Source organism: Triturus cristatus, chromosome 2_1 (assembly GCF_964204655.1).
Source record: "Triturus cristatus chromosome 2_1, aTriCri1.1, whole genome shotgun sequence".
NCBI classification, from domain to species: domain Eukaryota; kingdom Metazoa; phylum Chordata; class Amphibia; order Caudata; family Salamandridae; genus Triturus; species Triturus cristatus.
Window position 1 is genome coordinate 229505309 of NC_140581.1, and position 1077585 is coordinate 230582893.

At 44.8% G+C, this 1077585-nt stretch overlaps 1 protein-coding gene and 1 pseudogene across 4 annotated transcripts; one reads left to right on the forward strand and one right to left on the reverse strand.

Moving 5' to 3' along the window:
* Positions 1 to 242563: 242563 nt before the first annotated feature.
* On the forward strand, positions 242564 to 839715 carry MALT1 (MALT1 paracaspase). Of its 4 annotated transcripts, none has more exons than XM_085630418.1 (17): positions 242564 to 242804; positions 316106 to 316272; positions 390924 to 391045; positions 429727 to 429877; positions 513212 to 513390; positions 572047 to 572143; positions 606458 to 606499; positions 613432 to 613458; positions 620840 to 620863; positions 623005 to 623208; positions 679735 to 679912; positions 684693 to 684767; positions 759122 to 759249; positions 761844 to 761993; positions 789402 to 789559; positions 796827 to 796952; positions 805087 to 805206. In XM_085630418.1, exons 1-17 carry the CDS (start codon positions 242653 to 242655, stop codon positions 805090 to 805092), a joined length of 1986 nt encoding a protein of 661 aa, XP_085486544.1. In that variant the 5' UTR covers positions 242564 to 242652; the 3' UTR covers positions 805093 to 805206. The 4 variants fall into 4 exon arrangements, with proteins under 4 accessions (XP_085486544.1, XP_085486519.1, XP_085486529.1 ...); XM_085630393.1 differs by lacking the exon at positions 805087 to 805206 and adding an exon at positions 839015 to 839715 and having other exon boundaries at positions 242565 to 242804; XM_085630411.1 differs by lacking the exon at positions 805087 to 805206 and adding an exon at positions 839015 to 839715 and having other exon boundaries at positions 242577 to 242694.
* A 41945-nt stretch (positions 839716 to 881660) lies between these two features.
* Positions 881661 to 882527, reverse strand: LOC146864007 (succinate--CoA ligase [GDP-forming] subunit beta, mitochondrial pseudogene; annotated as a pseudogene).
* Between the last annotated feature and the right edge of the window lie 195058 nt (positions 882528 to 1077585).

Sequence of the window (1077585 nt, forward strand, 5' to 3'; positions counted from 1 at the left end):
CTGTCTGCTTGCATCACTGGCGTACTGCGCGAGGGGGTGGCAGTGGCACAAAGAGTAATAAAAAATCAATGTACACTTTTTAAAGTGGTTGAAGTTGTCTTTTTCAGTGAAATAAAATCACTACGCGAAAAGGCAAGGCCTGGATAGTGAACGGCCTATACTTTCTAAGGGGCATATCAGCAACAACCGGCGATAATTATCGCCAAGCGCATTTAGCGCTAGGATAATTATCGCCGGCTAGCGTGGATTTTTATCGCTGAGATAGCGTGCTATTAGCAACGCTTTTCTCAAAAGCGATAAAAATCCTAGCGCTAACTGCCAAACGTGAGATTATCGCTGGAAACCCAGCGATAATCCCACGAAGTTTGGCGATAGCTTGGTGATAGGGCCTCACAAACTTAGCCATAATATCCATCTTACATAGGATATCACGGCTAAATCAGTTTCAAAGCAGGCGTCAGGAAAGTAGCAATAACAGAGGTTATCGCTACTTTTCTTGTCGCTATGCTGCTTTGCGTGAGGCTTGATAATAGGGGAAATGTCGCTTAGCGACATTTCTCCCGTTATCCTGGGGAGGAACGCCCACTTTTCATCTCATTAGAGATGCAAAGATGGGCGTAAGGAATTCAGGCGCTAAGGCAAGGTTTCACGCGATAGCGTGACCTTGCTAATATAGCGATAACATTCTCGCCGCTTTTCGGCCGAAAACGGCCGCAAAAGCGGCGATAATTTTATATTGCCGCCTTGTAGATATGCCCCTTAGACTTTTAAACCCGAAATGTTTCTGTACTGGCGTTCAAGTAGCTGCTACGTGTAGGGTTGGGGGAGGGGGGTCTTCGGCCTTGCACTGCAATCCAATAGCCGTCCTGTAGGTCCAGTGAGAGATGTGGGTTCCAAAGATATTGGTGTGTCTCGTGAGGAGAAGCAAAACCAGAGGGTGTCCTTGGATGACTGTACTCTCAGATAAATTCAATTTGTACTCTCAGATAAATTAAATTATGTCTACAGTGACGAAAGCGTTATGCTTGCTTACGCGAGCAGCAGGGTCACAAATACCATTGCAATTAGCCCTACTTTTCCTTGTCACATATCTTATTGCACGGGGTGAATCATCTCGATAAGAACGTAATCCTTGTGCCCATTTCAAATATTTAACAGTAACCCACCCCCAATTAAATATCTCTATTTTTTTAAATATTCCAAATCAGAGGACATAAAGCAGACTTTCCAAAGGTGAACCCTATATTGACGACCAAGTAATAACAAACATTGACAAATCTAATAGCTCTGCCTATTTTAAGTAAATGTGTTCTTTGTAGTAATGGCTGTGCATTGTGTGAACTGTGTAGATGAACAATCAGACAACATAAAAACTGGCACCCATATACACATTGTTGGAAATGGCAGAGTCTACTGTACCCCAGGGGTGCAAGTCAGAGCGAGATGTGCATGCTTGCGAGGGGAACCAAATGATTTCCATATTTTTGGGGTGATGTGACCATATTTCTTCAGGACCCTGATGAGGGGTTCTGCAGCATGTAGAATGTCCTTAATGGGGGGCAGCTTGAAGTCTGGGAGGCCATGGTACAGGGCATTGCCACCATTCAGGGTCAAGAGAAAGAGGGCGTAAACAGAAGTGCTGAAGTCCCTGCCTGGGAGGAATGGTTTCACTTTATTCACTAATAGAACTGGTCATCTTTTTTACCCTTGTGATATGTTCTTTGAGGTTCAATTTGAAGTTCAAACCCATCCAGGCTCATTTTGTTGAACCAGGTTTAAACTATTTGTTACTTAATATTCTTGGCAAATAATATGAATTCTGTCTTGGTGGGGTTGAGCTTAAGAGAGGTGCTGGACATCCGGATCTGAATAAGATGCAAGCAGTGTTTCAGGCTTTGGAAAGCCGGAGCAGAGGAGACTTTCAAGTAGAGTTGGTTGTCACTGATGACCTTTGATGAAGTTATCGGTGAGTGGAATCCATGGGGGTGTCTTGTAGTGGCTTAAGATGATGGGGAACAAGATGGAACTCAGTGGGATTCCACAGGTGAAGAGTATGTCCAAAGTTCTGGAGGTGCTCATGTGAACAAACTGATGATGGGTGGATAGGTAGGAGGAGAACCATTGAAGAATGTTGCCAGTGAATCTCATTTAAGCCCCTGGGGTGTGGATGAGGGTGGGATAATCAATGGTATCAAAGGCAACTGAGAGGTCCAGCAATATCAGGAGTTGGGGTCACCTTTAACTGTGGACAGGAGGCACAGTCTGTTATTTGTAAAATGTTGCCCTTCTCTTGCAGTGTGATCTGAAGCTTGTTTAGGAATCAGACAGAGGATGGTTGTCATTGATGTGATCACGTACACTACTTTTTCAATGATCTTACTGATGAAGAGTAGGGGCGTGATAGGACGGTACCTGGCGGGGTTATCTGGGTCTTTTGTGGGCTTCCTCAGAAGTGAGATGATGTAGCCTGTATTAAGAGCTTTTTTTAAATTCCTCAGTGACGCCCTACGTGTGACGGCTACGCTCAGACATGTGCCCCATCTCACTGTGCCTCTGGCACTTAGCTGCACCCGACTCAATTGGCACAACTAGGCCAAAACCAGTCTTGGGTTGTGTGCGTTTCAGTTCAGAGAGGACCTGGTGTGGCAGTTCAGGCTGAACTATTTCTGAGAGAAGGACCAAGGCTGATTTACATATGACTGAGTCCAATCTGAGGTGGCATGGTGGGCAAGACAATGATGGTTTGGAATGCTACCCCAAACAATTGCCTATGGTTAGACTATTTACAAACATTCCTCCCATCAACTTTTGTATGCTTGATGCAATGCTCTACGTGGCCAAGGGTATGCCCAGGTGTGGGTCTGGCACTCACAGTGCCACTGGAACCATCTGCACCCGACTGAAGAGGCCAGGTTAGGTTGAAATGGTTGCTTGTGTCCCGGTTCTGAGAGGACCTAGCTTGGCAGGTAGGGCTGGAATGTCCTATTGGAGCAGGACCTAGGCTGACGTGCATATGGCTGGGTCTAATCTGAGGAAGCATGGTGGGAAACAAGATGATGGGTTGGTATGCTACCCGAGCGATTGCTGATGGTTAATCTATTTGAAAGCATTCCTCCCATCACTATAACTGTTGAATTTCAGTGTTTTGTTGGTTTTTTTTTATTATAAAAAGATAGTTTTTACATTGACTATGGCTAAGAGATGTTTGGAAGGTAATTTCTTCATGTACGAAGGAGAGCTGTACCAACAAATGCAAGGAACTGCAATGGGCACCTGTTTCTCCCCCAGTTACGCATGTTTGCATGTGGGCTGGTGGGAGGAACAGGTGCTCCGCAGGGCCCATGAAAAAGCATGGGCAGAACACATCATAATTTGGATCAGATTTATGGATGATCTTTTTGTGGTGTGGAAGGGGTCTGTTGACTCATCGGAGCAATTTTGTAAGAAAGCTGAACATCAATGATCTGAAATTATCTTTTACATACGAGTCAAGTACATCCATGGTAACATTCCTTGACATTGAGGTATATGTGCACGAAGGGAAACTGGAAGCGAGGTTGCATGGGAAAGGCACTGCAGGAAAAAACCCTTCATGCCTCCAGTTTTCATCCTGCTCACCATACGGTGAAATGACACAGGCTAGAAGAAACTGTAGCACTGATCATTACCTGAAAAAATGTCAGAATGAGATTGAGAGTAGGTTTGAGCAAATGGGACACAGTGCCACAGTAGTGAAGGCAGCAGGAATGTTGGCCAATAGAAGGACAAGGGAAACAATCTTGTTTTCCAAATCAAACACATTGAAAACAAAGGGAATGCAGGCATCAATAAGATTCATAACCCCTTTCAATAGCCAAGAAAAAGAACTAAGAGCACTAATGAGAAAAAAACTGGCATGTGGTAAATCAGAACCAGCAATAGGCAAATTGGTGCCAAATCATCCCTTAATCACATACAGGAAGGCTCCATCAATGAAGGATGCAGTTGTGCTAGGCAGTCCAGAGACACAGCATGAGCAAATATGGTTATGACCTCACCAAGATTTTAGGTATGCATGTACAATAAACAATAGTCGGCTAACAATAGAAAGTGACAACGTATATAAAGCAGAGGGGCAGACCACTCAGGCACTTGCCAGTGGATACAAATGTAGAAATAACCAAAATACAATGCCGGATATGATTGTCTATCTCCACAGCAAGAATGAGTTAGCAATCATGAGTGTGTTAAAACTGTAGCTGGAGTACGAACCATGGAATCTCAGTTGCACGCAAAGGGGCGATAATGGAGATTAAAATGAAATCATGTGTATTTAGCAAAAAATGAATTGTTAGAATAAATATTATGAGTAATAACATCCCCGTTGTTTAGATATTCTTAGATCAGATATTGTTGGGGCACTTGTCCATAACGAGCATTATCGGGTTATGTGGAGTAGTGCATATAGACTGCTCACAAATATAGAATCAAAGGGTCATATTCACTGAAATCAAGTGTTATGTATACAGAGAATATCAATTAAGTTTGAATGATTTGTGAAAGAAATTGATAATGGTAATTTTTAGCGCTGTTATAATATAATCAAATGTAAGTCTTGCTTAGGTGTTTATGAAAAGCAAATACTTAAAATGAAGGACAAGACGCATGCATGTCAAGTGACCAAGGCCACTTGTACGGCCGTAACGCGTTATGGCGGAAGGCAAATAAAGCAAAAAATAAGTAACTGCATTGGTGTCTGCTTTGTTTCATTTTAAGAGGATATGAGAGTGATCACAGGATATATACGAAGGCCTGTGGCTGAAATGCGTAGGTCGTTTTTGTCTCTACATTTTGCACTGTTTGCACTTTGCATCAAAAATTGAAAAAATAAAAAGACTTCTGCAACTTGCTACCTGATGCTAGTTTGCTGTTTCGAGTGCTACCTTTCTGTGTTCTTCCATGATTGTGACGTACTGTGAGTGAAGGTAATCACGGATATATATATATATTAGCCTTCTCCCTCTTTTTGTTGAGGCTTAACAGGGAGCATTGAAGCGCTACTCCGCATTTTGGACTGCAGTTACAATGCATGCTGGGAGGCCGAGTCCGTTCAGCATTGGACGACAGCTGCAGGCAATAAAGGCGGGGCCTGGAATACTCCAACCATTTGGAGCACCGTATGACATCTTAAAGAGGGAGCGAACGTAATCCAAGGCAGGAAAGGCTTATGAGGAAGGCACGATTACACACCGAAATGCATTATTCCCAAAATCTGCGATAAATAAATGGTTACCTGGTACCCCTGCTGTGTCCTTTGGTCTTTTCGGCAGGAAGGACTTTATATTTATGTATATATATATATATATATATATATATATTTTTCTACTTGGACGAGATCCGAGAATTCCCAGATAAAAATCCAAAACGCGTAGTTCTGTTTGTGTGGCACAATAAAATTCTTTATTGTGCTGTCCATTGGTGTGCCACTGGATTTTTATCTGGGAATTCTCGGATCTCGTCCAAGTAGAAAAACGTGATTAGCGGAGCTGCGAGAGGAGGTAGAGCGGTGATCTCGCAACGACCTTTTGGAAGATATATATATATATATATATATATATTCACTGAAAAAACCATAGGTTTCACACATGTTATAGTTAGCTGGACATTTCACTCGTAAAAAACCATTGAAATTCCACCGTTATAGTTAGTTAAGCTAACTATAACTCTCGCGCCCGAAATCCACTGCTGATGACGTCACATATTACATCACTTATGACATGGTCAGTGACATCATTCATGACATCACTGATGACATCTCAAATGACATCACTGATGACGGCGTGTGCCGTTCATACCAATGAATAAAGGTTAAGGGTTAAACCTTCTCAGCTGTCCGAGTGCTCCCTAAGTGTGTGGCGAACCCAGGAGCGTGATATATATATATATATATATATATATATATATATATATATATATATATATATATATATTATCTACTGGCGGTCACCAGTAGATAGTTATAGTTACAACCTAGTTTCCATAGGAAATCTCAAAATTCTATTTTGAATAACTTTGGCGCCAGTTGACGGATCCTCGCGAAATTTTAAAACTAATGGGGCGCTCCGCTCAGCTCCTACCCTGAAAGTCTCGGGGTGATTCGTCAAGCGGGGGCTGAGAAAAAAGGGGGGTCCCAAAACGCAATTTTTTTTTAAAAAAAAAACATTTTACGGTGCGCGCACGGTGAAAAACCTGAAAAAAAAAAAAATTATAAATACATTACTTAGCATTTAAAAACCATACAAATTCACTGAAAAAACCATAGGTTTCACACACGTTATAGTTACGAATTAGCATTTAAAAAACCTTGCAAATTCACTTAAAAAACCATAGGTTTCACACATGTTATAGTTAGCTGGACATTTCACTCGTAAAAAACCAATGAAATTCCCCCGTTATAGTTACTGCAGGCAACTATAACTCACGCGATCGCAATCCTCTGCTGATGACGTCAGATATTACATCACTGATGACATATGTGTCTTTATGAAAAATAAATATTTGTAATATATATATAGCTAAAGATTAATGGAAGAAGACATGGGTAAATAAGTGTCTAAATACAGTGATGTAATATCTGACGTCATCAGCAGAGGATTGCGGTCGCGTGAGTCATAGTTGCCTGCAGTAACTATAACGGGGGAATTTCATTGGTTTTTTAGGAGTGAAATGTCCAGCTAACTATAACATGTGTGAAACCTATGGTTTTTTAAGTGATATATATATATATATATATATCTGATAGTACAAAGGACGCAACACTCCAGGGTAGAGTTTTAAGAGATTTAATCACACCTCTCAACCAACGTTTCAGCTTACATCAGCCTTGATCACGTCCTTTGTACAATAATTTGAATTCAGGGCCAGGATCCTGCCCCTACGATTAGCACCCGCTTGATATATATATATATATATATATATCACACTCGTTGCTCCAGAACAGAGGTCCAGTCATCGATAGCGGACCAACCAAGCAAGGTTCAGTCTAAAATCCCCAATACCTTGAACACCAAGGATGACGACACCTTGTTTTGAACAAATAAAGGATTTTATTTTTCGGCTGTTGTTAGATCTGGCATCATTGGCGTGGGTCTCCCTTCCTCTTTTCGTTTCCTATCTTTTATGTTGGCTGGATGTAGATGCTCTGGGCGCTGTGCCACTGCTAATCAGTGCCACAGCGCGAATGCTCCCCGTGTAAAGATGACTGTATGAATTAGGATAACCATAATGCCTAGGTCTGTGTAGCATGCTCTAATAGCGAGTTACCCTCCATTTCACTGTTACTATTGTGAAGTTATCCGTTCTCATAGGCCAAAATGGGCAGGTTGAGGATTACCTTCTATAATCCTATCTGACCCCCAGAATCTGATAGGTACTTCGAGTTTGATATGTTTATGCTCAGGACATTGAGAAACACCTTTTAGTAAGAACCATTTATATATCCCATGTTCGAAAATGCCTCTTCTGGAAACGCGGTATTTTCTTGCCTGAGCTTTCCTGTAGGCTTTGCTAGTATGTGCATTGGCCGTCTGGTTTTGGAGCAGCAGGACAAGCTGGGTCAGACCTGGCTGGAGAGAGAGATCGGTATTCAGGGCATGGGGAGGGGTCACTCTTTGATTTGAGCAAGGCCGTGCCTGGCAAGGTGAATGATGGCTCCACCCCCCCACTGGGTATCTGATAGCAGACCCCCGCACTCTGAAAGGGCAGGATGTCACCTCGTAAACCAAGTGCTTCCCCACCCGACCAAACCGGTTCTGACTGGATTTAGTGATTTGTGGCTTTAGAGAACAAAGACTTTTTAGGAATAAAACGCTGCGCTGGAACCTTGTCCAGGTACGTTCCTTCTGGATGTCAAGACGAAACCCTGTCCGAGTGAACAGAGGAAAGGACTTTTGAAACTTTCACCAAGCTTGCTGAAGAAAGTACCCGAGGGCCTGAATCGAGAGCACCTCCTGCCGAAGTCTCAGGGACATTAGACTTCACCCCGTCAGCCGTCTGAATTCCTGTGTGAGGAATTCTGCTTGCAGGTGAGGCCTCCATCGAGCAATCCGGAGCCTCTAGTTCTACTGTGAGGAACGCAGGCAGGGAACCTTCACCAAATCTGTGTGGGCCACTGCAGCTAAGAGAGAGCTGTCGCCGCTGAGAGCCCGCCTGAATTTGGACCTTTGGAACCATCTCTGAATCTGTGTGGGCCGCTGCAGCTAAGAGAGAGCTGCAGCCGCTGAGTGCCCGCACCTTTGCCAATTTTGCATCATCGTGATTCGTCCTGTGGGCCGCCGCAGCTAAGAGAGGGCTGCTGCCACTGAGTGTCCGCACCTTTGCCAACTTTGTATCATTGTGATTTGTCCTGCGGGCTGCCGCAGCTAAGAGAGAGCTGCTGCCGCTGAGTGCCCGCACCTTCGCCAACTTTACATCATTGTGATCTGTCCTGTGGGTCGCCGCAGCTAAGAGAGAGCTGCTGCCGCTGAGTGCCTGCACCTTTGCCAATTTTGCATCATTGTGATTCGTCCTGTGGGCCGCTGCAGCTACGAGAGAGCTGCTGCCGCTGAGCCTTTGCCAACTTTGCATCATTGTGATCTGTCCTGCGGGCCGCCGCAGCTAAGAGAGAGCTGCTGCCACTGAGCGCCTGCACTGTTGCCAACTTTGCATCATCGTGATTCGTCCTGTGGGCCGCCGCAGCTAAGAGAGAGCTGCTGCCACTGAGTGCCCGCACCTTTGCCAACTTTGTATCCTTGTGATCTGTCCTGTGGGCCGCCGCAGCTAAGAGAGAGCTGCTGCTGCTGAGTGCCCACACCGTTGCCAACTTTGCATCATTGTGATCTGTCCTGTGGGCCGCCGCAGCTAAGAGAGAGCTGCTGCCGCTGAGTGCCCACACCTTTGCCAACTTTGTATCATCGTGATTCGTCCTGTGGGCCGCCGCAGCTAAGAGAGAGCTGCTGCCACTGAGTGCCCGCACCTTTGCCAACTTTGCATCATTGTGATTTGTCCTGTGGGCCGCCGTAGCTAAGAGAGAGCTGCTGCCGCTGAGTGCCACCACTTTTGCCAACTTTGCATCATTGGGATCTGTCCTGTGGGCCGCCGCAGCTAAGAGAGAGCTGGTGCCACTGAGTGCCCACACCTTTGCCAACGTTGACTTATCGTGATTTGTCCTGTGGGCCGTCACAGCTAAGAGAGAGCTGCCGCCGCTGGGTGCCCGCATCTGGTTCACCATTGTCGAAGATTGTCGCTGTCGTCTCGTGGGCTGCCGCAGCTAAGAGAGAGTTACTGCTGCTGTGAGCCCACCACGGAGCTGCAAGACGAGAGTCATCGCCACCACCAGCCCGGGCCGCTGCAGCCGCGTGCTGCTGCCACTGAGAGCCCGCCTGCCCCTGAGTGCCTGAATCATTATGCATGCACGCTGCGTACCCTCTGCAGCCGAGACTTGTGGTCACTGGGAGTCTGCCTGTCACCGTCTCCGCTTCTTCGAGAAGCTGCGTGCTGTGTCCCCTTTCAACGGCAGGTATCTGGTGCGCAATGGGTTGCGTAGGCCCCGGCCTTGAACTCAGTCAGTGTCACATTCTGGTGAATACGTTATTGCCTTTTTGAGTCCCTACTGGTTTACGCGTAGCTTGTTAAAACGCTTTGAGAGTCTTGAGTTAAACCTTAGATAAATATATTATTTTTCTATACCTACTTGAGTTGTGTCCGTTTGTGGTGTCGTTACTGCCTTATTGTGCATGGTCATAAATGCTTCACACACTGCCTCTGAGATAGGCCTAACTGCTCGTGCTATGTTACCACAGGGTTGAGCAGGGGTAGTCGAAGGGGGTAGCCCACTTGCCCTGACTTAGGAAGAAGGGTCCCTATTTGGACATTGGTGCCAGCCATTGCCAACTAGAGACCCCCATTTCTAACAGCTGTCTGACGTGTTTCACCTGCCCAGCAGCTGGCAGGCGAAACACGTCCGACATCTGACAAATAAAATCCTTTATTTGTTCAAAGCAGGGCGTTGTCATCCTTGGTGTTTGAAGTATTGGGAATATATTTATAAATTACCTACTGGTAGTTGCCAGTAGGTAGTCTAGTTAGGATCATGTTCCCATAGGAAGAGCGTTAATAATTCAATAATTATGGTGTATTCTGGGGCACTTTGTTTGTATATTTGGGTGACCACCCCAGGTCACAGATGGCACAACCACGTGAACTCTGTGGGTTCGCTGCTGCTGGAGTTCGAGCGGTGAGGCGAAGTGGGAGATACCTGGCATTGCAATTGCATTTCTCATGTGACATTTTTGTTTCCCCGATTACTGATTGTTTTTTGAAAGCTTGAAATGGTTTGGCGGTACCCCATTACAACTACCAGCCCCAGAACACACCATAATTATTGAATCAAGGAATAATAAAAACTAACGAGGGAAAACGCTGGTTGTTGACCGCCATTCTTTTGCTTCACAGGCTGCCCATGAGGAAGGGCGTAATGCTTGCAACGCGTCGGCAGCAAATTCCAAGGCGCTATGCACATGAGACCTGAGCGACGATCCTGAGTGTGCCTCCACCGCAAGGGAAACTTTGTTTGTATATTTGGGTGACCGCCCCGGGTCACGGATGGCACCTCCATGTGAACTCTGTGGGTTCGCTACCGCTGGAGTTCGAGCGGTGTGGTGAAGCGGGAGATGCCTGGCATTGCAATTGCATTTCTCATGTTACATTTTTGTTTCCCCGATTACTGATTGTTTTTTGAAAGCTTGAAATGGTTTGGCGGTACCCCATTACAACTACCAGCTCCAGAATGCACCATAATTATCAAATCAAGGAATAATAAAAACTAACGAGGGAAAACGCTGGTTGTTGACCGCCATTCTTTTGCTTCACAGGCTGCCCATGAGGAAGGGCGTAATGCTTGAAACGCGTCAGCAACAAATTCTAAGGGGCTATGCACATGAGACCTGAGCGACGATCCTGAGTGTGCCTCCACCGCAAGGGGAACTGTGTTTGTATATTTGGGTGACCGCCCCAGGTCACGGATGGCACCACTACGTGAACTCTCTGGGTTCGCTGCCGCTGCAGTCCGAGCGGCGAGGTGAAGCGGGAGATGCCTGGCATTGCAATTGCATTTCTCATGTGACATTTTTGTTTCCCCGATTACTGATTGTTTTTTGAAAGCTTGAAATGGTTTGGCGGTAACCCATTACAACTACCAGCCCCAGAATGCACCACAATTATGGAATCAAGGAATAATAAAAACTAACGAGGGAAAACACTGGTTGTTGACCGCCATTCTTTTGCTTCACAGGCTGCCCATGAGGAAGGGCGTAATGCTTGAAACGCGTCAGCAGCAAATTCCAAGGGGCTATGCACATGACACCTGAGCGACGATCCTGAGTGTGCCTCCACCGCAAGGGGAATTTTGTTTGTATATATGTGTATATATATATATATATTCACTGAAAAAAACATAGGTTTCAGGCACGTTATAGCTAGGAATTAGCATTTAAAAAACCTTAGAAATTCACTGAAAAAACCATAGGTTTCAGGGGCGATATAGTTAGCTGGACTTTTCACTCGCACAAAACCATAGAAATTCCCCCGTTATAGTTAGTTCAGCTAACTATAACTCGCGCGCCCGCAATGCACTGCTGATGACGTCACATATTACATCACTCATGACATGGTCAGTGACATCACTCATGACATCACTGATGACATCTCAAATGACATCACTGATGACATCATCAAGTGAATGTGTGTTTTTCTGAAAATTATATATGTTTTATATATGTAAATCTCAAGGTCGATGGAAGAATAAATGGGTATATAAATGTCTAAATGGATGGTTTGTTTTTTGAAAAATTGATTGTATTACTGACTGATTAAGTGTATCTTAGTGAGTAATGTTTAAATATGTAAATATCTGTATCAGTCTCTCACTTTGTGTATAAGTGGCTGCATGGGTTGGTGAGTAGCTACATGAGTGTCTATATAGGTTATTAGTTGATTTTTTGAGTATCAGTATGAGTGTCTGATGTCTGTATGGTTCGGTGGGGGGTATTACGTAGTGCATAGGTGCATGAATGAGTGACTCACTGTTTGTATGTGTTGAAGACAGCATGTGTGCAGGACTGTATGGGTGGATGAGTGTGTGCATGGGTGTGTTAGTGAGTGAATGACTGTCTCAATAGTGTCTCTATGAGTAACTACATATGTTTTAAACTAGTATATGTGACTATTGGTGTATATAAGTGAGTATATGTGAGAGTGAGAGATTGAAAGAGTTCCTGTATGAATAAGTATGTGTTTCTATAAGTGATTGTTTAAAAGACTAAGTATGTGTAAGTTTCTGTAGAAGTAAGTGTGGTGGTGTGTGTATAACTGAATATGCAGGTAAACGGATGTTTGATTCTTTATTAGCATGAGTGACTACGTGTGTGAGTAACTTTATGGAATGTGTGTATGAAAGGTTATATTAGGGGGAGAGGAGGTCTGCCACTCTATCACAAGGATGATGTCATCAGTGATGTCATGAGTGATGTCAATGACCATGTCATGAGTGATGTAATATGTGACGTCATCAGCAGTGCATTGCGGGCGCGCGAGTTATAGTTAGCTGAACTAACTATAACGGGGGAATTTCTATGGTTTTGTACGAGTGAAAAGTCCAGCTAACTATATCGCCCCTGAAACCTATGGTTTTTTCAGTGAATTTCTAAGGTTTTTTAAATGCTAATTCCTAGCTATAACGTGCCTGAAACCTATGGTTTTTTCAGTTAATTTGCAAAGGTTTTTTAAATGCTAATTTCTAACTATGCCTACAGAGATAGGACATGTGAAGAAAGAAGGAAAAACGCACAGAAAGAAAAAAAAGAAATGCAGAAAGAAGCAACAGAAGTCCTCAAATACGAAGAAAAGTGCAGGAAGAAATATAACGTGCAGAAAGAACAAACAGAAGAGCAGAAAGAAGCCTTGTTGCAAAATCATCCTGTACCCTCAACTTTTTCAGACGGATACTGGTGGTAACTGAGTCTGCCTAAGCAGTCCTAGAGCCAGTGCTATGTTAAAAGGCACTCAGAATACAGTGAAAACACCTACATACACTAGGGCACACTATGCGTTGGGGTCCCCCTGTGATTAGCATGACCTCCTCTGTAAGCCCACAGTATATAATAGGGCAGGGGATTAAAACTACCTCTTAAAACGCACCACAGGGCGTGTTTGAACACGTCACCTCATGCCCCGTCCCCTCCCTTCCCCACTGTGTAAACACCCCCTGTAGCCATTTTAAGTTGGGAGATTAAGTCCCCTTGAATCCTGAGGGTCCCTAGGGTCCAACTAGACCACTAGGTACCTCCAGTAAGCGCCACAGAGCTGCGTTGCAGAGAGGTGTAAAAAGTGGCACGGCCTGCACCACCTCTCTGCAACGCAGAGCAGTGGTGCTTACTGGAAGCACCTGGTGGGCTAGTTGGACCCCAGGGTCCCTCAGGATTGAAAGGGAATTATTTCCCCAACTTAAAAACGTGCCACAGGGCGTGTTTGCACACGTCACCTCAGGCCCCGTCCCCTCCCTTCACCACTGTGTAAACGCGCCCTGTGGCCGTTCTGAGTTGAGAGATTAAGTCCCCTTGAATCCTAAGGGTCCCTAGGGTCAAACTAGCCCACTAGGTACCTCCAGTAAGCGCCACAGAGCTGCGTTGCATGGAGGTGTAAAAAGTGGCGTGGCCTCAGAACACCTGTCTGCAACGCAGCTCCCTGGCGCATACTGGAGATACCTGTTGGGCTAGTTGGCCCTCAGGGACCCTCAGTATTGAAGGGGAATTAATTCCTCAACTTACAACTGGCCAGGGGGCGCGTTTGCAGAGTGCTGCAAGAAGGGGGCATGGCCTCCGGCACGATGCCGGTCTTTTATTTATTTATTTTTAAGAAGGAGGGCTGTGTGGCCCCCTTTCTTTTTCTAATTTATTAGCCCTGGGGACCCCATCCCCCAGGGCCTGCACCCTAATTTTTTTTGTTGAAAAAAATTAATTTGGCCCTCCCAAGGCCGTAATCGGCTCCGGGGACCCCAACCCCCGGGTCATGGCCTTTTTTTATTTTTTTATTCTTTAGGAGGGGGGCTGTGTTGCTGGACAAACCGTATGTACCTATCACCATGACGATTTGCATGATATTTATTAAAAGGCGACTATGCATACAATGAATCCACGTAGAATGTATTCACACCGCTAGTGAAGCTTTGACATGTCTGACACCCTACCGTGCCTAATCCCGGCGCCCCCGCTGGTGGGTACTCTCCAAGTAGACACCCTTGTCGTTTATTTATACAAACATGGGTAGCTATTGACGGGCACATTTAATACACATGCACACCAAGCCATTCAAAGGGGATTCGACAAAAATTCGACCAAACTATGCAAGAAAACCCCTCACGGTTAATAAAACACACATCCACCGCCGGATGTGTAATACTTTTTATTTTACTCTCTGGAAAGGAGACAAACCTCACTTGAGAGTCACAGCGTGCTCCTGGCTGAGCCCAATGCTGTGTTACACCCACCATTGCCTGCCGAGTGCCACACACCTCTGTGTTGTATTCCACCATCTAGTGCTTATGCTATGACACTCTCTAGCCCATGTGCACTGTAACACCACCCCGTGAATATGTCATGCCACACTTGCCTTCGCACGGGTTATATTGCCCCATCTAACGTGCCTTCCTCGATGCCTATGTTATAAAGCACAGCGCTATGCCATACTTATTACAATCTGGGATCCATATCTTTGTCACAGTGCATATGCAATGTCACACTACCCAGCACATATTTTATATTACAACTTTAGAGACTACTTAGGTTACACAACACTGCCCTGTGCATATTACACTCCAAGGCGCATATCACATAGCAGGCGCTAGTGCCTGTGCTATCTCGCGCTCTCCAATGAATCTGTCATTGCGCACAATGTATTGCATATTATATTTTACGCCCTGGTTCATCTTATATCACACTTTTTGGTGCATAGTTTATACCATATACTATATCTAGTTTTCATTTTCAATCGTGCTCTCAGGACTATGTTCTATATAACACTGCGTCCACCTACCCTTTTCACGGGCATTACAATTTGCGATGGGGGGTGGAAGGTCAGGGGATGTTTCTGCCAAGTGAGCCCGGAGTCACAGTCCCAAACGTCCTCTTCTTCCTGAATAAAAGTGAGATTATGCTGCATACTTGTTCATATTTTAAGTAGTTCGCACAGACACACATTTTAAAAACAATAAAGTTCCTAATACCCACCTTCTATGAACAGTTAGCTTGCTGCCCCATCCACCTCCTCCCTATCCTCTGTTGTCTGAATACATGGACTAGCCTCCTCCCTCCTGCCATGCATGGTCTGATGTACTGCCACTGCCCTCCATTTAGCATGATGTACCAGTCCACTCCTCCTGCCCTCCATTGCCCAATTCTATGGGCAATCATTGACCTCCTGCTTAGCCTCTGTGCTTAGCTTGCTGCCCCTATTCTCCTTCCCCCTGCCCTCCGATGTCTTTGTGCATGCCCCTGCTCCATCCTTTTTGACCACCATGTTCCATGGACCTGCCACTCCTATCTACTCTGAGTGTTCTGTTGAGCTGCCACTCCCCTCCCACCTGCCTAGCATTGTCAGATGACTGTAACCTGTCCCTGCCACGTCCACCCTGCTGTCCACATGCCATGCCCCTATCCCCTTCCTCCTGTCCTTCATGGTCCATTTTACTGCCACACCCTTCTGCCCTCCCTGGTCTGTTGTGCTGCAACTGCTCCTCCTGCCTGCCCCCCGCGCTCTCTGTTGTGAGGCCCCTTCCCCTGAACTCTCTTGTCTGTGGCCAGGTCCTGACCCTCCCTTCTATCCTCCATGGTCCTTTGTGCATGCCCCTGCACCCTCCTTCTTGCCCATCATAGCCATTGTGCTGCCACTAACCCTCCCGCTTGCCATACATGGTTTTCTGTGCTGCCATGGCCCCTCCCACCTTCCCTGTGTGGTCAGCTAGCTGCTCCTGACCCCCTCCCACCTTCCCTCCATGGTCTGTGTGTATGCCATCAGTCTCACTGTTGCTCTCCATGGTGTGTCTTGTTTCTAGTGCCCATCCTGCCTGACCTCCATGGTCATCTTGCTGCTCCTGCCCTGCCCCCTTGCCCCCAGCCCTCTGTTTCCATGTGCAGACCTCTATTCCCTCCTTCCTGGCTTGTCGGTTCCATTGTAATGCCCCTGATCCATCCCTCCTGCCCTTTATGGCCTGTTATGCTCCAGCTTTCTCTCCTGTCTGTCCATTATGGTCAGCTAACTACCATTGCCTCTTTCCCCTCTGTTGTCTGTTGTCCATGTGCATGGTCCTGTCCCCTCCCTATTGCTTTGTATGGATTGTTGTGCTGCACTCCCGTCCCGCATGCCCTGTGTGGTGTATTGTGCTGCTGAAAACCCTGATGCCTGCCCTGTAGGGTCAGTTTGGTGCACCTCTCAATGTCCCTCCTGTCCTCTGTTATCCGAGTCCATGTCCCTACCCCAATTCCTCCTGCCTACCATGATCCAATGTACCATACTTGCGAACATTTTGAACTTGGTAAGAGGGAGATTTTGAAATAAATCTGGGGTATTGATTTTCCCCTTTGAGTTACATTGAAAAAGAGAAGATTGTAGACAGGAACCAGATCAAGTAAAGCCCATTTGAGCTTAAAAACATTGGACGTTTCCTGGCTGAAACGGGTCTGTTGGCATGTATGGTTGTATGACCACTGCCTCTTCCTTCTGCCCACAATGGTCTATTACATCACCACAGCCTCTCTTGCCAGTTCTATATTGTTGGTTTGTAGCCCCTGCCCCCCTTTCCACTGCCCTCCATAGTCTGTTGTGCTGCCACTGCCCTTCCTGCCTGCCTAGTGTGGTCAAATTGTTGCCTCTGCACTCTCCTACCTGCCTTCAATTTTCAGAGTCCGTGCCCCTGGCCTCTGCCTCTCAACAGTATCCCAATGAACAACTAGATTGCTAACATTCTATATTTATTATAAAAGTGTGGAACGCCTGACGTCATCTTGATGTAATCAAAACTGTAATGCCTAGAGCATTTCCTTTAGAAATTACATATATGAGATGGTCTTATTTGCATCAAAATTATTGTTAGTGCTCTAAAAAACTAAAATGAGGACATATTTTCTGAGTTTTCAAATAGCGACAAAGAACTTTTAAATTATTTGTAATCTTAGTTTTTTTATCCAGTTGACCACTTGATTAAATGTTGCATCCAAGGGGAGAGGGTGTGGTGTTACTTCCAGAGCTGCAGACTTTGCAACTGGGGAACCAGGTTGGAGTTTCTGCTTCAGCACAACATTCTGTGATTCTGGTCAAATCACTTAATCTCCCCATGTCTACAACCAAAATGAATTTGATCTTGTGTGATGTAACCAATGCTCATGTAAAGCACTTCAATACCTGACAAGTCTGCACTATATAAAACTGCAACTACACACAAAATAAGTGTTTTGCACACTTCTGTCATTGGGCTACATTTGGGCTACATTTGGGTGATATTTGGGCTACATTTGGGCTCTTTTGTCTCTGGTGGCCATTTTAGGAGATTTATTTGTTATGAAGTTTCCTAATTTCCTCATTTACTGCAGTCTCGTCAGTAGGAAATGCTTTCAGTTTTTTACTTTGATTCCATCAAGAAGGTATTCAGATATGTCACACATTTGCCATAAATTCTGAATGTTAGCACTCTAGTTGCTCATTAGATCACTGTAGTAAAGCTACTGCTCACCACGGAAGTCTGCTGCTAGTATTAGAAGTGCATGTTTCAGTCTGCATATCAGAATTTTTTAATGAAATAGAAGAGGATTTGAGAAGTCACTCAAAATATGCCCTGATTTTTCTTTCTTCAGCACTGATCATAATGTCTATGGCAAAATGAACCCCCTCATTGTGTTCCTTTTTAAATTAAATGTTTTAAGTGTTACCAGTTTATTCCAATCAAGATGGCTTCAGGTATGCCATACTTTTGTCATAAGTAAGACAGTAAGCGCTCTAGTTGATCTTAAGAACACTCTGGGACGTTCTGTCATTGGGCTACATTTGGGCTACATCTGGGTGATATTTGGGCTACATTTGGGCTCTTTTGTCTCTGGTGGCCATCTTGGGAGATTTATTTGTTATGAAGTTTCCTAATTTCCTCATTTACTGCAGTCTCCTCAGTAGGAAATACTTTCAGTTTTTTACTTTGATTCCATCAAGAAGGCATTCAGATGTGTCACACATTTTCCATAAATTCTGAATGTTAGCACTCTAGTTGCTCATTAGATCACTGTAGTAAAGCTACTGCTAACCAGGCAAATCTGCTGCTGGTATTGAAAGTGCATGTTTCAGTCTGCATGTCAGAATTTTTTTATGAAATAAAAGAGGATTTCAGAAGTCAAAATGTGTTTTTCTTTCTGCAGCACTAATCATAATTTATATGGCAAAATGAACCCCCTCATTTTGTTCCTTTGTAAATTAAATGTTTTAAGTAAGTGTTACCACTTTATTCCAATCAAGATGGCTTCAGGTGTGCCATACTTTTGTCATAAGTAAGACTGTTAGCGCTCTAGTTGTTCTTTAGAACACTCTGGGAAGCTGCAGTAGAACACAAAGGAATCAACTGACAGTCTCTGCCCTTGTTGGATGTACATGTTTTACTGAGAATGTCAGACTTTATTCTCACATGACTGAGAAAGATAATGTGAATTTACAGAAAATATGCTCTCAGTTTAGCTTATAGATCACCTTCCAAACCTCTGTGGGAAAAGCATGAGAAAATAGTTTTCTCTAAAACATGGTTCATGATATCACAGCAGAAGGCTTTTTCACATGGTAAAATCACCTTAGAACACACCACAATTCCTTAAATGAGTATGGTACCATCAACAAATGATCTATAATGTAACTAAAGTCTTAAAACCTTCTATTAACTGCAATGCTTTTTAATGAGGTGCTATAAAGTATGTTGATTCCAAGATGGCTGCCAACACTTCTTGGATGAAGTGCTGACAGCCAATCAGATCTCAGGATGAGATGTGTGGTTAGGCTCCGCCCAGATATATATATGATTTTACTTTTGATTTTCTCAGGAACTACTGAACAGATTGACTCCATATATGCAAAAGGCACATCCCTGAGCTGAGGACTACCTCTTTGCCAAATTTCAAGTAATTCTGTTCAGACGTTCGGGCTGTACCTTGGACTAAAGGTCCCTATGGAAAATTGCATGGGGAAAACACGTTTTGGGACCCCCCTTTTTTCTCAGCCCCCGCTTGGCGTATCCCCCCGAGACTTTCAAGGTAGGAGCGGAGCAGAGCGCCCCACCTATTTTGAAAATTTTGCGAGGATTCGTCAACCGGCGCCAAAGTTATTCCAAATAGAATGTTGCGGATTTCCTATGGAAACACGGTCCTAACTATAACTATCCACTGGAGGGCTGTGACAATTTCAAAACAATGTCATGGAACGGCGAAAACTTACTATAAGTAATTAATGTTGCCAAGGAGGAACGTAACCTACTAAAGGAACGGACTTTAACCACAAGTACCAGCATGCCATACAAGCTACCAACACCTGCTGCCTAATGGAGGGCGTTACAAAAGTTCATGCTGAGCAACGCCTCCTTTGACTATTTTGCCCTTCCTTGTTGAAATGCCTGTGACCAAGGAGCCGACATGCTCTGAAACGCGTAAGGCGATGTATAATTATTGAATAAAGGAAGCGCTGGGTGCCGTAATAGTGCCGCTTGTGAGTGCGTCTTCAAAACGGTGGTCCTTTGAAGTTAAAATATTGCATGCGGCAGACCGAGCCGCGAAGACTGCACCGCCCCGTGGAAAATTAAGGGGACCTTGGAGACACAGAATCTGTCAGTCTCCCTTGGCTTGAGCGGCGAAAGGCAAGTACCGTAATGCGGCGCTCTCTTAATTCAAAGCCCACTGGAGGGCTGTGACAATTTCAAAACAATGTCACGGAACGGCGAAAACTTACTATAAGTAATTAATGTTGCCAAGGAGGAACGTAACCTACTAAAGGAACGGACTTTAACCACAAGTACCAGCATGCCATACAAGCTACCAACACCTGCTGCCTAATGGAGGGCGTTACAAAAGTGCATGCTGAGCAACGCCTCCTTTGACTATTTTGCCCTTCCTTGTTGAAATGTCTGTGACCAAGGAGCCGACATGCTCTGAAACGCGTAAGGCGATGTATAATTATTGAATAAAGGAAGCGCTGGGTGCCGTAATAGTGCCGCTTGTGAGTGCGTCTTCAAAACGGTGGTCCTTTGAAGTTAAAATATTGCATGCGGCAGACCGAGCCGCGAAGACTGCACCGCCCCGTGGAAAATTAAGGGGACCTTGGAGACACAGAATCTGTCAGTCTCCCTTGGCTTGAGCGGCGAAAGGCAAGTACCGTAATGCGGCGCTCTCTTAATTCAAAGCCCACTGGAGGGCTGTGACAATTTCAAAACAATGTCATGGAACGGCGAAAACTTACTATAAGTAATTAATGTTGCCAAGGAGGAACGTAACCTACTAAAGGAACGGACTTTAACCACAAGTACCAGCATGCCATACAAGCTACCAACACCTGCTGCCTAATGGAGGGCGTTACAAAAGTGCATGCTGAGCAACGCCTCCTTTGACTATTTTGCCCTTCCTTGTTGAAATGCCTGTGACCAAGGAGCCGACATGCTCTGAAACGCGTAAGGCGATGTATAATTATTGAATAAAGGAAGCGCTGGGTGCCGTAATAGTGCCGCTTGTGAGTGCGTCTTCAAAACGGTGGTCCTTTGAAGTTAAAATATTGCATGCGGCAGACCGAGCCGCGAAGACTGCACCGCCCCGTGGAAAATTAAGGGGACCTTGGAGACACAGAATCTGTCAGTCTCCCTTGGCTTGAGCGGCGAAAGGCAAGTACCGTAATGCGGCGCTCTCTTAATTCAAAGCCCACTGGAGGGCTGTGACAATTTCAAAACAATGTCATGGAACGGCGAAAACTTACTATAAGTAATTAATGTTGCCAAGGAGGAACGTAACCTACTAAAGGAACGGACTTTAACCACAAGTACCAGCATGCCATACAAGCTACCAACACCTGCTGCCTAATGGAGGGCGTTACAAAAGTGCATGCTGAGCAACGCCTCCTTTGACTATTTTGCCCTTCCTTGTTGAAATGCCTGTGACCAAGGAGCCGACATGCTCTGAAACGCGTAAGGCGATGTATAATTATTGAATAAAGGAAGCGCTGGGTGCCGTAATAGTGCCGCTTGTGAGTGCGTCTTCAAAACGGTGGTCCTTTGAAGTTAAAATATTGCATGCGGCAGACCGAGCCGCGAAGACTGCACCGCCCCGTGGAAAATTAAGGGGACCTTGGAGACACAGAATCTGTCAGTCTCCCTTGGCTTGAGCGGCGAAAGGCAAGTACCGTAATGCGGCGCTCTCTTAATTCAAAGCCCACTGGAGGGCTGTGACAATTTCAAAACAATGTCATGGAACGGCGAAAACTTACTATAAGTAATTAATGTTGCCAAGGAGGAACGTAACCTACTAAAGGAACGGACTTTAACCACAAGTACCAGCATGCCATACAAGCTACCAACACCTGCTGCCTAATGGAGGGCGTTACAAAAGTGCATGCTGAGCAACGCCTCCTTTGACTATTTTGCCCTTCCTTGTTGAAATGCCTGTGACCAAGGAGCCGACATGCTCTGAAACGCGTAAGGCGATGTATAATTATTGAATAAAGGAAGCGCTGGGTGCCGTAATAGTGCCGCTTGTGAGTGCGTCTTCAAAACGGTGGTCCTTTGAAGTTAAAATATTGCATGCGGCAGACCGAGCCGCGAAGACTGCACCGCCCCGTGGAAAATTAAGGGGACCTTGGAGACACAGAATCTGTCAGTCTCCCTTGGCTTGAGCGGCGAAAGGCAAGTACCGTAATGCGGCGCTCTCTTAATTCAAAGCCCACTGGAGGGCTGTGACAATTTCAAAAAATGTCACGGAACGGCGAAAACTTACTATAAGTAATTAATGTTGCCAAGGAGGAACGTAACCTACTAAAGGAACGGACTTTAACCACAAGTACCAGCATGCCATACAAGCTACCAACACCTGCTGCCTAATGGAGGGCGTTACAAAAGTGCATGCTGAGCAACGCCTCCTTTGACTATTTTGCCCTTCCTTGTTGAAATGCCTGTGACCAAGGAGCCGACATGCTCTGAAACGCGTAAGGCGATGTATAATTATTGAATAAAGGAAGCGCTGGGTGCCGTAATAGTGCCGCTTGTGAGTGCGTCTTCAAAACGGTGGTCCTTTGAAGTTAAAATATTGCATGCGGCAGACCGAGCCGCGAAGACTGCACCGCCCCGTGGAAAATTAAGGGGACCTTGGAGACACAGAATCTGTCAGTCTCCCTTGGCTTGAGCGGCGAAAGGCAAGTACCGTAATGCGGCGCTCTCTTAATTCAAAGCCCACTGGAGGGCTGTGACAATTTCAAAACAATGTCATGGAACGGCGAAAACTTACTATAAGTAATTAATGTTGCCAAGGAGGAACGTAACCTACTAAAGGAACGGACTTTAACCACAAGTACCAGCATGCCATACAAGCTACCAACACCTGCTGCCTAATGGAGGGCGTTACAAAAGTGCATGCTGAGCAACGCCTCCTTTGACTATTTTGCCCTTCCTTGTTGAAATGCCTGTGACCAAGGAGCCGACATGCTCTGAAACGCGTAAGGCGATGTATAATTATTGAATAAAGGAAGCGCTGGGTGCCGTAATAGTGCCGCTTGTGAGTGCGTCTTCAAAACGGTGGTCCTTTGAAGTTAAAATATATATATATACATATATATATTATCTACTGGCGGTCGCCAGTAGATAGTTATAGTTAGGACCGTGTTTCCATAGGAAATCTCAAAATTCTATTTTGAATAACTTTGGCGCCGGTTGACGAATCCTCGCGAAATTTTCAAAACTAATGGGGCGCTCCGTTCAGCTCCTACCCTGAAAGTCTCGGGGTGATTCGTCAAGCGGGGGCCGAGAAAAAAGGGGGGTCCCAAAACGCGTTTTCCCCATGCATTTTTCCATAGGACCTTTAGTCGCAGCTACAGCCCGAACGGCTGAACAGAATTACTTGAAATTTGGCAGAGAGGTAGCCATAAGGTCAAGGAAGTGCCTTTTGCAGGTCTGGTGTAAATCTGTTCAGTATTTCCGGAGAAAATAGCATTTAAAAGCATATATATATCTATACGCGCGCAGGGAGCGCGCACCGTGCGAGCACCGTGCGAGCACCCTAACGTGCGCGAGCGTAATTCTGATTGGTGGTTACATGTTAGTCAACGTTCGAATCGGTCGAAATCAGGAAGTGTCGGCCGCCATTTTGTTTGTTTTCAGTGCGAGAGTGAAAAAGGAAGGTGGCGAACGTGAAAAGGGGGCAGGGTAGAGAGTTCCTGACCCCCTAGCCTTTGTCAGGGGGTCCCTGAAGGACCCCGAAGGCAAAAAAACATTTTTTTTTTTTTAAATCGCGGGGGTGCGCACACAGTGCGCGCACCCTGAAAACCCCCCCCCAAAATTTTATTTTTATTTTTATTTTTAAAAAATCGCAGGGTGAAAACCAAAAAAAAATAATAATAATTTTTAATACGTACTTTATTGTAAAATAAATATATAAAAAAAATAATAATACATAAATAAATTAGCATTTAAAAAACCGTACAAATTCACTGAAAAAACCATAGGTTTCACACACGTTATAGTTAGGAATTAGCATTTAAAAAACATTGCAAATTCACTTAAAAAACCATAGGTTTCACACATGTTATAGTTAGGTGGATATTTCACTCGTAAAAAACCAATGAAATTCCCCCGTTACAGTTAGTTCAGATAACTATAACTCGTGCGACCGCCACTCTATCACAAGGATGATGTCATCAGTGATGTCATGAGTGATGCCACTGACCATGTCATGAGTGATGTAATATGTGACGTCATGTGCAGTGGATTGCGGGCGCGCGAGTTATAGTTATCTGAACTAACTGTAACGGGGGAATTTCATTGGTTTTTTACGAGTGAAATATCCACCTAACTATAACATGTGTGAAACCTATGGTTTTTTAAGTGAATTTGCAAGGTTTTTTAAATGCTAATTCCTAACTATAACGTGTGTGAAACCTATGGTTTTTTCAGTGAATATATATATATATATATATATATATATATATATATATATATTACCTACTGGCGGTCGCCAGTAGGTAGTTATAGTTAGGACCCTGTTTCCATAGGAAAACCTCAACATTCTATTTGGAATAACTTTGGCGCCGGTCGACGAATCCTCGCGAAATTTTCAAAATAGGTGGGGCGCTACGCTCCGCTCCTACCCTGAAAGTCTCGGGGGGATTCGTCAAGCGGGGGCTGAGATAAAAGGGGGGTCCCAAAACGCGTTTTTCCCATGCATTTTTCCATAGGACCTTTAGACACAGCTACAGCCCGAACGGCTGAACAGAGTTACTTGAAATTTGGCAGAGAGGTAGTCCTCAGGTCAAGGAAGTGCCTTTTGTAGGTCTGGTGTAAATCTGTTCAGTAGTTCCTGAGAAAATAGCATTTAAATCAATATATATATCTGAGCCAGCTTACGGTGCGCTTACGGTAAGCTTACCGTACGCGTACGGTGCCGTGCGCGAGCGCGATTCTGATTGGCTGTTAGATCTTAGTAAATATTCGAATCGTTCGAAACCAGGAAGCGGCGGCCGCCATTTTCTCTCTCGCACTCTGAGGGGGGGCGGAAAAGCAAAGGCGAAAAACATGTAAAGGGACTGTTTAGACAGCTCCTAACCACCTAGCCTTGATGCATGTGTCCCCAAAGAACCCCCAAGGCCAAAAAATCATTTTTATTTTTTACGAAAAATCGCCGATTACGCTTACCGTACCGGTACGGTAAAAAATTTAAAAAAAAAAACAATTATCCACATTCTCCCCACCCCGTGTGCAAATGGTGCCCGCAGTTCACCATTTGTGCATGGCATATCTGCAATATTGGAAACTCAAAAGCTTACCTTTCACAACGACGCGCATAATGTGTCCTCCATAACCTATAACCTGTAATACTCCTGAGGCGGAAGCCGGGAGGTCTGTTTCTACTGTATTTTAAAAGCTTTGTTTTCTGTTGATTTTATACGAGCACTTGCACCCTGAGCACCCACTGACCTGCCAGCTGCTGCGAAGGCGGGAAGCTCAGCTCAGCTGCTCCAAGCATTGCTGCAGGGAGGTAACGCGCTGACGCCTCGCGTGCCCGATACCGCAGATACGCCCACTTTCAAGGCCACGCCTACTTGAGACCACGCCCCCTTTCCCGGCCATATATTCGCGCTGAACGACAAGCGCGCCATAACCTGTAATACTCCTGAGGCGGAAGCCGGGAGGTCTGTTTCTACTGTATTTTAAAAGCTTTGTTTTCTGTTGATTTTATACGAGCACTTGCACCCTGAGCACCCACTGACCTGCCAGCTGCTGCGAAGGCGGGAAGCTCAGCTCAGCTGCTCCAAGCGTTGCTGCAGGGAGGTAACGCGCTGACGCCTCGCGCGCCCGATACCGCAGATACGCCCACTTTCAAGGCCACGCCTACTTGAGACCACGCCCCCTTTCCCGGCCATATATTCGCGCTGAACGACAAGCGCGCCATAACCTGTAATACTCCTGAGGCGGAAGCCGGGAGGTCTGTTTCTACTGTATTTTAAAAGCTTTGTTTTCTGTTGATTTTATACGAGCACTTGCACCCTGAGCACCCACTGACCTGCCAGCTGCTGCGAAGGCGGGAAGCTCAGCTCAGCTGCTCCAAGCGTTGCTGCAGGGAGGTAACGCGCTGACGCCTCGCGCGCCCGATACCGCAGATACGCCCACTTTCAAGGCCACGCCTACTTGAGACCACGCCCCCTTTCCCGGCCATATATTCGCGCTGAACGACAAGCGCGCCATAACCTGTAATACTCCTGAGGCGGAAGCCGGGAGGTCTGTTTCTACTGTATTTTAAAAGCTTTGTTTTCTGTTGATTTTATACGAGCACTTGCACCCTGAGCACCCACTGACCTGCCAGCTGCTGCGAAGGCGGGAAGCTCAGCTCAGCTGCTCCAAGCGTTGCTGCAGGGAGGTAACGCGCTGACGCCTCGCGCACCCGATACCGCAGATACGCCCACTTTCAAGGCCACGCCTACTTGAGACCACGCCCCCTTTCCCGGCCATATATTCGCGCTGAACGACAAGCGCGCCATAACCTGTAATACTCCTGAGGCGGAAGCCGGGAGGTCTGTTTCTACTGTATTTTAAAAGCTTTGTTTTCTGTTGATTTTATACGAGCACTTGCACCCTGAGCACCCACTGACCTGCCAGCTGCTGCGAAGGCGGTAAGCTCAGCTCAGCTGCTCCAAGCGTTGCTGCAGGGAGGTAACGCGCTGACGCCTCGCGCGCCCGATACCGCAGATACGCCCACTTTCAAGGCCACGCCTACTTGAGACCACGCCCCCTTTCCCGGCCATATATTCGCGCTGAACGACAAGCGCGCCATAACCTGTAATACTCCTGAGGCGGAAGCCGGGAGGTCTGTTTCTACTGTATTTTAAAAGCTTTGTTTTCTGTTGATTTTATACGAGCACTTGCACCCTGAGCACCCGCTGACCTGCCAGCTGCTGCGAAGGCGGGAAGCTCAGCTCAGCTGCTCCAAGCGTTGCTGCAGGGAGGTAACGCGCTGACGCCTCGCGCGCCCGATACCGCAGATACGCCCACTTTCAAGGCCACGCCTACTTGAGACCACGCCCCCTTTCCCGGCCATATATTCGCGCTGAACGACAAGCGCGCCATAACCTGTAATACTCCTGAGGCGGAAGCCGGGAGGTCTGTTTCTACTGTATTTTAAAAGCTTTGTTTTCTGTTGATTTTATACGAGCACTTGCACCCTGAGCACCCACTGACCTGCCAGCTGCTGCGAAGGCGGGAAGCTCAGCTCAGCTGCTCCAAGCGTTGCTGCAGGGAGGTAACGCGCTGACGCCTCGCGCGCCCGATACCGCAGATACGCCCACTTTCAAGGCCACGCCTCCCCGCCCTTTATAAATGTGCCCTTTCCGGACGCGCAGCGGGCGAGCGCAGCGGGCGCGCCGGCGTCGCGCCGAAGTCGAGCCTAAGTCAAGCCCGTCTGCGCCCGTCCGAGCCAGGACAGAGCCCAGGGCCATACCCCCTGCCCAAAAGGATAGAGGAATCATTCATAGGAAATACACTGCACAGGAAATCTTGTCGCTAAAATGCGCCGCAACATGCCCACCAATAGATCTGCAGATAGAAGGTAAGCAATGTCCCTGCTGCCCTCTTAAATTCGATTTCACCACAGTAAATAACACAAATAAAATTGCCAAAAATAACAATATAGAGGATACTAAAAAGTGTATTATCAAGGCAGGGCTAATAAACGCCAGATCAATGATAAAACACAACACTCACATCGCCTATTTGATCGAAAACCAAGAAGTCGATGTACTGTTTGTAACGGAAACATGGGCGGATGAAGCATCCGACGCCGACCTCTCATTAGCAATACCCGAGAAATACTCATTTTATAGAGTTGATAGAAAAATGAAACGGGGAGGAGGGTTAGCGATTATAGCTAAAGAAAGCCTCAGGATTAAGAGCTCAGAAAAAGGTAGCCACCCTGACTGCGAAATCATGACATTTCAAATTATGGCTACAAACAAGTATACCTTCAATGGGCTACTAATATATAGACCACCAAATGCCAAAAAACCGCTCATTGAACTATTAAGTCCCTTCCTTGAATCTTGTGTAATGAACCAGGACTATACAATATTGGGAGACTTCAATTTGCATTTGGAGAAAACCACAGACCCCAGAATCAACACCTTTAAACAGGCAATGGCTAACTTTGATCTAGAACAAAAAGTCCATTCAGATACACATATAGCTGGACATACACTTGATGGTATTTTTACATCCTGCCAAAAATTAACAAAGGTTGAAGTCCACCCGATCGCATGGTCAGATCATAAATTAGTATCCTTTCAGCTAGAGACTATAGAGGACTCGGGAAATCCAACTAAAAATCCCAAGAAAGTCACTTATCCTGATTGGTCAAAAATAGACCCGCAAGTAGTAATAGAGGCAATGAACTCCTCATTTCCAATGCTAGAAAGTGACAGCAATATAGCATGCACGCAATTCAATAACTGGCTAAAAACAGCCACCCAGAGTTCCGTACCACAGAAACGAGCGTCTTTCAAAAGGAAGTCACCTTCACAGCCCTGGTATTCGGAAGTTTTAAAAACACAAAAACAGACCTGCAGAAGAGCAGAGAAAAAGTGGAGATCGCAATATGACTCCAAATTAAAGGTAGACTATAAAAATGAACTGGCTACATATAAAAATATGATAATCGCAGAAAAAAGCAAATTCTTTGTACACAAAATAAATGAATCTAAGAATTCGAGCAAAGATTTGTTTGCAGTAGTCAAAAAACTTGCCAAAATCGAAAATAATAATCCAGAAGATATCTCATCCGACTTCTGCAATACTTTAGGCCATTTCTTCGTAAATAAAGTGTCCTCAGTATATGAACTATTTAAAAACAATCAGATAGATCATATAACCCAAAACCCCACAAACAACTCGAAACTAGACTATCAACCCAGTGGCACCCTATCTTTTTACTGGTCCTTACCTACAGTGGAACAAATTATTAAGGAAATAACGACAACTAATTCAGGCAGTCCTTCAGACCCATGTCCACCGAAGATATGGCAAATATTTTCAAAACAAATAGGACCAGTACTTCATAAATTGTTTGAAGTAATTCTGAATACCAGTATATTTCCAAATGACTGGAAAACTATCTCAATCAAGCCATTACTGAAAAAACCTCATCTGGACAGTGAAGTCCACAGCAATTATAGACCCATAGCTAGGATTCCTTTCGCCGCAAAAGTGCTGGAGAAACTGCTGAACAAACAATTCTCAAGGTACTTACTGGACAACGATTGGCTCGACCACTCTCAATTCGGTTTCCGTGAAGGACATGGAACAGAAACAGCTCTCCTCACGGCCACTGAGGAACTTAGAAGTATACTAGACAAGGGGGAAAAGGCCGCCTTGGTGTTATTGGATCTCTCGGCGGCCTTCGACACGGTTAGCCACGAGATACTAATAAAAACGCATTAGAGAAGTCGGAGCTAGCGACCACGCGTGCAGTCTCATCTTATCCTACCTCATGGACAGAAAATTCACAGTTGAATTAGGAGAAGCAAAGTCGGACTCTTTTGAAGTACCATGCGGTGTCCCACAGGGCTCATCATTGAGCCCAACACTTTTTAATTTATATGTGGCCCCCCTTGCTGAAGTAATAAGAGAAAATGGCTTTACACCAATATCCTATGCCGACGATACACAGATTGTCATCTCCATAGGCAAAGACAATAAAGTAACAGCCAAAAAATTCCAATTATGCATGCTAAAAGTCAGTCAATGGATGCAACAAAATTGCCTCAAACTCAACGGAGAAAAGAGTGAGGTATTAATTCTGGGAGGCAATGCTGATATCTGGTCCCCAGAGTGGTGGTCTCCTGAACTGGGAACCAGACCAGAACCCTCAGAGAAAGCCAAAAACTTGGGATTCATGATAGATACCAAATTAACTTATGAAGCCCAAGTAAATAAATTAGCCTCGTCTTTCTGGCTGATATTAAAAATGATAAGAAAAATACTCCCATATCTACCTCAAGACACACGTAGAACGGTAGTGACAGCCCTTGCACTGTCTCGACTGGACTACGGTAACGCATTATATGCGGGAGCCAGAATAAAAATTATAGAAAAAATGCAGAGACTCCAGAATGCAGCGGCACGACTGATACTGGAAATTCCAAAGTTCCAGCCTATTAGCCACAAACTAGGTTCACTACATTGGCTACCTGTGGCCAAAAGAATCAAGTTTAAATCACTGTGCCTAACCTACAAGGCACTGCAGGACAAAGGCCCCCACTTCCTGAAAACACACCTGAAACACTACCAACCTGCAAGGCTTCTTAGATCTAGTCAAAAGAAGCTGATAGCAATACCCAAGTTCATACGATCAAACTGGGGAGGAAGAAGTTTCTTCGTCCACACAGCACGGACATGGAACTTATTACCGTTTGATGTAAAAAACAGCCCAACTCTGGAGATATTTAGAAAGAAAATCAAGACTTGGCTTTTCACCGCATAAAATACACTAATGCCAGACCTGCACCGGAACCGGACAATTCCTAGCGCCAAGACACCCATGGGTATTCGTGCGCTTTATAAATAGACAAATCAAATCAAATCAAATCAAATCCATGTGCGCACGGTGAGATAAGCGCATCGTGCGTACATGGCCCATCCACGGCACTAACTGCGTAAAGTGGGCGCGCGGTGCGCGAAGCGCACCGCGTGCTCACTGTGCGCGCACGGTGCGCGAAGCGCACCGTGCGCGCACAGAACGAACTGCGTTAAGTTGGCGCGCACGCCACGAATGGCGTAAAGTAACTTAGCATTTTAAAAAACGTACAAATTCACTGAAAAAACCATAGGTTTCACACACGTTATAGTTAGGAATTAGCATTTAAAAACCTTGCAAATTCAGTGAAAAAACCATAGGTTTCACACATGTTATAGTTCGCTGGACATTTTACTGATAAAAAACCAATGAAATTCCCCCGTTATAGTTAGTGCAGGCAACTATAACTCACGCGACCGCAATCCTCTGCTGATGACATATGTGTCTTTATGAAAAAAAAATATTTGTAATATATGTATAGCTAAAATTTAATGGAAGAAGACATGGGCAAATAATTGTCTAAATACAGTATTAGCATCAGCAGAGGATTGCGGTCGCGTGAGTTATAGTTGCCTGCACTAACTATAACGGGGGAATTTCATTGGTTTTTTATCAGTAAAATGTCCAGCTAACTATAACATGTGTGAAACCTATGGTTTTTTCACTGAATATATATATAAATATAATTTATTTATTTATTTATGCAAAAAAATGAAGCACAGAACTCTGGTTGTTCCCACGTTTAGGTGGAGAGCAGTGCTTTTTATAGGTAGCACCTTCCAACACCATCAACACTCTGAATCTGCTCACCTAAAGTGTCTGTATTCTAGAAGAGCTTTTAAGCATAGCATTAGCACAGTGCCATCCACACATAGCTAGAATGTGACATAACCTTTTGCCATTTTTACAGTAAAGTTTTTGAGCATTGTATTAGCTTGTACAACCTACGCCAAGTTGAAAAATGACAATAGCCTTTTACCACTCAATGCTCAAAATGACAGCTCTGGATTGGTAAAACACCATCCAAGCTAACCCGGAATGAATAAAAACAACCCCTGACACATGTGTTTCGCTCTAATTAAAGCTCATCAGAGAGGTAGAGCTCTGTCCAGACACAAGGGAGCATCCAGTACAAGTCAAGACAATACACCTTTATGCTCAATAAGCCCGGGCGGAATTATAATGCCGCTCACAGAGTTGCAGGAATTTAGTAACTCTGCATTATGTGTTTAAAGCGGAGTTGCTGCTAAATTGCACTATCCAGTGCATGGCGGAATTATAATCCTGTTGGCATGTGCAAGACAAGCAGCTAAATCAACTTGGAAAAACGTTTTTGAGTGACTATTCTAAACCAACAGATCATTCAGATTGTTTTTTGTGTGAAAATACATTTATATCATGTGAAATTGACAAGAAGGAAGTGCCTCAGATATTCCAACTTCCCCTTCTTGTCCAGCAGGCTCTTCCCAGTGCTTTGTCCATCACCTGGTCACTTTTCATTTGGATTTCAGGGTAAAATGATCACTCTCTTTGTCTGCAATTCCTGCTGCATATATACAATTGACTTTGTTTCTGTGACATTACAAGTTAGTTCAAAATTATGTGTACAAGTGTGTTGTTTGTTTGATATAGTGCATGCACCGGTGTTTACTTGTACTTTTATTTGTTTTTTAAATTTGATTGTGGTTATGGTGGGTGACCTCGAGTTGCAGCAGTGGCCTAGTAATTTTTTTGCATGTAGTTTTTTATCGTTTGTAAGGGAAATAGGTTGCACAGTTCAGTCAATTTTCTCCATTTTTGTTAAATGTGCACTATTCATTAGTTTAACTATGAGGCCTACTCTGCTTACAGGCCATCCAGCCTGTACTAGTTACTGGGTACATGTAACAACTGTTTCTGTGGTTTATGCTGTTTTAAAACATCATTTAGCCATGGGATTTTTTTTTATATTTCCGTTTTTTTTCTCCATGAAGTGTATTTTGGTGGGGTGATAGTTGATGCCTTGAGAGGATGCGTGTTGTTGTAAGATTTTTATAGCTCACTTATTTTTGTTTTGGGTATTGCTAAATTAATAGCAGTGTTTTCTTCATTGTTTACCAGGCCTCTTTTTTCTGAACTGTGTGTGTGTGTTTGTCATAGGCCACCATTTGTCTTTGCTCTCCTTGCCATGTGGCCAGGGGGCCATTTTGTGTAGTCAGTGTCCATAGGCCTGCCTGTGTCCTTTGTTGCCCATTCCTCCTTGCTTGTTGTTTGACTATTTTTGTGCAGCCAGACAGTGTTCTGTTGTCATAGGCCTGCAAGTGTTCTTTTTTGTGTTCACAGGCCTCTGTGCTTGTTGTTGTTTGTATCTCACTAAAAGTGATGAAATGCTACTGTCCTTAAAAAGCAAAATGAGTGTGTGTAAGGAAGGGAGGCAAAAGAAATCTTTTCTTTTAAAGACGAGAACCCTCACTCACCCGAGGGTGACATGCTTCATCATTGGGTCCCCTCTTGCACACTGTAACCGCAAGGTATACAGTGTGGGCTACAACTCTCAAAAAGGGACAAGAGAGGAGCGTGAGGTGTTTTAATGGGGATACCAAAGTTGACAGGGGGAGTAAGGGGCAGAGTGTGAATTTAAACAAAATGTGGGTAAATAAAACTAGCTACAGGGTAACAAAGTTAAATTTAATAATAGTTCCCATCAGCTAGAGTTAAAATGAGGTGATCTAGGATTGACAAAATATCCTAGTTATTGGTGGTCGACATGTTTCTGCCAGATGACTGTTTGTTCGCGGCATTCATCAGGACCTCTCAATATTATCACTCTGCTCGTATAACCAAAATAAATGAATTACAGACCATACTCATTGGTAAGGTGTAAATGACAAGAGGACCAGCTGCAGTCCGGTCCAGTGTCTCTGGAAAAAGATAGTTGATAAATTCAGTATCATTTCTAAAACCTTAAGGTCAACCTCCACACACCAAAATAAACACCACACACGTGATATGTGTTGCACACGTGATTAAAAAGGGGGAAACAAACATCATTCAGGTAAGTCGATGTATTATAGGAACTCACCTAGGGGTAATGTTAATTTACCTCTACCTTGCGAAGAATGATGCTACAGAGCACAGATTACTAGAAAGATAAAAGACCGGTTCAGTATGGTTCTCACATGTTGCACAATTATGGACACATAAACTGATAGATTGGTATTGCTGTCATTAGATGTCATTATGACAAGCACAATCTATAATTTACACAATACACAGTATTCAGGACAATAAATAAAAACTTTATAAATCACATGTCCCAAAAAACGAGTGACTCACAGCAAAATCAATTAAAATCGTCCGTATGCAATATTACACCTGCTAACCCAAGAATCCCAAAGAAGCGAGTGGGTCAATAGCGTTACACGCGAGCATCCAGCCCTTAGAATCATGAGGCATGGGTTCAATAGTAGTGGCTTAGTCAGTAAAAAAACTGCACAAATCGGGTCGAAAAACACTCAGTCTAAACAGCGCACAAGCCATCAACGGCTGCCCACACTCGCTCCCTCCAGTACCTTCCGTTAATCTGTGTCGTCCTATTCAGAGCACCAACCCGCTGGGGAGAAACTGCGCGTCTCACAATGGTTTTAAATCAACCCATGCACCTTCATTAATGCGTCTACCCGGAAGTAGAACAAGTAGCATCCGGGTTACACAGAATCATGGGAAATGTAGTATTATTCGGGGAACTAGAGGGAGATAACGCTAAACATGATCGGAATACATCAATGTACGCCGTTTTTTTTAACTTAAAAATTGCAACAGCCAGTCCAGACACTCTGAAAATACTATGTGTCCACAATGCAGTATCAGGATTGGTTTAATATAAAACGGAACAAGACACCAAAAGCGGGGCCATGCCATGACGAGTTGCAAGGGAACACGGGAAATATAGTTTTAGTCATCTGAGAACCAGTGGAATACATTACAGAAGATCGGGGGACAACAGTCGGGAGACAGCAATACCCGCAGTCTCGATAGCTCAAAAGACATACACACAGATATCCGTTGCACTCAGGATGACTAGTGTGCCCACCGTGTACTAAGAAAGTAAGTCGGTAATTGAGAGCTCTACACCAGAAAGGAGCTGTACCACCACGACATAACACATCCAGATTAGGTGGCTTAATAGATGTAAATACTACATACATATAGTTCCATACGTAGAGCAAGATGCCAAATCAAAATCACACAATATTTGTGATTGGGTACATGATGCACATTAAAGACTGTCTATCCCATAAGAAATCGGACCAGCATGTGTAGATAATGTGGTGGTAGATCAGAATGTATATGATATATCTCAAAGCTAAAGATAAAACTTATATCATAATGCTGGCATTGATTCAATGAGGATCAGTCATAATGTTATCCACCCTCTATGAGTAACATCATTATTCCCATGTTTGTGTGTTGTTTGCCATCTAAAAATGGATTGATGTGCTGCGGGGGACCTGGAAAAGTTAAACAGAGCACCAGGGAATATCTTCATTAAGACCTCTCAGATGGCTTTTAAGACGGAACACCCACCGTTGTTCCCGGCGGAATAGAACATGTTCCAAAGGTCCCATATTGACATCATAATGAGGTTTGTCAATGATGACCTATTGAAGGTCATTTTCCGTGTGACCCTTCTCAAGGTAATGCCTTGTCATACGTGTATTCGATTTTTTGCATCGAATGGTACTGCGATGCTCAGTAATTCTTTGTCGTACTTTGCGACAAGTCATTCCAATATAGATCAGTGAGCAAGGGCACTTGATCATATATATTACCCCACTGGTGTTACAGTTTGTGTGGTTATTCAATTTCCATGGTCTTCCCGGTAGAATATCCAGCTCCGTTATGTGACTTGTAAAGGGACAGCAAGAACAGGATCCGCATGGAAAGTGACCAATCACAGGATTTGTTGTTGTTTGACCATGCGGTCAGCTGCCATTTGATGCAACCAACCAGAGTGTTAAATTCTTTCTTTTCCAGTTTTCAAAGCTATTTTCGAGGGCGATTGATAGAAGAGGGCTATGCCTTTCTGTTTTTGTTCATTTTTTTACTTGTGCTTTTGCCATAGACCTAAATGTGTTCTTTGTTGTCCAGGCCTCCATGTTTGTTGTTGTTGTTTGACCATGTGGCCGGTGGCCATCTGGTGCCGTGCAGCCAGCCACTGTGCTTTTGCCATAGGCCTGCATGTGTTCTTTGTTGTCCCTGCATCCATGCTTGTTGTTGTTTGACCATGTGGCCAGTGGCCATTTTTTGTACCCAGCCATTGTGTTTTTGCCATAAGCCTGCATGTGTCCTTTGTAGCCCATGCCTCCTTGCTTGTTGTTTGACCATATGGCCGGTGGCCATCTGGTGCAGCCAGCCACTGTGGTTTTTTTCATTCTTTTATTTATTTTTAATTAATTAATTAATTATTGTTTTACATTTTCTCTCCACCCCCTGCCTACCATAGGCCTGCATGTGTTGTTTGTTGGTTCCACCATGTCTCCTTGCTTTTTTTTGTATGACCATGTGGCTGGTGGCCATTTTGTGTTGCCAGCCAGTGTGCTTTTGCCATAGGCCTGCATGTGTTTTTTGATGTCCATGCCTCCTTGCTTGTTGCTGTTGATTGACCAAGTGGCCAGCGGTCATTTTGTGCAGCCAGCCAGTGTGCTTTTGCCACAGGCCTGCATGTGTTCTTTGTTGTTTCCACCATGCCTCCATGCTTGTTGATGTTGTTTGACCATGTGGCCAGTGGTCATTTTGTGCTGCCAGCCAGTGTGTTAAATTCTTTTTTACCAGTTATCAAAGCTATTTTCGAGTGAGATTGATAGAAGAGGGCAGTGTATTTTTTTTAACTTTCCCTGATATTAGTTTAATGTGCTTGAGGATCATTGCGTATATTTATATATGAACAGTGTTTAATATTTTAAGCATTTTTTTCAATTTTTCTACTTCACCTCCTTGCCTCCCGATGGGTTTCTCATAGTCCTCTAGTACACCAGCAATTATCTTTTTTCATTTTTTTATTTATTTTTAATTAATTAATTAATTAATTTTTTACATTTTCCCTCCACCCCCTGCCTGCCATAGACACCTGTAGCACAACAGCATTCATTTTTTAAGGATTGTCATTACTCATTTTCTCTTGGACCCCTGCCTGGCAAAGGCGCACGCCAGCATTCATTGTTTTAAGGATTATTCATTTTTTCCCCTGAACTCCCTGTCTGCCTAGGCGCACACCAGGTGTTCTGCGACATCACTGGTACGGTCAAAGCTTACTGGAATCATCTGCATAAATTGGTGTTAAGTACTGGTTGCCATTGAGCAACTTGTTTCCTGATTTTAGAAGACACAACTACAAATTGTAACTGTTGTGTATATTCCTAAGGGTCATTCATCACATGATTCTAACCTCCTGAAGATGGTCTAGCTGATGTTTACACCACATAGACCGAAGCGTCGACAATCACGCCCACTTTCATTCTGAATCATTTGACTTAAGGATATGTTTTCTGTTTAATCAGTCACATTTTCTTGTTATTGTTTGAAAGAGGTGTTCACAATAACAACAATGAGGTGTCGCTAACATCAAAATATTTGGAAATCCCCAGTTGCTTTGAGTTGTTTTATGTAAATCTTTATACTTTTTGTACCCTTTAAAATATCTTTTCAATATAAATTCAGTTTACTGAAATATATACACCTGTGTAAGACTTTTTATATTAGATTTATTCTATTTGAAATAAGTCAATTTGATTTATAATTGATTAAAATGTAAGCTACTAGATAGAGCTTGCCATCATTGTTTGCAGATTGAATACCTATTAGTGCATAATTCAGTGAATCCCTTGTAGGCACATTTACTCTTCAATATTTTGATCACCCAAGCCTCGAAGGGTATATTTGGTTCTCCACTTTTTCTTATATTAATAGGCACACACCAGCATTTATTTTCTAAGGATTATTAATTTTCCCCCAGGATCCCATGCCTGCCATAGGTGCACACTAAGATATATTTTATAAGGCTTACTCCATTTTCCCCAGGAACCCCTGCTGCCATAGGCGCACACCAGCATTCATTTTTTAAGGATTATTCCATTTTCCTCTTGCACTTCCCTGCCTGCCATTGGTGTCTCCCCTTGGATGTACATATAGCAAACAGATACATCTGTATGTTGTTATCCTGATTTAAATCTCATATTATGGTGGTGTGGTTTGATTTTGGAATTGACACACTATTGTTGCTAATTATGCAGGATAACCACACTCAATTATATTGTTTGTACTATGAATAATTCAAACTCCAAAATGCCACATTTCACTAAATGTTTTTCTTGATTGTTTGCCTCTAGGTGCACAAGAAACATCACTCACAATACTGCCAGACAGAAAGGCTGCACAAAGGGACGTGACAACAAACACGTGAGTCCTCCTCTCTTCTGCTTGTGCAGCTAAGTGCCAACTGGTAGAGCTTGAAAATGACTCAAAAGAAAGGTGCTGTCAAGAACGTGGCCAGTGAGAAGAAGAAGAAGCAGATTGCCACAACAGGCTTGCCACCCTCCTCCTTTTTTCTAGACAGTTTTGGTGCCTGCCGTGCCATTCTCTGGGCAGCAAGCTGGGAGCAGCACTCCCACATCAAGGACGGCACCACCCAAATCTAAGCCCAAACTCTTGTCTCTCTGCAATGCAGCCACTGCAATCATGATGATGAGCAGTGAGTCTGAATTGGATTTGTCTCAGCCACAAACTAGTGCCTAATCATTGCAGGAAACTGAGCAAAGTGGACAACAGGAGCCACAGCCAGCAATAGATCTTCCTGAAGTAGGAGCAGAACAGGAGGTTGAGCTTCCTGCTAAGCGAGATATACCTCTTCTTGAACCATTGGCTTCCCGCTCTCCAGCAAGAAAAAGAAAGGGTACTCCATCATCTTCTCCAAACCCCCCGTCTGATGATCTGGACATGAATTGGACCCCGGCTGAGTCTGAGACCCTCAACAAGAAACAAGGGAAAAGGAAAATTCCTGAAAACCTTGGAATTTTGGAAAGGGATGAGGAGGACGAGCCAGCCGTTGTCATGGAAGCTGCCTCAGAGGACACCAACATTACTCCTCCTATTCAACCTGCTCCGAGGAATGTGGCACTGGTTTCACCACCGCCAGCTTCCATATTTGTAAGGCCCCTGCTGAGACCTGCATCCACCCCTACCTCAGTCAAAGTATGCACTGCAGAGAGGCAATCATTAACACACCCACACACCTCCAGTTCTTTGGGCATTGGCCTTTGCACCAGTGGCACACAAAAAAAGTTCTAATGCTCAGTTTTGGACTTTTTTATGATTAGCAAGCAGGAGGATAACATTGCAATATGCTCCATTTGCCAAGCAAGTGTTAGTCGAGGTAAACATGGTTCACACCATGGTAGGGAGGAGCACTTTAAAAGAATTGCTGCAGGTGGTGATGATAGAGGGGAATCAGCTCAGATCACGATGGGAGGTGATGAGGAAGAAGAGGGTGACAACTTTGCACAAAGCAGCCCTGTCCCCAGCAGTGCGCCAGGATCACCCACATCAGCAACCTCGAAAAAACACAAGAGCCAGATGGAGACACCACCGCATACAGTCACTGTCACAAGACGCACATTGAGTCTACCACCTCCCAGTTCTCTCCAGAAGTCACATGAGTCAGTGGCACCACAAAAGAAAAAAATCCAGGCTACTATTACGAGCATGTTTGAGCAGGAGGGGCTCTACAAATAACCACCCAACAGTACTTTTGTACAATAGGAAGCTGGCTAAAATGTTAGTGCTGGAACCCTTCCCTTTTTAGGTCTCGCCTAGCGAACGCAGTGCATGTGCAGCTTCGCCTTGGCGAGACTATTGTGGTCGGTTTGGTGCACGAAAGGGAGACAAAACATGTGCGCGCCCGGACAGCGGATGTGCACGCTCACGGCGTCTGCATCAGCTTGGGCCCAGACGGCACATAGGCACGCACACGGCGTGTCTTTCATCTTGGGCCCGGACAGCACATGAGCACGCCCACAGCGTTTCTTTCAGCTTGCGTCTGGACAGCCAATGTACATGCTCGCACGATCACGGCATCTCTTTCAGCTTGTTTCGGACAGTGTCGCGGCTGAAGTAGAGCTCGGAGCCGTAGACATGGATCTGCTTCCGAGCACAGTAGGCCCCTTGATACCCCTTCCGTCTGCCGAGTGCTGTGCAGAGAGTCTGGGGAGACCAGTATTTCTGTGTGAGGGAGCAGGTAAGATCCCGTGGTATGTTCATTAAAATGTGCACGCATACGGACTGCGACCTCTCCTTGTTCTCTTCTATGTTTTTTTTAATTACTTTAGGGAGCACAGCGCCCGCTAGGGACACCGCGCTCACTTTTTTGCTGGAGTGCGTTTTTGCTGTGTGCTTTTGGTGCTGTGTGCTTTAGGTGGTGTGTGCTTTTGCTGGAGTTCGTTTTTGCTGTGTGCTTTTGGTGGTGTGCACTAGCGCTTTTGGTGGTATGCGTTTTTGCTGTGTGATTTAGGTGGTGTGTGCTAGCGGTTTTGGTGGTTGCTCTTTTGGTGGTATGCGTTTTTGCTGTGTACTTTTCGTTGGTTGCACTTTTAATGGCATGCGTTTTTGCGCAACGCATTTTTGCTGTGTTCTTTTGATGGTGTGCGGTTTTGGTACTCTGTTTGGAACCCGCATTATACTGATGAGAAGATGCACCTGACTTTGTCCATCATTTTGGTCGGGATTATAACCACAGGAGTTTGCACACAAATAAAAACACGAGACTTGAACGCACTGACCTGCCGATTTTTCCCAGCACAAATTTTACTATGTACAACAGAGAGTGATTTGTGGCATGAAAAATATGACAAATATGCAATAGCGGCCCGTTTGGCAGCATTACCACGTTGCCCATATGCGAGCCGTGTTATGGTAAATTAATACCACACGCCAGGACATCTCCCTTGTATCCCCTGCTGCAATACTGCATCACTGTACCAAGCTATACTGCATCAATGCCTCTCCTTAATGGTCTCTACTCTCACCCCCACCTGCCCCCCAGATGGGCGCCCAGTTTAAAAAATATTCATTTCTCTAAGGAAGAAAGATTCAAGCCTGTGCACCTGAACTTAGGCAAGACCACTAGCACGTTTTCAACAGCCCAGCGTGGTTTTCCGGTTACAATATAAATGTTTATTCATATGGAACAATCATTCCAACACAAAGCCTTCTTCGTATCCTCCTTTGGGAGTTCACAGATCTTCACAAATGTTACAACAGCTGTCCGTACAAAGGGATAGAAGGTTCACTCTCCTCTACCACAGCTAATAAAATATACAGCGAAGCTGTTTATTTATAGTTAATGTTTACATTGAACCAACTAGCTTTCTTTTTAGACTAAGAAGCTTTTCCAGCTATCAAATTGTGCCAACCATGTGAAGAGAAACAAGAGAGTGGAAATGAGTTGAGCTGCATAAGGCACACCATTTGGTCTGTGAGGTAGGTCCACATGCCAGGGGGTCTGGCTCTGAGAGCCTCGACCCATTGTAGCAATTGTATTGCAAAACAGATTTCATTGCAGCAGACTTTAAAGCTAGAACGCAAGCTATTGGTATTGTAAATGACTATGTGATTTATTTGTTTCAAAAACAAAAACATAAATAAAAAGCATTGACATTTACAATGCCAGTAGCTCAAACTAGGGTAATGCGAGACCTGTTGCATTGCAAATGCTTGTTTCTTTTGTGGAAGGAGTGGGATTTTTAGAACTTGTGGCGGCAATCTGCCTGAAATAGACGTTTCCCAGCAGGACTTATTTTGCTGTTGCTGTTCCAGCGCTCCTTCACGATGTGCTGCACTTGATTGGACAAGCTTTGAAGCAGAGTGCTGTTCACACTATCCACCTGACAACAGACATGTGGACAAGTTGTCAAGCAACTGATTACATGTCCATCATTGTGAGGGTTAGGCAACAGTTATCTACAGGTCTCAGCACTGAAAAAACCTTTAAGGGCGTTCAGTGGCATACAACAGTGGTGATGTTCACCATGGAGAAATCCAATACAGCTGCAAATATCATGGAAGGAATGGCTGTGACCCAGAGGTCTCAGAATTGGATTTGTTGCCACAAACAATGGCAGTAATGTTGCCCGAATGTGAATTTACCTTGAAAAAAACTAATGACAAGTTGCGTTTGGCAAAACAGGAACAATTGGTTTATTCAAATTCTTTGGCCAGGTAAACAGTTACAGAGTTGGGGTAGGAGGACTTTCTCACAGTATGATTGATCTGAGCGCCATTATATACATTTCTTGGAGTATCATAAAACAATTCAGAGATCCTTATTAGGAAGAGGAATGCAGGCCTAGTAATGGAGTCAAATTACTACCACCTGATAACCAATGCAGGTGGGTATTGACCATGCGTGGATAAAATGAGGGTCAGTGGGTAACTTGTCAAGATGTCCAGCATGGGGCACGCGTGATCACTGCATGTGCTGTGTGTGCCGTGTCCTTGTTGGTTGAGTGTTCCTAACTTCATGTGGCATCTAACTTTATGGAGTTTTGGGAATGTGAGCACTCCTCCAGCCATATGTGCTTTAATGGGGCTAATCTCCCCGGACCATTGTGGTGCCGCTGCCTATCCGTGGTACTTATCTGGGTTTTTCCTGTTCAAACTTTTGTTCTGCGCGTTATGTGCCACCCCACATGCGGTCTGTCAATCAGTTGCCATAGGCCTAGGTCACAAGGCCTGTCTGACTACGTATTACTGACTCAGGGTTGATGGAGAGGTCATATTGGGTGATTTCGACAACAGTGATGTGATCTTGTTTTTATATACATATGTATCGTTTCGTACATTGACATCGACTTTTTCAATATTAACAGTAATATAGCCAAGGTCATGGCAGATGGTGGCTATTTCAGGGTTCTTGTTTGGAACTTTGCATCAACCTGATTGTGCAGAACTTTCTCAAAAAATAAGACATAGTCAGCAACATACCGACCACCTGCAGAAGAACCTGCACTCATTTCAGCCATTCTTTTGAAGCCCGGAGGCAGTTGAGGATCATTCAGCATGCTACTAGAGTACCAGGAAAATCCCTCATACAGGAAGTGCCAACACATCAGAACGCTGCCTATTACATGTTGCAACATATGTTTGAGCAGTACAAACAGATCAATGACTATGGGCCTGATTTAGATCTTGGCGGACTGGTTACTCCATCACAACAGTGACAGATATCCCATCCGCCAAAATTTAAATACCATAGTATATAATGGGATTTATATTTAAGCGGACAGGATATCCGTCACAGTTGTGATGGAGTAACCCGTCCGCCAAGATCTAAATCAGGCCCTACGTCATTCAATGACGAGGGGATGCCACTGAGAAAAGCATGACCATGGGGGTGAACAAATGGGGCCTAGTCCAATGCCTGACACAGATGCTACCTTCTTTTGAGGTTTTCACATGGGAAGTAAGCAAGGAGGACAGTATGATGAGCCAAGCTATTCCATTGTTGCATCTGCCACAAGACCAGTTAAAAAAGGTGTCACAAAGATTAGTCGGTGTGAACAGAGAAGCACATGAGTTGATTGAGAGCTTAATCCCTCACTTGGCTGTTAATCCAAGGTTTCAAAGAGACATCGTGTTGTACAAAGAGTACATCTGCTCCACAATACTTGATCCACAGTACAAAAAAACTACTGTCCACTTTAATTATTTTTTTCAGAAGTGGATGTTTCCCTATATATGTAGTGGATTGTTGAGAAAGCGAGAGACCTGGAAGAAGAATGGCTGGAAGTTGGAGTCCTGGGCAGAAGTTCTGTTGTGCAACCTTTAACCTCCAGAGAGGGCAGTGCTGTTGTTTCACAGCAGCCAACACCAGCAACAAGAACACCGGCAACAACAGCAACAGAAGAATTGGACCAAACCTCTGCACTGGCAGGGCTTAAGTCAAGTGCGAATGCGATGGCAAAAGAGATTGAGAAAGTGTCAGCACCAATGACCATTCAGAGGATGTTCTAAGACTGTCTATTCTAGATGACCCAAAAGAGGTTTATGTGGATCAAAACTCATTGGTCAATTGGTATGGGAAGATGTGCCAATGGCCAGAGCCATTTTTGTATTTCTCTGTTTCACTCCTTGTCATTTGTTTCAATGCATTATTAACTGGGTTTTTTTCAATTTTGTTTAATTGTCATGAATTCGTCGCAAATTTGTTGTGAATTATCACAATACGTATGTTCTGGTTTTTTGGAAAATTCGCGAAGACTGTGTGTTTTTCAAGAGTGTAAAACACATATATAAACATATTTTAAACAATGTTTGACAATAGCTGTTTACTAACATACTGTTTAAACTTCTCTATTTGCAATCATTTTTAATGAAAACACTATTCCAGTTTTCGCGACAACGCCGGTAGTCGCGATGACGTTGGTATTCGCGGAGATCATGTGACTATGTAAGTAAACGATTTGATTGAACAAGACAGTTTTCTTTTACCTCCATAGGAAGTCCCCACCCATTTCTGTGTTCTTGAAACTTCCAATCATTTTTGGGGTATTCTCAAGAGCTGCCCTATGCTTTTCTTATTGCACTGTGTTTGGTGTTTTCCATTGCTATTTTTTCCAACAGCAGCAGGAGGTGGAAAAAGTGAACTATGCTGATGAAGGGCCTGCACCAAAAAACAAAGCATTGCTTGGGATTTTTTCACAGTTCTCTCAGGAGAATCCAAAACAGTTGCCAAATTGGTCAAATGAAGGTTGTGTGAGAACACCCTCACACAAGGTACAAATAAAAAATATTCATGTGGTACAAATTCCATGTTGAACCATTTAAAAACATATCATTCAAACCGTTTAAAGAGGGCAAGGAAGGAAAGAGACGGAGAGGAACTCTCTACATCCTCGGTGGCCACATTTGTCCCAGGAGAGAGAGTTCCCAGTGAAGTAGAGAGGCATCCTCCCCAAATAGCTCCTGAATTGAGGCATGTAGCCACGTATTGCCTGGACTGCAGCACAACACTAACAACTGGAGAGCAGTCCATTGATGCCATTATTGAAGCTGCAAAGCATAGATGGTAATTTTTCTAATTTAATCACATTTTTGCACTATATTTGAGCTGCTTATTCCAATTTTTTCTCCCCCTCTTTGCCATTTTGATTAATTGAATATACCAAGAAAAATGTAAGAAAATCACACAAAAACCACAGTTCTACAAAAAAGAAGAACCGCCTTTTACGGTTAAAAAAAAGATAACATGTGCTGTATGGGTCAGTGAGTGGTTGTGTGACTGGCTTTATAGATGTAGTTAAGTGAGTGGTTGTGTGGGTGAGTGAATGAGTGTATGAGTAGCTGTGTGGGTGTGTGATTGGGTGTGTGAGGAGTTGTATGGGTGAGTGCTAGTGTCAGTGACTGTATGGGTCAGTGAGTGGATGTGTGGGTAGGTGTATGGGTGAGTGAGTGACTGTGTATGATTGGTTATGTGAGTAAGTGAGTGGCTGTATGAGTGAAAAGTACCTGTTATGAGTGAAAAGTACCAGTGTGAGAGGCTGTATGGGTGAGTGAATGGTTGTGTGAGTGGTTGTTTGGGTAAGTTACTGCCGGTGTCAGTGACTGTATAGGTGAGTGAATGGGTGTGTGAGTGGCTGTATGGGTGAGTGAATGGGTGTGTGACTAGCTGTATGGGTGAGTGAGGGCTAGTGTCAGTGGCTGTATGGGTCAGTGAATAGCTGGTTGGGTGAGTGACTGCTACTGTAAGTGACTGTATGGGTGAGCATGTGTAGTGTAAATAGAAATATGGATGAGTGAGCGGCTGTCTGAGTAGCTATGTGAGTGAGTGGGTGAATGGTTGTATGGGTGAGTGATTAGCTGTGTGACTGAGTGTATGGGTGAGTGAGCGATTGTGTGAGGGGCTGTATGGGTACGTGAGAGGGTGTGTGAGTAGCTGTATGGGTGAGTGAGTAGCTGTGTGAGTAGGTGTATGGGTAAATGAGTGACTGTGTGACGGGTTCTGTGAGTAGGTGGCAGAGTGGGTTTGTGAGTTCCTCAATGAGTGTGTGAGCCAGTCTGTGAGTGAGTGCATGAGTGTCTGAGTGGTTTTGTGAAAAGGTGTGTGTCTTTCACCGGGTTTGTGAGTGGGTAAATGAGTGTCTGAATGGATCTGTGAGTGGGTGTGGCAGTGTCTGAGTGGGTCTATGAGTGTGTTAATGAGTTTCCGAGTGGGTCTGTGAGTGGGTGAGTGAGTAGGTCTGTGAATGGGTGCAAGAGTCTCTGACGTTACATGATTGATTTTTGAATTTGGTTTGAAGATGTTTATTCACTTTGATGACCATTTCTTTTAGGAGTTGATTGTCCGACACATCTGTTTCATTCATTTCATTTGCCAATTCATATGCAGTCCTCAAACTTGGAGCTTCAGCAATAGTATACTGGTCCTCTCGCTCAGATCTTATTATGTTTACTCTTTAATTGGCTGTTGTTGATGGTATAACATCAGAAATGTTAGAAACACTGTAAACAGAGTTAGAGAAACTGATATATATTGTAAACTACTAGTCCCACAATACCTCATTGTGGGCAAACGTGGATATCTAGTATAAATAGCAGAAAGTGAAAATGGACTTCATTTACTACCGTGATCAAGAACTTGATGTTCAAAACGCGTAAGAGGAGCAGAGTGATGGTCTAAATAAAGAGTTATATCAGCCAAGAAGAATGCTGCATACTTTTTCAATTTTGTGGAAAATATTTTGCGAGAATTTGTCCCTTTCTCACCACGAGAACCAGCTGAACTGTGCTCCCCGTCAAGGACTGTTTTGTGGATTTATATATATAAAAATTGGCTAACTGTCAGGAAAGGATTCTTCAAATGTAACAGTTGCCGGGCCTGTTGAGGAAATAAAAATTATGAGACCTATGTGTCCCCTTGGGCCCCCCCTCAACGCTCTATGTACACATGCATGTATGCCATGCATTTCCCCTCCATGGCCTGTCTATCATGATGCTTGTGCTATAACGTGGCCTGCCATCATCCAGTCTCCCATGAGAGAAACGACAAAATCTGCACTGAGGCCTACACGTTTTGCATCATGTTTTCCTGCATCCATGTTTGGGCTCAGCCAGAGCTGAAAAGAGGTTTCAGGCCTCAGACGCTCTGAGAGCTGCAGCTGCGTATCCTTGGCCTTGCACACTTGGGCCTCAGCCAAAGGGGTCCTGTCCGAGGTGCCGAGACAGTATTGAGCACGGTTATCTGCTTACTCCTACTGAAACCACATTCCTGCCTGGAGAAGGAGGAATAAACACGACCCGTCTGCAAAGGAGAAAGCCTAGCCTTTCTGTCTCTTTTCATGTGATTACAAAGCTCACGTCAGTGAAAAGCCCATAGCCCCCATGTAAGGCCTACACTGTAAATGAAGAAATAGATGCCACATTGGCTCTTGGTGATGGGCAACCTATGTCACAAATCAGTCCCTGCTCCAGACTTTAGATATCAGATAATACAAGATGTGCTGGTCGTCTTGACACTGAAGGCCTCACTTCCAGACTCCCCGGTTGCACAGCAACCCTTCCACACGTCAGTTACATGTCATGCTCGAGTTGAGCACAAGTAAGGCAAAGTTCCAGTAAAGTTCCAGCTGATCACGCAACCCCCTCCAGGCATCCACCCTCCTATGACACTCACCTATTATCATCAAGTGGACGCCCACCTTCACGCCTACTTACACACCCACATGCTCTTATCTCATTCTCTCTTGCTCCGCCTGAAGCACTCCTGCTTACGTATATTATTAAAATGTATATATACTGTACTCTGTGAATAAAGTTTGAGAATATTCTGAGGAGACCCTTCTTGATCCCTTGTGGTGATGGAACTATTCTCCCTTTAACTCGAGTTATTGGAATAAAGCCCTTTTGAACCTGATACCACAGACTCAGCCTCTTGCTTCATGCATGATCATATTGATATATAGAAATTCTGAGTGCGTAATATTTTATTTACGACATTAATGGCGCCCGAATAGGGACAAATCTCTTTCCCCACACGCCGGAGATGAAGGTCCAGTGTTGCCCCCTTCCACAGCCGTGACGGACTTCAAGTGCGCACGTCGCGGGTTTTTCCCGCCAACTCCCTCAGGCCAACGAAGGAGACGGACTGCGACCAGGCATCCATACGAGGCGGTGAGGATTGCGGATCGTCCCGACCCAGAGCCCACCCTGCGAGAGAGCTGTGTCTGAGGTTTCTAGAGATCCACCAAAGATACGCCATTCCCTGCGCAGCGTCAAGTGTCCGAGGCCTTCAAGTTCAAGTTCAAGTTCTGCTTCCCGGTGAGTTTTTCATGGGGGTTGCAATAAAGACGGGTTCATTTAATGAACACGGTAAAGACGTGTCTCACTTGTGAGACCGGTATGTTCAAGAGCATGCATCAAGAATTAAAGAATTCAAGAATTAAAGTCCAAGTACTCAGGTGCACCGATTTAACTGTATGAATGTTATTGTCTTAGTCAGGTTCAGTTAGGTTTGAATGTGTCAGGTTTTTATGTAAGTTTGTTTCATTGTGGTTTTTGTTTTTTGGGCCATTGTGATTTTTGTTTTCGGTTACATTCCAACATGCCGTTATTTTCGAAACTGCGTGAGATATGTACCAGAAAAGGTGTACTAGAGGAACCAGTTAACATTCCGCCTAGAGACACACCTGGACATTTCATGTACTGTAAGCATGGTTTAGATGCCGTGTTGTTTTTAGAACTATGGGTGGATTACACGAAGGATTTAGAGACGAAGTATAGATGGCCCATCACGGGAACGTGGGATGCGGAAAGCATTATGAAGGTAGAGGAAGAGATATGGAAGAGAAAATCTAGACCTGCTCAGAAGGATGCCATTGAATTATGGCGCAAGGAGTCACATAGAAGAACAGAGAAAGAGTTCCACAAAGCAGAGAGAAGTAGACAGGAATCCGAAAAAGCCAAAGAAAAGAAAGTACAGGAGGAAGGGGAACGGGTAAAAAGAGAACAGACTGAAAGAGAAAGAAATACTGTCGTTGCTGGTATTTATCCGGTCCTTTCAGAGGAACTAGCAAAAGTGGCCCCAGTAGAAAGACCCATTAGAGTGCCACCGCAAGTACCCTGAAAAATAAAACAAACAGCATCCGAAAGGTTTATTAACACCTACCTAGAGGAATCCCCACCAGCATACGTGGACGGATCTTTCCCTGCACCCCCAACGCAAGAACAGCTCCAGGAGCTCGAGGACGGTGGGGAGGGAGGATCCGGGACAACATCAGGAGGGGGGCCGACAGTAAAAGTAGACATCTCCGAATGTATATATGATCCAGATCCAGGAAAGGGCAGAATGCTCGTGTTTTCGTTACGGCTTAGACGAGCAGTTGCAGATTTGGAAAAATTACCAGATATGGATAAACATCTAAAGAAAATGTATACATTCATAAGAACAGGGGAAGGTTCTGAGTGCATAGCAGAAGCTGTACAAAATAGAAAAGTAATTATTAAGAACTATATCCTTCGCTTCCTAATTAACTGTCTGATCAGGGAAAAAGACGAAGGTGACGGGGACGTAGACCGTTGTTATATTGGTTGGAGTGATCGCATAGATGCCGGTCAGCATGATAAATCAGGACAGACAGACAACATGTTGACCAAAATACGAAAGGCAATAATAGCGTCACACGAAGGAGGACCGAACGAAAAGGCTGAGTTATCATCTGATGATGAAGCAGGGGACAAAGACAGAATAAATTATGTGGGCCACGCCCGGCGATTCGAAAGGCCCAAGGGCCTCAATCACCGTAAACAGGGAACGGCTATAAAAGAAAGATATTCCCTTGAAAGCTTGTTCCAAATCACTGAAAAAGCGGTGAATAAATGGTTAGGTAACGAACAGCCCCTCACCCCGACCGAAAATGAACTAGCACGGTCAGCCACCCTGTGGGTATCACAATATGATATATATAATAATGATATCGTAGCACAGACGTTCTTGAGCCTCCCACCAAACGAACAGCGCCTAGCTGGTGTCTACATGGTCCAACATTTGATCACGTTGTATGAGAGTCAATATTCTGGTCCTGGTCTATTGTATAAGTTGCTGGACGACATAATACTAGACAGGTGGATGAACATGGGTACTGTATTGATTAATGTCATCCTGGATCAGCGACACAAATATATAGTATACGTGACTAGGTCCCTGCTCCCCGCTCCACCACAGGTTAAGGGACAGTTATACGACAAGCTGAACCCCCTACGAGAGGTTCATCCTGTAAAGGATGCAAACAATGAGCTGCAACGGGTGTATGTCTACACCCCCTTGTCAAAATTAGAGATATTGGAAATGAAAAAAATGTTGCCCTCCCATGATAAAGACCCGGGGGGTTTTCACCGAGAACTAAAAGACATTCTCCGCTTAGGAGAATACACATATGCTGGCATTCTAAAGTTATTAAAAGTACTATTGCCTGCTGGTATTTAAGAGAAGCTTAAAGGACAGGACTGGGAGGTGGGAGAGAAAAAGATCAGCTGGGGTCTGTTGGAAACAGAGGAAGAAGCAAGAGGCGCGGGGGTTGGTCTGGGTCCCCTAGCTAAAGCCTTACCTGAACTCCTTGTACAAGTTTTGCCCAGATTATTAATTACCAAGAAAGAAGACTGGGATGCTATTTCAGCCTGTAAACAGAAACCAGACGAGGATACTAGCGATTTTTACTCTAGGTTTGAGAAGTGTTTCACTATCAATAGTGGCCTTAAGCCCGGTAGCGATTCATATCCCCATCTTTTCGTGAGCAAACTAGTAGAAAATTCCCTACCAGAGGTGAAGTATAGTGTACTGAAAGTTGAGAGTACTTGGCAAGCAAACAGCCCTTCCCAAATGTTACAGATGTTGCAATATCACCAGAACAGAATTAGAGAAGAACACGACCAGGAAAAGAGACGCATGAAAGACACAAAGATGAAGATGCTGGTGGCCCAATCGACACCGGCAAACACAAACAGGAACAGGAATAGCACGAAACAAACTAATGGGACCTGTAATTATTGCAAAAAGCCAGGCCACTTCGTAAATGAATGTGCAGTCCTGAAACACAATATAGCTATAGGTAAAACAAAGCCACGTCCTTATCCTCCCAAGGAAAATAACACACATCAGACATCAGATACGTTTCCACCGCCGCCACCGCCTGTCCATGCACCTGCACCAGCCCACGCCACAACATAAATGTATGAGCACGCTCAAACTAACAATCCAGAATACCAAGCTTATTCATGAAACAGCCCAGAGAGGGAATTCGACTTGCCCCTTATTCCAGTCCCTGTGGACCAAAAGGGTCCCTATGTACATGCACGTTTACTAGGACAAGAGAAAAGGTTTTTGATTGACACTGGGGCAAGTAGAACTACCATCAGTCATTCCGAGGTTCCAGGGGCACCCCTCTCGGGCTCAAAGAGTATATCCCTGGGCTTTTCAGGAAAGCCTATTATTAATGAGATTTCAGAACCAGTCTCTTTAGGAGTTGGTCCACTAATACATACAACAGACTTACTGCTCACTAAATCATGTCCAGAAAACTTACTTGGTATAAAAACATTAAAGGAACTGGGTGCAATTATTTGTTGCTCGCCAGAAGGAGTGCGACTGTATTTACGTGATTTTAAGGGACATTTTGTAATGAAAGATATTGACATCAGGCTCCAAAATGTACCACAGCACCTATGGGCACAAGGCCCGACTGACGTAGGTTTCATGAACATTACACCACACCAGGTCACCCTCAAGGAAGGAGTAGTGCTGCCACGGATTAGACAATACAAAATCCCACCTGAGGCTGAAGTAGGGTTACTGAAAATAATCGATGAACTGATCGCACAAGGGGTGGTGATAGAGACAGATTCAAACATATGCAATTCACCTGTTCTTCCTATTCTTAAAAGAACTGATCCCAATACATCACCTGTCTATAGATTAGTTGTGGACCTGCGAGAATTAAATAAATGTGTGGTGCCACAGTACCCTGTGGTCCCGGACATTTCTTCATTATTAACTGCCATTGATGCAAAGGCTACGTTCTTCACAGTTATCGATCTGAAGAACGCATTTTTCAGTATCCCAATACATCCAGACAGCCAATATCTTTTCGGTTTCAGTTTAAAAGGCCGCAGCTTCAGATTCACAAGAGCACCACAGGGCTTCACGGAAAGTCCTAGCATCTACAGTCAGGCACTCAAAAGACAACTAGACAGTATTCATATGCCTACCACTACAGCGCTGATACAGTATGTAGATGACATTCTCATTACTGCAAGATCGGAAAGTGACTGTGAAAATGCATCACTCACGGTTTTACACTTCCTGGCTGACAAGGGGCACAAAGTGTCCCCTTCGAAGCTACAATTCTGTGGACAGCAAGTGGCGTACCTTGGGCACTTGCTATCCAAGGAGGGTAGGCGACTGACACCAGAGCGTATTCAATTGATTTCTGGCCTTTCACAGCCCAAGACACAAAAGGAGGTACGTGCATTCATTGACCTCACTTCATATTGCAGGCAGTGGATCCCCCAGTATGCTTACATAGCTAAGCCCCTAATACAGTTGACAACACAGGAGGCAGCTTCTACTAATGTCCTCCCTTGGACACAAGAACACACTGTGGCATTTGAAGAATTAAAAAGAGCTTTCTGTCAAGCACCAGTTTTAGCAATCCCTGATTACAACAAATCTTTTATGCTTTTTGTGACAGAGCGGGATGGAACAGCACTATCTGTCCTAACACAAGATCATGCAGGAAAACACAAGCCCTGTGCTTATTTTTCTAGTACATTGGACCCAGTAACACAGGCTTTGCCTGCGTGCCTAAAATCTGTTGCAGCAACGGCCTTAGCCATAAGACAAAGTGACTCGAAAGTGCTGGGCCACCCCCTGACAGTACAAGTACCGCACGCAGTAGAGGTTCTCTTGAACCGGACACAAACCCAACACCTGACTGTAGCGAGACTGACAGGTTATGAGCTGACGTTATTTCAACCACACATAGAGATCAGACGATGCAATATACTAAATCCTGCAACTCTTTTGCCCTCCAGTACAGAAAGCGTTTCCTCACATGACTGTGTTGAAGTAATACATACCGTGACTAAACCACGACAAGACTTGACAGATGTTGCACTCCCAGACCCTGACCTAACACTCTATGTTGACGGCTCATGCATGAGGACAGGGGCGGGAGAATTAGTGGCAGCGTATGCAGTGACCACTGCTACTGAAATCATAGAGACTAAAAGAATAGACATACTGTCAGCACAAGCAGCAGAGCTCATCGCCCTGACACGAGCGTGCATAAGAGCTAAGCACCTGAGAGTAAACATTTACGCTGACTCACAATACGCATATGGGGTAGTTCATGACTTCGGAGTACTGTGGAGAGAAAGAGGTTTCTTGACCTCTCACGGGGCCAAGATACAGCATGGCCCCCTTATTCAAGCCCTTCTGGAAGCGATACATTTACCAGCAGCCATAGCTATCCTGAAATGCAAAGCACATACTAAAGCCACAGGTACCATTTCTCAAGGCAATGATCTGGCAGACCGTACTGCTAAACAGACAGCTCAGACCCCACTAGACATGACAAACTCACTGGTACCATCAATGACCAAAGCCATGACAGTCAGGGATCCTTCCAAGGATGTACTAGACATACAGACACATGCTACTCTAGACGAATTAAAGAAATGGTCGGAACAAGGAGGGGTACTGACTGATCAGGGTTGGATGACTAAGGGCAAAACAACATGGTTTCTTCCTGATTCGATGGTACAAGTGATCATAAATACCGCACATAGTCCTGCACACTTAGGAGAGAAAGCAATGCTAGACAGCTTACAGAATATATGGTTCAACAAGCACCTGCGTGCAGCAGCGAAACAAAGGGTCAGAACATGTATGATCTGTTGCCAATTCAATCCTGGTAAAGGCATACCGATGGAACAAGGTGGATTCCATCCACCTGACCATCCTTTTGAAGTCCTCCAAATGGATTATATCCAAATGGACAGATGTAGAGGTTACAAATATGTCCTGGTAGTAGTATGTTCACTGTCAAGGTGGACCGAAGCTTACCCAGTCCCTGATTATACTGCTGTAACTACCGCCAGACAATTGGTGCGAGAGTTTTTCCCACGTTATGGATTACCGCGTGTCGTATATTCCGACAACGGTCAGCCTTTCTCCTCTGTACTCATGAAACAGGTGTCCCTTCTGTTAGGGTATACCTGGAAGTTCCATTGTGTACGACATCCTGAGGCAGCAGGCCTTGTAGAAAGACACAATCAGACCCTAAAAATCAAACTAGCAAAGATTTGCGCAGACAAAGGTGTAGATTGGATGGTAGCCCTGCCGGTTGCCCTCTTTTACATGCGAATGGTAGCCCATTCTAGAACAGACTTATCTCCCTATGAAGTGGTCTTTGGTAGACCACCGAATATGTGGGGCACTCCAATGCCTAAAAAGATCACTGATGTTGACAGTAACATGCTGACAGATTACCTGGCTTCCTTGATGTCTGCACTACTCTCTTGTCGTTCGCAGGTTGCTGCCGCCTTCCCTGACAACACCCAGGTCAAAGAACACACGATCGCTCCTGGGGATTATGTACTAATAAGGAACTTTGACAGATCAAGCCCTCTTGAGCCGAGGTGGAAGACGCCAAAGTTGGTGTTACTGACCACAAGGACAGCCGTTAAGGTCGAAGGACGGAAAGGATGGGTTCATCTTCATCATTGTAAACGCTACTTCGGGAAGAACGATTCTTTTAAAAAGGACACAAACTTTTCAGACTTTGAGCCCCCTTTACTAGAGGAGACTCCCCAGCAGGAGTACAAAGCTAAACTTAGATCTAAAAAGTCAGAACCCGTTTGATCAATTAAGTCCACTAGGTGGTGAAGCGGTTGAACATGTATTCTGGCTTGCATAAGATCTTGGACAGTAACATTGAAAAAAAAGAGCAAGATAAAAAGCAAATACTGTAAAATATTACGTGGTAGATGTATAGTGACTTTGATTTTTCTATCTCTTCTGTGCATCACGATAATATGTATCAGCTTAATACTACATGCTATTTTTCCTCCTATTGCCTCACTCTTACACTCCTCCACTAATGATACCATAAGGCACACATTTAGTGATCTGCCATCCCATGAGCTATCATATCGACTTGCCTTACGCAACAATACTTTAATTCAGATGCTGCACCGTTCACATCAGACTAGTAACTCTACAGACTGCTGGGTCTGTGGCCGACTTCCCCCGTAATGGTTCTTGCGGAGCATGGTTTGCCTTAATGACATCCATCAACGGTGATGCCAAAGAATGTCAAGACAAGGAGTGTAGGGGCGACTGGGTATGGGGTAACTTGAATAAAGTCATGAATGAAGCATGTTTTCCAGATGAAGAAGGTCTTCCCCAAAGGAAAGGTACAGATCTAGAAAATGAAGAGTATCTGCAAGGAAATGCGACCCTCGACTTTATAGTGTTAAATGTCAAGCCCATACACAATTTAGGTCCATCCTCAATTACAGTCCTGCCAGTAAAAGGGAACTTGTGTGTCAGAAAAGAAGGCTCAGTACATTTGGGGCACAGCGAGTGTAATACTATAATAGTGTTTAAAGACAAAGGAAAGTCTTATTTCAGAGCATCACGACACACCTACTTTATTTGTGGCCAGACAGCCTATGTGCAACTGCCATTAGACTGGGGTGGGACGTGCTACATATCATTTCTTTTACCACCCGTTTTCTTGGCCCCATCGAACTATCATCAAGATCTCCGACTAGCACTTATCAGACACAGACGAGGGCTCGATGCCTCTGGCATTGACCAGACTGAAACAGCTTGGGAGCAATATTCAGATTTCAACAAAGGATTCTTTTTCTTTATAGGTCCCGTCCAGAATAGTAAACTCATCCGCAGGCTAACAAGGATTCTAGAAACAGTAGCTAATGAGACTGCATCAGCCCTGGGGAACTTGACCCAGGAACAGTCTGCTATGAGAATGGTCGTTCTTCAGAATCGTCTTGTTCTTGACGTCATCCTGGCGGATAGGGGCGGGGCTTGTAGGGTCATCGGTTGTTGCGTTTTCATTCCTAATAACGCACCGTCTGTATACAAAGCAATAACAAGGCTCCACAAGATTGCCCAAAGCATACATCAAGACCCAGGCACGTGGACTTGGTCCAGTTGGCTCTGGGGAATAATATCGGCATGGGGATGGAAAGTGTTGACGGTCTGTGCGTTAATACTACTAATGGTATTCAGTTGTTGTCTATGTCTGCAGTGTGGCCCGGCCGTTTGCGGTCTGTGTGCTACTGCATGTGTTCCACATCCCCATTTACAGAGCATTGAAAATGGAAAAATAATGCTGCAAGAACAGATTGACTGTCTCATGAGAATAGATGTGACATGAAGGGTCCCCTAGGGGACAAGGAGGGAATGAGGAAATAAAAATTATGAGACCTATGTGTCCCCTTGGGCCCCCCCTCAACGCTCTATGTACACATGCATGTATGCCATGCATTTCCCCTCCATGGCCTGTCTATCATGATGCTTGTGCTATAACGTGGCCTGCCATCATCCAGTCTCCCATGAGAGAAACGACAAAATCTGCACTGAGGCCTACACGTTTTGCATCATGTTTTCCTGCATCCATGTTTGTGGCTCAGCCAGAGCCGAAAAGAGGTTTCAGGCCTCAGACGCTCTGAGAGCTGCAGCTGCGTATCCTTGGCCTTGCACACTTGGGCCTCAGCCAAAGGGGCCCTGTCCGAGGTGCCGAGACAGTATTGAGCACGGTTATCTGCTTACTCCTACTGAAACCACATTCCTGCCTGGAGAAGGAGGAATAAACACCACCCGTCTGCAAAGGAGAAAGCCTAGCCTTTCTGTCTCTTTTCATGTGATTACAAAGCTCACGTCAGTGAAAAGCCCATAGCCCCCATGTAAGGCCTACACTGTAAATGAAGAAATAGATGCCACATTGGCTCTTGGTGATGGGCAACCTATGTCACAAATCAGTCCCTGCTCCAGACTTTAGATATCAGATAATACAAGATGTGCTGGTCGTCTTGACACTGAAGGCCTCACTTCCAGACTCCCCGGTTGCACAGCAACCCTTCCCCACGTCAGTTACACGTCATGCTCGAGTTGAGCACAAGTAAGGCAAAGTTCCAGTAAAGTTCCAGCTGATCACGCAACCCCCTCCAGGCATCCACCCACCTATGACACTCACCTATTATCATCAAGTGGACGCCCACCTTCACGCCTACTTACACACCCACATGCTCTTATCTCATTCTCTCTTGCTCCGCCTGAAGCACTCCTGCTTACGTATATTATTAAAATGTATATATACTGTACTCTGTGAATAAAGTTTGAGAATATTCTGAGGAGACCCTTTCTGATCCCTTGTGGTGATGGAAATATTCTCCCTTTAACTCGAGTTATTGGAATAAAGCCCTTTTGAACCTGATACCACAGACTCAGCCTCTTGCTTCATGCATGATCATATTGATATATAGAAATTCTGAGTGCGTAATATTTTATTTACGACACTGTAAACATTGGGTCAACACAACTATATATATTTCCCCATTCACCAAGGATCCTATCAAAATAACTACATTTCTGACATGTAAGACAGAGTACGTGGTCTACGTGTTGACTTGCCCTTGTGGACTGCAGTATGTGGGTAGCACTAAGTTGCAAGCCCACAAATGTATACTGCAGCACATAAGGGCAATAACCAACACTGACCACACATTCCCATTTGCACGGCATTTTCGAGAAATGCATGCAAATAACCTTCAAGATTTTAGATACTTTCTAATTGACTCCATACTACTGTCCAGACAGGGAGGTGATCGGGAGGCTAAACTCGGACGGCTCGAAATTAGATGCGTCATGGCAGCAATGGTGGCTCACTGAAAATAAACACCTGAATTGCACCAAGATTGGGTTCGTCGTCCGTTTTTTCCATCCAAAGGAAAAGTGTAAGCGTAGTGTGGCGATATATATATATATATATCAAATAAACCACGATGTCCCTGCACCGCCTCCACGGCGAATATATATATGTATATATATATATATATTCACTGAAAAAACCATAGGTTTCACACATGTTATAGTTAGCTGGACATTTTACTCATAAAAAAACAATGAAATGCCCCCGTTATCGTTAGTGCAGGCAACTATAACTCACGCGACCGCAATCCTCTGCTGATGCTAATACTGTATTTAGACACTTATTTGCCCATGTCTTCTTCCATTAAATTTTAGCTATACATATATTACAAATATTTTTTTTTTCATAAAGACACATATGTCATCAGCAGAGGATTGCGGTCACGTGAGTTATAGTTGCCTGCACTAACTATAACGGGGGAATTTCATTGGTTTTTTATGAGTAAAATGTCCAGCTAACTATAACATGTGTGAAACCTATGGTTTTTTCAGTGAATTTGCAAGGTTTTTTAAATGCTAATTCCTAACTATAACGTGTGTGAAACCTATGGTTTTTTCAGTGAATTTGTACGGCTTTTTAAATGCTAAGTTACTTTACGCCATTCGTGGCGTGCGCGCCCACTTAACGCAGTTCGTGGCGTGCACGCCCACTTAACGCAGTTCGTTCCGTGCGCGCACAGTGAGCACGCGGTGCGCTTCGCGCACCGCGCGCCCACTTTACGCAGTTAGTGCCGTGCACGCACGGTGGGCACGCGGTGCGCTACGTAGCGCTGGATGGGCCATGTACGCACGATGCGCTTCGCGCACCGTCCGCACACGGAGGACATATTCTGCGCTTCGTTGTGAAAGGTAAACTATTAAATGTTCTATTACCGCCAGTAGGTAATATATATATATATATATATATATATATATATATTCACTGAAAAAACCATAGGTTTCACACATGTTATAGTTAGCGGAAATTTTACTGATAAAAAACCAATGAAATTCCCCCGTTATAGTTAGTGCAGGCAACTATAACTCACGTGACCGCAATCCTCTGCTGATGCTAATACTGTATTTAGACACTTATTTGCCCATGTCTTCTTCCATAAATTTTAGCTATACATATATTGCAAATATTTTTTTTCATAAAGACACATATGTCATCAGCAGAGGATTGCGGTCACGTGAGTTATAGTTGCCTGCACTAACTATAACGGGGGAATTTCATTGGTTTTTTATCAGTAAAATTTCCGCTAACTATAACATGTGTGAAACCTATGGTTTTTTCAGTGAATTTGCAAGGTTTTTTAAATGCTAATTCCTAACTATAACGTGTGTGAAACCTATGGTTTTTTCAGTGAATTTGTACGGTTTTTTAAATGCTAAGTTACTTTACGCCATTCGTGGCGTGCGCGCCCACTTAACGCAGTTCGTTCCATGCGCACACGGTGCGCTTCGCGCACCGTGCGCGCACAGTGAGCACGCAGTGCGCTTCGCGCACCGCGCGCCCACTTTACGCAGTTAGTGCCGTGCACGCAAGGTGGGCACGCGGTGCGCTACGCGCACCGGGTGCCCACGTTACGCTAGATGGGCCATGTACGATTGTACGCACGATGCGCTTCGCGCACCGTGCGCACATGGAGGACATATGATGCGCTTCGTTGTGAAAGGTAATATTTTAATTTTTCAGTTAACTTATAAGCCATGCACAAATGGTGCCATGCGGGCACCATTTGCATTTGGGGTGGGGAGAGTTTGGATATTTTTTTTTTTTTAATAATTTCTACCGCACGCGTACGGTAAGCGTAATCGCCGAAATTATCAAAAAAATGAAAATTCCGTTTTTGGCTTTAGGGGAACTTTGGGGACTCCCTCAACATGGCTAGGTGCTTAGGAGCTGTCTAAACAGCCCCTTTACATGTTTTTGCCCTTTGTTTTTTAACCCCCTCTCAGAGTGCGAGAGAGAAAATGGCAGCCGCCACTTCCTGGTTTAGACCGATTCGAATGTTTACTAAGATCTAACAGCCAATCAGATTCGCGCTCGCGCACGTCACCGTACGCGTACGGTAAGCTTACCGTAAGCGCACCGTAAGCTGGCTCAGATATATATATTGATTTAAAGGCTATTTTCTCAGGAACTACTGAACAGATTTACACCAGACCTACAAAAGGCACTTCCTTGACCTGAGGACTACCTCTCTGCCAAATTTCAAGTAACTCTGTTCAGACGTTCGGGCTGTAGCTGTGTCTAAAGGTCCTATGGAAAAATGCATGGGAAAAACGCGTTTTGGGACCCCCCTTTTATCTCAGCCCCCGCTTGACGAATCCCCCCCGAGACTTTCAGGGTAGGAGCGGAGCGTAGCGCCCCACCTATTTTGAAAATTTCGCGAGGCTTCGTCGACCGGCGCCAAAGTTATTCCAAATAGAATGTTGCGGTTTTCCTATGGAAACAGGGTCCTAACTATAACTACCTACTGGCGACCGCCAGTAGGTAATATATATATATATATATATATATATATATATATATATATATATATATCCACCAAAAAAGAGTTGCCCCATTTGAGAACACGCACAAGGAAAGCAGCAGGACTCCGCTTTATTTTTCATGTTGTCCTTTATTACAGCAATCAGCAGGCAGTGTCTTGTTCCGTATCGAAGCCCTACGCGTTTCAGAACATTCTTGTTCCTTGATCATGGGCATTGCATGTAAACCGGCAAAATGTGATGAAGGTAAGAGTCTTTGTGCTTTTGAGCATCCTCTGGTGGAAAGCCCTCCAGTGGGCGTGTCTAACCGCTTGGTGTTCTGGAACTAGTAGTGCCTTCATCGTTATGATTATAGCCCTCCGGTGGGTTTTTGCCGCATTTACATTAATTGATGCAGATTCCAAGCTCTCCAGTGAGCTGCAAGATACATGTCGCCGATTATGTTTTGCCAAACTGTTCCTTCTGCCTATTGTGCTGTTAGTTCAGGCTGTTAGCACAAGGCAGTCCACATTCCGTTGTTTTTAATGGCGTCGCAGTTCTCCCGACTGGACCGGCCGGTAATTATTCACCAAAAAAGAGTTGCCCCATTTGAGAACGCGCACAAGGAAAGCAGCAGGACTCCGCTTTATTTTTCACGTTGTCCTTTATTACGGCAATCAGCAGGCAGTGTCTTGTTCTGTATCGAAGCCCTACGCGTTTCAGAACATTCTTGTTCCTTGATCACGGGCATTGCATGTAAACCGGCAAAATGTGATGAAGGTAAGAGTCTTTGTGCTTTTGAGCATCCTCTGGTGGAAAGCTCTCCAGTGGGCGTGTCTAACCGCTTGGTGTTCTGGAACTAGTAGTGCCTTCATCGTTATGATTATAGCCCTCCGGTGGGTTTTTGCCGCATTTACATTAATTGATGCAGATTCCAAGCTCTCCAGTGAGCTGCAAGATACATGTCGCCGATTATTTTTTGCCAAACTGTTCCTTCTGCCTATTGTGCTGTTAGTCCAGTCTGTTAGCACAAGGCAGTCCACACTCCGTTGTTTTTAATGGCGTCGCAGTTCTCCTGACCGGACCGGCCGGTAATTATTCACCAAAAAAGAGTTGCCCCATTTGAGAACGCGCACAAGGAAAGCAGCAGGACTCCGCTTTATTTTTCACGTTGTCCTTTATTACGGCAATCAGCAGGCAGTGTCTTGTTCCGTATCGAAGCCCTACGCGTTTCAGAACATTCTTGTTCCTTTATCACGGGCATTGCATGTAAACCGGCAAAATGTGATGAAGGTAAGAGTCTTTGTGCTTTTGAGCATCCTCTGGTGAAAAGCCCTCCAGTGGGCGTGTCTAACCGCTTGGTGTTCTGGAACTAGTAGTGCCTTCATCGTTATGATTATAGCCCTCCGGTGGGTTTTTGCCGCATTTACATTAATTGATGCAGATTCCAAGCTCTCCAGTGAGCTGCAAGATACATGTCGCCGATTATTTTTTGCCAAACTGTTCCTTCTGCCTATTGTGCTGTTAGTCCAGTCTGTCAGCACAAGGCAGTCCACACTCCGTTGTTTTTAATGGTGTCGCAGTTCTCCCGACTGGACCGGCCGGTAATTATTCACCAAAAAAGAGTTGCCCCATTTGAGAACGCGCACAAGGAAAACAGCAGGAGTCCGCTTTATTTTTCACGTTGTCCTTTATTACGGCAATCAGCAGGCAGTGTCTTGTTCCGTATCAAAGCCCTACGCGATTCAGAACATTCTTGTTCCTTGATCACGGGCATTGCATGTAAACCGACAAAATGTGATGAAGGTAAGAGTCTTTGTGCTTTTGAGCATCCTCTGGTGGAAAGCCCTCCAGTGGGCGTGTCTAACCGCTTGGTGTTCTGGAACTAGTAGTGCCTTCATCATTATGATTATAGCCCTCCGGTGGGTTTTTGCCGCATTTACATTAATTGATGCAGATTCCAAGCTCTCCAGTGAGCTGCAAGATACATGTCGCCGATTATTTTTTGCCAAACTGTTCCTTCTGCCTATTGTGCTGTTAGTCCAGTCTGTTAGCACAAGGCAGTCCACACTCCGTTGTTTTTAATGGCGTCGCAGTTCTCCCGACTGGACCGGCCGGTAATTATTCACCAAAAAAGAGTTGCCCCATTTGAGATTCTAGCAGCGCATGAAGAAGGGGATTTGAGCCCTGAAACGCGTAGGAAAATTATGTTAATTCTGGAATGTCAAGGCGAGTTGCATTTTAATGTGTATAGATCTTTTTCAATTCACCAGGAAACTTAAATTAAAAACATGGTTTGAGACCAAGGTCAAAGAAACTGTAAATAATACTGGTGAAGAGACACCGAGTACCATTCAGTTAAAAGACATAGGACTTCTACCCGCCCTCCATGAGCTTGAGGGTGATCCTGATTTGGTTCAGGATCCCTATATCAATCTCATTAACGACAATATTAGATTGGATTCCACAATCCAATGAGGCGATTGACATTTTTGAAAAGGGTGTTATAAAAGAACTCAAAAATATTTCCCAAAGGCGCAGATATAACAATAATAATTGGTTGGTTACACAGCTGGAGGCAGCACAATCTTTAAAAAATGATGCAAGTATTGTGATAAAAAAGTCCGACAAGGGCGGGATTATAGTTGTACTATGTAGAGAGACGTATCTGAATGAAGGTTTCACACATGTTATAGTTAGCTGGACATTTCACTCGTAAAAAACCAATGAAATTCCCCCGTTATAGTTAGTTCAGCTAACTATAACTCGCGCGCCCACAATCCACTGCTGATGACGTCACATATTACATCACTCATGACATGGTCAGTGACATCTCTCATGACATCACTGATGACATCTCAGATGACATCACTGATGACATCACTGATGACGTTATCCATGTGATAAATTACCACATCTTCTCACACCCTAATATAACCTTTGATACACCGAATCAAAATGTAAGAGTTCCATTCTCAAAACCGTACATACTGCAATACCAATAACTACATACCCACTTATTAACTCTTAGGTCTACATACACCTCCACTCATTCACCTGTACAGTCACTCATACTTACAGTCACAACATACAAAACTATCATATGCATTTATACACCTATATAGACACTCACACACTACCAATCATCCATAGAGGTACTCTCACACCTACTCAGTCATGCAAATAATCACACTCCCAGTTACTCACCTATGCGGTTATACACACTCAAGTTCACTTACTCATAAAAATAGTATTACATTCTTACGCTCTTATATAATCATTGATACAAGCACACACTCATCCATACAGTCACTCTCACAATCACACACTCTCACATCTACCCACTTATATACTCTTACACGCATATATACTGCCTTTCACATATGTCGTTAGTCACAAATGTACCACTGAGATATACATTCAATCCCTAACACACCCATACATACACTCACTCAACCATACAGTCCATCACAGATGCACTCTTAAAACCATGCACCCATAGAATCACCCACTCACACATCTATGCATAGAGTCACACACACCCTACCCACACAAACACTCAGGAACCCATACTGATACTGAGACAAGCAATCAATAACTCATATAGACACTCATATAGGTATTCACAAAACCATGCAGCCACTTATACACCAACATACAGAAACATACAGACATTTACACAGTTTAGTCACTACTCTGCAGTAAGATACATTTAATGACTCACTTATAGAGTTAGTTACACACCACAGAAAATCATCAATTTACACACTTGTACACCCACTCATTCTTCAACAGGTCTTTCCCTATATATATTAAAAATATTAAAATTGTTAAGAAACACATACTCAATGGATGATGTCCTCAGTGATGTCATCAGTGATGTCATTTGAGATGGCATCAGTGATGTCATGAGTGATGTCACTGACCATGTCATGAGTGATGTAATATGTGACGTCATCAGCAGTGGATTGCGGGCTCGCGAGTTATAGTTAGCTGAACTAACTATAACGGGGGAATTTCATTCTTTTTTTACGAGTGAAATGTCCAGCTAACTATAACATGTGTGAAACCTATGGTTTTTTCAGTGAATATATATATATATATAAAGATCACTCCTGTAGGGAAGACCAGAGGACACAGCGGGGAGTATCAAGGCGACCTTTATTCACCATTCTGCAGGGCATAATGCATTTCGGCACGTATGCCTTCCTCAGATGCCTGTTGCAGTAGGTTTCACTCAGTCCCTCCTTTAAATATTTTACGGCCCTCTCATTGGCTCAGTTCGTTATTATTCGCAGCTGCAGTCTTCAGGTAAAATAATCCAATTCCCAGCCTGCATCACTCCGGTATTTATATATCCAAACAAGTATCGTTGCATATATATATATATCCAAACAAGCATCATCGCAGCAATGTAACAGACATGACATGCGTGAATTTTTGATCACAAAGACCAAATCACTGCACGCGTTTCGGAGCGTCCTGAGATATATATATATATTTATATATATATATATATATACCACCAAATGCTCCTTAAACAAAGAGACACACCGACTCTGGCTGAAATCTGCATTTCGTTTATTCATGGAAAAGCACGAAGGCAATAGGCATCCTTTTCCCAACGTTTCTGCTTCTGCAAGCCTTGATCACGGGAGGAGTCTCTGACTTTTGAATGACCCACGTGGTTTCTTAAATCACTGCAGGCCGTATTCTTTTGCAGAGCACGCAGGGGGAAATTATTTTCAATTTTAAACGAAGCGCTTTGTTAAGCATGTTCTTCTTTACTTGTCAATCCCCCAGCGCTAAATACAGTCAGCCAAAATGCACAGTTCGTTTTTCAGTTTCCATTGACTAGAAACACAGCATCAGCTCGCAGCCTCAGGCAATTATTCCTTAAGCTCCCAACTCACCACAAGCTGAAAAACATTTCCACGCAGGGCAAGCAGGTCCGGTTCTAACAATAAATGTCCCACAATAGCTTGCCTCGCAAACTGAACTCAGACCTTGAAGGGCGGCCAGTGTAGCTGGTACGAGGCTTCCAGTCATAAATACCACCAAATGCTCCTTAAACAAAGAGACACACCGACTCTGGCTGAAAGCTGCATTTCGTTTATTCATGGAAAAGCACGAAGGCAATAGGCATCCTTTTCCCAACGTTTCTGCTTCTGCAAGCCTTGATCACGGGAGGAGTCTCTGACTTTTGAATGACCCACGTGGTTTCTTAAATTAATTATTGCCTGAGGCTGCGAGCTGATGCTGTGTTTCTAGTCAATGGAAACTGAAAAACGAACTGTGCATTTTGGCTGACTGTATTTAGCGCTCGGGGATTGACAAGTAAAGAAGAACATGCTTAACAAAGCGCTTCGTTTAAAATTGAAAATAATTTCCCCCTGCGTGCTCTGCAAAAGAATACGGCCTGCAGTGATTTAAGAAACCACGTGGGTCATTCAAAAGTCAGAGACTCCTCCCGTGATCAAGGCTTGCAGAAGCAGAAACGTTGGGAAAAGGATGCCTATTGCCTTCGTGCTTTTCCATGAATAAACGAAATGCAGCTTTCAGCCAGAGTCGGTGTGTCTCTTTGTTTAAGGAGCATTTGGTGGTATTTATGACTGGAAGCCTCGTACCAGCTACACTGGCCGCCCTTCAAGGTCTGAGTTCAGTTTGCGAGGCAAGCTATTGTGGGATATATATATATATATATATATATATATATATATATATATATATATATATTCAGTGAAAAAACCATAGGTTTCACACATGTTATAGTTAGCTGGACATTTTACTCGTAAAAAACCAATGAAATTGCCCCGTTATAGTTAGTTCAGCTAACTATAACTCGCGCGCCCGCAATGCACTGCTGATGACGTCACATATTACATCACTCATGACATGGTCAGTGACATCACTCATGACATCACTGATGACATCTCAAATGACATCACTGATGACATCACTGATGACATCATCCAGTGAATGTGGGTTTTTCTGAAAATTAAATATGTTTTATATATGTATATCTCAAGGTCGATGGAAGAATAAATGGGTATATAAGTGTCTAAATGGATGATTTGTTTTTGAAAAATTGATTGTTTAACTGACTGATTAAGTGTATCATAGTGAATACATGTTTTAGTGAGTAATGTTTAAATATGTATATATCTGTATCAGTCTCTCACTTTGTGTATAAGTGGCTGCATGGGTTGGTGAGTAGCTACATGGGTGTCTATATAGGTTATTAGTTGGTTTTTTGAGTATCAGTCTGAGTGTCTGCATGGTTCGGTGGGGGGTATTACGTAGTGCATAGGTGCATGAATGAGTGACTCACTGTTTGTATGTGTTGAACAGACCATGTGTGCAGGACTGCATGGGTGGATGAGTGTGTGTATGGGTGTGTTAGTGAGTGAATGACTGTCTCAATAGTGTCTTTATGAGTAACTACATATGTTTAAAACTAGTATATGTGACTATTGGTGTATATATGTGAGTATATGCAAGGGTGAGAGATTGGAAGAGTTCCTGTATGAATAAGTATGTGTTTCTATAAGTGATTGTTTAAAAGACTAAGTATGTGTAAGTTTCCGTAGAAGTAAGTATGGTGGTGTGTGTATAACTGTATATGCAAGTAAATGTATGTTTGATTCTTTATTAGCACGAGTGACTATGTGTGTGAGTAACTCTATGGATGAGTGGCATTGTGTAACAGGATGTATAGGTGTATGAGTACATATGATGAGTGAGTACATGTATGAGTGACTGTATTGGACTGTTGGTGAATGAGTGGATGTGTATGTGGATCTTAGAATTACTGAAGAGGTTGTTGTAACTGTTATTGGTATGTCCATTGTTTTTGAAAATTTTAGTTTCTATTTTTGAATGTGTGTGTCAAAGGTTATATTAGGGTGAGAGGAGGTCTGCCACTCTATCACAAGGATGATGTCATCAGTGATGTCATCAGTGATGTCATTTGAGATGTCATCAGTGATGTCATGAGTGATGTCACTGACCATGTCATGAGTGATGTAATATGTGACGTCATCAGCAGTGCATTGCGGGCGCGCGAGTTATAGTTAGCTGAACTAACTATAACGGGGCAATTTCATTGGTTTTTTACGAGTAAAATGTCCAGCTAACTATAACATGTGTGAAACCTATGGTTTTTTCACTGAATTTCTAAGGTTTTTTAAATGCTAATTCCTAACTATAACGTGTGTGAAACCTATGGTTTTTTCACTGAATTTCTAAGGTTTTTTAAATGCTAATTCCTAACTATAACGTGTGTGAAACCCATGGTTTTTTCAGTGAATTTGCAAGGTTTTTTAAATGCTAATTTTTTTTTTTTCTTCTATTTTTTCTAACATATTTTTAATTTAATTATCTTACCTTTTATAAAGACTAAGATTAAATTTTTAAAATTCTTTAATATGTTTTTTTAAATATATTTTTTAAAATAAACATGTAAAATTTATTTGCAGTACTTTTTTTAAAAAAAAAATATTTTTTTAGTACGCGTACCGTAAGCTCACGGTAAGCGTACGGTTTACGCAACGTCCGTAATCTATCTACGCTGCTTGCGTATAGTTACGCACTTTGCGTAGCCGTGCGTACTGCGCGTGGGACGCGTGCGCGCTTACGCCACACGCGCACGTTACGCGGAAGTGTCGGGTAGTGACTGTTATGCGCATGCGCGCAAGCGCGTGTCTTTTTTACGCGCATGCGTACTTTTTGCCGTAAGCGTACCGTAAGCGTACCGTAAGCGTACGGTAGGTCATGTGATCATGAAACACAACTTTTGATTGGTTGAAACTACTTTCAGTTCTAGAACTCTCCTACACCACACCCATTCCCCTCATTTCTGCTTGTGATCCCTTGGGAGAAGGAGCTGGTTTGTCTTTGGGATACGATGGCAGAACAGCAGAGCTCTTCTGAGAGTGAGGCTAGCACTAGCAGCACTGTCTTGAGGCAGAGAGCGAGGAAACAAAAGCCCTCTTATGTATGGGATTATTTTACTTTTCCTGAAGGCCAGCAAAAGGTGAATGCACCCTTAGTTACTTGCAGGCTGTGTAAGCGTGTACTTTCTAGAGGTAATCCTGACAGGAAGTATTCCTTTGGGAATCACACCATGAAGAGACACCTCCAGGATGTACACAGAAGGACACATGGTCATCTTTTTGGAGGTAACTCTTCAGAAAGACGAGCCAGTACATCCACAGCAGCTCAGCCTGGACCATCATCTGCAGGGCTGACTCCTTCTTCTGCAGGTCATGTGAGCCCTTCATCTGTGGGGGGAGAATCTCCTTTTGCTGGCCCTCTGGAAATGAACCCTCGATTTCGGAAGGTTGATATTCATTGCACATTTTGTAAAGATCTAATTTGCCATAGGGAGACCAGTGTTTCCCTAGTGAACAACAAAATAGATCAGCACATTTGTCGCTTTGAATAATTTTCCCATGCTTCCTTTCCTCTGTCCCTGCATGAACACAACGGTTCTTTTAAGAGCCAACCTTATCTTTCATCTTTTTTTTACATATGTTTTTAAAAACTTTTTTTTATTTTTTTTTTACCGTACGCGTACGGTGCGCGTACTTTTTTTTTTTTTTTTTAAAAACACTAAAAATCATTTATCACATTACATTGTCCTTGAGAGACTACAATTATTATTATTGACTTACCATACTCACTGAAAAAATATTTATTCATTTGTTTTTTAAAAAAATAGTTTTAAAAATGTTTGTAGTTTTCGAAAATTTTCTATATCTATCTGGAAAAAAAGAAAAAAGTATTAATATTTTTAAAACATTTTATAATACAGTACACATATTTACATTTTTTTCCCAAAAATATTTTTGCCTTATTTTTGCTGTTTTCAGAATATATTGCATTTCACTATAAATTGTGAAAGCAATTGCATTCATCATTTTACAGCGGGCAAAAAAAAATACCAATCACAAAGATTGTATTAAAAATGCCCTGATTCTTTTTTTACTTAAACTTAACATTATAGAAATGCATAATATTGTAAAAAAATATCATCTAATACCAATAGTTATTTCTTTTAAATACCGTCTGATATGTTTGTTTCAGAAGTATAATCACAATATTATATCTCAAATAACTCCAAAATACATCTGATTTCATTTCCTTTAGACCAAATAGTAATTTTAAATTTTTTTGGGGAATAAATTTCCAACGGTAATCCAATAAAATTCTAAAGTTTAATTTGTCCAGATCTCACCGATTCTCTGTAACATTTTGGTTCACGAAAATTTTTTGAATAATTTATTAAGTCCACAATAGAATTGGTTACTTTTCCACATGGCCAAATAGTAATTTTTTAAAACATTTTTGAAAAAATTTCCAATGGCAGTCCAATAGCATTCCAAAATTTAAAATGTGCAGAAGTTACCGATAATCTCTAAATTATTGGTTTTTCAAAGTTTCATTAAAAATTAAAAAAGTCCACATTACAATTGGTTATCTTTCCATTAGGCCAAATGATAATTTAAAAAATCTTTTTTTTACAAAATTGCAATGGTAATCCAGTAAAATGGTAAAATTGTTTTGTCCAGATCTTGCCAAGTCTCTCTAAAATTTAGGTTTCAGGAAGATTAGATAGGAATTTGCTAAATCAAAAGGCAAACGTTGTTTGAAAATCAATTGGGAATCATTACACAGTGTCCAGCCTTTTTCACATTTAAGATAAACTGTGTAATGTCCAGAAGTAACAGTAGGTCCATCATGGAAAATTATTGCAACAGTTACAAAAGTTTTTCCTGAAATTGATAATTGCTGTCCTGTAAACTTCTTTATTAAAGTATCCAATTTTGAACCATCAGCTCTACATCGTTGCATCATTAAAATTACATACTGTCCGTATTCCTTTAAAATTAATGTTGAAAACATGTCAGAATTACACTCACCACATTTCATGCTATGATTAGCATCTTTAACTAATTTTGCAAAAGTGACTGTTTTACTCTCTGGCAATGTCAAATAAATAAACCTTTCATTATCAACAATAGAGCCACATATATTATAACAATTATCACAACTATGTTCCCATTTATAAGAGAGACCAAAAAAAATGTCAATGGGAACTCCTTCTTCTTCCACTACCTGAAGAAAATACATCAAAAATTCATGTGCATCTTGCTGTTCATTTTGAGAAAACTGTGTTCGTCCTGAACATACATCTAAAAGTTTTCTAATGTCAGTAGCACTTTCTATTTGAGTTTTATCTTTACTCAGCTTTTGAAAAAGGAGACTCAGCTCTGAACAGAATCTTTTTCCCTGATTTACTATTATCTGCTCTTGCAAACTTTCCAGATAAAATGCAACATTCAGCACTACATTTGCGTAGCAGTTGACACCAGAGCTATTTTCAAAATGACATCCTACAACCTGTTCTTCATTTTCCTTTTTCTTTTTGCTTGCAATTACATCACTCCTCTTTTTTTTCTTCTTCTCTACATCTTCACTACAGATATTCTCATTTTTTCTTTTACGAGAAACTACACGTTTCTCCAACACAGGATACTGACCTAAATGAGGAGCATAGCTTCTTCTTAATCTATTATACTCCTTTACACAGTTTGTATCAGCACTAACTTTTGACTCATCAAAGTCTATCATGAATAAACCTGATAATGTTTTGACTCGTGACAAAGCAACATATGCCATACCTTCTTTGAACACAGTTGAACCAATGTTCACAAATGCACAATCTACAGTCAATCCTTGAGACTTGTGAATAGTTACAGCATATGCTAGAGAAAACGGAAACTGCTTCCTACGTACATATAAGTCTTTCACAAGTATAAAACGAACTGTACAACGACAAATATCTTTAACTTCATCTATCTGATCAAATTTTATTTTTAAACATTCAACTCCTTCTTTTTTCTGGTAATTAATAAAACCCACAACTCTTCCCATCGCTCCATTAACTAAACCTTTCTCAACATCCAAATTTCTCCTTAAAAACACTCTACAGTTCATGCAAACATATAGATTTTTTTCTAATCCAGCTGTTTTGGAGATGTTCTTCTCTAGTGAGTCCAATTTATTTTTCAGTTTGCCTGTTACTGTGACAGTAATTCTTCCATCCTCAATTTTGTCCACTGCTTCCAATTTCCTGATCTCTTCCTTTTCCAATTTCAAAAGCTCCTCATTGAATATTGAGCATTCACGTAGAGTTGGCATTAAGCAGATGACACTTTTGTTTTCTGCAATGTTCTTGTATATCTTCTCTGCAACTATTTCTTCCTTTGGAAATAAATTATGTAGCAGCCGACTCTGTAATGCTTTTTTGCCAACTTCTGTCAGTAGTCCAATCCTGATATCTTTCAGAATACTTCCATATTCTTCATCGTTTGCTTGCCTCATATTAGTAGTAAGTTCCTTGTACTCAAAGAAGGACCAAACATTTGTATTTCCGATGCTTCCCAATGACTTCTTCGTGTCTTCATGTGTCACAGTATTAAACACTGGTTGTCCTTTAACTGGAGTAAGTTGCAAAAGATCTCCAAAAACTATGACGTGTTTTCCACCAAATAACATGTCATAGTCTGTCTTCAAAATTTGCTGCATTCTTAAATGCACAAAGGCAAGCATTAGGTTTGATACCATGCTCACCTCATCAATAATGAGAACTTGCATCTTCTTCAATACTCTTGAAACTTCCAAGGATGCTTCTCCAGTTAGCTTGTTGAATTGTATTTTGTTCTCATGCTCCACTGGTAACATTAGCAAACGATGTAAGGTGATTCCTTTTATGTTATATGCTGCTAACCCAGTTGGAGCAGTAACCACACAAGACAAAGTAGAATCCGTTTTTTGCTGTAGGTAGCTTCTGATGACTTTTATTAGGAAACTTTTTCCAGTTCCAGCTTGTCCGCTTACATACATCCTGATTGGATGAAATGATGTGCATGAGCACTCTTTTTTTACATGTAGAAATCCGTGATCAATTTTGTTTTTGATCTCTTCATAAATTTGTTGCTGCTCTTGATTCAGTTGTCTTTCCAAATTTTCTAAGTCTATAAATTCTTCTTGAGCTTGATTCATAGCCGTTTCCACTTCATTCATGGCTATTGATGCTTCATTTTCAATGATTGGTTGTCCTAGGGGATCTTGACTGTGTGTTCCTGAACTTTGGCTGTCCTGAGAACTGTCTCTAGCTATTTCTGCTGCAATTGTAGTTTCCTGTTCAATTTCTTCATTTAACATTTGCAGATAAGTTGTGAATGTATTGCATTGTATGCTGTCTTTGCAAGCATTAAATGAATCTTCATAGCTTTGAAATTCTCCCAGTAGTTCATCCTCTGTACGCCATGGTTTAAACAACTGTAAAAGAGCCAAGTAGTAAAATTCTTTCTTGTCAGTAGTGTCGCAACTCAGCTTCCGGTGATTTATCAAACTTCCTTTTGTTTGCTTCACCAAACATCCTTCTTCACCAACGACTTTATATTTTCCATTATTGATGTCTTCTGTGGCTTTCCTTGAATAAATGTAGTTCTGCAGCACTTCATAGAGACACATGTTCTCCAGATGTTGACTTCTCTTGGGATAATATGTGTCCAACATGTTTGTTTTCAATATATCTGTACTTTCTGGGTCATTCTCGACCAAATATTCAATTTCTCCTACAGATTTTAGTACCCGATTTCTCATTGCTGCAAGGCCTAAACTTGCCCAAATTATTCTTCTTGACTTCGAGTAGAGACTTGCAGAAGATAACCTATCTGAACATTCGTAGGATCCAATTTCTCGATGCGATAACATCTTCAAACTGAAACTGTACAGCTTCTTACTGACAGTCTTCTCGTGAGAAATCTCTTCCCACATTTCCTTCAATTCTGTTTTTTCTGATTTCGTAATGTAAGACGTTACATATCGTGCAACAGCAATGGAATTGTCAGCTACATACTGTATATCCATGTTAGCGTTCCACATGGATAAAATGACTGGGTTGTAGTCATTTATATTTTTTGATTCTTCTTTTCTTTTAAGGTTGTAGGTATTCTTAGGTGATTTTCTTGTGATAGTATGTCTCACAGCTGACATAAAACTGTTTACTCTTCCATTTGAAAGAACAGGTCTAGGAAATCCAAATCGACATTTAGTGTAGTATTTTTCTTTGCTCTTGTATTTCCGTCGACAGTATTTTCCACACCGATGACTTTGGAAACGTAAAACTTGCTCCTTTAACTTGTTCTCTTCTGTGCTTTTTGGTATAGCACATGTTGCATATTCTTGAATGTAAGATAACACTGCTTCATCAGCATCTGTTCCAAACTTTGGGGCATCCTTGATCCACAACAGCATATGAATATGAGGAGCACCTCTTGCCTGGTACTCTTTTCTCCAAAAGAAATCCACTACTTCTCCAAGGGGTGGATTTTTTTTATTGCAGATGAAGGACATCATAGCCTCAAATCTATGATTGAAATATCTGCAAACATTAACCGGATCCAATGAGCACAGTTCTCCTGCTGTCTTGTATTCGATGTTTTTAATGTTTGAATTGGCCTCTCGTAGAAAATCCAGTAAATCATCCCAAGCGTACTCGGCACAGCTTAGGGTAAGGAACCATGTTGGTGTTCCTAAATTCCGTAACATGCATTTTAGTTCACCATGGCGTCGGTACCAATATTCATTTGTCCCACACTGACAAGCCATCAGATTGATCAGTTGTGTTTCCAAATGATCATCTCGGTGCTGCACTTTCTCCATAAAATCCTTAGCAGACACATTTTGTAAATGTACTCCACTTTTTAAAATGTGATTTACTGCATAAGACAGTGCAGACAAGTCGCTTTCAAATAAAAGATGGAACAAATAAGGAATACTTTGTCGAAATCTGGGATCTTCAGCATATAGTCTTGTAGTCCGATACTCTGAAGCTGGAATCTGTTCTGGACGTTCATCGTATCGTCCTCCTTTTCCTTTAGGAAACAGCTGAGGAAAACATCGAGCTTCCAAGCTCTCCTCCCATACACTCACAGGAGTTCCTTTTGCTTTCTTCATCTGAAAGAGATCAATATTGTCTCCCATAACTTCTTTCGAATGAAGAGGATGTATGCTAAAATGTTCATAAATTTCTTCTTCCTTTGACTTGTCCACTTTTTCAATTTGTCCAGTTGGTGTTTCTGTGTCTTCTTGAAAATCTTCTTCTTCTTCTTCTTCTTCTATATAAATTGATTCATACCATTTGTTATTTTTTTTCAAATACAAATTTGCTCTTTGTACTTTCCGCACATCTACCAGCTCCTGCCAAATCTTCTTATTCTTTGTAGGTACACCATTAACCAGAATAATTAATGGTTCAGTTTCCAAAGTATCCGCATCAATAGTTTCCATATTTTTTTTCAAATCCAAGGGCAAATACACCACTCTACCTTTTAAACCTCTCAGTAAATCTGAAGGAGGTAATTTACCAGTTTTGGGCTCCATACGTACTATGGTCTGGAACGGATGAACACATTGAATGAGTATAGACTCATATGTATTTAATTCAGAAAGTTCAGCAGGAATAGCATCCAATTCTAAATTATTATGTACAGCTCTGGTCGGCATTCTATTTTCCTCTAACTTGTTGTAACAGTATTTACAAATACGCTGATCTTCACCCAATTCAAAACAATTTTCTAGAAATATATATGTGGCAAAATCCTTCCACTTATAATTATCTTCATTTTCACTCTTTCTGTAGAGATCAACATTCCTAGTTTGTTTTCTATAATGAGTTCTGCGGCAACAAATACAAGTAACATTTGGTCTTTCATTAGAGACTATTGCAAATTTTGTTATGTGATCATTAAATGTCTTACTTACAGAAGGTTCTACATTCTCTTCCACTTCTTCCTCATTTACTGTGTCCTTCTCTGCACTGTTTTGTTCAGGACCAAAGTAACAAAACTGAATTTCATCAACAACCTTCTCTACATCTGATACCGTTCCTCGGAACAGAGCCCTATTCAATTCATTTAACTTTATTGCTGGACTTTTGGCAAAATACAACTGTCTCACAAACTTTCTCATTTCAGTATGATGAACAGCCAGCATCCTAAAATGATGGAAAACACTATTGCACACTTTTCTAGATAGACAAGCCAGAGAATGACCCTGCAAACCAGTATTCTCTCTCACTCTGCATGGATCCAGACTTTGAAGCACCTTAATCTTCTGTTTTACACTTTTTTTACTATATTCTCTAAGAAACTCTCGAAATTTGTCAATAGAATCCTGACGCACAGTGCAAATACTACTACAATTCCAAGTGTACACTGGGGCTTTAGGACGTCTCCCCATTGCCTCATCTGCCATCACTTGTACCTCATCTCTTGGAACCATTATCTCCTTCTCCATTATGCAACCATTTTTCACTTCGTAAGCACGACCTCTGGTGTCAACTGCATGCAGCAAACTATTACTTTGAAAATAGCTTTCTTCATTAAAAAAAGGTTCACTACTTGAACTATGCATCCACTTTCCTAAAAACACTTTACAAAAGTTTGTTCTGTTCACTACTCTTTTGCTTTTGCTTTGTGATTTCAGTACATTAACCATTTTATCTAATGTACGCATCCTATTCAAAATTAATATGAATAGTTTCCTTTTTAATTCTAATGCCTTTGCTGCAATGGCTTCAATTTCTTTTTTTCTCTTGTAATATTTTGCCTTTTGCTTATATTTCTTCACATCCTTTATCAAATTGGACATAACTCTTCTCTGAAACATTTTTCTACGTATCTCTTTAAACGCTGTTTTTCTGTTTATGTAAATCTTTTCAGTTGCAGAAGGTATATTTGCATTAACTAAATTCTCAATTTTTTCCTGTTCTCTTCCTTTTGTAACATTCTTTCCAGTACAGACATTTTGTACATTTTTCTTTGTTTTGAATATATTTTTAAGAAATTGTTTTTTCTGCTTACCAGAAGATTTTTTCTTTTTCCCAACATGAGCATCTTCTACTAACTTTGGTCCTCCAGTTGTCTTCAAATATAGTTTTTTTTTTAGCGTTTTTTGAACTCTGGATTTTGTAGGCATCTTAAATTTTGTTCACTGCTCTTCAGCAATACCTGAAAAAAACTAAAAAAAAAATCCTTTATTGTATTTAAATATATTACTACATTTCTTTTCACAATAGTCACAAAACGAAATTTCTTTGCCAATTTGAATGCACACAAACTGCTCTTTTTTTTGGGCAAGTGAAAATCACTTTTACAAACTGTCACATTATGAAACCACTTTTCAGATTTTTTAAAAAGCCCATGTCCAGAGTGCTACACTCCAGCAAGGGCAACCAGCCTTAGTGATGCTGAATGTATTTGCATTACAGACTGAAACCTGAAAACCCCACTCGCTTGTAAATACTGTGCATGACTATACATGGCAAGCACATGGGTGTGTGCTAAGACTCTGCTTCTTCCCCCAAAAATTCGCTCCCCCTTTCCATCTAATGCAACTGTGAAATCACCAGAGCAAGACGCAATAAATCTCTGCCTATAATTCCTCTCTGCACACAGAGTCATGTTTTCACATTAGTCCCAAAACGAAATTTCTTTGCCAATTTGAAAGCACACTTACTGCTCTTTTTTTTTTCGGGGCAAGTGAAAATCACTTTTTACAAGTGAAAATCACTTTTACAGACTGACACATTATGAAACCACTTTTTTTGATTTATTTAAATGCACATGTCCAAACTGTTTTTTCAGACCACCACCATGTGTATTCTCGGTGACTGCCTACACTCCAGCAAGGGCAACCAGCCTTAGCGATGCTGAATGTATTTGCATTACAGACTGAAACCTGAAAACCCCACTCGCTTGTAAATACTGTGCATGACTATACATGGCAAGCACATGGGTGTGTGCTAAGACTCTGCTTCTTCCCCAAAAAATTCGCTCCCCCTTTCCATCTAATGCAACTGTGAAATCACCAGAGCAATACGCAATAAATCTCTGCCTATAATTCCTCTCTGCACACAGAGTCATGTTTTCACATTAGTCCCAAAACGAAATTTCTTTGCCAATTTGAAAGCACACTTACTGCTCTTTTTTTTTTCGGGGCAAGTGAAAATCACTTTTTACAAGTGAAAATCACTTTTACAGACTGACGCATTATGAAACCACTTTTTTTGATTTATTTAAATGCACATGTCCAAACTGTTTTTTCAGACCACCACCATGTGTATTCTCGGTGACTGCCTACACTCCAGCAAGGGCAACCAGCCTTAGTGATGCTGAATGTATTTGCATTACAGACTGAAACCTGAAAACCCCACTCGCTTGTAAATACTGTGCATGACTATACATGGCAAGCACATGGGTGTGTGCTAAGACTCTGCTTCTTCCCCCAAAAATTCGCTCCCCCTTTCCATCTAATGTAACTGTGAAATCACCAGAGCAATACGCAATAAATCTCTGCCTATAATTCCTCTCTGCACACAGAGTCATGTTTTCACATTAGTCCCAAAACGAAATTTCTTTGCCAATTTGAAAGTACACTTACTGCTCTTTTTTTTTTCGGGGCAAGTGAAAATCACTTTTTACAAGTGAAAATCACTTTTACAGACTGACACATTATGAAACCACTATTTTTGATTTATTTAAATGCACATGTCCAAACTGTTTTTTCAGACCACCACCATGTGTATTCTCGGTGACTGCCTACACTCCAGCAAGGGCAACCAGCCTTAGTGATGCTGAATGTATTTGCATTACAGACTGAAACCTGAAAACCCCACTCGCTTGTAAATACTGTGCATGACTATACATGGCAAGCACATGGGTGTGTGCTAAGACTCTGCTTCTTCCCCCCAAAATTCGCTCCCCCTTTCCATCTAATGCAACTGTGAAATCACCAGAGCAAGACGCAATAAATCTCTGCCTATAATTCCTCTCTGCACACAGAGTCATGTTTTCACATTAGTCCCAAAACGAAATTTCTTTGCCAATTTGAAAGCACACTTACTGCTCTTTTTTTTTTCGGCGCAAGTGAAAATCACTTTTACAGACTGACACATTATGAAACCACTTTTTTTGATTTATTTAAATGCACATGTCCAAACTGTGTTTTCAGACCACCACCATGTGTATTCTCGGTGACTGCCTACACTCCAGCAAGGGCAACCAGCCTTAGTGATGCTGAATGTATTTGCATTACAGACTGAAACCTGAAAACCCCACTCGCTTGTAAATACTGTGCATGACTATACATGGCAAGCACATGGGTGTGTGCTAAGACTCTGCTTCTTCCCCCCAAAATTCGCTCCCCCTTTCCATCTAATGCAACTGTGAAATCACCAGAGCAAGACGCAATAAATCTCTGCCTATAATTCCTCTCTGCACACAGAGTCATGTTTTCACATTAGTCCCAAAACGAAATTTCTTTGCCAATTTGAAAGCACACTTACTGCTCTTTTTTTTTTCGGCGCAAGTGAAAATCACTTTTACAGACTGACACATTATGAAACCACTTTTTTTGATTTATTTAAATGCACATGTCCAAACTGTTTTTTCAGACCACCACCATGTGTATTCTCGGTGACTGCCTACACTCCAGCAAGGGCAACCAGCCTTAGTGATGCTGAATGTATTTGCATTGCAGACTGAAACCTGAAAACCCCACTCGCTGGTAAATACTGTGCATGACTATACATGGCAAGCACATGGGTGTGTGCTAAGACTCTACTTCTTCCCCCAAAAATTCGCTCCCCCTTTCCATCTAATGCAACTGTGAAATCACCAGAGCAATACGCAATAAATCTCTGCCTATAATTCCTCTCTGCACACAGAGTCATGTTTTCACATTAGTCCCAAAACTAAATTTCTTTGCCAATTTGAAAGCACACTTACTGCTCTTTTTTTTTTCGGGGCAAGTGAAAATCACTTTTTACAAGTGAAAATCACTTTTACAGACTGACACATTATGAAACCACTTTTTTTGATTTATTTAAATGCACATGTCCAAACTGTTTTTTCAGACCACCACCATGTGTATTCTCGGTGACTGCCTACACTCCAGCAAGGGCAACCAGCCTTAGTGATGCTGAATGTATTTGCATTACAGACTGAAACCTGAAAACCCCACTCGCTTGTAAATACTGTGCATGACTATACATGGCAAGCACATGGGTGTTTGCTAAGACTCTGCTTCTTCCCCCAAAAATTCGCTCCCCCTTTCCATCTAATGTAACTGTGAAATCACCAGAGCAATACGCAATAAATCTCTGCCTATAATTCCTCTCTGCACACAGAGTCATGATTTCACATTAGTCCCAAAACGAAATTTCTTTGCCAATTTGAAAGTACACTTACTGCTCTTTTTTTTTTCGGGGCAAGTGAAAATCACTTTTTACAAGTGAAAATCACTTTTACAGACTGACACATTATGAAACCACTTTTTTTGATTTATTTAAATGCACATGTCCAAACTGTTTTTTCAGACCACCACCATGTGTATTCTCGGTGACTGCCTACACTCCAGCAAGGGCAACCAGCCTTAGTGATGCTGAATGTATTTGCATTACAGACTGAAACCTGAAAACCCCACTCGCTTGTAAATACTGTGCATGACTATACATGGCAAGCACATGGGTGTGTGCTAAGACTCTGCTTCTTCCCCCAAAAATTCGCTCCCCCTTTCCATCTAATGCAACTGTGAAATCACCAGAGCAATACGCAATAAATCTCTGCCTATAATTCCTCTCTGCACACAGAGTCATGTTTTCACATTAGTCCCAAAACGAAATTTCTTTGCCAATTTGAAAGCACACTTACTGCTCTTTTTTTTTTCGGGGCAAGTGAAAATCACTTTTACAGACTGACACATTATGAAACCACCATGTGTAACTACAACAAAAACAATTTCCATTTCTATTATTCATTTCTTAAGTTACCACATACATCCCCTCTCAAACTGTAAACTCACCTTTAAAATTAGTTAGTTGTGAAAGAAATGTGACACTCAAACAGCAGATTATCAGAGCCAGGATCTCTGTTGTGTTCACCTCTCTCCTCTCAGCAGAACCAGATAATGGCAAACTTTCCCTCTATTTTTCCACACATATACTTGTAAGTTTCAAATCTCAGTGCTTCCCCCTTTTTTTCAAATGTAATCACACATTTCTATTGGTTGAAAACCAACCCTTTTCCAAAAGTACCCTTCCCCCAACTTGACTTCTGCCTAGTACCCTTCCCCCAACTTGACTTCTGCCTGCTACCATAGCAACAGCTCATGGAACACTGCTGTGTTGAGTTAGGTCAGAAGTTCGCCAAACAATGTTTCAATTCCACAGAGCAAGAGTGCTTGACTTTTCAAACCTAACAGCAAATCCATAGTACTGTTCTTTGGTTACACATTTTTTTTTACCAATACAAAACATGCTTCTATTAATTTACACATACAGCCTAGTTTTTATTCTAGAATGGTATGAAACAGCCAATCAGTTCTTTTTGTTTTGAAAAAAATATGTATGCCTCCATTTCCAAACTGTCTTTCTTTTCATATTGCCATTCTACTGAAAGACACCTCCTGAGTGCATCCAGTTCTCCTTTGAAGATGTTCACAGTGTGGATTGTAGGGCACAGCTATGTCTTCTGGAGTGAAAAGTTTGCAGAGAAAACAGGTATGGTGAGAGACCTTGCTTTGCCAAATGTAGACATTAAATGGATTGGTCAGAGAGGGTTAAAGTGGCACCAATTGATGCCATTGGTGAAATCCTTCATTCAAATCCAACACCCTGACCTCATAATAGTGCACTGTGGTGGCAATGACCTAGGCACTTTGACTGGGGTAGGTCTGGAAATGCTTATGAAGGACACCTTTGCACAACTGTTTACACTTTTCCCTAAAACTGCCTTTGTGTTTTCCAACATATGCCAAAGGCAAAAATGGAACTGGTCCAATCATTTCTGTCCACAGATTGACAAAGCAAGAAAGCACGTCAACAAATCTGTTTCTGCTTTCCTCCGTGACTATGGTATGGGTGCCATTTACCACAACAACTTGCGTTATGACATGCAAGACATTTATAGAGGAGATGGTGTGCACTTCAATGATGAAGGGAACAGAGTCTTCCTCTTGAACCTTAGACTCTGCATCGGTACTTACTTGTAGGTACCACTAAAAAAATGACTTCATAAACACAACAGCTCTTTTTAGAGCTCCCTAATTTCTAAACTCTTAAATCTGCTTTTCATTTATTTATTTTTATTTTTTTTACCGTACGCTTACCGTAAGCTTACCGTACGCGTACCCCGTGATTTTTTTTAAAATCAATAAATGTTTTTTTTGTACTTTTCTGTCCTTCTTTGACCCCCTTACAAATGTTAGGGGGTCTGTAACTCTCCTCATTGCCCCCTTTCCTTGTTTTCACTCTTTTTTTTCAGAGTGAAATACACAAAATGGCGGCCGCCGCTTCCTGGTTTCGGCCGATTCGAATGTTTACTAAGATCTAAGAGCCAATCAGAATCGCGCTCGCGCACGCCACCGTACGCTTACCGTAAGCGTACGGTAAGCGTACCGTAAGCGGGCTCAGATATATATATTGATTTAAAGGCTATTTTCTCAGAATCTACTGAACAGATTTACACCAAACCTACAAAAGGCACTTCCTTGACCTAGGGACTACCTCTCTGCCAAATTTTGAGTAATTCTGTTCAGCCGTTCGGGCTGTAGCTCGTTCTAAAGGTCCTATGGAAAAATGCATGGGAAAAACGCGTTTTGGGACCCCCCTTTTATCTCAGCCCCCGCTTGACGGATCCCCCGAGACTTTCAGGGTAGGAGCGGAGCGTAGCGCCCCACCTATTTTGAGAAATTCGCGAGGATTCGTCGACCGGCGCCAAAGTTATTCAAAATAGAATGTTGAGGTTTTCCTATGGAAACGTGGTCCTAACTATAACTACCTACTGGCGACCGCCAGTAGGTAATATATATATATATATATATATATATATATATATATATATATATAATTATTCAAAAACTCTCCAAATGTGCAGTCGCGCACAAAGACAAGAATGGACAACTTGGATTGCCAGTGCTCAAAATTCAAATTTATTCAATCAAGATAAGTGCACAGCTCATGACACGTTTCGGGCCACTCGGCCCTTGCTCACATAAGCGCGTTACGCGCATAATGGTAAATTTAAAGGAAAACACCAACCATCACCTGACTGGAAAGAGACGGCACTACAATAGAAACTGAAGAAATACTCAAATTTTCTGATTCATATAGTTAATACAAACGCCTTTTGAAAACTGCCAAAAACATATATATATCCACCCAGCGTCTTCCTGGAAATGTTTGTGCTGATCTTTCAAGCTTCAAGAAAAAATGGGGTTTCCTATGTTAATTTCCATAGCAAATTCTAGGTAGAAATACATAAAAACATCTCAAATGACATCATTGATAACATCAAAAGTAAAAGCACTGACTGGACATGGATTTATTGAGTGTTATGTACTTTACCTTACTGAGGGAGTCCTGGATTGCTCTGTTGTCGATACACTGAGAGTCAAGTGCTGAAAGGGTGCACTTTATTTCCAGTTTGGTGCGACAATAGCATGGGAACTCCTGGATGCCAGTGGTAAGTGACAGCCTCAAATGGCCATAAGTTACTGGGCCACAAATGATACAGTAGAGTCACAGTAACCTATAGAACACCGTGTCCCCCCAGTCCCTAACCAGTCCTCTCAATGATACATCACAAAATTTAGATCACGATCATTAGTACAAGGTAGAAAATGTTTTTCTAAAGAGAATTATCACCAGTATGTATCTCTGTGAGCATGCAATGGATTATTCAGTGACCTTTCCATCTGTAAGGAAGGAAGGTAGATTCCATAACTTCTCTACAATAATCATATTCATGTAGGAGAGACTTGTGACTGCAAAGCGCATCAAATCCTTTTAAGGTTGCCATCTTGGGGAGATGTCAGTACCCAGAATGTTGTGTAATATCATGTTGTACTCAGCTTAAGCTAAGAAAGCATTTCATATAATGACTGAAATCCATGACTTTGAACATATGAATGCAAGCTAATTTTGGGGTAAGATAGATAGACCAGCCCATCACCTTGAACTATTTAGCTATACCCACCCAGAATGTTTGGACAACTGAAGCACGCAATGTCTTATGAAGAAAACCCCTCTTGGCTAAAGAGCATCTAAGACCAATATGGGAGGAGTCTGTTTTCCTTTGCAAAGCATTATATGGGTGTGATAAAGTATATGAAGGTATTTGCATTAAGTGACTCTAGGAAGAGTAAATCAAAATCTCCTTTATTGACACTGAAACATTTCCTTAGTTTTCATCCATCACTGACCCTACATCTCCTTTAGTAATTTTGCTGGTGGTGGTTCTGAGCCACTGCCAGAAAGACCTAGGTATGGCTCTTGCTATTGATTTCCATCGGAAGAAAAAGAAAGCAATGCTAATGGTTTTGCTCTCATGACCACCAGTTGCGATCTGTCATTACAAAACTGGTGATTCTTGTACTAACATCCAGGCCAACTTTGATCTTCTGACGCCCCGTCAGTGGAGTGGGGCTCCCTCGTACATAAAGTTACCTTCATTCTGTTTCTCCTACCACTTCTTTGCAGTGGACGGCCATAACGTAACATCACTAGCAAATTCTCTGTGTCCACATGAGTGGGTACATAAGCTTGCAAAACCCCATGCATGTCCTCCACATTCAAGTCTTTCTCAAGCAATGTGTCCCACTTCCTCATGTCGAAATAAGAGACGCCTAGTCCACTCAGCAGCGTCAGAAAAAGCTGATCATCACTTATGCACTTACAAGAAGCCTCTGATGCCTACTGACATGTACATGTGATTCCTGCACTAACATGTCACTCTGATGCAACTATTCAATAAATGCTAATGTCTTGTGATGAACAGCTAGTGCCTCATAGGATGGGTCATGCCATGTTGTCCCACTGAGACCATTACCTCTTAAGTGGTGGTCTTTCATTTCAATGCAGCTGTCCCTTTTCCACATGCCAATATATTAATATACACAAATCGAAAGAAATCTGACTAAATGGTATGTCTGAAATTAAGATCTTTACTGAAATGTTGGGGAGTGTGTCATGTTGCTGAATGAGACAATGGTGGGCATAGGAAACGGAAAGCTGTGGCCTCCCCTGTGATGTCAGAGCTGTGTGCAATCAGATTTAGTTGTGTACACTACTGTGATATCATGTGTTGTTTTCACAACAGTTGCCTGTTATGTAAAGATACATTATTTACTTATATGAGCTAACTTATTAACACACCCGGTATGTTGACAAATGTGGAAATATCACTTAACGTCACTTCCAGCCCATACGTGTTTCGGCAAAGGATTACCAACCTTCAACCTGCAGGCTTTCCAGCAGCTGTGGCTCCCTACATTTAGGGTGATTCCACGTGTCATGGATCACCCCAGGGTGCTGCTAAATGGGGTAAATTAACTTCTCCCATAAAGCCACAGGCTCAAGCCTCCAAACCATCCAGTCACAAATGCAGAATCTGGGTATGTATCAGGAGACAGCCTTAAGGCTCCATCCTCATATCGAAACTTGCTCCTCATCTTTGAGATGCCATTGACTGAACGCAGCCTTACATCAACAGCTGATTGACACACTATCCAAGGTGCAGACAGTAATAGTCTGTTCATCTGGTGATGTCATTCATGTGTAAGGCAAAACCACTGCAAAATGAATTATTCATGTTTTTTCACTGCATTAGTAATGGTTGTTCAAGTAAAAGTTTGTGTTCCTCTGTGCAGAAATAGCATGCATAACCAATTTATGCTACAAATATCCATCTTTTCACGACTTGTGGGAGATTTAGCAAGCTAAATTGATGGGGTAGAAAAATTTCTACAATGAGCGGTGTCCCCTAAACCAATATGGAGCACATTGACCATGCTTAAACTAGTTCGAGTAAAACTACGTTATGCACAATACCTCTGTGCAACACATGTTTCTTGCACTGTCAAATAGCAAAATATTTAACCCACTTAAATTTTGATACAATAGAAACTGATCCGCCGTAGACTTGAAAGAAAATGTCAATTTTGCTAATTCACTATCTGTTCAATTAAGAACTTCGTCCAATTCCAAATACTGTCTATGACAAACAATAAGAATCTGGCGACAACGTTGTAACCAATTATGTCATATCCAGCTTGCACAAAGCAGTCCATGTTGCTAATTGGCAGTCATTGAGACACTTGTTAATGCATCTCTCACTTAGCATGGCCTCGGACATTCAGCAGCCTTTTCATGAGTAAGGCAGGAAGGTAGACCAAGGGAGTAGCCAGAAAATTAAAATATCCCCCCACTTTGAACCAAAGCTTTTATGGCACCAAGCAAATGAAGCAAATAATCAAAATCCTCCCCAGACGAGCTCTCTTGTCTCTTCCATCCACGTATCTATCCCTTCATCCTTCCAGCCTCCTGCTGATCTCCACAATTTCACCTTTACATGCTGTCATCCATTCATTCTTTCATTTATCATTCAATCTTTCACTATTTCGTCCTTCTGCCCAGCCATATTCAAACCTATGCAATCATCTCCAAGCCTATCCATTCATCTATCCATCCATCCACTCTTTCACTCATCCATCTCTACATCCACTCTTTCACTAATCCATCCATCCTTTCTGTCGTTCATCCGCCCACGCTTTAACTCCATCCATCCACCCTTTCACTCAGGCATCCAATCTTCCATCTTTTCACTCATCCTTCCACCTAACCACACATCCATCCAGTTACCCTTCCACCCACACATCCACCCACATGCTTTCACTCATCCGTCCAGCCATCCACCCTCCCTTTCACTCATCCATCCATTCTTTCACTCATTAATCCATCTACCTTTTAATTTTTCCACCCTCCCTTTCATTCATCCATACTTTCACTCATCCACCCATCCACCCTTCCATCCATTCACTGATCCACCCTCCTTTTCACTCACCCATCCATTCTTTCTCTCATCCATCCTTTCACTCATCTATGCTTTCACTCATTCATCAGTCCTTTCACTCATCCAGCCATCCTTTTGCTCATCCATCCACCCTTTCACTCCATCCATCCATCTACCCTTTCACTCCATCCATTCATTCTTTCACTCATCCATCCTTTCATACATCAATCCACTCTTTCACTCATCCATCCTTTCACTCACCAATCCATTTACCCTTTCACTCACCAATCCATTTACCCTTTCACTCACATATCCATCCATGTAACCTTTCACTCACTAACTTCCCTTTTTCTGCCCAGTTGCAGACAGAAAAGGCCCATCAAGAAGTCCACCCCGCTATAGCGTCTAAAGTTGAGGGGATCACGGCGTTCCAGCATCCATCTATCCTTTTGGTCATTCATCTATCCACCATTTCATTCCGTCCATCCATCCACCCTTGCACTCCATCCATCCTTCCACCCCATGCATCCAACCTCTCTTTCACTCATTCCTCAATCCCTCCTTTCACTTAGCCATCCAATCATCCACCCTTTCACTCATCCTTTCACCTAACCACTGATCCATCCATTTATCTTTTCACTCACACATCCACCCACTCACTCATACATCCATACTTTCACTTATCCATCCATCCATTCCTCCATCCATCCACCCTCCCTTTCACTCATCCATCCATCTAACCTTTATTACCCTTTACATTTTCCACCCTCCCATTCACTCATCAGTAGCTTTTAAAGTTGGGGGGATCACGGCATTCCAGCATCCATCCATCCATCCATCCATCCATCCATCCATCCATCCATCCATCCATCCATCCATCCATCCATTCATCCATCCATCCATCCATCCATCCATCCATCTATCCTTTTGTTCATCCATCTATTCACCATTTCATTCCATCCATCTATTCACCCTTTCACTTCACTCTTCCATCCACCCTTTCACTAATCCATCCATCCTTTCTAATCATCCATCCTAACTTTTACTCGCCCATGCATTCACCCTTTCATCCATCCACCCTATTTCATGTATCCATCCATTCTTTCACTTATCCATCTATCCATATGTGCATCCATTCATCCACCCTCACTTTCACTTATCCATTAATTCTTTCACTCTTCTGTCATTACATCCAACACTTCACTCATTCATCCACCCATCCACCCACCCTTTCACTCACACATCTCACTCACACCATCAGTCCTTCAACTAACTCAACCAACCAACCACCCTCCTTTCACCTTATTTAAGAGCCTTTGTCTGCCGAGCTGCAAACAGAAGAAGCCCATCGAGTACTCCACCCCCGCTTCAGCTGTGAAACCGGTGGCTTCTGTACAGTAATCACATTCATTTGGGATGGAATCATAAGAGCCAAGCACCTCAAATATTTTCAAATGGATGTAAATACCCTTAGGGTTCATAGGCAGGTCTTTCCAGCACGATGCACTTATCTAACCTAGGGAACAAGCCGTCTGGGGATGACAGTAACCCAACAATGTTGTGCATTATCATGTTGACTGGTACTTAGCCTAAGGTAAGAAGTAATTTCTTGCAACTACAAGAATCTAGGTCTTTGAGGACATGAAAGTGAGTTCGTTTTGGGGTAAACAGATATCCACGCATTATGTTTGGATAACTGCAGAACCCTATGTCTTATGGAGAAAATTCCCCTTGGCTGAAGGGCATCTAAGACCAATTGGGGCTGAGTCTCTCTGCAATAGGCAAAGCATTTTATGGGCGTTGTAATGTCTATGTAGTTGGTTGAATTGGATCATTCTGTAACAAGTGGAAATGTAACCTATTTTGTTGACACTGAAACATTCCTCCACGCCAGACAGACCTTCATTTGTCCATACATTCTTCATGAAGTAGGGCCAAAAGAACCTTTTGTGATCATAGTGTTGGATGTCCAAACACCATTTCACCATGTCAACTGGAGCTCTATGGGGAACTCCCCTGGAAAGGGTGGGCTGATGGGCTCCACGCTTCCATTGATTTTGCAGCCAATGCTTTACTTGAAGGGCAAATGGTGCTTACTCTTTGAACTCATCCCTGGCATGCAGGAGTTTCTTTTGATCTACTCTGGAATACCTAAAAGGCAATAAGAGTTGGATTCTGAGCAGTATTTCTGAACCTCTAAATTGGGACTTCCAGAGAATGCAACATGAACCCTAACAGTGCAAAGAGGGCAATTTATCTGGTGAGCGCACGGTCATCCTGTGGAAAAATGCTTTGTTTGATCACCTTTACAGGAGCACCGCTAGCCCTTATCTAGTTCTGACTAGCCTTCGTCTGCATGGTGTAAGAATAGACTCATGCCACCATCAGTGGCCTGGAATTCAGAGGAAGTGTTCCCAAGAAACACCTGCCAGTCCCTGACTCTCACTTTCTAATCACAGGTCAGCACCTGGCTGACTCGCATGCTGGCCAGATTCAGAAGCTAAAAGTGGCCTGGTCTTGCCCTTTTGAGTGACCAATGCACTTGTATGTATTTTAATCAAAGCGATGCACATAATAAAGTCAAACATAGTTTAGTGCAAGCCAGGCAATGAAAATAAAGCAGCTTACAACCCTTAGAAGTAAGGCTAGTGAGATAACTCAAGATGATGGACTTTCAGCAATGTTTTAGACTTGGGTAGGATTGATGCACTGCAAATGCAGACAGAAAGTTTATTCTACAGTTGATGTGTTAGAAGGATACATGAAAAAAGTGGGATGAGGCACACTGAGCAGTGGGGTTTCATAAAAGAAATACAGACACCGAACGAAGATTTCAAGAAGTATAGAGTCAAACTTAGAAGGTCGAGCCAGTGAGTCCCACGAAAACATGGGACAAAGGAAGTGAAACCTAAATTGAAGAAGCACAAGATACCAGTAAAGTTCAGCATGTTACGAAGCGATGTGAGCATGATGCAGAAGTCAGGATAAACGATGAACAGAGGTGTTATAAAAATGTGGAGAAGAGCAGGGATATATTCAGGAACACACAACACATTAATTAACATTCTGCCCACCAAAGGTTTGAAGAAGAAAGTTCATGAAATTGGATTTTACGAATTTTATAAACAAGAAACTACAGGTTGTGGAGTCCGAGGTAATTTGTGGAAGAATGTTGAGAGAAGAAAGAAACTCAAATCTGAGACTCCAAACTTGTGTTGAACTAGTCAGTTCAGTGAGAAAAACGAGATGGCAGGAGTCTGAGAGATACATGAGGAAGCATGTACAAAATTATTTTTTAAGGTAGTAGTTTTAGAACAATAGGTGGGCATCCATGCTTCAGTAGTTGAGAGAAAGACACTTTGAGCTTGCGTTGAGTACAAAAAGAAACAAAAGAATCCTCTGCATAAATATGTGACTTAAATGAAATGTAGAGGTCCTAGAGCAGGACGATAAGAAAGGAGAGATAAAAGTAGCCTCCCAATCATATCCCGGGATACCTAATGGAGAGAAAAAACTGAGAAGAAGGGGTGGTCTCCCATGTCGAAAAGCTGATGAAAGGTTTCTTAAGATGAGAACACTAGGAAGCTAGTTGTGATGCACATAAAGAAGATTAGAAACATGTAATATGCCAGTTTCAGCAGTAAAATGAAAAAGAAAACTTGAATGAACTGCGGAAAGTGGTCATGAAAGTGAATGAAAAAAGGTGGTTGGCAAAGCTTCACAGATTTTTGATAAATAAAAGAGAAGAAGAATAGAATGGAAATTAGAGAAAATAAGAGAAAATAGAAGGGTCATAATTTTTTTAAGAAGCGGGAGACCAATCGAAGATTTATAAGAATCAGAAAAAAATGCCAGAGGTGGGTAAAGTATTGGATAACTAATCCCTTCACTAGTGACTGAATAGCACGAAAAGACGGAGTAGAAACCGCTAGTCTGTCTTTCAATACAGGAGGGGCCATGGATCCTCCCAACACCCCATCAACCCAAGGCAGGGCCGTACTGGCCGTACTGGGTATCAGACATTTCCCCGGGAGTCTGGACGGGTGGGGACCAGTTTTGCAATGGTGGGGGACAGCTTTGTTTCTGGGGTTTGGTTTTACAGTGGTGCTGCAACATCGGCCCCACAGTAACAAAAACAGCAAGCTAGCATTTCCAGCTCCTGGGGCAAGGCAGTGCTTTCGCATGGGCTGGTCCGAGAAAATTGCCAGGGCTGCTTTAGGTTCTCAGTCCCGCCCTGCCCCAAGGTGTGCCCTAAAATGGTACTCTGATTGTACACCACTTTCAGGAGGGGCCAGGGATCCTCCTCTCATGCCATCACCCTAAGGTGTGCCCTACGGTGGTACACTGAGTACCACTTCCCAATGGGTACACAGCCAGTGTGGCATTCCACAACCTGTTTGTCCTTGCGTCTGCATGTGTAACACACTGGAGTATAATGGAAAAGGCATGGGGGCGTGGCTAAGATGCCAAACAAGATGGCCACATAGCTGCGGAGCTCCTCGCCACCGTTCCCTATGTAGTTTCTCTTTGGGAGAGAATCACCTCTCTTTCAACCAAACGATGCAGGATTACCCTTCAACAACACAGCGGTGAGCATTTGGGTACTTCAGTTGCTGCTTTTCTTAAATTTTCAGCTGTATTGAAGGCGCGACCCGTTTTCATTGTATAACGGCCGCCATTTTGGATTTTCCTCATCACTTTCATCGTTTTTATAAAATCTCCGCAATGCTCAACCCTCTACACATAAGGCACATTTAATGTTGGACTTGCTGTGATGGGGATCTGAATTGCTCCATCTGTTAGAACTATACTGCTCTAACATTTTTAGTCCGACATGTGAAAGTTATAATCAGCCCCTCTGAAGCAGCCGCCATTTTATGCTCTACTCAACTTGCTCTTTGAAGTGAATAACTATTCAAAACCAATGGTCAGCATATCGATGCATTTGTTGGCGTCATATATCCCAGACTTCCTTGAATTACACCGCGCTCCATTTTCACAATGTTTTGGAACTCTTTTGCAGTGTATTGAATTACTTTTTACTTCATTATCTGTAGAGCTTAAGCTCCCTTCTTAATTTTAACATTTCTACTTACTGCATACTTTTGCAAGGATCCTAGAGATTAATGAACCAGTCATTCAGAGTTAAGTTTAATTGTTTACTCACTGAACTCCACCGTCCTTATATGGGGAGATTGAGGAACCTAAAACTCACTACTTCTTCCAAAGTTACTGCGTGCTCAGACTCAGTCTCCAACTTTACTGAAATGGAAGATACTTCTCCTCAGAAACCTGATCATGTGTCAGGCACCATCCCAAAAACACAGCTCTCAAGCAAACTACCTGCGATATCTACCAAACGGCCGAAGAAAGATCCTCCTTCTCCAGTGAATTCTTCCTCAACCTCCATGGATTTAATCCTTGAGGAAATCTGCGCTTTGAAACCCTTCATAGAGGAGACTAACAAAACTCTACAATTTCCGAATGACAAATGGATTCACGAGTGCTCGTTGTGCTCGTTGTGGAACAAAGAACAGAGTCCCTTCAAGTTTCATGCTCTCGTATTTAATCTCTAGAGTCTGAGATATCTGTGCTTAAGAAACAGGCTGAGGAGTTAGAAAATTGCAATCGCAGGAACAATCTCAGAATTTATGGTCTCCGTGAAAATTTTGAGGAATCTAACCCAACTGTCTTTTTTCAGTCGTTTTTGCTTAAGCTCTTGGACTTACCTGCTACTCCTCCTCTCAACATTCAGAGGGCCCACAGGCTTGGTCCTAAAACTTCTATGAAACCACGTGGTGTCATCATACTATTCCTGCAATACACAGATCTTCTACAGGTCCTGTCTGCTGTCAAGTCCAAGAAACACATTTTTTGGGAAGGTCATCATCTATTTTTCTCTCAGGATGTGGCTAAAATTACGGCAGACTGTCGGAAAAAGTTTCTGGATCTACGACCTCAACTACGCTCTATCAATGCCAGATTTTGACTTTTTCACCTTTGCGTATTCAAGGTCACCTATAACGAAAAGACTACAACTTTTGATAATCCAGCGGCGTTACAAGAATTCCTTCGTCACCATGGAGCTGATGTCATGGATATCTCAAAACCTGCTTAATTATTATTTTTACTTCGCCCTGTGTAGATGTTTTCTTGTCTTGGTTATGCATTAAATGTTGTCTTGCTTGTATTTTTGTAATGCTTTAACATTTACTCATTCTATTTATTTTTTTCTCTTATCTCCTTTTCTAGTGTAATTGCTTTTTATATTGTGGTTCTTTCTTCCCTTCATATACAGGTGTTTTGTTTCTACAAATCCGTTACTTCTTTGGTCTCCCATTTATGTTGAAATTTTAACTGTGGTTCCTCTGGAATCCAGTAGAGCTCCGGTGCTGTCGTCGTCATCTTCTGGTGTGGTCACTCTCCAATTCGTCTTGTATCTGCAGGTATGTTCTTCAGTCGTCATTTGTATGACTTGTACTGTCTCTTTGTTCATTATCTTATCCCTTCTCTATTGGTGTTCTCTTGTATGGTTCTTTCTTTACACTTTCTTTCTCTTTTTTATCTTACCCGCTCATCTCTTAAGTCTTCTTTTCTAAAAAAAAAATGGCGTCATGTCTTTTGCTTTTTTTCCTTATTCATTTCTTACTCAAATTCAACTCCAGTTCTTGTAAGCATAATATTTGTTCATACTTTTTTCCTTAAGTCATATTTCAGGTCACTACCTGGAACATTAAGGGATTAAACAACCCTATTATAAGGCAACGGGTGTTATCTCACCCAGCAAAGTTAAAAACTGACATTGCTTTACTCCAAAAATCTCATATTTCTGAAGATGAAGCCTCCAAGTTGAAGAGATGCTGGGTGGGACATGTACTTAACTCTCCAGCTTTGGGTAAGAAAAACTGAGTTTTGATTCTGTGGCATAAAAAATTACTTGTTTCCGTTGTTCAACAGGAAGCTGATACTAAAGGCGCCGTTGGGTTATTGTTAAGCTTCTTATAGATGAGATTCCTTTAGTTATTTTTAATGTATATGGGCCTGCTTCGGTTGATAAGGTTTTTTAGACTAATGCATCTAATAAATGACTTACTTATGATGATGACTACATTATATTTGGTGGTGATTGTAATCAAATTATTGACCCCATTTTAGATAGACATTCCAGAGTTACGTTTGTCCCCTCTAAAATGCATTCACAATTTACCTCCACAGTGCGGCACAAAGTGTTAGTTGATATTTGGCATCTTTGTCACCCTGACCTTAGAGAATATAGTTTTTACTCAGCCTCACATCATCCACAATCCCGTATTGATTACTTTTTCCTAAGTAAGTCCTTGGCCCAACATGCCATTCAAACTGAGATTGGTTTAATCTTAATCTCAGACTACGCTCCTCTACTTGTTGGCATCAATCTTATCACTTTTTCTCCTCATCCAGGAAGATGGCATTTTAACAATTCCCTGCACCTTGACCCTAATTTCTGTCAAAAATTCAATTCCTTTGCCTCTGAGTTTTTCACTATCAACACTACCCTGGAATCTCCCTTTGTTATGGTATGGGATTCCTTTAAAACAGCTGCCAGAGGTTTTAGTATAAATTTTGTATCACAAAAGAAAAAATACTGAGAAGCCCAATCCTCTCAACTACTTAATAAAATTAAACAATTAGAATATACATCTTATCGTTCTAATAATGAGTCCTCTTTGAAAAATCTTATTGACACTAAACTTACTTTTAATAAATTATCTACTGAGGCTGCTTCCAATTACCTTTTGAAAAGTAGCTCTCGTTATCATGGAGGCCAAAACAAGATGGGGAAATTATTAGCTAACTATTTAAAAGTGAGAAAAGAAAGAACGAGAATACAATCTTTGCAGGGTCCTGCCGGTACTCCTGTTTTCAAAGATAAAGATATTTTAAATGAATTTGCTTCATTCTATAAGGATCTATATACTCCTGAATCAATTCAGATCCCTCTGAGCTTATTTCTTATTTTAGTTCCATTCCCTCTCCTTCATCTAACCACATCGATTTTGAGTCTTTGGGAACTGATATTTCTTTAGCAGATATTTCCCATGCTGTCTCGGTGTTACGTTATGGGAAAGCGCCTGTACCAGATGGCTTTACCAATGAACTTTATAATCATTTTGCGATAATCCTTTTGCCTAATCTTTTACTTTTATATCAATCTTTCTCTGATCTGCTTAATCCCCAAGGACGATAAGGATCACTCTCTCTGTAAGAACAATCGGTCTATTTCTTTAGTTAACATAGATTATAAGATCTTTCCAAAGATTCTAGCTCTTTGTATTGATTCTATTCTGCCCGATCTCATTGGCCCTGAACAATCAGGTTTTGTTAAGGGGAGACTTGTATCTGACAATTCTCGAGTCTTCTTTAATATTTTAAGCAAGGCTGCTTCCCTGGATTACCCTATTGCCCCGATTACCTTAGATGCTGAAAAAGCATTTGACAGGCTTGGTTGGAACTTTATGTTTTATGCTTTGAAATTGGTTGGTTTTCCTCCTAAATTGATTGCTTTAATTTCTCTATTATACTCAGGGCCCCAGGCTTCAATATTTGTTAACGGTAAATCTTCTGATTACTTCCCACTACTTAGGGGGGTGCAACAGGGATGCCTTTTATCTCCATTATTATTCGTTGTAGAATTGGAACCTTTTTTAACTAAAATTAGGCAAGATGATCGTATTACAGGATTTCATTTTGGTCCTCATCAGGTTAAAATGCCAGTTTACGCCGATGACATTCTTCTATATTGTTCTAATCCTGAATCCTCTCTTACTCCCTTTCTCCAGCAGGTGAACTCTTTTTCCCAACTCTCAGGCTATGGTCAGCGAATGCGAAATTGTGTCTTTAAACATTCTATGTCAGAAACACCTTTTCGAACATTCTGGGTTCTCTTGGCAACCATTTAAAATCAAATATCTGGGCTTGTGGTTCGCACCTTTATTACCTGACACATTAAAGCTAAACTTTGATTATATTATTAAAAAAATTAAACAACTCTATTAGTCATTGGCATCCTCTTTTTCTTTCGTGGTGGGGTCGTTTAGATTAAATTAAGATGATGCTCTCCCCTCTTATATTAAATATTATTTCCATGATTTCTATTCATATTCCTCAATTTTATTTAAAAAAAATTGATTACACTTTGATAAAATTCTTATGGAATGGTAAACCATCTTGAATAGCGTTGTCCTCTTTAAAGAAAGATAGACCTAATGGAGGTCTTAGGTTCCCCGACTTTAAAACTTACCAGTCCGTTTTTTCATTAAAACAAGCTGCTTCGGGGGGCGTGGCTTGCTGCCAAGCAAGATGGCCGCAGCTTAGTTGGTCTCCGAGGGTGAGATCGACTCCCCTTGCATCCGTCTACCATCCGTGCTGTATTTTAGCCCCAGAGTCCCTGTACGGGTAGCGGAGAAGAAGCGACTCCGCCTGATCCAGTTCCCGAGTCTCTCCGAGACCCAGGACGTGACTAGCGAGGCCCGGAAGATTGCGGCCTATCTCGGCGCCGGAGACCGGGGTCTCGAGTGTCAGGAGTACCCTGGGTGGAGCGCGGCCGGGCCGGGCCGTCTCGGGGGCGTAACAGGAAGGTCGGCGGCTTGTGGCAGACCCGGCTCCCTGGCGGTGGACGGGGGATGAGTCTGGCGACATCACCTGACGGGACCATGAGCGGGAAGGGAGCCAGAGGGAACCCACAAAGCAAGCTGGACAAATTCGCATACACCAAAGATTCCTTCTCATTGCCGGACCGCGGCGGATGCGCCGAGAAGGTGGCGGCAGACAAGGAGACGCCTAAGGTAACGCTGGAGGTCATCATGGCTGCCTTGACGCATGTACAGTCCACTGTGGGGTTGATTTCCTCGGACGTGTCCCTTCTTCGTGCGGACTTTCAGAAAATGTCAGCCAGGGTCGCGGATGTGGAGCAGGTGACAGATACCTTAGCGAAAGATTCGAGCTATCTCCTACAAATGGTGTCACAGTTGGAGACGGAGAATAAACGTATGGCGGCCAGGTTGGACGAACAAGAGGGGCGCTCCCGTCGCAACAATGTGCGCATAACTGGGATTCCCGAAAGTGAGGGGCATCCTGCCATGGACCTGTACGTTGAAGACTTGATAAAGTCCAAGTTGCAGCCCAAGGGTCTATCGGCCGTTTTCTCGGTGGAGCGCGCCCATAGAGTACCCGGTGGCCGGCCGAAGGTGGGTGCGCCTCCGAGGCCTGTCCTGGCCCGCCTGTTCAACTTCTGCGACAGGGACGCCGTTCTTCAGGCGGCGCGGGTGGCGCCGCCCCTCCGTCTCCAAAACTCCACGGTATCCTTCTTCGCAGACTATACGGCAGCAGTGGCGGCGCAGCGAAGGAGCTTCCTGGACGTCAAAAAGAACCTAAGAGCCTGTGAGCTTCCCTATGCTATGCTCTTCCCGGCGCGGCTACGTGTGGTGGCAGACGGAAAGACTATATTCTTTAACACGCCGGAGGAGGCTCATGACTGGCTGGAGGGATGGCGCCAGGTTAAGGGTGCTGGGCGCTCGGACTGAAGGACGAGACACCCTGGGGGCTCGGAAGATCCGGATAGTGGCGGCCGGCGGACGGAGGAGGTTGAGGAGGGGCCTCCCGGATGAAGCCGTGGCGGAAGCTTCCCCCGGCATGGAGATGGATAATGACCTCCGGGACCTACTGATGCTGGAATGGCCTACTTCACGTTGCCTTAGGGCATGAACGATGGGACCTGGGGACAGGGGATGTTCTGGTCTTCATCTAATGCTTTAGTAAGCGCTGTTGTGCCTTTTTAATATGGGGAGGAAAGGGCTTGCTGTCAGCCGAGCGAGTCCCAAAATGAAAGTGTTATTTGCCACATCGAGTCCCCAACGCCTCAGCCACACATCCAGAAACCAAGTAGGGCCGTGACGCGAAGATGCAGTCATCAGGCGTCCCCGTGCAGTCACGGACTGCTAGTAGCAGCGGCCTCTTTCCGGGCTCCCTTCATGAGGCGGGCCTGTGATTCCCAATACCTTGGATGATTTCGCCACACTGCCATTTTATCACAGGCCACTTACGAGACGGGTCCTCTTGCACGCGCTTCTGGCCTGCGCGTGAAAATATGAAGAAAAGATCACTCCTGGAGGGAAGACCAGAGGACACAGCGGGAAGTATCAAGGCGACCTTTATTCACCATTCTGCAGGGCATAATGCATTTCGGCACGTATGCCTTCCTCAGATGCCTGTTGCAGTAGGTTTCACTCAGTCCCTCCTTTAAATATTTTACGGCCCTCCCACTGGTGGGAGTCTAGCTGGCTCAGTTCGTTATTATTCGCAGCTGCAGTCTTCAGGTAAAAGACTCCAATTCCCAGCCTGCATCACTCCGGTAGGTATCGGCAGCGGAGCCATCTCATGCTTTAGTAAGCACTGTTGTGCCTTTTTAATATGGGGAGGAAAGGGCTTGCTGTCAGCTGAGTGAGTCCCAAAATGAAAGTGTTATTTGCCGCCTCGAGTCCCCAACGCCTCAGCCACACATCCAGAAACCAAGTAGGGCCGTGACGCGAAGATGCAGTCATCAGGCATCCCCGTGCAGTCACGGACTGCTAGTAGCAGCGGCCTCTTTCCGGGCTCCCTTCATGAGGCGGGCCTGTGATTCCCAATACCTTGGATGATTTCGCCACACTGCCAGTTTTATCACAGGCCACTTACGAGACGGGTCCTCTTGCACGCGCTTCTGGCCTGCGCGTGAAAATATGAAGAAAAGATCACTCCTGTAGGGAAGACCAGAGGACACAGCGGGGAGTATCAAGGCGACCTCTATTCACCATTCTGCAGGGCATAATGCATTTCGGCACGTATGCCTTCCTCAGATGCCTGTTGCAGTAGGTTTCACTCAGTCCCTCCTTTAAATATTTTACGGCCCTCCCATTGGCTCAGTTCATTATTATTCGCAGCTGCAGTCTTCAGGTAAAAGACTCCAATTCCCAGCCTGCATCACTCCGGTATATGTACATCCAAACAAGTATCGTTGCATATATATATATCCAAACAAGCATCATCGCAGCAATGTAACAGACAATATGCCACGCCCACAGAAATTCTTTCTGCGTGAATTTTTGATCACAAAGACCAAATCACTGTACGCGTTTCAGAGCGTCCTGAGATATATATATATATATATATATATATATATATATATATATATATATATATATATATATATATATATATATATATATATAATTATTCAAAAACTCTCCAAATGTGCAGTTGCGCACAAAGACAGGAATGGACAACTTGGATTGCCAGTGCTCAAAATTCGAATTTATTCACTCAAGATAAGTGCACCGCTCATGACACGTTTCGGGCCACTCGGCCCTTGCTCACATGATCGCGTTACGCGCATAATGGTAAATTTAAAGGAAAACACCAGCCATCACCTGACTGGAAAGAGACGGCACTACAATAGAAGCTGAAGAAATACTCAAATTTTCTGATTCATATAGTTAATACAAACGCCTTTTGAAAACTGCCAAAAACATATATATATCCACCCAGCGTCTTCCTGGAAATGTTTGTGCTGATCTTTCAAGCTTCAAGAAAAAGTGGGGTTTCCTATGTTAATTTCCATAGCAAATTCTAGGTAGAAATATATAAAAACATCTCAAATGACATCATTGATGACATAAAAAGTAAAAGCACTGACTAGACAGGGATTTATTGAGTGTTATGTACTTTACCTTACCGAGGGAGTCCTGGATTGCTCTGTTGTCGATAAACTGAGAGTCAAGTGCTGAAAGGGTGCACTTTATTTCCAGCTTGGTGCGACAATAGCATGGGAACTCCTGGATGCCAGTGGTAAGTGACAGCCTCAAATGGCCATAAGTTACTGGGCCACAAATGATACAGTAGAGTCACAGTAGCCTATAGAACACCTTGTCCCCCCAGTCCCTAACCAGTCCTCTCAATGATACATCACAAAATTTAGATCACGATCATTAGTACAAGGTAGAAAATGTTTTTCTAAAGAGAATTATCACCAGTATGTATCTCTGTGAGCATGCAATGGATTATTCAGTGACCTTTCCATCTGTAAGGAAGGAAGGTAGATTCCATAACTTCTCTACAATAATCATATTCATGTAGGAGAGACTTGTGACTGCAAAGCGCATCAAATCCTTTTAAGGTTGCCATCTTGGGGAGATGTCAGTACCCAGAATGTTGTGTAATATCATGTTGTACTCAGCTTAAGCTAAGAAAGCATTTCATATAATGACTGAAATCCATGACTTTGAACATATGAATGCAAGCTAATTTTGGGGTAAGATAGATAGACCAGCCCATCACCTTGAACTATTTAGCTATACCCACCCAGAATGTTTGGACAACTGAAGCACGCAATGTCTTATGAAGAAAACCCCTCTTGGCTAAAGAGCATCTAAGACCAATATGGGAGGAGTCTGTTTTCCTTTGCAAAGCATTATATGGGTGTGATAAAGTCTATGAAGGTATTTGCATTAAGTGACTCTAGGAAGAGTAAATCAAAATCTCCTTTATTGACACTGAAACATTTCCTTAGTTTTCATCCATCACTGACCCTACATCTCCTTTAGTAATTTTGCTGGTGGTGGTTCTGAGCCACTGCCAGAAAGACCTAGGTATGGCTCTTGCTATTGATTTCCATCTGAAGAAAAAGAAAGCAATGCTAATGGTTTTGCTCTCATGACCACCAGTTGCGATCTGTCATTACAAAACTGGTGATTCTTGTACTAACATCCAGGCCAACTTTGATCTTCTGACGCCCCGTCAGTGGAGTGGGGCTCCCTCGTACATAAAGTTACCTTCATTCTGTTTCTCCTACCACTTCTTTGCAGTGGACGGCCATAACGTAACATCACTAGCAAGTTCTCTGTGTCCACATGAGTGGGTACATAAGCTTGCAAAACCCCGTGCATGTCCTCCACATTCAAGTCTTTCTCAAGCAATGTGTCCCACTTCCTCATGTCGAAATAAGAGACGCCTAGTCCACTCAGCAGCGTCAGAAAAAGCTGATCATCACTTATGCACTTACAAGAAGCCTCTGATGCCTACTGACATGTACATGTGATTCCTGCACAAACATGTCACTCTGATGCAACTATTCAATAAATACTAATGTCTTGTGATGAACAGCTAGTGCCTCATAAGATGGGTCATGCCATGTTGTCCCACTGAGACCATTACCTCTTAAGTGGTGGTCTTTCATTTCAATGCAGCTGTCCCTTTTCCACATGCCAATATATTAATATACACAAATCGAAAGAAATCTGACTAAATGGTATGTCTGAAATTAAGATATTTACTGAAATGTTGGGGAGTGTGTCCTGTTGCTGAATGAGACAATGGTGGGCATGGGAAACGGAAAGCTGTGGCCACCCCTGTGATGTCAGAGCTGTGTGCAATCAGATTTAGTTGTGTACACTACTGTGATATCATGTGTTGTTTTAACAACAGTTGCCTGTTATGTAAAGATACATTATTTACTTATATGAGCTAACTTATTAACACACCCGGTATGTTGACAAATGTGGAAATATCACTTAACGTCACTTCCAGCCCATACGTGTTTCGGCAAAGGATTACCAACCTTCAACCTGCAGGCTTTCCAGCAACTGTGGCTCCCTACATTTAGGGTGATTCCACGTGTTATGGATCACCCCAGGGTGCTGCTAAATTAGGTAAATTAACTTTTCCCATAAAGCCACATGCTCAAGCCTCCAAACCATCCAGTCACAAATGCAGAATCTGGGTATGTATCAGGAGACAGCCTTAAGGCTCCATCCTCATATCGAAACTTGCTCCTCATCTTTGAGATGCCATTGACTGAACGCAGCCTTACATCAACAGCTGATTGACACACTATCCAAGGTGCAGACAGTAATAGTCTGTTCATCTGGTGATGTCATTAATGTGTAAGGCAAAAGGAATTATTCATGTTTTGTCACTGCATTAGTACTGGTTGTTTAATTAAAAGTTTGTGTTCCTCTGTGCAGAAATAGCATGCATAACCAATTTATGCTACAAATATCCATCTTTTCACGACTTGTGGGAGATTTAGCAAGCTAAATTGATGGGGTAGAAAAATTTCTACAATGAGCGGTGTCCCCCTAAACCAATATGGAGCACATTGACCATGCTTAAACTAGTTCGAGTAAAACTACGTTATGCACAATACCTCTGTGCAACACATTTTTCTTGTACTGTCAAATAGCGAACTATTTAACCCACTTAAATTTTGATACAATAGAAACTGATCCGCTGTAGACTTGAAAGAAAATGTCAACTTTGCTAATTCACTATCTGTTCAATTAAGAACTTCGTCCAATTCCAAATACTGTCTATGACAAACAATAAGAATCTGGCGACAAATTTGTAACCAATTGTGTCGTATCCAGCTTGCACAAAGCAGTCCGTGTTGCTAATTGGCAGTCATTGAGACACTAGTTAATGCATCTCTCACTTAGCATGGCATCGGGCATTCAGCAGCCTTTTCATGAGTAAGGCAGGAAGGTAGACCAAGGGAGTAGCCAGAAAATTAAAATACCCCCCCACTTTGAACCAAAGCTTTTATGGCAAGAAGCAAATGAAGCAAATAATCAAAATCCTCCCCAGACGAACTTTCTTGTCACTTCCATCCACGTATCTATCCCTTCATCCTTCCAGCCTCCTGCTGATGTCCACAATTTCACCTTTACATGCTGTCATCCATTCATTTTTTCATTTATCATTCAATCTTTCACTATTTCGTCCTTCTGTCCAGTCATATTCAAACCTATGCATGCATCTCCAAGCCTATCCATCCATCCACTCTTTCACTCATCCATCTTTACATCCACTCTTTCACTAATCCATCCATCCTTTCTGTCGTTCATCCACCCACGCTTTAACTCCATCCATCCACCCTTTCACTCAGACATCCAATCTTCCATCTTTTCACTCATCCTTCCACCTAACCACTCATCCATCCAGTTACCATTGCACCCACACATCCACCCACTCATTCATCCATACATGCTTTCACTCATCCGTCCAGCCATCCACCCTCCCTTTCACTCATCCATCCATTCTTTCACTCATTAATCCATCTACCCTTTAATTTTTCCACCCTCCCTTTCATTCATCCATACTTTCACTCATCCGAATGTCTGACAGAATATCGACGGACAGAAAATCGACCTACAAAAATATCGACACAAAAATATCGATGATAAGAATATCGAGATCCTATCTACAACATGGTAAGTACAAAAATATCGAAAATAAAATATAGAGGTGCCGATCACGATCCGGCAAAAACCGGGTACGAACCGTCGGACGGAGCACAATCTCCGCCCGACGCGTACCCGGTCGTCAATTTTTACAAACAAGGAATTACGATTCGCACGGGTACACCATTACCGTACGAATCGTAAAAAAGCCCGACCGAACAAAAAAACACCTACCAATGCGATCCGGGAAAGCGCCGACCTGACGTCGGGACGCTCGCAGCCAGCCATTCACGACCCAGGAATCACGATTCGCACCGACGTCACCCCGCACGGTGAATATTTTGCGGCAGCCAAAAACTGCCGGGAAATCAGGACGACGCGAGCAAGGACCACCAGTACGCGACGGACAGACGACGACGCGAACAAGGAGGACCAGTACGTGACGGACACACAGGACGACGCCACCAAGGAGGACCCGTACGCGACAGGACGACGCGATCAAGGAGGACCCGTACGCGACAGGACGACGCGATCAAGGAGTACCAGTACGCGATGGACAGACATGGACCCGAACCTACGAGTCATCCCTGCCCTCATAGCAGTACACCTCCTCTACAGGTTACGACGCAGACGCCGCAGAAGGTCAGAATAACTAAGGGAGGGGGGAAAGTGGGGTGGGACCAGGGCAGGCCACAAAACAACCACATAAGTCACACACCACACATGGCCTGGACATACCTGACTCCCATGCCCCGGTCACCACGAGGGGGTGGGGGCGTGTCCTGATAAGTCAGCGACCGCCACAACGGAAGTCCGTCACCACGCGAACCGGCAACACAACCAGACAGGTACGTCCCGTACCCACGCCTCAAGAGCGTGGGTACGAGTCGGACCACGCCCACACACGTCACCCCAACAATGGCGGGACGGATCGCACCCACGTGGCAAAGGCCTGGGTACGGGCCGCACAAACATCACATAGCGTGGGGACGGACATGTACGGACCCTACCCCCACCCCGTATGCAAGGAGCGCACCCCCCACCCCAACAGTGTAAGTACGACCCGTACCCTCACCCGCATATGCAAGGAGCGTACCCCCCAGCCCAACAGTGTAAGTACGACCCGTACCCCCACCCGCATATGCATGGAGCGTACCCCCCAGCCCAACAGTGTAAGTACGACCCGTACCCCCACCCGCGTATGCATGGAGCGTACCCCCCATGCCAACAGTGTAAGTACGACTCGAACCCTCACCCGCGTATGCAAGGAGCGTACCCCCCAGCCCAACAGTGTAAGTACGACCCGTACCCTCACCCGCGTATGCATGGAGCGTACCCCCATGCCAACAGTGTAAGTACGACCCGTACCCCCACCCGCGTATGCAAGGAGCGTACCCCCCAGCCCAACAGTGTAAGTACGACCCGTACCCCCACCCGCGTATGCAAGGAGCGTACCCCCCAGCCCAACAGTGTAAGTACGACCCGTACCCTCACCCGCGTATGCATGGAGCGTACCCCCCATGCCAACAGTGTAAGTATGACTCCTACCCCCACCCGCGGACTCACGGACCGTACCCCCACCCCAACAGTGTAAGTACGACCCGTACCCCCACCCGCGTATGCATGGAGCGTACCCCCCAGCCCAACAGTGTAAGTACGACCCGTACCCCCACCAGCGGACGTACGGAGCGTACCCCCACCCCCACCAGTGTAAGTACGACTCCTACCCCCACCCGCGGACTCACGGACCGTACCCCCACCCCAACAGTGTAAGTACGACCCGTACCCCCACCCGCGTATGCATGGAGCGTACCCCCAACACACCAGTGTAAGTAGACTCGTACCCTCACCTCGAATGCATTGAGCGTACCCCCACCGTGTATGTTCCAAGCGTACATATCCTGAAATCGGAGGTGTGTGTGCAGAGTCCACCCAGCAGTGCCCTGAGACAGGAGGGGTGTGTGCAGAGTCCTCCCAGCAGTGCCCTGAGACAGGAGGGGTGGGTGTGGAGTCCTCCCAGCAGTGCCCTGAGACAGGAGGGGTGGGTGTGGAGTCCTCCCAGCAGTGCCCTGAGACAGGAGGGGTGGGTGTGGAGTCCTCCCAGCAGTGCCCTGAGACAGGAGGGGTGTGTGCAGAGTCCTCCCAGCAGTGCCCTGAGACAGGAGGGGTGGGTGCAGAGTCCTCCCAGCAGTGCCCTGAGACAGGAGGGGTGGGTGTGGAGTCCTCCCAGCAGTGCCCTGAGACAGGAGGGGTGGGTGCAGAGTCCTCCCAGCAGTGCCCTGAGACAGGAGGGGTGGGTGCCTATCACTCCCAGCAGTGCCCTGAGACAGGAGGGGTGTGTGCAGAGTCCTCCCAGCAGTGCCCTGAGACAGGAGGGGTGGGTGTGGAGTCCTCCCAGCAGTGCCCTGAGACAGGAGGGGTGGGTGCCTATCACTCCCAGCAGTGCCCTGAGACAGGAGGGGTGTGTGCAGAGTCCTCCCAGCAGTGCCCTGAGACAGGAGGGGTGGGTGTGGAGTCCTCCCAGCAGTGCCCTGAGACAGGAGGGGTGGGTGCAGAGTCCTCCCAGCAGTGCCCTGAGACAGGAGGGGTGGGTGTGGAGTCCTCCCAGCAGTGCCCTGAGACAGGAGGGGTGGGTGTGGAGTCCTCCCAGCAGTGCCCTGAGACAGGAGGGGTGGGTGCAGAGTCCTCCCAGCAGTGCCCTGAGACAGGAGGGGTGGGTGCCTATCACTCCCAGCAGTGCCCTGAGACAGGAGGGGTGTGTGCAGAGTCCTCCCAGCAGTGCCCTGAGACAGGAGGGGTGGGTGTGGAGTCCTCCCAGCAGTGCCCTGAGACAGAAGGGGTGGGTGCCTATCACTCCCAGCAGTGCCCTGAGACAGGAGGGGTGTGTGCATAGTCCTCCCAGCAGTGCCCTGAGACAGGAGGGGTGGGTGTGGAGTCCTCCCAGCAGTGCCCTGAGACAGGAGGGGTGGGTGCAGAGTCCTCCCAGCAGTGCCCTGAGACAGGAGGGGTGGGTGTGGAGTCCTCCCAGCAGTGCCCTGAGACAGGAGGGGTGGGTGTGGAGTCCTCCCAGCAGTGCCCTGAGACAGGAGGGGTGGGTGCCTATCACTCCCAGCAGTGCCCTGAGACAGGAGGGGTGTGTGCAGAGTCCTCCCAGCAGTGCCCTGAGACAGGAGGGGTGGGTGTGGAGTCCTCCCAGCAGTGCCCTGAGACAGGAGGGGTGTGTGCAGAGTCCTCCCAGCAGTGCCCTGAGACAGGAGGGGTGTGTGCAGAGTCCTCCCAGCAGTGCCCTGAGACAGGAGGGGTGGGTGTGGAGTCCTCCCAGCAGTGCCCTGAGACAGGAGGGGTGGGTGCCTATCACTAACAGCAGTGCCCTGAGACAGGAGGGGTGTAACACATGTGTGTGAGGCCAGAATTATCCACATGCATACTGGCTACAAGGGAACATGTCCCCATGAACTCATGTCAACAGACTCCACACACAAGTACAGTGATCACCAAGGATGCCACGATTGTTGCAGGTGGAGACATGGCCCTGCATGCATGGCCAAAGTAGAAGGGCTCCGTCACACACACAGCTCATGTAGACACAGCTCTGCGCTAAACATTGGGAACACCCTGCAGGGAAGAAAGCTGGGTACACAGAGGAAGGAATACACCCTGGGACAAGTGCACCATGCAGTAACTGCTTACATGAACAAAGAAACTTAGCCAACACCTTGTGATGGCACACAGATCCCAGGGTCCCACCAATGAGCAGTACACTACTACATATCCCACACACCCAAACCCTTACACACCACCCAAAACCATGTAGCAGCCCCACCAACACCAATACCAGCATAGCAGTAGTGTGATAATGAAAACAAAATTAAGCTTTATTCAGCATGAGCACAATGTCCGTGGATCGCAGGCAGTTCAATATTCACAAAGCCCATAGGGCGGTCAATGATTCTCAGCTGGATGGGGGACACAGTGGGATGCGTGTCCCCTACCTTGCCTGCACAGTCAAATGGCATCGTCTTCCACACTGGTGAGGGCATCAGGGGGGGGGAAGCAACAGGCACCGCAGGGACATCAGGGCAAAGGGGCGGCGTTGTGGGTGCAGGGATGGAGGACTCCACCACAGGGGGTGGGTCAGTGCCAAAGGCGGAGGCCAGGATGGCACTACACACCTTTGCAAGGTCCTCCAGGGAGTCCCCTGCACCCGAAGGGACCTCAGGCCCCAAGGAGGGGGGGGGGTCAGAGGGATGGGTCGCAGCGCCACCGGGGGAGGGAGGAGACAGGGGGGGAGACTCAACCACCCTGACCGGGGACCTCCTTGACCGCTTGCGTGGTGGTGTAACTGTGGGGCTCAGGGACAGAGCGGCCATGAAGGAGTCCTTGGGGGAGATGTGGCCAGGAGAGCTGAGGGGAGGGGATTTGGAGGGAGTGGACTGGGTGGAATGCAGACTCCCACTATGGCTGCGTGTCACACGTTTGCCCCCCGACCCAGTGGGTGTGCCTACCTCACCCTGTGTGTGCGTGTCAGGAGGAGTGCGGTGGACCTTCCCTGCTGGTGTGGTGCCCGTGTCCGTTGATGTGGGTGCATGCCGACGTCTGGGTGTACGTGGGACAGGCATGGGAGTGGGAAGTGTGGATGGGGCAGGGGTAGGTGGGGGGAGGTCGCGCTGCAGGAGACCCACTGCTGCAGTCAGTGTGGAGTCTATGGACCTCAGCAAGTTGCGTTGGTCAGCCTGCGATGAATGAATGCCCTCCAAGAAAGCCTCGATGTTGGTGAGGGTTTTGCCGTGGGCATGGAGGACATTAAGGATCGCAGCCTGACCAACCTGCAGTTGCCGCTGGATGTCCACAGACTCTGCATTGGCGGCAGCAGTGGAGACAGGGGCAGGGGGTGCGGTGCCTGGCAGGAAGGAGACATGCTGTGACCGGGCACGCTGGGAAGGGACACGAGCAAGTGGGAGGCGGCTGATGGAAACTGAGGGGGCGGCGCGAGGTGTTGTTCCGCTGTCAGCTGCTGGTGCAGCCTCCGCCTACTCGGAGACATCCTCCTCGGACCTGTCAGCTTCGTAGTCTGATGTGCCAGTCGACAGGTCCTTGGCCACACTCTCCTCCGCCTCTGACCCACTCGATGTGCCAGACCCGATGTCACGGCTGGCACTGGTGCTCGGTCCCTCCGCCTGGTCTGTGTCCATGTCTCCCTCTGTGTCCCCCGACGATGCTGTGGGCAGGGTGGAGAGACAGAAATTAATCAGACACCTGTACACATCTGTCACATGAGTCCAATCTACATAGGTAACATTGCATAGCCTGAAAAGGAAGATCCCTAACATCTACTGAACAAGGTACCGATGTAGGGCATGAAACACACAGTTGGTTGAGCCACCATGCCACTGAAATACCATGGAGAGCATGAGACAATAGCTAAACATAGGAAACGGAGTCTGACATAGCACCCAGGCCCTGGGGACAATCCAGCACTGCCTCTGCACCACACAGCGTTGGCGAAAATACCGATGACCAGGGACCATATCCATGAACTTGAGACACATGCTGCATAGGTAATGCTGAAAACATGCCCAACATGACTCGGTCACTGCACATTGCGTGTGTGTCCAGACACATCACACACTGCCCAGACCCAGCAAGTAGAAATCAGGATTTGACACATAGGCATTGCCCGCCCCAACAAGACCCTACACGAGGCAAATTGTTGAGACACAGGTGGCACCAACATCTCATAGTCTGGGTGATACACACAGGGGCAGGCAAAAAGCAAGATTGGACGCCAAACAGCCAAGGTGCGCCTGTACAAATAATGAGGTACCAGTGCCCATCCTCAGATGAGTATAACAAGACACACAGGCACTGGCAACTGTGAGTATGAAGAAGGACAATCAGGTCAGGCTGCACAGTGGACACCTGTACTAAATAGCACGTCTATATACATGGTGACAGGGGACAATGGCACAGAGCACAACCTACGCTGTAGACACTGAGATTGCCCACGTTTATGATGACACATACACCACTGAGGAAAAGGTGCCCCAGGGGACAGTAGTGGGCACGCAACTACATGCTACTGAATGGTAATGACTGCAACACACGTCACCATCCCTGCACTATGTGTATCGCACACTCATGCACATCATGTCACAGGCCACTACATAGGACATGCGCGCTGTAAGGCATGACACATGAGAGACCAACTGCCATGTCTGGAGTCAGCATCAGTGCCAACTGACATGGAACCCACATGCAGTGAACTTGACAGTGCACAGGCAAGGTCCCACAACCTGTTACACACCACCCCCACACATGATGCTACAGTCATTGTTCTCGTGGACAAAGCGCCAGCCTACATTACCTTGTGAAGGAGTGACTACACACAGACCAGGGAACACATTGCAAGGAGGGGAAGGGTGGCAGGGGCACAGCGCTATACTGGGGCAAACAGGATCTGCACAGCACCTTTAAACCCTGCCAGTGAATTCATGCTACTGTGCCCTTACAAATGCCGGTGACACACAACAAACACACATGTACCTACCCCCTTCCGGCTGCTGCATCGCCTGTAAGCGCCTCTCCAGGTCTGGAAAGACCACCGGCAGCACACGCCTGTGGAGGTGGCTCAGACGGTGGCGGCCGCGGTTCTTGTGGCTCTCAGGTGAGTCCCCCAGCAGGAGCCGTGCAATCCTCCGCGTCCAGCACCGGATATCCTGCCAGCGTTTCCTCACCTGGGGCAGGCTCCGCCTCCGACCATCCACACCCCTCACGGCACTGACGGCGGTCAGCCAGATCTGCTCCTTGGCAGTGGCGCCTACCTGTGAGGAGGAACAAGTGACACCACATCAATACACCAGCCACATGTCACAGAGAGACATATGGGTACAAATTAGCTGGTTACAACAAGGCATGTCATGCAGCCAACGCATTGCACCTTTGTCATAGGGACATCATCCCCTGGTGAGGGAAAAAGCAGTACGTGCCACAGTGGGTACACAGGTGGAATTATGGCAATGTCACAATCAATGATCAAGGCTCACACTGTGCATCACACCCACCCCTCCTGTCTCAGGGCACTGCTGTGAGTGATAGGCCCCCACCCCTCCTGTCTCAGGGCACTGCTGTGAGTGATAGGCCCCCACCCCTCCTGTCTCAGGGCACTGCTGGGAGGACTCTGCACACACCCCTCCTGGCTCAGGGCACTGCTGTGAGTGATAGGCCCCCACCCCTCCTGTCTCAGGGCACTGCTGTGAGTGATAGGCCCCCACCCCTCCTGTCTCAGGGCACTGCTGGGAGGACTCTGCACACACCCCTCCTGGCTCAGGGCACTGCTGTGAGTGATAGGCCCCCACCCCTCCTGTCTCAGGGCACTGCTGTGAGTGATAGGCCCCCACCCCTCCTGTCTCAGGGCACTGCTGTGAGTGATAGGCCCCCACCCCTCCTGTCTCAGGGCACTGCTGGGAGGACTCTGCACACACCCCTCCTGGCTCAGGGCACTGCTGTGAGTGATAGGCCCCCACCCCTCCTGTCTCAGGGCACTGCTGGGAGGACTCTGCACACACCCCTCCTGTCTCAGGGCACTGCTGTGAGTGATAGGCCCCCACCCCTCCTGTCTCAGGGCACTGCTGGGAGACATCAGGCACCCCCCCCTGGGACCCCCCCGACAGTACATGGCATGTGTGTTACACCTGGACACAATGGCAGAAGTCACAGTCACAACATAGGGACAGTCTGTGGCAGTGGCCTATGCACTCACCTGATACCCTGGTCGCCCATACAGCATGGAGTACTGTGGGAGGATCACATCCAGCAGAGCCATGTTCTCCTCCAGGGTGAATGGCTGTGTCCTCTCCACAGCCCTTGACATGGTTCCAGGGAATCAGTAGCAGCAGCTGGGTCGACGAATGCAAAGATGTGCAGGCAAGTGCTCCCTCATGGGACCTGGCTGCCTTATATGTGCCCTTCTGCCCAGTCTCATGCACAGGAGTACAGAGTGATTGGTCACTCACATTTGCATCCTATGTTTCCACCAATCCCTTCAAACCTAGCAGTCTGTGGGTTCTCTATCGGTTTCATTCTCCTGCATGATGTCAGCCCCACAAACACATTGCAACAAAGTAGAAGAATTCCAACTGACTTCTGCTGTGCACCTTCCAGAACAATTTCGAAATTTGAACTTGGTCTCCATGACAACCAGCATGCATGTAGGCCTTAATACTTGTCCCCTATGTAATTTGGAGCATCACACACAGGTACGGTGCGTTTCGGGGCCCTAGGGCACCCCAAATGCATGGCAACGGCCCGTACATGCATGCCTACGTTGACTATCACTATGGGTCTGCACGCGTATGCGTACTCGTAGTGGTACGGGCCGTACACTCGCATGTACGCTCACTATCACTACGAGTACGCATACGCGTGCAGACCCATAGTGATAGTGAGCGTACATGCGTGTTTACGGTCCGTACCACTACGGGTACGCATACGCGTGCAGACCCATAGTGATAGTGAGCGTACATGCGTGTGTACGGTCCGTACCACTACGGGTACGCATACGTGTGCAGACCCATAGTGATAGTGAGCGTAGATGCGTGTGTACGGTCCGTACCACTACGGGTACGCATACGCGTGCAGACCCATAGTGATAGTGAGCGTAGATGTGTGTGTACGGTCCGTACCACTACGGGTACACATACGCGTGCAGACCCATAGTGATAGTGAGCGTAGATGCGTGTGTACGGCCCTATCACTATGGGTACGCATACGCGTGCAGACCCATAGTGATAGTGAGCGTACATGCGTGTGTACGGCCCTATCACTATGGGTCTGCACGCGTATGCGTACTCGTAGTGCTACGGGCCGTACAAATGCCTGTACGCTCGCCATCACGATGGGTACACATACGGCAGCACTCCCACAGTGATTTGGGAACATACACAGGCCCTCTCAGCAGCAGTACGGCGGTTTTTACACATCACTGTGGTGATAGGCGACACACAGTTAGGAATAGGGCGGACATACTTGTCCATGGATGGACATACTTGTCCAGGAATGGACATCAAGGCATCGTCTGTGCATTACTACATGTGTGGGGCACAGGTGTCACAGGCTGTGATGTGGAACATGCCTCCTGAGTGGAGAAGGCACCAGATGTATGATGAGATGTGTACAGGTGTACTGTGTGAGGGTGCAATGTGTGCCAGGCATGCACTTGACTCCTTTGACATGTGTGCATGTGGGACTGCGCACTTGGGGTGAGCGTCACTGGCATGGCACGGACACCAACACACGGAAGTGTCCCATGATGCCCGGTACAGGGGTCATGACACATGACTTGTCACTACCCACAGTGCACAATGTGACTATGTCATATATGTGTCCGGGATTTACATCAGGTTGATGTTGTAGCACCCTCAAAAGCTGCAGCCGTTGCAGCAACCAACATGTGGCTGCGTGTAGATTGTCATTGCACACTGTTCCGCACACCATGCCACATGTGTTATCGGATGTGAGGTGCACATGTATGCATGGGACACGGAGTAGCGTGACAAGGCCATGTCAGCATCCTCACAAGGAATGTGTGGTGAGTCATGACATGTGCACCTTCATGGCAAGGTGTGTGGGCTGGACTAGTGTAATGTCATGTGACCTGTGGCTCCAGTGTTACGCTACCAGTCTCTGCAATCGGCATCCCACTTCTGCTGATGTGTGGGTGTATGTCACTCATGTCTTGCGTCGGGCTGTTCCCTTGCACTGGGACACAGCTATTTCCATGGCGTGGCATGGGGAGGTTCTCAATCACCGTGTGTAGCTGGGTCTTGGAAGGAGTGTCACCTTGCATCCATACGTGTCCTGGGCATGTAGCACATACCTGACTCCCTATGTAGCATGTGTGTATTGCCAGATTTACATGTGCTCATTAGACATGAGTTGTTCTCGTAGTGCACTCACTCTTCCTTGTCACTTCCAAATTACTGCAGAGCGCCGCCTCTTGCCCGAAGAATTCCAGACTTGGCTGCCATGCAGGAGAATGACAGGATCCGGCTCTACCGCTTCACCCAACCGTTGATTCTGGAGCTGACGGCGAGACTGGCACCACACCTGCAACCGCAGCTCAGGTATCCTACGGCACTGACACCCCAGCTGAAGGTAATGGCTGCCCTACATTTTCTTGCCACGGGTACCTTCCAAAATACCATAGCTCATGTTGGTGGCATGTCCCAGAGCATGTTCAGCGGTGTGCTGCATGATTTCTTGGAGGCCATGTTGATTCACCTGGATGACTTCATCAAGTTCCTAACCCCTGAACAGATGACTGAGGTAAAGCGTGGATTCTATGCCCTGGGAGGGATGCCCCATGTCATTGGGTCCATAGATGGGACACATGTAGGTTTGGTACCACCACACGCACGGGAGGTGGCGTACCGCAATCGGAAGCACTACCACTCCATCAATGCCCTTGTGGTGTGTCTGTCCAATATGGTGATTTCACATGTCTGTGCTCGTTTCCCAGGATCAGCACACGATGCCTACATCATGAGGCGTAGCGGGATGCCTGATATGATGATGCAGCTGCGCAACGAACGGGCATGTGTTGTTGGTGGGTACAGTCTGTCTGTCCTGTATTCTGTATAGCCGACCAGCACGACCGCTTCACCAGTTCTAACCATGTCCATGTGCTTCCCATGTAGGGGACGCTGGCTATCCCAACATGCCTTGGCTGCTGACACCTCTCCGCAACCCCATCACGCCGGCCCAGCTCCGCTATAACACCGCCCATGGCCGGACAAGGCGAGTGATAGAGAGGACGTTTGGCATGCTGAAGAGCCGATTCCGGTGCCTCCACAAGACCGGCGGTGCACTCCCTTATGCCCCGGCGAAGGTCTGCAAGATCTTCATGGTCTGCTGCATGCTGCACAACATGGCAGTTGAAAGAGCTGTGCCACTCATCCTGAATCAACATGACGAGGACCATCCACCCGTGGAGGACGAAGGGCTTGGCAATGGGGCTAGTGATGTGGAGGATGTGGAGCCGCAAGAGGACATCCGGACTCGGCTCATACGCGACTTCTTTGCTTAGTGGTGAGTACCAGTGTCTGAGTGTGCACGCATTGGTCCCCGTGTGGCATGCGTTGTGATGTGTGTCTCCACCTGCATGTATGGCACGTGGGTCAGAGGTGTGTGTGGGTGTGTCACTGGAGTGATGGTGGCAGTGATGGTAGTATTTCCCCAGTCATAATTGTGACCTAGCATGTTGTCATCCATACATGTGTCGAGTAAATGCACATGCAAGTGGCTGTGCTTTTTGTGGCTGACTTCTTGTGTGTCTCTCTTCACCAGGTACCTGCGCATGCCGTTTGCTGGTTGCATTGTTGTGGCACTGCTATTCCTCATGGACATGACATCGTGGGCTGACTCAGCGTTACAGGCACGGACACGTTTGGAAGTCTCCATGGGGTAAGGGATGCATCTGGGGTGTATTGGGTGTGGCAGTTGTTCACGATGTGTGCACACTGCCCCGGTCTGGGTTTGGTTCCTCTGCAGACATGTGGCATCCCCATGGGACACGACATGCAGCTGGGTACACCTGAATAGATGGGCTGCCTGGTTGTCAGTCATCAGTGATGGGATAGTGGATTGTGATGATGGCATCAATGTGTGTGACACTGCCCTCGGACACATACGGTTAACTTTGTCTTGACATGGCGTGGGACTTCCACATCAGCGGATCTATGGTGTATGTCAGGCTCTCTGTGTGCAGCTGTGGGTATTTAGCTGTTAGCCGACACTTGTGTGCCAGTTCCATGGCTATCAGGCATTTGTGCTGCAGAAGGGGGGTGCCAGTGTTGGACCCACATGTTACTCCACATGATGTGTTCATGTGTACTTCAAGTTGCCTCTGCAATCCCAAAAACATGACTAATAAAGGTGTCCCTATGCCTCCAAGGTGCCTCTTCTCAGTCAATGCTGGTGTGTTGGCACGGTGCATCCTGCATGTCTGGCATGGTATTCCCTGATTGTGGCTATGTGTCAATGTGTCGAGTGGCAAGATGCAAGCTGTGTGTGTGTGCTGAGACTGTGTATTGGGCATGATGTCCATGACTGTGTGGGTATTGTGACATGTGCCATCCCCATGCATCCAACGTTGTCCATGACCCCATTCTCTGCATCCACCGGACTCAAGCTTGCAGGACATGGTTTTGCCACCTGTCTACACATACCTGGGTGCCCCCCAGGACACTGGCCAGGATCCCTGACCTCTGCGCATGACTGTTGCTGTACTCAATGTGTCTGTCAGCACGGTTGTTCGGCCACCCCCTCAGCTGGTTGTGCCTATCACGGGTGTGTATGGTGCTCCATGTCTGTCTTGCCTAATAAACTGTGACCCATGTGTCCTGTGCCAGACTCAGGCCCCAGGGTGTGGATGGTTGAAGTGAACAGATGACTCAGGCATGTTTAGACTGTACAAGACACATGTTCGGTAATAATGCTACCAGCAGGCATCTACTCTTAATAGTGTGATTTATTATTGGGGGGGGGGGACAAAGTGAGGGGCTTTCCGGGATTAGGGAATCCAAAGTTCAGTAGGGGAGTTGGTGTCCTTGCCATTGGGAATCCTCAGAGTCCATGCCACAGTCTTTGTCAACATTGGTCAGCCAGTGACCAGCAGGGCCATGTGGCAGAGAATGTCTCTTGATGCTGTGATGCTGTTGCTCCAGTGGGCCAAGTGCCAGGCCAGGTGTCCTGGGAGATGGTGATGTAGCAGCCACCCTCACGGTCCTTTCCGTGGACGACCCGGCTTCCTGCGGGGAACCTCAGCAGCAGGCCGTGACGACGTCTGGGATGCTCCGTCGGATGTTTCCTCCTCCTCCTCCTGATCCCTCCCTGTGGGTGGTGATGTTCTCCGCCTTCTGGCACAGGGAGGGTCGGCCATGGTGTCGGCCATCCGACGGAGTGTAGCGTGAATCCCCTGGAACGCCGTCACTTGCTCAGCCTGTCTGTCCTCCATCCTCCGTTGGTGTTCCAGTAGACAGGCATGTTGCTGGGCCTGCTGTGCCTTGATCCCCTCGAGGACGGACACAACCTGGGCCATGCCCGTGGTGTCCTGCCGGTATGAGTCCAGGATGTTACGGACATGGGAAAATACCGGATCCCCAGCCAACTGGTCAGGCTCGCGCCTCCGCCGTCCTCCACTCCCACCACCCCTGCCCACTTGCGCCTGGCCTGCACTTGTGGGCACATCGGGTCTCCGGGACCCCTGAGGGGTGGCATTGGCGTTGTCGCCTGCCTCCTCCTGGGTGCCCGGGACACCGTGTCCCTCCTGGCGAGCCTGGCTGCATTGTGGTGTTGGGGCAGGGATCCTGGGTGTCTCCTGGGATGTGGCAGGAGTGGGGGTGGTGGTTGGCACGGTTGTACCTGACGCAGGTGCTGCAGGTGGTTGGACACCAGAGGGGCCAGGTCGGTCGGGGTCGTCCGCAGAGTGGTGAGAGTGGTCGCTGCCGGTGGGATCGGTCTCCTGCAGATCCGGGTCCTGTGAGTGTTCCCCCCCAGTGTTGGGGGGTGCAGCATGACGTTGACCTGTGTGTGAGAGAGACAATGTTAATTTTGGTCCATGCAACATCCATGTTTCATCCGTTTCAAAGTTGGCACATTTCCTCTTGGAATTAGAATCTGTCTTGCATTCCACTCACAGTGCACTTGTGCATGGGTGTGTCCCTTGGGCACCAATTTGGCCCCTTTAACTATGTGTGGCACAGTCTTACTTGCTGCGTCAAGTGTGACTGCAGTCAGCAGTGGAGTGTGCAGGTGTGGCGAGCCATGCATTTGCGCCTTCCTTGTGGCACTGTACATGTGCACATGGAGTGGATCCACACACTTATATGATGCAGGTAGCTGTCCTTGTGCTCGTGTACAGGTTGTGACATGGCCCTGCGTTTTGCCATGATGAAGAGGGGGGGTTCTGGCACTGGCCACCCTTGTCTACATGCACGCAGTCCACCTGCTGACGAGCAGACATTCCCACACACCAAAGGACTGATTTGCTCTCCCTGTGTCTCCCTCCTTCTCTGTCCCCCTCTCCCTCCCTCTCTGTCCCCCTCTCCCTCCCTCTCTGTCCCCCTCTCCCTCCCTCTCTGTCCCCCTCTCCCTCCCTCTCTGTCCCCCTCTCCCTCCCTCCCTGTCCCCCTCTCCCTCCCTCTCTGTCCCCCTCTCCCTCCCTCTGTGTGTCAGCCTCCTCCCTCTGTCCGTCTTCCTGTGTCTCCCTCCCTCTCTGTCCCCCTCTCCCTCCCTCTCTGTCCCCCTCTCCCTCCCTCTCTGTCCCCCTCTCCCTCCCTCTCTGTCCCCCTCTCCCTCCCTCTGTGTGTCAGCCTCCTCCCTCTGTCCGTCTTCCTGTGTCTCCCTCCCTCTCTGTCCCCCTCTCCCTCCCTCTCTGTCCCCCTCTCCCTCCCTCTGTGTGTCAGCCTCCTCCCTCCCTCTGTGTGTCAGCCTCCTCCCTCTGTCCGTCTCCCTCCCTCTCAGTCCCCCTCTCCCTCCCTCTGTGTCCCCCTCTCCCTCCCTCCGTGTGTCACCCTCTGTCACCTTGGCCCAGCTTCCTGGGCACACACTGTTAGCAGATCTTTGAGTGGCCCTTGGCCTGTTGATGTGAGTTTGTTTCTGATCTCCAGGCACCCATTTTGTCTGCTGTGTGTCTGTGCGCTGCTGCTGTGGTGGTGTGTGCTGCCACTCTTTCACAATGTTGGCTGTTCATTAGCTGCTGTCATGTGCAAAACAGTGCCTTCACCCCCATGTGTTGATACAAGGCGTCCGCCATTTGCTGGCAAGTCATTCCTGTGTTGGGACACACTGTTTGTCTGGCTGTGACCTAGGCCATATGGGCAGAGGGCATTGTTGTCTGCTTTGGAGTCGCACTATGTGATTTTTGGTGCCCAGCCTCCCGCCATCCGGGTTACCGTGTCATGTGTTGTTGTCTTCTGTGGCCTGTGACTTGACATTGTCCAGCTGGGTGCATGGGGCATGGTGGCAGCAGTGGCATGTGCCTGCTCATGGAGTGTGGTTGAGTCATGCGATGGCTTGTGGTGGTTGCGTGCCTGTTAGTAATTTTGGTTGTGGTTGCAGTTCCCCCCATGTGAGGTGCGTTGTTTGTGTACTCACCCGGGTCTCGGAGTCCTTCTACTCCTTCAACTGCCTCCACCGGCAGTATGGCCATCACCCTCTCCTCCCAGGGATGGTACTGTACGGCTCTGCGGGAGGGCCCTCCTCCGGTGGCGTTGGCCTGGTCGTGTTCCTCCTGCCTCTTGGCTCTGACCCTCCTCCGCAGATCGTACCACCTGTTCTGGCAATCCTGCTTGGTCCTCCTGGTGTCCGCAACGGCATTCACAGCATCGACGATGGTCTGCCACATGGCTGTTTTGGCTGCCTGGCTGGTGCTTCTGACCAATGTTCCAAAGATCTGTGGCTCGACTCTGAGGATTTGATCAACAAGGACCTCCAACTCTCGGTGACTGAACTTTGGATTCTTGGTAGTGGGCATGGTGAGGGGTGTGGGTGGGGATGGTGTGGGTGTGGGGGGTGTGTGGATGTTGGGGGGGGTGTGGATGGTTGTGTGTGTGTGTGAATGTGATGAGAGGGTGTTTGTGAGGGTGGTCGTGTGAAGGTGTGCAAGTGTAAGGTGTGGTGTAGCTTGTAGTCTGGTTCTGTGGTGTCTGGCAGCAGTGAGTCTGTTGCAAAGGCTCATGGTTTGTGTGTGTGGGCCCTTTTTATTGGTCCATGGGTGGGTGTGGCAGTGTTTGAAGTTTGGGTGGGTGTGTTATAAGGAGTGGTGGTGTATTGGGCCTCTGTTTGTTTTTGGCAGTTGCAGGTCAGTGATTGTGTTATTTTAGTGGTTGTTGGCCATGTTTAGTGGCTTTGTGCCTTTCGAATGGTGTATTCTTGTGTTGTTTTGTTTTGTCCTGGTTGTGTACGTGCGTTTTGAGCGTGTGTACGGTGTGTACATGGGCCATTTGGTTGTACGATTATGTCCTTGTGTGTGGCTTTGTACGACTCGTACATGCGGTTGTGATGTTGGGGCATGGGGTGCGCTCCGTACTTAGGAGGTTGTGTTGGGGGTGCGGCAGGAACTACTGGGGTGTACATGGACGGTGGTACGACACGTACAGGGGTGGGGGGGTGTACATTGACGGTGGTACGACACGTACAGGGGTGGGGGGTGTACATTGACGGCGGTACGACACGTACTGGGGTGGGGGTAGGACTCGAACGTACTGGGGTGTAGGTTCACGGTGGTATGACACGTCCAGGGGTGGGGGTACGACTGGAACGTACTGGGGTGCACATAGACGGTGGTACGACACGTACAGGGGTGGGGGGGTGTACATTGACGGCGGTACGACACGTACTGGGGTGGGGGTAGGACTCGAACGTACTGGGGTGTAGGTTCACGGTGGTACGACACGTCCAGGGGTGGGGGTACGACTGGAACGTACTGGGGTGTACATAGACGGTGGTACGACACGTACAGGGGTGGGGGGGTGTACATTGACGGTGGTACGACACGTACTGGGGTGGGGGTAGGACTCGAACGTACTGGGGTGTAGGTACACGGGGGGTATGACACGTACTGGGGTGGGGGTGGGGCTCGAACGTACTGGGGTGTACATTGACGGTGGTACGACACATACAGGGGTGGGGGGATGTACATTGACGGTGGTACGACACGTACTGGGGTGGGGGTAGGACTCGAACGTACTGGGGTGTAGGTACACGGGGGGTATGACACGTACTGGGGTGGGGGTGGGGCTCGAACGTACTGGGGTGTACATTGACGGTGGTACGACACGTACAGGGGTGGGGGGGTGTACATTGACGGTGGTACGACACGTACTGGGGTGGGGGTCGGACTCGAACGTACTGGGGTGTAGGTACACGGGGGTATGACACGTACTGGGGTGGGGGTGGGGCTCGAACGTACTGGGGTGTAGGTTCACGGTGGTACGACACGTCCAGGGGTGGGGGTACGACTGGAACATACTGGGGTGTACATAGACGGTGGTACGACACGTACAGGGGTGGGGGGGTGTACATTGACGGTGGTACGACACGTACTGGGGTGGGGGTAGGACTCGAACGTACTGGGGTGTAGGTACACGGGGGGTATGACACGTACTGGGGTGGGGGTGGGGCTCGAACGTACTGGGGTGTACATTGACGGTGGTACGACACGTACAGGGGTGGGGGGGTGTACATTGACGGTGGTACCACACGTACTGGGGTGGGGGTAGGACTCAAACGTACTGGGGTGTAGGTACACGGGGGGTATGACACGTACTGGGGTGGGGGTACGACTGGAACGTACTGGGGTGTAGGTACACGGGGGGTATGACACGTACTGGGGTGGGGGTACGACTGGAACGTACTGGGGTGTAGGTAGACGGGGCTATGACACGTACTGGGGTGGGGGTGTGGCTCGAACGTACTGGGGTGTAGGTACACGGGGGGTACGACACGTACTGGGGTGGGGGTACGACTGGAACGTACTGGGGTGTAGGTACACGGGGGGTATGACACGTACTGGGGTGGGGGTACGACTGGAACGTACTGGGGTGTAGGTAGACGGGGCTATGACACGTACTGGGGTGGGGGTGTGGCTCGAACATACTGGGGTGTAGGTACACGGGGGGTACGACACGTACTGGGGTGGGGGTACGACTGGAACGTACTGGGGTGTACATAGACGGTGGTACGACACGTACAGGGGTGGGGGGTGTACATTGACGGTGGTACGACACGTACTGGGGTGGGGGTACGACTGGAACGTACTGGGGTGTACCTAGAAGGGTGGGGGTATACATATACGGGGGGTACGTGTCGGACGTACGGGGGCTGGGGGGAGTGTTGGGCGCGTATGCGGGCACATGTCGCCATGGTTGCTATAGGTGTTCGGTGCGGACGGTGTTTTTTCCATACGGTTGTACGCTCGGACGCACGGGATGGATCGTGATTCCTCGGTCGGACTTGGATTTTCACGTTTGTGCGGTAAATCGTCCGAGGACGTGTCGGACACATTTTCCGACCCGAGGACGTGTGGGGAATGATTCCCAGTGCGGTTCGTATGGACTTTTTACCATGCGAATCGTGATTGCCAGTTCGTACGGCACTTGTACGATTCGTACGGTAAAAAGACCCGATACGAGTCGCACGGGGGAATTTTTTGCCGGATCGTGATCGGCACCAGAATGTCAAAAATATCGTTATTAAAAATATAAAGTATTTTTTAGTTAAAAAAAAATATGTAAAATAAACCAAATAATACTTATAAATAAAATAAACATAATTAAATATATGTTATAATGTTTAAAATTAATAATTAATATATATAATGTAATAAAACATTAATTAAACATATACATATAATATATAATATGTATACTTACTTAATAATACATTTTAATAATTGTTTTAATAACTTATAACTTGTAATTTATAATAATATTTAACAAATACATCATACACATAAAACAATAACATGAATACAAATTAAATAATTATATATAACACATTTAAAAAATGACATTTAATTTGAATATTGTTAAAATTAATTATATATTACATTAGCTAAAATAATACAAAAAATATTAAATAGCACCGACAATAAAACTACTACTCCAGCTCCAAAAAAAAACAGTAAAGAAAATGTTGGATAGCGTAGAGCTAAAAATTACTATTTCCACTCCAGGGAGTGTAACAATAGGGAAAGTGTTGGATAGTGTAGGGGTAAAAATTACTATTCCCACTCCAGAGAGTGCAACAGTAGTGAAAGTGTTGGATAGCGTAGGGGTACAAATTACTATTCCAACTCCAGAGAGTGCAACAGTAGGGAAAGTGTTGGATAGCGTAAGGGTAAAAATTACTATTCCAACTCCACAGAGTGAAACAGTAGGGAAAGTGTTGGATAGCGTAGGGGTAAAAATTACTATTCCCACTCCAGAGAGTGCAACAGTAGGGAAAGTGTTGGATAGCGTAGGGGTAAAAATTACTATTCCCACTCCAGAGAGTGCAACAGTAGGGAAAGTGTTGGATAGCGTAGGGGTAAAAATTACTATTCCAACTCCACAGAGTGCAACAGTAGGGAAAGTGTTGGATAGCGTAGGGGTAAAAATTACTATTCCCACTCCAGAGAGTGCAACAGTAGGGAAAGTGTTGGATAGTGTAGGGGTAAAAATTACTATTCCAACTCCAGAGAGTGCAACAGTAGGGAAAATGTTGCATAGCGAAGGGGAAAAAATTACTATTCCCACTCCAGAGAGTGCAACAGTAGGGAAAGTGTTGGATAGCGTAGGGGTACAAATTACTATTCCAACTCCAGAGAGTGCAACAGTAGGGAAAGTGTTGGATAGAATAGGGGTACAAATTACTATTCCAACTCCAGAGAGTGCAACAGTAGGGAAAGTGTTGGATAGCGTAAGGGTAAAAATTACTATTCCAACTCCAGAGAGTGCAACAGTAGGGAAAGTGTTGGATAGCGTAGGGGTAAAAATTACTATTCCCACTCCAGAGAGTGCAACAGTAGGGAAAGTGTTGGATAGTGTAGGGGTAAAAATTACTTTTCCAACTCCACAGAGTGCAACAGTAGGGAAAGTGTTGGATATCGAAGGGGTAAATATTACTATTCCAACTCCAAAGAGTGCAACAGAAGGGAAAGTGTTGGATAGCGTAGGGGTAAAAATTACTATTCCCACTCCAGAGAGTGCAACAGTAGGGAAAGTGTTGGATAGCGTAGGGGTAAAAATTACTATTCCAACTCCAGAGAATGCAACAGTACGGAAAGTGTTGGATAGCGTAGGGATACAATTTACTATTCCAACTCCAGAGGGTGCAACAGTAGAGAAAGTGTTGGATAGCGTAGAAGTTAAAAATAACATAGTTATAAATAAAATAATTATTTAAAATAATTAGTGATTTAATTATTAAATAACTCAAAATTATTTACAAATACCAATAACTAATTATTACAAACATAACTACCAAAGAATAATTAATTAACAATACATTAATAATAAATACCAATAAATAATAATTAATAAATATTAATTACCAAATAATAAATATTAAACGATAAAATATTTTTTATAACCAAAAACATATGAATTATTAAAAAGTAAATACCAATTAAAATATATTTAACCATTTAAAAAATATATACCGCAAAATAATAATTATGAAACATTAATTACCAATTAAAAAATATTGAACTATTAAATATTTTTCATACGCCAAAATAATAAATATTACACATTAATTACCAATTAATAATTACTTATTAAAATATTAATTAGAAATATCAATGCATAATATTTAATTATATTTAATTCACAATTAATGATTAATCAACAATTAATTATTTTTCATAACCAAAATATTATAATTTAAAATATTTACCAATTAATAATTATCGTCCAATTAATTAATTATCAATACCCAACAACTAATTTAATAATTACTTAATTAGATTTCAATTACTTCCAACACTATTTCCCTATAAACGCACGACACACTCCACTAATAAAATAATACACTTAACATAATTATCAATTAGTCAACTAATTAAAACTAATTGCCAATTAATAAAAATTAATTACCAATTAATACTTAATTAACAATAATATAATTATCAATACCAATAAATGAAAATAAATTATTAATTAATTACAATTAAATTACTTCCCACCCTATTCCCCTATAAACCCACAACCCGCTACAGAACTTAAACGCAAAAATATATTAAAATCAATTTATAATTCCTAAAAATGTATAATTAATTCCATATAATTAAATTACTTCCCACCCTATTCCCCTATAAACCCACAACCCGCTACAGAACTTAAACGCAAAAATTAATTAAAATTAATTTATAATTCCTAAAAATGTATAATTAATTCCATATAATTAAATTACTTCCCACCCTATTCCCCTATAAACCCACAACCCGCTACGGTACTAAAACACAAAATTGACTTAAAAAACCATTGCTAACATATAAAAATTGTATACATATATGTTAAAACCAGTAGAACACTTAACTAAAAACATATAACACATACATATTAAATACATAATAAAATACATAACAATAATATAAATATCGATATTAGTAACATCAATATTAGTAAAATCGATATATTTGATGTCGATATTACTAACTTCGATCTTACGATCGATATTCTGTCCATAGATATTATTGACATCGATATTCTGTCCTTTCGATATTTAAAACTCGATATTAGTGTAGGTAGATATTTTAGTTTCGATATTTTGGCTGCTCACCCACTCATCCACCCTTCCATCCATTCACCGATCCACCCTCCTCTTCACTCACCCATCCATTCTTTCTCTCATCCATCCTTTCACTCATCTAAGCTTTCACTCATTCATCAGTCCGTTCACTCCTCCAGCCATCCTTTTGCTCATCCATCCACCCTTTCACTCCATCCATCCATCTACCCTTTCACTCCATCCATTCATTCTTTCACTCATCCATCCTTTCATACATCAATCCACTCTTTCACTCATCCATCCTTTCACTCACCAATCCATTTACCCTTTCACTCACCAATCCATTTACCCTTTCACTCACATATCCATCCATGTACCCTTTCACTCACTAACTTTCCTTTTTCTGCCCAGTTGCAGACAGAAAAGGCCCATCAAGAAGTCCACCCCGCTATAGCGTCTAAAGTTGAGGGGATCACGGCGTTCCAGCATCCATCTATCCTTTTGGTCATTCATCTATCCACCATTTCATTCTGTCCATCCATCCACCCTTGCACTCCATCCATCCTTCCACCCCATCCATCCAACCTCTCTTTCACTCATTCATCAATCCCTCCTTTCACTTAGCCATCCAATCATCCACCCTTTCACTCATCCTTCCACCTAACCACTCATCCATCCATTTACCTTTTCACTCACACATCCACCCACTCACTCATACATCCATGCTTTCACTCATCCATCCATCCATCCACCCTCCCTTTCACTCATCCATCCATCTAACCTTTATTACCCTTTAAATTTTCCACCCTCCATTTCACTCATCAGTAGCTTTTAAAGTTGGGGGGATCACGGCATTCCAGCATCCATCCATCCATCCATCCATCCATCCATCCATCCATCCATCCATCCATCCATCCATCCATCCATCCATCCATCCATCTATCCTTTTGTTCATCCATCTATTCACCATTTCATTCCATCCATCTATTCACCCTTTCACTCCATTCTTCCATCCACCCTTTCACTAATCCATCCATCCTTTCTATTCATCCATCTTCCCTTTCACTCACCCATGCATTCACCCTTTCATCCATCCATCCATCCACCCTCTTTCATGCATCCATCCATTCTTTCACTTATCCATCGATCCATACGTGCATCCATTCATCCACCCTCACATTCACTTATCCATTAATTCTTTCACTCTTCTGTCATTACATCCAACACTTCCCTCATTCATCCACCCATCCACCCACCCATTCACTCACACATCTCTCACACCATCAGTCCTTCAACTTACTCAACCAACCAACCACCCTCCTTTCACATTATTTAAGAGCCTTTGTCTCCGGAGCTGCAAACAGAAGAAGCCCATCGAGAACTCCACCCCCGCTTCAGCTGTGAAACCGGTGGCTTCTGTACAGTAATCACATTCATTTGGGATGGAATCATAAGAGCCAAGGACCTCAAATATTTTCAAATGGATGTAAACACCCTTAGGGTTCATAAGCAGGTCTTTCCAGCACGATGCACTTATCTAACCGAGGGAACAAGCCGTCTGGGGATGACAGTAACCCAACAATGTTGTGCATTATCATGTTGACTGGTACTTAGCCTAAGGTAAGAAGTAGATTCTTGCAACTACAGGCATCTAGGTCTTTGAGGACATGAAAGAGAGGTAATTTTGGGGTAAACAGATATCCACGCATTATGTTTGGATAACTGCAGAACCCTAAGTCTTATGGAGAAAATTCCCCTTGGCTGAAGGGCATCTAAGACCAATTGGGGATGAGTCTCTGCAATAGCCAAAGCCTTTTATGGGCATTGTAATGTCTATGTAGTTGGTTGAATTGGATCATTCTGTAACAAGTGGAAATGTAACCTATTTTGTTGACACTGAAACATTCCTCCACGCCAGACAGACCTTCATTTGCCCATACATTCTTCATGAAATAGGGCCAAAAGAACCGTTTGTGATCATAGCGTTGGATGTCCAAACACCATTTCACCATGTCAACTGGAGCTCTACGGGGAACTCCCCTGGAAAGGGTGGGCTGATGGGCTCCACGCTGCCATTGATTTTGCAGCCAATGCTTTACTTGAAGGGCAAATGGTGCTTACTCTTTGAACTCATCCCTGGCATGCAGGAGTTTCTTTTGATCTACTCTGGAATACATAAAAGGCAATAAGAGGTGGATTCTGAGCAGTATTTCTGAACCTCTAAATTGGGACTTCCAGAGAATGCAGCATGAACCCTAGCAGTGCCAAGAGGGCACTCTGTCTGGTGGGCGTACGGTCATCCTGTGGAAAAATGCTTAGTTTGATCACCTTTACAGGAGCACCGCTAGACCTTATCTAGGTCTGACTAGCCTTCATCTGCATGGTGTGAGAGCAGACTCATGCCACCATCAGTGGCCTGGAATTCAGAGGAAGTGTTCCCAAGAAACACCTGCCAGTCCCTGACTCTCACTTTCTAATGAAAGGTCAGCACCTTGCTGACTCGCATGCAGGCCAGATTCAGAAGCTAAAAGTGGCCTGGTCTTGCCCTTTTGAGTGACCGATGCACTTGTATGTATTTTAATCAAAGCGATTCACATAATAAAGTCAAACATAGTTTAGTGCAAGCCAGGCAATGACAATAAAGCAGCTTACAACCCTTAGAAGTAAGGCTAGTGAGATAACTCAAGTTTATGGACTTTCAGCAATGTTTTAGACTTGGGTAGGATTGATGCACTGCAAATGCAGACAGAAAGTTTATTCTACAGTTGATGTGTTAGAAGGATATATGAAAAAAGCGGGATGAGGCACATTGAGCAGTGGGGTTTCATAAAAGAAATACAGACACCGAACGAAGATTTCAAGAAGTATAGAGTCAAACTTAGAAGGTCGAGCCAGTGAGTGCCACGAAAACATGAAACAAAGGAAGTGAAACCTAAATTGAAGAAGCACAAGATGCCAGTAAAGTTCAACATGTTACGAAGCGATGTGAGCATGATGCAGAAGTCAGGATAAACGATGCACAGAGGTGTTATAAAAATGTGGAGAAGAGCAGGGATATGTTCAGGAACACTCAACATATTAATTAACATTCAGCCCACCAAAGGTTTGAAGCAGAAAGTTCATGAAATTGGATTTTACGAATTTTATAAACAAGAAACTACAGGTTGTGGAGTCCGAGGTAATTTGTGGAAGAATGTTGAGAGAAGAAAGAAGCTCAAATCTGAGACTCCAAACTTGTGTTGAAATAGTTCAGAGAGAAAAAAGAGATGGCAGGAGTTTGAGAGATACATGAGGAAGCATGTAAAAAATTATTTTTTAAGGTAGCAGTTTTAGAACAATAGGTGGGCATCCATGCTTCAGTAGTTGAGAGAAAGACACTTTGAGCTTGCGTTGAGTACAAAAAGAGACACAAGAATCCTCTGCATAAATATGTGACTTAAATTAAATGTAGAGGTCTTAGAGCAGGACGATAAGAAAGGAGAGATAAAAGTAACCTCCCAATCATATCCCGGGATACCTAATGGAGAGAAAAAACTGAGAAGAAGGGGTGGTCTCCCATGTCGAAAAGCTGATGAAAGGTTTCTTAAGATGAGAACACTAGGAAGCTAGTTGTGATGCACATAAAGAAGATTAGAAACATGTAATATTTCAGTTTCAGTAGTAAAATGAAAAAGAAAACTTGAATGAACTGCGGAAAGTGGTCATGAAAGTGAATGAAATAATGTGGTTGGCAAAGCTTCACAGATTTTTGATAAATAAAAGAGAAGAGGAAGAGAATGGAAATTAGAGAAAATTAGAGAAAATAGAAGGGTCAATGATTTTTTTAAGAAGCGGGAGACCAATCGAAGATTCATAAGAATCAGAAAAAAATGCCAGATGTGGGTGAAGTTTTGGATAACTTATCCCTTCACTAGTGACTGAATAGCACGAAAAGACAGATTAGAAACCGCTAGTCTGTCTTTCAATACAGGAGGGGCCATGGATCCTCCCATCACCCCATCAACCCAAGGAAGGGCCGTACTGGCCGTACTGGGTATCAGACGTTTCCCAGGGAGTCTGAAAGGGTGGGGCCAGTTTTGCAATGGTGGGGGGCAGCTTTGTTTCTGGGGTTTGGTTTTACAGTGGTGCTGCAACATCGGCCCCACAGTAACAAAAACAGCAAGCTAGCATTTACAGCCTCCTGGGGCAAGGCAGTGCTTTCGCATGGGCTGGTCCGAGAAAATTGCCAGGGCTGCTTTAGGTTCTCAGTCCCGCCCTGCCCCAAGGTGTGCCCTAAAGTGGTACTCTGATTGTACACCACCAGAGTACCAGGGCCAGGGATCCTCCTCTCATGCCATCACCCTAAGGCGTGCCCTACGGTGGTACACTGAGTACCACTTCCCAATGGGTACACAGCCAGTGTGGCATTCCACAACCTGTTTGTCCTTGCGTCTGCCTGTGTAACACACTGGAGTATAATGGAAAAGGCATGGGGGCGTGGCTAAGATGCCAAACAAGATAGCCACATAGCTGCGGAGCTCCGTGCCACCATTCCCTATGTAGTTCCTCTTTGGGAGAGAATCACCTCTCTTTCAACCAAACGATGCAGGATTACCCTTCAACAACACAGCGGTGAGCATTTGGGTACTTCAGTTGCTTCTTTTCTTCAATTTTCAGCTAAATTGAAGGCGCGACCCGTTTTCATTGTATAACGGCCGCCATTTTGGATTTTCCTCATGACTTTCATCGTTTTTATAAAATCTCCGCAATGCTCAACCCACTACACATAAGGCACATTTAATGTTGGACTTGCTGTGATGGGGATGTGAATCGCTCCATCTGTTAGAACTATGCTGCTCTAACATTTTTCCTCCGACATGTGAAAGTTATAATCAGCCCCTCTGAAGCAGCCACCATTTTATGCTCTACTCAACTTGCTCTTTGAAGTGAATAACTATTCAAAACCAATGGTCAGCATATCGATGCATTTGTTGGCGTCATATATCCCAGACTTCCTTGAATTACACCGCGCTCCATTTTCCTAATGTTTTGGAACTCTTTTGCAGTGTATTGAATTACTTTTTACTTCATTATCTGTAGAGCTAAAGCTCCCTTCTTAATTTTAAAATTTCTACTCACTGCATACTTTTACAAGGATCCTAGAGATTAATGAACCAGTCATTCAGAGTTAAGTTTAATTTTTTACTCACTGAACTCCACCGTCCTTATATGGGGAGATTGAGGAACCTAAAACTCACTACTTCTTCCAAAGTTACTGCGTGCTCAGACTCAGTCTCCAACTTTACTGAAATGGAAGACACTTCTCCTCAGAAACCTGATCATGTGTCAGGCACCATCCCAAAAACAAAGCTCTCAAGCAAACTACCTGCGATATCTACCAAACAGCCGAAGAAAGATCCTCCTTCTCCAGTGAATTCTTCCTCAACCTCCATGGATTTAATCCTTGAGGAAATCTGCCCTTTGAAACCCTTCATAGAGGAGACTAACAAAACTCTACAATTTCCGAATGACAAATGGTCTTCATTGGATTCACGAGTGCTCGTTGTGGAACAAAGAACAGAGTCCCTTCAAGTTTCATGCTCTCGTATTTAATTTTGAGGAATCTAATCCAACCATCTTTTTTCAGTCGGTTTTGCTTAAGCTCTTGGACGTACCTGCTACTCCTCCTCTCAACATTCAAAGGGCCCACAGGCTTGGTCCTAAAACTTCTACGAAACCACGTGGTGTCATCATACTATTCCTGCAATACACAGATCTTCTACAGGTCCTGTCTGCTGTCAAGTCCAAGAAACAAATCTTGGGAAGGTCATCATCTATTTTTCTCTCAGGATGTGGCTAAAATTACGGCAGACTGTCGGAAAAAGTTTCTGGACCTACGACCTCAACTACGCTCTATCAATGCCAGATTTTGACTTTTTCACCTTTGCGTATTCAAGGTCACCTATAACGAAAAGACTACAACTTTTGATAATCCAGCGGCGTTACAAGAATTCCTTCATCGCCATGGAGCTGATGTCATGGATATCTCAAAACCTGCTTAATTATTATTTTTACTTCGCCCTGTGTAGACGTTTTCTTGTCTTGGTTATGCATTAAATGTTGTCTTGCTTGTATTTTTGTAATGCTTTAACATTTACTCATTCTATTTATTTTTTCTCTTATCTCTTTTTCTAGTGTAATTGCTTTCTATATTGTGGTTCTTTCTTCCCTTCATATACAGGTGTTTTGTTTCTACAAATCCGTTACTTCTTTGGTCTCCCATTTATGTTGAAATTTTAACTGTGGTTCCTCTGGAATCCAGTGGAGCTCCGGTGCTGCCGTCGTCATCTTCTGGTGTGGTCACTGTTCAATTCGTCTTGTATCTGCAGGTATGTTCTTCAGTCGTCATTTGTATGACTTGTACTGTCTCTTTGTTCATTATCTTATCCCTTCTCTATTGGTGTTCTCTTGTATGGTTCTTTCTTTACACATTCTTTCTCTTTTTTCTCTTTTTTCTCTTACCCTCTCATCTCTTAAGTCTTCTTTTCTAAAAAAAATTGCTTCATGTCTTTTGCTTTTTTTCCTTATTCATTTCTCACTCAAATTCAACTCCAGTTCTTATAAGTATAATATTTGTTCATACTTTTTTCCTTAAGTCATATTTCGGGTCACTACCTGGAACATTAAGGGATTAAACAACCCTATTATAAGGCAACGGGTGTTATCTTTCCTAGCAAAGTTAAAAACTGACATTGCTTTACTCCAAGAATCTCATATTTCTGAAGATGAAGCCTCCAAGTTGAAGAGATGCTAGGTGGGACATGTACTAAACTCTCCAGCGTTGGGTTATTGTTAAGCTTCTTATAGATGAGATTCCTTTAGTTATTTTTAATGTATATGGGCCTGCTTCGGTCTATAAGGTTTTTTGGACTAATGTATCTAATAAATTACTTACTTATAATGATGACTATATTATATTTGGTGGTGATTGTAATCAAATTATTGACCCCATTTTAGATAGACATTCCAGAGTTAAGTTTGTCCCCTCTAAAATGCATTCACAATTTACCTCCACAGTGCGGAACAAAGTGTTAGTTGATATTTGGCATATTTGTCACCCTGACCTTAGAGAATATAGTTTTTACTCAGCCTCACATCATCCACAATCCCGTATTGATCCTAAGTAAGTCCTTGGCCCAACATGCCATTAAAACTGAGATTGGTTTAATCTTAATCTCAGACTACGCTCCTCTACTAGTTGACATCCATCTTATCCCTTTTTCTCCTCATCCAGGAAGATGGCATTTTAACAATTCCCTGCACCTTGACCATAATTTCTGTCAAAAATTCAATTCCTTTGCCTCTGAGTTTTTCACTATCAACACTATCCCGGAAGTTCCCTTTGTTATGGTATGGGATTCCTTTAAAACAGCTGCCAGAGGTTTTATTATAGATTTTGTATCACAAAAGAAAAAATACCGAGAAGCCCAATCCTCTCAACTACTTAATAAAATTAAACAATTAGAATATACATATTATCGTTCTAATAATGAGTCCTCTTTGAAAAATCTTATTGATGCTAAACTTACTTTTAATAAATTATCACTGAGGCTGCTTCCAATTACCTTTTGAAAAGTAGCTCTCGTTATCATGGAGGCCAAAACAAGATGGGGAAATTATTAGCTAACTATTTAAAAGTGAGAAAAGAAAGAACGAGAATACAATCTTTGCAGGGTCCTGCCGGTACTCCTGTTTTCAAAGATAAAGATATTTTAAATGAATTTGTTTCATTCTATAAGGATCTATATACTCCTGAATCAATACCAGATCCCTCTTAGCTTATTTCTTATTTTAGTTCCATTCCCTCTCCTTCATCTAACCACATCGATTTTGAGTCTTTGGGAACTCATATTTCCTTAGCAGATATTTCCGATGCTGTCTCGGTGTTATGTTATGGGAAAGCGCCTGGACCAGATGGCTTTACCAATGAATTTTATCATCATTTTGCGATAATCCTTTTGCCTAATCTTTTACTTTTATTTCAATCTTTCTCTGATAAGGGCTCTTCTTGAGGCACGTTTCAAGAAGCATTGATCTGCTTAATCCCCAAGGACGATAAGGATCACTCTCTCTGTAAGAACAATCGGTCTATTTCTTTAGTTCACATAGATTATAAGATCTTTCCAAAGATTCTAGCTCTTTGTATTGATTCTATTCTGCCCGATCTCATTGGCCCTGAACAATCAGGTTTTGTTAAGGGGAGACTTGCATCTGACAATTCCTGAGTCTTCTTTAATATTTTAAGCAAGGCTGCTTCCCTGGATTACCCTATTGCCCCGATTACCTTAGATGCTGAAAAAGCATTTGACAGGCTTGGTTGGGACTTTATGTTTTATGCTTTGAAATTGGTTGATTTTCCTCCTAAATTGATTGCTTTAATTTCTCTATTATACTCAGGTCCCCAGGCTTCAATATTTGTTAACGGTAAATCTTCTGATTACTTTCCACTACTTAGGGGGGTGCAACAGGGATGCCCTTTATCTCCATTATTATTCGTTATAGAATTGGAACCTTTTTTAACTAAAATTAGGCGAGATGATCGTATTACAGGATTTCATTTTGGTCCTCATCAGGTTAAAATGCCAGTTTACGCCGATGACATTCTTCTATATTGTTCTAATCCTGAATCCTCTCTTACTCCCTTTCTCCAGCAGGTGGACTCTTTTTCCCAACGCTCAGGCTATTGCCTGCGAATGCGAAATTGTGTCTTTAAACATTCTATGTCAGAAACACCTTTTCGAACATTCCAGGTTCTCTTGGCAACCATTTAAAATCAAATATCTGGGCTTGTGGTTTGCACCTTTATTACCTGACACATTAAAGCTAAACTTTGATTATATTATTAAAAAATTAAACAACTCTATTAGTCATTGGCATCCTCTTTTTCTTTTGTGGTGGGGTCGTTTAGATTAAATTAAGATGATGCTCTCCCCTCTTATATTAAATAATATTTCCATGATTTCTATTCATATTCCTCAATTTTATTTTAAAAAAATTGATTACACTTTGATAAAATTCTTATGGAATGGTAAACCATCTCGTATAGCTTTGTCCTCTTTAAAGAAAGATAGACCTAATGGAGGTCTTAGGTTCCCCGACTTTAAAACTTACCAGTCCGCTTTTTCATTAAATGCCCCTTTCAATTTTCAAGAGATTTTAACATTCACTACCAACATTGCTTCCTTGCATAACCCTGTCATTTCTCATTCCCGTAAACTCTTGTTTCCTTTACTATCTTCATCGTTTCCCTCTGCTAGCTCTTTCCATCAACAACCCATTTGGCATACCTAATCATTACGGATTTGCAATTGCTCTATATTCTGGAAAACGTGGCATTCTAGAGGTTTAAGTTGGATATCTCAGCTTATATCTGATAAACAACCCCATACCTTCTCTGACCTTCCATCTAAATTTTCCCTACCATCGTCCTCTAGATCGCAATATAATCTTCTTTATCCTTCTCTCACCCTACCAAATACTACTGACTTTCCTGAAATTTACAAAAACTTATTCTCAATACTGGATGATTCCCCATCAGCATCCAATTTTTACAAAACATTACAATTTCCCCCTGACAGGCACAAATCAAAGATTGAATTGCATTGGAAAAGGATTTATTACAGAAATGGCCAATTACTACTTGGGATAAAATATGGTCTATACTTCATAAAACTACACGGGCTAAAAATACCACACAATCCCTTTTCAGGTCTAGCCTAGCGCATGCGCTGCTCTAGGAGAGGGCCTCTTGGAATCACTCCAGACTGCCAAGAGATTTCTCCGTGTTGGTCGGACTCCTCCCACATATTCCAATGGCCTTTGCGAGTGGCTTTCATTAATGAAAGCACGCAAATGGCCAAAGGCGGGTGCATGTCCCGCCTTTCCTCTAAACTATCACTCCCATGGCCAAGGGGTCTTGGGAGCGAGCAGCGGCCCGCAGTGTGCAAGCTGTATTCCTTAAATTCCTTGCAGCACGCGCACCACTCACTGGCTTGTTTCAAACATGGAACAATCATTTGACACTGCGCTACCAAAGAGGCATTTCCTCTCTCCAACTCTCAAAACAGCCGCCAGGAAATGACCGTCTCGGGCAGACTTTCAGCTCCCATTTCAGGTTCTAACCGGGACCAGCGCAGATTTGCAAATAAAAGAGCATAAAAGTGACCTGATGCCAGTCACTACATGAGGAATTAAGTAAACATAAACTTTCTTCCAAATGGAACTTTCCAGAATGCATTAATAGTGGGTTTTTATAGGACCAGCACTTGACCAGTCTGGGACAGAGGTGTATTCAAATGCATCCTGTCCTCCCGGAAGCGTTTACAAACCGCATGATCTGCTCCCTTTGCTTATGGAAGAATGATGCCCGACCACCTTTGGAACTAGCGCATCTATTTTGCAGTATAAATCATACTATTTCCCTGACAGCGCAAGGCGCCTGTGCGCCTTTGAAGTACATTCTGATGTTCCGACGGGAGGGGCAGGGGTCGCTTGAGCACATACAGTTTAATTAACCAGCAGGACTCGCGTCTCAGACTGCTTGTCTCAGTCTGGCTGTAAATCAGGTCTATGTCTTCGGAAGATGCTCCGTGAATTCCACTGGGCGAGCAGGCAAAGTCTGGAGGGGATTTATGGGAGTGTGGGTTTTGCAACCTTGGCGAGCTTACCATCTGTTTAAGTTTTATTTATGATGGAGAAATGTCAGCGTTTTTACGGGTGATTTCAAGCAAAATAACAGTTTATCATGCGCCTGGCGGTCAGCTGCTAATTGATAACTTGAAGCTGGCTTTTGCTTCTGACAGTGAAGGATGTTTTTATGAGATCGCTTTAAACGTGTTTTGCGATGACGTGCCTTAAGTAGTAATCTGTGCCTGGCCCCTTCGTTGTAGAGCCCAAAATTTTGTTGAGTCTTTTGGGGGTCTGTAGGATATGCATGAATTGTGGTTGACCAGAAAAAGAGGTACCCCCTATTAATGCATCCTCAAATCATCGAGCACAGGTTTCTAAGCATTGCTGATTACTTCAAGAGCTTGAGGATGTCTGATGGTGTGAAAATTACTTCTAAAGTAGTTGGAGGATCATCCAATGACTCTGGGATGACTTCTAAAGTAATCCTGTTTGACCTGGGCGGGGCCCAGACACACAGAGGGCCCACTGAACTGGCCAATAGTAATTACTCCAGTCCAAGCAGGACAAGGTGTGGTGCTGTACAGTGTCCTTGAGGTTCACATGAACTTTTTAAAACATGATTGCTTATAAGGTCTCAAAGGCGAGACCTATTGGCTATGCCAATGCTTGTTTTCATTTATCATCGAGCACTATTTTCCCAAGTGACACTAACATCCTTTTCATCAGAAATACCCTCTACTTGCTGGTCTTGTCCTTGCCCTGCCGCAGATTTAAAACATATGTGTAGGAAGCTGGCTCTGTATACACTATACCAAAGTGAGGTATAAAGTGCACAGAGTCCAGTGGAACCCCAAAGGTAGGCAGAGGTAAAATTAGATAGAACCTTACTCTCTATTTGTGGTAGTGTGGTCGAGCAGTAAAGCAGTATCAGAGGACAGTGTTAAGCATTTGTTGTACACACTCAGTCAGCAAATGAATTCACACACTCAAAGACTGAACTTCAGACCAATTGTTTATGTATAAAAATATTCTTTTAGTTATTTTATTTTCTAAGAACCAAGCAAGCCTGGCAGAGGTAAGCAATAAATACTTTAAAGTAGTAAATGCTGATTGTAATAACGTTCAATTGCAAATGTAAATGTACTATGGTTTGTCTTACAGTATTGTTTCAGAGAAATGCAGTCACTTGTAAATACAGTACATAGACTTGAATGGGATTTTGAGTAAAATAGCAGGTATGTTACTTTTGGATTACTTTTCTTACTCAGTGCTGTATGCCTGGATGCAGCACTGGGACATTTCCTGTAAACCGGTGAGTAAAAACGTTTTTGTTAAATTGCACAATTTTAAAGAATTTCTTTAGGTTTCAAAACTCCACACTTAAAAACTTTTTCAGGAAAAAGTGTCAATGTTATCCCACGGAGGAAAATATGGTTATCAGTTTTCAGGTAAGTAATCAGTCTTTGGAGTTGAGGTTCTGAGGTTAGACTCAGGGGTCCCCCAGGGTCAGTGATGCACTCTTGTTACACCCTCAGCGGTACTAGGGAGGCCGGGTGCAGAGTGTTGAGGCCCAATGTTATCCAATGGGGGATAGTGGGCCTCCGGTTGGTGGCTGCTGGCAAACAGGCCATGGGGTTGTAGGAGTAAAGCTCCCGGACTTTAGCTCAGGACAAATGGGGAAACAAATTAGCACCAAAGGTGCATCCTCAGCGGCGCTAGGGCGGCCGGGTGCAGGGTGCTGTTTCGAGGTCGGATGCCCTGTTGTTTCCAATGGAGAACCTCCGGTTTGCAAAAGCACTGCAGGCAGAGAAACAAAGGACTTCTGGGTGCAACCACCACTTCGAGAGGTAAGTTGAAAGTTAGGGGTTGGTTAGGCACTGTCGGTTTGGGCACACAAGGCCGTGGGGTGTCGGGTGCAGGGGTGCCTTTTGGGGTCGGATCTTCTTACCAGCTCCTGGTCGCGGTTAGGGGGCCTTTTGGATTTCGACAGCAGGCGTCGGCTGGAGGCTTGAGGCTTGAGGCAGGTCACGGGTCGCCGGATTTTGGTTCAGGATCGCTGGGGTGACCTCCTCATGGTGTTTGCCCACTCGAGCTCGGGCCGTGGATGGCGGGTGCAAAGTGAGGCGGATTCATGGTCTCCGGATGCTGCCAGAGGTTTCAGTTGAACAAATCCGGTGTTCATGGGAGAAGCAGTCTTTGGAAGTGAAGGCAGGCAGGTCCTCCGAGGTTTTTGAGGTTGCTGTCTGCAGGACACACCGGGATTTCGCAGGAGCAGATTCGAGGGGGAGACAGGCGGGTAGGGCTTGGGCCAAGTCAGTGGGCATCTTCCTCTTGTTAGCTGCTGCACGGCTGTTAGGTCCTTCTTCTTCTTTTCTTCTTGTTTCTTGTCTGGATCTGAGGAAGCAAGGTTCAGGGGTGCCCCTAAATACTAGTTTTAGGGGCGTTACAGGTAGGTATAAGGCAGGGACCAATGGGTCCCTTCCCTGGGATGGGTGCACCCCCTATTATGCCACCCACCAGTGGGATCGGGCATGTGCCTGTCCCTGGTTGGCTGAGTCCTCCCATCTTCAAGATGGCGTGGACTGAGAGTTATGCTTCACCTTGCCTCCCCCACCTGAGAGGTGGAGTTGGCAGAGGTGGGCACACCTCTCTTTCACACTCGTTTTTCCCGCCGGTTCTCCTGCCCAAAGTGGGGGTCAGAACCAGTGGGGACCAGTTGCTGAAAGCAGCAATTGGCCTGGGAAAGCTCACAAAGGCGGCAAGCCTTTGAAGCTTCCCCTTCGTGAACCCTGCCCATCCTGGGGGAGGAGGCTTGGCACCTCTTCTCAGGATGTGCATTGTTTCAGGCCCCAGAGAGCAGCAGACTCTCGACCCAGGGGTCCAGAAACATGTCTGGCGGTGGTAGCTGAAAGCAGCCACTCAGCCTGGACACTAGTGGTGGGTTAGTTTTCAGGGGGCATCTCTAAGATGCCCTCTGTGTGCACTTTTTATTAAATCCCACACTGGCATCAGTGTGGGTTTAATGTGCTGAGAAGTTTGATACCAAACTTCTCAGTTTTCAGTGTAGCCATTATGGTGCTGTGGAGTTCGTACCATATACTCTTAATAGCAGCACTGGACTTACAATGTCTAAGAATGGACTTAGACACTGTCGGGGTACAGGGCTCATGCACCTGTACCCTCACCACTGGTATAGTACACCCAGCTAGAGGGGTGACTAGAGGGGTGACAGGGCAGTAGGTTGTAGGCAGGGCACACAGAGATGTGTGCCATGTTGACTCTTCACTTTGTTTTGCACCAAAACACGCAGCCTGCAAAGGCAATGTGTGAGTGTAGTGGTACAGGACCTCTAAGGGTGGCACAATAAGTGCTGCAGCCCTTAGAGGCCTTCTCTGGTCACAGTGCCCTGGGTACCTGTGGTACCATTTACCAGGGACTGACCTGTGGCCAGAGATGCCAATTGGATTAGTTTTGGGGAAAGAACACAGGCCCTGGGAACCTGATTGGCAGGGACCCAGGGCACACCAAGTAAAAGTGCATCAGTAGTCTGGCAAAAAGTGGGGGGTTACTGCAACATAAACCCACTTCTCTACAATATGTTGTTTGAATGTCCTTCAATCCACCAATTTTGGCAATTAGTCTGGTCCCAAATTAAGATAATTTTTAAAGTACAGATCCCTTGTTCTATCACAAACATATTCCTACGTACTCTATCCCCCCATTGGCGTCAATCACCACTGAGTTGTAATCTTTTAGATTTATTGTTAGCTGTTGCATTTCATTTAATAACCTCAAACTGGAAACAAGCCGACAAAGTCACCTTCGGATCCTGGTAGAATGCTGTCTGTTTTCATCATCGACTAGATACTAATTACGTCTTTCCCATATCTTTAGCAATCAAAAGGGATCTTCTTTGGCTTCCCCAAACAACTTATTTGTCTCTAACTGCTTCTTCAAATGTTGCTTCTAAAAATGTATCAGATGATGTATGGAAACCTCCATAATTTCTCCCTTTGCCTCTCCATTCTCGGAGGATTACTTGGCTCTTTACTACCAAATGTTTATTACCATATTTTTCACCTCATTTATTGTTATGCTTACAATGTTAAGTAATTTATATAGTATGTCTGTTTCTCTCAACTTTTATATATTAATTATATTTTGTTTTATTTCCCTTGCCCTTCTCCTTATTGTGTTATATAATGTATTTCTCTTTTGTATACAGCTTTATCCTTATATAGTCTTATTTTATTTACTCACATCTATGTTAAATAGGACTTGTTATATTCATTTTATTGCTGTCTCAAACCTAAAAAAAAAATAATAATGGAAAAGGCACTGCTTTATTGGCATGGGGCCAGACCACACAAATAAAGGACTGGCCCCTTTGGAGGTATAGGGATTGCAAGGGCCAAACATGTATACCTTCACGCTACATATTACAGAAAGAGCTGCCCAATTCTGTAATACCAAAGTGCCCCAGAGGCACAAAAAATGGTTAGATAGGAAGAAGGGTGAAGTACTACTGGGGACCAGGACTGCAGAGTTGGTAATACTAAAGAAAGCGAACACGTGATACACAGTGGCACTGTGTGAGAGGCTGGCCTGCTATATGATGGACACCTTGCACCAGTCCAGACCCCTTATGATGATTTAGAAGGTCTTAGACAACCTTAGAAAGCTCTCTAAGTGGTAGCTGTGGAGAGCAACTTTCAGGCTTTGTCCAGAAAGAGTGTAAAGCAGCTTGTTTTACCAGAATGCAATCTTATAGGTAAAGATTAAAGAAAAAGAACCACACAAGGTATTTATAAAAATGTGGATTTATTATATAATACTCTCTAACACATTTAGATGTCTCCTACCCGAGGAATATAGCATGCTACAACGCATGCAAAAACATTGCGTACCGTAATAACACGGTCGTTACAACGACTCCGTTGTTACAACGCAATGCCATTACTACGCAAGTCATTGCATCGACTTGCAGTAGATGGCGCTGTAAAATTAGGAATGAATCATAATAGAATGTATCTATTCCAACTCCAGCCTACACAACAGTAGGGAAGGTGTTGGAATAGTAAATTATACTATTCCTTATGTTAGAGCCCCATCTACTGCAATTCGATGTAATGACTTGCGTAGTAATGGCATTGCGTTGTAACAACGGGGTCGTTGTAACGACCGCGTTGTAAAGGCATCGCGATCTAATGACCGCAATGTAAAGGTTGTTTCCCACCCAGAGATATGCACAATGCACCCAGTACTTTGTATAGAAATCACGTCAATAGCACAGAATCCGCAGTGAACCCCAAGGGTGGACCAAACCATATATTAAGAAAGTGGTATAAGAACCACGACTCACATCAAGACAATGTCTGGAGGACGTAGAAGTGCCGGGCCTCCAAGGAACCACCGAAGGTGAGTGACTAGGAACCCCACGGAGATCATGTGCAGTGTGGGAACACAACCGCGTTCTCCATACAAATCAAGTTGTGGTTGCAATTTTAAAGAAAAAGGACCCTTCCCAGTGGACCCTGAAGAAACCCTGTGGAAAACAGAAGGTTGGAGAGCCACCCCACCCGTGGATACCCTAATACCCACGTTACCTACACCAGGGAAGCCGGGTGGATAGGTGCAAAGTGGTGTCGGAAACCGCTGTTGTTTCCAATGGAGGACTTCAGGAATGTGCCTCTGCTGGAGGAGAAAGTGTCCGGTGGAATACGAAGGTGGATTCTAGGTGAGAGGTACCTGCAAGCAGAGGGGACAGAGTCTATGTCACTCAGGAGTGACCCGGAGACCTGGAAGACGAATGCCCACCAATGTCGGGTGTTGCAGGAGAGTTGACGAGGACCTTGACTCTGCAGCTGTGAGGACCAGGCGATGCTGAGGAAGACCAGGAGCCATATACAAGCTGTCCCATGTTGGATTTTACAATGCTGAGGCATCGGTGTCCGTCGGAAGCACCAACAAGCCTTGGCAAACAACGTGGATGTCAAAGAAGGTGCAATGTCGGGACCAGCAAGGTCCAGGGGACTCACCACAAGCTGCGGTGTCAGGGTAGGCCCCGAGCAATCAGGGGAGCCCAAAGGAAACAAAGGTGACCCTCAACAGGACCCACAGGCCGGTGGAACTGGAGTCGCAAGAGGACCTTGAGCAGCTCGCCAAAAGATGCAGGCCACGATGCAATCGATGTGGTGTGGATGAGGATTCTGGTCACTGGAGATGCTCGAGGTTGGGGCTACTTGGAGCCCGAATATCTTGATGGAAGAAAGCCAACAAGCTTTGACGTGTTGCACAGGGGTTCAGTTCCTGCAGCTCCCACAAGGGATACTGGCCTCAAACTTGGTGAGAGGGCAGGGAAGGCCTCGAGAGATGTGGAGAACCACCACCTGTGTATTCGATCAGCTTGGTTGTGGTGCCTGCAGATGCAGGGAAGTGACTCCTTTACTCCAAGGGAGATTCCTTCAAGTGTCTTGGATGCCAACAGGCCTTGGAAGGTTCCTGTATGGTGCACAGGCATAGACAATGCAGCAAACTGAAAGGGGGATGAAGTTGAGCCCAAACAAAGTCCAGCGAAGTCCAGAGTGCCCAGACGGTCGAAGTTGAAGTGGTGTCCGAATAGAATCGTGTCCCACGATGAATCTAGGGACCCACCCACAGGTAAGCACTTAAGTCTGGACAGTGGGGAGGTTACTCTCATGTCCTTCGGCCAGTTTCACGCCAGAGTGGGCTGGTTTGAACTGGAATATGCATGGGGACACCAAATGTGCTCCTCGTGCAGACTGGTGCTGGCAAGCGCACCCACCCTGACCCAATACACTAAACCCGGTCTGGGAGGTGGTCACACCTCCATGTGACAGGATACCTATTGTTCTGCCTTACAATGCTCGAGCTTGGCTCAGCAGCAGGATGGCAGAATCTTGTCTCTGGTCGGCAGCAACTATTTTGTGCTGTCTGGGTCTAGAACACTGGTCCAGGGAACATGGAGAGCCTGACGGAGGGCTCTTCCAGTGCTTGGAATCATACCTTCCACACCATTTACGGTGTGGGGGTATGATTCCAACAACTTTGATACCAAACATGATAGGATTTGTTGCAACCAGTTTTGAGATGGTCATCACGTAATTACGTAGTGCCCCCCTATATAGTATATGGCTGCTTCACTTACAACCTGGGAGAATGGACTCCGTAGGCTGTAGGGGTGTCCTGCTCATGCAGGGGCACCTTCACACTTAAAACCAAGCACCCAGCCTTCAGGATTGTTAAGGCCTGCTATAGGGGTGACTAATAGGTTTTAATTGCAGTGACCATAGATATAGGAAACCTATATCTTTAGTAAGTGGTGTTAGCACCAGCTTACACAAACTGAAATGGCAGGCCTGTAGTTGCAGTTTGTATGGTCTCCCATGGGTGGCATAATACAGGATTCAGCCCATGGGGGACCTCTGTGGTACCTATGCCCTGGGTACCTTAGTACCATATACTAGGGACTGATAAGGGTACCCCAGTATCCAATTTGGGATGTACCTAACTACTGAACATAACAATTTAAGGGAGAAAGCAGAGAGACTGGGGTCCTGATTAGCAGGTTTCCAGTCAGACTAATCAAAAACAGCTTTGCACCAGGCAAAAAGTGGGGGTAATCATAAAAGCAGATACTACTTTCCTACAGACTGAATGGTCGGTGAGTGCTATCAGCGCAGTGTGTGCTGATCTGAGGGATGATAGTGAGTGGATGGGTTTTGAGTGTGTGGATAGGGTGAGAGTGTGTGGATAGGGTGGGAGTGTGGATAGTGATTGATAGCATGTAGGTAGGGGAGAATGACTATGGACAATAGACGAAAATGTGCGGATAAGGGTAACAGGGTAGATGATTGAGCAAGAAAAAGTGGACGAAGAGGAGAGAGCATTTTTAAGAAAGCAAGAATGTGGGTGAGTAGACATGAAGGGTTGTATAGAGATGGGTGTGAGGTTCAAGGTGATTGATGAACGGAAACTGAACAGAGGAGAAAAAGCAGAATCGGTGAGATGAGGTGCCAAGAGTTGGGGGAATTTCTCGTTGAGTTACAGTCATTAAACCTCAGTTGAGCAGAATGCAATTTCAATTAACAAAAGGGAGTAGAGTTGTTTTCTGTTTCGTGATACATAAAATTTGTTTGATTTTATATGACAGTGTTCTACTCAACTAAATTCAGTATTGCTCAAGCATTTTGATTGGCCTACATAATGTTTAGCTTGGAAGCCCTGTTTATTTGGAAAAAGGTTAGTCAAGAGTCCTAGACAATTACTGGTTGGTAGTTCCGGGTAACTATAATAATAATGGCCAAAATCACAGGGGTGATAATGCCTATCCTATTTGTGGAACCAAATATACAAAGAATATGAGCTAATAGCCAGTGCACTGGTATTATGTGGTAGAGGAAGCTATGTTAGCTAAATTATGTGGCAATAAAAGTCACATTTTGCAGCAGTTATAGGGCACCTCTTGCCATTACAAAACAGCCCTGCAGAACAATATAGTATATTTTGTATATGTCTCACTAAGAAGTTATGTTATGTTATTTGGATCTTGATATAGCACACAACTCATCGCTGTAGGGACATATCGGCACGCGATCGGCAGGTAGATGAAGTAGAAGCAGCATTAGAACAACCAGGTTTTCATTTGTTTTTCAAAGACAGATTGATTTGTGCATGCACGGATGAACTGGGGAGGTTGTTCCAGTGGTACAGGCCAAAGTAAGAAAATGCTTGGCCCCCATGTTTAGCAGTGCAAATACGCCAGGGACATAAAAGAAATTGATTGCTAGATTGCAACTTCCTGTTCGGAGTAAATCTGTTTTGAAGGTATTTTGGGCCAGAGCCTGACAAGGATTTATAAGTCGGGCAGAGCAGTTTAAACAGTGTTCTCCTAGGGATGGGACGTCAATGTAGGGCTCTGACGAAGAGGCTGATGGGGTCCTTGGAGGCTGGTTGTTTACCTTACGGGCAGCGGTGTTTTGGACAACCTGCAATCACGATAGAAGGGATTCATTAGAAGTGAGGATTAGGGCATTGCCATAATCCAGGCGGCTGTTGATTAAAGCTTGGGTGAGTTTCTTCCGGCCGCTCAGTGGAAGCCACCAAAAGATTTTTTTAAGGAGGCGCTGTTGCAAAGTCATCCTGTGCCCTGGGCACCCCCCAACTTTTTGCTGACTGATGCTGGTGGTAACTGACTCTGACTCTGGGCTCTGCCTAACCAGGCCCAGGGCCAGTGCTATGCTGAGAGCAACACTTTAGAATTTAAAACACCTACATACAATAGGGTACACAATGTTATGGTGGGGTACCCCTGTGATTGGCATGACCTACCCTATAAGCCCCTAGTATATAATAGGGCAGGGGATTGAAACTACATAGAAGTCCCCAGTAGCCTGGGGCATGGCAGTTTAGAGGCCAGCAGCCTTTTTCTGCACTTGCATGTGTGCACTGCTAAGGCCTGAGGTCAGTTTAAAATCAGCCCTGGGTGCAAGGACTGCTTTTAAAAAGTAAATTGTGCCCAGACTGCACTTTGGTGGTTGGGGCACTTAAAATGGATACCTTACAATGTTTTGGCATATTAGGGACCCCCTGGGTCTCCCCTAGGTATCCCAGGGGTGGGGGGTCAGGTATTTATAAGGTACGCCCTTATCAATTAGTTTTGATATGCCTGGGTAAAGTGAAATTTCACATTTCACTCCCCACATTGTGGTACAGTGCTACTCAAATTCGCTTTGATGCTAGGAGCACTGTAAAGGGAAAATCTGCAATCTTTCTACAGATTCAGAACCCCTAAAGTCTTCCCTTGTTGCACATGGGGTGGGGTTCCTGTAGAAATAAGGCAAGTACTTATAAAATATGTTTTTGTAAGTCCTGGTGCTGGAAAAATGACCCAAGTCATTTATTCCATTGCAAATCCCTTGTTACATAGGTTAACATGGTAGGACGTTATTGATTAATAACTATTGAAAGGAGTGGACTAGACATGCCATTCAAAGACTTCCCAGAATGGTATTAATAAATCCAACAATATCATATTGTTGAATTTCTCCTAAAGTGTACATGCAAGAAGTTACATGACTTCCTTGTTTGTAAGTCCAAATTCAGCCTTCCAGTGGTCTGCCCTGATTGGTCAGAGTTAAGTGGATTAGCCAGGCTGCCTTGAAGAGGTGATAAAGAGCCCCAGGGGTTAACCAGCTCTGCTGGGAGGGCAGTGTGTTGTTCCATAGGAATGCCAGGCCAGGGGGAGGAGTCGTAAACCATGGGCTTCAAAGCAGAGGGATGTCCACAGTGTCAGTTTCAACATTACACTTTTGACCCCCACCAGACCCAGGATTAGGGAAGGTATGTGCAGATGGTAGGGGGAGAGTCTATGGAAATAAGCCATTCTGGGGGGTGTGTTTAGCCAGCTCTTACCTCCTTGCTGGAAAATCAGCCATTATGGATTTGGAGGATTTGATGCACTCTGGGACAAAATAATGACACACTCTACAGGATGTGGTCATAACTTTTAGGAGTTACCCTGCTCCCATTGGTCAGAAGTGACCTCCTGCATGACCCAGAGAACTTTGAATAAGTATCTGAGAGGGGCAGAGCCCTCCAGATCTGCTGCTTGAAACTTACTGAAGCAAGAAGTGCCCTGCTGAGAAGTTTTGCCGTGCAAAGATTTCTAAGACCTGATCTCTGAAAACTGAACCATCTGAAACTACAGCCCTGTGGATTATTTTGCTGAGAAAAGAACTAAAGAGTGGACTCCCTGAAAGCTACAGGTTAAAAGAGCTCAACTGGAACATCACCAACTAAATCTACACCTTGGAAACCTATCAGTGGATTTGTAAGGGTTTTGTACCAGTGGATTGTGGGAACTGACGTCCTCAACTTTCAAGGACCGTCTTGGAGCTTCCAGACCCTTGGAGTTCGTTTGAGACACTTTGGGACCCCTTTAGGAACTTTAGGAAGAAGTTCAAGAAGTTTGGAGAATTTTGGAGCAACTTTAAAAAAAAGCTCCATAGAGGGACCGACTCAACCTGGCCAGCCAGGCCGCCTGCCTTCAACCGCGAGCTGACCAAGCCATCCAGGTTCGTCCCGCTAAAAGCTCCATCGCATCAACTTCCAGAGATTGACCGGGACTAGAGAAAATCTGAAGCCGGCGAACCCTCACCAGATCCGGCTACATGAGGAGCATCGAGAGACCCCGCGAGAAAAAGCTCCAGAAAAGTTTCTAAGTGCGCTCGTAGAAAAGGTGACCGGGAGCAACCGCGAGAGCCTAGCCATTTGCCTTCCATTGCGTGTCGGCCTGGATTCCTGGGTTGTCCCGCTGAAGCAAACTTGAAATATTTTCAAAGCCCGCTCCAGGGAAGTTGACCGGGACCTCATCACAAGTCAAGCTGGCGAACCCTCACCGGATCCAGACTGGCTGGGAGCTTTGAGGACCCTCGGGAAGAAAAGGTCCAGAAAAGTTTCTAAGTGTGAAAGTAGAAACTGAGACCGGGAGATGTAGCCGCTCAGGGCTCCATCGAGCCCGGCCTGAAACTTTGACTTTGCCCCGGTCTATCGCAAGCAGGTATCACAATATGGTGCTTTAATCTTCTAATTGCTATATTTTATTAAATCTTTGAAAATTCATATCTCTGGTTCTCTACATTGGATTTTTGTCGTTTTGGTGTCATTTTAAAGATAAAAATATTTCCTATTTTTTTAAATTGGGGTTGGATTTTTATTATGTGTTGTGTCTTAATTATTTATTGAAATGGTGTTTTTAAATGCTTTACTTACCTGTCTTTGAAGTTAAGCCTGTCTGCTCGCATCCACGTTACCAAAGGTTCAGCATAGGAATTATTTTCTAAGACCTATGCTGAGTCCTATCATGTGTTAGTGGCCTTATTGCCAGTGGCAGACCTACATTTGCCCCTACCAATAACCCACTTTCCAACAGGCGCATAGTATCAAAACAGGTTCTACAGATGGAGGTAATCTGGTCCCTCACAGATAGTTGGTTGTCTAAAAGTATGGCCAGGTTCGTAGCAGTCCTACTGGGCAATGGGGCGGGACAAGTTCTACCGGCCACCAATCCTCTGTCCAATGGAGCTGACCTTTACCAAACAAAAGCATTGCTGTCTTGCCCCCATTAAGTTTTTTTTTTTACAAACTTTATTGAAGATCTTGACTTCATAACATTGTAGAAATTAGTACGGAAGGTCTTTTTTCCCTTTAAGGCAGCCGTAAAGGATATAATATATGAGTCCATTCTACAGAGGTACGTCTAAGGCATTGAAAGAGTACTGCATTTGCTTTCGAGGAAATGCAACAGTTTCCAGAAACAGAACAGCTTTGGTATAAAAACATCCATATCATAAAGCATAAATTTCCTATTTAACTAAAATAAACAACTATCCCTCCGCCCTAACCCTCCCACCCCAAGCTCCTGGTCTGTTTATGGTATTGCCATAGGTACCTAAAGGGGGGTCTAGCCGGGTGTTTCCTGGGGTCTATGTTTTTCTGAAATGACAGAATGTGGGGGGGACTGGGGAGCAGGAGCCTCCATTCAGGGGACCGTTAAGCGGTATAACCGGCTATGGTGTTGGGGCATCCCGTAGGGGTAGGAGGTCAAGGAGTTCGAAGTCGTGTAACATAGTATCCCAAAAGCTGAAGACAGTTGAGGGTCATACAGATGACAATCTGTCATACAGTCAATACATCGCTGTTTGACATTCTCAGTGTCTTGCCCAAATGAGATGACCAACTGAGTGTCATCTGCGTAAGAAAATGTCTCAAACCCGAAGGACTTAACTAAATGAGCTAAGGGAGCTATGTAGATGTTAAAACATGTAGGGCTCAAGGAGGAGCACTGAGGAGCCCCCTTGTCCAAAGAGGTAGTGTTGGAATGGAAAGCACCTATAGAAACTATTTGGACCCTGTCCTTAAGGAAATCCATCAACCAGTCGAGGGCAGATCCCTGGATACTCATCTAATAGAGAAGCTGCACCAAGACGGAATGCTAGATGGTATTGAACACTGCCTATAGATCATGCAGGGCCAGCATGGCAGGGTATCTGTCATCCAGGGATAGCCTAATAGTGTCTACTACTGCAAGACTTATGATTATTACTCCTCTGAGGCGGAAGCCGGAGGTTTGACAGCCATTAATTTTAACTTTGATGTATTGCTTTTCGCGCATTGCTATTTTATAAAATTGTACCCTGAGCTCCAACAACAAGATTTGCACTTACCCTGTCCCGCCATATCGATTGGCCGCTCCTCGCGCAGACCACTAGCATCTGACGCGTTGGAGGCAGGGCTTGCTGACGCTGGGGGTTGAGTCGCTGACCGCACCTGTGTTGGGATGAGTACCGCCCTCTCCTCTTCCTATGTAATACACACCACTTCCCGACCGCGCAGCGGGCGGGCGCAGCGGGCACGCCGGCAGCGCGCCAAAGGCGAGCCAAAGGCAAGCCCGTCTGCACCCGTCCGCGCCCTGAAGCGCCCAGCTGCCCGCCACTCTGTCCAACCGGAGCAGCCACGCCTCAGTCTGATTACTTACTCCTCTGAGGAGCTTCACTGCCTAAATAACACCCCTTCCCCCTGTATACCTCTTGACTGTTCGCTGAAAACGTCTTCAAAATGCTCACACTGTAACTTTTCCTATTCTGGTCACTCTACTCCTTCCGTGCCTTTAAGCCCTCCTTATCAGTTTTGGAATATTAACTGTCGATCTCTGCCCAAAAATCGAGACCACATTTTTGATTTACTATCTTCAACCAAACCAGACGCCATGTTCCTAGCAGAAACTTGGCTTCACGCTAGCTCTGGCCCTAACGTAGCAAGCGCCTTACCACCGGGATACGTAATAGTCAGGCTAGATAGAAGCACGGGGAAAGGTGGGGGGATTGCAATTATTTTCAAAGATATCCATTCCTGCTCTTTGGATGCTGTTCCTTTTCCGAACTGCGAAGCCGCTCTGTTTAAATTGGCAGTTTCCCCTCGAATGACGCTATCAGGTGTCCTAATCTACCGTCCCCCTGATCAGCCTACACAGTGGCTAACCTCATTCGCTGAGCTTGTGGCCCCCCTTGCTATGAAGGCAGCGAATTTCACCATCTTGGGAGACCTAAATCTTCATCTAGAGGATTCAAAGAACGGCTCTAGCAGAATGTTTCTTTCCGATTGCGAGGCCATCAACCTCATACTACGCAATAGGGGCCCCACCCATCAGGCAGGACACTTACTTGATCCTGTCATTTCTAACATTCTGTTCGACTGTTCCTCTCCTGCTCTTCCCCTAGACTGGTCCGACCATTTTGCTATATATTTCACTTTGCCCGCTGATACTAAAAAGTGCATGTCCCTTCCTGGCTTCAGGAATAACTATAGATCCTGGACTAAGATGAACATTCCGGCTTTTAATGCCTCTCTTATGGATTCCTGCCCCGACATCAATCTTGGGTGCATCTCCCTAGCTCAGGAAGTGTCTGATTGGCTAACTTCTAATATTAATCTCCATCTGCCGTCGCGTCGGAGTCCACCGACCCCACATCTCGCCCCTGCCCCATGGTTCACAGATGATCTGAAGGCATCTAAATCTAAATGTAAACATCTGGAGAGATCCTGGATGAAAACCTATGCTCTGAATGATAAACTGATTTATCGTTCAGCACTTAAGCTATACCATCAAGCCTGCCAAAAGGCTAAAGCCCGGTTCGTCTCTGAGTCCATTGAAAAGGCCATCAATCGCCCAAAAGCCCTCTTTTCTATGGTCAAAAAGTTAGCCGGCTCAAAGACCGTTCCCACTCCACCTGCGTTAGGGGAAGCAGAATGCAACGAAATTGCTGACTTTTTTATATCGAAGGTCGAAAGCATCTACAATGCTCTATCTCGCCCTTCCCCCCCTTCCATACCTCCTTCCGACCTTTCTACTCTGGACTCACCGAGCTTGCAATCTCAGGCATTTCAGATCTCAGAATGGTCCTTGCTAGACTCCAACACGCTGTCTGCCTGCTTAATGAAGGTCAACTCAGGCTCCCCCCTCGACCCGATTCCTATGAACATCCTCCGCCTGCTTTACCCTGATGCTCTACTCATCATTCAAGAGCTCCTGAACTCCTCATTGCGAGAATCTCTAGTCCCGGAGGAATAGAAAAGAGCTCTGGTAGTGCCACTTTTAAAAAAACCTGGTGCAGACCCTAAGACGCTTGCCAACTTTCGACCCATCTCTTTGCTGCCCATGTTTTCAAAAATCCTGGAAAGGCATGTTAACATACATCTTACATCTCACGTGGAGACCATAGGCTTTCTACATCCGTCCCAATCGGGATGCCGCTCTCATTTCTCCACTGAAACCACCCTTCTGGGGGTCACCGAGAATCTACGCTCCCGTCTTGATCATGGCGAGACCACGGCGCTTATTCTTTTAGATTTAAGCACCGCATTCGACACGGTCTCACATCCCATCCTTATGAAAGCCCTGAGATCGGCGGGTGTGTCTGGCTCTGCTCTTGCCTGGCTGGCCTCCTTCTTAAATCATCGCACTTTTCAGGTTGTTTCCTCCGGCTCCTCTTCCTCCGTTCGTTCATCTGCGTACGGCGTTCCGCAGGGGTCCTCACTGAGCCCTATGCTCTTCAATATCTATGTGAGACCCCTAGCTACCATCGTAGAAGACTCTGGTCTCTCCCTCTACTCATACGCCGATGACACTCAGATCCTTTTCTCCCTCTCCTTGGCTGCAGTAAACGCTCCATCTGCTCTCAAATCAGGACTCAGCCGAGTAGCTGAGTGGATGCAGGCGAACCTCATGAAACTGAACGGAGACAAGACGGAGGTGCTCATTCTGGGCAAGCAAAAGCATCTCTGGAGTCCTGCTCATTGGCCATCAGAAATGGGCCCTCCACCCATCCCAGTGACCCAGGTTCGTAATCTTGGTTTTGTCCTGGACGATTCGCTCTCCATGCAATACCAAGTGGTTAAGGTGGCAGCCACTTGCTTCTCTATCCTAGGGTGGCTTCGCAAAATTTTATGGATGCTCCCAACATCGACCAGACGCTCGGTGGTCCAGGCTTTAATTACTTCTCGCCTGGACTACGGCAACGTGCTGTACCTGGGAGCTGCTCTAGAGCTTCAGAGGAAACTTCAGCTCGCACAGAATTCTGCTGCCCGCCTTCTTTGTAAGGTCCCGTGGCGATCTTCCATCTCGCCTTTTCTGAGAGACCTTCACTGGCTTCGTATCGATAGCCGTGTCAAATTTAAGGCCCTCTGCTTTCTGCAGAAAATCAAACAAGGTTCGGCTCCTGGCTATCTGAAGGCCCTTGTTCAACAATACTCTCCTTCTCGTCCCCTCAGATCATCCACTCATGGCAACTTCCGGACTCCGCGTTTTAAACTGGTGAGAATGGGCGGACGCTCCTTCTCTTGCGTCGCCCCCAAGCTATGGAATTCTCTCCCGACCACGCTGAAACACGAACCATCTCTGTTAAAATTTCGCAAAGACCTTAAAACCTGGCTATTCTCTCGCTAACAACAGTATGCGTAATCACTAACTCGACTGGCGCCGGAAGACCCCTTGCGGGTTGCTGTGCGCCTTACAAATTCAATTACAAATACAAATACAAAATACAAGTAGAGAAGTCTCAGTGCTGGGGGAGTGTCAGAAGCCCGAATGAGAGATGTTCAACAAACTATTGCTCACCAGGTAGGAAGAGAGCTGTTTGTAGACATAGGCCACCAAAACCTTACCCAACAGACGGAGGAGAGATATGGGACGGAAATTAGCTGGGTCCTTGCGGTCTGCGTTTGGTTTCTTCAGGATAGGTATAACATGAGCTGCCTTCTATTGCCACGGAAAAATAACTTGGGTAAGGGATTGGTTACATAGTGCTGTTAAAGCAGGAGCGAGAAGAGGGGAAAGAGTTGCAATGTCCTATGGAGGACAAAGATCAGAAGGGGACCCTGATTTTGCTTTAGCTACTAAGTCATGCATCTGAGTTTACGAAATAGGCTCGAACCTTTCTAGTGCCACTAAAGCCGATTTTTGTGGTAGGTCAGTGGTGCTAAGGTCAGTTGATGAATGAACCATGGAATGAAAACGGTTGTAGATGGTATACATTTTAGTTTGAAAATGGATAGCCAAGGTGTCGCTGAGAATCAGAGTCCTATAGCATCTGGGACATTAGACCTAAAAAAGAAGCGTGACATGTTTGTGGGTCTTCTAAAGTCTGACTAACCTTATAATAACACAGATTTGTAATCATAGACACAAATCTCTAGTTTAGGAAGCGCTAAAGAAGTCTAGTTTTCATTGTTTACAAATGGTTAGTATTTGGTTATGTTTGAATTGCATTACTTTTTCTTGTAAAAAGTAAAAACACTGGCTAGACATTGATTTATAGGTCTATTATGAGCCTTGTGAAGTTCTGGAGTTTCTATCTCATATCACCTGCCTGAGTAAGCCTAGGGCTGGGGTTCTCTACCTTGATGCTCTAGTGCTAAAGTGGTGTATTTAATGCTCAGTTTGAGCCCATTAAAAATGTGGCCTCAAAACACCAAAGTAAAAGACTTGTGTCAAATAGAGAGTGGTAACCCATGATTGTCTGAGAACACTCCACACAAGGCTGTATGAACTGCAATGGATGTAAACTGTTATAGACCAGTTCCCCAGAGGAAACCAGCCATCATCCCACACACACTGGCAGCACAACAAGCTCCAAGAGCTGCAGTGACGATCTCTGCAGGAAAAAAACTGAAACATCAGTTCAGGAGGAGACATCCATTTTGAACAAGATGGCGTCTAAACCTAAATTGAGGTCTAGAGAACATAAGTCAGAAAAACACATTGTATACGTCACAGGAATGTCACTTTCACACTCATCCTAAACTTGCAGTTGCACTACGGACAGCACTTCAACACCTTTCAGACAACATCAGTCTCACACCACCAACAGCATTCTCACACCCTCAAGACCAGCAGTCACACATTACCAGAAGCACTGTGACACCACTCATACACTAGCAATAAAGTCAACAGGTCTGGCTGATATCTGCAAGTGCCTCTGCACTGATTGGCGAGTTAGTGTTTTTTGTGTGGTTTTGTGGATGGCTGAACGCAATAATGTTGCAATGGGTGGATGAATAGATGCATGCATGTAAGGATGGGTGACGTAAAAGCATAAGTGATGTATGACTGACTGCTTGGGCGATTGGATGAGTGACTGGATGGATGGAAACATCCAGGCGTGTTCACCTGTAAGTCAGATCTATTGGCTTTGCCTGGTTCCTGGTGCTCATTGCTTCATGCAGCTACCACTTATGACTCCCCATTAGCAGGAACACTTGAAGCATTTAACAAATGACTGCAAATAATCAACAATGAAACAAATGCAGAGATGGTATTATCTTCTTTCTGAAGTGAAAGCAGAAATTGCAAAAGGAATTGAGGATTACAGACGACAATGCCAGCAGTTCGAGTGAGTGAAGCATTTGAGGCGGAGAAAATGGCGCCTGCTGGCTGAGCAGACGCGCGCGTCTGTGTCTCTCTCCCCCTGCCGCATCATGTTCGGGTGAAAACTCACCTGCTCGGTTGTTTTCTCCCCCTCGCCGGGTCTTCTGTTCTCCTTGAAGCCACTTAGGATGTGGGGCTGATTTTTCTGGTTGTGTTTGCGGGGGCTATGGATGGTCTCTTGCCTCAGCGTTCCTCGCTCGCCCTGTCTCCGCGTTGGTGCGCTGCCACCCTGGAATTGAGGCGCGGCCGCAGAGCGGCGGCTCGCGGCCTAATCCGGGTGAATAGCGGCAGCGCCAATATCGGGCGCTTTTTCGGAGTGGTGGGAGAGGAGCCGGGGAAGGCGAGGAGTGCTGTGGACAGTCTGACGATCCCGACCTCCCCCTCGGTCTCCTGTCCAGGTGGGGAGATCGATTCCCACTCTGCTGAGAAGGTCGGTGCTTCGTTGGGAGATATCAGCGCCGAATCGGATAAGAATCACCACTCTCCCCCACGCTGCCAGGACGTTCAAGCCGGTAGGAGAGTTTCAGCTTCAACAGCTAATGGTCTTGAGCACATAAAAGAGAGGCAAGGTAAGAAACCCGGCAAACCTGTGTTTGGAGAAAAGCGACAGCTGAAAGATAAGGTGAAAGTGAGTAGTGACCGACTACTGGGGAAGGGGGCTAAAAATCCTCTGTTTATTTCAAACATATCTAAGCATTCCGCCTTGTCTAGCGATACCACTGCTTTTTTGAGTTGTCAGGTTAAAGGCAGGGGCATAAAAAGGGGAAAGGGTAAGGCTGCGCCTGACATAGTGAAGCTAAGTAAGGTCACCCCCTCCCTGAGGTCCTTCTTCAGGGTACAAGCAGAGATTCTACTCATCACAAACCAGGGGGAGATGCAAGCTATAGGTTTATCAGTGGGGGGCCTCGAATCATCTGGGACAGATATCTTCCCCTCCGCTGACCTAGATAAAACTTTTGAAACTGCTCTCTCCCCCACTATCGTCGGAACTAATGTGGTTAATATCGCTACTGCTTCTGTTATCGCTACTGATGTCAGTGCCGGAGGACAAATCCCAGGCGAAGGGGGATCAGTAACACGATCGGATTTGGAAAACATAGAGTCCGGTCACCTTCCCTCCCCGCTATCAATCACGATGGAAGCTTTATTTGCATCTTTAAAGGAAGACATCAAACAGGGCTTTGCGGTATCAGCGGCCAACCAAGGGGAGATTAGGAGTTCGTGTGAGATGTTGGAAAAGAAGGTGGATCTCCTAAATACCAGAACAGAATTGCTGGAGCACTCTGTTGCCGAATTAAAATCCAGTTTAGGGTCAGCAGAGGTAAAAATCCAAGAGCTCCAAAAAGGAGAGGGTGTCCTGCGCGAAAGAGTGGAAATGTTGGAAAATAATTCCCGTAGAAATAACCTTCGCGTTTTGAATATTCCAGAAGGAAAAGAGAGCGCCGACTTGAGAAATTTTATGGCAAATCTGCTAAAAGAAACCCTGTTACTCGACGAACCAGTAGATTTTTTGTTAAAAGACATACAGAGAATCCATAGGGACCCTTTCCGACTAAATCCAACCAGGACTAAGCCAAGGAAAATTCTTATTAATTTTCTAACTTACGCCGTGAAAGAAAAAATCCTGAATCTGGCTCTAAAAATGAAAACAGGAAGAACTAAGGACTTTTCCTTTGAAGTTCGCTCGGATCTCTCAAGAGAAACACTGGAAAGACAGTGGGAGCTTGGAAGAAGGATGGACAACTTCAAGAAGATCGGCGCCACAGTACAACTTAAGTTTCCTGCATTCCTGAAGGTGATGCATAATAACAAAATGCACAATGTTATGTCTAGACAGGAGGCAGATGAATTATTGGATAGTATCGGTAAAGGGTCCCCTTAACTAAATGTAACAGCTGAGGAGAGGGTTCTTCATTCTCAGCAATCTTTGGTAGCGATATATATAGTATTATGATGTAAAAAAGAAAAAAAAAAAAGAGTGAGGGTAGAAAGGAGGGGAGGAAAAGGAAAAGTAGAGAAAAAGGGAAAAAAAGAGAAAGGGGGAAGACGAAGGTCAAAAAAAAGAAAGAGAATAAAAAAAAAAAGAAATAGAGTTTGCACAATCTATTCAACGGCTACTGTTATTTTTTTTATTTTTTTGGGTTGGGTAACACAATTTTAAATAGGCAGGGGAGTAGGGGGCCACGGATGCCACATCTGGACAAACAACTAGTCCAGGTAAATAGGGGTTGGGTTCTCCAAGGGGGGTTTAGGGAGGAGGGTTGTAGGGTGGGGGAATGGGAGCACATGGGATTACTTAATAATAAAAATACCTCATTCGTCATACTCGTTATATTTGTAATACCTACTATAGGTGTTGTTGACCAGAAAGTTTTAGGAGAGGGCCTAGAGGGAGGAGTACCCCCCTAATGAATTGTTTGCGAATATTATCCTGGAATGTAAATGGCTTGAGGGTGGGATCACGTAGAAGAAGAATTTTGCAATATTTGAGAGATTCCCCCGCTCAAGTCTTGGTTATCCAGGAGACGCATCTTCTTGAGTCAGAGACAAAAGACATACTGAAATCACAGGAGTGGGTGGACTCCTATTTCTGTACAGATCAGACAGCAAATATCAGTGGGGTATGTATTCTTTTTAAAAAATCAGCCAAAGCACAGATTCTGTAACATAAAAGGAACCCAGGAGGGAGATGGATAATATTGAAAGTTACTGTTAGAGAGGTTCTTCTTACATTAGTTGGCTATTATGGCCCGAATCATGATGACCCCTTCAATCTCCAAACCATTTTCTCTCACTTACTGGACTTCCCTGAGCCAGTGGTGTGGGCAGGAGATTTTAATATTGTCTTGGACCCCAAACTGGATAAGACCCCGAATAGTAGAGCAATCTCTTCTATGAGATCAAGGTCATCTCTCCTTATAATAATGTCGCAACTGGGCATCAGAGATATCTGGAGAGAAAGGTCAGGGCAATTGATGGGTGTATCATTTAGGAACCTTAAATACAGCCATAAGTCACGGATCGACTATATACTGACTAGCCATACTCTCAGTGATAAAATAGAGGACATAATGTATTTGCCATCACACTTGTCGGACCACTCCAGTATCTTGTTGACTTTACAGAGCTTAGGCACCCAACAGGTCAGAGCATGGTCTTTTGACCGAACTCTCTTATTGGAAGCAAGTGAGCTGAGTTTCCTTCTTCGGGAGACAGAGTTTTTTTAGAGACCAATCTGGGAACTGCAGACATTACGATAGTTTGGGATACTCTTAAGGCCTTCTGGAGGGGTATAATAACTAATAGGGCAAGCTATAGAAGTAAGAAATACCGAGAGGAGATTGAGGGTTTGGAGGTAGAAATGAGGAAGGTGGAAACAAAATTAAATGCCCAAGAGGGAATTGGACACAAGGAAGATTTAGAAATTAAAAAGAAATTGAAGGAACAAATGGAGTCGGTCCTCCAGAGACGGCTCATGCGCAGGTGGGAAGTGAGTAAGTTGTCCCATTTTGAGTATGGGGAAGTCGCCGGAAAACTATTGGCTTGGAAAACCAAGGCAGACCGGCTCCAGAACCATATCAAAGAGATTTAATTGGGCAAAGAACCCCCTATCTATTCAGACACAGCAATAGGGGATGCCTTCCTGGAGTAGTCCAGGATATATATAAAGAGACCTCCACAGACGATAATTCTAAAGCGAAATCTTGGCTGGAGAATATCACCTTAACACCGATTAGCATCAAACAACAACGGGAAGTGGGGCAACCCTTATACACAGGAGGAAGTAAGGAAAGCATTGGCAAGGGGGAAAAAGGGCAAGGCGGCTGGGCCGGATGGGCTGCCAATAGAACTATACCGCTCAATCGGAGAAAAATTAATATCTGTAATGACTCTCCTATTTAATAAAATCTTTATGGATGGTATTAGCCCACCAGCAACTTGGAATGATGCCACTGTGGTCCTTATCCTGAAACCAGGCAAAAACCCTTCCAGTTGTGGGTCTTATCGGCCCATATCACTCCTAAATGCTGACTATAAAATCTATACAACCATCTTGGCTAATAGATTGGGGGAGGTGGCTAAAGATATCCTTCATCCTGCCCAAAAGGGTTTTGTGATGGGGAGACAGTTGGCAGACCTCACATACGATCTGGTCGGCACAATAGATATTGCCTCTGCATGTTCGCTCCCTCTTGCAGCCCTGACTTTGGACGCCACCAAGGCTTTCGACAGGGTGAACTGGATTTACCTATCGGAAGCCATGGAGAAATTCAACCTGGGCGCAACATTTTGTCGGGCCGTACAATTGATATATAAATCCCCAACTGCCAAGTTACTGGTGAATGGAAGTCTTACAAAATCATTCAGCATAACTAGAGGAACTCGACAGGGTTGCCCTCTCTCCCCCCTGCTGTTCGATATATATATCGAACCATTTGCACAGAAATTAAGGGACAACCCCGATATTGAATCATTCATATATGGGGAATGGGAGAGAAGGGTGGCCCTATATGCGGATGATATTTTGATACTCTCTGCAGATATAAAAAGGACTCTACCGGCAGTAATTAAATCAGCAGAGGACTTTGGCAGGGTTTCCGGCTATGAGATAAATCCCGGTGAGACGGAAATCATGACTTGGAACATCTTGAATCCCGCACCACAGACAAGTAGTAGTATGCGTGATCTTGGTATTACAATCTCTCAAGATATTAATAAACTAGCAAATACCAATCTATTACGAGTGTTTCGGGACTGCTGTAAACAGATGAAGTCATGGGTACACCTCCCCTTATCCATTCTGGGGAGGGTCAACTTGGTCAAAATGTCTATATTGCCTAAGGTTACTTTTCTTTTCAACACAATCCCTCTCCACTTTGATAAAGATATCATAGCAAAATTCCAAGGGGAGATTAATTCCTTTATCTGGGCATACAAATCTACCAGAATTGCTTGGAAGAAATTAAGACGAAGGAGGGAGAAGGGGGGCTGGTTTTACCGGACCTACAATATTACGCCTGGGCATTTCAACTTACTCACTCTCGAATGTTGCTGAAAACACCAAGCGACGAAGGGAGCGGAGAAATGTTTCTTGCCATATAGAAAGGGGCGGGGTTGACACCAGAAGGGTTTATGTTTAAATTTGGCGATCAAAAATTCTTTAAGAAAATTAAATTCAAAATATTGCAGGGGTTTGCCAAGTTGTGGGCAGCATTAAGGAAGGTGACGAGTCTCAGCTATTTCTCCAAATGAGCCCCACTCTGGGACTCTCCAGGCTCCCCGGACTGCCTACGGGATAGATTGGCTACCCCACTTAGAGATGCTGGAATTAAATTTTGGGGAGAGCTAATTAGCAATGAAACATTCATCACATGGGAAGATCTAGTAACGGTAGTTGGTAGTGATCTCTCAAATTTAAATATATCCAGCTATATAGTTGGGCACAATCCCAGCTCAAAAAGGGAAAATCTATAGGCAGTGGAACTAGTTTGGAGCAACAGCTTGTGGATAAGCCAGTAGGTAAAAAAGAAGTCTCTTATTGGTATTTGGCTATAGAACAGGAAGTAGATGGGAAATTTAAGCTGGCTGATGAGCTGTGGAGTGGCTCGCTGCCTAATGACCAGTGTGACCATCTATGGCAGGAATCCTTTAAAATCCTCTTCAACATAGTTAAACCAGCATGGTTGAGGAGAAATCATTTATTTACGGCTCATCGTGCATATTTATCCCCCCTTAGACTATCAAGAATCAGTAAAAATACACAAGTCAGCTGCCAAAAATGTGGTTTTGTTGAGGCTTCAGACCTTCATATGTTTAGAGACTGCCCTCTCATTCAGTCATTTTGGGAAGAAGTGCAAAAAACATTAGAGAGTATCCTGGGGATGGTAATTACAATCGATATCAAATTAATAATCTTCGGTTTACATACCCAGATACTAGGCCCAGCTAAACTTTTTCTCTTCTACTCAATCTCAATCCTTCTGGCAAGAAGACAAATCTGTAAACACTGGGCAGTTTCCGCCCCCCCTTCCAATTCGGATTGGCTGACCTATCTATATGAAACATCTAAAATGGATATGGCCAGAGAATGTACCAGGAAAAAGATCGCATACTGGGACTTCTTGGCACTTTGGAGATGAGGATTTTTTTTTTTCCCTCGTCCTATGATTATGCCAAATGGACATTCTGAGAGTCCATAAGGTCTCCCAAGAACGGAAAGATACCTATTCTTCCCAAAATAACATGTGCTTTTTGGTCTGATTATATATCCCCTCCAAGCTATGGGCTGAAAGTATCAAGAGAACCCGAGGGAGTAGCCCATCTTTCTTTTCTAGAACTAAGACAGTGGTTCTGTTGGGAATAACGTAACCTTAGTTTGAAATGTACTTAGTACATGTATTCAATATTTCAATCGTCGTTCAAATGGAAATACACACACATTTAACAATTTGAAAGATGCAAGAAACGAATTCTTTTTTTCCTGTATATACATCAAACAAATATTTTTAGAAAAAATATTTACAGGACTGACCAACAACAACATAAAACAATTAGTGACTGATCGTGCTTAGTGACGTAACATTTGAACAAAGATTCACATGTATAACATACATCTATTTACAATGACGAACACAGTTTAAACATAATAGTCCAAAATCAAAGGCATAAACCACAACAAAATATATTATTCAATATTCTAATGGTGGATTTGCATGGACAAGTTGAACAGGCAACGTCGACGTTTCGACCCTACGAAGAATTGCAGCTTTAGAAGCATCTAAAACGGGTCTTCATCGGGACAGGGGAGGGATGACAGCCTGTAAGTGCAAAACTTAAATCAGAACTATGTGTGTGTAATATGGTTCAGAATGAACTGAATATTCCAATCAGTGGCAGAATGCTCACCTGGTAACTAGGAAATATACGATTTAGATTCCTAGGGTCACATATAAGCAGATGTCAGCCGACACCTCTCTCAATCGTCTGTTCTGTAACAAATACGGAAGATTAAAATAATACAAAATCTTCCATGCAGATCTACTCAGTGTAATGTAAAGCAAGTGAGACACGTACCTTGAAGGTTATTTACTCCAGTCAAAAAAGTGGTGCCGTCGTAACAATCACCCCAAACTGTAAAGGGAACAACATGATTTAGGGCACTTCGCATAGGCGGAGTATGTTATAAAATTGACTATGAATCCTACATCTGGCAAAGATGACTTGGGAATAGTTAATTATCCAAAGGGGAGGTGTACGCAAGTTGTTGACGCACGGAAAAACATAATAAATAAATTAAATAGTCTAAGGTGAAAATGATTGTTTGTAAGTACATGCTTAAATTATATTTGAATTAAGGCGTTAAAGAAAACAAGTGTATATCCCGAAAAACTCTAACAAGAGCTGAGGTTATTGGGGCAATGCAACATTCCTCACGAAGAAATTTAAAAATACGTGTAATGACAAGGACACATCAGGTCCTAAAACGCCACCGGTCTTTATACACCGAAAGCGGGTCAAACAGTCCACAGGACGAATCTACTAGAACGTTTAGCCGGAAAGTAAACAAATGTATTCGCTACACAAATAATTACCCGTATAATTTGTTGATGCAAAATAAGCGTTCTAGCGGGTGGTTTCATTATCTCATATGGTGATTCCCAAGTGGGAAATATTCGACAAACTTACTTAATGCACTCCAAAGAGACGTCCGAGTTCGTCAATTCCTCAGCAACTAATGACAGCGAGCGGGTTGTGAAGGACGCTATTTAACGTAGTCCTGCGGGGCGTGTACGGGCGTGAAACTGACACGCCTCTAATTAGTGCAAAACATGGTTAGGTTTCTACCGTCAGCCTTGTCCGTAGAAAGTGAAACCTACAACCGCAGTCATTATTCAAAGCCAAGGATGGAGGCTTGGCAAAAGGGGGTTATGTTGAAGGAAAACTTTGAAACCGTATATAACGGGGATGTCTATCGTCGTTAATTGATCATGTACGTAAGAGCCCTTAATAATACAGAGATGGTATACATTTAATATATTACAATTGTATAGCCTAATCCTATGTTATGCGATAACATGCTTAGAGCCCTTGATTTCACAAGAGAGCATATAATGCAGTAGTACGTAAATAACACAGAAAGACCTTTCTTTTTATATACAGAAACGGTTCAACTCTTCATTACCACTAATGTAGTACATTGGAATAGTATAGCTGAGTGTAGAAATATACCGTACCCCACACAAGCATATTTATATCACCTTAGTACCTAGGCAGCCAATCGATAATGCACCCATTCAAAATGCAAAGAATTATACATATTATTTCAAAAAAACATGTGATTGCAGTTTTTTAGATACCACTCCAGCATCTAGTTGGCAGTTTGCATAGAGTACACACAATATTGTATTTTTACAGGTCAAGTATCGAGAGCCCAACACCAAGGTGATCACAATTTGCTCATTTGAATATATGTCTCTTCATGCTCATTGAGGCCATGACTAACAGCCTCAAGGGTATGAATCCAACGGCATTCTTTGTAGTTAAGGGAAGTGGCAATATTCCCTCCCCTTTGGTGCATTACAATTTTTTCCACGACCCACCATTCAAGATGTTCATGGGTGTGTCCAGCCCCTATGTAATATTCTACTAGGGGAGCTCCCTGCGTCTTACATTTAAGTCTGCTCTGATGCTGCAGAATCCTGTTCTTAACTTTCTGGGTCATCTGGCTGACATAGATCAATTGACATGGGCATCTAATTGCGTAAATAACATTCTGGCTATTACAATTAGTAAACTGATTAAGGGCATATGTCTTTCCCTGGTGTATAAACTTAGTTCCAGATATGGTGTATTGGCAAGCCTTACGGTGACTGCATCTATGGTGTCCAGTGATGGGTGGCAAACTGAGATGTGATCTAATATCAGACTTGGAAGAAGGTTCTAAGTACGAGGACACTACAAAGTCTTTGATATTCTTTGCACGTTTGAATGAGAACATAGGTGCCTCAGTCATACAGATTTCAGATCCAACCAAATTCCAATATTTTTTAATAACCTTTTTGATCTCATTGCTTCGGGTATTGAAGGTTGTTACACATATCAGTTTGTTCATCTTTTGGTCTCTCGGTTGTACTTCAAGTAACGTTTCACGTGGTCGATACCAGGCTCTTTTTCTGGCTCTCTTAAGGAGTCCCCTGGGATACCCCCTTTCCTTTAGTTTAGTGATGAGTAAGTCAGTTTCTTTGAAATAATCCCTTCTTCTAGTACAATTGCGACGCAATCGCAAGAATTGCCCATACGGTAAGTTATCCCTAAGATTCCTGGGGTGATGAGAATTATATTGTAACAGGGTGTTCCTGTCTCTTGTGAAATCGAGGGCTCTAAGCATGTTGTGGCATAACAAAGGATTAGGCTATACAATTGTAATATACTAAATGTATACCATCTCTGTATCATTAAGGGCTCTTACGCACATGATCAATTAACGACGATAGACATACCCGTTATATACGGTTTCAAAATTTTCCTTCAACATAACCCCCTTTTGCCAAGCCTCCATCCTTGGCTTTGAATAATGACTGCGGTTGTAGGTTTCCCTTTCTACGGACAAGGCTGACGGTAGAATCCTAACCATGTTTTGCACTAATTAGAGGCGTGTCAGTTTCACGCCCGTACACGCCCCGCAGGATTACATTAAATAGCGTCCTTCACAACCCGCTTGCTGTCATTAGTTGCTGAGGAATTGACGAACTCGGACGTCTCTTTGGAGTGCATTAAGTAAGTTTGTCGAATATTTCCCACTTGGGAATCGCCATATGAGATAATGAAACCACCCGTTAGAACGCTTATTTTACATCAACAAATTATATGGGTAATTATTTGTGTAGCGAATACATTTGTTTACTTTCCGGCTAAACGTTCTAGTAGATTCGTCCTGTGGACTGTTTGGCCCGCTTTCGGTGTATAAAGACCGGTGGCGTTTTAGGACCTGATGTGTCCTTGTCATTACACATATTTTTAAATTTCTTCGTGAGGAATGTTGCATTGCCACAATAACCTCAGCTCTTGTTAGAGTTTTTCGGGATATACACCCGTTTTCTTTAACGCCTTAATTCAAATATAATTTAAGCATGTACATACAAACAATCATTTTCGCCTCAGACTATTTAATTTATTTATTATGTTTTTCCGTGCGTCAACAACTTGCGTACACCTCCCCTTTGGATAATTAACTATTCCCAAGTCATCTTTGCCAGATGTAGGATTCATAGTCAATTTTATAACATACTCCGCCTATGCGAAGTGCCCTAAATCATGTTGTTCCCTTTACAGTTTGGGGTGATCGTTACGATGGCACCACTTTTTTGACTGGAGTAAATAACCTTCAAGGTACGTGTCTCACTTGCTTTACATTACACTGAGTAGATCTGCATGGAAGATTTTGTATTATTTTAATCTTCCGTATTTGTTACAGAACAGACGATTGAGAGAGGTGTCGGCTGACATCTTCTTATATGTGACCCTAGGAATCTAAATCGTATATTTCCTAGTTACCAGGTGAGCATTCTGCCACTGATTGGAATATTCAGTTCATTCTGAACCATATTACACACACATAGTTCTGATTTAAGTTTTGCACTTACAGGCTGCCATCCCTACCGTCCTGATGAAGACCCGTTTCAGATGCTTCTAAAGCTGCAATTCTTCGTAGGGTCGAAACGTCGACGTTGCCTGTTCAACTTGTCCATGCAAATCCACCATTAGAATATTGAATAATATATTTTGTTGTGGTTTATGCCTTTGATTTTGGACTATTATGTTTAAACTGTGTTCGTCATTGTAAATAGATGTATGTTATACATGTGAATCTTTGTTCAAATGTTACGTCACTAAGCACGATCAGTCACTAATTGTTTTATGTTGTTGTTGGTCAGTCCTGTAAATATTTTTTCTAAAAATATTTGTTTGATGTATATACAGTAAAAAAAGAATTTGTTTCTTGCATCTTTCAAATTGTTATATGTGTGTGTATTTCCATTTGAACGACGATTGAAATATTGAATACATGTACTAAGTACATTTCAAACTAAGGTTACGTTATTCCCAACAGAACCACTGTCTTAGTTCTACTTATATACCCAGGTTCTGAGGGTTACTGGGTTACCCCATTATCTTTAATGACCATCTTTCTTTTCTAGCCTATCGATATAGGGGAATGTATTTACGGTCAGCATGTTATGGGGATTGGCGAATGAGGACAAAAAAAAAAAAAAAAAATAAGCAAAAAAAAAAAAAGACAATGTCAGCAGTTCAGAGTAGAGAGTAATTATTTAATAATGGAATATCTCGAGGATTTTATTAAGCTGTCATCCTCGTGGGCATTAGCATAAAATAAAATGAAATGGAAGGGTATGGTGAGGAGTGTGGTGGAGTGCCATCTCTAATAAGTTAATTGTAAGTAAGCGGGAGCGTCACGCAGAGGAAGCAGAGCACAGTAATTCTAGATGCACTTTGTAATATGAAAATGTGGAAGAGCAGGCTGTGAATTGGGAGTTAACACTGAGGGAAACACAGTGATTTGTGGGTAAAAGATTCGAATGGAATACATTTCATGATAACATCTCTTTTTAAATGTTCTTTAATGCCCTTTAATTTATATATTGTGATACTCCACCAATGTTTTGCTACTAATGGGGTACAGACAGATTACTCGATTTGCCCAGAATCACACAGTGTGGTCATAAAGTGAAGCTGGGATTGAAAACGAGGTTTCATTGATTTATTGTTCATTGGTGTTCAACGCTTCCGCCATTCTAGGAAACCATTTGTTCCTATGGTCGTGTTTGGGGTTATTTCAAAGTTTTGAGAGTACCTTGTATAAATATATATTTTATAGACGTTTTAAGTAAGAATCAGGACCACATAAATGGAAACAATGAAAGTGGGTGTTGAATGTCTCCACAGCCCGGGCTCCTGTGCTGTCACTCTTCCTTCCCTGCAATGTGCCCTGATGGAGAGTGCGTTTCTTGCTGGAGTAGAAGGCTTCAGTGAACGGTGTAAGTGGGGCTTGCTATAATTTGCCTTAGTCGAGGACCTCCTCTTCGGTGGTATATATGTGAACCTTCCAATGAGGTACAGCAACATCCAAAAGCTACCAATTGCCTCCTTTGTTGCCTCACACGAGTGATAAGGTCAAGTATGCAGATCTGACCCCCACGTGACCCCTTTCTGTTTGTGTCTATTGTTCCATCTAGCTCTGCGGGTGCAGCAGGGACCAGGCCACACGCACAGAAGAATCTGTGGAGACCATGACTTCAGGGAAGGCATGTTTGCTCGCCTGTGTGTGTGCCCTTAGCACTTGCGACTGGCATCCTGCTCCTTTTGGCATCGTTTTCTCTGAAATCAGGAGTGAAGCAAGCAGTGTTTCCCCATTTCCTGTATTACATCACTACGACTCCCCCAAAGCTCTCGCAACCCCCGTCGGGCCCCACCCTCACCAGGCCAAGACAAGTGCTGACTCATTTCAGCATCCACATGCATAGTCTAGGGTGGTGCCCAGAACACTGGCATCCGAGACCAGGTTTCTCTGGATGGCAAAGTGCCAGGGCCTGTCTTTTAACACCAGCAAGAGGCCCTCTCTTACCCTGCCTGTCATGCTTTCTCACAAGCTCTAGTCTGTAGTTAAATGAGCGACCAATTTCCTTGGCACGCCCGCCTTCCAAGTACGTCTTCAATGCTGGCCTCTGCAGGTAAACATATTAATTAGGGGGGGAGCAGGCAGGCTGGTCTAGCCCTATCAATGCCCCTGCTGACATTGACTCTGTCTCCTGCCCACAGACAGGTTCAAGGGGTCAAGCACTCACTAGTCACAGCGCTATTCCTCGGGTCACTGTTCCATCCCTGGCTCTGTGCAGACAGCAGATATTACCACATTCTGCAGCATCCTTTTGTAGGCACATTTAATGCACATTCACACGCATGCGATTGGAATGCGCGGGCTTTCTTGAAAAAATCTTTTAAACATTTAGCCAATCATATTCAAAAAGTATTTACTAACAGCCAATGATTTTGTGCTGCATGGAGGCCTAGGAATGCCACTGTAAGAGAACTGTCCTTTCAATTTCCGTGGGGCATAGACTGTGCAAAACATAAAATAATGTACATCTATTTGATGCCTCCAGGTGATGTTCTAAAACGTGTCTTCAGATTTGAGTCTGGCTTGTGATCCCATTAGAGGCGCACCTGAAAGAACTCGTTCAACCAAGAAACAGCCCTGCAGACACTACACATGTACGATGTGCCAGTCTCACTGGTTGAGTCTTCCGGAATAAACACAGTGGCCCATGACAAGAGATTTAACATATTTGGAATTCTACTTGAAGGGGGTATCCATGAAGGATATCACAGTACATCTCGAAACAAATCATCATCAGACAGGGGCTCGTTCCACAATACTTATTGTTTCTGATTGTTGGAGCTGCAGGGCTGTGTGGAGAGAACAGCTTCTGTCTCTACACTGGACGGCCCCTTTAAGACTGGCTGTGCTCATCCAACGACTGCTGCGTTTAGAACAGAATATGCCATGCAAACATGTATTTGTGTGAACAGTGAAGCTAAATATTCATAAAAAGGTGGGTTCATGTTTTTGACCGAGTGTTTGAATTACGTTTAAGAATGCCCAGAGGCGCTACATTTACCGAGGCTCCCTCAGTGGAGCGGGGGGTCCTTGCAGCAAAGCTCCTACCTGCTGTCCTGCTGTCCTGGTCACCAGTGAGGGGCCCGTAGCCTTCACTCCTTCGTGGCTGCCTGTCTCCCCCGCCGACTTTGTTACCTGAGGTCGCTGCCGCAGGGAGAAACTACAGGCCCCAGCATCCTCCCTTGCTCCGCCCATTTCCGCCGGAGAGCGCGCCCGGAGGCGCTACATTTACCAAGGCTCCCCCCGCGTCGTGGGACGAGCCCGGGCAGAGGGCGGGCCGTCTAAGGCCGTCCGAGGTCGTACAAGGTCGGGTTGGGCCACCCTCTTCGCATTTAGCTGCGGCCCTGTGGATAAGTACACTATTTTTCCTTCGTCTGTTGGTTATTGTGGGACTGTGTTGTGTGCCTTGGGACTTGATCTGGACAGAGTTTTTTCTTGTTTTACAAATGTCTACTCGCTCCGGGAAAAGTTTGAGGGGGGGAGGGGAGGGCGATGGGGGGAGTATGATTGGCACCATGGATCGTTTTATTACACGTGTGGCCAACGTAATTGACAAGGAAATTGGCATGGCCGAGCGCCGCTTGTCACGAGGGACTCACAGTAGTCGACGCTCATCGCTGGGTTCACTAGCATTGGTGCCTTCACCTGAACGTGGTCAGGAGCCCCCTTCCCTTGTTCCCTTTCCCCTAGACCATCCCCGGGTGGCCGCCTTGAGAGCCAATATAGATGATCTTGAAGTGCTGACAGATGCAGTGCTCCAAGCTGATTCTAACTTGGTCATAAATACAGCTACTAATGAGGCGGACACCTTGTTATTGCCCTTGGCCAGTCCTTCCAACTACGCAAAACCAAATGTTGACCCAGCCTTAGTGGTACAGGCGGAAATTCACCATGCGCCTAATAAAAGGAAAAGGCTGCTCACCCCACAGAAAGGCAATCTGGTTAAAGTCTTCAAGCGGCCCAGGCGGGTTGGTACAAGGGTGGGCGGGGCGAAAGTGGGGCGAGATTCCTGCCCACTGCAGGGAGCTTTAGAGATGGGTACTCCAGGTAGGCCATTGAATACTGGTTGTGGAGTATCGCCCGGAAATTCTTTAACACAATCACCTTCTGATTCCCTACTCGTTAATAATTTAGAGAAAATGATGAAAGCTTTACTTCTCCCAGTGTTGGATAAAATCGAGGGGCTCTCACAGCGGGTGGACAAAATGGAGCAGGTAACCCTGGACAATTTTTTCTCGCTAAAATTATTTATCAAACTCCAGCTGAGAAATAGGGAGGATGGCCAAGGGAGAGGGAATACCAGTAGGGAGTCATCTACAGTGCCTCAAAGCTTAGTCTCTCCAATAGACACCACAGCAGTTGTACTGGAGGCGCCTGTTTGTGTCCCACAGCTTATTCTTACAACTTCAAGCGTGGTAAGGAAGCCTGGTCTGCCGGCAACTGATTTTGCAGACAAAATCAAACCGACTAAAACCACCAATATTGCGTCAGGCCAAAAGAAGACTTGCTCCATAGTCCCTGGTATTGCTCCCAAAGATAATTTCACTATCCCTGTTATTATGCCTGCGGTTTCAAGCCCATCTAAGATCCCAAACCCTGAAGTATCAATTCCTGCAAAAGCTTGTTTACTTTCGTCAGGCGAAGGTTTAAGAGAGGGAAGGGCGACTAATGTCAACCTCCCCCCTGCCTGCCAGCCTTATGTAGTTGTCCTGACCGGGGTGCCAGTGCTTAGCCCGGGCAAGCGGGAGACCTTTGAGGACCTATACAATAAGACTCTTTTTTGGCTCAAAGAAAATAGGCCCTTGCCTAAACCCTTGGGGGGTCGGATTTTACATGTTAGGAGAGTTGGTTGGATTGGTCCCCAACAAAAACCATAAACGGCGACTGCATTATCGTAAATTTCGACGATCCAAGAGTGGCTAGTTATGTTTGTAGTAGGCCTCAGAGGGTGTATAGTTCTCCCGTCTGTGGGGGTCAAATTGATACATACGATCTTAGCCATTTCTATCCTCCAAACTTGTCTGGGAAGACAGCTGGTTTCCATGGGCGGGAGGAGAGAGGCGGCAGACAGTTCTGTGGATCCCTCCTCCACCCTAGCTTCTCTGTCAAGCCTCCTTATCACCCACAAGATTGGCCTCTGCAACATTATTGACTTACCACCAGTTCAACAAGGGAAATATATTCTGAGGTAATAGAGGAGCTACCAAGCACTAGTAATTTGACTGGCGCGGAATTGGTGAGGTCATCTGTTTACACTCTAGCCAATACAAATCCCCCTAGGAAACATTTGCATTCACCTCTGCCTTATTCAAAAACGCTAGTCCCATCCTCCCAAATCAAGGCTGCTCGGAAGGAGGCTATTACAACCATAGCGACCTTGTCGCTGCCGACCATTGAGACAACTCCAACTACTGCTAGTGCCCCCCTTGTTAGTAATATGGAGCTAGGGCGGGAAGAGGGAGGCACTATTCCATTGAAGGTTGTTAGCTGGAATATAGCAGGTCTTGGACGGAATTTGGGTATACCAGATTGGAATGCCTTGATTGAATCGTTTGGGATCTGTCTATTCCAGGAGACTTGGTCGCTGGAACCGCAACACAAGATGGGTTATACCACCTATTCTGTCCCTGCCATACGCCCTATGGGAGGGAAAGGCCGTCCTTCGGGAGGGCTGACAATTTGGGTGAATATTTCCTTGTGTTATTCTATTAAATCCATTACCACCAAGTCTCCTGATCTCCAAAGGCTAATAGTTAGAGGCCCCTGCGGAGGGAAAGTACTTGAAATTTTTAATATCTATATTAGAGGAGTACGGGGGTTTCTTCTACGTTATCCTCTACTGGCATTGACGAGGAACTCAGAAATGTCAAATCTGATGCCCTCGTCTTGCTAGCGGGGGATTTTAACTGTACGTATGAACCCCTTGCCGCAGATGATGTGCTGGGCAATAGAGATGTTGACATTAGGAGAGGCATTCCAATATTGCAACTTCCACCTATTAGGAGATGGAATCAAGGTGCTATTGATCTCAATGCACTTGTATGGAGTATAACCTTAGAGCCACTAATGGCAGATCCAACTCAGATTTAAAGGGGGCCCACACGTTCAACAGAGTTGGTCATTCCTCACGGATTGACTATATTCTGCTGAACTATTGTTTGTGGCCCTATTTGTTGGATATGGTGGTCTTACCGACAGTGACCATAATCCATTGTCACTATCCCTGTGCCCCTTTTGGTTGGGCCACTCCCCTCCTCGAATTCCTCATATGTGGAGAGCTACCCACGAAGTATGCCCCTCAAATTGTGGTAGGCGCCTAAAATGGAGTAATTTTGCTGCTAGGGAGTGTAAGATCCAGGAGGTAAAGTTAATAATGTCCAATATTCCCCAACGTCTAGACTCTCCCCCTGCTAGCGCACAGGAGATTTCATTATTGTTCGACCAAATCACGCATGCACTAGGTGACTTATTCTTAGTCCCCAATGTGGGAAAGAGACGTAATGCAAGAGGCGCCACAAAGGGCAACGTCGGTTGGTTTACTCCTGTTTGCCGAGAGGCCAAAAGGGAACTAATCAAGGCGGTTAAATCTAAGAACAGAGCCTTGATTAGTGCTGCGAGGGGCAACCAAAGGAGAATTATTAAGGAGGCTAAAATAGCATGGGAGGACCAGTTCTGGCACGATTTAAAAGCTGCTAGCACAAGGAAGGACTCCAAGAGCTTCTGGGACTTACTAAGAGCAAGGGACAAGCCTGTGGATTCCTTAATTACATGCAATATAACAGAGGATGCATGGTTTGACCACTTTTCCCTGCTTTACTCTGTGGCCCTGGGTCCAGGGACATGTCAGACAGACTGCTACTCTGTAGAACCCTGTGAACTCACTGAGGAGTATATGTTCACAGTTAAGGAAGTGGTGGGGGCAATTACATGTCTTGTCCCCAATAAAGCGGCAGGCCCGGATGGTTTGCCAGGGGACTTATTACGTATTAACCCAGCAGAGTGGGGGAAACTTATTGCTGCCCTTCTGAATGCTAGTTTCAGTGGGGCTACTCTTCCAGGCTCATGGAAAGGTGCCGAAGTGGTTCCAATTTTTAAAAAAGGGAGTCGGGTCGACCCCGCTAATTATCGCCCCATAAGTCTTTTAGACTCCTCTCAGAAAGTGGCAGGCAAAGTGATCTTGGGTAGGATACTACAATGGATGGAGGAACAAAGCATTCTCTCTGATTTCCAGGCCGGTTTTATATCAGGTATGGGGACGATAGAGCAATCTTTTCGGCTTTTGATGCTCTATTGGAAAGTGGTTGTACTGGGCAAAGGCAGTCTGTATCTCGCTTTTATAGACTTGCGGACTGCCTTTGACCTGGTCCCACGTAACCAACTCTGGGGTGTGCTGAATGATCTGGGCCTCCCCCCGTACCTTCTAAATCTATTGATAAAGTTGCATGCCGACAACTTTGCCCAGATCAGGTGGGGTAATCAGGGTCAAAAAACAAATCGTATACCTGTTAATAGAGAGTACGCCAAGGGTGTGTTTTAGCCCCCACTCTGTTTTCTCTGTATGTAAATGGAGTGGTGGAATTTTTATCGGAAGTCCCATCAGATGCACCATCCCTGGCCGTTAGAAAAATACCCACTCTTCTATTTGCAGATGATACCCTCCTGATATCCAAGACCCCTGTAGGCCTGCAGAGCCTGCTATCTAGGTTCAAATCTTTTTGTGATGCAAGGGGGCTAGTTATCAATACCGGGAAAACTAAGTATTTAGTTCTTAATCCCCCGAAAAAGATAGGCAAACCACCAATTTTAGATGCTGTTCCTTTAGAGAGGGTTACTGAGTTTGACTATCTTGGCATCCGTCTCTGTGCCTCGATGAGTTGGGAATGTCATTTACAAAAGATGTTGTTGACTCATAAAAGGGTCTTGGGTGTCCTTCTCAAGGAACAACGTGCCTCATCCCTAAAACCTATTGCAACAATTCTTGACATCTACAGGGCAAGGGGTGTTAATGCAGTTTTATATGGGGCAGAACTTTGGGGGACACATAAGACGGATCAGCTGACTCGCTCAGAAAATAAGTTTCTGAAAGATTTAATGGGACTTCCTTATAGTACCCCAACCCTCCCACTGCTTTTAGATATGGGGTTAAGATCAATTGGTGATCAGGCTAGACTCCGCCCTCTCCTTCTATGGGCAAGAATCTGGAGAGTCCCAGAGTTGTCTTGCTTTGCGGAAGGCCTGACTGATGTGTTGGAGTCACCGGGATGGTCCAAGATACAATGGTTGAGGGAAGTCAAGCGTCTTCTCTTCAACATGGGCCTCGGTAATGCTTGGGTTAATAGAACTGCCCCCCCTAAACCTGTGCTAAAGGAATTATATTGGAACTGGGTAGCCGATAGTAGATCTGGTAACTCCAATTTGTGCAGGACCTCCCTGGACTTCCTACTAGTAAAAGATATGCCCCTTTGCGAACCCTATTTGGATATCATTATAAAGCGCAGTGATAGAGCATTGTACTTCCAATTCAGGATAGGCCTACTTCCTGTAAGGGAACTTACCTCTAGGTGGAAGGCCTCGGCCCAAACCATCCTTATGTGCCCATTTTGTGAACATAAGATAGAGTCAATCCCACACTTGTTCTTTGAATGCCCGGCCTATGCTCTTCCCCGCAGCAGGTGGTTAAAACCACTATGCAGAGAACTTGGGACAAGGCATTTTATGGAGGCCTTACGTGTTTTAAAAAATGATCCTAGCCCACTTTTTGCCTGTGGTATAGCTAAGTTCCTGGGTTGGGCTTGGCGCATCAGATCATCTAGGCGTTCCTATCTTGTTTAATCTTTTCTTAATTGTTTTTACCTAATTTATTGGGGTCATTGTAATATGAATTGCTTGCTAATGTACTGGCTCCTTTTATGTTTTTATTGTTCTGCACTAAATGTTCTGCTTTTTATGATATTGTCAATATCGAAATAAAGCCTATGATGATGATGATGGTTTAAGAATGCAATGTTTTTATTTCTGTTCCAGGCAAAAGACCAACCCAAATCCATCATTTGGAGATGACGACACAGCCCGAGCAAAACTATCACCTTTCTAAATTTTGAATAAAGTCTTCAAAAGCGGAGATTTGACAAGTTGGCTTTTTCAAACTGTCAAGCATCGCGTTGCTCTCCAGATGCAGTGGCTTCCGAATTGTATTTTTAGGTCGGGCATTCATACTTTAGTATATACTTATATGTGTATGTACTTTGTGGGCTCTGTAGATCAGCCCTAGGACTTGTCTGCTTCCGCTTAGGGACTTTTTTTCAGTTCAACTGCCTCTATTCCAACTGCCTCTATTGATGGAAAACGACCAGTAGAGGTCAGTAAAATACCAGAATTGATTTCTGCTGAGGGTCTTTCTTTTTTAAACTTTTCTGGCAACTGCCTCTATGTAACTTTCCTGATAGAAAACGACCAGCAGAGGTCAGTAATATATCAGAATCACTTTAGCATTCTCTAGATTTTAGTCCATAGAAATTGTCTTCCACAAGCACCCGTAGACAATAATATTTTTTTCAAATCTTGTATTTTCAGTGATATGACCACCGAAGGCCCTGATTTTATATTAAAAACAGAGCTTTGGACTATACCATTTCCCCGCTGAAAGGCAATATTTTTCTCCATGTGTTCCCATACCTGGCGTGTCACACAGTTTGCTGCCTACTTTCCCTCCACGCTAAAGAACAGTAGTTGTTTCAGCACCCAGGGTAATGTCCTGCATAGCTAAATACATATAAGGTACCAAAGGTGAGACCAATTGCATTGAAAATGCTTGTTTTAGTAGCCCTGGCTATAGTGACAGCAGACTTATCCTTCTCTTCGCACAGACAATACTGCTCTGCCTTACCCAGCTGATTTATCTCTGGCTCAATGCATAACTGTCAGTCTGCCTGTCTGTCTGCACCTATCCTCCCGGGGAACCCTGGGACAGAGAGAGACTCTGGCCTTTGTGAACAAAATACCTGGGGCAAAAGAATTGATTACAACTGAAACAAGACTATAAGTGAGCCGGTTTGTAACAACTACAGGGAACAGGTTTAAACAAGAAACCACAGCAACACTGGGCTAACGAGAACATTCATCATGCCCCCAAAAAACAAGAGTCACAAGACTGCACTACGAGGACTCTGACATGCACCCTCTTACATCATTGCTTGCAAAAGATACTGCCATAGCTGGTGCAGGAGGTGGGGTGGATTTCAGCCACACCTGAAAACCCTCTGCCCAGGTCCTTGCAGAAAAATGCATGACATGATTCTCACTCACACACTTTCAGCTGGAAGTCACAAACCCCAGCTCCTTCTCCCTGAACCATCACAGGAGAAAAGGCTCTCAACCTCCAAACCACTTTACCCCGAATTACAAGAGACATCAGAGGATTGAATGCTCTACCCTGTCAGATAAACGCATGATTTCAGATATTTGGCCATTAGAACCTAAAACACCAAAGAGGCAAGGAATCTGTAAACACCGTGTGATGCAAAACTGTAACATCACACAGTGTTCTGTTCATGCACCCCTGTTCATGTATCTTTCACACCAGCCGTCTTTACCCCTAAATTGTCAGGGCTGTCGACACCTTCAGGTGCCCCTTTCCCATAATCACGTGCAGCACAGTCCCAAAGCTTCCTTTATCAGGGAGTGCCACAAACCATGTCCCTGATCAAATCTGACAAAATGTCTTTAGTCTGACATAGGCAGAAAAATATGTCCGGTTTACAAACGCATCTGAGACAATCTTTCTACACACTTTGACAAAGAGCTATCGTAAAAAGCTGTCACTAATACACCTCTAAAAACACAAAGAGGGTGATGCTTTGAATGATCCACTTCAAAGCACTTGAGTTTGGAGTTAAATGAAAATCCTCACATTTCTAGGGAAAACTAAGCACGCAGTAGAATCTACTGGCTGAGTTTTCACCACTTAAGGAAGAGTATGACATTCAGTCGGTGGATTAGAGGTTAATTTGTGCCGGAGGGAATCGGCGGCACCCATTTAGGGGACTGTTTTTTTGCAGTACATTAGTGTTGTGTAAATAATGTGCAGAACTAAACAAAAGTGGACGAACCTGTCAGGCCCAGCTTCGCAGGATCCGGTTGCAGCAGAATAATGGTCCACCTCCAGATATGACCCACACCCAACCACTATAGGGAACTGGGTGTGCGAAAGATCAGGCGGGGGAAAGGAAGGGAAGGGACAGCAGTGGATTAAAAGGATCTGAAACAACAAAACAGACAGGGATAATGTACATACAAATCACTACTCTCAATATAGTCTCACTAGTATACCTGACTTGACCAAAGGTCACAACACCTGTAGCCAGCCGGCTATCAATGCCCTCTGGGGGCCTATTAACCCAAAGAAGAAAAACCGAAAACACGCACTTCCAACAACAGTGCTGACTTAATGCTAGCAAGTTTACTCCTTATCCCCAAATAGTCCCACTCCAAAGTCACGAACAGAAGATCCACTGGAGATGAAGCTCTCCCTCGCTGTAACCCCTATAGTCTTTCCCTATGTTCTTGCGCCCCGGGTCGGTCCTGTCCAGCCAGTACCCGTGTCTCCGCTCCAGGCACACTGTTCCCCGCGAGCTAATGTCTCGTGAATGGCCCACCTGGTTAACTCACCAAGAAACTATCCTCTTGCGGCTCTCGCTCCGGCTTTCCGGAGTAGAAGGCGCCCCGCCGCGGTTTCCTCACCTGTCGGCCGACGCCTCTGCTGAAACGCTCTGTCCTCCTGTAGTGCGTGCCACGCTATGAAACTCCCGTGACCTGTACGGGCACGTCTCAGGGGCTGCTCGCACCAACGGCTTGCTCGTCTTCAAGGGCGGTTCGCGTCCGCCGCTCGCACCCTCTTCTCTCCGTCCTGCTCAGCGCCGTAACTCAAACGGCGATCCGCGTCCTCTCTCCTCCGCTCGCCGCCGAGGAAGAGTGAAGTTCTGTGTCCCAAGAATTACGCGCAGCTTCCTGTGCGCCCGCGCTTCCTTTATCCGGTGAGCTCCCCGAGGCTCATGGGTAATGTAGTTCTTGGGTGGCGCGGCTCGGTCGGATCCTGACAGAACCCACTATGTTGGTATGGTACAATCACTAGTATGGTTAGTACATGGACCCATTAGGTTTGTTTAAAAGACCCCTCAAACACCAATATGTTTAAACATATTTCACGTCACATCACACATTTCACACCACACCAGCTCTGCTGTAATCAGGCGTCGTAGCACAACCGGGGGGCATTCGGCCACCCGGTTGGGACCCCAATGATGAAGCATGACACCAACCAGGATGGTGTATGAGGGGTCTTTTAAACAAACCTAATGGGTTCATGTACTAACCATACTAGTGATTGTACCATACCAACATAGTGGGTTCGTCCACTTTTGTTTAGTTTATCATGATACTGGGCATATAGACGCACCCCGCAACTCCCTTACTCTCCCATTGTCTCTCTATAAATAATGTGCAGCCCTGCTTGCACAACGCTGGGGAAAAAGAGAGAGAATGTGTGCCAGTCTGGGCTTTATATGGGTTGAGTGTTCAACACCTGCAGATTTTAAGTATGTCTGTATATGGTATTTCTAGAGTGCAAACCAGGCCAAAAGGCTGTGCAGTGCTGCATAGGGTCAAAGACAAGTATATACTCAGCTGGTAATAGGAGAGGACGCTGGTTTGTGGACAGTTAAAGCATTGTAATGCAGTGTTCCTTCAAGAAGTGAGTCTTCCGCTATTTCCTGAATTTAAGTAGCATTGGGGGGTCCTGGTGGATATCAGGATATTGTTCCTGATTCTGGCTGCATAGTTGGAAAACAATGGTCCTTGACCAATTAGTTAATACAAGTGAGCCAATTGCTTCACTAAGTCAATTAGGTTTTTTAATCTTGAGCTCGGAACCCAAAACACTTTTTAAAGGGAGAGAACTCACAATACTCAATATACAATTCAATCCAGCAAAGAACAACATCCAACCTTGTTTAGATTATCATTCATATTCGTTTATTATTAAGTAGGGCAATTTAAGGTTGCTCCAAGAGGAACGTGCAACAAAAGAAGGTGATTAAGAGTGAATGGGTGAAGCAAGGAATGGAAACAAAGTAGTAAAAGACATTCATTTGTTTTACAATAGGGATCGGTTGTAATTCACCGTCCAGAAAACCTGGTCACATTTCTCAATCACAGATACATGTTTTCGTATTTCAAAGGACCCAATAATTGGTCTAGCACAAAGGAACAGACCCCAACCTATCTAAGGGATACCATGCAAACGATACAACTGTTGGACGATTACCCGTATGATTCGAATGTCCATCTACTAGTGACGATGGACATAACTGCCCTTTACACTAATATTCCACAACTGGCTGCCCTTCAGTGCATTGAATTGGTGCTTAATGCTAGACCTGCACCACACCAAGTCCCTACAGAATTCATTGTGGACCTACTAAAAATTGCCATGACTCAAAATTACTTTATCTTTTTGGACCAATTCTTTGTGCAAACAAAAGGCGTGGCAATGGGGGCCAGCTTTGCTCCAAATCTGGCGATTATTTACATGAGTGAGTTTGAACATCGGTATGTCCTCAACCAACAAAATCCTTATAGTAATTGCATTGAGCTATGGCGTCGATACATCGATGATGTTGTGTTCGTCTGGCGAGGTGAAGAAGAGAATCTTATAAAATTCCACCAATGGCTAAATACATGTTGCACAGATATCCAATTCACCATGAATTACAGCAGAGAAAGCATTGATTTTCTTGACATCACTATCAAATGTGACCCTGAATCAGGTAAATTATACACCACATTATTCAGGAAAGTTAGTGAAAGAAACACACTATTACGCTACTCAAGCCATCACCCCCGGAACCTTAGGGACAACTTACCCTTTGGACAGTTTCTCCGCATTCGGAGGAACTGTTCAAAAAAGGAAGACTTTTTTGATGAATCGGCAGGTCTATTGTCCAGACTAATAGACCGGGGTTACCCTGTTAGGCTTTTGAAGAAGGCACGCAAACGGGCCTGGCATAACCACAGGGAATTCCTACTAACTCCTAAATCAAAAGAGAAGAGCAATGAGGAAAGGTTGGTGTGCGTGACCACGTTTAACACCAAGAGCAATACCATTAAAAAAGCAATCAACCAGCACTGGCACTTAGTTGCGGAGGAACTAGGCAATATATCCACCCCGTTGCATGCCTTTAGAAAAGGTAAAAACATCAGGGATTACCTGATCAAATCCCTACTACCCACTAATCAATTATCAGGACAGACCACTCTATGGGGTACCCCTATCATGGGACACCACAAATGTGGTTCATGCAAAGCTTGTGCACTGACTAGAACAATCGACCACTTCACACACAACAACCAAACCTACACACTTAAAGAACACAGTAACTGTAACACATCTGGGGTGATTTACGTGATTGCTTGCCCGTGTGAACTTCTGTATGTGGGCCAAACTATTCAAAAAGTGAAGTGCCGGATACTGCAACATTGTAGTCGTATCCGCTGCAATACACCCGGTGCTCCCCTGGTGGAACACTTTGGTAGGTTCGAACACAAAGCTGACAGCCTGCGGTGGTGGGTTTTGGAAAAGGTTAAACCGAACCCTCGTGGGGGCAATTTTTCAGACATATTGAACAAACGTGAGTGCAGATGGATCCATTTCCTAGATACTGTAACTAGCGGGCTTAACGAACTTGAAGAAATCAATAAACAGGTTTCCTTAATGAACTGTTGATCTAGTTAGCCACTCACTTTCGACACCCTGTAAAGATCCTGAATGCCACGGCAGCCTGTGGTTCAATTGGTCCCTGTTACCAAATCTGGCTTCACAATTAGTTTGTAATTGTATGGCACTAATTGTTAATTTTATGCTGTTGATGTATATGTCAATTTAATTTTTGTCTGTCTTCACGCATTATTGCGTTATGTCTTTCTTCCGCTATATGAATTGTTTATATGTACGTGTGGAATTCTTCCAACTAATTATGCAATGATTATTACCAATCCATGGAATCTTTAATCTTTATGTATTTTTTCCATGTTGCTTGAATATTAAAATTCTTTGTACCTATCCAAATAATCATATACCTAGATTCTCGACTTTCCGTCAGTGTTCGGTTAGTCTTTCTACTTTGTCCATCCCCCGGTAACCGTCATTAATACGCTGACGGTTGCCCCGGTAACCGCATGCAGACGCGGACGAAGCTCACACTGAGCGGCAGCTTCGGCGGAGACGGACGTTCCTCAAATAGTCAGCACATACATTGTGCCTCTGGGTAAGAGTAATCTCCATCCCATTCCTGAATCTATCTTAACAACTTCTAGCCACCCCCACCCCCTAATATACACCATCCATTCTGTTTACTTTAGTTACGAGTGAACCTCATACCTCGTTACAACGATCACACAAGTGACTGACCTGAACCAGACAGCAGCGTCTGTTGCGGTAAGATGCCTTCTGTCACTTATGTAATGGATATCGCCAATATTAGTATCGGCTTACCTTGTGCGCATATGTTTAATGCGACTTAATGCTCCTCCTTAACTCCAATGAAACGTTAGTCATATATCATTAGTTTTTGTGTGACTCCACAACGATAGCGCTAATTTCAGTACTGGTGCGAGTGACACCGCCCATTCTTAGATATCCTTCTTTTTAATTCCCCACAGCATGGATTGAGTCCCCACAGTTCGATTACTACCCCTGATACGCAGTCCTCCATCCATTGGACGTCTGATGAGCCCCATTGAATTGGATATCCATAATTAATCAGGTACACGATTTACTATGACGTGTTTCTAGTGGTTGGTTTTAATTAGGACGACATCCTCACTTCCCCGTGTTTTAACATTTTAGGTGGACGATCAAATTCATCACCCAGTCAGGTTGCCCCAACCCCCTCCCTTTGGTCCTGATGAAGATCCGCACGGCCAAGGTCTAAATCTCCTCAAGGCCTTCAAGACGGGTCGAAACGTCGACGCTTACTTTCTATTACCTGGGATACACATATAGTTCCTTTGTGCTAGACCAATTATTGGGTCCTTTGAAATACGAAAACATGTATCTGTGATTGAGAAATGTGACCAGGTTTTCTGGACGGTGAATTACAACCGATCCCTATTGTAAAACAAATGAATGTCTTTTACTACTTTGTTTCCATTCCTTGCTTCACCCATTCACTCTTAATCACCTTCTTTTGTTGCACGTTCCTCTTGGAGCAACCTTAAATTGCCCTACTTAATAATAAACGAATATGTATGATAATCTAAACAAGGTTGGATGTTGTTCTTTGCTGGATTGAATTGTATATTGAGTATTGTGAGTTCTCTCCCTTTAAAAAGTGTTTTGGGTTCCGAGCTCAAGATTAAAAAACCTAATTGACTTAGTGAAGCAATTGGCTCACTTGTATTAACTAATTGGTCAAGGACCATTGTTTTTGGTATCAAGTCTACACCCAGGTCCCCATACCATGGGTTACCCCATTTTTGTAATGGCATAGTTGGAAAAGGCCGAGTTTCTTTTTTTTCTCTTCTTTACACTGCAGTCCGATGGTATCCTGCCAGGTGTGTCGAGGATCACAAAGGATGGTGCAGTGCAGGTGTCTGCAAGATAAATGGGGGTGCTGGCCGTATTACCTTTGTAAATGATGAAGCTGGTTTTGACAATGTTGTGGGATGACAAAGGGAGCCAATGGAGTTCCATCTCTTTAAAAGAAAGACTTTGGAACATTTGTGTACCTCTCTCTTGTGACGTTACAAGAACACAACATATTTATTTTTGACAGTGTGCGTCAGAATCCTTAAATTAATCCAAGTCATTGATGCATTCAATATTATATTTCACACATTTTACTTCATGTTGCATGGTATATATGTCCCTATTTCTAAGAGTGTTATCTTTTCTCAGAGGTGTTTCTACAGTTTGTTTTCCATACAACACAAGTCTTTTACAGCACAGAAAGAGAACTGAATTACCTCTAGGTATCGGGTGAGTTCAGGAAGCGCACAGGTGTACACCATGGCATGACTAAGAGCTCTGGGTGGAGGCTGAAGGCGTTGTGACTTTCTGCCAGTCACTGTGTTATTAAGGTGTTCTTACTAGATGCCCATTCAATCCTTGGCCTGTCTGCAATAGTCACATAAATGTGAATTGTTATTACAGTTTTATGGGAAAGTGTGTGCAGGAACAAAACAGCTTTTGAAACATGGAAAGTACCCAAGGGACTTTTTTTCTATAGGGAAAACCCCTCACTAAATTCTCCTTGTGGGAAGTGGCCTCGCTCACAGTGGTGTAACTTTGGCATTCTCTGTACAGTCAGAGGGCAGCACCTAGGGGGAAGTGGGCAGCAGCCTCTCAAGAAACCTTTTAGGCACCAGCATTTTTTTTTTACAAAGTAAGCACTGTGAACATTTATGCTTTATTGGGCAATCTCCCTTGACCGTTGTAATGTCACTGTGCCTATCCGTGGGACTGATCAAGAGTTTCCTGCTCAAATGTTAGCCTGCCTGCTACACACCCTCCCATCTGTGACCTATCAATCAACAATCCCGGGCCTATGTCTCAGGGTGTAGTGTAGTTCCTATTTCCCTTATAGGCTCTGTGCATTGGAATAATATAGACTATAATTCTGTGCATAGGACTGAGGTCAGTATGCTCCTATGAATTATATTAAACTTAATTACTTGTGTGCCACCTAACTCAGAGGTCACTAGAAACTTATCGAATGAACAAGAAGGGATTCGTTTCTGACGAGCGCATAAACATGACAACTTTGTTTACTTTCAGAATCGTAACGTGTCTCAGAATCGTGGAAACAATATATAACAGTTTCACTCAGTCAATCGTGCATGCTTAGTTTCTTCAGAGTTACACAGAAAATAGGAAGACGGGCGTTTTCAATAAAAGAGGATTTATTGAACAGTCTTAGTTCTCGTGTAAGAGATAGGAGCTGTCACGATCATTAGACAGTAAGCAAGATATAATATGCACAGCGTCAGCAGTAAGAAGAAGTAAAACTGCAACAGCATTGTCTTTTAGCTATGACCTATATCTATATACATACACATAAATACACAGGCTAAAAGTGGATACTCATCTGGTGCTTCTAAACAATTCTACCCCAGTGTACCTAACTTGAATGTAGTGCATGGTAGGAAGTAGGTGCTAATTTAAGCTATAGTTGGTCTGAGCTTAAATTAGTATTTTATATGAGATGCCAAGAATTTCCATAGGTTCTAATCAGCTCCATACCTTAGAATGATAGAGGTGGGAATCTCTTTCCAGATCTCGAATTCTAACACCCCGCAACGGGAGTTAGAACACTGGAAGCCGGAATCTCTGCATGCAGGGAAGACAGCGTCTGTTCAGTGCGTCAGGCGGTACTCAAACTCCTTCAGGACTTGCCGTGGTGAGCCGTATAGCCGAGCTGTGCCGTGAATTGCTAGGGCAAGTGAAGGTATATTTATACCTGGAAGGTGTCTAGGAATGCTGGTATTGACGTAAAGTCGGGCAAAGGAAGACGTCATGAATGAACCCCTAAGGAATAGTAGTTTATGCATAATAGATGAGTTCTTGGAGAAATCAATAATCTCAGCAGGATAAACCCCAACGGCTTAAGGGTCTGGTTTCTAAGAACTCGTTGTGACGTGGGATGTGGTAAATAAATTAATTACCAGGTCTGAATTTCTATAAATTATCAATATAAATGAAATAATGAACTGAGGAGTCCGTGGTGTAAGAGTTAAATGGGCCTTTATTCATTAACTCGAGTTAAGGGAGAACTCCTTCACCTTAGCAGGTTCAGGAGTGGTCTGACACTTTATTCATTGAATACAGTTTTTATACATTTCACATTATACATTTCACAATATATTGCAAGTCATTGGGAAGAGCCCTCCTAGTTCGTAGCAGAAAGATGTTGCAATTTAGCATTGCTCAAGGCACATAAGCAAAACACAGATAGACACGTACTTTTCAAGGAAACAGATTGGGTTTTTGTTTATCAGAGGGTGGGGGAGCTGGTGCGTAGGTTATGAACAGACAACCTTGGAGGGAGCTGAAATATGTGACAATCTGCGGGCCTCAGTGAATGTTAGGCCAGCTGGCTTCGAAGAGATACTAGATAAGCCTTTTTTCTCTGACAAGAGAAGGCTGGTGGGCCCTTTTTCAGAATCGGCTTAACCACAAAAATGTGTGGGTGTAACTGACCAAGAACTTGTGCAACCTGAGGAGATACGTGAACTGGCTGATCCTGGGCAAGCTGAAGTGAATTCTAAAATGGATGCTGTATAGAATTGTTTTGGAGCAGCAGAGAAAGGAAAGTGTGCGAGGGGACAGAACCGGTTAATGTGATCTTTTAATTTTTATTTTCTCATTCCCTCCTTGTCCCCAAGCGCAACTTATTTTATTTCTTTTAGATCACTTCCATGGCCATGAGGCCGTCCACATGGGCTTGCAACATAATTTTCTCATTTTCTTTTGCTCTATTAATTGGCTTTGGGACTAGGCATGTAGCACAGAGACCGCATAAAGCGGGGCCGTACTGGACACAGAGACAGCAGGACAATACCATCATCAACACAAGGCCTAGTCCTGAAAGTACCTTCCAGCCCCATGCTGACAACATACCCCATAACCATCCCATTAGTGTCCAGGAGCCGGGCTCTTGGTGTATGTCTGCAGCTATTTTATGCAATTTGGAAATTGCCGCATAGACTGATGGAGAGTTATCAGGAATATACACACAGCAGCTAGAACCGATCAATGTGCATGCTCCACCCCGGTCAGCCAGTATGACGTCAAGAACAAGACAGTTTTGGAGTGTTACCATCCTTATGGCCGTCTGTTCCTCGGTCAAGTTTCCAAGGGCAGATATGGTCTGATTGATGACGACCTCCAGAGTCCTAGTAAGTGTACTTTACTATTTTGTACCGGGCCTATGAAAAAGAAGAATCCCTTATTAAAATCGGTATATTGTTCCCAAGTAGTTTCAGTCTGGTCAACCCCTAAGGTGTCAATTGCTATTTTCCTTCGCTTGTGCTGATATAGCTGAAGATCCTTATGATAGGAAGCAGGTGCTATAAAAACTGGTGGGAGGAGAAATGCTATGTAGCATGTGCCGCCCCACCCTTGAGGTAATCGAAAATAGGCCGTGGAGCCACATACAAAATAAGTGTGGCGGGAAGCTACGAATAAAGACTTACCCCAATCCACAAAATCTAGTACCGTGGAGCAGTCACTGTGCCCTAATTTCAGGGATCCCTTCTTTCTGATACACAGATGGCCTTTAGTAGGTGTTACCAATATAGAGGGAGGGCCATTATTCCTATTAGACCTGATGTTCAATATTTGGAATGCTACTGTCTCATTGCCTGTCCGATATTCCTCACTCTCTAAAGCAGAGCCCCTAGCTTGGGGGTCTCCGTTGTCATCTGGGTAACAGGCTTTATTCAGGACAGCATTCAAATCTCCCCATGGCCATCCATTTTTTCAAGAATTCTTTTCCTCAGGGCAAATCAAGGAGGCGTTCCTGACCACCATTAGGGCATCCCAAGCTGGGCACGATCCATTGTAAGAGGACAAGGGAGAGAGAGGCATTCCGCCTCTACTCTGGTGCGCCGGAAGGCGACCACAGATCCAACAGTTTGTGGTATTGCTGACCTGAAGTGTATGATGTAACATCTGTATAAAGGTATTATTCTGTAAGGCCAGCCTGTGACTCTGCTCATGGGGGGGGGTAAATTATGGTACGTGTGTTCTTCAGTTGTATTGACATGTCCTTGTTGGTGTGGTGATGGTGTCTCGGAAGGAAAAGCAACATGTAATATCCACCCCACACATGTCAATATAGCACATATCAAAAACAAAATTATCAAAGTCATTATACATCTGCTACGTAACATTTTGCAGTATTTATTTTTCATTATTGCCTTTTTAGTCAGCCCCCAGGCAGTCTGCCGTAACGCATTAGTCATTGTTTGACCGCTTCACCTGTCAGTCTGTACCAACTGTACTTAATTAATCAAACTTGAGCTACTTTGGCAGATCGTAATTTTGAACTGTAAGTTTGTTGGGGGGTCGGATCCAAGAGAGGGGGCAAATAGTTTGTGTTATCTTTCTTTAAAACAATGTTCTCAGGATCCCCAAAGTACTTTTTACAATAGCTGGCATGAAGCCATCCTTTCCTTCCTTCAACCTTTACTGCTGTCCGTGTAGTTAAAAGTACCAACTTTGGCTGCTTCCACCTGGGCTCCAAGGGCGATGTTCTTTCAAAGTTTCGGATGAGAACCCAGTCCCCTGGCCTTATCGCATGTTCTTCGGGACTGGTGTGATCTGGAAAGGCAGCCGCCACCTGTGAACGACAAGAGCGTAGTGCAGACATCATGGCGGCAAGATAATCTGTCAACATATTACTGTCAGTATCCGTGATAGACTTAGGTCTAGGTGTGCCCCACATGTTAGGAGGTCTTCCGTAAACTACCTCATAAGGAGATAGTCCGGTCCTTGAATGTGCTACCATTCTCATGTAAAAGAGGGCTACCGGCATGGCTGTGACCCAATCTACACCCTTTTCTGCGCATATTTTTGCTATTTTTGTCTTCAGTGTCTGGTTGTGTCTTTCGACTAGACCTGCTGCCTGTGGGTGCCTGACACAGTGGAACTTCCAGGTGTACCTTAACAACAATGATACCTGTTCCATTAGTTTAGAGGAAAAAGGTTGACCATTGTCAGAATAGATAACTCGTGGCAGTCCATATCGGGGAAAGAATTCCCTAACCAATTGTCTAGCTGTTGTTTCGGCTGTGTAATCTGGTACTGGATAGGCTTCTGTCCATCTAGTCAATGCACATACAACCACTAGTACGTATTTCTGTCCCCTACATCTATCCATTTGTATGTAATCCATCTGTAGGACCTCAAAAGCATGTTCAGGAGGGTGAAATCCACCTTGTTCTACAGACACCCTTTTCCCCGGGTTGAACTGACAACATATCATACATGTTCTGTTGTCAAGGCGTGAGTTTAATTTGGCCTCATCGCGATCAATGCGTCGCAAAAGGTAATTGAAAGGGGTGTAGCTAGGAAAAGAGCACCCCCTGTAACTTGATGATACCCTTGATGTACAAAAAGTACTAATGAAAAGTAAATATGGACAGATCAAAAGTTCAGTTTAAGAAAAAAAATGTGTGCATTTGGAATTTGCATGTTGTTCCCATCTGGCGTTGTTTTTTTTTTCTTTTTTTTTTTTTCTGGTGACTCAGTGAGCCAACGTGCCTGGTGCAGATGTTTGTGTTTAACATCAAAGTTGTAGGTCCTAATTCTAGCTGGACCCACTGAGACTTTCATCCCTTTGATGTTGATAAAATGAGTACCATTGCATGGGGTAGTAACAAACATCTGTTCTATGCTGGTATGTTATGTTATGTTCTGTGAATTATTCACAGTAAGTTTTTTCATAATTTGAGGATAGAAATAAGTTGAGGCCCCTAAAAGGAGACAGTATATAAAAAATAAAATAAGAAAAAGTGTATTTTTAAATAGTGTTAATTATTGAATGTTAGAAAGAATTATGAAGGCTTTTTGTCTTTGACAGCTTCAGAGTGAGGAGAAGGTGGGGGCTAAAGAGCGCAGAATGTGATGCAGAAATTGAAGGCAGATTTTGACCTTGTAGTCTGTAAGGTGGGGGCTAGAAATAGGAGCGAGTAAACCAGGAGATGAAATCATTGCTTAGAAAGCTTCTCTGACATGGAAATGTGTAATGCTTCCAGCAGGAGAGCCTTGGAAAGAGGTGGGGGCCAGGAGTGCTTGCAGTGGCTGGCTAACAGCCCAGAAAGTTCCGTGCTGAGGTGCTATTTTTAGCTTTTCTGATAAGATAGGACAGCAGAGAATCGAAACTTACGGAGCCCTGTCTGTTCCCATATTGTTCAAGACAAATTAAAAAAAAAAAGGTGCTGAGAAGAAAAAGATACATTCGTATTTCTGCTTTTGAAAAATAATGTCCACGTAGTTGCCTTCATTTAACAAATGTGGCATTATCCTTAGACAAAAAGTAAGATGAAGCTCTTTCTCAGAATTTTGTGGGCTACATGCCTAGGTAAAAACGATCAGCAAAGTAAGTTTCATTTTTCACAGGAGGAATTGTGGCGCAACGGAACACAGAGTGTCTGTGAAAAGGCTTTCCTTTTAGACAGTCAAAATTAAGGTGGCTTAACATGCTTACATCTTTTAGTCATTGCAAAGTTGACAAGATAGTTACAGTTAAGTACCACTAGGTTTGTATTTTCTATTTTGTGTTTTGTTAATGTGTGTTATGTGTGTCTTCTGATTAAAAGTTACAGTTGATATTTTTGGTGTGTTTTTTTGCTTCTGCCCTCAGATCATTCATGGATTGTTCTGGGTTGTTCTAGGGCTGGCAAGACTACAGTTGGACACGTGAGTTGGTTTGACGAAGACGTCATAGTTGTGAAGGGATAATGGTGAAATGAGCGCCCTGAATGGCTATAGGCAGGAAATCAGGGTGAGAGAAGTGTAGAACAGACTGAGAATGTTACAGTAGGTGCAGAGGAGTAGTGAAAAAGCAGGGGTCAACAGCAAACGCAACAGCGATGGTCCATATCATGAGGTGGTGGAACGAGTGTTCCATATGTACCTGTGGGACCTAATCAATGTGCAAATTGCAAAAAGGAAGGTGCTGTCAGCTGTGTGTTGAAACAGATGTTTTTTTTTGCATAACTTCTTTGGAAAGAAATGTTTGTGTTTATTTTTGTGCATTGTTTCTTTCTATGAATTGTTCCTGCTGGTCCTGTGTGTCAGAAGCGACACAGTAAGTTGTGTTGACAGCCGGTCACCACTTTGGTGACCTGCTGTCAAAGAGGGGAGTAAGGAAATGGAATATTGTTTTTGAGCCTGATAAATTAAGCAGACAAGAATATTAGTTGTTGAGTTGCAATTTCATTGTGCATGAAGTGCATGCCATAGTGTTGTGCGTCACCGCTCATTTACATATTATATTGCAATTTGTCTATGCTTTCTGTGCTTGGTATACAGCAAGTATGAGAAAGGGGGTGGGAGCACACTGACTTCACATCACAGCGTCATTACCTCTAGGCATCTTGGTCGATGTAGTTCATTGTTCTTAGCACAGGACAAAGTTCGAAAAATTACTTGGCTCAATTCCATAATTTTCAAAGCGTATCCCTAGACACGTGTTTCTGGATTTCTCCGTCATCAGTAGGGAAAAGAATCGTAGGTTGCTGGACATGCTGCCGCTTAATTTTCTCAGGCACAATTCCACTCAGGGCATGCTGGCGCTCCCAAGCTCGTCAGCTCAGGCGGCTCGAGGGAGCCTTTTAAGTTATGAGAAAGGGGGTGGGAGCACACTGACTTCACATCACAGCGTCATTACCTCTAGGCATCTTGGTCGATGTAGTTCATTGTTCTTAGCACAGGACAAAGTTCGAAAAATTACTTGGCTCAATTCCATAATTGATGTGAAGTCAGTGTGCTCCCACCCCCTTTCTCGTATACAGCAAGTATACCTGATGGCTTAGCATGTGTGCTTTTATTTTATGCACGTTTTTTGTTTTTGCGTTGTTTTTACACTTTTGCTTTTAATACTATTACGAGCTCCCCTGTGTTGTGAGGGGATGGTCATGACGATGCCCATCGCTACGCAACTGTTGGTTGGACTTGTTCTGGTTACTAAATTTCACAGATATGATATTTCATGCTGTGAACATGACAGACAACACTTCACCAGTGCATGTCTATTTGGCCATAATGGTATTGAAAAATAAACAAAAGAGATATACAGAATTAAAGGTGTGTCACCTGCAGTTAGTCATGTTACTGCTCCTTCCTTTAAGAGACGAGCAGCCTGGATTGATGTTCCCTAATTGTATACATGTACCCGCTCAAAAACGCCATCTGCGCCTGCCCTTGGGTGTACTTCTCGCAGGGGATATTGTCCCTTGTCATAAGTGCTTATACCGGACATTTCAGTTTCGAACTGTACATAACGTTGTCTCAGATCCAAAACTTTAGTAATGAATTCTTCATCCCTTGTGGACCAAAAACCGTCTGCACAGTCACGTAATAAGTGATATATTGTCTTAGGTGGGGGACATCTTTTTTTGTAAATAGAGTTGCCAAATGCTGTAACATGAACATACCCACTATTCTTTGATCAGACAGGGAGAGGGAGAGGAAGATCTGTCCTATTACATCAGGGTCATAAAGTTGATGCTGGGCAATCCAATCAGTGGCTGAACGTGCTATTTCTTTTTCATGTGGGGTGAAGGGTGGGTCGTCCTCGAGCCAGCGCTCTCATGACTGGACAGTGCACTGGAACATTTTATTGGAAACGGTATCCGTTCTAGCATTTTTGCATTCAGTTGAGCAGTGAGGGGGAGGGGGAGGGAATCCGGGATGGCGATGGCTACGGGCCAGTCCTACAACAGTAGTTCTCCCTTCCTCTTCTTCCTCACTCGTCTCTTCCGAGACGTTCTCCTGTCCTTCCCTATCTTGATGGATAGTATGGATGCCCGTTATCAATCGTACTACCAATTTATCTAGCTCTTTGTGTTTAGTGAATTTGGACCGTTCAAGTGAGTCACTTAGGTCCAACAAATGGTTAGGCGTCTTGTCATTACTGGAGTCCAATATTCTTAAGAAACAGTTCGCCGCAAATTGTAACACGGTCTGTTTGGTCACTATTGTTCTATATGCTATCATTGTTAACAAGGCCTGTTCATTTTGACCCGTCCGGACTAATTCGGAAACTGCGTCCAATTGGGATTTACTGTTAGGAATTATCTGGAGTGTGTCCAGGGCCTGTCTCAATCTATAAGATATTATGGCCATTCTACCCTCCCCGGGGCATTCATCATAGGGACATTCCAAAAGCATGATATCAATTTTATTCTCTGCCCCGTCTTTAACATCATCTGGGGGAGGAGCGGTGGCCACTTGGCCACCCATCGGTGCTGGTGGTATTCGTTGCAGGGCTTGTTGTTGAATCACATAAGGCGGGGGACTTTCTATTAAGTAAGAGGACACAAAATCCTCTGTTTGAGTTATTTTGACCTTTCCTATCTTTTTCTCCAGATGTGTATCCTCGCTCATTGTTTCAGAAGGTAGAACGGGATAAATCCCTTCAAAAAGTGCATTTTTTTCTCTTTCTTGTTGTTCAGTAATAACTCTCTCGCCTTCCTCCTGTAATTTCTTTTCTTTAGCCTGTTCTGACATTCTCCTACTTTTTTCAGCTTTTGTTTGTTCCTTCTGATACCTCCTATGCGCTTCCTTGCGCCATAATTCAATTGCCTTTTCTTGTGTAGGCCTTACTTTCTTTTTCCACAACTGTTCTTCTACTGCCATAATACACTCCATGTCCCACGTACCTGTATGGGGCCAGCTGAGTCTGAGTTCTAGATCCTTTGTATAATCTGACCACAGTTCCAAAAACATTACCCCTTCTATACCATGTTTAGTATACATGAAATGTCCAGGTGTATCTCTTGGTGGGACCGGAACGGCCTGTTCTAATAGCCTTTTCTTGGTACTTAATCCTCGTAATTTGGAAAATAAAGGCATTTTAAGGTGTTTTAACTAAGCCTTATAAAGGTGAGAATTACGAAAACAATATACTTGATATCTTTATACACTGGGGAGCCAGTGCAACTTTACCGTGTTGTGTCACAGAACCCGTCTTTATGCATTCCCAGTAGTACTCACCGAAAAGCAGAACTTTAAGACCTGGTCATCGGACTGGAGCGCTGCGCAGGGGACTGAGGAACAACGGGACTATGGAAACCTCGGACTCGACAAGTTCACTGGTCGGGCTCTGGGTTGGAACGCTCCGCCAATCTTCCTCACCGCCTCGTGTGGATGTTCGGTCTCAGTCTGTCTCCTCCTCGCCGCGAGGGAGTCAGCAGGAATACCCCCGCTTCTTGTGCACTTGAGAGTCCGTCGGGGGGGTCTGGAAGGGACAAGGACCGGACCTAGATCTCCGGCGCGTGGGGAAGGGGGAGCGTCCCTGTTCGGGCACCATTTAATGTGGTAAATAACTTAATTACCAGGTCTGAATTTCTATAAATTATCAATATAAATGAAATAATGAACTCAGGAGTCCGTGGTGTAAGAGTTAAATGGGCCTTTATTCATTAACTCGAGTTAAGGGATAACTCCTTCACCTTAGCAGGTTCAGGAGTGGTCTGACACTTTATTCACTGAATACAGTTTTTATACATTTCACATTATACATTCCACAATATATTGCAAGTCATTGGGAAGAGCCCTCCTAGTTCGTAGCAGAAAGATGTTGCAATTTAGCATTGCTCAAGGCACATAAGCAAAACACAGATAGACACGTACTTTTCAAGGAAACAGCTTGGGTTTTTGTTTATCAGAGGGTGTGGGAGCTGATGCGTAGGTTATGAACAGACAACCTTGGAGGGAGCTGAAATATGTTACAATCTGCGGGCCTCAGAGAATGTTAGGCCAGCTGGCTTCGAAGAGATACTAGATAAGCCTTTTTTCTCTGACAAGAGAAGGCTGGTGGGCCCTTTTTCAGAATCGGCTTAACCACAAAAATGTGTGGGTGTAACTGACCAAGAACTTGTGCAACCTGAGGAGATACGTGAACTGGCTGATCCTGGGCAATCTGAAGTGAATTCTAAAATGGATGCTGTATGGAATTGTTTTGGAGCAACAGAGAAAGGAAAGTGTGCGAGGGGACAGAACCGGTTAATCTGTGATCTTTTAATTTTTATTTTCTCAGGATGTAGGTGACCATGCCTGTATTTGGATCTGCATGGCCAATGCCTAAATAAGGACTGGAATATTATGCCTAAATAAGGACAAGTCGAATTGTGCCTATATAAGGACATGATTCAATAGACCTATATATGGGTATCTAAAGCGACACACAACAAGGGCATGCTTGACTTCATATTTGCGAGTCGAGGTTAATATGGAGTTCACATCGGGTGATTCTGTTAATGAGGACGAGATTTCATTTTTATCGATTAATGCATCAATTTCCATATTAACAGTCGTATGCAGCCCTTTCTGTAGGGGCAGCCACAGCCCTATTCAGGTGTAATTATCAGCTTCTACCTTCCAATCTACCTCAGGAAGGCCCATCAGTCTAGTGATGGGTGATCAGAATACAAATGCCATACTCCAGCGCCCTTTGTGTGACTGCCCAGAAGGAATGCACAAAGCCCAGCTGTCACCCAACCCAGTCATGTATTCAGAGACAGGCAGAGGCATGGAATGGTTAAAGTAAGACAATGCCAACTTTCTAAAAGTGACATTTTCAGACTTACAATTAAAAATCTGACTTCACTATAAGTTGTGATTTTAAATTGTGAGTCCAGAGACACCAAACTCCAAATCTCTATCTCTTCTAATGGGGAATTACACTTAAAAGAAGTTTTAAGTCAATCCCAATGTTAACCTGTGGGAGAAAAAGGCCTCGTAGTAGTGAAAAATGAATTCATCAGTTTTTCCCTACCAGGACATGTAAAACTCAAAAGTACATGTTCTACCTTTTAAATACTCTGCACCCTGCACTTAGGACTGCCTAGGGCCTACCTCAGGAGTCTCTTATATGTAATAAAAGGGAGGGTTTAGGGCTGGCAAGTAGGGTAACTTGCCAGGGTGAAATAGCAGTTTAAAACTATACACCCAAACTCTGCAATGGCAGGCCTGGGCCATGCTTAAAGGGCTAATGAGTCGGTTGCACATTCAGTGCTGCAGGCCCACTAGTAGACTTTAATTTACAGGCCCTGGGCACATATAGTTCAATTTACTAGGGACTTAAAAGTAAACTAAGTATGCCAATTGTATATAAGCCAATGTTACAATGTATAGAGTACAGAGCATATGCACTTTAGCACTGGTTAGCAGTGATAAAGTGTCCAGAATCCTAAAGCCATCAAAAATGAAGTCAGCAAAACAGTAGGTCAGAAGGCAAAACGTCAGGAGAAACCACACAAAGAATGCTAGGTCTAACATCTCTCTAATCACCTCTTTCCATTAAGGGACACTATAATTGTTCAGGGGGACTTATGCTAACGTGAGCAAGCACCCAGCCACCCCGAGGTTCGCAGCTCCATTACGGTCCCACCGAAATGTGTCATGTTTTGCATCAAACAACTTGTCTCATTAAACCCAGCTTATTCTAAGGTTGGATTTAATGTGACATGCACCCAGTTGGCTACCTTAGAGGTTGCCCACCTGGTTGCCAAAGCCTTTCTTGTGCCCTGGCTGACAGCCTAAAAGCTGCTGCCACCAAGACAGGAATCTAACCCCCTGCCAGGAAGTGGGAACACTCCCAGGAGTCAGAAACAAAGGGCTACATGAGAAGGGGGTGACACCTCCCTCCCTGAAAGGATGACTAGTGAAGTGGCACATCAAGGCAGTGAGTTTCAAAGCTTTCACTGCCTCGGATACAGGCTGCCTTCCAGAGGAGGACACAGGCACCCCCTGTCCCCAAGCACATGTTTTCCCGGGCAGGCAAGAAAATTAGGTAGTCAGGAGGTGTACACCCCCAGAAGACTTAACCACACCCCAAAAGTGGGCTAGATGGTCTGTACAGCCAAAATAGGGTTCTGTCATTTTTATAAGTGATGGAATAGAGGGTTCTTGGTAGAAAAGGTGACACACACCCCAGGATGTGGTCACCTCTGGGATTAGCCACTGGTGCTATGAGCCCATTGGTTACTTGCACCTACGCCCCTAATGCCCCTAAAGCTAGGATTTAAGATGCACCCCTGGAACCAGAACCTCATATCTGATTCGACTTGCAATGAAGGACACAGAAGAGACTGTCTGTGACTTCAGGACCTGCACAAATGAAGGGCACAATACTCTGCACCTGTGGCAACCACCCTGCATAATTGCAAATCGTCCCTGATCAGACACCTATTTCCCCAGCACAAGGAACTTTTCTGTGAACCACAGTCAACTCCAGAACTCCCTTAGACTAGAGGTACTAGTCCCCTGCAGATCACAGGCACCAACCACTCCTGGAACGAAAGATTCACCGGCTATTTGGCCCGCCGAGGAATCGCCCAAAAGTAAATGGTCTAGTGTATTGTGGAAAATGTAGTCCTGCCATCCAGAAAGTTTCAGTTGGCTACCGCTTTTCTACGGACTCCAGGTACTCGAAATATCTTCATGCTGTATTTGCCACTGCCAACGCTTGTTGGTTGCCAGTCCGACTACCACTACCTTTGTTCAAAGCTGCAACTCGAAGGGAATTCCACAGCATCTTCAACTTGCCACCTCGGTGGCCCTGTTGTCAAGTTTTTCATCTGTTTCCTACCAAGCACCGTCTGAGCGGAAAACCAACTCCTCCATGAATCCTGCTTCAGCACCAGATAACACCAGCATCACTCTGCACCTGGGCCCTAGTAGCCAGGTAAAATTTGACTGACTGGCGTGGCCTGGTCCTGGGATCCTCCTCAACTTATCCCTCCAGTGGTGTCCATTAGACTCAACCTGCAAGTGATCAATTGTCACTGGTGCTTTTCTCCACTGACTGCAACGTTAAGGTTTTATAGTTGTGAATTGTACTGATTTATTTTTCCTTCTAAAATCCTTAACTCTGGTTATATGCATCTGATTTTGTTTGTTATGGTGTCTAAATTCATTTAAAAATCTGCTTTATTTTTATAAATTCGTGTTGGATTCCTTTCGAGTCATCTAAATAACTTATCGTTCATGTTTTTCATGTCCCTTAGGCTAGTATTGTCATGTATACACCTATTTCATACATTTGTCCCATCCACACGACAATAGCGATTCTAAACAGGTGATCTTTTACCTAGTAGCTTGCTCCTGTCTATTTGAAACCAGGCTCTTGGTACTCTATCATAATCCCTGTACCTGTTGTACATAAACATGTCCCCAGGCACGGCAGAATTATTCTGTATAAGGGTCACCACTTTTTTTCATCCTTGGCCAACAGCCTGCTGTGCATGATCACATTTGTTTAGAAAAACATTGGTGATTGTTTTCAAAACATTTATGATTGTTTTCAAATCATCCATGATTGTTTTAAAAACATATTGATGCTAGAAAAAGCCGAGACGGGTTCCTGCATGCTGAATCTTCGACACACAGCGGTCTGACATCTCTTGTGGGGTGTCATCCTCCAGACAGAGACGGGGTCCTTCATTCTCAACCATCAGATGAGGGGTTTGGTTCTTCCCTAGAGGTTTCTTGGCTACCGATAAATATACATGCATATACATGCTACACATACAGATCCAGGCTAGGTACATTTAGGCAAGTTACTTAGGGCACGAATTTTAGGAATATGCAAGTGCAATTGTTTTTATCTGAACTGCCTATGTTCATCTTATTAGCACTATGGTAGAAATGTTATCTCTTTTGTATGCTTCTGTCTCCTGATTGTCGCAGCACATATGTTTTACACAAGGCTGTCGCTGGACCAATAACGCCCTAATCGCCATCCTGTGTATTTTCTGAGAGAAAACAAGCATGAGTCTCTGAGCGAAACGTACTATACTGTTTTCCACGATCCCTGAGGAATCAGGGTTGTCATGTTCAGTGGTTGCCAGAAACTACCTACACCACTGTAGAACACAGGGAGGTGGTAGTGGCACTGTAGAGCTAGCTGGTCTAACGGCTGACATATCCTGTGCGGGTGTGCGGAAGCGGTAGGGACACCAAGCCCTCAGTTTAGGTCATCCAAAACGGGCAGGTCCTGGGGGATTCCTAGGAACTACACAACATGTTGGTATACTGAAATGCTTAACACATGTTCCTCTAGTAAACCCTGACTGCTCTGTGCCACTCTACCATTACTCAGATAGGGATTTATTAGTGTGAATCCAATGCCATATTTTGGGGTATTGTGAGGGTATTACATAGTGAAGACGAACCAGCCTCACTGCATAATACTCCACTTTCCTACAATATTTACAAATACTAATACACAGATTCATTACTAAAGGGTAAACATCAAATTCCATGTTATCATAAAAATACAGAGACATTTTCAATTAATATTGTCAACAGTGGGGCATCACAACACACTTGAGGCTTGGTATGCCCTCTTCCAAACACTTTTCATGGTAATAAGATGAAATTTTTCTAGAGTCGTAAAGACTATATTCACACCTCAGAATGCAGAGTGATGTCAGCTGACGAAGCTAGCTGAAGGAGTCATGCATTATGGAGCACTAGGGCATGACTAAAACGTCCAAAATGCACTGTTTTGCAACCAGGTAAATGTAGGAAAAAGGCCCAATTCTTTTGGTCACTCCCATTCATTTTATGCTAGATTTTGTTGCAGGTTTTTTGACCCTGTGCACTGGGACAGTGCTGTCCAGTGCCAGTGCATGTGCTCTAATATGTAATTATTGGCTACATTCCTGATTGGCTTGTTTAACATACCTATAGGTCCCCAAATATGGTAGAAAAATATACGCAGGGCCTGTAAGTTCAATGTCTCAGTGGACTGCAGCACCTATTATGCTATAACTAAAGTGACAATGCAAAGCATGTCTCCATGCCTGCCCCTTCAATTTGAAAAGACAATTTAAAACAGCCATTTTGACCTGGCAAAGTAAACATTTTGCGATACAAAAACTTTTCCTTCTAATACGTATAAGTCACCCTTGAGGTGGGCCCTAAATGGCTTTAGAACAGGGTGCATACTTTTTAAATAGAAGGACATGTATATTTTATGTTTTACATGTACTTGCAGTGAAAAAACCCCAAAGTCGTTTTCACTCTATCAAAGCTGGCTCTCACCACAGGAAGGTACCGGGTTACATTATATAATACCTTAGAATGCCTAACGTCAGTGTGGAAGTAGCTAGAAAAATGATTCAAGGACTAATTTTAATAGTAATTTAAATCCAACTTAATGGCCAAGTAAGATTTTATTATTACTTATTTTCTTATTATTTTGAAATGACACTTTTAGAAAGTTGTTATTTTCCTCCCTGTGCTCAGTGTGCTGTTCTATCAGTGTACATTGTTACCCACAAGCTGAAGGGCTCATTAATTAGTTGTGATGTAGCTCCCAGAACTGAAACAAAAGGAGAGGGTCTTACATTCTCCTTAAAGAATGGCCATCTGGGCTGTGCACAGGAAATTAATTAACTTCAAGAGGTGCCTACCTTGTTACAGGCGGATGTAGCTCACACCTGGGCCCACTCCACCTATTCTTCTGCTAGCAAACCTGGTACAAATACGATTGGAACGCTGTGCCGGTCCCCACAACTGTTTTTGGGTCACCACAAGGGAGGGTTTGCCCATTATCATAGCAACACCTCTGTGTGGGCACAGGGAGCCCTTCACAGGAGAAGAAAGGTACTGCCATCTTGGTTTTAGGTAGAGAGGGCATTGTGGGATAGTTTCAGAACCCGGTTTAAAGGGCCACAGGGCAAGCAGGGGCTACGGGGCCCAACTGTGGGGCTTGAAGCCTTTCACTCCTGAGGTCCTTGGGCGCAACCTACTACGCATCCTGAGCAACTGGGCCAAGTACCCAATCTGCACTTGACTCTCCATAGTAGCACCTGTAGAGCAGTCCAAGGCATTTAAGGAGGGAGGTAATCACAAGGGTGTGTGATCACAGGTTCACAACTCAAAATATGCACAGCAGTATCAATAAAGGACTGTCCAGTCAAATGCTTGCTTTTATGCAAAAAGGAGTATTTATATATGATCACAAAGTAAAATACAACATTCACAAACAATACACATTGGGCCATATGTATTAATAATCCTTTTTGTGATTTCCTAATTGCAAATCCTTTTGATTCGCAATTAGGAAATCGCAAAACGGCATGTATGAAAGTGTTTTGAACACTTTCTGCGAGTTCTAATGGCTCGCAAATGACCTACCTCATGATTATTAATGAGGTAAGTCGCAATTTGCGATTCATTAGAAATTGAGAAAATCAAAGGGATGGTGGTGGCCTGCTGACAACAGCAGATCACCATGTCTGTGATTGTGTTTAAATAAAGCAATCTTTTTTTTTTTTAAAGCAGCCCGGTTTCCTTAAAGGAAAATCAGAAGCTTTTACAAAAAGAAAAAGGAACAGTTTTCGTTTCATTTAATAACAGGGGCAGTGGTCCGTGGGACCACTGCCTGCTCTTAAAAAATGCTTTTACAAACATTCACAAAGGGGAAGGAGTCCCTTATGGGCCCGTTCCCATTTGCAAATGGGTAACCACCTACTTGAAGTAGGTGTTAAAATGTGAATGTTTTGCAACCGCATTCATGGTCACAAAACATTCATACATACCATTAGGAATCGCTATTTGGAAGGGATGCCCTAGGCACGCCCCTTCCACATAGCGAACCCCAAACCCATTTTGAGATTCGGTAACAGGTTACCGAATCACAAAAAAGGGTTTGCTATATCTGAGAAGCATTTTTTTGCGTTTGCAAGTGGGCCGATTCAGCGAATCGACCCGTTTGCGAAGACAAAAAATACTTGATACATCTGGCCCTTAGTCTTCTGAGGTCATTGCTCTAGTGTTTCACAGGCAGGACGGGGGTACCATTCCCCTCAACCTAGCGCTTGTGGTTATTCCCCATTTACTATAGGCAACATTCAGGTTAAGCCCCACTAGTACTCTGACTCTTAATTAAAGTCAAAAGTGTTCTAGTGCTTCACCAGTATCTTGCAGGAGAGTTTCCCTGGGCCAGCTTGCTCAAAACCAATCTTACCTACACCAGCAGATCATAGTGACCGGAGTCTCTGAGCGTGCCCCCTTTAAGTTGTAGGGGCTGTCTCCAGTAAGTCTTTAACATGCAGTCGGTCATCCTCGAGTTCCGCAGACATGGTCCTGCGACAACAGCAGCTGAGGGGTTCTCGATGCAACTCCAATTCTGGGTAAGTACTTCCATTCCTCTAACAGGTAAGGGGGAGTGTGATGATCCTGGTCCTCAGTCATGGATCAGACCCTCTAGGGTCACCATGGCGGCCTCATTCCTACGTCGATGGTCTCGACCACACCACACTTCTTACTTGGTCTCATGGCCCCCCTCTGTTCCTCTTCTCTGCACGTGCTCTGGCTTGAACGGCACAGCAACAGTCTTCATAATAACCCCACCTGGCTGGGTTACTGCCCGACCGGCACAGCAGCAATCTTCAAGGCAGGCACACTGGCATAAAGGGTATCTGACTTGTGACTGCACATGGTATATGGCACAATTGGCAGGGCAGCAATCTTCACAGCGACTCCAACTGTTAAATGGGATCGCCAACTTGTTACCGCACTCAGGCTATGGTTCGATCAGCATGACAGCACTCTTCACATCAGCCCCACTTGGGGTACGGGGTCACCAACGTAACACTGCATACAGGGGTGTTAGACCCGGGATCCCTGGTTGGCTGAGGTAGGTACCTTAGGCCAAATAGGGACCCATGGTTCCACGTCAGGGAAAGGAAGGTCACCTCTTGAGATAGCCCCGCTCATCCCCTTGGTAGCTTGGCACGAGCAGCCAGGCTTATCTTCAAGGCAAATGTGTACAGTATTTGCAACCACGCTCACAGCAACCCAATGATGACACCACAAATAGACTCCACACGAGTTTTATAAAAATGAGTATAAACTTTATATAAAAAGATATACGATAAGATGACACGATATAAATCCAACATATACGTATTTGTAATATTCCTTCTGGCCGGTTGTTAGGCCAGCCAGCACTTGTAAGTTCTGGAGGTATCAATGAGCACTTCTAAATAGTTTACTGTAATCCTAACACCATGTTATGCAGATCGTAATGCTAGAATCGGGCACTTTTGCAATGTAAAAATATTGCAATGCATATGCAACAATCAGGCACTTTGTTATGTAAAAATAATGCAATGCGTAACACAACAATCGGGTACTTTACAATGTAAAAGTAATGCAATGCGTAATACAACCACCAGGTACGTCGTTATGCAGAAATAAGGCAATGCGTAATACACTCATCAGGTAGTTCATTATGCAGGAATAAAGCAATGCGTAATACGCTAATCAGTTAGTTCATTATGCAGAAACAATGCAATGCGTCATACGACAATCAGGTAGTTCGTTATGCAGAAATAATGCCATGCATCATACACTAATCAGGTAGTTCGTTATGCAGGAATAATGCAATGCATAATACTCCAATCAGGTACTTCGTTATGCAGAAAGGATGCAATGTGTACTACGACAATCAGGTACTCTATTCAGCAGAAATAGAGTAATTCGTAATACACTTCGGCACCGATCACGGGGCCTCAGGCGGTCCCTCCGCCACTCGTGCTGACTCGCAGGTAGCCTTTGACAACAGTTGCCCCCCCAAACGGGTATGGTATAACACAAAGAGTGCAGCTCTGCATTCCGGCCCCAGTACTGCCACTCCCTTGGCAATACGGGCCATGATACGAGCCGAAGCAGAGGCTCGTGCTGCTGGAATGAGAAAGAGGCCAAAAGCATCTCCCTTCGAGCCCGTGCCGCATCCCAGGAGTCGACACAAGTTACCTGGGGGGCGCGAACTCACTCGCCTCTCCTCGTCCAGCGACTTGGGCCTCCGATGCAATCTTTGGGACTTGGCAACGGCGGGCTCAGGCCGGCAGCTCAGCTCCTCTGTGGCTGCCGGTCCAGGCCACTACTGCTACGAAGATCTTAGGCTGCCACAGTGCACAGAGTGTCGCTGAGACTTCCTTGAGATTCAGGTGCACGATCACCGGGCACTCCACACTAAGGTCTCAGGCTGGGGGACAAAGCACACAGCAAAGTCCCTTTAGCCTTTCCTTGGTTAAAACAGCAAACTGCAGGCCAGCCCCAGAAGGCACAGCAAGGGTCAGTCCTTTCCTTCAGTCTATTCAGTTGTTTCTTCCTTGGCAAAGGTTCCTCTTGACCACGAAGTAGCTCCAGTCTTGTTCAATCTTGATCAAGCCATTCTCCAAAGTTCAGGGGCTTCAGCTCTCATAGTTATACCCCTCAATGGCTTTGAAGTCTTTGTGTTTCAGGGGGCACTGACCCCTGTTCAATCCAGTTCTGGGTGCCTCCCTGCAAGTGACACCTTTGATTAGTAGGGGTCTGGATTCTCAATCACTCAGCAGGAGATGGGACAATTGTTTTATAGCAGCAACCCAGGCCTCTTCACCTCTAGGGGCTACTCCTCCCCCTACACTCCAGATGCAGGTCAGCCTGTTGCTGTCTCAACTCTTCGCCTGGGTCAAGCCATTCCCCAGATCCTATCGTTTCAAATCCAGACAGTCAATCCACAACTAAGCAGAGACACACAGAAATGTTAGAACACAAAAACCCAACCACTTATAAAAGAGTGGCTTGGAAACACACAATGCAAAAACCATCTTCATAAAAAGATGTGTTATTACATTGTGAGTTCAGGCACACTAAACTTCACCTCTCCATCTTCAGACTGTGGGAAGACAGGCTGGAAAACATAGTACACAGCCTTCCCATTCTATTATATGGGCAAGATGGCCTTTCAACAGTGAAAAACGAAATGGAGATTATTTCACTATCAGGACATGGTACACACCTTAGTACATGTCCTACCTTTCACATGCACTGCACCCTGCCCAGGGGGTACCCTAGACTGATTTTTTTAAAAATATCTTTATTACATTTTTCAATTTTCCTAATACTGCCAAGCTAAACAGTGTTACATTTTCCACTTTTTACCCCTGTGTTTGTCCCCCTCTTTTCTTTATGCTGTAACAGAATCATTTTTGCTATGCCATTATTAATATTGTTCCAAGCATTTGCCGACCATAGGGGTGTCTGATGTGTATAGAAAGAGAAGGGTAAGGTCTGGCAAGTGGGTGCACTTATCAGAACAACATGGCAGTTTACAAAACTGCGCACAGGCACTGCAATCGCAGGCATAAGTTCTCTTTTTAAGGCAACTTGAGTGGGTGGCACAATTAGTGCTGCAGGCCCACTAGTAGCATTTGCATTACCAGCCCTGGCACACATAGTGCACTTTACTAGGGACTTTACTAGTAAGGCAAACATACCAATCATGGACAACCAATTACCATTACACTTTATACAGGGAGCACTTGCACTTTGACACTGTTTAGCAGTCGCAAAGTGTCTAAAGCATCTAAGTTGGCAACACCATATCAGAAAAAGGTCTAGGAGAAAGCAAAATGTTTAGGGAACTTTAGTCAAACAGGGCCAAGTCCTACAAGGCAATAGCTTTTTCCGTGCAGCAACCATCACAGCTCACTTCATGATGGCTCTCTTCTGGTATAAGGGGTCATCAGCTTTTTTCTGCACACAGGTAATGACCCGATCACTGCAGCAGCCGTTTCCTCACACCTCACTTCAGGTATCCACACATCAGGATTCTCCCACTAGACCTCCCTCCCTCCAAGACTCTCCTCTTCCTCATGGGGCACACTGGTCTTGGCAAGCAGGTAGGTGCTAGTGCTCCATGCTTCAGGGCAGGTGGTCTTAGATTACCTGGTTGATGTCCCCTCACCCACCTGGGAGACTAGCCCAATTAGCTTCTTGACAGTTGATAACTTTTGGAGTCTCAAGCTCCCCTTCTTATAGTCCATTACCAGACACCAAATGTGATTTAAAGTCTAAGACATTGAAGTTTATGTTGGAGTCTGCTTCCTTTTGAAGTGCCCCCTCCTCTAGTCTCTCTACCTTCAGAAAACTGTCACAGCAGAAGGAACTCTAAATCTGATAGCCCTACAACACAGGCCACGGAAGTGACTACTGGTTCATTTCTGAATGTCATTCACAGTGATAGGTGTATCAAAAGGTTACCCCAAGGTCTCTGGCCCACTCTTTATAGTTTTCTTATCAGCCCCATCTCTTTCCTGAGATGTGCCCAGGCTCCTTCTCAGGGACATCTCTCTGAATCAAAGAGCACCTTTTTAAGTGTACTGGAGAGCCCGACTCCCCCTTCCTCCAATGTGCCCCACCCAGCTTACAGGAATAAAGCAATACACAAATCTGTCTGGGTAGATACCTCTACCTCCTCTCTCATGTTTCTCCATTAAGCCCTGGGTCTCCCAAAATGGAACCACAAATCTTCCATGTATTGTGCTACTGTGCCCTTCACAGGCACACACCCACCCAGCACATGCATATCTCATACATGCACTGCACAACACTAAATCTTTAATGTATTGTACCATTCACAGGCACACATACACCCAGCACATGCATATACTATACATGCACTGCCTAGTACTGTATTATCCCTGTAATATACCATTCACAGGTACACAGACACCTAGCACATGTATACCACACAGGCACTGTGTAGCACTTCACACAAAATGGTTGTAGGCCTAAGGTGAGTTAAGCCCACAGCAACGGAACTTTAAATGAGTTAGCCTCAAGGCCTCACTCCAGTTACACGTGCAAAGGGCCTTTTCACTCCTACTGATCATTACATGGTGTGCTGCCACCACCATGCTCATGCTGCCTAACTCCTGGCAAAATCAGTATGCAGTTTCACCCACCCACAGTCTGGTACTGGCCATAAATGGGCCAGACTATGGGTGGGGGAACTGCTGAAATCCCACGCTAGGTTTTTTATGATACCCCCGTATGGGACGTGTTAGCACAACCACACAGATGCAGATACACTTGAATTAACCTCCCTTTTGTAGTCCGGTGATGATCTGCATCACTCACTATGTTAACCCCTGAGTGGCACCTCCCAATCCAGTGCCAGTCTTAAGGGTATACTTATCTTACTGTTTTAGGAGGATTGTAAAAAACTCTACCCAGGAGTGTGGGGTCCCTGACCCACTGACCTCCGTGGACCACAAGGCCACGACGCATACCCAGTTCTCAAAGATCACTTTTGATCCAATCTTACATCTTGGAGTAAGTACCATTTTTATAATTTTGGGCTTTACTCTCCGTTTACTGTAATATTAAGCCTAATGTAAGCCTTTGCTCTCATTCTCTCTGACATAGGAGCCTAAGGGCCCACTGCCTTTCACTCATCAGCCTGATTTTTCACGCTGACATTAATCCAGTAAACATTTATTGTTAATACACATCCTTATTTTGAATGACACCCCACATCACCTGACTAATGTGTAGTGTCTGGTTAATCCCTAGGTGCTCCCCTTCACTGTCCTGATGAAGACCCCAGGCTAAGGATTCAGTAACCTTTACAGCACACAGGGGTTGAAACATCGATAGTCTGTCCTTATATTTTTTTGAGCACAGACGAGAGAGATTTGTTATCTGCGTCTATAGAATGCTATGTTTAGTGTGTACTAATTTGCCTGCAATAGGCAGGACAGGTTTCAGCTAAACTTGATGTATATATTGCACATTGCCTTCCCTTTTCCTATAACCCTCATAAGCACACATTCCTCCTAAGCGCTCTGTTCCTCCCCCCTTCGAGCACCGTTTTTACCAAATATATAGACAATTGTGCTGTCTTCTATAATCATGCAATCATTAGAAAATACATTGCATTTATCATTGAGGTGTCATGGTGATGCTTGAATGATTCAATTTTGTATCACACAGAATTTACCTCTACTGTGACCTTTTCACAATGTACTGTAATTTACCCGGATCCAGTAGTATTTCGGGTCATCCCATTGTCATATAACACAGCAAACAACTGGAGCACAAATGGAGAAAGGGCCCGGACAATACAAACAGGTGCATGTTCAGACCTGCACTGAGACGCTACCACAAAATGATCCAGAACATCAACGGTCCAATCTAGCAGACCACATAAATGCCAGCACCAACAAAAAAAAAGACATTTTCATCATCTGGAAACTTTTACCTCACCGGCGGCAGCCTCCAACTCGATCACCCCCTTGCAGGACCTCTACAACAAGCTTTCTCAATTCTTCAGCAACAAAATCACTGCCATTAACAACAACTTCAAATGCAACCCGATCAAACAGACCTCACCAAATGTCTCCCGATCTTATCCAAATAACTATTGCTAACCACATGGCCTTTCATCACCCCCCAGAGGAAGCCTTTGCCACCAGGAAGTCCATTGGCTCAGGGGCCCCTTTGGACCCCTCCCCCACCACGCTGACTCCAGAGTGTCATGTCCTTTAGGATAGCCCTATCATGTACATACCAATTACATACATGTTATTCCATCCACACAACATAACGGTCCTACACAGGTGACCTTTTACCTAGTAGCTTACTTCTGTCTCTCCGACATCAGGCTCTTGGTACCCCATCTTAATCCCAGTACCTGACATACATAAACATGTCCCCAGGCACGGCCGATTTATTCTGTATAAGGGTCACAACTTTTTTCATCCATGGCCAACAGCCAGCTGTGCATGATTGTTTTTGTTTAGAAAAGGATTAGCAAAGGATTAGTGAATGTTTTAAAAACATATTGCTTCTGGAAGAAACCCTGGAGTAACCACTTTAGTACAAAAGACGCTCACTCCCTCTAACAAAACAGAGGAGAATTCCTTCCAGGCTGGACCAAGGCTCTGCAGGCTGATCCTTTGACTGCAACCCATCATCGCCATGCTCACACTAATTCTGAATGCCTCTACCTCTACTGTGACCTTCCTAGATGCTTAGAAACAGGCAGCTGTCCTCCCATTGCTGATGAAACCCTGAACAGACCCTTCAATGCTCACCATCTACAGACCGATCTCCTTACTACCATTCCCACTGTGCCAAGGTCTTAGAGAAAATGATCAACAGATGTCTCACCAAATACCTAAATAGCCACCAGCTCCTTGACACTCAGTCTGGTTTCAGTCCCAACCGCAGCATGGAAACTACCCTCATCGCTGCCAAGGATTACATCTGCATGACTCTGAACAGAGGAGACACGGCGGCCCTCATCTGCTGGACCTCTCTGCAGCATTTGGCATGGTCTCCCACCCTATTCTTATCCAATGCCTAGACAACATCGGACTCCAAGGACACTCACTCACTCGGATAAATCTCCTCCTTCCTGACTGGAAGGACCCAGTCAGTTAGTCTGGCACCGTACACCTCGGACATCCATGACCTCATCTGCAGAGTTTCGTTAGTATCCTCCCTGAGCCCAACCATTTTCAACGCATACATAATCGCTCTAGCCAGCATCATTTACTCTCACAACATCAACGTCTCTCAGTTTGGGACACGTAGCTCATTCTCTCCCTCACAGACAAGACACTCAGTTTCCGGATCAAGAGCAAAGCCTGCATGACTGAAATCGCCCCCTGGATGAATACCAACTGCCTGAAGCTGATCACTGATAAGACAGAAATTGTGATGTTCAGGAAGAGCGCTTCACTGTGGAACTCCACCTGGTGGTCAACAGAGCTAGGACCAACAGCCACCACTCATGCCTAGAACCTCAGGTTTGTCATCGACAGCAAACTCAACATTGCCACCCAACTCAATGCCAACACCAAATGTTATGTTATGTTATGTTATTTTCATTTATACAGCGCACAGCTACTCGGAAGTGTCCCGGCGCTATTGACCACTGGGGAACCCGTCCTGGCTATCCCTGTGAGATGGTCCCTTTCTGGGTATCTCCAAGGTGAAACCAGGCATCCCTGGCGTCTGTGGGGGGCCATTGTAGAGATGAGGCAAGCTTAATGCCCAGAGTTGCCGAGTGTGTTCCTGGTTAGAGTAGGTACCGAGGCGAGAATTATCGAGTCCGTTTTGACCCTGGTCCACGACCCTGCCACTTCGGGAATTGAACCCTGGTCCCTGGCCGATTCTCTGCTTACGGATCTGCCACCTCTAACCAGTGAGCCACACCTCTCCAATCTTGCTTCCAAACATTCAAGCGGAGCAAGATTTCCAATTGGCTCACAATCAGCACCCAGAAAACCATCACACATGCCCTTGTCACAGGTAGGTGTGGGCGGAATTGGCAGAGTCTCATTTCGTTGAATCCCGTGGAATAATATAAAACTGGAATTCGGCGAGGTGGCAAAATCAGTAGGCACTTAAAAGTGGGAGAAGTTGGAGCGCCGCCAACCTGGTATTCTTCATGAGGATAAAGCACGAAGGGAAGCGGGCACTTCGGGTAGCAGCCAGGTTCTGCTGGCATCCAGTTAGCATGTTAGCAGGTTCTGTAGACGAGTGGTAAAGGGAAACCTTCACAACGCTGCTTAGGAATTCCATTCCTACAGTGAGTGCTCATTCATCTGCAGCAGCAGCTTCCTATGGGAGGACAGGGACAAGACTGCGCCCATGCAACTTGGTGGGCCACAGCAGCTTCGACTTCAAAAACCCACCAAAACAGTGGTTCTGCTCCCCACTAAAATAAAACTTAACAGATATCTCAGAGTGACAAAATCTTGAACAAGCACCGGGAGAGTTTGAGACGTAAAAATTTACTTTTTGTGCTGTGTGGAGTATCTTTCACCAGCTTTTGATGGCAAGCATTCCCAAGTGAATGTAGAACTGGCACACTGGTAGCTGTGATTTTTTCAGATCGTGAATCACAAGAAACTACAAAGGGAATAGACATCAGATGGAAGCCCTTTCCTTTATAATTTGCAATATATCCAATGATTCGTTACCGCAATTGCAAGTCAAGACGAATGTTCTGTTGCTGAATTCCAAAAGATTTAGAGTTCCCTTGTGACAGCTTCAGCCCTCTGATGCTGGCTACCACATTTCTTTTTGGTGGGGGCGCATCAATGGACATTAAGAGACAGTGGGCCAGGTGAGGTCTGTATGGAATCGGAGGGGGCACTGAATAAGAACAGAAATGCCTCAAGTTCCCCCACCCATACCCCAACTTGTACACCCTGCCCAGAGTCAACACCATCGATTTGTAACATATAATCCTACATTAAAAAAATATTTACTGCTCAATAAACTTACAGTTACACTGCAAGCACCTTCGGCAGAAAGAGGTTGCACAAGCAGTCAATTTAGCCTCTGCCATACGCCTGGGGACTCCCTGGACTTTGTGCACCCCAGACCTTACTTTTGTATAGTATTTAGAGAGCCAGCACCCTACATTGGTGGATCAGTGGTGGGATGTAAAGTCTTGCGTTTATTGGACTAACTTAGTCAACCTCTGATAACATGACAAGAATCCAAAAATGTACTTTAGTTCAACTCATTTTTTGAAAATACTATTTTTTCCCAAAGTTTTAAAAGTCTTGTTAAGGCCTTGTGTTAAGTAGCTTTTTTAGGAAAAGGAAAAGTCACTGGTGTCAGGGGGGCAGCATCTTAAACTGTTAGTGTAGGTATTCTAAAAACCAACCCCAATTTAGATTTTTAATGAGCATCACAGGGAATATGGCTGAGGAGCTCAATCGCCTTACCCCAACCTACAGGTTAGAGAGTCAAGGCTTCTCTGTAAGGCTAGGCAAATAAAAACTGGGTCCAACCCTACCAGAATACAACTTCAGGAGTTCCTGGCAGGGTATGCAAGGGACCACCCCACAGATGAAGGTGAAGACTTTCAGAAGAATGGGGAAAGTAGTGAGGATACTTAAGTCTTAGACCAACCACCTCAACTACTTAGGGAGGAAGGGAGCTTTGTGTCCTACCCTCCGCACCCAAGAGGTATAGGGTCTGGCTCCTACCGAGGTAGGGCCAACCCCATACCAGACATTGAGGACGATCTCCTTTTAGCAAAGATGACCAAAAGACTAGACCTAGAGACTAGGCTCCTAGCTCAAGAGCAAGAGAGAGCAGAGATGGGCCTAGGACCCGTCAATGGTGGCAGCAATTGAAAACGTCAAGAAAAGGATGGATCCTATAATCCTAAAATCCCCAAAGGGAGTGTCCCTAAATTTGAGGATGGTGATGACATCACTAAGTGGTTCACAGCCTTTGAGAGGGTTTGTGAAGCCAGAAAAGTGAGGAAGTTTCACTGGGGGTACTCCTTTGGAAACTGTCCTCTGGTAAGTCCTGAGACAGACTTCTGACCCTTAGTGGAGCATAATCAGAGTCCTATGAACTCATGAAGGGCACCCTGATTGAAGGAGTTAGACTAACTACTGAGGAGTACAGAATTAAATTCAAGGGGGCTCAGAAATCCCAGAGTCAGTCCTGGGTTGAATCTGTAAACTACTCAGTAAAGACACTAGGTGGCTGGTTAACTGGAAGTAAAGTGCAGAATTATGAAGGACTTTATAACTTGTTTATGAAGGAACATATTAAGATACTGCATCAATGAAACGTTGCATCAGTATCTGGTAGACCTAAGTCCAATTTCTCCCCACGAATTGGGAAAGAAGGCAGACCACTCGCTCAAGACAAGGGTAACAAAGACAACCACTGGGGGTGACCAAAAGAAAGCGGTCACAAATCCTCCCCAGGGGAAAGAGGGTGTGAAACCCAAAGATAAAATACAAGAGTCTTCTAAAGGCCCCCAAAACCCTGGTCAGGGGGGTGGGCCCAAGAACTCTTCCCAGCCCACTAGTGGGTACAAAGGAAAACATTTTGATCCTGCAAAGGCTTGGTGTTTCCACTGTAATAAGAAGGGATACCGAACTGGAGATTCTGCCTGTCTCAACAAACCAGCCCCTAGTCCCCCACCAGATTCTACTGGTATGACAAATCTCCAGATGGGATCAATAGTGTGCCCAGAACAAATCAGGGTTCACACCTAGGCTGATTTAGTCTCTGATGTGGAGGGAGGGTTAGCCACTTTGGCTTTCTAGCCCCCTAATTTAAAGAAATACTTGCAGCACCCCTTAGTGAATGGGACTAAGATAGAAGCCCTAAGGGATACAGATGCCAGTGTCACCATGGTGAGAGATACACTAGTTTCCCAAGAGCCATACGTAACTAGAAAAACCTATCCAGTTACCAATGCTGACAGTGTCACCACTAACTATGCCATGGCTATGGTGATATTAGACTGGGGTTTGCTGGTCTGAAAAAGCTGCCTGTCTGCTTGGAAATGATCTGCAAACCTCCGCATGGGCTGAGGTAGAAAGAAAGACATATGCAGCCATGCTGCAAATCCCTGAGATGGTGTGTGTAAAAACAAGAGCACAATGCCTAGCACAGGGTGAAAAGGAGAGTTGGAGCCTGAAATGATGGCCCAACCTCCCAAGAGAAAAGGTAGGAAGACTGGCGAAACAGCTTCCACACAACAAAAAGATCAGGACCCCTCTTCTCAGGGAGAGGACTTGTCAGCCCCAGTGGTAACTAAGCCCATGGAGCTTGAACCTTATGAGGTAGAGCTCTTTGGATCAAGGGGACCCTCTCGGGAACAGCGTGCCATGGGCAGCAGCTCTGCCCCACCTTTGAAGGCCTCAGGAAGCAAGCTTCTGCACAGGAACAAGGTGATGCCAGAGGCTCCCACAAGGTATATTGGGAGAAAGGACTCCTGTAGCCTGAGGCCACAGAGCCCTCACCTAGTGCCAGTAGGAGAGTGGTAGTGCCTCAGCTATATAGGGAGTTTCTACTCACACTAGCGCATGACATCGCCCTAGCTGGGCATCTGAGCCAGAACAAAACTTCGGAAAGACAGGTCACCCCCTTCTATTGGCCCCAGATGTCCCAAAACGTGGAGTTTGTAAGTTCCTGTGTTACCTGTCAAGCCAGTGGCAAGACAAGAGGACACCCAAAGCCCCCCTTAATCCCACTACCAGTGGTTGGGGCACCCTTTGAGAGGGTAGGAATGGATATAGTGGGTCCACTTGAACCTCTCACAGACTCAGGAAACAAGTTCATACTAGTAGTAGTGGATCATGCTACTAGGTATCTGACTACTACAGCTCCTGTGGTAGCCAAGGCCCTCATTGGTGTCTTCACCAGGGTAGGGTTTCCTAAGGAGGTAGTATCAGACTAGGTACCAACTTCATGTCTGCATTCCTAAAACACATATGGGAGGAGTGTGGAGTGATCTACAACTTCTCGACACCTTACCACCCACAGACCAATGGCCTTGTTCAAAGTTTCAAGAAAACATTGAAAGGCATGATAATGAGACTCCCTAAAAAACCCGAAAGGAGATGGCATGTTCTGCTGCCCTGCCTGCTTTTTGCCTACAGTGAGGTGCCTCAGAGGGAAGTAGGGTTCTCTCCCTTTGAACTTCTGTTTGGCCACCCTGTAAAGGGACCACTCTCACTTGTGAGGGGAGGATGGGAGATGCACCAAAACAAGATGTGGTGGACTATGTACTAGTCCTTCGTTCCAGGATGACAAAGTACATACAGAAAGCATCAAAGAATCTTGAGGTCAGCCAGGAGCTCCAGAAACTATGGTATCCTAGAAAAAAAGAGTGAGGTAACCTACTTGGTAGATCTGGGCACTAGCAGGTCACCCCAAAGGGTGATCCATGTGAACCGCCTCAAGCTTTTCAATGACAGGGCTGATATCACCATGCTGATGGTTACTGATGAGGATCAGGATAAAGAGAGTGAAAATGTATGACAAAGCACTAACTGACTATAAAGCTGCCATTGTGGAGGCACAAAAAGCCTTCTACCAAACAGGGTACTTAGCTCTGGAAACAAATTCAAATATATTTTTAAAATATTCAGAGAACTTTCCAGTCCTGACCGCATTACACTAGCCGTCACCCCCTCCCAAGTCTTGTGTGATAAACTGAATACTTTCTTTATTGATAATATCAAGACCATTCAGAACTCTATCTCCTCTAGCCCTCAGGAATGGAAATCACATAAGCAATATACAAATCCCATAACGATGTCTAGTTTTCAAAACATTACTTCAGATCGGCTTGCTGAACTCAGAAACAAGATACAATCTGGCTCCCCCAACAACCACTGTCCTGTTAGGATACAAAAAGATCTTCTTTCACAATTCCCAGCTACTTTTCTCTCTCTTCTCAATGCCTCCTTAGAGCAAGGGGTGGTCCCACGTGCCTTCAAAGAGGCAGTACTGGTCTCATTGCAAAAGAAAGCTGGAATAGACCCCAGCCTTCTGAGCAATTACAGACCTATATCGCTCCTCCCTTATCTGGCAAAATTGCTGGAGGTACATGTAGCAAAACTTCTTCGTGCATTCATCGAAGAAAATCATTTTCTGGACTCTCATCAGGCACGCTTCAGACCATCACACTCTACTGAATCAGTTATCTTGAGCGTAGTGGATGATCTGAAGGAAGGTGCAGATAGGGGGTGTACACAGGGCTTGGTATTACTAGACCTGTCCGCTTCGTTCGATACCGTGGATCACTCCATATTAGCAGATAGAATGGCAGTAATGGGTCTGAGGGGCACGGCTCTGGTTTGGATGCTCTCATTTTTAGTGGAACGCACCCAGTCTGTTAGGCTGGCACCTTTCAACTCAGCCTGGGTCAATACTACATGTATGTACAAGGATCATCCCTTTGCCCCCATCTGTTCAACATCTATATTTGCCCCTGATCCAAGCTCTTTAAAACCGGGGAGTGAAGGTATACAATTATGCAGACGACATGCAGTTGATTTTCCCATTGATGAGACAGAGGAATCCAAGGATTTCTTCCAACAGACTATGCTTTTCATTAAAGATTGGATGAGTCATAACTATCTCAAATTAAACTGTGATAAAAACAGAGATAGTTATCTCCGACAACAGACTCGATCAGTGGACACCAGCACACTGGCCAGCTGCATTGGGTACTCCACCTATCCCTAAAAACTCAGTCAAAAGTCTGGGGATTAAAATAACTGCTAATCTATCCATGCAGGAACAGATCAACCTGGTTACCTCATCTTGTGTCTACCACCTGAGGACCTTTAGGAAAATCATGAAACTTTTCACTAGGGAGGCAAGCATGGTTGTCATGCTGGCCCTGATTATGTCCAGGCTGAACTATGCCAACGCCATCTATCTAGGGCTCCCTGCCAATCAAACCCATAGGCTGCAGCTGATCCAAAATCAAGCGGCTAGGCTAGTCTTTCAGCAACCGAGACACTGTCACACTGAGCCACTCATGAAGCAGCTACACTGGCTCCCTGTGACCCAGGGGTCCATGTTGCATGGTCTTTAATGCACTTTACGAGACAGGCCCCAAATTTATATCCACAAAGATCTCAAGGTTCTTACCCAAACGGAATCTTAGATCAGCCACTATGAATATGCTGACTATTCCTAGATTTAAGCGTAAGAGAATAGGTGGCTCTCGCTTTTCGGTACTTGGCCCACACTCTGTTTTTTTTTGCCGATAGACATCAGACTAACATCTGAGTACACCAGTTATAGGAAAAAACTGAAAACTTGGCTGTTAACCCTAGCCTACTGCTAGAGATACTTAGGAAGGCTCTCCCACCCCTCACAGCGCCAAGAGACCGTTTGGTAAACGAGCGCTTAATAAATTCCCTAAACATAAACGTAAACCTCTCCCTGATCTCCTCTCTTACAGCCCCCAAGATGGGTCAGTAGATGGATTTGTCTATTCAGACATCCTCTCTGCCCAACAGCGGGCTGATTGCAGACAAGTTCTGCAACAGTATGCCCAGCTCTTTTTCTTAACCCCTGGTCAGACTTCCTGATGTACTGATGATGTGGACACTAGAGACAGCTTGCCTGTCAAAACCAAAATCTATCGCCAGCCTGACCAAGTTAAGGAAAGCATCAAAGCTGAGGTGAGCAAGAGGCTGGAATTTCGGGTCACTGAGCCTTCCAAGAGTCCCTTGGCCAGCCCAGTGGCCCTAGTCCCCAAACCTTATCCACAGGGTGGAAAGAGAGAAATGTGATTGTGTGTGGACTACAGAGGCCTCAATGCTGTCACCAAGACAGATGCACACCCCATCCCCAGAGCTGATGAATTGATAGATAAATTAGGGGGTGCCAAATACCTAAGTAACTTTGACTTAACTGCAGGATACTGACAGATTTGCATGGCCCCTGGAGCAAAATAAAAGACAGCATTCTCCACACCTGATGGACACTTCCAGTTCACTGTGATGCTCTTTGGTCTAAAGAATGCCCCTGCCGCCTTCCAAAGGTTGGTGAATCAAGTCCTCCCTGGGTTGGAAGGGTTTAGTGCAGCTTATCTTGATGATATTGCTGTATTTAGCTCTTCCTGGTCCACCTGGGGAAGGTTTTATAGGCCATGCAAGCTGTAGGCCTAACTATCAAGGCATCCAACTGCCAGATAGGTCAGGGAACTGTTGTGTACGGTAAACAGGCATAATATCGAATTCAAAATATCGACAGGACAGAATATCGAGTTTTTAATATAGAATGGACAGAATATCGAACTGCAAAAATATAGAGGTGAAGAATATCGAAAATCAGGTAAGAAATAAAATATCGATTTAAATAATATAGAAGTAAGTAATATCGACAGTCATAATATAGTTGTTAAAAAATTTTTTTATAGTGTTTTAAGTGTTAGCATATGTGTTAAAAGTATGTATAAATTTTGGAATGTATGTTTGAATATTTTTAAAGTAATGAATTTTATGTTATTTAATTTTTGTGTAATTTAATTCCGTAGCGGGTTGTGGGTTTATAGGGGATTAGGGTGGGAAGTAATTTAATTATAGTACATTAAATAATAATTTTTAGGAATTATTAATTATTTTTAATTTAATTTTGCGTTTTACTTCTGTAGCGGGTTGTGGGTTTATAGGGGAATAGGGTGGGAAGTAATTTAATTGTTATTAGGTAATTATTAATTGGTATTGAAAATTAATTGGTTGTTGATTAATTATTAATTGGTAAATAATTTGTATTAATTGGTAATTAATTAGTATTAATTGTTTAATTGATAATTATGTTAATTGTATTAATTTATTATTTGTAGCCGGTTGTGGGTTTATAGGGGAATATGGTGGGAATTAATTTAATTGTAAATAATTAAATATTGAAATAATTTTTGTATATTGCTAATTAATTTATTCTTAATTAATTATTAATTGGTATTAATTTTATTTATTAATTTTTGGTATTGAAAATTAATTGGTTGTTAATTAAGTATTAATAGGTTATTAATAATAAAAACATTGGTATGTATAATAAAGTAATTATTAAATATTGTTTGATTGGTAATTAATTTTAATATTTTTATTTGGTATTAATAAATTATTTATTTTTAATAAAATATTAAATTATTATTTTCTCTACTATTGCACTCACTGGAGTGGGAATAGTAATTTTTACCCCTACGCTATCCAACGCTTTCCCTACTATTGCACTCACTGGAGTGGGAATAATAATTTTTACCCCTACGGTATCCAACGTTTACCCTAGAGTTGCACTCACTGGAGTGGGAATAGTAGATTTTACCCTCCCGCTATCCAACGCTTTCCCTACTGTTGCACTCTCTGGAGTGGGAATAGTAATTTTTACCCCTATGCTATCCAACGCTTTCCCTACTGTTGCACTCTTTGGAGTGAGAATAGTAATTGTTACCCCTACGCTATCCAAGGCTTTCCCTACTGTTGCACTCTTTGGAGTGGGAATAGTAATTTTTACCCTCCCGCTATCCAACGCTTTCCCTACTGTTGCACTCTCTGGAGTGGGAATAGTAATTTTTACCCCTACGCTATCCAACGCTTACCTACAGTTGCACTCACTGGAGTGGGAATAGTAATTTTTACCCCTACGCTATCCAGCGCTTTCCCTACTGTTGCACTCTTTGGAGTGGGAATAGTAATTTTTACCCCTACGCTATCCAACCCTTTCCCTACTGTTGCACTCTCTGGAGTGGGAATAGTAATGTTTACCCCTACGCTATCCAACGCTTTCCCTACTGTTGCACTCTTTGGAGTGGGAATAGTAATTTTTACCCCTAAGCCATCTGACGTTTTCCCTACTGTTGCACTCACTGGAGTGGGAATAGTAAATTTTGCCCTCCCGCTATCCAACGCTTTCCCTACTGTTGCACTCTCTGAAGTGGGAATAGTAATTTTTACCCCTACGCTATCCAACGCTTTCCCTACTGTTGCACTCTCTGGAGTGGGAATAGTAATTTTTAGCCCTACTCTATCCAACACTTTCCCTACTGTTGCACTCTTTGGAGTGGGAATAGTATTTTTTACCCCTACGCTATCCAATGCTTTCCCTACTGTTGAACTCACTGGAGTGGGAATAGTAAATTTTACCCTCCCGCTATCCAACGCTTTCCCTACTGTTGCACTCTCTGGAGTGTGAATATTAATTTTTACCCCTACGCTATCCAATGCTTTCCCTATTATTGCACTGTCTGGAGTGGGAATACTAATTTTTACCCTCCCGCTATCCAACGCTTTCCCTACTGTTGCACTCTCTGGAGTGGGAATAGTAATTTTTACCCTCCCGCTATCTAACGTTTTCCCTACTATTGCACTTACTGGAGTGGTAATAGTAAATTTTACCCGCCCGCTATCCTACGCAAAAAATATTGCATTTTTTAAATTAATATTACATTAATATATGTATTTTTTTTTTACTTACATTAATCATTTATTAATTTGAAAGTAATTTAAGTATTTTTAAGTATGTTTCAGTTAATTACATGTTTTATTTCATTCATTTTACATTAATTTTAAGACATTTACAATAATTCGATATTGTGACTAACTATATTTTTTACAACGATATTTTGGATTCTATATTTTTGTACTTACCTTCTTTGGAGATAGGGCTTCGATATTTTGGCATTCTATATTTTTCCTTCGATATTTTGGCAATTCGATGTTCTTCTTCTCGATATTTCGTCAGTGATCCGTTGTGTACTTGGGCCACCTTGTAGGTGGGGGCCAAGTCCAACCACTCCAACCCAAAATCCAGACCATTCTGGATTGGGAAGCTCCAGCCACCCAGACCCAAGTCAAGGCATTCCTTGGCTTGACTGGGTACTATAGGATGTTTGTGAGGGGATATGGATCCATTGTGACTCCCCTCACAGACCTTATCTCCATCAAGATGCCCAAGAAAGTGAACTGGACAGTTAGCTGCCAAAAGGCTTTTGACACGCTAAAAGAGGCAATTTATTTATTATTTTATTTATTTATTTTATAGTTTTATAGAGCGTGAACCAGACCCGTGAGTGTATCAGAGCGCTTTACAGGATTAAGGGTGGTATACAAAGCGTTATTTTTCAAGGAAGGGACCAATTTGGTAAAATAGGTGGATATCTTATACAAGAAAAAGGCACGCAGTCTAAGGTCCCGGCTACATATGGAATAAAAATTAAAACAGGTAGATACATTATAAAAGAAGGCACACAGTCTCAACTCTTGGGTGGGATGCCCAGGAGTGCAGGAATAGGTATCATCCGTAGATGCCGTGGATAATGCCTTGGTGGAGGGTGGAACATGTCGCTGAGGTGAATTTAATGTAATCGTTAGGCGAGGTATTTGCCCATTAGGAAGGTTTTGTTCTCCTTTTTAACGTGTGCCAAGGACGGAAGTCTTCTGATGGCGAGTGGAAAAGAGTTCCAAATTCTTGGAGTGGCCCCAGAGAAGGCCCGATTGTAGGTTTTTTCTTCCGGAAGCGTGCTGGTTGAAGCAAAAGGTCTTTGGCAGATCGGGAGTTTCTGGCTCCTCCGGATTTCACAAGTTTTTGGCTGGGAAATGCAGGGGAATTGGAGTAAAAAGCTTTGTGAGTAATGCAGGCCAGTTTAAATTGGATTCTGACCTCTAGGGGAAGCCAGTTCAGAACTATGAGGTGGGGAGAGATGTGGTCAAATTTCTTTGAGACAGTTAGGAGTCTGGCGACGGCGTTGAGGCAGGCTTTCAATGGGGCCAGATAGTTCTTGGGTAGCCATGCGAGAGTAGAGCCTCCATATTCTAGCCTGGAAATGACTAGTGCCTGGATTGCCGTTTTAAGGTCGGAAGCATCGAGGAAGGGTTTTAGGTTTCTTAGGTAACTCAGGTGGAATCTGGCCATTTTGGCCATCGAGTTTATATGGCCACGCATGTTCAGGCTGCCGTCAAGGGTTATTCCAAGGGATTTCGCAGTCAACAATGGTAGGAGGGAGGAGCCTAGCGCGCATCCAAGATGGTCGCGTGAGCACAGGGCTCCCCGGACCCTCGCTGCTCCTCGGAACTTATCCTGACTTTATCCTGACTTGGGTGACGGATTCTGGAAGATGAACGTTGGCTGAACCCTAAACTCTTTTCAGAAACCAAATCGGACCTGGGAGACCTGATCTATGGTGGTTTGAACTTTTGAGGCCCAACGGATGGCTGTGCCCGGTGCGAAGGTGAACTGTGGAGCCGGGGCATAGTTGAACAACAACGGCATCGGGGCTGCGCCAGCGGCCGTCTCATCACTTTCGGTTTCACTTTTGGATCTCTGAGTGGCTGGAGAGTGGAGTTGCCTTGTGCGGCTGGGTTTTCACTCGGCCTTCGCTTCGTGTCTTTGCCTCCGCCTGACACCAGTGTGCCCATTGACTTTGATCCTCTCGCACCGCCACATTGCGGTCCCTGGTAGGGCCCGTGTCGGCTTCGCCTGTGCCACTTTGACGCTTCCTTGGTGGTCCCCTTCGGTGAGCGTGGTTCAACATGGGAGGCAGGGGGGATCCCGAGAGGCGTAAGACCAAGACATCCCTACGTGGGGGACCGGTCCAGACCAACAACATGGACCGCTACACTCATGGTAAAGGGTCCCCTGGGGCGGCCAGTGTTCTCCCGGACGACGCCGGGGGTGTTCCGTCGGCCCCTCCGGATTTGTCACTGCAGGACATCATGGGCGCCATTAATGGCATCAAGGAGACCATCGCTAAGCAGTACGAGGCCTTGGCCCGTAAAATCGACACGGTGGCCATTGATGTTACGCTAATTCGGGCGGATCTCTCTAAGACCAATGAGAGGGTTCAATCGCTGGATTTGCGGACGTCCACCCTTGGTACGGATGTGTCGGACCTGCAGACTGCTTTTGGCGACCTCAAGTCGGCCAACGACCTGATGGCCCGGCGGCTGGAGGACTTCGAGGGACGGGCTCGACGCAATAACATCCGCGTCATAGGTGTTCCAGAGACCTCCGACAATCGCCCGGTGGATCTTGTGGTTGAGGAACTCACCCTCAAACAGCTTGCCCCCGCTGGCCTGAGTAAGTTCTTTGCCGTGGAGCGGGCCCATCGAGTCCCAGGCGGTCGGCCGCGACCGGGAGCTCCCCTGAGGCCTATTGTCGCAAAACTTTTTCACTACAGAGACCGCGATGCGATTCTGCAGGCCTCACGGGTACATGGCCCGGTCCGCTATGAGAACTCATCCGTTAACTTTTTCCCGGACTTCACCCAACTTGTCCAGAAACAGCGGATGGGCTTCCAGGGGGTGAAGCGCCGTCTTCGGGACCTGGGTCTTAAGTACTCGATGCTTTTTCCTGCTAGGCTCCGAGTGGAATACGAAGACCGGACTACCTTTTTTGACTGTCCTGCGACCGTGAGTGACTGGCTGGATTCTCTGCCGGACCGGGGTGACCGGCCTGGGCCTTCTGGTGGTACCGAGAGTGGCGGGCCTCCTTCGGAGTGACTTTTGGTCCTTGACTTTGACATTTTGTTTTGTTCGGCTAGGTTCTACTTCTTTTGTACATTTTGTTTAACTATGATCTGTGTTGGGGGCGGGCAGGGACAGGTCCCTTTCCTCCTCCGGGGTCTTTTCGTAGAATGGGGTTTGTAGGGCGACAGGCACACTGCAAGTTGGGGTGGTTTTCTGGACCGCAGGGGTGCAGGGTGGGGGGAGTTGAATTTGGGGGGGGGGGGTTGGTGGGTGGGTGGGGTTGTTTGGATTTGTGTTTTCTGTTTTCAAGGCGAGGTATGGGCTCTGCTTCAGTTTCTGGTGTCGCGCTATTTGCAGGGGGATCCTTGATCTACTGGAGGGGATGGGGGGGACGGGTTGAGACTGATGTCTTGGAACATCAACGGATTGGGGGATCGTATCAAACGGGGTGTTGTGCTGCAGTATTTGCGTCGTTTGACTCCTGATGTGGTATTCTTACAGGAGACGCATCTGGTTGGTAATGTTTGTCATGCCATGAACAGGGGGGGATACCGACTCGTGGCCCATTCCGGTTTCACCACTGGCTCTAGAGGGTTGGGCATTCTCATACGATCTTCACTTCCGCTAGAGATCACCAGGGTTGTCCTAGACGATAGAGGGCGCTATGTGGCCCTGACTGGGAGGTGGGAGGGACAGTCCCTTTCCTTGGTTTCAGTTTATGTTCCCCCGGGCCTCCAGAACTCCACTTTCTCAGATTTGGGTCGTATGATGCTTGAGCTTCCTGACAGTTTTTTGCTTATGGGTGGGGATTTTAATTCGGTTGTTTCGGGTGATTTGGATCGTCACCCGCCCAGGGCCCTCCCTGCTGCCCAGGCGTGGCTCGGCGGACTCTTGGATACCTTCAGTCTGGTGGATTGTTGGAGGTTAATGCATCCGACACAGTGTCAGTACACATTTCACTCTGGGGCCCACGGGAGTCTCTCCAGATTGGATTATTTTCTTATGCCCGCGGCCCAGACTGCCCGGATTCGAGAGGTAAAGCACTTGGCCCGGGGTATCTCTGATCATTCCCCACTTTGGTTGCTTTTCGACACCGGGATGCGGTCCGCTGGGCGGATCGCCCCTATTAACCCTTGGTACTTGCGAGACCCCAAGATTCGTGATAGCCTTGTTAAGTCGATTGATCAGTATTTTCTCGAGAATGAGGGGTCGGTGGTGTCCTCAGTGTCCCTGTGGGAAGCCTTCAAAGCAGTGCTCCGCGGGCATGCCCTATCCCAGATAGGGGAGGCTAAGAGGGTTAAGAATGAGGCGGTGGTGAAGCTGGAGACTGAAATATCGGGGCTGGAGGCAGCCTTGGAGACGGGTGTGACTCAGGATGGGCTTCATGCCCTCAGCTTGAAGCAGTTTGAATATAAGTCTCTTGTCACTGACGCTGCCAAGATTATGTATAGGGAGCAACAGGGTAGGTTGTATGATGCCGGGGACAAGGCAGGTAAACTGATTGCTTGGTTGGATAAGAAGGCGAGAGTGAATCGTGTGGTCCCGGAGCTTCGGGTTTCGGATGGAGTGTGTGTGACTGACCCTGGTGAGATTGTGGAGTGTTTTGCGGACCACCTCCGGGCGGTGTACTCCCCGGTGTCTGATAGAGATGAGGATGACTCTCGTCTCTTGCTGCGGGATATTGCCTTGCCCGGCCTATCCGTAGAGGACCGTGAGCAGATGGATGCCTCTCTGTCTGTCGACGAGATTGCTGCCGCGATTCGTTCCCTTCGCTCGGGCAAGGCTATGGGCCCCAACGGACTGCCGATTGAACTGTATAAACTACGCCCGGATAAAATCGCGCCCTTCCTCCGTCGTATGTTTCTGGAGTCGCTCGAGCGGGGTTCCCTTCCCGACGACCAGCGTCTGGCTACTATAGTTGTTATTCCCAAGGACGGTAAGCCACGAGACCGCTGTGCCTCATATAGGCCTATTTCCCTACTAAATGCCGAACCGAAAATCCTTGCCAAGGTCCTCGCTAATCGCTTGTTGAGAGTTATATGCGATTTGATACATCCGGATCAATGCGGCTTTATCCCTCATCGTAATACCGCTCTCAACTTGCGGCGTCTACATGGCGTCCTCGCTAGGGCGGAGTACTTCTCTGAACCGGCCATATTGGTTTCCTTAGACGCCACGATGGCCTTTGACACCATCGAGTGGCCATTCCTTTGGGCAGTATTGGCGAAATTTGGCTTCGGGGAGGGATTTATTAGTTGGGTGAAGCTCCTCTATGCTGGTCCAATGGCTCAGGTTGTTGTCAATGGGCGGGTTTCTCGGCCCTTCGCTCTCGGGAGGGGTACTAGGCAGAGGTGCCCGTTGTCCCCTCTGCTCTTTGCTCTCGCCTTGGAACCACTAGCTGCCTGGCTCCGCTGGGAGCCCTCGATCAGAGGGATCCGGTGGGCCCCGGGCTTCGAGGATCGGGTCTCGTTGTACGCGGATGATATTCTTATGTACCTCACCTCGCCGCGGAAGTCGCTCAACGTGCTTTTTGATGTTCTTACTTCCTTCGGGAGAAATTCGGGTTTGATAATTAACTGGTCCAAATCTTGCGTGTATCCTATCTCCGGTGGCCTTCCTCTCCTGCCGCCGCGGCTTCCGCTCCAAACATCTCAATCCGGCTTTAAATACTTGGGGATATACGTTTCGTTGGATCCGGCGGTCCGCTACGAGCAGAATCTCCTGTCTCCCCTCCGGCGTTTGAGGGCGGATACGGCCCGGTGGTGTACGTTGCCCTTGTCTCCGCTTGGTCGCGCAGCACTGTTTAAAATGATGTCCCTTCCCAGATTTCTTTACGCACTCCAGAACTCCTTCGATATCATTCCGGCGGCCTACTTTAGGGAAGTGGAGAGTTTGCAGAGGAGACTGGTTTGGGACGGTCGTGCGCGTATCGCTTTGGCAAAGCTGACTCTTCCCTGGTATGACGGGGGCATCGCGCTCCCTGACATTAAAAGGTACTATTGGGCCTCCCAGCTGTCTGCCATTAACCATGCTACGTACGCTCCTGGCTCGAACCCGGCTTATGAGATGGATAAATTCCTGCTTCCCGGCGGTAACTATAACAGAGCGCTTTACTCTCGATCTGCCGGAAGGACCCTCACGGGCCCTACTAGGATTGCGGTACGTGTGTGGAAGGCGGCGAATGTAGCTGTGGGCTGGAGTGAGCGGTTGACGTGTGCTACTCCTCTGTTCGCCTCAGAGCGCTTGGGAAGCCTCTGGACAACGAAAGGCTTTGAGCACTGGGATACGATCGGCATTAGCAGAGTGGGGGACCTATGGGTTAAAGGCGCGGTTAAATCCTTCGCGGCGCTTCAGAGCGAGTACGAGCTTAGTGAAAGGGAGTTCTTCCGCTATGCCCAGGTTCGGCACGCCCTACTCTCGGTCTTTGGGGAGGGGACCACGGTCCCTGTTTCTTCGCCTCTCGAGGACCGTATACTCGACGGACACGTCCCTGACAGCACTATCTCCCTGATTTATAAAAAACTCATAAATAATCGGGCTGATCTCTTGGTGCGTCTTCGGGAGGTATGGACGGGAGATGGGGTTGAGTTGGACGACGAGGACTGGCAGTCTGCGCTGTCATCCCCTAAGGAGGTTGCCATCCCGGCCCGTCTCCATCTGGTCCAGCTTAAGATTCTCCATCGTGTCTACGTGACGGGTCCCCGTTTGGTCTCGATGGGGTTTTCTGACGACGGGCTCTGTAAGCGTGGCTGCGGTCTCAGTGCCACCTTTCTCCACATCCTCTGGGAGTGCCGCGAGGTGGCGGAATATTGGCGCCAGGTGCATGATGTTATGAAACGAGTCACTGGGGTCGCTCTGCTGCCGGAGGTGCGCCGATGTGTTCTGAACGTGTGGGAGCCCAATGACTATAATGCGGCCCAGGCTCGGTGGGCGGCCCTTGGGAACATGATCGCAAAGAGAGATATTGCGCAGCTTTGGGGTTCCCAACGGCCTCCCACCGTGTCCGTATGGAAGGAGAACATGGACTGGTGCATGTTCAGGGAGAAGACGGTGTATGTGGCCCGTGGTAAACCCGGGGCGTGGGGTAGAATCTGGGGTCAGTGGAATGTGTATCGAGGGACTATCTGTTCTCCCCCCCTGGTGGATACGTCTGATGTTGCCTTGTCCCCCTGATCCTTGACGGTTCCTTGCTTAATTAGTTCATCTGAGTATAGAGTTGGTTTGCCCGTGGCCCCCCCTCCCTCTCAGACCCCCCTTTTTATCGACCACCCTAGGGTGGTCCTGTGTGGAGTTCCTCCGCTGTGGTTAGACGCCCTTTCAATGTTTCTCGCCTTGCTTTTTGTTTTTCTTTACTTTTGTTGATATTTATGTAAAAAGGGTGTATCCTGACTTTCCTTATGTGCAGCCTGATCTCCTGTTATTTAGCGGAGCCCCCGCGGGCCAGTCATTGTTTTTGAACTGCTTGATCATTTCTGCATACTAGCGGCCGGCCCAGGTGGTTGTAGGCCCGTGCTTGTACCCTTTTTTTATCTGCACAATAAAAATATTTAAAAAAAAAAAAAAAAAAAAAAAAAAAAACAATGGTAGGAGGGCAGTTTAGTGCTGTGATGGTCTTGATCCATTCCTGGATGTCTGGATTAGTTTTGGGTGGGGAGATTAGAAGAAATTCAGTTTTATTTGCGTTAAGTTTAAGCTGGTTGGCGGTGAGCCAATGGACTGTCAGCTTCAGGGCCTCATTCATGGAGAAAATGTCCTCAGGGGAAGAGATTTTGATGTAGATCTGTGTATCGTCGGCGTACATAAGGTAGGAGATATTGGCAGCACGTAGCACCTCAGTGAGTGGTTCAAGGTAAAGATTGAAGAGGGTAGGGGAGAGGGTTGATCCCTGGGGGACTCCAACTGTAACCAGAGAGGGAGCGGCTAGATTACCGTTGATGAGGACTATGTTTGAGCGATTTTGGAGGAAGGATCTAAACCATTCAAGGATGGTGCCATCCAAATCCATCCTGAGTTTGAGGTGTTCCAGGAGAATTTCGTGGTTAACCATGTCAAAGGCAGAAGATAGGTATAGGAGGATTAGGAGACAGGTTTTGCCTTGGTCGAGGGCTTGGAGGGCGTCATCCCGGATGTGGAGGAGGGTGGTTTCCGTGCTGTGTCTAGGTCTGAACCCGGATTGAAAGTCATCTAGAAGGTGGAAGTTGGTGATGTGTAGGCTCAGCTGCTGATGCACACATTTTTCCAGAACTTTGGCTAGGAGTGGGATGTTGGATATGGGTCCATAGTTGTCAGTGGAAGCAGGGTCCAGCATGGTTTTTTTTAAGATGGGGATGACTTGGCCAGCCTTAAGAGAATCGGGAATTGAGCCCTGTAAGAGGGAGGAGTTGATTATTGAGGTCCAGGAAGGGATGATAGCCTGAGAGGCGGCAGCTAGGCAGTTAGACGGGAGAGGATCATTGAAGTGATTGTTCGTGTTTAAGGAGGCAAGAATTCTCGAGATAGAGTGTTTGTCATAGATTTTAAAGTTGGACCGGTGCGCTTGGTTTTTGGGTGAGGTTTGGTGAGACAGCGCAGAGAGAAGACGTAGGGCCGATACATTTTTATTTTGATGGGGAGTTGCAGATTTAAGTTAATTTCCTAGGGCAGAGATTTTGTCGCAGAAGGATGACAATTCCTCGCTTGATATTAGGGGTTTAGGTGTTTCTGTGGAGGTTTTTGCTAGTTTGTTGGATTGGTGTTAGACCAAGTCAAACAGCTTGTGAGGTCGATTTTTGGTGTTCTCAAGTTCAGTTCTGAAGAATTCTTTTTTAGAGTTGAGGATTTTCTTATTGTAGGCGTTTCTGGCCTGGCGGAGAAGTTTTAGATGGGCTGCTGATGGGTGTTGTTTCTAGTTTTGTTCAGTCTGTCGAAGGGATCTCCTCTCCTTGTTGAGGGATCCATTGAACCAGGGATCTCCTGTCTTTGATCTGGGTTCTTTTTAATTTTAGTGGAGCCAGGTCATCGAAAATGTCGGATATAGTTGAGGAATAATGATCCGCTAGGTTGTTGACCGAGGTGCACTGCGAGGGGGGGAGGTCGGTCTCACAGCGTGCTGCCAGTTTCCCGTGATCAAGGTTCTTGGTGTCTCTAACCCATCATTTGGGAATCACGGGTTGTGGTGTCCATGTCTTGTGGGTGCTAGGCAGGAGGAAGGTGATGGCGTGGTGGTCCGACCAATCACAAGGGTCAATAGAGATAAGTTTGACCGCGAATTCCTTAGCAATGATCCAGTCTAGGGTGGTGCCTTTCGAATGAGTAGGGAGAGAGCAGGCTTGGGTAAGGGCTATGTGCTTTGGGTAAAGGCAATGTGCTCAGCACCTATTCTTTAGGCTCCAGATAACTCCAAGCAGTTCACTGTGCAGGCTGATGCCTCTGAGTCAGGGATAGGAGTGGTCCTATCACAGACAAATGATGATGGACTAGACCAACCTATTGCTTTCATAAGCAGAAGGCTACGCCCCAGGGAACAGGTTGGAGTGCCATTGAGAGGGAGGCCTTTCCTGTGGTTTGGTCCCTGAAGAAGTTGAGATCATACCTGTTTGGTACTCACTTCCTAGTTCAAACTGACCACAGACCTATCAGATGGCCGATACAGATGAAAGGAGAAAACCCAAACGTTTTGAGGTAGTACATAGCCCTATAGGGAATGGACTTTACAGTGGAACATAGACCTGGGACTGCCCATGCTTATGCAGATGGCCTTTCCAGATTTTTCCACTTAGACAATGAAGACTCTATTGGGAAAGGTTAGTCTCATCCTCTTTCGTTTGGGGGGGTAGTGTAGGAAAGTGCCCCTTTTTGCATGTTTACCCCCACTTTTTACCTAACATCTGATGCAACCTGACTTACTGTGCCCTGGGTCCCTGCCAATCAGACTCCCAGGGCCTGTGTTCTTTCCCAAAACTGCACCTTTGTACCCCCATTTGGCACATTTGACCGCAGGTAGCCCATTTTGTGAAATGTACCATGGGTACCAAGGGCACTGTGACCAGGGAATGCCCCTATGGGCTGCAGCACCTATCGTGTCACACTTAGAGGCCATCTACTTTAACACCCACACACTGCCATTGCAGGCTGCGTATTTTGGCACTGAGAAAAGTTAAGAGTTGACATGGCCCACATCCCTGTGTGCCATGCCTACAACCCACTGCCTGAAACCTAGGTAAGCCATCAATTTCGGAGGGTGCACTAGCATCAGGTTAGGGTACAGTGGCATGAGCCCTGTACCTCTACAGTGTCTAAGTCCATTCTTAGACAGTGTAAGTTTAGTAAAGCAATAAAGAGTATATGGTCGGAGAGTTGGTCATTACGAAAGTCCACAGCTCCATAATATCTTTACTGAAACCTGGGAAGTTTGGTAGACAAACGTCTCAGCACATTAAACCCACACTGAAGCGAGTGTGGGATTTAATGTAAAATGCACTTAAAGGGCATCTTAGAGATGCCCCCTGAAAAACAACCAGCTTTAGTGTGGTTCCTGAATGGCTGCCCACTGTTTGCTACCAACAGACAGGTCTCTGAACCCCTGGGTAGAGGGCCTCCGCTCTCTGGGTCCAGAAACAAAGCCCATCCTGTCATGCCTTCTCCCCAGGATGGGCTGGGTCCACGAAGGAGAAGCTTCAAAGGCCTGATGCCTTTGTGAGCTGTCACTGGCTTTTGCTGCCCCCAACAACTGGCACCTACAGGTTCTGCCCCCCACTTTGGACAGGAGAATCAGCAGGAAAATCAAGCTAGGAGGGGATATGTGTCCATCTTTGCCAACCCCACGCCTCAGGTGGGAAATGTGAGGTGAAGCACACAACTCAGTCCCCTCCATCTTGAAGATGAGGTGACCCAACCAATCATGAAGAGGCTCATGCCCCCTTCCCACTGGAGGGTGGCATAATAGGGGGTGCGCCCACCCCAAGGAAGAGACCCATTGGTCCAGACCTGAACACCCCTTTTAACGCCCCTAAACCTAGAATTTAGGGGCCACCCTGAACCTTACCTCCTCAGATTCAAGGAAGAAAGAAGCACCGAAGAGCCGCACTGACCCAGGAAGAAGAGGACATCTATTGCTTTGGCCCGAGCCCTACCCGCCTGTCCCATCTCCAACCTGCCTACAGTGAAGATTCCGGTGTGTTTAGCTACCAGCAGCCCCCAGAGCTCGGGCCTGCCCTGCACTCACCTTACAGACTCTGTCTCCCGTGAGCACTAGATTTGCTCAACAAAGACTCCAAAACCAGAATCCGGATTCTGGCGACTCCGCGATTCTGCACCACTCTGTACCCGACGCCCATGGTCTGAGTTTGGGTGGTCCAATACCACGAGGAGGTCTCCCTAGCAATCCTGACCTGGGATCTGGTGATCCCCGATCTCCCTCAAGCCTCAAAACGACGCCTGCAGCCTCAACCTGAAGGATCCCCCTGACTGACTGGAGCTGGTAAGAAAACCCAACACCAGAAGACACCCCTGCACCCGACGCCCCACACCCTTGGATGGCCCAACCGACGGTGTCCAGGTATCTCCCAAGAATCCAACTTACCTCTCCAGTCGGTGGTCGCTTTCAGGATGCTTCCCTACCCGAGCCTGCAGCAAATTTACTGAACTGAAGGTCTCCATTGAGCATCACAGGGTCCCTGTCGTCTCCTTGGCACACTTCCCCTGTGCTGCTGGTGGTGTAGCTCCTGTGCTGATTGTTGGCACCTGCAATGCTGACCTTAACCCTACGAGCTTTGCTCCCACACCCGAGTGGCCTGCTCGCAAGCAGCCCCTAACTGAAGGCCCCTTAGCCCCATTGACTAACATGGGACCCCCTGCACTCTGCACCCGGCCGCCCCAGTGCCGCTGCTACTGCAACTTGAATGCCTACCTAGACTTTGGAAAACCTTGGTCCTAACCCCCACAACAATCACTGGTAAGACGTTTTCTTACCTGTGAAACCATTTTTCTCCCATAGCAACCAATGTTATGAGATTTTGGGCCAAAAAATGTTCTAAGTGTTAAACTGTTGTTTTGTATGATGAAAACAGTAACTATAACTCAGGCCAAGAAAAGTCTTACTTACCTTGTATTGTGAGATCCTTCGGTATGGTATCTAGGCATACCACCCCCAGTACTCTATGTAATGTCAATGTCAGATATTCTTGTAGAGTGTGCATCTCACCATAAGATCTAATGGCGTAGCAACAAAAAGACAGTAATAGAGACAGCAACCTGAAAACTAAACGCAAGCTTACTGAGGAAAAAGCCAGGTTTTCAGCTTTCTGTGAAAGCACTTGTGGTCGGCTAGGGACGAGAGATGTGATGGTAATTTATTCCATAGCATGGGGGCAAGGTAAGAAAAAGAACGGCCACCATTACACGAAGTTCGAATGTGAGGTTGAACAAGGTATGATTTATTACCAGACCTTAAAGATCTTCCCGGCATATACCATTGGAGTTTTTTTGCTAGGTAGTAAGGGTCAGTATCATACATTATCTTTTGTGTGAGTCTTAAGATTTTGAAATGGCCTCTTTGTCGCACCGGGAGCCAGTGGAGGGTTTTAAGATTAGGGGCAGAAAGAGATCTAGGGGGAAGATTAAGAATAAGTCTGGCTGCGGTATTTTGAAGAATCTGAAGCTTGGAAAGCAGGTCTTCATTAAGGGACGTAAGGGACGTAAACAGAGCGTTTCCATAATCAAGACGGCTGATAACAAGACCTTGAAGATTTTGCGGAGGTTACGTATAATCCCGTAGCAAACCCCTAAAACCTGATTAACATGGGTTTTCATAGACAGAGAACTGTTGATGGTAATTCCAAGGTTACGTACTGCTGATTTAGGAGAGGGACAGGTACCTAATTCCGATGGCCACCAATCTTGCGCCCTAATCTAAAGTAATCGAAAAAATATTCTACCTGCCCTGCCACAGCCACAGCCAGTTGACCGGACACTCTGCCTGCTGCCATTCCGCCTCACCCCACAGTGGGACCACAGCTCCCAGCAGCACACGCGGCGCACACGCCGCCAACGCGTCTCTCAAGCGCCAGGAGGCGTTTTTAAGGTGAACAGAGTTCCCGTGTCGCGGGACGCGTGCGGGCGAAGCCCGGGCCAAGGGCGGGGCCGTCTTATGCCATCAGAGGCCGAAGGAGGCCGGGCTGGGCCACCGCTCTTGGCTGGTGCATCGAAATATTAGTCCTCAAGTGGTTAAGAGATATGCTACCAGAAACCCCAAGTTACTTTGTTAGAATGTTTTTTTGATTGATTCCCTGTGACCTTGCTGCCCTTTGCCAAAAAAAACTGCCGCGACTTGGACAAGAAAGTCAGAAGCATTGTGGACTCGAGGTTTCAGTAACTCAATTGTACTGAATAGTCCTTGGATGCCCACATTAGGGTGGGAGAATCTAACAGGCGGCTGAAATAGATAGCAGTCTAGTATTATTGGGAAGTTGGAAAAAGATAAACTGGGTTGTGACTGTAATAATACGCTGTTGGCTTGGTCCAGTTTCTTTTTCTTTTTGTCTAACTGTGCCTGATATGATATCGAAGGACAAAGATTAAGTATTTTAGCCACATTGCATTTGGGATTGTAATCGATAAAACCGAACAATACTGTTGTGTGGGGGGGGGGGGGGGTGAGAAGATTCATTTGGTACAACAAAAGGGATTATTTAATCATGAGTAAACGGAAGGGTGCTGCTGGCACACTCGACGACGTTATGCTAAGAGCAGAATCACTCTTAAGTCATGAAATAGAACTTGTAGAAAGAAGGTTGTCACTTGACCCCTTAAAACTTCCAACGTATGGGCAACCTGGTTTACATACTCCATCTAACGTTGCATATCCAAATGTGACCAGCCGTATTGCAACCTCCCCTCTTGTTCAGAACAATCCTGTTTCAGATTTAACATCAAGCGCTGAGGGGAGCTCTAACGTGGATGAATTGGTGACCCACGAAATATCAACAAGACTCCGAGCTGTAAAATCAGTGGGAACAACAAAAGAAAGAGCCAAGAATGTACAGAGGGGAAAAAGAATCTGAGAAAAGAAAGGGAAATGTGGGGGTACAGGGAGAACAAACAAAGAGGATACCAATGAGCCAGAATATGAGGAGATCTTATGCAGGACCATAGGAATACAAACTGATATAGATAATCCCCCCTGTTTAGGTAATGCTAATGAGATAGTTGGGGCAGTAGAGCAAACTGTGGCGGATATTTTCAAAACTGCTTTAGATTCTGTACGGACTGAGATAAACGACTGCATGGACATTAAAATGAGGGCTATGGATTGTAAAGTTGATCAGTTAAATATGATCATAGCTCAATTAGGCACCATGATTGGGGATGGGAATAGAACAACTGAAGAAGGGGCAAAACTTCTAGCTGAATTCAGGACCGTGCAAATTGAAAGTAACAAAGCCGGTAGTGATAAACCAATTCTAAAACAACTGAGAACTGAAGCAGCAAATAGTATTGGGAATGCAGGAAGAACAGCAGAGCCAATAGGGGACATAGAGGCATATAGAAAGACTGACACCCGACCTGATAATAGAATAGACCACTCTGAAAAGGCTAGCTCTAGGGTACGAGTATTCAGCCCAAAGGGGACTGATTTAATCCCAAACCCTGATGTTCTACAGTTACCCCCCGCAGCATGTCCCTACGTCCTGATACTAGCTGGCGTCCCAGCCCTGAGAAGGGAGCAAAATGAAACCTGGCATAATCTTAGAAACAAAGCCATAGATTGGCTTTCCAAATATAAAAAATGTAATCCCTACAAAATTAATGAAATCTTAATGGTACGCAGGGAAGGGTGGGTGGGGGACTCCGCAAAAGACATACAGGGAGATTGCATTGTTATAAACTTCAGGCGTCCTCATATAGTTCGTAACTTGCTGAGAGCATACGAGGAGACACTAACACAGAATACTAGCATCCACGCCCTCCCCTTGGGTTACTTTTATAGACCGGGTAGTACAGAAATAAGTTACAATCACGGTAATACTCTATTCCCAGACACCCTCAATAGCTTGCAAGAGTTATCATCCCTAGAGGCTGTTGATTGACTGCAAGTGCTAAATGGTCCAGCTGAGGAAATACTGGCAATATCTACAGAGAGAGGGCAAGCGGGGAAAATCAAGGCCCCAATTACTATGTCCCTGGTTACAAATGAAGAAGAAAAAGAGCGGGATAGGGGTGGGAATTCACCAATGACCCAATTACCAACAGTGAGTAAGGCAGAGGAGCTCACATTGGTAAAGGTGGCAAAAAACAAGTAACAAGCCGATAGATGAACCCACGATATCCACAAGTGCTGATAATCTTGTGGAACTAAAAATAATCTCATGGAATATAGCGGGTCTCGGAAGGAACGTTAGCGATCCTGAGTGGAATGATTACATTGGAACAAGTGACATTTGTCTCCTGCAGGAGACTTGGGCGATAAAGACCCCACACAGAGTAGGGCATAGAACATTTTGTGTAGACGCAGTCCAATCAGTAAGAGGAAGGCCCTCGGGGGGCCTTGTAATATGGGTGAAAGTAACACTTGATGTTAGAATTACCCAATTATGTACTAGGTCTCTTGACATACTTGGATTAAAAATAATAACGAAGGATAGAAGTGTGCTGCGCCTATATAATATTTACCATAGACCAGGCCCAGTTTCCAAGGAGTCTTTAATAATAGAACAAATGGACTGTATTTTAAACTCACTAGACGCAAGAACAAGTGTAGTAATAGGTGGTGACTTAAACTGCAACTACGAACCTATTACAGGGCTCGGAAATATTTTTGATGACGAAGACAGCGCTAACAACATCCCTACATTGTATAACACTAACCCGGTCCCATGTACTGTGTTAGCGCTCCAGATCATGAGAGTAGTGGTTGGGCACGGTCTGAGAGCATGTAACGGTCGTTTGCCATCAGACACACCAAAGGCCCCTACATTTTGCAGAAGCAATTCCCAGAGCAAAATAGACTACATAATGGTATCTTTTGATATTTGGTCTTATGCAGTAGACTTAGAGATCATGCCTAGAATAGAGAGCGACCACCGTCCGCTCCAGCTGTTACTTCATAATGGACTACTTTCCAGTGCAATTAAGAACAATGAGACAACCCATATAAGCTCTGATGATGTTTTAGTCAGTAACAACCGTCGCTCACTAAAATGGGCATATATGTTGGAGCATGGTGAAGTATTGGCAAGCATTTACAACACATTTGCCAATATTTTCAGTAGACATATGACCACACCGTTGGAGGGAAATACATTTTTAGACTTACACAACGGGTTTTTTAAAGCTCTCGTCCCATTGGTAACCAAAATGCCAAAAAAGACTGGTGGAGATGTAAAGCCTATGCTGGGAGGGAAATCCTGGTATAATATGGATTGCCGCAATGCTAAGGCTGAACTGCTCCAAGCTATAAAAAATAATAATTTGGTTAATGTAAAAGATGCCAGACTTAAATACAGGAAAGTACAAGAGAAGGCAAAAACATCATGGGACGATGAGAATTGGTCAGATTTGCTCATTGCTGCCAAGAATAAAGTCCAAATGACCTTCTGGAGACTAGTGGCTAAAGGAAATAAAAAAGAAAAAGAAACTAAGGATGTTTATCTCGATGAGATTACTTGGACTGAGCACTTTACCAAGCTATACAGCGCACCAGAGAAGGGTAGGGCACTACCAAAAGATGGGTTATTGCAAAGTCCAAGTGAAGCCAATTTAGATTTTGATCTAGAGGAAACAACACTGGCTATTAACCTAGTCAAAAACGGGAAAGCACCAGGACTAGATAAAATCCCGGGAGATTTGTACAAGCACGAAACTAGCGTCTGGGGCCCCTACATCAACAATCTATGTAATGCTGTAGCCGCGGGTGCAGATCTTCCGGAGACATGGAGGGGGGCGGAAATCGTTACAATTTTTAAAAAGGGCAATAGGAGCGATCCTGCAAACTATCGCTCAATTAGTTTAATCGATATCTTACAAAAGATTTATGCAAGACATATTTTAAATTGTATGAACATATGGATTGAGGAAAACACAGTCCTCTCAAAGTTTCAGGCAGGGTTCAGATCAAAAATAAGTACTATAGATCAGGTCTTTAGGTTTTGTTGCCTATGCTGGAAGTATGTAAACATAAGAAAGGGTCTTTATATGTAGCCTTTGTAGACCTTAGGGCTGCGTTTGATCTTATTCCCCGTGATCTGTTGTGGGAGTCACTAAGCAGCCAAGGACTGCCAGCTAATCTTGTACAACAGATTGTGAGACTGCATGTAAACAACTATGCTAAGGTTAGGCGGGACCCGGGGGGCGAATTAACAAGCCCAATCCCCATAAATAGGGGGGTTCGTCAAGGTTGCGTATTGGCACCCACGTTATTTTCACTATTCGTCAACGACATTCCATCCTTTTTAGAGGGCTGTAATAATGATGCACCAAAGTTGAGGGGAGAAAGTATACCAGCCCTCCTTTTCGCTGATGATACCATATTAATATCGCAAACGCCCAAGGGACTACAACGTCTACTAAATTCGTTCCAAACTTACTGTAGCATAAAAGGCCTTGAGATTAATACTATTAAGATAAAATACATGGCCATAAATACTAATGTAGCAAGGTGGTCAAACGCTCATATGGAGAAGAAAGATGATTTACGTACTCTATGCCCAGGCAAAGCCAGAGAAGATGAGTCGCACATCCTGTTTTTTTGTCCTGCTTATGCTGTAGCCAGAAAAAGATTAATCAAACCGCTCTGTCTAAATTTAGGTGTGAGATCACACAAAGAGGTGGAAAGGATCTTAAGAACCGACACTAGCTAGGTTATTAGCTTTGGTATCAGTAAGTTTTTCCTAGCAACATATTTTGTACGAACCAAAGTGGGATTGAAACTTTAAAGAAATCTTGCATTGTGATGTAAATGAATAAAACAGTAGAGCAGCTCCAAATGAAATGATATTGCTAATTGTACTGCTTAAGATTCAAAAGTATATATATTAATTGTCTAAACGTTTTATCTTTTGACTTACTGTGGATTTAATCTCGAATACCATATGTATTTTTATTCATTATGCCTTTTTAATTATTTAAGTTAATGTTTTAAATGTAAGGATTATATACCCCCACCGTGTCTCCTTTTAAAAATTACTTGATTGAACTTCTACTTGGCACTAGTAATAAAATCAGTCTATGTTTTTTTCCATCTGTAAATGTTTTTATGTATCTTTTATGGTTCTAATGTACCGAAATAAAGATTTTGAAATGAAATATTCTAAAATGAAATACTGTGTAACGTAACTTGCTTTTTAAAACCTACCGACCTGTAACAATTGCAAATCCATTCCCAATTGTATGTCTGTGCTATGATTTACAATTGAAAGTACATTTTACCTACTTGTACCAAGTCCTGCTTGGTTCTATAAATAAAATATAAGTATACCTTTTTTATACTTATCCAATTGGTCTGGATTCTGACAGAATACAATAAATGCTTAACACACCCTCTGGATAAGCCTAACTGCTTGCCCATACTACCACAAAGAGAGCTATTAGTACTTACCTAATTTAGTCTCTGCTATACCTCTGGGGATTCCCTGGACTCTTTGCACACCACCCTACTTTGGTATAGTATATACAGAGCCAGCTTCCTACAGGAATGTCGCTGCTATGTCCAGGAATGTGGACAGGAATGAGGGGGATGGTTGTGCTTTCTCCCGGTGAGCGGTACATAGAGGAGTGCGTTTGTACAGCACACACTACAGTCGTGCACCATGTACAAGACCACAAAACACTCCTGGCGCATCAGTGACCAGGCCTCTCTCTGCGCTCATAAAGCATTTAGACAACGGGTGATACCATTCACAATACAGTTTCAGGGGTAAGTTATCGAGCTCTGCGGTAAAGGGCGCACAAGACGGCATTCACACTAGTATTAAACTGTAGAGACCCAGGCCACACAGTTCGGTTTTACTTTTAACCTGCAGGTGGCACAGCAGAATCAGGAGGGCCAATTAGGGCGCAAGCTGGCAGCTTCTTCAGTTGGTGCTTCTTCCATTGCCTCAGAAGATGGGCTTCGTGTGAGCATCCTCTTCAGAGGTAATATAAGGCTATGTTGATGCTAACGGTCATTCCTTTAATAGAGTCAAACCACTAAACACGAGACCACGTTTCCCCTGCCAATCACCTGCTCTACTCCGTAAACTTTTGCAGACACTACCATGGTTCGACCATCAGATTGCTAACGGTGGAGCATAAAGGTCTTACGGGGAACCTTTAATACAGTTTGCCTTCTGTGCTTCCGTTAATTACCACCAGAAGTGACTAGTATGAAATGGCTGCCCCCATGACTGGTCAGCACGCTGTGCATTCTCCAACCATCGATTCGGGATGCAGGACGCATGTACTTTATTCAGTTTTGGTTGGCACAAAACTAGAGGAGGATATGCCATTTCTGGGTAAAAATCGGGCCCTAATTTAATTCTGCCGGAACAACTGCAGAATTATTTAGTAATGCAGAATTGCTCAATTACTCCAGTTCAGCCGGTGGAATTAAGAATTGCGTCCACCCCTAGTCACAAGCAAGTTTGACTATGGGAATACCCTGCCTGGATCAGAATCTGTCACAACCTCCCATGCTGCACTCACATCAAACCACACCTGAAGGAGATCTACTGGCTCCCCATAGACAAACAACCACAATCAAACTCTCCACCTACACTTTCAAAGAACTACATAATACTGGCCCAGCATACCTCAACAATCACATTTGCTTCCACCAACCTTCAAGACACTTTGTTCGTTCAGATTCATACTTGCACACATCCGACCCATACGGAAAGCTAGATGCGGCGGTCGAGCCTACTCCAACATAGCTCCTAAAGCGTAGAACGACCTGCAACTACACATAAAAGCTTTCTCCTCACTTGAATTTCATAAGAAGCTGAAGACCTGCTCTTCGTGGAGCCTCACTAAGCCCTAAGTCTGAACCTGCTCCTACTTGCACCCAGGACTGAGAAATGGACTTCAAGTGTCAGTTGACTGACCTCCTATTAAGCTACTGGGACATAAAAGCTGCTAGAGGGCCACTTTCCTGAAAAGCACACCTGACCAGTTCCAACTGGATCTACCCCGGACCTGCTGGTGGATTCTACTGGAGTGAGTCCTGGCCCCTACGTGGTGTCCCTAAGGTCCTGGGGCCAATAGATAAGTGTCACAGTATACTCCTCATGTCTAACCCTAACATCTGGGACTTAGAAAGTTTTTCAAGGAATTTTTGCCTGAAGAACTGGCAGGAGACTAAGACCGACTTGCCCAGTCAGTCCAACAAAGGTGTGTTGCCACTTGGCCAAAGATTCAGGTGTCGACTGTACTGAGCTTTTCTGCCGTACTAAATCTCTTTCAGTGGAATTTTACGGAGAAGGTCTCCAGGCCTTATGGAGCTCCATTTGGCTACAGCTTGCAGGTTTGCTCCACTGGAGGAATCCCATCTCTACAAGAGTGATTAAGTCCAAAAGTAGAAAGAAGCCTATTTGGCCCTTTAGAACCCTTCTTGTTCACAGCTTGCTGCCTTGCGCAACTGAGGATTTTTGACTTCCATTTCAGATATCGAATTGGAATGTAAAACTTCTGATCAGTGCACCCCTGGTCTTTGTATTTGACCTGCAGTCCATTGCAGTTGGCTTTAAACCTTACCATTGTCCGGGTAAACAGTTGCACACATTTGGAGCTTTGCTCTTTTTGGTGCTATTTTTTTCTAAGAAATCTTTCATTCATATCTCTGGATTTGTTTCATTTTGGTGTCATTTTGTTCATCAAAATATTTCCTGTTTTTATAAATTGGAATGTGTGATTTCTTGTGCTTTGTTTTTGACTTTTTAACTGGTTTGGTACTTCCAAATGCTTCACTCATGTTCTTAATTTAAGGCTGCCTGCTCTGTGCCATACCTACAAGGGGCTGACCTCAGGTTTAATTTACTGAAAGCGTTACTGAATCTAATAAGGGTAGTGCCATTATTACTTGTTTGTTCAGCGGTGGAACCTAGAACTCATGTTTAGCATTACCACTGAGCTATTAAGTTGGAAATTAAAAATTCCTATGTTGAAATGAAAGCAAAAAAAAATTGGGAGTATTAATTGGCATCAGGTCTTTGATTTGGTCATTTTTAATTTTTCCAAATAATTTTCATTCCTCTATTGCACCTTTTAAAATCCAAAGGAACATGAAATTGGATCTTGCTACCTTGACAACTCTCACAGTGGTCAAGATGAGGCCCTTTGCAAGGATAGAAAGTTGAAGGTTGGACAAAATGCCAAGAAGGTGGATTATGAGAGTGCCTCGAGGCCTAGGAAGAAGCCCTTCTAGCACACATACCCTCTAAGGAAGAGGCAACTCCAGAGAATGAAAAATAATGGGACAACAAGGTTTTTCAGGTGCACCATACAGGGATGGAATTGATACCAGGTCTAGAAGCCTCTCTGTAGTGGCCTGCTGCCAGTTAGAGCTTGGTTACAAGCAATCAGAAAGGGTGCTGCAGGCCAAACTGGCAGCCATAGCCCTGGAGGAAAACAATTTGGCACAAGGTAGACAAAGTTGGCCTTGGAGAAAAAGAAGGCCCAGCTGGGTTTAAGGCCCAATGAAGATGATAGTAACAATGGTGAGATGTCTACAGGGGGTCAACACACACTACACTTGCCCTAGGGTATTGTACCTAGCTTTGTAGTGAGGGACAACATCAATAAATGGTTTGCCTCCTATGAAAGGACATTGGGAATACGCAGGGTGGGTCAAAATAACTAAGGAGCCTTACTGTGGAAGTTAGTACCAAAACAAGGGAAGGATACACTCCAAAGTCCTGAGGAGGGGGTAGCTGACTCCTAAACACACATGAAGGATGCACTGGTGCAGAAGTTTGTTCTCACACCTGAGGAAGATGTTATGGGACACACACAAAGACACACAAACATCCTGGGTTGACTTTTTAGATGTCTCACTTAAGGTACTAGGGGGCTGGGTGAAAAGCAATACGGTCACTACTTATAATGGGCTATACAATCTCATCATGAAGGAGCACATCTTGAATAACTGTCATTCGAGATGCACTAGTCATCTAGAAGAATCCAAATTGTCTGACCCTTGTAAGCTTGGAAGGACATCTGATGTATGGGTACGCACTAGGGTGTTCAAAAGATCCCAGGGGTGATCCCAAGGGGGGGCAAGTCCAACCAAGGGGAAGGTGCGGGAAACAAATCTCAAAAAGAATCCTCCTTATGGTCCAAAACTTCTAATAATGGGAAAGAGTCCCAACCCACTCCTGAAAGGCAGGAAAGTGGGAACCCAGGGAGAAACCCTTGAAGAAAGGTTAGTGCTTAGATTTCCAAAAGCCAGGGCACTGAATAAGAGAAGCCTTGTGCCCCAGACCAAAAGTAAATACTGGTGTGCACTCCACTGGAGTGACTAATATAGCTTTAGGGTAGGATTAACCATTGGAAGCCTTAATAGCCTTTAATTGGAACATAGACCCAGAAGGTAAGCTGGGGATCCCTGAAGGGGGCATGAATCACTTCCACAGGATAACAGTGAATGTTGTCCCTCTCACTACTATGAGTGCCAGTCAGACCATGGTGTTGGGAAGACTGCTTTCCCCAGACCAGTATCTGGTAGGAGAGGTTTGCAGGGTAAGGAATGCCCATGGGTTGGAATATGTGTGCCCTGTGGCCTTGGTATCCTTAGAATGGGAGGTAATACTTGCCCAGGGAAGAGTAGTTGTCAGTCCTAACTTATCCTTCAACTGCATCCTTGGCAGCGAGCTCCCACAGGTAGCAAAAGAGCTAGATGTGACCGCTGCACAGGGCGCCCCAAAAACACATATTGCTGAGGGCACTGTCCCTCAAGCTTGGGTACAGAGGCCCTGGAAAAGAGAAAAGGGTAGGAGGAAGCCACCCATAGTAGAAGGACAAGAGCCAGGGGTTATCTGATTTGATAGGCGAGGATCCCAAGAATGGCACTTGTAAGGCCACTGCTGACCTAGAGATGCTTTCTACACTGTCAAAGTGACAGAAGACAGGAAGCCTGGGCCAGACAGACTCCCCCATAACACCACAAGAAGGTGCTACCCTTGAGGAGGAGTGTGTGTCCACCTAGAAATCCTGGATTGGAAGGTGGGTGTCTGCAACCTGGCAACCTGAGGTTTTAGCCTCCCTCACTGAAAAACCTAAGAGGCCAGAGGGATCTCAGGAGCAAGTGGGTGACTCCTTGCCAGCTCTAAGGCTGGAAGTGAGGCCTAATCCAAGCACCAGATTGGAACTTCCACCAATCAGTGGATGGCTAGAGGCCTGGTTCCTGACGATTACAACTGTCAGTGGCCTCTGTCGGTTACTTGTCTTTGAGTCAGCACTGGCCCTCACTTGAGGAAAGAAGCCTGACCTGCGAGGCAAGATGGCCCACATTGTTTGGTTGGGCCTGGGGGTTCTGTTGACCTGCTGGGCTGTTACTGTGGGTAGGCTAGGGTTACCTTTATCGCAGGTAGGGTCCGTAGACAAGAATGGTTCCCCATGGACCAGGGAAGTTGCTAAGGTGGAGCCAGACAGAGTAGCAATACTAACAAAGGCAGAATTTGAGGGAATGCCTAAATATGTTGTGGTCCAACTTTTCACAGATAGTATACTATACAGGATGATGTCAGGGCAGAACTGACCCCACAAAGGCAGAGGCCTTTTTCACATTCTCTGAGCTGAAAATCAAGAAGAACTGCCAAGGGATTGGGTGTTGCTCTGTGCCTTTTTAATTCAGGGGCGTGTATCCAAAATGCCCTTTTTGTGTGGTGACCCCCATTTTTTGCTAGAAATTGTTGCGGTTTCTTTTTACTCTGCACACTGGGACGTTACTATCTAGTGACTATCTAGTGCCCAGGACATCTGCTCTGACCACTAAAACATGTCACAATTAAATCCGCTAATGATTGGCATATTTACCTTACCTATAAATCCCTAGTATATGGTGCAACAGTCTACCTAGGGTCTGTAAGTTAAATGTCACCTATAAATCCTTAATATATGGTGCAGAAGTGTACCTAGGACCTGTAAGTTAACTGTCACTAGTGATCCACAGCACCTAGCTTGCCACCGCTAGAGTGACAAAGCAAAGCATGTCTCTAGGCCTGTCCCTGCAGCCTGGGTAGAGAGTTTTAAACCTGCCAATTGGACCCTGCAAAATAAACCTTTTTACACACAAAAGGTGAAGCAAGGAATGTTTGCAGTAAGTCTAACCACTGGCAATCACTCTGTAGCATTCTAACCCATCTTTCTTTTGCTCACCATGCCACCTCAGTTTGGACTCAGACATATGTTTATGGGCAAATCAGTCTAAACCCTGCTCCAATTGGAACAGTCCAGCCTGAACTGCCAGGCCAGGTCTGCTCTGAACCCAAGCGACCCTAGACTCGTTTTACCCTCATGGGTGGTCTTCAATAGGGTGTAGCTTAGTTACAGTGAAAAAGCGAGTCCGGGATCCATGTCCCATTTTCTTTCATTAATCCTGCCTGCTCTGTGCCATAGATACCATGGACTGAGCTCAGGTTTAATTTACTGAAACCTTTACTGGACCTAACTAGAGAGTAACATTATTACTTGTAGGGGACTACCCTCCACCCCATCCTATGATCCACTTTCTTGCAGTAAAGTTTATCCAGCAGGAACGGAGTGAATGATAACAAAATGCTACCAACAGTCCTCTATGAGCATTACAAACATTATACTGTTAATAATTTTGAGCCTCACCACCACAGCTGTTGATTGTGCCAGGAGCTGACATAGAAAAACAAGCAGTGGTAAATGCATTAGGTTTCACCTATGTGATAAATAATAAGCTGGTTTTTGTTTTAAGTTGAAGCTTGCTGAGTAGTTGTACAATATAAGTTACAAAAAGTCTGTAAAGTGTTATGACTTGTTTATGTACAAAAAGGCAATATATTGTGCTGTTACTAAAGGTTTAGTGCGGCTAAGTAATAGCAAAGTTTTGAAAAATGAAATGAAAGAGGGAAATGATACAATTAATTGATGAGTTCTGACAACTTTTGGCCCCAGTGCCGCACTCCTGCATCATTCAAATCATGGCCCTGTTGCTTATAAGGTAACTGCACTTGGGACAGCCTGTTTAGTAGTAAAATATTGCAATATTTGGTGTTTAGAGGGGTTTCTAGTTTTTTGGGCCCCAGTGTCACTGCACCTGCTGCACCATTGAAATCATGCCCCTAGTGCCTGTAAGGTAACTGCACTTGTGGCTGCCTGTTTAGGAATAAAATATAGCAATATTAGGTGTTTAGTCGGGTGGCTGGAGTTGTTGGTCCTGGTGCCACTGCACCTGCTGCACTAATACAATCATGACACAGACGCTTGCTAGACAACTAGACTTGTGACTGCTTATTTAGTTGTAAAATATAGCAATATTAGGTGTTTAGAGGAGTTCTGACAACTTTTGGCCCAGTGCCACTGCTGCACCATTCAAATCAGGACCCTGTTGTCTGCAAGGTAACTGCACTTGTGGCTGCCTGTTTAGTAGTAAAATACAGCATAGCTCTTGTATATTAACTTTACTTTTAGCATGCAATGTTTATTACATTTAGAATTTGATAATAATGCCCAAATAGATTAAGTTGAAACAAATTAATCTGATAATGCCTGCAGAGTGCAAAGAAAGGTACTGAGGCATGAATAGGAAATGCCAAAAATGTCCTAAGGCTAAAGCATCTGCTTTACACAACTAAGTAATACCAAGCACTTGCAATGCAATCGGTCTCGCCTTTGGGACCTTATATGAATTTAGCTATGCAGCACATTAGCCTGGGTGCTGAAACATCTACTGTTCTTTAACCTGGAGGGATAGTAAGCACCAAACTGCATGACACGCCAAGTATGGAAACACATGGAAAGAAATATTGCCTTTCAGCGGAAAATGGTATTGCCCAAAGCTCTGTTTTTGATATCAAATCAGGGCCTTCAGCGGTCATATCACTGAAAATACAAGATTTGAAAAAAATATTATTGTCTATGGGTACGATTGGAAGACAATTTCTATGGACTCGAATCTAGAGAATGCTAAATCGATTCTGGTATTTTACTGACTACTGCTGGTCGTTTTTTATCAAGAAAGTTAAATAGAGGCAGTTGCGAGAAAAATTAAAAAAAAGAAAGTCTCCCAGCAGAAAACAATTTTGGTATTTTACTGACCTCTGCTGGTCGTTTTCTATCAAGACAGTTAAATAGAGGCAGTTGATTAGAAAAAAAAAGTCCCAAAGTGGAAGCAGACAAGTCCTAGGGCTGATCTCCAGAGCCCACATAGTACATACACATATAAGTATATACTAAGTATATACTAAAGTATATACAAGAGGTCTTGGATGCTCGACCTAAAAAGCAAGCATTCCAGCATACTGTTAGACGCTGTCTGCCTTTTCTGTGGGAAAATATTATCTTGACAGTGAATGGGGTTTAAACAGTCTGAACAGCTTTAGTAAGTAGAAGTATGTAAAAATGGGTGCAGCCAGGGGAAGTTAACAAAATGAAAAGTTCCACCCACAAGTGAATGAACAAGGTCATTTGGCAATAGGAACTAGAAGAGCCCCCTTTTAAGGCATATTAAATACAAGAGATTTCACACCAACAGCGTAAGTGCTGTGCAGGTGTAACCTAAACAGTCACTGCACCTTGTCACACATTATGTCCAGACACTTTTCATTGCAAGGGAGAGTTGTTTGTTCAAAATGTTTACATCTTGCTTTACGTGTGTGTTTATACATAACTAAACATTCATGCATAGATATACATGCACACATACATTCAGTCCGAAATAAATATTTTAAACAAGCCCGTTTGTTTATATACCTTTATTGGTGGCTCCACCAGTTTTATCTCTGGCCCTAAAATTCACTCCTAGTCACGCCACTGCTTCTCACCTCCACAGCTGCATTACCTCACTTACCTAGACCCACCTCCGCACGCGTCCGACGCAGCCCGTCTCCGCCCCCCGTGGGCCTGCCCCGGGAGGCGCCGCCTCTGAAGCAGGAAGCCACTGCCGGCGCTGTACCTGCGCCTCCCGCAGAGATGTCGGACACGCAGCAGCTCCGCTCCCTGAACATTAACCAGGTGAGCGAGCCCCTGCGACGGAAGGTGGCCGAGCTGCTGGACCACAGCAGCGACAGGGGCTGGAGGCAGATGGCAGAGCTGCTGGGGGCCGGAGGACGGGGCAAGCTGAGGTAAAGTCTCCTATCACCCTCTTCTCGCGCGCATAGAGAGTGGCATCCTGCCCTAGGTAGCGCTTCGAACTTCAGACGGAAACCCGCAGACACCGATCACTGCACCCGCCCGTCCCGAGCCTATGGAGGGCTTCCGCTGCAGGGCACTAGTGTGTTGCGGTGTTAAACACACCTAGGTCGCACCCATCAGCTGACCGCACCTGCAGGCTTCCATAAAACCAAAACAACTGACATAACTCGTGAGCCGGACGGTGTCCCCCGGGCGTTAAACCGTTTCGAAATAGTAAAACTACCTCCTGACAAAAAGTTTTTGGGCACGCATCTTTTTTTATGTGGTTGTTCCATCTGGGTTGCAATGCTGTTCGAATAGTTTATTCTTACTGAATGCTTTTAACCCGTCATACCGGCGTTGTTAACATTTGGAAAGATGTCTTATCATGGCAGATTAATCGCACAAAAGTTTAGATGATGTAGTTGAAAACCTGTTTATATTGAACGCTAACTGGTTTGAGTGTCGGGCTTCAGGACAAGTCACAGAAAGCAGATGAGCGCATACTTGCTTTCGGTTTCCGTTGTGTCGTTGCAGGTTGTCCGAGTTGCAGTATTTTAAGTGGCGGTGGACTGGTGCCTGCTTTCAAGTTTGCTGTAACTTTCTTGGATACTGTGAACTTCTTAGGCGGGCTGTAAAAGTGTTCTTGCCCGCCCCTAGAGTAAAATTACATATACTGTGTAATATTGAAAGAAATAGAGCAGATCTTTTAAACCAGAGCAATACTGTCATGCATAATGATGACGTGTTTTCCATACAGCGCTTGCTATAAGTAACAGATGTCATTTTTAGCCTTTTTAATGGTACTCGGGTGACCAAACTGAGAAGGAAGGATGTCTGAATTGGCCCTGCAGGGCTGTGACTTTCAGATCACTGCAGATTCCAGCACAGAGCACTATTTCATAGGGGAATCTTACTAGCAATGTATTTTGCAATTGGGAAAATACATTTCGAGTTTGAAAAATGAAACTGTATCGAAACAAAATAAATTAAACTATATCTGTTTCTTATTGCATAAATCACTGTTCTTCTCCCTTTTTTTTTTTTTTTTTTAAAAAAAAAAGGTTATTGGCGTATGTGCTTGATCCGTTGCTAAGGTTATTACACTAGTAAATAATCTCTTACGTTGTTTTGCTGTGTTTCAAAACGATTTCGGAAATATGAACTTGAACAAAAACACTTGTTACTGCAGATGAAGCACAAAGATATTTTTGCAAAAGAGCAGAATTGTATAGAAAGTGGTCCAGGGTTATTTCCAGTGAGGTAGATCTGTGCTTTCGTTTGCAGTTATTTGATAAATACTGCTTGGTACTTCTCAGCAGCAGTGCAGCAATTACAGTAGGGCAGTTCCGGTACCTCTCAATAAAGATACGATGCTTTTACGTAGTAACGTGCCACTTTTTAGTTGGAGTGCAGTCCCTCTGAAGCTCACTACTTCCACTTCTGAGCAGGAATGCAGTGCCTTTATTTGGACAGCAATGGCATGTCCACCATGCACTGTAGTACTTGGAGACGGTGCTTGCACTTCTTTGCTGAGCATCAGTACTTTAGAAGGCAACTTTACGGGCATACTCCAAGACTGCAGTCACAGTGCAGATGCTGCATATAGGTCAGTGCAATCATCCTTGCAGTGATGGCACATCCTTTGTACTGGCACTTACTTTAATGTACAGTCTGCATTGCAGTAATGGCACTGCTTTTTCTTTATAGCAACCCTTATCTGAATTTAGAGTCAGCCTTGCAGTAGTGGCACTTAATTTACTGTACAGTAATTCTTGCAGTAATGAGCTTTCCTTGTCTTTGTAGTGGCACTTGGTCATTCTTGCAGTAATGGCATCTCTTACTCTTTGTACTGGCAGGAAATTGGTATTACAGGGACAGCTTTAGGATGGTTTAGAGACTTTCTTTCCAACAGGTCTTTCAGAGTCTCCACCCCCCCTTACATCTCGAAGGAGCATAACATCGGACAGGGAGTGCCGCAGGGTTCTTCCCTGAGCCCTACCCTGTTCAATGTCTATGTCCGCCCTCTTGCAGAGGTGGCTAGAAGGAGCGGACTAGCATTGGTATCCTACGCTGACGGTGGTGGCTCTTAATGACAACAGTGGTCTGGAGGCTCAGCGCTTTAAACAGACACTCACTGACATCACCAACTGGATGACGGCAAATTTTCTCCAACTTAACGCGGGGAAAACAGAGATACTGCTCCTGGGGAAAAATACCGCGTCCTGGGGAGATAGCTGGTGGCCTGATGTCTTGGGCCAACCTCCTAAGCCTAAGGAATGCGTTAAAAATCTGGGAGTCTGGGTGGACTCGGCACTGAGGTTCACGCACCATACTAAAAAGGTGGCGGCCACCTGCTTCGGCATTTTACGTAACCTCAGACCTATTTTGAGGTTCTTCGACTGCCGCACCCGCCAGTTAATTGTTCAGGCGACCATCCTTTCAAGACTGGATTATGCCAGTTCTCTTTTATTAGGGGCGAACCTTGCCGAAACCTCCAGACTACAGAGAGTCCAGAATGCGGCTGGAAGGGCGCTGGTAGGTCTCCCTTGCCACTCCTCGGCGACCGGAGCCTTGAAAAAATTACACTGGCTCCCGGTGGGTAAAAGGATCCAGTTTAAGGCACTGTGTCTAGCCTTTAAAATCCTTAAAACCGCCTCTCCCCCAATGTTGCGCCCCCTCTTGTCGGAGTATACTCCTAGGAGGTCGCTTCGCTCAGAGGGACAACATCTCGCGATCATCCCTCGCACCAGACTGGCCAGAGTAGGCGGCCGATCTTTTAGCTTCCTAGCTGCCAACTTATGGAATAGTCTTCCGGAATCTATCCGTGGCATGCAGGACCTTTTGGCCTTCAGAAAGGCTATCAAAACTCACCTTTTTCAATAATTGCTTCCATTTTTTACGCCTCTTTCTCTCTGCATTTGGTCTTTTCGCAGCGCCGGGACGCCCCTTGGCTGGGGCAGCCGTGCGCTATATAAATTACCATAACATTAACATTAACATTAACGTACTTGAATGTACAATCTGCATTACAGTAATGGCACTTTCTTCTCTTTGTAGTGGCACTTACTTTAATGTACAGTCGTTCTTGCGTTAAGGATCCTTTTTTATCTTTGGATCAACACTTGCCTAAATGTACAGCCATTCTTGCAAAAAGGGCACTTCTTGTTCTTTTTACTGGCACTTACTTGAATGCACTGTCTGCATTACAGTAATCACATTTATTTTTCTTGATAGCAAAACTTACCTGAATTTAGAGCCAGCCTTGCAGTACTGGCATTGTGCTGGATGAAAACAGTAATCTTAAAAGAATAGGGTGCAACTCTAACAACACAGAGGAAATAACATCAACAGCTAAAGCCCTCTACAGCCAAGGAAGAGTTTACTTAGCTCAGCCATTGAAAAGTTTGTTACATCTCTAGGAGAAAAATTCTCAAATAGCCAAGACCTGAAACAAAGGAAACTAGTTGCTACTCCAATCAACGCATCAAAGAGCCCTGTCTCAAAAAAATTAAAGCGAACCATAAACCGAATCTTAAAGCAACAACGCAAATCTCCAAATAACCAGAGTCTGCAAGAACTCTCCGCGAACTAAAGACATCGGTAAAGAGGAGGAGATGGGTAAACAAAAGAGCAAAGGAAAGCAAATTATGGGCAAAAATTCTCCATGATGCAAACCAGAAAAACAGCGCCAAATTCTGGCAATCAGTAAACAAACTGCAGCGGCCTAATCATCCTGGCATAGACTCCAACATCACTGAAGCTACCTGGGTTGACTATCTCTTTAAACACTTCAACGATCAGGAACCAGAAACAGTCACTCCCCTGACCTATTTGGGATACGTTTGTATCAACAATTCAATAAGGGCAGGAACAAATCAGCACCTCCCAAGCGATGTTGGTAGTGGACAACTCAAGCCGACGCAGCGGGAGACGTCACTGCCACCAAGCCCACACTGCCTACTAAGTGCAGTAGAAGAGAAAAAAGGAACATTGGCTGAATCAATAAGAAAACAAATAGCCAGAGGTGGACGGGTGGGAGCACCTGGCCCAAACAGCATACCACCAGTGTTGTACAAACAGGACCCTGAATTTTGGTGCAATGCACTAACTCCAGTGATAGGACATGCTCTAAGAACTACAGCATTCCCTGAGTCATGGAGCGGCTCAGTTATTAGCCCTATATATAAGCAAGGAGCGAGGTCTGCTCCAAACAACTACCGCCTGATAACCCTTATAGATACTGAGGCCAAATATTATGCGGGGATTATATTAAATGATCTGGTTAGCTGGTCTTCCACGAACCACATTATACCCATAACTCAAACAGGTTTCCGTCAAGGGCATGGAACTATAACTAATATTATGGCCTTAACTATGCTTATGGACGTAGCGACGCAGGGCAAATACCCCCTATACCTCTGCTTCATAGACTATTTGGCTGCTTTTGATTACGTTGACCGTGCCAGGCTCTGGCAAAAGCTGAACAGATGGGGGATATCATTACCCCTCTTAGATCAACTCATACAACTGCATACTAATACATGGATCAGAATTAAACTAGGCGCAGGGAAGCATCTTTCAAGCAGGATCATCACTACAAAGGGGTTAAAGCAAGGATGCGTCTTAGCCCCTTTGTTATTTAGCCTTTTTCTGGCGGACTTGCCGGCAGAACTGCACAGTTGCGCTTCACACGCCCCGAAGCTAGGTGACATGACATTGACAAACTTGATATATGCTGACGACTTAGTTCTGATCAGTCGAACTCCCATTGGACTTCAGCACCTCCTAGATGCAACTTCCAAATTCTCGCAACGGAATGCTCTTAAAAATAAATTTAAACACCAAAGTTATGGCAGTAAACCATCACAAGAAGGCAAACCCTAGCTGGTATTTGGCTGGTAAACGTCTAGACCAAGTAACAAACTATAAATACCTAGGCGTGCTCTTAGATCAAAATAACTCCTTTAAGCCGCAGTTGGAATCCCTAGGAAGGAAGGGAGCTATGACCTACTTAGCACTAAAACCTTTGAAGAAGTTGCTGCCAGACCTAACACTTGAACTCTTTTTAAAAGTCCTGCGGGTCAAATTGCAGCCAACAATCGCTTATGGGAGCGAATCTCTGACTGGAAGAGACGCAGCAATTCTCGATAGCGTAATAGCAACCTCTTACTGAGCGATTTTTCCCACTTCCCAAATATGTTTCACCGGCCCAAATTAGGCTGGAATTTTGCCTCCAAAACCAGGCGACTGAAAGAAAGGGAACCTTTGTAAAAAGCTGGCATAAAATTAGAGCTGCTGATATAGGGTCCTTGAATAATCAACTCTGGGTTGAGCTGTCCCGCACTGGAAAACTGCCAGCCAACGTGTACCTTCAGGAATCTATTTACACTCTAGGTCTGACAGATGCCTGCAACACCTCAATGGGCCACTCGGTTTTTAAAAAACTAATAACAAAGTTAACAAGACTCATATCAGCCATAGAGGACAAGAAAGCATTATCCAAGCGAGCTCATGGCTGGGTTGGGCTCAACAATTATGATGTCCTCAAACCCCAACCCTATCTCAAGGTTAGAACTAAGATTGCAACTAAGGAAAAACTTTTAAGACTCCGCTTGGGAGTCGGTTCAATCAATCTGTTTTTACCGCCGTGGGAAAGAAGATGGGGAGACCAGTCTTGCCGTCTGTGCGCTTGCTATACGGAGAATCTGATTCACATCATATGTATCTGTAACAAGCTAAAGGACATACGGAAAACTCTGCTAAAACCATTGTTTAACCAGCACGGAGTAAGGTCCTGTAGGCAGGTGGTGATGCTGTGCTATAATCCAACTTTAATACAGCTAAACTGCCGCCTTACAAATGATTTTGACCTAACAGCATTGAGACTGAAAAAACCTATTCTCATCAGTTAAGATCTAGCCCCGTACGATGGTTTTGGGCACTACATGAGCCAGCCCCGTAATGCAACACAATGGCTTACTATCACTGCATCTGATCGTCTCAATCAGGGGTAACAGAGTGCCGTAATTTGTTGCACTGGAACATCTAGTCAGCTTAAACAGATGGCTCTTATCAAACTGACTTTTAACAAACTGAGCAATAACTGTGTCAGTGATGCAAGTACCTCCAAGATCTATTTTAAGATTTTATGCATAAAACAAAGCAATCCATTTTAAACTTTGTAATTCTTGTATTAGTGCAATATTCTTTGATTTTATCGTCCGTGAACTGTATGCAATGGTTTTAATTAATCACGCACAATAACATTTACTTACTTACTTATCTTTGTAGTGGCACTTAGTCATTCCTGCAGTAATGGCACTTCTTACTCTTTGTACTGGCACATACTTGAATGTACAATCTGCATTACAGTAATTGCACTTTCTTCTCTTTGTAGTGGCACTTACTTGAATGTACAGTCGTTCTTGCGCTAAGGATCCTTTTTTATCTTTGGATCAACACTTAACTAAATGTACTGTCATTCTTGCAATAATGGCACTTCTTGTTCTTTGTACTGGCACTTACTTGAATGCACTGTCTGCATTACAGTAATCACATTTATTTTTCTTTATAACAACACTTACCTGAATTTAGAGCCAGCCTTGCCGTAATGGCATTTCTTTCTCTTTCTAGTGGCACTTACCTAAATATACAGTCATTCCTGCTGTAATGGTCTTTCTTTCTCTTTGTAGTGGCACTTACCCAAATGTACAGATACATTCTTGCTGTAATGGTACTTCTTGCTCCTTGTACTGGCACTTACTTGAACGTACAGTCTGCTTTACAGTAATGGTACTTCCTTTTCTTTATTGCAACACTTACCTGGATTTAGAGTCAGCCTTGCAGTAATGGCACTTCTTTCTCTTTGCACTGGCACTTACCTGAATGTGTAATTACTCTTGCACTAATGGCACTTCTTGCTCCTTGTACTGGCACTCACTTGAATGTACAGTCTTCATTACAGTAATGGCCCTTTGTTTTCTTTATGGCAACACTAACCTGGATTTAGAGTCAGCCTTGCAGTAATGGCAATTCTCTCTCTTTGCAGTGGTACTTACCTGAATGTGCAATCACTCTTGCAAGAGTGTCACTTCTCAGCATGGCCGCAGTATTCAATTCGGGCCCTTCGCAGAGCACTTCAGTATTTGTATTAGAGCTGATTCCACATGTCTGTGCATGACTACATGCACACCTCATTGGCTTGTGCTGTGACTCCCCTGCATACACGTGAAGGGACCAATCGGTGACCTAGCAGAATTGTAATACATTAAATGGAACCAAACTTTCTTCTTTACAAGACTGCACTAATTTTAATAGGAAAAACTTTCAATTGTCTGCATGACTTCTATTTCTAAAATGGGACAGTGGCAGTGCTTTTCCAGAAGAGAAGCATAATGGTAACGCATGAGTGCTTGTACTCTCCACAGGTTTGCAGCACTTGTAATAGGATGGCTATGGCACGTTCTTCAAGGATCATTGTAACTCTTACTGACACTTATTTGCAGGTATAGATTCAGTGTGGGGGGGAGGGTGGGTGCTGCCATGCTTGAGCAGACCTGCCATGTTTAAATCTGACTAGTGTGGCACTTAGCCAGGGGATGGCCACACTTCTGTGGGGATGCGGAAAACCATCTCAGTCGGACTCCACGGCCTTTCATCGTCTGGTGCTGATATTACCTGCATTACTGCAGGGTGTTTATGTGGGCTGCGTGCCTTTAGAAGGACAGAGCTAGAAGTTTTGATCAGGACAGCAGTATTTTAATGAGGTGGTACTTTCTCTTCTTGGCGGGATTGTCCTTTCTTTAATAGGACAAAGCAGGCAGTGCTCTATAGGACTTCAGGACATGTGGTGCGGCACTGTCCTACCTCCACAGAACAGCAGTACTTTATAAGAGCGAGTTAATTGAAAAAACAGCCTATGTTCAACTCCAAGATCATATGAACGCTAACCATCTCCTGCACAACTAGTCTGACTTTAGATAACACTGCAGCACGAAGACCGCTACCTTACACATCATACCCAATGCCCTCAACCACATGTCATGATAAATCCTGCCTCCTGATATTGCTAGATCTCTCAGCTGCCTTCAATACAGTCAACCATTCCACCCTCATATGGACCCTTGAATCTAGAATGGGATTTACTGGTAATAGCCTTCACTGGTTCTCTTCCTACCTATCCAATCAGCACTCCCCTTACCGGCCCACACCACCTTTAAAAATCATGTATCATTTACAAACCCATCACAACCTGCAGTCCAGCCTATCTTGCAGGCAAACTCACTATCCACAGCCAGGACACCATCAGACTGCAGATTAGAGTGGTGGAATCCTTAACCACGATCTTACATAACACCCCCACCCATCATCAGGCCTCAAAGGAGAATTGCAACGCACTAGCCACCTATTTTCACAAAAAGGTTATAGACCTATATAGTTCCCTCCACGCGGAACTGAACACCTCTGGAGGCCTTGAAACAGATCAATCGGCGGAGGTAACTCCAGCATTGACCCAGTTTCCCGATCTGGACAAGGAGATGGTACTATCTCTCATGAGGGAAATCCGATCAGGCTCCCCTCTTGATCCAGTCTCCCCACATATTCTTGTAAAGGCTACTGAGGCCCTTCTGCCATCAATTGTTGACATGTTAAACCTCACCCTACAGACAGGGTAGAGTCCCTACTGCATGGAAGCAGGCAATAATAAAGTCTTTGCTAAAAAAAAACAAGCCTAGATGGTGCTCTGCCAGAGAACTTCCGACCAATATCACTTCTCCCATTTAATAGTAACATTTTGGAGAAACCTGTTAACAGAATATTGTCACAATTTCTGGAAGATCACCTTCGGCTACACCCTACACAGATGGGGTTCCGCCCTCAGCAAAGTACGGAATCCGCCTTGTTAGTGGTGTCCGAAGAACTGAAAATGACCCTTGGTCAAGGTGGAGCAGCTTCGATACTACTCCTAGACCTAAGCGCAGTATTTGACACGGTCAACTATGGCTTGCTGGCTAACAGACTCCTGGAAATCGGTATCCAGGGCAAAGCTCTGAATTGGTTGGGTTCCTTCCTGGAGGAGAGGTCCTTCCAGGTTATGGAAGCTAACCTATTCTCTGATATTAAGCGTCTGACTTGCGGTGTGCCCCAGGCCTCATTGCTAAGTCCCACATTGTTTAATATCTACATGCACCCGCTGGTGGCCATAGTTCAAAGATATGGCATCTTAGTGATTTCATACGCTGACGACACCCAGCTGGTGGTGTCACTTGACTCCAGGACCAATGGCAAATCAAGCCAGTTGGTGCTGTGTCTTGTACAGATGGATAAATGGATGACAGGGAGCTGTCTGACATTAAACGGTGACAAAACCGAACTGATGGTCCTCGGTAACGCAGGGTTACCCAGGCCCCTTGCCAGCTGGCCATGCTGCCTAGGGATCGCTCCAGTCCCGAGCATTGCCATTAAAAACCTCGGCTTCTGGGTGGATAAGGAGCTCACCAGCGAGACCCAAGCGAGGAAGGTGGCAGGTACTTGCTTTGGGTTGTTCAGAATGCTCCGCAAAATCCTTGACCTAATCGGTTGTATGACGTTACAAACACATACCTTTACCCCGACTTGCTGTCGGGGGTGCGCTGGAAGTTGGAATAGTATAATTTACTATTCCAACTCCAGTGTGTGCAACAGTAGGGAAGGTGTTGGAGTTAACTCCAACACCTTCTTCCCCCTGCAACAAGCCGTTCACGTTGTAACGACATGCGTTGTAATGGCACGCATTGTAACGCTTCAGTTGTAAGTTGTAAAGTCTGTTTCCCACCTAATCCCTATACAGCTAAGGAAAACAGTCATACATTCCCTGGTTACGTCTTGCCTGGACTATGGTAACTCGCTCCTTTTGGGTGCTCCTAAGTAAGTCATCAAAAAGGTACAGCTAGTCCAGAATGCAGCGGCCAGACTTCTGTGTCAGATCCCAATGAAGGAATCGGTTAAGAAGCATCGTAGACTGCTGCATTGGCCCCCAATTGAGGCCTTAAACAACATAGGGCCCAGTAAGGTCAGAAATCTGGTAGGCCTATATGTCCCCAATAGAAGTCTGAGGCCAGGCACTGAGCGACTGTTAAAAACTACCAGAATAAAAAGGGGTAGATGGGGTGGGAAGAGCCTTTTCCCACCTGGCTCCCAAGCTATGGAACTCACTCCCGCGGTAGATGAGATTTATAGCAGCAGAATCATCCTTCAAAAAAGTAACTGAAAACCTGGTTGTTCAATGAGTGTGAATAACCTTCTCTTCTCTCGCTTCTTTGCATCTCATGCCTAGCGCTGGGAGTCCTACGGGTAGCCATGTGCTCTACAAATCCTAATTATGTAACATAAGGTGTGTAAAAAAGAAAAAGCAAGGCATGGGGCCCTTTCCATCTACGTATGATTTAATAAAGAGTTGCTGATTCACCTCTTTAAAGAACACTATTTCACGGTTCATTAATCTAACACAAACCAGTTGCCTCTTCTATGACTTTTCTTTATGCTGTCTTTGGAATAGGTTAGCACTATTGAAATATCACGTACATGCATAGTCTCTCGCAGGTCCACTTAATACACTATTTGCACTTTCATTTTTGTACTTTATATTTTATGAACAGTGGTGCATGTCTAGGTATTTCACTGAGGAGTTTCTATTTTAAAAGGAGATAGTTAGTTTAGCTTCTCTGAATTCTATCCCTATTTATTTAAGGTTAGCAGTTCAGATTTGGTCAAGGCGACTATAAAAAGAAATCTGTTTTTCGATTAAAATTCTCAAGTGTCTTAGAACAATGTTTAAATGTATGTTGATGGAACAACTGTATGGTCTGCAGTCACTGAGATCTTGTGTTCGGTGCCACCAGATCCTGGACCTAGGTATTTCAGTAATCTTCTTTTTGGTGGCAAATTCTTCATTGGAAAATTCAAAGAATATGGGCGAGAGCAAACAATGCTGTCTGCTGCTCCTTTTGTACTTGTATCATATTGGAAATATAGGCAGTGACCCCAACCCTTGCCATTGGCCTGTTGCAGCTTGTATTGATCATGACTATAAAATGTGGCCCTAGACTGAATTGGTTCAAGATTCTCGACATTACTAACTCATCTCATTGAAAGCCTACTCACCATTCAATAATATAGGGAGTGTTAAATTTTAATCCTATTATTTTTTATTTTATTTTAGAATAAGATGAGGGAGTTACCTGTATTTTATGAAATATTTGACTGCCTATGCAAATCCAGGTTGGTCAATTAGTGCTAGGAACCCCTCCTGACATGTGGGCAAGATTTTTATGTGTATGCTGGCGTCCATTCTAAAGGCTTGCATATGGGTTATACCCAGGATGCTTGTTTCTGGTCCAGGGAGGATCTGGTTTGGTAATTCGGGTTGGACTGTTCCCATGAGGAGCAGGGTCAAGACTGATTTGCATATGGCTGGGTCCTAACCGGGGTGGCGTGGTGTGCAAAAAACGATGGATTAAACCCAGATCTGTAACTGGGGGTGAATGTTTGCATTGTTTAGCATTTTGTCCATCGTCTGTTCTTTATGCAAATGGGCCTCCATGACAAACAGCAGAAAGTCTTTATCTGACATACAGATGGCTTCTCTATTTGCCCCCGGCATAGACTAAGTGGCAAAGCAAACAGTGTAGGTAGACAGTTTAAAACAATATTAAATATTATCTTTTCTATACAAAGTCTTAAACCATTGTCACATTGATGGTGACATTTATTTGGATTATAGGTTAAAGTAGATTGTTGATAATCCTCCATTTAAGGTGAAACAGCCCTTTGTTGATGCACAGTCCTGGGGCTTTCTCGAGGCTGTACATTATAATATATACAATAATCAACAAAAATAACACATACATTCACAGATAAATACATTAATTAGCCAAGGAGAAAAATGAATAATCATAACCCATACTGTGTAAGGTAAAAAAATAATGACCTAAAAGGAAAGTAATAGTAACATCATAGAGAGAACACTAGGATACAAAAAAAAAACGGACAATTACTAACATATACTTCTTATATATAAAATTAAATCACATTAAAAGTCCACCCCGAGTGAACGTGATGTTCAGAATGTTACTGACGCTTGTGATACCAGATATTAAGAAACCAACAAGGAGCTGACAGATAGGAGTAAGTAAAACCGAAAAAGTTGGTATGTGCAGCTTGTGTTAGGAGTTTAGAGTACCAGTGTTCTCTCTTCATGATCTGTACACAAAGGGTATGGAGTTCCTATGGGGAGGGAGCGACCGGGAAAGGAGGGGAGGGAGGACAATCAGAGGGAGAAGGAACACTAGTAAGGAAGAGGAGTGCTCCAATAGGAGCAAGGGCCCTCACACACCCCAAGGGGTGTTATGCTTCATCATAGGGCAGCTCCTCTTCGGGCCAGTGCTGCACGTGAGGGGCTCTTTGCCAGAGATCTTTACTGTTGTAAAACCGTTTAGCCCTATATGGTGAAGCAGTGGGGCAAAAGTGTGGTGAGTAGAGTGGTGTAGTGGTGTGTAGTGTCCAGAATGACCTTTATTCGCTGGACACTACTGCTATGGCTAAAAACAGACTGCAAGAGTCCTGGCTGGCAAGAGAATTAAAACTGCTACAGCTCAAATTGTGAAATGTGAAGAGGTAGTGTTTAATTTAAAAGGTCAACATGTTTCACGCCTAGGTTCTCCTAACGGATGAGTGGCGTTTCATCAGGACTAGGGTGCGGGGGTACCTAATCTACTCTCTAATTCAGGGGGTCAGTCAGGAAGTTCCTAATTGTACTGTCCCTACAATATCGGATTCCAAAGTAATCCGTGTGGGGGGTAGAAATGTCAAGTGGGCTGGGGAACGTCCTTCTCACGGACCTATCGGTTCCAGAGCGGGTGCGTCAGCCTGTGCATCCACACCAACCGCAGCAAAAATGGAAGGTGGTAGCCTCCAGTGCGGAGCTCCTCAGTGTGGGACCTACCCACGTCTGGGCGCCAGGGACACTGGCCAGTGAAATGAAACATCACCTCATTATTTGTTTAGAATTCATGAATATATTCCAAAATAAGATAGACAGATCTAGAAAACATACCAATAGAATTTAAATGTATGGGTCTGGTATTCAAAATAGGTCGATTGAAGCCATTGGAAAGCGTCTGTTGGAAATGAGACAAAGGACAAAGAAGTAGAGAAAAAGTGGAGGGATTAAGGTGAAGTAATCATCATGTGAAAGAAAGGCAGTTTGGTGAATTAGTATCATGCTCTATAAATCCTACCAGGAGGTTTAAGAGGGACTTTCCACCCCTACGCTTGTTGTTGATCTGAGAAAGAAGGAAAGGAAAGACAAATATAGTGTAAGCTTGAGAATGCTCTTATGATTGCCAGAGTATCTGTACTAGTGCTGCAACATACGTAAACGGCATGAATTAGAGTCCGCACGTAGGGCTGCTTAGTATGATCTCGCAAAGGTATAGTCTCATTAATGGTCCATGTGAAACTGCAAGGGTACAAAATGGAACATTAAAAGCGAACTAAGGATCACTTGCTTAGCAGTTACGAACATAGTCTCTATTCAAACGTATACCACCGCTATATAGAAAGGATAAAAGTGAAATATAGAGAAAATTAGGAAGGGAAATAATACAAATTTGTCAAACTGCTATAATTAAGTCATCAATAAATATTTTAAAACGTGCCCACAAGTCAAGATATTGTAACAGAAGTAATAAGTCATATAATCATTGAGAAAATCAGCGGTCAGTTTGAAGCTTTCTAATTCATGAAAAGAAAGTTAACAGGTCATGTGACAGGTTTATACAGGAAGAGTACTAAAGAAGATTGAATTGTTAAAAAAAAAAAGGAGAGGGATGTAGGCTCATCAATCTAGATTGTTTTGTAACCTCTGGTCGGTATTTATATGTAAAACAATGTTAGTCTTAGATTATGCATTTATCAGGAAAATCTAAAAGTCATATCATTGAAAATGTTAAATAGCCATTTAGGAACAATCTTATTTTTGGTAATAGCACTAAATCTTTTAACCCCTTCGGTGCTCATGACGGAATGGTTCCGTCATGACCCACGGTTGAGCTGTGCTCATGACGGAACCATTCCGTCATGACCCCGCCCGCGCAAGATTCCGCCAGCACAGCGGCGGAATCTGCGCAGCATCGAAGGGGTTAAGACATTTGATTGACGGAGTTAGGCTACCTTTTAGGAACAGTCTTATTCTTGACAATAATACTGAATTATCCAGGAAGGCACTTTCGTACCTCTTGTGACATGTTGCATATTTAGTATATAGGAAGTGCTATAATTATTTTTTCATTTTTTAATCTTTCAATGTGTGTAAATATGGGCTACCAATCAATAATGGATAATGAAAAACAGAACCCCTGAGTGGTAAAAAGTTTGTTTTGATCAACTCGAAGTCCAATCCGAATTTTGCTGAGAGTAGTACTTTATCTAATTTATCTGGAGTGCTTTAGCTTGTTTTATATATTCTTCTCAAGTGCTTGTGGGATTACTTTTATCACAGCTGTTGATGTAAATTAGGTGTGTTGTAGCCAGTATTGCATCTCATTATCTTTGTTGAGAACCTTGTTTGTGGGATCAAATTTAAGGATCAATTCACTTTTGAATTCACTATACTTATGCATATATGATAACGTGCAATCTTGAGAAAGCCCCAGGCCTGCGAGCCAATGAGAGGGTGAGACACGTGTTGGCTGGTTCATCTAAAATGGAGGATTATCAACAATCTACTTTAACTTCCATTCCAAATATAATTCATCATCAATGTATCAAAGATTGAATACTTTGTGTAGAAAAAATAACCTTTAATATTGTTTTAAACTAGCTGCCTGCACTGTTCACTTTAGCACTTCTTGTGTGGGATAAAAGGGAGTTGCTCAGTCTTGGGTTTAAGGCAGTCTTTTAAATAGAGCCTTTAAGGGAGATATAGTCCTTGCATGTTACCCCTTTAAGTTATTCACTGATAGACCGATTGGCAGGGGTTGGAGATTAAAAAAAAATTCCACAATAACCTTTCTGCTTTGCTGAATTTGGTAAATTTAAAGTTCATGGGACTTCTTCTTTCGCTCTTCCTATGTATTATCCTATTTTTGCATGATTTGAGGGAGCTCAGCACTCTTCAGATACTCATTCTGGTCCTTATCTGATTCTCCAAATGTTCTGGTACTGCAGATGCTTTATAGTCATCTTTGTTTGAAGGGATAAGTTGCCTGTTGGCCCTCACGTTTACCCACCACACAAATAACCTCTAAAAACCTCATGGTAGTGCCATTGCTGAACACAGTCCCTATTCTTCTCCCATGGTTCTCATCGTCTGGCAAGAACTCTAAATCAAAATGCTTAATGGCTTTATAATTGCCTAGCTTGGGGCCAGATGTACAAAGCCTTTTTGCATTCACAGATGTCCCAATTTGCAAACAAATACCCAATCAGTTTTTGGAGGGGGCATGCTTAGGCAGTCCCTTCCAAATACCACATTGGAATGCTATGTCTTAATGCTTTGCAAGCAAAAATAAAGTTTTAAAGAATTAACATTTTACCACCTCGAACTGGTAAGCCATTCGCAAATGGGATCTGGTCCCCAGGGACCCCTTCCCCTTTGTGAATGTTCAAACAAATATTTTTTAAGAGTAGCCAATGGTCCAATCGACTATTGCCTACTCTTAAGAAATGAAAGGTACTTTTCATTTGTTTTTGTTTAAACGTTTCCTGTTTTTCCTTAATGAAACCTGGTAGCATTTAAAAAAAAAAAATAAAAAAAAAATTTATTTAAAAGTAATCACAGACCTGTTTTTCTGCTGACCTCAGCAGGCCACTATCCCTGTGACGGCTGCAATTCCTAATCAGTCACAATTTGCAATATACCTCATTGAAATTCATGAGGTAGGTCAAATTGCGACCCACTCCAAGACAGTAGTTTACAAATCAGCCTATAAGTACATTGGTTACTTGGCAAATTACCACACTGGTCGCAAAAATACTGCTTGCAAATTGTGACCATTATTTTACAACCAGCTGTACATACATCTGGCCCACAATTCTCAACTCCCATAGAAGTCCTTTCTCCAATGAGAGGATGTGGGCCGTCGGCTGCGCTGCCGCCTCTGGTGCAGGAAACCAGGGTTCGAGCCTCGAGGTCGCGTCCACATCCTGTGTATCTGGGCAAATGACTTAATCTCCCCGTAACCTGAATGTGTAATGTAAATACGGTGCTATGTAAAGCGCTCCAATACCTTCGGGTCGAGTTTGCGCTATATAAATATGCAAAAAAAAAAAAAAATTATGAATAATGGATTTTAACATTCAGGTTAAGTCTCTGGTATCATTCAGTCCTCTTCATTTCCATGCATAAGGCTTTTCCTCCTGTGTTGTTTTTAGGTGCCTGTGAATTGGAGGTCTGTGCTTTTTTCACTGCTGGCTTTGCAGCGGTCCGTATTTAATTTTTCATGGGCAGCATCCTAAGACCTTTCTTTAACATGGAGACATACATATTTCTGCCGCAATTCTGCAACTGCAAGCCACAGGGTAATGTCCATCTTAATCTCATCTTTCTCATCTTTACCTTCCTGCTAATTTGGGGCATCTGTGATTGTCATGGGTTCTTTCCTTTGGAGCAGGACTGATAGTCATGTCGTACAAGAGGATTATTCTACTCTTTTGATTATTTATGTTTCTTTGCGTCTCTGATTATTGCTTTTTTTTCCTGGTGGTAAAATGCCATTCTTCAAAGGGCATCTGTCGACCTCTACGCCTTGCCCTTCCTTTTTGTGCCTGACCCTTCAGTTCTTCCCTCATCTGAACAAACATACACTGCAAGACATCAGAGTCCTCTGCCTCGTCGTTTTAATTACAAACCTAAATCTTCTCTCCCTTGGCCCCGTTCTGTAAGTCTTTACATTTGAACTGTTGGTCGTTTATTTTTGGTTCTGTGGTGGGTAAGTATTTGGCTTCGTTCTGGTCATATTCTTTGTGGTCCTTCAGTGTTCTGCAGTTGGTCAAGGTTGTACGCAAGCCGTAGTAATTCCAGCGACATCCTTACTCATTCCATTTTAAAATTCTTTTTCTGGTACTTAGCTTGCCATGCTCTTTGTGTTTTTCCTTATCATTCTTTACTGTGCAATTGAGTATTTGTATTTTTGCTTGGAATATCTAGTCCTTGTCTTGAAGGCCTTCCTGGTATATGCACTGCTGTAAGCCTACTGCTGTTAAGTTCGAACAAGAACCAGATTCTTTCATTCTCTGGCCAAGTTAACAATTTTTGTAGTGGGTGTCATTAGTAGACCACTATACCTCAACATGGCTCATTGAACACAGATGCCTCTACTTGCTTCTTGCTCTCATGTTGAAGTCCTAGGGGTCTCTTCCTAACTCTCCATTGAGAGTTTACTGCTATTTTGAATCACATTTTGCATTCCTTGCTCCATCATAGCAGCATCAAACCCACTCTTGAGGGTCAAGGTTAAATGTTTCTCTTTGTGTTTTTATTTGGACTTTGCCTTGGAAATTTCTTACCCGGTGGAGCTAGATGTATGTATAGAATCTCTGTGCAGCAGGTACGTTTGATGCTATTTATTAGGAACACAAATAGGATACATTCATATAGGAAAGGGACCATCCAGTAACTGAACGCAAAGTGGAAGACAAACACATAGGGAATTTTGGAGATAGAATGGCTCCACTGGATAGGGCACATGAAGCAACTAACTATATAACACATCACCTCCTGATAAAAAGACTTTAAATTGCAATTGTAAACTTATTAAACCGGTCCAATATGACTTTCCACATAGTATTCTTGAAGCAAGAAAAAACATATATCCAAATTTTATGTTAAAAATATTAATAGTGATTTATAGTGAAAGGGCATGCAGAATGTGAATGTGGAATGCGGGGGTGCGTCGGAGTTCCCTGTGTGAAACTCTGGAGCAGGGTTGGACGGCAGTTTCTGCTGGACGTGGGATTGAGACGGATCCAATAAAGAGGAGCAATTACCTGCACCCAGAGTCTGCTTCTTTTCACTGGCGACGAGCTTGTCCGTCTATTCCTGAGACCCTGTGCTTGCACGCCCGTTTCCTCCGCCAAGCTGTAACCGATGTGCCGTTGTTGATGGCAGTTCCCTCCTGTACGCGGTGAAGCTGTGCCCAAATGGAATGAATTGCTGCATGTACTGAAACTTCTGTCCTAGGAACAACGCCGGGACAGCGCCTTAAGGTGTAGCACGAATTGGGCTGAAGGCCACAACGGTCGAGTGACACGCGCTGTCATTTTTCCTTGTGACGGGGCACGCACGTTCCCACCTGCCCGCCCGATTTCCCTATGAACCCAGCCGCCATTTTGGATTGGGGCCAAATACACCTGATGCCTATCACGCCAACAGTGTTTTATGTGTTCTAATGCACAACTTGGTGTAACTCTGTTGGGGCCGTCACGTCTTCTCATTGGCCGGTGACAGGCACACCATCTTTATCAAGCCTGCACCTTTAGTTCTGTGACAGGCACACCTATACCTGCACCGTGCATGCTTTTGTGAAATTGACATCTGGATCTGCATTGTAATGCATTAATCTATGTCTTATTGAACATTGGCACATCGTTAACACCGGAATTTCACATTAACCAAACATTATTGTGTGGCATCAACTCACCCATGCAAATTTACACAATTAATCGAATGTCTCCCCCTCCACTGATTTTTCAAATAGCAGGCAAGCCTCCATTCATCTGGCAACAGTGGAAAGATACTTTTGAGGCATATTTAGAAGCCATTGATGGTGATACTTTCACTTCTAAGAAAACCAAGAATATTCGGAAGACCCTACCATTAGAGGTTGTTAGCACTCATGTCAGTGGTGGTGACAACGGTGATTCCATGTCTATTGATGGTTATGCATCTATCATCAAAACACTCGACACGAGGTTCAACCCCAAGAAAAATGTTGTACTGGAACGCCACAAATTCTTGCAACAAAACAAAATCCTGGGGAATCAATTGATGATTTTGCCACCTCTCTAAGAACTTTGGCCGCCACTTGTAATCACAGAGAGTTCAAAGATGAGATCATTCGTGATCAATTAATTGAAAGAACCATCAACAAAAAGGTCCAAGAGAAACTACTCTCCATTGAAGATCCTGATCTCGAAACTGCCTTTAGAGTTGCCAGGGGCCTTGAACATTCACAGCTGTGCATGCGAGAAGTGAACAATACAACCAAGTTTGATGAGGTTTTACAATTAAGTGCCAAACGTATTTCCAAACCTGCCAAGGGTGTTAATACTAGCCCAAATCAGTATTCTGAAACGATGTCCGGTAAAGCACGGAATCCCTAGCCACCATCCAATAAGGCAAAAATCAATAAATCAGAGCTTGTATGTTTCAGGTGCGGTAGTAAATTTAATCTGGGAAATGCCAAATTCAGTTTTGCTCTAAATCAGACTTGCTTCAAGTGCGGTAGAAGAGGACACCTTGCACGGATGTACAAAGCAACATCAACCCCAAAACCCTCCATTCTCACTGTCAACACCATTGAGAACGGTTTTGATAGTTCGGATGAGGAGAACAATGTATTACTAATGCTATCCTCTTCGACTGTGCAAACTGATGGGGAAGTAGGAATACCTGCCTTGCTGGGATCACGTAAAAGAAAAGCTACGGTTGTAGTGAACAACAGGAAGATCAACAGGAAGATTCATGGCTGATTCTGGCTCTCCTTTCACGCTCATAAACCAGAAGGATTTTGGAGAGTTGGAGGACTTTCAGCTACAGCAATCCAGTATGAAGATCTTATCCTTTGGGGGCAGCAGGGTAGATGTTTTTGGGAAATTTGAGGGAAGTCTCGAGTTTGACGGGACCTCTACCACTGGATCTGTTTATGTTGTGAAAAAGGGTGCGAATCTGTTGGGATGGCAAGAACAAGTGGAGTAAGAAGTAATCTTGGACCCTAATCACCCTGACATGGTGTCATCTAGTCAGAAAATGAAAGGATCCAGTAATGTGTCCCTGTCAACTTCTTCATCCTGTACTGAGATGGTTGGACATTTGATGGCTGATGAATGAGTCCGTAACTATCCTGAGGTATTTAGTGAATGTTTAGGCAAGCTGAAGGGTTTTCAACACAAAATCATTCTCAAGGAGAGTGCACAAGCGATTTCCCATAGAGTGTGCAAAGGACCACTGAGTCTGCAAAATTAGTTACGGATGGAGTTGAAAAGGTTGTGTGACATGGGCATAATTGAGCCCCTCAAGGGGTCTGAGTGGTTGGCGACCATTGTTTTGGCACGCAAGGTTGACAAGTCCATGAGACTTTGTGTGGGCTTGCGTGATCTTAACTCCAGAATTTGGATTGATCGCCAACCTTTGCCGAACATCAATGAAATGTTGGCAACGTTGGATGGTGCAAAGTTTTTCACTTCCTTAGGCGTCTCTTCAGCATACCATCAGTTTTTGTTGAGCAAGGATTCCAGGCACCTCACGTCTTTTGTCATTCCCGAAGGAGCTTACCGCTACATACGTATGCCTTTTGGTTGAGCGTCGGCATCTGCGGTATTCCAACGACTGATGGGGAATTTATTTGGTAATATCATGGGGGTGGTGTTCTTCCAGGATGACATACTTATTTATGGGAAGACTGAATCTGAACACGATGCAAGTGAAAGAGATTCTGGATATTGTGAAATCGAGTGGATTAACTCTGAGGAGGGACAAGTACAGATTTTTCCAGGAAGGTGTGGACTATTTGGGTCACCACATTTCAGCTAAGGGTGTGAAGCCTAAGATGAAAATCTTGGAAGCTATTTAAAATTCTCCCAGACCTGTTGGTAAGGACCAAATGCGTTCCTTTTTTCGGTTGATAGAGTATTATGCCAAATTTGTAGTAAATTTCTCTGATAAAATTGTGTGCTTGCGCAATTTGTTGAAGAAGAACAGGTTTGTGTGGAACGAGGAGTGTGAAGACAGTTTCGAACGTATCAAAAGAAATTGTGTTGGCCCGACCACTAAGACCATTCAACATCAACGATGTAACTATTGTGTCTGCTGATGCAAGCAATGTGGGTCTTGGTGCCATCCTCATGCAGAAAAGGCATGACTGTTCAGAGGAAACCATTTTGTTTGCATCACAAACATTGCAAGGGGCAGAAGGCACTTATTCCACCATCGAAAGAGAGGCATTGGCGTTGTGGTGGGGTGTGCAACATTTCAGGACTTTCCTTTGGGGAAACGTTTATGTCCTCAGAACAGGTCATAAGCCACTGTTGGATCTTTTCATCACTAAAGGGGCGGCAGAGCTACTCCACACATTGCCAAGTGGCAGTACAGTCTGCAGGAATGTCACTACAAATTTGAGTATGTGGCAAGTGCTAAGAACTTCGTGGCTGATTGTCTATCGAGGTTACCCCAAATAGATGCTACTAAAGGGGAGTTGGAGATTGTGTGTTTGGTACCTTCTGTGAATGATGTGGCTAAGAGTGCTTTGTCTGAACAGGAATGGCTGAGTGCAGTGTCGGAAAATGTGGAGCTTAAGGCAGTGGAAAACGTCGTTTCTGTTGGTTGGCCCAATTGTAAGACACCCACGGAATTAATTCCATACAGGAGAGTTAGTGAAGAATTGTCCATGGTGGGGGAGGGGGGTATCTTGCATAGATGTGGTCAGTTGATGGTCCCTAGCTGCATGCTCAAGAGGATTTTATACCTTGCTCACAAGGGTTATCTGGGCATTTGGGCCATGAAAGGGAGAGTAAGGGAAGGTTTTTGGTGGACAGAGCTATTGAACACTATGTTTGGGATTGCTGCATGTGTGTGCTTAGCGATATGACCCAAGCCACATGCTCTTCTCCTGTGGATCTAGTTGTTGTCAAGAAAACCCCTTGGTGTAAACTTGCTTTCGGCATTTCTGGCCCTTTCGGGGTAACGGGTTGTTCACCCAAGTATGTTTTGGTGTTGGTGGGCTACATGACAAAATGGCCAGAGGTAAAGTTTGTGGACAGCCTGAATGCTGAAGTGGTGATCAAGTTTTTTTAAGGAGGTGTTCCTCAGGGTGGGATTTCCGGAAGAATTGGTGACGGATAATGGGACACATTTGTGTCCAGGGATATGGAAAGTTTTCTAGTGGAGAATGGCATCAGACATGTTCTCATGTCCCTTTACCACCCACGCAGCAATGGTTTAGTGGAGCGCTTGAACCACGTGATTAAGGATCAGCTACAATTAGCTCTGGTGAATGGTTTGCAATGGAGAAAAGCAGTAGAGGACATGTTGTGGACGTTGAGGACTACTGTAGTTTCTCCTTTATGCTTTTGAGAGGTAGAGTTGCTGGATCTAAATTGAACAAGTATTGAAAGTCCAAGAAGTCAGTTGAAAACAGGAAGTTGGAAGGTGTTGTGGACGTGAGAGCTGCTGTGCAGAAAGTGTGGCACCAGAGACGTGTGTGGCAGGGCAACCCCTGTTTGTGTTGGTGACTGGGTGAGAATCAAAAAACCTGGTTTCATTCGTAAGGGATTTTCATGATTTTCTGCACCAGTTCGGGTGAGGGAGGTGAAGGATTGTGTGGTTGTTCTGGAGAATGGTAAGATGTGGAATAAGAGTGCAGTTTCTGTGGTGCCCAAATCCAAGGCTGCATGTGTGAATCATAAATTGGGGGTACAGGTGGATTCCAGTCCAGCGCATTGCACGAGTGTGTCTTCCAAAGATTAAGTGCGCGCACATCCAAGCCCTGTGTGCCAGAGCAGTTTCTTCGATGGTTAAGACTGCCCCTGCCAGGTTCAAGGATTACTGCAGGTTCTAATTTTGTTTGCCCTTTGTTTATTTTGTTTTTCCTTGGTTGTTTTGTATAATGTTCTCTTCTCTTCTCTTGTTTTGTGAAGGAAGAGGGTGTGTTGGGTCGTGCGGAATGTGAGTGTTAAATATGGGGTAGTGTTGGAGTTCCCTGCGTGGAACTCTGAAGCGGTGTTGGACGGCAGTTGCTGCCGGACGTGGGATTGAGACAGATGCAATAAAGAGGAGTACTTACCCGCACCCCGAGTCTTCTTCCTTTTAACGGTGTGTAAGAGTTCTATTCTGCATAATGCTTCCGCAAAGCTAGTCTGTTTCTGGTTCTTTATTTTGTCAGACTACTTTGTCTACGGTCCAGCCTTGCCACCACTTCACAAGTTCCAAACAGTTACACACCCAGGCACAAAAATTACTTTGCTCTTATTTCGTACATTTCCTTCACTGACATCCACAATGATTCTAACTACCCTTATTTCTATCATGCCCTCTGAGACCCTGGACACACCTTTACTTATTAATTTCACTCTCACCGGATTGCCCACTTTGAATTCCTTCTCACTTTTCCTTCTATCACCTCCACCCATTCATCTGATTCTTTCCATAATTTTCTTAATTTGATCGCCAAGCTTTCCTCTGTTATACTTGTTCTCCAACATGCATGCCTTGCCATACCAAAGTGCAAGTCTTTCTCCCTCTCATTTTCTCAAATGGAGATTTATTTTTATCTATGTGGGGCTTCTCCCTATATGACCACAACAATTCATCAATCACCTCCTGTCCATTGCCAATTGAATTCCTTCCATGAGTTCTCTCTTCCACCTTTCAACCTAACCAATACTTTGTGGAAAGTAAACAGACATGCGTATTTGTTTTGCTGCATGTTTCCAGAAAACGCTTCAACTCCTTAGAAACAAGTTGAACTCCATTTTTTGTATCGCATTCCTTGGCTAAAATGTCATTCAACAATTTTATGACTTCCCTCCTAGTTGCATGACTAACAAATTTAACTTTAGGCCATTGTGAGTTGTGATCTAGTAATATTACAGCATATCTTGCTTCTTTTCCCTTTAATTGGAAAGGACCAGAAATATTGTGAGCAATTTTTTTCCCATGCTCTATTAGGCCTCGATATTTCCTCATTGGAATATAAAGTTGTCTTTTGTGACTTATTGCTCCAGGTGCATGTCACACACAAACTTCCCTTTTCTTTTGGATTTTTGTCCACCTCAGGCTGACAAAATCCTGTGCTCCATCTGTGCTTTATTCCACCCATCCACTGTGTCCCTTGTGAGACAGTTGTAATATTTTGTTTTTTAACTGCAGATATCACCAAGAGCTCTCCCTGTACAATAATCCATCATGACATTCAACTCATTCATCTGACCCTGGCATTTTCTGGCAGCTTCATTCAAGCTCTTTTTACTCGGCCACCCTTGCTCAATGTTTGTCATCACTGACATGAGAATTTAATCCCTCTCAAGTGCCCTCAGCTATTTGTCTTTGTAAATACCATTCAATGTTACTTCTGAAATTCAAGCAACCATGTTATTGTCATTGTCTTCTATTTACTTTTCATCACTGGTTACCACGATATGCAATCTGCATTTAAATTGTTACAACTGGGCATGTATTTCAAATCCAAACTATCTTCATGCATTTTAAAGTGCTATTTTGCAATCCTCTGGTTTGTTTTCTTTTAGTTAGAGAATCTACTATGGGCTATGATCAGTGTCACCAGAAAATGGACTACCCCAGGCATATCGGTGACAGTGCTTAGTACCCCAATAACAAACCACTGTCTCCTTTTTTATGGTTGAGCACTTGTGCTGTGCACCCCTTAAAGGTTTTGGGGTATAAGCAACTGTTTCTAGACATCCAGCTTGATCTTCTAACAAAACTGCCACGAAACCTATGTGCTGACATCAGTCATAATTCTATGTCATGACCGAAGGCTTCGAATTATGCTGTACTTTCAGTGCTTTAAGTCAACAGCAGCCATTTTAAAACTTGCACTGAGACCACATTTCCCAAAACACCCTTGGGAAAAGTGGTCAACAAAAAACAAAGAAGGGACAACATATCCCTTAGTCCAAATAGCCAATCACAATCCAGGATCCATAGCCCAGTCCGTCGTCATCCCCTTGCTCATCCTCTTTCTTTGCAGCTTGCAGCCATAAGATGAGTGTCCTTGTTTTTCTCTTCATATAATTGAACTGTTGTTGATTGTACCGACAGCCTCAGAACCGCGCTTCGCGTCCCGCGGCGGCCGTTTCTTATGGATGTTTAGTTTTTTTCATTACTGCCATTTGCATATCTTTCCTGTGGCATAAGTGTTTTATTTGCGGCGCTTGAGCGCTGTTGCGGCCCGCCTCAGTGAGGAGAGTTGACCTCTGAGGGGCCGCATCAGCACGCTACTGTCTGCCCCAGGGCTGGGTGCAACCCAGTTCCAGCGTTTCAGTGCTGTGGTGCAGAAACTCACCGTTAGGTCGCAGCAGCGTGCCCCCGGGCCCGTTATCGGACCTACGCTGGACCGTCTACCTCGTACTGCTGTTGCGCGTCTCAAGCGCGTCTGCTCCTCTCGCTGGCAATGGCACGTGGAATTTGACCTCCGTGTCAGTTTCCTGAATTCCGCCCGCCGTTGCCTGGCTGCCACCCCTGGAGACATACGCCCCCTCAGAGGGTCCGTAGAGATTTTCTCCGGCCACTTTGACGCTCGATTTCAATTGAGTAGGTGTGCGTGTGTAGTGACGCCCGCTGGGTGTATTTGTTTATTGCCATTTGGTTCAGGCTGAATTGGGGCCTGCAGAGACACATTGCCAGGGCTAATTAGAGCGAGTGGAAAATCCGCTTTTCTTGCACGTGGTGCAGGGTGTCCCAGGCTCCTCACGGTGCCTTAAATTTGATTGGGGCTGTACCCTGTTGAATTGGCTGGTCCACAGCAATTGATTAAGCAGCCGGTTGACTGTGGGGTTGCCACTAGGCTTAAGCTTCGGAGCCTGTGGGTGGAGTCTTAGTACTCATCATGTCACAGCATGGAGACATGCACTGGGAGGAGGATCCTCTTGAGCAGCTACCCTGGGGTGACGATTTCTACGACGTGGTGGATGCGTCCATCTTCCGTGCCGTAGAAGAGGTCATGGCTCCCATGGAGGAGCGTTTATGCTAAAGGTTGGAGCAGCTTTGTTCTAAATGGGCCCCACCGGCGGGGACGCAATCGATTTCCATCAGTGACCCTGTGCCAGCTAAGCGTCCTAAGGTGGACGACGTAGACCAAGACGCTTTTGAGCGTTTGAGAGAAGCATTTCTAGCACACAACCTTTAGCAACCCCCACTCTTAGCCCCTCTCCTTCCTCAGCGCCTATTGATCCACCCAGTCCGTCCCAGGGGTTTGAGGATGATGCTCATGGGGACACGGACGAAGAACCAGGTCCCTCTAGGCTTTGGCGCCAGGCCTCATCCCCCGCAGGGTACCAGTGGAGAATCCTATATGCTGGATCCTGAGTTGTTAATTCACCCAAAGTCCTTGGAATGGTCGCCTTCAACCAAGGTGGCTGGTTATGTAGCAGGCAGGATCCGCATGCCGATTGGCAAGGAGGCTCACAGCCGCCGTCGCTCAGAGTACCCTTGCCCCTCTCTGGACGGGAAAGTCGCGCAAACATCGGAGCTAGGATGGCGACCTTTCTCGTGAAATTCATCAAAGATCTTAAAAAAGGGATAGATCGGTCCTGGAGGGCAAGCCAGGATAAGCTCCTGGATGCCCTGGGCCCCATCACCATGATATTGGACATGGTGGAGGATGCTTAGTCTACAGGAGCCGTAATCGCTCCAGACGCTCTCTCCAAGTGGGTGCAAAGGGTAGTAGGGTTTCTGGGGAACTCCAATTGTGCGCTATCAACTGAGCGTCGAGGTCTTTTTTTGATAAAAGTGGATCCCAAACTGGGAGACTTGGCCTACTCTGAGGCCGGGGCGGTTGCCCAGGGAGGTTTGTTTGGAGAGCCATTTATAAAGGAGCTGGGTAAGTTTGTGAACACGTTCACATCTTTGGATAGGGCCCAGTCTTCCATTAAGAACATTTTTCCCTCCCGGGTTTTCCGCGGGGCCGGTCGAGGTGGTGGCTGCTCGACCGGCCAGGCCCCCAATAACAACAGCAACTTCAGGGGGCAAGGCTCCAGGCAGGGGTAACACCAGAACTAGGCACGGTATTCCAACTTTTATCCGTCCTGAGGGCAACGTTCCAGAGGCCGAGGTTTCCGTGGGGGAGACAACACCTCTAACTCCTGTAAGTATTTCCACAACTTCTCTGGTGCGAGTGGGAGGCCGTCTGAATGTGTGGAGGACAGTCACGTCCGATGCTTGGGTTCTGCAGATGGTGCAAGGTTTTCAAATAGAGTTCTGTGGCGATCCCAAGCAAATCTTTCCACCCCACCCTATTCGGTTTTCCCAACACGAGGAGGTACTGATCGACGCGGAGGTCTCTGCGCTATTAGACAAAGGCGCTATTTGTCCCACCGTCTTGCATCCACAGGGATTTCTAAGCAATATGTTCGTGGTGGACAAGATGGATGGGGGGAAGCGACCGGTTCTCAACCTGCACAATTTCAACGAATGGCTGGTGTGCCGCCATTTCCAGATGGAGGGTATTCACCTCCTGCGAGATGTACTCAGGCCGGCAGAGTGGATGGTCCACTCGGATTTAAAAGATGCCTACTTGGTCATCCCTATTTGTTCCCCCCACAGAAAGTTCCTGCAGTTTCTCTGGCGCGGACAAGCGTATCACTTCACGACTCTTCCCTTCGGTCTCTCATCCGCCACGTGGTGCTTCACAAAGGTTCTCAAACTGGTGGTGGAATACCTGAGGGTGAGAGGGACGCTTCTCATTGTGTGCTTAGACTATATGCTGTTACTGGCCCAGGATCCCGGGTGCTTCGCGATCAGTTGCAACTAGCAGTCAGTCTGTTGGAGAGTTTGGGGTTTGTCATGAACTCCAAGAAGTCCCTGTTGGTGCCGGCCCAGCAAGTCGCCTTTTTGGGCTTTGTAATCGACTCTACGAACGCGACCCTCAGTCTCCCAGCACGAAAGTTGGTGAAGATTCGCCTTGAGCTCAGGCGCACCCTGGCCAAAGGTACGGTTCTCCTTCGGCAGATCACCCGCACTGTGGGGTTGCTCGCCGCCTTGATCCAGGCAATTTTCCCGTTACACTATCGTGACTTGCAGCACCTGAAGGCCAAACATCTTCCCAAAGGGCTCCCATACTCCCATCCGTTCACCCTGTCGGACGAGGCGCTAGGACAACTAAGATGGTGGCTCTCTCACATGGAGGCCTGGAACGGGAGAGCAATTTTCGGCTCCGCCCCAGACCTAGTTATAGAGTCAGACGCCAGCAGATCAGGCTGGGGCGCAAGGTGTGGAGAGTTCTCTACAGGCGGTTTATGGTCCCTGCAGGAGCAAGAACTTCACATCAATTGCCTGGAGCTTTTGGTGCGTTACTTCACCATGCGTTGTTGGACCAAAGACAAAGTCTAGTGTTGTGTCCTCCTAAAAATGGACAACGTATCGGCGGTCCGTTACATCAATCACCTTGGGGGCACTCGCTCGAAGGTGCTTTCAGACCTGGCAACAAATCTGTGGCAGTTCTGCCTAGACCATCATATCTCGGTGATGGCGGAATATCTCCTAGGTGGAGAGAATCTGGGTGCAGACTGGCAGTCGTGACACTTCAAAGATTCCAGTCTGTGGAAGTTGCATCAGACGTTTTTTCTCAGGTGCAGGACCTTTGGGGTCCTTTTTCCGTGGATCTTTTTGCTTCCAGGTTGGATCATTAGCTACCTTGCTTTTTCAGCTGGAGGCCGGATCCCCTAGCTCTAACCACGGATGCGTTCCTGCAGGATTGGACGCAGGAATGGCCTTATGCGTTCCCGCCCGTAGCCATGATCAGCAGAGTGTCAGCTCCGATCAGGCGACAACAGGCCAGCATGGTTCTCATTACTCCCATTTGGAGGTCCCAAGTTTGGTTCCCAGTTCTTCTGGAACTTTCTTGGAATTTTCCAATCCCACTCCCCCACTTTCCAGAGCTTCTTCTCAATCCCAACAACCATCCTCATCAGATGGTCCTCGACTGCTATCTTCACCTCTTGGCATGGAAGATTACAGGGTTAGATGGTCGCTCCCAGGCCTTTCGGAGATCGCTGAGAACCTCTTGTCCAAGGCCTGGTCAGACAGTACCGTCAAGCGTTATCGCTTGGCCTGGGGACAATGGTGTCGTTGGTGTGTGCGACTCGGTGGAGATCCCGTGGGGACAGGTTTAGTCCATGTTTTGAATTTCTTGGTGAATCTGGCCCGGCAGGGTTTGGCTTACTGGTCGGTCAACACTTTCCTCTCAGCGATATCAGCAGGGCATGTCCCGCTGGACGGCAAGCCAGTGGGTGAACATCCTTTTGTATGCAGACTCTTGAGGGGCCTCCGCTTGTCACTTCCTCCGGAACCCCGGTACTCAGAGCTGTGGGATGTTAACAGAGGGCTTAATTTGTTTCTTTCTTGGCAACCTGATTAGTTTTTATCCCGTAAAGAGCGATCTGTGAAACTAGCGATGCTTTTTTGTTTGATTTCGTTCCGCAGAGTGTCGGACATACGGGCCTCCGATATCACAGGCATAGTTTTTTCCCCTTCGGGGGACTTGTTTACTATCAGTCACAGGACCAAGAGTCATAAGCGTTTCCAGACTCTCCCAAGCTGTGTGTGGTGCGCTGCTTGAAAGCTTAAGAAGAGATGTCTTCGGAGCTCAAACCTCCTGGGGAGAGACAGCTTTTGATTGCTCTCCAGAAGCCACACAAGACTGTGTCATTGCCCACTATCGCACGGTGGGTTATGCAGGAGGCAGGCATAAGCCTACGTCAATTTGGCGCTCATTCCGTATTAGGCGCGATGGCCTCCAAGGCATTCTCCCTGTTTCCTCTAGGACTGCTCCAAAGAGTCTTACAATCAACTAAATGCTCATACATTCACGCACATTCATTCAAGAAAATCTAGTACATACACACAGAATCCTGCTTTTCCCGAGAACAGCATATGATCTGCTCTACTACAGAATTATAACATACGTTAACCAAGCAGCGCTTACCTCTGCCCAGTCCTTCAGACAAGCTCAGAGAATACCTATTACTTCTCCAGCGGTAAGCTTTAACGGCGAACCTTACGGATCCCTGGGACTTAAGACCAGAGTTTCACAGATAACCTTCGCTATCATACGCACTCCTTTTATACTGAAAATATATCTCTAATAGTAACACACGACGATGTCACTGATTCCGAACCCAGACAATGTGACGCGCAACTTCAATTGTCACACGTTTCTCCTGCATACGTACAGGACCAACAATCCCGTCTTTCCTGAGAGCAGTATATACTTCCCTCTGCCCTACTACGGAACTGCTATCAGCTCCCAAATTCCAGAAGCACTACATATAACTCAACATGACGATTCCAACAAATAGTATTAGTACATATACCAACATCAATCAATAATCAATAAATCAAAAGCCAATGTACAAGCACAAGCAATCTAATCAGATCAAGATAACCATCAAAACCATCAAATTCTGCTACCATGAAATTGGTGCAGATTAGGGCATACAAATTCTCCCTACTTCCACGGATAGAGTAATTTCACAGATACACGCACATACACACATCATATGCTTGGGCCCATTTCACTAACATACGCTCGATTACTCTATCAGCATAGAACCTGTGGAGAGAAAACTCCTAAACACCCTATATCTACACTGAGGTCGATAAGACCAGTTTGATATTATCCTGAGCCATGATCTAAACAACAATAATCAAAATAGAGTACTCAATAAACAACAAGAAATAACCACCAACACTGTATTTAACCAACGGTACTTTTATCTAAAATTAGTTCAAATGAAAATCAATCAAAGCAAATCATTATTCTCATCATTACCTATTCTAGCTAAATGTCATAAATGGGTCAGGACAGGTCTCTCAGTAGAAGTCTCCCGAGTCGCCGTCCTCACAGCATCGATCCTCACCAACGCAGGTTTGGGAAGAAGTGGCCTCAGACCCTCTCTAGGCTAACAATACTTATAGGGAAACTTGCAATATTAAAGAAACATAAAATGTTCTAAACGTCCGCTGAATCGCTGAGCAGAGCGAGCAGGAAAGGATGTAGCATGGCTACATTTGGAAAATCTCCGCTCAGAAAAATCACAAAAATAAAAAGACGGAAGAAGAAAACTCATGTTTTGCAAATGTTTCTTTCACATTCTTATTTCCTCGGAACCAGCGCTGTAATCACAAAGTTCATTGTGGCTCCTTTGTCCTCCAAGGACACTTGGACTCTCGCCCAGAGCTGCTGTCCTCACGGAAAACTTTTAAACCAGGCGAAGACTGTGGTCAGATGACTCTCGACCATGTTCAGCGAGGCCTTCTCATCAAAATTCAGTTACTCAAGTTCAGGCTTTAAACGACAGCCATTTTTTCTCTAGGCCAAAACGTACCATCTTAATTTAAAGAGACAAAAAACAACGTTACCACAGCATAGTGACTAAACAGTGTTAACCCCATTAATACCCTTATGTGTATGTAATTAACTAGCCTTTGCAACACAGAAAAGCATTAGTACACGTTATTTCAAAAGCGTTTTGTGCTTTAAAACAAACAGCACTCAGCAACATTCATTTAGTTAAACCTGCACATTATTATTAAGCAACATAAATGCTCTCCCACGTGTAGTTTTCTCTTGTTAGTACGTGTTGATTAATCAAAACATTCACACAAAACAAATAATTAACATTACAAATTAATATTTTTATTTTCTTGACACATAGACAAACCGGAGCTTAAAAACCCAATAGATTTTCAACAGAAAACTCTGCTCCAGCAGGAGCTCGTCTGGAGGACATTATGACTGCGGCGGATTGGTCCTCAGATTTAACCTTTAAACGGTTCTATTTTAAGCCTATTATCGTATGGCGCATTTGGTGGTAAGTAAGCTTTGAACTAGCATAATCCGAAGCCTCTGGCCCTGACATAGAATGAGAAATTTCCTTGCTAACGTAACGGAAAGTTTCAATTCTATTTAAGGACTCGGAGGCGAGGATTATCCCACCCACAGGTCTATGCTAGATATCCTGTCCGTTGGGAGTAAGTAGTTTTCTTTATGGTTTTAATGTGCATTTTTGCTTGTGCATGCTTTGCTTACATATTCTGGTCATTGCCTGATTTGATGTTTCATTTGCCTTCAGCATGGTTCTGCTCTTTGAGGTTCTATTGTCAATACCCTTGTTTGCAAGTTTTGCTTTCGCCTCGAACAATTCGAGTCCTGATGTTGTTCTTTGGTTTCTAGGAGCAGACACCGGGAAACTGGACAACTAGAGAAGGATTAATGGCGCACTCGCGCTAAGAAAGAGGATGGCGACGGACTGGGCTATGGATCCTGGATTGTGATTGGCTATTTGGACTAAGGGATATGTTGTGCCTTCTTTGTTTTTTGTTGACCACTTTTTCCCGATGGTGATTGGGAAATGTGGTTTCAGTGCAAGTTTTAAAATGGCGCTGTTGGAATAAAGCATTGAAAGTACAGCATAATCCTCGCCTCCGAGTCCTTAATAGAATTGAAACTTTCCGTTACGTTAGCTAGGAAATTTCTCATTATTATTTTGACATTCGTATTAATTGACTTTAAAGCAGGAGCATGTGCTATCTTTTTTTCACTGCGTTCAATTTCCCTCACACAATTCATCCAACACAAACCACAAATTTTTCTTCAGTAACTTCCTCGTGTTCTCTGTTTTTCTGAAAACTTTGGTATAAACCTTGCATAGTATTCTGAAGGCCCCAAGAAGGACTTTAATTGCTTCTTGTTTTTGGTACTTAATGCCTCCACAATTGCTTCAATCAAACTCTCTTTGAGCGCAACTCCATTTTCACTGATATTCTGCCCCAAATACTCCACTTTTTCTACTGCAGCATTACATTCTTACTTCTTGAATTTTCAAACCTCTCTTTTCTAAGATTGGTAGCACTCTCGCCAGTGTTTCATGTTCCTTTATTTTGTTTCCATAAACTAAAATATTTTCTTTGAAATATGCAACATTATTGGCATATTCCCAGCGTGAGCACCAGAACGCAGGCCGTCAACAAACACTTCCAGTAGATATTTTTCTTTTTATCCATGCTGACTGTTCGGGTAATGTTTGAGTGAGAATCTACAAATCTTGCATAATTATGCTTTAATTTGGCATAATTACTCCACAGCAAATTACATGGGTTATAAACGCCACTATTCAGTTGCTCAATTATGGAGAGAGTAGCATTATGTACTTAATGGACTTTGGGAGCAACTCCATCCTTCAATCAGATTTTATGTGACAACCTTCCTAATAGTCCCAACTCTTCTTTGAAGACCCCAACATACCCTTTTCCCAACTGTCCATGCCTTTTGTTTTCTGTGAATGACGTAATGTTACCTTCATACCCCAGTACTTGCTTGGGGTGATTGGGAACAAGACTGATCATACAATCACTTTGTTGAGGCCAACCAAACACACACGATTTGTCCTTAAACGCATAAACTTTAAATTGAACACACTTCTTTTAATCTTCAAAATTTGCATGGAACTATCCTAGAACATCAAAATATTTATTTCCACCCCTCCTCAGCCCTGTATCAGGTGGAATGAATTATTTGTCACTGAACTTTGTTTGATCATTTCTGATAATTATGTACCTCCCACTTGAATCTGCCATGATCTGTATTTCTGCGTCATGTATTTTTATTGTGCCATATGGACCTTTTTTCTACAATTTTCCACTTCCAATACTTCTGGTATGACTTCTGCCTGATTATCATTTTCTCTTACTTCACTTGCACATATGTTGCTGCTAACCCTACTACCTCTCTGCCATTGGACCTTGCAAAAACTCACATAGTGTCCCTTATCTCTCCTGTAAACTTCTCCTATGGCAGCACATAGCTTATCAGTGACTGTGTCTATTCATCCCTGTTTGAAATGAGGTTTTTTGGTTGGCCGAGGTATGCACCTAAGCCTGGCAGAACCCACCACTCTTCGATAGTCAGTACGCTGGGAAAGGTGAATATTTATTGTATAGCCCTTTATGGATCACAGGATGCTATTTTTGTGATAAAGCTATCCTGAGTGGGTGTAGTTGGCACCTCAATCTTATTTTTTAGTCTAAAAGGGTTTCTCAGTGCCACCGGTTTCTTAACACCATTGGTATCTGAAAGGAGTTCGAGGTGTTGGTCACTTGGACTGCTGGGTGTGACATAGATGGTGTGCTTGCCCACTGGGTGTTACAGGGTGTGATTAGGACATTTAGGGAAAAGATTTATCCACTAAAACTACCAGACTATCATGGATTTTATGGCATGGCACAGAGGCTACCATTATGCAAATCTCCTTTATTGACAGCTCACAGCAGCAACAATTGAAGAGATCTAGAACTTCAAGAAAACATTCAAACAGTTTATAAAGTCCCTCCACATGAAGTCTTCTCCCTTCTTTTTTGCTGCTGCTCACAAGATAAGTACAGCTTCTCTTTCTCTGATGCTCTGTATGCCTGTTATTTTCAACAGATTGAGTATTTATGATTAAATGTTAGAGACCTCCCACCCACCTTGACTGTGTATTTCCTACTTCTCGGGCTTTACCTATTACCTTTTGCCTTTTTTCCATAGGCGGGGGAGGGGGGGGAGGGGAGGGTGCTTCCTGCCTCTACTAACACGTTTGTTCCCTGACCCAGGAGCAGAGGCTTCCTCCCTACGTCTTCCAAATTCATACACTAACTGCTTTTAAAACCGGAGCAGAGACTTCCCATCTCAACCGCCGCATCCATTTAAAAAAAAAACACTTATTACTATGTCTGTTGAACCCTCAACGAGCTCTGTGGAGAACAAACTGGAGGGTCTCAGTAACAAGGCCCTAGATAGGGTTATCGGGTCACTAAATGATACTATTAACAGGAAACTAGAGGTTCTATCCAAAAAAGGTTGGCCAGTTCCTGAACACCCGAAAGGGGCAGCGGAAGCGGATAAAACTCAAAGGAAGAGGGTTACAGCAGATAGTCTGCCTAAGGGTGCTAAAAAGGCTAAAACCTCTAACCCACTGGCATCACGCTGTGGCGGTGACAGAGACAGTACGATGGGCACAACAAACAGACAAGATCAATCTCTCTTACTCCTCCCAAGTTTGATTCCAGAGAAGAGGGAGAAATAAGAAATGTGGGTATAACTGACGAGGCATCTATGGCCTCTGGGTCAAAAATGGGGATCGTGGACCCCTTTTGGGGAAATCATGTTCGACCCACTCCTCATCAAACATACTTTGTTCCCCCCCGATCGGGTCCCGTCGTAACATGTGGGCAAATACCTCTCCTTCTGGCTCCGTAAGGAAATTCCTAAAGGCGTGAGATCTCTCCTCAGATCTGAGTGCCATCAACCAACCCTCCCAGATAAAGTGGTCTCAACCCCAGACTCCGATAATAAAGTGGTGGCGTTTCATCACCAAGAGCGCAACAGACCCTAGGAAAGGCCTTGACAAGGGCCTAAAATCTTGCCAGGACCGACTGCTTGATAATACTGGCCCCCTAACAAAGATGTTTGAGATGGCCGATGTGGCCTATCTCAAGGATACCCTCATTGACCCCAAGGAGCTGCGCCAATGGGCGCAGAGAGCCATTTGCTTACTTGGAAACACCAATACAGCACTCTCAAATAAGAGAAGGAAAAGCGTTTTATTAAAAATCGACCACAAGCTAGTGGAACTGGCTAGTCATGAAGGGAGAACAGCTTCCCAAGGCTTTATCTTTGGGGAGGAATTTATTAAAGAAATGGCCAAATACGTGGCAGTATTTAACTCAATTCAAAAATTGCAGAAAGACATAAAAAGAGTGTTCTGCCACAGCAAGGTTTTTGGCAGGGCTGGGAGAACACGGGTCGGTTCCTCGGCCGTGGGCAGAGTTCATCAAGACCATACATGGGACAATGCACCAGGCAAACTCTGCAAGCCACTCATCCTTCTACCCCCAGAAGCAGAGATTTTGTGGCAGGGGCCTCAGAGGCGAGCAGAGACAAAGAGGCTTTTCAGCAGGGAAGACTTATGATAGAACCTTTAGATACTCTTATAAAGGTGGGAGGAAAACTAGCCCAATTCTATGGGAATTGGAATCTAGTGATTCTGGATGCTTGGATCCTGCATACAGTCAAAGGATAAAAGATCGAATTCTCACACACACACACACACCAATACAAAAGAAAATACCTCCGGACATGACCTTCTCGCGAGAAGAATCAATCGTACTGGTAAAGGAGGCAAATGGCTTATACACCAAAGGGGCAAGCCGAGAGGGAACAGAGTAAGGTTTCAGTAGCAATATCTTCCTAATGGGAAAGACAAAGGGATGAGACCTGTTATAAACCTAAAAGAACTGGAAAAAATGGGTGGTTTATCACCTCTTCAAAATGCAAGGAAAGTACTGAGGAAAGGGTACTGGTTAACTTGTCTAGACCTAAAAGACGCATACCTCACTATTCCGATCTGGCCACCACACCAGAAGTTTCTCCAGTTCACGTGGGAGAGCAAACTCTGGCAGTTTTCAACCTCCCCTCCGGTCATTCATCAGCCTCCTTGTGCTTCACCAAGGTCCTACGCCCAGTAGCAGGATGGCTAAGAGCAAGAGGGATAAGACTGATATTGTATTTAGACAACGTACTAATAATGGGCCAATTCAGGGAAGTAGCGTCACAATACACAGACCTCACAATAAAGTTATTAGAACACCTGGGGTTTGTCATGAACATGAAAAATTCATCTATAACTGCAAGCCAGGATACTCAATTCCTGGGCTTCATCATAAATACAGTTCAAGCAGAATTAAAATAACCTGGGGGAAAACTAAGGAAAGTTTGAAAAGAGTTAAGGAAAATACAAAAGAAAGAGGGATTCCCACTGAGAACCCTAGCAAGACTACTAGGCCTCTTATCCTCGACGATCCAAGCTATATACCCGGGCCCTCTGCATTACCTGGCTCTCCAGAGACTCCAGGCCAAAGCATTGAGATCAAATCAATTTTACTCCCAGACAGTATCCATAGATTCAGATTCAAGGAAAGAACTACTCTGGTGGTTGATGAATGCAGAAGCATGGCATGGCAGAGCCATCTTTAGTGAGGAACCAAAGATCGTAATAGAGTCAGATGAGAGCTTGGGGGGGATGGGGTGCGAGATGTGACAACTCCTCGCCAGGTGGGGAGGGGGGGGGGGGGGGGGGGTGGAGTATGAACTGAACAGGAGAAGGAGTTACATATCAACTGGCTGGAACTATTCGCGGGCTCCTTTGCAATTCACAGCTTTACCAGGGACTTATTTAAGTACTCTGTCATGGACAATGTATCTGCAGTCAGATACGTAAACAAAATGAGGGGTCCTCACTCCAATAGGCTATTGGACCTACCGAAGAACTTTTGAGCCTATTGCCTGAACAAAGGCATCTCCGTAATTGCCAAACGTATCCCGGGCCTGAACAATGGGTTTGCAGACTGGTTTTCCAGGAATTTCAAAGACTCCAGCAATTGGAGACTAGACAAAGAAATCTTCTTGACTGTTCAATCCATATGAAGACCATTTGGGGTAGATCTCTTTGCAGACAGACTGAACAGTCAAGTACCAAAAGTTTTCAGCTGGATGCCGGACCCTCAGGCCTTGGGAGTGGATGCCTTCCTTCAGAATTGGCGAGGACTAACACCTTATGCTTTCCCTCCATTTGTCATGCTCCCAAGACTACTATTACAGGTTCGCAGGAACGGGGAAATAACAGTAGTAATAACACCCCTCTGGAGGTCTCAAGCGTGGTTCCCAATCCTAATGGAAATGAGCATAGACCTGCCAATCTTAATACCTACATTCGAAGAAATAATGACAGGTCTCGGGGAGAATCAGACCCTTGTGTACAGCAGAACTTCTGACACTGATGGCCTGGAGGATTTCAGGAGACCGTGGCAGTTGCCAGGACTTTCGGCAGATGCTTTCAGACTCCTATCAGAGTCATGGGCACCTGACACAAGAAATGCATATAGACTGGCTTGGGAGAAATGGGTTCATTGGTGTCTTCGACGGGATTACAATCCGTTTAGACTAATCTAGTACACGTAATTAACTATCTATCTGAAATATTTGCATCAGGACTTTCCTACCGGACAGTTAATGTCTACAGGTCATCCATTGCAGCAGGCCATTGCCTTGTGGACGGAACCTCTGTGGGTCAAAACCTACTAACTAAAAAATTAATGAGAAGTATGTGTGTTTTAAACCCACCTTCTGCAAAATACGCTGCCCTATCGGACGTTAGGGATGTCCTTCATGTGATTTACAAGTTGGGGTGAATACTCTGAGTTTGTAAGATATTTGTTTTAAAGATAGTTCACTGTTTTACTATGCGTAGTACCCTTCAGGTGAACGTCAGACGTGAAAGCATTAGATATCACTATCGGGGCCTACCAACCAGAAGGAGTCTGCTTTCACTTAGAGACGAACTAAGACCATGTCAACTTCGGTTTTCTACCCCTTCTTTACACAGAATGAAAGGCTATGCGTGGTGAAGTGTCTGATGGACTATGAACAAAGGACTGAAAGGTTATGAGGGAATATCGAACAAGTGCTAATATCCCATAGGTCTCCCCATAGAGCAGTCTCTTCACCCACCTTGGCAAGATGGGTAAAAGAAGTTATGAAAGAAGCAGTAGTAAATATATCTATCTATGGCGCACATTCCCTTAGAGGGGCTTCAGCTTCAAAAGTTTTTATTTTGGGTGGGGCTCTACAAGATATCCTTAGAGCTGTGGATTGGTCCAATGAAAGTATTTTCAAAAGCTGTTATTTTAGACCTGTAACAAGTGCAATTGATAATGTGTTGAATATACTTTAAACTTGCATAATGTTAGCCTCCGTATCATGCTATAAAATTTAGATTTTTCACAGCTTGGTGGGTAGAAATTCTGGATTTTATTAAAGACACGGAAACTAAGCTTACCCCTTCACTAAATACCCTCCTTATTGGGTAAAATGACTGAATTGGATTTTTTTGTCTTTCAGAATAAGAATTTCACAGAACTAATAGATTTTTCCAATGAAGTTAGGAAAAAAGAAAGTTAAAGTTATTTTGTTTGCAGCACCAAAGAAGGGAGAAGACTATGTGTGGTGGGACTTTATAAGCTGTTCGAATGTTTTCTTGAAGTTCTAGATCTCTTCAATTGTTGCTGTTGTGAGCTGGCAATGAAAGAGAGTTGCATAATCTTAGCCTCTGTGTCTTTAATAAAATCCATATTTTCTGCTCACCAGGCTGTGAAAATTTGAAATTCTTCATTAAAACATTAGCAAACTAGGTACCCCACGCAGGCCAAAAAACCTAATAGATTTTGTAAAGAATGGCATGCACGCGCAGAGGCACACACGTTTCCCTGCCCAAAGGAGGGAACTTTTGACACTAATGGAATTGAACATATGAGAACACACTTAAAAACTAAATACCCAGGTTAAAAGAAAAACAGAAGAGAGGCGTTATTAGAACTATGGGCCATCTTCCAGGAGGCCCAGATCAATAACCCTACATCACCGATAGCAAGCAAATGGTCAGCAACTCCCTAACCATATGCAGGTATGGAGGTGCTCACGCTAGTTAACCCCACTTTAGGATTTCCAATCCACCAATTATAGGAGCTGGTGGGCCCTCTACCAAATGATGAACGGTTTGGCTGGCCCAAGCATGAGCGACTAACATGGCAACATGCCCAGACAATTTTAGCGCAACCCAAGTCCGATGAAAAGGCCCCCAGAAGCACCCCCTTCCCGGCGTGTCTGACACATCGAATCCCAACAGACTGGAGAACACGCACACCCACTGGTTCAGGCAAACATACACAAGTGACAGGGAGATTTGTGGCTGTCCTAGATAGTGACACAGCAAGTGGGGGTGAGGAAGGGAGCCCCATATCCCCAGAACCGATGAACAGGGTGAGGCTCCAGGATTTGCCCAGGTAGCCGAGGAAACAACATAGAGCAAATTTGAGGGCAAAGCCAGCCTAAAAAAACAGCGCATAGCTCAGACCAAAGGAGGAAAACTAGACGGGATGATGAAGAAAGGTGTGAGCTAAGGAGAGAAAGAGCTAGCACCCAACAAACACCGCGAGAAAACAGAGCTACGCGCCCCCCACATAAGGAAAGCAGTGGTAGGTACAGGGCACGAATCAGAGGTAGGATTAGATGAGAGGCTTCTGGCAGGGATCCAAGCCTCACCAACCCCTTCAACCTAGGAGAGGGGGTGACTGGGAAATAAGAGACCAGAACAGCCTGGTGCTGACTCAACCAAGACACAAAATAAATAGAATGGCACCTTTGCGCATGCATGAGGGGAGCAGTGGTGAGGTCATACGCTGCTCCACCCGATGCACTGGAAGGGTATCTGACCTCAAGGGAGATAGTAACAAAAAAGCAATGCTGCTGGACTGAGTAAAGAGACCAGTATGATAGAACTTGGCCTTATGATAGACCTTGGCTGGAGGAAGGAGCCTTCAAACCAGAGGACATAGCTATAGCAGAAGATTGCATCTAACATGGGGGAGGAGATCCTAAGTGGAACAGCCCCTAAATGCAGGAATGCCTACAATAATGGGAATGCCACGTCCGAGTGAAACCCAAAGAACTACCCGAAGTAAGAATGTAACCATTACTACAGAAGGGCATGTCGGGGATCGTCTGGGGACTGTCTGTGTAGCATGGGCTCAGATGGATAAAGAGGGTTTAAGGACAAAGTTACTGCAATTGCTGGATGGAGCGGGGAAGTGGATCTCATGCTTTGAGAAGAACACAGCAGGAAAAAACCTAGCGATAACAATGTTAAAAGTCCGCTAAGTAGTCTTCTCGCAGAATAAACTGACTCTGTTCAACCAAGCTCGCATCCCAGCAATAACACTGACGGACGCAGAGCATGATTGGGTCTCATCCAATTCATAGAGGCACCGGCTGTGACAACCCTGAGGGATATTTTCCCTGACTGCCCAGATGTAGGAGGGTTAATGGCGGAGACTATGAAGCCAGGGGAGAGTATAACCGATCGATTTTCAGTGTAGATAGAGGGATCGATGGGGACAAGAGACAGGACACCCGTGGATTGATACATGCCCACAAGTTGAATTATCTTAACAATCTACTGAAAAAAGAGCTGCCCACCGAGTTACAAAGCGGACTGAACAGCGTGGTTGGGTTGGGTTGGTTAGACACCAAACCCTGGCGAGAGATACAAGCCCATAAATTATATTACCACAAAAAAAGCAAAGGATAGAGAAAATGAAGAGCAATCCAAAGAGACACTCTAAATTGGTCAAACACAAATTGGAAAAGACCAGACCTTAAGGGGGCCACATTGGCTGTGAGCGTGCAAATGGCACCAGTTTTAAATGAAGATCCACCACAAAACCCCAGAGAGTTTCAACCTAGCTATGGCAGCAGAGACCAAGGAGACTGGCAGCAACCAGACCATGGGGAATGCTAGTATTGCTACAGGATGGGCCAACTGGCAGACAGATGCCGGTTAAAGGCATACCATGAGCAAAGATTGATAAGCCAGGACCAACCACCACAAAACCCTATGAACGTTCATCCACAAAATCAAGCACAGGGAAACCTAAATGCACCTTACATGCAGCCACAGGGAGGTCCATCAGCCTCTGCACCCTCGCAGCAGGGATCAGGTAGTTGGACAAACATGTGGCAGCAGCAACCTCAGACAGGGAACTCAGCCCAACAGGGACAGGGGCCACAACCTCGAGAGGGAGGGGTAACAGTCTGCGGAGGTAATGCCGCCACACAAACACAGAGCCCAAATATGCAGTAGGATAAACCCCCAGAATAATTAGCATCCGTTCACCTCATTCCCCAAATTTGTACCAAGCCAAAAGTAGAACTAATGAGACAATGTTGGGAAACTTTTACTTGCATTTATGCATGCAGGGCTGCTGTATGTGCTCTCTTGACCAGGTATCCTCACTAAGGTTTGCCATCAAGGGCGCCTACGGGAGCCAAAGTCCCACTCTGCTGCTGATCCCCCAGGGCATGGTTGGCTGGCCTCACCTTACGTGGGGGAAGCTCCCAGACAAAGTACTAAAATAACAGGCACCTAAGTCCCTGTGTCAAAGTCAATAGGGATGGGGTTCAATGACTAAGTGGAAAGGTACCCATCCTCTGGCATCAGGCCAGAACTGATGTTTCCTTCATGGTGTGTTGCCCTAATAGCGCCTCCAAAAACCAGAGTTCTCCATCCAATGGAGTCCCCCTATTCAGTTCTAAAAACAAAGCTGTCATCCAGTGATGGGAACCAGGATTCCCATACGACTGGGATAGTGAAGACCCCATAACCTCACACGCATAAGCACTAGAACCCAAAAATCTTCTCGCCCGCAGATATTAACCAAAATCTGCGCTTGGGCTGTATACCCATCTGCACTGTCCTGAGGAAGACCCACCGTGACGCTTATTATATTTTGCGCAGTACACGGGGTTGAAACGTCGACGCACCCTTATATGTCTACACAATGCTTCTGATCACAGATTAATTCACATAGGATCTTGTAGCATATGTGAAAAACCATAAAGACATATCAAGAAATAATGTACCTTTCTATTCTACTTATTCACTTTTACCGCATTTGAAATATATTGTATATACTATTTATCATCACATGTCACTTTATCACCACAAGTCACCAATATTTTGCTCTTTTGAACTTATGTATTATGACAGCCCATAATACTTTATTCCCTTAAATTACCAAATTGCAAACTTCATTGGTGTGTGCCTTTTTTTTTTTTCCCTCAATTATCTGATATCTGTTAGTTGTAATGAATATTTTTTGAACGTTCTAAAAGAAATTAGAAATTCCCGACAGAACCATTGTATTTATATAATATGGATCTGAAAAGGCAGAGAGTTCCATAGCTTGGCTGCTAAACAGCGGAAGGATCGTCCCCCGGCCTGAAGACGCTTCACTCGGGGGACTCTAACCAGGTGCTGTCCCAAGGAGCACAGCTGGCAAGTCGGGACATAGTGAACTAGCAGATTAGCTATAAGGCCGGGAGATGCAAGCTTCAGGATCTTAAAAGACAGAAGTCATAAGTCAATGAATACTTTGCCAACTAGGCAATTGTCAAACATTACAATGAGTGCAATAAGTATAAGGCTTATATGTTGCAAACATCATGAAACCTCATACTGACCATGCCAGGAATAAAACAACATATATTAATAATGCAGCACAAATCTTGTGACAGGTAATGGATAATAACACCTGAATTTCGTTTTAATGAATTGTGTTAGAAATATGTTACTTGAAGGAAAGATCACCTTTATGTTGCTTTTATTGACCTGCGGTGAAGTTTTGATTTGGTCCCTAGGGATAGGCTATGGAGGTTACTGGGAATTACGGGCTACCAGAAGTTCTCCTCTGGATTCTCAGAGTATTTCACACTGATACATATGCAAAAGTGAGGTGGAACAAAGCAGGCGACCTCACAAAAAAGATCCCTATCAGAAGGGGTATCAAACAGGGTTGTGCACTTGCCTCCACTTTATTTAGTGTGTATATTAACGGGCAGTGAATTGGGTCTCTGTAATGATGCACCAAAAATTGCTGCTATCTCAGTCCAGATCCTAATGTTTGCCGACGACAGCTTACTTATGTCAACAACCCTGATGAGCATCCAGAAGGAAATGGATTTGTATGCTGCCTTTTGTCATAACAGAGGTTAAGAAATAAACCCCGATAAGTCCAAATTTATGGGTATTAACCCTCATAGGTCCTTTAGACCTATGAGACCTGTGGTCCCTGATAGAGCAGACCATGTAGACTATCTGGGTATAAGAATGTCAGATTCTCTAAAATGGGGAATGCCAATAGATAAGAGTAATGTTGCATTCAATCAGCATGCACTCTTAATTAGACGGACACACAAGTCCACTGCCGGAAGAGCTGTGTCACCGGCATAAAAATTCTACCAAGCTACTACAGTGTCGGAGGGCAGAGATTTGGGGCTATACTGATGCATCCCTGTGAACAATTGAGGAAAATACATGTATTAGAGGTTTTCTCGATTTGCCGCAAAGAACCCCACTAGTTCCATTGAGATTTGATCTAGGTCTTAACGCCATGCATTTGGCATCTCTCTTAAAGCCATTGCTATATTGGGTGAGGGTATGGTCTACATCGGAATTAACTCCCTATAGAGAGGCACTTGGGGACCGGATTATCTGTGATAACCTAGTCTGTACCCCATGGTTGAATGATGTTAAAAAGCAGTTTGAACTGTTACCAAAGGTGTTAAGCAGTCCTTAAATAAAACCTACTGGGAACGGGCATTGACTAGAGCATGGGCTGAGCACAGGGAGGGGTCTCTAGCAGGGCAACACCTGCTTCACAAAGGCTCACCTAGATTTGAAGTCTATATGGACAAGATTACTATGAGATTGTGTAAAATGGAGTGTGGTTCAGAGAGTTGCCCCTTTTGTCCCTTGATAAAGGAAATCGAGGAGCACTTCTTGTTTTTTGTCCCAGATACCTTATGTCACATAAAAAAGGGATAATTGCATTGTGTAAGTTGGAAGGTGTAAGACACTATTCGGAGGTATTGCGAATATTGAAAAGTGATTAGAAAGAGTCAATAGTCTTTGCGATCTCACGCTTCCTCCAGAGGGCTTAAACAATACGTATCTCTAACAGCTGAAATCTGTAATTGTTACTGTTGTTTTTCACACAAGGGGTATGTTTCCTACAAATCTAGTATTAACAGTATAGATTGAATTTTTTATCTGATCTTATTTCTGTCCATTTTAATATTTATCTTATGTGACTTTTAATTATTTAACAGCAGGTTCTGGGTACTTAATATCTATGGGATATAAGAGAAGGATATTTTGTTTAGATGTGGCTAGGGTACTCAACATGGCGGACCCCTTTTTAGCCTAATTTTAGGTTTTTATGGAGGTTTATTAAATGGCATTTGCTTCTCTATAGGACTCTCCCCAGGCTCAATTGATTGTTTATCAAAATGATTATACATCGTACTTGTCAGTTTTATGTATTATAATGTATTTATTGCATTTGCACGTCTATGGTTATTTGACCAAAATAAAGTACTTTTAAACATATTATTTTTAAAACCTAGGGCTCAGCATTTCTATACTCCTATTACGCTTTATACTGTAATTTAGGCACAGAGTGCAGGGCATAGCAGCATCTGCATGGGTATTAGCCGTAATATGGTAATTACAAATCATGTGGTAATCAGGGGCCTCACCCTGGAAGAAAACACCTAAGTGAACAGATGCCCTTTTGATGCTGCATACTTGGGGGTACATGTTCACTTTGGTGTTTTTATTATGGGCTGAGATGTCTACAAAGGCCCCTGATTACTGCATGATTTAAAATTGCTGTAAGCCAGGACTCTCTTGGTCCAGGGAGCCATAGAGAGGGTTCCTACTCCAGATATAGGATGTGGTTGCTATTTTGGTTACTTTCTGGTCCCAAAAAGGACAAGGGTTTTCATCCCATTTTAGATCTGCAAGCCCTCAACTGCTTCCTCAAAAAGTTCAAAATGCTCACTCTGGCTCAGGTCTTGTCTGACTGGATGGTAGTGTTGGTCTTGCAGAACGCCTATTTTCACATTCTTGCCCTGCCTGCCGATCGATGCCACCTGTGGTTTACGGTAATCCACAAGCCCTTTCAGTTCACAGTACTTCCCTGTGGCCTTACTAGCACCCCTCTGGTGTTCACCAAGGTGATGGCGGTGGTCGCAGGTCATCTGCGCAGATCAGGTGTGCCAGTTTTCCCCTATATCAACGACTGGCTGTTGAAGGTGAGCTCGCCCCAGACTGTCCTCTTCCACCTCCAGACTATGGTGAATCTCCTGCTTTTGTTGGGGTTCACTATCAATGTGCCGAAGTCACACCTAACTCCCTTTCAGACACTCCCATTCATCGGAGCTGTTCTGGACACAGTGCAGTTTCTGGCCTATTCTCCAGAGTGGGGAGTCCAGGATATTTAGGCTATGATACCAATGTTTCAGCCTCTATCCAGGATTTTGGTGAGATTGACTCTGAGGCTGCTTGCCCTCATGGCCTCCTGTATCCTGCTAGTGATACATGCCAGATGGCATATGCAGGCTCTGCAGTGGGACCTGAAGTTATATTTGGCTCAGCATCAGGGGAATCTCTCCAACATGGTCTAGATCTTCGAGGGACTATCACAGGATCTGCAGTGGTGGCTGACCAATCGTGGTTGGATCAGAGACGGACACCTCTTCCTTCCCCAACCAAATTACATGATAGTGGCAGATGCTTCACTCCTGGGATGGGACAGCCATCTGTGAGAGGTGGAGATCAGAGGACTTTGGTCTCCGGCGGATTCCGTACTCCACATTAACTTGCTGGCGTTCCGAGCAATTCACTTCACATTGAAAGCTTTTCTCCCTTCCATCAAGGGAAAGCTGGTTTAGGTGTTCATGGACAACACCACCGCCATGTGGTACTGCAACAAACAAGGCGGGACCCTTTATCAAGAAGCTCTGCTTTTCTGGACAAGGCTGAAACAGCAGGGCATATCCCTGGTGGTTCAACACCTGGCAGGTTCCCTGAATGCCATGGCAGACGAACTCCGATGCCTAGCTGATCCCGAATGGCATCTCCATCGGGAGGTCGAGCCAGGTTGCTCTCAGAAGTGGGGAGAGCCCTGGTTAGATCTGGTCGCCTGGGACGAGAACATGCAATATCAGCAGTTTTGCGCTCTGGATTTTCCAAGGCGGCACTCACTTGGCAACACTTTTCATCTCAAGTGGAGCTCAGGCCTCCTGTATGCCTTTCTGCCAATACGATACCTGTCCAGAGTGCTCAAGAAGAGCAGGAGTGACCGGGCCGGGCATCATTCTTGTGGCTCTGGACTGGGCATGGAGAGTCTGGTATCCCAAGCTTCTCCAACTGAGCATCGATCTCCGATCAGGCTGCCCCTTCAGGAGGATCTTCTGTCGCAGCTGCAGGGGAAGGTCCTTCACCCAAACCTGTCAACTCTACGCCATCTTGCATGGAGATTGAGTGGCGACAGTTGACAGCATTTGACCTTCCTCCCGAAGTCAGTGATGTGATTCTGGCAGAGCCGTCCCTCTACCAAGACAGTATACGCCTGCCGGTGGCAGAAATTTGTCACATATTGCAAGTCCTTCTCTTTATTTTGACCATTGCCCAGCAGGACTCTGCCTTGGGCACTGTTAAGGGGTACCTTTCAACCTTGTCTGTCATCTTGAGGCTGCCAGACCAACCCTCTTTATTAAAATCCCCTATTGTAAACAGATTTCTTAAGGGGCTTGTACATATGTTCCCACCTGCCCCATTCATCATGCCTCAGTGGGACCTTAACGTGGTTCTCTCCTTCCTGATCTGCGCTCCATTCAAACCTCTGCACAACTGCCCCCTCCAGCTGCTTCTCATCACGGGTCATCATCTGCATCAAACTTTATTGTGCTCTGGCCAAAAAACAGCCTTCTGACGGCTTAAGAGATCATTCCACCAACGCTAAGGCTGCGATCACGATGTTGCAATGTGGTGTTCCAATCCTTGACATTTGTCGGCTAGCAACGTGGACATCACTACACATGTTCACTAAGCACTACTGCCTGGACAGTCCAGTCCACAGGGATGTCCTTTTTGCACGCTCTGTCCTTCAGGACTTCCTGGTCTAATCTGGTGAGCAGTCCCTCCTACGGGGATGGTATTGCTTGGGTATTTATTCTAAGGTAAGGAATCTGCGGCTGTATGTCTCTATCAAATGGACAAGTTATCTACTCCTTATTTGGTAGAGACATAATCTAGCCGCAGATTCCTTATCAACCCACCCATCCTTCCTGCGGCCAGGTTTTTAGGGTTTGGGCTGATCCCTTTCAGGGCCCTAGTTAGTCTAAACACACCACTGTCAGTGCACTTCATGGATCCATGCTCCTAGTGTGGAAAGTCGTGAAAAGTAACTGATGCCTTTGCGCCAATGTGGTGCATATAGAATCGACGCGTGCAAAAGAATCAATTGATGGACGGAATGCTGGACAATGCAATCATTCACCCCCAGTCACATGGATCTGGGTTACATCCATCATTCATTTGCTCACCACACCACCCCAGTTTGGACTCAGCCATATGCAAATCAGTCATGACCCTGTTCCTTGTGGGAACAGTCCAGCCCGCACTGCCAAGCCAGGTCCTACCTGGACCAGAAATAAGCATCCTGGAACCAGTTTCAGGGCATCCCCCTTCTTCAGCCTTCAGCATATGGCTGGGTCCAAACTGGAATGGCATGGTGAGCAAAAAAATGATGGATTTAGGCCCAGATCTCTGTACTGGTGTGAATGTATGACATTGTTCTGCATTCTGTCCATCAAGTGTTCTTTTTGCATATAGAGTTGACGTGGACATCGCATCCGGCGTGGTCGATGCTGACAAAATCACAAGGAGCCGACAGATGCCACATACCGGCACACAAGGGTATTGTTCTAGCAAAAGGTGTCTGGATCCAGCCTGATGCCTGGTATATCCTAAGGTGAGGAATCTGCAGCAACATTATGTCTCTACCAGATAAGGCTTTACCGAAGGTAAATAACTTTTCCGTCAATGTCAGTTTTTTAGTCCATAACAATGTCTCTTGTAGCTTTAGATTTAGGTTCTATGAATAGTCTGCTCTCAACATGTCATCCTAAAATGCCCCATAATTGCAACCTGCCGTCAAAGCATGTAAGTCAGAGACATAGTTACACATGGATTCACGTTAATGTCGCTATCGGCCTACACACGTGTCTCGCCACCACCTCATTCACCTTTTTGCTATAATGTTTATCAACTTTCTTTATTGCCACTTCAAACTTATCTAGTTCATTTTCATCTTCTTCTTCTGTTGCTATTGGTACTTAAGGCCCCTTCTGCCTTCTGCCCCCAAGAAGTGTTTGAGAAGGGCCTAGTTTGAGATTGAGTTAAATATCACCTCCTACTGCTTGAACGTCTGACTTAAAGCCCCCCTTCCATTGGTTTTTAGTCCAGTACTGGATCTCCAGAAGATGACAGAAATGCATTTTTAAGTACCTCTACTGCCCGTTATTGGGTTGGTGAAATAATCTGACACAATGTTTTGCTCTATAACTGATGACCATCAAAGTTTTCGTTCCTTAAAACTGTCAACAAATCTTCCCCGGGATGCAAAACATTCTATAATGGGAACAATCGCGTGTATTATTTTATCAGAAACAAAATGCACAAAACTACTGCACGTAGAGAACAGTGATGCAAAGCATCCACCAATGTTTCTTCATTCTAGAGAAGGTAAGCAGTCATTCTGTGGATACTTGCTCTAGAGCATGATGTGGCTGCCTTAATGAAATGTGCACTGAGGAAATGCATCCTCTTGATACTTACTATCCTTAATAGTTCATTTACCGTTTTTATCCCTGGATGCCCTGGAGCCAGTACCCTATAAACAACAGGCAGCAAAATGTAGCGATATGTTGCACAATTGTCACCCGTTAGCTGTAGTTGAGGACTTTGTGTCAGTGTGTGTGACACCTCCCATAATCGGATCAGAGACTGTACAACCACCATGGCGAGTGAGTAATCCACACCTTGGGCACAGGGTTAAAAAATGCATCTGCACCAGCAGTAGCAATTCCACCCGTTCAGTGTGAAGAGCCTCACAAGTCGGAAGCACTGTATAGCCAAAGTTTTCTTCTTAGATTTGTTTCTGATGACCCAGCTGGATCCTTCTGTGTCCACTTGTCACTTGTGTAAAATCTGCACGCAGCAGATAAGTTTGATATTATTTATTAGGAACACAAACAACATACATCCATAAAGGAGAAGGACCATCCAGTACCCTGTGTCAAAGACAAACACACAAGGAATTTTGAAGATAGAAAGATTCCACTGGGAAGGAGGCATGAAGCAACTCACTATATAAGAGTATGCCGACCAAATATCCTGTTCGCTGGAAAAGCCAGAGGTTCAGTTTAGTCATGAGTTGATCTTTTGGGTGACTCAATAGCCTCCGCTGAATCTACTCACTGTCACAGACCTCTCACTGTCTAAGGGAGATGTGGGCCACCAACTCAATCATCCTGTGGGGACACAGACACTCAGATACCCATAGCAACTGACGTCACTCCTATGTCAGCCTCATAAATACCATTGCGGAGGCCTGCAACCATTCTTTACTTCCTGACTGAGTCAGGAGCAGCATTCAGAACTCCAAAGATTAGATGGGCATATTGCTCCGGACTCAAAGATTGGATGGGGAAATTAGAGCCATGTGATCTTTGGGATTCAGTGAACCAGCGTTTAAGGGGTGAGAGGAACAGTCAGTGCCATTTTTTTGATTCTACAAGTACCACTCTTCTTTTCACTGTAAGTGGGTCAGGGCAGACTCTCCTAGATGCACATTCTACCCCACCCAATGACTGGTCGCAAAGACCCTGCTTGTCAACTCTTTCCCATCCAGGTTTGTGTGTGTCTGTGTGTGTCTGTGTCCCATTTAGAAAATATCCATCGTGTTTGCCGTCTTCTACTTCCCAAAGCGGCGTTTTTTATGATCAAGGCCTGCCATCTCCTGTGGATGAATGGGATAGACTGTTAAGTTTGATAGCACCTTTTGCCACAGCCCTAACTCCATGGGATTATTTTTGAATTGTGAGAGGAAACCACTGGATCGCAGTATTTCCCAGGGGAGGTGCCTGGTCAGGTATCGTGCATGATCATGCCTCCGTTGCCTTGGATTTTAAGAAGTTGTTGTCTCAGGTAACTTACTTATTTTAAAATCGAATATATAATTAAGCTCTTTTCCTTCTAAAGATATAATTGTGTTCCCTAATCGCCTTGATCTCTTCATGATCTTTACTGACTGCCAATAGAGCCTGTCACTGTCATTATTTAGTACAGAGAGAGTGTACTTGTTTGGCTGTGTTTTTCTGCTTTCCTGTGATCCCATGGAGGGAGTTGAAAGACTGATCGAATACTATTGTCCATAAGGTGATTGGCCTATCCTGAAATCTCATAGGCTTATATTTCTGTGTATGTCCATGGCGTTAAACTCTTGGGCTATTGTCTCTGGATGTCTTGTCTGTTCTTTGCCCCGGGTAATGTCCATTTGATAAACAGGCTTTTGCCCAAGCTCAGGCCGTAGCTGCAGAATGCTCTGTTTGTCATGGGTGTTCTTGCATGTTAGTTGTAAATTATTCCTTAATTGGGGGAGTGTTATGTAGAGATTCCATTTTAAGTCATTAAAAACCCTTGCTGAATAGGCTAGTGATTAAAGCCAATGTTGGCTAATTATTTTTATAATTTTGTTTGTAATGCACTGAACTGTTTTTCTATTTGAAAACATTGTCAAGCGTTAATATCATGGCTAAAGTAAATTTTCCCCTGTCCGAAATGTGGCTTCTTTGTCATCCCTTATAGTTGTCCCTGTCCTTTCCCTTTGTTTTCATGATTTTGTGCTACTTTGTGTTCTTTCAGTGTTCCAGACTTTACTTAAAAATACTGATGATCTGTCCATGCTCCTGGCTTTACTTGAACTGAGTTATTTTCCCATCTGAACTGTGGTTGCAGCTGGATAAGGTTCTGGTATCTGCTGTGGGTCTTTTACAATCCTCTTTTCCTGGCCAGGTCCCTTTGTATGATCTAGTGTCTTCGGCTGTTGTGGTTCTGGTTAAAATAACCCTGCTTTCTTAAATCTTTTCTTTGCTTCCATTCTGATTTGTGACTGTGTGCTGGTCGGTGGTCCAGCCTTCTCTTGCACGGTGCACCCAAAGTTTAAACAGCCCTTGGGGATGAGACAGTTCTCAATTGTGAGAGACTGTTTAATCCCCACTTTTCATGGATGCTTTGTCCATCACATCCAAAGGTGCATTTATTATGTGAAATGTCTTTTTCAACCAATCCCCATCTTGGGAGTCCTTCCAAGCCATCAAGCTGGCTACTTTCCCACTCTACGCTGATACCCAGTGTCAAGCATTGCTGAAACCTGTATAGCCACGTCTCGGCAGTAAAGCAAAAGTTGTGTATCACAGCCAGCCAGTACTTTCTATTTAAAACCATTGGCACATTTAGGTATTGGATTTTCGCACAATCCATTTTAGACAATGCTTTTATTATTTGAGCCCATATTCAGTCAGCCGTAATCGATGATTTCAAGTTATGAACCCAGGTTCCTAAGTAGCAGAGATTAGGAATCATAGCTAATTGTGTATTGAAATCATATTTCATTGACACGGTGTAGAGCAAAACACACACCCATGCAAAGTACTAACATGCGTGATATTTGGTGTTGTTTGTGTCTAGGTAAATGATGAGCATATTCACTTATTTTTCGCCTCTGCTTAATCAGAATTTAGATTTGCATTTTGTAACTATAACATTGGATGTGAAGTCATGGCAGCACACAACATCAAACACAGCAGAGAGCGACATTCAATACTTTACCACCTTGAATATGGCTAAACATGAAAGCGGAATCCTTGCCGGATCAAACACTGTGGATGCCCCTTGGCAGTCGAAAGTTCGGGGCCCCCTCGCAAATTATCTCTTTTTAATTTTACCAACCAACAATTTTAATAAACCAGTTTTATTGCACAAAACTAAACATTAACAATTATTAATGATATTAAACGTAAATTATTTGGAAACAATTTAAGAAAGATTGTTTGATATTTTCATTCAAGATGAAATCAATATTATTTTGATCTGTTGTCGGGAGGGGGGCCTGCTTTGCCTATTTGATAATAAAGATCTGAGCACAATTTCAATACAGTCATACCAGCCAGCAGTTTAATAGGCTCATGGGTCCTTTGAATTCCAAGTAGTAGTCTGACCCATGACTTTTTTAATATCTCGTTATCTCTACATCCCAAACTTCTGGTGCAAAGCGGGCATCATATTGACTGAGGTGAGACTCCCCTCTCCAACCTCATATGGATATTGTGAGGATACTCTTGTGATCCCACTGTGCCAGCTCACTTTTCTTTGGTCTTCCAAGACCGCAAATCTCCACCCATCCTTGAAGTGATTCTCAATACAGCAGCCAGAATTGTAGCTGGTAAGAAGTCCTTAGACCCCATTGTCTCAGACTCAGTCACTATATTGCCTTTTTTTTCAGTGCTCAAATCACTTCCCAGAGCCTCTCGGTACCGACAAATGCGTGTGCGGGAGGAGATGCTCTTAAAAATCAGCCTTAAACTCCCTCCTTAATGTGCGCATCCAATAAAAACTTGAATCTAAATTCCAATGTGTCTCAAATAAAACTGATCTTTTTAATCACCATAGTATGCTGCAGCTCAAAAGGAGGCGGAACCCTTGAAGACCTTAGACCCCATGTTTGAACTCACTCCCTACAGCCATCTGCACCAAGGGCAACCATCAATCAGTAGAATAAAAATCACAAAATGTTGAAGACTTTTTTTATAAGCACACTTTATTGAGTTTTGGTTGCCAGCGTCGTACACCATGAGTCATGTTATACATATATCGACCAAATATAGTGCTGGCATATATGAGCAAGAAATACAATTCTATTATTTTTAACAATGTAACCAAACTGGAAAGAAAGAAAAGAAAAAGAAAAATGTAATAACAACCAGCTGCGATCAAAGTAAAAAGGAATAGTGTCATTACGAAACAATCCCGTCCCTGGATATTATCTCGGCTATCTATCCTCATCAATATCTCAGTGGCAGAACACATAGGGACACATTTGGGTTTGGGGCAGAACCTCTAAATCTAGCACTGTAGGAGGGGTCAATGCAATTCTTCTGTATTCCGCCCAACACCACCATATGCGTGTGTGTTTCTGGGGGCATCCCCAGGCCCTGAAGATGTGTTCTTCCAACCCCATACAAAAATCTAGGCCCGCTTCCAAACCCCTAACAGTGGTGGAGAGGGTGCTTTCCAAGAGCGGGCAGTATCGCGTTTGGCTATGGTTAATTCTAAGAACAGTTAGTGACGTTTAGTTCTATTACCCCCAATATCTTGTGCAATATGTAGTAAAGCTAATCATGGTGTATACTGTGTATACTCCATACTAGCACCTCAGCCAGTCATCTATGGACGCCCCTCCAGAACCTCTCAAGAGCCGTGCAGGTCCATACTGTATGTATAAAGGTGGCCTCCCCTTCCCCACACCGCACACACATTGGAGATGCAATAAGCCCAGCTCTATAAAGCCGTACTCTGGTATAGTACATTCTATGCAAGTATTCTTTTTTTTTTACTCTCCTGAGTTCATTTCCATACTCCGTATCCCAAAGAAATTCTATCCTTTTCTTTAAAAGTTTCCTCATTTTAAATATATTATTAGCAAAGTCCTTAATGACCCTGCTGAAGTATGCCACAATGTTGAGAAATTATGACCATTCTTCTTTAGTCTTCTGCTCTTCTATGGTTTTGATTTGATTCAATCAGTTCAGTATGTGGTCTTATTCCTGTTTCCGAGATTCTATACCCGAGGTAACTGACCTCACCTGCCCCAAATTTACTGCTGAGATCTGTCCGAAAGGCATTCTTTTAAAACGATACACCCTAAACGGTGTTACAAATGCTGTTAGATCTTTAGAACCCTCTTCCAGTTCAAACTGGTGACATGCAGACACCAAGTAAAGAGTAGTGAATACCTTCGCCCCAGCAAAAGTTGTGACCATTTCCTCAATGTTGGGCAAAAGAAATCTGTCTACCACAACTTCTCTGTTTAGGGCCTGCAAGTCCACTCAAAGATGTATATCCCCAATCCCTTTGCGTGCCACTTCTATAGGGGGCAACCATTTTGTCACCCCCACCGGTTCTATCACCCTACACTAACATATTCTTTTCAATTCATTCTCTACTGCAGATTGTATATTGATTGGAATCCTTCTTACTAAAGCCACTGTCGGGCTTGAATTTATCCTCAATCCGATTCTGTGTTTGTACCCACTCAATCTTCCTGGTCTGTTTTGAAACAAACCTTCAAATTCCTTCACAAACTTGTTCTGATTAAGACTAACTAAATTAACTTAAACTTGAGGTATTCTGTTAGGTTGTGAACTCACCCCCAAATCATTTTGATGAGCCCACCCCAACAAATCGTCTCGTTGGAACAACACATATATATTGCCAGAGGTATGTTTTCCAGTAATTCTAATGTCAGCCAAAAAATATCCCAACATCTCAATTTTTGTCCTTCTAAAACCACCAGGTTTTAAATCCATCACCATTAATTTCCACCCTTCAAAAAACTTTCTCACAAATGTCTGATTGAAAATAATAGTGATGTGAACATAAATCACATCTTGCCACTCTGCACCTGAACAATGCAACAAAAGTGCACGCTTCCTCTCTGCACTAAGGTTTGTGCCACACACCCGTTCATAATTGCTACAGACTTTCTTCCATTTTGCCCATATGAGTAAAGACTCTCCAGGAGATGGTAAGAAAAAGGGAGGAGTCCTTGTAATTAATAGCAATTAAATTCAGGCACTCTTTGTAAAAATAGCACCAATGAAAATCTAAAGGTGTGTATCACTGCTGATAAATGTGTACACACTAATAAAAAAAGGTAAACTGGAGAGGAAATACAAAAAAATGTGTTAATTATCGAGGTCTGCATGTCACCGTTGTTGAAACAAATACAAGCAAAAAACTGGAAGATGTGCATATCATCGTTGTAATCCAGTGACTTGCAGGAGCAAACAGCCCAAGTCAATATGGCCTCCAAGATTACTGCTGAGAAATTCTCCTTATAAGATGTACGCCATACCTATGTAGTTTGAGGAAAGCCAATAATTAGGGACGTTCATCAACCTACTGCAGAGACGTGCCCATTCCAAATTGTCTGCCTTAACTGTGCAGCGCAGGAAGACTGAATGAGCAGGGACGCTCACCTTGCACATGCGTGCACTCTCCTCTGCTATGCAGCTGCGACATCCACGTCAATTCAGCTCCGGTTACAGCTGATGCCTCGAGCACACGTGGAATTTGAAGTAAAGTACTCAGGCTTGAAACCACAATTTGCAGACCAACCTCCTGTGCTCCAAACTCTCTACCTCAGTGTGCGTTGCTGCACCACACCTTAACAGCAACTCCAAAGCGGACCAGGATGGCAAACCGTACCACCCAGCGTCCGTGTTGCCTTGTTGAAGTATCTGGCTGTCTCACGAAATGTATCCCATCCTGGGTTTCCAGAAATGTGATGTTCCTCCAAGGATGACGCAGTCTGAGTTGAAAGTAAGACGAGCTTTATTATATGCACCTCATCCAACCAGGGACATCTTAAGGATTTTGGGGGCCCTGGGCCAAACATATTTTGGGGGCCCCTGTTCAGAACAGCTTTGAATTTATGAACTAATTTGAGCCCCTGTTTCCGCTTCCTCAGCTGTGTTAGCGATCCAGTTTGTATCATAGGCATTAGCCTATATATTTCCGATGCAAACGGACGCATACAGCTGACAGCAGTAGGATTTAGTGTTTCATGCCCTGCTACTAGGTTTTAAATACTTTTAAATTGTATATGTGTGGCTGCATTACTCTGTGCTTTTTAACAATTTCTCCTTCCTATGTGCACTTGCACTTTACATGAATCTGCTTGCCTACACCTCCTTAGCTGCTCCGATTCGCATCTTGTTTTTCCTCCAGTCCTAGTCCACCGCGGCTGATACGCCGATTGTGCGGAAGGGCTGGGGCTACCATCGCGCTCCTCACTTCCGCCCACGCAGTTCCTACTTCCTCAGCTGCGTTAGCGATCCAATTTGCATCATAGGCATTAGCCTATATAGTCCCAATGCAATGGACGGCCATGTTGCCCAGTTTCCCTCCGGTAAGTCTCTTCCACTATATTACAATAGGGAAAAACTGCTTAGCCTTAGGCGGCTACCCTTATGTCAGTGTACAGCGGCTGATACGAGCTTGGAGGTAGACGTTTGATGCAATAAGTGCAACTGTTCTCTCCTCTAGCCCAGGAAACACGCACCCAAGATCATCCCATACAACAGTAAGTGTAAAAACAATAAGAAAACAGAGGACTTATAGGCCACCCTTTTAAATTGTCGCTCTATGCAAATGCAAGAACCACACATTTATTACCTACATTTAGAATAACAGCCTGATCTTTTATTTCTCACTGAGACCTGGCTGTCTGAAGCCTCCAATCCTACTATCACCTCGGGTTATAAAATCCTTAGGAGGGACAGACCGAGTGGGAAGGGGGGCGGTGGCGCCATAATTTACAATCAAAAACTAAACTGCTCTCCCATCCCGATGGAAAACATCGAGGGCGCAGAGTCCACTGTACCTTATCCCCCCATCATAGCATAGCTGGTTTTCTGATTTACAGACCTCCCGGTGCATTTGGAAATGTTATTACCACGTTTAATACAGCCACTACCTCCCTGGCCTTAAAATACAACAACTGCCTTATTCTGGGAGATTTCAATATACAAATGGACAATGGAAAAGACCCTCAAACAATTTCCTTGTTGGAGACGCTGCAGGCCAGCAACATGCTTCCATCTATTTCTTCGGGCACCCATGAGAAGGGCCATACCCTAGACCAAATCTTTCACAACTTTGATATATCAGTAAGCCTACCTCTTCCCATTACCTGGTCTGACCACCTCCTATTAAAATTCGTCATTCCCAACTCGGATTAACTCAGGGGAGAGGGTCCCTAATTACAGGACGTTCCATAAAATATCCATCCCAATGTTAGCAGACGGCCTCGGTCGTTCCTCAACGGAGCTGTCTGGCTGCCCCGACTCGGACGCCCTCAATAGATTCATGGCTCTGAACCAACATTGGTGCAACGGTACCAGTTGTTTCCCGCTTCTCAAAGAGATCGGCCCTACCAGCTCCATGGTTTAACGGTTCCCTCAGATCTAGCAAAAGAAATTGTAAAAAAAATATAAAGGAAATGGCGTAAATCCTATCTACCTGAGGACAGGAAGGTGTATAAAGACACCTTAAAAGCTCATTACATTCTCGTGAAGGCAGCCAAGAAAAACTTCTTTCAAACCAAGATAGAAAATGCTCAAAATAAGAGTAAGGAAATCATTAGCATAGTTAAATCCTTTACCCCCTGAAAGCCGGCACAAAGGAAGGGCCATGATCGCAAGAATGGTCTAAGCAAATAGTTCAATTCTTCCACAAAAAGATCTCCGTGATCCAACAAGCCTTCACTAACATCTCAGAGGAAGAACTGACCTTCTACCTTAGTTCTAATAGCAAATCTCTCCTCTTGGATCCTCCATATTTACTAACTTTCCCTGAGCTTCAGCTTGAAGAGTCACTGACCCTTCTCCAAAGCATTAAGTCTGGCTCTCCTACCGACCCATGTCTAGCGAATATCCTGAACCTATTAGCTCCCACAATAAACCCCACGGTAAACCAGCTCTTTAATGCTTCCCTCTCCTCGGGCAACATGCCGAAATTATGGAAGAATGCTAAGATTCGTCCTCTGATAAAAAAGGCTAACGCCAAACCGACGGACCCTGCCAACTACAGGCCAATCTCCCTTTTTCATGCCCTGTCCAAAGTATTAGGAAGCATGTAAACAAGGCCCTCCAAAAACGCATTGAAGATGGGACGCTCCTTCATGAGTTCCAATCCAGTTTTAGGGTTAACTACAGTACGGAGTCTGCTCTGCTGGAAGTGACTGAATTTCTCAAGGGTAAGCTGGACCAGGGAGGCTAGGCTGTTCTGATACTGCTCGATCTGTCGGCGGCCTTCGATACGGTCCCACATGAGTGGCTTCTGGAGAGACTTGCTAACATCGGCCTGGGGGGGGGGGGGGGCACCTTAACATGGATGTCATCCTTCTTGGCAAATAGATCTCAGGACATCTGGCTCCCCCCTTTCTCATCCCCTGTTCGGGCCATGAATGTAGGTGTCCCTCAGGGCTTCATTCTCAGTCCTACCCTTTTTAATATATATCTGTCCCCCCTTGCATTTCTGGTAGAGGAAGAGGGCGCCAAAATTGGTTCCTATGCTGATGACACTCAGCTGATGTTTACATGTGAAAAAGGAACCAACTTTGACGGGGCAATGATTAGGTCTTGCCCCACAAAGGTTTTTAACTGGCTTAAGACCAATCCGCTGAAGTGCAATCCTGACCAAACTGAAGTTGTTTTCTTTGGTAATCCCGAAACGCCTGACTGGAGCTCTTGGTGGTCAAAAGATCTGCCGCCCCCACCCACGGCAAAGGAGAAAGTCAAAAACTTAGGAATTGTCATTGACAAGACACTCTCCATGCGCTTTCAAATCCAAAATCTAACTGGCGTTTGCTTTGGCATACTCCAGATGTTGAAAGAATTCCTGCCACTGTTACCATTCGAGAGTAGAAAGATCGTGATGCGGGCTCTGGTGACATCAAAGCTTGACTATGTCAACAGCTTGTACCTCGGTTACAACAAAATGGTCGCACACTGCTGACCTACCTGCGTGTTACCCCAAAGAACTGTGGTCCCTGTAGTTAGCGTCGGCGGATACACCTATGCTCGTGTCGTGAGTGCAAGTGTGAATAGCGTTAGCCATCCCTGGACACGTGTTTCGAGGTAGTTGCCTCTCGTCAGCAGGGAGTAGGAAAGAGTGTAGGGTTGCAATGTAAGCTGCTAAAATCAATATCAGGTCTAGTACCTCTCGGAGCAACGCAGGTGCGTAACCTGAGTCCGTCGACTCCCCGGCTCAGAGAGCCGCTAAATAGTTACAACAAAATGGTCGCACACTGCTGACCTACCTGCGTGTTACCCCAAAGAACTGTGGTCCCTGTAGTTAGCGTCGGCGGATACACCTATGCTCGTGTCGTGAGTGCAAGTGTGAATAGCGTTAGCCATCCCTGGACACGTGTTTCGAGGTAGTTGCCTCTCGTCAGCAGGGAGTAGGAAAGAGTGTAGGGTTGCAATGTAAGCTGCTAAAATCATTATCAGGTCTAGTACCTCTCGTAGCAACGCAGGTGCGTAACCTGAGTCCGTCGACTCCCCGGCTCAGAGAGCCACTAAATAGTTACAACAAAATGGTCGCACACTGCTGACCTACCTGCGTGTTACCCCAAAGAACTGTGGTCCCTGTAGTTAGCGTCGGCGGATACACCTATGCTCGTGTCGTGAGTGCAAGTGTGAATAGCTTGTACCTCGGTCTTCCCATATCCCTTATCCAGCGCCTACAAGTGGTACAAAACGCGGCGGCCAGAGCCATCCTGAGACCTAAACCCAGATCTAGTATGACCCATATTCTTAAGTCTCTACATTGGTTCTGCATAAAAGAACAGATCAACTTCAAAGCGATGACCATCTTCTTTAAAGCTTTCCACGGCTTAGGAGCCGGCTACCTAAATAAGTGCGTTAATCGCTACACAACATCTAGACCCCTAAGATCTTCCAATGTCAACCTGGCCATCGTGCCTAAAATATGCTGTGCCCGCACTGGAGGCAGATCCCTCGGCTTTCTAGGTGCAACATTGTGGACTCCCTGAGTCTCTGAAACTAACCATAGACCTATCTCTTTCAGGAAGAACTTAAAAACCTGGCTTTATAATAACTGATGGGTCTTTTACGTACGTTTTCCTCTCGCTGTCATGCGCCGGGACAATCTAGTCTGAATGGCTGCGTGCTTTATTAAATACACTATTTCATTTCATTTCATTAGGTCCCTGGCAGTGCAAAGGAACACTCGTCCAAATTCTAAGGGCCTTATTTATGAGGCCTTGCTTAAATTTTATGCCGCAGGTGCATCACTTTTTTTGACACTCCGGCAGCGTAAAAAATGTGCCATGTTGTGCCCTATTTACAAAGTGATGCATCTAGGCAGATGCGTCACTTTGTAAACCCCTGCACCACATTATACCTATGCCAGGTATAATGTATGCAGGGTGGGTGTTACCCCGCAAAAAGACCCTTTGAAGTGGCGCATTGAAATCCATGAGAAATCAGTGCGCCACTTCTAGGACGCCATTGCGTCAATATCTTACACCTGCCTCACAGCAGGCGTAAGACTGATGCAGGCCCTTTCACATGGGGCTTGCCCCATGTGAAAGGACACATTGCTGGAGTTGCGTCTATTTTCGGACCCCAGCAATGCATCACTTTTGCGCCTACAGATACGTCAGAAATACTGACGTATCTGTAATCTTGCCACATGATGCATCATGCAGTAAATATGACGCATCCATCATGTAGGGCGCACTAAGAAGTGGCGCATCCCTGTTTTCACAAAGCAGTGCATCACGTCTCATAAATAAAGCCCTAAATGTGTTTACATCTACTATTCAGGGATAGTTATGTGTGTTTTCAATATTGTAGCACAGCAGCAGCCCACCAATAGTACTGCAAATAATCTCTGTGACGCTCTCCCATTTCTCATATGTTAGACCTTATTTTGATCTAAAAGAAACTTTTTTATGCATGAAACAAACACAACATTTCTCTGCAAAATGGCTGTACTAGACTCACACATCAGGTACATAAAAAAGAAATTAAAGGAAAACAGTATTTAAAACAATCTGTTTAAGAAATATTCAAGGTCATTGGGGCAAAACTCTGGAGAACAGAGCTGACTTTGTCAGGGGGCCCCCTGAAAGGCTGGGGCCCTGGGCCAGAGCCCACTTTGCCCCTGCATTAAAACGTCTCTGCATCCAACGGCGCACTCTGACCAACTGCCCTTGATCAACGTTTGTCCATTCCAACTCTGACCTCATGACCTCCTATATCTGAATGTTCCATCAGGTACTGTGTGACAGGCAACTCCTCAAGAGCAGAGGAGTGTCCCCCGCCTGCTGCAAGCACAACAGGCACACACAAGTAAATGGCACGTCCGTGCCATTTTCCTTGTAAGCACAGTGTGAGTGCAGGGGGTGAGGCTGAATCCTGCGATTTGCAGGGTTAGAGCTGCCGTTGCAGTGCACATCTTGGGTTGGCCAGTTGGTTTGCTACGGCCAGCCAGACATGCGCAGTACGCACCCATCAATCCCATGGCTGTGAAACAGTTAGGGTATTGCTGGCAGAGGCCCTCAGCCTCAAAATAAGCACTGGGTTAGCCTGCTCCCACCAATCTCATGCTGAGAGCAGCTCCAGGATTGGTTGTTGCCGTTCCACTGAGCAGGAAGGAAGTCCTTCCCTTTCCTGCCCCAGGAAACTGATAGGGAGAGAGAAATGCCGCACCCGGGGGAGTAGTAAATATGGTGAGTTTGTCGCCGTCGCTCCCCCATCATATTTTTATCATTGTAGCCACCACTGTTGTAAGCTGACACTGGAGTTTCTTTTGATACTGCTATTGATACATTAAATCACTGTGTTGACCTGAGGGTGAGAAGACCAGCTTGAACTCTAGGAATACTACAGATACTTTTATTTTATTGTGGTTGGTTGCCGCATCTGGGAAACAGACAAAGAGTCAGTAATCCATCTCTTCTTCACTCATTAACAAAATCTTGATTTAGCACATGTGCTGCTAACCATCCTTAATCCTGTATAGCCCATGATACAGACACAGACTGATATTAGCCTTATCATTGATGTATGTCTGTAGTTCCACGGATACTGACAAACAGCTGGATTTTGGATCAGTATATGGGAGGAGAGTGATTTTGGTGTGTGCTGAATGACACCACATGGATTAGTTACTTCATTGCCACATTCATATTTTTAGGCTGCAATTTAGAGAGAGGATTGGATCTACCCCAGACGTGAACCAGACCACTTGCCCATTATCTCGCATTTTCATGTAGTATTCTGTTTTCCGTATGGTAGTCAGCTGGGTTTGTGGATTATTTAGTCAGTTTTCTTGTCTTCTGATAATGGCTTTGGTGGTTTACAAGTCCACCCATTGCCCTTTGAGTGCCTGAACCCTTACACATGATCATGGATATAATGATTCAGTTCCATATGTCTTTGAAGTTATCTCTTAATCTCTTCTCACATTTTTACTTGTAATGGGTGGGAGGAGTGCAGTAGACTAAAAGGTTGATCGGGTCAGTTCATATGCTTCCAGGTGGTAAGTGATGGTTGTTGGAGCTGGCCCTCTCTACAGGGTTACCCCCAAACATTTTGCCTGTACCCTCCACTTTTTGCTGATTTGTTTTTGCTGGCATAGGACTGACTCTGTGCACTTTCCCTCTGCTAATCAGTGCCTCTCCTTAGAACATAGTAGAATTGGCTTAGACCCAATTGGTATATTTAAATTATTTGTAAGTACTAGTAAAGTGTCACTACATGTGCTCAGGACCAGTAAAGTAAATGCTACTAATGGGCCTGCAGCACTGATTATGCCACCCACTTATGTTGCACTTTTAGCCCTGTCTCAATTCTGCCGTTGCAGCCTGTGTGGCAAGATTTATACTGCCTTTTTGACCTGGCATAGTAAACCTTTTGTGAGGCCCAACCCTTCCATTTCAATACATATAAGCCACCCATAGTTTAGGCCCTGGACAGCCCAGACGGCAGGGTGCAGTGTATTTAAAAAGGTGGACATGTACTTTTAAGTTTTACATGTCCTGGTAGTGCAAAACTCCTAAAGTAGTTTTTCACTACTGCAAGGCCTACCTCTTCCATAGGATATAGGACATTGGGGTGACCTGATACATTTTAGAAGTGTAATTTCAAAATGAGAACAGATAACCAGTTCATGTTTGGGTCTCTGGAATTGGAATTTAAAATCCTAACTTATGGTAAAGTTGAATTTTAAAGTACAGTTTTGAAAATGCCTCTTATAGAAAGTTGGCATTATCTTACCTTGGCCATTTAGTTGCCTGTACCCTCTACCTGGGTCACATGACTAGGTGTAGCTGACAGTTGAGCTTTGTGTATCCCTCCTAGGCAGCAACAAACAATAGTGAGCTTTGGTGTGCCTGAAGGGGCCATCACTGGCAGAATGGGAGGGAGGAGCTAGGCACAACCTCACTTACATTTGAATGGGCTGTGTCCTGCCTCCATAAAAAGTGCTGCCTCATCCCTGTAGTCATCCAGGAGTCAAGTCTGGGAAGGCAGAATGCTTGGGAACATCAAAGGAAACCTCTAGAAGCTTCTCCCACACTTCAAAGGCATAACTGGGGATTAATAATGGACCTCAGACACCAACTCTTCAGTACACTTCTGGACCTGAGAATACACTGCCAGGAAGGAGGACTGCTGTTCTGCTGAAAGGACTGCCACTCTGCAGGACTGCTGCTCTGAAGAAACTGCTGCCCAGCTGTGCTGGCCTGCTGCCCTCTTGCCTGGAGAGGAAGAACCTAATCTTGAATCCAGGGCAACATAGTGAATGCTGGCCTCCTAATCGGAGCCTCAGGGACGTATAAGGCTCCCCAACATCCTGCACCAGCCCCAGGACCCAGCTGCAATGAGTTCCTGACCCCGAAGTGGTGCCCCTCAGACCCTGGGTGTGGTTCAGCGAGCTGAAATCAAGCTCTTTGTGACTGCGAACGGGCCCGTTTGCACCAACACTTCACCACGTGCACTGCATTTTGCACCGCCAGCCCGATTTATTTATTTATTTATTTAAATTTTTTTTGTTTGTTTTTTTTAACTCCAGCATCGACCACTTATGGCGACCACCATGCAAAGCTCCTCCTTGTTTGCGACACCTGGCCTGCTCTTTGTGCTACGCCAACAGCCTCCTGTGATGCTCTCTTTACTAATTGCGGCTATCTCCAATGTGAACTGCACTCTTGGCACTGTCTTGAGAAGGTAAGACTTCAGTAAGACTAATCTGGCGACTGTATTCGACCTCCGCTCCATCGCGGTGGCCCTGAGCTTGTGACATTTGACCCAGTCCAGCAAAACCAGATATCCCGAGTGGGCGCTTTGAGCTTTTTGGCTCTATTTTCACTAATTTGTTTAAAAATGTGTATCTCCAGTTTTACTAGTTGGATTTTTGTTGCTTTGGTCTTGTTTTATTTATAAAATTTTACTCTAGTTTTCTAAACCTGATATGGGATATTTTTGTGTGGTGTTTTTACTGTTTTGCAGTTTGAATTGTTGTACAAATACTTTGCAAATTGCCTCGAAGTTAAACCTGACTGCTCTGTGGCAAGTTACCTGCGAGTTGAGGACAGGTTAAGTTGGGGTTTACTTGTGCCTTACCCTGACAAGGATTGTGGTTGCCGCTTGACCAGGGCTTGCACCCCAGTCAATCAGTAACCACGTTTCTTACAATGGTGGAATGTTTGATCCATTTAGAAGATATACATGTATCATTATTTGTGATGTATACTGTGAGAGAGAAGCATATTTATGTGATGGATGTGATAAGCATGGCTGCACAGGTAAGAGAGGTGCTCTTCTTGAGGCATAGTTTGAATACATTCTTGTTCTCTAAAACTTGGACTGTAATTAAATTTTACCAAGTAGCAAGATTGCATGGTAGTTGGGTTGTACAGGCTTGTTTGAGCTGGAATCCCTGGATTCTTTTGGTTTTCTTTGAAGTGTTGTGATGCAAATGGGTTTTCCCACGGATTATCAGTATCAGTTCTTGGTATATGCTGAAATCTCCCATGTTTGTTTGGGACCTCACAAATGCATTGTTCGACTTTTTGCCTCTCTTGATGTCTTTCACTTGAACCTTGAAGCGAAGTGTAGTATCCTGTGTGCCCTCATTTCCTGTATGAAAAATATATATATATTCATAATCCCAGGTAGAGTGGAGTCCTAACCGGCCCGATCAGGCTGTGGCTTCAAACTGAGAAACAAATATATAGTAATTTATTTTTTCTTAATTGGGGGGGGGGGGAAGAGTGCTATGCATGTGTATGTATGTTTTAAAGTAATATCCCTGGTGTCTTTCTGTGTTGCCCCAGGGTCCCTACTTGTTTTTTCTCTTTAAGATAATGTACGAAAGCATGCATTGTCATTCAGGGAGTGGATAAATCCTCGACTGATCAGGGACTCTTTAGTATATCTATTTTTGTCTTGATGTAGAGGTTGAACAATCTGATATACTTGCTGTACACACACATTGCTAAGACTATTATATTCATGTTCATAGACCCCATCCTTACTGAACTATAAATGGTTTGATAAGAAAGTACTCTAATGAATGGAATTCTGCATTAGGCCTTGAAATACTCGTCTCATGATCTTCCTTCAGTTAGGAACTGAAGAACAGCCTACAAAAAGGTCTTTATCAGTTAAAAGGCTGAAATACCTATAAACACCTGTAGCCGTGAAGGCAAGAACCTTCCTCCAGTTGATTTTAGCTTGCAGCATCAACCCCATGTAATTGAATGGATGTGGGTTATGGGGCATCTGAGGCCCATTCCCAAATGTCGATTGTTACCAGGTTGGGTGTAAAAGGACCTTCTCTGGTTCCTACACCCACAATCAACGCACTGACTATTGAGTTTATCTGGAATAGGATATTTCATCGGACCGTCTGTCTGGTAATGCTCTTCCTTGTGAAACAAAAGGATCACCTAAGGCTATCGAGTCTCCCTCTGCTCCCTTACTCTTGTGTTCCTGAATTGGAACCAAATTCCCTTACTGCTTGTGTCCTCCTGTGTACCCTTGGGGAATTATGCTACACCTTATCCTTCATTTTGGAACCAGTCCATTAAAGGTTCCTCTTTCCCTTTGTCTCCAAACCCTTGGGGGGGGGGGGGGGGGAGAGGGGGTTAACATGTGTAAACATGATACAAACAGTGATGACAGCAAGTTCAATTGCATCACTATGCATATAGCCCGGGTGTCATCCATTGCCTTACAGGGTATAAAAATAGAAACAAGGAATAGGTCAAAGCAGTAATGGGGGTGAGCTTGTATGGGGCCACCAGACAGGGTATTTATAGAGTAACAACATTTTAGGGGAAAAGCTGGGGTAGGAGTGTCTGCGTATTGGACTAGGTGGAAGGGGTAACCGAACTGGGTGAGGTAGGTGGTTGGGGGCAGAGAGGGCTGGGAAATGGCTGGATAAGCAGGGCTAGGGCAGGAGCAGGGGGCTCAGGGGAAGAGGAAGGGTCCCTTAATTCAGAGAGTAGCCCTCTGGGTCAGGAGACGGGCAGTGGCCAGGGCTGCTCACCAGTGGTGAAGACGAGGGGGAGGCCGGTAGGTCAATCAATCTGGATAGGAGCATCTCCAAGACATGGGCAATCATTCGACATCATAGGCCCCTCGCCTCTTCTTAGCGGAGGGCCGCAGTCTCTACCCCCACCTAGCAGCTGAAAGAGGATTCCCAAGCCATGACGGGGGGGTGGGGAGTGGGAAAGTGGAAGCTTCCATTTCATTGTGATGGAGCCCTTGGCTAGTAGAAGGGCCATGTCGAGAAAGCGTGCCGCCACCTTATTAGTGTTAGGGCGAGGGATGATGTCCAGAGCTCAGACCTCCCAGGAATTAATCCCTCCTATGCCGTGACATTTCCCCCCTCCCCTGAGGTAGTGTAAGACTGCATCCAAGAAGGGTGCGGATATGTTTCAGGCTGTCAGCCAGGGCAGAGCATCTAGAGTATCTGTTGAAGGCACCCAGAAAGTTCCTGGAGATGCGCTGAGGGGAGGCCTAAGCCCGACAGAGCACGCAGTAGAATTGGATCAGCCGAAGAAGTGCATTCCTAGAGGCCTTCCTCTGGTGGCCAAAGTTTCGGTCCATTCTTTGTCATTAAGAGGCCTTCTGAATTCCTCTTCTCGTATCTCCTGGAGTGTTTGGAGGGTGCCAGGGAGTGACTCCGTGAAGGGGCCAGCCAGTTGATCACCATGCAAGCGCACCCATAGTGTAAAGCGTATGAAGAAGAGGGTGGGTGGAGGGGGCTCCTCACCTTGAGCCCCGCCAAAGGTTGTGAATAGCACTGACCACCGCACAATAAACTAGGAACTAGACTTCATACAGGCCAAATTGGTCCTTCAGAGGCACAAAGGGCCAAACCTGGCTGTTCTCAAATAAGGCCCGAGTGTTGTCAGGCCGACCCGAGTCCAGGGGCGCAGCTGGCAGTCAGTAATGCAGCTGCTCCGGGTTCAAAGGCCCAGGATTTGTATGACCGGTGTGTACTGGGCAATCAGATGAGTGAGCTACAACGCCCTGCAACAGCATGTAAGGGCCACTTGAAGCAGCTGTGAGGGCTATCTGGGGCGGGGGCTCCGGTTCTTGGGAACCAGGTGCCGAAGCAGGGACGCTATGGACAGCAGAGTATCCGAGGAGCTTGTGTCTTCCAGAAATCTGCCTGCCAGCCAATACGTATGCTGAGCTGCTAGGAAATAATATTCATAGTTGGGGTAAAGAGCACCCTCCGACCTGGGGGTAGTTGGAGATTTGAAAGTGCTATGCGTCAGCATGATTTGTGCTATATAAGATCTCCAGGGGGCTTGCAGTCCCCGAAAGAACGCATGGGGAAGAGTGGTCGGTAAGTTTGCAAAATTGTAAAGTAGACTAGAAAGCCTCACCATCTTTGAGATAACTACTCTGCCCACCCAAGACGAGGAGAGTGATCGTAAAAACACAACCTCGAAATGGAGAGCATCACCGCCACAGTCCGGTTAGCGCCCAGTAGGTCCTCCATGTCATGAAAGACATGAATGCCCAGGTAGCAAAAGGAAGTGGGTTTCCAGCGGATCAAGCCCTCCCCAATGTCTCTCCTGCCCCTTGTTATCCCTGTTACCCAACCCCTTATCAACTAAAACTGCAGGTTTCTCTGGATTCCTTTCTGTCAAGTCAGGTTTTGCGTAAGTGGGTAGAGCACTCTTCCTTGAGTCACTCTGTCACCATCAACTGGTTTATGGCATGAGAAGTCTCAGCCTCCATTCCTTCTTCCCTCTCTCCCTATCCTTCACCATCTAACACACTATGAATCCAGGTTTCAAATGTAATATCATCTGCTCTCTTGCCTTCATTATATCTCTGAAGGCACTGCGCTGGTTTTAGCCCAGGCTGTCTGATTAAAGTGTACTTTATTCACTAATAATTAATTTACTCTGCCATAGGCTTTCCCCTGATGACTGTGGTATGCCTTCTATTAGAAAGCACCTCATTAGAGTGGCTGCCTTAGATAGATGTCTTACAGAGCACAGGCTCTGAATAATCTGACAGCTCACAAACAATTCCAAAATATCTTGACCTTCCACTTACATATGCACAAAATCTTTTGCAACATTGGCAAGTACTCCAGTAAAGTTAGAGGTGGGATGTTTGCAGATGTAGCTAACTTTGCTACAATCCTAAGCTTCTCTGAAATGAAATGAAAATAGGTATTTATAAAGCGCGCAGCTACTCACAAAGAGTGTCCCGGCGCAAAACCACTGAAAACTGTTATAGCTACACCATGCCTGCCAGAGTTATTGCTGAAACAGCCAAGTTTTTAGCTGTCTCCTGAAAAGTAACAGGTCCTGGGCCTGTCAGAGATACAACGGCAGATCATTTCACAGACGTGCCGCAAGGACCTGAAAGGAGCGTCCCCCCGTCTGAGAGCGGGCAAACTTGGGGATGAGCGAAGGATTGCTAAGGCTATCCTCTCTCTTTCTCCTTTTCCTGTCTTTCCCCTTCTCTCTCCTTTTTCTCCGTTTTGCTTTCCTCACGGACACATTCCTCCTCCCTCTCCTGTCCTCCTTTCCTCTTCTTGCTAGCGAACTAGTCTCAACATTTCCATCTCAAATTCCCTTGCTTTCTCCTGTGCCTCAGCTTTCTGGAGTACCAGAGGCAAGTTCTGAGACTTAGCTAGACTTAACCCACCTATGGGAATTACTCCTGAAGTTGGTGACGGGATACCCATGAAGTTTGTGTGCTTGGGGTAATACTGAAAAACAAATTTGGGAACCCGTATTGTCAAAGAAATATCCGTGCTATGGGGGCGAGAAAACCTGACATCCCAGTACTTCTTCCCGGGTTTCTGTCACAGTGCCTTCCACTGAATCCATCAGTTTCCTCCCTACTGCCCAGTTTCTCTAACTAACCCTTATACAAACCACATGAGGACCTCTCTGTCCTTGTTCCTGGAAACCCTCCACCCTCTATCAAAACACAGATCCCTTAACTGTATTAAGGATCAGATGTAAAGGTTCGTCCCACTAAGCTTGTACTGTGCATGTACTGCACTGCGTACAAACAGTACTTTGTTGAAGGAAGTTGGAACCCAGGTTCTCCTCTATCACTTTGCTACAGTCGTTGTCTTCTGGCTGTCCCACAACCACTTGGGATGTGGTGGCTCTCACTCCTAAACAATATCTCCTCCTCCTACAGAGTAGTCAGGCTCCTGCCCTCTGCCAGCAGGGATGCTAGCTTCTGGGTGCTTCAGGACAGGTACCCTGTTCCTCTAGCAAGATATCTACATTTCAGGTGATGCACCCTCACCTCTGGAAGACTATCTGTCAGGCAGGGACCCATGTTGCACAGCAGGCCTCCGAGTGCTCTGCATAGCTCTCTTTTCTTTGCTCATATAGAGGACTAGGAACTGGAAGAAAGTGGGGTAGTTGGAAAGCCACTTTTATCCACAGGTGGCAGACAAAAGATGTGAATACCCTGTATCAAACTGTAGAGCTGGTTTGAGGTGGTTCTTCTTCCAGGTGTCCTTTCCAGGCTGTTCTCCAGCGACATCATTTGCAGAGAGTGATGCTTATCACACCAGGATCTTTGCTGCCTTTTAGCGCCCATGACAGAGGTGTAAAGTTTTTGAACCGGTCTGTCATCAGCCCAACTAGAGCAACAATCATGTTTCACAACCGAGCCTGCAGTCCAACCCCAGCCCCCTAACATCCACCAAATTGTAGCCTTCAGAAGACTAATCATCAACTCCCTGTCACCAAAAGGCCTCATAGAATATCTAAAGGAGCCCTGTCTACGCTCCTCTCACGTCAGTGTCTAAGGCTCCTCCTTCGAGCTACAGGAATGTGAGCAATACACTCCCACTGCCCTCCCCCTCCATCTGGTGCAAGACCAGGCCTGGTGCATCCAAAATGGATCCCACTGTATCCATTACTCTTGCCCACTCACAAATATCATGCATGTACCACACATGATACTGAACAAACATCATACATTGTCCCATTGCACAGTACATGAAGTAACTAAGTTGTTGAAATCCTTAATGTTTTCTTTCCTGCCTATAAAATGCTTTGGTTAGTACCCTAGCTAACCTGTGGGAATGCTATCCAGGTTGTCTCAATATCTCCTTCTCTCTAGTATAGCTAACAGGTTGGCTATAATGTGCCACAATATGGAAATTTAAGTTCTGCATGCATGTGTTAAGACCTATTTGCCTGAAAACTGGAAAACCGCATTGGCAATCTGGTACATTTTGATGGTACATAGTTTCATCTCATTTGTGCATTTCTTTCCTTCTATAGACATTTTAAGCTCTTAAGTGGTAGTTGTTAGACTTTCTTGCTTATACGGATATATTGCTGTGTTTCCCTTCCTTGGTTTGGACCTATTTCCATTTTTTGTCTTCAATGCATGTTATTGGGTGCCATCAGTTCTTTGATTGCTGTAAATACATCTGCACATCAGGAAAAACTGCTAACTTTGTAGCTCATTCGCGTTTGTGTTCCTGAGTAAAAACGTTATTTTTTCGTACCTTTTTGTTTCTTTCTATGTGCAAATGAAATCCTATTTGGCACAAAACACATACCAGTCCCTAACTCGTGGTCTAATGGACACCACAAGCAAGACGTGAGCAGCGAGGTGTATCTGTATGTTTGTTTCCATTACTTAAACTATAGGGGCGGCCATTTTCATATTAGTCATGCATATGAGAGAGAGGACGCGGAAGTAAACTCCTGGCTGGTAACGATGGGGGAGGACCTGCCCAAAGCAGCCGGAGACATCTACTTTTGTATTTGTTTCCATAATTCCCGAAGTGATGGAAGTTACAGGATTGCAATTTATGCACCCACACGTGCTTGCCGACGCCTTGCCAAGACCTTTTGCTGATGGTCCCAGAAATGGGCTGGACGGATTCATAGAAAGTTCCAGTGCTTAATTTGAGCCGGTGGTTGCCTGTGGCCCCCACCAATACTCATTTATGGGAACCAGCATTTATTTTTCCTCCTTTGATATTGACCGCAAGCAGCAGTGAGATAAAAACACATAAACGTAAAGGAGGAAAGGACCCAAAACCATCACAAACCGAGAAGGCAGGGACAGACCAGAGTGAAATGAAGGGGAAGCAGTATCTGGCAGCGGATTGAAGCGGCCTGATGTGAATTCTAGATGAGGCAACCTATTTTTAACAGCACTGCCAGAGAAGAGCTTTTTGGGGAGGGGCATTACTTCTTTCACAAATTAAGCACTGGCAAAGTTCTAAATTGTGTATGCTGACTGGAAGCACAGGAAAGGAAGCATGTATCTCGTGAGCTACTGGTAGCTCTCCATGCACTTGTAAGTAGCTATCCTGTTGGCAACCCAGACTACTAAATTAGAAGCTTTTACTTGGTTGTATTAATATACGTATACCAAGATTTAGAGTGTCTAGTTCAGATAAATGTTCTTATTTTCAGAACTCTCAAGCTGATATTTGGAGAAAAATGGCTGAATTTCCAAAATATATTTAAAGTTGACATTTGAGTAATAAATAATGTGGCATTTGGAAGACCTTTTCCCAATCTGATTACCTTGGTGCTAGTCATCGCAGCTATGGTTGTTATGTGCTACCCATGTAGCGGCATTCCATATTGACAAAGCCTTTTATGCATTACTGTTTGCAACCATGTCTGATGCACTGAGGCGATTGCTGGTAGTAATCTTGCATATGGTGCCCACTAATGCAATCTTGTCTGAAGTATTACAACACTAACAATACTAGTAGCTCATGTGAGTTCAATTGAACATAAGTAGCTCTTATTACAGAAAAGGTTGGAGACACCTGGTATATTGACATAACGGTGACAGAAACCTGCGGTACGATTCAATGTTCTATGTTTTCAAAGGTATAGCGCCGAGTAAAATAATTTTAAAATCCACAGAGATGCCCAAGGCCGTGGCAGTGACTAGAAGCAACAACGTCCTGTCTTTTGACTTCTAGTCCCTGCTCTCCCATAGTACCCGTAACCAGTGCATAGTTTGTAAATAATTAGGTGCCTGGGCACTCGCCAGGAAGCCCCTACAGCTCGCACCACACATTGCCCCAGCCATGCTGCCAATGATGGTAACCACACAACTACTAACCATCACTCTTCTACAAGTGTGACAACTCGGACTATTTCAAGCTCCGTAGCTATAATAATGGCTTGGGAGGCACGTAATAGTCATTTTTAATGTATATTGAATTAATAATTACCTATTGTAGTGGTTATCACTAAATTAGCCAGAAGCGCCACCATGTAGCAGCCTGTCAGCGTCAGTGCTGAGCCCCGGGAACCACTGGCTCAAATGAAACACTGCATGATGTAACTTTACATGTGTTAGAAGAGTGATTTTGTTTCTTTTTACAGTTCCCTGGAGTTGGAGCAGTGCTCTCTGCAGGTGCTCGAGTCCGATGGGAGCCCGAGTCTCAGCCTGCTCAGGATGATGGGTGAAAGAGGTTACACCGTGTTTGATCTGGTGGGCTTCTTGCAGGCGCTGGGGCACAGTGATGCAGCCCACTTACTGAAATCCTCAGGTTGGTGGCTATACATTTGTACTTTTATTTTCATTGTGCATGTCAACAACGGGCTGCTGTTTGCCACAATCACTCCCTCTTCGTTTGGTGTTTCAAATAAAGAATCTGTGGAATGCATATGCACCGTGACAAGAACCTTGACATAGACTACATGCTTAGGCGCTTAAATCCTGCCAGCCATTTTTAGCAAACACTGAGGTTTACCATAGGTGTATACACCTAGATCCAACATGATATTCATCCCTCAATATACATTTATTTTGTATACATTAATTTACTGGTACTTAATACATGTAACCCTCCATTTGGCAAACTTGTTGCAACTGACGAAATGACATATGTAATAAAGACTGGGGCAAAGCAAACTTATATGGGGAGAATCCAGTTTCAGTTATTAACACCATTTGGAATGCTTGACAGCCTTCTGGGTGGACAGTTCCACAACATTGTTGCTTGCACCAATATTTGTGAAATCCAAACCGCTGATGCCAGTCAGACTGCATTGACTGAAGGAATGGGCAACTACTTTCCTAATGGGGAAACTTGTTTGGTAACACATTTTAAGTCTCTTCTGAGACAGCGCATGTGCTGTTAGGCCTTGCCTGAGACAGCACATGCGCTGTCGCTTGCAAGACGTTTTGTTAGCTTGAAGGAGGCTTAGAGCCAGCCCATTGGTTACCATTGATTGGGTTCATCATCACTTTCATTTCATTGTTTCTTATTGGTCAGCGAGTGCAGGTTTCACTTCCTCTTTGTGTGTTAGTCTGGTCCATGCTCTTGGAATGTGACAATCTCTTCCCCCATCCCGTCCCACGTTGTTAGTTGCTGCTCTTATTCCCACCCTTCCTGCATTACGTTTTTGCTTGCCTGGTCCCTCCCACATTCCATTTCTGTTGCTTGCTACCAGCCAACCCACCCCACCTTCTTTCGTTTTGCTCATCCCAATGTTGCTTGCCCCATACTCCCATTCCCCAACCTCTTTTGTTGAGTGCCTAGTACCCCAGTGGCTAAAATGTTTAGTTGTTTTTTAAGTGCTATGACGCGTCAATGCTGGCCACATCATAGTTTTTTAAAAACCTTTTTAGGTCTCGCCTGCGCGCTGCCTAGCAGATGACCTTAAGAAATCGGTCAGCTCTTTTCAAGCACTCGTGCTTGGGCTGGCATCCACCTTGTGGGAGCACGCAGCGGCGCGCAGGGGCCAATTGTTTTCAATTAGCGTGGCCGCGCGCGCTTTACTCTCGCTCCCCTGCCTGTGCGCCTTTCATCGTGCCGATTACTATTTGTTAATTAGGTGTCATGTTACCATCTCCCACGTGTGCCGTGTGCAGCAGAGGTCACGGACTCGTAGCGGAGAAAGCCAGGAAGACCTGGGATGGCAAATGGCTTCTTGAGAAGAATAAACGCCGACACACTTTGCAAAGGATGCTTAGAACGCATTTCTAAAATTGCATGTATTTAAGAGGCGCTCTCGTTCATACTTACCTTGGGGACGTAGTCAGACCAGAATAAAGTCAGCACCACAGGTTATTTGTATAATCTCCGTGCATGCCGCTCAACCTTTTGCGTGGCTGCTCAGGATCTCCGTTTTAGCAGAAAACTCCCTGTTTAATTGATTTAATTTGCAAAGAGCGGCGTTTACTTGTCAGCCTTATATCTCGGTCCACGTGTTTCAAGCACATTGGCTTAACATTAGGTATAGTTGCGTGTTGTCACATTTAACAGGTTAGTGTTCATTTTCTGTGTCGGTTCTATAGTGCTTCACTCTGCTCCCGGTTGGGAAATCATGACGTCATTCTGGCGATGTAGCTCAGCGAGTTGAATGCTCGTTCCTTGAAAAGAGCGCAGAGTGGCAGTTCACGAGTTCGAATCCTAGAAAAGCCTTCTTTAACTTTCTGTCCTTTCGAATGTTGTAAATTAAGCAACATAAACTGGGAAATACTAACGTGTTATTTAATGGGTGCAAAGGTTGGGTAGCTGAACTAACTATAACGGGGAATTTCAATGGTTTTTTACAAGTGAAATGTCCAGCTAACTATAACGTGTGAAACCTATGGTTTTTTCAGTGGATATATATATATATATATATATATATATATATATATATATATATATATATATATATATATATATATATGAGAAAAAAAAAAAATTAGCATTTAAAAAACCTTGCAAATTCACTGAAAAAACCATGGGTTTCACTCACGTTATAGTTAGGAATTAGCATTTAAAAAACCTTGCAAATTCACTGAAAAAACCAAAGGTTTCACACATGTTATAGTTAGCTGGACATTTCACTCGTAAAAAAACATTGAAATTCCCCCGTTATAGTTAGTTCAGCTAACTATAACTCGCGCGCCCGCAATGCACTACTGATGACGTCACATATTACATCACTCATGACATGGTCACTGACATCACTCATGACATCACTGATGACATCTCAAATGACATCACTGATGACATCATCCAGTGATTGTGTGTTTTTCTGAAAATTAAATATGTTTTATATTTATGTATATCTCAAGGTAAATGGAAGAATAAATGGGTATATAAGTGTCTAAATGGATGCTTTTTTTTAAAAAAAAATTTTGTGTAACTGACTGATTAAGTGTATCATAGTGAATACATGGCTTACTGAGTAATCTTTAAATATGAAAATATCTGTATCAGTTTCTTACTTTGTGTATAAGTGGCTGCATGGGTTGGTGAGTAGCTACATGAGTGTCTATATAGGTTATTAGTTGGTTTTTTATCAGTATGAGTGTCTGAGTTTCTGTATGGTTCGGTGGGGGGGTATTACTTAGTGCATAGGTGCATGAATGAGTGACTCACTGTTTGTATGTGTTGAATACAGCATGTGTGCAGGACTGTATGGGTGGATGAGTGTGTGCATGGGTGTGTTAGTGAGTGAATGACTGTCTCTATAGTGTCTTTATGAGTAACTACATATGTTTTAAACTAGTATATGTGACTATTGGTGTATATAAGTGAGTATATGTGAGAGTGAGAGATTGGAAGAGTTCCTGTATGAATAAGTATGTGTTTCTATAAGTTATTGTTTAAAAGAGTAAGTATATGTAAGTTTCTGTAGAAGTAAGTGTGGTGGTGTGTGTATAACTGTATATGCAAGTAAATGGATGTTTGATTCTTTATTAGCATGAGTGACTGTGTGTGAGTAACTCTATGGATGAGTGGCGTTGTGTAACAGGATGTATAGGTGTATGAATACATATGATGAGTGAGTACATGTATGAGTGACTGTAGAGGACTGTTGGTGAATGACTGTATGTGTATGTGGTTCTTAGAATTACTGATTAGGTTGTTGTAACTGATATTGATATGTTCATTATTTTGAACATTTTAGTTTCTATTTTTGAATGTGTGTTTCAATGGTTATATTAGGGGAAGAGGAGGTCTGCCACTCTATCACAAGGATGATGTCATCAGTGATGTCATCAGTGATGTCATTTGAGATGTCATCAGTGATGTCATGAGTGATGTCAGTGACCATGTCATGAGTGATGTAATATGTGACGTCATCAGTAGTGCATTGCGGGCGCGCGAGTTATAGTTAGCTGAACTAACTATAACGGGGGAATTTCAATGGTTTTTTACGAGTGAAATGTCCAGCTAACTATAACATGTGTGAAACCTTTGGTTTTTTCATTGAATTTCTAAGGTTTTTTAAATGCTAATTCCTAACTATACCGTGTGTGAAACCCATGGTTTTTTTCAGTGAATTTGCAAGGTTTTTTAAATGCTAATTCCTAACTATAACGTGAGTGAAACCCATGGTTTTTTCAGTGAATTTGCAAGGTTTTTTAAATGCTAATTTTTTTTTTTTCTTTTTTTTTTTTTTACATATTTTTATTTTAATTTTCTATCCTTTTTTAAAGACTATGGTTAAATTTTAAAAATTCTACAATATGTTTTTATTTTACCATTTTTTTAAAATAAACAGGTAAAATTTATTAGTATTACATATTTTTTTTTTTCCCTTTTTTTTTTTTTTTTTTTAACGTGCGCGTACGGTAAGCGCACGTCTTGCTTTAATTACGTTAGATTTCTACGCTGTTTGCGTTCATTTACGCAATTTGCGTAGACGCACGTCACGCGCGCACAGCGCGTAACGCGTACGCTGCACGCACACGTTACGCGGAAGTGAAGGGGCGTGCCTGTTTTGCGCGTGCGCGTGTCTTTTTTACGCGCATGCGTACTTTTGCTGTAAGCGCACCGTAAGCGCACCGTAAGCGTACGGTGGGTCATGTGATCATGAAACACAACTTTTGATTGGTTGAAACTACTTTCAGTTCTAGAACTCTCCTACACCACACCCATTCCCCTCATTTCTGCTTGTGATCCCTTAGGAGAAGGAGCTGGGTTGTCTTTGTGATACGATGGCAGAACAGCAGAGCCCTTCTGAGAGTGAGGCTAGCAGCACTACCTTGAGGCAGAGAACGAGGAAACAAAAGACCTCTTTCATATGGGAGTATTTTTCTTTTCCAGAGGGCCAGCAAAAGGTAAATGCACCCTTAGTGACTTGTAAGCTGTGTAAGCGTGTACTTTCAAGAGGGAATCCCAACAAGAAGTATTCCTTCGGGAATCACACCATGTTGAGACACCTTAAGGATGTACACAGAAGGACACATGCTCGACATACTGAAGGTAACCCTTCAGTAAGTCAACCAAGCACATCCACAGCAGCTCAGCCTGGACCATCATCTGCAGGGCCGAGTCCTTCTTCTGCAGGTCAGGTGAGCCCTTCATCTGTGGTGGGAGCATCTCCTTTTTCTTCTCCTCAGGAAATTAACCCTCGGTTTCTGAGGGTTGAAATACGGTGCGCCACTTGTCATGATCTAATTTGTTATAGGGAGACCAGTATTTCCCTAGTGAACAATAAAATAGATCAGCACATTTGTCGTACCGTCTAATATTCCCATTCTTTCTTTCCTCTGTCCCTGCATGAACACAACGGCTCTTTTAAGAGCCAACCTTACCTTTCATCTATTTTTTATATATGTTTTTAAAACTTTTTTTTGATTTTTTTTTTTACCGTACGCCTACGGTACGCGTAATTATTTTTTTTTTAAAAAAAACACTAAAAATCAATTATCACATTACAAGGTCCTTGAGAGACTACAATGAAAAACTGAAAATGTGATTGTGGAGAAGTGGAAAAAAGGGACCATGATATTTTTCACTTACCATACCCACTCAAAAAAATATTTATTCATTTATATTTTTTTTAAATTGCTTTAAAAATGGTTCTAGTTTTTGAAAATTTTCTATCTCAATCTGAAAAAAAAGAAAAAAGTATTAATATTTAATAAAACATTTTATAATACAGTACACATATTTACATATTTTTCAAAAAAAAAATTTGCCTTTTTTTTGCTGTTTTCAGAATATATTGCATTTCACTATAAATTGTGAAAGCAATTGCATTCATCATTTAACAGCGGGCAAAAAAAAAATTAACAATCTCAAAGATTGTTTTAAAAAAGCCCACAATCTCTTTTTGCATAAACATAACTTTATAGAAATGCATAATATTCTTAAAAAATATCATCTAATATCAATACTTATTTCTTTAAAATACCGTCTGATATTTTTGTTTCAGAAGTATAATCACAAAAATATATCTCAAATAACTCCACAATACATCTGGTTCCATTTCCTTTAGGCCAAATAGTAATTTTAAAATTCTTTTTTGATTAAATTTCCAATGGTAATCCAATAAAAATCTAAAGTTTAAATTGTACAGATCTCACCGATTCTCTGTAACATTTTGGTTTCCGAAAGATTTATTAATAATTAAATAAGTCCACAATAGAATTGTTTACCTTTCCGCATGGCCAAATAGTAATTTTAAAAATCTTTTTTGAATACATTTCCAATGGCAATCCAATAACATTCCAAAATTTAAATTATGCAGATGTTACCGATTTTTTTCTAAATTTTTGGTTTTCCAAAGTTTCATTAAAAATTGAAAAAGTCCACATTACAATTGGTTACCTTTCCATTAGGCCAAATGGTAATTTGTAAAATCATTTTTTTTGAAAATTCCAATGGTAATCCAATAAAATGGTAAAATTGTTTTGTCCAGATGTTGCCAAATCTCTCTAAAATTTAGGTTTCAGGAAGATTAGATAGGAATTTGCTAAATCAAAAGGCAAACGTTGCTTAAAAATCAATTGGGAATCATTACACAGTGTCCAGCCTTTTTCACATTTAAGATAAACTGTGTAATGACCAGAAGTTACAGTAGGTCCATCATGGAAAATTATTGCAACTGTTACAAAAGTTTTTCCTGAAATTGATAATTGCTGTCCTGTAAACTTCTTTATTAAAGTATCTAATTTTGAACCATCAGCTTTACAGCGTTGCATCATTAAAATTACATACTGTCCGTATTCCTTTAAAATTAACGTTGAAAACATGTCAGATTGACACTCACTGCATTCCATGCTATGATTAGCATCTTTAACTAATTTAGCAAAAGTGACTGTTTTACTTTCTGGCAATGTTAAATAAATAAACCTTTCAGAATCAACATTAGAGCCACATATATTATAACAGTTTTCACAACTATGTTCCCATTTATAAGAGAGACCAAATAAATTTTCAATGGGAACCCCTTCTTCTTCCAGTACCTGAAGAAAAAACATCAAGAATTCCTGTGCGTCTTGCTGTACATTTTGAGAAAACTGTGTTCGTCCTGAACATACATCTAAAAGTTTTCTAATTTCAGTAGCACTTTCTATTTGAGTTTTATCATTACTCAGCTTTTGAAAAAGGAGACTCAACTCAGAACAGAATCTTTTTCCCTGATTTACTATTATCTGCTCTTGCACACTTTCCAGATAAAATGCAACATTCAGCACTACATTAGCGTAGCAGTTGACACCAGAGCTATTTTCAAAATGACATCCTACAACCTGTTCTTCATTTTCCTTTTTCTTTTTGCTTGCAATTACATCACTCCTCTTTTTTTTCCTCCTCTCTACATCTTCATTACAGATATTCTCATTTCTCCTTTTACGAGAAACTACACGTTTCTCCAACACAGGATACTGACCTAAATGAGGAGCATAGCTTCTTCTTAATCTATTATACTCCTTTACACAATTTGCATCAGCACTAACTTTTGAGTCATCAAAGTCTATCATGAATAAACCTGATAATGTTTTCACTCGTGACAAAGCAACATATGCCATACCTTCTTTGAACACAGTTGAACCAATGTTCACAAATGCACAATCTACAGTCAATCCTTGAGACTTGTGAATAGTTACAGCATATGCTAGAGAAAACGGAAACTGCTTCCTACGTACATATAAGTCTTTCACAAGCATGAAACGAACTGAACAACGACAAATGTCTTTAACTTCTTCTATCTGATCAAATTTTATTTTTAAACATTCAATTCCATCTTTTTTCTGATAATTAATAAAACCCACAACTCTTCCCATAGCTCCATTAACTAAACCTTTTTCAACATCCAAATTTCTCCTTAAAAATACTCTACAGTTCATGCAAACATATAGATTTTTTTCTAATCCAGCTGCTTTGGAAATGTTCTTCTCTAGTGAATCCAATTTATTTTTCAGTGTGCCTGTTAATGTGACAGTAATTCTTCCATCCTCAATTTTGTCCACTGCTTCCAATTTCCTGATATCTTCCTTTTCCAATTTCAAAAGCTCCTCATTGAATATTGAGCATTCACGTAGAGTTGGCATTAAGCAGATGACACTTTTCTTTTCTGCAATGTTCTTGTATATGTTCTCTGCAACTATTTCTTCCTTTGGAAATAAATTATGTAGCAGCCGACTCTGTAATGCTTTCGTGCCAGCTTCAGTGAGTAGTCCAATTCTGATATCTTTCAGAATACTTCCATATTCTTCCTCGTTTGCTTGCCTCATATTAGTAGTAAGTTCCTTGTACTCAAAGAAGGACCAAATATTTGCATTACCGATGCTTCCCAATGACTTCATGTGTCACAGTATTAAACACTGGTTGTCCTTTAACTGGAGTAAGTTGCAAAAGATCCCCAAAAACTATGACGTGTTTTCCTCCAAATAACACGTCATAGTCTGTCTTCAGAATTTGCTGCATTCTTAAATGCACAAAGGCAAGCATTAAGTTTGATACCATGCTCACCTCATCAATAATGAGAACTTGCATCTTCTTCAATACTCTTGAAACTTCCAAGCATGCTTCTCCAGTTAGCTTGTTGTATTGTATTTTGTTCTCATGCTCCACTGGTAACATTAGCAAACGATGTAAAGTGATTCCTTTTATGTTATATGCTGCTAACCCAGTTGGAGCAGTAACCACACAAGACAAAGTAGAATCCGTTTTTTGCTGTAGGTAGCTTCTGATGACTTTTATAAGGAAACTTTTTCCAGTTCCAGCTTGTCCGCTTACATACATCCTGATTGGATGAAATGATGTGCATGAGCACTCTTTTTTTTTCATGTATAAATCCGTGATCAATTTTGTTTCAGATCTCTTCATAAATTTGTTGCTGCTCTTCGTTCAGTTGTCTTTCCAAATTTTGTAAGTCTATAAATTCTTCTTGAGCTTGATTCATAGCCGTTTCCACTTCATTCATGGCTATTGATGCTTCATTTTCAACGATTGGTTGTCCTAGGGGATCTTGACTGAGTGTTCCTGAACTTTGGCTGTCCTGAGAACTGTCTCTAGCTATTTCTGCTGCAATTGTAGTTTCCTGTTCAATTTCTTCATTTAACATTTGCAGATAAGTTGAGAATGTACTGCATTGTATGCTGTCTTTGCAAGCATTAAAAGAATCTTCATAGCTTTGAAATTCTCCCAGTAGTTCATCCTCTGTACGCCATGGTTTAAACAGCTGTAAAAGAGCCAAGTAGTAAAATTCCTTTTTGTCAGTAGTGTCGCAACTCAGCTTCCTGTGATTTATCAAACTTCCTTTTGTTTGCTTCACCAAACATCCTTCCTCACCAATGACTTTATATTTTCCATTGCTGATGTCTTCTGTGGCTTTCCGTGAATAAATGTAGTTCTGCAGCACTTCATAGAGACACATGTTCTCCAGATGATGACTTCTCTTGGGATAATATGTGTCCAACATGTTTGATTTCAAAATATCTGTACTTTCTGGGTCATTCTCGGCCAAATATTCAATTTCTCCAACAGATTTCAGTACCCGATTTCTCATTGCTGCAAGGCCTAAACTTGCCCAAATTATTCTTCTTGATTTCGAGTAGAGACTTGCAGAAGATAACCATTCGTAGGATCCAATTTCTCGATGCGATAACATCTTCAAACTGAAACTGTACAGCTTCTTACTGACAGTCTTCTCGTGAGAAATCTCTTCCCACATTTCCTTCAATTCTGTTTTTTCTGATTTCGTAATGTAAGACGTTACATATCGAGCAACAGCAATGGAATTGTCAGCTACATACTGTATATCCATGTTAGCATTCCACATGGATAAAATGACTGGGTTGTAGTCATTTATATTTTTTGATTCTTCTTTTCTTTTAAGGTTGTAGGTATTCTTAGGTGATTTTCTTGTGATAGTATGTCTCACAGATGACATAAAACTGTTTACTCTTCCATTTGAAAGAACAGGTCTAGGAAATCCAAATCGACATTTAGTGTAGTATTTATCTTTGCTCTTGTATTTCCGTCGACAGTATTTTCCACACCGATGACTTTGGAAACGTAAAACTTGCTCCTTTAACTTTTTCTCTTCTGTGTTTTTTGGTATAGCACATGTTGCATATTCTTCAATGTAAGATAACACTGCTTCATCTGCATCTGTTCCAAACTTTGGGGCATCCTTGATCCACAACAGCATATGAATATGAGGAGCACCTCTTGCCTGGTACTCTTTTCTCCAAAAGAAATCCACTACTTCTCCTAGAGGTGGATTTTTTTTATTGCAGATGAACGACATCATAGCCTCAAATCTATGATTGAAATATCTGCAAACATTAACCGGATCTAATGAGCACAGTTCTCCTGCTGTCTTGTATTCGATGTTTTTAATGTTTGAATTTGCCTCTCGTAGAAAATCCAGTAAATCATCCCAAGCGTACTCAGCACAGCTTAGGGTAACGAACCATGTTGGTGTTCCTAAATTCCGTAACATGCATTTTAATTCACCATGGCGTCTGTACCAATATTCATTTGTCCCACGCTGACAAGCCATCAGATTGATCAGTTGTGTTTCCAAATGATCATCTCGGTGCTGCACTTTCTCCATAAAATCCTTAGCAGACACATTTTGTAAATGTACTCCACTTTTTAAAATGTGATTTACTGCATAAGACAGTGCAGACAAGTCGCTTTCAAATAAAAGATGGAACAAATAAGGAATACTTTGTCGAAATCTGGGATCTTCAGCATATAGTCTTGTAGTCCGATACTCAGAAGCTGGAATCTGTTCCGGACGTTCATCGTATCGTCCTCCTTTTCCTTTAAGAAACAGCTGGGGAAAACATCGAGCTTCCAAGCTCTCCTCCCATACACTCACGGGAGTTCCTTTTGCTTTCTTCATCTGAAACAGATCAATATTGTCTCCCATAACTTCTTTTGAATGAAGAGGATGTATGCTAAAATGTTCATAAATTTCTTCTTCCTTTGACTTGTCCACTTTTTCAATTTGTCCAGTTGGTGTTTCTGTGTCTTCTTGTAAATCTTCTTCTTCTTCTTCTTCTTCTATATAAATTGATTCATACCATTTGTTATTCCTTTTCAAATACAAATTTGCTCTTTGTACTTTCCGTACATCTACCAGCTCCTGCCAAATCTTCTTATTCTTTGTAGGTACACCATTAACCAGAATAATTAATGGTTCAGTTTCCAAAGTATCCGCATCAATAGTTTCCATATTTTTTTTCAAATCCAAGGGCAAATACACCACTCTACCTTTTAAACCTCTCAGTAAATCTGAAGGAGGTAATTTACCAGTTTTGGGCTCCATACGTACTATGGTCTGGAACGGATGAACACATTGAATGAGTATAGACTCATATGTATTTAATTCAGAAAGTTCAGCAGGAATAGCATCCAATTCTAAATTATTATGTACAGCTCTGGTCGGCATTCTATTTTCTTCTAACTTATTATAACAGTATTTACAAATACGCTGAACTTCACCCAATTCAAAACAATTTTCAAGAAATATATATGTGGCAAAATCCTTCCACTTATAATTATCTTCATTTTCACTTTTTCTATAGAGATCAACATACCTGGTTTGTTTTCTATAATGAGTTCTGCGGCAACAAATACAAGTAATATTTGGTCTTTCATTAGAGATTTTTTCAAATTTTGTTATGTGATCATTAAATGTCTTACTTACAAATGGTTGTACATTCTCTTCCACTTCTTCCTCATTTACTGTGTCCTTTTCTGCACTGTTTTGTTCAGGACCAAAGTAACAAAACTGAATTTCATCAACAACCTTCTCTACATCTGATACTGACCCACGGAACAGAGCCCTATTCAATTCATCTAACTTTATTGCTGGACTTTTAGCAAAATACAACCGTCTCACAAACTTTCTCATTTCAGTATGATGAACAGCCAGCATTCTAAAATGATAGAAAACACTAATACACACTTTTCTAGATAGACAAGCCAGAGAATGACCCTGCAAACCAGTATTCTCTCTCACTCTGCATGGATCTAGACTTTGAAGCACCTTAATCTTCTGTTTTACACTTTTTTTTACTATATTCTCTTAGAAACTCACGAAATTTATCAATAGATTCCTGTCGCACAGTGCAAATACTACTACAATTCCAAGTGTACACTGGGGCTTTAGGACGTCTCCCCATAGCCTCATCCGCCATCACTTGTACCTCATCTCTTGGAACCATTATCTCCTTCTCCATTATGCAACCATTTTTCACTTCGTAAGCACGACCTCTGGTGTCAACTGCATGCAGCAAACTATTACTTTGAAAATAGCTCTCTTCATTAAAAAAAGGTTCACTACTTGAACTATGCATCCATTTTCCTAAAAACACTTTACAAAAGTTTGTTCTGTTCACTACTCTTTTCCTTTTGCTTTGTGATTTCAGTACATTAACCATTTTATCTAATGTACGCATCCTATTCAAAATTAAAATGAATAGTTTCCTTTTTAATTCTAATGCCTTTGCTGCAATGGCTTCAATTTCTTTTTTTCTCTTATAAAACTTAGCCTTTTGCTTATATTTCTTCACATCCTTTATCAAATTGGACATAACTCTTCTCTGAAACTTTTTCTACGTATCTCTTTAAACGCTGTTTTTCTGTTTAAGTTTAACTTTTTAGTTGCAGAAGGTATATTTGCATTAACTAAATTCTCAATTTTTTCCTCTCCTTTTCTATTGAAAACATTCTTTCCAGTACAGACATTTTGTACATTTTTCCTTTTTTTGAATATGTTCTTTAAAAAATCTTTTGTTTGCTTACCAGAAGATTTTTTCTTTTACCCAACATGAGCATCTCCAACTAACTTAGGTCCTCCAGTTGTCTTCAAATATAGGTTTTTTTGTGGTCTTTCTTTACTCTGGATTTTGTAGGCATCTTAAATTATGTTCACTGCTCTTCAGCAATACCTGAAAAAAACTAAAAAAAAAAATCCTTTATTTTATTTAAATATATTACTACATTTTTTATGTTCTTTAGAAATCTTAAAATACTATAAACCCCTTTCCTATAAATGAAAATCACAATAACACCTTCACAAATTAAATTTCTAAAAATAATTCCTGTATGCACACAAAGTCATGCTTTGAAATTAGGCAGAAAACGAAATTTCTTTGCCAATTGCAAAGCATACTTTCTACTACTTTTTAGGCAAGTGAAAAGTACTTTTACAGACTGACACATTATGAATCCACTTTTCAGATTCTGATAAAAGCACATGTCCAAACTGCTTTTTCAGACCAGCACCATGTGTAACCTGGGTAACTGACTACACTCCGGCAAGGGCAACCAGCCTTAGTGATGCTGAATGTATTTGCATTACTGACTGAAACCTCAAACCCCACTCGGTTGTGAATACTATGCATGATTCCACATGATATGCAGCTGGCTGTGTGCTAAGAGTCTGCTTCTGCACCAAAAAATGGCTCCCCCTTTCCATCTAATGCAACTGTGAAATCACCAGAGCAATACGCAATAAATCTCTGCCTGTAATTCCTATATGCACACAGAGTCATGTTTTCACATTAGTCACAAAACGAAATTTCTTTGCCATTTTGAAAGCACACTTACTACTCTTTTTTTTGGCAAGTGATAAACACTTTTACAGTCTGTCACATTTTGAATCCACTTTTCAGATTCTTAAAAAAGCACATGTCCAAACTGCTTTTTCAGACCAGCACCATGTGTAACCTGGGTAACTGACTACACTCCAGCAAGGGCAACCAGCTTTAGTGATGCTGAATGTATTTGCATTACTGACTGAAACCTCAAACCCCACTCGCTTGTGAATACTGTGCATGATTCCACAGGGTAAGCAGCTGGGTGTGTGCTAAGAGTCTGCTTCTGCACCAAAAAATGGCTCCCCCTTTCCATCTAATGCAACTGTGAAATCACCAGAGCAATACGCAATAAATCTCTGCCTGTAATTCCTATTTGCACACAGAGTCATGTTTTCACATTAGTCACAAAACGAAATTTCTTTGCCAATTTGAAAGCACACTTACTACTCTTTTTTTTGGCAAGTGATAAACACTTTTACAGACTGACACATTATGAATCCACTTTTCAGATTCTTAAAAAAGCACATGTCCAAACTGCTTTTTCAGACCAGCACCATGTGTAACCTGGGTGACTGCCTACACTCCAGCAAGGGCAACCAGCCTTACTGATGCTGTATGTATTTGCATTACTGAGTCCAACCTCAAACCCTTAAAGTATTCTTTATTTTTACCAGTACACCTTAATTTATCGTGAAAACATAGTCCATATTATTTTACATGTTCCTCACATTTAAATTTCTCCCAAAACAGAAAATAATAAACACAACTTCAACAAAAGGAATTCCATTTCTATTATTCATTTCTTAATTTACCATATACATCCCCTCTCAAACTCACCTTTAAAATTAGTTAGCTGTGAAAGAAATGTGGCACTCAAACAGCAGATTATCAGAGCCAGGATCTCTGTTCTTTACACCTCTCTCCTCTCAGCAGAACCAGATAATGGCAAACTTTCCCTCTCTTTTTCCACACATATACATGTTAATTTCAAATCTCAGTGCTTCCCCCTTTTTTTCAAATGTAATCACACATTTCTATTGGTTGAAAACCAACCCTTTTCCAAAAGTACCCTTCCCCCAACTTGACTTCTGCCTAGTACCCTTCCCCCAACTTGACTTCTGCCTGCTACCATAGCAACAGCTCATGGAACACTGCTGTGTGGAGTTAGGTCAGAAGTTCACCAAACAATGTTTCAATTCCACAGAGCAAGAGTGCTTGACTTTTCAAACCTAACAGCAAATCCATAGTACTGTTCTTTGGTAACACATTTTTCTGTACCAATATAAAACATGCTTCTATTAATTTACACATACAGCCTAGTTTTTATTCTAGAATGGTATGAAACAGCCAATCAGTTCTTTTTTTTATGAAAAAAATATGTATGCCTCCATTTCCAAACTGTCTTTCATTTCTTTTTACCATTCTACTGAATTACACCTCCTGAGTGCATCCAGTTCTCCTTTGAAGATGTTCACAGTGTGGATTGTAGGGCACAGCTATGTCTTCTGGAGTGAAAAGTATGCAGAGAAAACAGATATGGTGAGAGACCTTGCTTTGCCAAATGTAGACATTAAATGGATTGGTCAGAGAGGGTTAAAGTGGCACCAATTGATGCCATTGGTGAAATCCTTCATGCAAATCCAACACCCTGACCTCATAATAGTGCACTGTGGTGGCAATGACCTAGGCACTTTGACTGGGGTAGGTCTGGAAATGCTTATGAAGGACACCTTTGCACAACTGTTTTCACTTTTCCCTAAAACTGCCTTTGTGTTTTCTAACATATGCCAAAGGCAAAAATGGAACTGGTCCAATCATTTCTGTCCGCAGATTGACAAAGCAAGAAAGCACGTCAACAAATCTGTTTCTGCTTTCCTCCGTGACTATGGTATGGGTTCCATTTACCACAACAACTTGCGTTACGACATGCAAGACATTTATAGAGGAGATGGTGTGCACTTCAATGATGAAGGGAACAGAGTCTTCCTCTTGAACCTTAGACTCTGCATCGGTACTTACTTGTAGGTACCACTAAAAAATCACTTCATAAACACAACGGCTCTTTTTAGAGCCCCCTAATATCTAAACTCTTAAATCTGCATTTCATTTCTTTTATTTTATTTTTTTTCTACCGTACGCGTACGTTGAGCTTACCGCACACGTACCCCGTTTTCTTTGTACTTTTCTGTCCTTCTTTGACCCCCTTACAAATGTTAGGGGGTCTGTAACTCTCCTCCTTGCCCCCTTTTCAAGATATCACTCTTTTTTTTCTGAGTGAAACACACGAAATGGCGGCCGCCGCTTCCTGGTTTCGACCGATTCGAATGTTTACTAAGATCTAAGAGCCAATCAGAATCGCGCTCGCGCACGCCACCGTACGCGTACGGTAAGCGCACCGTAAGCGCACCGTAAGCTGGCTCAGATATATATATTGATTTAAAGGCTATTTTCTCAGAATCTACTGAACAGATTTACACCAAACCTACAAAAGGCACTTCCTTGACCTGAGGAGTACCTCTCTGCCAAATTTCTAGTAATTCTGTTCAGCCGTTCGGGCTGTAGCTGTGTCTAAAGGTCCTATGGAAAAATGCATGGGAAAAACGCGTTTTGGGACCCCCCTTTTATCTCAGCCCCCGCTTGACGAATCCCCCCGAGACTTTCAGGGTAGGAGCGGAGCGTAGCGCCCCACCTATTTTGAAATATTCGCGAGGATTCGTCGACCGGCGCCAAAGTTATTCAAAATAGAATGTTGCGGATTTCCTATGGAAACAGGGTCCTAACTATAACTACCTACTGGCGACCGCCAGTAGGTAATATATATATATATATATATATATATATATATATATATATATATATATAATACAGAACAGGGATCCCTCTTATCCTGTGGCCAGACACTTTGAGGAGTGCCACAATAGCAACAGGGACCAGTTAAGTTTCTTCTGTATTGACCAAGTACCTCTGAATGTTAGAGGGGGAAATAGGAAGCTGTCATTACGTAGGTTAGAGTCAAGACATATTATTGACAATCAGACTAAAAAACCGGGAGGTCTCAACAGTGGTGAGGAAATGGCAGTGCATCTGTAATGTTAAATATGTTTATACTTACCTATGCTGCTTGTTCTTTATGTAAATATGTCTTCATTGTATCAATGTCACTAGTATCTTATTAGGGTGGAATCAATCTTTCAATATAGATACATGTGACTATTGATTATCACTGTTAATTAATGTACTGAAAAGCATATTGAATTCAAGCCCATCCAGGGCGGAAATTAAGACTGTTATGCATGTAAAAACTTGTGTTTATTTAAACAAATACTGGTTTGCACAAGTAAGCCCATCCAGGGCTATAAGTTTGTTGAAACAAATTTACGTTTTGATTCATCTATTTTGCTTTGTTGTAACAAACAACATGTTCAGTAATGGCCGACACCAATGACCAAAGTATGGTTGGTGTCCTTTGTTTATGTTTAACAGTGGATATTGATTTAAGCATGTCTCAGACTGGCGCCGGCTACCATTGACAAAGGCGATAGCTGAAACGCGTCTGGTCGTGTGAAGAACCCATTAATAAACCTTGGGTTATCCATTCCTGTGAGTGCTTGGTCCATTCATTTGTGCCGTGAGCTATGGATTGCTGATCCGTGTGGTTTCCGTCACCGCACTACTAAAGCACCCGATCGAGAGTGCAAGGGAGTTAAGGCGGGGATTGAGCTTGATATATATATATATATATATATATATATATATATATATATATATATATATATATATATATATATATATATATGAGGAGTGTGGTTTCGATGTTGGGATGCGGCCACAAGCATCAAGGAGTACCCACCCCACAAGGTTGTTCGGGGGCTGTGTGGCAACTTATTGGTAACTTTAAAAACTTTTTGAAATACGCCGAAAAGCCGCATCCCCGTAATAGTGCCTTACCGAACATTGCTTTGGACTGGCACTGCACAGGAGGTGATGACTTACTTAAGTTGGCTCCAGGGGCACGTTACGAGAGTGTATGCGGAGGGGTGAGGATCACGGAGAATTGCTCGACAGCCACACCAAAGATCAAGGAGGCGTGGGGAGGTAGCAGGGCCCAACCCACTGGGGAAGTACTTACGTCAGAGGGCCTGCTCTGCTTGGATTCGGAGGTCTGAGTCCGGACACACCCCCTTGCCTGACTGCTCTGATGCCTCAACCAATCGCAGAGGGGCATGAGAGGTTTAAATGTGGCTGTGTATCGCACTTGCAATGTTTGGCGGCATTTGAGGAAGTCAGCAATTGACGAAACGCGTCATGCCATGGCCGAATAAAAAGCAATTTCTCCTAGTGATCCACGAGTGCTTCAGCTTTTTGGGTGTTCCTGAGGAGTGTGGTTTCGATGTTGGGATGCGGCCACAAGCATCAAGGAGTACCCACCCCACAAGGTTGTTCGGCGGCTGTGTGGTAACTTATTGGTAACTTTAAAAACTTTTTGAAATACGCCGAAACGCCGCATCCCCGTAATAGTGCCTTACCGAACATTGCTTTGGACTGTCACTGCACAGGAGGTGATGACTTACTTAAGTTGGCTCCAGGGGCACGTTACGAGAGTGTATGCGGAGGGGTGAGGATCACGGAGAATTGCTCGACAGCCACACCAAAGATCAAGGAGGCGTGGGGAGGTAGCAGGGCCCAACCCACTGGGGAAGTACTTACGTCAGAGGGCCTGCTCTGCTTGGATTCGGAGGTCTGAGTCTGGACACACCCCCTTGCCTGACTGCTCTGATGCCTCAACCAATCGCAGAGGGGCATGAGAGGTTTAAATGTGGCTGTGTATCGCACTTGCAATGTTTGGCGGCATTTGAGGAAGTCAGCAATTGACGAAACGCGTCATGCCATAGCCGAATAAAAAGCAATTTCTCCTAGTGATCCACGAGTGCTTCAGCTTTTTGGGTGTTCCTGAGGAGTGTGGTTTCGATGTTGGGATGCGGCCACAAGCATCAAGGAGTACCCACCCCACAAGGTTGTTCGGCGGCTGTGTGGTAACTTATTGGTAACTTTAAAAACTTTTTGAAATACGCCGAAACGCCGCATCCCCGTAATAGTGCCTTACCGAACATTGCTTTGGACTGTCACTGCACAGGAGGTGATGACTTACTTAAGTTGGCTCCAGGGGCACGTTACGAGAGTGTATGCGGAGGGGTGAGGATCACGGAGAATTGCTCGACAGCCACACCAAAGATCAAGGAGGCGTGGGGAGGTAGCAGGGCCCAACCCACTGGGGAAGTACTTACGTCAGAGGGCCTGCTCTGCTTGGATTCGGAGGTCTGAGTCCGGACACACCCCCTTGCCTGACTGCTCTGATGCCTCAACCAATCGCAGAGGGGCATGAGAGGTTTAAATGTGGCTGTGTATCGCACTTGCAATGTTTGGCGGCATTTGAGGAAGTCAGCAATTGACGAAACGCGGCATGCCATGGCCGAATAAAAAGCAATTTCTCCTAGTGATCCACGAGTGCTTCAGCTTTTTGGGTGTTCCTGAGGAGTGTGGTTTCGAGATATATATATATATATATATATGTATATGTATATGTATATGTATATGTATATATATATATATATGTTATTCTTTGAAATGTAACATTTTTGTATTGCAATCATATTGCCACTGCATGTAAACAGCATTGTCTTTATTTTTTGTTATTTTTGTGCCGTACGCATTAAAAAAAAAAGCAAACCATTGCACCAGCTTCCAAGACTAGAACTAATGGCTTTGTCAATGCTTGTTTTAGATAAACATTTACAATGCAATAGATCTCGCATTTATGCAAGCTTGAGCTCTTGGTATTGTAAATGACAATGCCTTCTATTTATATTTTAAATAACAAAACATAAATAAAAGGTATTGTCATTTACAATGCCACTAGCTCAAACTCGTGTAAATGCGAGACCTATTGCATTGCAAATACTTGTTTTTACTTTCAAGCATGCTACACAGCAGCCGTACTGCATAACTATTTGGATATGTCAATGTTTTTTTCAGTACTATGATACGACCAGTGTTCATCGTGCTTTTTATTTTTTACTTCCTGCCCTGCTGCTGTACAACATAACTAAAAAAACACACTGACAAAGCCAATAGATATAACATATTAGAGAACTATTGGTTTCACCAAGGCTTTTCGTAAATAGCGAAGGGAGGAGCAACATTTTCTAAAATGTCTAGAAATATTTTGAATTAAAGCAGAAGGCAATGCCTCCCTGGGATGCCTTTTACAGCGTAAGCACTTCATCATGGCTGTTTCTGCAGACAACCTCATCAACGATTAGGCACAGACCTTCTATCAAGATAGGTAAGAACACAACTCCTCCTCATCTTCATGGTTCTCATAAATTTCACCTTCTGCCTTTTTGTCCGTCAGTCACTTTTTGCTTACAGCACTGATAACCTATTTAATACTTGTGCACCGAGCTCTCCTGCACATAGCCGTGCTGACCAGACTCTGCAGCATGTGTGGGACCCCCAAGACCAGGTATAGTGGGCCGTCCCGAACAGCGGCGTAGTGTGTGTTGCCAGCGCCACGGGCAAGGCAAGTATGCTTCAACTTTAAAAAATAAAATAAAAATTGCGCCCCTAAGAGTGCCCCTAAGAATTTTGCACCCGGGGCAACCGCCCCTGTGGCCCCGCCCATGCTACTCCGTTCTCACCACGAGTGCAACACGAGGGACACTTCCTTTACAGGACCGTGCTTACCTTCTACATTCAAATTCCCAACTCGGGGGGATATACTCGTCTGCACCAACGACTCACTGTTTATATTTGTTTACTTGCCGAACATTGAGTGCGCACAGTCTGTTTTTTCATTGTGTGATTCCCCCGCCCATGCTACGCCACCACTCCCTAATACCTTCGCTATCGCACCACAGTGGCCCACTAACGCACTGTTTAGGGAAGTTGCCTCTAACCACCAGCTAGTGTTGACTGCCCTGTACTACTTCCAATCCTGACTAATTTGCATTGCAGAGATAACAGTCCCGTCCATTGCTTATTCAAATAGCATATAGTACTGGCAGATCTCGTTTTCAATTGCTTGAGGGCGCAATGCTGGGAAATGACAAGCGTAGAATTGTGCAACAGACCTATTTAAAGGAAACGCAATAAAAATACATTATTAAATTACTATCTCCGGGGAACGCCTAGTATAAAATAGGACACATGGTATCAGCGTGGCACGTGTATCTCTTGTTATGGCATGAGGTCGCGGTCTGTGGTGTAAGGAAATAAGAAAATAAATAGGTAAAAAAAAAAGAAGTGTGAATAGATTGGTCGCAAAGAGCATTTCACGAGAATTGCTTTGTTTGATTGATTTTAAGTTATGTATCGAAGGTTTTACCACTCTAGGATCACTATAACAAATCACTAAAATGTTTAATGAATACGACCAGAAAAATAGGACACATTCACCACAGGTGTGGTACCTTTATATTGCGTGCAGGCAGAGCATAGGGAGTCACAGGTAAGTTTTGCTACACTTACACATTGACCTTGGAAGGTAATTAGGACAAAGATTAGGTACATTTAAAATGCAAACTACATTAAAAATAATTTGCAATCAAAATATTTTTTATATTTTTATTTGATTTAATAGACCATAATTTGAATGTATAATAATACTTTTCTTAACAATATTTAAGAAACATTGAAAGTAAAAAAAGTTAATAAATGTAAGTAAAATAAAGGGGGCTTGGGGTCTACCTTCTTATAGATACAAAGTATTTGCGTGGGATATTCCCCAAAATGAAAGTCTGTGATAAATCTTTTTTATTTTTTAAAAAGAGGGGGTTGGGGAGTGTTTATGGCACAAAAGAGATAAAGAGATACCGATTTTTTTTTTTTTAAATAAGGGACTGTTTAAAAAAAAATTCCATAACAAGATTGTGTGTGTGTGTGTGTGTGTGTGTGTGTGTGTGTACATATATATATATTTATCTACACACACACACGCAAAAATTGTCAGTTTAAATGTAATATATTTATATTCAGTAACTATAACTCATGCGCCCCCATGCACAGTGTTATCAATGATCGAACTTCCAAAGTAGCCAGATCCTGCACCCAACACCCCCTTGAGCGGTAACCCCCCATCACACACGGTCTATGGCAGTGCTTTCCTTGCATTTGGCCACAGGGTTAGAGTTCGGCCAGGCTGTGCATTTAAGCCCCCCTGCGTGCAGACAACCCCTGCTATGGCCTCCTGGATAGCTATGCCCTGTACCCAAGCCTCTGTGAGTGGCCACCCCCTGCCGTTGCACAGTGTTGATTTTAATTGTCATTTTAAATGTGGCCAGGTCCTATACCCAACCCCCTGTGAATGCCCACTCCCCACGGCCTTTGGAGGTGCACAGCTTAGGGGTGGGTGCAGGGCCTGGCCTATGGCTGGGCCATGCACCTAACCACCCTGGGCAGCCAACCCCCCTCGCTCACTTGACCTTTGGGCGTGTGCGTCTTGGGGTCGGCCCCCGGATCTGGTGGAGGAAATATTTTTAGGAATATATTGTGAAGATTACTCAAATGGCCCCAAAGTTATTAGCAAACCAAAAACACTCTTCCTATGGTACCTAGATCATAACTAGAATGACACACTGGTGCACACACATGCATATATAAATACATGTATACACACATAAACATATTTTGAAATTATCTGAAATCAAATGTAATTTAAAATGAAGTAAAATTAAATCTAAAATACATTTGATACATTTAGAAAACCATCAAATTAAGAGCAGGCAACTGTGATGGACAACAAAGCAATTCGTTTATGAGTAAGGGGCTGGCCCAAAACCCACCCTAAACGTGTTCTCTGTTGGAAACAATACGTCTACCAAGATAGTTAAAGCGGTCTGTAGCTGAGACCTAACAAAGGGACTATAGGGTAGCTTGATGCTGATGAAGATGGCTCCTGCTAAGGCTTTCTCCCTCATCCTGCGAGGATATGGTACTCCTCATCAGCACCTCGATGGCTCAGAGTAGTGAAATGATGAGTCCGGAATGCAGCGGGAGGTAAACTGTACCTGGTTCGTTAGGAGTGAGATGGAGCCATCAGGCGCTGCTGTAAAGCAGCTTGATGATGTTTGGCCTGAACACCAATTCTTGCCCTTCTGGACAGTCTTTTAGGACTGATGTGGTCACTAAAGTGTCCTTAAGTTTCATACCATCATCTACTGAGGTTCACAGTAGAACGGAGGCTGAGCTGGAAAGGACGCCGGGTGAGATCCGAGGTGTGCAGAGAGAAGCTGATGGTTTTGGGAGGCGCCCTATAACGCCTGGCCAGGTGTGCAAACCATCATTGATAAAAAGGAATAAAACAGCAGAGTTACTGTTTAATATGTTGATCCATCCTGAGTGTCTACACATTTTGCCCTGGGGTTGTTGCTATAATGACAGTTGGTCACTTAACATTGTGGAAGGTAAATGGAAAAATGGTAAAGCCCAGTGCTTAAATCGGTTCAAGGCTGAGCCTCAACAATCACTCTCACTGGTCAAAGAGAAATTCAGCGTACCCTTATCTATGGATACTCTTATTAAAGAATGTCCCTCCCCTTGGAATCAGACCCCACAAACTCAGCTTCTTCGCCTTGTCAGTCATTGGCGACTGGCACAAGTGATCCCAAAGTTGGCTTGGAGACCGTTAACACCAGCAGTCTAATGACCATCCCATTAGCGACTACGCAGCCTGATCTCACTGACCCAGCTCCTTCAAACGTCACCCACCTGCCCTCTATTCTCCCCACGAAACCACCATTGTCTAGGAGGGAGAGAAAGAAACTTGAAAAACAAATAAAAAAACAGGGCTTGCAAAACTGAGATCGGGGATTGATGGGACAGGGGTCACTAGTATGCCAGCTTCTGAAGTGAGGGGGCTCTCTCACTTCCCTATTTTTAACCAGGCTTCAAACCTCAAAATGAAAACCCCTGAGACTAGAATGACTCTCACTGATAATGACTCCTTCGATAACCCCCGGTCACTCACTCAGGAAGCTCCCAAGGGGACCCCCCCGTTGTCACTGAACTATACTCTACCATCACAAAGCATGGATCTTTGTCAACAAAAATCAAGGAGATAGCCTCTCAATGCCAAAGTTTGGGCAGGCAAGATATCACAACTCAGCCTTTAAGGGAAGCCCCAAACACATGGAACGGTCCAAACAAGTGCTCGGAAAATGTAAACCATACCACCGTCGTTTCCCAAATCACAACAGACGGCATACTGATGGGCCCATCTCTGCGTTACCCATCAGGTGACCCGACCAAAACTCTTCGGGTCTACCCTACACAAATGCAGAAGCCTTCTCAGTTTCAATTGATACAGGCCTCTGGCGGGCAAAGTCAATTGTTGGGGAATCGTCTATCTGAAGTTACACCCCTACACCTTAAGGCCCCTTTGCCTCCGCCTGAAATAGTTAGGTGTCAGAAATAACAAAGTCTGGAAAAAGATGCAGAACTCGTTTTTTTCCCTCACTTTGCACACAAGGGCCCGCATGACACTCTTAATAGAAACAACCTAATTCGCTTAATCAAGCATGTCCCGGCGCTCTCTGAGCTTACTTCTTCTGATCTTACATCAGTCAAGTTTACCTTTAATACCAGGCAAAGGGGGCTTCGGAAGCAACTGTTACAACGTGGTCACGAGAATCCCTAAGGGATTCAATATTTGGGGAAGCCAGCTTCTTTGAAAACTGGGGTATAGAACTCTGGGTTCCCCCCCCCCCCAAAAAAAATATTCCCACATTTTTCTTCAGGATGATCCAGTGAGACAGTACATCAGCATTCTGAAGGGGACGCGGGGTGCAACTCATGTTTGGCTGCCAGCCTCATCAAAAGCGAATAACCTCATAAACATTTCATACAATAACAATCAACGGTTGGTGAGCTGTAAACCCAGTCTCTTTATCTCCCATAATACTTACAGCCACCATGGGTACTCATCGTGAGCCTTCAACCGCTTACTCCCAGCAGTATCCTTCCTAACGGCTCAGCCAAGCGGTCCGATTTCAAACTGACCATCTCCTCTTCGAATGCGGCTGGGTTAAAGTAAACTCTTTCATCCAAATCAGCAGTGGAATATCTGAGTAAAAGTGACATTATTTGTTTTCAAGAAACCTGGTCTCTGTCTCCATCGGCTCTCCATGGCTACTATGAACTCTTTCAATCAGCATCCCAGCCTAACTCCTATGGAAGACCGTCTGGGGGCCTCTTCATTTTCATCAAACATAGGTGCAAGATCGCAGCTACCCTCCTCTATCGGAACTTAACGGCAGGGCAAATTGTTCTAATTACCAGTCTTTCATCTTCAACCGGGGCCTTCCCTTTGCTTTTAATCAACTGTTACCACAACAGAGCTAAAACATCAAAATAACTGGCAACAGCCTTATTGGTCAAACATCTGGAAGAGCTTTTATTGGAGTTCGCTTCTGCAGAAGTCTTGTTATTAGGCGATTTTAACATCAGAGATTTGGGATCCAATGCTCATTTAGTTACCAAAACTAAAGAGCAAGAAGCCATGATCACTTTCTTAACCAATTACAATTTACATTCTGCGAAGCAAATCGCATTGGAACAGAATCCTGGTGTTCATCTGTCTCTAATATTTAAAAATCTCTCGACCATTGACTACATTTTTTTATCTCCATCCCTGGCAAGTATGTTAATCACGATGGAAATCCCCACTCGTTCAGAGAGCGACCATAACCCTTTGACTGTAACAATGGACCTGCAAGTTCCTGTCGCTGCCAAAATAACTGAAGTGGGGCATTCAACGCAGATCGAACTCCACACTCTAGTCAGACGAATCAAATGGGATGCTTTAGGTGCTGACAAGGTGTGCACTTGGCTTATGGAAACAACTCCAAATTCCACTCACTATCCTCCCACAGACTACCATCATTGGTGGGACAATCCCATTGCTAAACTACGAGACCTTTTACTAGGCCCTGAAGTTCATCACAGACTCCCCAGGCCTCGCCCGCAGCGGATTTTCAATCCGGTCCTAGTCACCCAAAGAAGAGCTCTAAGGAGGGCTGTGCGCCTGCATAAATTCAAAGGCACAGAGCTTTCTGCTAATAATATGGCCTTACTATGCAAAGCCTATAAAAGATCAACATGGAAAGCTAAGAAACAAAAAACAGAATGACTGGCTAAAAATATTTGCCCTGTTAAAGGAAAAAAACCTGACCCACTTTTGGAACCATATAAACAAACTTCGTTCCTCCAACAGGAGCAGGGGGAACGCGGTCCGTGAAGAAGTCTGGTCCTAATATGTGACTCAGCAATACTGCTGTGATACCCTGGACTCTGCGAAGGTCGAAATTAGAGATCCTGCCGATACTACGCGTAGAGAAACCCATGAGTGGACTACCCCGGCCGAGGTCTCCAAGTGTTTGAAAGCCATGAAAAATGATGGTGCTCCCGGGCCCAATGGCCTTCCATCTGCTGTATTCAAATGTTCGCTGGAATATTGGGCCAAGCTATTAGTTCCCATATACAACTATGTGTTTACTACCCATTGCTTACCAGACTCATGGAAAGGCACGATCTTCTGCCCAATTTCTAAGAAAGGAGATCCCTCCCTTCCAGCTAATTACCGACTCATTGCCCTATTAGATCTTGAGGCTAAGGTATATGCTCGGTGTCTTCACGGGTCGCTAGAAAAATGGGTAGCGGAAAATAAAATTTTACCATACTTTCAAACTGGGTTCCGATCCTTGGCTTCCACAATAGATAACATCACCGCCCTAGCCATCCTGAGTCAACAAGTAGCGCAAAAAAATCAACTCCCCCTCTATTGCTGCCTTATAGACTACTGCGCCGCCTTCGACAAAGTGTCCTGTAACACTTTATGGAGGAAATTGGACAAGTGGGGGATTCCACAGAGTCTGCTCGGAGCCCTTATCTCCTTGCATAAGAACACATGGGTACGACTCAGAACTGGCCCAAAGACAGTCTCTGCAAAAATTCCAACTTCAGACGGCCTAAAGCAAGGATGTGTTCTTGCTCCCCTCTTGTTCAACCTTTACACCGCCAACCTGGGGAGATTCCTGGAGAAAAGTAGTCTCCTTCCGCCAAAACAGCCTCGCAAAAACCGAACCTGCACATTCTGCAATACACTGATGATATTGTTATAATGGACAAGGTAAAATCTGGCCTCCAAAGAGCCTTGTGTATGCTCCACAAATACAACACTGCTAACGCTCTAAAAACTAACCAGGATAAGACCAAGCTCTTGATTTTCGGCCGATGCAAGAAAAACAAAAGTTTAACGTGGAACATTGGGCCGGCAAAGATCAAAACAACATCAAAATACAACTACTTTGGGGTCTGGTTTAGCGAGTCTTCAAGATCATCAATCCACTTGGCCGCTTTGAAAAAGAGAGCTGGAGCAACAATGTTCAGCCTGAGTCAACCAGTCCCTGAGTAGTCCTTCTGCCGAACCCATTCTGAAGGTGATTAAAGCCACTCTCCTCCCTGCCCTAAGTTATGGGCACCAGGCCTTTCCTGGGGCATGCTCGGCTAGTCTCGACTACGCCCAGGTTGCCATTTATAAAATAATCTTCCGCCTCCAGAATTACATCCACAGGCCAAGACTACGACTGGAGCTGGGCCTTCAAAGACAATCGGTTTTCTGTAATGCTGACATCCTGAAATACTATACACGGACACTAAAAGACGCAGATAACATGCTTAAAGCCCGGTTAAAAGAAACTCTTGCCAGCGCTGGGAACTCATGGAACCGTCAAATTGTAAAAGCCATAAGAACACTACATATTGACGAATCATTACTAATTGCAGACTCTATTCCATACACAGTCTGGAATAGGGTTATCAACAAGCAGATCAGACAAATCTCCTACCAGATGGACATTCAGGTCCTAAAAACAACAATTATCCTGCTTCCCTTGACCGACTCATACCTCCCTGGGGTACCTCAACCTTACCTTCTGGATAGTCTGAACGCAGTGGCCCACAAAAATATAATGTTCATGCATCTCCTAGGTTTGCACTCCACTGCCTTCAACCGATGGGCTCCAACAAGTGATGAGGGTGGTTGCAGATTGTGCAATTACAGGTCTGAATCATGGTTGCATCATCTGTGCTGTTGTCCCGCCCTTGACGCTCCCAGAAGACTTCTTTTAAAACCCTTATATTTAAAAAGGGGCATCAGTACATTTTGGGAGGCATCTGCTCTCTGCTTTACCTCCCCAGATATTCAAGTGCTTGCAAGGTCTGGAAAATATATGAGACTCTTGGACAATCTGCTTTCACCCTCTCCTGCCCCCGCCCTACCAGTTCCTCCCCCTCAAAAATTTATCACAGACTTTTTTTGCACTTTGCCCTAGCATCTCTGTACCAAATTATTTTATCCTTGGTTTTTTAAACCTGCCACGTGATTACAATAATACCTACAAAACTGCCTCGTCAGTAATATGTGTATGATTTTAAATTTGATGGTTTACTTTGTTATTGCTTTTAACGTGGTAACAGTGCTATGATGACATTTTATTGCAATGGTTTTAATTAACTGTGCTAATTTAATAAACTAAACTATTAAAGAATGTTCATCAATGGAAAGCCCAAAAAATTTACAGATACAAAGACTCACTCAATTCACGCTGACAGGCAATCTCAGGAAAGATACAGGGAAGCTCTCCCTGAGACTAAATCAGGTTGACACAAGTGTAGCTTCCCTTAAGGATGGGGTGCTACAACAATAGAACTTTACAATGGAGACAGGACTATAATCAGGAGAAAGACCTAATCAGCTCGGAGAACATGAACTGTACTTGCAGTACACCTATTTCTGGCTAGTGGGGATCGACGAAAAAGGATACAGATGTATGTGTTGAGGTTTAATAGGCAGCGGATTCAATGATTTTAGACTGGGGCTGAACTAGACAATTCAAAATTCAACAGGCCCCCAGGATGACTGCATATGAATAGATGAATGAAAAGGGGATTTATAGAGCACACAGCTATTCCAAAGAGTGCCTGGCGCAGAGCTATGGGTAAAGACAATTAGCTTTAAGAAAAGAGCCAGGGGTGGAGGAGCCTAGCGCGCATCCAAGATGGTCGCGTGAGCACAGGGCTCCCCGGACCCTCGCTGCTCCTCGGAATTTATCCTGATAATATCCTGATGTGGTTTATGGAATCTGGGAGATGAAGACCGGCTGAGCACGTATCTCTTTTCAGAAATTGAATCGGACCTGGGAATCCTGAGTTATCGTTGTTAGAACTTTTGGGACCCACCCGACGGAGGTGCCCGGGGCGAAGGTGAACAGTGGAGCCGTGTCGCAATTGAACAACAGCGGCTGCAGCGCGGTGCCAGGGGCCGCTCGACCACTTTCGGTTTCACTTTCGGACCTCAGGGGGCTGGCCGGTGGAGCGCTTGAGGTGGCGGGGTGTATCCTTGGCCTCTGCACGAGGCTTTGTCTCCATCTGCCACTAGAGTGCCTATCGCCCTGGGTCCCCCCGCACCGCCATATTGTGGTCTCGGAGGAGGCGCTAGTCTCCGGTGCCGGTGCCTCTGCTACTTTGATCGGCGGTCCCCTTCGGTGTCCGTGGCCACATGGGGGGCAGGGGGGGCCCCGAGGGGCGTAAGACTAAGGCCTCCCTCCGTGGGGGATCGGTCCAGACCAACAACATGGACCGCTACACTCAGGGCAGAGGCTCCCCTGGAGCGGCCGGTCCCCCCCCCCGGATGCCACCGGTGGTGGCACGTCCGTCTCTTCGGAGCTTTCCACAGGATATCATGGGCGCCATTGATGGCATCAGGGAAACCATCGCCACGCAATACGAGGCCCTGGCCCGTAAAATCGACACGGTGGCAATTGATGTCACCTTAATACGGGCGGATCTCTCCAAAACAAATGAGAGGGTTCAGGCTCTCGATGCGCGGACCTCCACCCTTGGGGCGGATGTGTCGGGCCTGCAAGCCGCGCTTGGTGACATCAAGGTGGTCAACGATCAGATGGCCCGGCGGCTGGAGGACTTCGAGGGACGGGCCCGACGCAACAACATCCGTGTCATAGGCGTACCGGAGTCCTCCGACGACCGCCCGGTTGACCTCCTGGTCGAGGAGCTCATCCTCCAACAATTGACCCCTGCTGGCTTGAGTAAGTTCTTTGCCGTGGAGCGGGCCCATCGAGTTCCGGGCGGTCGACCACGGCCGGGGGCCCCCCCGAGGCCTATCGTGGCCAAGCTGTTTTACTACAGAGACCGGGATGCGATTCTGCAGGCCTCACGTGTCCATGGCCCGGTTCGATATGAGAACTCATCCATTAACTTTTATCCGGACTTTACCCAACTGCTCCAGAAACAGCGGATGGGATTCCAGGGGGTGAAACGTCGTCTTCGTGAACTGGGCCTAAAGTACTCTATGCTCTACCCTGCAAAACTCCGAGTGGAACATGAGGATCGGACTGCCTTTTTTGACTCTCCTGTGGCCGTGAGTGACTGGCTGGACTCGCTGCCGGACAGAGGTGGCCGTCCCGGGCCCTCTGCAGGTGCCAACGGTGACGGGTCCCCTTTGGAGTGACTTTTGGTCCTTGATTTTGCCATTTTGCACTGTTCAGCTGGGTTGTACTTCTTTGGTTCATTGTGTCTTGCTAGGACCTGTATGGGGGGCGGGCGGGGTCGGGTCCCTTTCCTCCTCCGGGGTCTTCTCGTAGAATGGGGTTAGTTGGGCGACAGGCACACTGCAAGTTGGGGGGGTTTTTTGGCCCGCAGGGGTGCAGGGTGGGGGGAGTTGGATGTTGGGGGGTGTGGGGGGGAAGAGGGGTTGTTTTGTTGTGTGTTTTTTGTTTGTAGGGCGAGGTATTGATTTTTGTCCACCATCGGGAACTGTGCTGCTTACTGGGGGACCTTTGATTTATTGGAGGGGATGGGGGGGGACGGGTTGAAGCTGATGTCATGGAACGTCAATGGGTTGGGGGACCGTATCAAACGGGGTGTAGTACTGCAGTACTTGCGTCGTCTGACTCCTGATGTGGTGTTTATCCAGGAGACGCATCTGGTTGGTAATGTCTGCCATGCAATGAATAGGGGGGGATACCGCCTCGTGGCTCATTCTGGTTTCACAACTGGCTCCAGGGGGGTGGGCATTCTCCTGCGATCCTCACTTCCGTTGGAGATCACCAGGGTAGTCTCAGATGACAGAGGGCGTTATGTGTGTCTGACTGGGAGGTGGGAGGGGCATCCCCTTGCCCTGGTCTCAGTTTATGTCCCCCCGGGCCTCCAGAACTCCACCTTCGCGGACTTGGGTCGAATGCTGCTTGAACTTCCGGACAGTCTTTTGCTTATGGGCGGGGACTTTAATTCGGTGGTCTCGGGTGACCTGGATCGTCACCCACCCAGGGCCCTCCCCGCTGCCCAGGCATGGCTAGGTGGTCTGTTGGAGACCTTCGGCCTTTGGCGATTAATGCATCCGACCCAATGTCAGTACACCTTTCACTCTGGGGCACATGGGAGTCTTTCTAGGTTAGACTATTTCCTTATGCCCGCGGCGCAGACTGGTCGAATTCGAGAGGTCAGGCACCTGGCGAGGGGTATCTCCGATCATTCCCCGCTGTGGCTGCTCTTTGACACCGAGTCGCGGTCTGCAGGGCGGATCGCCCCCATTAACCCGTGGTACTTGCGAGACCCTACGACTCGCGATAGCCTGGTTAAGGCTATGGACCAATACTTCCTTGAAAACGAGGGGTCGGTGTTGTCTGCAATGTCCCTGTGGGAGGCCTTTAAAACCGTAATCCGCGGACACGCCCTCTCCCAGATAGTGGTGGCTAAGAAGCTCAAGAGTGAGGCAGTGGTGAAGCTGGAGACTGACATCTCTGGGCTGGAGTCGGCCTTGGAGGAGGGTGTCACTCCGGACGGACTCCATGCCCTCAGCCTGAAACAGTTTGAATACAGGTCTCTTGTCACTGACGCTGCCAAAACTATGTATAGGGAGCAGCAGGGTCGATTGTATGATGCCGGCGACAAGGCGGGTAAGTTGATTGCGTGGCTGGACAAGAAGGAGAGAGTGAATCGTGTGGTCCCGGAGCTGCGTGTCTCGGATGGAGTGTGTGTGACTGAGCCTGGTGAGATTGTGGAATGTTTCGCCGACCACCTCCGGGCCGTGTACTCCCCGGTGACTGATAGGGATGAGGAAGACTCTTGCCTTCTACTGAGGGATATTGCTTTGCCCGGCCTGTCCGTCGAGAACCATGAGCAGCTGGACGCCCCCTTGTCGGTAGATGAGATAGCAACTGCGATTCGATCCCTTCGCTCGGGCAAGGCTATGGGTCCCAACGGTCTACCTATCGAATTATATAAGTTGCGCCCGGATAAACTAGCGCCCTTCCTCCGTCGTATGTTCCAGGAGTCCCTTGAGGCAGGTTCCCTTCCTGTCGACCAGCGACTGGCCACGATAGTCGTGATCCCCAAGGAAGGTAAGCCGCGGGACCGCTGTGCCTCCTACAGGCCTATCTCACTGCTAAACGCAGAGCCTAAAATCCTGGCTAAAGTCCTCGCCAATCGTTTGTTGAGCGTCATCTGCGATCTGATTCATCCTGATCAATGCGGCTTCATCCCGCATCGCAACACCGCCCTCAACTTGCGGCGTCTTCATGGCGCCCTCGCCAGGGCGGAGTACCTCTCCGAACCAGCCGTGCTGGTTTCTTTAGACGCCACGATGGCCTTCGACACCATCGAGTGGCCGTTCCTCTGGGCTGTCTTGACCAAATTCGGCTTTGGGGAGGGGTTTCTTGGCTGGGTGAAGCTTCTCTACACGGGACCCATGGCTCAGGTGGTGGTGAATGGGTGGGTCTCTCGGCCCTTCGCGCTCGGTCGGGGTACGAGGCAGGGGTGCCCGTTGTCCCCTCTGCTCTTTGCTCTCGCCCTGGAGCCACTCGCCGCTTGGCTCCGCTGGGAGCCCTCTATCAAGGGGATCCGGTGGGCCCCGGGCTTCGAGGATCAGGTCTCGTTATATGCTGACGATATTCTCCTGTATCTTACCTCGCCGCGGCAGTCGCTTAACTTTCTCTTTGATGTTCTGACTTCCTACGGGAGAAATTCGGGTCTCACGATTAACTGGTCTAAATCCTGTGTCTATCCTATCTCCGGTGGCCCTCCTCTCTTGCCGCCTCGGCTTCCGATCCAAGTATCTCTGGCCGGCTTTAAATACCTGGGGATATACGTCTCGTTGGACCCGGTGGCTCGCTATGAGCAAAATCTCCTGTCTCCACTGCGGCGTTTGAGGGAAGACACGGCTCGGTGGTGTAGGCTGCCCTTGTCCCCGCTGGGTCGGGCAGCACTGTTTAAAATGATGTCCCTTCCCAGATTCCTCTATGCACTTCAGAACTCCTTCGATGTCATTCCAGTGGCCTACTTTCGGGAGGTGGAGAGCCTGCAGAGGAGACTGGTGTGGGACGGACGGGCGCGTATCGCTCTGGCCAAGCTTACTCTCCCCTGGTACGACGGGGGCATCGCGCTTCCCGACATTCGCAGGTATTATTGGGCCTCGCAGTTATCGGCCATTAACCATGCCACGTATGCGCCTGGCTTGAATCCGGCATATGAGATGGATAAATTCTTGCTTCCCGGCGGGAATTATAACAGGGCGCTTTACTCCCGCTCGGCTGGACGGACCCTGACGGGCCCTACTAAGATTGCGGTGCGGATCTGGAAGGCGGCCAATGTAGCCATGGGCTGGAGTGAGCGACTAACATGTGCTACTCCTTTATTTGCCTCCGACCGACTGGGGAGCCTCTGGACGACGAAAGGGTTTGACCGTTGGGACACGATTGGTATTAGTAGAGTGGGAGACCTATGGAGGAAGGGCGCGGTTAAGACCTTCGCGGCGCTCCAGAGCGAATACGAACTCACGGATAGGGAGTTCTTCCGATATGCCCAGGTTCGGCACGCCCTGCTCTCCGTCTTTGGGGAGGGGACTAATATCCCTGCCTCTTCGCCCCTCGAGGACCGCATACTCGATGGTCATGTCCCCGACAGTACTATCTCTTTAATCTATAAAAAACTTATTAATAATCGGGCTGACCTATTGGTGCGCCTTCGGGAGACGTGGACGGGGGATGGGGTGGAATTAGACGATGAGGACTGGCAGTCCGCACTGTCGTCCCCTAAGGAAGTAGCCATTCCAGCCCGTCTCCGCCTGGTCCAGTTAAAGATTCTCCACCGGGTGTATGTGACGGGTCCCCGTTTGGTCTCGATGGGATTCTCGGAAGATGGGCTCTGTAAGCGGGGTTGTGGGCTCAGTGCCACCTTCCTCCATATCCTTTGGGAGTGCCGCGAGGTGGCGGAATACTGGCGTCTGGTTCATGGGGTCATGGGACAAGTCACCGGAGTTGCGCTGCTGCCGGAGGTGCGCCGCTGTGTCCTGAATGTGTGGGAGCCCAATGATTATAACGCGGCTCAGACTCGGTGGGCGGCCCTGGGGAACATGATTGCCAAGAGGGATATAGCGCAGCTTTGGGGCTCCCAGCGGCCTCCCACCGTGTCAGTATGGAAGGAGAACATGGACTGGTGTATGTTCAGGGAGAAGACTGTGTATGTGGCCCGTGGTAAACCCGGGGCATGGGGTAGAATTTGGGGGCAATGGAACGCATATCGTGGGGGTATCTGTGCTCCCCCCCTTGTGGACACCGATATTGCCTTGTCCCCCTGACCCTTGATAGTTCCCTGCAACTTGTTGTAATAATCGAATATAGATGTTCCTCTAACGTTACCCCCCCCCGACCTTTCAATGCTCCTTCCTCTTGATAGCTAATTGAAGGTCCGAAGTAGAGTCCCCCGGATGTAGCCTGACCCACGTTTTTTGCCCTTATGCCTCGCCTTTTGTTTTTTTTAGTTGTTATTTATGTTAAATTTATGTCTCCTGCCTCCTTCGAACTATCCGGAGCCTTTAACGGGGCTGGGCCCCAGGAGTCGCCTACTGCCTTATCTAATGTACGATCCTTTCTGAATCTAGCGGCCGGCCCTGGTGGTTGTAGGCCCATGCTTGTAACTGATTTATTGTTCAATAAAAATTTGGAAAAAAAAAAATAAATAAAAAAAAGAAAAGAGCCAGGTTTTCAACTTCTTTTAGAACCACTTTTCAGATTCAGCTAGACGAAGGTCAAGGGGAAGTTTGTTCCAAGCAAAGGGACCCAGGTAAGAAAAAATGTGCTCCCCTGTTCTAGAGAGCCAAATCCTGGGTACTATAGCAAGTGTCCCATTGGAGGAGCACAGCTTCCTGTTCGGGAGATTTGTATATATCCTAGACGTAAGGTAACTGGGACCATTCCCAAGCACTCTTAAGTGAAGAACCATGAAATGTAGACCTCTGAGATTTGTCCATTAAGTTAAGATTGAGAGAAAGAATACTAAATTCAGGTGGGTCGGCCCTAAGTTTTCACTCAGGACTCTCAAATGAAACGGCGAAATGCAGGAAATCATTCCTTGAGCCGAGGACCATAAAGAGAGGTCTGAATATTTAAATATGGCATGGTGGACCATTCCTAAATGAAAACTACCTATAGGGTAAGTTGTAAATTTCCAGTTGCTTAAAATTACTTCTTGAATAACCAGCATGAAGAAGACAGATTGGACTGAAGTGTTTGGATTTATGGAGATTACTAGGTAATGAAGGAAAGGACTCTGAAATGGTATCATCCCTTTTTGGAATGGGTTGTCCATGGCACTATGTGTATGAAGTTGTTATTCTGGTGAAATGCCGGGTTGTGTTTTTGGTGTGTTCTCGTATTGTGAATAGATGTTGATATAGTGTATGAATTGTGAGGTATGGCTCAGTGGTTTGTGTGCTTTTTTTCACAGTTTGTTTTTTTTACAGTTTTTTTTATGCAGGGCAAACTCGCCCCGAAGGTTTTGGAGCGCTTTACATGAGCACCAGTTACAATAGACAGGACACATTCATTTTTGGTTTTAGGCATGAGGAGAGTTAGTGATTTTCACAGAATCACAGGATGTCGAGTCGGTTCCAAACCTTGAACCTGGTTCCCCAGTTCGAAAGTTGGCAGCTGTAGCCGTTACCTCTATCCTCTGTTGATTGACTATGCTTCTAGATTGTGGCTGTTTTGTTGTAGTTGGCACTGTAAAGGGTTTTTTGCAAGTGTAGTAGCCGGTGTTGATTTTGGTCTTTATTATGAATGCTTGACATGGAGTACCTTGTGGCGATGTGAGTAGTTTGGTATATATATTCTTAGACGCACTTTGGATTTTCTGGATTATGTGCTGCTGTGGCTTGGTTAGTTGACAAGGCTGTTGATTTTATGGCATGACACGGAGGCCAACATTAAGCAAATCTCCTTTATTGCCACAGCTCTGCATTAACAATGAAGAGAATATCGAACTTCAAAACATTCCAAATATAGTATATAGTCCATGAGCACATAGCTATCTTCCTTCTTTGTTGCTGCTGCTCACACAGATAAGTACCCTCTTTCAATCGTACTTATTCAGTGCGTGTGTTTGCTTAATTTTAACTGCTTATCGCATAGCTGGGTCCAATTGGCCCCATCATGTGATTTTCTGTCCATGCGATTGGATCTTATTGATTTTAAATGCAACCTTTTTATCTTTATTACTACAATCTAATTCTTTTCAACTCTAACGCGCTTTCTCTCGGATTTTACCAACCCCTCAACGCTTTTGCCCCGGCTTCGCTCTGCTCCCCCCCCCCCGACATTGCCCTAATATGAGAGCATGAAATAAATTGATTTCCCCCTCACTCGCTTCTTTCAAACGACACGACCGCATTCTCGTTGCCTGACGACGCCCCAAGCACGACAGACACGCGAGTTTAAATGCGGCCGCACTCGCGTTCCCTACAAGCGCTTTGAGCGCTGCAGGGCTTATGGCCCCAAGCGCAATACCTTTTTCGGCTCCGGTGAAAGGCCTCAAACTCCTGCATCCCTCCACCATACCTGGAGAAGGCGTAAACTCTTCCTTCCTCTCCGCGGTGCGCTTTCAAACGCATGCCGCAGAGGGGCAAGCATTTAACGAAAGCACCTTAGAAACGACCACGCACGCAAGAGACTTGCGCGGTTGCCTTGGCTCCAACACCCAACATTTGGCAGTTGCTACTGTCTAACCCGATCGACACTCGACGAAGAGCAATTTTATCGTGTACACGCCCCTCCTTCACAGTTTTTCTGCATAAATTAGACCATCACCACAAAAAAAAGGGGGTTTATTCTGCCTACACTTGCGGTCAGGCTAAACTATCAAAAAAAAACAAAAAGGGGGCTATCCCATACAATTATTCTAACATAACTATATACCCTCTTCTCATAATGTCCTCTAACCCTGATACTACCCTAGAGGGTAAGTTAGAGTCAATGGTTTCTAAGGCCATGGATAAAGCTATGGACTTATTTAACGAAACCATTAATAAAAAATGTGAAATGTTATCAAGGGCATGTCCATCTACTAGTACTACGCACACATTTGGCGCAAAAGAAGGGGCAGTTGAGGCCCCAAAGAAAAGAGCCGCAACAGAGCTCCCTACCCAAACTGCCAAAAAGTCAAAAAAATCAGGGAAAACGCCTCAATCTCGCTTCTCAACCGGAGACCAGAACGGTGCCTCGGGCATCACAGAAGGGCAACAGACAGACCCTGAGCCCCCCATACACATTGATAGTGACAAACAGGAAGAAGCAGAGATAGATCTCTTATGTTCGTCACCCTTTGACTCTGACATCGACGTCCAGGCAGACAAACCATTAGAAAACTCTGAAGAGGCAAGTAAGGCCTCAGGCTCCAAAATGGGCTTCATTGATCCTTTTGAGGACGATATGTTTGACCCCCTTCTAATCAAACATCCCCTATCCCCCGAGTGGCTACCATCTCAACATGTAGCAGATTATATTAGTTTCTTGCTAAGAAAGGAGATCCCGAAAGAAGTGAGATCTAGGCTGAGGTCGGAATGCCCTCGCCCATCCCTTCCAGACAAAATTGCTTTGACCCCTGAACTCGACCCTAAGGTCGTCTCTTTCATAGCGAAGGGCACAAAGGACCCAATGAAAGGCATAGACAAAGGCCTAAGGTCATGCCAAGACCGTCTCCTCGACATCATTGGCCCCCTAGCCAAAATTTTCGACCTGGCTGGAAACGCCATATTGATGGAATTCCTATTGACCCTAAGGAGTTCCGTGAATGGGTCCAACAAAACATTTGCCTCCTTGGCAATGCAAACACTGCCATTTCCAATGAACGCAGGAAGGCGTACTCCTTAAAATTGACCCTAAACTCATAGAACTAGCAAACAAGGACGGAGGAGCCACCTCACAGGGACTCCTGTTTGGAGAAGATTTCATCTGCGACATGGCCAAATATGTCGGGCCTTTAACTTCATTCAAAAGTCACAACATGACATTAAAAAAATCTTCCAAAATACATTTTTGGGAAGAGTCGGGAGAATGCGGGGTCGGTTCCCCGGCCGTGGCCAGTCTACCTCAAGACCCTTTCTGGAACGAGGATCTAGGTTCCAACAAGCATCATTCTACGGGATCCAAACCTTCTACCCACGGAGGCAACTCAACAGGGGAAGACCATTTCGAGGCGAGAGAAGAAGCAGAGGATTCTCCACAGGTAGGAATATTGAAAGAGCATTCAGATACCCCCATAAAGGTGGGAGGGAGACTAGCCCTTTTCTCTGGGAACTGGACCTTAGTAACTCAAGACCCGTGGGTTCTGGAAACCGTGAAGGGTTACAAAATAGAATTTATAGACATTCCCTTCCAATCAAAGCCACCTCGCGAAATAATCTTTTCTCAAGAACAGAGAAAACTAGTATCTCAGGAGGTAAAGGATCTACTAGCCAAAGGGGCTATAATACAGAGTTCAGAAACCGGTTTCATAAGTAATATATTCTTAGTAGAGAAGAAAGACAAGGGACAGAGGCCTGTCATAAACTTAAAGTCTAAACGGCTGGGTATCCTACCACCACTTCAAGATGGAGGGAATACACCTCCTAAGAGATGTCCTGAGAAAAGAGGACTGGCTAACACATCTAGACTTTAAGAATGCCTATTTGACCATTCCAATTTGGCCCCCACACAGAAAGTTCCTCCAATTCACTTGGGAGGGAAAACTTTGGGAATTTTGCCCTCTCCCGTTCGGACTATCCTCAGCCCCTTGGTGCTTCACCAAGGTCCTACGTCCGGTAGTAGCATGGCTAAGGGAAAGGGGTGTAACACTAATAATTTATCTGGACAATATCCTTATCATGGGTCAGTCCAAGGCGACAGTCTCTCGCCATACAAATCTTACTATCCGCCTCCTGGAACATCTAGGATTCGTCATAAATGGCAAGAAATCTTGCATTACCCCAAACCAGGAAACTCAGTTCCTGGGCTTCATGGTAAATACAGTGTCCGGAGAACTGAAATTACCAAAAGAAAAGATCAAGAAACTCCAAAAGGAACTCAAAAAGATACTTTCTTTTAAGTATTTCCCTTGAGACTCTTAGCCAGGATCCTGGGTCTCCTCTCCTCAACCATTCAAGCGATCTTTACCGGCCCTTTACACTACAGGGCTCTCCAGAGACTCAAAGCGAAAGCTCTGAAGTCGACTCTCTCTTACTCTCAGATGACTTCCTTGGACAAAGACTCGAGGAAATAACTATCTTGGTGGCTAAAAAATGCAGAAGCCTGGAATGGCAAAGCCATCTTTGGGGAATCCCCAGATTTGATAATCGATTCAGATGCGAGTCTAGAGGGTGGGGTGCCACATGTGGCGATTCTTCCACAAGAGGTCGGTGGACACGCGAGGAGAAGAAACTACACATCAACTGCCTGGAACTTCTTGCAGGTTCCTTTGCGATTCGAAGCTTCACCCAGAAGTCATTGAAATGTTGTATAATGTTACGCATGGACAATGTGTCTGCAGTGAAATACGTCAACAAGATGGGGGGACCATATTCAAAGGGCCTGACCGAAATAGCGAAGGTTTTCTGGGACTATTGCTTGAACAAGGGACTGTCCGTCACAGCGGAACACATCCCTGGTATAAACAATGGGGTAGCTGACTGGTTCTCCAGGAATTTCAGGGACTCCAGCAACTGGAAGTTGAACAGGGAGATATTCTTGATAATCCAAGATAAATGGGGCCCCTTAGGGACCAACCTTTTCGCAGACCGAGTGAACACTCAGATGGTGAACTTTTTCAGTTGGAGGCCGGACCCTCTAGCAACAGGGGGTGGATGCCTTCCTCCAGAACTGGCAGGGCTTAAAGCCATATGCCTTCCCGCCATTTGTCATGCTTCCACGCCTTCTCTTACACGCACGCCGGTACCCTCAGAGTATGGTGGTGATAACCCCACTCTGGAGGTCTCAGGCATGGTTTCCTGTCATCTTGGAGATGACCACGGATTTCCCAATTCTAATACCATCTTTCAGACAACTGCTCCTGGGTCCTCAGGGCGAGTCACGTCCTCTTACCCCTAACAAAAAAGATTATGAGACGCATGTGGGTTCTCAATCCTCCAACTCCTAAATATACAGCCTTATGGGACGTAAGACACATACTACAACTTATTTCCTCTTGGGGAGATAATGTTAACCTATCTCACAACCGTTTTTTTTCTTATAAGCTCACCGTGCTACTTTGCTTGGTGTCCTTCAGACGAACCTGAGATGTCAAGGCTCTGGACGTTACTAGCAGGGCATATCAGCCTGAGGGAGTTTGCTTTTACCTTAAGAAAAGGACCAAAACGATGTCGTCCTCTATCTTTTATCCTTTCTTTCCTCCGAATGAAAGTTTGTGTGTTGTCAAATGTCTTAAAGAATATGAAAAGAAAACGGTAAGTTTGCGAGGAACTGTAACACAACTGCTGATCTCTCACAGATCTCCTCACAAAGCAGTTTCATCTCCCACGCTTGCAAGATGGGTGAAAGAAGTGATGAGTGTAAGTGGTGTCGATATTTCGATTTTTGGTGCACACTCTTAGAGGGTGCACCAGCTTTTAAAGCTTCAATGTTAGGTGGAGGGCTCCAAGATATTCTAAGAGCCTCTGACTGGTCAAATGAGAATATGTTTAAAAAATGGTACTATAGACCAATCAGTAATGTGATTGACAACGTACTTAGTTCACTCTAAACTTGCATAATGTTGGCCTCCGTGTCATGCCATAAAGTTTTGATTTTTCACAGCCTGCTGGGCAGAAAATTTGGATTTTATTAAAGACACAGAGGCTAAGATTATCCCTCCCCTAATTAACCCTCCCTGAGGGTTTTATCTTTTGACATTCTGTGTCTCTTCTTTTTCAGAATAAGATATACAATTGCTTAATGGAAATGACTCATTCAACGTCCTAATTGAAGTTTGTTTTGCTGAGTTTATCCTTTTTGTTCGCAGCATTGAACAAAGAAGGAAGATAGCTATGTGCTCATGGACTATATACTATATTTGGAATGTTTCGAAGTTCTATATTCTCTTCAGTGTTACTGCTGAGCTGTGGCAATAAAGAAGATTTGCACAATCTTAGCCTCCGTGTCTTTTTTATAAAATCCAGATTTTCTGCCCAGCAGGCTGTGAAAAATCTAAATTTTCCTTTCTTTCTTGGGCTAATATTGCTTTTTTCTCTGTCCTCTGTCCTCTTTCTCTAGTTTCTTTTATTCCCTATCCTTCTCTAATCTAGGATGTTAGAGTGCCTGTAAGTCACATGTTCCAAGCATTCATGAGTGAAATCCTATATTCTTGTTTACACAGATATAATGGTTTCATTGTGTTTCCTAAAATATGAAGAAGCTTATTAAAATGTCTCTGAATGTGAAAGGGCTGACTCACCATAAGATGAAAAAGATGGTGGCAAAGAGGCCAAGTAGAGGAAAGAGAATGGGTTCATGAGGTCAATTATTGGAAACCCCGAACAAAAAATGATGGTACTGTTATTAAGGTTTTCCAAAGAGCTGATTTGAAGATTAAGCAGCGGAAAGGCTATGTAGAAAGGTGGTAGATGTGAACAAGGTTGTCAAGTAGCTCAGACCATCTGTTGGTTTTTAATATATATGGTCCTGTGTTGATTCTACTAAATTTTGGGATGCAATGAAGAAACATTTACTTTCCTTTACCGGTAATCCAAAGGGGGACGGGGAGATTTTAATTGGTAAAATGGACTGGATAGGAAGAGTACGTGCAAATCTAAACTATGGAAAGCCCAAAACACTCTTGGCTATGTGTAAGCACTCTTGGCTAACACCTGACTTGCAGTTGTTACATCCAGAGGGTCTGGGGTTTACTTTCAATTCTTTTCTCATCAGTCTTACCTGCATAGATTACTTATTGGTTTCCAAAGATCTGGTGTGGCTTACTGGAGAGGACTCCGTAGAGCTTATTTGTTTCCCGACCCATGCTTATTTTAGACTAATGCCGAGTCTGAACGCTCAGAGGCCCACGCAGCTACCATGGTGAAATATATAATGATCTCCCAAAAATTCCTCAATGTCCAATTACCAAAATACAGATAACAAAAAATTTGATTCAACAGAATGTCATACACTCATGATAAAATCTTCGTAGGCTATATGTTATATAAATAGCCAAAGTTTCACTTGAGATGATACACAATCGTGCACTTACATAGTCTTTATGCCAATAAGATTCCTCATTCAAGTGCTATTATCATTTTTGTCTTCTGCAAATTGATTGCCACCATCCCTTACCTCATATTCATCAACACTAGACTTCACATTCCTTTCAAATCAAATTTGTTGTTCCAATGCATTGAAAATTGTTACTTATCTCATATTCCATTTTGTGCCATCATTCAAACATAGTTTTGCCCTTCACTACCTTTATTTCTTTAGGATTTGACCACTTAGGCAAACCCCTTCTCACATTTGAACCCAAATGCATTGTCACCCAACAGCCCCTTTTGAAGATACGCCAATTGTTTTTAATGTTATCATTGTGCCTTTGCTCGTATATCTTTCAATAACAAAACTTTTTTTTTCTAGTTTTGTCCTGTCAGCCTCTGAATGATTTGATCTGTTGAGCCACGCAGGTGTCACCTTAGTACATGTCATTCTGCCCTTAAGTAGATTAAATGCGGTTTCGCCCATGTCAGAATGTGGTGTGTTTCTGTAACTCCACAACATGTTATTGACTGCTCTTTTACAATCCAAATCATTCGCTATTGCCAATTGCACAGACACTCCTTCAAGATCTGATTGTAGCACTGCTCGTGACCATTTTCTCAGGGATGATAGACCGCACTTTTGTAATGCTTTATCCCTTCCTTTTCTTGTAATTGCTGGAATTCCCCCGCAAAGAACTGCAGTCTGTTGTCAGACATAACCCTCTGAGGACACCCTTCTCTTGTGAAAATCTTTTCACAGAAATTTGCTTTGCTGGTTGCCTTGACCTCTTTTCCAAAAGCCACTTCTTATAATTTGCAGAAATAATCTATTGAAACCATCCAGTCCCCTACAATTGAATGGACCACAAATATCAATCCCCACTCTTTGCCACGCTTTCTCAGGAAATTTTGTTCTTTCAATGGAGGTTTCATTGACGATGTGAGATTTATCACTACACATGCATGTGATGCAGTTTTGCACAAATGTCTACTATCTCCCTGTCCATGCCTGGCCACCAAAAATCTACTCAAGACCTTTCCTTGGCCGACATTCCACCATGGCCTTCATGCAACAACTCTAACAGTCTGGCACATACCTTAATGGGAACTATCAACCTTCCCTCTTTCTTCGCATTCCATCCACTACTGATAATCCAGACCACACGTTTCTTATTTTCTTATTGTCTTATGATTTTAGACTAACATAACATGGTGTTCCAATGTCTTATCCATCTTTAAAGCCTGCCTCTTTTCCTCCTCTAAAATGCATCCCTACGCTCTGAACCACCCAATCATCATCATTCAAACAACTCTCAACAGGTAAAGGCAAGCACGACAAACAGTTCACATTTACATTATTTGTTCCTGGTATATAATTATAGTCCTATAAAATATAGTCAATTGGCAATTCTGGGAGTTACTTTATCTGCACTCTTGGTTGTAAACATATCGACAAGCCAATGCCACCTTCTCTATCACGGAATACGTACTTTTAGCTCCCTTCAGTGTCTGTGATGCGAATGGGACTACTCGCTTGGTTATTTTTATTTTCCTGCATTAATTCAGCTCCAAGACCTTATGCTTTGGCATCCACTACAATTGTTTGATGTTTTGTCCTGGGTGTAGGACGGTTTCAGGGCAACAGCTCTGATAATGGACTATTTGATGGTTTCAAATGCTGACTGACCTTCATTTAACCATTCATACTGCACTCCCTTTTTCGTCAGTAATCGCAACAGGTGCACCTTGTGTGCATAGTTTTGCACAAATTTAGAATAGTATTCAGATAAACCAAGAAAAGAACAGAGCTGTTATTTGTCACCTGGTGGAGGTGCATTTTCAATGGCCTCCACTTATTTTATTTTTGGTTTTACTCCTTCTCTTGGCAGTGTGCATCCTACATACTCCACCTCAGATACTCCAAATTTGCATTTTTCAATGCTGACAGTCTGTCTCGCACATCCCAATTTTTTCAATACCATGTTCAGAACACACTCGTGTTGTTCCACGACAGAACCCCACACTAAAATATCATCTTGGAAAAATAATATGTTTAAGGTCCCTCAAATACTCACACATTTCTATCTTCCCATTGGGTTTACGAGCCAAAACAATCGGACTGAGCCACTCCTGATGATTTAATAGGCTCAATCACACCATCATTGCACAGTCAATCAAGTTCCTCCTTCAATTGATTGCGTAACGCCATGGGAACATATCTCACTTTCTGTACTTTAGGGCAGCATATTCTTTTACGTATAATGTGATGCCCAAACCTTTCCAAGCACCCTAACATGTTAGCAAATAAAAATAATTGCATTGTACGCATGAGACATTTCGGGTAAGAAGAAATTGCTTTAAAACCATATTAGTGGATTGATTCCATTTCTCTCCATCAAGTCCATATAAGGAATCAGCATCTAATTAGCACCATGTCGTAATATTGTGTATTACAGATGTCTCTAATACAGAAGTATTTGTCACTGTGCGATCTAAACAGAATTTTCAAAATAAAGGTGAGGGCAGTATACTTGAAGGTGAACTTTGTCACAATTTAGGGTAAATCGGAAATGAATGGTGCTTTCCCTCTTTTTCTTGAAGACTGACACACATGGGTCTATACTAATTGAATATTCTTGACGTTTTCTCTTCTTTTAACAATACAAGGGTGTGTAGTCGGAGTGGATAGTTCATTTTTACTACTGATAGCAAGTGCATGTTTTTATCTGGGTACAGTCCCAGTTTGTGCCTTTATACTCCGAATTAGATGTATTGGCCTAAATAAATCCTAGGGAATTTATGTTACAATAATGACATGATTATATCCTGTATTGAAAAAGGTTTGGCTTATAAAGGCGTCAATAGTTTTTGGGTGGAGTACTACAATATTGGATGTATTAACTGCATGCCATCTATTTATGGTGTAAACATCCTGTAAAGGGCATTTCAATTGATGGGTGATGTTTGACATGTGACCATGAAGTGTCACTAGTTTTATACAATGGTATTATAATATCCTTTTGCAGCCTTGAAAAAGCCCAGGGGGGCGAAACGTACGTCGGCTGCCGTTGTCTTTTATGCCATTGTGAGCCGAAAATAAAACACAAAAGAAGAACCTGATTTAAGACCTCTCTTCATATTTTTCATGACTTAAAGGACGATATGATACGTGGCTTATTGGACTACTACTTTCTTTGAGCATCATCAATCTCTTTCCTCACCTTGTGATGACTATTTGCCTTTGGATGACCGATATAGTGAATTGGTGTGCCCAGATGTGTTTATAATGCGATTGTACTAATAGATTCTTTGAATCTAAGTATCTTTATACCTTGGTGGATATATTAACATCACAGGAGCACCCGGAATATTTGCTCTTTATCATATAAGTCCAGAACTAACAATTCAAATGGATGTGCAGGTTAACTAGCATACCCATGTTTCTTTTGTAATGATGTTAGCAAATAACTTGAGATTTTTACTCTCCTTTGCTCTATCAGCTTCTTCCATGAGCAGGACTTGAGCAGGATGATTAGCATTTAATATTACGCCCAAGGCCTTTTGTTCCTTTCACCCAAATAATGCTTTTCCTTTCTCCACCACTGTTGGAGCGCGGGTTACCAGCTCCTGTCACAAATGCACCTAAATACTCACCTGGGCCCAAAACACATTCATACAATGAGCTAGTCAAACCCCGCTGTCATCAATTTTGTGTAATACCTGTAATTTTGTTATTCACCTTTGCCAAGTCTTACCAACTCGATAATAGTAATTTTCCTCTCCTCAATGAATCAGGTTGCTGAGTTAGTTTAAGATAGAATGACATTAACTTTTTTTGAAAACCTTTATCTAAATAAATTTGTGAGTCAAGAATCCATTACAGTAACCACCTTCATTTCAAAAGGCAAAATAAATTCTATCATAGCAAAGTAACAAACGATCAAAGAAGACGGTACCTGGAAAGGATGGAGAAAAGGAAAGAGCAAACATAAAAGACACATTTTGCAGATTATATTTACCTATGGTTAGAGATGAACCCAACTCTGTAAGATTGGGGCCAGATCGAATCTCCAGGACAGTATTCAGGTAGGATATTAGGCAGATTCAGATCTGGATGGAGACCTCTTCTAATGTGCAACACCAGCGTCACACCCCTCTCTAGCACTACTCTCCTCGGGTGATCCTTTTCCGCAATCCCCTCTAGGCAATAGGTTATCGATCAGTATCTCAAACCCTTGGGTAGAGTTTCCGGCAGCAGCAGGGTCTGAGACAGCGTCTCGGACAGTATCTGGAGCAGCATACACGTTGGGTCAGTGACGAGTCGGAATGACAGATCTGACAAGTCGGACGAGGACTCTAACTAACTTACCTCTTTTATATTATTCTTTATTCATGCCCCAACCCTAAAGTATCAATGCTTATGTTTTCCCTTATTCTAATTGGTCAGGATGAGGTGAGTTAATCACACCACCTGAAAGTAATGTTTTCTCTATAGACAATTGTTCTATGTGCCTGGCCCTTATTTTCCTTTCCCATAGTTTTATTCCCACCCGCATTTCACATTATACTCAATAAGTTAAACATTTTATTCAAAATTGTTGCTCTCGCAGGGGTCCTCAGTTGAGTTTCCCAGGCGTCTTCATTCAAGGTGTCCTTGGCTGAGTTACCAGGGTGCCGTCATTTTTTACGGCCATTCTCTATGCGCACGTGTGTGGATAATGTGGGGTAGGGATTCTAGTCATCCTCCAAGGCCCAAATGTGAACTAATGATAGTCAGAAGAAGACACGTTAGAACACGGAATCAAATTATTTCACTGTATACCACTTATCTCTAATCTATCCCCATTTACTTATTTAAATCTTTTGCATTAGTGTTTAATAGAACTTACAAGGTTTAGTTTAGCAGTAGCATATGCAGTAATGTGTGAGTCTAAAGCGGCCATTTTTAATGCCATTGCGCAGCTGCAAAAGTTTCCCACCAAAAGCGATAGTGTCATACTACGTAGATGCAGTAGACTCATGCACAATAGAAATCCCGAGTTTTTGTCTGCCATTTTAAGTTACAAAGATTACTTGTTAGTAATACACATAGAAAAGCTTCCCCTAGATACAGTATAAGGTGTGTATTGCAAGGTTAGTACTCACAAAACGGGTTGATTAAATAGTTACATGTTATTTGAGGGAAATGCATCCAAGCAAGTTTCTTTATCGAATTCTTGCTCCATCATTCCCCTCTCTGATGGCATTTATTTCCATCATTAACTTTCTACTGAAACGGATGCCAACTTTAGCACATCTCTATTTATTTCTTCTTCAACCCTTTCATTTCTCTTCTTTTCCTTTTTGCATTGTAATCCTCTCATTCTTTTATAAAAGTCTCCTTTTAATTCTTCTAGCTGTATTTCCTCAAGTTTTCTCTTCTTGCCCCTTTCATTCACTTCATATTTCTTTCTTCCTTTACAACACTTGTGCCAATACATTATTGCTAAGACCAGTAGGGTTATTCCCATTATGGGCAGTATTATTTGACTTAGAATACCTATACCTAAATTAGAAAATCAACTACCTATTTTGGAAAAGCTATTTGCCAGATTATTCCATACACTTTCAAATTCCAGTGGTTTCAATTCTTCCTCCAATTTGGTAAAATGTTTAATATATTTTCCAATTGCAACACTTTCATATGGAATATACGTGCAACAATGTTGCATTTTCAATCATTTACAGACTCCACCCTCTTTTGTCAATCATATGTCAAGGGCAAGTCGATTTTGCATAACCATAGATCTGACCGCAACTAATTCAGTGTTGATGAGCAGAAATCCTCCAGCAGTGTCAGTAGATAACCGATCAACTACTGTATACAATTGGCAAATTTTCCGTGAATTCAGAAGAACTCCCACTGAAGGTATCAATGCACCGAAAATGTCACCTACAATCTCTGGAAAAACCAGCTCTTTTTACCCGCGTAAGTTCATTAGCATCTTCATTGCTTCCAGTTATTCTTTTTACATGATAAACTTTAGGGAATACTATTCCAAAATAGCAACTCCCATACCAACGGTCTGGCAGCCTATAGTAGGCTTTATTACCACACACATAATAGTTTCCAGGAAATACTGGATCAGTCCCTCCTTTTAGACCTTATCCCCCGATTATTAGGAAATTATGCTCACATTCACTGGAACCAATAAACACATTGTTATAGTCTGGTTTTAACCTATGGAGACAGATTTTCCCTTTCTTTTCAAAATCTAAAGACATGAAAGCATGAGTTTTGCCACTTGCAAAATGCTCTTCTTCCTCAGCCCATTTAGGTATCTGAGGCTTAGGTTCAGAAGCTCTTCGTTGGAAATCCTGTCTCCTTTATTCAACTAAATTCAAAAATATTTTCTTTTCTTCATGTAATTTACATGTTGGGTTGTGATTATGTGCTTCAGCTATATCTATTGTTTTCATGGTTAATAAATATTCACCCATAAATTCAGAATCTCTCGTACTAAGAACAGGATTCATGCTCCTTCACAAAGGAACCTCAGAAAAAATCACATCTACATTAGAATGATAATATTGCAACTTTCCTGTTCTATACAATAAGCTTGCTAACACACTACAGGAGATACCATAGGTTAATGGTAAATGATGATAGGTCACTCCTTCTGCTACAGATGCAGGTAATTTCATGCAGACATAACGGTCACTAACTTCCATTGTTTCTACATATTGTACCAACAGATTGGTAAACACATTTAAATCAGTATAATGTTTACTCACAGTATGATGTAAGTCTGACTCATCTGGTTTTTCTAATTCTACTCTATCTCCTTTGATAGTAGCTACCTTTTCATGTATATTACTGTTATTCTGTACACTTTTGACCATTATATAAGGTATGGCCACAGTTAATGCTAACCACATTATGAGTATTACAAATATGCTACATCTACACATTCTGCAACATTTCTTTAAACAATTCGGTTTTTCAGCAGCTCTATTGTCAGCCATTTTCTAAGGTGAAACTCTCTATTTGAGTGATTCCACTTTGGAACAGAGTTACAAGGGGGAATTCGTTTCAAGGTGGTTTTGCTTCTTCGTCAATTTGCTCTGCATTTAAATTTTCAATTTCCTCTTCAATTATCTCTAAATTCTCAATCTTCAAGAATTACATATGTCTATTCAGGACCTTTTGAATTTGTTATTTATACATTTTGCTCTGGGGCTTCTTCGTTTTGAGCTTACAGCTGATGCCCAGACCAACTGGACACTTTGTCTACCTGCTTTGGTTCTTCTGGTATTGTTGAGGTGATATTTCAATCTTTTGATAACACCTGGCCTAGTATCACCTTTTCTGATTCGTTTAGCTTGCCCCGCACTTGCACCTTCTTCAGATGCTCTTTTGTTTTCGTTGATTTGTGGCACAATTTGGTTATTTCGGTCTTCAGATTCTTTCTCTGTCTGACCTTGTGCAGGGCTTTCTAATTCACTACTTCCTTCATGAATGTTTCCTCTTTCACTAGTCTGACCTAGTTTAGGTTCAAATTTTAATGGTGTTTTCTCTGTATTTGCCTGAACTTCTGTCACTTCCCTTATTGACTCTTGCTCAATTCCTTTCAAATCTTTGTTGTCTTCTATCTGATCAGTCTTTCTAGTTCCTTCCTGCCCCTCCCCAGTCTCTGGCTCTATAAATTTGATTTCTTTTGTTTGGGTAATTGGCACTTTCTCTACCTGGTCCTGCTCAGGTTTACGATCTAATTTACTTTCTGTTTCTTGAGCACTTTCTTCTCTGCCTATCTGGTCCTCGCTCTTTTCCTGACTAGCTTGGCTTCTTGTTCTTACAATTATCTCTGGTATATCTACCACAGGTATCCAATCATCCTGACTGGTGCTCGGTTGTTCTTCGTCGGCTACTTCAGGACCTACTACTTGAGATCCTTCGGCTGTGCAACCTTCAGCCCCCTCAACTGCCTGAGTCAGTTGAGGTTCCTCCTCGTCAGGTGCTGGTACTGTTTTGGTGTGGCTTGCATTAGGCAAACCTGAACATTTTATGGCTGTTGTTGTAACTAATATAACCTGATGTGGTTTCTCACACCTTGGTGCTAGGCAAGTTTCTCGTGTGGCATTCTTCACTACAACCCAGTCACCGGGATTCAGATCATGCGCTTGACTCGGCCGCCTTGCGACTGCGTCTTCTCCAGCCTAGTGCGAGAGAGAACGCACTTGGTCAGCCAATTCTTTGCACTACTCCAGTACCAAATCATCAGTTCTATTCAACAACTTGTGTCCTGGTATACATGCCTGCCTCATTGCTCTTCCCATGATGATTTCATGGGGACTCAATCCAGTAATTTTGTCTGGAATACTTCTGAGTCCCATCAGAACAAGAGGCAAGGCATCAGGCCAGTCGAGTCTAGTGGATGCACACACCTTCCCCAACCTTGACTTAAGTGTGCCATTCAATTGTTCTACCACTCCAGATGCCTCTGGGCGGTATGCACAGTGCAGCTTCTGCTCAGATTGAAATGCTTCACAAATTAATCAAATTATTTCATTATTAAAATGAGACCCTCTGTCTGATTCAATCGTTACTGGAAAACCAAACCGCGGAATGAGTTCTTAGTAAGAGTTTGGCTACTGTTAAGCTGTCATTTCTTCTGGTGGGGTATGCCTCCACCCACTTTGAAAATAAACAAACGATGACAAGTACATATTTTAATCCTCGACAAGCAGGTAACTGAATGAAGTAAATTTGAAGTCTTATAAAAGGTCCTTCTGCTTTTCCAATTTTTCTCATATAGATTTGTTTTCTTGCCTGGATTAATTTGCTGACATGTCAAACACCTTGGGCATAATCTTTCTGCAATTTTTCTTTAAACCTTGGGTTAAACCAATTTTGCCTGAAAAGTCTAATCATTGCATCTCTGCCTATGTGGGTGTCTTCGTGATACACTCTAGCCATGGGTGCTAGCACGTTGTCTGGTAATACAGGTCTATCGTCTAAGTAAACCCATACACCATCTTCTTCCCTTTGTGTACAACCAATTTTCACACATTCGTCTTTCTTTTGGTTCTGCTTCATCTTGTAGTCCTCTTACCTCTCTCCATGTTTTCAAACCTGACAATAGCATAAGTTGGCAGCTGTCTCCACAATTTTCAATTTTTCTGTTTACTGCCATTCGATATTTTGCACAATGTTGGGCAACCTGGTCAGCGTACCGAATGCCTGCAGTGACACGGTCATTTCCTGACTGGTGTGCGGCACACTTAACCACTGCCACTTCTTTTGGTAATTGTGTTGCTTCAAGTAATTCTCTGACAAATTGTCAATTTTTAATGAAAGACCCTGAAGAAGTCAGGAAGTCTCGCTGCATCTAAAGCTGGCCAAAGTCATGCCCAACCCCATAACCATACTGATAGTGTAAATGGTTACACTCCAATTTTTCCCCTTTTTGCAGGCTTTAATTAAAGCAATCAATTTGGCTATTTGTTCAGACCTGACTCCTGGTAAATAGGATGCTTCAACTATTCCAGCCAATGTACACACAGCATATGTAGCACTCATTCCTCCCTTCTCATGACGCATGCATAATCCATCTACAAAGAATTCCTGCTCAGCATCTTTTAATGGCTCATCTTTTATGTCTGGACGTGGTTTTGTACTAAGTTCTGTTACATCCAGAAAGTCCTGTTCGGGCTCATCTTTTACTTCTTCATTGTATGGATCTGGTAACAAAGTAGCTGGGTTAAGTGCAGTACATCGGACAATGGTAACATTTTCTGCTCCTAATATGATCCTCTCTTACTTTATTAGTCTACTTGGGGTGAGATACTGAGTTCGAGTTCTCGTTAACAGAATAGCAACTGCATGTGGAACATACACCTCTACAGGGTGTCCCATCACAATTGACTTGCTTTGCTTCAGACTTACACATGTAGCAGCGACAGCTTTTAAGCATCCTGGCAACGCAGATGCTACAGGATCTAAGGTAGCAGAAAAATAAGCCACTGGGCGTTGCATCAGGCCATGTATCTGAGTTAAGACTGAGAGTGCACAGTTATCTCTCTCACAGCAAAATAATGTGAAATCTTTTTAGTAATCTGGCATACCTAGGGCAGGTGCTTCGCACAAGCAATTTCGTAATTTCTGAGAAGATGTCATGCTCTCATTCTATCTGTTCTTTTTCTCTTTTCTTTGTCATCTGTATCAAAGGTTTCGCTAGTAGGGGAAAACCCCATAATCCACTGCCTGCAATACCCGACTACACCAAGAAACATTCTTATTTCCTTTTGGGTTTGTGGTAACTTCATTTGTTTTTATTATTTTTATTCTTTCTGTGGTCACTCTCCTTTCTCCTCTTTCTATCTGTTGTCCCAGATATTTGACTTATTTCCTGCAAAACTGTAGTTTCTCAGGGGACACTTTATGTCCACGTTTGGCTAAATGGTTTAGCAAGGGTATAGAATCTGTCATACAGTCACTCTTCGTCTTTTGAAGCGACCAAAAGATCATCAATATACCGTACTAGGACAGACTCTTTAGGCATTACTAAGGTCTCAAGACATTTTTTCAAAATCTGGTTAAAAATCGATGGACTTTGTGTACCCTTGAGGAACGCGATTCCAAACGTAAACGCGATCCCCTAATTTGAAAGAAAATAAAAACTGACTATCTGGATGCAATGGGATAGAGAACAAAGCATGGTATGAATCAATCATGGTAAACCACCTCAAATTCCATGGTATTTTGTACAGAATCTATGCAGGGTTGGGCACTACCGGATAACAGGGCACAACAATTTTATTAATCTTTTGTAAATCTTAAACTTCCCTATATTTGCCGTTTGGTTTCTTAATGCCAGTTATAGTTATGTTATGTTAAACTTTTATTTCTATAGCGCACGGCTACTCCGTGGAGTGTCCCGGCGCTTTATCGAGGCAGCTCAGTCAAACCGAAAACATAAAAACAGACTAAAGAAAAAAAGACAAAGACACCCTACACGTTAAAAAGCCACGTCTTGAGGCTCTTCCTAAACAGAAGGAGAGAAGAAGAGGACCGTAGGTCCAAAGGCAGAGAGTTCCACAACTGAGGGGCCCTCAAACTAAAAGAGCGACCCCCAGTGCGGGCCTTCCTCACCCGAGGAACCACCGCGAGAAACAAAGATTCCGACCACAGAGATCTAACTGGGCGATAGAAAGACAATCTCTGCTGTAGATACCTCGCTCCGGTGCCAAATAGCGCTTTATGCGCCAGGGTCAGTGCTTTAAACATAATCCGCTTCCGGATAGGTAACCAATGAAGCGATCGCACCAGACCCGAAGCTCTCGCTCGCCTATGAAGGCCAAAGATGGCCCGGGCCGCGGAGTTCTGCACAACCTGCAGCCGCTGAACCAGATATTCCGGAAGACCTACATAAAGGACGTTCGCATAGTCCAATCTCGAGCCTATCAAGGCTTGCACAGTGATATTTCTGTGCTCTTCTGAGAGTAAAGGCAGGAACTTCCGGAGCATCTTAAGCATACCAAAGCAGGTACCCACCAGGCCAGAAATATGTGAGCTCAGTGACAAATTATTGTCAACCTTCACTCCCAGATTCTTAGCCACAAGCGATGCCTGGACAGGGCAATCCATACCTAATGGCCACCAGGCCTGCCAATCAGGGTCCAGAGAGCAGCCGAAGAACAGCACCTCCGATTTACTGGAGTTTGCCTTAAGGCCGTTTCGCTGGAACCAGCCAAAGACCAACTCCAAGCAACCCCGGATGTTCTCTCCATCAAAAGCCTGGCCTTTCCCACACGTGAAAAGCAGTTGAGTGTCATCAGCGTAGGATACGATCCGGGCCCCAGAGGACTCCACCAGTGCCGCCAAAGGTGTCATAAAGATGTTAAAGAGAGTCGGGCTCAACACAGAACCCTGTGGAACACCGACTCCCAATGGCGACATCTCGGCGGAGCTCGGAGAGGCCCAGACCGTTTGTCGGCGGCCTTCGAGAAAAGATGTAAACCAATTGAACACCGTCCCCCTCAGACCGATGTCATAAAGGTGAGTTATAGGTGAGTTACAGGGACTACTCAAGATTTCCTTTAAAATGCCTTGTTTAACCATTCTGTTAATTTCTGCTGCAACACCAGCCTTAACTTCAGAACTCATTTTATATTGCCGGGTGTTGGGAAAAACTGCACCTTCCTTTACTGTCACCTTGACAGGGTCTACATCGGTCATTAATTCTACTTCTTTTCCAGTAAAATCCCATACGTCAGGATTTACTATCAATTTTACCTCTTCTGGTAAGTCATCTTGGGTTATCATTGAAAATAATTCATTTACTTCTGCCCCTTGCTTAGCTAGCATGATTTTATATATTCCGTCTTCATCTGGGGTTTGAATAGCTACACCGTCCGGTGTGCAGAAAATGGTGAAATTCATTTTGCACAACAAATCCCTCCCTAATAAATTCACGGGACTGGAGTCGCACACAACAAACTTGTGTATCTCTTTGAAGTTTCCAATGCACACTTCCATTGGCTTTGTAATAGGGGTCCTAATTTGTTTATAAGAAACACCCACTACTTGGATCGCTTTTCCCGAGAGGGGTAGGTTTGGAATGTCTGCTGTTCTCACAGTAGAATGGGTAGCACCAGTGTCCAACAAAAAGGTAATGTCATTTCCCTCTACCTTTCCGTCAATATACAGACCTGACTGATCTACCGGTAAGGATGCACCAAGTACGCAATCCTGACCCCCCCCCCCCCCCCTCCCCCTCTCAGGTACCGTCATTTATCTTGATCTTCGAAATATGAGTCCTGCAAAAGAAACTGCGATGTTAGGTAATTTTTCTTACCACTTCCTTTTTGAAATCTGGTGTCCGCACTGTACTTGGCTTGACTCACTAATTTTGACATAAGGGCAGCTGGCAATTGACTCTGCAGGTTTACAACCTGTTGTGGTTGACTCATCACCTCATTCTGCGTCTCTGGATTTAAATTTTGATTTGGGCTATTATTATTTTGTATATTCTTACACTCGTTTTTACAATGCCCCAATTTTCCGCACCCGTGACAAGGGAATTTTTCCTTTGCCTCTTCTCTGCTTAATCACCCTTTTGGTTTACCCCCATTGTTTTCACCATTTCCTTGCACTTTTCCTGATTTCCCTGCCATGTTAGTTAACTGGAGCTCTTGTTGTTCTGCTAGCTTAACTTGTGCCCATATCACTTTCTCGTCTAAAGTTTTTCGCCTATCGTCAATTTCATCTCCACAGTACTTTGCATATTTTAGAATCTCATCTATGGGTTTTGCTTGCCAACACAAATTATGCTGTTTAATCATTTCAGAAATTTCCTTCTTTAATCCATTGACAAATCGATACACAAAATGGGTCATATCTTTATTTCTAATACTTTCAACCCCACTATACTGTTTGAACACCTGTAGGAGGCGCTCATAGTACGCATGGACAGACTCCTCTTTTCCTGTGTTGTTCTATCTATTTTTATCCAATCTGTCTCCTTTGGGGGAATTTTCCCTTTCAAGAAAGTTATAACCTGGTTATATTTTCTCATAACTTCTTCAGACGGGGCCCCTGTTTTCTTGTCTCTTGGGTACTCATCATTTGGCCAATCAACCGTGATTTTACACTCAGCCCACAAATCAGCCGGTACCACTATGTCAAAAAGACCATCCAGATCTTTCAGCAGAACTTTAGAAACCTTTACAAACCTCTCGACTTGTCTATACCAATCCACAGGCTTCTCCCTCAACTTTGGGAAATCATTGGTAAATGACAAAATATCCTGTCTAGTCCATGGGACATGTACATAACCTCCTCCTGGAACTTCTCTTACTGGTTACAACCCATCTGCCTTTTCTGTTTCTTTCATTAAATACTCTGATGTTAATCGCTTGGTCTGTGTTTCTTCCTTTTTCTTTGTCCACCTTGCTTTCTAAGTCTAAGTCTCTCCATTTTTGCAATATCATCATTAATTCCTTAACTTGCAACTTTTTTCCAGACACGTTCATATTTTCCAAATCTTTATCAGAAAATTCTTCTCTAAGGTTTTTGCAGAACCTTGGATCGTCCCACATCAATTCCCATTTCAGAGGCCAGATTCATTAATTTTTTATATTTTTTATTTTTTATTTTTTTTATTGAACATCATCAAAACAAAATATATACATAAATTTGCTTTAACATAGATATCTGATACAACATTAATTTTTCATGAAATGTTTTTGTATTTCGAGTTATGCTTCTGCAAATGAACAGCAATTCTTCCCCATTAAAGGTATTCAACCTTTCCACCCCTACATTCCCCCTATCATTTCTTCTAATTCAATTCTTAGTTTAAAAACATCTAATATTTTTGGTGGTGGATCGGGTTTCTCTGTCTCATATCCATCTTTCTAACTCTTCAGGGGTTATTATTGTCTGTAAATCCATTAATGAAATTACAGACTCTCAATCACTAGCTTGGTTGTTGACTATTATTTTCTCTTTTCTAGGTTCAATGATCGGTGTGGTCATTATTGGAGTTTTAGGACAGTTTGATTTATCCCCATACAATGGGACAACAGGACCTAGAGTCGCAGGTATAGTTAGAGCTTCAGGATGTGTGTTTAACTGCGTTATCTTATGTATTAATTTGTGTTTATTTTTATTTATTGCTTCTTTTTCCTTTTCTTGGAGTTCCCTTTCCATTGTTTTCTCATGTACTATTTGTGGCACCAAAGGTGTCTCTATGGGAAGTGGAGCGCTCAGGGTAATTCTGCTTGGCCCTTCCTGATATGGCAGAGGACTTTTCATTAATATCTCATCTAAATAATCTTCATCAGAGTCTCCTCCACCTGTCGTCATTAAGTGTTTTTTCTTCTTTGTACATTTACTTCCCGTGTGTTCCTCAGCCATCAATACAGGATATAATCCCTCAGTTAACATGGCTTGCCTCCATCGTTTCATCTGCTTGTCTCTGGTTTCACGTGGAAATTTTGGGTAAAAACTACTCAAATTCCTGTTACACCTTGGTCTATCTCGTTCAAATACCTCAGTTTCCCACTCTTCTAAGGCCTCATACTGATTTATTATAGGTCTGGGTTCTAATTCATTCATTCTTGTGCATAAATTATGTAAATTTCTACCATTGAATGTTCCGTATTCTGGGAAAGCCAAACTTCCATCATCTTTCGTGTATTCGATCCAGTTCTCTAACCATACATGGGTATGATAACCTCTCTCTACTATCATGTAGGATGTGGGAGTTTTCGGAGGAGGAATGAGAATTCCTTCTCTAGTTTTAATGGGCTTATCCTTTTTAAAATAATTCTTCATTTTCTGAAAAAAAGACATTTTTCTCTTTTCACCGTACATTTTTCGTGATCTTCCTCTCAAGTACTGCTGGTAAGCAAAACATAAATAATTTCTATCTGGGCGACTCCCTGTTAATGTGGGATCGTACATACAAAGCCCGTTGTCTTTTATTATTCTTAGGATTTCTATGTTTGCTCAAATCCTTTTCTCCAATACTAGTACGTCTCTTATTTTTGTGTCCAATCGGAATTGAATTTACTCTGTGCGTTTTAGCCAATGCTAGCACGGCTTTTAGTGACGGCTTTTAGTGACGTCCGTTTCACTCCTTTCCACTGACCCCTCCTTTACAAAAATTTCGCGTTAGTTACACACCTGCTGTCCTACCAATCCCAGCGCGACTCTTTGTGACGTCAGTGCAGCACCCGCAACTGACCCCTCCTTTACAAGGTAATGCGTAACTTTAATTTCTCAATACCTTGTACGTAATTAGCTTGAATAAACATAAAACATTTTCTACTGTGTCAGATTCTCTAATTTCCAAAGAATGGTCAGTTTATTTTACTGCGAGTAAAACCTTTCTGCTTACTCTTCACTCAGGCATCCGAGAACCTGCTACTCCTTCAGTATTACCCTTTCTAGGTGATATAAAACCAAAGTTTCACCAATGAACTCCTTTGCTACCAATTATTCTCACTTGCATACAGAAAAATAATCCCTAAAACAGTGCTTCTAGTCTTACCTAACTTTCATTACTTTTCTGGATCCTGACAAGTAACCTCACTGCAGTATGGCTTCCATTCACCATGCGCTATTCAATATTCCCAGGAATTTCAGACAACATGAATAACAATGACGACAACAACAACAAGTTTTAATGCATATATCGATAATTTCAATCACAATATTCACTACCTAACTAACTAGAACCTAACCATACCTCTGCTACCAAAAAAAACTGTTGGAGCGCGGGTTACCAGCTCCGGTTACACATACACCTAAATACTGACCTGGGCCCAAAACACATTCATACAATGAGCTAGTAAAACCCCGCTGTCATCAATTTTGTGTAATACCTGTAATTTTGTTATTTGTTTTTACCAAGTCTTACCAACTTGATAATAGTAATTTTCCTCTCCTCAATGAATCAGGCTGCTGAGTTAGTTTAAGGTAGAATGACATTAACTTTTTTTTTTTTCTGAATAACCACAGACTCAAGAAGTTTTGAAAATCTTTATCTAAATAAATTTGTGAGTCAAGAATCCATTACAGTAACCACCTTCATTTCAAGAGGAAAAATAAATTCTATCATAGCAAAGTAACAAACGATCAATGAAGATGGTACCTGGAAAGGATGGAGAAAAGGAAAGAGCAGGCATAAAATACAAATGTTGCAGATTATATTTACCTATGGTTAGAGATGAACCCAACTCTGTAAGATTGGGGCCAGATAGAATCTCCAGGACAGGATTCAGGTAGGATATTAGGCAGATTCAAATCTGGATGGAGACCTCTTCTAATGTGCAACGCCAGCGTCACACCCCTCTCTAGCACTACTCTCCTCGGGTGACCCTTTTCCGCAATCCCCTCTAGGTCATAGGTTATCGATCAGTATCTCAAACTCTTGGGCAGAGTTTCCAGCAGCAGCAGGGTCTGAGACAGCGTCTTGGACAGTATCTGGAGCAGCATACGCGTTGGGTCAGCGACGAGTCGGAATGACAGATCTGACAAGTCGGACGAGGAATCCAACTTACTTCTTTTATATTATTCTTTATTCATGTACCAACCCCAAAGTATCAATGTTTATGTTTTCCCTTATTCTAATTGGTCAGGATGAGGAGGTGAGTTCATCACACCACCTAAAAGTAATGTTTTCTCTATAGGCTGTTCTATGTGCCCGCCCCTTATTTTCCTTTCCCATAGCTTTATTTCCACCCGCATTTCTTATTATACTCAATAAGTTAAACATTAAATTCAAAATTGTTGCTCTCGCAGGGGTCATCAGTTGAGTTTCCCAGGCGTCTTCATTCAAGGTAGCCTTGGCTGAGTTACAAGGGTGCCGTGATTGTTTCCGGCCAGTCTCTATGAGCACGCGTGCGGATCATGTGGGGTAGGGATTCCAGTCACCCTCTGAGGCCCAAATGTGAACTAATGATAAAGTCAGAAGAAGACACGTTAGAATACGGAATCAAATGATTTCACTGTATACCACTTATCTCTACTCTATCCCCATTTACTTATTTAAATCTTTGGCATTAGTGTTTAATAGAACTTTTGAGGTTTAGTTTAGCAGTAGCATATGCTGTAATGTGCGAGTCTAAAGCGGCCATTTTTAATGCCATTGCGCAGCTGCAAAAGTTTCCCACCAAAAGCGATAGTGTCATACTACGTAGATGCAGTAAACGCATGCGCAATAGAAATCCTGCGTTTTTGTCGGCCATTTTAAGTCACACAGATTACTTGTTAGTAATACACATAGAAAAGCTTCCCTTAGATACAGTATAAGGTGTGTATTGCAAGGTTAGTACTCACAAAACGGGTTGATTAAATAGTTGCATGTTATTTGAGGGAAATGCATCCAAGCTAGTTTCTTTATCGAATCCTTGCTCCATCACCATATCCACCTTTTCTACTGCTGACCTGTTTTTATATTTTATCATCTCTTTGAAATTCCTACCAGAGATAGATTTACTCCTTAATAACCCTCAGGCTGTATGGCAGCGGCAAACGATTTGCAACTTTTCAAGTGTCCCCAAATGATTTTGGCTATTATGTTGTATGGCAAACACAAATCAGCCCATAAAGAAATGTCTTCTTGTTGATTTTTTTGGTACACTTTGGAGGACGGTATGCTTCTTTTACTTCACCCATAAAATTTCCATTCTCAACCAAAACCTCCACTTTATCATTATCACTGATAACCACATCCAACTGATACTCTTCAGGAACATCTTTCACCACATTGATATCTTGTCTGCTTCTGTTTCGCCCATCAAACTTACGTACTCAGAAAAATTACCTAGTTTCTTACTCTTGAAGCACCTTGCTTTAGTGGTAGGACATGCATCAGACTCTACTGTATGTTTTGTACTTCCACATCTGTAGCACACACATTTCTGCCTCACCAATTGTGTTTTGGAAAATAATTTGGACCTCTTTTTGAATTTTATGCACAACATCTACATCATTAGCATTATTTGTGTCTCTTTGTTGGCTTTCATTGATTTCTTTTACATATCTAGAAGTAGTTTCAATTCTCCATGCTAAACTTATAGTTTTGTCTAGGGAAAGATCTTTTAATTCCAGCAATTTCTCCTGAATGTTTACATTATTTGTTCTATCAATTAATTAACCCGTTCTGTGCTCATGACGGCTGGGAGCCGTCATGATACACAGTGAGTGTGTGCTCATGATGGTTGCCGGCCGTCATGAGCCCACGCCCCAGAAATCCCTCTAGTGCGGGCACCAGAGGGATTCCTTTTTCACATAAAGAGCCTCGGGAGCTGGGGAAGAGCTTCCCCAGCTCCCAAGCCCACCCCCCCCCCCCTTTTAGTGAAATGAGGATCAGTGCGCACGTCGCGCTGACTTCATTTCACTGAAACTGAAATGTGCCTAAAGGCTCATTTCAGTTTCACTTTGTACGTGCTCAGGGTGCTCTCTCAGCCCCCTGACCACGTAGAAAGACGGGAGAGGTATCTTTGGAAAGGGGAGAATCTCCCCAGTGGATCCCTGCCCCAGGAGGGCGATCACCAAGCAGGGATCCAACCACTAGACACCAGGGAGGGGGGAGCAGCCCCTTGGGCAAGGGCCTTTGCTCCCCTCTATTAAATTTGGCATTATTGAGTTTTTGCCCACCCCGGGGGGCAGGTGGGGGCAATAGCCAAAATGGGCACCCAATGCTCCACCCCCCGGGGGGGCAGAAAGCCCACTAAACGGCAGGGCTTTTTTTAGGCGCAATTGTTTTTCAGGTGTGGGCTGCCCGAAACGGGCACCCCCGCCACCATTACAGCCTTCTGCCCCCCCTGGGGGGCCAGATGGGGGCAGTAGCCCACCCTTGCCCCCCCTGGGGGGCAGAAAGCCCACTAAACGCCAGGGATTTTTTGGGCGCATTTGTTTTTAGGGTGGGGGCTGCCGGAAACGCAAACCACCCCCCGCCACCATTACAGCCTTTCTGCCCTGGGGCCAGTAGTCCCCTATCTGCCCCCCAGGGGGGCAGTAAGCCCACTAAACGCCAGGGATTTTTTTTGCGCATTTGTTTTTAGGGTGGGGGCTGCCCGAAACGGGCACGCCAATGCCGTCACCCCCCCTGCTACCATTACAGCCTTTCTGCCCCCCCGGGGGGCTGAAAGCCCACTTGACTCGAGGGATTTTTTTTTTTATTCATGTAGGGGTGGGGGCTGCCCAAAATGGGCATGACAATACCCCCACACTCCCCAGAGAAATGGGGTGCAGATGGGGGTAGTGGCCCCTGATCTGCCCCCGGGGGGTGGGGCAGAAAGCCCACTAGGCACCATTGATTACGCTGGCTTTTTTAATGTGTGGGGTGGGGGCTGCCCAGAATGGGCATACCAATGCCCCCACCACCACACACCACACACCACAAGAAATAGCCACAGTCTTTATGGCCCCCTTGGGGGCTATCGGGTCAAACCCCCCATTCCACCCCAGGGCGGCAGAAAGCCCACTAGGCACAGACTTTTTTTTAGCAATGTGTCTACCTGTGGATTTTGGGCCCTAGCACAGCTGGCACATAGGGAAACCTAGCAAACCTGTCAATTTTTTAAAACTAGACACCAAGGGGAATCCAGGATGGGGTGATGCGGCTGGCTCTCACCAGGTTCTGTTACCCAGATCCCTTGCAAACCTCAAACTTTGTAAAAAAAAAAAACTAAAAAAAACAACATATTTTCCTAACATTTATGTGGTGGAAAGTTCTGGAATCTGCCTGGCTCCACAAAATTCCACCCACTCCGCATTCCCCAAAGTCTTCAGAGAAAAATGGTACCTCACTTGTGTGGGTAGGCATAGTGCCTGGGACAGGAAACGGCCCAAAACACAGCGTGGACACACCACATTTTCACAGTGAAAACGGACCCTTTTTTTGCAAAGTGCCAAGCTGTAGGTTTTGAACCCTAACTCTGCAGGTACCATTTTTATTGGGAGACTTAGGGTAACACAAAATCGTAGAGCAACTCTTATTACCTATTGACTTTCGATGCATTTCTGCCTTCCAAATGAAAGACAATGTGTAAAAAAGAAATCATTTTGGAAAATGACCTATAATTCTCATGCTAGTATGGATACTCACAATTTTGGAAATGTGCAAATAACTACTGTTTCTAAACTCTATATTTTGTTCCAATTTCAGAAATACATAGGTGCCGTTCATACCGATTTTTACATGTCTATATTTTCCCAAATTAATTGCTATATACCCGGTACATAATAAAAAACCATTGAAATATGCTGCTCAGTTATTGGCTCTGGGTTCGTCAGGTTCTTGGTGAACCTACAAGTCTTATATATCCCCACAACCAGAAAGGTCCGGCGGATGTAACGGTATATTGCTTTCAAACAGCTCTTCAAATTTGAAGACGTTACAGGTGAAAACGTTGGCAGAAATGTCTGTTTTTTTCCAACTAATTTTCAATTTTTCCATTATTCAACTGTTAGTTTCTATATAGAAACCTTGAAGAATCTACACAAATGACCCCTTGCTGAATTCAGAATTTTGTCTACTTTTCATAAATGTACAGCGTTCCAGGATCCATTATTGCTTTCATACCCATTTCTACCATTAACTGGAAGAAGGTTGAAAGCACAAAAAATAGCAAAAATAGGCTATGTCCCAGTAAAATGCCAATACTGTGTAAAGTTTTTTGGTTTTCTGACAAAAGTCTACTTGTCCCTAAAAGCTGGGAAAATGGTGATTTCAGCCAAACAAACACTTTGTTGATACCATTTGCAGGGATAAAACCAGACGCTTTCATTTGCAGCACTTTTTTCCCCATTTAAAAAAAAAAAGAAAACATTTGCTGCATTTTGGCTAATTTCTGGGTGCCCTCCAGGGGAATCCAAAAACCCTTGGTACCTTTAGAATCCCCATGAGGTTGGAAGAAAAGGACGCAAATTTGGCGTGGATACCCTATGTGGTCAAAAAGTTACAGGGGCCTAAGCATGAACTACCCCAAATAGCACAAAAAAGGCTTAGCACAGGGGGGGGCCTAGCAGCAAAGGGGTTAATGTGGTCCCTTATGATTTCCACATGCACATCCGTATATTTGCATGTTACAACCAAGGTTCTGAGAAGTAAAACTTACTGTGCCATCACTTTCCCTAGGTAATTGAGCACTAGAAATACATGTGTGTCTCTCTTTACTTCTATGCTTACTTTAGTTCCAAAATTCTCTTCCAAAGCCATCATGTTGTCTAGACACTCCTCTTCAAGCACCTCAACCGAATCTGACACATCATCCCCATTACCCTCTCAGGTCAATGGAATCGGTAATGTTTTCAACACCTTCCTTACTTCAACTCCCAAATTATGCTTTAACAAAGTTAATTTGCATTTGGCCACAAACACATCCTCACCCATAACCTCCAGGTAATCCTTCCAATCCTCCCAGGCCATTACTGGAAGATCTGGGCTCTGCAAAGGTTTAAGTGGTGCCGTAACAGATAGCACATCTATGACTAAAAATTACAAAAAACATAAAGTGGTCACCGTTGTCTGGTAAGTTGAAATTAATAAGTTAAAATAAACTAGCCACCATTGACCTGTGCACATTTTTTCCTACATTCCATATATAGCCATATTTCTTAATGGACACACACGGAGCTCAAGTTGTAGTTCTACTTTTGTCTATGTATTAGGGTTACAGTCTCTCTTCAGTGTTCATGCAGGTGGCAAAGGGGATTTCGACTAACAGGATATCCGACATGGCTGAAACGAAAGAATAATTAACTACCCTTTATGCTGCATAAAGGGTAATTATTCTTCCGTTTCAGCCATGTCTGATTCCAGTGCTCGCTTAATTATGCTGCTGATGAAAGCAAAGCCACGTGTGGTCACAGTGTGTGTTCTCCCTTGCGCTGTCACGGATTGGTGCAGCTTGAGATCCCAGTACTTGCCTGGAAGACTGCGCAGCACACGGACTCCTTTCACAGCACGCGCATAGTTCTCTCCTATGTTGCAAGTGACGCTATAAGCGGCAAAAAATGTCGCTAGCCCAATACGACGTGCACGCGCAGCCCAGGCAGGGGCGTAACGAACACCCTCGCTGCCCCCGCGGTGCGGGGGGGCCCCACTCTTCAGTAAATGAAGGGGGCCCCCTCAGCTCTTCGGTAGAGAGCTGTGAGAGAGAGGCTTGCTCTAAAGCAAGCCTCTCTCTCTCTCTCTCTCTCTCTCTCTCTCTCTCTCTCTCTCTCTCAAACAGCCTCTAAAGCAGCCTGCACTGAGCTCCTGCGCTGACCCAGGATTGAAGAGAAACAATGTAACCAATTACATTGTTTCTCTTCAGTCAGAGCCAGGCCAGTAAGACTAGGAATAGGCTGCTGTGCAGAAAGAACACTGGCAGCAATAATATGTACAAACAAGATCCAGGCTTCCTTTGCGATGGAAGCACATTAGGGTGACGTGGTAATGATTTGGGTACATGTGGAAGACAGTAATACCTTTCAAGGGTACGTGCTGAACAGTACTATAAACGTGTCAATGATGCTGAAGTCAGTGATTACATGCAGAAATATTAGCAATGAAAACATCTTCTTCTCAAAGTTCGAAATGCTGACGAGTGTCGAGGTGTGTGCTGTATTCTAGATCTGTATAAGTGGCCATACGAACTTCATGGACAAGCATTGTGCTGCACATTATCTGATGGACAGGCATTCTGTGCAAAGTAGCTGTAGGATAGGCATTCTGTAACACGTTAACTGATAGACAGGCATTCTTTTCAAAGCAACTGATGGATAACATTTCTGTGCAAAGCAACTGATGGATAAACTTTCTGTGGCATAGTAACTGATGGACAGTCGTTCTGTGCAAAGGGACTGATGGATAAACATTCTGTGCACATTCACTGATGGGACAGGCATTCTGTGCAAAGCAACTTAGAGATAAACATTCTGTAGCATATTAACTGATGGACAGGTATTCTATGCAGTGTAATTATGTGGATAGTAATTGTGTGGTATTGAGTCTTCTGGAATTATGTGGAGTGGTATTGTGTGTCATGGAGTGGGATGTGTGTCTTGGAGCGGGATTATCTGGAATGGTATTTTGTGTTGTGGGGTGCTATGTAGTGGAGTTTACTTATGTGGTGTGCTTTTAAATATTGTAGCGTGATGTGGAATTTTGTGGTGTAGATTGGATGTATGTGGTGGGTTGTGTAATTGTATTGTTGGTTTGAATTATGTAGTTTGTTGTTGAATTATGTGGTGTGGAATGGAAATGTGTTGAGTTTAATTTGTGTGACGTGGAAGTGTGCGCTGTTGAGTGAAAATTGTATTGAGTGGTGTTATGAGGCATGGTGTGGTGTACGTATGTGGAATGTTGCTACGTGGCGTAGACTGGATTTATATGGAGTATATTTATGAAATATGGAGTAGACCATAATAATGTGAAGGTAAATTATGTGGTGCTGAGTGGTATTATGTGGAGTGTAATTATGTTGTGTGATGAATTACGTGGGGATGAATTGTGGAATTGTGTGACGTGTGGAATTATGTGGCATGGTGTGGTATATAATTGTGCGGAGTGGAATTATGCAGCATGTTGCAGAGTTGTATTTTGTGGAGGGTAATTATGTGTTTTGAAGTTGTGTAAATATGTTGTGTGAAGTATAATTATGTAGGTTGAAGTGGAATTATGTGAAGTTGAATTGTGTTGTGTGGAGTGGAATTATGTGGTTTGGAGTGGTATTAACCTGTGTGGAATGTTATGTGATGTGGAATTATGTGGTACGGAGTGAAGTGGAAATATGTGTTTTTTAATTTTTAGGTTTGTAATTATGTGGTATGGAATATTGTAGGGTTAAATTATTTATAGTTGAATTGTGTGGCATGGAATTATGAGATGTTCAAATGTGCTGTGTGTGGTAGAATTAGAATAGCTGCCAAGGTTTCAGATTGCTATGTGTGACATTTTCATAATTTCATTGTAATTATGATTGACATCTCAACGGCTATGAGTGACACTTTCTCGTGAGCAAAATTAAGCAATGAAAAATAGGGAAACATATAAATATCAGAAATTACACCCATTTGAGCAACTAGAAACTCTAAGAAAGTCACTGAACTAAAGTGCGATAACAGCAGGCTACTGAAAACTGAGCAGAGTCAGACTACGTGAATGTTACCCATTATTACAGTTAAATTATGAAAACGTCACACTTACCAATCTGAAACCTTGGCATCTATGAGTGAATCAGTGTGAAAATGTGCTCTAATTGAGATGTATTCCTCTGCACACTCATGGTGACCAGCCTGCCAGGTGTCTTTGCAAACTTGTAACTGCCAAGCAGATTTCCATCAGCTACATATTAATGTAACTGTTCAAAATAAATAAATAGGATATTCTCTACCGAAATCAGATTTTTCCTGCGCCAGGTTACACTTACTCCAGCACTTTAAAAGTGGCAGTTCATTCAAGGTCCAATCAGGCCTCCCATAATGTCTGGTTACTCTGCGTAGAAATGCTGCAAAGCTTTTTTTAAATGCTAATCTGATGACAGATTAAACCTTCCAAAAAGAGCTGCTTTCCTCTACGAGTAATCTGTCTGTTTCTGGGATGCTAAAATCGCAGTAAGACCCAGTGACCTACCCTCTAATGCCTTCTCAGTGATCTTCTGTCTGAGGTAGGGTGCAACTCAGATCTAACCTGTTTTAGAAATATGTGGCCTAGACTGCCCTGCAGTGTTTCATCCATTTAGCCAGGAGTGTGAGAGGAGGGGAGATCCGAGCATGAAGCAGTGTGTGCAGTGGTGCCTCTGATTCTCCCAGACTAGAGTTAGGCCACAGCTTCCTGCACCACGGTAGGCACCTAGACCCTTAGCGCAATCAGCTCGTCTGCTGAGCAAGCTCTGTAGGTGCATTAATGCAACACCTGCTGGACGGAGTGGGACCTGAGGCCTCTTCTGTGTGTGTGTAAATTGGGCCTCACGGGCCTGCGACCAGCAGGCAGAGGCCCGAACTTGAGAGTCTGGATGAGGCAATATAGTAGTGTTAGAGCATGCCTCTCGATAGACTATAGTCAAAAGAGGAGCATTGAGGACTGCGGGAGGGCCAACAGGCGTTTGATGGCTGTGCGGTGACTGACTACAGTAACAGGTGGAATTACGAGAGCTGACTGGAGACGCTAACCCTCTGAGGAGCAATAATTCATGGCAGTAAGGAGAGGGGAGGTTATGTCGAAGCACTCCTAGAGTGTAATGTGTGGTATCAATACAATGTCACCTGGGTACAGTAACGCTTTTGGAAATCATTGTCACGCATTTAGCAACTACTCAATGTAACACCCTTAATCGGTGCAGCTATATATCTATCTTGCATCTGAAGAAATCAACACTGACGCAGGTAAGAGTTACCAATAAACCTAGGTCACAGGAGTTAAGAGTCCGTCACAATTAACGTTTTTGTTTTTCATCCCGGTATGTCTGCTGCTGAAAGTAGCTATTACTGCCATGGAAATATTTCGAAAAAAACAAGAAGGAATCAGCCTCGAAACAGACTCCAGCATGTTATTCCTTTAATACTTACTCATCGTTATTTCCGTTCCCCCAACAACAAAACAGCAATCAAATTGGGCACTTCAACGCTGTGGTGTCATTGTGTTGGTATCTTGGATCCCGGCTCCTCCATGCAGAGCGGGCGTTTTTGCACATCGCTCCCTGCAGGGAGGCGGAGGTTACCCCGGGTCACATTACCCACTCCAGAACTCCGGTGCCCTTCCCAAGCCCCTAGCTCCCGTCAGGAACCAGTCCTTGCAGATGTCGCACTCGAAGCGGCTGACATCGTAGGGCTGCCGGTGCCTGACGCGCGCGCCTGTAACAAATCCTCGCAAGACCTAACTTTATTTGTCACACTACGGAAATACGGCAAAATGTTGTGGGCATAGAAAAGGGACATTCATTACAGAAATACCACACAGGCAGCTGTACTGCATAACGAAATTTACCGCATCGCGTTTAGGAGACCGGGAAAGCACCAGAAAACAGACGGCGGCCACATGGTAATAATACTACACCAGCATTGATTAGCAGCACTGGTAGCCGAGGAGGCGCGAGGCCTGTTATGCGTGATTTTGCATTTCAGTGCGGTGACGCGGATCACCACACCTAAATGCGATAGTCTAACGCAAGATACGTGGTTGTTGGCAGGGCTGAATCAGGTGGCGAGGATTTGGACAAGCTGTGCATGCTAAGGCTTTTATGTCATGAGGTATAAAGTTGATGTTTGTCTATTTTTCTTTGTAATGATAATATGGGCTGTTTCTTTACCTTCTGGTACATTTTGGAACATTTTGTATAGCTAAATTGTATTGTTGCATCATGTGCGCATGCAGGGAAGAACGCGTGTCTGGCAGACATGCAACAAATCATCCTATGTCTCAGTATTAACTTCCACACTGCTAAGCCGTAATTCCAATCTTGGAATGAGTTACCTGTTTGCTTTGCAACAACAGTTAGTAAAACGAGTAAGTGCTTTGCGAGCCTGTATAAGTGGCAAAGGTTTTAAAGGGACTTGTTTTCGTGCAAGGTATTGCTTTTCTCAGTTTACGGAAGGGATAAACAACATCTCCAGATAACAATAGGGTTGACAGGATGGTGCAATAGCAGAATATTGATACGTGTGGATCTGGTGAGGACTGCGGGCAGCAAATGCTTCATACGCTATTTGCATAAGAAAGTACTATATTTTTTTTCGTTATCCTACATTAATTATTAGTAAGGAAGGGCGAAGAGAAGCGTTCACCGACAGCATTCGGTTAGTCTTAGGGAGACAAAGAATGCTGTGGTCTGTGGTAGATGCCGCCCAGAAGTCATAGGTATATGTATCAGGAGCTACCATTGAAAGGAAGTGGAAATGCGGTTTAGACGTTGCTGGTACTGATGGCTACTGTGCGGTTGCAGACTTCGCTGGGCTGACAGTGAGAGGGGAAATGCTACGTTGTCACTATAGGTTTCATTACATGAATCGCGCATTCTCTCTGATGTTTGTCCTTGGGGTACTTGCTGACTGGTGCTATACATGGGACCAGGTTTGCCTTTGACAGAAGGTATGGTTTAGTGGGGTACGTAGTGTTGGTGTGAGGAAACAAAAACTCTGACCCTTTGTGCATTTAATATTATTGTATGCATCATGCAGAGGGTGAAAGGTAGCAGGAACGCCTATGGTGCCATGGAGGCTAGCAGGAAGAACTGTTTTGGGGTGGTCTGTTGAAGAGATTGTTTAACATGTTTTAAACTACCAGAGTGGCATTGGGGAGGGAAGCAGCTGAAAGGCTCTGTCTTTGTTGGTATGCAATGGTTAGATGGGGACCGGCCGTCAGTCTTCCTGTCAGTGGTGGACAGGGGAGCAGTGGGCGGCGGTCACGGGTTCGCAGTGACATCTGAGGGGTGGTTTTATAGGTGGGTGGAAAAGCATAACCGCGGGTTTCGTAGGAGTGAGAGTATAGTTAATAGCTGCATTAGTAGCCGGCACAAGGTGTTTGGAGGTGGTCCACTGAGTGGGCTTCGCTTGAAGGTGGGTCATCAAGTAGAAGGATGTGTTTGGTGGGCCGGCTGCAGGCAGTGTTATGTAACTTTGCTGGAGGGCGCAGCAGCAGTATTTACTGATGTATGTAAATCGCCCGATGAAAGGGCGGATGTGACCAATAAAGGAACCAGAATCCTTTTTTAATGGCTGGGGTGATCCCCTGCAGTATAGCAGGTTGCTGGCCTGAGAGCTCTTGACTGACGCGGAGAATGGGGGGCCCCTCCATGTACTTTGCAGGGGGGCCCCCTCAAGTTTTGTTACGCCACTGTGCCCAGGCAAACACTTCATCTTTTAAGTCTGTGAAATTAAATTGAAACTGTCCTTCCAGTTTGCTAATGCGTGGTCCTAGGAAATACTTTATCTGTAAAATCGTTCAATTTAAATGGAACTTATGCTTAGGCAAATGACCACTGTGAACACCCCCTGTGCTACTCTTCCATCAACGGTGTAGGTCAAATGTCCGTTCAACACCTGACTAATAAGGCTCACGCCTCCACTTGCACTTCACTTGAAAATTGTCGTAAATATTGCAGTGCCAACCTGTCGCAAAGGATTACTGCATTTCGGCGACAGTTACCGTCATACATGATTTGGATTTTCTCGTAACTCGTATTTCGTAAGGGTTTGACGCTCCAGGCTTCAAGGGTCTTTTTCAGTGGATGCTTTCCATCCTCATCGCCATTTTTGGAAAGACACAACATCTAATTGAGATGTAAATGGTGTTTATTTAAGCACTTCAGTAAGTACAACCAACCCTGGCAGGCTTCCCATGAAGTGAAGTTCTGGCATTCCCAGCCTCAGCATGGAACTCTGCCAGTACATTGCATCTAATCAAAACATAACACTCCGCATGCCAAAAAGATTTGGGGTGGCATTATTGATTACTTCAAAATTAATGTAAACTGTTTTTTCATGACAGTGCAGTTTTTGCAAAGCTATGAAAGCTACAGTTCGGTACACTTGTATTAACTTTGTGGCTCATAGAGGCAGGATGTGAAAAGAGATATTTGGAGTCCAAAATAAAGAGTTTTGAAGACCAATATTTTCAGTGTGACAATCAAAAAGAATAACTAAAGCTGGAATCACTGCAACAGAGTACAACAACATTTTGTCAAACATTTTGGGTATCAGTCCTGCCAAGTATCGCGCATCATGTGTGACACTAATACATTTCAGTGTGGTGTTCCGCATCACCGCACTGAAATGCTTTGTCACGCACTTTAATGCCACTGTCTTGGGTGCTACTACTAGCACGCTGCCGCTACTACTAGCACGCCGCCGCTCTGCTGCTCCCAGCAGAGTTGCTTGCCGCCAGGCTGCTGAGCGCTGTCTGGCTCATAAACAGTTAAGGTTCGCAGCTCTGGCTGGAAGTCAGAGTGCTGAAGTGCTGCTAGCTTTTTTTTTTTTTGCATAGTTTTATATAGCCCGAACTTGACCCAAATCCAATCAGGTATCAGAGCGCTTTACATAGCACCAGTTATGTTACATTAGGGCACACATTCATTCTTTTTTAGGCACGGGGAGATTAAGTGATTTGCCCAGAATCAAAGGATGTTCAGCGTCATTACTGAGACTTGAACCCAGTTAGGTCCCTTGGGCCCTGCTAGTTAACATTCAATCTCCCTGTTAAACTCTAACTGTAAGATTTATGCTACGATTCTAGCTTTTGAAGTGCAAATGTAATAAGAGACTTTTATTCAACACTCACAGAGTGAATTTATTAAGGGCCATCTCTTAAGCAATCATACTAGTCAATTAGGCCATGTCAAATTGGTTGGTGACATTTTGGACTTGACTGCAGCCCTAGAAAATGTAGACCTGGAAAAAACATTCAACAAAGTGTTATGGGGCTTTCTACGTGCTTCTATGAGAAATGTGAATTTGGGAATGACCTTTATCTCTATGGTATTGGCATATATCATCAGCCAAAGGCTGAAGTGAATGAAATTATGTGATGTCAGAATCTTTTGGTTTGCACCATAGACCCAGCCATGGTTGCTCAATTTCCTATTTTTGTTTTTTCTGTCACCTAAACCTCTTTTATGTGCAAGGGGTGTATTGGATGCCCATAGGTAATAATTCATTTAATTTGGCTGCTTACGCAGACAACACAATACTGCTCGTCTCTGAGGTTCCTGACTCAGTCCCAGCTATACTGGACCCTGCACAGAGCTTCCCTACGGTTCAATCGGTCAAAGTTGCAGTGTATCTTACTTACTGTACATTGTCATACTGCCATAATAACTGAATCGTCCCAGAAGTGGAACACTGGGCTGGACAAATATTTATGTTCACCAGTACATAACATTTTGAAGAGACTTTAACATTTAATGTAGAGATTGTGATTCAAAAGATTGGAGATATGATTCTGAACTTATCCTCAAAGTATTTGAGTTGGTTGGGACGATTGGAAGCTGCGAATGGAGTGTTGCCCCCATTATCACTATCTATGTAGCATTTTTCCCTTTTGTCTGTTCACAATATCTCTACATTTATTGACCTATTAAAGAGCCAAGAATCACCATGAATAGACTTAAGTTACAAATACGTCATGTTGGCATAAAAATGGCTGATTTTCATGGATACTAGAAAGTAAAGTGGCTTGTTGTCTTTAGGACTTGAATTCTTCAGACAGAGATCCACCTTAGTTGCTGATTCAAAGAGGGCTGTTTAAATATGGCCAGTGTTTGAGACTCGGCAAAGCTAGTGATATCATTTTAATGGTTATTCCATGTAAGAACAATCTCAATGAGAAATATACCTCTCTGGAATAATATTCAAGAGGAGATAAATACTTCTGTAAAAGACTGGCCTTCTTAGAAGGCAGCTAGTATTGCCCAAGTTAAGGACCTCTGGCAAAGGCATGAACCCATCTCCTTTGTACAGTTGTCAATAAGATGAAAATATCGAGCATGTTTAGCCAAACACGCTTCTTTCGGATTCCTGACTATCCCTAGACACCACGTAAATTGTTCAAATGTGGGTTGAGAGATGATTATAAACGCTGGCACTGTGAAAAAGAAGACTTTACTAGATATTTTGACTGTAGGAAATCTGGTCATTGGTTGAGGGGGATGGAAGGCAACAACCACAATGCTTGTCAGATGTACCACAAAAGTCATTAAATTATCCTGTGTTTAACCCTCCGGTAGCTTGGCACAAAAGCAATCAAACTTATAGGAATATGTTAAGTATTTATGCAGTACACAGACAGTATTAAATTAAAAACTCAAAACAAGAAAAATCCCAAACCAATTTTGAAAAATAGAATACATTTTAATAATAAAAGGAGACCAGGATTAATTAAATCCAACCAGTAGAACCAGAATTATGAATTCTTAATGTTTAAGTACCACCAAAACAACAACCAACAGTCCAGGACCTGGTGGGTTCCACTTTAGGGTGGGTTAGTACTCACATCAGCTGTAGGGTTCAAGGCCTCAGGAGCTAGTTCTGTCCTGGTAGATCACACAGGAAGCCAACCACCTAGTCCTTGGAGTCACATCTGGTGGTCCTGAGTCCAAGGATATGGTCCTGTTCTCCTTTAAGCAGTAAGGCAGTCCTGTGATGGCAGGGCAGTCCTTTTGAAGTCTTCCACATGTCCAGGAGTGTGCTGTAGAGTTGTTCTAAGGGTCCAGTATTTATACCTGGTGCCAGCTTTTGTGTGTGAAGGGGAGACCCTGTCCTAATTCCATATCTGGTTATGGAAAGTTCTTCCCCTCCCCTGGGTGATGAGACTAGTGTCTGGTTCTTTTGTGTGTGCGGGAGTGGGGCCCATTTGAAGTATAAGTGGGATAGGGAACAGCTCTACCACCAGCCGTTTGGCAGGATGGCCCATCCTGTCCACACCTAATCCCCTATGTGTCACTGTCTGGGAGGAATACACAAAGCCCAACAGCAGAGCCATTCACAGTCATGCGACCCAGGACACTAGCAGAAACCACAAATGTTTTGGACAAAAAAAGCCTACTTTCTAAAAGTGTACTATACAAAAGGGCAACCCAGTATTTCCTCGTGGGCTTGGGTATCTATGATGAGGTAAGGTAAGTTGTCAACAAGGGTGTAATTTAGAGTACAATTATAGTAGTTAAATTCCTTGGGGATGTCCTAGGGTAACATCTTAGCTCAATTGGTTACTGTCTTAAAGATAGGACTATAATCAATTGAGTTAAGATATCACCCTTGGACACCCCCAAGTAATTTAAGTACTATACTTCTACTCTAAACGACTTCCTTGTTGGCAACTTTCTAAAAGTGTAATTTTAGAAATTGTGACTTAAAATCCAACTTTACCATTAAAGAGGATTTTAAATTCGTTTGAGTCTAAACATTGCATCTCTACTCGCTCTCCATTCAAAGATGGAGAGCGAGCACTTATTAAATATAATACCGTAACTTGGTGATAATCATTGGGAGCATGTCCTATAGTTTAAGTACAAGGCACCCTATCCTAGATTTAGAGCCTACCTTAGAGGTGACATATGTATTAAAAAGGAAGGTCTAAACTTAGCATGAAGATTTATTTTGCTAGGTTGAAATGTCAGATCAAAACGGCATTACAGACTGTAGTGGCAATCCTGAAAACCACCAGAACCCAGCACATCTCTACTCGCTTGTCATGTGTATGATTAACAAAATAACTTTTAATTCACAGATGATTTATGCACTTGGGTATCTAAAAAACTTAATAACAGGTAGTTTGTTTAATTGATCCCCATGTCTTTTTCTTTTTTAGGAATAAGAATTGTTATGCAACCGGAATCCATGGCAGTCTTACCTGGTCAGCTGGTTAAGCTATGCTGCCAAGCAGTTGGACACCCATTTGTACAATATCAGTGGTTCAAAGTGAAACATGAGGTATTCCTTTAGAAATAAGTTTAAATCAGTACAAAAGTGCATGAAAGAAGGAGACTTGCAGCTAAATACATAGTTTAATGAAAATAACTAGATCTGTTTATTTATTGGGCATTTCATTTAAACATTTTTAATAAGAGTAAAAGGAGAGACATTCAGATGATATTGCATCTCCGTGCGAGGGGGGGGTATTCAACATCTACCAGAGTGGAGCCATATTTTCACAATAACCATGGACTGTGTAAATGATTTTCATTTGGATTGTTTCTGTGTGAATTTATCTCAGACGGTCTCCTGAATATCTATGACTATCTAGCACAATTCTGGCCCTCATGGACCAGTGTCAGAAACCGTATTTGAACTTCTGATGTATATCTTTGTCAAGGAATTTTTGAAGTCCAAAATTGCAAATAGATATGCAAATCTGTATCCTCTTTGAGTAGGCAACCAATTCCATATTCTTGATTCAGTAAAAACCCACAGTATAACCACAGTACGTAATCAAAAAAGAGTTTGTATTCTATCCCCCTTCTCCTTCAAAGCCTTATCGAATTTAAACTTCTATTTCTTCTTGAGACGTTCCTAGGGTGAGAATGATAATTCTTTCAAATAGTAGAGTGTCCCTAGAATCGTCACGTTCTGCTGTTAATTTTCTTCTCTTGTACTTCATTTTCTGTGTTGTCTGTAGTGCTTTGAGGCAATTGGTTAGTACTATGTTGTAGGTCATAACAACTATAATTAAAAGTATGTAATTAAGTTTGTTGCTGTTCTTTTTTTCAAAATAATTTGGTATGCAGATTTCACTTCCAACAAGGTCTTACCTTTTGTCATTACATTTCAGTATACTTTCTAGTGAATAATCTATTTAAAGCCATGCTAATAAACATATAAAATAAAACTTTAACTGGAGTTTTCAAATTATGCAGCTCAATTAGGGGTAGTTATTAGTAGCAGCTGATACCCAGGTGTGTCCTTTTGTACATAATTATTCACTATCAGTATAGTAGAAAAAATGCTAGTCCTTGTGAGTGTTGGGCAGCATGAGGCAGGCAGTGACATTTGTGTGAAGACACCTGAAGGCAAGTGAACCAGCCATCACACAGATTGACCAGGGCTAAGGCCCAATCTCTGGCATCAGGGGCCTTCTATGTCTCAGTGCCACCCCATTTGTTTTGTTTTACACTGCAGCATTAATGTTAAAGATGGCCACAAGCACTTTAGGCTTGAGCCTCGTAGCACATGGCCCTATACGCTAATCATCTGGTCACCCCACCCTTTCCCAGCTCATCAGAGTTTGCAAAGGGCGGGTTGAAAAAGCAAGTGGCTGAAAGCGGTTGCCTGTTCCGTGCATCAGCATGGGCCTTGGGATGTTGTGTCCATGCTGATGCATTGCCAGGCTCCAGCTTTCAGCTTACTGCTTGAGTGCTTGTGGCAGGAACTCTAAATAGAGCACTGGCAGCTGTAGAACAGAAGCAGAAGTCCTGCAGGCGGATGTATGAAGATACAATGCATACCTTTACCACTCAATGCCTTTGCAATGCAATGCCTTTAACAAACATATGCCTTCACCACGCATATACCTTTACCACACATGTCTTCACAACATGAGGTAAGTGTATGGTAAGGTAAGTGAAACACATATATATAGTTAGTATGTGTAACCCCCCTTTTAAAAATTAGTTTAAATTTACATTTGTTCATTATTGAAGAAGACCCCCAACCTTGTTAACTTATACCTTTACACACTCCAAACCCTAAACATCCCATACCACCCTATACCCACCCCTAAACCCTAAAATTACCCCCTATACTCTTACCCACCCCTAACCCCCCAAAAAACCTTACCACCTTATACCCCTACCGACTTCTAAACTCTAAAAATCAAACCTTACCACCCTATATACAAAACTATCCAAAAACCATAAAAATACCTTTACCACCTCATACCCCTACCCACCCCAAAACCTAAAAATGACCTTACCATGCTATACCCTTACCCACTCCTAAACCCTAAAAATGCCTTTACCATCCTATACCCAGCCCTAAACCCTAAAAACACCCTTATCACCCAAAACCCCTACCCACCACTTAACCCTTAAAACACCCATTGCCACCCAATACCTCTATACCCTAAAAATACCCTTAGCACCCTATACCCCTACCCATCTCTAAACCCTAAAAATCCCTTACCACCCTATATACCCAACTACCCATGAACCAAAGAAAACCCTTACCACCCTATACCCCACCCATTGACTCCCCCTTGAAACATAAAAATCCCTTACCACACTATACCTCTACCCATCCATAAACCCTAAAAAAACTGTTACCAGACTACACTCTTATCCACCCTATACCCTAAAAAATACCCTTACCACCCTATACCCCTACCCACCTCTAAGCCCTAAAAGATCCCTTACCACCCTATATACCAAACTACCCATGAACCAAACAAAACCCTTACCACCATATACTCCACCCATCCACTCACCCTTGAACCATAAAAATCCCTTACCACACTATACATCTACCACCCCTGAACCCTAAAAACACCCTTACCAGACTATACTCGTATCCACCCCTAAACCCTAAAAATACCCTTACCTTTCGATAATTCTACCAACACCTAAACCACCCTTACCGCCCGATACCCCAAACACAGGTACCGGCCACACCCACCAGTCGGGGAAGGTGCAGGACAGAAGGTATGAGCCCGTTCACAATTCAGGGTAGGCAAACCTTGTTAGATTTACAAGACAAGCAGCCTGCACACAGTATGTTAGTATCAACGATTTTTAATGGCAACGCGTTTCAACCCAAACGGATTCAATGAACTGTGCTCAATTTCCCATAAAAGCAAAAGCTGTGATAAACATAGAAAAAATACTGTACAGTAAAAGCAGGAGGAACTGCTCAGTATGCACTGGCTCTCATTTTCAAGGTTTTTGAGTACAATTCATTGCAAACCAACCTGTTGGCGAACTTCTGGAGGGTCTATGAGGTCCCTATATGTCCTGAGGGCCTCAGGAGTAAAGTGTACTTCATCCCCCAAGCAGCAGTGCGCCAGGAGGTGTGTTTGCAGAGTGGTGGAGAAAGGGGTGTGGCCTCTGACCACCTCTCAGCAATCCAGCTGTGTGGGGCTTACTAGAGGTAACAGGAGGGCTAGTTGGCCCCCAGGGACCTCCAAGAGGCAAAGGGACTTCATCCCCAAACCAAGAGCATGCCAGGAGGTGCGTTTGCCGAGTGGGGGAGAAAGGGGGCGTAGGCTGCAGCCACTTCTCAGCAATCCCACTGTGTGGAGCTTACTGGAGGTAACCAGTAGGTTAGTTGGCCGTTAAGGACCCCCAGCAGCGAAGGGGACTTCATCCCCCAACCAAGAGCATGCCAGTGATGTCATCGGTGATGTAATTTGAGATGTCATCAGTGATGTCACTGACCAACTAATGAGTGATGTAATATGTGCCATCATCAGCAGTGCATTGTGGGGCGCGAGTTATAGTTAGCCCAGCTAACTAGAACGGCCGAATTTCTCTTGTTTTGTACGAGTGAAATGTCAGCTTAACTATAACGTCCATGAAACCTGTGTTTTTTCAGTGTGTGTGTGTGTATGTATATATATGTATGTATAATATGCATATGTGTGTATATATGTGTAGCTGTGTATGTGTGTGTGTGTATATATATATATATATATATATATATATATATATATATATATATATATGCATGTGTATGTATATATATATGCATGTGTATGTATATATATATGCATGTGTATGTATATATATATGCATGTGTATGTATATATATATGCATGTGTATGTATATATATATGCATGTGTATGTATATGTATATATATGCATGTGTATGTATATGTATATATATGCATGTGTATGTATATATATATGCATGTGTATGTATATATATGCATGTGTATGTATATATATATGCATGTGTATGTATATATATATGCATGTGTATGTATATGTATATATATGCATGTGTATGTATATGTATATATATGCATGTGTATGTATGTATATATATGCATGTGTATGTATGTATATATATGCATGTGTATGTATGTATATATATGCATGTGTATGTATATATATGCATGTGTATGTATATATATGCATGTGTATGTATATATATATATGCATGTGTATGTATATATATATATGCATGTGTATGTATATATATGCATGTGTATGTATATATATGCATGTGTATGTATATATATATATGCATGTGTATGTATATATATATATGCATGTGTATGTATATATATATATGCATGTGTATGTATATTTATGTATACGTGTGTGTATGTATGTTTATATATGTATATATGTATTTAGGTGTGTATATATGTATGTGTGCGTGTATGTGTATAAATGTGTGTGTGTGTGCGCGCACATATGGGTATGTATATATGTATGTGTATGTATATTTATGTATAAGTGTATATATATGCATGTGTGTATGCGTATGTATGTGTGTGTATATGCATTCATGTATGTGCATATGTTTTTAGGTGTGTGTGTGTGTATATATATATATATTATCTACTGGCGGTCGCCAGTAGATAGTTATAGTTAGGACCCTGTTTCCATAGGAAATCCGCAACATTCTATTTGGAATAACTTTGGCGCCGGTCGACGAATCCTCGCGAAATTTTCAAAATAGGTGGGGCGCTCCGCTCCGCTCCTACCCTGAAAGTCTCGGGGGGGATTCGTCAAGCGGGGGCTGAGAAAAAAGGGGGGTCCCAAAACGCGTTTTTCCCATGCATTTTTCCATAGGACCTTTAGACAAAGCTACAGCCCGAACGGCTGAACAGAGTTACTTGAAGTAGTCCTCAGGTCAAGGAAGTGCCTTTTGTAGGTTTGGTGTAAATCTGTTCAGTAGATCCTGAGAAAATAGCATTTAAATCAATATATATATCTGTGGCAGCTTACGGTGCGCTTACCGTGCGCTTACGGTAAGCTTACCGTACGCGTACGGTGCCGTGCGCGATTCTGATTGGCTGATAGATCGAAGTAAACATTCGAATCGGTCGAAACCAGGAAGCGGCGGCCGCCATTTTCTCTCTCGCACTCTGAGTGGGGCAGCAAAAACAAAGGCAAAAAACATCTAAAGGGGCAGTGTATTCAGTTCCTAACCACCTAGCATTGATGAAGGTGTCCCCAAAGAACCCCCAAGGCCAAAAATTCAATATTATTTTTTTTCAAAAAATCGCCGATTACGCTTACCGTACGCGTACGGTAAAAATTAATAAAAAAAAAAAAAACTATCCACACCCCGTGTGCTAATGGTGCCCGAAGAGCACCATTTGTACATGGCATATACAGTAAATGAAAATTTAAAAGATTACCTTTCACAACGAAGCGCATAATATGTCCTCCATGTGCGCACGGTGCGCGAAGCGCATCGTGCGTACATGGCCCATCCCGCGTAACGTGCGCGCACCGCGTGACCACCGTGCGTGCACGGCACTAACTGCGTAAAGTGGGCGCGCGGTGCGCAAAGCGCACCGCGTGCTCACCGTGCGCGCACAAAACGAACTGCGTTAACTGGGCGCGCACGCCACGAATGGCGTAAAGTAACTTAGCATTTAAAAAAACGTACAAATTCACTGAAAAAACCATAGGTTTCACACACGTTATAGTTAGGAATTAGCATTTCAAAAACCTTGCAAATTCACTGAAAAAACCATAGGTTTCACACGTTATAGTTAGCTGGACATTTTACTGATAAAAAACCAATGAAATTCCCCCGTTATAGTTAGTGCAGGCAACTATAACTCACGCGACCGCAATCCTCTGCTGATGACATATGTGTCTTTATGAAAAAAAAATATTTGTAATATATGTATAGCTAAAATTTAATGGAAGAAGACATGGGCAAATAAGTGTCTAAATACAGTATTAGCATCAGCAGAGGATTGCGGTCGCGTGAGTTATAGTTGCCTGCACTAACTATAACGGGGGAATTTCATTGGTTTTTTATCAGTAAAATGTCCAGCTAACTATAACATGTGTGAAACCTATGGTTTTTTCAGTGAATTTATATATATATATATATATATGTGTGTGTATATGTGTATATACACACTTACCTTGTCTTGTAAGGGTATATGTGTGGTAATGCCTGTGTTGTAGAGGCTGTTTCCCCTGCCGGCAGTTGAAGGTAAGGTGAAACTAAAAATGCCCTCCAATGTTTTGTGTGGGGGTGAGTGAACATGTGAGACAGTGGGAGAGGTACAGTGGTCATGTGAGTGAGATGGTGTATGAGCATGAGTGAGGCAGTGAGAACATGAGTGAGACATTATTTGAGTGAGAACATGAGTGAGATGGCATGTGAGCAATGAATATAGGATCGTATGTGAATGAAACTCTTTAAATGAGACTGTGAGTGAGTCAGTGTGTGAGCATATGTGTGTACAAATGAGCATGTGAGAGTGTGCGTGAGACTGAGAATGTGAGACAGTATATTAGTGTGTCTGAGGAAGACCGTATATTAAGTGAGACAGTACATAAATGAGACTGTTGTGAGATAGTGTGAATGAGACTGAGTGAGCGAGCGAGACAGCGTGAGTGTGTGAGGAAATGTGTAGGTAACAGTGTGAATGAGACACTAAATGAGTGAGGCAGCTAAATCACAAATTGTGGGTATATAAGTGAGACAGTATGTGGCATGTAAGTGAGATAGTGCAAGCTTTTTAGATACTGATTGAGACATTGTACAAGTGTGTGAGCAAGTGACAATGAGGGACCATGTAAGTGAGGGTGTGTGTTATACTTGCAAGTCCCCAAGAGTCAATTGGTAAGCCGGATTCCAATTCTGCTCCAAGTTCGTCACATGATTGTGAGTGCTCCATCCCATGGCACCGAAAAACGTTCCAATATGAAGCTGATGCATGCACATGCATCAGTCCCAGGATGCAACCACCATCTTATCAGATGAAGTAATCATCGTAGACCAAACGTTGTCCCTTTTAAACCATTATAATAACTTAATCCATGTTTCTTTTCTTTGGTATGCAGAAATAGTAATTTTGATTTTCAAATGCATGTACAATGCTAGGCCAGGCCTTTTGTACAGCATATCAAAATTACCAATTCAACAAATGACGTGAAGTTTATAACCCAATACATTTCGGGCTTTGTGCCCTTCTTCAGGGGTAACTGTAGTTTAGAAATAACAACACATCAGGAACCCATTGAATACACAATTGTCAATCGTTTTTTACTAAAAAGTGCCTCATATCTGTTAAAACGTAACATAATTTAAACACAAAAACCCTGTGACTGTTGTATCAACCCACCTTTCGGACAAAGTGTGCTCCCCACCATAATAAACTAAAATAAAAGGTGGAAAATGAAAAAATGAACTTAGGTTGTGACACTGATTGAAACACCATAACGGACATGTTCAAGAACGTAAACTCTGATTCTCACTATCAGTGGGGGGGTAATTTGTCCTTTGTGTGGGGTCAGGCCACTACCCCTTGAAGTGTAAGTGTGACCCCCCTTCCGCCTGTCTGCCCAGGAAGGGCAATCAGAATGCAGATGTATGTAGATGGGCACTCAGCCACAGCTAGGCTTCCTGTGTTTGTGGCTGTCTGGAGGGAATGCACAAAGGGGAACTGTTACCCAGCCCAGATGTTTAATGGAGACAGGCTGCAAAGCACACAGTTATAAGCACAGAGAAATGTCCACTTTCGAAATATGGCATTTCTAAAATAGAAATGTGAAATCCAGCTTCACCAGTAAGAAGGATTCATCATAACCATTCTAAACCTATCAAACATGAAAAAGCTACTCCTTTCTGATCAGGAATTGCCACTGAAAAGCGTTTAAGAGAATTCCCAATGCTAAACTATGAGAGGAGTAGGCCTCACAGTAGTGGAAAATGAAATAGGCTGTTTGTCACTGCGAGGACTTGCAAAACATAAAAGTACATGTCCTACCCTTCCCTTACACAGCCCATAGGGCTAATTAGGGCCCACCTTGGGGATCACCTATGTGTAATAATAAAGGGAGTTTAAGGCTTGACAAGTATTTTTAAATGCCAGGTCAAAGTGGCAATGAACAGCATACGCATGCCCTGCAGTGGTAGGCCTGAGACATGGTTAGAGGGCTACTTAGGTGGGTGGCACAAGCAGTGCTGCAGGCCCACTTGTAGCATTTTATTTACAGGCCCTGGGCACATGTAGTGCACTTTACTAGGCACTTCTGAGTAAATTAAGTATGCCCATTGAGTATGATCCAATGCTACCATGTTTAGAGGAGAGAGCATGTGCACATTGGGTCTGGTCAGCAGTGGTGAAGTGCCCAGAGTCCTAAAGCCGAAAAGAGGAGGAGGAAGGCAAAATGTTTCTGGTAACCCTTCATAGAGGTCCATTTTCCAACCGGCACCAATAGCACATTTGAACATATTAATTAATTGGCAGTGTTAAAGTACTTGATTATTTAAAGTGTGTCCCTTAACCCCTTCGACGCGCATGACGGAACGGTTCCGTCATGCACGTCGGCTGCGCTGTGCGCATGACGGAACCGTTCCGTCATGGCCTCGCCCGCGCACGGAACCTTCAGCGTGGCGCGGAAATCCGCGCTTCGCTGAAGGGGTTAAGAGCCTATGCTGTTTAAAAATGTATGTGATGATTGTTCCCTAAAATGCGCTATTTTACTCCCATTTTTCCATAATCTCCTTTGGGGAAAACCCTCCTGGGAGACGTTGGGCTTATTATGTTTTATTGTTGAAGTATGGAAATTCATGTTAAGTATTACATACCAGCACTTTGAAAGATCACAACCCACAACTGATGTCTATGAAGACAGTAGAAACAACAGAAAGTAAACAAATGTATGAGATTCTTGCTTACTTTGTGCAGTTTCCAGTCCCAATCCAACCCCTAAGTAGTAAATATGAGGTTGATTCAGGGCAAAGATAAAGAGACTGTGTCTTCTAAATTATGTAATTGGTGGTAAAATAGAAATTACTTCCTTTACCCCAGGCAATTTGGTGAATCAACATTCATGTTCCGAATGCTTAGTTGAATAGCTTACTCTTAGTGCATCTTTATACTTCTAGCATCAGATTACAAAAAAAAACTGTGGATATGGCAGAACAAAAAGTAAGCGAGAGCCTCCCTAGTTGCTGTGTTACATTAACATTGTGCTTTATCATTTTTCACACCCTCTTTTAAACTGAAAAGTAAATAAGGTGATGTGTGCTATTTCTCCTGCTTCAGAAACACTTTTGTAGTGTGCATTATGTTTCTGTACAGCACAACTACGCAGTTCGTGCAGGGGCATATTTTCCCAGCATACTGTGGTAGACCATACAGTGTTCCATTGTCTCATTACCTAACTTTTGGAACGCTCTCTAAGTTGATTTTTAACAGTTTAAGTTTTTTTGCCTATGATTTGTGTAGATTTGCAGCTATTGGGAATTCACAAAACTCCACATGAGTAGGTATGTAAATGAAAGCCAGCTGTGGATTTCCATTTATCTCTGTGGATTGCCTGTAGACAGTTTTTCCTTTACCACAATTAAACAAGGGGTTTTGGTTAGCTTCCTAGCTCAATCAAATATTTCATTTAAATGTTTTGGTAGTAAATTTATGTATGCAATTGAGGGGGAAAAAAACTGGTAGGGTATACAAAATACCCAACATGTTTACTCACTTCTCAAAGATCCCCTCTTCAACCCCTTTACCTTGAAACCACCATGTACTCACCCTAACATTAAACCTGCAAAAGCAGAGAGTTTGCTGGTACCTACACTCTGGAATGCTTTTTCGTCAGGCTCTAGAGCAAAGCCGAGTTACCTAATTTGCAGGAAAGAACTGAACTCGGGTAAATTAATTTATTGTGTAAATCGTAGCATAGAGAAATGATAGGCGTAGCCTACCATACAAACTTTAAAATATCTGCAGACCACCAGAGTTTGACATTTCCTACACACAACCCTGCAAGAGATTTTTACAACCCTTGTCTCTGAATGCATAGTTTTGGAACAATTGGACAGTCACTGAGGGTAGATAAAAGTGGCCCATACTGAATCTACCACAAGTAACACAGAGGGCATTCACCTTTATTATACATTATTTTAGGTCTTGCCTACTAGAAAGCACATGCACTATCTATTGTGAGATGTATTGTTAGATTACAGTGGGCTCTAAGCCCGCCATTGCCTACCATTGGTTGGCTTTATTGTCACACTCATTTGCTTGTTTCTTATTCATTAGTGAATGTGGACTTTCCTTCTTGTGTTTCTCCCTCCACTGAAGCATGGATGCATTACTGTGTCCTTGCGCTGCTCTTTCCGGTGCTCTTTTTTCTTTTTGTTTAAGATCTACAGAAGAGTGTGATACAGCGGAAAGGGCTTTTGTCACTTTTTACCATCTTGACCCAATTTAATACCGAACAGTCCCTTTCACAATGCATGAGCTTAATACCATGTTACCAATTTCTTTTGTCTATTTTGGTTCTTTCTCCTCTCTGATGAATCTTTAAAAGTTGTTAGGGATTGGCAAAGGATTGACAGAATTCTAATAATGAGGATTTAAATAAGAAATAATCATTTAATATAACCATTTGACATTATTAAAGACAGACTCTGATAACTTATCAATATGCTTTTATCTAAATTAATGTAAATACTCTTCAAGTACAATACAACTCGAATCATAAATCACCATACAAGAGAAATAACAAAATAGTAATAAATTAAACACATCTCAAATATTCGTGTCTTCAGAGAGTGGATAGGTGAAGAGACAAAAAAATAAAGACATTTGCAAAATAAGATTAATGCAAATTCAGAATATCATACAAACCTATAGCTTAAAAATGCTAGAAGTCAGGAAGCCACTCTCTAGCCGAGAGAGTTAACTGGGGGCACCCTCAAAGATATGAGGAGCAAAGTCAAAGCCTAATCAGCAGAACAACAGCCAGCCAATTAAGTTAGGAAACAGCAACACAGCTCTCTTCTCCCAAAGAAAGCTATCCTACTCAACAATAAACTTAACACTGATAGTTACACCCTAATTCACTAAAGATCCAACCCCCCATTTATCATCACACAAAAATTCTCTTTCCCTATTGGTCAAAACCAGGGGTCTGGTTACTCCACTTTCGGTGTGCCTAAGTTTTCAACAGTTCCTTTGTCTCTAGAAAGCCTCAGTCATCAACCTTCAGCAGAGGAAACTCAGATAATCTCTTCCACGGCTTGTACATTTCTCCAGCTCGCTAATGTATCAAACTCATAGCACAAGTGTCCACATTCTCTGCTCAGCAAGGAAATTCCATTCATAATGTTCATTATTTCCTCCACACAGGCTGTAAACAGGCTGTCAGCATCTCATGGGCCACAGGCTGGAAACGCACTGCGGGGTTGTGCCATGGCTGGAGGGCGCACAATTCCTTGCGCTCCTTTATTGTCCTCCAAACTACAGCCAGGGGTGGATCAAGGCTGAATTTGCGAGGGAGGGGTCGGGCACACACTGTGTTGAAGTAAATAGGATGAGGAAGGGAGGGCAGCAGGTTGTTGGTCTGAGTGGCAGGTTTAGGTTCCAGAGAGTGATTAGTTCGCCCCAGTTCCGTCTCTCTTGAATTCTGCAAGGGGCTGTCGGCCGGGCTGAAAGACACCCCGTCATTTACCATTGTCTTAATTCCCAGAAACCAAGGGCTGCGCTGTTCCCTGCGGATGGGAATAAGGGGGGCATTTTAGGGATTCTGCGGGACATATCTGCCTGTCCCCCACCTCCTCCCACTCCTTGGCAGAGCATAGGCCCTCGTCCTTTGTGCTCGGGTGGTCAGTTGGTTATCCCACCTCAGCCAGCAAGCGCCGGCCCGCACCTTTTTGCACCACAGGGTATCGCTCAGCCCTCCGACTCACCCATGTATTGTACTCCTTGGTCTGTGTTATGCCTTCAATTGACATTACTTATTTAATGGGATACACACATAGCTATATCCTATGCATGGAAATGTTCAACAGGTGTAGATTTCCACATTGAATGTCATTTGTTACTTTACAGGTAATTACATTGAGAGTCATTACAAGTGACCATCATATCAGGAGTCGCATTGCATAGCAGTGCTTTACAGTGAGAGTAGTTTAATTTACAGGTAAGTTGGTAAGTATTGTTTCTAGCCCCCCATATATATCTATATTTAGCAAATGCTGAACCAGCAAAAAGTCTGCTTTTGGCTGCCATCACCCTGTGGGTGTTGTGACGCGTTATGTTGGGTGTAGAACCTTACTATACCTTACCTTACATGTACAACCACAATCTCCTCCATCAGAAATCTAAATGATCACTCAAGATATGAATTGCAAGAGTTGATTTATTTCAGCCCAGCAGCTCAGCTCAGGATATGTATTTGCAAGAGTTTATTTCAGCCCTGCAGCTCAGACACCCACAATAAAACCACAGATGAAAAGATACAAAAAAACAGTGCAGATAATTCTTATCTGTGACTGCACTGCTTCCCACTGGTGCGTGCTGTAAGAAAAGGGTTGGAGGCACAGGCCAACCAACTGGAGCACAACTCAGTTGAGATTTCCTTCCTTTCATCCTGTAAATAATAAGTATATACAAAATTGATTTAAAGAAAAAAAATGAATTACCTAAGATAATAACCAAAGTAGCCTTTTTCTCCATCCAATGTTAAATTTATGAACTCAAAAACTTTAGTTACTAAATAATTATTATGCTGGCCAGGAGGAATATACATATTAAACAATACCAAAGACAATGAGATGAGTATTTCAATCTAAAGGATAGCCAGACCACCTTTTGCATGACTTCACTTGGATTTAATAGCAGGGCTATGGAAAACATAATAAAATGTAACTGAGAAGACAAATAACAGTTGCTTCTTGTACCCTCAAGAAGTCCAGTTTTTCATTGCAAGATACACCAGATAGTTGAGCTTGAGTCTCAGGTACAGATATTGGATGTGAGGGATGTGGAGAGGGTGGAGCGGAGGGGTGACGTCAGCTGCTTTTGGCCCAGCAGCAATTGCTTCTGGATGAGGCGAGACTGGCGTGGCAGGTGGCACAGAGCTGTATTTATCAATGGGGGGGATAAGTCAAGTAAGATGCTACATTGGCAGTGTCAGGCAGCCCAGTCAGTTGCACCAGTCCCAGTGATTCGGGATGCTGGAGGCGTTTTTGTGTCTAGTCCCGGGATGTGGCTCAAGTTTTTGCTAATTATTACTTTGACCTCAATACTCAGAGACCTGATCAGCCACGATCAGATTGTGGACTTCATTCACTTTACTTCTCCCCGTTTCTGATCAGACATGGCCCACAGACAACTTGATGAACCGATTACTGGAGACTGATTGTCTGGGGCTTTGGCCGGACTATGATCTGGGAAGGTCCTGGACCCTAATGGGTTCCCCATTGAGTTGCTTAAGGCATATGTGCCCCAACTGGGGAATCAACGGCTTGGGGTGATTTAATCGGCGTCGGAGGCGGTGATACTTCTACCAGGCTGGTGTCACGTGGAGATTGTGGTCCTTCATAAGTCATGCCACCCACCAGATGACCTGTCTTCTTATTGGCCAATCTCACTTCTCAACATGGAGGTGAAGTTAATCGCCAAAGTCCTGGCTGATAGGCTTCTTAAGTATATCTCGACCTGGTCTACCTGGACCTGGCTGGTTTTATGCCTCATATGGCCACTTGTGGCAATATCATGAGTGTCTATAATGCCCTAGCACGGGCTCATTGCTTGGGTAGATCTGCAGCTATATTACTGGCCGATATAGATAAGACCTTTTATTCACTTGGCTATGATTACTTATTAGCCCTCCTGCAATATCCTAATCTCGGCCCTCGGTTTCTTTCATATACCCGTCTTTTGTACATAGACTTATCTGCATCAATTCGAGTGGTAAGGGCGGTGTCCTAACCCTTTTCAATCTATAGGCGCACTAGACGGGGTTGTCCCCTGTTTCCTCTGTTATTCGCCTTGGCTATAGAGTCATTTGCAGCTTTTGTGCGGATGGACCCCTTGGTGAGATGTTTTGAGTGGTCCGCGGCATTATCCAACAGGATAGCACTTTATGCTGACGATGTTCAGTTTTACCTCATGGACCCGCCATTTTCCGGCCCACGGATCGCGCAGATCCTGAGGATTTTTGGCAAAACCTCTGGACTCTAACTGAATATGGGGATGTTGGTGGTTTTTCTCATACGTGATGTCTCTGGTGGCCTTGCTTGGGCATCAAGCCTGTTGCGGGTTTCTGATGGTTTTCAATATCTGGGAGTTTTTATTTCCCCCACCCAGCCACCTCTTGGTCGTATAATATTGACCCTCTTCTATCACGTCTTCGAGTGTGGTCCCCACTGCCGTTGTTGTTGCTGGGCACTCAGCTATATTCTAAATGGCCTCCAGAAATTCCCTTACGATATCCCCTCCACTTGGTTTCATCATATAAATACGGTCCTCATACAGTTTTTGTGGGGAGGTGATGCTGTATGCGTGGGCCTTCGGACCTGTTATCAGACCACCTGCTGTGGAGTTATTGCTGCAGTGGTTGTGCAGTTGTACTATATTCCCTCTCACCTGCTAAACATAAACGATTGGTGATATTGTAGTCGCAATGATCTGGCGTATGCAGTGTAGAGGTGGGCCATGGGGGATCAATCGCTTTTGGGATGATATAGGGCTATCCATATTGGGAGATGTAATGAAGGGCACTGTCCTGAAATCCTTTCAAGAATTACAAAAAGAATGTCGGCTCCATCGCAGCGAGTCGTTTAGATGCATACAGCTCCGCCATGCCATATCTCCAAACATTCAAGACCTTCATGATTTGGCAGAGTTTAGCCCACACTAGGGTAAGTTGCTAATGGAAGACCTACGCATAAAATTACACAAATATATCAGACCCTGGTTACACATAGCACCACAATGTTATTGGCCCTCCGGACGGCATGGAAACATTGAGGATTTGGACAAGGACGACTGGGCGGAGGGTGTGACGGCCCCTCGCAGGGCTGCAGTTTCATATCGCCTCTGTCTGATCCAATTCAAATACCTGCATAGGGTTTATTACCCCAGACATCGTTTGTGGTGGGTGGGGGTCATTGCAGATCCCCAGTGCCAACGCTGCAGCCCGGACTCAGGGACCTTCTTTCACATTGTATGGAGCTGTAAAGTCCTGCAGCGTTTCTGGCGAGGAGTAACTTCCTGTCTGGCCCGGGTTCTTTCTTAGGAGATTCCCCTAGATCCCAAATTGATCCTCCTTCATAGCACTGAGGCGATTGGGGGAAACCGGTACAAAAGGCATTTATTATTCTTGGGGATTATGTTAGCTAAACAGGACATTGGCCAGAAATGGAAGGTGGTGACACCACCTTTGGTAGGGGGCTGAACGTAAGCTATGGGTCACTGCATGGGAGTAGAGGTGGCAGTGTTTCAGGCAAGGGGCTGCCGCTAAAAACCTATCAAGATTTGGCAGCGTGGGCTGAATACAGGGTCATATTGATTGTGCCGGTGAAGCCTACTACAGCTCAGATTGACTGTGAAATCCGGACATATGGAACTGAGCCATGAGGATAAACTTCATCACATTCTATAGTATTTGTTGCTACACAGTGGGAAACTGTGACTGTGCCTTGTTCGTTATATATATATATTTTTTTCCTGGTATCATCGAGTCTTGTATTACTCTTGATTCTATATTCATGTGCAGGCTGACCAGGCCTTGATGTGCTGCTTAAAACAATTTAATATATTGTGAAAATAAAGAAGTCCAGTTTTGATTTATCTAGTCTGGTCATGTTCCAGGAAATCAGCGACATTTTATCGTTACATAGAATAAGATGACTAAACTTGGCCTATATCGCCATTCAAGGCTCCTGAGAGCTAAAACCAGGAAATGTTGGAATTCCAGTCTTGAGTCATTGTTTCAATCCTAGGATTTTATTGTTCTCCCAGGCATTGAGATATTCACCATTATCTGGTAGGCTCTGATTCTCTTTGCCTTACTTTTCGGAATTTGCACTGTTTTATTGAAATTGAATCTGTGTTTTTAAATCCTTTTTAATTAATTGTTGTTGCACTTGGCTGAAAATGTTATACTCCACTTCTGGGGGGCATTATTCATCATTGGGATAACTTTTTGCACTTGCACTTTGACCTAGGGACTCTTCCCCGACGGTCATTTACCTACACCGTCATTTCCGCTCTAATTAGCGGTCCAGATCTTGCGTTGCGGCTTCCCGGACCTCTATTTAAATGACCCGGGAGCGGGCGTGCGCAGAGGGCGTGCCGGCGGCGCGCCAAAGGCAAGCCCGTCTGCGCCTGTCCGCACCCAGCCGGGACCAGGGGCCACAACCCCTGGTCAATTTTGGTATTCATCTAGGCAAATGCATGATTTAAACCGACCCTCCCTTCCTAACTGTGCCAAGATTGCATTTGATACTGCCCCTTTTGAATGTCAGCATTGTAGGCTCCCCTCTATGGCCACTACGAATTTTATTCGTCAAAACAAAGCTTTGCACTTAGTGGACGAACCGGGATGTTTGAATTATGCTGCTCTGGCAGATGGAGACTCCTTTGGGTATACCTCCACCATACCTAGACTTTACTTTTTATAGTATTAATTGTCGCTCGCTTCCTAGACATAAGGAGGATATTTTTGATCTCTTATTTAATAACAAACCGGATGCGGTTTTCTTAACAGAAACTTGGCTCCATGACAGTTCAGGGCCTGATGTGGCTGCGGCACTTCCTACTAATTCCATCTTCAGGAAGGACAGGAAATTAAGAATGGGGGGTGGCATTGCTATCATTCACAAAAGTTCTATTGATTGCAATTGTGCTGACTTACCTGCTAATGATTGTGAAGCTTTGTTATTCAAACTTGCACTCTCACCTAAGTTCACCTTGTCTGGTACATTAGTCTATCGCCCTCCTGGTCCAGCTGGACCTTGGGCAAGATCCTTCTCGGATCTGATAACATCTCATATTCTGAACTCTGCTAATTTCACTATTCTGGGTGACCTGAATTTGCATCTAGATGATCCTGCATGCACCTACAGTGCAGCATTCATTGCCGATCTTGAAGCATTGAATATCCTTCTTTATAATTCAGGTCCTACCCATGTTGCTGGCCACTTAATTGATCCTATTTTCTCTACTTTGTTGGATTTGGTCTGCCCTCCTGCTCTCCCTTTGTGTTGGTCTGACCACTTTTCTGTGTCATGTCTGCCTAAGATCGCAGCCAGCACCATGGCAGCCATGGCTGGACCTAAACTTAAACTCAGACAGTGGGCTAAACTCAATGTTGGTGCCTTAAATAAATCTTTAGATGATTCTAGACCATCTATACGAAAGCCTGCTATTTCTGACTTGAGTTCCATTCAAAAGTGGATCTCTCATGCAGTAGACATTTGCCTCACTCTTTCCTATAAATCTTCAGGCAACCATCGGCTGCCTGCTCCCTGGTTCACAGAGAAACTCAAGATTGAGAAATCCAAGTGTAAAAATCTGGAAAAGCAATAGAGGAAACACTGTAAGCCAGATGTTAAGATAGCCTATAAAAAGGCTCTAAATGAGTATCATATGCCCTGTAAATCAGCTTGCGCTGAGTTTGTTTCTTTTAAAATTTCTCAAGCTCAGCATTGTCCTAAAACCCTTTTTAACGTAGTCAAAGAATTATCCGGCTCGAATACTCTGACTACCCCTTGTGCTTTAACTGCTACGCAATACGAGAATCTCGCGTGCTTCTTTTTGGAGAAAGTCGAGAAGATCTATTCTACTTTAACTTATGACAACCAGCTTGGCTCTCCACAGACTTATGATACCACTTCTACTACTGTTAGTAAGGAAGTATCTCAGTTTCAGGATAATGTTAACTCTAACAATAGGGTGGAAGCATGGCCTCTTTTGTAACCCAGTACTTTTAACAATCGCTTGGCTAGTATTAAATCCGTCTCTCCTAGAGATCTTCCTATTTCCGTGGTGAAACAGCTTGAGGCACCAACGCTCCGGCTGATCACGGATTTCTTAATGCCTTTTTAGAGGAGGCTTTGTTCCTTCTGACTGGAAGCATGCCATGGTGCTCCCTCTCTTAAAGAAGCCTAATGCTGATCCTTCTATGCCATTTCATTTTTGTCCTATTTCTCTGCTTCCGGTCTTTTCTAAACTTCTTGAAAAGCATATTAACCTTCAGTTGACCTCTTTGGTGGAGTCTGAGATTCCTTCATCCTTCTCAGTCGGGTTGTAGAGCAGGTTTCTCCAATGAATCTGTTACTTGGGGTTCCGAAATATTGAGACCGCATTTGGACCATGGGGAAACGGTGGCTCTCATTTTACTTGATCTCCGTGCCCCCTACAACACGGTGTTTCATACTGTCTTGTTAAAAGCCTTGCAGTCTTGAGGCCTCGGAGGCTCTGCCTTACAATGGTTCCGTTCGTTCCTGGCTGATCGAACTTTTCAGGTTTTCTCTACCTCGGCAAGCTCTAATATCCGCTGTTCTCCTGATGGAGTCCCCCAGGGTTCTGTGTTGAGTCCATTGTTGTTTAATATCTATATGCGCCTGTTGGCATATATTGCCAATGAGGTTGGGCTGTCCCTTTTTTCCTATGTGGATGACACGCAGATAATGTTTTTTCTTACTTCATCAAGGGGATCGGATTCTTCTGCTCTCCAGGTTGGTCTGAAAACAAATTGCATCTTGGATGCAGAATAACTTGCTCAGATTAAATGGAGAAAAAACTGAGATTATGATTTTAGGAAAGGAACAAGATCTTTGGGGGCAGAAACATTGGCCCACTGAAATTGACTTGCTACCTCAGCCAGAACGTCAAGTTGGAAACCTGGGTATCATTATTGACGACCATCTGTCAATAGAACAACAAATCACTAATGTGGCTTCAACATGCTTTACCATTTTGAGATGGTTGAGAAACATTTTGTGGATATTACCCCTGTCTGTTCAACGTACTGTGGTTCAAGCCCTGATTACGTCTAGGCTGAACTACGGTAACATCCTATACTTAGGCGCCAATAAAACCACAATATGTAGGCTACAAGTGGTGCAAAATGCAGCTGCGAGGCTTTTGTGTCTGGTTCCCAGGATGGTGTCTGCCACCGATTCTCTTCGCACACTACACTGGCTGAAAGTGGAAAACCGTATTAAATTTAAGGCTTTGAGCTTTATGTTTAAAATTAAATCCGGAATGGCCCGCAATGTTTACAATTGTTAATCCAGTTGTATTTTCCTTCTTGCTGTCTGCGCTCTGCTGGACAGTCTAAGTTTGCTATTCCTAGAATTAGACTGACTAGGATGGGTGGAAGGTCCTTTTCCTTCCTGGACCCCTCCCTGAGGAACTCTTTTCCAATCTCTATATGGGAGGAAACTGTCCTTACTAGTTTTCATAGGCAAGTGAAGACCTGGTTGTTCAATCAGTAATTTACTTCCTTTTTCTGTTCGCTCTACCTGCAGGCGCCGGGAAACCCCTTGGGGTAGCTGTGCGCCTTATAAATTTAAATAACATAACATAGCATTATAGAGTGGGACAGTGTTGGGGGTGTGGCCTGGAAGGCCAAGTCGGCGGGCTGATTCCTACAATGCTCCCAAGCACGGACCTCTTAATCCGAGCCCAGATGGCAACTGCTGCAGTCATCTGCCTCCCCTTACCAGCGCGCATGATGGTTGAGGCACTGTGGAGGCTGCTTTGCCACATTTGGTGCTCAGAGAGGTCGTCGATGACAATTGTCGGCCGGACACTGCTGGCCGTGAGCTGGGGAGAGAGTCCTGCATTGAGGCCCACATGGTCTGTACTTCGAACTGCTGAATGCGTCCTCGGTAAGGAGACGGCCTGAGACCTTCCTTGTGTCCCTGCCAACTGGCCTGCAATGCGTGTGGAGAGACCGGTAAGGTATGGCAAGCGGAGCACGGGTGGAGGCAGCAGATGATGCTCGCGGAGGTTATGGGCATCACAGTGCCTGTCCTTTCTCCCCCCCCCCACACCCTCCTCCCCCTGCCTGGCCTTCTACAGCCTCCCCACCTCCACTGCAGTGCACGTAGCAGGGGCAATGCAGGATGTCACCAGGGGAGACACACCACACCGGTGATTAGCCATGAGTTGTGGCCCTAGCACCAGCAAAGGACCACAGCAGAGAGGGCCCAGAATAACTGGTGGCCTGCAGCAGACTCGACTCAGAACGAGGCCAGGGGTAGGAATGAAGATTGTTCCCGACGATCAAGCTAGCAAACAGTGTAACTTGTGTTGAATGCAAATTGGCTGATCTTCAAACAGTATCGGTGGCTACCCATAAGAGCTTTCATGCGCTACAGGATTGTGTTCAATTACTGGAGGCTCGAGCGGACAATGCGGAGATTAGCTAATGCAGGACAAATCTGCGTGTTGTGGGCCTTCTCAAAACTACAGAGGAATGAGACACTGTGGCCTAAATGTACAATTGCTTATGATCCTTCTCATCCTCTGACTCCTTATCACCCTTCTTTTCCATTGAGAGAGTGCACAATGTTTCCACTCGTCGTCCTCTGCTGGTGGTACCCCCATCACACCGTGGTCCTTAAGATCCTGTACTTTAAGAGATGCTATACTCCGTGTGGCTGGGGCCGTAGGGCCTCTAATGGTGGACAGTCACCATGTGATGCTGTCCCCGTATTACAGGCTGGCACTACAGCATACGAGGGCCACAATCAAGCATGTAAAATGTAAGCTGCAGGAGCTGCATCTTCAGTATTCCTTGCTCTTGTCTGCACGTTTACGAGTGGTATTTGATAGGAAATCCTACTTCTCCATTGAGCCAGCGGTGGTCATGGACTAAGTGTAGAGGCATGCCGGTGGCGATGCAACTTTCACACCGCCTGCCTCAGACTGGGCCCCTGTTTCTTGCAAGTGCCAGGAACCACCCAGGGCCTCCCAACAGCCACTATCAACGGGACCTGACCTCCTGACCTGTGACATGTGATTTGTGAGAGGAAACAGGCTTTGGATGCTGTGGCTTCCGTTCATGCCACTGACCGGGACATGGACTCTGACACCAGCCCCTTGCGATTCTCCAAGAGAGACTATGAATTGTCACAGATTTGCTCCACCCTACGGTGCTCAATCACGTCGCCAGGAGTTACGCCACAGGTGGCGGATGATAACCTTTGACTCCATTGCATGTTCATATCCTTCCTCTTCACAGTGCCTCCCTTATCCATTCCCTCCTATCCCCTGCTGCACTGCTAGGTAGCTTGCACCCCCTCTGTCTTTTCCACAAGCTCACTTATATGTGATCTCCAATGATTTGGCTTTCTTTGAGTGTCTAATTCCTACATGTCTTCCCCTGCACGCTATGTGCCCTACCTAAGGTGTTATGGTTTCCCTTCCCCCATTCTTTCTCATGCGAAGTGCTCCTGTGTCTGGGGCACCACTCTCTCTCTCTCTCTCTCTCTCTCTCTCTCTCTCTCTCTCTCTCTCCCTACCCAGGCCGTGGTTTGGCAGTGCGCTGCACGCAGCCTGCCCTTCGTCCTTTATGCCTTCTGCAGTTCTGCCTCTGTGCTACTAAACATTTACTACGCCTTCCGTCTTGCTTGCCAAACCTCCCTCACTGCACTGTTCATATAGTGTATGGTTACCCTGAGTTTGACTGCGGCTTAGTTTGCGCCCTGCACGCAATATTTTTACCCCAATTCTACTTTTCTAGATTGCACCCTGGCCCTCACACATAGATGCTCAAGCATTCCCCACCTGAACTCCATGTTCAATACAGCAACCAGCGCCGACCTGCAGCCCCAAGTTGACACCTGCTGCACCCGACATTAATGTAATCATATGGAACATCAGGCAGATGCACACCCCTCCAGACGATACGTTATATACTCTTACTTATGCCGTTCTTATGCAAACATAGCGCTGCTGCAGGATTTTCACAACTGACTACTCCTGTTACGCCGGGGGGGTCAGGGGGTCATGATTGATTTGAATCAGAGAGGGGACCCCCTTCATTGCCACTGAACGGCGGTTGATCCCCAAGTTTGTTACCTTTTCATGGAGGGCACGCTGGAGGGGCACCACTTGCTGCTCAGAATGATATATGCTCCAAACATTGAACAACCTGCCTTCCTTGACAAGCTTTTGGGGTCCAAGCACGATGGGGAGATCTTCCCTGGTTGCTGTGCGGGGCCTTTAAAAGTGTCCTGGACACTCTACTAGACAGGTCCTACCCACTGCTTCCTCAGTCCCCCAGGCACTCTAATGCCAAACACCTGAGTGCCTGGCTACACTGCTGGGCACTGGTGGACATATGACATCAACACTGTGTGGAGTACAGATTGTACTCCTTCTACTCCCATCCTCATGACCCCCACATGCGCCCTGACCACATTGTCTACTCTATTGAGCTGGCCACATTGATCACACACACTGACTACTTCAGGAGGACGCATTCAGACCACAACTCCCAGTGCATTCAGATATGCTGGGAGAGTGCTCTTCCTCCTATACCCACATGGCACCTCCAGCCAGAGGCACTAGAGGATGCAGTGCTTCGCGTGACCCTGAATGTCTCCTGTCCTGAATTCTTCTATGCAAATTCTGGCACTGCATCATCCTGCCTAGTAGAATGGGATGCGTTAAGGTCATTATTAGGGATCAGTACATGAGTGCAGTCACAGGCACACAAACAGCTGGACCAGGATTTTGCAGGGGCTGAGCATGTCCTCCTCCACCTTGAGAGGTTGGCTGTCTCCTTGGCCGGGGCCAGACCCCTGATCACCAAGAACACAACACCCTGCTGGAGCACCTGCGTTGCTTCAACTAGGCCGTGCATTCTGCTTGGACTCATTCCAGAGCAAGTAAATCCGGCACCCTACTGGCACGGTTAATTAAGCAATATAGTCTGCAGCACCCCATTTTATCCTTTAATGTGCCCTCAGCCACTCGACTGCACACGCGGCGTGAGATATATAAAGTTTTCACCCAATACTGTGAGTGCCTTTACATGCCGGCAGCGGGAACACCGAAGCGGCTGCCAAGGAACTCCTGTTATGTGTGGACCTGCTACAGATCCTACCTGACTTGCAGCTGGAACTCAATGTGACAACCACTTCATTTGAGATAGACTAGGCCATCCGGTTTCTAGTGTCCTGAAAAACTCCGGACCCCGATGGGCTCCACCAGGAGTTTGGAAAAAAAACGTGTGCCACACTGCTGGTCCCCCACCTTCAAACCCTATACAATGAAGAGCTCTTGTGCTCCTGCCTCCCGCTGATTGTTACCATCCCTAAAGCAGGACAAGACCCGGACAACCTTGGTTCATACAGACCCTTAGCGATGCCCAACACGGACAATAACATCCTTGAAAAAATCTTGGCAGACAGGCTGGCACCAGTGATTCTGCAGCTGGTCTACAAAGACCAGAATGGCTTTGTGCCAGGCAGCAGCAACACCCCTGAACCTCCGCCGCTTCTTCCCGGTCCTGGAGCAGGCGCCTGGCCGCTGACCACTGTGCGGCTGCCTGGTATTGCATCTGGATAAAGCCTTCGACTTCTTGGAATAGGGCTAGCTTTTTGCTGTGCTATCCAAATTTGGGCTCGGTGCCCACTTGCTTGGACTCATCAAGCTCCTATATAGCGCACCGCTTACCCGAGCGAAGACTGGCAGGTTCATCTCCGAACCCATACGCATAGGCTGCGGCACTCATCACGGTTGTCCCCTCTGTCCCCTCCTTTTTTCTATGGCTATGGAGCCCCTGGTGCATACGCTATGGACCCCGGTTGGGTGAGATATTGGTGCAATGGCATCCGGACACGATCCGCAAACTCAATTTCTGGATCTACCATGACACAGCGGTGCTGGAGGATGGAAACATACCCTGGGTGGTGTCCTCCCTTCGCAAGCAAATTTTATTCTGGATGATCTTTCCACGGTCTGTGACAGGACGCATTGCTCAGTCCAAGATGCTGATGCTGCTGTGCCTGTGTTATTATTTGGTTAACGTCCCAATTTATTTGAAAAAATCCTTCTTTGTTACACTCGAGCGCCAGCTGGGTGATTTCATCTGACACGACAATCGCAGCTGAGTAGCGTTATCGAAACTGTACCTACCAACGATCGGGGCAGGCTGGGGGCTCCCAACATTGAATGCTATTACTTTGCTGTCCAGCTGCAGTGGGTGGCGCAGTGGTTTGCTGAGCACGACCTGGAAAACACGGCAACACTGACGTCTTCATTGTGGACTTTAGAGTGCTTGCTACACCTCTTCCACCCCCTAATCAGTATTTCCATTGCACCCATGCGTCTCCTGTCTATGGCACTGCTCTGCTTCTGCCGTGGCCTCTGTTGTACGAACGCCTTGGTGCCATTAGCCCCCTGCTTCCACTGCTCGGTACACCTAGAGGGCGAGCACATCTCACAATGGTAGCCCCTTTGCACGAGGACGGCCTCCATACCTTGGGCAACCTCTTTGTCTGACATTGCACTGATTTAGTTTGCTGACCTGAGCTACCAAACTGGTTTTCCCCTTGGACAGTTCCTTCCATATAATTTGATTAGATACAACATGATTATACTGGGGGCCATTGCAGCCCGAACCGCACACACGAGGGACTTCAAAACCTAGACCTACTGGTCACAGGGTGCCACCTGGTCACATAGCTCACCAAAACGCTGTGCAAACACACTTGCCTGCCTCTCCTGACACTTTGCGACTGTTGGAGCAAACATCTGGGTAGGGCATGTAGCGACATGAAACGGGCTTCGATCCTGGCCTACCCTGCCACCATCTCCCAGAATTTGCTGTTCAAATTAATATTGTCATCCACAAGGACATCATCAGCCTCACCACCTCTGCACGCCAGCAGGATCACACCCGAACTCTGGGCCGAAAAACGCAAAGGAAAGCCCCTCGAGAGACAATGACGCACCAGCGAAGACACAGACGACCACACAGCATTCAAAGCTGCCCTCAAATCCTACCACCACACCATAATAGAAGCAAAGCAAGCCGCCATCGCCACCCGCCTCCAGGCCACCTTCCTCGCTAAGGAACTATTCACCATTGTCAGAGAATTCTCCTCCCCAGATGCCATCGAAAACACCATTCATCCCTCTCAGTCCCTCTGCAACTCACACGCTGACTTTTTCCACCCAAAAATCGGCTACATCTACAAAAGCTTCGAACCCCAACTGCCGAAACCAGTCATCGCTCCTCCCACTGAGCCCCCTGCCACACTGTCTGACTGGACACCCGTCAGTCCCGAAACAACCTCCATCATGTCATCCATCCACTCCAGAGCCCCCTGCCCCCACCTAGTCTTCAACCTCAGACGCTCACTAACATCATCAATGCAGCGCTCAGCACCGCCACATTCTCAGAAGCCTGGAAGCATGCCGAAGTCAAACCCCTTCTAAAGAAGCCTGCTGCTGATCCTTCTGACCTCAAGAACTACCGTCCTATCTCGCTCATCCCCTTTCCGGCAAAGGTACTAGAGTAAGCCATCAACTGCTAACTTGCAGACTATCTGCAGTCCAATCACCTGCTTGACTCCTCCCAATGTGGCTTCCACTCAAACCACAGCACAGAAACAGCCCTCATAGCTGCCACCGACAACATCCAAGCCTTCCTCGACCACGGCGAATTGGTAGCCCTGATCCTCCTTGACCTGTCAGCAGCCTTCAGCACCATCTCCCACCATCTCCTCATCCAAAGACTCCACCACATCGGCATCAATGACAACACCCTCAAGCTACTATCTTCTTTTCTCACCAGATGCACCCAAAGAACACGCCTCCCGCCGTACACCTCTGACCCCAAGAGCATCATCTGTGTGGTACCCCAGGGCTCCTCACTCAGTCCAACACTCAACATCCACATGACCCCACTAGCCCTCATCACCCGCATCCACGGTCTCAGGATCGTCTCCTACGCCGATGATAGCCAGCTCATATGCTCCCACACTGAAGGCACCAACTCCACCAGATTGAGATTCCAGAACGCATTACAGATGTCGCAATCTGGATAAAAGTCAACTACCTCCAGTTCAACACTGACAAAAGCGAAGTTCTCCTCTTCACAAGACACCCCTCACAGTGGGATGACTTCTGGTGGCCCTTGGTCCTTCACCCAACTCCACCACCCATGACTCAACCTCGGAATCATCATCATCATCATCATCATCATCATCATCATAATAGCGAACTCTCCATGAGACGCCAGGTCAACTCTACTGCCTCCATCTGCTTCAACACCCTCAGGACGCTCCAGAAAATCTTCACATGGATCCCCACCAACACCAGGAGAACCGTAACCCATGCCCTCGTGACCAGCCGACTTCACTACGGGAACGCCCTCTACACAGGAACCACCACCCACCTCCACAAATAACCTCCAAACTATCCAGAGCGCAGCGGCAAGAATCATCCTGGACTTGCCCAAACATACATCACCCCCAACCTCCGTAGCCTGCACTGGCTCCCCATCAAGAAGAGATGGCACTTCAAATTTCTAAAGCCTGCCTTCAGAGCCCTCCACAACAACGCCGGACCAGAATACCTGAACAATTGTCTTACCTTCCACTGGCCGCCCTTGTCTTCGCAACCGTCCCACTTATCCATCGCACCCGAACCGGAGGTTCGTCCCCATCCACCTACTAGCATTCACATCCCTCCCGGGTTCAGGAGTGGACTCAAGACCTGGCTGTTCAAATAGGCCCGCCTCACACTAGCGCCTGGATACCCCTCAGGCTGATTAGCGTGCTCTATAAAACTCTGATTGATTGATTTATCCTGCATAGGGAGTATCTCTCTCTCTCTCACGAAGATAAACCGATTCTTCCTCCATACGGAGGTCTCCTGCCACCTTTGCCTGTGCAAGGAGGCAGACTTGATCCATATGTTATAGCCCTGTCCCAAGTTAGCCAATTACTGCCCGTCTGTTGCTGCCTGCCTCTCCTGCACCACTGGAGCTTCCTCGCTGTGCACCTGGGGCATATCCACTCTTGGCCTCTTTCAGCATGCTAAGAAAAATTAGGCAGTTGCAAGGTTCCTTGACCTGGAGGTTCTCTTGGCAAAGTGGGGGATCATGCGCAACTGTAAGTCTACGGCCCTCCACTGCTTGCTTGGGCTCGATCGGTGGCAATGTGGGCAATGGCAGAGGTAGCTGCATAGAAATCTGAGGAACTGCAGGGACTTCGAATGTTTCCAATTACGCATCAGTGGGACGCCCGGCTCGAAACTTTCAAATCTGGGGCGAATGCTTCCTATCCTCTTTCTACTGATCCGCTGCTCGTCCCACTCAGCGCGGGACCCACACCTCCGACCAGTGCCCTAGTTCTGTTATTTGCCATAGATGTCCCACCTGCTACACCGCTTGACAACCTGCCGCTGTAGGGCTCATCCATTGCTTTCTCCTTCCCTCTTACCCCTCTTTTTCCTCACCCTAGCTCCCTCACCTGCAATACCGGTGCTCAATGTATACCCTTTGCTTCTGCAGTACTGCTGGAAGTCCATGTGTGTGTGTGGTGAGGGACCAGACACCTTTGTGCACCGGCTGTGTGTGCGGATGATGCCCTGCCGATCTGCCTCCTTTCCTCTTTCTGTAACTGTGCGCACTCACTTGTCTGCGCTGCTCATGTTTCACCTTGTTACAAAACGTATGCATTTTGTGTATTGCCACAGTGCCACTGCTAATGTAACCAGTCAATGTTATGCACCATCGAGAAGACTGCACTGTGTTTGCAGTAACTACAAACGTTCAAAAAGATTGCCTTCAGTAAATTCCAGTTATCAGAATCAAAATATATCATTATGCCTTTCTTCTCCATTGTATATTTTTGGAAATCCTTAACTGGAAATACTTCAACCCAATTCTTTCTAAAACCTATTGAGAGCTAACCTAGACCAAACTTTCACTCAACTATAAGACATTTATTCTTGTCCAGGAAGTTGAAGATAAGAGATTTAAAAGTTGGAAACCAATGCAACAACTTCAAAGTATTGGCTGTTTTGAGAGGGTCAGATTCCCCCTAAACACAAAACAAGAATCAACGATTTTGAGTTTAAAGAAACAGTCTTCAGAAACATTTGGCTGGCCCACAATCATTGTAGAAGGCCTGCAAAGTGCTTTAAAACAATAGAAAAGGATCTGGTAATGAATATCCTCTTCAGTTAGCTTACTAGATTTGAAAGCTATAGCTAAAAGATACAAACTGGAGCCTGAGGGCCATTCCAAGGGATTATTCCTTCTTGAGGACCTTGGTCTGTTGGACATTCCCTCTCAATGTGATCACTTGATGATTTACTAGAGGGTTCCTCTGAAAGGGATAGATTGCTGGCATCAGGGCTTATTGAGCTAGGTGATGTAAGCTAAATGATGGATGACGCAGGAGCCTCTTCACAGTAAGCAGTAGAGAGAAATACACATTTACAACACATCTTCTCTCTTTGGAATGAAAACAAAACACCATAATGAAGAAACTTAATTTGAAGAATTAACAGAAATAATCATTCAAATAAGCAGGAGGTCTGTGAAGCCTCGAACCTCTGGCTGCCATGGATACTGAGGCATCTTGAGAAACATCACTGTGAGCCGACGGATCCTGAACTCCCGTGAGATCAAAAGCATCACCACCACCTTCCCCCCTGCGAGAAACTAAAGCTGGAGATGGAGCAATTTCTACCGGGTAGATAACATGTATACGTTGATGGGCAGGGAACCTTGAGCGATCTGAGTAGTAGCAGTGGACGATACAGATTTCTGAAACAATGCCACTCAGCGTAGGTTCCACCTCTCATCATTATCCAGGACCACATAATGAGGAAAAACCTGTTTGACCGTGTAGGGACCCCTGAATTTGAAGAGTCCCTTAGTCACCCTCCCCGGTTTGACTTTAACAAGATCACCCGTGGAAATTGAGTGAGAGGTGCAAGCACGATTGACCTGAGAAAGAGACCCTGGTTGGGCACCCTTGACAACACTGCTTTTGATTCAGAATGGTGCAAGATTAGTTCCAGGACATATGCCCACATAAGCTCGAATGAAAACTTACCATCTTGTTAGTGAGCAGTGGTCCGATATGCCCACACAATCTCCTGGACCACCTCATGGGCAAAGCCACCAGATGCACACGACATTTGAATTATCCCTTTGACCACTCTGTTAGCTCTCTCGCACACACCGTTCCCTTGTGGGTTATATAGGGAAGTATGATGGTGGGTCACCCCACAACCAGACAAAAACATACGCATTTTATGGGAAAGGAGCTGAGGACCATTATCTGTAATGAGGACAGAGGGATAGCCTTCATCTTGAAAAAGGTCTTTAAGAAACAATATGGTACAGTCAGTGGTGATATCCTTAACAAATCTGACTGTGAGCCATTTAAAAAACATATCGACTACAACGATGGCAAAACGCTGAGCCGCAGGCAATTCATCCATGGGTCCGGTGAAATCGAGGCACACACTATGCCAAGGTTGATCAGGAGTGATGATATGACCCATGGTTGAACCAGAAGTGACCTTGAGCCTTTTCTCACCGTCTCTACAAGCAGAACAATTCTCGACCCAGGAAGAGACTTGTGCATCCATGGCTGGCCACCAAAAATCGGCCTTGAGTCTGCGCTGATTGAGTGTTTGCCCTAAATGTCCTTCATGGGCCAGTTTTAACAATTTCGGCCTCAAACTGAATGGTGGGATATATCTGTCACCTCTCATAAGGATACTGGGCCATATGTATCAATGTTAGGTTTTGCGATTCTCAAATGGCGAATTTCTGGGAATCGCTATTTGAGAATCGCAAAACGCTATGCATGTAGGATTTGCAATACATTTTGCGAATCCTACATATTCCTTAATTGCAAATTGCAATTCTCAATTAAGGAATACCTCCCCATTCATTTCTATGGGCCTCGAGGCCCATAGGAATGAATGGGAAGACATTCTCAATTTGCGATTCTCAGTTAGAGAATCGCAAATTGAGAATGCAATTTCAAGTGTGCCAGGGTGTCAAAAGGACACCCTGTTGCACCCCTGAAAGGAGCATGGGTGCACAAGTGGCGCACATACATGCCCTAAGGGCATGTGTGTGCACCACATGCCACTTTGAAAAATGCAAAAATTTGCATTTATGAAAGAAATCGCAAATTACCACCAACCTGTAGTTGGTGGTAATTTGCGATTCCTTTAGGCCAAATTGCACTTTTTTGGTGCTTCTTACATTGCATTTAAGGAATCGCAAAATTTGCAATTCCTTAAATGCAATTGCAATATAAGGAATCGCAAATTTTGCGATTCCTTATTTTGCACGCAGATTTGCCTTCATACATACCTCTTAGCAAAATTGCGATCGCAAACGCCGAAATTCGGTGAATATCGGCATTTGCGATCGCAATTTTGCGTGATACATATGGCACACTGTCATTAGATACCGAAAGTTCATTTAAAACTTTAAGAAAAGGGCAGACCGCGGGTTGTACACTGCTCTCTCGTCTGGCGCCCAATTTGACTAGGTCTATGACTTTAGTGAGAACCATGTCTTTCGTCATGGCCATGCACCATTCATCCTTGGGAAATGTACCATCAATCAGGGCCAATACATCTTGAACAAGGGCGACAGCCCCTTCATCCTGAACATCCGGGGAATCACCTTTGGGATCCTCACCCTTGACTGAAAGCCTTGAGAGACAGTCAGCCTGTACATTGCGCGAGCCTTGGATATAGGAAATGAAATACTGATATTCCTGAAGCCTGGATGCTAGTCTGGGAGAACCTTTGCCAGCACCACCAGGGGACAAAACACGATCCAAAGGCTTGTGATCTGTCTTAAGTTGAAACTAGTTACCCCGCAGGTATGTTCTAAAATATTGGACGCCCCACGCGGCAGCCAGAGACTCCTTTTCAAATACCAAATAATTTTGTTCAGAAAGGGAAAGGGGGCGGGAGGCAAAAGCGATGGTTTTCTGCCCCACCGGGTGTTTCTGTAGGATTACCACCCCCAATCCAGTGGCACTCGCATCCACCATTAACACAGAGGAACACTTGATATCAAAGGGGGCTAAAACCTTAGCCTCACACAATTCTTTCTTGATAGCAGTAAAGCAAAGTTTTGTCCGAGAAGTTCTTCAAACTCTATGAGCCCCATGACCGAGCGGAGCTGATCCTTGTCAGTAGGACACTGGGCTGAACGTATAGCCTCCAAGAGATTGCTTTTGGGTTTAACTCCTTGGGCCGAAATTTCATAACCCAGATACTCGATATGTTGGACAAGGAAAGAACATTTTTCTTTACGTAACGTCAGACCCGCTTCATCAGTTCTTTGCAACACGGATTTGAGGACCTGGTTGTGATCAGTGATGGTGTCACCGAAGACAAGAATATAGTCTTGAAAAAATACAACTTTTTTTATTCCCTTGAATATCTGTCACCATACGCTGAAACACACTGGCCGCAGAGGTTAACTCGAAAGGAAGTCTCGTAAACTGGAATGTGCCCTCCGTGGTTATGAACGCAGTCATATGTTTGGAATCGTCATGAAGACGTATCTGATGGTACGCGCTCTTCAAATCTAATTTAGTGAAGAACTTCGCACCTTGCAAGGTGGACACTAATTCTTCAATGTTGGGGAGAGGAAAAGTGTCTGCTACAACATTTTTATTAAGGGATCTCAAATCCACGCAAAATCTTATTTTGCCATCAGCCTTTTGGGTATTGACAACCAGAGACACCCAGGTGGATGCCTCCACCGGCTCAATGATGCTCCCTCGTAACATTTCATTGATTAATTTCTTAACTTCATCCCTGACTGAAAGGGGAACCCTCCTCAATTTGTGTTGTGTGGGGATGACATCTTTCTTTAGCTGGATCTTATGTACATAACCCTTCAACTCCCCCAACTCATTTCTTAAAACTCTGCTAGCGTCATGTAAAATAACTTTGAGAGTGTGGTCATCTACGACCATGGCTTGGGAGGGTGCTCTTGGGTTCACTATAATATGCAGGTCATATTGGTGAATCCATCCAAGGATTGGTGGACCATCAATGGCGACATACACTTTCCCCTTGGTGGGCCTATGAGCAAAAGAGATGTCCGAATCAAAGTAGCCTAACAAATCTATATGGTCACCCTGGTACCCTGCAGGGGAGATATCACTAGGTTTGAATATTTTAACCACACATTCTTTCTTTAACATGGACTCCACGATTATGGTATATCTTGAGCCTGTATTCACCATGAGAGTTACTTCATGGCCATCAATAATGAACTCCGCTTCGGGTCTTCTCTCTCTCTTTTCATTAAAGATATCCGTGTTGAAATCCTCAACGACCAAAATATTGTCTCTCTTCCTTCTAATCTCTACAGTATTATCTTCAATGACTGCCACCTTGGACCGACCTTTGTTCCTACACATTCTAGAAAAATGACCCAATTTACCGCATTTAAGACACTTTGTTATTTGAGAAACAGAATTTTGCATCGGATGTATGGCTGTTACTGCCACATCTTGAGCAAACTCTAATGGGTGTCTTTACCAAAGTACTCTTTTTGTTGAAAATTTTGCTTTTTGCCTTGACTAGGGCAACTAATTCATCATCCCCTGGTTCACTCTCAGCCATGCCCTTCTCAGACACTTCAGAGATTTGTTAGTGTGGATTAGACTTTTGCAACTCCATACATATCTCTGATTGTTCAACCACCTTGGCTAAATCTATCGCTATCTTTTAATGTTGGGTTCTTAGGTGCCCACAGCCTTTCCTCTATCTTCCTATTATTACATTGTACAATCAGCTGATCACGGATCAGCTCATCGGTCATTGTGCCGAAGTTACATTTCACTGATAGTTCTCGTAATCTTGCCACCAATTTGTTGATGGATTCCTCGTTACGTTGCTTGTGAGTATAACACTTGTACCTGTTCATTGCCAAATTCTCCTCTTTGGCAAACCTCACTTCTAGTCTAGAGACAACTTCTTTGTACTGATCAGGGATAGACTGCCCACTGGCTTGCAATGCTTGAGGAAAGTACTTGAAGATATGTTGACCTTCCTTGCCCAGAACACTCCACGCTTTCTTACGCTTGGCAGAGAAATCTTTGCCATCAAGGGCGTCAAGATAATTGTCAAACGTGACTATCCATTCCTCCCATGATATTGACGGTGTACCTGGTTCGCTAAGGAGCTGTGGGGGTAAGGCAACTGCAATGTGTTGTGCCATAGCTATACAAATATTGCAAGCCAACCACAGTGAATGAACTAACAATAAGCCTATACAGTGTCTTTCCCAATAAAGAGAAATTGAGGGTATCAGTCAGTAACACACAGGCAATAAGTGGGGAAGGAATGTCACCTTATAGTTTGAAAACAGAGGAATCCAAGTGGTGTGCACCTCATCGACAGGAGTGCACTAAAATAGTTGTATCAAAACAGTATCCAGACAAATGGTAAGGTGTGCACATCACCAAGTGACCTGCAAAGTGGCTGCAGCCGTAGCATGGCGTGCACATCACCATATGACACGCACGTGAGATATAGTCACCAGGCTTTGAAAATATGACACCGACTGTAACAACGCGAAGATAATAGACACAAATGACGAGTGGATTGGTGAGTGTATCACCGTGTAGAGGATTACGCTCATTGCTCGCGGTAACCTTGGCATCTCAGCTGAATGCAAAGCGCATCCACGTTGCGCGACAGCATGTCATGTTGTAGCGCCAGAAATAGAGCTGTGGAGGGAAATCCAATATGGCGGCCTCACGTTGCGGGGTGACGTAAGCACGTTGCGTTGAAGCGTAGAAATGAAGGAAGGCCCGACAAAACAAAGGAGCTGGAACGCACTGTGGCTGCAGGATGCAACAGTGACGGGTTGTCTCTAAGGGGTTTCGCTGGTTAGCAACACGTAGCGAGTATACTGAAGCGTGCACGCATGCGATACCACTCACGGTTATGAAGATGACGTCAGGGCCACTCCGGGACTTCCAGATTTCATTGTAGTTTCATAAAAAAAGGAAGGATATCGTCTCAGGAGGTCCGCGGTCGCACTGCACGCTGTGATTTGCTGACGGAGAGGTGTCGCTAACCTGTTGACGCTTGGAGGCAGCTCTGCTAAGGGCTCAATGCATGTAGTCCGGTCAGCTTTCCAAATCGTCGCCAAATTGATGTAAGCTAAATGATGGATGACGCAGGAGCCTCTTCACAGTAAGCAGTAGATTTATTGGCAGAGCATAGGTAAAGCGTACACCTCGCCAGATGACCAGACCACCAACTGACAAGTCTTTAATGCAGCTTGGCTAAGAATAATACACATAGAACCTCACAGATATTCTGGAAGGATGGGGAGGAGAAGACACAAAGGAAGGGCTATTGAAGGGGAACCATGTTGAGAGAAATACACATTTACAACACTAGGCTCATCAAGTTAGAACTTTAGCTTTTTCCTCCCTTTTCTGAGAACCTCCTTTTTGTTACCTTTTTCTTTTGTTGCTTCCTAGAGGTTTTACTATTTAAAATTGAATTAGATTGTAGATACAATTCACTAGTTATCTGTTTTTGAGGCAAAATGTTATTTCCGGACTAGTGGTAGTTTATCTATGGCACCAGTTAACAGGTGCATTTGGGGAGAAGAGGTTTTGTAATGAGTCCTCTGCACGTTGTTTTTTCTTTTTAACCCCCTTTCTCAGTGAGGGCCCCCCCCTGCTTGTACCCCTATATTGATTTAATCTATTCCCCATTTCAGCCATAGATGATGGGGATTGAGAGAGTTAAATGAGCATCCCTTGTTATAACACACCTTAACAATGTCCTTTGTTAAGTTGGAGAGAATGGCCGATAAGGATTCCAGCACGTTTTCAGAATTAAGGGTTGCTTTTTCTAATACTTCGAATCCAAAATACTCTGAAGGACTTTGAGTGTTTTGGAGACATGAACATAGTCACGTGCAGGATGGATAATGTTTTTTAAGGGCAACTACAGAATATTAAACACATCCTCCTCAGGAAGAGGGCTCCTTTCAAAAAGAGCTATTGTCTCGCTTGGTGGAGGAGTATTACCTAGTTCTTTTAAGACTTCCGAGGACTCTTTCACTCTACAGTGAGAAGGTTGATAATCAAGATCACTGTCTCGAAATTTATAGTCAAGTAAAATTTGATAATTTGAGTATTTTCTGGAATCAGCACAGGCTCTTTTCCAATTTCGTCCTGGGTCTCAACTATGGGTACGAGACTCCCGGGAGCAAGTTTGGAGACTCTGCATTCAATCTATTGATCCGAAGTCTGCCGGCTCTTCTGAATTCAGAACCTGCTTGTCATCCCCATCTCCATTGCCAACTCCTTCACCCATTCATTGGAAAAAGGACTGATTTGGGGGCCAACCACTCAATGCTCCAAATGAAATGATTTTCTTCTGACATTGTTAGAGCTTTTAGAACCAGATGACATAGATCAGCATGCTGGTTTCAAGAGTATATTCCTGTTTCTTAGGTTTTTTTAATAGCCCTCTTGGTAGAGATAATGTATTAGCATTGCACCTGACCTGTCCTTTAGACACTGTATTTCACTGCCATACTACACTCTCTTAAGCTGGCCTCACCGCCTAACTTTTCATTCTTCGTTGGCCCGACTACAATCACTTTTAAAATAGTGAGTTACCATTGTTTGTATGTTTATGAAGCATCAACATCAGATCCTACAGGTTCTTCACTAGACAGAGGGGTGTTTTAAGTAAACGGAAGCAAAAGGACCAAATTCGTTCCCGAGTAGGAAGCAATAGATACAAAAACAAAATCCCGCTTACAGAGTGTTCAATTTGTTCTGTGATATAAAGGTTAATTTTTTATATCTTGCCAAGCCAGACTGAAGTACTCCACGGAAAACATACAATTCAGCGATATCACACCTGCTCCATTCGACCCCCAGCTCCCCTCTGTACCCTTCCCTGTTCTTCACTCACCACGCCAGTCCACGGTCCTACTCCCTACTAAGCCTCTGCTGGTAAGGGTCCAACTGTTTCCGGGGCCAGTTATGGGTAGCCGCACAGACCAGGTTAAGAGCACCAGGCATGAACGAGAAACCGCGAACAGACCAGCAGGGCAGGGGCGCTCTCCGGCCACTTCTATAAGCTCTCGACTAAGTGTATTGACTCCTCCTGATGCTCCAGACGTATTGCATGAATACACACATTGGGGGAGGAGCAGCCACAACGTTGAATCTAGAGCTACAAAAAAAATAGAATAATTATTTAAAGATCATTTACATTAGGTAACACATTTACATTTTACCTATTACTTTAACTATTTAATATAATTAATGAATCAGTTATTGATGAATTTTACGTTTATTACTTAACAATAAGTACATTTTGCTTAATTATTTGCATTACATTTTAATAAAATATAAATTATTATTATAATATTAGGTGCCCTAAACCTTAACAGAGGTGTATGTTTGAGTGTATGTACGTATGTGTATATGTCTGTGTGTATATGTAAATGTGTCTATAAGTGTATGTGTGTGTATATATGTGTATATATATATATATATATATATATATATATATATATATATATATATATCTGGGTTAGATGCATTACGCTGTGGCTTAGGTAGCTGACTACACGGTTGTGCCACATCCGAATAGGAGGGTCCGTGAATCCAGAATCCGCCTGCTCTGGATAACGTAATTCACTCACTCCAACTCCTGGTCTGCCGAACTCTTGGCAACACACCCAGGCGCGGACCTCAGGGATCTTAAAAGAAAAAACACAGGTACTCCGTAGTTCGGTGAAAATGCAGTGTCAAATTTATTGCCAAAATTTAGTCCCATCTACGTCATGTGCTCAAGCTCGCAGTTGATGAGCGAATTGCGTCATGACGAGCACTATGCTCGAACAAGATGGGACAAAATGTTGGCAATAAATTTGACACTGCATCTTCACCGAACTACGGAGTACCTGTGGTTTTTTTTTTTTTTTTAAGATCCCTGAGGTCCGCGTCTGGGTGTGTTACAATACCCTTTCAGGCATAGAGTGACGCATAAATTATGCAAAAAAAGAAGGAAAGAACTCTGGGTAGTTCTCAAGTTTAGGTGGAAAGCAGCTCCTGTATAGAGCACTCTCAACAACAGCAACACTCCAGATCTGCTCACCTCAAATGTCTGCTTTTCTATCAGAGTCTTTAAGCGTAGGATTAGCACAGTGCCATCCACGTCGAGATAGAAAGGGACAAAGTCCGTTCTCCTAAGATCGTTCTCCTACCTGGAAGCCAAAACATGGAACTCCCTCCCCGCACACCTACGAATGACCCAGGACCATCTCACCTTCAGGAAACACCTCAAGACCTGGCTTTTCGAGCAGTAGCAGCCCCCAGCCCCCCCCCCCCACCCCCCTCAGCGCCTTGAGACCCTCACGGGTGAGTAGCGCGCTTTATAAATTTATAAATGTATTGATTGAAAGTCCTTTGCCATTTCTACAGCAAAGTCTTCAAACTTGAGAACTACCCTTTAAATTTAGATTCTGGAACTAAGATCTTTCTTTGAGACTGAACTTGGTCTTCAGTAATATTCTGTGGTGTTGCCCTTCTCCCTTGTTATGCCATTGATTGAATCATTGAATCCTAAGTTACATAATCATCTACAGTGTAGGGTAAATTGGCCCACTAACTATCATTAGTTATTGGCGTTGAAATATAAGCCTATAGGATCTAACATATTGCCATAACTATAGCATTCGACTTATACAATGCTTTGATTCTGTTTTCGTACAACAAATACCTTACATAGAGTGGATATGCCCCCAATAATAATTGCTTACGGTGCTGTTCAATAACTGCTTCCATGCTGGGTTCTCGGGAGCACTCCTTAGGATGAGGGGTTCCATGCTGCCTTGCTCAGCAACTGATCACTTAGCAACACGCCCAGGAACTGGTTTTGAAGTGCTCTCACTAAGTAATGATTACTATGCACCCAATCAAGTGTCTCTTGCCACCCTTACTAGGTGCAGCCACTGTAACTTCCCTCTCCTCCCTCTGGGATCTACACTGTTTTCTCTTTATTTGCTGAAAAATGACTGTACAAATTTAGAACAAATCACTGAAGAAACCCACATTTAATCAAGCCTTCTTTCCCTTCACGATCTCTAAAATGCACTTTTTCTAAAGTTGAACTTAACTATTACACTCATAATAACTGTATCTTAAATGTAGCTGCAAATGAGGTGTTGCTCTTCTGAATGTTTAAGTACATTTGAATATAATATGATCTTGTTCGAAATCAACTTATTTCTTAAAGGCAGTAGCAGATGAGCTTTGAGGATAAAGTGCTGTCAATATGTATGCAGAACAGAAGGCGCTAATCAAAGTGGCTGAAGTTCAGGAGATTGAAGATTATGTAGTGGAGAGAACATATTGTGAAATTTGATAGGAACGGTCTAGGACTCTGTTTCGGATAAAGCTGTGGCTGTCCCAGCGCTTTACGCTGTACTGCATTGTGAAAGATTGTTGAGAAAATTTTATCGAATGAATAAAAAAGTCGTAACAATAGTAATTGTGGTTAAGAAATGCTGAAAAAACGTATCTAGTTAAAAAAGGTGTTTACCACTTATCTCCTTTGATGCAAGAAAAACATTCTTTTTCGATCTTCATAGAAATCAGAATTTGCAAAACAATATTTTCACTCCTATATATCATTTTTCAACAGGTTCCACATGGAAATTGCCCAGATCTAGTTTTCAATCCAGTTCATGTGAATGATGCTGGGTTTTACATCTGTCGTGTCAACTGTGGAACTTCCTTTGAATTCAGTCAGTGGGCACAACTGGAGGTGTGCCATGTCACCTCATCATGTTCTGGTGAGTCAGAGTCACCAGTTTCCCTAGATTTCTACTGTGAGGTAGTGCTGGATACAGTCATAGAATTGGACATTGGTCTGCACAGACGTTTTTGTTTTTAATGTTTTGATTTATCAGTACTGTGCTAACTTTTGCAATCTGTAGCATTGTATACCAATCCTGAAACATTGTATTGGCTAGAAATGACACGCCTCGCACCATTTAGGGTGATGGGCAGAATAAAATAGGTAACTTCTACATGTATGCATTATGCAGTGTTTTCCCCATATTTCATACATCTGTCTTTAACATGAATACTGTTCAAAGATGTATCCATAGAGCTCATTCCATCTCATTTTTACAGAGACTCCCCCATATTTTAGACATCTGTCGTTAACATGAATAATGTTCAATGATGTTAAAGTGGGCTCATTCGGTCTTATTTTTACAGAGATTTCTGCTTAGCCGAGGCACTTCTAAAAAGGGTGTTCAGCCCTGGAAACAAGGCAACCTGATTGATTTTCAGGCTATTCAAGTTTTTCTCTTGGCTAGATTGAACTCTGCACAATAACGAGTATTTGCCTAGTCTCTGTTTTTTTTTCAGCATAAACATCATAGGTATAAGATCCTGGTTGCATCATTGAGAAACCTCATAGGTTTGTGTACCTCATTCCAAAACAATTACAGCGACACGTCTTAGGATAGAATTCATACCAGCCATGTGACTCTTGGGCATCCCAGAAACCAAATAGTTTATGGTCTGCAGACTGCTTGAATGAGTCCTCATATTGCAGCACTCCATAAGCTGAGATTACTGTTAGTTTAGTTCCCTTTCTCAAGCCACGTCATGTTTGCAGAAAGGGGACCTGGAACATTGTGGTATGCGTGAGGAATAAAATTCATCTGCATTAATGGTGCTTCCAGATATTAATAAAGGACCGCTGAACATGTTGGATTCCTCCCTGATTTTAGTTAATATTTTCAGTTTATTATTAACAAGGTGGTCTTTTGTTGTCTTCACCCCTAAATCATGTCCACCTTTAGGTCTTTTGGTGCTTGATGTAACTATAATAGAAACCGAAATTACCCCAATGGGGTAACCCATGTTTTGTTTTTAGACTTCGAAGCGTGGCTAGGTTGCACTTGCGCAAGATCAATTTTTTTTATTTAAGACAGACAAAAGAATGCTCAAGGGAACAGAAAGGGAAACAGCCACCAATGTCCCAATAATCCTCCGTTACATTGGGTACACAGAGGATAAATGCAAAGGCAAAAGATCGTTCCCGAGCAAAAACAAATAAATGTTCAGACCGAAAGTATCAATGTTTCAAAGACAAAGTCCAATCCATGTGTTTCAAAAGGATCATCTTCTTTATTGTCTTAATTATCAGGATCTCCCCTTATGGGTATGACATAGTAGTTCATGATGACAAGAGGACAGAAATGTTTGCTGCCAACACGTGTTTCGTCATAGGGTAAATGGCCCAGCGACTTCCTCAGGGCATAGAGAATCAGCACTCCACATATTAAGGAAATCCGCGGTTGTCTAGTCTGATATTTTGGTTACAGTTCATGGTCCTGAGCAGGCATGTTTGGTGAGAGAAATGGTTGGAAAGATCTGCTCAGATGGACTCGTTACTAGCATCTCAGATATGAGTGCCATTGTGAGATGTAAAGCGGCACGCATAGGATGCAGCTAATTGAGACCTGCATTGCTGGGAGTAGTTTGCAGTCCTCAGAGTGGCCAGCTTTGTGTCAGATCGTTTCAGGTATTCCATGCCTGTTCTTCTGGTGATGACTGGTTGTGGTGTAATGGCCTGAACTGCCGAGTGGAAGCCGGTGGGACCCAGGTTCGAGTCTCGTGGTTGGCATCTACATCCTGTGAATCTGGGCAAATCACTTAATGAATCCGTGCCTATTATTCAGTGCTTTGAGACCCTCAAGTGATTTGCCGTGCTTTAAAACTGATGGATAAGATCCATAGCAGACAAGTCGTGTGTGAGGGTAAGAGCATTAAGCATGAAAAGGGTGTTCTTAACCTGCCTGCATGAGTTATAATTGGCTGCAGACTGCTGCGTGTTGATTATTGTAGGCCAGAATGGTTGGGTAGGATTCAAAATTACTATACAATGCCCTGGCTAGCCATTTGTCAGCCCTCCATATTTTACCTGTATATGGGAAATAGTATACTGATTGGGCAGTTTCATTTCTGTAAGCTGTAAATTGCAAAATCTCATTGATGCACAGAAGTGTGCTACAGACCAGAAACTGTGTATGTTGTTGAGGCAATATTGTAGGTCAGAAGGAGGCACTGTCTTTGACATACAGAACATTTCCCCTTCAAAGGCAGCAAAATACCAACATGAACTTTTATAGGTAAAACTATATAGGGCACAAACAATGATTTGTGGAAATTTGGTTTCAGCAAATATGTATCAGTTGAACATTACCAAGTAAAGTGTCTCGATTGTTTTGATCCTATTAAAACTATTGTCAGGACACTTCTGAATTACAAACAAGTGGTTAATGTGTGGTTTCTTAACTGCTGATATGTTTTTAAACATTTGCACAGTTGATTTACATGTATTTAAAAGTTGTTGTGTGTTACAAAAAAACTGCCATCTTACAGCCTTTGAACTCACACACCCTTTACCACCATCACCACACGACTGTCAACTAGTTTACTTTACTGTTCAGTCTTTGACTGTAAAGTTGGATAATTTTGTAAACACCAATCCACATGTTAAAGAAATAAGCAGAAATTTGTCAGACGATAGTCTGACATTTGCCCTCTGTTCTTGAACACACAGCACTTGTGACAAGTTAAAAACAAAATGTAAATGCATCTTTATTGCCCATTTACCTTTTCAACTCAAGCTCAGAAGGCTATGGGATGTATGTGTGATAGTTTGCTAGACGTTGTGCACTTGGTCCTAGGCTCGTTATGCAAGGGTGTCAAGTTGGTACATTTTGGGTGTTCTTGTGGGTGGCTCTGTAGTGGAGATGCTTGGTGTTCTATTGCTCATTATCTCATCACTTCTGTTAGAGAGGAACATTTTGCATTATCATTACCCAATTTTGTGATGTAGAAAGTCGGAAGGCTAAAGGTGGCATTACCTGGATTAATACACGTCAGTGAAGTAAGCGCATTGAGGTAGAGGGAGACTTACTGGAGCAAAGCATCTGACCAAGTTTATATGCCTCTGTAAATAAATTAAATTATCTTGGCTTGTCTCTAGTGGGCCTCCATGTGAATGAGAACTTTGGCATCCTGCATTAAGAGCATTAGCCACCACCAGCTAGAAAGTGAGGGGAGAATTTTTAAGAGTCTCATATGTCCAATTTAGACATTCAGACACCATGGGCCCGATGTAGGTAAATCTGAAATACCGATTTTTTTTTAATAGCGAATTTTACCGATTCACTATTAAGAAATCGGTATTTCCTATGTAGATAAAGATTCGGAATACCAAGCTCAAAAGTGTTCCAACATAATACTCAACAATCATAGTATACAAAAACACGGTATTAAGAATTCACACTCCTCCAGCACAGTTCAAATATTCTATATAGTTGGTTTATGATCTTTAGTTTGTATTACACATTGGAGTGTTTTTAAACATTCACAGATAGCTGAATACATTTAAAGATGGAAAAACTAGTAAACCTATTCACTCCAAGCAGAATTTTGACAGCTGACATAAGGGGCAGATTTCACAATTTCACAATTCTAACCCCATAACGTTAATGAATGTGTCAGATGCATCTCTCTGTTGCTGAACATAGACTTAGTATCACAGGCTAAGTCTATGTTCAAGAGAGTGTGAAAAAAGGGAAGGAAATGATGGTGAGAAGGGAGACAAGCCTATATGCTGAGAGGGAGAGACAGAAGGTTGGAATAGTGAGAGTGAACAGTGAGAGAAGAGTAAGGCAAGCACCTACCAGCTGAGAGCAAGAACAGATGGTGAAAAGACGACAACAGAAGAATATGGAACAGAGAAAAGAGCAAAAAACACAGATACAGAAAGATGGTGAAGGTGACGAAGAGAAGGTTGAAAAGAGAAAAAAACGTAGAGGGGACATATAAAAGGTGAGGTAGGGGAAACCGAGAGAAAGCATGTGGGGGAGAGAGGCAGATATGAATGGCTAGTTAGGGGAGAGGAGGGAACAGATAGAGAAAAGGGAACCAAGAGGTTCAGTAGGAAGTGAACAGAGAGATTATGTGAGGGTTGACTTTCTAACTTCCATATTGGACCTTTCAATCCTAATTCTAATGCACCAAATCTTTGAAAATGTGATGCTACTATACTTTTTCCCTTTCACTCAACACAGCACAACAACTTCACTTACAGTGCTGTGTTGTGTGAAATGTTGGCAAATATATCTCTGAAAGATTTGATACAGATATCCAGACTATCATTTTTTCTTGGCTCTTGTACGGTGGTCTGCTGCCTTTTTGGCTAGGGTCCCACTACAAAAATGACATGTACATACACACACACATACACACAGTTTAAGAAAATGCTATTTTTCCAAGAATGGGGAAGCAATCCGTACAAGGTTCCAGCCCAGAGCAGTTGTCTAAATGAGAAAGTGGTCCCTATAGGGAAAGTTTACCCCTTACTTTCACAGCAATAGTTTGAAAGCAGGTGGAGTACGTTTGTTATGCATAGAATGTATGCACTTTTTATTCACTATATATCACTTTCACTGTTCCGTCACCTGTTAGGACCACCTTATACAAGTAATATACAATACTGTAGAATTGATTCATATATCCTGAAATGAGATATTTATAAATAAATGCATTAAACGCATAACTGAAACTTATTCATTAGAGGAGTTTTTTCTATCCCTGCTTTAAGACTCTTGTCGCGGAAGTCAAGGGCTACACTTCCCCTATAGGGACCACTTTATCATTTAACCATTGTTATCTGGCAGGTCACAGTGCGGCACTAGAAGATTCTGGGATTAGAGCACATTGATCATGTTATGTAGGCAATTGTACTTGTTCTCTTTGACTTCCATTAACTGGAAATGTTCAATTTTTTTTATAGAAACACTGATGACAATAAAACAAAATCCCTCCTTTCATAGCCTATGCCTTCCTCCCAGCCATCCCACAATTAGCTGCTGAATTGCTTTTACCTCAGGGTCTTGGGCACTGCACATGATGCAGGAATGACAGGGCTGGCTTTAGTGATGGTGCCAGATGGTGTGAGAATATTTGTTGGGCCACACCCCCCCAGACATCTTTCTCCAAAGATTCAATTGGTACCACCCTCCAGTGGTGCCCATCATCTCTACATAGACCCGCTCTCGTGCAGTTCTTTCTTTTACACTGCTACTCATTCCAAGTATGTAGGGTGGAGAAGAGTGTTGGAGTGTGTTATATCACACACATATTATACAGACACAATGGTTTGTATAAGTGGGTAAGCCAATGTGTAGGAAAGGTTACTTGAATACAGGTCCACTGGAATTATTCAATTGTCCAATCGCTGCAATTTTTACATAATTATAGATTTGCTGCATTTTCTACATAATGCATCATCTGGTGCTTATTCTGCAGATTTTAGCTCAAATAATTCAAAGCTAATAAAAAAGAATCAAAACATGTTGCAGGGATTCTGCTTATGCACAGAACTATGCGCAGGAAACCAGGACCTCAGAGAAACTCCCCTCAGAACTAAGAACCCCTATCCGACTAGCTTAGTGTCACATTCGTTATCCGAGATTAAGCTCGGCGGTCCCAATGTATAGACAACCCAGAACAAGCGACTTAGATACTCTCAGGAGTGGTGGGAATCCGAAATACCCGTTGGTAGCTATATATCAGTCCACAACAGAATAACAAAGACACGGTAAAGTTTGAAGAGTTTATTTTATAAACCTCGCGTCCTAAGATGCAGTACTTTGGCTAACGCAAGCAGACAAATGGTTAGGATCAGCACCATCAGCATTGTTACAATACCATAGAAAATGAAAGGAGCAATCATAATAATAATGACAGTGGAAAGCAACCACCCTCCTTTCTCTAGCAACTAATAAGGTATTCTTAGACTAATAGAAGGTCTCTTAGGCTTGCATGGGGGACCCCATACCTTATAGATCAGCTTAGTGGAATCACATTACAGGATCAGCTAGGCTCTCTCCTGCAACAGCTCTTCGTTTCGAATGTACGCAAATTGCGCAGCCATTGCGTAGGACGCAAACCAACAGAAGTATTCCAGCTATAATGGCGAGAAGCAAAGGAAGACCTCCGAAGACGCTGGAAAAAATAGAATGAAAAAATGCGGGTATCACACCAAAAATAGTCTGAAAGTAGGTCACGAGGCCGGAGCCCACAAGTTTAAAAAAATGAACTATGCCGGTCGTAGACGAGGCATTAAAGATAGTCTGTATCAATGTTCCAAAATGGAAGGGGAGGTCTTTATTCAAAAGTGCCTGCACCTCCGTGCGGGTGTTTGCCACGTGAAGAAGAAAGATTTCACGGGATGAAGTTAAAGCGACCTCCCTTTGAGACAAAAGAGCCCTTATTCTGCTCATCTGGTTGAACTCTGCGCTCAAGGTTGGAATTGAAGGCCAGATAGAGACATCGAGCCGGCCATGCGGGGGCGGGAAAAGGACATTATTACAGCAAACTACACGCTGTGAAACAGTGACTATGTATGGTATGCCCTTTAGCATCCCACAGCAATTCTCATTATTCAAAAGCAAATAACTACCGTTAGCAAGCAGCGTAAATGAAGGGGTAATAACTGGCACCGGTACACCTTTCAGAACACAAGCCAAATTAGGAGCGTGTACATTGCAAGCACCATGTAATTGTATGTGTCTACACACGACAGAATGATCAGGGGCAGAAGTGCATTCCTCACCCTTCAGATAAACCTCTGTGCCCTCACGCATGCATCTATATGTAAACGGGAGCGACCAAACTTCGTGCAGGAACGCACTACCAAGTTGTTCATATCTGCCAAGAGCATAATGTTTCATGCACAAACTAAATTTAAAAAGCGAAAAAGGTAAAGTGATCGCGCCGTGGATAAGCCACGTGGCTGAATTTAACTCAGCAATAGAAAAAGGCAACGGTTCTAATTTCTCAATGTGGAGCAATGAATAAGTGGCATCCTTCATGGACATAAACTGTTGTTTCGTAGTCAAATTAAAAGGAAGGAACAAAGAGGAAACATTCATGTAATCCCATGGAACCTTCCCAGCCTTTAACGTTTGTAAAGTCCATGCAAACTGCATAACAGAACGCAACTGATTCTGGCCATGATACAACACAGACAAATCATCCTGCACAATGTCTACGACAGATGAAACAATATTATCTAAAGTGTAAATTCTGGAAGACAAGGTATTTACACTATTATCAATCACAGCCAACACTTTTTCCATATTGGCTTGGTCAATAGCACGTAATCTGGAGGCAGCCTCAATTTGTGACAATTTCCAAACCTTGTTGTAAATAGCATATACCCATCTTTTGGACCTGCCTATTGCAGGACCTTTAATAAAGTCATTCAAATCGATTTTGTCGTTTAAACATGACAAATGAAGTTTAACAGATGCTAATGTGGAGTGTTGCAACCACGACTGGCATAATTTACCCACAGAGTATGTAGTTACTGTGTGTGATGATTCAAAACGAGGATCTACCCTAACTTGAGTGTACCCTGGTGCCAAGGCTAGAAATCGACGTTGACAAGAATCAGAACCCGTTTGCCATACCAACCACCCCTCAGGATTAAACCCCGATACATTAAAGGTGGTGTTGGAAATGAGGGATTGCAACTTAGTGAGGGAAAGATCTGTGTAATTACCCCAGCCGGGGTACGCTCCCAGATCCGGGATTGTGGGGGAATTCATTTTTTTAGACGTTGCCAAACCAAAACAAGTCGTCTGAAAAATAGATGAATTCAAAAACAAAATATGATTCGGGATAAGACGGGTGCGATGCAAAGCTTCTGTGCCCTGAACCTGCCATGGTTTAGTACCCCAAACCGATTTAAGATCGATAGTAGCTTTCCATAGCTCATAGCCTCCGACAGCCAATTCGTCCATATAGGACTTAGAATATAATAATTTGGTGTGTGTCAACCGTACCTTCGAGGCGGTCTCAGGCGCCATTTTAAAATAAAAGGAGGCCGCTTTAGACACACTAAAATCCGAGAAGTATGTGAACTTGTTCACCAACGTGGCAGAACTGCCACGAGAAGGGGCCGGACAATGTTCCCATTGTGTGTAATTAACAAAATTTCAAAAAGTATTTCCTCTGTGTAGGAAATGTGCCATAATGTTGATAACAAAACTGTTCACCATAATTAGCAGAACTTAAATACAAATCTTCAGCATCAAATGCAGCATAGTATTTTAGATCAGAAAACAGTGCTTCTATAGCTTGTACATCCCAATCATCAGATCGGATATTCTGTTTAACTACATCACCCATAGAAACACAGCATCCCAATCGATCCCATCACGCACCGGCCAGGCAGTAATGTTCACAAATGTCTGGTCCCTTTTTATAATGTGTGATGAGGAATGGGGGGCCAAAGTTCCATCAATTAATCCAATCGTAGATCTTTCAGTCAGGTAGTGTCCATTTATAAGTTTAAAAAACACTACCACAAAGCCAATTGTCATAAACAAAAAAATACAGATTAGCACCAGCCAGATCTAAGTCCAAGGTGCCACCAAAAAATGTCTCTTGAACCAGGCAAAAAATATAGCAATTTTGGAAGGGGCAGTGGAAGTCATTGATTCAGTGTCAAAGAAAGAACGGGACTGGTTAATCGCTGTTGAATGTAAAAGAGGCAACGGGACTTCTGCAGGATAAGCATACTCACGATCATCAGGCAAACTGTGAGAAGTTGGCCTGATGTATGATGTCACTAGTGATAGTGTACACCTTATATCAGTCCAAATACCCTTATGGTGATTGGTTGTAAAGTCAACCTTATAGACCAGCTATCCTAGTGGTAGCATGGACAAGAGCAGTCTTAGGCTAAACTCTGAATGGCATGTGAAGCCAGCTGTGATACCATATATAATCCCTTGAATACCAAATGAAAGGACACCACAACAGATATATATAAAAAATAAAGTGTATTTATTCTAAGCAAACCCTCAGCACTCTTTATGAGATTAGAGGTAAGTACAACACAGTCTTATTAATGCATACAGTAAGTCACACAGGTAAGTAATACAGTTAGGCCCTAGGGGCCACGCAAACCATATACTAAAGAAGTGGTATAAGAACCACTGTCACGGAAATAGAATAGGCCTAGGCCTAGGGAATCGCTGGGGCTACACTACACTAGCGTTAGTTAGGAAGTGGGAGGCCCACGGGATTCGTGTGCAGAGTGGAAACACTCATGCGTAATGCGTAAAAGTCAATAGCAATGTTACAGTTTAGAAATAGATAGATTTAGGACACTTCCGGAGTAGCTAGGAAGTTGAGACTTGAAAACTAGACACTAGGATAGTCACTATCCTGATGAGCACCGGAGTACCCAAGTTACCTAGCCCACAGGCTGCGGGTGCATAGGGGTGAAGATGCGTCGTTTTCGTCGTCGACTCCTATGGATGCCTGAAGAAAGATGCTGACAGGCAGTCAGGAGAGAGTGTCCGGTGGATCCCAAGCCTGGGATCAAGAAGAGAAGAAACCTGCAAGCAGAGGGGACAGAGTCAAGGTCACTAGCCAGTGACCACGTGGAACCAGGCGATGTCGTGAAGAGTTGCAGGTGAAGGTGAAGCTTGTCGCTGCAGCCAGGAGGACCAGGAAGCGTCGAGGACGACCAGGACCAGGAGGCGAGCTGTCCCACGAAGGCTCTTGCTGTCGGCGGCGTCGAAGTTGGACTAGGACTCACCAAGCCTTGGCAAGCGGAACCCACGAAGAACAAGGGACTTGCTTCTGGTGCAGACCAGGAAGGTCTGGGGTGCTTCTTCTTTGCAGAGAAGCGGGAGCCAGTCTGGAGGAGCCAAACCAGCGCAGAAGATTTCAGGGAGCGTCGTCACAGAGGCCACTAGCCAGCGGGCAAGCAACCGGGCAGACGCGGCAAGCAGGAAAATGCTGAAGGGCCCCACGCAGGACTCGTGGAGTGTGGGGGGCTGGTCTTCGGTGCAGATGGTGCTTGGGGTTGGGGCTTCTCAATCCCCGGTGCACAACTTCGAGGGTACCTCAGAAGCTGCGCTGTAAGTTACTAGCCACTTTTCCCAGGTAGCCGGTCCCACGTCGCTCGTCGCCTCCACGGATCTCAGCTCTGCTGCAGATGTGGATGAGGGTCGGAGAAGTCTGGAAATCAAGGCTCTGGTCGGGCTCTGCAATCGGTTCCTCGTCGAACGTTTCACAGAGCAAAGGGTAGTCACTTGATGGTGCCTGTTTGCACAGGGTAGCCACTCCTTGGCTACAAGGGAGATTCTTCAGTCTTCTTCTTTCGTCGAATGTCGAAGGTCCAGAGTTTCTGTTCAGTTTTGCAGGTTCAGGATAATCTAAAGTCTTGAGGCCCAACTCCCACTCTTATACTAATCTGGGGGGCTGGGATACCTGCTAGGTCACGCCTTATGGGTGGGACCTGGGAGGGGGTGGTTACACCCACTTCCCTTTGTCCAGTTTCGCGCCAGAGCTGGGGCTGGAGTGCCCCAGCGCCGGTTTGAACTGGACTATGCAAGGAACACCTTGTGTGCCCCAGGCATGTCTCATTCCTTTCAGCCCACCCTGCCCCAATACACTAAAGGCTGTCTGGGGAGGTGCTAGCACCTCCCCAAGCAGGAAACCTATTGTCCAGGCCTCCCTGGCTGGGATCACTCCCAGCTGCAGGAGGTCAGACTTGTGTCGTGGCAGCAGCATCCATTTTGTGATGCTGAGGCTTTGGTCAGAGGCTAACAGTTGAAGTATGATTTTAACATGTCTTTCCCTCTAGAAGGGGGGAATAATATTCTCATGTCCAGAAATGGCATGGGGGTATTATTCCCGAGTGTTAGACACCTTACACGACATGTTTTGATAAAGCCAAACCATAGTTACCATAACCGTCTAAGATTATAAGGTACTTTAAGAGTATATGGTAGGCTATATCGTAGAACAGCTATAAGGACTTGGTTCCGAAAGCTGCAGACAGGCTCAGCTCATGCTAGAGCACCATCTCACCTGTTACCAAGCACTCTGCCTCCAGGATTGTCAAGGCCTGCCATAGGAGTGACTGATAGGTACACATGTGTCTATATGTAAGTTAGGTATAGGAATACTACACCTAAGCAAGGGGTGATTACACGACCTTGCCCCAGCTGAGTGATCAGCCAGTTGTGTCAAAATGGAAGGCCAGGCCAGGGGTGGCACAATACATGCTGCAGCCCCTGGTAGGCCTAGGGTACACCTCTGCCCTGGGTACCTAGGGTACACTGTACAGGGCCCAATAAGGTGATCCTATCCAAATGGGTTATGCACCTAAAGTACATAGTAGTAATTTAGAGAGAGAACAGCAGGGCTGTGGGTCTGATTAGCAGGCCCACAGCCACATCTAAGTCGAAAACCAGTAAAGCAAAAGCAAAAAGTGGGGGTGAACATAGAAAGCAGACCCTACTCTCCTACACAACCCCCCCCAAACTTAGGGACATTAAACTAACCTTGACCAGTTGAGTCTTCATGTTCTAAGTGGAAATATCTGGAGAGTCCATCTGCATTGGCATGGTCAGTCCCAGGTCTATGTTCCACTGTGAAGTCCATCCCCTGTAGGGAAATGGACCACCTAAGAAGGTTGGGATTTTCACCCTTCATCTGATTTAGCCACAAGAGGGGCTTATGGTCTGTCTGAATCTTGAAGTGAGTGCCAAACAAGTATGGCCTCAGCTTCTTCAGGGCCCAAACCACAGCAAAGGCCTCCCTCTCAATAGCTGACCAACGTTTCTCTCTAGGGGTCAGCCTTCTACTTATAAAAGCAATTGGCTGGTCTTGACCATCTACATTCAGTTGTGAAAGAACAGCTCCCACACCTAACTCAGAAGCATCTGTCTGGACAATGAACTCTTTGGAGTAGTCTGGACTTTTCAGAATAGGTGCACTGCACATGGCCTGCTTCAGGTCATCAAATGCTTTTTGACAGCTTGCTGTCCACTGAACTTTCTTTGGCATCTTCTTGGAGGTCAAGTCATTAAGTGGTGTCACTATGGACCCATAGTTCTTAACAAACTTTCTGTAGTACCCAGACAGGCCCAAGAAAGCTCTGACCTGAGTCTGGGTAGTTGGAGGAGCCCAGTCCTTTATGGTCTGGATCTTGCTCTCCAGTGGTTGAACCTGACCCCCACCAACTAGGTGGCCCAGGTATACAACCTTGCTCTGCCCTATCTGGCACTTAGTGGCCTTGATAGTGAGGCCTGCCTTTTGCAGGGCCTCTAAAACATTCCTCAGGTGGACCAGGTGATCCTCCCAGGTGGAGCTAAAGACAGCAATATCATCAAGATAAGCTGCACAATAATCATCCAACCCAGTAAGGACTTGATTCACCAGCCTTTGGAAAGTGGCAGGTGCATTCTTCAAACCAAAGGGCATTACCACAAATTGATAATGTCCTCCTGGGGTCGAGAAAGCAGTTTTGGCCTTTGCACTCTCAGCTAGTCTGATTTGCCAGTAGCCTGCTGTTAGGTCAAATGTGCTCAAAAACTTAGCAGCTGCCAGTCTGTCAATGAGCTCATCTGCCCTAGGTATTGGGTGGGCATCTGTCCTAGTGACAGCATTGAGACCTCTGTAATCCACGCAAAACCTCATCTCTCTCTTACCATCTTGGGTGTGAGGTTTTGGCACAAGGACTACAGGACTAGCCCAAGGGCTCTCTGAAGGTTCAATGACTCCCAGCTCCAACATCTTTTGTACCTCAACTTTTATGCAGTCCCTGACATGGTCAGGTTGCCTGTAGATTTTACTCTTCACAGGCAGACTGTCACCAGTGTCCACCTCATGGGTGCACCAGTTTGTCTGACTTGGGGTCAGAGAGAACATATGTCTGTAGGCCTGCAGAACTTGTCTGCAGTCCTGTTGCTGATGGACAGTGAGGCTGTCAGAAAAGACCACACCGGGAGGAGGAGCCTAGCGCGCATCCAAGATGGTCGCGTGAGCACAGGGCTCCCCGGACCCTTTCTGCTCCTCGGAATATATCCTGAGACTATCCTGATTTGGTTTATGGAATCTGGGAGATGAAGACCAGCTGATCATATATCTCTTTTCAAAACTCTAATCGGACCTGGGAATCCTGAGTTGTCGTCGTCGGAACTTTTGGGACCCACCCGACGGAGGTGGCCGGGGTGAAGGTGACCCGTGGGGCCGGGCTGCAATTGAACAACAGCGGCCTCAGCGCGGTGCCAGTTGCCGATTCAGCACTTTCGGTTTCGGTTTTGGCCTTCAGGAGATCAGCTGGCGTGCGTGCTCAAGGTGGCGAGGTGCCTCCTGGGCCTCTGCCCGAGGCTTGCTTCCATCTGCTACTGGTGGGCCTAACGCCTCCGACCCCTACACCGACAGTTTGTGGTCCTTTCGCTGGCGCCCGGCACACCTCTTGATCGGAGGTCCCATTGAGAGACTGCGCTCACATGGCGGGCAAAGGGGGTCCGGAGGGGCGCAAGACCAAGGCTTCACTGCGCGGGGGAGCGGTCCAGAGCAACAACATGGACCGCTATACCCAGGGCAGGGGGTCCCCTGGCGCTGCTGGCCTCTCCCCGGATGCTGCAGGGGGAGGCACGACCGTCTCTGCGGAACCTTCCCTGCAGGACATTATGGGCGCCATCGAGGGCATCAGGGAAACCATCGCGACGCAATATGAGGCCCTGGCCCGTAAGATCGACACTGTCGCGATCGACGTCACCCTGATTCGGGCCGACCTCTCTAAAACCAACGAGAGGGTCCAGGCCCTTGATACACGGACCTCCACCCTGGGTGCGGAGGTGTCGGATCTGAGGGCCGCGCTTGGGGACATTAGAGTGGTCAACGACCATATGGCCCGGCGGCTTGAGGACTTCGAGGGACGGGCCCGACGCAACAATATCCGCATCATTGGGGTACCGGAGTCCTCCGACAGCCGCCCGGTGGACCTCGTGGTCGAGGAACTTATCCTGCAACAGCTGTCCCCGGTTGGCCTAAGCAAATTCTTCGCTGTGGAGCGGGCCCATCGAGTTCCGGGCGGCCGGCCGCGGCCGGGGGCCCCCCCGAGGCCTATCGTGGCTAAACTGTTCCACTACAGGGACCGCGATGCTATTCTGCAGGCTTCACGGACCCGTGGCCCGGTCCGCTACGAGAACTCGACCATCAACTTTTATCCGGACTTCACGCAACTGGTCCAGAAACAGCGGATGGGATTCCAAGGGGTGAAGCGCCGTCTCCGCGAGCTAGGCCTGAAGTATTCGATGATCTACCCGGCGAAACTTCGAGTGGAGCATGGAGAGCGGACAGCCTTTTTTGACTCTCCTGTGGCCGCAAGTGACTGGCTGGACTCGCTGCCGGACGGGGGTGGCCGGCCCGGGCCCTCTGGGGGCACCGCAGGTGACGGGTCCCCTTAGACTGACCTTTGGTCCTTGCTTCTGCGGTTTTGCACTGTACAGTTGGGTCTTACTTCTTTTGCATACTGTGTCTTACCAGGACCCGTGAGGGGTGCGGGCGGGTTCGGGTCCCTTTCCTCCTCCGGGGTCTTTTTGTAGAATGGGGTTAGTGGGGCGACAGGCACACTGCAAGTTGGGGGGGGTCTTTGGCCCGCAGGGGTGCAGGGTGGGGGGCGTTGGACTGGGGGGGGGGTCGGGGGGGAAGAGGGGTTGTTTTGTTGTGTGTTTTTTGTTTACAGGGCGAGGTATTGATTTTTATCCATATTTGGGAACAGTGCTGCGGGCTGGGGGCCTCTTGATCTATTGGAGGGGATGGGGGGAGACGGGTTGAGGCTTATGTCGTGGAACGTCAATGGGTTGGGGGACCGTATTAAGCGGGGTGTTGTACTGCAATATTTGCGTCGTTTGACTCCTGATGTGGTGTTTCTCCAGGAGACGCATTTGGTCGGCAATGTCTGCCATGCGATGAACAGGGGGGGATACCGCCTCGTAGCCCATTCTGGTTTCACAACTGGCTCCAGGGGGGTGGGCATTCTCCTGCGAACCTCCCTTCCGGTGGAGATCACGAGGATAGTCTCGGATGACAGAGGGCGCTATGTGTGTTTGATTGGGAGGTGGGAGGGGCAGCCCCTTACCCTGGTTTCAGTCTACGTCCCCCCGGGCCTCCAGAACTCCACCTTTACTGACTTGGGTCGAATGCTGCTTGACCTTCCGGACGGCCTCCTGCTCATGGGCGGGGACTTTAATTCTGTGGTTTCGGGTGAACTGGATCGTCACCCACCGAGGACCCTCCCCGCTGCCCAGTCATGGCTGGGTGGGATGTTGGAGACCTTCGGCTTGGTGGATAGTTGGAGACTAATGCATCCGACCCAGTGTCAGTTCACCTTTCATTCGGGGGCGCATGGGAGTCTCTCCAGGTTAGACTACTTCCTTATGCCCGCGGCGCAGACTGGTCGGATTCGAGAGGTCAGACACCTGGCGCGTGGTATCTCCGACCATTCTCCGCTGTGGCTTCTCTATGACACCGGGTCGCGGTCCGCAGGGCGGATAGCTCCCATTAACCCCTGGTACCTGCGGGACCCTGTGACTCGTGACAGCCTGGTTAAGGCCATGGACCAATACTTCAGTGAAAACGAGGGGTCGGTGTCGTCTGCGTTGTCCCTTTGGGAAGCCTTTAAAACTGTGATACGCGGACACGCCCTCGCCCAGATAGTGGTGGCCAAGAAGGTTAGGAGCGAGGCGGTGGTGAAGCTGGAGACTGACATCTCGGGGCTGGAGTCGGCCTTGGAGGCGAATGTTACTCCGGACGGGCTACATGCCCTTAGCCTGAAACAGTTCGAATATAGGTCCCTGGTCACTGACGCGGCCAAAACTATGTATAGGGAGCAGCAGGGCCGATTGTATGACGCGGGGGATAAGGCGGGAAAGTTGATTGCGTGGTTGGACAAAAAGGAGAGAGTGAATCGTGTGGTCCCCGAGTTGCGTGCTGCGGATGGTGTGTGTGTGACTGAGCCGGATGAGATTGTGGAATGCTTCGCTGACCACCTCCGGGCGGTGTACTCCCCGGTGACTGACAGGGATGGGGATGACTCTCGCCTCCTACTGAGAGATATTGCTCTGCCCGGCCTGTCCGTTGGGGACCGGGAGCGGCTGGACGCCCCCTTATCGTCGGATGAAATAGCGACCGCGATTCGTTCCCTTCGCTCGGGCAAGGCTATGGGTCCTAACGGTCTGCCCATTGAACTATACAAATTGCGTCCTGATAAGCTTGCGCCCTTCCTCAGCCGCATGTTCCGCGACTCTCTTGCGGCGGGTTCCCTTCCGGCCGACCAGCGCTTGGCCACTATAGTCGTTATCCCCAAGGAGGGCAAGCCGCGTGACCGCTGTACTTCTTACCGGCCTATTTCACTGCTCAATGCGGAGCCTAAAATCCTGGCGAAAGTTCTGGCCAATCGATTGTTGAGTGTCGTGTGCGACCTTATTCATCCGGACCAATGCGGCTTTATCCCGCACCGCAACACCGCTCTTAACTTGCGGCGTCTGCACGGTGCCCTTGCCAGGGCGGAGTTCCTCTCCGAACCGGCCGTGCTGGTTTCTTTGGATGCCACGATGGGATTTGACACTATTGAGTGGCCATTCCTCTGGGCCGTCTTGGATAAATTCGGCTTTGGAGAGGGATTTATTGGCTGGGTGAGGCTCCTTTACACGGGACCCATGGCTCAAGTGGTGGTGAATGGGCGGGTCTCTCGGCCCTTTGCCCTTGGCAGGGGCACGAGGCAGGGGTGCCCGTTGTCCCCGTTGCTTTTTGCTCTCGCCCTGGAGCCACTCGCTGCCTGGCTCCGTTGGGAGCCCTCGCTTAGAGGGATCCGGTGGGGCCCGGGCTTCGAAGATCGGGTCTCGCTTTATGCGGACGACATTCTCCTGTATCTCACCTCACCGCGGCAGTCACTCAATGTTCTCTTTGACGTTCTGACCTCCTTTGGGAACAATTCGGGTCTCACGATCAATTGGTCTAAATCCTGCGTTTATCCCATCTCTGGTGGTCTTCCTCTCCTGCCGCCTCGGCTCCCGATTCAAATATCTCTGAGCGGCTTTAAGTACCTGGGGATATACGTTTCGCTGGACCCGGTGGCTCGCTATGAGCAGAATCTCCTGCGTCCACTTCGGCGACTGCGGGAGGACACGGCCCGGTGGTGCAGGCTGCCCCTGTCCCCGCTGGGTCGGGCCGCGCTGTTTAAAATGATGTCCCTTCCCAGGTTCCTCTATGCACTCCAGAACTCCTTCGACGTTATCCCAGTGGCCTACTTTCGGGAGGTGGAGAGCCTGCAGAGGAGACTGGTGTGGAACGGGCGGGCGCGTATTGCTCTTGCCAAGCTCACTCTCCCTTGGTATGACGGGGGCATCGCGCTTCCTGACATTCGCAGGTACTATTGGGCCTCGCAGCTATCTGCCATTAACCACGCCACTTATGCGCCCGGCTTGAATCCGGCTTATGAGATGGACAAGTTCCTGCTTCCCGGCGGGAACTACAACAGGGCACTTTATTCCCGCCTGGCTGGCCGGACCCTTACGGGTCCTACTAAGATTGCTGTGCGGACCTGGAGGGCTGCCACTGCGGCCATGGGCTGGAGTGAGCGATTAACATGTGCTACTCCCTTGTTTGCCTCTGACCGCCTGGGCAGCTTGTGGACCACCAAGGGGTTTGACCAGTGGGACACGATTGGTATCAGCAAAGTGGGAGACCTGTGGCACAAGGGCGCGGTCAAGACTTTCGCGGTGCTCCAGGCCGAATACGAGCTGACCGACAGGGAGTTCTTCCGCTACGCCCAGGTTCGACACGCCCTGCTCTCGGTCTTCGGGGAGGGGACCAAGATCCCTGTTTCTTCGCCCCTCGAGGACCGCATACTTGACGGACATGTCCCTGATAGTACTATTTCTTTAATTTATAAAAAATTGATTAACCACCGGGCGGACCTCCTGGTGCGCCTTCGGGAGGCTTGGACTGGGGATGGGGTCGAATTGGACGACGAAGATTGGCAGTCTGCACTGTCGTCCCCCAAGGAGGTTGCCATTCCGGCTCGTCTCCGGTTGGTACAGCTCAAGATTCTCCACCGGGTGTATGTGACGGGTCCGCGCTTGGTCTCGATGGGATTTTCCGACGACGGGCTCTGTAAGCGAGGCTGTGGGCTCAGCGCCACCTTTCTTCATATCCTTTGGGAGTGCCGCGAGGTGGCGGACTACTGGCGCCGGGTCCACACGGTTATGGGACAGGTCACTGGGGTTGTGCTGCTGCCGGAGGTGCGTCGCTGTGTCCTGAATGTGTGGGAGCCCAATGACTACAGCGCGGCTCAGACTCGGTGGGCGGCTCTAGGGAACATGATTGCCAAGAGGGATATAGCGCAACTTTGGGGCGCTCAACGGCCGCCCACCGTGTCAGTATGGAAGGAGAATATGGACTGGTGTATGTTTAGGGAGAAGACAGTGTATGTGGCCCGTGGCAAGCCGGGGGCATGGGGTAGAATTTGGGGGCAATGGAACGCATATCGCGGAGGCATCTGTACGCCCCCCCTGGTAGACACTGATATCGCCATGTCCCCCTGACCCTTGATGGCTCCTGGCGCTTTTTGTAACAACTACATTTGGACGTTCATCTCCCTTGACCCCCTTCCCCCCCCCCCCTCCGTCCCCGGCCTCCCGGTACTCCTCTCTTTAGCGGATTGCTCAATTGTCCTGACTGGAGTTTCCCGGGGGGAGCCTGACCCGCACTGGTTTCCCTCATAACTCGCCTTTTGTTTTTATTGTTTTTCCTTTTGTTTTTGTTATTGTTGGACTGACGCTTGCTGTTCTTCGAGAACTATCTTGAGCCACTGCGGGGCAGTGCCCTGGGAACTGATTGTAGCCTTGATATGTGTATATTTCCTTATGTACCTAGCGGCCGGCCCGGGTGGTTGTAGGCCCATACTTGTAACCGAATTATTGTTCAATAAAAACTTTTTCAAAAAAAAAAAAAAAAAGAAAAGACCACACCATCAACTGAGCCATCATCAGGGTTCTGAGTCAACAGGTCTGGGAGAGGGTCACTCTCTTCCTCCTGCCCCTCATCTGTAGCCATGAGTAGCCCCATGTCTGCCCTGTCAACATATGCCTTCAATCTGTTGACATGAAGCACCCTGTGGGGGCTTCTGGGAGTCCCAAGGTCCACCAAGTAGGTGACTTCTCCCTTTTTCTCAACAATAGTGTGGGGTCCAGACCATTTGTCTTGGAGTGCTGCTGGGGCCACTGGCTCCAACACCCACACTTTCTGCCCTGGCTGGTAAACAGTCAGTACAGCCTTTTGGTCATGCCAAGCTTTTTGGAGTTCTTGGCTTGCCTCAAGGTTTTTAGAAGCCTTCTTCATATACTCTGCCATCCTGGAGCGGAGACCAAGTACATAATCCACTATGTCTAGTTTGGGTTGTCTGAGAGGTCTCTCCCATCCTTCCTTCACCAAACACAGGGGTCCTCTTACAGGATGTCCAAACAAAAGCTCAAAAGGGCTGTAGCCAACCCCCTTTTGTGGGACCTCTCTGTAAGCAAACAGAAGGCAGGGTAAAAGGATGTCCCATCTTCGCCTAAGCTTGTCTGGTAATCCTTTTATCATTCCCTTTAGGGTCTTGTTGAATCTCCCAACAAGCCCATTGCACTGTGGGTGATAGGGTGTGGTGAACTTATAGTTAACACCACACTCCTTCCACATTGCAGTCAAGTATCCTGACATAAAGTTGGCACCTCTGTCAGAAATGACCTCCTTTGGAAAGCCCACTCTGGAGAATACTCCAAGCAGGGCCCTTGCCACAACAGGAGCTGTTGTGGTCCTCAGGGGAATTGCTTCTGGGTACCTGGTGGCATGGTCCACTATCACCAGTATGAATCTGTGCCCAGATGCTGTTTGTGGGTCCATTGGTCCTACAATATCTATGCCCACTCTTTCAAAGGGGACCCCCACCACAGGTAGTGGTATGAGGGGGGCCTTTGTGGTGCCACCTGATTTGCCACTGGCTTGGCAGGTGACACAGGAGCGACAAAACTCCTTAGTATCTTCTGACATATGGGGCCAGTGAAAGTGAGGGACAAGCCTGTCCCAAGTCTTGTTCTGGCCTAAATGTCCTGCAAGGGGAATATCATGGGCCAAGGTTAGAAGGAAGCCTCTGAACTTCAGTGGTATGACCAACCTCCTGGATGCACCAGGCTTGGGGTCTCTAGCCTCTGAGTACAGTAGCCCTTCATCCCAATACACTCTATGGGTACCTTGAGCATTCCCTGCAGCCTCAGCAGCAGCCAGCTGTCTGAGGGGTTCAAGAGAGGGGCAGTCTAATTGAGCCTGCCTCAGATCTGCCCTGGAAGGTCCCCCTGTCCCAAGAAACTCAACCTGATCAGGTTCAAGTTCTTCTAGGACAGTTCCTTCAGGGCTCTCAGAATCATCCTCCTGGGAGGGCTGATCCACCACCTGAGGCAGGGGGGAAGGCACAGCCTTAACCCTACTGCTCTTTCTCTTGGATTGTGACTGGTCCATAATTTCAGGATCCAGCACTTGTTCAGTGTTGCACTTTTTGGCCTGTGACCTGGTCACAGCAAGGACATGTGCATCTATCCCCAGCATTTCTGCATGGGTCCTATACTCCACTTCAGACCAAACTGAAGTTTCAAGATCATTGCCCAGTAAACACTCTACAGGAAGGTCTGAACTAACAACAACTTTCTTGAGGCCAGTTACCCCTCCCCAGGAGAAGTTAACAATAGCCACACTATGGGAGGTAGTGGCATTGCTAGCGTTGGTCACTAGGTAATTCTCACCTAGTATGATCTGTCCAGGGTCCACAAAAGCAGGTGTCACCATTGTGACACTAGCCCCAGTGTCCCTGTAGGCCTGAGCCATTCTTTGGTTGATAAAAGGTGTCTGTCTGTACTTGCCCAGGTTACTGGGGCCTACAGTAGAGGACAAAGCTAAGTCCCCATCACAGATCAGGACAGCCTGAGTAGGTACTCTGACTAGGCCAGAATCCTCCTCAGTTCCCAGGGTTAACCCTACTACACCCTTTTGCTGGGAACCACCACTTACAGCTGAACTAGGGGGTACAGTTGCCTTAGGGGCAATGGTGGCTGGGGGCTTATCCTTTTTGGTGCACTCACTAAACCAATGTGAGGTAGACTTACAATAGTTGCACCATGGTTTCTTTTGGCCTTCTTTCTTCTTATCCTTTTTGGAACCACCCTCCCCCTGAGCCTTTTGGGGGCCTGGTGAAGACTTCTGGTCTTTTTGTTTCTGATCATTACCCTTCTGGTCTGCCTTTTTCTGATCACCGCCCTGGTTCTGGTTTTTCTGCTTAACTCTAGTCCTGACCCATCTATCTGCCTTCTTTCCCAATTCTTGGGGAGAAGTCAGATCAGAATCAATCAGGTGTTGATGCAATAGCTGGTTTTGACAGTTGTTAAGAATTTGTTCTCTCATGATCAAATTATACAATCCTGTATAGTCCTTAACCTTACTTCCCAATAGCCAGCCTTCCAGAGCCTTAGTGGCACAATCTACAAAGTCAGTCCAGTCCTGAGTCTGTGTCTTCTGGGTATCCCTGAACAACAACCTGTATTGTTCAGTGGTTAGGCCAAACCCATCAATCAGAGCACTCTTCAGGACAGTGTAATTATCTGCATCCTCATCACTAACTGTGAGGAGCTTGTCTCTTCCTTTCTCAGAGAAGGAGAGCCACAAGATAGCTGCCCACTGACTTTGGGGTACCTGCTGTACTTTGCAAGCTCTCTCCAAAGCAGTTATCCATTTGTGGATGTCATCCCCACACTTGTAGGGAGGGACAATCTTGCTCAGGTTTCTATTATCATAGTGCCTGTCTCTATCTCTAGGAATGTTGCTGCCACCCGTGGGTTCTAACCCACTTAACTTTTGTTCTCTAGCCAGAGCAAGCTTCTCTTTGGCAAGGGCAAGTTCTTCCCTCTGAATCCTCAGATTAGCCTCCCTCATTCTGGCTGCATGCTCCTTTCTCTCAGGTGAAGTCATTCCCCTGTGAGAGGAAGCATTAGAGATGTTAGAGACATGGGAGTGGATGGATTCCCCTGAAGGGGATCTGTCCTTCCTGTTTCTCTGTGAATGTCTACTTGTGGGTCTGTATGGGGGGACCCCATGCAAACTCCCATGTAAACTTAAGTTAGCCTGGCTAAGTCTCCTTACTTGGCTCTGGCTATCTACCTCCCCATCTGAAGCCCCATCTGACTCCTCTGTGGTGGGTAGACCCTCCTCTGTGCCTAGGGCACCTTCCTGAGATGCCCTCTGAGCATCATACTCCTCTAGGAGTTGTCTTAACTGAAGGAGGGTAGGGTTTGCACCCTGTTTTATTCCTCTGGAGGTACACAATTGTCTCATCTCCTGGAATGTTAAGGTATCATACCTAGAGGGGGTCTTCTGCAGACCTGCCCCTCCTGAGAGAGCATCTACTTGATCTCCTCCCAGAGGCATGATCTAGTGAGGGTGTGGTGTGTGCACCTACCTACACTAGTTGTATCTACTAAACCTTTCTAGTAGTTGTAGTCAGGGTGTGTTATTCCCTTCAACCTACAACTACAAAGTCCAGTAGGACTTAAGTATAATAATCTATGTTATATGTACCTAGACAATATCTGTGTGATCTTTCAATTTAGTATCTCAAGATTACAATGGTATTACAACAGCAAGCTCAGATCCCAACCGCTGCTCACCAATGTGAGAAGTTGGCCTGATGTATGATGTCACTAGTGATAGTGTACACCTCATATCAGTCCAAATACCCTTATGGTGATTGGTTGTAAAGTCAACCTTATAGACCAGCTATCCTAGTGGTAGCATGGACAAGAGCAGTCTTAGGCTAAACTCTGAATGGCATGTGAAGCCAGCTGTGATACCATATATAATCCCTTGAATACCAAATGAAAGGACACCACAACAGATATATATAAAAAATAAAGTGTATTTATTCTAAGCAAACCCTCAGCACTCTTTATGAGATTAGAGGTAAGTACAACACAGTCTTATTAATGCATACAGTAAGTCACACAGGTAAGTAATACAGTTAGGCCCTAGGGGCCACGCAAACCATATACTAAAGAAGTGGTATAAGAACCACTGTCACGGAAATAGAATAGGCCTAGGCCTAGGGAATCGCTGGGGCTACACTACACTAGCGTTAGTTAGGAAGTGGGAGGCCCACGGGATTCGTGTGCAGAGTGGAAACACTCACGCGTAATGCGTAAAAGTCAATAGCAATGTTACAGTTTAGAAATAGATAGATTTAGGACACTTCCGGAGTAGCTAGGAAGTTGAGACTTGAAAACTAGACACTAGGATAGTCACTATCCTGATGAGCACCGGAGTACCCAAGTTACCTAGCCCACAGGCTGCGGGTGCATAGGGGTGAAGATGCGTCGTTTTCGTCGTCGACTCCTATGGATGCCTGAAGAAAGATGCTGACAGGCAGTCAGGAGAGAGTGTCCGGTGGATCCCAAGCCTGGGATCAAGAAGAGAAGAAACCTGCAAGCAGAGGGGACAGAGTCAAGGTCACTAGCCAGTGACCACGTGGAACCAGGAAGGAACCAGGCGATGTCGTGAAGAGTTGCAGGTGAAGGTGAAGCTTGTCGCTGCAGCCAGGAGGACCAGGAAGCGTCGAGGACGACCAGGACCAGGAGGCGAGCTGTCCCACGAAGGCTCTTGCTGTCGGCGGCGTCGAAGTTGGACTAGGACTCACCAAGCCTTGGCAAGCGGAACCCACGAAGAACAAGGGACTTGCTTCTGGTGCAGACCAGGAAGGTCTGGGGTGCTTCTTCTTTGCAGAGAAGCGGGAGCCAGTCTGGAGGAGCCAAACCAGCGCAGATTTCAGGGAGCGTCGTCACAGAGGCCACTAGCCAGCGGGCAAGCAACCGGGCAGACGCGGCAAGCAGGAAAATGCTGAAGGGCCCCACGCAGGACTCGTGGAGTGTGGGGGGCTGGTCTTCGGTGCAGATGGTGCTTGGGGTTGGGGCTTCTCAATCCCCGGTGCACAACTTCGAGGGTACCTCAGAAGCTGCGCTGTAAGTTACTAGCCACTTTTCCCAGGTAGCCGGTCCCACGTCGCTCGTCGCCTCCACGGATCTCAGCTCTGCTGCAGATGTGGATGAGGGTCGGAGAAGTCTGGAAATCAAGGCTCTGGTCGGGCTCTGCAATCGGTTCCTCGTCGAACGTTTCACAGAGCAAAGGGTAGTCACTTGATGGTGCCTGTTTGCACAGGGTAGCCACTCCTTGGCTACAAGGGAGATTCTTCAGTCTTCTTCTTTCGTCGAATGTCGAAGGTCCAGAGTTTCTGTTCAGTTTTGCAGGTTCAGGATAATCTAAAGTCTTGAGGCCCAACTCCCACTCTTATACTAATCTGGGGGGCTGGGATACCTGCTAGGTCACGCCTTATGGGTGGGACCTGGGAGGGGGTGGTTACACCCACTTCCCTTTGTCCAGTTTCGCGCCAGAGCTGGGGCTGGAGTGCCCCAGCGCCGGTTTGAACTGGACTATGCAAGGAACACCTTGTGTGCCCCAGGCATGTCTCATTCCTTTCAGCCCACCCTGCCCCAATACACTAAAGGCTGTCTGGGGAGGTGCTAGCACCTCCCCAAGCAGGAAACCTATTGTCCAGGCCTCCCTGGCTGGGATCACTCCCAGCTGCAGGAGGTCAGACTTGTGTCGTGGCAGCAGCATCCATTTTGTGATGCTGAGGCTTTGGTCAGAGGCTAACAGTTGAAGTATGATTTTAACATGTCTTTCCCTCTAGAAGGGGGGAATAATATTCTCATGTCCAGAAATGGCATGGGGGTATTATTCCCGAGTGTTAGACACCTTACACGACATGTTTTGATAAAGCCAAACCATAGTTACCATAACCGTCTAAGATTATAAGGTACTTTAAGAGTATATGGTAGGCTATATCATAGAACAGCTATAAGGACTTGGTTCCGAAAGCTGCAGACAGGCTCAGCTCATGCTAGAGCACCATCTCACCTGTTACCAAGCACTCTGCCTCCAGGATTGTCAAGGCCTGCCATAGGAGTGACTGATAGGTACACATGTGTCTATATGTAAGTTAGGTATAGGAATACTACACCTAAGCAAGGGGTGATTACACGACCTTGCCCCAGCTGAGTGATCAGCCAGTTGTGTCAAAATGGAAGGCCAGGCCAGGGGTGGCACAATACATGCTGCAGCCCCTGGTAGGCCTAGGGTACACCTCTGCCCTGGGTACCTAGGGTACACTGTACAGGGCCCAATAAGGTGATCCTATCCAAATGGGTTATGCACCTAAAGTACATAGTAGTAATTTAGAGAGAGAACAGCAGGGCTGTGGGTCTGATTAGCAGGCCCACAGCCACATCTAAGTCGAAAACCAGTAAAGCAAAAGCAAAAAGTGGGGGTGAACATAGAAAGCAGACCCTACTCTCCTACACAAACCACCAACAGTAGGCGGTATAGAAGGAGCAGTAACTGTATGCATCTCAACGGCAACCTCAGGCATGATGTCAGAGGGCGGCACCACAACAGAATTTCGCAGAATGGAAGGGCAAGAAACTGAAGGTGTCATACTATGAAGTATCGGCCACTCGCTGTAGCTTGACATTGTCCATCGAGATGTACCTGTTATCCTTGCGTCCAGGAAGTGGTGGTAAAATAACTGTATGTGTACCCTGGACTCCAAGCCCCGGGACTGGTGCACGATAAGAGGGGCCAAACTCTTTCTTGTTCTCCACCTTCTCACGGACCAGGTCACCAACTCGAGGTACCCAGCCGACTACCGGAATCTGGAGCTCAGCTTCGCATGTAGAGGGTACGTGTTCTTTTGCCAGAGTGTCTCTTGCTTCTTGTAGAATCTGCAATACAGCACAGTGATCATCTAGGTCAAAAGGCCCGGCAGCCGCCGCCATGTCTAGACCCTCAAGGTCCGGAACAAACATTCGCACTCCAAAGAGCATCATGTATGGGTTCCGCCCACCCAGAGACCTTCTAGGGAGATTATTAAGTGCACGTTGCACGTCATACAAGTGGGTTAGCCAGCTTCGGCCTGTACCTAAAACCCTTGCTGTCAAAGATTGCTTTAGGTCACGGTTCATTCGCTCCACAACACTATTGCCCTCAGGCCGGTATGGAGACGAAAATTTGACTTGGATCCCCAAACTTCTCATGGCTTCTTTGTAAGCCCTAGAGGCAAACGCAGGGCCCTGGTCAGAAAGAAGGGTACCACATGCAAAACTTCCAATAAAGACACGCAAATCCTTGATGACCGTCCGGGTATCAGTACTCCTTTGCGGCCACACCCACAGAAAACGTGTGCACGAATCCACTGCAACCAAGATGTACTTGTACGCAGTATCAGAGGAAAAAGGACCACAGTGATCTAAATAAACACACGCAAGTGTTTGATTGGATATATACAGCTGCGTTTGTGGCGGATGCGCGACAGTAGAGGGTTTAATCTGCTGGCAAATGTCACATAAAAGAACATAAGCTCGCGCTTGTTTGTACAAGCCGTACCACCAGTAACGTTGCTGCAAAAGAGATACAGTCGCCGAAAAGCCGGCGTGCGCAGACGCAACACCTTCGTGGCCAGCTGTAATCAGAGATGGTCTGCAGTCCGCGTTGGGAATCAATCTGTCACCAACGTCGTTAATCCTCACTAACTGGACGTTATCAGGACTTAAACGATAATGGTAGCGGGAAGGGAATCCTTTCGGAAAACCCGTCCCTGTCTCGGACGCAGCAATTGCTGCCAAGATGTCATCATCAATCTTAGTTTTGGATCTTGTAACTGCTGCTACTAAATAAGTCGCCACTGCGGTTTTTGCCGCCTCGTCAGCCACACTGTTACCGACAGCATGGACACCAACATGTTGGTGACCAAGAGTGTGAATTACATTCACGAGGGGCAGACCTTCTTTAAGTTCTGCCACTCGAACCCAAAGGGTTTTGTGCTTTACTGTGCTACCTTTCGAATCACGAAAGTCATTGTGACTCCAAAAGTGTAGATTCTCATTGTATGATTGAACACAATAGAACGAGTCACTCACTATAAGAGTGGTGACTCGAGGATCAGCAAACTCCAGTGCAAGCACCAGAGCTTTCAGTTCCGCCAACTGCGCGGTACAATCACCCAATGACTGCGTATGCACGACATCAGACGAAAGTACCCACTACAATTGCGCAGGCCGCTGAATAGGCGTGCATTGATCCAGTTGCGGGTTGCGCAGACCCATCAGTGTAAATGACACAATGGTATTCCTCGAGCGGGCGCAAAGTCAGAGGAGCCGGATGAACAAATTCATACTCCAAGAACTCCTGTGTCTGTAATGCCGCGTCAAAAATATAAGTGACGTCAGGCGAAGTCAAGGAGGTTGCCCATTGTATCCACCTTGGATGCAAAGCCTTAGATTTCGGTACACTGGCTTTAGTGACCGCCTCGAGGGCAGGGTACGGTGTTACCACCAGCATGTACTTCCCCTGTGATAGCGCTCGCTCTTTCAGGATCGACATCTGAACTGCTGTCAGTACTTTCTCGACAGCGGAGAAGCGCAGCTCAGCCGAAGTGTACAGATGAGATTTGTAAGCAATGGGGACGGTGCCTCCCTCTTTGAACGTTAAGTAGGTGAAACCCACTGCACCCGGTACGATTCTAATGACCAGGTTAGTGTGGTTATCACGAGTTTGTAAGAACTTTGAAGCAAGAAGATCAGACTGCAAAGATTGCAATGCAGCCGAATGCTCAGGCAGCCAGCAGGATTTGGTAAAAGTAGGTTGTACCAAGGCATAAAGCGACTTGATACGCTGGGCATAATCAGGAATGTAGGTACGACCGAAATTCAGAAAACCCAGCAAAGATTGTAATTTCTTCAGTGTCGTAGGAGTACTAAGGCGTGCGCATTTCTCAAGGAACTGCGGTGCCAAGCCTCGACCCTCATGATTGAGTTCGTATCCTAAGAACAACACTGTGAACTCGGCAATATGGGACTTGGCAAAGTTGAACTTGTAACCAAAGTCAGCAAACATAGTAATTATGTTATCCATGCGAGCAAGGTGTGGAAGCAACTCGTCGTCCGTCAGGTAGATATCATCTACATACGAATATGCTTCCGGGTCAATCATCTCCAAAAGTGAGACCACACGAGCAGCAAAGACCCCAGGGCTGTTTTTATAGCCCATCGGGAGCCTTTTGAACTTCTTTTGCTTGCCACCCGAGGTAAACGCTGTCCACTCATAGCTATGAGGGGACAGATTATGGCTATAAAAGCCATTGGAGATGTAAAGTGTGGTTTTAAATCGTTTTCTCACGAGACTATCGACGAGAGCCGAACTGCGTGTATTCTGTACCGCGCATGTCTGGCAGTGTGAGTTTAAGTGCCGGTAGTCCAAAACTAGGCGGTACGATCTGTCAGGCTTCGTCACAGTGAATAAAGGATTATTCATGGGTGATCTATCAAAAACAACAGGAGAGGAAGGGATCGACACGGCTAGTCCCCTCAGTAGAATATCAAACAATAAAGCCAGTGTACAAGAAGGGGCACTCTAATCAATGTGAAACATCGATCAATCGAGCAACGAGCCTCAGATTCCCTGTGAACCGTTATGTTCATAGGAAGTAAGCTTGGCAAATTTGGAACAATACCCAGTGGGTATGAAAAAAGCCCTCACTCACCAACCTGGTTGGTGACATGCTTCATCATTGGGCTTCCACTGGGACGACCGAATGTCATCCCAGTGTGCTGCGACGCCAGGTTACTGCGGAGCTGGGTTGGTTGTGTGGGGAAAGTGAATTTAAAATAACCAATCAAGTCAAAAAAGAAACTTTATTAATTTTGCTTAAAAGGCAAGGAATAAAAAGGAGTGAGGGTCAAAAAAATAAAAGACCTGGTTCACTCCGTGGCGGTCAACATGTTTCTGCCTCATAGATTGTTAATCGGGCATTCGTCAGGACCAGAGGGGGATGTGCGTAGCCCCGGTGGTGTGCACGCACTAAGGTACACCCAACCGTGGGCTGATGTGTGAAAAAATCAAAAAACACACTGAGTAGTGTGAACTCCGCCAGGAAAGTTAATTGTGGGGAGAGGAACGAGTTTACTCTGATGATATCAAGTGACAAACAAACACAAAGACAAAACATGAGAGAGATATCAATGTCTGTCACACAAAACGTGATCTACAGATCAGCAAATTGAAACTGATGTGCTCGAAGGACAAGTGAGTGCCTTTAGGTCTACCACAGGTGCAGTCATATGTGAGAAGCTGTGCACCTAGGTATAATAGAATATCGGTGTAGGGGCAACGAAACGTTGTCCTCTCAATGGTGACTAATAGTCAATGCTCGGATCGCAGGTGAAATGTGGCAGTGACACTCAATGCGAAGAAATCGCGCTAGGGATTAGGTTAACTGCACGCGATGCTCAGTGTGCAGAAAAAGGGGACGGGTCTTACAGCGAGGCCTGTCCGTTGGAAGCCTCATGGGTCCCGGTAGGGGGGTGGGAGCAAAATGGCACACCCTGCATCAAGAAGAGAAGGAAGAGAAACAGAGTTCGTGTCAATATCACGAACGAGTGAGACAGCGAAGGCTCGCTTACCTTATTGGTTGAGGAGCGGAATTGGATTACTTACGCCCTTGCTGCTCTCAACCCGCGTTATGCCTAAACAGCCTCTTGCTGCCGGGTCCGGATAGTAATGCACCCGGGCCGGACGTACGCTTAAAAGGACCCCACGGCAAATCCCTGGTGAGGTGGAAAAACAGAGCTTATCCCTGATAGGGTGGAAAGCTCTAGCTCGCACGCTAATTGGCCCACAGAGAGCCAATCAGAGCGGCGATAAGAAAAAACAGAAAGGTTCGTTGCGCTAGGTAGCGATGGCAACGAAGGATGAGGAAGAGAGATTGTGGAACTTTATTGGCACAAGAACAGCGGGAGTCTAAACAGACCAAGCACGCTGCCCCGCGCGTGTGCATCTGAGCCTTGGAAAGGAAACGGAGGTACTGTTGAATGGGGCTATGTTGCAAGCTCGCGCAAGAGGTCAGAGAGATCTGGTTACGAGTGCATGGACAGTAGGAATGTGTCATGTTCAGCAAGAGAGCGAACAATGTTCATAAAGTACCAAATAGTATTCTTAGCAACAGTTAGGATGACATCTACCCATAGACCAATTGGTGTTAAAAGATGGTATAAGGGGATTAGTCAGTGTACAATGATATTCAGATAAGATGGGAGCAATTAAAGGATATTACCCCAAGGGACATTATCATTCAGCCCGTGGAGGTTAGTCCCCAAACGGTACACCCACCTCTGTTCCCTTTCAAAAAGTACCTTAGGGATGTTGTTACCGCTTGAAATCTCTTCTATCACTGTCCATCTCAGATCATTGGTAGTGTGGTTTGCAGAGAGAAAGTGTTCACTCATTCTGGTTGTAGTGCGTTTGCACCTAATGTTACTCCGGTGTTCACATATCCGGAGTCTCACCTTCCGTGTCGTCATCCCTACGTATCGTAGACCGCAAGGGCAGGTAATGAGGTAGACCACATTCATAGTGTTACAGTTCGTGTGACCTCTTTGGGTCCAGGTCTTGTTTGGTTCTAGGTCGAGGGTTTTGCTATGTGTGGTCAGGTGACATACACTGCAGTCAGAGCAGGGAAAATGCCCAGTGATCTTAGGGAGGCCCCAAGCTTCCGTTATAGATCTCTGTGGGGTCTCTCGTGGCATCAGTGGTCGTGTGTGTACCAGATTGTTGCGGAGGCTTTGTGCGCGTTTGAATGAAAAGAGAGGTTTGTCCCAGTTGCGATTGGCGCTGTTGATTATACCCCAATGTTTATTGATAGTCTTTTTGAGTTGGTTAGAAAGGGTACAGTATGTGGTGACACAGGTAAGTGGGATAGACGCAGTGTCCTTTGTGTAGTCCGTTAGGAGTACATCCCTCGGTTGATTCCTCGCACGTTTGTAACTTCTGGACAGAAGGGGTGAAGGGTACCCTCTCATACTCAGTTTAGTTGTTAGATCCTGAGATTGGTTCTTGAAATCGCTCAAGGTGGTGCAATTCCGTCGTAGGCGGAGGTATTGTCCGTAGGGTAGATTCTCCCTCAGAGGACGTGGGTGAAAACCAACTCAAAAAGACTATCAATAAACATTGGGGTATAATCAACAGCGCCAATCGCAACTGGGACAAACCTCTCTTTTCATTCAAACGCGCACAAAGCCTCCGCAACAATCTGGTACACACACGACCACTGATGCCACGAGAGACCCCACAGAGATCTATAACGGAAGCTTGGGGCCTCCCTAAGATCACTGGGCATTTTCCCTGCTCTGACTGCAGTGTATGTCACCTGACCACACATAGCAAAACCCTCGACCTAGAACCAAACAAGACCTGGACCCAAAGAGGTCACACGAACTGTAACACTATGAATGTGGTCTACCTCATTACCTGCCCTTGCGGTCTACGATACGTAGGGATGACGACACGGAAGGTGAGACTCCGGATATGTGAACACCGGAGTAACATTAGGTGCAAACGCACTACAACCAGAATGAGTGAACACTTTCTCTCTGCAAACCACACTACCAATGATCTGAGATGGACAGTGATAGAAGAGATTTCAAGCGGTAACAACATCCCTAAGGTACTTTTTGAAAGGGAACAGAGGTGGGTGTACCGTTTGGGGACTAACCTCCACGGGCTGAATGATAATGTCCCTTGGGGTAATATCCTTTAATTGCTCCCATCTTATCTGAATATCATTGTACACTGACTAATCCCCTTATACCATCTTTTAACACCAATTGGTCTATGGGTAGATGTCATCCTAACTGTTGCTAAGAATACTATTTGGTACTTTATGAACATTGTTCGCTCTCTTGCTGAACATGACACATTCCTACTGTCCATGCACTCGTAACCAGATCTCTCTGACCTCTTGCGCGAGCTTGCAACATAGCCCCATTCAACAGTACCTCCGTTTCCTTTCCAAGGCTCAGATGCACACGCGCGGGGCAGCGTGCTTGGTCTGTTTAGACTCCCGCTGTTCTTGTGCCAATAAAGTTCCACAATCTCTCTTCCTCATCCTTCGTTGCCATCGCTACCTAGCGCAACAAACCTTTCTGTTTTTTCTTATCGCCGCTCTGATTGGCTCTCTGTGGGCCAATTAGCGTGCGAGCTAGAGCTTTCCACCCTATCAGGGATAAGCTCTGTTTTTCCACCTCACCAGGGATTTGCCGTGGGGTCCTTTTAAGCGTACGTCCGGCCCGGGTGCATTACTATCCGGACCCGGCAGCAAGAGGCTGTTTAGGCATAACGCGGGTTGAGAGCAGCAAGGGCGTAAGTAATCCAATTCCGCTCCTCAACCAATAAGGTAAGCGAGCCTTCGCTGTCTCACTCGTTCGTGATATTGACACGAACTCTGTTTCTCTTCCTTCTCTTCTTGATGCAGGGTGTGCCATTTTGCTCCCACCCCCCTACCGGGACCCATGAGGCTTCCAACGGACAGGCCTCGCTGTAAGACCCGTCCCCTTTTTCTGCACACTGAGCATCGCGTGCAGTTAACCTAATCCCTAGCGCGATTTCTTCGCATTGAGTGTCACTGCCACATTTCACCTGCGATCCGAGCATTGACTATTAGTCACCATTGAGAGGACAACGTTTCGTTGCCCCTACACCGATATTCTATTATACCTAGGTGCACAGCTTCTCACATATGACTGCACCTGTGGTAGACCTAAAGGCACTCACTTGTCCTTCGAGCACATCAGTTTCAATTTGCTGATCTGTAGATCACGTTTTGTGTGACAGACATTGATATCTCTCTCATGTTTTGTCTTTGTGTTTGTTTGTCACTTGATATCATCAGAGTAAACTCGTTCCTCTCCCCACAATTAACTTTCCTGGCGGAGTTCACACTACTCAGTGTGTTTTTTGATTTTTTCACACATCAGCCCACGGTTGGGTGTACCTTAGTGCGTGCACACCACCGGGGCTACGCACATCCCCCTCTGGTCCTGACGAATGCCCGATTAACAATCTATGAGGCAGAAACATGTTGACCGCCACGGAGTGAACCAGGTCTTTTATTTTTTTGACCCTCACTCCTTTTTATTCCTTGCCTTTTAAGCAAAATTAATAAAGTTTCTTTTTTGACTTGATTGGTTATTTTAAATTCACTTTCCCCACACAACCAACCCAGCTCCGCAGTAACCTGGCGTCGCAGCACACTGGGATGACATTCGGTCGTCCCAGTGGAAGCCCAATGATGAAGCATGTCACCAACCAGGTTGGTGAGTGAGGGCTTTTTTCATACCCACTGGGTATTGTTCCAAATTTGCCAAGCTTACTTCCTATGAACATAACGGTTCACAGGGAATCTGAGGCTCGTTGCTCGATTTGATCGATGTTTCACATTGATTAGAGTGCCCCTTCTTGTACACTGGCTTTATTGTTTATTGTTATTCATGGGTGACACACATGTTTCAATTACTCCCTGATATTCCAATTGCTCAAGGATGGACGCGACGTGAGATCGTGCCTCGCGACGCATGGGGTATTGGGGTTGTGGCTGGGGTTCCGACCGCAACGGAATCGTATGATTGGGAGAAAATTTGTCCCAGCCTACCTGAGTACGGTACAACGCAGGTGCGAGCACCTGCGCTCACTCCCCGGCTAACCTGTTAGAATGTTCCAGCGGCACTACGTGCCCAAAGGACGGGAGGATCACTACCTCCCCTCTAGGAGTGTCTAAAACGAAAGCCGGGGGCCATTCCGCCTCCGCCAACAGGATATCATAGGTGGAGGTTAGATTATCCCAAAATACCACTTAAATTTTGCGTTGTATGTCACCCTCAATTAGAAGGACAATTTGAAACATCCGTTCAGGGGGGGAAACGCGAGTATCCGCAGTTTTAACACTTACAAAGGTATCATTTGCTGTCTCCTCCAGAAATGGACGCAGCGCTTGTCGCACTACTGTAACTTCCGCCGCGCTGTCTAGCAGCGTTAGCGCCCATGTCTGGTTCAGAAGCTGTGTCCGTACCATCTGAGGCATATCTCGCAGTTAAAGCAGCAACTTTCTTCTTTTGAAACGGGGGTCTTTGACGTGCAGACTCGTCCTGCTTGCCTTTACCGTCAGTCTGACGGGGCTGCTCACGACCTTGAGCACCCTTTCCTTTCCCACGAGCTCCGCCACCGGATTGAAAAGCTGATGTTTCCTGTGAAGAACGAGGAGAGCGTTGTTCAGGAACCTGAAATCTATCAGGTGACTTAATATTAGAACGATCGCGCAAATCATAAGTGCGTTCACTTTGTACCTGCACCGGCGACGCAGAACGAGACCTCCGTTTCTCCTGTTGCTTTCCCTGTTTCTTAGCTCGCCAACTTTGTTTTGGAAAGTTGGGCTTCTCGTCTTTGGTAGACTAACTCACTTTAGTCTGCTGCACCACAGTAGGAATGATCACGGTGGGTTTCACACCCAAGGCGCTACGTCCCACCATTCTGTAGGCTTTCGCTATAATTTTAGCGAATTCCTTTGGCCGGTCGCCTGGATCCACAAGTGCCAACATATTACACACTTGGAATTGCATGGTGTCTCCTTTGAGGTTGCCCATAACCATGGAACAAACGATATCGAAGCTGTCGACAAGCCTCATTCCCAACTCAATAGCTGCCTCTGCACCATGATTGTCTTGGACCTTCTTGATGACCGAGGGCAGTACAGACATAGACGGAGTGCCATAGCACTTTGCATAGGTCGCAGCAAAGACCTTGCCCCAATTGTCACAGTCGACCATATCCGGGACCAGATCTTTTGGCAAAGTAATAGTGAGTATCCTGTGTTTATCCACAGGAGATGTATGTGGAAACACGGCTTCTAATTGATCAAATTTTTCAGCAAGCCAGTAAGGAAATTCATCCCTATTTTGGGGGCGCTTGCCGACAACCGCATTAACCATAACAGGACTGATGACCATCGCGTGATGGTCAGTCGTGTGGCCCGCAACCGCAGGTGCCCCTACCTGTACATTGCGAGACACGTACTGCACTAACGCCCTATGGACCGTAATCAGGGCAGTGTGTAGTACACGTAACTCCGCCACCGCCACAGTCATGTAGCATGGATGGGGAGTATAACCGGCCAGCACCGGCCATGTGGCACCTGCAATTGACAACGGGCCCATTCTCGCCGGGGAAGGGCGCCATTAAACCAGTGAGAGGAATTTCAAGTGTCCGATAAGGGGCATAGGCTGCAGGCATCGCTGTGGCAGTATAATTGTGGAACAAATTGTCAGTCGCGTCCACTGCATCGAGCGTCACCCAAGAGTAAAACCACTCATATGGGAACGCCGCATCAGCCCCTACCACAAAAATAACAGCCAACCCGTCGTCAGGAACCACATAGACCCTCAAATGTGCGGTCAGGGGAACCAGACTATGTGCGGCGATGTTGGTCGCCATCGGGACACTCTGAAGAACAACAAAAAGCTATACTGTAGCACTGGTGTTCAGAAAAAAAACCTTTTTAATTATCAAGCTTGAAAGAACCTTTAGTCGAAACCTAGGTAGGTTAAGCCGTCACTCCCGTTGTCCGGAAACCAGAGTGAGGGCGTTGTGGACTAAAAAAAGCACTACTAAGGCGTTTCAGATCAAAAGACCAAACGTTAGGTGCGCCATGTTGCAGGGATTCTGCTTATGCACAGAACTATGCGCAGGAAACCAGGACCTCAGAGAATTGTGGTGTACCAGAAACTCCCCTCAGAACTAAGAACCCCTATCCGACTAGCTTAGTGTCACATTCGTTATCCGAGATTTAGCTCGGCGGTCCCAATGTATAGACAACCCAGAACAAGCGACTTAGATACTCTCAGGAGTGGTGGGAATCCGAAATACCCGTTGGTAGCTATATATCAGTCCACAACAGAATAACAACGACACGGTAAAGTTTAAAGAGTTTATTTTATAAACCTCGCGTCCTAAGATGCAGTACTTTGGCTAACACAAGCAGACAAATGGTTAGGATCAGCACCATCAGCATTGTTACAATACCATAGAAAATGAAAGGAGCAATCATAATAATAATGACAGTGGAAAGCAACCACCCTCCTTTCTCTAGCAACTAATAAGGTATTATTAGACTAATAGAAGGTCTCTTAGGCTTGCATGGGGGACCCCATACCTTATAGATCAGCTTAGTGGAATCACATCACAGGATCAGCTAGGCTCTCTCCTACAACATCTCTTCGTTTCGAATGTACCAGAAAACATGCTGCTCTGTAATATTAAAGGGCTCGTCTTTCAGGTATTGGCAGCTGTATGTATGTTATGTCTAAAAAGTGGTACGATCAACCTGAACACAACAACCTGCACAGTCTAGTGACCCAGACACGTTCTTTACACGGTGTACAGACCAAGGTCACAGCTCGCTGTTAAGGATGTTAAACAACAGACGGTTCTCATGTGAAGCAAAGTCGAGTCAGCAGTCCTCGAATGAATAACATGTAACAACAGTGCTGCGTGCAAAAGCAGCAGAAGCGGCAAGCTGGCTTTCTAACAGCCATCTAGGTTATGCTAACTTAGCGTTGTACATAGGGAGTGGTTAACCCATACTACAAACATTTTCACGTAGTGGAAGGCCGTTTGCAAAGGGTGACTGGTCACCTTTCTGTTGCTTATACCTATATATGGTTGTTCAACTGGTACTAATGAGTTAACAAGTTTAAAAGTCAAAATAATTAAGTAATATTACAAAATGTGTATTACGCCACATAATTTGCCTTTTCTTGCTACATAATTTACTCAATCCTGACACATTATTATCAAAAGGAACCCTATTTATCAGCCTTGGAATGATGAATGATTAGTGAAAAACAATAAGGCTGTAAATCTGTGCCTTCCTTTTTCCATGAGGCTATTTGATTTTGGTTTATAGCTCACTGTGCTATATTCAGATTGTATCCTATGAACTGCAATTAACAAAAGAGTCCCTTTGACAAAAACAGTAACCTTCTGAGCTGTCCACACAAAAACAAAAATCTTCGAACTGCAGGTTTCACATTGTGTTTCGCTGGAGGCACACTACCTCTCTGCGCTACTTTATGATGATTCAAAACTCACACAAGAGAAAACTCAGAACTCTTAAACGTATTTTTTTTTTCTAAGATACATTGATTACCAGAGTTAAAGTGAAGTTGTTAGCCTATAAACTGATGGCACACAAGGGATCTAAAGTCTGTGCCTTCAACCCTGTAAGAAGTGTCAAAATGTAACCTCCACCTCCCCAGAGCTTGGCCCCTGATGACATGACAGAAGCCCCTTATCAAAAGCAGAATGGCATGCCCTACACTGTGGCAGGAGTAGTCTCAGCAAATGCTGTAACTGCACAGAGAGGCTTATTATCATGCTGTATGTGATAATTAGGACGGCAAACAAAATGATAATGGCCGATAGTACTGTAGGGGCTGCTGCATGCCCTTGAGTTTACAGCAGGAGCACGAGCTGGCCCTTGCAGTGAGAGTTAGAGGAAGCTTAGGCTGCTTGTTGGGGGACAGTACAGGTTGCTCTAATGTCCGTAATTTATTAACAAAAGGTGTCCGTGAAAGAATTAATCACGGAAGAGAGGCCCAAATATTAGGCAGTCTGTAAAATGTATGGATTGTTGGATACCCTAGCTATGTCTTTAAAGATGCTTGGCCACCAGGCACAGTAGTTGTTTTGTTTCTTTGGCAGCCACAATATTTTTGGTCCTTTCTAAATGCATTTTTACTTTTATTAATTTCTTTTCTGTTTTTCTTTGGTCATGGGTTTCATCTTCTAGGCCAGTGCAGTAGAGGGCATCTGCAGCCATCTTTCTGTGCAGTTATCTGTATTTTCTATTATCCAAATTCAGATAGTGCATTAGTGTCTCCAAGCAGACAGAGACAAGCAGTGCCTGCAAGTGGAGCTTTCTTTGAGCAATAACGGTATTTAAATGTGCCTTTCAGCGAGCTCTTAATGTTGTAGATAGAACTGCAGCTTGGACATGGCCCAACTATCCTTTTTAGGTTTCGTCTACAGAGTGCATGTGCTTTCAGTGGAAGCTATTGTCCTTAAAAATTAAAAATAAATCTTAAAGGGGGCTTGGAGCTTGTCCATTACATACCTGTTCTTACTAGTGGTTGACTCCTATGACACTCTTGTTACCTTGCTTCCCATTGGTCAGCTGCTCCTGCTGGCATCCGCTGCCTCCTGGACTTAAGCATTCTGTGTCTTCGTCCATACTATGGAGCATGGACCAAGTACTGCTTCCTGTGGCCAGTGTCCTTCCACTGGCAAGCCGGTACTTTTTTCTTTTCTTACCGGCATGCACTTAGAGAGCTGTTTAACTGCTGTGCAACATGTAAAATAATTGATAAAGCCAATAGGTTTCACGTAGGCAAAACCGATTTGCTTTGCCAATGCTTGTTTTGTTGGAAGTTATTAGGCACTTACTTGAAATTGACAAGTGTTTAATCAAGTGATTGTAAAGTAATCTGTCCAGCGGCGTCACTAGGGTTGGTGTCGCCCAGTGCAGTAACTCATGGTGTCACCCCCCCTCACAACTTAGCCCATGATGGACCTCCTCCGAGTCCGCCAGTGCAAAGCGTGTTTTTAAGCACGTCTAGTGTGCGTGGGCAGTGGGCTGATGAAAACAGCGGGTCTGGGAGCCACGTGAATGACGTTTCAAACGTCGGCGACGTCCGGACGACCGACGTCTGTATTCCATACTTCCGTACTCCCATGCGCCTCATACCTCCGCACTCCCCTGTGTCTCTACCGCCTCACTTCCCTGTGCCCCATAACTCCATGCCCCTCTGTGTCCAATACCTACGTTGTGCCGGTGACAGCTGGAATCGCTGCTGCTGAGGGGCTGCAGGCAGGCAGCGGTTGGGGCAGCCGCGCAAGAGCCGAGATCAAGGCATGCCGAGTCTAGGCACATGGACCACCTCACGGCCACGACATTAAATCAATATGCGCAGCACAAAGATTCATCTTTGCATCTTAACATCTGTATGTTTTGCCTCCCGGGGAACCGCCTTTCACTCCGGCTTTATGGGACAGTCTTCCACACTCTCCCTCACCCCGTAGATGAGCCTTTCACTCTCTCCCCTCCGACTTCATGGGACAGCTTTTCACTCTCACTCGGTGCTACTGAGCTGCCGCGTACTGTTCCTCGCGTCTCATGTAACAGCCTTTCACTCGTTCCCTACTCAATAAGGCGGCCTTTTACCCTCACGGTAATGCTATAAAAACTCCTTTTACTCTCAGTGACAATTTAGCTGCCAGGTCATTCCACAGAACAGTTTTTATTTTTTTCGCATTGACCCCCCCAATACTATGAAAAAGCCGCTTTTATTCTTACCCCAACACGGGTTTAAAAAAAACAATAAATTATTTTGCATATACAAAGATAACTCGCCCATGCATTACTATGGTACATTTCAGCAATGCCTTTGACATTCTCCAGTTACAAGACACAATGTGACTCTCACTTCGATACCTGACTTTCACTTCGACACCGGGGTAAAGCCATTCACTCTCATTTCTCCATTAACGTGATACCTTTAACTCTCGCTTCAACACTATAGAACAGCCGTACCCCTCTCGATAACGTCATGTAATTGTTTTTGTAGGTTCACTTCCATATGTGGTTCACCCATTTCACTCTCGCTCCGAAAGTATGGCTCAGCCTTTCATCCTCACTAAGAAGCCATGGTGGTGCAAACAGTTCGAAGCGAGAGTGCTTCAAATTTACACTTCTCATATCATTCTATAATTCGTTCTTGTATAGCGCGTAGACGATCGCACGCTTGGTGTTCACAGTATATAAAGTATACATTGTACCCTTACTCTAAGCAGTACAATCACACGTGCGGAGACTTGTATGCTGATTCGTAGAGTGTTCAGAAACATTGCAAGTCTGTCGTTTCGGCTCATTCAACAGTATAAAGAATAAAGAAGGGGCACTTGTGCCAGGTCGGTGCACGAGGCAGGGTTCACTAAACGCAGCGCCTCTCTTAGCGTGGCATGTTAATCTGGCACCTGTAGGTAGGATGCCTAAGGAAACACACTTGGAAGGTGAAGCGGTGAGGGTTGCTCACTCCTTCCTCCACGTGTCATTCACAGGGTCTCCTGGAACCCCCTATGCTATCGCTTGGTTCTTCCCCTCGCAGATGTCCTCTCCGCAAGTAATAGCGGCTCCGGTGGCGGTAGATGTTGTACTTCGGTGACCGTCACTAGCAGAAATCTCCTATTAACCGCCACACTGAGGAGCGCCCTGAGGTAGTCTGCACGCCTTCCCCAGAGTTTTCTAGTTTCCATAGTGCGCACAGCCGCTTCGAAGTGCCATCCCTTGACAGATATTATAATAACGTTCTTTTTTTCACGTACCTATGAGGAAGCAGAGAAGATGCCCGGGGATGCGGCCAACTCCAGAGCCATGGCCCAGAGAGTGACAGTTGCGTCGGTGAGCAGGTGCAGGAGCTCCTATTCCAGGCAGGTGGTGCGCGAGAGACCCATCAAGAGGAGCCGGAATCGTAGCAGTCACAGACCTGGGGACTCACCAGATCAACAGGAAACTCCCGCTACGCTTAGGTGGCAGGTGCAGCACAGGCATGCTGAAGCCAAAGCGGGGTGTCGGGCAGTGCAGGGGTGCTGCCCTGTATTAGGAGTCTCCTTTGTGCACACGACGTTTCAGCTCTGCACAGGGGTCTGAGAGCTGCATAGAAGCCTTCGCTCTGCACAGGGGCCTCAGCGCTGCACAGTAGTTTGAGCGCTTAACAGGGGTTTCAGCTCTGCACAAGGGTCATTGTTGTTTTACGACTTTGTGGTAGAATAGAAAGCAATGCCTCGCAGATAGATACCTCCGCACTCACCTGTACCTACGCACCCTCTGCGTCTCATACCGCCGCACCCTCGGGTGTCACCCCATGTGATGGCGTCACCCGGTGCGGTCCGCGCCCCCGCACCCCCCTAGTGACGCCACTGAATCTCTCATATGGCTGATTAGTTATTTCATAAATTCACAGATATGTAATATGACTGTCTCAATAAACGGAGCAGATGAAGTGTAAATCTTTCAATGACTTTGCTTGCATTGCATGTGCCCAGGGCCTATAAAATAAATGCTGCTAGTGGGTCTGCGTTACAGCAAACAAATGATGGAAGTAATGCTGACAATGCAAACATTCTCCCCCAGTCAAAAGATCTGGGTTAAATCCATTGTTGTTTTGCTCACTACGCCACCCCAGTTTGGACCTAGCCATATGCAAATCAGTCTTGACCCTGTGCCCCATGGGAGCAGTCCAGACTGAACTGCCAGGCCAGGTCCTCCCTGGACCGGACACAAGCATCCTGGGTCCGGTTTCAGGGTATGTCACCCTTCTTCAGCCAGGCTAGCTTGAATCCAGTGGCACAGTGAGCAAGGGACCCACGACTGGCATACCCATCCCACTTAGGGCGAAAAGTGTTACAGCAAACAAATGATGGACGGAGCACTGATTGTGCCACTCACTTAAGTAGCCCTTAAAAGATTTATTAGGCCTGCCATTGCAGAGCCTGTGTGTGCTGTTTGTGGACTTGGTATTTAACACCCCTTGCCAAGCCTTAAAACACCCCTTTTTTTACATTTAAGTCAGCCCCTAAGGTAGGCCCTAGGTAGCCCATAGGGAAGTGTGCTATGTAATCAAAAGGTAGGACGTGTTCTTTTAAGTTTTACATGTCCTGGTTGTGAAAACCTCCCAAACTCACGTTTCACTTCTGTGAGACCTTCCCCTCTCATAGGATAATATTGGGGATCCCTTATTACATTTAATACACTGTAATTCCTTATAGAGAGAAGGAAGAACTTGCCTGTTTAGTACATATGGAACGATAAAGCATTTTTTAATGGCAAAGTCAGAGTTATTGTTACTATTTTGAAAATACCACCTTTAGAAAGTTAGAAATGTTCCTAGTCTTAGCCTTTTGGTGCCTGCTGCCTGTCTCTGATCACTATCCGGGTTGGGTGACTGCTGGAAATTGTGTAGTTCTTCTAGATGGCCAAACAAAATGGAATTTAAGTATGACTTGTTGGGTCTTCCTAGGAGGATGGGAGGAAGGAGCTGGGCACAGCCTAACACTTGCACCTGAATAGGCTATGTCCTGTCCACACACAAAGGGCTGCATACCCCCTTGTAGTGAGTCTCAAGCCAGGGCAGGAAGTAAGGATCTCTGTACACTACAGAGACCCTTCTTTGAAGTATCCCCGCTTCAAAGGCACAAATGGGTAGAAGTACTGGACCTCTGACACCACCAACTTAGTACATTTCTGGACCTGAAACTACTCTGCCAGGAATAACTGCTGTTGTGCTGAAGGACTGCCATTCTGCTGGACTTCTGCTCTGGAAGTACTGCTGCCTTGCTGTGTAGCCCTCTGCCTGCTACTCTGTCTGCCTGGGTAAAGACGAGACCTCCATCACCTGGACCCAGAGTGACTCAAAGGTCCAGCTGACTACCCTCCTGATCTGAAGTCTCAGGGACATAATGGACTTCCAACCAGCCTGCTTCTGCACTTGCACCATGGTAAGTGCTCAAACTAAACCGATGAACCCTCTGCTGCAAGAGCATTGCAGCTGTTGTGGGAACAGTACTGGTGCATCGCACTCGGAACCAGCGCATCGCCATCGGAACTCCCGCTTCGGAACCAAAGCATTGCCTCCACCGCGGAGAGTAAATCGATGCATCTCCTCTACTGCGTGGAGAAACCTGTCACATCGCCTTTGTAACCGTTGCATCTCAGAATAGGTGCATCACTTTCGGAACCAATGTATTGCAGCTGCTGCATGGAAAAAAATCAATGCATCACCCCTACTGCATGGGAAAGCCGACGCATCGTACGGCTGCACCCGACATCTTCTCCGACACAACCAGGATCAAGTCACCTTTGTTCAGCGGGCCTAAGTGGGTCCTTGTATCTGGCCCGCACTCCATCGCAGTGGACCTGAACTTTTGACTTTGCCCCTGTCCAGCGCGACCAGATATGCCAAGTATGCGCTTATTACTTCAAAGCCCTATTTTTACATTTTATTCTTTAAATATTAATATCATTTTAGTCTTATTTTATTAATAAAATCTAGTTCTATTTTTTTAGCCTGGTATGGATTCCTTATTGTGGTGTTTTCCCTATGTTACTGAAGTGCTGCACACATACTTTACACATTGCCTCTTAGGTTAAACCTGGCTGCTCTGTGCCAAGCTACCAGAGGGTGAGCACAGGATAAATTAGGGTCTGTTGTGACTTAACCTGACTAGGATTGTGATTCCTGCTTGGACACGGTGCATACCTCTGTCAACCAGAAACCCAATTTTTAACAGTACCACTTGCTTTGTCATCTTTGGAGTATATATTTGATAACAGGCGTAAAATGCATTCCCCACCTCTACTTAATGAACTACGGGGTTTCCATCACCATGTTGGAAAACCGCCTTTACAACACATCATTTACCACGCAATACCTTTACCATTCAATGTCTTTACCACGGAAGTCTTAACGATGCATATGCCTTTACCACACATGCCTTTACAACCCATGTTATGTATATATATTTTCCACTCTATTCCCGTGTCATGGGTCTACTTTGGAGTCAATAATGGAGATGCAATTGTAGGAGACAAATACTACAGATACAAATTAACAGAGCAAACAGACCAACAAAATAATAAATAGGGAGATGTTAGAAATGGGTGTCTCTAGTTGGCAGAGGTAGGTACCTTTGTTCAAGTATGGACCCTTCTTCCTGGTCAGGGTAAGGGGGATAAACTTCTAAAGTAACCCCTGCTCACCCGCCTGGTATCTTGGTACAAGCAGTGTATTTTCAGAGGCAGTGTGTAAAGCATTTGTATGTGCATACAGTAAGGGGGCAGGGTAGGAATTCCCTGACCTGTTGGCTCTGGTTATCAGGTCCCAGAGTGACCCCGCCAGGGCAAAAAACATTTTTATTGCATTCAAGCTGAAAATTGCAGCAGATCCGCAACACCAGTGAAAACGTAATAATTTTAAAAAGCACAGGCTCACATGCTTGTTTTGGAAAAACCCCTGGGTGGGCCAGGTCCCGCGGGTATTGTATAACAAGCATTGGCATAGCCAATAGGTCTCGCTTTTGGGACCTTATAAGTATTTAGTTATGCAGCACAATATCCTTGGTGCAACAACAACTGTTGCATGGCAAAACACTTATAAGGTCACAAAGGCGTGACCTATTGGCTGTGCCAATGCTTGTTGCTGTTTTTGTGGTACTGCAATATATAGGGATGTTATTTGTCACAGTTTACATTTTGGATTAGATCATTGATGACACTATTGTTCATAGGATCACAATCTCTCCAGTAACAACGTGCCGAGGGGTTCCTTTTCCGGTGGTTCTGCTGTCCTGATCGAGCCGAAGGTCCTGCTGCAGTTGTCTCCTCCTGTTGTGGTTGTGGTTGTGGTTGTGTGTGTGGTTGTGTGTGTGGTTGTGTGTGTGGTTGTGTGTGTGGTTGTGTGTGTGGTTGTGTGTGTGGTTGTGTGTGTGGTTGTGTGTGTGGTCGTGGGTGTGGTTGTGTGTGTGTGGTTGTGTGGTTGTGGTTGTGTGTGTGGTTGTGTGTGGTTGTGTGTGCGACAGTAATACTAAAAGCATCTCAAAATAAAGGAACACAAACATCGAGTTTGGAGAAAGAGAAAGCATGTTGTAAGTCAAACGGGCGCAGCAAAGCATTGACACTACAACACAAACAAAACAAGATCACTTAGCGAAGACTGAGTGCTGATAATGGATACACACAGCCCATCATCTTAAGAGTTCGATTGCAACCAATGTGCACTCAAACCTTCCCCCTCCTTGTGAGTTGCACCCCATATTTCATGAGTTATAACTGCTGCACCCACCGTAGCACTTTGAGATCTAAAGCGCAACATAGGTCTAATCGACTAAGCAGTTGCCAACATGCTGTGCTTTTAAAGAGAATGTGCCTAAAGTTTCCAGCTTCCTCATCATGTCCTCATGAGAGCGCCAACGAAAGAACTCCCTGAATGGTGCAACGGACATGAAGCAGCCGCTGCGATCAGAAATAAACACTGTGAACGTTGTCCAGTTTCACTGTAACATTTCCTTAATGTTCCTTAAGTCACAAAACAGTAATACTAAAAGCCTCTCAAAATAAAGGAACACCAACATTGAGTTTGTGGAAAGAGAAAGCACGTTGAGACAGCGATGGAAGATACATTGAAGGTGGACGTGATATTGCCTGACGGAGATGCACCCACTGGGAGAATCCCGAACGCTTGTAGGCGGGGGGAGGGGCGGAGGCAGGGAGCAAGCAAGAGGAAAGACAGATGGCGCTGAAGGCTGGCGGTTCGCGCAAGCTTGTCGCCAGGCAGCAGCACTTTGAAAACTCACCTACTAAAGTTTCTCCGTGCAGCGCATGCGCGCTGTCTAAAAATATGCAGTCAGTTTGTTTGAAAGAAATCCTGCTTTTTTGTGCCCCCCCCCGCTCCCCCACAATCCTCTATGCTATCATACTCACAGGGATGCAGGACCTGGTGATTTCGGGTTTTCTTAATTTAATACAGAACTACACACGCAGATCACCGACCGTGTCGCTTGCACCGACCGAGGCTTGGAGTAAACGTGATTTTAATGTGCGGGAAAAGGTTCCCCGACAGTTTTTAGGTCTTGCCTGGCATGGGCTGTGCACATGCGCAGTCTCGCTGGCGAGATTTAATGATTTGGGGTATTTTCTGTAAAGGGCATTAAGCCCCGCCACTCTTGTCCATTGGCCGGCGTCACCATTTATGCTAAACGGTGGCCAGCCATTGGAAAAGAGGTGTTGGTGACGTTTTAGTTCGGCTTTCTGAGCCGTCCCATTTGGACGGGCTCGTCTGCCTTCCTTCTGCCATGAAAGCTTTCTTATCTTTATGGGGCCATGTGTTTCAAAACACATGACCCTATAAAGACAAGAAAGCTTTCACGACGGACGAAAGTGAAAGTGGACCGTGCTTGTTACTATATGTTCCATGGGGTAAAAAACATAATCGAATGTTTACAAGGGACATAAAAATCCCGACTGAAAACAATAAACAAGATTTGCCTCTTGTTAACTGGAATTTTTACCACAGCGCTTGGCGACGGCTTCAAGGTGCTGCTTGGAGATCGTGCAATACACTACAGGTTGGTGACCTCAGTACGCAGAGGCGCCGCTGTGAAGGTACTTACGTTTTACCTGCTCCGACTCACTGTACGATTACAGAGCTGGGATAGCTGCACGATGAATCAAAAGGATTTCAATATGAAAGTGTCCCCCGAACCTCGAGTCTGCTCTTGGAAGCGCGCCTCATCCCAGACAGCAAGCCTACAAAGAGCGCCTACCAGCCTCTGCTTCCGGGCACGTCCTCGCCTCTGCTCCCGCGGTGGTCCAGGGACAGGGGACGGAACCACGAAGCAGGCGGCCTCGTCTGGAAAACACGTGTCGGTAAAGTTGCCGAAGGGTGCCTCGACTATCCCCAGATTGTCACTGATGTGTGTGTGTGTGTGTGTGTGTGTGTGAGGGAAGCTAAGCCTTTTTAGGAGCAGTTAAGAATTCACTCCCACCACTGCCTGAGAACCTAAAGAATTTGCGCGACTTGCGGCGCTCTGAAAAGACCTTAGCCATACCAAAATAGCACATATTCCTCTGTGGTAGTCACTTAATACGCCAGAAATGTACCTCCTCTCTCACTAAGCCCGTGCTATAGCTCACTGAAACTGAGATCCTGCTAGAGCGATATGCCCTAGTTTAACCAGCTGTGCTGACCCAGCCTTTCATCTTTTGGGAGAGGGAGTGTAATCCGCGCTACAGCCGAAGTTTCATGTCATCTGCCATCCAAAAATGGCAACTGTCCGTTCTCTTTCAGATTCATGTACGATTTTTCACAGCAACGCTTTCGCAGGAGTATACTGAAAAGTCCACCCAAAACATGCTATACATAAATATTATATTAGATATTCATTGTCTCTAGCAGTTTGCTGCTTCGTTCTCAAGAAGCTCAGTGGGTGGAACAATCAGTGCAGGCACCGGGTAATTTTAGCCATGCAGGTTATCGGTATTTCATATTGCAGACGTAACCCCCCCTCCCCCTCCCTCCTCCCCCCCTCGTTTCTAAGGGCGGTGACACCTATGTTATCTGTGTAGTCTGGGCACAGAGATCTGTCCAGCTCTTTGCCTTTGAATCACTACATATGTATCCTGTGCAATGTGCCTGTGCATATCAACATATGTAGGAAGGGACACGGGCACTTATGCCCATGTTTTAAAATGGGCTAGCTGGGCGCCGACCCAGGGCGCCAACCTTTAGATGGGCGCATGGCACTCTGTGCTTTAGATGCCTGTAAACAGCAGCGTCCTGTTCAGTTGGCTCCAATTACTCATATTAAAGTGTTTTTAGTCATTTAAACGTGCCACACGTGGCGTTTTTAAAACCTGAACAGCCCTCTTCTTACTCCCTCAACTCCGTCTTACCCCTCGCTGCCACACAACAACACCCACGCTCCATCGCGACTGGGCTAACCTGCACGATCCGGGTGAGTAGTGGATATATTTTTGTAAGAATTCAGTCACTCCTCTGGCGCAATGAGCCAGGGACTGATTTGGGAAGACGAAAAGCTGCCCCCGCACCCGCTGCTTCACCAGCCGCCGCGAGGGAGCATGAATACTTTCCGCCCAGGGCGCTCTAGTCCAGCAGAGGCGGTCTCTGTCAGTTCATATATACATGCACTTACGTACATATGCACCTGTACCTATGTACCTCAGCTACTGGACCCATCAACCTGCACCCATCATTCTGTACATCGCACCTTTACCCGCCTAGGTCTTTACGTGCATGTGTACAATTACTTGGATATATGAACCTGTGTAAATGTAGCTCTGCATGGGCACCGTCACCTGCTCCTATGTACCTGTATGTATGCGCATAAGTACCAGAGCGTACGTGCATTTAAATCACGTGTACCTGTACACGGGCATCGTCACCCGGCATCTATGCACATTTACGTATACACATAAGTACTTGAGCATATGTACATTTGAATCAAGTGTACCTGTGCTCACCCGCACCTATATAACACTCTGTATGCACGCAAGTACTGGAGCTTCGGTGCATTTAAATCACTTGTGCCTGTAGTTATGGTAATGCCCAGGTCTATGTATGTTTTCCTGTACATGTAACCTATGGACTAACATCTATAGAGGGACATGCCTGTGTACCTCTACATATTTGTGTTGTCCCATGTGCATTCGCATACGAGGAGACGTACATAAGAACTTGTGCTAACATACATTCTATTGGGCAATTCTGCGGCCAGGGACCTGTGCATACTTACTATGCGATGTGCATATGTACCCATACGGAACATATGAACTTGGAACTTGTACATATGCACATAAGTTCTCCCACCAGTGTGCATTTGATCCTGTGAAGTGCCCCGGCAGTTTTGTGCCTAAATGCCAGCGCATAAGTCCCTGTATACCAATGTACGCATAAAGCTTTATACATGCAGATAAGCACCTGTATATGTTAACTGTATAGATGGTTAATAATCAATGAGAACTAGCTCTTGTTTAAATTGTTTGTATGTCTGCGGGTGGGGGAAAACCATTAGGTCTCTCACGGAGCCTCTGCCCGGACAACAGGTTCATTGAGGGTCCAGCAACTTTGCGCAAGTGCACATGGTCCTGACCCCCGGCTGAGCTCCATGCTGAGTTGTTCGCTATAATCAGGTGTACAACCCGAGAGGAAACACCTCTTGCACATATAAGCACCGTAGCGTGTGCTTTACACACAGGGCACTGACAAACTCATAACAACCCCTGTAACACCCCACACATATAAGGTCTTGACGAAAGCCAGTAGAAGAAAAGGCCTGGCTGAAACTAGTTGACCGCACAGGACGTCGGAGGCCATAAGCCTACCGTGCACGTCCGATAGCCTTTGTTTTTATTGACTGCCTGGGGCCCACCATTAAAACAGTCTTTGGGACACCCAGGACAGTATTTTAAACCTCACGCAGAGCACACCCACAGCACCCTCACAAACCAAAAAAAACCCGCTCCGCAGTAATCTGGCGTCGAAGCACACCTGAGGTACACTCGGAGCCTCGGGTGGGGCCCAATGATGAAGCATGCCACCAACTAGGTTGGTGGGTGAGGGCCTTCATAAAAACCTAATGGTTTTCCCCACCCACAGACATACAATTTAAACAAGAGCTAGTTCTCATTGATTATTAACATATAAACTGGGGAAACGGACTAGCCTCTTTAGTTCTCCTCTCTCTTCTTGATTATAACACAACTGTATAGATGGACCTGAAGAAAAGCCCTTAGTTATCTGCTACTGTGCATTAGTATATCTGTAAGATGAACCTTTACCTGTACGTGTCCAGTAAGCTCGTTATTGTGCACATGTGAATGTTTGCACGAGTAAGTGTTACAGGTTCTGTCCAGATCTGTACCTATGCGTGAACACCTAAGCACTCTATTTCATTGGACTAAACTTTACACAGCACTTCCTTATGCACTCAACCCATTCCAAAGGGCCGCGCGCCTCTCTACATACGCCCATATGAACGTGCACCTTTACATATTTATCTGTACTTATATACGTGTGCATCTGTGCACGTGCCTCTTTACAGCGCTAACGTAACTGTAGCCACGTGCACGTGTTGTTCGTCCTATGTAAATTTCTATGCTCTCGGCACAGCTTTAAAGTTGCGTCGACGGCACTGCGCTCTCCACTAATCCTAAAATGTAACGTATAATGTAGATTTAGGTAGAAATACTCGCAGTTGAAATAAATACAAAACTGGTCTGTTTTCTTGACTTTCCGCTTGCGAACCCCCGCCTTCGACCACCCTGGCTGAACAGCTCCTCAAAATGATTTCTATTGAGGATAAATCGGTCGTGAGCGCGTGGCCCTCGTTAGAGGGTACCACAGCTGGATTTAATCGATGCCAGGGTTAGGGCAGTGTCACGGGCTGCTTCTAGGCGTTGGCCTCTAAGCACCTCGCAGGAGTGATATGTAAACACACAGTACTGGGTTTGTGTTTGAAAGGCGAGAACACACGCCCAGGACGTGGTGTGCCAGTGCGTGGGAGGGGCAGCCAGTGCGTGGCGGAACTGTCCAGAGAGGAACCGCCTGGCTGTCAGGGGAGCCTGCTTTACCCCCTGCCTCACCCTCACGGGCTTACTTGCAAGTCTGTGGCATCCAGAGCAGGTGAGGGGGTCTGGCTGCATTCAGGCTTTTCAGGGAAACCCCTGTGTAAATAAATTTTGGTTAGCGTAGTTGTTCGTAAATTAATCTCATATGGAACTAAAATACATCGAACCCTCCTGGACCAACTGGAATTAAAGGGGCATCATGCCAATCGGTTAAAGGGTGCCTGTTAAGCGATCTTTTAAGGCCCGGTTAGTGACCTGCATTTACACGGTTTGGCATCATATAGAGAGGTACATCTGTAGCAGCGGTGTGTTACCGCCTTTGATTGGCATAATTTAGAGAGGTACATCTGTAGCAGCGGTGTGTTACCCCCTTTGATTGGCATCGTATAGAAAGGTACATCTGTAGCAGCGGTGTGTTACCGCCTTTGGTTGGCATCATTTAAAGTGGTAGATCTGTAGCAGCGGTGTGTTACCGCCTCTGGTTGGCATTGTATAAAGTGGTAGATCTGTGGCAGCGATGTGTTACCGTCTTTGGTTGGCATCATATAAAGTGGTAGATCTGTAGCAGCGGTGTGTTACCTCTTTTGATTGGCATCCTATAAAGTGGTGGATCAGTAGCAGTGGTGTGTTACCGCCTTTGGCATCATTTAGAGAGGTACATCTGTAGCAGCTGTGTGTTACCGCCTTTGATTGGCATCATATAGAGAGGTATATATGTAGCAGTGGTGTGTTAACACTTTTGATTGGCATCATTTAGAGAGGTACATCTGTAGCAGCGGTGTGTTACCGCCTTTGATTGGCATCATATAGAGAGGTACATCTGTAGCAGCGGTGTGTTACCGGCTTTGATTGGCATCATTTAGAGAGGTACATCTGTAGCAGCGGTGTGTTACCACCTTTGATTGGCATCGTATAAAGTGGTAGATCTGTAGCAGCGGTGTGTTACCGCCTCTGGTTGGCATTGTATAAAGTGGTAGATCTGTGGTAGCGATGTGTTACCGTCTTTGGTTGGCATCATATAAAGTGGTAGATCTGTAGCAGCGGTGTGTTACCTCTTTTGATTGGCATCCTATAAAGTGGTGGATCAGTAGCAGTGGTGTGTTACCGCCTTTGGCATCATTTAGAGAGGTACATCTGTAGCAGCTGTGTGTTACCGCCTTTGATTGGCATCATATAGAGAGGTATATATGTAGCAGTGGTGTGTTACCGCCTTTGATTGGCATCATTTAGAGAGGTACATCTGTAGCAGCGGTGTGTTACCGCCTTTGATTGGCATCATTTAGAGAGGTACATATGTAGCAGCGGTGTCTTTCCGCCTTTGATTGGCATCATATAGAGAGGTACATCTGTAGCAGCGGTGTGTTACCGACTTTGATTGGCATCATTTAGAGAGGTACATCTGTAGCAGCGGTGTGTTACCCCCTTTGATTGGCATCGTATAAAAAGGTACATCTGTAGCAGCGGTGTGTTACCGCCTTTGGTTGGCTTTTTATAAAGTGGTAGATCTGTAGCAGTGGTGTGTCACCGCCTTTGGTTGGCATCGTATAAAGTGGTAGATCTGTAGCAGTGGTGTGTTACCGCCTTTGATTGGCATCCTATAAAGTGGTGGATCAGTAGCATGTGTGTGTCGCCGCCTCTTGTTGGCATCGTATAAAGTGGTAGATCTGTAGCAGTGGTGTGTTACCGCCTTTGGTTGGCATCGTATAAAGTGGTAGATCTGTAGTAGCGGTATGTTACCGCCTTTGATTGGCATCATTTAGAGAGGTACATCTGTAGCAGCGGTGTGTTACCACCTTTGATTAGCATCGTATAAAAAGGTACATCTGTAGCAGCAGTGTGTTACCGCCTTTGGTTGGCATTGTATAAAGTGGTAGATCTGTAGCAGTGGTGTTACCGCCTTTGGTTGGCATTGTATAAAGTGGTAGATCTGTAGCAGTGGTGTGTTACCGCCTTTGATTGGCATACTATAAAGTGGTGGATCAGTAGCAGCGGTGTGTTACCGCCTTTGGTTGGCATTGTATAAAGTGGTAGATCTGTAGCAGTGGTGTGTTACCGCCTTTGGTTGGCATCGTATACAGTGGTAGATCTGTAGCAGTCGTGTTACCGCCTTTGGTTGGCATCGTATAAAGTGGTAGATCTGTAGCAGTGGTGTGTTACCGCCTTTGGTTGGCATCGTATAAAGTGGTAGATTGGTAGCAGCGGTGTGTTACTGCCTTTGGTTGGCATAGTATAAAGTGGTAGATCTGTAGCAGCGGTGTATTACCGCCTTTGGTTAGCATCATATATCTTAGTAAATGCTTGTTGTTCTCTGTAACTTTAATGGAGTCTTCTGCCTTATGTTGGAACCTCAGCATTAATTGTTTAAAACTGACAATAAAACTACATGACACACAAGAACACAAAACTATACCTAGACCAAAATGCAAGAGGGGGGACAAGGAGCTGTTAGAGATAGGTCCTGAACCAATGCTCCTAAGGGTAATACATAAACACTGTAAATGGTATCAGTTCCTAAAAGGCGAAGAGGGAAAACATACAGCAACCTAGTCGGCTGTTGTTGGTATAAGGTGTCTCCAAGGTAGGTGTGAGTGTGCAGAGAGTAGAGAAGGTACTCCTGTATGAAAATAGTTTTGCCCTCACACACCCTTGCGAGTGTACAGCATCATCGGGCACTGCTCTTCGTGGGGGTGGCGCTGCAGTCCCTCAAGGGCCCTACTGGAGGGCTCTCTGGCAGAGAGCATCTAGGAGTTGCCGCATTTGTGCATGTGGGTCAAGAAGTGATAGTGGGTGAAAGATAAAATAACCCACTAGGTACCCTTGTCAGTTTATTGGGGGGTCCTCTGGACTAGGCTAAAATATAACTGGGATGGAGACGCAAATTATGCAGAATAAGAGGGGAAACCAAGCAAAATAGATTCCGCTGCTCTCAACCCTTGTGGTGAGTTACTAAGGTGTTAGGTGTGGAAAAGGGTCGACATGTTTCGCGCTATGTGTTGGTCCCTAGTGGATCCTTGAGCGCTTCATCAGGACCAGTGAAATGAAAAAGAATATCTGGGAATCAGGGAAAAAGACCCCCTATATTCCCATCAAACCTTCGTTGAGGTTGTAGTAAACAAATACTGTCGCTGGGACACGTGTACCCTGTTCTCAGCCTAGAGAAGACACAAAAGGATGGGGGGGAAAAAAGAAAAGGGAATCTATAACACATCAGAAATATGATGATGGCCATAAGAATACTTCATAAGGTGCACGTGTGGTGTGCTAGTGAGAACATGCATACAGGTGGGTTGCTTAGGTGTATGCCCGGAGTTGTTCTAAAATAGTGCAATTAAAATGGTCTGAAGTTGGCGGGTAAATCAACTAAACCAATCTTGTCAGCAGTATAATGTACAGGGGACCGTGGTAATGTGTCAAAGGACAAGGAACACGTATGTACTTGTCCTCTCCTATACATAGCCTGGTATTTATAGTGCAAACGAGTGTAGGTATGTCTTCCGTCCAAACGTGATGGGGTTAGAGCGTGATGAAAATAACGCTCTAACGTGGCTTGTGGCCCCTGCTAAGGACCCTCCCAAGCTCAATATCATACAATGACCGCTAGGCAGTACAAAAAGTACGCGGTAGAAAGTGGCGTGAGCTTAGGTACATGCCGTCGTAGTGGAAGTTGAACATAGCACACTCAGGGAGGCAAGCTTAAAAAACTGAAATGGAAACCCGGGTGTTTCTTTCATAAATATACACATGCATAGTAGAAATGTAAACACAAAGTTAAGTGACCGCATATAATCATACCCTCCCCAGATTAAAGATGAACTGCTTCAGCAGTAACATGGGTAGAAAGAGGCGGCTGAAACAGAGCAAGTAACAAAAAGATGTCGGTACCTGCTTTCACTGGGGGCGCATTACCTTATTCCTGTGCAGTCAGCAGCAGCGGGAAATCTACTTTCTTATCGTCCTTCTTCCGTGTACGGGAAACCTACCCGTCCTCCAAGACCGCTAGTGACATTAGACAGCGAGCCTCCCAGTTGATATAGAGCTGCCAATTAGCTGACTTGCGTATACAGGTATATCCGTCATAGTGATGCCACGGGGGAATACTAGTCGGTATGGTGATACTAACAAGGCGGCCATCTTTAAGAGGTGCAGATCACCAAATTGGCTGATTAGAAATTATATTTTATGTCCGCTAAGTCCATATTTGAAAAGTTTTTTTGCTCATGTATGCGGCGATGAAATAAATGTATGTAATAAAGGGAATTGCTTAGGCAAGAAAAAACCTATATTCACGTACATGGATGTCACGTGGTTATACTGGTATATGCCAATTCTCGTATTGGAGAGTTACAAGTTGTGCAGTATAACTCAAACCTATTGTTGTATTATGGTTCAAAATGTACTATGGCATCGCCGGTGTAGGGATCATGTTTACATGCTCAAACAGTATGTATTAGATGATGGTGTGTCCCATGGGTTAGTTTACTAGAATATAGGGGTCATTTGGATCTTGTATAGAAGTGAGTGGATGGGACCCCATTGTTTATGGTACATTGATCATGTGTCAGTCTAGGTAAACCACCATCTTACTTGGATAAAGTGGTGTACCCCTAATTGTTATGTTGATCTCACGGGGGAAAACAATTATACAACGAGCTAGTTATGTTTCATTGAGTCAAGTCGACCCAGGGTATCTCGTCGTTGAGTCCTCCCACATTGCTTCTAAGTCTAAAGACCCATTGTTGTTCCTGTTTAAATAGTGCCGACGCTGTCCAATGGGGGTTGGACTCTATAACAGTCCACTGTAGGCTCTTAGGGGGGTGGTTCTTCTCTAGAAAAGGACTCTGTAATCTAGTTGCAGATCGTCTGCACCGAAGGGTGCTTTTATGTTCCCCAATGCGGACTTTGACTGGTCTAACTGTCATACCTATGTATTGGGAACCACAAGGGCAAGTGATCATATAGACGCAGTTCTTCGTGTTACAATTGATATGGCGTCTTTGCTGCCAGGGTCTTGTTAATCCCAAATCGAGTTCTTTTGTCGTTTTGGTTTGTGGGCAAACCGCACATGAGCTGCAAGGGTAATGGCCTACTACCGGGGGTAATGTCCATAGTGTTGGTTGTTGACGGATAGTACTCTAAGGACGTGTGTGTATCAAGATCTCTCTAAGATTCTGTGTCCTTTTGAATGCAAATAAGGGGACAGTACCTGGTTTGAAGTTCCCTGTTTCTAGGATTCTCCAATGTTTTTTTTTACAATTTTCTGCATTTTGTTCGAGTTTGGAGTGAAAGATGTTACACAGGTCAATGTGTCTGTTTTAGTCTTTTCTCTGGTTTCCAGCAGGGCTTCCTTGTGATTATTCTTAGCTCTTTTCCGTGCTTGTTTTATGATTCTTTGTGGATAATCTCTTTCAGTCAGATTATCTGTGAGTATGTCTGCTTGTTTGTCAAATTCTTTCATAGTGTTGCAATTACTCCGGAGACGTAGGAACTGGCCCACTGGTAGGTTGTTCCTTAATGCTTTGGGACGATAACTCATGAAACCTGAGGAGACTGTTCCTGTCTGTCGGTTTTTTGTAGTTAGTTGTCATGAGAGTACCATCTTTGAGGGAGATCAAGAGGTCTAAAAAGGGAATAGACTCTTGTGACATAGTGCCTGGGAAATTGAGGAAGGGTTTGGTGGTGTTGATCCAAGCAAAAAAGGAACGGCACGTCTCTTCGTCCCCTTTCCAAAAAATGATGATGTCATCGATATAGCGTCGCCATAGTAGGATGTTATTAGCGTATGGTTTGGTAGTTTTTAGGATGTGTTCCTCCTCAAAATTGGCCATGTAGAGACATGCCAGACTCGGCGCGAAGGTGCTCCCCATGCTGGTGCCCTGTACTTGATGGTGGAGTTTATTCTCGAAGGCAAATAAATTCTCTTTGAGGGCGATGGTAGTGCAGTCACAGATGAAAGTAATTGGTGTTACATATGGCCATGGCTCCAGGTTACGGAGAGCCTGCTCCAGGACTACTAAGGTGGCGTCCTGGGGAATGTTGGTGTAAAGCTCTTCCACGTCCATAGTGATGCGACTGGGGAATACTAGTTGGTATGGTGATACTAACAAGGCTGCCATCATTAAGAGGTGCAGATCACCAAGGTGAAATGATATTTAATGTCCGCCAAGTCCATATTTGAAAAGGTTTTTTGCTCATGTATGTGGCGATGAAATAAATGTATGTAATAAAGGGAATTGCTTAGGCAAGAAAAAACCTTCCCTTTTCTTTTTTTCCCCCCCATCCTTTTGTGTCTCCTCTAGGCTGAGAACAGGGTACACGTATAGTAACGTGTCCCAGCGACAGTATTTGTTTACTACAACCTCAACGAAGGTTTGATGGGAATATTGGGCGTCTTTTTCCCTGATTCCCAGATATTCTTTTTCATTTCACTGGTCCTGATGAAGCGCTCAAGGATCCACTAGGGACCAACACATAGCGCGAAACATGTCGACCCTTTCCCACACCTAACACCTTAGTAACTCACCACACGGGTTGAGAGCAGTGGGATCTATTTTGCTTGGTTTCCCCTCTCATTCTGCATAATTTGCATCTCCATCCCCGTTATATTTTTAGCCTAATCCAGAGGACCCCCCAATAAACTGACAAGGGTACCTACTGGGTTATTTTATCTTTCACCCACTATCACTTCTTAACCCACACACCCACATGCACAAATGCGGCAACTCCTAGAAGATCTCCGCCAGAGAGCCCTCCAGTAGGGCCCGTGAGGGACTGCAGCGCCACCCCCACGAGGTGCAGTGCCCAATGATGATGCTGTACACTCCCAAGGGTGTGCGAGGGCACAACGATTTGTATACAGGAGTACCTTCTCTCCTCTCTGCACACTCACACCTACCTTGGAGACACCTTATACCAACAACAGCCGACTAGGTTGCTGTATGTTTTCTCTCTTCCCCTTTTAGGAACTGATACCACTTACAGTGTTTACACAAAACTATACCTACCGAAAATTGCAGAACAGACAACATCATAACGATGACACAGCACCACCAAAGCCACAGTACAACAACCCACAGTACAACACAATAATAACACGCTAATTATTTAAAACTGACAATAAAACTACATGACTCAAAAGAACACAAAACAATGCCTACAGAAAAATTGCAGAACAGACACCATAACGATGACACAGTACCACCAAAGCCACAGTACAACAAGCCACAGTACAACACAATAATAACACGTTAATTGTTTAAAACTGACAATAAAACTACATGACACACAAGAACACAAAACAATACCTACAGAAAAATTGCAGAACAGATAACACCATAACGATGACACAGTACCACCAAAGCCACAGTACAACACAATAATAACACAACACAATATTGTAAAGCAAAAACAGAATAACACAAAACCGCTCAACATACGGTATGCCAAAATGCAACCCAATAAAACAAAACAGCAAATCACAACACGTGGCAAAACACAAGTACACAGCGATAGAGAACGGTACAATTCAACAGAACGCAATAACAAGACAGTACAATTAAGCAGTTACCTCATGTAACACAACAACATGGCTATCAGTTCACCCTGGCACTTGGCATATTAATGAGTAAAACTAAATTAAGAACGATGACTACTGCCCCCGTGTTTTGAAAGGAAACAAACACATGCACTCAAACTCGTCAGCGACTTACTCATGTCCAGAGTCCCGAGCTCAAGCCCTAAAAAAAGAAGTGGGGGGGTCACCAAGTTAGCCAGAATAGGTGTGACATCACCGCATGTGACATCACTGCTCATGACATCACTGCGTGTGACATCACAGGAAGTGACATCAGGGCGAGTGACATCACATGTGGCACCACAGGAACTGGCAGCACAGCCCATGACCTCACAGTAAGTAACATCAGGTCTTAAGACCTCACATTTGTGCAACAGCCTATCATTCGTACATTTGAGCACATTACAATATTTAACAAATTAGATTTTGCATTGTGGTTTCGCCAAAATATGATGTAACCCAGATGCAAAATCTGGGCCTCAACTTATAATTTTTTTAAAACCCTGCCACAAAGAAATTGGCAACAAGGAGAAACGTGGCAGTAAGTCTGTTCCGCTTAATTGGTTGCAATGTCTGTATTTTAAAATAACTTATAGGGTTAAGGCACCTGCTGCAGAGACCTTTGTGTGCCAGCTAAATCTCAGGGAATAATAATGGTAAGATAACTCTGGAGGATAACGTATTTGTTGGAAAGATCTGTGTTTTGATTAGTCCTAGTTTTGAATCACAGTAACATTAAGGTTTAATATGTCTCCTGCAAAGCACATTATGTAACCCGCACAACAGATTTGTAGGTCTCGCCTGATCCAGCGCATGCGCTGGTCTGGCCGAGACATTTAGTCAATGGCATTTCGAAGTGCTACCAAACCAAAGGCTTTTCCCCTGCCACCAGCTTGTGATTACGCGCACAAGCGCGCGCGCCTCGCTCCACCTCTCCATGTGCCTCTCTGTCCTGTTCTCCTTCTTTGCGCCCCTCCCTCTCCCCACCCACAACCCGCCCTTTACCTTCTTTACTCCTCCCACCTGTCTCTGTTCCCTCCCCTTTCTCTTCTTCGCGTCCGTCCATCTGTCTCCTCGTTCCCCTCCCGCAGTTCCTCTGTGACACTCGCGCTCTCCTTTCTCCTGCACGATGGCTCCTCCCCTCTATGCCTTACCTTCGTCTTCTCCCGTCTTTCCCTCCTATGCCCTCCTTGCTCCCAGTTCCAGCGCCGTCGGACCTTGCCCTTGCGCCCCCGTGTTTCATTCGCAATGTTTCCTGTTAGTTCTTCTCGCGCGCCCTGTCTGCCACCGTCCAGCTTTCTTACTTCCAGTCTCTCATGCCTCACAGCATAATTCTTGTTTTATCGTGGTAGCAGTTTGTACAAATTACGGATAAGTAGCTGCGCATTTTCATTCTTTAGATCGGTCCTGCTAAAGCGCGCCTAATGTGACACAGTCCACCTTTTTTTATTATCGATAACGTCCTCATTGGCAGTCATATGATCGGCGTGGTTTGGTGCGTTGCTCCATGCTTTCTTTGTAGTGCATGTTTCATACATATCGTATTTCTTTCTGTCCATGGACCTTTTGTGTTTGCTGCCTTGCTCAGCTGGGTAATTCTTGAGTGTTATGCACTAGTTGTTCAGTGGCGAAAACATCGTGGATGTAGTTTCAGGAATCAGTTCACAAGGGAATTATTGGTTATTGTCATCAAATAACGACAGTTGTATATGCCCATGCTGCTGTGTGTGGCTGCTTTGGGCTTCGTTCTTTCCACTCTGTTGTAGACTGGAGCATGCGTGGCTGCAAGTGTGGGTGTAGTGTGTGGTCCGCGGGGTGAAGAGGGTAAGTTTAGCTTCACTTTCATACATCGATGCAGTGATGAGAGAGTAGCACATCCATACTTTTTATTTGCACCTTATTCATTAGCCTCCTGATGGTCACAGTTGGGAGTTTTGGACACCCAAAGGACCGTGTTTTTTTAGGCAGTCTCCAAAAGCGTAATATTATTTACTTAAGACCACATTGGTCGGCGGGCTTAATTTCTTAAACACTTGTGCCTTCCGGTAGCAAACATCGTGTCAAGTATAGCACCTGAGGCCCGTGTTTAAGATGAGCTGTTCAGCTGTGTTGAAGTTATTATTGAGATATTTAGGCCGGCAGACGTTACAGTAACATAGGGTCTGTAACTTTAACTGATGCTATCCCCAGTACTAGCATCATTCTGGACCACCACAGCATCACTCTGCAGCGCCACAGCGTCAATCAGCACCACCACAGCAACAGTCAGCACCACCACAGCAACAGTCAGCACCACCACAGCATCACTCAGGGCCAGCACAAAATCACTCCACACCACCACAGCATCAGTCAGCACCACCACAGCATCAGTCAGGGCCACCACAGCATCACTCAGGGCCACCACGGCATCACTCAGCACCACCACGGCATCACTCAGCACCACCACGGCATCACTCAGCACCACCACGGCATCACTCAGCACCACCACGGCATCACTCAGCACCACCACGGCATCACTCAGCACCACCACGGCATCACTCAGCACCACCACGGCATCACTCAGCACCACCACGGCATCACTCAGCACCACCACGGCATCACTCAGCGCCACCACAGCATCACTCAGGGCCACCACAGCATCACTCAGGGCCACCACAGCATCACTCAGGGCCACCACAGCATCACTCAGGGCCACCACAGCATCACTCAGGGCCACCACAGCATCACTCAGGGCCACCACAGCATCACTCAGGGCCACCACAGCATCACTCAGGACCACCACAGCATCTGTCAACATCACCACAACATCAGTCAGCAGCACCACATCATCACTCGGGGCCGCCACATCATCACTCGGGGCCGCCACAGCATCACTCGGGGCCGCCACAGCATCACTCGGGGCCGCCACAGCATCACTCGGGGCCGCCACAGCATCACTCGGGGCCGCCACAGCATCACTCGGGGCCGCCACAGCATCAATTGGGGCCGCCACAGCATCAATTGGGGCCGCCACAGCATCAATTGGGGCCGCCACAGCATCACTCGGGGCCGCCACAGCATCACTCGGGGCCGCCACAGCATCACTCGGGGCCGCCACAGCATCACTCGGGGCCGCCACAGCATCACTCGGGGCCGCCACAGCATCACTCGGGGCCGCCACAGCATCACTCGGGGCCGCCACAGCATCACTCGGGGCCGCCACAGCATCACTCGGGGCCGCCACAGCATCACTCGGGGCCGCCACAGCATCACTCGGGGCCGCCACAGCATCACTCGGGGCCGCCACAGCATCACTCGGGGCCGCCACAGCATCACTCGGGGCCGCCACAGCATCACTCGGGGCCGCCACAGCATCACTCGGGGCCGCCACAGCATCACTCGGGGCCGCCACAGCATCACTCGGGGCCGCCACAGCATCACTCGGGGCCGCCACAGCATCACTCGGGGCCGCCACAGCATCACTCGGGGCCGCCACAGCATCACTCGGGGCCGCCACAGCATCACTCGGGGCCAGCCCGGCATCACTCGGGGCCAGCCCGGCATCACTCGGGGCCAGCCCGGCATCACTCGGGGCCAGCCCGGCATCACTCGGGGCCAGCCCGGCATCACTCGGGGCCAGCCCGGCATCACTCGGGGCCAGCCCGGCATCACTCGGGGCCAGCCCGGCATCACTCGGGGCCAGCCCGGCATCACTCGGGGCCAGCCCGGCATCACTCGGGGCCAGCCCGGCATCACTCGGGGCCAGCCCGGCATCAGTCAGCAGAACCACAGCATCAGTCAGCAGAACCACAGCATCAGTCAGCAGAACCACAGCATCAGTCAGCAGAACCACAGCATCAGTCAGCAGAACCACAGCATCAGTCAGCAGAACCACAGCATCAGTCAGCAGAACCACAGCATCAGTCAGCAGAACCACAGCATCAGTCAGCAGAACCACAGCATCAGTCAGCAGAACCACAGCATCAGTCAGCAGAACCACAGCATCAGTCAGCAGAACCACAGCATCAGTCAGCAGAACCACAGCATCAGTCAGCAGAACCACAGCATCAGTCACCAGTCAGTGGCCACGAATACAGCAGCTTTTTCCATGCACAGATTTTGGGTCAAAACCCCAAGCGCTGCTGTACCGCAAAAAGAAATGGCCACTCTACCCTATCAAAGGCCATACTGGCATCTAGTGAGAGGATGACCGCCTCTTCTTGTATACCGGGCGCACTAGCTAGTATACCGTGTAGGCATCTGAGGTTCATCGCTGTGTTTCTGCCTGGCATAAATCCGGACTGGTCTGGATGTATGAGCGTCATTAAATGGGGTTGTAGTCTAGTCGCAAGCGCTTTTGCCAGTATTTTCGCTTCAGAATTGAGGAGTGAGATCGCCCGGTAGGAGGAACACTTCTGAGGGGGTTTGCCGGGTTTGAGTATCGCTATGAGTGTAGCCACCCTGTGATCTCTCTGGAGCATCCCCATCCCCAAACTGGCCTGGTACATTCTTAATAAGTGTGGTACCAGTGTGTCCGTTTCTCTTTTGTACCATTCCACCGGGATCCCATTGGGTCCCAGCGCCTTCCCGGTTTGAAGGCCCTTGATGGCCGCAGCTATTTCCTCAGTGGTGAGGTCCACTTCTAGTAGTTGTGCGTCCTGCGGGGTTAATAGTGGGAGCTGTATGTCATGGAGGAATTATAGATTCTCCTAGACTGTCGCCGTTGCCATAGGAGTGTATACTGTTTCTAAATGATGCGCAAATGCCATTGCATTAGCATTTGGGTCTGTTATTGTCTCTCCGCTAGATAACTGAAGGTGTGCCACCCAACGACTGTCTCTCTCCTTTTTGTCTAGCCACGCCAGTAACTTGCCAGCCTTGTCCCCCACTTCGTATATCGTATGGCGTGTTTTTGTGATTCGAGTCTTGGCTGCCTCCCATACGTGGTCCCTGTATGCCTGTTAAGCTAAGTGTAGAGCATGGGTGTTGATGTCATTGGGATCTGCTGCATGGTCACTCTCCGCCCGGTCTACCGCTCGTTCCAATTCTAAGACTTGTTGCGCTAGTGCTTGTTTATGTGCAGTGATCGTTGAGATGGCCTGCCCACGTATAACTACCTTATATGCCTCCCAGAGGATAATTTGAGACTCAACTGTATGCGTGTTATCCTGAAAGTAGTGCTTTGTGGTCTTGTGCATGGTTTTTCTAATCTGTGGAACTTTGAGGTATCCTGGGTAGATGGGAAAAATACGTCTTCGACCCATGAGCTGTGAGGAATATGTTAATAGTAGGAGTGAATGATCAGAGATGCCTCTCGGGAGATGTTTAACCTCTTGTATGTTGTCTAACCCTGTTTAAGTGGTGAGAAAATAGTCTATCCGGGAAAGACTATTGTGCGCGCTCGAGTGGTGTGTATATTGATGCTCTGAAGGATGACGCACTCGCCAGACATCCACCAGGCCAAGTGCGTCGGTGAAATCTTGTAGGGGCGATGAACCCGTTCCTTGACCCCTGAGGGGACATCTATCACGTGCGGTGTCCATTGTGGTGTTACAATCACCTCCCACTATGAGCTCCCCGAGGGGGCAGGTCTAGCAGGAACTTACCAAGGGTCTTGAACGCTATCGTGTGTAACGCCGGAGGAATGTACACAGAGACAGTTAAAAACCCGCCCTTCCCATTGACAGGAGGCCGCTGCAAATCGCCCTTGATCATCAGTCCAGGTTGCGGTCAGGATCAGAGGGCAGTTCTTACGGAGCAGGATCCCGACCCCCCTGGAACCCAATGTGAATTCAGAGTGGGTCACCATTTTAAAGCCCCATCTGTCCAATGCCTTGACTGCCGTACCAACCAAGTGTGTTTCTTGTATCAGGGTGACCGACGGGGCGTGCCTTTTGAGATATTGCAACATCAGGCCTTTCTTTATCTTATTACCAAGGCCGTTGACATTCCAGGAGACTACTGTTAGGGGCGACCCTGGTGTATTCGCGTTGTTCGCCTGTGAACTAGCTTCTTACACTTTTTAATTACAACTTCTTGGCATGCTGCACAGCAGCCACACTTCTCTACAGCACAGCTTAGAAACATTGGCCAAGTCAATAGCTCTACCTAAACACTTAAAAGGCGCCCCAATGCATAGCCAATAGGTTTCGCCTTTGGGGCATTGTAAGTGTTTAGTTATCCAGCACAATATCCTTCATTAAACAACATCAAGTGTTGCATGGCTAAACACTTATAAGATCCCAAAAGCGAGACCTATTGGCTATGCCAATGCTTGTTTTAAAGGTAAGTACAAGATTTTCATTTTAGATAACATTTAAAAAAAGATCTATTGTACTCAAACAAGTTGCAATCAGTAACTTTCCTTCTGATGGCTGTGACAGCTCTCACAGACTTGTTATTGCTGGTCTTTCTCTGCTGTTTTCGATGAACTTTTGCCACACAACCCCCAACAAGTGTCAAACATACCAAATCTTCAAAGCAACTTCAATGAGGGTGAAAGGAAAAAATAGGAAGAGATAACTTGACCTAATCTACCTGGACCGCTATCTGCTTGCAATATCCAGTGGCCGTAAAAACTGCGCGGAGCCTTGGTTGCTGTCGCCACTGTTCTCACCCAAATCGGTAGACATAGCTCCCAAGCTTTCCAGGCTGTTTCTAAACCATCTGAGTAGGAAAGGACCGTGCTAGATCTCTGGCTCTGTTTAAATGGCTCCAGAGACTCAGCCTTTTCATCACACAGGTGTGGTCATCAAAAGACATGCCAATGAGCTAGAGTTAAACGTCATTGAAGAACCTTGTAATCCTCGTCCATGAAGGCCTTCTCAGCATCACCGCAACCTCTATGGAGTGCATTGCCAGATCTGCAGTATCCAGAGCAGTCTGTGCAGCCTGTTGGGGGGTGGGGGGACACATTCCAGTCTTAAAGGAGTTCTTCCAAAGATCTGACAAGCAGCATTTAATGAGATGAGAGGTGACTTCCAGAGATAAACATTTACTGCAGTAAGTATTCCATTTCTGTGACTCCTACCAGTAGAATTAATGGGATAGAAGTCTGCTTCAATCAACTGAGTGAAGCTTGAGCAACACCAGAGCTGGGTTATCAAAGAAATAGGAAGGGTCCAATGAAATAGGCCGATATCTACGGAAACTGAAGGTGAATCAAGTAGAGACGTTTGAAATTGTAAGGTAGGCTCCAGGATCTGCTCAATGAAGGCTTCATTGATGGGAGAATCTCAGCTCATTTGTGCCTCCTTTCCCAGTCAAGAACACTGTGACCAGAGAGGATCTATTTTATTCTGATAAAAACCCAAAATTCAATGTCTCTGCTGCTTTTTCATTAATAGAAGCTTCACGCGTAAGTAACTTCATCACTGGCGAGGTGTGTAGGTCACTTGGATGACAAGGTGAGCAAGTGGACCACAATTAGAGTCTAAAGTTGGCAAAGATCCATTACCGCCTGTCTGCTGGAAGTGGAAAAGATAAAGTGTCTGAATCTACGTCACACAAGCACCGCAGGCTTCGCAAGGATTCCTACCTTAAAACTCTAGGGAGTTGGCGATGTTTTAGTGTATTTATCACATCCACTTGGGCTCACAAAGGCTTTGCATCCTCACATTGTATGAAGAGACATCTGGACTCCGTAAAATGTGGTCTAAATACTAGCTAATCTGGCTTAAGGGTGACAATGACACCTCTTATTGGAATATGTCCATCCCCATAAACCAGCTCAGCTTTCACTATTTGGGCATTTATATCTCAACGGAACCGGGTCTCACCTGGAGCCTTAATTTCAGTCCGCTCATAACAGGAGCGGAACAAGATCGCCAACGTTAGAGACAACTCCTACTTCATATCCTAGGCAGTTCTGTTCAAAGTGATGTTCCATCCTCGCTTTTTATACATCCTGCAAAACGCCCCGTTGGCAATTCCGTCCATATGGTTCCACAGCGTAACTGCTCTGATCTGCTCCTTCCTTTGGGACAGCCGACCCTCTCCAATAGCCATTTAAAAATGTTGCCAGGCACTGTATGGTGGGGGCTCAGGCATGGAGGGTCTACGTCTCTATTATTGGGCCTCCCAATTCCTTGTAATAAATGAATGGTTGTGTGGGGTGTGGAACGGCCTGGCCTATTGCGGAGAACTGTCCCGACTAGGCACAGAACTGTCCCTACTAGGCATAGACCAGGTAATGAGCTTGCTTTATGGGAAGCCCATACCCTGACATCTTCCAGAACCTATTAGGGTGGTGCTCGTGGTTTGTCGTTCACCACTATGTAAGACTGACTAGGATGGGAAGCCTACACAGCACACTCCAATGTGGGAGGATGATGTGGCTGCGACACACAGTGTAGCGAGAGGGATTCAAACAATAGGACACAACTGGAATTACTAATCTGAGGGATGTCTGGCAGGGTTCATGCAGGACCTACAGTGAACGTTGCACTTTCTAAAATCCGAATATAAAATGCTTGCAACTACGTCATGTGCTGGCGCGTCCCCACGAGGCCTTTCAAGACCCTCTGAATGCAAACCCCATTGTAATCTAAACCCCCCCATGTGACAGATGGGAAAGGGGATATATCCCAACTTTTCTGATCCTAAGTAATTAATGCTCCAGACAAATTCTGACCCCTCTGACAAAATGGGGTGGATCCACTAGATTATGATGACTGCAGGGATGCCCGTATGCTCCCGTACTAGTGCCATCCCCCTGTTTTTGACTCATGCAGATTAAATATTTACATGGCACATATCTTACACCTAGCTAGATCTGGCACGCTAACGAAGTGCCCACTCCGGGCTTGTTCAATGCACCCATCAGGATGCAGATTTCTTCTATATGCTTTGGACGTGCTCCAAAATTGCTAAGTGCTGGAGTGCCATTGAGTAAGTGCTTACCCGAGTCCTGACCGCTTGCTCTTAGGTAGCTCTCTTAGATATCATGGCTGATCTGGGGCAAGCAAGAGCTGAATGAACTTTGGTGGGACTGGTCACAGCTACAATAAAAGGGATATCGCCCGCTGCTGGAAATCTCAGCAAGCACCCAAATAACGGACTGGTGTGCAAAATTGGAGGAACCGATCTACATAGCCAGAGAGTACCCCACAAACATGGAAAAATTGTGGGGGCGATACTATGGACTAGGTAGCAAAAATTATGCAATGTGAAATATTATTGCCTTGTGTGCGGAGGTCTGGCTTGGGGGAGCTAAGGAGGAACTCTCTAGTGACAATACATATTGCGCAATGCCCCTTACCAGTAAAAATGCAATTAAGTGGGCACTCCCTAGTGACCCTGCCTGCTGCGCAGTCATCTTACCGGTGTGTTTGGAATTAAGGGAACACTCCCTAGTGACGCTGACTGCTGTGCGGTGGCTCTCATCTGAATTGATGGGATTATAGGGCACTAGCTGGTGACACTGACTGTTGTACAGTTCCCTCCCTGGTGCAAGTGGAGTTTAGTGGGCACTCCCTAGTGACTCTGACTGATGTGTGTTCCCCTCACTGGTGTGGGTGGAATTAAAGGGCCGCTCTCTGAAGAGTCTTGCTTTCTCCTGAAGATATTATGTGTTCGGCCAGCTCCCTTCTAATGCTTTTATGTGTTCACGGGCCATGGTGAGGATGCACAGATTGAACATGTAAACCATCTTCCTAGACACACTCGTGGAGTAGATCCCTAGCCTCTGTGTCCTAAGTAATTGTTCCCTTCACAAATACCCCTTATGACTCGAAATGTCTGTGCCATACACTTTTTGAGGTTCAGCGATCCATTTCTTAAAACAATTCCTTTTAAAAGGCTTCAGTTTTCAGGCTAGGAGTGGTGGTTGTTTTTCACTGTGCTCCAGTGCCCACCTGTCTTTGAGGTGTATCTGACATTGGTAGGAAGATGGGGGTGGGAGAGGGCGAGCAGGTCATCTTGCTAACACAAGTAAAACACCCAGAGTTCATAGGTTCATTAAAGTTCGGAATTTGTGGTGACTGTTATCACATGGTGAAGGTCAACAAAGAGCATCTGAGTGTGGACTAATTAGTACTTTCTGTGAGAATGACTCCACCTGTGAAATCAACCTAAGCGACTTCGACTCCGCTGTCAGGTTAAACAAACTGCCAATGTCCTTACACCGCTTTCCTTGTTTGTGCATGGTACATCAACTGTACTAAATTTCTTTCTGCAACATTCCAAACCTGAAACTAAGCTGTAAAAACAAGATAATGAACAAAAAAGAGAAAAGGTAAAACAAATAAACAATACAGGTCACATATTTGGGATAGTCTGAAAAATGTAAAGGCTTTTCAAAGAGACGTTTGGGCCAACAGTGGTGTAACAGAGTTCGATTTTTAGAAACACTTCACTCAGGCAATGCTGACCATAGAGGTGAAGACCTTAGACAGCAATGAGACCTCTCATGCTGCCCAGACTGCGCAGGCTCAGAGCTATGGCGACACAGCTGGCCCTAGAGTACAAACATCTTAAAGGCAGAGATAGCTGAGCGGTCCCTCGGGTTGAAAACAGTTCTTACAGGTCCGGGTCTAAGTCAGAAGAACCCTCTCTTTAAGGGATCTGTGTGTCCGGTTAAAAGCTTTAAGGCTTGGACCGCCAACTCTGCACCCCATCGTTCAGGGTTTGCGGAGTGGGAGCACCACCAAGAATTGGCCCTGCCCCATTACACCAAACTCACGGTCCCCTGCTCTTTTTGGAGTTGGGAGAAGGACCAGGTTCACAGCGGCGTCGCCTCCGCTGGCTCTGCCGGTGTAGCCATTTGACCTAGCGGCCTGTCATTTCATCGTGAGAGTCGTCCCACCCAATTGAGAGTGGGTTGACTGCCACTCATTTTACCTACCCGAATCCATCATGTGAGGCACAGCAGAGACAGGCAGGGAAAATGCAGAATGGCCCCCACACGCAGGCAGATAACTCCATACTGTTGAGAAAAAACAAAAACCCCGCTTTAGGAATTAGTTTTCTCTGAACACAAATGTTTGCCCAATGAGCGCTTTAAATATGGCAACCACTGGGCAAGTTTTTGTGCTGTAAAGGGAGACTCCATGGTTGTAACTCTCCTTAAAGCTCAGAGATCCCGGCCACGTATGTGGGTATCCCTGCATATATCGGACGGTCCTCTGCTAGGGCGGCTGAGGTCCTGATCTCCACACTCCACCGCCTGGACCTACAGAAGGCCTATATTTCTTGATGCAGTCCACATGCAGCAAGCAAGACACTGCTGATGCCACAGGTAGAAGAAAGGAATATCTTACACCTGAAATATCACCATCAAGCTCACAAAAATCAATCAAACTGGGGAGCCGCTAAAAATAAAAACATGAAATTAGTTCAATTGAACTGGAAATTCAAGAATCAAAAGTTTTAGATGCAGGAGCAGTTTTCACTTTGGATAATACACCAAATGCTTACCAATCCAAAAAGACTTACCTTGACGAGGAGCTAACATCAAACACGTGCAACACACAATCCGCCCTTCCAGTTAGCCGATGCCACAAATAAACTTTGGCAGGTTTTGATACTATCCAAAATGAATACGCACATACTGCCAATGTAACGGGACTTATTTCTTAACATGAAGAAAACACACAAAAACGGTCAAATTCACATTACTGCACCAATATTTACAAATGGCATAGACAGTTTTCTGAATTCAGTAGAACCCAGGACACACAGTTTGTGCCATTTCTGTCCAGTACAGTGCCCGTGTGGCTCATCCCATCACAATCCCTGAATGACCCATGGACATCACTCTGCCACACAGACCAGGGAGGAGAACTGTGTGAAATCCTCAACACACTTAGGTATTCCTGTATACACCGGCTAAAGAAGTCGAACTTGCCATGGTTGTAGGCGACAACAGCTAGCTGTCTGTGTCTATAAAACTCAAACTCTTGAAAGCGGCGAAAGGAACAGTGACAGTGAGGAAACTAACCAGGACACCAGAAGCAAAGAGTACACTCTCCTGAAAAAGTCAAATGAAAAAATGGATAACGCTTTAGTCATTCGTTGTGTCCACAACACAGAGAGAATACTCAATTTTATGGAAACGATAATTCAAAGATGAACCTCGACCAGAGGGAACATGCCCCTCACCGTCCCAGCTCCTCAATTAAAGGCATCTTTAAATTCATTTTAAACTCAACAGTATATAATAGGTCCCTGGACTCGTAATCCACGACTCAGCAAGGCAATAATCCAGAAGAGCACAAATACTTTAAAAAAAGATTGATCATGTAATTGGCAATATTTTTGTAATTATGTCTTAACCGATTCTATGTTAAGTAGGGTGATATCAGGTAATGAGTCGAGCAGAACGGGCAGTCCCTCCGAACAACTCAGGCTATTCTTCATCCGCCTTAAGATTGTGTGCGGTACAAAAGGACATGGACCCTTTGAAAAAACACAGTTCTCCAATTTTTGGCGCCCCTGATATTCCTTCAGGTTTATATTTTACAAGTGCATTAACAATGCTCAAATTATTTAGGAAGTTAAGGAAATGGGCGCAACTCGGTGCCCTATTGCCTTTACAAACTATTTATTGTAGCACGAAGGCGGGGGGAGGGACGGAGGCAGGGAGCAAGCAAGAGGAAAGACAGATGGCGCAGAAGGCTGGCGGTTCACGCGTGCATGCTTGCGTGAACGCAAGCTTGTCGCCAGCCAGCAGCACTTTGAAAACTCACCTACTAAAGTCTCTCCGAGCAGCCAATGCACGCTGACTCAGCGAGGCCTAAAAAAAAAAAGGAGGGAGGTGCACGGGGCCCGCTGTCTGAAGTTCTTGAAGCCCCGGCGACCACCACTACCCTGGGGCTATATTTTACAAATATTCCATGGGCTGCACAGACCCCCGTGTCCCGGGGACCACCACCTCCCCAGGCGTACATTAAAAAAATAATATGGAGGGGGGCAAGCAGAGTCCCCCCCCCCCCCCCCCCCCAAACGACCACCTCCCCAGGGCTATAGTAAAAAAAATAATAGGGGAGCACAGCTTTGACCCCTCGGGCCCAGGGGACCACCACCACCACCTCCTCAGTGCCTATTAAATTATTGCCGGTTGGAATGGGGCTGTGCAGCCCCCTCCCGGGCCATATACATCCCCAGGGACCACCACCTCCCTGAGGCCAGCCTGTGAATACAGGGGGAGGGGGGGCCACATGGCCCCCCTGCTGGAGCCATATATGGCCCTGGGGACCACCACCACACAGAGCCTGCTTCTGCCATGTCCCGGGGTGCCCATTCCGGGCACATAGCTTTATGCTTTTGCTTGGTGGGAGTTTTAGCAGCTCCTGCCAAGCAAAATCAAACACTCCGTTTCCACCAGGTGGGAGCTGTCAAAGTGCTTGCACCCACTGGAAGCAGAGGTTCACTGAGGGAGGTAGCTGTGCCAGGGCACCCAGGAGACATGGTCAGGCCCCATGTGACGGAGTGCCCGAAGCCGAAAACCACCCATGGAGGGGGCCCCATGGCCCCTCCCACATTAAAAATATTGGCCCACGGAGGGGGCCTATGCAGTCCCTCTTCAACATCTGTTTATGGCCACCCTCCCCTTTACATTATAAATATAATAAAGCCAGGCCCTGGGGGATGGGGTCCCCGTGGAAGATACAAGTGCCCCTCTTCATCTATTCAATGAAGCTTGGGCACCGGCGGCATGAGTTCCCTGGGCACACTGCCCCACCCAGTGAATGAAGTGAATTAAAAATAGTAAGGGAAATGTGATTCTGTGCACAATGGGGATGGGGTCAACGGTGTGGCTAAAAACTAACTTGTTTCGGTCTTTCACCTTCGGGTATGTACATATAAAATAACGCAGCTTAAAAATAAATGCAAGTTAAGGTAATCAGTGGGAAATGCACTATCCTACTTTATGAAACATCTATTAGTTAATGCACTGCAGAGGTCTGAGTCTATAACTAGGGAGCCACAGATTTGAATCGTGGTTGAAGTAGTGCAAGATAGTTAGGAGCATAACACAGGCCCCTGCAGCCCCGTTGGTGCAGGGTCCTGTGTGTCTCCCCTTTAAAAATCACACACTTCACAGTTCAGAAGGTAACCCACTTAGGCACTCATGCACCCACTCAGAGACCCACGCACCAAATCACAGACCCACTCAGACTCACATACCCAGTCACAGACCCACTCAGACTCACACACCCAGTCACAGACCCACTCAGACTCACACACCCAGTCACAGACCCACTCAGACTCACACACCCACTCACAGATCCACTCAGACTCACAGACCCACTAAGAGACTCATGCACCCACTCACATACCCACTCAGACACTCATGCATTCACTTACAGATTGACTCACTCACCCACTTAAACACTCATACATCCACTCACAAACTCACTCAGTCTCATGCACCCACCTACAGTCCCCCTCAGAGACTCATGCATCCACTTGCACACCCAGTGAGCCACTTATGCAGCCACTGACAGACCCACTCAGACTCGCACACCCACTCATAGGCCCACTCAGACTCACACACCCAGTTACAGGCCCACTCAGACTCACACACCCAATCACAGACCCACTCAGACTCACACACCTAATCACAGACCCACTCACTCACACACCTAGTCACAGACCCACTCAGACTCACACACCTAGTCATAGACCCACTCAGACTCACACACCTAGTCACAGACCCACTCAGACTCACACACCCACTCAGACTCACACACCCAGCCACAGATCCACTCAGACTCACACACCTAGTCACAGATCCACTCAGACTCACACACCTAGTCACAGACCCACCCACTCACACACCCAGTCACAGACCCACTCAGACTCACACACCCACTCACAGATCCACTGACTCACAGACCCACTAAGAGACTTGTGCACCCACTCACATACCCACTCAGACACTCATGCATTCACTTATAGATTGACTCACTCACAGACCCACTTAGACACTCATACATCCCCTCACAAACCCACTCAAACTCATGCACCCACCTACAGTCCCCCTCAGAGACTCATGCATCCACTTGCACACCCAGTGAGCCACTTATGCAGCCACTGACAGACCCACTCAGACTCGCACATCCACTGACAGACCAGCTCACAGACCTATTGAGAGACTCATGCACTCACTCACACGCTCACTGTCAAAGGTTACTGGTTACAGTTGGGGAATAAAAACATTAGCAATTCACTTAAAAAAACAAACGTTATAGTTACATTATAGTTAGGAAATAGAATTTTAAAAACCTTTGAAATTCACTGAAAAAAACAAAGGTTTTAGTTGGGCTCAGATTTCACTCATGCAAACCCAGCTAACTATAGCTTACGCCCCCGCAATGCACTGCTTATGACCTCACATATTGCACCATTCATGACATGGTTTTTGAGACTTAGAGATATATACTAAGCTACTGCATCAGTTAAATGTGTAGTGGTTAGTCATGAGAATAGCCTTTAACTTTTTATCAAACCTGAAAGGATTCATTACCCTGAGTTCATGAATAATCATTGTAATTAAGCTCTAAATTGTTTCTTTTACTATGCCATTCTTTAAATTGTTGGAATTAAATGTTCATCTAAAATTAAAACTTTGCTTTGGGGAAAAAAGAGCGGCACGAAAATAGCTTTGATAATCGAACCAAAGTTACAAGTATGTGCGGCAATGCCACCATTTACTCATATTTTGTGTCAGCAAAGAGTCAAGTTACCCCAGGCTTGTCAATGTACTCACACATTACAGTAGGGCATTGTAGGGAAGTGAATGGTAAGCTTGGAGTGACTGGGTTACAGCTTTGAGGTGAGCTGTGACGTAGCTCCTGCAATTCTCAAACAATCTCCTTCTCCAAAAACGCACACTGGTTTCTGCAAGGCATACCACACTCATCCTTCGCAGTTTGGCTTAGAAAATGTGCGTGTAGTACTTGTGCATCACCTAACCAGGACAGTTAAGAAATGTACACTAAATAGGGTGCTCTTGAGCTCTCCCCTCATGTCACATATGAAATAAAAAATGTGGTAAATAGTCTTACAGATGATGTACAGACATTCCAAATCCCATTGTCGCATTTTGTGTCACACCATATTGGCTCTCATCAAACGGTCACCTGGTGAAGTGCAGAAATCTCATGGTATGCACAGAATTAGTTGGAAAACTCAGCAGAGAGCAGATTTTCAGCAAATTATTTGGAAGGTCCATTTCCATTACAGTACGTAAAACCTCCCCAGGACATATATGGCAGACTCAAAGATTGTTTTTTCTTGTGTTGAGATGGTGACAGTGAATATAAAGTGGTTCAGGCTGTGCTATGCACGAAGCCCTGCCCCAAAGCCTTACCCCCTTACAAGATACCACCCCTCCTCACACCCTGAAAAAGTGTCGTAAGATAGCAGATCTGTAGATACATATTTTGTTACCCATAACACTGTGAAAGGGACAACATTAAATGTAGTGATAGTATGTATTATTATTTAAGTTGTCCTGTTAAGAGTTGTCACTTATTGGTATAAATATTGTGAAGCTGTAAGCATTGCACTTTGTGTGCAAGTTTTGTTTTCCTTGTCTAGTGTGCACGTTATGAATTGCGGTCTCTACCATAACTTGCAGATTTCAATGTTTTTTCAGTTTTAATTCACAAACATAACTTCATTTTAATTGTTTTTCTCACTACATTTCTAAGGATTTTTTTACAAATACATGTTAATGGGTTGTAATCCAAGCTACCCATAGCTGCAATATTAGTTTTTTCTGTGAATTTTTGAGATTTTGTTGTTCATAGGTTATGCAACATTTCAGCATGCCCAACGGCCCATGGATAGCTAGTCAATGCTGCACACAGTCTTTGGTTGAGCACAGTGGGGATTGGCCACAGGGACTGGCCTGGAGTCAGGCCCGAAGCCAGACCCTGTACCAAATCCTCTGCAGGCAATCAAACCCTAATGTGCATGACCTGGCGTAGTGCGGGTGTGCTGCAGCTCTTGGCCTTCAGCAAGGATTGGCACACAACCCTCTGCAGAAGGCCTATCCCCTCTGGCACTTACTTTTCCTCAACTGACTTTGATCCAGATCAAGGGAAAGAAAAATACAAAAATATTAGAACATTTTTTAACCGTGGCAAATGAATGGGGGATAGCAGAGTTAAAAAACAGAACCTTCAACAGCGAGATGAAGAGGCAGGGAGTATCTGGTGGTTGATTAAAAGAGGCATCCAGTGGAATCAAGCCTATCAAATGTCATATTACTGAAAACCAAAGCTGTGTATGGGCTATTGTGCAAAATTGTGGGCCTGTCACTCACTCTTTTTCAAAATAAGCACTGTCAACAGCATATAGGAAATCCCGTTGTGCAAGGCCTTTGTGCACAGCAGGGGTTAGGAGCAGAGCCCCATGACATGCAGGGGGCCAACTTTACTTGTGGCTGTTGGCTGAGTGCAGCCATAGTGCAATAAATACTTCTTTCCATTTTTTTTTAAGAATTCATAGATCCTGTGCCCGATTTGCTAGCACTACTATAAAAATATTTGTTGACACTTTCTTCTTCCCAGCCGGAATTCGGAAGAATTGTCATGCGATGGACATTGGCATGGTTCTAGTCTGCTCATCCTACTTCTAAGACTTCCTGTGGTATTTCCTGTCCTCTGGATGCCATAATAAAAATAAAAAAATTATAATCCCCAGCACCCCCAAAAATCAGGGAAACTCCCAAGAAAAAAAGTTGTTGAGGCACTGCACAGAATGTTGACACACCCAAATGCAAATTCCCAATGAGGGTAATGGAGTAGTAACTTGTTCACAATGCATCAACACATCTATATATATATATACATCTCTAGCTCCATCCATCCATCCATCCATCTGGCAGTTGCCAGTAGGTAGTTATAGTTAGGACCAATGTTTCCATAGGTTTGCCAATAACTTTGGCGCCGCTTGACGAATCTTCACGAAAGTTTCACAAAACTTAATCTCTTTGAATCAGCAGCTGTGTAGAGGGTTTCAGAGTGATCTATCAAGCGTGGGCCGAGAAGAAAGAGGGTCCCAAAACGCGTTTCTCCCATGTTATGTTTAACGGGGTTTTCCATTTTTTTAACACGACTACAGCCCGAACCACTGAATGGAATTATGCCAAATTTGGCAGAAAGCTAGATGTTGGTCCAGAGAGCGTGTTTTATGTGATTTGTTGTAAATCCGTTCAGTAGTTTCAAAAATATTTAAGTAAAAAAAAACAAATATAGATATCTGGGAGTCCAACAGCCTAATGGAACCCTATTGAAATGTGATTGGCTGCCAACATTCAACCAGGAATTGTTGGCAGCCATGTTGGGGACTCGGTTGGACTGAGTCTCACAAAAAATGTAAAAAATGTAAAAATAATAAAAGGGGGCAAGGTAGAAACACCCTGACCCCCCTATGCCTCAGGGCCCCAAATACATTTTTCTCTGAATTTTCGGTGGTCTTTGCGGATGCAGGCAAAAATGTAAAAATAAAGAAAACAAAGCGCGGCCTCCTGCGCTTCATTCATTATTGGCCCCCGGGTGGGCCGGGTCCCGTGGGCATTGATTTAATAACGGACGGAGTGCAAGGATCCCCCCCTTCTGGGGCTCATTAGGCCCTGGGGACCAACACCTCCCCAGGGCTTTTTTCACTATGAATGCATGGGAGTCCCCTATGTTCTCACTCACTGCCCTGGGTACCACCACCTCTCTGGGGCTTATATTTTTATAAATGGAGGAGCCTCTTGGCCCTGCCGAAGCCCAGGGGACCGCCACCTTGTCGGGGTTTTATGTATTAAGAAAGCATGGGGGCTGCATGGATCCCCCACTGTAGCCCCGGCTGTCGCCACCTACCTGAGGCTTTAATTTAAGAAATGCAGAGGGCCGCATGGACCACCCCACACCCCGGGGGGCACCACTTCCCCAGGGCAAACATAAAGGAGGGGGGCCACGTGGGCGTCTCATGGATCCATACACCTTGGGGACCGTCATCCTCCAGGGCCGGCTAAAGCAATGTACTGAGGTGCCCATCCCCAGGACATTGAAGTTTACTATGGCTTCCCGCCAAGCCATATCAACCTCTGCTCCGCTTCGTGCAATCAAGAGCAGAAAATGGTCTCGCTTGCACGAGGTGGAGCAGAATTGATTTTGCACCGAGGGATCTACATATAAGCAGCTCCTTCTGCCCAAAAGCAATGCCGGTTGCCGCAGGCTGCGGGGAGCTGACAGGGGCCATGAGGCCCCCGGCGGTCCCCAACGGAAATGACTGGTTGCCCTGGGTGGGACAAAGGCACCTAGGAGAGAGGCCAGGGCCCAGGGGATGCAGTCCACTGGTCCAAAATTGGTTCTGGAGGGGGCCATGCGGCACTGCTCCCGCTAAAAAAAAAAAAAGCAGCAAACCACAGGAATGGGGTCCCGGGGGCCGAAATCAGCCCATGAGTGCCGTGCAGTATATGTATGTATGTATGTGTGTATGTGTATGTATATGTATATATATATATATATATATATATATATATATATATATATATATATATATATATATATATATATATATATATATATATATTCGGGCCCCGAGGGATGGGATCTTTGCGGCCAAAATAGGCCCGGCGAAGGGGGCTGGGGAACCCATTAAAAAAAGGCCTGGCCCTGGAGTATGTAGTTCCCAGGGTGGATATTGGCCCTGGGAAGGGGAACCATGCAGACCACCTTGCTTAAAAAAAATTAATTGAAAAAAAACTTCCGGCAAGTCACCGGAGGCCATGCCCCCCTTCACCATCACTGCCGGTTGGGGATTAAGTCCCCTTGGATGCTGAGGGTCCTTGAGTTCCAGGAACTCCTCCTGTTACCTCCAGTAAGTCCCACACAACTGGATTGCTAAGAGGTTATCGGAGGCCACGCCCACTTTCTCCACCACTCTGCAAACGTGCCAACTGGTACCCTACTGGTTGGTGAATGAATTCCTGAGGGCCTCAGAACTAAAGTTTACTTCTTCCCCCAACCAGTAGTGCGCAAGGAGGCGCTTTTACAGAGTGGTGGAGAAAGGGGGCGTGGCCACCAAAACCTCTCAGCCGTCCCACTGTATGGGACTTACTGGAGGTAACAGGAGGGGTAGTTGCCCCCCAAGGGCCCTCAAGAGCCGAGGAGAAGTCATTCCCCCAACTAGTAGAGCACCATCATCAGGGCATTGCGGGGGCGCGGTTATAGTTGGCTCACTAACTAAAATGGCTGAATTTCAATGGTTCTGTATGGGTGAAGCCTGAACTTAACTATAAAGTCCCTGTAACTTTTGTTTTTTTAATTAATTTCCAAGTGTTTTAAAATTCCATTACCTAACTATAACGTCCCTCTAACCTTTGTTTTTTTCAGTGAATTTCTAAGGTGTTTTAAATGCTAATTCCTAACAATAACGTCTCTGTAACCTTTATTTTTTCATTGAATTTCTATGGTTGTTTAAGGAGTAGTCGCGTTTGCAGAGTGGTGCAGTTAGTGCTCAATTTTGGGTCAAAGGCACAGTTAAGCTCCATGGTACCAGAGGTGATAGCCTTTCATTGTTTCAATTTGAGCCCCATAAGCCCTCATTGTCTTGGGACTCTTGAAAATATTCCCACAGTTGGCCAGAAATCCTCAGTATTGGGTGGAAACATTCAAATGTAATACTTTTTATGGGCTTTTTATCACACAGCGGAAGAGGAATAAAAGTCCAGTGTTTTTAAAGGAGACATCTGGTGATGTCACAGTATTTCTAAAAACCCAGGCAGACGTCATCAAAGAAAGTAACATACTGGTGTTTGTTAACCATGTAGGGCGTTGTAAAGAAAACTGTTATTTTCCACGCTGGATGGCTCAACTAAGTAACAGAACTGATTGGACAACACATTTTTTTGTTTTTAGTTTGTGCTCTATCTGAATTTCCGTTTCACGCCCCCATCTAAATGTTCGTCTTAGGCAATTCTATGATCTCATAGTAGTACCTGGTTCAATGGGTTTCAGGGACAACAGACACAACTTGTTGCAAGAATTGCTCCATTACCCTCTAGCCTCAAATGCCCATGTGAACCCGCCTGATGGCTGTAATCACTGAAACAAATGAACCTGTCACTTTTAGAGACTTTGTCTGCTCAACCATGTGGACCTGGTCAGCATATTTTGAGATTTACCCGCAATTGAGCTTTGTATATTGACTCCAACTTTAGTGACACTTTAGTTTTTTTCTGTGTGCATTTTTTCTGGCAGTTCTGGATTGCGGTGGGAAATATTAGCAACATTTGGAGTGCAGAGAGTTTTTGGGCTAGTGGTCATTGCTTACCTAAACTAGATAAATTATGTAGAAAAACCACAGTGTTGCAAGCTGGGCAAAAGGGCCTCACCTTTCCTTATGACACAGCGCCTAGAGACCCTCATGGGTGATTAGCGGCGCTTTACAAATCCTGTCTAATTGATTGATTGATTGGGTCAGTGAGGTGAATGCTCGCCAGGCTTTCAGGAAAGCTCTCAGCCTTCCATCTGTCCGAGGTCCTTCGATTATACCATCAGATTGAAACTTATTGTATGCATAACTTAGAAATAGCAAAAATATATTATGAAGTACTATATAGAAGCAAGTTATTAATGTTGTAAGGGCAGTGACCCCCCCTTATTCACCACCAGCAAGATGTAGCAATTTTTGCTCAAATGTTTGACAACATTTTTTCTAACAATTAACGAATATTGATATTATCATGTATTTGTTATCACGGTGGCACATGTTGGACAGAAGGAGATTCTGCAAATACCTAGTCCTGGATTTAGAAAGTGGTGGTCAAATTTGCGGCCCATGGTCCTCACTGTAAAATGAGCTCTCTGTGGGCATTCAAGCTATACTTCCATTTCATCAATGCAGCAAATGTAGTTTCTTTTTAGCATTAAGCTTGGGGGCTTTTTTCCATTTTATTCTCCTCTGCCATACCTGTAATTTCTTTTGATTTGTAATATATACGTTCGTTTGTCGTCTAGATGTATCTAGTTCATGTTGTGCACCTCACAAATCAAAAAAATAGAAAGAACAAGTCCCCCACTGTTTCTACAGTAGCATTCAATTACGATTTAGTTCAGCGCTGCAAAACACAGACAATGATTTGTGCGCACAAAAGAAAGGCGAACTGTTTTCAATAAGTGTTGTTGTTGTGTGAAGTTTTTGTTTTCCCTTTGAGGAGGGCAGCTGTTACAACATTCTTGGAGTATAAATGTCTTGCAGAGTTATGGTGAAACGTTCTCCATTGTCTTTAAATGTTAACCTGGGGATTAGTTGAAGAACACAGGGTGGATTATTCCTGAAATGTGCTGTGGCTCAGTTACTGTTCTATGGATAGCTTCCACGCTGACCTTGGACCAAAGTGACCTTTCTCCAGTGGAGCTAGAATGCAGGACTTTAATAATAGGAGGAGGAGGTGTTATTCAGTTCCAAGAGATGATCAGTCCGACCCCTTTATTTCTAACCGCTCTACCTTTAATTCCTCCTATTATAATGCATTGCTGTTTTTAGTTTACGTCCTAGTAAACTGCTATTTATATTAAATTAAAGAAACATTGGCATGGCTAATAGGTCTGGGTATTAAGGGTTCTCGCTACAGACCTTATTATAGATGATGCAATATGGAGTGGGGTTTGGGTCAGCACCTTGCTCACATTTGGATGCCTGTCTTGTCTGTCTCTGTTCCCTGCTCCTGCTTGGATTGCTTTCTCCTTAATTTTGTGTTGTCCCACCTCTGAGGAAAAACATATGCATGTCCATTGAAATTCTTAAGTAATCTCAGTCACTGGTAATTACCTGGGGTGCATTCCAGTTTATTGTATCTTTTGACCGCTAAGCTGCTCTAGACAGACACCGACAATATGCAAATGAGCCTTGTCCCAGCATAGCCCGAGCTGCTAGGCCAGGTCCTCTCTAGACAGCACCACAAGCATCCCGGATGGTTCTGGCCTATTCAGGTATCATCAGTGAGATAAAGATTGCACTTTTAACACAGTGAACATGCAGCTAATCTGAGCCACTGGTAAATACCCGGGGCAACACTTCAGTCCATCTTTTTCACCCCAACTATACCATGCCATAGACTGGCCATATGAAAATCAACCTTGATTCTTCTGCACTGTGAACAGTCCACCCAACCCCCAGGTCAGGTCCCCAGTGAATGTGAGCACAAGCAACCCAAAGCTAGTTTCAACCGGTGGAACCTTTCTTGTTTTTCCATTGCCTTTTGTTGACTGAGTTTAGCCTTTCTATACTGACGTTACGGAACTCTTTTTCTATGCCATTTTGACTTAGCACTCCATGGGAGGGCATGTTTGGTCATGCCTCTCTTGTTTCTCTTTCTTTCCAACTCCTCTCTCTGTCTTTCCACCCCTCGCTGCTACAGTCTGAAATACTTAAAGTACAGGTAATAACACTCTCTATATATTCAAGAAGACTGTGGTAGTGTTAGTGGACTCAACATTGCCACCATCTTAAATGTATATAAAACATTATTTTCTATAGTTACATGTTGAGGGATGCCCAGCCTGGGGTTTGCCAAGGGTGGCACAATTTTAAAATCATCTGGCCTGACAAAGCCAAAAGTAGTGAACAGAGAGTATTTTCAAAGGTAGACTGACTGGCTTTTTGCCAATGCGTGTTTAGTACTGATAACAAATCTATAATGTACACTGTAGCACTTACTCTCCCTGATGATGCATAGAAGTGCTTTTCAGCGGGTAGCACGCTACTCCGGAACCCAAAAAAGGATTACTGGTGGGTCAATTAGTGTAGGGAAATATGAAATTAATTTGCGTGGTGGACATGTGAGTCTGTTATTTGGATTAAAAAAGGACAAGGCAAGGATAGAAGAGAGAAGGGTTTGCATTTATATAGCCCATGGTACCCCTGATGATGCGTCAAAGCATTTTTTTAAAAAAAATGTTTCTTTTATTAAGCATCAAGCAGAACAGAAATATGGACATTAGTTCTTCCCAGGGGCGCGCAGGCTCCGAGTTTGCAAAACAGTCAGCTAAGTTGAGTTCAGCTTCGTACAGCCCCAGCTCATACCACACCCCCCGAACAAAGTGAGCGATGCTGATTTTAAGAGAACATAACCCTGAGGAGGTTCTTCAACCTAGAACCCGTCCTCCAAACAACCTCATACCCTCCCCCCAAAATAACCCCCCCGTCCCGGTGGTGCTAAGCTTGTATAAAAAGAAACTTGAAGTATAGCATCATTGTCTCAGCGTGATGTGAGTAGCCTAGGGTCCCCGCAGTTGTTTACTAAGGGCAGCGTTGTCACAAACAGATCTAGGGGCAACCTATATTTGGAAAAGGTGCATAGCCCGCACAGAAGGAGGACAGACTGCAGAGGGCAGTCCCCGGGACAGAAATGCGACCAACGGCCCCCAGCTGAGTTCGAAACCTTTATAGTTATCCCTAAGGATGTCTGCCAAGTGCTCCATGGAAAGAATCCTCCACAACCGTCAAAGCACTTTTTCGCGAGTAGCACGCTACTCCGGAACCCAAACAGGATTAGTGGTGAAGTGATATAGGTAAATAAGAAATTAATTTGAGCAGTGAACATATGAGCCCGTTAGTTGGATTGAGAAAGACAGCAGAGGGATAGAAGAGGGAGGGTCTAGAAAGTGTTTATTTGGCTATCGTAGCAGCAGCAGGAGGAGGTTTTAGGAGGGGGGAGAGTCGGAGGGAAGTGTTTAGTAGGCTTATTTGGGAGATCTGAATAGTAAAAGTGGTTTGAGATGATGCAAGGAGGGGTAGAGGAGGGAAGAGTCTAGAATGATGTCCTTGACTCATCTTAAGACTGACGTCAGGAACTAAAATTGTAAAGGGAAAGTATAGTGTGCCATAGACACCTCATCTCTGGCTGTGCAGGCGATCAAGCGCTGCCTGAATTCCTGCTTTGAGACATCATCACAAAAAGCTGTCTGTCATCTATTTGTAGTGGAGTGTGAAAGTGAGCAGACTGACGTGATTTATTTTGCCACAGACTGGGAACGTGACAATAAATTATTTCTGGCACTTGTCCAGTAGAAGACCAGGGAGAGGATGTGGCATAACAGCCAGAGCTGCCAACTTTAGAACTGGAGAACCAGGTTTGAGTCTCCGCGTCGACTCCACATACTGCGATTCTGCGCAAATCACTTAATCTCCCTTGCTTACCAAAAAGTGAATGTGTCCTTGTGTAATCTAACTGGTGCTCATGTAAAGCGCATCAGTACATTCGGGTGGAGTTTGCAGTATGTAAAACTGCAAAAAAAAAGTTTAAAGATATTTTATGCATGCTTAAGGGCACGGGTATGCAATGCATAGGCAATTAAAAGGCATAAATATATAGTACTTGCAAAATAAAGTATAGCGTTGGATGGAAGAAACAATATTTTTCTTTTAATGTTTGAGGAGATATCGGCTAGTCAATATGTAACTGGTGCATTAGACTATTGACATGTGTTCCTGTTGTAGGGAGCATGACTGGCATTTCTGACAACCGACTGGACATAGTCGTGCAACCCCAACCTCAAAGGTTGACTGTGGGGGAGACGCTGGTTCTCGAGTGTGCGGCGACTGGGAAACCCCTTCCACGTTACCAGTGGTACAGAAATGGGTGCTTGTTGAAGGATGGAAACACCAAGCTCTATAAGGTAGGATGTTACACAATTTACCTTTTCAAACTGGACTACATCTCATGAGCATAATTAAGTTTGCAAAGTATAAGCCGAGTCCAAATGCGCAAAAAATACACCGCTCCTTTGAACCAGTGACACTGGAACCAAAACATGGGTTTTTATGACTGATAATTGTCTTTGAAATGAAGGTAAGCTAATGAAGGATTTGGTTCATCACTCTAGTTTTGTGGAAGTGTTCATGATGTGCTACTACTGGGGTATTGTAGTCGTGTCTAGGTCGGGGTTACATTTTAATTACACCGGAGTAATTCGCATAATTTTGGTTCTTTTGTGTAACAAAATCTGTGCAAAATTATTGAGATGGCGAATTACTGCACATTGAGTCATTTTGGGGAGAATTTTAACGTGATGTGTACCATTCGGGTAATTTATGAAAATGAGGAGCATTTCAGATAGATGTTTTACCCAAGCGGACCACTCAGGTAATTTCTGAGCGTGAAACTACAAATTTGAACATGAACGGCAGTGTTTTGAAAGCGAGTGACAGGCAGTTCCTTTATTGTGGATGATCAACAAATATTTCGGGTAGATTTTTTTACCCGAGGGGACCATTGGGCTAATTTTTAAAAGCAAAACTGCTTATCTGAACTTGAGCAAACGGACATCAACCTGAAATAACTATTTCAAGTTGGATATTTACCTGAACTGATTGTTCAGTTAATTTTAGTGCATGATGCACGTAGTGTAATTTTTCAGTTATTTCATGGAATTAGACTTCCCAAAATTGGGGGTATGCTGCGCAAACAAGTGATGGACGGAATGCTGAACAAATCAAACATTCACCCCCAGTCAAGAGATCCGTGTTAAATGTATAGTTCTTGTTCTCACCAGTTTGGAACCAGCCATAAGCTTGACCCTGTTCCTCATGGGAACAGTCCAGCCTGAACTGCCAAGACAGGTCATACCTGGACCAGAAACAAGCATCCTGGGATCCTTTTCAGGGTATCACCCCAGATCAGCCAGGGCAGCTTGAATCTAGTGGCAGAGTGAACAAGGGACCCACTTCTGGGCATATCCATCCCACTTAGGACAAAAAATGCTGCTCAAACAAATGGGCAGAATGCTGAATGAATCAAACATTCACCCCCATCAAGAGATCTGGGTTAAATCCATTATTCATTTGCTCACCATGCCACCCCAGTTTGGACTCCGCCATATCCAAATCATTCTTGACTCGTGGTAACAGTCCAGCCTGAAATGCCAAGCTTTCATTGGAGGAAATTTAAAAAGGTGAGGCCTTTAATGTACTCTGGCTACTGTAGGTTGCCTGTGCCAGTCTGATCCACATTGCTAGAAAACTCCAGGAGCCAATACGTTGCAGTGGATTGTCAATTTTCCAAAACAAAATAAGTTGGAACAGTCCTCGTGGGCTCCGTTGCAAGAAATGTTATTCTGTCCACGCTGCAGTCAGAAACATTCTGGGAGTGCCGCTGGCAACCCCAAGCGGTCTTGTACAGTGGTCTCCCAGCAGGTTACTGTTTGTGCTACACGGCAGGAGTCGGACGGAGTCCCCCTACCATATTTACAAAAGGGACTCCGTTCCCCTTAGTACAAGGCGGAGAGATGTCACCTGTTTGGGAAAAAGGGGGTGGTGATGGACAGAGTTTCTGAATGATGCAGAATACTCTTACCAAGTCAAGAGATCATGGTTTTAATCCATCACCGTTTTTTAGCTCACTGCACCATCCCAAACCAAACTACCAAGCCAATTCTTATACTGGGAAGGAAACAAGCTTCCGGGGACCGGTTTCTGGCATCACAGCCTTCGTCGGCCCGGCTTGCCTGAATCCTGATGGTGCAATGCAAGCTTGTTTCCTTCCCAGTATAAGAATTGGCTTGGTAGTTTGGTTTGCCCTGTTCCCATCATGCACTGGGACAGGTACTGACTAATTTGCATGTAGCCTGCTTCTGAGCTGGGATGGTGCAGTGAGCTAAAAAACGGTGATGGATTAAAACCATGATCTCTTGACTTGGTAAGAGTATTCTGCATCATTCAGAAACTCTGTCCATCACCACCCCCTTTTTCCCAAATCGGTTTTATCCACACTCAGTGTGGGAGGGTATGCTCAGACGTGAGTCCCTTGCTCATTGCGCCATCAGGATTCAGGCAAGCTGGGCCGACGAAGGCTGTGATGCCAGAAACCGGTCCCCGGAAGCTTGTTTCCTTCCCAGTATAAGAATTGGCTTGGTAGTTTGGTTTGCCCTGTTCCCATCATGCACTGGGACAGGTACAGACTAATTTGCATGTAGCCTGGTTCTGAGCTGGGATGGTGCAGTGAGCTAAAAAACGGTGATGGATTAAAACCATGATCTCTTGACTTGGTAAGAGTATTCTGCATCATTCAGAAACTCTGTCCATCACCACCCCCTTTTTCCCAAATCGAGATGTCACCTGCGCCTTAGCCTGGAGCAGCTTACATTTTCCAAAAGTGTATGTCTGCAACCTGGCCTCAGGATGTTTGTAGACATCCCACTCCCTCCCCCACTGAGAGCAACCCTTTCCCTTTTATTTGTGAGAACAGCCCAGCGGGAGCTCTGATTTAATCTCTGATCTGAGGCACAGAGCACTTAAAACCATTAAGCCTTCATTTGGCTGCTTAACGAACTGCAAATGGGAAGCACTTTTGTGCTTTGAAGCTAGAGAACACCAGCAGGAAATAAAACAGACATTAGCAGCAACTTTCATGTTTAAAGAATACACCCGGCACATTTTCCTCGCTTTACAAAAGCAGTTTAGCAATGTAATTACCAAGTTACACGTCCATTTAAAAATATTGGCACTTTTATTCATTTTCAAGCTTAGTTACACAATAATATGTGGAAAGTTGCATTTGATTTTTGAAAAAGTGAAAACATAGACGTTTGTTATGATTGTTAATTTGTTGTCTTTGTAAAATAACCCGCTGACTTCTTAGGTGATGATTATTATAAGGGCAGGACACCACTTCTTGTGATGCCACTTTGCATGACGTCATTGTGAATTATACATGATAATTGCGATTCTCCTATTACCATGACTAGAGAATCTAGATTTCATTAAAGACACTGAGGCTAACATTATGCATATTACTTTTACTGCGTCCCCAAGCAGCCGCATACATCATAAAGCAGAAAGGTTCCAGAACAGAACAACAAGAAACATACAAAATGCATGAGGACATAACAATCAGCCTCTTTTAAAATGTGGTATAGAGTCCAATAAATTTTAGAGTCCAGAGAAATTCTTTAGTCCATCATGAAGCGAGGGATGAAACGATGAATGAACTCTTCCACAGATCAAGATCATGAAGTTTATGAAAGGTTATCTGAAAAAGAAGAGAAAGATAGAAGAAGAAGAAAATGGTAAAATTCAAAAGAGGAGGCAAAAAATGTGATTAAGCACATGTAAGAGAGAGAACAAGTAAGCATTTATAAAAAACATCAATAATCATTAAATGGGGGGGAGGAGCCTAGCGCGTGACCAAGATGGCCGCGTAGGTGCGAGGCTCCCGAGGACCTCCGCGACCTCCTACATCTATCCTGTCTTCATCCTGATTCGGTTGAGGGGACTGTGTTGGTGAACCTGAGCCGAGGTGGTACCCGTTTTCCGTTCTTGAATCGGACCCCGTGTGCCGTTATGGGCATCGATTGAAGTTTGCGGCCTGCTCCTCTCCTGACCCCGGTCTTGAGTTGGGGGGTGATCCAGTGGAGAAGTGAATAACAACGGCGGGACGAGCCTGGCGAGACGCGCACCCCACACTTTCACTTTCGCTTTTGAGTCCCCTTGCCATCATCGCGAGTGGGATCACGGCGCTCCTTTGTGTGGTGGTTGCCTCGCTGGGAGACCCTGCCTGCCCTGCGGGGACCTGTTCCACCTTCCGCAGGAGACCTCTGGGGTCCTTCACCTCGATTGTTCGCCCTCCACTGCAGGACTCGTGGGTGTACGGGATACAGGACGATGGCGACGAAGCAGGATGGAGAGAGGCTGAAGGCCAAATCGACCCGGCGTGGCGCTGTAACTCAGGCCAACATTATGGATCGCTACACCCTACCGAAAGGTTCTCCCGGCGGGTCGCATAAGTCGTCTGAGTGCCCCGCGGATGCCTTGGATTTGCCGACGGATCTGACTTTGCAGGACGTCATGGGCGCCATAGCGGAGATGAAGACCTCGGTGGGTCAACAGTTTGATACCCTGGCGCACAAACTCGACGCGGTTCTTATCGATGTTAACCTTGTTAGGGCAGACCTTTCCAAGACAAATGATAGGGTTGACTCTTTGGCCCACACCGCGTCGGGCCTCACGACTGAGATGGCGGCCCTTGAGACGGAGGTGCGTCGGCTCCGGCAGGCCAGTGCGCTCACGGATCGGCGACTGGAGGATTTTGAGGGTAGGGCCCGGAGGAACAACGTTCGGATTATCGGGGTGCCTGAAGGACTGGAGGATTCCGCAGCGGATCTCTTTGTGGAGGATCTGATCTCTAATCGTCTGCAGCCTCGAGGTCTGAGTAAATTCTTTGCAGTGGAGAGGGCCCATAGAGTTCCGGGTGGCAAGCCGAAGGTCGGAGCTCCCCCGCGGCCTCTTATTGCCCGTATCTTCAACTTTCGGGACAGGGATGCGATTTTACAAGCTTCTAGAGTGCAGGGGCCGCTTAAGCTGGAGAACGTTGAGGTGAACTTCTATCCTGACTTTACGCAAGCGGTCCAGAAGCAGAGCCTGGGTTTCATGGGCGTCAAGCGTCGGCTCCGGGATATGAACTTGAAATATGCCATGCTTTTTCTGGCCAGGCTGCGTGTGGAGTCCGAGGGTCGCTCTCATTTCTTTGACCGTCCGGAGACGGCTGGGGACTGGTTGGACAATTTGCCTAGGGGACATGATCGAGAGGGGATGGGGGCCGCGGGAGGAGAGTGCCCACTGGATCGGGCCTGAGGTATTGACACTGGGGCTAATTCCTGATGATGCCACTTTTCGGCTGTGCTCAGGGTTTCTTTGACTGTCGTGCCTTGCTCCCCCTCGCTGGGAGGTGGTGGGGTGTCTCGAGGGGGTTCTCTTTCCTCCTCTTGGGGGTCTTTGTAGTTTAGTTCATGCAAGGGCGACAGGCACACTGCAAGTTGGGTGGGCTTTTCGGGCTCATGCAGGGGTGCAGGGAGGGGGGAGTTTCGTTTGGAATGTTGGGTTGGGTATTGTTTGTTTGTACCACAAGGCAGAAATATTGTTGTGTTATATTCATGGTGCTCTCTGGGAGGGGACTGATTGGTTTTGGCTGTGATGGGGGGTAGGGGACTGAGACTTCTTTCCTGGAATGTTAACGGACTGGGGGACAGGATAAAACGGGGGGTGGTCCTGCAGTTTTTAAAACGGATTTCACCTGATATTGTGTTCTTGCAGGAAACACACCTTATTGGTAATTCCTTCTGTGCTATGAATAGGCGGGGCTATCGCCTTGTGGCTCATTCGGGCTTCACCTCTGGTTCGAGGGGTGTGGGCATCATGGTTAAAACCTCGCTCCGTTGGAGGTTCACGAGGTGCTCCATGATGACAGGGGGCGCTATGCGGCTCTGGTGGGTAGATGGGAGGGTAAAGTGGTTGTTTTGGTTTCGGTTTATGTCCCGCCGGGGTTGCAGACGACTACTTTTGCTGATTTGGGGCGCCTTCTCCTTGGGCTGCCGGAGGGGATTCTAGTGGTTGGAGGGGATTTTAACGCTGTGGTCTCCGGATCTGCGGATCGTCACCCACCCAGGGATCTCCCCCGGGCCCAAACTTGGTTGTCTGGCCTCTTGGATACCCTGGGACTGGTGGATTGTTGGCGGCTAAAACACCCTGCGCAGGTACAATACACCTTTCATTCCGGGGCTCATGGTAGTCTCTCGAGACTTGATTATGTACTGATGCCAGCGGCGCAGGCGGGGAGGGTCGGGGAGGTGCGACATCTTGCTTGGGGTATTTCAGACCACTCCCCACTCTTATTACACTTTGATATTGTCTCGGGGATGGAGGGGAGGGTGGTCCCGATCAACCCCTGGTACCTGCATAATCCCGCAATTCACGCAGATTTGATTAAATCCCTTGAGCAATATTTTGGAGACAATGTGGGATCGGTCTCCTCTGCTGTTTCTCTGTGGGAGGCATTTAAGACGGTACTCCGGGGGGAGGCCCTGTCCCTCATTTCCCATTCCAAGAGGTGTGAGCGGGAGGAGGTGACACGTATCGAGTCTGAGATAACTGAGTTGGAGGGCGACCTGGATTGTGGTGTTACGGACGATAAGCTGCATGCTCTCCGACTCAAACAAGCGGACTACAAGGCCCTAGTCACCGAAGCAGCCAAGGGCCTAAGTAGGGAGCAACAGGGGCGTCTGTATGACATGGGTGATAAGGCTGGAAAACTGATTGCGTGGCTGGATAAAAAGGAGAGAGCGAGTCGAGTTGTTCCGCTGGTCGAGAGAGTAGATGGGGTGTGTGTTACTGATCCGGTGGATATTGTTGATTGCTTCGCAGAATATTTCCGCGGGGTGTATTCCCCGGTATCTTCTCGCTTGGAAGAGGACTCTCGCGACCTGCTCAAAGATATTGCGTTGCCTTCCCTCTCGGAGGAGGATAAATCGTTGATGGACGCGACTCCGACATCTGAGGAGATCGCCCTGGCCATACGTTCAGTCTCCTCTGGTAGGGCCATGGGTCCTAATGGCCTTCCCATTGAGTTGTACAAATTGCGGCCGGATACATTGGCGCCGCATCTTCGTGATATGTTCCTCGAGGCCCGGTCGGCGGGTTCCCTCCCGCTGGACCAGCGTCTAGCCACTATTGTGGTTATTCACAAGGAGGGGAGGCCGCGTGATCGGGTCACGTCTTACAGGCCCATTTCGCTTTTGAATGCGGAACCGAAAATTCTGGCCAAGGTGCTGGCTAATCGGCTGGTCAGCGTGGTGTGCGATCTGATCCATCAGGACCAATCCGGTTTCATCCCTCATCGCAACACCGCGCTTAATCTGCGGCGTCTGCATGGGGTGCTCTCGAGGGTTCCGTTCATACGCGAGCCGGCCATTTTGGCGTCCCTGGACGCCACCATGGCGTTCGACACGCTTGAGTGGCCATATATCTGGGCGACGCTGGAGAAGTTCGGGTTTGGGCCGGGATTCATTGGCTGGGTGAAATTGTTGTATTCCGGACCGCTGGCGCAGGTGGTGGTGAATGGTAGAGTATCGGCTCCTTTTGAATTGGGCAGGGGCACGCGGCAGGGTTGCCCGCTGTCGCCTCTCCTCTTTGCGCTCGCCTTGGAGCCCCTGGCGGAGTGGCTGCGGTGGCACCCTTCAATTCGTGGTCTCCGATGGACTCCTGAGTATGAGGATCGAGTCTCTCTCTACGCGGACGATATTCTTTTGTATCTCGCTTCCCCGCGTAAATCGTTGATTGTGTTAGTGGATGTACTGTATTCCTTTGGCCGTAACTCAGGCCTAGTCATCAACTGGGCTAAGTCCTGTGTATATGTCCTCTCAGGGGAGGCTCCTATCCTCCCTCGGGGTTGCCCTATCCAGGTTGCTCAACAGGGATTTAAGTATCTGGGTATTTTCATTACCCTGGACCCTGTGGCCCGAAACACACAGAACCTACTCCCCCCCCCCCCTCCAACGTTTGAAGGCGGTCGTGGCGCGTTGGAGGCGCTTGCCGCTCTCGCCGCTCGGCCGGGCAGCGCTGTTTAAGATGATGTCGTTGCCACGGTTTTTATATGCCTTACAAAACACGATGGATGTCGTTCCGGCTAGTTACTTTCGAGAGGTGGAGGGTCTGCAACGCCAACTGTTTTGGGATGGGAGGCCGCGGATCGCCCTCGCGAAGCTGACGCTCCCGTGGTACGATGGGGGGGTCGCCCTCCCTGACATCAAACGTTATTACTGGGCCTCCCAGCTGGCTGCGATAAACCATGGGCTTTATGGGCCCGCCCTTAATCCGGCCTTTGAAATGGACAAATTGTTGTTGCCGGGTGGCGACTACAATCGTGCGCTCTACTCTAGATCGCTCGACGCACGCTTGACGGGTCCGACACGGGTCGCGGTACGGGTGTGGCATGCGGCAAACTCGGCGATGGGGTGGAAGGATCGGTTGACCCGGGCGACGCCATTGTATGCCTCTGAGCGACTGGGTTGTTTGTGGACGATGAAAGGCTTCGAGAAGTGGGACACGATTGGCATCAGTAGGGTTGGCGATCTTTGGACGAAGAGGGGATTTAAAACGTTTGATGTGCTGAAAGCGGAATACCAATTGCATGATAGGGAGTACTTCCGGTATGTACAGGTTCGTCACGCGTTGTGTTCCGTATTCCTGGAGGTCGCGTCCATCCCGGAGTGCTCCCCTTTGGAAGTTAGAGTGCTAGACGGACATGTACCGGATGGCACGATCTCACTGATCTATAAAAAGCTCATCAACGATAGATCGGGACTGCTGACCGCCCTTCGTGAGGCATGGGTCTCTGATGGACTGGAGCTGAACGAAGAGGATTGGGTATCTGTGGTGGCCTCCCCGAAAGAGGTGGCCATACCGGCCCGCCTTCGTTTCGTCCAGCTCAAAATACTCCACAGAGTCTACGTTACGGGACCGGGCCTGATGCGTATGGGATATGCGGTGGATGGGATGTGTAAGCGTGGGTGTGGCTTGTTAGGGACCTTCTTTCACATTTTGTGGGAATGTCCGGAGGTGGCTCGATTCTGGCGCGGTGTGCATGCGGTGTTGCAAGCGGTCACGCATGTTGCGCTGTTTCCCGAGGCCAGGAGGTGTTTATTGAATGTGTGGGAGCCGACTGATTACACGGTGACGCAAACGTGGTGGGTGACATTGGGATATATCGTGGCCAAGCGTGACATAGCACAATTGTGGGGCTCCCAGAGGTCACCCACGATTTCGGTATGGAAGGAAAACATGGATTGGTGTATGTTCCGAGAAAAGGTGGTGTATGTGGCGAGAGGCAAGCCTGGGAAATGGGTAAAGGTGTGGGGCCCCTGGAACTCCTATCGCGGCGGGATTTGTACCCCACCACTGATGCCCGACTTGGCGGCGGCCCCGACTCCCTAGTCTGCACGTTCCCTTTATTCTGTGTTATCGTGACCACTCTGTCTCTGCCCCTGCCCTTCCCTCCCTCCTATTCTTGTAGGTTGGTAGGACCCTCCCGAGGGGAGCGCATAATGTTGCCTAGACTTTTGCCGCCTTGTGGGTTTGTTTTTCGTTTTCATTTAAAATGAAACCGCCAATTGCGATGATTGGGCAATGTAGCCGCAAGTGATATCTTTGATCTGTGGGACTCTTACTGCTTGCCGCCTGTGTTTATAAATGTGTTTTATGGTCTCACTGTTTACTAGCGGCCGGCCTTAAGGTTATAGGCCCATACTTGTATATCTATTGAACTGTGTAATAAAGGTTTCAAAAAAAAAAATAATAATAATCATTAAATGTACAGACTGAAAGGTAAGTCAGAGAATGAAATAACAATATAATAACATCACAATGAAATAGCAATACAAGTATTGTATGCCAAAATCAACCACCCAGGGGAAAGGGTGGGAGGGATAATGTTAGCCTCCGTGTCTTTAATGAAATCTAGATTCTCTAGTCATGGTAATAGGAGAATCGCAATTTCATTACAAGACCGGAGGCTACCATTATGCATGTTGGTAGCTTTGTAGAACAACATTTGACATATGAGTGATTGGTTTACAGTAATGCTTTGCAAAGGTAGTAGAATTAGACCAATCAGCAGCTTTAAGAATATCATCCAACTTACCACCTGACCAGAAGGATTTACTGGCTATAGCGCCTCTGATAGTGAGGTTTAAATATGTTCAGATCGATACCTGCTAAATTCATAACGATTTTAACCCATCTAGCAATAGAAACCGAGCTAATACCTTGGTGAGGTTTAACGAAGGAGATAAGTAACTGATTCACACCAGAAGGGCGAAGAGAACTCATTCTGTGGTCATATTCTTTCATACAGTCTACAACACAAAGTTTTTTGCAAAGGTCAAAGCGTGGATAGAAAATAGCGTCAGACATAGTCTTGGTTCTTCTATACAACTCGAAATTGACTCCAAACATGTTATAGCATCTATATGAAATATCAAAAGCTTTAACATCAGATACTCTACGGCAAGATACTAAGCAAAGTAGTGTAGCGAGTTTGATGGAAAGATTCTTTATGTTCAAAAGGTTATTTTCAGGCCAACTAGAGAAGAGGTCAAGAATAACTTTGACGTCCCAAAGAGATTGGTATCTTGGTTTAGGAGGTCTCCTAAGTCGGATACTTTTGAGGACTCTACAAATAATGTTATTTTTACCCACCGTTTTACCATTCATCAGAGCATGGCCTGCGGAAATAGCTGATCTATAAGAATTGATAGATCTGTAACTAAGACCCCTTTCGAATTGTTCGACAAGGAAATTAACTATGTCAACGATAGGTGCCTCCACGGGATCCAGGTTCCTTTCCAAGCACCAACGTAACCAAACCTTCCAAATGTTATACCGGTAGTGTGTACCGGGGGCCCAAGACTCACTGAGGAGAGTTGAAGCTGTCACTAGGACAATGAAAGAGCGTTGATGCCTGACCTTCTGGAGGACTCTCTGTATCATGGCGAAGGGGGGAAAGGCGTAAGCGTTGATCCCTTCCCAACATTGGAGAAATGCGTTCACCGCTAGAGCACCCGGGTTGGGCATCCAGCTGTAGTAATTCTCCAGTTGAAATGTTAGTCTGCTCGCAAAGAGATCTATTTGGAAAGGACCCCATAAATTGTTGAGAGAATTGAAAACAGAGGTGTTGAGCTTCCAGTCGCTGTGATCTAAGAGGAACCTCGAGTTCCAATCTGCATATAGGTTTGATTTTCCTGGGAGATATTCTGCTCTTAGAGAGATCTTGTGTTCTATACAGAACATCCAAAGTTTCTTGGCTAGATTCGAGAGGTCTGCAGATTTTGTACCTCCCAGACGGTTTATGTAGGCAACAGCGAACATGTTGTCTATTTTTAGAATAACTGATCTGCCTTGAAGAGAATGTTTGAAACTCAGAGCATAAAGCCCGGCAGTGAGCTCTAGGAAGTTTATATGGAGAGAAGATTCTTCTTGAGACCAAACCCCTCCTGTGTTCTGATCCAGGAAACAGGCACCCCAGCCATGAAGGCTGGCATCTGATTCTAAGACAAAGTCTGGTGCTGAACCAAAGATTGCTCTCCCGTTCCAAGCGTCTAAATTCTCCAACCACCAGGTCAGTTCCAACTTGGCTTCTTGGTTCAGTGAAACACAATCTCCGTACCAGAGACCTGATCTCAGAGCCTTCGCTTTTATCCTTTGGAGGGCTCAATAGTTTAGGGGGCCTGGTAAGATAGCTTGGATAGAAGAGGAAAGGAGACCCAGTAGTCTGGCTAGTTCTCTCGAGGATAGATTTTCTTGTTTGAGAACGTGTCTTATCTCCTTCCTGATTTTGGATATTTTCTTTGAAGGGAGGAGGAGGAGACAATTTGTGGTGTCCACAGTGAAACCCAGGAATTCCAAAGTTTTGGAGGGAGATAGTATTGACTTTTCTTTGTTTATGATAAATCCCAGGTTTTCTAAGAGGTTTATTACAGAGTTCAGGTCTTGAATGATTTGAGAATGATCCTGAGACAGGATGAGGATATCGTCTAGGTATATGATAAGACGAATACCCTTTTCTCGTAAAGAGGAGGCAACTGCCCTCATCACCTTGGTGAAACACCAAGGGGCTGAGGAGAGGCCGAAAGGAAGAGCTTGCAACTGAAAAAGATGATTTTTTTCAAATAACTTGGAGAAAGGGTTGATGAGGCTTGGCCATAGGAATGTTAAAATAAGCATCTTTTAGGTCTAATTTGACTAGCCAGTCTCCTTCTAATAACAAGTCTCTCAGAAGATGGATTGCCTCCATCTTGAAGTGGCTGTAAACAAGGTATTTGTTGAGCTCCCTTAAGTTTATGACGGGTCTCCAACCTTTATCCTTTTTCTCTACCAGGAAGAGTGTGCTTACAAATCTGAACATGTGCATAGGGACTTTCACGATTGCTTCTTTCAGAAGCATTCAGGAAATCTCTTCTATTATTTTTTCTTGAGTTAAGGTGAGGGGAATGTTCTTGGGAAGGGAAATTTGTGTCGAAATCTCTATAAAGTCTATCCTAAACCCGTTCACTGTATTCAGGACCCAAGGGTCTTGAGTAATTAGTTTCCAGTTCTGAGAAAATACTTTTAGTCTGCCTCCCACCTTTTGAGAAAGGGAAGGGGGAGTGGAAAGGATCATAGTACTCACTTTGAGGGTTGATGTCACTGGATGCTCCTCTCCCTCTGAAATTTCTTGAGCGAAAGCCTCTACCTCTTGGTGGATAAAATTGAGGGATGTTGGAAGGCTAGTAACCTCTTCCGCCGTAACCTCTAGATCTAGAGTAGGGCCTGCGGTTGAAGCGGCCGGAAGATTGGCCCCTTCTTCCGGCCCTGGCAAAAAGGTTGTTATTGTTGAAGACTCTCTTCATATTTTGATGGGCCTTGTCTAATGCCGTAAAGGTAGATACGTATTTACCTAGGGTCTTGATCATGTCTTCACCAAAAAGTAAGCCTTTAGGGTTGAGTGAGGGTTCCTTTTCCGCCAGGTCACTCAATTTCAGACTGATTTTAGAACATAAGTCCCCTGATGAAGGGCACGCCCGAAATGCATTGGGCAGAAATTCGGCAAATGAGTAAATAATGTCTGGACTACTATGAATGAACTAGTATGAACACTTCATGAAATTGATACAAAAATAAAAAAGAATAAGTTCAAATCACACAACGTCTTCGGTACAATTATTGGAAATTTTTCAAACACACTGAGTGCTGAGTAAGAGACGCTACTACTACGGGAGATAACGCTTGCATTCTCAACGTCTATAGCACTTCATACTTTGGATTTGGAGCAGAAAGAAGCACACTTCTGTAAAATGGGGTGAATATGTTTTTATTTGCATAAAGCAAATCAGAGTTGCTTGCTCCAAACTCTGCATGTGTTCTCCTTCTGACCAGTCTCGCTGCAGGGAATTCCCTGGAAACCATGAACACACTAAATCAAAGAGACGGGAGCTCTTCCCCAAAAGTCAAGTTGTTATCCATGCTATATTTATGTTATGTTATTTAGTATTTCATAAGCGCAGCAGAAACTGTATCTTTGTGGCGCTAAAGCACTAACAGTGTACTGAAAAGTGAACTCCTGGCTAGCAAAGATGATTGATAAATTCAAGCTATTTTAAAGTGTCAAAATTCCAACTGTTTTCTGAAAGTGCAAGTGAAGTTAGTGTACCTAAGACTAGTGCCTGAAGATTCCACTCTTTGTTAGCCGCTAAGGAGAAGCTCTCTTACTAAAAGTGTTAGTCCAAACTTGAGGGAACACTAGGAGATGTTTGCTACTAGAGCGTAGAGTTGGAGATGCTGAATGAATGCAAAATATATTAACTAAAAATGAAGAGGCCTGTCTGTAAAGATCCTTATGAAGAATGGCAAGAGACTTGAAGCGGATGCTGTATTCAGCTGGTAACCATTGGGATTGAAATAGAACAGGCCTAATATGATCCTTGTAAGGAATGTTGGAGATTAAGCGAGGAGCTGCATTCTGGATTAGTTGAAGAAGCCTAATCTTTATTTTTTTGGGGGGGGAGATAGGGTAACGCTAAATAGCAGGAATTAGCATAGTTCCGATGGATTTGAATCAGTGTAGCTATCACTTGTTTGTGAAGACTTTTAGACAACAGAATCTGTTGTTAGGAACTTGAGGTGCCAGAAAAAGGGATACTGGAAATCTATGCTTCTTAGGTGTTCTGAAGATAGACTTGCATTTAAAATTATGCCTAGATTTATGACAATATTTGATGGGAGGGATTGGAGACACTTCCAAGGAGTTCAGAAATTAGGGCTGCAGTTTTCTCTGTGAATCGTGGTAACCAGTAATTTCATTTTGGTGGGTACTCAATTAAAAAAAATTGATAACTTTCCAAAGTGGACAAAATTGAGAATTTGATGCATGCTGGTATTCAGGTTAGTGCAAGTTTGAAAATAATCTGATTGCCACTTATAAAATGTATTAAAAAAAGAGAGAGGGTTAACAGAGAAAGGTCTGTTGCTCTCGCCCGCAGGACATCATTACCTTATGATGCTATTCAATGTGGAAACATCTTAGCAAATGAGGGATCTCCTATTCATTGCTTTATTGGAGACCTTCTACATATTCACACAAATCTAGTTCTTTAGAATCTTCTTTCATCTGTATGCAATCTTTCAAATTCTAAAATGATTCTTATTCCAAACAACTTTGTAGAGTTCATTCAAGTGCTACATTACGCTGTCAACAGATGCAGCCAGCACGTGTTTCCCAGTTACCAGCATCCTCAGGCTTTATTTTCAATATTTCTTGCTCAACTTCATTAGTGTTAATATTGTAATCCACATGACTTTCTATTATTCCATTTTCCCTCAGGATCTTGTAGCCTTGTAGGCTACGATATGAATGAATGAATGCATCTTATAAAGCGCATAGCTACTCCCACAGGAGTTTCCCAGTGCTGACATGTCGAAACTACTGAGACTAGACACAGTATTCAAGGAGGCTGCCTATCTAAAGAGCCAGGTTTTTAAATTGTTACCGAAACAGAAGTTCTGACCTATATAACCGTATCTGAAGCAGCAGATAGTTCCATAACTTAGATAGCTAAAAGAGCTCCTGCCAATGCGAACTTTATTCACTCTGGGAACCTGCACTAACAGAGACACTCGGAAGACCCAAGACATCTCTGAGGGGAATATGGTGTAATAAGAGAATGCAGATATGCCGCGCCTGTGTTTCTGAAGATCCTGCAGCAAAAGCAAAGGGCCTTGAAGGCAAGGCGTTTCTTCACTGGGAGCCGGTGCAATTTGTGAAGTGCTGCGCCCATGGGTGCATGTTTCAGAAGGTTTAACAGTAACCGAGTTGCTGAATTTTGATCACGGAGTCTCATGAGCCCAGTCTGAGATACTCCCAGATATAAGATGTTACAGTAATATAGACGAGAAATCACTAAAGGTTGGATCATTGTCTAATGGGCAGATACAGGTAGGAGGTTAATAATGTTTTTAAGAGATTTCAGAATTACAAAACACTTGTCTGCTAAGGCTGTGATTTGACTGTCGAAAGTGAGTTTCTTGTCAAACCAAAAACCCAGGTAGGTTTGGCTGTGGAGAAGAACCCAGTGGCTCCGGCAATCAAACTGGGGACCATATTAAAGGCTGCTTGCCGAGTATAAGGACCTCCTTTTTACCTACGTTTAACTTCAGGCAGTTGAGATCCATCCACGAAGACACATCTGACCAGTAAGCCCTCAAAGAATTGGCCCCAGTGACCGAGTTCTGTGACAAGGTGACAATCAGCTGTGTATCATAGGCGTACGAGATGATTTCAAAACCATAACGCACAATGATATCTGCCAGGGGCAAATATATAGGTTGAAAAGAGTAGGGCTCAACGTGGAGCCCTGTGGCACCCCCTGCGACAGTGGAACCACCTGAAAGGTACGGCCATGCAAAAAAGACGCCAACCACCTAAAGGCCTTATGGCTGACTCCGTAACCCCACAACTGCTCAAGTAAGCAGCTGTGGGATACGGTGTCAAAGGCCACACTCAGACCCAGCAGCAGTAAAGGTGCAGTGTCCCCTTCATCCATAATGCAACAGCATGTAATGTTTGTGGGCTGTGATTTCATGCATATTGGTACTTAAGGAAAGACTTAAACATTGTAATGTAGGTTCTCCTGCCAAATTAAATGACATAATATCTGCGGGTTGGAATATGGGCTATTCTGTTTGAACATTTGATCAAAACTCTGAGGAGAACGATTCTGTCGAAAATTAAATAAGTGAAAAATATGTGGGTTACAATGTGTACATTAATGAAGTTTTTCCAGAGCCATCAAAAATAAGCCCTAAGGAAACTTGGCGCTCCACAGTGAAGAATCCTTGACCTTTTCTGGTAAATAGTAACATCTTCATTATTCGCCATATGCCAAGTTGTTTTATAATGCCTCTGCTTTGCTTCTATTGAACAGACATACAAAAGTCATCATGAGATACAGAATCACACAGCCTCTTTCTACTTCTGCAGAACACCCCATCTGAAAAAACAACTGGATGAACAAAACCCCCAAAACACGTATCTGTGCAGCACAGCGTTTCATAACATCCAACACCAAGATTACCTGCCCACCGGTGTTACGTATCAAGTGTGCAGTGTGCGCTATGTCAAATTGCGTGATGAGGTCACATAGAACGTAAGAGTGAATGGATGGTGCCGTGTGTAGATGAGTTGCAGACAATAGTGAGTGGGACTGTTGGAGGAAGATGGAGTAATGAGGTGAATTACCTGGTTTGTGATCTAGAACTTGAACTATGAACAGCAATTAAGGTTTGCTTCTTACCAGACACAGACGAGGTTTCTTTATTGAAGATCACCATGTAGGATTACATTTTAGAGATACTTTAGATGAAAGTATCTGTGTGGACATAGAGGGCCAATGGCACACAAAGTTTAATTTGGCTGTGAGAGTAAGTACCAGACAGGACTAGGAAATATGAGAACTGAATATCTAAGTACCTCTTTCCCTCAGTTCTGCTGGCATGTGGTTTCAGATTCTGCTGCTGAACTGAAAGAGCCCCTTAAAAACTAAGGGAGCCTCATAATGGCAGACGGGCAGGAGAAGCTGAGGACACTTAACAGCAGACTGACACTAGCAATGGCCATTTCGGGCCGGTTGCAGGGGCGATTTCACCTAGGATTTTTACTTGCACACACAGACTAAAACACACATACACACTACATGTCTCTTTTGCAGTTCTTTAATAAATGTGGTTATTTTACAAAATATTTTGCTTTAAGTACCACTAACAATCCACACTGCTTTGCCTTTCCACTACTCCTTAAGCCCCTCTCATGTGCTGCTTCTCAGGTGTATATTGGGGGAGAGGATGTAGTCTAATGGCCAGGGCGGTCGACCTTAAATCTGGGGAACCGGATTCGAGTCTCGGTCCCGACTCTCAACATCCTGTGATTCTGGGCAAATCATTTCATCTCCCTGTGCCTAACAAAACAAGCATTGGCATAGCCAATAGGTCTCGCCTTTGGGACCTTACAAGTGTTTAGGCATGCAACAGTTAATGTTGTTGCACCAAGGATATTGTGCTGGATAACTAAACACTTACAAGGTCCCAAAGGCGAGACCTATTGGCTATGCCAATGCTGGTTAGTATAGCAAGGCTCAGGGGATTTCAAAGCCATTACACCAGTACGTAGTGTTCAAAATGGGGGCAAAAAGTAGGGGTAAACCTGAAAAAAGCCTGTTTCCTTACACTTACTACGGGTGCTTTGCATGATTTGAAGTTCTTCGAATCATTGCAGCAACAAAAAACAGGAACTGAGGAAAAATTTCAAAATGTTATTGCCTAAGACCACGCAGTTTGGTCACATGGTGAATCTAGGATTAGATATCAAATCCGCAAATATTAGGTCTTGAAGTTAGAACCTACGTACTCGACTGCATCTTGGTGGGACTGGGGTTGTAGTCACTGCATTCCTGTGAATTGCCCACCATGTTGGGTGTCCTGCCTGTGTGTTTTCATAGCACTTAATAACCTAATTGCGTATGTTTCCAAGCACGTCTAGTGTTTCAGAGAAAGGAAAATAAAGGTGTTTGCGAGGCATTTTATCTGGGGCAGTAGGTGGTTCATGGACGGCAAGAGTAACATTCCGCCAGACTTGATATCCAATCTCCAGTCATGGGTTCTGTTTACATTGTCGGTTGGGTGAAGGCTGTGACGTGTGTCAGGTGAGGGATTCCCTCCAGGTGCGAGGGGTCGCTGGCGGGAGAGGAGGGCCGAGCAGGTGCCTGCAGTCAGTCACACGAGCACCATAGCCGGGTCGGCACCGCCGCTGCAGCTCCCACACCCCGCAGGGCTCCACTCAAGGCGGTTGCTACGCAGCCGTGTTTGTGCACCGTGTGTGACACAGCTGCCTTTATGGCATGACAACCCGTCCTACCTGCGCTGCGTGTCACTCGCACTCCCTTTCCGCGCCAGGGAGACGCTTCTGGCAGCCGTGAAACGAGCTCCCCGGTCCGGGTCCTGGCGAAACAAAGAACTCAGTGCCTGTGACCACCTGTGCCGGCCTCTAGGCACTAGATAAACAATGCTACGCAGCAGCCACAGAAAGAAGGGAGAAGTTCTCTGAATTAAGGTCAGTCTCTGCTTGGGATTTAGGGCACTCATTTTTTGGAGGAAAAGTGTGCATTTTAAAGCGATTTGATAGGACAGTTTCGTGTTAAGTCTTTATTAGGCTTTCTAATAGGGCTCGCAGATATATTTAATTAATGCGTTTATTTTCTGTGTAGCGCCAAATTAACTTGCGAGGTGTATTGACATATATTTCAAACAAGAGGTGCTGGTGTGGACGATGCGCGTCTATTGTTTCTGGTAGTGGGGCAGTGTAAAGTTAAAGCGACGCGCTTGTTTTCCTTCCCAGTAGCAGTAATAATGAATTTGACGTGGAGCGCGGCCGGAAGTCCATGGATAGCCTTTCCCTTGTGGGAAGGAGCAGCGCCAGGAACGATAATTGCTAACACATGGCGACAAAGCTCGCTCCCGCAAGGGAATTGCCAAACTTGCACGCGTTGCCTTTGAAAGCAATGCAAAGCGTGCACGTTTTTGGGGACAAAAGCGGATCGATTCCAAGAGGTCCCCCTATGCAACGCATGAGCGCTGCGCAGGCGAGACCTAAAAAAATGAATGTGTAACACACTGGTGCTCTTACAAAGCACTCTGATACCTTTGGGTTAAGTTTGCGCTATATAAAACTCCGAGAAAAAAATATATATTTAAAAGACATGCCTGCGTGATTGTTGGGAAATCTAAAGCACCACCCCACCCCACTCCCCCTCCATCAACCTATCTTAGCAAACTATGGCCCTGGCCGGACGTACCAATGGATTTGACCAATTCTGGGTCTTTGGGGAATGCATTTATAATACTTTCCAGGTAAGAACTTTGTGGCAATTAGTTCCCTAAAAAAGAAGTGCTGATGGATTGAGATTTGCTCTGGGCAAATGCAGTACGTGAAGATAAAGTAGCCAGACTGCTGTCCCAGGTTTGTGGTGAGTTGAGGCGTGCATCATTGAGGAGTGCATCAATTGGTTTACAATACCCAAATGCAAGATTTGATGCGTTGTCATTTTGCAAGGATTAAAGGGCTGCACTTGGTGAACCGGTGGTCAATTGCACAAGGATATAAAATGTATATTTTTTATTTACAGTGCAATGTGTGAAGCATGTTTTTTCCTTTAAAACACGGTCAGCGTGCTTTTGATGCGAGTGTCAGCCACTTATAAATGTGTGACTGGAGTGACATAGAAACAGGGGTGGCCTACATCATAGTATCACCATTGGCATCCCTTCCAACCCCTCCAACATAACATGCATGCAAATAAATAAACACACAACACATTTCTTGTTTGGGGAAAGTTGCTGCAGGTTTATTACATACACCGTTATGTAATAAGTGGGTTATCTTACAGGCGATCCAAGGGCAGGCAACCAACTGGCCGCCTGCCCGCCTGATGAGCCAGGTAGCTCCGGGGCGAACCCCACCTGTGCTGCCCTTACTGGTGATCCTCTTCCCGGATCACGTGACCTTATTACTCACGCCCCTTTCAAGGCGGAGCATAGCAATGCAAACACCCGGTTGTTCAGGTCCACAAACGCCCGAAGGACTAACGGGGCGCAGACACGGTTTTCCAGGAACCTTCCATGAGGCTCCTAGGATTTGGCTCTGGCACCCCCGATGGTGCCGCGCAGAGGTACCCTTCTGTACCCGTCTGCTTCCAGATCGCCCTGTAACTCCGTTTGCAACGATAAAGAGCACATTAAAAAATTATCTGCCTACCACAAACCACGCCGGGTAAGCGGTAGTGTGGGAGACGGCGTGTCAGGAGCGCAAAAGAGGTCGCTAAGATGGCGGGGGAGGCCTATATACCCTCCCCCAGACCAGGCGCCCAGGAAGTGACGCTCCATAGTGTGCCGCGTCCAGGCTGGGTGGACTCTGCCTGAGACCCTGCCCTTAAAAAGGGGTGGGGGGAGGTGTGTGGTACCCAGGTAATACTAGAGAGCTGACCTCTATAGTGGCCCCCTGCGGGGGCTGCGGTCGGCCGCAGAGTTCACTGTCCATTCTGCCTTGAAAAGCAGGCTCTGAAGGTGCAGCCAGGGCCAGCTCCTCCGCTAAGGCGGAGGAGCGTGACCCCACAAAAAAATTTCCCCTAGATAGAAAAATAAAATTGTAATAAAATTTAATTTATTACCGTTTTATTTGGCAAAACCTCATCCCGAGCGGCAGGACAGGGGTGCGGGGCTTTCTGATTTCTGAGATCAGTGCCAGGATTGGTTACTGCAATTTCCTGGAGCCTGCCTGCATTTAGAAGACCCAAACAAAGAGGAGGACGTTGCATCAGGAAGGTAAGTGGGATTTTTCTTTTAACTTTTTACTTTTAGGTTTGTCCCCCCCCCACCCCACTCTTCTTACATGACAGCCGCCACTGGGTGCAGCCTTTGTTCTGGACTGAGGAACTGGCTGTGATTGTGTGGTTATTTGGAAAGCAACGCGTGCCTTATGTTTGTGGTTCTTTGTTACTGTGGCCGCGGATGTCCAGGAGCAGCTTCAGCTGTGGTGCACGCTGATGTGCTTTGTAGCAGTGTGACTAGATTGCCGCTTGGAAGCGTTCCAAGCCTCGTTATGAGGCAGGTCTTCCTTAGAGAGCACAGCAGTGAAAGGAGGCCCATAGCGAATGTCATACATTTGTGAGAAAAGAAAACTGTTCATCCGAAGTGTTAGAGTGCTGGCAGAGCGAGCTTGCTGTTAGCCATAACCCTCTACTAGAGAGGCGTCTACTGCAATACAGCTTGTGGGCTCCTGGAATATCCTTCCAAAAAAAGGGGGGGGTTAGGTATGCCACAGGCGAGCAACCATAAGGTAAATATTCCTGTTGTTGTCCCAGGTACCAGATTTTAATAGCACAGTTTGTTAAGAGAAATCTCTCTTATCCCTTTTAAAAAAACATATGATGAATACGGTTGAAAAGGCTGATTGTGTTTTTATGAATTGTGTCTCCCTTAGGTGCAAACAAATAAAAAAAAATTCGGTCTAAACTAGAGGTGCAGTGTGGCCAGTCGACCCCAGCCCTGATGAAATTGCCGCAAGTTGTCCAAGGCAATGAAACATGTTGGTTTTAAGTGAGCAAACACACAGCACAGAATAAACAATTATACAGCTAGTGTTGTTTTGCTCGGTTTTAACGTGAACAGACGTGGGTTCTGATCAGACCCCGTTTCTCCTATTTGGGTTGACATTATTATTTTTGAACACGGACACTCATATTAGAGTTTAATGTTCACACACAGCACTACATGGTGTTAGTTATAAGAGGTTTTCGATTTTCTTTTCCTTTCAGTAGCAGCAGCTAATGATGAGAACGTGAGGTAGCAGGCGAGTACCTGTCTGCGGATCCTCCATGGTGTTACTTCCGTGAGGCACTGCCACCCCTTTCCCATCCCTTTTTTCAGCACGGTTTCTTTAGCACTGTCTTTCAGCACCGCTGTCTTTGAGTGGATACCATATATATATGGTTTTTCTTTCCTTCTTATACACTTTCGGAAGAGGGATAATAAGGGAGGCACTTTATACACCTTATACACACAGATATGAATAAGGTTTTTCCAAAAGTTGAGTGACACCAGACCCGATCTCCGGACGGCATAAAGTTTGGCCGCCTATGATGATTCAAACAAAATAGCTTTGAATGTGTAAGGGTTATTGATGAAATTTTGTTCACTCTATTTAAACTGTTGAGCAGGTCTTGCTTTGTGATTAGTCTATGAGTGGGGGGGCGACCTGCTTTTTTTACCCCCTAAGCTCCATATTGGTGATGGTTGGTCAGCCTAACCTCTAATGTAACCCCTCACAATAGTGAACCAGCAGGCCTTGTTTATTTTTGCTCGCGGCTAGGGTTGCACCGCTGGTATATTAACCTTTTACGGCTCCTTGGGGCATCCATTTCATTATTTCATATGCCTTGCTTTCTCCTTGTTGTCCATCAAGCGGGCCTAAATCTGTTCCTCAGTATTGGGTTGGTGCGCAGTTTCTTTGTAGCAGAACCAGTATTTTCATGCTTGACCACACCGCAGTCCACCCCCTCTTCACCCTATGTCTAATGCCTCATTTTCAGCACTGAATGGTGTACTATTCATTAGAATTGTCACAAGTGTTTCCCAGACCCGCAATCATGTTCTTCAGGTAGTTATTGGAGACATTGGTCCAGTAGGTGTGCAGTGCTCCAGATTGGCCATTTCTTCCCCAGGTTCTTTTCCAGGTTGCCTTAGAAGCAGTTCTCAGGTGCTTCCTGTCCTCAATTCACAGCAGGCATTTGGATCTCCTGATCACGGTACTCCACATCCCAGTCAAAGAGGACTAAGCTTGGGCAACAACGGTTTTGCAGTGAACATGTTTGGTTCTCCAACAGGCAGCCTGGTCCACCTGTTGAGGGCTGCAGATAGTACCACTGGGTCAATCTCCACCCTGATTCTTTCCCAGTAGGGCAAGTCTGGAGATACTGTCATTGTTGTATGAACCTGTGTGTATTTGCATTTATTTAAAGAAACCACAGGTCCATTTGCAGATATAAATAAGGCACACACTGCACTTGACATTTGGCCTAGCAGCCACAAAACACAGCAGGAATGGTAACTATGAGTGCCACGGTCGGCTGATTTTAATTTTGCACGGGGTCCACATAATAAAACATCTTCCTGTTAATTACTTCGGCACATGGGCTCCGCTTCAGAGGAGTGTGGCATAGCAAGGTGAGTTATTTGACTCCTACATGCATACGGATAGGAAGGCGAGCTCAGTATGCCCGGTAATATTCAATTATTACTTTTATTGACACATTGGACTCTTCTGTTCTACTTCAGAACTACTTGTTTTTAGGTTTAGGGCACCTTGAATCCCATCCCTGTTTAAAATTTGATGCAAGATTTGTGGCAACATAGTGCATAAGAAATCCATACACTGTATAAAAGTTGGCACAGGTCTCGGTTCAAGATATTGCATTAGAACGATCTGTTGCTCTACCTCAGTGAATGGTGATGAATTAGTCTGCACAAATGAAGTCTGTGTAAAGGTATGCAATAAGGACAAGCAAATACATTTTGACAATTTGCCAGTGGCGGCTGGTATTTACCGGTGGTGAGAGGCGTGGGTTGTGGGGTCAGGTGGAGAAAGGTGGGGTTGGAGTGAAACTAAAATACACTTAACTGTCTGCCGCCGCCGCTGCCTCCTCTCGGTCCTCTTCGCCCGCAGGGTAGGAAACACCCGACTCCCAGCCTCCCAATAGCCAATCACAATGTTGTAATGCAGCGTTGATTGGTCTGAGTGCCATGGATCGGCACTCAGCCAGAGAATGGGAGGCTGGGCATGTTCTTCATGCAGGCTGTAATGCAACCTGCAAGGAGAACATACAAAGTGCGCAAGATGGTTTGACCGGCCCGAGATTGTTGGCTAAAGTGTGATGCGCACTAGGAGTGGGCAAACCACTCCTCCCCTGCCCTGCTCTGTGAGCAGAAAAGCCCTGCCCCGGCTGAGCAAGGAGGTAAAAATAAAATGATAACAAGGAGTTATTATCATTTAATTTTTACCTTTTTTACCTTAGTGGGGCGACGCTCCTCCGCCTTAGTGGAGGAGCGCCCACTGCAATATGCACTTAGGTGTTTCAGAGAGCGCACAGGGACAGGTGTTTATTAATAATAAATGACACCCCCAAATCCCAAACTAAGCACACCCTTGGATCAAGGCAGTGGCAGCAGAGCAGTCGAAGGTACAACCTGGGGAAGGGGGGGGGGGGGGTGATGTGGGTTTAACCTCCTTCACGTAGTTAGCCCTCAACACATTATTCTCAATCTTGTTCTCAATTACAAAACATTTTTTTTTTTATAGGAGAGAGGCAAATACCACACGTATAATCACAAGTATTGATACAGTGTGCAGGTAGAAAAATAGTATACCAAACTAAAGCCCCAATTACAGTAGACACAGATTTTTCGAATCTCTCGTTAGAGGATCTGTCTGAGAAAATGTAATTCTACAGACTTTGACTGGCTGACACACAAGTGATAACCAATTTCACTAACTAACGCATTAGACCATACGTCTATTGCCTTTACCACAACAGTATTTCTCCTGCCTTAACAAATACCAGACTTGAGCGAATATTTCACTATAAACGCAGTCTGCTTTTACACCCCGTTGCTAAGGATCCATCCTATCACTGAACTGATCATATCAGTCAGTATGAGAACCACATATAAGAGGCTAGGCACCTTGGTGGCGTGGTGAAATAATAGATGCACTGCAGCAGCGGTGTTTGACTTCTGGCACAGACTCAATGAAGGAAGTTCTGCTTAACCTTTTCCTCCTCAAAGTATTGATATCACGCTTACTATTTGTTGTGGCAGCAATACAAGTCTTTGAGATCACACATGATGATTTCCGTAGGCACTGAGCCAAGTGTGGTGATCAGTCATGTCCCTGACCCGAAGGTAACCCTGTAAGATGCATTACAAGGCAGACTGCAGTTGCTCACTCCCATCAATGCACACTTGGAAACACCTTGGTATGGTTCCATTCTCAGGGTACCATGAGGTCATAACAGCCAACGTTTCTTGTGACACTTTTTCCTGATACTGAACATTTACATTACTGGTTGCAGCAGGCACCATTTAGCTCTCCTTATTGTGGCGGCTGCAAACACCATAGCTATGCTTCTAGGATGCACTTTCAGTTGAAAAATTGCTATGTTATGTTATCCCATCCTCGTCGCCATAAATGTAGTGGGCTGGCCCCACGTGTTCAGGTGATGAAGTAGACGTCGCTGAGATGATTTTATGTAATTTATTAAGTCCATAAGTAGAAGTTACAGCAAGCTAAAACAAGCCCAGAACAGGCCCCAGAACAGGCCCCACCTGGAGCAACCTCCTAGCTGCTCAGCCCATCTTCCCAACTGTCTCACACACACCCAGGCATCCAAGCATTCCACTGACACTAACATTCTACGCGGAACACTCACACTGGCTGAGCAGCTAGGTACAGAATGAAAGGGAACATATTAACATGACCTGAGGATACTACACATTTGCATAGGGATAAATCATAACTGAGTTTTGTGCTAGTAGTAGAGGGGGGGAGGGGAGGATTCCTGCAGTATCAGACCACCTTCTGGAGCATTCCCATGAGCTTGACAAGCAGATGTTATTGATAAAATTACCAACATTCAAATTGCACAGCACTCAGTAAAGAGAAGTGTCATTGGGCTATTATAATCCACAGTCAACTGCTGTATTGGTGAGGTATTTGACACACCCCCCCACCCATCCAGTAGTTATTAGGATCTACTGCACTTCCACTCTAGGGAATACTAGCTTAGAGATATGTTGAGCTCTAGAGGCATGCCACATTAATATAAGGGTCATCTGATTGTGCAGCATGGGTGGGTCAGACAGTGTCAGGTCTCTGCAACCCTCGGAAGCAGTTCTTGGTTTGCCTATAATTGATTGGCAGTGGTAACTTGAGAGGACACGTCAATAAATGGAACATCTGGCACAGGTCATACTGTACAACACAGATTGCAATGGCTAACTTGTGCAGGTCGCTTGCTTTAACACACCCACTGAAGGCCAAAATGTATATATTTTGTTTAGACTCCAAAGGTGTACCTCAGACTATGGTTCGTAGCAAGTTGACGACAGAGGGAAAGTACTGTCCATTAGGGGTCTGTGCCAAACAAGGATGGCATAATTGTCAGTGATGCTGCCAGATGGGCGTTTTCGCACCATAGAAGTCCACATACTCCTTGTGTGTGTGTGTATATTGATGCAATATTTGACTATATTGAGCTATATGGTTTGCAGCAAGTTTGCAGCGGGGGAAAGGAAACGTTAATGGAGACTGTGTATATATAGGAGGCTGTGTGCCAAACAAGGATGGCATTATTGTCAGTTGCAGCCAGATAGGTGCTTCAGCCTTATAGTATTTGGTGTGCAGTGAAGGCACCATTTTAATAGTAGTCCAGATACTCCTTGGGTGTATATTGACGCAGGTCATAGGACATACACTGCACAGTGTGGTCATTGAAGTACTACAAGTAGACTAACTAGGGCTGGCAGCTACTGGTGTAAACTCAGAGGTACATCAGTGGGGTGCACCTTTTCAATATTCAGCTTGAAGCAGGGTGTCCTTTAGAAGTATAAGCCACTAATGATTCAAAGGTTGCCAGGACCACTTTTAGAGGGCAACGGGGCACACAGGGGTTATTGGGCTCAACTGTGGTGGTTGAGGCCTTTTAATCCTGATGTCTCGAAGCCCAACCCACTATGGATCATGCTCAATTGGGCCAACTACCCCTGCCCTCTCAGTGGTAGCTGTGGTTGAGCTGTCAAGGCTCCCTCGGGGGGGGGGGGGGGGGTATAAATACAGCTCGGTGGACACGACTCATAACTCAAAGTGCAAACAGTACAAACAATAAATCGATGTCCTGTCAAATACTTGCTTTTATAAGAAAAAGTAGTATTTTATTTCTAACTTTATTTCACATTGTTAACCTTCACTTACAGTATTTCTCCTGGCACAGAGAACTTGGAAGCACTTTTCCTGATATAATTACCAACACAAGTTCTGACCCATATTTCCTCCTCATAGCGCCTGCTGCACCTTTTCGCTCTGTCATTATGCCTTTTCCTGTATAGGTCCTGACACCTCAACTTTCACTCTCAGCTTGTCACAATCAAAATTCCTACAACTTGACCTTGACATCCATGCAGGAGCAACTACTGTGCCTGGTATTCCACCTTTCATCAGAAAAAATTGAGTCTCTTCTGTGACCGTGGTGGGAGTGGTGTGGTAACATATCCCTGATTTGAGTCTACCAGCACAAATTACTGGACAAAGCCATTTGGATACAGTGACCCAACACACGCTTAAGGCGTTCCACGAGTCCATTCTCCCGAGGATCATAAACAGGAGTTCTACAGTGTTTAATACACCACCTCTCCAAGAATGACAAAACTCCTCTGAAACCAACTGGGGGCCATTGTGGGTGACTATGTCTGCCACACACCCTTCTCTGCGTAACAAATCCTCACAAAGAGCTATCACACCACTAGTCTTCACCTCCCTTACAAAAGCCACTTTCGCCCACTTGGAAAAATTATCAACCATCACTATGGCAAATCTTTCATTAGCTCCCAAACAATCAAATGGGCCACAGATATCAATTGCTACTTTGTCACAAGCACATTCAGTCAATGGCACAGAACATATGGAAGTCACCTGTACTTGATGGGACTTATCGCTACTAGTGCAGGTAATGCAACCCCTAACAAATCTGTCAATCTGCCTGTTCATCCCTGGCCACCAGAAATCAGCCCATGCTTTCCTCTTCATGGCTGACATCCCACCATGCTCTTCATGCAGTAAGTTCATCAACCTCACTTGCATGCCCACTGGTACAACAAACCTTTCGTCCCTCTTCGCCACTCCACCAACCACCGATATTTCCTCCCAAACATTTTGAAATACTGATAAATACCCCTTTATTTTGCTATGCTGGGCATGGGGCAACATACTCTCTAATTCGCACAGCAGTGGATCATGCATAACCGCCTCCACCCATTCCGTTTTGCTAATGGACTTATGTGCATCAGATAGTTCTGCTACACTCCATTCAACCTCTTCCTCTTTTTCCTCACTCTGCAATGGCAGTCTTGATAAACAGTCAGCATTGATATTTTTAATCCCTGCAACCGATAAAGCCACATAGCAATGCAGGTGTAGCTTTCCCAGCTCCCGCTGTGGAAAATAGATCAATAAGTGGTCGGTGATCAGTACCCAACTTAAATTCAATTCCCCACACGAAAATTCAGAAGTGTTGCACACCCCACCAGCATGCTAATACCTCTTTCTCCACAGTGGAATAAGAGCTCTCAGCCCCTTTTAAAGTGTGTGATGCAAATGCCATCACTCTATCATTACCCTCATGTTCTGGAATCAAAACTGCCCCCAGACCATAGCTGCTGGCATCTGTCACAATAATGGTATGATCATTAGGATCAAATGGTTTTAGCGTGACTGCTTTTGCTATCAAATTTTTTACCTTGTCAAACGCAGTTTGACACTCCCTTGTCCAGACAAACCTTACATTCTATTTCATAATTTCACGTAACGCATGTACCTTTTCTGGGAAGTGATCCACACATGTGGTGTAGTATTCTGCCAGTCCTAAGAAGGACCTCAGTTAGTACTTGGCTTGTGGTGAGGGAGCCTTCTCAATAGCCTCCACTAATTTAGTTTTAGATTTAACTCCATTACAATTCTGCGTGTGGTCAAGATATTCAACTTTACAGACACTAAATTAGCATTTTTCTCATCCGATAGTAAGACCTGCTATAATGATGAGACTTCCAAGTTAGTTGTAGGAGAAGTGGGTATATTCAGTAGGTTACATCTGTACATTAAGGGGCCTTGGAGCAACTGACATAAAAGGAATATGTAGAGAGAGAACACTCTGCTCCTGCTCCAGTGACCTTACATTCTAAGCAAAGGGCTTAGACATTACATATTACCACACATCTCCGTTTTTTATAAAAGCATGAGATGAAAGGAAAACAATTTAAAAGAGAATAAATGTAGATATGAAGAAATTCTAAAATTCTAAAACATTCCTCAAGAAGTTACCGCAGAATAAACACATTACCTCCCCACCCCATTCTTTAAAACTTTAACGAAGAACAAAATCATTTAATTTCTTTGGTCTTCTGGGAATACGGTCACTTCTTCTGGGTAACAACAAATTACTTCTAGGACATTTCTTAACGCTTCCCGACACAGGATTGTTGCGAGGGACCAAAGCCACACGAGGGATGCCCCACCAGTTCCCATGAGAGTTTCACAGAATTCTTCCTGATTTCACAAACTTGAACAGGATCTTTGCATTTTGACAATCCATTTCCAACTAGAATTAGTTTCTTTTTTTTTTTTTCTTTTTTTTTAATTAACATTTTCAATAGAACACACAATATTTTTGGCACTGATCATCATGAGAAACACACCGTCAACACAGAGATGGTCCATTGACATACAATATATCCAGAAGATGACATTCTTTTCATTTTTAGGCTCCTGTTGCGCCCCTATTCCTGCACCTATACCTGAAATACAGACCATCATACATCCCATTTTTGGTCAGTTCAATCACTGACTTCCGAGCCAGTATCCTCCCTCGGGAGCTCATATATATTCCCACGGTAAGTGTTCCACCCTCCCCGTATCAGAGACCATTTTTTGGGGCATCCTCTATGAATGTATACAGTCTTTTCCACTATCATTACGTTATCCATTGCCTCACTCCACTGAGGAAGGGTGGGAGTCAGGCGGGATCCCCACTGTTGTGCTATACTTCTCTTCGCCAACATCATGCCCAGTGTTACCCATGTTTGCGTCATGCGAGTGAGATCAGTCGGTTCCCATAAGTTAAGGAGACATCTTTTTGGGTCCGGGAGAATCGTAGTATTTGTAACCTGTGAGAGGGTCCGCATAACTGCCTTCCAATAACGGGCAATAGCTGGACAGAGCCAAAGGGTGTGAAAGAGAGTCCCCTCTTCTCCACACTGCCTAAGACAAAGTGGTGAATCTGTCTGGTGCAGTTTATATAGTAATGTTCGGGTATAGTATGTACAGTGTAGGATTTTCAGTTGTATCAACTTTAGTCTTGAGGGGATCGCTACCGTTTTAGGGGATGAGTGCGTCCTGCCAATCCGTGTCGTCTAGTTCTCCTAACTCCGCTTCCCACTTAGCTTTAAGGTCGGTTAGAGGGTCTGGTTGGTTGTTAATTATTTTCCGGTATGTTAGTGATATAGCTTTTTTGGTGAGATGCTCTGTGAGAAGTCCATCTTCCAGAGGCGACGACTCCGCTAACTTAGTATCTGGGGGTATTACGGCCTGCAGAGCGTGTCTGATCTGTAGGTAGCGAAAGTTTTCAGTATCGACCAAGCCATATGTCGCCTGCAGGTGCGCAAATGTCACTATTTTCTTTTTCTTCCACATGTCCCCCACTCGTGAAATTCCTATCAGGTCCCATTGGCGAAAACCCTTAGTATTTCGCAGGAGGCCTAGCCGCTTTGTGTCCCATAATGGCAGAGCTTGCGTTATCTTCCCCTCCCATCCCAACGCACGTTGAGTCTCATGCCAGATTTTTATCGTATGCGCCGTTGGGCCTGTGAGGTTAGGTCTTCTGACCTTGTTGTATAGTGCTCCCATTATTCCCTCCGAGTCTAGCAGATGTCTATCCATACGATATGCCGGATCGTCGCCGGGGGCATGCAGCCAGTGGTTAACCACTGTGAGCTGTGAGGCCCAGTAGTATACCTTGATATTAGGGAGTGCAATACCCCCATCATACCAGCTACTTGTTAGTTTGTGGAGTGCTATCCGCGGTATTTTCCCATCCCACAATAAACATGTCACTTCTGCGTGTATTGCTTTGATGTATGCTGGAGATACCGGGAAGGGTGTGTTCTGCAGAGCATATAGGAACCTGGGGAGCGCCATCATTTTATAAAGGGCCGCTCTACCCAGAAGCGTTAGCGGCAGGGAGCGGCAGTGTTTTACGTCTCTGCGGAAGCGGATTAAGGGCTGTGTGAGGTTTTCCGCGATGAATTGCAGTCTATCATACGTGATGTATATTCCTAGGTATCGAAATCCGTGTTCCACTGTCTGTATTACACACCCACTTTGAAGCCGCGGTGTGGATCCCTGCAATACATAAAGGTGTGACTTCGCCCAATTAATGGTGTATCCGGAGACCCGCCCATACGACCCACAGATATCCAAGAGACAATTAATGGAACGTGCCGGGGATGCCAGATATAATATGTCGTCCGCATATAGAGAAATGCGGTCCTCCCATCCCAAAGCCCACTTTAGGCCGCGGATCACCTGATCCTGACGTATCCACGCCGCCAGCGGCTCCAAAATCAGCGCGAATAAAAGTGGCGAGAGGGGGCAGCCCTGTCGCGTTCCCCTCCCCAGCAGAAAGTCAGATGATACGTGGCCGTTCACCACCACCTGGGCCAGCGGTTGCGTGTATAATAGTTTGATCCAGGCATGGATCTTTGGCCCAAATCCCAGATGTTGTAAGACTGCGAACAGGAATGGCCATTCGACCAGGTCAAATGCCAATCCGGGCATCAAGAGACAGAATAACGGTGTCTTCCTCAATGGTGGACCTACGCGCGATAACCCCGTGGAGACGCCGCAAATTAAGGGCGGTATTACGGTTCGGCATAAATCCCGACTGGTCAGGATGTACCACTGTTGCTAAGTGTGCCTGGAGCCATGTCGCCAGCACTTTGGCCAAGATCTTAGCCTCAGCGTTAATCAGGGAGATTGGTCTGTATGACATGCAGTCGTGCGGCGGTTTGTTTGGTTTATGGATAGCTACTATGGTGGCCAGTCGTTGATCCTTTGGGAGGATCCCCCTCTCTAAGCTGTCGTTGTACATACGCAGTAAATGAGGAACAAGCTGTGTTGCCCTCTTTTTATATAATTCCACCGGGATTCTGTTTGGTCCCAGCCCCTCTACAATTTGCTGAGGCTCTGAGGTGAGACTCCCGTCTTCCAACTGGATCTGTGCTATACATCTGCTAGCCCTCTCTTTCTGTTCCAGCCAGGCCAGAAGCCTACCCGCCTTGTCGCCCAATTCATAAACAGTATGTTGTGACTTGAGGTGTCTACTTTTCGCCATTTCCCACATGTACGACTTATACTCTTGTCTCGCAATATGTACCTTATGTTCCGTCACTCTATTTTTACAGTGTACATGGTCGGCCTCTGCTATGGACACTTGCCTCTCCAAACCCTCCACCTCCTGCCTCTGGGATTTTTTATAGTTCGCCACCGCCGATATGGCCTGCCCCCTCAGGACCGCCTTGTAAGCTTCCCACAGTGTCGTGGGAGATGGTACTGAGTATTCATTTTCTGCGAAATAATTCTTTGTCGTTGCCATAAGGGTTTTACTGATTTTCGCATTATTTAAATACCCTGGATGAAGTGGGAACAGCCTACGGTTCTGCGCTGCGGAGGCAGTATAAGAAACCAGCACTGGCGAATGGTCCGATATGCCCCTCGGCAGATCTGTGACCTCTGCTACACCCGTGATCCCTGTCCCGGTTGTAAAGATGTAGTCTAGTCTGGAGAGACTATTGTGCGCCCCAGAATGGAAAGTGTATTGTCGTCCTGTGGGGTGTAGAGTTCTCCATAAATCTATTAGGCTCAGCGCTTCAATGAAGTCGCGCAGTTTAGGGTTAGTAGAGCTGGGTTCTCTGGTGGGCATTCTGTCTACAGAGGCGTCCATCTTTGCGTTGAAGTCGCCGCCCATTATTGAGGGACCGTGCGGGAGTGCCAGTAGGAAATCCCCAAGGTCTTGAAAGGCTGTCTGGTGGAGCGCTGGGGGGATATACACTGATACTAGGTTGTAGACTTTCCCCTCCCACTGTCAGGTTACTGCGGCAAATTGCCCCTGGTCATCTTTTCGGGAGTCTATAACTATCAATGGGAAGCGTTTATTAACTAGTATACCCACTCCCCGTGACCCTGACGTAAATTCCGAGTGAATCACCAGTTTGAAGCCCCATCTATCGAGAGCTCTACATGTTGTGCCTGTCAAGTGGGATTCTTGGAGGAGGGCCACCGCAGGTCGCTTGCGTTTTAAATATTGCAGCACCAGTCCACGCTTTATTTTATCTCCTAGGCCATTCACATTCCAGGACAAGACTGTGAAATGGAGGGCTGGTGTCTGAGGGGGTCTGCGTTCCGAGCCCCACGTTTCCAGTGGGGACCGTTACCTGTGGCTTATCAGTCATCTATTTCCGTACGGTGCTGCGTAATGCGTGCAATTCCCATCAGATCAGCGCTGCAAATGACATCTATCAATACACCGTGTTTGATAGTCAAACCCAAAACGAAATTACTAAAGAACTCAATGAACCTGTGCCCTCCCTCCACCACCCTCCCTGCACAGCGGACTTAAAATTACCCGCCTCCCCAACTCAGAGTGCTTAATCCCCATAACTGTGTACTTGCTTAAGGGAGGGTCGACACTCCGTGTCCTCAGTCCATTCCCTGATAGTCTCAATATTCCGGTGGGTAACTTCTCTAAGTCAAAGTATTGCGGCCCATGTTTCACTTCTTATGACAATCGTTCCCGCTATTTTGTCGACGGGAAGCCAGCGCAGCCCCAGGTCCCGACTCCCGCAAGTCAGTCCAGACTCTCCGTCTCCGCCCGATGTGAGTCCTCCGCCACTTCTAGTCCATCTTCTCCCGGCAGCACTGTTGTATGGGATCGGAATGTATGCCTGGCTCCCAATCGCTTGGCATTCGCCGCTGGTTGCCACCCCTCCAGCCATTCAGAAGCTTCTGTCGGCGTGTCGAAGAACCATGTCTTTCCGTCTGCTTCCACTCTCAACTTTGCCGGATATAACATTGCGTATTTAAGATCGCGGCTGCGGAGCTCCCTTTTTATATCCATGAAATCTCGTTGCGGTTTGGTGACTGCAGCCGTATAATCCGGGTATAGCGCAACCGTGACATTCTCCACTCGGATTGGAGGAGCTACTCTTGCCGCCTGTAGGATTATGTGTCTGTTGCGGTAATTGAACAGACGTGCCAGGATCGGTTGCGGTGGCGCCCCTGGCCGGGGCCGCCCCCCAGGGACCCGGTGCGCTCTTTCCACCGAGAAGAAGCTTGACGGCCCACGTGGCTGAAGCTGGTCTGTTATTAGTTTCTCAACGAAGAGGTCTAATGCAGGTCCCCGAACAGTCTCTGGCACCCCAACCAGTCATACGTTGTTTCTTCGAGATCTCCCTTCCTGATCGTCGAGCTTTGCCATGAGTTGCTTTTGCGTAGTTTCTAGTGCGTGCACTTTGGTCTTTAACATTACCGTGTCCTCAGCAAGGGTTTCCGTGGTTGTTTCGACCTCCTTTAGTCGTGCACTCATTTTGGAGAGGTCCGCACGTACCAGCGTGATGTCGGATGAGATCGTCCCGATAGATGTTTGCATCTGGGTCAGCACTGCCATCACATCCTGAAGAGTCACTTCCTTTGGATTTGCGGGCGCCGGGACCGCGCCATCGGCCCCCGGCGGACTCTGCGAATCCGGCTGTCCTTTTTGATATGCATATTTATCCAACTTGGTGTGGGGTGCCGTCCGTTGGCCCTTTCCTCTCATATTGATCAGGGCAGGCCGTACTGTGGCAAAGCTGAAACCGGGGGGCACACCGGGAGAGAGGGCCGGCAGTCGCCGCCGCCTACTATGAGGCACTGCCTTCGTCCGGCCTGTCGGTTTTACCGGCCCATGCGGCAAAACCCCCAGCCCAGCCGGAAGCACGTGGTCACGGGGCTGTTCTACTCCACGGAGTCCCGGTCCGGAGCGCTCAGAAGAATTTAGGCCCACATGCCACCTATTCGTGGGTCTACCCGCTCTTCAGGTGCGGGAGTGTCGTTAATGGTCCCTCGGCAGCGTCCGCTGGGGTGACGGTGCACCTCCTCCCGGCTCCGCAGCCTCGAGCCGTCTCCAATCAAGTCTGGCCCCCAGAGCACGAAAACCGGACCCAAGGCGTCTCCACACCCACTCTGGTCTCGCCTATGCAGTCCGCAATCCAACTTAATGCGGGGCCCTGCTCCTGCCCCCGTGCTGTCGAGGAGTCTCTTTATTGCTCTGCCCGTCCGTCTCCGGCCCCCTCCGCCGACAGCCTGCCTGTGAGTCCGAGGCAGGCGGTGCAAACCCCCCCCCCCGAACAGGTGGCTCAGCACCCGCTCAATAGCGTTGCGGTCCGGGTACCTGCTGCAGGCGGCCGTCGTCCGGGCCCGGGCTTGCGAGGGAGGTGCGCTCTCGTTACCTCCGATGCTCCGCGTACACGAGGCCCCGGCTTCACTCGTCGCCGCAGGCCTCCAACGCCGCGCCTCGCTCCGTCTTCCACCAGATGCCGCCGCCGAGGTCACGCTCGCCGCGGGTCGATGCTCCGGTCGTCCTGGGCTGTTGCGAGTGTTCTTAGTTCCGTTGCAGTCAGGATGCTTTACAGGATCGACGTGGGAAGGAGCTGTGTTCACGGAGCCGTCTTAGGCTGCTGCCATCTTTGTTGGCTGCTGGCCACGCCCCCCCTAGAATTAGTTTCTTGACACGTACTCAGTCTCCAATTTTCAATCTACAGCGTTTCATCGGACCAGAGTTGTTTTTAACGGATCTTTTAAGACTGATTAAATTGGAACTAGATTCAGCAGACTTCCACCAACTGTTAACATCCCCAGCCTTTGGTAACATTTTCGAAACCCAAAAAGGACACAATTCAGTGACAGATTCTCTACCCCTCATTAATTCAAATGGGGATTTCCCAGTTACAAAATGCGGGGTGGTATGATGAGACCACACTAACTCTTGAATAGATTTGGCAACATTTACATTACTTTTGATAAAAGCTTGAATACGTTCAACTAAAACTTTGTTGAAGCGTTCGACTTTTCCACTACTTTGGGGATGGTAAAGCGATGTTCCTAAATGTTTAATAGCACAATTTTTCAGAAAAGAAGACATTTATGAGGAAACAACCTGAACCCCATTATCAGTGAGTAACTCCTCAGGAAGTCGCTCTCTAGAAAAGACCGTCTGAAAACACTCTAAAACCTTCTTGGTTGTGGGTTCAGAAACAGGTTCAACCTCAACCCATCTTGAAAGATGATCCACCATAACAATGAAATATCTCAAACTGTAAGGTAAAACTTGATACGGACCTAAAAAATCAACACCAACACGTTGCCAAGCTTTCTTTGGACAAAGGTTTACAGATTCAACTTGATGTTCAGTTGTTAATACTTTGTCGATTAATTTACATTTAACACAATAAGACATATATCTTCAATTTCAGAATCCATGCGTGGCCACCAGAATTTTTCTCTTTCTTTTTGTCAGGGTGGTACCTACATGACCACTGTGTGCCAGGCTAATCAATTGTTGTCCAAAAGAGGTGGGTGCAATTAGTTTTTCACCACGCACTAAAATATTATTTTCTAAAGACAACTCATCAGAAACCTTTCAAAATGTTTGCATTTCATTTTGCAATTGAGTTTCTTTGGGCCAACCAGATTTCAATAACTTAATCACTTCACTCAAAGTGCTATCAGTTTCAAGAGCTGCAATCCAATCATTCTCCGAGAATGTGGCATCACCTATGTAAGCAATGAAACACTCTTCAATTTCTGTTTCCCGTTCAGGATTTTCTGAGTCTTCAACGGGAAGTCTGGAAATGCAAACTGCACAGGAGTTTTTCCTACCAGAAATATACGCCACAGAAAAGGAAAATTCTAAAATTTTTGCTGCAAGTCTAGAGATTCTGGCTGTTGTACTTTAATTTTTTTAAACAGATAACATGTTCACTAAAGGGCAGTGATCAGTTTTCAGAATGAAATGTCTGCCTCCCCTACACATACGCTTTACATTTCTCCACACTCCACCACTCCACACACACGCCAAAAGCTCTTTTTCAATTACTGATTACTTGCGTTCAGCAGGTCTTAAAGTCCTGCCAGCAAATCCAACAGTAAGCTCACGCCCCATTTCAACTTGAGTAAGAACAGCATCTAAGCCATACTCACAAGCATCAACTCTAAGGACGGTAGTTCTGCTCTCACAAAAAGGTTGTAGAGCAGGGACATTAACAATTTCCTCTTTGATAACTTTGAAAGAGTGTTCACAAGAGTCTGACCAAATGAACTCTGCATTTTTCTTCAAAAGAGGTCTGAAACACTCAGTTAAGTTAGCAAAATTCTTTAAAAATTAGGCATCGAATTCGCAAAGGCCTAAAACGGAAAGTTATTGTTCCTTGTTCTTGGGAGCCGGAGCATCTAAAATACTTTTGACAAGACAAGGTTTGGGTTTTACACCATGAGCTGAAAAAACATGACCCAAGTACTCTATTTCCTTTGTCTTAAAAATGCATTTGTCTTTTCTTAAAGTAGCCTCTCTAGATTCGAGTATGCATAACACATTATTCACACTGACGTTATGCTCTGATTCACTTTCAGTGAACACCAAAATGTCATCTTGAAACACCGCTAATTGGGGTATCTCATGGAACATTTCAGACATCAGTCTTTGAAAGACTGCCGCAGCAGAAGCTATGCCAAAAGGCATTCTACAGAATTGAAAAGTACCTTCTGGGCTTCCACTCTTCTCAACACTCCCATTAATGCATCATCATCATGTGTTTGTTGACTCTCACCCCACAAAAAAACATCACGGGTACCAGGCATGTGCTGTAAAACTACTTGTATCACTCCCTGGAATACAGCCGTTGCCAAAGCCAAACAGAAAGGCATTCGAATAAACTGAAAATCACCTTCAGGCATGATGAACGATGTTAGGTGGCCTGAATCCTCATGCAGCATTATCTGATAATACACATTTGATAAGTCAAGTGTTCTGAAACATCTCCCTCCCTTTACATTTTTGAGCATCTTATTAAAACATGGACGAGGATGCCGATCCACCAATATACCAGCATTTACATCTCTCAAGTCAACACACGTGCATATCTTTCCTGTAGGTTTTCTTGCGTTGTCTTGCACGGTATAGACAAATGCCTCAACGCTGCCACATATTGATCTATTGATTCATTTTGCTTCTGTCCACGAGAAAATAACTTGTGTCTCTCCACACCTATACTAATTTCTTACTAAAATTGCTCTCCAAAGCATTCACCTCCCACTCATACACATCTCTTCATCAGTATGATCACCCTCTGATATCATCGGAGGAGTTTTCAATTATTTTCTCCCTTCAATTCCCAGGCAATGCTTTAAAATCGCTAATTTCCTTTTAGCTGCATATACATAATCCAAAAGGCCTTTAAGTAGATTTCAAAAGCTTCCCTCCAACCCTCAAACATCATATACGGTTCACCTGGTTCTTGTAGAAATGCAGGTGGAGGAGGAGTGGCTTGGGAAGTCATACTGTCAATTTGTTAAATGCACCGCTTATTCTACAAGGAAGTTGAATCCGAGGTGAAAACAACAACGTTGAATTTTAACCAAATTTCTCAAAACAGATGTTCATACTATGCGCATCATTGATGCACAATGAAGGGAAACCGCATCACACACGATAGTCCGAAGTCCAAAAGTATATGCTGTGCGCATCAGCATTAAGGTTTCAAACCACCTCATCAAAATGCACTGTCCCGCTGAATTTCCTGGAGAAACTTGTCAAAGATCGAGGTTCTTAATGTGGAGTGAACAGGTAAGTTTCTTTAGTCAAGCCCGTCGGCTCCCATACATCAGGCCAGAAACATGCAATCGCAGAAGACGGTACAATAACCAACGACGTAACAGTAGAGAAACCACTGTTCAATGGGAAGCCATCTGTCAAACAACAAGAGCTCCCGTGATGACCGCCTTCGCAGATGAAGATCGACACGTCGCAGAGAAGAAAAGGAATCCTGAATGCCAATTGACCTCGTGTCGGAGAGACCCGAATTCAAAATATTTGGGAGACCATGACTGCAGGTAATCTGTAGCCTCTAATCCTGTTCGTTAGAACATGCACATGCTCGGCAGAGTGATGGGATGTTCACATAACTTAAAAATCACTGTATAGTTGCCCACACTGCACTATACACAGAGAGGCATAATGATTGCCTCTGAACCAGCGTTGACCAAACACTATTAACACAGCTCATAGTTTGCAATGTCAGTAATAACTTCCTCCAGTGCCACTGTACACCGTAATCTTCACTGCAACTTGCCAAAATTACACTCTGCGATAACAGGCAAAATTAAATTAGTAGTAGCAAGGTACCTTTTCCACAGCAGCAATTACATCGCAGCCAGGGGTCTGTCCACATTAAAAGAAGAAGACAAGTTGATATTACCGATGCATAGCTCCTTGACCATATCAAGTGCTCTCAATAGTATCAATATAGTCCATCCCGCGCTCGTTGCCACTTTTATAAAGACAAGATCTTCATACAATTCAAAAAGTGTATTTGTCTAGTAGTAACGACCCCTGACTGTCAGTGGTATCTCATCCAACTGAGGACCCTGACTTCTAGTCCCATCAGGATTCCAGAAGCCAGAACTCAGTTGCCAGGAAACCTCAATAACAATATGCATTCTTAGTACATAACAGTATACTCTCAGCGTATCCCTTGGCTGATAACCCTAACATTGTTATGTCTGCTGAAAGGGAAACCAAGCAACAGTTGCAACGTAGTGTAGTAAGTGTGTATTTTATGTAATTCCTTTATATTGTTTGTGGTTGCTTTAAGATGTAGAATTCATGTGAGTGTTCTGCGTGACTCAGTATGATTCTGGAATGTTTGTGTGACATCCAGATGAAGACTTGGTTGCGGATAGAGCACGTCGTGGGTCAACTGTACTTGGAATAAACCTCTTAACATTTAACGTCTTCCTGTGTATCTGGTGTGCTTTACGATCCTTTCTACTGGAAGACGCTTACTACATATTTTGGCGACGCTAGGATTTATGTGGGAAGAGCGCTGTTGATTTAAGGAGGCGTTTAACCGAATTTCACACCCAAGTCGATAAAGAAGAGGAAAAAAAGACCCACCGACCGATGCATCCTGTGTGTTTTGACATTTAATGCAATTTGGCACATGTGAGTACGATTATTTCACTCACCGGTGTTTTCAATTCAACGGCTTACTTCGTGCCGGTTGGCTGATGGGGCATGATTTGAATTGCTCCCTGGATTCTGTGCGCATGGTGCTGCGTGGTCTGCGCTGGTATTCTAATTCCAGCTGATTGTTCGAAAGCCTGCCTGCCTGCTTCACGTCTAACGTCAGAGACACGACAACGCGTGATTGCATCATCACGCTTGGGCGGCCATTTTGGTGGATTGGGATAGTTTGTATTGGAAAGCATTGGAGCCACGTCATACTTTTCGATCGTTTTTTTTTCTTCTCGTTTTTTTTTCTTTCTCTGCATATTTCCGGAGACAGTCTGTGAAAGAACAGTTTTAAAAAAAAAAAAAAAAAAAGAAGGGAAGGGTAAATTGCTGTGTTTGTAACCTTTAATTTTCACAATGCCTAATTCCAATGAGAGCATTGTGGCTCCACCAGCTTTTCTGAAGGTTGCAGGTAAGCCACCTACTCCTTGGCACAAGTGGTTAAGAGTGTTCACTAATTATTTGGAAGCAATTGATGCACTTGAGTACTCTTCTTCAAGGAAAAGAGCTATTTTATTTAATCATCTTGGTGATGCTGGCCAACAGTTGTTTGATAGTCTACCTTCTGTTCAACATCCGACCTCTGATGACTCTTGGAATGTATATTCGGAAGCTTTAGCTCGCATGGGTAATCAATTCAAAGATGAGCCCTCCATAATGGTTGAGAGACATGTTTTTTTTAAACGGAAGCAGTCATCAGAAGAATCTATAGAGGATTATTTGGCAACGTTAAGGGTTTTGGCTGCAAAATGTGATTTTGGGTCCTATTTAGATACTGCACTCAGGGATCAATTAGTATTTAACTGTTTCAACAAAAAAATACAGGAGCGCATTTTGACTTGTAAAAACCCAACCTTGGATGAAGTTATTATTATTGCAAAGAGTATTGAGTGCTCTGTTACATCACAAAGAATTTTATCGGAGACTGCTTGTGCACCAAATAACACCAATGTTATGAGCTTATCGTCTGACAATAGTAACCAAATGGAGATTAATGCTGTAAAAAATCGTTTTAAAGATAAAGTGTATGAGCGTAAACCTAACATTTTTTGTTACAGGTGTGGTTCAAAATTTCATGTGGGTAATTATCCTAATTGCCCAGCTCAAGGCAAAAGGTGCAATAATTGTAAAAAAATTGGTCATTTTTTTACTATGTGTAGGGCACCTAAAGACAAAAACAGAGTGAATTATGTGTACACAGAGGATGAAATTTGCGAAGCTTTAAATGTTTCTTCTTTATTGGTACATATTAATTCACTGGATGATAAAAAAGTTAAAGGTCCCAATTGCAAGGTTTTGATAGGTCAAATTGACATTGATGTAATGGCTGATTCGGGTTCGCCAATCACCATTCTAGATGAGAAGACATTTTACAGGTTGTGGCCAAATACTGAATTGATTTTTACTGATGTGAATCCCAAAGCGTTTGGTGAATACGATATCATCATGCGCGGGTACTTTAATGACACCATTAATTTTAAAGGACGGGTTATTGACATTAAAATTTATGTAGCTTTGGATGGAAGGGACATTTTGGGTTGGCGTGACCAAGCAGGGTTAGGTATATTTTTGAAACCTGGCCATCCTGAACCTGTTGTTCTTGGTGATTTTCCTGTTCTATTTGTTGATGATAATACAACACAGGATTCTATTCTTAGTGGATTGATTGAAAAATACAGGTCTGTGTTTAGTTCAGAAATTGGCTTAGTCAAAAACTTTGAACACACCATAAAATTGAAGGAGCAGGTCTGTCCCGTTATTCAAAAGGTACGTCCTGTCCCACACTCGGTTAGAGATGATCTCAAGATCTTGATGAGCTGTGTTCCCAAGATATTATTTGTCCTGTGGAGTCGTCTGAGTGGGTTTCGGCTGCAGTGGTGGCACGTAAGCACTCTGGCGATATTCGTCTGTGTGCGGATTTGAGGGTTCTCAATCGCAACATTGTGGTGGATGCGCATCCTTTACCTAAAATTCATGACATGCTTGCAAAGTTGGGTCGCAGCAAATTTTTTTCTACTATTGATTTGCGCTCCGCGTATCACCAGATTCCGTTGTCAGTTAAATCTCAGCCTTTAACTACTTTTGTAACTCCTTTTGGGGTTTATATGTATAAGAGACTTCCATTTGGGTTAGCTTCAGCTGCTAGTATATTTCAGAGGTTGATGGATACAATTTTTGGTAACTGTCCTGGTATTCAGGCATTTCAGGATGATATATTAGTGCATTCTGAGTCTTTAGAGCAACATTACATTTTAATTGAAAAGGTGTTGAAGGATTTACAAACACATGGCATGACTGTCAACATGAAGAAGTGTAATTTTCTTGCTCAAAATGTGGATTACTTGGGTCACAATCTATCTAGTGAGGGTATCCAGCCTAAAAATTCATTATTAGATGCTATAAAAAATGCACCAGCTCCTGCTGATAAGGATTCTTTACGAGCATTTCTTGGGTTAAGTGAGTATTATGCTCGTTTTGTACAGGGGTATGCTCTTGTTGTGCAACCCCTTAGGAGTTTGTTAAAAAAACATGCAAAGTTTGACTGGTCTTCAGATGTTGATGAAGCTTTCACATCAGTTAAAAGGTTAATTCTCAATGCACCTGCTATCAAACCATTCACATATGGAGTTCAAAGTATCATTACTGTTGATGCTAGCGCAAAAGGTCTTGGGGCTGTTTTGAGTCAGATTGTGAATGGTCAAGAGTCCACGATAGCTTTTGCTTCGCGTACGTTGACCTCTGCTGAACTCAACTATAGCACCATTGAGCGTGAGGCATTGGCTTGTACTTGGTCAGTGGAAAAGTTTCGCATGTATATTTGGGGAACTAGGTTTCAGCTTTTTACTGATCATAAACCGTTAATGTACATGCTTGGTGACAGTTCTTCCAACAAAGCATCTTCACGGTTGGTGAGGTTGTTAGCTAAACTTCAGGAGTTTAACTTTGAGATCAAATATATTCCTGGGGGCAAAAATGTTAGGGCTGATTGTCTCTCACGCATTCCTCTTCCTCACTGTCAAACAAACATTGATTCTGATGATGAGCTTGAATGTGTCTTTTTAGTTGAAGACGTTGTTCAAAGTTACAAAATCACGCAGGAGGATTGGATAAAAAGTTTTGAGTGTGATGATTGCTTGCAGAATGTTAAAAAGTTTTTAGTTAAGGGTTGGCCTTCGGACAGGAGTCTTTCTATGGAGGAAAGACATTTTTCACAAATCGCTTCTGAATTGTCCTTTTCTAGTGATATTTTGTTACGACAGGATAAATTTGTTCCTCCTAGGGGTATTCGGGACAAGATGATTCTGCTTGCACATGAGGGACATCCTGGTATCACTGCTACAGTTAACAAAATTAAGCAAATGTACTGGTGGCCTGGTATTGACAATCAAGTCAAAACTCATATTAATCAATGTCCTCAATGTCTTTGTTCTGACAAGCATTGGAAGTCTGCTAATTCTCCCCTGTGTCCTGTTCAATGGCCTTCTGCAGCGTGGAAGAAAATTGGGTTAGATTATTCTGGTCCATTTTCTATTTTCAATTCAGATAAAAAGTATCTTATTGTTGCTGTTGATTATTTTTCGAAGTGGGTTTATTTTTCTTTTGTCAAAAATGCGGATTCTGGTACGGCCATTTTATTTTTGCAACGATTGTTTTACACTGAAGGAACACCTGATGATGTTGTTACGGATAATGGTTCTCATTTTACTGCTAATGATTTTAACTTGTTCTTAAAAAGATTTGATGTCAAGCATACATTAGCTCCTTTGTACAGCCCAGCTACTAATGGTCTGGTTGAGCGTGCTAACAGGGTCTTGAAAGATGCTGTACAAACAGCTGCTAGTAATGGTTTAAACATTCCTTCTTTCTTGTTTCAGAGAGTATGGAACTATAATACCACACCACACACTACCACAGGTGTTTCACCGTTCATGTTGTTGAGAGGCCGCATACCTACCTCTAAACTTAATCCGTCATGGTTAATGGAGAAAACTTCTAATGTTCCACTTGATGTAAACCAAATCAGAGAGAATGTAATCAAAAAACAAGAGAACTATAAGCAAGATTACGATAAACGTATGCATGTTACTGATCAACCTTTATATCCTGGTGATTGGGTCTTGATCCGGAAACCAATTAGAGTTTCTAAAGGCAATTCTAAATTTTCATCTCCTGTGCAGGTTCTAAAAGTTTCTCGTATGTGTGTTCTTTTGCAAGATCGGGGCTGGTGGAATAGAAATGCTCTGATTAAAATAACCTGTAAACAAGCTGACATTATTCGTAGTAACAAGCTTAACACTGATGTGACTGAAAATTTGAATTCTGATTGGTTTGGTGTCTGTGACGATATTGGTACTCGTTCACGGAGTCTTTCATCTCCTGGGGATTCAGGTCCATCTGATAGAGGTGATTCTAATTTCACTTTATCTCATCAAATCTCACCTTCTTCTACACCTCAAAAAGGAGAAGGTGATGGTAGTGGTGTAAGGTCAGTTCCTGGCTTTTCTGTTAGTTCAAGGGTTAGGTCAGCTCCTCTTCGTTTCCGTGATTATGTTATGACTTAGTTTATTTATTTTGTTATTTTTGTTCTCTGTATGGATTATCTTTTATGGTTATGTTCTTATAGTTGATGTCTGTTTCTATTTTGTTAAAGGGGAGGATGTGTAGTAAGTGTGTATTTTATGTAATTCCTTTATATTGTATGTGGTTGCTTTAAGATGTAGTATTCATGTGAGTGTTCTGCGTGACTCAGTAAGATTCTGGAATGTTTATGTGTGACATCCAGATGAAGACTTGGTTGCGGATAGAGCACGTCGTGGGTCAACTGTACTTGGAATAAACCTCTTAACATTTAACGTCTTCCTGTGTATCTGGTGTGCTTTACGATCCTTTCTACTGGAAGACGCTTACTACACGTAGGAACCTAAAGGAGCTGGGAGACTTCTTTGTGGACCAGAGGTTTCAAATGTTTATAGAATACTTGGATGGGTCATTTGCGAATTTGATAGATGTAATGGTGTATCAAGGATTAAAATGTTGCTTGGCGCTATGATTTGGAGGCTTGCCTGATGAGCTACCAGAGTGGTCACTGCTCAGGATGTTTCTATCTAACCCCCCAACCAAGATTCTCAATGGAATGTACAATAATGTAGTAGCACAATACCAAATGAAGAGGTCTATATTAAAAGTAATTTGGAACAATAATAAAGCATTGAAATATCGGATACTCAATAGATACATTGTTTCCAGCAGACAAAAGAGGTGTCAATAAATGGTAAATTCAGGATAATCCGTCTAAAATGTATTCATCCAGTTTATTACACTGGTCAGTATGGAGCAATTTGAGATGGCATGTTATGCAGACTGCTGCCTGGTATTACTGTTAATACATTTCAGATGTGCTACTCTAGGTGTGGTTATGCCCCCAGACACACTCTTACTGGCAAGAGATATCAAATATATTGAAGAAAATTATTGAATATGAACTAAATGTGGAGCTGCTAATTGCCCTATTGGGATACGTTGAGGAGGTTCCTAAACACAGACAGAAATTTGTAGCATTGGTTTTGCTACTGGAAATTTGTAGGGTTGCCATGACATGGGGGCAGGGAAGACCACCAAGTAAGGGCAATTGGGTTAAGGACTTGTCCACATACCGGGAACATTATAATACTATAAGTAATGTGTCCTCGGTTTTGGCACCTGCTGCCCCCTGAAACTTGGTGGAGGTAGGGAGATGCAGCAGTATTGGTACTCCAAATAAACCAAGGAAAAGTACCACTAGGAAAGTGCTTCATGGCAATACCCCACTCATTTGCCAGGATGCAGTAGCATGAAGGGATGATAGCTTTGTATTTCTTTGGACAGCTGCAAGCCTGAGCAGCTGGGGTGAGGGCTGGGGGGTGACCTGTGATTGCTCTGACTTGGATGGGAGCTTCCTTCTGCTGTGATATGGTTTCTAGATACAGGGTAACCCCTTTGAAGCTAATGAAGTACTAAATCAGTTGTTATGTAGCATGGATGCATGTTGTTTAATCAGGCTGGCGGCCAGCTTAGGTGAGATCATCACTTGCTGCTTTTAGATTCACTGAAAGCCTACATCATATAATAGTGTCATGTCTCGGTTGTTTTGGTCTTCATTCGTTATAGGGCACTTTTTATGCGTTTGCATTCATGCGTCTGAGGGAGTTGTTTGGCTATGCAATATCAGTCCTAAGCACTGTGCACTTTAAGAAGACAATTTGTCATAGTGTGCTGGGTGCATTGCGAATGATGATTAATGATATCAGCGTGGCTGTTATTGTTTAGTTTTGTGTTATGTTTCTGGTGCGTGTGTACAGCTTTAAACTGTGTTACAACTATTTTATCACTAATGATGAATGTTACTCAGAATGTGCCTAGACTATATTTCAGCTATTAAAGTGTTCCGGTTTTCACAGCAAGGGTTATGTACAACTGCTAAAAGAGTAATTCTCAGTGTTCATCATACATGCAAACGGTGATTACTGTGCCCACGCTTTGCGTTGTGTGATTGTTGGTAGTTTGGTCAGCATAGCAAGTAGTTTTGTGCAATCTATCCATTGCAGTGGAAATATTATATGTGACCAGACTGTGTAGTCTGTAAGGGGGATACACTACTGAAATAACCCCTGGTCACCCCCATGGTAGCTTGGCACGAGCAGTCAGGCTTATCTCAGAGGCAGTGTCTAAAGCATTTGCACATAACCAACAGTAATACAGTGAGAACACTACAAAAGGAAACCACACCAGTTTTAGAAGAATAACCAATATTTATCTTATGAAACAAGACCAAAACAATAAAAATCCAACATACAATAATCAGAATATGCACTTTGCAAGAATAACCTTAATAATACGGTTCCTTGAAGTCTATAGCTCCGCCCGGTATTGCCACTGTGCTGAAAACAACCAAATCCAACAGTTTTGGTCGACCGCTTTGGTGCGGACCAGCGTCTGTGTCAGAAAACTTGTAAACAGTACATTTGGTTCCGGCCGACTGAGGCAGTGTGGGCTGGCGGCAGCATACAGTGCCCTCTTATTGTTGTCCAGGCAGCAGCTCAGTGGCAGTCTTCCAGCGACGTCTGTGAGATCAGGGCTGCGGTGCGGGGCGGGGCGGTGTCTGTTGTTGTGATGGCGGTCATGGTGCAAGCTGCGTCATCTGAAAATCGGCTGTCAGGGTCAGGGTAATAACCTGCCAACAAGAGACCCCCATTTCTAACAGTAACCATCTCTTCTTTATCATAATCCTCCCTGCCCTCAAATACAGATGACCTCCCAACATTGCTCACATCACTTCGCGTTTAGCATCATGAGTAAGACGTTAGAATTTTTCTCATCTACCTGGTAAAGTGATCTTTTTTTTTTTTATTTGCTGGCCGCCTTTCCTCATGTCACTTAAGGCCGTGTACTTGGACTGCTCCTTTTATCCCTGTAGATCAGCAGGGTCCTGTGCAAATCCAGTTAGTACTGGTCAGCTAGACTCTTCTTTGTTGCAGACTTCATGCAGTAGCTCTTTGAGTCCACTCTTCTGCCCAGGGTTCAAGTGGGAGAAGGTCTAGGCCTTGGGCTTCTCTCCACAGGTAAAGCAGCGGGCTCAGTTCTTCTGAGTTCAGCAGGTGCAGTCCTTCTTCTGTTTTCCACAGGTCCAGCAGTGTTCTGAGGAAGGTAGTTAGGGGTGCCACTAGCTTATGGGTGGTGGTGACTCCTTAACCAATAAGAAAAAAGTTGCCAGGGTCAACCCCACCCACTTTTACATCATTTCCTGGGGGATTGGCACTAAACAATTCCACAGTGCATGTCTGATCAAATCCAAGATGTCAGAATTTTTCTTTCTTGGGTCAGAGCTATGAGCACACCCCTGAGGTGTTTAGGCAAAGGAGGAATGTTCTCTGTAAAACCAATTTTGTTTAAGTCCCCGCCACCCCACCTGTCCTTCCCCCCCACTGGGTATGGAGCCAATCTGTCTATTTAGGAAATGGCAGGGTTACATCTGCCTGTCACAGTGGTTGCCCCTCTGAAACTTGTACAGTTGGTGGCCACATACCCCAGGACATCCTGTCAGGAAATCAAGGCCCTAGTGTTCCCTTTCCTGAAAGCAATTCATACCTCCCAGCATGCTGCCTTCTGACAGTCGGAGACTGTTAGACCTGTCAGCCCTTTGGGTGGTCCCTCCTCATCATTATTTATTTTGTCCCACTTTTGCCTCAAACCCTGTTTGAATTTTTCCTTTTTGGGAACCACCAGACTTTTTCGTGTTGCCACAGATTCAGGGAACCATTTTAGCTACCCCTGAAACTTCTGTCTGAGGGCCTGAGGCACAAAATGGTGGCCTCCCATGACATCACCAGCATCCACTGGAACCTACCAGCACCTTCCAGAACATTCCAGGAGCTTCCAGAACCCTGTGACCGTTGGAGGCGGTTTAGAATGTTGGGAGGATAAGAGAGGCAGTTGGCAGTTGGAGCTGGCAGTTGGCACCTGACTGGTGAAGAGAGAGGAGCACAACAGTGAAGGAGGAAGGAGTGAAGCAGCAGGGGTGGAAACTTGTGCCTGGAGTGGGGTCCATAAACCCACCCTTGATACTTGTCCCTACTGATGGATCCCAGCCTATAGCCCTGTGTGGGAAGAAGACAGAAGAACACCATCCTAAGGACCTGGACAGCAGGAACAGGCCTTAGAACCAAGAAAGCAGCAAGATTCTGACCTGAGAACTGGTTTCCCTGGAGCCTGGCGTCGAGTAGCCGAAGACCTGGAGCCCGAGGTGGAGAAGCGGCGCTGACTGAGGTAGCAGACGTCGTACCCGGAGCCGCCTGAGGTCGTAAGAGGGCGCCGGCGGAGGTCGAGAGGAATACCAAGGGTCGAGAAGGAGGTGAACCGAGGTCGAGTGAGCGGCGTCATCGGAAGGGTGAAGTCCGCCCTCCGGAGTCGTCGGAGACCGAGGTAGAGGTGAACCGGAGGTCGGGAGTGAGGATCGCACTCCGGAGTCGCCCGGAACCTGAGAGGAAGAGCACCGGAGGTCGGGGGTGAGGATCGCACCCCGGAGTCGCCGGAAGTCGACAGCGAGGCCAGGCCGGCCGACGTCATCGGAGCCGAGAGCGCCATCGGACCGGAGCCACCCGAAGTCGACATCGTGAAGAGACTGCCCGACGCCATCGAATCGGAGGTCGAGATCGAACCGAGGCCACCGACATCGGACCGGAACCGCCTACCGGCGTCGACAAAGAACTGACACTGTGCCGAGGCCGCCGAGACCGGACCGGAACCGCCTCACGGCGTCGACACGACTCCAGCGGCGTCGGAACATCAGAAAAGGGCAGTAAGTGGAGTAGAGGGCGCCTAAGGCCCTGTGGAGACCTGAGAGACTACTCTAAGGGGCTAGGGAGGTGCTGAAACCCACCTGACTGTGCCTGGGGTGAACTGGGACTAACCTAGAGAGGCTGTGTGGAGAGGAAAGCCAGGGCATTGGAATTCCCCCCTTTGATCTACCTCAGTTTAGGCCTCAGCCTTTGCCTCAGCCAGGGAGTAGGACCCCCCAAGCCTTCCACACCCTACAAGCTGTGCCTGGGCCAAATCAGCCCTTAAGTATTGAAGTGTCATCTGATTCATGAGTGTTACTGTATACTTCTAATTATTTATTGGGGAAACTGTATTTATTAAGTTCTTATCTATTTAATACTGCACTGTATTTATAGGTCCACAGGACTTGTTGGTGTACAGTATTTATTGGTACAGTATTTATTGGTACAGTATTTATTACCTCAAAGTATTTAATTGTCTGTATATATTGCACTTGTATTTATGCCCTGTTATTTATGATCACCCCTATTTATTTCAGCAACGGCAAATATTTATTTGACCTGCTCTATTTAAGAATTTGTATATTGCGATTGTTATTTATTTTCCCAATCAGCAACTAAGAGAAAAAGATAAAGAAGAATATTTTCATAATTTTTACGGTGTAGAGTCGTTTTTGGAACGGATGCACGCATGGTTATTGTATGGGTATATTGTATGCTTAGCACTGCGCCTGTTTCCTGACCACTCGAGCCAAGCTACCCCATTGTGTCGGGAAGGCCCTCCACCACCCTGCGGAGTGGGAGTGGGGCTGTTTCCAACATAAATTGGTGTTCAGTGGTGGGATAGAGCTGTGCCTACATATACTCAACAATAACTGTGGGTAGTCCATAGGCCTACACCGGGAGTTTTCTCACAGCGGCCTTCCAAATTGTGGGTTTTTGTTTTTTCCAAATTTACTCTGGTGGTGGGAGGAGGTATTACTAAAGGTACCCCCCTGCATTGTTACTGCACAAAACCTGTCCTCTAACCTGAGTGGGCAAGATGGAGTTTGTACTGGAAGATTTAGAAACGTACACTGTGGCCCAACTCAGGGAGTTTTGCCAGCGGGAGGGGGTGTACTGTCCCCCAGGAGCAAAGAAGGGTGCACTCCAAACCAGCTTAAGGGCTTGGGGGGAGGCACGCCGAGAAAGCAAGGCTGAGGAGGAAGACAGGGATGGAGAGCCTAACCCCGAGGGGGCTGAGATGTACCAACCTGAGGTGGGGAACCTGTCAGCAGGGCCCAGGACACTTTCTAGGAAGGGCAGCACTGTCTCTAGCGGGGGCTTATCCAGCGTGGAGTTAGCAGATCGGAGAGAGAAAAGACAGCTCACATGGGATTTAGCAAAGCTGGAGAAGGAGAAAGAGGAACAGAGGTTGGCTCATGAAACGGAGAAAGAGAGGATGGCTCATGAGATAAGACTGAAAGAGATAGAGCTTCAGATCCTAAGAATTGGGGCACCAACTGTTCCTAATGGTGGCAGCCAAAACCAAGAGGTCACCAGGGAATCCAAACCTTACCTGCCAAAGGACATAGTAGCTAGCTATGGGGTGGGTGATGACATCGCCAAGTGGCTAGCAGCCTATGAGGTCTCGTTGAGGGCCCATGGGGTTCCAGTGAAGTATTGGGGAGGAGGATTGTATAAGTACATGCCTCCAGCTGGTAGGGATGCTTTATTGGCCCTCGAAGAGGATGAGCAGACCCTCTACCCCACCATGAAACTGGCTCTCATCAGAAAGTTTGGACTAACACCTGAAAAGTATAGACAGAAGTTCAGGGGTAGTCACAAACTGGGCACACAGAATTGGGTGGACTTCCTGGACTATGCAAAGAAGGCGCTGGAAGGTTGGATTCAGGGCAGTGAAGTGAGAAACTACGAGGAGTTGTTTGACCTAGTACTGAAGGAACACCTACTCGAGAAATGTTTCCCTGAACTGCGGCAACACCTGGTGGATAGCAAGCTGACCAGCCCCCGGAAGCTTGCTGAGGAGGCGGACATTTGGGCTAGTACCCGGGTGTCCACAAGGGGGACTGGAGGGGATACTCAAAAGGCCGGACAGGGCGCCCCCCAGAAGAAGGAAGGAGGGGAAAAGAAAAAGGAGTTCTCCAAAGGCCCCCAAAATAACTTCCAAGGGAAGGGAACAGGATTCACCTCTAAGGCTAACCCACCCAGAAACCCTAATCCTGGCCAGAGTCAGCAGCCAAGGGTTGTCCATTGCTACGAGTGCGGTGGCGTTGGACACTATAAAGGAGATCCGAAGTGTCAGAAACGATCACCCCCTCCCACTGGAGGAAAGACCCCCGGAGTAGCTAGTGCAGTGCTCGGGGAGGAGATGCCCTTAACTAAGGGAAGGGAGTGGGCGGGTGTCACTTTAGTGTCCCTGGGAGAACGGGAGATGGTTCCTAAGATCCAGGTGCCCGCAAATACCGCAAAGTATGGGCAGTGGATCACCATCAACGGCCAAAGAGGGGAGGCTCTGAGAGACACAGGAGCCAGTATGACTATGGTGCGTAGTCAACTGGTGTCTCCAGAGCAGGTAATTCCCGATGTACTCCACCCAGCCGCGATGGCTGACGGCAGAACAGGTCACTATCCAGTGGCCGAGGTTCCCTTTGAATGGGGGGGGGGTTGCAGGTTCACTTCGGGTTGCCGTAAGCCCTGCCGTGCCAGTCGATTGTCTGCTGGGCAATGACATGGAGCACAACGCTTGGAAGGAGGTGGAATACCGGACTCATACCGAGATGCTGGGTACACCTGACTGGGCCTGTGTTAGCACAAGGTCCGCGACTACCCGAAGAGGGAGTTCATTCCGGCTGGAGCCTGGAACAAAGGCCCAGCCAGCTGCCAGTCAAGGGAAGAACCGAGGACAGGAGGAGCCTGCCTCGGCGTCTCCACCCCGTAGGACGGATAGGCCACCGGAGGTGGTGGACCAGGAGTCTGCGGAGGGGGACGTTACCAACCTGGAGGACCTACCCATCCCGGCCGAGTGGCACGTGGAGGGAGGCCCGTCCAGGGAGGAATTCTGCCAGGGCCAGAGGGAGTGCCCTACCCTTGAGGGGCTGAGGCGACAGGCCGAAGCCCAGGCAGCAGGGAACGTTGAAGGGAACTACAGTGTTTACTGGGAGGATGGCCTCCTCTACAGTGAACCCAAGGCACCCCTACATGGATCGTCACGAGCCTTGGTAGTTCCTCAACGTTATCGAGCCTTCCTTTTAGAGTTGGCTCACGAGATCCCCTTGGCAGGACACCTGGGGCAAGACAAGACCTTCGCCCGTCTTGTCCCACACTTTTATTGGCCTCAGATTAAAGTGTCGTCCGATACCTACTGCCGGACATGTGTGTCTTGCCAAGCCAGTGGGAAAACAGGGGTGAAGCTGAAAGCTCCCCTGGAACCACTTCCTGTCGTTAGCACCCCCTTTGAAAGGGTGGGCATCGACATTGTGGGTCCGTTAGATCCACCAACATCAGCTGGTCACAGGTTTATCCTGGTCCTGGTGGATCATGCCACACGGTACCCAGAGGCAATACCTCTGAGGACCATAACAGCACCTGTTGTGGCTAGGGCCCTGATGGGAATCTTTACCCGAGTGGGTTTTCCCAAGGAAGTTGTGTCCGACAGGGGGACCAACTTCATGTCAGCGTATATGCGGGCAATGTGGAAGGAGTGTGGAGTGACATACCGGTTCACCACTCCTTACCACCCCCAGACCAATGGTCTGGTGGAGAGGTTTAATAAAACCTTGAAGGGCATGATCAGAAGTCTGCCTGAAAGCCTGCGGAGGAAATGGGACGTCCTCCTACCCTGTTTACTTTTTTCTTACAGGGAAGTGCCACAGAAGGGAGTGGGCTTCAGCCCCTTCGAGCTTCTGTATGGGCACCCTGTACGTGGACCTCTTAACCTGGTGAGAGACGGATGGGAAAGAACTCCCAGAAAGCTCCCCCAGGATGTGGTGAGCTACATGCTGGCCTTCCGGAGCCAAATGGCTAAGTTGTGGAAGCAAGCTTCTGACAACCTGGAAGCCAGCCAAGCAGTGATGAAGGCGTGGTATGACCACAATGCTCACCCGGTGGAGTTGGAGCCTGGCCAGAAGGTGTGGATGATCGAACCCGGAGAGCTTAGTGCCCTCCAGGATCGCTGGTCAGGACCCTTTGAGGTGTTGGAGAAGAAGGGTAAGGCTACCTACTTGGTGGACCTGAAGACCCCTCGTCAGCCCCTGCGGGTGCTGCATGCCAACCGCCTCAAACCCCACCACGAGAGGCCCGAAGTCATCTTGATGATGGTGACTGACGGAGGAGAGGACGTGGAAAGCGAGCCTCTCCCTGATCTGTTTGCGTCTCAAGAGAAGGATGGGTCGGTGGAGGGAGTGATTCTCTCCCCATCTCTAACTCCTGAACAGCAGGAGGACTGTCGCCAGGTCCTGGGGCAGTACTCTTCGTTGTTCTCCCTTGTCCCGGGTAGGACTCACCTGTGCGTCCATGACGTGGACACAGGAGACAGCCCACCTGTGAAGTCCAAGATCTACCGGATGTCAGACAAGGTGAAGGCCAGCATTCATAGTGAGGTCACTAAGATGCTGGAGCTAGGAGTGATTGAACCTTCTAGCAGCCCCTGGTCTAGTCCGGTGGTGTTAGTACCGAAAGCTGCACCACCGGGTGCCCAACCAGAACTGAGGTTCTGTGTGGACTACCGGGGACTGAATTCAGTGACAAAGACTGATGCACATCCGATCCCTAGGGCGGATGAATTGATTGACCGGCTGGGAGCTGCCCAATATCTAAGTACCTTTGACCTTACTTCTGGGTACTGGCAGATCTCGTTGACTGACGGAGCAAGGGAAAGGTCAGCCTTCTCCACGCCCAATGGCCACTACCAGTTCTGTGTGATGCCCTTTGGGCTCAAGAACGCACCTGCCACGTTTCAGCGCCTGGTAAACCAGATCCTCACCGGAATGGAGAGTTTCTCTGCTGCTTATCTGGATGACATAGCCGTCTTCAGTAACAGCTGGGAGGATCACTTGCGTCACCTGCAAGCTGTTCTCCAGGCCCTGAGACAAGCTGGATTGACGATCAAGGCCAGCAAGTGCCAGATCGGGCAGGGGTCGGTAGTGTACCTTGGACACTTGGTGGGTAGGGGAACGGTGCAACCCCTCCAGGCGAAGATCGAGGCCATCATGGCCTGGGAACCCCCCAAGACACAGACTGAGGTCCGAGCATTTTTGGGCCTCACGGGATACTATCGCCGCTTCGTGAAGGGGTACGGTACCATCGTAGCCCCTCTCACGGAGCTCACGTCCAAGAAACAACCTCGACGGGTAGTCTGGACGGAGGCTTGTCAGCAAGCCTTTGAGAAATTGAAGAAAGCCATGTGCGAGGCCCCGGTCTTAAGGGCCCCAGACTTTTCCAAGAAGTTCATTGTCCAGACAGATGCATCAGAACATGGCATTGGGGCAGTGTTATCGCAACTCAACGAAGAGGGCCTGGATCAACCCGTGGTCTTCCTATCCCGGAGACTACTTCCCAGGGAACAGAAGTGGAGTGCAATAGAGCGCGAAGCCTTTGCCGTGGTATGGGCTCTGAAGAAGTTGCGGCCATACCTGTTTGGATCGCACTTCCTCGTTCAGACCGACCACAGACCCCTTCGTTGGCTGATGCAAATGAAGGGGGAGAATCCCAAGTTGTTGAGGTGGTCTATTTCCCTACAGGGGATGGACTTTCAGGTGGAACATCGGCCTGGAGTGGACCACGCCAATGCAGACGGTCTCTCAAGGTACTTCCGCCTTAGTGATGAGAACTCCCAAGGGGTTGGGTAGCTCTCCCCACTTTCAGCTGGGGGGGACGCGTGTTAGACCTGTCAGCCCTTTGGGTGGTCCCTCCTCATCATTATTTATTTTGTCCCACTTTTGCCTCAAACCCTGTTTGAATTTTTCCTTTTTGGGAACCACCAGACTTTTTCGTGTTGCCACAGATTCAGGGAACCATTTTAGCTACCCCTGAAACTTCTGTCTGAGGGCCTGAGGCACAAAATGGTGGCCTCCCATGACATCACCAGCATCCACTGGAACCTACCAGCACCTTCCAGAACATTCCAGGAGCTTCCAGAACCCTGTGACCGTTGGAGGCGGTTTAGAATGTTGGGAGGATAAGAGAGGCAGTTGGCAGTTGGAGCTGGCAGTTGGCACCTGACTGGTGAAGAGAGAGGAGCACAACAGTGAAGGAGGAAGGAGTGAAGCAGCAGGGGTGGAAACTTGTGCCTGGAGTGGGGTCCATAAACCCACCCTTGATACTTGTCCCTACTGATGGATCCCAGCCTATAGCCCTGTGTGGGAAGAAGACAGAAGAACACCATCCTAAGGACCTGGACAGCAGGAACAGGCCTTAGAACCAAGAAAGCAGCAAGATTCTGACCTGAGAACTGGTTTCCCTGGAGCCTGGCGTCGAGTAGCCGAAGACCTGGAGCCCGAGGTGGAGAAGCGGCGCTGACTGAGGTAGCAGACGTCGTACCCGGAGCCGCCTGAGGTCGTAAGAGGGCGCCGGCGGAGGTCGAGAGGAATACCAAGGGTCGAGAAGGAGGTGAACCGAGGTCGAGTGAGCGGCGTCATCGGAAGGGTGAAGTCCGCCCTCCGGAGTCGTCGGAGATCGAGGTAGAGGTGAACCGGAGGTCGGGAGTGAGGATCGCACTCCGGAGTCGCCCGGAACCTGAGAGGAAGAGCACCGGAGGTCGGGGGTGAGGATCGCACCCCGGAGTCGCCGGAAGTCGACAGCGAGGCCAGGCCGGCCGACGTCATCGGAGCCGAGAGCGCCATCGGACCGGAGCCACCCGAAGTCGACATCGTGAAGAGACTGCCCGACGCCATCGAATCGGAGGTCGAGATCGAACCGAGGCCACCGACATCGGACCGGAACCGCCTACCGGCGTCGACAAAGAACTGACACTGTGCCGAGGCCGCCGAGACCGGACCGGAACCGCCTCACGGCGTCGACACGACTCCAGCGGCGTCGGAACATCAGAAAAGGGCAGTAAGTGGAGTAGAGGGCGCCTAAGGCCCTGTGGAGACCTGAGAGACTACTCTAAGGGGCTAGGGAGGTGCTGAAACCCACCTGACTGTGCCTGGGGTGAACTGGGACTAACCTAGAGAGGCTGTGTGGAGAGGAAAGCCAGGGCATTGGAATTCCCCCCTTTGATCTACCTCAGTTTAGGCCTCAGCCTTTGCCTCAGCCAGGGAGTAGGACCCCCCAAGCCTTCCACACCCTACAAGCTGTGCCTGGGCCAAATCAGCCCTTAAGTATTGAAGTGTCATCTGATTCATGAGTGTTACTGTATACTTCTAATTATTTATTGGGGAAACTGTATTTATTAAGTTCTTATCTATTTAATACTGCACTGTATTTATAGGTCCACAGGACTTGTTGGTGTACAGTATTTATTGGTACAGTATTTATTGGTACAGTATTTATTACCTCAAAGTATTTAATTGTCTGTATATATTGCACTTGTATTTATGCCCTGTTATTTATGATCACCCCTATTTATTTCAGCAACGGCAAATATTTATTTGACCTGCTCTATTTAAGAATTTGTATATTGCGATTGTTATTTATTTTCCCAATCAGCAACTAAGAGAAAAAGATAAAGAAGAATATTTTCATAATTTTTACGGTGTAGAGTCGTTTTTGGAACGGATGCACGCATGGTTATTGTATGGGTATATTGTATGCTTAGCACTGCGCCTGTTTCCTGACCACTCGAGCCAAGCTACCCCATTGTGTCGGGAAGGCCCTCCACCACCCTGCGGAGTGGGAGTGGGGCTGTTTCCAACAGAGACTATCTCAGAAAGGGCTACTAGAGGCCTTGGGCAGGAAAATGCCAACTTTCTAAAAGTGTTATTTTTTTAAATTGTAATTTAAAATCTAACTTTACCATCAAACTGGATTTCAAATTCCTATTATTTTGAGTCCTAAGATAATGGGTCTAGTTGTTTCCAAACCGAAGTTATACATTATAAGGTGTTATAATGTTAACCCAGTGCTTTTCTATTGTAGAGCCAGCATGCTACAGTGAAAAACAACTTCTGACATTTTTAAATGTCAGAACATGTAAAGATTAGGAACAAGTGTCCATCTTTTTAAGTACCAGGCACACTGTCCTATGAGCATTTAGGGCCTACCTCAGGGGAGAATTAAAAGTATTAAAAAGGCAGGTCTGTGTCTGGCAAAAGGTTTATTTTGCTTGGTCGAATTTGCAGAGAAAAACCTGCACAGATTGGCTGTAGTGGCAGGCATAGAGATAGGTTTTCACCAATGTTTAATTTGAGCTGGTGGTTGCTGGTGGGAGGCACTAACCCTTATTTTTGGAGATGGGCTCTTATTTTTCCTCATGAGATATTTTGTCAGTGGAAGAGAGGGAAAACCACACAGATCTGAAAGACAGAGGAAGCAATAGATGGCAAAACCGTCACAAACAGAAAGCAGGGACATGCATGAGTGAGAAAAAGATTCAAGGCGTGTCTAGTTGTGTATTAAAGACTACCAGCCTTGGAATACGCCTTGCCCATAGTTAATTGCATTGGCCACTGGCTTTGGAGCAGGCCTTCAGACACCCGCACTCTTTCTTTCACAAACTAAGCACAGGTTTTCACTTATGACTTTAGTGTTGTCACAGTAAGCGCTAGAGTCCACTGGTGACATTTAATTTACAGGCCCTGGGTCCACAGAGTACCATACACTGGGGTTTATAGGTAAGTTAATTATGTCAGTCAGATATTAGCCATTTGCACCTATTCTTTAAGGGCCAGAGCTCTTACACTGGACATCATCGCCCCAGTGTTCAGAGTCTGTAAACCAGTACTAAATCTAACAAAAAGTGTGGGTGAGCCTGTGAGGGCCTTTCCTCAAACAATTAATAGTCACACAAGTTTTCTTCTCCTTCCCCATCTTATCAACTCTTTTTCAATCTAAAACGTCAGCCTGTGTTATTGTTACCCAACACCAAATGCCTCTTTGCTTTCTTATGCTCAATTCTTCAAAAAAAGAAACTGCTACCTAATGAATACCCTCTGTACCGTCAAGGCCCTATCCTCCCCAACACCTGCCGAATAACCAGTCAAATTCTACTTATGCCAGAAATCTAGGTGTTCTCTCATATTCTAAATGATTGTCTCTTCATGAAGACCAGAGGGAGGGAAAGGAGCTACAAATCTTTAAATGCATATATATTTCGCAATGTTTTATTAATGCATTCCATTTCCTATGTAGTAAATGCCTTTAAATCTGCTGTTCAGATTTATTAACATTTTATATGATCAAAAAAAATTGTATATGTTTTTGTCTCATTTCCCTATAAAACACGCTATTTTATGTTATATGTACGCAGATTGCTTATGTTGCAAAGGATGATCAAGGGGTATACCAGTGTCGTGTATATAATGACCATGGACACCAAGACAGCAAGGTGGTGGATGTTACCATAGGTAAGTATATGCACACTTATGTAAAATTCTTTCTACTGAGACAACATATATCTCTACTTTTCCTGGAAAGTTTTCTACCAGCTGAGGGTCTTGGCATTCCCTAGTGTACTGTACAGATTACAAGACCATTGTTGTAATGAACTCAGTTTGTGCATTTATGGACTTATATAATTATACATCCACAGAAGACAACCATCATCCCCCATTTAAAGATGTTCGTCTTTAACCCAAATAAAAACATGGGCTTCAAAATTCCTAACAACATAGAACAAGGTCTAGGCAATTGAATTGATGATTTAACTAAAATGGAGTCCGTGCAACCCTTCCACCGTTCATAGGATGTGGTGTTCTTATTGGAAAACTGCCGTTTGCGACTGCACATGTAGAGTCTGGCTATAGAGGAACTCGAGGTTGCACATTTGTCTCTTGGCATAATGAGTACATCAAGTAATATATTACCTAGATAACCATTGCCCAGTTTCAAACCATATTTATTGCTTTGATCATGAATATAGGGAAATCAGATCTTCAGTAGTCTCCTCTCTATTCACCACTGGGAGGGTCAACCTGTATTTCCCCAGCTATATGTCCAGGCTTTTCTTTTCATAGACCAACCTTTTCTATGTTCAGGAAAATTAAGACATCATGGAACTTGAAATGAAGTTGAACACTGGAACAACATCCTAATCGTACAGACAGTACATGAATGCAATTGATGGTGGAAGATATTTAATCCTTAAGTATAGTTAGGATTAACAAAACACGTATGTGCTACGATGGTGTGTGTATGCCACGAGACACACTCTTACTGGCAAGAGATAATAAACATAATTAAGGAATGACTGAATGAGAATTAAATGTGAAATCGCTAATGGCCCTGTTGAGGAATTAATCAATCAGTCACTTGGTACTTGTAAAGGCGCTTGGCTTCTGGGTTCACTCGAAGAGCCAGGTCTTGAGCTTCTTCCTGAAGTCTGTCAGCGAGGGTGCAGCTCAGAGGTAGAGGGGGGGTTCGGACTTGGAGGCGAGGTGGGTGAAGGAGTGGCCTCTGGTGGGGCTGCAGCGGATGCAAGGGCGAGGTGGGCAGAGCGGGGGTTCCTGAATGGTTGGTGGAATTTGAGGCGCTGGTTCAAGTATGCCGGTCCTTGGTCATGGAGGGTTTTGTAGGCATGAGTCAGCAGTTTGAATTGGCATCTTTTCTGGATGAGGAGCAAGTGGAGGTTCTCTGGTGCTGGGTGATGTGGGTCCTTGTGGGCAGGTTGAGGATCAGCCTGGCTGTATCGTTCTGTATCGTCTGGAGTCTTCTCATGAGTCTGCTGGTGGTACCTGCTTAGAGTGTGTTGCCATAGTCCAGGCGGCTGGTGATTAGGGCCTGCGTGACTGCTTTTCTGGTGCTTGTGGGGAGCCATTTCAATATTCTGCGGAGCATGCCGAAAGTGTGGAAGCAGGCTGGGGAGATTGCGTCGATCTGTTTCATGGAAAGTTTGCTGTCCAGCATTATTCCGAGGTTGCAGATGTGGTCTTTCGGTAAAGGGGTGAGTGAGTTCCACTGGCCACCAGGTGTCGTTCCAGATAGAGGCGTGGCTGCCAAAAATCAGCACTTTGGTTTTGTCCATGTTGAATTTGAGACAGTTGTCCTTAATCCAGGCCTGGAAATTCTTCATGCAGTTGTGAAAGTTGTTCTTCGTTGTGGTAGGGTCTGCTGAGAGTGAGAGGACAAGCTTCATGTCATCAGCATGGGATACGATGTTGATGTCATGGGTTCTGATGATCTCTGCTAGTGGCGCCATGTAGATGTTGAAGAGACTGGAACGAAGTGATGAACCTTGAGGGAAGCCACACAGGGTGTTCTTTGGTTGCGAGACAAAGGGGGAGACTGATTCTTTGCATGCGTCCTGTGAGAAAAGATGCCATCCATCTGAGAGTGTCTTCTTTGATTCCAATCTGGTGCAGTCTAATGATGAGTGTGTGGTGAAATTTGGTGTCGAAGGCTGAGGAGAGGTCGAGGAAGTACAGGGCAGCCAATTCCCTCTGTCGAGTAGGGTGCGGACGTCATCTGTTATGGTGATCAGGGCAGTTTCGGTACTATGGTTGGCTCAGAAACTGAATTGGGAGGGATCTAGCAGATTTTTCCTTTCCAGATGTTTGGTGAGTTGGAGGTTGATGGCCTTCTCCAGGACTTTGGCGGGAAAAGGGAGAAGCGAGATGGGCCGGTAGTTCTGGAGATTGCTGGGGTCTGCAGAGGATTTGTTGAGGAGAGGTCTGGCCTCTGTGTGTTTCCAAGAGTCAGGAAAGGTGGCTGTGGCGATGGATGCTTTGAGGATGGTGATGACTTGGTGGCTGATTGCTACGCTTCTGAGGTTGAAAAAGCAGTGGGCATGGGTCGGAGGGTGCTCCGGAGTGAATGGCGTTCATAATTGCTGTGGTGTCTTGTGTGCTGAGCTTTGCACAAGTGGTGAGATGGTGGTCGGGATGGTCTCCGTGGGAGTGGGGAGGCTGAGGTCGTCAGTGGTTTTGGAGTCGAGGTTTCTGTATATTGTAAATATCTTGTTGTGGAAATGATTTGCTCTAGTGTTGCAGAGGTCCTGTGAGGGAGGGATTGAGATTTTGGTGGCTGATGGGCAGGAGAACTCTCTGTTGAAGGCGAAGAGTTCCATGGTGTAGTTGGTGCTGGCCTGATACAGTCTGCAAGGGCTCCCTTTGTTGTGTCTTTGACTTGATGGTGGTATTTGTTGAGGGCAAACTTGAAGTTGGCTCAGTCTGTGTCATCTCTGCTGGAGCACCATCTCCTCGCTAGTTGTTTGCATCTGTGTTTCGCTGTGCTGAGTTCTGGAGTTTACCAGCAGCTCCTGTGCAGCATTTGTGATCCTGGAGCTGAAGTTCTTGACTGCCTGTTTGACGTTGGTTGAGATGTTGGGCTGGGGGCATCTGTCCATTGAATTCATCTGTCTATTGGTTTGGTGTGGCTTTGCTCTAGCTGCTGGCGGAGGTGCTGAGAGAAGTGGGGGTGGTTGGGTGTGGTCCTGCGACTGTGAAGTGGACGATGGAATGTTCAGTCCAGGTGAGTTCCATGGTATGGCTGTATTTGACTCTCTTGCTGGAAGTGAAGAGTGAGGTCGATTAATTCCAGGAGTTCTGTAGATTTGGTGGCTGTGGGTTGTCCAGGTGGAAGATGAGATCTCCTAGGAAGATGAAGTGCTCTGATTCAGTGGCGAGTGGGGCGATGAAGTCTGCTATTGTGTCGCAGCGGCCTGTTCGAGGTCCTGTGGGTATGTAGGCAAGGGTATGTCAGAGGCTCCCACGCACAACCAAAAATTTGTAGCACTGGGTTTACAACTGGGAAAACATGGGATTGCTATGATGTAGGGGCAGGGAAGAACCGAAGTATGGATAATTGAGTCTACATGTCAGGAAATGCCGAAGGTATATGGCTCTATGCTACCAAGAGCTTCTTCAGTAATCTATCAGCTATTATATTAGGGGTTTTACCACAAAAACGAAGAATTAATCTGTAGCAAATGGGTTGGCTAATATGGCGAGCTTTTTCTCTGTTGGACAAGGTAATTTGAGATCAGGAATTGTAGCATATGTTAGGGAGTGCCTGTAACCTGAATGAGTAAGGACCAGAATAAAGCTGAAGACAGAAGGAGATTGGACAGGCACCGGACAATGCTAGAAGGCAGGAGCTGAATGGAATGTGAACACTAGGCAGACACTGGGTCACAAATAGTGAGCAACAACATATATAGTGCAAGGAGAATAGCAGTGACAGCATAAATGTGCAGTGCTTAGTAAAGACTGAGTAACACCATGAATAACCGTTTGCATGCTGCATGGAAAATATTCTGTCTACAACCAAGAGAGCACAGTAATGAACATACTAACCATTCTCACATATCCTTGCAGCAGCCCTTATTAAGGATGGTTGCTTATGTGAGTTTGTGTATGATGCACCAACCTCAGAATTCTCTGACACCCTGTGATAATGATAACAGGGTGTTAAAACAAAAGCAAGAGGAGAGGAGGACTTCTGCACAGGAAACCGAATTTAGGAATAGGAGTCTAAGCGAGAGAAGCAGGACTGTAGTCTGAAAAGCTAGAGTGGCAGATTACAGGAACATGTCTTGAGATAAATTAGAACTGGGTTCTAACTGCGAGGGAACAGACCATGGGTAACATATTGCAACATCCGGTCTAGGGAAAAAGCAGGAAAGGATTGTAAGAAACCCATAGCGGAGCAAGAGAAACATAGTACAGAATGTACAAACAAGTCCTCTCTGTCCCTGAAAGCAAGACGGGCATAGAAAATCCGATATGCAACTGGATTTCGGATTAGAAGTATGCAAAAAGAAGGAACAAACAAACAAAGGACCAGGACCTGGAAGTCTGTTCAGGGATTCAGAACAGAGGTAGCTATAGAAGCCAAACCAAAATTCATGAACAGAAAGAGCCATAGCATGAGGACACCAAAAAGGAACGAGAAATTTACAAAGCACAGAGGAACAAGTCATTGTCTTCAGAGCAGTAAGCTAGGCCAGTGTCCAGCAGCATCTCAGCAGGTAATATTCTTGGTTATGATTATGTAAAAAACAGCTCAGAGAATAAATACAGATGTAATCTGAGACCTAGTTGTGAGCAATTGGCCAGGACATGGGATTCAGACCTCCATCCTTATGTTTCTTCTAAAGACCATGTGCCACATTTAGCTAATGTGTTCCTTGACTAGGTGTAACTTGCTTATGGAGATTTAGGAGTAACCCAGAAACTCACAGAAAAACTGTTTATTACTCAGTCTCTATGTAATTTACTGGATCACAAACCTTGAAAAGCAGATTCTTTCAGAGTGTGGGAACCAAAACTATCAAGGCTCGATCACTCTCACATTGGTGATGAAAGCAACAATCCATAAAAAGGACATTGTAAGGCACTGTGGTGACAGGATGCTGGCTATAGATATGGAAATGTTCTTCAGTCACGGTACATGTAAGGCTGGGCCTAAACTTTGTCCTAAAAGAGCAGCATTATGCTAGGAACGAGAACAAAATGTTTATATAAATATTGATAAAAAAAGATTCTAGAGTGATTGTTGCATGCTTTGAATTTGGGCCTCAACTGTATTGCTTAACAGAATGGTGGATTTTGAACTGCCCTGTTTTTTGCCCCGTGGTTCAGTCGAAGGTCATGTGGGGACAGGAATTTTTGCTAGAACCCTGCTGCCATGTGTCCTGATGTGCTTTGGGAGAATCTGGGAGTAACTGGAAGGGGGCTGTTTGGTACAGGAGGGGTGCTGTTCCCATGATATATTTTATCATTTGAAGATTAGTGTATAGTTTCATGATAGCAGGATTCTGTACTATTACACCCCCAAACCATGTCCGGAGTATGCTTAAAATTAACCTATGAGAGGGTGGCATGAGGTTGTGGTTATTGGCTTTTGGGGGGATTATGGGCAGGTGTGAATCCATACTAATGCTGTTGAGATCATTGTGGTTTAGTGGATGCTCTGTACAGAGTATGAGTACAGCAAAATGATGTGCTATTGCTGAGGTGCATCAAACTGCAAACTGGCAACTCTTGAAGATGGAATCACCAAAGAATGTAGACACTTCACAAAGTACATTTCATCATCCCTTGGAGATTATTCATATTAACTGTACTTTCCCTCCATCACTGTCATAGTTTCTAGATTTAAAAAAAAAAAGTTTATTGGTATACCAATGAATATAATGGAGAAGTGTACACCCTCATAGGTATGGCCATTGCCCTCTTATTCAAGTTTCTCGTATGTGCTGATGAAGATTGTGAAGTGTGTGTGATTCCAGCTGCATTCTCAAACTTTATGAGAAGGATCTGCGTACATGCTTCTGATTGCTCATATTGTCCTTCTAAAGACCAGGCGTGTGAGCAGTGGCGGCCCATGCAGTTAAGCGCGGTTTATTTTACATTTTTACATTCCCTATCCCGTCGTTTGTCACTTTAACCCCGCTACGGCCCCGCCCTGCTTACATGCACAGGCCGCTACTGCGCCTGAGAAGTCATAGGTTTGTGTTTAAACATAAGTCTAATACAGTGGTTAATTAGATTTTTTTTTTTAAAGTGCTGGTGCTCTCGTCAGGAGGGAGCTTCCACCAGCCCATTTATCCTATCAGCGCCGCCTAAAACAGAACCAACTGCTAACTATGAAAGTGTGGAGAGAATGTAGAGTAACGACCACAGCTGCCAACTTCGGAGCTGGGAACTAAGTTCAAGTCTTGTCGTCGGCTCAACATCCCTTGATTCTGGGCAAATCACGTAATCTCCCCGTGCCTACCATAAATTAATGTGTCCTTAACTGGTGGTCATGAAAAACGTGTTGATGATTAAGTGCCGGTGCTGAGCACAGGAAACCGCCTGCTCAAATTAAGCTCTGTTCTGATATAACAATAGGCAATTGTGGTTAAGCCCTGAACTGTACAGTTGTGTCATGGACTGTATGAGAGCCAGGGCTTTAAGTGGGCGGGGTCTCACCGGTGCTGAGCACCGGCAGTTTTTTAAAGGGGACCTCAAAAAGGGTCTCTATCGGGCTCTCTTTTGTGCCCTAGCACAGGCTGTCTGTTTTTTTCCCGGACTGCAGTGACAGCAGCACATCGATGTGAGCATGCTCACACTGCTCACTTCTCACTATGACGTCATGCCAGGTGAGTGTTCTAGGGAGAAGGGAAATCCTTTAAAGAGATTCATTTTCTCTCTGGATTTCCCTTCTCTTTTTGAAACTTAGGAGCAGCAACAGTGTCATGGTGCCACCAGGGCTTTAAGTGGAAGCTATTTCAATATTCTATACAAGCCGTAGTTGCTGCTTAATTATCTTACGCAACTAACAACCATTGACTAAGCTAATAGTCCTGACTTGTAGGTATGATGTTACTTGTTGTATCATATATCTGGATGCAATTACAGAAACCGCAAAATACAAGTCGAGAGGCACACTATGCTAAAGCACAGATTTTTAGCCTACGTGTTTTTAAGCCACGCCCTTATTACATTGGCCAAGCCCCTTTGAGAGACTCCCCACCCCCCAGTTTTTTTCATCTCACTTAAAGCCCTGAAGAGAGCTGAAAATGAAACCTTACCTTTGGAATATATTTCATTTTACAGCCACTCACTTGTATTTGCTATTGCCCCTCTAGCTGTGTAGGACTTGACAGACCCCTGAATTGGAATTATTTTGTGCATAGAATACTGAGTAATGCGTTTGTAAACAGCGAGTGTCAAGGGCACATCTGCCAGAAAATCTCTCAAGGCCGGTCTTTGAAAATTGTTCTAGGACGTCGTGAAAGAAGCTTCAACCTCAAGAGAAACCCACCCCAGACAAGAATGAAAAGAAATCACTGTAAAAATTTTAGTGTCAAGATAACGGTTTTGTTGATTTAAATACCTCTACTCATCTATATCTTTTAATGAGGGAATACATAATGTCTTGATTAAAAAATAGTAGTGCCAAGAAATATGAATCAATGAGAATGGGAGCTGGTACGGTTTTCAGTGATCAATAGCTGCTTTTTCATCAGTAGGAGATCCCTAATCAGCCCGTTTTATTAGTGACAATTGCCAAAAACCTTTCTTCTGCAAGATCGCATAGTTGTATTATACAGACCTCATATGCCACAAGTGAAGGCAGCCTGTCTAAACCTGCTTGCTTGATTTACACATCCATTAAGATTCACATTTAGCAAAGTTAATGCCCATGTTTTCAATCAGCAGGCAATGCACCTAAATTTCAGCAGAATGAAGAACCCTGGTCAGAGTGAAAGTATCCTCACTCAATAATTTCACTCAGTGTAGTTCATAGTGACACCACGAAGAAATTTCAATCTGTGCGACACAACCTTCCCTGTTTTGTCTCTGATGGTTTCATGGGTTATAAGGTCAGGGCCGGTCTCTGCTTGTTCGTTATTTAAATGCTTCTAGCTTCCATGGCAGTCTGTATGCAAATTTCATAACCCGAAATATAATATTGATTGTAGGCCTGTGCGGTAAATTTTGTTCCGCTCGCGGAATTTGCAGAATTTGGGTAATTTCGCGTTCCGCAGAGAACGCGGAATTGCCAAAAATTCCGGGGCTTTGCGGGATTTTTTGCTTGTTTGCGCTTTCAAAATGCGTGTTCGCAAGATATTTCTCCCCCAAGCACGCAAACAGCGTTCGCAAACAGGAAAAAAACATCGCAGACAGGCGGAACAAGCAATTCCGTGTTTTCGCGGAACTCTGGGTGCCCGCGGAGATTTTTTACTGTTTCGCTGAGCTTTGCGTAGCGCGACCACGCTAATTCCGCCCACCCCAATTGATGATTGTACCAGATGCACAACTTGTGCTCAACATGGTCCACATATTTGTGAGCTGTGCGAGCCTTCTGTTCCACAGGTTCAGCATGTACCTGGACGCAGAAGAAAGAAGGCAGGTAAGGAACCCTACCACTGACAGTGGAGTTCAGTCCTGCCACATTGCAGAATTTTACATTAACATAGCGGTCAATGCTTCTGTCATTTTGCTCCTTAAAATCAAGACCATACACCAAAGAAAGATAAGTGAGGTTTTGTTTTTTTTACAGCAAAAGAAATAGGACCAGGGATTATTCAAGTGTCTGATTCATTCTAAACTCAATTTCCAAAAGAGCGGAGTTACAATACTACTGCTTAAAAATATTATTTGGGTTACTGATAGTAGCATTCTATATTCAGACAAAAAGAGGGTGGATCAAATGACCTAATTGAATCCCCCTCTCCTGTGTGGCCTAACCATCTCATGGGATGCGGTTAACGATGATGTCATAGTTTAAAATCCAGTGCCTCTTTAAGAAGACGCTATCCTTAAAAGTTAATGCCGTATTCTGTGCTGCTGGTTGACCATCATCAATGTCCCCTTTGAAAAGCAGCAAACTTAATTACCACACCATTTCTGCGCAAGTGACTTTCACAATTCGCTTGCTATTGATGCAACTGTGCAAAGCATTCGAGCTTGTGTGCAGTTTACCTGTGATTATATTTGCTTGTGAACTGGTTAGGTGAAATCTCCAGCCACTCTGTACCACTGACATGAGATGTCTTCAACACTGATGGTAAGAGTTCTGGGTACCTGAGCGCAGAGTGGCAATTTGTGAAATGATCCCCAGATGCTGCTGTCCCATTGGCTGTCTGCTGACACACCCCTGCACATTGACTAGTTCTGCAATGTGAGAGGATAAGGCACACTCACCACCGTTTAGGTAAGATCACCAATAGAAGGTTGGGCCTGGCCTGAAATTTCCATGATGCTTTGGAGTCAAGCGTTCTTTGACGTTGATCCCTGAACGGAACTGGAGGGTTAGCCTTGTGAACAAAATTTGTAACCAATCTCTGAACTCTGTCTAAACACTGGCCACCTACTACCCCCTCCTCCCATGATGACAACTGAAGTACAAGTACACATTTCCACTGTTCAACCTCTCAATGTGGATTTGATGAGCAGATCAAAGTTTCCTGCATCATCAGGTCTGGTCCTGCGGCCCTGGGGCTTCTAAGTTACTAGGGACCCCAAACTTTAAGGGGTAGCTCCATTCAGTCCAAGGCCAATGAATGTCTGTCAGGTGCGATAAATCCAGGGGCCCCACTTCATATTCTACTGGGGGAGTATCATTTTGTGTTGCGCCACTTTACTTAAGGGCCTTTTTTTTATATAATAGCGGACTTGGATACCTGGAACCCAGGTGGCTGTCTAATGAATACCATCATAAAAGTATATCAACACGCATAGGTGATTGTTGACCGTCAATGACTCTTTCCCCGTGAAAATAATCACCGCCTGGTATTTTGGTGCCATTTTATAATTGCACTGTGATTGAAATATTACAGAGTTTGTGATTCTGACTAAAGCCGATTTAAGGAAACCTGGTCTTTTCTCATGAACCTGTTTTCTATAATTCTTTCAAATGACTCACGGCAAAAGACAATCCCAAAGGGCTTCTGCCATTCATTTTGTAATTAAAATGACCCCTGGGGTGGGCCAGGGCCCTGGTGTCAATCACAGTACATTATGGGGAGATTTGGGGCATTCGTGGGGCCCTCCTCCCGAGCTGATTGCAGCCCCAAGGGCCCCATCACTTGGGGCTTGACAAATTTTGCAATGAGAAAGGGGTGTGTTCGACTCCCCTCTCCAAGCCGATTACAGCCTGGCGACCCCATCCCATACTTCTGAAAGGGGAGGGGGCACACAGCCCTTCTCCCGAGCCTCGGGACCCCATCTCCAGGACCAGCTCCTTTGTTGTCTCCGGGGGGAACCCACCACCTAGGGCAGAATTCCCTGTCTGCAAGAGTGTAGGCATGGAAAATCTGTCTGCTCCCACCCAGACGGTCCTGCAAAAATGCTCCCAGCGGATGGGAGACGACCTTTGTTTCCTGCCCCTCTCTTGCGGGGAGGGATACAGAGATTGCTCCCACCTAGCGATAGCAGAGAAAACAATGTGCTCATGCCGGTTGAGGTTTACTGGCTCCTGCTGCACCCAGGATGGGTGCACGCAGGGGAACACAATTGCCAAAGGGTTCCTCCCATGGCTCCCAACATTGTGTGTTATGGGTTTTCTGGGTGGTACTGTGTCACCCACATTAGGCCCGAGGGCATGGCTTTCCCCGGGCCGCAAAGGCTCAGGAATGGGGGCCACATGCCCCCTCCTCTTACAAAAGAAAAGGCCCCCGAGTAGGGGCCCCTGGGGCCTGTTTAGGTTCATGAGGAGGGGCCACACACCCTTTGCCCTCAGAAAGAAAATACAGACCCAGGGATGGGGTCCCATGGGGCCCTTAAATGCAAGAAGAGGGGGCGCTTGCCCCCCTCCACTCAATAAATAAGTATGCCATGGGTGGATTGGATCACAAAGGCATTTAAAGGCTCGGGAGGGGGGCCCTATGGCCCCCTCCCAAAATAATTAAAAAAAAGGTGTCCAGGGTGGGCACCGGGATACCCAAAATAAATGTAAAAAAAAAAGTAGAAGAAGAAATGAGCAGCAGTAGCGGCTCATTTATTATTCACGCTTCCTGGATGTAGCACTCCATATTGCCCTGCAAGGGCTCTTCATATTGGTTTATTTATTTTAGCTTGTTGATGTCCCTAAAGGGGGCAGGGGCACCACAAAAACATTTTTAATGTTGCGGAGGAGCTGCATGGAGTAGAGAAGCCCCCAAACAATAAGTCTCCTGGGTCATTTAATCCAGGACCCCAAGAGAACTTAACATATTTTTCAAAAACACTCCTAGCGGCATGTCTATACTTTTCAGCTGGAGTGTAAGGCCATGTGGTAAACATTTTTAAGATTGCATTTTTTGCAGATTGAAAAATGTTAAAAGAAAGACTCAAAACATTGATTGTTTATATTTTTAAAAAACGATTCTCTGATTATTTTTCTTTTAACATTTTTCAGCTCACAAAATGCAACAACAAAAACAATGAAAAGTCAGACATGTTGATGTTTTTTATTATTAAACATTGTTGTAATCACTATTATCAAACTCTGCATTGTGTAAATATACATCTGAGTAAAAATATTGGTGATTTTGGAGGAAGATGATAGATCTGATTTATATATACTGATATTTTCACCCCCTTGAAAAAGCCAATAGGCCCACCTTTTATATTTTGATATTGCGACTCTTTGACAAATCGGTACGTCTGCCTAAGTACGGCCAGGAACTGAGAGACCAACTCCAGGCTATGCATGCCAGAGGGCTGTGAGCGGTGTGGAGTTGCTTGCCTGTGAGGGGCTGATTGCAGGTCCGAAAGCTGAACATGGCATGGAGTTGGCGTTGTGTGGTAATAAAATGTTACCTTTTTACTTTACATTTACTTTGCATTAAAAAAAGCTATAAAAATTCACAGTAAAACTTAAAGGTTAAAGTGACGTTATAGTTAGATATGGTAATAATATCTTACTTTGCATTAAAAAAAAAACTCTTAGAAATTCACTGAAAAAAAATAAAGGTTGAAGGGACGTTGTACTGAAATGAATGTCAGTTAAAACATCCTGTTTTTAACTAACAAAAGCACTGAAATTCACCAGTTATAGTCCTCAAGTAATTAGAACATGTGCCGTAAGGTAACTGTAACTTGCGCCCTCTCCATGCACTGATAATTACCCCATGTATCATATCTCTCATGACATATCTATGACATAACTGATATCATCACTGCAGCATTCAAAATGACATCATTGATGACAACACTTTTCATGGTGATGTTGTGAGTTATAGTTACCTTAAGGCACGAGTTATAGTAAGTCGTAAACACACTGAGAGGGGGGGACCAGAAGCAGGAGTTAAGAAGGAGGTCCTGTACCAGCGCTCCTAAGTTAGCTAAATACACAAAATGGTGCCAGTTCCTATGGTGGGCAGTCCCAAAGTGGTGAACTGCTGGGGGGTTGGGAAAATAATGGTGATTGTGAAGGTTCGCGGTGATGTCTAACGTGTAGGCCAGATACTCCTGGGTGGATTTCCAAGTGCCCTCACACACCCTTGCGGGTGCAAAGCATCATCATCGGGCGTTGCTCCTCGTGGGGGTGGCGCTGCAGTCCCTCACGGGCCCTTCAGGAGGGCTCTCTGTCGGAGATCTTTTTACTGGAGTAGCCGTAGTTGTGCGTGCGGGTGTGTGGGGATGGTGGGTGGTGTGGTGAGGCTAAAAAGACCTGTAGGAACCCCAAACGGTTTATTAATGGGTCCTGCGGGTCTGGTTAAAATCTAACGGGGAGTGGTGCCTAAATAGCACTCTAAAAAGGTAGGGGAAAGGTAGATAGTTCTGTTACTCTCGACCCGTATGTGATAAAGTTAGAGTGAGAGTGAGAACGTGAGGTGGGTGGTCAACATGTTTCGCGCTTCCCAGCGGTCCCTAACGGATCCGTAGCGCTTCGTCAGGACCAAAAGGAAAGTGGTAACAAAATTTGATATAGGTCAGAATGTATCCTATATGTCCATAGTATAGGGATCACGTTTTATTCGAGTCCCTATGAGCGAACCTAAAAGGAAAGGGAGGAGAAAAAGGGGACAGGGAGACAAAAAAGGGGAGGCAAAATGAAGTGGTCAACAACATCTCCAGGGGGCGTAATACATGTCCCTGGTATCAAAACGAGTCGGTGCGGAGAAATACTCGCATCATGGTTGTGCCACATGCCAGGGGAGGGGGGCGGGTGCAAGAAAGACTAGTGGTTCTATCAACTCTGTCGGTATATACCATGGAAGACCCAGGTCTCTGTTTCGATGACGAAACAGTAGCAGAAATTTTGAGGGCACCCTCTTTACTAGCAGAAGATGGTAATCTCCCATCTGGGAGTAGAGATGACGATTGGAAATCTCTCCAAACTTTGAGAAGACTACAGATTAAGACCGCTCTGCACGGCACCATCATGACCGAATATCTCAGAGCCAACATCGCTCCAAATGGTCTTCTTATTTCCCTGGCACCAAGAATCTTTTTAGAAGATCTCACCTTTAGACGAGAATGGTCTCGCATCTCATGGAAGTGCACCAGAGACTGGCTGGTACTCATTATAAACACAGCCAAACGCCTATCAGATGAACTTCTGATACAGATCACTCTCTCTGAAAATAGATTAAAGACAGGCATTTCTATCACGACATTTAAGTCTCGCCTGTCTGAGATTAACCAAGAGATGAACGAACATAAGGAATATCTCACAAAACAGAAAATCAACCAACTTCAAAAGGACGTAAAACGATTTGACAAGGAGAAGGTTTACCCGTACACTAAGGAAGACTATGTCTTTCAAACTATTGAAACATCGGACGATGCCAGCAGCATCTACTCATCAGGATCCAATTCCTCTAATAGCAATTCAAGCTATGAGAACAGGAAACCCAGATACCGTGGAGGATACAGAAATACATCTCAACCTCCCCCACTATTCCAAGGCTTCCCGGGTGTCCCATACCAACCACCCGTGTATCAGGGACCCTGGATGGGCCCTCAACCTGTGTGGAACCCCCACCTAGGTCCTAACTCACTAGTGCCTCAGTACCTTCAATTCGAGAACCCACCTTTTCTAAACAGAGGGAGGGGCAGAGGAAGAGGCAGAAGAAGAACAGGACCAAGGAACGTACATTGGAAAGACCAAGAACAGATGACCCTGAGGAGCAGAACACCCAAACCCTCGTAGTCAACCTGTCCACCAAAATTCTGACAATGGACGAACAAAGAATCTTGGACAAGGGCCTTGGTTTCGTTCCCACCCCAAGAGAGGACGACTTTAGACTTCACCAGGAACTCAACCAATTCTTCAGGAAGATCCGACTAAAAGCTTTCTTCGAAGGGAAACCGGAAACTCCCATAGTAGGGACTGGACTCAAGAACAAATCTAAGTTCACCCCCACATCGGCCATGACACCAAATGAGGTTCTCACCTTCGAACAGGCGGTCCTGAAAGATGTCGCCGACACGACCCCCAACCACCATTTTGACAACCTCTCAAAAATAGAACGACTCACCCTGTCCCAATTCACAGACGACCAGTCAATTATTCTAAAACCTGCTGACAAGGGTGGAGCCATCGTCATCATGGACAAGGATGTCTATGAAGCAGAATGCGAACGCCAACTCGCCGACATACAATATTACCAACCTATCAACGTGGACCCGACGAAACGCCTGATGACTAAAATACAGAACATCACCACTGAGGCCGAAGCTGAAGATTGGATTTCACATGATGAAGCTGCATTTCTCAATCAAACCAATCCACGCACTCCATTCTTCTACTGTCTCCCCAAAATCCACAAGGGTACCAACCCCCCCCCCGGGCCGCCCTATAGTGTCAGGGATCAATTCTGTATTAGAACCACTAAGTAAATTCTGTGATTTCTTCCTACGACCTCTCGTAGAAAAAACCCCTACCTATTTGAAAGATACCATGGAAGTACTTAATCTGATACAACAGTTCAGTTCCCCTGACACGATCGATCTTCTGGTTACCCTAGACGTAGTAGCATTATATACCAATATACCCCAGGACGACACTCTGATGGTCCTAGAAGATGCTCTACACTCTCTCGATCCATGGCCATATACTACTCCCATACCGTTCATCTGCGAATGTGCCCAACTCGCGCTTAAAGAAAACTTTTTCGAGTTCAACAACAAACTGTACCATCAAATACAGGGCACATGCATGGGGAGCACATTTGCGCCGAGCCTGGCCTGTCTATACATGGCCAAGCTGGAGGAAGACAAAATTCAAAATCCTACCAACCCCTTCCAAGACAACATCCTTCTTTGGCGGCGATATATTGATGACATCCTTGTATTCTGGAGGGGGAGTACAGACGAATGCGCTGCCTTTTTTGCATGGATGAATACGATCGACCCTTTCCTCAAATTCACAGGTACCCACTCTCACGAGTCGATCCCCTTCCTGGATCTCTCTATATCCTTGAAAGATGGCTGCTTACTAACCACGAACTACAAGAAACCATCTGATAGGAACAGCCTCCTACTTTATCAGAGCCACCACCCGAAAGCTTTGAGGGACAACCTCCCAGTAGGACAGTTCCTCAGATTGAGAAGGAACTGTAACACCCTCAATGAGTTCGAAGCTCAAGCTGCCATCCTGAAAAAGAATCTTGTAACCAGGAAATATCCCACCAGCATCATTAAAACAGCTCACAAAAGGGCTAGGAATAACAACCGTGATGCACTTTTAGAAACAAGGACCAAATCAGAGAACACGGCACTGACATGTGTGACATCTTTCACCCCTCTCTCAAACAACATCCAGAGGATAGTGAAACGTCATTGGAAAATACTCAAAACTGGTTCCTTTGACCCCGGTCCCTGCCCCCTCTTTTCGTTCAAACGCACTCAGAACCTAAGAGATATCCTGGTGCATACCCGCCCCAGAAAGAACAGGAAACCACGAGAAACCCTGTGGGCACTACCCCCGGTTGTAGGCCATTTCCCATGTGGTTCTTGTACTACCTGCCACCAGACAAAACCTGTGAAAGAGCTGGATCTGGGACTTCCCAGACCTTGGCAATTAAGACACCACACCAACTGCAATACTAAAAACTGCATTTATCTGATTACTTGCCCGTGCGGACTCCGATACATAGGCATGACAACAAGACCTGTCAAAACCCGCATCGGAGAACATAAGAGTACAATACGGTGCAAGAAAACACAGACTAAACTGCAGAATCATTTCCTGGAACACAACCATTCCCCTGACAGTCTCAAATGGACTGTGATTGACCACAATCCCTCATGGACACCAACCAACCTGTTCATAACAGAACAACGCTGGGTCTTCAGACTCCGCACTGATGTCACAGGTCTCAACGACGACATCCCATGGAGTTCTCTCAATCCATAATACCAGCTATCATAACCTTACTCCACCACCCACTGCAGACCTGACACCTACCTGCTTTGACTGTAGCTCCATCCCTGTGTTCCATCTCCAGACTACTATTGCGGTCCTCTAATCATTTGGATCTAGATTACTGCAGTTTAATGTATGGACACTTGAGAGGGTTTGTGTACTGACACCTGTACCCAACGGACAGTCACTATATGTGTTTCTATCTCCTGACGATAACAGCGGGTCTCTTCCCGTTTACAATTAGATTACTACAGCTTTTAATTGTATGGACACATGAGAGTTTTTGTGCACAGATATCTGTAGTCTACGGACCCTTATTAATTGTGGATCCCCACCTCCAGCACTGAGTGTCAGATCACTTGTACCTCTCAGGTCAATCACACTCAGACACCACCATATCTATGTATGACCTAACTTATCCAGTCATTCTGCTGACACACACACACATGAACAGTGTCCCGTACCCACCAGGGCCGACGCTCCCATCCCAGAAGTGTATGGGATGATAGTACCTCACTCTACTGCCCGGCTTTTGGGACCACCACACGGTTGCTGTATTTATGCATCACCATGTCCACACATGTCTTCTAAGATCTTTGACACAGAGACACCCTTACGATGACACGTAAATTTGGAACGGACACAATTGTACCAACCCATGTGCCTGTATCCAGACCATGCAATCTTTCAATAATATACACACTTTGGGATATCTTCCAGACCCGTTCCAATATGGCCGACGTGCTAACCACAGTAGCTAGAGGTGCTACCAGTCAACCAACTCACTGCGTGACCCTGAGGCACTTTTATTATTATTTTATATTTTATATTTTTTATTTTTGGGTCCATACGCCACGCACACCCTCGAGACACACTCATGTGTTCCCCCCTTCTAAATCGTCGATACGGAGACTCTTACTCCTTGACATTTCTAGACCATTCAAACATGGCCGCCATCCACAACTTCGTGAAACACAGTCCCGCCTCTGTTTCCACGACACTCGCAGCTGTTCCGGGTTGAACACCCAATCAACTTTGGACATAAATAGTGCCTCCAAAACCGTGTCAACTACCGGCGATCCTGGAGGCACGTAGGTGTTCAGAGCAGAATACCCGGGGCGTGAGTAAGTACCTGTTTGCAGCCACTTTATTAGTCCTGTTTGAATTATCCTTACTCTGCCCAGTTAGCCCAACTGGCCTGGTTTACTATTTGTTTGTTTGTGTTATCTCTACTCTACCAAGATTAGCCTTACTGGCGTTTTTAACAATTTCCCGCTCCCCTTGAAGTGTTTATTGTAAAACTACGCTGGTTGTCTTTTTTAGCTGGCGCCCTCCGCCCCAGCCGATCCTTATCCGGTATAGCCTGGACCCATTAAACATTGGGTAGGTTTACCAGTTTGTCTATAAACAGTATATTGCCACACCACCACTATGTAGAATAGTCGTGATCACGGGATTCTGCTGAATAATTTCACCGGCTCCGTTATCCTCACTCACCAGATAGACCTCTAGACATGTCGTTAATAAGCTATCACACTCGACACAAAGTCAATTTTCAGATACCGATCCTATCATACCTCAATCTGAAACCCTGCATGACTCACCATGTACTAGGGCAGACCACGAGGCATGTCGTCAAGAAGTAGTCTCACTGGTCACTAGTCAACTTTGAGACACCAGCTCAACGGATGCAGTTATGCCCCCTGATACCCTGCATGAACTTTACACTGTGGAGCTGTCTACTATGCATGTGTCCCGCACTGATTTATCTTGCGTGACCCGTATACCGACAGAGTTGATAGAACCACTAGTCCTTCTTGCACCCGCCCCCCTCCCCTGGCATGTGGCACAACCATGATGCGAGTATTTCTCCGCACCGACTCGTTTTGATACCAGGGACATGTATTACGCCCCCTGGAGATGTTGTTGACCACTTCATTTTGCCTCCCCTTTTTTGTCTCCCTGTCCCCTTTTTCTCCTCCCTTTCCTTTTAGGTTCGCTCATAGGGACTCGAATAAAACGTGATCCCTATACTATGGACATATAGGATACATTCTGACCTATATCAAATTTTGTTACCACTTTCCTTTTGGTCCTGACGAAGCGCTACGGATCCGTTAGGGACCGCTGGGAAGCGCGAAACATGTTGACCACCCACCTCACGTTCTCACTCTCACTCTAACTTTATCACATACGGGTCGAGAGTAACAGAACTATCTACCTTTCCCCTACCTTTTTAGAGTGCTATTTAGGCACCACTCCCCGTTAGATTTTAACCAGACCCGCAGGACCCATTAATAAACCGTTTGGGGTTCCTACAGGTCTTTTTAGCCTCACCACACCACCCACCATCCCCACACACCCGCACGCACAACTACGGCTACTCCAGTAAAAAGATCTCCGACAGAGAGCCCTCCTGAAGGGCCCGTGAGGGACTGCAGCGCCACCCCCACGAGGAGCAACGCCCGATGATGATGCTTTGCACCCGCAAGGGTGTGTGAGGGCACTTGGAAATCCACCCAGGAGTATCTGGCCTACACGTTAGACATCACCGCGAACCTTCACAATCACCATTATTTTCCCAACCCCCCAGCAGTTCACCACTTTGGGACTGCCCACCATAGGAACTGGTACCATTTTGTGTATTTAACGAGTTATAGTAAAACAGTAAACTAGTTACAATGTAGTCATAGTCATATTTAGCTTTATTCGGAGTCATAACATATGACCATAAAAGCATTTACATTAATAAATAAAGCAGCATATGTCAATTTCAGTTCGTTACATCTAAAAAGAATGTTCATAAAAACCCCAAATAGCAGTTGATCATAGTCAACCTCCCAATGTGCACAATCAATGTCATTAAATAGACATTCTAAAAATGTCAACACTTCTCTAAAAAATGTACCTCTCACAAAACCTATATATTATATTTATACTGATATCTTCCTAAAATAATTAAAGTACTTTTAGTGTTCTAGTACACTGTTTTTCGTATAAGCTTTCAGGTTCAGGACTCCCCCCATGCCAGTTATTACCATGCCACCTTAAACCTATGCTCCATGTGCCGTGTCCTCAGAAAGTATCTAGGGTCATCCTCTATCTCGCGTAGAAGGCGGCCTTAAGAAGGATGACATTCTGCAACAAATTTCTAACGACGGCAGCGATTGAAGATGCAAATATGCAGGGCGACATTGTGTAAAATGTAACTGTCTTATTATTGTTAAAATGTACCGCTTCCTGTATTGGGAATAACATTTACAAAAGAGGTCCACGTGCATTTGTGTTCTGTGGCATCTTACGATCACAGGGACAATTTATTAAATCGACTGACCAATCGTTTGTAGTAGGAAAGGTGCAGTCTATGGAATTTGTCCAAACTAAGGCGTGTGAGGACCAACCTGTGTCTTGAGTTTAAAACAGATATCAAATAAGGCTGCATATTAAAAGTGTTTAATATCAGTTGATTATGACTTTGATGGTGGTGACTTTGCTTGGGGAATTGCTGGGGGAAAAATTGCTGGAAACTGTTTTTATGTTCTAATAATTGCAACTACAATTACTGCCAACTGCACCCTCTCTTTATAAAAAAAAATATTTTAGCCTTTCTGCACATATCTGCACTTTTGCGTGTGACTGCTTAAACTTCCTGCCTTCGGCAGTCTCTCACGCTGATTGGTCAGCTCTCAGCGCGCAGCCCGGGCGGAACCTGTTGAGCTCCCGTGGCTTTAAATGAGCGCCGCTACGAGGGCACGCCAAAGGCGCGCCTAAGGCAAGCCCGTCTGCGCCCGTCAGCGCCTGGATGTCACCAGGAGCCAGGGACTCTGCCTCTCCTAAACCCAAAGACTCAGCTACTCCTGTGAGGCCCTACTGGCTCTACATGGAGAAGATGCCTGTGGGACTCACAGTTAGGCTCTAGATGACTGCCCTACCCACTGTAAACCATGCACCTTTAGACTGCATCTTTTGAAGCACTCCGTACCCTGTGGTCCTAGGACTTCGACATACGCTATTCTGAGTATTAACTGCTGATCATTAACTAAACATCACACTGAGGTGTTCGAACTCCTTCAGGAACACTCACCTGACGTCCTTTTTCTAACAGAAACCTGGCTTTCCGAGATCTCTGTGGCTATACCGGCACTTGCCCTTCCCATAGGCTATGCTATACGCAGCATAAACAGAATGGGAGGGAGAGGGGCCGGTCATCGCGATCATTTATAAATCAGCCCACTCATGTAGTCTGTCCCCCCAAGATCTCCCGGATTGTGAGAGTGCACTATTTAAAATCACAGTGCTAATTTCACCTTCTCTGGCCTCCTCATTTATCGTCCATCTGACCCATCAAAACCCTTCAGAGAAGCCCTGGTAAACACTACCACAGTACTAGCTCTCCAGACTGCCAATTTTAATATTATAGGCGATCTGAACCTTCACCTAGAGCTGCAAGAATCCCCAGAGATCCTCAGCCTTTTAGGCGACTTGGCAGCCTGCCAACTGACTCAACTGGCCCCCCGTGCTACGCACAGAGCGGGACATCTCCTGGACCCTATCTTTTTTAACCTTGAGTCACTGGAAGTGTTAGCACCGCTTCCCATGATCTGGACAGATCACTTTCTCATCCCAATGCGGCTAACGATAGCTGGCCCCAAGCCCCAGCCTAACCAATATCCTTCACTAAAACAGCCCTGGCATAAACTTAACCAAACAGCCCTCCTCACAGCCTTGAGCCCAAAGCCATTGGAAAGATCCAACTACATAGAAGAGGCCGGCGCGCTCTTCCAGAGGTGGATAACACTAGCTTTAGACACCTACATCCCCCTTAAACTCACTCATCCTAAAAGCACCCGGGTTAACGCCTGGTTCAACGAAGACCTCACCCTTGCCAGGAAGAACTGCAAGATCATGGAAAGATGTTGGAGGCACTCATATGACCCCCAGGTTAAAGCACAATATAGAACGGCTATTAAATCCTATCATAAGTTAGTGCGCAAAACTAGGGCAGCCTATTACTCTAACCTGATCACCACAAGCACCAATCGTAGTAAAACTGTATTCTCTCTTCTGAAGGATCTGGTTTCCTTGCCATCGGAATTAGGTAGCATCATATCCTCCAACCAACACTGCGAAGAACTGGCGATCTTCATGAAGAAGGTCGAAGACATCTACCATAATTTTGAACATGACACTTCTCCCAGTGCTATTGGGAAGAACACACACACCGGCCCTGAGACTGTCCTTCTTACATCACTACCCACTATCCTCCTGGATGACTTAGAGAGACTAGTGGTTAAAATCAAATCAGGATCTCCAGACGATCCCCTAAAACCAGATGCTTTCAGGAAAATCCAACAAGGTCTACTACCTGAGTGTCTGGAGCTGCTTAATCTATCCCTCTCTTCAGCTGTGGTGCCAAAATCATGGAAGTATGCAAAAGTGGTTCCCTTACTCAAAAAAACAACGCTAGACATCTCCAAACCAGAAAACTATTGCCCGATCTCATTGCTTCCGTTCCTTTCCAATATTCTGAAAGCACATGTGAACTCAACATTAATTCACTTTCTGGAAGCCAATCACATATTTGATAGCTCACAGAACGGTTTCCGACCGCGTTACAGTACCAAGTCGGCACTGCTGGCTGTTGTAGAACAACTCAAATTCGCGCTGGATGCCGGCAGAACCTCCGCGTTGCTGCTGGATCTGAGCACGGCATTTGACACGGTCTCCCACAAAATCCTGCTCCCCATCTGGAGGAGATAGGAGTTGGAAATAAAGCCTTATCGTGGTTCTCCTCCTTCTTGGCCGACAGGACTTTCCAAGTGACATCCCCCTCCTTTTTCCTCCCATGTCCTCCCACTCCGCTGCGGGGTCCCTCAGGGCTCTGCACTGAGCCCTATGCTCTTCAATATATATATGAGCCCTCAGGCACGGATGGCCAATGCACGAGGAATCTGTTTGGTGTCATACTCTGACAACACCCAACTGGTGATTACCCTGTCCAATAATCCCAGCTAAGATGGAACAAAATTTAAAGAAATCTCAGCCATCGCAGAATGGATGACAGCCAATTTTCTGCAATTGAACTCCGCCAAATCAGAGATTCTTCTGGTTGGCAAAGATTCCCATCTGTGGACTAAAGAATGGTGGCCCCCGGCACTTGGTGACCCCCCTGCCCCTAAACCCGCAGTGAAAAATTTGGGTTTCATACTTGACAAACACCTTAATCTTGAAACGCATGCCAAATCACTGGCCGGTAAGTGCTTTGGAATTTTGCGTGGCCTCAGACCGATTCTTGGCCTATTTGATGCCCAAACGCGTCAATTGATTATTCAAGCCTCTATACTGGCTCGATTGGACTACTGTAATGTGCTTCTTCTTGGCTTCAATAAATCCGTGTTGAACTGACTGCAGTATGTCCAGAACGCTGCAGCACGTGCCATCTTTGCCCTCCCCAAGTTCAGCCATGTCTCAAATCTCCTACACCGCTTACATTGGCTGCCCCTCGAATGGCATGTTTACTTCAAGGCGCTCTGTATTTCGCACAAGATACTGACAGGGATTGGCCCAGACATTCTAGACGATCTGTGTACCCTCTACGCTCCACCGTGAGCAATGCACTCGGCTAATTTTCTTCTTGCACGGATTCCTCGCATACGCAGGACTAGATCTGGCGGCCGCTCCTTTAGACGTCTGGCCCCGCCTTATGGAACTCCCTTCCCCTACACATCCACAGTAACCCCTACCATCAGGCCTTCAGACGTCTTGTGAAGACCTGGCTCTTCTCTTAGGTCTAACCCCCAGGTCTGGTCCACCGCTTAGTCTTGCTCCAGCGCTGGGATGCCTCTTTGCCGAGGCAGTCATGCGCTCTACAAGTATTCTAATCTAATCTAATCTATGTAAGACAGAGAATTTTGGGAGTTCGTTATCAAATTTAGATCTTCCAAATGAATCATTGCCTCCCTTTTCAAAGCTTTTTTGCTGATGGTTGATAAAATATCAGGTTTGTCAAAATAATCGGGATGAGCCATATCAACAAAAAACCACTGTAAATAAGCTAACCATGGAATGCTGTTGTAAGTGGTTGATTTAAGGCAGTCAGCTATTATTGCTTGATTAAGGGATGTAAATTCTGAAGTCTAAATCTTGTGCCACAATAGAATTGGTTCCAGCCTAATTAAATTTGTAGGGAGAGGGGCACCAAGTTCAGAATGAAGTACATATACTGCCGTACTTGTAGGGACTGTTAAGAGATTTCAAAAAAAGTCATTCTCAATTACTTGCATCTCTGTGCAGTTCTTTTGTCCCCAAATGCCCGCTTCGTACAGTGCTATGCTGATGCATTTCGCTATATATATCTTCATCATAATATTGGGCTACTACCCAGTCTTCTTGCAAAGTCTCTAAGGGCCCAGCAGGCCTTACTATAGCAGATTTTTCTATTCTCGACCGCCCTATTCCATGACCCATCTTTGTCGAACAGGACTCCCAGGTAGGAAAAAGTGTTGATGGAGCTGATCTTTATTCCATCTATTGTTATGTTTCTGCATTTTACACTACTTTTACCACACTTCATTAAGAAGGTTTTTGATTGATTCACTCGGAGAACCAATTTGTTCATGTAATCGACAAAGTTAGTCAGGAGCGTCTGTAGGGCCATTGGGGTGCGGGCCATGAGGACTGCATCATCGGCGTAGAGAAGGGCCGGGACAGGGCGCGATCCTATTTGTGGAAGATTTTTACAGGCAGCCACATGTTCCTCCTCCACACTGTTTATGTATAGGGAGAACAAGAAAGGGGCCAACACGCAACCCTGTCTCACCCCACTCTCCACGCCGAAATCTCTATTGCATTCCCCCCCCCCCCCCCCGGCACCGTAGTATCTGACCTTCGCTCTACAGCCCGTATATAAATCCCTTTGGAAACTAATAACCGGGCTTTCTACCCCATGTCTTTCAATATTAGCCATAGCTTTGCGTGAATTACACAGTCAAACGCCGATGAAAGGTCGACGTAGGCTAAATAGATCTTCCCCTTTTTAATGTGGGTATATTTGTCAATAAGCATGTTTAGGTTGAGGCTTTGCTCTATTGTCCCAACCCCAGGTCGAAAGCCATATTGCAGGTCGGACAATTTATTATGGGTATCCACCCACAATTGTAGTGTCTCCGGATAATACGCCCCGCTATTTTTGCTAGGTAGTCAATCAGTGAGATTGGTCTGTAGCACGCTGGGTTTACACGATCTCCCTTTTTATTATAGATTGGTACAATGATTGATTCTCCACACCAGGGTATAAAGCCTGATATGCAACATGCCTTTAATACTTGTGTCAACAGTGGTCCCCAAAGGCTGATGTTATCCTTATATAAATCCACTGGGACTGCATCTGGCCCTGGTGCTTTTCTACTTTTACAGGATTGAATCGCTTTATTAACTTCCTCCAAGGAGAACTGAGGAATGGAGGAGGTTTGGGAGATAGGTGCTTTCTCAGTGATAGTTTGTCCCTGATCACATTGGTTTACTGTGACGGGTACCGAGTAAATACCAGCAAAATGCTTAATCCATTCCTCCTGCAGGATAGCGGTCTCGTTTTTAGGGAACACCTCTGTATTCCATGGGGAGGAATTGATTATCTTCCAAAAGGATCTCTCATCCTTGCTTGCACCAGCCTCCTGTAGGGTCTCCCAAGCCATCTCTCTTAAGTGCTTTTTTCTTTTCTTTACTGCCTGTTTATATTCTACTCTAGCTTGATGAACCTCGCTATTACATCTCGGTGTTTTATGTAATACGTCCTTCAGGCGTTACAATGTACAGATACACACCCACTGTTTCCCTACCACATGTTCATCAACACAGTATTGAACAATCGGGATAATAAACCACACAACGGCTATAGAAACTTTAACACTTCATAGCCAACTATAACTAACCTGCCATCGTGTAACTTAACCATACGAGAAATGCTATATGTCAAACATCCCTTATTAAATAGAATCACTAAACAAAGACACTGAGTAATGGTATATTAAGCATGACAGATATACCATAATGCACCCTACACACAAAAATAGTGTTACAAGCCCATAAATCCATCTAAAAATATAATCGTACTATCTATCTATATAACTAATATGTAGACATACAATTACTATTGTTGTTAAAGAAACCAGTTCTTACAAAACAGCAAACAAGTCAAATACAAATGTATTCAGTATGTTTTCCAAAACATTACTGCAACCAAAGCACTAATTCCAAATTAACTCACTACAAAAACGTTATTCATATTGAATGTGTTAATAATAAAATCATCATTCACATCAATACCAAAATAAATAAAACTTATGTGTACAGCACTATCATATATAAATTAGGTCATTTGAGATGTCATCAGTGATGGCATAAATGATGTCAGTTAACTTGTCATCCGTCATGTCATGTAAATTTACGACCAGTGCATCGAGAGGTCATGAGTTATGTTTAGTTGACCTAAACATTATTTGCAAATTTCAGTCGTTATAGATTTTGTTTTGTAAACATAACTTTAAGCAGGGATTTTGTTTAGTGAATGAGTTTTTTCTTTTTTTAATGTAAGGTACAATAATTTGAATGCTTTATAACCATAGCTTCATTTTAGCTGAGTGTTTCAGTGAATTTAAGGGCTTTTATTAAATTTAAGATATGAAAATGAAACTATTCACATTTTCTTGTCTCAAAAATACTGAGTCGGAGGGTCCAAAGGTGATGCTGACAGCGGAGTGCCCCGCCTCCGGCTAGTCAGGTGTCCGAAAGTCCCCACGCCCAATTCCGGTAATGGCGACTCGTGAACGGCGTTAGCGGTGTCTCTCCTCTCCTCTCCTCGTCTCTTTGATTCAAAGTGCCGTCATCGTCCGGGGGGGCCTCCGGAGTGCTGCTGTGGGAACCTGGGAGAGCGAGGCTGATGCAGGCGTTCCTCGGGTGAGACCGGAGCTCAGAGCTGGCGAGCGCATGAGGCAGGGGAAACTTGAATGTTGAAATCAACGGGAGTGAGGTCGGCGCTCGTGACAGGAGATCCGAGACTGGAGCCAGGAGCCTCGAGCCAGGAGTTGTCTGCGCCGTTTCAGAGCCACACCAGCTTGGATATCGAGACAGAAGGAGTGTCTGAGTGAGTAATGACCTGCCATTGTTAAGTGCGTTTTGGAGCACTTCACTTGGACTGCACTGGCATCGGCGTCATATTATAATTACAAATACTATCCGTAATTATATGATTTAGCCTTTGCCCTTTTTTGCCAATATTTGCCTGTATTCGCTATCAGAACACTTTTAAAACGCCTTACAACGCCGTTTCTTAGCTAAGGCTTAGTAAGATCTGACTTCAAGATACCCCTGCTTGGCAAAAAAAAAAAGAAATATGGGCAAACCTCTAAAAAACAGCGGGGCAGCCAAAAACGACAACACAGCCCGTCAAAAAAAAATTAAAACTCGCTTAGCCCTAGTGAAGGAAGCAAGGCACGAGCCTGCAAGTACTCCATCCCAAGACAGCACTTTTGAGAGCTCTGAAGAGGAGCCCACTCCGGAGACATTGTTAAAAACTAAAGAACCCCAGGAGCTTCATAGGGTAGACGAACTTCAGCAGTCCAGTGAGTCCGGTAGCGCAGGTACAGCCGCAGATGTTCCTAATGATAAAAATAGCCTTTCTAAGCAATTTCCGCTATTTTTCAAAAAAGCAACCTTGCCATCGCCGGTCTCCAACCCTAGTCCACCAATAAGGACCACAACCAAAGGCAATTCAACGGACTGGGGCCAGACAACGGAACCATTAGGTATCCTACCCGCAAGACAGGAGCTATCTCCAGAGTATCGTTCAATAGCAGGGGGGGACTTGGATCCCGCTCAAGCGCAAAGAAGAGAACAAAAGCCGAATCGTGCACAAGAAAAAGACCAAAACCTAAATCAGGTCACTAACATGCATACGGGCCGCGAGACGTCGACTCCAACAGCTGTTGAAAAATCAAATGGAGGCTTACTAACCGCAATTGCCCCACACCACGATTCCTTGGGGCCAGAATATCCATTCGTAGCTCCTGTCCCTGCTTTGGTATCAGTACCAATACCAGTCCCAGCTCAAGGGGAGATCTCATCTCCGACTACATCCCCCAAAGCTACCGAGTCTACAGCTGCTCAGCTTAATTCCATCTTAAGCTTTGAGAAATGTGAGAACAGCGATGCAAGACAATTAGACATCAAAGACCTTCTTAATCTGATTCTAGATGAAATTCGCAAAATGAAGAGGGCCCAGAAAATTGAGACCGCCTCACTCCACCAACGTTTGGGGAAAATCGAAGAGGCGATGCAGGGCTTCCCCATCAGACTCCAGGAAGCAGAAGCCAGAGTCTCTCTTCTCGAGGATCAGATTACCTCGGTGTCTAAAGAGATGAAAGCAGCTACGATCAAAGAGAGACATCTCGAAAACAAGCTTGAGGAGCTCGAAAATCACTCACGGAGGTCAAATTTGCGGATAGTTGGAGTTCCAGAAGGAATTGAACAGTCTCAGCCTATGCAATGGGTGGAATCTTTTATTAAACAAACTGTTCTCCCGGAATTTGAAGGAGACCTCACTGTCGCAAGGGCTCACCGAGTACCAGCACAACCTTTTCCGAACTCTCCAATTCCACGAACAATTTTGGTGAACTTTATGGACTTCCGAGTAAAAGAGAGAATCTTAACAAGAGCAATTCAGCAGAGGCAGTTCTCCTTAAATGCTACAACCAAGTGCCGAATTTTCTCTGACATGAGTGCCTCTGCTGCTCGTAAAAGAAAAGAATTTGTTAAGCTCTTACAGCTCTTTAAAACATATGGTGCCCAAGCCTCTATCTAACAGTCCAAACTAAAAGTCCTTGTCAAGGGCAAGTTCTTTTTGTTCTCAGATCTGGACGAGGCTCAGGCATTACTAAAGGAAATTTCAAAGGGAGTTTAAATTTATTTGAAAAAAAAAACCCGCTATGATCCATAATTTACAGGCAGGGTTGGGATGGGCGTGGGGATGTAGGACACTAAGGGTGTAAGGTCAAGACACCCCAGGGTTTTGTAGGGTGGGAGAAATGTGGTTAGCGGGGTCCGTAGGGATTATCCACATTGTAGTGTGGGGGGTTCTTCTCTCCTTTGGGGTGGGTGGGACAGTGGGCGTTTTGTATTCATTTTTGGCAAAGAGGGAAAAAACAGAGCAAGAGGTTTTTTTGAGTAAGGCTACAATTAGGATTTTTTTAGCTAGACAAGGTAGAGATTTGGTCATAATTAGACGCATAGATGGTTAGGGAGTCCAACAAATGTAAGATTCTATCGGCCAATGTTAACGGTATATTGAATAAAAAAAAAAATATGGCGCCTTAATCAGATGGCTAGCTTCACTGCGACCCCAAATTCTGTTTCTTCAAGAAACCCATTTAAAATCCAACTCCCCCAAATTGTTTATACCCAGAACCTTCTCGAAAGTTTTTTTTGCATCCTCAGGTTTTGCAGCTAGGGGTGTTGCAATCTATCTTTCTAATAAACTTCCCTGGGAGGTTATAGAAGTTCAAAGAGATTCGAAGGGGAGATGGATCTGGGTCGCAGTAAAGCTCTTTGGGAAGAGGCTCAATCTGGTTAACTACTATGGCCCTATAGTCGATGATGAGGGACCACTGATTCAAGTCTACAATTTATTATCTGGTGCTCCGGGACAAATAATACTCGGAGGAGATTTTAATTTTATATTAGATCCAAGTAAAGACACAACAAACAAACAGAGGGGTCAATTGAAACCGAACACTAAAAAAGCCTTGGAGACTATTATTGAGAGCTTCCAATTGGTGGATAGCTGGAGGGATAGGAATCCAGAGAAAGAATTTTTTACTTTTTATTCTCATCGCTTCCATACGGCATCTAGAATAGACTTTTTCCTTAGTTCCAGGTCTCTTCAGATCTTTGAAATAGGCATAGGTTGCAACCCTTTCTCTGACCATGCCTATATCAATTTGGAAATTAAAATCCATGAAGCAAATAGGGAGAGACCCAGGTGGCAGCTGGATCGCTTTCTTTTGCAGAATGAGGAATGGGTAAGAGGTTTTAGGATTTGGATTGGGGAATACTTCCGGATAAACTAAAACACTGCTTCTCCCTTCTCGGTTTGGGGCGGATTTAAATCGACAGCTCGGGGTATGATAATTGCATATACAACCGCCCAATCTAAAGACCGAAGGAACAAGATAGCTCAATTACAGCTAGATATTGAGCAGGAGTACGCCCTTCAACTACAGTCTCTTCCCAACAAATATCTCCAAGCTAAAACAGCATTGAAAGATTTTTTTACCGTCGAAGAGGTTTGTAACTCCCAACTCTTCCAACAGAGGGTCTATGAGGAGAGTCAGTTGATCGGCAGACTCCTGGCTAACTCTACAAGAAAAAAACAGGAATCAGCCTCAATAACAAAAATATTAGATCCCTCTACTGGTCTGGAAATAGTCGATAGCTCTAGAATTGCCCAACTTTTTCAGGATCACTATACCCGACTTTATTCCACTGAGTACAAAATACAGAATAATTCAATCGAAGAGTATGTTTCAACTCTAGTTCTCCCTCAGATATCCCCAGAATGGGCTCTCAAGCTAGAAAGTCAAGTGGAGGGAGGCGAAATTTTGGCAGCCATTAAATCAACCCCAGGATCAAAAGCTTGTGGGCAAGATGACTTTCCGATCGAGTTCTTCAAAGTGTTCGCAGAGGAATTACTTGTTCCCCTGAGAAACCTGTTTAATTTTATAAAAGAAGGATGCCAGGTCCCGTGCGAATTCAAAGAAGCGATCATAATTTCATTCGTTAAAAAAGATAAAAATCCTGATGACATGAACTCATACCGGCCTATAAGTCTTTTAAATTCCGATTATAAACTTTTTATGAAGGCCTGGGCTGATCGCATACTACCAGCTGCTCAGGAGGTCATTCACAGAGATCAAACGGGCTTTATTGCGGGTAGATCAATGGCTGCCAATACCCAATTCTTAATACAGGCATTAGAGTATATCAATATAAACCATATCCCCGCAAGTATCATAATGGTCGATGCGGAAAAGGCCTTCGACCTTGTAAACTGGAAGACTTTATTTTTTACTCTAGGTCAATTTGGGTTCCCCTCTAAGGTGGTAGGAATGCTAAACAATATCTATCAGGATGCTACAGCCAAACTCGTAATAAATGCTACCTGTGCAGGAATGATACAAATTAAGCGGGGAACGAGACAAGGCTGCCCACTTTCCCCTCTACTTTTTACTTTCTTTATAGAACCCCTGGTTTTAAGTATCCGCAATAATGCTGCTATTCATCCCCCTATCCCAGATATGTCTAAACTTAAGTTGTTTGCCGATGATATTATTTTATATCTGGCCCCTAATAGGACTAATTTCGAGGAGGTCTTGGGTGAATTCTCTCATTTTTAAAAGATAGGTGGCTACAAAATCAATGCAAATAAAACTGAAGTTCTTGCCTTGAACACGGATATCGATCCTTTCCCTAACTCTTTAAAACCACAGGCAGCCAGGACCAACCCCATAAGATATCTAGGGATCTATGTCTCCTCACAGTTTTCCCAACTTTATGATTTAAATTATGTAAGAATGAAGACAAAAGTAACGAAATTACTGGATCAATGGTCACTTCTTCCATTATCGATAGTTGGGCGTGTATCTTTGATTAAAATGTCGATACTTCCCCTTTTGATTTTTTTTATTCACGAACGTCCCTATTAAAATTAACCAGGTATTTTTTAGGGAAATAGATACACTTTTTAGGCAATTCATATGGGAGAAGAAAGCCCCCCCGAGTTAAATTGAATATCCTTCAACTACCAATAGATCAGGGGGGACTTGCACTCCCACATATTAAATCTTACTATGAAGCCGCCCTCCTTGACCTTGTATCAAGACTGTCAGGATAAAGTTCCTGCAGAGACACTTTTTTTTTTCGATAGAATGCTGTCAGAAATCAGTTCATCCACTCCAGTGTTTTTAAAGACTGCCAAACTTCCAAAGAAAAGCCGATATAAAATTTTAAAGGACTTCCTTTTTAGACTACAGGCAATTTTTAGGGACATGAATTTGACGGGTTTTCTATATCTTAAACTAAAAGAATGCGCCGGCCTCGGTCTCCAGTTACAAGCTGGTCATAATATTCTATGGGAAAACTCCGGCTTAACCCAATTGAGACATTTTATAATACAGAATAGACCAATTTCCTGGCAGGAAATATTGGCCAGGGTAGGGGCTCGTCGGAAACCGGCCTATTTTGAATACCTCCGCCTAGTCTCCTGGTTGAGAAGCTATGGAGGTATAAATGAATCTCCCAACCAGCTGTCAACTGCACTTTATGGAGCTAAACTTCGAGGGATTGGTAACTGGTACAAGCTGATCCATAAACAACTGCATCCTCCTATAATCCAGAAACATCAGGAAAAAGTACTCCGGGAAACTGACTGCAGCTTGTCCGAAAGGGAGTGGGAGTGGGTCAGCCACTCTGGTGGCAGAGCACTTCGTGCTGCAAATTACAAGAGGATGGCCTTTCTCTCTAGGTGGCTGGCCTATTTGACACCCTCTACTTTGAGTAAAAGGTTTCCCGATGTAGAAGACAGGTGTTTTCGATGCGCCAAACTTGGGGAAGGCGGATGGTACCATACCTTTTTTGTATGCCCCGGGCTGAGGTCTTTCTGGGAAGCAATCTTTTCCGACATCGAGCGTGCAATCGGGAACACCATTCCGATTGCAGTTGAGACTGCTCTATTCGGTTGTTGCAAGGGAGACTTACAATTGACTAATCCAGAAAGAATTTTTATTTTTATTGCCTGTGCGGTTGCTCGCTCTTTAATTTTGCAAAATTGGAGATCAAATGCAGCCCCCTCCCATTTGAAATGGATTAATAAAATGAAAAGGGTTAAAAAATTTGAGGAGGCTTATGCTAGGAGGGTTGGAGCTGTAAAAAAATATGAGCGAAATTGGAAGTTTTTTGAAAAATTGGAGAAGACTTAATTTTTTTTTTTTTGCACTTGCACTTTGTTCGGCAACTGTTTTTGAAACATTGGAAGTGGTGAATCGCTTTAAATCAGCTTTTTATTCTGATTATCATGATTATCATTATGTTGAATTCTTTTGACTACAATTTTTTGTAGTCTGCCTTGTCTCGCACCTGCACTTTAAATAGCTTAAAGTACTGTATTTTTGCTATTTTGCATTTGGAATACTGCACTTTTTTCTGAAGTGATCTACTATTTAGATGGGTCTCCTTCGGGAACGTATCCAGCACTTTATAGAAATTTCTAAATGTATGCCTATATATTGATCATTAGTTGTTAACGAAAAAATTTTTTTTTTTTTTTTTTCCTTTTTTTTTCTATCATAATATTAGTGTTATTATTAATGCTTAGCACTCGCACTTTAGTGGTGTTTTACATAAATGTACTCTTGCTGCTATACACTAAGCATATCGTATTTTTTATTAGTGTTTTTCTCTCATTGTACTTTACACTTCCAAGCCATACTATCTATGTAACGAACGCTAATTGTACTCTGTAATGTCTTGTTTTATCTACCTCTTGCTCTGCTTAATAAAAAAAAACCAAAAAAAAAAAAAAACCGATAGAGGGTCGAAACGTCATCGAAAATTGAAAAAGTGTAGTCCGAAGGACACTAGACCACACTCTAGGACCCTATGATTCATTCTGAAACCTTGAAGGACATCCTTTTAATTTCAATAACCAATCCTTTGTTCTAAAACCCTCACTTTAGCTTTAGTCACCTGGTTATGGTCACTTCACTGGGGTCACATGAGTCACATGTTTTTTTCTCTCCATAAATATGTAAATAGTGTCAATACACAGTGGAAGTTATGAATGTATAGTTTTTTATTACCACAATTTGTAGTTGCAAATAAAGAGCACTCTCTTCGGCTGAAGTGAGTGTTGAATAAGAAAAAAAAAAAAAATCAAAAATACTGAGTCAGAATCACCAAATCTTTGGTCATGATGAGCCTGTTTTATTGCAATATTATTAAACTCAAGAACCGGACCCATAAATCCATGAGTTATCCTCTGGGCCTGGGTGCTGTTTGGTTTAGGGAGATTTAGGTCATCTGATTCGCTCAGAGTATGTTACAGTCTCCTCTATCCTGTGTCAAAATACTAGATGACTGGAAAGTTGGTACCCTGTGAGCAAATGACCCTGTACATTTATTTTGAAAACCTTGTTCTATATTTCAAGTGTGTTAGATTTATACATACCATGTAGAAATTAAAGTTTTTAACTTACACTGTCTGTCTGATTCTTTACTATTTTCTATATGCTTTAAAGAAAAATACATCTCAACAAACCAATATAGTTTCTGTCCTACTAAAGGAAAACAAACACAAAGCAAACTGCAGGGTAGAATTTGTTAATAGTACCTGTATCTCATTTAAGTGTTGGATCCTTCAAACATTTCTGTTACTGCGTTTTGTCGCTCTATATCTCATTTTCTAAAATTATAGAACACTTGAGACCAAAATAGCTGTATTAGCTGTTCTTTCAGTAAGAGTGTGTCACATTCCTTACAAATCTGTCATCTGATCACATCTGCTCAAATCTGACTTTGGTCCAGCTCTGTTTTCTTTTAAAGGCCATCCGGACTGAGCATGCTATGAGTTGTAGTTTCCCTTGCACTTTACTTGTCTTTGCCTACAGATTCCAGCATGCGTAGCATTCTTTATTGAAAATCCAGAACTGTTGAAAGTCGCTCTCATGACATGAAGCAGCTGCCAGCCTTGAAAGCATAGTAATAGTAAACGGAACATAAATACTGCAATACACTGAATGCTACAATACATCACAATTTATTTTTGTTAACTCTTTGGTACCATTTCCAATAAATCATTTTAAATGTTTTTTTCTTTTAACGCTAAGAGGGCCACACAAATGCAAGAGCAGCAGTGGAGACCAGCGAAGGTAGTGTAACTCTGCGGCCTGTGGTATGCTCGTGGGCTTTCCATGCTGGCAGCTTTTGGGAAATGGCTTGCATTGAATGAGGTATAGATTTGTGTTACTTTTGCACATGAAGTATTGTAAACCAAAAGCATACTGGATAATAGCAAGTTGCTTGGTATAAAGTTACTTTTTAAAACTCAAGTACAGTTCCTCACACTTTATTTTTATTATTTATTTTTATTTTGTTTGGCTAACATGCACAGCTGGGACCAACCATGTGTAGCTGTATCTTACGTTTCAAGCAAATAATCATGCCATGTATGTCTATACAGGTTCACCTGAACCACATGGATTAAAATGGCATGGTTATTTGGAGCTGGTTATGGTGCTTTGCTTGCATTTAATATCTACATTTTTAAAGCAAATGTATAACTGTGTATGTGTATTTGTGTGAGTTATCTCTGGGTATGTGACTTGTAAGTTCTCAGCTGGATTGGCAGGGGCTCAATTCACAAATGTCTTGTAGAAAAGTTCTAAATTGAAGTCTATGACTTATGAACTTTTCTACTCTTTGATGGCTTATCAATCAATCGGGGGTTTTATAAAGCGCGCTACTCACCCGTTAGGAACTGCAGAGACCCTTTACTGTATGTGTGTAAACTTGCACATGCAGAACATTTCCATGCCACCTCCTCCTTCATGTGTAGCCCATTTGTTATCTGCATCACAATCAGTCTGCTAACATAGCCCTAGTGGAAATGTGCATTTGCAATTATTTTCATTTGACTTTTATTTCACATTTTGTAATACTTGAAACAGACTACTGCCTGCTGGGCTCTAACAGAGTACCTTAGAGCAGTTGGATTAGGGGTTCCGTGTTTAGAGGGATCTCTCCCATTGGTAAAACAAGACTTTAAGATAATATTTCCAGTACTGATCAATATATGTTCTGTGTCATGTAACTAAAACTTATGTACAGTACATGTCCAGAATGGAGATTAGCTTCACATGTTAGGGGCATTAAGAAAGCTTTCAGTGCAATAAGATGAGACCTACTTTGAAAAGAAACAGATCAGTTGCTGAAGGAAAAGAACTTACAAAACTGATTTTGACATTACAATCAAACAAATTGGGGTTGGCTAGGCCCAACAGGTAAGAAAAGTTAATATCAGAATAAAACCTGTAAGAAACTGGGTTACTGGTTGGGGGCTTGGTAGATCCCGCGCAAAGAATGTGTTGCACAGCTGAGGTAATGTGTTCGCTCAGAGGAGCTGCGATGCGAGGTCCTGCGTTGTCTTTGCAAATCCCGTCAATGAGGGCCAGCAACGCGAAGTCCGGCATCGAGGATGCATCGTGCAGTTGAGGCAATGTGTCTGTTCTGAAGAGCTGTTAAGCTGAGTTGCGAAAACCTGCTTTGTCGTTGAGGCTGCCAAGCACGAGAGATTTGCGATGTGACGGTCTGTGTCAGGAAAGCTTCACACAGCGACTTTTCTGATGCGGGCTGCGAGGTTGATGTGGAGTCCTTCTACTGAGAGAACTCTCTCAGCAGAGTGGTGATGCTCGATTTTGCGCTGCGCAGCAGAGGAGATGAATCAGTTCTGCTGGGTCACCAGATGTGCTGGCAGATCACCTTCAGGACCCACTTCCAAGAGTCCAAGCCCGAGGTAGCACTGCTTGGTAGGGTAGGACTCACAAGTTGCAGAGTCAAGGTGCTGGGTTCAAGGTTGTTGGAGCCTTCTGTCCCACCGGGGTCCAGTCAGCAGCCAGACAACTAGCCCTAGGAGTCAGTCTGGGGTGCTGGGTTCAACAGATGCAGATCCAGTTGTTCTCACCCAGGCAAAAGGGAAGCGGCGAGCTGGTCAGCACAGTAGGGCAGCAGTCCTTCAGAGCAGCAGCCACCCTTCCTGGCAGGGCATTCACGGATCCAGAAGTGTACTGAAGGGTTGGTGTTTGAGGTCAAATATTTATACCTGCGCCTTCCTTTGAGGTGGGAGAAGCTTCTAGAGGTTTCCCTTTGAAGTTCACAGGCTTCCTACCTCCCATGCCCTGGCCCCAGACAGGGTACACAGCCCTTTGTGTGGAAGGACAGAGCCTATTCAAGTGGACGTTAGGCTGTATCCAGCTCCACCCTCCCATCCTGCCGTTGATGTGCCCATCTAGGCTATTGTGTGTGGCTGTCTATGAGGAATACATACAGCATATCGGTCAGCTACACCCTCTAATGTGACCACTAGACAGGCTGCAGGCACTAAATGGCTGAGCCATTATGAACCATAAAAGAGGATTTTGCATTACAATTCCAAAGACACTAAACATGAACTGGTTACCTGTGTGCCTATTTGGAAGGTGCAGCTTATTAAATGTAAGATAACTCAGATGTTATTCTATGCGAGAGGTAGGCCTTTCTGTAGTGAAAAATGAATATAAGGGTTTTTCACTAGCAGGACATGTAAAACTTCAAATTAAATATCCTACTTTTTAAATAAATTGCACCAATGCCCTATGGGATGCTTAGGGCGTCCCCAAGGGATAACTTATATATATTAAAAAGGAAGGGTTGGGCCTGGCAAAAGGTTTATTTTGACAGGTCGAAATGGCAATTTAAAGTACCACTTTCCCAGGGGCTTACAAATAAATGAAATATGCCAATTGGAGATAAGCCAATGTTACCATGTTTTAAGGAGTGACTTCATGCACTTTAGCACTGGTTAGCAGTGGTAAAGTGCACAAAGACCTAGGGCAGCAAAAACGGAATCATCAAAAACAGTAGGGGTGAGGTCAAAAGGTTTGGGGGAACAAAGACCAGCTATATTTATAAGCGGGCCTTTTCTGCTTCCTCTATCATTTCATTTATTTTTGATGGATTTGACAAAGTGCATTGCTTAACCTCTATTGTTTCAATGAAGTTTAGGTAAAATCATTATTCAATTTCCTGGCAACAGATTTGACAAGTGCTTTCCTATGATTATTTGGATTTTTAAAATAATGAAATACTGTGAACTCGTAGCAACATTTAGGCCATCAGTATGTCAAAGTGTTCCATTCCTGGCTGGTCTCATCTTGTTTATTTCCAAGTGTTCATGTCTGTAGTTAAAACCGCAAGCAGCTTATAGAGCCTTAGCTTGTCTAGGTTAATATTGCAGAACCTAAGTGCTGGTTATTAACATGTGTTTTCCCAAATGTTTTTCTATTTTGTGCCATTTGCTTTGATATGAGATTATTAATGTCATCACTTATGGTAGAAAAGAGTGTTTCATTTGAGAGCAATCCGAGCTCAATTGTAGTTCCTAGTCCATCTATATGTTGTGTAATAGGTAAACAGATGTATGTTGATTCAATGCGCTATTTTAATATGATCTCTTCTCAGTAAAGTCTGTATTTGAGAAAATATATCAAATATGAAGTATAAGATTACAGAGAAACAACAATGACACGAGTATTAAAACACGTATCATGATCTGCATCGGAAATTGTATATGCCTTCAGTTCTTATGGAAATGAGCCTCCAAAGATTTTTTCAAAATGTGTCTCTCTCATGATCAAAGCATTTAAGGGGTTAATGGGGAAATGTGTCAAAGTCCAAGTGAATTTGTATCCAATTTAGCTTTGGACATTCTGTACATTTTCTGTGATCAATCAGCTTTTTGGTGAGTGCCTAATCTGTTAAAGAAGTTCTCCACTCTAGGACTAATCTAAAACTTAAAGAAACAGATATTAGTGCAAGAGGATGGCACGTAATGGAATCAATTTGAAATGAGCAAGAAAGAATAATCCACTAGAAATAATGGATAATGAAATATTATTAATATTAGGAAATGGAATATTTATTTTCCAAAAAGTGTATATTTTGTTTCAATTTGTAAAGGTATTGTCTTGTAGTTGTCTTCTATTTTCATTTTTACCTATCCGTCGTACTTTGCAAGCAAACTTGGAGGTGAAAGTACAGTTATGCCAGTCTACCTTCTGCCTTTTTACATCCATTGGTGTGCACACACTACCATAAATGTAAAACAGAATGATCATGTATGTAATTGTTCGTTATGACAGTATGTGAAAAAAACTGTATGTAATTGGATGTCCCTCCACTCAAATCTACCAATGTGTGCTTCAGAGCAGTTCCTTTCAAACAAGCATTGGGAAATCCTATAGTCCCGGCTTATAAATGAAAGTGCCTCCTCATTGATTGTGTGCCTGTGAAGTATTGTAGATGGGTGAGTGGGTGTGTACATGAATGAATCACTGGGTGGATGAATGGTTGCAAGAGTGAATGGATACATGAGTGAGTGCATGCATGATAAGTAATTAAGTGCTTAAACTCTCCAGTCATTGATGAGGTTCTTTCAGTTATAAGCCAATCGTACTGGATTTGCCATTGCTCGTTTAAGGCTGATGTTGTCGCTTTTGAAATGGCAGAGTTTTTCCCCAGAGTGAGACTGAGAGGGGTTCTAGTAACATTTCCAAACAAATCGCCCTTCGGTCTTGTGGTTTATGAGGGTACCAGTACCCCCTTGATTGCTGTATTGGACCATAATACACAATTACCCAATACATAATCTCACATATATTGTTTTGACTTGCTAAAGCTGTCTGAATCTGTGTTTAAAAGGAGAATCAGCTCGAATTTAAAAGCAGACTGGCTTTATGTTCACTAAGATCTAAGTAGCAAGGCCTATATTAGAGTTCAGATATTTGCTTACACACATTTTATTGCTGCTGCAGACCATGTCAAAGTAAGTTTATTTTTGTTAATAAAAACTATAATATATTGTACAGAGAGGCCGATAAAATGTTAAAATCGCAAAGTGACTGGTTACTAAAAGCGGCTTCTTTATAACTGACCATAAATGGTAATTTCGAGCGAATTTCTGTTTAAAATGCGAAATATAAAGACTCAGAATTGTATACAAATGCAAATAACAGTATGAGCACTGGCTTTTTCTTATTTTTTTAGCTTTAAAACGCAAATTTGTATAGGGATAATACAGCAAAAATGTTGCTACAGAATTCATAGAGGAATACAGTAGAAATAAAATGTAAACTAAGATCATCAAGCTCAGAATAGCTTTTATTAGTACTCGTCAAAGTGCATGTGTCAAGATATGACATTTGGGTGATCTCCATAGCTGTACATTTATTTACATATACAACGGCATTGGAAATAAGTTATTAGGCAATACTGCATTAGGGAGAGCAAAAGTGTAGATATTATCTATTTAGAATGTTTATCATAACATTTCCCAGTGTCTCTTTTGGTGCACCCTTATACCAATATAAAGTGCAGAGATGTATGTGCCGTCTTGCTTAAGGTTTCTGAAGACCTTATTTTCATTTAGTTATTTTTTTTAGTGATTTGCACTGAAATGTGGCTTTTATTTCTTTATTATTGTCCTATTCGTATTTATTATTTTATTGCACACACGTATCGATCCACAATTAACACATTACAACTATTTTGTTATGCCTATTGATCACACCATTATATCTCCATTATGCATCTATTTACTTTCGATTGTGCTTATTTAGTAAATTTTTCTATCATACATATCAATAAGCTGTCTTAATATTTAACCTCATCGTAGGAGGTGATATTGTCCTCTGAATCTGTTGTGATTTTAATACCTCTCCCTGTTCTAAATTCTTATTGTCTGTCATATAGATTGTTAATTGAGTTCACAAAGTCTTGCACTTGGCAAGTTGCATCTCCTTCCAAGATATTAGTGAGAAATAATAGATTTGATATGTTAAGCATATGCTGGGGTGTGTGGGTCAGCCGGTGGTTTCTCCAGTAGTGGGTTTAATAGTGTATATAGGTATTTGAAAATGTTAATGAAACTGTTGATGTCTAACATAATCATAATGCCATTTCTCTCTCTTATTCACTCTTAACACACATACATTTTGCTTATCACAGACCTGTCAACCTCCAAATAAAACACACTGTGTGAGAGGAGAGAACGGGAGGGGAGGGGCACTGAGACCATCACTGGACTAGCTATAAACCTGATTCTAAAGTGGCATGGTGTATGAGAGGGGGCAGAACTTTGTGGGTACCTGCTGTGAGCCACGCTAATCCCCTTAAACAAATAACAAACCAAGGCTTCAAAGGCAGCCGCTGTGGTCCCGGAGAGGTTGCAAAACAATGATGGACATCACCTGTGCTCAGCCTTACACAGAATTGAGCTGGAAAAACTCTCTGCGGGAGTTTTCAATGCACATTGTCTGGCACTGTGTGATATCAGCTCCTCATTGGGTGACCATGTGAAAGGAGCTGATATCATGTGACACATGATGGTGCCGTGTGAGTTGACATTTGCTACCGCAACCTCTATTACATTTGATAATTGAGAGAGAAAAACTAACAATAGAAATAAAGCACGGACAGAAGTATGTTCTTTACATTTGAGGGACACTTGAATTACCTTATTTATTACTTTATTTTATAATCCAACTAGTAAAAAAGCAAATAATGTAGATAACTTATTGATACAATGCTTGCAATTTAAAGACATTCGGCTACCTGCAGTGGGAATTAAATGAATTGCAGTTATTTAGAATTTAACATTATTCTATGCAGAGTTATTTGTGTATGCTGTTTGTGTCTTGAGCAAAAATTATCATCTGATTGACACACTGATCGCGCAGAGAGAGGTGCAAGTCTGGAATTAAAAAGTAGAGCTAACAGATGACATTTATAATACTTATGTAGATTTGCTAATTTTTATTTTGTGAACAGGGGGTCTGTCATATGTAGTATTTAAGATCATACATGTTAATCTGATTGTACCTAAAGTGTTGAAAAAGTTACCATCCACCATCATTCTGCTTGCTTGCGTTTTTTACATTTGTTATGGCACCTGGAATAATTGTCTTGCTTTGTGTGGTTTCTTTGGTTATTTAATGTACCCCATGGTCATATTATGGGAAATATAGTTTCTCTTTTTGTGTTTTGATAGATGAATTGACCTACTTCACAAAGATTGGTAAGTAATAAGTTTACAAAATTACTGTGACTCTTCGCAAGGCAATTGAGACCTATCACACTTGTATTTCTGCCTCTGTTAAAGCGATTTCCAACTACATGCAGTATTGCCTTTACCAACCGGACAGAAGTTTGTGCACTCACAATTTTCGAACTGCCAAAAATAAAAAAAATATATATTTATATGGCCCTTTTCAGGGAATTGAAGTTTAGTGCATCCTTTATTTTTTATACATAAAAATGTCTCCTGTGCACAAAAGCTGGATCAGACCATTGTTAAATGATTTCTTAGTTGTTAAAGGCAACTAAGAAAAAAAATGGATGCTTCAGTTTTTAAAGGTGAAGCTCATCAGCATACCAGTGAACATTTTCCACACAGAAAATTCTAAAAATATATAAAAATACGCAATGTCTGGTATTCACTTGGTATATTCATGTACGATAAATACAACACATGGAACACTCACCATTATCACACAGTAGTCTCTTTAAATTTACTTTTTTTGAAAGCTCCTTCTCTACTGAAAGTAGCATATAGAACCTCAGTAGATGACCTTATAGTAGCACCGCATCCTTGGGTTTTTTGTAAGCAGGTCCTTGGTCAGTTGACCTAGGTTGTGCACCTAAAGTGTGGATCTATGTAATCTTATATGGTTTAGGTAGGACTGCCAGTACAGAAAGTGTGGAAGGGACCACAAACCTGTGGACTGGCAATTCAAGATCTTCTTCAGACCATCTGGAGATCCTGTTATCAACTGTCTGGTTATGAGACTCCTAGTGTGGATACTAAGTTTAAGAACTATTTGGAAATCTGGGTGCCTGTATTGTTCTTGCATTGCCAGTATACAGTTATGACTTTGCAAGAATTGCCTGAGGATTTCAGATTGTACAGCATGCTAGTGGGACAAGACACAAACATTACAGAACTTTCTCAGGCTAAGTGGACTAACAGTTTAGGGACTATTCTGACCCTTTACAGTCCAAACATCTCTCTGGATAGATTCTAAAGGACTGTCAGTGGAACATTCCAAATAAGAACTTTGAAAAATTGCAGTCTTCTGAGTAGATGAGGGTTGTCTGATAATTTGTCTCACAACAGACACGTTGTGTAGGAACTGTTCCGCAACCCTGACTTATGCAGTATACCTAGATCATTGGAAAGTTCTTGTGATGTTGCTTAATAGACCAAGCATTTCAAGGACTTTTTTTTTTGCGAGTCTAAAGCCCTCCAGGGTTAGGGCTTCATGAAGAAGTATAGCAGTTGTTTGGAAACAAGAATTGCCTGTAATCTGAGCTTGCAAAGATGACCAGCTTTACTAGTACTGTTCATATGATCGAAATAGTGACTGAAGCAGAATGGTGACTAAGGTGTGATTCTCAGTACTTCATGGTGCCTGATTCTGATCCGCTGAGTTAAACTTATTCATCTAGGATGGAGAAATTCAAAATGATGACGTTGGCTTCGGTATTGTACAATGAGGACTGGATTGCATTCTTGGATTTGCAGGAAACACACTTTCATGTAACAGTCTTTCAGTCGTACAGGAAATACCTCAGATTTGTGCTGGGCCTTCTTTTTGCTCTTACATCAGATTCTCTGCTTTTACCAAAGGTCAGGGCCCATCTTCACAGGTCAGTAATTCATGTATACTTCAACAACTCTCCACAACTAGTATCTGCCCACTTGCAAAGCAAAATGTCACTGCTGTTCAACCTGGGGTTTGCCATCAATATATCCAAATCCTGCCTCTAATCAACATAGAGACTGTCCTTCATTAGAAACATGCTGGAAATTGTTGTTTTGAAAGCCTTTCCTGACCCCTCAATGGGCCCTAGACATTCAAGATATTATCTGATTTTTCAACTGACAGCTGTTCTTTCATCCTCAGCAGTTTGTGGTTGATAGGCTCATTAGCCTCCTACAATTTACAGGTGACCTTCACTTGGTTGAATATGTGGAGTTTTCTACGGAATGCAGGCCTGCAGTGTGCACATCATTGGTAGTTCTCGCAGTCAGGATCTGCATTCCGAATTAGTTCTCTCGAGATTTTGAGTGGTGTTTGACAAAAACCAATCCTATGTGCACCAGTACTTTTTGCTTTGTCCCCAACCATTGGTGACAATGGTAGGAGATGCATCATCCCTCAGCCGGGGCAGTAGCCTGGATAAGGTAAAAATCCAGGGTGTCTGGTCTTTATTGGAGCAACACTGCCACATAAACCTGTTGAGACTCTGTACCATACAGTGGGCTCTGAATGATGTATTTCTACTGTTAAGCAGGGCTAAATGTAGCCTTGTACTCACTGACACCATGATCGCCATTTGCTACTGCAACAGTGAAGGTGCCTTGGGCTCGCTGCCTCTCTGTCTAGGGGTGCTTAGGCTCTGGCTAGTGCTAATAGGATCTTACTATTGGCAAGTCCTCTAGCAGGGTTCCTCAGTGAACGAGCAGATGAGCTTAGGGGGTGTCATCTTGACTATCACAAATGGTTCCTACACCCACAAATGGTTCAATGGTTCTTCACCATGTCTGGCATGTCCTTGGTAGACCTTTTGTCCAGCTCCGAAAACAGTGTCCTGCATCTTGTGTGACTCCGATCCCTCCTCCATGTTCCTTGGGAGATGCATTCTAAAGAACGTGATTTGGAACTGAATACAGGCCTTTCTCCTGGCCCCAGATTGGGGACAAAGGGAGTGGAACCCCAGACCTCTGGCTTAGAACATCTGTATTGCACTGCAAGGGAACTCCTGTCCCAGAAAGAGAACCTTCACAATCTATACATTCATGCACCGACAATGAGTGAAACCAACTAGGAGGTTTTGACCTTTTTAGTGGAAGTGGTGGATATCATACTGGCTGTATTCAGCCCTTCCACCAAATCCATGTACTCAGGTTGGAGGGCTTGCTTTGCTATGAGGAGATGCTTGTTGAACTATTACAGGCAAAGGTTGTCTGTTATTGCTTGTCATTTGTCTTATCTTTGGCACAGCAAGGATTTCTTTTGGGAATATTTAAAGGTTACTTAACCCCTTCCATGCCCATGACGGAACGGTTCCGTCATGAGCATCGGTTGCGCTGTGCTCATGACGGAACCATTCCGTCATGGCCCCGCCCGCGCTCGAACCCTTCAGCACCGCGGGGGAATTCCCGCCGCGCTGAAGGGGTTAATGGTCCTGTTGGCCTTTTACTGCTTACCTGATCAGCCTGCATTATTCAAATCAATGTCAGTGCCTTCCTCACTCTAGGAATCTTCCTAGAAGATTTCAATAAAGGCCAAATCACTCCACTTTTTAAGAAACCTATACTAGACCCTAATGACCTGACCATCTGTCAACCCATCACTCACCTACCAGTCATTGGGAAGATCATAGCAAAAACAGTCTATGTTCAACTCCAACATCACTTTAATGCCATATATCTTCTACTTGGCTACCAGTATGTCTTCAGATCACACTGCAGCTGGAGCCTGAAACCTTACACATTATTATAGACAATGCCCTCCTGACCACAGATGAAGATGAATGACCCCTGCCTGCCTGCTGGACCTCTCAACTGCCTTTGATATAGTCAACCATCCCCCCTCTAATGCACCCTGGAGCCTTCACCAGCAATGTCCTTCACTGATTCACAGCTACTCCTCTTACCTTTTCAGCCGACCAGCCCCAAAAGATCCTTATCACCTACAGTTTCTTCCATGTTTCCATACTGTCCCCTCTCCTTTTCAAGCTGTACATGCAGTTGCTTTGGCATCTGCTCACGGATAACAGCATCAAGGTTCACCAATACACATCTCTTCTTGATAGTCTCCTCTACTTTGGACATCCAAAGCCTCAAACACCATCTGCACTTCACCGAGACCTGGATGTCCAGCACCTACCTCAAGGTCGACACAACCAAGAGACAATTCCTGTTATTTTTCAAGAACAATAAACCAGAAACTCAATTAGTGGCTAAATGACATGAACCTTGAAAGTTTTGAACCCCAACATCCACCAAATGCCAAGTCACTTGGATTCACCTTGAACACCAACCTCATCCTCAAGGAACACTTTGCCAAAAAACACAGACTGTTTGGTACCAGCTCTCTCTTCTTAAGAAATCCAAACAGTTAGTTACAGAAAATGACTTCAGAACTGCTTTTAAAGCCCTCGTATTCTCACATTTACATGGTGATAAGGCACTGATGTATGGCCTCCCAGACTCAACAATGACTCCCCTTAATGGCACCCTACATGCTGCAGCAGGTTTCATCCTGGGCCTGAAGAAATATGTTCATATCACATCCGTCTTGATAGAACCTAATTGCCTCGCCGGCCCTCATCCTCTTCAAAACCAGCTTCGTTATTTACAAGTCCATCATGACTAGCAATCCTGCTTATCTTCTGGACAAGCACACTGTTTGTTTTGCTTCTCGGCACACCTATGGCAATTACACTATTAGACTACAGACTAAGAAGAATAAAATGGAAAAACAAGGCAGCAGTCCTTTTCCATCTGTGCGCCGAGGATCAAGATCAACATCCCATCTCCATAAGGAGTCCCTTAATACTGCTCTAAATTAGGAAAGAGTAGAAGATGCAATTCTTTAAGGAACACTGCATTACACTCTATTAACTGTCCACAAACAATCTACCTCTCCTATCAATCATTGACTTTATGCTTGTCTTTGATCCTGTACAGTGCTATGCTGACTTTTGGCAAGGTTTGCATGGTAGAAATACCACATAAATACATACAAATATCCCTTTCTGATGTATTTCCTAAAAGGACTATCATATCAGTTTTCTCCTGCTCCTGTTATTATGCTGCAGTGGGACCTTAATCGGCTCTTGACCTTCTTGATGTGTTCGCCTTTCGAGCCTCTTAATAACTATTCTTCAGCTTCCAAAAATGAAAATTGTGTTCTGTATTGCAGTCACTTCTGCATAGCACTTTAGCAAGCTTCAGGTTTTGTCAATCCATCCTCCATATCCACCCTTTCTTTCACCCGGCACTATTGCATAGACTCTCGGGTTCGCAGGCAATATTGCTTTGCTTGTTATTTCCTGCAGGGCTTCTTGGTGTAAGATATCACCTCAGAACCACCTCCTCTTGGGAAGGGGAATGGTATTGTATTGATTCAGTAGGTGAGGCATTTGCTTGGTAGACTTAAACATCAGGCAAATTACTGGCTTTTAGTACATTTGCGGGGAGGAGGGGGTGGAGTCACAATGGAGGTCTGTGGTGCCACTTACCAGTGTGTAGGAGCTATGGAAGTTTTTTCCGAATTCAGCTCAGGACCTAGATGAATGAGGCAAGGACTCTGCGGGTTGATGGTATCCACCAGAAAAAACATTACTGAGGATAATTACCTGATTTTTCTGGATACATGCTGCATAGAACAAGCTGCAATAGGAACTGCTGGCCTATCTGTGCCTCAAAGACTTTGGGGTTTTGGTTCCATGTAAGAGACTATCACAAAGGCAACTGATCAGTGACCTGGATCCATTAAAGTTTCTTGTGCAACATTTCAAGAAATGTGCAGTCACCTAGCTCCAAACAACTACGTTGGTTTCACATTTCAGGGGCTAGCATTGGTTAAGGGGTGAAAACTTAATGTAGTGAATTGAAACACTGCAGAGTAGTTGAAAGATATGAAAAAGTATAACATAAAAAGTGACAAAAAGACTGCGCTTTATCTACAATTGTAGAATGTATGGCTAGTGATAAGTCTTATGTTGCCAATATACACACTAAATAGAAAGAGTATGATCTATTAATTATGTGGCTGTATGGCCTGAAGTCTAGACATGAGATGAAGGAATATCATACAACTTAATCTTGTGGAGCTGGAACTCAGAATGGTTAGCCTGCCCATTGCTTAGACTAAACAATCAGCAGTGCGTTTTTGTCAATGGAATCAATTGTGGGTGGGTCACTTTTCCATCTCAAAGTGATGTTATTTCATTGTCTGTATAGAGGCAATTTTCTGTATTATGTTTTGCAGTGTGCATAACCATACCGTTACACCCTCGGTTTTGAAACCTCTAGTAACTTAATGCAACTGTTCACCTATTGGATCGAAAAGTCTTCTATGTAATCTGCTTGCAGTAAACCCATCTCCTTCTGTGTGTTATTAAGTAACATGCATATAATAATGATTTATTAAATAATGTATTGTATTGCATTTTAGTCCAAATTACTGGTTGTACTGCTTCAAAATTGATTAAATCGTTCACGGGGCCAATGCACCTTCTATGTCTGAAAGGTTGAAATTAGAACTTTATTTTGAAAGATACCGTAAATATCCTTGAGATTTAAGTTGATGAATGGTAAACAGTTTAGTTTGCATTTTCCATTCTACAGATACTTTGTTGTAGTAGTGCCATCAGCATTGGTGTTATCCTTCATATTACTTTATTAATGGAATTAGTAATCTTAGGTACATCACTTCATTCAATTCATATGTTGATTTTAAAAGTAACACCGCCATGGTTTATATATGAAGAAATCTAACTTCTGTAAGTAAAACTGGTTAACGTAACAACTTCTACCAGTTTATTCAATTGGGTGTAACATTTTAGATAGCCTGGACTATTGTTATCTTGAGTATCGTTCGACAAAAAGGGTTATTTTAGACAACATACCTCTTAAAGATCAAGCGTCTAAACTGGTCACAACCATTTAACTAGTATATTTAAGATTATTTAGCTAGTATGGTATGTTGAATGGTGCTTGGAAAGATAAGTAACCTAAGAAATTTGAGCTGCCCATCAAATTAGGAACAGTTAACTTCTCAAATATATTGTGAATATAGACTTCTGTGTGCGAGTTGTACTTAAGTGTTAATTCGTGCCCTTATAGCTTTAGTTGTGACGTAAATTTATTATGATTTGAATTTCTTTAGCTGACTTTGTCACACTAGAAGCATTTACTACCCTACAATGGATGGTACAAAAATAATGCACATTGTGTAGCCCATATTTTTGTTTTATGTTGTATATGTGGTAGTCCTTATTTGCATGCAAATAGAAACAAATATTTTTTTTAAATCTTAGTTGGACAGTAAGGTCAGGACTGAAGTTATAATACAATTTTTAAGTGGAGTAGATTTACAATTAACAGCAGCAATTGTTAATTTTTGGATATGACATTTAAGAACCTTAATATGCATTCTGTTTCAAGATGTCAGCATTAAGTACTATTCTAGAGTATGGCCATATATTAACCATATTGTTTCAAAATCTTGTTTTACTGTGTCCGTTTTTGAATCATGAATAATTTCTGTAATTTGCACAGTAAACCTTTGAACTTAGTAGCTTTGTTGTAACTTTGATATTTGACAAAAAATTCCATGGATAATTATTTGCTGACATGCCATATTTTAAAACATTTCTTTTAGATGAATCAAATGACAGACCCTTTGGTAAGTATTCAAAAGCATGTGTTTTTCACATCATCATGTCCTACAAAGTATATGTGGATTTCCCATATGTAATTGTTGAATGGCTCATGGGTGATGAACGATTCAATTCTATTTGTGAATCAATAAATGATCCGTGACTAGCACAGAACAAAAGTTGAGACCTGAACACATGGTTTGTTTTTTTCAGTCCAACTTCAGCATTTTAGTTTGGCATCCTGTGGTATGGATGTGTCTGATCCTTACCACTAACTTTTCTTACCTTTATTACAGCTCACATTTCCTAATTGGCCTACTAGAGTCCCTCCTGGTTCCCTGTTCAGTCTTATTTACCCTGCAGTTGTCATTCAAACTATTCATTCCTTCTCTCCCCCCTAGCATGACTGTGACACTGACTATCCTATTCCCATTGTCCCCATTTGCAACGTCTGTTTCACTGTATTGTGTCAACCCATTGAAGTCCTAGCCCATCCATGAATTTCCTCACTCTACATCAATTTCAGTTGACTTTGTTCCATGTCTCTGTTTATGGCCTGCACATCTAGTCACCTGTTTTTTATTCTTCCTGTTGTCTCTCGATATATTCACCTGATCTAGACACCTTCAAAACAAAATACTCAACTACCTCTAAGAGGCAGCTGTAAAATTATAAAACAATGTATGCAAACACAATAGAGAACTAATTGCAAATACTTATAGTATCTTCTCATCCATCTGTTCTATAACATCTGCCATCTTGATTTCAGTTAGTGGTCATCGTGATGTACTGCGCCGACTCATTGAGAAAAAAAAAATCCAACCCTCTCTTTTGGCTTATTGATTGACTTGATTTGCCGGACCGCTTCCTAGCTGCAAATAGTATCATGGTATTGTAGGTGGGGGAGGAACATTAATGACTGGATTAGAGGCGTGGGGTGCTTGGTATGAACTATAATTTATAATACATTTGTGCATAATGCATACTAGAGGTCATAGGGTCTCCCATATCTGCTAAATATTGAGAGAATTTTTTTATTCTCAACAGAGGAAATGCTATTGAGGATTATTTACTTCATTGAGTAAGGGAAAAATCAGAAAAATGACCTCATCAGAAGCTTTGTCGTGGAGTTTTTGACAGTAAAATGATAGAATGAAATATACTCAAGAGAATGTCTTCTCTATTCTTCCTCTGGGCTATTTTCTTCTTACTCAGGTCAGCTGTGCCTCTGCACTACTAACACTAATGTAGATGAGCTTGTTGCATTGAACTTCACAGCTACTTTAATAATACAAGAACCAGATTACAAATATTCTTTAGTTTACAGAAAAGCGAACGTGACATTTCTTGCCATCAATCAAGAAAAATGTGTTCTGGCCAAGGCATTGCCAAGGCATTAGACATCCAAGCTTCAGAGATGACCACCACTGTGACCTTTGGAAAAAACCTTCTTGTTTGGACGTTTATGGACTAATCCAGATAAACTTCTAAATGAACACCACGCCAAGCCTATGGAGAACCATCTTTCAGAGCAGGATATATATTTCACTCAAGCTTAAAATTTGTCGATCTCAAGAGCTATCTCCCGTAATAAATATAGGCTTGATTCCAGTGTTGAATTTTGTGAACCAACTTGCATACTAATAGGTCGGGTTGCAAAATTTCCATTCAGAATAGGTGCCAGTCCACCTACCTCATGAATATTAATGAGTTATGTCACAAATTGCTTCTATTTTGATCCCTGTGTCTCTGTGATCCCATTAAATAAAGTACATTGTAAGCAAACGGTAATGGGTTTAAAAATATACTTCTTTTCTGAAAAGGTTTCTTTAAAAGTGGCAAAAAAACTTTTTTTTATTTTTAACATAAGCTTCCTTTTTTGCAAACCGTTTACTACCCCAGCTTGGGAATCTGTAAATTTTCAATGTTTTGCAACTGGATTTCAGTTACAAAACATTGATGCATATGATATCAAATTGCAATTGCAATTTAGAAGGGATTCCCTAAAGACAACTCTTCCAAATTGTGATTTGCTATGCATGTCTGAACACATTTCGTGATGCCTTTCACATATTTCAAACATGAGATTATTCAGTATTACAATCTTTTCAAATGGTTTGTTTTCAATGCTTGGTGTATCTGATATATGTTTTGGTATTCTTTGCAGCTACAGACAAAGTAGCTTTATTGATTGGAAACATGAGTTACTGGAACCACCCTCAACTCCAGGCGCCAATGGTTGACGTATACGAGCTGACCAACCTGCTGAGGCAGCTGGATTTCAAGGTGGTCTCTCTTCTTGATCTCACAGAACCGGAGATGAGGAATGCGGTGGATGAGTTTTTACTTCTGCTGGACAAAGGAGTCTATGGTAAGGCGACTTAGTGCAGAATATGTGTACTATATGTATGAACATTTCTGTACCTTTGTCTCACTTTTGCTGTATTCACTGTATACAAGTATGCACATACAGGTGTTTAGGTGATCATTAGGAATTGGGGGGCCTTCAGGTGCTGACAATTGTTCTCTAAAAGATCTCTTCAATAAGAGCTGGGATACCCAGGTATCACATATTTCCAATATCAATACATATTCAGTTGAAAGCCGGTGAGAGTATTTCCATTACTTTTGTTTCTGCCAGAAATCATGGTAGTGGATGCTTTCAGACGCACAAGAGTATACTTGGGCAACACTATCAATTTTGTCCTACCTCTATGCACTTTTATCCAAACGGCATTGTCAAAATGCTGTCCTACCTGGACTTACTATGATTGACCATACAGTTCCAAACTCCCTGAAGAAAAGAGGCATACATTGTGCAAAGGGGTTTTCTTCTAAATACTGTGTATGATACACCATAATTTTATAGCCATGGACCTTCTTTTATCAAGGAGAAGAATTGAAATAATATAGCTGCAATCTTTTTGGGATTTGTAAATTATTGCACAGTATTCAATTGCCTCTAATGGGTTGAGGAGATCTGTGGCATAATGTAGTCCTCCTAGTATAGTATGTAAGCTATATTACAATTGTGCCTTTTAAGAGATCGCCTCGTAATGGCCTGCAACAAAACAGTATTTTATCTGAGAGCGCAGGTACAAATGTTGAAAGCAGTGTCCTTTAAGCCACAAACTCCAGTCATGGCTGTATTGGAAAAGGAATCCAAAAGTGTTGTTGGCATAGCCATACTCTTCCCCATAGTGATTCTGTGAAATCCATGTCGTCATAAGCTTTTCTTTTAGGGAGGGAGAAAGGCCACAATCTTGCTGGAGCTGTGACCTCACAGAACCGGAGAAGAGGAATGCGGTGGATGAGTTTTTACTTCTGCTGGACAAAGGAGTCTATGGTAAGGAGCCTTAGTGCAGAATATGTGTACTATATGTATGAACATTTCTGTACCTTTGTCTCACTTTTGCTGTATTCACTGTATATAAGTATGCACATACAGGTGTTTAGGTGATCATTAGGAATTGGGGGGATTGTGAAGAGCTCACGGGAGAAAGGAAGATGGCGGATTGTATCCGCCGCTGAAGGACGCGTCCGCCCTCTCCGGGGTCAGATGCCTGCCGTGCTGCATCCGCGCCCGATGTGATTACTTTCCTACATTACGATGCAGCTGAATAGAACAATGCCACAGTTAAACCTCTGAAGCGATATCTATATACTTACGGTTCTCGGCATCCCGGTGCAGAGGGCCTCATCTCGTGTCTCCTCCAGGCTGCGGGTTCACGGATGTGCCGGCTGGGGTGTGTCGGCTGTGTGCTTCGCGGCGTTCGCGTAGCGAGATGGCTCGCAGCTAGGAGTCCGCTTGGAGTGTTCGCCCCGCCTATGCTGTTGGATTCTCGGGCCTCTCGGCTTGCCGTTGACGGGCCTGCAGGTATCCTGTGGATTGGGGGCAGGTGTGGAGGTGTTGGCCGCGTCGTGCGGACTTGGGAATCTGTGACTCTGTTAGGGGAGCAGTTGGAAGTCATGGCCCCTCCACGGACAACTCGCCGAGTGCGAGCTGAGGCACAAGCAGAGAATGATGCTCATTCTGCAGTAGGGGAGCGCCTGGGAGGTGAGACTGTCTCCACGATTAATTCAACTGCTGATAATGTAATGTTGCCACAGAGAGCCCTATCTGGCAATAATGCTCTAGTTAGACCAACGGATCTTCAGGTGGGGAAGCCTATTTTAAAGCTTCTGCGCTCGGGGAAAGTTACGGCACTTCTTCGGTCCTGTGACTCTGAATCTGTTGCCCCTCCCTCCCAGATGGCTGAAGTCCTCAACGCCGCGGTCAATGAGGGGTGGGGGGGGTATGGAGATATCATCTCATATTTCAAGATTGGAATCTCCTGCTGCGGGGGTGGGTTCAGCGGTCTCAGTTGGCTTGGCCTCTCCTGATCCTCCTCTACTTGCCGATGTAGTCGAAGTGAATTTGCCAGTCCCTGCTCACATCATTCAAGCTGAGGATCCCAACAGTATAAGTGGTGAGCTTTCTGATGGCACCAGACAGGAGGCAAGCCCATGTAATGATCATGATTATCTGATTGCCTACACTGGAAAAGTAACTGACAATGATAATGTGATTGGGGGCTCTGAGGAGCAGATGAACCTACCTACGGAATCTGGCAAGGAGTTGCTCTCTCCTACAAATCATGGCTCCCCTGGGTACAGAGGTGCTAACACCAGGGCCAGTAGCGCTGTGCATGGCTCAGAGGGTGATACTCCGAAAATTAAGGGTTTGAAATCAAATCGATCTGGTAAATGTGGTAGAGGCCAAGGTCGAGGTGGTACTGGCAATGTGGTTCAAATCACTGATGTTTTTGGTCGATTGAAGGGCACCAGCTCCTGCAAGGCTGGCTCAGGGGTGAGCCCACTACGCAAATGGGTGTCATCAAAGAACGAAGTTAGAAACATTGTCTTCAGATTACCCAACTCTGGTCTGGGAGGTATAAACGCCCATTCTTTGCGGAATAGTTCAGATCTGCCGGTTGACTTACTGGCAGCTACGGCCGGTCCTCCCCCTCAGCTCTCTTATCACCTAATAACTCTACTATGGCTATTACTGATACATCCACTATGGACTATGTACAAGCCTCAATCGAGGGCCAGTGCACTGACTATGGTCAAAATGTTGCTGATGGGACGCTCCACTACTCTAAGGGTCCAATACTAGCTGAGCGCAATAATCTATCTACAAGACCTCACTCTTCTGCCTCCCCCCTTCCCCAAGGTCCTCAGGCTACTGCAGAAATTGCCTCAACTCACATTTCTGTGCAGAATCAGCTGGACAGACGGTATGGTGGGGGTGAGGAGCCTTCTCTTTCTAACATAATGCAGGCTCTAAATATACAGACAGCAGAAGCACAAGCACATTACCAACATCAGCATTTAACAGTGGATGTTACTGAGCTGCAACAACGTGTTACAGACGTAGAGGAAGTTAATACTCAAGCTATCAAATCAGTTACCCTTCAGGAGTCGCAGCTGGTCTCTATGCAGCTAAAGATCGATGATCTTGAAAACAGACAACGGCGACATAACTTGAGGATTTTTGGGGTACCAGAAGGGAAGGAGGGCTCTGACCCTCGTGCATTTGTTGTGGACTTATTTCAGAAAGCCTTCCCGGATTTGGGGGACTGGGACTTGGACACACAGGTTCAAAGAGCACACCGTCTCCCATTAATCTTAAAATCAAACTTACAAGCTAAAACAAAATTTTCAAGGCCCATTCTGGTATTTTTGGGCAATTTTCTACTTCGCCAGGCTATTTTCTTTAAAGCTAGACCAGCGGCTCCTCTTCAGGTATATCAATTTTTGTTAGATCAGACTTGTGTAAATCATCTATGGAGAAAAGATGGCAGTTTCGCCAACTTATAGATTCCTTTAAGCCTTTATGTTCTCAAGTCTTCCTGCTGGAGCCTGCTCGGCTTAAAGTGATCAAGAATGGTCGCTCATATTTTTTCTTAAGTGAACAGGAGGCCAAAATAGCGCTTGCTAACTGGTAATCCACCCCTAAGTCTTGAGTCTTGATTATTATAATCAATGTAAGTTAAGATTTAGGCTTGATGTTCTTGTTTTCCTTTTTTTTTTTTTTTTAGGTGGCATCTACTATAAGAGGAAAATACACTGTGGAATTGGATGGCGTGGGTATGTTGTGTTGGTAGGTTGGTGGTCTCGGGGGGGGGGGCGGATGACGCGTCCTTCCTATGCTGTCGGGTCAGGACAGCTTAAAGGGGGGGTGATTCCTTTCTTAAGAAACTGGAGGGAGGGGTTTGGGGTTGGTCTAAGGGGGATGAAGGATTTGGTGGGGTTAAATAGTCACGGTATTGTCAAAATGGCGCAGGAAATAGCTGAAATTATAAATGAGAAATGTGAGGGGGAAGAATCATTCAGTATTTTAGAAAAAGAATTGGTTGGGAATGTCTAGAGTTAAATTTATGAGTTGGAATGTTTGTGGGCTGAATTTAGCCCGTAAAAGGCGATTGGTTGCTGAAGAGCTCAAAGGATTCAAGCCTCAAATAGTCGGATTAGCAGAAACCCACGTGTCTTATCAAGATAGAAATTTCTTTAAGCAGTTTGGTTATAATTTGGTTGTATGTACCTCACAGACAGTTTCTATATGGGGGGTCGCTCTTTTAAAGGATACATTTTCTAAATTCACTGTATTGCGAACTCTTGCTGATAGCCGGGGAAGGTGGGCAATTGTGCAACTCCTTATTTATGGTAGGAAGGTTTCAGTCTGTATGGTTTATGGCCCTAATACGGACTGTCCTGAGGTTATTTCTTATCTGAATTCTGAACTCCTGGATTGGGCTGGGGACCTTATCGTGATGGGTGATTTCAATTGCATCTTAGATAAAAAAAATCAATACCACAAATGCGCTTGCCAGAGCTAGAATGGTCCGGGTTAGGGATGCAATAAGGGACTTATTACATATCCATCAACTGGATGATGCCTGGAGAATATTGTTTCCTACTAGTCCTTGATTTACTTTCTTTTCTCATCCCCATAAACAATACTCTAGGATTGATATGATCTTTACTACTGGTCGGCTTTTGTCTAAGTCACTTATGGTCGTATGTCCTAAAGTAACCTCGGACCATAATCCTATTATGCTTTCTATTTATCTTGGCTCATCTAGACATGGTCAAGTTAGGGAATTTTCATTTCCTTGGCATCTTCTAAGTAATTCGGCTTTTATTGATTATATGCATTCGGCCCTAAATGAATATATTGTTAATAATCGTTATACTTCTCTCGCGCTGGTATGGGATTGTCTAAAAGCATTTGTCAGAAGTGTTACCACTCAGTTTATAGTTAGGCAAAATAGATCCAATAATATTCAACTGAGTAATGAACATCGGCAATACTCCGAACTGGAGCAGCAACATGCCCGGGCAATCGTTTCAAAAGATATTAATGAGCCATTAATTTATACCCAAATTATTGAAGTTAAAGCCAAACTTAATAGAGGGTTGAAGGAAAAGGCCGCCAATAATTTCATTAAGTTTAGATCTCTGCAGTATGAATATGGGGAAAGGGTGGGCAGGGTATTGGCTCATCAATTGGCTGATCGCAAGGCTAAATCGCATATTAAGATTATTAATGGGGTAGATGGTATCACTTATACGAAGTCGGACGACATAGCAGAGCAATTTAGGATCTTTTATGGTAGTTTATATAAGCAGTCTGGTAGTTTCAATCAGCCGGTGGTCATGAATTATTTACAAGAAAGTGCTCTACCTTCTTTGGACTTATCTCAAACCTCGAGCATGGAGAATATTGCTGACCTGAGGAATTGAATTTAGCAATCAGGTCTTTGTCTAATGGCAAGGCGGCGGGCGAGGACACCATTCCGCTCGAGTTCTATAAAATGTTTAGGGACCTGCTGACGCCAGTTCTTCTGGAGCTGATTAATGATATACTTCAGGGAGGGGTGGTACCTCCCTCTTGGAATCGAACTAATATCATGGTTTTCCCAAAAAAGGGCAAACCGGTAGAAGAATTGGGATCATATCTCTTATTAATTCGGATGCGAAAATCTTTGCTAAGCTCCTCGCCTCTCGCCTTTCCTTACATATACACCTGCTGGTCTCAGACGAACAGCACGGTTTTGTCCCCGGTAGAGATACTGTAACCCATATAAATACTGCCTTTGCAGCTTCTGATGTTGCTAGCCAATTGGGTCATCGGATTGGCATGTTAATGCTGGACGCCAAGAAGGCTTTTGACCGAGTAGCTTGGGGGTTTCTCTGGTGTACTATGCTCTCTTTAGGCCTCGGTCGAAGGTATGTCTCGGCGGTCCAGCGACTTTACTATAATCCATCTGCTGTTATCAAACTTAATGGCTTTACATCTAGCCCTGTTCAGATTCAGCGGGGTACGCGTCAGGGATGCCCGCTTTTCCCATTACTATTTGCCCTTTATATTGAGCCTTTTATTAGACATCTTCTTCAGAATACCTCTATAGTACCAGTATCACTTAACGGTATAACGTTAAAAGTCACAGCCTATGCAGACGATATTGCTGTATTTACTACTAGGCCCGAAACAGCCATTGCCACAATAACACAGGCGGCTCAACTCTTTGGTTCCTTCTCGGGGTATGAGCTCAATATTAACAATACACAATCAATCCTTAATTATGCGACTTCACTTTCAATACCTCATTTGGGGCTAACTACTTCTGCTATCTATCTTGGGGTCCGTATTAGTGGCTGTACCGAGGACTTTTTGGCCTTGAATTATGAACCGCTGCTTAAAAAAACTACAGCAGACTTGCGCAAATGGCATAGACTGCCTTTAACTATCATCGGGAGATGCAATATAGTGAAATTGAATATTTTACTGAAATTCCTATATTTTTTTCGTTCTATTCCTTTACGAGTTCCAATGGCTTTTTTTAAACGGCTTGATTCTGTTATTGGCAGCTTTATCTGGGGCTTTCGAAAATCCAGAAGAGCACTTAAATACATAAAGACATATGAGCAAGGTGGCTTCCTTCTTCCTGATATTAAGACTTATTTTTGGTCAGCCTTCCTAAATCGTATTCAGAGTTTACTTTTGGGACCCTATGTAGTTAAAACATGGTTAGCATACCAGCTTTCATTTGGCTTTAATACAGGGTTTCTTTTACATAGCATGTCGGACCCTAACTATTTCAAAAGAGTTCGTTTTTAAGATAGTCAGACACATCTACCGTATTTGGCAAGATATTGCCAAAAATGTTGCTCTACCAGATTTACACAAATTTATTGTTTTGTGGGAAAATCCCAGGTTTCCGGATATATTCTCGGATTCTGTATCCAGGCTGTGGTCATAGTCTGGAATAATACGGTTAGGGCAGCTATATGATGACCATGGTTTCAGGTCATTTTCCTCTTTACAAGAGGAATTTGGACTACCCCATAATTTTTTTTTTTAAGTATTTGCAAGTTAGGGATTATTTTGTACAAGGGAAGGGCTTATTTGCCCTCCCCTGTACCTCAGAGTTACTTCGAGCTATCTTTAAGATTTCTGGCCGGGGTCAGATTGGGAAAATTTATCAGAGTTTTCGGTCCGTAAGCGAAAGCGACGGATCGCTGATTGCGACTAAACTTACTTCCATGTTCTTAAGATATTAATATAGAAGAGATTACTGACTCAATGGCCACAATCAACTCGGCTGTTATTTCAATTAATTTAAAGCTGCAACAACATCGCACTATGTTTATGTTATATTACACTCCTAAGGTTATCTCGAAATGGACTACCTCGCAGGCTTCATCAAAGTCATTTTGTCCTAAATGTAATGAATACGCTGCGGATCTCAGACATATGTTTGTTAAATGTCCTGTACTTACTACATTCTGGAATGATGTTACAAATGTTCTGAGTCGGCTGGCTGGTAAGGAAATACAATTAACTGAGAAAGAAATAGCCTTGGGTGTGGTAGCGGACCCAGGCCATCTATCGACTTCTTTAGTCTCAATATGTATCATCACTGCTCGGCTTTGTATAGCTAGGGTCTGGATTGACCGAGTTTATCCCAAGATTACTGGTTTTTGGTTATGATTGAGGGGGGTCTATGAAATGGAGTTGGCAGTAGCTAAAGCTCGGGGCTTACGCTCCAAGGTAAAATTCGGAAGGGTCTGGTCAAGTCTTCAGTGGGATTAAGTGCCACATTATTATTGTTTTATTATCTAAGTATTTCCGTGTTTTTCTTTTCTATATCATGAACTATTTCTAATTCTAGTCATAAGATGTCTCTATCTGGATTTGTCAATACTCTGTATATTGTGCCCATAATCAAATTGTGTATATCTACTCTTACTATGTAAAGGCTTGATATTCTCCTTCTTTACTTTTGTGTATCTGTTTGTTTTCTCTTTTCTGCGTATGTTTTACAGGCTTTTGTTGATATCCGTCACTTAAATTTTTTTAAATAAAGTTTAAAAAAAAAGGAATTGGGGGGCCTGCAGGTGCTGACTATTGTTCTCTAAAAGATCTCTTCAATAAGAGCTGGGATACCCAGGTATCACATATTTCCAATATCAATACATATTCAGTTGAAAGCCGGTGAGAGTATTTCCATTACTTTTGTTTCTGCCAGAAATCATGGTAGTGGATGCTTTCAGCCGCACAAGAGTATACTTGGGCAACACTATCAATTTTGTCCTACCTCTATGCACTTTTATCCAAACGGCATTGTCAAAATGCTGTCCTCCCTGGACTTACTATGATTGACCATACAGTTCCAAACTCCCTGAAGAAAAGAGGCATACATTGTGCAAAGGGGTTTTCTTCTAAATACTGTGTATGATACACCATAATTTTATAGCCATGGACCTTCTTTTATCAAGGAGAAGAATTGAAATAATATAGCTGCAATCTTTTTGGGATTTGTAAATTATTGCACAGTATTCAATTGCCTCTAATGGGTTGAGGAGATCTGTGGCATAATGTAGTCCTCCTAGTATAGTATGTAAGCTATATTACAATTGTGCCTTTTAAGAGATCGCCTCGTAATGGCCTGCAACAAAACAGTATTTTATCTGAGAATGCAGGTACAAATGTTGAAAGCAGCGTCCTTTAAGCCACGAACTCCAGTCATGGCTGTATTGGAAAAGGAATCCAAAAGTGTTGTTGGCATAGCCATACTCTTTCAAATAGTGATTCTGTGAAATCCATGTCGTCATAAGCTTTTCTTTTAGGGAGGGAGAAAGGCCACAATCTTGCTGGAGCTGTAATTGATTGAGCACCATCAGCCAGTAAGGCAAGCTGGCTTCTGTAAGAAATCTCTCGCTCACTCCTGGTAGCTGTATAAGACAGAAAGATGGAAGAAGCCCATATAACCCTCTGGAGCCTGGGCTACATCATAAACATACGTGAAAAGGGGGGGAAATGGCTCCAGCTGGATAGATAAACCGCAAACTTCAAGAACAGTGAAGTTAATCATTTTTGGCCTCTGACGGAATTGCTTACCTAGCATAATTCATTCATTTGACACTTATGAAATCTATCAATGAAAATTATGAAAGAATTGTTGTGCAAATTAAAGGAAAACACGGAGTATAAAATAACTTTCTTTTTCAAAGCATTTATTTAATCAATTAATATTTCTAAACAAATAAATAATTATGAGTCACAATACTAGGTGAGCCATTTCACCAGAGGACAAACATTATTAAGTTGGCTGTTCTTGAAGTTTGTTGTTTATCTAGCCTGCTGAAGCCATTATTGTCTCCTTTTTAGGTCTCGCAGACCTAGCGCTGGAGCGCGCAGGCGCTCTTCGCTCTGCGAGGGCTTTCTGTAATCAATACGCTTTCTGAAGGGGACTTGAAGCCCCGCCCCTTCTTCCCATTGGCTTGCGTCATAGCTTAGGCTAAACCCTGGCTTTCTATTGTGAAGGAGACTTTTTAGTCCCTCCTTGTTACTGCCCTGTCCACTTTTGGCCCCGCCCACCCAAACTAGATCTTTCACTTGCGGCATTACACAGTGGGCTTCATTAGTCATTAGGCACTATGTTTTTTCAGTCAGTCCCATCCAGCCCTCCATCTCCTCCGCACTCTGATACCCCCTCTCGCCTATTTCTGCAGTTTGCTGTATTCCAGTTTGTATCAGACCAAAGTCATTCAATATTCTGAACTCCGTTATGTGTTTGACTTGCTCCGCACGGAGATGAGCGCTGTGCGAGCTCGGGACTTCCTTCAAAATCCCTGCAAACGTCTTGCTAGTTTGAGTGCACCCGTTGTGTCTGTGGTTAGGTTGTGTCTCCGGTTAGGTTATGTCTCCTAGACTTTTTTTTTTTTTGCTCTTGTTCTACATTCTAAAAGTGTGTGTTTTTACGGATCTTTACTTTGTTGCATGTGCCCTTTTGCCCACGCGCTGCCTTTGCAGGCACATGCCTTACAGCACTCATCTCTCATGCACATGTTTCTACTGCTCTTTGCCTGACTTTGCTTCATTAGTTTATCTCTGCTCCAACCTTGGGGTGGCCATTCCCAGCCTGAGGTACTTTTGATATTTGATAGAGGGTGACGTAAACAAGATCGGGGTGTTAGTTCTGGGTGAGCTGGGAATTGCCTGCACGAGGGTTTGATCCGGATGGTTTTCACAGAGGCGAGCAGACTGTTGAGGATTGAAAGCCCCCCTCCCCCGGATGTTCATTTGCACACATCTTGCCACCTGCTGGTGCGTGGAGGTGTCTTCGGGGAGATGTGTGGATGGTAGAAAGCCCTGTCCGTGTGCTCGATGGAAGAGATGGACACTGACGTCAGGAAGATTTCTAGGGAGGATTGAAGCATTTGAAAAGCTCTGGAAAGGTTCTGAGACATAGGCTGTCGTTCTTCCAGATGCCCCTTACCCCCGCCCCTTCCCTGCTGCCGACTTTGAAATACATACAGCGAGAGCCCTTGCTCTCTTAGTCAATGTCCTGCCCGCCCTCATTTTTTCTTTGTTGGGATCTCTATATTGCTCATCTTCTTCCCCCCTGTGTGTACTGTCTCCCTCACCCTTATTTCCCATCCCTTGTTTAAACTGGTTTTCTTTTGTCTCTTTATCATCTTTTCTTTTTTGTACTATTGTTTCCTCATCTTGTAGAGCGAACTAGCGAAGGTAAAAAAAAGTAAAGCGGGCAATACAAGACATATGTATCTTTTTCATGTACATTTGTCTGGTTGTTCTAGTGCTCCAGCAGTGTCACAATCTTTATACGACTTGTGGTAGCACTGCATCCTTGAGGAAGAGTCAACAGATCTTCAGTCTCTGACTCCTCATACTCCAGTCCACTTTTCCACGGTACACTTGGTTTACCAAAACTCTTTTGTAAGGTCCAAAAGAAATGGACGTTTCCAAATGGCCTGCTAGAGTTCTCCTCGCTAGGAGATCACATCCTCTGTTTGTGGGATCTTTGCATTTTTCAGCATCTGAATGAAGGTCTGTAGGGGTTGCCAAAAGATTATACCAAGGAGTCAGAGGCTGATGGAGCCATTTCTTGAGCGAAATGCTGAAAACAGAAGGTAAAGGCAGAACTGGAGGGTACTCTCAACTTAATACTGTAGGAAACTAACTTAGTAAGCTGGTGGGTTGGGAGGCTGCGTCTTGATGTGAACTGTGGCTGAACTCCATGGAGCCAAAACAATCTAATTCCGAATTGTTGAACAGATTTCTGTGAGAAATCCCTCAGACACTTTTGATATATTGACAAAAGCACAAAGTACCACATAATAGACATCGCACGTGGTACATGTGCAGCAACATCAAAGTAACTTTATAGTTAAGACAAAAAAGAAGACAAAAGACCTCTGCCAAGTTGGTTTGAATGGTATGACTATAATTAGAACGATGCAACAAAAATGAAGGAAACCTGATGCAGGGACTAAAGGTTATAATGATAGCAAATTGGAATGTTAAGGATCAACAATACTGTTTTGGAGACATAATCTAACAACATGGTATGCTAGATGTGTCTCCCAAAAACAGCCACTAAAAGGCAGAAATGCATTTGTTCTTTCACTGTGAGAAAACCATGCCCATTGAGAATTTTGTATGAGAGAATAGTTTTTAGTTGTTTAGTCCTTAAAATTTCTTTTCACTTATAGCAGCAAATTTCTGTTTTTTTAAATGGAGCCAAGGAAGAACTTCAGAACCGGTTCCTTAGACTGTTTCCAGTTGTAGGGAGTTCCCATAATTACAGATCCACATTGCAAGGTCCAGTTGCAACTGGTTCCTGGTTTCCCTGTGCAGTAAATCCCAACTGCCTCCGTGCACAGCCTTTTCCCACTGGGGCATGTGTCAGGCCCAACAACCCCTACTGCTACACAATAAAAGCAGCTGCCATTTCCTCCAATCAAAGCCTAGAGCCCCTGAGTCACGCATGCTGGCATAATGCTCCTCCCTCTTACGAGTGAAGAGGGGAGGGGGTCCCACAAGGGCCACTTAGACATGCTACATCAAATCCCATTGGTCGCTGGAGATCTACATTGGAGAATTGTATTTTCTTGTATGGACTGATGGACTTTACTAATGTAGTTTGGAGGACTTGCACTTGTATGTAGTTTTGTACCATATCATATGTTCCTTATAGAGTTGATTTACAAAGCAATAATGCTAGCTGTGGCTCTCTACATACCCCAATAAAGTTAAAGTTCCAAAACAGAGAATATCCCTGCTGTCACAGCATCTACACTACCTTATATCCACTAACTCATCCCACTACTGCATCAGTGGCACTAATTTGAAAATATCACTACTGAGAATACCACTACATTAGCTAAGGTAAATCTATAGATAAGTGTAAGGTTTAGTGTTACGGTACAAGGTAGGTTTTGGTTTGCAGTTTGGGGTAGGGATTTGTTAGGATAAGGGTCATGGTAAGAGAGGGTGGTAGGTTTGGTGGTAGGATTAGGGTTAGACTTTGTGTTAGGGTAAAGGTTAGGACTTAGATTAAGGTAGAGTAAAGGTTTAGTGTATAGGTTAGGGTTTAGGTAATATGCAGGGGCTTGTCCATGCAGTATTGCAGTTTTTAGTTTGTTTGCATTTATTTTAGCAATTATTGTAAACCAACATCTTCCTAAGAATGCTAACTGGAAGGATACTCTTTCTAGTGGATCATGGATTGACATTGATCTCAAAATTCCAGAGAATCAGAATTTCTTCAAATTCCTAATCTGATTGTTCTTGAACCATAAATGTGTTAGGTTCAGAAGGAGGAGGATTATGAAACAGGAACATATAGCGTTAGTTAAGAAAAATGAAGGAGGGTGTAAATCTTCCAAGGGGCAACTTCAGTCAAAAAGCCATATGATTGATCTGATGAATTATCATAAATGGGTCTAAATATTGCAGTTCAAAATTGATTGGCAAAGTTAAGAGACGGAAAACAGGAAGGCAACAAAAAATTATCTTCAGGAACAAAAGAAGCAGAGTTTGATCTTAATTTATCAGCAGATTTGGTCGTCTTGATTGGCACAAATGTTCAAAAGCAAACTGCCTATGCTTTTTGTAACAGATTTAATATGGATCAATACGAGAAGGATGAAAAACTCCTGGATAAAATCCTATACAGAAAAAGGGTGAAACCTTAAATGCACTATGAGTTGCATTATTATTTGAGACGTCCACTATTGGAAAATAATAGTCCTGATTATGTTGAGCAGACTACAGCAGCATTGCAGATGTTGCTTGACATAACATTCATTCTGTTTGTACAGGTGACTGAAGATGATCACCAGAAGAACAAATGTGAACCACCCAATGCTTTACACAAGGTTCTCCAAAAGTGAGAATGATATTGAGTACCATTATCAGAAATGACTGTTTGAGGCAATCCTTGAAGTAAAAAAAAAAAGCAGCCAAAACACTGGACTATTTCTTCAGCTGTTAGTAATTTTGGCTAAAGGAGAATAATTAGGCCTCATTGGAAAATATGTCTACTGTAACCATTATCACAAGATATCCTTCTGAAAATGGAAGATCCACTAGACAGTTTGAAGGTATAACGACTGTAAATAACCAAATAGTTTCTAACATAAAGATGTATGCAGAGCACAAGTAGGACAAGCAAAGACCTATTCCTCAACTTTAAAAATTAACTGTCAGCCCCCCAACAGATCGCAAAACTAAATCCAGAGTAGTGTTCTCTTCCCTATGACAATAGGCAAATAGATCGTGCCACATGTTCATTACATCTATTTGTAATTATTGCTTGTTGACTAAAATACAGTCTTAACCTGAAGTTTGTCTAATTTCCTATGATTGACCTGTTCGTGAGCTTTCTTTACCTTGTTTTAAAAGTATTGCCCAGTTGCAACCATACGCTAAGAGTAATCACAGCGTGAGCAGTGACGCAGGATCTCGAAGGGCTAGAGCATGAGCTAACACATTCTTCAAGAAATGTATGTGGAATCAATCGTGCAAAGGAAAATGCCCATCCAGCTTCACAACTGTTCTTTCAATGAAGATTTCTCATACAATGTAAATTCTGATGGTCTGTTTAAATTTGAAATAGCTCCTTAGTGGCCATCAACAGATGTATGCAGTTAGTGCAAACTGCCCTCATGGCTAAAGGTCCCTTCTCAAGCACCAACTAATTCTGTTCAGACTCTGGGAAAGAGGTTTACAAAAAAAGGATGCTCTTTCCCATCATCTTCTTGCCTTTATAAAAGACCTGCCACACCTGCTCTTTCAGAGGAATCTGTTTCCACAATGAATTTTGCTGAAGTATCATGAATCCGTAAGATTAGTCCTCGGGTAAACATCTCTTTGAGTTTAGAAAAAGCTCTGTCATCAAAATTCTCACTACGTGGTCTCCTTTTCATAAGACATGAGTCACTGGTAACCTCTTACAAACTGACAATAAAAGTTTATGAACCCCAAGAAATGGAGGATCTATAAAATTTGTAAATGAGGACCAATCCAAATTAGTAGAATTCCTCTTCTGATCAATAGAAAAAACACAACCATTTAGTCTATCTGACTTACAAGATCAGATGAAGGTGTGGTGCTTTGACATCACAAGTTTCATATGTCCTTGGTGTGCTGCAGAGTTTTTGAAAACAGTCAAAACATTAGAATATCATCCAAATAAAGTAATTTCAAAGTTATCCAACCCATCAGAAGAGATGGAATTCATAAAACGCTAAAAAAAAGGTGGAGCCATCCACGAACCAAATACCATGCCACGATATTCAAACTGCCTAAACGGGATGTTGCAAACAGGTTGCTACTCATCATCTTCATTTATTCACAGCAAATGATAAGCAACTTATAAATGTACCTTTGTAGAGATGCGTGCTTCATGAACTGTTTCCAATAGATCCTTTATATGGAGCAGAGAATATCTGTGCTAAACTGTGATTTGATTTAAACCTTTCTAATGAATATAAGGTTGAAGAGCCTAATCTTTCTTGGGTACAAAAAAAGGGTCCTCCAACAAGTGATGAAGAAGAAAGAAACCGTGTTTTTAATTCTCTAGTCAATCAGCCTTCTCTTTCCCAATCAAGGAATTAATTTGTCCAAAAGGAATAACCGTGCCTGGTGCAATTGCTATCTAGCAGTCATGTTTGTTTTGAGGATGAACATAGCAAGCCTTTAGCTTGGCAAAAAACAGATTACGAAAAATCATACGGCAGTGGCATTGATGGTAGCCACTATTAAATCAATCAGTCAAATATCAATGACTTTCTTAAGCATATCCAGAAGATGGGGTGAACCACCAACTGCTCAAGTTACTTCAAAAGTTGTCTTGGCTCTCTTATAGATCAATTGATATCCTGATAGTTAAACATACCAAAGGTGTCACTGTCCAACAAAGCACAACTAATGATAGTATCTCCCTTTCCTGTCTTGAAATCAATCTGCAATAGAAATAAATGATCATCAGCGAACCAATATTAGGACTTCCTCACTGGAGCAGATTGAATTCTTCCAGTCTTCCTAAGGCAGTTTAGAGTAGGCTTGAATCACATGTCAAGGATGACTACTATCCAGGTGTAGTCCAGCTTTGCACCAGAACTCCTCACTTAGTCAAATGACCTCACACATCTCCTATTTGCATAGTGTCTTCTTCGTCTGATTGACCAGTCAATGAAACATTTGGAAAATTAGAATCATGTCCACAAAACATATTTCTTTACTTCTGTGTTACTTGTAATCTATGTTCAACTAACAGCACTCAATCAAAAAGATAATAAAATAGGATGTTGCGAATGAAGCCAATTTATCCCTAATAATCTTTTTGAGCTCAGGCAGTTTCAGCTGCCACTGTTGAAAAATGAGTCGCATACATCAAATCACCCTTTCTATCTTGTTGAATAGAACAAAATGTTTCCTCCGCAGAGTACCTCAAATCCGAATGTTCAGACATCATCTTAAAAGTTAGTAAGAAAGAATGAAAGTCTGGCGGCAATAGATATCTTTGTCAGTTTTGGGAAGAACTCCGGATTCCGCATCAACTGGGCTAAATCGGTCCTCTATGTTCTCCACGGCGGTCCTCCCCGGCTTCCTGACGGTTGCCCACTTGTAGTGGCGGAGGAGGGCTTTCGATACCTCGGAGTGTTTATCACACGGGATGGGCCTCTCCGGTTTGAGAGGAACCTCATGCCACCGCTCCAGCGGTTCCAGCGTGATTCGACCTTGTGGCGGCAGCTGCCGTTGTCGCTGCTGGGTCGTGCGGCCCTTTTTAAAATGATGGCGCTCCCTAGATTTTTGTACGCTCTCCAAAACCACCCAGACCCGGTGCCTGCCTCGTACTTTGCGGCGGTGGAGGCAGCGCAGCGGACCCTCCTGTGGTCGGGTACACCCAGAATAGCGTTACGAAAACTTACGCTGGGGTGGTATGACGGGGGGATAGCCCTCCCGGATATTCGCAAGTACTATTGGGCCGCTCACCTCTCGGCGATAAATCAGGGGACGTATTGCGACGGGAACGACCCGGGGTACGCGATGGACAGATGGCTGCTCCCGGGGGGGAACTTCGAGGTTGCGCTGTACTCCGGACCGGGCAGACTCCACCTCACGGGGTCTACGAAGCATTCGGTTCACATATGGCACGCCGCGCACAGGGTGCTGGGATGGTCTAACACGCTTACCTTGGCCACACCCTTGTGGGCATCGGAGAGGCTAGGTAGCCTGCGTCACACAAAGGGGTTTCGTAGCTGGGACCTTATTGGGATCTCCCGGGTGGGGGACCTTTGGGGGCCGGAGGGGGTCAGATCCTTCGCCTATCTCCAGGGCACTTACGACCTGGCGCGCACGGACTATTTTAGGTATCTACAGGTCCGTCACTCCCTCCGAGCTAATATCCCCTCGGGCACTAGACCCCCGCAGGCCTCCCCGTTGGAGGACAGATTGCTGGATGGCCACATGCCAGAGCATGCCATCTCGCTCACATATAAGAAATTGATTAACAACCCCCCTGATCCTCTCGACTCCCTGAAAAAGAAGTGGATGGCGGATGGCCTTGAAATTGATGACGAGGAATGGACCACCGCTTTGGCATCTCCTAGGGAAGTAGCGATCTCGGCTAGACTCCGTCTGGTGCAGCTTAAAATACTGCACAGGGTATACGTCTCCTGCACCAGGCTACAGGCGATGGGGCGGGGAGGGGAGGGACTGTGTCGGCGGGGGTGCGGAGAGAGGGGCTCCTTCTTCCATGTTTTGTGGGAATGCCCAAGGGTGCAGCGGTATTGGAGGCGAGTGGTGTCCTGCATGGGTGAGGTATGGGAGACTCCTATTCGCACTGAGGCCAAGAGGTGTTTGCTTAACATTTGGGAGCCTACGGACTTGCCCCAACGGGGGAGACTCTGGGTTACGCTGGGGCAAATGGTTGCAAAGCGGAACATTGCTCGTCTGTGGGGAGCATCGACTCCACCTAAACTGGTGGACTGGCAAAACGATATGGACTGGTGCATGCTACAGGAAAAGGCGGTATATACGGCGCGAGGGTGCCCACGGAAGTGGGGGGAGGTGTGGTCACTGTGGAACACCTTCCGAGGGGACATAGTTGAGCCTCCGCAGGCCCGGCTGTCTGGCCTGGAGATTCCGGTCTAATCAATGGCTGGTGCCCGACTTCAAGTATATTGGTTTAGTCTTCCTGCTGTCTCTGTAAGTTCCCGGTGCTGTGACACCCCAGATGTGAATGCACTCTTAAGACCAGTCTTTTGTGACCTGCTTTTGTTATGTTATGTTTATAAAACCAATAAAAAAGATTTTACAAAAAAAAAGAAAGAATGAAAGTCAAAAAGAAAAATGCACCGTAACAGAATTAAAAAATTCCTTTAATTTCTAAGGATCAGCAGGAAAATGTAAAGCACTTTGAAGGGACTACTGGAATAGCTAAAGAGTTCACGACCAAAGTGTGCTTTAGTGTCCGCTTCTCCTCACAGTGCAGGTCCTGAAAAGGATCCATAGCATTCTAAAATGTAAGATGCTGTTGGTATTCTAATCTTTCAAGGATTGGACACTTAGGTTGTCTGTTTGAGTACTCTTCTGGATTGCATGAAAAGAGGTCAACTTCTCCGAGCAATCATGGTTCCAAGACGAACGGAATAGTATACATGAAAGATGTCAAGTGTCTTCTTAAGTTATTCTTAAGTAAGAGGAAAACCTACAAAGGGGAGAAAACTTCCTTGGCAACATAATGAATCTTGATTGAAGATGAACATTAGTATTGAAGAGAAGAGCAAGGTACCAAATTCCAGTGCTACCATTCAGTAGAAAGTTCCTTCCACAAAGAACAAAAATTCAAGCAGATGAAGAATGCGAAATGAAATAAGAGAACAACTATGTTGAGACACATCCTTCACTAGGAATTGATTCCAAAGAAACGGATACCACAGGTAGAAGAAATTGATTAATCTTGGATTGAGTACCTCAGAAAACATGTTATGAACTGACCACCACCCGGTGATGCAGAGGAAACCCATTGAGACAGAGGCATCAGGGTGGTACTGGAAGTGCATGCCCTCAGCCCTGTGCTGAACATTTCAGAATGCTCTTTTTGTCCACATGTATAATATTCCTTCCTTCTGAGCTGAACAGATTTACACCAAATTATGAAAAGCACACTTTCTGAGAAAAGATTTACCTTTATGCCAAAGTGGGATTAATTCTGTTCACCTGTTTTTTGTTTTTCACTTCCTAGAATGTCCTATGGGAATTAACATGTGAAAACAACATTTCGCGACCCACGCCACTTTGTTTTGCCCCCACTTGACAATTCACTGTGGTACTTTCCAGGAATGAGCTGAGGTTGATTAACTTTATTTGTGAAAGTTTCTGAAGATTTGTCAAACAGCACCAAATTTATTAGCGAAACAAAAGCGTATAATACTTAGGTCCCAAAGGACAGTGCTATATCTTTTGCAATTTAGCTTTCTGAGAAAAATTGAATAATGTTGGTTTTTAAAAAAACGTAAGTATTATCTAAGTGTGTATGTAAACACACTATAATTATAATTTTTCTGTAAATAAAATAATTTGTTTTGTAATTTTGTTACTTTCAAACCAAAAACAGACCACTTTATTGAAAAAATAAAATTGACAAATATTATAATCAGTTGTATCATAAATGCATTTTCACATTTTAATACATTGCTCACCCAAAAGATATTTGCCATTCAGTGAATAGTGAACCCTCTGTTGTGTGCGGCCATCTTGAAACAAGGTAATGCTCTTAGTACTAAGCCATCTGTCTTGGAAACCATTTTGGAAAGGCAACTTTCCCCAATGAAAGCAACACAAGCCACATAAAAACATTCACTTTACATATTATGTATATAAAAATTAGAGCACTCTATAATATACTTCAGGTCTTACTATTCGATAAAATCATTGCTTTTCTATTTGATATGCAGTGTTTTTCACACCGAAAATAAATAATAAAAAGTAACACAGCTAAATAAAGTGAATTTACATTATTATTTACACCAGAATTTCATTTTGATGTTGCTAAAACAGTCTTCACACAAAAAGCTATTTTCCATTCTAAGATGGCCAAGGCCATTTGTGTGTAAGGCCATGATCATAGACTCATGGCATGGTTTGCAGAAATCATATTCGAAAGGAGGTCATCACTACTTAAGCAGTACAAGCTCCTTATAAAACAAAACATTTAGGTTGGATATCAACTAAATAAGTATGTAAAAATTAAGCCATATGATCTTTTTTTAAATAAAATAATTTTCTATTTATTATGCATCTTTTTATTTTGGCGCAAAAATTTAATTTTATTGAAACATAGCACTATCAAATATTGCACTGTATTTTTATACCTACAATGTACTTCAGCTAAACAGTTGATCATATGGTGTATGTTGCATTTCATGAGAGGAGTGTTTTCAAAGTGTCTTTGCCATTTACCATGTAGTCCCTAGTAGTTGATGCTCCTGAAAAAAAGGTACATCATACACTTCAATGGAGGCATTCCATAAAAGGTGGAATATTACACCAAACAGCCAATAACATGATGAGGAGAGTGAAGTGCTTCTTTGAATCCCCAATATAAATATGTCTAAAAAAGTAATTTTTTGGGTCATTTTATATACAGCAAACCAGATTTAAAAGGCTATCTGAGCTCTTTACATGAGAAAAGTTACTACTGCATACAGGCAGTTTACAAAAGAAGAAGTTTCATAGGTTTCATTGCATAACAACATTTTACACAATAACATCTTTACCAAGAGATTTGTGATGACTTTCAGTGGACATTTTTACTTCCAGCATGGCTACCACAATCCTACAAAAATTGAAAAGATATGGTTAAAGTACATTGGCCATCTACTTGTCAGCAACTTCAGGGCATAGCATCACCTTTTGTGTGTTTCAAGTGCCGCCCTAAGTGGCATGGGTATGCCCAGACATGGGTCCCGTGCTCACTGTTTCACTGAAGCCAAGCTGTACCCGGCTGATGAGCCCATAATGAGGACGTAACCGGTCCCGGGTTGCTTGTGTTCTGGTTCAAGGTGGACCTGTCTTGGCAGTTTAGGCTGGACTATTCCCATGAACAGCAAGGTCAAGACATATTTGCATATTGCTGGGTTCAAACCAATGTGGCATGATGAGCGAAAGAACGGTGGCTTGGAGTGCTACCCAGTGGTTAAAATTATTGCAAGCAGCTTCCCATCACCTTTTGTGTGTTCCATGTACCGCCTGAAGTGGCATGGGCATTCCCAGATGTGGGTCCTGTGCTCACTGAAATAAAATGTATATTTATAAAGCGTTCGACTGCCTGAGGGCGTCTTGGCACTGCTACTGTATGAAGGCATGACAAAAGAGGCATGCTAGGTTAACCGAAGAGCCATGTTTTTAAAGCTTTTCTTGAGGAGAGGAGATTTGAAATGTATTTCTGATATAAAGGAAGAGAGTTCCATAGTTTGGCCATACTGGTTATGAAGCATCTGCCGCCCTGAGAGGCTTATTTGAACTTGGTAAAAACGATATATTTGGCTGTACGGGATCAAAGCGTGCTAGGAGGAGTGTACTAAGTAAACTTACATTTAAGGTATTCAGAACCCAAGTTATGCAATGCTTTGGTGGCAATACAGAAGGGCCTTAAATTCGATGCGCTTTTTTTATAGGCAATCAGTGTAGCTTAACTAAGGCCCAAGAGCCTGATTGGTGACTAGGAATCCCCAACAGCAGGCGTGCTGCTGCATTCTGCAGAATCTGCAGTGTGTGGAGAAGTCTTTCCTGCATGTTCAAACAAAGATCATTGCAGTAATCCAATTTAGATGAGACAAGAGCGCTCACTATAGTTTTCTGAAGGTCTGGGGGAATGAAAAAAAAAATGTTCCTAATCTTCAAGGTGAAGAAAGATAATTTACTGCATTGGTCTGAGCTTCAAAAGACTGCTTATTGTCAAATAGAATCCCCATGATTCCTGACTTTCCTCGCTTGGGTTGGCTGCATACCTAGTTCTTGTGGCATAGAACTGGGAGTCTAGAAGGTATCACTGTGGCGTGGGTGCACGTAGATATGGGTCTGGTGCTCCCTATCTCACTGAAACCAAGCTGTACCTGGCTGATGAGCCCACAATTAGGGGGAAACCGGTACTGGGTTGCTTGTGTTATGGTTCAGGGAGGTTCTCGAGCTGGACTGTTCCTATGAGGAGCAGGGTCATGACTGATTTGCATATGGCTGAGTCCAAACTGAGGTGGCATGGTGAGCAAAAGAACGATGGGTTCGAGAGATAACCCAAGCGATTGTCATTGGTTAGACTTATTGCAAGCAGCCTCTCATCACCTTTTGTGTGTTCCATATTATGACAACCTCCGTAGAAACCAGATGGAATTATAAGTCAAGATAGAGCCCACCGTCCTGCTAGTACACAATTTATATGCCCTGAAAAGAGTCATAAAAAAGGGAAATCCTGTGCCTCTGTGGGTGGAAGAAAATAGCAGGATGCAGCAAGGCTATGGCACAGATCAGGGATGCTTTTTTCCTCTTGGGTGCTTCCATCCTCCGCAGTGAACCCAAAACTAGGTGCAATCAGAAGGTAGCAGGGTCTGGCCACTGCCCCTTAGCACCCCGAACCCAGAAGTGCCAGATATCCAGCGTAAGCTACGTGGGCAGCTTGCCCGTAAGTCTCAGCCCGGGGTCATGTGGCACCCCACTAGTGTCTCCCAGCAGCCAGTGCCATGCCTTTAGCTGCTGGCAGCAGGAAGCAGCAGACAGCTGATGGTGGTGGCACACCCAGAGTACTCTGTGAACGAGTGCCTGATCGTCAGTCGCAGCCTGTCGTTAAGGGTGCGGGGGGGCACCGCTCCCCCCCACTTATTCAAAGCATGAAGAGTGTCTGAGTAAGAGAAGGTTCTCCTCTCATTGGGTGACTCATGACAAGGTCAGCCAATGAGAAGAGGAAGTGGGGTCTTCTAACAGTTGCTTCCCCGAAGCCTCCAGGAACCACTGAGGCTTCCCTCCCGCCACCCAATCTCAGTGCCATGGCCCGGTAATTCTTTTTTTTAATATGGTGCATGTTTGTATGTATGAATGTGTGTGTATATTTGTGCGTGAGTGTTTGTATGTGCTTGTGAATGGATGGGTGTGACTGAGTGTGCATGTTATAAGTGTGACTATGAGTATGTGTCCGCGTGTTGGCTTACCTGCCCCCCTGCTCAGGCACATTACTGGCCACCACTGCTGACCCTGCTGCCATTTTGCGTGTTAGAGTAACGAGAAAAGTTTTGGTAGACAGCTAAAGCCAGACCTAAGAATGACACGGATATGTACTTAAAGGAGACACCTACTGGCAAAGTGATAACATCTTGTGCACAAGCAGCAGACTTCTATTACCCCTTTTCAGCTGCTAAAATAGCACCCGAAACGATAAACAAAATTGGCTTTTTGATTACACGGTTTACGCAGGTCAGTGACAACGACTATTATTTTAAGAATGTGTTTCCTACTTGGAAAATGCATTGGTTTAGTACAGGGTAAGTTTCCTAATGTAGTACATATTACTTTTAGATCTATATATTTATTACTATTACTTATTTATTACTTTTCTTCTAAATCAGCATATCCAATGCACTTCACTGTTTTCACCCTACACCTCTCTCAATATTTCCGCCAGCTCAACTCAGACTCATCGCAAAACTTTTTTACTACTCTTTCCAATGCACTAGCCTATGTCTCACCCTATACCTCTATTCATTACCTCCACTCTCTCATTCATCCCAAACCCCATACCACTACTATGGTCCGCAAAATCACCCTTTCGAGACCCTTCCCTACTCTACCCCTCCTGGCATCATCGAATACCTCTTTTTACTATTCCGATTCCCCCAAAACAAGCCTTTCTAAACCCTACCTCTGACTCTTATCCCACCACCTCCCTTTTACTCATCCCAAGTCGCCTCCTACTGCTATAAGCTCCAAAACATAACAAAAAAATAGAAATCCTTCCCTTCTATCCCTCCACTATCCTTTTCAATCCAAATAACAGACTAACATGTTTACCACTCAAATTAATTTAATATTTCACTATACTAATTTACCACTAATCCCTTATGAGTTCCAGAGTAGCGTGCTACTCGCCGAAAAAGCACTTCAACTCCCCATCAGGGGTACCAAGCGATATATAAATACAAACCTTTTTACCTCTTCTACCCTTTCGCTATCCTTCTAAATCCAAATAACTAACTAACATATCCACCACTCAAATTACTTTTATATTTCAGAATACTAATTTACCATAAACACTGTACAGGTTCCAGAGTAGCGTGCTACTCGCCGAAAAAAAGCACTTCAACCCCCCCATCAGGGGTAGCAAGAGCTATATAAATGCAAGCCCTTTTCCCTTCTCTATCCCTTCACTATCCTTCTCAATCTAAATAACTGACTAACATATCCACCACTCAAATCACTTTCCTATTTTTACTATACTAATTCACCACTAATCCTTTCTGGGTCCTGAAGTAGCGTGCTACTCGCCGAAAAAGCGCTTCAACACCCATCAAGGGTAGCAAGTGCTATATAAATGCATTGCAAACCTTTTACCCTCTTCTATCCCTAGTGTCCTGCGAGACACGCTCTAGTGTCTCACAGGAAGCTGTAACCCCAGCCACTCCCTCGAGGGCTGGACACACTGCACCCGACACCCATCCATCACGGGTGTCACGAGTGACGTGGCCCCGGTAATAAAAAGGCCCGGGTGCACGTGCTCGTGGCCAATTATCGCACTATCTTGCTGAGTGTCTGTGTCATTCAGTCTATGCCATGTGGGCCTTAGGCCCAACACTACATCCACTATCCTACTCAATCCAAATAACTGGCTAACCTATCCACCACTCAAATTACTTTTGTATTTTCACTATACTAATTCACCACTAATCCTTTATGAGTTCCGGAGTAGCGCGCTACCACGTCCGGGGTAGTAAGCGCTATATAACTGCAATTACAATACTTGTGGGCATCGGGTTGATTTGAAACACTGAGTGACAACTGTTGTGTCCTGTATCGGACTGATAAGGACGGCGGGAGGTAGATGGGCAGCATGCACTCCGGGATCCGGAGGGAGGTAAAAACACACACCTACGCTTGCTATTGCGCTTCAGTGCACTGACCCGGATCATCCGGTCCAGCCCCCATTTATTTACTTGGGCCCTTCCGGGTCACAGACGGGACCACCCTCGCGTAAGCGTGGGGGTGTTCCCTTGAACATAACATTCCTCCTTTATCATGGCACAACAAACAAAACACATCACCGGTTGGAAAACGGGACAGAGACAGAGACAGAGACAGAGACAGAGACAGAGACAGAGACAGAGACAGAGACAGAGACAGAGACAGAGACAGAGACAGAGACAGACAGACAGACAGACAGACAGACAGACAGACAGACAGACAGACAGACAGACAGACAGACAGACAGACAGACAGACAGACAGACAGACAGACAGACAGACCTGCATTTCTGTTCTCTAGTCCATTACAAAACCTCTCAGTCGAGACGACACCGTTGGATTGGCTCTGAGATGATATCTGTGTCCACCTCGACCTTCGCTCGCCTCTCTACGGCTTTCTGCTCCAGCCGCCCCTGGCGAATGTTCCACAACTGCCCCAGGCAGTGAGGGGACTGGCCCTGGTGAACCACTCTCCTCGTCAACATCGTCGCCCGTCGGGTCGCCACCCTCAGGCTCTGGCACCATCTCACTTGGGCCGGGCACCGGTATCTTTTGAATTGGGAGATGTTCCTGGTGACTGTCTCATGGCCCCTCTGGGCAGTGACCATCGTGCCCTTAACTGTCTGGATCACCCAGGGTTCCGGTTCGAACGGAAGGGAGAACTTCCCTCGTGGATGTCGATTTTTCACCAGCACCCGTTCACCGGCCACCAACGCGTTGCTCCTGGCATGGCGCCTCTGGGACATTCGGTCATTCTTGGCCCGCCTCTGTCGGAGGCGTTCGGATACTTGACGATACGCAGGCAAGGATGGTGTCACTTGGGGAAAAACATCATTCAGCACCCGTTGATTGCACAGGGAACCAGGGCTGGCCATGGTGGTTGAGTGAGGCGTAAGTCTGTATTCCTTTACGAAGTTGTACAGGGCACACTCCATGTTCTGCTCTCGAGACATTGCTATCCGGAGCACTTTGTTCAGGGTGCGCATGAAACGCTCGGCCTCACCATTAGCCTGTGGCCACCGTGGTGTGATCTTTACATGACGGACACCTCGTGATCGGAGGTATTCAGAGAACTCATGGCTGGCGAATGGCGGACCATTGTCCGTGCGTAGCTCCCTTGATTAGCCCATGGCTGGCCATAATCTTCTCGAACCGAGGTATGGTGTTGCTCGCCGTAATGGAGTCCAGTACTTCAACCTCGGGGTATTTTGAGAAATCGTCAATGACGACAAGCATGTGTCGGCCATCCGGTAGGCTCCCAAAGTCGGCACTCGCCCGGTGCCACGGGTGAGGAGGGATATCTTCCGTCACGATTGGGGCCGGCGGATCCGCTGGGCCTACCGCTTGGCAGAGCGCGCAAGACCGGACAGTCCTCTCCACCACACTGTCCAGATCAGGGAACCACACCTTGCTCCTCAGACGGGATTTTGTCTTGACTACCCCTTGGTGCGCAATGTGAGCTAAATCCACCACTCGCTGTTGTAATGACCTGGGGATAACCAGACGCGTGCCTCTCATCAGACATCCTTCGGGGGACACGGCCAATTCAGACCGGACGTTGTGAAGAGCCCTTAACGCCAGTTGTGCATCATCCGTGCGGTGTGTCAGGTTCTCCAACAGGGAGTGCCACCTTCCTGATCCAATCGCGGAGATCACCAACTCCCAGCAGTCATCCTGTTTGGTCGCCTCCAGGATGTCCTCGAGCCTGATGGGCAGGGGTCGGGAGCGTTCCACCACCAGCCTGACATACTCCTCCGTCTCCTGCGCTTCAGACTCCTCTTCTCGGGTAACTGGCCGGGCATGTCTGGAGAGGAAGTCCGCGGGGTTTTGTGTCCCCGGGCGGTAGACCACTTTGAATTGATATTCCTGCAGCTGCAGGATCCACTTTTCGATTCTCGGGGGTGGTTTAGACGACACGCCCATGAAGAGAGGAATCAGCGGTTTGTGATCAGTATGGACCGTGAATGGCTGCCCATATAGGTAGAGGTGGAAGTGACGACACCCCCAATGTATCGCAATCGCCTCCTTTTCGATGTGGGAGTACCTTTGCTCAGTTTCTGTCAGAGCCCGGCTCGCGTAGGCAACCGGGGCCCATTCCCCGTCCCGTTGCTTCTGGGACAATACAGCACCCAAACCGATGGGACTGGCATCCACCGACAGTTCAGACTCCCGGGTGGGGTCAAAGTACGCTAGGGTGGTTTCGGCGGACAGAGCGTGTTTGGTGTCTTGAAAAGCCTTCTCTTGACTGGGGCCCCATTCCCAGGTTGCGGCGTTTTTCGTGAGGTCCCGTAGAGGTGCTGTTAGATTCGTGAGATTCCGGATGAAGCGACCACAGTAGGTGACCATGCCCAGGAAGCTTCTCACTCCGGTGACTGTGGTCGGGGCCGGTGCCGTCTGGATGTCTCGAACTTTGGCAGGGTCAGGCGACACTCCTTGTTGCGAAAAGTGATATCCAAAAAACGCTATCTCCTTTTTTAGGAATTCGCACTTCTCGCGATGCAACGTGAGGCCACTGTCCTGGAGTCTCCGGAACACGCATCGTAGGCAGTTCATGTGTTCCTCCAGAGTCGGCGCATGTACAAGAATGTCATCACTGACATTTATGACTCCACTGAGGCCAGCCAACACCCCTCTGATGGTATCCTGAAACACTTCCACCGCGCTGGACACCCCGAAGCTGAGGCGCTTGTAGCGGCGCAGGCCCACATGGGTGGAGAAGGTGGTTATGGCTCTTGACTCGGGGTCCAGCAGGAGTTGATGGTAGCCCGCCCGAAGGTCCATCTTCGAGAACCAGCGCGATCCGCTGACCTCCGCAACGATGTCGTCGACAGTGGGCGTCAGATGGCGTTCCCGCTTGATGGCGTGGTTCGGCAGACGCATGTCCACGCATATCCGGACTTCACCTGGTTGCTTTGGTTTCCGGGCAATCACAATGGGGGAGACCCAAGGGGTTGGTCCGTCCACTCTCTCAATGATGTCAGCAGCCTCCAATTTCCTTAGCTCCTCTTCAACCTTGGGCCGCAGATGAAACGCTACTCTCCGATGCTTGAGAGCAACTGGTTGTACCGATTGGTCTATGTGCAGCCGCACCAGGTGGTCCTTCAGGCATCCGATGCCGTTGAACAGGTCTCGAAATTCTTCCACCAATGACTCGACATCCTCCAGGTGCACAGCGAACGCAAAGACCACCAGTTGCAGGTGTTCCGCCGTACGACAGCCCAACAGCATCCCCGTGCCCTCCTTGGTGACGTACACCTTGGTGCGGACGGAGTTGGCCTCGTGGGCAATGTCGGTGGTGAAGACGCCTACCACAGTGAGTGGTGTGCCGGAGCCATAAGCAAACACCTGTATGGACGTTGGCTTCAGGACGGGCTGAGTTGGGAAGGATTTCAGCATGGACTGGGCCATTATGTTAATGGACGCACCTGTGTCGATCAGCACCGGCGTTAGATACCCTGCAATCTTGACGTGACACTTCGGTGCCCTTCGTCTCGGACATCCATCAGGCTGTAAAGCGTGAATTACATGGACCGTGCCTTCGTCCTCATCGTCATCCATGTCGTCTTCCTCAGTTTCGGGTGGAGGGGCATCCACCGCATTGACCTGCCGACTTTGTTGCCGCTGACGTCCCGCCGACCGGCACACTTTGGCTAGATGGTTCAGACGACGACATGCCGAGCACCTTTTCCCTTGCGCCGGGCATACACCTTGGTGTGGGTACGGGCCTCCGCACATGTAGCAGGTACGGGATGATGGTGGTGGTGTTCCGTGTTCCGGCTTCTTTTTGGACGTTTTCTTCGGGGTAGTCGCCACCACCGCGTTGACTGGCTCTGTTTTCACTTGACGTTGGAGGGCCGTTTCCATGTGTGCGGCGCGCACCTTGGACAATTCCTTGGATCGGCCCATGGTGAGAATATCCGCCATGGAGATTCCGGGCAGTTCGAGGACTCTTTCTCGCAACTTCCCGGACGAACAGCCTTGGATGAATTGCGCCCGCAACTCGTCATCTGTGTCCGGTAGAGTACAGGTGCTAGCCAGTTCTTTCAGACGAGCATAGAATGTATCAACAGATTCCTCGGGTTGTTGCCGTGCTTGGCGCAGGAGGAAACGTTCGTAATCTGGATTCGCTAGGGGCTCAAAATGCGCGGTCAGGGCCGCTTTGAGTGTGGCGTAGGTGTAGGGAGGACCGGTTTCCACCACGGACTTGGCCAAACGGTGAACTGCAGCACCACCCAGATGTAGGAGCATGGGCCGATGTCGTTCAGGCTTGAGGCCGACCGCGGCAAAATAATTCTCCAGGCGCTCCAGCCACTCTTTCCACTTGGCCGCCTGGGCGGAAGGCGGGCCGTCCACAATGAATGCCTCCACCGGGGACACCGTCGTCATCTCGGCGCTGACTGGTGGATGCAGATCTTGAAGACGACAGATGAGGCGCTTCAGGGGGTTGACACGGTCACAAACGGCCAAAACTCCGCACTTCTGGCGCAGGCCGCGGCAAAATGCGGCCTCCAGGCACCCAGCAGCCAGGCCACAGGGACCAGGCGTCGAGCGTCGATGAGCACACTCCACGTGGCACCAGGCGGCAGCAGGTAAGACCCCCTGGGCAGGAATCAGCAGACACGGGCCCCCTCCTTCGCACAGCAGCCTCACCGCTACACCGATGCCACCACCACAGCCAGCAATCCACAGCAGGGACACAGACAGCAACTGACCGGGAGGAGTAGGCTGTAGGGGCGCGTCCTCCAATGCAGCACACGATGGGGCGAAACCAGGCAGCAGGCCGGTCGATGAGGGCGCTCCCACGCGCGCTTGGTGCAGGACGGCAGTTGTGACGCTGGCCGGGGACCGGGAGAAGACAGGAAGGCGGCCGGAACAGGCCGCGCGTATATGCACGCACGTGCGAAGATTAGCGTTCCGTGTGGCGGCCGCCACCGGAGCGGGTCAGGCAGCGAGGATCCAGCCGTCGGGTAGCGAGAGTCCGGAAGAGACCCCCTCGTCGCCAGTTGTTGTGTCCTGTATCGGACTGATAAGGACGGCGGGAGGTAGATGGGCAGCATGCACTCCGGGATCCGGAGGGAGGTAAAAACACACACCTACGCTTGCTATTGCGCTTCAGTGCACTGACCCGGATCATCCGGTCCAGCCCCCATTTATTTACTTGGGCCCTTCCGGGTCACAGACGGGACCACCCTCGCGTAAGCGTGGGGGTGTTCCCTTGAACATAACAACAACCAAGCAATTATACAATAATCTTATTAGAGCGTTTTTCCAATTTAGCGAATTGATTTTGCGCTATAACACTTGTTCCCTGCGTTGTTGATGCCCTCCGACCGGCACTTGATGCTGGTGGCATACAGTGGTGGCGCCATCAGGCGGCGAGCTCTACGTCGGAAGTTCACAGGAGTTTGCGGCGCTTCTTTTATGTGCTGTGAAACAGAGCGTGCGTCACGAACCTGGACGACTCGAGTTGCAGCCATCCAGTGTCCGCTGCCTGCCTTATAGGCCCTGTGTTCACCGGAGGTGTTGACAAGCAATTTAAAACAAAAAAGATTGATTCTATTGGACACTCAAAACTGCCAGGGCATTTCACGGGCGTTAGGTTTCTGGAATCCAGATTATGCGCTGTCTTGTTTTTTACTGCCCGCTTATGTTTTGTTTTTAACTGCTCCAGAAAGTAAATCCCACACAGGGCTCCTCTTTTTAATAAGATTATTATGAGTTGATGTCATTGTGAAAATGCCGAGTGATGCATCGCCTTCGGCGGGCTCCGCTCGGTGTAAGGGAAGCAGCTGTCGGGGTGTTTTGGCCTCCGCCGCACATACTCCCGATACCTGTAATAGCACACTCCAAACACACTCGACTGCCAGGAAAGTGACATTTCAAGCGCCCAGCACGAGGCATGCTGCCGGTAAACAGCGCGCGGATATGTTAATACAATTAACTATTCTTACAATAGCTGTTCAATTGAAAACAATCAAAAGGTATTTCTTAAAATTAAGTATGCTGATTTTCTGGGCATGCTTTCTTAAAGGCCCAGGAAAGTAGGGCATGCTTTAATTAAAACAGTTACTTAGCAGCGCTAGGGAAGGCAGGAACTGCGCACTGCGGAAGCTTCTGGCACCGGGAGATAGGGGTACGCGCTGAGTGATGGGCTTGGCTGCTCCGCCCTCAACAGTCCAAAGAATATGTTTATTTTGATTATCAAAAATGGATGCGCTTGAAATGTCCAGTCTGCTTCAGTTATCAATCCGCAGCAGAAAACTCTCCGGATCACTTCCTAGAACTGGCTTCCTGTGGTATTCCTGTATTGCCGGTTCTGGCTTCTCACTTTCGCCACAACATGTGTCACTGCTAGTATTGTTAAGGCGCAATGGAGCCATCGCGTCAGGGTCCATGGTGGTACGGAAATATTGGGGCGGGGGGGGGGGGGGGGGGGATGGGGAAATGCCTGAAGGGTCCTGAGGCTGCAAGGACCTTTCTAGTGACTCTCCTGCCTGCCTCCCACAGGAGGCACCAATACGGGGGTGAACTTAGATGGGTGGAGCAGGTGTGGCGTAACGGCCAGCGCCGTCGACTTTTGAACAACAACCTGTAAGTATAGGAGAATCACTTAATCTCCCCAGGCCTTAAAAAAACAAGCACTGGCAAAGCCAAATAGGTCTCGCCTTTGCAAAAGCTATTTATTGGCTTTGCCAATGTGTTTTAGCCATGTTGTACAACAGCCTGGCTGCTGTTTAGCATGGCTTAGAGTAGCGTGGCTTTTGAGTTAAGTTTCTTGGCGAGAGTAGAGTGTCGTATAGTGGAGGGGTGTGGAGTAGAGTGCAGTGTCAGGTTGGAGTGGTGTAGAGGGAGTTGCATACAGTAGAGTGAAGAGAGTGTTGTGGAGTGGCATAGACTAAAGTACAGAGGTTGTGTGTGGAGTGTCATGGAGGGAAATTAGTGTCCAAGTGGCACAGAGTGGAAGGATGCAGATTGGAGTAGAGAGTCTTGGAGTGGCATAGAGTAGAGTATAATGGCATAGAGGGAGCTGCATAGTGTGTTGTGGAGTGGCATAGAGTATCATGGAGTGGGATAGAGTTGAGGGTCGTGGAGAATCGTAGAGTAGTTGTGGAGTAGACTGCTGTAGTGCGGAGTGGCATAGACTGGAGTGGAGTAGTTTTTGGTGGAGTGTGGTAGAGTGGAGTGGCATAGAGAGGTTTAGAGTGTCATAGAGTTTAGGGGCGTAGAGGGGAGTATGGTGTCTAAAGAGTAGAGCCGTAGAGTGGGGTATAGTGTCTAAAGTGGAGGGGCATAGAGTGGAGTAAAGTGTTGTAGAGTGGAGTAGAATGGAGTGGCGTAAAGTTGAGTGGGATAGTGGAGAGTGGAGTAAAGTGTTGGGTTGGAGTTGAGGGATATAGAGTAGAGTGGTGTGTCAGAGTGGAGTGTTATAGATTAGAGTGGAGTGGAGTGTTGAAGAGTGGTGCATCACAGAGTGGAAGGGCATGTCGTACAATGTCGTAGGGTGGAATGGAGTAGAGTGCAGTGATGTAGAGTGCAGTGGCATGTTGTGGCGTGTCATAGGGTGGCGTGCCGTGGAGCATCGTGGGGTGCATAGAGTGGAGTAGTGTGGAGTATATTTAGTAGAGCACCGCCATTACAAACATCACATTTTCAATTGAAATGACCATTACATTTGCACAGACATTATGTTTTACTGATAAAACTATACAGCATACAAACAGTAATGTGTGGAAATGGCATCACATAAGGTATTGATTTGTTTAAATCATATTAAAATGTTTGGTTTCTCCACACTTCAACATTACAAAACAATATTGCTTCATTTGTGCTTTCCTAGTTCTGATGTATTCTGAAATAATTTCACAGTTCATGTACAGACCTCTAAATTGTGCTATGTGCTAGAAAAAAGCCTTTCCTTTCACAACCCTAGCAAGACTGTCACGTAAATCTTCTCACTTTCCAGTCAGCAAAAGAAAAGTAAACACCAAGCTGCCTCCAAGAAAGAGCCTGACCTTTGAACTCTGTCTTTGAATGCACAGCAAATGTGACAAGATAAAAACAAAATTTAAAGGCCTGTTTACAGAAAGCGAACACTCCTGAAAAATACAAGGAGCCAGGTAAACAGGCTGTGCTCCACGGGAGGGACTAACTCAAGCTGGACAGCCTAAAACAAATACAGCCAGCAAGTAGAAAGCAAGCAACTGTGAGTTACAAAAACAAAACCAATGGTAAGCGGAATGCATTCCCAGGGAAGCTTTCAGAATGTTCCTAAGAAGTCTTTAGCAAACCAGACAGCTCTGCAGTCTGGTAGGATTAGAGCTAAAAAATGACCTTGTGTAATGTAACTGGTGCTCATGTAAATCGCTCCATTATCTTGAGGTCAAGTTTTCCCTATATAAAACTGCAAACAAAAAAAAAAAAGTCACAAATCCGTGGGTCTTTTGGAGTTATCTGATATGAATATGATGCAGAAAATGATTCCTGTTACAGAAGCATCATACCACTATCCCTTTTGGAAGTTATTTTGGTTAATATAACCCATTTCCTAATGTATGTGTTGGGAAGGAAATGACCCTGGCATGGTAACTCATGTGCACCCCTAACCTCAGTACCTCAATCTGCATGCATATCTGGATTCCCAGTACGGATTTTTAGTCCTGGGCAAACACGGGTCATACATGTGTGGTTTGGCCTAGGCCTGTCTCATGGTACAGAGGTCTGCTTAGACCATTCGGGGCGCACCGAGCGATACCCTCGTGAAGATGGAGGGCTATTGCCCTTACCTGGAGTTAAGTGATATGGACATGGTGGTGGCAGCATACCAGTTTTGTGTTCAGTAGAATCACACGTGAACAGGCCTTTTCACCTTTGTCAGTGGAGTGAGGCATACTGGCCCATTTGCGTAAAGTTCTGTGGCTGTGTACTTAATCCTTGGCATGCATGAATGGTGTGCTGGACAACATGTGATACTTGTGTGTTCGTGCTGAGAAAGTGTGTGGTACTTGCATGTATGTGCTGGGTTGAACATGTGTGCCTGGGGATGGTACTTAACATGGAGGACTGTGGGTTCCATTTTGGAAGGACGGGGCCTGCAGAGGCTGCTGAGGTGACGATTGCATCCCACAGAAAGAAGATGTGTGTTGCTGACATTTCTGAGAGCTGGTGCGGGGTTTCACGTTGAAGGGAGAGGAGCAGGCCATCCTTTTGCACATCAAATACCTCTTTGATTCCCTGAAGAGATATTGGTCAGTGGGGTGTGGGCTCCTTGTTAGGGAGATGGTAGAATTGAAAAGGATCTCACAACCAGGAAATGTGAGAGAGAGGAAGGCTTATTCCTTTCAACTTTTATGGTGCATATTTCAGTGGAGCTTGCCAGCCAGGTGTGATCCCCGGTTACTCTCTTTGCCTGTGTTGTGGGTCACTCAGAATTTGAATAACTCCTGCTATGGCTGACTGGCCTTTGAAACTCGTGTTTTGAAGTGCTCTCTCCTCTGCACTGCCCTTCGTCAAAGGGACAGGCACTAATTCACATATGTGTCTGGATTTGGACTCTAAAGGTGAGAGCATGAGCCCATCTTTTGTTGAACAGCACAGTCTCTTCTGGAAAGGGAAGATCACCAAGACATGTTCCCGATGGAACCAGGACTGGGGATCAAGGTTCGCCAGTCTCTCTGCTAGGTGCGAGGACATCAATTAGGAAGTCAAGACCACTTGCCCTGAGCCTGGAGCATCAGCCTTCTGCCTGGCTGCTAAGACCAGAGCCCCTTGTGAGGAGGAGAAGCACCTAGAGACTTCCTGCCTGCCAAGACCAGAGTACCCTGGAAGTAGCTCCCTGTAGAGCAGCCCAAGAATAATACTTAATTCAGAGGGTCTACAATAGCCTTAATGAAAAAAGTCACTTTATAATGGAAGTACAAACATTTCTTTGAGTGAGTCAACCCAAAGTGAAAAATGCATATTTGATAGAGAGATGTACTTTGTGAAACTAACATACAGATGTTTGAAAACAAAATGGTTGAAAATCCCAAATACAATTAAGCTGCTCTTTTAATGATAGTTCATACTGAATTGTGGAGATTTATAGCTTTTAGTATTTCGTTTGTGCCATTGGGCACTTGCCACTTTGGCTTTTATTTGGAGGGATTTGAGTATGCTAAAACCTCTCCTCACATTGCTGTTAGAAACCCCTGTTATGCGTTGGAGTTGTTGTTTTACTACGATATCAAATTTTGAATAGCTTCCCGCCAATATATTGCCTCCAGAACATAACTACTACAATATAATGAAGGGAACATTAGAAGGTAAGCATAGTTTTAAGTTTTCAACTCCCCATCTGTTTATCTTGAACATATACAAATATTCAAGGTATGTAGATGTGGAATTTAAGATAGTAAAATCTCTACTAACCTATATGTACCTTCATGACTTTGTATTACTCAATATTCATGATGTGATATTTTGCATCACTCAGTATTGTGACATACATGTGGGCGGTCACTATTAGTAATCCTCCAATGTGTGGCTACTACTGTGATTGTCTTTGATGGGTTAATTGATGCATTAATTGTCAAAGGCAGTAGCTCAGTGCTATTTTCATTGATCAGAAGTAGCTCTGTTTATAGAAAAAGTTGGATACACCTGGCCTAGAGTCTGTCCACCAGAGAGCCCTGTGAGGAGGACGAAAATGCCTGGAGGGAGTAAGGCCCAGCGGGAATCCTGTTAAGTGGATTCCGGTGAGCAAAGTGTGAAGCGCCTGTTTTTTTGGGAACATTGTGGGAGTGCCGATCATTGTCCTGATATTGTTGAAGCTAGGTCAGTTGCCCCGGCATGTGGTCTCTTTAGTCGATGACTCCATGTTTCTGTTGGGGTCCATGTTGATGTGTGGGCCATTGTTTCTTGAAGTGCTGTAGCCAGTGCCCCTGTGTGCCAGGATTGAGCCACCATGAAGGACAGGCCATCGCCTGTGCAAGTGTTGCAGACAGTGACCCTATATGCCAAGATGGAGCCACTGTAAAGTGTTGGCCGTTGCCTGTGAGAGCACTGTAGTCTGCTATCCATGTGCCTAGACGGGGTCACTGTATAGACAGCATCATTGTCTTGGTTGTTGTGCCGCTGCTGGAGCTACCACAGGAGTCTGACACCAACGTGGGCCCTCCTGGGACTGAGAAGGGCCAAACGCGACATTTGGGAAAGGACCAAAAGGGTTTGCAGACCCTCGGGGGGGGGGGGGGGAAGGGACTGGAATCACAAAGTCCCACCCTTGCCCTCCTGCGATTGCGGACTGCCACTGGGTCATGTTAGACTATTTCTGGCCATTGGCATTGCTGAGGACTTGCACAAACTTAGAGCTGATGTATTTGTGAACTCTGAAGGCAAAGTGTAAACTCTGGGTGAGTGGTATCAATGTGGGCTTTATCTTGGATTTGCCTCCATTACCCCTCCTAGAAGGTACAAAGGCACTCGTGCATCTCACCCTAGATAGTGATAGCATGCTGACCTTAAAAGGGCTGTGTGGATTTTTTTATTGTGCCAAACATGTTTTCTGTGTTTACATTAATACTCCTTTTTTCAGAAAGGCAAGTATTTGACTGGACGGTCATCTTATTGCTGCTACTCTGTGTGTGTTGAGTTGTTAGCCTTTGTATGCGCAGCACCTAACTTCTCCTGAAGAGCCTTTGACTGCTCGACCTACACTACCACAGAGTCAAGTGCTGGATGGAGTATCAAATTGAACCACACAAAAGCTGATGAGAGGCTGCTTGCAATAAGCCTAAGCACTGGCAATCACTCGGGGTAGCACTTCAACCCATCTTTTGTTTTGCTCACCATGCCACCTCAGTTTGGAGCGAGCCATATGCAAACCCATCTTGCCTTGCTCCTCATTTATTTAATTTAAAGAGTTTTATATAGCGCTGGCTAGACCCGAAGGTATCATAGCGCTTCACATAAGGTTCCACATAGTTGTAAACTTACATCAGTTACATATTACCAATGATACCAGTAAAAACATTTAAGAAGCATAGAAGAAAAGGAAAATGGAGTGAGAAGGGTAAGGGGGTATGGGAGAAAGGGGTAGGGTATAGATACAACGGAGAGACAAAGGGAAAGTCTGCCCAAGGTCCGGCTGGGTAGGTGACGGCTGAGGGGGAATCCGCAGCCTATTTCCTCAGCTATCAGGTAGCTCCACTGGGCATCGGTCAGATAGCTAGGTCTCAACAGAAAAACATTAAAGGGATAAAAGGCAAGAAGAAGGGAGCGTAGAGGGGGAAGTGGGTAGGGTGAAGGGTTAGGAGGGGTATACGACAGAGAGACGAAGGAACGTCTGCCCAATGTCCGGCTGGGTAGCTTACGGCCGAGGCGGATCCACAGCCCATCTCCTCTTCAGCTAACAGGTAGCTCCACCAGGCATCGGTCAAATGGCAGGGTCTCCACGGTCGAGGGAAAGTTCGAAGAGTACATGTCCTAGAGGAAGAGCAGGATCAAGGTCAGGTGAGGGATGTGGTTAAGATCAGGTCGATGACCAGTTCTGTTGTCCAGGAGTGGTGGGGCGCATCGTGGAGAGACCAACTGAGGCGGCCATCTTGAGGTCAGGCAGGGTGGTTGTGACCTTGGTGTTAAGTTCAGTCGGTCCCCAAAATTCTCAATGACTCAAAAGCATAGGGGGTGCAATCTATGCAGTGAGGCGGCAGGAGGATAGGGCCAGTGACTGCATGTCTTCAGAGGGGGTGAGTGGTGCCTCCAGGGTAATTCTCGCATGGTCATGGAGCGAATCTGGGACATCCTTATAGGTCTGGACAGGAGATACAATTTCAGTTCTATTATGTGGAATTTACGCCGTAGATGCAAAGCGGGGGGAATCCTTTATAGTGTTGCTAAGACCCCAGGCGCTAATCTACTGCATGGGCCATTTTGGAACCAAGCGCATTTCTTAAGAGGCACTTCATACAAACATATATATAATTTCGCCGCTAAATTTGGGGATCTTCTTCCGTGGAGGCGCCACCAGGAAGGGCCTCAGCTGCGTGGAATAGGGATGGCGCTGCTTTTGTGCGCTAAAAATCCACATATGTATTCACCACTGTGAGTTCCCGAGAAGTTTAATACTGACTTTTGTGGAAGACGTCACTGCTTCGGTGGAGTGCTGGCAGCCATGTCGGGGTCAGGCAAGTCAGGCGGAACACCAGTGTGCTGCCGATTTTAGGCTGTGTGGAGGAGGGCACAGGGCTCTTCTCTCCTCGCCACTCTGCTGCTGCGTCGAGGGAAGTAGCTCCGCCGGGGGGGAGTTGCTCCGAGAGCCCCCTCAAGAAATGACTGCTATCAGTCGGGTGCCGGCTCCCATGCCAGGGTCAGGCAAGGTGAAGTCCCCGGTGAACTGCCGTTTTCTAGGCTTCGAGGGAGGCACAAGGCTCTTCTCTCCTCACTCCTCTGCTGCTTCGTGGAGGTAAGAAGCTCCGCCGGTGAGAGGTGATATGAGAGCCCCCTCCCGACATCACTGCTTCGGTGGAGTGCCAGCCGCCATGACTGGGTCAGGCAAGACGGGCGACTCCTCGGTGGAACAGCTCATCCCAATCTGCCAAGTCAAGTCCTCCCTGAACCAGAATGAAGCATCCTAGGACCCAGTTTCGCCCTAGATATGGGCTCCTCAGCTGGGTACAGCTTAGCTCCAATAAGACAGTGAGCACACCTATGTCAATTAGGGCAGTACATAAAACACACAAAAGGTAATGGTAGGCTACTTGCAATAAGTCTAACCACTGGCGATAGCTGGGGAGCACTCCAACCCATCATTTTTTTGCTCGCCATGCCACCTCATTTTGGAACCAGCTATATGGAAATCAGTCTTGACCCTGCTCCAATGGGAACCGTCCAGCTTGAACTGGCAAGCTGGGTCCTCCCTGAAACCGAGACAGGTTTCGCCCTAGTTATGAGTACAGCTTGGTTTGAGGGACGCAGTGAGTATGGGACTCACGTCTGGGTAGAACATTGCCCAGTTACTCAGGACGAATAGTAGGTCAGGCCCCGGGACATCAGTAGTAAAAGGCCTCAGCACCAGTATCTTCTGCTTGCCCTGTGACCATCTGTAAGGGCTTCTGACAGTATGGTAGGGGAGATGGCCTGTAGATGGGCCTCTCATGAGTTTCGAAGTGGCAAAAGAGGGCACCTGAATTAGACATCTCTCTCTAATCCAGTATGATCTATAGTTTGTCAACGAGTGCACCTTTTTACCAATAATAATAAAAGTTAATATTAATTTGCTGTCCTGTGCTTCACTTTCCCTTATAATCGGGAGAGGGCTATGGCTATGTCAGTCCGTAGTAAATTTTTCGATTTTGTTCTTGAATCTGTGGCAGAGTAAATATTGCTTTGTATTTAAATGTACTTGAAGGTAAATAGCCCTGGAAAAGTTCGGCCCAGTCTGTCCTATTCAATTACATTTTAATTATTTTTATTTTTTGTACTTTTTAATGGAATTTTGTTCTCAAAGCTTGTAAATCACTTCTTTTTACCAACTACATTCACTTTCAATATACAAAGGGACACGGAGGAGTATCGGTTATTGTTACAATCATTGTCAGAAGCATCTTCATCATTTTAAATCGATAGATTATACCTTTATGTAATTATTTTTTTGGGGGGGGAGTTTTTTATAGAGCAAACTCGACTCGAAGGTATCTGAGCACTTTACATGAGCACCAGTTGTGTTACAGACTGACACATTCATTTTATTAGGCATGCGGATATTAAGTGATTTGCCCAGAATCACAGGATGGTGAGCGTCCCTGCCGAGACTCGATCCCAGTTGCCCAGCTTTGAGGTCAACTGCTCTAGCCGTTAGACCTTAGCACTGAAGAATTGAAAAACAGCAGCAGCGGCCGCCATAAACAAAGGGTGGTGGAGGGAATACAATATTAAAACAAAAACGTACCTTTTGCAGCTGGCTGCCTCCAGCATTGCGTTCTCCGCCTCTCCTCTTCCTGGGTCCCGGCAGCCCCTGGGACCCAGACACCCATCAAAACAGCATGGGGATTGGTCTGAGCAGTGAGGAAAGACCCTTCTGAGACCAGGGAGTCTGTGAGGTTTCTCCAGCCCAGCTGCTCAATGCAGCTGAGCTGGAGAAAACCTAAGTGCGCATGTGTGTTTTGGTCGGCCTGAGACGGCCAGCAAAACACATATGCGCACTTAGGGAGTGGAGTGCACGTAGCACTCCTCCTTCCCTGTCCTGTGCCTATGCCCCACCCCTCCCAAATTTAATGTAAAATAAAACTCAGTACATCATTGGTTAGTGCTGATGGATGGTGAGGGAACAGGTACACAGGAAGTCAGGTGAAAATCCGGAAGAACTAAGTAACCAATGCCGCTAAATGACCTATGAACTGTGAAAGAGTCTCGATGATCCGAAAGCTCCTGGGGACAAGGCGCTGGATTCAGAGGATTCCCACAGCTTTTAAATATAATAATATTTCTATATGGCCATAGACTCTTTTATGAAAGAAGTATCTGGAGTATATGGTACGGTTTTAAGGTAAAAGGTAAATGTGACTAACGTGGCTTTTGGCGATCATACTTTAATTTAGGTGGGGGTCTTGTACTCCCTTGTGCATCATGATACTATTTTCAGCTCCTCAGATAGGACACTATAACCATCTTTCTACAGAGATGGCAGGCAGCAGTGGGGGTGCAGATATGTATTCAGGTCATCTGGACTCTAGCGAGAGAACAGGCATGTGTTCTGGCTGAGATCCCCATGTGGTTTGCTGGTGCCTTTCCAGCTGAGGTTTCTTACAAAATGTACAGGAAGTCTGGATAGAGCAGGTCCCTCTCTGAGAAAGGGCTGGCTACAAATGAGCCAGTCTGTTTGATCTCCTCCTATACTCCTACATGTAAGTGCAATCCTAGATTCTGTCATCACAGGTGGGATTGTACCACACTATTTAGGTATATTGTGTTTGCGGCATGTATCAGTGATTTAATGATGAGGCTAAGCTGGAGTTTTGGTATCAGCCAACCTTGTGTTCCAAGTCTGACATCAAGAGTCACTGGAGTATTAGTTGGGACTGGGGCAAACCGCCACTGGCTCTGGTGCGACGACCCGTGAGTGAAGGGGTTTCACTTGGTGGCCGCAGTGCCGGAGCTCAGCATCTGCACCAGCGACGTCCCGTGAGGGAGGGGGACTCACCCAGTGGCATCAACGCAGGGGCTCCGCAACTGCACCAGCAACATCTTGTGAGGTAGGGTGTCTCATCCAGAGGCAGCGGAGTCCTAGCTCAGTATCTGCACCAGCCCGGTTCCAACCCGAGTCAACAGTGAGCCCAGCAGCAGCGTTGAAGCCGGCCGCACGTTCCAGATAAGGATTTGCCAACTGTTCAAGTTTGATTAATCTCATCTATCCGTTGGACGCTCCGGCGCTCAGCATCTGCACCAGACCGGTCTCCGCTCCGATCCCCTCCCGAGTTAATGATGGGCCCTTGGGAAGAGTTGGAATCGGCTGCACGTACCAGGTAAGAATTTGCCAGCTGTTCAAATTTGCTGTTATCGTCAATCCGTTGGAAGCTCAGTTGAATGGCTGCATTGTGGTGATATACATCTATCTATGGATGTCGAGCGTACGGATGGATGGGGGGCATACACAGGAATTTTCACAACTTTGTGATTCATTGCCCCGGAGCTTCAATTGAGAGCTCCTGCTAGGCGGCCATCTTGAATCCATCAATTGACATCGCCTTTCTAACTGAAACTTGGCTCAATGATCACTCTTCTTCCATTCTTGACCTGCTCTCTTCCCCTGGCTACTCCATCCTCAGAAAAGATAGACCTGGCAGAATTGGAGGTGGTCTTGCCATAATCTATAAAAACAAACTCCAACTCTCACTTGTGCAGAGCTTCGATCATTCTACTTTTGAATACCTCGGAGCGGAACTTCGAGTGCATGGTTCCCTGCAATTCACCTTCACAATATCTGCCACCCCCCTAGTGACTCACTCCCCTTTGTAGAAGAATTGTCCAACCTTCTTTCTCAATCCTCGCTTTCAAATTCTAAAAACCTCTTCCTCGGGGACTTTAACCTCCATTGGAACAAAAAGGATAATCCTATGGTTAACCTCCTAACAGTACAACTTGATATAAATGACCTGAAACAACTCTGCCATTCGCCTACTCACAAAAAAAGGAGCCACTCTGGACGCTATCATTGCAAGCACTGATTTGGCCTCCCTTTCCTCCATCGTACCCATCGACTGGTCTGACCATCACCTCATCCTTTTCATGATCTCTAACACGATGCAACCCCCTCCCCCCCCAAATCATCAAACAGAAGAAATTGACTAGAAATTTCCATCTTATCCCCCCGGGCGAACTTGAGACTAAAGTCAAAGTGCAACTTCGACTTCCTCCTCCTTCCCAAAATGCTAATGACCTCACCGAGCACTTTAATAAATCCATCACGGTTGTCCTTGACCAAATTGCTCCAGCCAAACTTAAACTTCAGAAAAACACCTCCTCCAAATCCTGGTTTAATACGGATCCCAACAATGAGAGGCGCACCCTTAGGTCGATTGAACACGTTTGGAGACAAAACCCATACCCCCTAAATCTCGCACTCCTCAGATCAGCCAGGTCTAATTACAAAAAGCATATCCTTAATACTAAGGCTGCCTTCTTCCGCTCACAACTGGACCGGGCCAAAAATAGACCCAGGGAGCTATTCAGCAATATTAAAAACCAAACCACCTCTGCCCCCAACCCCCCCCCCCAAGGTGACAGCAATTTCTTCACATCTCTCAATAGTGGCTAACTACTTCTCAGAAAAAATCTCCAAAATTGATCACTCCTTCGTCTTAACTCCCCTTCCACATAGCTCACTACCCCCCCCAATACTTTCCTCCAATTCTCCTGCCCTCTTAACACTTCCTCACGACCCTTCATCTCTGCCTCTAGTCAATTCTCTTCCTGAATCCGACCCCACCAAACTTGAGAAAAAAAATAATGTTTCCTGGCATCACTTCCATCCAGTTACTGAGCTCGAAGTCCTCAACGTCGTTGCCAGACTTAAACCATCCTCTCACTCCAGAGACCCTCTCCCTGCCAACCTTGTCAAAGATTTAAAACACATCATTGCCCCTTTTTGGACCACTATCATCAACTCCTTCTTTGCAACGGGTTGTGTCCCTGTTTACCTCCAACTTGGACAAATCACTCCCATCCTCAAAAATCCTGCTGCTGATCCTAATGACCTAAATAATCTTCGGCCTATCTCTAACCTTCCTCTTCTCTCTAAAGCCCTTGAAAAATATGCCCTGCGCCAATTAGACACACACATTGACACATTCAATCTGTTGGACTCTCTTCAATCCGGTTTCAGAAAGGGCTGTAGTACGGAAACGGCCATGCTCAATATAATTGATGACATCCATCACTCCCTCGACAAGGGTGAGTCCTCCCTTCTCATTCTCCTTGATCTCTCTTCTGATTTCGATACTTTGAACCACTCTACTTTACTTAACACTCTTAAAGATCGTTTTGGCCTCAACGGTCCAGTTCTCAAATGGTTCTCCTCCTTTTTCCAACACAGAACCCAGCAAATAAAAATTCACGACTGCCTTTCTAAACCAGTGCCTGTCTCTCTGGGTGTCCCCAGGGCTTTATTCTGTCTCCCTCTCTTTTCAACCTCTCACCCTTATTCTTAAGCATGCGGGAATCAAGTATCACCTCTACGCCGATGAGACTCAACTTATCATAAAATTCAATCCCGCTCTGTGCTACACCTCAATGACGCCTTGACTAAGATTCAATCCTGGTTCCACTACAACCACCTCAAACCCAACCCCAAAAAAACTGAAATAATTATTTTCTCCCCTAAAAACAGCTCGCTCCCCATCCAAACCTGGATCTGGATCTCGGACCTTACAACTCTCAACTGCTCTCTCACCATATCCAATTCAGTTAAATCCCACGGAATTAACATTGACCAGAACCTTTCTCTTATCTCCCACATAAAAAAACTCTGCCAAAAGCGCTCTCTTCACTCTACATCACCTCAAGAAATTAAAACCCTTCATTCCTGCTGATGACTTTAGATCAGCTGTCCAATCACTGGTCCTGTCTAAAATCGACTATGGTAACGCCATTCTCTCTGGAACACCTAAAGTCCACTTAGCCCCAGTCAAATCTGTTCTTAACCTCGCTGCTAGGCTCATTACCGACCTCAAACGGTTCGATCACATCTCCCCTACCCTTAAAGCCCTCAATTGTCTTCCCATTGAAGGCAGATCTACCTACAAGACCGCTTGCATTACTCACAAAGCCCTGCATCAACACACCCCACGGTACCTTGCAGATAAACTCCTCAAAGCAGGCTGCTCTCGAACACTGAGGAGCTTTAACATTCTCGTTCTTGTCCCTCCTCTGTTAAACAAGAAATCCACTCAATCACGCTCCTTCTCTGGAAATGCGCCTACCATCTGGAATGCACTCCCTAAAGAACTTCGTTGCAACCCCTCCTACTTCAGCTTCAAAAAAGACCCCAAACTACACCTTCTCTGCAAATTCTGGGGTCCGTAACCCCTTCTCTGGGCTCGTACCCCAACCCGGTTTCCTACTGTTTAGGATCCCCCCATCTGATCTACCGACACCCTTTCTCCACCCCCTTTTCCACTTCTTACTTTTCTTCTCCCTCTATCATACTAATCCCTTTCATAGGCCCTGCCTGACATACTTGGTATTTCCTTACCCCCCCTCACAGCCTCTCACCATTCTTACATCCTGCCCCTCTCTTCTCTATCCCTCCCTTCTCCATGACAACCTCTCTTCTCTTGACTTGCTGTTGACTATCGCAAATTGTTGTAACCAGATCGTATAATTCGAGCTGTTATCTATTGTTTTAATTGGACTTGAATGCTACCTCATTGTATTTTTATTTTTATTTTTTATTACTACTCATTAGACCCATGTAAAGCGCTCTGATACCCTTGGGTCCAGCCAGCGCTATATAAAACCTTTAACCCCTTCGCTGCTAGGCCTATTCCCCCCCTGTGCTAAGCCTTTTTTGGGCTATTTGGGGTAGTGCGCACTTAGGCCCCTGTAACTTTTTGACCACATAAGGTATTCACGCCAAATTTGCGTCCTTTTCATGCAACATCATGGGGATTCTAAAGGTACCCAGGGTTTGTGGATTCTCCTGGAGGGGTCCCAGAAATTAGCCAAAATACAGCAAAAAAATCATTTTTTTTTTTATAAATGGGAAAAACGGGCTACAAATGAAAGCATCTGGGTTTTTCTGTGCAAATGATATCAAAAAAGGGTTTGTGGGGCTGAAATCACAATTTTCACAGCTTTTAGGGAATGACAGACTTTTGTCAGAAAACCAACATTTTTTACACAGTTTGGCATTTTTCTGGCACATAGACTTTTTTTGCTATTTTTTGTGCTTTCAATCTTCTTCCAGTTAATGGTAGAAATGGGTCTGAAAGCAATAATGGATCCTGGAAATCTATACTTATATATATTTTTGAAAAGTAGACAATATTCTGAATTCAGCAAGGGGTCAATTGTGTAGATCCATTAAGGTTTCTTTATAGAAACTAACCGTTAAATATAGGAGGAAATGAAATTTAGTTGAAAAAAACAGCCTTTTGTGTCAACGTTTGTACCTGTAACTTCTTCTCATTATGACATCTCTTTGAAAGCAATGTACCGTTACATCCGGTGGACCTTCCTGGTTGTGGGGATATATAAGACTTGTAGGTTCACCAATAGCCCAACGAACCCAGAGTAAAAAACTGAGCAGCAATTTGCAATGGTTTTTTATTATGTTCCGGGTATATAGCAATTATTGTGGGAAAATGTATACATGGAAAAATCGGTATGAAAGACCTATGTATTTCTGAAATGGGTAAAAATTATAGAGTTTAGAAACAGTACATATTTGCACATTTTCGAAATTGGGAATACTCATACTAGCATGAGAATTATCGGTCATTTTTCAAAATGACTTCTTTTTTACACAAAGTCTTTCATTTGGAAGGCAGAAATGCATCAAAAATCAATAGGTAATAACAGTTGCTTTACAAATCTGAATTACTCCAAGTCTCCCAATAAAAATTGTACCGCACTTGTGTGGGTAGGCATAGTGCCCACAACAGGAAATGGCTCAAAACCCAACGTGAACACACCACATTTTCACAATGAAAATTTACCCTTTTTTTGCGAAGTGTCTAGCTGTAGTTTTTTAGCACTAGCTCTGCCGGCACCTAGTGAAATGTTGCAAACCTATACATTTTTGAAAACTAGACACCCAGGGAAATCCAGGATGGGGTGACTTGACTGCCTCCCACCAGGTTCTGTTACCCAAAATCCCTTGCAAACCTAAAACATTGTCCAAAAAACCACACTTTCCCCACATTTCTGTGGTGGAAAGTTCAGGAATCTACGTGGATCCACAAATTTCCACCTACGCCGCGTTCCTCAACGTCTTATGAGAAAAATGGTACCTCACTTGTGCGGGTCGGCCTAGTGCCCGCGACAGGAAACGGCGCAAAATGCAACGTGGTCACACCTCAATTTCACAGTGAAAAATGACCCTTTTTTGGCAAAGTGCGTAGCTGTAGTTTTTGAACCCTAGCTCTGCGGGCACCTTGGGAAACCTAGCAAACTTATACATTTCTGAAAACTAGACACCCGTGGGCTTCCTGGGAGGTATGGGTTGCATGGATCCCCCAATGTTTCCTTATGCAGAATCCCCTGCAAACCTCAATTTTAGCTGAAAAAACAAATTTTTCACACATTTTTGTGTGGGAAAGTTGTGCCATCACCGGGCTCACACAAATTTCCCACCACCCAGCGTTCCCCCAGGTCTCCCGGTAAAAATGGTGCCTCACTTGTGTGGGAGGCCCAAGTACCTGCGACAGGCAAGGGCCCAAAACGTAGTGAGATGAAATCAAAGTTGCCTATCTCAAAACTACCTGGTTTTGCAAGGGGGGTCACTTGGGTTTTTGGCCCGGTGCTCGACAGCCATCTAGGGAAACCTACCTAACCTATACATTTCTGAAAACTAGACACCCAGGGGCTTCCAGGGAGGTATGGCTTGCTTGGCTACCCCAACGTTTCCTTACCCAGAATCTCCTGCAAACCTCAATTTTAGCTGAAAAAATCACTTTTTTTCACCCATTTTTGTGTGGGAAAGTTGTGGCATCACTGGGCTCACTCAAATTTCTCACCACCCAGCGTTCCCCCGGGTCTCTCGGTAAAAATGGTGCCTCACTTGTGTGGGAGGCCCAAGTACCCGCAACAGACAAGGGCCCAAAACGTAGTGAGGCAGCATCAACATTGCCTATAAAAAATGATTTGGGCCCTTGCCTGTCGCGGGTACTTGGGCCTCCCACACAAGTGAGGCACCATTTTTCCCGGGAGACCTGGGGGAACGCTGGGTGGTGGGAAATTTGAGTGAGCCCAGTGATGCCACAACTTTCCCACACAAAAATGTGTGAAAAAAGTGATTTTTTTCAGCTAAAATTGAGGTTTGCAGGAGATTCTGGGTAAGGAAACGTTGGGGTAGCCAAGCAAGCCATACCTCCCTGGAAGCCCCCGGGTGTCTAGTTTTCAGAAATGTATGGATTTGGTAGGTTTCCCTAGATGGCCGCCAAGCACGTGGCCAAAAACACAGTTGACCCCCTTGCAAAACCAGATCGTTTTGACATAATTTGTTGTTTGTTTCTACAGCGTGTGAATTTCGGCACAATATTGCAAGGAAAATGTGACAGACATTTGGAGATTTGCAGGACATTGTGGATAAAATAACTTTTTGGAAATCACAAGAGAGACATCTCCATGAACTCCCATGGGTTTACGACAATATCTACAGTTGGTGGGTTATTCTTCCATGGAACGTACACCTTGGCAGAGAAACGAAAAAGACAAAGATTCCTGCACAGCCATCTATTCCTCAAATACACACACATACTGGTTGGATTTGGCACGAGGGCGAGAGATGGTTCAGTATATTAAATTTTATTAACAAGAGATTTCACAAAAATGAAATGCACTGTCAATAATTAAATGGACAAAAAACTGAACCAATGACTCGCAGCTCGTGAGCTGTAAAGCCACGGCAAGGCACCAACCGCTTTACAGGCCATTCATACACCTTTCATAGGTAATACACACAAAACCATTCACACCATCAGGCACAAAAGCAACACATTACAACATTCACAAAGAGGGACAAGGTACACCCTGCTTCAGAAAGACAAATATTACTGCACAGCCATCTAATCCTCAAGCACACACACATACTGGTTGGATTTGGCATGAGGGTGAGTGATGGTTCAGTATATACAATTGTATAAGCAAGTGATTTCACAAAAATGAAATGCACTGTTAATAATTGAAAGGGCGAGAAACTGAACCATTGACTCACAGCTCATGAGCTGTAAAGCCACGACAAGGCACCAACCTCTTTACAGGCCATTCATACACCTTTCATACGTGTGACAGATACAAAACCATTCACTCCGCCAGCCGCGGGCCCATCACATTACAACACTCACACCAGCAGACAGCACCATTCAAGGGCCCATCACTTTCACATGCCCACATTCCTGACACAGCAACCACACAAGCTGTTTGGATCAACCCAGAGTCCAGCAATACCAGTAGGAAGCCTAGCAGCCTCAGGCTGCAATCCAGATGCCTCTTGCACCATCGGCACAGCAGTATCCACCTCTAAAACAGGCACTTCATCCGCACTGAGAGTAGCTTCATCTGCACAGAGAGTACCTTCATCATCCGATGATAACTCACTGCCTGAATCTTCCTCTCCCTCAGACGCACTGTCAGTCTCATAATCCTGCTCAGAGGAAGATTCAAGAAGCATACCAACCACCTGCTGAGCAGTCATTCTATGGCTAGCCATACTGCTTACTAATAAAAGTAACTTGTCAAACAAGTCAACACCAACAAACACTTTGTAAAATGAGTAATAAACAAAATGCACCTTTATCAGAAATACCTACATACTCCAAAACGATACCACTCACTTGCCAGAAGCAGATAAATTCACCACCACCTACTCTGCACAGACACAGTATGGATCAACAATATCCCACTAGAAAATTACATATAAGACAATGCAAAACACATCGCAAAGAATTCCTTGCACAAAACACTAACTAAATATGCTGCCATTATGACACCACTTACAAAAAAATACAAAAAAATTCATTCATACATGACAAAAATACTAATTTGGAGTATATACAACAAAAATGTTTTTCTTACCAAAAGAATGCAACTACGCAAAACTGCAGAACACCACTGTCGAAATCACAAACAGGAATCAAAAGCTTTACACTAGAATAAAAAGGAGAAAAAAACATTACAATCACATATGCAAATAATGCACCAGTGCACACACAGTCCACCAGCCAAGCTAAGGGGTAGGTGGGCCTAAGAGTATAAATAAAATATTCACCCCCGTAAAAGGGGAGCAACCCTTGCCCTTGAGGCCACTCCCAAACACAAAAATAAAAAAAAATAAAAACAGGTGGCTAGTGGCTTCTGCCCCCCTTGAGGGCAGATGGGCCTAAAAAACATACTGCTATTCTGCCACCCAAAGAGGGCAGAAATGACCACAATCATCCTCCCATAAAAGGGAGTGACCCTTGTCCATGGTCCATGGTGGTCTAGTGGGCCCAATTTAAAAAAAGAAAATGGCCATCTGGCCCCCTGCGGGGCAGACACAGCCACAGAGATTGACCCCAAAGGAGAGTGACCCTTGCCCAAGGGGTCACTCTCCACAAATAACTCCCTGGTGGCCTAGTGGGCCCTACATTAAACAAGCATTTGCAATGCAATCAGTCTCGCCTTTGGGACCTTATATGTACTTAGCTATGCAGCACATTAGCCTGCTCCCTGAAACAATTGCTGTTCTTTGACATGGAGGGAAAATAAGCACCAAACTGCGTGACACGCCAAGTATTGGAACACACGGGGAGAAATATTGCCTTTCAGCGGGAAATGGTATAGTCCAATGCTCTATGCTCTGTTTTTAATAGAAAATGTGGGCCTTCGGTGGTGATATCACTGACAATACAAGATTTTAAAAAAATATTATTGTCTATGGGTGCTCGTGGAAGACAATTTCTATGACTGAAAACTAGAGAAGGCTGAAGTGATTCTGGTATTTTACTGACCTCTGCTGGTCGTTTTCTATCAAAAAAGTTAAATAGTCAGTTGATCAGAAAGAAAAGTCCCTAAGCGGAAGCAGACCAGTCCTAGGGCTGATCTCCAAAGCACACAAACCATAAAAACATATAAGTAAATACTAAAGAATATACAAGAGGTCTCAAATGCTCAACCTAAAAATGGCGAAATCTGCCCCCCCCTCCCCATGGGGGCAGACAGCCAAAATCATAAGCCCCCAAAGGGGAGTGACCCTTGCCCAAGGGGCCACTCCACACTAAACAATCCCTGGTGGTTCAGTGGGCATTTTTTTTTTTTATAAAGAAAATCTGCTCCCCCCCCGCACCTCCGGGGGACAGACTAAGCCTAAAACATAGCCCCCATGAGGGAAGCTCCCCCAAACAAAACATACATCAAAACAACAAAACCTAACATCATAGGCATACTAAAATGGCCCCCAAGAAAATTAAAACTGCCCCCCCCCCAGGGGGCAGACAAAGCCAAAATGTATGCCCCAAAAAGGGGAGTGACCTTTGCCCAAGGGGCCACTCCCCACTTCATTTATTCAATTGGCCCAGTGGGCCAAATACATTTTTTAAAATTTAAATCTGTCCCCTCCCAGGGGGGCAAACAAAGCAGAAATATAGGCCCCCAAAAGGGGAGCGACCCTTGCCTAAGGGGTCGCTCCCCAAAACTAAAACTAATGTGATGGGCTTCCTAAAATGTCCCCCAAAGGGGAGTGACCCTTGCCCAAGGGGCCACTCCCCTGCACGTTCGCAAATTTGGCCGATTTATGCACCAAAATTAAAATCTGCCCGCCCAGGGGGGCAAACAAATCGAAAACATGTGCCCCCAACTGGGGGAGCAACCCTTGCCCAAGGGGCCGCTCCCCCAACCAACACACTGCCCGAATAAAAAAAAAATGAAAACAAATCCCTGGCGCTAGTGGACATTACTGCTGCGCAATCGCACGATCGTGCAGCAGGAATGCACGAAAGAGGCATCGAGGGAAAGGAAAACCCTTTCCTTTACTTCGATGTCTCTTTCGTTTAAATACCCCCCCCTCCCCAGCCCCAAAACTAACCTCTTAGATCACCGACGCGCAGGAAGCAAATGGCTTCCTGCGCGTCGGTGATCCAAGGGAACCCTCAATGACGCGCTGACGTCATTGATGACGCGAGGGGGGGTGGGGGGAGGCAGGGTAAGGTCTTCCCCTGCCTTCCCCAGGAAAAAAACCCCGATCGGCCGCCCACGGGGGGAGCGCCAGCGCTTCCCCCGTGGGTGGGTGTCATAACGAGCCGGGCTCGTCATGAGCACACGGCGACTGTGTGCCATGACGAGCCCAGCTCATCATGAGCACCGAAGGGGTTAAAATAAAATAAATAAAATAGGAAGGGTAACACCATGAGCTGCCTCTCCATAGCACCTTCTAACTCCAGGTCATAGGTTGCAGATATGTGGAGTTCTCTTTTAGCTTCGCCTCCTGTATAAAAGAGTTCTGCATCTTCAACATCACGCCATGAAGCTGACGCGGTCCCTGCCTAATCAAACGTTGAAGAGTGTAGTCTGGATGGCTAGTATCGCCAGATCCTCACTCGGGGTGCTGCTTTCCCTCTAGGCAGCATGATGAGTGACAGACTCTACCATGACCATGATTCTACCATGACCATGACTTGACATATTTGCTCTCTCTCCATTTGAAGAGATCTGAGAAGAGACCAAGACTAGTTGTGATGGCCTGTGATAGCACGACTGTTCAGAAGGAAATAAAGTGGTCCGAGCTGACACCCCCATTTTTTTTTTTGTAATTTCCATGTTTTTCGATTTCTGTTATTAGTGACGCCATGTGAGACTTTTTGTGTACGCGTTGTGGCAGAAAAGGACCTGATCCCGAAGTTGCAGCAGATCTGAAAAATGTTCAAACATTAATCTCTCAAATATGCTGCGAGTGTTCTTCATGACACTTTCATTTTACCAAAAATCACTGCACATTTTGTTAATCTTAGATCGATCGATAATTTCATCGCTTTGTAATTTTGTGTAGGGCTGTGTGCTCAAAGTAGATTTCGTTATACGTATGAGTTCCTCCTTTATGAATGTCTCTTTTTTTGCTAGAAGCTTTTTATTGGTTGGGATTAGGAATTGTATGTCATTTAAAAGTAAGCACCAGGGGTCCCATAAGGTAGATTTGTTATCCTTGTTTCGCACTAATGTTTTATTAATTTGTCAGGCTGAGTTTATACACAACAGTAGCCACTGACAATTTTATCTGTGTATCCACAAGTAAGAGGATCCTGGTAGTATATATTAGTCCAGGAATAGGGAGAGAAAAATCATTTTCATTCATAGACTGTATTGGTCCTCACATCAGGAAGAAACTATCTTGGGGGCAAACCCCAGACCGAGCTGTCTGAGGACATTTTAATTAAAGGACCCTTGGATATCAAGGTCACAGACTGCTCTAGGCAGCATGCTGCACTAAACGCAACCAAACAGAGTGTTCATCAACCGAGGTTTGTGGCATCCCTTCAATTCTTTCGATTGGTGATGCCTATTAAAATCAGACACTGAGGACAAACCACTGGGAAAAGAGTAGGAGTGCACAACCTACTTGGACAATAAGTAAAACTTGAAAGAAGACAGGGAGCAAAGGACTGTATACACCAAAACTCACCCCATGATCTCCTAAATTAAGGATGACTGTGTTTTGGGCTCTCAGGGTATAGAAAGTTAGGCCAAAATCAAATTTTCACTGGACCAGAACATATCAAACCCTCAAAATACATATAAAGGCAGCAACTGGTAATCCTGGGCTTACAGCATAGACCAGCATCTAGCATCCACAACAGCCAAAGCTGCACTTATTATGGATTGCTTATTAATAAAGCACTGCTCTTTGACAGGCGTAATAGTCAGCAGGCCATGGGAGGAGAAGTAGTACTCTCAGTAGGTACCGGTTGCCCAAAAACACCCATTTCACGACTCTGATAAGCTGCCAGAGTACAGAAAACTATTGCATCCATCTCTGCCATAGGGCTACCAGAATTATAGGAAAAGTTTAGTAAAGCATACATTAGGTACTCAGCACTGGACAAACAAGGGCTCCCACTCTTACCCCCCCCACACACACACTCAGCTTCTGAAAGCAGTAGAAATGGGGATTAAGTGTATTCCACTTTTCTGCAAACATGTTTACAGCCAGATTCTGAAAATGATTGCAAATGTCATTGAGAGAAGTCAGTGGCACTGAAATGAGGACAATCCTCTAGGGAGTTATCCTCTCCCCTTGTGTGGATAGTATGTATGTCATCCAGCAGGATTACCCCCATCTAGCAAGAGATTTGTGCACCCATCTATTAGTGCTCAGTGATGCATGTTTCCCTATTTGTTTAAGTAAGCTTTCAATAATGTATTGAATATGCAGAGCAAAATTGTTCCAAAACTGGTTTCCTGGGGAGTTTCTAATTTCCCTAGATATACCTCAGGGGTGTGCCTTAAGCTCTCACCAGGGGAAGAACGTTTCTGCCATGGTGGACTTCGGCAGAGCAGGGCACTATGGGATTTATTAGGCCTAAACCCTCACAAATTGTCAAAGTGGGCAGGGTTGCCCCTGGGAATTGTTTTACCCATTGGTTAGGCAGCCAACCCACCCACAATCTGATTCCAGGCAAAAAATTGGCACTCCTGTGTACCTTTTGAAGAGCACTGCTGAACTTAAGAAGACAGAAGGACTATACCTGCAGAACCCTGATAAAAAAAAGATGAGTGCATCTGCTGTAACATGTGCAGAGAAACACCAGACCCATTCCTACTTGAACCAAGGAAAGAAGATCTTTTGACTCTGACCTAGTCTAGTGCCACCATATAACCGCAGTTGGTGCTTTGTGTTTTTTGAGCTAGAAACATCTAAACATTTGAAAAATCATTTCTTAGGTTCCCTAAATCAGATTTTTTGAATTGCGTGTCTATTGGAGAAATCAGTTGTACTCTTTTTTTTATAAATTGGAGTGGAATTTCTTTTGTGCTGTTCTTCTACTCATTAAATGTTTTGGTACTGATAAATGCTTTGCACTTGTTTCTTCTCAGTTAAGCCTGTTTGCTCTGTGTTGCAGCTACCAAGGGTTGAGCTCAAATTACATTACTGAAACCCAACTCGCCCTAGTAAAGGATTGTATCATTAATACTTGAAGAGGACTACCATCCACTTCAACTAATAATCCACTTTCTCACAGAAGTCATTTGTATTATGTTTGATTAAAAACAAGAGATATTTTTATATCCATGATGAGATGATGGTGATGCTGGAAAAACGATAGCAAAAAACAAATAGAAAAAATCTAAGAGAAACCCATGTGCAGGAGCAGGAAGATGATGGATACACATGAAAGATCTACTGATGAAAAATATGTTGACCACAATTAAAATTCTTGGAAGAACTCCAAGCAGTAGTAGATCGCTGAATGGCAAAAACCCCTTGATATCTGTATTGAAAGTGGGCGAGCTAGCAAATATGACAGGAAGAGCTGAGCCAGGGGTCGGCTCTGCCTTTAAGAGCCAGTGCACGAGTCAAGCCATGAAAATATTTGGCATGTAAATCATGCAACAAACATGTTGAAATATGATACGGTGTCTTTCAAATTCAAAAAGTGCAGGCGGGAGGGCTCTGGGTTAAACCGGGAGTGCTACGGGCTATTGGAGAACTAAGGTATCTGTGCAGTATTAATAATGCTATATAACTGTTTTGTCTGACCCACTGCTAAGTATATTGTCTCGTTGAATGGAAAGCATTTCTTTTTGTTAATAAATAGATGTTTAATAAAACAATTCACAAAGTGTACTACTTTAACACACCGAAGCGTTCCTCCTTAGTACATCAGAATATAACTCTGCATTGAGAAGTGTTTATTAAAAGTCAGAGTAGTTAACTGTGAAATACTCCTGTCTCTGCCCTGATGACAATGCGATTAGTGAATAAAATGCAAGTCAGTAGTAATGCGTACCCTATATGTGGACTAGATTCTTATAGATGGAGCAAAATTACAAGATAATAAATCAAACACGAGAGATTTTTGTACAGCACACATCCTTAACTCAGGTATGTTAAAGTTCTCTCAAATAAGATAATGAACAAAAAAGAGATTTGCTGAAATAATGTATTTGCCTAGGATCACAATATTGTGTCAAGCAGGGAAGCCAGGATCAAGCCCAGGTTTTCCAGTTTCACAGTGTGCAATTCAGGCACTATATGGGTGTCTCTTTTTCATGTCAGATTTTATTGCTTTATCCTCAATTATTTTGGGATGTTATTAGTGCATGATTTGGAGTCGAAATCCACATTATTATTATTTTAAGTTTTACATACCACAAACCTTGCCCAAGGACATAAGGGCGGTTCACATAAGAGACAGACTACATTATCCTATTTTTTCAGCACAGGAAGATTTGAAAGGGATTCACAGGATGGTGATGCAGACTGGGATTCAAACCTGATTTCTCGTTGTGCATGGCAGTTGTTTCCACTTGGTCACATCGCCTTCTGTGAAAGCTTGGCTTATTTTGACCTTATAGCAGAGCCAGAGTCAGGCACTGGGCTTGAGCCTGCTTCTAGCATTCAGTGGCTTGGCCGCCTCTTGAATGTAGCTAGTATTTCTATCGGGTGAACCTAGCTGAATGGCAGCAAAGCGATATACAAGATGAAAGTCAAAGACACGGTCATTATGTGATAGGAGTGGTAGTTTGTGCGTGGACCACTACTGCATCTTGATATAGTGTTCTATAAAGAGTCTCCAGCTCTTTCTAAATTTTCAGCAGGGTTACAGCAGTCCCGACTACTTTCTTCTCAGGTGTACAACCATATTTTTTGTCCTAGCACTCCAAGAACATCTACTGTAGGTCCCTGAAATGCACCCTAGATCTCCTCCTCCTCCACGAAAGGATGGAAGCGTATAATCAAGGCCATTGCAAGCCTACCTCCAGGAAATATGGGGGCAATGTTCATTACACAGCTCCATCTGTATGCAGCCTGTGAGGACACGCTCCCTATGGTAATGAAAAGCGTGGTGATATGAAATCTCCTCTACCGAACACCACAATCGCCATGAAGAGGTAACGGAACAGCGTAAATGGTCTGACCCCTGTTGTCTGAGCAAGGCTCAGATTCATCTCTCCACCACTGAGTGTCCAACCCCCTTCTATCTGCCACCACATACAGACTCCTCCCTATGTCTCAATACGGACGGGGCTATTTAGACTGTGTAGATCCTTTTCCGGGGCTGGAAAAATGAAGAAGCGACATAGGTCATGTATTGGACCATTTTTCCATCTCATACGGTGGGTCCCCTCATAATGCTTAAGACTAAGACTAGTTAATGAACACTGTACCGCAGTTGCTATGCTGTTAACCATTTCCTATGTTTGTGTATCTAATATTGTAATATATCAATGACATGTTATGATCTCTCTATTCAAAATATAATGAATGCGGGAAAGTACTTTGTTGGAAATTATAATTAAAGTGGATATGTGGGAGTGTGCCTTTTTTAACTACAATATTGCAGAATCAATGTTGTATGTTTCTTGCTTTATGAATGTTTGTATAGTGCACTCATTTGAATGATTTTACTTTTCATTCCAGGTCTATTGTACTATGCTGGGCATGGATATGAAAACTATGGTAACAGTTTTATGGTGCCTGTTGACGCCCCAAACCCATACAGATCTGCAAACTGCCTCTGTGTACAAAGCATCCTCAAACTGATGCAGGAGAAAGAGACTGGCCTCAATGTATTTCTGCTAGACATGTGCAGAAAAAGGTATTTGGCAAGCTTTGAAGAGTATGGAATTGTTATATGTAGAATTAAATTCAGTGGACGCTTATGGCATATGTAGTTTAACTTAGCAGATGGGTGGTAAGGGATTTTTTTTTAAAACAGATTTTTATTGCTTTTTAAGAAACAGATTTATACATCTTACAGTACAGCCTGTGAATACAAGTGGATATCACATTTACAGGAATGTAGCTCTTTGGCATACTATTCTTCAGTTACTACTCAACAGATAACCCCCCCACCTCCCTCCAAGTTATCCCCCACCAACCCTCTTCCCTTTAAACTATCCTCCCCCCACCCCCCAGGCATGTCGCTGAGTCGTCAAGCCTTATGTGTATAGGAGTTGGACAGATTAACAGCAGATACTGTATTCCAGACCATTAAGCTTGTCCCGTTGATAAAGTTGCGTGGGATGCACATCATAGCAGGCAGGTCAGTCACTCAGTCAGCAATCCAGGTTAATAGGTCTGTCGGGCGGTCAATCCCCTGGTGGATGGTCTACTTCATCAGGGTATACATCGTCCTCATTAATGGGTTGTTTCAATAGTTCTACTAAAGCCACCCATGCCCTTGCTGCCTCCAGCATCTTTTCATTCTCGTTCCTTTGGGCCATTTGCAGTCGGAATGTCCCTTCGCATTCTGCTCATTTCCCAAATTCCCTCATCCACCTTAATACACTAGGGACATTTTTCGCCTTCCATTGACTAGTGAGTTCTCTTTTAGCTAGTACCAACCCCAAGTCTATGAACTTACTTGTGACCTTGTTTTTAGCGGTTGGGGAAACCAATGTAGTAGGCAGCACCCTGGAGTCATAGTTATTTCTCTCTCTGTCGTGGTCGCTAGTTTTTGTCACGTCTCTCCAGAACTCTCCCGGTTGTGGACATTCCCAAAACATGTGCATAAACCCCGCTCCCACCAGGTTACAACTTGGGCAGCCCGTCTGGGCATCAAAAATATTCGTTAATCTTACCCGGGGTAAGGTAATGGGTGGTAAAGAATGTTCGTAACACTGGAGGTGGGTGTTATTTCTATGTATTGATCAGATGCTTTCCTCAAACCTTGTGTAATGCCCACCATGTTCCTGATGTGAAGGAAAGGAGATATCATCTAGCAGTTAAGTTATCAGCTGGGGGTCACTGGGATCTCAGTTTAAGGTCTAAATAGCAAGAAAGTTTGATAAAATGGGCAATATTGGACAACACGTTATGGCATTATGGCCATTTCATCACCTATCACTTACTTCTAGCAATGATGGTGTGGAGTTAATAGACCTGCTACACGTGATTCTGGCATTGATCTGGTGATGAAAGTTAACCGTGGTGCCGATCCCCATCATCCATCTTTGTTTGAATTGACTGCCACATTCAGTGTTCCTCCATTCCTTTTTAGGTCTCGCGGCTAGCGTTGCAGTGCACAGCACTGCTCGTACAGCGAGACACCTCTTGTACGGGGTTTCAAATTCGCCATAGGAGTCGCACTCTCGTGCGTGTGCTTTTCCTTTTGGGCCACGCCATTGGCCTTTGCGTGCGTCTTTTTATTAAAGACAGCACGCAATTGGCCAAAGGCGGTCGCATTGCTCCGCCCATGGCCTATTGGTGTCTATTACGCGCACCAAAGGCCATGTGGTTTCAATTATCATGCCCAGACACGGGCGCGATAATTGAAACCACATGTTTCGCTGTGGCGCGCGCGCACCACTCGCGGGTTTTGGTGTTTTGTAATAGCAATCGCTTTCAGTTTCGCGATCTTAGAGCTCCATAGTTGTTTGGCGTGGTGAGGAGGCACCCGACAGCCTTATATGGAAAACAGGTAAGAGCTGGTTGAGGGCTGAACTCGTTTAAATATTACAGTAACTGTTTTTATCGTTGACCTGTCTTCAGTGAAATTGGAGTGATTAGTCTGGAAATGCAGCTCACAGTGTTTCTTTATAGCTCCCAGGCCAGCGATCGCGTAAATAATTTAAACTACGCACCGTGCTCATGGGAGCAAGGTGGATTTTCTCAGTGCGTGCAAACAGCGGACAGTCCAGCACACCCGCAATCATAGAGTATGCCTGCTGGCGGCTCCGTGCAAACAGCGGACAGTCCAGCACACCCGCAATCATAAAGTATGTACTGCGGGCGGCTCCTTACAAACAGCGGACAGTCCAGCACACCCGCAATCATAGAGTATGCCTGCTGGCGGCTCCGTGCAAACAGCGGACAGTCCAGCACACCCGCAATCATAAAGTATGTACTGCGGGCGGCTCCTTACAAACAGCGGACAGTCCAGCACACCCGCAATCTTAGAGTATGCACGTGTTGCTGCATATTTAGAAACTTTTGCAGATTATGCAGCAGATGGTGGCTTATATGGCAAATGCGGTAAATTACTATGTATATGCGGAAAACGCAGCAGCTGCGTATTCACATAATTCCTGTGGCCATTCTTATATTTGTATCTTTCACTTCTGTGTTAGTGAGAGTATGGCATACTTTGTTCTAAATCTCGCTAGAAACTCTATTTCATTCTATTGCCCTGCATTAACAGTTCCGACCGAACCGTCGCATTATTAAAGTTTGAGCTATTGGTGTTGCATTATTTAGCAATGCCAATAGCTCAAACTTTAATAATGCGAGACCTATTGCATTGCAAATGCTTGTTAGTGTTCCTTTTACCTCCTTCTGTCTTTCTCCTTGCCCAGGCCATTCCCAATTTTGATCTGTGCACTTCCCCTTCCTACTCTTTACCTATCCCTACCCTTGCTCCATTTCCACCCTTCTCTCTCCCCTAGCTATCTCGTAAGGTTTCCGATCCTGTATCTCATTCAAATCCCCTTCCTCTTTGTCCAGACTGATGGGGTCCTTCCATGCTCCTCTCTTTGAAGGTCCCTGCTCAGCGGTCTCTCCTACCCCACTCCACAATGTCTAATACTGTTCACCTTAGCAATTAGGCCAATAACACTCAGGAAACGTTGCTGCCTTGTTTTGCTTAATTTGAGCGTGCCAGCCAGGGTGATGGGCAGATGTAGTGTAGAATGTCAGAATGCTGAGCTATAGTTTTTTTGTACTACAGACTTGTTGTGAACACACCGATGCACCTGGATTCTGTAAAGAATTCTTTGTTCACATTTTGTTGATTGGTCCAAGCAGCAAGGCTTTCCTCAGAGAAAGTGTGTTTAGTATGAATGTGACAGCTAGACAAACGGTAATACAGTTAGAAAAAATACACCCTATTGGCCCAAATTGGGTTAGTAAAAAAATATATAATATTCCAAAACAACAATTCATTTCAGATTTTAGATACTAGGGATCCAATGAGCAAACAGGTAAATGGAAATAAATCCCCTGTCAAGTTATATAAAATGTCCCAACCCAGCCATTGCTCAGGATGTCCATTCTTATCTAGTCTTTGTGCAGAACCCACATTGGTTTATTGTTGTGAGGTTTTGTTTGACTTGTATCCCACTGATGTTCGGTTTTCCGAATAATGGTCTCTCAGTCGGAGATTGAACTTTATGCCCCTGTGATGGGGTGTCTATACAGACAGACCTACACATATTATTCTTCTGAAGATTTTGTATGGCCCAGTGGAGAATCTGTAATGTCCCTCTTCTGCGTAGATATAATTTTAGACAATGCCGGCCAGCACTGTTTTTTATTAAATGCTTGATGACCCTTTGGTTTGCCGTTCTTTAGCTTCATTTCTCTGGTTGTCTCTGAAGAGCAGGAGATCACAAAGACTGTATTGCAAGAGACTTGAGTTGAAAGTGTTATCTCCATTTGTTTATGAATTGTAATCCTATATTCTTTTATTTATGATGGACTAAGCTCTTAGAAAAGATATATAATCAAATGGTTTTACTCTTGAAGCTGCTATAGTGTATTATGATACTCTTGCTATTTTCTTTAACGGATATATGGTTTACACAGTTACTTCGTTTTTAGTGTTTGAGTGAGAATGCACTATATGACGTCTTTTTAGCAATCTTTTAGTTTGATTTTGAACTTGACTATTCTAAGCTTACTGTGATATTTATCTTATGTACTTTTTATGCTACAGAAATGTAACTAAAAAAAGTGTTCTGATTGATTGAATTAACATTGTCTGGTGGGGATTTTATTTTAAAAACATAAAATTTAAATAAATACTAGTGAAGCTATATCGCAGTGGTGTTGCACAGTGGGGCAAACCATGGAGGATGAGCTATTTGAGGTGAGATCAAATCCCTATTCAGGAGCTTCAGAGCCAGATTAACCGGAAGGAACACAAAAGGACATTCCATAATGATGGAATCCATCACACAGCAGTACCTGAAATTGATGTGGTCAAGCTGTGGCTGGCATTAAAAATGTTAAAGTAGGAAAGTTGTATCAGACCAACATCCTCAGAATATGCTGTTATAACTTCAACAGGCACCAGCGGGCGAAGGATTAGTGCAAGTGGTGGGTTTATGGTTCTTTGTTTGAAAGGTATCTGTTAAGAAGGGCATTCTTTTGCTTCTGTACTAAATAAAGCGGTACAAAAGGGGGTGGTGATGGACGGAGCATCAGAACCAATCAAACACTCACACCCAGTCAACAGATCTGGGTTTGATCCATCACCGTTCTTTAGCCCACTCTGCCACCCCATTTCAGACATGGCCATATGCAAATCAGTCTGACCCTGTGCCTCATGGGAACAGTCCAGCCCGAACTGCCAAGCCATGCCTTCCCTGGACTGGAAACAAGTACTAAATATGCAATTTTCCGCTTTTTAATAATGTTGTTCCCTTTCTGTTTTATAGGAATGAGTATGATGACACCATACTGATCATGGAAGCCTTACGGGTCACTGCGAATATCGTTTTTGGATATGCCACGTAAGTGAGTTTTACAGCCAGAGCACTAGAATTTATTGTGGAAGCCATGAAACTACTTCCTCTGGATCACTGCACTTCCTCTTGCAAGGATCCATTTAGGTACTTCATGGAACAAAATGAATACAGATCACTTTTATTGGTATTTAGCAGTACTGTGTTGTCTCATCAAGGCATGGAGACTCTACCACTCGCCCTAGGTGTTTGTGATGCATGGGGTCTACAAGTAGCTGTTTGTGGGAGAATGGGGAGTACTGTATTGCACTGCCGGCTTTTAACTGTAAAGGAGCTAAGAATGTGCAGTTGTACAGAATTTCAAATAACCTGAGGAGAAAAGATAAAGCAATAATACGTAATCAACAGTTGCAACAGCAGACTCCCGGAACTGTTCCCCCCACACAGTTACTTCTGGTTAAAGAATGGTGCACTTCATCTAAGGTGTGAGCTGTTGCTTGACTCCTCTGCTCAACAGAATACATAGAAGTAAACCACAGAATGGTGCACCCACGAAAAGTCCAGAATTCTCTTTGTATAATAATTATTCCTTTATTGAAAGTTTAATGTCTTTTCATAAAAGCAGCCGGGGTTATAGCCAGTGCGTTTCGTTCAGCAAAACTGAACTTCATCAGGGCTTAAATGGTTTCACAAGAAGTCCATTCAAATGCTTGCCTCCTTAATATCTTGTGACACAATAGTCATCCCTTTCAAGCTATGGTCAAATTGTTCCCTAAACGCAACACATGAATCCATGTATTTTTCCAAACCGTCAGATACCTCCTCACATGGCGACCGGAAAATGGGTACTTCATGGAAAGAAATTAATACAGATCACTTTTATTGGTCTTTAGTAGTGCTCTATGTTGTCTCAACAAGTCATGGAGACTATACAACTTACCCTTTGTGTTTATGATGCATAGGCTCTACAAGTAGCTGTTTGTGGGAGAATGGGGAGTACTGTATTGCACTTCTAGCTTCCAACTGCAAAGGAGGGAAACGTGTGTGCTTGTACAAAATTGCAGCTAAGCCTAGAAGAAAAGATTAAAGAATGCCTAGTGCTAGTACTTTACTGCTTTGTCATTAACACTCCATGTATATCAGTACGTGTGTGCTGCCATCTAAAATATCGCTCCTCTCTTCTGTTTGGAGAGACACCTGTGGTCATGGGCCTTTTAGAGGAGTGGGTGTTGTAACATGTGATTTCTAGTAATCAGTCACCAAAAACCAAATTGTATGAACATTGTGATTCCTTCCATTTGTGAGGAGGAATGAATGGGTGATTTGTGAATAACATGCAGGAAAGGTATATGTCAGGATAAAGGCAATATACTAATTTGTGATCATGAACATTTTATAGGCAGATCTTTTGCATTCCCCTTGTTCATTTAAAATGTCAATTTTTCCATGACCAAACTTTAGATGATACTAATAATGTAATGGGATTTGACTGAAGGTTCAAAGACTGGCCTCAAAAGAATCCAGGTTAAATCAGTACTCTGTCCTGCTGCTGAATTTGGCACTAGCATTAGTTTTCGTTTTGAAGGTCCTTGAATGCCTTAGGGATCATAGTCTTGTTTGCTTCAACACTATAGACTAAACCAGGCCTCTAGTCAGAGGTTCATTACAGCTGGTGCCAAACTGCATTGGGATTTTCCACTTGCGCACTGAAGAATACCCTTGCTTAGGTTAGATTTAAGTTTCATTACTCGCAGTCATAGGGAATTGTGCCAGAAAAAAAAATATTTTTCGCTTACTTCAGACTCTTGATAAAAGCTTATGGTTGCGTAATAGTTGATGGCCTTCCCATTAAAAAAGAGTTGTTTTCAACAATTAGTCGTGAGCCTGTTGACAGGGCCAGACTTTGCAACAGCAAAATAGCTTTTTGCGATTTACTAAACTGATTTTGGGTTTACCTCCTTGTTTCAAACCGCTATTTGGAAGTAGCTTATATTCAGGAATTCCAAATAGCTCTCACGGCCTGGCTGTTTGGAAAGGCCTCCGGGACCTGCAAGCGCCTAATTGAAGGGGAATTGCTTCCTAATTGTAGATCACAATAAGGTGTATCAGTTACTTGTTACAACATTTGTGGTTGCAAATCATTCATCAGTTACAGACTCCTCAAAAGACGTCACAGCATATTTGCAAAGTGAGAGTAGTTTCTGATGACAGCTTCCCCTTAGGAAATTTTGCTGGATGACCATTGGAAGCGGAGGTGCACGCATGGGTCAGGCAGTGTTCAGAAAACCACTGCCTGCTCCTGCTGATGTGTTCTCCACTGAGAAACCATATTAAACAAGCATTTGCAATGCAATCGGTCTCACCTTTGGGACCTTGTAAGTATTTAGCGATGCAGCACATTACTGCAACGCATTTTAAGCACAATGACATCCCCAGGTGAAGGTATTCACCACTACACAGGGAAGACCCAATGATTTCCGGTGATTATTATCTATTATTATTCACAGAAGTATAAGTAAAAACAGTAAAGTAATTAATAATACCGTCAGCCCCTAAACTGGAGGATGCATTGATAAAATACTTGGGATATCACAGGCCTGCCATATGTGAGGTGGGGAAAGATTACTGAATAAGATGGCTCAACAGTGGGCAAAGGAATCGTGTACATTGGAATAAGGCGAAAAGACAAAGGGACAGGGAAGCATGCGGCAAGGCACTTGGCGAGTCAAACACTTTCAAGCATGGTGGAACGGTGCAATAGCAACTCACTACCTAACACAGAGAGAAACAAGGGACTCCATCACAAACGTATATTGACAGCACACTTATACCCGCAGACACATACTCTATGACCAAGGCACTCTTTTACACAAGGAAGAAGAGCACGCAGATAATACTAAACTATGCCAACTTGGATTTGGTAAGAATGTATAACATAACCATGACAAGAATGCACCAGGACATTCCTGCACTGCCAGGAGTCAGGGAGTCAGGCACCTCTCCAGGATACTGATGCCTTTGTTGTTGTTAATACCTGCTATCTAGCTCTTCTGCTGGGCCAGGAAAGTGGCAGCAGGGGTGTCCTTCGGGACCCCATTCTCCACCTCACCGAGCCGAACATGTAAAACTGTGCCATGGTGAGGAGGGCTGGCCCTGGCACTATGGGTGGGGGGAGGAGCCAAGCAGATAGGGTTACCCAGGGCGCAGAGCAGTGGAAACATGACAGCTCATCCGGCCTTAGCTGCAAACATAGAAATTGGACTTGCCTTGTTGGCAGTCTGCCACTGATGACTGTTCACAAGTTGGCCATCGTTTAAAGGAGTTATACAAAGTGTTAACAAGTTCAGCTGTGGAAGGATGAAATATTTCTACAACAGGCCACATATTTTTATTCTAAAAAGAAAAATATTGATCCTGCAGCTGCCATTAAACTTATCTTAGCGGGCAGCCGAAGTCTGTGAAAGCGATTTGACAATGCATAGTAAAGCGCAATACACGTGCACAATATATAACAAAGCATATTATTTTTTGCAACAATGTGTTTTTAATATGATTGTGTCATATTGTGGCATTAGTGCTACATGCTTTTGAATGGTATTTCCCTCCATTTACATTAGCATCCATGGAAACCTTTCTGAACCTAACAGTGCTGCATATGAGTTTGAGACGTGGGTGGGTGGGGGCGAGCAGGGAGAGTAGCTGCACCGCAGAATAATGTTGTTTCCTACCGGAGTTGTAAAAATAATCCGGTGTCTAGCAGCGTAGAGTTTGTATTATAAATGCTGCATCCCACACACATATTTAGTGACTCCTGACACACCATTGGGATAAAATGTTGTGCTTCCAGGGGAGGACAGATGCAAGTATTGTCTCGAGACAGGTGAAATGAGTGCCTCTTGTGGTAAGTAATTAATGTTATATGTTTTCAGCTGAGATGGGTAGGCAACGCTAGGCAGGAACAGTGCGAGGGTTCCAGCACTTAAGAAAAAAAACCACAAGGGAATTTAAAACTCCCTGAGGGACACACAAAGACAAACCTGTGCATTCCTGTTCAAATACAAAGAACACTGGAGAGGATTGAGCCACAGTCTCTCCATGTTACCGCAAAAGAAGGCAGACCTAACTTAAAGCTCCTTGCAATAAACTGCTTGGAAAGGCAATGAGGAAACTTTTGCAATACTTTACTGGCTTGTCGTGCCAATAATGTATGTTTGCATTGTTACGTACAAGTAAATAAAGTAAGAGCAACCCAGGTCCTACATGTTAGACCCGGGACACCTGGTTGGCTGAGGTAGGTACCTTAGGCCAAGTAGGGACCTGCGTTCCAACGTCGGGGAATGGAAGGTCACCTTTTTAGAATGCCCCGCTCACCCCCTCGGTAGCTTGGCACGAGCAGCCAGGCTGATCTTCAAGGCAAATGTGTAAAGTATTCGTAATCACGCTCACAATAATCCAATGATGACACCACAAATAGACTCCACACGAGTTTTATAAAAAGATATACGATAAAACCAACATATGAGGTTGTGTAATATTTCTCCTGGCTGGTTGTTAGGCCAGCCAGCCCTTGTAAGTTCTGGCGATATCCATGAACACTTCTAAACATTCTCCTGTACTCCTAAAATAACATCATACAGTCGTAATGTGAGAATCAGATACTTTTGCAATGTAACAATACTGTAATGCATAACTAGCAATCAGACACTCTGCAATGAAAAGAATCCAATGCGTAACGCAACAATCAGGCCCTTTGCAAGATCAAATAATGCAATGCATAATACAACCACCAGATCTGTTGTTCTGCAAAAATAAGGCAATGTGTATACACTAATCAGGTAATTTGTTATGCAGGAGAAATGCAATGCGCAATATGCTAATCAGGTAGATTGTTATTCAGAAACAATGCAATGCATCATATGACAATCAGGTAGTTTGTTATACAGAAATGATGTAATATGTAATACGACAGTCAGGTACTCCGTTCTTCACAAATGGAATAATGCGTAATACACTCAGGCCCCAATCATCGGGCCTTAGGCGTTCTTTCCGCCTCTCACAGTTGCCCCCAACACGGTACGATGTAATCCCAAAGTGCAGCTTCGCACTCCGGCCCCTGTACCACCCCTCCTTTGGCGATACGGGCCACTACACGAGCCGATGCAGAGACTCGCGCTGCCAACCCGAGAGAGAGGCTGAGAGCGTCTCCCTCCGAGCTCACGCCCCGACCCAGGAGTCCACACACGTTACCTGGGGGGCGCAAACTCACTCTCCTCATCCAGCGGCTGGGCCTCCAATGCAGCTTTGTGAAATGGCAACGGTGGCTCGGGCCGGCAACTCAGCTCCTCTGGGACTGCTGGTCCAGGCCACTTCAACTACAAAGATCTCAGGCTGCCACATAGCACACGCACGCAGCGTCGCTAAATCTTCCTTCACTCCGGGTGCACGATCACTGGGCACTCCACACACAAGTTTCCAGCTGCATGTAGATCATGCGCACAGCATCATTGATACTCACTTTACTCCGGTGCACACGATAACAAGGCAAATTTTTACGAAGGTCTCACGTTGCACAATGCACCTGCACACAACAGCGTTGACTCACTTGGATTCTGGTGCACACGATTAAAACAGATTGCGCTTTCTTGTCAACACACGTTGGAAGAGTTAGGTTGCGCCTGTGCTTATTCTCTGCAGCGGATACGCAGACTGAGGGTAGCCCTTGTGTAAGCAAAACTGGAGCTCCCTCATTCTCTACATTGCACCTAAGACATGGAATGACCTCCCTCAACACATCGGAGCCTCCTCCTCGCTTCGAGTTTCGTAAGAAGCTGACTCTTCATATAAGCACCTCAGGGACCACACACCGACCCAAGTGCCTGGATACTCTCTCAGGTGATTAGTGTGCTATACAAATCCACATAACTGTGGTGGATAGGGGTTGTGTGTATGTGTTTTTCAACAATTTGAGTTTGTTGGTCATATAACATGTCATGTCCTGGAGAAAAGCTAGTTTCCATCGTCCAAGAGAGGGCTTGCCATCTTGTAATTGCAGACTACCCATATCGCAAGAGTACGCTCTGCCCTTTACTTACAGTAACTTCCAGGTCTGTGCCGGAGGCCATTCCCTCTGCACATCTCAGGTTGCCAGGCCTTTTTAATGTGTGTGGTACAGGTCAACGAGTCTCTCAAGCTTGTGAAGGCTGTTAACGTCATGTTTAACCAATGTTAGACGTGTGCTTGAAAAACTTAAATAACTATCACTATCTTGTCACAAAATTGAAGAAATACAGCAGTCTTAATGCATGAGTGAATAACCATTAACCTCTAGGACACCAGACCTATCTCCACAGTGTCCTGTTCTGCAATAACAAAAAATGCAGATTGAATAGATTCATGGAATCCTGGCAGTTCTGCAGAGGCACTGATCACGTGACCATCTAGTACAACAAGTCGCCTGCCATTGGTTAGGGCTTCACACGCATGATACGAAAACCGGAAGTATATGAACAGCTTTTTCTTCTTTTTAGTAATATTGCTTATTCATGGTGTATCTGAAAGTTACACTTTTTAAATGTTCTATTAAGAAAGTAGTATGCTTTCGTAGGTAGGATCTGGGTAGTTGACTGTAATGGGACTACTGATATCTAGGTCGAGCCTACAGGCAGCACATGCACGCTGTCTCTTGCAACGATGTATAGGAAATGTTACATAAGACAGAGGGCTACAAGATGTAGGAGTCACATACTGGTAGACAATGCAGTTTGGTGAGGAACAAATTCATAATTTAAAACCAAACACCATGGTTGGGATTCTCTTTAGTCATCAGAATTGATTTCTGTCAAATGGAACCCTTTTGGAACATTAGGACAATGAAAGACTGGGAAAAAAATCATAAATTTCTACTCTATACCTTGCAGTTTTTTTGCAGCTCTTTGACAGTTAATGGCTACTGTTCTATGTTAGGATTATAAAGTATAAACTGCAAGCAGCAAAAGGCTCTCTCAGACAAAAGCAGAAACCCATTGACCTATTGACATTATGGTACACGTTCTTTGCAGCAGGCATATTAACCCTCTGCGCTACCTTACAATGAGTCAAAACTTCCAATAGACAAACCTCCGATCTGTCTCTAGGAAGAACTTTAAATCGTTCTGTGTCGTTCTGCAATGATTGTGAAATTTCGCCGACGTTTACAAAGACATTATCAGATATTCAAGAATAGCTACAAAGGAAAACAAAGTTGAGCACTCGCTTTTACAGTATTCGTGCTTTCGTTCTCGTCACGTTGGTGGTTCCAAGGCTGGTCCGCCAACAATAACTAAACAATTGTTACATCATGTTACTGATCATCGGGCAAGATGAGTAAAGATCTGTCCAATCTCCCGCTGCCGTGTTCTATAAACATGAATGTTGGCGCAGAGAGCTGGACTTTCCCCTGCCAACAGATGCTGTGAGTTGTTGTCAAACTGCCACCCAATTGACACAATTAAATTGAACACCGTAAATTGGACTATAGTAACATCTGTGGTTTTCAGCTCTTAGATTCTGCTGTTTTCTAGTATAGATGACATTCATGTCTCAATTTTAGTAACCCTGAAGGTTCAGCTCTTAATGCGTATTGATTTTTTTTGTCCGAGATAAGACACAGTAAAAAGAGAATAAAGAGATGCCAGCTCTTGATTTGTATTGGCATTCGTATATAACTCTGACTAGGCCCTGAAGCGTTTATTTTTTATTATTTAAGGAGGCGCGCTGCTGTCGACGGACTGCAATGGCTTGGCATGGAATTTTCAGTTCCCTCCTGCCGCAGGAGAGCATCAGACCACCTTTTCCAGTGTGAAACTTGGAGCGAAAACAGTCGCCTTGAATCCCAGGGTGCGTCCTAAAACGGTCTTGCACACCCGGGTGGTAGCCAGGGGAGTCTTGACGCTACTACTCCCAAGTACAGTAATGCCGTATATCATTGCTTCCCTCTGACACAGCTCCTGTACAGTGCTTGTGGCAACAGAATTCTGGGTATAATGTTCAGTACCCTGTGGACATGTCCGTGCTCTGCATGAGTGTGTGGGGCGCTGAGATGTAGCAGTATATTATAGTTGACAGATTAATGCCCCTGAGGCAGCTTTGTATAGTTTACCCAAAGTGTCTCTTCGACGGATACACAGCACCCAGATACCCCTAGAGGTGACAGTGCTGCACTCTACAAATGCTGTTTGATTGAGGTTCAGCAATTCAGTATGCCTTCACTCGTACATGGCCATGGAGTGGAACTGCTATACCTCTCTCTGTGTGAGGTTGGTAAGACAATACTTTACCTCCTGAACAGCCGCCTCCCGCACCTGAGTTCCAGGGTTCGGCTTGGCTACAACACAACATTAAGTTTAGGCAGATGAAGGCAGTTAGGCCAGAGATAGCGTGGGACCAGAGTGAGATCAATATCTGCCACGCCGAGTTTAATATGTCGGCTTCATCGGCAAAATCTGTCCAGTCGTTTCGTTTCGATAAAAACCGGGAGGAACAAAAACTGGACTGCTAGCAGTACAACAAGAAGGAATGCAGCAAGGAGGCAGCATGTAGGTTTTAGCACATCTGTTCCTGCTGTGGGATTCAAGGGCACCCAGGGGTCAGGTGTTTTAAAAAAACATGGGAAACAGGGAGAGCAAACTACCCCAAAGTGGAGGAAGTGCAACTAATGCTTGGAAACTCACATCACCCATCCGCCAACACGTACTCACTCACTCATTTCCTCAGAAAGTATAAAAGCGGTAAGGATGCACATAGCCTGTACTACAGGTTTAGGTATGGGTTTCGTAATCCTCCCATGCCTCTGTACCAGAGTCCCGGCCGCCCAAGAATCAGTTGTCAGTGATGCAAAAGCATGTGGTGTGAGAAAAGATTATAAAAGAGGTGCATGCGGGGACGGTTGCGGAACCGTTCAGTTCTCCTCCTTGCACGTTTCTGGTTTGCTCACCCTTGGGTCTGGTCCCAAAAAAGGAGCCAGCCAATTTCCGCTTGATACACAACCTCTCCTATCCCATGGGGTCCTTGTTGAGCAATGGGTTGGACCAAAAGCTATGCACAGTGTAGTAAACCACCTTTAATGAAGCCATTGCCAAACTGCAGCGTCTAGGAGGGGGACCCTTATGGCCAAATCGGATATAGTGGCAGCCCTCCTCCTTCCGCCTGTACACCTGGATGATACTCGTTTTCTGGGTCTCACTTTTGAGGGGCAGTATTTTCTCAACTTATTCATGCCCATGGGGTGCTCCATTGCTTCCTCGGCATTAGAGACATTCAGTAGATTCCTGGAGTGTGCAGGGAGGGGTTTAGTGTCATCTGATGATGTGGTGCATTACTTGGACTACATTTTGTTCATGGCTCCCTAGGTGACCTGGCATGCCAGAGGGCCCTGCAGGGCTTCAGGCAGCTGGCGCAGGATTTGGGGTCCCCCTAACTCAGAACAAGACTGAAGGTCCCACAACTTGCTTGTCTTTCCTGGGCATCGAGATAGACTCGTGGCAGGGAAGTGTAGGTTGCCCCAGGAGAAGGTGATGGCATTTAGGGATTCAGTTAGCACCTGTTTAACAGCCAGGAAGGTCGCATTGCACCAGTTCTAGGTTTTAGTTGGGCAGTTTAACTTCGACTTGATGGTTATGCCCATGGGAAAGGTCTTTTCAAAGAACATCACCAGGGCACTGGCTGCCCTACAGGCAAAGCACCATCATAATAGATTGTCGACAGAAATGAGAGAGGATTTGAAAACATGGAAGGGTTTTTTAGATAATTTGAATTAAACCCTCTTGTGGCAACTACCAGCGTGGACATCAAGGAGGTAGCCCTCTACACAGATGCAGTGGGCAGCATTTGTTGGGTCCCAAGTAGTGCATTCAGCATTGGCCGGGTGAGTTGGTAGCCTCTGAAATCACACGCAATATTACCTTTCTTGAATTGTTCCCCATCATTGTCACCATGTACATCTGGGGTGTCACATTAGCCAATAACTGGATTATTTTCAGGTCAGACAGTTTGTCGGTGGTCATGGCAATCAATAATCAGAGCGCAAAATGCCCATTGGTGCTACAGCTACTTAAGACACTGATCCGCTTATGTCTCTCGCATTATGTGCATATCACTGCCATGCATGTACCAGGGGTGGATAATACAATTGCAGATGCTTTGTCTCTGTCCAAGTTGGCAGAGTTGAGGGTGCAGTGGCTGCAAGCGGACAAAGTGATGGCGGACTTCCCAGAGGAGTTGTGGCGGATTGGTGCCCCATTGCCACAGAATCAATTGCGGCATTCCCTGGCACCCAAGACCACACATATGTACAAAACAGCTTGGCAGGTGTATGACTCATCCTTCAGTTCTGATGATGCAGCAGAAAGGGTTTCTCCAGGAGGGGTGCTGGGTTTTCTCGCTAGTCAGAAGGACAGGGGAAATCATTGCCATTAATTCGGAGACAGTTGTACGCAGTTGCCTTCTTCGCAGGGAAAAGGGGCTAGAGTTCCCACCAAGGACATTAGGCTGCGGAGGCCAGGAGAGGATTGGAGCATATGGGTCTGGCAGTGGGGTTTGACCAGTGACCCATTAGTGTGGGGAGGGTAGTGAGAATATTGGGGGTGTTGGAGCAGGTTTGCCTGTCCCAGTACGAAGTGAAATTATTCAGCCTTGCCTATTTGCTGGCCTTATTCAGGGCCTTTCGCATTTCGGAATTGTTAGCTGTCTCAAAAATAGGACAAGGAGTGGGTTTAGAGGTGTCTTATGTGCTCCTGGATGGAGGTGCTCTCTGTGGCGATTCTGTTGATGGATTGTATATCAGCATCCCATCCTCGTTGCCACTTTTAAGAAGTGCAGACACGGATAATTAGGCAACAAGTGTTTATTTGAGATTGAAGGAACAACCCCTGAACACATCCTTCTCCTCCAGCAACAGCCATCCTGCCTCCCTTCCAGAACCTTGGAAGGCTAGCAACAGTCACTAAGATACAACACCCTCCACCAGAGGGTCAGGAGGTCGAAAACAGACCCGCTAGGGAAGGGCACGTGGGTGAAGGTGCACCTCTTATTGCTCAGTGGTATTGGTTAGGGATTTCCTCCTAGGGCAAAGTGGGGGATCAATCAATCAAGGACTCTGCCCAGTTTAGCACTCATTTCTTCCACATTTGTGCTGCCACCACAACGGCAGGAATGGGTTTGCTAGCAGAAGCAATCAAAAGGGTGGGTTGAGGGGAGGAGCCAAGATGGCGACCGGGACGGCAGCGTAGACTCCCGGCTCCGTGAACCTCCGCATCCCGCACGGATATCCTGCACGAGATCCTCAACCTGTGCTACGCGGTCGTGTTTCTGAAGGAGAGTGGCACCCGACTGTGTGACTCCGAGGTTTCTGGCTGCGGTACCGCCGGAGAAATGTGCATCTGAACTTTGCGGCCTGTGCGGCCCCGGAGCCGGGACCTCGAGTGGACGCCGTGGCCGGGTGGCAGTTCAACAACAGCGGTCTGTTGTGACTGGGTGGAGTCGGTCCACCGGAGCGGTGCCAAACTCGGCCTACATTTCGTCGTGGTCGTTTCTATTGTCAAGCGTAGCGGACCGGGTGCATGCCCGGGGGTGCAATTCTCGGATCCTCCGGTGGCTGCCCCGGCCTTTGATGGTGAGCTGCCCGGCCGCCGCCCGTATCCTGCCCGGATCATTGCGGGCCGCCCCCGGATTTTTACGGGAGCTGGTCCGTAGTGGGGACGACTGTTGCCCGTGACCACGCACCGGATAACTTTTTGCCTGCCCCCGGAACCCGGTCACCAGCGACGTGGACATCGAGACGCTTGTCCCAGGGTCCCGGCCCCGGTGAGGGTCGGGCATATTTGGTGGCCATCTTGTTGCGATGAAGCCTACCATCCTGTCCGCTGGGTCGCAGCGGGCTTGTGAGAGTGCGACTTTTGGGAGTGTGGCGGCGCGATCCCAGAGAGCTGTGCTGGGGTACGGCGACCTCCTCGAGGCCCTTGGTGCTCTTCACTCCTCCTTGATCCATGGTGTCGGGGTCTTGGGGAGTAAGCTCAACGGTGTGGCGTCGGCGTTGGGGCAATGGCGACCCGCCTGTCCGCACGTACACAGGGACTACTCACACTGCGCACAGGAGGACACTTTGGCGGCCACCCCTGAGGTTAGTGCACAGCTGGACACTCCGGCCAGTATGCTACAGTGTGTTCGTCCAGTTGAGGGCCTGATCTGTCCCGGAGGCATTGGCCCTGAGTGGGATGTGGTAGCCTCGTCCCGTACGTGCCCTCCTGCGACCCAAGGACAACTCCAGCAACTATTGTCTGCTTTGGCTGCTTCTGCCTTCCTGGACCTTGAGTGCAGTGCATATCCTGGGGCAGCACTGGGAAGCCTGTTTCTCCACGCTGCGGACTGTGTTGATGCTCAGAGACTTCCATCCCACCTGTATGCGTCGCTTCTCGGACGTTTTTGGACAATCCTCTACCTTGGAACATTGGATATGGTGCTGGGTCGAGGGGTAGGCATGGGCAGAATCCCAAAGAGTGGTCAGGGATAAGGCTGATCCTTCAGGGGTGGTCCTCTAGTGGACGGGCGGGCTCAGGGGTTGCGTGCTCTCCTGGCATAGCTAACAGCATAATAGGTGCATAATGCTCCCCATCTTTCTTTGAGAAGATCGATTTTGTGCTGTTTATTGTTCACCTTGAGGGAAACTTACCGTGCGGGAGGGAGAAGCCGGGGGTATGTTTTGAAGGCCCTCCTCCAGTTTATTAATACTCTCTCTACCCCCCCCGTCTGGTGGGGTTCTTTTCCTACTTCTTTTTCCCTATTCTCCTATATTTCGGGTCTGGTTCCAGGGCGACAGGCACACTGCTGGGGGGGGGGGGCCGTACTCATCTGCTGAGGTGCAGGGTGGGGGGTTGGGGGAGGGGATTCTTTAGTCTTTTCTCTCTTTTTCCATGGCCTCCTTTTTCTTCTCTGTTTCTTTTTGTTTTTCTTTTTCTGGGATCAGCGTGATACACTTCCTTTGCTATGACTCGCTGCCGCTCCATGTGTACCACAATTTCCGGGGTGCTCTCCGGGAGTTCTGGCGGGGGACTGCAGGCGCCACTGCTTACGATATTCTTCCCCATCCTGATGTTCTTGTGTTTGCGCCATTGACCTAACAGATTGCTGTAAATCGTTTGTCTATTACTCTGCATATTTGTAATTGCTGTTTGAAAATTGTCTGGCACCTGATCCTTCTGCCTTGTTTCATTATAAAATGAAAACCTTTTTCTCCTGGTGCCCTACCTACGCTGTTCACAGTATTAGTATTGCGATTCTCCTCCCCGAAGTGCTGCCTGTGTTTACATTTGCCTGTTTTTGCTCTGATTGCTTAGCGGCCGGCCCCGGGGGGTTGTAGGCCCATACCTGTTCTTGATTGAACTGTCAATAAAGGTTTTCAAAAAAAAAAAAAAAAAAGGGTGGGTTGATGGCGTTCATCTGGTTTTGAGCGATACGTGCAACCAAATCTGGTTTCGATAGAAGAATGGCAACGAAGGGTTTGTTAGCCATCGATAACAACACTTCTCTCTATTTTTACAGTTGATGAGCATGGCCCTGTGCACATATATTGGTGCGGGCCTTCCTTTATTCGCAGAGTGGCACAACAGTTTTGAGGAGGCCCAGCGAGATGCAGGGTTTATGCACTTCTGGGTGGGTATTGGGGAGCTTAGATTACAGGATATTTTTTGACATCTTAAGTGGGCGGTGGAGAGGGACGATGTGCCCATGACAGTCATTTTGGTCATTCACGCAGGGGGAAATAATTTGATCCCGTAGGGTATGCGGGGAGTAAGAGAAGCCTTGTTCGCTGGTATGTCTACAATAAGAAAGTACTTACCCACAACCTTAGTCAACACGGTTCTGCACGGGTGTCCTGGATGGAACCAGGAAAGGACTGTGGTGTGTTGGGGCCTTCTGGCACAATGTGCGCAGCAGATGTTACGCAAGAGGGACTGGATGTGCCTAGAAGGCCAAGGCCAGGTTTAATGATTTGCTTATCTTCCTTATTACCTGTTGATGCCATGGAACGTGTGTTTTTTTAAAATGTATTTGCAAGTACAAGAATACTCTTTCTCGTCATGGTTTGAATGGCCTTGTGTGATGTATATAAAGGCTATGCCTTGGAAAATCGTAACATGAATCAAATTTTTCTTGAACAGTGCAGCACAGCGGGGGAACGGGATGTTATGGGAGGGGCAAGTGGCACGTTTTGAGTCTTATTTTTTTTTTTTTAAAGCATTGGCAAAGCCAATAGGTCTCGCCTATTCAACAGTTATTGCCTTTGCCAGTGTGTATTAGCCACAATGTATAACTGTTGTACAGCAAGGCTGAAAGTAAAGAAAAAGACAGGGCGCTATGACACGGTCGGCATTGGCCGCTTCATAGTGCTCTTTCTTTTCAGCCTTGTTGCACAGCAGTCTCGCTGCTGTACAACACTAATAAAGGCAATGGCTATCGCACTGTCGAGACCTATTGGCTTTGCCAATGCTTGATGCTATTCAGAGTAATTGGACAATATGAAGCTGTACATACTCCACAAGATCGTGTAATGTAATTTCAGTGATGTAGGCACAGGGGCTGTGTCGTTGTGCTTTTTAAGAAATAAATGTGACTTTTTTTGACCTGTTGTGACTGAAGAGATTTGACCAATTTGCTGTTTTTTCCTAGAAAACCAATAACGAAGGATTATGAACCCAACCATTGTTGGAATAAAAAAGTATCAGAATTGATTCTGTAGACTTTTAGAGCAACCATCAGTGTTAGCTCTTAAAGAGTCTACAGTATTCCAAGGATGAGCAAGACTCGAGGATACCACGCCCCTACCTTGCAATGTTGAGGGAGCAGGGTTTTCTATATCTGTGTTTGAGGGTAATCATTAAATAACCGCCACCACTGGTTGAATGAACCTTTGTTGGTCGACAAAGAGAAATGACGAGCAATGATCTAGCTAGTCAATAAATCGTTAAGACATTAGATTTCAGCCAATATAGAGAGTTAGTGTGAGTTAAAGGGTTTTATTTTCAAATCTTTTAGCTTTTCAGCAATTTATTTATCAAGCATTCATTTCTGGATTTCAGATTCAAAAGTTAATATAATCCATCAATCTATATTTGATTATAAAATAAAAACAAATATTTGTTAACAGCACAGTTAGTATATTATTAATACAATAAGCATGTTCCATAAAGAACACTACCTATTCTAAATAGATAGATCTAATTTTGAATGTCCGTTAAGAAACCCAATGAAGTGTTCTGATGAAAGAGAGATCAATGTGCAAGCATGTAGCCTTTGCAAATAAGACTGGAAATTGACAGCCACAAATCAGAAGACAGCTAGAATTTAGCTAAATAACCTCTCATGTTATGTTATAGTGTATTGATTTGTATAGTGCAATAATCACCCGCGAGGGTATCCAGGCGCTTGGGCAGGTGTGTAGGTGTGCGGTGCCCAAGGTGCTTATATGAACAGCCAGGTCTTCAGCTTCTTTAAGAAGTGAGGAGGAGGCGCTGATGTGCTTAGGGAGGTCGTTCCATGTCTTGGGTTTGATGTAGGTGAATGAGCGACCTCCAGTTTTGCTTATGTGGATGCATGGAATGTATGCAAGTAAGAGTGAGGCAGAGCATAGGTGTCGGGTGGGTTGTTGAAAGTGTATGCATCTGTTCAGGTATTCTGATCCTGTGTTGTGTAGGGCTTGTATGTATGCATGAGAAGTTTGGATTGGCTGTAGTTGTGAATGGGGAGTCAGTGAAGCTTCTTGAGGTGTGATGTGAGTGTGGCATGGGAGGTTGAATATGAGTCTTGCAGTGGTATTCTGGATGATCTAGAGTCTGTGCAGGAGCTGTTTGGAGATTTCGGCATAGAGAGTGCTGCAGTAGTCCAGCCTGCTGGTAATGAGTGCTTACTTGATGGTCCTTCTGGTGTTCTGTGACAACTATTTGAAGATCTTTCGTAGCATGTGTAGGATTTGGGAGCATGAGGTGCACACTGCTTTGACTTAAGCTGTTATGTTGAGCTTGTCGTCTAGGATGATTCCTAGATTCTTTAAGTAGTCTGTGGGTGTGGGTGTTGGTCCTACCTCCGACGGCCACCAGATTGAGTCCCATCAGTAGGTCTTGTTGCCAAAGACCAGTACTTCTGTCTCGTCGAAGTTGAGCTGCAGGCAGTTGGTTCGCACCCAGTCTGCTGCCATGGTCATGCAGTTGGTGAAGTTGATCCTGGTAGTGGTGGTCTTGTCCGTCAGGGAGAGGAGGAGTTGGGTGTCATTGACGTAGGAGATGACGGTGAAGTCTTGTGATTGGATGATGTTGCTGAGTGAAGAGAAGTCAAATATAAGAGACATGCCTCTTGTCCTAATGTCAGGGAAAGGAATTCCTTCATTCTCTTGGATCACACACTAACATAAAAACACAAATTCTATGTTGCAGCATTATTTTGTTTCGTCTTCTTCATTCCCCTATAAAATATCAACGGACTTCTGGGAACAAGTTCACTCCCCATGCTCTCACCATAGCATGATAGACTTTGACATTAGTCCTTGAAGGGTTGCAGCGTTGTTTTCTTGTGATCCAAAACTTCTTTCTATTAATCCTTCTTCCCGTTGTCTTCGTCTCCTCCCGGTGAGAAATTCACTATCAATTGTCTACTACAAAGCAAGTGTCTATTCACTAGGTAACAGTAGGCTTCTGAAGTTGCAACATCTGCAGCAGAGCGAAGACAAACATCTTGCACAAACAACGTACTTAATGTGAAAAACACGTCTTTCTGTTTTCTTTTCCCCACAAGCTCCTTTATTGAAAACAGCAACCAGGAAAAAAACCCTGTGGCCTGATTCCTGGTTCATGTTATCGTGTAAGCGTTTTATCTTCGGCGCCTTTTCGTTCGCAGTACATTTAATTGAAAATTTCCTTTTTTGTTTTACTATTTTAGCGTTCCTACCATGTGGCCTTTACCTTATTTATTTTTTTTAATAACATTTTTTATTAAAGAAAAACAGCAGCAGTGAAAACAGTACATAAGCAGTTCAGCTGTTAGTACATCCATTCAAGTAAAAGTAAGGTGTGCATTATCTTACAAGAGCATCAACAGTAGCGTTGAACATTATAATGGTCTGGATGGAGGGTTACGCTTGTGTCTACAAGCCTAGGAGTCACCGCATTCTGCACATGTTTTGCTGACACGGGGAATTATGTTGTCACGTCTGTAACCGCTTCCTCCAGAATTGCATTTCTCTCACGTCTAAGTTCAACCGTGGGGGAGATACAAATGTCCCCCCTGTATTTATTCCAACGCCCCCACTTTTGGTCCCATTTTCGAAGGGCAGCCTCTACATACAGTTTTCTCCGCCACCATAGCATGGTCCATGTTCTTAGCCCAATCCCGCAACCGTGGTAAAGTATCCACACCCCACTTCTGGACAATATTTCTTTTCGCTATGCTTCACCCCATGGTGACCCATGATTGTTCGGTGTGGGTGAGGTCAGTTGCCTCCCAGATGTTAAGGAGGCATAGGCGGGGAGTTGGGTGTGTGGGTTTATCACAAGATCTAGCCATTTGTCGGGTAACATCTACCCAGTATCGCTGTATGTGGGGGCATTCCCATATGATGTGTAAGAATGTACCTAATTGATTGCAGTGTTGAAGACAGTTTGTGTCCTGTCTCCTCCCCAGTCTGAATAGTAATTTAGCAGCAAAATATACCCGGTGTAGGATCTTAAGCTGGACAAGCCGGAGTCGCATTGGGATGGCCAGTTCGCGGGGGAAGCCAGCGCTACACGCCAATCCTCATCAGTGATATCACCCAGATCCATCCCCCAATTTGCATGCAATTGCAGCATTGGATCGGGCTGGTTGTTGATGAGTTTCTTGTATGTTAGGGATACAGCCTTGCTGTCCATTGGGTCCAGCAACAACCTGTCCTCCAGAGGAGAGGAATCTGGGAAGGAGGTGTCTGTAGGAAGGGCGCAGTCTACAGCATGGCTAATCTGAAGATACCGAAAGTGTTCTGATGTTGCCAGCTGATATTTAAGTTGGAGTTCTGCAAATGAGGCCTTCTTGCCCTTAATCCAGACGTTCCCCACCTTGGAGATGCCAATCATGTTCCACTTATCGAATCCTGCACAAGCACTGAGGCATCCCAGGATGTCTGGCTCCCACAGGGGGGTCGCTTTTGTCAGGCGTCCCCGCCATCCCATATGCCGTTGGACACCATGCCACACTTCTACTGTACGGGCCTTAGTGCCGGCCAAACCTAGATTCTTGGGGTTTGAATATAGCGCTCTATTGTAGCCACTCTTCTCCATTAACCACAGATCAGTGCAGAAGCTTCGGTCAGAAAGGGTCCAAACGCCCATCGGTTAATGGCAACTAATTGAGACGCCTGATAATACAGAAGCATGTCCGGTAACCCGATACCTCCGTCGTACCAACCCATAGAGAGCTTGTGTGTGGCTATCCGAGGCGGTCCATTATCACATAATAAATTCCTTACTGTTGAATTGATCTGCGAAAAGTAGGAATCAGGGACCGGGTAGGGAGTGTTTTGCAGGGCATAAATGAAGCGTGGTAGGGCAAGCATCTTGAATAGTGATGCTCTGCCCAGAAGGGTGAGGGGTAGCGTCTTCCAGTGGGTGACATCCGATTTAAATCTTTGCAAAGGCCCCAGCAGATTCCGTTCATAGAACGCTGTCTCGTCAGTTGTTATAAAGATACCGAGGTAACGAAAGCCCTGGGCTGCCACAGGGATGGTATATCCTCATGGGCCCTGCGGCGGATGACCCCAAAGGGAATACATCTAGGATGTGGACCAGTTTATCTGGTAGTTGGAGTGGGCCCCGAATATATGGAAAATGTGAAGGACGCGGCGAAGGGAGCGCTCTGGTGAAGTGAGATAGAATAGAATATCGTCCGCGTATAATGATATGCGGTCTTCGTGTTCGTCCGTCCATGTAAACCAGTGGATATCTGGGTCGCCCCTGATCCAAACCGCCAAAGGCTCTAGGGCCAGGGCAAATAGGAGTGGCGACAAAGGACAGCCCTGTCTCATGCCCCGACACAGTGGGAAGGAGCTCGACCGACAGTTGTTCACTGAGACGTGGGCGATGGGAAGGTTGTATAATAATCTGATCCACCCCCTCAACTTTGGCCCTAGACCAATGTGAGCCAAGACCGCAAATAGATAATCCCATGCCACAGTGTCGAATGCCATTTTTGCGTCAAGTGCGAGCAAGATTGCTTCCTCCTCTATAGTCTCCACACGACCCAGCGCGCCGTGTACGCGCCGTAAGTTACGCGCAGTGTTAGGGCCCGGCATAAACCCCGACTGGTCCGGGTGAATTAATCCAGCGAGGTATGGAAGCAGTCGATTAGCCAACAGTTTGGCCAGGATTTTGGCCTCTACCGTTATCAGTGAGATAGGCCGATAGGATGTGCACTCGTCCTCCGGTTTGCGGATAACCACAATAGTGGCCTCACGGATGTCGGCCGGGAGGAGGCCAGTTTCATAGCATTCATTGTACAAATTCAATAAGTGAGGAGCGAGCTTCGTTGCCATGGGTTTCATGAGTTCGATCGGAATTCCATTGGGGCCCATCGCCTTGCCGGCCCGGATATCCTGAATTGCTTTCTGGATCTCTTCGACAAAAAGATCGACCTCCAAGGCCTCTCTATCCTCCTGAGAGACAGTCGATACCTCAGTAGTGGCAAGGAGCTCCGCCGCCCATGGTGCCTGCGAGTCCTGTGGCATTTTGTAAGTTTGTTCATAATATTTGGCGAACGTCTCTGCGATGCTCTGAGGGTCAGAGACCAAGACGTCATCTGGCCCCTTGATTGCGCGCTCCCATCTGGCCACCTGTTCTTTGCGTTCCAGCCATGCCAAAAGTTTTCCCGTTCGCTCACCTTGTTCATATATTCTATGACGGGAGGCGAGAGTGCGCCTATTGGCGTCTTCTAACAGCAGTTGTTTATAATCTTGTCTCTTGATATTGAGGTTATGTAGGAGACCTTGATCGGGGTTCTGTGAGGTGGTGTGTTCAAGAGTCAGGATCTCTTTTTCCAGCTCAGTCACACGCCGGTTGCTCTCCGCCCTGTGACCTACCATCAAGGACAGTGCTCTCCTCTTGATAACTGCCCCGAAGGCACCCCAGAGTGTTATTGCCGACTGGACTGATCCTATGATCTCCTCAAAATAGAAGTCAGTGTCTTTTCGCAAGCTGTCCCTAACATGTGGGATTGTTAGCGCCCAGGGCTGAATCATGATGGGGCTTGGTTGCACTGTACGGTGCTCACCGAAAACTGCAGTGACCGGGGAGTGTCCAGATACACCTCTTGCCAGACAGGCTAAATTGGTGAAGTCCTGTACGTGGGTAAACAAGTAATCAAGTCTTGATTGGCTGCCATGCACCCCTGAGTAAAACGTGTAGAATGTGTCTTGGGGGTGAGACCATCTCCAGATGTCCACCATCCCGAGAGCATTAGTGAAGTCGTGTAGTTGCAAATCATGTGCTGAGTGACGTCTAGGAGGGGACCTGTCTATTTGGCCATTCATCACTAGGTTAAAGTCTCCTCCCATCACCAAGATGCCCATGGGTAAGTTCATTAGCATCGCACCCACATCTGTAAGTGCCATGCGTTGGAGGCCCGGTGGGGCATACACTGAGATAACATTAAGAATTCTGCCCTCCCAGATGCCAGTACAAGCTGCATATCTGCCCTGTGGATCTGTCCACGTGTCTTGTATCATGTAGGGACAACCCTTACGAAGAAGGATCCCCACCCCCTTGGACCCTGACGTAAAACCCGCGTGTGTAACCATACTATAACCCTTCCTATCCAGGGCCTTGCAGGAGTTAGCTATTAGATGGGTTTCCTGGAACAAGACCATATCTAGCCCCTGATGATGAATATATTGTTGCATTATTCCACGCTTAATCTTGCCTCCTAGCCCATTGAAATTCCATGTTGTGAGTCTAAGTCCTTGACCTCTCGTCATAAGATTCTGGCAGTAGATTAATGGGGTGCACAAGAGTGTACCAGGTGAGTAAGACCCACAGCGACGATCCCCCCATGCTGCTACAATTGTGTTAAGGCACCCCTTGACGTCATGGATTGAGAAATCAATGAGTTGAGTGTGAGTATTGACCAGAGTGCACAGATATAAGATACAATTTTGTACCAAGCTGTAAATGTGTAAGTGGGTACTGCATGCTGCTTCAAAGTGGCTTCTAATAGCTGCTTCCAAACAACGTAAACTCAAAAATACCCTAAGAACAACCAACTCCCACCCCCCTCCCTGCCTCCCTGCTCAGCGGGACAAAAACCGCCCGCCACCCCCAACATGCAGAGTGCCTGTTGCCCACCCATGAACAATTTCAGGGAACGCGGGTGACCCCACTCCCGGTTTGCATTACGTTATGACATTCCGTTGCTCCCTGGCCCTACCCCACCCTTTAAAACAGTTACACACACATAGGCCCATATCAACCCCCGTAAAGTGCCCCGCAGCACCCACCCCACCAATAACAGTTTTTTCCTGGTCCCGAACTGCCCAAGACACCAAAAGAACATATACCACAACAGAGTAGGCCTTACATGCAAACGCCAGAGCGAGCCCCCTAGGCCAGGCAACTTTAACGGCCCGGGCATCAGGCATCCGCCCTCGTATCCCCCCCACTTGCTGTTATTTGTACAGAGTCATGTTCGGGAGGCTGCGGCGCAATGACCTTGAGTCCGCTAGAGAAACCTTGCCAATTTTACACCATCTTACCAGTCCCAGTGTCAGCGCCCGCCTGTGTGGCCCTGCGGGTCCGAGTCTAAATGCGGAGGTGATCGCCTCTGCTGGCGCCAGTCAGTATTGTCATCTGCTGCGGAGAAAGGCTTTTTTCCCTTCTTTTCGACCGTGCGCCAACCATCAAGCCATTCCCAAGCATCCTCAGGGCGGGTGAAAAACCAGGCTTTACCATTTGCTTCCACACGGAGCTTGGCGGGAAACATCATTGCGTACTCGACTTCCTGGTCACCCAGGGCTCTTTTCACCTCCAGGAAACTCCGTCGTTGTTTCTGAACTCTCATCTTGAAGTCTGGGAAGAACATGATTTTGCTGTTCTCCAAGATGAGTGGCGGGGCCGTCCTTGCAGTCTGCATAATGACATCACAATCTCGAAAGTTGAAGACCCTCGCCGGTAGTGGTCTTGGAAGGGCTCCAGGCTTCGGGCGGCCTCCGGGCACTTGGTGAGTTTTTTCGATCATGAAGCACTTAGAAAGTCCTCTGGGTTGGAGATGTTTGATGACCAGTTCCTCCACAAAGAGGTCTGCTGCCTGCCCTTCCGCCTGCTCTGGCATGCCAATAATGCGAACATTGTTCCAACGCATGCGACCCTCGTAGTCATGCAGTTGCAGGACCATTGCCTCGTGGGAGGAGCAAAGGTCTTGAGCAGAGCGGTATCAGCAGCCAATTCCTTGGTGGTATTCTCTACAGTGCCGACCTGTCTGTTATTTTCTTCATGTTCTCTCGAATCAGTGCCACATCCGTGGCCACTGTGTCAATCCACACCTCAAGGGAGGTCCTTATCGCCGTTATTGCTTCCAGTAGGTCCTTATTTGACGGTTCTGCCGCCTCTCCCGGCGCCACAGCCTCCGTTCGGTCCTCTGCTTAGTGTTTCTACCAGGTGATCTTCTCTAGCTTGGTCTGAGTCGTCCCCCGGTTCAACTGGCCGGTCGCCGTTTTGTATTACTGCGGGGACACCACCCCCGATCAGCGCGCTGCCGCTACTCCCTGCCGACTGCGGTTAAATACTTCACCCGGCCTGTCGACTTCCGCAGAGGCCCCCCATACAGAGGGGTATCTAGTCAGAATCGTCCCGCAAGGGCCGCTGCAGGAGGGTCCACACGTGCCCGGGCTATAAGTGGTCCGCCGAAGAGCAGAGGTGCTTCTCCTGCAGCTGCGGGAATTCCTTAGTAGAGGCAGTACTCCTGATCTGTGCAGAAAAACGTGCGGGTCTCACCGACCAAGGGCCTCCTGGGTAAGTAGCGACTATGTTAGATTCCGCAGGTTCGCCGGACCTTCACCGATTCAACAATGTCCAGATCTACGATGGCCGAGCTGGTGCGACCCGCAGCCGCCAGGCCTAGTTTAGGTATTTCGGATCCACACAGTCACGAGTACGAAGTCCCAAGGCCCTGGCTGCAATCGGTTCGCTGCACACTGCCCCACCGGTCTCCCTCCACTAAGCTCCAGTTCAGGCACGAGAACTATGGGGTGGTTGGAGTGCGGGGCCTAAAAGTACCTCCGTGATAGGCCCGGATAATCTGTTACTGGTAGGCCCCCAGGCGCGGGACCGCAGAGAGACTTCTCACAATGGAGATCACGGGCCTCCGGCAGTCTGTGACTCCCTGACCAGCACTGTCCATTTGTCACAACGGTGAAGTCTGCCACTCCATGCGCCTCTTCAGTCGGATGGGGGGGTCCAGGTGTCTATAGTCCAGTACCCCGTGAATCGCCTCCAAGAAAGGGCCTCATTGCAGGTCACAAAGTTGGCTCAGGGGGCCCCAGTGCGCACCCCCCATAGGGGCCGCCGCCCCTTACTGTATAGCTGCGGCCGTAATTGCTGACACAGGCCAGGGCTCACACTTATGCGGCGGCCTTGTTGTGCCCCACCGCGCACCACGGGGGCCCACGCACCATCCAAGGGACCCCCGTCACTCACCATCTTTTCAGGGACGGTCCACACAGCCTCAGCCAGAGTTCCGGTGTTACAATCCCGGCTGTGGGTGTCGCTCAGGCACAGTCAAGAGGCCTCGTCCGTTCAGGCCGCGGCGGCACGGCTTCACTCCTCCGCCGGCAGGGGCAGCCGCAGGGTCTCAGGCTCCGGAGCACTCACGCAGCAGTATAACTGATCGTCACCAAAGTTGAACCGGGCACTACAGGAACATTTCTCCGGTGTTAGGGCGGGGATCGGGCCGGCTGGAGCGATTTAATTCTGGATTGTTCGGGAGTGGCGCTCCGGAGAAAAACTAAAGAGCGGCTATTCCCGTTGGCGGTTAGCCTCACCCCACATCTTTCAGTTTTAATGCATTATTTTCCAGTTAACATGGCATTGACAGTTTGGCTAACTTAATTCAGCAGTTTATTTACATGCAGGCCTATAACATTCAAGAATGGTTACCTAGTACAAGTTTTCATGTTAGTATGCTTTATTTTAAAAGTAAACCTGTGCACATTCCTAAAACGATGTTTTTAATAACAAATATGTTTTGCTGCAGCAACCTCCTCCCTCTGTTGGTTGAAAAACCATCACACTTTCTTCACAAATGAATCTTTATAATGCACTCTTAATTTCAGTTGTCTTTTTATTTTTGAGGGTTTCAGCTTTCTTCAACCTTTTATACTCTCTATCCTTTCCCTCCTCCATCTCTAATTCTTCTCTGATTTTTCTTTTTCTGACTTTCTTCTTTTCTGTTAATTAGCATTTAAATCCTCTATATAAAGTGTATAAGGTTATTAAGCAGATACTAATGATTAGAATAGGCCTCATTATGACCCTGAAAATCCTCCTTCTACTGTTGCAAACCAATTCCCAATGGAGAAAACTCCTTTGTCTGAGGTACCTAATACACTTGAGGTTTCTAAAGGTCCTAATTTAGGTTTCAAATCAGAAATTTTCTTTAAAAGTTCTACTATCTTATTACTGTTGTCACGAATATGCGATGAGCAATATTGAGCTTTCAGCATCTTGCAGACTCCGCCTTTCTCTGCTAACAAGATATCTAAAGTTAATTGATCTTGCAAAACCATTGATCTGATAGCCACTAACTCTGTGTTAACTGCTAGTAAGGCACCAGATGTACTAGTAGCCGATTTATCTACTGTAGATAACTTTCTAATTTTCTCATCGTTTAAGACCTCTCCTACAGGTGGTATTATTGCTCAAAAAATATCTCCCACTGATTGTGTCCCATCATTTGTACTGCGTGGGTGTATGTGTGGCGGTGTCATTGTTAAATCGCCTATAGTGTTTGCATGATACCTTTCTTTAGAAATAGCAAAGCTAAATAGCAAAAATCCTCCCAATCACCTGGCAACTCGGAATAACCATCTTGTCCACCCACAAAATAAACTCCAGGAATAACTGCCTCCCCTGTTGATATTTGAACAGGGTTTTCCCAAAACGTAAAAAGTGTTTTCACAATTACTAATCCCAACACGTCTTTTCCTGAACCTGATTTCTTCTTTTGTAAACACATAATTTTCATTTTTTTCTTCTATCTAATTTCAATTTTGGATAAACCATTTTCTTTTTATTTTCATCTTCTTTCTTCCAGACATATCTTAAAACATCATCTTTTTTAATGATCTCATTAAACAGGTTAGTTTTTTTTTCCTAGGTCTTAACAGTGTCTATGAATGTGGGTGATCTAATGAAATACCATAGAATTTCCATATCCTTTGCTTGATGAAGATCATTTCTTTTCTGAAGGGGGACATTAGAAAGAATCATGTCATAATTGGAAAAATAATATTGAAAATGCTCTTGCCTATAAAATAAACTTAGCAAAATAATACATGAAATTGCATATGACAATGCAATATGGTGGTATGTTGCGTCCTTCGCAGCTGAAGAAGGTGGATGCACACAAACATAAGTCTTTACTATCTAAAATGTTTGTATATTTCTGAACTAATATAGAATAAACATTAGTCAAAAACTCTTCTCTTGATTAATCTATAAATGAAGCCTTTAATTTTGTCTCATTTATTTTGCTTTTAGTCATCGTAGGTGTGGCTGTAGACCTAAGTGTTTCTACTTCTGGTGCACAATTCATGCCAACTAAAAGGAGTATGATATCTAATATAACAACTATTAGTGTGGCAATAATTACTATTATACACTTAACTTTGGTAAGCTTTGGTAAGAATACACGTTTGTTTACAGTCAGACCGTAAGTAGAATAGTAGCAACTGGCAGATTAATATTATGCGTTGACTTCCACAAAGCTTCTTGATTGATCACTTTCAGTTATTTCTTTCAGCTTATATACAGAAAGCTTAGTAAGACATCCCTAGCCCTATTCCATCTTCTTCTAAATTTGTTTTCCCTACACTTCTACTGCAACCTTGGCCCTAAGGAAATCTGCTGAATTATTTTTGTTTATTTTCATTAATTGTTCATTGTCAGTTAATTTTATTTAAGTCTCTTATTTTGTAGGTTTATGCACAGTTCATCAGATTGCTTCTCAATTTATTCAGTTTTTGTACTCACTAAATAGTGCTTGGCAGGTTCTTTAATTGTAATGTTTGGTTCAGAAATTTTATTTAATGAATGCTGTTTCTCTGTGTGGCTGATCGGGAAGGTTCAAATAACTCTGATCTCAATTCATTAGGATTTTGATCTGACAAGTGTTTTAGCACATTCTTTGCTTAGTAAGTCCATTCAGGTGCAGAAAAACTTCGACAAAGGCACTCTAGCTTTCTTGGATCTCCTTGGTGTCTGTTGATATTCTTCTGTTTTACTTAAATCACTAGACTGGTTCTTCAACAATGGTTTGTTGTATTCGTTCAACTGATACACTTGATCTCAATTGTCTCCTAGTATTCGGCCATTCAGACCTCCATGGGGGTCTTTCCCTTCTCACACTTGTTCCTTTATCTGGACCACTTGAATGCTCTTGTGGTGCTCCAGTAGATTCTATATTGTCAGTTCTTGTTTCTTCCTCTTGAGTGTGTGTTACCACACCACTTTGCAAGATTTCAGGAACTTGCACCAATATTGAATTTTGCAGTTCTTTACCCCCCCCCCCCCCCCCTCCTGCAGGTACTGGAGATAAAAGATTTGACTCAAAGAACACTACTACTTCATACGGACTCCTTACTCTTGGAGTGTGTGACACATGCGCCCAATTGGATACTCCGGCACACTTGATAGCAGTTTTTGGGATTAGGATGACCTGGTAGGGGCCTGTCCACCTTGGCTCCAGGCAGGATTTTCGCAAATGCCTTTTTACCAAAACCCAGTCACCAGGGCGAAGGTCGTAACATTGCTCCTCATGTGGACTGGAAGTGACAAGTCCAACCTGGTGAGAAACAGAAGGCACCACATCAGCTAATGATTTGCACTTATTGAGTATCATGTCATCTGTGATGTTTATAAGCACATTTGAAGGTACAGCAGGCAGCCTCATAGCACAACCCATGAGTATTTCAAGAGGTGATAATCCTGTTCTCCTGTCAGGGGTGCTTCAGAGACTCTTCAAAACCAGTGACAATTAAGTGAATGCACAAACTTTGGTCAAACAAGACTTTAAGGCTCAGTTTGTGTGCTCCACTATCCTTGAAGCCTCTGGAAGATAGTTACAGTGCTATCTCTGTTCTACCTGAAGAACTACAAAGAGCATTTTAATGTATTGTAATGGATCCCTTAGTCTGACCTCATAGAAACCGTAAATCTGAATTGAAGTTTGAGTGCTCGTAATAAAAGCTTAGCGACAGTGGGATTGTCATTTCACTGGGTTGGAAAAGCTTCCACAAATCAGGAGAGTAGGCACACTCTGACTAGGATATATCTCAGCCTGTTGCAAACAGGCATTTCAATAAAATCCAACCACATCCTGTTAGTGTCTTCCTGATCTTCTAATATGACTAAGTGTTACAGGGGTTTCCTTCCTACATTCGTCTGTTGATATATAACAGATCCACAGCTAAAACTTGGAACCTGGGATTGAACCAATTCTGCCTAAAACATCTAACCATTGCATCCCTTCCAATGTGTGCAGGACTATGAAAACGTTGTGATCATTGGCATTTTTAACAGACTTCTCTGATCAATCCTTGCTGTTCTACCTCTGAAAGAGGGTGAAACCTAGACCTTCGGTCCAGGCCAGAACTCACTCCAGCAGCTGCGCCTCACCGCCGCAGCCTGTTTTACCGCCTCTGCTGCCTCTGTGGCCCCTCCCACCCCGACACAGTCCCCGCTCCTGCCTCCCTACCTCTGGTCACGCCCCCTCCCCAACTTAATGGTGACCGCTGCGCGGTCACGCTGCGGATGTGCGCTGCGGGCGTGCCAATAGCGCGCCTAAGGCAAGCCCGTCTGCGCCTGTCCGCAACCAGCCCCAGGAACCATGGTTCTCCCAGGCCCCACCGCTATGACTCCACCACCCTCCACGCACTTAATCCCAGAAGACACACTGACTGCGAAAGATCCTTGCCGAACACCACCCATGGACAGTTCTCATGCAGACCCTGCCGCAGATCCTTCACCATCGACAAATCTCCCACAACCGCTGAAGGCCCGCCTGATGCACGCACCGCCGATACCCTGACTTGCATCCTTCACAATGTGCGCTCCCTGCACCGACAGGCCGTAGAGAACTGGGACGTGATCGACACCTTCTCGCCCGACGTCGCCTTCTTCACGGAAACCTGGACCAACGCCACCTCTGGCCCCAACATTGCCACTGCCATCCCCGAAGGCTACAAGTTCCAGAGAAAGGACCGCCCAGGAGGAGGACTAGCCATCGCACACAACACCCCCCTCCGACTCTCCACATCCAGCACGAGTGACCCCCATTTCAACACAGAACACCTCCACTTCCAGATCCAGACCAGCCTCAGGACCACGCTACGCGGCACCCTCATCTATACAGCGCCAGGATTTCGCACCCAGTCCTCAACTACCATCGCCGAGCTCGCCGCACCCCACTCCATCACCTCCACTGGCTACATTCTACTCAGGGACCTGAACTTCCACCTCGACAACTGCAACGACCCAGACTCCACCACTCTCTTTGACAACCTCGGACTGAAACAGCTAGTCAACACGCCCACCCACAGAGCTGGACACACCCTTGACCCCATCTTCGCATGGGAGGGACAAACCTCCTCTTCAGCCACACCACCCAGCCCCTCTGGATGGACCACCACTGCGTCCACTTCACCTTCAACACCACCACCGCACCCAAGCCCACCCCGCGCCGATGGAACTGGAACAAGGTCACAGAGGATCACCTCAACACCACCCTCCTCCAAAACCCCCCCAGTGCCACGACTGACACCAACTCCGCAGCCATAGTATTTCACCGCTCGATCTCCTGCTGCGCAGACAAGCTCGCACCTCTCCGCCACCATGCCAAACAACGCCCTCTGAAGGCCACCTGCTTCACCACAGAACTACAAGAAGCGAGACGCTTCTGCAGACGCCTAGAGAAAACCTGGCGAAACCAGAAAACCATGGAAGCACGGAACAACCAACGGAGCACCCTGAAGGAATACCACCAGAACATCAGAGACACCAAACGGATCTTCATAAGAGACAAAGTCCAGACCAACGCGACCAGCGCCAAGGAACTGTTCGACGTCATACAGCAGTTCGCAAAACCCCCCAGAGAAGCCACGGACGTCACACCTTCCCAGGAACTCTGCGACAAGCTCAGCTCCTACTTCCATCTGAAGATCAAGGTCCTCTATGACAACTTCAGCGAACAGGTGCCGGACACCACCCCCTCCCCACCGCCGCCGATAAGCCAACCATCATGACCTGGGATCCCGCCACCATCGAACATATCACCACGACCATGAAGAAAACCCACTCAGGAGCCCCAACGGACCCCTGCCCACTGCACATATTCCACAGGGCCGCCCCGCCATCGCACCCGAACTAGGATGGACCATCAATGCCTCCTTCAGATATGGCATCTGCCCAGACGACTGGAAGCGGGCGGAGGTTAAACCCCTCCTCAAGAAACCAACGGCCGACCCAATGGACCTGAAAAACTACCGGCCCATCTCTCTCCTCCCCTTCGCGGCCAAAGTCACAGAGAGACTCGTAAACGCCCAGCTGACCGCCTTCGTCGAAGAGAACTCCATCCTAGACGCCTCTCAGCCTGGATTCCGCAGCAACCACAGAACCGAGACCGCCCTCCTCGCTGCCACTGACGACATCCGCATGCTACTCGACCAGGGAACACAGTGCGGCCCTCATCCTTCTAGACCTCTCTGCAGCCTTCAACACCGTTTCACATTGCACTCTTGCAGTCAGACTTCACTACGCGGGCATACAAGGAACCACCCTCAACAGGATCCAATCCTTTCTCGCCAGCAGAATCCAGAGGATCAGACTCCCTCCCTTCCTCTCCGAACCCACGGACATCAACTGCGGAGTACCCCAAGGATAATCGCTCAGCCCCATGCTCATCAACATCTACATGGCCCCTCTCGCCGCCATCGTCAAACAGCATGGGCTCAGCATTGTATCCTACGCCGATGACACCCAGCTCATCCTCTCACTCACAAAGAATCCCAAAGACACCAGGCTCTGCTTCCAGGAAGGAATGAAGAACGTGGCAGCCTGGATGAAAGACAGCTGCCTGAAGCTCAACTCAGAGAAGACCGAGGTCCTCATCCTCCGACCCTGCACCTCCGCCTGGGACAACACCTGGTAGCCCTCTGGCCTCAGGAATCCACCCACCCCTACAGACCATGCACGAAACCTCGGCATCATCCTCGACTCCTCCCTCTCCATGAACCGCCAGATCAACGCCGTTGCGTCCACTAGTTTCAACTGCCTGCGCATCCTCCGTAAGACCTTCAAATGGATCCCCCCCAACTGCAGAAGGATCGTCACCCACACTCTCATAACCAGCAGGCTGTATTACAGCAATGCCCTATACGCCGGAATCAACAGAACTCTTCTACACAAACTCCAAACCATCCAGAACACCGCAGCCAGACTCGTCCTCGGGACACCGTGTCACAAACACATGACCCAACACCTACAAGACCTCTACTGGCTCCCTGTCGAGAAGAGGGTCACCTTCAAACTCCCCACCCACGCCTACAAATCCCTCAACAACATCGGACCCAAATACCTCAACGAGAGAGTATCCTTCCACTTCCCCAAGAGAAACCTCCGCTCCACCGGCCTCGGCCTGGCAGAGGTCCCCTGCATCCGCAGAAACAGAACAGGTGGGAGAACATCGCAGCCAAGACCTGAAACAAGCTCCCTGTGAACATCAGAAGCCACCCGACCCTGCACACATTCAGGAAGGACCACAAGACTCTTCCGGAGCGTCTCCAACCCCCCCCCCCCCCCCCCCCCCCCCCCCCCCCGCAGCACCTTGAGATCCTCACGGGTGAGTAGCGAGCTTTATAAACCCCTAATTGATTGATTGAAACCTCTTCCTGTAATATTTTGATTTCTTCCTAAGTGTCAGCTACTGACAACAAATCTAATAAGTACTGTCTAATTCAGATTAATTTGCGTATTCTTCATTAAATGTGCATGTCACAAGTGCATAGCACTGTGCAACTTCATCAGCATAGCGATTTTCAACAGTGGCATAATTGTTGCCACTTCTGTGAGCTGCACATTTAACTACTGCAGTTTCTTGGAGTAACTGCAAAGCTTCCAGTAGTCTCATTACATATTCTCCATTTCTTATCAGGAGACCTAGATGAAGATTTATGATATCATAAATCCCCTCTGTGGCCATACCTGTCCAAAGTCATGGACCACCTCAAAGCCATTGTGACTATCTGTAAATATGGTCAGTCTCAACAGAGCTGAAAGACAATGGTAATTATGTAGCTGGATTTGCCTTACCTCTTCACTAAATTAGTGAGATGAATAGGCAAAAGTGTATATTATGTTTTAGACAATGCATTTTAGACATGCAAGCACTTGATTCATTGAAGCTGCCATTTGGGAGAACGGTGTCAACAAAGAGGTTGCATATTCAAATCAGAAATTATCAGTATAATGTACACTGGTAATGTGTAAGTCAGTATAACATATTTACAAGATAACATTTTTGCATTAGGTATTTACTAAGAATATAAAACGCAGTCGCATATCGGCTAGAACCAAGCTGCTACCCGCAAAGCATTTGAGATTCAGGCAACAGTCAGGGGTGGATATGAATGTGATCTGTGATTATGTCTAGATTAGAGTGTCCTGCTCAGGTAATCACTTTTCTAGCTGACCTTGGAAAGGTAGGAGACAATTCCTTTTTTCCTAAGGGACGGGTCTTCAGAATTCAGTCCCACTTAGATCAAAGCATCATCTCTGGAAGTGGGTAAGGTTTTCATTTGGATGACTCAATCTGTGACATTGTGATACATAACGGCAAGATTGGGGTGGGTGGGGGGTGTCACACGTATGCCTATCCTGTAGAAGTCTTGCCAACATTACACAGGCAGTCCTAGAAGCATTATTAGGGAATGAAGTCTCCTTTGGAGCATGTGGAAAATCACTAAGCCAGAATCCTTACTGCACCAGAGACGTCTATCTAAACCTCCTAAAGAAATAGTCTGCAACACCCTGAAAGGAACACCCTGTAGTTCGCATTTTGTGATTTCTGATATAAAGCACACAGCATAAGAACAATTTCACTTGTTCTGCTGCAGCTCCAGAGAGGTTTGTAACATTGGCTCTTTCTCACTTACTCAGCTTCTATAGGACTTTCTATATGTTGTGTATTCACTTGCTTTACAGGTGATTTCTTTCCAACAGCAAAAAAAACCAATCCTTACTCACTGCCTCGGTGTACAGACCTTATCTCTGTGGTGCCATTTTAAGCACTGCTCCCTTGCAAGATGTAGCTGTAATATAGAATCCATGGAATAGGGTAAAGAAGACCAGCACAACACAAAAGACAGACTTCTAGGCCCAGAGAGGAATTTACAGCTTGAAAGCCACAAGTCTTGCTGTTGTGAAGCAACAGAGGGCCTCACCAACCTATCTACTCTAAGCAGGATTTATTTGGACACATTTACATTACTATGTTCGCTTTACTCTGTACACTTTTAAAAACCCATTTCAATGCACCGCATAAACACACTCTCCAGCCATACGTGCACCTTTATTTATTTACCCCTCCCGGTACATTTGAGGTAACCATTCCACATACCTGCCTTATCTTAGCGTGCAGTACACCAGGCTCTTGTAGGAATGTGGCTTATCAGCTTCCAAATGAGGGTACTGAGCCTCTACCCTAGACTCACCTCCACTTAGCCACATTGTGTGATCCTGGCAAGTGTTTTAATTTTCTGGTCCTCCATTTCCTAATCTTTCAAGATTAGTAGTGCTCACTTAAAGGTTAATGCCTTTTAATAAGAGCTCCCTAAAACAACAGTAAGTTGCTAAACCGCACAGGAGCACTGTTATTAACCCTAACTTTAATAGTGTTTGCAGGGGGTAGTAGGGACAAGAAGAGCTTTCAGAGACTTCCCTGTTATTATTGTAAATTCGGTAAAATGTGGGATATCGAAATGGCTGCAGGCATGCCTGTTGTCAGTCAGACCAGAGCTATAGCCATGGCTTATAGGGAATTATGTGGCAAGAGAGTACAAAATTATGTGGCAGAGTTGAGTAAATTATGCAGCAAGAAAAAGCTAATTTATGTAACATAATGCAGCACATTTTGTAATGGTTTTAGTTAATTATTTCATCATTTTTAAACTTTGTAAAAGCCTGTGGGCATTGGTTGCAACTCATTAGTATAGGTTGAACATCCAAATACAGCAATAAGCAACAGAAAGGTGACCAGTCCAGACTTGCAAAGAGGCTTCCACTGCGCAGCAAAGCGCATAGTCGCATTTTTAGTAACTTTTTTTAACCGTTTAAGGTAGAAACAAATTTTGATTTTGTTTAAATCTGGGTATTATGCAGCAGATGATGGATTATGTGGCAAATGCGGCAAATCTATAATTATGTGAAAATCGACGCAGACGTTCAATCACATAATTCCAATGGCCCTGGCTATAGTCTCTGTGACTGCGTGAGGTCGCATCAAGTAGCAGATGTTAATGGATGGCTTTTGTCCTGACTTAAAGAAATCACTCACAGTCTATCGCCCCAGTGCTGCTTGTAATTCATGCTTGGCGCTGCACAGAGCAGCATATAAAGCCTCTCATAGTTTCAAGTGCAAGATTTTGGTGACATCGTATCGCAGACTGCAGGATTTTAGTTTGTGGTAAATATATCACTGCAACCCTGCCTTCTGGCAAACTCTGCCTTGCCCCTTCTGTTTTCTTTTTCTGGCCTCCGATTCCTGGGTGCTTGTGAAGAAATAAATGCAGAGCCGTAGGGGGAGAAAAGAGCGTAGTGCAGGCTCTGGTTTAGAAATTAGAGGCTCGTGAAAATTAAAGCAACAGGAGTGGGCCTGTGAGATGTATGACAGCTCCTCAGGGAAAGTAAGGGCTTTGATGTAGACTTGGTTGAGACAGTAGAGACGGAGACACCAAGCACAGACGGAAAGCAATTTGTGAAGGGAGGGGCCCAAGAATTGCATGACAAAAGAAATCAAAGTACTTTACTGCAAGCGGATGGGAGGGGAGGAGAGCGTCCTGGGTTCAGCCTGAGAGGCCTAAGGGTGGAGACAAGATAGGGCAGGATCAGAAGGGTGAATAAAGTTAAAGTCTGGTAAAAGCAAGAAGGAGAAAGCCAGTCTCCTACCTGCCATTGCTGGGAGTGTTCTCGAGCTGCAAAAGCTCTATGTTCGCCCCATGATCTAAGGAAATACTACAGACCATTCTCTCTTGAATGTGCTGGTTTGGAAAATTCAAAGCTACTCAAAGTTCATGCTGTGCTTTTACATTGTGAACACACTGCACTTAATTGAAAAAGGTCTCAGATCTTTTGTGTAGTTATGTGGTTTACCACGCACGCACAAGAGACAGAGCTCGAATTTTTAAACTCCATGTGCACACTCCCGTCACTGTGATTTCTTGAGTTTTAGATCCAAAAGCTGTGTCCAATGAACTATAAGCGGTTAAGAATCACTTCCTGCATCACACCTCACAATTTACTGCAGTCAGTACCTTTGGTGATCGGAGCCATTTATTACTCATTTCACCTGGCTTCGCTTGACTGCCCAGGCGAGCTCCATAATCGAAACCAGGCTCTCTGCATCCTGCTGTAAATTGTGTCATGTGTGCTTGGGTTACATGATTACACTGTGGATGACACACACTGCCAATTTGAAGAGGCCTCAGTTTAGCATAATTTACTGTCTACTTGTCCTTTGGACAAAACAGTAATTAAAACATCTTGCCCTTGCAATAAATCTTAATGTCTCAGCCATCGGGCGATACGAATTACCCACCCCTGTTGTCAAATACTGTGTTCTCGTATGAGTGAGCCAAATCTCGTTCGAGTGAGGGTCCATGACTGTGAGGATTTCCCATCACTATGCTCTCACATCTCTCAATACTGACACCAAATACCACAATCACCTTGAGGCAGCTGGGTAGTCCTGTAGCAACAGGTTTGTATTGTTGAAAATATGCCACAGATCTTTAAGATTCACCATCCATCTGAGCAATCACTGAGAATGTGCAGCTGCCCCTCTCACTGCTCACCAACGTGAACATCTTACTGTAATCAAACATTCCTAGTTCTGGTATGGCAGAGACTTTCTCTCAACTCTAGGAAAGCTTTTAAGAAATTGCTCTCCCATTGAAGCAGATAAAGCACATCTTTGTGCGACAGTCTCGGTAAAGGCTTATTTTCTGTGACACCTTTCTCAATGATATGTCCCAGATAAAGAACTTCTTTTTGGACATTATTGCAATTGTCTCTGGGATACCATGTGCCTCGTCTAAATGGTTTAAAAGAGGAATTGTGTGGTGTTTACAATCTTGTTGCATACTTGATGCCACAAATAGGTGCATTGGACAAAAACTGAATTGCAAGGCATTTGCAGAGTCTCAAGATTCTTTTCAAGATCTGATTAAAGATTGATGGGCTTTCTGTATACCCTTGTGAAAATTGGCACCATGACAAAACTCTCTCTCCAAACACAAATGAGAACAGAAATTGCCTGGCCTCGTGCAGTGGAATAAAGGAGGAGGCCTGGCAGAGATCTACAATGGTAAACAACTAGGCAGTGCAAGGAATCTGAAATAATATTGTTGCTGGATTTGGTTCTAAGGGACAGTATGGGAGAACTATGTTGTTAATCTTCCAAAGATCCTTTACAATCCTATATTTCCTTTTGGACTTCTGTAAACCCATAATGGGCGAATTGCAGGTACTACCAATAATTTCCTTCAAAAATCCCTGTTTTAATATGTTTTGTTATTCCAGCCACTCTCTCTGGTGTTAGATTATATGGTGGTGTTCTCGGACACACAGCATTTGGTTTTATTGTTATTCGGACCAGTTCTAAACCTTAGATTACTCCATCGTCTTTTCCTGAAAAATCCCATACTTCTGTATTTCTCAAATCGGGTGGAGAATCCTCCATTGTTTTCACAGGATATAATCCTACAGCTGTTTCTTGTCTGGCCATTCTAAATTCATCATCTTTATCATGCATTTGGAACTCAACACCATCTGGTATGCAGTAAGTAGTACAGTTTTACTTGGACAATAGATCAGTTCATAACAGATTTACAGGCCTTTAATCGCATATCGCAAACTGGTGATCTTCCTCACATGAACCTATTTATATGGGCACTTCATTTGAAACAGGATTTGTAATTTGCTTATTTGTGACACCTACAACTTGGGATCATCTTTCTCAGGAGGGACAGGTCTGTGACTTCCACTGCTTTTACAAGTGAACACACAGCTCCTGTGTGGAAAGGGAATAACACTTGGTGGCCTTGAATCTCTCCTTCTACAAATTATCCACTTTGGTCTATATCTAAGATTGTGCCAAGTACACAATCCTCTCCCCCCTTAGGCACCAGTCATGGGGAATTGTCAGAATAAAAATTATCGTTTTCCAACATGAGAAACTGTTGAAATAGGTTAAGATTTGGGAATGGATTTAAATTTCCTCTTGGTACCCGATTCACATTGAATCCAAGATGTCCCATATTTGGCATCTGCTCTTGATTCAAACCCTGCATTTGTCAATCTCCACTCACTTAATTTGGATTCTGTCTACACTCTCTCTTCCAATGCCCAAGCCTATTACAATTCTGACAAAGAGTTGTTTTCTTCAATGTTACAATGTCTTTTCCTGAATTTGGACAACCGAAATACTTTGACCTCTACCCTGTGCATCACCAACTCAACCTTGTACCATCTCCAACTTGAAAACCAACATCTTGTGTTCCTTCAATATTTCCACCATGCGATTGGTACTGAAACCTCTTTTGAGCCAGCGTGGCCTGTGCATAAACTTTTCCTTATGCCTCATCCGTTTATTTTTCTGCTCATCACTACAGTAGTTTGCATACATCAGGTTCTCATCTAAATGCTTTGTTGGCCAACAAATCACATTCTGTTGTATATGCATACTGATCTCTGGTTGTAACCCAAGAATAAAACGGTGACACAAAACTCCCCATATCTCCCTTTTGGGATTTTCTGCCGTGTTTAAACATCTGCAACAATCATTCCTAAAAAGCATTAATAAAAATCATAGCTTCTTGTGTAGTTCTAATAATCTTTAACTAATCAAAGTCTCTTGCTGGAACTTTTCCTTTGAAAAAGGTAACACCTCATCATATTTATTCATTACCACAGGCAAAGGTGCACGTGTTCGTGCATCTCTTGGCAGTGGCACAGCAAAGGATGCAGGGGAGGCGGTCCACCCCAGCTGGCACGAGTTTTGGGGGCTTTGGCCGTGTGCCCCTGCTCTTACCTGTGCCGTTGTGTGCTCCTGTCGCCACCACCCGTCCTCCACTCTCACCTGAGACCATTGTGGGCGGCAAATGCCTGACCGCCACGGGCACCAAAAGGTCTAACTAAACCACTGTCTCTTGGAGGTTCAGAACTAGGCCATTGCACAGCTATCTTGCTTTCAGCCTACAGATCACATGTCACTACAATGTCAAAGAAAGTATACAAATCTGTCTACAAAAACTTTGACATTTTTACAGATCTGTCAATTTGTATATATTGATGTGCAGGATTTTCTCTCAATTTTGGAAAATCGTTTGTAAATGTTGCGAGATTGCCTCTGCTCTCCACATGGTATTTCCCTCATAGGGAAGGTTAAAGCTTAATTTTTGTCTGGGTTGCTGGTGGTGGCTTGCCATTCATTTGGTGCTATCTGTTTGTTTCTGTTTCTTTCCTTGTTTCTTTGCCCTACTTACTGTCTAACATTTAAAATTACCCCATTTGCAGATTCTCTTTATTAATTTTGCAATGTGTAATCTCATTCCTGAGGACCTCGTTGTCACAATAGCTTCATCATCTGGTTGTGCCCTTAAGCTTTTCTGGAAGGGAACACACTTAAAATGATCTAGCTCATATTTTCATTCCAATTCAGTTAATTTATCATGGGTAGCGGCTGCACGTCTCATAATTTCTTTACTTAAATATATCAGTTAATGTTCCCGATATTGATTCAGATGTGAAATGTCTAAGCATCCTCTGATAATTTCCTCCAATTCAGCCTTTAATTTGGTACTTCTAAGGGTCTTGCCTTTTTCTGGCTAGTAGATGGTCTCTTTTTTACGCCCACTCTCATATTCTCTGAAGTCTCCTCTAAACATGGGGGAAAAAATCCATGTATGTCTTCTTTGCAGCTTCCTCGTCGTCATTTCCCTATTTCTGGTTCCGTTTAGTCTTTTCTGTAGCTATAGCTGGTACATTCTAGCTCCTTCAACTACGTACTTTCTCCGTCTTTGCTGCCCTTTGTCCCATTGAGCATCTGTGCAATTGTGTGCTGTTCCCCTTGCTCTATTCTAGTATTTTTATTTCTCCTTAGCATGAGGCGCTCTCTCCCAAGCATTTAATGCTTCATACTATGAGGGTCTTGGAAGTGGCTTCATTTCATAGAACTTTTCTCGTAGGTTTTCATTAATCTAAAAATCAAATGTACCATATTGTGGAGATTCAAAGGGTCCTTCATTTTAGGTGATCTTGCACCATTGATGAAGCCACAAACATGTATGGAACCCAACATTTGTCGCCATGTAATGAGCTAGCATACCTTCCATCAACCGATATTGGATTATAAAATATAACAAAATATTTGTTAAAATCACAGTCAGTATAGTAATAATACAGCATTCTTGTTCTGTAAAGGAAACTCCCTATTCTAAATAGATTGATTTAATGTGAGAAAAAGGTGTCAGTTCAGAAACCCAATGAAGATTTCTGATTAAAGAGAGATCAATGTGCAAGCATATAGCCTTTGCAAATGAGACTGGAAATTATTCACAGTCACAAATCAACAGACATCTAAAATTTAGCTAAATAACCTCTCATGTAGAGAAGTCAAAAATCAGAGATGAGCATCTAGTCAGAATGTCGGGGAAATGAATTCCGTCCTACTCTAGACACACGCACTAATATAAGCACACAAATTGTATATTGCAACAATATTTTCTTTCGTCTTCTTCATCCACCATAGAATATGAGCAGACTCCTGGAACAAGTTCACTCCCCGTGCTCTCACCACAACATGTTATTTTCTTGTGATCCAAATCATTCTTCCTGTCGTCTTTGTCTCCTCCCGGTGAAAACCTCACTATCAGTTGTCTAGTGTCTATTCACTAGCTTACAGTAGGCCTTTGAAGGTGCAACATCTGCAGCAGAAAGAAAAAAAATATCTTGCACAAACAACTTATTTAATGTGAAAAACAGGCCCTTCAGTGTTAATGCATTATTTTCCAGTTAAAATGGCGTCCTCAACAATAAGGCTAACTTAGTTCAACACTTTATTCACGTGTTGCCCTATAACATTCACCTAAACTTGTGCACATTACTAATATAGGTATTTTTTATAACAAATAAGATTTGCTGCAGCAAAGTCAAGGAAGCTTGGCAGAGCAGGAAGACTTTTGTTAAGAGAGATACTCGCATGCGAGGCTCACATTTCATAACATTTTTACCCCGAGGAAGTGCAGTAGACTTGTAGCCGTCTGGGCCCCTCTGTCAGTAAGCATAGAGCTCTCACATACTCCAGTTCCATGCAGTAAGTAGCTCTTCCAAACCAAGGGCCAGATGTATAAAGCTTTTTTACATTTGCAAAAGGCCCAAAGCGCACCTTTTTACGTTTGCAAACAGCCAGATTGTATTTTTAAATGTGCAAGACCCAATTGCAATTCGGTAACCTGCTACCGAATCGCATGGTTTGCCATTCGCTATTTGGAAGGGCCATGTTTAGGGAGTCCCTTCCTAATAACGAATTGCAGTCATGTATGAATGTTTTGCAATTGAAATACGGTTGCGAACATTCACAATGTACTACCAACTTCAAGATGGTGATAACCCATTCGCAAATGAGAAGGGGCCTCCATGGGACCCCTTCCCAATTGGGACTGTTTGTGAAATCCTTTTTTGAGAGCAGGTAGTGGTCCCACGGATCGCTGCCTGCTCGTAGAAAATGAAAAGAAAACGTTTCATTTTTAGGTCTCGCTGAGACAGCGCGCATGCACTGCTCAGAGAGACTTAAGTAAGTGAGGGCTTCAAAAAATGCTACCGCCGGCTACAGCTTGTAGTGCATGTGTGCGGGCGCGCACAAGCTGTGGCCGGCGGTAGCATTTTTCCCCGCAGCTTTTTAGCCAGCTTGCTAGAACGCGCGCATCCTTTGCGTGTTTTAGCTCATCATCGCGATCACTTTCGCTTTCACCGCGATTGTGATCGCGATGACTTTCGTGGCCAATGCTTGTTGTTGTCTGTTGTCGAAGGCCTATTGTGGAGACGACAAGTATACTCATGAGGGGGCGTTGGGTCATCTCATTGCCTGTCACTGCTTGTATTTCTTGTTAATCCCATTTACTTGCTTCGTATTCATGGCTTTCCTTTCTCCTTGCGTGTGTCCCTCCCATGGAGCATAGCTTCTTTACCATCGTTTTGCTAGATGACTTGCATTCTTCCACTGCTTATCATGGAACTACAGTTTTATCAGCTCTCCATGCAAGTGCATACATTTTCTTGCTCTCTCTCTCATGTGCTAATGTCCTGCTGAAATCTCCATTTCTGCGCTCTCCATGTTGCTCCCCTCAACTCGCATGCAATTCAGAAAGAAACAGAAAAGATTGTTACTTTTACCTCCCCTCTCCGTGCTGCTTAGGTTTCTTAATAGTTTTTTTGTCATTTTCACCCCTACCCTTCTCCACAGCTACTCTGCCCCTCCCTCTTGCATTTTACTTTTAAAACTTCCCCTAACCGTTCTATCCATCCCTCATGTCTCATTTTTGTTTTATTTCCACTTTGACCTACTAAATATGTTTTTGAAAATGATTTTACTGTTCCAAGGTGAGTGTCTGCCATCATGGAAGAATAAATATAAGCATGGTGTGTACACACACATTATAACTCTAGGGCCGCTGTTGCATCATGGCGCATACATGCAAAGAGTGATGACATATTCACGCACATGAATCATCAATCTTTCAGGGGATTTTTTTTTGCCTTTTTTGTTTCTACTATTGCTAAAACACACTGGCAAAAAAAGCATTGGCAAAGCAAATAGGTTTGCATTGGCAAGGCCAAAAGGTGGGGAGCTATTGGGTTGCAAATGCCTGTTTTGTGTTCAGTATCCTTCATCCCTCTACTATTTCTGGACACTTTATTTGTTAATTCCTATACTACTTTGATGCCCTTTTTTTTTAACATTTTTAGGAGCTAATGGTATCTCTGGCAATATTGTCTGCTGCTTGAATTAGCTATATCTCAAAACAAGCATTGGCATAGCTAATAGGTCTCTCCTTTGGGACCTTTTAAGTGTTTAGCCATGCAACAGTTGATGTTGTTGCACCAAGGATATTGTGCTGGATAACTAAACACTTATAAGGTCCCAAAGGCGAGACCTATTGGCTATGCCAATGCTTGTTCTTTTTGAAATGCATCCTGATATCCTTTAATAAAAACGGGCTGAATTTCAAAAACAAAAATTGCTTTATTGAAAAGCAATCACAGACATGACAGTCTGCTGGCCCCTGAAAGCCACAATTCCTGTAATTTTTATAATTCCCAGTGGGTCGCAAACAGAGACCTACCTCATTAATATTCATGAGGTAGTTCTATTTGCGACCCTCTGGGAGTCGCTAAATGTGAAATACACACATTTGTACATTGGTGTCTTCGATTACCAAATAGCGTATCACAAAAATGTGCTACTTGGTAATCACAAACGATTACCTATGTGCATCTGGCCCTAGGTTTTCTAATTGCATTCTAGAATTTGTTGTCTAGTTGATCCCATTTTAAAATCCGAACAACAATTACCATAATGCACAGTTAAAACCGTGACTAGATGTGCTACTCACTCAAGGACCTCGGAAACTTGAAAACTTTGTAAGCAATGGGGCCGTAGCTCAGGAGGAACAGGTCAGTTTGTGGTCAGTTGGCATCGGGGCGATAGACAGAAGGAAATGTGCATTTAAGTGTGGAAAGACAGTGTATCAAAGTGTTGCATATCCAAACAAAATAAGTGTCTATGACGTCAAAGAGCAATAAGAAGAAAGGGGGCGGGGCACCCATCCCAGCAAACCAGTCCATGCATCTACATACATGTGCACTTTTCCATGTTGATCTTAATGAAAATAACACTTCGAGCAGCTTGTCCATTAAGGGCAGAAATCTACTTTAGAAATCTACTTGCTTTGCCAGTGCTTTTTTGTTGTTGTTAATAAATCAACCTCATGGCCCTGGTCTGCCCTGGGTTCACCCAATAACTGATCAAACCGCCAAAGACGTGTATGTAATCTGGCACCCGAGTTACTTTTTCCTACGTGTCTTATACATGCTACATATTTTATTACAACGATGCATTTCATGGAAAGAATAATTCCTAACATCTAATATTCATGTTTTTCAATGTGTAATTGCATATTTCGTGTGACGCAGCCATTTAGAGGGTGATTTATTATTATCTATTATCCTGGAGTAATCACCAAGTACAAGCTGAGGTTCACAGTGACTTCCAACACCCACGTGCGAGCTTAACTCTTTTTGACACTTTAATCATCCAGTTTAGTTCAGCCTCGCTGCTTTCCGCTCCAACAGTGTCACATCTGCTTAGAATTCTTAGATTAGGCGCACTGTAGGAGGGATCATTTTCTGGTAGGGATTGAACAAATATTCCAACATCTACTACAGAAAAATTGGGTGAAACCGGGAAAATGTTACAATTTCTCTCCCCATCCGCGCTGCAGTGCAGTGAGCATCTACCAAGTTTAAGTTACATCTTTGCTTCAATGAAATACATAATGCTAGTATATGTGTTTCATAAATTTATTTAACTCACTTAAACTATCAAATGGGAAAATTATTAGGGAGGAGCGTGGCTTGGCCGAGGATAATGGCGGACGCGTGCGCTGAGAGCTCCGCATCAGCCCTTAATTTATCCTTGGAAAACATACAGCTGGTGCCGATCTGCACATTCTTACAACCATCAGGGGGCCCCGTGTGCTGAGGTGAGCTCGGGTGAAGGCTGAGGGCTGCTGGTGGCGAGTCCCGGGAGCTGTGACCTGCGGTGCGGAGTGCATAGCGGAGGCCGCAACAATGGCCGTGGGGCAGTGGTCGAAGTGGGCGGGAACGGAGGGGCACGGCGTGCCCCTACTTATTTAATTTAACAAAGTCCGTTCCCCTACTTCTTCATTTCAAAAATGCGTCCCGGGACGGCAGGAATGCTCTGAGTTTAAAAAAAACCTAAAGGATCATCCAGGCCGGTGTGCTGCATAGCGAGGAAGGCCTCTGCAGTTGCCAGGACCCCCTCCCCCTTCCCCACTGTATCTGTGGGCAGGGACCTGCCCAGCAACACTGTAGGAGACGTGGGGCACTGGAGGAGCAATCAATCAGCACAAAAACCCGGCTACCTCTGATGGGCCCGGCTGTGTAGTGATTTACACCTCATTTTGTGAGGAGGCCGCCCACATGCCCCCACTGTGACCAATACAATGGACACATTAGGACGCATTGGCGGCCCCGCCCTTGACCTCATCTGCCCTTTATTTTCCAGCTCACCCAGACTGATAATACCACACGAAAAGGAAGAGGACTTCATGTGGAATTCATCGCCGACTATGCTCAAACCTTGGCGCGTTTTAAAAATAAATGTGGAAAATGTTTAATTAATGTCTTATCTGCTGTTTTCCGTATTATATTTTATAAAATGTCTACTGCTTCTCTGTCTATGCAGGGCCGGCTTTAGGGTGGTGCGACCGGTGCCACCGCACCGGGTGCTGGCTTCCTCGGGGCGCCGTGTTTGAAAGTTTATTACGCTTTTGAAGCACCTGCTGCAGCGTTTCTTTCCGCCAGCAATTACCATGCCTCACATACATGTCAAGAAAACTCCTGTGATTAATTATCTTCCTGGAGAGAGATCAGCGTTTTGTAAAGTTGAGGTTTTGACTTAGGTGAAGTTAGTGCAGAGGGTTAATATGCCTGCTGCAAAGAACGTGTACCAAGTAGATTACAGAGTGGGTATGATGTAAACAGATCAGCAGATTACTGCTTTCAAAAGAGACAACCTTTTGTTACTTGCAATTTATAACTTAAAGTCCTAATATAGAATAGTGAGCTATTAACTTTCATCCCAGAACTGCATACACACTGCAAAGTATACATTATTAGAACATTGATTAATGTTGCAAAAAGAGTTAATTTGGCTAGAAATCGATTCTTATTATTAAAGAAAACTCCCAACTATGCTGTTTCTTTTTCGACTCTGCGTTTGTGCTTCTCCACACCAACCACTCTTAAACTATACTGCCTACCAGTATGGATGACATATGACTCCTACACTTTCAGTCCTTTGGCTTATGTAACATTTCCTATACACTGATTTACACACGTATGATTGATTGTCTCTGTGTAATGTGTGTGTTATGCAAAGTGCTTGGACACCCTACACTGGTATGAGTGGCGCTATATAACTAATTCAATTCATCTGAGAGAGTGTGGATATGGTGACTTGGTCACTGTTAAAGGGTGCTAGTGAGAGAACCCGTGGTGGAGGTGGTCATTGGGGGGGGCGCCAACAAACATTGTCGCACAGGGCGCCACCAGCACTAAAGCCGGCCCTGTGTCTATGTTCAGGGATGTGGTCTTTTTGAAAATACTGTTTACCCTTTTCTAAGGATATAACATAAAAGCAGCCCGAGGTGTCCATTTCTGTGACACCCGAGCACCAGAGCCCCTTGTGAACCCCATCCAGGGTCTGACTGTGAAAACAAATAAGCCCTGGCTCCAAGGCCGGTTTGGTGTACTGGGCATCTGGTTTTATTACTGGAGACTGCAAAATCGACCCCAGTAACAAAACCCGCAGGGCTGTCCAGCACAATGACTCACTTCACACTCTCAAAAACGCAAAAATCACTGCAGGATTCCTTGTAAGCCCAGCAGATTTCAGGCAACAATAAAAGAGTCAAGATTTATATCTCTGGTGGTTGATCTTCCTGTTGGAGAGAGATTGGAGTATTGTCTATTGCCAGTTTTGACCCATCAATTGTAGCGCAGAGGGTTAAAATGCCTGCTGCAAAGAACCTGTACCATAGAAATCACAGAACTGTATTTAATGGGCAAAGCTCAGTGGGTTACTGCTTTTGTCACAGAGAGCTGCATGCAAACTGTATGGTGAGGGTTTGGAAGTTATGTTTTTTCCCCAGTCATTCATTATCCTAATACTGCTAAAATTGGTTTGTTTGGGAAGAAATACATTCTTATTAGAAAATCCAACTACTGTGTTACATTTTGTACCCTCGGGTTGTGTTCCAACCGGAAAAAATGCCAACCAGAATTGATGGCATGTGAATCCTAACACTTTGTAGCCCTTTTTGTGTTGTAAATATTTTCTAAACATTGATTTACACACGTATGACTCATTGTCTCTGTATGTGTGCATGATGTAAAGTGCTCCAAGTCCCTCACTGGTATGAGAGGCACTATAAAACAATTTAAATACATGTGAGAGAGGGGCAGTGGAGAGATGAGGGGCGCTGTTGGAGGGTGATAGTGAGGGAATCCTTGAAGGGCCCCAACAAGATTATCGTATCCTGGTGCACCGTAAGGTCATCATTTACTGATCTCTAAAAGCTAATACAATGGAATACATAATACAATGTGTTGTAGAATGCACCATTTTTATGTAATTTTTTCCAAAATTTTCTAGGGGAGAGAACACCCTCTCCCCGTGTCCCTTTTGCAGTCATCAGGCTTGCTTGCTGCGTTCGCATGCATCACACTGTGCAGGGGATGGACACAAATTTGCCAGGGCTGCTTTGGGTTCCCAGCTTGGCCCTGTCTGGCACCAAATTAAAAGTGCCCCATTTAACAAATGAGATATCTAAACAAGCATTGGCAAAGCCAATAGGTCTTACCTTTGGGACCTCTTAGGTTTGTGATTTTGTTTTAGCAATGCATTACAGCCTAACTAATGTACGATTGTGTCACCACAAAAAATAAAGTTGGATGTATCCTTCACTTCCCAAATGAAAATATAATTTTGCCTTTTACCCTCAAGAGCTCTTTCAAGTTTTTTGTGGGTAGGAGAGTTAGCAAGCCAGACAGTTCAAAAGGTATAGTTAGCAGGACACTTGAATACATAATGTCGATGTTTGAGCAGCTTGCTGGCTGACATGAATGTGGAGGAGCCCTGTGGGTTTCTGTGAGTCAGATCAGATTTTCCTCAAGAATCCCTTAATCTTCTGAGCCCTGCTTATGCCCTTCCTTGCTGTCCACGAGTACACTAAAAGGCACACCTGTGTACACTAAGAGCACAGTTTTCATGTCCTCAACGTTTGAGGCAAAAAACACTCATTGATTTCTAAACAAGGAGTGTAAAAACTAAAGTAGCCATGTCGTTCCTGCTTATTTTGCACGCTTTACATAATCTTCCTGTGCCTATGAGTGTTTGCTTTTTCCAGGATGTTGTTACTTTTTTCAGGCAGTGCGTAATTTGAATTGAGTCACAGCCAGGTGTTTATAATGGGGCAGAATTGGGTTGTAGCTGAAGGCAGTGCAAGTGTCTCTCAGTGGGACAGAAGGGTGCTCAGGGAGGATAGGATGTGGCACTACGGCCAGAGCTACCAAATCTGGAACTGGGGAATCGGGCTTCATGACCAGTCCACCAGACCACTCTCCTGAGGGAGCACATTCCCCTACTAGACCTTAGAAGGCCATACTACACCATAGAAGCCCTGGTCTCTAAGCACCAGCAAGTGGACCCTACCGGTGGCTAGTGTGGGTTAACCTTGAAGGCCTGTCCATCACAATCCATACTGAAGTTCACCTACAGTCTTGCGGGTAGGCCTACGAAGCAGCACACCCTAGAACAGCAGTGACCGTATTGGATAAAGACAGTGCATTTCTGCCCTTTCCCTGTGACGCAGCACAGCAAAGTAACTTGATGCGTTGCACCACCATTCCTGTAAATATGTCCCTAAGTTCTCAAACTTCACGGTGTCTCTTTGCTTCAAGCAGCAAGCACTTTTACCATGTGCTGCCTGCTTTTGGGTCGCTGCAATTACGCAGTAATGGAGGGCAAAATTATGTTGCAGTGTTGACTAAATTAGGCAGCAATGAAAGACTGCAGCTTAATGTGGTACATTTTCTGATACTTTGTTATTTTGAAATTTTTACACATACTAACAGTCTCTGCAAAGCTTTCGCCTCATTAATAGCAGCCCTGAGAACGTGACCAGTCAACCTTTGTAACGGGCCCTCCACTTCACAGCAACACAAGTCACGTTGTTTTGATCCATTTGAGATACAAACACATTTTTAGGTAAAACCATCAGCTTATGAAACACGGCAGAGTTATAATTATGTGGGAAACATTTGCAAACTAGGATATTTTGCCATTCATGTTTGAACTTCTCTCATGCAGTCTCTGGTGCGTGGTATTCATAGACACCTACAGTGCTCATGAAAAGACAAAGGAGGAAGGTGCCTAATAGTGATTGCAGAGGATAGTAGCCTGTAGGGGAGAAAATAACTGATTTAAATAATCTGAGGACCACTACCTATTTTTGACTCTACCAATGTTTGAGTCTCATAATTTCAGAATTGATGCATTTGCAATTCTGATTGCTATCTAACTTGAGTGGTAATTACACAAACTACTCATAAAATAGTTGTATCTCATTCATCTGATACTGCTAAAAGCATCTGCAAAACCAACAGGTCTGTGTTGTTTTAGAGTGGTAGGTCTAGATACAATAACAGGAAACTAAGAGGCATCTAATGCTGGCTTCATGACATGTTGCGTGAAGCATGTAAAAACACATGAATACAATTTTGCATTGACCGTGGGGCACAGAATGATGTCATCAACAGTGCTCCCCAACACGTGGGGCTTCGTGTCATCGAATCTAAAGCCAAATGTTATGTTCAGAAATGGTTAGAAAAAGGGAGGAGAAGTGCTAATGAAAGAAACTGCATGGCTCGGACACAAATGGCTTATGATTCCACCTATATGCGTATTTGGGACATTCTGTGATTGAAGACGTATCCCACATTGTAAATATATTTTAATGTCAATAACTCATCTATTAAACCTCAAATAAACGTGAATCTATTGGTTGCATTAAATAACATTATAAGCTGTAACTCATCAGTGAAATGCCAAACATACTAAAAATTGGGATGTTTTGCTCTTTCTAGCTACACCTGACTCCGCCCACTGACCCAATCCTCGGAATATTCCCGCCCCCTGAGGCTCCGCCCACAGTTCCCCTACTTTTTTTTCCCCACTTCGACCACTGCCGTGGGGATGATCTTCGAGAAATCTGAGGCCTGCCCGGGCCGTGATAAAGAACGCTAAGCATGCGACTGCTGCTGCCCCCCCCCCACCCAGAGCTCTGCAGAGTACTGAGCGGTGAGGAAGCGCAATGCGATTTTGTCTTCACCGGATGTGCATGCCGGAGTGCAGAGTAGGGAATACCTCACTAGAACTCTATCCTATCAAAATCCTATCCTGCTGCGAGTACAGTGGTCTCGCACAAGACCTATGATACCTACGTCCTGAAGTCTTAGAAGATCAAGTGTTTCGTGGGCACCGACATAGCTCAATATTTCCAGGAAAACGCTGGCACAGCGACGTCTTCCACAGTGGAATGGGATGCTTTTAAAACAGTCATTAGGGGTCGCTGCATTTCACAGGTGGTAGGAGTGTACAAAGTGCTCTTAAGGGATGTGCAGGGGGCCAAACAGTGCCTTCGGGAGGTAGAGCGGGAACGCCCTGAGAGGCCCGATAAACAAGGGGAGCTTATGGCAGCAAAGGAGGCTGTAGCAGCGCAAATAGAGTGGCTCCACTGCTTAGATTACAAAAAGTACATCACACGTGCCCATGCAGAAAGGCTGGGTCTCTATTGGCGTGGCTAGCTAACCCGGCTCGAAGGGGTACGGTGATTTTAGAGCTCAGAGACCAGCATGGAGTGGCTTGTTATATTCAACAGGGTATTAATGAGTTATTCCTTGCGTAGTATGCAGACTTGTACAAAAGTAAAACGACCCTGATAGAATATGAAATGGATAGGTTTGTACGCACAGTCGAACTGCCATGTCTGGATAGAGAACAGGCAGATGTGTTGGGTCAGGATATCGAACTTAGAGAAGTGAGAGGAGCTATTAAACATATGGCTAGGAACAAGACGCCAAGGACAGATGGGCTACCGATTGAATTTTATCTTACGTACACTGACCAGTTGACCCCTAGATCAGTGACGCTATACAATGACGCGAAAAAGTCAGGACCGCTCCCCGCAACAACTCGGGAGGCTGTTATTATCCCACTGCTGAAGCCTGGGAAACATTCTTGGGACAGGTCTGCACACCGTCCACTTTCTATGCTTAATACGATTATAAGATTCTGAGCCATATCTTAGCCACCCGTCTCCTTCCCTATATGACTACGCTACTACATAGAGACCAATCCGGTTTCTTACCGTCCATGAATACGGCTATTAATGTTCAACGTTTATTGTGGATACTGGAAGCTGAATCCTATTCGAAGGACATGGCTACAGTCTTTGCAGTGCACACTGAAAAAGCATTCCATAGTCTTCAATAGCCTTACTTGTTCCAGGTAATGCAAAAATTCAGACTTGGGGATAAATTCATAGAATAGATGGCCCTATTATACAAAAACTCCACGGCGAGGGTTAAAACTGGTGGGCTGATATTGGACGCTTGTGGGATAAGCCAGGGAGCGAGACAGGGATGTCCACTATCCCCCCTCTTATTTGCTTTGGCTGTGGAGCTGCTAGCGGCTAAGGCGAGGACAGGACAACATTATCAAGGCCTTCATGTGCACAGACAGATTCACCATATTGCCCTATATGCAGACGATTTACTAATGTTCCTGGCGAATTCGAGAGAAGCGCTCCGTGGAGCAAAAGATGCGCTCCGTGACCTTAGCAGAGTGGCGGGGCTTAGGCTAAATTGGACAAAATCCTGATTATTCCTGACCATTGGTGATAAAGACGGCCCGCCAGAGACTGCTGGGGTGAAATGGGAGTATAGATGTCTGACATATTTAGGGATGCAAATATATCATACCCAAGGAGATCTTTTAGAGGGCAACATAGGTAGAGCAATAAGAGGAATGGAGTGCAGCTTTGATTTTTGGGGGGCGCTCCCTTTGCCAGTAGCTGGACGAGTGGCCTTACTTAAAATGGTGACCCTCCCACGACTGTTGTACTTTTTTGGGACCTTACCGGTCTTGATACCGGCACAATTTTTTGTTCTAGTTAAGACCATGGTCACGGGATTCCTCTGGGGTACCAGTAGAAGGAGGGTGGTGCTGGGAGTTCTGATGAGATCACGGTCAGAGGGGGGGGTCTGGCAGTGCCCGACTTCGAGGCCTATTACCTGGCAGCTCAATTACAATGGCTCACGCAGATGGTTGCAGCTCAGCTTTGAGGGACGGAGGAGGTGAATTCTCTCCCAAATTGTCTTTAAGTTGCCTGTTCGAACCCTTGATCTCCCAGGGGACCTCAAAATGGTGCGGCAGTGTTGGAAATAGGAGTCTGAAACGAGCACAGATTGAAATTCCATATGCGCCAGACATCCCTCTGTCCTTGTGTGAGACATCAACTCATGGGGGTATCTGGGGGGGGACTGACGAGTTGGAAAGAGAAGGGCCTGACCACAATATGGGATTTATATGAAGATGGCACTATGCTTCCCTTTGCCGACCTGCAGGACTGTTATGACTTGCTGGGGGAAGACTTATTACTATACTCTGCACTCACTGCGGCAATCTGTAAACAGGGGGGGGACTCATTGAACCGCAGACCTCAATGGAGTGCCAATTCATAATGACAGCGGCAGGAACTTTTAAAGTGGTCACGTGCCTGTATAGACGTATGACGCAGGAAATGTTGGTGCCCCTAAATGGGCTGCGACTCAAATGGGAGGAAGATGTGTGGATGGAGATCCTGAAAAAGACCTGGGCCGATCTTGTGGAGAGGGCATGGAAGAGCTCCAGGAATACCCGATTTCAATTAGTGCACTTTTACATTCTACACAGAGCTTACCTCTCCCCAGCAAAAATCAATAAATACTTTGACACCCGCACGGCAGCATGTCGGCGCTGTAATAGGGAGGGAGCCGACTTCTGCCTTATGTTTTGGGATTGCCTGCAATTACATACCTATTGGACAGACATGGTGGCCTTACTGACTGAGATCACTGACGGGGAGTTGGAACCGGACTGCATTGGTTCCCCCACACGGCCAAAAATAAGATTACAAGCAAATTCCTTTACATGGGTCTTTTATTGGCTAAACGGGAAATCGCTATGCATTGGAAAGCACAGAGGTGCCCTAACATAGCCAGATGGAAGAAGGAATTCATTAAATGGGCGGAATGCGATGGAATAGTTAGGCTGCAATTAGCGAAAAGAGCGGGAAGTGAGAGGGCGCTAAAAGCAGCAAAGGCAAGGGATACATTAGTGGAGCTCCTAAAGATCCCGGACAGTGATAATGACGACATTCCCATGATTGCTACTCCTGAAATCGCAAACTAGGTAGCTTACCTTCGGGCCCCATATGTCCTGGAGGTCCTATGTACAGCATGCAGAGTGGCCCGCCTCCTTTGCAGAATAGCTATTCAAGTATTATACTAAATGCATTTGTGAAACTAAAACACAGCAGACCCAAACTGCAGCTCATAATGTTGATTGTATGTGACATGCCTGGGGGGAGGGTCGGGTGGGGGTAGTTATGAAGGGTTAGAATTGCTATAAGATAATTGACAATACCAGAATGAGTGCTAAAGACTTTAGCACATTGTGGGATACTTGGGTGGTGGGTGGTGGGTGGGGGGGTTCGATATTATGTACGGATTAGTTAATATTATTGTGTCATCCGCGATGTTCTTGCCCATCCCACGGTATGTATCTTAATATGAACCTTTTCGTAGAATATGTGTGTACAGGCCTGCAAACCTCAAAAGACTTTGTTTAAAAAATAAAATAAAATAAAATTGGAAAATTATGTATTGGTGGAGTGTTTGCATCTGGTGCATTTAGATGACTCTTTCTGATACTGAGATCTATCTATTTCAAAGACTAGTATATTAGATTACTGCTGAATCCGTTGTGATCAAAAGGCAGCTAATATCTATCTGAGAAAGGCAATAAATCAGCGCTTACATATGACCACCCTAATTCTGTATCACAAAATAAAACTGATCCCACAGGGCTTACGCTTGGCAATTAAACCCATGTTGTTTAAATTCAACAAGCAGTTTATGACAAAATGGTATGCTGTATTGAATAAGTGCTCATTGGATTTGATCTTGTTGATTATTGAAGAATTGTCTCAAGAATTGAAAGAACTGGAAGCCGGGATTTATGATCTGAAAAGCACTTTATAGAAACATGTGGGTGCAGATACTTGACAAATCTCTCTCTATTATATCAATATCAAGTTAGGTGTTTTCGCTAAGTAAATTCATAAACGTAAAATACGCAAGTTTAAAAGAGATACCACTGATTGCAAACTTGATGAAGTGCAGTACGACCTGAAACAAGTTCTCAAAAACCAAATACCACATGATCGTCGGAGAGCATTGCCACTAAGAGTGATTGATACCTTAAATACTTGTCCACTAACAGGTTCAAGTATTTTCCCAGATGAGAAACAAATGCCATCAGTGTCAGACACCACTCAAGTCAGGATTTCTTTTTTGTTGATGAGCCAAGCGACCAACCACCAACCAACGGCTGCCACATGCTGCAAGATTCAAAGCACAGAAGAACCCAAAGGAGGCACAGCAACAGAAAAGGAAAGCATGATTCTCAGGAGTCAGATGAGACATTAGTTATCAACATTTCATCGACCAGATTAACAACTCTACAGGAGGCGGTTCTCATCAAAGGCACATCATTTGTACCAACATACCAGTCTAAAGAGTTTGAAACAGAGGTTGCATTTTTCAAGTTTATGCGCAAACTGCGTTTGTTAGTTTTTCGACAATCTGGAAATCTCGGTTTCCACCAGTGAAGAATCCAAATTGGGAGTGCATTTTTGCACTCGCATCACACAAAATTCCTGATATGTTTGAGTCATTTGTCAAAAAGGATTACAGCATGTTCATTTCAGCCACTCATCAGTAACATGTCTAAATGTGAACGAGGAGCTGAAGGCTCAGAATAAAGATTTCAATCTGCAGATAGAGGAGGTGCATTAGTGGTCATGGATCGCACCATCTATGATGACACAGTGACATCTCAGTTTTCTGACCAAAACACCTTCATTCCACTTGAAGGATCCTACTACTGAATCTACCAGTACCCTGAAAGAGATACTTGATAGAGCTCTTGAGTATGGGTGGATTAATCACAACACTACGTTATTTATCCACAGACTTTCTCCGGAGACCGCATCATTACATATTACCTAAGATCCATAAGCGCATTACACCCCCAATTCAGACCCATCATGTCTGGGTGTGGGTCAATTCACGAACCTCTTAGGAAATACCTTGATATATTCTGATTGCCTTTGTCCAGAACTGACTCTTATTTCCACTAATTTTCTTAAACATCTGACATTATTAAAAGTCACTGAGACGGATGACTGGTGGCTTTGCACTATATATTTCACTTCACTATACACTTCCATACCAACAACAAGGGCATTGAGGTTGTGGAATGTGTGTAGGAAAGTACCCTTTTTTGCATGGTTACCCCCTAACTTTTTGCCAGATTACTGATGCTAACTTGACTGAGTGTGCTCTGGGTCCCTGACAATCCGGTTCCTAGGCCCTGTGTTCTTACCAACAACTGTACCTTTGTTTCCACAATTGACACAATTCTGGGCCAAATATAAGTCCCTTGTAAAAGGTACTCCTGGCACCAAGGGCCTTGTGACAAGAGACGTCCTCTGAGGGCTGCACCATTTAGTATGCCACCCTCCGATACCCCTCACCTTAACACCCACACCACTGCCATTGCAGGTTGCATGTTTTGGTGCAGACCAAACTGAAGAGTCGACATGGCACACATACCTGTGTGCCATGCCTACCCACACTACTGTGGCCTGGGTAAGTCACTCCTCTAGCAGGTCTCACAGCCCTTAGGTAGGGTGTTCCATACCACAGGTGAGGGTATAGCTGCATGAGCAATATGCCGTACATAGTCTGTCCCATTCACCAACATTGTAAGAGCAGTGAAGTCATTTTGAGCACAGCATGGCTTTACTGAAGACTTAGAAGTAGGGTATCAAACTTCTGAGCATAATAAACCCACACTAGTGCTTGTGATGGATATATTATAAAATGCACTCAGAGGGCATCTCAGAGTTGCCCCCTGAAAAATGATCAGCTTCTAGTGTACTGGCTGACTAGTCCCCATCAGCCAGCCACAACCAGACAGATTCCTGACCTCATGGGGTGAGAGCCTTTGTGCCCCCGAAGGTCAGAAACAAATCTTGCTCTCGGTAGAAGTGCTTCACACCTCTCAATGGCAGGAACGGCAACACTTGGCAGTGAGCCTCAAAGGCTCTCACCTTGTGATGTGCTGATTTGTGCAGCTCTGTCTAGTGGAGATGTCTGCCCCCCTGTCCAAGTCCCACTTTTGGTGGCAGGACAGGAGGGAAAATTAGTAAGCAGAGTAGGAGTGTCCACCTTAGCCTGGCACACCCCTAGGGTCACCAGAATCTGAGGTGAACCCCTCTCTTAGAAATTCTCCATCTTGAATTGGGGAATTTAGCCCAATAGGAACAAGGATGTGCCCCTCTCCCCAAATGGAGGGGGCACCCAAAGGGACTAGTCACCCCAGAGTACAGTATACATTGGCTACCGCCCGGCCTAAATTCATTATTTAAGGGCTCCCAAAACCTTGTTCCTCAACCTACGAAGAAGGATGAAGAGCTGTGCAGCAGTGGAGAAGATGATAAAGACTGACTTGGCCCCAGCCGTCTCCTCCTCCAGCAACCCTGCCTCAAGAAACTGGTGTGGCTCGCAGCAAGCAACCTCCAAGAACCCCTGAGACCTGTGCTGTTTTCAGCAAAGACTCTTGTCTCCCGTGGACACTGGATTTGTCCAGCCAAGTAACCAACACAAGAACTCTGGATCCAGACGGATCCGCGACATTTGCACCACTCTGCACCTGACACACACGTCCAGAGCCCAGGTGGCCCACCGACCCAGTGAAGTCTCCCAGTGATACTGACCTGGGACCCATCATTGGACGACCTCGACGATTGCAGCCTCAGCCAGATGGGTCCCCCCGACCACCACCAGAGCTGGTGAGTGAAACCCGACACTTAAAGACACCCCTTCACCCTCAGTCCCCAGGCCTTAGTGTGCCCAACCGACAGTGTACCGACATCCCCCCACCTTCCAAATTACATGGGATTTCTTCAGCCAACCTACAGAACCGATTAGAACATAAGCATGACAGTGGACCCCTAGCAAAAAATGCACCCTATCTGTATATCCCCAAATATTCAAACATAAAATATACCTGGAATGTGCATACAATATCAACACCTGCTGTCAAGGTGTGGTTCAAGAAAGGACTATACAAATATGAATACACAAGAAGGTGCACCAAATAGTGTCTTATAAATAAAATAAACAGTCCAAATCAAAGAATTTCCAATTTATGTACACATCTTCTTTTTCTTCTGTATGTCATTTCAAAGGTTCTTATATCTGTAACAATCAAACAGCCAATGCGTTTCGTCCAACACCCTGGACTTCTCCAGGGCTGTAAATTAAATATATACTAACATATATAAACCCACATGAACAGAACACATAAAACATTAAAACAGAAAATACTTACCCAATACAAAAACAGACCCACAACCTTATTAGTTCCTTACTAACATGCTTAAATCACAATTCAAACCGAATTACACATTTTGATTTTTGACCATCCCAACACACACAAAGAGGTACATCACATAATAAATAACTTGTTTGTACATACATTACCTACTGGCGGTCGCCAGTAGGTAGTTATAGTTAGGACCAAGTTTCCATAGGAAGAGCATTTTTTGTTTTGCTTAAAACTTTAGCGTCGTTTGATGAATCTTCATGAAATTTTCCTAACTAATTCTTTGTTCATATCAGCTCCTATGCTGAAAGTTTGGGGGTGATTCGACAAGGGGGTGGGCAAGAAAAAAGGGGGTCCCAAAACGTGTTGTCTCCATGCAATTTCCATAGCAAACTTTAGACAAGGCTACAGGTCGAACGGGTGAACGGAATTACCCAAAATTTGGCAGGGAGAAGGGTCTTGGTCTAGAAAGCATGCTTATTTTATTTGGTGTAAATCCGTTCAGTAGTTTTGGAGAAATATCGAAATTTACAGATTACAATATTTGGGAATTCTGCCATCTGATTGGCTGGGGCGTTACGCGCACGAGCTTGCTGCTTATTGACTGCGAGCTGTTGCAACTAGGAAGTGTTGGCAGCCATTTTGTGATTCCGTTGAAACGAGTAAGGGGAAATAAGGGCGAAAATAGTAGGAAAGAGAAGGATAGGAGCACTGTAACCTCTGTGGGGGAGTGCGCAGCGAAGTACTCACTCCTACCGGTCTGAAAGTGCAGTGTTGCTCAGAGTGACATGGTGCTGAGATGATATGCTGCTACACTCTGGTATGAAACCGAGAGCCTAAACCATGAGCTCAGTGCTGTAAAGTGATGTGCTCTGGTCTTTGTAGCATACCTGTGCAAGTAGTGTTAGTAGGCGTTTATACCATACAGGGATTGGGAAGCGAACTACTGAGCCCTACCGTGCGTTTATACTATACTGGAAGTGGGAAGCGAAGTACTCATGCCTACCGGTGTGAAGACTCGGGGATCAAACCGAGCTGATTGCTGTAAAGTGATGGGCTCTGGGTGCTGTAGCATACTGGCCGCTGTAGTATAACTGTGTAAGTAGTGTTAGTATGCGTTTATACTATACAGGGAGTGTCAAGCGAACTACTCACCCCTACTGGTCTGAAGACTCGGGGATTTAACAGTGAGCCTAAACCGTGAGCTTATTGCTGTAAAGTGATGTGCTCCGGGCGCTGTAGCATACCTGTGGAAGTAATGTTAGTTTGTGTTTATACAATAGAGGGAGTGTGAAGCAAACTACTCACCCCTACCGGTCTCAAGACTCGTGGATGAAACCATGAGCTCATTGCTGTAAAGTCATGTGCTCTGTGTAGTATTCCAATGTAAGTCATAGTTGAATGTTAGTATGTAATGCTACTAGAATGTAAGTATGTAATGTTAGAATGTAGAGCTGTCATGAGGGGAATCTTGGGGAGTTTGTACACAGTGCTGGAGAAGATGGTTGCCTTGCTGTCTGCTCCTGTTGGTGGCTGTTTAAGCTGCCTTCTTTTCCTGCTATAAATCTACTTATCGGATCCACTGCTGGCTGCCTCTTCACTACATCAATTTGGCAGCGAGCGGGAGAAGGTAAAAAGAAGGCAGCACTCACCAATATTTTGAGCTTCCTTGCTTCGTGCTGAAGATCAGTTTTCTTCGTGGAGCTGTGTTTCTACTCATCCCAGGGTCGGCGGCTCATCGAACTATGTAATCCGACCTCTGGGAGGATTTTTATTTTTTGATTTTGGGCTTCCTCTGCCTCTTCACTACACTCTGGTTGCGGTACTACACGTGTGCAAGTAGTGTTAGTATGCGTTTATACTAACTCTGTAGTTATGCAGTAACCAATGCATCATGGCCCAATGGAGCGCCACCTCCCAGGCGCAGCTCATACAATGTCCTGGGGTGTGCATCCGCGGAACATTTATGTTTGCTATAACAGGGCAGGAGCATGGCTGATACCCCTTCGAGCCACCAATACCCAGGCCGAAAGGCAGCACAATAATGTGCGCACACACACACACACACACACACACCAGGGGTATCGTGTAACACACATTTGTTTTTTGATGTAACGTTTCAGATGCATGGCCATCACACGTGGGAGGCTACTGTACAGACCATGAATATTGATCAAAATGATCGTTGCATGTTGTGTGTAGTATAAGATATGTGTACACAGCAAAAACGTTTTCAAAAAAGCTCTCTAAGCAGAAGAGGTGTCTCATCTAACGCTGTAGAGGGAATGACTAAAATGGGTGGGGTCCTCCAACTGTTACAATGGGAAATGTTATGAACCAATCAAATGCTTTCTTTTAAGGTCACATGGCAATCGCACACCGAGCGCGCAAGAAGGCCGCACCTGACGCAATTTTGAGAAAATATATTTACCATAATATAACTTTATTACAGTCAGAAATATATAAATGTTTAAAATTTTAGATTATCGCTTGCTCACATATACACTTTAAACTTATTTAGATATAGTTTTGAGACATAAACAAAAATGAGGGAATGGCGTACCCGGCGCGACACCATATGTCTATGATGTAACACAGGGCCTGGCAGCGTGCACTCGTCGCATACGCAACACGCGCGACCCCATATGTATATGACGTAATGCGCGGCTTGGTACTGTGTACCCATCGCATACCAAAGTAGCAGCTGGCACGACCTCATACGTATATGATGTTACGCGGGATGCGGTGCCACGCACCCGTCGGATACGAAATGCACATCATTTACGAGTTTAGCAATATGGCGGATAGGATTCGCGTGCTTATGGAGCTTGGTATACTACCGGTACGGGACTCCAGTTTTCTCCCCCCCCCCAAAAAAAAGATATACATTCTTTTCGAAGATATAAAACATTACATAATTTTTAAAGTTTAAAAAAAAAAGGATAATAGAGTTCCAAAATATTACAAAAAAAATAGAAAAAATATAGGATTTATAAATATTAAAATATGAAATTAACATTTAAAAAACCTTCGAAATTCACTGAAACAACCATAGGTTTTACAGACGTTATAGTTAGGAATTAGCATTTAAAAAACCTTTGAAATTCACTAAAAAACCATAGGTTTCAGGGACGTTCTATTTAGTTGGACATTTGACTCATATAAAACCATAGAAATTCCCCCATTATAGTTAGTTGAGCTAACTATAACTCGCGCGCCCGCATTGCACTGCTGATGACGTCACATATTACATCACTCATGACATGGTCATTGACAAATGTGTCCTTCTGTAATGTACCAATACAACAAGGAATCTGTCAGTCTGAAAACAAAGGCACAGTCGCTAAGAAGGTAAGAATAAGCGAAGAGTTTGAAAAGGGAGCCTCAGAGTGCTAAAGGATTCATTAGGATTTCCATCAAAAACCAGTGATTGGTGAATATCATCATCTGGATATCCGCACCTTCCCACCACTGTGATTCACTCCATCTTGGAGTTTCATTCGTGGTTAGTTAATAACCGTAGCACATTTTTGAGGCCCATGGAGGGGGAAGGAGAGAAGGACAGCCAAGCCGCTAGTAGGGGCAAAATATGAGATATATACCAAAAATGATATATAAGTGGTGCAGTGCAGTAAGGTGAAATGTTAAAAAAGGATAAGGAGGAAAAAAGAAAGTTTATTGAGAAATATTCCTGCCAATCTGGTCTTTAAATTTTCCCTCGGACCCTCCCCCTTTTGTTGTTGTTATCCTTCTGTAATGTAACATCCTTGCGGCGTTAAACTATTTTCTTTATTACTTGGTGTAGGCATTTTTTTCATTTAAGTTGAAGCTGCTTTCACGTTGCTGTGCATTTTTGTGTTGTGTTCATTCCTGGCCAAGGAAGCGCCCACTGTTCACCTATTGCCCGAAGAATAAGCCATGGACAGATTAGTACCTTTGGGGCAATACACTGCGTGTCGACTGGAATAGGGCAAGCCATAAGATAAAGAGGGAGCTACAAGCGCAAGGGAGACAGAGCAAAACAAGCATTGGCATAGCCAATAGGTCTTGCCTTTGGGACCTTATAAGTGTTTAGCCATGCAACAGTTAATGTTGTTGCAATAAGGATATTGTGCTGCATACCTAAATACTTATAAGGTCCCAAAGGCGAGACCTATTGGCTATGCCAATGCTTGTTTTTATGTTTGTCTTATTTGTAACATATGATAAGAGTTTGTGTGTGTGTGTGTGTGTACGTGTGTATGTGTGTGTGTATATACGTGTGTGTAATCGTACAGACAAGTTATTTATTATGTGAGGTTCCTCTTTGTGCGTGTTGGGATGGTCAAAATGTGTAATTCTGTTTGTGTTGCGATTAAAGCATGCAGCCGTTTCCCACAACCGAGGATCTCCATTGATTTCAATAGTGCCCCCAACACCGTCAATGCACTCTGCACCCGGCCGCCCCTGTGTCACTTTTGGTGCAGTCTCAGTGCTCTTTGGTGGGCCCTCCAGTCCTGATTTAACCCCCAGGGCCTGTGTCCCTGAGCCGCAGGTACTTACCGGTAACTAGTGCCTCTTTAAGGTGCTTCCAGCCTCCGTAGGATAACATTGGACCCAGTCACCGCTTCACCCGGCCACCCCAGTGCCGCTGGTGAAGCAGTACCTACCTTGGTCCGTCCCTTTCCCAGGATTGACCAAAACCCCTTGAGACTGAATCTCAAAACTGCTTACTTACCTGTAAGTTACTGACCTGTCTTTTTCCCAAAGATTTGCATTGGTCTCTCACTGTATTGCACTAAGTATAATCCTGCATACAAAGTATCTTTCTGGATTGAAAAGCATTTCATGCACATGCAAAGTATTGTTTGATACTACACGAAATCTACTGCCAGTAATTGAAAGTTTTGCATAAAAGTCTCCTTACCTGTAACTGAGTTCAACTTGGTTCCTAGAAATTAAAGAAACTAAGAAATATTTTTCTGCAAACATTGGCCTGGAGTAAGCCATTGAGTGTGTGTTCCTGCCTTGCAGGAGTATGTACATCAAATACATTTACTCTTCTCTCTGATGAGCCTAGCTGCTCAGCCCATCCACTACTAAATTGAGAGTAAGGTATTATCTACTTTAACCTCTGCCATACCTTTGGGGACTTACTGGACTCTCTGCACACTACCTTTTTAGGTCTCGCTGGCGTTGCAGCGCGAAGCGCCGCCGCCAACGAGTACTATTGTTGCCTACTTGCCTCCCAAGGGAGACAGACCGGGGCACGCGCAGAGATCGGGGTCTGTGGACGCGCATCTGAGAAGTGCAGACGCACACGCCCCCAAGCGCACGCGCGACGCTCCGCCGTCTGCCGGGCTTGTTTAGGTAAGGACACTCTTCATATGCAGTGCATGATTTGTAGATTCACATTTACCATTGGAATCATCCTGAAAGCCTTCCGTGCAAAACGCTACATGTTTAAGATATGACTCACAAAATCTCCCACATAACCTGGTGCCATGCATGCCATGTATTTATTATACACCAAAAGCTCCTCCACCATAAAAGTCCTACATTTATATTACAGAAGCCCTAATCTGTTCCCTGAAAATATCCTCTTAGAAAATATGAACATTCTCATTTCGTTTCAAAGGCCCTAATATGCAATCAAAAACTTTTTCACGCCGAAGGTTGAACCAAAAACCAAAAGCTTTTTCACCCCAAGGTTCCCGTTACGCAAACAACTTCTTTCCTCAAAAGACCTTTACTCCAGTTTACAACAAAGTGAGGAGACGCTCAGCAGCTATGATCTGATTGGAATTAATCCATGCGTAACTTCCGCCTTTCCCATCGAATTAATTTACGTCGTACGTGACGTGAGCTAAATGGTAGCGTGTGAAGTTAGAAGGAGCCCTGGGCCTCTGATCGGCTAAACATAGAAAGAGATTGGGTGGTAGGAAGCTTAGATTAGTTGAAGTTGGTTGCAGGGTTTCTCTCGTGGCGCGTGGGAAGGCTGCCTGCCAGAAGAAGTTGGCGCAATGGCGGATGACCTGAAAAACCGCAATGGAACACAGAGCCATCCTACACCACGGCGCGGACATGGGGGCAGTGGTGCGGTGAGTGACGTTAAAAAGGTGTGTCACGGTTTCAGAATTAATATCTGGAATATGAGCAAAAAATGGTTCATAGGTACCTTCTGCCGCCCGCTCTCCATTTTATTTGCACGGCAGCGATCCGTGCCCTGCCCCAATCTCTCACTGAGTGTCTGGTTCTGAGTGCGTCATGTGACCTCGTTTCCGCTTGACCTGGGAAGCTCTGAAGTCGTTTGCAGAGGAGGACATCCATTAAATATCTGTAATATTTGGAAATGTTATTTCCCTACTCTCTGAAGCACTGGGTGGAATTTGTGCATGGCGTGCTCCATCCTTTTATGATGGCCATAAACGAGCACGCTAGTATTGGGGTGGAGACAGCCAATCCAGGGCCTGGGGATGGGAGAAGGACTGCAAACCGTGGCACATTTCCGACTAAACCCCATAGTGGATGGGTGGATGCCTTGGTGAAAACCTGGAGGCCTGATTTTGATGTCCTGGTTTTAATAACTAAAGTTCTCTAAGGGGATCTACGTTTTCAGTGCTCGGCGTCAGTTTAGGCAGGCCTGGTGCAAGGATTCTAAATCTGGGAGGGCTGTTAACGAACCATGACAATGCACAACTGAAGCAGGCAAAAATAAACAACTGTGTTTTGGACAGCTCCTCTTTTACACCCCGACACCTGTCCTTTTTTACACACCGACATCTGTCCAATATGGACATGTCTAAAAAGTGAAATTCACTTAACGTTATTAATGTTGGATCACATCAGTATGACCTCTTGCCATGCCCAGCACCCATTTTTAGGTCGAGCCTGTGCTGCCCTGTAAGTCATGCTGTAATTACAGGGGTGTGGAATTTAGTAAAATATCTACGTGTCCATTGGACAGGTTACTTCATAAATCCACTTGTCCTGTAACAAAATCCACTTGCCCATTTGGTGCCATGTGGTGCAGGGACAAATTATGGCAGCAATCACATTATATAAGTGCTCGGATATAGCCTCTCTGATTATGCCATGGCTCATACCATAGTAGTGTTTGAATACTTGCAATCCCCTTATGTTGCCACGTTTCCGCAGATCTACATACTGGGGCTGAAAGTAGTGGTAAGCAATAGTTCCAGGGTTAAAATACCCCTTTGAGTCTGTGTAAACCTACTAACTTGAACATTTTAAGGCTTTTCAGTAACTCTTCTCTAATCTTTTCCCACACTGAGAAATGCTTGAAATTTTCTCCTGACAAGGCAGATGTAAACCTCCTTCAAGAGCTGGGAAAAAAGTGGTTGGAGGGTAAGTGAACTTGCAAACACTCAGATATTCGCACAAGGGAATCTACACATGCATATTTGCTCACTCTGAAATGCCGTTCACAAATATTTTCTAGTAGTATTATTTCTTGTTCTACTTCTGTAAATTCTTGGGAATTCACGAAAACCGTATAGCTTCATATAATGCAAGGAGATATACCATGGGTGCCCTCTTGAGACTTTCTTTAATAATTGGGCCCCTAATTTGGTCTGGCATTGACCGTGACCTTTTGCTTTTTTAAAAATTCTGTCTTTCTCTTTCGGCTGGTTTCACTGTGAGTGACAGCATTCTGCTTTTTCACAAGGAGCATATCGGCACACAAAGTAGTTTTGTTCAGTGCTAGTACCCACTGTGGCAGTTTGTACTTTTTGAGACCAAAAACTATTTTTGCTTTTGCCAATGTTTGTTATAAAGGTGAGGGCACGGCAGCTCCCACACCAATAAGGTTTTACAAAAACCATGCCAAAATAAGTCACACATTGGCAAAACTTAAAAGCTGACCACCAATTTCAGACCTGCTGGCTATGCCAATGCTTGTTTATTTGTGTTTCCCATAATCTTATTGAAACTGGTTGCACTGATTTTCTATTATAAATAGATTTGGTAAATACTTGCATTCTTCAACAATTGTTACTAAATGATGCTGCTTTCATTTTTTTATGAACTTTTTATATTGAACGCAAAGAATCCTCAATATTTCTTTCAAGCTTCTGCAAATATTTGCATCACAGAGAGCATTCTGGGAGCATTATACATAGCCTCATATGGCTAAACTTTGAAAACGTGGGTACACATTTTTATGTTGGAACCACTGTCATTAGTGCAGTCAGAGCTTACAACAGTTACCTCTCTGCGCACACCCTAATGATAAAGGCTCTCAATTAATGAACCATCAATACAAGTTTGGACAGCATTAATTTATGGACTAAAATATTACCTTAACTGCAGACAGTTTCCTTTCATGATTCATAATGTGGTCCTGCAAACTGGCAGCAAAAGGTCTGGTGCTGCAGGGGGTGGGCCTACGTGTCTCTAGGACAAAATACACCTGAAAACCTGTTGCCCTCGAATCCAAACAATGTTTCCAGCTATAGGAATCCCACATTCCTGAATATAAACTGTGGCTTGAAGCACCGAACATCTTTTTCATGTGTTCCTGTTCGTGCCCCTCATAAATGCATGCTTTTGGCTGGTCAGCATGCTTAATTAGTCCTGCCTTTTTATGTTTCAAACCCTCCCAGGAGACTGGCCCCTGTTAAGCGTGGTCTTATGCTTTTTTTAGGTCTTGCCTGCGAACGCAGCGCAAAGCGCTGCTGTCGCAAGCGAGATCTATTGTTGCTGACTTGCCTCGGAAGGGGGACAGGAGATGTGCACGCGCAGGCTTTTGGCGGATTTGAGTTTGTGTACGCGCCTACAGCCACGCGGCGTGCACATCTCCTGTCCCCCTTCCCTCGCAAGCCAGCATGCATTTTCACTTTCGGATATGCCTATCTACTCCAACCACGAGACTACACGCCCTCCGTCAACAATTACACACCTATTAACCGGTTTCTGCCTGGTCCGAGGCCCTGTGAAAGTTGAGGACCCCCCTCATCTCAAATATTGTCCCAAAATCTCTCAACAGCCCCCACTTCCCCTTACCACAGGTTTCAGACGCTCCCCGCACCAGGTAGCGAGGCCCCTATACCACCACCGGACGACAAGGCGTCGGGGGGGGGGGGGGGCAAATTCTCTCAACAGCCCCCACTTCCCCTTACCACAGGTTTCGGACGCTCCCCGCACCAGGTAGCGATGCCCCTATACCACCACCGGACGACAAGGCATCGGGGGGGGGGGTGGTGTCTCGTTACCGGGGCCGCGGGGGGTGGTGTCTCGTTACCGGGGCCGCGGCACGTGCCGCCGCCTCACCCCCAGGGATCGTGCGCTTCTTACCTGGGGGGCGTAGGGTGTTCGCCGTGTCGCCCCTCCAGTCTCCGTACTGCTGTAGCTCCGGTGCTCGCGGCTAACTGCGGGCGGCGGCTACTGCCGGTGCTACTGCTCCGCTCCCATCCGGTTCCGTTAAAAGGTCACATGACCATCGGCGGCGGGGCCCCTTGTGCAGCAGCAGCTCCTCTCCTGCCGGGAGACAGGGCTGGCGGTGAAAGGCTGTGGCGGCAATCACCCCTCCCCCTCCTCTAGCGGCACCATCCCCACCAGCAGCGCACTCACAACACATACCGTCTGCACTCAGCCCGTGTGGCGATCACACGAGGCGCCCTCTCAGCCGCGCTCACCGGTTTAAACCCCATACACGCCCTTCAGAATAGAAGACCTATTAAGCCACAGGCCCGAGTGTGAACTATAATTAGTTGTATTTGAATAAAAATTCAATAAAATATTTTGAACACAGAAAATACAATTAAAATGTAATTTACCATTTTGTTGTGGTGGTTTTTTTTTTTTAAATATATTTTTTAGGTGGGCAATATTAGTTTATTGACTCCTGGGGAAACTTGATACCAGGTTGCACGTAGGAAATGGCTTCATGTTAGTCTCACGTACTCTTGCGCACTGGTGTTTGCTTTTCCTGTTCACGGCACGCTCTCTCCTTTTCTCCCTCCATCACGGCCCTTTCTAAAGCTCATCAAACCCAATGTTGCTAGACGCAGCTACTGTCTATGCTTTATGCCGCTACATTGCTCCCTATTTCCCTATCCTTACAGCCTTTCACACTCCATTCTGCATTAAAGCCAACAATTGTACTGCATATGTTAATCTCAAAATACCTAATGCCTACAACACACAAAAAACATTTCCAATGCAATAGGTCTCGCATTTGTGAGACATTGACCTATTGGCATTCTAAATACCAAGAACTTTTATTTATGTTTATAAAAACTTGCAATCACATATAAATATGCACTTTGTACTTATAGTCCTTGCTTACAAAATGCGCAGCCGCCAGTAAAACAGACAGTTTCTAACCACATTGCTTCTCTTAAGCAACTTCTACTATAACTACAAAGTGTGTGTTTATGCACTCATTGCAGGCTTTTAAAACACATAAAAAAAGGCATTATCATTTACAATGCCAAGAACTCAAACTCTCGCAAGTGCGAGACCTATTGCATTGCAAATGCTTGTTTTGGTATAGTGTACACAGAGCTGGCTTCCTACAATGGGCATTGATCAACCAAGATGAGTTATGAGCCAACAAAGTCTTCCTGTTGGATGTGCTACATTTCTGTCCTTTCATAGTTACTGTGCATGGTAAGACACCTACTACCTACAGAAACATGGCACTTCTATGGGCTTTTCTGGACCCCCAGTAAAGCCAGCATTTTCATGTCAAAGTTCGAGGCCAGCTTCATTTACCGCTCTGAGATGTGGCAAACAAACGTAATCACGTATTTAAGATACATATTCTTGAGTTGGAAAGTTTCCAGAGATCACCAGTCTTTTTAGCTTAATCAAAACAAAAACCCAGGATCCAGTTTACTCATTCAATCCAGAAGACAAGTATCACCTACCTGGATGTTTTTCTCTAATTCACAGCATGGGGTATTTCCACTAAAGTCTTCAAAAAAACCAGAACAACATGATATTATTTAGCAGTTTTCACCCACCGTTGTTGAAGTGACACCTGCCTTTTTCACAATTTATACATGTGAATCAGATTGCATCTGACACTGAATCCCGTACACAGACACTTTCCACATTTAAAATGCAGTTCAAGCATGGATCTGCCTCACTGGTGCTGGACTCCGCTTGTTACAAATTAAACGGTCTGTGAAGTCTTGACGTGAGAGTTTTGTGTCAGTTATCCACCCAATCAACTGCCCTCAAATGTATTAATTTTGACCAATGTTGGTAACTTCTCCAAACGAACCTAGGATTGCAATATCCCTTTATATCCCCTAGAACGCCCACAGAATTTGAAAGAAATGTTATTGTCCACCACACAGAAGAATGCTATATTGCACAAGGGTATGAGGAAAAGCCAGAATTGTACACATTGTAGCAATGTCATTTTGGGCTGTACCATTTCTCATCCACAGACCGGCAAACTGATCCAATTGAAACACACAGCGGATTGTAACACTCAACTAGTGATTTATGCTGTCAAGTGCCCTTGCAGCTTATTAAACGTAGGCAAAACAGAGAGCTGCATCAAGGCACAAATAACGGAAGACTGGTATGATGAGAAACAAGAACAGAAACTTATCTCCTGTGGTACACTGGATGGCTCTCCAACACAACATTGCTCAGTTGGCGATTCACTGTGCTGGAAACTATTTTGACTAACCCTGAGATCAATACCCTAAAGCACCTATCACAACGTGAAACCTGCTTGATCAAGCTTTTGAACGGTCTTATTCCAACAGGAATGAATGAAGAATTAGAAATTGCTTGTTTCCGGTAGACCTGTGTTTATGGTGTGAGGCCTGATTCTTCCCATCATGTTTATTACCACTCTAGTACCTGATATGGAACCATTCTCTGGTCCATTTATTTTCCAACAATCTTGTTTTGAGGACAGTTTACTACATCTAAATTTAATTTGCACTCATTATCACATACACTTTTCGACATACTGGTAGAATGAAGTCAGTTATCATATGCATTAGTGATATCCAAGGTATTCTGTCATTTAGCGTACCATATTTCATATGCAGCACCTCACTAGATGTTCTCTCATATGCCTCATGGCACAGAGTGCAATCTGGACTTGCAGCTGTGCCATGATATCCAGTTGAGCTATTGTGAATGCTGTCAATAGTCTTGTTGTGATTTATTTACCTTTCATCAAGTGTATATTGCGATACTTTATGCAATATGTCATTATTTATGTTATTGTTAATTCGATGTTAAGAAACATTGTGTCAGTATATGATTACCATGGTACAGATTTTCCATATGACCTTTCTTGTGTTTCAGCGGTCTTTTGATGTATGATTTTCACTTTTACTTTTCTTTTGGTTTTTCCTTTTTTCACTGTTTTGCACATTCTTTTCTTTTGATTTTTCACACAAGCGACGATTGTTTGCTTTTTCAAGACAATGGTTTTTATCAGATGTACTAACTGTATTTTCAGGGTTGCCAGTATAGTTTTCAGACAGTCTTTTGTCTGTTTTCATGCATTTGGGCATATCAGCAATGCTGGTTTACAGCATCTTACATTCCCAGTATTCCCCTTAGGACACACCTACTCTCCATGGCTTTGTGTCAGTGCACAAGGGTTTGGCTTTCTTGCATTTCACAGGTAAATCACGAGCTCCTAGTTTGGTTGTTGCATGTTTGAATGAATGAATGAAAAGCTGTTTATATAGCATGCATACTCCAAGGAGTGTCCTGGTGCGGGCCGTGTGAGGAAACCTGCTGTCTGCCAAAAAGGTGATCATGTTACACATTTTGCTTTATCAACCAATTTTTATTCTTTTCCTAAAAACAGGCAGCTCTGAAATAGACCAGAGTTCTCTAGGGAGTTTATTCCATGTCTTTGGGCCAAGCAAAGAGAACGATTTTCCACCCGTTCTTGCCCGGCAAATGTTAGGAATCCCTGGCTAAAAAGCTGTGGCAGGATCACAGTTCTCTGTGGGGGGCATACGTACAAATCCTCCTCCTCAGATAAACCGCTCCGTTTCCATGGAGAGCTTTATGTGCCAGAACCAAAGTCTTGAAAAGAATCCTCATTTTCAGGCAGTCCGTGTAGTGCCTTCACCTGGGGAGTCATACACTTTCTTGAAGCCAAGTTAAGGATTAATCTACCTGCCGCATTCTACACAACATGTAAATGGCTGAGCAAGTAGTCTGGGAGGCCCAAGTAGAGAGCATTTCCATAGTCAAGCCTCAAGATGATTGTGTTTGTTCACTACGATGGGTTGTCCAACTAAATGTTATGGTCTGCAAAGTCTGTGAATCGAGTTCGTACTTTGGTTCTTGCTTATCTATTTATTTATTTATTTATTTATCTAATGAGTTTTATATAGCGCTGGCTAGACCCGTAGGTATCAGAGCGTTTTACATGAGGTCAGCAAAGTTACAACAATAATAACAATTTTACGTTACATCAAAAAAATATGAGCCACATTAACGGGGGAGAAGGAGAGATCAGTAGAGAGGGAAGGGGGAGAGGGGAAGTGAGAGGGAGAGGATGAGGTGGAGAAAGGAATAAGAGACAGAGGTAAGGGCAGCCCAAAGACCGCATGGGTAGGTGACGGCAAGTGAGGTAGTCCGAGGCCGGTCTCCCCTATAGTTCTCAAGGAGGCACCAATGAGTATCATTCAGACAGGTGGATAGAAAGGAGAACAAGGCAAGCAGAACGGCATGAATACAATGAAGGGGGAGGGTGGGCGAGACAGAGAGAAGGGGAGAAACAGTGCCCAAAGTTCGGCTGGGCAGGTGGCGGTCAGGGGGTGAACCAAAGGTATTTTCACATTTCTCCAACGATCATCGAGTCAGTGTCACTCATCGGTCCACATTCTATAGCCCTATTTACTTATCATTTTTAGGACACTCCTCTCTCTCACTGCACGTTCTTAGCAGTCAACCATCACGAGCCATTATCCCAGTGGTGTCCAATTGTAACAGTATGCCGCTTATGGTCTACTGCAGGTATACATTGCATGCGACGAGCATTCTGTCTTAACCATCACTCTCCACCTTTCATTGATTGGTTTTATGCATGGTTCACTTCAGCACATTTATCACTGTCTTGATTGACTTCGGTTTAGTCTTGAGTTTTCTTTTCATTACCATGAGTGCTTGCTGATATATGCAGTTTATATTTTTTGTCTTGTGGCTCAGTGAAGTGATTGATGTGACTTGTATGTGTGTTCCTATCACCATGGCATCCGGGGTGATGCTCTTCACAGCTCCGCAATTATGCTGTGTCTCTTTGCGGGGTTTGGGGTATACAGATAATGTTCGCATGTCCTGAACAGGTTGATATGCTTCCACGTTTGGGATGGTTGCATTCCCATTGTTTTCAATAATTTGTCTCTTACTGAACCTGGGATGCTCTTCATGCACAATCATTTGATTCTCTTCATTTTTTGACTTTACAGTTACCCCTGATGAAGGGTATTTTCACCCAAAGTTCATTGGGTATGTTTATCAATTAAGAATGTCTCTTCAAGCTAAGAATGTCAGCTTTTTTCGCTTACAAGTGTGATGTAACATTTGTACATTATGACTGACTTACAAGCAGTAAATTCTTCTGAACAACTATAATCTTAGCTTTAACTGTTATTCTATTGTATATTGTTTGGTTACTTGGTTACTGAGCCTAGTACACTTCGGTGATCTAGCTTTTTTGAAAAGGTTTACTTTGCTAGGTCGGCAAGGCAGTTGAAATCTGCACACACACAGGCTGCAGTGGCAGGCCTGAGACGTGTTTAAAGGGCTACTCAATGGGCAGGCCCACTAGCAGCATTTAATTTACAGGCCGAGGACACAAACAATGGCAACTTACTAGGGACTCATAGGTAAATTAAATATGCACATTGGATACAAGTCAATCTACTGTGTTTTAGGGAGAGAGCATAAGCACGTTATCACTGGTTAGCAGTGGTAAAATCTGCAGAGTCCTAAGGCCAGCAAAAACGAAGTCAGACTAAACAAGAGGTCTGAAGGCAAAAGGTTAAGGGGGGGGCAACCACACCAAGGATTTCAGGTCTGGCAGTTGCCACCTCTGTGTGCGAGATCACACTCCTCTAGGTCCGTTAGCGAGGGCCCGTGTTTTAATTCCTGCAAACCTTTGGTGGAGCATACGTGTTCTTGTATAACCACTAAAGGTGCACATAGGCTTTACTTGTTTCAACGGAAGATGGAACCAAGGGACTATGAGACCAGAGATCTATTTTCAGCAAATGTTTTACCTGGCTTCTCTCACGTCCTTCAGAGTTTAGTAGGTGGTACGCACACAAATAATATGGATTGTTTTACCACATGGGTAGAGTTTGTTTTCATTACTGCTTGATACAATATCATTGTTTTCTAAAATTTCACTTATGGAGGACCACCCAAAACACTGTTGCCATGTATGGTTTTCATTAAGTCGTTTGTATGAGTAACTGGAATCTATACGTGGTTATTCACTGCTATGACGTGCCAACAGCAAAAAATAGGAGTTGATTTCCACTGTTGCTGCATTATTAGTGGAAGTGCTCACTTCCCTGTGATTCCTTTGCCTCTTTTGGGTCACTACAGACCTGAGGAGGGGTGGTAGAACAAGAGCAGCACGCTGCCTGCGTCAACCACTATATTCCCTACCAACCAGGGGTATCTTGTGCAAAACACTGGCAGAGAAAAAAATGCCGCCCTAACAGCCACTCTAACAGACCCGTTTCAGTGTAGTACCGGCTCTCTGCTGTGTGTGAGAGCAGACCGCGTAGCTGTCTACAGGTCAATGACAGATCTGGAGACCGGTTATGAGAAACAAGTTTGTTAATCTCCATGCACAGATGTAACCCCCTTCATGGCATATCCCCTGGTCATGAGTCTAGTCCTTAGAGTGTTCATCTTCACTGTTTGGATTGTCACTGGAGCCTTGCTAAGGAGTCCCAGTTCATAACTCTCATCCTCTGAGCTTGAGGTTCACTTTAATCCTGTGCTTGAATGGCATCCAACTCCACTTTAACCCACAGGAGCTGGGCTTCTGCTCTTGGCATCCTACTCCTGGTACTTCTCTAATTGCTGGTGAGCTGTAGCGCCTTGCACCTAGAAATAAGAGGAACCTATGGTGAGGAACGGTGTTGCCGCGTAGCCAGGCTTCATCTCTGCTGATAGAAACTTGGCTTTTATAGCCACAGGCCCTGCCACTTCCTTTCTTTGTTCCACCCCTTCTATTTTCACTTCTGGTGGGACTTTCCAACAAATAGTTTTTCCTCCTTTGGGTCACAGAGAGGGTATATACAGAGGGTGAGGCATGAGTGACGAGAAATCAGGTACTTATTTTGACCTATGGGAGGGTAGAGGTGGGCTTATGCTGAGGGTAGTGTGGAAGGATGGCAGGATGCCAGGTACTCATTTCTTAATTTTGGGTGGTGAAAGCAAGGTGATAGTGCTGGGTGGCAGGACACCTGGGGCTCTATTGAATCAAGGGCGCACTTTCCTTGTATGCGCCACAGTGCACCTTCAAACAGGTGCACCGTGCACAGACAGGGAAAGTGCACCCCGATTTTTTGAATGTGTTGCTCTGAGGACAGCTGCAAACCCGTGCTGCCCTAGGGGCTGCTGCAAAGCTGCTTCATGTTTCACTGAGTAGGCGGCAACCTGCCTGCAATTTAAGAGAGGAGAGAGATCCCCTTGCAGGCTGGTGAAGTGAGTGACTGCACCCACCATCAGGGGAGTCCATAGGACCCCTTGACTCCCCTCAAAGGGCTGCCATCAGGGGGCAAACTGACAGTGCACCACCTTTGTGTGGCACCCTGTCAGCGTGCCTCCTGACAGCTTTTTTGCCTTTGTGCCCCCATCCATAATATGGTGCGGGTGCAGTTCCAACACCATGACCCTATGCAAATGAGGAAACCCCTTCTTCAGACAGTGCTGGCTCTCCCTGTGCTCCAGTGCTATCTGTACTTCAAAAAGGGTCACACAAGCGTCTACGGACCCTTATGTAATATCAAAGTGCCCCACGACGTACAAAGCAGGCACACATACCCGTTTCACCCACGGGGCACTTTCTATAATACGGCCCCTGGTGTATTACAGGGTATTGACCTGAGATAGGTGAGACCGTGTTCTAGATGACTTCCCACCCCCTCCTCCACCCCATTGTTGTTATTCTCCTGCAGAGCTATTGAAAGCAGAGGTAGATGATTTAGGGAAGGTCATACATAACCTAAAATTATAAATGGGTAAAAAGTGGATGGGGGATATTTTTCAACTTTGGATGACGTCTTCTTTACAGATGATGTTTGAGCTGGGAAACAGCATTAACAATACGGGCTAAACCACGCATGCTGTTACAACACAAGCGGAACAGCGCTTGCCATAACGACGCATATGCCTTAACCTCGTATTTGCTTTGTTAAGGCAGTCAGCGTTCTAGTTGCAAAACGGATGCATGGGGAGAGGAACAGGAAGGATCCGGACAGGATAGACCAGGACGCCGCCGGGGTTTTAGAGCTCAGGACAGGGTCGGGGTACTTTTAGAGGCTGGGGGGCGGTTTTAGGGCTCAGCACGGGGGGTGGCATTGGGGTAGTTTTTAGGGCTGAGGGGAGGGTTCTAGGGCTCATGGCTGTGGGCAAAGGGCAGTTTTCATGACGGGGGGCAGTTTTTGGACTCTGGGCGGGTGGTTGATGTCGGGGTAGTTTTTGAGATTGCATTGTTTAGGCATATGTAAAGGCTTGCATTGTTCGGTCATAAAACCTTATGAGCAAGGTGCAGCATGTTTGGTATTTTTAAGGACTGCATGAAAGTACCACGAGGTTGGGCTCTTAATTCGTCCCTTTTACCACTGGGCTACTTGGGGTAGCGTGTCTTCTCTTTTCAATGCGTTGCAGAAGTATCCTGAAACATCTGGGATTTACTTATAGCATAAAATGTTATTATTCTAAACTTTTTAAACTATTTCTGGTACTTGGCTCAGCAAGGAGCACACTACAAACATGTAATTAAGTTGTGTTTAAGGCGTGTCTGTCTGTTTTTTCTGTGGGGCGTTTGCAGAGGGTTCATTGTGAGACGGGGTTCACAGAATTCACCCCACTGTGACCCATGAGTCGCGGGAACTGACCCTATCAGACTCCCAGACTATCCTCCTACACGGTCTTTTCTCCTGATGTTGGGGTAGGTGTACTCCACTATTGCTCATATGATCATAAACGTTGACCAGCCTGTAAAATGCAGATTTTCATGCCCCTGGGATCATTGTCTGTTGCTTGCACAGGTGCCAAGGAGCTGAAGCGTTTGAAATCCAGCATTCGGGATTAGCCAATGGAATTTTTATGAAGTTTTTGAAGGAACGTTTGTTGGAGGACAAGAAGATCACTGTGCTGCTTGATGGGGTTGCAGAAGGTAACTTGTAAGCTGTGTGGCTTTACTATGAATTATATCAGTTTCTGAGTAATTGAGGTCTCCAGTGAGTTGTACATCTAGTGCTTAGAGCTGGGCCTAGCACAGAAAAGTTAGTGCTTCTATCTTGTATGTCTGGCATCCTGACCTCAAAGCGAGAGACACAACTAACAACGGGAGATGCTGAGAGAAGATTATATATCTCACCTGGGCATAACCTCATGGAAACAAACATTGACAAAACACGTAGATCTGGCTTTAGTTCAGTGCATTTACATGGAGGCTCATAACGCACAAACAGAGCATGCACACAAACCAATGCAAGCCAAGAGTCTCATGTGCACAAAAACCAGCAGTTCTACAGGCATCAGTGCACGCAGACCAATAATCCTACATGGCCTGTCCAACAGGGGGCATAGACTGATGTGCATCAGTGGAACTCAGATTGATTTACAGTAAAGCCATACGGTGAAGTGCATTAGGGAGGCACTGGGTGATGGGCCAATGAGGAGCATTGAGTAGCGTACAAGAGAACGGTGTGTAATGCACCTTTGGGGGGTGTACTTTTGGGGGAGTGTTGTACCTCCTGAGAATACTGGTCGATGTGCTTCACAGGTTCATGAGGTTAGCATTGGATCATGTGCATGAGGTGTGCATTGATTATTGGAGCATTGCATCATGTATAATTCAGGTGCACATGGTGGTGTAGAATGAGTTGCATGATTGGGAGAGCACGTCTGTAGTCCCTGTGTCTGAGACCCAGTCAGTCAGCCATAGGTTTCTGGCCAGCATCATTTTGAATAATGAGGGTTTTTGTTAAATCTAAGCTTCTAAGGGTAAATGCAATGCAAGCCCCACAGTGCAAAGTTCTGATCACTGGAAAGGAGGAACGGGCTGGAGTGTCACACATGACACGGCATACTTGGTAACTATGCACATGGAACATAAAAATACAAACGCATGGGCAATGAGATAGGAAAACCCCAAATGTTGGTGGTAATGGAAATTCTATTTCCAGGTGACAACATATTTTCCATGTATGTAATAAAAAGAAAATAGGTGGAATTAAACGACGCCTGTACATCAGTACATCAGCTTCATTAATGCTTGAAAAAGTGTTTTTGTATTTGAAAATGTGGAATTCACAAAATAATTGCAGAACTACTCCAGGGAAAGTGCTGCAGCTTACCGGGAGATAATTGCGAAATGTATTTGACACAAAACACATAGGGCCAGATGTAGGAAGCCAAATAGTGAGCGCAAACACTGAAATTCTCAGAATTTCAGTGTTTGCTATCACTATTTGGCTGCTTGCAATGTAGATAAGTTTAAACCTACTCGCAAAATAAGGAATCGCAAAATTGCTATTCCTTATTTTGCACAAGCATTTAGAGAATCCCAATTTGCGATTCCCTAAATGCTGTGCTGGTAGGCATCGCAAATAGCGATTTTGCCTTAAGGAATCGCAAAATACCACCAACTACAAGTTGGTGGTATTTTGCGATTTCATTTCAAATAGCACTTTTTGGCTTTTTACAAAGTGCCATGTGGCGCACATACATGCCCCACATGTGCACACATGCACATTTCAGGGGTGCAACAGGGTGTCCTTTTGAAACCCTTGCGACCCTTGAAATTGCGTCCGCAATTTGTGAGTGCCTCTTGGTAACTCGCAAATTGCGGGCGCAAATCCTATTCATTCCTATGAGCCTCGTGGCCTATAGGAATGAATGGGATGGGATGCCTTGATTGCGAATCTCAATTTGTGATTAGCAATTAAGGAATAATAAGGAATCGCAAATATTTTTGTGATTCCTACCTACATTCAATTTTGCGAGTCCTTAATAGCGATTCGGTAAAAATCGCTATTAAGGACTCGCAAAATTGAATTTACCTACATCTGGCCCATAATTGTGTAAAACAACGCCTTCGCCCACCCCTAGTAGTAAATGTGCAACCATTTTCACCTTCTTGGTAGAGGTTATTTCTACTCTGTAGAGTAACACAGAACTGACTAATGCCTTGGAAAATGTTAAACGCTTCAATTTGGTCTTTCTGGTCTGTTTGCAAGGGTTTTCCAAATGAGGAGTAATTAATTACTGCCTGTCCAATTTCTGAAAGTATTTCTGCTCTCTGAAGTAGCTTAGATGACCTGTAGCACTTTATAAAACTTCTAAATAAATAAATATTTTATTATTAAAGAAGTATTGTTCTATTCATTTTACTTTCTTCTATCTCTATGTGCCTTATGCAAGAATTACTGGACAGGTTGGACTACTTTTTTTTTCTTCTTAAACGGACGATCACTTCTTTTTTCACATTTAAACGGCTAGAATAAGATAGCTCAGGCAGGCCTGTTCCTACACAGTCAACTGCAAGCTACTGATTTGGATCACTTCAAGTCCAACTCGGCCCGCGAGTTTCACCCAGTGCGTTAAATGGGCACTATTAAATTGGTTTATAACCAGATATTATTCAAGTCCCTAGAGGCGATTTAGGTTGGGGTGAGCACTATAAAAGTAGTCCTGGTTATTGGATGGAAGGTTTCCTATAGTGTTTTTTAACTCTTCTGATTACTTGTTGATTTTTCTTCTCAGACATGGGCAAGTGCCACCTCACCAGAGGCAAGCAAGCCTTGGAGATCCGCAGCAGTCTGTCCGAGAAGAGAGCGCTGACGGACCCCATACAGCAGTCGGCGTGTTCTGCAGAGTCCTTGACAAGGAACATGCAGTGGGCTAAAGCACACGGTAAAGGATGCCATCAGCATTGACAGTTCATGGACAGCGGAAGAATCCTTGGGAAAGAGGATTGTAGCTATTGTTGATATTTGCAAAGAAATTAGAAACCTTTTTATAAACTGGTTATCAATGGAAAACAGCGTTTTCCTACAGCGGTTCAGGAAGGAACGGGGATCTTCTCGAATATTTTGGGTGTGTTTGACAGTGTCATTTTAAGAATTTTGGGGACCCGAAGAAAAATGGCGGCTCCTACGCTATGGCGGAGAAGCATCACCCCACTGCTTTTAAGCAGTGCAAATAAAGGAAACATAAAATTATAATAACTTTGAGTTATCATTTTATGTTTCCGTGCTGCTTTGCAGGTGGGGCTGCTCTGCTCTTGGAGCAGGGCTAGGGAGGAGCGGTTTTCCAACTCCTAAGTGCGCCTGACTGTTTTGCCGGCCCTCTGGGACCGGCCAAACAGTCATGCTCGTTTTCCCTGTTCTCCATGGAGGCTGCATTACAGCCTGAATGGAGAACATGCCCAGGCCCCCATTCCCTCGCTGAGCGTCGAACCATGATGCTCAGACCAATCACAACACTGCATTGCAGCGTTGTGATTGGTCAGGGGAGCCTGGGTGCTTACTAATCATAACGCTGCATTCCAGTGTTGTGATTGGTCAGGGGAGCCTGGCTGTACTTCCTGTTCCTGGAGTCCGGCGGAGGAGAGCAGGACCAGAGATGCGGGACCTGGCGGCAAGTTAAGTGTTTATTTTTCCCCAATGTTTTTAAAAATTGTGCCCTGCGCCCGCCCCGCCACCCGCGAGCATATTTTGGGGGCATCATGGCAAAAGACATCTGAATTATATTTACCGTTTTCCGCTAGTGCGAGCATGCGTGAAGCCAAACAATTCTAAATTACATGTTATATTTTAACAGGGTCACACAAAAATAGTTTAAATATGTCTTGGCCTGGGTTAAGAGAGGTTTAGATAGAGAAATAGACAAAATGGGTCAAATGGAGAGAAAATTTGTTTTGCCAGGGGGTCCATTGAAAGGTGGGAGACCCCCTCTCTGCCCATGCCTTCAAACCTCTCTGGTGTTTGGGAGAGCGCCGAATCTCCTCAAATTATAAGTAAGCACTGACCATGGCAATAGTTTTTTTATTTTTCGATAGTAGAGCGTGTGACCTTATTGCTGAGTGAGGGAGTTACTAACAATTGAGTGGGTGCCCCGATGATAGATGGATGAGCGACAAGCATGCAGGTGCATTGGCTTTTAGGAGTGGCTACCTGTTTGACAGATAGATGGTGATGATGCATGATAAGCGGCTAGATGAATGGAGGGTGAATGATTGCGTGGATGGATTAAAGATTGATTGATGAATAGATCAATGAGAGTATAGATAGATGAATGAGTAAGCCAGTGGCTAGATAGCGATCTCGAAATACACTTTGTGTAAAAAGGCAGTGCCCTCTGTCAGACCTCCTTTCACGCCACTCCAGCCTGTTCAGGCCCACGGAGTCTTCTATGTCATCACCCAGTCACTCTCTGTAACGGCGTGTCTCCTTTTTCCACAATTTTTACATTAAATGTAATAGTTACAAGTATGTCTCTTTATAGTACGGCAAAGTAATTAAACGTCATACAATTCTGTGACTTATTGGTTTTCATAGTGTAGAAACCACTTGGGCTTCTCATATGATGAGTGCCTAAAAACAGGAACGCTGAAAAAACCCCAGTATTCTTCACAACATAATTGTGCATTAAACCATTATTTTAGAAGTTTCATATTCATGAAAAATGAGGAGCGGGGTTGTAAACAATGAAACATTGTGCTGAAATTGTGACTCTGACAAGAAATACTGAAACCTCCAACACATTAATTATAAGATGCAGTGCATGTTTTTTTATAGCCCATGCTTTTGACATTTAGTAGCACTGTAGTGGGTCAACTGTGTGGCCCTCATTTTATTGTGACACTCATTTTAGCTACCCTGGTAACATGAACGATTGAGTTAGCGGCAATCCTGGTTATTAGAAATGGGGTTTCTGGTTGTCGGAGCATGCACTGTGTACGAGCAGGAACTACTACTCTAGTCAGGTTAAGCTAGATCACTAAAAGATAACCTGTGCTCACCCTCTCGTAGCTTGACACAGAACAGTCAGGCTTATCTGAAGAGGCAATGTTTAAAGTATTTGTGCAACACACACACACACCATGAAAACAGCACAAAAATGCTCCAAACATGGTTAGAAAAATAGATTATATTTTTATGAGTAAAATGGGACTCAGATGGCAGGGAAGGACTCACAGATGGCAGAGTCCAGGTGCTGTTACAGGGTTGAAGGAAAGCTTTAATGGCCCGGAGATGGTGGGGGGGCAAGTTAGCAAGCCCTTGGAATCACTCTGTGTTCAAGTGAAATGGGTCCATTCCTTGTCCTCAGCGTGGCAGAGATCAGCAGGCAGTAGGGCAGCACAGAAAAGCAGTTCTTCCAGAGCAGCAGCCAATCAGAGTGGCAATCCTTTTAGCATAGTAGTCTTTACTCCGGCCATGGTTCTTCTCTGGTCCAATCGTGTACTGTCTTGGTAGGGTCAGAGCCCCAGTTGTGCCTTTGAAGTGGAGGTGACTTCAAAGAAGGGTCTTGGCCTTTAGGATGAAGTTGGCTGTGATGTGGAGCTTAAACGACAGGTGTTCAAAATTGTAGGATGACATGTCCGTGAAGGTGGAGCAGTTGGTCGTATTTGTGTGGATGATGGTGATTCTGCATCTGGGTTTGTGAAATCTGTCCTGCCTGGTGATCTTGTGCCGAAGAGGATGACTGTGGTAGTATCAGGTGCTGATCCGGAGTTTCAGCCAGGTTTCCATGAGCAAAAGTAGCTCAGGGGTGTTCTCGTGCAGCATGTCCCAGATCTCTGCGGCATGTTTGGTGAGTGAGCGGGTGTTGATGAGCATGCATGTGAGTAGAGAGTGTTGTGTGGGTGGTTGCAGGATTGTGAAAGAGTGGGGTATTGGAGGCTGTTGGTGCAGGTGTGATGAGTGTTGGGGGTGGGTAAGTGCATGAAAACTTGCAAGAAGCGCAGGAGAAAACGTCCTCAGTTTTGTGTGGGCGGCGATACAGCAGCATGGGGAGTGGAGGCAGGCATGGAGGGTTGCAGCGAGTTGGGGGAGGGCAAGGGTTCCTGGTGCTGGGCATAGTTCAGCTGGTAATGGTGCAGATGGGCTTGCCTTTGGTGCACCAAAGGCACACTAGGGGTGCAATCACTGCGGGTCTGCACTGCAGCCGACCTTAAAGTAGGTATTCCGAGGGGGGTGATGCCACTTCCTGTGTAGATGGATGAAAGAATGTGGCAGCCATATTGATTGTATAGAAAATAACATTTCCTGTGCTTTCAAGATTGGCACCACATTACACCTGCTCACAGGTAAAAGGCATGGGAGAGGGGAAAACGAATAGGCAGATGAGGGGACTGAGAGCCCTACACTATACCACAGCAGTACACCGAGTCAGTGGGAGGTCCTATTGAAACATGAATAGTAGGTGGGAACACAAAGAGAAGAGAGGCAGTCAGGGAGCAAAAAAGAGCAAGTGGTTTGAAAAAGAAAGAGGGAGGACTATCTGGAGTTTGGAGAGTAAGAAAGCACACAACTTTAGAAAAATGAGAAAGGAGCCGTACATGTTCTCCAAAGGTGTGCTAAAATTATGACGAGAAAAAAAATAGTTCCCTGACCACGTCAGTACGATACAACTTAGCCAGTCAAACCCAGGTTGCACAAGAATCCTCCAGGGATGGGACAAATACAAGAATACAAAGGAAAGCCATTGAATGAGAGGCAGAGATTAGAATACACAAGTGAGCCACCTTATCAAGAGCAAGGGGACTTCGCACTAAGCCCACTGTATGTAATATTGTATACAGTGTTGTCTGCAACAATCAGCTACAAAAAAAGACATTTGCAGGCAAATGTGCAAGGATGAAGCCTGATTACAAAAAACAATAGAGCAGAGCACAGTTTCCAGAAAGGTAATGGTTCAGTGACAGACAAAAACTTTATAAACAGCAAACAGAGACTTTGCAGTGCAAAAATAAAACGCTGAAGAATGCTATCGAATGGGAATACAGTAATGACAAATGGAATTAAAGGACCATTTTATTTGTATTTTTAAGCTAAGCTGCATTAGAGCCTGCGTGATAGGAAGGATTGGCATGTACTGATCAGGTCAGCCAATGTTCAGCTGCATTTGTGAATGGAGATGAAAATAAGACCATACAGTGTGAGGTGTCCCCTGAGTAGAAAGACCTGTCAAAAGCATTTGAATGGCAGGAAGTTATGACTAGATGAACCATGAAGCTGATGGAACAGAGTTCCAATGCAGACTTGTGTGGTAGTAAAAAGTAAATTGCAATCTGATGCAGCTCAGTAAAGCCTCCAGGCTACTCATTTTGTTTTCAAAAGCCAGGAATCCCCAAGCCAAAGGGGAGCTCATAATATTTTCAGACCTACTAGCCTACTCATTGCATATTCAAAGCATTGGCTGTCCCCAAACCACAGATTATGGGCTACTCTGTATTATTACACAAAGGCTACCGGGCTAGAGCTCCTGACAGACCCAACGCCAGGCTGCTGGGTTCCTCCTTTCATTTTCAAGGCGCTTTGTAGCTGGGTGCGCATTTCATTTTCAGGGCATCCAGCAGGCCTCATTGATGTTCCTAGGCCGCATGGAAAGCTATTAGCAGTGCATTTCTGAGCACTGGTAACAAAACCTAAGTAGAATATGTAGGGTACCAAATAATAAAACAAACGACTGGGTCTGGATTTCATCTGATTTTCAGTTTAGGGGAATATGTGCTGCAAAATGGTCAATTACTGCAAGACCAAATTATTTTTATTAAATCTCTCTACTCATGTTGCTTCATGCAAACCTTCTCTAAACTACATGTGTACGTTTGTGATATTTGTGATTGGCTATTTTTCTTCAAAATCAAAGGGATGTGCCTATTCATTTAACAGAGGACCACAAACAAATTGGTTGAGACCACTGTATTCCCAAAATGACAAGAATAATGCCCCCTGTACAGAAGACTTTTATGTTGTAACAGTGTATGTTTATTTTAGGATGACCAGACGTCCCGGATATCCCAGGACAGTCCCAGTTTGCAGAGGACTGTCCCGGTGTCCTATTGCTTTTCTTAATTTTGAATACATGCGTTTCCCAGTTTTTGGGACAAATGCCAAATCGTCCCAGAAAGGAGAAGTGAAAGGAATGCTCGGCATCTCTAAAGACTGAAATTGCTTATGTAATTTATATTTTTGTTTCAGGCAGCGCAGGAGGAGGTCAACTGCTTGCGCTGAGCAGAGGGGAGACAGAGTGGGAGGAGAGCAGGGATGTTCAAGGTGGAGGTCCTGGACATGCATACATAAATACATACATACAGACATATATATATTTAAATATTTAAATATGACCCCCTCCTCTGCTTCCTGAAAGAATAGAAAGATATATTACGTAAATTATTTGCGACTTAAGAGGCGCCAGGCACACCTTTCAATTCTTCTTTGCAAGATATAGATATATATTCACTGAAAAAAACAAAGGTTACAGTGACGTTATAGTTAGGCTCCGATTTCACACGCACTAATCCATAGAAATTCAGCAGTCATAATTGCCTGAGGTAACTATAACTTGCGCCCCCGCAATGCATTGGTTATGACCTCACATATTGTATCACTCATGACATGGTCAGTGACATCACTAATTACATCTCGAATGACATCATTGATGACATCATCCACAGAACCACCATTCACACACTCATACAACACTGACACACCCACTGACACACCCATACAACCACTGACACACCCACTAACCAATACAACCACTCACGCACAAACTCACACACCCATACAACTACTCACACACCCACACAGCTATTCAGAAACCTACTCTCACCCATACAGCTACTCGGGCACCTACTCAGACCCATACAACCACTCACACCCATACAACTACTCAAGCACCAACTCACACACCCACTCATACAACCACTCACACTCTCATGCAGCTGCTCAGACACCTATTCATGCCCATACAACCACTCACACACCCATACAACCACTCACACACCCATACAACCACTCACTAACCCATACAACCACTCACACACACATACAACTGCTCACACCGACTTACACACCCATACCACCACTCGCGCAGCCGATTAAATACCAGGAAAAACATTTACAGACCCATTCCTCTACTCACATACTCACTGACAGACCTATGCAGCCACTCACGCACCCACTGACGAATTCATACACCACTCACACCCCCCCACACACCCATACAGCCACTTAGACACCCACTCACACACTGATACAGACTGTTACACAAATAGTACATTAGAAATAGTATCACTCAGTAGTACAAAAGGAAGAATAGTAATTTAACTTGTGCAGTAGCTTAGTACCGATATTTAAGCCTCAGAAATGTTGCCATCAGGGATGTAATTTGTGATGTGAATTGAGATGTCAGAAAGGATTTAATCAGTGATGTCACTGAACATTTCATGAGTGATGTAACATGTGAGGTCATAAGCAGTGCATTGTGGGGCGGAAGTTATAATTTGCTCAGGTAACTATAACTGCTGAATTTCTATGGTTTTGTGCATGTGAAATCTGAGCTTAACTTTAAAGCCCCTTTAACCTTTGGTTTTTGTCTTTTTTGGTGGCATTTCCTCTCTTTTACTGTTCTCGGTTTCTGTACTCAGACACCAAAAGTGATGCATTGTTGAAAGAATAACCAGTGAACAGTAGGGAAAAACAATCATAAATATTGTACACAAGACACAGCACTTGGTTTCTAGCTCTGAGCTGTGCAGAATATATATGGGATAACTTACATAATGTTTTCACACAAACAAACTTAGCATTAAAGACATCAAATTCAAGACACCAGGATACTTTGCTACAATCGGTGTTCTCCCTTCTGAAGACTGCTGAAGAAGCTCTTTTAAAACTCTTCCTGTGGGGAAGATTACATTCTGTGGATGGCCTCCCAGACTGTAAGGGCAAATTAGTAACTTAAACTTGGACGTACAGGTGAGTAAATGGGTGTGTGGATGGTCTTATGGGTGTGTGAGTATGTGTGGCTGTTACGGGCTATTTGAGTGATGAGTACATAACTGCTTTTGTGAGAGTGTAACTGGGTCTGTAAGCGCCTCCCTAACTGTGTGAGCATGTGCAAATCACATGCTATTAAATGTCATGCTATGGGGGGGGCGGAGCTAGCCGGCGGCTATGGCGGACGTGTGAGTGCGGAGCTCCTGCTCAAAACCCCTAACTATCCGCACATAGGATCCTGAAAAGCAGCATTGCACTGTGTACTGGTGTGGGGGATCCCCTCTGGCACTGGGTGGTGTCATCCCGGGGGCCCGGCGGCGGCGATCGAGCCCTGGTGTATCGATACTGGCGAGCGGGGAGTGAGGAGGCGGACTGGGCCGCGATCCCCGGGCTGTCCTGTGGCTCTCCCTGCCGTGCGTCAGCCGGCGTGCGGCCGCTAAGCAAGAGGTGGACCCGATCATCGCGATCCAACGGTCGGAGTCCAGGGGGGCCGACAGTGAGGCGAGATCCAGCGCTCCGGACGCGCGAACGGGGGGACGGCCGCGGTGGTGCCCCCCCCCCCCTTCCCCTGGCTAGCGAGCTGAGTGGGTCGGCTGGTGGGGACAGCTACCCACGTTGCGACGAACTTCAGCCGCCCTTGGGGCGCGGACCCGGAGGCCCCCCCGAGGCATTTGGACGACGGGCTGGGGAGACTCGCCCCCCCACCCGCTGGAAATACAGGGGGGCGGCGCAGGCCCTCGGGGCGCGCATCGGAACCGCGCCAGGGAGCTGGGGAGCGGCGGACACCTGTGGATAGCTTGGAGGTTGGTCCGCTCGCCGCCCTACCCCCCCACATGCGCTAAGGGCGCTGAACTGAGCACGCGGGAGCGGCGGAGGGATTGCTGATCATCCTGGCCCGGGTTTGAGTCCAGAAGCGGCGGCGGCCACACAGCGGTGTGGTGGAAAGCCCGGTGGGTGACGGCGGTGGCCCGGAATACTAGCCCTCGCAGCTGGCACTGAGACTTAGCCGTGTGTGGTAGAGGAGCCGCTGGTGTTGTCGAGTGGAGGGGTGCGGATCTGCTGTGGCCCTCAGCGGTGCGTCCATCGTAGCCGGCGTTGTTCGGCTGCTGCCCTGGGGGCGCCCTCCCTGTCCTGGATAGCAACGCCACAGTTGGAGCAGGGGGAAATAACCGACTGGGGCAAGGCGTGCCCCATATGCACTTGGCCCCGAGGAGGCGACCGGACACTGGAAGCTGCGGGCGCGGCTCTTCGCCACCGGAGTGCGAAACTGAGACGCGGGGGGGTCGGTGCCCCGGACATTGAGAGGTGGCGGCGGTGGCCTGCGGGACTGGGCCCTTGCATCGTAAAAGCGGCCACGAGCCGGCGGCTGCCCTCCGGCGCCGCCATGGGCAAAAGTGACAAAACACAGTCCAAACTGTCTTTTGACCCCCGCAAACCGAAGGGGCCAGTCGAGGCTTCGCCGGCGCGGCCCCCGGACGGAGCGACGGCGGAGGGCTCTATGTGTGCCGACATCAAAGCAACGCTGGCGGCAATGGAAAAGGGGCTGCAGGGCAGTCTGGCCGTGATAGACACTAAGCTCGATGCGCTCACATACCGCATGGACCGCATGTCGGAACGAGTAGATAAGAACGCAGAGAGGCTAGATGCTACCGAGCAGAGGATAACTCAGGTGGAGGAGACGCAGACAGCATGGGACTCGGACCGCCGGCAATTCAGCAAACTACTGCAGGTCATACAGGATAAGTCCGAAGACTTGGAGGCCCGCTCGCGGAGATCGAATGTCCGCATTACCGGCGTAGCGGAATCGACGCACACAGGTCGAATGGAACTATTTGTGGAAAAACTGCTGCGGACACTGCTTGGAGAGGAGGTGTTCTCCCCAATGTTTGTGGTTGAGAGAGCCCATCGCTCACTGGGCCCACGACCCAAGCCCGGGGCGCCGGCCAGACCTATAATAGCAAAACTGCTGAATTATAGAGACAGAGACACGGCTCTCCGTGTGGCGAGGGAAAAGGGGAAGCTGCAATATGAAGGGATGGATATCTCCATCTACCCCGACTTTACTGCGAAGGTACAGGAGGAACGCAGGCAATTTGCACCCTACAAAAAGCAGCTCCGCGACTTGGGCCTGGACTATGCAATGTTATACCCGGCGCGGCTCCGAATCAACAGGCAGGGGCAGTCGCACTTCTTCACGGACCCAAGGGAGCTGCAGCGATCCCTGAAGGAATGGTCGAGGGAACAGCGGCGTGGAATACAGGATGACGCGACTGCTCGGGCGGAGTGCTCCGACCTGGGGGACCAGGACTAGCTCACTTGCGGTGACCGCTTGATGCGCTTAGTCTCCTAGCAAGGGGACGCTGCCCTGTTGCGGTGGCTGCCGCTTCCCTGGCGGCTCCGCGGCAGCTGGAACTTTGTTGGAGTGTAGGAGACGACGAACGCCCTGGAGGACTCTGAGGCTGCTGCTGGGTGAGAACGTTCCGTTGTGTTGGCGGTGCCCCGGGTGACGCTGCCTCAGAATTGGTTCTGATCGGGGGCGGGATAGCCCCTGTGGCCTTAAGCAGTGCGAGACTTTAGTGTGTGCGGCGCCTGAGCGCACCACATGGGCTGAGTGGTGAGATAAGTGTACTAGGGCCTGGTTGACTGTCCGGGGGTGGTAGGGGGGTGTTGTGCAGATTCAGATGGTCTGGGGAGCTCGCCGCTGACGGGCGGGGATACCCCCCCCCCCCCACCGCACCTACTGGAGGGGAGGCGATATTTGCTAGAGCTGCATTTAAACTAGGGGTCTGGAGACGGGGGCACGGCCACAAGTTGGACTCTTGAGAGTTTAGAGTAGCTGCTCGACGGAGGCCCCTGCCCCAGCGCTGATAGCTCTTCTGGCCCCCTCGGGGGCTGGAGCGGGGATGGTATTGTATGGTTGTTGTGGGGTAGGGTGGGGGGAGGGACGAGGGATCTGTCTGGCCAGGTTGGGGGCGGTCGGCTGTGGGTGGGGGGCTGGGAAGTTAGGGGGACGTTTTGTTCTGGGCAATTGTGATGAGCACTGTCTTTTGCGTGGCATGTTATTTGATTTATTGGAGTGTGGCTGTCTCAGACTGTTTGAACTTGCGGGGATGTTCTGCTGCCCTATGTGCAGAGGTGATTTTTGTATGCTTAACTGGGATGACTGGAACGGGTGAACGGATAGGTGACACTGGTGGGGAAGCTCTTAGAGCGCTGACGTGGAATGTCCGAGGGCTGAATGACTATCGTAAACTCAGAAAAGTTTTAAACTATCTCCATCGACATCACATTGACCTGGCACTGCTCCAGGAGACGCATCTCCCACTTGCAAGTAAGCTGTTAGCGGCGAGAGGCCTGGTGGGCACCAGCGTGGCAGCAGGCTTAACATCGCACTCCAGGGGGGTAATCACCTGGGTAAACCCAAGATCGAAACTGCGATTGACGTCGTTGCTCTCCGACCCGGACGGGCGCTACCTAATAGCGAGGTGCGTGGGTAAGGGCCACGACTTGATTGTGGTCAATGTCTACGGCCCTAACTATGACTCCCCCGACTTCTTCGATGCACTGGCGGCACAATGCAGGCTGCATGTGTCCGCTGGCATGGTATGGGGAGGTGACTTTAACTTCACGTTTAATCCGGAGTTAGACCGCTCCTCGGGGCCAGCCCGCCGTCCGGCGACCGCCGCCCTACACATGCAGGCGGAGTTGATCAGGCTCGACATGCTCGACGTCTGGCGACATCGTCACCCGGGTAAAGGGGGCTACACGCATTACTCGGCATTTCACGATGTGCACACCAGAATAGATTACTGGTTGGTGTCTCGGTCGTTGCTCGCGTGCGTGGCGGACTGCGAGGTGTTGCCGCGCACTTTGTCGGACCACTCCCCTTTGCTGCTAGCCCTGACCACTCCGCATCGGCGGGTGCCGCCGTTCACGTGGCGGCTCCCGCCGTATTCGCTGCTGGACGACGTGTTCCGTGGGGAACTGGCGGACGAAATAGACACGTTCTTTGAGGTCAACACAGGCACAGTCCAGAGTTTCCAAATAGTGTGGGACTCGTTCAAGGCTTATATTCGTGGGGTAGCGATGACCAAGCATTCGGGAGTGCTTAAATCCATCCGGCGGCGGCTCGGGGCTCTGGAGACGCAGATAGCTCAGCTGGAGCTGCATCAGGGGACCTCGGTGGACCCGGAGGTGACCACGAGGCTGCAGCACTTGGTCACTGAGTTCAACAGTGAAGCGGACCGGGAGGTTCAACATATGGGGAAGTATGCCACAGCCCGCACGTACGGGGAGGGTGAGCGCCCGGGATCCTTACTAGCGGGAATACTGCGTAACACAAGGCGACCCCTGGTCATTGACGAGCTCGTTACGGCTACGGGCGATGTGATTACTGAGGAGGAGGGGATCATAGAAGAATTTAGGGCCTATTACGCTGGGCTGTATAAATCGCAGTCCTCGCGCATGGAGGATGAGATAGACGACTACCTCAGTTACCTCAAAATACTCGCGGCGGGAATTCTTGGCGCTGCCCATACAAAAAGACGAGATCGTGGAGGCCTTAGGAAGTATGCGGGCGGGCACTGCCCCGGGAGCAGATGGGCTGACGGTGGCCTTTTATAAGGCCTTCCAGGACCAGCTTCTCCCGCACCTAATGGCCCTTTTCGACGACATCTGCCTCGAAGGCAGTATGCCTGACACGATGCGAGAGGCTCTGCTTGTTACAATTCTAAAACCCGGGAAGCCTCCCGACCAGTGCAGATCCTATAGACGACTCTCACTGATTAATGTCGATGCCAAAATATATGCGAAGGTGCTGGCCACGCGTTTGGCGCTTCTGGTGCCGGAGCTCGTGGCACCGGAGCAGGCGGGCTTTGTCCCGTCCAGGAATCTTACATACAATATCCGCACGGTCCTGGGGGTAATGCAACATGTGCGCCCAGAGAGTAAAGCCATGGCGCTCTTTCTTGATATGGAGAAAGCGTTTGACTCAGTGGAGTGGCCGTTTATGGTGCGGGTGTTGAGGAAGTTTGGGCTGGGAGAGCCTTTCCTGCAGATGATCGGGGCATTGTATTTCAGACCCACTGCCCGGCTTCGCCTCGGAGATCGTGTGACGGAGTCGTTTGCAATCACTAGAGGGACCAGGCAGGGCTGTCCCCTCTCCCCACTTCTTTACGCGCTGGTGGCGGAACCCTTGGCGTGCGCAATAAGAGAATACCACAGATTCGAGGGAATTAACTTTCCTTCTTATAAGATTGGTATTTCTACCTATGCGGACGACACGCTATTGTACATCAGAGACCCGGAGGAGAATCTCGCCTCTATCTTGCGGGAGGTGGTGCGGTTTGGGGCGCTGTCGGGCCTCAAAGTCAACTGGCACAAGTCACTGGCGTTCCCACTGACCCCGGTTACATTGCCGTTTCCTATGGAGTACCCCTTGCAGTGGACGACGGACTCGATCCGCTACCTGGGCATCCGGCTGCACAGGGACCCGGAGATCTTGTTTAGGGAAAACTACGGGGTGGCTTATTCCAAACTTGTGGATGATGTGGAAGAGTGGAACAGGCTGCCCCTCTCGCTGATGGGCAGGGTAGCTATTATGAAAATGATCATCCTACCGCGATTTCTGTTCCTCTTTACCAACATTCCAATAGTGCTACCCAGGTCTTTCTTTGCACAGCTGACTCAGACCCTGGTCCGACTGGCCTGGGGCGGTGGGCAGCCGAGAGTCCAGTGGAAAGTGCTGACGTTGCCTTACGAGATGGGGGGCCTTGGAGCTCCGGACCTGGAGAGTTATTACAGGGTAGCGCAGGCGTCCCATCTGCATGCGTGGATCCATGCTGACCCAGATGTCCCACATGTGCTACTGGAGCGCTTATTCGCGGACCCGGTACCACTCCCGGCGACGATCTTCCTGCCCGTGGATCGGAGGGCAGGACTGTTGGACTCGCTCGGAGCTACCAACCACGCGTGGCACATGCTAATGAAACGGCAGGAATGTGACCTCTTATACTCCCCGTTGATGCGGGTGGAGTGGGCAGTTTGGCTCTCTCCTCTGCGAGAAGCAGGGGTGACGCGAGCGCTGGGTGCTTTGGGTATAGTTAGGATGGCTGACTTGTTCCAAGACGGCGTGGCTAAGACACTGGAGAGTATTGTATCGGCACAGCCGGGGTGCACGTTACTCCAGCGCTTTCAATTCCACAGGGTTCGGGGTGCACTGCTGTCTCTTCTGGGGCCGACGGCTGCGGAGCCGCCCGAGATCCCGGAGCTTACATATGTCATTAAAACTGCGGCGCCGTCCAAGCTGGTCTCGACGCTCAAGAAGATTGGGGACCAACACAGGGAGCCCCAGTGTTCTGCTGCGCGGCGAGCCTGGCAAACGGACCTCGAAATGGACATTTCGGATGAGATGTGGAGATACTGCTGCTCCAGCACTAAAAAGGTCTCTCTGAACGGTCGACACCGCTTAATACACTTTAAGTTCTTGCAGCGGGTCTACTACACCCCTGAAAGGCTACATCGATATGGGCTGCGCCCCACGGCGGAGTGCGAGCGATGTCATGCTCAAGTTGCTGACTTCCTACACATGGCCTGGCTTTGCCCAGGAGTGGCCCGGTTCTGGACGGCGGTATTCCGCGAGTTGAGCCAGATTTTGGAAAAAGAGATCCCCCCCTGATCCGGCTCTAGCGCTGTTGGGCTACTCCAAGCCGCTTCCGCGGGCACTGAGGCGACTGACGGACGTGGCGTTGCTTATTGCGAGACGAGTCGTGGCGGCCTGTTGGATGAGAGGGCCACTTCCCACTAAGAAAAGATGGTCTAGGGATATGCTGTACTGTAGCACGCAGGCGGAAACGTATAGCGAATTGTTGCCCCCCAGGAGTCGCCCTAAGAACTTCTGGGCGCTGTATAGCACTTACTTGACAACTGGAGACTCTGAGGAGGCTGGCCGAGGGGAGGTGCAGCATGGAGACCTGGAGGTCTGTGGCGGGGTAGTGGAGGGTGGGCCACCGGATTAGAGTCCGATAGAGGTCAGATGGGTTATGAAGATAGTGCGGCGTTTGAGAGAGTGACTGGTTGGCGGGAGGTGGGTTGGGGTGCCCCCTGTATGAGGCGTGCGCTACCTTGCGGTCTGATTGCGAAGCGGAAGCTGGAACGGCCATGCCGGCCAGGCCTGGACGCATGGTGTGTGATGTCCGGCAGTAGTACGGCGCCCGGGTTAGAGACAGCGTGCATGAGTGGACATGAAACGGGTGAAGACAGTGACACGATTGTGAACGGGGTGGGGGGTGGGATGTTGAGATATGGTACACGAACATTCAGGAGCTTGGGCGGACCGCCCGTAGGTTGGACGGAAGGGCCGGTTACACCACTGTGCAGGCTGGGGGGGCATCCGTGTTCCATGTGTCGGTAATGCTGCAGCACGGGCTGCATTATGCAGAACTGCAACGCCGCCGGCCCTCCGGGGTGTCGGCTAAATGGCTGTGTGAACACTACAGGACGGTCACAGACGGGATTTCTGCAGTAACCCTATGTATACGGAGTGTACGGCAGTCTGCTAAGCCTATTTACTATATCTCAATAAAGGTTTTTGAAAAACAAAAAAACAAAAAAAAAAAAAGTCATGCTATGAGCAAACACCCACCTTTAATGTCAAACTCATTCATACTAGCATAATACAATTATTATACATTCAGAATAGCAATTCCTCTTTCTCCTTTACAGCTCTATGTATTTTTAGTTAATATTCTAACCTAAGCACTCGTCTATTTTCCCTTCGAGTCGACTGTATAGAAGCTACACATTTTCTTTCATCTTACATACACTCACTATTCGTTTTCTAAATATACTTTTATGTACTACAACCTAATTAACATACCTGTAAAAGCTCTTTGCTGTTCTCTGAGTTTTATTTCTACGTCAGGTAACATCGGTTTTCATTAAAAATCTCCAGTAAGAACTCCTGCAAAGCACCTCTCCGTAGAAAATCAGATAAAATGGCTACCCTCACCATGTGCTCTTACTTATGAAATTACTGGCTTCCTTTCATCTTTCTTTTTTGTAATGCCACTTCTAAATGGCTAGTGTTTCTTTAACCCTTTCAATATTTTCTGAGAATAAGCCCAATTTGGTTGGGTTTTTTCCGGAATCTGCATATCCACTGCGACGCTCAACATGCCCCCCCACCATGAAACTTTGTGACAGGGTTTGCAGATTTACATGGTGGCCATGCTGACCCTGCGATGGCTCCACGGATCTCGCGAGTGACCCACCTCATTTATACCATACGCATGGGGTCAGGAAAGCCATCACCTGAGCCTTTCAGTTAGTAAGCAAGCAGCTTTTCAGCCCCAGGTTCCGTTCCCCAAGATAGAATGGCAGGTGCAACTTTTCTGTCAAGTTGGTGCCAGCCAATCAGGACCTTGCTGTGGTGTGTGGAGCCACGGATGTACCATGGGTGGATCCAAATTTGGTTTTCAGTTAATATCCCTTAGCAGATTTATGCTACATCACAAAAAGGGCTCTTTCTGGACTAAGAGTTAGCTTTCTGCCAAATTTAATGAAATTATGCTCGGCGTATCGGGCTGTAGTCGTGTTCGAAATATCCATGGCAATTATTATGGGGTATGCACTCCCCCCAAGCCCCTCTTTCTCAGCCCCCGCTTGACGGATCACCCTGAAACTTTCCATGCACAACAAGCATCAGCAGGAAAATACAACAGGAAAAATCCCGTAAACTCAGTTGAGACCTGATTAATGTAGTAACAACCAACAATGTCTCAACAGGTAATATTTGAAGGAAAATTAAGCAAATATGAACAAATACATGGAGGAGACAAAAAAGGAAGAGACACTAAGATTGAATATCACGATCTGTATTAGATGTTGTAGTGGAAAGGCATTAATTTCAGACAGCAATACTCTTTTTTCAATATAGGTGTAATCACAAAGGTGCGCACATAGTGCTTGTGAAAGGATGAAGCAGCACAAGTGAGGCAGGTGATATTATGACAGCGCCAAAGGTGATTAAAAATGGTATGTAACATGACCAGTGAGTCCACAATTAATTTGAAACGTTATGAGCCAAAGAAGCCGTAGGATTGCTGTACTTGGTCGACGGCAATTCGACCTGGTCGATTTCAGGTCATCATAATTGTCCTTCAAATATTACCTGTTGAGACGTTGATGTTTGGTTCAACTAGAATTAGTGGTGCACCTTTTTGGGAAAATTTCGTGAAGATTCATCAAACTGCACCAAAGTTATAGGCAAGTCAAAAACACTTTTCCTATGAAAACTAAGTACTAACTATAACTACAGACTGGTGTGTGTGTGTGTGTGTGTGTGTGTGTATGCATGTATGTGTATATCTGTATCCAAAATCAGGACAGGCAAGTTTTATACCTTGATCAATGTCAGCCTTCACTTTTATGTCTGGACTGTCCTGGCTCTTGCTTCTCAAAATCTGCTTACCCTAGTTTATTGCAGTTAGTTAAAAGCATTACTACTGCAATTTATTCATAATAAAATATAGCAATTATTAAAAATCGGCATGCATGAAACCATCCCATTAAGATAAAAAGTCAGTTCAATGTTGGTTTTTCTAATAATTCACTAGTATAAGCTGCACTTGGAATTAGGTGGTCTCTGCTGAGTGTATACTTTTACTGAATGTGTTGAGTTATAAGTCAGCACCAGGGACCCCGCCAAATTACACAATCTCATTACTTATCCAAAATTATTTTAATTTGGTCATGAAGGTTTAATTTGCCACGGTCTGTGGTCTTGACAAATCTAGTATGTAGCTGTGGTTGTTCACCCTTCATGCTTTGACTAATTACTTGATGGTATGTATGCTATACCATAAAGACATGGCTTAAACCAGAGATGTCTTAAAGGGTGGTGTTGAAACAAAAATAACACCAAATCTATTGGGTAAGCCATGCCTTGCTGACTGAAATTTAAACCTGTAACCTAGATTTCACCATTCAGTGTTGCTCCCTGTGCCAACTTCACCATCACAGATTTCACCCTCCACTCGCCCTTGGCGCTAGCAATTACATCCTACTTGCAGACCAGGACTACCACCTAGAAGGCCATGCTGACCCAAACTTAAAAGCACTCATAGAAGACCTAGAAAGCCTGGACCTCACCCAATGAGTAAAGGGACCTACTCATGTTGCCAGACCCCTCCTGGACCCTGTTGTCACCACCTTTGATAACCTCAAGATGAAGAGCTCACACCATTCTTCTGGACAGACCACTCCCTCCTCATCTTTAGCACCTCCGTCCTGGTACACTTCCAACATACCACCACCAGACCAACCCATCAAAACTGGAGCAGCATCATTGACAAGAACTTAAAGACCACAACACAGCAACAACCTCCCCAAATCCATCAAGAATTTCAACAATTTGATCACATCTTGCAGCAAATCCCTAGGACTCTGGAAAGAGGAGACATGGTGACCCTGATCCTTCTGGACTTATCCACAGTGTTTGACATGGTCTCCCACCCCAACAAATGCCTACACAACATCAAAATCCAAGGACACGCACTCCGATGGGTCTGCTCCTTCCTGCCTGGAAGGACCCAGTCAGTTAGCCTGGCTCCATACAACTCGGATGCCCAAAACCTCATCTGTGGAGTTCCACAATGATCCTCCCTGACCCCGACTGTCTTAAACGCATATATGATCACTTTAGCCAGAATAATCCGCTCTCATGACATCAAAGTCCTCTCCTACACCGACGACACACAGCGCATTCTCTCTCTCTCATGGACAAGACATCCAGCAAGTGGATCAAGTTCAGTGTCTGAATGACTGTATTTGCGCCCTGGATGAAGACCAACTCTCACTGACCAGACCGAAATCGTGATCCCTGGGTAGAGATTTTCACCATGGACCTGCACCTGTTGGCCAAAAGAGCTAGGAACAGCCACATACCCCTACACCTATAACCTTTTAATCGTCATCAAAAGCAAACTCGACATGACAACCCAAGTCAACACCTTCATCACCTCAATCTTCCATACCCCGAAGATGCTGAGGAAAACTTACAAATGACTCCCAATCAGAACCCAAAAAACCATCATGTATGCCTTTCGTCCCAAGCAAGCTGGACTTGGAGAACACCCTCTATGCTGGGGAAAACAAAAAAACTTACCCGAAGACTGAGGACCAATCAGAACTCTGCAGCCAGAATCACTCTCCACCTCCTACACCACACTCACATCAAACCATACCTGAAAGGGTTCAACTGGTTGTCCGTACACAAACAAGCACACATCAACCTCCTCACTCACTTTCAAAGCACTACATAACACTAGCACAGCATACATCAACAATTGCATCTGCTTTCACAAACCTTTCCGATACCTCCGCTCCTCCATACTTTGCCTTCAGCACACCCCACGCTTACAGAAAAGCAGACCCAGCAGTTGAGCCTTCTAATACATCGCTCCTAAACTGTGGAAATACCTGCAACTGGACAAAAGAGCCTCCTCCTTTCTTTTCGAATTTCACAAGAAGCTGAAGATCTGGCTCTTCAAGTAGTCCCACTAGGCCATAGGTGTAACTAAACCCGCTCCTGCTCAGCGCCAGAATACCCCCCAAGGTGATAGTGTCTGTATGTACCCTTCTTTTAATTTTCAATGGAGCACTCCATCCCTTCCTCATATCTTTCCTGCGTGCAGCACTTCAGAGTTTTTCTTCTTATTCACGCTCCTAATTAGGCATTTTTATTTTTATATTCAAATAAATCCACTTGTTGCCTTCTTGCATTTCCTTTTTTGGTGGTGATCTTTTTTGCAAGCGTGTCTTTTTTGTTATGGTTCTCTTTGTTTGCACTCAGTACCACCTATACAGGCTCCTAACTACAATAATTCTCTTTCTAGCTCCACCTGTGCATGCCGGGATCTTTAATTAACAGTGAGAGGTCAATATCATTGTGACTGAGTTCATACATTACACAAAAAAACACAGAGCTCACTTTAAGAAGCATTTTACAGCAGGGGTCGGGGTGGGGAAGAGAGTGAGAAATGTTTATTTTAGTATCAGTCCCTAAAATTGAGATAAAATGAAAAAAGGACATGCTACTACCATTACATTTGATAGAACACAATTATAAGTAGAGCATAGTTAGGTGTAATTATAATGCTACTAGTACCTGAAGGCACTTGAAAAACAAGTCTGGCATTTTACGTACTTATTTATAAGTCGTTTATATATCACTTAAGATATGTTTATTTTATAATATGGGTTGTTTTTTCTTGCACATTGTAAAGGTTTCAAATAACCATATACAATAAAGATAATTTTTTTTTTTTTTAAATTGACCACCATGGTATATATATATATATATATATATATATATATATATATATATATATATATATATATATATATATATATAAGAACTCCATGTATGCAGCAGAAATAGTAACATTACCTAGACTACAGTTCTTGAAGTGTCTGATTTGCACATACTTGGGGTGACCTTATGATTCTGAATGCTTTTGTATTCCATAGCTGTCATAGCCATTTTCTTTGGGGGCTTCCGTGTACTGAACAAAAGAAGAATAGCAATTGACCGAAGTAGGAACCCCCAATTATATGTGAAGGATGCGAGAGGTAAAGTGTCTGGTCTAAATTTGAATGAATAAGACTTTGGCCTTCACTGGTTCTACCTCATCCAAATAACATTCAGAGACCGGGATACATTTTAATGGTAATAATTTATATGTAGGGCTCCCGGTTTTATGGTATTTATTTTTTTGCCATTTCCGTCTGTATTTATCCATATTTATTTTTTGGGCATTTTTTCTGTATTTATCCACATTTATTTTTGCCACAAGCAGAAGGCAACGCTGCAGCTAGTATTTTTCCACATTTATTTAAATTGACAATGCACACATGCATTTGGTTTTCCTTGGTCAACACAATACATTCTGTATTCACAATACATCTGAAAACTTTGCCATTCGCAGAATGTCCCAAATACGCTTAAAGTGCTATCACAAGCCATTTGTCTCAGAGCCTTGCAGTTTCTGTCATCTGCAGAGAGTGCTGTATCCTCTCCCCCACTGAACACAATACTGTCCCACTGAGATAAACTCACACTCCCTTCAGCTACAACCCAATTGTGCCCTGCTATAAACACCTAGAAGCAACTCTATTCAAACTATGCACTAGACCAGAGTAATTTGCTGCCTGAAAAAAGTAACAACATTCTGGAAAAATCAAACACTCATAGGGAATACAACTTAAAGCTTTTACACTCATTATTCAGAAAGCTAAGGACATGAAAAGAAAAGTAGCGCTAGACTGGCAAACTCTGTAAGGTGGTGCTAATGTGTTTGGGTGTGAATAACACCAATCTGGCCACTTTGCGACGACTCTGTCTTGTTTTATTTAGTTATGTGTTTATTGTTCGTATTTTAAAACCTTTTTTCTCCTCCTGAGGCCGCGTTTTGGAATAGAAACATGTCAGGAAAAGACTTTTGTAAGACGTGTCCTTTTTTTTGGATCCATTTCACTGGGGAACGAATGACGGAAAGGAGAGGAAAGAACAGTCACGGTTTTCTAAAAGTGAGGAGGAGCATGACAAAGAGAGGGAGGAAGAGGAATAAAGATGGGGGGCAGCAGAATTGGACACTGTCCTTGTCTTGTCCAGGCAAGAAGGAAGAGACAGCATGGCTATGGGCAATGCTGTCAGGTCACAAACGCTGCAAAGACTCTGTTTCTGAGTCTCACTTACACCCTCTTCCCTGTGAGTGTGTCTGACTGAGCCCTGCCTTCCAGCGCAAGATCCGGTTTCTTCTCTTCAGGCTGCCTACTACCCCCTGTCCACCCCAGGCGTGTCTGCGAGAGAGAGCTCAGCCCGAGCCAAGGGAGGGGGCTGAATGCGCTGTGTGTGAGAGTGATTCACTTCGCACAGGTGGGGCGCTGAGAACAATGCAGGCCTCCTGGCGCTAGCAGCCACAGATCATCCAGGAGATCAGGGCGCTGATCTCCTACCACAACCCCCCAATTGTGCAGGCACTTACTGAGCGTGGCGAGGCAACTCTGCTGGAGCACAGAAGCGCTGCAAAATGTGCTAGTATTTTCCCGTTTTTACATTTAAATACAGACAAAGGAAAACTTGTTTTCCGTCTGTATTTATATGTAAAAATCCGTTTAAACGGAAAACCGGGAGCCCTATTTATATGTAATGTATATGTACTACTAGGTAACCAATTGGTTCCCTCTAAGCCATTCCCTTGCAATCATGTGATAACGCTGGGGTGATTTTCTCGGGTTTTGTTCACAGATGCAACAGTCTAAGAACACAAAGGGTTAACAAAAATGCCTGAACTATCACAGACTCACCCCAGAATAGCACAGAACGCCTCCTTGGAGTGCTCCTTGGTGCCCCAAATCCTAATTTAGTCTGAAAGGGATCTTAGTTTAGGCAAAAAAACACAATGTCTCTAGGATGCAGCTCCAAGAATATAGGAAGGACTTGATGGTAGCTTGAGCAAATGTTGATAAAAGGATATCTCACTGATGGTCAGCAGGGATGAATATGCATAACACAAACTTTCTGTCCCAATAAAGATTTTGTTTTTCTCGATCAACTTGTATTCCTTAAGAGCGGTGACCCTATGCGCCCACTGATCTCATTGCCAAAGCGAGTGATAGCCCCCGCTTACTGGGCCAATGAATTCTTCATAATGTGTTTCTGTGACATTACATCCAAGCATATTCTAACCTTTGTACACACAGTCTAACATCATCGCCATTCGGGATTAATCCAGCACCAGCTTGTTTTTAAAACCCTTATGTAACTTAAAATCCATTATTTTTGTATTTAAAGTATTGACTTAGAAACTTTTTGTCTTTGCAAAACTCCCAAATGTATGCAATCTGTTTTGTAAATGTTCAGGTGTCACCCGAAAATAGCCGTCACAAAATCTTGGAGCTCCCTAACAAAGGTGCATTGTTTGTACAGTGGCTAAGCAGTATACAAGCTGGTTAAGATACATAGAGAGGAGACGAGAGCAGTGTTAAAGCACACTGCTGTTGGACATCTTTATTCCCTGGAAATAGTTTGGGTTTCTTTCCCCTGGGTCCCCAGCTTACCATAGTGTCATATTCATCATGTAGCCGTATTAATATGCACAATATATGCAGTGGCATAGGAAGGGGGTGCGGTGGGTGCAGGCTGCCCCGGGTGACATCACTGAGGGGGGGTGACAAAAATGTGTTTTATACACATATTTTTGCCATTTTGTCAAGCCGCAGAAATTTTCCGCACCGGGTACCACCTGACCTTGCTACGCCACTGAATATATGTTGCCCAAACTGTCATTGAGCAGCGCCTGTGGCCATGGTCCATGTCCAATGGGGTGTGCCAGCACCACTCCTGCTCTTCAGTGGCCAACTTTCCAGTGACTGCGACCTCATCTCAATGGATGAGTGTGGCTCCAGTCCAATTGACATGCATGGCTCCTTCTGCAGCATGGTCCCTAGATTCCCCAGGCCACATGCCCTCTGCTAGCGGGCTGGCTACCACTGCACTGTCTGCTTTCATCAGTGCAAGCCCCGAGCTTCAGGAAACAAATTTACTCAGAGGGACCCGCCCCCGGGCCTCTTACTGACCAGAGGAGCCCAAGTGGCTAGCATGCACTGAGGACTACTCTGCTGTGACTTTGCCACCTGCTTTATTGCCCCCTCACTGCTACTCATAGAAGTGGGTGCAAGACGACTGCTAACATGGTCTGGTGACCCGCTGTGGTGGTAGCGTGGCGCAGAGACTACATGCCCATAACATCACCAGCATGTCTGCTCTAGAGAGGAAGCAGGGAGTTGGCGATGTTTTCATCTCAGACTGTGGTTGTACACCTTTTCACCATGAGGTGGTTTGTAGACTTATTTCTTTGGATTTTACAAATTTGTGTTTATTGTATTAGTCTGTTTCGTATTTTTTCATTCACGAATTAGGTTGCTGACATTTCACTTATTGTTCTTTCTCCTGATTATTATTCGGTCTCCTGTCATTTTTACTTTTATTAAAGTTACCATTTCATTAATTGTTTGCAAATTACTTTGAATAAAAGTGCTATAGTACATTCAGTAAAAAATTAGAATGCATGTAGGAACTGTAGGGCTCCGGAGCAAGTGCCAGTGACCATTGGCAAACCACATGCAGGGAACCCCTTCAGAGGGTAACACATTTTCCCAGCAGTAGAAAAACCCTGAAGACTCAGCCAAATGTGCTTACTGTCTTCTAAATCCTTGGTGATTTTAACTACTGGGTAAATGACGTGAAAAGTGGTCAGAAATCCTTAGACTTCTCAGACTATCTTAGCTGCCTTAATCTAGAATAACATGCGTTTGTTCCCATCCACAACAAAAGCCCCACTTTGGACCTTGTTTGGTCGATTAATCTACAGCTGTCTTCTTGGTCGTGCACTCCTTCCCCAAAACAATGTCATGCCCTGGAACGCTCTCTAGGAACTGGTCTTGCATAGACATAATTACTTTCTGTAACTTTCTTGTAACCACCATACCTGGCGTAAATATGATACTGATTCCTTTGAAAAGGAGCGAGCTGCCCGGTTACTCAAAGCCTCTAACTTGCATGTTCCCTTAAGTTTAAATGGCCAAATGTCTGATGACCTATAGTTAGCTAAGTTGGAACTGCGCCGATGTTAAAGTAAATGGCGGAAAGATTGTTCTTCAGAAAAGAAAGACATATTAAAATCCATCACAGAGATTACAAAACCCGTCTCATGCAAGCAAAGTCATCCTTCTTTGCTAACAAAACTCTTATCTCTAATAATAATTCTAAGGAGATTTTTAAAATAGTGTGAGTACTATCTAACCTTGACAGACTCACAGTACCTTTTTCCCTTTCCCAGAACTTTTGTCTTACTGAGCGTTTTCTTCATTGACCAGATCTAGACCATGAAAGATAGTACACCTGCTGGTGTGCTTTTAAGCTGTGTTACGCCTGAGGCTAGGAACCATACCACACTAGCCACCTTTGCCACTATTAGCAACGAACGTCTCACGGAACTCTTGCCTAAGGTAAAGTCTGGTTCACCCAATGAACCCTGCCCCCCTAAGTTTTAAAATTAGTTTTCTCTACCTTCCCAGGTCCTGCTGTGTTCCTCCTGAACTCTTCTTGCCATCATGCCCAGGCAACTGGCTCTTTTAAGGATGCTGTGGTTATTCAACTTCAGAAGAAAGCCAGCGAGTTCCCTTCATGCTGACAAACTATCAACCGATATCCTTGCTGCCTTTACTTGAAAAACTGGCGAAGGCTCATGCCGCACAACGTCTCTGGCCCTTTCTTGAAGAATCAACATTTTTAGAGCCATGCTAAGTTGGCTTTCACCAGCACACACAAGAAAATCAGTAATTCTCTCAGTGGTAGACAACAGGCGTCGGGAATGTGATAAAGATTCTACTTTAGCATTAGTCTTATTGGATCTCTCAGCCGCCTTTGACACTGTTGACCCTACCCTTCTGGTAGACTGGGTCAAGGCTGTAGGGCTGCACGGCACTGCGCTTGACTGGAGGGAACGTTCCCAATCAGAATAGCTTACTGGGGCAACAAAGTCAATTAATCAAACATTTGTAGAGCGCGCTACTCACCCGTGAGGGTCTCAAGGCGCTGAGGGAGGGGGGGAAACTGCTACTGTTCGAACAGCCAAGTCCATTTGGATTGTGGAGTACCCCAGGGCTCCTCCCTCTCACCACAACTCTTTAACATATACATAAGCCCCCTCAAAAATGCACTTAAAAACATGAAATGCATAATCAATAATTATGCAGATGATTTGAAATTACTTTTTAGGCTTGATGACTCTCCTGTGTCTAAGATAACTTCCAAAAGACCATGCATTTTATCCGTGATTGGATGAATGGTAACCATCTTAAACTCAACGCGGACAAAACCGAGTTTGCCTTCATGAAAAGCAACATTGACTATTAGAATGCCTAATTTTGGCCCTCTGGTATGGGGCATTCCCCGCCTCCAAAGAAATCTGTAAAATCCTCGGAGTTATCATTGTTAGTGAGTTATTGATGATAACTACAATTGGGTGCAGTCATTTAGTCCTGTTTCCTGTTGCTCCACAGGATAAAACAATCTCTAAGTTCCTGGCCTCTGATGCACTTATCCAGGTAATGATTGCTTTGGTCATATTCTGGCAGGACTACTCCATCTCTCTTAATATTGGACTCACCAAGACCCTTCTTCATAGGCTTCAAGTGGTCCATAATCAGGCAGCTCGCCTGATATTTCAGTAGCCTAAACACTGTAATTTTACCCCTCTACTGAAAGACCTCTATTGGCGCCCAAAAGGGGAAACATATTGTCTTTAATGTCGTGTGTGGTATCTTTAAAGCTTTTGGTGAGAAGAGTCCTGTCTTTATAACCTCTCAACTCCTGAAATATATCCCGAACAGTATTCTACGCTCCTTTTCTAAGATTTTTTTGTTTGTACCCAAGTTTAAAAAGAAGAGAAAGGGTGGTTTCAGATTTTCTGTATTGGCCCCCCACATCTGAAACTCTTTTCCCCTTAGGATACAGATGCCCTCAAATTCAGACAGGCTCTCAAGACCTGGCTTTTCTGGCAAGTGTTTGATTAGTGCATCATCTTCTTTCTGTTTTTTAGCAGTCTGATTTTGTTATGTCTCCTCTGGTTTAGTGCAATGAAACCATTTGGTCTTCGTGCAATTAAAGAAATCTCCTTAACTTAATATAACATAGCATAACATAACGTCCTGTCTTGTTGTGAAACTGACTTTACTTTCCTGTTCCAGCACTTCTAATATTGAAAGAATAATCTATAAAAGATGGTTTGCACATAGTCAGTTATGGCGATGAAAAAATTTAAAGGGTCATTCCTGCAGTCTCTTTTTTGTAGGCACTATATTAGCACCAAGCCAAAAGTGAAGAATTGGGACTCCGTTAAATTTTGTATTGCCTAAAAGCTAGAGATACTGACCACATAAAATGGGTTCTGTTTTCCACAAACTGGCCCTGATTTTATCAGAACCTGGAGTCTTCGCCTATTGTTGGTGTCTAAATGACTATAGCACCTACGCATGTGTAAATAGGTCAGGATCCTTGCTCCTGATGTGTGATTTGCTGGTAAGGAGGCACCAACTACTTCAATAGTATTTCTGTGCAGTGATGGTAAAAAAGCAAACAAATCATCCCCAGTTATACAGATCATGGGCATAGTACCTTGGGGCTGTATTTAGAGTTTGGCAGAAGGGTTACTCCATCAGAAACGTGACAGATATCCTGTCTGCCGTATTACAAGCGCATTATATCCTATAACACTTGTAGTACAGCGGATGGAATATCCTATTGGAGGGAGTGTCTCATGTGCCAAACTCTAAACGAGGCCCCAAATTTGTACCACTATTGACAACTATATACTAAAAGGTTTGTTTATCATTAGCCCTAGCTGCCTCGAAGACCAGTTCAAGACTGAGTTGCATGTGGCTGGGTCCCAACTGGGGTAGCGTAGTGAGCAAAAGAACGATGGATTTAATCCAGATCTCTTGACTGGGGGGTGAATGTTTGATTCATTCAGCATTCCGTCTATCATTTGTTGCCACAGCAGCTGCCAATGACGGCGTCAACACACTACTAATCATCACATATTCAAAAGTGTGACAATTCCAGGCCCCAAAAGCTATAAAAACGGCCTGGGTGGTAGGCATATTTTATTATCTATAGAAATAATAAACAGCTGTTGTGCTTATCCCTAAATTCGACAGACAGCGCTACATTGTGGCAGACAGTCATAGGTGCTGGTGTTGACCATTAGGTGCCAGTGCCCAGCACCGAAAACCACCAGCTCTAATTAAGCACTGGTAGGCATAAGTGCTTTGTGCCCACCTTGTGACTATACACAATAATTTTACATATCCAGCTCCTTACTAATACTGTTTTGTCAGCTATAATTATTGTGATATGACTTTTGCTGCTTCATATATTTAAGTAAATGTTTTGCATTTTTACAGCAGGAAGTCCATAACACCTCTTTGCAAATAAAAATTGATAAATTGTGCCTACTGAATGGTGGAAATACATTACCTGTGTGATGTGGCTATGTGCAATGGTTTTGCAAGATTATGTATTCTAGCAGCATATTGATTATACAAATGATTTGTTGTTACTTGATGGTTATCATCCAGTTTTTTAAAGCTGAAAGCGTGGTGTGGTTGTTAACAAATTATCAAGGAGAACCAGTGAATAAAAGTTATGTTTGTACTCCTAAACAATTTTACAAATCTTTCTCTTTAGAGCTTCCTGAAAGCATGTCTTTTGAATTTGACTGTGGAGTTCAGATCCAGCTAGGTTTTGCAGCAGAATTCTCTAATGTAATGATCATATACACGAGAATAGTGCAGAAGCCTCCAGAAATTGAGCTTTGTGAGGCGTACGTCACAGACTTTCCACTTGTAAGTTGTACTTAATTTCTAATAAGTTATATTCAATTTGTTTGCATCTTAAGATCAATTCATAGAAACAATATATGTATAATGATACAACGTTTTTCATACCATTCTGAAACTCTGCAGACATTTATGAAATCATTAATTTGTTGGAATTTAATTGAAAAATGTTTGAGTAATGCTTTTTTTTTACCTTCACAGTTTATTCCCAGTGTGTGGGGAAATCAGCACTTTGTGTCTGGTAATGAGAAATGTGCCACACATGTTGTGTGATCACAAATGTTTATGCATGTCCCCTTCTGCACTGACTTGTCCCTACTTATGCCTTACCCATCTGTTCCATTTTGACCCCTGGTCTCCCCAATCTTGAATTCTAGCTCAGTACAGTTTTTTGGTATGTACTGTTGGTTTTCCCTTATTCTACTTACAAATTGACCTTTAGATAGTATGATTCACATACAAGTTAACACCTAGTGTCTGGTTCCATTCAGGCTTGGATTTGTTGCCTCTGTTCCAGCTCCCTTTCCTTTTTTGAAGAAGGATTTACTGTACCGACACTCTGGAAGGGGTGTTACATGTAGTCCATGAGCGGCATCTCGATATAAAAATTTCTACTGAGCTCAGTGTGCTGATAGGGACATGATATTGGTCCTAATAAGATCATCGCTAACATGATCACTCAATTAAATGTTTTTCTGGTACTGGACAGCTCAAACCATTATAAGCACTGACATGGACTAAGATTAGATATTACCTTATCCCCCACCCTCTATAGAAGGTGGGAATAATATGTGAATGAAATACTGAATGGTGAGTATATTTGCATTACATATGTAACGGTGATATTGCACAAAGTGCTGTATATTGCATTGAATTGTGAAACATGTTTCATGTTAGAAATAATGTTTGTCAGAGGTTTGAGTGAAGGTTGAGTGATAACATCAGGGTTCTAGCTAGGTTTCAGATTGTGCATAACCTGTGAATTGTCTCCTTTTTGATATTTTTGTAGTGTAGCCTCCACCCCCCAATAATTAAAGGAATTTGAAATACATCCAACACTACCAGGAGAGAAGAAAATAATTCATAATTTCCAAAAATGGAATATCAATATTTAAGGTTTAGTATTTATATTGGAGAATTAACCCCAGGTTTTGTAATGAATCTCTTCATTCACCGCAAATAAATGCATGTTCCAGTTGGTTAGTTGTCACTAATGTATCCCTCTACTATAAAAAAGTGACTGCCATAGAAGATTTCTAGGAAGTTATTATTGATCTCATTATCATCAATAAAATATGTTGCTGATATAATATTCCATGATGTTTCTATTTTATTTATAAGTCAGGAATACTTCTAAATCACTTGTATTATGAATAGAATTGTATAACTGTTGGCTGTGACCCATTATAATGTATATTCCTTTTCAATTTTGAATATTTATCAAACCATATTAAAAAATCAATGTTCATTAATGTTTGCACTGTTGTCCGAAGAATGTAGTTAATTGCTTAAGAAAAAATAAATCAAATTAAGTAAAAGTTCCTTCTTAAAAAGGGGGAGCCTTGCTACTTTCTTGCCCAGCGATTATCACCAGACATTAGCTGTGTGTTTGAGACCTAGCAAAGCATCAATGACTCCACTAATTTTGATGAAATTACTTGCTTTCCTCTTGCAGTCAAGAATGTTAAGTACATTTTAAACAAAATTATGTGTTACCTTCCATAATCCAAGATACTAATCAATGTATTTCTAGGTTCCAAGGAAATGTTGAACATCTGCCTTCATTCAATACATAGAAATAAAGTGTAGGAACTCTTTATTCCCTGAGATACAAATTGTTTAATAACTCAAATATGTATTTCAGACAAGTCAACACAACTGTGCCTTTAGCAAAACTGAAGCCCACAAAGAAAGGCTGTTGCATGAAGGTGGTCTTGGAAACTGAAAAGGCTTAGGTTGTGTCCTTCTTCTGAGACTTGACAAACTTTGTGGGAAAGCTTTGTAGATTTCAAAAGTCAAATTGATCTTCCAGCCTAATGTCATATTTGCCAGTATTTTCCCACTAGCGAGACTCCACATTAGCGTGCTACATACAGGTTCATCTGTTAACCCATTTTGGCAATTGAAAGTACAGTACAAAGACTCCTCCATGTGATTTGGGTTATTGACATCTATGCTGAAACAACTTAAAGGTTCCACTTAGTGCTTGGCCTTTAATTTTTAATAAACATTGCCTTTTTAAGGGTACAGGTGCAGGAGTATCATAGTCCTCCTGAGATCCAAGGCCATCATACTGTAATAAGGTCATTTGAAAACAAAACACCCACCAATATTCTTAGGCAGAAAATGAACTTTCTCATAATTAGTTATATTTATATGATTTTCTGGGCACAGTAAGTATAGTAGATAACTAAAATATTCCCCATTATGAATCCTTTGACACGTAGTGCAGCAGGGCCAGTTGGTAATAGATCGCTAATGCGAGACCATGGACGTTGACTCAACTATTGGTGTGCTTCTTTTGTCAAATGTGCGGAAAATGGCATCAAATAAGCACTGCAGACCCTGTCTTGTATCTTATGAATGGATTAAACTTGTGAATCCTCCTGAGGCGCATCCGGGAGTAGCTAGCCAGAGTGAGCACTTTACTGTTTTTAAAATAGCTAAACATTGCATTTTTAGAAATCCTACTTACCCCACCTGATATATGTCTGCTGTGTGAAGCCACCCTCTCTCGCAGTCAAACGAGCGCTGGTGAGGGCGAAATCGCCGATCTTTCTCCGCCGCCATTCCCCGCGCTCGGACCGGGACACGCCCACTCCGAGGCCATGCCCCCCGCAAAGTATTGTTAAAGGCGCGTTGGCTCGTTAGCCTACAGTTAAACTTGTGAATCCTCCTGAGGCGCAGCCGGGAGTAGCTAGCCAGAGTGAGCACTTTACTGTTTTTAAAATAGCTAAACCTTGCATTTTTAGAAATCCTACTTACCCCACCTGATACACGTCTGCTGTGTGAAGCCACCCTCTCTCGCAGTCAAACGAGCGCTGGTGAGGGCGAAATCGCCGATCTTTCTCCGCCGCCATTCCCTACGCTCGGACCGGGACACGCCCACTCCGAGGCCACGCCCCCTGCAAAGTATTGTTAAAGGCGCGTTGGCTCGTTAGCCTACAGTTAAACTTGTGAATCCTCCTGAGGCGCAGCCGGGAGTAGCTAGCCAGAGTGAGCACTTTACTGTTTTTAAAATAGCTAAACCTTGCATTTTTAGAAATCCTACTTACCCCACCTGATACATGTCTGCTGTGTGAAGCCACCCTCTCTCGCAGTCAAACGAGCGCTGGTGAGGGCGAAATCGCCGATCTTTCTCCGCCGCCATTCCCCACGCTCGGACCGGGACACGCCCACTCCGAGGCCACGCCCTCTCCTTCCGCCCCACTTCCTTAACAATGTGCATGAATCGGAAGCGCAGCGGACGAGCGCAGCGGGCACGCCGATTGCGCGCCGAAGGCGCGCTTAAGGCAAGCTCGTCTGCGCTCGTCCGCGATCAGGTCGCGTCCCCCTTCACGATCCATCAGCCATTTCACCGTGACATACACTCGGACTGAGCTGATGTCTCTAAGACCTCCACTCTGCGTGACCTGCCCCTGTCCCGTCTCTGACGCTCAGAGCCAGGCCGTCGCTTGCTCAGTCTGCAATTTCTCCCTTTCTGCCTTAGATCATACTATCAGTACCACGCATGCTCCGAACCTCGCCCCCACACGTGATGCTCAGTCCTTCTTGACCCTTAGAGCTGCGTTGATCAACTGTAGATCATTGAGCAAACATGCCATCGATATTTGGCAGTCCCTCCGGGACAACAAATGGGATCTGCTCTTTCTAACCGAAACCTGGCTGAACGACACCACCAACCCTGCTATTACCCTTGCCTTACCGGAGGGTTACAGTATCATCTGTGCCAACAGGCCCAATGGTTCTCCAGGAGGCGGTATAGCCTTAATTCATAACTCCAAATGGATGGTTACCCTCCCCTCATACGACCAAATTGATTGTATAGAGGGTATGCCTTTCAGTATTTTAACCTCCCCGTCTTCCTCTTGTTCGGGAATTCTTATTTACCGTCCCCCTCACTCCAACACTGTTCACCTACCGGTTCTGGCGGATTATATCATTCAGCTCAGCACACGCTACGCCAACTTCACCGCTCTTGGTGATTTCAACCTCCATGTCGACAACGAATTCTGTCCGCATAGCAATGACTTCATCTCTATGTTAGCGGACTGCAACCTAGCCCAAATAATAACCCTACCCACGCACAAAGCGGGTCACACATTGGATCTGATCTGCTCCAATTTACCCTCTATTCTGGCGACCCCTCCTACCCCGGTTATTTGGTCGGACCATTTCCTCATTCCTTTTGAGATTGGCATTCTCTGCCACATTAGACCCGCTATCATCCCCAAAATATCTGGCAGAAATTGGAGTCGAATCACCCCTGAATCACTCCTGGAATACCTAAAAAACACCCAACCAGGCAAGTCATCTGACCTCGATCTACAGATTGACCACTTGGATGCATGGATCGGTCAGGCCCTTGATGCTCTGGCTCCTCTCAAACCTATCAAAACTCACAGGGCTGTACCTTCAGCACCCTGGTACTCCGACGAGCTCCGACAGAAAAAGACCTCTTGTAAATCCCTGGAACGCCACTGGAGACAGAACTATAACATGGATAGTAAAATCACCTATAAAACAGCCCTCAAAGAATATCGACGAATGATTGAGGAGCATAAACGGGATTATCTGGCCTCCAGAATCAAACTCGCCAGCAATGGCGCTAGGGAGATTTTCAATATAGTTAGATCTTTTACAGACCCTAACGCGTTGACTCGCACTCAACCTGCCTCACAGTCGCTTTGCGATAAACTCTCACAATTTTTCGAGGACAAAATCGAGACCATTTATTCCTCCTTCCCCACCTTCACTACAGAAGGACGGGAAGAGGAACCTACAATTTTCTCGCCATCGCTGCCCACCTTCCTCGAATTTGCAGCTGTCTCTGAGGCAGAGTCCCTGGCTGAACTACTTAAGTGTAAATCAGGCTCCCCAAATGACCCTTGGCCAGCCAAGCAATACAAAAAACTTGCACCTCTACTTAATCCCCACTTGAATCTTATTTGGAATGATTCCCTCAGAACAGGCAGCTTTCCTGCTAAATGGAAACTTGCCTCTCTGGTTCCCATCCTTAAAAAGCCTAATCTGGATCCGGACCTTCCCAGCAACTACAGGCCTATCTCTCTCCTGCCTGCCCCAGCTAAGGTCCTGGAGAAGCTGGTGCACTCCCAGATAGTGAATTACATCGAATCCAATGGGCTCCTCCATGAATCCCAGCATGGCTTCAGGTCGGGCCACAGCACAGAGTCGGCCCTTATTGAAATGGCCGACTCGGTGAGGTGGACGCTTGACCGGGGGTCGAGGGCGGTGTCAGTGCTGCTGGATCTTTCAGCGGCATTTGACACCGTCTCTCACAGGACCCTGCTGGGGAGGCTGGAGGACTTAGGCGTGGGTGGCGCTGTGTTGAAATGGTTCTCATCTTACCTTTCGGACCGCTCACAGCAGGTTTTCACCCCTCCCTACACCTCCCCTCCCCAGACCACTCAAATGGGGAGTCCCACAGGGCTCCTCCCTGAGCCCGCTCCTATTTAATGTTTATTTCACCCCCTTGGCCAAGCTGATCGCCCAGACTGGGATTAAATCCACCTCCTATGCCGATGATATTCAGCTACTCTTCACTTTCAATACCCCTTCCGCCTCTGCTTTCGATCCGCTGAAATCCTGCCTTCGATACATTTCTAATTGGATGGATGCCAACTCCCCCCGACTCAATGCAGGTAAAACGGAGATTTTGTTCTTCAACTCCCCATCCCCCCTGGATCCCAGCCTATGGTGGCCAGTCGATTTAAGCCAAGCCCCCATCCCCAAAGACTCGGTTAGAAACCTAGGAGTGCGTTGGGACAGCCACCTCAGTTTTAACACCCAGGTACAAACTGTAGCAGCCTCCTGCTTCGCAAAGATCAGGACCATTAAACGGCTTATCAATTACTTACCAGCGGACTGCCGTAAGACGGTGATCCAGGCATTGATAACATCCCATCTTGACTACGCCAATGCCCTCTATCTTGGTATCACAGCAGGCCTTTGTCATAAACTTCAGACGGTCCAAAACGCCGCCGCACGGCTGGTGGAGAAAGTCCCCGCTAGACACCATATGTCCCCTCACCTCCGTAAACTGCATTGGCTACCCATTGCCAAAAGATGTGTTTTCAAAGCCATGACGCTGGCCTTTCGAGCGTCTAAAGGCAATGGGTCAGCCCATTTGAAAAACACCTTGCAACCGTATGTCAACTCCAGGACATTACGTTCCAATTCCCTATTCTTCCTGGACACCCCACGATTCAAACGAGCGCGAGCAGGTGGAAAAATCCTTTGAGGTGCGTGCCACTCAGTGTTGGAACAAGCTTCCGCTTGCCTTACGCACCTGCCAAACTGAATCAGCATTCCGTAAATCCCTGAAGAGACATCTCTTTTCTTCTTAAATCAGGCTTGCTATATCCTTTGCTCTCTGTTTTTCTGAGTTTCTAGCGCCGGGACGCCCCGTTGGGGCAGCTGTGCGCTTTACAAAATACACAAAATAAATAAATAAATAAATAAATAAATAAGGCAATCCTATGTTGTCAGACTCTATCTTCAGACACTAAAATTTGTTAACAAATTAATATTTTCACCAAGAGACACTCCTCCAAATGGTACCAGTTTATGTGCTACATCTACATGAAGCCTACGACTGTGTCTATAAATCTTTGTGAGAATGCATTAGATGCTTACAACTACAGTGCCTCTCGAGGCTGTGGTTGTGCCCTTTAGATGTTCATTTATTTTTATATTTTATCATGATGATGTATTTCCACATATCCACCTTGATATGCATAATAATGAGGTGCCCATAATGCATGCATAATAGGAAAAATGCAAGAGCATAATTTCTTGCAATGTGACTCCTGCACTTCTACACCAATGGGTATCGATTTTAGTAGGTCATTTAAAAAAAAAAAAGCATCTTTGATTTTTGTTTTTTGTAGAATGAAATTTGCTAGAACAATGTATGGTATGCCTAACTAACTTTTACAGCCAGAATCTATGATTCTTTTTGTACCTGGAACGAAAAAATAACAAATACTAGGTTCTGCTTATGTTATTGACTTGTATATATTTGTGTTACCAGGACCTTGACGTGGATCCCAAATTGACGAATAAAGGCACTCCTGAGGAAACTGGCAGCTACTTAGTGTCAAAGGACCTCCCTAAGCACTGTTTGTACACACGGCTAAGTTCATTACAGAATCTAAAGGTGCGTATCTTTGCTGACTCATTTACCATGTCCTATACTTGTATTTCTTGTTGTATTACAATAATCCTGTTTAAAATGACCAGGAAAATTACCGAAATGTAGTATATTTAGAGAAACTTTATAACTATGAATGGATTAGGTTGTGGTTAATCAAAACTACCTGCTGATTCTACTTGCTAATTTCAAAATGAAATAATGTGCTTTTATTGTCACTCGTGACATATAGGTGGTGATCTGTATCAAACTTCAGGTCGGTAATAATTTGTATAGCTGGAATTCTGTTTGCTTTTTTAAAACAAAATGGGTATTCCGCATTATTTTGCTCTGCTCAGTGGCTTAACCGGAATGAATGACTTCTTTAGAGTGTGTTAAATAATGTCATTTGCAGGGTAGGCTCCCCGCTAAGGCGGAGGAGCATCGCCCCACTGCTCTCAGTGTCCGGCCAAACAGTCATGCGCACTTAGCATGTTCTGCACCCTGCTTATTGCACAGCCTGGGTGGAGAACATGCACAAGCTCCCAGTGCCTTTCTGGGCACCGAACCACGGCACTCGGATCAATCACGATGCTGCAGTCATGCTGGTGACAGCAGTCTCGTGATTGCCTTAGGGGAGCCTGTGTGCTTCCTGCTCCCGGGACTCTGAGTCAGGAAGAGAAGCGGAGGAGAGATGACGGCGACCATGAAGAGGTACGTGGTTTTTTAAAATACATGTTTTTTTTCAACCCTCACCCCCGACCCCGTTCCCTACCAGCCGCCACTGGTCAGTTGGTTATCTTGTTATTACAGGCCCAAGTTGAAGGTAACGGTACATTATGAGGGTATTGATAATGAGAATAAATATATATGAAGCATCTAAGACATGCACTCCTCCACTGATATGTTCATTAAAATCAGAGTAAAGTTTTTCCTGTCGTTGTCACGAGCTTTGAGAATTATCCACGTCGGCCTCCGCCGTCCTTTGCCTAGAAGTCTCTAGTGACATTTAATAATCATGTTATGTAAAGTTTGGGCCACATCATGTAATATATAAGTAGACAGCGGTCTTAAGGCATGGGTGTTTAATCTATTCTAATATCAGGTTCCCCTGTATACACTTGTCCCATATGATTCAATGTTACTGTACCAGTGTTATACACTCTATATTATTCAGTAATTGTCAGAGCTTCAATTCGTTTTTTCCCCCCAAAGTAGTTGAAAACATTGGTACCTCATAGTTTCAGAGATATTGGTACATCAAACTTTTGCCCAGTACATGATGAAGAGGTAGCCCCAGACATCATCTTTAATGACATGCTGCATAAGAGGATTTTAGTATCAAAGGAGTATGCCAGATGATTGACTCAAAGGAGTAACCCAGAAATCCAGATACATTCTTTTAAAAAGAAGGGATAATTGAGTGGTTGCTATCTAAATTTACCCATATTGAACCTAAATAAGCTCATCATTGTACTTGTACGTACTGCCAGCTTGTTCACTAACCGTTAATTTTGCGTGGCTGTCACCTCTTATCAGTGCAGGTTCCACTGCGTATCCTCTGACTGGAGTACTGGCCAGTCATCATTGCACTGGGTAAGCCTGGGTGAACACTGGAATCACTGAATTGAGGAATGAGTAAATGGAGGGAGGAGATGAGGATTTGCAGTGAAGAACATGTATATCCCTGCTCGCCTCTCCCCTCTCATGCCTTTGTTCTATCAATCCACAGCACCTCACCTGTCTTAGCCTGACCACCTGCAGTAATCCTGGGTGCTGGCACATACTGGCCTTTGGCCAAGGAGGTCGAGAAATGATAGACTGTAGCCTACTATCTGCTGAGTGCTGTTAGACCATGCCATGCTGTACTATGTGGCATTAATGGAAATCTTGAGCCTGTTTTCCTTGAAAAAGAGGCAGCCTAACAATGAACGCATAATTGATTGCATTGGTTTCTGAATTTCTATGTATGTGGTACGTATATACTGCAAAAGGCAGCAACGTACAGAACAGGGACAAAGGCAAAAAGAAAGTCTGTGTGTGATTATAAAGGTAGGATCTGTGAGAACTTTTTATAAATTTGCTTTCCTGTAATTACTCAAATTTTCAGGACAATTGTGTGAAATTACGCATAATTTCGCAGACTAGAGATCCATCATTTCATGCTGAACGTTAGCGTGAAACATGTCCATGTGTTAATTCTTGTCACAATGACACATTTAAATGAAAACACCATGAACAACAGTCTCTTCCATTCTGTTGTTCCGGTTTGTTTGCAGTAGATTTGTACCGCAAGGGAAACATTATTACACAAACTGGCATAAAGGCGTCATTTCTGGTTTCTTCTGTAATGTGCAATAAAGTGAAAATTCCGAAATTACACAAATTACGGCTTTTTAGATGATGCAGCCGCTTTTGAAGATGGTGTGGACCAGCACGGGCAGCTAGTGGAGTTCTATCGTGGGGTCGAAGTGATCATAATTCTTCCGGCCCTTGATTAAGCATGCTGCAGCATGATGAATACCCTTAAGGTGGATGAGTAAAAAGTCGGGGAGGCTGTGGAGCAGGGCATTGCCCACACCCCTATTTGAGATCGTTAGAGCTTCAACGGTAGTTCTAAAGTCGCTTTCTGAGTGTAATGGCTTTCATTTCGTAGACAGAGGTGGTCCAGGCCTTCGTAGTGTTTTGGTGATGTATTCTTTCAGGGGGAGGTTGGTGTCCCGGGCGAATCAGAGTGATTTGGCATTGGGTCAAACTTGGGGTTAAATTCAGATCCACCCATATTCATCCCATTGAGCAAGGTTTGGACAGGTTATTTCTTGTTGTACATGACAAACATAAGAAATTCAGTTTCAGTTAGGTGCTGAACACCCAAGTTTGGGTAAAGTTCAATCAGTGGTTGAAGTGTTGGAAGCCTGGAGTAGAGAAGACCTTTAAATATAGTTGTGTGCCATCAGCGTATAGGGGTATTTTGGTGTCGTAGATGATGGGCCATAAGGTGAAACCCTGGAGATCTCTACAATTGATCAGGATTGTCAGGGACATGTTTGTGCTCAGGTGAACAAACTAGTGTTGACTGAATAGATAGGAGCAGAACCAGTGTAGGACATTTCCTGTGAATCTCATTCAGGGCTTTATGATGTGAGTGGGGTTGTCGGAAGTTTAGAAGGCAGCTAAGAGGTGCAGTAAATCAGGAGGGAGAGCTCATCTTTATCTGTAGTCTTGAGGGCTTAATCTAAGATTTGTAAGGTACCTGTTGTGCTGTGGCGTAATCTAAAGCCTGATTGAAAGTTGTGCAGGAGATAGATGGAGTTGATGTGTTTTTTAAATTGTGCATATACTGCCTTTCCGATTATCTTGCAGATGAAGAGTAGTTGACTGATGGGCCGTAGTTAACAAGGCCATTAGGGTCTAGTATGCGTTTCTTCAACGGTGGAAGTATTTGGCCTGTTTTAGAGCTTCACGGAAAATGCCTTCAACGAGAGAGGTTTTGAAAATGGTGAGAGAGCCTTCTTAGAGAGAGATTTTATGAAGGATGAGGGTAAGACCGGTTCATTGGCGGTGCCTTTGAGGGAATTGAGTATGTTGGTGGGATTTGTGATAGACAGGGCTTTGAAGGATTACCATCCTACGAGAAGAGGCTTTGTCTAAGAAGAAATGGCATTGCACTTGTATTGAAATCTGGGAAAGAAGAGTAAGTGCTTGATTGTAGATATACTATTCAGCTTGAACTTATTTAATGAGTTGTCTGTGTGTTACATGGAGGGACTTCATTAGTGTGAGGTTGGCGTTGGTTCTGTTTATTTCCAGGTTCACTCCTGTATGTGGATAACATATTAGTTTTGATGGACTACCAGGGTGCTGAAGGGTTCGGTTTTCACATTTGTGTTTTAATTGGAGCAGTTTAGTACTTCAAATGGCTTTCTAGAAATGTGTTGAAGTCTATAAGAAATGTATTGTCCTCTGATATAGGGGATGTCAGGGTGAGAGATGATTTTGAGCTTTAGGTTGATGGAAGGGTGTAGCGAAAAGTACCAGAGGCCAAAATATGAGGTGTTAAGTACTGATTTAAGAGACAGCTGAGATTACTTTGATTTTCTTTCTGTGCTAGAAATCTTTGATGAAATGTAGAGGTACACCAACTCTGGTCATTATGAGGGGTTTGAGAACACCGAGTAATAGAGGTCGCTTTTGCCTAACAAGGACGTTTAACTGTACTGCCTAGAAAGAGTTCTGACCTCCACCAACAGTACAAGTAATATTACACAACTGCGGTTATGCCTAGAGCGGGAGATCAACCCATTCCCATATTTCAAAGGGTTGAAAGGATTGTGGCACACTAAGTGGGGTCTTGGCTCATGCAATAATGCTGTGTCCCCATGTTATGACCAGTGAATATCCATGAAAATACAGGATGCTCTTCTGCTGCTGGTCCAAGGTACAGGCACACTAAGTGGGGTCTTGGCTCATGCAATAATGCTGTGTCCCCATGTTGTGACCAGTGAATATCCATGAAAATACAGGATGCTCTTCTGCTGCTGGTCCAAGGTTACCCCCAAACAGAGCAGAGGAGACTGTACAGCTAAGCAAGTCACTTGTACCCAGTGTATAGTCATTCAACCAATCCTCTCGTACTTCCCAATGTTACATATGCCTACATATTGCTCAAGTAGTTAATCTCCTTGAAGGGGCGGGGAGAGTATATTTGGATTGAGCTTGAATGACTCCTGCCTGGTGATCAAGCCTTGATACTTAACTCAGATTTGTTCTAGCGCACAATAAAATCAGCCAGAGCCCGTCAGAATGGACCACCTTTGCTCAGCATCAATAAAGCCTATTTTTTCAAGATCCATTAGCGATCCTGACAACCAAGGAATAGAGGTGAAGAAATAATTGTTCTGCTAAACAGGTTATGTCGTGCCTTTGAAGGCTACTATCTTCAAGTTTTTACATATCTTGTTTCAAAATCTCATCTTTAAAGGAAAAGTATTTTTGAGTTAAACGAGCATTAGCAAAGCAAATAGGTCTTGGCAATAAAAGGCTGAACTATTACTTTGCAATGCTTTTGTATTAGCCACACATACTTGTTTAATAATATTTTTTATCCTGTGCTTCATGACAGTTTCTTACACTTCTAAGTACTGTAAATAAACAACATTACAATTTACGTTTGGGACGCCTGGGTGTTGAGACTGTGGTTTCTGTTCAGCTCCAGTAATTTGCTACACTGGTTTGAATTCATGAAATCCATTAATTCATACCAGTGTAGCAACGTGGCTTTTGACGTCAGGCCCAAGATTTCAGAAAAGCAACATTTAATTTCTGAGGAATCAGGAAAGTACTCCCAGCAGTAAATAGGTAGGAAGTAATTTTAGATTCTGATAGACCTGGTACCATTGGCGTGGGTCTCCCTTCTTTTTTTTGCTGTTGTGTGGTAAATAATTTAATTACCGGAACTTAATTTGATGCGGAAAATCTATAACAATAGCTCAGTAAAATAAGAGGCAGAATCCGTGGTATTAGAGGTTCGGAACGGGCTTTATTCCAGAATCAATTTAAATTGAGGAGCTCCATATTCCATCACCACGAAGGTTCAGGAAGTGAAGACCGCTACTTTATTGATAAGTAATCATTTTTATACAATAGGCATTACAGTGAAACAGATGGAGGAGGCGTAACAATTGATAGTAAAGATAAAACATACATGCGTAGCAAAAGTGGGTGTAACTGGGTGTAACTAAAGAACGTCATCAGGTATGATGTCATAATAGGGTGGTTCCATGAAAGAATTTCGCAATGTCAGCAGAAATACTTGGCAGAAATGCGCGCGCAGCAGCATGACGTGTGATTGACGTGCAACTAGGGGGTGAAGGGGACTTGACATTTAGCTCTACATGTGGCGACAGAAGTCTGGAGGGTCAAGTCAACCTAATCCCAAATCATATCTAACATCCTATGTTTAGAGAACTATGTTATCCAAAGAGAGGTCTCTTAGAGTAGAATCTTATTCTATACTGACTATACTGACTGTTAGTGCGTGTACAAGCGTCTAAGTGTCTACACTAGCTGCGAGGGCAGAAATCTTCCATAGTAACAGGGCTATGAATTACTTGCATAATGACAGAGAAGCCGGGCCTTTTGCTCGGTAGCTGGAAGAATATTTACTTAAACTACTAGACAGGAATGCATTGGGTAGGGAGCGGAGCAGATAATCTCGAAGGTGAAATACAGTTTTTGGCAGGCAACAGGCTGATGTCAGGCACCGTTAGCCGCGCAGGGAATAGGACAAAGTTCATGGATACAGATGCGAGCTCAGACTGGAGCTTTCAGAGGCAGAAGGCAGGAAAAGCTTGATGGCAGAATCAGGGCCTACTTGCCTGGACTGTAAAATGGCATAAGTGAACCATATAAAGCCGGTGGCCTTTCATACTTAGGAATGGAATATCCGGCCCATTCATGGCGGATCTGAAAGAGGACATGTTGACGGTGGACGCACATGTGTTTGCGTCTTCATAACTGGAACTGGAGGGAACATACATGTACTTGTGATTTATACATGAAACCGTTGGGGTCCAAGATAGGGGACATAACTGATCATAAAAATCCATATTTCCACATTCCCTCCTTGTCCCCTACTTGCCCGTTAAGAGATATCAATCTTCATCAATCCGTTGATCTGTTCATATAACATCATTTGTTCTTCTTTCTTCTTCCGTGATGAATGAAATCTTGGTGGTGGAATACACGATGTGGCACACAGACCACAGATCGCTGGTCCACATTGTAGGCATAGACAGCAACTGAATAATATGAGGAAGCCAATACCTAGGAAGGATAGGACCTTCCATCCAAAGGTAGATAATACACTCCAAAACCAACCGGACCAAGTCCAGGTGCCTGGATTCTGGTGTATCTGGCTTACAATCTTATGAAGACGAGTTATGGCTTTATATACAGATGGCGAATTTTCTGGTATGAAAATGCAACAACTTGATCCGATGACCCTACAAGCTCCGCCCCTATCGGCCAGGATGACGTCAAGGACAAGACGATTTTGAAGCACAACAATCCGCATAGCAGACTGCTCTTCTGTTAAATTGCCTAAGGCGGAAATAGTTTCGTTCACTACTGCTTCAAGGGTTCTGGTTAATCTACGTATCAGCTTACTATTGGTAACTGTACCTATATAGGGGAAGAGACCTTTATTGAAATCTGTGTATTTTTCCCATGCTGTCTCAGTGTAATCGACTATTGGGAGATCTCTCCTTTCTCTATTGTGTACTAAATGAGTGTTTCTGTGATAATCAGGAGGAGCTAGGAAAACAGGTGGCAAAAGGAATCCGATGTAGCAGGTACCATCCCAATCTAGTGGCAAACGTATGTATGCCGTCTGACCACATATGAAGTAGGAATGGCGGGAAGCTCTAAATGTAGACTTGCCTTGATCACTAAATTCTATTACAGTGGTGCATCTACTATGGCCCATATGTATGGAACCATTCTTTCTTACACATAATTCACCTTTTACTGGAAATACTGACATGGCGGGCAAAATTGGTGTAGCTTCGGATTCGACATTCAGGATCATGAGATTAAGCGTAAAATTACCTAATCCATATACTTCATTTTCTAGATCAGTTCCTGTTCTTTTGGGAAGTCCCTCCTTGTTAGGGTAGCAGACTTTGAGCAAAACTAAGTTCAGATTTCCCCATACCCAGTTATTCTGGTAAACTGCAGAATTCGAATCTAGGGAATTAATTAAACTAAACCATGCTCCACAGGAGCCGTTGTGTGTGAACGGGTATGGAAAGAGAGGCAGAATTCCTTTATAGTTCTGATAGGGAGGGAGTCGACCACATATCCAACAATTTGTAGCATTGCTAACCTGATGGGAATGATGTAACATACTAATAAAAGTGTTATTGCGCAGCGCAAATCTATAAGACAACTCATGCGGAGGTAATTCACTAAAAGAATGTTCAGCAGTAACATTATAAACATGTCTAGAAATAGGATAATATGTGTGCAACAATATACTTGCAGTAATTATTAAAAGACTTAAGAAAAACAAAATTAATAACGTCACTGTGCAATGACTACGCAGTGATTTACAGTACGCATGTCGTTTCAACTTTATCCTTCTGTTTCTTTCTCTTTACAGGTCTAAGGGATACATGTCAGAGACGAATTCGACCGATTCACCTTGGAGAGGACTTAAACAATCAAATTGCCTGACTTGTTAGACCGAAGTTTTAGTTTGTATTGTTCATGGTTATTCAGTTCAACCAAAGGAAGTTTTGAGTCAATCGGGGAAGACACGCAAGGTGTGTCGTTTACGTCTGACGGTAGTCCATGAAATTTCTTTATATGACTTGAATGTATCCAGCCTTTTCGACCTTCGATCTTCACGGCTGTCCTCGTCGTTAGCAATACGAGTTGAGGCGATTTCCACCTAGGATCCAGCTGAGACTTCCGATCAAAGTTCCTCACTAACACCAAGTCTCCTGGAATTACGTCATGGGGTTTCACCTCGGTGTTGTCGGGAAAGGCTGCAGCTACCTGTGAACGACAAGATTGTAGTGCAGACATCAAGGAAGCCAAGTAATCTGTCAGCATATTACAGTCAATATCAGTTATTTTGCGTGGTATAGGCGTCCCCCACATATTTGGTGGTCTACCGAAGATCACTTCATAAGGGGATAGCCCTGTTCGAGAGTGTGCTACCATTCTCATGTAAAAGAGTGCAACGGGTAAGGCTACTACCCAGTCGACACCTTTCTCTCTACAGATTTTGGACAATCTAATTTTCAGGGTCTGGTTATGTCGTTCCACGAGACCTGCTGCCTCGGGGTGTCGGACACAGTGAAATTTCCACTGATAGCCTAACAAAAGTGAAACGTGTTTCATTAATTCGGATGAGAACGGCTGGCCGTTATCTGAGTAGACAGCACGTGGTAAACCGTACCGTGGGAAGAATTCTCGAACTAACTGTTTGGCAGTAGTCGGGGCAGTGTAATCTGAAACCGGGTATGCCTCTGTCCAACGGGAAAGAGCACAGACAACTACGAGAACATATTTGAATCCTCGACATCGTTCCATCTGGATATAATCCATCTGGAGGACTTCAAAAGGGTGATCAGGAGGCTGAAATCCACCCTGCTCTACGGGGATGCTTTTACCTGGGTTAAACTGACAACAGATCATACAGGTACGGACTTTGTGTTTAGCTGCTGCTCGTAAATGTTTGTTGAACCAAATGTGTTGAATGCTGTCTAGCATAGCTTTTTCTCCTAGATGTGCTGGACTATGTACAGTGTTAATAACGACTTGGACCATTGAATCAGGAAGGAACCACACAGATTTTTCCTTCGTCATCCATCCTTGATCCGTTTGGATCCCTCCTAATTCAGTCCATTTCTTTATTTCGTCTGGTGTAGCATGTGTCTGTATGTCGATTACGTCAAGAGCGGGATCCTTAACCATCAGGCAATGTGTTGGTGTCGGGACTATTGTCTTTGTCATGTCGGATGTTTGAGTTTGAGCAGTCTGTTTAGCTGTTCTGTCAGCTAGATCATTGCCTTGAGAAATGATATCAGTAACTTTCGTATGAGCTTTACATTTCATAATTGATATTGCAGTGGGTAGATGTATTGCATCTAATAAGGCATGAATAAGGGGTCCGTGCTGAATGTGGGCACCGTGAGAAGTTAAATAACCTCTCTCTCGCCACAGCACGCCGAAGTCATGTACAACTCCGAATGCATAACGTGAATCAGTGTATATGTTGACTTTTTTATTTGTGGCTTGAATACAGGCTTGTGTCAGAGCGATGAGCTCTGCTGCTTGAGCTGACAAGGTATTTATGCAATTTGTTTCAATGATTTCAGTGTCTGTTGTGACTGCGTAAGCGGCCACTAGCTCTCCTGTACCTGTTCTCATACATGAACCATCTACATACAACGTCAGGTCTGGGTCTGACAATGGGACGTCTGTCAAATCTTGTCTGGGTTTCGTCGTGATAGTGATAACTTCAATACAATCATGTGCTAGTGGGTCTGTTCCATTTACAGGTAACAGTGTGGCAGGATTCAATGTACTACAACGTCTGATTTCTATATGTGGCTGAAACAATGTTAATTCGTAACCAGTGAGTCGTGCTATAGTCAAGTGTTGTGTTTGTGTGCAGTTCAAGAGAACCTCTACTGCATGTGGTACTTGTACTGTCAATGGATGTCCTAATACTATGGCATCGCTTTGTCTGATTGCTAAAGCTGTTGCTGCCACTGATTTCAGGCACGCAGGCAAAGCCTGAGCTACGGGATCTAATGTACTAGAAAAATAAGCACATGGTTTGTGTGATCCTGCTTGTTCCTGTGTGAGTACTGACAAGGCAGTACCTTCGCGTTCTGTAACGAAGAGTGTAAACTGTTTATTGTAACATGGTGTTGCTAAAACAGGTGCTTGGCATAAGGCTCTCTTTAGGCTTTCAAAAGCTTGTGTATGTTCCTGAGTCCAAGGGAGAACAGTCGATGTGGCTGCCTCCTGTGTTGTCAATTGAATGAGTGGTTTCGCTAGAAATGCATACTGAGGGATCCACTGCCTACAATATGAAGTGAGGCCTATGAAAGCCCGCACCTCCTTTTGTGTCTTGGGTATTGGCATATTAGCAATTAGCTGGATGCGATCTGGTGTAAGCTGCCTTCCCTCCTTGGACAGCGAGTGACCAAGGTAAACAACTCGCTGGACACAGAATTGCAGCTTAGAAGGGGACACCTTGTGCCCCTTTTCGGCCAAAAATTGTAAAACCGTCAGTGAGGCTTTTTCACATTCAGGTTCGCTTCTAGCGGTGATCAGCAGATCATCGACGTATTGAAGCAGGGCAGTGTTGACTGGCATGTGGATACTGTCGAGTTCTCGTTTCAGTGCTTGGCTATAAATGCTGGGGCTTTCTGTAAATCCTTGAGGTGCGCGTGTGAATTTAAAGCTGCGTCCATTTAAACTAAATCCGAACAAGTATTGGCTTTCCGGATCTATTGGGACGCTGAAGAAGGCATTCTTGAGATCAATTACAGTAAAGAATGTCGCTTCGGAATCAATGGCTGTCAGTAATGAAGAAATGTCTGGGACTACGGGGTATTGTGGTACTATGCATTTATTTAATTCGCGCAGATCAATAACCAATCGATACACTGGCGGGGCTGTTGGATCGGTTCGTTTAAGAATCGGAATTATCGGTGAATTACATACATTGGAGTCAGTTTCCACAACCACTCCTTGGGTAATAAGCTCGTCAATGATTTGTAGTAAAGCCACTACAGCATCTGGGGGTAACTTGTATTGTCGCATTCGTGGAAGTACCACTCCTGCCTTTAGTGTGACTCGATATGGTGTAATGTTCATGCAACCAACATCTGTAGGGCCTTGTGCCCATAAATGTGTGGGTAAAGTCTGTAGTCGGTGATCCATGTCTCGGGACACGTAGTGCCCTTTGAAATCACGTAAAAACAATCTTACTCCTTCCGGAGAACAACATATAATAGCTCCTAGAGCTTTCAAAGTTTTTATGCCTAACAAGTTTTCTGGACATGATTTAGCAAGTAATAAATCTGTAGTTCGTGTCAAGGGACCGATCGTAAGTGGAAGAGGCTGTGTTACTTCGTTAATGATAGGTTTTCCTGAAAAGCCAAGGGAAATATTCTGTGAGCCTGAGAGGGGTGCCCCTGGAACTTCACTACGTTTTATTGTTGTTCGGCTTGCCCCTGTATCAAGTAAGAATTTTCTATCTTGACCTAACAGTTCACTGTGTACATAAGGTCCTTCTTGATCTACAGGGACCTCAATAAGGGGTAAGCCAACTTCCCTCTCTAGGCTGTTTCATGAGTATCGTTGATAATCAGGATAGTCATACTGTGCGGTCTGATACATCTGTCGGGTCGTTGTTTGTGTGGCAGCAATAGGCTGCGGTGGTGGAGCTGGCATAGACTGTTGCGGAGCTGGCATGGACTGTGCATGCTGTAGTGCTCCTTGTTGGTTCTGATCCTGTCTAAGTGGCCGTGGTCTTTCCTTTGTGTTACCTATGGCGATATTATGTTTTAAGACTGGACAATCGTGTACATAATGACCTGGCTGTTTACAATAGTTACATGTCCCTTTTACAGGACCTGTTGAAACACTGGACTGTGTTATACCCTTCTTATGACCGTCAGCTGGAACTGTCTGGGAAACTAGCATTTTCATTTTCGTGTCCTTCATGCGCCTATGTTCATGTTCTTGTTCTTCTCTAATTCTATTGTGATGGTACTGTAGCATTTGTAACATTTGTGACGGAGTGTTACCTTGCCAGGTACTCTCGAACTTCAATACTCTATTCTTAACTTGGGGCAAGGCATTTTCAACCAATTTTGTCACAAACAGATGTGGATACGACTCGCTACTGGCTTTTATTCCACTATTTATACCAAAACATTTTTCAAATCTGGAATAGAAATCACTAGTGTCTTCATCTGATTTTTGTTTACAGGCTGAGATTGCACCCCAGTCTTCCTTTTTCGTAGTTAATAAACGTGGCAGTACCTGTACTAGTAGACCTGGTAGTGCTTTGATCTTGTCCCCGAGCCCTGAACCTGGACCTCGAGCTTTTTCTTCGTTTTCTAATGCTGTCCAATCTATCTTCTGGTCTCCCACCTCCCAATCCTTTTCCTTGAGTTTTTCGTAAATGCCCGCAGGCATTAATACCTTTAATATTGTCATAATGTCGGGGTAGGTATATTCTCCCATGAGTAACATATCTTTAATTTCACGATGGAAACCCGCTGGGTCTTTATCATGACTGGGGACCACTTTCTTCATTTCTAATAGTTCTATTTTGGATATGGGTGTGTATACAAACACACGTTTAAACTCATTGTCATCACCTTTTATCGGGTGCACTTCGCGTAAGGGATTCTGTCTATCCATGTAATACGTCGTTCTTTCCGTGATGGGCAGTGAGACATGTTCAGGACATACAAAAAGGATGTACTGCTTTCTGGATTCTAGTATTTCTCTAATTAACTTAGTACCGGAACCTCTCCATTTATTCGTGAGTAATTCAGTCAATATATCAGGTAAGGGACCAGGATCGGAGTGTTGGCTTTTATATAATATAAGGAGTTGTTGAATCATATAGATACCAGCTAAACGCTGTTCATCTGGGGCGAGGTTCAAAAACGTATGCACTAGTGTATCATCACCATATTTTCCAGGACTATCAACCCAGTGAACGGCTGACCTGGCTAATTCTTGTTCGTCCATAGAATCGAGTATATGATAACCCCTCCGTTCTCGGAGTAATTTGTCTGCGGCTTGGAACGAATGTTCGGGGGACCTTGTATTTATTATAGGAGTTTGGAATTTTCTGTTATTATCTGGACGTATCGGACATATCGGATCAGTAAAGCATCTAGTATTATTGCAAGATCTTCCTCTACCTACATAGGCCATGGTTTCTAACTGTCCTGTGGGCAGTTCTAATTCTTCCTCATCCTCGGTTTGTTCTGGTTCGTCTACTGCTAATCTTTCCTCGTGTATTCGTTCTATTTCTTTGCGGATCTTTCGGCTCATAGCTACTATACATGATCGTTTATCGTGTCTCCCCTCTGATATATTCTGACCCCATGTGGTAAGAATTTGCATTTCTTCCGGATTTACCCCCGGTTGATCTTGATTTCTGATCACACAGTTTATGAGGAAACGTAACAGTTCCCCCTGGATTTCCACTTTTTGGTACTCCATGGCTCTGTTAATACTCTCAGGGTCTCGCCCTGACTGAACAAAGTGATATATATTTTCTAAATGTGTAGTCATTCCTGGTAGCTTCCCTAAATATATTGCAGCTCGTCGGATACGTAATGATGCCAGCATCATTTCGTCCCCTTTTCCGGGCACAGGGTCATATCTACAATCTATTAGAAGTTCCTTGAGCGTGTTGGGAGTTACTAGTTTGGGCGTACGTTGGTGGGCTAATTCTTGAAAGGAAAGTTTATTTGTTCTGGGTGGCGTGGAAAAAATGCTTGATGTACCTCCGGTAGCACCACCTGGGGTGCTGGATGTGAAAGGATTCGTTGAACGGGATATAGCAACCATAGGTGTGGATGCGGATGTAGAAACAGATGTGCTTGCCGGAACTTTTGTCGGGGTTTGCTGTTGCAGAGGTACAGACGGAGGGGGGTCTTGGCGTTGAACCCCCTCGGCAGACGGTCTATGTGGCGCAGCATTTGCATACTCGGGAGCTGCGTCGTCTAAATAAGAGGAAAGAAAAACATCTTCTGCGCATCTGGGATGCCCTTTGGGATGTACTTTTATCGGAAACAATGGGGGTGGCAAGTCTCTTGGTATTTCCGGAGTAGCCTTAGGTAATCCTTCGGCCAGAAGAGGATACATACCATTCACAAGGGCATTTCTTTGTCTGTCTGTTTGTTCTGACTTTACTCGAGTACCTTCTTCAATTAATACACTTTCTCGAACTTTATTTGAATTCTCCTTACTTTTCTCTTCCTGTCTGAGCGCTTTCTCTGTGCGTCTATATGATTCTTTACGCCATAATTCAATGGCATCTTTCTGTGACTGTCTAGCTTTCTTTTTCCATAATTCTTCTTCTACTTTCATAATGCAATCTGCATCCCAGGTCCCAGCTGCGGGCCACCTCTGACTTTCTGGTAATTCCTTGGTGTAGTCTACCCATAGATCAAGAAATAATATGGCGTCTAGGCCATGTTTATGATACATGAAGTACCCTGGAGTGTCCCTAGGAGGAATGGGAACAGCTTCTTCGAGTACCCCTTTTCTGGTTTTGATCTGTCTTAATTTCGAAAAGAGCGGCATATTGAGAACTGATCTGATACCTAAATTTGAACACGTTTAATACCATAAAACACAATAATGAACAGTCATTCACACCACAATATACGGAACGTATTTAAAACATTTTAACATTTAACATTTAATGAATAAACAATGATGGTCATTTAGGGAACTAGTCACTAAGCATAATACTCGATATTAACTAGGTAAATCTGAATTATATACTAGACATACTTGATATACTGCTAAACAGTACAGATACACTGCTGAAACAGTGCAGACCGGATTTGTGTACCCAAACCCGTCTTGACCGGCACAAACTATGTGCACGTCAGAACGCCTCCCCAATAATGGTACTCACCGGGTAGCTCGGAACGGAAGGCCTCGGAACTGAACTGAACTTGAACCGGACTGGACTCGACTCGGAACTTCGGAAACTTCGGAAACTGGTGGGCCTCTGTATACCTCGGATCTTGCTCTCTCAGCTAGGCTCTGGTCGGGATACTTCGCACTTCTCACCGCCTCGTCTGGGTGTTGATCGCAGCCTCAGTTACCCCCGCTCGGCAGGAGGGAGATACAGGAAATCCTGTGGGTACGCGTTGTTGTCCGTCCAGCTGTGACAGGAGACCGGGCCTGCAACGCACCGCCGGCGCGTGAGATGAGAAAGTGTCCCTGTTCGGGCGCCATTTATGTGGTAAATAATTTAATTACCGGAACTTAATTTGATGCGGAAAATCTATAACAATAGCTCAGTAAAATAAGAGGCAGAATCCGTGGTATTAGAGGTTCGGAACGGGCTTTATTCCAGAATCAATTTAAATTGAGGAGCTCCATATTCCATCACCACGAAGGTTCAGGAAGTGAAGACCGCTACTTTATTGATAAGTAATCATTTTTATACAATAGGCATTACAGTGAAACAGATGGAGGAGGCGTAACAATTGATAGTAAAGATAAAACATACATGCGTAGCAAAAGTGGGTGTAACTGGGTGTAACTAAAGAACGTCATCAGGAATGATGTCATAATAGGGTGGTTCCATGAAAGAATTTCGCAATGTCAGCAGAAATACTTGGCAGAAATGCGCGCGCAGCAGCATGACGTGTGATTGACGTGCAACTAGGGGGTGAAGGGGACTTGACATTTAGCTCTACATGTGGCGACAGAAGTCTGGAGGGTCAAGTCAACCTAATCCCAAATCATATCTAACATCCTATGTTTAGAGAACTATGTTATCCAAAGAGAGGTCTCTTAGAGTAGAATCTTATTCTATACTGACTATACTGACTGTTAGTGCGTGTACAAGCGTCTAAGTGTCTACACTAGATGCGAGGGCAGAAATCTTCCATAGTAACAGGGCTATGAATTACTTGCATAATGACAGAGAAGCCGGGCCTTTTGCTCGGTAGCTGGAAGAATGTTTACTTAAACTACTAGACAGGAATGCATTGGGTAGGGAGCGGAGCAGATAATCTCGAAGGTGAAATACAGTTTTTGGCAGGCAACAGGCTGATGTCAGGCACCGTTAGCCGCTCAGGGAATAGGACAAAGTTCATGGATACAGATGCGAGCTCAGACTGGAGCTTTCAGAGGCAGAAGGCAGGAAAAGCTTGATGGCAGAATCAGGGCCTACTTGCCTGGACTGTAAAATGGCATAAGTGAACCATATAAAGCCGGTGGCCTTTCATACTTAGGAATGGAATATCCGGCCCATTCATGGCGGATCTGAAAGAGGACATGTTGACGGTGGACGCACATGTGTTTGCGTCTTCATAACTGGAACTGGAGGGAACATACATGTACTTGTGATTTATACATGAAACCGTTGGGGTCCAAGATAGGGGACATAACTGATCATAAAAATCCATATTTCCCCAGTTGCCTCATAGGTTTTTGCTGGTTTTAGATGCTTTGGGCACTGAGCCACTGCTAATCAGTGCCACAGTGCAAGTGCTCCGTATGTTAAATTGATGTATGGATTAGTGACTCCATGATTGGCTTATTTGGTTTACTTGTCAGACCCTAGTACAGTGCACTGCATGTGCCCAGGGCTTGTAAATCAAATGCTGCTGGTGGGCTTGCAGCACTGGTTGTGCCACCCACCAAAGCAGCCTGTGCAGTCTGGTACTGCCATGTTGACTGGCCAAGTGCACCCACTTGCCAGTCCCTAAACCTTCCCTTTTCTTCATGTCAGTCAGACAACCCTAAGGTAGGCCCAAGGGCAGGGTGCATTGTAAGTAAAAGGTAGTACATCCCCTGATGTGTGTGGCATGTCCTAATAGTGAATTACTGCCATTTTCGTTTTTCACTATTGCAAGGCTAACTGTTCCCCGTAGGCCAGAATGGGCAGTTTGATTATAACACCTTATAATCCTAACTGACCCAGGGAACATGGTAGAAATTTGCGTTTAGTATGCCTGAACTCAGAATGATAAAATACATCTTTTAGTGAAGTTGTTTTTAACATTCTGTGTTTGAAAATACCACTTTTAGAAAGTAGGTATTCTCTTGCCTAACTGTCCAAGCCTGCCTCTGCTAGGTTGCGTATTCCATGTCTGGTTTGTGAGTGACAGGGGCTGGGGGATTCCAGGAGACAGGGTGAGTCAGCACAAGGCTGAATAGAGAGATCTGCATTTAGAGTGGTGGGAGGAGTTGCACCTGGGACCTGAATAGGGTTGTGCCTGCCTTTCACAATGCTGGCTTCACCTCCTGTGGTGCGTCTGATGTCCCTGGCCCACACTGTCAAAGGAAAGAAGCAGTCCTGTAAACAAAGTGCTCCAAGACTGACCAGAACTGGTTTGGACTAGGCAAAGGCCTCTCTGCCTTCAGAGAACAATGAGAATATGAGTATAAATACTGGGGCCCCAACACTTGAGATCCCTTCTGGGAAACAAGAAGAACCTTTGCTGAGGAGAGGAACCAGGGAGAGAGACTGCAGGAGGAGACTATCCCTATGCTGTGTGCTGTTTGAGGATTGGCCTGCAGTGGTTACCTGATTGCCAAGGAAAGGAGAAAGGACTTTGTGCTACTTTCATCAAATTGTAAGAAGATCTCCAAGGGCTTAAACTAGAGCTTGCCTCCTGCCTGAAGTCTCAGGGATACAAGACTTTACCACCCAGCTCCCCTGAGTTCCCTTTCTGGGAATCTGAAGTGCCTGCTGTTGAGCTGGGCCTTCTGAGAGACTGCATGTCGCTGGGAGCGCGACTCAAGACGAAGAAGCGTGTCGCTGCCGCAGCAGCTGTCGTCGCATCACTGAGGAAGCGTGCCGCCGCTGTCGCCATTGCATCGCCGAAGTGCCCCACATCACTGGAGAAGAGTGTCGCCGTCGCATCACCAGAGAAACGTGTCACAGGGCCTGTCGTGGCTCAAGAAGATTCCACGAGTCGCCGCACGGCCGTCGGTCGTGCACGCATCACCCCTTCGTTGTCACAACATCAAGAAGACGCCATCTTTGTTCATTGCACTGGGTCATTATCGCATCGCGGCGTTGCAAGTCGCATCGCCACAGAAAAGCAGTAAGAAACCGGTGCATCACCTCTCCACGCGGTGAAGAACTGACGCATCACCTCCTCTCCGGTAAGGAACCGACGCATCACCGTCCCCTACGCAGCAGTAGGGAACGGACGCATCGCCTCCCCCGAAGCAAGGAACCAACGCATCACCGTTCTTGCGTGTAAGTAACCGACGCATCACCTTTCTCGCAAATCTTTTGTTTGTATCGTGTTACGCATCCAAAGGTACATTGAACGCTAAGTGTTGCATTTACCATCTAAAGAGAACTAAGCTAATTCTACCACTTTTAAAGTACAGTATTGTGGATTTTTGTCGTTTATGGTCTTGTGTTAAGCCTATTTAAAGATACTTATTTTTATAATACAACCTGTGTGGTGTCCATCTGTAGTGTTGTCACTGTATTACTGTATGTGTTCACAAATGCTTTACACGCTACCTCTGAGATAAGCCTGTCTGCTCGCCAAGCTACCAAGGGGGTGAGCAGGGGTTATTTTAGGAGTGTACCCCCTTACACCGACTAGAAGCAAGGGCCCCTATTTGGTCAAAGGTACCTACCTCTGCCAACTAGAGACCTCCAAATCTAACATTGGTGGTCAACGGTGAGGATTCTCAACTTGCATTTGTGACTCATGTACAGTGATTGGTGGGCACTACTAGTGAGTGCAGACCAAACGCAACCACATACATTTTGGTAGATTTTTCCTGGGATTTCCAATTTTTGCCAAGAACTGCCAAGTTTAGTCACCATAAGTAAAGCAGCATCCATCGCATCAGTTGATTTTGATTTTGAAGAGGAGAAACTAGAAAGCTACAATGTGAAACAGCTAAAGCAAGGAAGGATGAGTTCCAGAAGGCGCTGAGGGCCTGGGTGGAAGCAAGGAGCACCCCTTGTGGAAATGAGCCTTTTTAGAGGCCCACCGGTGCAGGGGTTCACCCTTATCTGTCCACTGGTTCTTAAACCAACAAAGAAGAGATTGGCACGGAAGCTGTATTATCAAAGAAATAGATTTATTAACCTCTCATGAGTGGGACTACGTCAATACAGTACCCTCAGGCCACTGTAGGAGGTAATCCATAGAATACAAAAACCAAGGGCCTTATATATACATTTGTTGCATAGTCCACATGGAGACTCAAAGGGGAGGTACTGGCGCATACAAGAATCGTTATTGACTAACATGGGCATACAAAAATTGCTTGGTCAACAGAGTGGGAGGGGAAACATTTATGCTTACATCAGTTAAAACAGCCTGACAATTACACTCTAAGACAAGTGCATTGTAGCAGCTACAGCCCTTTCTGAGCATGCGCAGTGCTCTGGCTCAGTGCTGAAAGAGTTAACTATAGTTGATGACTCGAGCAGAATAGAAAAGCAGGCAACAGTGAAGACGGAAGAAGCACATGGCTAACACATGGCTAACTATGCCACAAACAAAATGGCTTTAGCTTATGCTAACGGTAATTTCTGCGATTTCCACACCCTGAGCATGTGGAGGGGGCTGAAGAGTCAGAGGAGCAGCTGGAAGGGCCATTGGGTCCAGGGGTGAGGAGAGCACCTTCCCTGACGGGTAGCAGTGTTTCTACCAAGGGCCTGTCCCCAGAGGAGCTGGAGGACAGCGAGAAGAGTAGGATGCATGTGATGGAGCTGACCAAACTCAAGTTGAACGGGCAGTTAGAGAATAAGAAATTGGCCCTAGAGGAAAAGAGGATGCAAATGGACCATGAAAGAAGTTTGAGGGAGTTAGAGTTGAAAGCGAGGAGCTTAGAGTTTACTCCCTCTGGTGGCAGCACACCATCTGTGCCTGTAGAAGCAAGAGTGTATATCCCTAAGGATGTGGTGAAAGAGTTTTATAAAAATGATGACATTGGGCAATGGTTCAAGGCCTAAGAGGTAGCCATGTCCTCCCTCTGGGTCCCTGAGAAGGATTAGGGAGCGGGGGTTGTGGGGGCGGGTCCTTAGTGAGGGGCAGGATACCTTGTTGGACTTGCTCTCTGAAGTCCACAATTCTCATAGCCACATGAAAGATGCATTGATGTTCAGGTATGGGTTGACCCCTGAACTGTATAGACAGAGGTTCAGGAGTTGCAAGAAGTTAGAGGGCAGTACCTGGGTAGAATATGTCAGTTTTATCTGCAGAGTATTGGATGGGTGGGTGAAGGCTAGCAAAGTGAATGATTTTGAGGCGCTCTTTGATTTAATTGCATGGAGCACTTGTCCAGTAATTGTTCTCCAGATCTATGCCAGCACCTGATTGATAGTAGGCTGACTAACCCCAGGAAGCTTGCTGAGGAAGCGGACCGCTGGGTGAGCACCCGGGTCCACAAGAGTCACGTGGGGGACTCCGCCAAGGGTGGGCAGGGTCCCCAGCAGAAGAGTGGGGGGGACAAGGGTAAAGAGAGGGAGTTCCAGAAAGGACCCCAAAGTAATTCCCAAGGGAACAAGGGAAAGGTTTCCAGCCTCCCCCTGAGAAGAAGCACAGGGCCCGACAGGTAAACCTGTTCAAAGAGGGCCCCAGACCTGTTAGTGTGGCCCAGCGGGTCACGGTTCATGGGAACCCCAGTGTCCCCAGTTTGGGCTGACAGCACCCACTGGTGCAGCGCCCCGGCAATTGGCTAGTGTAGCCCTGGGAGAGGAGATGGGTGGGGTCCCTCAGAGATGTCCCTAGTCTCTATAAGAGACTGAGAGGTGGTCCCCAGGACCTGATAACACTAAGAAGTACATTCAGTGGGTGACCATCAATGGCCAAAGGGTGGAAGCTCTGAGAGACACCGGAGCCAGTGTGACAGCTGTCAGTTGTCAGCTGGTGTCTGAGGAGCAGGTTGTCCCCAACGCATTTTACCCAGTTGTTGCCACTGACAACACAGAGAGCCACTGCAAGGTAGCTCAGGTTTCCTTTCAGTGGGGGTGGGGGGTCTCAGGAACTCTTCAAGCAGCTGTGAGGCCAGACATGCCTGTTGATTGTCTGTTGGGTAACAATTAGGAGAGCTCCCCTTGGGCTAAGGTGGAGCGAAGTGCTCATTTGGAGATGTTGGGTCTGCCTGAGTGGGCATGCGTGACCACTCAGTCTATGGCAGCTAGTCAGGGTGTTCAAGAGAACCTGGAGCCTGAAAAAGTGGCCCAGGTACCTGCCTTCAAGAGAAGAGGCCGGGGTGCGGGAAACCCGCCCCCACAGTTCCCACGGTCCAGGAGGAGGCAGACCGAGAGTGGGATGCCCTGGAACCTACAGGGGGAACAGGTAGCTGAACTGGGGGACCTACCTGAGCTGACCCATTGGCAGCAGGAAGGAGGACCCTCCAGGGAAGAGTTCTGTGAGGAGCAGAACAAGTGCCCTTCTCTTCTGGGTTTGTGGCAACAGGCGGCAAACCAGGCAGCAGGTGATCAGTCCGGGTCACATTGGATCTACCGGGAGAATGGTCTCCTGTATAGTGAGCCTAAGGTTGCTGAGCCTGGGTCAGCCCGTGTGCTGGTGGTACCCCAGTGCTTCAGAGCATTCCTACTGGGGCTGGCTCATGATGTTCCGTTAGCAGGACATTTGGGGCAGGACAAGACCTTTGAAAGGCTTGTCACCCACTGTTATTGGCCCCAAATGCACACGAGTTCAGATACTCATTGCAGGGCCTGTCAGATTTGCCAGGCAAGTGGAAAGAGTGGGAGGAAGCAAAAGGCTCCTTTCCAGCCATTCCATGTGGTCAGCACCCCCTTTGAACGGGTAGGTATTGACATTGTGGGGCCACTGGACCCCAAGACAGCCATGGGCAACAGGTTCATTCTGGTCTTGGTGGACCATGCCACCCGGTACCCAGAAGTCATCCCGCTCAGGACAGTAACGGCCCCCGTGGTGGGACAAGCACTAATGGACATTTTCTCCCGTGTGGGGTTCCCCAGAGAGTGCGGTGTAACGTACAAGTTCACCACTCCTAACAACCCCAAACGTAATGGGCTGGTTGAAAGGTTCAACCGGACCCTCAAAGGCATGATTATGGGTCTTGAGGAACCCATGAGGCGTAAGTGGGACGTCCTCTTACCATGCCTTCTCTTTGCTTACCATGAGGTGCCACAGAAGTCCCTAGGATTCAGCCCCTTTGAACTTCTGTATGGCCACCCAGTGAGAGGACCTCTGAGACTAGTCAAGGAAGGCTGGGAGCTATCTCCCAGGAAACCTCCCCAGGATGTATATAGTTACATGCTGGCCTTCAGGAACCAGACTAGGGGATTCAGACAACTCGCGGAGGCGAATCTAGAAGCCAGCCAGGAGGAGATGAAGCGGTGGTACGACTATTATGCCACTCTGGTTGAGCTTCAGCCTGGTCAGAAAGTGTGGGTCATGGCCCCAGTGGAGCCCTGTGCGCTCCAGGATAAGTGGACCGGACCCTTTGAGGTGGTGGAGCACAAGAGTCCTGTCACCTACTTGGTGGACTTGTGGTCTCCCAGGAACCCCTTGCGGGTCCTGCATGTCAACCGCCTGAAGCCCCACTTAGAAAGGTCCGAATTGGGCATGCTCTTAGCGACAGATGCTGGAATGGAGGAAGTGACTGAGCCTCTTCCTCAAATCTTGTCTGCGACCGAGCAAGATGGGTCAGTCGATGGTATAAACCTCTCTTCCACCCTGACCCTGGAGCAACAGAATGACTGTCACCAGTTGCTTGGACAGTTTTCTGATCTGTTATCCCTGATTCCCAGTGTCACTGATTGGCGCATCCATGATGTGGACACTGGAGACAGTCCTCCTGTTAAGTACACAACCTACAGGGTAACTGACAGGGTGAGAGCTTGCATCAAGGAGGAGGTCTCCAAGATGCTTGCATTAGGGGTGATTGAGTCCTCTAACAGTCCGTGGGCCAGCCCAGTGGCCTTGGTCCCAAAGGCTGCCGCACCGGGTGTCATGCCATAACTGTGGTTCTGTGTAGACTACCGAGGACTCAATTCAGTCGCCAGGACTGACGCGCACCCTATCCTCAGAGCTGATGAGCTCATCGATCGGTTAGGGGGCTGCACGGTACCTCAGCATGTTTGACTTAACGTCTGGCAGATCACCTACACTGATGGGACAAGAGAGAGTTCAACATTCTCCACTCCAGATAGGCACTGCCAGTTCCGGGTTATCCCCTTTGGGATGAAGAATGCCCCTGCCACCTTTCAGAGGTTGGTCAACCAGGTGTTGGCTGGACTGGAAGAGTTCAGTGCCGCCTACCTGGATGACATTGCAGTGTTCAGCGCCAGCTGGGAAGAACATCTACGCCACCTCTGGGTAGTGTTGATGGTGCTGTGGAGAGCAGGCCTCACGATCAAGGCGAGTAAGTGCCAGATTGGGCAGGGTTCTGTGGTGTACTTGGGACACCAAGTTGGGAGCGGCCAAGTGGCGCCCCTACAGCCCAAGATTGAGACCATCCTGGTTTGGGAACCCCCCAAGACCCAGACAGAGGTGAGAGCCTTTTTAGGACTCACTGGGTATTACAGTAGGTTTGTCAAGGGGTATGGCAGCATCGTTGCACCCTTTACAGAGATGACTTCCAGGAAGCAGCCCAAGAGCGTGATTTGGACAGACACATGTCAGAAAGCTTTTGTTGCCCTGAAGACCCATGTGCATGGCGCCCGTGCTCCTGGCACCCAACTTCTCGAAAGAGTTTACCGTTCAAACAGACGCTTCAGAGCATGGTGTGGGGGCTGTTTTGTCACAGATGAATGAGGAGGGCCTAGACCAACCTATAGCCTTCATCAGTAGGAGGTTACTTCCACGGGAACAGAGGTGGAGTGCGATTGAGCGTGAGGCATTTGCTGTGGTCTGGGCACTGAAGAAGTTGAGACCATACCTGTTTGAGACTTACTTTCCGGGCTCAGACAGACCACAGGCCCCTCAGATGGTTGATGCAGATGAGGGGTGAGAATCCAAAGCTGTTGAGGTGGTCCATTTCCCTAAAGGGGATGGACTTCATGGTGGAACAGCGCCCTGGTACAGAACACGCCAATGCTGATGGCCTGTCCAGATTTTTCCGCCTTAGTGGTGAGGACTCCCAGGAGGTAGGGTAGTTCTCCCCACATTTCAGCTGGAGGGGACACGTGTTAGACCTCGCACCATTGGCGTGGGTCTCCCTTCCATTTTTTGCTGTTGACTCATATATTTTTGCTGGTTTTAGATGCTTTGGGCACTGAGCCACTGCTAATCAGTGCCACAGTGCAAATGCTCCCTATAGTAAATTGATGTATGGATTAGTGACTCCATGATTGGCTTATTTGGTTTACTTGTCAGACCCTAGTACAGTGCACTGCGTGTGCCCAGGGCTTGTAAATCAAATGCTGCTTGTGGGCTTGCAGCACTAGTTGTGCCACCCACCAAAGCAGCCTGTAAAGTGCGTCTCAGGCCTGCCATTGCAGAGCCTATGTGCAGTCTGGTACTGCCATGTTGACTGGCTAAGTGCACCCACTTGCCAGTCTCTAAACCTTCCTTTCATGTCAGACAACCCTAAGGTAGTCTCAAGGGCAGGGTGCATTGTAAGTAAAGGGTAGGACATGCCCTGATGTGTGTGTGGCATGTCCTAATAGTGAATTACAGCCATTTTTATTTTTCACTAATGCAAGGCTACCTGTTCCGCATAGGCCAGAATGGGCAGTTTGATTATAACACCTTATAATCCTAACTGACCCAGGGAACATGGTAGAAATTAGAGTTTAGTATGCCTGAACTCAGAATGATAAAATACATCTTTTAGTGAAGTTGCTTTTTAACATTCTGTGTTTGAAAATACCACTTTTAGAAAGTAGGTATTCTCTTGCCTAACTGTCCAAGCCTGCCTCTGCTAGGTTGCGTATTCCATGTCTGGTTTGTGAGTGACAGGGGCTGGGGGATTCCAGGAGACGGGGTGAGTCAGCACAAGGCTGAATAGAGAGATCTGCATTTAGAGTGGTGGGAGGAGTTGCACCTGGGACCTGAATAGGGTTGTGCCTGCCTTCCACAATGCTGGCTCCACCTCCTGTGGTGCGTCTGATGTCCCTGGCCCACACTGTCAAAGGAAAGAAGGAGTCCTGTAAACAAAGTGCTCCAAGACTGACCAGAACTGGTTTGAACTAGGCAAAGGGCTCTCTGCCGTCAGAGAACAAAGTGAATATGAGTATAAATACTGGGGCCCAGACCCCAAGACTTAAGATCACTTCTGGGAAACAAGAAAAACCTTTGCTGAGGAGAGGAACCAGAGAGAGTGACTGCAGGAGGATATAATCCCACCAACCAGCTCCCCTGAGTTCTCTTGCTGGGAATCTGAAGTGCCTGCTGTTGAGCTGGGCCTTCTGAGAGACTGCTTGTCGCTGGGAGCTGAAAGCGTACTCAAGATGAAGAAGTATGTCGCTGCTGCAGCAGTTATCGTCGCATCACCAAGAAAGCGGGCTGTCGCCATCGCATCGCCGAAGCGCCTTGCATCTCCGGAGAAGAGTGTCGCAGCAGACGCCGTCGCATCACCTGAGAAGCGTGTCACTGCCGCAGCAGCTATCGTCGCATCGCTGAGGAAGTGTGCTGTCGACATCGCATCGCCGAAGCGCCTTGCATCACTGGAGAAGAGTGTCGTCGTTACAGCAGATGCCATCGCATCACCAGAGAAGCGTGTCGCAGGGCCTGTTCCGGCTCAAGAAGATTCCCTGAGTTGCCGCATGGCCGTCGGCCATGCACGCATCCCCCCTTCGTTGTCTCAACATCAAGAAGACACCATTTTTGTTCATTGCACCAGGTCATCATCGCATCGCGGCATTGCTAGTCGCATTGCCATAGAAGCGCAGTAAGAATCCGACGCATTACCTCCCCACGCGGTGAAGAACTGACGAATCACCTCCTCTCCGGTAAGGAACAGACGCATCACCGTCCCCTACGCAGCAGTAGGGAACTGACGCATCACCTACCCCGAAGCAAGGAACCGACGCATCACCGTTCTTGCGTGTAAGTAACCGACGCATCACCTTCCCTGCAACTATTTTGTTTGTATCGCGTTACACATCCAAAGGTGCATTGAACGCTAAGTGTCGCATTTACCATCTAAATAGAAATAAGCTATTTCTACCACATTTAAAGTACAGTATTGTGGATTTTTGTCGTTTGTGGTCTTGTGTTAAGCCTATATAAAGATACTTATTTTTTATAATACCTGTGTGGTGTCCATCTGTAGTTTTGTCACTGTTTTACTGTATGTTTTCACAAATGCCTTACACACTGCCTCTGAGATAAGCCGGTCTTCTCGTGTCAAGCTACCAAGGAGGTGAGCAGGGGTTATTTTAGGAGTGTACCCCCTTTCCCTGACTAGACGCAAGGGCCCCTATTTGGTCAAAGGTACCTACCTCTGCCAACTAGAGACCCCCAAATCTAACAGATTCCAGCAGAAGAAATGTAAAGTATTGAATACACAGGAGTGTGCCCACAGAACCTTCCCACACTGCTCAGCAGAACTGTTCATTTCAGGCAGTGCCACTGGAATTATGTAGCATGGGAGGACTAAATTATGCAGCAACAAAAGGCAAATTATGTGGCTCAATGCAGCATATTGTGTGCTAGTAGTACTTAATTATTTTGTTTTTTACACATGTTAAGACTATTATCTGGGCACAGGTTTTACCTCATTAGTACTGGTGTAACAACCAAATACAGTAATAAACAAGGGAAAGATTACTAGCCATCCTTTGCAAAAGACCATCAACTGCGCGGGATACATATTGCCAAATTTTTCGTAACTTATTATACAATTGAGCTAGAAACAATGTTGTTGTTAAAATCTGCAGAATATGCAGCAGATGGTGGATTAAATGGCAAATACACCAAATCCATAATTATGCGTAAAATACTCCACCCACATAATGACATAATTCCAGTGGCCCTGATTTCAATTGCCAAGTTCGACAAAGAGATGCTTCTGCAACCAGGTCTCTACATGGCATTAACATACATGCCAACATTTCAGAAGAGCAAAGTGGGAGATTTAAAAATAAAAAACAATCGGGAGAAGGGGCCTTCAATCGGGTTTCTGTCATGTATGGACTTTGGAAGTGCGCTGCTGCAGGATCGGACATTTGAAAGCAAATTCACGTGTGTTTTTTTTTATCACCTTTCAGAAGCATGGAGCGCAATGGCAGGCAGAGAAAGAGGGGGATGCAAGAGTTGTGCACTGGCCTGGCAGGTTGCGGTCAGTGCATACACCCCCCCTCCCTCCCCCGTCAGCCCGGGCTGAAACAGCTAGCTTCCGGGCACACACACCCCCGCCCCCGCCCCCCAGTACTTCACAGGTGTTTAAAAGACCATTCGGTTGTTAATGGGGCTTTGTTGGATTTTCACCCCTTCTAGAGCCCCTGCATCGCCATTCTGACTATTGATGGAAGAATCAGCACGTTACACATTACCAAGCCCTGTCAGCTGAAACCCCGAGGAATCGGGTTTTTGCTTGGAGGAATCGGGAGGCGGGAGACTAGCCTTCAAATCGGTAGTCTCACGCCTGAATCGGGAGTGTTGGCATGTATGCATTAAAGGAAAACTATTTTTAAATGTCCATGACGTGCTTGTGGCGGGTAAAGCAGCCTCCAATACAATAAGGAATACACATTTAATTTCTCTACAACATATTTAGGAGAAATTAGTTCAAGTGGGTTTTTTAACGCTTTTATTGAAGAGCATTATGTGAAACGGGCAGTGCTCACAGCAGTGGCGCTGGAACAATATTCAGAGAGGAGTTGCTGACATCAATGTTATGTTACTGAAGTATAGATCATAGGGATTGTGAAAAATCCAAGCATCAGAGAAAGAACGAAGGTAGAAAATGAGCTGCGCCCATGCAGCAGGGGAGTGGTGAGAACGTGGTGTGTTGCTGGTGGTGCATTTCATAGCACACTGTTGCAAATGTATAGCTAAATCATGGTCAGTAGCACACTGTTATTTACAGCCAACCTATTTTCCATTGAAATGGCCATTAAATTTGACCAGACATGTATGTAGTTCTAGTGATAAAACTATACAGCGCAAGATCAATAATGTGTGGAAATCAGGTTTTAGTGAATATTATTTGCACGTCATCAAGTAAAGTGTCTTGATTTGTTTTGATCCCATTAAAATCTTTGTTGCCTACACACTTCAGGGCACAAGTAGAATACTGATACATTTGTTCTTTCGTGCTGCTGCTATGTTTTGAAATATGTCTACAGTTCATTTTACAAGTATTTAAGTTTTGTTGTGCCGCCAGAAAAGAGTACACTCCCTACAGCCTTTTCTTTCCCACCCTCTACACCCCTGCAAGATTGCCACATAGTTCACTTTAGAAACTCCTCTGACTTTTCAATCAGAGAAAGAAAAGTGAACGTCAATCTCCACGTTAAAAGAATGAGCAGCAATTTGTCAGAAGGCAGCGCCTGACGTGTGTGACCTCTGTGACAAGATAAAAGCAAAGTGTAAAGGCATCTGTATTCATTCACTTTCTGCACTCCAGCTGCAGCGCCCCCTGCAGCCGTACGTCCAGCGCAGCCACTGACAGGAAAAACGGACCTTCAAGTAAATTAATGTCTTCCTTTCTTGCTTACATCTCTGGAAAGCTTTAAACCAACCTCAATAATTGATCTCTCTTCACTGTGTCCCGAAAGCTGCACGCACACAACTGAGACGTTGATTAAATTCGTTTTCCGCCAGTGGCACGTGTCACTTCATCTGGCTCGAAAGCTGCTTTTAAGGAGACAAAGTCACTAGGGATTTAAGTAATAACTCCTTGAATGCGTCACCCATCGGATCAGAAGCAGGAACCGCGGAGCCCACTAAATTGCAGCCATCTTATGTCACGCACCGCTGGAGCCCGTGTGTAATGACACAAATACACAGCCCGTAAAAGCAACGACTTCAGTAGGAGGAAGCGCCCCTCGCGGGGCATGGATTCTGCTCCACGCATACCATGATATTTGGTGGATCTGAGGTGTCTTAGCTCTACCAGTGCTGATCTGTCTTTCCTTTCATTTTACAATGCTTGTTTATAATGTTACGATTTACATATAGAAAATTAGAGGAGGAGAGGTGCTATTTATAGTGTCCTCTCCGTTACTCTTTGAGTGGCGCTGTGAGTCGGTTTTATGTATGACTTTGTAAGTAAAAACATTGAATTTTATAGGCGAAGGCGCAGTTCCACATAATCACGTGACAAATTAGCACTGAGAAAGAGCCTCTACCTGCAGGGTTGAACATTAAAAAGAGACACACTCAAAACGTGTTTTGGCATTAAGCAGGACAGCTCAAGGCCATGAAGGATGCTCTTGTAAGATACATTTAAAGGTCATGGGTTCGAGTCCTGACGGGGGCAACTGAACTGCTTTGGAGGTAGTGTGAAACAAAGGTAAAAAAACTGTGATTAAACGAAACTTGTAATTAAATGAAAGCTGCATGGTAAGTGTAGGGAAAGCAACTTGGGGAGAGGATGTAGCCTTATTACTAGAGCGCTCGACCTCGATGCTGGGGAACCAGGTTCGAGTCTTGGCAATGGGTACAACATCCTGTGATTCTGGGCAAATCACTTAATCTCCCTGTGCCTAACAAAAAATGAATGCTTAACGAAACTGGTGCTCGTGTAAAGCGCTCTGATACCTGATATTTTTGGGTCTAGTTCGTGCCATGTAAAACTTTATTAAAAAACTCGGATTTATAGCCTAGGTTGGTGCAGAGTGCATGGCTCTCAACACCAAGAACCACTAAATAGAAGCGAAACAACACAAAGGGGGATATGGCTGGTCGGCTTACGGAAACGGCAACGGTGTTTGAATGCAGTCAACAACAAGCATTAAAAATGCAATAGGTCTCGGCTTTCATTAAGTTAAAGCCATTTGCTTTGCTATACAATACCATTAGCAAAGCAAATGGCTTTAACTTAATCAAAGGCGAGACCTATTTCATTTTCAATGCTTGTTTTACCTCACCTACTGTAACAACACCTAATGGTAAAACACTAATTGGCAAAAAGTTTGTGGCAGGAAAAAAAGGCACATCAAAATGAACAATAACAAAAGCCTAAATACGTCGATAGTAAAATTCCAGTTTTTCAAAACTTGAGCCCCACATCTGGAATACCCTACCTTCCGACACCAGTTTTCCCTCAAATTTTGGAAACTCCTGATGACCTGCTTTTTAGGATGGCTTACGGTTAATTGTAGTATTGCTTCTGTAGCTCTAGCGCCGAGAGGCCTTTCGGCGGATGTGCGCTTTACAGAATCTGGTAACATAACATTGGCAGATCTGGTGTCACCTACAGTTCATGCGCCACTGAAAAACCATTACATTCACATCTCTAAAATGTAATGAATGTTAGTTTACATAAAACCACAACAGGCCCAAACACAACCCCACCCTTGCCAAAGACATATTATCACTTTCGAAGGGGATAATGGATTGATCTAATCAGAGGTGGCAAGGTTGTCCACTTGAAACCCCTCTAAACTGATGTGAACCCCTAAGACTTAGTCATTCACCCTGCCTAGTGACAAATAAGTTAATTATTATCTAGCGAGTGAAAAATATGTTTACCAATAACTTAATGTATACTCTTTTGGAGAAGTTATGAACTCCCATTGCTGCCATGAAAAGCTTGTTATGTGAGCCTATCCTGGCTTTATTTTCCACAGCATGCTGCATTCTGGTACATGTAGTCTTACTTGCAAAATTGGCTCTAAAATCTGAGAATACAAAGTGTTGTTTGCTCAAAATATCCCACATGACGTGAGTCCACACTACCAGTGAAAAAATCTATATAAAACTTAACTGTGTCTACAATATGTTGTTCGAGATTAGCAATCAAACAGCAGAACGATATTCACATTTATGACACATGTGGTAACCTTCATTCAGCCTGCCCACCACGTGTGACACTGAGCCTTCCCTTGTCCAAAGCCATAGACATCTGGAAGTGGCAAAACGCATCTGTTGATTGCCACAGCTTGCCCACCTCCTCAATCTTTACAAAGTAAACTGTGCCAGTGTGATGCACAAATTTACAAAGATTAAAAGGCCCTCAGTGGGAGGTGCTTTATTTGTGGCAGGCGGTGGTAGTCTGCAGGACGAGGGGTCAGTAGTGGCTGGACTCGTCTATCCAGCAGCCCCTGACTGTCTGCTGAGGAGGGCAAGGCACCCTTCTGGGGGTCAGTGACGTCATGAAAGCATTCCCAGGGTGGCTGGTGTCTAACATTAAACTTAAGCATTTGCAATGCAATCGGACCTATTGCATTGCAAATGCTTGTTTTAATGTTCTCCTTTCACGCTCACAATGACTTCTTTACAACTTAAATGGTACACAGTAGCGAGCTGCATCACGCTGTCTCCTTCATGGACTGTTTTGGTTTGCCTATCCTCAGCTTACTTTAAATAACTAACGCACAGCGCATTGACAATTTACATACTTCCATTCCACAAAAATGCTCTTATGTGTGTACTATGCTAACATTTAGGTGCTAGATCAACCAAATGGCGTTAGGTACTCACATCAGCAATTTTACATTACACATGCTTTGGAGCATACGAAAAAAAAAAAAAAGAGGTTCGGGCGTGGAAATATTTATACCTTTACCCACAAAGATTTTAATTTTAAACACTTACTATACCCAAACCCTTTCTTTTGCTCAGCTCACTCCTCCTTGGTCTCCCCTACTTACCATCAACCACAAAAAATGAGAACTAGGGGTCTAGAATAAACGGACGCAACCCTTTTTAAATAATTCACCAACTTTCATAGTTTTTTTGCACTGCATTATTTTTTTAATCACAATTATTACATACACCATCGCTTTTCTGTATTGTAGCTCTCAGTTCCTTCTATCCATTTGAGCAAGAGAGTTTCCCATGGAGAATGTTACCCGTCAAACTTCTTGTCTTATCTCTACTGTCCCACATTCGGCACTACGTCACCCATAATGCTCTGGGTCTGGGGGTGGAGTTGTGTGCCTTCCCATGCTGCCTTGCGTGGTCCGTTTAAACCAGGCGTCTTCCCTCGCTACGACGCTTGGCTTTCTTCCGCTGTGCTGGACCACGTCTTGAGTGTTCTCCCCGAGTTCCCATCCGCTGCACCTTGCTACGCTCGCGGTCACAACCCTGGGAACGCTGCTTTCCTTCCGCGGCACCCTGCAACGCCGCTCGCCGCTGCAACCTTGCTACGCTCGCTGTCACAACCCTGGGAACGCTGCTTTCCTTCCGCGGCACCCTGCAACGCCGCTCGCCGCTCCCTACCCTGAGGACGCTTGCCTGCCCATAACCCTTTGTCGAGGCTTCGGCAAATGAATGCGGATCCTTTGGCTGCCTGACACACTCAAAGTCACGAAGACCCGGTCAAGCGAACCACTTCCCCCTTCGCTGGGAGTCTATCCCGCACTGTTGCCATACTAACAGTTGACACGCCCCCTCTGCTTGAGGAACCTCCAGCGGACTGCCAGACGACAACCCTGTCATCAACGGACCCGTCTTGCCTGCTGAAATCCAGAGTCCGGTATTTACGTTTTGTGCGATGTTTATACCATGTTTATGCCGATAGCCCTGAAAGTGGCTTGAACATTTATTATTCCTAAAGACAATTGGTGGAAATATCTCACTTCCAAGAGTCTCCCCAACGACTGTGTTTTGAAGGGAATTCTTTCATAGACCTCGAGTGAATTCTAACTCCGGGTCAAAGACTTTTGTTTCCTTTTTTTATTATCACTAGCAGTATCTGGAGAACTAGCAGCATTTTGGGACCTTGTTTACTGACTGGGAAATGTAACCGCTCTGTGAGTATGAGGAGGTACACAACTGTCCTTAGTTAAAAGGGGAACTTTCCACACGACATCTCTCAGTCCAGAACTAACCTGTCCCCTTTGTCTGTTGTCTCTCCTGTTTATTATTTTTTGTGCTACAGCATTATCCCTTCAGCTCCCTGCCGCCCTTCTGATCACGTGGTCCGGTTGTCGTCTCCTCCCTCCCTACGGGTATCTTTTTCCGGTTGTGGGCTTTGCCTGTATCTGCCGGTGGATCTACCTTACGGGAGGGTGGGGATCCTATTCCTCGCTCCTGTGCACCTGGCTTGTCTCCCCGGATCTCACTTCCTGACCCGATAGAGAAAGTCTCTATGATCAAGAGATATACTCCTTAATTGGGTGGATAACCATATGATAATACTGATCACGATACAAGATTGATGGTAACCCAAAACTCCGCTCCAAGAACTCTGATTCTCTTTCTATACCCCTGCCTTTATGTGCTTTTGTCCGTTTATTCTAGACCCCTAGTTCTCATTTTTGTGGTTGATGTTATTAGATTTGGGGATTAGAACTAGGCTAGGTCGTTAAAATATCCCTTAGACCCTTCACCTCTATAGTGTGTTATTATTACTCCCCTACTTATCCCCACCCCCAAAAAGAAAAATTACCCAACCGTCACTTTAAATCTACATGCTGTTAACAACTCCTCGGACACTTTCACATACTTACATACAAACACTATTTTAACAACTCTTTCAAGTAAGCAGACCGGCGCCACCACGGTAACACCATTCATGCACAGCACCTTTCACCGCGCTTGCTTTCGCGGTCGCGTTTGTTTCAACTTTGTTTTTTCCCAAAATTCCTGTTTAGCAATACTGAGCTTAATACAGTTATATAACATAAAGCAGTTGCGGGTCGCTTAACAAGGGCCATAATGTAGACCCCTACAGCAGACTTAATTTAAGAATACAAATGCAAAAACGCGTTTGGGGAAATTTACTTTAATATTGAACATTTGCTGCAGCTTAGATGGTACACAATAGCGAGCTGCGTCACGCTCTCTCCTCCGTTGCATTTGTACACTTGTGTGTGTGTGTGTGTGTGTGTGTGTGTGTGCGCCCTTAAACCAGCAATGTAGAATGCTTTTTTCGCACACCCATGTGTATATATTTTAACACCGCACATTAAGGCTGTTGTGTGCTCTCTGTGGTTAGTGAATGCTGCTGCGGCCCTGTGTAAAGTTAACGATTGTGTTTTATGAAGTTGTTTGTGCAACACCGGTCACTCACCCGTGCCACACTTTTTAAAATTTTATATTTTTGGTTTCCACCGCTCTTTGGTACTGAAAGTTGTTTTCTGAAGCCAGCATACCAGAGACGCCAGCCACTGACAAACTGTGTCCACGTGACAAAAATGAGATGTGGGTTTGAAACGCACACGCTACCTGCATATAAACACACACTTACCACCACACACATGCTTACAAACAGCCCTGAAAAACAAACACACGACTTATGACCAGTGCACACATGAGCAACCACACATAAACAACTGCACACACACAGGAACACACGCCAGTTACTACCCGTGCACACATATAAACAACCATGCATAGTCACAGTAAACAACCGGTCGCACTGTCTCACACACACACGCATAAACACACACACAAACACACATACCCAATGCAGGACCCACACACACTCATTATATACACAAACACTAACATACAAAAGCAGACACACCCAGTCACCACTGCAGGCCACACACACACAGACACACATAGACAGGGGCAGACACTGCTGCAGGAGCACGCACCCATCACCCACACAGGGACAGACACCACTGCAGGCCACAAACACCCATCATACACACACATACACGCAAATCCGGGGGCAGACACTGCTGCAGGCCGTACACACTCATCACACACACAGAGCCACACACACAAGGACTGACACCACTGCAGGCCTCACGCCCTTATCACACATACACACTCCTCTCTCCAAGAGAGCTCTGTGGCTCAGTGACGCCACACCCTCAGTCACCCTGCCACACATAGCATGTGCCCCCCGATTTATTAATGCCCCTCACTGGGTCACTGTGGGACAGTCCCAGCCGGGCAGCAGCACCTAGGTTGTGTTATGGAGCATGCAGCACTGCACAAACACAATAATCATGTATATAGCATGGAGGGCTGTACTTTAGCGCCAAGGGGCAGCACTAGTATCACTCAGCACTTTTAAAACAAGCATTAAGAGGGTTCATTTAAATGAACGGCCTAACATAAATCAGTGGGTTGGTGCGCTTGCTACACTGATTAAAGTAGAATCGGAGGCTCTTAGGTTCACGAGAGCATGGATCACGTCATTATGATGATGACGACCCCACCTATCACCCTTCCAAATGGACAAGACGTGTCTTTGAATTAAAGAATATTACAGCTACTGAACATAACCCCTGGCTCTGCTGCGCCCCCACGTCCCGTCCCGTCCCGTCCCACACACAGTCACCCACATTCCTTCTCCCCCCAACGCAAAAATAAGCGTGGCGCGAGGGGGTTAATTTAAATGAACGGCCTAACATAGATCAGTGGGTTGGTGCGCTTGCTACGCTGATTAAAGTAGAATCGGAGGCTCTAAGGTTCACAAGAGCGTGGATCACTCTTTATGCTAATTAGCATGAAGAAACCCCCCACACACACACAAGACATAGCAGAAAGTGCAGAACCCAAAGAATCAGGAAGTGGCCGCAAGGGCTCATGCAGTTCGTACTTGAAGGCGATCTGCTGAACACTTGAGAGGTGAAACAAGGCAGCGCCAAAAATGCAACAAGTGTTCATTTATATTGTTCTAAACTGAGTGCATGCTCTCGAACCGAAATAAGCACAAATAACGTTAACCCTCTTCACATACGAGCTTACAGGGAATGAAATTAAGAGGCTTACTTAATTCTACTGGGGCCAGTAGGTAATTGTTTCCGCAGGTCCGTTTCTGGTTGGGTGCAAGCGTAGAGCAACGCGGTTAGGGTGATATTAAAAACTGTCGTCAGCCAAGTGGGTGATCTTGAAATGGCGTCCGTGTTATTGAAGAAGCCGGTCTGAGTTCTGATACTTCCCTGCCGATGTTGGTTGGAATGCGTGGCTTCGAGGCAGGGCGCTGGCCAGGGGAATCGGCATGAGCTGCAGCCGCCGGTGTCAGCTGCTTGACCTTTGGTGTAGGCGGGACTCATCTTGTGCCCAGTCCTTCGGCCGCCGCACGTATCTTGGTGTCCCTAGCTCCTCGCAGACCTGGAACGGCGCTCTCCGGTTCCAAAGCGCCTCACACTGACGGAGGTCGGATCTCTCCAGCGGGCCCCATACTCCCTGGGCGGCCAGTCACAGTCCTGTGGCCACCGCGCCTCCACTGAGCTGTGCAGCATGGCGAGCATCAACAGAGGGGCTGGGAGAGCCTCTGGGGGGCCGGCTGGCTGGCAGGATCCATGGCACGGTCACAAAAAAATGGCCTGTGCAGGGTGGGAAGTGGGCACATCTCTTTGGCAGCAGGAGCATGGCCCTCATGCACGGGGCGGGTCATTGTTCCCTCATCACCGGTGTGGGTAGGAGCTGCCTCGGAGGGAAAAGGGGTGTCTGCAGCCTTTAGCAATCACGGGCAGGTGGACCAGTGTGTGTACGGAGGAGGTGCGTGAATTTGTGTAATTCCCGTGCACTTACCGTATACAGTACCGCCAAAGTTCTGTCCCCAGCCCAACGCACGGAGCGGCGGCTCACGGACAGACACGCACTTCAGAGGAGGAGGAAGGAACCGGCGATCGCAAAAAAAAACCAAGCACGGTCCGCTTTCACTTTCATCCGTTGTGAAAGCATTCTTGTCTTTATGGGGCCATGTGTTTAAACACATGGCCCCATAAAGATAAGAATCCTTTTACAACGCAAGGGAGGCAGACGAGCAAGGCCAAATAGGACGGCTCAAAAAGCCAAACGAAAACGTCACGAACAGCTCTTTTCCAATGGCTGACCACCGTTTAGCATAAACGGTGACGCCGACCAATGGAAAAGAGGGGCGGGGCTTAATGCCCTTTACAGAAAATACCCCAAACCATTAAATCTCGCCAGCGAGACTGCGCATGTGCGCAGCCTACGCCAGGCGAGATCTAAAAATAGGCAATAGAACAAGTAAAAAAATATGCTTTCATGGAGGACTAAAAGCATCAGAAAAAAAGTAGGTGCCTGAATGTGAGCAGTGGAAGGATACAAATCAGAACACCATGTGTCTGAAATGCTCCTTGGCGGGACAAACGCAAGCATAGGGAGCAAAGCCATTGAATGAAGAGGAGACAACTGAGATCGACAGCAAAGTCATCCAATCATGTGAACAAGGGCTGATACAAAGTCCACTCTATGTAAATTGGAAACACCAGGTCTGACAAACAGACCGCTAAATTGGTTTGTAGCAAACACCTAAAATGGGAGATGGGAAAACCTGAAAACTGGGTGCAAATTTTTGGGGGATACAAAACAAAAGTCTGTTCTACTGAATGGCCTGAGATTAGTGGTTGATTCATGCAATGTCTGAAAAGCTACAGACCCATTTCCCTTTTACCTTATCCAGTGAAGATCATGGAGTGTTTGGTCAGCAAGACCCTCTCCCAGTTCCTGGAGATTAATAGCAATTTGGTTTCCGTCCAGGACATGGGACAGAGACTGCTCTGGTGACCGTATTGGACGATCTTCGAATGTGAGCAGACAGGGTACAGTCCGCTATATTGATTCTGCTGGACCTGTCTGCAGCATTCGATACGGTTAACCATGAGGTCCTCTTGGCAAGGTTGATGGGAGTTGGGATGGAGGGCACAGCACTAAAATGGTTTCAATCTTACCTGGCCAATAGATGCCAGGCAGTAGTCCTTCCCCCATATCAATCAGCTTTTACTGATGTTCGGCACGGAGCCCCTCAGGGGTCTGCGAACAGTCTGATATTATTTAATATCTATAGGAGTCCTCTGATCGCCTTCATTAAGTCTCATAACATCAATCTTGTGAATTATGCAGATGACAAACAATTTATCTTGTCTCTGGAGGGGAGTCAATCGATACTGCTGGAAAACGTTCATACCTGTATGTAGGACACCGCACACTGGCTACAAACTAACTCTCTGCAATTTAATGGTGACAAGACGGAAATCCTATGTTGTGCAGTTGGGAAAGTTCCACTTCTACTCCCATCTGGCCTAGCCCCACGGTCACTCCGCTGATACCCTCGGAGAGGATGCATAATTTGGGAGTCAGTTTCAATGATAAGTTGAGTTTAGAACCTCAAATAAATAAGACAGTTGGGAAAAGTTTTGCCCTAATCAGAGTGCTAAGGAAGTTCCTGCCATTATTACAAACACAGGTCAGAGCATTGATAGTAAGGAGTGTCATCTTGAGTAGGCTTCACTACTGCAATGCTCTGTTGCTGGAGTCCCTAAGGTATTTGATTGGGAGACCCCAGAGAATCCAGATGATGGCGGACAACTTAGGCTTAATGAGGTCAAGACGCTCATCAGCCTCCCAGGCGCTCATGGAGCTTCACTGGCTCCCAGTCCTACAGAGGATACAATTCAAGTTGCTTCATATTTCTTTTAAAGCTCTGCACGGCCTGGGGCCTAAACCGTTGCAGAACAAATTTGAATGGTATGTCCCCACTCATAGTCTTCGCTCTTCCTCTGCTAAATTGGTGAAAGTCCCCAGATTCCGAAGAATTAAAGTGGGAGGAAGAGCCTTTACCATCACAGCAGCTCAACTTTGAAATAAACTTCCAACTGACTTGTGACAGATGGAAGACCAGTTGCAGTTTAGGAAGAAAAAAAAGACCTGGCTTTTTCCCAGGATATAATCTCTAATTCTCCCATAGTCTTTGGAACCTTGTCACTCACACGGCACTTACGATGGTTTGGCACACGTATCTTAGCGCCAGGATACCCGTTGGCTCACACTGCGCTTTACAAGTACTGATAACAATAACAATGTCTGTGCACTGAGGTTTTTAAATCTGTTGGCACTTTTTGCCATTGTCGATCATATTTTCTTGCATGGCTGTTTATGGGTGGTCAGACTTGCTGGCTTTGCCTTAGAGTGACTGGATTCTTTTTTTAAAGTCAGTTTTTTTGTCATCCTACCCGTCTGACCCTTGCAAACTTTATTGAAGATTCCCCCCAATGGTCTGTGTTTTCTCCTCACATTTTTAACATTTATGTTTATTCAAATTCATTTGTTCCCGAGGCTTCTGCAAGTAGGACAATGACACTTAACGTGTCATTTGCTAGGATAGCACAGTGTTGTCGGAACCATCTTTCCAAATAAGCAGAAGCAAGTCAGGCAGTAGGTAAGTAGTCATAGTTTGAATTAAATGCAGGTAAAACTGATATTCTGCTAGTGAGGAAGTCTGCTGGACCAGTGAAGTGTACCTTTTTCTTGTGCATTATCATGCAATAAAATCAACTATTGCGACATATGGCTACATTTCTGCCATCAGGCAACCAAAATAAGTGATGTTGTACCTTCACGACATTCGTAGAAGGTAGTGGGACTTCTCACCCCCTGCAAAAATAGCTACAGTACTGCAGAACCTGGCGCAGCAGCATGGAACAGTATTGCCATATTGTTGTTTCATATAGGTACCCCAAAATAGGCTCAGGTAGTAACCAAACCTTTTACCTATATTTCCCCTACCACTCCACTACATGACTGTTCTTGGGACTGACCTTTTACCTAATTACGGTACTGCTTACAGAACTCGGTGGTTTTCCCTGAAAACTAGCTTCATTCATTATGCATGAGGATTTTTGGAATCTCAGCAGTACTGCCATTTCCTGCATAATAAATATGTATGAGGGTCATTCTTTCTGTCATCCTAAGTCCGACATAACACAGCAAGGTAGATCCCCTGAGGGTACCTCTTTGGGTATATAAACACAATATCTTTGCTGAGGTTGGGAGAGGAGAAAAAGGACTTCCATGCTGATACACTGACGCGAGACGCTAAGGTTCCTGCATGCAGACACTCCAGCTCGCAGTGGTCTGACATCCCTCACGTGGTGTCCATCTCGAGACCAAGATGGGGTCCCACAGTCTCTCACTTCAGGTAATGGGGTTAACTTTATCCTAGAGAGATTCTTGGCTCTACACCTACATACATGCTAGGTACACTTAGGTAGATCTAATTAGGGTTGAATTGTAGGATTGAATTGTAGGAGTACGCATTATATGTATTTTAATATCTGCCTGTATTCATTGTTTTAGCACTATAGTAGAAATATACCATCCTTTTACTCTGTTGGTGCTTATAATCAGTTATATCGGTTTCTGTCTTATGGTTGTTTCAGCACACCTATTTTACACTAGAATGACGTTGGTTCAATAAAGGCTTATTGAAAACATCCCCACTGTTTATTCTGTGTATCTCTCTGAGACAAAGTGAGCACGAGTGACTGAGTGAAAAGTATTGCACTGTTTCCACGATCCCTGATAGGATAGAGTTGTCATGTTCGATAGTTGCCAAGAACTATTCTCTCCTTGGAAAGAAGGGTTTCTAGTGGCACTGTGAGATAGCTGGTATACAGGCAAACATACCCGGTGGTGGTGGTGTCTGGAATCAGTCTGGACACCAATCCCACAGTCTGTTGTCTAAACGCGCAGATCCTATATGGGTTTATTGGAACTACATAACACTGTCTTACGTTGCTAGTCTGTGCTCTCCTTACTGCAAATGTTTCCTTCGTTTAAGTTGTGTCATTTATATACAAATTATTTCATACGCCACCCTAATGCGTGAATGTACACCTGTCCTGGTTATCTAAATATCACTTCTAACCAATAATATAGCAGCCGAACCCAGGCCAACACACTACAGTATGTAACAGTTTGATTACACGCTAGTAGTGACATGCATTTTTTTTTTTTTTGTAAATTCTTTTTATTGGCATTTGTTGTTATAATCATAAAGGAATTACATTCCGTACAAATAACTGTGGTACATGTGCAACTGAATTGACCAACATCAGTATAGAGAGTACATTTGCGTCTTATTCCGCGTAGATGCGGCATGTGTTGTAGCAGGTGTTCGCCAGAAAGGAAAACTGGGGGGAAGAACCGAACCAAGAGTTGCCATGGGGTTTTGAGTGTTTGGGCCAGGCAAATGCTGTGAGTCTACGGATATCTACTCAATGGTACAGCTGCATCTCGCTTAGGAGGAGATGGGTGCCTGGGCTGGTGTAGGGGACCGTTCAGTATGTCTGGCGAGCGGGGGCGAGCCTAGCGGGTCCTAGGGTGGCGTGGGTAATCGGGGGGGGGGGGGAGAATCCCCTGTCCTGTGAGTATGTACAGTAGGTAGTTGTGTGGTGTCAGGGGTAGTTGTGTCGGTGATCGGGTCCTCCTGGGTCTGGGACTGTTTGAATTGGTGTAATAGGAGCGCCCATTCCAGAGAGATTGGGATTTTGCGGATACCTTTAGCTTCTTCATCACGCACTGCGTCCTCCTCAGCTGCAGCCCACATAAGCACCGCCCCCACCCACGCCGCAATCGGAGGGCCCGACGGGGAGCGCCAGTGCATAGCTATACAGCGTTTGGCCAGCAGGTGGGCTAGGGAAACAAAGCACATTGGTATTTTGTGACGTTTCCTTCGTCCGAGTATGCCTAACGCGCAACCCTCCCAAGTGGTCAAGTGGGCCAGTCCAGTGAGGTCTCGAAGTGTCGTGTGGCTAGATGACCAATAGTCTTGGATACCCGGGCAGGTCCAAAACATATGGAAAAAGTCTGCATCCCGCGCTTGACAACGAGGACAGAGGAAGGTCGTATCGGGGTACTAGTAGTGACATGCATATATGTAAATATTCTTTCAGTTTAAAATAATTGCTTGTATGTATTCCCTCAAAGCGTTGACTTATTTATGGGAGGGGGTATTTCTGAGATAATTCATGATTGCCTTGCATCGTGTTGTTTTTTATTTACATACATCTTTCTCTTTTTCTTGACCTTCCATAGGAGCCCTTACTCTTCACAGTTTGCCTGCACTATCAGTATGAAGGAATGGACGAGACTGTTGAGGAGACCAAGCAGGTGGATGTAGGCAAACCTCTCATTGCTAAGCTGGACATTTACACTACCTTTAAAAGAAGCAGCTGTCTACAAACCTGCCAAATGCCCCACAGTCCATGCAGCAGCAATGCAGCCGGAGCAGCAGAGCCTTATCTTCATGCACAAAATATGCAGTATTCAAATTCACACCTCAGTGTCTACCACCCAGTTCCTATTCCTGCATCAAGTGTCTCACACTCAGAAAATTGGCAGCACAGTGTCTATACAAATGCTATGTTCTCAGACCAAGGGTCACCACATTATTCTATTTACTCAACTAGTCCAAACATCCCAGTGGAAACTACCGAAGAGATCAGTGATATGATTAATAGCTTTGTGGATAGTGTTAGAGTGTCAGATATTCAATGAGATATTTCACTGTTACTCTGGTGCTTGAATTATAAAAACCACTACACTATGAGGATCTGTAAGTGGAACATGCATTACTGTCATCAAAAGTGTCACATAAAGCAGCTAGCCATACTCTCTTGATATAGTCAATGGTAAATGGAAAATGTGACTGCTTATATTGAGCATGCTAAAGTGCTTAAACATTGAAAGTAAAGTGCCTAGGTCACAGTTGATAATAAAGGTGGTGCTAACTTAAACCTAGTAAAAATTAATTACCTCTTCATTCATCTTCCTCATCCCATTCCTTACCTATATAAGGATGTGAGACTCCCCTGAGACGGGTAACCCTGACCATCACAGCTAGAAAGAAGTCAGTTCACTCATTGACACTCCTAATTAAGCCTTTCTTCCCTTTCTACTTTTTCTATCCCACCCCCTACCTATATTTTCCACCTCCCTCACAAGGCAACGTTTTCCACCTACTGGCAAAGACAGCTGCTTTGTTAATAAGGCTATTCTGCAGGTAAGATTGCATTAGATTTTTGTTAAAAGAATTTCTGGGGACATACCTGGTGTTCTCAATTGGACTCTTTGGTGTAGAGGGACGGTCTTTATGGTGTTGGCTGTCTGCTGGCTGATCGCTTCTGTTCTGTAGTTGTAGTGAGGTGGGTGGTGCATGCAGGTTTAAAACAGGAAGTCTCCACTTAGCATTTCTCACTGCTGGACAGCAAAAAGAAGCCTAAAAAACTCCTATCATATCTCCCGAGATGACGGTTGCTTCATTTTAGGGGCGTATTTACAAGGCATAATTGCTGACGCCATCGCTGAAGCCATGGTTCCCACGGATGCTCCTCATTCTAAACACATAGCAATTGATCTTGAATCAGATGATGATCAGAACCCCCTTCACACAGGGAACTACGTGCACAGGTGCAGCTTCAGGCTCCTGATAAGGAGGTTATGGATTTTCTATGCACAGTATTTGACTCCATGCTCTTTCATAGGACCATTAAAGCCATTCTTTTGAAGGCATGGAAGAACGATAAAACTGGGTGTCTGAGCTTTCTTATTATACGTTGTAAACTAATTTTGAAGAACACTTTCTCCTGGTCCCTAAAGATAATTCTATCCTAGCCAGCAGGGCCTTCAAATTCACTTTGGCTTCTAAAAAGTCTGACCTGCTTACTCCACCTTTTCTGATCAAACTTTGCTGAATATTTTCCATTGTCTTTTAGAAAGGTGACCATCTCACTGCCTTGTTGGACACAGCAGAACTCATGACCTCCTTCATTTCAGACATTACCTTTGATCTTCTTCTTTGGTCCTTTACCACTGCTCTTGGGTGTCATTTGAAGCAAGATGCCACCTCCAGAGGGACCGTAATAAAATGAAGCATGGTCAGTATACTCAATTCACTTGCCTTTTCTTGGCACTAGCCTGTTTGGGCTTGAACTGAATGATATAATCCAGAAGTCACCTGAAGAAGGGACAATTACCCAGGCCTTTCGGGTACCTCCTGTTCTCTTCCTATTATTTGTCCTTTGCCAAGCACTGCAGGGGTTTCCAAAATGGTGGCATCAGTTTTGTTTCCAAGCTCATACCTAAAGGGGCTGCACTCTGAAAAATCCCAGTCTCAGTTGCAGAAGCAGTCTTCTAAACCATGACTAATCTTCCCAGGTTTCTATGATTGGGCTACACCTGCTGGTCTTTGACTCTTGATTACTGCTGATTCAAAACATCTTAGTTCAGGATATTGGTTGAGATCGGTGCCTAATTTGAGCCAGTGTGAGCCACCAGCAATTGTTTTTAGAGACCGGCACTTATTTTTTTGTCTTCAGACATTTATAGAGAGCAAGAGAGGAAAAAACACACAGAGGGAAGACTAAGGAAGAGAAATACACAAAAAAGTCTCAATGTGAGAAAGCAAGAACTTGCAAAAGTGAGGTAAAGGGGCAGGCAGTGTTTACCATTAGGTTAAAGAGTCATGAGGTGGATTCGGGACTACATAGCCTTCATATTAAGTGTGCCTACATTTAATAGTGCCAGACATGGGCTTCTAAACAGAGCTTAGTGCACTACCATTCATTCTTTTACAAATTAAGCTCTGTTGGATATAGTTATTTATAGAATTTTGATGACCTCCGTAAGAGCCTCTCTTCAGAATCATTCCTGTTCTTCATCAGCTTGTGACGCCAGGCTATCCTGAATGGGGTCAACTTTCTTTTTTCCAGTGTTACCATTATCACAGTTTCACTTTATCAGAGGGTTTGTGGCCTCTTTTCCATCGATTTGCTTGTGGCTGTAGACCTGAAAGATGACTGCCTTGTGCCTATTCATCAGGATAGACATTCCTCCCTTTGACTACTCAGCTAACCCTAGGGTTTAAAGGTTTCTGGCACCTGTGGAGCGGCTCCGATTGTCCTCTCTGATTCAGCACCGGTTCAACCCCAACTGACGTCGCGATCAAATCTGCCTAAGGCGCAGCTTCCCCTACATGAATTACCACATGCTCTACAATACACTCTCCACTCACGTTTTGCAACTGACTCTGATAATGAATATGATCCAGGTGATGAGTTTGCTCAGCCCTATAAAGATGACAATTAGTTCGAGGACTTACCGGGGGCTAGTGGCCTAGATACCTCCTTGGAGATGGCTCTTTTTTCTCCTCCTTGACCAGCCACAGAGGAGTGTGCTTCCCAAGCCAAGGTAATGCATAGGGTGGTTGACGTTCTTAACCTCCAACTTCCCACCTTAGAGGTTAAAAACAATGCCTTAACGGACGTTCTCCAACTTGGGCAAACATCTTCTGAGCCCCTTCTCCCCTTTAACAAGGCACTAATGGATGCGTTGTTAGGTGCTTGGGCCAAACCTTGCTCTGGCCCCCCCTGTTAATAAAATGTTGCCAGGCGCCATCGTCCTGCCACGGATTTTCTTTCACAGGACCCGAACCAGAAAGTCTATTGGTGCAAGCTTTTACCAGCCATTTCTATCCCAACACATTTCTGACCCCCTTGACAGGGAATCTAAACCGGTGTAAACATTCAGCAAGCGTTTCTTTTCATCTACAAGCCGGGCCCTTCCATCTGTTAACGCCAACTGCTTTTTGGGCCGTTATGTGTACGCCCTTTGGGATTCAGTGACACAAGTCCTCCCTAGTGTGCCAGAAGACTGCGCCCTCTGCTCTCCCAGGCAATTCAAGATGGTTCTGATGCTGCCAAGTTCAAAATTCGTTGTGGCTTGGACATTATCGATTCCATTAGATGGGCCATAGGTACCAGTGTTGCCATTTGTCACTATACGTGGATGCAATTGTTTGGGTTCTCCGTTGATAACCAGTCCTCTCTGATGGACATGCCCTTCGATGGGACTCACCTGTTTGGAGAAAAATCTGAATCCACTTTCAAGCGGTTTAAGGAGAGAAGGGCTACTACTTACTCTCTGGGCCTTTCCCTCTGCACCTCACCAAGCGCAATAGTACCATTGCACCTTTCTTGGCTTTGGCTGAGGCATCCCTTACCACCACCCTATCCAACCCCCACAGGAATCCAGCATTTTTGCGGTAGAGGCTGTGGTGCCCACCACCCCCAAAGTCAGGATACCACCCAGACTACCGCTCCACATGACTCCTTCTCAGAGGCTTCTGCTGGGCCATTCTGGACATGGTTCGGTTTTGTTTCTTTCCCATGGGAAAGAGAGTTCAAGACATTCAAGCTATGATTCTGATCTTTCACCCTCAGTCCTGGATTTAAATTAGGTTGACTCTGAAGCTGCGGGAACTGAGGGCCTCTGGCATTTTGCAGGTCCAGCATGACCTGTGGCATATGCGGGCTCTGCAGTGGGATCTGAAGTCTGTGGTTCCAAAATCAAGGGTGCCTCTCCGACCATGTTCAGATTTCAGACAGGACTGCAAAAGATCAGCAGTGCTGTTTCCTGGACCACGATTGGGATACTAGCAGACCATTCTTCCTACCCCACCCAGAGCTGACAGTGGTGAGCGATGCATCGTTTCTGTGTTAGGGGCGGTCATCTCAGAGTGGTGGAGAACCAAGCCCTCTGATCTCCAGCAGAGCCCAGCACCACATCAGCCTTCTGTAGCTGATGGGCATCCAGCTTGGCATTGAAAGCCTTCCTTCCATTCATCAAGGGGAAGCTGAACTAGGTGACCATGGATAACACCACCACCGTGTGCTACTGCAACAAACAGGGTGGAATAGGGTCACAGAGCCTGTGCAAGAAGGTCTTGTTCCTGTGGAAATAGCTGGACCTCCTGGCATGATCATTGAATGCCAGGGCGGACGAGCTCAATCATCAATGCCTGTCAAATCATAAATGGAAGCTTCATCCAGAGATGGCGCAAGGTCTCTTCCACAAGAAACTTGTTTCGATAAATTCACCACCGCCGGTTAAATGCAATGTCAGCCGTTCTGCATGTTGGAGTTTCTAAGGCATCTCTTACTCCGAGCCGTGCTCCACCACGAGTGGAACTTGAGACTCTTGTATGCCTTTCCACCAATACCACTCCTACCCTGAATTTTCAAGAAGATCAAGACAGACTTGGCCCAAGTCATCCTAGTGGCTCTGGATTGGGTATGAAGAGTATGGTATCAACTCCTGGGCTTGAAGATATGTCCTCTGATCAGGCTGACCCTCTTCGAGGACCTGTTCTTGCAGAAACAGGGCAGGGTTCCGCAACCTGGCCTTCCCAATCTCCACCTTCAGGATTGGAAATTAAGCTGTGACAGCTGAATACCTTTGACCTTCCTCTGGTGGGGGTTGATGTGATGATGTCAGCCAGGCATCCCTCGATGAAAACTGTATACGCCTGTCTTTGGAACAAATTTGTGGCTTTGTGCTGCACTTGCCAGATTGACCACCTCCAGGCCAATATTATCTGATGTTCTGTTGATTGTTTTGTCTGTTGCCTGGCAAGGCTTTGCTTTCGGCACAGTTATGGGTGATCTTTGTGTTAATCCACCTTACACTTCCGACTTCCCAGACAAGCTGGCTCTGCTGACACGGGCAACCCTCCTGCCGAAAGTTATGATGGCCTTCCACGTCAACTAAGCCATCATCCTGCCGGCATTATATGCTCCCACTCACATTGAGGATTTGGCAAAAATCCAACCCCTAATGCTGTGGCGACGTATTTGGACAGCAACAAAAAATTCACTCACAAAAGACATAGTGACAGATTGTATGTCTCTGGACCACATGGAAAAAATAGAATGGTTGTTGTACGTAAAAAACCTCCTTACAGATTTGGGTTTAGATATATATTATACAAACCCCGAATTAATTGCCGAGATCCCAAAGAAAGATCTCAAAACTAAGGCTTTGTCTCACATGGAAGAACTTCGGCTGAGCAGGGAGATAAAAAAACCTTCTGTCCAACACTCCTTGGCAGTCATGACTACTTTGGAGATGGAACCATACTTGACTTATGTTGACTCTCAATTTGAGCGGTTCCTTCTAGTACGTTTTAGATTAAACTCTTTCCATAGGTTGGTAGCCTTTCCTACAAGAAACAATTGGGATGACTCGTTAATTTTGTGCCCTTGCGATGAACTATCACAACAATCAACACTGCACACAGTCCTCTTCTGTAAGTACTACACTCCACACCGTAAACTATGGCTAATACCCTTGCTCAGAGCTTTCGGCTTCAATAGATGTCGCCCCGCAATGCTACACTTGCAATTTTTGAATAATGCTCTAGTCTCAAAAACCGTCAGCACCTTCTTAAAGTGTATTTTTAAACACAGAGTAAACCTTGGATGAATTTAACTTGAAGGTGTACAGACTGGGGTATTATTATGCTGTGATGTATCTGATATAGTTTGTATTTTGGAAACTGTTTTTACTGCATTTGTAAGTTTTATTTTATGTGTATCTACTTTTATGGTTATTAATGAGTATAACCGAATAAAGATTTACTTACTTACTATATGCTCCCACTCACTCCTTCAAGGAGGAAGAGACACTTCATCCCTTGGACCCCAAGAGAACGCTGAGCTTCTACATAGATCATACCAAAGACAACCCGATGGACTATCAGCACTTTATGGGGTTCTCTGAAGAGAAAAAAGGCAAGGCAGGGTAGAAGAGAACTATCCCCTACTAAATCGTGCTCTTCATTAAGATCTGCTTCACACTGGCCAAAAAGCAGCCTCCAGTCATACTGCATGCTCATTTTACCATGGGCAAAGCAGCTACCACTACATTAGCTCTTGGATTCCCTATCCTAGACATTTACCAGGCGACTAGGTGGGGGTCCCTTCACACGTTCATGAAGCATTATTGCTTAGACAGTCAAGTTCACCGGGAGGTAAATTTTGCCCACTTGGTCATGCCGGACTTTCTGATTTGAGTCCAATCACAGACCCACCTCAAAATGGGTATTGCTTTGGTATCTATCAGGAGAACAAGTTACTTATCTTTGGTAACGCTCTTTTTTGTCACAGACTCTGTCTAGCCACAGATTCCTACACAACCCTCCCATCCTACCCTTTCTGAATACTCTAATCGCTTGCCTTTTCTTGGCACTAACCTGTTTGGGCCTGAACTAAATGATCTATTCCAGAAGTCACCTGAGGAATGGATGATTACTTAGGCCTTTCTGGTAGTTCCTGTTCTATTCCAATTCTTTGTCCCTTGTTGAGAACTGCAAGGGTTTCCAAAAGGGTGCATCAGTTTTGTTTCCAAGCTTCTATTTTGTTTTCTAACTCCACCATTATTAAGATCCAAAGTCTAGGAATATCCACGCTGTCTACCAATTGCTTTTGGGGCACCACATTGGAGGGCGTCGGTAGCCTCAAAAGCAACTGACGTCAGCACACCTGCGTCGTGCCTGTAGGCCCCACAAGTCATTTCCAGAGCAGAGCGGCGCCAGTGTGGAGCTGCAAGGCAATACCTTTTAGCAGCGCGGAGAGTTACTGCTGAAAGGTTTCCAGATGCCATCTGATTCCTAGGGAGTATTCAAAAAGTGTAGAATCTGTGACTAGATAGTCTCTACCAGAAAGAGTGTTTACCAAAGGCAAGCAACTAGTTCTTCACTGCATCCTGGTCCGTGTCTTCTTAGGGTGTCATATATTAGCTGTAGCTTTGTACAATTCACATAAGGATGAGGAAGATGGATGAGGAGGTAATGTTCCAATTTCTTACAGATAATCTTAATTTCTCCAAGTACTATTCTTTTTTTGTCCCAGTCATCTCACTACCCTCTCGCTCCACAGTCTTTCTCTCCTTGATACATTTGGCCCCGGATGGGCATTTTTTTACTTTGCTGGATACTTCAGTTTTTGTCTGGTGCGAAGAGGATATAGGGCAAATTGTGGGCCTAGAAAAAAGTAGAAAGGGGAGAAAGGCTTATTACAGGGGGATTCCTGAGTAAATAGCCTTCGTCAAGGCAAAAATGTAAAGACTGGGATGCAGAGGATTACAACTTAGAATAATGTGTATTACAAGCAAGTTATTTGGAAGCTAGTAGCTATTGTGTGTCCACATTGTAGAGTGGTAATTACAAACATTTAACTAAAGTATGACAAAATAATATATCTCAAGGTATTGTGGGTAATTTCTGTCTGTTGTAGACTGTAAAATTGGTTCCTTACAAATCATTACAAGAGACTTGATCTTCCAAGAAGGGTAAACAACGTTTGCCACGAAACGTTTTCCTCGCAGGGAATCACAACGCGGTCGTTACAACGACCGCGTTGTGATTCCGCATACCATTACTCCGCAAGTCGGAAATATGACTTGCGGAGGGGGGAGGGGAGAGGGGAGGTGTTGGATTTAAAATCCAACACCTTCCCTAGTGTCCGCACAGACTGGAGTTGGAATAGTAAATTATACTATTCCAACATCCAGCATCCCCCATCCGCAAGTCGTTGTTCCGACTTGCAGAGTAATGGTATGCAGAATCACAACCCGGTCGTTGTAACGACCGGGTTGTGATTCCCTGCAGGGAAAAAGACGGCGGGATGATGACATAGATTCTCCAAGAAGTAATGTCTTTATATTTTTTCAGTCTATTTTATAGTTTATATTTTTATATGAAATTATATATATTTATAAATATGTATATTAAAGGAATAAATACAGTAGCACTTAATACCACTTTAAACGGTTACGGCTCAATTTGAGTGTATCTGTTCAGTGACAGAATTTTTGTATCTATCATCATTGGGGAAGAGTGGTGAATCCTCAAAGGAAATGATGGCCCACCATCTTCAAACACCAGCGTCAAACTACAAAACCTGTTGAAAAAAATGCCTTCCTCCTTAAGTCTCAACACACTCCGACAATGGTTTTGAGACTTACTGCCAACCTATGCGAATATACAGAGATGGAAGGGCAGCATTTTATGCAACTGGCTTTGTGGTTTGAAGCTGGTGACGGGGACTTTTTGATAAACCATAACTAGGGATTTGTTGAGTTGTAGAGCATTTATATAGTCCTCTTTATGCTGAAACGTCTCTAGATAGTGTCTGGGAAAGAGGGAGCATCTGAAGAATCAGAGCAATAGGTACAAAAAGTATATACACACACAAAATAAAGGCATAAATAAAGGCATTAATTCTCTTAGTATCACATAGCTAGAGGGACAAACACATTGCTATGGGTTCAGTCTGAGAGTTGCAAGATAATCACTCTTATGCGCACCCTTCAGTTGGGGCCAACAAATGAATGCTAAGGAACACCATGATAATGGCGTGAATGTTCCTGGGGCTTCCAGCTTTTCTGAAATATAGACTACAAATAATACAGAATGTGGCGGCCAGGCTCATCCGATGGGTCCCCTTTGCCATCACATCTCCCCTCAGTTCAGGCAGCTCCATTGGCTTACGGTTGCCATGAGGGTTGAGTTTAAAGCCTTGACATTTGCTTTCATAGCCTTAATGGGCAGAGGACCAAAATATCTCAGGAATAGGATTAGTCTGTACCATCAGGAGAGAACCCTGAGATCTAACCACCTACGTCTCCCCCGCATTCCAAGGTTTGACGAGGTGGTAGGTGGTTTTCGGTACAGATAGCCAAGCTTTGGAACTCCCTGCCCATTCATTTTCGCATGGCCGAGTCTAAACAGGGCTTCAGGAAATATTTTAAAATGTGGTTCTTCAATCAAGCTTACAAGCTTAGATAGTGTTGGCCGAGTCTATTCTTCAGCCTGCTTTGAGCGCCGGGACGCCTCAGTCAAGGTAGCTGCGCGCTGTACAAATGTCTTTGATTGATTAATTGATGTTGCACTACATAAGAACACTTGCATGGGACCATGTATGGCGATTTATATGGCAATAGGCAGGAGTCACTTAAAATACGCTTGATAAAAAACAATCAGTCATCCTTTGAAGTCGAATTATTTCACATTTATGTGTATTTTAAATTTATTTCTTGTTGTTACACTGCCTGATGGTTGTTTTAAGTGCAAATATGTAAATAAAACTTCCACAACCAAATCGTATTCCATGAGATTCTTTGGGAAAAATTAATGAAGGAGTCAGTGTATAATTTGGCAGGTGGGTTTATGGAATCTAAAGTTGCACACTTACAGTATCTGTGAAGAACAAAGTATTGTGTTTCATGCGAAAGTTAGATAGCTGTCAAGTGCAAGTTATGGACTGTGCCCTTAGTTTAACCATATTGATTCAAACGTATCCCCAGAGTTCACAGTCATTCGGTTTTCCTCTACACTTGCTAAATCAACACTTTTGGAGTATGCTTTTCCAAATTAATTTGCAGTGGTGCGCATGTCTGACATAAACGCCTATATTTCAACACAAAAGCATTGAAAAACGCATTATAAGTAAGATGTGCTCAGCGCAGTATAACCTGTTTACCAAGGAGAGATGGACATCCTGCACAGCCAGACACTCCTTGCTAAAGCTTCACACAAAAACTAAGCTCAACTGCCTTTCTTGACTTTCCCTCTTGAAAAGAGAGGTGGTCTGTGGGTCACAGCCATAATTGTATGGAATCAAAACAGTGAAATATTCCTTGTAGCTCCTTGAGAATAGACGGAGGTGGACAGGCCTTTTAAGGTTAGCCTAGATTAAATGTATACCAGATACAGAACTAGTCATTAAGAGTACCTGCAGTGTTGACCTACAGATGTTTGCTAATACCAATGCACACATCTGGTCTTTGGTGGACAGTTAACAAAAATATGAAAAGTAATAAATTCCTCACATGCCTCATATGTAGAGATGGATGCTTGCATGCAATTATGCTATATTCATATCTGTTTGAAAAGGATCTACCTATATCTGGTGGTACTGCACTCTTGCCCTTTATCATAAAAGGTGTTTCCCAGCGGTTGATGGTACATTTGCTGCTAGTTAACCCTTGGATTTGCACGCCTCCCGGTGGGTCATTTGTTGTGTGTCTTTTCTCCCCTGCAGGTGTGGGTGCTCCTGAACTCATGGTGTTGTGAGAGGCAAGTTGCACTGTTGATGGAGCAGCATCATGTTGACCAATTTTCAACTTCTGAGGTGCAAGGACCAAAATTCTGACAGCACTAGTTCAGTCGTTTTGAATGAGATCCTGCTGAATATTGGTTGCAATCTCATATGTTAGCCTAAAGGCTAAAGTTGATTAATTTGGAATATTAAAACTTTCCGAAATTTCGCAGTACAAGACGCAATTAAAAACTGTAAAAAACCCTAAAAATATGTATGTAGCACAGAGAACATAATCTGCTTGTACATCGGATGTTGTTAATCTTTTTCCTTTTCTGTAGAGTGCAGTCGTGCTGTAGACCAGCATTAAACCAAGTATCAAAACAGGCTCTGAAACACTCTAACACAGTAGAAAGTAATACTCGTTAAATATGCTTCTTCATAGAATTGGCCTAAAAAGTGAAGGAAAAAAATTAAGTCTGTGAGTTTTTGTGGAGTTCACATAACATTTCCTTTTTGTTGAAGAGGCCAACCTCCTGGGAAATGTTAACACTAGTCCAAAAAACCCAATCTAAAACATGTCAGCAGCCTCTTATAAGTCACTCGCTTCTGCTGCATCCGGTTTCACACTAAAGGGATTACCCGACATACTGGGGGAGGACTGAGTTGTAGACTTCTCTGCTTATGTTCATTTGTACTAGCAATCAGTTGTAGCAGTTGTATTACTGTCATCAGTGCTCCTTATTGTTCATCTGAGTGGCGCAACGCCCGAGAGCTCTGCTGCAACCCTCACAGCACTGAATATTCTGTTTAATGGATGGTTTATTGAAACGGCAAAGAAAATGGCTTAAAAAACAAGCATTGTCATAGCCAATAGGTCTTGCTTTTGGGACCGTCTATGTTTTTAGCTATGCAGCAGATTATCCTGGGTGTTACAACATCTACTGTTCTTTAACGTGGAAGCTGTGACACTAATAGGCATATGATAGAACTTTAGTGAGAAGTACTGTTTTAAAGTGTTATTTTTGTATAACTGGTAGTCTGAACTCAAATAGAGGCCCCCATGCACACTAGTGTAAACACAAAAAACCTAAGATGCCAGAAGCTGCAGAGCTCTAAAAGCTGTAAACTCTAATGCTCTCATTTATTCCAGTCTCTGTCTAGGTGCAATGGACAGATAGCGGGTTATACAGCAACTTCATGTTACTGAGTATTATCGAACTCAGGTAAGTTACAGGCCTACCGAAATCATGATTAGCAAAATGTATAAGGCCACTCAGGCAAGACACAGCTAAGCACATTCTACGGTCAACTATAGACCCCAAACCTTTACAAAATAATAATGCTTTTAATCTTAAGCATGATTAATAAAACTGAAATGATGTGCCAGACACAGTGAGTACCAAACCTTGTTAGTTCCTTATCTATTTGGAGAGCCAGCCAGCTTTGCATCCGTCCTCATAACAACCACCCGACCTTTCACATTCTGATCCCTACCTACATTCAATGGAATCACGGAACGCATCAGGCTCCAGAGGCACTATACAACATATCTTCCCCCTTATATTCAAACACTTAAATTAATACAGGACTGGGTGCAAAAACTATACAGGAAAAATTATATATAGCTAAAGCCACTCAATACTTACACAGATCTTGCACAATCGTATTTACTTTCTAGATTCCTATCACACTACACAATCCTAAAAGAGAAAAAAACTAGTTCATATGGTAAGAAAATATATACAGCAGACAAAAATCATGTTTACATTTCCCAGTGTTACATATAGGAGACATTGATACTTTCAAAACGTGACAAATCCCATGCTCTCAATGATCCATGATGAAATCCTCAAACCGCTTTGGTATATGATGTTCTCTTGTAGGAGATTTCCGTGTATAGTCATAATCATGTGAATAGTCCCAGCCATGTGCGTGGACCCCTGAGCACTTTATTAGATATATCTTCTTAATAACTAGGCTACACTGGCCATTACTTCATCTTGAAGTGAAAAAAGATAGCCAGTTTAACTTTTAAATTTAGCAATTTGCTGAGTTTTACACATAGAAAACTTTCCTTCACAAAGCTCCTTTTTTCATGATGGAGAGGAAAAGGAATGGATAGAGAAGCCCTCATAGGCTGCCATTATGTGTCTGCAAATGGGTACCATGCCTTTAAGAGCCTCCAGAGCCCCCCGGTATCCCACGAGGTACAGCCAGAGGCAGTTACTTTAAAAAAAAAAATCTGGCTCCTGCTAGCAGGACCCTGGAGCATTGAGCTCTACCATTTTTGGTATTTCATTCAATATTAGTGATTATATCTGGATTTTTGCAGCTTCACTCGATTTCTTTGGCCTTTGTCTACCTTCTGCTGTAGTTTTTTGGCAGAATTTCTACAGTTTTCTTGTCAAAACGCCATTTCTATTTGACAAGTGCCCTGACTATGGTAGGAAGAAGGCCAAGTCTGATGCTCACGGAGTCGTATCCTATGTTTGTCTGTGTCTCATGTGCCTGACACTTGTTCTATCTGCAAGACCTTTTCCAGGCGCACGCTACATGACAGGGAGAAGATTCGGCTCCAATGGTTGGAGCAGAGAAGACAGAAAGCAGCTTCTTCAGCCTCTGGGAAAGGAGAGGGTAAGTCCTCTACCAAGTCCCATGCTTCGGACTCTGGGGGGCTCCCCAGCTGAAAAACAACGCTGGTCCTGATCGGTGACGCCGACGTCGAGAGCAGGTATGACGATGATATGCTCTCCGTCGACCCAGGGCTCTGGGTCGAAGCGATGTTGAAGATCAACGTCGAGGAGAAGAACGGCGAGGTCTCGGACGAGATTGCTGTCGCGGGTTTCCCCACAATCAACGTCGACTCCACGGAGATCGCTGTCGAGGCATCATCGGCGTCGATCGGAGTCTCACAAGCAACGGCGGTCACCGCTGACGTGTCGCCACAGATCACCATCGACGTCAACGCGAAGATAGACGTTGAGGAGAAGTTCGACGTCTCCGCGACGTCGAGGAGAGGATCGAAGACGATGAGGAGTTCGACGTCGAGGTCCCATTCTGGGCCTCGCTCCATTGTAAGCCTATCGTCGTCGACAGGGAGTTCGCATTCCAGACTATGTCAACACTCGACGTTGAGCAGAGGATCGACGTCAAGGGGGACGTCTGATGTGGAGTCCAGGGCCCCTTCCTCGCGGAGAAGGTTGGTCTCTTCGCCAGGTTTGGAGTACTCTCGTATCTACTCACCAGCTAGGTCGCCTCCTGCTCCTCTTCAACCGGTGGACCTTCCAGTGATATCTCAGCCAACACTGATTCCTCCGCCTCCTCCACCTCCGGCTACTCCTCCTCCTCCTCTACCACCACCTCCGATTCCTCCACTACCGCCGCCACCTCCTCAGCCTCAGCCTGGGCCCATGTCTCCTCGGCCCATGTCTCCTCAGCCCACGCGTCCTGTGGAACCTCGAAGACCAAGAACACGGTCTATCGCTAGAGACCTCGTTCGCATAGACGCCACCGGCCTTTCACAAGATCCCGTCGTCACCGTTATGAGAGGTCTTGATCCCGGCATACCAGGGATACATCTTCCACAAGTACGGGGAGGTACTCTCCTAATCTCATGGACTCTCCCCCTCAGAGGATGTCTCCCGTTGACGATCTCTCCACTTTCCAGGAGGTTCTGGTCAGAGGGGCTTCGAAACTGAACATTCCCCTGTCGGCTCCTGTACCGCCGATGTCGATGATATTTGAGACTCTACAGAAGAGACAAACATCACATCCACTGCTCCCGTTGGTGCTGGGTTTGTAGGAACCGGCTATGGAGCTGTTCTTGATGCTAACTTCTATAAAATCTGCACCTTCCAGGTTACAGAAGAAGTATCGCCCACCGGAGTCGGACCCTGCCTTCCTCCGACTGGACCCCACTCCAGACTCTGTCAAAGTGGTGGCGGCACGGAAACAGCATGCTACGGCTCCAACTTCCACGGTGCCACCGGATAAGGAGATATAAAGGGAAACAACGGTTCCTGTGGACTCATAAAAAATGATTCAAGCAATATAATTTGCACAATCGCAATAAAAGGAGGGTAGAATAATGTCAGAGGGCAAGGAACCACCAACACATTTGTACAATTATGACTTGTTTTATAAACACAACAGACTTATTATATACATTGTTTAAATTTACAATAGAACAGATATTTGTGCACTGTGTCCCAAATTGAAAAATGGAACCTAATCATAAGTGACAGGGTTTATATTTATATACAAGGTTTCCATAAATCTTAAAAGGCGACCATTTTTGCATAATTTCTTTGTAAACAGCAACTGTATATAATAATACGCGCTGGGCAATGGTTCGCTCTTTCAGCTTGTCGACGGCGTTTCGACCCTCTATCAGCACGGAGTCTCCTCAGGACTAGTGATGCAGGGACATCTGGATTGCTTAATGCGCAGCCTTGTGAACTAGTGATGTGCCACAAGTGAGAAGTGAAAGGGTATTACTCACAAGAGGACCCGTCCGGGTACTCGGTGTGAGGAAAGGCTGGCAGTCAGGGGTATGGTTTGGCCAACCGGCTCTTTACATCAACTCGCTATAGCCATAGCGGTATGGTTAATCTCTGGTAAATTCTGGAAACAGTGACAATGCACTGTGTTGGTCTGGATGATATTCTGTGCGCGATGAATAACAGCATCTGTATTCCCAAGCTGCGTGAGTCCGCTTCAAGGACGGTACAATGACCATGGTCGCACAGAATATCATCCAGACCAACACAGTGCATTGTCACTGTTAAACAACAAGCTGGTGCAAGACATCTTCGGAAGATGTGGTACTCCAGAAGTCGATCTGTTCGCTACTGCAGAAAACAGCAAATGCTGCGACTTCGCCTCCAGGTTTTACCAACCAGTGACTCTAGGGAATGCACTATGGATCAATTGGTCAGGCGGCTTTCTCTATGCTTTTCCACCAATTCCCCTGAGTCCGACAGTACTGATCAAGCTCTCGCCATCACGGGCAAAGATGATCCTCATTGCTCCAAAGTGGCCCTGTCCGTGGTGGTTCACAGACCTACTCCACCGGTCTTTCCTGCCACATCTCCGTCTTCCATGCAGGCTGGACCTTCTGACGAAGTTCGGCGGACAGATGGTGCACCCCAACCTCTTGTCATTGAATTTGGCGGCATGGCTCCTGAGTTAGTACAATACGGACATTTGAATCTCCCTCAGGACTGTATGGCGATATTGAAGGAGGCCAAGCAACCATCTACACACACGTCCTATGCATATAAATGGAAAAGATTTTGCATCTGGTGTGCTTCTAAGAATGTGGATCCTACCTCCTGTGAGGAAGATGTCATCCTTTCTTACTTATTACACTTGGCTCAATTTGGCCTTCAGTTCCATTCGTTCAAAGTTCACCTGGCAGCATTGACTGCTTATAGGAAATGTCCTTCACAAACTTCCTTTTTTTAAATCCCAGTCATCAGAGATTTGCTTGAAGGATTGAAGAAAGTGTTTCCTCCCATTAGGCGTCCTTCACCTCCCTGGGAGCTAAATGTGGTCCTTTCAGACTGATGAAGGAACCGTTTGAACCCATTCATAAGGCTTCTCTTCAGCATCTGTCCTGACAGACAGCTTTCCTTGTGGCCATAACTTCTGTCCGCAGGGTTAGCAAACTTCAGGCATTATGTTGTAAAGAACCATATACAGTCTTTCCTTCCTCTAAGGTAGTTCTGAGGACGCAACCTAAGTTCCTTCCTAAAGTTGTTTCAGAGTTTCATGTTAACCAAACTATTACACTGCCTACATTTTTTCACAACTCCCTCTTCTCCTGCGGAGAGGGCGCTTCCTTCCCTTGATGATAGGAGGGTTTTGAAGTTCTATTTGGACAAGACTAAGGATATCCGTAGATCAGACCAGTTATTTGTAAACTATGGCTCGGTCCGAACTGGTCTAGCTACCTCCAAACAATCCATTTCTAGATGGATTGTTTCCTGTATTCAGCAGTGTTATCAGAAGGCCAACAAGACTTCGGTTAGTAAGCCTAGGGCCCACTTTACCAGAGGTAAAGCAGCTACTGCGGCTTTGCTTCGTAACGTAACTATTTCGAAAATTTGTAAGGCTGTCACTTGGAAGTCAGTCCATACATTTACTAAGCATTGCTGCCTAGACACTGATGCTATGGCAGATGCTCAGGTTGGGCAGGCTTCTCTTCGAAATCTATTTGCACAATAGTGCGGGTGTTTTCTGTGTCTTCCACCGCCGGAGAGTTGTTTTGGGATGGGCTTGCTAGTCTATTCACATGATTATGACTATACATGGAATTCCCCTACAAGAGAAGGAGTAGTTTCTTACCTGTTACTCCAGTTCTCTTGTTGGGGTATTTCCGTGATAGTCATAAGCAACCCGCCCGCCTCCCCAGTGGCGGACACAGATGTCCCCAAGACTCAGCAGGCTCTGCTTCTTTACGCCTTCAAAAAGAACTGAAAGTAACTGCCTCTGGCTGTGCCTCATGGGATACCGGAGGTCTCTGGAGACTCTTAAAGGCACGGTACCCATTTGCAGACACATAATGGCAGCCTATGTGGGCTTCTCTATCCATTCCTTTTCATCTCTATAATGAAAAAAGGAGCTTTGTGAATGAGTTTTCTATGTGTAAAACTCAGCAAATTGCTAAATTTAAAGTTAAACTGGCTACCTTTTTTCACTTCAAGATGAAGTAATGGCCAGTGTAGCCTAGTTGGTTAGGCTGCATTATTGTCTTTTTATCTCTTAAGTGTCTATACAGGCCTTCCTGAAGACTGAAGAAAGGCAGAAGATGACAACTTAAGAAGATATATCTAAGGAAGTGCTCCGGGGTCCACACAAATGGGCGGGATTATTCACATGATTATGACTATCACGGATATACCCCTACAAGAGAACTGGAATTACAGGTAAGAAACTACTCCTATTCTTCTCTGCCTCACCTCCATGTTTGGGCACCCCTTTAGTACCTACACTATCACGATCAAATTCAACACCACTCTCATACGTCCCTTAATGTAATAAACAATCGGTCACCTTCACCACCTCCTTGATAATCCATACATTCCTATCACTCAACAGTACAGTGTAATGGTTCACCTTCTTAATCTGAAGTGGTTTGGAAAACCTTGACAAACCTCTAGCTTTTCTCCAGCCTTTCACTACCTGCACCCAATCACCAACAACCAGCGGTCCCATGATCTCACCCCTGGAATCTAGAGGTAACTCTCCACACTTTCGTTGTCATCACTCCCTTGGACAACAAAGCTCTTGGTTTCCTTCCTCTAATTACCTCAAATGGTATCTTACCTGTGACACTGTTGGAAGTGGTACAATAAGCCCACACCAGCTCACATACAGCAACTCTCCATTGTTCCCCCTGACTTATGGCCAATTGAATACCATCCTTCAACATCCTGTTCCACTTTTCTACCACTCCATTACTTTGTGGATAATCTACAGATGATCTAATGTGCTCCACGCCATACCAACATAAAAAAAAAGTCATAGCCTAAGATACAAATTGAACCCCATTGTTGGTTATAATAATCTCTGGAACACCTTCTCTTTCTCACAATCTTTCCAAAACCTTGATTGAATCCTGAGTTGTTACTTGATTCATAAACTCCTCCTCATGCCACCTCAAATGGTGATCAACAATAACCAACGAATACACAGGACATGCATCCAACACATTATATGGTCCAGATATGTCTAAGCCAATTTTTTTCCATGGGGCATCCATCTTCTCTACTCCCACTGAAGGATGTCAGTCTTCTGAGATTTATCGCTCCATGCACAAAAGCACTCTCTAACCTCCCATTCCACATCTTTGTCTAATCCAGGCCATCAATATTTCACTCGTATTCTGTGCTTAGATGTACTCATGCCCCCATGACCTTCATGTGCCAGTCTCAGAATGTGTGACCTTAATACCGTAGGTACAACCAATAGCTCTTCTCTTAACAAAATGCCCTTGTCCTTAGACAACTCTGTGCTTATACTCCAAAATGACTCCGCCTCATCAGAAGCCTTCCCTCTAGCAGGCCATCCAGAAGACACCTCCTGCAAAACCCCATCTTCCTTTACAGCTGACAGCCACTCCTCCTGCTCAATGTGACCTTCCGTTACCACAAAAAACACTAGCTATCATTTCTCCACTATCATCCATCTCTTCATTACCAGGACAATCCACCGGCAATCTCAATAAATAATAAGCCTCTATGTTCTTTCTCCCTGGCATGAACTCCATGGTAAACGAGAATTCCATCTTTCTCAGTAACTAGCGCATAGTCCTAGATGAAGCCTAATTGGTCCCTTTGTTGGTAAACACATCTACTAAGGGGCGATGATCAGTCCGAACCACAAACTATGTTCCCCACACAAATCTCTTTAATTATTCACACCCCACCAGCATGCCAGTGCTTCCCTTTCAATGGTGAGATACATTCCCTCAGAATCTCTTGATGGTCTTTATGCCTAAGCAATGGTAACCTGTCTCCCTTGCCTTTGCTGCATACGTACCACTCCTAATCCTATGGCACTGGCATCATTGCACACTATACTCCTGTCATGGGTATCGAATGGCTTGAGAGCAGTGACAGACGTGATTTCTTGTTTAAGTTGCTTGAATTCTTGCTCACATTTAGAACACCAGAGAGACTTTGCATTCTTTACCATCAATCCCCACATGCACACAGTCTTGTCCGCAAACCCAGGGACAAACCTGGGGTAATATTAGACCAACCCCCAAAAAGATCTTAATTGGTCCTTATCCGATGGCGATGGGATATCCTCTATGGCCTTTACCAACTGCAACTTAAGAGACATCCCTTTTTCGTCCTGCCAACGACTCAGGTATTACACACCACTGACACCAATCATACATTTCTCCAACCCACCATGTTGTAAAATACTCAGTACATTAGACAAAACTTCATCATGCTTTGTTACATTCTCTGCAAAAATCAGTATGTCGCCTTGGAAATATGTCACGTTATCCGGCTCCTTGAATAACTGGTGCATTGCTTTCTGGAAAACAGCCAAAGCTAAAGCCAGACCAAAGGACATGTGCTTGAATCTGTACACTCTTCTGAAGTGACAAAAGATGTGAGATGTCTAGAACTCAGATGTAATTCTATCTGGTGATAGACTGATGATAAAGCAGAACCAAATGGCCTGGTTCAAATCCCTCAGGTCAACACACATTCTCAGACCCTATTAGGTTTCTTGCCTAGAAACATTGGGACCAACCATTCTGAGGCCTCAATTTCCTCAATTATTCCAGGCTCATACAGCTTTTGTAACTCCTTCTTCAGAAGTTCCCTCATTGCTAATGGTACAGTACGAGCTCTATGCATCAACGGATTTGCTCTTTCCTTCAATGTGAGAAAAACCTTTAAGCAACCCCAATTCGCTCTTGAATGCCTCCGGAACTTTCTCTTGCCACTTGATATCTCACACCATGCTCACACTTGAATGCGCACCCAGAACTTGCTCAGCACTGTTGAGATCCACCATTGTCAACAAGCCTGTTGAGGTCACCCCAGCAAACACGATCCATCCTTGGCAATTGTACACCTTGAAATGCGTCTCCAGTCCTTGAAACTCCATCACCCCCTCAACATATCCCAATAGCTCTATGGGCTTGTTCCCACAAGCTATCAGTTTAATATCTGGCTCAAATCATTTGTGATGTTGGCCTTTTGTTTCAGATGTTCTTCTCCAATCAGGGTATAGCATTCACAAGAATCTGCAGTGGGGCGTACCTCTATACCATCTACCTTGATGGTACAGTAAGGATGTACAGACATAATTCCCACCTCGCTAATGTGTAAAATAAATTTGTCTCTTCCCAGACCATCCTGTCCACTTTCACCTACCATACGGAATGCAACCATTGGTTTGGGAAAACTCCCTTTCTCTTTGCACATTCTGGCAAAAGTCCCCTTGGCTTTATATCTTCCACAAACTTGCCCCCCAGCAGGGCAGTTTGGATCAGTAGCAATGTGCCTCTTAATGCACACTCAAAATACGTGAAGCATCTAGCTTCCCTGTGATGGAGCAGTCTCTTTTCTGTTTTTAACAACACTATATGACCTTGTTTTAACAGATTCCACTTTCCCTACTCCTCCAGACGCCAATTCCTTAAGTCCTTCTTCTGTATTCTCAGCTCTTTTAGCTATCTCAACTGCCTTTACTAATGTCAGATCTTCAGTGTTTGATAACTTCTCCTGTGTTCCCTTGTGTAAGATCTTCTGCACTAGTTGAACCTACAGCACCTCTTTTACAAAACCTTTGTAGTTGCATGTCGACGCCAAGCTAGGCAATTCAGTCAAAACATTTTTATAGACTCTCCAGGCATCTGGGCTCTCTGCAAAAATGTTAATCCCTCTACAACATTAATTTTTTTACCGTTAATTTATATCCAGTTTTTTTTAATGCGGTTTCGTAGACTTATTTATCAGAATTCTCCTCATCCGGTAAAAGCGGTAAGTGTTTTAAAATTTAATGTCCTTCCCCTAAACAATGCTTCAACATGGCCAATTTGTGTGACGTTTTATATACATCACCCCCAATGGCCTCCACATACACTTGGAAGTCTTCTTTCCAATCTTGCCATAGCACTACAGGCTCACCAGGTGTTCCAAGGAACTAGGTGGGTGCCATCACACCTTCCATGACTAACTATATGGATTTGCTCCTTCAACATATAAAGCCAACAAAACACACAACAAACTAAAGTGAAGAAAGTAGTCTCCTATGTCACCCACTGAACCCAACACAATAAAATAACAAAAGTAGTGCCTGTTGTCGCAATGTAGAAAACTTTACTGGGACATTCTGGATGCAGCTGCAGGCACATTATAAATTACCTGCACCAGAAGGTGACATTAAATATATGTTGAAAAATATGTGTTGATCAAGTACAAATGTTATTAATCCAGCAGAGGGCAGCAATTATGTAAAACAACTAAACTTGCATGTGCATATGCTTTTCCTCCTGTTTTGAAAATGTGCCTTGTTAAAACTCTATTTGCCACTATGCAACAGGTTGTTTCTTTCAGTTGCGCCCATCAGTGCTGAGCCAAAATACGCATGACAGGCTGTTTCCTTAAGCTGTACCTGTGAGTGCTTATATAAGAAGTCAAATAATCGTTCCACATCGCGCCTGAACCTGCCACAAGGACATGACGGTGGTTGCTAGGAAACAGAACCTCCTCCTAGTGGAGTCCTTTCAAGCATTGCCTGGATATTGCGTGCACCTGCGCACTGGTTTACAGACCGCGCTCGCGCTTCAGCGACCTCCGCCTTACCCACAATACATAAACAAAGTGGCCAATGAAATCAACAATACTGGTACAACAGTATAGTTGTCGATGCCGCCGACTTCCTTCCTCTAGGCGGATCCAAAGATTTGACAGGCAGTCTTCAGCCAAAGTCACTTTCTCTTGCCGTATGGCTGCCGGCCCCAGACAGGTGCTTTCCTCCTGGCGACTCCACACTGCTCATCACCATTAAATGGTGTGCCAAACACGGTGAGTACAAAACCTTGTTATTTCCTTATTTCTTTAGAGTAGAATCATTGCCAGGAGGTAGCTGGCAGCCAGCTCTGCAACCGTCCTCAATAACAGCCTCCTGAGCTTTCGCATTACGATCCCTACATTCCATGGACTCACAGAATGCATCAACAAAAATCTCAAAAACAACGGTTAATGCACAGAACGCAGAACAATGTCATACATTCACCCCTGGACAACCCTCTTCAGCCAGGATAGCTTGATTCCACTGGCATGGAGAGCACGGGATCCACGTCTGGGCATACCCGTCCCACTTGGGGTGACAAATGCAAAAACAACAGTTGATGGACAGAATGCAGAACAAGGTCATACATTCACCCCAGTACAGAGATCTGGGCCTAAATCTATCATTTTTTTGCTCACCATTCCAGTTTGAACCCAGCCATATGCAAATCGGTCTTGACCCTGTGCCTCATGGGAACAGTCCAGCCCGAACTGCCAGGCCAGGTCCTCTCTGGACTGAAACCAAGCATCCTAGGACCGGTTTCATGGTTTCACCCCTCTTCAGCCAGGATAGCTTGATTCTACTGGCATGGAGAGCACGGGACCCACGTCTAGGCATACCCGTCGCACTCGGGGTGACAAATGCAAAAACAACAGTTGATGGACAGAATGCAGAACAAGGTCATACATTTACCCCAGTTCAGAGATCTGGGCCTAAATCTATCGTTTTTTTGCTCACCATGTCATTCCAGTTTGAACCCAGCCATATGCAAATCGGTCTGTGCCTCATGGGAAAAAACTCTAAATGCTCAGAGTAAATAAAAATGTCAGTGAAAGTGTTCTTGCTGAATTCATCCATACAATACTAAGACCTAAGGCAAGCCCGTCTGCGCCTTTCAGCGCTAAGTCAGCGGCCAGGGCCAGTTATGCTGCCCAATGCGCGACTGAAGATGGGACTCACTACCGGTTATCGGGTGAGTTTCTTAAATCGCTTCGGCCTCCTCCTTGCCCCCCCCTACTGCAGCAGTTCTTTGCCTTTTAGAACAGACTTTCTCTGCGCAACCTGTGGTTTTGTTCCCAGACAAGAGCTTTTGTCGTTCAACTCCTAAACCAACTTCCTGAGAGGTTTGCGCATTAAAGCTGCTCTTCTAAATGCAAGATCGCTGAGGAAACACCACGCTGAGGTTTTTGACCTGGTCTCTGATAACTCTCTGGATCTGCTGTTTGTTACGGAGACCTGGCTTGACGCCGTATCAAATCCTATTGTTGCACTGGCCACCCCTGCTGGTTTTAAGCTTTGTCGGGTGGATCGGCCTGTTGGTAGAGGAGGTGGCGTTGCCATCTTATACAGGGATAACTGGGTCTTTCACAGTGAAGTCTCTAGTACATGGGAGGCTTGTGAGGTTTTGGATTTTAATATCCACTTCTCTGATCATTTTACTCTAGGTGGCTCTCTCATCTATCGCCCCGCTGGCTTGGCTAGCGCCTTTCTAAAGTCTTGCAGGGATGCCATAGCCGAGCGCTCATTGCGCTTTTCCCACTTTACCCACTTTATGGTTCTGGGCGATGTGAATTTACATCTTGATCAACAAGATGCTAAAGACTCGCTCGGTGGATTTCCTTAACTCCCTCCAACTAGCTCACCTTTCCCGATGGGTCTCCCATCCTACTCATCAGGGTGGCCATATTTTTGACCCTATCTGCTCCAACTTTCCTGGTGTGGTGGCCGAACCCCTCCCGATCTCCTGGTTGGACAACTTCTTCATTTGTTTTTCTTGGGAGATTACTCGGCCAGCTCGGCCTTTTCGCTGAGTGTGACCGGGTTTACTAACTGGATTGCCGACTCAGTGTCGTCACTTTCGTCGCCTCGCTTACCTAAGCTTGCTAGGGAATCACCCTTGAAACCTTGGTTCCTACTGTAGCTAAAAACTCTGAAACATGAGTGCAAAGTTCTGTAGAGGGCTTGGCGTTCCAGCTGCTACTGCCCTATGGCGAAACTTACTTTGAGAGGCAAACAAAAAAGTTATTATGCCGCCATCGCGGCAGCAAAAAGCCAATACTTTACATCGCGGATCGACCAGGCTAATAACTCCAAATACATTTTCTCTTTTGTGAAAAGCTTTATGTCTCTGTCCACCTTGATGCGTTCGGCGCCTGTTACGGAGTCCTGGTGTAATACTCTTGCCAGGTTCTTTTTGGACAAAATTTGCGCCATCCAAGCCACGTTTGCCCCCTGTGCTTCGGCACCTATGTCCTGTATCCCTGTTCAGCCCTCAGTCGACCCATCGTACAATCTTTCTTCCTTTTCACCAGTAGATTTATCTAGCTCCCTTAAAATTTTGAAGGCTCTGAAGTCAGGTTCTCCTACAGATCCCTGTGCAGCCAGACGCTTGGCCACTGTCGCAGACTGCATCAATCTGGAGGTCAATCAATTCAATTCAATTCAATTCAAAAGACCTTTATTCGGGTTTCATAAAATCCATAAAAGTACAACAAAAGACAATACATTTACACAATAATACAATCCATAAAAACACCACAATCACAACAATTCATTTTCAAATATACAACTGTCATAAAATAATTTTCAGGGATTTTCCATCATTTTGCGTGCGTGTACTATTAGTCTCAGAAAAGTGCTAGTGCGGAAGATTAGTTCATCTGTGTCCAGGGAAAATAATAATGAACAGGATTCCCCCAGAGAAAGGGGTCTTAATTTTCTAAAATAAGGAGTTAAAAACCAATTAATATATTTTAGATAAAATTTGCAGAAGAATAGGAAGTGGATATCATTCTGTTTACTAGTGCCATCACAGGGGCAGGGATTGTATTCTACTGTGTGATGATACCCCAGAGGGAAAGCCAACAGGAATTTTACAGAGCCTGCCCTTAAACGAAACAGCAACGATCGTTCCCAATTAGACATGGGGAGAGTTAGGTAGGATGGTAGTGGGTACCTACACAAATCATACCCCATATATGTGGCAACAGAAGATTTAAGTGACTCCCTCCCCATTCTTTCTGAATTAAAAAGTGCATAAAGTGCTTGTTTAACTACAACCTTGTCATTATTCTCAATTCCAGTAGGTTCTGAGAAAAGATCGCCTTTATCCACGGCACATAATGTTTTAGAAACTTCGGCTAACCAAGGTATTAACATACAGTGATCACATTTTAGGCAATCCATTATAATGTTTTTTGTTAGGGTCGCTGAGTTATTTGTCCAGATCCTAATCCAAAATAGGGCTGGTCTGGCTCTAATAAAATCACAAACGTAGGGGAGATTTAATTCTTTATGACAGATGAATTCAGAAGCGGAAAAAGGAGCACCCAATATTTTCCTGCAAAAACGGTTTTCCTCACGCTGAATCCCTGGGTTTCTCCCTGAGCCCCAGACCTCAGCCCCATACGTAGCCACAGGAATGCACTGTAATTTGAAAATTTTTAAAATGGCCCTAGTGGCACCTATTTTCTTCGGGCGTGGGAGGCTCAATATAGAATTGGTGGCTTTCGAGAACTTGCCCATGGCGTGGGCAGAGTGCCCACTCCATGAGCCGTTCGCAGCGAAAACCAACCCTAAGTACGGAAAAGAGGTTACGGATTCTAGTTTATCCGAACCTACATTTATAGTGTTGAGCTTCCTTTTCCCGGGTCCACAAGACATGATAAAAGATTTTTTTAAATTTACACGCAGATCTAGTGTCTCCATATGCTGGGCGAATGCTCTGACTAGCAAGCGAAGAGTATTAGGAGTGCGGCCCATAATGACCGCATCATCTGCGTATAATAAAAATGGTAGTGGGTTCCCCTGGATAATTGGAACGTCTCTCGTCACTTGTTTCAAGGCTTTGGCAAGACCGTTAATATAGATAATAAATAGCAGAGGTGCTAAAACGCACCCCTGCCTCACCCCCCCTACCTATTTTTATGGATCCAGACACATCACCACCAGACCCGATCCTGACTTGCGCTTTGAGGTCGGTATGAAGATAGGCCAGAAAGTTTACAAGAGTTTCGTCCAGACCATAGTTAGAAAGCATAAGCCATAATTTGGATCTATTAACTAGGTCAAATGCGGACGAAAGATCCATAAATGCGAGATAGATTGGGCTGGATCGAGCAACATTATACTTATCAACAATCAATTTCAAGTTTAAACATTGCTCTACCGTGCCCACGCCGCTCCTAAATCCCATCTGGCACGGATCCAATAAATCTGTATCTTCAGTCCACTCTATCATCCTGTTATAAATAACTCGTCCAAGGATTTTTAAAGTATTGTCCAAGAGACGGTAGTTGGCTGGGTCTGACCTATCGCCCTTCTTAAAAATGGGAACTATAGTACTAGTCGCCCAGGTGTCCTGCATAGGCACCATGGGTAAACTATTAAAAACATTAAAGAGAATTGGTGCCCATAAATCCGTATTATGCTTAATAATATCTATAGGAAGTCCGTCGGGACCAGGGGCCTTGTTACCAAGGCTCTCTTTGATGGCTGTAACTATCTCAGAGAGGTCAATCTTAAGACTGCTTGACACCTTCAAAGTAGGGATAGTTACTTCTTTGGAAGGGGTAGCATATATTTTAACAAAATGGGCCTCCCAGCTACTGCTAGTAATGTTACAGCTAATTGGGGATAAGTGTTTCCCCATATCTCGCGTCTTCCTGACAGCTGACCAGAAGGGGCCGCTACTCTTCAGATTTGCGCTCACAACCAGTATTTCCCACTGTTCTGTCAGCAGGGCAGCCTTCCTTTCAGTTGTTTTTAACTTATAATGTTTCCTGGCCAGCTGTACCTCTAATGTGCACTTTGGTTTAGAGGACAATGGTTTACGTAGTTCCCTGTTTGCCATAGAGCAAGTTGAATCAAACCATCTTGGTTCTTTCGCTATCTTTGGCAGTGGGACTGACAACAATTTTTTAATTACTAAACACAGTTTGCCAAAGTCGGTGATTATTCTATTATTATTTCCATTTAAAAGTAAACAAGAGTTGATTAAATCAGAATGGTCATTCTGCACATTTTCTAAAATAGCTCCGCTATCAATTCCCCTCCATTTTAACCGCAGGCCATCACCTGATGGTGTGATGTCTCTTGCGCCATTAAATTTCGCATATACAGGGCGAGAGCCTAAATGCAAGGTAACTGTGAGGGGGTTATGATCGCCAAATGATGTCTTTATCACCTTGGATTCCAACACACGGTCCAATAAATCGGAGGACATAAAAATAAAGTCAATGGTTGAACAACAATCGCGCCCCCTAAACGTAGGGACATAGTCCATACCAGGTGTTTGAGACACTTCCATGGCATTACTAAGGGTGTGTTCGCTTAGTATCTTTGCTAATTCAAACCCCCTTTTTTCAGCTTGGTCTATAGTGTTGTTAGTGTCCTTAGCCCAATGCTTCTTTATTAATTTGGCATTAAAATCTCCGCCGATTAGAATCCCTATCCCCTCCTCTGATTCCAAGTTTGTTTCCAATTTCCTTAAAGTCTTAGAGAGGGCTATATAGTTTGTATTGGGTGTGGAATAAAAATCATTATTATAAAAGTTAATTATATAAATCCTGGGTTTTAATTTCAACTCGAGAACCTGAATATTCGGGTTTCCTTCTGATAGATCTTTGATAGTACCTCCCATCAATGTGCTGACACCTATAAATAATCCTCCCACTGCGCGGCCAAAAATAGGCTTGCTTGACGTTACACTAAAGCAGTGGTAGCCCTCAATAAATAAATTGCTAACAGCCCATGTCTCCTGGAACATAACAATATCTTTGTTGTCCAGTAGCTTGATCCATTGAGGGTCAAGCAGTCTTGGTTCCAACCCAGCAACGTTCCAGCTAAGAATGGACAATTTGGAACGTTTTAGGACACAAGAAGCATTATGCCCACTAGGCTGCTTAGGTTGAGTTGGTAGGGTAATTATGTTCTCATGTGTAGCTAGGGACATAGCCGGGACAGCGTATGGTGCCATTATCTCAATTTCTTTACATTGTATATAATGAGGGTTTTCCCTGGTGGTGATAGGTACATCCTCACACCCTCTATTTCTTTTCCCCAGTCAATCCTGACATTCCAGGTTGGAGAGAGCATATTCAAAACGATTATGCATTGGTATATTATATATATACCTTGGCTCGTTCTGGGGCATATTAAAATTTTGCTTGGGCCTTTCATAGGGTCTCTCCCTTGGGTTGAAATAAGAGGGAGTGGGGAGAGGTAAATGTGACATTTGATGTAATGGGGGTATAATCCGGTGGCCTAATAAACGACCATTCCTAAAATTAGTATTGAGATCTTGATGAGGATGTTCATAGCCATTAATAATATTGTGGTTCATACCTGGTTGATCTACTAAACAATTAATCCCAGGGTTAGAATAAAAGTCAATTAAATGTCTATAAAAGTACCCAAGAGGAAGCAGAGTAGTATTGAATTCCCAAGGTGAGGGCAATGGGGCTTTTGAGAGTGTAGATTGCACCCTAATTATGCAATCTCCTTCAAAAAAAATTCTCAGTGGGCCCACCCACCCTACTCTCTGGGTGTGAATGATTTCCCCTGCTCCTTCCATTGGAAAATTGCAATTTGCAGAAAGCCAATGGAGAGTTCTATTTCTTAAGCTTGTATGATTTTCCTCTTGGGTTTCCCTCAATTTTGGGACATTGGCTAAAACCAAGACATACGGCCCGCACTCTGGGGGTAAACTGATGCGGGCCGGAATCTGTCTCGCATTAGTCACTTCAGTTATGTCGGGCTTATCAGTCAAGTGGTGTTGGTCAACATCGTACACTTGTGTCGTTGGTGGCCTATTGCTTATAGCAGTAGATTTCTCCCTTCCTCCAGAACTAACTGTCTTAGTTGTTTTAGTATCAAATACCTGTCTGGATAAAGGTTCTGAGTTTAGTTGATCTTTACTTCTACTCGGTTTGGATGTGGAGGGAGAGGCATTGGTCTGCACTATACTTTCCTTGTTGGCCATAGTATGTTGTGGTTTATCTGTGTTGATGTTAGTTGTACCAGGGTGTGATATAGTTATGGGATTACACCCTGTGCCTAATTTTAACACATGATCATCTAATGCCCTCAACCTCTTGTCGATATTAAGGACTTGTTGATTAATAGGTCCTAAGAGGGTGGTTATTAGGGTCTCCATTCTCCCCCAAAATCCTTCATTCCCCAGCAGTGCATTAGTTAATGAAGTTTGTACATCCTTTTTACTAAGATACACTTCACTATGACCATTGTTTTGTTCTACGGAAGTGAGAGGCCTCCTCAGTTGAGGGCGCCCGCCATTATCTCTACGTTTGTCTACTGGTGGCTCTGTTTGTTTCCCTTTTCACTTTGCTTTTTGTTTTCTTGCTTTCTGTCCCCTTGTTCGTGCTGGTGTACTATCACTTTTTTCCCTATCTATAATCGATACATCCGTATCTGAGCATAATTCTATCCCTTCCAAGTGAGCCTGCTCATTAACTGGGGATGGGATAGTGTCAGCGCTCTTATTAGCACTTGATCTTAACATAGACGGGGTTAGTGAAAGTCTATTATCCATTGTACAATGGTTAGGGGATACGCTGTCCAGGATTATGCAGTTCACATTAAAGTCAGTGCCTGGTAGCCCCGCGTAAGATGTTATATCCGATGTGGCAACCAGGGAATCCAGTGTATTGTTCTGCAGCAGAGGTGGTTGCAAGCTTAATGGGAGCGAGAGGCGCCTTTCTGTGTTTTGAATAGCAGAAGCCACAACACCGATTGTCCTCTGGAGCATTTTATCAATAGCGGTCAAACTGGGTAATGCAGTGGGGGCGGTGGCAGTAGAAGAAGATGTTGGCTGCTTACGAGTAGACTTAAGCACAGGTGGAGCTTTTTTCCCCATTTTCCAATATGTGTTTGGGTGTACTACGCAACAATAATAATTAATTAATTCATTCCCAGTCACAGTATGTACTATACTCACACACTTGAAGATCTCTTACGACTGAACCCCGACTTTAAGTGGGCCAAGGGGGGTTGCCCGGCCCGGCCTCCTCTGGCCCCGGACGGCCACAGACGGCCCGCCCTCTGCCCAGGCTCAGCCCGGCGCCGCCCGTGCGCGTCCCGCGACGCGGAGGGAGCCACGAGTTATAAAGCGCCTCCGGGCGCGCTGACAACAGGAAGGGGCGGGGCAGTGGAGGTTCACGGGAGCTGTAGTCTTCCCCCAACAGCGGCCTGCGGTGTCGTGGAGGCGGCGGGGGAGACACACAGCGTGGGCGCCCCGTCCAAAAAGCAGCGTTCCAGACCCCAGGTAGGTCGTGATGCGATGAAGGCTGGTGCAGTTCAAAATATCACCCCCGCTCCACCGAGGGAGCCACGAGTTATAAAGCGCCTCCGGGCGCGCTGACAACAGGAAGGGGCGGGGCAGTGGAGGTTCACGGGAGCTGTAGTCTCCCCCAACAGCGGCCTGCGGTGTCGTGGAGGCGGCGGGGGAGACGCACAGCGTGGGCGCCCCGTCCAAAAAGCAGCGTTCCAGACCCCAGGTAGGTCGTGATGCGATGAAGGCTGGTGCAGTTCAAAATATCACCACCCAGGTCAATCTGATTATTAACATGTAGCTGCGGGATGCCCACGTTCCAACGTCCTGGAAGCAGGCAAAAATCCTTCCCCTCCTTAAAAAGTCATCCCTGGATCCTTCCATTCCCGGAAACTACCGCCCTATCTCGCTGCTGCCCTGTTTGGCCAAGGTCTGCGAAAAGGTGGTTACTAACCAACTCACTGAGTACGTCGAGACCTTTGGCCTGCTCCATCCGGCGCAATCGGGTTTCTGGGCTGCTTATTGCACAGAGTCTGTTCTATTGGAGGTGTCTGAGGCGATTCGAGAGTACCTCGATGCCGGCAGGGGGGCCGCTTTGGTTATGCTGGACGTCTCGGCGGCCTTTGATACTGTGCCTCATGCCCTGCTTCTGGATCGCCTCTTGGAGATTGGAGTATCCGGGTCCGCGTGGGGTTGGATCAGGTCTTTCTTTAAGGGTCGCTCTCAGAAGGTTTGGCTTCCACCGTGCGCCTCTGCACCCCAAGCAGTGGCCACAGGTGTCCCACAGGGGTCATCCCTTAGCCCCCTTCTTTTTAACTTCTATGTTACCCCGCTGGTTTATCTTGCGGAAGCATTAGGGGCTAAGGTGATGGCCTACGCTGACGACACCCAACTGCTGTTTTCGTGGGGACGTGACGAGGATGCAGTTCTCCCCGCCCAACACTACTTATCCTTGGTCTTTCATTGGCTTGCTCAGGCACAGCTCAAGTGCAATGAGGAGAAATCGGAGATCCTTTTGTATGGCACATTCCCCGCGGACTTCAGAGAGAAGCTATGTACCCCTGGTTCCCCCCTGCCTAGTTTTAAGGGTGATTCTGTTAAGAATCTCGGGGTTTGGTTCATTTGAGAAAATGATCTTCTCATCGCAGGTTAAGAAGTTGGCTGGCACTTGTTTTAGCATCCTGAAGTCTCTGAGGAAGTTTCTACCTCTTCTGCCTAATTCTGCAAAGGAAACTGTTGTTCATGCTTTAATTCTCTCGTGCCTCGATTACGCTAATTCACTGTATACTGGTATCCCGGGCTACCTTTTGAATAAATTGCAGGTGATTCAAAATTCGGCCGCCGGACTCCTACTGGCCTTTCCCGCAGGTGCAGTGTGCGTTCTCATCTGCGATCTTTGCATTGGCTCGCGACGGAGGCCCGGATAAAATTCAAAATGTTATCCATTGCTCATAAAGCGCTGTATGGTCTGGGTCCCATTTATCTGCAGAAGAGGTTTGCTTTCTACATTCTGGCCAGACAGCTGCGTTCTTCCTCCCAACTTTTGGCGCTTATTCCTCGATTCAATTGCCAGAGGCTTGGCGGGAGCTCTTTTGCCCGGCTGGCCGCGCAGGCATGTAATGCTCTGCCATTGGCCTTGAGGAGCGTCAAAGACCCTATGATTTTTAAGAAAAAGCTGAAAACTTTTCTGTTTTAGTTTTACCCTCCCACTCTCACTCCTCGGAGTATCTGTGCGCGGTACAAGTGCATATAACCAGTGTTAGAAGTGGGGGGGAACGGAAGGGCACGGCGTGCCCCTACTTTTAAAAATTATGCTAGTCCGTTCCCCTACTTCTTGAATTAAAAAAAGCGTCCCGGGACTGCCCTAATTCAGGCCCGGTTCTAGTAAGGGCTTGAAGGCAGGCGCGAAACGCCATGGGGCTCAAAGTGCTTCACACACAGACAGTTTCAGAGATTATCGCAGCCGTACCTGAGTACTTCACAGGTCTTTAAAAGACCATTTACATGTTAACGAGGCTTTGTTTATTTTTTCACCCCTTCATCTCCAACAGGGGCATGGCGAAAGGCGACAAATCCTTTCTTTGGCCGTGGTAATCTTTGCCTACTGTCCTGCTGCGTGGATATTTCTTTTTCTATGCAGCGCAGGAGAAAATAAGTTTATTTCGATTCACCTTTCCCAACCCCTGCAGCTGCTTATCACTTCAGGCTGCGACACTAAGATTGACTAATGGAGTAGGTAGGAGAATGTGTCACTATTTGTTTTTCTTTTTAAATTCTGCACAGGCGCACCAGGACATGTACTTCGTGTGTGCTTCATTTAATCCGTTTTTATCATTATCATGGCTGATGCAGGACAACAATAGGACAATAAAAAAATGCCCAGATAACGCTGGGGATTAATGATCCTGCTGGAGAGCAATCATTTCTCTGTTAGTAGTTAAGTGCAGATGAACTGTATTTTATGTGGAAGCTCAGTGGGTTACTGTCATTGTGACAGAGATCCTTGTGTTACTTGCAGTTCAGAAGTTACAATCCTAACATAGGACAGTGACCAATGAACTGTCATCAAAGAGCTGTATGCAAACCTGAATGATATAGTTAGAACTTCGCGTTTTTTGTTTTGTGATATAGTTAGAACTTCCCCAGTCTTTCATTATTCTAATGTTGCTAAAATGAGTATCTTTGGGCAGATATACATTTTTATCAGTAAAGCCAACCCCTAACCACTGGAGTACTCTTTAAATCCTGAGTTTGTGCTTCTCCAGACCAAACCCTCTTAAAATAACTGCCCACCAGTATGGATGACATGTGATTCATACACCTTGTAATCCTCATTGGCTTATGTGACATTCCCTGTAGGCTGATTTACATACTTGTATGATTCGTTGTATAATGTGTGCGTGGTGTAAAGTACTGACACACACTACACTAATATGAGTAGCGCTACACAACAAATGAAATGCATATGAGAGAGGGGCTAAGTAAAGATGAGGGGCACTGTTGGAGGGTGGCAGTGAGGAAATACGAGGAGGAGGTAGTGGGAGTGGCTATGGAGCGATGAGGGGCACTGTTGGAGGGTGGCAGTGAGGGAATCTGAGGAAGAGGTCATGGGGGGGAGGGGGAGCTAGGGAGAGATGAGGGGCACTGCTGGAGGATGGTAGTGAGGGATTCTGAGGAGAAGGTCATGAGGGGGAGGGGCTACAGCGAAATGAGGGGCACTGGTGGAGGGTGGCAGTGAGGGAATCCGAGGAGGAGGTCATGAGGGGGAGGGGCTATGGGGAGATGAGGAGCTCTTGTGGCGTATGGCAGTGATTATTGGTGTGGCGCCAAAAATGACTTTCGCATCAGCGCTAAAGCCGGCCTTGTCATGGCCTTACTGTTTTTGTTTATTTAATTAGCAGTCGGGTCATAAGGGCTACTGTGGAACATACTTTAAAGTGTGTGCTAATTATATTTACTGCTATATTCAATGTTTTAAGTTTGAAGGTGATTTTACTAATGTTTTTACCGGGAAAAATGAAAGTGGAGCCCGATGGTGCCTGATATGGGGCTGGGGCCCAAGGTCAGCTGTGAGATAAGGTGCACTGGAGAGGAGTAGTGGATAATCAAGCCTGTAAGGGAGTGTGATGCGGAGTCTGGGGTCAGGTGGAGGTAGCAATGAAGAGGGATCCTCCATGAAGGCTCGAACAGAGGGAGCCCAAGTAGTGTCACTTGCCTGATACTACCACCTCAGAAACCTCCTCTTCCCATCAAAGGAAAATTACATAGAAAAAACCGTTTTTGAGAGTGATAATATTTAGAAAGAGATTTGGAAAAGAGTGCGATTTACTGGGCCTGTAAGGCTAAGAAGAGATAAAGGAGGGCCCGGAGGATTTGCAGTCTGGGTGTTGCTACTCCCAAGATAATTTTGAAAAAAAAACTATAGGGTCAAATACTGCATTTTATTTTCAACACCCCATTTTTACACAAATTCTCTCAAAAGCCATTACTGTGCCAAGACAACATCCCCAGGAGTTGACCACATTTTTTTTCAAGATGCACAATATGTTCCTCCCATAAGTAGATATTTACCTCCACTTTGCCAAGGCCTGTGTTTTGTCCTGCTTGCTCACATGTTATCTCACTCAGGCTCACTACCCCCATTATTCATTCTCATTCACTTTCCCTTTTACTCAAAATTGCTCACTTTCACTCACTCTTCAACATTCGGTATCACATTCTCACTCAATCAGTCTCACCACTTTTTCCTACTCTGATTACCTCATTCTAACTTACAGTTTCACTTACTCTACGTGACTCCTTCTCACTCACTTTCTCTCACTTTCATCGACATACACTCTTTCACTCATGCTCAGTTACATTCAGGCACTCAATCATTCACACCCACATTTACTTACTCGCACTCATTCTTCTTTGCAGGACACTTGAATACATATGTGCTATACTATGTTTGAGCAGCTAGCTGGCTGACATGAATAAGAATTATTTATTTATTTATCTCACTTGTAAAGCGCACTCTCACCTAACAGGCATCCTGGCGCTGACAATCAAGAGTGCACAATTTGTGGATAAGAAGGAGCCCTTGTGGGTTTCCGTGAGTCAGATCAGATTCTCTTGAAGAGTTCCTTTGTCTCTGAGCCCTGCTTAACACATGTGTACAGGAGGAGCCCTATATTCATGTCCTCAATGTTTGAGACAAAAAATAGTCATTGATTTCTGAACGAGAGTAAAAGCGTTAAGGTAACATGTCGTTCCTGCTTATATTTTGCATGCTTTACATAATCCTGCATTCCCTATGAGTATTTGCTTTTCCCAGAATGTTGTTACTTTTTTTCAGGCACTGCATAATTTGAAATGAGTCACATCCAGGTGCTTATAATGGGGCAGAATTGGGTTGTAGGTGAAGACAGTGCGAGTTTTACTCAGTGGGGCAGAAGGGTGTTCGGTGGGGATAGGATGTGGCATTATGGCCAGAGCTACCAAATTTGGAACTGGGGAACCTGGTTCAGCCTTCATGCCTTGTCCATCAGACCACTCCTGAGAGAGCACCTATGATAGACTTTAGAAGGCCCCACTAGACCTTAGAAGCCCTGGTCTCTTAGCACCAGCAGGTGAACCCAACCGGTGGCCAGTTGGGTAAACTTGAAGCCCTGTCCACCACAATTCATACCCAGGTTCACCACCAGTCTTGCGGGCAGGTCTACAAAGCAGCACACCCTAGAGCAGCAGTGGCTTTGTCACGCAGTAGTTTTCCTGCAATAATAAAAGTCTCCCACACAACCCCCACGGTTTTTGACGCATTCATAGATTTACAAGGACTTGTAATCCTGGGAATGCGGCAAAATCTTGCGCTGCCCCAGAGGAGGCATAACTAGGAGAAATATCTTTTTTTCTCCTTGCTTTTTCCTCTTTCAAACTGTGCTTTATTCTGTAGCCCACATAGAAAGATGAAAAAGCCTCTCAAGATTGTTCTTGTACAGGAAGGTGCCCCTTCCTGCACAAAAACAATCCTGCATGCAAAGGAGGCACCCTTGCACCATGGGGCAAGTGTGCCTGCGTTGAAGCTAGGCTGTCGAAATGGCGCCAGTGCAGGGGGAAAAGACCGGAATGCACCATATTGGATAAATACGGCACATTCCCGCCCTTTCCCTGTGATGCAGCGCAGCAAAGTAACTTGCTGTGCTACCCTGCGCCACCATTCCCATAAATATGTCCATAAGCTCACAAATAGTAAATTGACCACACTAATTATCTGTGTAAGAGCATGTATTGATAAACACAATGAGCCACTGACCTTTTTCTTGGACCTTGTTGAGTTGCCAAGCACAGCAGCAGATCTAATCTTAGATACCTTACTTGCATGCTTAGAGAGACACGGTTTTACTGATGAGTATTTAAAAAGTCATTTGGTTCAGCTTGTAACAGATGGTGCTTCCAATATGATAGGTAGGAAATCCGGTGTGGCAACTCTTCTGAAACTGAAATATCCACAGTTGAGTGTATGGCACTGTGCTAACCACAAGCTGGAGCTTGCTGTGGGTGATGTTTGTAAAGAAGTCGCAGGCATTAATCAGCTCAAATTTTTTTTTGATAAACTATATACCACCTACCATGCCTCTCCGAAAAATCAGAGAGAGCTTGGGGAATGTGCTCTGGAGGTAGAAGTAAGACTTCTGGCAATTGGAAAGGTGCTAGATGTACGTTGGATGTCCTCAAGTGAAAGATCTGTGAGAGCTGTTTGGAATAACTACAAAGGACTTATTAAACATTTCATGGAATCTTCCGAAGACTCAACGAGGAGTGACATTGAGCAGAGGAAATATGCTGGTTTAAACCGTTTATTAACCTCCCTGGTGTTTGTTGAAAATATGGGCATTTTATATGATGCTCTCACAGAATTGGGTGACCTATCAAGAAGGCTGCAGCGGCGTGATATGACCATATATGAGGCCGATCGTTCAATACAGATGCAGATTTTAGTGTTTGAATCAATGGCTGATTCACCTGGGCCCTTTGTTTGCTACAACTGCATTAGATGCTGCTGAACGGATGCAGTTTGCTGGTGTAGGACTGCAACAGAACAAAGGCTGTGTTAGCATCAATAGGGACAGATCTTTAGGAGCTTAGCAAATAACCTGCGAAAAAGGATGACAATGTCTAATGCATCAAATGTTTCTAGATGCACAACCACAAACAATGATGAAATAGAATACAAAGAGTTAGTACATAGAATGAAACTCCTACAACCAGTTTATTGGCCAGATCCAGTAGACATCTTATACGGTGAGGGAGAATTACAAAACCTTTGTAGCAGGTTGCATGCATTTGATACCAGGCAGTACATCCTTGGTTTCAGGGAGTACAAACAAAATAAAAATTGCATCTCTGAAAGCCTGAAACCAATAATGCACATTATAAACACCTTTTGTACCTCAACTGCTGAATGTGAACGGGGCTTTAGTGTAATGAATCATGTGCTCACACCACTGCGGAACAGAATATCAATCAATCGTCTGTCTTCTACAATGTCCATAAATATCGTGGGGCCACCTGTCATAGAATTTAAACCTGAATTTTATGTTCAGAAATGGTTAGAAAAAGGGAGGAGAAGTGCAGATGAAAGAAACTGCATGGCTCGGAGACAAATGGCTTATGATTCCACTTATAAGCGTATTTGGAATATTCTGTGATTGGAAACATGTCCCACATTGTAAATGAATTAAATATAAACAACTTGTATATTAAACCTCAAATAAACATGTTTATTGATTCTTTGAATTAAATAACGTTATAAGCTGTAACTGGTCAGTGAAATGCCAAACGTTCAAAAATTGGTATGTTTTGCTATTTCTAGCCACACCTCCGACTCCGCCCACTAATCCAATCCTTGGGTTATTCCCGCCCCCTGAGTCTCCGCCCACAGTTCCCCTACTTTTTTTTCCCCACTTCGACCACTGCATATAACATAACATTATGATTGTCGGCCAGGGCTTTAACCCCTTGTATACTCAGCTTGTCATGAGGCACAGTGGAGCTGGGCTCGTCATAACGGTCACGCCACTCCCACGCGTAATTGATAGAGAGACCCGTTTCGAGGCCCTCTTAAAAAAAGACTGCTGGTGCTCAGACTCTGTGAGACTCGGCCCTCTTAAGCCATGTTGGCTGATAATGCAGATGCGCGCAACTTGCTGGCTGATCTATCTACCCTTGGTCTTAAACAGTGCAACCAAGGTCCGACCCACCGGGCCGGTCACACCCTCGACTTAATCCTGTCCAACTCGCACCTCCTGTCGTGTTATCCTCCTATGCAGGTGGAATGGACCGATCACTTTGTAATTAATTTTTCCCTCCCCGCCCTCTTCACAGAACGCTCCCAACCTGCTCCCCTTCCGTTATGGCGCAGGCAGTGGTATAAGGTGTCCGCTGACACTTTTAAATCTACTTTCGTACCTCCCGATTTTCTCCCCTCTGACTCCACCAGCTCAGCCTTGTCAAAATACAATGATGCCTTGATCACGGCAGTCAATCTAATTGCCCCTTTAAGACGCTGTAATCGGCGCTCTGACCGCAGGCAGGAACCATGGTACTCGGACCTACTGCGTGCGGAGAAAAAGGCCTGTAGGAAGTTGGAGAAAGCCTGGAGAATCTCACGCAGTATGACCGATAAAGATCGCTATGGCTCAGCCATGAGGCTCTATCATAAAAACATCAGAGCTGCCCGTAAATCTCACATTGTCTCCCAACTGTCCGAGGCTGGCAACGATCCTAAACTACTCTACCAGGTTCTTTGCACATTTACCAAGCCCGTTGCCTGTGATAGTCCTGAAATGCTGACCCAAAAACTGTGTGAGGATACCGCTGAGTTTTTTGCCAATAAAATCGATTCCATCTATCGTAACATCTCCCAAATAAGCCCACCCATTGAGGAGACGGTCCCCTCCTTTAGCCCCCAGCCCGGCACAGTCGGTGCTGTTTCCGCTGCGCTGTCCTCTATTCCCGAGATCAGTTTGGACCAAGTCAACTCCCTGATCGGGACTATTAAATCAGGCAGCCCAGTGGACCCTGTTCCTGCCCGTGTCATGCACCTCATTGGGAGTGTCCTCAGTCCTTCCATTCAGACGGTGATCAACCGCTCCCTCTCGGAGGGACTGGTCCCCCGGGAGTGGAAGGAGGCCATGGTCAGGCCTATTAGGAAAAACACCTCCATCCCCTGGTCTGATATGGCTAATCTGAGGCCTATCTCCCTCTTGCCGTTCATCAGCAAATTGATGGAGAAGCATGTTAATCACCATCTTTCCAGCTTTATTGAGCAGGCAGGCTGTCTGGACCACTCTCAGTCGGGGTTCAGGCCCAGGTATAGCACCGAGACGGCTCTCCTTTCCGTCACGGATGCTATACGCGTGTCCCTGGACAGAGGGATGTCAGTGGTGTTGGTGCTGCTGGACTTGTCCGCAGCTTTCGACACCATATCCCACGCAATTCTCCTTACCAGATTGAAGGAGATTGGTATTGACGGAGCCGCCTTGGCGTGGTTCACCAGCTTTCTCTCTGAACGTACCCAGAAGGTGAACATGGGTTCCTTCAGCTCCCCCTCGGCCTGCATCACTAGAGGAGTTCCGCAGGGCTCCTGTCTCAGCCCTACGTTGTTTAACATATACGTCTCCTCTTTGGCCAACATTGTGAGGTCTTTCGGGTTCATGCCTATCTCCTACGCTGACGATACGCAGCTGCTGTTCACTTTTAAAAACTTTACCCCGGAGACAAAACAAGCTTTCTCCAACGGCATGACTGCGATCGCCAGCTGGATGGCCCAGAACTTTCTCCAGTGTAATGTGGGAAAGTCGGAGGTCATGCTATTCGGAGGAGCAAGAACCCTGTGGACCCCCGATTGGTGGCCCTCCAGTTTGGGTCAGGCCCCATCCCCTAAACAGGTGGTGAAAAATCTGGGGGTCCGTCTAGACCATGATCTCACCCTTGCTCATCATGCCGGCACCACGGCAGGTTCCTGTTTTCACATTATTAGCCTCCTTCGGAAGGTGTTCCCCCTTCTACCAGACCATACAAGAAAGACCTTGGTCCAGGCCCTCGTTTTGAGCCGCCTGGACTACTGCAATGGCCTATTCTTAGCAGCCAACGAAGGAGTGCTTAATAAACTTCAGGTGGTTCAAAACACTGCGGCCCGCCTAGTGACCAAAGCCCCCCCTAGAACCCCATCCTTGCCCCTCCTCAGGGCCCTCCACTGGCTCCCCATCCGGAAACGGGTGGAATTCAAGATTTGCTGTGTGGTGCACAAGAGTCTTCACAACCTCGGTCCACCTTATCTGGCCGAGAAATTTGTATACCATCGCCCTTCCCGCACTCTTAGGTCTAGCAATCAGCTATTACTTCAGGTGCCTAGACATAACAAGATCAGACAGGGAGGTCGCTCCCTCTCCATCATGGGCCCACGTCTGTGGAACAGTCTTCCTCTTTCCCTCAGAGACTGCCCTTGCCATCTTGCCTTCAGGAAACACCTTAAGACTACCCTGTTCTAGTTGGAGCGCTGCCCTACCTGTTTTTCACAGCACCGCGCGGAGATACACCTTCGGGTGTGATGCCGGCGCGTTACAAGCCCATAAATAAATAAATAAATAAATGTTGTCGGCGTACCAATACTTGCATGCCACGTAATAAAATGCAGGCTCAATTTCGTTGACTATAACAATTTGTAGTGTTCACCATTGCGTCAGTTGAAATTTTACATACAGCATGCCTCTTGCCACTGTTGTGCCTAATCTTGAAGAAGAGGAAACATTTTAAACTTGAACATCAATAACTAGGTCAGGAGAACAACAGTGTGAAGTAACAAATGAATCTGTCTGTTGTAAACGCTTACCCTGCAAAATTCTCCTGGCTTAATCCTGTGAAATGTAACAAGACTCATTTTTCTCCACCACCCCGTTTTCTCTAACAATAAAGAAACTTTTGAGACCTTCATCTTGGCATGGCGAGGTCTGTCGCAAAAAGTAAGCAATACTTCAAATGCGCTCCTGCTCAAATCGTCCTCAAATGTAAAGAAGCCAAAGCATCCAAACTTGACAACCGGAAACTAGTCAACTGTTGTTTTTTCAAGTAACGCAGGAACTCACGCCATCTGCACTCTAGGGTATTCCGGCCGCAACTGACTCCAGAAGTGTTTGGAATCAGAGGAGTGATTCTGCGTCCGCGGGCCCTAAAGCATACAAAAACAATCCTACAATAATACAGTAGCACTCGTGCGTGTGCACAAGCACGAGTCCTATCTTAAATAATAATACATTATACAACACACAAGTAAACACCGTTACGGCGCGTCACCCTGGGGGCTCATTAATGCTGGAAGTCTCGGAGGACGTGCTGCAGCAGCAGGAGGGTGAGGAGGCTTCGGTGTCTGAGAGAGCTGAGGCGAGGTCGGGTGCCGCTCCAAGTGCGAAGTACCTGGGCCTCGCACGGGGTCATAAGAATTGTTAGAGGGGGCACTGCCTTCCACAGTAGGGCTACTGTGCATTCCAAGTCTCGGAGGGCAGGCTGCAGCAGCAAAAGGGGGAGGAGGCTTCAGTCCCGAGGGAGCCCGATGCGCCCTTGAAAGCAGGGCCAGTTTAGGTACTCACGGCAGCTAGTGCAGGAAAACAATGGAGGACAGACGTTAGATAACTGTGGCTCTGCCAACATTTTAAAACAAGAAAAGGCTGAAAGGTGAACCTTCCCAAGGAAACAGAAAAAGAAGTGCAACAAGACATAATGAATGGAAAAAAGAGCAATAATTCACGTAGCAAGGCCAGTCGCCAGGGACGAGAACCACTCACCAAAAGGCAGGGCAAACGTGAAAAAGAAGAGAGTTTTGGAAAGCACCCAAAGGAACCAATGGAAAGTGAGGGGCGTATTTAATGCCCATAGAGAAGGTACACCATGTCTCGCAGAGCAGCGCATGCGCGCTGCTAGGCTCGACCTAAAAAACACGGCATGCTGTATTTGAGGGGCAAATAAAGTTTTATACGGTCCCTAATCTGTCGATCGGCAGTCTAGGCATCATAAATGTTTAGTTGGTCCAGATGTTATCAACTGTATGAATTTGCTACAGGTGCCATTGCAGTGATGCATCTTTTTTCTGTATGTCCCTCCCTTTTATATAAATGTAATATGTAGTGTAAAAGATAACTTCAACCTGTGTAGGCAGCAATCAGTGATTCAGCCCAATGAAATGATAAAAATGTAGACAGTCCTTTACCCCAGTTTGTAAAACACAATGGTTCCTAAAACATTTAGTGGTAATAAGTACATAAGTTACATTCACCAAACAATGGGAAGATCATTGTTTTTCTAATGATTTTCTGTCCCAGATGCATCCAAAGAAGATAGAAAAATCTGCAATCCTACCTTAAATATTGTAAAACTGTTTGCTGTGAGTAGAATTTGATATTTTCAATGGACGTCTTTGAAATGCTTGGGTTCACAGCTTTGCTACACTGGTCACTACTTTCTTAGCTGCATCATCAAGGTCACTGGCAGCGCTGATTGGAAATCCACTCTGATTCAAAAGTCGCTACGCTTTGTGTATATTAGTTCCTTCACGCCTGACCACGAAGGGCACATTAAGTCCAAGTTCTCGGCAAGCCATGGTAATGCCATTCGAAATAATGGCACAAATCATAATTCCCCTAAAAATATTGACAAGGATAGCTTCAAGCACAGGATCAGCAGTGACTAATTTGAATGCTTGATATACTTGGGCCTCTTTTACACCACCACCAAGATCCAAGACGTTTGTTGGTTTGCCGCCATGAAGGTCAATTACATCACATGTTGCCATCGCAAGACCTGCTCCGTTCACAAAGCAAGCAATGTTTCCATTCAATTCAATGCATTTCAGGTCAAAACTAGCTGCTTCACTTTCAACGGGATGACTCTCTGATGTATCATCCATGGCAAATATTTATTTTTGTTGAAATTCAGCTTTCACATCAACATTAATTTTTTAATCAAAGCAGACAACTTGTCCTTCTGGAGTTTCACCAAAGGGATTCATTTCCACCTGAGTAGCATCAAGTTTGTGAAAGAGATTGTAAAGCTTCTTAATTTTAACTGCAATCTGACGCTGAAGTGGTCCCTTGAAACCCAAATTATCTGCCATTCTCATTGCTTAGCAGTCCTTTACTCCTTCAAATATATCTATTTCTTCCTTGAAGATGAGTTCTGGGCTTTTGGCTGCCACATCTTCAATGTCAATACCTTCCTGTGGGCTGCCAACCAAAAGCGGTCCATTACGTGCCTTCTCCATCAAAATTACCAAGTAGGTTTCCCTGAACTGTGAACCCATGGTCTACCATCAGTTTCTTGCTTTGGTATTCCTGCAGGTGTAGCCATCTTTGGGAGATTAATTGAACACCCTGGCCGCTGGTCAAAAACCACCTCCTTGCTGCTTAGTTACAGGCATCTTTTCCAGCCTGCCCAACCGTGGATGCTGCCACCCAGGGGAGTAAGCCTATTTTGCCTCCACGGATTGGAAAATTATCATGCACAGGGTCATCCCCAGGTATATTTATTGATTCACCCAAAAATATTTCTTACATGATTATTGAGGTATATCTGCAAGTCACCTCCACACCACAAACTCAGTGGTACCTTCAAAAAACACCCCCCCCCTTAGATTGACCTTGTGGCAGTCATGATGGATTTCTCTCCATGGTGTTAGGCAAACCTCAAAATGAAACCATTGGTTTGGGCAAGATGCTGCTTATAATGAGATAGCTGGGAACGCCAGCTGATGTAGAGTTCACCTCACCTTCTGGTAAGAGAACATAATGGTAAAGGAAGAGTAGTAAAGCCCGGAGGATTATTACAGGGGAGTTCTCTTAATTCTTCCTTAAATGCCACTGAAAGGAATCTATGAATACATTGAAAAGAAAGCGCACAAAGACACCCCCCTCCCCACCTGACCACATTTAATGATGGGGACAAGGTTAGAGCACTATCCATGCGGGCCATATCTGATACAGTTATTGAATACGAGTGTAATCTCTTGAGCTACTCCACTGTAGGGTCCTCTTTAGAACCAACCACATCTGAGCTCTGTTGAAATTATTGGACAGGTAAAATTGATATTCCCTTCTGTCATATTTACATATTTGGGGATTGTAATTGTATTGTTATTGCATTTATATAGCGCTTCCTACCCCTCACGAGGCGTCAAAGCACTTTTTCGGCAAGTAGCACGCTACTCCAGACCCCATAAAGGATTAGTGGTGAATTAGTATAGTGAAGATGTTAAAGTAATTTGAGTGGTGGATATTAGCAGATGGAGATCACATTATAGATAGTGCTTCTATTCTGGTTAGGGTGGTATTTTATAGGTGATTGGCGCTGTCGGGCAGTTCGCGTAGGTAGTCAGTGCAACGTTACCTGTGTGCGGTGCAAAGAGGTAGGGAAAACCACACTTTCCCCTAATTTGAGGTCTGAGACCGCATCCAAAGTACACAATATTCCCCTGCAAACACTTATAGTGTATAGTCAAGTGACAGAAAGATAAAACAATCATCTTCATGACCCTTTATTTTCAATATTGTCTTTCTTTGTATATTGAGGTTTCTTTACATTCCAATGGAACCTTTACAACTGTAGCCAGCGCGCGCTGTGGTGATTTAAGATTATGCCACACGCGTGGCAGGACTGGGTAAATCCAGCACAAGCGCATAGTGACATACATCCTTTAAATTACAGGACTTCCAGAATTAGTGTTTTAGGCATTGTATATTATATTTCCTTACGTAATTTTATTACACTTAATAAGTGTAACCAAGGCTTGCAATTTGGCAACATAAAGGGGTAGTTTGCCAACCTCTTCTGACTCACTTTTTTCATCTCTATCAAAGCACACCACCAAAGTTACTGAATGATCTCGCCAGAATTGTGGCGGATCACGAAGGACTGAATATTAAGAAATCTATACTTTCTGAATTTTTCTATTTTACTTTACTTTGGGTGCGAATACTTAAGCATGGGTTTCCACTAGTTCACAACGAGTTTTAGATTTCCTAAAAACTCATGACACCAAGTCACTTAGGGGTGTCTATACACGTGTAACTATGGTTACACACACTACAGCCTAAGTATTCTTGTATGTGTTTTCTTAGCCCTGAAGAAGTTGGGGGATAACTTCCTGACAACACTTGTTTTTTTTTTTTTTTTTTTTTTTTTTTTTTTTTTTAAGTTCAAAAGATTTTTATTGGATAAATAAAGGTGTCAATACATGAGAAAAAATACAAACATGTCTTCAATTGGAGAAGAAAGGTAATACATGGTAGTGAAAATATACAATTAATCAGAGGATAACAAGGGTTTGAGGCTAAATATCAAAAAGCAGCACTGGTAATAATGAAAATTAAAGTAGCTTATATAAAAAGAATAATACAAATGAAAAACAATATCACTCAGGGAGGCTTAGAGACTTCTTGCTGAATAGGTGATACATGGGAAGAGCGTTTAGCACAGATATCTAGATACAAGGTTACAGGAAGCCATAAATCATGTCGTTTAGCAGCTAAACTAAGGGGGTGCACAAAGACAGTGTCTAGCCTGTGATTATAACACACATTGTACCACCATGCTTTAAAAGAGATATTCGTAAAGTTTTTCCAGTTGACGGTGATTTGTTGGAACGCAACAGCTAACAACAAATCAACAATTTGCGTATTAAAATGAATGTCATCCCAGCAAGGAGAAAGGCTTCCTAAAAAAATATTGACAAAAGAAAAGGGGAATGTAGTGTGGAATATGGCATTGATTTGGGCCCAAACTAGTGTCCAGAAATTTTTCGTGAAAGTGCAAGAAAAAAGCAAGTGAAAAAGAGTGGCGTTAGGAGCAGAACAGGACCAACAGAGATCAGGTATGGAAGAAAATCTTTTATTCAATATCTGGGGAGAGAAGAGGAGTCTGTTGTAAATGAAGAAAAGCGTTTGTGTGAGGGAGGCAGCCCTAGATGTCTTGCGAAGTTTGGTCCATAGTTTATCCCACAGGGAGGTGGGCCAAGAGATGGCAAAATCAGATTCCCACTGTTCCTCAACTTTGGATTTTGGTCTGGGTGTGAGAATCGTATGGAATGAGTGGTACAGTGAGGAGGCTGTAGGGTGAGTGCGCAGGAAGGAATGAAGGTGTGAGGTAGGGTTGGGAGGGCGAGGATGCGTGGGGTGGTTAGAGAGAAGAGCATAAGTGGACATGACTGCATTTTTAAGCGCAAGATACTTGCAGGCAGAAGAACGGGGAAGATGGAAGTGTTGACTGAGAACGGAGAAGGATAAGAAAACAGAATTAGAGAAGAGTTGAGATACCCAGATTAAACCCCTCTGTCTCCAGGTTTTCCAATAAAAGGGTTTGCGATTGATGGTTATACTATTGTTGTGCCAGATGGTGGAATTGAGAAACTCTGCTACAGAGGAAGGGGGGTTTGGGGAAGTGGAGAGAAGCAGCTTGGCTGTGAACTTGTGGATAGGAATGGAGGAGAAGTGAGGCTTGCGGGAGAATGAGAGGTATTCAGCAAAAGTGAAAGGGGATAAGGAAAGTTGCTCAATGACAACCCATAAGGGGGACGGCTCAGCAGGGTCTTGCAGCCATTGGGAAGCTTGCCGCAAGAGGAATGCCTTGTGGTAAGCAGGAAAATTTGGAAAGTTAACTCCACCTTCAGACTTGGGGAGTTGCAATCTGGACAGGGACATACGTGCTTTTTTGCCGGACCAAAGAAAGGAAGAGAGAATAGTGTTGATTTTCTTAAAGAACTTAGCAGGGATAGGAATTGGGATGTTAGAAATGGTATAAAGGACTAACGGGGAGAGCATCATTTTAATCGTATCAAGACGGCCCCACCAGGAGAGGTATAATGGGTGCCATCTAGAGGTAAGGTCGGACAGTTTTTGGGTGCATTTATTGAGACATAATGAAACAGTGTCAGGGAGGGAGGAAGTAATGTGTAAACCTAGATATTTGATGTGTGAGGAGCTCCAGGTAAAATTGGACGCCATAAAGTCCGGCTTAAAGGTGAACTTGGTAAGGGGTAGAATCTCACACTTGTCATTGTTTAGCTTATAACCTGAAATCTGAGAATAGTCATGGACTTCAGCTAGGAATGCGGGAATGGAAGATGCAGGGTTAGACATGAATAGTAGAATATCGTCAGCGTAGGCAGCAAGTTTAATATTAGTTTGGGAAATTTGGAAACCATGTAAGTTGGGGTTTTGACGAAGCTTTGAAAGAAAAGGTTCTAGGGCCAAATTAAAAAGAAAAGGGGAAAGAGGGCAACCCTGACGAACACCTCTGCCCAGATTGAAAAAAGAGGAGACCAGACCGTTGGCGCAAACCGCCGCTCTAGGGCTGGAATACAGAAAGGAGATAAAGGAGATGAAGTGTGGGCCAAATCCAAACCATTTGAGGGCGGAGAAAAGGAAAGTCCACTCCACCCTATCGAACGCTTTTTCTGCATCTAGAGCAATGGCTGCAAGTGAGTCTTGGAACTGTGGAGATTTGGAAAGGACATTAAACAAAAGTCTGGTGTTATCAGTGATGAAGCGGCCCTTAACGAAACCAGATTGTTCAGGGCCTAGCAATTCGGGAAGGTAAGGGTCTAATCTAATGGCAAGAGATTTGGCATACAATTTATAATCAATGTTAACCAAAGAAATTGGTCTGTAATTCTTACAATGTTGGGTATCTTTGCCTTCTTTGGGTATGACGCAGATGTGGGCATCAGAAAATGTACCTGAGGAAGAGCCATTCAATATGAAGGAATCAATAAGGGAATGTAGTCTGGGCAACAACAATTTGGAAAAATGCAAATAAAACTCAACTGTGAATCCGTCTGGGCCGGGGGCCTTATCTTTCTTGAGTGATTGAAGTGCTGAAAGTAGTTCATCACTAGAGATTGGTGATTCAAGGGCGGATAGATCAACAGGGAAATTGGAGGGTGGTTTGATGGTGGCGAAGAAAGTAGCAAGAGAATGAGGATTAGGGTGAGTCTCAGAAGAGTAGAGTTTGGAATAAAACAGGGAGAATTGCTCTAAAATATCAACATCCGTATGCTTTAAAACAGAATTAACATCGTAAATAGAGTCAATATTCAGTTTGTTTTGCTTGACTTTTAAATAATTGGCTAAGACCTTCCCCGCCTTGTTTTTACCCCCATAGAATTTTGAACTGGATTTTAACAAATACAATGAAGCATCCTCAGTGGATTGTTTGTTAAATTGCATCTTAGCAGCAATGAGAGCAGTCAAACTTTCTTGCGAATGAGATGTATAGAAGGAATGTTCTAATTTTTTAATCGTACAAAGGAGGTCATTAGTACGTTTACGAGCGTTCTTGCGCTTAGTAGCCACAAAGCTGATAATAAAACCTCTGGCTGCTGCTTTATAGGCATCCCAGACAACGTGGTTAGGCATAGTGGGAGTGTCATTAATGATGAAAAATTCTGTGGTAAAGTCTACAAAGGAGGCGGAGAATTTGGGGTCAAGGAGTAAAGTGTTGTTAAAGCGCCATCTCTTTGGTCCAGTGGATTTGGGTAGAATGTCAATGCTTATCAAAACAGGGGCGTGATCAGAAAATAAGATGGGGCCTATGTCAGCATGGGAGAGGGATTGGGACATATGATGGGAGAGGAAAATATAGTCAATACGGGACTGGGAATGATGAGTCGGGGAGTAGAAGGTGAATTCTTTAGAGGTGGGGTTGCAGAGACGCCAGGAGTCAATGAGTTTATGCTGGGATATCGCTTGAGTAAAAAGCTTGTGGGACTTGTTGGGGATAAAAGGTGCCTTGGAATTCCTGTCTAAAAAAGGATCAAAGGGTAGGTTACAATCACCTGCTAAAATAAAATTATCATCAATATACTCAGTGATGCGGGAGGCCAATGCGTGCCAGAAGACCTGATCACCTCCAGTAGGAGCGTAAATGTTAAGGAGGGAGAGAGGGACGCCTTTTGAGGAGAGTTTGACATACAACCATCTACCATCAGGATCTGATTCAGAAGCCAAGAGCAAATGGGTAAGAGACTTGCGGACTAGTACAACCACACCGTTTCTCTTACCATCACCCGGAGATGAAAATACAGCCCCCACCCAACCTCTCTTAAGTTTAGCAGCTTCAGCATCAGATAGATGGGTTTCTTGTAGAAAGGCAATGTCTGCATTTAATTTGGCTAAATGAGAGAGGATTTTTTGTCTCTTGATAGGAGAATGCAGACCTCTAACATTCCAGGAAACAATTCGAACTGACATTAAAGACTAATCAAAAAATGGACCAATTGGAGAGTAGGACAGCAAGGAAATGCCTCACAGCGGACAAGAGCATAAGAGGAAAAAAGAGTGAGATGAGAGCTGACGCGAAAAGACAAGGGTAGAAGAAAAAGTGAGAAAGGAACCAGTGAAGCCATAAAAATAGGAGAGAACCAAGAAAGCAGAAAGAAAGTGAAGAAGATACAACAATACTCAAAGATAATGGTAGGTAAGGGCCAAGGCGAAAAAGAATAGGTAAAGGAAGATGAATACAAGCAAGAGAGCCAATACACAATGGGGAGAAGAAAAAATGAAGAAAGAAAGATAAGGGAGAAGCATGAAAAATGCAATGACACCAGTAAATCTGAAAACAACGAGGGAGAAGGTACAATAAGAAAATATAAAACAAAGAAAAACATGATAAATAAGGAATGAAGAGTACTTACGAGGGGTAGCACGGGAAAAATACAATCAGGAACTGGGAATAAGCGGAAACACACATGGAGATGAGGGGAGGGAGGTAGGGCCAACTGGGAGAGGCAGGGCATTCGGGGTGAGAGAGACGTCCAACCAGGGATAACAAAACGGAACGCAAAACAGTGATCTGTGAAGGGAGAAAGAGAACATAGTTAGAAACTCGAATACACGTTGATAAAGAGCAAACATATGACCAAACGAGAAGCCCGATTAACACTGTCAGACGATAAAATGAAAGGCATAAACTTGACGAGAGGTCATACAGTCTGAAGAACCTGCGAAAGAAAATGAAAACATTAAAGCAGGACAAATTAGAGAATCAAGCTGCAGCTGCAAAAATAAGTCATGGTGGGTGGGAAGAAGGACCGGCTATCTCCATGTCGGGCTGACCGCAGGAGTTCAGGAAGCTTCGAAGACGGGCAGGATCCTCATATGTCGTAGTCTTGTTATTATAAGTGACCTTAAAAAGGCAAGGATGAAAAAGCCCATATCTGGCACCAATGGAGCGTAGGTCAGGTCTCATGTCCAGGAAAGCCTTGCGACGGTTTGCAGTGGTCCTGGCATAATCTTGTGCAAAGAACAAGGTGGAGCCTGACCAAGTGAGGCGAGGAGAGGCTTTAGCGGCTAAAAGGACTTTCAACAAGTCTGTGTACTCTAGAAAGTACATTATTACACCTCTAGGCTTCGTTGATGCGGAAGGAGAGGAGGAAGCTCGACCAAGTCTGTGGGCACGCTGGATATTCAGTGAGGTGTCATCAGGTAGGTGGAGAAGCTTCGGGAGAAAGGATTTGAAAAAGCTGATGGGATCATTCCCCTCACAGCCCTCCACCAGGCCGTAAAGGCGAAGATTGTTGCGCCTGTTACGATTTTCGAGGTCCTCCACCTGCTTCTGAAGAAATGAAATCTGCGTTTGCATGTGGGAAACCTTGGACGCGGATTCCTGAAGAGAGGAGACGTCACGCTCCACCAGCGATACTCTTTCGTCCATCGAGGCCCAGTTATCAGTGAGAATCTGCAGCTTAGCATTCGTCTCCTCCATGTAAGGGCGTAGGGCTCGTATCTCTTCGAGGATTAGCTCCATTGAGATGGGCGAGGAGGACTTAGGAGGCGAAGGTGGGTCTTTCTTTAACCTCTTAGAGTTCACTTTTGCCGAAGGCTGTGAGGTGATGTCCGCAGTCGATGTCATTTCAGTTGAAGGTAGAGACTGAGAGGCTTCCAAGTGGGCTAGTGCCGTGAATAGTTTGGAGTTCTTAATGTAACTACGTTTTTGAGTCTGACTAGAACAATGCGCCATCAGCACGCCGATGGAGCGCGCAGCCAAAAAAGAAGGAAGAATATCTTATTGCCCAACTGAAAAAGGAGCAGGGAGCAAATTAATAAGGTAAGGAAAATGCCAGGCCGCAAAGTTGGAGACAAAGGTGTTGGAGACTGGAAGCATAAGATGGCCGCCGTATATGAGGAAAGTTGAAAATTCCAGTCAGCAGAAAAAGGCAGCGGAAATAATCATGTTGAGGAGAAAAAAGAAAATCACCTTAGAGTGGAGAAAGTCCACAGCTGTGCTTCAGGAGGTGCTGGGGTCAGTAGTTAAGCATGAGGCGTCCAGGGGATCCATGCGCGGCAAAGCGCACTGCTGAGGCAATCACGGGCGAGAATAAACAAGATGGCGGCCGCGGCCGCTAACAAGCCGCGACCGAAAAGAAAATGGGTTGTAAAACCCAAAATAACTGTGCCTTAGCGCCAGAAAAGGATTAAAAATGATCTTGGCATGTTCCGACAGGAGAGGGTGCCCTTCGTTGGTGGAAACTGAGGCGCGAACCGCCAGTAAACCCTGGTGTGAACGGAGCTCCTAGCCGAACGCCGCCATCTCCTTCGGGCGCCAAGCCACGCCCCCACTTCCTGACAACACATGAAACACGTGTTGGCTAAGGTTGTAAAGATTCCATTGGAATGTAAAGAAACCTCATATATACGAAAAAATTAAATATTAAACACAGAGGATCAAGAAGTCCTTTGTTGTTTTATCTTTGTCACTTGACTATACGCTATAAGCGTGTGCAGGGGAATATTGTGTACATCGTAAATAGTGCCTACACCCCCTTTGTACTTCAAACAACATCAACATGGCTTTTTGTTCGAGGCAGTGTTTAGGCTACGTCTGCTAAGAGAAATGGCAGTCTTGTTTGTCTCCTGATATAGTTTAATGCCATAAATGTTATTTAATGTTGGTGAATAAATGTCTCCCTTCCCTGTAATGTGGCTCAACTCGGTGACTATTGCTATATAGGTCCAAATACATTTTGGAAGTTTTAGAACATTTATATTAAGCTTATATTTACATGAAAAACACTGATATGTTTTGCTGTTTAATTATAAAAACATGGAATATTTGTCGCCGAGTTGATAAACCTATTTTCCTTTAAGAAAATGTGCATGAATAATGATAGAGTTTCACTGGGGTTTATATAGTTGAATCTATTCACGAGTTTAGAAATGTGATGTGTCGATCTGTTAGTGAAGCCACTAATGTTGCAAAATATTGTAAGTTAATTGGATCTTTGAGTAAAGGGTTGTGAACTAGAAGGTTCAGATCACCTACCATGGTAAAGTAGAGATATCAATGATTCTATCACATTTTATTAGTGTCATTGTGTTGCGTAAGGTATAGTGTGGACGTGCTTGGTTAATGGCACTTGTAGTGGTTGCCAGTAATTGGCGTCTGCAGCAATAGACAGAGCACATTGAAAGTTGGTATTCGATTTTGAGCCATTCTCTTATTCACGTGATATTTGGTAGACTTGCATCTAGGTAGCCTTGTGAAAGTTTTGCCTGAATTGTATAGGGTATATCATGTCTGATTACCTTTGTTAGCATTACCATTTAAAATTTGGTGAAGTATGCTACTTTGTATCCACCCTCCTGCACCATAGGTTGGTTTATGTGTTCTGTGTGCCATTGTCCGTGTGACCTGTGGGTCTGAATCTGATTTTAGAAGCATCCTAAGTGTGCCATTATGCGCTGATGTGGCTGTTGGGTGCTATTGCTTGTAATGTTGGCAGGGCTCTGCTTGGGGCATTCCAGCTAGTTGCTGGTGCCTTTCACCTGGTGTATTAGTGTTTCTCTTTGCTCTTGTTTTATCCCTCCAGGTCATCTACTTTAGAAGCTAGATTTGATTATTTCCTTGGGCAATTGGCAAGCCAGGTTTCACCATTTGATGGGGCTAAATGCAGGTTTTCTTCCTGTGTTGACTCTGCCGAGTTACCAGTGTATGGTGTGTCACTCAGCCTAGCATCAGCTGGGGCAATTAACATTGCCCCAGCTGAATTGTATTCTTCATGGGAAGCAGGTGATTCTTTTGTGTGTGACTCATTGTAGGTAAGGTGGGATGAAGCGAAACTGGAAGTTTGTTGGTTTTCACTATTGTTGTCCAATGGTATGTTTAAATTATTCCACCCCAGCCAGCATTTTAGGTCTAATTATATAGCGAGCTATCCAAAGGCAACAATGTCTGGTCTTCAGACATGCATTGGCATCCTCTTCAACTGGTGAAAGTTCACAATACTCAAGTGTAGCAAATTTGTCTTTTCTGCATGGACACTCTAGAGGGTTTTGCCTTTTTCTTGACTCTGTTTTTGCTGACACTAGGGCTCTGTGCTTGTGACATTCCTATTCAGTTCAACAGTGCATGTGCACTGGCTCTAAAATGGGAGTAGTAAAATTCGTTTTATCCAGCTGGTCTGTTTAATTTTCCTGTAAGAGGACAATGGTAACAAGCAAATGCCCTGTCTTTGAGCTCAGGAAAGACAGGATGATAGTTACTGATCACTTAACAGGACTTACCTTTCTGGAAATGGAGAGGTACAGCTGGCAGGGCAAATGACATCTTTTTACATTTGGAGATGCTAAATAGGCCTTTTCTATTCATCACGAGGACCCTTCTAGACAACCTGACTCTATTTACAGTGGAGGACAGAACCAGCTTTGACCCTATCAGGTGGAAGGGGGGGGACTGATCTAAAAAGCGTAGTGGCAAGGGACCTGAAGAGGGGCCTGCCTGGTGATGAAAGGGTTCAGTAATTTTGCAGTATGACAAAGACGGAGGGCTGAAAAAGGAGGTGTGCATAGGGTGAGAAAGTAGTCATGAACGAGTAGGGTAATGTCTCTAACTACTGGCTAGTTCACAGGTTAAATATGGTTCCTTCTCACCACCACCTCCTCGGAACGTCCATTGACCTGGGAAGACTACCTCTGAGGAAGAAGAAGGCTCTGTTGAAGGAATAACATGCCTGACTTCCTCTGGAAGAAGGGGGCTCAAGGATTCCTGACTTCTGCTGGAGCCCAAGGATTGGAGCTGCTCTTCAAGATGCAAATAGATGGCCTCTTATTTGACTGCTTCAGGGACACATAAAACAGAAAAAAGTCCTGGCTCCCAAAGGCTCCAGATGACCATAGAGCACTGGACCTTGCACAAAACCTGGCTAGAGAGAGACTTGGTGCCAAGAAATGTTCCCAGCAGTTGGAGGGAAATGGGACATAATTCTTTCCATCTCTGTAGGACAGGAACCAGGTGCTAACGCTTACTCTGGGAGATCGCACCCACAACATGCAAGAAAACCGCTTTTGTCCTTCTTAACCCCTTCTGTGCCACGCCCTTTCCCCCTCCTGTGCCGGGCGTTGTATTAGTGGGTGGGGTTCATGACGAGATAGTCTCGTCATGGGCACAGCGCGACCGTGCTCCATGACGAGACTATCTCGTCATGGGCACTGAAGAGATTAAAGCTTGTTGCTTCACTGACAATGGTTCAGTGGGACATTGTGGTAAAAGAACCTAGCCTCATGGACCCCTTGCTGGCTTTAGCTTCCAGCCTTACCCCTGGGAGGATTTTGAGAACCAAAATATTGACTAAGTCTGAAGTTAAAACTTTAGACTGGGATAAGATGTCAAATCTATCCAATCTCTCCCAATTTCTGACATCAAGACTATATTCATGTGGGCTAGTGATTCAGGGTCTTTCATAGAAAGTGATGGTGCCCTACAGGTGTTTTGATGCAAACTGTGTTCTTGTGATGATTTTCTCCTCCTGTGGTTCTTCAGCCTCCAGCTTGCACATCTTGGAAGAGTAAGTATTGGTATGAATACACAGGACATGATGTGCACATATAGATGCCATATCCATTGGGGTGTTTGAACAATTAATGATTTTGAAATCTATGTATTGGTGTGTGTTGGACATGGCCCTTCTTAGGGGGAATTTACCCCAAAACATTTTGCTTTTTACTTCTAGTCTTTGCAAATCTCTGCATAACCTTAGGAATCTGGGCACCTTCCCAATGTATTGCAGAGGGAAGGTACACACCCCTACCTCGCCCGCACTGGGGTTTAGGTTCCGTACCTCGGTGCACCCTGTAAACAGGTACACCATATACCCGGAGTGGGTACGGCACTGGCTAGTAGTGAGACGTAACACTGAGCATGCCATCCACTGGATAGCCTGTCAGCCCTGTATTAGGTCTGCCATTGCCAGCCTGTGGGGCCCCTGCCCAGGTTGACATTACTCGTGCCTCAGTGAACCCGGAGTGGGTTTGTCCCATACCATGAGGGCACCCCCACCCCAGGGAAGCCCTGATAGGTGCCGGGGGGAGGGTGGTAGGCTGAAGACAGGGAGGGTACATATGGAGTTCGCTGCCCAGGTAATGAGGAGCCCCCCAAATGAGCCTTACACTGCCTTACCCTGCCTTGGACTTTGACTCTTCCTATAGTGTATCCAGGGATGTTGCCAATTCTCTTATGTGGCAGAGCCCGTCCTCACTGTCAAGACAGTGTGGAATTGTGGGAGCCTTCCTACACAGATTGGGAAGAGTCGCTGACACGATGTTCAGAAACATGGGCTGGTCTGCCAATGCCGACTGGGGTGTGTGCACCGGCCCTTTCTCTGTTTCAAATAAGTATCCAACCTGCCCTGACACCTATGGCATTTTGGATAGGTGTCTGGCCTGCCATCGCGGGCTGGTGAGCTGGTTACCTGCATCCCTGGTGTTCTAACCTCCGGGTCAGGCCTTTCTATGTTCCAAGAGTCTCGTGAACCATGGTGCCTGGCTCCAGTAGACACCAGTGGTCGGGAAGCACACCTGTGTATTCACCAAGTGACAGCCTTAAACCATGGGCATCTCATGAGAATGGCAGACCTCTGCCGTTTGAGGGCCGATTGGGATAGATTGGAGAGAGGGGTTTTGATACTTAGCCTCTTGGGCTGAATCATGGCCCCATTAAAGATTAAGATCTGCATTCCACGGTCCCATGTCAGACAGGCCTACAACTTGTGGGAGACATTTGTGTTTCAAAGCGAAACCCCTTAAACCACCCTGACTTCAAAGACACACGACAGTATAACCATAGATGCCATCCTCCAGTGAGAGATGAGATACCCTTTTGGGGATGTGGAACTGGAGAACCTGGACTGCGCCGTGCACATTGCCAGAGGACTTTTTGTGCACATGGAATATAACTCTCCGAATAGTGGCTGAAGTGTGGTGCCCCGAAGTGTGCTCTCCAAGGGCCCTTCCGCTGACCTAGTGTTCTCCCGGAGATCTCAGGGGAATCAAAGATCTCCTGTGAGGGACCTACACCATCTACCTGTGACATCTAGAGAGCGGTGCCCTCTCAGTTGCCCAAATCAGCTACCTACTGAATTCCAACTGGTAGCGAGGTGTGAGCATGGAACTAAGACTTGTGGCTGGAGAACAGATTGACTAGTGCGGAACTCCAGAAATCTTGCCAGCATCTAAGAAGTGTGGTTCCTGTACTGCAGGGATCATGACACTCATGAGTGCCTAGTTGGTGGTGAGCAAATTCACCTGTTACGGGACCGTATTGCCTGTTTCGTCGAAAGTGCTGCATCCCTCTAGTGTGACACTGACTGCATGCACAATGCATGCAGTGTCCGATTCACAGGGTGCGACCTTTGGAGATGGGGGTGTACCTGTAGTAATGCCTCATTATATCACATGTGGCTCTGCTGGACTTGCGCCTGTGTGTATGTGTGAGACCGGACTGGTCTGGTGCAACCTGTGTCACCGTGCACCTGACATTGTGCCTCATTTCCAGGGAGGTACAGCATTGTAACTCTTCACTGTGTGTGTGGGACAAGAATTGCCTGATGCAACCCATCTGCATGTGCAGCAGTTATTGTGCGGAATTTGCAACTCAACGTGTTTGAAATTTGAAGTGCCTGATGCGACTCATACAACGTGAACCAGATGCTGTGCCCGGATTGCTTAGGCACGACCTGGATCATCATATACCAATTGGGGCGCCGCCTCCTATCAAGAGGCTCCCTGTGTTACTCCACATTCATTGGTTATTCCCTTTTGACCCTCATTGCGGTGGGCTAACTGTCCTCTCCACATCTGGCCACTCTCAAAGGCATCATGGCAGCAGGTAGTAGCGAGAGAGATTGACTGGGTTGAAGGAATGCTTCCAAGACAGTTTGGAGGTGGGTCAAGAGACTGCATTACTCCTTTGTGTTTTGAGACCTGTGGGTGAACTTCCAGAGGGTCTGCTAAACTCTCCTTGTTTATCTCTACCTCCTAATTAAAACTGCTAAATATTCCCACTTGCTTTCTGAGGACCCAGACTAAGTGTGACTTCGGCCACATATGGCCTAGTGTCCGGGAGGCAGGGTTGATTATCTTCCATTCACCATTATAGGACAATTGGGGTGAACTAGAGGGTGGATGAAGGCTTGGGCCACAGTCTGCAGAGTGTGAACCATTGACCTGCAGGGTACCAGTGGCACCCCATTAGAGTGTTGAGTGCTAATGCACGTAAAAGCATTCCGTACGGACTGGCTGCAACCTACCGCACTGCTACGTGGTGCGGAGTGAGTGCGGGTGAGTGTGAGTGATAGTGTGTGGACTACCTGTGATTCACGACACTGGCCGGTGGTGCCGCTTTCACAATTGTTATCTAATGGTATGTTTAAATTATTCCACCCCAGCCAGCATTTTAGGTCGAATTATATAGCGAGCTTTCCGAAGGGCACAGTCTCTGGTCTCCAGATATGCATTGGCATCCTCTTCAACTGGTTGAAAGTTCACAATACTCAAGTGTAGCAAATCTGACTTTTCTGCATGGTCACTCTAGAGGCTCTTGCCTCATAAGGGTACTCTCTCTCAATTGAGGGTGTGTGTTAGATGGGAAATTGTCCACTTTGTGCCTACTATTGAGATCATAACAATACAAGTGGGCCTAAAACTGCTAGTAATATTTCCAAATGTGTTTTATGCCTCAAAACTATAAGATGTTCATGTAATAATGATTGAATATGTGTGTTGAATATAAACGATTTTACTTGCATCTTGTGTGTTCTCTTTGTGACACTAGTTGTATTTATTGCAAGTGACTGCTGTGCCCTTTACTTTACAAATTGCCAATGGTATAAGCCTGATTGCTCAATGCCAAGCGATCCAAGGGTGAGCACAGGTTGTGCAGTGAGTGTAATCACCTGCCCTTGGCAGGAGCGGTAGGTTCTGCCTGTCTGAGGGCATCCCTTCAGCCAACCAGACACTGCCAGTTCCAACAGTATGCAATTCTGACTTGGCCATTTAACAGAAAGGATGATTGTCCTCTTTATTTTTGAGTCAATTCTGCATTTATCTCTTCTCAATTGTCATATTTGGTGTTACCTTAAACTTCTCTGCCAGCAGTTCATGTAAGATGTGCAACTCAATTGCCCTCTGGGACTGTAACGTTCTGTGAATATGCTTCTATTCAGTTCTACAAATACTGTATTTTTGCGATTTGTGAAAGGTGTCATGGTACTGCAACATTATATATGGCTGTACTTCAATGGGCTTGTAACATTTCAGTGTTTCCGTGGTGGTGTTTTAGCCTAGTCACTATTTTTACTAGTACTTCCCATCACAGGTGCTGTCTTGAACATACTTAATTAGGACTTTGATGCATAATTTTGTTGCTCCATTCTTGTTGTTTCAATTGCTATTTTGTTGGCACCTCAATAGTTCTTACACTATTATAGACTATTACACACCTTATTCAATCAAGCCTTTTACATGTTTATATTGATTATTCTTTTGCACCAATTCCAGTTACCTCCCAGTTCCTGGACACCAACACGAGGACTCCGGTAACGATTTAAAAAGATTCTCCTTTTATTTTTCGGTTCTTGGTAACGTGTTTCGCCTGTATCCACAGGCTTACTCACACCAACTACTATTGATTATTCTTTTTGTATCTTTATAACACTTTATTTGCACTAAAATAGAAATTGGTGTCTAGCGCAAACTTGTTGATTTAAAATGCTTTCCTAATCACCAAAAAATCACCACAAATCGATTCATATTAAAAATATGGCCTCAAAAACTGCTGGTCAGCTGTCTCACATAGAACAGTATGTTACAATCTTAAACCACATTTTAGACAGTTTGATCTCAACATAAACCAGCTGGTTTGTTTTCACTCTGTATTGATCTTAATTAACATATATAAAGAAATCCCTGCTTATGATACACCCGATGTCGACCTTCATAATTTGAAAAACAAGGAATATTTAATATTTGTTCCATTTCTTATCGGGTACACTTAAACCATTATCCTAACACATGTGCACAGGACCTCACTTCTATTTGATGGTGCGGGTCTCGACCCACACACTTGCAGGGGTTGTTTCTTTGGGTTTGTTACCCCTGACCTGTTAGCACCGTACTTACCCGGTTTCTAGTGACACCCACGACGCACAAGCCTGAGCGCCATTTCTTCCTTAACTCTAGCGAAACCCTCCACTATTGTTACCTCTGCCAAATCCTGACTGAACCCATGCACTCAGCAGGACACACCCTCGACCCCCTCTTCACGACAGGAAACTCCATCACCTTCAGCCACACCACCGAACTCCCATGGACTGACCACCGATGCGTCCACTTCACCTTCAGGACACCCACCATCCAAAGACACCGGCATCTGCTCCCACAAAGAAACTGGACCAGAATCACCAATGACAAGCTCACCTACTCACTCAGCAACTCGACCCCAACCATCACAGAAAACGACGACCCCAACACAGCAGCCCGAAGCCTGCACAGATGGATCTCCGACAGCGCCAACACCATAGCCCCCCTCAAGAAAATCTACAACACCCATGCCAAGAAAGCCAGATGGTTCACCACCAAACTTCAAGAATCCAGACACACCTGCCGCTGCCTCGAAAAAGCCTGGCGGAACACCAAATCCACTGAATCTCACAACAACTTCAGAGCCGCTACCAACGCCCACCACCATCAGAAAAACGAGGAAAAAAGCGATTGAAGACAGAATCTCCACACACGCACAAACAGCAAAGCACTTCAACATCATCAAGGAGTTCGCCCAACCCACCAGCGAGTCGACTGACATCCCTCCCTAACAAGACCTCTGCGACAAACTCAGCACCTTCTTTCACCACAAAATCAAGATCATCTACGACAACTTTGACGGAGACAACCAACACACTGATCCCCCAGGAACCACCCCGACACCCTGAAGCCAATGATTGACAGCTGGACAGCCCTCACCACCGAAGACAATGAAGTCAATCCACTCCGGGGCCCCCACGGACCCCTGCCCCAACACATCTTCAACAGAGCCGCTGACACCATCGCACCCATGCTCCACCACACCATCAACCGCTCCCTGGCGACCGCCTCATTCCCCGACGACTGGAAACACGCCGAGGTCAACCCCCTCCTGAAGAAACCCTTGGCGGACCCCACCGACCTCAAAAACTACAGGCCCATCTCCCTGCTCTTATTCCCTGTGAAAGTTATCGAGAAAGCCATCAACAGCCAACTCGCCACTTTCATCGAAGAGAACAACATCCTCGACTTCTCCCAATCCGGCTTCAGGAAAAACCACAGCAGGGAAACCACCGTCCTTGCCGCAACAGACGACATTTGCACCCTACTGGACAGAGGAGAAACAGTAGCCCTCATCCTCCACGACCTCTCAGCGGCATTCGACACAGTCTCCCACTGCACCCTAATACGCAGACTTCAAGACGCAGGAATCCAGGAGAAGGCCCTCGACTGGATCAGCTCCTTCCTCTCTGGCAGAACGCAGCAGGTCAGACTCCCCCCTTTCCTCTCGGACCCCACACCAACCACCTGCTGAGTCCCTCAAGGATCCTCCCTCAGCCCGATACTATTCAACGTCTACATGGCGCCGCTTGCCTCCATCGTCAAAACCTACGTACTCAACATTGTGTCATACACAGACGACACCCAACTCATCCTCTCTCTAGCCAACGAACCCGACACCGCCAGACACAACTTTCGAGAAGGCATGGAAGCCGTCGCCAAATGGATGAAGAACAGCTGCCTACAACTAAACAACAAAAGGACAGAAGTACTCATCATGGGCCCAAACCCCAATGCCTGGAGCAACACCTGGTGTCCCCCCGCCCTCGGATACCCACCCACACGGACCACGCACGCAACCTGGGACTCATCCTGGACTTCGAGCTCAAAATGGACCACCAGATCAACTCAGTCTCATCCTCCTGCTTCCACACCCTCTGCCTCCTACGTAAGACCTTCAAATGGATCCGCCTTGAACACAGAAAGACAGTCACTCTCGCCCTGGTCACCAGCAGACTGGACTATGGCAATGCACTCCACGCCGGAATAAACAAAAACCTCACCCGCAAGCTACAGAACATCCAGAACGCCGCCGCAAGACTGGTCCTCAACCTGCCAAAACACTCAACTTATACGTGTCCCATATCACCCGGGTCACCCTTGAAACATGGGATCATACCAACATCAAACACAATCTCACTACCTTGCCCTCGCCACTCACTCCGTTGCTTTATAACCCCAACTTCTAGCCCGGCATGGATGCAGCAGCCTTCACTCAGCGGAGATCCTCAGGGTGCCGCTCTCTGGGCCATCTTTTTGATGTAGACGGGATTATACCATTTCAGCAGCTCGAACTGGACTATGGGCTAACAGACACTGAAAGGCTCCAGTATTTCCAGATTAGGCACTGGGCTCTATACACCCAGGTTAAGCCTGTAGACACCTCCCCATTTTTGAGAAGTGGCTTGTCACTTGCACATCAGATAAAAAACTCATTTCGGACTTGTATAAAATGCTACTGGCCAAAAATACACATATGTATAATGCCGGCTGCGCGAGATGGGAAAGGGAACTAGGCAGAACACTCTGTCATAAGGAATGGGAGGGGGTATACCATAGAGCTCGCCACTCAACATACCACATGGGGTTTACCGAAACCCTCACCAAACTAGTTATTTATTGGTACTATACTCCTCAATAGATCCCACTTAGGGGGCGAACTGCTGGTGAGGATGCGGGAGCGTAGGCACCCTAGTACACCTGTTGTGGGAATGCACACACCTCCGGACATACTGGAATCAAGTTCTGGATGAAGTGGACAAACATTTAGACACAGAAATACCGCGCGTCCCCGCATATGCCGTCCTGGGCCTTTCGAACCCTTTGGCCTACCCGCTCAGATCCCATAGAGGTCGGTTAATGGCAATAGCGCTGGGCTCCGCTGTGCAAAACATACTAACACATTGGCGCACCTCCGAAATACCTACCCTCACAGGTTGACTATACCGTCTGTGGCACGTCCTGGGGATGGAGAAATTGACCTTGACAATAGCAGGGAAGGGATCCATGTTTAATGAGCTCTGGCAACCATTTTTGTTCCTTCTTTCCTCCGAATTTAGGGAAATCACCTGTCCCAGGTATATCCGTCTGCTACGGCTCTCTGACCCACAACTGGCAGGGAAGTAATGCCCATGCTCAAATAGCGGGACTCGGGCAACGCTTATGATCGTTTATTTGGTGGACAAGGAACTGTGTGGGGGTGGAGGGAGGGGTTCTAATAGGTTTCCTTTTTCACGGAATGTCATGTTACATTTTGACTTAATTCTGTTATGTTCTCTATAATCACTTAGCTGGGCTATATGTCAAACGTGTGTCCATAGCAACAATACAGCTCTCGCAATACCGAACATACTGAATGTTGACAAATTTCAATAAAAAGATTTAAACCATAAATAGTGCACTGTGGTATAGTTTGCAGTACAGCAAACAGGATGGTCTTCACAAGTGGGAAGGCTTGCCCTTCTTCCTACTTGTTTAGGGAGTTTCCAGATGTCACCCAACGGCTAGTAAATCCAACAAAAGTGACACCTCACTCCCAGCTCATCAGAACACGTCTGGACCCAAGGAAAAATAGAAGAGAACCAGACCTGCTGTCTGTGACCTGTGTGGAGACCTGAAGCGCTGGACCAGCTCCTACTTGTACCTAGGACTCAGAAGTGGTCTCCAAGGGCAGTTGGAGGACCTTCTGTGTGGCTACAAGAGGCATATTTCCTGAAGTGCCCAGCTGGCTAGTAGCAACACAGGATGTCGGATGACGAAGCTGTGGCAGGGCGTGGTGGTCCCACTCTGAATGCCCTGTCTAATTTGGACTGTTCCCATGAGGCACAGGGTCAAGACTGATTTGCATATGGCTGGGTTCAAACTGGAATGGCATGGTGAGCAAAAAAACGATGGATTTAGGCCCAGATCTCTGTACTGAGGTGAATGTATGACATTGTTCTGCATTCTGTCCATCAACTGTTGTTTTTGCATCTGTATAATTTGAGGTCAGAATCTAGAGGGTTGCCCAGGATATTGTTAAAGAGATCCCTGGTGTATCTAACGATGTCACCCGCTTCTTCATCGGTCTTTACCCCCCTGGATCCTGATTATATGGCGGCGAGTGCGATTCTCCAAATCTTCAAGGTGGGACTGTAGGTCCACTTGCTGGTCATGAATTCGAATGACTTCTTGTTGAAGCGTCGACAGCTTTGTATCTCTCCCGTCACTTTTCTCCTCTAGCTCAGCGACCCTCTCGCCTATGCTGTCCATGTCTCTGCGGACATCTTTGATTTCAGCCGTGAGGTCTCGCTTAAGTGTTTGCAGGTCTTCCCGCAGGGCCATGAACAGGGATTCCAGGAAGGCTTTTGTTTTTGGCTCCCCACCTTCACCGCTCGTTGGAGCAGCCCTTGTTGGTGTATCGCCCATTTGTTGACCACCTTGGGCCTTTTGAATAAGTCCTTGAGGAGGAGGACATGCTGTGCCCCAACGGGTGACTGGGGTGGGCACTGGTGGACCTCGTGTGGCTGTATGTGGGATGAAATGTAGTAGTGATGGATCCTAGCGCTGTCCCTCGGCCCCTTCACAGTGGTGCCGCGCGTCGAACCAGTTTCACTCTGTCCGTGGGCTGACGATGTGCTTCATCTGAGTAGCGATGGCGAGGCTTAGAGGGTCTGTTCTCCATCCCCGTTGCCTGGTGATTAAAGGGGCATGAGGTGGAAGGAGGACCACGCAGGTTTGGTATGCGGCACCCCAGCATTCAATGGTTCCTGCTGAGGGCTTCAAGGCAAAACTTTGGGTTCCTTCACTTATTTATTTTTACAAAATAAACACTGAGACCAAATGGAAACTGCTGCCTGGATAGTCAATGGGGACCTAAGGATCTTGGACAGTACAGAGAGCTGTTTCTTAATCATACTTGACTTCTCTGCAGCATTTAACACCACTGAGCAAAACACACACCTAGATACTCCACAAAATAGACTTGGTTTAGATGTATTTATTTGAAAAGCTTTGTAGAGCGCAAACACAACCCGGACAGGGTATCAGAGCTCTGTACATGTAAGCAAACCATAAAAGAAGTTCAGCAGACATAGGGTGATCAACATAGATATAACATAGATATATGGAGACAAAGTAAAACATGGTTAAGAGATCAATTTGGGCTGTAAGGCATGAGGTATACGTTAGTTTGGTGATTTCAGGTCTATAGTTGCAGGCAGCTTTTCAAGACCAGCCCTTTTAGTTTTTTTTTTTTTTAATGAGGCGATGGAGGTGTTAGTTCTCATATCCGGGGGAAGAGCGTGCCATATTCTTGGATTATGTTTCAATGGTTCCTTCTATACATCTATAGCCAGAAAATAGAAATTCATGAGTGAAAAAACCTTTCTCAATATTACCCTGTGAGGCACTGTGTACCCCAGTGCCGTATCCTTGCTCCACTGTTTTTTTTTATATTTAGAGGGAACTCTTGAATGGCTGAAAAGTATAAGCTATGGTCCATCACCAATGCGCTGATGACACTGGTCCTTGCTAGACTGCATGAAGAAGTCATTTCCACAGATTACCAAAAACAAAAGAAAGCAGGGATTACACAGTACAAGCTCATCCTTCAAATGTGTTTATTTCTCATGACAACACCACGAAACAAAGCTGTTTTGCTCTCCTTACTTTATTATTCATTTTACCGAAGTTAGCTTAAAAAGACAAACTATTTGGGGTTCTTCCTTGAAAACATACTTTATCCAGATGAATGCGTAAAAATGTTGTCAAATGTGCTCTTAAGTAAGCATTCTCCTGACCAGCCTCTCCCCTTTGGAACTCATTGACCATACTCCCTAAAACACCTGCAAATATGAATTGAAGAATTCGTCACCATAACTCCAAAACACATATCCACACTGCATGCTACGTCTACAGTCTTCTTTTACTACAGTGTCCTATGTCCTCTAGAAAAACACGTCTACCTATCTCCTTGTTGAACATTATTTTCTTTTGCTCTCTTTAAATAAATGAAATTAAATACTCTTTGGTGTGTAGTCCCCAACATGAAATTGAGAAACTCACATTCATGCAATGCAAATTTTTTGTACCGTGTTCTGGTGCCCATGATGTCTGATTTGTCCTAAATATAGATCATGTAAAATGAAGAATAACATGAATATATACCCGTGAGGCTTAAGTCGTTAGCGCCTATGTACACGCTGTTACTCTTTCCTCTTGTTTACGGTAAAGTAGTAATCACGTGATATGTGCAAATATGTGTTTTTCTTGGATTAGGGACTGAGACTGTGCCATTGTAGTTTACTACATGGATAAATCAGCACCATATATAAATTTGAGAAATTGTTATTTGATTGCTGTCAGAACACTGTGTTTCTATGCCACGTGGGTGCTACTTAACTAGTTTATTTTATGGAAGAACTAATTAAATGTTGTCTCAACGCACGGATGTAGATGGGTTCATTTTGCAATTGATGTGGTTTTCCAAATGTGAACTGCTTCTGTGTGTGCTGATTTAAAGCAATTTTAACAGCCATCCCTTTTCCTCTTTGGATTTACTAGGAGGTCATCAGTGCTCTTCCACTTTCTGGTTGTCCTACTCTGCGAATGTCAAGTGCTCTGGGGTGTACTTTGCAGGCTTTTGTTTGCCTGTTTTCTGCAATACAATCACAATTTGATAATTGTTATTTTTAGTCTATTCCCGTGTGTTGACACAATAATTAAAGGCAGCTTTCTGCCTGCAGTTTTCCTTTATGTTGAAAAATGTAACCATGTTTTCCTGAGTGTCGCTTTATGTCCTCTTGGATTAAACCTTTTTTGTCTACGTATGCTCTCGTAAATTCATATTTGATAATCCATTGTTCTTTTCAAGGAATGAGTGGGCAGATACTTAGACATTTTGCACATAATGTTTAAAAGAAAGAAATTGAAGCTTGTGTACATAGAACAGGTTACAAACGATTGCACTTAATTGTGTATGTGTGAGCAATTCCTTACTAAATGTGGTTCATTAATTGGAAGAACATAAAAAATGTTAGATATCCAAAATAAAGCTTGGGGACTTTCTCAGTGGGCGATGCACGGATTCCAAGGTTAATCTGAGGGAGATTTGACCTCAAACCATTTCAGGAGCCTAGATAAGACCCACACGCTTCTGTAGGGACACACAAGAACGCCACCCAGCTGTGGATGCTACCCTGCTTTGTCACAAACAAAATATGTCTTCTGTTGGTCGCTGCCAGCATTTTCGACGAGGAGTTTTACAGCGTGACGTTGCAACGAGTAAAACACATTCCATCTAGAAGGCAACTGCACGACCCCATGGGAGTGAGCATATCATGGCGTGGGTACCACGAGTACACACCGCTGCCCTTTGCTGCAAACCCCACAGACAATCTGTCAACAACCCCGAGGTGCTTGCAACTTACAACTATCACAAACACCCCATATCAGTTGTTGTTCAATCACTTCCTCATTTAATTTTTGTCCTCTATGATGAATCAGGACTACAACTCCCAGAGTGCAGTGTTTTGATAAAAGAAATTCCGGGATGGAACATGGAGCTCCAGTTGACCTGGAATCTTCAAGTAACTTTATATGTACCCCCGGGATGTGCTGCGGTTGTATTTTGTCTGGAGGGTCCATTTAATGCTCTTACCTTGATCAATAAGACGAGGGCCATGAAGCCCAGACAGCAGAAGCAGTTGATAAAGATGTCCTTGAAGAGGGACCAGACAACAAAGTCCTTGAGGGGCTCGGGTACCGGAACAGGGTTCGTGTCTTCCGGCAGCCTCCGGTATCCCTGGTCTCAGGGCTGCAGCACGACAGGCTAAGGGGCATGTGCCATGCTGTCCTGGGGCAGAGCAAAGCACTAGGCTAGACAGGTGGGAGACACGAGGAAAGAATGCGGCGGAGGCAGGGCAGTGGTGAGGGCACGGGAGGGAATAAAAAACAAACCAACACGAATAAGGGTATATATGACGATCCGTTCAAAAGTATATACGATAAATTCACTGTCAATCAATCAATCAATCAATCAATCAATCATAGCATTTGTAAAGCGCACTACATACCTGTGGGGGTCTAAAAGCGCTGGGGGGGGGGGGAAGCTGCTACTGTTCGAAGAGCCAGCTCTTGAGAAGTCTTTTGAAGGTCAGAAGGTCTTCGGTCTGCCGTAGGCGGATGGGGAGGGTGTTCCATGTCTTGGCGACGAGGTGGGAGAATGATCTGCCACCGGCGGTCACTCTTCGGATGCGGGGGACGGTGGCGAGGGCGTGGTCTGTCAGCAAATGCAGTGCGACATGTTTTCATGCCGGTGGCAGACACACAGGAAAACAGGCTATACAGATAAGTAGCAGGTGACAAATGCAGCAAGAGCGGCCGCAAAAGTGAAAGCGACCGCGCTAATTAGAAACATGATCCACAACAGATGCCACATTGCGCGCCCCTACTGGCTCCCGCAAGGTGGATGCCGTGCGAGTAACAATTTTCAGAAAAGGTGGGACATGCACCCGCCTTTGGCCAATTGCGTGCTTTCATTTTTGAAAGCTACATTCAAAGGCCAATAGAATGTGACAACCACACGCAGGAGCTTTCAGAAAGTCTGTAGTGATTCCAAGAGGCCCTCTCCTAGGGCAGCGCATGTGCGGTGCGCTAGGCTCAACCTAAAAAACGATATCACTTCTTGGGTGCCAGTATACTTTGGCATGGCCCTCTTTGCTTCATAGTAGTATTTTTAAATGGGAAGGATAGTTTGCCATAAATGTATGTTTTCTAGTTTCTATCCCTCCTTAAATGAACAATTGTTATTATCCTTTGATATGAGTTTTAGTTTTATGTTTTAGTTATATTTTTGTGGTTTTACTTTTCATTACGTTTGACTAACTAAGGGACTGCTTGTGGAGTCTGGCGGCGACGGGACTCCGTCGCAGCAGCAACGGAGTATTTACTCTACACTAAAGTGAACCTCTGCCTATCTCATTTTGAGTCAGGCAGACCTTCAGTAAATTGACTACAAAGACTAATGTGCCTCTGCTGCCGACATACACCTCTGACAACTTAACAGACCGATGGCTGTGGGAAGCTATGGTATTTGTCCACCCAATCTAAATATGGTAGAACCTTGTGGCAAGGGGCCATTAAAACTGCAAAATGACTCACTTGCCAAGGCAGAAACCTCCCATCGCAAGGGAGTCAGTGCTTTGTTTTATTTTCAAAAACAAAATCTTGCTTTTGGATTTTGTTTTTGAAAATTAAGAGATATTGAAAGTTTGACCTTTTGGCTCCATCATGTTGATGGAGCCATAGGTCAAACTTTCAATGCATTTACAATAAGCGCTGTGATGGCGGTTCTTGGAAATGCAACAGACATCTGCTAGGCTGGCAGACCTCTCTAGATTTGTGGGTTAAGTACACTCACTATTGCGTCAGTACATACACGGTCCATCAGTTTAAATCAGGATTTATTTCCTGTCTCGAAAGAGACACAACATAAATATAACTTTTTTATACTACAAATCAGAACGGTTGTTGAGTCTATTGCCGCACTACAAATGTGTGTTCTCCACTCCTGGGTATCCGTTCTGAAAGAAACTCAAAAAACATACCCAGAAGCAAAAATCTGAAATCTGGGAGAAGCACTCTGTAAGATTGTAATTGAGTCCTTCCATTAAAAAAAATCTCTCCACAAAATTGGTTGTGATCAAGATGATTATCTTTATTATCTTCATATAATGTGAAATATGAATGTAGCCAACTCGTATCATCCCGTAGACACAGGGACTTCTTCTGGGCATATTGATGCAGCAGTTCAAATGAATGCATATATGCTTCAAAAAGGTAACTGTGCGCATGTGATCAGCCGCTTAGATGTTCATTATAAGTCATATATTACTGTGGTAGTCCCCATAATCATTCCAACAAGGTTATCCTATGGTGTCATGTCCGTAAACCAAAATATTTTGAAATAAAGTTTGAGCGGCTGTATCTATTTTTTTTTCTTTTTTGATAAATCCACTCAGAGGTTTCAACTGTTTCAATTATTCCATCCATGAACAAACGATTTAACTCCTGTTTCACAGCATGGTGTAAGTTTAAGTTTATGGGAATGTTTCTTACTTTTCATACCACAGGGGTATCACCTTCCTTCAGATGAATGTGGTGAACATACCCCTAACACCCCCCACTCTGCTCCGATAACACCTCAGGAAATTCTTGAATATTTGTATTAGCATGAGCATCTGATGTGTGAGATCCTATTAAGCTTCCTGACTTGGGGGCAGAATCAGGATCAAGGTATATACATAATAACATTCGATGCGGCCAACTTAACGCTCTGTCACTCTTCACTGGTACATAGATCTTACCATCTGCCACATTCCTCTGAAAATTCAATTTGCTCATCAAAGGAACCCATCATCTCTATAGGATTTCACCCCATAACTGTAGGGTGTAATATCTGGTGCCTTTGGTTTGACTTTCCCCTGAAAGCTTTTTGCAAAATAATCATCAGAGATTAGAGATAACCTTCCTCTAGAATACATCATCATGGAGCCCACCATACCATTAAGTGAAAAGTGATCAGATGAATGTTCACAATGATTCCGGATATACAGTTGACATCATTGACCACTTGTAACATCACTTCTGAGACATCAGAACTTATATTATTTTGTTTTGTTTTTTGGTACATTAGATGTGGAACATTTAGCTAAGTGCTCCTTTTACCCCCACTGCTTACAAGTTGCTTTTTCTTTAAAATGAGCAAAGTGGTTAGGACTGCCAAATCTGAAACATAAACTCTCTCCTTTTGCCAATGCGGGAAGAGATTTTTTGAGAGTATATGCTATCTACTGTATTAGCAGAATCCTTGTGTCTCTGTAACTCGCAAATACCTAGCGAGGAATGTTCAACATGTTTAGCAATGACCAGGCCTTCGTTAAGACTGGGATTGCTTTTGACCTAGAGCTCTTCACGAATTTTGTCAGAATTGCATTTAAACATATATTGTTCTCTTATCCTCTCTTCTGTATTTTCTATAAATTCACAGAAGGTCGTCAACTTTAGCAAAGCTGCGACAAAATACTCAAATGTTCTATTATCCTCCGGTTTCTCTTACCAAAATAGTAATGCTGCAATACGATAGAAACTTTGGGCAAAAAATGTGCATCCAAACTTTTGATATTCTTTTTTAATTCATTTGGAGTTTGTGATGCATCTCCATCCCTATCTGCATCTGGCAAGTTTTTAATTATGTCCAGACCCCCAAGACAGTAGAACAGCTTTGAAGCTTTTTTTTCTTTTTGCAGGAAAAATATTTGGGCCATATACTCTTAAATAATTTAGAAAAGCTTTTTTCCATTTGTACCATGGAAGCAGGGTTTCACCAGGGGTGGTTAGAAAAACCAGAGGCCGAGTAATATTCTGCATTTTAAGTAAGTAAGGGGAGAAGAAGAAAGAAAATAAATAAAACTGATGAAATAACAAAAATAGAAAAGATGAAATGATAAAATGTCAGCAAAAGAAATGATAGTATGAGAAAATAAAGACAAGAATGGCAGAAGAACAAAAAATAGTATTTTTCCTTAATAAAGAGAATATACCAAAAATCCTCACTTAAATGAAAAACTCGGACACTGAACAAAGAGCCAGATAACTCTGAAATTCCTAAAAAGTAAATAATAAGCAAATTTATAAAGCGCATGGTTACACTAGGCTAGTGTGTCCCCGCGCTGCAGAACAGGCCCATGACACCCATCTCACACAGTATAGGAGAAGGAAAAACTACAAGTTTGTTTGTCCTCGATGTCTATGTTTGTAGAGGTTGTGGCCAAAACCAGATAAAGATTCATGAAGAACTTCTCGAGGAAGAAAAGCACCCTCCATAACAGAGGAAGGAACATCCAAAATCTGCTCTTGAAGATGAAGAGAAGCATCCATGCAGGTAAGCAAACTCAATATTGGCGAGCAGGGTGCACAAACACAGCATTCAGGCCATCGCCAACTGGCACGAGGTGCAAACATGGCTGAAAAAGCAGTCTGTGCGTACAATGAAATGCTGCTCTCTCACTCAGGCACAGGAAGGAGGGTAGAGCGATGGGCTCGGGATGGTTGCACAGCTCGAGCTATGGAGTAGGACACCGCTCACTCACACGAACACAGGAATCAGGTGTAGGAAGCTGACTCTGTATATGGCATACCACTAGGTGGTTCTACCGTGCACAGAGATTCCCTCAGAAGTGTATAGGGCTTAATGCAACCCCAAAGTGCTCTATTTGTAGTAGCGTGGGTGAGCAGTCCTAGGCCTAACAGAGGAGTGTAAGACATTTGTTGTGCACACATTGACCAATAAATGATACACAACTCAAAAAGGAGATCTACACCAATTTTATAAAAATAAGCTTTGTTTGAGTTTTATTTTAAGACCAAGATCTCCGCAAAAAGGTAAGTATATTTTTCAGGAAAAATATTTTAGCCTTTTAAAAGTCGACACACTGCAATTTTCAAATAGTTCAATGTTATCCAATGGCGTAAAACAACAATGGAGTAACCAACTTACAGTTCCAGTTTTCCGGGTTTAAGATCAGCAGAGGGCAAGGTACAGATCAGCACGCCATCTTCACCACCAGCGTCAGAGGGGCAGCTGGGTGCAGAGGTAAAATTCAAAAAAGGGCCCAATGCGTTTCATGGAGACTGGGGGTGCTTGGAGCTACGGTGCTTGCAGGCAAGTAAATCGGTTGTAGGGGCCAAGCTTTGGGGCTTACAATAAGCACAGGAAGGCCACAAGGCAGCACCAAACATACACCACCAGCGGCACAGGGGCAGCTGGGTGCAGGGTGCAAATACAGCATCGGGCCCAAGGCTTTTCAATGGAGGCACTTGGTTGGACAAACAGGCTGCAGGCCTTTGAAGCTTCCTTCTCGAGCATAGTGCCCATCCTGGGAGAGGAGGTGTGGCACCTTGGCCCAGGGTGTGTATGGTTTCTGGTCCCAGAGAGCAGAGGCTCTTGACCCAGGGGTCCAAAAACATGTGTGGTGGTGGCAGGCTGCCTAAAGCCAGTCTATAGCCACAGCAGGGTTGGTAGGTTTTCAGGAGGCACCTCTGAGGTGCCCTCTGAGTACATGTTTCAATATATCCCACACTGGCATTAGTGTGGGTTTATTGAGAGGAGTAGTTTGGTACGAAACGCTCCTAAGTTCACAGGAGCTGAAGAACTTGAGTTGTTGAGTTTCCAGCACTTGTTAGTCTTTATGGCTTCCCTGGCACTTAAAATATCTAAGAATGGACTTAAATATTGTAGGGGCATATCTGCTCATGCAGATATGCCTTCATCTGTCGTATAGTGCACTATGGTTTATGGCTGTAAGGCCTGCTAGAGGAGTGACGTACTTATACTTTATGCAGTGCTAGTTGGCATGGCACACCGGCAGTGTGCCTTGTCAACTTTGTCATTTTATCTGCACCAGGCCATGCATGCAGCAGGGGCTGCATGGCCTAGGCAAGGGAGGGATCTCTAGGGGACCGTCTTCAGTCCCAGAGCCCTTGGTACCCAGGTACCATTTACTAGGGACTTACCGGGGCCTGAAGGGCCAATTGTGAAACAATTTTAGGGCAGAAGCACTGGCACAGGGGCCTGGTTGGCAGGGTCCCTGTGCACTATAATTGAAACCACATCAAATACCAGGCAAAAAGTAGGGGCTAACCATGGCAAAAGAAGCACATTTTCACATCAGGTAACAAGGGAAGCGGCTGCACGGTTCCAAAACATTACTGGATAGAAAATATTAATTATGCTGTGCTACGAGGCACTGCTAACATTCCTGTCTACTGCCAAGCAGTATGCTGTTGGTGAATGGATTCTCACTAGATCGCGACACACAGCATAAATTTGCAGAGGCTTCGTGATGAATAAAGCAACAACTGTTGAAAGTTCATAGTTGAATGCACAGGACCTTTACAACACAAGGTTGTTGATCTTTACAAGCCGAGAGTTCAGGTATGGGCAGCAGCTGTAAGCCGAGACACGTATGGAACGTGTTCACATTCCTCGAAGAGTAGGCTTCAAAATGGTGGAAACTCAGATCATCACCAGATGTGGCGTTAGTCTCTGATGTACAAACTGCAAAGAAGCAGGAACAATAGGATAATATTTTATTATAAAGATGAGAAACTCCATCCACGACAGCTTCTGCTCTTAATGCCACCAGCAACTGTCTCCATTGCAAATCACAACATTCTACATTATGTTCTGAAATAACCGATTTATTGACACAGGAAACAAGTATTTGCAATGCAATCCGTCTCGCATTTTAGAAACAATGACCTATTGGTATTGTAACTGACAATGCCTTTTATTATAGCAGGGTTTTAAACATAAAAAGGCATTGTCATTTACAATGCCAATAGCTGAAAATCTTTCAATTGCGAGACCTATTGCATTGCAAATGCTTGTTTGTGACAGGCAGGGGCGAGTAAGTGATTTGCCCAGAATCACAGGATATGGACAGACGCCGAGACTCCAGCCTAGTTTGCCAGGTCCAGAGTTGGCAGGTCAAGCCCTTACACCACAATTACTTCACTTCACTTTGATAGCTTTATTTCGGTCGATGACCATAAAAGCACAGATAAAATATGTACATACTCATAAAATACATAAATAATTCAGCACTTGAGATAAAAAGTTATTAAACGGGAGTTATCAAAGAAGCAATAATAAACAGTTAAATTTCATTAATATTAAAAGTATTTAGTTAGTTAATTTATCAAGGCAGACCTTCTTCTCCACATACCATATAAGAAGCGAGAAACAGAGAACACAATTGGGGGGGAAGTGTCATAGCGTAAAATCCTGCAGGCTTGGGCACAATGCTTTAGTCCCAAATTTCTACACAATGGCACAAGCCAGGCTCTGCGTATTTCATTGTAGGCGGTACAAAAAAATAAAACATGAGCAAGGTCTTCTTTGGCTTTATTACAGACAGGGCAAACCCCCGCACCTCTTCCCGTCCACTTGCAAGTCAATTCTCCAATCGGAAGACAACCATACCTTAGTTGGATATATAATTTCTTTGCTCTAGGGGCTGGATCAGGTCTAGGAACTCCTCCCTGCTAGGAGTCAATTTTATTTGCAGGAATTCCATGGTCAGCCTACCCATAGATGATAAGCGGTATAGCTGATCCAGATTATACTGTCTAAATAGAGCTAGCAACTCCGTTCTCTTTACCGCCATACAACTTTCCTCAGGAGTCTCCCATAGTTGGGGAAGACCAATCTGATATAATACGGCCTTAATATGGGATAGCCAAGGTATATTTCTACTCTTCAGCTGATCCCAGATTGCTGAGAACTCGGCTCTATAATCGTCGAGCTTTGGTGCTGTCCACAACCTTCTCCAATACAGGAGGGGTCTGCTCGTCAGGAGTTCAGAAATAGGCTCTAGGTCTAGATCTAGTCTCAGAGGTATCAACGGAGTGCTCTGGGGGAGCCCTATCAAATTTCTAATAAATGTGTGTTCGACCTTGGAAAGGGCCAATACACAGGTATGGCCCCAGAGCTCTGTGCCGTACATTGCAGCTGGTCTAGCTTGAGCTTTATATATTTCGAGACCGGGGGAGACTGGTTTGAATAGCGTTTTCCTTTGGAATTTGTTTATACCCCCCGTTATCTGTGCGAGCCTCAGGGCAGATTTAACTACCTGTGGGCCCCAGCCAAAATCTTCAGTCAGGGTAACACCCAGGTAAACAAAAGTGCCAACCCTTTCTAGTGCGATGCCATTTAGAACTGGGCAGGGGCGGGTGCGCTTCGGGGGGCCAAAGATCATAAACGTTGTCTTTTCTAAATTGATCTCAAGCCCCCGTGATGCGCAGAATGTTACAAAGCCGTCCAATACCCTCTGGATGCCTGTGGAGGTTCGAGACAACAAAAGAGTGTCATCTGCGAACATCAAAGCAGGCACCCGTCCAGATGGCAGCCGAGGGACATCGCTATTCTTAACATTATCTAACTCACCCACCAGACCGTTGATGTAGAGGCTGAAGAGAGTGGGAGCCAGGGCGCAGCCCTGACGTACTCCTCTAGTAACGGGGAAGCGGTCTGAAAGTTCTCCATTTTTCCCACAGCGTACCTGGGCGTAGTTCTCTTTGTGGAAATGCTTCAGAACATCTAATAGATAGGGCGGGAGGTTTAGGTCTTCCAGAACCCTCCATAGACTCTCTCTAGGCACGAGATCAAAAGCAGCCCGTAAGTCTACGAAGACCAGGTAAAGGCTACCGCCTCCCAAAATTACGGTCTTCCAGAACAGGACCTGTAATCTAAAAAGCTGGTCCAAAGTCGAAATCCCAGCTCTAAACCCTGCCTGGTAGGTACTTAATATCTTATTCTCCTCCGCCCACCCAAGTATTATATCTAGTATAATCCGGCCCATAAGTTTCTGTGTGATATCCAGGAGACTTATAGGCCTGTAATTTGAGGGAACTAAAGGGCAGCCTTTTTTATAAATAGGAACAATTTCAGCCCCTGCTCAGGTGTCTGGTAGCTTTGCTCCTAACAGAACTGCATTAAATAATACAGCTAAGTAGGGTCCCCAAATTTTAGGTTGGGAACGAAAAAGATCACCTGGCACTTTATCGAGTCCTGGAGCTTTATTAGGGGGCTGTCTAGCAATTGCGGATTCTACTTCTTTAATTGAGATACTCTCAACACTATCAGAAGTCATCCGCATCCCGGTTCCTAGGTGGCCAAGCTGGTTTCCACAGTCTGGAAACTCCTGCGGACAATGCTCATGTGTGGAGTCTAGATCCGGTGGGACACAAAGTTGATCATCTAATTGCATTGTCAGAGCCCTATTTGGTTGCTCCAAAATAACCGAGGGGGAAGAATACAGTGTAGCAAAGTGCATTTCCCACACTGAGGGAGCAATATTTGGCAGAAAAGATTCCCCACTACCTCCTATAGTGGAATTCACTAATGCCCAGAAAAGTTTAGCGTCTTTTGTCACTAAGGCATCCCTCAACGTTTCCCACCTCTCTTCTTCCCATTCCGACCTGCTCCTGGACAGTTCCTTCTTATATGCTTGTCTAGCATCTCGGATATTGGGTTTGTTTTTTAATTTGATTGCTGTAAGAAGGTTCTTTTTTAATTTTCTGCAGCTACTGTTAAACCAAGGAAAAGCTTTAGGCACATACCTCTTTGCTCTGGCTATTGGATAGAAGACATCCCCCAGTTCCATCACTAGCTGTTTGTGTATTTCCACTGCCTGTGTAAGCCCTGTTTCGGCAGCCATCTGGGTTATCAAGGGTATCGCTGTTTGATAAATTTTTGCGAGTTGTGAAGGTGACATTGCCAAATGAGGCCATTTCACCCTTCTACGGTTATTAGATAATACAAGGGGAGGAATTGCCACAGTTTGTGTAGTCTCGGGGTTTTTTAGCCCGAAAGACCCTGGCTTCAAAGTTAAAATCAGAGCATTATGGTCACTATCCTGCCTTTTTTCAACTTTGAAGTCCTTTAGCTTGTTCCAATTTTTAGCTTCTATCATTACATAGTCAAGGATAGCGACCCTATCTGTCCGATTGAACGTCCCTATTGCTGGGCGGTCAGAGTCCGTTCTCCCATTGCATGCCCGCAGGGACGTTGCAAGGGAGAAGGATTTTACTTGTAGCACCAAAGGTGTCCAAGCTCTAACTGGGGAAATATCAGGATCTGGAATGCGCCATAGCGCATCTACCTCGTCCTGCTCACCCTGGTCCACCCCACCCAGTGGTTCGAACTGACAGTTAAAGTACCCACCAAGAACTATAGAGATACAAGGATCTAGCCCTGAGATAAATGATGCCAACTCGTTCAGTGTGGTTGATTCTTTACCATTTCTAATTGGTCTCGAATAGACATTAATTAATACTACTGGGGGGTTATCTGGCGGTTTTAATAAAACACATTGGAAATCCAGAGATTTTGTTGGTATTTGCACAGCCTGGGTTCCCAAGTGTGTGGCTATCCATATCGATAATCCCCCAGAGGGGCGGCCTTTACCTACTGATGTTGCAAAAATATTGTAGGTAGCAAAAGTCGGACTACTGCTATCCTCCAATGCCCAGGTCTCTTGCATTAGGCAAATATCAAATTTAGCCATAAATGCAGCCCAATCTGGGGTACCCAACTTATTTTTTAGGCCAGCTATATTCCATGAAACCAATTTTATACAACCTCGTGTCAAATCATCAGGACTCTCAGTGGCCAAGCTACTTATATTAATTTCCATGCCCGCACTTATCTGATCAATTTGTAAATTACTTGTAAAATCTAGTAGCGGTATTTCTTCCTCTGGAAACCTTGTCCGGCTAGAAACTTTACTAATGGCTTGTTGGTCTGATTTTACGCCTAAACTAAGTCAATCTACCTCTTCCAATACACTGAATCTATTCCAATGTGGTTGTATCGGGAAGAGGGGAGTGCGAATAGGCCAGCCTTTTCTATGTGTTCCTCTATTTTCCGGGTTACAGGGTGGGAGGTAATGCCCCCTGTTGAGGAACCTAGCTCTAGGGCAGTGTGGTTCCAAGCTAGGGGTAGGATAAAAATAAGAGAGATGTAGAGCAGATATTTGGGTGTTTTGACTGTAAGTGTCACTACTGCATATATATTGTACAGCGGTGGCGTCCCTGAAGTTTAAAATTATTACATCCCCTGCCACAGTCTTTGGATTCCTCCCAATCCAGCCCACTCTTCTAGCCAGCAAGATTTCTCCTGAAATATCTCCTGGCAGGGGTCTGTTTACTGTGAGCCACTGAATACACTTATTTTTTAACTCACCCTCATTTTCTCTTTTACCCTCACTTAGGGGTGGAACACCCACAAGTGCGACGACATAAGATTGGGCTTCGGGGGTAGATTTATTGTTGGTAGATGCTGGGCAATAGTTTCTAGTGTCATGTTACCTTTCATAGGGATGTTAGTATTATTTCTCAGTACACCTGGCTTTGGTTTAGTCAGAACTTTATCGGGTTTGCTTGCCAGATTTTTTGTGGGTTGGCTATTCTTTTGCTGAGGACCAGTACTAGGGGTGTCTCGGGGTGGGATGGATGTAGGTCTTTGGGTGTCTAGGGTCGCTCCCATATTTGCAATCTGTGCCGGTGGGGTAGTGGTTCCAGCTACTGGGCTGCAGGAAGCTTTATATTGTTGGGCTTCCGTAACAAGAGGGACAGAAGTTCTTTGGGGGTTAGCTACCTCGATTTTCCCTCCGCCTCTGGTATTCAGCATAGAAATCAATTTATCAAGTTTTGATACCAGGGGCTTAAGCTGCGTGATGATTGTACGTTCCAGGGAAGTTTGTAAGTCCGAGACCATATTGGCAGCCCAACACGGAATTCCTGGCGTAGAATCGTGTAGATTATTAGTTGGGGTCACCAGGTCATGATTAGTATGGGTATTTTTATTTGATTTAGTTGGGGCACTATTTTTTTTATTTCTCGGACACGGCTTACATGTATCCACCCTTTTCTCTGCAACAAGGGGAGAGGTCAGAATAATAGATCTGTCACGAAGATCTTTAGAATTTTCTGTTGGCGCCTGGCTGCAAGGTAGATCTATATAGGATGATGTCATATAGGAACTGGCCTCCAGCGCTTCAGTCATAGTGACTGAAGTGTCTCTTTCCTGTCTTGGGATGTACAATGATGGTGTAATGGAAAGCCGTCTCTCAGTGTTCTCAATAGCGTTAGCCACAACCCCAATGGTTTGCTGTAACATCTTGTCAATAGCAGTCAGCGTCGGTAATGGCTGGGAATCTGCAGCTAATGACTTAGTGTGTGACCGTGTTACAGGGGTCTTGGCTTTAGCTTTCCTTCCCCGTTTCATCATTTCCTCGATTTAACAGATGGAACGAGTAAGATACAATATAGAGATATATCTAACACTAGCAAACAGTAGATGAGAGTATCCGTCCAAACTGTCGGTAGTCTCTATTCCATCAATGGAAAGTCTTATACATCAATAGGTAATTAGCTTATCCAAATGCCAGTGTGTAATACAGTTCAGCTACAGGCCAATATCAAAAACACCGTACTAACCCACAGTCTGGAACCGAATGAGATGTGGCCCAGCCCAGCCTCCTCCGGCCCCTGACGGCCACAGACGGTCCCGCCCTTGTCCCGGGCTTCTCCCGGCGCTGCCCGCGCGCGTCCCGCGACGCGGATGGAGTCGCGTCCTTTTGTGCGCCTCCGGGCGCGAAGATGACGAGGAGGGGCGCAAGGAGTGCTGGGAGGTGTAGTCTCCCCTGCTCACGGCCGCGGAGTGGAGCTGCGGCAGCAGGGGAGACACGCAAAGCAACAGCCCAGATTTGTCGCTGACAACGGAGTGCAGCAGCACAGGTAATGTTCACGGAGCCCCAACAGGTACAACAAAGCTTCGGCAGTGGTTCCCACTCCACCGAGGGAGTCGCGTCCTTTTGTGCGCCTCCGGGCGCGAAGATGACGAGGAGGGGCGCAAGGAGTGCTGGGAGGTGTAGTCTCCCCTGCTCACGCCCGCGGAGTGGAGCTGCGGCAGCAGGGGAGACACGCAAAGCAACAGCCCAGATTTGTCGCTGACAACGGAGTGCAGCAGCACAGGTTATGTTCACGGAGCCCCAACAGGTACAACAAAGCTTCGGCAGTGGTTCCCACTCCACCGAGGGAGTCGCGTCCTTTTGTGCGCCTCCGGGCGCGAAGATGACGAGGAGGGGCGCAAGGAGTGCTGGGAGGTGTAGTCTCCCCTGCTCACGGCCGCGGAGTGGAGCTGCGGCAGCAGGGGAGACACGCAAAGCAACAGCCCAGATTTGTCGCTGACAACGGAGTGCAGCAGCACAGGTAATGTTCACGGAGCCCCAACAGGTACAACAAAGCTTCGGCAGTGGTTCCCACTCCACCGAGGGAGTCGCGTCCTTTTGTGCGCCTCCGGGCGCGAAGATGACGAGGAGGGGCGCAAGGAGTGCTGGGAGGTGTAGTCTCCCCTGCTCACGGCCGCGGAGTGGAGCTGCGGCAGCAGGGGAGACACGCAAAGCAACAGCCCAGATTTGTCGCTGACAACGGAGTGCAGCAGCACAGGTAATGTTCACGGAGCCCCAACAGGTACAACAAAGCTTCGGCAGTGGTTCCCACTCCACCGAGGGAGTCGCGTCCTTTTGTGCGCCTCCGGGCGCGAAGATGACGAGGAGGGGCGCAAGGAGTGCTTGGAGGTGTAGTCTCCCCTGCTCACGGCCGCGGAGTGGAGCTGCGGCAGCAGGGGAGACACGCAAAGCAACAGCCCAGATTTGTCGCTGACAACGGAGTGCAGCAGCACAGGTAATGTTCACGGAGCCCCAACAGGTACAACAAAGCTTCGGCAGTGGTTCCCCACAATTACACCACAAACAGAAGGAGGGAACAAAATCGCCCTCACTCAGTACCTTCCCGACTTGTGCCTCTCAGGCCGACAACTCACCTGCAGCAGATCACACGGCATGCCCACTTCACACAGCACTTAGTGGTGAAAGTAATTTGCCTATCTGTGTCTGGCATCCAGGGCTTATGTGGTCGCCCCTGCCATTACCAGTGACGTTAGAAGTGCTTCATCCCGTGGGGGGGGTCAGCCGTGGGCAGTCCCAGAAACCCCTCCAATCACCCCCAACTGAAGCGATAGTGAGAGGTTGTAGGACAGGAGGATAAGGGTGGAGCCTACGCATTCCTCTCCCTGTTTTTTTGTTTGTCTTTTTTAATGCAAATTTATATAGCGCGAACTCGACCGGAAGGTATTGGAGCGCTTTACATGAGCACCGGTTACGATACACAAGGACACATTCAGGCACGGGGAGATTAAGTGATTTGCCCAGAATCACAGGATGTGGACACGACGACGAGGCTCAAACCTTTGTTTCCAGCACCGAAGTGGGCAGTCTAGCCCACGGACCACATCCTCTCCCCAATACAATACACAATAAATGCCCCCTCCCCCACACATCATGCCGACTCAGTCTCTCCCCCTCACACAAATTCCTGTGGGGAGGTGTACTTTTCTCCTACCCTCCCCCCTTAGCACAATCCAGACTCTGGCTCTCGTTCCCTCCAGATCTGCGCAGCCTCGTCCCACCGACCTGAAGCCCCTTCTTTCTCCTCTAAACAAATATTCCTCTTGTAAAGCGCTGCAGCGCCTTCGGGTAATGTCAGTGCTATGTGATAATGCATACATGATTAAATAAAAAAGAGATCCCTGCAGTTGCTTGCCTATTATGGCAGCCATGGGCGTAGGAAGTGTGGGGGTGTATCCCCCCCATATTGTGAATGGGGGGGCACGGGGGACAAGTGTTGGGGAGAAGACACGTCTCCTGTGCTCTTCCACTGTTTGCAGGTCCCTTGGAGCGCTATAGCGCTACCTGTAACAGCTCTGCCTTTGAGGCGCTAACCTGCCCTCGGCGAGGTTCGGGGTTAGAAGGCGGCTATTTACTGGTACCCGAGGGCAGCCCCCCCTCCCCTGAAAGGCAAGTGCTGGGGGCCATAGAAGGAGCTCTTCTTCCCCCCCCCCCCCCCCTTGATGCACCTTATTCTCATGCCCCCACTTCAAATACAGAAATGCAGGGAAAAAACCTCTTCCTTTCCTGTTTGTTGCAGATTTGCCACTGACCGGAAGTGCATTGCCAACAGAGCCTGCTTAATCATTGGAGTTAGGCAACATCAGGTTGCCTACAGAATCCTGAAAACTGATACCACAGGTCAAATAGTTTACGCGGTCAGTCGTTTCCTATTCTTATTCTGGATTACATGGGAAAAGCTTCTGCATACCGATGGTGCCAATTCTTAATTCTAAAAATTAAAACCCCATGATTCAAATTGATTTTCCGGCTTAAATGAATTGTACGCTGTGCAAAAACCTTTTTATTATTGTTACCCTAGTGTTGTGCTCTTCAATTGTATGTTGTTTTATATCAAAACACACAAGATGATGGACAGAATGTTGCACATTGGCAAAACATTCCCCCCCAGTCACAGATCTGGGTTTAATCCATCGTTATTTTGCTCACCACGCCACCCCAGTTCAGACATGGCCATATGCAAATCAGTCTTGACCCTGTGCCCCATGGGAACAGTCCAGCCCGAACTGCCAAGCCATGTCTTCCCTGGACCGGAATCAAGCATCCTAGGACCGGTTTTGGGGTTTCACCCCTCTTCAGCCAGGATAGCTTGACTCCAGTGGCGTAGTGAGCAAGGGACCCACGTCTGGGCATACCCTTCCCACATAGGGCGAACAGCAAAACACACAAGATGATGGACGGAATGTTGCACATTGGCAAAACATTCACCCCCCAGTCACAGATCTTGATGTTGTTTTATATGCCATTAGTTGATAAATACTTTTAGAATTTTTTGCTATGCAATTTTTTTAATGTTTTTTAGATATGTCTGACGATCTTTTCTTAATTGTTCAAATACTTTTAAAAAACAGTAGTATTCGTACTTGCATTTGTATACTTTGATGGTTTTAAAACAAACGGAATAAAGTTATTCGAACGTGTTGTTATTCGATTTGGTTATTTTATTTGGCAGGGGCCTCCAAACACGATTGCCCACAGTATAAAATCCCAGAATCACCCTGTTACTTCTTTGCATGCAACTTCTCTTAGAGTTGAAACTTTTGCTCTTGGCAGCCACCATCTTTATTCCTCCTTACTATTCACCGACGCACTTCATGTAGCCGAGAGGCGGGTGGTACCTTGTAACTGTAAGAGGGCCTCCGGGCCAATGCTAGAGTATTTGGAAGTGAGTGAAGTATTAAACGATACAAGGGGACAGCTAAGACCTTCCTTTGATGCTCTAAGGGGGAAAAAAACTCATATCCAGTTGGGAGAAAAAATGCGTTCGCTATAATCTGTATTTCACGGCAACACTGGTACAAAATTAGATTTTGCCAGATGCTCAGAAAACTCCCAAGGTACGTGGAAGCATGCATGAGCGATGCCGCTCTATCCGTCAGTCTAGAGGCCCCCCAGACAGCCAGCCGCGAAGGCCTCTGTCAGGCAAAACATGGCTCCTCAAATGCGATGTGACAGAGGCCCCGGGAGACGCAAACAGGAGCCGGAGTGCGCACGCGCCCGCTTCAGTAGCTACATCCGTCTTCTATGCGGTGTCACATACAGTGTCACAGCCTTGTGAACATAAAGGGACTAGACGCTTGCACTGTTCAACAGGTAGAAATCATGTTATACAAACAGGTTCCACTCCCGATTCATTGCTGGTCTGCGTTGCATAAACGATATAGATTGATGCAGTGATTCGTATAGTGCTGATAATTCACCGGAGGCACGTCAGAGCTCTCTCTCGATAGATAAACGTGGTTTAATCACATGTTTATGACACGCGAATGTGGTAAAGGGTTACGCGTCATTGCATGCTGCTCAGAACACTTCTGCAATGAAACCTGTCCATGCTGTGTATGGGCCACTGGCATCTGTTTATTTTTAATCCCCTTCTGCGAAATGTTTTCAATGAAACCAGACTGCCCTCTAGCGGCACCGGCGTTTATATGAATATGAAACCTGAAATTATGTATAAGTATAAAATTACATATAACCCTATATTGAATGGTACTTGTATTATCATCAAGCCGGCTGCTGCCTTATAATCCGTGACCCACGGATAGGATAACATTTTGGCACAATTTATTTGTGTTGTAAATATTTTATTGTCGTTTTTAGTGATCTCGCCTTTAAAAGCTGTTGCCTAATTCTTTGTTTTTACAATGTATATTGCCCATGTTCCTTGAATGTAAGCAATAGAAGGATATAATCCATCCGCACAGAAGCAATGTAAAGTAGAAATGTCCCAAGGGAGGGGCGAACATGCGATTATGAGGCAAGCCATCGAATATGGAACGGAGAACTGAGATAGACGGGTAAGACACCCATGAGTGAGCGAGGGGCTGCCCATAGCCCGCTCTGTGTATTGCATTATACACAGTGGTTTTGGTAGAGTGACTGAAACATAAGGACCCAAATCCCCGGGTTAATGTTATAAGCATTAATATGGTAAAATGTTTCAGAGAATATTCCAAGATGGGCCAAATGGAGAATCCAAGGGCAGTGACCAAGCTGCACTCCTACTGTGTCAAGTAATCTGGGCCTTTCCCTCCTGATCATCTTCAGCAGCCTGGGAGTCTGAGGGAAAGTAATGCAGAACAATAGGCACTGGAAATGCAACAGACTGTAGGTCTTGTGTAACAATCTCTCTCTCTCGTGACGGTGTGGGAGACAGTAAGATTGTCTCTCTTTCATACGACAGAAATAGACTCTCATGAGTGCAGTAGAGAAATAAACTTTCTCGAAACTTTCTCTCATTACAGAGAGACAGGCACCTCTGGCTCTCTTCCTCTGTCCAATAAGAGAAAAAGAAAGAGTTGTGGAAATATGGATTTTTATGATCAGTTATGTCCCCTATCTTGGACCCCAACGGTTTCATGTATAAATCACAAGTACATGTATGTTCCCTCCAGTTCCAGTTATGAAGACGCAAACACATGTGCGTCCACCGTCAACATGTCCTCTTTCAGATCCGCCATGAATGGACCGGATATTCTATTCCTAAGTATGAAAGGCCACCGGCTTTATATGGTTCATTTATGCCATTTTACAGTCCAGGCGAGTAGGCCCTGATTCTGCCATTAAGCCTTTTCCTGCCTTCTGCCTCTGAAAGCTCCAGTCTGAGCTCGCATCTGTATCCATGAACTTTGTCCTACTCCCTGCGCGGCTAACGGTGCCTGACTCCAGCCTGTTGCCTGCCAAAAACTGTATTTCACCTTCAAGATTATCTGCTTTGCTCCGCTCCCTATCCAATACATTCCTGTCTAGTAGTTTAAGTAAACATTCTTCCAGCTACCGAGCAAAAAGCCCGGCTTCTCTGTCTTTATGCAAGTAATTCATAGCCCTGTTACTATGGAAGATTTCTGCCCCCGCATCTAGTGTAGACACTTAGACGCTTGTACACGCACTAACAGTCAGTATAGTCAGTATAGAATAAGATTCTACTCTAAGAGACCTTTCTTTTTGGATAACACAGTTCTTTAAACATAGGATGTTAGATATGATTTGGGATTAGGTTGACTTGACCCCCCAGACTCCCTGTCTCCACATGTAGAGCTAAATGTCAAGTCCCCTTCACCCCCTAGTTGCACGTCAATCACACGTCATGCTGCTGCGCGCGCATCTCTGCCAAGTATTTCTGCTGACATTGCGAAATTCTTTCATGGAACCACCCTATTATGACATCATACCTGATGACGTTCTTTAGTTACACCCAGTTACACCCACTTTTGCTACGCATGTATGTTTTATCTTTGCTATCAATTGTTACGCCTCCTCCATATGTTTCACTATAATGCATATTGTATAAAAATGATTACTTGTCAATAAAGGGGGGTCTTCACTTCCTGAACCTTCGTGGTGATGGAATGTGGAGCTCCTCAATTCGAATTGAGCCTGGAATAAAGCCCGTTCCGAAACTCTAATACCACGGATTCTGCCTCTTATTTTACTGAGCTATTATTATAGATTTTCCGCATCAAATTAAGTCCCGGTAATTAAATTATTTACCACATAAATGGCGCCCGAATAGGGACACTTTCTCATCTCACGCGCCGGCGGTGCGTTGCAGGCCCGGTCTCCTGTCACAGCTGGACGGACAACAACGCGTACCCACAGGATTTCCTGTATCTCCCTCCTGCCGAGCGGGGGTAACTGAGGCTGCGATCAACACCCAGACGAGGCGGTGAGAAGTGCGAAGTATCCCGACCAGAGCCTAGCTGAGAGAGCAAGATCCGAGGTATACAGAGGCCCACCAGTTCCGAAGTTCCGAAGTATCGAGTCGAGTCCAGTCCGGTCCGAGTCCAGTTCAGTTCAGTTCCGAGGCCTTCCGTTCCGAGCTACCCGGTGAGTACCATTGTCGGGGAGGCGTTCTGACGTGCACATAGGTTGTGCCGGTCAAGACGGGTTTCAGCAGTGTATCTGTACTGTTTAGCAGTATATCAAGTATGTCTAGTATATGAAGTCAGAATTATCTAGTTAGTATCGAGTATTATGCTTAGTGAACGGCCATCATTGTTGTTCACTAAATGTTAAATGTTAAATGTTTTAAATACGTTCTGCATATTGTGGTGTGAATGACTGTTCATTATTGTGTTTCGTTGTATTAAACGTGTTCAAAATTAGGTATCCGATCAGATCAGTTCTCAAAATGCCGCTCTTTTCGAAATTAAGACAGATCAAAACTAGAAAAGGGGTACTCGAAGAAGCTATTCCCATTCCTCCTAGGGACACTCCAGGGTACTTTATGTATCATAAACATGGCCTAGACGCCATATTATTTCTTGATTTATGGGTAGACTACACCAAGGAATTACCAGAAAGTCAGAGGTGGCCCGCAGCTGGGACCTGGGATGCAGATTGCATCGTGAAAGTAGAGGAAGAATTATGGAAAAAGAAAGCTAGACAATCACAGAAAGACGCCATTGAATTATGGCGTAAAGAATCGTATAGACGTACAGAAAAAGCACGTAGACAGGAAGAGAAGAGTAAGGAGAATTTAAATAAAGTTCGAGAAAATATATTAATTGAAGAAGGTACTCGAGTAAAATCAGAACAAGTAGACAGACAACGAAATGCGCTTATGAATGGTATGTATCCTCTCCTGGCCGAAGGATTACCTAAGGCTACTCCGGAGATACCAAAAGACTTGCCACCCCCATTATTTCCGATAAAGGTACATCCCAAAGGGCATCCCAGAACCGCAGAAGATGTTTTTCTTTCCTCTTATTTAGACGACGCAGCTCCCGAGTATGCTAATGCTGCGACACATAGACCGCCTGCTGAGGGGGTTCAACGCCAAGACCCTCCTCCGTCTGTACCTCTGCAACAGCAAACTCCGACACAAGTTCCGGCAAGCACATCTGTTTCTACATCTGCATCCACACCTATGGTTGCTATATCCCGTTCAACGAATCCTTTCACATCCAGCACCCCAGGTGGTGCTACTGGAGGTACATCAAGCATTTTTTCCACGCCACCCAGAACAAATAAACTTTCCTTTCAAGAATTAGCCCACCAACGTACGCCCAAACTAGTAACTCCGAACACGCTCAAGGAACTTCTAATAGATTGTAGATATGACCCTGTGCCCGGAAAAGGGGACGAAATGATGTTGGCATCATTACGTATTCGACGAGCTGCAATATATTTAGGAAAGCTACCAGGAATGACTGCACATTTAGAAAATATATATCACTTTGTTCAGTCAGGGCGAGACCCTGAGAGTATTAACAGAGCCATGGAGTACCAAAAAGTGGAAATACAGGGGGAACTGTTACGTTTCCTCATAAATTGTGTGATCAGAAATCAAGACCAACCAGGGGTAAATCCGAAAGAAATGCAAATTCTTACCACATGGAGTCAGAATATATCAGAGGGGAGACATGATAAACGATCATGTATAGTAGCTATGTGCCGAAAGATCCGCAAAGAAATAGAACGAATACACGAAGAAAGATTAGCAGTAGACGAACCTGAACAAACCGAAGACGAGGAAGAATTAGAACTGCCCACAGGACAGTTAGAAACCATGGCCTATGTAGGTAGAGGAAGATCTTGCAATAATATTAGATGCTTTACTGATCCGATATGTCCGACGCGTCCAGATAATAACAGAAAATTCCAAACTCCTATAATAAATATAAGGTCCCCCGAACATTCATTCCAAGCCGCTGACAAATTACTCCGAGAACGAAGGGGTTATCATATACTCGATTCTATGGATGAACAAGAATTAGCCAGGTCAGCCGTTCATTGGGTTGATAGTCCCGGAAAATATAGTGATGATACATTAGCACATACGTTTTTGAACCTCGCCCCAGATGAACAGCGTTTAGCTGGTATCTATATGATTCAACAACTCCTTATATTATATAAAAGCCAACACTCCGATCCTGGCCCCTTACCTGATATATTGACTGAATTACTCACGAATAAATGGAGAGGTTCCGGTACTAAGTTAATTAGAGAAATACTAGAATCCAGAAAGCAGTACATTCTTTTTGTATGTCCCGAACATGTTTCACTGCCCATCAAGGAAAGAACGACGTACTATATGGATAGACAGAATCCCTTACGCGAAGTGCACCCGATAAAGGGTGAGGACAATCAGTTTAAACGTGTGTTTGTATACACACCCATATCCAAAATAGAACTATTAGAAATGAAGAAAGTGGTACCCAGTCATGACAAAGACCCAGCGGGTTTCCACCGAGAAATTAAAGACATGTTGCTCATGGGAGAGTATACCTACCCCGACATTATGACAATATTGAAGGTATTAATGCCTGCGGGCATTTATGAAAAACTCAAGGAAAAGGATTGGGAGGTGGGAGACCAAAAGATAGATTGGACAGCATTAGAAAACGAAGAAAAAGCTCGAGGTCCAGGTTCAGGGCTCGGGGACAAGACCAAAGCACTACCAGGTCTACTAGTACAGGTACTGCCACGTTTATTAACTACGAAAAAGGAAGACTGGGGTGCAATCTCAGCCTGTAAACAAAAATCAGATGAAGACACTAGTGATTTCTACGCCCGATTTGAAAAATGTTTTGGTATAAATAGTGGAATAAAAGCAAGTAGCGAGTCGTATCCACACCTGTTTGTGACAAAATTGGTTGAAAATGCCTTGCCCCAAGTTAAGAATAGAATATTGAAATTCGAGAGTACCTGGCAAGGTAACACTCCGTCACAAATGTTACAAATGCTACAGTACCATCACAATAGAATTAGAAAAGAACAAGAACATGAACATAGACGCATGAAAGACACGAAAATGAAAATGCTAGTTTCCCAGACAGTTCCAGCTGAAGGTCATAAAAAGGGTATGACACAGTCCAGTGTTTCAACAGGTCCTGTAAAAGGGACATGCAACTATTGTAAACAGCCAGGTCATTATGTACACGATTGTCCCGTTTTAAAACATAATATCGCCATAGGTAACACAAAAGAAAGACCAAGACCACTTAGACAGGATCAGAATCAACAAGGAGCCCCGCAGCATGCACAGTCCATGCCAGCTCCGCAACAGTCTCTGCCGACTCCACCATCGCAGCCTATTGCTGCCACACAAACAACGACACGACAGATGTACCAGACCGCACAGTATGACTATCCTGATTATCAACGTTACTCATGAAACAGCCTAGAGAGAGAAGTTGGCTTACCCCTTATTGAGGTCCCTGTAGATCAAGAAGGACCTTATGTACACAGTGAACTATTAGGCCAAGATAGAAAATTTTTACTTGATACAGGGGCAAGCCGAACAACAATAAAACGTAGTGAAGTTCCAGGGGTACCCCTCTCAGGCTCACAGAATATTTCCCTTGGCTTTTCAGGAAAACCTATCGTTAACGAAGTATCACAGCCTCTTCCCCTTACGATTGGTCCTTTGACACGAACTACAGATTTATTGCTTACTAAATCATGCCCAGAAAACTTGTTAGGTATAAAAACTTTGAAAGCTCTAGGAGCTATAATATGTTGTTCTCCGGAAGGAGTAAGATTATTTCTACGAGATTTCAAAGGGCACTACGTGTCCCGAGACATGGATTACCGACTGCAGACTTTACCGACACATTTATGGGCACAAGGCCCTACAGATGTTGGTTGCATGAACATTACACCATATCGAGTCACACTAAAGGCAGGAGTGGTACTACCACGAATGCGACAATACAAGTTACCACCAGATGCTGTAGTGGCTTTACTGCAAATCATTGACGAACTTATTACCCAAGGAGTGGTTGTGGAAACAGACTCCAATGTATGTAATTCACCGATAATTCCGATTCTTAAACGAACTGATCCAAAAGCCCCGCCAGTATACCGATTGGTTATTGATCTGCGCGAATTAAATAAATGTATTGTACCACAATACCCCGTAGTTCCAGACATTTCTTCATTACTGACAGCTATTGATTCCGAAGCAACATTCTTTACTGTAATTGATCTCAAGAATGCCTTTTTCAGCGTCCCAATAGATCCGGAAAGCCAATACTTGTTCGGATTTAGTTTAAATGGACGAAGCTTTAAATTCACACGCGCACCTCAAGGATTTACAGAAAGTCCCAGCATCTATAGCCAAGCACTGAAACGAGAACTCGACAGTATCCATATGCCAGTCAACATTGCCCTGCTTCAATATGTCGATGATCTGCTGATCACCGCTAGAAGCGAACCGGAATGTGAAAAAGCCTCACTGACGGTTTTACATTTTTTGGCCGAAAAGGGGCACAAGGTGTCCCCTTCTAAGCTGCAATTCTGTGTCCAGCGAGTTGTTTACCTTGGTCACTCGCTGTCCAAGGAGGGAAGGCAGCTTACACCAGATCGCATCCAGTTAATTGCTAATATGCCAATACCCAAGACACAAAAGGAGGTGCGGGCTTTCATAGGCCTCACTTCATATTGTAGGCAGTGGATCCCTCAGTATGCATTTCTAGCAAAACCACTCATTCAGTTGACAACACAGGAGGCAGCCACATCGACTGTCCTCCCTTGGACTCAGGAACATACACAAGCTTTTGAAAGCCTAAAGAAAGCTTTATGTCAAGCACCCGTTTTAGCAACACCATGTTACAATAAACAGTTTACACTCTTTGTTACAGAACGCGAAGGTACTGCCTTGTCAGTACTCACACAGGAACAAGCAGGATCACACAAACCATGTGCTTATTTTTCTAGTACATTAGATCCCGTAGCTCAGGCTCTGCCTGCGTGCCTGAAATCAGTGGCAGCAACAGCTTTAGCAATTAGACAAAGCGATGCCATAGTGCTAGGACACCAATTGACAGTACAAGTACCACATGCAGTAGAGGTTCTCTTGAACCGCACACAGACACAACACTTGACTATAGCACGACTCACTGGTTACGAATTAACATTGTTTCAGCCACATATAGAAATCAGACGTTGTAGTACATTGAATCCTGCCACACTGTTACCAGTAAACGGAACAGACCCACTTGCACATGATTGTATTGAAGTTATCACTATCACGACGAAACCCAGACAAGATTTAACAGACGTCCCATTGTCAGATCCAGACCTGACGTTGTATGTAGATGGTTCATGTATGAGAACAAGTACAGGAGAGTTAGTGGCCGCTTACGCAGTCACAACAGACACTGAAGTCATTGAAACAAACCGCATAAATACCTTGTCAGCTCAAGCCGCAGAGCTCATTGCTCTGACACAAGCCTGTATTCAAGCCACAAATAAAAAAGTCAACATATACACTGATTCACGTTATGCATTCGGAGTTGTACATGACTTCGGCGTGCTGTGGCGAGAGAGAGGTTATTTAACTTCTCACGGTGCCCACATTCAGCACGGACCCCTCATTCATGCCTTATTAGATGCAATACATCTACCCACTGCAATATCAATTATGAAATGTAAAGCTCATACGAAAGTTACTGATATCATTTCTCAAGGCAATGATCTAGCTGACAGAACAGCTAAACAGACTGCTCAAACTCAAACATCCGACATGACAAAGACAATAGTTCCGACACCAACACATTGCATGACGGTTAAGGATCCCGCTCTTGACGTAATTGACATACAGACACATGCTACACCAGATGAAATAAAGAAATGGACTGAATTAGGAGGGATCCAAACGGATCAAGGATGGATGACGAAGGAAAAATCTGTGTGGTTCCTTCCTGATTCAATGGTCCAAGTTATAATTAATACTGTACATAGTCCAGCGCATTTAGGAGAAAAAGCTATGCTAGACAGCATCCAACACATTTGGTTCAACAAACATTTACGAGCAGCAGCTAAACAAAAAGTCCGTACCTGTATGATCTGTTGTCAGTTTAACCCAGGTAAAAGCATTCCCGTAGAACAGGGTGGATTTCAGCCTCCTGATCACCCTTTTGAAGTCCTCCAGATGGATTATATCCAGATGGAACGATGTCGAGGATTCAAATATGTTCTCGTAGTTGTCTGTGCTCTTTCCCGTTGGACAGAGGCATACCCGGTTTCAGATTACACTGCCCCGACTACTGCCAAACAGTTGGTTCGAGAATTCTTCCCACGATACGGTTTACCACGTGTTGTCTACTCAGATAACGGCCAGCCGTTCTCCTCCGAACTAATGAAACACGTTTCACTTTTGTTAGGCTATCAGTGGAAATTCCACTGTGTCCGACACCCCGAGGCAGCAGGTCTCGTGGAAAGACATAATCAGACCCTGAAAATTAGATTGTCCAAAATATGTAGAGAGAAAGGTGTCGACTGGGTAGTAGCTTTACCAGTTGCACTCTTTTACATGAGAATGGTAGCGCACTCTCGAACAGGGCTATCCCCTTATGAAGTGATCTTTGGTAGACCACCAAATATGTGGGGGACGCCTATACCACGTAAAATAACTGATATTGACTGTAATATGCTGACAGATTACCTGGCTTCCTTGATGTCTGCACTACAATCTTGTCGTTCACAGGTAGCTGCAGCTTTTCCCGACAACACCGAGGTGAAACCCCATGACGTAATTCCAGGGGATTTGGTGTTAGTGAGGAACTTTGACCGGAAGTCTCAGCTGGATCCTAGGTGGAAGTCGCCTCAAATCGTACTGTTAACGACGAGGACAGCCGTGAAGATCGAAGGTCGAAAGGGCTGGATACATTCAAGTCATATCAAGAAATTTCATGGACTACCGTCCGACGTAAATGACACACCTCGCGTGTCTTCACCGATTGACTCAAAGCTTCCTTTGGTTGAACTGAATAACAATGAACAATATAAACTAAAACTTCGGTCTAACAAGTCAGGCAATTTGATTGTTTAAGTCCTCTCCAAGGTGAATCGGTCGAATTTGTCTCTGACATGTATCCCTTAGACCTGTATAGAGAAAGAAACAGAAGGATGAAGTTGAAACAACATGCGTACTGTAAATCACTGCGTAGTCATTGCATAGTGACGTTATTGATTTTGTTTTTCTTAAGTCTTTTAATAATTACTGCAAGTATATTGTTGCACATGTATTATCCTATTTCTAGACATGTTTATAAAGTTACTGCTGAACATTCTTTTAGTGAACTTCCCCCGCATGAGTTGTCATATAGATTTGCGCTGCGCAATAACACTTTTATTAGTATGTTACATCATTCCCATCAGGTTAGCAATGCTACAAATTGTTGGATATGTGGCCGACTCCCTCCCTATCAGAACTATAAAGGAATTTTGCCTCTCTTTCCATACCCATTCACACACAATGGCTCCTGTGGAGCATGGTTTAGTTTAATTAATTCTCTAGATTCGAATTCTGCAGTTTATCAAGACAACTGGGTATGGGGAAATCTGAACTTAGTTTTACTCAAAATCTGCTACCCTAACAAGGAGGGACTTCCCAAAAGAACAGGAACTGATTTAGAAAATGAAGTATATGGATTAGGTAATTTTACGCTTAATCTCATGATCCTGAATGTCGAATCCGAAGCTACACCAATTTTGCCCGCCATGTCAGTATTTCCAGTTAAAGGTGAATTATGTGTAAGAAAGAATGGTTCCATACATATGGGCCATAGTAGATGCACCACTGTAATAGAATTTAGTGATCAAGGCAAGTCTACATTTAGAGCTTCCCGCCATTCCTACTTCATATGTGGTCAGACGGCATATATACGTTTGCCTCTAGATTGGGATGGTACCTGCTACATCGGATTCCTTATGCCACCTGTTTTTCTAGCTCCTCCTGATTATCACAGAAATACTCATTTAGTACACAATAGAGAAAGGAGAGATCTCCCAATAGTCGATTACACTGAGACAGCATGGGAAAAATACACAGATTTCAATAAAGGTCTCTTTCCCTATATAGGTACAGTTACCAATAGTAAGCTGATACGTAGACTAACCAGAACCCTTGAAGCAGTAGTGAACGAAACTATTTCCGCCTTAGGCAATTTAACAGAAGAGCAGTCTGCTATGCGGATTGTTGTGCTTCAAAATCGTCTTGTCCTTGACGTCATCCTGGCCGATAGGGGCGGAGCTTGTAGGGTCATCGGATCAAGCTGTTGCATTTTCATACCAGAAAATTCGCCATCTGTATATAAAGCCATAACTCACCTTCATAAGATTGTAAGCCAGATACACCAGAATCCAGGCACCTGGACTTGGTCCGGTTGGTTTTGGAGTGTATTATCAACCTTTGGATGGAGGGTCCTATCCTTCCTAGGTATTGGCTTTCTCATATTATTCAGTTGCTGCTTATGCCTACAATGTGGACCAGCGATTTGTGGTCTGTGTGCCACATCGTGTATTCCACCACCAAGATTTCGTTCATCCCAGAAGAAAAACGAAGAGCAAATGATGCTATATGAACAGATCAACGGATTGATGAAGATTGATATCTCTTAACGGGCAAGTAGGGGACAAGGAGGGAATGTGGAAATATGGATTTTTATAATCAGTTATGTCCCCTATCTTGGACCCCAACGGTTTCATGTATAAATCACAAGTACATGTATGTTCCCTCCAGTTCCAGTTATGAAGACGCAAACACATGTGCGTCCACCGTCAACATGTCCTCTTTCAGATCCGCCATGAATGGACCGGATATTCTATTCCTAAGTATGAAAGGCCACCGGCTTTATATGGTTCATTTATGCCATTTTACAGTCCAGGCGAGTAGGCCCTGATTCTGCCATTAAGCCTTTTCCTGCCTTCTGCCTCTGAAAGCTCCAGTCTGAGCTCGCATCTGTATCCATGAACTTTGTCCTACTCCCTGCGCGGCTAACGGTGCCTGACTCCAGCCTGTTGCCTGCCAAAAACTGTATTTCACCTTCAAGATTATCTGCTTTGCTCCGCCCCCTATCCAATACATTCCTGTCTAGTAGTTTAAGTAAACATTCTTCCAGCTACCGAGCAAAAAGCCCGGCTTCTCTGTCTTTATGCAAGTAATTCATAGCCCTGTTACTATGGAAGATTTCTGCCCCCGCATCTAGTGTAGACACTTAGACGCTTGTACACGCACTAACAGTCAGTATAGTCAGTATAGAATAAGATTCTACTCTAAGAGACCTTTCTTTTTGGATAACACAGTTCTTTAAACATAGGATGTTAGATATGATTTGGGATTAGGTTGACTTGACCCCCCAGACTCCCTGTCTCCACATGTAGAGCTAAATGTCAAGTCCCCTTCACCCCCTAGTTGCACGTCAATCACACGTCATGCTGCTGCGCGCGCATCTCTGCCAAGTATTTCTGCTGACATTGCGAAATTCTTTCATGGAACCACCCTATTATGACATCATACCTGATGACGTTCTTTAGTTACACCCAGTTACACCCACTTTTGCTACGCATGTATGTTTTATCTTTGCTATCAATTGTTACGCCTCCTCCATATGTTTCACTATAATGCATATTGTATAAAAATGATTACTTGTCAATAAAGGGGGGTCTTCACTTCCTGAACCTTCGTGGTGATGGAATGTGGAGCTCCTCAATTCGAATTGAGCCTGGAATAAAGCCCGTTCCGAAACTCTAATACCACGGATTCTGCCTCTTATTTTACTGAGCTATTATTATAGATTTTCCGCATCAAATTAAGTCCCGGTAATTAAATTATTTACCACAGAGTGAGGAATGAAATGGAAAATCATAAAGCAGAACAATAATCAAATCGAAGGTTAGCAGAAGGTTACCCTGATGTCTTACACATGTCTGTGAAAGTCTTTCTGTGTTTCAAGGGGGAACAAGTAAGGAGAGAGATCAATCGAGGAAACTTTCTTCTGAGATCGGCAATACCCTGTGATCTACTATGAGTGTGGAATCCATACGGTATCTGTGCTCTCAAAAGGAGAAGTACAAGCCTCTCAGCCAGAATCAGTTGTCTATAATGTTTTTTCCTTCAGGCTTTCCTTTCTAGGCTTGGCTGTGGTAGTCCTGGCAATCTGATCAAACGGCCTGTGCAAACTACGAGAGGAGGCTTAACACAGTCTTGGAATGCCAGGGGGCATCTTTTGTATCCAAAAGTTTATGGGCATCAGGGGAGAGACAAAACTCTAGTGCATCATGTGACCAGGGCATTGCCCAGTTCAGAAGATATTGACTTCGTTTGGCCTCTCCTTACTTTTTTCCCATTGAATCACAGAAAGCTTCATTGCAAGCAAATTCTCATGCATTGTAAAATTAAAATTTCCTGGATTGCTCCTCAACATTTCGTTGCTTGCCAAGTGGCAAGCATTCGAACATGGAACATGCCGCAGTGCCAAAGTCACAAAGTGTCGCCCAGTCTACCCTCAAGGAGAAGCTTCACATCTACACCAATTACACTGAACACTGGTTTGACAAGGGTGTTTTCAGACTCTAGTTTTTCGATAATGTCCACTATAACAGTCATATTTTACTGTACAAATCTAATGCAATTATCAATATGCGAATGAAGATCCTCTCATTTCTTGCCTTCGGAATCTTTACTAAGCAAAAATTCTGTAAACGGTTGCCACATGAATAATATAGCATTCACAGTCTCTAGGACTGAGAACCACCGGCTAAATGACATAGCAGGGGTGACTCTTTCTTTGATGCCACACAAAGCACAGAATGATAAATATCTGCATTTTAGTTCACACACATAATGAAACAGTGTACCAGAATAAACCACAAAGTCAATAGCATTTTTCATTAACTCTGAAGATTGTAAAGATGCTTTCAGCATACCATCTAGCAAGTGGCAAGGATGTCTTACAGGGAAGCCCTTCAGTTCAGGTATCGATTTTGACAGGTCATCGCACAACGTTTTTATATACCTAGCTAAATACCTGAAAATACAAACAATATCACTCTGATCTTTGTTGAACTTGGTAAGAACTATTTGCAGCAGCATTCCAAGTGACACTTCATTCCATGTTTTCCAAAAGTCTGGTGTCATGTTTTTACCACTATCCCAGATGCTTGGTGACAGCACTCTTTTCACATATACCTGTCACTACACCTTGCATTGAATGTTTAACCCCTTCGATGCGCATGACGGAGCGGTTCCGTCATGTGCATCGGTTGCGCTGTGCGTATGACGGAACCGCTCCGTCATGGCCCCGCCCGCGCAATAGAACCTTCAGCACAGCGCGGTAATCCACGCCGTGCTGAAGGGGTTAAAGCCTGGGGTGTTTTGCAATTCACCTACTATCAACACTGACTCCGTAGAAAAGGGTGCTGATGTATCAAAGTGTTTGCCTCATTCTCTGTCTGTTGGTACCTGTGATGGTACATATTGGGAAAGATTCTTATGAAACCAGCCATTTTACCTATCAGTGAAAGAATCAAACCTAACCAAAATACCAAATATGATTTTGATATTACCTGATCCTGTACAGTCTATAAAATAATTGAATAAGTCCTAAAACATGCTTCTAAACCCTGCATCTTTAGACCAAAGACCACAAAACTGAAAAAGCAATAGGAAGAAGAAACAATAATTTAGTGATATCCCTAAACACAAAACTCAAGCAGAATAATGTTGGCCCAGTCTTTCTTGCTGCTACCTTGCATAACAAAGTTACATTGTATTAGCCCCTTCAAGAAGAAATACAAATTAAACTTTCACTCTCCTTTTCCTTTCTTTGAATGGCATTTAGTGTGTGGTTGTGCAGGTGTTTATCAGTGTTTATAAGTCTATACTTGTGAGGGCTATTTCCTTTTTGGTGGGGTTTGTATCAGTTATTATACGTTTAAACCTAAAACAGGATAGCCTAAATATTACCATTTCAGGCTTCTGGTGACATTCATTCAGCCTCATGGTTCATGATGTCACCAGGATCCCTCAATGGCAATACTGGACCACATTACACAATATATATATATATATATATATATATATATATATATATATATATATATATATATATATATATATATATATATATATATTCTACTGGCGGTCGTTATCTACTGGCGGTCACCAGTAGATAGTTATAGTTAGGACCTATTTTCCATAGGAAATCCGCAACATTCTATTCCCAATAAGTCTGGTGCTGGTTGATGAATCCTCACGAAATTTTCCAAACTTTTGGCCAGCTCCGCTCCGCTCCTACCCTGAAAGTTTTTTGCGGTGATCCGTCAAGCGGGGGCTGAGAAAAAAGGGGGGTCCCAAAACGCGTTTTCCCCATGCAATTTCCCTTAGGATCTGTTGTCGCAGCTACAGCCCGAACCGCTGAACGGAATGACACCAAATTTGGCAAAGAGGTAGTCCTCAGTTCGGACTCGTGCCTTTTGCATATATGGTGTGAATCTGTTCAGTAGTTCCTGAGAAAATTAGGGTAAAAAAGTTAGTGCTATCTATGGCCGGGGAGGATCCGCGGACCCTACCCGCACCGTAAGCGCACCCTCCCCGAACCGAGCGCGCACCTTCCCGATCGCGCGCTGAATGCTAATTGGCTGTCGAGTGTCCCTCTACATTCGAATCCAGGAACTGTTGGCGGCCATTTTCTGCCTCGGTAGAAGCAAGACAGAAGATGGAAGGGGAATAAGTGTGTAAAACCTATAAAGAGGGCAGAGTGGAAATACTCTGACCCTCTAGAGGTGCTTAGGGGGTCCCAGAAGGACCCCCTGGGGCCCCCTTTAAAAAAAATAAAAAAACACGGGGAAATGCGCGCACGGTGCGCGCATCCTCTCGCGTTGGATGCACGGATTCTCTCGCGGTGGGTGCGCGGATCCACGGCAACGTTTTTTGAAAAATGACAAGAAATCATTGGTTGTATGACAACTTTCTACACGAAAGGTAGGGTGTATATTTCTGTTTTTTAACCTCTTTACTGCGGCGCAAATTCCGCCGCAGTGCTGGACATTCCAATCGCGGGCGTGGTCATGACGTCTCCCGGCCGTCGTCCGCACACGTCTATTGTGACTCATGATGGCCGGGAGACGTCATGAGCATGGAAGAGGTTAAAGGTATGATTGTTATTGGTTAACAAAAATAGATTGTAAGGAACATTATATGATAAGCTGATATGTTGAAAAGTCAAGCACACTTCCTGTCTTGTGTAGGAACATTGTGTGCTGAACTTGTGAGCTCAGTGCAGTGTTCCATGACCTGTTTGTATGGTAACAGGCAGAAGGCAGATTGGGGGGAAGGGTTGAAATGTATTTCAGTTGGAAAGGGTTGAAATGTTTAACCAATAGAAATGTGTGTTTGCTTTTGAGTTTATGTGCGAAGGATTGTGATTTGATGTTTGCATGTATATATGTGGAAAATGAAAGGGAAACTTTTTCATTCATTAATTTTGCAGAGAGGTGCACAGTGCAGAGATTCTGTAAAAGAAAATATGGTGAGTGATTGATATACTTCTTAATCTACAAAATAACTTGAAAGATGAGTTATTTAATTGTGAGGGGATGTATGTAGACTATTTTGATTTTAATCAGACTAATGTATTTTTCCTGCTAAAGTGTAGGGAGTACTTTTTTTCTCTACAATGTGTGTGCATGTAGAAACCATTCTGTGATAAGCATTTGTGTTTTTCATGTGTTTGTAAACCGATAACTGTGCAGTTTTTATATTTTGGTAGAATTAGAAACCAGTCATTGTTTATGAGTTTGTGAAATGAGTTATGTTATGTTTCTATACTAAAATGTAGTACTACTTCTAGATGAAGAAATGTGTTTTGGTATAGTGCAAGGGATAGTGTTGTTTGTCTAGAATCACACAGTGAGTCTGTGTGCATTTGGGAACCACTGTGAGAGAAGCATTTGGTAACATCGTGTATTTGCTGACAGATAACTGTTTTAACTTGTCATGTTGTGAAGTTTTAGTAGCATTAGAAGACAGTTATGGCTTATGATTTGATTAAATGAGTCAGGCTTTGACAGAAAAGTGCAGTCCTGAAATATGTAGATTGTGTGCAGTTCCCTTACCAGTTACACTGTAGTGAATGAGTTTTGGTAAACTCCTAGGGATAGTGGTGCATGTCTAGAATCACAGTGTGAGTTAGTGTGTATTTGGGATCAGTGTGAGAGAAGCATTTGGTGATATCATGTATTTGCTTACAGATAACTTTTTTAAAACCTGTCATGTTGTGAAGTTTTAGTAGCATTAGAATCCAGTCTTTGCTTATGCATTGATTAAATGAGTCATGCTTTGACACTGATGTGCTATACTTAAATATGTAGATTGTGTTTAGTACCATTAACTCTTCCAGCCTAGTGAATGAGTTTTGGTAAACTCCTAGGATAGTGTTGATTGTCTAAAATCACACTGTGAGTCTGTGTGCATTTGGGTAAGGATTGTGAGAGAAGCATTTGGTAACATCGTGTATTTGCTGACAGATAACTGTTTTAAAACCAGTCAGGTTGTCAAGTTTTAGTAGCATTAGAAGACAGTTATGGTTTATGCTTTCATTAAATGAGTCAGGCATTGACAGTAAATTGCAGTCGTGAAATATGTAGATTGTGTGAGTTAGTGTGTATTTGGGATCAGTGTGAGAGAAGCATTTGGTGATATCATGTATTTGCTTACAGATAACTGTTTTAAAACATGTCATGTTGTGAAGTTTTAGTAGGATTATAATCCAGTCTTTGCTTATGCGTTGATTAAATGAGTCATGCTTTGACACTGATGTGGTGTACTTAAATATGTAGATTGTGTGCAGTACCATTAACTCTTCCAGAGTAGTGAATGAGTTTTGGTAAACTCCTAGGATAGTGTTGCTTGTCTAAAATCACACTGTGAGTCTGTGTGCATTTGGGTAAGGATTGTGAGAGAAGCATTTGGTAACATCGTGTATTTGCTGACATATACCTGTTTTAAAACCGGTCATGTTGTGAAGTTTTAGTAGCATTAGAAGCCAGTCTTTGCTTATGCTTTGATTATATGAGTCAGGCTTTGACATAAAAGTGCAGTCCTGAAATATGAAGATTGTGTGCAGTTCGCATACTACTTCCACAGTAGTGAATGAGTTTTGGTAAACACCTAGGTATAGTGGTTGTTATCTAGAATTACACTGTGAGTCTGTGTGCATTTGAGAACCACTGTGAGAGAAGCATTTGGTAAGATCGTGTATTTGCTGAGAGATAACTAATTTAAAACTTCTCATGTTGTCAAGTTTTAGTAGCATTAGAAGCTAGTCTTTGCTTATGCATTGATAAAATGAGTCAGGGTTTGACACTAAGGTGCAGTACCATGTACTATTCTGTTCACTGTGGCAGAACTGAACATTTAAAAGTTTTACCTAAGCACTGTCCTAGAAGTAGTCTGATTATTTAGTCAGTACCAAATAGGCTGCTTCAAATGTCTATGCAGTATGCATGTAGTGTTCTAACATACTATACACTTGTCTTTTACACCTTCATTCCCTAGTCAGTATCCATACACTTCCAGGAAACATCCTGTCACTTCCTTTGCAGTCCTCTAGAGACCCATTCAACAGCATGTACTAATCCATTCTCTGTGCCAAAACCCAAACACTTTTATAAATTCACCAAGACACTCTCTTTCCAGTACTCTAATGATTCAGTCACTGCCTAAGTATTCATGCACTGAGCCAGGTCTTAGCACATGGACTTCTTCAAACCCCTATCCACTATGCATGCAGTCCTCTAAGCACCTACACACTTGTCTTTCACACCTTCAATTCCCCAGTCAGTATCCGTTCACTTCCAGCAAACACCCTGTCACTCCATTTGCACTCCTCTAGTGACCCATTCAGCATCATGTACTAATCCATTCACTGCACCAAACCCTAATAAATTCACCCAGGGACTCTCCTTGCAGTACTCTAATCATTCAGTCAGTTCCCAAGTACTCATCCAGTGACCCAGGCCTTAGTATATGGACTGCTTCAAACCCCTGTCCACTATGCATGCAGTCCTCTAACCACCTACACAATTGTCTTTCTCATCTTCAATTCCCTAGTCAGTATCTATACATTTCCAGGAAATACCCTGTCACTCCCTTTGCAGTCCTCTAGTGACCCATTCAGCACCATGTACTAATCAATTCACTGTGCTAAAACCCAAACACTTATAAATTCACCAAGATACTATCTTTGCAGTACTCTAATCATTCAGTCAGTGCCTAAGAATTCATACACTGAGCCAGGCCTTAGCACATGGACTGCTTCAAACCCCTATGCACTATGCATGCAGTCTTCTAACCACTTGTCTTTCACACTTTCAATTTCCTAGTCAATATCCATACAGTCCAGCACTTGTGACTGCCTTTGCACTCCTCTAGTGACCCATTCAGTACCAAGTACTAATCCAGTCCCTGTACGAAAAGCCTAGCACTTATAAATTCACCTAGGCACTCTCCTTGCAGTACTCTAATCACTCAGTCAGTACCCAAGTAGTCATGCAGTGAGTCAGGCCTTAGCACATGGACCGCTTTAAATGCCTATGCAGTATGGATGCAGTCCTCTAATCACCTACACGGTTGTGTTTCACACCTTCAATTCCCTAGTTAGTATTCATACTCTTCTAGCAAACACCCTGTCACTCACCCAGTGTGCCTCCTTATAGTACTGTAATCATTTAGTCAGTTAGCATGTAGTCTTTTAGTGAGGTAGGCTTTAGGGCATGAACTGCTTCAAATTAGTATGCACTATGCATGTAGTGTTTTAACGATCGTCACACTTGTGGTTCAGGGCTATAGTTTCTTAGTCAGTTTTTATATAAAATGTGTTTGTACAGTAATGGAATAGTATAAATTTGAAAGTTATTAATATACATTTATTTGTGATTCTTTTTTACAGATACAGAACAGGAGTGTTTCTCATCTGTTTGCACTCTTCTCGTGCAAGATTGTTTGGATGAAGGGTCCTTAGGTGTTTCATCATACTTGCTGTGCCGCACAAGTATTTTTTGTTAGGATCCCCTCGTAACAGAACTCTTTGGCAAATCTTGCGAATGAAGAAGGTGGCATTGGTCTTTGTTTGCCTCTTGGAAAAAGTTAAAAATTTCTTCACCACTGAAGAAAAATGTTGTTCTGCAAAAAAAATTCCTCAGATTCGGTAAATATTTTAAAGCGGCAACATTTACTGTTTTTGTAAGTTAAACGTATAAAATTTTGTTAGCTGTATACATTTTATATAACTGTGATTTGTTTCTTGTGGTATTTTGTTGAGAATACCATGTTGTTTTTTTTTTTAACAATCTTTCTGATTTTCCAGGTCTGTCGTCGATATCCGTGGTTCCCACAGGAGTGTTCCGCATTGTTGTTTTGTATTATTGTTGTTACATTTTGTTTATTAGTTTATTGTTTATATTTGTTAATAAAAAACATAAAGTTTGAAAATAGTTTATCGTTTATATATTTATTATTATAAAAAATAAAGTTTGAAAAAAAAATTTATTAATTTTTTTGGGTTGTTCTCTTAACTGTTGTGTGACTCTTTCTTGTTCTTATTACTGTTATTTGATGGAGTCCACCATGGTGTTACATTTTGGGGCACTTATCGCTGGAATACTGGTGATATCTGCAGTTTGCACCAACTTCTGAATAGTGTGTTAGATTTATCTCAACTTTACTTCCGTTAAAGTGCTGATAATGAAATGGAGAGTAGCCGTTCCCGTGCAAAAAGACACGAGGTTTCCCCTTTGCGATTTATTCTAAATACTAAAATCCTGTATTGTATTGCACTGAGGTATTGGCTGCACTTACAGTGTACACACAAAATCTATTAAGAAATCTCATTGTATTTATATTGATTGGGAATAGTGCGTCAGGTGCTGGATCTTGACGAGATACACTGCTCAGTTCGTATATTGTTGTGCACATGAAAAAAATCACATCACAACTTTCACACCAATTGCAATGTGATACAAATTCCGGCGATAAGACACGTTAGCACCAGGGATTTTACACCTGCTTTCTGCTGGTGTTAAGCAGGACAACTACCTGCACCATGAAAGGGAACACAGCCAAGAGCCACACCAGAACACCCACAGGTGCCATAGAGTCAATGAGCATGATACAGGGATACCCATGAGGGCCAGAAGACTCATCTCAACAACTCCAGGACCGCCAATGCCCCCCAAACCCACATCTTAGTAAGTGTGTCCCTGTGGTCATTGTCTTAGCATGATAGGCACGAGCCCTGCAACATCAGTGTGCTGTCACCTCAGCATTGGCAGTGAGCCTGGATGTGTAGCTACATACGCATCCTCCTGCATGCACAACTGGTGTGTGCTGGTCTGTCGTTCACAGGTCAGTGCAGGGGTGTGCCTATCCGGCAAGGGGAACGGTGTGTCTCGGACATGTCCGTGTACAGGAAGTGCGGTAAGTGTGTCTCTGTGTTCAGGTGTGGCCTGTTACAAGAGCCGCAGCAGTCGATGTTGTAAAGTGGCATGCACCACCTCCAAACGGCACTGTGATGTTGTAGTTGGAATGTAGCAGGACATGCGCAAATAGGCATTACAATGGCGTGCCGTACGAGTGCACGAGATACAACAGCTCACCGTACAAAAGTGTGGGGGCTTGTGGGAGGGAGGAGCAGCCGTTTGGCAACATAACACACAGTGAACTCAACCATGTGCCACATGCTGGGCATCTCATCCATGATGACCACGGTCGCAGACATCCCACAACACCAACAACTGGCCTTTGTACACATCCTGTATGAATGCAGCGTGGTTTTCACTTCTATGCTCGTTCAGTGGTGTGATGTTGGCAGGTTGTGTGACTTGTGCTCCTTGTTGGTGTGTTTCATTTTGGCCATTGTTAGTCTATATGTGTGTTGTACTTAATTGTGCATGTGTGCCATTCTGCCCATCTCCCTTCCCCCCACTCCCTGTTTCTTCCTTTTCCTAGTGCTGTTGTGTCTATAATTTTGTTGCTGCACACATAAATACATGTAAAGAATAAGTTAGAATAGTTCCTTGATTCTTTTAGGTTTCAAAACTTCTCTATTGGCTTCTTTTTAATTTTCCATATGAACCGTTTTTTAAATATTCAATAACACATAGTCAGAAGTGCAACGTATTCTATCAACACACTTTCTAGAACGTTCTACAATACGTGCAAGTTAAAAGTTCATCAATTTTTAAAAACTTTACAATATTTTTTTGTAACATTTTCTTGAACATTTAACGACACGTGCAGGTTAAAAGTTGACGATTGTTTTAAGTTCGAACAGTGCCTTCCAAATGCAAGTAGCAGGTGTGGTTGAGCTGAGCAAATTTTATCCTATGATATGTACTCCACATTGAAACTGCTTTTTCTTAACCAATCACAAAGATGCTTTTCCACAAAACTAATGTGCACCCTACTTTAAAAAAAGAATGCTTTTCATGATATCTTCAGAGATAAGTTATAGATAGGAATTGGCATTTAAAAACCCTTTGAAATTCACTGAAAAAAACATACGTTTCATGCACGTTATAGTTAGGAATTGGCATTTAAAAAACCTTTGAAATTCACTGAACAAAACCATACGTTTCAGGGGCGTTATAGTTAGGAATTGGCACTTAAAAAACCTTAGAAATTCACTTAAAAAACCATAGGTTTCAGGGGTGTTATAGTTAGCTGGACATTTCCCTCGTACAAAACCCTAGAAATTCCCCTGTTATAGTTAGTTCAGCTAACTATAACTCGCGCCCCCGCAATGCGCTGCTGATGACGTCACATATTACATCACTCATGACATGGTCAGTGACATCACTGATGACATCACTGATGACATCACTGATGATATCACTGATGACATCACTGATACCAATAACTACTCACCCACTCATTGACTTTTAAGTCTACATACATCTCCACTCACTCACCTGTACAGTCACTCATACTTACAGTCACTGCAAAAACAAAGAATAAAATTCATAAATAAAAGTAGTTTCAATGTAGTTAAATGTATAAACTGGGTAATGTTTTATGCAATGATGGAGGCTGTGGTATACAGAGATCAATCAATCAGACATTAGCAACAGAATTATGCAATCCCCCGTTTGTATTTTTGCACTTAATGAATATTTGAGACAGTACGAAAGCACTGATGGATTCCCTCAGGTACTATCCTTGCCCTCCCACAATGAGCCAGAAATTACTGTGGAAGTCATCATTTTAGTCAGGCAGTTTCCGTGCAGTATTGTAAACGAGAAGGTACAATCTTATAGGGGTGTATTCTCAAGCCCCTATCGCCACAACAACGTCACTTTGAGTGACGTTGTTGCAATAGGGGCTTCGCCCTATTTACAAGGCTGCGTGGCTTAATGCAGCTTAAAGTTGCCTTGTGAATTGGGCCCCCTTCATGCTGTATTTAGCATAAAAGGGGGGTGCGCTGGGTGTTGCGGTGGGCGTTCCACTGCAACACCCATTGAGTTTGATGCTACATTCTATTCTCAAGAGCAGCGTAAATAGGAGGAAGCGCCAAACTTAAGACCAGAAAAAATATGGTCTTAAGGTGGGGAAACGAGGAGAAATGCTTTTTTTCTCGATGTTTTTGCCTTTTCCATGTGTGCTGCATTCTGCAGCATGTATGGAAAATGCAAAATGCCATGGTTTGTTCATGTACAGGAAGGTGTCCCTTCTTGTACATAAACAAAACATTTTAAGAAAAGCCGTTTTCTAACTTACATGTGTACTGCAGGAAGCAGCACACATGTAAGTTACAAACTGGCATTTTTGGTTTGTTTATGTGCAGGAAGGGAGACCTTCCTGTACATAAAGAAACCTCCCTGCTTGCAGACACCCTTGCACTCTGGTGGAAGGGTGCCTGCGGTGGTGCTAAGTTTTAAAACTTTGCGCCATCACAGGGGGAAACGCGAGGCTGCACCATGTCCTTGAGCATAGGGTGCAGCCTCGCGTTTCGGAAGTGGCGGAGAGAGGCGTGAAGCCAAGCAGGTAACGCCTCTCTCCACCACTTCATTGAGAATATGACCCATAGTTACTTAGGCAGAAGCGATGTAGTTATAGAATCAAGTAGGCACTACTAACACACAAATTAAATCAATCATGGATTATTTGTGCAGGTATGCAATGAGCGAGGGAGTACTTTTGCACTGAAGCATTCATAGAGGGACTATGCTGTTTTGAATTCAGTACTAGTTTGAACATATCCATTCAGTGATGTACAAAGGAAGTATTTCTTTAATTTTCGCGGGAGTACACTGTGACTCATAGAAATGTGACCTTGTATATTATAAGGGCCACTAACCTGTATTCCGGATTCTTTAGTCCTGGCGCCGACAGGCCCCGAATCCGTTTGAGGTAAAATAGGGTGAGAGTTGTAGAATATACACGGTCGCACTATATCACCCTAGGGCACCAGGAGAATAAGGACAACAAGAGAAAAAAAGATAAATGACTAAATGTTATCAAACGTCTTACTGCTGTCAAGTTTTAGTTCTTTGGAACTCGGGAATGTTCAGTGTAGTGTTGATAGGCCTCCAGCTCCACTGAGATGAAATGGAAAGGCAGTAGTAGAATACAGACGGCAGTTCTAAATCATGTCAGAAGAAAAGGAGAATAGGAACTAGAAGAGAGAAAAAGGCAAATGACGAAATGTCACTCGGAAATGTAGGGTTTCTCAAGGCATTCATTTAGGAAGTATGCATGCAGACATGCATTTTTAAATGTACTATTTGACAATACACTGTGACTGTCAAACTATAAGCCACTAAGTTATGAGGGCCAGTAACCTGTATTTCAAATATTTTCATCCTGGCGCCGACAGACCCCCAACCCCTTTGAGGTACTACAGTGTCACAGTAGTAGAATATATACAGATACACTGTATTACCACATTGGAAAAGAAAAATAATGACGAGAAGACAGAAAAAGATAAATGACGAAATGTTATGAAGCATTTAACATCTTTACTATCTTTGTTCTCTGGGACTTTTTCAATGAAAATGTCGAAACTTCCACGATACGCGGCGGAACGGAATTTGGGGGGGGGGCATGAGGGTAGAGGTATTGCACAGGATTCATTCTGGCACGATGCTCCTGTCACAAAAATTAAACCTCAACAGGAAGCACTTACAGATATAAATAAAGCAGGTGCCCAAGTTGAAGCTCAAATTCAGTAATGCATTAATCAGCACAAAACATTCGTGAGCACGGTCGAGGCTAGGCAGGTGCGCTTTCTCCCCATATCTACCGTCTTGAATTTGCTGTAATCCTTGATGGAGCTCTGTGCACCCATGAGTTTCTCGAGCGCAATCCCTGTGTAGTCCCTGACACCAGGAGGTTCTGTCTCCTCATCTGCTGCTCTGATCGGTCTCTGGCCCTATATAAACAAGAGGCATGTGAACTGCATGGAAGCCCCAGCCGTTTGGCTCCGCCCCACACACCAGCGGTGTGCAACGTCTACCCGCCCTTTCCCCCACTACGATGGACAGCTCACTCGAGGGACCCCGGCACCCGTCGGCGCGGAGGCAACATTACAGACACACATGGTCGCTGTAGACAACTCTTCTGGCCCTTTACGCAGCTGTAGGGTAGGAAAAGCACTATACATTTACCCAATGAGGTAGCACTTACTGATTAGCCAGTAGAAATTACTCCTGTTGAGTAGAGGTATTGCACAAAATGGTGGCATCTTCTTGGGTAAACATGCAGGGCAGGATTCATTCTGACACGATGCTCCTGTCACAAAAATTAAACCTCAACAGGAAGCACTTACGGATATAAACAAAGCAGGTGCCCGAATTGAAGTTCAAATTCAGTAACGCATTAATCAGCACAAAACATTTGTGAGCACGGTTGAGGCTAGGCAGGTGTGCTGTCTCCCCATATCTACCGTCAACAATTTGCTGTAATCCTTGATGGAGCTCTGTGCACCCATGAGTTTCTCGAGCGCAATCCCCGTGTAGTTCCTGACACCAGGAGGTTCTGTCTCCTCATCTGCTGCTCTGATCGGTCTCTGGCCCTTTATAAACAAGAGGCATGTGAACTGCATGAAAGCCCCGGCCGTTTGACCCCGTCCCACACACCAGCGGTGTGCAACGTCTTCCCGCCCTTTACCCCACTATGATGGACAGCTCACTCGAGGGACCCCGGCACCCGTTGGCGCAGTGGCAACGTTACAGACACACATGGTCACTGTAGACAACTCTTCTGGCCCTTTACGCAGCTGTAGTGATGGAAAAACACTATACATTTACCCAACGAGGTAGCACTTACTGATTAGCCAGAAGAAAGTACTCCAGTTGAGTAGAGGTATTGCACAAAACGGTGACATCTTCTTGGGTAAATATGCAGGGCAGTATTCATTCTGGCACGATGCTCCTGTCACAAAAATTAAACCTCAACAGGAAGCACTTACAGATATAAATAAAGCGTGCCCGAGTTGAAGCTCAAATTCAGTAACGCATTAATCAGCCCTAAATGTCGGCGAGCACGCGACGTTTCACGTGTTCGCGGAGATTTTTTTCCGTTTCGTGAAAATTTGCGAAAGGCAACTTCGCAAATTCCGCCCACCCCTAATATATTACCTACTGGCGGTCGCCAGTAGGTAGTTCTAGTTAGGACCTATTTTCCATAGGAAATCCGCAACATTCTATTTGGAATAACTTTGGTGCCCGTTGATGAATCTTCGCGAAATTTTCAAAACTTTTGGCCAGCCCCGGTCCGCTCCTATCCTGAAAGTCTCGGGATGATTCGTGTAGCGGGGGCTGAGAAAAAAGGGGGGGTCCCAAAATGTGTTTTCCCCATGCAATTTCCCATAGGACCTTTAGCCGCAGCTACAGCCCCAACTGCTGAACGGAATTACACCAAAATTGGCAGAAAGGTAGAACTTGGTTTAGAGTCATGCCTTTTGCTTAAATGTTGTAAATCCGTTCAGTAGTTCCTGAGAAAATCAAAATCACATATATATCTGGGTGGAGCCTAACCATACATCTCATCGTGAGATCTAATTGGCTGTCAGCCCTTCATCCAAGAAGTGTTGGCAGCCATCTTGGGACCAATATACATGAAAGCACCTCATTAAAAAGCATTGCAGTTAATAGAAGGTTTTAAGACTTTAGTTACATTATAAATTATTTGTTGATGGTACCATACTCATTTTAGGAATTGTGGTGTGTTCTAAGGTGATTTTACCATGTGAAAAAGCCTTCTGCTGTGATATCATGAATCATGTTTGAGAGAACTATTTTCTCATGCTTTTCCCACAGAGGTTTGGAAGGTGATCTATAAGCTAAACTGAGAGCATATTTTCTGTAAATTCACATTATCTTTCTTAGTCATGTGAGAATGAAGTCTGACATTCTCAGTAAAACATGTACATCCAACAAGGGTAGAGACTGTCAGTTGATTCCTTTGTGTTCTACTGCAGCTTCCCAGAGTGTTCTAAAGAACAACTAGAGCGCTAACAGTCCTACTTATGACAAACGTATTGCACACCTGAAGCCATCTTGATTGGAATAAAGTGGTAACTCTTAAAACATTTAATTTAAAAAGGAACAAAATGAGGGGGTTCATTTGCCATAGAAAGTATGATTAGTGCTGCAGAAAGAAAAATTAGGGCACATTTTGAGTGACTTTTCAAATCCTCTTCTATTTCATTAAAAAATTCTGACATGCAGACTGAAACATGCACTTTTAATACCAGGAGCAGACTTCCATGGTGAACAGTAGTTTTACTACAGTGATCTAATGAGCAACTAGAGTGCTAACATTCAGAATTTATGGCAAATGTGGGACACATCTGAATGCCTTCTTGATGGAACCAAAGTAAAAAACTGAAAGTATTTCCTATTGAGGAGACTGCAGTAAATAAGGAAATTAGGACACATCATAACAAATAAGTCTCCCAAGATGGCCACCAGAGACAAAAGAGCCCAAATGTAGCCCAAATATCACCCAGATGTAGCCCAAGTATAGCCCAATGACAGATTGTCCCAGAGTGTTCTTAAGAACAACTAGAGCGCTTACTTTCTTACTTATGACAAAAGTATGGCACACCTGAAGCCATCTTGATTGGAATAAACTGGTAACACTTAAAACATTTAATTTAAAAAGGAACACGAGGGGGTTCATTTTGCCATAGAAATTATGATTAGTGCTGAAGAAAGAGAAATTAGGGCACATTTTGAGTGACTTCTCAAATCCTCTTCTATTTCATTAAAAAATTTTGACATCCAGACTGAAACATGCACTTTTAATACCAGCAGCAGACTTCCGTGGTGAGCAGTAGCTTTATTACAGTGATCTAATGAGCAACTAGAGTGCTAACATTCAGAATTTATGGCAAATGTGTGACATATCTGAATACCTTCTTGATGGAATCAAAGTAAAAAACTGAAAGCATTTCCTACTGAGGAGACTGCAGTAACTGAGGAAATTAGGAAACTTCATAACAAATAAATCTCCCAAGATGGCCACCAGAGACAAAAGAGCCCAAATGCAGCACAAATATCACCCAGATGTAGCCCACATGTAGCCCAATGACAGAAGTGTGCAAAACACTTATTTTTTGTGTTTTTGCAGTTTTATATAGTGCAGACTTGTCAGGTATTGGGGTGCTTTACATGAGCATTGGGTACATCACACAAGATCAAATTCCTTTTGGTTGTAAACATGGGGAGATTAAGTGATTTGACCAGAATCACAGAATGTTGAGCTGAAGCAGAAACTCCAACCTGGTTCCCCAGTTGCAAAGTCTGCAGCTCTGGAAGTAACACCACATCCTCTCCCCTAAGTGCAACATTTAATCAAGTGGTCAACTGGATAAAAAAACATAAAGATAACAAATAATTTAAAAGTGCTTTGTCGCTATTTCAAAACTCAGAAAATATGTCCTCATTTTAGTTTTTTGGAGCCCTAACCATAATTTTAATGCAAATAAGACCCTCTCATATATGTAATTTCTAAAGGAAATGTTCGAGGTAGTATAGTTTTGATTACATCAAGATGACGTCAGGCGTTCCACACTTTCTTAATAAATATAGAATGTTAGCAATCTAGTTGTTCATTAGGATACTGTTGAGAGGCAGAGGCCAGGGGCACGGACTCTGAAAATTGAAGGCAGGTAGGAGGGTGCAGAGGCAACAATTTGACCACACTGGGCAGACAGGAAGGGCAGTGGCAGCACAACAGACTATGGAGGGCAGTGGAAAGGGGGCCGGGGCAACAAACCAACAATACAGGACTGGCAAGAGAGGCTGTGGCAATATAATAGACCATTGTGGGCAGAAGGAAGAGGCAGTGGTAGTGCAACCATACATGCCAACAGACCCGATTCAGCCAGGAAACGTCCAATGTTTTCATGCTCAAATGGACTTTATTTGATCTGTCTCCTGTCTACAATCTCCTATTTTTCAACATAACTCAAAGGGGAAAATCAATACCCCAGTTTTTTTTCAAAATCTCCCTCTTACCAAGTTTAAAATGTTTGCAAGCATGGTACATTGGATAATGGAAGGCAGGAGGAATTGGGGTAGGGACATGGACTTGGATAACAGAGGACAGGAGGGATATGGAGAGGTGCACCAAACTGACCCTACAGGGCAAGCATCAGGGTTTGCGGCAGCACAATATACCACACAGGGCATGCGGGACGGGAGTGCAGCACAACAATCCATTGAAAGCAATAGGGAGGGGACAGGACCATGCACATGGACAACAGAGAACAGAGGGGAAAGAGGGGAAAGAGGCAATGGTAGCTAGCTGACCATAATGGACAGACAGGAGAGAAGGCTGCAGCATAAAAGACCATATAGGGCAGTAGGGACGGATCAGGGGCATTATAATGGAACAGACAAGCCAGGAGGGCTGGGGGCAAGGGGGCAGGGCAGGAGCAGCAAGATGACCATGGAGGTAAGGCAGGATGGGCACTAGAAACAAGACACACCATGGAGAGCTACAGTGAGACTATGATGGCATACACACAGACCATGGAGGGAAGGTGGGGGGGGGGGTCAGGGGCAGCTAGCTTACCACACAGGGAGGGTGGGAGAGGGGCCATGGCAGCACAGAAGACCATGCATGGCAAGTGGGAGGGTTAGTGGCAGCACAATGGCTATGATGGGCAAGAAGGAGGGGGCAGGGGCATGCACAAAGGACCATGGAGGATAGAAGGGAGGGTCAGGACCTGGGCACAGACAAGAGAGTTCAGGGGAAGGGGCCTCACAACAGACCACGTGGGGAAGGCAGGAGGAGCAGTTGCAGCACAACAGACCAGGGAGGGCAGAAGGGTGTGGCAGTAAAATGGACCATGGAGGACAGGAGGAAGGTGATAGGGGCATGGCATGTGGGCAGGCAGGGTGGAGGTGGCAGGGAGAGGTTACAGTCATCTGACAAAGCTAGGCAGGTGGGAGGGGAGTGGCAGCTCAACAGAACACTCAGAGTAGATAGGAGTGGCAGGTCCATGGAACATGGTGGGGAAAAAGGATGGAGCAGGGGCATGCACAAAGACATCGGAGGGCAGGGGGAAGGAGAATAGGGGCAGCAAGCTAAGCACAGAGGCTAAGCAGGAGGTCAATGATGGGGCATAGAATTGGGCAATGGAGGGCAGGAGGAGTGGACTGGTACATCATGCTAAATGGAGGGCAGTGGCAGCACATCAGACCATGCATGGCAGGAGGGAGGAGGCTAGTCCATGGATTCAGACAACAGAGGATAGGGAGGAGGTGGATGGGGTGGCAAGCGAACTGTTCAGAGAAAGTGGGTATTAGGAACTTTATTGTTTTTAAAATATGTGTCTGTGCGAGCTACTTAAAATATGAACAAGTATGCAGCATAATCTCACTTTTATTCAGGAAGAAGAGGACGATTGTGACTGTGACTCTGGGCTCACTTGGCAGAAACACCCCCTGACTCTCCACCCCCCATCGCAAAATGTAATGCCCGTGAAAAGGGTAGGTGAACGCAGTGTTATATAGAACATAGTCCGGAGAGCATGATTGAAAATGAAAACTAGATATAGTGTATGGTATAAATTATGCACCAAAAAGTGTGATATAAGATGAACCGGGGCGTGAAATATAATATGCACTACATAGTGCGCAATGACAGATTCATTGGAGAGCGCGAGATAGCACAGGTACTAGCGCGTGCTATGTGATATGCGCCTTGGAGTGTAATATGCACAGGGCAGTGTTGTGTAACCTAACTAGTCTCTAAAGTTGTAATATAAAATATAAAATATGTGCTGGGGAGTGTAACGTTGCATATGAACTGTGACAAAGATATGGATCCCAGATTGTAATATGTATGGCATAGCGCTGTGCGTTATAACATAGGCATCAAGGAAGGCACGTTAGATGGGGCAATATAACCTGTGCGAAGGCAAGTGTGGCATGCCATATTCACGGGGTGGTGTTACAGTGCACATGGGCTAGAGAGCCGGGATTAGGCACGGTAGGGCGTCAGACACGTCAGAGCTTCACTAGCGGTGTAAATACATTCCACGTGGATTAATTGTATGCATAGTCGCCTTTTAATGAATATCACGCAAATCGTCATGGTGATAGGTACATACGGTTTGTCCAGCATGTCCTAGGTGTTTCTATAAATATATTTAAAAAAAACAAAAAAAACAAAGGCCGGCCCCGGGGGATTGGGACCCCGGGGCCATAAGTGGCCTGAGGAGGAGGGGCAATGCAGCCCCCCTCCTAAAGAATTTTTTTTTAAAAGGCCATGCCCCGGGGGTTGGGGTTCCCGGGGCAGATTAAGGCCTTGGGAGGGGGGGACATGCGGCGCCCTTCCAAATTTGTTTTTTTCCCCCCCAAAAAAATTAGGGGGCAGGCCCTGGGGGATGGGGTCCCCAGGCCCAATAAATTAGAAAAAGAAGGGGGGGCCACACAGCCCCCCTTCTTAAAAAAATAAAATAAATAACAGACGGGCATCGCGCCGGAGGCCACGCCCCCTCCTTGCAGCACTCTACAAACGTGCCCCCTGGCGAGTTGTAAGTTGGGGAATTAATTCCCCTTCAATACTGAGGGTCCCTGAGGGCCAACTAGCCCAACAGGTATCTCCAGTATGCGCCAGGGAGCTGCGTTGCAGACAGGTGTTCTGTGGCCAAGCCCCTTTTTACACCTCTCTGCAACGCAGCTCTGTGGCGCTTACTGAAGGAACGCAGTGGGCTAGTTTGACCCTAGGGACCCTTAGGATTCAAGGGGACTTAATCTCTCAACTTAGAGCGGCCACAGGGCGCGTTTACACAGTGGTGAAGGGAGGGGACGGGGCCTGAGGTGACGTGTGCAAACACGCCCTGTGGCTCGTTTTAAGTTGGGGAAATAATTCCCTTTCAATCCTGAGGGACCCTGGGGGCCAACTAGCCCACCAGGTGCTTCCAGTAAGCGCCACTGCGCTGCATTGCAGTGAGGTGGTGCAGGCCGTGCCCCTTTTTACACCTCTCTGCAATGGCGCTTACTGGACGTACCTAGTGGGCTATTTTGCCTCTAGGGACCCTCAGGATTCAAGGGGACTTAATCTCCCAGCTTAAAATGACCACAGGGCATGTTTACACAGTGGGGAAGGGAGGGGACGGGGCCTGAGGTGACGTGTGCAAACACGCCCTGTGGCGCGTTTTAAGATGTAGTTTTAATCCCCCTGCTCTATTATATACTAGGGGCTTACAAAGGAGGTCATGCTAATCACAGGGGGACCCCAAGTGTTCCATAGTGTATGTAGGTGTTTTCACTGTATTCTGAGTGTCTTTTAACATAGCACTGGTTATAGGACTGGTTAGTCAGACTCCCTTACCACCAGTATCCGTCTGAAAAAGTTGAGGGTACAGGATGATTTTGCAACAAGGCTTCTTTCTGCTCTTCTGTTTGTTCTTTCTGCACGTTATACTTCTTCCTGCACTTTTCTTAGTCTTTGAGGACTTCTGTTGCTTCTTTCTGCATTTCTTTTTTTTCTTTCTGTGCGTTTTTTCTTCTTTCTTCACAAGTCCTATCTCTGTAGGCATAGTTAGAAATTAGCATTTAAAAAACCTTAGAAATTCACTGAAAAAAACATAGGTTTCAGGCACGTTATAGTTAGGAATTAGCATTTAAAAAAACCTTAGAAATTCATTGAAAAAACCATAGGTTTCAGGGGCGTTATAGTTAGCTGAACTTTTCACTCGTACAAAACCATTGAAATTCCCCCGTTATAGTTAGTTCAGCTAACTATAACTCGCGTGCCCGCAATGCACTGCTGATGACGTCACATATTACATCACTCATGACATGGTCAGTGACATCACTCATGACATCACTGATGACATCTCAAATTACATCACTGATCACATCACTGATGACATCATCCTTGTGATAGAGTGGCAGACCTCCTCTCACCCTAATATCACTTTTGATACACACATTCAAAAATAGAAACTAAAGATTTCAAAACAATGGACATACCAATACCAGTTACAACAACCTATTCAGTAATTTTAAGATCCACATACAGATCCACTCATTCACCAACAGTCCTATACAGTCACTCATACATGTACTCATACACCTATACATCCTGTTACACAACGCCACTCATCCATAGAGTTACTCACACACATAGTCACTCATGCTAATAAATAATCAAACATCCATTTACTTGCATATACAGTTAAACACACACCACCACACTTACTTCTACAGAAACTTACACATAGTCTTTTAAACAATCACTTATAGAAACACATACTTATTCATACAGGAACTCTTCCAATCTCTCACTCTCACATATACTCACTTATATACACCAATAGTCACATATACTAGTTTAAAACATATGTAGTTACTCATAAAGACACTATTGAGACAGTCCTTCACTCACTAACACACCCATGCACACACTCATCCACCCATACAGTCCTGCACACATGCTATCTTCAACACATACAAACAGTGAGTCACTCATTCATGCACCCATGCACCACGTAATACCCCCCACCGAACCATACAGACACTCAGACACTCCTACTGATACTCAAAAAACCAACTAATAACCTGTATAGACACTCATGTAGCTACTCACCAACCCATGCAGCCACTTATACACAAAGTGAGAGACTGACACAGATATTTACATATTTAAACATTACTCACTAAGCCATGTATTCACTAAGATACACTTAATCAGTCAGTTATACAATCTGTTTTTCAAAAACAATTCATCCATTTAGACACTTATATACCCATTTATTCTTCCATCGACCTTGAGATAGACATATATAAAACATATTTAATTTTAAGAAAAACACACATTCACTGGATGATGTCATCAGTGATGTCATGAGTGATGTCACTGACCATGTCTTGAGTGATGTAATATGTGACGTCATCAGCAGTGCATTGCGGGCGTGCGAGTTATAGTTAGCTGAACTAACTATAACGGGGGAATTTCAATGGTTTTGTATGAGTGAAAAGTCCAGCTAACTATAACGCCCCTGAAACCTATGGTTTTTTCAATGAATTTCTAAGGTTTTTTAAATGCTAATTCCTAACTATAACGTGCCTAAAACCTATGGTTTTTGAAGTTAATATATATATGCATACATATACATATATGCACACATATATACACATACATATATAGCTGGTGGGAGGAGCGGGTACTCATGGTCGGGTACCCATTACAAATGCAGGAGAATGTGAAATTGTACACTAGGTATATAGATGACATCTTTATCCTGTGGGAAGGCACAGAACAAACTGCCTTAAAGTTTTCTGAAGATCTCAACAACAATCAGTTAAATTTAAAATTTACTTGTACTGCCAGCAAAGAGTCAATTCATTTTTTAGATTTGGAACTGTTTATACAAGAAGGCAATATAGAAACAAGATCTTATAGAAAGAGCACCTCAGGGAATTCTATCCTACATGCCAGCAGTTTCCATCCCAGCAAATTAATTGAAAGTATTCCCTATGGGGAGTGTCTGCGGATGAAAAGAAACTGCAGTTCTTCGAACAGTTTCAATCAAGCTAAAGAAGAACTCTTTGACAGGCTAAACTACAGGGGATACAAACCAGAGATCCTCTACAAAGCAGAAAACAAATGTGCCACAGTGGAAAGATCGAAACTACTTAAGAGAGACATAGCTGCTTCCATTCCACCAGGCGATCCTCCAGCTAGCACACCACCTAGACTTATCACTGGCTACAACATCTATCACACAAATATACGCAGAATACTGATGAAACATTGGCAAGCGGTAAGAAGTGATCCAATAATAGGAGAGATATGTAGCAAACCACCACAGATTACATTCAGACGAGCAAAATCAATGAGGCAGGAGCTAGTTTGTAACTCACCTAGACTAGGCACCAAAACAGATTGGCTCAAAGCAAGGAATGGATTTTACAAATGTGCGAAATGCAAGGCGTGCAAGTTTGGGGTTAATACCCGCAGCCTAAGTTTGCCTTTTAAACATACTGCCTTCGCAATCCGCAGCAATTTCACTTGCAAAACAGAATTTGCAGTGTATGTTCTCAAGTGTACCTGTAATAAATTGTATGTGGGAAGCACCATCCATCAGGTACACGTACGAATTCTGCAACACCTACGTGCAATAAATACTGATGATCCATCCTACCCAGTGGCACGTCATATAAACACTACACATAGTGGTAGAAGTGAGGATCTCACATATTTTGTGATAGATAGTGTTCCTAAAAACATTCGGGGAGGAAACAGATTACTATCTCTGCGTAAACTCGAATCCAAATACATTCTACTACTGAATAGCAAGATTCCGAATGGACTTAACGCGGATGAAGCCCTAAGTGTACATCTGCAATAAAAGAATTAAATTAATGCAACACAGTACATACAGCATTGAGGCAATACCATACTGTGTGTATATCTGTTTATTCTGAAAGACTTCTTTTTGTGTTTTTTGCTCACTCTTCTACAACACAGGTTTAAACCTTTGGCACAAGCCAAGATGAATAGTAGCTTGTTTTTCCTTTAGGCGGCATGTAGTCCCATTTTGGAGTCACAGGAAGTCACTACCCACTTGGGTTTTATCGCTTGGTTAGCGAGTTAATGTAATTACATTTAAGCACATGTTTATAATGTCCATAGTTTATGTTTGACAAATGTAAAGTTGAACGTTCATGCAATCAGTATCATTTCGTATATACACTTGTTTGATTTACTCGTTAGAGAATAAGTGACTCTTTCTATGTTCATGAATAACCGCCATAGGTTAACAAGCCAAAGGTGTATATAAGCACTGTAAAAATGTCTTACCTGTGTTCAGTGACCAAGGCGGCAAGTCCGTCGAAACGCGTTTGGTTTTGGTGTGAAGAATAAATACTTTTCTTGATGAATCTCCCACGGTGTCAGCGCCTCTTCAGTACCGCTTGAATTGGATTGTACAATATATATATATATATATATATATATATATATATTCACTGACAAAACATAGGTTTCAGGGGTGTTATAGTTAGCTGGACATTTCCCTCGTACAAAACCCTAGATATTCCCCCGTTATAGTTAGTTCAGCTAACTATAACTCGCGCCCCCACAATGCACTGCTGATGACGTCACATATTACATCACTCATGACATGGTCAGTGACATCACTGATGACATCACTGATGACATCTGAAATGACATCACTGATGACATCACTGATGACGTCATCCATGTGATAAATTAGTGCATCTTCTCACACCCTTTGATATACTCAATCAAATTTTCAAGCGTCCATTCTCAAAACCATAGATACTCCAATACCAATAACTACATACCCACTCATTGACTCTTAGATCTACACACACATCCACTCACTCTCCTGTACAGTCACTCACACTTACAGTCAATCAGTACAGGACTATCATATGCATTTATACACCTACATAGACACTCACACACCACCAATCATCCATAGAGGTACTCTCACACCTAGTCAGTAATGCAAATAATTAATCACACTCCCATTTACTCACCTATGCAGTTATACACACACAAGTTCACTTACTCATAAAAATAGTACCACATTCTTACGCTCTTATACAATCACTGATACAAGCACACACTCATCCATACAGCCACTCTCACAATCACACACTCTCACATATACCCACTTATATACTCTTACACACATATATACTGCCTTTCACATATGTAGTTACTCACACATGTACCACTGAGATATACATTCAATCACTAACTCACCCAATCATACAGTCCATCACAGATGCACTCTTAAAACCATGCACCCATAGAATCACCCACTTACACATGTATGCACAGAGTCACACACACCCCACCCACACAAACACTCAGGCACCCATACAGATACTCAGACAACCAATCAATAACCCATAGAGACACTCCTATAGCTATTCACAAAATCATGCAGCCGCTTATACACCAACAGACAGACAGATACAGACATTCACACACTTTAGTCACTAGTCTGCAGTAAGATACATTTAATGACTCACTTATAGAGTCAGTCACACACCTACTAAATCATCCATTCACACACTTATACACCCACTCATTCTTCCATAGGTCTTTCCCTATATATATATATATTAAACATATTTAAACTTTACAGATACACACACTCACTGGATGACGTCATCAGTGATGTCATTTCAGATGTCATCAGTGATGTCATCAGTGATGTCACTGACCATGTCATGAGTGATGTAATATGTGACATCATCAGCAGTGCATTGCGGGGGAGTGAGTTCTAGTTAGCTGAACTAACTATAACGGGGGAATTTCTAGGGTTTTGTACGAGGGAAATGTCCAGCTAACTATAACGCCCCTGAAACCTATGGTTTTTTCAGTAAATTTCTAAGGTTTTTTAAATGCCAATTCCTAACTATAACGCCCCTGAAACCTTTGGTTTTTTCAGTGAATTTCAAAGGTTTTTTAAATGCCAATTCCTAACTATAACGTGCATGAAACCTATGTTTTTTTCAGTTAATTTCAAAGTTTTTTTAAATGCTAATTCCTATCTTTAACTTATCTCTGAAGATATCATGTTTAATGATTTTGATTGGATTTCTATATTTTTCAAAATTCAGTGTCAATTTCATGAATTTTTTTTTTAAATACTTTTTTATCACCATTTTTGAAACTTATTTTTTCAATTAATTCTTTTAAAAATTAAAACATATTATTTGAATTTAATGGGTATCTCAAACATATTTTTTTATATTTTCCAAAATATTTTTTAACTATATGTTCAAAACTTTATTTTATATATATTTTTTCCATGTTTTTAGATCCGCGCACCCTAAGCGTACCATTCCCGATCCCTACGTGGTAGCATCCGCGCATGGTATGCGTTGGGTACGTGTTTAGTGCGCGATCGCAATGCGACAGGTACGCGACTCCCAGCCTATACGCGACACGTTCGATGTACATAAAGCGACGTACGTGCTTCTGCAATGCGTCATCTGCATCTATGACGCGGTAGGTGCGCGGATCCCTCGAAATATTTAACATTTAAAAAAACATATATATGTATTTCATGTGAATATTAATTGAAGACAAACTCTAAACTAGTCTTAAAACTAATATATTTTTACATCTAATCCTATAATTTTTTTTAATTCAATTTCGCGGATGTGCGCTTGGTGCGTGTTGCGTATGCGCAGGGTGCGCGGATCCCATGTGACCTGCAAAAAAAGAGATTTGATTGGTTCATTACACTTCCTATTCTAACTATTGAAAGACCCCACCCATTTCAATCATTCTTTGAGCTTCTTTGGAGGAACATCTCACACCTCAGAACTAGAAGAAACTTTTTGGGGAAGATTTCCACAGCTGCAATTTTTCTGAAGACAATAGCTTCTGCACAGCAGCCACCATCAGAATCAGACCATTCGTCCGATGAGGAATTTGTTGTGGAACCTCCACGCCCAGAAAGATACACCTCTGTGGTGTGGAAATTCTTTTCCTTCCCAGAAGGACAAAATAAAACTAATTCAACTAAAGTGACATGTAGAATATGTCAAAGAGTGCTTTCCAGAGGAGATCCATCAAAAAAATACTCTTGTGGGACTGCGAGTATGTTAAAACACCTGAAGACTCTGCATCCGGTGAACCTGGCCAAGCAGGACTGCAGAAGATTCCGACAGCAGCCTCAGCCAGCAGTGGCAAGCACTTCTGCAGCATCACCATCAAGCACTCACCCGGACATACGTCCAGAATTTGGAAAACTAAAAATTAGTCGCATTAAATGCAACAAACTACTATGTTACGGCGAGCAGTCAATTGAACTAATCTGCAGAGCGCAGCAAAACCACAAGTGCTAAACTTGTGTTTATTTTTATTTTTTTGCAGAAGTTGACTGTTTTGTTCCTCCTGTTGTCTTTTTTTCCTTTTGAAAAAAACAAAAAAATAACTAAATTGTTCCAAAAAGTACAAACAAAAATAAAAATAAAAAAGAAAAAAAAAGTTCTTCTAGGAACTAACTTTCCTGGTTTAAAAAAAGAGCTAAATTTCTTGGTTAGTGTGTGAAAGTTTAGAGAATGTATGTGTAGTATGTAATTGACTGAATGAATGCATTAGTAGCGTATGGTGAATGTATAAGTGCAGAACTATGAGGAAGTGCTGCAGCATCACACAGTAACCTCTTTAACTGGTGTGTGCTGTAGTACTTCCGAAGCACAGGGATGCAACATATGTACATAAATATGTTGCAAATCTATACTTCTCGCTGCACGGCTGCTTAAACTGCAGCCATGTGGTGACACAGGCACCCTTGCACCATAGTGTAAGGATATCTGTGTCATGTGCTGTTTGTTTTTCTACAGGAAGACACACCTTCCTGTACAAAAACAATGAGAAAATGCATTTTTCTCCTTCAATGTATGTTGAACATTTCAGCATGCATTGAAGATATAAAAATGTGTAGAAATTAAAACAATTCTCCTTGTTGTGCTTTCCTACACCAATTTTAGAATGGTGCAGCTTTCACACACATATCGAGATTTATGATTTCTGATAAATGTAGACGTGTCTTGTTCTATGAGTATTAAGTGCAATCATGCACAACAACACTTATAGAACACCCTTTCAACACAAAGTGGTGTGCATGATGGGGTTGTATTTACATGGAGTATAAAAAGTGCACAGAGTGCCTTTTCCTCTCTTTGTAAATATGAAAGAGTATCTTGCACAATAACTATGTTACAAAAAGTGACATATTTCCTTTTTTAAAATTCCTTGCGAATGATAGAAGGTAAGCACAGAGTTTTGTCTGCAAAGATGTTCAAAGAAGAATGATTGAAATAATTGCGGTCCTTCAATAGCTAAAATGGGAAATATTATGAACCCTTCAAATCTCTTTTTTTGCAGGTCACATGATATCTGATTATGGTCAGATTTCAAAACTACATAGGTATAAACAGAGTGTTTTTAGAAACGTGTTTCAACTTTGTAGCTTCTTGCAGACCTCCTCATTCTGCATATTGAGACTTAGTTAAACTTACCTTCACAGTAATAGGAATAAAAAATGGTATACATTTTTTTCAGATTTTCATTCCAATCTAAATTCATATAAATTGCTTATTTTAAAATTTGGATCCGTGAAAGAAAATGAAAAAAAAATTATAACATGTAATAATACATTTTTTACAACACAGCATAATTTTCACAAAGTAATTTGTTTGCCTTTTTTGCTGTTCTCAGAATATATTACATTTCACTAAAAATAGTGATTTCAATCGTACTCATCACTTAACAGCGGGCAAAAAAAAAAACAATCACAAAGATTGTTAAAAAAAAAAACAACATGCTATTCTCAACAAAATACCACAAGATACAAATCACAGATATATAAAATGCTTACAACTAACAAAATGTTATAAGTTTAACTTACAAAAACTGTAAATGTTGTCGCTTTAAAATATTCACCGAATCTAAGGATGAATTTTTGGAGGACGCACCACGCCCACAATGTTTTCCTTCAGTGGTGTGGAACTTTTTTACTGTTCCCGAGGGGCAAACAAAGACAAATGCCACCTTGGTCACGTGCAAGATTTGTAAAAGAGTTCTGTTGCAAGGGGATCCTAACAAGAAATACTCGTACGGCAAGTATGATGAAACACCGAAGGACCGTTCATCCAAACAATCTTGCACAAGAAGAGTGCAAACAGATGAGAAACACTCCTGTTATGTATCTGTAAAAAAGAATCCCAAATAAATGTATATTAATAACTTTCAAATTTATACTATTCCATTACTGTACAAACACATTTTATATAAAAACTGACTAAGAAACTATAGCCCTGAACCACAAGTGTGCCGATCGTTAAAACACTACATGCATAGTGCATACTACTTTGAAGCAGTTCATGCCCTAAAGCCTACCTCACTAAAAGACTACATGCTAACTGACTGAATGATTACAGTACTATAAGGAGACACACTGGGTGAGTGACAGGGTGTTTGCTAGAAGTGTATGAATACTGACTGGGGAATTGAAGGTGAGAAAGACAACTGTGTAGGTGATTAGAGGACTACATGCATACTGGATAGGCATTTAAAGCAGTCCATGTGCTAAGGCCTTGCTCACTGCATGAGTACTTGGGTACTGACTGAATGGTTAGAGTACAGCAAGGAGAGTGCCTGGGTGAATTTATGTGGTATGCTTTTGGCGCAGGGAATGGATTAGTACTTGGTACTGAATGGGTCACTAGAGGAGTGCAAAGGGAGTGACAGGATGTTTGCTGGACTGTATGGATACTGACTAGGGAACTGAAAGTGTGCAAGACAAGTGTCTAGGTGGTTAGAAGACTGCATGCATAGTGGATAGGGGTATGAAGCAGTCCATGTGCTAAGGCCTGGCTCAGTGCATGAATACCTAGGCACTGACTGAATGATTAGAGTACTGCAAAGAGAGTGTCTTGGTGAATTGATAAGTGTTTGGGTTTTGGCACAGTGAATGGATTAGTACATGGTGCTGAATGGGTCACTAGAGGACTGCAAAGGGAGTTACAGGGTGTTTCCTGGAAGTGTATGGATACTGACTAGGGAATTGAAAATGTGAAAGACAAGTGTATAGTATGTTAGAAGACTGCATGCATACTGCATAGACATTTGAAGCAATCTATGTGGTAATGTATGGTTCACAACATGAGTACTTGGAAACTGACTAAATCATCAGACTATTGCTAGGACAGTGCCTGGGTAAAACTTTTACATTTTCAGTTCTGGCACAGTGAAGAGAATAGTACATGGTACTGCACTTTAGTGTCAAACCCTGACTCATTTTATCAATGCATAAGCAAAGAATAGCTTCTAAAGCTACTAAAACTTGACAACATGACCGATTTTAAAACAGTTATCTGTCAGCAAATACACTATGTTACCAAATGCTTCTCTCACAATGGTTCCCAAATACACACAGATTCACAATGTGATTCTAGACAAGCAACACTATCCCTAGCAGCTTACCAAAACTCATTCACTACTGTGGAAGGGGTAAGGGGACTGCACACAATCTACATATTTCAGTACTGCACTTTAGTGTCAAAGCATGAATCATTTTATCAATGCATAACCAAAGACTGGCTTCTAATGCTACTAAAACTTGACAACAAGACAGGTTTTAAAAGAGTTATCTGTCACCAAATGCACAATGTTACCAAATGCTTCTCTCACAGTGGTTCCCAAATGCACACAGACTCACAGTGAGATTCTAGACAACAACCACTATACCTAGGAGTTTACCAAAAATCATTCACTACTGTGGAAGTGGTAAGGGAACTGCACACAATCTACATATTTCAGGACTGCACTTTTGTGTCAACGCCTAACTCATTTAATCAACGCATAAGCAAAGACTGGCTTCTAATGCTACTACAACTTGACAACATGACAGGTTTTAAAAACGTTATCTGTCAGAAAATACACGATGTTACCAAATGCTTCTCTCACAGTGGTTCCCAAATACACACTAACTCACAGTGTGATTCTAGACAAGCACCACTATCCCTAGGAGTTTACCAAAACTCATTCACTACAATGGAAGTGGTAAGGGAACTGCACACAATCTACATATTTCAGGACTGCACTTTTGTGTCAAAGCCTGACTCATTTAATCAAAGCATAAGCAAAAACTGCCTTCTAATGCTACTAAAACTTGACAACAAGACAGGTTTTAAAACAGTTATCTGTCAGCAAATACACAATATTACCACATACTTCTCTCACAGTGGTTCCCAAATGCACACAGACTCACAGTGTGATTCTAGACAAGCAACACTATCCCTAGCAGCTTACCAAAACTCATTCACTACTGTGCAAGGGGTAAGGAGACTACACACAATCTACATATTAAAGTACAGCACATTAGTGTCAAAGCATGACTTATTTTATCAATGCATTCTAATGCTACTAAAACTTGACAACATGACAGGTTTTAAAACAGTTATCTGTCAGCAAATACATTGTTACCAAATGCTTCTCTCACAGTGGTTCCCAAATGCACACATACTCACTGTGTGATTCTAGACAAACAACACTATCCCTTGCACTATACCAAAACACATTTCTTCATCTAGAAGGAGTACTACATTTTAATATAGAAACATAACTCATTTCACAAATTCATAAACAATGACTCATTTCTAATTCTACCAAAATATAAAAACAGCACAGTAAACACAAATGCTTATCACAGAATGGTTTCTACATGCACACACACTGTCAATAAGATTGTAGAGAAAAAAAGTACTCCCTACACTTTAGCAGGAGAAATACATTAGTCTGATTAAAATCAAAATAGTCTATATACATCCCCTCACAATTAAATAGCTCACCTTTCAAGTTGTTTTGTAGATTAAGAAGTATATCAGTCACACACCAGATTTTCTTTTACAGAATCTCTGCACTGTGCACCTCTCAGCAAAAACAAAGAATGGAAAAGTTTCCCTTTCATTTTCCACACATATACATGTAAACATCAAATCACAATCCTTCACACATAAACTCAAAAGCAAACACACATTTCTATTGGTTAAACATTTCAACCCTTTCCAACTGAAATACATTTCAACCCTTCCCCCAATCTGCCTTCTGCCTGTTACCATAGAAACAGGTCATGGAACACTGCACTGAGCACACAGGTCACAAGTTCAGCACACAATGTTACTAAACAAGACAGTAAGTGTGCTTGACTTTTCAACATATCAGCTTATCATATATAATGTTCCTTACAATCTGTTTTTGTTAACCAATAGGAATCATACCTTTAAAAAACAGAAATATACACCCTACCTTTCAGTGTAGAAAGTTGTCATACAACCAATGATTTCTTGTCTTTTTTCAATTTTTTTTTCCATGGATCCGCGCACCCAACGCAAGAGAATCCGAGCACCCAACGCGATAGGATGCACGCACCGTGCGCGCATTTCGCTGTTTAAAAAAAAAAAAGGGGGGGTTCCCAGGGGGTCCTTCTGGGACCCCCTAAGCAGGTCTAGAGGGTCAGAGTATTTCCACTCTACCCCCTTTATATGTTTTACACACTTATTCCCCTTGCTTCTTCAGCCTTGCTTCTACCGAGGCAGAAAATGGCCGCCAACAGTTCCTGGTTTCGAATGTAGAAAGACACTCGACAGCCAATTAGCATTCAGCGCACGGTCGGGAGGGCGCGCGCTTGGTTCGGGGAGGGTGCGCTCACGGTGCGGGTAGGGTCCGCGGATCCTCCCCGGCCATAGATATATGTTCTTTTAACTCTAATTTTCTCAGGAACTACTGAACGGATTTACACCATTGAAGCAAAAGGCACGAGTCTGAACCGAGGACTCTTTGCCAAATTTGGTGTCATTCCGTTCAGCGGTTCGGGCTGTAGCTGCGTCAACAGATCCTATGGGTAATTGCATGGGGAAAACGCGTTTTGGGACCCCCCTTTTTATCACCACGAAACTTTCAGGGTCGGAGCGGAGCTGGCCAAAAGTATGGAAAATTTTGCGAGGATTCATCAACCGGCACCAGACTTATTGGGAATAGAATGTTGCAGATTTCCTATGGAAAATAGGTCCTAACTATAACTACCTACTGGCGACCGCCAGTAGGTAATATATGATATATGATCAAGGCAGGGGACCCTGCCGAAATGCGTTATAGCCCGTAATGAGTAAATAAAGGAAGATATGTGAAATTTTGGACTGCAATGTCGTTTTCTGGCAGAGTGATTTGGAGCTTCAGAAGTGGTTTTGGATATATACATATACATATATACACATACATACATATGTACATGTGATATACTACCCATTGGCAGCTATACAGTGGGTGTTTATAGTAGGGATCATTTTTCCATATGAGAAGGTCTCATTCACCTCAGCTCCTACCTGCAAATATGTCAATGGAGGGAGTGACTTTTGTAGTCGGCCACGCCCAAGAGGGCTGTTAGCTCTGACAAGACTTTAGGGTCTAGCAAGAGCATGGTTGAAGTGTTTCAGAAGAGGAAGAGTGATGCATACCTTGTGCTGCTCTTTAAATGTAGCCAACTGTTCCCAAACCTTACTATGCCATTGGGTGAAGCCACCAAATGGTGTTTGTCAGGACTTGGACTCTTGCTGTGGACTTATGGCTCTATTTCTGCAGACTACTCGTGTGACTTTTGTTATTGGGCACCCTGGGCAGCTGTAACAGTATACCCCTTACCAGGGCCCGGCCCACAGGATAAGGTTTGGTTAGGTTTCTGTGATGAAATAATTACAGAAGGAGTGTGGCATGGACATTGCCCATGGATTCCCATGACCTATTCTCAGGTCCGTACCCCTTCCAATAAATGAAATAATAAAGTCGTCCTCTTACTCTTTTGGAATCTAAGATGGCTCTAACTTTGTATTTGCATTGGTCTCCTACTTGAACAGGGGGACGAGGTGAGGTAAGTTGGGTATCTATTTTCATTGTTTTAACCAAAGAAATGGGAAATACATGGTTCACTGGTAGTGAAGAGTGAAGAAGGTAGTTTCACAGCTACTAGACTAAATATTTTCTGAATGGAGAAAGGTCCTATGAACTTGGGCTGAATCTTATTACAACCTTTTAGGCAAATGTATGGTGGACAACCAAACATGGGGCCAGATTTACAAAGAAGTCATGCAACACAGCAGGACAAACTGATCTGCTGCGTTGCGTGACAGGGAAGAGGCAGGAATGCACCATATCTACTAAACTATGACACATTCCTTCTTTCTTCCTGTGCTGCACATTGAGTGCAGCTTAACTCCAATGCAGGCACCCTTGAACCCTAGTAAATCTGGCAAATGCACCAAAATCCATGGCTGGATGCGTGGGAGCAATCACGTTCCACCCATTGAACACATTTCCAATGTAGAGCAACACCAGGCAGCAACTTGTGCTGCCTTGCGTTACTCTGGATTTATTAGGCCAGGGAGAACCATGCAAGGCGGCTTTGCGTGGCTTAATAAATCTCACTGAAGCTTTTGCATTGCCTTGCGCCACCTTGTGTGATGCAATGGCAATGCAAGGGCTTCGTAAATCTGGCCCTTGCTCCCCAGGTGTGCATGTTTTCCTCTTAAATCAATCTTTGTCTGCATGGAGGTTGTATCTTTCTTTGGCTTATGTTAGGTTTCCTTGGGCACTCTTGTGAATATGTGATAGGTGTTCATGAAACTCCTGTGCAGCGGGGACCATCATTGGTGTGTGAACGTTGATATTCATCACTAGTGACACAGTAAAAAGGGGAGTAGCCTGATGATTTATTAGTAGAATTGTTGTACAAAAGGTCATCATTCTATAATGAATCTCCCCAACTGTTTCCATTCGTAGGGTCTGGCATTGCAAATATTGTTCTAAGCCTTGGTTGACCTTCTCAGCAAGGCCATCTGTCTGCAGATGAAGAATTGAGGATAACTGTATGTGAGAAATTGGGTTGTTGGTTAAATAGGGTGCCAGGCAACAGCTACAATCTGTCAGGGTCAACCACTACAGTCACTAAATTAACGTGGGCTTAACCCTGTGGTAACTTGGCACAAAAGCAGTCAGGCCTAACTTAGAGGCAATGTGTAAAGTATTTATGAAGCACACAACCAGTCATAAAGTGAAAACAAAACACAGTCTTACAAGAAACTTAGACAAAAAATGCCTGAAAAGGTAAAGTTTCAGCAGGGGCGATGTCTGAGGAGGAGGCGACATTTACGGCATGCTGCTGTTTGAAGTCACAGTGAACATTTCTTTGTTCAGACTTAGTCTCTTTATTTAGAAATCTCCAGCAGGTTGAAGCTGTAGGCTGTAGCTGAGAAGGGCTCCACGAGGCTGGATGTCCCTTCTCAGAAGAGCCCCCTGAATAGGAGTTGCTGCTGTGGCGAACAATGTAGAGGGAGCTGCCGCAAAATCAGGCTGACCAATGATGCACCTTAGGTGGCTTGACGAGCAGGCAGGTCCTGTTTTCCTCTCAGTTCTCCTTTCAGTTTTGAGCCCAAACTTTCCACATTTTGGCTATGTGGGCACCTTTAGAACCACTTCCAAGGGTCTAGGACTGGATTGGTACCATTTGGAGGGTCAGGACTTACTCAGGCTGGACCCAGGAGTTGATTCAAGATGGAGGCATGCTTTCTGTCCCTGAGGCTCTGATCAGGAGGCCAGCCGACTAGCCCTTGAAGCCACTCTGGTAGTCCTAGGCTTAAGAAGTGGAACAGGGCCCAAGCAGCATACCAGACTTCACGGCAGGCTTCAGGTAGCAGAGCAGTCCTTCCAGGTGCAGCAAAGAAGTCTTTTGAAGTACACAGCAGGCCACAGCAGCAAGCAGCCCTCTGAGAGATCTTCCACAGGCCCAGAAAGTGAAATGAAAAGTGGGTCCTATTTTATACCTGGTGCCTTCTCTGAAGTAAGAAAAGTTTCCCCTACTCTGAAACAAAGAACAGGGGTGACAAGACTGGGGACCGAGATGGTCGAATGAAGTCAATTCATATGTTCACGGAAATTCAAGTTTTCACACTCAGTAAGGGCATCAATCCTACTACAGAGGATATGAGCTCCTGGGTGTAGATGAATCCTGCATCGAAAGGCCACTGAAGTGGTAACACAATGTCCTTTCCCTTGGTAAAGCCATCTTTGAAGCTGTGATAAAGTTCTGGCACCTTACGCCTTCACCTCCCTAAGCACATTGATTAGAAGTTTGTTTGCTGAAACCGTGTTGTAGACATTGTTCTTTACAGAATGGTGACTGCAGCATTATGGTGCTCAAGATCCAGTTGATACAGGGGTTATGTTTGTGTAATCACGGATGACTTTATATTATGGTGCACAAATTAAATCAAATCTACTTTTTTTTACATGACCTTTGAGAATTATCATGGTCACTTGAGCTGTCTGAGTGAACACTGATACAAATTAAATGAATCTGTTCAGTCAATTGTTCAAATAGTTTCCACTTTAGATTTGTTTACTACTGGAATTCCCAAGATTTGTGTGCAAGTGAGATCCATAACATTCTTGGTCGCCCATGCGTCTAACAGCATTTTTAACACTATGGACACATGAAAATGTCTGCAGGAGTTGTCTTGGTAAATGTTATCAAGTCTGTGGGAGAGCGCTTATACAAGCATACCAAGAGGTTTGGTCTAAAACACTACCAGGTGCTGGCGTTTCCCTCCTCCTCCTTGGTAACAGTTATGACCTCTGGTTTGGTGTTAGGTTTGTTTGGGCAAGCCTTATGAACGTTTTGTGCTTTCCACAAAAAAGGGATAACTTCTGATCATGGCAACATTGCCGTTCTTTGTTAGACAAGGGGCCTTGTAGCCCCCAATGCGCATGGGTTTTGCGATCATCAAAAGATTTATTTTCTGTTTTTTTCTCTCTAAGATGATCCATCTTCACCCAATCTCCTTTATGTCCACATAAGCAATGTTTTAGTTTAACAACTAAATCAATCAATTCCTCGCAGGATTCGGGCGAGTTTACTACTTGGGCTAATAGGCCTTTTAGCTCATTCTGTAATACTAAATAAAAAAGGAAACCCACATTTATTCGGGCCACTCATACTCTGCTTCAAATGGTTAAAGGAGGTCAGATAGGTTAGTCGGTACCTGCTACCTTGATTCAAGTTTAACAATTCTGTATCCACAGATTGCATGAGATCTGCTTGCTGAAGAGTTTCTTCATTTTGTTTTAAAATCTGCATAGTTATTTAGGAGCGGGTTCTCCCATTCTACCGAGGGCGCTGACCATGATGTAGCTGTCCTCCCACATTGGAGAGGACAAAAGCAACTCAGGATTGGTTATCAGGAAAGCATGTGGATTTACACATGAAATGTAATTGCCACTGGTTGAAGAACAGTGCAATTCTTTTAGAAGGTTCACCATAGAAGCGTTCCGGGGGGGGGGAGCGTTCCAGGGGGTGGGGGGGGAGTGGAACTGCCGGAAGCATGACGACATCCAGTGTTGTACTAGGTCAAGCCTAAAGCGGCAGCGTGCACGCGCTGCTCGCTTTGCGAGCCATGAAGTATTCAGTATGGCGTGAAAGCTCAGTTGAAGCTCCACCCACTCTCTGCCCATCTTTTTCATTGGCTAAGGTCCGAAATGTTGCCTTCCGATTTGGTTTTAGGCTTGTTAGTCCCTCCTCATGACGGCCATGTCATCATTTGTATCCTTCCATGATTACTGCCCCCTTTACTTTAAACACTATTTTCTTCCCGTGGCCCCCCTCCCGCAGGTCATGACTTCTTTGCCCCCCAACCCTCCCCGCACTCCCGTTTGTGCCTTCTCGCCCGCCCACACTCCCGTTTACAATGCAATAGGTCTTGGGTAAATGCGAGTCCTATTGCATTGCAAATGCTTGCTCCTTTTGTAAAAGAATAGGCCGTTGACACTATGCCACAGTGTGCCTGCAACGTCACAGCAGCCCCACCTCTGATAGTGGAATGCACAGGCACGTTCAGCTGTCTAGCCTCGGCCTCATGCATGTGCAGTGCCATTCACGTTCGCTCATTCACTGCATCCAAAACGGAGCCCTTCTGGATTCTTTTGGCGCAAGTCGCTGAGTAGCGGATCGCCATGCGCGCGTTGTCCGTGGGGCGCAAGTGCAGGCCACCATGGCCGATGGGCGAATTATGTTGGCGCACGCCTCACTGTCCAGTATGGTCTCCCTGGTGCAGCCAGTGTCCAGGGACATGGAGCTCGTCGGGGCTGCTCCCATGTCTCAACACCAGGACATTCGGGACATCCTGAAGCAGATAATAGCTATCACCGACCAGAGCCTTGACAAGGCGCAGGCCTGGTGAGACTGTATTTTTGTAGGGGAGGAGAGTATGAGGATGTTGTAGCACCAGAGCAATGACACCTATGCAGGGCCCAGAAGAGGGTTATAAGAGCCATGTAAGGTGTAGAAGAGGACCGTACAGTCCAGTGTGGGCCCTAAGTGATTCAGCTTTGAGTGCACTGGTAGCCCCGACTTGTGGAATCATGAATCCTAAAACCAAAAGGGCTTGCTGCTATGAGTTCCATGGGTCCCAACAGTGTAACTATTGGGCATTAGGAACATATGGTACTTTTTACGTTCTGTCGGACCGCAGGGGTCAAGCGATAGGCTCCAGAGGGTAGGGCTTTAAGACTGTGAGTTCTCAAGAAATCCCAGGATGTAGCTAGGAGTGTTATTTGTGCATTAGAAGTATGTACTGGATTTCTGTGGTGTTCCAGTGACTCAGATATGTTGATGCCCTATTGGGCTACAAGTGGGTGGAACTACATAAAGACTTCAGCTAAAGAGGCACATGCCTGACAGTGGGGGCATTGGTAGTTGGGCTGCAGCTGTGGAGGGGAATGAGTATGTTGGAGGTGAGGACCCAAGTGGTTTATAGGCTGCTTGAGACTACGGGCAAGCAAGGGAATACCAGTAGTAGCAGGCACTTGGGTAGACCTTTCAATTTCTTATGGAGGATACCGCAGTGAAAGTAAGAGACCTCGGGATTGGGGACTGTAAAAGATCTGAAGCTCATGGGGTCAATAAAGGATCGCAATAAGATAATTGTATGAGTGTTTTGAAGACTGCATGGATCCTAGAAGATAGTGTCAACCAAAGGTACTAGCGAACATCTCTGTGTGATGCAGCAGAAGGCCAATGTGATGTCCTGGGGGTACACACAATTATAAAGGCGCCTATTAGATCATCAGAGAGGAGGGTCTAAAGGAGGCCTGTGAAAGAACAAGATGTGGGGCATAGCAGTCCTATTCCATCTCCGGTTAATTACCAGTATAAATTATATAGCAATTTTAGTGGACTTGTCCAAGGGGGCTTGGGAATTCTGGAGGTCTGGTAAAGACTGCGGGCAGGGGTGGGGAGAGGCGGAAGGGGGGTGAAGTGGGTGGGAGTAGTCAGAATGCATTGTATGGAGGTTTGGTGGTTCAGCAGGCATTGCAAAAGGCTGATGCATTGGCCACACCCAGTTAGGGTAGGGACAGATGGGTTTCACTAATTGGCTTTGATGGCATCAGTCACTGGAGGTAGATAATCTGCCACCATAAACGATGTGATTGAAGGAAGGTGGGACCCACAGAGTTTATGTGAGCCGAGATTTGGGATTGAAAAAGTAGGAGAAAGGTAAGCAAGGCCTTGGGATGTTTGGAAGCACAGTTCAGAACTATCTGTGGTCTTAAGGGAAGAAATTTGATGTCTGGCTGGAGATTTGTGGTGTGGTGTTCACAACCTATTTGAAAGAAATGCTTAATGTCTGAGATGAGGAGTAGTGAAGGACGTTAATGGAGCTTGATCAATTTAAAGAAAGGTCATTTGCCTGCACGTTAAATGCTTTAGTTTTGTCTGCTGAGGTATTCAGAAGTTCCTTGAGTCCCCCATATGGTGAGTTGATTACTGTGGGTTTTGCTATGGCCGGAACAGAGTTATAGCTGAAGCATACTTGAACTTGGAAGAAGGAACCCCAGGGAGTTCTGGACATTCAAGTGTGAACATGGAGAGAGAGAGTTTACTTAAAGTGTAGCTCATCTTCATTTTGATCTTTATTGGTTTAAGCAAAGGCTAAGGATGGGGCTGTGCAGGATATTGATCTGAGTTTGTATACGCAGTGAACCTTTTGACAGTTATTGGTTGCAGGGACTAACCCTTAGGATTTTGTTTTGGACATATGTGCCCCTCTGAGTGACTTGCACAATACTATTTCTTTTTTCAGTATCTCAGAAGATATTTTGCTGTAGCTTTGCTTGGGCATTGGTGCCATTCCCTAATATTGTTCCTTCAGGACTGCCTCGAAAACTGCCAACCCCAGCAGAATGACATTATTGATATATTGCTCTTGTTTAACCTGTGATCAGGAATCTATCCTTTATTTCCTTCTATCATTTTCTTGGTCGAGCATGAGCCAGCGTGTAAGCGTTGCTCTGGGGATGATATGTAGCATGGATTTTTAATGTGTCCTGCATTGTGCTTGAGTAAGTCGCCCGTTCCTTAGGTGTTTCCTAGTGCCCTATATCTAATGTAGAACAACACAACAAGAATGCACTTGTTAAATCTGGGCCTGGATGCACAGCTCCGACTTTAAATAGGACAACCTGAGAGTCCTCCTTTTTTGGGGGAAAGAAAGGGACTTGTAACAGTGGCCGCATTAATGCACCCCGGACCCCCCCCCCTTTTCCGAGGCATGGTATTGGGGTAAATTGTGATATTTCTTCAGTTGTTTCTGGAAAGTTCTATGATGTTTGTTTTTATGGCTAATATGTTGCAGAATGATTATGTATGTACTTTATATGATGACTTTGCTTCGTGACGTGTTTGCGATATGACAGATCTGCCCACTGCCTTTTGTCATTTAGTCAAGACCGTGAAAAAGTGTTGTATATCATAAAGCGCCGCCGCTTTAAGGTGCTTAGCAAGACTCCTTAGCTGTTAAACAGGGCTGTCATGTTTCTTTTAATGGCTTTCCCATTAGATGAGAATGCGGGATCCTGGTCAAATAGTCATTATCACTCTTCTGGTTGTCACCTACACTTCTGTTAGTTTATGCTTAGAAGCACGCTGAGATGACTATGAGGTATTCATAATGTTACCCCCTGACCTTGTGAGAAAGGATATGCATAGGCCCAAGAGCCTGGGAAGGAAGGTCCTTTCGTGAAGCGTAGGGGTCCTGTGTTGTGATAGAATGGGGAGCTTCCCATTCGAATCCAGAAGATTAGTTAGTAAAAACAGAAAACGGGCGCCATATGATGTTCACCCGCACTCTCATGCTGCCCAAGACAAACCAAACACCTATGTGCTCAGTTTGCTGTTTGGGACATTTTAATTTACAATGCTAAGAGCTCTAACTCTTAAAAATGTGAGACCGATTTCACTGCAAATGTTTGTTACTTAAAGGATCTACATGGACAAAGGTAGGTGGTTTTTAAAGAGGGTTAGTTTTTCTGGAGATTGGTTGACACCCAATTGCAGAAAGCATCCTGAGTTGCCAATCTTTGTGTCAAATGACTGGTTTCTTTTTGAGACTGTCAGAGGGCTTCCCTCATTTCCTTGCTGTCAGTGTAAGGTGACCAATCAATTAATTACCTCTGTTAAAGAAGAAGATATATGCAAATCCATCTTGCCCAGACAGGATTGTTTAACGTGGGCTTGTTAGTCTGTCAAGTATTTAAGCACTAACTTTTTTATGGTGTGCGATCTTGTAAGAGCAAAGTGAATTAGCAGATGATTGCCCCCTACTCCTCCGCGGACCTGTCATCATTCAAACGCCATTTGGCACTTGGGACCAAATCAGTACCAGAGGGGAAAGGGGAATGGGAATTGAGAGAGAGAGAGAAAATTATGTATTCTTTTGAGGACATTCTAACTGTGGATCAGAGTATAGTCGACAGACTCCAAACAATCCAGAACACCCTCCTAGACTCGTACCCAACCTTCCCTTCCACACCCACTTCCCACCACACCTCACAAAGCTTCACTGTCTCCACATTCACAAGCACAGCCAATTAAAACTTCTCACCCGCACATATACAAATCCCTACACAACACAGGACCAGAATACCTGAACAGCCTCATACACTTTCACCAACCCACCAGACACCTATGCTCTGCCACACTCGCAAACATTTCCAGTACCCACAAAAGCAAAACTAGAGGTTGCTCGTCGTCCTACATTGCACTCAAGTCATGAAAAACCTTCCCTCAACACATCAGAGCCTCCTCCTCACTTCTTGGGTTCTTAAAGAAGCTGAAGACCTGGCTCTTTGTATAGTACCTTCAGGACCTCACCCCTTCTCATTTGCCCAAGTGCCTTGATACCCTCTCTGGTGATTAGTGTGCTATACAAATCAATATCACATAACAGTGGGAGTCCTTTCTGCCACTGAGTGTTGCACCTTGAATACTTGTCTTGGTTAGCATTGTCAACATACGTGAATATAAAGACCAGAGATTTGCATGTACATGCATGTGAATTCAAGGTTTCTAACTGATGCCTCTAGCCAAGATATTATCCTTACCTTAGGAGTTTCTATTTCCATGGGATGGTTACTGATGCTAGGGAATTGGGTTATTGGAATACAAAGTTCCTAGAATATATACATATTTAATTATGAACTGAATTATAAACTTCCCTTTGCTTCTCTTAACTCTAGGGAATCTAACCACACTTGTCTTGTTCTTGATCTCAAATCAGTTCTCTAGTCCGCGATTGGTCTGATTCTTTGGGGACGTCTTAAATCAAATATACCTTGAATGGGAAGAAATGTTTTCCCGCCAAAGGTTCAGGAAAAACAGCTGGTTATTTTACCCAATGGTATATATTACCTACTGGCGGTCGCCAGTAGGTAGTTCTAGTTAGGACCTAGTTTCCATAGGAAACTCGTTTTTTGTTTTCCCAATAACTTTGGCGCCGGTTGACGAATCTTCGCAAACTTTTCAAAATTTATGGCCCGCTCCGGTCAGCTCCTATGCTGAAAGTTTCGGGGTGATTTGCCAAGCGGGGGCCGAGAAAAAAGGGGGCCCCAAAACGTGTTTTCTCCATGTTATTTCCCATAAGAAACTTTAGACACGACTACAGCCCGAACTGCTGAACGGAATTACACCAAATTTGGCAAAAAGGTAGCCCTTGTTTCAGAAAGAGACCTTTTTGTTAAATGGTTTAAATCCGTTCAGTAGTTGCTGAGAAGATCAAAAATTAAAAGTTTAGATATCTATGGCCGCGGTGGATCCGCGCACCCTCCTGATCACGAGCTGCATTCTAATTGGCTGTCAACACTCCAAACCAGGAAGTGTTGGCAGCCATCTTGTACCTCGGTAACCGAGGCACAAGAAAACAGGGCAACTAGCCCAAAAAACAAGAAAAGGGGGCAGGGTAGAAACACACTGACCCCCTAGGCCTGCTCAGAGGGTCCCACAAGGACCCCCAGGGCCCAAAAAAGCATAAAAATACAAAAAATTGGCAAAATGCGCGGAGGATCCGCAGTCAAAAATAAAAAAAACAGTGTGGTCTGCCGCGCTTCATTATTAATTAGCCCCCGGGTGGGCCAAGTCCCAGGGACCGCCACCCCTGGGGCTTTCTTTACATATTTCCAGGGGGCACATGGCCCCCCACAGCCCCCGGGACCGCCACCCCCAGGGGCTTGTATTTTAAGTGGGTGGGGGCCTCCAAGCCCCCCCAAGCCCCGGGGACCGCCACCCCCGAGGCTTTTCTTAAATATGTGTGGGGGGGGCACATGGACCCCCTGCAGCCCCAGGGACCACCACCACCCGGGCTTGAGCCCGAGCCCCCCCACATGCCTCGGGGACCGCCACCTCCCTGGGGCACTAAGTATGTAAATTTGGGGGTCCGTTACGGACCCCCTTGCCCCGGGGACCACCACCTCCCCAGGGCTTTGCCAATTTTGGGAGGGGGGCCCATAGCACATTTTAAGAGGTAGTTTTAATCCCCCTGCCCTATTCTGTACTAGGGCCTTACAGAGGAGGTCATGCTAATCACAGTCGTACCCCAACGCATAGTGTTCCCTAGTGTATGTAGGTGTTTTCACTGTATTCTAAGTGTCTTTTAGCATAGCACTGGCTCTAGGCCTGGTTAGTCAGTCAGTTACCACCAGTACCCATCTGAAAAAGTTGTGGGCACAGGATGATTTTGCAACAAGGCCTCTTTCTGCTCATCTGTTGGTTCATTCTGCACATGTCTTGCTTCTTCCTGCACTTTTCTTCGACTTTGTGGACTTCTGTTGCTTCTTTCTGCATTTCTTTTGCTTCTTTCTGTGCGTTTTTTCTTCTTTCTTCACATGGCCTACCTCTGTAGGCATAGTTAGAAACTAGCATTTAAAAAACCTTTGAAATTCACTTAAAAAACCATAGGTTTCAGGCACGTTATAGTTAGAAATTAGCATTTAAAAACCTTTGAAATCCACAGAAAAAACATACGTTTCAGGCACGTTATAGTTAGAAATTAGCATTTAAAAAACCTTAGAAATTCACTGAAAAAACCATAGGTTTTAGGGAAAGTTATAGTTAGTTGGACATTTCACTTGTACAAAACCATAGAAATTCCCCCGTTATAGTTAGTACAGCTAACTATAACTTGCGCCCCCGCAATGCACTGTTGATGACAACACATATTACATCACTCATGACATGGTCAGTGACATCAGTGATGATATCACTGATGACATCTCAAATGACATCACTGATGACATCACTGATGACATCATCCATGTGATAATTAGATGCATCTTCTCAAACCCTAATATAACCTTTGATACACCCACTCTAAATTACAGACAGCCATTATCAAAACCATAGACACTCCATCACCAATAACTACATACCAACTCACTGTTTCTTAGGTTTACACACACATCCACTGACTCACCCGTACAGTCACTCATACTTATGGTCACTCAGTACAGGACTATCATATTCCCTCATACACCTATATAGACACTCACACACCGCCACTCATCCATAGAGGTACTCACACACCTAGTCAGTCATGCAAATAATTAATCACACTGCCACTTACTCACCTATACAGTTATACACACACCAGCTCAATTACTCATACAAATACTAGCACATTCTTACGCTCTTATACAATCACTGATACAAGCACACACTCATCCATACAGCCACTCTCACTTACAGCCCTTTATATACTCCCACACACATATATACTGCCTTTCACATATGTAGTTACTCACACATGTTCCACTGAGATATACATTCACTCACCAACACACCTATACACACACTCACCCACCCATACAGTCCATCACAGATGCACTCTTGAAACCATGCACCCAGTGACTCACCCACTCACACATCTATGCACAGAGTCACACACACCCCACCCACACAAACACTCAGGCACCCATACAGATACTCAGACAACCAATCAATAACCCATATAGACACTCATGTAGCTATTCGCAAACCCATGCAGCCGCTTACACACCAACAGACAGACGGATACAGATATTCACACAGTTTAGTCACTAACCCTTGCATTCAGTAAGATACGTTTAACCACTCACTTATAGAGTCAGTCACACACCTACTAAATCATCCATTCAGACACTTACACACCCACTCATTCTTCAATACGCCTTTCCCTATATATATTAAACATATTTAAACTTTACAGAAACACACTGTCACAGGATGATGTCATCAGTGTTGTCCTTTGAGATGTCATCAGTGATGTCCTCAATGATGTCACTGACCATGTCATGAGTGATGTAATATGTGACATCATCAGCAGTGCATTGCGGGGGCGCAAGTTATAGTTAGCTGTACTAACTATAACGGGGGAATTTCTATGGTTTTCTATGAGTGAAATGTCCAACTAACTATAACTTTCCCTAAAACCTATGGTTTTTTCAGTGAATATATATATATATATATATATATATATATATATATATATATATATATATATATATATATATATATATATAAAATGGAACACATAATTTATTCTATTTTATTGAACATCGTACATTACATAACATGTGCATGCAGAAACACAGTACAAGTCAATTATAGAAATCATTTGTCAGTAGATGTGTTCTAAATAGTTACCTACCATAATTTAATAGTTGACAGTATTCAATATGCTAAGTTCTATATGTGATCGTGCTTTCCTAATGAATAAAGAAAGAAACAACCAAAAGAAACTCCCCTGATTCCGAACCCCCCACCCTAAACCTCAAACTGTCTTCTCTGATTCAGGTCTCTGCAAGTAAATCTGGCTGGTACTTTAAAACTCTTGGGTCTGGGGGCACAACCCCAATAGACAATATTCCACATGATTGCAATGGGCGGCTCCCATCGGTGTGGATAGTGATCCACGTATATCCTCCCAGTAGGCAGTTAGTACTGGGCAGGCCACCAGCATGTGTAAGAGATCATATTGCACAATTCACTCAGATGCTCAAAATCTAAAACAATTGTTCAATTAGAGCATTTAAACACTGTCTTTCTCCCTTTACCTCTATGGATAGGGAAGTCAACTGTGGAAGATCCCCCTTGGACAGACTACCCAGAGAATGGTAACTAATGCTTTCTTCTAGCGCAGTATGTACCTGCATTACCAAATAAGACAGCAGTCATCTGTTGGTGATTTGTTGTCTTTGTCTTCTCTTTTCTTTACAAATTATAGAAGCTGATGTAGAACCACATGGAACACGACCGCCTTTGAAGAAGTAGTAAACCGGATTTTGGCATTCACATAATATCTGGAGCTGAGCCAGAATTCACAAGGTTTGTCCTTCAGGTGAGTACAATAGTAACAGGCAATGAGTCAGACATACATGTGGCATTTATAGTCAGCCACACCCAACATGGCCACCAGTTCCCGCGAGAATTCAAGGTCTTGCTAGAGACCGGTAGATTTGTTTGAGAAGAGGAAGAGTTGTGTGTGCTTCTCGCGACTCTTTAAATTATGTCAACTACTCCCAAATGTCACTACACTGCTGGGAGGGGTGTGTGTGTGTATGTATGCATGTGTGTGTGAAAATTGAACTCCTCTTGGCGTGTGTATGTGACTTGGACTCCTTTTGGGCAAATTATTGCTTATGTCCCTGTTTATACAGACTTCTCTGGCGGCCTCTGATGTTGAGGCACCCTGGGCAGCTGTGACAAGCATTAACGACAGACCGAAATTACGCTACACTTGGCTTGAAAGTAGAACTTTACTCAAGGAAGTGCCTTTGTTTGATTTGGTGTAATCTATTTAGTATTTTTGAGAAATTAGCATTAGAAAAGTATTTTTTTAGGCCTCAAATTGAGCCAAGCTTTCAGTCGACCACCTGCAGACCCAAATAAAAATAAATTCATTTGGACACTAGGTGATTTTTGTCTCACTGTTCTTTTTGGATCTGTGAAACGAAAGCCAGGTCAGCAAGCCTGATGCTCCCTGACTGGCTGGCCATGATGAGAAGAAAATTGTGATGGTCACCTTTACAGGACATTAGGACTCTGTCCCAATGTCATGGAAAACGTATAGGAGACCAAATGGGGCAGGAGAGCATACACTGGCTCACTGGCTCAGGATGGAACAATAAATACAATAACATAAACAAATTGCCTATTTTGATGAGGAGTTTGTGAACCACAGAGCTAAGTTGTGGGCTTTCACCATGGCACTTGAGGTCTGCAGTCCCATATCATGACATGAGTCTGAACACCCATAATAGACCTGCCCTCAGACAGGGTCAGTGGAACGCTTACAAAAATAAAAAAACAAGCAGACTGAGAGAGATAGTGTGCTGCACTTACAGCTGCAATATTGGGCCCTACACCCTCCCAATTGTGAGAAAGCAATCAGATCTCTCAGTGACTTAAAGAAATAAATATCCACATGTCACAGCATGGGAGGACTGGTTTCCTGTTTATACTCTAATTTATACAGCTATAGGTCCGGATCTGTTTGGAAGTTTCATGGGACATTGAGAAAGTATGTTTGATGGGATCATTGAAAAATGATGAGTGGAGAAGTGTGGTGGGAGATATCAAGAGGAGCTTTTAAAATATGCTTCATGGAGAATTGGCTGAGAGGCTGACGTACTAATGGCACTTCACAACTCAAACAAGTTTAAGGCCACCAAGGACTAGGAGTTCTGATTGAATGTTTGCAGCTCAGGCTGCAGAGCTTGCATTGTAATCTACCAATCAGAGGTCAGCTAATACTTGTATTTTTAAAGCACCATCCATCGCTAATAGAGTGTGTAGCACCAGTCCTTGTTTCCTGCTTCCCTTTAGCTAATTAAAATCAGCCAGAGCGGGACAATGAGCCTGTGTACTGCCTCTGCCAGCCACCCCCGGGCGGCCACCACCCCTTTCTTTGGGATTAATGTAATATGACACAACTGTGGCCCTCTCCGTGTACCTATTGTTCATCGTCGAATAGAAAGTCTACTAAACAGAAGTACATTTTTTCAAAGCCCTTCTCTTTGATCGTTTTTGACTCTAAATGTCTTTTACTTTTTCTAGCCTTTAGGCTCTGCATGCGCTCTTGCTTGCGAGAGATATTGTATATACCAAGAGGCTTGCAGCCCACCCATTGCTTAACATTCATTGGCTTCAATGTTACTCTTATTTGCTGCCTTTTAATTAGCCATCATGTGCTGGCTTCTCCTCCTCTATTATCGGCTTGAGCGTGGACCAAGTACTGATTACTTCAGATTGACTGCTGTCCTTCCGAAGGTCACGTTTTGTGATTGAGGTACCAGTCTTTTTAGGTCACGCCGAGGCAGTGCTTGCGCTGTCCCTTCGAGACATGCTGTATTCAGGAGATGAGTTATCGATAGGTAAGGGTGCCTTCAAGGGAATTCATTCAATAATCTCAGTCATCAATGGTACAGGTTAATAATTTGTATGCTGGGCCCCAAAAGGTGACTCAACCTTGAACAAATCAAAATATAAGGACATTAAAAATAACAGACTTTTTCAGGCACGGTTATATCTGCTTTTCTCAAGGTTACACACTTTTAATGTAAACAGAAAATGCAAAAGGGTACCGCCAAACATGCTGGGGAAGTAGATGTGGTAGTTTGCCTACCACATCTACTTCCCCAGCATGTTTGGCTATTGAGAAATTGTTCTCTATTGGTTTAGATTCATTTCCGTATTTGAGTTTTTGGAATAGATGTTTACATCATTGATTTGTAGGCTCTTTCATGTATCCTCAAGCATGATGTTTTATTGTTTCTGACTGTACCCTTTTGCATTTTCTGTTAACATTAAAAGTGTGTAACCTTGAGAAAAGCAGATATAGCTGTGTCTGAAAAAATCTGGATTTTTTGTTTTTTTAAATAATATTTTTATTGACATTTAAAATAAAACAATAACAGCCAATACACTGGAATATTACTGTGCATACAAGGAGGCATAGCAGGTTCTTAGCATTTTTAATGTTGCATAGACACATAGGAAACTGATCGGTACGAGTTACATTACCTAATAAGCGACTGTACCACATTTCGAAAATTGTGCAGGTTACATCGTGATCATTCACTAATATCTGAGATAGAATCTTCATGCGGGGGTTCACAGATATTCCCACGGTAGGTATTCCATTTTCCCCATACCCGTAACCATTTTTTAGGGCACCCTCGATGAGTGTAGACGGACCTTTCTGCCATCATTGCCACATCCATGTCGTTACATCACTGGTGAAGGGCAGGAGTTTGACTAGATCACCAGTGTTGTGCTATATTTCGCTTCGCCAATGTCATGCCCAGTGTTACCCAATCTTAATCTGTATTATTTAAGTCTGTGGGCTCCCATATATTAAGAAGGCAGCATTTCGGTTCTGGGAGAATCGTGACCGTCGTCACCTGTAAGAGTGTGCGCATCACCGCTCTCCAATTCTGCGCAATCTCTGGACACTGCCATAGGGTATGCAAGAGTGTACCTAATTCTCCACATTGCCGAAGGCAAAGTGGTGTGTCCGTCCGTTTTATTTTATGTAGTAGCGCCCGTGTGTAGTATGTACGATTCAAGATTTTTAATTGCACCAACCTGAGTCTAGATGGTATTGCTGCCTCCCGAGGGGACGCGAGCGCCTCTCGCCAGTCTGCTTCGTCTATGTCACCTATATCTAGTTCCCATTTAGCCTTCAACGCCGCTGTAAGGTCTGGTCAGTTATTTATAATTAAATCTGTTATTTTTAATGTCATTTATGTTATGATTTGTTCAAGGTTGAGTCACCTTTTGGGGCCCAGCATACATATTATTAACCTGTACCATTGATGACTGAGATTATTGAATGAAATCCCTTGTAGGCACCCTTACCTATCGATAACTTATCTGCCCAAGCCTCCAAGGGTCTTTTGGGTTTCCCACTGTTTTGTTACTGTATACAGGAGAGGGACATTAAGCTCCACCCATGTTCAGTCCATCTTAACAATTGGCTCCTCTTCCTTTCTTTTGTAAATGACGGCTTTTGATTTGTCAATAGGATTAGTAGTACCTCGTTAGTACCTCCCTCTCTCCTGTTGTTACCTCTCATAAGGACAGTCCCTCTTACATGTGTCCTTACTCTGTAGCTTTCATTAGTAGTTAGTAAGAACTATTTACTCAATTAATGTCTTGCAGAAGCAGGCATGACATGCTGTGAAAGCGCATAGCAATGGCGACCGCTTCTTTTATATCCAGACTGACACAGCCCTTCCTTATTAAAGCAGCACTTTAGCGTGGCGTCCACCCCATCTCCCCCACATAGATTTTAAATAATCATGTTTTCTTTCAAGCAGCCCATCACCATGTGCTTCAGCAGTAGCGGCCGCACACATCCCTCGCGGAACGCTGCACTTGAGCAATGACGGCCGCTTCTTGTTTTTATTTTCAGCGCACCATGCATGCTCTCAGGTTTACAATAGTGGGCCACACGCAGCACTCGTGGGACACTGTGCTTGACAAAAGGTGGCTGCTTCTTGTTTTTATTTTCAGTGCACCAGGCACGCTTTGTGTCACAATGGTGAGTATGTGCATTTCTTTCTGCACTGCTCGCCTTTTTCCCAATTGCGGCACAAGGAGCAGACACAGCATCAGCTCCTTCATATGTGAGGAGGTGAGCGCACCACAAGGAGCAGAGGCAGCATTGGCTCCTTCATATGTGAGTAGGTGAGCGGGGCATAACGCAGCTCTCTGTGCTCCCTCATTTACAATGCAATAGGTCTCGTTTCAAAGATGGCGTCTTCCCAGCTCATCGTCACTGTTTCTGATTGCTTTCCTCAAGGTATCCAGCAGTTCATCTGGGTTCAGCGTTGTCGTGGTAATTCTGTTTCCAAGCATGTATGGAGTACTGGTGCATGCTGATAAAACACTCCTCCTTGGTACAACTTCTATTGACACATTTGCTGAGAGTGTACAGTGCCTCTTTCAAATACGTGCCTCAGTTGTTCTAGTTTTCAGTAGTCATGTTATGAAGATGTAAAACTGATTATATTTCTTACACCTTTTGGACAACGTTACAAGAATATTTTTTTTGCTTTGTCATAACTACTTCTTTGGGAAAGAAATTGTTCATCTTGTTTCCTGGATTTACATTTTTGGATCAGTTTTGGTGCCTTGGTAAATGGCCACAGCGCAGAAGGCGCATTTATTGGGTTTGTCTTGCCTCGTCCGCCGAGCGAATACAACACTATAACAAGCATTTGCAATGCAATAGGTCTTGAATTACCGAAAGTTTGAGCTATTGGCATTTCAAATAATAATGCAACGCCAATAGCTCAAACTTTCAATAATGGGAGACCTATTGCATTGCAAATGCTTATTTTTTTTCTTCCCTGTCATCCTTATCCACATCTTGCCATTTGTATGCACGTTTTATAGTGCCACGCATACTTTGAAGTAACCCTTTTTATGTCTCGCATAGGCAGCGCATACGCTGCACTGCGAGGCATGCTATATCTAGTGTATGAACATTCAGCACGCCCACCAATTTTTATTGGCTCCTTCGTGTGCTTTTCAAAAATCCTTTGTTTTCATTGGCTTACAGCTTACATTTATCACTCCTTCTGCTGGTTTGGTCATGCCTTGGAGACTGCCCCTGTTACATACATTAGTGCACAATGTGGTATATAGGTTAGTACCGAGCACTACTTGTTTCTTGCTTGGTGGCGTCCACTCCCTGCAGCCTCGCCATGAAACACATCCGTGCCTCAGACAAGCTAAACAATGGAGGTGACATCGCAGCGCTCCGTTGCTGGGTTTTCCTTTTCCTTTATTTTATAGTTGCTTTTCAGTTACATGGTTTATTGTAACTGTAAAGTTTGAAAATGAAGGAAGGCGAATACATCCTGCACACACGCACCAGGTTGACAGCGAAGTCCAGCGGCCCTAAGACTGCTTCCCGGTGGCCCTAAAACTACTTCGCAGCATGGAGAATTCTCTTCCCCACCCCTCTTAAAAAACTGCTCATCTCTCCCGCCCCCTCATCCCTGACTGCTGTGAGTAATATGATACTAGCTGCCATTTCAAACACAAACTCAGGGGAGACAGAGCATAACTACTCAGACAGCTTATCTGCAAGCCTTTCACTTCTGGGGCTAATGAAGTCTGCTTCTAACTAGTGCTGTATAAAACCCTCTTATGTTGTTGAAATTTACTTTTTGCATGATGTCATCCAGATGGCGTCTCTGGAGACCTGAGGGGAATTCCCGCTTTGATAGCAACAGACACAAAAATGTCTAACCCACAGAAACACTAGAGTTGTGACCGGGATCTTGCCTGCTCACCGCAAAGCACGCGATCTAAAAACCAGAGGGCCTTATTTTGAAGCCCTGCTTCACGTTTACGCTGCTGTTGCGTCACTTTTTGTGACACGGTGGCGTAAATAATAAGCCACGTTGCTCCATATTTGCAAAGTGACACTTCTAGGCAGATGCTTCACATCGTAAACCCCTGTGCTACATTATACCTGCGTCAGGTATAATGTATGCAGGGTGGGCATTCCCTGCACCAAAGCCTGATAGGAGTGGCGCATTGAAATCTATAAGATTTCAGTGCGCCACTTCTAGGACGCCATTGCATCAAAACCTTACACCTGCCTCATGGCAGGCGTAAGAGTGATGCAAGCCCTTTCACAAGGACACGTTGGTGGAGTTGCGTCTGTTTTTAGACACACCCCAGAAATGTGTCACTTTCGCGCATACACAGGCCCGGCTTTAGCACTGGTGACGCCCGGTGCGACAATGTTTGTTGGCTTCCCCCATCCATGGTGGAGGTGGTGACCACCTCCGCCATGGATTCTCTCACTACCACCTTTAAACAGTGCCCCTCAAGTCTCATAACCACTCTCACTCTCTTTCAGATGCATTTAATTATTTATATAGCGTCACTCTTACCAGTGTAGGGTGCAGAGCACTTTGCATTACACACGGAACACCAAAGTTGGAGTATGTCTGACCTGTTGTGTAGGGCCGAAGACCTGTTATTTTAATGTCAGAGGGTTCATGATTTCTTAGAGAGCGTTGGCTTCTTGTCCTGATGCAGATATATTGATGATGTGTTCATCATCTGGCAGGGATCTGAGAGTCGATTGATGGACTTCTTCAATTGGATTAACACTTGTGATACACATCTCAAGTTTACACACTCCTATCACAAAGAAGAGATGATTTTCCTTGACCTGATCATTACTAAGACCAATGGAGTTTTAACAACTCGCACCCACTATAAGCCCACAGCTAAGAATAATTTACTGTCTTTTTCCAGCTTCCACCCTAGGACCTTACGAGAAAATCTACCATATGGACAGTACTTACGCTTGAGGTGTAATTGTAGAGAGGTTGCTGATTTTTGCACACAGTCAGAGGACCTTACTAAGAACCTACAAAAATGAGGCTATCCAAACAGAATTCTGACAAAGAGCCGCAAGAGGGCTCGCAATCCGCCCAGGGCAGCCCTTTTAGAAGACATAGAAAAAACTGTCACAAGTATTCCTCTCACATGTGTAACCACCTACAGTACTGCTTCTAATGCGGTAACTAACTCCATACGTAAGAACTGGCGGATTCTTGAGAGCAATAATAGGAAATGGGAAAATCCGTTGTTCTCTTTTAAGAAAGCCAGAATCATCAAAGATGCCTTAGTACACACACGCCCAATGAAAACTATCACTCTGGGTGAACAGACAGTATGTAATGCATGGGGTTTACCAAAGATAACGGGGCACTACCCATGTGGTTCTTGCAGTGTATGCCATTTGACAAAAGCAAGCAAAACCTTGAATCTAGAAATTGACAAAGTTTGGACACAAAGGCTACACACGAATTGTAATATCAGCAATGTTGTCTACCTTATAACCTGTCCATGTGGACTGCATTATATAGGGATGACAACAAGAAAGATAAAACAACGAGTGTGTGAACATCGGAGTAATGTAAGGTGTAGGCGTAGTACCACCAAACTCACCGATCATTATCTCCGGTTTAACCATTCAATCGAAGGTCTGACTTGGACTATCATTGAACACCTACCAGGCGGTAACACCATAGCCCAAAGATTGTATGAAAAAGAGCAATGGAGGGTTTATCGCTTAGCTACCCATGTCACTGGACTAAACGATAATATACCTTGGAGCACAGTTATGCATCACTAAATGGAAATGTACCTTTTTTGGCCCCCGTGACTGTTGAAATCCTCCTTATGAGCTTTTGTTCGCTTTGAATTCCACTGTCAGGATATGAGGAGAGATGGTGGGTGAAAGTTACATCTACAGGCAGCTTATGCTTATAATCAGCCGGCCTGTTTATGTTCACCCTTCCATTAAATAAAGTTTTTTTGTGAAAAGAAGCGAGCAGTCTAGTGCTCCATCGACACTTTCACATTATTCTTCCCTGTTCTCTTCCCCACACGAGACAATGGGAAGGTCACGTGACGCATCACGTCACATGCCAAGTTCCAGATATTGGGTATTTCTGTATTTTACATTTACATGCGATGGTGATTATTGTACCAGCATGAATTTTGTCTTTTCCTTACTCAGGTTTAGCACTGATCTGTTGTTTTCACAATAGCTTAAATCTGAAGAGAAAACGGAGGAGAAAGGAGGTGAGCGTTCCAGCGCTTTTCCGAGCGTCCGAACAACACGCCTCTATTTCTCTCCCTGCAATTGGATATAACAAAGTCACATGACTAGTGACGCTACACATTGTAATTCAACTTCCATCATTGATTGACACAGTCATGTGATGCGCGAAGCTGCATGCACCGATTGGTTACTTCCGACATTTAAACCAATAGACCAATCGATGTCGGTATCCACGGATCCTTGAATGAGGGAGCAGTAGGTGCATCGGCGGGTGCAGCGCCTTGACGAAGTAAGTGAGATGGTGCGATGTTACAACCAGCGTCTTGCCTTCCTCTTTTGCTGGTTACTTTTTAAGAGGGCAACTCATAAGACTTACTTTTATCTATCCCTTAGAGTGTGACAATAAGTGCGCAGCCCCCTCCTGGATCTATGATGTGAGGCTTACTGTAGCCCTAAGTATGTTTATCTTGTGTTTATTCTCTATAAACAGTCACTTTGAATGGTCTGATTCAATCTATGACATCTTTGGGGCTCTATACCTTTGAGTTACGTGACCTATAAGTTGAGTTTGTTTTTCTGAAAGTTGATTTACTACTACAGAGCACGCACTCAGTGTATTGGTGACGTGTAGTTGGCTCTTTCTAATAAGTTTGATAAAATACACGCTGTCTATTTTCCCAGCTTTCTGTAAAAAGCGCCTTGGGTTTAGTACATTTTATAAATCCATTCAGCGGTGCTGTATACTCATTCCAATATGTCTTGGAGTATTTTCTGCTGTTCAGTCCAACAGCCTTTACAAAATACCTAGTTACTGAATCAATGGTATTTACTTGGTGAAGGGAGTTTCTACACCAGTCCTTTTGTATCACACGATGGCATGCTCTTGATTTATCTATTGTGTCCTTTGTAAACCATACATGTTTGTCTGTGTTTCTATTTATTTTTACAGCCACATTTATTCTTCAGAAATCCTGAAGTTCTCGGTAAAAACCGTGAGTCTTTTCTGTTTTTTTGTTACTACCAACGGCTGGGTGCACCTTAGGGTATGCATACCACCGGGGTAGTGAGGTCCTGACGAATGCCTGGTAAACATACTATAAAGGCAGAAACATGTTGACCATTTCTTATTTTGCACTTTAAGGAATAACTAACCAGATCTGGTAATAGTTATTATAAAAAAACCTTTTTTAACAAATGCCGAATTTACCACAATAAATAATTTTGGTTTAAAATCCAGACATTTTTTATTCACTTTGCACTCACTTTTTAGCACTTACACATTACACTCAATCACCAGCTCTGCTGTAAACAGGCGTAGTAACACACCGGGGAGGTATTAGACCTCCCTGGTGGGAGACCAATGATGAAGCATGTCACCAATCAGGTTGGTGAGTGAGGACTCTTTTAACAAATTTGATTGATTTTTTTGTGTACTGGCTTTACTCTCTCTCCTCCCTTTTTTTGATTTGCCCATATTCTTTTGTTGTTTACTAGTAGCTGTGCTCAAATGGACATTAAAATCTCCAAGCACCAGGAAATGGGCGTATCTCATTGCCCGCAGGACCAGCGCACTCCCCAGCAAGCGCAGACATCTACTGGCTGGTCCAGGCGGGCGGTATAGAAGGACCCCTGCCAAAATCTGGTTGGGGGTGAGTGACAGACAGAAATCCATTGCTTCCACCTCCTGGAGGCCTTCGAGATTGAAGGATGAGTATTCGTACTCGTTTTATACACTATTGCTGTCTCTACCTATTACGCGGTCTTTCCTCAAAATTCTATCATTCGGGGGAATGACCGTTAGTGTGGCGTCAGCCGACGCTGAGGCCGAAAGCCATATTTCAGTGACAAAGATTACATCCAAGTCTTCATCAATTAGTAAATTAAATACTGGCAGCTCATGTTTCTGTAGGGATCTGGTGTTCAGTAAGACAGCACTAAACTGTTTCTGTGCTTTTCCAACATTATCTGGGCTGCAAGGGGTCCTGAAGGAGGCTGGCACACTAAGGGTCCAGTCTGCTGACAAGGAACCGGCATAGTGGCAGGCCCTGGGCGCTTCCGGGACGCTGACGGGCGCAGAGGGGCTTGCTTTTGTGACCATGAGGGCAGGGAAGGCAGGATGACTAGAGTGCGCACCGACCAAGATGGCGCCTCTCGGCAACTCGTCCCTTCTCAGTCCAGAAGAAAAGAGAGCCCATAAGTAACAGCGAGTGCGGCGTGTAAATTTGAGTTAAAAACAAAGTGCATTTTCCCCATTAAAGCATAAATCAAATTTGTGGCAGCGATGCAATACTTTTCATAAATAAGGCCCAGAGAGTTTAATACCAAGTATTGTTAAACATTCCCCACAAAATCACAAATCACCTCACAACTGTTAAAGTGCAAAAATGTGTGCGAAATCCAATTGGGCGCATTCCAGGCCGGTTTAAATATCCCAGAATGGCGCTGTTGCACATGCTCGGTCTTGCTCCCATAAAAAGAATAGAGCGTTGTCCTGAGTTGCTGCTCGCTGTTTTGTGACTGTGTTCCTGTGGATCGTACCTATTAGCTTTTGTTTGCACAAAAATCTCGGCAGCGGAAGCGCAGCCCTGTAATGCATCTTAACTGCTTTTACTAATGTTTAGCCCTCCTATGCCATACGTGGGATTCCCAATCATCAACACATTGCTTTATGTACAAATGCCAGGTGTTTCTAGTATGCCAGACACCTGACGGTTTTTAGGTTGACCACAAATCTCCGGAGCTGGAAAATTCTTAAGAGTGTCACAAAGCTCTGGGAATGCATCACCAAATGCCACACAAGTGCCCACTAGTCCAGCAGTGGTGTCCTAGAGATAGGAGCAGTTTTAAAAAGCATGAGCTCTTGGCTTGGCCACCCGTTATTGGGGTCAGGAAGTAGCACACGTCTAAGCCGCAGTTGGTCAAGAGCAGGGCACGAGTCAGGGGTACACGCGGGTGGATGGCGTCCACCCACTATTTTCACAGGGTGAATGCCGTCCACCTTGCCAAGAAGTTGGGCCCCACTAAATAATGTGCTGAACTCGTCCCGGTGTCATTTCCAAACACTAGGACACTTTCAGCAGCGCCTGCACGTTGTCCACTTTCCATCTGCAACAAGCCACAACCTGCAGGCGGGATGGGGCTTTCTCATTTTAGACTCCTGCTGGGCCCATAACAAAGGCCAAATCTGAAGGGTCATCAGGCCTCCTTTCGTTTGAGTCTCCTGGCTGGAAGCAGTCAGGAGCCTCACACCTAGAAGCAAATGCAGCAGAGGGGACACAAAGGTTAGCACTTCACGCATACCTAAGAGAGGCAGCTTTTCACTTTGTTCAGGCTCTGTTTACTAGATATACATGCACTGTAAGAATGTCAGATGTGTTGGTCTCTCCCAGTAGTTACATAATACTAAATGTAATTTATATAGCGCTTCCTACCCCTGAGGAGGCTTTGAAATAATTTAAGTACCACTATTGTTTCTTGTACAGCGCAACTCATCCCAAAGCAGAGTGTCAGAGCGCTTTACATCACACGTACTTATTAAAGTAGTGGCTTGTGATGCTCCTTCCTATGATGTCAATTCCTGTGTGTGCCACATGTAATGCTATGCGCCAAGATGTCAAGCGCCGTGATGTCACGCGTTGTGATGTCACGCACCGTGATGTCGCTTGCATACTGCCTAACCTGCCATGATGTAACGCGCCGTTATGTCACGTGCCGTGATGTCACTTGCACAACTAGGATAGTCCCCCACTTCTTTTTTTAGGACTTGTGCCCTCGTCAAGAAGCTATTAGGATATGGGCTCAGGTGTTTTATTTATTGATTAATGCTGTTGTTTATGGCATTTCGTTGGTTTATGTTGCATCATTCATTTTATGATTTTAGTTAATGACTACTGTTGCAGAAAATAGTGCTGGATTTGTAAGCACATGTAGAAATAAAATACGCGCAAACACTAAGGGTTAGTATTTACTGATTTTACTTCACCGTCTTCAGAGAAGTGGAAACCGCTCAAAGTGCTTCGTCGAGAAAGATATGGCACGAGAGGGCAGCCTGAAAAATGATACTGTGGGCCACTTGCTCATCTCCGATGATTAACGGTTTGTTTTATATATGAAGATTTTACCCGTTTGTGCGAAACAAACTAAAAAACAGAACATGTGATTTTGCTTGTAAATAGCAATGACTGGGTGCATGGAACTCTGTGAATCGGGTTGGAGATTAGCATCGGGACTGAAACACTAATCCTTCTAAATTTCGGCGAATACATGCCCCATAAGTGACGGGGTGAAAGTTTTTACTGTGCTATTAAATAAATCCTGTTGCCTTCTCTTAGCTGTAGTCACAATTTTATGTTTATGTAGGGCTACAACCCCAGAAAACAAAAGGGAAAGCCATTCTCAGTCGTCGGGGCAGCTCCACATCTGCGTCTCTAGTTCCAATTGTAATTCCTCATTCATATTACTCTAGACAATGGTGCAGCTGTGTCTCTGGTCACAGTGGTAATTCCCCATTCTCAGTCCTCTAAACAGTGCTGCTAGCTGGTTCTCTGGTCCCAATGGTAATTCCCCATTCTGAGTCCTCTAAGCAGTGCCGCAGCTGCGTCTCTGTTCCCAGTTGTCATTCCTCATTCATAGTCCTCTAGACTTTGCTGCTAGCTGGTTTTCTGGTCCAAATGGTAATTCCCCGTCCTTTCTCCTCTGCAAAGTGCTGCAGCTGCTTCTCTGGTCCCAGTGGTAACAAATTCCTCATTCTAAGTCGTCTAGACAGTGCTGCTACCTGCTTCTCTGGTCCCATCAGTAATTCCACATTCTAAGTCTTCCAGATAGTGCTGTTATTTGCTACTCTGGTCCCAGTTGTAATTCCTCATTCTAAGTCCTCTAGGCAGTGTGGCAGCTGAGTCTCTCTTCCCAGTGGCAATTCCTCATTCTTAGTCCTCTACACTCGTCTAGTAAAAAACGATTTAATTTACAACACCCATAGCTCTAACTTTAAAAAATACAAGACCAATTGCTCTGCAAATGCTTGTTTCCTTTGAAATGGATGTTTATTGTGACAACAGATGTTGTGTGCTTTTATTGTGACAAAATATGTTATCTGTTTTCAAATGTATTTTCACTAAGCCGTGGGTGCCATTGTTTGGTCTCGCTGAGCCCAGCGCATGCGCTGGCTCGGAGAGACATTTTGTATTTGGGATTTTTTAGGTGCTGCCTGTGGCCTAAAGCTTGAGTGCACGCGAGCGTGCACGCGCGCAGCCGGCAATCACTGCTGCGCGTGCACCACTCGCATGCTTGCCACACAGAGCGTCTGTCCTAGCGATCGCGATCACTTTCGCTTTCACGGCCGCGCGGCCGTTACTTTTACGGCCGCGCGGCCAATGCTTGTTTTTCATAGGTGCTCCCCCAACATTTTTTTGCACTCAAGTATTTATTTCGTCCTTCTCTCCCTCCATTCCACTTTCTCCTCCTTTGTACTCTCTTCATTCTGTCCCTACTTCCTTCCTTTCCTCTTCCTCCTCCATCCTTCCACCATCCCTTCTTCACTTCCCTCGTCTAGCCTTTCCTTTCTCTCTCTGTCTAGCTGCTCAGCGCCCTCCACACCTCACTTTCCTCTCAAATATCCTTTCTCTCTCTCCGTCTGGTTGCTCCACGCCCTCCACATCTCACCCCCTCTCTTGTTGTCTAGTCTTTCGGTTCTCTTTGTCTTCTTGCTCCGCAGCTTGCCTACCTTTTCTCTCTGCGCCCTCCACACGACTTTTCCCCCCTCGGTCTCCTTATTTCCTCTTTCCAGCCACATTCTGTGACATCTGCTTGAACGAGGACCCGGCGGCCGTCCTCATGGGTGGGTGGGGTTATTGTCCCCGATGGGGCCCTCCGCACCCCTGCTGGAGACCATTCTGCTGAGAGCGCAGCCCCCAGATCTTGTATCTCCCCAAAGAGGCCCTCAGAGTTCTCAGCCCCCCAGGGGATGTGATAATAGCACCATTTGGCAGACACACATGCTGTATACACCCCCCCCACCCCTACACATTCACCCCCCACGGAGGGCACCTGGGAGTCTAACATCACAAACTGTCTTTTCAGTTTATATTGCTTCTCTCCCCGCGAAAACCACAAAGAGCATTTTATCACGACCGATAGTTTAATTATTTTTTTTTTAAAGTGAGTACGTTCCAAGACAAGTGTGTGCCTCATAGTTCCACCGGGTTCATCACGTCTGCCCCCCACCCCCCCCAACTCCCCCCCTGTTGTTCATTTATTTCATTACTGCGTCTTTTATTTACCAAGTGTGAAAATAAATCTTTCAAAGCACTACACAAATGTCCTCTCAGATCTTCAAACCTCAGCCATATGACAGGTTCGTGAATAGTGTAGGCCGAGGCGTGTAAACTACACTTTTACTAGTCATTTGACATTAGACTTCCATCTCCTGCAATAAAATGGCTTCTTTTTATAAAGCGCTTCCTCCTGCACTCCTGGCATTTCTAAGAGCTGCGAATTAACAGGTGAAACCGGTATGCCTTTTAATGCGAGAGGACTTGGCACTACCATCAGAGCTGTCAACTTTGGAGCTGAGGTACCAGGTTCGAGTCTCGGCATTAACGCTCAACTTCCTCCGATTCTGGGTAAATCACTTAATCTCCCCGTGCCTAGCACAAAATGAATATGCCATGTGTAATGTAACTGGTGCTCATGTAAAGCGCTCCAATACCTTCAAGTCGAGTTCTTGCTATATAAAACTACTAAAAATTGGCGCTCAGTTTCCTGACTGTTAAAGGTGATCGGCTTTGAGTTCCTTACAACGGGATCACTGAGGATGCCAGCAACGAGCGTTTAAATGACTAACCCATTGTGAAGGGGTGCACATGGTTATGGAGTAGTATAAAACGTTACTTAACGAGTGCATAATTGCATAAAATGGTTCATTTGCAAACCTCTCTATTTTGTTGTTCAAAGCATGCATGGAATGTGTACACGTAACTGGATAGAGGTTCATCTACACAACTGGTTTGCATTCACTGCACTTTCCCGTAGACTGCTTGAAGTGCAAAGTTCTAAAAAGAGACAACCCATTTTTTAACGTTTTAAGAACCATACTGTTCTTTAGCATAAATAGTTGGCAAGGCGTTATTAAGAGTTGGATGATGCTAAAAAAAGGAAGTGCTTAATCCAGAGTAATCTCACGCGACTCCTGTGGTGCAGGGATTTTCCCTGTTGGATTCTGTAGAGCTCCCTTTCTGCATATTAATGTACGTGTTTCTTTTTGAGCCTCCAATGGATGCAGTGGAGCAGTACGCCATTAACTGGAAAAAAACAAAAATAAGACATATCCGATCTAATAGACGAAAATGGATGTCTTGACGAAGTAATTAAAGATAAGGATGTTTTTTTTTTTTTTAGGTCACATGAGGCCAGGTGTGTTTGTGTCTGTGTGTAATGATGTTGCTCTTGGGAGGTGAGCCTATCCCTGAAGGTAGAAGGAAAAGGGATTAAAGCTGCCCCAGAATGGTGTGCGGAAGGCAGCGTGAGATGGCGAAGCCCTTCAGATAAGAGCTGCATGCCTCCTGCCTCCTGCCTCCTGCCTCCTGCCTCCTGCCTCCTTTCCTAGGTTACATTTAAACACCTTGATGTGTGCTTTCACTGGTACACAGCTGTCAGAGTTCCCAGGGCAGTGAGTAACTAGTTGGTCCCGGCCCGTTCTTAGAATTCTGGGACTTGTAGTCGTACTACCAGTGCCAGAAGTCTTAAACAAGCATTGTCATAGCCAATAGGTCTCACCTTTGGGACCTTATAAGTGTTTAGTTATCCAGCACAATATCCTTGGTGCAACAACATCAAGTGTTGCATGGCTAAACACTTATAAGGTCCCAAAGGCGAGACCTATTGGCTATACCAGTGCTTGTTTTTTTATGTGATAGGAATTTTTGCCATCTCATATTGCTTTTCTTTTCACGCATGGGGATATTAACTGATTTGCTCAGTATCACAGGGGCGTTGTGCCAGGACCTAACAAGCATTGGCGTAACTAATAGACTTTGGCTCTGCCATTGCTTTTTGTTCAGGCTGGGCATTGCCAACTTTGCCAATGATTTTTAGGTATGCTGAAGCTGTAAAGCAGCATAGCTGCTGTGCAGCATGACTAACAATAATAATAATTTTAAAAAAGTCTATGATGCATCCAGCACTAATGCACTTTAATTGGAAAAAAAACGCATTAGCCCTGGCCGCGTCATAGCTCTTTCTTAAATTAGCTTTAGCTACACTGCAAAGCATACGTGCTGCTGTAGAGCACAGCTACAAAACATTGCCAAAGCCAACAGCGCTCAGATGCAAGACCTATTGACTTTGCCCAATACTTGTTTTGTTCTCTGCCTCCATGACTGGGATTCCTACTTCTGCACCCCCAGGCGGCAACATTTTGATATTCAATCCAATGGGGCATAATAATTTTGGCGGTGCTCGGCTATGAAAAAAAGAAAATTACTCCCCCAGTAGCACACTTCAGACTGCCTTAAACAGTGCAAAATTGGTGGGGGGCTCTTTAGTTTAGCAAAGGCACAGGCCACATATAAGGCATGCATGGCTCCCCTCCCCAGACCAATTTCGGCCCCTAGAACACCATTCCCCGGGGCACAGCATGATTATCAGGAGAGGGGAGCATGTGGGCTCCCTCACGAGCTGATTGTGGCCCCAGAGAACCCATCCCTTTGTGATGTTTTTTCCATCTTTCTTTTTTTCCTTCTTTTCCGCTTGTGTGTTTTTACCTCTTTTGCTCGAGGTAAATGTCCGATGAAGAAAAAAAAGTATGATGCACAAAGGTGAGTGCCTTTGCGCCCCACAAGGAACCATCGGCTCAAATTAACAGCTGGCCGGTTATACTTGGGCTCACTAGTCACTGTGGGCCAAGGACCGAGTTAGAACCAGTCATTCAGCCTGAGCCAGGCTCGAGCCTTGCCCACCTCTAGTACTTAAAGCTGTTCAGAATTTAAACTATATGTTAGACCTGGCTTGTCCAGCGGTTTTATCACCAGGCTTTTTGCTTTTTGGCCTTCTGTTTCTGACCTGTTTTTGTTGGCTTTATGACCCTGGGCAATTCATCAGTGTTAAAGTGCATATGCTGTCCCTGTAAACTGTTGTTATGGATTGGCGATTTCATGATTGGCATATTTGATTTACTAGTCAGTCCCTGGAACAGTGCACTGGGTGTGCCCAGGGCCTATAAATCAAATGCTGCTAGTGGGCCTGCAGCACTGATTGTGCCACCCACATGAGCAGCCTGTAAATTTAACTCAGACCTGCCACTACAGTGTCTTTGCGCGGTTTGGTACTTCCATATCGACTTGGCAAGTGCACCCACTTGCAAGGCCCTAACCTTCCCTTTTCTTACATGTCAGTCACCCCTAAGGTAGGCCCAAAGTTCCCCTGTGGGTGCAATGTATGTGAAAGGTAGAACATGCCCTTATGTGTGTGGCATGTCCAGATAGTGAAATACTGCCAATTTTGTTTTTCACTATTGAAATGCCAGCTGTCCCACAGGATAGAATGGGGAGTTTGCTTATAACATCTTATAAGCATAACTGCCCATGGGAACAAGATTTGAAAATTCCACTTTTAGAAAGTAGGTAGTATTATGCCTAACCATCTAGTGTGCCTCTGCTAGGTTGTGTATTGACTCTCTGGCTTTGGAGTGAAAGAGGCTGGGGATGTGCATTCTGACAGCCACGGTGGGTGGGGTTAGGTGTGTCCTGCCTTTCCAGGGTGAGTCAGGGGTGGGCTGAATAGACCTGGTCTGCATTCAGAGTAGGGGGAGGAGATTTATTTCACACCTGAATGGGCCTGGTCTGCCTTAGACAATTCTGTATCCACATCCTGCCAGGAAGCTGCACCAGAGAGGACAGAACTGGTTTTGGCTGGGCAAAGAGCTTCTCAGCCACAGAGAACACATGATTTTATACTATAAAAAAGAGGGGCCCAGACCCCAGACTTTTAGATCACTTCTGGGATTCAAGAGGAACATTTGCCAAGGAGAAGAGCTGGAGAAACTGAGGAGGAATACTGCCCCTGTACTGTTTGCTGTCTGGGGAGAAGGACTTTGCTGTGTTCTGTGTCTACTGCTTGAGGAAGATCTCCAATGGCTTGAAATAGGGCTTGCCCCCTGGTCTGAAGTCTCAGGGATATAAAGACTTCACCCCAGGCCCTCCTGAACTCCTTTGCTGGGAGTTTTGACCTGCAGAGAGGTGCCTGCCAGTGTTCTGGACCGCTGGAGGTTGTTTTGGGACTGGAAACTGCAAGGACTGTGAAAATCGACGCATCGCCAATTTCTAACGCATACCAGCGGCGAGAGCAGAATTTTCTAACGCAATGGCGCCACCGAAGAATCGACGGAGCGCCTGCTTGAATTGAACCAACGTATTGAGGGGACGTGGCTGAAATCATCGCAGCGCATCCAGGGTCTTTACGCATCGCATTATACCGGATAATCACGCATTGCATCGAAGCATCAAGTCTTTCACATCATTGGGGGGCGCAGTAAGAGACTGATGCATCACCGCTCCATGCATTTAGAAACTGACGCATCACCTCCTCTCTGGTAAGGAACTGACGCATCATCTCCCTTTCGCAGCAGTAAGGAACCGACGCCTCACCTCCCCCGGAGCAAGGAACCAAGGCATCACCTTCCCTGAGTGTGGAACCAATGCATCACCTTGCCTGCGACCCTTTTTGCTTGCATTTTTCAACACATCCGTGGTACTTTGTGTAAAAGTGTTGCATCCCACATTTTCTTGGAATAGAACTGTTTCTACCTTTTATGAATCCTATTTTTAGTATTGTATTGTGGATTTTTGTTGTTTTGGTCTTGTTTTGGTTTAGATAAAGATTACTTATTTTTAGAAACTGGTGTGGTGTCCGTTTGTAGTGTTTTCACTGTATTACTGTATGTGTTTACAAATGCTTTACATGCTGCCTCTGAGATAAGCCTGTCTCCTTGTGCCAAGCTACCAAGGGGGTGAGCAGGGGCTATTTTAGAAGTGTATCCCACTTACCCTGACTAGGAAGAAGTGTCCTTTCTTGGACAAGGGTACCTATCTCTGCCAACTAGAGATCCCCATTTCTAACAATATACTTTATTTTGGCAGCAGAACGGATGGGAAGGGGCAGAAGCTGCCATCTGCATGTTGCTGAAAACACTCATATAAGTCCAAAGTGTCAAGCCTGAGTATTACCTTTAAATGAAGGACTTTTGTGTTGTCAATAATGTAGTGAACCAACTCGCTGCACACTAGCTCAGTTCCTGGTGCAAGACAGGGAAGAAGACCTATCAACTCACATGGTGCCACTGTGTGATACACAATAACGCCCCCATCTTCACACAATCACCTGGTGAGGAGCCGATATCACACAGTGGTAGGGAAAATGAGCTGAAAACCACTGTAAACAAGAGATTTTTCAATGACTACTCTGAACAATACTAATTTGCCTTCAGGCCTACTGCATAAAAGGTTTAGAAAATGGCTGTATAGCCGTGAAGTAGTCCTGCAATGGCAGACAAGGTTGCTTGACTCATGGCATTAAATCTGCCATCTCCAATGTAGAGATCTACTCTAATATGCTCAATTAATCCACTTGGCAGGACCAAGGCACTAAAAAAAAACAGCTGCATCAATAGACTTAACTAATATTGTACCACAAAGGATAATTCCAACTTGTGTGCACTCCTGACAATTTAAGAATAACACCAAAGCATTCACAGGCGGCCACCTGAGAGATAGAATTGGGTGTTGAAATTACTGATGATGACCGGTTGAACATGTTGGTATTGAGTAGTGTAGGAAGCTGGGCTTCTGCTGCCAATCAGGTTCCCAGGGCCTGTGTTCTTTCCCACAACTGTACCTTTGTACCCCCAATTTACATTTCTCTGGCCACATGTAAGTCCCTTGTAAAAAGTACCTTGGTTACCAAGGGCACTGTGACAAGGGAAGGCCTCTAAGGACTGCAGCAAATATTTTGCCATCCTTAGAGGTCCTGTACCTTAACATACACACACACTGCCATTGCAGGCTGCCTGTTTTGGTGCAGAGAAAAGTGAAGAGTCGACATGGCACACATCCCTGTGTACCATGCCTACAACCCACATCCTATGGCATAGGTCAGCCACCCCTCTAACTGGGTGCACTGTGCCACTGGTGAGGGTACAGGTGCACGAGCCCTGTACCCCTACAGTGTCTAAGTCCATTCTTAGACATTGTAGGTGCAGTAGAGCCACAAAGAGTAGATGATCTGAGAGTTTGTCATTACGAACTCCACAGCACCATAATGGCTTTACGGACTTCTGGAAACTTTGGTATCAAACTTCTCAGCATAATAAACCCACACTGATGCCAGGGTGGGATTTATTATACAATGCATTCAGAGGGCATCTTAGAGATGCCCTCTGAAAAGCAATCAGCTTCTAGTGTATCTGAGGGTCTCAGCTCCGCCCATCACTGACATCAGTGCCAGGGCCTGCCACAGCAAAACTTCAAAGGAGCCCCCCTCCTGGTTTGGTTCCAGGGTCTGGGCTCCCTCCCTTTGTTTAGTGTGGTTTGACCTTCCCTCTTCCTGGCAAAGGACGACAGCTTGCTGATTGATGCAGAGCAATCCACCCCACCCTTCCTTCTATGGAGCTGACCTAATCAAGATTAATTGCTCCCTTTGTGAGGAGAGGCCTTAGCTCCTGCTGCTGGAGTGAAAAATCACTAACCCAGCACAGCAGGGTGACAACAGGCCTGGGCACTGATCCTGAGCTGAGTAAGAGAAACATGACATTTCTGGATGATCCAGAAGGTGTACAGATATGACTTTGGACTTTACAGAATTGTTCTTTTCAAACAGATCATACTGTACATTGGTATGACCCTCGTGTCTTTAGGCAAAGGGGATGCGGAGCTGCATTCTAAGGCAGTCTTCCCCATAGCGTTTAATGGAGGGTCACTGCAGACCAGACAGTAAAGCACACTGATTTTCCCTATCTATGTACACCAACATTATAAGGCCTATCACAGGTCAATGCCTAACCCTGCACAGTCGCTTCTGTCGCAGGCTACCTGTGCGCTGTTCCTGGGCTTCCCACGACAGGAGTCTCTCACGTGCAGCCCTCACACGTGTAACCAGCAAGTGCCTCTTACCATTCGTGTGTTGCAGTGGCCTCATCTTAAAAGTCAGGCACTGGTGATAAACATGCGCAGTCCATTTTACCATAAATGTACTGTGGGTGAGTGACAGGTTATGAGGCTCTCCCACAGTAAAAGTAAAAATACAGGTGAGAAAAAAGCAAAAAATCCGGACGGATTAGATGGTAAGAACCACCTTCTCACACACGCCATGGCCAGCTGATTCTTATGGGAAAGAGATAGCCACTATGAATGGGTATTCTTTACCTAGTCAATGATATCAAGTAACAATGGGTTCTGACCAGACACCCGGCTTACCAGCTGTCTGCTAACTCAGATAACTTACACTGGTTGTCGGTCACTAAGACCACCCACCTCACCCAGCCAAGACACTGCCTCGCCCTACAGGGACCCAAACTGCACTATGAACCCTCCTGATTCTAGGTTGGATGCATTTAGGTGACTACTTGTCTACATGAACTGAGCAGAACTAGGTCTATCCCTTGCCCTGGGTCAAGCAACACTATGCCCTCCATTCTTTTGGACAAGGGTAAACTGCCTCAGCACAGATGCCTCCACACTGGATAGGTCTAGACCCTATCCCCTGGGTCACTGGCTGGATCCCCTTCTAGAGATTATTCCAGCCAGTACCCTCTTTCTTCCAGGTCTCTGCATTCTGGATATGCAGCCTCTTTTGACCCTTACCCACAGCCTGCCGCTGAGGCATTTAGCTGCCACCACCCTTTCGGGATGACTTTCTTCCCTAAAGAAAGAACAGCCCACTTGTTCCTTTTGGTACCTCTTTCTTGAGGAGACGCACCCTTGGCCTAGCTCCTGGTAGGACCTCAGACCAACCTCAGCACATCACTGGCAGTGTCGGAGCAGGAACACTGAGGGTGTTTTGTCAGACAGCCTGGAACTCACTCCACCTTGGTAGCTCCACACGGAAACCACCCTGAGAACCTATACCCCATCTTTGTTCTCCACTGCGAGAACAGGGCCTGTGCACGCTTTTCTTTATGAGATGCGCTCCCCTCTCGGAGTGCCTTTGGACAGCCCATGAGCCCTGGGTCAGCTTCACCCAGGCCCACCTCTTAGGGCCCTCCTTGATATCCCAGCAGCATCTCAGGAGACCCTTCAGGAGCCCTAAAGATCCTTGGATTATCTGCACTACCTCGTCTAAAGCACTGGGTCCCTTCACTTAAGATAGGCCCCACCTGGTTTTCAGGTGGTACTACCTTCAGAAGATTGCCTGGCACAGACTCTACAACCCGCCAGTCATCGACAGCTCAGAGCGACCACCTGGGACAGAAGTACCTATCCCAACTCAGCCTGACGCACGGGGTCCCTTCACTTAAGATAGGCCCCACCTGGCTAAGGGTGACAGATATCTGTACCACTGTGGGCGGACTCGCCGCCTGCACCTTACTGGGGTGACACCTCCCCAACTGCCACCTTAAAGGGCCCTAGGGATTGACCCCAGGTCTGGTACACCTACAGTGCACTAAGTAGGAGTTCGCTACGTAAAGAACGCTGCAGCCCATCACTCATCTACAGCTCAGAGGGCCCCTAACAGAGGTGGCTTCCTGCCCCCTCTGTATTCTGCGATCTGACCCCATAGGACCTACCTGAATGGTCAATTGGCCAGGCACTGCTCCAGCCACCACTTCAGGTTCAAAACAACTTGCTCTAGGATGACATCCTTTTGCTTCCTTGGGTAACTACCTACCCTACCCTGACACATCAGGGTCCACTACTAACCCTCATACTGGAATCTAGGGGGTACACCACCCCCATTCAGATCAGGGTCAGTTATTTAGCCCACCTAGTGCCACTACTACACCGCCTATCTCAGGAACTATCCTCTTTTGGGCCACCCACTACCATGAATCCGATTGGCCGCACTCTGCTAGTCCTACCAGCGTGTTACCCCAAAGAATTGTGGTCCATGAAGTAGCGTCGGCGGGTACGCCTATGCCAAAACTTTAAAATGAAAATGAGTGTCGCGTTAGCCATCCCTGGACACGTGTTTCGAGGTAGTTGCCTCTCGTCAGCAGGGAGTAGGTTTGTGTGTAGGGTTGCTGCGTAGGCTGCCAAAAAATATTCTCAGGTATAGTACCACTCAAGGCGCGCAGGTGCGTAGCCATGGGCTCGTCAGCCCCACCGGCTCAAGGGAGCCTGAATATAAACAAAAATCAGATTGGCCGCACTCTGCTCGTCCTACCAGCGTGTTACCCCAAAGAATTGTGGTCCATGAAGTAGCGTCGGCGGGTACGCCTATGCCAAAAGTTTAAAATGAAAATGAGTGTCGCGTTAGCCATCCCTGGACACGTGTTTCGAGGTAGTTGCCTCTCGTCAGCAGGGAGTAGGTATGTGTGTAGTGTTGCTGCGTAGGCTGCCAAAAAATATTCTCAGGTAAAGTACCACTCAAGGCGCGCAGGTGCGTAGCCCTGGGCTCGTCAGCCCCACCGGCTCAAGGGAGCCTGAATATAAACAAAAATCCGATTGGCCGCACTCTGCTCGTCCTACCAGCGTGTTACCCAAAAGAATTGTGGTCCATGAAGTAGCGTCGGCGGGTACGCCTATGCCAAAAGTTTAAAATGAAAATGAGTGTCACGTTAGCCATCCCTGGACACGTGTTTCGAGGTAGTTGCCTCTCGTCAGCAGGGAGTAGGTATGTGTGTAGGGTTGCTGCGTAGGCTGCCAAAAAATATTCTCAGGTATAGTACCACTCAAGGCGCGCAGGTGCGTAGCCATGGGCTCGTCAGCCCCACCGGCTCAAGGGAGCCTGAATATAAACAAAAATCCGATTGGCCACACTCTGCTAGTCCTACCAGCGTGTTACCCCAAAGAATTGTGGTCCATGAAGTAGCGTCCGCGGGTACGCCTATGCCAAAAGTTTAAAATGAAAATGAGTGTCGCGTTAGCCATCCCTGGACACGTGTTTCGAGGTAGTTGCCTCTCGTCAGCAGGGAGTAGGTATATGTGTAGGGTTGCTGCGTAGGCTGCCAAAAAATATTCTCAGGTATAGTACCACTCAAGGCGCGCAGGTGCGTAGCCATGGGCTCGTCAGCCCCACCGGCTCAAGGGAGCCTGAATATAAACAAAAATCCGATTGGCCGCACTCTGCTAGTCCTACCAGCGTGTTACCCCAAAGAATTGTGGTCCATGAAGTAGCGTCGGCAGGTACGCCTATGCCAAAAGTTTAAAATGAAAATGAGTGTCGCGTTAGCCATCCCTGGACACGTGTTTCGAGGTAGTTGCCTCTCGTCAGCAGGGAGTAGGTATGTGTGTAGGGTTGCTGCGTAGGCTGCCAAAAAATATTCTCAGGTATAGTACCACTCAAGGCGCGCAGGTGCGTAGCCATGGGCTCGTCAGCCCCACCGGCTCAAGGGAGCCTGAATATAAACAAAAATCCGATTGGCCGCACTCTGCTAGTCCTACCAGCGTGTTACGCCAAAGAATTGTGGTCCATGAAGTAGCGTCGGCGGGTACGCCTATGCCAAAAGTTTAAAATGAAAATGAGTATCGCGTTAGCCATCCCTGGACACGTGTTTCGAGGTAGTTGCCTCTCGTCAGCAGGGAGTAGGTATGTGTGTAGGGTTGCTGCGTAGGCTGCCAAAAAATATTCTCAGGTATAGTACCACTCAAGGCGCGCAGGTGCGTAGCCCTGGTAAAGTACCACTCAAGGCCTAGCAGAGTGTGCGGCCAATCGGATTTTTGTTTATATTCAGGCTCCCTTGAGCCGGTGGGGCTCAAGGGAACACCTACTCCCTGCTGACGAGAGGCAACTACCTCGAAACACGTGTCCAGGGATGGCTAACGCGACACTCATTTTCATTTTAAACTTTTGGCATAGGCGTACCCGCCGATGCTACTTCATGGACCACAATGCTTTGGGGTAACACGCTGGTAGGACGAGCAGAGTGCGGCCAATCGGATTTTTGTTTATATTCAAGCTCCCTTGAGCCGGTGGGGCTGACGAGCCCTTGAGCCGGTGGGGCTGACGAGCCCAGGGCTACGCACCTGCGCGCCTTGAGTGGTACTTTACCTGAGAATATTTTTTGGCAGCCTACGCAGCAAACCTACACACACACCTACTCCCTGCTGACGAGAGGCAACTACCTCGAAACACGTGTCCAGGGATGGCTAACGCGACACTCATTTTCATTTTAAACTTTTGGCATAGGCGTACCCGCCGACGCTACTTCATGGACCACAATGCTTTGGGGTAACACGCTGGTAGGACGAGCAGAGTGCGGCCAATCGGATTTTTGTTTATATTCAGGCTCCCTTGAGCCGGTGGGGCTGACGAGCCCAGGGCTACGCACCTGCGCGCCTTGAGTGGTACTTTACCTGAGAATATTTTTTGACAGCCTACGCAGCAACCCTACACACACACCTACTCCCTGTTGACGAGAGGCAACTACCTCGAAACACGTGTCCAGGGATGGCTAACGCGACACTCATTTTCATTTTAAACTTTTGGTATAGGCGTACCCGCCGACGCTACTTCATGGACCACAATGCTTTGGGGTAACACGCTGGTAGGACGAGCAGAGTGTGGCCAATCGGATTTTTGTTTATATTCAGGCTCCCTTGAGCCGGTGGGGCTGACGAGCCCAGGGCTACGCACTTGCGCGCCTTGAGTGGTACTTTACCTGAGAATATTTTTTGCCAGCCTACGCAGCAACCCTACACACACACCTACTCCCTGCTGACGAGAGGCAACTACCTCGAAACACGTGTCCAGGGATGGCTAACGCGACACTCATTTTCATTTTAAACTTTTGGCATAGGCGTACCCGCCGACGCTACTTCATGGACCACAATGCTTTGGGGTAACACGCTGGTAGGACGAGCAGAGTGCGGCCAATCGGATTTTTGTTTATATTCAGGCTCCCTTGAGCCGGTGGGGCTGACGAGCCCAGGGCTACGCACCAGCGTGCCTTGAGTGGTACTTTACCTGAGAATATTTTTTGGCAGCCTACGCAGCAACCCTACACACACACCTACTACCTGCTGACGAGAGGCAACTACCTCGAAACACGTGTCCAGGGATGGCTAACGCGACACTCATTTTCATTTTAAACTTTTGGCATAGGCGTACCCGCCGACGCTACCTCATGGACCACAATGCTTTGGGGTAACACGCTGGTAGGACGAGCAGAGTGCGGCCAATCGGATTTTCACCCACTACCATGGGCCACCACTGAGTTGCTCACCCTCTGCCCCAAGATAACCTGTGTGACTGTGGCACCACAACTTTCTTGCACCCTCCTCCCAATGTGGAAACATTTCTCACGGGACCCCCACCGCCAGAATCCCTAGGGGTGTCACTACCTCTGGAAAACAAACTCCTGCCCCACCCTTAAAGTGGTTTTGGCCAGCTCCAATGGCAGGAAAATCTCTGTGGAGAGAATGACTAGCCTGTGCCCCCCTCTATGGAAACCTGCCCTTGCCAAGTGTGGGAATTTCCCGGGGCATTACTTTCAAACACCTGAAGGAGTAGGGAGTGATAAAAAAAGATGTCTCTATTCTTTGTGTTGGCACGTGCTCTGTGTCCTAATACTGCCCTCACTCACACAGTTGTGTGACAAGCTTCATCATAGGGCTGCTACCAAACACCCATGCGCAGCCAACACCTGGGGTGGAGCAATAGGGTGGGGGGAAGACAAACACAACATAAACGAAAAACAATCTAGTCTAAAGTTACTGAGATCACCGGAAGTGAAAAGTGCAGTGTGGGTTAAAACTAGCTTAGAATGTCACTGTGCCTATACTGTATTCCTGGACCCTCCGGCCAAGATTAAAAACGTGAAAGATGTTGGTGATTGGGAGATGTAATGTGCTCCTTACACCCCTCCTAACTGCCAAATTGTCAACATGTTTCGGCCGTGAAAGTGCGCCGAACATTTGCGAGAGGAAAGGTCTTTGCATGACTGGGCTGTGCACTCATCATGTGAATAATACCATTTTTATGGCTAATCAGTTGGTAGGGAATAAGAAGGATACGAGATCCAGTCACCTTCCAATTAGTAGTTATATATCAAAAAAGAGTGGATCACTTGAACCTGTTGTCCAGGGTTTGGTGGTTATCCGGCCGTACCTTAAAAAACCCTCATTCACGTTTTTAGGTGGATTGTCTGGCGGTATATCTTGGTTCTCCGCCTTGATAACGTGATTGCATCATCATCGGGTTTAGTGTTGTGCTACCTCCACCTGGAGGGAAACCACTGGATATTACAGTAGCGATCAGAGATCAAAAAATGGACAAGGTGCTCATGTGTAGTGAAAAAGTGAAAGTTAAAAAGGGATGTTTTCTCATGCTACCTGGACTTTAGTCTTTATTGTTGTCTGGTGCGTGGAAAAAGAATAAAAATAGGGGAGATTGTGCAGCAAGGGCAGTTAATGTGTCCGCTGTACAGTCAGTCCAATAGGTGGGTCGACATGTTTCAGCTCTTTACGTGCCCAGAAGGGTCAGGTGAGCTTTCATCAGGACCGGGGGGTGTTGTCTTAAAGAAGGATGTTGTCCACTTTAAGGGTGAGGAGTTCGGAATATTTTTCACTGATCTCCTAGTAAAAGGTTTTGTACCTATGGTGAGAAGGAGGACGAATAACAAATGATATGTTGGTGAAATTACTTAAACAACTGATTCTTTCTTAGAGATTCTTTAAAAAAGGGGGGGTTTCTACCCAGAGTACATGACGAGAAACAAGCAACATGGCAATTCTTTATATACAGTAAGAGCTGCAAGGTGAGTTCGAACACGCCACTGGTTACATAGCAAGTATAGATGCCAAATCTTTGCAATGATATCTGTATGTGTTGTCTAATGGTTTAGTTGAGGGCATTTCAGAGGGATGATCCTGGTTAGTAAAGGAATAAACTTTTATACGGAAAGTTATACGTCAGGTTACAATGTGTAGCAAATTGCGGGCTATAAGGGATGATGTGTTACGGAGAAATACTCAGGTGGTTACAGAACAGCAGTGATGACTATAACTTGTCATGTGTACAGATAATAAACACTGGAAAGGGTCTATTATCCATAAAAATTGTAAACTTCATGACTACTGATAGTGTACCACTCACATCGATTTTTAACAGGAAATATGGCGGCATACTTGAACGTGCTCATTCATACTTTCACTCGATCTGTAAACACACGTTTCTCTCGATATGAAAAAGCACCCGTGGTCGGGCTTCTGAGAACCTCTGTTATATTGCATGTTTAGGCAGTACTTCGAGGCTCTATTGGGAACACAGAGAGAGAGAGACGGCACACAGCATGCGCAAATTATATAGACAGTCATTGCTTGGGTGGCCTTCGTACCTTAAAAGCTCGGATTTCGGGCTTCTTAGGAAGAATGGCAGCGTAGTGAGGCTGTGAGAGGAGGTCAGAGGAGAGGGGGGGAAAACAAGGTGAGATTTAGAAAACCAAAGAAGTCTTGAATTAACGTTACGTGTCTCCGTCTCCAAAGTCTTCTCCATACCGGGAGTTCCGCTCTGCACGACTTGTGCTGACGCTGTCTTCCTGCTTGGTGGAGATTGCCCGGACTCGGACGTTTTTATGCAGTTAAGAGTGAAAAAAGACTATTAATTAGGGCAGCAGCATACAGGGCTGTCGCGTTTCACAGTCTTTACTTGTATAGGCCACTAGAAACAGTGTAAAAAGTGTCGCAAGTATAAATTACCACTACACCTGTTTGAGAAGGCAGATTCTCAGGCAGGGCGTGATTAATGGTAATATTACCAAATTCATAATGAGAATTGTGTTGGCTTGGGTTTTTTAAGAAATTGTCAATCATTAGGATGCCAATAAAGTTTGTTTGAGAAATCGTTTAGCTATCATTATACGGAGCATCGTATTCCGGCCATAGGATAAAGTAGTCTTTGACATGTTCACGATACACTTAACCAGGGGATATCATCGTTCAAACCTGTTATATTTGTTTTTAGACGGTGTACCCATCTTTGTTCTTGTGTAAAGAGACGTTTCTCGACATTTTGTGACCCAGCCACCATCGACTCTATGACTATCCATTTGAGGTCATCAAGCGTATGACCCAACTCCGAGGTTAAAAAGAACTATCAACCTAATGGTAGAGGAAGCAGAGACAAACAACTGGATCACTAAGAATGAGGCTTCATTCTTAAGAACTGACTCCCCACGCACACCATATTTCTATTCTTTACCTAAGGTACACAAAAACCAACGCCCACCACCTGGACGTCCAATTGTTTCCGGAATAGGCTCTCTTCTAGAACCTCTCTCTCAATTTGCAGATCAATATCTTAGACCTATGGTACAACAGACTCCAACTTACTTAAAAGACACACGAGATTTACTCAACCTCTTACAAGACCAACCATTCCTAAGTGAAACCATGATCTTAGTCTCACTAGATGTGGAAAGCCTCTATACCAGCCTGCCTCAACAAGAAACTTTGAACACCCTGGAAGACTTACTCTTCGCACACGACTGGCAATACCACACCCCCAGACACTTCATCCTAGAATGCTGTAGAATGGCCCTGACAGAGAATTATTTTGAATATAATAACACTCTCTACCAGCAGTGCCATGGTACTTCCATGGGAAGTACCTTTGCGCCGAGCGTGGCAGGTTTATATGTAAGTAATTTTGAAAAGATACATATCCAGAACGTCAACAATCCATTCCACACCAGGATCACCTTCTGGAAGAGATATATTGACGACATCATCATGTTCTGGGAAGGAACAGAAGAAGATCTAAGAGACTTTCACAATTGGCTAAACACACGAGACGAATGTCTAAAGTTTACCATCAACTCAAACAAGGACCATCTGGATTTTCTTGATCTATATATTTATGTAACTGATAATACTATCAAAACAAAAACCTTTTTTAAACCCACGACTAAAAACAGCCTTCTCTCTTTCAACAGCTTCCATCCCCGCCCACTCAGATAAAATTTACCCTACAGTCAGTTCCTGCGCCTAAAAAGGAACTGCAGTGAGCTGAGTGAATACAAAGAACAAGCTGAAGACTTGCGCATGAAACTACTCAAACGCGATTATCCCACGAAAATTGTGAACAAATGTCAAAAGAGAGCAAGAAATCAACACAGAGAGAGCTTGCTAGAAGTGATACCTAAAACACTACCATCTGACCAAGTAACATGTGTCACAACATATAACACAGCCAGTAACATAATCAAGAAAATAATCAACAAAAACTGGCGCATTCTGACCTCGGGAGATCTAAATTGGCCAAAACCGTGCTTCGCAAACAGGAGAACTCAGAACTTTATGGACATGCTAGTACACACTCGTCCTTTAGAAAAAAAGACACTTACAACTACAAGTACTTTATGGAACCTGCCACCAGTGGTAGGCCATTTCCCGTGTGGACACTGCTCCGTCTGTCATTTAACAGAAACAACAAAATCCATTGAATTGACACCTGACTTAATGTGGAAGATGAGACAACATACCAACTGTAACACCACCCATGTTATCTACATGATTACCTGCCCGTGTAATCTGAGATACATTGGAATGACGTGTCGCAAGATAAAACAGCGAATCTGCGAACATAGAAGCAACGTCAGATGTAAACGTCACACCACCAAAATGAGCAGTCACTTCATCAACCACCCACATACGCTTGATGACCTCAAATGGATAGTCATAGAGTCGATGGTGGCTGGGTCACAAAATGTCGAGAAACGTCTCTTTACACAAGAACAAAGATGGGTACACCGTCTAAAAACAAATATAACAGGTTTGAACGATGATATCCCCTGGTTAAGTGTATCGTGAACATGTCAAAGACTACTTTATCCTATGGCCGGAATACGATGCTCCGTATAATGATAGCTAAACGATTTCTCAAACAAACTTTATTGGCATCCTAATGATTGACAATTTCTTAAAAAACCCAAGCCAACACAATTCTCATTATGAATTTGGTAATATTACCATTAATCACGCCCTGCCTGAGAATCTGCCTTCTCAAACAGGTGTAGTGGTAATTTATACTTGCGACACTTTTTACACTGTTTCTAGTGGCCTATACAAGTAAAGACTGTGAAACGCGACAGCCCTGTATGCTGCTGCCCTAATTAATAGTCTTTTTTCACTCTTAACTGCATAAAAACGTCCGAGTCCGGGCAATCTCCACCAAGCAGGAAGACAGCGTCAGCACAAGTCGTGCAGAGCGGAACTCCCGGTATGGAGAAGACTTTGGAGACGGAGACACGTAACGTTAATTCAAGACTTCTTTGGTTTTCTAAATCTCACCTTGTTCTCCCCCCCTCTCCTCTGACCTCCTCTCACAGCCTCACTACGCTGCCATTCTTCCTAAGAAGCCCGAAATCCGAGCTTTTAAGGTACGAAGGCCACCCAAGCAATGACTGTCTATATAATTTGCGCATGCTGTGTGCCGTCTCTCTCTCTCTGTGTTCCCAATAGAGCCTCGAAGTACTGCCTAAACATGCAATATAACAGAGGTTCTCAGAAGCCCGACCACGGGTGCTTTTTCATATCGAGAGAAACGTGTGTTTACAGATCGAGTGAAAGTATGAATGAGCACGTTCAAGTATGCCGCCATATTTCCTGTTAAAAATCGATGTGAGTGGTACACTATCAGTAGTCATGAAGTTTACAATTTTTATGGATAATAGACCCTTTCCAGTGTTTATTATCTGTACACATGACAAGTTATAGTCATCACTGCTGTTCTGTAACCACCTGAGTATTTCTCCGTAACACATCATCCCTTATAGCCCGCAATTTGCTACACATTGTAACCTGACGTATAACTTTCCGTATAAAAGTTTATTCCTTTACTAACCAGGATCATCCCTCTGAAATGCCCTCAACTAAACCATTAGACAACACATACAGATATCATTGCAAAGATTTGCCATCTATACTTGCTATGTAACCAGTGGCGTGTTCGAACTCACCTTGCAGCTCTTACTGTATATAAAGAATTGCCATGTTGCTTGTTTCTCGTCATGTACTCTGGGTAGAAACCCCCCCTTTTTTAAAGAATCTCTAAGAAAGAATCAGTTGTTTAAGTAATTTCACCAACATATCATTTGTTATTCGTCCTCCTTCTCACCATAGGTACAAAACCTTTTACTAGGAGATCAGTGAAAAATATTCCGAACTCCTCACCCTTAAAGTGGACAACATCCTTCTTTAAGACAACACCCCCCGGTCCTGATGAAAGCTCACCTGACCCTTCTGGGCACGTAAAGAGCTGAAACATGTCGACCCACCTATTGGACTGACTGTACAGCGGACACATTAACTGCCCTTGCTGCACAATCTCCCCTATTTTTATTCTTTTTCCACGCACCAGACAACAATAAAGACTAAAGTCCAGGTAGCATGAGAAAACATCCCTTTTTAACTTTCACTTTTTCACTACACATGAGCACCTTGTCCATTTTTTGATCTCTGATCGCTACTGTAATATCCAGTGGTTTCCCTCCAGGTGGAGGTAGCACAACACTAAACCCGATGATGATGCAATCACGTTATCAAGGCGGAGAACCAAGATATACCGCCAGACAATCCACCTAAAAACGTGAATGAGGGTTTTTTAAGGTACGGCCGGATAACCACCAAACCCTGGACAACAGGTTCAAGTGATCCTCTCTTTTTTGATATATAATACCATTTTTAATCACATTCAGCATAAAATACTGCATTTTTAACAAAGTCCTTAAAGGAAATCTGTGGTATCTTCTGTTGTAGGGGATGATTGTCCTGTTGCCACACCCCTTCTTCTCGGGTCATATGTTCTTTCCCACTTTGAGATGATTTAGAATGCTGCCGCACCGAAGGTTCGAGTCGAGCTCCCTGCGTGGAGACGGCGGGCACCGGCGGTGTGAGCTGTGGCTGAGGTTAATTGCTGTCAAGAACAATAAAGCCCTTATCTGAGATTATCCACGTTTCCCTGTGATGTTTCAAGCCCGCATGGATTCCTCTTGAATTTCACACTGGCTACTGAGGACAGGGAGTGGGAACAAAGTGAGTGACAGCAGATTTTCACCTCAACACATGAGGATCATCGATTGCCTCTTATTGGAAGGGAGCGGTGCCATGAGTAATTACGTTGGAGTTCCTGCCGATTGCTGGGCTGTCCGTGGATCGATGAGCAGTGAGTTGAGACTGGTGAATTCACTGCTGTGTTAGAGGCTGGCTATGCGTTGAGGTACATGGAGTAAGTACCCAAGAGCCCTTTACCGGTTTTCTGCTGTCAGTGGGCTGCGGTGCTGTGAATCAACTCCTAAGTACACTTCACAATTTTAAAACTGACTGCATGTCTCGTAACCATTGGATGCACTTTTACTTTGAACTGTCACCACTTTAGCATCAGCTCCTCAGGGATCATCCGTCTGCCGCTTGACGCAGTCTACTCAGTGACTGAGAGGCCTTTTGTGGCGCCTCACTCTCCTGTTTTCTTCACGATATTCTTGTAAAGCACATTCCCCCCCCCCCCCCCCCCCCCCCCCCTCAGCACCTGTTTCGGAACGCTGCTGTACTCATTTTACCAGCTTGCGGTTCCGCTGCTGTTTTGGTGCCCGGTGATAGCCTTGATGGGGAATGTGGAGAGAGCATCTGGGGGAGTTAAGAGCTTTGAAATATATGCTCTTACAACCAGTGGTCATGTTTGCTTGAACTGCCTGGTTGTTTTTTTGTGAAAAGAGAGGCATCTCTGGACAGGAAACAGCGCTTTGAGAACTGCACCAAATTTGCGGTTGTCTTCACTCTGCGTTTCGAGCAGCTGTGTGGAGGAAGTTTTTTTTGCCTGTCACGCTGATTTTCATCGTGAGGAGCCTTCCACACCATATCGTGCACGTGTGTGTTGGTCGCGCTGACTAGCACAGCCGTGCATCTTTTCGGTTTTCAGAGGACACTCGCACGCACCACAGAAGATCTAAACCAGTCATGCTGACTGGCACAGCGTGTTTTGCTTTAAGCCTGAGAGTATTTTTTTGAACTTTTAGTGTTAACCTTTCCCCTTAAGGAGCACGCATTCCTCCCTCTCTGCTCTTGCTTTCCTGTTTCTTTCTCCTGGAAATTGTGCGTAAGTACTGACAATTCTTCATCTCAGCAAATGTGTTTGTTGGTGGATAAGAATCATTAGCTACCAACTAATACAAGAAAGAGCAAACTTTTACTCTCATGGTGCAGATATTGTACGACACCGCCATCTAGTGGAGGTTTTTTTGTTTAACTCGCTGTTTCGTTGCTACAGGCCTCTTGTCTTCGCATGATCACTGGGTCACTTTATTTGGTAAAATTGGGTTGGTGTGTGCATTGTAACCGGTGGGTGGTGTTGAAAACTGAGGGACAACGAAGGGAGATAGTTTCTCAATTATTTCATGGTAGAAACGTTTAACCATTCGGTTAAGGTACCAAAAGTGATCAGAAGGAAAACAAAGGTGGTTGGAATTCATAAGGCAATTGCTACAGGTGTGTCAAAGTAGGCCATTGGGCAAATAGTTGGGAGTACCCTGCGCTTAAGGCAACCTGCAACAAGTGTGGAAGGAGAGGACATTTTAGAACCTGCTGCAGGAGTAATACAAACTACAAAAGAAGCAGTAGAGATGACACAACACAAGTCTGTGATGAAATTGTGTTGCAAGTTGAGGATGGGGCTGCGAGTAACCCAAAAGACTTCATAGCTATTGACGAGACAGCGATTTAAGCCATGTTTGACTCTTGCTCAAAACTGACCATTATTTCTGCAGAGGAATTTGAGTAGGTATCAAAAGGCAAGTTGAAAATGCAAAGAATGGATGTCAGGCCGGGGGGGACTACGGTGGTCAACCGATACGTATGAGAGGTTTCTTTTGGGGTACAGTTGGCTATAAGGATAGAGTTGCTGTAACCAAAGTTCAATGTGTCAAGTAAAAGAGACAACATACTGGGGTGGCAAGCGCAGAAGGATCTGGGCATCTATCTCAATCCTAATAAAAACCCGCAAATTTTGGTACAAGAGGTGGGCAAAACATGTGAGGGAATTGAAGATAAGTTCAAAGAGGTGTTCTCTGAATGTTTGGGCTATTTTAAGAACTATGTGCACAAAATCAGAGTCAAAGAGAATGCAAAACCAGTGACAGCCAAGGTCAGAAGTCTGCCTATTTCCATGCAGGAACCTGTTAGAGAGGAATTGGAGAAACTGTGTTGTTTGGGAGTGATCAAAACGGTGGAGGCCAGGGAGTAGTTGGCACCCATTGTGGCAGCTAAGAAAGTAGATGGGGCAGGGTGCTTTTGCATGGACCTTAGGGCGTTGAACAGAGAGGTGATTGTAGACAAGTTTCCCCTCCCCAACATCTCTCAAATGATGAGCAGGTTAGCTGGTGCAAGGTCTTCTCTACTCTGGCCCTAACATCAGCCTATTATCAGGTCAGACTACACCCAGAGTCACAAGACCTCACAGCCTTTTTCTACAAGTTTAAACGTATACCTTTTGGACTTGTTTCTGCCGCGGCCGTTTTCCAAAGGATCACAAGCAACCTTCTAAAAGGGATTCCGGGAGTTCTATGGTACCAGGATGATGTTCTGATCTTTGTAGAAGACAACGCACAGCATGAACGTAGGCTCAGACAAGTCCTAGGTAGATTTCTAGAGCAAGGCCTTACCATGAAGAGGGAGAAATGTAGATTTGGGTGCTCAGAGATAGAATTCCTAGGTCATATGGTAACGGAGGAAGGGATTCTTCACAAGACAGAGTTGCAAAACACCATCCTTAATCTAACCTCTCCCAGCAGCAATGAGGAGATCAAATCCTTTATGGGTATGATTGAATTTTACAGTAAATTTGTTTAGAACTTTGCCAGACGCACCTATCAGATTCGTAATCTTCTTAGGAAAGAGGTCATGTTTGACTGGAGTGAGGCATGCCAAAGGGAATTCGATGACACATAGAAAGCACTGTCTGAGGCACCTAATCTCAAAGGTTTCGTTCCCGGTAGGAGGAACATCCTAATTACTGACGCTAGCTCAAAAGGGTTGGGTGCGGTTCTCACCCAAGAGGGTGAAATGGGGGTAGAGACCATAGCGATCGCCTCCCGTTCTCTATGCCAGGCAGAGTACAACTACTCTGTTATCGAGAAAGAGGCTCTTGCTGTTCATTGGGCCACTAACACATTTAGAGATTTTGTGTGGGGGACTAAGTTCGACGTAAGGACAGACCACAAACCCCTGGTCGAAGTCTTTACCAAGAAAGGGTTGGATGCCATCTCGAGCAGGATCAGGAGGTGGGTAGTGAGCCTACAAGAATACACCTTAGGGGTCGAATAGGTACCAGGAGTCAGGAATGTAGCCGCTGATTGTCTTTCGCGGCTTGTGGAGGAAACTCCTGTAGGGATCAAGGATGGAAACAGGCAAGGGGAAGAGGACTATGAGATGAGGAGTGAGAATATGTGTGTTATCACTCAAGGGGCGGTGGATGAAGAACGATGGAAGGAGGAGGTGAGTGCAGATGTAATTCTTCAAAGAGTTTGTGAGAAGATCAAGGTTGGCTGGTCTGATCTAGGCAAAAGGGAAGAGTCTCTCAGGCCATACTGGATGGTCTGAGATGAGCTTTCCATCATGGATAAATGTCTCTTCCGTGGTACAAAGTTAGTTCCTCCAGGAAATCTGAGAGAGGTTTTAGTTAACTTTGCTCATGAGGGACACCTAGGCATTACCAAAACTAAGCAGAGGTTACGCCTGGATTATTGGTGGCCAAATATGGATTTGGAGATAGAGAGGAAAATAAGGGAGTGTGTACCATGCTCCGCCAGTGATAAGGTACTTAAACAACACACACCTCCCATGCTATGCAGGTCACCGGCGGAAGGCTTTAGATATAGTAGGACCATTGACAGGGGAAAACCGCACTTCATACTTACCAGTACTCATGGATTTATGCTCCAAGTGGCCTGAGGTAAAGTTTGTGTCAGAAATCACAACCAAGTCAGTCGTCGAGTTTCTACTGGAGGTGTCCCTTCGTGAGGGTTTACAGCATTTGGATGGATAATGGGGTACAACTCTACTCTAAAGAGATGAGGGAATTCCTTGAGTGCAATGAGATCAAACACAAGTTGTGTGCTCTCTACCATCCTGAGAGTAATGGGATGGTTGAAAGATTCAACAAGATCATTAAAGAAAGCATCCAGTTAGCTAAGGCCAGTGGGTTGAGCTGGAAGGACGAGGTTGTCAAACGTCTGGAGGCCTACAGGTTGACTCCCCATCAAACCACGGGCATGACACCATTTGAGCTATTGAGAGCTAGAAAACCCAACTCTAGATTGGTACCAGGGTGGATGAAATGGTACAAGGGGTGGACCACTCTAACCAAAGAGACACCATGGAGGGACAGAGAAAGGAAGGCCATGGTGGATAGGAAGAGGAGGTTTGACAAAACTCACGCAGTAAAAGAGATTTGATTAAAAGTAGGTGACCTAGTTAAGATCAGAGCCCCGACAGGGAGACCGAACTGGTCAGAGTTCACAGAACCCACAAGAATTGTGAAGCTGTTCAGAAATGCTGTCAAGACACAGGATGGGCGGATCTGGAATCTGGGAAGAGAGGCAAGTTGCACTGTTCCCACAGTGCATGGGGACATGCCAAAAAGTGTGGAGTCATGCAAGTCGGATTCTGCCATGTCTTGTGAGTCAACAGCTGCTGGGAGGATCAACACTCACCGAAGGTTGAGTGGTAGGGTTGCCTGTCGTCCCAAATATTTGGAACAGTATGTTGAGAAGTAATCCAGAGTTTTCCTGTTCTATGTCTTGCTAATTCTCTTCTGTTTGAATTGTAGAGGAGGGGGATGTGTGGTATCTTCTGTTCTAGGGGATGATGGTCCTGTTGCCGCACCCCTCCCCCTCGGGTCATGTGTGCCTGCCCATTTTGAGATTTAAAATGCTGCCGCACCGAAGGTTTGGGGTAGAGCTCCCTGTGTGGAGACGGCGGGCACCGGCAGTGTGAGCTGTTGCTGAGGTTAATTGCTGTCAAGAACAATAAAGCTCTTATCTGAGATTATCCACATTCCCTGTGATGTTTCACGCCCGCATGGATTCCTCTTGAATTTCACAAAATCATTTTTGAAAATACACACATGCACCTATCACTTTTAACCCCTAGAGAGTGTCTCCCAACATGGAAACTCATATTGAACCACTTTAGGCCACAAGAACTACAGCCATAATCTTTGTCTCCAGAGAGAACAACATTACAAGGTTAAGAGCATGGGGAAGGCTTAAAACCTCATCAAAACCCTTGAGGGGTTATCTGTTTTAAGTCCCACCAAACTTAGGAAGAGGACTTTTTAATTCTTTTGGGGAGGGAGGCTGCATTTCTCCTGCAGCCCCCTCGCACTTGTAGATCCTTTTGGTGGTGACCCCGTTTTCCTCGGGGCCACCACAAAGCCAAAACAAATGTTTTTTATGAAATAATTTCAGCCAGGCTCTGCAGGGCATTATGAGACACTACTCGCACGCAGTCGTGCATTTTTGTTTTTTAACATAAATAGGAGTGATCCTGTTAAGGCAATTAGTGGCGGGATCAAACTAAGCTATACATACAACACTAATAGCCCTCCTGCCATAGATGTATGTTTTATTTTATGCAACGTATGACCTATATACACCCAGACGGGCAATTTATTCCCCTGTTTTTTAAGTCTGTGTTCCTTAATTCTGTGGGATCCCTAGCCTTACTCCCTGGGCTTTTTTTCTTTTTTTGTGTGTATGTGTATCATATATATATATGTTATGTTAAGAGAGTTTGTAAAGCGCGACAGCTGCCCCAGCTAAGAGGCGTCCTGGCGCTGAGCAGCAGAAGAATGGCCATGCACAGAAAGGCACAGGAAGGCCTACAGAGAAGGGAAAAGGAAAGTTTTAATGGTTTTCCTGAATTGGAGGTAGTTAGTGAGCCCTCGAATATGGGCCGGCAGGGAATTCCAGGGGATAAACATATATATATATTATCCCTGATGTCAAAACAACGTATGAATAGACATCAACAAATAAAAATAAATTTTTGGTACTGAATTACATATGTATGTGTTAGACTTGGCATCTTTTGGCAAGTTTTTTCTTTATGCCTTCCCGGTTTTGACTCTGTTTTTGCTGGTATAACGTTTCTACGCACTTTTCGCACTGCTGATCGGTGGTAAAGCGCTGGTGCTCCTGTGGTAAGTTGTGTTCTGATTGGATGTGTGACTTACTTGTCATTCCCCAGTAAAGGGCACTGCGGGTGCCGGGGCTTGTGAGTCAACCCCTACTCGTGAGCCTGCAGCACGGATTGTGCCACCCACGTGTGTAGCCTGAAAAAGGATAAGTGAATGAAATTTGGTATGCCTGAACTCAGCGTCTAACGACGCAGCATTTAGCAACGGTGCCCTTTTAAATCTGAGTTCATAGAGGCCACTTTTAGAAAGTGGGTATTATTTTTCTCGGTCATCCTGTATGCCTCTGATGGAATGTGGAGTGCCTGTCTGGGTTTTGGAGGACAGAAGGCTGGGGGGCCGTAGGGGCTCCAGATGGTCTGGACAGGTCAGGAAAGGGCTGATTAGACCTGGGCTGCGATGGGGGAAGGGGGAGGTATTTCCTTGCACCTCAAAGGGCCTGGTCTGCCTCTGACAAAGACGTCTCCACCTCTTGCCAGGAATTCACGCCAGAGAAGAGAAGGCCCAACTGGTTATGGCCGGACACCAATGGTGCAGATCTGAGCTTCCGAATCCCCTATACTTCCACGGACAGAGTGATTTCGCAGTCACACGCACACACACATATCACACGCTGATGGGGCCCATAACACCAACATTCATCCTACCACTCTATCTGTGCCATGTATAAGGGGAAACACTTTTTAATACCTAACCAATCTGCATGTACCCTGAGGTCAATGGCATCAACTAGTTGCTATAGATCTGGTAAAACATCTTAACACTCTAAATATTCAATAAACATGACAATAAAATAACCACCCAACACAGTAATTCAAACAGAATATTGTTTATCTAAAATTGTAAGAAAAGCCAATTAAATGCAAGATCATTTCTCTCATATTTACCTATTCTGGCTAAAAGTCGTTTTCTAAGTCAGAACTGGTCCTCAGCAAATAGTCAAAGTTTTCTAGCCGTCATGTAGAGTCACCGTCCTCTCCGTCAGCATCGGGACCTCTGATCATTGGTTCGGGAAGAAGTGGCACTAGACCTCTCTAGTCTACTAATATTTATACCAAATTTACATTCCAAATGTTGCAAACATATGTTTCAAAACAGTCGAATGGCGGAAATTATGTCGTCTTGGTACATTGGGAAACAACGATAGATTTTCTCACGTATTGATAGTCTCAAATAATGAATAGAAATTAGGAGTCCATAACTAATTCGTTACTTCTATGGATGTCTCTTTAGGATAAAATGTATCTCATCCATGGGACCATTATAAGTTCATCAGGTTGGATTTTGGAATCGCAACAAATCTTCACGTTCAGGGGCATCTGGCATCTCTCCCAGATTTGTCGTCATGTTTATGGCTTTACAGTTCAATGGGAGGACAAGGTCGCAGTCAGCGCAAAGCCTCCTTTCAAATTTTCCATCTACTTGAATACAGGCTGCGGGTGGTAGCCATTTTATAGCAGGCCACAATGGTCAACTTAAGTAAAGGAAACACAAAACATAATTACTGCATGGAAATGATTATACAGTGTTATTCCCCTGTTAATACCCTTATGTGTATGTATTTATCTAGCCATTTGCGACATCAAAAGCCATTAATGCACATTAATTATAAGCGCAAAACACAATAACATCACATAAGCAACATTTATTCTGTCAATTTGCTCACCAGCTTAGTTCACTTATTATTTTAGCCATGCAATAGCATTCCCACGTGTGATTCTTCTGTTAATAAGGTTGGTTAGACAAGACTCGACAAATCTTTAGCAATTATTAATTAATCAGTAGTACTTTTAATAATGACATACAGAAATGAAACAGATATTTGGTTTTAAAGTAAAAACCCTGCTCCATCAATCCCCCTTTGGTGATATCTTATCACCACAAAAATCAAAACCCCAAAAATCAATTTAATTTCCCCTTTTGAAGAAATTCAAAATGTCTTCTTGTTCATTTTCAAACCCTTGTTTCCATATCATCTTCTCTTTTAGTTTCTATATACATACTTTCCCTCAATTCTTCTAATTCTATTTCTTGTGGATCTCTTTCTGGTTTCTTTTGTCTCTTTTTAACATTTTCTCGTGTTGTTTTCTTTTTATTTCTTCTGTATCTACAACACATACACCCTAATCTAAGAATTAATAATGCAACAATTACACACGTTAATGGAAATAATATCTTACCAAAAATGGTACTACCTATTTTAGCTACAAAATTCTTAATAGCAATCATCTTATTAGCCATTTTAGTCCAGATACTTTCAGCATCCAGTGGTACTAATTCTTCATGCAAATCAGTAATATTTTTGATATAGACCTTTAGATCTTTGCTTTCATCAGGAATGTAAGTGCAACAGTGTTGAACTTTCAGCATTCCACAGACTCCACCCTCTTTTGCCAATAGAATGTCAAGGGAAGTCGATTTTGCATCACCATAGCGCGTAAAGCAACCATTTCAGTATTTACCAAAAGAAAGCCTCCGGCGGTGCTTGTTGACAAGCGATCCACCACTGTTGACAGCTTCCGAATGCCAAATGCATTCAATGAAATTCCCACTGCTGGTATCAAAGCTCCAAAAATATCTCCTACAATTTCTGTCCATGTTTCTCTTTTATAGCGTGTTAATGGATTAGTTTGTTCAGCATTTTCTACTCTATCCATGTGAAAAATCTTTGGAAAGACCAGGCCAACATAACATGTACCAAACCAATGGTCAGGCAAACGGTAATAAGCCTTGTTCCCACAAATATAATACACTCCCGGAAAAACTGGATCTTCTCCTCCTCTAAATCCCCATCCGGTTGCAATAAAGTATGTATCATGGCACTCACTAGTCCCTATGAAATAATAATCATACTGGGATCTCTTCCTGGTAATGCATAGTTTGCCTTTCTGTGGTGCGTCTATAGCCATAGTTGGACTGGCTCCATTTTTCAACTCTTTTTCTTTCTCAATATCCCACACTGTTTCACTCATTTTATGCCCTTCTGCTTTCTTGTGCATGTTCAACCTTCTTCTCTCAACCATGTCTAGAAAAGTTTTCTCTTCTTCTTTCAAACTGCAGGTTAAATTATTTCTAAAAACATATTCTAATGTTAATTCTCTAGTTTCTATAAAAAGCTAACCTAAAGTGTTAGCTTCTTTAGCAGGATTCAATTCTCTATTCATAGGCAGTTGCCCCAGAATATTATCTACATTAGACATGTTATAATCTAATTTCCCTAATTGATAAAATATACTAATCAACACACTACATGAAATTCCATACGTAGCCGGAAAGTGATGATAAGTCACTCCTTCCGAAACAGAGGCAGGTAATTGCATACAGACGTAGCAATCCCTTACATCCATTGTCTTTACATATTCATACAATAATTATGAAAACACATTGCTAGAAAAATCATTAATAGACCTATCCTTATGTATATATACATTGCTAGTTCTAGTTGAAGCTATCTTCTGTGAACTCTTCCCTATGTTAGTCCTGTTCTCAGTATGTCCTTCTAAAGTGTCTATAGTTACTCTAAAAGAGATCAGTAGAGCAAGCACGCTCCAAAGCAGCATTAATAATCCTGTACAGCAGCAGCACATCTTGCACCATCTTTTTATGAAGGTACATCTACTTTGATTATTCTCAGTGTTAGCCATCCTGTTAATGTGACCGTGTCTTTTGACTTAGCCTCTTCTACTCCACTACCGAACTTTTAGGGCAGCAAGTACCCAACAGATTATTACAATCTATTAATTCTAATTTACTTCTTCACTTTTTTCTTCAAGTGACTTCTCTGGATTTATTCAATTTGGATTTTCATCACTTTTCACTGTTTCCTCATCATCATCAAACTGTATTGTCCTGAACATCCGTCTCTTCTCCAATGTCGGACAAGATAACACTCAGTATTCCCACTGCTTCTTCTTCTTCAACCACTTTCAGTAAAGCCTCCTCTGGACTTCCTTGACTGTCTGCCTCTTCTCCTTGTTCAGGCAGTGCCACATACGTCCATTCTGGTGACTTATACTTCTGGTTTGGTTTTCTGATTCTTTTAGTTCCTTCAGATATCTTTGTTTCCTCTTCTTTCGTTTGGTTTTGACTTGACACTTCGTTCACCTGTTCAGCTTTCGAGGAGTTAACTCGTGTCAGTCGATATCTCAGTCTCTTTATCTTGTTGGGCCAAAGATCTCCTTTAGCATTTCTCTTTTGTCTTCCTTCTTTATGGTTTCTCTCTCCAATCCAAGTTCTCTTTCTCAGAACTCGTCCTCCATGTATCTCATTTTCACTTTCATCAGATTCTGTCTCAGTTGCCTCTTGTTCATCAACAGTTTTCTCTTCTCCAACAACCTCTTTTTCTCCAACAGTCTCTTTTTCCACCAATTGAGATTTCCCTACTTCTGTCCCTCCTCGGGTCTCTGACACGCAATCTTCTTGCTGCCTACTTGTCCCTTCACCTAGCTTGTTGTCAATGTTCCCTACACCTCCTCGAGGTTTTTCCGCAATCTGTCCCTCTCTTTTTTTTTCTGTCCCTTCTTCTTCAAGAATTATCTCAGGTGGAACTTGTCCAATTTCCTCATTTGATTCAGGTGTCTCTTCTGTTGGAATGTTCTTTTCTTTCCTTTCTTTCTTTTTGTGTTTGTCACTGTTAGTTGGAACTTCAGGCACTTCTTCAGAATCTGGACTCGTCTCTGCAGTTTGCAATGTTCTTTTCAGAATTTCTTCTGGTGGGACGAAAGTTTCTCTTGACTCACTTTCCCCCCTTTCAGGATTCTTTTTCCATTTCACTGCCTCACTGTCTGCATCATCACTGGAATCTGATTCCTCAAAGTATTCTTTTCCAGTGCCGTCACTTGGATTTGGAACTCTCAGTGTCTGACTTGCATGTATCCAATTTTTCACTCCAGCACACTTCACAGCAGTCGTTGTAGTCAGAACGACTTGTCTTGGCCTTCCCCACCTTGGAACCAGGCAATTCCTTCTTCTGTGGACTTTTATTCTTACCCAGTCCCCTGGGCTCAGATCATGGGCTGGTTTCTTTTCAAGTGTGGTGGCGTCTTCTCCAACCTGGTGAAACACAGAATGAACTGCGTCAGCCAGGCCTTTACAGTAATCCAAAATCATGTCATCAGGTATAATCATCAGCTTGTTGACTGGCACAAACGCATGTCTCATAGCACGTCCCATGATAATTTAATGTGGACTCAAACCTGTTGTTCTGTCTGGAGTAGACCTAATTGTCATCAGGACTAGAGGCAAGACATCAGGCCATTTCATTCCTGTGGCCAGGCACATTTTGCTAATTCTGTTTTTGATGGTATCATTCATTTGTTCAACCACACCAGAAGTCTCTGGTCGGTAAGCACAATGTAGCTTCTGCTGTACACTCAATGCTTCACAGATCAAACCCATGATTTCATTATAAAAATGTCCTCCTCTGTCTGATTCAATGGTCACTGGGAACCCATACCTTGGGATGAATTCTCTTAACAGTAGCTTGGCCACTGTTATCCCATCATTTCTTCTTGTTGGAAATGCCTCCACCCACCTGGAGAACAAACAGACTACCACCAGGACATACCTTAATCTATTGACTTGGGGCATTTCGATGAAGTCTATCTGCATTCTTGTGAAGAGTCCTCCCGGGGAACAACCTTTACAACGCAACTTTTACAACGCACTACACTTACAACGCATTTTTTACAACGCAAAATCCATTACAACGCACTACACTTACAACGCATGACACTACAACGCATTTTTAAAAACTACCTTTACAACGCATTCCATTACAACGCATAATATTACACTACACTATCCAACACTTACCCTACTGTTGCACCCCCTGGAGATAGAATAGTAATTTTTACCCCTATACTATCCAACACTTACCCTACTGTTGCACCCCCTGGAGTTAGAATAGTAATTTTTACCCCTATACTATCCAACACTTACCCTACTGTTGCACCCCCTGGAGATAGAATAGTAATTTTTACCCCTATACTATCCAACACTTACCCTACTGTTGCACCCCCTGGAGTTAGAATAGTAATTTTTACCCCTATACTATCCAACACTTACCCTACTGTTGCACCCCCTGGAGTTAGAATAGTAATTTTTACCCCTATACTATCCAACACTTACCCTACTGTTGCACCCCCTGGAGTTAGAATAGTAATTTCTACCCCTATACTATCCAACACTTACCCTACTGTTGCACCCCCTGGAGTTAGAATAGTAATTTTTACCCCTATACTATCCAACACTTACCCTACTGTTGCACCCCCTGGAGTTAGAATAGTAATTTTTACCCCTATACTATCCAACACTTACCCTACTGTTGCACCCCCTGGAGTTAGAATAGTAATTTTTACCCCTATACTATCCAACACTTACCCTACTATTGCACCCCCTGGAGTTAGAATAGCAATTTTTACCCCTATACTATCCAACACTTACCCTACTGTTGCACCCCCTGGAGTTAGAATAGCAATTTTTACCCTTATACTATCCAACACTTACCCTACTGTTGCACCCCCTGGAGTTAGAATAGCAATTTTTACCCCTATACTATCCAACACTTACCCTACTGTTGCACCCCCTGGAGTTAGAATAGTAATTTTTACCCCTATACTATCCAACACTTACCCTACTGTTGCACCCCCTGGAGTTAGAATAGTAATTTTTACCCCTATACTATCCAACACTTACCCTACTGTTGCACCCCCTGGAGTTAGAATAGTAATTTTTACCCCTATACTATCTAATACTTACCTTAAATGCAATTTTATATTATGCGTTGTAATTGTATGCGTTGTAAAGGTAGTTTTTAAAAATGCGTTATAGTGTCATGCGTTGTAAGTGTAGTGCGTTGTAATGGATTTTGCGTTGTAAAAAATGCGTTGTAAGTGCATGCGTTGTAAAAGTGTGCGTTGTAACATCATACATCCGTCCTCCCTCCCTGTCTATTGTACCTAGGCTCACCACTGTTCTCTTTCCAGGATTGAATTGCTGACATATCAGACATCTCTGACAGAGACTTTTTGCTATCAGCCTGAATTTTGCATTATACCAGGTCTGCTTAAAGTCCCTTATCATAGCATCCCTCCCCAGGTGTCCCTGGCCATGATACATCCGTGCCATTGTTGACAACATGCTATTGGGCATGACTGGTCTTCCATCCCTATAGACCCACACGTGGTCTTTTTCCCTTGGTGCACAACCTGCTTTCACCCAATCTTTCATTTCCTCATCTCCTGCCTCATCCTGCAACTGCTTAACTTCCTCCCATGTTCCCACCACATTAGTAAACATTAAGGAACAAGAAGACATTTCTCTTTCTTTACTCCGATTAATGGAATGATTATTCCTTGCACAGTACTGTGCTATGTCATTGACAAATGTATTCCCAAGGGTAACGAAATCATCACCTTGACCATGAGCAGCACATTTTACAACTGCTAGTTCTTTAGGCAGCTGTATCGCCTCAAGCAATTTTCCAACCACTTCAGCATTCTTTATGGGAGTTCCACTTGAGGTCAGGAAACCTCTTTGTAGCCATAACTGGCCAAAATCATGGACAACTCCGAAGCCATACTGGCTGTCAGTCATTACAGTCACTCTCACATTTCTTCCAATCTTGCAAGCCTTTGTTAGTGCCACCAATTCTGCCACCTGAGCGGATTTAACTCCTTTCAAAGGTGATGCTTCCACAACTCCTGAAACTGTACACACAGCATATGCGGCACTCAGTGTTCCTTCATCCGTTCTCAAGCAAGATCCATCCACAAACAACACATGATCACTCTCAGGCAGTGGCAGATCTCTTATGTCTGGTCTTGGTTTTGTACAGTAAACAAGCACATCCAGGCAATCATGATCAACTTCATCTCTCACTCCCACACTTTCAGCATCAGGCAACAGTGTTGCTGGATTCACATTCACACATCTGTCAAGGCTCACATTTGTTGCACCAAGAATGACTTTCTCATATTTAGTCAGCCGACTATGAGACATGAACTGTGTCCGGCTCCTTGTTAAAAGGATTGCCACATCATGAGGTACGAATACCCGTACAGGATATCCCATTATAATTCCCTCACTTTGTTCCAGACTTCTGCATGTAGCAGCTACTGCTTTCAGGCAACCTGGTAAACCCACTGCTACTGGGTCAAGTGTTGATGAGAAGTACGCAATTGGCCTCCTCAGACGTCCATGTTTCTGGATTAACACTGAAAGTGCACATCCATTTCTCTCACTACAGTACAGCTCAAATTCTTTTTCCTAATCTGGCATTCCTAGGGCAGGAGCTTCACATAGCCTGTTCTTTAACTCTTTAAATGCTGCCATTTCTTCTGGGTTTAATTCCAATGGGTCTTTCACCTCACTTTTTGTCAATTTAATCAGTGGCTTGGCAATCAAGGAAAAGTTACTTATCCACTGACGACAATAACCAACCATTCCCAGGAACATTCTTTCTTCTCTTTGTGTCATTGGGGCTCTCATCCCTCTGATGATTTTAATCCTGTCAATGGTCACTTTCCTCAGGCCTTTCTCAATATTATGTCCCAGATACTGGACTACTCTTTTGCAGAATTGCAATTTGGCTGGAGATACTTTTAATCCTCCATCTGCCAAGTGATTCAGTAAAGCAGTTGTGTCTACTTCACAGGCTTCACGTGTTTTTTATGCCACAAGCAGGTCATCAATGTATTGGACCAAAACTGAATTTTCAGGCATTGTTAAACTCTCCAGAGATTTCTTCAGCAATTGATTAAATATCGAAGGGCTCTCTGTATACCCCTGTGGAATTCGGCACCATGCCAAAATTCGCTCTCCAAATCTAAATGCAAAAATCGGCTGGCTGTCATGATGCACCGGGATTGAAAAGAAAGCATGACACAAATCAATTACTGTGTACCATTCTGCATCATGGGGAATCTGATACAAAATCACTGATGGATTTGGCACAATGGGACAACATGACACAACAATCTTGTTCATTTTTCTCAAATCCTGTACTATTCTGAACTTTCCATTGGGTTTCTTCAGTCCCATTATTGGTGAATTACATGGGATGCTCAATATTTCCCTTAACACCCCCTGCTGGATCATTTTCTCAATTATGGGTGTTATTCCTTCAATTATTTCAGCTGTCAGTCTGTATTGTGGGATGTTTGGGTAAACCACTCCTTCTTTTACAGTAATTTTTACTGGATCTACATTTCTCATCAGGCCCACATCTTCTCCAGTAAAATCCCAAACTGCTGCCTTTACTGTCTGTTTCAATTCTGGGGGTAATGCATCCGGATTAAACACAGCATATGTCCCCATTGCCTCACTTTCCCTGTTATCTAGGGTCATTCTGTATAGGACATCCTCATCTGGTGTCTCAAAGGTTATTCCATCTGGGGTACAGAAAATAGTGCAATTCATCTTGCACAGCAGATCCCTGCCTAGCAAGTTCACAGGACTAGTGTCACACACCACAAATCGGTGCATGTCTGAAAATGTCTCTATTCTAACCCTTACTGGTTCAGTAAGATGAGTTTTGATCTGTGTGTTGGACACCCCAACTACTTGGATTGCTTCATCCGAGAGAGGAAGATTCTTTATATCAGCCGACCTGACAGTTGATCTCGTAGCTCCTGTGTCAACTAGAAAAGTAACACTTTCACCATTGATTTTTCCATCTACAAAAGGTCCTGCCTGGTCTATTTCTAGAGTTGCGCCAAGTACGCACTCTTCCTCCTCTCTTCGGCACCGTCAGAAGTCTCCCTCAGAATCACTTCCCTCATTCCTTAGCCAATATTGTGACACAGCGCTTGCGCGTTTTGGCTTGTTTACCTGTTCTTCATCGTAGAACCCCGAATCCTGGCTGTACTTCTGGGATCCTCTTCTTTGTGGCAAGGGTGGTTTTGGCACCTGATTCTGCTGCTTAACAGCCTTCTGCTGTTGCTGATGCTGACCAAACCCCTCACTCTGCACCTGTGAATTCAATGATGGATTGTCATCATTAGTAGACGGCGGATTCTTACACTCGGATTTCCAGTGCCCTAATTTTCCACAGTTGTGGCAGGGAAACTTCTTCTTTGCTTCCTCAATATTGCCTTTCCCTTTTCCTGGGCCAAATCTGGGTTTATTTCCTGGGTTATTTGCTTGTTCAACCAACTGAGCTTCCTGTCTTTCTGCAACTTTCACCTGTGCCCACATTGCCTTTTCTTTCAGTTTCCTTTGCTTTGCCTCAATCTCATCACTGAAGTATTTTGCATGTCTCAGGATCTCATCAATCTTTGCTCTGCCAGTCTACGGTATGCTGCCTTATCATTTCACTGATTTCAGGTCGCAAGCCATACACAAATCTATATACAAAATGGCTCAGATCCTTGTCACCCAGATGTTCATCTCCACTGAACTGTTTGAAAGCCAGTATTAGTCTTTCATAGTAAGCATGGACTGATTCTTTCACTTCTTGATGTGTTCGATCTATTTTAACCCAGTCTGTTTCCTTGGGGGGTACCTTATTTTTCAGGAAAGCCATAACCTGCTCATACTTTTTCATGACCTCCGGGTCTGGAGCTCCTGTCTTTGGATCTCTCGGATATTCTTTAGTGGGCCAGTCTATGACTATATTACATTCTGCCCACAAGTCTGCTGGTACAATTATATCAAACAGACTATTCAGGTCGATCCACAGCACTTTTGACAACTTCACAAATCTGTCAACCTGTCTATACCACTCGACGGGCTTCTCTCTTAGTCGAGTGAAATCATTGGCAAATGACAAAATATCTTGTCTGGTCCATGGGACATGTACATACCCTCCTCCTGGAATCTCCCTCATGGGATAAGCTGTCACTGCTTTCTCCTTTTCTTTCATAGGGAATGTTGAGTAAGTTCTGTCTGCTGCATCTTCTCGTTTTCTATACCATCTATCTTTCCATCTCTCCACATCTCCCCATTTTCTCAGCAAAGCAATCATCTCCTTAATCTGCCCTGTCCAGCCTGCATTATTCAGATTCTCAATGTCCTTATCTGTAAAATCCACTCGGTAAGGCTTTTGTAAAGCTTTTACCTTGTCCATGTCGATTCCCATTTCACTGGCTATTCCTTTTAACCTGTCATGTATGTTCTTTGCTCTCCATGTGATACTTTTACACAGAAATAATATTTCCCCCTCCTGATAACTTTTCTGCGTTTCCGTAGGGATTGTTCCTACAATCAGCTCCTCCATTTCCATACGTAGTCTAGCTACATCAATTCCCTGGGACTCCTTTTCTTTCCTCTGCAAAGCTTTCAGCCAGTCATTCAAATCTTCAGCAGTTATCCCCATGGATTTTTCTGCACCCCCTGGTTCTGTCACTCTTTGTGGTTCTAAGATCGATCCTCTGTTCTCTTCCACACAACCAGAGTTCAAACCTGAGTTAGTCTGCACATTCAACTCTCCTCCACATATGGTATGTCTCCACTGATTTTCTCCTGATCTCCACTGATTTTCTCCCGTTCTCATTTCTGCCTGCTCTGGAGGAACAATCAATCTATTGCCTACATATGGAACTGTCAAACCACCTTCACCAATCCTCTGCTTTTCGAAAACCGGCATAACCGGACCTATTGTTACAGGCACTGTAACTGCTTCAAGATTTTTAGTCAGTTCTCTGATTTTCTCTGTCAATTCAAATGTGGTTCTTGCTAGTTCTCTGGTCTTTTCATCCTCAATTTCATTCTCCCTTTCTCTCTCTCTCTCTCTCTCTCTCTCTGCAAGAGAATTACTGCTTTTCAACTCAGGAGTCATGACTTCTGTCTTTATAATCCACAGGGTGTCTCTCATTGGGGTAACTGATGTTCCTACCTCTGGTTCTCGTCTATACGGGGGTGGTCTTTTGTAGAGCATGTCATCTAAGACATCATCATCAGACTCATTCGCCTCAGTCATACTGGCATCTCGCCATCTTCTCATCCGGTCATGATGAGTTTCGCGATCATACTTTCGCCCGAACATATACCTGTAATTTCCTCCACTCCTCTGCTTTTCTCGCTCATACATTTCATCTTCCCATTCAGTCAATACCTCAAACTGCGTTGGCCTAGGCCGAGGCTCTAGACTCATCATCCTCTCCCGTAAGTTTCTCAGTATGGCCAGATTAAATGAGCCATGTTCCTGGAAAGCTAAAACTCCATCCTCTTTGGTATACTTTACCCAGTTGTCTAACCAAATACAGGTATGATACCCATATTTCGCAACCATGAAGGATGCGGGGGTTCTTATCGGAGGAAGTAACTGTCCTTCCCTAGTCACAATATCCTTGTCCTTGTCAAACCAGTTCTTAACCTTACTAAACAAGGATTTCTTTTTCTTTTCCTCAGCGTGGTAATACATTTTCCTATTTTTCCGCAACCCTTTTGTCTTTTCTACAACTGTACGATCTTCTGTCCAATTGCAGCGCGACTCACACTAACGCACCAATCCTGGAATGTCTACGTCACTGACTCAGTCCACGAATCCCAGCGCGACTCACACCAACGCACCAATCCTGGAGCATCTACGTCACCCTGTATGTCTCCCAATCCTTGCGCGGCGTACACTAGCACACCAATCCCCGTGCTTCCACCATTCTAACCCACTGTCCAATCACAGCGCGGTCTTCCTGACGTCAGCAGTCGCTGCAGCAGCTTCTGCTCCTGTCTCCTGTCTCTCTCGTCTACCCCTCCTTTACAAAACTACTCGGTAGACTTTGTTTCAACTTCTACGAGTCTGTTAGTTACAACATACAAACATCTCCATTGTCTGCTTCGCTAGCCACAGAACAGCAAAAGACCTTTCCCACGAGAATTCCGCCTTTCCCGAGAGCAACGCTTACCTCTGCCCTACTACGGAATCGTTACTTCCGTTAATAAAGTAGCACATCCCTCTACTTTACCCTTCTAACAAGCACCAATTAACCAGAATGCCTTCTCATTCACGCACTTTCACATCAGAAAATGTAGTACATGCACACAGAATTCTGTCTTTCCCGAGAACAGCGAACAGTCTGTCCTACTACAGAATTATATCACACGTTAACAAAACAGCGCTTACCCCTGCTCTGTCCTTCTAACAAGCTCAGAGAATACCTATTACCTTTCCAGTGATAAGCGTTATCGAAATGCCATAAGGATCCCTGATACCTAAGACCAGAACTTCACAGATAACCTTCGCTATCATATACACTTCTCTCACACAGAAAATACGTTTCTAATGGCAACACACGGCGATGCTACCTCATTGAACCCAGACAATGCGACGCGCAACTTCAATTGTCACACGTTTTTCCCCTGTCTACATACAGGGCCAACAAGCCCGCCTTTTCCGAGAGCAGCGCTTCCCTCTGCCCTACTACGGAACTGTCACCGACTTCCTACATCCCAGAAGCCGTACACATTACATAAAACTCAATACGACTTCAACATACAGTGTTAGTACAAATATCGATATCAATCAATAATCAATGAGCTTATATACACGCAAATTCACCAGATCAAGACAATAGTTAACCATCATTCTGCTACCAAGAAACTGGTGCAGATCTGAGCTTCCGAATCCCCTATACTTCCACGGACGGAGTGATTTCGCAGTCACACGCACACACACATCACACGCTGGTGGGGCCCATAACACCAACATTCATCCTACCACTCTATCTGTGCCATGTATAAGGGGAAACACTTTTTAATACCTAACCAATCTGCATGTACCCTGAGGTCAATGGCATCAACTAGTTGCTATAGATCTGGTAAAACATCTTAACACTCTAAATATTCAATAAACATGACAATAAAATAACCACCCGACACAGTAATTCAAACAGAATATTGTTTATCTAAAATTGTAAGAAAAGCCAATTAAATGCAAGATCATTTCTCTCATATTTATCTATTCTGGCTAAAAGTCGTTTTCTAAGTCAGAACTGGTACTCAGCAAATAGTCAAAGTTTTCTAGCCGTCATGTAGAGTCACCGTCCTCTCCGTCAGCATCGGGACCTCTGATCATTGGTTCGGGAAGAAGTGGCACTAGACCTCTCTAGTCTACTAATATTTATACCAAATTTACATTCCAAATGTTGCAAACGTATCTTTCAAAACAGTCGAATGGCGGAAATTATGTCGTCTTGGTACATTGGGATACAACAATAGATTTTCTCACGTATTGATAGTCTCAAATAATGAATAGAAATTAGGAGTCCATAACTAATTCGTTACTTCTACGGATGTCTCTTTAGGATAAAATGTATCTCATCCATGGGACCATTATAAGTTCATCAGGTTGGATTTTGGATTCGCAACAAATCTTCACGTTCAGGGGCATCTGGCATCTCTCCCAGATTTGTCGTCATGTTTATGGCTTTACAGTTCAATGGGAGGACAAGGTCGCAGTCAGTGCAAAGCCTCCTTTCAAATTGTCCATCTACTCGAATGCAGGCTGCGGGTGGTAGCCATTTTATAGCAGGCCACAATGGTCAACTTAAGTAAAGGAAACACAAAACATAATTACTGCATGGAAATGATTATACAGTGTTATTACCCTGCTAATACCCTTATGTGTATGTATTTATCTAGCCATTTGCGACATCAAAAGCCATTAATGCACATTAATTATAAGCGCAAAACACAATAACATCACATAAGCAACATTTATTCTGTCAATTTGCTCACCAGCTTAGTTCACTTATTATTTTAGCCATGCAATAGCATTCCCACGTGTGATTCTTCTGTTAATAAGGTTGGTTAGACAAGACTCGACAAATCTTTAGCAATTATTAATTAATCAGTAGTACTTTTAATAATGACATACAGAAATGAAACAGATATTTGGTTTTAAAGTAAAAACCCTGCTCCATCACCAACACCCTCTGCCTGGCAGATCAAAGGATTTTTGTGTACAAATGCTGGGTCCCAGACCCATGAATTTTAGAACTCACCTGGATCAAGAAGACTGCACAGGAGAAGCGGTGGAGAAACTGCTAAGAGGAACGACCGCTTTGCTGCGTGCTTTGCTGGGCTGACCTGCAGTGGCTGCTTCTGTTGTGGGCAGTGAAAGGCCCGGACTGGACTTTCTACAACCAAATTGGTGAGACTGTCCAAGGGCTTGAGGTAGAGCTTGCCCCCTGTTCACGAAGTCTCAGGACTTCAGGTTCTTCGACCCGCAGCACTGGTGACTGTGTGTCTTCTGCTGCAACCCGAAGAACGCCACTTGATTATGTCTTCGACGACCCTGCCGAACCCGTGCCCTGAAGGCACCACAGAGGGCACCGCCGCAATGCCGCACCGCGACCCTGATCTAACCGAGGATGCCTGCTGACGCCATCACCGAGCCGTTGCTCGAACCGCAAACTGTGGGCACCGCACTGCCTTGCTTCACGCCAAAGCTTTGGCACCGCAGAGGGCACCGCGACCCTGGTCTCACCGAGGACGCCTGCTGACACCATCACCGAGCCGCTGCTCGCACCGCAACCTGTGGGCCTGCACTCAGCACCGCCTCGCTACACGAGGACGCCGTGGCCTTCCTGACGCCGACACTTCCTGCCGCAATTGACGCGGCTGCGTGCACCGTGGTTCGGGGGCCCGCTCGTAAGTTACACGACGCACTATCCTCATCCCACACTGCAGCCTTGGCCCACCGACACCGGTGTCATCGACTCCAGTTTGTCAGCTGACGACAGCGCTCCAGCAACGACAATGCCGCTGCTTGCACCATGACCTGCTAGCACCGTGACGAGCACCGCCTCCATCTTGCACCGCGACCCTGGTCTCGCCGACGACGCCTGCTGACACCGCCATGAGCCGCTGCTCGCACCGCGACCTTGGGGCACCGCATGCCGCACTTCGCACTGCAGCACCCGACGCCTGTTGGTGCCAGCACTCCTGATCCCATCAGTGAGGAGCTCGACCTGCAACGCGAGTGACTTCAAGGGCCCCATCGACCTGCATCTCTGAAAGGTACTGTTTGCGGGTCATCCCGACACCGTAGTTGGCCTCAACCTCGCGGTCAGCCAGAACTGTTTTAGGATTTGTGTGCTCACGACGCTGTGTAAGCCCGGATGGAACTATCCACCCAAGGAACTCTTTTTAATCAACATAGTTTATGAACTGTGAACTTTTAGGTATAGTATTGTGGAGTTTTTATCATTTTTGGTCATATTTAAATTATATAAAAATATTGGGTATTTTCCTAAACTGGTGTGGTGTCCATTTGTAGTGCGTACGCTGTATTACTGTTGGTTATGTGCAAATGCTTTACACACTGCCTGGCTGCTCGTGCCAATCTACCAAGGGGGTGAGCAGGGGTTATTTTAGACGTGTAACTCCCTAATCCTGACTAGAATGGTGGTTTCTGCCTCGCTTTGGTGCAAGTTTCAGCTAGCCAGAAATCCCATATCTAACAATATGTATTTGTTCAGAACAGCCATAAAAGTACATATATAAAATACAATTAAAAACACTTTGGTATAATACATGAAACATAATAATAAAATTCATTTGCTGCACTATTACATGATACATTTCCTCACATTAATAGCTTTCAAGATAAATAGGGCAATATTATAACACACAGAAGGTTCACTTAGTGTCACCAGAAATTTCATAGCTCCTTTATTTGATCTAATATTATGTGCAACAAACATAGATTTGAGATTTTAAAAAATGAGATTCTGATAAAATGTACAAAACGATAAATAGTGTAGTGTGCTTTGTTTGCTTTGGTCATCACAAGGGCAAAAAACCATATCAGATTGACGGGGCTTTATGTTTTGGAAGGCAACTAACTGGTGCAGGATGCCACATCTCAGAATTACCAACACAAAACGTTGCTGCATATTTGTCACATGTAATAAATAGCTAAATAGGTGGGCGGGATATAGCCGTGGAAACCTGCATAGAGGTGTTGGTGTTGGAAGTACCACCGTCTCTAACACAGTAGGTGGATGATGGGCTGAGGTATTATCTGGGCTCCAGTGACCTGCTCATTGGTCGGCCCAAACTGCTTCTCGGTAGGTACAACAGACTCATCTGGCTCATTTGGCCCAGTCACACTGAGGGACAGGCGTTGCGTTGCTCAGCGAAGTCTATTTCTTCAGGTATAGCTCCCGCGGCACGAGAGAGGAAGGAGTCCATGGGGGTCTGCTTAGGCGTGGTAGTTGGCTCTACTGATGACTTTGTTCCTCCAACCCTATCGTTTACCCATATTACAATTCGATACTGGTTTGACAAAGCACCAAGGAATTATGGAAAGCTCTCACACAGTGAAAATGACTTACTTCACACTAGCTCCTTAGTATCCAACGGCAAAAGTCTTCATCTGGCAGTAATGTCCCAAAGATATTTTTAGGGGCCAATAGACTGGACCAAGAGAGTGGGCCCAGCCCAGCCTCGGTCGGCCATGGACAGGCCCAGACAGGCCCGCTCTTGTAGCCTGGCAGTACATTTTAACAGCACCCATGGGCACGAGAAAGGGTGTGGGCGGCCTCCTGCCGAAAAGAATCTGGGGCCGGTAGTCCTGCCTCCCACCTGCAAAGTGTTCTGTCTCCTGCACAGAGGAAGCCTGCCAGTAATTTTTTATCAGCACCTACGGGCGGGAGAAAAGGGGCGGGCGGCCACCTGCTGCAAGGAATCTGGGACCTGTATTCATGCCCTCACTGGCAACGTGTTCTGTCTCCTGATGTTTTAATTACACACACAATATATCTTATTTCATGTGAAGAAAATCTAGACTAAAAATTATGAAAAGTTCAAACAATATGAACACATCATAAAAAGAATTGATAGATAAATTAATATGTGCTATATGTATGTTTATTTGTTGATGTCTATCCATATGTTATTTTGAGATCAGGGATATATATATGTATATATTATCTACTGGCGGTCGCCAGTAGATAGTTATAGTTAGGACCTATTTTCCATAGGAAATCCGCAACATTCTATTTGGAATAACGTTGGCGCCGATTGACGAATCTTCGCAAATTTTTCCAAACTTTTGGCCAGCTCCGCTCCGACCCTGAAAGTTTTGTGGTGATTCGTCAAGCGGGGGCCGAGAAAAAAGGGGGGGTCTCAAAACGCATTTTCCCCATGCAATTTCCCATAGGATCTGTTGTCGCAGCTACAGCCCGAACTGCTGAACAGAATTACACCAAATTTGGCAAAGAGGTAGTCCTCAGTTCAGACTCGTGCCTTTTGCTTAAATGGTGTAAATCCGTTCAGTAGTTCCTGAGAAAATTAGATTTAAAAGTACATAAATATCTATGGCCGGGGAGGATCCGCGGATCCTCCCCGCATCCTCCCCGAAACCTCCCGAGCACGAGCTGAATGCTAATTGGCTGCCAACACTCTGAATCAGGAAGTGTTGGCAGCCATCTTGTGCCTCGGTAGAACCGAGGCACAAGAAAGCACAAAAACAAAGACGCAAAATGCGACAAGGGGGCAGGGTAGAAACACCCTGACCCCCTAAGCCTGCTCAGGGGGTCCCACAAGGACCCCCAAGGCCCCAAAAAATTGTATTTATTTTTTTTAAATTGCGGGATGCGCATCCAGCTAATGGAAAAAAAAACGAAGCGTGGGCTCCCGTGCTTCGTTTTTATTTAGCCCCGGGGGGGGCCAAGCCCCGGGGGCAACGTGTTTATCATAATGGGGGGCCCGGAGGGGCCCCCCAGCCCCAGGGACCGCCACCCCCCGGGGCTTAACTGAAGGTATGCGGGGGGCTCATGGCCCCCCCGCAGCCCTGGGGACCGCCACCCCCCGGGGCTTGCTTAAAAAACAAATACCAGTGTGGGGGGCTCGAGCCCCCCCACACGCCCCGGGGACCGCCACCTCCCTGGGGCACTAAATATTTAAATAGGGGGTCCGTTATGGACCCCCAAGCCCCGGGGACCACCACCCCCCCCGGGGCTTAAAATTAAGTGGGAGGGGGGCCGCGCGGCCCCCCTCCTGGAGCCTTGCCGTGGCCCTGGGGACCGTCACCCCCCAGGGCCGGCCCCTGCAGTGTCCCAAGGTGCCCACCCCCGGGACACTGCTGTTTGCTATGGCAGGGTGGGAGCCTCGCGGCTCCCATCCTGCCATAGCAAACTGCTTTGGTATTTGGAAGAGAGAGCAGGAAACCTGCTCTCTCTTCCAAATACCAAAGACGATTGCTTTTCCACAAGGGGAGCAGCATGTTAGCTGCTCCCCATGTGGAAAAGCAATGCCGGCTCCCACAGGACGCGGGGCGCCGGCGGGGCTGTGGGGGGATTGGGGACCCCCCAGGGCCCCCAACAGAGGCCAGGCCCCGGGGGATGGGGTCCCCGGGGCCAGTAGTGGCCCGGGAGGGGGGCCACGTGGCCCCCCTCCCCAAAATAAATGTAAAAAATTTTTTTTTAAACAACCCCGGGGGATGGGGTCCCCGGGGCCAAAATGGGCCACAGGAGGGGGGCTACGCAGCCCCCCTCCATAAAAAAGATAAAAATAAAAAGGGCCATGCCCCGGGGGATGGGGTCCCCGGGGCAAATTATGGCCTCGGGAGGGGGGCCACGCGGCCCCCTTCCCGATTTTTTTTTTTTTTTTTTTTTTTAAATAAAAAAAACAAATTGGGGGCAGGCCCTGGGGTATGGGGTCCCCAGGGCCAAAAAATAAGAAAAAGAAGGGGGGCTACACAGCCCCCCTTCTTATAAAGGAGAAAAAAAAAACGGGATCGGGAGGGGGCCACGCCCCCTCCTTTCATCACTCTGCAAACGCGCCCCCTGGCGCGTTTGCAGAGGGGGAACAAATTCCCCTTCAATACTGGGGGTCCCTGAGGGCCAACTAGCCCACCAGGAGCCTCCAGTATGCGCCAGGGGGCTGCGTTGCAGAGAGGTGTAATGAGGCCATGCCCCTTTTTACACCTCTCTGCAACGCAGCTCCCTGGCGCTTACTGGAGGTACCTGGTGGGCTAGTTGGCCGCCAGGGGACCTCAGGATTCAAGGGGACTTAATCTCCCAACTTAAAACGCGCCACAGGGCGTGTTTTCACAGTGGTGAAGGTAGGGGGCGGGGCCTGAGGTGATACTGTGCAAACACGCCCTGTGGCGCGTTTTAAGTTGGGCAATTCATTCCTCTTCAATCTAGAGGTCCCCTAGGGGACAATTAGCCCATCAGGTACCTCCACTAAGCGCCACGGAGCTGCGTTGCAGAGTGTTGTAAAAAGGGGTGTGGCCTCTGAACACCTCTCTGCAACACAGCTCCCTGGCAGATACTGGAGGTACCTGGTGGGCTAGTTGGCCACCAGGGGACCTCAGGATTCAAGGGTACTTAATCCCCCAACTTAAAACACCCCACGGGGCGCGTTTGCACAGTGGTGAAGGTAGGGGGCGGGGCCTGAGGTGAGATCTGTGCAAACACACACTGTGGCGCGTTTTAAGTTGGGGAATTAATTCCTCTTCAATCCTGAGGGTCCCTGGGGACCAACTAGCACACCAGGTACCTCCAGTAAGCGCCACGGAGCTGTGTTGCAGAGTGTTGTAAAAAGGGGCGTGGCCTCTGAATACCTCTCTGCAATGCAGCTCCCTGGCGCATACTGGAGGTACCTGGCGGGCTAGTTGGCCCCCAGGGGACCACAGGATTGAAGAGGAATTAATTCCCCAACTTAAAACGTGCCACAGGGCGTGTTTGCACAGGTCACCTCAGGCCCCTCCCCCTTCCTTCACCATTGTACAAATATTCCTCTAAAATCAGCCGAACTACGAATTCCGATTTACTCACCTGTAATCAGGAGAGAACCCAGTGCTGTATCTTTTAGCCCAGCACTGACCCTGAGAAGTAATTCTAAGCGTACTTACCAGTAACTTGTATTTCCTTCCATAGGAATTCATTGTGTGGTTTTCACCAGGAAATTTTCTAAGTGTCCATTTATGAAACGTACAAATATTCGTCTAAAATCAGCCGAACTACGAATTCCGATTTACTCACCTGTAATCAGGAGAGAACCCAGTGCTGCATCTTTTAGCCCAGCACTGAGCCTGGAAAGTAATTCTAAGCGTACTTACCAGTAACTTGTATTTCCTTCCAAAGGAATCCATTGTGTGGTTTTCAGCAGAAAAGTTTCTAAGTGTCTATTTTCACAAACTAAAAATATTCCTAAAAAATCGTCTGTATGACTTAAACACATTCTTTCAACTGTTTACAGGAGGTTGGCCAGTGCTGGATCCAGGATCCACCACTGAGTAAGAAAAAGTAACGATAACATAACTTACCTGCTAAGTAAATTTCCTGCCATAGGATAACATTGGTGATTCTTTGGGAAAAGGTTTCTAAGTGTCAACTTTTAAAATACAATAATATTCCTTAAAAACTACTACTGTAACCAAAGCGCTTTTACTCAACTGTTTACAGGAGATGTCCAAGGACTGAATCTAGGATCCAGTCCTGTGGTTAGAAAAGTAATCCATAAAGTAACTAATTGCATTTAGGTAGAAATTCACATTGAGCTCAATGTTGCTTTGTGTTTGAAATTGTGTTGCCCATTACAACAACTGTAACTACTGTACTTAAAAGTCTGTTGCCTATTTGCCAAGTATTTAAACTAAAGTAATTCATTCTGAGAAAGTCTATTTTGGATTGTAATGTATAATGTAATTATAATGTAATTAAAAAAAATATATCTACAAATAAATAGTTTAAAAAATGTAGTAAAGCAGTATCAAAAAAATCAGTATAACAATTAATACATTCAATATTGTCATTTACAAAACCTTTGAAATTCACTAAAAAAAACCATAGGTTTCAGGGCTGACGTAGTTAGGAGTTGGCATTTAAAAAACCTTTGAAATTCACTGAAAAAAACATAGGTTTCAGGGGCGTTATAGTTAGCTGGACATTTCACTCATACAAAACCCTAGAAATTCCCCTGTTATAATTAGTTCAGCTAACTATAACTCGCGCCCCCACAATGCACTGCTGATGACGTCACATATTACATCACTCATGACATGGTCAGTGACATCAGTGATGACATCACTGATGACTTCTGAAATGACATCACTGATGACGTCATCCATGTGATAAATTAGTGCACCTTCTCACACCCTTTGATATACTCAATCAAAATTGCAGACGCCCATTCTCAAATCCATAGATTCTCCAATACCAATAACTACATACCCACTCATTGACTCTTAGATCTACACACACATCCACTCACTCACCTGTACAGTCACTCATACTTACAGTCACTCAGTTCAGGACTATCATATGCATTTATACACCTACATAGACACTCACACACCACCAATCATCCATAGAGGTACTCTCACACTTAGTCAGTCATGCAAATAATTAATCACACTCCCATTTACTCACCTATGCAGTTATACACACACAAGTTCACTTACTCATAAAAATAGTACCACATTCTTACAGTCTTATACAATCACTGATACAAGCACACACTCATCCATACAGCCACTCTCACAATCACACACTCTCACATATACCCACTTATATACTTTTACACACATATATACTGCCTTTCACATATGTAGTTACTCACACATGTACCACTGAGATATACATTCAATCACTAACACACCCATACATACACTCACTCAACCATACAGTCCATCACAGATGCACTCTTAAAACCATGCACCCATAGAATCACCCACTCACACATGTATGCACAGAGTCACACACACCCCACCCACACAAACACTCAGGCACCCAAACAGATACTCAGACAACCAATCAATAACCCATAGAGACACTCATATAGCTATTCACAAAACCATGCAGCTGCTTATACACCAACAGACAGACAGATACAGACATTCACACAGTTTAGTCACTAGTCTGCAGTAGTAAGATACATTTAATGACTCACTTATAGAGTCAGTCACGCACCTACTAAATCATCCATTCACACACTTATACACCCACTCATTCTTCCATTGGTTCTTCCCTATATATATATTAAACATATTTAAAATTTATGGAAACACACACTCGCTGGATGACGTCATCAGTGATGTCATCAGTGATGTCATTTCAGATGTCATCAGTGATGTCACTGACCATGTCATGAGTGATGTAATATGTGACGTCATCAGCAGTGCATTGCGGGGGCACGAGTTATAGTTACCTGAACTAACTATAACGGGGGAATTTATAGGGTTTTGTATGAGGGAAATGTCCAGCTAACTAGAACGCCCCTGAAACCTATGGTTTTTTCAGTGAATTTCAAAGGTTTTTTAAATGCCAATTCCTAACTATAACGCCCCTGAAACCTATGTTTTTTTCAGTGAATGTATATATATATATATATATATATATATATATATATATATATATATTTGCAAAGAGAATCCTGCGATTGCTGCAGAAAAGACGAGCCACTCCAGTTTGCAATTGTGAATATTGCGGATTTATTCAGCAGACAAACGACGCGGTTCGATCTCAGCTGAGATCTTGGTCACATGACCTAAAGTGAGTTCCACATACTCTTAAAGGTACAGTGTGAAGGCACAACACAGCGTGCACAATAACATAAAAGAAATACTTTCATGTGGCATCAAGTGTTGTTCAATTGAAATTATAAATAAAGTTTGTGACAAATGTTGTTTTCACAATTGTTCCTCTTAATTAACTAGTGCACTGTACAAGTTAAAGAGATGATTTTAGGAATGATTCTATTGCAGGGGAAGGAATCAATGTATAGTACAGTATCCCTGCTGACCTTATGCAGTAGGGGCTTAAGTGTCTGTGGGTTGTTGGGTGCCATGTGACTAAAAGGATGATGGTGAATTAAGGGTATATATATATATATATTCACTTAAAAAACCATAGGTTTCACACATGTTATAGTTAGGTGGATATTTCACTCTTAAAAAACCGATGAAATTCCCCCGTTATAGTTAGTTCAGATAACTATAACTCGCGCGCCCGCAATGCACTGCTGATGACGTCACATATTACATCACTCATGACATGGTCAGTGACATCACTCATGACATCACTGATGACATCATCTTTGTGATAGAGTGGCGGGCGCGCGAGTTATAGTTATCTGAACTAACTATAACGGGGGAATTTCATTGGTTTTTTAAGAGTGAAATATCCACCTAACTATAACATGTGTTAAACCGATGGTTTTTTAAGTGAATTTGCAAGGTTTTTTAAATGATAATTCCTAACTATAACGTGTATGAAACCTATGGTTTTTTCAGTGAATTTGTACGGTTTTCTAAATGCTAAGTTATGTATGAATTATGATTTATTTTATATATTTATTTTACAATAAACTACCTATTAAAATATTTTTTTTTTTGGTTTTTCTCCGTGCGCGCACCCCGCGATTTAAAAAAAAAAAAAATAATTCTGCCTTCGGGGTCCTTCAGGGACCGCCTGACAAAGGCTAGGGGGTCAGGAACTCTCTACCCTGCCCCCTTTTCACGTTCGCCACCTTCCTTTTTCACTCTCACACTGAAAACAAACAAAATGGCGGCCGACACTTCCTGATTTCGACCGATTCGAACGTTGACTAACATGTAACCACCAATCAGAATTATGCTCGCGCACGTTAGGGTGCTCGCACGGTGCGCGCACTGTGCGCGCACGGTACGCGCTTATAGATATTTATATGCTTTTAAATGCTATTTTCTCAGGAACTACTGAACAGATTGACCCCAGACCTGCAAAAGGCACTTCCCTGACCTTTGGACTACCTCTCTGCCAAATTTCAATAATTCTGTTCAGCCGTTCGGGCTGTACCTTCGACTAAAGGTCCTATGGGAAAATGCATGGGGAAAACGCGTTTTGGGACCCCCCTTTTTTCTCGGCCCCCACTTGACGAATCGCCCCGAGACTTTCAGGGTAGGAGCTGAGCGGAGCACCCCATTAGTTTTGAAAATTGCGCGAGGATTCGTCAACCGGCGCCAAAGTTATTCAAAATAGAATTTTCAGATTTCCGAGGGAAACATGGTCCTAACTATAACTATCTACTGGCGACCGCCAGTAGATAATATATATATATGCATATATATATATATATATATATCAAAGCAAAAACCAGCGTGTTTCCTTCAGGCACCTTAATCTGACACATCGACAAAGGTATTTTCTCCAAATTATTTTATTAGCATACATTTTCGAGGGCTATGATGCGTTTCGGCAGGATCCCCTACCTTGATCACACAATGAGCCAAATTCCCATAATGCATTTAAGTGTGCTTCCTCCACCCCGTGATGCAGAAAAACATAGACAAAAGACTACATTACTCAAAAAAGTTCATTGCTTCTACATTCAAATTCACTAATGTGAAGCCTACACAATATTTGCATAATAATTTTCAAATACATGCTCTGGTGCCCTATTTGCACTGTGATTAAGTGTGTAAAATTACACATCACTATGGGTCATGTATTTTCATAGCAACATTTATTTTTATTTTTTCAACTTCAATGAACTTTATTGTGCCTTCTCAGTAAGCCCAATCGGAGTGTTACATTAATTGGAGAGAAAGAGGGGAGAGATGTTGTTGGACTCCTTGTTTATCTCAGTATTGGGGTTTTTTAGCGATCACTGACCCCATTCCAAGGCATTCGCTGGGTCTCCTCCCATTAACAACTGTGCCAAATGTCACGTTGTTGGTCTAAATACCATGTATGCATTTTTAAGCGAATGCACTATAGCATACTTTAATCACTATACATCTGAGATAAACATTGGTAACTGTTTAGGATGTCCGTAAATATGGGTTCTCATTAATGTTCTAAATGGTCTACTTTTTTCAGAGAGACTCACTTTGAAAAAGCAAATGCTGTGCAAACAAGCCAGATGAATTTTAATTACCATGGGACATAAAGTGCAAGTGCAGAATATCATTGATTTGACTCTAAAACCTGATATTCATCGTTGTAATGTGCAAATACAGCAATTCTGTGCAACCACGCAAATTAGTAATATAGCTGCCATCGATAATAAAGTGCAAGTGTAAATATAATTAGTTCGACTCCAAGACCTGATATTTGTCATCATAAAGTGCAAATACAGTAATCATGTGCAAATACGCACGTTTATATAATAGCTGCCATAATATATATATATATATATATATATATATATATATATATATATATATATATATATATATATATATATATATATATATATGCATCACAACAATCCCGGTTTAGTTACGAGGCTGTCCCATGGGCGGTCCGAGTTCGGGCTACCAGGAAATGAAAAATACACAGCTTCTTCTCCACTATTAGCAGAAAGTACTCGGACACTCCAGCATGCTTCAATTAAGTTTTAAGGACACCAAACAACGCGTTTGACATTTTAAATGCTTCTACAAAAAATAAAAGAAGGGCTTCACCCATACAAAGTGATTTGCAGCAGTGTACACTGTGGCGGCCATTTTGACACTATTATTCATCAATGGTTTACATACAACAAACTATGTATCATAAATATTATACAATTCATATGGCCATTGTTTTTGCCTGGAAACCACATACGGACATAGTAGAGACCAGTCCTATATCAATTATCTATTTAAATTCATTATTCCTACAATTCTATGGTGGCCATTTGTCACAGTGGTATATCTTATCCGATGTGTATATGCACAAGACATGCATGCATTTCGTTATCAACACATCACCAATCCTGCCCCAGTGAGCGAATACGGTCATAACACTGCTGAAAATCACTTTGTATGGGTGAAGTCCTTCTTTTATTTTTTGTAGAAGCCTTTAAAATGGCGAATGAAAGTTTGTTTACTTATGACCATGAGCAAGGTGTGAAGCCGAAACGCGTCGTTTGGTGTCATTAAAACTTAATTGAAGCATGCTGGAGCAATTGAAGCTGTGTGTGTATATATATATATATATATATATATATATATATATATATATATATATATATATATATATAGATTAATTACATATACACAGAAAAAAGGAAAAAAACTTAGTAGTAGCTCAGGGAGTAAGGATAGGGAAAACACAGAATTAAGGCACACATATAATTAAAAAACAAGGGAATAAATTGCCCTTCTGGATGTATATAGGTTATATGTTGCATGAAACAAAACATACATCTATTTCAGAAGGGGTATTAGTGTTGTATGTATTCCTGCATTTTTTAGCAATGGCTCTCCCACTGCACTGGGGATAGCAGCTGTGAACTTCCCCTTTGTTTTCCTTGTATTTTCTGCGGCCTCGTGCCGCGTTACTCTTCTTAGGGTGCCCAGTCGCACCTGAGAATCCTGCTTGCTTCAACAATGTTGGAGGGCCCACCCCCAGCTGCCCATACGGCCAGCACAACTGCATGTTGCTGCGGGTGACTGCAGCTTCAATCAGGTCTGCCCGCTTCTGTGGGCAGACGCGCACTGTGTGGCTGGCCTTCCCGCCCCACCTAGACAGGGGCGCAGGGAGTGGGGAAAGCGGGCCACGTGGAGGGCGTGCTGTAGCACTCCCCTCCCCTTTTCTCTAAGGATCCTGAGGCCCAGAAATAGGGTTCTGGGCCCTCTCAGCTCATGCGGGCAGCGCAACAGCACTCCTGCACCCCTTTCTTCTTTGGGGCCCAGTGATGAGGTCTTGGGCCCCCTTCCACTTCAGTGGCAGCAGTGCGATGGTGCCCCCTTGTCTCTTCTCATCACAGGGCCCAAGGATATTTGGGGGAGCCCCATGGCACTTCCAGTGCAGTTTCTTTTTTGGGGGGCAGCCTCCAGACCCTGGTCCACCCTGGAAACCATTCGAATTATGGCTGCAGCTTTGGCGCCGACTCAGCCAAAGGTCCCCAAAACGTTAAATGGCCATAACTCGGGCCCCTTCCGCGTTTTTGGCAATTTTGGTCTTGTTTTGCTTCTGGTGGTGAGTAGCTAGGGCTTGCTACCAGGAGCAAAACGAGACCAAAATCATTTTGCTCCTGGTGATAAGCCCTAGCCACTTTACGCTCTTTCCCCAGGCCTGCTTGCCTAAAAGACGACAAACTTTTCAAGGAGCTGGTTTCATTGGCTCCCTGCACCAGCCTTTCACTTTGCTTTTCTTCTGGATTTCTCGCCTTCCTGTACAGAAGCCCAGTTTTCCTCCCAACTAGCCCTCAGGGGGTGTGGGGGCAAGTGTCTCTGGTGCTGGGAAGTGCCCCGGGTCCTTGGGTCAATCAGTGGCAGAGTCTTTACTCTAGATGACAGTCAGGGGGTTCTTCCTTACAATTGTCAATGGTGTCAGCCTCCAGTCCCAGTATTTAGCAGAAATGTACATCCAGGAGAGAGGTCTTCCCCTATGCAAGACCTTTTATGTGGGGGCGGGAGTGTCCTGTAGGGATGCACCTTTAGCCTATCCTGAGGTGCCACTCCACCTCTATGCCATTGTTTCAAACTTTCTGAAAAGCCTTCTGGGATACTTCAAGATGATGTCACCCAGGAGTCACTTGCCACATGTGCACTAGAAGTCTCAGCTCCACCCCTCTCTGACATCAGGAAAAAACCCATACCTATCCTAAGCCTTAAAAATTCCCTTGCCACCCAAAAACCGATAACCACCCTAAACCTTAAAAATTCCCTTGCCACCCAAATACCCATTACCAGTCTGTCTTACCTGTACCAAATGTTTTTTACATGAGTCACTCAAGCAAACACATAAGCTAATTGTAATTTGTTGATTAACTATTTTCATACCCAATTGCTAGCTCAATCTTTTTGGGATAAACAAAATTGGAAATTGTGCCAAAAGCGAAACACTCCTTAACTCATATTGAAAAATACGCGCAGTATGTGTAAAGAATAGATAACAATAAAATTGTCTCTTATAATTATTCTGTGACAAACGCTTGTCAAAAAGAGGCACCTCAAACTGAATACCAAACTGTCTTCTGTGTTTTCTTTACTTCAGGTATAAACCATTGTTCATGGAAATCAACAAACAAATTAGAAGGAGGATGGCTTTCATTTATTGTTTCAAGATTGTCGAATGAAGAATGAAGACATACAATCCTCGAGGAAAACATACAAGGTAAAACTTTAAAGCTTCTTTTGCTCCAGCGGCTTTTGAAGCTTGGCCCAAGAGCAAATCCCTCTAACCTTACCTCTGATAAGGAATCTGAAATTTAGCAAGAGTGAACAGCAAAGGTTCCAGGACGCCGTGCCCTTTGTTTATTTTCTTCCAAGATATGTCTGAGATTATGGCTGACTTTCAAGAACAGGAACTCTCCTAAGAAGAGGATGAGGAACTTAAGGATGATCAGGGCCCACGTGTGACTCCTCCCCCTGCTTTGCTTTGAATTTGTTCCAGACTTCCAAATTAGGTCAGCTCAAGACAATCCTATGCCACCAATTGCTGCATAGTTGAGTTAATGTTGGTAATCTCTAAAGAGTGATTCACCACAAACACCCTACAATTTACCAAACTTTGATTGCTATGCCAAATTCTGTGAGTCCTGGCACTAGTCCAGGTAGTGGGCACAGGAAATGTGGCTTGCAGATGACAGACTACCTTGTGTAGCTCAGGGATCCAACTCTTTCTGATCTAGGCTCACCTCATGAACATGTTAGGCCACTAGCAGTCACTGGAATACCAGAATTGGGTTTTCATTGAGTCAGGTTGCTTGGGAATACTGCCAAAAGCAGGTGATAAACTCTATGTAAGACTGCATATGGGTGTGAGACAGAGACATCCAACAACTACCATAAGAGAAATTTGAATACAACTCAGAAGACAGTGTTTAGAGGGGGTAATCCCATGACAAGGTAAATGTGTGGAATCCATGCATTTAGCCTAGAGGAATCAGTGCCATAGTTATCACCAGAAAGGACGGATACACTCTGCCACTCAGACTTCTGGCCATCCCCAGTCCTCAGGGGTGCGTTTCCTCCGTGGCTGTTTCCCACAATCAGCTCCGAGTTGGCTGCCAAGACTTTGGAGGCCGGGTGGCTCTTTGCTCCGGCAGGGAGTGTTACAGCCCCTTGGTAGTACTTTCACAATGTCTGTGGGGTTGAGAGAGACTGCCCACCACTATGCCTCTTTCTAGCAACTGCCTGACACCTCTGGGGATCAGCTGCCGGGGAATGGGAGCAGTCCAACTGGGCTGGGCTCTTTCTGCTCAGTGCGCTCAGCCATTAGTGACCTTTGCTAATTAATTTTCACCTTTGAAAACTGTGGAACATTGGAGTAGACACTAACTGAAATTCGTGCAGGCAATTAGTGGCAGCTTATATAAATATTGGATATGTTTTCCTAGAAATATCGTATTAATAGATTCTGAAGTCCAATTTACGTACACTTCATGATGTGTTATCCAATTCCACGAAATGCCACAGGAGGGCAGCCCATTCATTCAGTGTGTTTACTTGTTACGAAAACAGCATCTAAAACATTTCTGAATGCTAGACTGGGGATTATAATAGCAATGTTGTCTTCAACTAAGAACAGGATTGCTGCAATATTAATACACACATTGAAAAGCCCTTTTGCTGTGCTTTGTTTGTACTTACTTTGGAGGCAGAATTGAAAGTCAAAAGAAAAGGATAAATAGTCACATAAATCCCTGTTCAGAGGTAGAGCACAGGGTGATGTGATGCAGGGAAGCAGAGGTCATGTGTACATGGGAGCACATGGTCAGGGCCGGCTTTAGGGCAGTGCGACTGGTGCGGCCGCACTGGGCGCTGACATATGGAAGGGGACGCTGACCTCAGGGAGTGTGTTGTGTTTAGCAATCACTTCTTATTGGAGCAATGAGGGGCGCTTTTGCACGGGGGCAATGAGTGAATCCGAGTAGGAGGTCATGGGGATGGGGGCGCCAAAAATAATTGTCTCACCGGGCGCCACCTGTGCTAAAGCCGGCCCTGCACATGGTGGCGGTGCCGCAGTCAATCACATGGTGTGCAACACAGGAGGGCAGAGTGATGTGTAGCAGAGGATTCTGCGGGACAGATGTGTGCTCCTGGAGCTCGAAATGACGTGAAGCATGAGACACACAGTCGAGTGGTCAAGCAGTGGGACAAAATATAGCACGTCCAAGACATTCTTCTCCAAATCATTATCTGGCATGGGCGTCATTTAGGGGTCGTCAGTGGTCGCAGCTGCAACCCTTGCCTTGCCCCTTGAAACCCTGTCATTGCCACCCTGATGTCAGGGGTGGCAAAATCAGTGCCATCAATAAGGGGGCGGTTCACCTACATGGGTTTAAAGCCTTCACACTCTTTATTTTCTGTTCATTTTAAACTAGCTGTGCATCTTAAACAATTATTCGTTATTAATGTAATAAATATGGGACACCAAGTGCTGGAATGACCTCTTTGCTGACATCTGATGGAAGTAAAATAAAATGGTTTTGAATCTATGTTGCATGATTTTGTGTAGATGAGTGTGTTTGTGTGAGAGAGTGTGTGCATGGGTTAACTTGTGTAAGCATATGTGAGTGTGAGTCAGTGTGAGTGAGTGACAGGTGGTCAGAACGAACAAGGCTGAGTGTCAGTGAGTATCAGTGAGCCACAGTGAGTGATGAGTGAGTGATAAAAAGATTGACCGAAAATGAGTAAGAATGAGTGTAAATACGAATCAATGAGGCATTGTAATTGTGAGTGAGTGAGTGAGTAAGCATACGTGAGAATGAGGAAATGAGAGTAAGAGTAAGTGCGTATAACAGAGTGATAGTACCAGTGAATGTATGTGTGAATAAATGAGTGAGTCAGTATCAGAACAAGTGAGTAAGAGTGAGTGTAAGAGTGGGTGTGAATAAGTATGAGTAAGTCAGTAAGAGTGAGTAGGAATGAACGAGCAAGTAAGAGTGATTGTCAGAGAGTGAGTGCAAATGAATGAGAATAAAAGAGTGTGAGTGGGTAAATGTCAGTAAGCATGAGTAAGAATGTGGTTTTATGCTTTAAAGTCAGCCCTTGGCTCTGGCATACTGGAGGCAATTTTTAAAGCGACAGACACCTGTGATAAAATACTGGCACTTGCATACTAGAGTTAATACTTGGCAAATGGGACACCCATGGCAAAGTTGGTCTACTGGAGGTAATTCTCGGCATAGGGCATCTGTGGAAAACTCCAGGCAAAGGCACCATTAGCAAAATGTTGGTCCTGGCACACTGGATATAATTCACAGCATAAAGAAGGATAAGCATGGCATATAGGAGTAGACAACCATGACAAAATGCTGCCCCTGACATACTAGAGGTAATTCTGACCTATTGGTCTTCCATGTTATTTACACTGCACCAGTGACAAAATGCTGGCCCTGGTATAAAGGAGGTTTTCTTTGATAAATTATAGAGGCACCCATTGCACATTTTGAAAAAATTAGGTCAACTACAGGCGACCATAAAGTATCATTTCCCCTTGCGTCGACTTGATTCAACAAAAAAGCCAAAGGGAGAGCTCCACATTTTGCATCTACCCCAAGTCCCTATTGGGCGGGATGACCCAACTCAAGAACTAAATCTTTATAAACGTGAAAAAGAACACTATAAAGAAACAGGTATATATCACAATTTAGCAACTTGGCAGGTGCCTTGCAAACTACTAGTATTATCACAAACCCAGCCTTAAGGCCTGCACAAACCCAACACATAACAATGGATCAACGCTCAGCCTAATCATATCCAAAGAAAGAGCACTGACAATTGACTCAATCACACCCAGAGACTGGTCTGATCATCATTTCAATTATATTTCACCTAAATGCACACATACAGAGAACTAAAGGGAAATAAACCAAACATAAATGCTGGGTTAGAGACACCAAAAATATGAACAGGGTGGAACTAATCTCTCTCTGCATGAGAAACCTCGCTCCCCCAACCGTAACGCAGAATGATTTTGAATTAATCGAACACTACAACCAAATGGTATCAAACATAATGGAGACGGTAGCCCCACTGAGTTTCAAAAGGTAAAGTATCTAATCCTCCCACCCTTGGTACAATGAACGCCTAAATGATGAAAGGAGGTGTTCTTAGACACCCGGAGCATAGGTGGAGATATGAACCCTCAACATTTCATCTAATCAACACTACGCAAACGATGAAACAGCTACAAAAAACACATATGGAATGCAAAAGCGCCATACTTCAGATCTCAACTAGATATGGCAAGGAATCGCCATGGGACACTTATAGGAATCATCAGTCAACAAACAGGGGCAAACAATGTAACCAGGATTAGCAATAATTCAGTGGAAAACTGTGAAGCTTTCTCTTCCCTTTTCAACAAAAAAATCTGAAAAATCGAAAAATCAATTGTGATTGACAAAGAAAGGTTACGAGCCACTCTAGACAAAGATCACCATTCCAACGGTGAGCTTCCATCACCAGTCAAGGAACAAACTACAAACCACCCATTCCAGACTAAAACTCAAGCAATCTGAAGTGAGTTCAAAATGCTAAATGAGGATGTGGTCCACACGACCCTACTATCCATGAAATCAAATCCACATTTCAACAAGCCTATCCCATCCACAATATGGAACTAACGAATCTCAGTCAACTCTTCTTCCCCGTATTGACGAAGATCATACATTTATCGCTAAAACAAGGCATTGTCCCTGATGCCTGAAGACTGGGCAAGTGACACCCATCTTGAAAAAAACGGTGCAGACTCGCCAACCCTGAACAACTTTCGCTTGGTGTCAAATATTCCCTTTCTCGCCAAACTGTTGGAAAAATGTGTTTACAGCCAATTGTGTCAACATATTGAACATTTTAAACTACTCTACAAATTTCAGATGGGATTCAAATCAGGGCACAGCACTGAATCAGCCATCGTAAAGATCATGGAAGATGCCGTTAAAATGCTAGACCAAAATGATTCCTGCTTACTCATCCTCCTAGACCTCTCATCGGTGTATGGCACAGTCAATCACAACAGTCTCCTACAATTGCTAGAAAACAGAATGGAGCTATCAGGAAACATGCTCTCCAGGTTTGCATTCTTCTTGCAGAACCATTCACAACAAATCAAATTGGGCAACTCACTCTCAAATGCTTCACCAGTGAGGTGTGGAGTACTATAAGGCTCAACCATTTCCCTCACACCCCTTAAACCTCTATATGGAGCCACTAACAGTAATCCTTAAACAATTGAACCTTGCATACTACATGTACGCAGATGACACACAATTATACTTAAAGATATCCTCCTTAGAGGGCGTCATGCACTAAATAACACTCTAGTAAAAACACAGACTTGCTGTCTCAAATCAACCTCATGCTGAAGACTCTAAAAATAGAATGCCTACTTATCTCCCCTCATAACAGCCCCCACACATCTAAGATGTGCTTAATCACCTGGATGCCCTCAGCTGCAAACCTACCATTCTAGAATCAACTAAATCCATTGGAATAACATTGGAAGAATCTGAACATGCTAGCACATATCAGTGCAACCACGCGCAGTGCCCAATTCCAACTCAAAGTGGAACTTCCTTCCACCACCAGATTTCAAATTAGCAGTCCAATTACTAGTGGTCACCAGACTAGAATACGACTGTGCAACCCTTTCAGATCTTCCCAATTCAAGAATAGCTCCACTTAAAGTGACCCTAAATGAAACAGCAAGGCTGGTAACAAAAACAAGACGCTTTGACCACATTGCCCCCTCATGTAGGTCTCTCAACTGCCTCCCTTTTTGAGGCCAGAACTCAATTGAAATTGCTTGCCTCACTCACAAGGCCTTGCATTATATTGAACTCAGGTTCCCGGCAGAAAAGATTCAAATCACAAGGGGCAACCACTCCCTCAGAAGTGCAAACTCCCTCAAGCTAGAACAACCCAGATTAAGAAAACAAAAAACCTACACAAGCTCCTTTTCAGGATTGGCTCCAAGGATATGAAATGCCCTACCACCCGAAATTCGGTCAAACTCATCAACACACATTTTCAAAAGAGAGGGGAAAAGGATCCTAATGAACAGATTCCTCACACAAAGTCTCAGTTAGCCTGTCTCCATGGGCGCCATTGCATCACTTATACTAATACAGTGCAGAAGCACATCCATCCTGGTAGAACTTCACACAAACACTATTCCCGGGTACCAGGAACAGAATCTGAAACAATGCAGGACCCAGAAAGACGTCTTGGAGAATGTGTCCCAGTGCTGCATAACTGAATGGTGGATGTTTAATAACAGCTCTGATACAACATACCATATCTTGCTCTAGTTTTAAGTGTTATGTCCTATGTTTTATAGTAGGTGTTCATTTTTATGTTTCATCCTGCTTCCAATCATATGTACAGCGCTCTGATGCTCTCGGGTCATGTTTAGACTTTATAAAATACTTTTAAAAACTAAATTAATAAATAAAACATGCTATTTTCCTCACTTAACCCCTCAAACTATTCTCCACATTTCAAATATACGGATCTAAATTCAGGCACCAAGGCCAAAACTGTTTCAAACATATTGCATTCCATCTCCCAACAACTTCACAACTTCCCTGCAGCGCAAACCCCTCTCTTTCCCTGGAGCACTACCCAACTAGCAGCAAGACCGATCTTGTGACCTACACATGCAAACTTACTAACCCGTCAGTCAGAAAAGCTCTCTCAGAAACAGTTTTCTGCCCCATCAAATATAATTCCTTCTCCATAAAAGATAAATGCACAGTCATCCCGAAAATAGAACCTAATCTGATACCATAATTCTCCATGTCTCACCAGACCAATTACATCATCCAAATGTCTTCATTTTCCTATTCACCTTCCTATGAGCACATCAGTGGCCATCTGCTTAAAGGCTCCTCGCCACAATCTCCTTGGCATCAGCTCGGTCCACATTGATGACGTCTCTGTCCACAATGCTTTATATTATTTATCATGTTTTAAAGCAAAGCTAGACCCTTCTGCTGCAAAAGATCATTCTCCCCTTCATAAATGACCTGTGTACCAGTTGGCCTGGTGTCTGGATCTTATTGTATTGTGTTTGAGGGGGCCAAGGAGTCGGCAAAGGAGGTGGTCTTATTGTTGAAATATTGATGGCTTTGTGGTGGTTGTTGCTGTGCTCGGGTCGGTGGGAACTGAGAGTGGTATTCCAGTCCTTGTCTGTGGTGCTGTTCCAGTTTTGGTGGACTGGCCTTTCGGTGGTGCATGTGCATTGGACCGGGACAGGTTGCTGAACTCGAACAAAGTCAAGTAGGTCATCCTCCACCTGAAGATCGAGGATTCTGAACTCTAGCAAACTTGAGTGGTTCCGTCTTCACCTAAAGGTCTGAGCAAGTTCTTTTGTGAATAGAAAATGTGTATCTATCTTACTAAAATTAAATACTGTAGGTCTATGTCTGTCTCTCAAGGTAGAGCAATCAGCAACGATGGGCTCATGATTGAGTACCTGTCCATGACCTGTAGGTTGTCAATAACTTCAAACTAGCTGAGCTTAGGGGTCTGTGAAGTCAGTATTTAGTCAATTTGTCTAATTAATTAATTGTATACTAAACATTGGATTTTGAAAGCATCCCACTTGGCCACTGACAGTTAATGTTTGAGACCAGTGAAATAGGTTCTGCTTCATAATATTCAGGACCAATTGAGCCGCAGAATTTTAGCCTCGCAGAAGTGGACACATTGATACTGAGAAGCCACCTAACAGCTTCTTAGTGTGGTCTGACTGAGAATTTATATGTGTAGCTTATTGACCAGATGGCCCTTGGATTTAGTGCTTGCTAGGTATACATTGGTGAGATTCTGAAATGCTCCGGAGGCTGTAGCAATGTCAACTTTAGCCTACGAATAACCATCCCAGTGGCCACCACTTCTATGTTGTCCTTGAGGTTTTTGAACTCATCGTGGGGTACCGGGACACGATCATTGAGGTACTTCTGAGCTGGATAGGAATGGTATTGTAGGCCTTAATTAAAAATGATTTTAAAATGAAGTTTGATGAAAATCTTAAAGGGTAAGAGGGCTGCAAAGATCCAAAGGAACTGGCTTTCCTCTAACCATAAAAACCCACTATCCAAGGTATCAAGAGCACAATATCAAGGGATCCAGGTGTTATTCTTAAATAGCGGTCTAGCAGCGAGAGACTACTGCTATAAATAGCCCCTTCATTTATCCTCTCGAAGCTTCAATCCAATAATTGCCAATAAATGTTACAAATGCCCCCAAAAAGAAAGGAAAAGCTGTATTTGAAAGCTTTATAAATGAACATACAGCTCACCCTATTTCAAAAACAAAAAGATAAAAGTTTGGTACATTATAATGCATATGATATTTTGATAGGTGGGTCTTAGATTGTGGGTGAGAGCATAGGAGATTAGTGAGTCACAATGTAAGTAAGTGCCCTGGGTACATATTATCAAGAAACGGCGTTACAATTATCACCCCTTTAGCGGCAGAAAACTACCGCTAAAGCGGCGATAATGGGCTTGATAATATGCCCTGGAGAATTCCAATAGAAGCCCATGTTCTGGTGTCAACATGGGCTTCTATTGGAATTCTCAAGGGCATATTATCAAGCCCATTATCACCGCTTTAGCGGCAGTTTTCTGCCGGTAAAGCAGTGATAATTGTAACGCCGTCCTTGATAAATGCCCCTAAGAGCCTTAATTACGAAGGTCCAATTTAGGCAAGTGTGTGAAACAAATGATAAGTAGCAACATGCACAATGGACACAATGTGACCATCAACAGAAAGGGTGAAGAAAATTATGAGTAGTTGGCGGCAAGTGTGGAAGTGTGGAAGACGTTATAGTCCAGGAACACGAAGGTGTCTGGGAGTTCGTTTTCACTGTTATTTTCAGGCAGCATTGTGGAGACCAGTAATCTCTTGGAAGTGGCTGTGGCTTTGAAGGGTCTCAGTGTGTGCGAGGTTTTGGTTGCAATAGGAAGGAGATTGCTGTCCAGCTCCACTTAACTTCATTATCCAAGAATTGTCCTCTAAAAATACTCCTGCATCCCAAAACTCAAACCCACCCTGAACCCTAAAAATACCCCTGCACCCCAAAACCACCCTGAACCCACAATTTACCCTGGTCACCCCAAAACCCAAACCCACCCTGAACCCTAAAAATACCCCTGCACCCTAAAACCCCAAAAACCCATAAACCTAAAATTACCCCGGTCACCCCAAAACCCAAACCCACCCTGAACCCTAAAATTACCCCTGCACCCCAAAACCTGAACCCTAAAAATACTCCTGCATCCCAAAACCCAAACCCACCCAGAACCCTAAAAATACCCCGCACCCCAAAACCCAAACCCATCCTGAACCCTTAAATTACCCTTGGCACCACACAACCCAAACCCACCCTGAACCCAAAAAATACCCCCGCACCTCGCACCCCAAACCCATCCTGAACCCTAAACTTACCCTGGGCACCCCAAAACCCAAACCCACCATGAACCCTAAAAATACCCCAAAACCCAAATCCCACGCTATACGTTAAAATTACCCCGGGCACCCCAAAACCCAAAACCCAAACCCACACTGAACCCTAAAATTACCCTGGGCACCCCAAAACCCATTCAAACCCAGAACCCTAAAATTAGCCTGGTCACCCCAAAACCCAAACCTACCCTAAAACTACCCCTGCACCCCAAGCAAACCCTGAACCCTAAAATTAACCTTCGCACCCAAAAACATATACCCCTACACCCCGAAATCCAAACCCTATACTTACCTTATACTTAATGTAAAATACATATGCATTTACCATTCATGCCTGTATAACGAAATTTGTTGTAAAAGCATGCGTGGTAAATGCATATGCCTTGTAATGGCATATGCATGCGAGGTCATGGTAATTGCGTTGTGATGGAATGCGGGGTAATGGTAGTCGTCGTAATACTTTCGTTGCAATGGGTGTTTACCCTAATATTATACTCAGAGGACACGAGGCTGACAATCAACAAAATGGGTGTATGAAATGATGAGTGAGGTTGCTTGTAGTACAGAGTTTAAGTGAATCAAACACATACTGGTGAGTAAAGGACCCACCTCATGTTCAGGTGCTTTATAAGCAGAGAACACAGGATCGCATCCACCACCCTGCTACTCGACACAAGAAAAAAAGAACAGAACCGAGGGACATATTCACAATAAACTATCGCCGAGTCAACGGCACATTATCACAGCCAAAGTTGCGATAAATCTATCGCCCCATTCACAAGCTGGTGTTAACAGCCCACAGCACCAGTATACCCGCGATAGCAACCGCAAAAAACATCACCACAGAGGCCCCCCGCAACTATCGCTAATAAGATGCAGAGTGGACGTTCCCGTGCTAAAAGCTGCGACAACATCACACCTCAACATTCACAACGGCCAGACAGAACTGCGATAAAAACACAAAACAGGCGAAAAGGCGCGTTATCACGAGGAAATCTACACCTGCTCTGACCTGGTGTAAAGTCAGACAGCAGCCTGCACAACAAAAGGGAGCACAGCCCAGGGCCACATCGGTAGGGCAACAGATGCCATGGATACACCCATCATGCTACCTGGACACCCAAGAGGGCCACAACACCCACCGACACCACCCCCAGGACCAGCCCTCCCTGGCACCCCCTAGACCAAAGACATGCCACATCAGCCACACCTAAACATGCACAAAATAATCCACCTGACGTCGCACAATCACAACTGGTGACATGCATGTGTCAACACAGAAATGAGCAGCACACATTCACTTTCGAAGCAACAAATGAAACTTTATTAAAATGAATACTGAAATTAAATGAAGACACATGGCCGCTCCCCTCTGGACAATCCGTAGGTTTCAGCCTGCAAGACAAAAAACATGATGAAAGGGTGTGTCCTGCGCACATCAAAGGACAGCGAGAGAATGAAGGGGAGAGAGAGGGGGAGAGAGAGAAGAAGAGAGGGGGATTGAGAGAGAGAGAAGAAGAAGAGAGGGAGAGAGAGATAGAAGAAGAGAGAGAGAGAGAGAAGAAGAGAGGGGGAGAGAGAGAGAGAAGAGAGGGGAGAGAGAGCGAGAGAAGAAGAGAGGGGAGAGAGAGAAGAGAGGGGGAGAGAGAGAGAGAGAGAAGAAGAGAGGGAGAGAGAGAGAGAGAGAGCAAGAAAAAGAGAGGGGGAGAGAGAGAGAGTGCCACCCCTGTGCACCCAGTCCACACTGCTCACCTGATGCCACCGGTGTGTCTCCAACCACTTGCTGGTATGTATCGCAGTTCACCAGGTCACACATCTGAGTCAGACCCGTCAGCTGAAACAGAGTCCAGATACATGACTGGCACAGTACACACACCTGCACAAGACAACATCGCCTGCCCGCCCATGCACACCCAGGCAGAGGCACCCCAACCCCTCCCGCCGCCCATCGGAGTATGCCCGCCCATGCACACCCAAACCTCACTGCTCACCTTCCGCCACCGGAGCGTAGACGGGAGGTCCCACCACATGCTGCTGCAAGCCACAAGCCCGGGGCCCGTGGACATGGCACCCTCAACACCATGCAGTCACGCTCCGCAGGCCAACAGGTCTCACGTTTGGTGCTGGGTCTTGATTACCCCATGGCAGAGGACATACCAGTGCACCCGGCACCATCGCTTGCTGCACACCCGCTCAGCCCAATGGGTGCCACTAACTCTGGGATCCTGGAAGCGATGCCACGTGGTGGTAGGCCCGTGCTGCCTGATGGCTCTGGCCTACACTGCGGTCCAGCAGGGCACACTAAACCTGAGCTGTCCGGACCGCTGGAACGGGGCATCATCGCAGGCTGCACACCCGCTCAGCAGCTTAAGGTGCCACTGACTCAGTGCACCCAAAGTCACCGTCCCATGGCGGGGTGCCTGTGTCGGCCGCAATACTCCGAGTGCCACTAACACTGTGCAACCCCAGTCCGCGCCACGTGGTTGTAGGCCCGTGCTGGCCGCAAGGCCTCGGGTTCCACTAACCCTGTGCAAGCCCAGTCAGCACCACGTGGCGGTAGGCCCGTGTCATGCGCCAGGCCTCGTATGCCACCAACCATGTGCGCAACAGCTCATGGGCCCTTTATGAATGAGAAGCGTGGAGCGGCCGTCATGTCACCACTGGAAGAGGGGAATGTGACGATGTCGGCCCCTTATATTGGCCAGTGATGCCTGTGCCAGATCGGTGTGGTGTGTGTGCAAACCTGCCCTCAGGGAGTGGCTGTGACATGCTGACGACTAGACCAGTGACCTGCACACCACCAGCGCGTACGCCCACGACGGGTAGCAATGATGCCCCCCCCTCAGTGCGTCATCAGAGTGGTCTGGCCTGCCGTACGCCGGACCAGCGCATGGCCTGCCACAATGACTCGTGGGCTCGGGGCGTTGGCCAGTCCATGTCCGGACAAGGAAGTGACTGATGCGTGTGTCCCTGTTGTAGTGTCCATGGGACACGGTACACAATATGCAATGTTGCAACCTCTGACTGGCATCCCACAGGATGGGCATCATTGACGCAGGGAAATCACTGTCCCTACATTCATTCACACATTCATACATGATTGATGTAAGACATGACACAGCAGTGCGTCACTGGATGTTTATTTGCACATCCAGTGCAGTTCCGCAGCTGGAGCTGTACAGGGCAATGCCGAGCACACTCCACAATATGGGCCCGTGGAGGGCTAGCCAGAGTCCATCCGGGGATGACATGTACTGCGGAAGAGGAAGGGTACAGTCCGCAGTCTGTCCGCCGTGTCATTGGTATTCGAACAGGATGTGGCAGTCCATGTCGCTGTCCAAGGTGAGTGCATCGGAGTGTATCGGGGGTCAGTGGAAGGTCATGAGGCCATGTGCGGCACCAGGCAGAAACAGGCCATGTGGCGGAAATTAATGCTAGTGCCTCCTGATCACAAACCCATCCACGTCCTTGTCCCCGGATGTGCGCCCTGCCCCCCCTGTGGGTGTTGCAGTACCGGCTGCGGCACTGTGTGCCACTGACACATCAGGGGCCTGAGTGGATACATCTGACGCACTGTGAGGCACTGTGGATGGTGTGGGGGCAGCAGCATTCATCAGTGCCACGCCTTGTGGCGGCAATGCCATGATGGAGGTCTGCAGGGCATGATAGATCCCAACTACATTTCGATGATGTGCCGCGGTGGCTGCCATCCTTTCCGCCTCCATACGCACCATGTTCTCCATGAGCCTCTGCATGTGCGCCTGCTCACGGCTGGTATCGCTGGAGCCACTCTGAGTGGACAGCTGTTCTACTCTCCGCATCATGACTCCAGCGATGTCAGTCAGGGCTCGTTGGAGACCATGGGGTGGACATAGACACCCAAGGATGGCGTCCAGTTTGGCAGCCATGAGTTCGAACCCCACCGCACCTGCTCAGTCGTCTCCCTCTGGCCCCCCAGCACAAGGCGTTGGAAGGCCATTTGTAATTCCTGGAGGACTTGGGAGTGTGCTGGGGCTTTGGGTGCCTCCTGCTGGGTGGTTTGGGTGGTGGGTGGGGCTCCTCGATGCAGCTGGGCTGCCCTGATCCTGAAGGTGAGTCGCGGATGAGGTCAATGATTTCTAGGAGGGCTTGTGCGTCAATTCTGGTGTTGTTCTCTTTGTCATCAGTGAAGAGTGGCTGGGACTGCTCTGCAGGAGGTGTTGATGTTGCCGTTGCGATGTGAAGGGGAGATGGTGTATTACAATGTGTCTACATGTATGTTGCCGCATGGTACAGGTTGACATTCCAACAGCATGGCATTGTACATTGTGAGTCTGTGGGTCTGTGCGAGGAGCCAGGGTCATTGTGGGTGTGCACTGTGCCCTGCTTGATTGTGCATGTGTGCCATCGTGGCCATCTCCACCCGTCTCCCCAGTACCTGGTGGTCACTAACCCTGTTGCGGTTGTGTTGTGTCCTGTCGAGCAGTGTCCGGTCCCCCGACTCCGGCCACAGTATCCACACTGATGACTGTCGACACCAGCTCCTCCATGTCATCCAGCTCGAGCTATGGCGCTGGGCCCCCATCTCCAGTCTGCATTGCTGCCTTCTGGTTGGCGGAAAGTTTCTCCTTGGTCTTCCACTTGATGTAATTCCATCGCCTCTTGACCTCATCCATTGTCCGCTTGTGCTCTCCGACGGCATTCACCTTGTCGAAGATGTTCCACCATATTACAGTTTTGTTGCCCAATGACACGTTGGAGGTGACGAAGAGTTGTTGATGGTGTTTCAAAACCTCCGTGACTGTGATCCTGTTCGCCTGCGGACTGAACTTCGTCTTTCTCGTCTTCTTGTCCTTGCCCTTCCCTGTCCCCGATGTCCCGGGCTGGTCGTCCGGGGTGCTTGTGGGGATGCGCTCGTCCTCTGCGCCTGCTCCGGCTGCCTCCATGGTGCTTGGGTGTAGGTCAGTTTGGGTATGGGTGTTTTTTCTACTTTTACGGTGATTTTTTTGGCCTGCCAGGTGTGTGTTGCAGGCCTAGCTCTGCTTATCGCTGATTTCCTCATCGCACTTTGGCCCATCGCATGTTTTTTGGTGTTGTGGTTTGTGGTTTTATCTCCGTGGTGGTGGTTGTATTGCGGACATTGTCCTCGGTGTCGGTGGACTATCGCATGGTACCGCCTTGTTGTGAATTCCACGTTGACACAGGGTTATTTTCCCACGATGGGCTCCGATATTGGAAGTTGCATTATGCTACTCTTGCGGTAGTTATCACACGTCCTTGTGAATATAACCCCTAGAGTTTACCGAAAAGTCAAGAAAAAAAGAAACATCAGAAATCTGACAAAGGATAAGTGAAGGAGGAGAGTAATATCAGAACTGGAAATGAGGCATCTCAGTTAGCACTACAATGGATGTATGTGGACCATAACCTGAATCAAATGTGCTTTCAAATCCTGCAAATCTGGAGTTGGACTGACAAAAGAGGTGATCCATCTACTTGCCTATACCAGAGAGGGCACATCTGGATCATGAAATTGGGTGCTTTCCAACCCCACTGCCCTAATAATAAGATCAACATAAAACCCCTTCTATGAACTGGCTCACACTTTAAACTCAAATCCATGATTATGGGGTACTGCACTGCTTAACATTGTTCATTTGAACTTTTAGTAGTATTTTTTAGAACTGTGCCCATTGTTCCTTTCTATGGCACTCTTTCCTCTTAAAATTCCTTTTTCTTCTTAGGTCTGGTGTTAGCCAGCACCTTTTGATTTTACTAAAATTAAATGTATGACATACTTAAATAAAAGGACTTTCGGCCACTTCTCTACCTTCATTGTTCTGTTCTTGTGGCATTCACATTTTGCTAATGACCACTACAGCATATTGCATGGGGCAATGGGTCAGACTACTTCAGGCACTGGCTAACTTCATTTTGAGTGACTGCATTTAGCCCTATCACACGGAGACCATCTGCACACAAGGTAATTTCCTTCAGTGTCCGTGTTTCTTTTTACTTTATTATTACTTTAGTGTTGCCTTTGTTTATAGAACCTGATGTGAAAGCAGGACGCTTTCTATCAGAAGAGAGCACAGAGCATTCCAGCTTTATCAGATCCTGTCTCATGCCAATACTGTTTCATTCCTTTTGAAGTGTGTTGGAAGGTGGTTTATTAGTGGGGGTGGGTAGGTTGCTGTAGTCTCCCCACTTTTTGCCTGGTATTTTATGCAACTTTGAATGAAGTGCACTGGGTTCCTGCTAAACAGGTACCCAGTGCCAGTGTTCTTCCCCAAATTAAGACAACTGGTCATTTGATCCCCAAGTGACCAGAACTTTAGCACCTCTGTAGGTCACTAGTAAGTGGTACCTCCGGTACCAAGGGCATAGGTACTAAAGAGGGTCCATAAGTGCTGTAGCATATCTTGTGCCACTCTAAGGGACCCGTTACAACAAACAAATGATGGACGGAATACTGACAATGCAGACATTCTCCCCCAGTCAAGAGATCTGGGTTAAATCCATCGTTCTTTTGCCCACTACGCCACCCCAGTTCAGACATGGCCATATGCAAATCAGTCTTGACCCTGTGCCTCATGGGAACAGTCCAGCCCGAACTGCCAAGCCATGTCTTCCCTGGACCGGAATCAAGCATCCTAGGACCGGTTTCTGGCTATCAGCCGTCATCAGCCAGGATAGCTTGACTCCAGTGGCGTAGTGAGCACGGGTCCCAGGTCTGGGAATACCCATCCCACTTAGGGCGAAAAGCGTTACAACAAACAAATGATGGACGGAATGCTGACAATGCAGACATTCTCCCCCAGTCAAGAGATCTGGGTTAAATCCATCGTTCTTTTGCCCACTACGCCACCCCAGTTCAGACATGGCCATATGCAAATCAGTCTTGACCCTGTGCCTCATGGGAACAGTCCAGCCCGAACTGCCAAGCCATGTCTTCCCTGGACCGGAATCAAGCATCCTAGGACCGGTTTCTGGCTATCAGCCGTCATCAGCCAGGATAGCTTGACTCCAGTGGCGTATTGAGCACGGGTCCCACGTCCAGGGAAGACATGGCTTGGCAGTTCGGGCTGGACTGTTCCCATGAGGCACAGGGTCAAGACTGATTTGCATATGGCCATGTCTGAACTGGGGTGGCGTAGTGGGCAAAAGAACGATGGATTTAACCCAGATCTCTTGACTGGGGGAGAATGTCTGCATTGTCAGCATTCCGTCCATCATTTGTTTGTTGTAATGCTTTTCGCCCTAAGTGGGATGGGTATTCCCAGACGTGGGACCCGTGCTCACTACGCCACTGGAGTCAAGCTATCCTGGCTGATGACGGCTGATAGCCAGAAACCGGTCCTAGGACGCTTGATTCCGGTCCAGGGAAGACATGGCTTGGCAGTTCGGGCTGGGCTATTCCCATGACGGTACAAAAGAGGGTGGTGATGGACGAAGCATCAGAACCAATCAAACACTCACACCCAGTCAACAGATCTGGGTTTGATCCATCACCGTTCTTTAGCCCACTCTGCCACCCCAGTTCAGACATGGCCATATGCAAATCAGTCTGACCCTGTGCCTCATGGGAACAGTCCAGCCCGAACTGCCAAGCCATGCCTTCCCTGGACCGGAAACAAGCTTCCTAGGACCGGTTTCTGGCATATCAGCCGTCTTCAGCCAGGCTTGCTTGAATCCAGTGGCAAAGTGAGCAAGGGACTCACGTCTGAGCATACCCTGCCAACTTATGGCGAACAAAGCGGTACAAAAGAGGGTGGTGATGGACGAAGCATCAGAACCAATCAAACACTCACACCCAGTCAACAGATCTGGGTTTGATCCATCACCGTTCTTTAGCCCACTCTGCCACCCCAGTTCAGACATGGCCATATGCAAATCAGTCTGACCCTGTGCCTCATGGGAACAGTCCAGCCCGAACTGCCAAGCCATGCCTTCCCTGGACCGGAAACAAGCTTCCTAGGACCGGTTTCTGGCATTCCAGCCGTCTTCAGCCAGGCTTGCTTGAATCCAGTGGCAAAGTGAGCAAGGGACTCACGTCTGAGCATACCCTGCCAACTTATGGCGAACAAAGCGGTACAAAAGAGGGTGGTGATGGACGAAGCATCAGAACCAATCAAACACTCACACCCAGTCAACAGATCTGGGTTTGATCCATCACCGTTCTTTAGCCCACTCTGCCACCCCAGTTCAGACATGGCCATATGCAAATCAGTCTGACCCTGTGCCTCATGGGAACAGTCCAGCCCGAACTGCCAAGCCATGCCTTCCCTGGACCGGAAACAAGCTTCCTAGGACCGGTTTCTGGCATTTCGCCCTAAGTGGGATGGGTATTCCCAGACGTGGGACCCGTGCTCACTACGCCACTGGAGTCAAGCTATCCTGGCTGATGACGGCTGATAGCCAGAAACCGGTCCTAGGATGCTTGATTCCGGTCCAGGGAAGACATGGCTTGGCAGTTCGGGCTGGACTGTTCCCATGAGGCACAGGGTCAAGACTGATTTGCATATGGCCATGTCTGAACTGGGGTGGCGTAGTGGGCAAAAGAACGATGGATTTAACCCAGATCTCTTGACTGGGGGAGAATGTCTGCATTGTCAGCATTCCGTCCATCATTTGTTTGTTGTAACGCTTTTCGCCCTAAGTGGGATGGGTATTCCCAGACGTGGGACCCGTGCTCACTACGCCACTGGAGTCAAGCTATCCTGGCTGATGACGGCTGATAGCCAGAAACCGGTCCTAGGATGCTTGATTCCGGTCCAGGGAAGACATGGCTTGGCAGTTCGGGCTGGACTGTTCCCATGAGGCACAGGGTCAAGACTGATTTGCATATGGCCATGTCTGAACTGGGGTGGCGTAGTGGGCAAAAGAACGATGGATTTAACCCAGATCTCTTGACTGGGGGAGAATGTCTGCATTGTCAGCATTCCGTCCATCATTTGTTTGTTGTAACGCTTTTCGCCCTAAGTGGGATGGGTATTCCCAGACGTGGGACCCGTGCTCACTACGCCACTGGAGTCAAGCTATCCTGGCTGATGACGGCTGATAGCCAGAAACCGGTCCTAGGATGCTTGATTCCGGTCCAGGGAAGACATGGCTTGGCAGTTCGGGCTGGACTGTTCCCATGAGGCACAGGGTCAAGACTGATTTGCATATGGCCATGTCTGAACTGGGGTGGCGTAGTGGGCAAAAGAACGATGGATTTAACCCAGATCTCTTGACTGGGGGAGAATGTCTGCATTGTCAGCATTCCGTCCATCATTTGTTTGTTGTAACGCTTTTCGCCCTAAGTGGGATGGGTATTCCCAGACGTGGGACCCGTGCTCACTACGCCACTGGAGTCAAGCTATCCTGGCTGATGACGGCTGATAGCCAGAAACCGGTCCTAGGATGCTTGATTCCGGTCCAGGGAAGACATGGCTTGGCAGTTCGGGCTGGACTGTTCCCATGAGGCACAGGGTCAAGACTGATTTGCATATGGCCATGTCTGAACTGGGGTGGCGTAGTGGGCAAAAGAACGATGGATTTAACCCAGATCTCTTGACTGGGGGAGAATGTCTGCATTGTCAGCATTCCGTCCATCATTTGTTTGTTGTAAGGGCTATTCCCATGAGGCACAGGGTCAAGACTGATTTGCATATGGCCATGTCTGAACTGGGGTGGCGTAGTGGGCAAAAGAACGATGGATTTAACCCAGATCTCTTGACTACGGGAGAATGTCTGCATTGTCAGCATTCCGTCCATCATTTGTTTGTTGTAACACTCTAAGGGACCCAGCATCAAACTAATACAGACTGTCACTGCATGCTGCATGACAAAGTGCTCTAAAAAGTGAAAGCACGACATGTCACACACCTGTGTGTCATGTCCCCTAACACTGCATGTGATATTTGTAAGTCACCCCTACAGCAGGCCTTACAGCCCTAAAGCAGGATGCATTATATTACATGTGTGGGCAGATCTGCATGAGCAGATATGCCCTTGTGCAGGCCAGTTCAATTACTGCCAGCACAAGTTACCAGGGAAGCCATTTGTAAGTACATATGCAGGTCACTGGTGAAAATGAGTTCCCCAGCTACATGATGGGTTCACTGAAACCCAAGATGTTTGGTATCAAACATCTCGTATTAATAAAACCACACTGATTCCAGTGATGGATTTAATAATACATGCACTCAGAGGGTACCTTAGAGGTTTCCTCTGAAAACATGCCAACTACTGGTGTGCTGATTGACTCGTCCTAGACAGCCTGCCATCACAGATATGTTTCTGACCCCCAGGGGTGAGGGCCTTTGCTCTCAGAATGTCAGAAAGAAAGCCTGCTCGGGCAGAGGGTGTTTAAATCCCTCCTCAGGATAACCTGCAAATTAGCATTACAAGGCAGGGGGCTTCAAAGAGCCCACCACGTTTGTTAACTGAATCTGGTTTCCCTACCAGCAGAGGATGGCGACCCACCATGTCCAGGCCCCATTTGGCACCTGGACAGGAAGATTAGTAGTCAGAGCAGCGTGTTCACCTTCAAGCTAGTGCCACCCCTAAGATGGCCTACCTGAAGTGAATACGAAAATCAGATGTCTGCTATCTTTGTGATGGCAAACTTACAAACCCTGGGACAGGTCATATAGGGAGCATAGTGACCCCAGGGGCAAGTAGCCTATTGGCTACTACCCTACACTCCCCTAACACCCTAAATCTAGTATTTAGGGGAGCTCCAGTGCCAGGAAAGCAAATCCTACTGACCTAAAAGAAGAGGAAGATCTGAGAGCCCCGAAAAGCAAGAACTGTGGAAGAACCAACTGACTTGGCGCCAACCCCGCTGGCCTGTTTGTTGTTTCCAACAATTGTGCCAATGTCGTCCCATCCTGTAAGCTGCTGTGCCTCCAAAAGCATGGGAGGACTACCAGAGCTTCTGCTAAGACTCAGGAACTCTCATGGAGCAGCAGAACTGCTTCCCTGCACATTGCAGGTACCAAAGAAAGAAATGTGAGGACTGCGTAAACCCAACACCGGTCAGCACCACTGCAACCATGCTCCAAGCCCAAGTGGAAGTGAAAGTGGGCTAATTGTGCCAGCGTGGTCCTCCAGCCCTCCAGAGAAGAAGACCACCTTGGGTGTGCCAAGAGAGGATTCCTCGACATGGCCTGCAGCTTCAACGTGCAGCCCTCCGACTGCGCATGATTCAGCTGTGAAAAACCTGATGCCTCAAGACACCTCTGCACCCGTCGCCCCTGGCCCAAGTGGCAGTGGACCAAAGAACCTGATCCCCCTTGTTGGTTCAGCCTGACTGGTTTCCCAGTCCAAACCTGCAACCTTTTTCTGACCAGACCGATCCCCATTGACTAATATTGGACACCCAATGACGTGACACACTTCTGCACCAAGACGGCCCAGAGCCTCCCGAGGTGACCTGCTGGTGTGGCCTTGGATCTTGCTTCATCCCCATCTTTAATCCAGGAGATTGGTCTGGTAAATCACTGTGAAGTGCCTGAATACAGTACATGTTTTTTCCCATAGGATAACACTGGGCACTCAATACAGAAATGCACCTGTGCATCCAGCCGCCCCAGTGGTGCCAGAGGTGACCTGTTGGTGCTGCCTTGGAACTTGCCCCATACTTACCTTAAGTCCAGGAGATTTATCTGCATGTCGCTGTGAAGTAGCTGTATGCAGTGTTTTCCTCCATAGGTTGACATTTCCCCCTCTGAAAATTTCACTTTGACTTTTGAAACTTAAAAGTATTTCTATCTCTAAATGTATTTACCTGATTTTGATGTTGATGCCAAAACTTATATATAGATAAGAGTTATTTTTGGAAATTGATGTGGTTCTCCTTATTGAGTCATGTGCATCAATTATTGACTGTGTGTATTGCAGATGTCTAACACTCCTCTTTGCTAAGGCTAAGGCTGTTCGACCACACCATCCCCTAGAAGAGCACCTTGGGATTGTTAGAGCAAGCCCTGTCCACTTATAAGTCCAAGGGTCCAGCAGGGCAGTCCTTCTTCTCTAGATGTTTCTTTTGGGTCTCTGAGGGTCCACAACACCAATCCAAGGTTCTAGAGTCTCTGAGTTGCTCCTTGGAAGTTGGGACAACACGACCCACAATGCACAAGGCCAAATCCTTAAAAGACCACTAAACGGTGACCAGCGGGGTTCTTCTTGGTAGAGATGATGCAGGTGAAGCTCTTTTAACCTATTGCTTTCAGGGAGTCCACCCCTTCTACTTTCAGAGCAAGGCAAAGTCATTTTTGGGCTGAAGACCAGTGTGTGCAGCAGGTGCAGTCCTTATCTGTGCAGTCCTCTCTTGTGCAGTCCAAGGGTCCAACAGGGCAGTCCTTCTTCTGGCAGTTTCAAACAGGGATATGAGTTGCTTGGCAGCTCTCCCATATTTATCAAGGCTTCTGGGCTGGCAAGTAGGTGGGCACCCCTGACCAATGGGGTGCAGGGTGTCACCTTGAACTCAAGGAGAGGGGGCTCTAAGATCCAAAAGGGATGGAGCACCCATCCCATCCCATTAACTATGGAGTTAAAAGAAGTTTTCTCTTTGGATAAACCATATGGTCAACACTTCACCCTCATACAGCCACCATACTTAAAATCCACACATCACGCACTCATTAATACTTATAAGTCGATCACAACTTCTTGTCGAATTATTAATATATTTCAATCAGTATAAAAATGCACAGGTATGTACTACACACAAAGATTTGGCCACATCAAAAAAACACATACATTTATAAATAATAAGCACAATAATTAAAATACACAATTAAAAAAGGAGAATATAAAAAAGACAGTTCACTATGTCTTCTAGATGTTAATTTGGGTATCTACATAGACAGCATAAAGCATGGGTCTAAATTCCCTGTCTATAACTTGTTGCTGACTTAACCAAATTTAACACAAATTATACTCTAGGCGTCGACGCGTTTCGGTGGTGTATTCACAGAAGGGCCACCTTCTTCAGGACAGTACATTTTTTCTCCTCTTAGTAAAAACCCGGTCCTATATTGACATATATTGCGAATAGAAACAAATAAACATATATATCACTATACAAATAGCGATCATCTTTTGCATGTGCTACAATTAATATCATTTTAATACATGTAGTTCATTAACCGAATAGTTACTTTTGGTTTTGTCCTATTCAAATCCTATACATTTGTGCCTATCTCGGGTTATAAGTGCATCAACCATTCATACCTGAAATTTAATTCAGCAACCCATAAGTTCAAGTTAACAACCCATAATCAATCATTCATTCTCATAAATCAACTCCACTGACATTCTATGTCTGACAACACTCTTTTTAGATCAATGACTCACGGGTGCAACTGCACTCAGTTTCAGATATAAAATTTTCAAATTCCTACATCTGAGAGAGCGAAGTAGGTAACGAATTTCATAATATCTGTGATGTTAAAAAACACTGATTGCATTTTATCCAACTCTTTTCTTGTTTTATGTCATCAGTCTCTCTAACATTATTCATTTAAATGTTACCTCATTCACTGCAACTTCAAATCTTCGATGAAGAAAAAGTGATGTAGTTTGAGGCCCTTCCCCCTCTAATTAGGCCCTAAAGGGAATTACGACAGAAGTTACCCGAAGCTCAATTTAAATTAAGTTTAATTAAACTTGTCGGGTACTAAGTCAGTTTATTGCAAGGATATATCGTCCTCACCTTCAGAAAACCAGTATCACAACTTCAATCCAAATCGTTAAGAATATATCACCAACTCGTCATCCGATCCGTATTTCATCTACAAATTGCGGGTCTCAATATATGCCCGTCACTTCTATACTAGGCTCACTTGTTCCTGGCTGCGTGGGAAATGACAAAAACTCTGTGTGAGCTCGAATACTTCACACTTAGTTTTACGTGCATATCTATCTTCATACAATAATGTTTGGTCAAAATAAGCTCCTGAGCGTATATCGCAACGTGTATGTGGGGCCACAACTACCCTCATTTTTACTTCATAAAAGCTCACATCTCAACCATCTTCGCATATGACCTCTGGGGCCGTTAAATGTTGATTTGCGAGCAAGAACTACATGATCAATAATTAACAAAAATCTTGCTCAGCATGTTTGAAAATTCACCAGCCTAGCGTGGATTTTAAGCGGAACCCGCCATCTTTTTTTTATATATAAAAAAACTAAGATGCTCCCGTCCCTGCCTTCTCCACTATGAGGTATGGGGCAGTGTGTCACCCGTAATTGTGACAATTCCCCTGAAGTGCGGCAAGATTTTGTCCCAGAAGGCACTGTACTTTAAAATCCAAAATGGAGAAACTCTCTCCTGAAGGTGAAGATCTGGCTAAGCAAACCCACTTGTGTGGCTAGTGTTCCCTAACACTCCCCTTCTAGCCTCTCTGCCAATTCATTTACTGGACTACAGTCCGGCTATTGGTGCAGGATGTGGGGGTGAGTTTGTGTCATTCCCTCTTTGAAGATCAGTTTGGCTACTCCACCTCGATCCTGACTTTTGCGCTGCAGCTGCAGATCTCCTCCCACCAGATGTCCTTTCTTTCTATGTAGGGCACTTCACAACTCATCAGAGCAGTTTGGCTCAGCCTGCCTGAGACTGATCAATCAGGAGAGGCTGCTGGAAGGCTGCATTTTGATACATCAGAAAAACAAGTTTTATAACTTGTTTTCTGTAATAGTTATAGTAAATCCAACCTTGGCAAGTTGTTGGATTTATTCTAACCATCATTTGTTATATGGCCATTAGGGTCATTGTCGACATTGCTAAATTAGCATGAGCTTTGCAGCCATGATGCTGCTTTTGCGCACATTACTACATGACTTTATTTGGCAAGACTCTGTGTATGCCTTTCACATGAGAACTGTCTGCTTTTCGCGTTCTCTGCTAGTTCCTGGAGGTTAGTCTAGATAAACAATGCCCCTTGTTATTCTGTTCTGGTCAGTCCCTAGCACCTAGACAAAACATGCTAAACACAGCTGCACTGCTGGAAACTCATGATTTGATATTACAGGGATGCATGTTGTTCAAACACACTTGGGGAGAGACCTTTCCATGAAGAAGAGCTATGCTGTTCCTATGATGTAAACCTTCCATCTTGGCTTTAAGGTATGGGGTCTGCTGACAAAGACCAGAGACCTTCTTTTATATAATAAAACTTCTTCCAGTCAAGGGGAGGGTGGTTAAGCCTTACAGTCATTTTTCCACTGTCTGGATATGATGACATCTCCCTTTATATTCTATGGAATTGTAACAATGCTAATTGTTCTGAGTTTATGCATTTCACTGCTGGTAGTGGCTCGTATAATGCATTATAGAGCACAATAGTTAAAATAAACATTTTGAACTATTACAGTGACTCTGCCAATCCTTATTGTGGATAAGCACGAGTGAGTGAGCGAAAGGGTATGTCTTGCTCCCGCGATTCCTGAGAGAGTTGGGAGTGTTGTGTTCTGGGTTGTCTAATCATTTGTAGCTTTATGATTATGTAGGAGAACGAATGAGACACTATAGCTAATCGGTTTGGGGATTTGGGGTACTAAGGTGGTAGGAAGGTACAATCCCTATTCACCGAGGTCCTGTTTTCCTGCGCACAGTTCTGTGTATATGCAGAATTCTCGCAACACATTTTAATACCTTGAAGTAGATTTTGAGCTCACTTTTGTTAATAGTTATACTTTATTACATTTAATTTCAAAGTCAACTTTGCATATAATTTTATTTTAAAAGCAGCCTGCAAAGCAGAGCTGCCTTTAAAATGACAGCAGGCAACACAGCAGTACACACTTAAGTGCATTTAATCTTCTGGGCTTCTAACACTACATGCCCTGCCATAGACTAGGGACTTACAGGTAGGTTGTCAGTACCAATCGCAATTATACCCAATTACTATGTACTTTTTATCAGAGGACAGTCCCTAGGTCGGGGTAGCAGAGCCCAGGGCACAATCAGAGTCAGAAAACCAGCATCTAGTAGTCACAAATGGGGGCAAAAGGTGGGGGGATACTACAAAAAGTACTGGTTTCTCCCAGAAGGGCCTTTGTTTATCTGGCTGCTGCTTATTTATACCATACCAGCAGCTCACATGAACTCTGAATATAATCTCATGAGGGTGTTCTGTCTTTCCTACACTGTATGTCTGTTGCTCCTTTTTTATGTCCTTCTTTACTTTCTCTTTTCTTTCCATCTTTCTTTACTCTTTCTTTCTTTCTTTCCCTCTCTCTTCCCTTTTCTGTTCCTTCCTCTTTCTTTCCTTCCTTCTTTCTTTCTTCCTTTCATTCTTTATTTTTTTTCCTTCCTTCCCCCTTTTTTCTTTCTTTCTTTCTTTCTTTCTTTCTTTCTTTCTTTCTTTCTTTCTTTCTTTCTTTCTTTCTTTCTTTCTTTCTCTTTGTTTGTTTCTTTGTTTCTTTTTTTCTTTCCTGCCTTCTTTCTTTCTTTCCTTCCTTCCTTTTTTCTTGTTTCTTGTTTTTCTCTTCTGTACTTGCCTTCTTTCTTTCTTTTTCTTTCTTTCATTTATTCTTTCTTTCCCTTCTCTTTTTTCTTCTCACCTTTCTTTCTTTCTTTCTTTCTTTCTTTCTTCTTTCTCCCCTTCCTCTTTCTTTTTTACTTCCTTTCTTCATTCCTTCCCTCCTTCCTTTCTTTCCTTCTACTTTTTTCTTTCTTTTTTTCTTGCCGTCTTCTTTATTTCTTTCCTTCCTTCCTTTTTTCTCGTCTTTCTTGCCTTGTTGACTTCTTTCTTGTCTTCTTTTTTCCTTCTCACCTTTCTTTTTTCCTTCCTTTCTTTCTATCCTTCCTCTTTTTTTCTTTCTTGCCTTCTTTCTTTCTGTCTTCTTGTCTTTTTTGTCTTTTTTTGGCAAGATGCTGGCAGTCAATGCCAGACCGCTTGGCTTTTTTAAGTGTGTGTTAACCAAAACCTTTTGATTTTCCTAAAATTATTTGTATAACATAGTTATCCGTAGGGGTTTTCAGCCAGACCTCATCCATTCTGTGTGGTTCTGTCATTCACATTGTTCTTCCACCCACTCCAGCATGCATGAAGGGGCAATATGTCTCCCCACTTCAGCCACTGGCTGACTTCACTATGAGCTACGGCATGCTGCCCTTTCGCAAGCAACTCACCAGCACACAAAGTAATTCCCTTTAGAGTCAGTGAATATGGCAATGTGCGCATCTTTGAGAACAAAACAACTTTTTTTGCCTTTAGCCAATATTTTTGTTCAGATTGATGAGGGCCTGGCTGCTTACTGAAGAATAAGATTTTAAAAAAACATGACAAAACAAGAAATGCCAAAATATTGACTTCCAATGCCAGACCTATCGGTTTGCCAATGCTTGTTTATTATTTTGCCCCTGTTAGGCTGATTGATTTCCAACACCTCTTCCTTTGCACTTCTCCCCCACGTGTTTGTGACGATGCGTTTACTTTTCACACGTTATCTGTAGTGACATTGCACGCATAGATACACTTTCCTTTCATTTTTCATATTCCTACATTCGTTTCTTTTGAACTCATGTTTATATGCACCTTGATTTCTGGTTGTCTGCCTCTTATTGGCTTTCATCCTCCCAATCCCTCATGGGTTCCCATGTATATGCCCCTGCTTGCACATCGTTGTCTCTTCGACTATATATTCTATGTCTACTGACACGTGACTCGTTTTCTTCCCTGCATTTTTTTACATAGTCCCATTTTAGTCACCTCTTTCAATTGGCCACGATGTTTCTCTGATGTTTTGACATCTTCTAGACTTTGCCTAACACAGGCTTTTGTTCTGTCTATTTTTACAGACACAACAGTAAGCAGGGAGGATAAATGCACGTAAGACTTCAATCTAAACTACAATTGAACTACGTTGCAGCGTCATCAGCTATTTTAGGTAATTTTGCTTTTTAAGTACATTGTTTAGGTAAGCAGCTGAAGGTTACTTTCACATGCTTCTGTGAACAGATCACCACGTTCCTACCAGCATCGATATTATTTCACTTCCGGTTTGCCACCTCGAATTGATTCCACTCTCCCTCGTTTCCCCCAAGCAGCATTATACCAACATGGGAGCAGAGTTTCCAATTACAAGAGGCTCGGGTAACCTGCAGGGCGGCAGTAAATACAGAGGTAGTAATTATTTCAGATTGTCTTTCGAATATTTTACAGTGCTTTCAGGTGTCCTGCTTTTCCAGAGGCGCCCAAAATCCATTTGAACGAAGCAACCTTCCGAATGGGACAGTGCAGCTGTCAAAGACCTCAATCTAACTGCGCACTTCCAGGAGAGGGCGAGGGGACACCAGTGTGCAGATTCTGTGTGGCGACAAGTTTATGTCTTCAATCAATGATCTCAAATAATTGATGGTGGACTCTGGGACTTTTGGCGAAATCCAATATGTTTTGTTTTGCTAAATGTCTGCAGTAGTCCCACGAAATGAACCTATAAATAAAAATAAGTCTCATTCATGTGCTCGTTTTAAACCACTTAAAAAGCACTCAATGATAAAGTGTATTTTGG

Coding starts and splice junctions, on each gene's coding strand:
- MALT1 (XM_085630393.1), top strand. CDS start 242,653: ATGTCGGACACGCAGCAGCTCCGCTCCCTGAACATTAACCAGGTGAGC. Junction 606,500..613,431: donor AGCAGTGGAGACCAGCGAAG/GTAGTGTAACTC, acceptor GTGTTTTGATAG/ATGAATTGACCTACTTCACA. Junction 759,250..761,843: donor GCTTGATGGGGTTGCAGAAG/GTAACTTGTAAG, acceptor TTTTCTTCTCAG/ACATGGGCAAGTGCCACCTC.